General features: G+C 37.6%; 30 protein-coding genes and 2 long non-coding RNA genes across 54 annotated transcripts; 12 read left to right on the forward strand and 20 right to left on the reverse strand.

The window, feature by feature from the left end:
- Positions 1-103577: 103577 nt before the first annotated feature.
- On the reverse strand, positions 103578-106855 carry LOC122842925. Its single transcript, XR_006372651.1, has 3 exons — positions 106771-106855; positions 103811-103912; positions 103578-103702 (listed from the first exon to the last, which is right to left on the reverse strand). It is a non-coding gene; the product is annotated as an uncharacterized LOC122842925 (long non-coding RNA).
- A 13131-nt stretch (positions 106856-119986) lies between these two features.
- On the reverse strand, positions 119987-125518 carry ly6pge (lymphocyte antigen 6 family member pge). Its single transcript, XM_044137231.1, has 3 exons — positions 124398-125518; positions 121559-121675; positions 119987-120997 (listed from the first exon to the last, which is right to left on the reverse strand). The coding sequence occupies exons 1-3, from the start codon at positions 124456-124458 to the stop codon at positions 120816-120818; spliced, it is 360 nt and encodes a 119-aa protein (XP_043993166.1). The 5' UTR covers positions 124459-125518; the 3' UTR covers positions 119987-120815.
- Positions 125519-125657: 139 nt separating this feature from the next.
- On the reverse strand, positions 125658-183434 carry tacc2 (transforming, acidic coiled-coil containing protein 2). Of its 3 annotated transcripts, XM_044137228.1 has the most exons (23): positions 183031-183434; positions 173088-173305; positions 172153-172263; positions 164333-169810; positions 162406-163002; positions 154927-155202; positions 144027-144133; positions 141476-142886; positions 139628-139685; positions 139330-139537; positions 138858-138907; positions 137481-137590; positions 137225-137378; positions 136137-136286; positions 135728-135820; positions 132529-132678; positions 132357-132433; positions 130634-130677; positions 129835-129843; positions 129069-129229; positions 127598-127704; positions 127237-127357; positions 125658-126565 (listed from the first exon to the last, which is right to left on the reverse strand). In XM_044137228.1, exons 1-23 carry the CDS (start codon positions 183139-183141, stop codon positions 126500-126502), a joined length of 9867 nt encoding a protein of 3288 aa, XP_043993163.1. In that variant the 5' UTR covers positions 183142-183434; the 3' UTR covers positions 125658-126499. The 3 variants fall into 3 exon arrangements, with proteins under 3 accessions (XP_043993163.1, XP_043993164.1, XP_043993165.1); XM_044137229.1 differs by lacking the exons at positions 129835-129843; positions 135728-135820; positions 136137-136286 and having other exon boundaries at positions 132529-132675; XM_044137230.1 differs by lacking the exons at positions 129835-129843; positions 135728-135820; positions 136137-136286; positions 164333-169810; positions 172153-172263 and having other exon boundaries at positions 132529-132675; positions 183031-183423.
- A 159-nt stretch (positions 183435-183593) lies between these two features.
- On the reverse strand, positions 183594-191931 carry nsmce4a (NSE4 homolog A, SMC5-SMC6 complex component). 2 transcript variants are annotated; one of them, XM_044137234.1, is made up of 11 exons: positions 191838-191931; positions 190081-190309; positions 189923-190003; positions 188865-188995; positions 188056-188207; positions 186866-186965; positions 186327-186417; positions 185551-185642; positions 185414-185462; positions 185221-185306; positions 183594-184253 (listed from the first exon to the last, which is right to left on the reverse strand). In XM_044137234.1, the coding sequence occupies exons 2-11, from the start codon at positions 190283-190285 to the stop codon at positions 184188-184190; spliced, it is 1053 nt and encodes a 350-aa protein (XP_043993169.1). In that variant the 5' UTR covers positions 190286-190309; positions 191838-191931; the 3' UTR covers positions 183594-184187. The 2 variants fall into 2 exon arrangements, with proteins under 2 accessions (XP_043993169.1, XP_043993168.1); XM_044137233.1 differs by lacking the exon at positions 191838-191931 and adding an exon at positions 190503-190816.
- A 133-nt stretch (positions 191932-192064) lies between these two features.
- On the forward strand, positions 192065-195059 carry LOC122842928 (coiled-coil domain-containing protein 177). The gene has a single exon (XM_044137232.1). The coding sequence runs from the start codon at positions 192496-192498 to the stop codon at positions 194179-194181; it is 1686 nt and encodes a 561-aa protein (XP_043993167.1). The 5' UTR covers positions 192065-192495; the 3' UTR covers positions 194182-195059.
- A 2105-nt stretch (positions 195060-197164) lies between these two features.
- Positions 197165-201551, reverse strand: LOC122842931 (zinc transporter ZIP9). Its single transcript, XM_044137235.1, has 7 exons — positions 201101-201551; positions 200497-200602; positions 200103-200264; positions 199947-200015; positions 199059-199144; positions 198810-198944; positions 197165-198695 (listed from the first exon to the last, which is right to left on the reverse strand). The coding sequence occupies exons 1-7, from the start codon at positions 201194-201196 to the stop codon at positions 198435-198437; spliced, it is 915 nt and encodes a 304-aa protein (XP_043993170.1). The 5' UTR covers positions 201197-201551; the 3' UTR covers positions 197165-198434.
- A 999-nt stretch (positions 201552-202550) lies between these two features.
- Positions 202551-225728, reverse strand: LOC122842932 (CSC1-like protein 2). Of its 3 annotated transcripts, XM_044137236.1 has the most exons (25): positions 225598-225728; positions 221115-221321; positions 220795-220874; positions 217438-217485; positions 215722-215809; positions 214890-214927; positions 214624-214766; positions 213970-214021; positions 213747-213855; positions 213585-213655; positions 212848-212928; positions 212593-212716; positions 210599-210732; positions 210315-210452; positions 209924-210077; positions 208801-208907; positions 208609-208695; positions 208428-208493; positions 207401-207563; positions 207166-207271; positions 206800-206967; positions 206549-206664; positions 206403-206471; positions 205851-206018; positions 202551-205644 (listed from the first exon to the last, which is right to left on the reverse strand). In XM_044137236.1, the coding sequence occupies exons 2-25, from the start codon at positions 221283-221285 to the stop codon at positions 205636-205638; spliced, it is 2490 nt and encodes an 829-aa protein (XP_043993171.1). In that variant the 5' UTR covers positions 221286-221321; positions 225598-225728; the 3' UTR covers positions 202551-205635. The 3 variants fall into 3 exon arrangements, with proteins under 3 accessions (XP_043993171.1, XP_043993172.1, XP_043993175.1); XM_044137237.1 differs by having other exon boundaries at positions 202551-206018; XM_044137240.1 differs by lacking the exon at positions 217438-217485 and having other exon boundaries at positions 202551-206018.
- Positions 225729-225977: 249 nt separating this feature from the next.
- mrpl14 (mitochondrial ribosomal protein L14) lies at positions 225978-228025 on the forward strand. 3 transcript variants are annotated; one of them, XM_044137243.1, is made up of 3 exons: positions 225978-226210; positions 226426-226528; positions 227587-228025. In XM_044137243.1, exons 2-3 carry the CDS (start codon positions 226449-226451, stop codon positions 227951-227953), a joined length of 447 nt encoding a protein of 148 aa, XP_043993178.1. In that variant the 5' UTR covers positions 225978-226210; positions 226426-226448; the 3' UTR covers positions 227954-228025. The 3 variants fall into 3 exon arrangements, with proteins under 3 accessions (XP_043993178.1, XP_043993176.1, XP_043993177.1); XM_044137241.1 differs by having other exon boundaries at positions 225978-226120; XM_044137242.1 differs by having other exon boundaries at positions 226135-226250.
- Positions 228026-228190: 165 nt separating this feature from the next.
- LOC122842934 (calpain-1 catalytic subunit-like) lies at positions 228191-239445 on the reverse strand. The gene is made up of 23 exons (XM_044137244.1): positions 239294-239445; positions 237807-237833; positions 236484-236730; positions 235459-235528; positions 235272-235390; positions 235034-235167; positions 234763-234931; positions 234603-234686; positions 234437-234522; positions 233821-233895; positions 232899-233059; positions 231255-231424; positions 231128-231139; positions 230613-230824; positions 230488-230527; positions 230323-230388; positions 230110-230167; positions 229897-229961; positions 229690-229758; positions 229537-229615; positions 229333-229446; positions 229032-229090; positions 228191-228956 (listed from the first exon to the last, which is right to left on the reverse strand). Exons 3-23 carry the CDS (start codon positions 236727-236729, stop codon positions 228930-228932), a joined length of 2115 nt encoding a protein of 704 aa, XP_043993179.1. The 5' UTR covers position 236730; positions 237807-237833; positions 239294-239445; the 3' UTR covers positions 228191-228929.
- A 3716-nt stretch (positions 239446-243161) lies between these two features.
- LOC122842936 (calpain-2 catalytic subunit-like) lies at positions 243162-250986 on the forward strand. Its single transcript, XM_044137248.1, has 21 exons — positions 243162-243506; positions 243585-243654; positions 244932-245050; positions 245381-245514; positions 245604-245772; positions 245881-245964; positions 246030-246115; positions 246669-246743; positions 246961-247121; positions 247218-247387; positions 247478-247489; positions 247589-247800; positions 247878-247914; positions 248006-248071; positions 248181-248238; positions 248808-248872; positions 248975-249043; positions 249849-249927; positions 250441-250557; positions 250675-250733; positions 250817-250986. Exons 1-21 carry the CDS (start codon positions 243270-243272, stop codon positions 250838-250840), a joined length of 2103 nt encoding a protein of 700 aa, XP_043993183.1. The 5' UTR covers positions 243162-243269; the 3' UTR covers positions 250841-250986.
- Positions 250987-251094: 108 nt separating this feature from the next.
- On the forward strand, positions 251095-259048 carry LOC122842935 (calpain-2 catalytic subunit-like). 3 transcript variants are annotated; one of them, XM_044137246.1, is made up of 21 exons: positions 251095-251457; positions 252778-252847; positions 253632-253750; positions 253841-253974; positions 254051-254219; positions 254298-254381; positions 254461-254546; positions 255507-255581; positions 255658-255818; positions 256449-256618; positions 256710-256721; positions 257225-257436; positions 257524-257560; positions 257640-257705; positions 257794-257851; positions 257944-258008; positions 258263-258331; positions 258420-258498; positions 258585-258701; positions 258782-258840; positions 258921-259048. In XM_044137246.1, the coding sequence occupies exons 1-21, from the start codon at positions 251221-251223 to the stop codon at positions 258942-258944; spliced, it is 2103 nt and encodes a 700-aa protein (XP_043993181.1). In that variant the 5' UTR covers positions 251095-251220; the 3' UTR covers positions 258945-259048. The 3 variants fall into 3 exon arrangements, 2 of the variants coding, with proteins under 2 accessions (XP_043993181.1, XP_043993180.1); XM_044137245.1 differs by having other exon boundaries at positions 254051-254381; XR_006372653.1 differs by lacking the exons at positions 258585-258701; positions 258782-258840; positions 258921-259048 and having other exon boundaries at positions 254051-254381; positions 257775-257851; positions 258420-258486.
- Positions 259049-263357: 4309 nt separating this feature from the next.
- Positions 263358-265553, forward strand: cfl1l (cofilin 1 (non-muscle), like). Its single transcript, XM_044137255.1, has 4 exons — positions 263358-263694; positions 264480-264769; positions 264892-264968; positions 265095-265553. Exons 1-4 carry the CDS (start codon positions 263692-263694, stop codon positions 265205-265207), a joined length of 483 nt encoding a protein of 160 aa, XP_043993190.1. The 5' UTR covers positions 263358-263691; the 3' UTR covers positions 265208-265553.
- A 2532-nt stretch (positions 265554-268085) lies between these two features.
- rrbp1a (ribosome binding protein 1a) lies at positions 268086-283618 on the reverse strand. 5 transcript variants are annotated; one of them, XM_044137250.1, is made up of 27 exons: positions 283384-283618; positions 280518-281493; positions 279162-279325; positions 278944-279066; positions 277633-277785; positions 277369-277487; positions 277080-277233; positions 274410-274548; positions 274147-274328; positions 274032-274069; positions 273835-273910; positions 273708-273745; positions 273544-273625; positions 273422-273459; positions 273124-273196; positions 272948-273037; positions 272779-272865; positions 272593-272682; positions 272417-272509; positions 272287-272337; positions 272123-272203; positions 271375-271458; positions 271060-271137; positions 270459-270542; positions 270272-270370; positions 268685-268828; positions 268086-268591 (listed from the first exon to the last, which is right to left on the reverse strand). In XM_044137250.1, exons 2-27 carry the CDS (start codon positions 281473-281475, stop codon positions 268553-268555), a joined length of 3357 nt encoding a protein of 1118 aa, XP_043993185.1. In that variant the 5' UTR covers positions 281476-281493; positions 283384-283618; the 3' UTR covers positions 268086-268552. The 5 variants fall into 5 exon arrangements, with proteins under 5 accessions (XP_043993185.1, XP_043993186.1, XP_043993184.1 ...); XM_044137251.1 differs by having other exon boundaries at positions 274032-274066; positions 279162-279328; XM_044137249.1 differs by having other exon boundaries at positions 279162-279328.
- Positions 283619-287498: 3880 nt separating this feature from the next.
- Positions 287499-293982, reverse strand: snx5 (sorting nexin 5). Its single transcript, XM_044137254.1, has 13 exons — positions 293815-293982; positions 291913-292017; positions 291690-291800; positions 291391-291512; positions 291186-291309; positions 290763-290858; positions 290557-290662; positions 290394-290469; positions 290252-290291; positions 290073-290159; positions 289526-289685; positions 288954-289039; positions 287499-288716 (listed from the first exon to the last, which is right to left on the reverse strand). Exons 1-13 carry the CDS (start codon positions 293845-293847, stop codon positions 288666-288668), a joined length of 1197 nt encoding a protein of 398 aa, XP_043993189.1. The 5' UTR covers positions 293848-293982; the 3' UTR covers positions 287499-288665.
- Positions 293983-295203: 1221 nt separating this feature from the next.
- On the forward strand, positions 295204-298815 carry mgme1 (mitochondrial genome maintenance exonuclease 1). Its single transcript, XM_044137256.1, has 5 exons — positions 295204-295882; positions 296595-296832; positions 296901-297033; positions 297160-297290; positions 297813-298815. The coding sequence occupies exons 1-5, from the start codon at positions 295369-295371 to the stop codon at positions 297847-297849; spliced, it is 1053 nt and encodes a 350-aa protein (XP_043993191.1). The 5' UTR covers positions 295204-295368; the 3' UTR covers positions 297850-298815.
- Positions 298053-302936, reverse strand: si:dkey-76k16.6 (uncharacterized protein LOC566817 homolog). Of its 2 annotated transcripts, none has more exons than XM_044137259.1 (6): positions 302848-302936; positions 300623-300703; positions 300380-300490; positions 300190-300298; positions 298589-298715; positions 298053-298452 (listed from the first exon to the last, which is right to left on the reverse strand). In XM_044137259.1, exons 2-6 carry the CDS (start codon positions 300692-300694, stop codon positions 298053-298055), a joined length of 819 nt encoding a protein of 272 aa, XP_043993194.1. In that variant the 5' UTR covers positions 300695-300703; positions 302848-302936. The 2 variants fall into 2 exon arrangements, with proteins under 2 accessions (XP_043993194.1, XP_043993193.1); XM_044137258.1 differs by lacking the exon at positions 302848-302936 and adding an exon at positions 302481-302605.
- Positions 301495-304203, reverse strand: si:dkey-76k16.5 (uncharacterized protein LOC566887 homolog). The gene is made up of 5 exons (XM_044137257.1): positions 304023-304203; positions 303842-303949; positions 302848-302962; positions 302481-302613; positions 301495-302269 (listed from the first exon to the last, which is right to left on the reverse strand). The coding sequence occupies exons 1-5, from the start codon at positions 304095-304097 to the stop codon at positions 301870-301872; spliced, it is 831 nt and encodes a 276-aa protein (XP_043993192.1). The 5' UTR covers positions 304098-304203; the 3' UTR covers positions 301495-301869.
- A 1769-nt stretch (positions 304204-305972) lies between these two features.
- Positions 305973-307136, reverse strand: LOC122842944 (cystatin-C-like). The gene is made up of 3 exons (XM_044137261.1): positions 306854-307136; positions 306524-306634; positions 305973-306413 (listed from the first exon to the last, which is right to left on the reverse strand). The coding sequence occupies exons 1-3, from the start codon at positions 307049-307051 to the stop codon at positions 306339-306341; spliced, it is 384 nt and encodes a 127-aa protein (XP_043993196.1). The 5' UTR covers positions 307052-307136; the 3' UTR covers positions 305973-306338.
- A 5598-nt stretch (positions 307137-312734) lies between these two features.
- On the forward strand, positions 312735-313806 carry LOC122842945 (cystatin-like). The gene is made up of 3 exons (XM_044137262.1): positions 312735-313018; positions 313194-313304; positions 313506-313806. Exons 1-3 carry the CDS (start codon positions 312818-312820, stop codon positions 313602-313604), a joined length of 411 nt encoding a protein of 136 aa, XP_043993197.1. The 5' UTR covers positions 312735-312817; the 3' UTR covers positions 313605-313806.
- Positions 313807-316374: 2568 nt separating this feature from the next.
- On the reverse strand, positions 316375-317513 carry LOC122842948 (cystatin-like). The gene is made up of 3 exons (XM_044137265.1): positions 317223-317513; positions 316841-316951; positions 316375-316640 (listed from the first exon to the last, which is right to left on the reverse strand). Exons 1-3 carry the CDS (start codon positions 317427-317429, stop codon positions 316548-316550), a joined length of 411 nt encoding a protein of 136 aa, XP_043993200.1. The 5' UTR covers positions 317430-317513; the 3' UTR covers positions 316375-316547.
- Positions 317514-318553: 1040 nt separating this feature from the next.
- LOC122842949 (cystatin-like) lies at positions 318554-319883 on the reverse strand. Its single transcript, XM_044137266.1, has 3 exons — positions 319683-319883; positions 319068-319178; positions 318554-318828 (listed from the first exon to the last, which is right to left on the reverse strand). The coding sequence occupies exons 1-3, from the start codon at positions 319881-319883 to the stop codon at positions 318745-318747; spliced, it is 396 nt and encodes a 131-aa protein (XP_043993201.1). The 3' UTR covers positions 318554-318744.
- A 181-nt stretch (positions 319884-320064) lies between these two features.
- Positions 320065-325305, forward strand: ephx5 (epoxide hydrolase 5). The gene is made up of 10 exons (XM_044137263.1): positions 320065-320206; positions 320289-320353; positions 320442-320664; positions 320859-321039; positions 321123-321332; positions 323219-323348; positions 323506-323717; positions 323841-323949; positions 324662-324787; positions 324866-325305. Exons 2-10 carry the CDS (start codon positions 320331-320333, stop codon positions 325065-325067), a joined length of 1416 nt encoding a protein of 471 aa, XP_043993198.1. The 5' UTR covers positions 320065-320206; positions 320289-320330; the 3' UTR covers positions 325068-325305.
- LOC122842947 (MAD2L1 binding protein) lies at positions 325077-327533 on the reverse strand. The gene is made up of 3 exons (XM_044137264.1): positions 327068-327533; positions 326145-326401; positions 325077-326055 (listed from the first exon to the last, which is right to left on the reverse strand). Exons 1-3 carry the CDS (start codon positions 327423-327425, stop codon positions 325543-325545), a joined length of 1128 nt encoding a protein of 375 aa, XP_043993199.1. The 5' UTR covers positions 327426-327533; the 3' UTR covers positions 325077-325542.
- Positions 327534-328260: 727 nt separating this feature from the next.
- On the forward strand, positions 328261-359056 carry kif16bb (kinesin family member 16Bb). 3 transcript variants are annotated; one of them, XM_044137267.1, is made up of 19 exons: positions 328261-328416; positions 328494-328557; positions 328642-328752; positions 328829-328945; positions 330075-330172; positions 333340-333455; positions 333546-333688; positions 333912-334080; positions 334993-335118; positions 335270-335445; positions 335524-335589; positions 335665-335724; positions 342432-342551; positions 342985-343033; positions 343116-343253; positions 344569-344651; positions 346058-346146; positions 351602-351686; positions 353463-356014. In XM_044137267.1, exons 1-19 carry the CDS (start codon positions 328364-328366, stop codon positions 355623-355625), a joined length of 4026 nt encoding a protein of 1341 aa, XP_043993202.1. In that variant the 5' UTR covers positions 328261-328363; the 3' UTR covers positions 355626-356014. The 3 variants fall into 3 exon arrangements, with proteins under 3 accessions (XP_043993202.1, XP_043993205.1, XP_043993204.1); XM_044137270.1 differs by lacking the exon at positions 353463-356014 and adding an exon at positions 358134-359056 and having other exon boundaries at positions 328305-328416; XM_044137269.1 differs by lacking the exons at positions 328494-328557; positions 328642-328752; positions 328829-328945 and having other exon boundaries at positions 328331-328416; positions 353463-356012.
- Positions 359057-386789: 27733 nt separating this feature from the next.
- macrod2 (mono-ADP ribosylhydrolase 2) lies at positions 386790-852575 on the reverse strand. 4 transcript variants are annotated; one of them, XM_044137272.1, is made up of 19 exons: positions 852512-852575; positions 848916-849330; positions 843998-844096; positions 842634-842750; positions 720034-720063; positions 669962-670078; positions 553165-553286; positions 508588-508618; positions 494961-495034; positions 429887-429965; positions 422084-422122; positions 418990-419049; positions 411634-411672; positions 411176-411211; positions 409813-409965; positions 409614-409676; positions 390990-391025; positions 389531-389599; positions 386790-387949 (listed from the first exon to the last, which is right to left on the reverse strand). In XM_044137272.1, the coding sequence occupies exons 2-19, from the start codon at positions 848950-848952 to the stop codon at positions 387927-387929; spliced, it is 1224 nt and encodes a 407-aa protein (XP_043993207.1). In that variant the 5' UTR covers positions 848953-849330; positions 852512-852575; the 3' UTR covers positions 386790-387926. The 4 variants fall into 4 exon arrangements, with proteins under 4 accessions (XP_043993207.1, XP_043993208.1, XP_043993209.1 ...); XM_044137273.1 differs by lacking the exon at positions 390990-391025; XM_044137274.1 differs by lacking the exon at positions 389531-389599.
- On the forward strand, positions 768146-772080 carry flrt3 (fibronectin leucine rich transmembrane 3). Its single transcript, XM_044137271.1, has 2 exons — positions 768146-768281; positions 768934-772080. The coding sequence occupies exon 2, from the start codon at positions 768976-768978 to the stop codon at positions 770926-770928; it is 1953 nt and encodes a 650-aa protein (XP_043993206.1). The 5' UTR covers positions 768146-768281; positions 768934-768975; the 3' UTR covers positions 770929-772080.
- Positions 852576-864095: 11520 nt separating the features above from the next.
- Positions 864096-889358, forward strand: tasp1 (taspase, threonine aspartase, 1). Of its 2 annotated transcripts, XM_044136635.1 has the most exons (14): positions 864096-864293; positions 864810-865011; positions 865124-865191; positions 866372-866440; positions 866771-866891; positions 867298-867382; positions 867458-867537; positions 867685-867791; positions 871286-871405; positions 873385-873463; positions 877495-877605; positions 880957-881064; positions 881819-881892; positions 888117-889358. In XM_044136635.1, the coding sequence occupies exons 2-14, from the start codon at positions 864882-864884 to the stop codon at positions 888207-888209; spliced, it is 1245 nt and encodes a 414-aa protein (XP_043992570.1). In that variant the 5' UTR covers positions 864096-864293; positions 864810-864881; the 3' UTR covers positions 888210-889358. The 2 variants fall into 2 exon arrangements, with proteins under 2 accessions (XP_043992570.1, XP_043992571.1); XM_044136636.1 differs by lacking the exon at positions 871286-871405.
- A 5970-nt stretch (positions 889359-895328) lies between these two features.
- On the reverse strand, positions 895329-911263 carry ism1 (isthmin 1). 2 transcript variants are annotated; one of them, XM_044136619.1, is made up of 7 exons: positions 911072-911238; positions 910353-910624; positions 902473-902691; positions 899015-899252; positions 896810-896953; positions 896627-896716; positions 895329-896347 (listed from the first exon to the last, which is right to left on the reverse strand). In XM_044136619.1, exons 2-7 carry the CDS (start codon positions 910488-910490, stop codon positions 895830-895832), a joined length of 1347 nt encoding a protein of 448 aa, XP_043992554.1. In that variant the 5' UTR covers positions 910491-910624; positions 911072-911238; the 3' UTR covers positions 895329-895829. The 2 variants fall into 2 exon arrangements, with proteins under 2 accessions (XP_043992554.1, XP_043992553.1); XM_044136618.1 differs by having other exon boundaries at positions 910353-911263.
- Positions 911264-914608: 3345 nt separating this feature from the next.
- Positions 914609-946741, reverse strand: sptlc3 (serine palmitoyltransferase, long chain base subunit 3). Its single transcript, XM_044136632.1, has 12 exons — positions 946560-946741; positions 940990-941181; positions 940185-940339; positions 938141-938289; positions 930945-931069; positions 929512-929605; positions 926539-926644; positions 923340-923559; positions 920042-920168; positions 915819-915954; positions 915340-915469; positions 914609-915246 (listed from the first exon to the last, which is right to left on the reverse strand). The coding sequence occupies exons 1-12, from the start codon at positions 946656-946658 to the stop codon at positions 915133-915135; spliced, it is 1647 nt and encodes a 548-aa protein (XP_043992567.1). The 5' UTR covers positions 946659-946741; the 3' UTR covers positions 914609-915132.
- Positions 946742-991379: 44638 nt separating this feature from the next.
- On the forward strand, positions 991380-996087 carry LOC122842559. 2 transcript variants are annotated; one of them, XR_006372580.1, is made up of 4 exons: positions 991380-991500; positions 992874-992973; positions 995832-995910; positions 995993-996087. It is a non-coding gene; the product is annotated as an uncharacterized LOC122842559 (long non-coding RNA). The 2 variants fall into 2 exon arrangements; XR_006372581.1 differs by having other exon boundaries at positions 995832-995887.
- Positions 996088-1026511: 30424 nt separating this feature from the next.
- Positions 1026512-1035844, reverse strand: btbd3b (BTB (POZ) domain containing 3b). The gene is made up of 4 exons (XM_044136541.1): positions 1034880-1035844; positions 1033465-1033555; positions 1030137-1030255; positions 1026512-1028815 (listed from the first exon to the last, which is right to left on the reverse strand). Exons 1-4 carry the CDS (start codon positions 1035203-1035205, stop codon positions 1027783-1027785), a joined length of 1569 nt encoding a protein of 522 aa, XP_043992476.1. The 5' UTR covers positions 1035206-1035844; the 3' UTR covers positions 1026512-1027782.
- A 35542-nt stretch (positions 1035845-1071386) lies between these two features.
- LOC122842557 lies at positions 1071387-1088356 on the reverse strand. The gene is made up of 15 exons (XM_044136540.1): positions 1088298-1088356; positions 1085530-1085630; positions 1085224-1085350; positions 1085064-1085113; positions 1082704-1082809; positions 1082279-1082437; positions 1081379-1081496; positions 1081002-1081063; positions 1079261-1079386; positions 1079065-1079159; positions 1078828-1078983; positions 1078553-1078749; positions 1077266-1077395; positions 1073086-1073279; positions 1071387-1072520 (listed from the first exon to the last, which is right to left on the reverse strand). The coding sequence occupies exons 2-15, from the start codon at positions 1085593-1085595 to the stop codon at positions 1072286-1072288; spliced, it is 1821 nt and encodes a 606-aa protein (XP_043992475.1). The 5' UTR covers positions 1085596-1085630; positions 1088298-1088356; the 3' UTR covers positions 1071387-1072285.
- Positions 1088357-1153433: the final 65077 nt, after the last annotated feature.

The raw sequence follows: 1153433 nt of genomic DNA on the forward strand, positions 1-1153433 counted from the left end.
ATCTATCTATCTATCTATCTATCTATCTATCTATCTATCTATCTATCTATCTATCTATCTATCTATCCAGCAGCCCACGTTTTTGACTTTGAGAGTGGGATATTTCCTGTCAATCCAAGCGAGGGTCATATTTTACTCTCAGTGGCCACAAGAGAGCACCCTCTAATAAATGAGACCATCTGCAGTGGAGACCAGAGGTGTCTTGATCTCCAGCACTTCCGCGCTTCTCTGTGGAAGTCGTTTGTCTATAAGGCTGCGTCTAAAAGTGGCTCCACACAGAGGACAGAGGATGGAGAAGAAATGTGCATCGTCTGTCATAGTGATGGCTCTTTTTGTCCTTTGTCCTATTTTTTTATTCTTATTTTTTCGAATTTATTTAATTTAATCATGACAAAAATTTTGTTTCAACGGATTTTATGCAAAACACCAACCAGAAGTTGTTCAAATTCTTACATGGATTTCAGTTTTTATGTTTCTCAAATACAGATCCTAAATGTTGTCATATTTGTCTGATGCCCCTAAATAAAATCCAGTGCAGTCTACTGCTCTCAAAAGTAATCAGATTTAGTGAAAATAGTGAGAGGCAGGTAGAAACTAGTTACATTTACTTGAGTAACATTTTGAAAAACAAAACTTATAGTCATTTGGTAACACTTTTTTTTTAAGTGGTGTGCATAAGACTGACATTATACTGCTATAAACATGACATGACATCTGTCGTGAACATGAAAGAGTCTTTATGAATGTCATTCAGTAAATAATGACACTTTTAATGCAAAGCTGAATCTTAATCAATTTTTAATGTAAGTTTTAATGCAACTTTGCATAAAAAAGTCATGTTGTAATTATGTTACTTATTTGCGTTGATTTTAAAAAAATATATATTTTTGTTCTTAAAACACCAAAATTTACACATAACTATACTTTTGTCTGCCTTATGACATCATTTAATTTTAAAACAAAATTTTACGCTGTAATACAAAAGTATTTCAAAGAATTTTTTGTACTCTTACTTGGGTAATTTCTTGGATGGCTACTTTTTACTTCTACTTAAATTATATCTTTGGCTACTCTCCACCTCTAAATAGAGTCCTGCTATGTGTAATATATCTCAGTCTAAATTCAGCTGCTCTCTGACGGCCTCAGTGATTTCTTGGTGAACATTAACAGCATCTGTTCAAACCTACAAACTGTTTTTTCATTTATTATTCTAAAAGGTTTTTATTTTACCTAGAGAAGCGGTGAGTGACAGAGAGATGCTTACAGTGAATGTAGGAGCAACAACTTGTGTGAAATAGAGTTTGCAGGTTGTGTCTCAAACTGCAAATTTGGTTTTTGTTTGCGTGTCTGTGCAAGCCACAGTTTGTGATTATGTTTTCTTCCACCTTTCATCTCCGGTTAGTATTTTTCTTTTGCTTTTAGCTGTAAATATTAAGACTACATATCTGGTACGTGCAGTCTGGAAATGTTACAATAAAATCAAGATTTTGTAAAAATGTGTTTGTTTCATAGCTAATTTTTATCTGTTATGCTTCAGGGTTGTCCATATATATTTCTAATCGTTTCATCTGTTTCAAAGAAAGCTGATCTGGAGTATTTATTTATATATAAGTTCTTTGATTAAAATCAAATATATTTTAAAATACAGACTTCTGCTTTCAGCCACTTCTCCAGCTCTAACACAAATCCATCATCCTTGATTTTTTTCTACCCTGCACATTTGACACAACTAGATCACATGTGACACTTCCTAAGTATTATTTAGCACATTAATAAATAAACACCATTTTTCACTTAGTATGGTACTTGTGTCCAACGCAAACACATAAACTGCAGAGTGGAGAAGCTGATGCAAAGTTAAACTTGCTGCATTTTTAAGCTGCCATTTCTATTGATTTTCTTAAAATTTCTAGATTTAATTTACTGTAAATTCACTTTTTAAACTAAATATTGGAGCAGATTTTGAAATGGGTTTCATTTATTTATTATTAAATCAATTAGACTTTACAAATGAAGTTTGGAGTTCTGTTTTCTGAGTTATAAACATCAAAACTCTCTTGGGTGAAGCAGAATTTGGTTCTAACCTTGATTTTGCTCTGATTTGGTGTAATAGGATAAAGGTTTGGGGAAGTTTAATGGAAAAACACCTAACAAGTGTCCACAAAAACAGCATGTGAGGAACCTAAGAACCCATTTCTGAACTCTTGTTACAGTTAGACTTGAAATGCTCTCCAGTCTAAAGGGAAATTTATAACTTTCAGCTCATATTTATGTCATTTATTGACACAAAACAGTAGATTGAAGTTTTATGAGCAGCCAAAATAACAAACGTCTGTCTGTTGGCACTGACAATAATACATAGAGCAATGGTTGCTTGACAATACAGTGTTTTATTTTTAAGCCTCATCATCTGCCTGTGACTCATCACACTTTAGGGGAAAAGAAGTTCCTCTGTCAATTTTATGTTTCTGAATTTTGTGACACTTCGCCTACCTCAACCAGGTTGACCAGGATGTCAGCGGTTCTGGAGCTCTAATTAAACCACAAACATTTTGTAGCCCCTCTTATTACCACATAATGATGAAGCTGAACTTGCTATAAGTCATAATTTTCCTCTGCCCTTTGTAAAGGCTAACCGATGATATAAGTCAAGGACATTGAAAGGAGCAGTGGGGAGAAAGGCTGAGGAAGAGGAGAGGCGTAATCGAGTGGGATGGAGCTCATATGCGGTGCACCACACAGAGGAAGACACAATAAGAAAGCTCAAGCTATTATTAAGGCATAATAGGTTACCCACCAAGTCTGTTTGGCACCACTGACTCTCTGCTGCTTTGTGTTGCAGGCTTGACATAAAAAGGATCAAATTCCCTATCTCTGTAAAACGTAGGAGGGGGTCTCTAAAAATAGGAGACTTGCTCTAGAAGTTGCTGTGGAGATAATTGAATATTATTTTCAGGAATGATTAAGTTGACCTATCCGGGAGACTAATTATTTCTTGCAGGCCAGAGCAGAACTTGTTTAATAGATGTTGGTAGCAGTGAATAAGGGAAAATAAAGCAGCCAATCTCCGAGCTGTCTGCTGACCAAGAACAAGGTATCCGTGGAAAAATGAATAATGCCCATCATTAGAGTTTAACTTGAGGAATGAGCGTGAATTTATCTTATTTTTTTCCCCCTGGTGATGTCTTGAGTTTGTGTGGAAGCTGGTGTCCTACTTCCTTTCCCTCAGTGGTTCCCAGGTTTGTGCACATTTACGCAGGTCAGGCTTCTGCTCTGCAATTCCCTATGCTTTTCTTTCCTTAGAAAATATTAGGTTATAATAGCCTCACTTCAAAACTTTCACAGGAACATTTGCAGTTTGTTCACATGCATTACATTTATATTAAAATGATGTTCATTTGATCCCACGTGTTCATTTATCAATTTTGTGCACAGTTTCATTAGTCAAGCTTTGTTTCAGTTTTTCTATTACAGGAGTTGGTCAACTGATCCAAAGTGAATTATAGTCATTATGGCAGAAAAACCACAAAATTATATAGCTTTATTTAATTTAATCAATATTAAAAGTCATACCTATGTCTTGTATTGATTCAGTAGATACAGATATATTTATTTAAAGCATTTATTGTCATGATGGTAGTTTGAAACAAGCCCACATGCAGAACACCAAAACAGGAGAGGTAGTATCAGTGTTAAATGATTTAATAGTGATCACACAATATTGAGAGATAATCAGGATGGTCTGGTCCGGGGAAAAACGACAATAACAGCAACAATAGTTCACTGTGAGGAGAAAGCAGAATGATGAGTTCAGGGGTCGTGGGAAGACGGGAATCTCTCTGGGAAAAACAGGCTGATCTTACTTGTAGTAGATGAATGAAATCTTGGAGGGGAAACTGTGTATGTCCGGGGTCTTGTTTTCTTGGTGGGTCCAGGAACAATGGAGGAGTGCGGCGGGGAGCGGACAGGTAGGCTTGGGTGCAACGGAGACACGGAGGAATGGAACGGCCGCCAGCCGTGGAGTCCAGGGAAGATTTGCAAACAACGGAGAGATGAGTCTGGGAACTCGGGCAACCTGTGGGTATTTTCCACGGCGTCACGAGGGCGGTTCAGAAAACCAGGAAATCAGTCAGGATCTCGTCAAGGGATAACCTGAAGGCAATGGAGAAAAACAAAGCAGATCACTAGAAGGTTCGAGGCAACAAGTAACATAGAGACAAGCTCAAGGGGGCTCAGAGGTACCGTGACTGGCTAACACTCAGGCGACGCTGGACTGGCAGCCAACTCCTTAAATCTGCACCGCTGATGAGGATGATCCTGAACAGCTGCGGATGATGATGCCCCGCACTCCAACCAGAACCTGTCGCCATCTGGTGGTGAAAAGGTGATACGGCGCACAGGAAATCCCACCATGCAACCAGGACCCCGGAACACAACAGTACCCCCCCCTCAACGGTCCCCACCTGGCGGCCTAGATGAACTGGAAGGCAACGAGGAACGATAGTCGGAGATAAGGGAAGGGTCTAGGATGGAAGAACCAGGGATCCAGGATCGTTCCTCCGGACCGTAGCCCTCCCAATCGGCGAGGTACTGCCAGCCGCGACCTCGCCGACGGGAGTCCACGATCCGGCGGACGGAAGCAGGATGACCATCAATGTCACGGGGGTGGAGGGGTTCGCTGGTGGGCAGAGCGTGCTGGTCTGGACAGGTTTGATCTGGGACACATGGAAGGTGGGGTGGACGCGGAGGGAGGCGGGCAGACGGAGACGGACAGCAGACGGGCTGATTATGGTTTCGATGGGGAAGGGACCAATGTATCGGGGAGAGAGCTTTTTGGAAATGGATTTGAGTGGAATGTCACGTGAAGAAAGCCATACCTGTTGACCTGGGATGTATGTGGGTGCTGGTCTTCTCTTCCGGTCGGCCAGGCGCTTATTTCTATCTGCAGTGTGGTTGAGGTTACGGATAATGGTGTTCCAGACTTTATGACAACGGCGGATGTGATGACGGACTGAGGTGACAGAAATATCCTTTTCCTCTGAGGAAAGAAGAGGGGGTTGATAACCAATGGAGGCCTCGAACGGGGACATACCGGTAGCTGCTGAGATGTGGCTGTTGTGGCGTACTCCACCCAAGGGAGGAATTGGGACCAGTCAGAGGGGTTGGTGGAGGTGAAGCAGCGGAGGGTGGTTTCCAGGTCCTGGTTGCGTTCAGTTTGACCGTTGGTCTGGGGGTGAAAGCCGGAAGAGAGTGAGACAGATGCGTTGAGAGCCGAACAGAAACTTTTCCAAACCTGAGAGATGAACTGAGGACCTCGGTCAGAGAGGATGTCTTGTGGGATGCCATGGAGTCGGAAAACGTGTTTGATCAGAAGTTGAGCGGTTTGAAAAGCTGTGGGTAACTTACGGAGAGGAACGAAGTGGCAAGCCTTGGAGAAACGGTCGACGATGGAGAGGATGGTGGTCATGCCCTTGGAGGGAGGTAAGCCGGTAACAAAATCTATTGATATGTGAGACCATGGCCGTTTGGGGATGGGGAGAGGTTGCAGGAGACCAGATGGTGGTTGGTGAGAGGTTTTATTTCTGGAACAGATGGTGCAGGCTTGGACATACTCACTGACATCTTTATGGACAGAAGGCCACCAAAACTTGCGGTTGACGAGTGCAATGGTACGGCTTATTCCGGGATGTGCAGAGAATTTAGAGGCATGGATCCAGTGGAGAAAACGGGCTCGGACTGAGACAGGAACGTAGAGCTTGTTGGGTGGACAGGTGTCGGGTGCAGGTTCTGTTAACTGAGCTTGTTTAATGATGTCTTCGATCTCCCAGGTAACGGTGGCGACTGTACAACTGGGAGGAAGAATAGTGGCAGGTGCCTTCTCGGAATCGTCAGATGAATACAGGCGGGAAAGTGCGTCAGGTTTAATGTTACGGGAACCAGGGCGATATGAGATGGAGAGATTGAATCGAGAGAAAAATAGTGACCAGCGTGACTGACGTGGGTTGAGCCTCCGGGCAGACTGAAGGTAGGACAAGTTCTTGTGATCGGTCCAGACCAGCACCGGATGCTCTGCTCCCTCCAGCCAATGTCTCCATTCTTCCAGGGCTAATTTTATGGCTAATAGCTCCCGATCTCCCACATCATAGTTTCTCTCTGGAGGTGATAATCTGCGGGAAAAAAAGGCACATGGGTGAGTTTTATTGTCGTGAGGAGAGATCTGGGATAAAACCGCACCAACACCGGTGTCTGAGGCGTCGACTTCGACAATGAACTGTCGGGACGGGTCTGGCTGAATCAGAATAGGTGCGTTGGCGAAGAGGGCCTTGAGGCGTGAGAACGCCGCTTCTGCCTCCGGAGTCCAACTAAAAGGGATTTTGGAAGAGGTTAGTGCAGTTAGTGGTAAAGCTGTCTGACTGTAGTTTCTGATAAACCGGCGGTAAAAGTTTGCAAATCCGAGGAAACGTTGGAGCTGCTTGCGGGTTTCGGGTGTGGGCCACTGCAGTACTGCCTGGATCTTTTCCTCCGTTGGCCGTACCTGTCCGCCCCCTAATATGAAACCCAAAAAGGAAACGGACGGCTTGTGGAACTCACACTTCTCAGCTTTGACAAATAGTTTGTTTTCGAGTAGTCTTTGGAGAACCATGCGAACGTGGCGTTTGTGCGTCTCTAGGTTCTGCGAATAAATGAGAATGTCATCCAGGTAAACGAAAACAAAGATGTTCAGAAAGTCTCTTAAAACATCGTTTACTAGGGCTTGAAAAAATGCAGGTGCATTGGATAAGCCAAAAGGCATCACGCAGTACTCGAAATGGCCAGTAGGTGTCTTAAATGCCGTCTTCACCCTTGCGTATGCGCAGAAGATGGTAAGCGTTTCTCAGGTCGAGCTTAGAAAAAACTGTAGCACCATGCACTGGTTCGAAGGCTGATGATAATAATGGCAGGGGATACTTATTCTTAACTGTAATATTGTTTAGCCCTCTATAGTCAATGCAGGGTCTCAGGGATCCATCTTTCTTTTCTACAAAAAAAAATCCAGCTCCTAGGGGGGAAGATGAGGGACGGATTATACCGGCTGCCAAGGACTCTTTTAGGTATTTCTCCATAGTCTCTCTTTCAGGTCGGGAGATATTGTATAGGCGGCTGGTGGGTAACGGAGCACCCGGCAGGAGATCTATGGCGCAATCATATGGACGGTGAGGAGGGAGAGAAAGAGCCTTGGACTTACTAAACACAGGAGCGAGGTCGTGGTATTCAGCAGGGATTGAGGAGAGATCGACCGGGTCCGTCTCCTGGGACTCAGCCGATGAAGGACCTGGGGGAACAGCTGACCGGAGACAAGATGAGTGACATGAAATGGACCAGGATTCTAGGTGCTTTTCGGTCCAGTTTATTTGTGGGTTGTGAAGTTGTAACCAGTGGAAACCTAAAATTATGGGGGAATTGGGTGATGAAAATACAAAAAATGAAATAAACTCACTGTGGTTACCAGAAATGATGAGGTGAAGTGGTTTGGTTTTATGGGTGATGTGAGGCAGCGTTTTACCATCTAATGCAGTGACTCGCAGTGGAACAGGTAGTGGTTCGGTCTCTATTCTCAATTGTTTAACCAGGGAATCGTCGATCAGATCTTGTTCGCAACCGGAGTCGACTAGGGCGGATAGAGAAAATGACTGGGTCTGAATCAGAATGGTTGCAGGCAGCAGTAATCGAGGAGAGTCCTTTTCGTTGGGATGGTCCGCCAACCTCCTCGCCTCTACTGGCGGACCGGGAGGTTTAAACGAACGGGACAACTAGCTAGGAAATGACCCGGGGAACCACAATAAATACAGAGTCGGGCTGAAATGCGTCGCTGGCGCTCTTCAGGAGTCAGGCGAGCTCGACCTAACTGCATTGGCTCGGGTTCATGGGAGACTCGGGGCGGAGAAACTGTAGAAGGGGGAGCGGAGCCACCGAGGTGTTTAAATGGTTGGCTCTTGTGACCCCAATCTCTCCTACGGGACCGGATTCTATTATCCAGTCGGATGGTCTGGCTAATTAATTCCTCTAGGGTCCTTGGTTCTTCAAGAGTAGCCAGCTCATCCTTAATGTTTTCATTTAGCGCGTTATAATATGCGCTCTTAAGCGCGGCTGGGTTCCAGCCTGTCGCCGCAGCCTTGATGCGGAAATCAACAGAAAATTCCGCCACCGTTCTATTTCCCTGTTTAATATTCCATAACTCTCTGGAATTAAACGACTGGTCAGCATCTTGACAAAATACCTGTTTGAACTCTTTTATAAATTCATCAAATGAACAGCCATAGCGTGCTGGATCTGGGAAACGAGCTTCGGCCCATAACAAAGCTTGTCCCGACAACGAGGACAGGACGTATGCAATCTTGGAGCTGTCGTAAGGGAAGCTTCTCGGGGAGTGATTAAACATTATAGAGCATTGAAGAAGAAAACCATTACATTTTTTACGGTCACCTGTGAATTTTTCGGGTGTAGGTGGACGGACCTCAGAAAACGTGGATTGGATCTCCGGGGCTGGGTTTGAAGCTGGAGCTTGGTCTGAAACTGGAGCGGGATCTGGAGGAGAAGTTTGAAGGGCTGAACCTCGAAGGAAACGGGTTAATTCAGACAGTTGTTGGTTAGTTTCAGTTTGGATTTTACTTAGTTCTCTTAATGCGTTTTCATGAGTTTGTAATATTGATTGTTGTTCGGCTAAGGCTCTCCGGATTGCGTCTGCTGGGCTGATTTGTTGGCCTGAGTGTTCTGTCATGATGGTAGTTTGAAACAAGCCCACATGCAGAACACCAAAACAGGAGAGGTAGTATCAGTGTTAAATGATTTAATAGTGATCACACAATATTGAGAGATAATCAGGATGGTCTGGTCCGGGGAAAAACGACAATAACAGCAACAATAGTTCACTGTGAGGAGAAAGCAGAATGATGAGTTCAGGGGTCGTGGGAAGACGGGAATCTCTCTGGGAAAAACAGGCTGATCTTACTTGTAGTAGATGAATGAAATCTTGGAGGGGAAACTGTGTATGTCCGGGGTCTTGTTTTCTTGGTGGGTCCAGGAACAATGGAGGAGTGCGGCGGGGAGCGGACAGGTAGGCTTGGGTGCAACGGAGACACGGAGGAATGGAACGGCCGCCAGCCGTGGAGTCCAGGGAAGATTTGCAAACAACGGAGAGATGAGTCTGGGAACTCGGGCAACCTGTGGGTATTTTCCACGGCGTCACGAGGGCGGTTCAGAAAACCAGGAAATCAGTCAGGATCTCGTCAAGGGATAACCTGAAGGCAATGGAGAAAAACAAAGCAGATCACTAGAAGGTTCGAGGCAACAAGTAACATAGAGACAAGCTCAAGGGGGCTCAGAGGTACCGTGACTGGCTAACACTCAGGCGACGCTGGACTGGCAGCCAACTCCTTAAATCTGCACCGCTGATGAGGATGATCCTGAACAGCTGCGGATGATGATGCCCCGCACTCCAACCAGAACCTGTCGCCATCTGGTGGTGAAAAGGTGATACGGCGCACAGGAAATCCCACCATGCAACCAGGACCCCGGAACACAACATTTATTTTTGTTATTGCTTTTCAGTTTATGTAGCGTTAAGCTTCTTTGTGTGAAATGAACAAACTTTTTAATGAATATAGCTGTAAACCTTTTAAGCCTCATCCTGTGGCTGTAAATATTTTCAAGCATGTATTTCTTTTATGATGGTTTTCCACTTATAATTGAGAAAAACAATTAATTTTTTAGAAATGTTCTATCACTCCAATAAAAAAATATCAGCTGTTTGAAGGTCATTATTTTCAAAAGGTGCTTTTAATCTGGCAAACAATTCATACTGGAATGGATGTATGACTTATTTGAATAACAATTAATTAATTGTTATTTGTCAATGACAAAATTGTTACAAAAGTCTTGCAACATTAGATGCAGGATCACCAGATGTCAGAATATAAACTTAATTGTTTAAGATCCTAGAAACAGGCTTTCTTGTTTCTTTGTTCACCATAAAATCTGTGATGATAATAAATTGTAAAAAAGGCAGTATCTTTCTCTACCTTTGAACATGATGATACATTTCAGTTAGCAGAAACTGACCCAATATCACTTCTCATTACTTAGTGGCTGCTTTTAAGCACAATATTTCATTTTAAAAAGAAAATGAATAATGTCCAAGAAGAGTTAGAAATAAATATAGGAAATAAACCACTAACATTTGTCAACTTACTCATAGGAATCTCTTTATATTTACCCTCACTTTTGATGCAGTGCACTTTATAGGCATTTTACGTGATTGTCCAACATAAGATAATGCTAAAATAATCCATGGTTTTCAAAATTTTTATAAAAGTAAATGAGTTTTGTTGTTCGTATTTTGCCTCTTTTACTTGGAAACTCCAAAATAAAACCGAACCATCTCCTTGCAGAAGTCACCTAATTAATCAGCCTGTAGTTTAATCTCAGTTTGAATCTGTCTTTAGTGAAGGTCTCAGGTTTGTCAGAGAACATTAGAGAACAAAAATGAATCTGACGTTTACCATTTTAATCCACATGCATAATCTTATGCGTGGTTGAAAACAAACCACGCATCACCAAGTACATACTGTCTCTGTAGTGACACACAGAGGTCGCAATGTTAAGCTGTGGGGATGCCTTCCTTCAGCAGGAACAGGGAAGTTGATTGGTGGGTTGATGGAGCTAAATACATGAAAAGCTTGCAAGAATTTCTGCCAGAGGTTGTAAAAAGTACTTGGTCAGAGGTTAGCTTCTTAGCAGAAACATCGCTAAACATGCAGCCAGAGCTACAGTCAGAAGTTTTAGATCAAAGCAAAGGTTACTGTATTATGTTTTTATGATGTTGAGCACTTTGAACTGTCTTGCTGCTGAAATGGGCTATAAGAATAAACTTGACTTCAAAGAACTAAATCCGATCGAGAATCTGTGGCACCACTTTAAATGTGATGCTCACAACTATTCCTTACTGAAATCTGACTGAGTTTAAGCTATTTTGCAAAGAAATTAGAAAAAAAGATTTCTGTGCTCTAGATGAGCAAAGCCAGTGCAGACAAACCTCAAAGGACTTGCTGCTGTAAATGTAGCAAACAGAGATGGTTTCATCCCTTAGAAACTCATATGGTTCCTAAGGGATGAAACCATAATCAAATATATTTGTAGTTGTAAAATGACAAAACGTGAAAATGTTCAAGATGAGTGAATACTTTTGAAATGTTTTTAAACAGTTGAAGTTCATCATTTTCTCTGACCTTACTTAAACTCCATAGCTATTCACTTCAACAACTGACATGTAAAGCCAAAGTATTTAAAACATTTTTTTGATTAAAAGGTAAAAAAATTTTGTTTCCATTTTTTGTTCTTCTGTTGTTGTGTCTTATGGGTTTTTTGTAACCATGAATTTTCTGCTACAACACAGCAGAATCGCAGCAGTGCTATTTCTGACTCACAGCTGTATTGTGTAGCAAGAACTTAATTCTTTTCCTAGCTGTGTTTCTTCACTGCTCCTGTCCTGAAATCAGCAGGGGACTTGGTCCATTTGCAGCATGTGAAGAGAAGATAGTCTGTCTTCTTCTACAATGCATGTTCCTGTTGGCTGCAGACTGTTGAAAATAATTTTACTCAAGCATTAGCCTGACTCACATAAAGGAGCAATAGCACCAGGATTATTTCCATTATGCTGAAAGCTAATTCAGGACAGTGTGCATTAAAGCAAGCCACAACAAAATTAAACTTTTTTTTTTTTAACTGATGTACAGCCAATGGTCTGCACTGTTGCAAAGGGAAAATACTGATTTTATTTTTGAAACATAGAATCATAAATGCCAACTGATTAGACTGATCTTCACTGAAAATTACTCACAATTCTCTCTAAAAAACGAGTGACTCAAAATTGTATTTTGTGCCTCCTCAATAATATGTAGTGTTTATTTTAAATTATTAAATTGCTCAAAGCCAAAACATAAGCATGTGTTGTCTAAATATAGCTGTAAAGCTTGACAATGGTTGAACAGTTACATAAAACCAAACTCTTTTTATTTAATAATTCAGAAATTAAATTGTATGCATTTTCTATTTACTTAATGCAGAGTGATGTTTAAAATATTATACTCTCACTTTCAGGTTCCTTCAGTTGTTGCCAGTTTCAGATCAAACAAATTATATCAGACAAATTTAACTAGATTAAATCAACTGTACCCAATGTCAAATTATTATAATCCTCCTTGTTGAATCATGAATTAACCCTGATTTACAGGAATTTTTGGTTCAGCTTTATTAGTTATACTCATGATAGATAGCTGCCTGACATGTGCATTCAAGAAATCCTTTAAATAAAATCTGACTCAGAGCATGACGTAGACAAAAAGATCTTACAAAGCTGTTTCTAAGGCTTTGACACTATAGTGAACTAGAGAGAGAGCCACTGTCCCAAAATACAGTGGTGAACCTTTTATGGATCAACAAAACATTTTGGGACAGAGGAGTGGCTACCAATAGTATTCTGCTTCACTTCTTCATTAACCCTTGTAGGATGGAAAGTCTTTCAAAATTAATGTTAAGGTGGAGTTTTCTGACAATTTCACAAAGTTTAAATGTTTTATCCAGACTGTAACCATTTTCATACAATCAAAGATTATTGCTCTCTTGTTCTGAATTTACTGCTTTCTGCTCCATTCTGAATGCTATGGGCGCTAACATCTTCTCATTTCTGTAAATATACTAGAATAACTAACTTTTAATGTTATTTTTTACAAACATTTCTACTTTTTTCTTCAGTGGAACTACAAAATAACATACTAAAAGGGAGTAGTTGACCTGCTGTGGGTTGCTGAGCACCTGTTAGTTTTAATATTTTCTTGGCACATGCCAAGACACTCCTGCAAGCAATAAGGTATTGAGGAGAAGTTGTTTTCTTCTCCTCAATTTCAGATCTAGGAGTTTCAGGTCTAGGCGTTGAAGACCTCTGTTACAAAGTGACCTTATGAGAAGACGTTTGGGTGGGCGGCGGTGTGTAAGAGTGTTCACTGTCTGTACTGCTTTATATGACAATGTATAAGCTACTTCTCTCTCTGGTGGTGCTGGAATGACTACCTTGGTACCTTCTCTCTGATCAAAGGAGATAGAATTGATTGTGTGGTGGGTGAGTGAAGTCATCAGCAATTTTTGTGGCTTTGTAGGTAAGTCTGTTGTTGTGAGGGAAGGGAGTTGGTGACTAATGATCTTTTCTGCTGCCCTCACCATCCCCCAGAGATGTTTTTGGTTTCTAATGGCGCAGTTATCAAGCCACACTGTTATACAGTTGTCTAAACCCAATGTTACCACCATAAAAGGAGGTTAAGATTGGGACTGAAGCTTTTACTCTTTTGAGTTTTTGAAAAATAGAGATGTTGTTAGGTCATTTCTAATCAGTGATTATTTACATGGGCAGTCCTATAGTCCAAATATAGACACACGAACACTATTTAGACTATTTATAGTCCAAGCACTATAAATAGTCCAGTAGAGAATAAGAGTAAGGAGTGATTAAATTCCAGGGATAAAGGTTCAAGGTAACTTCATGATAGCACAAGCTACGGTAAATAAAAATAAACACAACCCAAAAACACTAGAATTTTATGATGGCTTCTTTTTGTTTAATGTCAAAAGACAAACAATAATTACATAAACATTATCAAGGGCAAAAGAAACTACATTCATAACCACTTATTAGTACTAAACCATTTCTGCACTTCAGTCATGTAAATATTCAAATTAGAAGCTTTTTACATACGAACCTTGTTTATATAATCTACTCGTGCCTCAATATAAGCTTTCAGAGCTATGAGGTGGCTCCACATCTGTGACACCTTATGAAACTTTGAAAAATTTGTTTACTAAAGCAAAACAAATGCAAAGCCCAGGGAGACTATGTTAAGGTTTGTTGGCTTGGGTATGGATGCGTCTGCTTGTGTGTCTGTGTGCTTGCCTTTGAGAAGACGACTGAACAAATGTGTGCATGTGTCACCATCATTGTGCATTGACTTCACCTGTCCTCCAGCTCTGTAATCCCTGGGTATACCTGGGCCTTTTGGGCTTCAGGGCTTTTAGCAGATTGCACGTGTCAGACTTAGGACAATTACATTGATTGTTGCCCTAGAAACTCTGCTGTGCCTCTGCTGCTGAGGGAAATAGTAAAAAAAAAGACAAAAAAAAAACTTAATAAAAAAACTTAATAACATTTAAGGTGACAGAACAATGCTGAAAATAAGTGAGCCTGTCTGCAAGTTGCTTTTAATATAAAACCTACCTCCGGTAGGCTGTTCAGCACATTGATTTACAAATGAAAATAGATTCATATAGTGAAAGGTCAGTTCTCTGTCTAACTTCTGAAATTATTTTTTTTAGTTTGAAACTTTAGAGAGCTGATTTTATCGTGAGCTTAGGTAGTAATGTTCACAGAACTCTATAACATTGGAAACAGATTTAGGTAAAAGCAGTATGAAAACTTGTCTCAACCTTGTCTTATATGAATGGTTCAGGCTTGAGGTGTAATAGTGTAGGGGACACAATGGACCCCTTAGAAACATCCAGTTTGTCTAATGGCTTCCCAGTCTTCCCAAATATTGTTGACAATAATTTTTTATCCCTTTAAAACAACGTTGTAGTCAGGAGTGGCGGTGGTGCAGAGAAAAAGCATGTAACCCATATAAGGAGCCTTTGGTCCTCAACGTGGCTGTCACAAGAACGCATACTGGCCCGCTGACCTTTGCCGCATGTCTTCCTCCTCTGTCACAACCTGCTTTCCTGTCACTTCTCTATGAAATAAAGGCCACTAGAGCTTGAAAAAATTCTTTAAAAAAATAGAAAATAAAATAAACCTGCCAAACTCATAGGGGGCAGTGTGGTGGAAAGCTAAAATATGTCAGTCAAAAAAATTCCTTCAAAAGAACTATTACATTCTTGTATGAATTAAACCTGGAGCCAAGAGATTTATTTGTGTGGACAGATATAGAGGTTGAGCTACTTAGAATATAAAGTTATAGGGAATAGGGAATCATGTTAAAGGTGGTATGGGGATACATCGGCGTGTTATTTGTCGCAGTCTGTGCAGAATACAAAATTTCAATTTAATCGAGTTTCAATGAAGTGTATTTGTATAGCACATATCAGCAACAAGTGTCTTTCCCTATGTAAGTATTCAATAACCTTTCGGATGTAAGGTCTAGGTCAGGTAGTGGCTTTATGGTCTGAACTTGATATATACAAGAGTAACTTCTTTATTGTCTCCAGTACTCAATAAAATCGCTCTTAACAGCAGCGTTTATATTCTGGAGTCATAACGTCTGAGCTAATCTCTGATGGATGTCTTGTTGTTTGTTTCTGAATATTGGGGCAGAAGTGTGAAAAGACCCTGAAGACACATCAACTGATTCATTTCTTCAGCAGGTTAAAATTAAACATGCAGCGTGGGTGCACTGGTTGCACGTTAACTGTCTGTGTACGACACACTGGTCTACAATGAACCCAAAATTACAGTTCCTGTTAATGCCACCAAATACTGATGCACTCTTGTGAGATTCTGGAAGTGTTTACACAGCGCGAGTTGTTAGAAACGGAAACATAAAGATGTGCGCCAGCGCTGTAAACGTGTTGTTTTGATGGGGCGAGACTCCCGGCTGCAGACAAGAGTAGGTGTGAATGCTAATTAAACTTAACATCTGTCAGATTCAGAGGCTCCACCAGACATCAAACCCACAGTCAAATAATCAGCTACCAGATTATTAATGTTACATCAAGCCAAATTCATTCTGTATATTGATAACGGGGGAAGGACGCTCTTCCTGAAACATACCCGTAGATCCGTCTCAGTGCGGAGGAGTTTCTTACTCACTGTGGACCTCTGTCAAGTAACGCCTCAGTTTATTAGGTCTGATATGAACTATAAACCCAAAATTTGTTTACGTTCAGGGGCATCAGGGCATTGTTGAGTGATAATTTCACGAGGGAAACATTATGTACACTTCATAATATCGTCTACTCAGCACACAGAGTGGTCCAGTCCAGGCTGGTTTTTATGTTAGAGAAGGGCTTTAGGACGCTGCACATCAGAGTGTCATCTCTGAGAGTATCATTACGGCTTCATTGCCAGTATGCACTTTAGTGTCTGAGTTGTGTTGCGTCCGTGTTTGCATTTATGTGGATTAATGACCACTGGCATAAGCAGTGCCACAGACTAGTGTTTTACACAAACAACAACTGGTTTTGTGGCGGCGTGGGGAACGCCTCGGGGCGGAAACGCGACTTTTGCTGTCCTCTGTTTCTCGCTCTATATCCCTGTCTCTTCATCATCCGCCTCTCTTGCTCACCTGTGCCACCTCACTAATGATTGCTCAGCGGCTGCGAGTCTACCATGCATCATTTACCAGGGCTCCAGAGGCAACAACGGGGAGATGTAAAGGAAGTAAAGGAAGAAAGAGAAATAGAAATATTCTCTCTTAATCCAGATATAAGAAGATGAAAACGACTGTTATCCAGAAAGAGATTCTGAGAAGAAAGAGAGAGGATGAGAGATGTGCAGCCAAAAAGTGGACAAGCGTTTGTCACAGAAGCAGAAGAGAAGGTGAGAGAAGGCTGGAGGGGACCAAGAGACCCATTTTATTAATCACAACCTTTATCTGGTGGGAAACATAGACAGCTCTGGATGAAAATAAAACTTTTGTCTGTGTAGCAGCAAAGAGTAAGTGCCTATATATAGAAAACATAACTACACAGTCTTGTAAAAGTATTCACATCCTTTGTTTCCACATTTTGTCATGTTAAAACGAAAACTTCTATTGTGTTTTACAGGGATTTATGAGATAAATCAATACATATTTTTATTCTGCCAAGAAAAATCTGAAAAAGTTTAAGATGTTTGTCTATTTCCGTAAATCTCAGTATAAATACACCTCTCCTGTCCAGATTTGCTGGAGAACGTTGGTGAGTAAACAGCATTGTGAAGACCAGGGAGCACAGACATGATAAAGAAGAAGTAGCTGAGAGGTTTAAAGCAGGATAAATTTTCTAACAGTATCCCACGCTCAAAGATCTCATTGTTCAACACTGTTCAGCTGAACACCATAGAAAGAGGATGGCACAGCTGAAAAACCCAGCTAACTGAAAGACCAGGCAGGTATCAAAGAAACAGTCAAGAGGACCACTGTAACTCTGGAGGAGCTGATAAAACCTTGAGCTCAACAGAAAAAAAATGTTAACAGGGCGGCTATTAGTGGTATGTTCGCTTTTGAAAATAAAAATAGTCTTTGTGTGAAGAAGGGATTCCCAGAAGTCACTCCAGTTTAGGGACCACAACTGACTGTGAATAGCTGAAATATGCAAATACTTGTAACTCCTATAAAAATACTTAATACTACCTAATTTAATAGATCACACACCAAATGTACTTTAATATGCATTAATTCAGACTCTTAGCATTGCCATATAATCTTTCTGTCACTGTGTGTCGCAATAAAGAGTTAAAACCTGAAGCAACAGCAGATATCTTGAGCATAACTTGCTCTCCTGGGGCTGTGCAGTTAACCTGGTAGTTAAGTTATTGAAAAAGCTGTGTGTACACCGTTTAATAGCTTCCTAATGATAACCAAACGCTTTGACTCTTTCCAGTCTGGTTTCTGGTCTCACCACAGCACAGAAACTGCCCTCGTAAAAGTGTTCAATGACATCCATATAAATACAGACTGTGGGAGAACCACAGTGCTGGTTCTGTTGGACCTCAGTGCAGCTTTTGACACTGTTGACCATGACATATTACTGAATCGACTGGAGAGTTGGGTCGGACTCTCCGGTCCAGTGCTTAACTGGTTTGAATCTTACATAAAGAACAGGGATTTCTATGTTTAATTGGAAACTTCTCATCAAAGAGGTCAAAGATCACATGTGGGGTGCCCCAAGGTTCAATCCTACAACCCCTCTTATTCAATATTTATTAGCTGCCACTAGCTTAGGTTATAACAGGAAATAATATCAGCTACCATAACTATGCAGTTGACACACAGCTCTATATCACAATGTCACCAGGGGACTCTGAACCCATCCAATCACTGAACAGATGCTTAGAACAGATAAATGTGTGGATGTGCCAAAACTTTCTCCAGCTGAACAAAAACAAAACTGAAGTTATTATTTTTGGACCTAAAGAGGAACGATCTAGAGTCAATGCACAGCTTCAGTAATTACAACTAAAAACCCATGATCAAGCCAGAAACCTGGGAGTAGTGATGGACTCTGACCTGAATCTTCAGAGCCACATAAAGACAGTTACAAAGTCGACCTTCTATCACCTGAAGAACATTCCAGGATTAAAGGACTAATGTCTCAGCCAGATCTAGAGAAACTCATCCATGCGTTTATCTTCAGTCGTATTGATTATTGCAACAGCGTCTTCACAGGTCTGTCCAACAAATCAATCAAACAGCTGCAGCTGATCCAAAATGCTGCTGCTCACGTTCTCACTAAAACCAGAAAGATAGAGCACATAACACCAGTTTTAAAGTCCCTACACTGGCTCCCTATAGCTCAAAGTACAGACTTTAAAATACTGTTGTTAGTTTATAAATCACTGAATGGTTTAGCACCACAATGTATTAAAGATCTGTTGTTGTTGTTGTATCAACCTTCCAGACTTCTCAGGTCTTCAGGTTCTGGTCTGCTCTGCATCCCCAGAACCAGAACCAAATGAGGAGAAGCAGCATTCAGCATCTATGCACCACAAATTTGGAACAAACTTCCAGAAAACTGCAAAACAGCTGAAACACTGACTTCCTTTAAATCTCGACTAAAAACCTACCTGTTTAGAATTGTATTTGAAACGTAATCAATTACAAATTTATTGATGGAATTTGACTTAATGTCGTGTTTTGATTGTTGATTCTATGTTGTATTGTGTTTCTGTGTTTGATTTGATGTAAAGCACTTTGAAATGCCTTGCTGCTGAAATGTGCTATACAAATAAAATTTGATTGATTGATTGATTAATTGGAGGCTGAACACAAACTGGTGGAATCATGTTATGGTATTCCTAATCAAAGAGTTCCACTGTGTGATGCATGAAACACAGTGGTAATGGATGTCTACATCTACATCCACCTTTCGGCAAATACAGCAGTTTGTTTCCATGGAGACTCAGGATGCAGGCTGACCAACGAGTCACACTGATTTCTTAGGCAAGTTTCCCTGCTGCTTGAGCATCAAGAGATGTCACAGATGCTGCTTCCCTCCCATATAGTCTTTGATCTCCAACATCTAAAGGAAAATATTGTCTCATATTTATCATACTGAAAAATGGTAACACTGTTTTTATTCTTTTTGTATTTTTGATGCAAATAAAATAGACAGAAAAAAATGTTCATAAAGTTATCATTGGAGGTTTTAATGCAACAACTGACTTTTGTCTGGTACATTTCTGAGTCTTTAAGCTGTTACACCAAGCAAACTAGAGTCAGCCTTCACAATACAATATGTGGTGAGAAAAACAAGAAATTCCAAGTCTGCTCACAACCATCACAAGTTGTTTTTCTTCTATCAGAGACATGATGCAATGTTTAATTCTCCACATATGCTTTACAGGCCCTGTCAAGATCCGGTGCCAACCCACGATATGACACAACACAGCGGGATGGCATCATGAGCTTACAGCACATTTCCTGCCTTTCACAAAGAATTATTATTACTATGTTGCTTTTCAGGCATTAAAAATGGAATTTAAAGTAAAAAACGCTCAGTGCCAGTTTTTTCACATTTCTTGTACAAGATGAACAGACTGTACCATTAGGAGTCTGAGCCGACAGAGAATCAGGATTGTAATGATGGGCTAGATTTGCCAAACAGTACAGATAACACTCACGCTGACCCTGCAGTACCGCCATCCAGCGGTCATCTTATCAGGCTATAAAAAGCTTAGGTGTAGGCGTGCTCTGTTTGCCTGCTGGTGCCCTCCCCAACACACCAATTTCCGTTCATTTCTGGAGGAGAGAGCGGTTGGTAGAGGTATACGGGGAGAATGAACAATATGAAAAACATGGATAGAAAGAAAATAATAGCAATCTCTCAGCACAAAACTTTTGTTTGCAACATATGCAGTGCATTAGGTTGTTTGGTTCTAACTGAAAACCTTTAATGTTCTCTAAGCATCATAACAAAGATGTGATTAGTTTATTATGAGATTATATTACATGATTCCACATTTACTTTAATGTTTATATCCAAACTGCCTAAATGTGTTTCTGTACCTGGATGCAAATCATTTATGGTAAAGTAAAATCCATGCAAAACAGCCAATTGAGGCAGGAGACAAAGAAACCTCAAACCAAAATGAGTTTGTGCTTTGTGGAGGTCACAATATTGTGCTGATTTGTGGGTGTAATAAACAGTGAAAAACCTGGGTGCACAATTTTTTGTGTGACACTAGCAACAAGTGATTTATGCCAATAGATTTATTTTGAATACTTCATTACTTCATTTCCATGAAATATGACTCTTGCAAAGAGAAAATACAAAGGGCAGCGCTATTAGCTCCCAAATAGAAGAGGCAAAGTGTAGAAATTGCTATCCAGTGCAATTCAGGGACTTTTATTCCAGGACTGAATTATGGTACAGCAAATAATCTTCACCTTTTTTCTGAACAGTTATTGAGTGCAAAAGTTTGAATTTAATGTGGAGTTCCTCAAACACAAACAGAAAAATTATACAAAAAAACTCAAATCCATACACTTCTTGGACGAAAGAAAAAAAAAAGGTCACACACTAAGATTTTGTTGGACCGCCTCTAAGTTTCTGCAATATCACAAGATTTATTTCCAAGCATTACTGCATTCATTTTTCACCAAGATTTTGTATTGACGATGGAAGAGTCTGACCACCAAGCAAAGCCTTCTGCAGAACATCCCAAAGCTTCTTAGTGGGGTTGAGGTCTGAAGTCTTTGGTGATCAATCAAAGTGTGAAAATGATGTGTCATGCTCCCTGAACAACTTGTTCACAGTCTTGGCCTGATAAAGCTTGGCATCATCATCTTGGAACAACACCATTGCATCAGGGAAGAAACTATCCTATGGTGGAATAATCTAGGCATGCAGTGTATACAGGCCTCTTCATGTTGCCTCTCTTCTTGCTCTGACGTGCCCATCAGTCTGGAAGAAGGTAGATAACATGAAATTTTTCCATTGCTCTAGAGTACATCTGTATCTTTATGTATCGTAGCAAATTGAAGCCTTTTTTCCAGTTAGTCTCTCTGATTACTGGTTTTCTTATGGCCACACAGCTGTTCGGTCCCAATCCTTAAGTTCCTTTTGCTTTGTGTGTGTAAGTAATAACTCTTACTTTCACTATTAAACAGTCCTCAGTTCCACTGTTCTTCTCCATTGATTTGAGGTCATTGATCACGGTCCTTCAGGGGTTTTTTCCAACCACATTTCTTCTTCCTTCTTTTTTCCTTCCAGTTTTTAATAATGTGTGGGACAGTTCTCAACTCAGATTTAGTAGTTTCGGTAATCTGTGCTTGATGCATACCAATGACTTGACCTTTCTCAAACAGACAAACATCTTTTCTGCAACCACAGGATGTGTCTTTCCACATGGTTGTCTAAGAAATTAGAAGCTACTCATTGGATCAGCTGAGGTTTTATAACTTGTTTCCTTGCAGTAACTCTTCAATAGGAGGCTTATACTTATTTGTTAAGAGAAATCCAGGAGGTGACTTCTTTTTTTTTGCCAGACAGAGTGCATGTAGCTATCATCAAGGTCTTCTCTTATTCCAACTGAATAACTAACCACTTTTTGATTCTGAAATATTAATGTTGTATAAACTGGTTGGTTCTCAATCAAAGACCTTTAGTTTAAAGTTGAGACAATCTTTGAAGTGTTTTAATCAGAAAAAATTGTTGATGGCTACAGAAAGCAAGTGAAATCATTTTGTCTCCATAAAACCTGCAATGGGATATTATTCCAAATTTTTGTGAATACATTTATCTTGTTTTTAGGTCATTGAAGTATCTAATATTATTATTTCATTTTGAAAAAACAACAGTTCAACTTAATAATTAAAACCGCAAAATGAAATGACCGTAATAGCTGTGATTAGTGTGTAAACATTTGACTAACACTCTCTATACAGACAAATATACCTATGTACAGTATTAATATAAAAAGTATAAAAATAACCCTCAGTGACCTCTCCCTCCAGACTAAAATAACTAAAATGATATTTCTGCTGCAATTAAAAATAAAAAATCATCCAGCAGGCTCTGGTTATAACCTGATATGAAATTAATGAGCATGTTTTGCAGCAGCTTGTCGGGAGCAGACAGGGGTTAAAAAGGTGGGCATGCGATGCTGGAGGCCCACCTGCACCTCTCATCCTCTACATGATTGTTAGTTTAAGAATTGCAAGGCGATGGTGTCACCTGGACAAAAACTTCATCTCTCTGATTTCTGACCTCCCGCACAGTGCAATCTCACAAGTTCAGGGACGTACAGGAAGTAATCCAACAATGTAAAGAGCGAGCAAGGATGTGAAATTGAAACATCAGACCTGTAGTCCCTCTCATCTCATGTTTCCTGGGCTTTAAAGCAGCTCCTTCTGCTGCTAAAAGGGACAAAGGAATGATCACACAACTAACTAACAGTGTGAGCGAGCGTGCTCCCGGGCTCTCACATTCCCGTCGGAGGGCACACCGCAGTCTTTCATCTTTTTTTTCTTCCCTCTGCATCTATCCTCTCATCTCTCCGCTTTATGTTCGGCTTTCTGAACAGAGTTCAAACACTGGGGACCAGTTTAAATACTGAAGGTTCCCACTGCACAGCTCCAGTGAAGTAGAGCATATAGTGAAACATAAGAAGCTCTGGTTTTCATTCGAATCAAGCTCCCTGGTATTCTTTTGTTCTTTTAAGTTTGAACCATATTAGACCCTTCTAACTTATTGGCAGTCCTGGTTAAGATGTACAAAAAATCCATAAAATAAATTGATCTTTTCATACTGTAGCAAAATGTTGCACTGAGAGATTTTGCAAAAGGCTTTCACACTTTTGCAACCTCCAGTTGCTAATAGGACAGCACAGACACAAGCAGTCATGGATCCTTTTCCTTTCTTGTCCTCAGTTTGCCCAAAGGTTTTAGGTTAGGTTTGCAAACAAACAGCCCAAATCCAGCAGGTGTGTTTGCTGCCAAAAAACTAAATTTTTCTCTCCTATGAACACAGAAACCCAGCTGTAGGTAAAGTCAAAATAGAGTTTAGATAACTACTCATGTTTGAGTTTCTGATGGTTTTCTGGCATCCTTAAACATCAAAGTAACCGTTCATGGCTTCTATTGGGTTCAATTACATCTATTTTAAAAGGATTACTCATAGTACCAATATCTATACAACAAGAAATTTTATTAAGCAGGACTTTTCCCTTGACAGAATAAATAACTAAGTTAAAGGCGGTTCTTATTTCTTTCTGTGAGTGTAAATAAAACTTTTTTTTATTTGAAGACAATATTTTCTGTTTGCTCACATCTTCTTCATTTCAGTAAAGTAGCTATATCAGTAACCTACCACTTATTTGTTCAAGCTGCAGTCTTAATATTCCAACTATGCTACATATCACATATCAAAGGAACACACTTCTTTCATTTTGAAGATTTAACTATCAAGCAAAGTTTTTTTAGCCATTGTTGTCTTCTTCTTCTTTAGGGTAGTTGGCAAAAAGCAGCTGGACTTTCTTGGTAATGGGTTGTTTGGCTTCAGGAAGAAAAATATGGCACAAATCTTCCAGCTTTGTGAGAAAGCAGTCTGTTCTTTAAAATGCAAGATTTTAGTCTTATCTGCCTAAAAACATTAGAATAATTGGCAGATCAGATCTAATGGTTGTTATGGAGACTTGCTGAGCCCAAGATGTCACTCCTTGCAGCAGTTCTCTGGCAGTGAGCTTTTAAGATGGATTTTTTTTTACCTCTTTGGAGTTGTTTTAAACATTTTAATTGTTGCTCCAACTGCCGATATAAGCAGATTTAGCAGATTAGTGTTGTTATTTAAAAATGCCCATGAGAAAATATTCCAGAGAAAACTCAGAAGAAAACCTGAAAATTTGAATTTTAAAAGGAATCTCCAAAGAAACAATGAACAAGGGCTCAATTTTGTACCCTTCCTTGCTCAACCCATAGAGTACTATAATTCTGCTACTAGACACTACAGTAGATATTTTTAATCCATTCCTCAACATATGAGGATCAAAAGGGATATAATCTATTTGAAATACGTGTTCTCCTTCATATTTTTAAAGAGAGGCTAATCCTTTCTTTTAAAAATGTGTCATGGAATATTTATCATACCCCAGAAAAAACAATAAAAAAACTAATTTATTAAGTTCTCGATAGCAGGAGGACTAAGGAGTTAAGTAAAGACGAAAACCACTAAATATTAATCATTATTATTTTAAGCAAAAGACAACATTAAACATATTAAACGGCACACAATTGTATTGTTAGATTAAATCCTGGAGTTAAAGTAAAATAACTGCACGGATAAAAAAAAACAACACAAGTCAAACTCAGAATATGATATTTTGCACACTGTGGAATACAACCTTAAAAACGCCAATGTCAAAAATCAATACAAGAAAAAAGTGAATCAAATGAAAGAGAAGACAGATACCCTTGGATCAATAGACTTCCATGTGACTAATGGGAAACTGGAGTCCTTGGACCTCCATAGTTTGTGAACTCTAGTAGTTACCTATATTTCACAGGTATGCTCCTTGTGTATATTGAGAATATGCCAATCTTTGTGGAGTTATTTCTCTTAGCTACTCATCTCCTGTCTGCTGTTGGGTCTGTTTGAATCTTTTGCAGGAAGCATTTTCTTTAAAGCAAACCTCTGGCTGAGAAAGGGCCTTGAAGTCTGTCAATAAAGAGGCTGATGGACAAACTGTGGTACAACAGAAAATCCCACAGGACTCCACAGACAGCAGCAAAAACAACAAGCCAGACAGTGTCACAGACAAAAGCAAACACCCACTTTTAGCAGCAAAATGAAACTTGTTTTATCCGTCGCTTTATCTTCAGGCTCACAGTAATATTCTTAGATCCTGTGCTTCTTCTACAAACGCAATTTTATGGATTAGGTGAAAAGAAATAATCTGCTGCTCAATCCCCATTACTATGAGGATTAATCCACTGTGATTACCTCATTGTGATTATTGTAATGGAATAAACATCAGCCGTTCTGCCAGCAGTAACTATGATGATTTGCTATGTGTTGCATCCTTGTTGTACAAGGCAGTACGTGTGTGTGGGTGTGCGTGTGTAGAAATACACAATGAGTTGGCTTCCACCTGGCTGACAGGGATGGTCAACCGCTTGAAATGAGATTACACAATCACAAACTGCCTAATCAGGACTCATGCAATATTCATACTTGGTTTTCATAATTACTTAATTAATTCCCAGCTCTGAGCAGATATTGCCAATACTAATCCTCCAAGTATCCCCCAGGGCTTCCTGAGTCTGTTATAGATGTTCTGTCCCAGGATGCAAAATATAAGGGAGACACCCCAAACAACTGCAAGCACAGAGCTAAATTTGCTCTCTTATGAGACTTTGCTTTGTTCTTTTCTTATTTTGCAAATATAGGTTGAAACTCAGGATTCAAGCTTTCCTGCAAAGCTCACAGCTGGAGTTGTCTGCAGGCAAAGTGTTTCCTCCCCGCTGGGAGAAACATCCAACCCACGCCTTGTATTTCCTTCGAGAGGAAAAAAACAAAAAAGACTTCTGACTGAAGTGATGCATGCAAGAATAGTGGAGAGGACGCACCTGCTCACATACTTCTACCAGCAACATGTGTTCAGTTGGTTTTAGCAGCTTCTTTATCTCTTTCTTCCTTGAGACATCATGTTGCACAACAACATGATGTCTCAAGCACTGAGTCTAAACTGAAGGCAAAGCTGAAAACAAAAGGGGAGTCATATTCACTCCCAGATACTTAGGTGGATGCAAATATCCTGTAAATCCACATTTTGATGCTCCTTGACTGCTTTTTGTTTCATCAAGGTTATACATTAAGCGGGCGGTAAACGCAATGCATATAACTGTATCAATTCAGCTGATGGAACAACTTAAATACTTTTTATTTGGATATATTTGATTCTCTACATAACAATTTTTACTTTAAACCCTAAAAGATACTTATCAACAGTGGAGCTCAATTAAAATTTTAATTGAGTTAATTGCAGTCTGCTGTTAACTCAGGCTGCAGTCATCATCAGACTGTGATGACTTAATTGTAATTAATTCATCACAATTAATCGCATTTTAATCAAAAACTATGTAATGATAAAATAAGCAGCATTTTCAATTCAAAAATCCCTTTGCTGCTAAATTATTGAATAAATAGATGAGTTCAACTATCATTTTTAGTTTTTAATCTGTTATTTGGGTTATTCAACCGTCAAATTAATGCATAGAGCTATTATACCTAGTTAGCTTTCAACTGTTTCAGAAAACTCAGAGCATTCAAGTAACTACTTGGAATAAAACATCTCTTTAGTACATAGACGTTGGGGATGTCTGTGCTTGCTGCAACATGTTTTGCAGTTAGTTTGCATTTTAGGCTCGAACAGCTTCAGCGACAGACTAAATGATTTTTCCACACACAAGTCTTTTCCAACTTTGTATCAAATTGTTGTTGTTTTTTTTTAAGGAAAAATTTATCTTAAAATTCTCCAGAGGACCAAGAGAAGCAACTTTATTTTCTACTGTGGCGATCGCATGTGCATTAAGGGCATGGCAGAAACGCACTAATTAAGAATGTGAATGGAAAATGTGATTGCTAGTTGCTTTAAAAATGTTTAACTTGTAAGTACTTAATCAAATTAGTTTTTGGATTTTTTTTTTTTAAGATTTTGATTTTATATGCAGGATTTTAATTAGAAATGTGTTTCCTTTGTCTACCATGTTGATTATGCAGAATTGAGGAACACCTGGTGACTTGGGTAATCAAGAAGGAGTCAGCAGGACGGCAACAATCAATGAGTGGTGACAAGGAAAGGCCTTTAAGGAAGACAAGGGGGGACAAGAGGGAGACCGGTAACAGTAGCTTAGGACAGCATCAGCAGGCACCCAAAGTGAAACCAGTCATGTCTTGGGGGGGAAAGACAATTCTGTGGAAAAGGCAGTTTAGTACTTTGTCCCTGGAGTAAGTACCAAAAGCTTTCCAAAAGCATTTGCCTCCTGCCAATCCTTGAGAACTGGGGCTCTCTTCTTCTTTTTAGAAGATGGCTGCTGATGGAGTGGAACCACAAAGGGGCTGCTCAGGAGACCTGGAGGTTTCTTCATAAAGGGGACGTATTATGCAAAATTAAAATTTGGCCCATTGTTTTTACTTCCATTTGGGTCTGAACTGCTTCTAAAAACAGCCTAAGGACAAAAAAGAAAAGAAAAATTAAAACCAGGCAATTTGGCAATAAGTTAATGGTTTTTGGTGTCTTGAAAATGAGCCTTGTAAAAACCACTGGAATGTAAACGTCACAAATCAGGACGCACATGTGGTGCAGAAATACATGAATGATTTGTTGTTGACTTATTATTCAGAAACCACTTACCAAATTCTTGTTGGTATTAAAGCAATGGACTTTTGGAGTTTTGAATAACTTTTGTTTGACTTATGTTATATAAATATTTATAGTAATAAATGTTGTACTTAATTTTTGATTGCGAGATCATTGCTTTGCCTTTTCTACCTGGTTAAACAACATCTGCCCCTGATGAATATTTATAAAATAATTGTCAATAAGTGTTTGTGTTCCACAAGATAAGTGGGAATTTTATAGAGACACTAACATTCACATTACCAGCCATGACTTATGGTAAGAGTGATAATCTGTGCCACATTGAGTCCCTCTAGACAGAAATGTAAAGCCTAATGAACCAGAACAAGATTCCTACCGGACCTGGAACCACTTAATCGCTGATGAATGATTGTAATGAATATAAACATAATAACATTCGTTTAATCACACCTCTATATAACTAGGATAGTAATGGCAAATAACATCTATTAAGGGGAATTATGTTGACCCAGTGTGAGAGAGACCACGGCCTTTTCTCCCTCGCATATACCTGAAAAATGTTCTGTCAAATAATTTCTTAACAAATTAATTATATGTCCACTGAGAGGCAAAATAACCACAGTCTACACAGTGTGTCAACACTGAGCTGAAGGACCAGTCACCTGCTGTGCGCTGCCTCAGTCCCCACAGCAGGACTCCACTGACCTAGGGTTTTCACAGAGAAACAGCTAGATAAGGCAGCGTGAGACCAGAGACACATTGAAGACACACGATCAATCAGCACCATGACTCAGGGCTAATTCTGTGTTGATAATTAGCCAGTCGGCGCAGGCTGGGTAACGGGAGCTCGCCAGACAGGTGCCCAGAGGTCCTCAGGGAGCCTGAACTGTCTCTTCCCTTCATTAACTCTTTTTGTCCTCTCCCCTTGTCCGTCTGATCCTGCGAGCAGCCGGGGCTGCTGGGTAATTCACTCTCCGGTCTCTGAGGTGACCCTGAGCCGCAGGGCTGAGGGAGATGAGGATACAAAACTTCATTTTAACCTTTCCTCCGAATCTCTTTTTCTCCATTTCTCCAGGACCTAAACGGCTTTCTGTACTTAGCTCTTTGTTGCTGAAATGGACCAGATACCATAACCTTTTTCTGTTTTTCTGACCTCCCAGTCTTTAGACATATAGGTCAGAGCAAAAAGACTGCCAACCTTCTCTTTTGTATTTTTATCTTGCTTATTCCCTCAATGTCTCTCTGCCTCTCCAAGTGTCTTCAAAGAAATTGAGAGAAGAGGAGAAATTTATTTTCCATCCATCTCTCTATTTGCGGCATTTTATAGGGTTTTTTATTGCACTTCTTAGCTGATTGCTCACATTTATTTACAACAAATGCAGTGATGAGGTACTGATGTGAATGCAGCTGGCATATAAATGCTGCACTCTGCTCCTATTTGCTCATAAGAATGTACTGCTTAGCTTTCAACTGAGCATCTATTTCAATTTGTCTCCATGACTGCAAACTTAAATCACCCAGAGTCCGCCCCTGTTTTTTTAAAATTGTAGCAATGCTTCTGTAAATTAAGAAAAAAATAAAACACAGAGGAGTTTTAAAAATTAGTTAAAGTCAGACAACTGAGCCATCATCCAGTTTTAATAAGAGAAGTGCAGAGTTCCTTGTCTCGCAGTAATCTGCACACACACACACGCACTTATACGTGCTTGCACTGTAATCAGTATGATTTCACATTATGGCTTTGCACATTAAACCAGAGTTACAATGTGATTATTGCCTGTGACAAATGAAGAGGTTATATTCAAACTGTTAAACAGCTCATAGCTTTTGATCAGAGACATATATGACCAGTTAAAATGCTTCATGCAAAGAAGTGCTGCCTGTTTTTCTATAGATTCTCATATTTTCCATCAATGTTTCTTACTGCAACAAAGATAAAGACACATCCTGTTTTCAAACCAAACAGAATAGAAATCCTAGCGACACAAAGAGGATGCAGTGAGTACTCTTTCTACCAACATGCATAAAAAGCTTGGTGGAAGTAAGCAGGTGAAGAGAAAAGGAGGATTTTTATGAACCAAGAGCAGTCTATTTGTTGTTTTTAAAAAAAAAAATTTTCACATTAATCAGAACCATCATGTGGTATTAGCCCAAACTCTATTGGGGAGGAAAATGAGAAAAATATTACAATGTAAGATTCCCTTTAAGATGCCAGAAGAAATGCCTCATTTTGACATCATCTTATTAATGTATGTACATGATTTTTCTCATGTGTAAACATCTATTTTGATGAAGACACAGGAACATAACCACCTCTACTGCCTCTCCAGAGAGGGTGCACCTATCAATACAAACTCAGGAGAAATAACACAGGGTGAGACATGCACACTCAAAGCACACGCGCAGGCTATGACACACTCACAGATGATAGGTGCATCGCGCCTCACTGAGTAGCTTTGGTTACTGACAGATTGTGGCAGGTGAGCAGGACTGAGCAAAGCGACGTCTGTCACCTTTAATCTCCTAAAACTGCATGCATAGATGCACACACACCTAAATACTCCCACCACCACTGTGCACTGCATTATTTTTTCTGCTCTGCACCCCACATGTCTGATTGCTATCCTGTCTGCTGGGAACTGGGATTACCCAAGGGGGGAACCAGCACAGAGTCAGTGATTTAACTGATCTACCTCTCCTCCGGGACTTCTTTTTCTCTTCCACCAGTGCCTGCACGCCTGAAGTGCCTCTGCTGTCCCATGTCATCCAGGCCAGGCCTGGGCAGGCTCCTGCAGGGAAGGCTTTAATGACTTCCTCTCTCCTTTCCTTCTTTGAGCATTTAGGTGTGGCTGCCATCTAAATGGAATTGGAGGGAGGCAACGTGAGAGATTAGCATATCAGGGGTCCAGATTAGCACCTCGGTGGTGTGTACACATACTGACAGAAGGTGGTAATGAGAAAGAAAGGACCTCCCTCCCCCATGTCGAATCTCCACCCTCGGCTTAATAGAGGGAGCTCAAATGGAACCGCAGATAAAGATGCGGGGTGTCTTTATCTCGCTTTTACAGGTAGAGGCAGTGACATGTTTTCCTCAGTTTAGATGAAAAGTTAGCAAATAATAAGATGAGAAACCAGCATGAAAATGGGAAATAGCATGAACAAATGTTACAGTCTATGTGTTATGTCTTTCATTATATTAGTATTTCGATTCCATCAAGGAATAAATGACTTGTTTCTAAAACTGAAAACTTGTTGGTTTGACTTGTCCAGTTGATCCATCGGCTCCTAACTGCCACCCCACAAGAGGACCAGGCTCAGTGTCACAAGATAAGATAGAAGAGTCCGACCACTGGTGCCCTGTTTCTGCCGCAGGGCCAAAAAGCTGCTCACCCTGATGGATTTTTCATTTGTGGATCTTGCAGAATCAATGTTCTGTGTTGCCCTTCTCAGATGGGCTTGGAGGATTATTTCTAAATTTTTTTACTACTATTACTCATTTTATATGTTTTAATTTCATTATGTTGTAAAACTTTACCTTTCATAAAGTGTCTTGTAGAAATACTGTTCGTTTTCACATTTTGCTGATGGACCAAAGTGGGAACTGCACGCAAAAAGATGAAATGTTTCTTAAACTCTTTTACAAATACAATCTGCCAATTTTATCCTTAAAAAAATTCCCAAATAAATTTCACTGTAACCAAATGTCTCCTAAATTAACCCTATGATTTGTGCATAAATGCAGCTGTTCTGTGAAGATCTGAGAAGTCTGTTAGAAAATCTTAATGAGAAAAAAAAATCACTGTGAAGACAAAGTAGTACAGCAGGCAACTCAGAGATTAAATTTTAGAGGACTTAAAAGCAGGGTGAGGTTATAAAACAATACCATAAGCATTGAACATACCATGATTTTCAATGCAACATGGGATGTTGGGAGTTCAGTAAAATTAGAAATCCACAAACACGACCGATCACCAAATTTTCTCATCGCAGGCAACACAGAAAACATGTGGAGCTAGGTGCTCTGATATGATGAGAATAGAACAGAGCACTTGGGTGAAAAATGCTGTGTGGTGTCTTAGGCTCTAAGACTGAACTCAAACTGTGCGGGTCATGTGCAGCTGTTCAGAGTTGATCAAAAGTGGTTGGAGCTAGAAGCAGGGCAATCCTGGAAGCAAAAATAGTTACCGTACTAATAACTAGTAGCATTTAGTTGAATAACAATTTGAAAAACATGTACTCGTGGGAGTAGTTTTACTGCACCGTACTTTTTGCTTTTACTTCAGTAAAACTTCATTGATACAAATATTTTAACTCATAACTTTACTTTTTTGCCTGTTGGACAATATTTTAAACAAATAAATCAGATTTTTTTTTTTTTTTTTTTTTTTTACTGAGTACTTCAGTAGCTTATTCAGTAGCTGAATTTGTTCCAATTCAGTTTCAACTCAAACACCATTGACATAGGAATTTCCTACACAGCACTTTGTTATAATGTCCCAAATGAAAAATAACTTGTCCAAATCGTACAATCCAAAAATTCCCGGGATGAAAGAATAGAAGTGAAGAGATCTCAGTGGTCTTACTTAAACCACTGTGTGATGATGTGAGTGGTACAGGCCTCAAACACCGCAGGGTGCAGCAAGACTCCAAACTCAGCAGAAGTTTATAATTCAAGAATTAAATAATTCAGATAAATTCTATTATTCAACAACAATATGCTAAACAAAATAAAAACCTAAGTGAAAGTCAAAGAATATGCTCACTGCTCTGAAGGCGACACGATGGTGACAACAGTATGATGGCTCTCAGTCCTAACCTTTTATGTCTTAAACTACACAAACTCACACACTGCACAGTTTAGCAATCTCCTTCTCATGTCAGCTCTACAGACACACACAACAATGCTGGAGACACAGACATTAAAGGCGGGACCTACAGCAACACTCTCCTTTCTGATTGGTTGAGACACTCTGGAGTCTGGATATACTAATTTGTTAGGCAGGCTATTCAGCTTTCCTAACCTCTGTTTTCTTAAAGAGGCAAACTCATTTATGTGCATTACGCAAACATTTCCATCAGTTAAAAATCCATACTGAGCTTAAGTAAAAAAGTTGTAACTACAGTAAAAAGTGGTTCTACAAAGAAATAACTAAACAGCGCTGAACTTAATATTTTTTCAGATTGTTTTTTTTTCTATAAATAATGTTGAGTGATCAGTTTCATAAATCACATTTATTGCTCTATCATGCAAAATCTCAGTAACAAAAATTTATATTTGTAGTTTTAATGTGACAAAATTTTAAATAGTTTAAAGAATATGAACATAGTAGCAAGAACCTACACTCCCAGTTTTGAAGATGTTTTATCTTCCTCCCATCCCTCTCTTCCCCTTTACGTCTTGTCATTGCGTATTCTGTTTATATAAAAATGAGGCTAACATCCAATTTGTGAGCTCATTTTTTAATATATTCCGTTTTTTATTTATTTATTTAGTTTTTTGCAACATCAAGGATTTTATTTATTTAGATGATTCTCTGCCCCAGGAGCTGTTTTTATCTCACCAAAGACCTGGCGGCAGCGCAGGGAATAACCAGAAACTCCCATAAAGCAAGAGAAAGTAGGTCCCCCCACTTGAAAAAAACTAAGTTGTGTGAAATGTTTTTTAAAGCACAGCATGGGGCAGTTACAGAGCTTTGCTTCTCCACCTGTTCTCTGTCAAACAGAGGAGTCTGGTAGCGGGTATTTTTTTCATCGCTACCCTGCAGAGCGTTGCTTCCTAAGAGACTTTCAGTTGGGTAGGATTCATAGTTACGAACGTTGCACCTCACCATGACAATGGCTGCATAACTGAAAGTCTAGCTGAGCTTTGCTACTTTAAGAGCTTCGCTGCACACAATGTAAATGACTTCTCTCCTGTACTCTCTTTCATTCCACTGCCCAGCAGACCATTGGAAGCAAATAATGAATCACATTTTACACCTCCTATGTAGCAGAATGGCAAAGTTAAAGGTAAAAACTTCACAAAACTGCCCTTGCAAAGCACACCCATACACAGGCACACACGCACACAAGCTACAAGATTCTGTATCTGGTTCTCACCACACAGCTGACATCCAAGCACAAGACGGAAAATAATTGCATTCTCTCAGCACTCTCAAATACTCCCTGCAGACATTTGGGTCAGTTAATTGGAATTTCACATAGTGCCAACACACCATCAAGTAAAGGCTGGGTTTGTGCTGGCTGCTGTTCATATTGTGAAGCATTAGGAACGGAAAACCTACCACTCCTCTCTAATTACCCGTCTCTTGATGGTTTGGGGAGAAAATGTTGGCTATGAAGACAAAATGGCTCTAAAAATGTGAATAAAACTTCAGATTTAGCAAACACTGTGATTACTGGATCAGTTGTCAATTACGATTATTTATTGTTAATTGTTTACCATATTTACAAAGAGTAAAAAATGAAAAAAATGAAAAGAATTGAAAAGCATTCTAAGAGATTTTGAATACTTCACTTCACTGAAATAAAAGGAAAACAAAGGACATTAAAATGTTTACCAACATTTTGCAAAAAGCAGACTGATTTGTTGGAAATAGTTGAGGAGGACATGCCTGTGTATAGCAGTAAATGCAAACTTTAATACATGTCATAGTTGCAACTATAAAGCCAAAAAAAGTCTGTGTTGGGATTGATTTGTACTATATAATAAATAATCCCTTCTAATACAATTTTTACAATTTTTGCATTTTTGCATAAAAGGTGCTCGAGTTAGCTTTTTAGATTTTTTTTTCATCGAGGGAATCACCCACAATGAGCTAATTTGTTTTCAAGCTGATACAGTTTGAAAGAAACATTTACAGGAGAATTTGTTTTGTGAAAATTTTCCAAGGACAAGCTACTATACTCACACAAACTGACCACAGAATTGAAGGTCACTCTTCTTTTCAGGGCTAAAGAGCTACATAATGCACTCTGCAGTTGTTTTCATAATAAAAACAAATATCTGCAACCTGTTGCCACTAACCTCTAGACATTGATTCCATCAGCATGTGGCAGTGAGGTGTTAAACCTGTTTGGAATATTAAACACAAATATTTTTATATATTATATGTTTATAACATTATAAACAAGCACATTTTCTAAAGTGTTATTTTGAGTGTCACATATAGATGTTTGCACAAACTTGCTTGTAGACTTGAACTGCAGACTGATCTATTTTTCTTAAAACAAGTGCGCCACCCTGCAGAGGCTTATTTAAATAGAGTTTTCACATTTACAAGAAACAAAACTGCACATTGTGTTCATTTTTAATATGTGCAAAAATGGCACCTGCAAGATTATGTGTTTCTGATGAGAAAATGATGTTACTTGAAAAACCAAAATTCACCATTTCCGTCATCAATACATACAAAATACAAAACAATGTTGAGAAAAGTATTCATCCCCATTTTAGTTTTTATTTCTCACACTTATTTGTTCATACCATCAGACAAATAAGAACAAAACTGAAATATTTTCAGGATGATTGGATTGAAGGCCAACTGGGAGAAGCAATCACACCCTTGGCAGTGACAACTGGAGAAGGTGTTTATGAAAATTGACAATGCGGCATTTTCCAGCATCAGCAACTCAGTTTAGGTTAAATCCAGACATTCTAGACTCCTCTAGAATGTCATTTTTTTTCTTTCACTCAGAGGGTGACTTGCTTGTGTTCTTTGGATATTTGGCCTTAAGCTTAAGATGGCTGAACATTTTTTTCTTCCAGGTTTCTTAGTTCCTTCATTTTTGATCAGCTACAGCAGGTCATCCAGGTCATAAAACAGCAAAGCAGCCCCAGACCATCACACTACCACCATCATATTTGACTATTAATAGGAGGTTGTGAAAGGTGCAGACAAAGACAAACTGAGAGTTTAATAATAATAATAATAATAATAATAATAATAATAATAATAATAATAATAATAATAATAATAATAATAATATTAATCAAAGAGTGACATTGTAGGAGGGTTTGAAATGCAAACCCTCCTTTGAAATGCAGTCAGGAATGAACATACAAGCAGGAGAAACATGATCTGGTACAGAAAGGTAGAAACTGAAAGTGTTAAATGCAGAGGAGTCCGACTGTAGACAACATGCAAGTGCTTGATTACTAGCAGGGTGCAGCTGGGAAGCGGAGGCAAACAGGTGCCCTGAGGGAAAATTAATAAACAGTACTATGAGTTGAAATTTAAAGAGACAAATAAATTTTGTGGGGAAAAAAAAGAAAAACAATTTAAGAAAACAAAATCCAAAAAGCTTAAAGAACAAAACACAAGAAAACAATACAGAAAATAAACACAAAGAAACTGAGATGCCAAGATCAATGTCTTTTTTTCTTCTTCTGAAATTATGTCTTAATTTCACAGAAGATGTTATAGGAAGAAACTTCCAGAAGTTGATTTGTATAACATATTTCAGTAACTAGGCAGTTAAAAGAGCTTTAAATTTGTCTTATTAATCCAAAGAATATTGTCCCCAAAGCCTGGGGATTATCAAGGTCAAAGAGTTTTCTGTTGCTTTTAGTCTTCAGGGTTTATTCTTTAATTTAAGTACTACAATAAATTAATATTTTGATTATGATCTAAATGAGTGAGATCCACCTGTATGTTTTTAATACTTGAGAATTAACACCTTCTTGTAATTTCTTGTTCTTAAGCCGCTGCACAATCATGTAATGTAGTTTTACGATGGCAGCCAAGACAAAGTGAGTGTAATGTCACTCTGACATATGTGATAATCAGCATAAGACTTTGAATTATAACAGGAAGAAAGTGTTTGTGATGCATTTGTTGTTAGCAGGATAGACCTGAATAAAGACATTTTGTCACATCTTTCTTCAATCAGCATCTAATAATAGCCACAACTGTGAAGTCCCTCCATCAAATACCAACACACATACACCACTTTCAGTGCCAGCCTGAAGGTAAGACAGCGCACGGAGAGAGATACAGTTCCACACTTTTACTTCAGAGAAGCCATCAAAGTTGTGCAAACAACATTAGTCTTTACTTTATCTATATCACTACATTTCTGTCAATAGATCTGGTCTGATAAGGAAGCACATAAATATTAATCCTGCCGTGGTTTTCCTCAGTGTAATCTGTCTTCTTTATGTACTTGTTCTTCACCTGGGTGCTATTTATAATTATAGTTTTCCTTACAGTGTGGCCTTTTCTCTCCTCATACCTGCACATCTCTGGTGAACTTTTCTTCATCCTGTATACCTTCATCACATAGCTTACACAGTACAGCCAGATAGCCCCGGTGTCCGACATCATTTCCAAGGCTCCTGACTCTATAGCCAGGGGAGGTGTTAAGGGCCAGGAAGAAAGCAGTGCAGGTCTAGTTTCAGCTTTGTATTCTGCCTCCTCCACCATATATTAAATCCCACCTACTCCCTTGGATAGGATAAGGGCCATAAAAAGCTCTGCAAGGGAGAGAGGAAAGGAGGAATCATTACATGCAATTTATAAACCATTAAGAGCCATATTAAAAAGCCTGCAATCTAATTCACCCAGCAGTGGGCTCTGGCTGAGGGGGAGAAGGGAGTTCATTTAGGGAGTGTGTTTTGGCCGCTCGGAGTGTGTATGATGTTAATAGGCTCCAGGGGGTCACCTCTAGTCGAGGGAGGCTGCTTACCTCCGCATTGAAGCCCAAGTCAGCATAAGGGAGCTGAGAAGAGAGGTTGAAGGCTGACACACACACACACACACACATGCATGTGTGCACACACAGAACGACAGAGATGGGAGGAGAGGGAATAAGAGAACTGAGGAGGTATGATATTGCTCACCCGTTCCACCTCGTCCGGTGGGTCATCTTTTTTTAAAGTAATCATTGTGTAGTTTCACAGCTATAACAGTTATGCCAGGGAAGTTAAAGCGGAAATTTGCCTCTTTAACTTCAAAGACCTTGTGGTGGGAGCAATATTATATTCTTGCATTGTGTGAAAAGCCATTCAAGAATTAAATATTTTTAGTGGAAGGAATAAATTAAACTTATATATACATCTCTGTGTTTCAAACATTTCTGGAAGAATTAGTAAGTGATACTGCACACAGGTCCAGTTTTTTTCTCTCCCCTCCAGGGTAGCCCATATAAGGGCTCTAGTGCCCCTTATATGAAAGTAGGCTGACAGGAAAGGGAAAAGGAGAGGGGGGAAGACATGCGGTAAATGTTACTGAGTCCGGGAATCGAACCCACAACAGCTGCATTGAGGACTCAAAGCTTCCAAGTGTGGGTCGCGCTATCCCCTACTCCACTACAGCATGCCCCACATTGGTCCAGTTTTGAACTATTTGTTACATAATGAAGTTATAAAAGTGACACCATAACATGATTGTTATTGAACAGAAACTTAAAAAAAAACAAAAAAAACATTCATACCCCTTGAGTTTTTTCCTTACATTTTGCCATACTGCAAATACAAACTTCAACATATTTAGCAGCAAACTTTGTGACAGTCTGCTACAAAGTACCACATTGTCTCAAAGTGAAAAAACTAGCTTTTCACTGTTTTGCGAATAAAATCTAAAAAGTGTTGCATGAATTTGAAGTCATCCCCCATTAATCAATACATTTAGAATCTCTTTTTGCTGCAGTGTGAGCTGCAGGTGTTTAGGAACCAGATAAAAACATTTTGACAATTTTCTTATTCATCAGTCTGGATGTAAGTCGTCAACTATCATTGATATTCCGGGCTTGCCACAAACTTTGACTGGACCATTCTAACACATTATTATTTTTGATCTGAGCCATTTCTTTGTAATTCTGGCTCCATGTTTGGGGTTAAAATCTTCCCATTCTCGTTACCAAATCTTGATGCTACTCTCTTGCCGGCACCAATTTCCAGTGATCACTGAGCACAAGGCATAATTTATTCTAGACAGTCCATCACAGAAAAACAGAAACACGTAGGACAAATAACTATACTCACCCACTCACCTAAAAACAATTTGGAGAGATCTACTACTAATAATAAATATTTTTAAATTATGAAAAAAATTACCTTTAAGCTTTGGCAAAGTAACCCTTATGTTCTGGGAAGTGCCTCTAATGTATAGAGAGGTAACCTTTGAATCTGAGGGTATTTTCTAAGTATTTTATTGCCATTTTTATCATCACCAAATCAAATGTTATTTCTTACATTATCCTATACCAATATGTGAGGATGCTGCAAATAAACTTTGAATTGAGTTCTGAAAAAGTAGTGATTAAGCTCTGGAAAAGTAATCTTTAAATTCCACAAGAATGATCTTTAAATTATGAAAAGGAATTTCTAAAGTCTTAAATATAGAAACCTGTAAGTTCTAGAGAAGTAACCTCCATGTTCTGAAAAAGTACATTTTCATTTCTGGAAAAGTAAGAAATACGTTCTCAAAATTTGATCTTTAAGCTCAAGAAAGATAATCTCTAAGTCATGAAAATTTATCTGTAATTCCAGGAGACTCCAGGCTGTAGTATTTAATGCTACCATTGCTTCTACTGTAAAGCCAGATGTTTTTTTTCAGATACTAATTGACTCCAATTTTTACTAAAATTGTTTCAGAGAACATCCCTTTTAATAAAGAGTGGTGATAACTCTGTCTGTATTGGTTTTCATTGTTACTCGTCGATTTAAATTAGGATTTATGCCTGAGCCACTAAAAGATACAATAGATAAGATTGATTAAGAATCAAGACATCTTCAAGAACATGAGCTCATTAAGATACATCTGTTTTCTTCTGATGAGAGAATATTCAAAGCTCATCAGATGTTTGCTGACAGAAGACACTTGGACCCACACGAACAAGTGGATCAGTATTCCACAACCGTTGAGGTTCAATAAACATTTATAATAGGAATTGTGCTGGAAAGAAACATTTTCAGCATTCTCGGTCCTGATAAGAGGAGAGTAAGTGGTTCTGTTTCTGTCTCTGCAGTGTTGATACAATATACAGGGAGCACACAGACATGCTTATATTGTCTTTGCAACGAGAAGGTCAAGAGGGTCAATAATTGTGGCGTTGAGAGCGTCTGACCGGAGCCTGAGGCCTTCTCCCATCATATCACAACAACACAGTGGTCAATATGCTCCAAAATGAGCCCTCGTGCAGAACACTGCACAAATCAATATTCTTAAAAAGGTTACATGTCAAACTATTAAATACACAATTGATTCAAATGCAATATGCAGTGCTTGGTTAGAGCTCTGTAGATGTATTACCTTTATTTTGACTTGTTTGTGTCGCAATACCAATGACTCTCATTAAGACATATGCATGCACGGGTCATTTATTTCTGTCGAAGTCTCAGTTTAAGTGGCAAGACTTGACAGATAAATGGTTATGGTTTGACGTAGTTTTCCCAGTAATAACACAGAAAACAACAAATAGCAAAAATGCATCTCAGAGAGAGAAAAAAAGTTGAATGTCTCCCCTCCCTAAAGCATTCACCATTTTTCACACAGCTGTCAACATTTGGAGAGGAAACTCTTCTAGCTGAAATAACATCTTGCACCAGATGCACCTATCTGAAAGCCTAACATTTCCCTCTTTATTAGACGCCGCCTGAATGTTGAACAACTGCGGCTAGATCACTGGGTTCAAAGCAGACCTGTCAAAGCTTGTTAAAGCAGGACACTCGAAATTAAGCACAAACAAACAAAGAATAAAACAAGAAAATTGGAGTGAAGGGAAACATTTAAAGTGGGCCAGGTGTAAGTTTGATAAAGGAGCGGCAGTACAAATGGTGTCAGAGATCAGCAGTGTGATATTGAGTATTCAGGTAACAGTACAGCCTGCACAGCAAAGAAAAAAAAAGATGAGACTAGTTAGGAGTAAATGTTGAGAGCTAACACCGAAACAGTGTCAGCCACATTTGTCGTAATCTTTCATGAGGATGTGCATAGTAAACCTCAATTTACTGCAGGAGCACAATAACCCACTGGAATATTCGAAAGTGATACCATTAATTTATTCAATCTGGAAGAACACCTTATTTTCAAAAACATTTAACAAAAACTGCTATTAGCTGTTATTAACAAATTCAAAAGTGCATCTTTTTGTTAATCTTTGTTGAACAACAAATTGTCTATCTAAATTTAATCCGGATACACAATGAGTCACTCTTAATAGTCAGAAAAATACTGATAATATTTATTTATCATGTTACGTTCCTAGAATCTCTAAAACTAGAATGGGAGTCAGATCTATTAGTTATCTGACTCATCTTCTGCTGAACCACCTCACAGCTTTTCAAGAGGCAAACACCCTGTCTACTTTTAGGACTAGGTTTTGTTCTTTTTTGCGGTTAAACCTCCTTTAAGCTGGGCTACCGCTGACAACAACTTGTTATGGCATATTTGTCATGGCAGATGGCTTACTACCGGTTTCCTCTCATTAAAGTTGAGTTTGCTTTTCCACTGTCACCATATGCATGAGAGGTTTCTGCAAAGTCAAAAACACAGTCTAAGCAATTTTCCACTGTTGCTACATGCTCATCCAGGAGGAGTGAATGCTGCAAGTCAATGACGCCTAGGTACTTTTAATCATTTTAATAAACTGAATTTGATTGGATTCTTTTCTAACTAAGATCAAACTGGAATGTATGCAATTAACTGTGAGGCTGTCTGTATGATTGGATTGAATTGATTCATATTTCTGCAGATGAACGAGATCTTTTTGTTTTCTGAGATGCCTTGAGATATTCGTTGTGAATATGTGCAATATAAATAAACTGAATTGAAACTGAAGAAGTACATAAAATTAGAAAATGAAAAAAAAACAACAAAAAAAACAATTACATTCATTCTAAACAGATGCTAAAGCTTGCCAGTAATTTTGGCACCATTGCACAAGATTTTTTTTTCTCCACTGCATAAACACGGTTTAATTAAAGCTTGGTTTTCTTTAGAGACTTTCTACAACTTCTTTTGTAGAGGTTCAAATTAATGTAGCCTACACTGCAAATACTGAAATTGGTTGGATCAATCAAATGTACAAAAGTGTTTTCAACTGAAAAATAACTTGTGAGTATTATCCTTGTAGGTGCTGTTCTGAAATGTGGTGTTAATAATTAGGTTGCATCACAGAAGACATCAGAAAGATAATAACAAAGGGCATAAAAGTGTTAAACAGTGTGAGAATGCAGGCAAACAAACGGATATCGAGTGGAAATAAGCGAGCAGAGGTGGTTATGAATTCACGCTCAATAGAGATGCGGAGAATGAGCAGGAAAAAGAAAGAGAAATGGGGAAAAAAGGTCAGAAGAAAGCAAGAGAAAGTAAGTGGGATTGAAATAAAAGGGCCTGACAGTGAAGAATGGAGGCAGTTAAAGATATCTGCCATGCGATCTGTTATTACAGAAAGAAGGAAGAAAAACAGCTTCTTTCTCTCCCTCTTTCACTCCAAAATAAAGACACTCATCAATTTAAATCAGTAGGGTTCCCGGACCTCACCTTTTCTCTTTCAGACGCCGGGTGGTGAAGGCGTCTTCTTCCTGCCGCCTGTCCATTCATCACATTGAGGAAGATGACACCCTCTCACGGGGCATCCTGGGTAATCTTGCGTGGCCGGAAACGCAGCAACAGTGAACGGGTGGCGGCGGGGCTCCTTTGTTATTTACTGCTCACTTAGCCCCTCTGCACCCCGACACACATGCAATTTATGAGGACAATTGTCGGACCTGCCGCGCTTCACTGGAGCACTCCCTGATGGATGAGCCAGGAAGACGGGGCGAAGGGAAGAAGCGAGGGTGGAAGGCAAAGCTGGAAGTTGTGATGCCATCTGGTTTTCATTAAACTCATCAATGAATGAAACCTGCTTTAATAGAGTGGTATGCATTGGGCTGAAATATTTTCTCTTTTTAGAGGATGTGGCTTTATATGATGCCCTGAACCGAGCTACTGCCTAATACGTCTTCCTAAATGCCAGCAACACACCAAATGTCACTGGAATGTCAGCAACTCCACCGTTTGGGTTTTGGGATTTTATTTTGGTGCCTTCATTTTAGCAGATCTGTCCGCTCCTCTTCCCACCATCTTCCATCTTGTCTTCACACCTGCAAACCTCCGCTTAATGTTCTTTTTTTTCCCCTGAGTTGGCTGTAGGCGTCTGATTCAGTAACTGCTCAGTCACAATAATCCTGTAGAATAATCACAAGTTACAATTGCATTTTTATGAAAGATGGAGATTAATTAGCTTAACCCTACTTATGTTCCATCCATTTTGTGCTGTAAATCAATAATCCCATCATAATTTTCTTCAGTGAGGGTAACAAAGCCCCCGGAGCAGCACTGCTTCTCCCCCTCTCTCTCTTCATGAGTTATTTGAGCTGCCCTACTATCTCCTTTGTTCTCCATGAAGTTGCCTTTTGGGATTGCCAGGACCAAACACATGTATTTTTAGTATTTTCTACACAGTCTGGTGTGAAACAACACAAGGGATTGGTGAGACTCCAAGAAGCAGAGAATGCTCAGGGTGTGAAAAAAAGGGGCTGGGGGAGGAAGGAGAGAAAGCAAATAGGTTGAGAGGAGGAGTGATGTTGCTGAGAGAGCAGGGGAGAACATGAAATGCATCAGAGGAAGACAAAAAATGGAGGAAACAGTAGTGGTGAGGTAGGCAGTTTTACAAGGCTGTGTTTAATCAGCCTTTCCTCCTCTGTATAACTACGCTCTGAGGTATAATTGTTCTCTCTCTTCCTCCATGCCCTTTGTTCGTTCATTTAGATTTTAAAGGAGATGAAATCAAAAAGTTTCAGCTGCCTTTTGAAGAAAATATTGGGCAAAAGTTTGTTCAGATTTGTAGAGTTAAGACAAAGTCATTTTTCTTTTTATACTCTCTGAACTTTTTAATATTTTGCCAAGCTTGAACCACAAACTTCAGTTGAATTGAGATGGATGAACATAAACCAGTGCAAATTTGAAGGAAAGTAAAAAAATAAAAATAAAAAAATAAGCAACATGAGGGAGAGTTATCAGAAACAAAAAGCTTCAGCTCAGTCAGATTTGATAAAGCGAGTATAATATAGATCTGGACTTTGACTAGGCTATTGGAGTACAGGAACAAACTTAGATCAAAACTATTTCATTATATCTTAAACCAACCTCTAATGTTGTTCTCCTACTGAAAGGTGAACCTCCTCCTCAGTATGATTTCTTCGGCAGCTGATGGTTTTGTTGAAGAATTACTCTTCCCTGTCTGTGGTGAAGAAAAGCATCTCCACATCATGATAAGGCCTACGTCCTGCTTCATGGTCGGGATGGTGTGCTCAAGATGATGTGCAGATTTTCCACATCATCAAATGTAAGCCAGAATATTCAAATATGATCCCATCTGACCAGAGCAACTTCTTCTACATGTTTGCTGTGTCCTTCTGCACCCTTTAAAAGTACTTCTTCAGGTGTTCTATCTGGAGTCACTTCCTTACTGCCAATCTTCAATGAAGGTATTATAACAGATTGTCCTGTTAAACACAATTTACAGCCTGAACTGTGTATCTATACAGCTATATAGGGATGAAGACATGTGCATATTTTTTTCAGATTTCTTTCCTTTCTCTTCAAAACTATGTGCTTCTTGGTGTTGGTCTGTTATATAAAATTAGAATAAAATACACTGAAGTTAGTGGTGGTGAAAATGTTCAAGGCATATTGTAAAGGCACTTTAATAATAATAATTCTGCAGTTGTTTATTAATAACTAAGGCTACACATCATAATGGATTGTGCCAAAAGTCCACTGTGAACGAGAAACTTGTGTGAACCAATTAACTGTTCAGAGAAGTTGTCTTGGCAACTTAAGGTATTTTTACCTCACCGCAAATGGTAAAAAACAAAAAAAAGAAAAAGAAAACACTTACAGCACATGTGGGTTGACAACAAAACACAATAATTATTTACCTACCACTAATATTCTTTGTGGCCTTCCTTAGATCATTGTTACTGTAGTGGAAATTTTTTTTTTCCACGACATTACCTTACAGCTTCTGTGGACCAGAGGAACAGTGGGAAACCACTTACTAAATGGTGACTAACATCTACCACCTCACAGTCACTCGATAAGAAAAAGCACAATGAAAAAGTGTCTCAATCTTATGTTATGTATTCCAGGATAGAGCTTTTATTGGCAGAACAATTTTTGAACAAATATTCAACTGTCATTTGTTATGATGCATAACACTGTCAACAAAGTGGCTTACAACTTGGCGTAGCTGATTAACATCGCAAAAGCTCAAATGATACCTCCACTGCACCGAGAAAACAAAAAGAACCAGAGTAGGACTAGAAATGAGGAGGAGAGAGAAGAACTTCAAACCATCTCTCCTACTGATCGTAATGTGAAAACACTGGCAAACAAGCTGGGTGCTCTGGACCCTCTGGAAATTATTGTGCGAACGATTCTTCATCAAATAAAGAACATCATGGACAAGCCCGGTCATCCTCTTAATCAGACTGTTATAAAACCACAATGTGTTCAGGCAGAGGCTTCTGCAGAGCTGCAGTAATAGACTGCTACAGGAGATCATTCCTGCTAACTGCCATCAGCATCTTCAACACATTTTTAAAGAAAAATGTAATTTCCCTTTGGGATAATAAAGTATTCTTTTGAATTAATTAAATTATACATGCAAATTAAAACAAATATTATAAGGTGATTTCAAGCAATGAAGCAAGGACTTAAGTTGTAGTTTTAGGAACCAGCAGTATATTGTAAAAACTTAGGTGATGGAACCAGGACAAAACATTTTGTTTATTTTGAGAGTTTGTTTGGCCAAAAATTCTGTTTAGAGTGATAAAAAAAATATACTAGCAGGAAAAGTCGTGCTCTGTCGACCGTGGAGAAGATGGAGGTGGAACTAGAGGTTAATTTGAAATGCAGGAAGCATCAGAGTACAAGCAGTGTCACACATCCTCAGCTGACAACTTCTCCTCTCCTCACTCTGACTCCCTCGCCCCCACGACACTCAGGGAGGGAAGCTGTTGGAGAGAAAAAAGTTGGCAAATTCTGTGCCTCACGTGCCAACACCAAGCCCCAACACTGCACTGGCTGCCTCAGCAACAATATCTGCAACAGCATTTGGGACAGGAGGTAATAGCCCACAACATACCCTGACGCTGCATTTATTCCGATAATGGATAATGTGGGCACATTTGAATGCAAGGGATCAACATCTCTTTCTGTCTTTCTCCAGATTTTTGAGTATTCTTTGACTACAAATTCAGCAGATCCTTGTTATCAGTGTATTGGTCCATCTGTGTTTCAGCCGACAGCAACTAAAAGATCCTCCGGTGCTTTTTTTAGTTCTGCAAACAAAGGAGAGAACAAGCCCTTTGGTTGGAGGAAGATGTGAGAAAATATGTGGCTTTCACTCCTAAATAGTGTAATCATTTTACATTGTATTGCTAAAATGTCCATACCCTGGGAACCTTTTCACATTTTTCCACATATAAGAAGAAACATTAGAGTTTTTATAGTTGTTTTATGTGAAGGAACAAAGTAGCAAAGTAAAATTGAATCTAATAGTGGAGTGGAAGAAAATTAGTTTCAATTTGTTTCATGAATAAAATTGTGAAAATTTTAGAATCTATTTTAATATTATATGTACTATTTAATATATAGGTAAAAATGAATATAGCTCTTCAGAGGTTCCCTGATTAGTAAAAGTTTTTGCTTGGATCCATATAGGATGTAATTGTTCAGCAAATTTTATTTATATGGTTAAAATCTCCAGACATGTTATCACTGCAGCAAATCTGTGAATGGGTAAATTTTTAGTGAATAATTAGAATTAACGTCGCACAGAAATAGGAAAATCTGCGAGCACTGAACCATGAATAGGCATGGGTTCACCACACTTCCATTTTATTTGTTACAAAATATTAAAAGCCATATATCATTTCTTTCCACCTCACAGTTCTGCTCTGTTTCCCATACAATCCCCCCAAAAATGCATTAACAGTTTGAGGATGGAACTTCACAAAATGTGAAAATTTAAGGAGTGAAAAATCTTTTGCAGGGCAGTGTAGGTTTAGCCCAGCTCAAAGATCACTAGTACGGTCTTATCCTAATTATTTTCTTGAACAGAAATAGTGCAGCGCCCTCATTATAAGTGTTGCCAGACTTTTAAGGCGCTACAGTGCAAATCAAGTGCAGCATCTTAAAAGTGCAACATCAGTTCACCATTTCAAGATAAGATGAGGATAAGAGACTGGCAGTGAGAATGAAGAAGCACCAGAGGCCATCTGTGTGCGTTATTAAACAACACGGACTGACTTTAAATCCCAAATGCAGGAGCAAATCCAGCAATCAAAGCACATATGGTGAATGACCGATGCTTAAATTATCCTTCAAATGTAGGTTAATGAATTCAGGAGCAGATCGAGCGTGTGGGTGTCATTTTTAACAACCTGACAGACACACCTGTCAATCCACAGTGAGGTTCTCTGCAGCAGGGGGTGGGTTATGAGTGGGGGGGTATCGATTAGCACATCAAAATCACATCCCACTGGATAACAGCCCCCACTTCATATATGGGGACACTCATATTATACCATCAGGCGCTAATGAAACACATTCAGAAGGTTATTAACAGTGTTGGGTAAGTTACTTTAAAAATGTAATCCGTTACAGTTACAAGTTACCTTGTTTAAAATGTAATTGTAGTGTAACTTTTTCGATTACTTTTAAAAAGTAATGTAACTAATTACTTTTGATTACTTTTTGATTACTTTGAGGTTTTAATGAGTATTGACCCATGTTCAACATTTTATTTTTCTTAGTGCACTGCAGGTTAGTGCACCGCCACAGGCAGTGCAATAATATGATTCTGCATTATCTGTTTCTCTCAGGTTAGGGAACTGTCTTGCACAGCAAGGCAGTTTATTAGCATTAGCCTTTTAGCTTAAATAAGCTATTACCTATTTTTCTGACTTAATAGCCATGTTTAGTATACTGAATGGAGTAAGTAAATTATAGAGAACATTCTAATGATACCCCACATGCTGCTGAAAGTATTTAGGCTTACATTAGCATTTTGGCTAATTTCAGCTTATACACTCATTTTAACAGACTGAATGGTGCACGTCCAGCTTACTTAACATACTTGTGACTTTCCAGAAGCTAATGACTACTATTCAGCTAAGCTTAGCATTGATGCTAATTTTTAGCATCAGAACCCTGGGTTCAAACCAACGGGCACACTTTGGCAGGCCCCAGTTAAATTTCTTCAGGAATTTTCTAGTTTACTTTATGTTCATGAAAACCATAACACTAACACATTGCATACAATGTCTCATGGGAAAGAATAGATTCCAACGTTTGTCATGCATCAACACCAAACAGTCAAATATTCGTAAAACAATACGCTTCGTCTATCAGTGAGCTGCATTTACCTCTAAATGTTTCCTCAGGTTTGACATAGATTGCTTTGAAGTGGACAAGTTCTTCATAGCTGGCAAACACTTCTTGCACTGTACGGTTAAATTTGAGCCATATTCACAGATGTAAATGTAAAGCAGTGCATAAATGTTACAGAAGAGGGTGCTGTTGTTTTCTGTAATTGCTGGTATTACCACAATTCCGAGATGTTTGTCCTGCCGGGGACACCGTAGTGCAGGGGATTTTTGCGCGCGAGCTGCTATATTCCTTACAGTGTGTTTACTGCCTGTAAGGTAAGCAGCAGCTCCGCTAGCCCGGTGTAAAATATACATTGCGTTGGTATGCCGATCTTTTTTTCTGTTTGTTCAGTGTGCCAGTTGGCTGCAGATTGCATCTTGTTTTGCACCGAACACACCCCACTTTCACGAAAAAAAACACAACGCAGAGCCCATAGGGTGTCTTCCACCAGCTGCAGGTCTGAAGAGGGAGAGCCTTGGTTACATAAATAAAATGCTCCTTAAATTTCCAGTGTTGGAAGGCTGTCATTTTTGATGCGCTGCTTGAGCTGAAATGGAACCGTCCGCTCGCTTGCTGTTCCTCCAGGAGGCTCCACCAGCACAGGATGGAACATCAGAGTGGCATTGCGGCTATGATAGAGACAAGGAGCCGTAGCGGGAAACGGCGATAAAGGGCGCAAAGCAATAAAAATATCATTACATATTTCGCAAAGGTTTTTGTTTATATTTTTAAAAAAATGTAACTAAATTTGTAATTCTTAATATTTTCGGAAGTAACTGTAACTGGATTACATATTTTCTCAATGTAACTGTAACGAATTACAGTTACTCTTTTTTTGTAATTAAATTACGTAACGTCGTTACATGTAATCCGTTACTACCCAACACTGGTTATTAAGACATGGACATCCTTTCACAGGGGAGGGGCCTGATACGTTAATCACAGCAACTGTTTGTGCTGAGCTGTGAAAACACATGTATTTGAGAAACAGCTGCCACATAGAGGAGGACGTATCAGAGGCCTCTGGTGTTCTACACAACCTTTGTGTCTCTGCCTATGCAAGGTTTCTGTCATGTTTTCAGACAGTCTCATGACCCACATGTGGAATCGAGACAATCTTAAAAATGAAATCAGAGTTTTGTTTTACAAAAACTAACGAAGGCGCGGACAGGACTGTGACGAAGTAGGAGTAGAGGTTAGGACGAGCTGATCTGGTGGTTGGAAGAATGTGAATGGACCTGAAGGCTTGGTGGTGGAGTCCCAATGTGGAGGCATAAGCTGGATCTGTGGAGGTAGGTAGTTTGTGAGCTGATGAGGATCATGTCTTTATCTCCATCTTGGAGAGTGGGCAGGCAGGATGCGATGGAGCTGACGACAATCAGGAGTTTTCAGAGCTTAAGGGGGAAGTACTTTATATAAAAGTATATATAAAAGTACTTTATGTATCAAATATGACTTAAAAGAAATTTTACTTTCTAATTTAGTGCCTTCAAATTGGGCCTCTGATTCTTTTAAACGTCCTGCTCTTTTTGAAACTCCACCTTAATGAAGTCATCACATCACTCCTCTATAAGCCTTTTAACATTTTTACCTGTGTTGCACTGAGAGCTCCTATAATGAGGTCAGCTGATGCCCAGTTCCACCAGGTGTTTGGTTGCTAATTGTTGAGGCTAGTCTGAAGGAGCTGAGTGGAGAGCGCGGGGGAGTAAACTGCAGCTCTGAGGAGAAGTTGTGTCTCAAAGGCGCCGCCAGGTCCACCCAGACGATTTGCACAGCTGAGTGGTTGCCAAGGAAGATTAGAGTATTTCTCAAGCATGTATGAAAGAACTAAAGAATGTTATAACATAATTTAAATACTGGCTCTTTAAGGCGATCTGAAAGGAGCTGGGGCTGGAGAACTAGAACTGGGATGTTATGGGAACCACCAGGCATTTGACCTGGGAAACACAGAGGAGGTGATGAGGGAATAAGGAAGACAAATCGGGATTCTCTTAATTTGAATTTTAAGAGTTTTTTTGGTTTGACTCGACCAGGTGTGGCAATCAACAGGCGCCAAATGGTTACGCAGAAGCTTCTTAAAAAACCACAACATCAAAAGACTTAATTGGTGTCAGGTGTGAATGCTGCCTCAGGTGGATCATCTGTTCAGGAAATACAAATTCTCACACAAATCTTAACAGTTTCATTTAACGCTCGCACTTTTGCAACAAGCTCTGCTGATTTGTCAGAATCTTATTCTCAGCATGAATGTCATATTTATTTGAGGTTTAGTGGTTTCTTTTAAGAATATTTTATCAGAGTAAAAAGATGCAACTTACATATTTAATTAATTTTTAAATAAATTAAGTTCAAAATCATTTAGCTTTTTCCATTCACACAGAGACAAAAAGTACATTAATATAAACAATAACTTGTAATTAACGCTAGTGTTAATCTTGATCAATGTTAGTTTCCTTTTCTGGCTGTAATATCAAAATGTGTCCAAGTTTCAAACATTTAGCCATTCTCTGTTGTTCCACCCTTTTTTCGTTTTTGCAATGCACCAATATCACTGTCAGTAAAACAGCCCCACGGCAGTATGCAGCCATCACCATGCCTGACAGCTGGCAAACTTTTAATAGTTTAACTGTGTCAGTCATGGTACTTTGAAAGCTGCATCTTGACTCCACCAAACATTCCTCGGGTCATTCAGGTGAAACAAGAAAAAACTTTCTCTTCATTTGAGTTGTTCTCCTGGACATCTTCAAATTTCAGTGAAAGTCTGGAGCACGAGCTTATTTTTTGGTCAGCAGCTGGGTCATTCCTGAAAAAAAACAAACTGACTTCCATTTTGTTTTATTTCCATGAGAATTACTGTTTGTGAGAATCACTGTCTGAAACACAGACAGTGAGAGAAAACATACTGAAACGGGTTTAACTATTGCTAAATTAGTCAACTTAAACTTCAGGAATGGCTGCACAATTTTTAGGAAAACTTTTCATAAGCAGTAATAATGAATAATGTTACAATAACAATGCGAGTGTTGTAATTTTGCAACTTAAGAGCTCCTCGTTTTGAAAATTCAAACACTAATTATATGATATGTTACATATGTTCAATGAAAAAATTAATGAATCTGCAAATTTTCCACAAACAATTTAGTCACAATCCAAAGAGAAATACGTTTCTACTGAAGTTCTAGGTTGTACTGTATTTGCAGGCCTCCCACTAAAAAGACAGCTCAAACAGAGAAAGTAAAAGCCACAAACTAATTTGTGGCTTTTGACACATCCATCAATTATGTTATTGATGGATGAGTGGAATCTGAATCCTTCCGAGTCCTAATGGCCCACCCTTGTTGTAATTCAAATCAAATGGAACAAGTGTCTGTTTTTATGATGGTAAGAAACTGTTTTGTTTGTTTGTACCCTCTGCAGTGCAATATTACATAAGTTTGTCAAAGCAAGTAGGCTGCTAGAGGCTCCAGTGTCTCTTAGGGTAAAAGACACCAAGACAGCAGCCCTGCAACAACTCAGATTCATGAGATGACTTCCAAGCACCATCTGTGGAGTCACCATAAGAGGGAGAGAGAGAGAAAGAAAGAGAGAGAGAGAGAGAGAGAGAGAGAGAGAAGCTGCACATTGTTTCTGATGAGGCTTTAAGATGAGACGAGGTTTTAATCGCCTGTTTTATTGCTCAACAAAAGAAGACGGTATGAAGGTGATTTTTTATTTCTATTAATGAAGTTAATTAACGGGATAGGATTTGCTTCCCTCTCTCTTGTTGTTAATTAGATCTGTGTCTACACTGCAGCCCTGATACAACAAAAACAGATGTCAATCCAGAACGGGTATACATATGTTGGCGAGCACCGGTACAATGTGCGCAAACAATATAAGCCTTAATTATCCGCTACACTATAATGAAGACAGCATTTAATGCAAACAATCTCACCTTTCTCGTTTTATACATTAGCAGCTAGCAGGCAGACTCTGTTATACAATAGAAGTGAAATATGTGTAATCCCTAAAAATGAAAAAGACATTATCTTTTGCTCTGCTCCGTGCGTCTTTGTCCAAAGCAGCCCTGTTCGACCTGCTGAGTGAGCAAACCTGTTCTCTCTATCTCCTTCCCTTCATCGCACACACTCCTGCTGCTGCAAATGGGACGGCGACCAAGGGGTCTGCACTACAAGCAGCAGATTAAAGGATTACCATTAATTAGATGTCAGGGACAGAGAGGGGCTTTGCCTGTCTTGGCCATGATACAATATCTGTTAATCTGCTGCGCTCCTGGATAAAAAGAAATCAGTCTGCTGGCAGGAACAAAAAAGAGAGGCAGAAGAAGAAAAGACAGATGAGGCCGAGAAAGACTTGGAAACAAGAACAAAGAAGCTGAAGGAGTGAGAGGTGGGTTTGGAGATCGGAGGATGAATGAACGAGGCGGAAAACAGCAAATTTGCTCTTGGTCCACTCAAGTATGCATTGAGCTTTTTCTTTTAAGGAGAAAACCAGTCGAGGATGATAAGACGCCATGGGGTGTAAGAGACCAAAAAGAAACAGAAATGAGTCAATAAAAGGTTGATTTGAGAAGAAACAAGGGGATAAAGGCAGAGGTGAAGAGGCTGAGGGCTGGATATGCAGTGCCTTACAGAAGTAGTCACACCTCGTGATCTTTTTCCAATTTGTCCTGTTTCTCCACAGCTTCATCCTTCATCTGTCTGCAGTGTTCTTTGGTTTTTGTAATGTTGCTTGTTCTCTAATGTTGTCTAACAAACCTCTTAGTGCTCCACAGAACTTTAACCACTAAAATAGGTGACTTCTGACAACAAACTTTTGCATTTATTTCATGTAGGGATATCAGATTTAAGGAGATTGAATAAATATGCTTCAAGCACCTTTTTTGATTTTTATTTGAAAAAATAAAAGTAAAAAACTTAAATTTCATAATTGTGTATTACTTTGTGTTGGTCAATCATAATATAAAAAAATAGGAAGTTTTGCAAAATCAGTGCTTCAAAAAACAACTTTGACAAGTTCTAACCTTCCACTGCATGATTGCATGTGTGTAATTTTGGTAAAAGTGTGAAAAGACTTCAAACTTGCACCTAACAGATACAAGGTGCCCTTGTGCACACATGCAACTACTGCTTGAAAGATTGGTCAGATGGATAGGGAGTGAGTCATGTGATTGACAGGTGACAGGCCCAAGTTTGATAAGACGCTAGCCCGTAATAGGCGTCTGACCCTTACCTTTGGCGCCATTAACCCAAAGCAGACTGCTCGAGTTGACTGTCTTTGAAAAAGGAGTTTGACGCCGTGCCTGAGGCCAGGTGAGGGTAGGCTATCTGAGGTCCTGTTAAACACCCGCCTTCTGCTCGGCTGATAACACCAGCCCTGTGGCCATCCTAGTCAGAAGCCATGTTTGGACAGATCACACACATTTAGACTACAAATGGTTCATCATTGTTGCACGGTGACAGCATTGCTTGTAGGAATCTGGAAACCGAGTTTGATTCTACAAGATAAGACCATGTTTTTTATTTCTTTTTGCCGAGTTGCTGAGAAGCCTTAAAGGCAAAGACAGGACAGTATATTTTTTGCTTCAGTGAGTAGCTGATAGTGTAAATTTGAATTGTGAGGGGGGTAATTGATGGAAAAGGTCTGGGACACCATTTACTTATAGCCAGGCGTAAGGGCATTCCCTCTATTTGAGCAGAGGGAGTGTGGGTGCCCCTTTGAGCCCCACTCGCCTGAGACTCTAATTACTTCAGGGACCTGGAGAATTCAAAGGGTTTTAGATATGGGGAAAAATAAATTTCTAATTTATTGCACCACTTGATGTTTGTCTTTGGTTTTGATGTGACTTGTGACTTTTGAAGGCAAACAGGGAATTCCAGTGGGCGAGCACATGGAAGAAGATGTGTGATTTTGTTCTTCAGCATTCTATAGCCATCAGTTAGAAACATACTGGTTAAGGTTCTATCTACGGTACTATGAATTTGTATAAAATGATGAATGAAAATCAAAAAATGAGTGAATGAAGAATATTAAATTGAGTATAAGAAGGTAACAAACCTCCTGGTGTTCACGGCAATGATTTTGCACAAAATCAAGAGTTTAGCCCTTCCTTTGTTAACTTGAGTAGAATTTTAACCAGATTTTACTGGCCAGTGGAACAACACAGCTAACATTTATCCCTCATTAAACTGGCTGCAGAAAATCCAAGTCAGCAAATCAAATTCAAGAAGCATGCCTTTACATCCAAGACACTAGCTTCAAGCTACATGATAGAGTCACTGAGCTCCACTCACTTCAGAGAGTGATTACTTCTGGGAGAAGAGATACATAGCTCAGATGGGAGAATCTGTCAGCACGTCTGCTATTACTTGCACACTCCATGTAATTAGTTATTTTTGTGTAAGCTGAGCACACCGTCCCCACCACAAATCAGGGAAAAGGCAGTATCATGCTGTGTAGATGCTTTTTTTTTCTGGAAAATAGTCAGTAAGGATTAAAAGCTAAATGCTGCTACATATTCAACACTCAGTTAAGAAACCTGGTAGGATCCTGCAAAAGATGTAAGACTGGGGTGAAGACTCATCCAGAACTTGTGGAATAGTATAAATCAAAATATATTCATATGATAGGATGGCCTAGTCAAAGTACAATCACTCTTCAGTCACTCAGAATAATTGTCACAAAACACTCCATGCAATCTGACTCAGCTTGAGGTATTCTGGAAGAATGGATGAACATTTCAGTGTGTATGGCAGCTACATTTACAACAAAAGATAGACCTACAAAGTATTACTGAATACTAACATATACTAGATTTGTATTTATAAAACATGTAGAATACTATATTTTTCTTCCTCTTCATAATTATGCAAAACATTTTGTTGATTTACCACATAAAATCCCAGTAAAATGTACAGACGTTTGTGGTTGTGGCTACTTCATGTGTACCTGCATTTTAACATAGATCAACAAAACACAATACAATTAGTCTTGCCCTAAATCCAATCTGAGGTTTTTGAAGTTTGTGATTGTTCCTTGTCAAATGAGAAAAAGCTCTGGAGGTATTAATTGTTTAAATGTTACTGTCATGGAACTTTTACTACTGGAAACTGAAGTCATCTATTGGACACCCAGCTCACCTCCACATCAACTAAGACAGAAGGTCAAGGGGAAGCAAACAGACACAAAGTGCACATTTGTGATTGTTGATAAAAGTGAAACACTATTAGAGCGCTGTCTCTGCTGTGTTTATCCCCGGGGACTCGGTGTGTGGATAAAAATCTGCGGGTCAAACAAACTGTAACCTCACTACCCCACGTAGACACTGTCTGCAGGCAATGTCTTCATTTCACACTCCTCAGCTTCTTCCTGTCTCACCACTGATGAGCAAAAGGTTTAAACATAAATTCCTATTATATCTTGATTGAGTCATATCTCACTCTCTTTTATGACTTTGTAGCTTGGACATTTACACAGACTTGTGAAAAATTCACATTCAGTCCAGAGTCAGGAAGATGTTTTGCATATTTGAGTCTTGAAGTCATCTGCCACAGTGGGGATAATGATTTCTTTCTCATTCCCAGGGCCTTGTATAATTAAAATTTGGTAATCAAAAACTGAAAAGTGTTAACAAATATGCATTTTTTTCACATTACATTTTCATCTGCCTGAGAACAGTTCCCTGTGGAGGAAAGAAGATGCCATCCAAACATCTTAAATGCAGCTTTATTGACGGCAGACCTTCTGGAGCATGATAATCAGAAACACATTTTGGTTGGGAGGTCAACCGACAATAATCGTCCTGCAGGTTGGTCAATTAACACTTCTCCCCCCACATGTATTTGGATTTGCAGGCACATGTTTATGTTTTACCTCCATATACTGGTTCAGAAAGGTGTTAATTTTCTTCCTTTCCATGCCGACGTTAGGCAAATTCAAATCACATACACAAAATTAGAGTACCAGAGAAAGAGATCAGTGTGCATTTCATAGTTATTCAGCCTGACATGCTTTGGAATTACTAAGCCACAAAAGCTTAATTTGTAAGGCAGCACTGTTACCGACTGAAAGCTATAAGAAAGCTTAATAGTAAAATGAGGATTTAATAAAAAAAATATATATATCTTCTCAGTGATTCGGTTGTCATCCGCAGAGTGCTTCTCTATGCATATGCACAGATCCATGACCAATGAAATGAGAGAGAGGGAAATGGATGGTAAACTCTCCATCATTTCCATTCTTTCCAGTTTAACAAGGTGAGGTATTTTGCTCCACCGCTGAGTGGCACAGACCAGTAAAGTCGTGGTGTTTTACAGCCTCTTGGGGCAGCGTTGACAAAGATAGGGCACCAGAGAGCTCTGGTGAGAACGTCCCAAAGTCACAGAGGGCAGAGAGTGGACATCCGTCCCCAGTGACATAGTCTTAGTGGTTTTCAAAGACAGTTCAGAATTTCACCTTCAGTACACAACTTTCTTGGAGTCTCCTTTATAACTTGTTGGTTCTCTGACTTTTTCAACCAAAACCCTTTTTCAGGGGAAGGTATGTTTGATACATGCAAAGTAGCAATATTATAAATAAATGTATAGATTTTTTTTCCAGACTTTTGACTTTTTTTTTTTTTTTTACTGTTTTCATTTTTTTTCGGCACCGAATATAAATGCTGCAGGCTACTCATGTTATGCAGTCAGAGCAAATAAGAGCTGAACAGATTTGTACTGAAAGAACCTGCCAGTAGTGGTCCACCTGATTGGATGCCTGTCAAGGTGAAATAAATAAACAATTAAATTGCCAATTTGCTTCTTTAAAATTTAACCAGTGAACCCAAAAAATTACACCAAACAAAAATCAATGACAGGGGTCCAGGGATGCACTAATATCAGTATTGGTCATTTTTTAACATATTGATGTTGGTCTGATGAATAAAACCATTTTTAGATTAAAAAACAATATTTATTTCCAACCTATCACTGTTTGTTTACAGAGGGAAAGTGGTGGAGGTTGGTCATGTAGTATTTGTTTAGTCATGTGACAGGTGACAGTGGTGCAGCACAGAATTGTGGGAAATTTAACTGAAGCAGGGAAACGGTGGTTGTCAAGGTGTTGAAAATGCAGTGAAATATACTTAATATATACAATATCAGTTAATATCGGATGCCTGTCATAACAGCAATATTAATACCAGAAATTGACATAGGAACAAATTTCCATATATGTGCATCCCTAATAATACCAAACCAAAACAAGTTTCTTTACATTTCCCTCAGAGTAAATCTTTGCTTATTTTGCTTTAAAAAAATCCCAAACTATCCCATTAAGGCATAAGCGCTGTGCTTTCCTAGTTTAATTGAGCACCTGGTGAGCTGGATGTCAAGCCACAGCTCCCTGAAGGCTGGCATTTGTCGTTTAAGTAAGGTGTGTGCAAGACTGTGTGCATCTATGTATAGAATCTATACATAGATGGATTTGGCTTGTATGTGCGTGCCTCACCTGTGTGGGAGTGTGACAGACAGAATGAGACCTCTCGACAGAAGGTGCTGGGGAGACAATCAATACGGCTCACCAAGGTGTGCGGCTCCAGCCCTCTTTCTCGTTATGGGTCACAGAGGAGTCTGGCTGACGAACAGCCAGGGGAATATGGACACACACTCACAAACACCACCCTCTGCTGTCGTCTTTATATGTGACAAGATAATGACCTTACAGCATCCCTGGAAATATCCCCCACAGATGTATCATCATTTTGTATGTTTTTATGCTCTTTCTTAACATTTAGGGTGAACAGTGAAATCAGACATCATTGCTGTTTTGGGAAAGTGAAAAAGAGAAAATTATTTCAACACCATACCATACCTCGCTGTACGCTGTGGGGCTCCTATTATCTACAAGTAAACTGAATCCCGAAGGTGCATTTGGATTAAATATAACTGTGAAAATAATAGGCATATTTTAAAAATCTGATAATGCAACATGATCCCTTTGGGGACCATTTTCTTGGACTAAGGCTGTTGGATAGTTCTGAAGAGCTGCTCACTATCCCCATCCATTCTCATGCACGCTGCCAGGAAGCTGTGCCAAAGTGCTGATATCCCTCATTAGAAGAGCCGGATCCAGGAAGGAGTCCAACTAATGCCTGCCCCACACTGCCATGGCGATGGTGCAGGGTCTCCACACAAGATTTGAAGGTCAACAAGAAACCTGTTCGTAACAAATTTTAACGGTAGGGAGAGCGAAAAAAAAGAAAAACTGGAGTGGAGCTGTTGCAGTGTTCAGATAGGGGAAGTGGGAATGTGCTCTCTCACGCTTGTTAACACTAATACGATTTGACTGCAGAAGGAAACAAGCTATGCTGATGGAGGTGATTGTGTTTGCATGTGGATCCAAGTGAAGAATGTGTGATTTCCATGCCAGCATTCAATTTATCCACACTACAGGAGGTGGAGTCACTGCAATGCAAATCCCTCACAGAGAAAATGCAAAATGTTTTGTATGGATTAGTGAAAAAAAAGAAAACTGAAAGAACTAAAAAGTGAACTGATTCTGACAAGTATTTATTATGTACTTATGCTCAAGACCATTCACATTGAGCACACCAACGGCATTGTTTATGTAGCCCTCAGGGCAAAGCCTGCAGGGGGCTTAACTCCAAGTCTGCTGGATTACAGAGAGAAGGGGGTGGTTCAGACTTTTAACTGTGGTTCTCTGAAACTGTCACCAATAATAGTTGAAACATGCTATTTCAAAGTAGGTATGTAGACGTCTTAGAAAAAATTCTTAAGATTGGGATTTTACATCACACCTCGTGTCAATTTTCAGAAACAACATCAGGTTGGTTATGATGTTTAAACTATAAATATCCGTAAATATTTCATCTTCTTCTGTTTTATAATGACAGAAAACCAGCTTAACTATGCAAATTATATTTGTCTCAGTATCGCAGCAAATGGATGTTTGCAAGTGTTTCATAATGCAGACATTTTGATCTCTAATCAGTACCAGAAGCTTGGGAAAACCAGAGCAAAGCACAACAGCTGAAGTAGGATTTATTAAAAATATCTGACATAAAAATGTCAAAAATACTAAAGAATATAGGCTAGTCATACATTAATATGTCTAAAGCTGGCCATACAGGAGTTGTGTAAGAGGGTTGCTCTGTGGGGCAGAAGCTCGACTGAGGACTGGAGCTCCACGGAGGGGCTATGTCAAAAAAAGCAGCAAGTTGTGACAGCAAGCATTTAGACACCACCAAATGGCTGCCAGGGAGATTCAAGGATCCTCAAAGATACATAAAAGAATCACAACAACACTCCAGGTATGTCCTTTGTTGAGGACATAAAATTATAACATGATGTAAAGCTCAAAAAAGTAAATTTTATATCTGTCCCCCCCTTCGTTTAAATGTTTAAACCTCTGTAATGTCCCGATGAATTACAGATATGTCGTTATCAGGCATACATGCAAATGTCCAATCATTTTGCAATGACTTCATTTGATGATTTTTAGCTCAACCAATAACTAATTCACTTCCTGAGGTATTTATTTGCAAGTATAATATAGCATAGCTGAAGTACTTGCAGTTCTTTTATGTCCAACCAACCCTATGTAAAACCCATATTCTCATTTTATGTAATTCTAAAAATTACCTCACCTTTTGTAGTTTTATGGCCTGATTTCTTTGATTTCTGTCTTGTTGATGTGCCACATTGCGGATTCTCTTTCAGGTCTTACTAAAAAGCCATTTTTCCCTCCTGTGGTTCCTTGTGAAATCTCAGGGATGCTATACATACAGCATAGGCCTTTTGGCACCAGACAGCACACAAGGATTACACCCACGACTAGATTAAACCACCACTATTGCCTGCTGGGAATCCCAACAATTATCAGCCTTGTACTCTGTGGCTATGGTACTGATGGGGGGGACGAGGGGTCTTGAGGAAGGGGAGGGAGTGGCGTGTGGGGGGGGCACGGATAATGTCTCCATCTCAAACAGTGGTCTGTCACATCGAGATAAACGCTGCCTGCTAGGCAAGAGTATCTCAACACATAAGGAGTCTCAGATGTGCTGTTAAAAAAGCACAGTTTGAGACACGGCATTGATTATTTTGTTTTTAAAACACCGCCGCTTATCTTCTTTTGTTGGTTTCTCTGAATCCTCGGCCACAATGTGGGTCACAGATGCGGCTGTTGAGCACATAGGTAAACATTTCCTTTCACCGCCCACATAAAGTCCGCCTGCTCTCTTATTTTGAACGGAATTAAACCATCTGAGGGCAGTGGGAAGAGAAAAGAGGGAGATCTATAATGACAGCATTAAAACAACATATGCTACTTCTTTCCACCTCTGCACTCACAACTGGCTTTTATTTCACCCTTTTTCCCACTTTGGCACCCCTGTGTTAGATTCCCATTTGCCTATTTTTGGAAAGTCATTGAGAGACTTTGACAAAGACAGAGTAAAGACAATGTAAAAGTGTGCTTCTGGCTCTGTTGCCTTAAAGCGGAGCAGGCCATCTGACCAGCAGCAGTGGGTTGGGCCATGAGGGGCCCTTAGACCCAACCTGGGAGTGACCTGCAGTCACCGCAGCAAAGTTGCTCTACTCTCCTTCAAGCTTCAGACTACTCCGTACTTCACCAGCCCTCCTCTGTTCTCATCCCTGCAGGTGCCAGCCCTTCTGCTCAGCCAGATCCCACCGGAGCACCTTTAAAGAAATAAAACTCTATCCAGCCAGCACCATTTGTGCATGTGGATGCAGGGGCAGACATGTGAAAGAGCACCGGTGGCGAAATGGGACTTGTGCACGGCAGTGTCGGAGAGGTTCACTCCCCGGAGAGCTAATTTTATATTGTTGTCCAGATGACCTTGAGCTCAGGTACCATGGAAACATTTCTACCTTGACTGCAAGGTGTCTTGGTGGCTCTGCATTCATGTTGTGACAAAGCCCTCTAACCTCAGAACAGAGAAATCGCCAAAGGCAAAGGAATGGAAATAATAGCAGAGCGCCTTGGCTACCCACAGAAGGAGCGAATTAGCAGGAAATCTTTTGAGGTGCCGTCGTTCATGGTCCACAGCTCCTCTTCAGACAGGTCACTGTATTTGAAAGCTATTGACGTTCCTGTTTGGTCAATGAAATAACAAAATCTGGAACCAAAGTGACTCCAATCAAAGTGAGGGTAAGTGGGTGTGCACGTGAGTGTGAAAGACATGGAGACGGAGAGTAGGGGGTAACTAGTGATGGCAAGTTTAATACTCACATTAGAGGTGTTCAGAGTGTAAAAGAAAGAGAAAGGACTACTCTGGTAATTTGATTATTCTGTATTTCACTGAAACAACACAGACAGACAGACAAACAAGACCGATCGTCATTAGCTAGCAAGTTAGCTCGCTATGGGTAATCACTCTCCATGGTAACCACTGTGATCCACAACTTTAGGATCCCTGGAACAATGGTGAATCTTTCCTGTAGGTGCTAGCCAACCTAAATGACCTGAAGAGTGCATCAACAGTCCATTAAGGTATCCAAGAGCAACTTTCCAAAGTATGACTGGACTCAGTTCCCTTAGTTAAGGTCAGCGTTCATAAATTCACAATTAGACAAAAAATATCCTTCATGTTGAGGGGGGGAAATCAACTTATGGACCAATTCATAATTATTAATATTATTAATTATCAACATATTGCATTTACATCTCTTCTATTAATGATTTAATTGTTTTCAAAAATATTTTTTTGTATATTAAGACTGTGCAAAAGACTGATATTAGAAGCAATAATCTTAAAATTATTGCTGTAACCATGTCAAAGGAGAACCTTTTACTCTTTGCTGTTAAGAAGGTGTGACTTGCCTTCTTGGACTTGAATCTCACACTAAATGTTAGAAGACAGGTATCGGATGGAATGCAGTAGATTTTTGAAGAAAGTCACAACTTTGTAATAGCGGTATTACTAAGCAGAGGAAAAGTAAATAACAATAATTTCTGATGCTGTCAGAAATGACATGTTTGCCATCGTAGAGTTGATATTTCAGAAGTGTCATAAGCTGAATAATTCATGCAAAAGGATCCCTGAACAAACTCAACATACACACACTGTTCAGTAAAAGGAACTACCTCAGGCAGACCAAGTATCAAAAGTGCTTTTGTCTTGTGATATTCACATTTTCTGAGAAAATAAATTTTGGGTTTTAATTAGTTACAAACCATTAAGCTAAGACTTAACAGAATAGACACTTGAAATATATATAATTAATATATTAATATAATTAATATATATAATCTATTCCAGAGTTTCACTTTTTGAAATCAAGACCTTGTGAATGAAGTTTACTGAGACACACCTGTGAGTGAAGCTGTGTCTGTGTCTGTGTCTGTGAACAACATGTGCGCCAGCCATCACCATACAGCTGTATTTGTCTGCTGTGTTTTGATGCCCAAATGAAGTGAGCTGGATTACACCAGATTCACAAACATTTACTTCAGGAATTAGGCGATATTAGTCTTTGATTAGCAGAAACTGTGCCGAGGCAGGACAAGACAATATTTGTATGCAAATTCAGTCAAAACAACAGTTGCAGAAAATGCTAAGCAGCAGCACGATAATGATCTTTCTCACTCGGCTCGAAGACAAATGCAAAAAACTCTAAACTAAACAGGCAAATATTTGTCATTAGAATTTGCAACACAGTTTGATTTGAATGCATTTTAAATGCCTGCACCTGCTGATAATACCTGCCTATGGGTGGCTTAATGATGTCACGGCTCATCGTCACAGAACCCATCTGTGGCATAACAAATGGCAGGTATATGCATCGTCCTTTGTGCTTCGTCTGACCTGCTGCCACAACTCCTCCAACGACACGCCAGCCCCAACCGGGTCACCTTTTCGCACCAGTTCAGATGTTGCTGGCATAATTTAAAACAGATTTGCTGTTGTACAATTTGCAGAAGTCATTCTGATTGAGAAGAAAGGCAAATGTTTATGTAAACAAGCCCTGATTAATCCTGTGCTCTGCCTCCGTCGCCCATTGAAACATTAATAGAGTTAGATGTTGTTGTTAGTCACTAATTACAGTGTGTACTATGAACACGGGATCCTGTGTCATTGTTTGGTGTTTACACTGAGCAAGCATTTGTTGCTGGCATTTCTTTTCTTGTGAAGCACCCTTGGAGCTATGTATTCCATATCTCAATTAAAGTGTTTTCCCTCGAGCTCCCTCGCTCCGAGCATGGCCATTATCACCATGGCTCCCAACAGCCTAATTATGCCAACTCCAAACATCAATCCCCTCCCCTCCCTCCCCATCCACAGCCCATCCCACGCCCACGCTGCTCTACGGTGAAGCTTTGTGAGCTCACCTCAGCCTCCTCTCCAGCCAATCAGAGAGTGATGCATGGAATCGTGGCTAAACACGGCCGGTTCTGCTGTGCTCAGTGTCTCCATGGGAGGCATTGATGGAATACCCCTGTGCAGACCGGGCACTGCGAGGTTGCCAATAAAACTGAACCACTTGTCAGTTGCGCTTTGTCTGGAAAGGAAATGTTCCTGTGAAGAGGCAGTGACGTCATGAAACCTGCAGACATTTCTCAGAGTGTCCTCCGGTGTCTTTATGGTAGAGGATCTGTAACAGTGGTAACTACTTTAGAAATAATTATCAGATCATTACTGCACGTGGTTAGCTCCTCTTCTTCACACCAAAAAGGTCTGAATCTGCTACACCTGCTTCCCCTTTCATCACAAGAAACAAATGTTAAATGGTTCATTTCTTACTCTGCCTTTTTACTTTTGACTCCTGTTTTAATACTGCATTGTCTTTGTGTTGCCTTTGTGAAGGAGCAGCTAAAATGTCCAAGATTCACTCTGCTTCTCAAACAATGACAGCTGAACAAACATGGGAAAAGAAGAGTGCATTAAGTTCTCTGAGGATAATACCTGGTACTCCACAGAGACCTTTCTCTTTAGATGTGTGTCTAATTTGTTGACCTAAGCTGGAAATGTCTAAGTTAAAACCTAGCATAATGGGAAAAAAGCCTATATGGTTATAGTTATATTTTGAAACATATAAATATTGATTCAGTTAGTATGTGTAATCAAATCATTGCCAAAGCAACAGGAGTGAGAACTGAGCTACCGTTGAAACTGTTTATAAAATAAATCTGCACAGTCCGCGAACGTATGACTGATAAATATATTAACTTCAAGTGCAGATCACTTTGCATGTATGTTCATTGTGCAGGGCATTTTTAACCTTTTGCCTAATGTTTAGAGTTCTATTTTTGGTAAAAACAAATAGGAACTGAAAAAAAAAATGGTCGCACACAAACTGAAGGTTGCCAAAGGCTGGTAATATTGCGCCAGGAATACAGGCCCAGAGGTAAACACAGCTGTCAGGTGGATTTTCTACAATCTATACAATGAGGAAGAAAAGTGCAGAAGCAGTTTTCCAAAATATCTGGAGGATTTAAACAAAGATTTTACAGTGATTTAAAAAAAACTTGAACAAAGTTGTTTTATTGCCTATCTCGATTGCCATCTTCAGCTGCAGAATTGATCTAGACATTTCTAAACCCTACTGGATCATGGAAAAGCCACTTTTTTATTGTTCAGACCCAGATTTTTTGTTTTTAATGAATACCAGGGTGGCCCATAGATGGCACACAGGTTTATTGTTATTAAAGAGGAGAGGCAAGACTGACTGCTATCAAGAAAGCATGCTGATTATGCACAGAAAGATAAAGATGAGCTTGGAAATGGAAGCTGCAAAACTACCTCTAAGCCAGTGGTGATGTTTGGTGTTTTGTTTTTTTTAAATGTCCCCTTGCAGATTTGTTCTACTTTTTCTTTTTGTTATGCTTGAATGTTTCAAATTATGAAAAAATATAATTCCAGACAAATAGAAAAGAAATTATATTTATAATGAAACTTATTGCACCCAGGGATGGTTACTACCAAACCTTTAAGTGTTTAAGCGATTCAAGAAATCACTTAAACAACCTGCCAGGCAGCAAAAACATTTTAAAAAGCAACACATCATTCCCAGAACAAAGATTTTTTTGCCAACAGACAAGAAAGCTATTTCTAAATTATGGCTCACAATGTGCAACTATTGTCTGTCTGAGACAACATTCTTAGGCATAAAAAAAAAAATCTTCAGTCATCTTTAAATTAATAATGGGTGTTAGTTCAGTCTTCCTTTTTCAGCTTCTGCAGTCCATTCATTAGTAGACTTAAATTTATGTCAGATCTGACTAACTTGAACATACTGACACAATAGGTCATGGAGTCTGGCTTCTTCCATTGCCAATCTGTGACCCAAATTTTCAACATGACAAGCTTGCACCTTGATTAAGACCTTAGTAATTTATTTAATTGAACAGAGTCTGATGCTTTTGAATTCTTGACACTTGGTCTACAAATGGAGAAAACATGGAACAGAGATTAACTTTCGCAGAATTGGAAACAAAGCTCCTCCAAGAGCGCTTCGATGACTCATTCAGGAGGTCACATAAAAAGCTGTAACAACATCTACTGTGCTGAAGCACTCACTCGTCTCAGTTAAGGTCAGTGTTCATAATTAACCAATAAGAAATTTAAACATGAAGACATGTTAGTTTTTATGTCTCTCTATAGTTTGACTGAACTATTGCACCCTTATGTTGTAAGGGTGCAATAGTTTGGCATTTAGTTGGAACCAAATGTTCACAGAATCAGAGGCAGTAAGGTAAAGTTAAGGTTTTATAATGATACAAATATAAAAAATTATAAAATGGAAAAATGAATCAGAACATTTAACTGGCATGACTGAATTTGAGAAGGTAATGTAAAGAAAATCCATTGAAAACCAAAAAGCTTAAATACTGAGACAGTTCAGAAGGATCTAAATGAGCCAATCAGAGGCAACGAGGAACAGCTGGCTGTGCACAAGGAAGGAAACTAAGAGAGAAACTAATCAACACAAGGTAAACTAACACTCAAAAAGCTACAAACCAAGGGGAAAAGAATAAGACTGCTTTAAGAGAACTAAATCCAAATGCACAAAACAGCATAAAAATGAGCTAAGAATCTAAACACAAAGGAATTAACCCTACATGGCAACACCTATCTAGCAATACATCTCAAAAAGAAGTAAATTGAAAAATGACAAGACCTAACAAACATATATAAATAATAAGGAAATGGTTGAAATACCAACACAAAAGACAACCAAAATCCAGGGATTGTGACACTGACAACTTTGATGGAATTCAACATTAAAAAGAAAGAGAAGATTTCTGTTTTCACCAATCCTCACAGGTTACAGACGTTAGCAGTTTTACTGCTGAAAGTCACAGTCACAGAGACAGAAACACACTTTGCTTCAGTGACTTGCAGCTTTCCATAGGCAGAATGGCAGTTCATTGAAAAGCAACAAATATGCCTGTTCTGCATTGAGAGCACAAATGAGACTTTACTATCATTAATCATAACAGCCCTGAAGACAGCCCTGAAACAAGGAGGAGGTACACACACTTCAGATAGAATGAGCACTGGAAGACTGTGTAACTATATATAGATCATTAAAATACAAGGAACAAATAAAAAAACACACTTAATGGCAGTAGAAAAACACCATTGCATACGGAAAGCTAGCTTTACGAGGGCTATAAGCTTAATTGAAAATATGAAAGTCGTGAAAATCTAAGTCACACTGCTGTTAAGTGTGAAATGTAGGCACTTTGCACAAACAGAGATGTTATACCTTCCTCAATTACAAGAAGCAATTTTTTAATTTGTTTGCAGTTTGCATCATGTTGAGATCATTTTGGTATATGGGAACATCACTGACGAGCATTAGCACCACAGGGCGTTATTGGTCATATAAAATAGCTCCATATTCCTTCGCTGTGATGTATTCGTGCAGAGCAGTCATCAGAACTAATGGTCCCCAGCTGATAGCTTTCCGTGCTATTACTGCTTGGCAGTCGTGGTTAGCAGCAGACACTACGGATTAAATCACGAATTAACTATCTTTAGAATAAAAAGAAGGTGAAAAATTACTCAAAAGACGATGTTGTTTGTAAGTTTTGTTCAGGATCCTTATTTTACAGGAAACTCGTAAGAATACCTGCCTTGGACAGTGGATTGTGTTCCACAAGGTACTTTATAAACAATAAACAGTTTAGTAAAATTTACTTTCTTCTTTTGTGAGAGTTCATTTTCTGCTCCCCTTCTAATCATTCACAAATAGTGAAAAGTCTACACCCATTTAACTTTTCCATATTTTATCACATACGAGTCATTAACCTCAACATAACGTGTTATCTGTGAAGGAAATAGGACTTTTCATTTTTACAAATAAATATTTGAGCAACAAAAACTGAGTCCAACAAACTGCCTTTGGATAAGTTTTGAGGAATAAAACTATTAGATTCTAAAGCAGGGGTGTCAAACTCCAGTCCTCGAGGGCCACTGTCCTGCAGTTTTTAGGTGTGCCACAGGTACAAAACACTGGATTAAAATAGCTTAATTACCTCCTTCTTGTGTAACTTATCTTGTGTAGATAGGTTATCCAGAGCCTTGCTAATGACCTAATTATTCTCTTCAGGTGTGGTGCAGCACCTACAAATCTAAAATTTGTAGGGCAGTGGCCCTCAGTCTCGGTTCTGTTGAAAAGAACCGAGACTGAGGTTTGCAGGTTTGTTGGTTTCTTCCAATGAGCTTAAAAGTCGACATGGATTAATCCTCACTCGGCTCATTTGGAACTTGACATCTGTGTTCTAAAGGATCAGAAGGTTTTGATCAAGCAAAACCATGGGATTGTCAGATTATCCAAGGCACAATCTATGCTCACATGATAGGTCTGACTACTGTTCAACCACTGATACGGTTTCAAAACCATCCAGCAAGGTAGCCCTGATTAACTGACAGGCCAAAGATCATTACTCACAGAAGAAGCCATGATGCCCATGGTAACTGGATGTAAAGATCCATGGCTCAGGTGGAAGAAACAGTAGACAAGACAAGTGTTAATCATACATTTGGACTACGTCATGAAGTAAAACTAACAACAAACATCTCCCTGAACACACCACTGATATGGTGTGTAATCAGTCTGCTGTTATGTCATACGCAATCAGTTGTATATGCAATTTGAAAAATTAAGCGAAAGGAAATTCTGCAGACTGTAATTTTACCTAGAAGAAAGCTGCTTGCTCCAGCTCTGCTAAAATGTTATGAGATTTGAGGGTGAAAATTACTCATTTTGAAATTTTACACCTCAACCTACCACATTAAACACAGGTCATGAACTCTTTGGAACCTGGTGCAAAGGCGGTCGTGATAAAATTTGATTTCCAACTCAATTCTGTAAGATTTCTTGATTCTGGAGAAGAGACTCTTTATTTCACAGAAATGCTAATTTTAAGCCAGAAGAAAAAGTTGGAGCTTATAAATACCAGAGCAAAACACAAGTACAGAAACTCAAGCAATTTCATTTATTAAAAATATACCAGATGTGGACTACAATCTTAGTCTTTAATTGCTGAAATGATCTTTTTTTGTTGGATGAGAAACAAATCTGCCGATGTCTTTGTACTAAATGTGATGAGGGAAAACGTGACACAGTGAGTACAACAATTTGTAGAAAAACTAAGTTCAACAAAACAGTGAAGTGAGTAATGCTGTATTTCTTCATTATTTCTGCTTGACGGTAAACCTCCGGTGACACCACAATGGTCTGACAGCTGTCACTGAACACTGACGTATATGGTGTCCCACGCCTTTCCACTTAGTCTCAGTAAGGTCATATGCACACAGTGTCAAGTTGTACATCAATCCTCAGGCTGCAGACAGACAGCACTGTTAAACCTTCGTCCATCTGCACCTACTGTCGATTGCTTTTACCAAAGGGCGGTGTGACTCACTGCAGGACAGGAATAGAAAGCACAGAGTAGAAAATGTAAAAAAAAATTAAAAATAAAATAATTACACTAAGTCAAACACAGAACATTCAAAAATGTAGCTTGGTGGAAGTATATTGTCAAATTAAAGTCCTCTTTGATGACTGAGGTGAGTGTTGGATAAAAGGTAACAACATGACCAAAAATGCAATGTTTACTGTAAACTTGCAGTCAGAAGAGGCACCGAAAGCTTCAAAAAATCAATTACAAGATAAAAAAAATATTTATGTGGTGATGCAAGGATTGGTTCTTTATAAATCCAGTAACTTTTGAGTAGAAAATGAATGATAGTACATATTTCCTTCCTAACCAGAGGAGCAAGGTGAGTTCACCTCAGAGTATAGGTTAACACAAATCCAATTAAGATTGGCTTCTATCCAACGAGAAGAGAAATGAAATAGCTATATCTCTCCTAAATAACTCTCCAAATAATGCAGTTAAATCAAAAATGGCCTTCATAGAGTAAGATATGTTTTGAAGACAGAGACCTTCTATAAACGAAGCACTGAAACATAATAATACAAGGACACACATCCACCCTGAAGCAGATTTAATTCAGTGCACGCACCAGAAACAATAATAATCTGTTATAACACTGAGGTGCTTGTGTTGTTTGTTTCATGTCTGGACAAGTCCAAGCTTCACAGATTGTGTGATAATCAAAACAGATAAAATATATATAACTTAGCTGGGCCCCAAAACAGTTAGCTGAAAATACAACTTTCAACAAACATTTAGTTACCAAAACAAAATGCTTTACTGCTGATGCTGGTGTATTACCCAAACTTATTAACACAATCAATTTAACACAGTGACACCACTAGGAATAAGGTAGATAGGCTTGAAAACTCACTGAGCTCTGTGTGGTAAAATAAGTCACTACATTTCATCCGTTTCATAGTCTACATTATCATTTTTCTGCATGTTGTGATTTTCTCCCACCTAACTCACTCACAGAAGGCTGCAGTATTTACTTTTCTGGACAGGATAGTGGTGGATGTTTTGCCCAAACTGTATTTTGTGCAGGTTTGTAACAAATTGCTGCTCCAACATGCTATTAAGAGAGCAATTATAAAAAATCTTGATAATTCCAACAACTTGTATTTCCTCAACTTGTTTTTATAGGACTCATTGATAATTAGGCTTGTAGCAACATGTAAAGTTATTCCAGTCAATGGTGTGTAATCAAAAGTTACACCAACATTGTCACCAGTTTGCCAAACCATTTGTGCCATGAATGTCAGAAAATGTAAAGGCTTCAGGGTTTGGCAGCTCTGAGAAGTTTTGTCAGGGATTCCAATACAGAAAATCTGGTACCAAACTGCCTGATTCTGTATTACCACCTAATAAAGTTTTATTTTGTGACAACACACAGACACACAGGACCAAGAACCATGCACAAACTTTTAGCTATGTCTATTGTTGGCTGTTTTGTGACTAAAACAGCTAAAGCAACGTCTGATCTATTGTGTTAATTTAAAGAAAAAAATTATTTAACACTGCATTTAGATTATTTTTTTTCCACATTTACACATAGAATCTTATGCTCAGGGTTTCTACATATACACAAGTGAAATGACTAAAGATGTAAGGATAAAACAGCAATAACTCTTTGGAGGGAACGGGGGCTGGGAGATAGATTTCACAACTCATGCAGTCTAGCATGTCTTGACAAGTTTTCCTGCAAATTTTCAGTTCAGCAAATGTTTTAGTCCCTATACTCTCACTTCTAAATGAAGCACTTACCATATTTAGGGAGTTGAGAAAATAAACACTGAAATTAGTTAGCTGAACAGACAGCAAATAAATTGTTTTGATGAATATTTTATGTGCGGTTGGCAAAAAAAATGAAGAAAAAGGGTGAGCATGAAGAGAGGAAGCAAAACCAGCAGACAGAAAAGAAAAGAAAGATTAGAGAACCATTTATTTAATCTGTTGTTTGTGACTAACAATAATGAGGAATCACACATGTTAATTACTCATTCACAAAAACAGGCAAAAAATAAATTGTATTAACAGAGCAGCAATATCTTGTAATCACCAATTAACAGCACAGCAAACCACAGTTTATCAAATAATTCACATTGCTACACAATCCACTGGTGACAAGCTGTTAATGAATGGAAATAACATTTTCTATGTCTGACTGAAAACACTCGATGTCCTCACTTTAATCACTAAGGGTTCTTAATTAATTTTATTAATTTCTTTTGGTATATGACTCAGAGATGTATTTCCTCTACAGAATGCTCCATCTTATGGGGCTTGTTTTTCGGGTAATATAGCAAACATCTGTAGAAGGCTGAGATGGATTATATTTCTGGGAACATTCATCATATGCATGTCTTTGCAAAATGTTCCTGTCCTACCAGGCTGCTGCGTCTGCTTTACTTTTACTTTTGAGACACACATAGCAGAGGAGCAACAAAATAGGAAAAGCACAGTTACTATAGTTATATTTAAAAGTCCATTTAAATTTTGAAGTCACCATTAAGATTGTGCAGTCTGTTATGTCTCCAGGAGTGTGCAGCTGTTAAAGAAATGGAGGGGGATTTGCAAAAGGATGGTAGTCTTTTTGTGCAATATCAAGTCCAGTCACATTTTTAAAGTTGGAGTATCACTTTTGATGTAAGCCAATCTGACTAGTGCATGTAAACTGGGATCAGTGCTCTTGTTTATGGTAAACTGCTGTGCAGTGAACAGGTCCTCTCCATACAGTCACCATCTGGTCTAATGTTTTTTGTTTGTTTGTTTTTTTTTTTGTTTTTTTATCAAACATCAATGCTCTAAAGTGAATTTCATCCTATCTGAGATCCCAATGGGTAAGATGAAATACATGAGATAAGTACATGAGAAAGTAGGTTATGTGTTATTAGTTCATTAATCTGCCAACTCCATGTAAAGAAAATATTTTATAATGAGTTTAAATATTATTACTTGGTAATTGCTGCATGTTGAGGCAGATTTTGTTGCAGCATCACACATTAACAGCAGTGCTCATACTGCAAAATTGTTTGACTTTTTCAAAAAACAAATTTCCAGTGTTAAAGCCCACAAAAGTTATATGAAAACATTATTTTATATTACCTTCACAATACTGTGAAGGTATTGTGAATATACTTAGTGGAATATACTACCTTCACACAGTAAATCCAGATGTAAACAATGGCGGAAAATTACAACTATGAAAATTCTGACCTTATTAACTGTTGAAACTCTTTGGTTTCATGCACTACTGAAAATATTTGGTAGTGAGAGCTGTGTTGAGCTACGTCTTATTCTCGATCAAATTATTTAGTAAGAGTTTGCTACATTAGCACAAAATCTAGTTTAATTGTCAGTTCTTATCTGAATATACCAGTGATAAGTTGGTTTTAAAAATTTAAATATTGTATCAACTTTGCAGAAGGAACACGGTTCAACTGTTATATATATATCATATGTCAAATATGTCAAATATTGACGTATGCTACCAATAATGTATATTTTCAATGCATCTCATATGGTAAATTAAAACTTCACCCTACTTATGACTAAATAAATTTAAGCATGAACTATTTTAGAAGTATTTCATGGAAGATGTAGCCACCACACACCATGACACCTGTCATGTCTTTAGCTGTGAAAGCATTCACTGGACTCCTCCAAAGACACAGTTCTGCTGAGATGCTCACAGTCACTCATTGTGGTCTGATCAATGGCCTTTAACTGAGTTATAAGAATTGTTGTTATGATGGATTAGTCAACCAGCAACCTCTCTGAATGGAATTGTGTGAACAAGTGTGAATTTATTGTGGATTTGGCCTAGTAAATGACAAACTATAGTGAAGTAAACTTTACAAGGCTTTTATTTTATTGTATAGTTACTTTTATGCACTCCTGTTTACTCAAGCTTACAGCAGACTTAAACTCGAAAAAGAGCTGAGCCAAGATCAAAAGTAAAATAAAACCTAGAGCCCAAAAACCACATTAATCTTAGCTCCTACAGAAGGTCAAATGCTGTTTATATTCTCTCAGATTGTGGTTGACTCCTTTTTCACAGAATATTTGGTGTTATTGATCAGAGTTAGGGCTGCAAATCATTAAAAGAGATGCCAATGTTCAGACACACATGTGTTGCCATTCTGTAGCTGCTTATAAAAATGCATTAGTCTTGCAGAGTAAGTCAGTGGTGTGTGATTTGTAAAAGCATCAGTATCTTCACACAACAAGAAGTAATCCTTCAGGCATGCCATTAGGCATAAATCAAACAGCAATATATTTCCAGAATAATACTTCAACATTGATAGCTTGTTCTAGTAGCTCTATTTATGTCTTATTTTCCCTGCATATTCTTAAGACTGGCTTTCAAATCTCTCTTTTTTTCTTTCCGAAAGAGGTTTTTTTCTTGACTCCACAGTGCTGCCCAGTTTCCTTTTTTGCTGCTGGTACTGAGCCTTTTTAACATCTGTTGTGATTAGAAACTATACCCATGTGAGAGTGCTTTATATGCAAGAAGAGCTGACTGAGGAATTTAAAGCACAGCTAATGCCTGAAGTGGGAATTCAAATCTCTGTTAGCTTGAAGAAACATCACAGACTTAAGGCAGAAATAAAACGGAGGATAGGAAAGTGTCTTCATTTGATGATGTTAAATCCTTGGCAAAAAAAGCCCCTCAACATCTTGGAACACTGATGAGAACAAAGCATGTATTTCAGGGATGTGAGATTTTTAATAAGACATTTTAACAGGATCACATGAAATTGACTCTCAAAGATATTTTTCTGACGGCACGAAGAAAAATGGACAGCAGGTGGAGAGGCAAGGGTAATATTAAATTTTAAAGACAAAAAAGTTGTTAAAATTAATTTGCCTGAACATGAAAACTGGTTTAAAGGTGAAAATATGTCATCATAAATAGTTGAAAACCAGAAGCTTACATACAAAGAATAAAAACACGCCTTCACTTTTTTTAACTGTCTCAAGTTAAATCAGTCCAAATGCCGTGCTTTAAGTCAGTTAAAATTGACAAAAATACTTCTATTTGCTAAATGCCTCAATAATGAATATGTGAGAGTTTATTTATTAAAGTCTTCAAGGTAAAGAATTAATTTAATTTTTCTGGTATTTGGTAGAAATGCCTTTGAACTCTTTGACCTGGGTCAAAAGTTTAATTTCAGTTTGCTGAAATTCAGACCCATTTATCCTCACAAAAGTTCTCTTCTTTTCATGCATGGCTCCCAAATAACTGACTAAGATATACAGTAGGTAGTTTCTAATGGTTGCTATGGAGACTTGGTAGTCCCATGATGCCACGCTTTGCTTTGCTAGAGTAAAAAAAAAATGATTTAAGTGCAAACAAATTTCTCCTCATCTTTATTTCTGCACATGGCAGAATTTAAGGAATCCTTAGGTTTATAATATGATGAATCAGATTTTATGCATCATAATTACATTAATTTTCTGTTCAAAGATGCAGCCTTGAAAAAGTTTAGTGAATGTGGTTGATGGTATAGGTTTACAGTAATTGTTGTTTTGTCTTTCATGAATAAAAGGGGGATTAATTTGTCAAACAGAAAACATAATACAGTAAAGAAGCATAAGAGCAAAGCGAAGCATTTTATTTCATCTCTAAAAGCTCTTAACTGGTTTCCTCCAGATCTAGAAGCATAAGTAGCTTTAACTATCCGTCTTTTGTTTTTCAATAAAGCACGGTTAGTCCATTCAGTGTAACACTCCAACTCTTTTACGTATCGGACTAAAGCAAGAGCAATAGAAACAGTAATGTCAAGAACTTGACATGAAGAGCTTTAAAACCACTGACCATTAAAAATGCTGCTGGTCATTAGTCCTCTGTCTGCTTCCAGGATGAGTTTATGCACAAAGAGGAGAGAAAAGAGTCAGAGGTGTCAGAGCGCTAGCACAAAGTGAGATGATTATAAGAGGAAAGAATTAACATTATGGCCTCACTGGAGTCCATACTGTTGAATCCAAACCTCGCTATCTCACATCCTCACCTTCTTTTCACATGCCTGCCTGTTATCATTAGATTCAATGTGTCTTTCTCTCACCTGTTTTCCCCAAAGAAGAAATGCAACAGAAATTTGCGTGTGAGTCAACCAAGGTTCAACTATAGGCTAAATTGGAGCAATTATTCCGTTGCTGGTATTTAACTTTTTTAAAAAGAAAAAAAACAAAACAAATATCCTCAATATTTAAAACTTTAAGTTGTTGTTTAAGGCATTTTTCTAGACAAACTATTACATTAACGAGGAATGTGTGATGTTACAGGTTTGAAGGTGAATAAATCACCTTTTTTTTGTTGAATGGTTAAAACCGATGATATTTCTTATGCATCAGAGGATAATTATTAGGCTCCCCAATTAAATAGCTGTCTTAAAGAACTTTGCAATAGCATTCACACTCTTGAACTGTGCCAAATATTTTCTGGTTACAGCTTTTAACTTCAACATATTTAATTGGAATTTTGTGTTATAGACCAACACAAAGAAGTCTAGAGTTGTGATGAGTTTTTTAATATTTCTTTTCACATATTTTAACAGTAGGAGTTACAAAGAATGTGTTTGTGCATTTTTATTCGGTCCTCAAAACTTTGCTGATCCCATTTTGCTGCAAGTATTTTGGAGTGTTTCTCAATGTTTGTTTTTACAGATTTTTCTTTGAAAAACAGTTCAGGTTTGGTTAGATTAAATGAAGAATATTTTATGAACCAACATTTTCAGCTCCTGCTACAGATTTTGATTAGGATTTCTGTCTGGGCTTTGACTGGACCAATCAAATGCATAAATATGGTTTGATTTGAACCACTGCAGCTCTGGCTGGATGCTCAGAATGGAGTCTATGTTGTCCTCCATATTTCCATCAACTCTGACCAGTTCTGTTTTCCCAAAGAAGATTTCCTACAAAGCATGATGCTGTTGCTGCCGCATTTCACGGTGGGGACGTTATTTTCACATTCGCTGTTTTTCTCATTTTACATGTATGTCAAAAATGCAATGTTATCTGACCACAACAGCTACTTCTACATGTTTATTGTTTTCTTCCTATGGTTTGAAACTGTGCTTATTATGATTTTCTTTTACCAATTCTTCCACCTGAGCAGTCGATCCCAGCGGCTTATCATGTGCCTCTTGGCTACTTTCAGCACTTCACAATAGCTCTATTTTTTGTTGGTCTGTCACATAAAATACCAATTAAATACAATGAAGATCATGGTCATTTTGCAGGGTGATAAAATTAGTTGAAACTAAAAATATCTGCCTATTTTGAGCTGCTGGATGCATATGAGAGCTGGTGGAAAGCGTAAACATTTCTGCAGAACAAGGCCCAGAGCTCTCAGGTTCCTTCGGGGCCCCACACTGCCTGCTGGTTCCCAAAGGGCCCGTGAAGGAATAATCAGTCATTAACCGGTGCACACCCAGCTTCAGCTCCAGCTCCAGAGTGGCCGTGTCCCTGCAGGATCAATAGGCCAGGGTAATTAAAGAGCTGGCCAGGCAGGGAGGGGAGCATGTTGCCAGTAAATCCACCGCAGCGACTGGATGCTTGTAGCCAGAATGACTACAACGCTGACACTGAGACTGTCTCTAAGGGAGCGGGGCTAAAAAATCCCAGCAACACAAGCAGAACGGCTCATCACAAGTCAAATTATTTAAACATAATGATGCATAAAGACTAGTGCTTGATTACTTGGCCATTTTCTCCCTTTTCCATTAAAACATTGACCAAATCTCATATATTATAGTAATTATTGTGATTTAGACTTCTTTGGTGCAATCCGAACACCAGTGGATTAATTGTGTCGTCCTGTGTATCCGTGTGGAGACACAAATCTATTGAGCTGTCAGGACACATAGTGATTTAATTTCTCTAAGCTGCTTTTATTGTGAGTAATGTTTTATTGTTGAAAAGATAGCAGCAAGGTAAGCTGCATGAGCCATGCTGCTTTTCATATCCCAAACATCACAGATAGATTCCCTTTCATTGGGGGGTTTTGAAGTTGCTCAGATGTAAAAGTCCAATAAAGGGATCAAAGAGTTTCCTCAGAAAATCCTTGAGGAAAAGCTGATGTGGATAATGTTGCTTTGCTGCTTTTTGTTTGCTGAGCGGGGTTCAGTGTGCTTCCTAAATCCTTCAACGTTTGCAGGCTTCACTGGTTCTCTTAATCTGATACATTAGTGATCCTTACTTCATTCTAATAAGGACATGGAGGTCTTGTGCTGTTTTCCTCACGCTGAGGCTGAGAGGGCAATTTAAGTCTGGCCTTTTGCATTACAGAGCGCTAAACAAGAAAGTGGATGAGCGGTGCAGATCCTTGCTGACAGGACGTTGTACGTTGCTTCTTTAAAATTATCTAATGGCAAATTATTCTTCCTGTCAAGACCAATAGCCAGAGATTCTGAGGGTAAAGACTAAATTACACTTCATTTACTGCATTTTAAAAGCTGCTGGGTTATTTCTTTTATCCAAATGCATAGCTGGGACAGAAATTGAGCTATTTTTAAATAGAAAACAAATTAAACCTGGAGGATCACCTGCTTCCCACCATCTGCTCTGTATCGAGGCGTACAAGTTTTTTCAAACAGCAAGCTGGTAAAACTGTGGAGTGAATCTTTGAAACTAAAGGTTCCCAAAATCTCAGCACCAAATGTAAGAGCAGTTATCTTGCTTCAGTCACACAGACATCTAGTTTTCTTGAGAAAACAAAACAACAATATGATGTTCTACTGCGACTGACAGCAGTGATGCATGGAACAAGATTCAAACTGGGGCTAATGAGAGGGTGTCTTCAGTTTTTTTGCAGAACTCTAGGAAGTAGTGAAAAGATTAAATTAATGTTTGCAGCATTTCTACCAGCTGTCACTATTTGATTATCAGCAACCTGCATGTAATTTAATTGGGTTTCATCATTCTGTGACTAGCAGCACATGAGGAAAGGAGAGGCAGAGTCTCATTACAACAACCAACCTTCACTTTTTTATGACATCTTAAATGGCTGAGATTTTTCCTCTAACATAATAATAGGAGGGGTGTTTCTTTACCAATGCAAAAACTATTTTCACAGGATCACAGCTTTGATAAAAAAAGCAACTAAAAAACAAAACTATTTGTTATCTGAAAAAAACCCCCAATCACTCATTGCAGCTTTGTTTGTTTTAGACTTTCCCTCCTAGCAGTACTACTGCAGCCTTAAAGGCAGGATAAAATAAAGCTTTCCTTTTCCCAGAGGAGCTGTCAGAGCAACCATGACTGCAGGGCTCTGGTGCTAATCTGAACCCTCTCTGGGTTAACAATCAAAGAAATATACAACACACCGAAACCCTCACCATCAACATTTACCCACATGTTTTCAGTATATGTGTTTAAATGTTATAGCACTAACAGGTTTTGGGAGAAAAGCAATAATTAATGTTGGTCTTGCTAAGCTCTGTATTACCAAAACTGAAGCTCTACTCATTTCTTATTTTTGTTCAATCATCACATGGTGACAATTTCCAGAAAATTTCCAGACTTTGAAACAGTGGTGTTATAATTAATTTTACATAACTCTAGGGTATAGTAAAGTGTGATTTGTGTTAAGAAAGTAGTTAAGTTAAAAATGTCTTTTGTAAGATATGTATTTAATAAACAAGGATTGTACATTTAGACAGGATTTGAATCTGCTATAGAACACATACAAAACTGAAAATATAAACTTATTTCCACATGAACTTAAAAATAATTAACTTTATTCACTAAATAAAATTAATTATTTTAAATAAGTCAAAAGAAATTGACTTCCAATAAGTAAAAACAAAATTTATACTTAATGTAGTTTAAATATTGTAAACAATTATTCTTAAATAAAAATAAAGTGGAAGAAATTAAAGCAAAAAAAAAAGCAATCTCCTCTGTTTAAAAAAGCTGTTAAAATGTTGCATTTCCTAAACAAAGTGAAAATATTTTTACGTTGACGTTCCCCTGAGTGCATACAAGGCCACATTTGAGAAAGAGTAGTCAAAGACCTACTGTACGTAAACCATACTAAAATGATTTAATGGATGACGTATGAAATAAGTGCAAATGTTTCGTACCCAAAATTGGGAACTTTAAAGTTTTTTTCACTCATTAATAATTAGGATTGTGATATGTAAATCACCACTCTTTTTGTTTCTTTTTGGTTTTTATACCTAACATTAACAGCACAAAATATATTGCCTCTTTTTAATAACACTAACTTTATAAATAATTTAGCTTTTCCAGTGGTGTAATAATGATGGTGGAAACATTTCAGTGGGGAAAAAAGCCAAAACATGGTGCTTTTATCTGCAATGACCTAGCAAACAGATGCATGTCCAGTATTGACTCCCGAGTTCCACCAAGTTGTAACTTGCTGCCCCTCAGAGACCAATGATTATCGGATTTATCGATCACTTCCTCGTGATACAGTAAAAGTTTGAAGAGTCTCGCACGGTGGTACCAGTGGAGGAAGAGTGGAGGCTGGATTAGTAGGAAGGAATCTATAGATTTTTTTTGGGACATGTGACTCTGACCACTTTGAACATGCCAGGATCGACAAACCGTCCCCAGACAGAGCAAAACCTCGATCTTACGGACAGGGAAGCAGCCGAAGGGCGTGTCCGTCAGGAATAAACATTCCACAACTCAACAAAAACAAGACAGGCTATTAGCTGTGATGTCCATCGACTGGTCAGTGCTGCACATAGTCAAAGAGACAAGCTGGTCCAATTCGATTTGCTTGGAGACAGTCCCAATGTAATTGTAAGTAACTGAAAACAGCAAAAAGGACAGCACAGGTCAGCTGGACACTGGAGCACAGTTGTTGCAGATAAATCAAAGTTTAGGCGAGAGCATGGGGAAAAGTAAGAAAGAAGGACAGGAACACAGAATGAATCAAGTGGAGAAAGAGTTGGATTCCTGGGGGTTTGATCTGAGCAGTGTCATTAACAGTCCAGGCAGAGATTTCCTCCTGGCTGGATCGCTCAGTATCCACTGGGGGTTATATACTTCCAGAAGGATGTGTGAGCAGGAGGGACATATATTAGCAGCTTACTGGCAGCTTTATTTTACCGTGTTTGGTAGAATCTCACAGGTGGCGGGTAAGCATCAGCAACACATAACATAAAGTCTGACTCAATGAGGCTGTCGTTTCCTCCCAATTTTTGACACCATATCACTGAATCCAGGGTGGACTCAGACTTAAAGATTTAATATTTTCTTCCAACCTTTGAGCCATAGAATAAAATACATCTTAATGACCAACTGGATGAACTATGTTTGCTTTATTTTATGATATTTTCTTAGTTTTAAATATTTTTTCAGAATTTTATAGAGTGGTCTTTATTTTTGAAATTAAAACACCCCTTTGATGAAACAAAGTCAATTACAGTGCCTTCCAAATGTATTTAGACTTTTTTAACTTTTCCACAGTTTTTGTCACAACCAGAAACCCCAAGTTTAAACTAAAACGAAGATTGTACATGATTTACAGGTCATATTTTACAAAGCAAATGTCAGAAGTCTTACTTATGTGTTTAGAAACCTTTTCATCTGATACCACAAAATAAAACTCATTGCATCACCTGCGACTTGAAGAGGTCACCCAGTCAGTAGCTGAAGGCTGCTAGTGTGGGATTTGATATTGTAAATTAGGTTCTCAAAGTAAAACACCAATATTTTCATACAATTTTAAGCAAAAATACAATTTTAAGATACTCTCTTGTGTCACAATACAAACAGAGATATTTGTATCTCCCTGAGTTGAGTTAAAACTTTGCACTTCTTCCTCCAACTTTTTGGCTTTAAACAGAAAGAAAAGAAAAAAAAACAGAGGATACTGTTAAGCCCTCAGCAATAGTGGTGGCTACAAAATCCTAAGAAAACCACAAGTCCAATGAAGGAGCTTAAAAACCAATGTTCTGCTGTTCAAGGTGAATTTCTAAAAGGTCAGTAACGTTCCTGTACCCATTGCTCCATTGCAGTGTTGTTAAGGAATTAGTGGCAAATGTGACTTGAGTAAAGATTAATAACCTGTGGACCTAGACTGATTTGAGCAGAAATAGTCAGAAATCTTAAGGACTGTAGTTGATCATCGAAAGAAAATATGATGCAAAATTACCAGAAACACAACTGAACAGGGCTGCTATTAAATATGTTTGCACAGATGAGAGCCATGTCTACACTGTAACAAAAAAAAATTCAAGGTGAATGCCCCCATTAATACGTCTGCTACGTGTTACTTGCCTGTATTTAGCTATAATTGAAAGCACTTATAAATTACAAGTGTTTATTTTTTCTAAATGGGCCGTGAATTTCCTACCGCTTGTTTGTTTTACTCTGATTAAGACAATAGAAATATAACCATGCTCTTAATAATGATCTTTATAAGGAAGAAACATTTGTGAGGTATCAGTGCTTTTTACCAGGCACAGTGTATATGGCCCCTTTCTAAATACAAGACAAAAAATAGAAAATATGAAATGTTTACTAAAATTATTGACTCAAGCAGAGTTTAAAGTAGCAGTAAAAAGTAATTAATCTGACATGCACAGAGTAAAAGTTAATTACAAATATAACTTCTGTGTGGCATACAAAGGACAAGAAAAGATTTAACATTAAAACTCATTTTCTAAAATTAATGGAAAATATTTTTTTGTGACAAAACATAAAAACCTTTTCCACACAAAACATTTGCAAAGAATAATTTCTCATTTCACTAAAGGTCATCCTGTGAGGTTCAATTTATCCACTAACATAGTAAGCTGAGAAAGCTTGCTACGATGAAAACTCATTTAAAGTGTCATACTTTTTTATAGTTTAATTACATTTCCTTCTTGAGGCTACAATTATACAACTTCTGCTCAATTAGGCAGAAGAACAGATTTAAAATATTGAAGAATATTGATAGATTGTTAATATCATACCTCAACTAATAAGATGGTTAATTTTTTTGATAAAAGGATTAGGATATAATGTTTGAAATAGATAATTATGCCTAATCACCCCATCATTAGTATTTCAGTCAACGGTATTCATTATTTTCTTGTTTGAATAAGCCAAGAGTCACAACTTCTATATATTAACCTGCTAAAGGAGGCCTCATTTGTTGCTCTTTTGATTACACTAATACGGTGTATAAATGTACCTAATGACCCAAATCATACATCATATATGCTCAGGTTTGTCTCTGTTTTTTTCTTTCTACCATCCATCCATCCTGATCCCAACTTATTTCAGCTGCTTGTACTCGTGGTCGTATACTTTTGGTCACTACCTAGAGTAGAGGTGTCAAACTCCAGTCCTCAAGGGCCACTGTCCTGAAGTTTTTAGATGTGTCTCTGCTGCACCACACCTGAATAAAAAAATTAGGTCATTAGCAAGGCTCTGGAGAACTGATCTACACAAAGAGGAGGTAACTAAGTCATTTCATTCCAGTGTTTTGTACTTGTGGCACATCTAAAAACTTCAGGACAGTGGCCCTTGAGGAAGCACTGCTACCACAGGAAGCACTGTTGTGTGAATTTTTTATTAGCTTTAACACAGACTCTTTCTTAATATCAAGTTTTCATGTTTGTAAACTGTCCCACCCCCCTTTATGTTTGAAATAACACAATTTCTCTTTGATTTCACTGACTTTCACATGCTGGCAGGTTTGAGACTGAATTTTTATAGCACATGAATTTTGTCTGTCAGGGTAAACAAAGCTTGCGCTGCACAAAAAAAGCAGTTGACCTACTTTAAGTTGGCACCGCAGCAGTTACCTTAAATAATGGAGAGAGTTCATTTCACTCTACAAGTCAGGCAACTGTTTCTGCCCTGTTGAGAGGCTGTGCTGGATTTTCTACAATGATTTTTCTCTTTTTTTTTTCTGTTCAGAATCTTTCCATTAGGAGCAAGCCCAAGTCATGGCTGCTTATTTATTTACTTTTGCATTTTCATTTTTCCAGAGAGGGAACAACAAAAATTGAGAACTGTAGAATCATTGCCACATTTCACTGGATTGCATGATCTCTGAGTTTATTGGCAGCTCCTTAAGCACCTCCTGAATCCAGCCCTGGGCTGGTTACTGTTGCTAAAGTTTAAATACTTATGTTTAAAAAAATGTTCAAGTTTATTTCAGATCATTTCAACAATTTAAAGTTATTTGAATTAAATATTGTATGGATCATGGGGTAATGCAGAACTGTTCTTCCCTCCCCTGTTGCTACAAGATAAATTCAACTGTTTGGAAACATTTTCTAGTGTAAAGCATTTCTCTAAAGCAGCTTACTGCAAGTTCTAACAGAGCAGACGGCTTCACTGATTAGGCAATCTGCTTAAAGTTAATTAACACTCTCCCAGTAACTTTATTACTGCAATAAGTAAACTTACTTGGAATTGCTACTAAATTGGTTAAAAATTTTTGTTTAGGTCTATGTGACAAAATCATAATAATAATTGTTATAGGTGTCAATATTGTGATTGGAAAGATAAATGTTATATTTTAGCAGCAGCAGGGAAAGAGCTGATACTTATTGATTTTACATGTTTAGATAAATAGTGTCATAGTGTGATTGTGACACACTATGACACTATTTACAGGAAATTTTACTTCAGATTTGCTGTCTTTTCCACACGTTCCCAGTGAGATTCAAATTAATGCAACTTTTTGTATTTCCAATGATTTCTTTTACAACTGAATTTAAACTTTGTTCTTCCAAAAAGACACAACGTTGATTCCTGAAACTTGGCTCTCTGACGTTCTGAGGGACCTTTTATAATATTCACAGAACTAAATTCTCCAAATATGTCTCAAATCATCAGTGTCAGCATTTTCACAACAGCACCTTTCTTTTTTCATTTTCATTTTAGAAAATGTACAAATTGTGTCAACAACTATAACCATTAAACAAAGCACAGTTATCTTTTTGAAGGATTATTCTACCTTCCTTTTAATTCTAGGTTGTAAAACTAAAATAATCAGATTTGATGAAGAACATAAGTGGAACTCTTTAAGAGTCAAAAAGTGTAAATTGCTGTAGTGTTTTAACAGTTTCCGTTCAAAATATTCATTCAAATGGACAGATGGCAGCTGTTCTCCACAAAAAAGATGAATTAATTAACCTTCATGAGTCACTTTGTGCAGGCGAAGAGGAGCTTTTTATTACTTATCAAATGTTGCCAGCTCATATTCATTTTTGGATTTTCTGTGTGCCAAAAGTTAAATAAATCATCATCAGAGCTGAGTAATAGTGTGAGCACTCCTGGTTATTTGGTACAATTAACTCATGATAAACTGGGAACTTGTGTAAAAACCATTTAGCCTGAGAGCAAAGCCTCCAAAGCAAGAAAGTAAAGTGTTTCTCTGTCTGGCACATGGCTGCTGGACGGTCCCACATTCTGACTAGGTTCAGGTTTTCCATGGAGTTAATTTACATCCTGTTGTGTAATGCTGTTGATTTCTGGGTTCTTATTTACTAAACATTGGGTTATGAACTCAAATGATTAGTAGCAGCATTGGATGATAAAGGATCAACACCTGACACAGAAGCGACTGATGACATTGTAGCAGATGGTGTCTTCTGGCTCCAATGAATGCATGAAACTCTATGAACATTAAATAAATAAATACAATTGTGGTTATGCTAAATGTATTCCTCCAGAAAACATTCTAAGCCCGAGATAATGGTGCTAGGACATGAAATAAAAAATATGACATGTTACATGTTACATGTTATTCAAATACATTATTGACAATACTTTATGATCTAAAACATTTCAGTGACAAAAACAAGAAGAATATTTTTCATAGCAGTGTATTGCTTCTAGTGTTTTTTCTTGTCATAAATAAAGACTTTGTTGCTTAGTTCTCTTCTGTATTTTCATCTATTTATCTAATAGTTATTATTGTGGAACTTTGTTTAGGATGTTATGGTGTCATTATTCTTTGCATGCTTTACCATTTGTTTTAATATTTGGATGAGCAGCTTTTGCTACACGAGGAGTGTTTAAAAAATAAATAAAACAAATAACTGATCATTAAATCTGTAAGATGGAATGATCAATCAAAAACCTTGACTGATATGATTTAAAGACTCTTTCAGAGAGTTCATAGTGTCTAAAACATCAATGAAACCTCCCAGTACCAAACAGCCATGAAAAGTCCTCATTTGTTTGGTCCATGGACTGAATGGATTGGTTCAGAAAGTGACGGAAGTAAAATTGACTTATAGATGATCCAGAAATTAATCAGGTTCAAAATGTATAACTTTATGACCTAATCCATAATTAGAAGTCACCAATGGTACAAGTTAATTACTATTTTTAATTTCAATATTATGTTGAAATGTTTGATGAATATTAAAACATTCACCAGTGAAGGCAGCTTTCCATTGTAACAAGCAACATTACAAACATCTAAAAGTCATTTTCAACTTTATACACGTAATATCAGGGCCCATAAAATTTACACACCTGCAAAAAGCCATTATTCCAGCTATAATTTAAATGGGGGATTTTGTAACATGGATTAATTATAGCTGAATTTCACATAATGATGAACCAGAATTGCTGGGTCACAATGAAAGCGAAGTAGTCCATGAACAGATTAAGAAAAAATGTTTTATCTTCAAGACACATGCAGAGAATAGATATGGTCAGGTTGCCTCTAAATCACCAAGTCAATTACCTCCACCATATGGAACAGCCGTGATTTGGATATTAAGGATGAGAGTGAGGGGAGTGTATCAAAGGAGTCGTCTCAGCCATCCTGCGTCCCTTAAGGCTACACTTATGAACACCTGAGTGACTCTGACTCAGGGTTGTGCTGGTTGTGATAGCTTTGGCAGCAAGTTCAGATGAGATGGAGGATGGAGCACCTGGTCCGAGAACAACGGCATCTCCAGGGATTCTAATAATTAGCTTCAGACCCATGTTGGAGAACCTCACAGTTGTGTCCTGTAGCTCAATAGGACTTTAGTTTCAGGTTTTGGAAACAGCTTCACTTGGAGTATAGTTGTTCTTATTGATATGATTCTACATGATTTTCTCATATAGATTTTCTGGCATTACCTCATATACTAAAAAAGTCTTCAATTTGTACTAATAAACAACTGGACAGAAGCCTCATTTTTATGTCTTCAGCAATATTTTAGTGGCTGCCTGATGCACAATTCATGTCATGAAGCCAGGACTATATTTCTGCCCACCTGTTTCTGTATTTATTGACAAAAACACCCAAAAATGTTATTTGAGTTTTAGGCAAGGGAAATGTGTTCTTTAAATATTTTCTTCAAGTGTTTCACTAAATGCAATATCAATATTTCGAGATTTGATTTCAGTTTTTCTTTAAGTTAGGGTGGAGGATCTGTGAAAATGTGGGCCAGTTGCTGTGCTAAAAGCCCTGTGAATCTATTGCCATGCATGGCATTGTCAAAGGATAATGATCCAAAACAAATCCTTAAATCATTGCAGAAATATTAACTAAACACAGTGCAAAGATCCAAATATAGAAAACCTGTAAAGCGAGCTGAAGAAAACACAGCATAAATGAGAGCAGAGGACAGTGAACGGCATGCACAGATTGAGCAGAAAAGGATGGTTAAAGACCCTTCCTTCATATTTTTTAAACAGTTCAAACACATATGTATATAAATGGAAACTGAAGAATGTTGGGGTTTTATTCTAAAATCTGGTGATCATTTAAAGTAGCTCCACCTTACTTATCTGGTATTGGCTTGTCATGTAAAATCCCAGTGTGTCACTAATTATTGTGATTTGATTCAATTCAAATGTAGAGAATTGTCAAGAAAATGTCAACAAAGCATAATTAAGCTGGTCACAGAAAATAGCTTTTTTAAGACATAAAACCCAACAACTATGCCTAGAAGAGCCCAAAATTTCTCCAGTAAGAATATGAGCAAAATTAAATTAAACGTGAATGCTGAACCAGCAGCAAATTTAAAGAGATTACGATTTTCCGGGATTTTTATGTTGTTGTTTTTTTTTTGTTTTGTTTGATTTGACAAATTTTTTCTTAATTTTGGATGCTATTTTCTTGCAAAAGGAGGTGTTTTGGACCAGACTGTGCAGAGTGCTCACTGCTGTTTCTTTTGATGTCTCAAAAATGTGGGTTTTATAAAAAGTGACAAATAATGTCAAGAGCTTTGTTTTGGTTTGTTTTTACTGTTCGACTATAAGAAGGATGACCAATTGTCCTTGTTAAATGTGAAAATATAGTATTTTTGTATATGTCCAAACACATACAAAAAAATGCTGCACTGGGCTAGCAGGAGGGAAGTGTTTTGGACCAGACTGTGCAGAGTGCTTACTGCTGTTTCTTTTGATATCCCATATAGGCAAAATAAAGGACAGTCGGCCCAGATCTGGCTCATGTTCTATTTGATACACCGATAGAAACATACAAAGGAGAGTTAAAGACTGGACTAGTCACACGCACATAAACATTCTGAATAGTTCTAGTACAAGACGATGTACGAAACTGAAGATGGCTTATCTGTGTATCCATGTATCCATCTATCAATCTATGTATGCATATAATATGTCAAGAATACATCCGCACTTGTTTCTGATAGACTTTCTTAAACCTTTTAATGAGCTATACTCAAATTTTATTAAATTCTTTCTGTTCACCATGACTTTTGTGCTTTATGGTTACAGTTTTTACTGTAATGTGTGTTTGAGTTTGATACTATTTGACTCTTTAAATAGTTTATTTTTCATAAAAAGCTGTTCGCGCGAGATCGCACTTCCAACTCGCATGTGTTTGTGTGTGTGTGTGTGTGCGTGCGTTATTTGTGTATTTTTTGCCTTTTTTTCATTAGCACCTCAATATTGGCTAGCAGCTCTAAGTGATCTAAGGAGGTCCCAGACAGCAGTGGATAATCCCAGTGATCAAAGGGCCTAATGCAATATGAGTTTTTTTAAAGGTCAGCAGCAGATCTGCCATTTCTTATAAGTCTTGTGCACTCCTCAGGTTTGCCAGCCATTAAAGGTCACGTCATACTATACTCTCCTGCAGACAAAAAGATGGCAAAGGGGTCTTTGTAAAGAGGACTGTTCTTTATCTAACAAGGATGACAAGAGAGTGCACTTCTAATATATTACATGCTGTCATATCTAATTTACATTAAGCTCTCTGTGAGTTGTGCAAAGAGAAAGGTTTGGCCTGAGGCAGTAAAAATGTTAAAAATCATTTCAAGTCTTCTGCAATTTACTATTAAATAATGACAGTCCACAGTGTGGTCTTTAAATCTTACTTTATTCAAAGATAATGTCAGGATATCACTGCTGCATTTGTTATTCATTTCTTAAAGCACACAATAGCAAATGATGCACCTGGAAGAATATCTACTATTAGGAACTTTGTTGCTGTTTCATTTCTGTAATGACAATCGCTTACATTTTCTATTGGTCTTACACTGTTTGTGACTCTGACTCTGATCCCAAACTGCATGAACCGAGAAACTCAGGACAAAAAAACTAAAATGAGGCAAAGCTGGAATGATTGTACCAACAGTAATTTTTTTAAGAGGAACAGAAATTTAAGAAATGAACATAAAACTAGAATCTGGGAACAGAAATGGGAATTTGTGTTAAAACGTGACCTAGTTGTTTTTTGGGGGGAGGTAATTTACCATGTTTTGGCATACACTACACTTACTAGTTGTAAAATAGGTATTTGAGAGAGGAAAAAAAGCCTTTTAAAAGCAACCCGGCTCTCTGTGGAAAAAGTAATTGCTCCCTAGATCTCAAAACTGGTTGTGGTATCCAGGTACTGAATCAGCAAAGCAGCCTCATAGACATACTTTTTGCCTAATCACTTCATTGTTATTGAGTCAAAAAGATTTAACACCATCTGAGAGGCAAATGAGAACTACAGTGCTTTAGATGTTGTGTTCTTTTCTGACTTTTTAAATGTATTGATGTGCTACGGAAGCAGTTTTGGTTGATCATCCTGGGAAGGTTCACCACTGTTCCATTTTCTCTATTTGTGGTTTGATAGTTTCAAAAGCTTAGATATAGCTTGGTGACCCTTTATAGACTAAAAAATGTCAGTGACTTTGTCTTTGATCCTCGATATTTATCCATATTTTTGGCTGGGTGTGTTACTTTTTAAGATCTGTCAGTCTAATTTATGTTCTCTGACAGTCAGTGATGATTTTTAAATGTGAGAGGAAGTCAGAATACGCGGCGACAACCAAAAAGACAAAAGACACCAGGACCTTACTGTTGCAAGGCAGCGGTGCTGCCAATTGTTCAACTGTGCAGCCCACTGTCTGAAATATTTTTCTTTTTCTGCAATATCCACCAAAAGATCAGATCCATTATTAGATTATAAAGTTTTAAGCTTCCACCTGGTGCGTAATAAAAGCAATGTCCAAAATGCTTTTTATATTTACTGCAGATCAGCTTCAGATTAATGTACGAAATGTACTGTACGAAAGCAAAGAGAAAAATGAATCCAATTAAGACATGAAATGGATTTCATTAATCTGTTGTGGCTTGTGGCAAAGCACTGTGAAAGCTCCACTAAATGGAGCTTACATATTTAGGAATAGATTTACATGGTACTTTTCATTGACCTCAGTAATTTTATTCTTTTTTGATTAAGAATAAAATAAAACTTTTTTAAAAGACAAAAACATTTGCTTGTTGAATTTTATATTAGTTTTGGAGAAGAAAACCATGTGACACATGTGTCATGTGACCATTACAATCAGATTTAAATCCATACTTTGACTAGGCCAATTTCTTCATTTTACCTTTTTTTTTTGTAATCTTTCTGCTCAAACACGCGGCCTCCTGATTGTGTACAGACACACAACATTCTGATTGACTATAAAACCCCAGGACACAATAGCATTATGACAAAATGCTAACACAGATGAGAGAAAATCAGTTTGTTCACTTGACTGTGCTTTAAATTAGTTTCCTGTGTGATTTCAATATTTTTATGGTCAAAATCATTTGATCTCCTCATTGCTTTTTGAGAAAAGGAAAAGGTGAGGCAGTAATGAGGTTACCTTTAATGATGATGTCACACACACTAACTAAAACCTTTTGAAGTGCCAAAATCATAATAGTTTTTTGCTTTCTTACATAAGAAAGGAAATATTACAAAATATCCACATAATCTGTAAAATCCTTTTGAAATAAAAAAAATAGATTGGTTTTTGCATGTTTGCTTCATCAAATGCACTACTGAAGGAAATCATGGAGAATACGAGCTCACTTGCCTGGTCAGTGCATTAAGCAGGCAGTGATTAGTATATCAGTGACAGATGCAGCAGAACATTCATCATCAGTAAAAAGGAGAGGTGGCATTAATGAATAATGCTGTTCTAATCACAAATGTATGTCGTATCACCTTAAGCATAATTACTGTATAAAAATGCTTGCTGAGAATTTTAATAGGATATCAGATAACAACTAATAAGCATCCTTTATGTTCCCCTCTGTGAACATGAGGGATGCAGATTATTCAGCATGTTTGTGAAGCCAAACGGTACCTGAAGTCAACATGTTTCCAACATAAATGTCCCAATGTCAAGTTTTTTTTTAATAAAACATAAAAAATACCAACATTTAAAATATTTGTAGTTTCCTGATAAAACATTTTTATGTAGCTGTAGGCTTTTAATTGGTTTTGAAAGTTTTACAGAAGAAAAAAGTAACAGTAGATGAGAGTTCTTAATTTAAAGCATAAGAAAAAGGGATTTTCAGTTTAAAATTTGCCAGTATTACACCCAACGCAGTGCTTGTAACACAAAAGACATTTTCTACTTGTAGTTCAGGTGAAAAGTAACATGCAGAGAGACAGAAAAGGGTCATTAAATTAGAGAAGTAGGTGGCAAAAAATCTCCTGCATGGTCATTTCTTCTCCATTCATCACGCATTTGTTATAGATGTCCTTATGCAGTGTGGTATGCTGCATCACTGCATTTGCATGTAGGTTTTTCACCCGTGTGCTCTGAGACAAAGTCCCCCGTTAGCTAGACAGCCACGCTGAATGTGCGCTGATTGCCTCCCAAAAACACTCGCCACCCATCCACAGATGACATTATTCAGACACAAATCAGGAATCGGAGAGGGGTAATGTTTCCCGAAAAAACACTCAAGTGTTGATAACTGACACATTGAGTTATGCATATTGATTAAGTTGTGAAGGCATTAGAAAACAAGATAAAGGAGAGGTGTAGTGACTGCTGCTGCCACAGTAACTGAAAGACTTTGGAAGACATTTCAATGCAAGGGGCTGGGCTGTGGTGATAGGATATGTAAATAAACCAGCAATCAAGATGCATTAGCGTCAGCCTGAGCTGCCTCGATACACTGCAGTGATGGACTGTTTGTTAAATTGGAAACAGTGCAACCAAATGCAGGTGTTGTTTAGAAGCCATGCCCTTGGCAGAAAGCATCAAGGTCCTCTGCACAATATCTTATTCCTCTAAAAGTCCGTATCTACTGCATTAGCCTTCTTCATTTCTGGACATTATCCTGAAGAAGAGTCTTCCTCCACTTAGATGGGTACAGCTGTCTGAAGATCTAGACTGTCTTCATTATGGACTTCTTCACTTTCTATCACTTTCCTCACTTTCTATGGCCACAATGTTTATTGTGTTTTATTGGAATTTGATATGGATTGTAAAGTTGTAGGAAATGGATGCATGACTTTCAATTTTGCATACAGTAGAAAAATCTAAGAAGCTGGTTGTTGACACTTACAGTACTTTCAATGAAGCAATTGATGCAGAGCTTTCAAGGTGAATTTTCTTGTCCTCTCTTTTTTGCAGAATTGCGTAAGATCAGTCAGATCCGATGGAGAGAATCGGTAAACAAAGATCATAACATTTGCAGTGTTTAATGCTAGATTTATGTGTGGTCTTGCTTTAATCTAAGCCAGTGGCATCCACAGTCAGTCATCGAGGTTGATTACTGACAACCTCGAGGTTGAAAACTGTAAAACAGCTGAAACACTGATTTCCTTTAAATCTCAACTAAAAACCCACCTGTTTAGAGTTGTATTTGAAACGTAATCAATTACAAATTTAATGACGAAACCTGACTTAGTGTTGCGTTTTGATTGTTGATCTTATGTTGCATTGTGTTTTTGTATCTGATATGATGTAAAGCACTTTGAAATGCCTTTCTGCTGAAATGTGCTATACAAATAAAATTTGATTTGATTTGATTTGATTTGATTTGATCGAGGCCCAGCATCCTGCATGATTTAGTTATTTTCCTGGTCATAGTAACAATCTAGGCCTTCTAAAGAGCCATTATTTGATCCAGGTGTTTAAAACCAGGAAGGGAACTAAAACAAACCTTGAGGATCGACTTTGGACACCACTGATCTAAGCCATTCCTTTGTAGCTCCAGCTGTACTCTTAGTTGTATCCCTAAGACCTCTACTCGTAGGGGTCATGGTGCTGTTGGTAGGTGAACAGAATTGAGTCTTTTGCAGCCTCTTCCAGAATTGCCCTGTTTTTAGTTTCCCCTTATTCACATTATTCACACATCCTCAGATTATGTTTCAGTGAGAGAATCTGTGCTCAGGGTTATGTACTGCTTGCTTTCTGCCACACAAAGTATTTAACATACTGGTCAAAAAGTTACATTTTGACTGGAACACCTTTTATGAAGTTGGCTTTATCTGCAAGCAGGATTTATATGGCTTTCTTCTTGCTGCACTTCAATAAAAGGCCAGATTTTTGGATTGCACAATCAATATCTGTCCTGCCAACTTATTGTCCCACCTGAGTAGTAAATCCTGAGGCCTCTTGGTTACTTCCCAAGATGAGGTGGACATTCATGTGTAGGTAGGTTTGCTGTAGAGATGCACAGTGCATTGAGTAGCAGTTGTTACTGTAATATCAGTGGCAACTACTGGAAAATTGAATTGATTCCAAATGTTCTTGATGCCACTAATGCCACAGTCATATTCAAAAAAGTTAAATATTATCGAATTTTGAGATACTAAAAGTTATTTTAGAAACTCAGTTTACAAAGTAGAACACATTATTTCTTACGTACACAATGACTGACCTTTTCAAGCCTTTATTTCTGTTAATTATGAGGATTTTCTGTTTATATCTAATAAAAACAGCATTTTAACATGTACTGAGCTTAAATTATACATTACACAGGTGACTTATGTCTAGCAATATCAAAGTAAAGCCTGGTACAAATACATAACACACTTCAGTTTTTCTTTTTTTTTTGGGGGGGGGGAAGACAATATAATTTCCTTCCACTTCTACATGTTGGTCTGTCAAATAAAATCCCACTAAAATTTAACAGCAGTTTGTGTTTGTATTATGAAACAAAATGGAAAATAAGTTCAAGGGGTTTAAATACATTTGCCAGGTGCTGTATTAAATGTAAGGTAATTATGTGGTCTATAATCTCTAATCAGGGCAACAATACTGTAGAGCACTTGTGTCGTTCACATAGAGCTACTGAAGTCCAGGTAGAACTAGATCAATATTGTGCAAAAGTCAAAGGGACAGAGTGTGTTTGCAGCAACACATTTTTTTCCTGGAAACCTGTCTCTGCCTTCCCAGCAACCACCTCAGCAGTGAGGAGAGAGGCACCTCTTCGGATTTCCTACTGAAATTCAATGTGCCATCTTCGGTTTCCAGAAAGACGCTTTCATGGCTTTTCACTTGTAATGATGAGGTAACCACCACCACAAACAGGAGGCCGAGACCACATGAAACTAAACGCTACAGTGACTGTACATAAAAGGGCAAGACAGCCTCGAGCAAATGGGCTTCTCAAGTGGACATGTGCTAAAAAGCCTCACAGACACATACCAATCACTTCTCCACTGAGCGCTGAAGCATTTATTATTAACAGAGGAAATCGTGGGGGGCTTTTAATTGGAGATGCTCTTGTGGGTGTCTCTAAGGTAAGCGGGGTGCTGTCACTGTCGATCTGCAAACTTCCTCAGCTCGGAGAAAATCGGCGGGACGTCACACTTTCATGTCTACCTCCTGTTGACTGTGAAGGATGTAATTTGAATCCGTCTTTCTCCTCTCACCACTGCCTCTGATTAGCAGCCATGACTCCCAAGCTGGAACATACTAATTCAGGAGCAGCAGTCTGGGAATCACTGCCATTAGTGGCAGGAATGGAGAATATACGCCGTAATATGCAAATGACAGGAAGCATCGTTTTGGCTGTCAATCACCATAATTAAATAATAAATTCTGTATAGCCGCTAATAATACCTTGCTGGGGGGGATGGAGATAAAATAGAGAGACAGAGTACAGACTTGATAAAGCAACGTAGAATCAAAGGCAGATCAACTGTGCACATTAGATCCTGCTTTCATTTAGGCAATCAGTATGAAATTAGTTGAAACACTGATGGCAGTTATTGACAGGAAGGGCGGAGCTGTGAGGTCCCTCTGTACCAGCTGTCTTGTCATGTTTGCCTCCCAGGACGGTGGTGCACCTCAGCAATGACAGGTTCTACCTGAACATCATTACATTGCACAACTCCTCCCTGTGGAAGATGCATCTATTTTCATCCTCTCCTAAAAAATTCCCTTTTGTCAAAGGAAGAAATCAGTAGAGAGGTTTAATATTACATTTTCTTCGCAAAGATTGAACATCTTGTTTTGATACAAGAGACTGTGAGTATTATGGGCACTCCACAGGATGATTGATTTCTATCTTATTTGTCAAACAGAAGCTTTTCTATTCATCTGGGAACACATGCTCATTCTGTGCCTCTTGGCTCTGTTTTAGGCCTTATCCTTTTTTCATTGTACACTGGGCATAAAAGGTGTTAAAAATGCCATTATTTTTCTCAGCCAAACTTATTCTAATGTTGCTGTTGGGAACAATCCTGGTAACTGATGTATTCAACAAAATGAAAATAAGTCAATTTCTTTAAGAATTTTGTGTGACGTATCTCAGTGGATTAAAGATGGATGTCTGACAGATGCATTCTAGCAACGTTTTACTTTCTTTCTCTGAAACTCTTTGGCTGGGTTTGTGCCTTCTACTTCAATTCATCTTCTGATTCTTACCAAGAATACTCCTCATACTTTTTTTTATTCATCCTTCCATTTTGTTAGATGAATTCTGCTAATAACTTATGCTGAAAAATATCCCCAGACCATGACATCCTCAAGTAAAAACTTGATTCCACGAATGGCATGGTGTTTTTAGAGATTTTGAGTGTATGTATCATTCAGTGATCTTTTGACCAAATTATATTCTTCCAGTGCTTTTTCAGATGTTCTGTGGCAAACTTTAAACAAGATTCAACAAACTTTTTTTCAACAGTGGATTAATGAGCTGTGAGTTTTCTTAATATGAGAGACTCTTAATGCCCTACTTAGTTTCAGCTCTTCCAGATCCCCTCTATAAATGGATTTTAGAGAAGGATTGTGATTATTATTTTTATTTTTCCAACAGAAAAACTTGCAAGGAGCATTTGGTCTTTGCTAGTTTCTGAAACCAATGTCATCAGGTTGCAGAGCTCTCTGGAAATATTTGCTTTTACTCTTCATAAGATGCGTCTTGTAAAATGATGTCCTTTAGAACTAAGTAAACTGTTATTAAACTGCAGGATATTGGGTTGCTTACTAAACAGATTTCAGTCTCTATTTTGGCTTTCTATTACTCTTTACATCACATTGTGTTTAATATGTTTCCCCATGTCATTCCAATTTATTACCTATATTCTATGGACTAAGTTATTTTCATTTATTTGTATTTGTGTATTACTTAAGTTGTTGAAATATAGTGTAGTGTTCTATTTCTAATATATTTCTACTTAGAAAAGCAATAAAACAGTTTTCATATGTTGTTCCTGTAATATTTCCTACAACCTCAATCAATAACCAGAACACAGGAACAGTGAATACTACAAGTCAGTAATAGAAAACTGAATTTGAGTGCATTGTTTGATATCACAGATCATTTAGAATGTATGTGATTAGATTTAATTGAATTGGCTCTTTTTCTCTTTTTTTTTTTTTTTTAGTAAAGTGCCTTGATATGACACGTGTTGTGAATTGTTGCTATATAAATAAACTGAATTAAAATAAATTACATATACTTTATGGAAAAACCTGTTAACAGGCAAATTTTCTCTGAATGATAAGCTGTGAATAAAAAGGGATCCATTGTATTGTGCTGAAATTCTCTATAATCTACCTGAACTTCAATTTTATGCAACTGCAGGGGGTTTTAAATTTCTTCTACAAAGCCTGGACATACCTTTTCTTCTGCAGCTCTTCAAGGCTTCGGCACCCAGCCCCCTTGAGTCACATGCCTGCTGGTCGATCACACTCCTCTGGCAGACATGAAGACTACAGAGTCCCTCATGTTTGCCACATATTGACCTACATTGCTTGTCAGCCCACAAATTACCACCATCAGTTCACGTGCTCTGAGAATGTATATGTGCTTTGTGTTTACACACCCTGCAGCAGCAGCAGCAGCAGCAGCAGCTTCCTTCTCAACGCTCCCCCAAGAGGATTCCAGGGCTTTACCTCATTCGCACTCATCACACCAACTTGGGAGTGGACTGACAGGTTCATTTTCCCCACTCTGCATGAAGTAGCACAGCAGCAATACCTATGAACAACCAGGCACCCACAGTAGTTTTATAATTAGCTGCTTGTACTCTGCCACCAATGCAAGGAGAGCAAAAAAGACTCCCGTCTGAGTGTGCGGTTGACAGAGACTCCATATGTGCGAGACCACCCCTTTTGAGTGTGGTGGTATATGTCGTCTCAGGCCACTGTAACACGCAGGAACGAGGCGAGAGAAGGAGGTGGGTGAAATTGCAGAGAGTTGTTTAGAGTGCAGTTACCTTCTCACCGCTCAGCAGGTTGGGATTGTGCCTCGGGTGGTGGCTGATTGCTTTGATGTGAAATTATTGTGTTTAAAGTGACTCTGAGGTACATGGACCACAGGCATGGCCCTGGTCTTACAGTCACATGGTCGCCCGGGTGTATGGCTGGGGGCAGGTTGTAGCTGCTGGTATATATGTGCATCACACAGTGAGTGTGAACACAGCTGCTTTCTGCTTCTCTAGATAATGTCTTCTGTTGAAAAGTCCGGGCCCTGGCAAAGAGGTGTAAATGGAAAAGGGAGGCATGCTCCGTCTAGCATAGATATACAAAGGACCTTCCATAATACCAAAGAAAGTGGAAGATTGTGGCTACAATATAGCAATGTACCACTTCTAGCTTAGTATCCACAGTTCTTTGTATTCATTTTGATACTCCTTGAACTTTTACCCTTTTCTGTGATGCTAGGCTCAAACGTCAGAGTAAATATGGATAGAAAAAAAATGATACAAACTTTCTTTATAAAGAGCTTTCAAAGTGTTGAACAGTTAAAAGAAGAAAAAAACCATAATAAAAAAAGTAAAAGGTTGCAAAAAAAACCTTCCAAAATCTATATAAATAAAAATCTGAAAAGTGTGGAGTGCATATGTATTCACCCCCTTACGAGTCAATCCCTTGCAGAACTACTTATTTAATGCTGTCATAGCTTTAAGTTTTGTAGCTATATTTCTATCAGCTTTTAGAAGTAAGGCTTTGCTTATTCATATCTGTGGAACAGCTAAAGCTTGGTCAGATTGGATGGAGAGCATCTGAATTATAAGTAAGGTTTGAGTTGACTGAGTGGAGGGACTTTAGAGTTGTTCTGCTGAGTCTCTTGCAGTTTCTAATAGTTTTGGGGGGGGGGGGGGTTTCAGCTTTGCCCCAATTTTAGCTCTGTCTCTGTCAACTCTGATCATCATCCTTGTGTCTGCAGAATAAAAAGTTTGTCACAGCATAATGCTACCTCTGCTATGTTTCACCATAAGAAATAATGTTGTTCAGTGTTAAATGGAGTGTTGGCTTTCCCCAATAAGGTTGGCTTTTGCATTGAGTTTCTCCTTTTTATTCTTCCATATAAGCCAGATTTGTGGAGTGCATCGAGGGTTCAGCTCTGTACATATTTCCAAACCTGAACCGTGAATCTCTGAAGCGCCTGGTGACCATGGGCCTCTTGGCTGCTTCTCTGATTGATGCTCTCCTTGCCTGACCATCAGTTTAGAAGTAATGGGGTATTGTTATATAACCTACCCATTTTTTAACAGACATAAAGCATTTTAAATATTCATTTTTCAAAAATGTTAAAGCCCATCTACCCCTTTCCTTTCTTTCAAAGTTACACATAATTTGTTTTGCTCTACCATGTAATCCTAATAAAATTCAATAAAATGATTTGTACAGCATGCTTGTGTATAACAAGTATGTTTGAGATGCTATGAAGGCACACAGGGCTGCAAGGGTCTCATTTCATTCTGCCTTCTTACTATTTCTCTCTCTTTTTTTCCATTTCATTGGGACATATGTCATCTGTTGTTCAGCCATGCTCACACAGCGGACAGAACAGCTATCAAGTGTAGAGCTGGAAATGGAGCGATCAATTAGATTTTAACAAATGACTTTCTGTGTATTACCCAGCAGCTGTTAAATCGGTCAACCTTAGAGTGCCCCTCTCTCTGAGGGGAGGAAGGAGAGGGCTTGTCTACTCCATGCAACCTCATTGCAAACTGCAGAGAAAGTCAGCAATGGCCCCAGGCTGGAGCCGGCTACGTGTGGCGTGGATGTGGACAGAGATGGAGGAGCGAAGGGTGGAGGATGGAGATGGGTCATTTGGATCCCAGGGGTCCTTGCTGGAGATTATGTTGGGCGAAGGGGCCAGAAGATGTGTTTCTACAGATGGAGGTCCATAATTACCTGAGGCAAAGGCTGGTCCCTACATTTGTTTAGCTCCCCTCCTAAATGAGAAGATAAAATAGACCTCCCCCAACCCAACACCCCTCACACACACCGTTGTAAGAAATTATCGTCTCATAAATGATTGACCTCTGAATGTAGCAGTTGAAAAGGGCTACTTAATTATATTTATAAAATCATTCATCTCAAATCAAACAATAATCAGTTCTGATTGGTTTTTATACTTTATTACTGATGTATATTTTCTGACTTTAGTCACTGGTAGCCTTTAATGAACAGACAAAAAAATGTATAAAGTGAGAGAAACCAGAACAACCACATCGATGTGTACAGTCTCTGCCAGAGTTAGATAGTAACTAGTTACATTTACTCAGTTACAGTAACTTTCTTTCTTCTTTGTAACCTTTGCTTTTACTTGAGTAATTTTGGTATACAGTATCACTACTGTTCTATGTAATTTGGATATCGTTGATGTACTTTTGAGGATAGTTTGGAAGAGAGAAAGAAGGAGAACTAAACAGATGGAAAACCCTCTGGGGCCGACACATTAGACGACAGAACCATCTTGGGTTTCTGCTTCAGGTTCTGTTTACTCTGTCTCTCTCTGTCAGCCTCGGATCCAGCAGCTGTTCTTTCTGCCAGGGGAGATCTGTCTGGGCCTGGAAGGTTGTTGGTTCTGGAGTCGGGACATCTCTGTGGTTTGTTAAAATTAAAACAAATTTTGATAATTAGATAGTGAAGAAATCCAAACATTATTTTTTAGAAAATTTCAACTTTATCCCAAAGTCATTAGAGTGGCAGGATTATATATATATATATATATTTTTTTAACTTTACATCATCATGCTATAATGTTATTCCCTCATCAAAAACATAACTGGTGTGCTCAAACATTCTTTCATGCATGTTTGAGAAATCCTTTAATCTCCCATAGCAACCATTTAGGTGTGCAAAATGCGCTTTGTGCTATAAAATATGCGGCTGAAAAATGCATAATACTGTCCCCTTAAGACCAAAATTGTACATTTTGCTACTTTTTTGATGGTTGTGTGCTTCTCTGTTGCTCATGTTGGAATCTCTTTTTCTAAGATCATGCCATGCATTCCCAAACCAAATAACAGGATATCACAGAATGCAGTCAATGTACGCCTTTAAGGTCTAAGACATAAATTAAAGAGAGGCAGACAAGAATTCATTCAGTTCAACGTGGCAAAGGTTATGACTGAAAATGAATTAAAAATTAAAAACTATATCATTTGAAAGGCTTACTGACTTCTAAACTTGCAGGATTACATCGCGGGGGTAGCAGCTTCAGAAGGGAGGCCCAGACTTCCCTCTCCCCAGCCACTTGTTCCAACTCCTCTGGGGGAATCCCAAGACGTTCCCAGGCCAGCAGAGAGACATAGTCCCTCCAGTGTGTTCTAGGTCTCCTCCCAGTGGGACGTGCCTGGAAAACCTCACCAGGGAGAAAACCCATTTCGGCCGCTTGTATCCGCTATCTCATTCTTTCGGTCATGACCCAAAGCTCATGACCATAGATGAGGGTGGGAACGTAGATTGATTGATGGCATACACTGCGCCAATCCGCCTGTCAAACTCCCCGTCCCTTCTTCCCTCATTCGTGAACAAGATCCCGAGACACTAATCGAGACACAAAGGCAGATTCCAGGTCAGTTACATACATTCTACATGTCAGTTACATACATTCTACATGTATGTACATATGTGGTTCTGTATGACAGCAGGTTCAGGTTAATAAAGCATTCTGTTTTTCAGACTTCAGGAGTGTTATAGCTCAATCCAATGCCATGATGACTTTCCACAGTCATAGGGTGGGAAATGTGTACAAGAAGTTCCATAACACTGTTTTTGCTCAGGAACAAAGGTCTTGTATATAAATACAGAAAAAATGTAGGCATACTTAGTAAGAAAATCACTTTGTTCTTTTTACTCTCACTCTGCAACTTCATTTAAAGTACACAGGCAAGAGTCAGCGAGTCAGCTTCCTAAATGATGCAGTTTTATGATGAAGTGCTGCTAATGGCTTTGTAGAACATCTTTAAAGGCCACTTAAAAGCTAGCAGGCCCATAAACTTTGTGACACTCCGGTATGGTCAAACCACACAATAGTCATCTGAGTGACTGAATGCAGGGTGTGGTACATGATTGCGCACATGCGTGTGTATAGATGTCATCTGTGTATATGAACATGTGTATAAGAGTTATGAACGGCAAGAGAATAAAACAGACGGGTGGTGTTTGAGGTGTGAGTTTGCAAGTGGCTGCACCATCTCATTTGTTACTTTTAGGTTCAGTCATATATTTTCAAGTACTGAGCAGTTTTCAAATGGCTGTGTGACAAAGCAATTCAGTCTCACCTTTCATGCATAGATGGATCCAAAACAGATCGTCCGTCTGATTCCACGTGTCCTTTCTTAACGTTAGACTTTGTGGCACAAAATAAATCAAAAAAATCTGATTTATCTAACAAAGGGTACTTTGGATACCCTTTGTTCTTGTTCCATTTAGAGCTGCAGTCAGTAGTTAAGTCAGTATGAAAGAAGTGTTTTTCTGAAACTACACATTACTGCACAGGCACTGTAATCACTGAGCACAATAGAGCAGAAAGCATCCACTTATGGAAAGTACTGTATAATGGCAGAGAGGTTGCTGAAGTCTCCATTAGGTTCTGAGTGGATGGTTGCCATGCTAACCCTTATGGATGTAAAAGGTAAACAAGTAAATAAGAAAATAAAATCTTTATTTAGTGATACAGTAACAAGTTAATTTAAGTTTTAGTTTTGATAAATAGTTCAAGTTTTGCTTCAAGGAGGCAGCAGCAATGAAATTGTTTAACCTTAATGTGGAAGGTTTAACACATTCATTGTTTTTGTAAGTTCACACTTTTAATTATCTACTTTACGTGAGTTTGGTGATATAATCAGACTGATTATTGAAAACAACACATTTACCTCATGTAATATAGCTAAATCACCACTATGTAAGAAACAGATTTCTTTTGTTTCTTTGCATGGAAGATATAAACTATAGTAACAGAATAACATTACAAACACCGTCCTAATTAGTCTCCCTTTTGTTGTTGAAATATCTCTGACTAATGGAGTCATGAGCCCCAAAAGTTGGGTCTGTAAGTACAGTGTAATTAATGTAAGGCATCCATAGATTGGACGTATTTGTCCAGGATATTCAGCAAGTACTCAAGTGTATTGAGAATTTTGAGAAAAAATAAACCCCTCAAATTAAAAAATATTTCTGAACCATTTGCTTTGTGACAGTGTGCCCAATTCTGGTATAAAAGGTATTCTCTGTTTTCCTTCATGAAAACAGTATACTATGTGGTACATATCAAAGAAATTAGTATTTATTTCTTTAGCAATTTGATTAGAGAACCTACTTGTGTATGCCACTTACAATGCTAAGGACAATCAAGGCCTAAAAGTGATACTTTCTGTAAGCTGAATATGTCGTCTACTGAAATGACTAATCAACAGAACAAGAGTTTTCCTTCAATATTATAATGTTAACCCTAAGAAGGTCCTCCATCAAACTATCAAGTGAGTATTCTGATCTTTTAAAGTGAACAAATGCATGCTGGAGACGATTCATTATGTACTGATAAACTGCAGTGGTGGAAAATTTCATATTATCACATTTGAACGTCGTTTATGACACCTGACAAACATAATTTGTATCAAAAATGACCAGAGACACAGTGGTGGACCAAAATTACAATAACAGTTTGGAAGAAAAGCTTTTGTTTTATGGAGAAACCAGCTTATTTAGAAAGACCAATTTTAACAGCTTAACTAAAGGTTTCTTTTGTCTAAATCATACACTCCAAAGGACTGGCTGAAACTGGCAGGAAAGCAGAGACTTTATAAAAGTAAGGTCAAACTCTGATGGTTGTTCTGTGTAACAACTGCTAGATTTTGTAAAATTGTACAATTCACAATCAGCTTTAGTCCAATTGAATAGTCCTCTTGAGTATTTTGTGAATTCATATCATTGTTATGCTAATGTGTGTTTCAGTAGAAAGCAGTGTTTGTTCCAACATGAATCAAGATAAAATTTGGTTTTAATTTTTTTATATTAGTGGTTTAATTTGGTTTTGGCTTTTACACTCTCTCAGCACACAAATATGTGCTCAATCTCTGTTTGTTTCTTTGTCTTTAGACATTTTCGGCAAATAATTAAGCGTACATGTAATGACTGACCTATTCAAATGAATTTTTCATCCTGGCATTTCCAAGCACTGAAATTAAATAGCAACCTCCTAACAGATTGGATGAAGTCTGTGAGTTGTTCTGGCCACATGGCAGAGGTGTCAGCGAGCGGACATCCGCAAAGTAAACGCTGCCGCCGTGACTCACCCTGATAAAGCCAGAGGTAATTCTGTTTTTGATGTGAATTACTCTCTAAATTAATTTCCATAGCAATCAATCTTAATGCCACACCTATGGGATGCTTTCTGCTCTTTGGAGGAGGTGATAAAATGCAAAATAATTGAAATGATTCATTTATATTTTTGTAATGACCAAGCTGAAATGGTTTTCTCTTTGTAATGGATTTTTTTTTCATTATGAATGGCCTTATGTTGCCAGCCATATTCAACAGCCTGCAGGCTCAGAGATATTTATTAAATGTCTCCTTATTGTGCTTTATTCTACTGGTGCAGCTTGAGTATTGCCTCTCGTATTCAAAATGTGCTTCTTATGCCCCTCCTCCACTCAACTGCCAACCCCGAAGCACAACAGAGCAGCATATCTTAATTAAACCTTTATTTATCTACTTGATGGGTTTATGGGAAGAACCAGGGTTAAGTCTACAATTCACTATCTCATATTGGGCCCCGAGTAGCCTCAATCCCAGGAGAATAGTTCTTTATAATCTGAACATCGGTCCCACTGGGGGTGTAGTTTGCACTGGGGCTTTGGAATAATGAGGGAGAGACAGAAAGTTGTCCTGTGGAAAGACGGGATCTGTAAAAGAGTGCATTAAATAAATGTAGTTCAGAGGAGTGGAGGGTTGAGTGGAAATAATAAACACGAAAGAGCAATTCACTCAGGACAAAGGTTTTCATATTTTACCTGGTTCAAGAAATAATGCAAAAAGATGCACCACAGCACAGTCAGACTGCAAAACCGGAGAGGACAAGCAATCCTTATTACCTGGGACATTTTATTTCTGTGCTGGAGGCAGAAAGCAATTACATTAACAGCAGTGAAGAACAAATCTTATGAAGGTGAACAACAGAGAATTTCTGTAGTGGAATTCATGCGCATAGCTGAGATGTGAGGAATTTTCTCCTGAAACTTTTTGCATACAAACATCATTTTTGGCTCAGTTTATATGTTTCTGAGTGGCACACTAAGCTCATCTCATGCCTACCGCATAATCACTCTGATCGCAAACAGCTAATTTTGAACATTAATTATCCCTTTCTTTGCAGAGGGACTATCCAAAGCAGAAGCTGGCCAAACTGAGTGCTTTAACAAGACAAACTGAAGTCACCACTTCCGGTTGTTTCTGGATACATTGAAAGAGTTATTTCAATACTCTTTGATTGTTTTGTCGATGTCAATGGCAGCAGTAGCTCTATTGTTGCCACCATCCAGAATGGAGACAAAATTAAACACAAAAGCACTGAGTGTTTTGATGATAATAAAAATCAAAAAGTAATGGTATTATCTCCATCTGCTAAAGAGATGTTTCTGATAATAAAGTCTGATTTACAAGAAATAAGGCTCAAAATATTTCACTTTGTGTGTAATGGATCTATATGATAAAAAAGGTTTCACTTTTTGAAGTGAGTAATAAGTAAATACTGAACTTTCTTATAATCTAATTTTTTAAAGATGTGCTTGTATTTCCTATTGCAAGAAAGAAGAGTAGGAATTATTGTAGTTGCTTGCTCTCTTTTTTACCTGTGAGCCCATATGACATGACAAAACACATAGAAGCCTTTGTAGAAGACCTACTAAGTTTAGAAACTATTGACATTTCTTAATTGATACTAACATCCAGAATTTAGTTTGGGGGTCAATATGTAAAATTTACTTCTATTTTATTTTTTATTTTTATTTTTATTTTATTTTTTTACTCTTTTGAGCTTTACATCATGTTATAATGTTTTCCCTAATCAAAAATATATCTGGAGTGTTGCTTGGATTCTTTTATGCATAATTGAAAGAATACTTGAATCTTCCCTGGCAGAAATTCAGGGGAGCACTCCTCCTCTGTGACTCCTCCACTTAGCTTCACCATGCTAGCAGCAGCAGCAATTAACGAACACCTGGTGGAACTCAGGTGTTTGCTGAGGTGATGCTGAGCTCATCATTTGAATTACTTCTCAGTCCAACGCTCTTAAAAACGGGTGCAAATGCCATGCAGACAGAACATGCTTGTGATGACATGCTGAAGACAGCATGTCAGAAAGAGATTCTCTTCTTAAAAAGACAGCCCAATTTTAAGACATCATATTGCAAAGTCAAATTTATTTTCAGGTAAGTTTGATATATGCATCATTGTTAAGTGCGGTTTGAATAAGGGATAAAAAGGTAACATAAGAAGTGATACTAAAAGATGTTGACAACCCACTAGAACGTTAGATTTGTTTTGTCCATTTCTGTCAAGTCAGTTATACCTTGTTATGTTCATGATGTTATGGCTTAATGTTGTGTATTTTCACTTTTTGTAGTTCTGTGACATATCTGTTCACTTTAAAGTAGAAGCATGATCTGATAATTTAGCTTCTGATCAGCTGTTCAGGTGTACAGATTGTGTTATGAAATAACTGAATCACAGCAAAGTACAGACTGTTCAGTCGGGTTTTACCTGTGATAATTAACTGCTGCACCTAATTGCGCCTTCACAGCATCTGAGCGAAGCAAAAATGCTTTTGATCTTACAGTCTGATTACAATTCAGCTCTAATATTATGAGTAAAGTGGGTAAAGCTGATTTTGTCACAACACACTGCCCTGCTGGGAAAAGCTTTTTCCTGCTTTTTCAGGAAGCAGGAAAAAGCTTTTCTCTCATTTGCACAATTAACACCCTTTACTATAAAGTTGACCTCCACTTACTTGGTTTTCTAAGAGTAACCCACAAAAACCCAAATAATCTTTTGCTATAATCCCGTTACCAAACACCCAAAGATGTTATTTGTCCATCTGTACTGTACTGATTAGTTTGGTGTGGGCTACCTAGCTGTTTGTGTGTGATGTATATATGCCTGCTGTTTCCCTGGTGATATCTTCGTCATCTGCGACTCATTATCTCAACAAACTGTGGAAGAGGTTCCTGCTCTGCACTTTATCATATCCAGACTGATGCTACTCACCTGTAGCTACAAATGTCATATCATTTACTGTAATTCTGTTAAGTTTTCTATTTGTTTAGACCTTATTGTCAAACTAATGTTAGATCTCTCTTTAGCTTTAAGTGTTTTGGGTTAAATTTCTACCATTTCATTTACAAATAGTAACTTTGTACATTTCTGTTTGACAAACCTGAGTTCAAGAATTGTTCTTAGCATGTACAAATTTTCTGTAGGCAGGATGTGTTGGTTAGTAGTTGTGGTACTGACAGATCCATTCTGAGTGGTTTGATCTTCATAGAATTTAAAGCTAAAAAGACCTTAGGACCTAAACTTGATCACTCCCACAGTGGGCTGACAGTCCTGTATGAAAATTATTGGATTGCAATCTGGCTTGGCTGTGCTTGTTAGGAGACTGAAATAAGCTGCAGTTTCAATGTTTAAATGCACTAATGTTGTTTACAGGTTTCAATCTAACTAGATCTACCAAGGCACAGTATCTTCAAAGATTTGTTGAACTGGATGGCATGCTCAGTGACTCCCAGCTGTCTGAACAGAGAACACCTTTGACATGATGGTTGTCTCTCCTCCAAAACAAGGCTAACATTGATGTTAGTAGTAGTAACTTCCAATGTATAACAAACATGACAGCAATGGTAGCCGACAGTGGAGGACATGACAAGGAAAAACCTTTTTTGCTTGTCACATCACTATGGCAACTAAACTACCTCACCGTATGTAAGAACATGGTGCTGCATCTCTGACAGGCTGGTTTGAGAACAGGGGCCTGTGCTGGCTCCAATCCTTCCCACCTTTTACTTTGCAAACTCCTCCATCAACTCCCCAAAAAGCCACCTACAAGTGTTTGTTGATGACTCTGTCACAGCTGGCCTCATCACAAATGAAGACGACTGATTACAGGCAGGGGTCTGGTGTGTTTGGAACCACCTTCTAATTAACAAGGTGAAAAACAAGAAGCTAGTGGATTACTGCAGGTGCACACCCAGGACATTGACATTTTTGCACATCCAGGAAGTGGAAGATAGTATATTCTTGTAAATATCTAGATGTTCATCTGAACCATGAACTGGACTGGACTCAACGCTGATGCTCTTTACAGGAAAGGTCAGAGCAGATCACCTACTGAGGAGGCTGAGATCTATTGGAGCTCCTGAAGTTGCGTTTTTTTAACTCTGTGGTGGCTTCAGCCACCTTCTATGATCTTGTCTATTGGAACAGCAGCAAAGCTGTTCCTGCTCTGCTGTCTAGATTGAATAATTGCTATGGTACCTGTAAAAGCCAAAAACAAACACCAGTCTCTTATTTATGGACGCACATGGTGAAAGTGTACTTGCAGCTGTAAATAATCCATCTTGTTATTCAGGGTGTCATGTATGGCTAGTGGCCTTCTTCAACGTGCTGGTGTGATGATGCTTCAGGAAGAAAGGCTCTGCAGACACGGCTTCTGTTTAGGGCTGAAACAATTAACTGAATTAGTCACGAAGAATTGATTATTGAAATAACTGTCACCTAATTTAGTTAGCGAATAATTGTTAATTTTACTATCCAGGCTCTAAAACATACTGTTAGTTGAAAGGACACCCTGGGAGCAGATATTAAGCCAACGCTGCACACATATTTTGAACATTAAGATAAAAAAATCTTTTTGTCTGTAAGTATGTTCTAACCAGAACTCCTCAAGTGGAAAAGCCTCAATTTATATGAAGAAAAAAATAATCATATTAAACACATTTTGCTATTTAGTTATTTATTGATTAGTCCAAAAATAGTCAACAGATTAGTCCTACACTGTACTGATGTTGCTTTTCCCATGTTTATGTTAGGATGTATAGTTAAAGTTCCAGTACTATCAGTCTCTACAAGGGAACCAACCTAAGCAAGAAAAAAAGCTGCATCAAGGCATTTGTGTCAATATTTCTATTTTTCCCAGTCTTTGTTTCCAAGCACACTGTACTCCATGAGTCTTCACTCTGTCAGCTTCAGGTTTCAGAGTTCAGACTTCCAAGGCAATTCGAACAAACTATGAGATTTTTTTTCAAGTTCAGAGGCCTCCAAAAAACAGTTCCGGCTCTTATGTTGGCACCTGACTGCAGAATCACTAAATATATGTATTGATTTTCCCAGTACTGACAAGCGGAAGATGTGACATGGTTTACTTTTCATAACTGAAAGACTCCATGTGTTTCTGCTACTGCGCTTGAGAAATAGTAAGATACACAGTGAAAAGCGAGCAGAATCAGCATGTGAGGCAACATGGAGGTGTCCACTAATACAAACTGATGCATTTTAAGCAATTTGCTCATTTTATGTATTTCTCTAGGAACAAGAATCTAACTTGACTTAAAATTTAGAAGACTTCAGCAGTGAGCAGCACAATCTGTTGAACAAAATTAAGAACATTCAGTGAAATAATAATATTTTTATTATTATTTATTAAAGCAAGACACAAGTTACTGGAGTAAGTTGACTTCCAGAACAAGCCAACCCTGAGGGTTATAACGTAAAACCTTTGTGCACTGAGAATTGTTTCTGAGCAGTCCAGCACTCGACATTCCTCCTTTGTCTCACACCCCGCCCAACTATTTACCCCAACTACCTCCTGCAGAGAACAGCTTAGGTCATTACAGTCTGCTGTCAAAACCTGTGACCGCTCGGCGTCGGAGCCGCCAGGATTAGGGGCTGTGAAAACATGAACAAGGGGGGAAAAGAGGTGAAGGCTGACAGGGGGAGCAAGGCCTTAAATATTTTCTCTCCCTCGTCTTTTTTCCATGACCACGTGCTGATTCTTGCAGCTACTTTGTGCACTAATACGAAGCAATGTTGAGTCATGTTGAAAACATGGAGAGGAAGAAAGCCCATCAATTTAACACTCAGTTAATCAGACTTGAAAAGGTGTTGCTCTTCCAAGGCACATAAGAATGAATAATGTTCTTCTTCTAAAGAACATTATTCTTTATATGAATAATAATGAAGAATAATAAAGAATAATGTTCTCCCAATCGAGCCGATGAAGTACAACATACTTTGTACTTCGTCGGCTCAATTGGGAGATTTTACAAAAAATCAAAGTGAATCAAACTTTTGAAAAAGTTGGTATGCGTTAATATTTGCCTACAGGGATTGTAAACAAGAACAAATTGCATTTTAAATTCTGCAGTCTTTCAGAGGCTAAAAGCCCAGAGAAAGCATTCTTGCATCAGACCAGCATGTCCTTTCTCTTGCCTTATTCTATATGTGGTGCCATCTCGAAGAGAGAACATTTGACTTTAACTCAACAATTTACTTCTGCATAAACAACATCAGGAGGTTGTTGTTTTTTTTTTTGCCTCTGTAAAATATCACCCTAAACCTCGCTTGCATTCTCTCTTGCTTTCGTTTTTAAGCCTACACCAGTAAACAGTGTTTCTGAAAGCCAGACTCCATCATCTCCCAATATAAATTTTAAATCAGTGAGAAATTAGTTGTTTGGACCTGATTTCCTGTGGAGTGGTCACTTTGTGATCAAACACATTTGGAGTTGTTGTGCATCAGGCTGTCTCTATGCTGACTGCTGTGAGTAGTCTGGTCTGGTGGCTGTCAGACGAAATGATCTGGGAGGCAGTTTGGAGCTGAGTGCTGCTCCTGATTTCAGAGCTATATGACAATAAATCATGGAATGGCATAATCTGCCTGTTGTGCTCCACAACGTTTGCCTTTCTAAATATCCACTTGTCTGTTACTGAGCACCGCTGTCTTTCATTCTGTCTATCTGCCTTCAAGCTATAAAGAACATCTCAAAAGGAGATATATCAAACTTTATTACAAGCTGGCTTTATTTTCAGAGGTCTGTGACATCCTTTGGGTAAATTACAACAGGATTTGATCATCACAGCTCTCTTTTTTTTTTTTTTTTTTTTTTTTTACCACTTCTTCATAGATGTTTTCTTCACAGCACTTCTCCCTAAATCAAGAGGTGACTCCATAACTCTTCATTTCAGTGAGTTGTGTCTTTCAGTATTGTTACTCTCAAACCACTCTAGCTGTATATATAATGACATTGTCCTGTGCAGCTTCAAGGTTTCTGCAGATACATTATGTGCATTATAAAGTCCATATCTGTGGCACATCTTCTAACAAGGATTTGAACAAAAGTGGTACGCCAGTGAACAACACCAAATGTCAAAAAAGCCACCCTCAGAAGTTTTTTGTTCTTAATATCAAGTCATTTAAAAAAAGTAATTTGCGAATACCAAATCTAACACTAAGGCTATGAAAAGCACTGCAATTACGGTGTTAAACGAGGTGAGTAAAATTTCATTAGCAGCTGTGATGTGAACTACATCAGTATTGTGATTGCATACCAAATAACAGGCTCATCAATGAAGTTCTGGACCCTGCAGTGTGTTCTATCCATCTTTCCTGACAGTAACAAATATTTATGTCACTGGAAAACTTTCCACACATCAGGCTCATAAGATTGTTCCACTAGAGTTTGAGAAGCCGCCATAATAATCAAACAGTATTATGTTTTGTTTGTGAAGACTCAACACTTAATACAGTCCACAATAAACATATTTGTAACATGATTCATTGTGCTTGCAGCTGTATGCTCACAAAACATACAGAATTGGTTGTTCCCCAGCTCATCAACTTCTACGTTTAAATCCTAATGTTGCTCTAATTTTATAAAAACTACCGATTAGTGTGGACCTGCATTTGCATGTCACATGACACACAGACAGCAAGATGCAACAGCACACAGTCTTTGTCCCCCTGGAAACATCACTGAAAAGTGTGAAAACCTCACACATTGTTAAAGAAAATTCACATTTGTGCAATCAAATTAGGCGTAACCTATAACGCACGTTTTCCAGCTGTGGGTGTGGGAAAAGGCAGTGACTGTGAAAAACTGTTGCTCAATATGACACTGCATGTCTCGCTTAGAGCTGAAATAATTCATACAAATAAGTTGACATGATCACAGGCACACAAAAAACCACACCAGCATGTTCTCTAGAATGTGTAGTTCTAGAGATGTTCTCTAAGACTGAAATTAATGTTCTTTCATCAGCTCATTTAATTGAGCCCTGAAAAGCATAATGAATGTTGCAAGTCTGATTTGAAACGCAAATTAAAGCAGGAATTTTACTTTATTATTAAAAAAACTCTGCCTCTTATGAGCTCTAACGATTTATTTTACAGAGCATTATGGGAGTCTATGGTGAAGAGGTCTTGTTAAAGATTTTCCAAAATGATTTGATCATAAATGTTCATTTGTATTTCCCCTGTCGCCCGCTATTGGTTGCCCTTGTGCCCTTGTTCCCCTAGAGGTCATCAGGAGGCCCCAGTGTTTCTGGACTTGGTCCTTCCCCTCACTCCTATCCTGAATACCACCCCTGATTATCTCATAGTTCTGCTGGATCGACCCTCATACCCTCTTTTAAAGGACTGCATTACTTCCACCTCCCTAAACTTGTCCAAACCAATTAGGTTTCCTATTATTCCCTGAACTAATTTCACCACAACCCCTCCTTGGAGCCCTCTCTCAAAATCCGCGACCTTCTGCTTCCCCTGGATCGAAACTCCCAACACGACCTGCTCAACCCCTAAACTCCCACCAGCCTCGTCCTGGTGGCTGCTGGGGGGTTTTTTTGTTAGACAAAATAAAACTGCTCCAAAATTTAGGTTTTTTTTGTTTTTTGTTTTTTTTTTTCATTTACAAGCATGTAAAAGAAGGCTATCTGTAGATGAATCAGTGGTGAATATGCTCATCATACACTCTTTAACATGAAATCTGACTGGGTCACACACTCCTAAATAAAACTCAGATAAAAGAGCAGCACAGTCGGCCTGATGAAGTTCCAGTTGTCGACTCGAGCAGCACTTTCATCATGATATCCTGCACAGCCCATCCCTCTTCCATCAATTAGCGCCTCAATAGTGACAACACAGAGGATCTTCATTAGTGAAGAATGCTCAATTATATCAGTTGATATTCCTTTCCAAAACTAATTATCCCAGTTGCATGGTACGGCTGACTGAGCCTGCCCTCACCCCGGGGCGCAGCAGTTACTGATGTGATTTGGATTTGGCTCCAAGGTCTGCTTCCTTCTCTTCTCTTTTGTTGCCCCTTCACCATATAATAAAGTTGCATTAAACAATGGACTGTCTTATAAAATTATTCATAATAATTCAACATTGCATTATCTTCTCTCTGCTGGAGCTTTTGCCTTGAGATGCAGATCTAGTTTCAGATGTATTAGAAGATGGGGTAATACTACAGAGAGGCTCGTCTCTGTATAATCCCGCTTCTTTGTTCGTCCTGTGGGGGATAACAAAAATAGACACCCTGCGCCACGGCTCTATCTGATATACAGACATGGTGCGCACATGTCTTCTAATGAGAAATCACTTAGAAGAAGGTAGAACGGCTGAGAAAAAATGGATAAACTGGGTGTTTCATTGGTTCAAAGCTTGTTTACCTTCAACTTTAATGGCCACTAGATAAAACGCAGTAACAACAATCCATTTTAAAAACACTAGATTAACATGTTATTGACAGTTCAAACAATTGTTGCATCCATCTTATTCATCGACCCAGTGTCTTCCATTTATCTGCATTCGGGTCATGAAGGTAACAGGCTAAAGAGGCAAACCCACACATCCGTCACCAGATTGGACTCCTAAAACACCTCTACTGACTTCTTTCAATGCAGAGGAGCAGCAGCTTTGTTTTGAGCACCCTTTGAATAACAGAGCACCTTATTCCATCTCTAAATCGGAGACCAACCACCCTGGAGCAGTGGTCTCAAATTGCATGCTTCGAGGGCCAGAGTCCTGCAACTTTTAGATGTGTCCCTTGTTCTACACACTTCAATTAAATGGCAAAACTGCTTCTAACATGCAGTCAAGCTCTGCAGAGCTCTGTTTAAAGTTGCAGGACATCAGCCCTTGAAGACATTCATATTAGCGGCTTTTATCTGTGACCTGGAAAGCCATCAGGAGGAGGTGTCCACTTAGGCAGAGGACTCACAATTTTCAGTGGTCAATGGTTGGATGCTTAAAATGGTACAGTGATGTAAAGAAATTATAAATTTGCAAAAAAGTGAATAAAGACCTATTGTGGAGCTTATAAGATGCACGCCACTGACATCTGGTCAGTCTTTAAAGAAGAGCCATTGATCCTCTGCAAATGGCTGGAATGAGATTTCTTCCTAGAGTAGTTGGGATCAGACGTAGAGATGGGTGAGGAGCTTGAAAAAAATCTGATTGTGGTTTGGGCATCTGACCTTCCTTTGGATGTTTTCAGGGCATTATACTAAAAGCTGGAATTAGTTTCACAGTATATGATGGCCAGGGTCAGCCATGCAAATACTATGAGGAGTAGAGCAGCTACTCCTCTGCATCGACAAGAGGGAAGCTATATATTTCTTTTGACAAAGGCACGCCTTGGGATCACTGAAAATGAGCTGCAGAGTGTCGCTGGAAAGATGGATGCTTCGGTTTTACTTCTTGACCTGTTGTCACTGATGCCTGATCTCACATAAAAGGCAGACCAAGTTGAAGGGATGGGATACATTTTTACTTTACTTCCATTTTCTTACATTATTTAAATATCACCATCAGATTAATGAGTATATACAGTACAGACCAAAGGTTTGGACACACTTTCTAACTGAATTCAATTAAAAGGTGTGTCCAAACCTTTGGTCTGTACTGTAAATGTCTATGCCTGCTGTACACTGCATCATGTCAGTTTCTATTTTTTTTCCTGAGTGAACTCCTTGTTGTCTTGTTATAAGGGCCCAGGCTCACAGAAGGTGGGCCATTTAGTCATTTCAAAATAGCTGTGACTGACGAACACGCTCATTGCACTTAATTCTTCTCTTTCTCCAGCCTCTGTCTGCAGCTGACCCCTCTTATTCCCTCTTACTCTGTGTCTTTCCTCTTTCCTGTTTCCAAACCAGAAAGAAAAAAAAAAAAAACTTGCTGCCTAGTGTCCAGAATCCGGAGGTAGATCATTTTAATTCTGCTTCACAGATCTTTTTCAAAAAAGAAAAAAACAGACCTGGAGACCCCAGAACTGGTGACCGCTTGGTGAACCTGGGCCGACCAGCCAGGACCCAGGCACTTGTAAACACAGCCATCGTCTAACACGCACCCTCCTGCTTCCAACCCTGAATGCTTTTGTTCCCTTCCCACATTAGCACAAGCGGTTTATGTTCACCAGTTCATGTTCTCTGATTTTGTGACGCAACCAGTCACAGTGTCCTAAGTCAGTGGTCTGTCCATTCGGGTTCATTTTGTGCTTGTTTTTTATTATTGTTTACTTTGTAATGCTTAGTAATTTCTGTGGCGGAGTGCATCCAAAATTCAACGCTCCAATGAAGGCCCAACTGAAAACCACTCTTTCTTCAGAGACAGGACTGTCCTAGATTAACAGGTCGGCTCTTGTGGGCAGGACCTGGATTCCACTGGTGGTTCATAAGTTCATTTCATTGTTTCGAAAGACACTCTCAAAAATTTTGAAAAACTCCAGCCTGTAATTCAGTGCAGAAAAAGTTTAACGTAAACAACTTATTATTTGTGACAAAATCACCAGTGGGAAAATTATTCATACTCCAAATAATTCCTTTAAAGTAATTTTAACAAAAAAACATTTTTGGGATTTTTATCTTTTTCTTTAGTAAGTGGATCAGAGGCTGTAGGCCCTTGCAATCCATGATTTTTGTTTTTTCTTTTGGCCACTCAGTCCTATTATACTGGATAGCAACTGAAAAACGATGTCAGTGTTCACAGAAAAAAAGTCTGGGCATCTTCAAAGCCTTTTTCACAAAGCAGTTCCAATACAGATTTCTTCAAGCTTCCTCTTGCCTTGTACAAACCAGCCCCTTAGGATTCACTTCGTATCTGGAAGGTACCCAATTACTAAAGTTCGCCAGTGACGTATGTCATGCGCCAGTTTGACGCTACAAAGCTTACCGGAAATTGCCTGCCCATCCTCCATTACGAAGAGAGAAGTGTCAGCCCGAATGAGATGGCTGTTAATGTTAGTTCAATATTTGGAAGAATGGACAACACAGACTGGATGCCTTCATTCATGTCCTCCATTGGCTTTGCTAAAACTACAGGCAACTAAAATTACAATTTTACAATTGTAAGACAGCTGCAATTCCAGTGCAGTGGAGAAAATTGATGTCGTTTACAACTTCTCCTTCTGTTTCCTGATTGACTCGGTTGAAATTCTACCAGAGAAATCCAGCTCACTGGGGAAAATCCCAGGTGGAGCACGGAAGAGAGATGAGAATCAAGCAGATTTGCTTAGGAAGGCAATGGCCCAGGTAAGCTGTCTCTGGTCCTTCATAAATTAAGGCAATAACGTCCCTTATTTCTAAGAGGATCAGGAAACCAACATCAGCTTGGCATGGAACTTACCAGGGTTGAGACGGGGCATTGCATTTAAAATAGGAAACCAAAAATTCCTAAAGCCTAAATCAACAGGCTTAAATCAAAGGCAACCAGACTCACTCAGTTTTTTTCTGAAGATGTTTCAAGACCTCTTTAGCCATGAGCTGCATTAAAATCACTGGCAAAATATGTTTAAGACAACCCAAAATATGATTTTGTCTTCATTTCACAAAAAATAAACTCCTATGATATTGTTACTTTTCTGAGTCTAGCATAACTTTTTGCCTTTGCTCATAAATATTTAATGATAGTAATGAATGATGGTAACATTAGAAATACTCCCTAAATTAAGTCATTCAGGTGTGATTTTGTTGCCGGCAGTGGCAGCTTTTCAGACTGTTTTGCATTTTAATTTTACACCCCCATGAAGCCACTTAGTTGATAGCAGTAGTTTTTATTATTATTATTAATTTATTTATTAAATTATTAGGTTCAGAAGGGCTCCTGTTATGTCATTCCTAAACACTGTTTTATTGTCTTGGGCGATAACCTCATGGTGTATTCATGCACACCTTGTAAACTACATTATCCTGTTGACTCTCAGGAGGTTTATGAAATACCAGTTTGTGAAGAAACGCATCTCAAATGAAACCTCCCACTTTTACTCAACGTACTCCATCCCTGTTGCTTATATGAAAGGAAAAAACTCTTTTAGCCGCTGAATAAGGGTCACTTTTGCATCTGTAGTAAGATGACAAAGCTACAATCTCATGAAATATTTTGAAACCTGCCCTTATGACAAATGGGTGCCTTACAAACCATTCACAGCAGGAGTGCCAGTAATTGTGCTGCCAGTCAGATTTACCTTTTCTGCAACAGTCACTCCAGGTAGGTTTAATTTAAAACAATGAATCTATGTGGAAAAGTACCTCATGTCCACTGTTAAGTATAGTTTAGAATCTGTAATGCTTCTTCTTTGCCAAAGATTAATCATCATTCGGTTTTTCAACAGAATGACAATATAGAGCAAAGTCGACCAAGAACTAAATAATCTAGAAAGAATTTGAGGAGTAAGGAGGAAAGCTGAATGAACTGGACCCACAACTCTGGACAATGGAAAAAACACAAATCTATAATGTGTCAGGTGTATCGACACAAGCTAAAGGTACTTTTCAATTTGATAGTATAATACAGTAACAAATGTCATATCTTTGTGTGGCATCTCATTTGGCACATCCTTGCAAGAGGTGTAGGTAATTTCTTTTCCATGCCCATACGCATATTTTAATTTGTCCTAAATAATCTAACCACTGCTACTTGAGTTTGTTATAATTACAAGTGCCATTCAGTCAGCAAATCCACCTTGAAGTTTTAAGAAACAATGTGTTGAAAACCATAAAAGATGTTCTTGAAACCAAAAGTAGGGAAGTGGGACTTCATATAATGGAAGATGGCTATTTCAGTGAAGCATCAATCTTTTCAGGTCAAATGAGAACATTTTCACAAGTGTAAATCTTTTTATTGGAAAAAAAAATGCACACCAACCCACACACTAAGACAACAATCTGTCAGATATGTCAGTGTGAGAGACATTCAGTGACATTCTAGCAGAAAAGCTGTTTGGTTTACTTCAGAAAGCACTGTACTGCAGGCAGGACTTTTCCACAGCTTTGCTACTTTGCGCATCGCCTCCCTTAAAGGGCAGCCAGCTCATCTTTTTTGATGACTGACAGTGGGATTTGCGGCGATAATGTCTTCAGGTGCCAGAGAATTGGGATTAAACATACTTCAATTTTAAAAATGGCAAAGTTGCCATGACAATGACCTTCAGTTTTTAGCTCAGATGGCGGACATGTGGCAAGCCGACGACTGGCTTGATATTGCCCAGAGACGGTTCCAATCCAGCGGGGGGCTTTTGCCATGATTGCGCTTTCAAATCCTGTGTTGAATCTGAAACTCTGTCCTCACAAATGTGCGTGTGTGCGTGTGCGTGTGTGTGTGTTGGTGAGGAGAGAAGATGATATTTCTGTAGTCTGCAGTACAGGAAAGTCTCACTTCAAAGTGAATCATGAGAAGAACTAAGGAAAATTTAAAGACACCTGCACATAATCTGTGACCCACTGACCTGCCATCAGAACTTAAATGTAATAGCAACTGCATCTCTTTTCAAGAGTCTTTCCAAATAAACTTGATGAAAGCTGATAAGGGGCCTCTTTGCGGACGTGAAGACCCTGGAGCCAGGACCGAACGGGCTTCATAAACTCACGGTTTGAGGTCAGTATCTATCCCTCTGCAGGGCAATGCCTTCACACTCTCACACCTGCCTGTCAAAGGAGAGAGCAGCAGGACATCACGAGAGGAAGCACAGCAAAAGGGAAAACAAAGAGTTGTGGCAATTCAGAAGAAGCAGAGAGAAAGCAGGTACAGTTTTTTAAATAACGTCCAAAGCCCAGCAGACAGCAATAAAACTGTACAATGATTATCACTATTGACTAAAGCTAATCTCTGCTGAGCCCACGAGGCGTGGTCGGTCGATATGAATTGCAAGAGTTTTGTAAATTTGTTGGCATGTGGTGTCTGGATGTTCAAGTGTGACTAGACTGCCCCACAGTGGAGGCTGGGAGAATTACAAAAGCAGACATGCAGGAAGTGACACGGCATAAAGAATTCCAACACAGTCTGGCAAAGTGCGAAATTTAACTCAAGTATTTCACAGATTTTAATAGATATGGGAAAATTCCTCCATGGGAAAATATTTTTATTTTCAGGCTTAATTATCTGTCCCATTCCATAAAGGTGATGTGTCCATCTACCTGTTCCTCTCTCTGTGCATCCATCCATCCATCCATCCATCCATCCATCCATCCATCCATCCATCCTTTTAACCTAAGAACACTGTACCAACTGTGTTAAGCATGCTGTTGGCTACAGGATAATAATGCAACTTCGTGTTGCATAATTTGTTGTGCAAGTTGTATTGTGTAAAGGCACAAAGTGGTTGAATTAATAAAGATGGAAGGTTGCTTCCAGATTGTTCTACCCAAAATCAACAGTTATACTGAAGCGGTGGATATTTGTTGTAGTGTTACTGTGAAAACTGTCGATGAACTGCAACAATAATAAATTCCAATTAAAGATAATTAAAACCTCCACAACTCTCTAAAATGTTCAGCATAGTTACTATTTTTTTCTATTTTTTTCCCCAAGTTAGAGAATATGTAATAATTTCCCTTCAGTTTCATTGTTGTCACAGGAAATAGCACAAGTCATTGTGATAAAATTTTTAATCCATATCGCATCTCAGTTCTATACAATTGAAATTCAAACTCACATCAAAATGGTATTGGGGCGAATTAGGCTGGTTTTGCAATAGGATTCTCTAAAATTTGAGTCCTCAAACATTCAACCAAAATTTTGCCAGAATCTTGTTCATGGCTAAAATTTTGTATGCTTTTCTTTTTTTCTCCAATTTTCTTAGGGACTTTCAACCAAACATTAAGTGTAGTGTATTTATGTATTGATACCTGTTTCTGGTATAAAACAAATCCACAATGGGTTTAAAATTCACATTCTAAATTTTTGTTTTAAAAAATGATTGAAATTGTTTGTTGTGTTATGCCCACTATGAATATGAATAAACTTAATCATTAAATGTCTAAAGTTAAATAGACATAATGATCTGATGAGTAAACCTTTAATACTTTGCAGAGAGGACACGAGGGTCTTTATATCTTCACACAATAATTCACTGGTGTATTTAAAAAATCCACAGTAACAAATGCACATATTGACAGGAATGAACACTCTAGTCATATTACATTCACCTTTTCGTTATTTCAGATTAACAGCTCTAAAAATACATAGACACAAAAAGTGACATACTTTAATGTAATGCACATCAAAATATGAATTCCTTCAGTCAGAAATGCTGCCACCTCTGTCTGTGAGGTGAGTCCAGATTCTGTTCATAATGTCAGTAACTCCCTAAATAACTTCAAAATACAGCAAATTTATCTCAGAGTAACACATCTGGCCACAGGCGCGTAAAAGGATTATGGTAGTGAACAGTGTGTGAGAGGCTTTTTCTCACTTCCTACCAGGAGCGTTGACACAACACAGGTTGGTTATTGGCAGGAAGGAGGCTAGTGACAAAAAGCAAAGAAAACATGCCAACTGAGAACACTCATTGGTGTTTTTTTAAACACAAGACTGTTTATTACAGCACAAATTGTGCTCAAAAACTGGAGTCTTTTAGATGTGGTAAAGCATCTAATATGGGGTTCATCATTTTTACAAAACAGAAAAAAGAATGGAACAGCAGAATTATAAAGTATGTCTATACCTTGCAGTGCGTTTAAAAACAGGCCAGAGAAAATGGCAAAATGACGAGTTTGTAGGAGAGCATCACCACTGCTCCACTTGTTGCTGCAGTGTTGGCTGAAAGAAAGCTTCTATTCTTTTTTTTCCCCACTTACAAGACTGAAAGATGTTGAAAATATTTCTTGGTAGCAAAAAACATACATAGGTTTTTGGTCCCCCAAAATGTTTTTTTTTTTTTTTTCTTTTTTTTTCCAAATATCTAAATATTTTAGCAAGTTCAAGCAAGCAAGAATGTGAGCTTTGTTATTTTGTTTTATTTTATTTTATTTTATTTTATTGGACCAAGTAGAAACCTTAAATCTGGGTTCTTTATAAGTTGGATGAAGACATCCCTGGAATGTGTCCCTTGTTTATGAAGGACCTTTTACAGTTATAAAATTATAGCTTTTTAACAACTGATGTTGACAGGAGTTACAATCTTTGAAGCTAATCTATTGTTTTAATTTTCATGCAAAATTTGTGAACTTGTATTGGGAGTTAGCCACACATCTGGCTGTATAGTTCAGGGTTAAGTCAATGCTTTGAAATCACAATAACAGTGAATAGATTTTTTTTTTTATATACAATACTAATATAACTAAAAATCCATATTTTGAAGCAGCACCAAATAGTTGTTGCTTTTCACTTTAACTAAGCACAATTAGATTGATTTTCTTTCAAATGTTGAAAGAAAATGTGCAAATACCATGACAACGTGGTACTTTTACTCCAGATTAGCAAACTGGTCCATGCCTATCTGCCATCAAAGATGCAGCTAGTTGACTGATTTATTTATACGGTTCATAAGCATTACTTCACTGCTCAGTATGCAGCATTTTCTTAATGTCTCACACTCCAATAAATACATTAACCAAAGTTAAGTGGAGTAGTGGTCAGTAGGATGACATCAAGTGTGAAAACAGGCAGTCTTTTTGGCATTTTGTTGGCATTTGAATGCTGAATGGATTCTTGTTGGCATGATCTGGTTGTCTGTGTGTCCTGTGAAAAAAGTCAGTGCAAAAGTAGCAGAAGAGACAACAGCCAAAAGTTGAATCCTGGCAGCGGAGAGGCGAAGCTTTTAATGTTGCAGTCATCACTGTAGCAGCAGTGAACTCTGACCCCTGGCGCTCTGTATCCCTGGCTGCTGGCCTGACTGCAGAAGGACTTGTAGGAACACGACTTCATCACGCCGCCTTATAAGACACACAGAAATATATGTGAAAGATGCATCCATTTAACACCTGTCTCACAGAAGCCAATCAGTACACCAGAAGTGAAAACAGTGTTGCGAAAAAGTACTGCGCTGCTACTGGCAACCAAATCCAAACAATTACTGCAGGCATCTGGGATGATGGATATTTTAAAAACACTGCAGGTTTGATAAGAAACTGTTGTGACCACAGGCAACAGGATTTGACATTTCACACACATTTAATTATCCCCCTTAAATATCTTAATGAAAAATGAATAAACTAAAATGTTTATTCTGAAGCACCACATGGTATCCTAATTAAGGGTATTTGTCAAGTAGAGGCAAAAAGCTCCATTCTCTGCAAAACCTCAGACCCCCTGCAGTTTGGGACTTTTCTCCAGACAACAGCCGGTCGGATTTCAGCAAACACTGTCACACACAGTCATGTGTACGCAGGCAGAATGGACACAAATACGTAGTGTAAATGCTGTCTGAATAACAGGAGGTAGAAACTAAATGATCAAAAGAAGATATAAACACCTTCAAGAAACAGCAGACTTACTGTCATGGCCCACCACCACCGCGCAGGCATCAGAGTAGCTGGGACAGGATTTGGAGCCTTGACGGTTGCAGTCATCGTTATTAGAGCCCATGCAGGTGTAGCACTTCAAAGCCTCGCCTCGATGAGACAGAGACAAGGTGAAAACAAGATGCCATGTATGTTTATATATATATATATATATGTTCAGGATGTCTGAAGTAAAGTTCTGTTTAAAAGATTATTGGCTACTAATATTTTATAACAATCTTGGTGTCAGCAAACTCTAGACGGACCCAGAGGCTGAAACTAATATCTAGTCAAAATGGTACAAATCCAAATAATTTTAAAATATTGTCAATCCATTTATGTGAAGGCATCTTGTTGGAAAAGTTTTATATTGGATGGTTTCATACACAGAAGCCAATGTTTGCTTTCACAGGAAATGGTAGTAGGAGCGAATGTAATATGTTCCAGTCTAAAAAACGTCTAGACAAGTGAGAGATGTGAAGTATTTTGTCACAGTAACTGATATAAAAGTAAAGTAGCGTAAAAGCTGAAATATTTTAACATTATTTTATTGATTTTATGTTACTTTTTCCTTATATTGCCTTAATTCCTTTCAGCCCAAAAGCAGTTCTAGTGGTGCTGCAAGTATGAGATACATTTATATTTAATTTCCCTTGCAAAAGTGGATTCGGGCTTATGAGGCGATGCTTCTACGGTTTATAAAACTGTTGGCAAAACCGTTAAGATAATTTTCAGACTGGAATTGTTTCAAGACGAGAGAGAGATATTTACTGTGAGTAAAATACTAACTGCTAATTACCTTTAAACAGAACCACACTTCAAAACTCCAACGAAGCCCAGCCCATTACATAGCAACTGAACTTTAGCTCTACAACATTTGGTTATACTTGTTTTACCACTGTATATGCTGTAGAGTGGCTGCTGGAAAAGACAAAAGATTTGTTGTTGACTCGATCATTTAGAAACCTGTTTGCTGCATCCTTATTGGTTGTGTCAGAGGCCCTACTTATGCTTTTCAAATATGTTTGGTTATGTAATTGCGCATCTGTTTGTTTCAGTAAAGGTGGAATTGGAGGCAGGGTGGCTAGCAGCAGCTTATTTGGATTTAAAGTGACAACAGGCCCTAAAGTAGCTCATTACAAAGGAGCTCAAAATAGGCCAAACTGAGCAGACTAAAATCTCATTATCTAAGAATGATTTTATGCAAAAAATGCAATGAACAAATTTTGTCCTAACCCGTTCAAGGAAGCATATTAGGTCACTTTTAAACTACTGTTGCTATTTTAGCAACAGCTAATTTATTAGCTATTTTATTGAACAGCTGAACAGATCTAATTTTTGTCCTGCATTTTGTCCTCAACAGTCTAACAAGATGATATTGGTACTGATGATTTTAAAGGGAACATTTGCAGGTACCCAACCCATTGCTCTTTTTTTCAACAGTTAATGCGGTATCCACAGCATGGCCTAGAAACCTTAAAGCTGCAGAAGAGGAGAGTTAGCGCCAGTGATGCAGGTGTAAAGCATGACCGAATCAGGTTCCCAGGCAGACCCCAACTCTTGATATTTCTATTCACACAGGATGTACTTGATGAGCGTGCACATGCAAGCTGTGTAAATTTCCAAGGTGTGACAGTCTTCCGCTGATGAAGTGAGACTAAAGTGAGGAGACAGCGTTAATTAATCTTTTCCCTCGTCTCACACAAATCTTCCCAAATCTACCGGAAAGTTACAGCAGTTCCGTCCACATGTTTAAAAATACTTATTTTTCTAAACCTCTAATGCCTCGGAAACCAGTTTCAGCACATAAAGCACTTAAATGCCTTTCCGTGCCCTGATTTCTTATCCTAAGGAAAGACCGGCTATTTGAAAATGAATTGACCTATGAAATGCTATAGATTTAAATGGTTCCTTTTAAAACCCTCCTTCCCCATCTCCTTTATCCCAGACATGCAGTCTCAAACGTTGCTTCCTAAGAGGATCAGAGCCAGAAGGCACTAAAAGCTTCAAACATTCTTCACAGCAGCACATCTCTTGTATTTTGCCATCAAAGTTGCTTCATTTCACCTCAGATGTGTCTCTCTGACACAGACGCAGCTTTGTTCCTGTACAGATATAGTTCAGAGAGAGTAGACGTACAAATCAAACCAGAGGGTCGACTCTGTCACTATAAAGGTAGGCTCTGTTAAAGAAGGAAATCACAACTTGAAAAGTATAACTAAAACACTAACAGGAAACAAATATTTCATCATTAAAATTGTCCTTGTTGCTGGTTTCCTTATCAGTGCTTATCTGTGTTTTGGCTCGGCATTAAATATCCCCCACTGAGTGTTGCTGACCCCAATCTATCCCCACTGCACAGCCGCTTTCCACACATGCTAAAAGTATTAGTCTCCAGGCCTGTAAAGAGATTAGCTGCTTTTGACTGCATGCTGGTTACAAGAGAAGAAGATGAACTGTAGCGAAGCAAACAATTATTAGAATCCCAATAGAAATCAACTTCCAATAACAGTAATGACAGGAAATACCATTTTATGTTTTAATGTTCAATATATTTTTTAAGCAGTTAAAAGATGCCTTTTGTTGCGTTGTCTTGTCCAGCCTTTACTTTGTAAATGTCAGAATGTAAAGAGAGTCGTCCACCAAAAAGAAAAGACTAATGTACAGAGAAACAGATAAGTAAAGAAGTGCCTGAATGGAAAATGTCAAATAACAGGTGGAGAAATGTTTCTAAGTTCCTTTTTTGGATAAATACTAAAACCAATTTGTAAAAAAAAAAAAAAAAAAAAAAAAAAAAAACAGGGTGGAATATTAAGAGTAAAATAGTTCTTACTGTAAGTTGGCAGCAGGAACACAAAAAGCAGCAATAATAGACAGTAGTGGACGATCGTCATGGTGCTGCCGCTTGTCGCTCCTCCTGATACCACAATGAAAAGCAGGTTGTTTGCTCTCTAAGCCCTCTGAGCTTTATCTTGGTATTTAAACGAGCTAATATCTGCTCCTGCCTGAGCAGCAGATGAGCATCTAGCATTGAGCGGTGCTAAATTTTGTTTAGCACCAAAATGATACTAACAATAAATGCATAGTTTGGATAACATTATTTATATTTCTGTTACATAGTAGTAGTAATAATACCATGCCATTATTACTTATATAACCTCTTAAAAACAAGGTTATGTTGCACAAGTAAATCAACAAGGTAATAATTGTTGCATTTAAAAACATCAAGATTACATTTACAGTATCAAACTGTGGAAATATTTACTCACAATTATCATACTGTGAGCATCTCTACTGGTCACAGTAGAGATGTGACCAGTATTAAAACTGTAAGTCCACAGACAGATTCATTTTGAATGTTTTTTTCTGCTAAACTATCACAGGTCATAATTCTCACTATTGGTATTATTTGTAATTCAAACATAGGGACTAATGAGTAAAAGCATATTGAGCCAGAGTTTTAAACTAGAGTGAAGCAGAAAGTCATGAAATGCTACTTAAAAATACCTAAATACTCTGATCAATTTTAAAACGTAAAAGAATAAGAAAATGTTTGATTTATTTTAAAGGGTTTGTTATGGGAAGCAACAGCTGAGCAAAATTTTTTTTTAACCCCTCCAGGGAGTTTTTTGTGGGCTCTAGTGTCCCTTATTTGAAAGTAGGCTGACAGGAAAGGGGGCAGACGTGCGGTAAATATTGTCAGGTCCGGGAGTCAAACCAGCGACGGCCGCGTCGAGGACTCAAGGCCTCCAAACATGGGTCGTGTATCCCCTACGCCACCACGGCACGCCTGAGCCAAACTTCTTAATGTCGTATTTTTCTCACCACAGAATATATGTCCTCAAATTAAAGGATGAATTTTTGTTACATTTTTAATGTATGCTGCTCAAAAAAGAAGATTTTTATTTAGTTATTTTTATACAGCTCAATCAGAGGCACAAAAAGTAGTCCATTGATGCATCAATGTGTGTTTGTGTTCCTCAAGAACACAAGGTGAAAATCAAATAAAATCTTATACGTTTTTGTAAAAGCCCAGCACAACATAGAGCAATCAAGTGATGAGCAAAGATGAAGACCAGAGTGGACCTTCAGCTGTATTGCCATTTTTTATTGCACTTTGTAAGCTGATGCTGTACAGTAGCTGTGAAGAGGAATTATTCCTCAGTGAAAAATGACCGATGTCGTCATTAAAAATGACCAAAAATTAAATTGCTTCTGCTCACAACTGAATACAGTGATGATTAGTTTGCTTTATATCAAAATAAATTCCCAAATAAAATAATAGTCCCACAATTTCATCCAAAAAAAGCTATGACAAGTATAACAAATATTTAAATGTTTACATGAGGGCAGCAGGATGAGGATGATATAGTAACTACATTAAAATGCAGACAACTCTTTTGTTTTATACTTCCACAATACAGTATATACAAACAATAACATTACAAGGTTTTCTTTCTCTCTCACATGCAACACTATCTTGACGGTTAGTGTCTAAGTGTTTCAAGACTGTACAAATAAATCTAAACATCTGCTGCGAAATTTTTTCAAAATCTACCTTAACCTTGCATCAAGAGGAGAAACTAACAGGAGCGGGTAAACAGTCTTCTCCCTCAGTGGCTGTCATGGCAACATCATAAACACATAACTCAACCCACAAGTAATCCTTGGACATTATCGTCACCTTACACACACAGTCACACACGCAACACTCATCACTGATATGATAGATTTTCTAAAACTTTAAACCAGACCCCTGATACAGTACGGTACACTGACACATCAAAAAATGTACAGAATAATAAGAGGAGGTCATTTTGGTGGAGACTCAGTAGGAAGCAAAACCCCAAGACCTCTTTGGCCTTAAAACGTCCATCGTTTCTTGCAACAGTGATCCACTTTGTGTTCATAAAGTATTAGCTTGTGGCGTGGCTGCTAACTCTTCCCCATTTTGGCGATCAGCTCGTCACAGATCTTTGTCAGCTCCTCAATCTCCTTGTTCTGTAAAAAATTGTAAAAGCATTAAGTTACCTGAACTGTGTATACACAGAATCTTTCTCTTCTTCATTCTAAACTTTTCTAAGAAATTCGAAGGAGTATGGCACAACTGTAGACCTATTATGATATGGTTGTTAACCTTAAAACCTTAAACCTTAAAAAATACCAAACATGGTAGAAGATGCTCCGGTCATTCAAAATGCCAATGAAAGGTGCAAAAGCATCCAGACATTTCACCCTGAACACACCATCCTCATTATGAAACTTTTTTTTTTTTTTGCAGCAGGAACAGAAAAGCCTTTGAGAGTAATACTGCTAACAATCTAATAATATGGATATATTGATGTGCTATAATGGCCTATTTAAAGTTTAAACCTAATTGGGAAACTAATATTCAAAGATGCGCTCCACCATTGTGACTGAGTCTGAGAATGGCCAAAAGTTTCTGTAATCTGTAAATGCAGCAAAAATTTGTTATTCAAAGTATTGAGCAGCAACTGTGGATCACACATTTCGGATGGCATTATTATTCAAAATCATGTCTTTATTTAATCCACAATATAAACATAAACCCCTCATAAAGTGCACTGAGGAGGTTGTAAAAAGTTCAGGTGATATGAATATTGATATATGAATATATTTTTTTAACGTTAAGTGTGTTTCTCATCGCTGACCTTTTGCTCCAAAGTGCGCTCCAGAGAGTCCACCTTCATCTGCTCTTTCCTCAGACTGGCTTGGTGGGCAGCCTGCTCTTGCTTGGCCTTGGATCGAACCTGTGCGATCTCTGCATTGGCTCTGGAGATGAACAGTGAAAATAAAACAACACAGTTACCCTTTAGTACTTGTACAGGGATAAATGCTATTCTGAAGAAGTCAGGAAAGATTGTAAAGCATCTCAAAAACAGAAGAAATGTAACTAACCTATTATAAAAAGCAAATTTTGGAGCTTGTATTGGTTGGATGCTTAGAGCTTTTTGTGGTTTAGTCTTTTGTGGGGTGAAAAACTCGTTATAGTTTGAATTTGTTTATACTCACTTGTCTAGTTTCTCCTCAGCGTGGATCTTCAGAGCTTGATACCGCTGCTCCTCCTTGCGGACTCTGGACAGATACTCCTGGGCGCATTTTTTCAGTACTTCTTCATTCTAAAGTAAGAGAGATTTATTAAATGTCTTGCCCTTAAACTACAGTACCCTTCACACCTACCTCTCCATATCTAAAAAGCCTTAAAACGAAATAATTTTTCATTGTAGCAGGATAACTTTACCCTGAAATTGCTTTTTAATTCAATATTTAATTTAGAAACATTAAAAAGTGGAGGAAGAATTTTTTTTTACATCATCACTCACACAAATCTGCTAAAATTAATGCAACTGAGGCATACTTTTTGCATCTAGTAATGGAAGAAAAATCTCACAGTGACATCTTGGGGTCAGTAAGTCTCTATAAAAAACACGAAGTTTGCCAAAATACTACTCAGAATTTGATTGAAACCAAACTGCAATACGCCCCTATTGTTACCTATCAAACAGCCCACAATGTCTGTCGTCTTCTAGGCACAGTGATCCTTTTTAAATGCGTTTTGTTCAGAAGTGCTGATGCTTCTAATAAAACTGTCCAAGGATGGAGTCCAATAATCTGGTCTGTCTCAGTGCACCTCAGCGTCGCATGCATGATTTGACCAGACGACCCGAGGCGCTGCTGTGTGTCCCCTTTTCCCGCACCACTCAGCCCAGGTGGGTTTTGTGTAAAAACACTGTTTGGATGTGCACAAAGTGAACTTGTGCCTCCTCTTAAGTGAAAGTGGAGGATTTGTGAAGCTGCAGGTCTGCTTCTCTTTGGGAGTTCAGGGAAACTTTTTAGTGTGAGGTCACATGAACACATTTTCAATTTATTTCAGGACATTTTCAATAAAAATCTGGTGACCTCTAACAGGAAATAGGTCATCACTGTGTTTTTCAGTGAGATATTGTTCCAAAACAGGTGACTGAAACATCACAGAAGTGGTCTTCTAATTTAACTTCCTGTTTCATGACATCTCATGAAAGCTGAACCTGCAAAATGAGTGCATCTGTGACACTACATGGTAACATTTGCCATTTTGAGATGTTCTGTTGAATTTGATTATAAAGTTCATGTCAACTTAAATGACCAGAATTCTTCTTTTGCCCTTTGAATTTATTTGTATTGATGCTACTATTTCAAGAATTGAAAATACTTATTTGCACCTTAAATATGAACTGTTAAAATCCTGTTTTTTGTTGAGAGGGTAATGAGCAATAATTTAAACTGTTTTGTAAGACCATGTTGCCCTTTTGTTTTTAAAGCACATTGTCCTTTTATAAAAGCAAAGGTGTTTTTTTTTTATATAAAAAAGGGCAATGTTTAGAAAAAGATGAAGCAAAATCAATAATTTTAGAAATTTCTTCATCAGGGGTGCTAATAACTGCAAAGGGTGCTGTTTAAAGTGGCTTAAAGGGCATTTTGGCTTAGAAGTTTTGAGTGTCACCTTGCGGAAGCCCTCCAACACATCTTTCATCTTCTCATAACGACGGAAGAGGTCAGCCAGGGACTTCTCCACAGAGTTGAGGTCGGCCAAGGCCTGGTCCTTCTCTATGATCAGTTGCTGGATGGTGTGGTGGGACAGAGACTTCTCCTTTTGATCATCCTCTAATGAACACACACACAGATTTCCTAAATCATCAATCTATCCACAAGAGACCTTAGAGACGTGGAAGGTACAAACATCATCCCACAACATACATAACAATATACACCATTTTTACAATGCAACAAAGTGGAATTGTGGGTTAGTGATTTTTCTACTTCAGAAAATCATTATTTTTTTATTGCATGCAAACAAAATGTCACAATGAGGAAATCAAATAGGATAGCTATGTTTTATAAAGCTTGGTAGCTTGGTTTGTTTAGAGCAACACTTGCTTCTCTTTTAAGTAACTTACAGTAGATGATCTACTTGTGGCTTTAGCACACACCTTTAGTCAAGTGTCGATGCATCCTTAAGATCTTTTTATTGTTGTTATGTCATTCAGATTGATATAGTATTATTTTTAAAACAAACAATTTGACAGATTCTTTTCTTTATATCTATAAAAACGTTAAGTCTTAGCCTTTATGTGAAATGCAACAGAATGGACAAACAAAAGCCACTAGATGAAATGAAGAAAAGGAGCACACCTGCTTCCCCCTCTGATGGACGGATGAAGAGACATGAGCTGACGCAAACAAGCAAAGTACGGCTCTGTGTTACTCACCTGGCATGCCTGTCAGGGTTATCAAATAGTAAGGGGCAATGATGGGAGCAGAACAGAAAAGAAGGGAGTGTGTTAAGTCAAACCGGGAGGGTCAAGACATGTGAGAGAGCCGAGCGTTAGACATGAACAGAAACAGGTTCTGGCCTTTTAGTGGACGTGATCTGGGAAGAGCAAGACATTAACTTAAGACTGCAGCACAAGCCAAATATTCAAGAACGTCTGAAAGGTGGCAAAAAAGGATGTAGGTGAGGGCAGGGAAAATGTAACGTGAGCAAAGTAGTGACAAGGGTGCCGTCAATGGATACTTGTGATGGTTTCCACCACCACCGGTGCCAGACTCTCTGCCGCAGCACAAAATTAACAAAGCTTAACTAAAGATGAACCAATAAGTCAGATTATGACTGGCTGATAGGAAGTTAAATAAATCAAGGAGCAACACCTGGATGTGGAAGTTGCTGCTAAAGAAAGAAGGCTGATACTATGAATAAAATATGGTCTTCTACAGCATGTTTTGAATGTTTTATATGTTTGTAAAATAGTTCTTAAAGAGAGATTGCAAATTATTAAAACTGGTATTAGCAGGTGAACCTTTTCTAAAAACTGGAAAACTCTGACTGATGTGTTTCTGAAGTAAACTATTTAAAATCAGAGGCAGCGGGGTAAAAAAAATATAAACTTCAATAAGATACCAAAGGAGCAAATTAAAGTGTCAGAATTTGTTGAAAAACATTTTCTGATGCATGTTAAATTGTGCACTTACAGTTAATGATTACATGAAATGAGGAAGTTAAAAACTCACCTATCATTTGTGCAATAGTCTTCTCATACTCTGCAACAATCCTCCTACAGAAAAAAATTATTGCAAATTTATTGTCCACACAATACCTGAGTGTGCAATATAATAATGAAAATAAAGGCTCCAATTGCAATAAAATTGAGAAAATTATTTAAATGCCATTTCACTCACTTTCTAGGTCTATGACTGCAGCTGCACACTTAATGTTGGTCAAAATGTCTTTTTTAACTTTGTGTTTATTGAATTAAAAGTAAATAATAATAATTTGATTTGATTTATTTATTTCAAACAGGTTTTTAAAAAACAAAAAAACAAGCAATCAGTAGGACAGAGAAAACATGGTCATACATAACCAAGAGCAAAATAATTTGTTTACCACTACCTTTCTGTTTGAAAAGAGTAGGAAGAAATTAACACTTATCTAATCCCACCCTTTATCTCAGTTTAATGTAGTACATTACTTACTTACACAATAATTATCAAAAAATTAAACCCATGTAATAAAGCAAAACATAACACAGCAATTTGTAGAAACTACAGACATGTTCAAATGTCCAAAATGTCATCAACATGAAGCTGAAGCATCGTATTGGAGTACAATATTAGAAAGCCTTGGTCCAGTTAAATCAAAGCATTTTAAAATTATCATCACTGCAGTCCCAATAAAACTAATTCCCGAGTGTCACTCAAAGCTATCCAGCAAGCCATGCAGCCACATTTTAATTTGTCAATTTAAAAGGACAAAACAGCCAATTTTCATGTGTACAAATGTACAGTAGTCATAAAAATATGATAATAACTTCTAAGAAGAACATAAAAATCTACCCAATGTATCCATTTTAATGTGTTTGTTTTTCTTTCACTCTCTTTTGCTTATTCTTGTGCTCTTTCTTATTCTTGTCATTTGTTATTTTTGCTTATTTAATTGCTCATTTCGAAGATCAATACCTCTGTTTGCTAGTCTGTAATGTTTGTTTTGTATGAACTAATTTATGAATAAAAATAGAAATAAAACCTTTATATTAGGCCATGAACATCATAGACTTCTCTGTCTGTTGTAGATCTGTACCTGTTTATGTCCTTTTCACTAAAAAATGCATAAAAACTCTTACTAAAAGTAACATAAGTAGGTTAACCTGTAATAATGATGTGTAATAAATTTATTCATGCTTGCATTGTTTCTTTAGAAATAACTGGACCATTTTTGACTGTTCCAGTAAAACAGGTTGTACGGGGTAAGAGGATTGATTAGCCTTGCCTCCCTCTTAGTCTCTTAGCTCCTCCTTATCCAGAGCACAATCACTTAAAGGAGGTAAGCTCTGTCTTATCCTTGCTAAATGACCCAGCTGCACTCACACTCACCACCTGCTAACCGACAAGAAGCTTCAATGCTGCTTATAACCAGTTTCCTGTCTGAACCTAAAGCTATTTGCTGATTGTTGTTTATGGGTGAGTTTAGAGCTGCTGGTAGCAGGTTTGGTGTAATAATATATATAGTAATTAATTATTTAGTCATCTTTTCTATCTAAAACATCTTAAAGCACATCAGTCTGATGTGCGCTGAGTGCAGACTGGCATACTCTTTAACTGGTTTTCCATTCTGGACCCAAAGGTGTCTCTGTTTCAGAAAAACCAAGTAAGAAGTGCAAAAGAAGACAATGCAATACAAAGACATTTGCTAGATATCTAAAAGTGACAGACTTAACAACTCAATGTTTCTTTTTACCTCATCTCCACCACTTCCTGTCGACTGTCCTCATACTTCCTCTGCCACTCCAGAACTTCTTTCTCCTTTGACACAATCTATAAAATAGGGGCAAACACTTTTAAGTAAAGTTCTAGATGCTGAAATAAAATGACTTCTACCACTCAAAGAATAAAAAGAAATAGAAGGGAACCTCCTCTCGTGCAATGTCCAACGACTGGTCGAGATCTCTCGGCAGATGTGGACTTTCGCCTTCGATGTAGCTGCTGCTGGTGGTGGTCTTGGCGTAGAGCGAGCTCTTGGGTATGGAGCTCTCCACAGAAGACAACATGTCCCGGTGCTTCTTCCATGAAGCAAAGGACAGCAGGGAAAGGAACGGAAACATGACGAGTCATAAACTGGAAACCAGATCAAATCCAGGGGCTCGTACATGAGCCCAACAGGTTTCCTGAACCACGACCTCAAGGCAGCATGGAACCACAGAAATCTGTTCCACGCAGCAAAACTCTGCTGGCAAATGCTGCAAAGCTGGTGATGTTTCTGAGGACTTGGTCGCCCACTACATGATTGGATGAAATAGCCTTCCTCACTACAGTAATTACTGCGTAATTGGCTGATGCTGGCCCCAGCTGAGCGATCGTGAGCGCCTGCTGCTTGCAGAAGCTTGAATGTGAGTTGGTCTGAGCAAGACAAGAAGGAAGGAGCACAGCAGCAGATAGTAAAATAGAGATGGACGATAAGGGAACTGAACTGGTCTGCAGGGGCATTCCTGTTAGTGTTTGGTTGTAAAAGATTAACTGTTCTGACTTCACAGTTTTTACTAAAAACTTGAAAAGTTTCCAAGATGTGCATGTGTCCATAAAGCTATGGTAACATTTATACCTCAACTTCTTGAATACAAGACTTTTTCTGGTATCACTATTTCACCTCTAAAATTTGGCCTAGAATAAAAGGATTTAGTCCTCACCGGAAGAGCTGGATTAAAGGAGGATTTAATGAAACGGTGGGGGCTCAAAGAGAACAACAAGAAGGAATGGAGCTAAGTGTTGTGTCTGGCTCACAAACTAATGCGATTACTCTCCTATAAAACTAACAACTAAATTAAGGTAAATAGTAGAAACTTGAGGACATGTAATGGCATGGCTTCTACGTATTTTGATTCAAAGCTCTAATTTGGTTGGGTTACAAAATTTTAGATCATTCATTATATTAACTGAAAATATTGTATTCACAAACAAACTTTACTAGAGGCAAGTGATTCATTTTAATGTGGACTTAAAAATGGGCTCAAAGCTGAGAATGCAGGTTATTATGTTTCTGAACGGAGCATAAACATGGAAATAACCCAAACGTACATGAGAAACCGGCAAGACTATAGATATAAAAGTAAGCAAAATATTCACTTAGAGATATGTCAACATTGGACTATCAGTACTCAGTGTGAAAGGAAAAGACCTGATCCAATGTGCTAACTAACAACAACTCTCTTTGGTGCTGAAATTACTACTGAGGGAGAACCACAAAGTTGGATATTTTCAGCGGCTAATTTTCCACTAGAATAGAAAAAATTATCAATTGCTCATCTTTTAGAAATCTGGAGTGAATTCTGCATCAGTAGCTGGTCTGAGCTGTACAAAATCTCTGATCAGTGCATCTCCATATAAAATTCTGTCTAGATGTAGCACATCTATGATCTACTGAGGCTCAAGTCTGCAGTGCAGTCTGGATGTATTTGGACTAGATTGTAGTTACAGCTTTTTAGTTCAAAACCAAGAGGGCAAAGTCCTCATTTTGAACTTTAGAGGAACCCAAACAGCTTAAATTCACTGTGCTAACTTATTTTCTAAATAAAGGGCAATATGTTTTACGAAGATAATTTAACTAAAAAGATATAACAATTGTTATATCTTTGAATCCAGTGTGCTGTTGTGTAACTGGGCCAGTGAAACAATAAAAAATATATTCTTGCCCAAATACTTGGACTGCACTCTAGCTGGGGAAGAACAGATCACAGGGTGTCTTGTTACTCTTACTTTGAGTAAAGGTGAACCATTGATATTCCACCGCCGTGTGCTGGGTTTCTTGAGCCGAGACTGAAAAGTGTGGGGCAACAACATGAGACTTGGAGGGATGAGATTGGGAACCAGAAGTCCTACTCCGACTCTTTCAAGGATTTTTCCCCTTACTGACTTCCTAACTCAGCTGTATTTTTAGTTTCAACTAAATATATTCCTGGCACATGTGTATGTTGAGAATTTCTTCGATAACATACATTTGTCACTTTACAACCGCAAACATCAATGTATTTCATTAGGATTTCATGTGATGAGTGCATAATTGTAAACTGGTAGGAAAAATTATACATGGCTTTCAAAGTTTTTGAAATGTGTATTCAGAGAAATACTTCTTATTTACAGCTTCACTGAAGGGAGTAACTATCAGAAGGCTGAAAACAGATCCTGCAACAAACAAGATATTGAACCAAAAAGTGTAGGACATTGAAGCAAATTAGAATCTGAGGATTCTGGATCCCTTTGCTTCATTATTGTTGCTGAGGCGTAAACAGTGGTTAACAAATCTGCAGAATTCGCCAATTTCTTTTATCCGATTAACTGATTCATCAACAAAATAATCGATACAATAATTGATTACTAAAATAATCGCTGCTTACAGCTTTAATTTCAATTAGCAAAAACTTTGAAAACAATGAAGAATTTTTCAATCCACTTCATAGTTATGCTCTTGTGTTGGTCACATAAAATCCCAATAGAATAGAAATTAAACTTTGCAGTTGTAAAACAACAAAATGTAATAAACTTCAAAGGTTTTGAAGATTTTTCCAATGCGCTGTAATATTCTGTGTTGCGTTTGTGTTGTTAGTTTGGGGGAAAATTAAAAAAAACTCAAATGTGACTGGAGATTTGAAATAGAGGATGATCAAATACACCAGGAAGAGTTTCAGCCGTGTAACTGTGCAGCTGCAGTTTTTAGGTTAACGTATTACATCCCCAGTCACATTCATGTTGATGTAAGCCTCTCATGAACAGGCAACAGGCAGAAAACAACACAGGGGGCTCGGAAAGCACTGGACTGTGCATTAACCTGGAGGAGCTCGTTGACAGTCTGTATGGGAGCCGGACGCGTTAAGCATCATTAGCGGTATCGTATGCAGAGGGGGCACCGGGATTGTGGATGCTGCAGCACAGCCGCCATGCCGAAGGGGCCGATCGGCAAGCCGAGACACACCCATGCAAACACCGCAGTTTACAATGACCCACTTCAGCTACACCTGCTTTTCCCTAATCAGTCATTCAAGAGGCCTATTTTCTGCAGCAAACACGCTCACCCACACACACTGAATACAGCAGGTGCAGGCTGACTCAGCGCAGTACCTGGGGGGTTACAGTGGAGAGGGAGGGGCACTGAGAGATGCTTTGGGCTACTTGCAGAGCCTCTAGCCTCAGGGCAGCAAGCACCAGCTCCTCCTTGGCCGCACACAGAGGCCCAAATATCAGACGGGGGGGAGCAGCGAGGTAAGGGAGGAGGATGAAGAGAGCAAAGGGAAACATACAAAGACTTGAATTGAGAGCACACATTTGCTGCCGTCTGCATTTTACCAATCATTAATCTACTTCACGCAGCAAGCCAAAAACTGCAGGTACGGGAGGGAGGAAACATAAAAAGATGAAAGGGATGAAGTACGTTGACACAATGGGAACGATGTGGAAACAAAAACACACACAGTCACATTTCCTCCCCAGAGCCAGGACCTTCAAGGTTCGTCGAGGTGGGGCAACACACCTGTAGTTTTTGGGCGAATGCGGTTGGGTTGGTCTCAGCCAGGTCAGGCTCCAGGTACTGCAGGGGGTCCTCACACTCTGACAGCCTGTCTAACAACAGGGGCATTGCCTGGGCTGGAGCAGGGGCCACCACGGGGCCCTGGCCAGAGGGCTACAGGGGCACCAGGAGGAGTGGGCAAAGGGGTGGGGTCGAGGGAGGGGGACGGGACAACACACCATAGCAAGCGCTGAGTGTTTGAGTGGCAGCTTATTTCCTGAACCAAAGCTGGGAAAAAGTGTGTGATAGGGCTGATTTTTGGAGAATCACTGTGATTCGAGTCCTGGGATAAAGTCTCTGGATTAAGGTACTCAATTCTGGTTAAACAACAACATGGAGTAAGATGTAACTAAATAAAAACATGACGTACAGGTGCATCTCAATACAATGGAATATAAAGTAGAAGATTCTTTTTTACGATTGCAGCTTACACCTAATGAAAATCTACAATTCAGGTTACATTAATATTACAAAATAAAAATATTAAAGTAAGCAACAAAAGCAAATTTCTAAATAACAAATCTGTTAATGGAGTGCTGTATCTAAGTATTTTAATAGAAAGTTTAGTGGAAGGGCAAAATGACAGAAACAGGTGCACAAGCCACAACAATAACCATTAGCCCTATGAGATCCAATCAAAAACAGAAATACTAGTTTACTAAAAAGTATGCCCATGTTTATACAGCACATACTTGACACTAAAAATATAATCCAATTCAGATTATATAAAACCTACTTTAATCAGAACAAAGGAGAATTGAGCAGCAGTCCAAGTAAATCACATTAGTTTCAGAAGTACAGTTGTAGCCTACATCCAGGACTTTTTCCTTCCACTCAACTTTTTAATGGAAATATTTGACAGCACTCTGAACATCAAAAAACAAAACTTTGTGGTTAGTTACTGAAATAAATTCCCCTTTTATTACAGAATCTACTGAGATGCATCTGTAATTCCCATACATGATGATGAGTACACAGATAAATGAAAGTCAGTTTATTTTTTATAACAAATGTGATCAATGCCAGCTGTTTATCAAGAGCCCAGGTCTCACCTGCTCATCCCTCTCTATGCTCTGTGTCCGGCTGAGGACCTCGCTCTCTCTCTTTCTGCCTTTCTCTCCAGCAGAACCTTCGGGACCGGGCCGCGGGCTCAACACCGGCGTCTTCATGCCTGCAGATATCTGGGCTTCCATTTCCTCAAAACTCCTGTGCAGAAGGTAAACAATCTGAGGTCTGAGTAAAAGTGCCAAGGAGGGTATGACACACTCATGTAAAATAGATAGAAGAGATAATTAAAACTTATTTTACCCAGTGCAGGGGGAGCTGGGCTCAGATCCATGTCCACAAGTAGCTTTGGTTAAGTTGTCAGACACTGAGTCCAAGTTCAAGTACAGAGATGGCTTTTTCATAGACAGTGGCTGCAAAAGACAATTAATAAAGACTGCTGAAAACTGAAATATTTCATCATCATTAGAGATGCTCATAGTTGCTGAGTGGAATCTGACAGTTTTCAGCTGGATCAGCCCGGACCGGTTTATCAAATTAATAAAAAAAAACAAAAAAAACATTTTTCTAATGAACATATTAGACCTAAGAGTTACCACACTATGGTAGCAACAACTCTCTGTGCTGAGAATGTTGTGACTTAATGAAGAATCAAGGTTATCTGTTTTCAATATCAGTGAGGTGTGAAAAAAATTACCTCAGAAGAAGCACAGACTGGAGTCCAGCAAAGATGCTGGTTTTTGTTTGTTTTTTTGATCAGGGATACACACCATTAGGAAAATATGTAATTGCAAAAATGTGGTGACACTACTGATTCTAAATAATGCACATTTCTACTTTCTATTCCTACAACATTTTCCTGACTGATATGAAGAGTGTGAATGCATGACACTGAAAATTTAGCAAGTTACTAAATATAGTGTCCAAGCAGTCCATTACCACTGGGATATTGCACAGACTGACAATGCGTTGACAAATGTGATTCCTTGTACAGTGCAGCTCTATTTTTTGCACTTCTGTCTGGAATGGAAGAGAAGTTTGGAAATGTTGGGAACCTCAGAAGAGACAAGGTCTGCTGGGAATACACATGAAGCTGCTGTTTGTGTTATACTAACTATGCTAACCACTGTTATGAGATATTGAAGACCAATAAAAAAATAAGTTTTTTTGTTTTAGATTATTAAAAGCAAATCAAATCTTGGCAGAGAGAATTCAGAAGAATATGCTTAATACTATTGTTATATCTTATATGTGCAGTCTTTAAAAGGAAAAAAAAACTACAGTCATATTAAATAAATTAGAAAATTATTGAAATAAATTACATTTTATAAGTTAATTACACACAGGCTGTTGGTTTTCCAGCTTTTATATCTGGTAAATTTGATGATTTTCTGCTTGCAATTAATGAAAACATATCTCAGGTAAGCATATTATATCAGACTTATACAAAAAAAATTATACAGAATTATGAGCTTAATGATTAAACCCCAGCTTAAAATCGTTAGTATCAAATGGCACCTTATCCAAACGCATATTCCAATTTATTGAATATGACCGTGTGTTCGCTACAATCTGTATCAAAACAATTTGGTTGGTGCATCTCCAATCAACATACACAAAAACATCAACATACATAAAAACCGAAAACAAATCACATCTGTCAATGTGTCAAATACTTACTGGGGAGGAAGAGCCGATCTTCTCCATGTACTCAATTTCATAGTCCTGGACTGAAGCAGACCAAGAAACAAAACCAAGAGTTAGAACCAGAATATGAGGTGGAAATCTACAGTGACTAGCGTTTAGGTCTGTCTGATCAGAGGCTGAACCAGCACTGTCTGTTTCATCTACAACCCAGATGGGTTGAGCCAGATTGCCTCTGGGAGGAGGTGGGTCTTTTGGTGGTCAGAGGGCAGTGGAGAACTGGGCCAGCCCTTTTATTTATTTATTTATTTATTTTTACTACTAGAAGAAAAGTCAATACACTACTGCTCTATGAATGGATAACAAAGTAACTAGCTGCTTTACATGAGCATCTATCCAGGCAAAGCTTTGAATTTCACTGAATAGCTGTACAAGTGTGGTACACTTTGATGTTGCATGAACACAGATCCCTGAAGGAGACAAAAAAAATCAGACAGTGATGCCAAACCTGGATTCTCCTGAGGGAGACTGTTCTCATTTACGAAAGTCGTAACGTCGCAGGGCTGCGGGAAGTCTTGGTGGTCAGTGTTTAAATCTTGGTCCACCTCGTGGCGGACCGCCCACCTATGGCCGGTGGAGGAGGCCAGCTTCTCCTCATCTGTGGCGTGATCATCCTGTTGATGAAGGGACGAAGATTCATCTGCAGATGTGGGATCCTGCAAGAAAATGACAAAGAGGGAATCTCTAAAATCAGCTGGAACTTTAAAAGTAAGAAAGAACCCCAAAAGAGAGCAAATTAAACACACCTGGGATGTGTCAGACAACGGGGATTTCTTTGGTGACCTCTTCACTCTGAAAGTATTACTGAGGGGAAAAGACAACAAAACATAAATTATCAAAATCTAGGGTAATCCAGAGCCTTTGGAAAACAACACAATGTTAGATCCGGCATCTATGGTCTTAAACTTAATATTGTTCACTGGTGAAATTCCAAGTACTCTGGATGGAAAGCGTCTTTCTTCACATGAAAGGATGACAACATTACTTCATGAGAAACAACTGGATTCACTGTGTCAGAATTACAGCTCAGACAAGATGAATAATTAATATGAATTCTAATTTTAAATAATACTAAAATTATTACATATTATTACATAATATTACATGTTTTGTTTCTCTGCAGAGAAACAAAATATACCTGTGCAGATGGCAACACAAAAGTTAATGTGTATTAGCTTTATATATATATAATTATTTCTGAATTTTTTTTATTTCTGATTAGATAAAGCTATTATCATAATTAATTGAATCATTAGTTTAACTCACCTTTGTATTTATATTAATATATTTTCACATTCTGTATTCTTGTGTATGTTATTCTACTGTCCATGTGTCATTTACGTGCTCTTTGTTCTTTTGTACACTGCTTTGACAATTGAATTTCCCTATAGTGACATAAATTAAGTCTTGCATAGCAATAACTGGAAATGAACACAAGGGAGAGCTCAAGCACTGTTAAACATTGTCTAGAAAAGATCCAGTTCTTTCACAGTAAAATGATGCTGGATTTTTTCCCATCTGTTTTATTGAAGGACTAAAATATTTATCATTTGAGAGAATTGTAACTCTCAAGGCTTTTGTTTGCGAAATAGTTATTGAAAGGCAGAGGGCTTTGTATGAAAAGAAAAAAACGTAATTTCTTCAAGGTTATGTAGCAAAGTTTGAAGAGGGATTTTTAGCATCACATCTTGAACATAAAAAAACATGTTTCATATTAAGTGCTGTCTTTTAGATAAAAAGATACCTGATCAGCATTTTTACAAGTAAAAGTAATCAAGAGTCCTTCTCTGTCTTGCTTAAACTCTTAATATGCTCATGTGTCACTGTTAGACTCATTCCTGGGGATATCTTCATCTCTGGTCTTCCTTCACTGCATTTGCTGTCCTGAAAGTGAATTCAATATCACTTCCAGGACACTTTGGAGAACTAAAGATAAAATCTGTCTACAGACCTTGAGGTTTCAGAGTTTGTGAAATTATTTGTTTCGCCATTTATTATCTCTAAAAATATAAGGATGTAATTGAGTGTCAAAATGGTATTATTGGAACCCAGTGTGAATATAAGCTTGTTATTACCTTTTAAAATGAAAAGGTAACAACACCTTTTTTACAATTGTCAGAATGAGATTATTCTACCAGAGTAAATTATTAAAGTATTAAACTTTTTTTTCACATGTCTTCACCAGGAGTGCTAAAAAAAAATCTGTTCCTGTCTTTATAAATAAAGCTTATTTCTGACACAGAATTATAAAGAGAATTAAAAAGGTAACTAAAAACATGTGTCCTCATATTTGACTTTAAAGTTCAAATGCATTAGTTAGATAGTAGGTCCAAAGGATGATGATGTCTCTGTTAATAGGATGGGGAACAACATGCTGCTTTTTAAGATGGAGTTTAGGGTCAGGAAGGGAGGATGGATGTGTTGTCCCTTACTTACAACAGACAACAAAGAGAGGACACACCCCTGGACTTCCTGTGATACATGAGAATACACAAACAGGTGACAGAGAGACAGACAGAGGACACTGGCATAACAGACACAAACTAGGAGTGTGGACTCTTCCATCAGCCTTTCAGAGGACCATGTGAACTTACGATTTTAAGGGAGTTTTCTTCTTCTTAGCCGGTTTGTTTTGGTTCTGGTCCTCCAGTTCCCCGATGTTGTCATTGTCGTTTTCGTTATCATAGTCATTGGACGACGTTTCGAAAGAGGCAGGCACCCTGGGAGGTGAGGCGGCCATTTTGTTGGAGGATTTAAAAGGGTTTGTAGACTCATCAATGTTGTTTGGATCAAAGCTGTATGATGGCCTGGATAAGGTGGGGGAGTTGGATATACTTTTCTTTGAAGAAAATGGATTGAGGTTTGGGTCATCCCACTTGTCGGGTTCAATGTTGTACGACACTTTAGGAATGGGGATTTCATCCGATCCATTGTAGGCTGCTGCGGGGTTGTTGTCTAGCTGCTCCACCTGTTGTGGAGCCACTTTTTTCAGCCCCAGCTTTGGTTTTCTGGACAGCATCTTGCCAAGAGGCTTCTTGCCCAATTTCTTAGGTGGAGGAGCTGCCTGCTGTGGTGCCTCGCAGCTTTCCTCAGAGTAGTCAAACTCCAGCCTTACTGGCTGACGCTTGGGTAGAATGGGTTGCTCCTCGGGATTGGTGGAAAGCTCTTCCAGAGGGGCAGTGGCAGTATGGTGATGTGGTTCTGCAGCAGGGACAGGTGGTCTCAGAGGAGGACTAGATGCAGGGCCATACACAGGACCCTTACGACCCAAAACAGGAGAATTGGCGATTTTGCTACCTCCAGTGCTGAAGGGGTTAATGTTCTCAAAGTTTTCTGGATCCCATTTGTATGAGGCACCAGGTGGGATTGGAGAGTTGTCTTTGTCTGCTGTGCTCTCTGCAAGAGGGGCTTCCTCCTGACACAAGGGTAAGGCAGGGACCACTTTGCTCTCCTCTTGGCAGGTTTGACTGGTTTCCTCTAGGAGAGGAGGCGGAGTCTCAACACGGCTCTTCCTGGTTTTTCTGAGAGTGCCTCCGGGACTGGGAGTTGCAGAGCCAACCTCCGAATCCTCCTGAGTCAGGAGAGGGCTAGCCGTCCGAGGCTTTGCTCGCTTTGTGATTTCAGGGGTGCTGCTAGAGGAGGCTGGTTTTGAGCTGTCAGGGTTGGAGTTTTGTCTGAGGAAGGGCTTCTTCTTCACCGATCCTGGGCTGACTTTCTTAGGTCTCCGGAGCTTCCCCGGGGTGTTCTCAGTGCCAACGCTGAAGGACTCGGAGTGCTGACGGAAAACTCCAGAGGCTGATCCTTCCAGCAGACTGGAGTTATCAAGCTCCCCCCCCTGGAGGCTGAGAGAGCGAGTCAGAGTGTGACTCGTCGGCTCTACAGCGAAAAAGTCGAAGTTATACGTCCCGCTTGCTGCAATGGGTTTGTTCTCATCAAAAGCAATGGATGGGGACCCGCAAGGTGCAGTGATGTCCAAACTAAGATTACCTTCAGAGCCGTTAACACCTGCAAAACATTAAAATAAGATTAATCTGCATCAGAAATATCACCCTGCTATACAGGAAAATGACTTCAAGTAATCCACTCAGAGAAACGGGGATCATTTCTTTAAATCTTCTTGATTATATGGAAAAGATGGTTGTACGAGTAAGACACCATGGTTGGTCAACCTCCCTTAAAAAAGTATTTACATTTTGCCACATTTCAACTACAGACTTCAGACTAATTATTAAATAGTGTTCACTTCAGTTTAACCTCAGTATAAACGCAGCTGTACTATGAAGGTCTCAGAAGTTTGTTAGAGAACAAACAGCATCATGAAGACCAAGGAACACATCAAACAGGTCAGAGATGATGTTGTGGAGTTGTCCTTAGGAGAGTTAGATTTTATCCCAAAGTTTGAGCATGTCACAGAGCACTATGTTCAATTAATCCAATATAGCTATATAAAAAAAATGGAAAGAGTGTGGTTCAACTCCAAACCTACAAAGACATTTCAGTCCAACTAAACCAACTGGCTGGACAGGAACAGTATTGACCAGTGAAGTATCCATAGCACACTTCTGAGATTTTTTATTTTTTAAGAAATGTGACGGTAATTTAAAATTGATTTTCACTATCAATTTTGTGATGGAAATTGAAATTACATAAACTTCATATGGTTGTACGAATAATAAAGGCATCATACACATTTTCATTATTTATAGTAACTGTGCCACATACAGGCTACTATAAAGCATTTTTTATTTGTTATTATTGTTGGTGATCATCTAAAGGTTTATATAAGGTTCATATTTTATACTCTGTTTTGGGAACCACTGTACAATCTAAGAATCTGGTCCAAGGGATAACATGTAAAAAGATCAAAAAAAGATAATCTCTTAGATTAAGAGGGAAAAACACAAACAAAACACACACAAAAAAATTTTTTTTTTAAATGTATATACTTATTTTTTCTTCAGTTATCTTTATTAAAAATGAATTTTCTAGTTTTATTGTCTGTAAACAGTCCAGAATGTTTCAAGGGATTTTAACCCATACTTACTGGAAGTGCAGTTCAGCTTCACACCACTAGAGGATGTAACAATCTTTTCAATAACAACAATTGAAGCAGTCGCGCTTCTATCTCAGCATCTCCTACTGTACCTTTGTCATCAGATTCCAGCAGCTCTCTTTGGGGTTCAGCAGGAGAAACAGCTTTCACTGGAGTTGTAGATTCAGGAGTTTCAAAAGCACCATCGGAGTCTGAGCTCCTAAAACAAAACATAAGTTAAACCTGACGTTAAGAAGGCTGCAAAATATTCAGAAACCATATCAGAAAGATTAAGTAAGAGTTTCACAAAAGGCCTGTTTATTTTCCAGGTAACCATTGATGCAAATGAATGAATGAATAAAGAATTTATTTAAAAACAAAAACAGAGAGAACCTAAATGTTACTCAAAAAAATTTACAGATGTTCTGGCATCAGGTCATTAGCTGCCTTTATGTGAGCACTAATATTTTAAAATTGATTCTGAACTGCACAAGAACACAATGTACAAGTATATTCTAATAAATGAGCATATCAATGAAAAATAATTAATTTCAGTAATGCAATTATTTAAAAAAATTAACTTAAGGCCCACTGATTGTAAATTTGTGGACTAGGGTTTGCAGCTAATTAAAAACTAGAATGTACTTTTTCAACACAGATTATTACATAAAGCTAATTAAAAAAAGTACTTTTACAAAGAAATTTATGCTACGCAATCACTGAGACGACTGCTGGAAATAAAGATCGGTCCTTCATTAGAATGGTGGACATTCTAAAAAAATGGCAAGACTTAAAAGACATGTACAATTGACTATTGTCAGCATGTGAGGTGTCATGCAAAGACTGAATGGTAACCACTGATGTTACCATAAAGTGAAAATAAATAAATAAAGTGAAAATAAAAATGGTACTGCAAAAATGGTAAGTACCAGACCTTGGGGGACTCCTCGGTGTAAAAAGCTTTAATAAAATGCAACTTTTATGTAAATACTTTCCTTCTACTAGAAGGAAAACTATTGCAGACACCAGCCAGATGTTCATATTAATGGAGTAAAACTCTACGTTATGCAGCACCAAATGCTGGACTGAGGCTGTAAAGAGAAGCATAGAACAATTTAAAATGCTGGAAAACAAAAAGGTTGTCATAACTTTAATCAGTCGAATGTTACAACAGACAATGTTATGCAGATGCTTAATCCGAATTTTAAAAAGCTAAATATTAGAGGGTTTTTGATATTTAAACAAAAAAAGAGCACCTGAGAAGTATTCTAATAAATGTGGTTTATAAATTACATCAATTATAGTAAGCATTTCTGTTATCATATCATGCTGGACTTTATTGGCAGAAATGAAAAAAGCTAAATCTGCAGAGGGGTATGAAATAACAACACACCAGAGACACATTTCACTACACAAACACATACACCTCCATCCATCTCAGAATACAAAGACTTTGTATTGGAGGATATAGCGAGAAACACTGAAAATCAATGGACGTGGAGCTCACAGATTAACAACACCACTACGCATCAGTTCAGAGCATCATTTCATGGCATGCAGCCCGAGCCCCATCTCACCTCTGTCTGGCTGCCTCCCCGGCAGCCTTTAATAAATTATCATGACGAGAACCCCACGAGAGACGTTGCAGGAGCCCCAGAGCCGGATCAGAACCCGGGCTGTTCTCGTCTCCTGCCCCTCCCAGAAGTGTATCCCAGCCCCATCGGGCCCACTGCAGAGGAGACAGAGCCTGCCACGTACTCACTGCCATGGCTACCAGCAGTCTGCACTGCGATGCTACCGGCAGCCAGGTGCAGCAACGCTTCTTCCTCCAAAGATGATGCTCCAAGATCTTCGTTCCCCCTTTGCTGCCTTATGTTCAGATTTACCTGCTTTAGGTCAGCTTACTCTGCTTCTCTCTTTGTCATCCGCCACTATCAGTCTGTCCCCTCACCACACAAGGAGTTGAATGCAGAATGAAAAAGATCTCCTCTCTCTCTGCCTCTCTCTCTCCTTCACCCTCTCTCTCTTTGCGTCCCTCTCTTTCTGATCAATGGAAAACATACAGTCTAGTGTTTATAAAATTTTCATTCAGATATTTAAGTATTAGACACCAAGAATCATGGGTTAAATTCTGAAACTGTTCTTACATATGATGATGATGATGTCATCAAATTAATGACAGTTTATTGATCAAAAAGAACAAAAGAGCCAATAAAGACAACAAGACAATATCAACATAACAAAACGCACCATAACAAGGTGCTTCTCTGACACCTTGTCATAGCATCATTGAAGATGTCATTGTTACAGAGCAGGGGAGGAAGAAAGATGTCGAAGAACAGCAAAGCATTAATCAGATGTTAGCTTTTGTTTCAGACCCAGCTGAGCAGTACATGAAGGCTGAAGAGAAGGACAATACATCAAAAACTAATTAAGGAAATGTAAGCCAGCTCACTCTGTGAATATATATCAAAAAACTGCAACAGAAAGAAATAATCATTCATGTCCAATTGCAAAAAACAAAATGATTTTGATATAGTCTGCTCTATTTTAGTACCTTTTCACATATAGCTAATACATTACATAAATTACTATTATAGTTATTGCTATAATCGTCATTATTATAATGATTTTTTTTTTGCTTATTACAATTATTTTAGTAGGTTTTTTTTACATAATTTAACTTAGCAGTTACTAAGTATTATAGCTAAATATGTTAAGTTGTGCACAAGCTTTTTGTCACTGCTTGCACTGTAGTTTTAGCTATAAATGGTTCAAAGGTTCAAATTAAGGTCATGGTAGGTTCTTAGTGAAGAAATCAGAGCTAAGTTTAGCAGATAACATTAATATGACTGCAAACAGTGTGTTTCTATGGTAACCAGAGAAATGGATGCTATTCTGTCCATATTCCTCAAGAAGGAAAAGAAACATTGAATGCACAAAATTCCACACTGTAAAGCCAGGTGGATTTTAGGGAAGGTAATTAAATTGGCAAACATAAATTTCTGCCTTCTGTGCAAACAGATTTTGCACAGAAGGCATATGGCTGAATAGTCTGGGTGAGGGGGTGAATATAAACAAAGAGAGCAGCATTTCACAGACCTCTCTGATAGGCTGAGGAGCCTGCCTGGAGACAGGATGCTTTGCGGAGCCAGGGAGAAACACACAGACTGTCAGACAGCCAGACATGTCTGCTGCCGGCATAAACGTCTGATGTCGTATGCCTAAACAGTTTCTAGTGCCTTAGAAAAGCCAGTGGGTAAAACAGGTAACCATAAAATCTAATAAAATACGGAATTAATCTTTAAATGTGATTAAAAGATAAAAGAAGATGGAAGCAGACTGACTAATAAATAGAGGGGGGTGCAGTACACTGCGGGGTATTTACGTGAGGAGCACGGTGGAAGAGGGAGGTAAAATACGGTAATTCCCAGAAAAAACGGGAGACCTGACAGGTATGAGCTTCCCTTCACTATCATCTTTTACTTTGTGGTTCAATATTTCTGTCTTAGCTTGCTAATTCAACACTGGACTTTTCAATGGTTGGGATTTGTTGTTAGAACTTTATTAAAAACAGAAGTGTGAAGAAAGAGCAAGGACAAAATTGTATAGTTGACATGCTGAAAACAAACCAGCAGAGGGAGCCCCTGTGTTTTTCTGACAAGATGTATGAATATTCATAAACATACCACACACTAGGCAAGACCTCTGAACAGTGTCTCTATGTAGGCTTTAGAACATGCTTTGCTAACCACAAAACATAAACTACTTTTTAAAGTAGTTTATGTTTTCAGTTGGCACAAAACAGTGCAAAATTGAATAAAAGTTTAATAAAAGACCTTAAAGGATTTTAAAATAAAAATATGAAATACGTGGCTTGCATTTGTATTCATCCCCTCTGAATCTATCTTCCTTGTACTGTACTGCAACTCCAAGTGCTTTGGGGTTTGCAGCTACCAGATTTGCAAAATGCCTGCAGATTGAAATAGTTGAAATGAAAATGCAAAATACCTTAAGCTCCGTCAGGATGTCTGGGCTGCTCTAAAACACAGATGTGCTTTAATTGTAACAATTTTATTGTAGCTCTAAGTTTATAGCTGAATCACATCTGGAGTCTCGCATATTTTTTAGCCTCTGACTGGTTTTGTTTCAGGATGATTTTAGTACCACCCATCTTACTATAAACTGTTTCTTCATAAACACTTAGATATGCACTGTTCTTTTTTTGTTAGTATTTTTATTTAGTCAAAACATTTGGTGTTGGTCTGATTTAATCAGAGCACCTTTTCTCAATATATTTACTACATCCTTGTCTCTCACGTGGTTTGTAGTTAACTGGACATCTTATGACCCTCCGCACCTCTTCCACAACTGCTTTCTCATTGCTAGAGTAGATTATTTTAGGGGTATCAGAGTAAAGAGGGGGGAATATGAATGCATACCTTAGTTTTTAACAATGTAACTTTGTGTTGATGTCATAAAGTCCAACTCAGCTGATATACATTCGATCACAAAGAGCAACTGAAGGTAGTTGAGTGTGCTTCGTTTCAGATTCCAAACAAAGTTTGTGTCAAATATGGATATTTGATTAAAACTATGATCAACAAAGATAATTTAATTCCAAAGCCTCTAGTTTGAATTTTTTTATAGCATCCCCCCACTAATTTTAAATAATTATAGTCTTAAAGAATGATTAAAATAAAATTAGCATAAATTGATATCTGTCTTACAGAAACTGCAAGACCATCAAATATTTTTTTTCTTCTTTCTAATGGAGAAAAAAAGGATTTATCTTCCTGTTCTCCTCATTTCACTTCACCATTGAGCACCAGAGTGTCTGAGATGTGGAGCACTGATCCACTCCTGTGTTATCCTCCAACCCCCCCACACAGCGTGTTCTATTTCAACACCGTCACCAACGTCAGCTCCCAGCGCAGCGGTAGCGTCCTCCTTCTTCCAGAACAAAAACATCACCCCACCAGTCTCCCTGTGCCACCTGACTCACTGTATTCTGCTTCCCAGGGACTCCTCTGTAAGCACTGTTATGGTTTTTCTGTAGCTACTATAAAGTGTTGGCAGCTGAAAAACATGCATGTGCATCCACACGTGTTTAGATGATCTTATTTAAATTGCAAAATCAAATCAGACTAGGATTTAAATACTTGTTTTTTAACAGCTAAGACCGTTTATTATTAGAAAAAACAATGAAAAAAACAAAAGCGATTAGTGTTTTTCCATCTTAATCTAGAAAATGGCATCACCTGGCAGCTAAACCCATGAATAAATAAAAAACTTCAAGTGACACAATTTTGTGTTTTTGTCCCTTCCAATCAGAACAATAAACACAAATGTCAATAATTCCAAACTTACATGTGCTCTTGAGATGGACAGCGCATCTGTCCTTGCTCCATGGACTCGTTGGCTCCCATCCTTAACTATCTCTGCCCACCCAGCCCCCCACCCCTGCCTGCTCCTGCTGCCCAGCCACCAACCACATCCACCCGCTACCTCCAAAGCTCCCTCTTCTTGTAGGCTTGCAGAGCGGGCAGCCTGTGTCAGAGGAGGCGAGTGCACCGTGCTGCAGTGCAGAGGATGAGAGCGGGCTCCTTGCATTAGGGAGCGAAAAAGGTGGCGGACGATTTAAGAGGCTCTTCGGTTCATGTACAGCATCCTCGGTCCTCTGCTCCTCAACTTACAGGGAGCATTCCTCCCTCTCATCTAGTGCCAAGGCAAAAAAAATGATGAAGCACCCAGAGGGAGGAAAAAATCTCAATCAAATCTAAATATAAAAAAGCATGAAAAATATTCCAGGTTTCTTGTCGTTCTGGATGTGACTGAAGAGCGTCTTCTCTGCTCCGCTCCAGAAATCGCTGAGCTGTGTTGCTGCACTCACAGCCTCCTCCCCCTTTTTTCCTTCATTCCCCCCAAACACCAGACTCCTGCGCCTTTAAAAAGACAAGCAGCTCTTCCCCCCCCCCATCTGCCAATGCGAGTATGCAGGGGAGCCAAACAATGGATGGACCCTGAAACTGCCGTGATTAAATGTCTCTTTCTCCTTCCCTCTCGGTTTCTCTTATCCACCATCCCAGAGGTCTGAGTTAACATACCTCACTAAATCCCTATCATGGTGCCAGATATTTACTCTATCAGCCTACGACCTGTATGAAAAAAATACCTATTTGTCTTTCCCTCTTTTTCACACAATGGAAGGATCCAACACAGTCTAGCCAACCACGGAGATGCCTGAGGTAAACAATAGAGTGCATGAAACCAGAGTCTCAGAGTCTTTGCTTTCTATATGTCTACAATGTTAACAGCAGTTCTTCACAAGAAAAAAACTTTAAAAATACAACTACATTTGTTTCCAACTACAGAATGCAATAATGTGTAGGGAGAGACGTACACTGTAAAATCTGAAGTTATAGAGTTTCCTACTTTTAGTTTGACGCACCTCTTATTAAAAATTAGAGACCTGGTAAAAATTTGCAAAAAGCCTTACAATAAATTAACCTTTTATTGTGGTCGGCTAATGTCACTTTTATAAATGAAGAAAAACCCAACTTTCTGTTTGAATACATTCATACAGTGAGTAATTTAAATCTATAATAGTAAAATATTGTCAATAAAATAACTAGTTAAATCTGCTACACCTCATTCTGCCAATAGTTTTCTACTTTTTTTACAAAGTACAATCATGCATATAGAAACAAGTTTTGTGTGAATTCCTCTTTACACAACCTAGAAATTTGTTTCAGATCATTATGAAAGCATAATGATCTGATCATTATGATCATTTAAATGCTGTGATCCTTTTTCCAGATGTCCTTCTTTTGTTTCATCTCCAACTCAACCGCAGTGTTTTTTTTTTGTTTTGTTTTTTTGTTTTTTTAATAAAGGATCAACTTTAGTCACATCTGAAAAGGCACATTTATCACAATTGAATAAAGCAAAATCCATATGTTTATATTTTCTGATGGTAGATTTCCAGGCTACCAATTTTTTGGGGGGGGGATAAAACTGGGCCTTCATTCAGCCTTGTGGCTACTGACTAAAATAAACGTTAGTTCCTGCTCTCCCTAAAGGGACTTTCAAAGATTGTTTTTTTTTTTTTTTTTTTTTCCAACAATGAGTAAACAAGTAAAACTCAAGTCATGGGTTGGATTTTCCATTTTTTTAGAGTGAAATAATACTGCTGCAAATAAAGTTAATTCAAATGCCCTTAACACATCATAACCAGGGATGTTAATAAATATTTTCATATCTGATTTCGTCTGTCTCTTTGTTGAAGCCCTGCTTTTCTCTCACTAACCAAAGCGATCAAGGAGTGGTTTCTTAAGTCATCTCTGTGACAGATGCGAAGAATGTGTCCTGTGGGCTTTGGATAGGGGGGAAGGATCCATTTCGTCAAATTCCCAAATGATTTCAGCTACAATGAGGAAAATGAGGCTAAGCAACTTGAGAAGAATAAATCTATTGTGCCCCCATGGGAAAGTGCGGGAATACTGGCTCTCTAGGATAACTTGAGCTGGCAGACGCTCCAACTTTCTGTACAGAGGTTTCAGGTGTAATACCTGTGACTGTCAGGACTAAAATAATTGTTCAAATTGCTCAACACAACCTGGAACACAAACCCAGTTGTGAGCATCAAAGTCATTCATTACTTGATGAATAAACTTGCAAAGCATACTGAGAAGGTATTATTCTTAAACTGGCTTGATGGTTGAACATTTACAATTCAAAGAAACCCATTCAAATGTAGCCGATTTCTAAAGTCAAAAGTACAGACCCAGCTAAAAGAAAAATCATTGATTATCGTTTCCCTTTAGACCGCCCACCCCCACAGAAGCTCAAAGATGTATCTAGGACACAGAAGTCTGTCCAATATCTGTTCCAGTAGGTTCAGTATTGAATGAAAAGGTTGTTCTTTTACAGTTGAGCTTTGCCCCTCAGTTTCAGCTGCAGAGCAGAAAGAAATAAAGAGTTCAGCCCATTCATGCACAGGAAAAACGACTGTGACAGGGTTTCCTGAAAGATTTATAACTGGGCTATGAAAGATTCAACTCAATATCCATTTTTATATCCTGTTTCAGACTCCAGTGCAATACAAAAAACTCCACAAAGAACATTTTGTCCTTTAGGGCAAATGGAAGTAAATGGTTGGTTGACGTGGCAACCTTCATTCTCCACTTATGGGATGTTCCTTCTGCCATGACCAGTCGTGCTAGCTAAACAATCATAGTTGTCAGCATTTACCTCACATCTATCATTCCTCACACTGTTTTCAAAGAACCAGGTGAATTCTTGTTTATGGGTTTGTTTGTTTTTTTACATAATTTTTATTTCAGAATTTTAAATAAATTTCAAGCTTAATTTTGAAGATTAAAGCAGTCATGTGTTCATTTTTGCAATGTCTTGACCACCAAAGTTCTTGGGGGAAAATTTAGCCAGCTCATATTAATCTGCACGGATGTTTTGATGGGGTGACGACAACTCAGGAGGTAGAAGTTCATCTTGTTACCCGTAGTTTGCCGGTACAAACCCGCAAACTCTAAGTATTTGTGGCGATTGTACGGCAGCCGTGCTTCTGTCAGCCTTCTCTCCATCAGCATGTGAATAACTGAACAGGGTGTGAAGTGCTTCGGAGTCCTCTGACTTGATAAAGCAGTGTACAAATACACTGTGTTTACCATGTAATGCCCAACAAAACTAGCAAAATCGGTCAATTGTTAAAGCTGAACTTAAGTGACATCACTTAAGACATATAGCAACTGATCCGACTTTTTACTGTGTGTACAAATAAGAAATATAAAAGTGGCTTGTGAAGAGGACCAGGGCAGAACTGAGTGAAAGGTGAATTAATGTCAGTTAACAGTCTAGGTGAAAAACCTCTTGTGATGTCATTGACACCTTTTTCTTAAGTAGTTTACATCTAAAAACTTTTTAATTTGGTGAAATGCTGCAGTGGAAATCCATACCTTAGTACTCTGCTTTTTTATTTTCAGTATTATTTTAAAAACACACCACTAAATAATTTTTTTAAATATCATCCATAGGAAAGAAACATACCGCTGTTTTGCTGTAACAAAAGATAACAATGAAAAATAACAGTCACAAGCAAAATAAGTAGAAGGTTTTCTGTGTCAAGTATGGAAATTTTAAAAACACATCTTAAATTACCTTCAGTTTGACCTTTCTCCTCAAAATTTAGAAGCCACTACTAGTAAATGTAATGGTCACAAATAATTTTTCAACCTCAAAAAAAAACAAACTAATGAAGAAAATTACCTAAAACTGAAGAGGTAGGTCTACACATGCTCTGGCATAATCGTACATAACTTTGGTCAAAAATGAAAATCTGTGGAGTCAAATATTAAATTTTTTCAAAGCTATGGATTCCTTTACACTGCACTCAAACAGGTCACTCAGAAACTATAAATAATATAACATTATGTCTCACTGGGGTTTTTTTTATCCTTCTGCTCCTCACTAAGCATGGCTTGTTTTCATAAAGCTAAATATTCACACAGCTGCTTCAAATAAATATGTACCTGGCTAGGCCTCCCTTGAGAAAGAGAGTGCTCTCTTTTGGTAAAATCAAGGTCAAATAAACTTCTGGATATTAGAAGTTTCTTGTCTTAATCATACAGATATGTGTATCATGAAATGCATCAGCACTGATTTGGCCCCCTGTGTTCAGTCATGCATACATGTGAGGACTTTAGCATTCCTCTGCACAGTTTGAAACAAAAAACACCCTCTGGTGTTTGCAAAAATCATTACACCATAGAAGCGGCTGAGTCATTCCTTCCAAATAAACTTTATGCAATAAAATGCAAAGCCAAGAGGGGCTGCAGAAGAAGGGTGTGGGTTAAACAATGAAAACTATTCACACTTTATATGTTGTGGCTATAATTTTGCAAGAGTTTCATAAGAAATACATGACTGTGTTCCAGATTTTTTTTTTAAATGCAAAGGCGTTTTGTCGAACTATGACTGCACATATAAAAACACAGAAGTTATAAAGAATACATGCAAGTATCAGTTGCTATGTTAAATTTTAAAACTCCAGTTTGACTTCATTTTGTGGGCAGCGTACATAGCAGTGTCAAGCTGTCCTTTTATAAGTGGGATAACAAGCCCAGTTGCTGACAGGGCATATAGGTTTATATGAAAACCTGATGCTGCTTTATGCTTGAACAGAACCAAAACATTGCTTTATAAAATTATGAGTACATGAGTACACCTTGCCCTTTTTGTAATTTTGCTACATAACAATAACAATTAGATTAGTTCTACTGGGATGTTATAAGACAAACCAACATAAAGTAATGCATAGATTTAAAATGCAAGGATAATTACATAGGAACAAAATCTTACTTAAAAAAAACCTAAAAATTGTAGTGTGCATTTGCAATCAGTACACCAGATAAAATACACTTAAGATTGCAATGTATCAAAATTAATACAAATACAATGAATTATAACTTTTGCACTAAAATAAACTCAAACATTTAAAAGTAGGGGTGATTTTCAACAAAAAAAGTTGCATTTTGAAATATCTACTGAGAAATATGTACTTACTTTGTAAACTACTGGATAGATATGTTTTTAGATATTTCCTCCTCCTCCTATTTTAAGAGCTTATTCTAAGATAAAATACCCGTTCAGCTGCATACTTATCATGTCAACATACACATGAGGTTCACATCTGAAATTTATTTCTTTGAGTTATGCAAAGAAGCCTTGCTGGATTTCAAAAAGCTCCTTGTTAAAGAATTGCAAGATCAGGATCTACAAGTTGCATAAGTGTGCCAGATGTCAATTTAATGGTATCATTTGACCAGAACTTTGATGCTAAAATTTAAGGGTTTTTGACTTTGGTGTTGACACAGGATAAATTCCAAGGTCCAAATTAAGTTGCATTGCATTTGTCAACGCTGAATTTTAAAGCTAAATGATAAAATTGCTTAAACATGGAGACATTTAGAGACAATGGTGTGTACCGTACCATACCTTAACAGAACCTGGCAGGGTGCAGACACAGGGTAAAGGTCCTCACAGGGTTCAGCAGGAAGTGTACAGGAGTCTATAGGGGGAGCAGGAGGAGGGCAGGGGGATGCAGGTGGGGTTGGTGGAAGTGTCTCCAAAGATGTGAGAGGGGCGAGTGCTGAGGTTTTGTGGAGGTGAGGAGGGATGGCAGGCAGGTGAGTAGTGCTGTGATCGTTGGGGGCAGAAGTGGGAGAAGTGGGGACAGGTTGGCTGTTCTCTGCCTGCTCAGCAAGGGAGAGCCTGCAGAGGGAGGGAAGGCAAAACATCAACAGGCGGACCAAAGAACAAACTACATTCTTTGTCATGTTTCTGTTCAAATGACGTATGAAGTAGACTTGACTAAAAGCAGAAGGTGACAGTAAGTCTTCCTGTTTGAAACTCAATCTTCAGCTTGTCTCATTATTTACCCAGACATGACAGTCTACTGTTTCAGAGACTTAGCCTGTTCAGCCTGATGGTGCAGGCTCTGTCATCAATGGCCTCCTGGTGGAGTGGATTGAGACCCTGATCTGTTTAGGCCTTATCACCAGTGGTAGGCTCTCTAATCTGACAGGCGTTGCCTTGGACACCCATGCAGCTGTTCTGCACTTGGGGAATGCCTCCTGTTTGACTTCAGAAATAGCCCTGCAGCCTCCTCTGACAACAAAATTCAGCCAAATGTAAGCAGACATGTTCGTTTTAGATGTTCCTACCAAGACATGTTATACTTTCAATAGGAAATCTTCCTTTATTTTCAGGTTTAACAAATTTAAACACATAAAAAAATGCAAGAAATAAAAATGTAGACATACAACCTGCAATGGGAAGCTAACAAAAAGGCCTCAATTTCTCATTGCTTTCCTGAAAGGAGCTACTGATTGAGCTGTTGCTGCTTTTAGCTTTATGTTATGCTGTTCTTTGCAGTAAAAAGTAAAGCAAGCCTTTCGATTTTAGGCTATTATCTTCTTAAAAGGAGCTGCTAAGGCATATAATTTAAAGTATCCTCCTAGATTTGTTTAATTTTTATTTATTGTTTGTTTCTGCAATAGGAAATAGTCCTGACCTAGTGCTTCTGTGTTTACATGTTTCTTACAAAATGGGCTTTACTTTAAGCTATTGCTGCCATTGATATTTTTCTTTAGCCCTGTCTTAGTGAGTCTGTATTTCGCTGTCACTTTTCTGAAAGGAGGTATTGATTAAGCAGTTGGGTTGAATAACTTTGACTACTCTTATTGTTTTTCTTTGCCATTGAAAATACTCCTGACTGAGTGTTTTCTTATGTTTTTCTGTGCACAAAACTTTTTTTCCACTGTCGTCACATTCTTCCTCGGGCTGAGAAACTGCTGGAAATTCAATCACCTAAAATCATGAATTGAGCTTCCTTACATGAACTCCCTTTTACCAACTAGCATTTTATGATCATCAGACTTAGTTTTTATGTAATTAAATTTTAATCTAACTATAGGACTGGGTTGTGTCTGAATGAACTGGATTCTCTAAATCTGGAACTTAATTGAATGCTCTGAATAAACTGAATTAGTACTTGTCTATTCACAAGTATGATGGTGAAAAGTTGTGGAATAAGCTCTGATTAGATAAAGTTTTATGTAAGTTCAGTATCAGCTGGCCCACTCAATGTAACAGCTGATGATTTCTAATTTAGCAGTGCCCACAGACATGATGAGCACATAGTCGCAGCAAGATAAATATAACAAATTAGAGCATATGAGCTGTTTCAAGTGGGACAAATTCAATCTCGTGGCATTATCCCTGCAAGCTGCCTGATACATTCTTACTGCCATAAATTCATCTGGGAGCTGGATAACACACTCTTAAACTTAAAGTTAAATTTAAAAAATTATTGTAAGAGCCTTTTTAATGAATAATTATACAATCTTATCATTCATTAATGAATGTTTGTAAACACATTTGACTGTGCTTTGAAAGGATTTCTGGCCTTTTTGGTTGCTAGTACCAAATAATCTACTGGAAACATCTGGGTTTGAGAGTCCAGGTGTTTTATGCCAGACTTTTAAATGAAACCAGCTGAAGTTTACCAGAAGAAAAAAAAAAAGAGTTTTTAAATTGCTGTAAAGATTGGACCATATCACACTTTCTGCAGCCAACAGCCAGCCCGTAATGCTTACATATAAACGCCTAAAGAAAACATCTATTGTTTGGCAAATTTGTACTTTGCCCTACTTTCTACTGCCATTATATTTTAAATGTCAGAATAAGTTGCAGATAATAATTTATCCAGTCAGGCAAAGCAGATAAATCTACAGTCACCAGGACAACTAGTCTATTTACATTCAAGAGTGGGTTTCAACACATCCAACTTCTCTTGGATGGATTCAACACTTTGCTGATTGTGTTCCAAACCTCCAGAAAAACAACGTATTCAGTCATTCTGCTCTCCAAAGAGTTATGCTCCTGTTTTACATTGCATGTATCAGAGAAAAGAAATACCAATTTCTATTTCTTCTTTTAGGTCTTCAGTAGTAACAGACCTAGAGTTTTTAAATTTATAAGGAGGTACTTGGTTAGTGTGAGTCATGTAATTAACTGCTCAGTTAAAGAGGGGCAATTTCTAACTTCCTAGAAAACGCCAATTATTACTCCCAGTTTCTAAATCTGCTGAAGGCACTTATTAGTGATTTTAAACCTATCAAAATTCTTCCAGCAGAACCCAAATACATTAAATAAAAAATAAAAATAAAATATATACAATACATATATATATATTTTCTAGAAAATATCAAAGCAAACAGTGGTGGTATAGTCTGGGCCATTTTTCTTTCACGCAGATTACAAATTATCTCAGCGGGTGGATATTAATGCTGGTTTACCTCAAAGCTCTGCAATGGATCCTCTGATTTTTACTCTATATATTAATGTAAAGTTTTCGCCTAATGCTCAGATGTATGCATATGAAACTTTTATTTATTCACAAGCAAAACCAAACACTAGTCGGCAGAAAAGTGGTCTGCTGTGGTAGTTAAGATCTCTAACTGGATATGTAACTCATGCCTGCTTTGTGATGTTGAGAAATCCTTTTAAAGTTTGTAAAGATCCAGATTCAGATGTTACAGAGCAAGGAAAACATTTCATTACTAATGGCAAACAGTTTTGCATCTCACTTTAAAGGACATGTTTAAAAGATTGCAGCCAATTTATTTTTAGTTTGATTAATTTCAGAAATACAAAAGAAGTAATTTACTCAGGCTTCAGAGAATTACACAAATACCATGAATTGGTCACAAATGAATTACCAATACTGAATAAAAAGTCCAACTCACTATCATTGTAGGGCTTCAACTAAATATAATTATATATTTTGGGAAAACAAGATAAATACTTGGATAATTTAGTAGTGTGTAAAATATGATATGATTACGTGATAGACTAAGGACTCAGAAATCCTCTTAGATATAACAGTGGATTGGATATACAGCTCTTTGCAAAAGTATATATACCCCTTGGATGTTTTTAAATGTTTTGTCCCATTACAACCACAAACTTCATCAGATTTTACTGGCAGTTTGTGTGACAGAACAGCACAACAAAAAAGCAGAGCCCAATTTTGAAGTGGAAGGTAAAGAACCCGTGTGTTTTAAAAGTATTTTGCAAGTAAAAGCAACACATGTATTTGTATTCAGGCGCCTTTACTCTGAAATCGCTAGTTAAAATCCAGAGCAACCAAAAGTAGGGACAGATTAGAAATCAATATCACCAGCTTTTAATCAGACATGCAGCCAAAAGGGTCCATTGTAACTCTGCAGGAGTTGCAGAGATTCACAAGACATCTGTTAATTGTGAACTCCATAAATCTGATCTTTAAAAAATAAGTCATGATTCATTGTCTTTCGTTTATGCAAGATAAAGTCTCAGAAGTGAAATGTCCAGGAGGGCCAAGAAACAACAAGCATTGTGTGGAGGAAAACCAAACCTGCAAACCACCATAAACACACTATCCGCTAGGAGTGGTCAACCTTTCACTATCTCGCAATTTGACTCAAAATCAATGCTTGATTCAAAATGATTATTCGTAATGAATTCTGATTTAGTCTATAGGTGCGCAAAGCATTCTTATGATATACTCCATTCTGGTTTGCAAGGCAGAATGAATAAGGGAGACATTAAAGTGTCTTTTTCACATTTATTAAATTTTAAATATTAATGAATGCGTGGATGTAATAACTCCCTTCCTGCAATCCTCTGTCTTGCTTTTAATAAATTGATCAAGAAGGAAGCATGCCACCATTCTGCAGACAGCCTCCTCCTAAGAGGATTTGCAATTTCAGAAGTTTTTAGCCATTTGACAGTGTTTGAGGTCCTTTGGTCAACAACTGTAAAAAACTTACATATTTCCTCACAACATCTGACATTTTAAATTGATTCTGAATAGGAGTAAATGGGAATCATAATTCTTATGTGAATCAATTTTTAGCACACTACTACTATCTCTGCTGTTAAATATGGTGGTGGCAACATCATGCTGTGGGGAGGCTTTTTTTCAGCAGAGACAAGAAAACCTGGAATAGACTTGAATAGGGTCAGTATCATCTTACACCAGAACAATGATTTGAAACGTCTGTTAGTCTGGTCTAGTCAAAGTCTATACCTAAATCCAGTCGAAACGCTGTGCCAACTGCTCTCAGTCAAATCTGACAGTGAAGAAGAGGAATAAAATTCAGTTCCTTGATGTGTAAAGCTGGAGAAGACCAATCCCAAAGGCCTGCAGCTATAATCGCAATGAATGGTGAAGCACACCACACTTTTCAGATTTTTGTTTGCACAAATTTTGTGATTGTGATATGCTGAAATGTTCAAAGGGTGTAATTCTAAACCTGAAGAGCCACAGCTAGTTTTATGTGGTAATGCAAATTTTCATAAATAACAATTTTCAAAAGTACTTTGGGTTCAAACTGAATGCAGCTCTTTAAATTTCCTTAGTAACCTCCAAAAATACACTACGAATACAGCAGTTGATCAATCCAGACATATTTCTAGAGAAAACATTCAGGATCAAGTTAAGCAGCTTTCCAGTTTCTGTAAATTACAGGTAAACTCTCATCCAGTTGTCAGAGGCGGAAGTATAACATGCTGATACTTGTTGACTTTCTTAAATGGGAGGCAGCAAAGTCTATGCTCAACTTCACTACACAAAATCCTTCCATACTGTCATTTCTCTGTCTGTCCCGCCCCTCTGCCCATCTGCTGGGGTCAACAGTGGCTAAGAGTAATTAGCACAAGTTACCTCCAGACCATCTGCTGCGTCCACCTGGAAGGATTTAAGCACCAACACACTTGTTCTACAAAAAACAACCAAAAACAAAACAGCAGCAGCTCTCTGTCAAACTCACCCAGATATCCCAGATTTCAGCTGTGGAAAGGATCCATCACAGAAAATATAACTTTAAGATTTAACTTTTACTCAGTTTCTTCTTTACTCCTCAAACAGGAGAACCTGTGACTACACCTCCTTCTCCTCCTCCTCTCTGTCTGTGACTCCGTCGCTCACTCTCACACACGCTCAAGTGTTTCTCTGAAGCCTGGCTTTTGTTCCTGCCTGTGCGCTCTGTGAAAATGACTTCAGTGGGACTGTGTCCTGCCCAAATTCCTCCCACTGCAGGCTTCAACTCACAAAGCCGCACAGACTGAGTAGAACTGACAGCTACGTTAGCCTTCGGGGGCGGAGGAAAATACAACATATGCCCAACCTCACACACACATCATTGGCTAGGCAGTCATATTTTTGTCTGCCGCATGTTTGCATGTGTAACCTTATCTATCACTGACATATGGGAGTGTATATCACTGTTATTCTTTCTCTGAGAGAAGTTGTGGGTCTATGTGGGGACAAATGCCGAGACTGACAGGCAGCAAGTGCTGCTCTGGCATGTAATCGCCTCTTCGGCATGCAACAGGCGGCGCATATGAAGCATGAATGAGAAGGTAGTTGGTAGAAAAAAGTGAATAACACAAAATCAAGATCCCTACATGTTTACACTAATTAGTTTTACTTGTATTCACACCCTATTAGGTGTCTAGTATTTGCTCTTATAACAAAATTTTTAAGTATGTTTTAATGTGAAAGACCAACTAAAAGCAGTGCGTAGTTGGTTAGAGTGAAAGACAAATGATATATGAACTTTAAAAATCTGAAAAGTGTGGCATACATCTGTATTCAGTAACCTCTCCCAACCCCTCCAATCCCGAACCTGTTTGTAGAAGCGACCTTTGGGGTTTATCAATTTTGTGGAGAAATTAAAGTTTTTGACCATTCTTCTCTGTAAAATAGCTCAAACTCAGATATTTTTAATGAAATGGGTAAATGAGTGTTATTTTTTGAGTCTTCCCACAAATTCTTCATTTGGATTTAGGTCCAGACTGTTGATTTTGACTGAGTAATATGAACACATGACTGCTTTAATCTAACATTTTATTGTAGCCCTGGCTTTTTATCTAAATGTGCTCTCCAGCTGGACAATTAATTTTTTGCACCAGTCTCAATCTTTTCCCAATCTCAAACAGGTTTTCTTCCAGTATTGACCCTTTTGTAGCTCCACCCATCTTCCCAATTACTCTGACCAGCTTCTCTTTATGAATTCCCAGCTTGTCTTGCATCAATGTGAACTTAATTTGCTAATAAGTTGACTTTTTATGTAACTGAATATGCTGAGTTTAATTATGGATGTCAGGGTAAAGGGATTGATTACATGGGTATTTCGCCCTTAAACTTATTTATAAACATTGTTAACTTCTACTTCACTGTTCTGCACTAATCCCAATAAAATACTTTGAAGTTTCAAAGTTAACAAAGTCCTTAATCTTTTTAATAAAAAAGCAGCAAACAATTAACTTAGTGAACTAAGATCTGATAAAAAATTTTCAAAAGTCAAACCAGACGAGTCAAATAGAAGCTGAACTAAAAACAACAATGGCCTCAAAGGCAGAACAGACTGGCAAGGCTCCTGCTAATTGGTTTGATCAGACATGGTGAAACCACTGCCGACATAAGAACCCAACCAGACATCCTCCGAGGCTCTGAGAGCCAACCAAATTTATTTTAAACACATAAAAGGCAGGAAAGGAAAGGGGCTGAAGTTGAAAACCCCTATGAGATGTACTAATTTGCAAGACAGAATATAAGTTATGGATTGTGCCTAAAAGATTGTAAACAAATACAATGTTAATCATTCTGGGAAAAAATAGATAGCCTATAAAATTCATCAGGTTTTATTCACCTAAATATATTAAAAGGTATGTTTCTATGCTCCAGATCTTGAGTAAGTCCTAGAGGAGCAGTCTGTTGGTTGGTGCCTATAGGAAAATATGATGGATCAGGTTACTGGACTACAAATCACATCCTGTTTATCTGATGAATTATATTTTTAAATATTAGACTTACAAAAACAATTAAGCTACTGACTGATAGCTTAATTTTTAATATCAGCTTACCCACTATTCTGTAGCTCTGTGGAGGGATGTTCGATTGTTTCTGGCACCTCAGTTTTCTCAACAGGAACTCTGAATGGCTCCACAGGTGGGACCTCGATGGGTTTTTCTTCTGGCTCTTCTAAAAGCTGCTGCTGCTGTTGTACGGTCTCTGTTCTTGGCTCGTTTGGTGGTAAATCTTCTAGATTTGGAGTTTCTCTGACTTCTACCTCATTTCTGGCTGCTACGAGAATCTCTTCTGTCTCTTGAGCAGGTTTTGGGATTTTAGTGTGCTCTGTTGCTTCTAAAACAGACTTCCTGTCCAACAACGTTTGAGATGATTCTTGTTCCAAAGGTTTGGTTGTTTTGGATGATTCTCCTGGGAGCTCAGCCTTCGAAGTCAGATCTGCCAAATATTTTATTGGTTCAGGAAGATCCACCTTCTCTAAAGGTTTAGGAAGATCACCTGGCCTCTTCACAGCACTCGGATATGAGCTTTGAGCGGCATTTTCCTCTGTTTCCTCTGGTGGTAGGATCACCTCATCTGATATCAGTGCAGAAGGAATCTCCTCAGTGGGAGTTACAAACTCAACCTGAGGAGACTCCAGAGATGGGAGTGGTCTGAGAAAAGAACAGAAGAAAAGGGTTAATGGAGTTATTGCTTGACAGAAAAAGTCCAAACAAATGGCAAGTTAGCGTGGATTTATGAAGGTTGTGTTTACAGAAATGTTGACGGTGTGTTTGTGTGAGAAGAGGCTCGTTGTCTCCCTAGAGATGTCACAGCTGATGTCATCCTTTTGAACATAATGGGCTGCTTTACTTTCATTAGAGTTCAACCAGCAGTCATATGACTCAATTCAAACACAAAGTGCAGCTCTGTGTTTACATCCTCATTCATATTCATTGTCACGATGCTCTCCTCAATAGCACTCCAAACAAGGCCTGGACAGCCTGTTACTGTGATGTCGATTTAAAAACAGAAATTATCACAAAAAAAAAAATGTCTGCCTGAATTCAAAGACAGTAAAGAAATACTTCAGATTTGTTTTGTTGTGATGCTCCGTGATGATATTATCAGTAATAGTCTAAAAATTATCTTATCTTATCTTATTTAACATAATTTTCAAAAGGAGTTAGACACAAAATGAATTAAATAAAAATAACATAATTAATAAAAAAGTGTTGATATGTGGTTTTAATCAAAACAAAACTATATTAAGAATATAGTAAGGATTATTATTCACAATTAACAGATTCTCTAACTATCTGATTACCATTCCATCAGTGAAGATTGGATTTAGGATGCATTTTTATTTGTCTTTCAGACTGTTTTGTCCACAGTCTAAACAAATATCAGAATAAATCTAATAACTCTGGTCTTGCTTGAGTTGGTTAAAATATAGTTTGTGGCCAGTGTTAATTATATTTGTGAGGTTTTTTCTGCTTCTTCACTTCCTTAGTAAAAACTTCTTTCATTTGTAAAAATTTCCTTCCTTTGAATTTTCATTCATTAGGCTTAAGTATATAAATATCTCTGACTTTTAATTTTAGTCATATCACAGTTAGAACAAATTAGTTTGAAGTTTTTGTGTTTTGTTTTGTTTTTTCTTTTTTTTCTTTTTTTTGCACATAACGTGAATATAATGCAAACTTCAGCATGGTGTCGTCTTTCAGACCTGTTCTATACAGATGAACTGAAGAACTACCCACAGCTTAAGACCGGTACCCTAATCTGTCTATTGATGCCTCCCAGTGATCACAATGTGACTTTAGCCTTCCACATCTCTACATACTTACTAAGAAATATTATCTGTCAGCTACATGTAGGGGAACCAGAACTATGAATACCTTTGACAGAATCTCACCACAATAAATCCAAATCCAAACTACCAACTAATATGATCCCCTTAGGACGATTTTAAAAACTGTGTGAACATGCTATTGTGTTTACCTCAAGGCATCTTGTGTATTCACTTGTTCGCTCTGAGAGAGGGATGCAGCGTCTTTTAGGGCTTGAATCCAGTTTGTTTCTGGTTCCTGGGATCCTTGCTCTGGATCAGGACTCTCTGAAATGTTTTCCTCAACAAGAGAGCAGCAGGCAGGAGTCTTTTCAAGAGGTTTTGCATCACGCCAGGAAGCAGTGGCAGGGGGCTTTACCTCAGCAATATCCTGGGGTTTTGAAAATGCCACCTGATCATGGTGTTTCTCTGACTCATCAGGAGACGGGATGGTGGTTGAAATAACAACAGATGGGATGATGGCACCAGTACTTGTTTTATCTATCACACTACAGTCTATTTCAGTTTCCATAGTGCAGCTAACTACCCCTTCTGAGGACCAAGCAGGGGTTTTTGTGCTGCTCTGTGGCAAGTCATTGTTAAAGAGACTGGACTCTGATTCTGTTCCACTTTCTTTATCATTTAAATTTGAAATCACTTGCTTTCTTGCATTTTTATCACTATCAGCTACTTGCAACCCCCTTTGTTCCCTTTCCTCTATCAAACCTGCCTTGTCTTCTTTTGGGATTTCCTCATCATTAGAGCTTTTTATGGCTGTTTGTACTACTTGGCTGCTGTCTGTGTCAGAGGTTTTATTGCAGCTTTGCAGCTCTGCATCCTTAATGTCACCCCATTGGCTTTCTTTAGCTGAGGCAGCACTAAAGTCCTCTCCCCTAGTTTCTGCTTCCCCAACATTTTGCCGTGTGCTAAACCCTTTCGGATAAACTTTATCAGCTTGGTTTGCACTTGAAATATGAGTGTCTTGACTGTCTGTGCTGACTTTTGATGAAACTGAGTGTTGGCTAGCTGAAGTCGAAGCAAACTCAACAGATGCAGCACTGTTTTTTAACATTTCACATGTTCTGTGCTGGTCCATGTTAGTTATTTGTTCTGGCTTTGTGTTTCTGTTTGACTCATCTAGCTCTAAACTAGGGTCTATATTCACATCTAATCTCTGCATAATCTCACCTACTTGAGAGCAAACAGTTACTAACCCTGAGTAAACTGATGCTTTTCCATCTGCACCATTTTCACTTCCATTTAAATCTACAGAAATGCCAGATGTCACCTCTTCTTTCACTGCAAATCTAAACAACTCATCCTTGTTGACTGACTCAAACAAACTCTGATCAGAGCAGACTCCCTCCTCTGGACTTGCAGGTTGAGTCCAATTGCAAATCTTTTCTTTGCTGTCAGCGGTTCCACCTGACATCTCCTCTGTGGAATGTGTGGATCCCAGACACTGCTCCCTTTGCTCTGGTTCTTGAGCAAAACTGTTTAGATCTTGCAAGTCCTGTGATTGGCCAAAAGTTGGGCTCAGATCTGGTGCAGTGTCAGTCTCAGAGCTACATTCCAGCACTGCTGTCACAATTTGCCTCAAACTCTGGTCATAAACAGTCTGAGTATCAGTGTTAGACTCCAACTCAGGAGGTAAAAATCTTTCAGATATTCTGCTGGAAGTTGAGGAAGCTTTACTTCCACATTTAGATGGAAAGCTCTTATTGCTTTCTTCTTCGTTTGCTATTTCTGTTGGCGATGATTCAGTCTCCATATTGTGTTTACGTTGTGGCTGCAGAACTGCTGTTCCCACAAAAACAGCCTCTTTATCTGGGTCTGTCTTTTCTATCTGCTGCATTTTGTTATCTGCTACTTCCTCTTGATTATCCATGGTTATGTCTTCTTTTAGTTTCTTTTTTTCCCCCATACTATCATTTTCAGTGTTAACATATGTCTCATTAGTAGGGTAGTTGATACATGCTAGGTCATCTCTGTTAGATGTCTCAATAATAGTAGAGTCTGGCTTATCGAGACATGTTGGCATTATATTACCAGATTTTTCCTTTGACAGTACATCATCTGCAGCTGAAGACTGGGCTGCAACAGTCAAATTTTCCACTTGTGAACAAGGATTATTCAAATTCTTTGTGCGAGATATCAGGAGTTCATCATCAGAGTGCTCAGCACAATCTCTATCCTTCAGCCCCTGATAGGTTTCATCTGTTCTCAAACTGGCACTACGGTGATTCAGATTCTCTACTAAAGACATCTGGCTCATTTCACCACCTTGATAGCATGCCACCTCTCTAGAGACACTGGTGCAGTCCTCATCAGTACTGCGGCTATCTATGTTCTCTGGAAAAGAGACATCACAGTCGGTAATAAACTCCAGGTGACTCATCATTGGTCCAGGAGGCTGTAATGCAATGGGTGAGTTGCTGACAGAGCCAGTCTCTTCCTTTGTCAAACCAGTAAAACCATCCATGAGTACCTCAGTAGACTTCATGACATCAGTAAAGACTGGTCCAGTTTGAGGGGTTTCATCTAAACAGGAAGGCTGAGAGGAGGGCTCTAGAGGTTTTGATCCAGAGCATGTTGTGGGGTCAGCTTCAGATACATTTTGCTGGTTCACTTCTTTTTCTTCAAGGGTCACAGCAGCATCGTGTTTTGAAGATAAATCTTCCTGCAGGCATGTGGTCTCACCTAAATTTCGAGTCTCACTGTCAATATCATGCTCTTCCTTATCCATCTGCTTCCCCCCAGTGGGAGAGAAAAGTTGTTTTGAGTATCCCTCTGCTTCGGCCATTCCCTTTAAGTGTATAGCATTTTTATCATGGTGGTCATGATCTAAGGCAATTTTGTTAGTGTTGCCTTCACCCGAAATGGCCGTTCGTTTTTCTTGAACCTCATTTGAACCACGCATTTCTTCTTCATCCTTCATCAAACCTTTACTTGTGGAGTTTTCTGGCATATCAAAGCTGAGGTGATTGAGGAAGGTATAACTGGCCTCTGTCACAGGATGGTGCAACGTCTCATGAACAGTCAACGGAGGCAAAGAAGCACAGTCCAAACCTAGAACGGGCATGTTTGTGAGAGTCTCAGAGGAGCTGAGCTTAAAATTAACATCATCAGCAAAGTGAACTCTGTTACCTCCACTGCTGGTGCACAGAAGGACACCTCTTCCAGTCATGTTGGGACTACCACTCTCACTCTGGGTATTGGCTGTACTTTCGGGTGTTTTCTCTTCAATGCTACAAGGTCCAACCTGTTGATCCAATGTTGCTTGTTGCTCACTTCGTTGTGATGTATTCAAAGGCTGAGGTGAGGTAAAAAGCTGGAAGATGTGGTTGCAGTTCCTTTCCGCGATGATTGATATCTGACAAGGTTGTTCCAAAGACAGTGCTTCCTCTGAAACCAGTTCTTGTATTGGTTCAGTCTTTATCTCACCGTCTATATTGCTGGAGTTCTGCTGCTGCTCAGAGTAAGAGGGAAGAGGTAAAACTGTCAAGTCATGCTGCTTGTGATAGAAACACTCCTCTTCAGAGCTCTCAGGAATGGTAGCGATCGCCTCACCCTGGCACGGTGACTTCAACTGTGACTCGGCAACATCACTGGGCAGACTCGCTCCCGTCTTGACTGATGACACCCCTCCAGCAGAGCCTTTCAGCTGGCTCGGTAAATTGTGCTCTCCAGCAAGCCCTCCTTTTTCTCCTACCTCCCCTCCTTTTCTTTCCCCTCCCTCTTCCGATCTTTCTAAATGTGCACCACTGTGATCCTGGAAATCAAGACCAAAGGTATTCGTACAGCCTTCGGAGAATAGCAGCTCCTTTTCAGCGTCCGTCTCTTCAGCTGGTGAGATCTCTGTGTCTGTGCTGTGAATGCACGCCTCTCTCAGTCCCTTAATTTCAGCCTCAGCCAAGTTGCGTGGCATTTTGCTGCTGCATCTTTCCTCACAATCAGTCTCCCCCTCTTTGGACGAGAATGGAAGCGTGCAATTTCCCTGAGAGCAGATTAATGAGACGAGGTGGGGGCTCTCCTGGAGTTTGTCTCTTTTTACATCCACAGAGGCAGGATAGTCTGCTCTTCCGTCCAGTTTGCCTTCTCCTGCTCCTTCCTCACTCTCTGCAACTGCTACAGTACCCACCGTCTCCTGTAGATCACGGCTCACACTTTCTCCCTCTCCCTCGCTTTCTATCACTTCTGACAGTGTGGGTGTTGTCCATGGCAACGTATTAACCACTATTACGGCATTTCCAAGGCCGCTCTCCACACAACCGTCTCCCACACAAGTTCTGCTGTTCGAGAGTACGCTCTGATCCTCTGCTGTGGGTATTTTAGTTTCTGTAGTAACTATAGCCTCCTGTCTCTGTGCATTCCATCCCTTTTCACTAGAATCACCTTGTCTGGTAGCTGCAGTTTGGAGATTTGTTGCTGATGTACTGTGTATGCCATTTCCTCCTTCAGTTACATGTTGCTCACACTCTGAGCTCTGATCATTAACATTCATATACATATTGTTGTGATTCTCTGACTGATGAGTCCCCTGTGAAAGGAACTGCATGGAGTCAGGTGAACAGGCTGAGGCAGTAAGATGATCCAGATTGCTTTGAGGGGAAGACTTTTGCATTCCCAAGGGATTCAGCAGTTGCTTGTAATCAGTCTCTTCCCCACAAGTCAGAAGCTCAGAGTCTAGCTCCGACACAGATGCAGCATTTTCTGCTAAATCTGTGTGAGTGCCAACATATGAGAGTGACAGAGTCCGTTTTTCAGTTTTGGACTGCCAAAGCTCTGTCTTTGCTTCCTGGTCACTCTCTGCACTCTTTTCTATCTTCTTCTTTTTCTTGTGTTTCTTTTTCTTTGCTTCTTTGTTCTGTCCAAATTGTTTCTCAGATTTTGATCTAGACTGATTATCCTCCCTTTGCTCATCTGTTTCTTTTTTTGATCGTGAAGCTAAACCATTTGACTCCTCTGTACAAACATTGATATTAAACTCATCATTTGTGTTTTCCTTCCATAAGGTCACAGCCTCTGGTATTCCTCTTGGGCTTTCTTCTATCATCTCTGTATCACAATTATTTGAGCTGTTTATCTCAGTAGTGAGACTCAGAGCAACATGCTCATTTAAAGTCTTTAAGTTTCTCTGTTCTTTTGGAGATTCCTTATTTGTATCTGATTTCTCCTCTTGTTCATTCACCTCCCTTTTTGACTTAAGCTCTGAACATTTCTCCATGCTCTGATTTGCTTCTACTTTATTTTCCATCTCTGTTTTCCTAGAGTTATTCTCCTTTCCTAGAATGTAATCCCTAAAACTAAACACAACTGTATCCATTTGACTTTGTGCTGCCTCACTGTTTCCATGTGTACTCTCGTTTCCACGGGCCCTGTTGCTATGTCCTGGCTGCACTGCAACTGGAAGTGGTGAGAACGATTTGCTGGACTCATTAACCATCCCCTCATTGGTTGCCGTCCCTCCTACATCCTGAGTCATTTCAGACTCCTTAGAAGAGAGCATGCCCAGCGACGCCATTTGTTCTTCGCATTCTTGGAAGGCCATTTGGAGTTCCTGGTCCAAGAAGTTGGTTGGGGAAGGTGTCAGGGGTCCTGGCTGAGGTGAAGAATGGACATCTGGGATTACTGGCTGGGTGCCATCTGGCCTGAGATGAGGGCAGGGTGACACGGTTAGGACGAGACAGACAGACAGCTGCTCATTCCACGATGCCGTTGAGCATTGCTATTGGCAGAGCAGAAGTCCATGCTCAGCAAACACAACACCCAGTTGCACTTCAAGATGCTTGGGATGGCCCTTCCTGAGCAAGAACTGAATGTCAGCCTTTTCTAATATTATAGTTAAAGAACATGCACATCTTTTTACAAACAGACCAGAGCACAAACTACTTCTAATTAACTTCATTAAATCAGTTCTCACTGATCTCCCTATTTAAAGATGTGAAACATTAATAGATTCATGAAGCTGTTAATTCAAACACATTCAGGAATTCACAATGATCTGTGACACTTTTGCTCATGTTCACCCTGGATTCATGCAGACATGCTTCTGGCAGGAAGTCGCAGTGAAATATGAATTGATGTTTCTTATTTTTGTTAACAGAGATCTATATGAACTAGATGGTCACTAACAAAAACAAAAAAAAATCTAATCTTTTTAGATCAGTGTATGCATCAGATTCCTAACACTTTTCGGTGTGAATGCCATATTATGGGTGAGGTGTTAAAGAGAAAGTCAGCAGAGACAAAACAAATATAATAGGCTTGAAAGTAAATCGTATTTTCTACAACAAGTTAAGATGCGTCTTCACTTCATTATGGCTGCTACTTAAACACACTGTGACACATTCGGCAAAGTTTCACCATTTATGAGAGTAGTTGCTTTACATAAAAAAAAACCTGTTAAATAAATTGGTATTTGTGATGGTAGGAGTACAAATTGTGGAAAGGTGTATCAATACTTTAGAAAGAAGCTTATATTACTAGTTAAAATGACTTTTAAAAAATTACAAAAACACTTGAATGAGCAAGGGTGGTTGCATTTATATGAATGTATTATTTATTAGCCTTATTTAAAATTATTGTTGCATTATATGCAGTGTCCTGAGTTTTGCTCATCTCACTTTTTAATAACCCATCTAAAAAGGAAGAGCACAACTACATAGCTACAAAGAGAATAACTGTACAACTAAACCAATGAGTCAGTCAGAGGAGCATTAAGCAGAGAAGTGGCTAAGAGGCCCATGACGGCTATAGGGGAGCAGCAGAGATCCATAGCTCAGGTGAGAAAGATCTTTATTAGTTGTGCACTCCACTAATGAGACTGTTATGAAAAATGTCTGCCACAAGCCAAGTAGGACACAGCAAACAAGTGGAAGAAAAAAGGTGTCAGATGAGAACAAAATTAAAATCTTTGGCCAGGGTAACACAGGAAGGAAACTGCTTAAGACTTAATACTTTATTTCAGGCTGAACTTTACATTAGAAGTAGTGTATTAAACTTGAAAGAAAACTGCTAGAAAACTGTAAATAAGTCGTTTCTTTTCAAAACTTCAAAACTATGTTTCTCGTTTTAGAAGACTTTTCAGCCAGACAGATGAAATACCTGAGTCCCTGCTTAGCTCTTAATTAGAAGTACAGGAAATAAGAGGTTGTGTCATAGTTATTTGCCCTCATTCTTCTTGCTTATTCTGTTTGGGTTTCATCGTGTGCACCATTTCCTTTTTTTCAACTCTATACCAAAACCAACTGACAATAAAACTGCTTTAAAAACAAACTTCTCTCATGCTAATCCACAGAAACCAAACCAGTTGTTTGTGTTTAGTCTGCAATAAAGTTTAGGTGGAGGAAAATCCTTATTATTCCCTTCATCCGTCAGCTGTGATTGCACTCCTTGTACTCTTGTAAACACAAAATCTCTTCCAGCATGCTGCTCACTCACCAACCTGCCATTCAAGCCTGTATCTAATTCTCTTGGCACTTTGCACTAAAGGGCAAAGCAGTAAATAAACTTCAGTGTTTCCAGCTGGCAGGCATCAAAATGATTCCTGCTGCTGCCTGAAAAATGGAAATTTAGCAAATGTCTCAAACAACAACGCATCTTCAGACTAATAAGTCTGCAGTGAGTAGGCAAAAACAAGCTGGATCACTGTTTGCCATACTTCCTTTTTGGAGTTTGAGCTGTAAAATTATCAAGTCAAACATTGTCTGTGTTGCCGCAGGGTGTGACATTTTCAGTAAACATTAAAGCCTTGACGTAGATCATGAAAAAAAATGTTCGCAGATAATCCACTTTATCATGAGGAAATTAATCACCACAAATCAAAATAAAACCTGCCTCAACCGGCAGCATCACAGCAGCGACACCATCGCAATCAAGCATGAGTTAGAAACATTAGATTAAGCCCAAACGCCCTGATTTATAACACTATGATCTCATTTACAGCTGACCACAGTCCCATGGCAGAGACGCATGCCAAATCATGTGCTACCTTCTGTCTAAAACCTGCAGTGGTCCACCGACATCCATGTGATGCTGCAGGCCCACCAGCAGGGGGTTCACCAGCTCACATTTTTTCCCATCAGAGCCAGAATGAGCTCTGCTGACAGGTCCATAAAGCAAACATGGGAGACACACACAGATCATTATGGAGTTAACTTTCTCCTCTGGATAACTTGCACATATTGTATTGTTTATAACCAGTGCATCATTAGACAAAGTTAATTTATTTTCCAACAATATAATTTTGGCAATTACTTGACCCAACTTGACCACAGTAGTGTAAATATTTTTAATAAAATGCTTCCTTGTTGTTTGTATGTTTCTCACCTTATGGAGGTCCCAATACCAAAAATAAATCCTTGATGTCACTTTTCTGGTCTTTGATGCTTGTTTGAAACCCCAGCTTTCTCACTGTAAGGTTATTACTGTATTCACACAGAAAGTTCTAGAGTGGCCTAGTCAAAGTCTGGACTTAGATCTGACTGAAATGCTGTGGCATGGCCTCCTTCTTGAGAACATTCCAGTGAAGTTAAATTAAGACATTTGTTCCTCCACAGTGAGGTAAAAGACTCACTGCTTGTTATCACAAATGTTTAATTGACAGTTGTACCCAGCAGGGGTATTATTACAAGTTATTGTGTTTTATTTAGGAACAGGGTGGCTTGAATAGCTTTTTTCCCTAATCAATATTCATTGAAAAGCTGCACACAATAATTTTCTTAGCTAGAAGCAAAGCTACATGCTTCCCACAAGCAAAACCAATCCAAGGGAGAGAGGGTGTTTATTTGTTTTTGAACAAAAAGAAAGTTTTTGTATGTAAATTAAAGTTCAGTGTGATTTATATATTAGCTTGAGAGGTAAAAGCATCTGTAATTTCCTCTGAGGTGAAAAAACAGCTGTGGGCAAGGACACTTTTCTACATACCCCAGAGAAGACTCCCAGATGTTGAACTCGCTGCTGAAATCCAAACTGGGTAGCAGATCATGAGGAAACTCAAGCTCCTCCTGGTCCTCCTGATCTGCAGATCCTCTGCCCTCCTCTACTCCAGTGATGACTGGGACCTCTGGAAGCACTGGTTGGTAGGTGGAGGCTTCGGTCAGCACCGCCTGGTTGTCCAGTCCACTCAGACTCTCTGCTTCAGTCTGTGAGACAGTGGAGACATCATGTTGGTGCGCTGCAACCTGCAGCACATGCGCAACATACTCCAGCATGTAGTTAAACAAGCATGAGCATGTTGGAAGCAAACGTAGGAAACACCCAGAGATTAATGTTCAGACACAACATGTGATCAAATAACTCCACCTATGTGTTAAACTACTAAGCAAACAGCTGCTACAGCAAAGTTATAGCAGATCATCTGGAATCTGTCCAATCACTAAATGCATATAAGATCTGCTTTTCTTATGTTGATGCAGGTATATACCAGCCTAACATCAGTTATCAACTGATTCTTACCTTGTGTGTTGCTGTCAGTTTGTCTGATAACAAGCTACCAGAACGTTAACTGATCTCAATGTCTGATTCTTATCTGCTATGTTCAGTCTGGCTTTGTTATCAAACTGACTATACTTATTTGCATTAAATTTCATCTTTGCCTATGCACACAAAAACAACGCAAATAAGATAGATAAACAATATTTATATATATATATATGTATATGTTCTACTCAGAAATCCATAAGTGGCATAGTTTTAGCCTCACCTGGTTCAAATTATGTATAAAAAGTAAAACAAAAGAAAAAAAACTCTTCTATTAAGTAGATCAGCACAACACTGATCTACTCAAGGAATGTGGTTGTAGCTTATTAGGCAATAGAAATGTTCATTTGTTATTTAAAAAGGAATTGAATTGATTGTTTATTTGCACCCTGCGAAGTATTTCTAATATTGTATAAAAAGGCTCAAGCGACTAAATAAAAAAATCTACACAATGTGCCAATTTTTTTATCCAATAATGCATTAATTGTCAGAATATTCAATTGAATAATCGATTATTGAAATAATCGTTAGCTGCAACCCAAGATGGATAGATGGATGGTATTCAGATCAATCATGACTACCAACACTATCTCCAGCTTCAAAGCCAAAACTCCAACTTCACTGTCTAGACTTCACATCTGCAGCTTCCTTCATGCTTTGCTGCTCTTGGGCTTTGAAATTATAACCATTAAATGCATAAAATAAAGTAGGTGATTATTACAGCCTGCAGCTGTCCATCTAAAACACACATCATAAGCAAGTACATTTCTTTTGTAAGGCTTCAAAAACAATTTACCAAGCAGACAAGTCTGTTCACAGATGACAGAACCAGTCTTTCCAGATGGTGTAAAATCATAACAGACACCAGCTATAACCATTACACAGAAAATAGATGGTCCTTTTGTTTCAGGAACTTAAAACGCCAGTCAAACTTTGAAAAGATATTGAATTTTGTCAGGATTTTTGTCAGTCTGACTGGGAAACAGTCCAATCACAGACACACATTAACACACACAAAACACTTGCCAGTGTCGTCGTGTTGCAGCAATGTCGCCCTCATAGCATCCAAACACTCAACCGTCACAATTCAGTGGAATTTCTCCCTCATGGAGCTGCTCAGTTAAGGGAGCCTGGAAATTTTTCTTTCATTTCATGGATCTCGCTTCGTTTTGTTTTTTCTAAGATTGTGGCATGCAGGTGCAGGAGCATAATAAAGTGTGCTTGTGTAGGCACATACAGAAATGCGCAGAATTGAAAGAACTTTATAACCGTGTTTTTACAACATCAGTGTATGAACTGTTTCTTAAGTTTTAGTTTTATTTCTTTAATCCATGCTGCCTGGCAAAAGCCTAGAACTTTTCCACATTTTGTGATGCTAAAACCTCGAACTTAAACGTGTTTAAGTGGAGTTTCATATAATTAACAAACACAAAGTACTGCATAACTGTGTAGTGGAAGAAAAAATGCATTTTTTTTAATGTTTCTTACATGTTCACCTTCTCATGTTTGAAAAATATTTTAATCTCAGCCAGACTGGAAGGACAAACATTAACATTAGTGTCTTTGCACACAGATTCTAAATAGGATTTAGGCCTTGACTTTGACTAGGCCATACTAACATACGTGTACATTAATCTAACAATTGCGGCTATATGCATAGAGTCGTCCAACTAGAAGACCCAATACTTCCACAGCCTTTAGCAAGTTTTATTTCTGGAATTGGCATGGATTTAGCTCTATCCATCCTCCATTCAACTTTGACCAGCTTCCCTGTCTCTACTAAAGAAACAAATCCCCACAGCATGATGCAACCTCTGCCAATTACATTGCAAACAAATGAACTCTGCTATCTTGTGACTTATAAAGGAAATTGGCTGCACTGGATTTCATTTTGAGGTGTTTTCTAAAAAAGGAAGTGAATATAAATTTAGATTGTAATTCATGTACAATTTTGCTTCCACCTCACAAGTATCCACCAGAAATATAAAATAATGGGGAAATGTCTGATTGAAACACGAGTTTGTGATTGTAATGAGAAATTTTTTTTTAAAAAAGTTCGACTGGTATGAACAGTTGGGTATAAACAGCTGTAGGAAGCATGCCTCCATGTGAAACATACAGAAAAGTTTGGCTCCATTACAAATGGCTGTCTGCACACTCGAGTAGTTTACAAACTGAACACAGATGCTCAAATCCGATTAACACAGGCAAAAGCCTGGAACTTTTCCACATTTTGTGATACAGTTGTGTGAGATTCAGAAGCCTCACCTTTGCCAATGTAACAGAGATCTTGCTCTGCTCAACACATTCAGAACAAGAGCAAATATTCAAGATTTCTCATGCACTCATGGAAATATTTGCAAAAAAAAAGTCAAGAAAACTGCCATATAAATATGTTTTTACATGTTTTAGTTTATGTGGTCTCTGCAGTGCTTCTTTTTTTCTTTTTTTTTTTTAAAAAGACAAAATACAAAAGAGAATAAAAGGAATTGAATGAAAAAGTGAACCGGCAGGAGTGTCACTTTGAATGGCTGTGATCTCACTGCTGGTTCTATTTTCTGTATCATTGTTGCATAATCAGATTAATAAAAGACATTCTTCTGCACCTGCACGTAATGCAATAATAAGCCTGTATGAAAAGAAGCCCCCCCACGCTTCAAAAAGCTTACAGCCAACAATGATTCACCTGCTTACTGGTCCTTTAAAGGTCACCAGAGGGGTCAGTGAGGTGGAAAACCACAGTCCTTCTTTCTGTTGGTTTCAACACCACACAGGGGAGTTGCTGATACTAATTAACCCACAAGAGCAAAACAGAAACCAGGCTGAAGTCACCTAGAAACCTTCGCCATGCGGTACGTCACGTTAATCCAACATGTCATGTGCCTAACAAACTTTAATGGCCACACATGACTCCTGTTAAGAGGAGAAAAAGAGGAGTTTCCTCCTGTTATGAAAGTGAGTGCTGCACTTACCCAGCAGTGTGCCTCGCTGTGCTGAAGGTGACTCCACAGTGCAGCTCCTCTGCTATCCCTATGTCATGCTCACAGTGTGGGCAGCCTCTGCAGGACTGTGTGTTTTGATGGGAGGTAGACAGCGGCACTGAAACATGCTGCAACACATGCTGTTGACGTCCCCTCTTCTCTCCTGCACTGACTCAGCTAAGTTCCTCCTCCTCCTGCTCAGCTGCTGCCTCTCCCCTGCTAAATTTCCATAAGCCGCCACTGTTTCTTGCAGAGTGTGTGAAGAGTAGAAACACTACACTAGCCCACACTGACAAACACAGAGCTCCTCGCTGCTGAGACAGTAACTGGGAAGTGCTATGTGTTCTCCTCCCCCATCTACTGTAAACTCTTCCCCTCTGCTTACTCTCTTCTCTTTTTGTTCCCTCCTCCTAACTACAATCCCGCTTCCTTTCTCCCGTCTTTCTATAACTAATCCTGCCCCCGGCTTCCTTCTTTCATTCTCATCATACCGTATCTCCCGTGCCTTTGCAGGTGAATGCTAAGAATCAGGCCAAAGGTTGGGCATGCAGTGAAACCTCTAAATGGGACCAGAATGTACGCCAGAGTCAATCCATGGTAGATGTAAATAACCAAAAAGACGAGTCATTCAAGCATGCTGCACGTTGATGTTTGATTTGTAAGAAACTTCTTAAAAGTGAAACAAAGAAAAGATCATTGAAAGAACGGACCAGGAACAACTGGTGATGACTAGTTATAGTGAGCTCAGCTCCCATTTCTAGTTTAGAAGCCAGTGGGACACTTAAATAAACAAGTGCTACCTGTTACATTTATCAAAGTAGCACCATATTAAAATGAGAGTCAACAAGATGGTTAGCTACATTTTTTACATTATAATGCAACTTTGACCTAAAAATTTGTCCTAGGTTCTATCAGAAAACTGTTATCTTTTATTAAAATTATCATACCACAAGTATCTTAAGAAGCAGAAAGAAACAAAGAAACAATAAAAGAAAGTAACTCTCAAAACTGTGGCACAAGTATCATTGATGGTACTGGGCTGCTCTTAGTGGTATGCAGAAAAGGTTTTGGCAATTATTTAAAGGGTAAATATGACAAAAACCTCTACTGTTAAAACTTGAACATGCAAAAACATCCAGCCCAACTGGGCTGCTGTTAAAGTTTCAAGTTTTAAACTAATAGAACTCTATATTTTATGAGAGAAAGAGAAGGCAAACTTTAAATGTTAAAGCTGCAGCATGTATTTTTTAGAATTTCTTTTCTTCTTTTTTTTTACATGTCTATTAAAACTAATCTCTTGTGACAGTATGGTATGGGGCAGAAAAAAACCATAATCATCCCAATTTACACAAGCTGGAAAGTTAAATCCCTGCTGTACTAAACACTTATACCAGTATAAAATGTATTATTTTACCTTTAATCTTTTTGTGAAACTGATAATCAGTATTATCACCATAAATATCTTTGCTGTGCACAGCTGAGTAAACTCAGAGCTTACATGTAGTCTTGTTGGTTTATTGACAATATAAGGTTTGGAGAACTGTTATTTGTTTGTATATCGTTCAGGTCTCTAGAGGTTACAGTAAGGGACATAATAAAATGTGATTATTTGAATTAGACGTCATATGCAAAAAAAAAAAAAAAAAAAAACATCTATGCAATTAATAACAGAACATCTGTTAAGCCAAACCACCTGCTTCCAAGGTTATCGAACAAATGCACAAATTCAGAGCTTACACAACACGGTAAGTTTTCTCTCTGTGGACCAAACCGGCAAAGCACTGTAGCATAATTAGCGGTGTTCACAGCAACAAACACTCTAAGCATCTTACCTCTATGAACTGATGCTAAATGCTTCCAAAATGACAAGCATTCAAACATATTTTGTACCTGCAGGGTTTCAGTTTGGTTCTCTCTGGGTGGAAACAGAACCACGTTTTCTGGAGCGCCCTCTTCTGGCTGTAACGGGGAACAAGACGATTCACCAAAAGGGGGAATGCGGCTCAAATGTGCAACCAAGAGAAGCTGGAGTTATGAAGTTTCTTTAATAGTTAAATAAGTGTTTTATATCCATGTTTTTAAACCGAGTCACGATTAGCATTGATAGTGCCTGAGCCTTCCTTAGTGGTACACAAAAACAATGAATTTCTGTATTTTGTGATTTTAAACATCAGCTTAATATTTAGTAAAGAATATTTTATAGCACTATGTGTTCAAAATTTACTACAAAACAGGATCTTTTTACAGCAGGGAACACAAGGTTTTATTTCTAAGGCAATTGGTTGTTGTTAAAAAGTTGGAGAACAGCTAGTTTACATTTTTCCAGGGTTTTTTCAAGTTTCGGTAAATTAAATTTCAGACTTTTTAAGACCCTTATTTAAGTTTAAGATAGACGAATTATGAAACAAATGCTGTTACTCAATAATCAGTTATCAACTGCACTTCATCAGGAAAACAGGAGTTAAAACCAAATCGTGTCTACTCTGTGTAGGTTCTGGATCTTAATTATAAGCTGTTCTTTTGACAAATGGTCATTTTAATCCTGTTATATTAATCCAAAATTCTCCACTTAAAGTCTTCCAGTCATGTGAAAATTACTGTTTTGCAACGGATCTTCTTTCTAAGTACAAAACTGCAGCATCAGAATGCAAGTAGGCACATTTTAGTGGCGTAATTAATCAAATTTTTTCAGCCTGTTCAGAAATAAAGCATGATTTCAATACTAATTTGTATTAGAAAAGCTTCTATTACAGGCATCCAAAAGTTAGAGATCACAGAATGTAAGTTAGCTTTGTTAGTCATCTGTGCTCAGAATATTTTGAGAAATGTAAAGCAGCACAGCAGGGGAGCAAGTAGTAATCTTGCCCTTACCAATGCCTCAGTAGTGCTGCTCTCGTTCCCCATGGCTCAGCAAGTTGCAGGGCCACAACTGCCCAGACCAATGGCCTCTCACATCAGCTGGCTGAAAGAGACTATGAACAGAGAGACCATCAGTGTGCGACCGTTCTGGTGCTCAGTACAGAGACAGAATAAACTGGGGATCTGTGGGCCACTCAACACTTAGAGATTTATGTTCTTGCAGGATTAGGGACCCTCTGGTATGAGCTTGAACAGGCACAGGGTGAGAAGGAATGGAGAATTTGAGTGCAGACTGATGCCAAGACCTGCCTGCAGGGCTAAAGTGCAAGTGGTGGGATTTAAAAAAGTAGGAAAATAGCATCATAATCAATAGATGAGATTTTTGCTCTTTCTTTTGGTTTGTTATTTTGTTTGTATTTCCTTTTCTTTCCTGTAAAGCACTTTGTATTGCCTTTTTGCTTAAAATGTGCTATATAGATAAAATTACCTTTACCTTTAGAAATATTGTTTCTGGTGTAGTAAAAATAAAAAAACATTCCTAAAGTCAGATCATCTGCAGCAACAATCAGAACTTAAAGATTTGAACAAAGTCCTGGCATAAATCTAGATGAATATAACGCAGCTAATCATAATTTGGAAGACATTAGATTACCAGATTTTCTGTCCACAGTGAAGCCAGTTTACATCACCATGGGCTGAGAGATTACCAACGAGGAAAGAGTTACCTACTCTACAATCTACACCTTCAAACTTGACAGAAATTAGCAGTTTCCCTCATTGACCAGCCAAATATCTTCGGGAGTTTTATAGTTGAAAAAGGAAAAGATCTAACTATTTGACCACAATGACAAAAAATATTTTTGGAGGAGTCAAGGTTAGGACTTTGAAACTTAAGAACTCTGTGCCAGCCTGTTGGCAGCATCATGCCGAGAGCCTGTTTTGCTAACAGTGGTTGTGAAGTGTTGTACAAAGTGGATGGGATAATCAGGAGGGATGTCTTTAAGTTGAAATCAATAAACAAAGTGGTTGAAACAGGATAAAGATCCCAGAAGCATCAAAACTAGTTTTGTAAAGAATCAATGAGACTAACGTTAAGCTTCTTAAATGGCTCCCAGATCAACGTTACTGAAAATTTGTGAACAATACCTTAATCCTGATTGTACGCTAAAATATTGAGAATTAATTTTACCATTTAGATAAAGTTAGATTAATGTCTTCCAAAGATAGTTGATGTTTACAAAGCATGTGGCTTTTCTGTTGCTATTTAAGCAACTTTCAACCAAAATATATGCATAGCTCCATGCATGTACTGTGCATGCCTGCAGCACACTCACACAGTGACTGCTGGATAAGGTAATCCCTACAGGGTAAATAACAGATTGACTCTCAGCAGTGTTGCTGGAGTTGTCTGGGTGGGGAGGCAACTCTAATCCAAGATGGGCAGTATAATGCACAATTTAGATCGTTGTAAGTCAGACTTTGTCACCAGACACCGACTGATATTACATAGCAGCATTTTTTGATGTGGTAAATTTACTCTTTGACATTTCCTTTTTATTAGCATTTCTTTTATGGCTGCAGGGACTGAATGCCAGCTCAGTGTTCAGTCAGAAAGCACTGACCTGAATGTGTAAGACTTTATAAATAGAGTTGTCTCATATTTACTGCTTTATTCCAGCCTAATGCACGGGTTGTCATGCATGCTCTCCAGCTGGGTCTGTGACCTCGCTCCACAAATCGTTTTTTTCCAGCAATTATTCTTTACTCTGCATCCTCACATCCTAATTCTCACCTGTTCAACGGTGTGGCAGCTCATCTGCTCTGCCTGCTATTTGTGTGAATGGGGTGTAATTTCAGCCCCCCTCTTCACACTAACGTGCGTGCACTTTAGCTGGCGGCAGCATTTCAAGGCGTTTTGGCAGCACACAGGGGAAATCATATGATTCAACCGCTGCCAGGTCACTTTTCACCTCATCACTGTCATATAACATGAGTCCTGAAAGGTTTTTGATGGAGGAACATGTGTGTGAGTTTATGATTTCCTGTCCTGTTTCTGACCTGATCTCACAATAACAGAGTGAGATTTCTATTTATTTTTCTACAAAAACATAATTTTATGCTGTAATATTTCTAAAAGTATATTTTAGTCAGTTGTGTAAACAAGTAGATTAAATTAATGTTGTGTCTTTTATAAATAGCTGTAGGAAAAGCAATAAAATCCATGCATATAATAAAAGTGAGGTAGCAACTAAAGTTTTCACCATATATCATCTTTTTGTTCCATTTTCCTTTAAAAATGCCATAACAAAATAGAAATTGCACAGAAGTAGCTTACAAACTACTCACCATTGCAAACAATAGGACAGTTTCCAAACCTCAGGTTTGACCCTCCGGTGTGTGTTATTGTCAAACTAATGTTTCTGTCCTGCCTCCTGAGGAACCCCGGTTTCTCTGCTCCTATTTTAGCCCTGGACGCAGGGCAGAAGCAGACGTGGGGAAAGCGTGTGGGGAGGGGAGGGAGTGGTGGGTGGAGACCAAACTGGAGCTGGAGTAGCCATGTCTGCTGAGGGAGGTTGTAGGTGGATGGATCGCAAACAAACAGGAACATTAACAGCAGGATGCAGGTGTAAGGCCTCTTCACTCTTATTCATACCCCTTCAACTTTTCAGTAATACAACCACTGTGAAGTGAAAGAAAAATCATCCAAACTTCTCTTTTATTTGTTCAAGTGATTTGTTTTGCTTTTTTCCACACTCCAAAAATATGCATGTTGGGTTAATTAGTCTCTCTTAAGCCTCTTATAGGCATGAGTGCATGATTGTTTTCCCCCGTAATAAAATGCCAACCTATCCTGCCTCTTGCCCAGTGACAGCTGGAGACAAACGGTAAAGATGAATCTTTTATTGTACCTTTTATTTCACAATTATCCACAACTTTATATTTTGGTCTGCAACATAAACTCCTAAATAAAACACACTGACGTTTACGTAAGGATTCAAGAGTTGAGAACATGACCGGAAGGCAGAAAACAAGCTGCAGGGGTTTCAGCGCTCATGTCACCTGTAGCCACGCTTCACATTTACACTGAGTTGTAAGGACACACTTGCACAAGTACAAACCTTCTGAGATAAACTCAGAGAGCAGCGCCATCAGACAAAAACCTCATCTCCACTCTGAGACAGCAGAGTTGGAAGCAGATCTGGTTCCTCTATTATCTGCCATCTTTAAAGGCCACTTAGAGCAGACTACACATCATCCCTATAAATAGCATGGATCTGACCAGCTGTTTCCCAAACAGCCTCCATACTTGTCATTTGTTTGTCTTCTAGGTGCCTTCTGCTACTGGGGGTTGCTTGCTCAACTGAGCTGACAAATAGTGTCACACTCTGCCTCCAATTTTCCTCTATAACTCACATCATCCTTTGACTTTTATCCACTGCAGCTCATTTTTCCTGCTGCTTTCATCCATTCTCAAGCACAAGAACACACTTTGCCACTCACTGAATGAAACGCCTCCAATCAGCACGGCGCCTCCCCCCTCCGTTTACCTGCTTGTGTGAGATTTCAATGCAGCTCCCCATCCTGTAGTTCATGTCCTCCTCTGGTGAAGTGACCCTGGCGCTACAAGGCTGGCAGAGCACCTTCCTGCAGAACTGCATCGTTATCAATCAGCCTCAGCATCACCAGAGCATCACCGCAAAAAGCTTGCTCGTGCACGCCTCCATGTCGGTCTGTATGAGAGTGTGCATCACTGCCTGTGATGCCTGTGGTCTTCCCATGACATATATTCTCCAGTCACTGTTACATAACGCTCCCTCCAATCAAGTAAATGTGCCAGAAGCAGGAGTAAAATAAACAAAAATCAAAACAGGAGACGTTCTCTGCAGCCTGAGATCCAGCTGTGCTTTAAATCACAGCACCGGAGAGCAGACGAAGGCTCTGCTTCAGAGGGAAAAAAAATCTCAGTGAGGGGAGAGAGAGGAAGGGATGGGAGGGAGCGTGAAACGTGCCTGTCTCTTTAAAAGATCGAAGACAATGAAAGGATGCTTCTGCTGCTGGAGTCAGAATGTATCCACTGTTTAAAACGGAATAAAATCTGACGGCTCAAGACGAGGGCTTTGGCAAACAATGATTTTTTTGTTTGACAAAAACAATTTTTTATTAACAAAAACGTGCAACACGGATGCTGCTTACATATTTTCTCAATGAAGCACAACAGTGTAAACAAAGTGCGAGTACTGCATAGAGACTTAAGATGGTTAGGATAATGTGGATAAGACGAAAATACAAGAAAAAAGCTTTAAAAAATTAAACAGAGGTCTGTCAGATGTATTCAAAACTTGTGTCACTGAATCTTTCATTAAATAACATTAAAGATTAAATTAATCTGTTACTTTCTTTTTAATTAAATTGCTTAATAGTTACAAGAAGGACTGTTTCAGACTGTCTCATTATATTGTCAAAGCAATTAAACACATATTGTGAATCATGTTTAATTTCTGACGTGGCACAAAAAACATCTGTGAAATCCTAGATATTTATTTTTTCGACATGAATAAAAAAACCAATGTACAGAAAACCTTACAGACAAAAACAGTAAAAAGATTATCTGGTCCCATGAAACTCAAACAAAGGTGTTTGGGATCAAACGGACGTAAAAAGAAGCTGTTATTTAAAACTAGTGAGACAGGAGGAAGCGCCATCGTCACTCGCTCTGCATCTCTGGAGGCTGAATTATTGTCTCTTTGATTTCAAAAACATCTATTAGCTCCTGAAACAAGGACAAAAACAACAAAAGATACATTAGGAATAATTAAACTACCATACAAAAGTATCCACACCCATAAGCTATTTCAACATTATATCACAGCGTGTGTGTATATATATATATATATATATATATATATATATATATATATATATATATATATAAGAAAAAAAATCTATAAGAGTGGCGTGCATTAGTATTAGGGTTACACCAGTCAAAACTTGCAGCTATAATTTTTTGTGTCTAAAATGTCGCTGTGAGGATGGTGTGTTGAGGGAGTTCATGTAGTGTTAGTTTTATGTAGGCTACCAAATGTAGCCAACATCTGACTTTCTCCTCATCTGACCAAAGCATCTTCTTCCACATGTTTGCCATTTCCCCAACAGGCGTCATCACAGACTGATATCAGGACGTTTTAACAGCTTTTTATCAATAATGGGTTTGCTATTCCTTACAAAAACGACGGATTTATTTGGGTGAAGAAGTGATAGATTCTTCCACCTGAGCTGTGGATACCAGCAGCTCCTCCAGATTAAGAGCTGGAGTCTTGGCTGCCATTCTGCTTAATATTTTTTTGATCGGCCACATCTAGGTAGATTTGCAGTTGCAACTTTCTTCCTGATCTGCCAGCTGTGTTTCTTGGTCTTCATGAGACTGTTTGCTCATTTACCTTCACATTCACAGAACAGCTGGATTTAAACTGAATTTTATTTGTTGATAATATACCTTCTAAAGGCAATTGGTGGCAGTGGATTTTATTTTTTGGGTCTGAAAGTAAATAAGGCTTAATATTATTTCTGAAAAATTATTTTAAATGACTCTTTCCCCTTCATAATTATTAGTACTTGCTGTTGATCTGCCACAACGTAATAAAATACATTACATCTCGTGGATATGACGAAACAAATTTAGTTTTTCCAGAAACTGTAGTTGAACATTTTGTAGTATAGAGAAGCTAAAAGCTGCTCACCCTCCATATTTTTGGGCTGATAGAAACAATGCACTGTTTGCGGCTGAATGAACCTGCAGCCTCCACCTCTCCTTCTTCTACTGGTTCTGAAAGATTAAAAACATAAAAGGGTCAAAAATTATTTGATACTGTGAGTTTTCCTTGTTATTCGACAATCAAACTGTTAAAAAAAAAACGACCTTCAGGCACTCACCTATACAAGGCAACTTGTCACTATCCAACTTAAGCCGAGCCAAACCATCCTGAAAAAAAAACAGGAACAATGTTATACTTACTCAGGGTCACTAGAGGGCGACAAAACTCAGTTAAAAGAAACGGTACATTTCTCACCCTTATGAGAAAAGACGTGTGGAAAATGTTCTCCACTGTCCGTGAAAACGAGTTGGGATCGATGACAAATTCATAATATGATATTGGTGATGCTGTATTGAAGAAAACACACAGTAATTATGAAAATAATTCAAGACACTGAAGTGTTTCAGACAGGGTACAAACATTCTTCAATGGCTGGTCAAACACAACCCAGAAATCATAAAAGTGGCAGCTGGAAACAATTATTTACAACCCAATCTCTTATTTATTAGAAGATGTTTTTTATTATTACGTTTTATGTTTTCTATAACAAAAAAACATGAAAAGTTACAGCAGAGGTTGACGACACCTGAAACTTGCCCTATAAATAAAGTTTGCAAATGTTACTGTAATATTTGAATAGAAAATGTCACATGCCAAGATGATCTCACTACTTTAAGTTTGTACAACAGATCTGGCAGAGCTATCTACTCTTCATGTAGCTTCTCAACTGTAACTCATGTTTGAACACAACAGCCACAATTTACTAATGCTCATGGAAATCCCTTGCTCAATACTTTGCTTCTTAAATTTGGTTTTAAATTGCGTCAAAAAAAAGAAAAGAAAAAGAAAAGCTTTGGAAGATATTAGGTTGACAACTTATCCCCCAAAAAATATGTTTCTTCATAGAAAAAAAAGAAAACATGGAGCTGGAAATTAGTGATGCGACTGCAGAGGGTCGGTCTCTTCCTCTCTGTACCCTAATATTTGTACATTCTCATAGCAAATATCAGTAAAGATGATTTCCAACTTACGGTCAACTTCATAATAACGCTTCAGATATCCCAGGATTCTTTCAACCTCTTTCTCTGTAGCTTCTTGATGAGATTCTTCCATTTTCTTTAGCTAAAATGCAACATGATTTTATTAGCCGTCACACGTCAATCATTTTGTAATTTGCGAGTAAGCTCTAAATTCTAAAATAAAAGTAAATATTTGAAGAAAATATGCCCCTTTGAAAATTCAGCTACGTTGGCTGGGCTTAAATTTGTAAAAGATGTAAGAATAACTCTCTGCCTTCTAAAGCCGCTACCCCGGCAACCCGCCCCCAGATAAAGCAGAAGAAAATGGATGGATACTTTATAAGAATAAAGTAGCCAGAGTAAAACATAAGATATTCTGAAATAGAAAAATCTGATTAAATTACTTTTAAAGCTCATTAGCAGACTGGTAAATGCATATACAAAAGGAAGTTTAATTGCAGAGAAAAAATCCTCATAATTCAAAGTGTTTGCCAATATCAGCTCAGATGTTTGTATCAAACTGCAGCCATGATGGTGCAGCTTGGAGCTACCTGAGTGGGCATTATCCTCTTGGCTTCTTTGCTTGGTGCTTTCCTTTGCCGCTCTATTCTCTGCTTTGGAGGCGGCGGCTCAGTGTAGAAAGATCCCATCCTGTTGAAAACATTAATATAAAGTCAGTGTTTTGAGGTTCTATTCTAAGTAATAATGTTTACAAATTAAAGAGAAAAATTACAAATAAAAAAAAACTATTCAGATCAGATATTTCAAGAACTCAAGTGTTTGATCCTTTTTTAAACCACTAACTCATTCTCGTGTTAGTAGATGTGACTGAAGACAGTCCTGAAATATTTTTCCTAAAAAAAGATTTTTCTGTTTTAATAAATTCATGCAGAAATGTCTGAATGTACTGAATGTATTAAACCCAGGTTTGTGGCACCTTTGGTCAAAAATTTAGCTTTTTATTAAAGTTGGAAATTGGTAATAATTAATGAGAATTAACTAAATTTTTCATTTTCTGGTTCTGTTTTGTGGAAGTGATCACTTGAAGCTGAGTTTTTTGCCAGCCATTTGCTTCGTAACTTTAAAAATCATTTGCCCATTTTTCTATTCATTCTGGGACTCAAATCATTTGACATGTGAAACTGAAATCACTTCACATGTGCACAATTCTTCCAGTTTGTTCAGATCTATTTAGTACGATCACCGAGAATCATTTACAGCTAAACTTTCCTGTCTTGCAGGAAGATTCACACATGTATCGTAAAATAAACGTCTGATACAATCTGATAGAAAATTTAATTTACAAGTTACCTGAATGCAATATTAATTCAAGACATTTTTATTGTTATCCTTTAAGACAAAGAAAATAGGGAATGAACCATTGAAAAACACATTAATGTTCTTCCAAACTTGATTTTCTGTTCTTCTAATCTATCCAGGAAATGAAAATATTAGGAGTACTATTACTACTTCAAGCATTACCTTCAGGAAATCATCGGAACGGAATCAGCCCAAATACCAGATACGGAAATTAATACATTTTAGTGGAAGCTCTGATCTACAATGACTAACATGAGCATTATTAAAATCAGAGGTAAATTCAGGACTTTGGTGACTTACTCTATGTTCACAGATTTTATGGAGTTTTTGTATTCACTCCTGATTTCCTAATGTGAGAACTGTAAGCCAAACCTGAGGGTTTTTAAATCTGTGTGGGTGTGTTACGCTCTCTGGGATTCACATGTAGTGGAAAGAAGGCGCCGTCCTGAAACAGCACTCAGCTCTCCTGGCCAGCCGGTGCCAGGCGTCTTTGGGGAGGTAGCCATCGCCGGCACAGCCGTTCGGTGGCTCATCGTCCTCGTCCTCCAGACGGTTGAGACCCATGAAGGACAACTGTTGGAGTTGTGTGACATCAGTTCAATTCAATGAACAATAAAAAATTTACTCCAAAGACAAAACACTGAAATGATTTCAGAAGCTGTTAATTCATATGTTCCTCACTCTTATTTCATTTGTCTCCCACAGTTACGTTGTGGTCCCACTTTCTTGGTCAACAAAGTTTTGAGTTCGTTCAGAAAGTGTGCGGCGCTTCAATTTTTCCACATTTTGTTTTATTATAGACTTATTCCAAATTGTATTAAATTAACATTTTTCCTCAGCATTCTACAAACACACCTTATAAGGACAATGTGGAAAAAAGTTTTGAAATTTTTGCAAATGTATTAAAAGTAGAAAAGTCTCTGCCAAGAAGCTCAAAGTTGATCTGTTTCCACTGATCATCCTTGACATGTTTCTGTAGCTTAAAAGGAGTTCCGGAGAAACATGTCAAGGATGATCAGTGAAAACAACTCGAGTTTGAGCTCCACAGCAAAAGGTTGTGAAGACTTAAGTATATATGATTTTTTTGGCATCAAGGTAGTGAGAAATCAATCGAATGGCAAAAAATAAATATTGCATTCAAGCAGCCCTTTGCACTTGATATTGATAGCTATTCAGTTTATTCTGCAGTTCTCCTAGATCCCAGTACACTGTTTATATAAACACACTCACCAAATGTTCAGCGAAAGCAGAGGGATCAAAAGCACTCCCCTCGGAAAACAGCTGGCTGGCTTTCTCTTTTCCCAAGTCTGTGGCCACAACAAGAAGCTGAGCATCGAGCGCAGCCTCTCTTGCCTGTCGAACTGTCAGAGAGCAAAGTCACATCAGAGCAATTAATCCAAAGGATAAAAGTATGCTGGACAAAAAAAAAACATCTGGTATAAATCTAAACATATAATTTTAAAATCAAACTATCAAAGCATCTATTAGGTATGGGTTATACACATAAATGTTTAATTTCTGATGCTGGTAATGTTAGTTTTCCAGACTAATTAAACAACTAACATGGTTGCATAACTATCAGCTGTTCCAGGTTGCAGCTTGAAAAATTTCTAATAATATTCAAAATGCATTTTTTTTTCTTTTCATGTGTCTGCTCATAATGAAGCTAGAGTTTGTTGGAGAAGCTTTGAGGAAACAAAGCCATGTTCATGTGAAGATGAGAGGATTTTAAAAAAAATTAACTAAATAGTCTCTTAGATAACAATTTCAAACATCAAAATACCACAAAAAAAACATACCTGTAATCCTCAAAATTTAACAATATTTTTAATCGCAGTGTTTACAGTAACATTTCTAAAAAAAATAAAAATTAAAAAAAGCCAGAGAAGATCTTTTAATGCTAAGCCTCTATTGTGAAAATATGATTTTTCAATAATGAACTTAACCTCTGTGATAAATACAGAATCATTACACGTCAATTACATGATATTTACTCTAACCACTAGAGAAGTCAGAGAAACTTTTAATTTGAGTGACCAGTTTCATGGTAATATACCACACATAAAATATTAAAAATATTGAAGAGACAAAAAACTATTTTTAAACTGATGTGCATAGATTACCCCAGAATTTCAGCATATGAAAACATTTTCAATCTTCAAATTATGCTGGTTATATTAAAAATTCTTTAAGTGCTTTTGCTTTTTAACATTCAACTCTGGTGGAGAAATTACATTGCCACTAAGTTGCAGCTCCTAATCAAAAATACCTCGTTATTTCTCACATACCATCTTTGAAAAGTTTATTTGCCTCTTCTAAGACTTCTGTGAGCTTGTTGTTGGAAGGACTCAGCATGTCTTCTCTGTTTTCTGTAACAGAAAGAAAGGTCTATGAGCGCCTTAAGGCTTTGTTAAATAGTTAAGGCTGCCTCTCAGTAACAACTCACGTTGAACTGAGTTGATGAGGTCCCTGTATTTGCTTCGGATTTCTCTCCTGAGGCCCAAATCGTTGTCATCATCATCGTCTTGCACACCACCGGAGCTCGAGTCATGGTCCTCTCCATCACCCGGGTGTTGATCGGTTCTCCTCCGGCTGGACGACCCGTTCTGCCGGACAGCTTCATCATCACCGCCCGCTCTGGCCTTTCTCATCTCTAGTCTGCTGCAGAACAGGCTCTACGAAAGGGCAACCACATGAAGGCGAAAGCAAAAGGAGAACGTTTGGAAATAGTTATCAAAAGTTACCTTCAGCAAGTTTGGAGACAGACTATGATTATAGTAACGATAGGGTCGTAGATGTTCAGAGTTTACCTATAAACATAGCATAACAAAAAATATTGCAGAAAGAAGTTAAGACAAAGTCATTTACCTTAGAGAATTAATAAACCCACAAGACCAGCTGCGAAAAAAATGCTCTCGATTCGTGCTAAATGAAAGCTAACCCTAGCTATCGGTTAACTGCTGATGCTTTCAGCTAACGTTAGCCGTTAACCTGATTTTAGCGGTTTTGTTTAACTATGGTAATGCAAACAGAATGAAGTACAAAAAACACAAACACGAGCAAAAATTCTAAAAATCTGTTAAAAGAATACCTTCAAAGTTATTTTAAAAACAGACAAAAACTATTCTATAGACAGAAAACTATAGACAGAGTTCTGGCGTACAAACACAGGAAGTTGACGTGAAGTGTCATGCACAACCTTTCAGAATAAAAGCAAAAGGAAAATGCCGATTTTGTTGGACTAAAAAAGATACACTAGTGCAGTGCAGGGGTACCCAAACTTTGTAAGATCTACGTTTTCTCTTATCAGCTGGCTGAAATCTACCACATGTATATAAAAATATATAAATATACATATATAAAAATTGTAAATTAAACTCTACTGACTTATTTTATGCAAACATCAACTATAGGAGACATATCATAAAACTTAATGCAGTTTCTTCCATGGTGAAATTCTGACACTGGGAAGAGGCTGCTGGTTACTCATAGACAGAAGCTGGTTGCAAACTTTGGGCCAGCAGGAATCAATCAGTTATGGTTGGTGCCATAACTGACAGTAGATTATCATAACTGATTAACAATTGATAGGATTACTAGAATTCTTTTTAATTTGCTGAATCACAAAAGGATATTAGCATGCCTTTAAGCAATTTGGTTTGAGTTAACTGGAGATGTACCTAGTATTTCAAGGCGATGTACTGCTTCCTTGTGATATAATATGAAATAATTAAAATAAATCAACAAAAATATCTAGAAGAGAATACTAGACCTCCAAGTCTGGTTCTGATGCCTGAAAGGGCCACATTAATCTATGCGAGAAACTGCATTTACTGGAGATCGCCATAGTAATGGCCTGTCATAATGAGCCGGCTCAGCAAATAAGAAGTCATTAGTCCATTCAAAGGAACAAGGACCTTCATTTTTTTATAGCCATATCCTGTGGTCCAGTATTACTAAAGCTAGCTAGACAAAAGGGAGAAGCCAGCCAGTTTTTGAGCATCATTGTAAAAGTTATGTATTGAAGCAGAAGCATATTATGTGGGTGTTTTGTTGCAGGAGGGACTGGTGCACTTAAAATTTCTCTAGTATTTGGCAGGATTACCATTTAAGTTTGATGACTTAGGTAAAATGTTTTGAGAATTCTACGGTAAAGTTCTCCAAATAGCTAAAATGCTGGGCCATTCATCCTGAGTTACTCACCTTTTCAAGCAGCTTCCATGTCCACCCGGCCACTCTAGGACAGAAGTCTGATTGTCTGCATTGTTTTTCTGGCTTTTTTTAAATTTTTTATTTTTATTTACAGAAACCATCGTTGCCTATCCAGCTCAATTGCAGTGCTTACAGTCACTAGATGGTGCTAAAGGAGAACCCGATGGGACAGACGGCTGGTGTTTATTTAGATTTTGCTGATCCGTTGTCATGGTAACCAAACATTTCCCTTGCCGGATTGCAATCAGTTTCTCTTCTGAATTTTTTTATTTATTTATTTTTTTTTAGATCATGGAAACTAAAGTAACCGGTAAAGTGTTTATATGCAGATTTGTCAAGTTACATAATTTAAAAACACATTTCCTGGGATATTGACCGAGATTAATTCCCACTTTGTTCTACCAAAAAGTTGATTACCTATGTTAGAACTATAAATGTCCTTGGATATTTAATCAACATTGTAGCACCTCCTGGGTGTTATCAAAATAATAAATCCATCCCACACAGTGAGAGATCAGGTGATCAGCTAATCCCCTGATCACCTGTGGATCACCAGCTCCATATGCTGGACAAACGCTCAGCTCAGCAGCCTTCCTGAGCAGAAGAGACTTTCAACCAGTGGAGGAACTGAGGTCTAGTCCCTTTTACAATGGAGGAACTGAAGGCTAGTTCACCTGCTCTCTGTCTGGATGTGAACCACTCTGAACCACCTGGAGCTGGTAAGAGCAGCTGCGTCATAACAAGTCCCCACTCACTGGAGTCCAGGACTCAGCCAGGTATTAAACCAGTTCAGCTGCTAATTAGATCTCTGAACAAGCTGATTGCAGGGCAGCAGGCTGCGCCTTATGAGGCCATGAAGACTCTGCATGAATCCTACGAGAAGGAACGATCAAAGCTTTTTCCTATGCCTGTGTGCAGCAAGGGGCAGGAGAGGATTATACAAGCCGATAGGAGCAGATGCCCAAGAAGTAATGCAACCTCGAGTTCTGAAGTTGTACCGAAGGTGAAGAATCACTCAGCAGAGCCAGTTGTCTATGCAGACCTTTGCTTCAAAGCAAAATCCAGTTCCTCTGTTTCTGCAAAGAGAGACCCAGATAGGAGCACAATCAGCAGCTTTAGTCTGGGAGGTCTGAGATACTCCCCGTCTGCTGAGAGGAAACTGCAGAAGATCACCTCAGAAATCAAGAGGAAGACATGCATCACCGTATCAGAGAGGGATCGCAAGATAGCAGCTCTGATGCTTGTCAAGCATCAGGAGGAGCAGGAGCGCCTGAAGCTCTGTCAGCAGGAGGAAGAGGAACGGCAGGAGGCCCACAGGAGGGAGGAGGCCAGACAGGTTCAAGCAGAAAAAGAAAGAAGAAGGAGGCTTAAGCAGAGGATGAAACACTGGCACAAGGAGCTGGAGGCCCGCAGGAGGTTGAGGTTGCGGCTGGAGCAGGAAAAAGCAGCACAGCTCCAGCAGGAGATGCTGCTCCAGGAGAACCAATGGAGAAAGCTGAAGGAAGTGGTTGACGTACAACGCAGAGAGAAGCTGGAGGCTGCTCTGAAGGAGACAAAGAAGCGTAAAAAATACCAGGAGAGACTGCTTAGGGAGAAGATGGAGCTAGAGAAAAGGGAGCTTGAGAAGGAGAAGCAAGCGACAGAAGAGAAGGAGGAGAAGGCCTGGAGGACCAGAGAGCTGCAGGAGAAGAGGGAGCGGAAACGGCTGCAAGAGGAGAATCACAGAGAGATGCTGCATCACATCTTGCTGAAGAGGCAAGCGGAGCAGAACATGGAGGAAGATGAAGCGCAGAAGAGGAACTTGCTGGAGAAGAAGCTGCAGCGTTCCTCCGAGAAACAAGCCCGAGCTGCGGAGGCACAGCACAGGCGGCTGCGGGAGCGAGCTGCCCGGCAGGACGTCCAGATCCAAAGAGCACAGCTGAGGGCCAAGCTGCAGAGTGTCCAGGAGCTCACGCACAAGCAGATCCTGGTCCAGCAGAGCCAGCGTCGCATGGAGAGAGCCGCCCAGAACGCCTCAGCGCTGCGCAGGAGCCGCACTCTTCAGAGACAAGAACAGAGCAGGCACAGACAGGTCTGCCACCAGCAGCTGAGTGAGAAGATCCAGAGAGAGGAGGAGGCCATCAGGAGGAGCAGAGAGAGCTATGTCTGCATGAAGGAGAGGAAGAGGGAGAGGCTTCAAAAACTGAGGGAACAGATTCAGGAGGAGGCGCAGAGGCTGGCGGAGGCCTCCTTTCACTTGAGGGACAGGGTCAGGCAGCAGACACACAGCCGGACCTTCCACCAGATGGCCCTGGAGGCTCAGCTGACTGCCTCCATGAGCAGAATCAAACTCTAAAACAACTCAGGTTTTTTTTCTTAGATATTTTATTATTTCCTTACAGCACATTTAAGTTTGTATGTAGATTTACTGTAGCAGGGCAATTTTAAGTGCTGCATCATTGTAGAGTGGAAGTAATTCTTTCCAAAACAATTTTAAAAAAACATCCAAATTTTGTTGCCAACCCCTTTACTCTGCTACACCTGAATAAAATCCACTCTAAGTGCCTTAAAAATAAAAACACTTCAACCCAGTTGCGATGAAAATTTTAAAACTTGGGTTTCTATGTGGAATACAGTAAATACTGAGTCACAGAAATACCAACATTTACGTTTTCAGTCTGCTTATAAAATGTAACAAAATATCCTTCAAGTTATATTTGATTAGTCCACATTGTGGCTCACTTTGTTTGACCTATTTATTTATTTATTTGCGTCATTTATGCCTGATAAAGTCATAAATATTCAATAGGAAAGAATTAAGCGGCCAGCATCTTCACTGCAGAGCTGAATACAGGTCAATCCCAAGCTGTATTTAGATGTTGCAAAGAAAACTTGAAACTAGAGAGAAGGTTCAACTTCCAGCAGAACTACAGTAAACATAAAGTCAGAGCTGCACTGGAAAGGTTCAGATCAAAGTACTGAATATGTTACAATGGCCCTGTCAAAGTCCAGATCTAAACCCAACTTTAACACTCAACTTACACTCTGAATGAGTTTGAACTCTTTTTAATGAACTTTTTTTTCCCTTCTAGTTTTCAGATGTGTAACAGCTGGCAAATTCAGATATACAAAAACAGATACTGCTTTTATTTGTAAAAAATGAAAAAAACTGAACTCTGTTTTTCACTTCACAATTACATGCTACTTTGTGCTAATAAATGGAATTAAAATACACTGAAGTTTGTGTTTGTAACTAGTGACAACAGAATAGGGTCAAGTAGCACAGTGGACTTTTTTACAAGTCCTGCAAGTTCATAGTTTACCAGCTTGAGGGTATTTCTACTAGTTTGGATCAAAACAATGTAATTCAGGGCAGCTAGAGGATAGAATACAGAGTTATAAGACATTCAGGAAAGCGTTCTTCTTTCACAACACCATAAACTCTATCTACTAACTCAATTTGGGCCACAAGGGCCCAGGAGCCCAGGGATACTTTCTGAGGAGTTACAGGAAATAACTCACATGGTGAAACCTCTATTTATTATGTAATCACAGTAGAAGTTCCTGCTTGTTTTCATATTTACCCTCAGGAACTATGTAAAGGTTGTTTTTTGACTCTGTTTTGAAAAGGTCAAGGCAAGCATGATTCCAGTCTTACGCAAACCCTTTCCACTCTCAGCCAACAGATGTGTCACAGTAGCCGTTAGGAGGCAGAGTTGAGTTCTTCCACCAGCAGAAAGTTAAAATGCTTTTTTCTTTTACAGACACCGAGTGTACGAGTGTATGAATGCTGACAGGAAGGCCATTAAGCAAAACTCAGTGCAACTATAAAGAAATAAAAGTTAATGTTTCACCACTCCTTGATATGCGTGTTTTACTGAATAATCTGACATGTCTTACTGTTACTGTCTTTCACTGCAGGCTTTCATTTGAGGTTAAAACAGGAGAAATCCAGCTAAACTACATGATAGTCATGTTCCTTCAAGTAAATGGAAACTATTTGCAGTCACATTAGCAAACCGAGCCATCATTGCTGTAAAGATTTATAACAATGTTTTATTACTTTGGGGGTAGTGTATGGATATGTTCAATACATTTAAAAGAATAACAGAATGTGAGTAAATTTCATGCCTTAATTTTATTAATGTATTTTTACTTAAAATTTTGCCAAACATATTTTAATTCTGATGCAGGCTTGTTAGCACCCTCAGTGAAAAGGCAACATCCATAAAAAAAAAAACTTGAGTTGAGGATATGTATCCACTGGAGAAAAAAACGAATGAGAGTTAATTATTGTTTTTTATGAAATTACAAGGAGGCAGTTATTGGTAACCCTAACAATTGAAACTAATTGTTGTTAATTTACAGTTTATTTTCAATTTAAATTTCTAAGATTTTTGGGTTACAGATTTAAATGATGTGTTTCCAGCACACATTATATAAGCTGACCAAATCCATAGAAAAAGAACCAGAATGGCTTAAGTACATTAGTAAAGCACTGCATCAAAATACATAAAAAACCTATTTAAAATGAACCCTTTCATCACTTCATAATTAAAAACATTGTTTTGTTCCATCTGTTGTTTTGATCAGCTATGAAGAGCTACTGTGGAGGGTTAAGGACCCACACTGGGCTCCTGAGTGGCAGGTTCCAGATCCCTGCTCTATAACAACAGCTTCTCTGGTCTGCATGCCAGAAAAACATATTTTCCACCCTACCATCACAATCATAAAAGAGTAAAGCCAGAGGCACTTGGACTTTAAATGGAAATCTGTGTTTTGGTCATATGAGACTAAGGCAAAGCTTTCAAGTAATAAACATTACATAAAAATATGTAGAAAAGTATGAAAGTTCACAGTGGAGGATATGTGATGCTGTGGGCATTTTTCCTTCCAAAGATCCTGGGAACCTTCTGAAGAATGGAAATTGGAAACTCGTTTGAATATCTGAACATTTTAGATAAAATCAACCTGTCTTTATGACCACAGTGCAACTATAAAGAAATAAAAGTTAATGTTTCACCACTCATTGTTATTGTCTGAAGAGAAGAGAGCAGAAACAAAGTTTGTTTAAAGCTACAAAAAAAAAAAAAAAAACACAACTCAAACAAAATAACTTATTTTTTTAAGATATCTACAACAGCGAAATTCAAATTAAGAGAAATTCTGCACGGAAGGAAAATCGCTCTCTGTAGCATCAGACCTTTTGAAATGTTATTGGAAACAAAGAACCATCTTATTGGTAAAATGAGGTTGAAAAATGGAGTAACAGCAGAACTTCATCAGCAATGATTTTGCAGAACAGGTGTACTCCAATAAGAGATCAGATTTTTATAAACTTTTCAGTGTGAAATTTATGGTGTTGCAGTTTATTTTAACGATTATTGCACATTTTAAGTAGAGACAGCTTTATAGAGCCAAACTTTTAAAATACATTCTTAAAAATAAATCAAACAGCCACTATTGAAAACATTAAGTTATAAAATAATATGGCTCCAAAAAAACGGTTTTACGTAGTTCAGGTGTCACATTTGGCATTTCGGCCAAGACAAGAAATAAAAGACAATGAGTCTGTTTCTGAGGAATCATGAGGAGGAATGTTTCTCTCTGATTCTCCAACTTGCACTTTTTCCTGTCAAACTCTTAGTAATAAACACAAAACTAGTACAAACTGTGCAAACTAGGTCGCATACTGTGCACATGACAGTATCAATTTATTATCTTGTTCTTCTTGTAAATCTACCCCCTGACCACGGTTTCATTTTTAAAAAATTATACAGCTTCGTAACAAATAACAAATGTCCCTCTTTTTGTTTACGTGTACTGGAAACTCAGCTGAGGGATAGTGGTGTATAAAGTATCCAAGTCCTTTCAAAACCTGAAGAGCTTTGTTGATCCAAGAACAATGGGAGTTGTCAAGGGTTAGGTTAGTATGAGCCAGAAGCACACTCATGAGGAACAACCTAACGCTGAGAAATGTGGACAAGTTTTTCTTCATTCTGTCTTCACTGCAAAAATACTACATCTTACCAAGTATTTTTGGTCTAGTTTCTACTGGAAATATCTTAGTACATTTGAAATAAGACAAAACTAACTTACAAGCAACTTTTAAGCACAATAAATGAACTTATTTTAAGTCAATAATTCTTTAATACTGATGGAAAGTACTAGATATATCTAGACATTTTAATGTTTTGTTCAACTGGCAGTACTTTTCCATCGATATTAAGAAATTACTGACTTATAACCACCTCCCCTATCTTGCTCTAAAGTTACTTGTATGTTAGTTTTGTCTTATTTCAAGTGTAAAAAGATATTTCCAGTAGAAGCTAGACCAAAAATACTTGGTAGGATGTAGTATTTTGCAGAATGAAGGAAAACCCATCCACATATCTCATCGTTAGATTGTTCCTCATGGGCGTGGTTCTGGTTCATACTGACCTAAGCCTTGAGCACTGCCATTGTTCTTGGATCAACAAAGCTTTTCAGGTTTTGAAAGGATTTGGATATTTTATACGCCGCTATCCCTCAGCTGAGTTTCCAGTACAAGTAAACAAAAAGCACTTGTTTTGGAAGTACTATTCTGCATCCTTCGAAGTAAACTCTCTGTCAGTCATCGTGCAAGCTGAGGGCCAATATGACTGGGAGCCCCACACCAAGGATGAGGGTGAGGCTCTCCAGGAGCCCCAGATATCTTGTCTTGTGTGTTTCTGCTCCTGTTTCCTCTTGCAGGTTAGAGAGTGATTCTGCTGTGCTGCTACTGCTGATCTCAGGAAGAACGTGCACCGTGGCAACATAAAGAAAAGTCCCTGCCGAGAACAGCATTCCCACTCCTGTTGCACTCATCTGGTTATGAGAGGAACTTCCAGTCTGTCGACAAACACACACACACACACACACACACACGCACAAGCATGTAACGGGTCAGAACCAGACAGCAGAGACTGACTGGGTTACTATTGTGAAGGATGTGTGCTCTCCCACCGCCTGCAGTATGAAGTAAGTGCTGATAGAGACTATGGGCGCAGCTGCTGAGAAGGCCAGTAAATGTCCCTGAATGTCTTTCTTCTCAAGGCCTGAATGCATCAGGAAAGAAACCAAACCAAAAGCAGCAGGAGCCTGTGAGTCAAGAAGAAAGAACAAACAAACATAAAAGAAAACACAGATGCCATCAGTTCTGTCACATCTTATTAAATATGTCAACATCTTCATCCAGCTGACAATTTCTCTCACCTTGTGTAAAATGACCGCAAAAAAAACAATCACTTGTACGGTGGCTTGACCTGTGGCGACGGCAGCGCCTAGAGCAAATCCATCAGCTGGATGCAAGAAGAGTTATTATTGTTATTATAAATCACAGCCAATATTTAAGAAAGTGGTTAATGTGACTTTATAATGTGCACTAATGTGGGTTTAAGTGATATCTCAACTCAGCAAATGTTTGTCTAAGCAATTTGAAATCAAAGCCTCTCAGCCATGCTAAATGAGACTTGGATCTCACAGAGTGCAGGAATCCCATGATAAGTCACATGAAGGAATGAGTAACTGGGTTTTGTTGGAAACATTTCATGCTTTTGTCCCAGATATCCCTTTGCAGTTTAAGCAAACACAAACCAGCAGATAAAGTCGTTTGCAAAACATTTTGTCAGAGTAAAACCACAAACTGCAATTTGTTTTATTCAGATTGTAAGTGATGGTCCAATACAGAGGGGTGTGGATGATTTTCAGTTATGTCTTGATAGGCCCTAAATGGTTTCATATTCCGTTTTCAAATGACGGATTGAATTGTGTTATTGCTGTCACGTGTTTCTTGGCCTCCAATATGCTGTCGGTCTATCAATATTCTCAGAAAAATACATTACACCTTCAGCTGGATTTATACAGTGACAAAATTACACAGGAATGGACTGAATGCATCTGGTTATACTGAATTTATTTAGGGGTGCAGATTTTTCTTTTTTCATCCACCTCACAAATATGCCCTACTTTGTTTTGCTCTATCTATCACACAACTTCCCAATAAAATGCATTGAAATTTTTATTTTGCTAAATTTAAAATAAACTTTAAGAAATATGAATACTTATGCAAGTGAATGTCCAGAAGATATTTGATTAATATACCTGCAGCATGGATAACCAGCCCCAGAGTGGCTGTGATGTGTTTCTTATTCAACAAATGTGCTGCTTGACCTGAAACCAAACGTGTTTAAATCATCAGCATACGAATGGAGAACTTGATATAAAATGAAGCTTAAAGTGAAAGTTATTTAAACTTGCCACGTGTGGAAATGTATCCTCCAATCTGATCAACAACAAACATGAAGGTAAACCCGAACGTCAAAGCCACGCTGATATAAAAGCGAGGTGGGGCGCTTCCTTTAGTGGAAGGTGCAGTTTTTTTACTAGCATTCAGGCCAGATGGAGCGTCAGAGGAGGACTCTGCAAAGAGAAGATGAAGACAAGAGGATGAAACAACAAAGCAGGCGAGAACACATTCAGACAGGTGAGCCTGCTTTCAGCTATGATTTCAATGGTTTACGATGAAACACTCATGCAAATTTGATGGGAGTAGAGGGACTGAATCACATCACATCTGTTGTCAAGACAACTAGGGACAGAGAAGGTAGAGCTGTCCAATTCAGCTTCTTTAAATTTCAAACAGTGAGCTCACCGCTCCACGAATCCTCCAGTAAGCCCACACCCTCTGGGATGGTGATGGCCAGTGCTGTGCCGCACAGCAGACCCGCCCCCAGGATGGACACAAACTGCAGGCTTTTCTGTCAGGAGTAAAGCTCAAAATTCAAATACACTCAGTTGTTTTCCAATCAAAAATCTAATGTAGTAAATTGAGACATCAGGTCATGTAAGGGGGTTTAAGTTAGCCATCGCTAATATCCACAAATATTTGAGACCCATCTAAAGACCCTAGGTTTTCTGCAAATAATTTGTGGAGTCACATTCCGCAAAAATAACTGCAAATGGTGAATCCGTAAATACAACATAAATTTGGTCACAGTAACCATCTAAACCCTCGACATCAGCGAAAGAACAAAATAGCCCTAAATACCCAAATTGGAAACAATTAAGCACTGTGTTGCCTTGGTGGCTGATGGGTTTTTTAGTCACTTTGTGCTTAGGGCTCCGCTCGATCTTTGACCGGCCCTGGAAGAGCATCATCGCTATGAACGGAACTATATTAAAGGACTTATTTAAACCAGCCGTGGTAAATCTGCCTGCTGACCTTGTTTAACGAGGAACTTAAAAGTCATACTTACCTCAGAGAGTCGGAACAACAGTGGGATGAATCCTAGTAGGAAGGTGCCCACAAACATCGCTACAGATATACAAGTAATAGTCAGTCCCTCGTCCATGGCGACGGAATTTTCCTTCAAGTTCTAACTCCGTTAGCCGAGTCTCATTTCATGTCAGCAGATCAGATTGCTCTGAAAACTGAAAGTCTCCTCTCATTGTTTCACCGCAACTTCATTTGTTTACTTCAGGAAATAGACACGGCTCTGCGGGTTTCCACGTCGCACCTCCGTCTCCCTGTCCCTCATACAGGAGAACCTCCTTCACCGCCACAGCCCGCCTCCACAAACCATCTCATAGAACCAAAGACCAACAGCCCGTGGTTGCTCATCTCCCACCTCTAAACAAGGGCTGAGGTCTAACCTCGCCTCACTCGGTTTCACTATGCGCGATGGTACACGGTATTATGGTATCTTCGCTTAGACCCTTTCAAAACAAAAGCTTACTTCCGGTAAGTCTTTGTCACACTGAAAGGTTAATAATGGAATTTGTTTCTGATAAAATAAAAAAGCAAACTCTTTAAAATATAATAAAATTATACAAAAAGGGTATCAATTTTGAAAAGAAAATAATTTTATTTACATTCAATGCAATTCAAAAATAGCTCATTGCGTCCAGTGACAAATTAAATATGTTATAATTCAGCCAAATTTCTTCAAAACTTTTATAGATGCCAATGGCTGCGAGTAGGTAAGATCACAGCCAGGGACAGCGTGTCCTTGCTTCAATAAAACCAGGACGATTAAAAGCTGACATCAGTAAACATTTAAGACAATATTATTTTGTTCTTTTCTAAGCTATTTGTTCACTGATAACAGAAACAGATACAACAGATTTAGCTGTAGGAAAACAAAAGTTCAAAGAAAAGTAACAGAAGAGTTTACTAAATTACAAAGTTAGAAAGCATTTTTTAATTGACAATTTTTTTTTAAAGTGCTAACTTGATTCATGCTAGCTTGGAGAGCCAGACTGCTTTCAGAGTTAAGCTTTATTCAGTTTGGTATGTATTTTCTCAGCTTTCAAAAACTGGGTGAAGGTTTTATGGAACATAAAATGAATCTTAAATATTTATTCTGCCTAGAAGAATCTGGTCCAGGTTTTTTTTGTGGGGTTTACCTATACTTGTCTAAACAAGTCCCAGATATCAAAAAGTGCTACTGAAATTTCAAATTTTTAAAAACCTTTTTATGGGGGGTTTAAAAACAAAACTTGAAATTACTTAATTACCTCCGCAGCATGTTTTGTAAATGAATAGGAAATTCATTTGGAAGAGACGTTTTAGAAGTGGCAGTATAGCAGTTCTCTAAACCTGGAGTTAGGGACTGCAAATTTAGTGAAATTCAGGCTTTGTTCACCATAAACCTTCATTCCTATACATAAACCAAGTGAGAGATGAACTGAAACTAACAGCCAAAGTAGATTAGATGCAGATTTATTGATGAGACATCTCCAGGGCAGAACAGATGCACACAAAAAATATCTGCATGGGGCAATGGAGACAATGACATAGTTAAAGGCTGAATTCTGCCGTTACTTTAACATGTAACAATCTACAAAACAGACATTTAAACATATTTAGTGTGCACACACATTTGACCAGTTTTTCTAAATATATAGTGTAGACATTATTGTGATGATCTGTTGGCTGTTGATGAAAACAAAACAATTTTTTTTTCCAGTTATTCCAGTGATTTAAATAGAACTAAATGAGTACAAATGAAACAAATGATCAGCTTTAAGAATCCAATGAAATGCAAAGACAAACAACTAGACATAGATGAGTAGCTACAGTATAAAATGTTCAATTCCTGATTAGCAGGGAAACAGTTCTTTCAGAGATTCATTAGTAACATTTTATTTATCGAACAAAGACTACATTCGGCGCTAAAAAACCCATCTCCCTCACAGTGTGACAGTGTTTGTTATCCTGACTGGACACATTCAGAGATTTGCAGTTATCTCACATGTATAACAGAGGTATAAAGTAAGTCACCTTATCATGACAAGAGAAGCAGCAGATAAATACAGTAGTGTCAGGTCAACAGTCTTACTCGAACCGCGATGCGTCAACGAATGGTGCCATCAAACCAAATGGAGGCCATTTTGGCCTATTGCAGTTACCACATACTACTCTTTGCCAGTCATATCAGTGAGAAAAAGATTAGTGCATTATATTCAACAGTGATTGATAAGTGGTTGGTTTTTTTGGTGCATTATTTACCAATGGTTTCCTTGAAGGTTAATGGGGCAAGTCATAGTGTTGTGTTTAAAAAAATAAAATGAAAGTAAAAATTCAAAAGATCCTGAGAAACTGCATGGGTACTAGATTTTAAATGATTTGTTATGACATGTTAGCATTTGGTTAGAGTCAATGAGAAGATACTTCAGAGTTAAATTAGTCTGGATGATAAGCATGGAGACATCCTTGTAGGACAGGTGATTTCTTCTTTTATAGTTACATTGTTTTTATAAAGTAGTACAAAAATGTAAAACTTCTTCATTGGAGCATTTGTAATGTGAGCGCTAAACTATTGCAGCCAAGACCCGACATGTTATTGGAAAAACTGCTGACCTCTGTACCTACTGCTTTAGGTACAGAGCAATGAGAACCTGTAAAAGAACTCAAATATTACAGGAAATTAACATTTCCAACATACAGTATGAGTCAGTTGTTCACAAACAATCATCATTGGCATGAATGCTGTTAATTTGAGTTTCATTATGCATGAGTCTATTTTATTCTAGAGGGAATTGATTAAATAGAAAATAACTCCAATGAAGTTTCAAAAATAAGAATTGGGAGAACAAGTTTGAATTACCAAGGATTTTTCCCCCCTATATATTCAGTAAAATTGAGGTCAGTGCCATTCCAGAAGCTTAATGATTTTAGCTTTATCCATTACAAGATCAGTTTTGACAAGTGTAAAGGATCTTTGATGAAGCTGATGAAGTCCAAGTTTCAACCACCTGAACTTGTTAACGATGTTCAGGAACCAAGAAGGCTCAGGAATATAAAACTGGAAGGTATCAAGATAAAAAGGTCTTGCTTCAAACTGAACTGAAATCTGATCACGATGACATTGTACCAACTGTCATGCATCATGCTAAGAGACCTGGTTTCCTGCCAATCTAAGAGGCTGATTGTGTGGAATATTAAGGAAGCTACCTCTAAATTCTTCAACTTCACCTCAAATTAACAGCTTGATGCATATTCAGGAGTCTCAACAGTGCAATGTTCCCAAACATTCATGGAATCGATACAGCAAGAAATTAAGCTTTTGTAATGGCGCAAAGACCTCATGAAAGATAGCCAGCCAGGTTATATGAACTCAGCTGTTTCTGATATGAAGAGTGGGCAAATACTGAGACAAAAAAATCTATCAGAAATTTGTTCAAACTGAGGTTTCTCTACATTTTGCTTAGGGACATGCATTGAAATTTGTCTAAACCCACAAACTTGTGCACCCCAGTTCGCTTTGTTTAAACACTTTTGCTGAATTTGCTTGTTGTATAGCCACATTGCCTGCTTCACTCTGATGATGTGTTGGATAAACATCTGACTCCTACTGTACGTCACAAAGTGTGTAAATAAAAAGTTAGTAAGGAGGGATGGGGTGAGAAATGAATTTAACCAAATCATACAGCTTTAAGCAGCCATCTAAATTTGATGCCTATTCTCTGACCTCTACATCAAGCTGTAAACATTAACAAGAAGATTTAATCAAAAACGATGCATAAAGAATTAGTCATAGTGTCATCTGAAAAGGCCTCCTCTGAGCAACAGATTCTCAGCCTCCAGTTTCTGCTGCGGCAGCTGTGCACGGAACCCCACCCTATTTTGGCATAGGGAGGGCAACATCAGGAGCAGCAGTCCCTACAAAGGCTCAGAGGCTGAGCATTGTAGTGTGCTACGATGAATTAAATACCGTATTCCACAGTTTAAAGTAGCATCAGGCTGGACAGAATTTTAAAATATCATGCTTACAATAAATACCAGGTCAAAAAAGGCTACTTCACAAATCCAGAGATATATAGATGTAGTGTCAAAGCCTCCAGGAGTGTTAGTAGCATTTTTTTTTATCTTTAAAGGCTCCTATGGAATAGGAAGAACCGTTTTAAATCCATCGCTAAAGCTCCAATTAGGCCGACATTAGTAAGCTGCTAATTCATGGGAAGCTTCTAAAGATGACAGTTGGACACACCGATGAAGCATTCCAAGAACCCCCCCCCCAAAAAAAAACAACAAAAAACAGTTGCTCCATCCTTTGAATTTGCATGCGATAATGCAGTACCTCAGAGAAACCTGAGCTCCCTGTTTCTAACATTCAAGTACAATAAAGTTAAGGAAATACAGAGAACTTCTCTCCCTTCACAAAAAAAAGGCAAAACCTCGTCATTTGTGCATCAGCATCTTCTTCCATTGGTCGATAAGCAGTGTTTGGGTAGAGCCTTGTCTTTTCCGCTCTTGCCTCGTCCAAGTAGTTTCCCACTCGATGTCCTGTTACGAGACCTGATGAAGAAGACGTCCTTGAGAAACAACTATTGAATCCTTAGTAGACGGTGTGCTTATGTTAGTCAGGGGAAGGTCCCTTGATGGAGGCTGAGATGCTTTGGTGAACTACTGGTTCACTTCCATGTTAACGTCACACATTTAGTGCACTCATCAAGTTTCGTTTGATGTTAGTATTCGTGTCCCAGGTTGCCTCAATGCCGCACCTCGTTCTCAATGAGACTGGCCTCCCCGGACTGGAAGTCACCGGTCAGGTTGTTTCCAGCCTGGATCATTTCCTCATCCTGCGAGGACCCCTGCCCATCGTCCTCTCCGTTGCCTGATCCGGCCTCCTCCGATGAGGGATCTTGAAGTACTTGACATATGTATGTTTGCTGTGGGAAAACACAACACAAAAGTGTTAATTACTTAGCATTTAAACACCTCTCAAAAGCAAACAAACAGAAGAATTGTATGTTTTATTTGCCACTTTTGAGACCAACTGCAAATTTGATCCCAGCATTCAACAGTGTATGAGAAGATTTGCTACATAACCCATCAGAAAAGATAAATCTGATGTATTTCATAAATTCCATCCGTTTCAATTTGTTGTGTAATTTCTCAATGACTTCTTTATTTTACCTTCTTAGGTTTTATTGCCAAAGTGTAAGAATTGCAATAATTTAGGTCACAATTTGTAGGCTGTAGTTTCAACCTACAACTTTAGCTTATTTGGAAACCTATTTGTTTGAGATTAAGGAACAAGAATGAGTTTCTACCGCTGCCTTGCTGGCAGATGAAGGGCTTGCTGAAGGTCCATCCTCCCCTCCATCCACTTTCATCTCAACCTGAGGCAGAAAAAAGACACTTACCAAAAGTAGTAGGTGCATAGATAATCATAAGAAGTATGAAAACATAAAATTACCTTGTAGTTGTGAGCACTTAAATATTTAAAATGCCCAAAGCAGACGTGAGAAAGGCAGATGATGATTGTGATGATCAGAACCACAAAAGTAAACATGGACGTTGAAGCAGTAAACCCTGAATAGAAGAGGGACAACCTACATTTAATGGGTTCTCACTCATTTATACAGTAGGCTTGAAAAAGTTTGAGACAAGGCACCATAAAATATCTGCCCTCAATTATGTGACCAGTAGAGGGAGCTGTCCTCTTACCAGAGCGAACTGTGGAAAAGAACAGAAGCCAAAAGAGGCAGAGGATAGGAGCCGCCACAACCTGGTTAACAGCTCCATAATGGATCTTCTTGTCCAGTTTTGTTGGCAGATAGGCATAGTACATGTTGTACCTATCTGCTAGGTGTTTCAGCAGCATGTACATCAGCCCTGCACAGAAAGAAAGACAAGGAAATCAGCAGAACTAATCCAATTAGTCCTGTAGATAAGCCTCTGGACACAGAACAGAACCCCTACATGTGACCTGGCCTCTGCACGCCTAACCTGCAGCCACTTGATCAGTGTGCTCTGTCGATGTAAAAACGAGACGGAGCGAGCAGTGCACAGAGTTTAAACATTTCGACTTACCAAACGGGACGATAATTGGGCAGGTGATGCTGTAGGTCATAACCACAGTGAAGACACACATCATCCAGGCGTAAGCTGCCCCAAACTGGAACTCATAAGCTTGGTGCTAAAAAAAAATAATAAAAATGTTCTTACTTTTTTTTTAATCATACCTCTAACTTTTTGTAAAAAAGACAGATCATGTAAAAACTTATTTTCAGCGTGTCTTGTTTGGATTTGTATGTTGAAGACTGACCTTCTTGACGTTCCTCCTCTCGGCTGCAGAGCGAGCCAAGGACAGGCGGATCATGTACATCAGTAAACCGGGGATCCTCAACAGGTCATTAGCATTACCAATGAATGCAGAAGCAATGACATAGTTCACAAAGAAGGCTCCATTGTCAGGGAGGAACACACACCTATAAAAATCCCAAGAGAAAGAGAACTTCCATTTTTGAAAGAAAATGATGAAAAGCCTACAAATATTGATGAAGGATTATTGAAGTTTGTCATCAAACACTTTAATGAATAGTGGTAGCTCCAGTTTCAAGTTAGAAATAAAACCAAAATAACTGGAATTCTGACGTTAAAAGTCTCAGAGAAGTCAAAATTTCAACACCCAAAATGGCCGATTGGCATTTAAACACAGGAGTGAAAACTTCAGGCAAAAACTCATCTATCAATATCTAGACTGACTGCATGTCATTTGACCAGTGAAGCTCTTAATACTGTACAAGCTTTATTTGTCTTATTGTCATGTATTTAATCATTGTAGACATTAAAAGTGTTAACTTTGCTTAGTTTTGGTAAATAATGACACTTTTAAAGTAAAGTTGAACTTGTACTTGCATTAAAAGCCCCTTAAAAGTTTCAACTTTGCATTAAAAGTGTCACTATTTACCAAATGACACACCATGAACATCATGTTAGTCTAATGCATATCCCTTCAAATAGTCTTACTATTTATGCCTTCAATCATACAGAATTTTATTTCTGTTTTCTCCAAACTTACTTACAGTTGGACATACTCAACTGAGAATATATAACCAAAAATTGTTTTTAGGAAATATGTGAAGTTAAAACATTTCAGTTTTTTTAGCAGAACTTTACTCCTCTGTGGCCAATTTATCTTAACCCTCTGTTGTAAAGTTGGCATCACAGCAATCCCACTGATTTACCACATCACACAAAGGTTGGGTACGATGAAGTCTTGTATATGTTTTTATGCCTCCAAGAAAAATCAAAACCAGCATAAAAAAAAAATCCAAGCCCACCATACTTACTCAAACCTCACTGTAGCTTCATCCAAGAAACTTTTGTCAAAAAGCCAGCGGAAGAAAACATCCAAACTGCAAAAATAAATAAAAGACATTAGCTCAAAAACATAAAAAATATCTACAAAATTATTTCCTTATATTACATATTAATAATTTGCTACAAAGCAAAAAATAAAGCATGTAACACCTGCTGAGTCCAAGGGAGGGCAGCAACAGGACCATAAAGATCAAGAAAGTGTAGCATTTGTGCATTGTGGTTCTGTTCTCTCCTGACCTGTAAAACAACATAAACCATTCACACACATTAAAACATGATGCTCCTAAAATTCAAATACTTAAGAAAACAGAAAGAACTGAAAGTAGTGAATAATAAACATACCGGGTCCAGTGGGCTTCAAAGAAAGCAGAGTAGTAGACAATTGTGGGAAGCAAAGCAGAGAAAGACCACAGCAGGAGGGTGGGGAAGAACTGGGTTACGATGGGGTTCTGGGATCAGAAAGACATGAGCGAGGCATTAGTATTTAAATCTATTTGTCTGACATTTACCTGTTGGGTTTAAGCCATACCAAGTATAAAAAACAAAACAAAACAAGCAAACAAACAAACAAAAAAACATGGATCCAGTTTAAAACTCTAATCTAAGATAACTTGAAGGCCAAACGTCATGTAAAAAGGATTTTTTTTTCTGTATTTTGATTAAATATATGGTCAATAACATCTGAAAATAAACTAAGGTAAAAAAAAAAAAAAAAACATCCCCTACTGCTAAAAAAAATGCTTAAGTTTTATTTTAGATAGTGGAAAAATCGGTAAATCGTAGAAACTTTTTTAAAGTGACTCAAAACATTCAGATCAAACATTGACATAGATTCAGTATATAATTTGAGCTATTTACTTTCTTTCTATAGTTATTGTTCATTGAAAAATATTGTTCATATTCTCAGAGGGGTTGTGTGACCCAATATGAGATAATTACTATATTTGGGATTTTTTTTTTATGTCACATTTTACAGTACAGAGTAAAACATGCAAATGTTAGAGGTCACTACAGTACCCTCAGCTAAATAGATACAAATCTGAGGCATGTGAGTAAATGTGTTTCAAAATTGTCGTGAGACACTCCCATGCCTGAAAGTGCTTACAAATTATAACAGTGTTTCTATAATATTTCCATTTACAAATTGTGTACTTTTTTAAAAACAAAAAAAGTTGGATGTTTGGATTTTCTAATTCTTTTTTTTTTATCTAAACCTCTGAAACAAGGGAAAGCCGTGACAAGATTTGGATTCAGCATTTCAGCCTTTCCGATCTGTGGACAAATTGAAATCAGCTACAGTGTGTAATGATAATATAATTGTCTAATGAAAAGGTAATATATCAAGGTACAAAGCCTAGAAACCCTTTTTTTTTTAAATTTGTTTTTCCAGTTGGTGAAGAAAGAAATCAAATTAAATTACTTTTTCAAAATAAGAGATCCACATAGATCAGCTTTGGATACTTACATTTAAGTACTCCACTGGTTTGGTGACGTTAAATTTGTCCATGGTGGTGATGATGATGGCTGGGGTGGTCAGAAAGAACAAGAGAAGGAAGAGGATGCAGTTGATGATGAAGCAGCGGACCCACCATTTGAATCCTCCCACTGACAGATGCTCCCTGTGGGAAAAGGGGTCACACAGCGGTGAGACAGACGCGGTGTGATAACCTACAGAGACGGACCCAGCTGGCCAGAAAACTAATACGCTAGTTTAAAAAACAACAACACATTAATCAAGAGTTTTTCCCAAAAAAAGTTCTAATGTGGCATTTAGATTAATACTTGGCATGTGAACTAATCGCAACAGCCAAAACGCAGCTATTGTTTTCCTTCTGTAATGAAGTGTTTGTTCTCACCAGTAGACGTTTTGTGGATCGGGGGCGTAAGTGACGGTCCAGTTGGAGGTGTGCAGCCTGGAGCTGAACTGAGAGCTTTTGGGTTCACGACGGCAGTAGCAGCCTTGGCACTTGCATGCATTAAAGTCCTTTAAAATTCTGACAAACAAAGATCCAGCGATTGAAAACATACCAAAATAAAAAAAACAAAACAAAAAAACACATTGCAGCAAAAACGACTAACAAATTTCAGCAGTTCAGAAGCGAACTGACAAACATGTCTTCACTTATCTAAATGAACTTACTTGGCAGTTGTGACCTCATTTTGAAAAGTGACGAAGGCCATTCCTAAAGGCTTCTTGTTAACTTTCTCTCTCTCTTTCCTGTATTCATCCCTTAATTCCGCCTCCAGCTTGGTATAATAACTCACAGCTTCTTCCTATAAAAAGAAAACACAAGTCCATCACAACATTATTAAAAGATAGTTTTAGCCATTCAATTCAGAAAATGAAATTTTATAATCAAAAACTTCTCCTTCTCTTTTACTGTCATGCTTCAAAATAACTCAGAACAAACACTCAGTATAGACATTGTTGGGCAGCTAACAGTGGGTTTTGGTGGATCAAAAGCACGTGGGCGTGGCCAAGTCTCAAAATCCGACTGTGCAACATAAAATCGAGAGTCAAATAACTTCCACATTTCATCGCAGACCAGCTCTCAGTACACTGAAAGGAAGTGAAATGTTCATTGGTTCCTTCCCTCAAACTCTGACTCATAAAGTGTCTGATCACACAGAACAAGATGATACTCAATGCTACTGTAAAGTGTGACTGCTGGCTGGACCGCATGTGACGAGCATTCAATTCCAATACTGTTTCCATACGGTTTGCTTTAAAACACACATGCATGATTAGATTTACCCCGAACTAGATTTGTCAGTCAAGCTGTTTGTTGACTGACTGACTATTAAACAGCTTGGCTAGATTACATTCTCTGTTGCATTTTTGGTTAAAACATGTTTTGTTCTTCATTAAGCAAAGTTACTCACAGCAAGTATCCAGAAATTTTACTCAAGTAAGAGTAGCAATACTTCTCAATACCATTACCAACGTAAAAGTGAAAAGCACATTGAAGTAAAACTATGGCTAAATGTAATTTTTTTCAAACAGGTTACTCAAGAAAATGTAACTTAGTAAATGTTACTAGTTACTATTACTTACCTCTGCATTCAATCAAGTTTAAAGTCCAAAGGTGCATACTGAACATCTAACTAAATTGTTACGTCATCCCTTAGCACTCACCTTTGTCAAAAATGGCATCAAATGAAACTGAATGCAACTTTGTTTCCAATAGACATCACTGCTAACTGGGTCAAACCTGCATCCTTCTGTACTAAATCAGATGGTCAAACAAGCTCAGCTTTAACCAAATTACAGACCTTGCTAATACATTTTTTTTAATTAAGTATTTTTAAATATATCACATGGGATTCATTGGCTGTTCCTGCACTTCTGCCTAATATCAGACCAACCTGTTCCTTTCCCTGTCTGTCCTGATTCTTTCTCTCTTCTTTCTCTCCGTCCTCACAGCTGAATGAAATGAACTTTGTGTTGAGTACGTTCTTCAAAAAATAGAACACATATAAAAACATTACATTTTAACTTAAAATTATATAATATGTGGTCCATTCAGGTGGATGCTGGATGAATCACAACAGCAATGCAGTGTTATATTGAGGGAAGACATTTAAACTCAAGTGTATCACTGCCACGTTCTAATGATTACTGTCTCTACAGCAAAATAATATTTTTCCTACTGTAATCTCTTATATTATAAATTCAGCACAGAGTTGCAGGACAACCATGACCTGTCGTTTAACCAGTAACTCAAACTAACCAGAACATTCACAAGCCTCGTCTTGATAGATTGACATGACTTACCTAATGTCTTTCAACCACTTTGAAAAGCTTTCTTCATCACAAAAACGTCTTTATCCTTCCGCCTATTCCCTACTATATCGGTCACATCATTTACACATGCACAAAGCTGCTAAATACAGAAAATCCAGACTAGAAATAATTCCTAAGCCATTGTTTTGGGCGCCCTCTGTAGCACAGCACACCTATGGATTGCATATTGTGTATACCCACTTTTGCTTAAAGCCAATACTTAGAGTAGGTAAAATATATATGTTAGAACAGTGCAAAGCAATAAAATCTAATAACTGACCTCTTTGCGTACATATGAGAAGTCGCACTGGAACAAACCAGTATATCACAAAAAAATGAAAGTTTCTCACCTGTTCACAGCCTTTAATGATGCAACAGCAAAGGTGTCCACAAGGCTTGGGGTTAATCATGGTTTTCTCATGCTCCTTATCTTGAAGGTCAAGAAAGAATTTTTTGCTACGCTCTGCCTTCTTTCTGAATACATAAATAGAAAAAATAGCCAGGTCAGACAGAGGAGGATCTATTTCTGTCAAGGAATGAATGAGACAATTCTCAAATTAAAAAAAAACATTTAAGGCCAAACAGTCACATCCTTCATCCAGTACCTTTCAGAGCTGAGATACATCAGCTTCGATACATCGTAACAGATACGAGCATCCAGGACAGCGCAGTTTTCATATGCAAGCCTAACAGAACAGGCAACGAGGGAGAAACAAACAAAAAAACAAACCTGTTAATACATTTACCAGCATATCTTTATTCATCTAAAGGCATTTGAATTTACATGATCAGTTTTGTAGGACAGGAACAACAATAACCTCCTCAGACCAACTTGACACATGACTTGCCTAATGCTACTCATCTGATTTCGATTAGGGACAATTACACATATAGGCCTGGCATTGACTGCTCCCAGACAGACGGACGAGGACAACACAGCTGTTTTAACAGGGGAAGGCATGGCTGTCATACATCTTAACCCGACAACCGCTGTGTTGCATTCACATCAATATAGTAACTTTACTTGAGCACGAGCAGGGCTTGATATGAATTATGGGTCTTAAGTCATAATTCATCCATTGTTTTTTTTCATGTTGCAAACAAAAACCTCAATGTATTTACTGGGATATGACGCAAGGGTTATGCAAATAAAATCCCCCCAAAAAATCTTCAAAAAAACAAACATTTTGATTAAATTTATTGACACATAAAGTCCCAACAAAATACAATAAAGTTTAAACTTCTGGTGAGACAAAATTAGAACGCATACATATACACACACACACACACGCACACACACACACACACACACACACACACACACAGAGAAATCCCAACTTACTCAAAGTGTTGCTTTATCTCCCTCTCTTCTGCATATTGTGAAATGCCATTAACAAATAAAGTGCGTTTCACCTTCAAGGAAGAGGAAAAAACAGAAGCAATTACAAACAACATGCAACTGCTTGATGTCACGCAATGACGCTCCAAAATTAAGAATCCATACCAAATCATCCTCTTTGTAGTGCATCTTTGATGTGTGCCGCCTCATGCTGTACACTGTTAGCAGCAGGTAGAGAAATGCAAAGCTAGTGTGTAGCCATAGTAGTTTGTTCCTGTAGAAACAAAGAACAAAATAAATCAAACATTAGCAAAATAAAGAGTTTAAATAAATAAACAATACAGTTTATATATACAAAGTTTATATATACAGTTTATGCAAGACTCACTCTGTATCTAGATTTCCTATAGTGGTTCGTGGAAAACTATAGGCAGTGTCATCTGTTGAAAGAAAGGAAGGAATAAAGAAAGAAAAAAGAAAGAAAGAAAGAAAGAAAGGGAAAGAAAGAAAAAAAGAAGAGCAAGTTAAACCTCATTTATTCCTCCTTACACTTTCAACATTTACTATTTGTATTTTCCCTCACAGTTACAGGTGTGGCTCACCAGCAGCTTAAATAGGAATAAAAGCCGATCCATCATCAGTTAAGTCTTTTTCTGCCCTTTTAAATTAACGAACAACAGCAGAAATTTATAATTGATAACAATGTGGAACTAAAACCATAAAGTAGGAGGAAAAGCAGCAGCACATAACTGCTGTCACAAGAAAAATCACAAGAAAAAAATAGAATGTCAAAGGCTTACAGTCTTAAAATTAATAGCTGCAAAATGTCATTCTGGTGTCACATATTTAATTATCTACAATGTGTATTTACAAGACTTTGGGTAATACATGTAGCCTCTTATACAAAAACAACAAAATGATAAAAATGAAAAGAAAACAAAAAAAATGTGTTAAAGGACTCTGAGACACTGAAAAAATAAAATATGCAAGACAAAAAAAAATTATTTTGAGTTTTTGTAAGAGTAAACTTCAATTAGCTCACCTAAAAGGTTCCCCGAGAAGTTAACAGGCAAGATTATGCCCACAGAGAGCACACCCACGACTACAAGCAGGCCAATGATGTGGCGCTGAAAAGACAAGTAGTGAACTGCATCTTCACCACACTTTTCCCTTATTTCATCTTCCCTTCAGAGAGAAAAGAGAAACAGCAGCAGCTACATAAGAGTCATTAAGATCAAAAGGGAATGTTTTTTTTTTGCCAGAGGTACAGCAGCTTTACTGCAACAAGCAGTGAAGAGGCGAACTCACTTGATGCGGAAGACTGCTGTTAGCCAGGAGCAAAAGCCCTAAAACAGGAGAGTTGAACCAGTTTTTACAAGAAAAGACATTATCTTCTGCTTGGAAGAACAGTTCGGGTGCAACTCAATAAAATAGAATATCAGTGAAAAGCAGGTTGTTTAATTTAATGTAAAATAAAAAAATTATAATAAAAATACAAATTAATTCATAACTCCCAGATGGATTAATGTTAAACATTTATTTATAACTTTGGTGATTATGGCTGCAGCTTTTTGAAAACTCAAAAAAAGATTTCTCTGAAAATTTAAATATCATAAAAGACCAATTAAAATGATTTTATTTTAGCTCAGAAATGCTGGTCCATGCAGTACGCAGCAGATGTACACAGAACTTGGTCAGAGCTCATTTTGAATGAATATCTGCATCAATGCAGCGTGGCATAGAACTGATCAGACTGGTTTCGCTGAGTTGTTAAGGAAGCCTAAGTCATTTTAATAGGAGCTTTTGACTTGTTTGCATGGTTGATTTTGAAGCCTCTCACCTTCCTTTTGACAATACTTAATAGATTCATTGTGGGATTTAGGCACAACACAATTATATTGTGATTATTGAAGGTATTGGTACTTTTATCAATGTTTGCACTGGATCTGATGGGAAATTAATTCACTGACTGTGGAAACGTTTTAATACTGCTGTTCTCGCAAAAAAATATCCAGAAATTATGATTTTAAATATAATCATTCTGTGTAATAAACTGACATGAGTTTTATTTTATGGAAATATTCTATATTTCATTAAGATGCACCCATATTTCATCCTGTAATAACTTCAGGTTTCTTACTAAATCTCTTGGGTCCATGTCCATTGAGCTGGATACGGATGTGAGGCGTGCATAGCGTTCATTTGGTTCTGGCAGAGGGGAATTCACGCTGCAAGCAGAAACACACAAGATTTGCATGCTGCTGCATAGAAACGGACAAAGATGACATTTGTGACACCAGCTATGTTTCAGTGCTTGGTGTCATAGTATGGAGAGGTAAAGTACAGCATTGAAAAGATGATAAAACTGATCAGACACATTTTCCCTGAAACAAAGAGAGGAGATTTTACCAGAGGGAGCCATGACAGGAACCTCTGAAATTACATTTCATGCCAACATGCGTTGTTATTTTTGTTAATAATAAAGACTTAAAAGCACTGCAGAGTGAAGGTTCAACGATAATAGTCGGAAAAGGACATAACGAGAGACAAACTTTAATGATGCACCAGGAATTCAACCAAGACTAGAATTAGGTCATTTTCATATTGAATCAGCTCCAACCTGACAATAGAATTTTAAAACTCCTATTGTTACTTAACAGTAAATGCACCTTATTAAGTGTTTGGGGAGCAACCTGTCAACACTCTTTGGTGTGAATGATTTAACAGAGTAAGGAAGACTCAAAGTAAGCCATTTACAGTGTAGTTAAAATACCTACATGTGAATATACTTATTTTGTGTTTGAACCATGTTGCTTTCAACTTGAATTGCTAATGTTGGTTGTCTTCCAAACAAATAGCAAATCTCATCATTTCAAGCTTGCATGGACAGACAAGTGTGATGATATTTTCTGAACACATTGTAACTCATTGTAAATTAACATTTAGTAAATGGAGACACTGGTCTCTCACACCTGCGCTATGACGACACATCTACTCCTCATAGAAATGGCCACTGAGTTCTTATAGTACTAAGGTCAGGAAAAAAATACAGCTTTTTTACAGCCTCTTTTTTTATAGTTTTTTTAAACACATTTAGAGAATGCAGAATTGAATCAAATTGCAAATGACTATGCAAACCTATTAGAAGCTTCTCTAATAGGTTTGTTGAGTTATTCCTCCACATTATTTAATATTTATAAATGTGATAGCACTCCCTCTGGGAGGTAAAAGAAACAGTACACTATAAATCTAGATGGAAAGGTTGAAGAACACCATGACTCTGTTGGAAGTAGATCAATCCTATGTTCAAGTATGAGATCATTGAAGGCTCTAACAATTATAAGGAAAAGGAATGAGGAGAGAGCCCAAGGCCTCCTCTCCCACATTCCTGTGAGGAGAAATAACTCATCTAAGCTCTGCTAGCCTAGACACTGAACAACCACCACCTACAGGTCCGGGCCCGTCTATGTACAGCTGCACATCAGGGAAGTATTACCTCTCCCCTTCAGTGTCGAGTCTGTGTGGCTCATGCAGCACGCTCACACAGGAGAACGTCAAGCTTCGTAAAAGGAGGTCAATACACAGATTAGCACAAACAGATCTGATTAGGACAGTGACAGAACAGGGACACCCGACACCCATAGTACAAGAGTGACATGAAGAAAGAACTGCCAGCAGATTGTTTACTGAGAAATGGATCAAAGAGGAAGAAAGATAATGAAATCATCAGGACAAAAAAAACCCACTGCAGCCTGAGCAGAAGGGATATGAGCGGCGAGTTAGGTCACAAAGAGACAAAAACAACAGAGAGGAAAAGGGCAGTAAATAGCTCTGCGATGCGGCGAGATGAACATACTATTCCCTCTCATCCAGACGACTATACCGTTGATCCATCTCTTTTTTTCTGGTAAATAAAACAAACATACAAAACAAAGCAAGAAGCATTAAGCTCACATAAAACCACTGGGAACAAAAAAGAAGGGGGGTGATCAATTAAGAGAAAAATCCAGTAGCCGTGTTGCACCATATGTATACCAGTGAAAGCTCTGTTCAACTTGGTACAAATTATTTTATCTTACAAAGTTAATCATGTTCTGTGATATTGCAAATGTCTACCACAGTTTTGGTTGTTTACTTTACAAAGTTCCACCATGTATTTGGAGGCTGTGTGAATCTACAACTCCATATCCTGTCGGTTATAAAAGCCTCCCGTGCTGCCACCTAATCCCATCCTCCCTTCATGCTACAGGCCCATTCTCTGCTCATACGCAGCTGGAAAAACAGTGTGGCTGTGACGCAACACAATCACAGCTGGGGGATGTGGGTAATGGAGCACTGTGTCAAGGACTCTGGCCGAGGTCCGTCTGACTCTGTCTTCTTCCCCTCATTGTGAGGAAGTGGAACACCTCAGAGCTTTGGGCGACTCATAACCTGGAGGTTACCCAACTGTTTTTATTTCTTAGTCTGAAATGAAATATGGGTTAAATTCCTAAATGTTAATAATAAAAACTGCTCTGCATTTATGAGCTTTGAAGATCTAAAAATGTGTGGCAGAACTCACTTGTTGCCACTAAAATATAAACTGCTGACACTCTTTTCTGACTCCTCCTTATTATGCCTGTTTCTGTTGGAAAAACAGAAGGGCGGCCAAACCGAACCAAGTACAGGTCCAGCTTGTTGTTGAAGAATACATTCACATAAAAAAAAATTTAAAATACTGACCCCCATATAAATTTATGCTACTTTGACACAAGAGTGACAAAAATTCAAATTAAACAAAAGTAAATATCAAAGATAACCTGAGTAAATGCAAAAAGTAATTTTTAAATAATGATTTAATTTTTTGAAGGAAGAAAAGCCAACTAAAAAAAAATAATCAACTTTTCCTTAGGATAAATTAGGATAAAGATAAATTAAATCTTTGATTAGCTTATTCACATTAGCCACACCTTGGCTTGTTTTCAGCTCGCATTTACTCATAAGCATTTGATTTGATACCTATTGCATCAGTCACAGCCACCATAATTATTGCTTGATATGTAGAATCCAGAAATTACTTAAATTCTCAATTCTATCTGGCTACAGGAAATTGGGTAAAAGACCTCAAAAAAACAACAAATTATTGCCGAATCTAAAAAAATACACGCAAGGATCAAATCAAAGTTGTCTCTGACATTTATCAGTTTCATTTCTAAGGGGATTTTCACAGCTATTGTTTGTTTACTGTGATACAAATCAGTTGATGAGTGGTTAGGCTACCAAATATTTAAAGTACTGCAGGAGTCACAGGCTTCATGAAGGACTAGCAATCATGATTCAGCAATGAGAAAGAGAGAGGGGGTGGAGGGAATTGCTGCCATGGGGCAAATCCAAAGGGAAAAACCATTGTGCCGTGTTCAGTTTGTTGGGCAATAAACAACACTGCAAACAGTGCTGAAACTTGAAGAAATTCCAACAATTATGTAGATTTAATCTAGAAAATCCCTTCTTTAGAGATTTAAATAAGAGGTCTCAAATGGGAGAACTACTGGTACATTCAACAATTTTTTTTCAAAAGAAACACTTTTAAGTTAATCAGTTTTCAGAAATCTTTTAGTATTTGGGGGTTTTCTGCAAAGCAGCCACTGTTTCTTTGGTTAGTAGTTGTTTGGGAGTATCATACCATCACAAATGTAAACAAGCAGCGTTTACTGAAGTCTTTAACTGGAACTATGAACTTTGGTCTGACATGACTAAAGTTGAGCTTTTCAGCAGAAAATGCTGAATATCTGTCAGATGTTAAATAAAGCATAAATATGAACAAAATCACTACCATCCCTTCTGCTAAGCACAGTGGAGGATGTGTGTATTACTTCTCTAAAAAGCCCAAAAAACCTGGTTAGAGTTCACAATATCTTCCGATTTTGGAAACACTGGGACATGAAGTAAAAATAAAACAAAAAATAAATAAATAACTGCTACCCTACTCCGTGAAACTGAAAATAAATCAACTTACAGGATAATAATCTTAGCATGTAGCCAAAGCAAAACAGAAGTGTCTTAATCTCAAAATAAACTTTCTATACTCATCTTAACCTTCAGTCCTAAAACTTATAGGACTGTGAGGTGTACTCCAGAGAAGAGTGCATAAGAAAGGAGCTCAACTCTGAACAATAGAGACATTGTTTAAAGAAGAATGGTAAAAAGCCAGTCACTCTGTATGCTACATTAGAAAACTAAGAGCTATCCTATCAAAAAAATGGGTGTTAAAGTACTGGCAGCAGGAAAACCAATAACTGACCAACTGTGGCTTAAAAATCCTCAGTTTCAGTCTAATTCTTTATGGAGAAATATTGAATAAATGTTCTCATATTAGAGGTTGTGTTTTTCTAAAATTCCCAGTGTGAGATGCTTTAACTTTAGTGCTTCTAACAAATCTTTACCAGGGGTGCCAAGGAATGTGGCTGTGACTCATATGAGTGTCAAATCCATAACAGATAAGTAAATGCTAGCTAATGCATAGCCCCATGACTGAAATGAAATGGTGCTTTTCTTTATTATTACAAAGTCATTTAAATATTTGTGAGCACTATACCTGGGGAATGAACTCAATAAAAGTCCCTTCAGGTGTATTTCCAAATGAATTTTATGTTTATATCAGCCAAGTGGTTTATTACAGTTCAGTTCAAGCAACAAAATGTAATGTTGCATTCATTCCTGTACGCAACATAATCAGGGTAGCATCAGCTTTTTTTTAATGTGAAAACTCCACAGTATAAATTCTATTAAAAACATAAAATGTCCAGGAAGTGTTAAAGAAGTTGGTATTCTGTATGTGATGTAATCCAGGTTTATTTAACAAACCTCTGTTGATGTAAAATGCTTATGTTATCATTAGAGTAACCCATAACAATAACATGCAGCGGGAGTCAAATTTTTGCATGGATTAGATCAACAAAACAAACTATTTATGGATATCACAACAGCTTCAAGCAAAAGAAACTACAATTCAGATATATTAATAAAAATTGAAAGAAAAAAAACTATTTAACTTCCTTTTAAAAAGGTTGAAACCCCCAGGAAAATGCATCTTCTTTTTATACATTGATAATTGATTATATAATTGTGTTTACAAACATGTGTTATGAATACTCCAACGGGTAGTGACCATAATTCCACATTTCCCATTGTTTGGAACAAGTTATTCCAGGAACCTTGGCACGCGTTTCATTACCTGTCGGCATCAGTCACCAGGGCGAGGCGCCCATAGTCCCATGCTCGCTTCCTCAACACAGAAAACACGAACAGCAGGAGCTACGGGGACACAACAAACAGTGCTTGTTAGCACCTTCACTGCCTTCATTTACACTACAGAAACCAACAGCATGAAAGTTACACAACAGCTTCACAAAGCTCATCATTTCAAAACACTTTCCTGGAAGTATCTTGTTTTAATAAGGAAAGGTTCAAACACCTGTAAGTCATCGCTAGGGCAAGCTTCTGAACGCTTCCCAAATGTTTTGGGCTCCTCAAATGAATTACATAAATACTCACCAAAAAGCACATAAAGTCAAGGGCAAGGACAGTAGGGACACCACCAAATGGTAATCCTTGGAGTACGGTGCTGCGAATTCGGCCCGAATAGCAGAATTCTTTGGAGCTGTTGGTCGAGCAGTTCCCATTGTTACACTGAGGCCCCAACAAGGATCCCATTTTGATCATCATCAATCCGTAATTCAATTACTGCAGCATGCTGACACCCTGTGAAGGAGAAACGTACTTTTACAACTTCACATACTGACTTAATGTTGCAATAAAGATGTATTCTTCCCATATTTGCATCAAGATTAGTTAGAAATGGAAAAGGCAAATTAGAATATATTAGATCATACATGAGAAATGGTTTCCTACTCAGATCTTTATGTCAGCAGTATCAAGGTGCATTAATTAAAAAAGTTACGGTTTCTCAACTGCAAAGAAATTTTAACAACAACACTGCTTCGGTTTGTGCTTTTGATGAGATCCGAGAGAAAGAACAGAAGGGACCAAATTTTTCTCCAGCTGCGTGCCGGTTTTTACCCAACACTGACATACTGTGACCATCGCATGCGAATCCATGCTTAGCTGTCATCAGTCACATGTTTAGCTGTCATTATACTTGTTGTTTGACCACAAGCATAACATAAGCAAAACTTGTAAAATTATTTTAGAGAAATAATTGTTTTGTTTCTGCATTGTGCCTGACATACAACAATGCGCACTTGGGAAGAAAAACGAGAGATTATATTCACAGCCTAGTTCTTAAATTACTAAAGAGATGTAGGTTCTCCCCACAAAAATAAACGGTATCTTTCCAGTCCCTGTAATTTATTCAGATTTGTAAGCAGGGAAGTTGACAAGTCAGCCTGAGCACATGAAGCCTGTTGGAACAAGCCTGCTATGGGTTGGCCTTATAACCCATTTCTTCCAGGTTCTTTCCTTTCAATGACACATCCCTTCTCAATAAAGCACTAGTTTCAGCAGAGTATTTGGACACCACCACAGTCCGAGTTGTTTCTTTTAAATTGGACAAAACATTTTTAAGAACATTAATATGTAAATAAAAAAGACCATAACTAGGTGACTAATTTCCAGCACTAGTCTTATAGGTTGACTTATGTCAAATATAAAATAATAAAAAAAAAACCCTGATAAAATGTATTTTAAAAAATGTATTAAAATGTAAATAGGTTCATAATGACATCGTGAATAGACTAGCAAGAGTATAAGGGGATTATGTCTGAAATGCACCCGACAACAAAGCTAGAATCTAAGTGATTAGCATTTCTGTTTTAGAAATCCTCAGTTTCAGTCTAGCAGTAAAACAGAAGTAACATGTCCCCTGAGTAGGCACACAGCATAAATAATGCACAGTGCACTTCAAAACACTGTAATGGATCTAGGTTTACGTGAGACTTTCTAACACTAACCTCCATGTCCAGGAAATCAACACAATTGGCAATTTAAAGTCAGGAGCAAATTTCCCTTTTAGCTATTAAAAAAGGTGTATTTTCATTTCAGAATCTTATGGAAAATACTTAACTGATTTAATGGTTTAAAGTTAAAGACTTTGAATTGAAAAACATTCAAAGATATTGTCCAAAGGCTTCAGGAAGTAATGGTTTTCTAACTGTTTCGCAGTTGCACAGTTTGACTTGTGCCTTTCTGCCCACTACTATCAACCAAATCCACAATGCTGCTCATCTGCCCCAACACTAACTCATTTATCTTCTCCCTGGAATGCTGTGATATCACTGGAGAGCCACAGCCAGAGTCGAACAATAAACTGATAGAGACTACAGGGTTCAAATGGACCGGTTTCAACTCAAGCAGCACACAACATGCCCCCGCTGTGTCTTCACCCACACTGATGCCCGTCATGGGCGCTTTGCAGATTAAAGACCTGCAACATGGTGAAGTACTTGAAAAAGATTTTTTCTTTTTAAAAAAAAAAAAAGAAGATGTTTTCAAAAACAAATGAAACTGTTTGTAATGTGTATCTGCAAAGATTTAATTTTGCTTCATTGTAAAAATAAACAGCCATTGCAAGCACACAAGCAAGTTTAATTTAGAGAAATGGGTCATTGAAGTTAATATATGCGTACAAATTACACATTAATTCAGCAGTTTCATGTTCTAGTTAAAAATCTCTGTTTAGATAAAGGTCTGACACAGATGTTTAACATCAAGTACAGCAGAAACAGGCGTTGGAGTTAAAAAGACATGCTGAGTAGCGCATGACAGGTCATGACACAAGCTCAGGAGGTTATGTCCTGTTATAGAAGCTGGACTTGCAGTTTCATTTCCTTCAAGGACTTCTTTATATTTGCATCTTTAGGTTACTAGTGTGTACCAAGCTCCTCTTACACAAAACCTTACCCAATGCTTAACATTATTATGTGGTCAAATGGTCCAATATAAATATCATCTGTCTATGTGAGTTTACCTTAACCAACTTCTTACATTAATTTCTGGTGTTTTACTGATAGTTCTAGGAAAGTCACCAAGAGATTTTTATCTATAGTGTTTTCCATTACTGAGTGAGTCTCTGTTTGATAATGTCATAAGCAAACTATTTGACCAAGCCTTGTTTCATGCTTTGAAACCGCCAACAATCCAAGCGCCATCCCACTAACTGTCTAGTGCAAACTTATTTATAGGACTATAAACCAAGAGGAATGAGGATGAATACCCGAAAAAACACTTGGGAGAGAAATTTAAATGAGCAGCTGTTCAGCTTTTTTCTTCAACCACTTTTTCCAGCATGTCAACTTATATTTTAGCACATAAAATACCAATTAAAATACTCTTCCAGTGATAAAATATGTGTAATTTCTTTAAACTACAGATATTTGCATCTCTGAAGGGAAATTAATGTTGTGATAATGCAAATACTTATGAACAAGGAAGATACTTGTGGTCCAACAAATGTCTACTATTTTTTAGCTTTATTCATCTGCTTTGGTACTAAACTTTAGGATGTGAAATCGAGAATAAAATAAATTCACACTCTATTAGAAAGTCATCTGGCTAGTGTAAACCAAACATGTCCACCATAAAAGTAACGGATTCTGTGTAATTGACATAGTTTAGTCATAATTGCAAACATTATTAGATAGAATGATAAACTTTAATTAAAATCTCCAAGACTATAATGCTAATATTGGCCTGGTTGGTAAATCACTGTCAGCTCCCTGAGATTCAATCAACCAACCTTCGGTATACATTAGATATTACATAACAATGTCAAAGCGTTATGCAAGATCATACCCAAGAGAGATCAACTGCAAACATGGAAAAAGTTGAATAAAGTTAAGGGAAACTTAACTTTTAGTGGTAGATTTAATTAATACTTCTTACAGTAGGTATTAATGAAATAATAGAAATAGCTGCTCAAACGTTAAAGAACAAGCACGCTGCCATCAGTAAATTTTGAAACTGATGCTCCTTGAACAAAAAATTTAATAATTAACAATTAATTAAGTACACAATCCAAATTACTTTTGTTAGTGCCAAGAGTGCCAAGTCTTCTGCATTTTAATGCACAACTGGTAAAAAAGGGAAAAGACCATCAAAACAATTTAGGATATATTTTTCTATTGTACACTTCTAATACTATTTATTTAATATTATCTTTGGTGCGTTCCCTGCTGGGGACAAATGTACGGTTCAATCCAGTTCATCAGGTAGTCCATTATGAAAGACTAATGCTTCTAGAAAGTTTTAAACAAATACCGATACTGTTTATATAGAGCACCATGGCTCATACATTTAGACAGCTCATATGCATCTCTTTATAGGTTCTCCATATCTAGGGGATAACTGGAGATTAATTATCTCAGTCAAGCTCCAACTAGTCATTCGTCCATGATGAAACCCAGGTCAGTAAGTCCATCATAGGCTAACAGACCACTTGCAAGATAACCGAAAAATAACAATAGTATACGAAGACATGTCAAAACGTCGCCCTTCCCCCCCCCCCCCCCCAACAGCTTTTTTCCTACTGCTGTTGAGATAGACCACAATTCTTGCTTAGGTTGTTGCGTTCATGAATGACAATCTCCGAACTCTCCTTAACTTTTTAAAAATCTTTTGATCGATACTGCGAGTTAGCCTTTAAATCACTATTAAAATTTAATAAGCAACAAATATCCGATTGCGTTACGCAGGCGAATCCATGGGTCATACAATCCGGAGGTATTAATGAGACATCCTTAATACTAACACAAGTATTTTATTTGTAGTCATATTACATGTATTTATGTAGCAATGTGTATATTTATACCTTAAAACACAATTTGAGCAGATAGAAAGGAACAACTTATTCAGATATGTTAGCCTGACGCTAATGGTAAAGAGATGGCTTTACGCCTTTATTGTTCTGACAGCACCCAATAAGTTGCTTAACAGACAGAACTGAAAAAAAATCGTCTCTACCAGAGAACACATCCTAAAAATGAAAGTAATCACTGATATATATATAATAAAAACAACTTACTTTCTAATAATGCGCAGCAGTGAGAAAACCTGCCCACTGTTTCCAAGTAGAAGCTAGCGACTTAGCTCTTCGAAAACAGGTTGAGACTATCAGGCAGCTCTTGGATAATCTAAGTCCAACGAGTGTCAGCGACAAAAACTGAAGCAAACGAAACGAACTTAGAGAGTGAAATTATATTTCTAGCTGTTAGTACACATAAACATTGCTCCGCCACCGCGGCTGAGTCAGTCTGTATGCCGGTGGGACAAAGTCGCTAACTAGAACCAGTCTAACAACAAGTTTAGATAGCCCCAAAGACATGTAAGATGTAGATTGCGCATGCGTCTTAAACCTCTTTATTCCTCCTTGAGGCTGGATGAATAACATCTAGTTTATTGTATTTCTACACACATTGTTGCGCATGTCTGTGACATACAAACAGCAACAGACGCTTCTGGCTATTTTTCTCATCTTCTTCTGGCCTTTTACCGCGCACAATCTGGCAACATTTATGATTAGGATACTACTCCAAGTACATATTAGGGTGAGCAAAGTTTGTTTGTACTTTATAGCATTTTGTTAATTCGATAGCTACATTTATTAGTCGCTTCCAGATGACGTACTCTTGACATTGGTATGGAGCGGAAAACAATGGTTACCTTATTTTGTTAAATGTACGCTCTTACACCCAATCTGATGTATATGTCAATTTAATTAAATTGTTTTTGTCACAATTATTAACAGACAGAGAAACATTTAACATATTTAAGTCTTATTACATTGTCACGTGAAGTTTGACACCGCTAACATTAGCGTATTAGCTGCTAACCGTTTGCATTTTTTCCACAGGCCACAGAAGATTAGTTGTAATCATGACTTTCCCCCGGCTTTTACAACAACTTCCTGTGCTGCTTGTTCAGACGTCCTCAACAATCCTTCAAAGAAAATTTAGGTAAGAATATCTTTTTTAGGAAAAATTTTTATGTACGTAGTTTTTGAATGGTGTAGTAAACATATTGTAAGCATATTTTACGATCTTTGGTCTTGGTATTTTTCGAAAAAATACGCTTTAGGTGAAATTTACAGTGCCTTGCAATGCAAATGGAACATCTTGAACTATTTTTACACGTTGCAACTAAATGTTTAGCTGCATTTTTGGCATCCCGTCAGCATTATGCAGCTACCACCGTGTTGCAAGGCATTGATTGGTGTCCTTTTTTATTTGTTTTAGTGACAGACACATTTTCGGGCTTTCTTAGAGCAACTTCTTTTTATCTTACACTTTCATAAAAGAAATGTTGTGAAGTGCAAGCTCATAGTTCATGTGGCCTTGGTGGCTACTGGCTGCTGATCTCATTACCAAGCTTTTAGTTACTCTTTCCATTTTTAGAAAATGAACTCAACAGTCTTCACTGAGATTTTCAAAGCTTGCTAAATGTTATTGAACATAACTCTGCTTTAAACTTCTCCTCACTCTATAAAAGCTGCATGTTTTGGTCTTTATGAAGCTATTTGTTCTCTAAAATAACTGCAAGACCTTATCAGAACACATGTATTTATACTGAGATTTAATGACACACAGGTGGATTCTGATTTCTTTTAATGAGTTGACATCTGGCTGCTCTGGATGTTCTTTTGGGAAATCAGAGTAAAGAGGTTGAATTCATACCCATGCCAATCTTTTCAGATTAATTTTATTTGTATTTGTAAATAATTGTGGAGAAGATGTATTTTTTTCAGGTTCATCATGATAGAATAGAAGTACTTTATTCATCCGAACACTGCTTGGTGTTAGTCTATTAAAATCGCAATTATGTTGATGTAGTTTTAGCTTGCAAAATTTAAGCTGCATAAGGAAGGTACTGTACAGGATAAATCTTTGCCACTTGCCTTTTTTCATTTACAAATCATAACTGAAAAGGAGTGGGACTCATTAGAATAATTAGTATGAAGTACTTATAAAAAGTTGTTTAGTTTAGAATTACTGACTTATTTTTTTTATCTCTCCAGTGTCTCAATTGCTATGGCTGCGATTCAGAAAATGACGAGAGTGCGCGTGGTGGACAACAGCTCTCTCGGAAATACGCCATATCACCGCCCACCGAGAGTGATCCATGTCTACACTAAGAACGGCGTTGGGAAAGTCGGCGACAAAGTGTTGCTGGCCATTAAAGGGCAGAAGAAGAAAGCGCTCATCGTTGGACACAAGATGCCCGGGGACCGCATGACTCCACGCTTTGATTCGAACAATGTTGTTCTGATTGAGGACAATGGCAACCCTACTGGAACAAGGATTAAGGTTCCTATACCAACAAGCCTGCGTCAAATGGAAGGCAATTACTCCAAAGTTCTGGCAATTGCAAACACATTTGTCTAATTTCATCATGTCGAATATATATGAACATTTAACTCTTGACTTTTCAATAAAATAAAAAATGGTCAATTTGCAGTTTTCTGTATAGTATTTTGTTGCCACGCATTAAATGCTAAAGTGTTATTTTACATATTTGACATTTTACTGAGGCCTCGTGTTTACAGCAAATATGACTTTTACCTACATCATAGGATCATCTGCTGCTCTGCAGTTTAGTGGGTCAAAGCACAGATTCTAATACCGTTTTTGGGTGAATATTTATTGAAGGCACAACATACATTCCCAAAACATGACATACAATGGCACATAAAATTGCTGTCAACAAGGCAACCCTTACATAAAAATGATGTCAGTTTAATGTCAGTAAATGTGATTAGTGTGACACAACATCACTGGTGGCTTCCTTCAGCTGAAATTTCAGACTAGTTTCTTCAACTTAAATACTAAACAAGCTCAACATAAAAGCGAAAAGTTGGCATTAACTAGGACTCTAGTGCCACCTGGAGGTGGGCGTTGGGAACTACAAATGAAATTCTGAGGTGATTATTTTTGATTAAAAAATAAATAGAAATGATTACATTGACAGGAAAAAATCACAAATACAATAACACTAACAGCTTTTAGTAAGCAGAAAATGACAAAATTAGAACATGACTTGACAGTAATAATATTAAAATAAACTTGGTAAATAAAAATGTCAAATTATGCAGATTCCTGCTGGTGTATCATGCAAAGGCACATGCTGCTATTTCCAATACTGGAGATGACTGATTTACATGACAATTTTTTTTTTTTCACTATGGTATTGCATATCTTCAAAAATATTTCTAGGATACGTGGTTTTTGCGCACTTGCACTTTCTTATAAAGCTCCTATGTTAGGTTGTGTTTGCACTGAGGTGGGGTGTTTTACAGCCTGAGGAGTCCTCAGAGCAGCAGGCACTATATTTTTGCAGCTTCTCCTGAAACTGCAGGGCTCCTCATCCACACATGGTCAGATAAAGCCACTGAAAAAAGAATCAGAAACAAAAGTTAGACACAACTAAAGTTTTAAATAATATATTTTTTACAACATCACTCACCTCTGTGAGGTTCATCTCAGCAACTCCTGATCCCTCCTTGTCTAGCTGCTGGAAAGATCCTGTTAAATTGAAAGGTTTTAGAAGGTTAACGTTAAGCTTTAACCAGATAAGTAAGTATTTTATGTGGTAGCTCAATGGAAAACCCTGGTCATAGCGCTCTTTGCTGATTCAGTCAGTGTAGGTAGACAGTCATGCTTTGGTAGGCCAGCAGTTGTGCCACAGTCCCAATATTGAGATTAATCAATTGAGCAAACCTCTGAGGTGTTTGAAGTTTGGATATATTTAGTGCAGAATTACTCACTGAACATGGCTTCAAGCTTGACCAAGCAGCAGATGAAGTTATCAAAATCAATCAGTTCATTCTCTGCATACCGTGCCACCAGAATCTGGTGCAACCGATTATTCAGTTTAAAGCCTGCGCAGAGAAATAGTACAGGTTTAAAATATGAAATCATTATGTTTCTTGAAGGTATTAATGTCAACAAGAAAGCTGTGGACATTAGACCTGCTGCTTCCACAGCGAGTCGCATCTCATATGAGCTCATGGCTCCTGATTTGTCAAGATCAAACTCTCTGAAAGTGACCTGGAAAATAAAAGGCAAAAATGTGAATAAAAACACAGGAATTAAGAGTACACCCCCATTTCTCCCATTTTTACCAGCCACTTTCGGATTTTGTTCCACAGGATCTGAAATTCTACCAGTCCCAGGCGAGCACTGCCATCTTTCTGGCAAAGTATATATTAAGGCAGCAAATGATACACTGAGGCAATTATTACGCTGACAAATGCAAGCATTTTCCAAAAATATAACCAGCAGAACTGGAGTTAACTAGTTTATTTTTGTGCAATAGGTCATAAGGATACATCCATCAGATTGACCATGGTTCTGCATGATTCTATGCTGAAGCCATCAGTCTTTAGATCTTTGTCTGAAACAGCAAAATTGTGATTTTTATTGATAAAAATAAACACACTACAGTTTGTAAACAGTCTGAAAACTGGTGCAGAAACTATATAGAAACTGATAAGACTCTACAGGAACATTAAAATTACTTAGAGGTTAAACAGAAAACTCACGTCGGGTGACCACTCTGTTGAGAATTGTCCTGAGCTCACGAATAGAGATTTCCATGTCCTGTATAACAACACAGAAAGAAAAAAATAGCAGTACCAGAGCCATGTTCTTTTTTAACTGCATTAAAGTGTTGCTTTATGCTTAATAAGGTTCTACACCTGAGAACAATGCAAATACTGCAATTATCTGCACTATTCTGTTAAATTTCAGGTTACCTCTCCTGCTAGTTGGGCAAACATGGACTTAAACGAATCATCAATATCATCTTCCGTTATTTCCTCCTGCAAGACAAAAAGTAAACATAAAAATTAGAGATCTATATACTTCAAACAATTAGTTCCAAAAAGAAAAGGCTTGAGCCATTCATCCTTGATACACACCTCATCTCCAAAATCAGCAGATATTTCATCATCCAGTTCCCTGCAACAAAAATAAATATGAGATTTCCCTTCCCACATTGTTCTAATGATAAAAATGAAAAAAGAAAGATAAAAAAAAGACACACTCTGTCTCTGATTGCTTTTCGGTGAAAACCCTGAGGACGAAGTCGGCCTCTTTGCCAGGCTCGAAGGTGGAGGGCACAATGAGGTACTCCCCGGGTGGCAGCCGCAGCCGAGTGCTCACCTCACGCAGGTTGATGAAGGTCTCAGATCGAGCGCACGATGAATTACTCAAGAAGAAATTTTTCTTCAAGTGGACATTCTGGCAGCCTCTGTACTGAGGACAGCAGGAGACAAATGACTTAACATGGATTTTCATGTCAATTAATTTAAAACAATGCACTGATTACTGCCAGGTGTGTTTAAAAGATTTGAGTTGCTTTAGGGAGTAGTTTGGTTGCAGTTAAAGGAGCTCTTGGAAATGCATGCAAAATGTTTTTCTGTTGTTGTGTTTCATGTACGTAATTCCAACACAGACCTTTAAAAGAAACTCTTCATCTTGCATATGTGTAGATATAGTTTGAAAATCGCTAAATGAGTCACAAGTAAAAAGGTTCTCAATAAGGGATCCTGTACCTACCTCCTCTGGAATCTGCAAAAGAAACAGAACAGGAAGATTGTTAATGGGTGGCATGAGGCAGCAGACATTTTTAATAAACTACAGGAGCAGAACAGAGGGGATTCATGAAGTTCGTCATGGTTCTCACCTCATAGACAGCAAAGCCAATGGTGTGCATGTCCTGACCATGGCGTCGGTATCTGCGCCGGTCCTTCTGCATGAGGGCTACAAGGAAACTACACGCCACCTCATCATCCTCTGGGTCATCATCCTCCTCCAGCAATGTGATCTTATACTGAGGATTTATCCAAAATGTGTCTGCAGAAATGGAGCATTCATGTCAAGCCAGTTTTGTGAAAAATTACACATATTATAGAGTTTCTACACATATCCACTTTTACATATTTATATAAAAAAATTTGTATGGAAGTCTGGACTTTGAACAGTAAGCATCTCTTATTATTTTTAGTTTTCAGAGTTACTGAAACAACACAATGCTGAGACTGGCCTGTGATTTTTAGAGTGTGGTATACAGCAACTACTTTTTTTGCATCTGGAACTGCTTGAATTGACCCTATTTTAAGCCCTATAACTCTTGAACTAAGCAGACTCTTTAAAGAAAAGCTTTGTTAATTTTGCTAGAATAAATTTCCCTCCAGCATTCCAAGCTATTTTTTTTTTAAGTAAAAAAGACATTTAGACACAGTCTATGAACTACAGGTTCTGTTCTACCTGAATAAAAGGAGAGGCAAGTTTATTTGTATTTTAGCACCAAGCACAAGACAATCAAAAGTGATTTAATTTCACATCAAAGGAAAACACTAAAAACAGAACAAAAAACCTTAAAGCTTTGCTTAAAAAGATATCAACATGTCAAACACTTAACAGCATTACTAGGAACAACTCCTAATCACACATTTTAATTAATCGCCTTAGAAAAGCTGAATACTGTCTTCACTGATTGGGCAAGCAGTTCATTATTGGAACTTTTTGATCAAAAGCTTCAGTGAACTAAATGTTTTGTTGGTCCTGATTTAAAAGAACCAACAGTTTCTATGGATATGTCAGGTTTTCAGAGTTTGCTCCAGAGTTTAGGAACAAAACTAAATGCTCCCACATCTTGTTTTATTCCAGTTCTGGGAAAGCAGGCAGTAATTATCTGAAGGTTTTATTGGCTCTAGTGGCCTTTATTTGATAGTTAATTGACAGGAAAGTGGGTAATGAGAGAAGGGGGAAGACATGCGGCAAAGGTCGCCAGGCCGGGAATCGAACCTGCGACAGCCGTGTCGAGGACTAAGGCCTTCTTATGTGGGTTGTGCTTAACCCCTGCACCACCACAGCACATCCCAGTAATTATCTGAAGACTTTAAAGGCTCATCCTTATACTTGACAAGAATTTTGGCTCATGGCCATTCAGTGATTTATAAACCCATATCAACACATTTTAAAAGTTGTTCAGAGACCATAAAGGTAGTAAAATGGGACTTTTTTGATTGTAATTTCTACACATTTAGTCAATAAATGAAAATTAAGTTGTGGGGCAAATCAAAGACAGGAAATGTATATTTCAAAAATATTAATGTAAAATCATTGCATTTATTAAGCACCAGTAGACATTTGTTCTTCAGAAAAATTAAACACTGAAGAAAAAGTCTGGGAAAATTTGGTAATACTAAATTTTCTTCTTCCTTCAGGATCAGGAAAATGACAACAGATACAGCATTCATGACAGTGAAGGAGCCCTGATGTTAATATTCTGCTACATGTTTTTGGATTTTTGGTGTTGACTCACTGGGATGGTTCCTGCAGCCCCCGGCGGTGCTGCCTCTCCTCCATGTACCGTAGAACTTCATGGTGTTCCAGTGACTGAGGCTATCCTCACTCAGGACGTCCGGAGTCAAGTTGCAGATTTCCAGTCGGGAAAACTGCCTCAAAAAATCACTGAAGGACATCCTTAAAAAAAAAACAAAAAAAAAAAAAAACAGAAACTTTGTTACTCTGTGCAAATAATTTCAATAAAAGTTAGATTAGATTAGCTTGAATCACATTAAGAAATAATCATGATAAAAAAATTTTTTAAAAATAAATCACCTCTTCTTCGCCTTATTATGTTGCAGCTATGCAAATCTCTTTTTTGACAATGGAGAAGCAAAATCTTTTCCTGTGAATTTCACAAGTTTGTATCATACAGAGAGAGGAATGTTTGGCTACTCAAGTGTGTTGAAGCAGGGATGCATCTAAAAATTGCAGGGCATTGCGTTTCCAGCACTGGATTTAGGTACTCTGGAGCTAAGCCATTGCTCAATTTGCAAATTTATTGTTGAGTCCAAGAGATTTTACTCAAATGCCCTGATATTTTAAAGAGTTCATAGTAACATGCAGTCCAGCAAGGTTATTTGTGGCTCACAGTATTATATAGGTTCTACATTGTACTCAACAGTGGGCATGAAGACCATCAGCAAACTATCTTCTCTCACTGTGTCAAGTGGCTACACTTCTGATCTCAATATATGTTAAATTAATAGGATTTTATTTTTATGACATTTTCAGTGCCAGACTATGTAATTGCAATGCAAATGAAATAATTTTTAAGGCTTTTTATAAACCTTTATGAGAGAAGACACTGGAGGGTGTCGTATGAAACCAAACAGTTTGCCAAATTGAAATGTATATTATTCCTTTTAACTTCTTGTAAGTGAAGATGTAAATCTTACCAAAACTCTCCGTCTTCCATGCTAAGATGCAGGTCTTCCCTTTCAGATGGGTCAATTTCATCCCATTCACTGGAACTGTGAATGACAGACATGACATAAGAAATAACTCTCCAAAGCTAAATGTTAAAAAAATTTAAAGGTACATCTCACCAAATCTGAATATCAACGACTTAACTGGTTTCAGAAGTTTAATTCTAAATTTGAAACTCATAATTAGATTTACTGCAAAGGGTGGTATATTTCAGGATTTACAACTGTTATTAGATGATTATGACTTACTGTGCTCATGAAAACCTGAAATGTAGTTTCTCAGATTAAATTACAATTAAGAACAATCTGTAGAGTGTGATTTTATGGCCTATTACGCTAAAATAACATACAGTATGTCCATGAGACAATCAGCAATATTCTCTACAAGACTGATAAGTCACAGATGATAATTGTTTATCAAGATGGGTATTCACAGGGTGCAGTCTCCAAATTCTATTCAAACACATTTTGAAATATGCCCTGTGTGTTTAATGAATCCACATAATATACAGCTTTCACTTTTTGAATTCAAGTACATCAATAAATTCACATCTGGAGATGCACCTGTAAGTTTGAACACACTCACTTATCACTCCAGGCTCCCGTCCACTCCACCTGGCCCCAGGGGTTACGTATTCGGATAAGGCGCACCATGTTGCCAGCGTAATCAACCTGTCACACAGCAAAGTGGTGAGGAAATGTCAAACCACAACTTTAATGCTTTCTGTTGACCGAGTTGCAAAGAGGCAGACCTCCTTCAATGCAGTGACAGAGTAGGCGTGGCCCTTCACAAGCTTCTTGAAGGTCACAGCCTCCATGTCGAAGGCACTTGTTATCTGTGAGCATGTGAGCAGAAATTTATAATGTAGAATTACATTACGTTCCAGATGAATAGGCGCAAACGACACTTACATCAATAGAGCAGCCCAGCAGGGAGCCCCTCTCCAAGGCTTTACTGATTATCCTGTAGAGATCTTTGGGAGCCTTGCGCAGCTCGTACATCTCAGACACCCCCCCTGTGAAATCCTCAAAGCCCTCGGTGGTGCTTCCTCCAGAGAGAGCCTCATAGGAGCCATTTAGCCTGATAGAAAATAGGAAAACCCTTCAGACTAATTGCTTTTAGCAGCAACACTTCAAAAATATCCCTCTAAACAAACTAACGCAAGCGATTTTTCAAACCTACTTGGCATAAGCTTTCTCTAGGAGTGCACTCCAAAATTCATTGCCCTCAGCTGAATGGAGAAACATGAGCTCTCCGTCTTTGACAGGCAATCGATCATCAATCACAACGTCCACCCACTCACCAAACTGCCAGAACTGCAATGCAAAGCAGTGCATTAAAAAAAGAGATCCATCCATCGAGTTCACGTGAATAGGAATAAAAAAAAAAAAGGAAGGGTGGAAAATTGTAAGTAAAGAACCTGAAAGTGGAAGATTCCAGCGTAGTCATCTTGGAAGGACTGGCCGTGTGGAACAACCCGATGAAGGAGCCTCTCATTCAGGGTCAGAGAGGCAATGGCTGCCAAGAGCCAGCAGTCGCCTGGAGGCCAGAACCTCCCATCAGAATATGTTCTTTTAACTTATTTTCACAACAAATTCAAAACTCACCAAGAGCACCCTGACAGATGTCCGTTCTGGTGGCTCCGCCCACAATAAACTGAGGATCATCTGTCAGTTCCTACAAAGATAACAGAAATGGGTCAAGACAATCAAACTCTTTCAAAGATATCCCTTTTTTTCTGGCTGCCACCCTCCCATGAGCTTTAACTCTGTAAATATCGAGGAGCTGTAAACAAATGTCAGAGAGGGGAGACGTCTGAGATGCCAACAGCTGCAGAGGTCTGCAAAGAGCCTGTCCCTACAAGTCTGATTCTGTCCAGGTTTGCAACATGTAAAGTGAGACATGATATGCCTGCTTACATGCAACAGTCATAATCAAATTCCTCAATTATTACATGACAAGCATTCAAAACAAGAATCTAAAGTGCAGGCTGGCAGCCAGAGTGGATAGTCTGACTTATTCACCAGCCTGTTAAGACTTGATTTATTATTAAAAGGAGTAAATAAGCAGTAAATATATTGAACAAAAAGATGTTTCGAACTACAACTCATTTTAGAATGGATTTATATAATAGATTATGTCTCATGTGTCAAACACACATGCGGACAAAGGACCGCGGGCCTGATCCGGCCCGTCATAACTATTTATGTGGCCTTCAAGACACAGAGCCTCATAAATAGAACTTCAAGATAATAGTTAAATATTATTTTATCAGTCAAATCAAATCAGTTTTTATTTGTACAGTGTCAAATTATATGTGTGTAAAGATGTTCAATATATTTAATTTTAAAAGGTACTCATTGAATACAGAGAAAGCTATAATATTTTAACAGTTTAATATATAGTTTTATTAATGCAATCAGCCACAAATGGCCCTTCGGAAATATGTATGATCTTCATACGGCCAAAAATGAAAAGGATTTTGACATCCCTGGATTATATTATAGATAAGATTATTGACTAATTTTCTTTTTGACAGTTGTAAATACTGTGATAGCAGTTTATTTTCACTCACTGTTATCATAAGCCAATATAGCAGGAAAGCATAAACTTTCCCTTGAAATTTTCTTACCGTGGGTCTCATCCACTCCACATCTCTAGTTTTAGATGAATAGGGTGCAAGCTCTTTGAAGCCCAGAGATGGGGGCTCAGCGGGGAAGCAGGGGTCCTCAAACAGGCAGCCCGCCTCCACGCACTCCTGCTTCAGAGCCTCGTAGTCCTGGCTGGCAAAGTGCACGGCCTGCTCATTGGAACCCATGCCCTCTGACCGGAGCCTGTTGGCGTATATGCTTGCAGATATCCCACCAACCGGATACATACTGGGTGCAGGACAGAAATATGGAGCGCGTAGGCGGGTGCAATTTATAAATAGAAGCAAGTTAAACAGTGACACTCTCTTGTCTGAATGTTACAACACTTTATCCAGTGGTATAAGTCTGTTTAGAAAAAGAAAATACAGAAATCTGCTTATAGCAAAAGTTTCTGAATGAAGGTGTAGCACTTTGAAAGGGAAAAAGCTGGAAATTTCTTTTTAAAAAAGTGTTATGTGTGTGTATGTAGCCCCATTTTGATACCCATAAACAAAATCCAGTGGAACTAAGCCTTCTGAAATCACAAAATCGGTGCAGTTTCACAGGAGTGTAATTTGATCACAGTAAACATACTGGAAAGGGACCTCTTGGAGCAGACAAATTATAAACCTACAGCCAGAACTACAGAGGATGTTTAGATCAAAGCATACTCGTGTGTTTGAACGGCCCGGTCAAATTCCGGACCTAAAACCACTTAAGAATTCATGGTTAAAAATTGACATTCACAGATGCTGCAAGTCGAGTTTGGCTGAGCTACAAAAATTTGGCAAAGATCAACGGGGAAACATTTTTGTCTCTAGAAGTGCAAAACTGCTAGAAACTATGGTAAACCTAAAAGACTTGCAGCTGTCATTGCAAAAAAAAAAGGTGAGTTTACAGAGTACCGATTCAGGAGGCTCAATATAAACACACACTGCACTTTTGTAAGTGGAAATTACTGAAAGATGTTCACTTTGTGAACGTGCACTACCTTTTGTGATTGTAACACAAAAAGCTACAAGAAAAGCACAAAAGTTTGTATCTGTGAGCATTTAGCTTTCAGAAAAACCTAATGATTCCAGTAATTAGATTCAGAACGTTCTGTAACAGTACCTTTCATTTTAAGTTAAAACATGGCTAAAATGTAGCTGTATATCAAGAGAAAGCAAAGTGACATGGAAACAGTTAGAAATCAATAAAAATAGAAGCCAGCAGAGGATAATTAGCAAGCAAAATGCATGCAATGATTAAAAAAATTGAATACAATTTAAATACACCAATGCCCAAAATAAAAATTAAAGTACTAAAAAATGTGTATATAATACCTTTTCTTTATGGACAGGCTGAAGGGACTATGGAGAGGAAGGAAACAGAGAGAAATGGCCATGCATTGATTTAGAGCTGGAAATTAATCAAATGACCAAAAATATTCATTATTTTAACTTGAAATATGTTCTTTCACACTAAAATTTCTCCACAAGTTACAAAAGCCTAACATAATCAATACAAAGATTCAGCTGTGTTGCTTTCTGGATCTGTGCTAAGGGAAAACTTGAACAATAGTCTAGCTCTGCTCTACCTGAAATAAATCCTAATGAGCAGAGTCTGTGCAAAAAAATACCTGTTGGGAGGATCTTTACACAAGTATTCTCATCAAATTACAAAGGGTGAATTTTATTGAGATTTTAAGTGATAAACCAACTATATATATATATATATATATATATATATATATATATATATATATATATATATATATATATATATATATATATATATATATATATATATATATATATATAATGCTTAAATGAAAGAGGATCAAGAAACACAGCAGTCATGTGATCTGTTCAGACAAGACAAGAACTAGACTTTTTGAGTCTTTGGCAGGAAGCTAATACTTCACATCAGCCTGAATACAGCATTCCTGTCATAAAACACGTTGGCAGCAACACAATGCTGTGGGGATGGTTTCTTTCAGAGTTGACAGGGAAAAGGAGCTAAGCATAGAAAATAAGTAGAGGCTCCAAAACATTTGAGATTGTATTAAAATACGTGTATCACTTTTGGACACTGTTTCATTTTACTTCCACTTCATAATGACTCACTGATAGATGTGTTAGGAGCCAAAAGAGGTTATGGTTGTGCCCCTTTAACAGGGGCATTGTTAAAAGAGGCCAATCCCCAAATGGAGGCCCCTCACTCCTGTGGAGATTCTATAGGAATGTCCCTCTGTCAAAATCACACCATAGATCTGAATGGATCTGTTTTTCTTCAATAATGGGAAAAGTACAAAAAACTGATCCCTGCGGTAACAATGTTGATGGTGTCATCCACAGGACTTTAACCCTAAACAATCCAAAAACAACATACCACCTCTGTCAGGTGACTGCAGAGGCCAAACAAATGCTGCCCATACAATATGTTAAACACTTTGTGAAATCCTCAGTGGATTCTTTCTTTCAGGTGCTGTAAAAAGTCACAGTAAGTGAGGCCTGCTGCTTGAACCAGAACTGTTCTGCAGCACCTGTTCAGCAGGAGCATACAGGCCTGTCTGTAAGCGGCCTGCATGTTACACAAAAGATTCTCACAACTATAGATGAAAGCTGCTCTTATTTTAGAGCTAAAATCGGCAGCTGAACTGATTCTTTTCGTCCTACTGCGCAGCTGTCACTTCCTTGTCTATTATTGCCAGAGGGACAAGGTGCAGCAGATTAAATCCAGCTCTCCGCACCACAATAAACCCATCGGGCACCGTTAATCACACACGGAGTAAATAAAGTGATTCTCTAAAGTGACGCGATGAACTCACCACCGGTTAGGAAAACTGCTTCAGATTCCCAGGATATGAAACAGAAAGCGGTTATTGTGCTAATCTGGTAATCAGTGACAGGGGGACAGTCTGAGTGGTCCTCCCTCCTCTCAGTCTGTGCTCACTGCAGATCAGACCAGCCCACGTCTAGAGGAGGGGCACACTGCAAGCTGCTAGTACCGCAGAGTAGCCGCTAGGGGCGCCAAAGACCAAAAACATGCTCTGACTTGAACGAAATAATAAATTAGGAGAATTTAAAAATATATATGAGAAGCTGTTAAACATAAATTACGCATCATGTAATTCCATGAACATGTAGATATTTTAAACTACTAACAAAGCTAATGCTTGGTGGAAAAAAATATTTTCTTATTCACAAACTGTTGGAAAACTATAAATGCACCAGGATTGTCATTCCACTGTACTGAAGATCAGAGAGTGGGTTTGGGTGTCACACTTATTGCTTAATCAATCCTATTTCTCTGTGTAATGGAGGTTTACATAAGAGTGCCTGGTCAGAATAACCTATTTATTCTTTCAACAAGTACGCACCGCCAAATGCAACTTTGATTGGTTATTTGAATTATATATCAATTAGAAAAGCATTTTGAAAGGAACTTTTCTGAAAATTTTTATTTTAAAATTCAGTCTTAATTTTATGTCTTTCTTTTTCTCCCCTCAAGGGGGTCTTTTTGAGGGCTCTAGTGTCCCTTATATGAAAGTAGGCTGACAGGAAAGGAGGGAAGACATGCAACAAATGTCACCAGGTCCAGGAATTGAACCCGTGACGGCTGCGTTGAGGATTCATGGCCTCCAAGCGTGGGTCACGCTTTCCCTAATTGCCACCACAGCATGCCCCTTAATTTTATATCTTAACAGCATTTCATGGAAGCACCTCTATAATGTTATGAACTGACAAATGGAGTTACGGTAAATAAAAAGAACAGAATCAAACTACCAACTCATTTTCCTGATCCTTACTAAGGATTAAACTATTTCTAATGGATACAGATAGAAACTCATTTTTATTGCTGCACATTTTGTTAGGGCTACAAACTTCCTTTTATTTCTGTGGTATAAATCACAAAATAGGACATACTTGTGAGGTAGAATGAAGATGATATTGGATTAGGATTATGAGGGTTTTAAAAAAAATACAAATAAAAATCTGATATTAACTCTTTCTCTTTTCCAAAATTACACAGGCTCAGCCAAATATTTATGGGGAACATATGTGGAAATTAATTTTCAGATCTTGACACAGATCCTCAATCACCTCGATGTCAGGTACTAAACTGCTAAATGACAATACCTTGTCTGTGGCCTCTATGTACACGCCAGCATTTTACAACAGCGCCTGTAGGGGGAGAGATTTTCTGTGACATCCTGCCCCATTCTGCCCTACATAAGCAGTGACTTGCAAAAGTAATCTCACCCCTTGAAATTTTCAATATTTTCACACATTACAACTATTTTTATTTTCCCCACCAGGGGGTCCTTTTTGTGGGCTCTGGTGTCCCTTTTTTCATGGTGGGCTGGCGGGAGGGGGGGAGGGGGGAGGATGCGGCGGGTGTCGTCGGGTCTGGGAATCGAGCCCGCGACGGCCGCGTCGAGGGCTGGGGGCCTCCGGGCGTGGGGCGCGCTGGCCTCTGCGCCACCGGAGCACGCCCCCACACATTACAACTATTTGATGTTGTTAAGATTTTATGTAGCAGCTCATCAAATTTTTAAAATGAATTGAAGGTGATACATGGTTTTCTAAATATTCTACAGATAAAATCTGAAAGGTGTGACATTGATTTTTATTGAGCTCCTCTAAACATTTTGCAAATGCAAGTTTTTAGAGGGCTGTTGCTACTAGCTTTACTAGCAGACAAATTTTCTGCAGTTGAATACAAACTGTTTTCAATTCAGAAAACGGTTAACCTTGAGTTAAGTGTATAACTATAAACAAAGCAACATTCAGCTCATTACTGCATACTGAGTCTGGTTTTTGTCACTTGAGATGAAATGTGTGATAAATGGCAGCAAACATTGAAAGTCATCAAGTTCATCAGGCTGTCTTGTTATGAGATAAATAAAACTTTTACATCTGACGTTTGTTTAAACTTTGAGACTTGTTGTGAGAGTAAACAGGAAACATGCCTGCAAGAATAGCAGGCATTTATTTTACGAATGTGCTATTCGTAAAATAACCAAGCCTGCCTTTTTTAAGGTTTGGTATTTTTGCCATTTTTCTGTCCTTTTTATAGGTGATTGGTTTCTTTTATTTTCCTGTCTGCTTTAGTCAGGCAGCTAACCTGCCATCAGATCAGACCTGCTGTTCATCTTTATTGCTGTTGCTTCAACAGGTTCTCTGTCAGGTTCCTTTGCTCATTTATTGTCTCTTTGCTTCAGCTTCTGTATTGTTTCCTCTTAGTTTGATCGTCTTTGTACTGCTGAGGGATTTTTGATTCATAAAACCTCAGCTTTTATTTTGAATTTGTGCACACCTGAAACAAGTTTTCATTTAGGTTTCCCCCTTCCAGTTCCTCTTGTGGTTCCAGCTCACCCAAACCTCTTTCATGACTTCAAAGACTGAATACATTTTCCCAGACTTGTTTGCTATAAGCAAAACAGGTCACACAGATGCTAAATGATGCCTTTGAGTTTTAAACCTATAGAATGACTTTGAAGGGAGACAAAAGATAAATTTTGATCTACCTGGAATGCGATCAGTTTCATAAGATGAATCCATTTTGAGATTTCTCCTTCCGCAAAGAATTATCTTCCTATTAACTGATTTATTGTCTGTCTTTGGGAACTATTAGTCATTTAACCATGTATTTGCTTGTTATGGACACCAGACAGATTGCCCTCTCTTCTAGTTTATTTGTCTGGAATCACGGTGGGGTTGGCAGCTGTCCCAACAGACAGCAGGAAGGGAGTGGTGTACACCCCCAGACAGGGTGCCAGCTTTTTTAAAAACACTGATAAATAATTTACATCTAAAACTGTTATCATCATTCCTAACCCAGATACTCTCAGGTTCATTTGGGTCTCAAGGTTTTCCCAGGCCGAAAGGACATTTATTTCCCCCAGTGACTCCATAGGTGAGACAAACTGTGTTTCTAAAATTTTTCTAGGAAATATGGTCATCTTTGTTGATGTCTATAGACATTTGTGAATAATTATTAAGAATTTTTAATCATAATACCTTATATGCACTGCTACTATCATCTGAAGGCCACAAACATTGTATTTATGGTATAGAACACAAATCTGACGTTGCACAAAAGGATCAATTTAATTCCTGATTAAACTGAGTTAAAAAAACATTTGTTTAGGGCTTTGGTTCCCTGTATTTCAGTTGGAGGATGTAAGCACAAAATGAGGATGTAACACTACAACTCCTGACTGGGTGTGCCTGTGCGTGACTCAGGTTATGAAACACAGCATCTTAAATTTGACCTGTTTAAACTGTTGCTTCAGTATGTTGAGGGATCTCTTCCTCAACTCCCACCCATATTTACAGCACACAATCTGTTTCTACAACCATTTTCCAGAAATGTACTTTTATATATCATTTATGTGAAGCTTTATAGTGTGTTAACTTTTTCTAATCACATAGATGTTTTTACAAACATTTCCAGTGTCTAATATCTACATTTAGTCCCGAAAACGAAAAGGACAAAAGGTGGTAGGGGTGTTGGTACTATAAGGTGTGTCCTTGTTTTGTTTCAGTTGTGGTCACAACGAGCTCATCGTGGATTTGCTTACGCCTGCTGCTGTCTGCGCCATTTGTCTCACCTGTCCACAAGCAGCTCCTCCCTGTTTGTTATCTGACTCCATTTCTCCATCCGTATAGGTAGCTATAAAAGACTCCAGCACAAAAACACTTCAGGGAAGTGTCCCTTCATAAGAGCATCTGACAAGGCAAACAAGCCCTGTTATTAAATAAGGAAATCCTGCAAGTGAGCGCTCAGAAAGGGTGACAATGACCTCCACAGCAGATCGACTGGCCCACCAGCAGAAGAGGAAGGAAGGCATCGGCACCAACCAGAAGGCAGTGAAGTTTTGCGATCAGGATTATGAGACCCTGCGTGAGCAGTGTCTGAGCAGGGGACGCCTGTTTGAGGATGACAGCTTTGGTGCCGAGAGCAAGTCACTAGGCTACAATGAGCTGGGGCCGTACTCATCCAATACGAGAGGCATTGTTTGGAAGAGGCCAACGGTAAAAAACAACTTAAAATAATAAGTTTATTGCACAAAAATAATTGATTTTTTCAAAATTTTTTCATCTGTCATATAGGAGCTGTGTTCAAACCCAATGTTCATTGATGATGGTGCCACAAGGATGGATATTTGTCAGGGAGCATTAGGTGAGTTTTTTGCTTTTATTTTTAATGCGTTAACAAGCCGTCTATAACCCCTCCCCCCCCCCAACTGCTGCCATTAAATTTGCTTTTCCAGCATATGGTAACACACAATGAGTTTTCTTTTCCTTTTAACCCTTTAACTCTGAAGGCTTCAGAAACCTTCATGTTATAAACTTAAAGGTCAAACCTACCAGTGACATTTCAGCACTTCTGATAATTGTTCATTTAGTCTCATATCCTGAAGCTCAGTGGTGTAAATCTTATTTACAGGCATGTGAGGTTAGATGTGCTTTAATTATTTGATAACAAATAAATGTTAAAATGCCTTTGTTATGTGCACACATCCTATACTGATGTCCTTAAACTTGCTAAGACTGATTCTAAGTTTTTATTTGGCAAAGATCAGGTTAGTTTAAAAATGGTAATTTTTCCCCTGACTGTATATATTTCATTTCTCTCAGCTGTGCACATATTTAAGCTTACAATAGCCTGGTTAGTTCAAAAATATATAAATTGCTTAAATGCTTCTTCTTTCCTTCAAGCCCCCCATCAAGGGATTTTGGGAATGCTCTTTTTGCAGATTTTTTTGTCAAAAAAGGCAACATATTTAAATTTTGCATCATTTCTTAACTCTGAAAACACCCTGACAAATCCAATGAGATTTTTATCAATGAACAAAAAATGTAGTTGGGTTTTACTTTTAAAAATTTGTTCTGGGTTACACTAATACCAGAAATAAACAATTTTAGCTTAATTAGTAGAGGTGATGACAGTAAACCTGGTCACCCATACAGATGTTCACAAAGCTGCTGCAGTTTTGTCATTTTTGAGAATTAAGGTTTATTAAAAGTATCATTTAAAGTCATAAAGAACATTTTTTATTATAACTTTTACCTTTTTTTTTAGCTGGATGTTGCTGATGAGCGATGACCTTACAGCACTTAACTCAATTTTTGGTGCAAATTTCATTGTTCATCCAAGACAAAATTAGCCATGGCAAAGTCATGACTCAAATTTTAGTTTATCTGTATAAATGGTGTATATTAGTTTTAAGGCAGTTACATATTTACTTTAATCTGAAAACAGTATTTTATTTTGCAACAAAAGTAGTGTATTGAAGTAGGAGTGTGTATTGAAGGAAATAACACAAAAAACATTAGATTGAAATATCATAATTTTTCGTGTTTTCAAAATGTAAACAAAATGCACAGCAGATCACAAGTGTCCATTTCAATCTCTATGTGTTTTTCAGTTCACAGTTATTTGCCCTTATGTTTCAGGGGATTGCTGGCTTCTGGCTGCCATTGCTTCTCTAACTCTGGACCAGCGAATCCTAGAACGGGTGGTGCCCACTGGACAGAGCTTCACTGAGGATTATGCAGGGATATTTCACTTTCAGGTCAGGAAAACTTAATACTGACATTTACCCAACAAGCTTCTTTCTTTGGGAACTTTTGATACATAATTTAAAATAATAATAATAATAATAATAATAATAATAATAATAATAATAATAATAATAATAATAATAATAATAATAATAATAATAATAATAATAATAATAATAATTCAGGAAATTCACCTGAACCTGGTCTGTTCTGTCCCCCTTTAAAGGTTGATATTGAAATATTTCAAGGATTCCACAATTTGTTTTTTTGTTATTTTTTTTTATTTATGAAACCAGATTTATATTTTTGTGTGTGTTTTTAACACTTATTGTTTCTTTCAGTTTTGGCAGTATGGTGAGTGGGTGGATGTCGTAATAGATGATCGTTTACCCACCAAAGACGGGAAGCTTCTGTTTGTTCACTCGGCAGAGGGCTCAGAGTTCTGGAGTGCTCTCCTGGAGAAAGCTTACGCAAAGTACTAATCACTCAGATGTGTACGTTTGTTTATTTTAATGTATTGTAAACTGAGGAGCTAAATTTGTTCCTCTCCCTTGTGTTTGGCAGAGTGAACGGTTGCTACGAAGCTCTGTCTGGAGGAAACACCATCGAGGGCTTTGAGGATTTTACAGGAGGGATTGCTGAGATTTACACCTTAAGCAAAGCTCCACCGAAGCTCTTCCAAATCATCCAGAAAGCCCTGGGTTTGGGTTCACTCCTGGGCTGCTCTATTGATGCAAGTCTCATTTTCATATTTAACTGCACTTCAATTTGAAAAATGGACAGTAACACAGTCATGAAGGCACCTGATTAAAGTGTTTATCTCTGATGGTTTTTTTTTTAGATTACCAGTGCCAGTGAGACAGAGGCAGTAACCGCTCTGAAGCTTGTGAAAGGACATGCATACTCTGTTACTGGTGCAGAAGAGGTAATTAATTTTAGCTTCTAGTTTTGCATCATGCCCAAATATACAGCACACTCCTATTCTTCCAGGTCAGCTACCGAGCCAGGGATGTTCAACTGGTCCGTATTAGAAACCCATGGGGACAAGTGGAATGGACAGGTCCTTGGAGTGACGGGTAAATTCTGACAGTTCAGCAAACTGATAACCAGCAGTCTGTTTTTCTTTAATGTGGACACATAAAAAAGAAGGAATACACAGACTGACTCTTTTTCCATGTTAGTCTGGTATGAAAAAGTGTTTGCACCCTTTCTGATTTTCTTTGTATGTTTGTCACATTTCAGGGTTTCAGAACATCAAACCAATTTTAGTATTAGTTAAAGACAGCACAAGCTAAAACAAAATGCAAGTTTAAAATAAAGTTTTTATTATTAAGGGAGAAAAAAAACAATCAACGCTTCTTTCACCCGGGACCATGAAGGTTTGGATTTTTTTCTTCATTAATGATAAAAATTTTATTTCGAAAACTTTGTTTTGTGTTTATTTGTGTTGCCTTTGACTAATATTTAAATTGGATGTTCTGAAACACTTAAGTGTGGTAAACAGGCAAAATATATAAAATTAGGAAGGGGGCAAATGCTTTTTCACACCATTTTGCTTTTTAAATTGTACTTTAAATAAAATAAGCAAAACATTCACTGTTTGTTAACAGTGTTATTTTTGTAAAATAGATCCCATGAGTGGAAGTACGTCAGTGATGCTACCAAATCAAAGTTGGACCACGTGGCAGAAGATGGAGAGTTCTGGTATGCTTATGAACTGCATTTTGTGAGATGTCATGTGATTGATGACGCCGCACGTACGTTTCTATATGGGCTTGCAGACTCTACAAATTAGACCTAGATAACAGTGGTGTGCTTAAATATTTTATCAGTCAAGTCACAGCAGTTTTGTCTGCATTCGGCTTAAGAGGAGTGAATATCTTTGCGACACGCTGTAGAACAACGGTGCTCTTGATTTCAGGATGTCCTACTCAGACTTCATCAAGCACTTCTCCAGGCTGGAGATCTGCAACTTGACCCCAGATACACTGGAAAGCGACGAGGTCGGCCATTGGAACAACTACCAGTTTGAAGGGATGTGGAGGGTGGGATCCACCGCTGGTGGCTGCAGAAACAATGCAGGTTGGACAGAAACCTGGAAAGATTCCTTCATTTCAGAGGTCGAAGCTCTGTGTCACTTCCCTCTGTAAGATATTTCTCCTCCTTGGTCTGTTCCAGCCACGTTCTCCTCCAACCCACAGTTCGTCATGCGTCTGGAGGATGTGGATGACGACCCTCTGGATGGGAAATCTGGATGCACCTTCCTGGTGGGGTTGATGCAAAAGGATGGACGGCAGAAGAGGAGGCTTAATAGCGAACTGGAGACCATTGGCTTCGCCATTTATCAGGTCTTATGAAGTAATTTGACACCCAATTTAAAGATATTAAACTTTATCAAAATAATTTTTCTAAAACATTTGTAATTCTTTTTTTTGCAGGTTCCAGATAAGGTTTGTGTTTGCTTAGTTTTTCAACTCTCTCTCCTTCATTTCAGGCTCAAACTTGTATATAAAAAACTATTAAAGAAAAACGAAACTTTCTCTTCTAAGTACAAAGGCTGCAGCAACGTTCGCCTCGGCCCAGATGTGTTGCTGAGTCAGAGACCAGTGGCAATGAGCAGCACCTTCATCAACACCCGCGAAGTGTGCGAACGCTTCAGACTTCCCCCTGGAGAATACGTCATCATTCCCTCAACCTTTCACCCTCATAAGAACGGCAAATTTGTTCTCAGGGTATTCTCAGAGAAAGAGGCCACTACCAGGTATCTGTGATACTTTTGTGTGTGTTGCTGTTTCTCAGTTCATCAGTAACAGGAATAATTCTAGATTTATATTTCAGTCGACTGGAGGAGAAGATTGATGCTAAAATCAAAGAGGTAAACTTGTAGCTTATTTTATCTTCAACAGAGCGTTTGCTGAGCTTTCAAAATGCTGGTGTTTTCATTTGTTTTCATCACTCTTTTATAGGAGGAGGTGTCTGAAAGTGACATTGATCCTCACTTCAAGAAAATCTTTAAGGAAATTGCTGGCAATGTAGGTCCAGAAGTACACATGTTCCCTTTAAATTAGGGGCTCAATCATTTTTTCAAACTCCTTTATGAAAAACTAATAGGTCATAATTTGCCCTTTTATTGTTGAACAGGACATGGAGATATCGGCCTTTGAGTTAGTTGAAATTTTGAACAACATTGTCTCTCACCGTAAGTATGCCGAGAAGTTAAACATAAAGTGTCTCGCATGTGTAACAGAATTCCTGCTAAAAGTGTGTAAAACCTTTAAAGTCGATTATTTTTTCATTGCAGTGAAATAACTTCACACTGAGTTTGTTGCAGAAAATCTTGCAACAAACTCTGTTTCATCTGAACAAACATCATTGTCCAAGCTAACGTCCTTTCAAGCTGCAGATGTTTCTGTTTCTAATAGGACACAAACAATGGCACAGAGAAAGCATCTAATGGTTGGCATGAAAATTTTGCAACCACAAGATACCACTCTTTGTTGCACTTCTCTGAAAGTGATCTTTGGAGATGTTTCCTGGAAATATAAATATTTGTTTTTATGCAGCTTTATGCCAGAGGCTAGAAATAGAATACATGTACTGATTAAGATTTGGTTTTTCAACATTTGTCAATGTGTGGTAATGCAGCTGTGATAAAAGATTAATTCATTTTAAAGTTTCACACACATCTATAACAGCGGTGACAATTATTGCTACTTTTGGGGATTTGGGAACTGTAGTGAGCAACTCATTGCGGTCTTTCTTTTCCAGGCTCTGACATCAAGACAGACGGATTCAGCCTCGAGACGGCGCGTCTCATAGTCAGTCTGCTGGATGTATCCTCAATTAAAGATGGCACTCAAAGCAGTAATTCTGTAACAATGTAAAACTCCTGATGTTAACATGAATTGATACCTTTAAAGTCTTAACATTGCCAGAAAGATGAAAGTGCCAAGTTGGGGCTGAAGGAATTCCATGTTCTCTGGAACAAACTTCAGAAATACCTGGTATGACGTGGTCTTCTCCTTTCATAAGGCATTTATAATTGTTTTTTTACAGCTTTACCCGGAGTTCAAGTTTGCTGTTAAAAACACTGATATCAATTTCCATGTTTGAAACTGAGAAATATGTAATATTGTGTACAAAGAAGGGTGAGTAAGAAGATATCAAAACATTGCCAAAGGTTGATAATTATATTTGAATTGCTGAACATGGGCATCAGCGCATAACACAACCATCACCCAAGTCAGTGGCAGTAATTACAAAGTTTCCATTTGAATTAATGAAGTGAAAACTTATATAATTATTTATTCAGTAAGAAAAATGGAGTCCTAATAGACAGGCACTCTACACAAGCATTTAAAAGCTCACTGTTGTGAGCTAAGTCTGTTAGCCACCACTGTGAACAGAAATGCTTGTGAATAGCTATAATCTATCTCTTACCTGTTTATGTATGGCATATTTCTTCAAGGTGGTGCCATTACATACATCATCATCCATATGGTAAAGCTTTTGTTTCAGAAAAAGGTTATTATAAATGACTTAGTGTTTTGTGGCTCAGTGATACCACGGTCAGTAGACCACAGGCAATTTCCTACCTGCTTCATGTCAAGTTAATAAGAAATGAAGCTCTTTAAATAAATAAATAAATAAATTGTTTATTTGGTCTAAAAACCAAAGAATGTAAATTGTAATTTATTGTGATTTTTGCATTTCCTGGCTTTCCGATGTGTTTTTAAATGCCCTACAAATAAATGTCAACCATACTGTAAAACCTGTTCATGTGATCAAGCTGTTAATGTGTCAATGTAGGAAATCTTCAAGAGCCACGACACAGACAACTCGGGTACAATGAGCTCCCTCGAAATGAGAGCCGCCGTTACTAAAGCAGGTAACAGACATATTAACAAATGTTCACCGCAAAAGCTAGAGATGGACAAAAAAAATTAGCTGAAATAAACTGCTGAATGATTATTTTTATGATTTTGTCTTCTCACTAAATTGCTTGCAATCCTGCTTCTCCAACACAGTTTTGCAAACGCATGGTGGTGCTTCTTTTTCTGAGTCTGTGATGTGACTGAGGAAGCACTGCAGGAACAAATAGCAAATTACTGACTCAGATGTTTGCGTGTGTTTACAAAAGTCATGTGAGGGCAGTTACATTAGAACTGGAAAAGCCAGTTAAGCAGCTCCCGCACAGCACTCAAATTTTGTTTCATGCACGTGAACTTTGGCACAACAATGAAAGGAGCATGTTTAAAATGGCACAACATAAAACGGTGCTGGTGCCTGATACCTTTCTATAACCCTACATGACCAGCAGGTTGAGGACTAACACCCTTTATTTTTAAGAGTGGCACATATCAGCTACACAATAACACACGGCTCATCTTTCTTTTTGCAGGTTTCCATGTGAACAGCGCTGTGCTGCAGTCCATCGTCAATCGCTATGCAGATGCTCAGTTTGCAATTGACTTTGACAGCTTTGTGGCCTGCCTCATTAAGCTGGAAATGCTCTTCAGTGAGTGACACCAGAGCAAATAGAGAAATGTCACAGCAATGTTTTTGCAATTGAGCCGACAGAGAGCAAAGTGGTGTTTAAATTAGTAATGTAACTGTTTGTCTGCCTCTCCCACAGAAATGTTTAAGGCCCTGGAGAAAGGAGACTCAGGGAAGATTGAGCTGAACATACAACAGGTGGGGGACATAATAAAATGTCTTTACATGTTTGCTATTTAAGAGATTTTTGAGTTTGTTGTTTTTTCTGTTTCCTCTTGCAGTGGATGTGCCTGGCAATCAATTAGCTCTGAGGATAAGCAAAAGAAATATTCAAGAACAAGGAAGAGAAGAAAGAGACGAATTTGAAAAGAAAGTGAATTTAACTGATCAATTTTTTGGGCTATAAATTCCACTAAATAAAGAAAAAATAAAAATGCTTCTTGATGTCTGATTTTGAACAATACTACCTGTTTTCTATCTACTCATGTCTGAAGTGAGAATTATGGAGACTGAACTAGCTACAAACATGCAAACCAGAAAGGGCTGTCTGGCATGAACAATAAGGGGTGTGGAAACATTTGATCTACACATATCACAGAGGGCCTGTTTAACCGAACACACAGTCACATACAAGGGAGAGGCAGCCAGCCACAGGTAAACAGAAACTGTTCAAAACACCTTCAAGATGTCAGGCATTGCAACCAAAATTCAGCATTTCAGAGAGAAATCGCAGGGAATTGGATGCAACTCTCACACACGGAAATACCTGAACCAAGACTTTGAGGAGCTGAGGAGAAGCTGTCTGGAGAGAGGACAGTTGTTTCAGGATGACTGCTTCGAAGCTCTGCCTTCATCCTTAGGCTTCAATGAGCTCGGACCAAACTCCTACAAAGTGCGGGGAGTCACCTGGACGAGGCCCACTGTGAGTGTTATTAAATGGAGATTTATGGGAAGCTACTGTAGTTATGATAGAGATTGTTTAGAGCATAAATCAAGGATGAAAGAAGGCTTCTATGCTTTTAATAGGGATTTTTGCAAGTAGGGTATGATTATTCATAAATATGTGCATCACTATCATAACACTTAAAGCGTTTACAGTTCCAAATAGTTCTGTATTTCTTCAGTGAGGTTCTGTTAAAGCTACAGTATGTACCTTTTATAAAAAATAGGTTTTTTGTTGAAATTATCATTATATTATGACAGTATTTCAGCAGGGAAAAGAGATCATTTGATTTTTTTAAAAATATCAAGCTCTTCTGCCTTCTCCCTGATACTAACTGCAGAAATACACCACTCAGTAGAGACAACCAATCAGAGCCAGGAGGAGGATGTTAGCGCTGTCAATCACTCTTGCACTCACACAGTCCCCCTTGCTCTATGCTAAGCTGCACTGATTCACAACAACATAGCCTACCACAAATGCTAAGGCTCGTTAGCATGGACACTGACAATGGTGGATAAGTGGTTTTCCTGGAATACTAAGTTGCTTCTTTACCATTATCATGATTAGCAGCACATGGTTCCTCCTCCTCACTCTGATTGGCTCTTTTTGACTGGGAGCGGCAATAGTAGTTCAGGAAGGAGGTGGGGGAGCTCGATCTTTTTTGACCTGAATGCTTTACATTTTCTGTTCTCAGTACACACTGAACACAAGAAGATCATAGCTGCCCAGTTCAAACTTGACCATGGTTCCAAGGTTAATAAGCTGGAGTTGCTTTAAGATTGTAAAGTTTTTTTTTGATAGCCATTTTCTTTAGCCTCGTGGGACCATCTAATCTGGAATAATCTGGTTGTAAGAAGAAAAAATGTTTTTAATTAAAACTTAATTTAATCATTTCAGGCCCCTTTTTTGTCAGACCAGAAAGGGTTTAATATTCCATGCTTAATGCCTGTTTCAAAGAGGAAGAAATTTTGTGATGCAATACCTCCTACCTCCAGTTTTCATGTAAATAACAAAGTTTCAGAAAACATTGTTTGCATTAACCTCAATAATTTTGGGGGGGATTTGAGCTGTTTGGAGACATTGGAAATTGGTCTTGGTCTCTGTTGGAGTAGTAGTCCTGAGAGCCTCAGGGATAAAATAATCTGGATTTAATTTAAATGTCAGAGCTTATACCCTATAACAGAGCTCCACTTCAAAAATTCTGTACTGTCACTTCAAAAACATCTTAAAAGGGTCGGATAAGAAGGTTAAACAAGGATGGACCGCAGTTTGACTTGTCTTATTGATCCTTTTTTGCAGGAGTTGTGCCAAAACCCAAAATTCATCTCTAAAGATGCCACAAGGACTGATATTTGTCAGGGAGCACTAGGTGAGAAGCCCAAACACACACACACACACACACAAAAACTGCTTTTAAAAGAACATGTCAATTCTCTTTGAAATTAATCACATTCAAAAGTTATTCACCAGAAAAATTGACAATCAAAATTTTACATGCAACATGTTTCTATCTTGAGCTCTTCAGATGTGTTTGCATGCTTATCTAGCTTTTCAACAGAAACACTTTCACCCTGACAGATTATCTGTGAACACTGATGCTGTTTAACCTGACATCACAGCTTAATAGTCTCCTGCTTCTTTTCTGTGTGCAGGAAAACACCTAAAGCAAAATCTCTTTTACATATTTGTGTATTGACATCAGCTTTGAGTGATCACAGCATCTCCATCTTGTTTCTGTGCCTTCGCCCAGTCTACTTTTTTTTGTGCAAACAATCACCGCAGAAACCATCTGAAAATATGTGGATGGTAGATTAGCTTTTAACAGTGCAGTTTTTCTGCTTAATTTAATTTGATTAACTTATTTTATAACTTATGTACTTGTCTTGAGACCTGTTAGTAATTTGAACAAATTAAATGCACACCCTCACCCTACTGTCTGTCTTCACTTCATCCTGTAATATGTTTTCTACCTGTATTTTCTGTTCTGTCTATTTTGCGTATGATTTATCTCTCGATTAAAAAAACATTTGGCCTAGCAGCACAGATCTGTTTGATGGAAATGACCAGCATGATCACTAAGTTTTTTGGAAATATGTTGCAGTGAATTAATCTGTGTGTTTCATTAGGCCTTGACTGGTGATTTTCTTTCCCAGGTGACTGCTGGCTCCTGGCAGCTATTGCCTCTCTAACTCTCAACAAGCAGGTTTTGTCCCGTGTTGTGCCCCATGACCAAAGCTTTACTGAAAACTATGCTGGAATTTTCCACTTCCAGGTACAACACTGCCTCAGTTAGAGTCTTACTTGGGTTCAAGAGACAAAAAAGTTAGATTTGACTGGTAGGATCATCTTTTTTTGCTCTCAGTTCTGGCAGTTTGGTGACTGGATAGATGTGGTTGTTGATGATCGCTTGCCCACCAGAGATGGAGAACTCCTGTTTGTTCACTCAGCGGAGGGCTCTGAGTTTTGGAGCGCCTTGCTGGAGAAAGCCTACGCTAAGTATGGATAAATCTGAATATTTAACTGTTGGAGGTTTTTATAGGTCTAGTCCTAATCTAAGCTATTTTGCTTTTAGAATAAATGGATGCTATGAGGCTCTCTCTGGAGGCAGCACCATTGAGGGCTTTGAAGACTTCACTGGGGGCATCGCAGAGCGACATGAACTGGCGAGACCAGATCCACGTCTCTTCAAAATAATCCAAAAGGCCTTGAATAGAGGCTCCCTTTTGGGATGCTCCATTGATGTTCGTCTGAGTTCGTCTATCAGAACTATGTTTGCTATCTTTGAGGTACTTGTTTCACATTATCTTTTTTTGTTGCAGATCACTAGTGCAGCTGATTCTGAGGCGATCACACATCACAAGCTGGTGAAGGGGCACGCTTACTCCATCACAGGAGCTGAACAGGTGAGACTCCAGGAGTTATTTAGTCAAAATTTATCCTCCGACTGCAAGCAGAGCTCTTTGATTTTCTCATTTGCATTAGGTGGAGTATCAAGGAGAAATGGTGCAGCTGATCAGGATCAGAAACCCATGGGGTCAAGTGGAGTGGACGGGCGCATGGAGTGACAAGTAAGAGCCAGCATATTCTCTGAGAAGTTTGCTAATCGGAGTATTCTGGTCTGCACAAATATCCAGGGTGCAAGGATGATGTAGCTTCACAACTTTACTGATCATCTGAATGTTCACATTTGATTTTCTCTCCTCAGTCCATAGAATAGCGCAAAAAACATTTTATCAAAGAATGGAATTTTTGAAAAATTGGAATGTTTGTATTAAGCAAATTTATTTTCAGAATTAAAATTTGTGCAATTTTATAGCCAATGCAAACCCAGCTAATGACATTGTTTCCCATCTGTTGTTGAGCCTACTTTATTTTGTCAGACAGGTTCCACTAAAACAATGTCTCTATTCTACAGGTTGAGGAGTTGTCAGGCCTGGATGTGCCTAATGAAATGACACCAAAGAAATCAAATTAATCACCGTTGATTCACGTTTTAACAAAAGAACCCATTATATAATCACATTTATTGCTTTCCACTTCAGGTTTTTCCTAGAAAGAGGACTGTACACCAACTTTGCCGCTTTTGAAGGATAACTAGAGTAAAAGACAAGCATGCAGTAAATTTAGAATTGACTACAACCTTAAAACAACAGTATTCCGCAAGATGATGATGCCATCCAATGGGAGAACATATAGGGTGAAGACAAATACTGCCTATGTGATGCCTCTATGTACAACCCCAACAGAAATCCAGTTCAAAACAAATTTGCAAAATTTTTTGGTAAATTTCTTAAACTACTTCTTCTAAATCCTAAATATCATCCTTTCTCCTTCTATTCCCAAACTCCCCAAATATGACACATGCTATGTGTGTCATGGTTATAACACACATAGACAACCACACCCATTGGAAAGGCTGGAAAATCTTGAACAACAGCCCTTTCAATGTGTTTTGTGGTTGCTATGTAGGTGTGGAGCCCTCCCCACCACTTAGCTCAAGTTTCACTCTTTTTGTTTCTTTGTTCCAGCTCTTATGAATGGAAATCTGTGAGCAGTGAGGATCAGGAGCGACTGACCAACCGATCTGAGGATGGAGAATTCTGGTAACTAAAAAAAATATATAAAATGGAGGAGACCATTTTCACTTTTTTTCTATGTTTTTCACCTTTGTTTCCACAGGATGTCCTTTTCCGACTTCCTTCGTGAGTATTCCCGGCTTGAGATCTGCAACCTTACCCCGGACACTCTGACAGATGACGAATACCAGAAATGGGCAGAGACAGAGTTTGAGGAGACATGGAAGAGAGGTGTGTCAGCTGGCGGCTGCAGGAACTATCCAGGTAGGCCCAGTTTGACGGCTCCATATTTATCGGTAGTGCTTGTAACAGTGCGTATGCTAATTACTCCGACTGCTGCAGTCTTGAACTCAGTTGATGAATGTAGAGATGAGTGGCTTACAATGAAAAAATACAGTAAAATACATGATTTTCAGCAACATAAAAAAAAGAACAGTTTTAGAATTGATAAAATTATGGCAAATTCTATTCTTATCAAATTGCCAACAGAGCAGCAGCAGCTTGTTTCTGATCTTAAACTATATATGTGTTCAGTCACCATAATTTTAGTGGAACTTTTAGGGCTGCAAACAGCTGTGGTATAAGTTATTTTATTAAAATAAATATGTCTTAATATGCTTTTAAACCACTGAATAAGTTTAATTAAATATGTAATTAAATGAAAATGTTGGATTTTTTTTTGTTTTAGAGCAATGTGATACTACTACAATATATTTTTTCTTTATTTACAAGTAAATAATAAAATATATATTTATTCTGAGATGTTTTTTCCTCATCTTTCCCAGTAGAACAAATGAGTATGGAAATGCTGTGTTTGTTTTATACCAAAATACCGGGTTGGCCATGTCAAACCTGCCCTTCAGTTGTTCCAGTAACACTTGCTCCTCTTTTTAGACACCTTCTGGACAAATCCTCAGTTTGTGATAAAGCTGGACGAGGTGGACGACGACCCTGATGACGGTGAGGAGGGATGCACGGTCATTGTGGGCCTGATGCAGAAAAACAAGCGCAGTAGGAGGAAAATGGGAGAAGACATGGAGACTATTGGATTTGCAATTTATGATGTGAGGGGCCAAAATAAAAATGAAATTAGTATTTGAGAACGTGTAGCATTTCATAAGAGTCTAACCTTGGATTTCCTTTCCATTTTTATAGCTTCCCGAGGAGGTACATCATCCAGGGAGTCTACTGTCTGCACGGGGATATTTCAAATTCTAAAATACTTTTATTTCTTAAAGGATGTAAATAATCGTTTTCAAAATTAAAGTGTGTTCAGGGATGTTTTTCTTTTAGATGTCTTAATTGAAAGACCAAAACAGACAAATATGTGAAAAAAGTAAAACAGCACAAAGTTGTCAAAAACATTCCATATGATGATTCGAAAAACAAGAGAAATATTGTGTAACCGTAAGATTTCTGGAGACCTAACAAACCAGGATCCATGTACAAATTACCTGTTGTGACAAAAAACATTAGTTTGAAAAATTAAAATTCATTGCATTCATATAGACATAAATTCTGGTCCAATTCTGACCAGCATTGTTACTCTGACAGCCACAGTAGTGTCAACATGTTCCTCCCAGTAAAGTGTGTCACCAGAAAATGCTGCTTTATATTAGTGGATCATGTGGGCTTTCTTGCAAAGGTACACTATCTGGTTCTTTTTGCAGTACTCTGGTAAGACCCAGGTGCACCTGAAGAAAGATTTCTTCCTGTACAACCGTTCAGCAGCACGCTCCGAGACCTTCATCAACCTGAGGGAGCTGTGCAACCGCTTCTGTCTTCCCCCTGGAGAGTATCTCATTGTTCCCTCCACCTTTGAGCCCAACAAAAACGGGGACTTCTATGTGCGGGTGTTCTCTGAGAAACAAGCAAATGTCCAGTATGCTACAAGTTCTACCAACATATATAGCCATACAGACAATAATTTAGTTGCTCCAATATTGATCTAATGTTTTGCTCCTTTCAGAGAGATTGATGATCCAGTAGAAAGCCATGTGGAGAAGGTATTGTTTTCAATTTGCATTTGTGGTGATGTTCATTTAATTTTGACAGCAAATGAAAACTTGCCTTTATTACATTTAGATTGATATTGATGAAGACGACATCAGTGACAGATTCAAGAGGCTTTTTGGACAGCTTGCAGGAGAGGTGAGCATGCTAAACAGTTTTTTACAGTCTCATACTCCCAAATATCTGCTATCAAAATTAAAATAATAGTGTTCGTCTCATCGCTTAGGATGTGGAAATTTCTGCATTCGAGCTGCAAAGAGTCCTCAACAGGGTGGTGGCAAAGAGTAAGAGATTCCTGCTTCCTTAATTGCCTAGATTTAACATAAATGATCTTTAGATTCAGGCACAATTCACATTTTTTTATGCATTTTTTCAGGAGACGACATCCAAACCAATGGGTTTAGTCTTGCAACTTGTCACAATATGATTAACCTGCTGGATGTATCCTTTCTAAACAAAATCTCTGAAATGATCATTTTCCACAAATTCACAGTTTATCAGAGGATGCTTGAGAAAAATGTGACTTCGTCTTTAAAATAATGAAATCATAAGCAGAACTGGTCTCTATAACAAGAAAATGACCCCAAAAAATACCAGTAAATCTACAAAATACTAAGGATTGAGGAATGGGAGATCATTGAGAAGTTTTTCTTCTTGTGATGTTGGTCTAACATTCCTTAACAATTATGTAAAAGAAAGATGGAACTGGCAAGCTGGGCCTGGTAGAGTTTAAGATCCTGTGGACAAAGATTGAGAAATTTCTGGTTTGTTATTCCTTTTTACCTCTATAACATATCTACAAAAGTAGTACTCTGCTGATAGCAGATGGTAACTTCTTGTTTTTCCACTCAGGATCTGTTCAGATCAAAAGATGTAGATCAAAGTGGGTACATGAGCTCCTCCGAGATGCGGGTAGCCGTCGAGGAGGCGGGTGCGAAACATGTTTATCAAGTTATATTTCCACTTGTGAGATTTAAGTAGGTAAAAAACAATTGTGTGATTGTTCTCTTTCTACAGGTTTCTCTCTGAACAACTCTCTCCATCAGATCATTGTGGCTCGCTACAGTGAAGCAAATCTCACCATTGACTTTGACAACTTTGTGGGCTGCCTGATTCGTTTGGAGACACTTTTCAGTGAGTCTTGTTCCCCGTATGGAGATTTTGTTTCACTTGCTGTAAAAAGTTATGATCTTTTTTACTTCACATCTCTACAGGCACTTTTGAAGGGCTGGACAAAGATGGTTCTGGTACCATCGAGCTGAACTTCATGGAGGTAAGAGCCAGGATGTGTGTTCAATAAAAATAAATGGCTGAAAAGCTGAAAGACTAACTTGCTAATGCTTTTATCCACAGTGGCTGACTGTGACGATGTTGTAACAGAGCTGCGAGCAAACAGAAGAACCAAGATGTTTTGTAGATCTGCATAAACAAAACTGCTTAAACTTCAACTCTGAAACTTTGTTTGTTTTTCGCTAACTGCAGAAAGAGGTTCACTTATAAGTTAGTCACTAGGGATTAGTTTTGAGGGAACAATTATTGCTAATGCTTGCCAACACAATCAGCAAACATCATGTACTTCTTTTGAAGTAGAGGTGTTTGCTTGGGCTGAAAAATACGGCACCTTTCATTTTTTTTCTCTTCTTCTCTGAGCTTTCAAGCAATAACATAAATATGGTTTGACATGTTATAACACATAATGTAGTTACTGGCTTTCATGTCAAGAGTTGGATTATAAAAATCTATATTTTCCTCTGGTGAGTGTGGTAAATATGAAGACCATGTCTGTAGTGCATTAGCTCAGCTCTCTTAGAGACCAAGGTTTGCTGTGTTTAGATTATTCAAAATCTGAATCATGATTGGCTGGTGTTTTTCTGTGTAATACATTTTACTTTTTTTTTTAATCAAACAATTTACAGTTGCATGTACCAAAGGGAACCACATAGGAAGTAAAGCTGCTTTTAATAACAGCGAGGACTAGCAGGAAGATCTTCCTTGAAGAGGTTTGATATCAGCAGGGTTTCATTTAACCATTTAACCATGTCTTTAAGAATTGTAAATGTAACAGGCTAAAACTGATTTAAGACAGTTGAGCAGAGAAAAACTTAAATAATAAACAGCAATCAATATTACAACTGTCAACTGTCTTAAGATTTATTAAAATAGCTATTGAATCTCAATGGTAGTTTTTGTACTTTGAATTATTTTCCCATGAGGTAGGATCATCTGACTCAGAGAGATGACCAAAAAGGTGCTGCCATAACTGATTTGCAGAGGATACCTCATAAGATAATGGAGTTAAAGGAAAACCCAAAGCCTCCTCTGCTAATGAAGCAGCAGAATCACAGGAGTCGGATAATTCTTCAGAACCGTTTCACCACAGACTGCTACAGGAGATCCCTCCTGCTCACAGCATTAATCACATTTAAATTACTCATTGAAGAAACTTATGTAATGAGAATTACTGTAATATCTTATTTCTCCACTAGGATGGAGATAGTGACATTGAACTGAACTAAATTGAATTTAATGTACATGTCATTACAGCAGCTCCACCAAGTCTTAAATATGTGAAAGTCCTATTTTATTTTGAGGTTTGGAGTGGGTGAGAAACATCCTTGCACCAGTGAACAAGACTCTTTTCTTCAAGAATAAAACACAAAAAATGGAGAAGTTGAATTTCTCCTGCACTTAAGTTTTACAATACCAGTGTTAGTCATTCACATTGCAATGCTATTTAGAAAATTGTCAACCAAAAATAAAACTGATTTTAGGACCATTTCTCTTAAATTGTTTCAAGTTTGAGAAATCTGAACTAGGTTGTTCCTCTTTAACCAAACAAAATTCAAATTTATAGATTCAAACTCTAAAGCTTATATTTGAATCCGATTTGTGTGTGTGCGTGTGTGTGAGTGTGTATTTATTGACCCTTATTAATGTTCCTTCCTTGATTCTCACAGATATCAACCGAAAACAGAGTTCAGTACTATGATACGCCAGCAGATGTCCCAGTTCTCACAGATTTGTGAAGTCGTTGCTCTTATGTCACTGCCGCTGCTGGGGCCAAGCTCCCAGAGTGCTTGCAGCAGCATGAAGGCTTCAGCTCACAGAGAGCTATGCAGCAGTCATTTCCTGCCCTGCTACGCTCTGGCTTGCATTTCCCCTTTTGGAGCTTCTAATGTTGCTGGCGTCTGCAATTTAAGTCCAGTCTGACCACATTTCCACAAAATCTTTTCTCTTATCATTTCTTTCCTACACAAATGATCCACTGGTTGACATGTATAAATTGTGTTTCGCTACTCTCATACTTGCCAACAATGATGACATTGTTGGCAGGTAAGCTAGGACCTAGTGCTTGCAGTAAAATCGTTGCTTTTTTTCCGGATGTGAGGCGGGACAGCAACTCTGAACACCATAAATCCACCCTTAGGGGAAGTAACGCTGCTGTGATGATGAGGCAGAGGATCTGTATTTAGTTTCTGCTCAGAAAGAGGCGGGAGCTCCACCAAAGCTGTTGGTCTGAATAAGAAGAAATGAACTCTGTCTACCCTGAGCAAAGATAAGGAGCATTTTTCTTCCAGTGCTCCTTCTAATTAAGGGTGTTGGTCTAGGAAATGACAACTAAAACATGCTAATTATAACCTGTACCTCTTTTTATTGTCATTTTCAGAAAGACCTTGGAATAAAACAAAGAAGTGTAAAACTAAAACTGAATTTCAGAGTGCACTGATGAGTATGTTGCTCCATTAGTAGATTGTTAAGACTGCTAACATTTTTCCTCACTTCTCAAATTCCTCAGGTGATCAAAAAACAACAGAAGAGGACTGTTTTGTTCTCAGTATTGATTTTAAACTTGAAAAAAACTGAGCTGTTTCCATGGTGGACACCATTTCTGTTGATGCAACTCTGCAGGATCACCTGATGCTTTGTTTCTCTGTTGTGTGGTTCTCTTTTACTGCTCATGAAGTGTCTGACATGGGGTTAACTATACGTTATGTTGATTTGAACAAGGACAGTTATAACTGGTATTTTTGATTCATTAAGACATTTTTTTAATGTTATGATGTTTAATCATCTCCCATCAAAGGACTGAGTCACCTCCTCATGCATCCAAGTCCTCCAGAGTCCAACTCATGACCTGATTATATGATTTAGGTGTGTTGACAGAGACAAATCTAAAAGTTGCAGGACAATATTTTATGGTACTATTCTGAAAACAATAAAAGTTATTATTCTGCTCATATTCTACGTTACTGAATATGCTGGTATTTTATTTAAAAAAAATAAATACATGTTTGAGGTGAGGTATTTCATAGAACATTATAGTAGCATTCATAACTGAGAGCTGCAGAAACTGATGGTGAAACCTACATGATATCAGAATGGGACTCCATATCAGTAAGTGTCTCATTGCAGGTCACTCATATTGGTACCACTTCGTGTCTCTGTGTTGTAAAAGTTTATAAAATGACCTTATTTGACCTTATAAAATGACCCAGTCCAGCTATTTAGATTAAATAGCTGTACTGCTTTACATCAGCTACTTTCAGTAGGATAAAGCAGCAGGACACAAAGGTCAGAAGTGGTTTCTTCTACTTGGAAAAATGTTCACTGTAACCTAAGAGCCAAGGAGCTGATCTCAATCCAATAAAGAACCGTATCCACCATATCCTACAGTTAGGATGTGGTGGAAGAGGAGATTCCAATCAATCAATCAAATCAATCAAATTTTATTTCTATAGCACATTTCAGCAACAAGGCATTTCAAAGTGCTTTACATCAAATCAAACACAGAAACACAATGCAACATAGAATCAACACAACACGAAGTCAGGTTCCGTCATTAAATTTGTAATTGATTAAGTTTCAAATACAACTCTAAACAAGTGGGTTTTTAGTTGAGATTTAAAGGAAGTCAGTGTTTCAGCTGTTTTACAGTTTTCTGGAAGTTTGTTCCAGATTTGTGGTGAATAGATGCTGAATGCAGCTTCTCCTCGTTTGGTTCTGGTTCTGGGGACGCAGAGCAGACCAGAACCAGAAGACCTAAGAGGTCTGGAAGGTTGATATAACAATAGCAGATCTTTAATGTATTATGGTGCCAAACCATTCAGTGATTTATAAACTAACTACAGTATTTTAAAGTCTACTCTTTGAGCTACAGGTAGCCAGTGTAGGGACTTTAAAACTGGTGTTATGTGCTCTATCTTCCTGGTTTCTAATGGCGTGGAGTTTTACACCATACCTTTAGGATGCGGTGGAAAGCGAGATTCACATCATAGATACAGCAACTGTGTGACGTGATCAGGTAAATATGTACCATAATATCTGAGGAATGTTTCTGACACTTGGACACAGACGCTGAAGACAGCTCTGAAGGCAAAATGGGTACCTAATAAAGTGGCCTGTAAGTGAAAATTGCAATCAATTAAACCTACAGTGATGGGCCAAATGTTCTTTAAATTGGGTTGGTGTCCAAGCTCCCCTTTCTGTCGCAAAGCAAATGTATATAAAGTTGTTTCTTTTAGCTGCCACAGTGGGAGGGATCTTTGTAATTTGCAGACATTTATGGTCTGTTGGAGCTGAACCGTTCATGTTCTTGTTTATCCCACTTATCACTGGCATGTGCTGCCCCAGTTTCAACAGGTAGCTTCTTAAATTCCCTAACCATCTGTCTCCACTTGTCCTACCTTTTACCTTAAAAGGAGACCTAGCTGCGTCCCAGCAGCAGATGGGTTAAAGCGTGGGCAGGTTTGAGTTCCATATAAGGCTATGAGTTGCTAAACTTCAACACCTGAAGTTTTTCTTGGAAAACCTAAGTCAGTTTATGTATTCGCACCACTAAATCAAATTATAATGGGGACTTAAGCATTTGGATTTTGTAATGCAATCCAAGAAATGGCAAAAACTGAGTCAGACTTGAGAAATAATTAAAAGCCGAGGTTGCAGCTGTAACTGCATCACACCTGCGTTGAAGTGGGTGGGTCAGTTGTTGGAGGTGTGCTCACTTAGTGCAGCTCCGCCTTTATGAGTCAACCTGCTGCTCTTCCTTCTTATAACCCGCTCGGCAGTCTGACTGCAGCTGCCATTTTTTCTCTGCTGCTTCTTTCCTTCACACTTCACAAGCACAATGGTGAGTGAGTGAGCAGACTTCCTGTGAGATGGTGGTGGATCTTAGATTTAATGTGATCTTGTATAAGAGTTCTGTTTTATTTGTTTGACTCATAGGAAATGCAAGCCTTATGTCTTTTTTTTTTGTTTTACTCACTTTCTTATTTTAGATTATGCGAAACATGTGTTTGTAGATATGTAGTTTTATAATAATTTAAAGTTAAAGGGGGTTTAGTCTGGAGTTTTGCAGGTGTGAAATATTTAATGGGGTGAAAATGAACCTGCTGGTGAAAAGGGTTTGTGCAAGGTGTGGTTTGCCTCCAAAATGGAGGGAGCGCTGAACGTGTTTGAAACTTGTTGAGGGTCGCTCAGGGCAGTGTTTCTTGTGCTAACTTGTTCCACAACGACTGGAATGCAATTGAACCAAGGCCTATGACTGGCTGGGAAACAACACTTTAACTCAAAAAAGAGAGAAGTTGGAGCGTTTATGAACTCTGCTGCCTTAACTGGACTGACATTTTTGAACTCAGTTTTGAAGTTGTGAAGAGCTTCCTGTTTCTTCATCTCTCTGTTCTGCTTTTGGTCTCAGAACCAGAGTACAAGTAAAGAGTAGCTGCTGAAGCTCCAATCCAGGCCCAAATTTGACAGAATGGTCTGGATTGTGGCAGTTTCTAATGTATTAGTAAATTTTTATAACTCAAAACTGATCCTCAATCTCAGCACGCTCCTTTGAAAAGCATCCCCCCCCATCCCCCTTTTTCAGGATTGCTTGTTTCAACCCTAAAATGTGAATTTCTGTTTTCTCAGGCATCCGGAGTGCAAGTCGACGACCAAGTGAAGGACATCATCAGTGACATGAAAGTGGTGAAGAGCGACGCGGATGCAAACGAGCGCATCAGACTTGTGGTCTTGGAAATCAAAGAGGGTTTTATCAAAGTGGAAAGCATCTTCAGAGAGAAAGATTTGAGTGGGGAGGATGACATCTTCAAGTTCTTCTTGAGTCAGCTGGACAAGGAGAAGTGTCGCTACATGCTGTACGACTGCCACTTTGAGACCAAGGAGTCAAGCAGGAAAGAGGAGCTGGTCTTTGTGATGTGGTACTTGCAGATATTTCTTTCAGGCAAAATCAGTCATTTTTCAGTAGTCGGAATTGTGGGGCTGCTGTGTTTAAGAAAATTGAACAGGATTGGCAAGCTAGCTGACTATTTCTTTGTTTTAGGGCTCCTGAAACTGCACCCATCAAGTCCAAAATGCAGTACGCTAGCTCAAAAGACTCGCTTAAGAAGGTCTTGACAGGTAGGTATTTGCGTTCTTAAGAATTTAGGGGTGTTGTAAAAGTCCCATGTTTCAACAGGAGTGACTTAATTTTTCACATTTATTTGAGGAAATTTATTTTGAATTTGTTTGTATATATCTTCTCAGGCATCAAACACGAGCTGCAAATGAACGACCTCTCAGATTACGGCACCAGGGACCAATTTGCAGCAAAGATCAGCAAAAACGTTATCAAAGTTGAAGGCCATGATGTCAAATAAATAAAATCAAATTCTGCTTTTGAAAAGCAAAATCTGATCACAACAGCTTCTTATCTTCTGATTCAGTTTGTTTAATCTGGTCTCTTAAAAATTAAAATGAAATTGGGGCGGGATAAAGTTGTCATATCCTTCTTGTTCGTCTAAAGTTTTGTACATATGGTTAAATTCTCGCATGTTCATGTACACTTGATCTGGGTACATAAGCTGTTATAGTTTGACCCACATCTGCATTTCTTTGACTATTACACTGTGGCCACTTAGAAATACTGTACATCTATGTATCTAAAAGAACTGAACATTACAATAAAATCGGTAAATGCATTGTCAAATAAAGTAAGTGAAACAACTTTTGTATAGTTTTTTTTTTTTTTTTTTTTTTTTTTTTTTTTTTTCCCCCCCCCCAAAGTTAAGTAATTTGCCTAGTGGGTAAATTTGCACATTAACTGAGCTTTGGCGTGCTAGATTTTATATCTCCAGAAATTAAATTTTAATGCAATTTAGGGGGGGAATAACTGCAGTGTTCTGTCTTAAGCATAAACAACTGAGTATAAATGTGAAAGCCTAATTTATCTGACTGTCTTAACGCATCTGATAAACTAAAGTTTTCTATTAAGGCAACTAAAAGCTTTGTGCTCAACAGCCAACTTGACTTCCCAAAAGTTATTGCATCTTTAAGGAAATTAGATTTCCTGCTTCAAACCATGAAGGGCTGAGCAAACTAAAACTGCAACTGATGTGTAGCAGTGTCTCAGTGACGTCACTTCTAGTTCTCAGATTCGAACCAAATAAGGAATAGTTTGGCAGGAACTCGTCTTCGATTCAAAATGAACCTGCTATTTGCTGTTAACTCTGGATCTGTATGAAACTATGCACCACAATGGCTTTCTGTCGTAAGTTGGAAAAGTTTAAACAATGTTGGGTTTTAGTTTCACTTCTACAAAGAGTCTTTTAAAAGCAGATATGGATCAAGCCTGAAACCAAAGCACACAATGTTCATTGTGCAAACTGTTTCCTGGTGTAACTCGAGCAAAAGGAGGCTGAAACTATTTTAAAGTGCTATTTATGACCAAATTTGACATGTAGCAAGAACGTTGCAGTGTTGAAATACTTCCTGACAACAGACCTGTGACAGTTATTTTTTTTTTTAACCCAGGCAGGATGTGTGACTGTTGATTGGGTGTTGGTTGCATGAATGCCACAGGGCAAATTCTTCTAGATCCCATCCAAAACCACACACAATTCCAGTAAAGCTCTTTAAGCATTAAAGCAACTTTTTTATTTTTATTTTACATCTATAAATGTATTTTAAAATTTCACCTTTATTCAAACATGGCACAAAAAGTAAGAACTTGTATTTAGTTGATTTATAATGTATTTGTATTTGTCTCAATACATTGGTGCAAATTTATATAATATATACTGTTATGACCAATACCTGATATTTATCAATATTGTATTATTTCACTACCCTTTCAACACCTTGGAAAAAGAAAACAGCCATCCTGTTCTTTTCTTCTTCAGCTAAACTCCCCACAATCCTTCGCTGCATCACTATTACTGTCACATGACCAAACAAATGGCTAACTAGTCTCACTTCCCCTCAAGAAACAAACGGTAATAGGTTGGAAATAAAGATCAGTTAATATCAGCCCAAGTTTATTTCTCAGACCGATACAAATATGGATAATATTAGCCATTGTCAATGTTAGTCCTGATATATTGCAAAATCTGTCTGGAATTGTGATTGCATACAATAACGCCATATCACAAATCGCACTACCATCATCAAAAGCTGCTTAATTTAGCAAGGTTTTTTGGGATGCAACGCAATCAATTCTGCTGGTTTTTCACCCCCCAAAAAATGCACGTTTCATATAAATGTAGCACTATCTAAGGGGAAATAAGATTTTTTAAGAAAGGTTTTGTCACCTCAAGAAGCAGTTGTCAGACAGTAAAGTTTGTTGTGAGAGAGGAGGATGCAGCAAAGGTCACCTAGCCAGGACTTGAACCTGCGTCGAGAACTAAGGCCTCCATACAAAGGAGTGTGCTTTACCCCTGCACCCAAATAACTTTATTTCAGAGGTATGAAATTTATAATTCCTTTAGCTTAGATTTCCTCCTTGTTTGAAGCAATAAGTATAAATGATTTATTCCTAGTGCTATTTTCCTCCTTAATATAGACAGGGGAATGTGTTTTTAACCACTGAGAAAAATGGTGTGTTGCTGTCTCATGAGGATTTTTTAAGTATTATGCATTTATTAGTTTGCTTATTGTTTGTGTTTTCAAGCATAAATTGTTTTTTCCATTAAAATGCTTAGTTGTGAAATGGAATATGTGGATTATCTGAGAAAATTTCATGTTTTCATTCTCTGCAGGTAAAAAAATAAAAATAAAAATTAGCATAAACAATATATAATTTAGAGCACATTGCTTTCAAAGTCTGAACTTAATTACTGAGATTTTGTCTTCTGATTTGACATCCGAATAGAAACTTAGAATTATCAGGAAATAAAAAAAAATATTGTGAGAAAAGTAGGAATTTTCTTGTCTTCAGTTATTTTTACAATTTGCAAACAGTTTTACAGAATCTGTAACATATTTTTTTATCATCTCAAGTTAAGGCTATGTTCATAACCAACTTTTGTTTTTTTTTGGATTATTTAGGGTTCCAGCTTTACATTTTTGTGAGTTTTGACATTTTTGTGTAATTCTTTCATTATTTTTGCCTAAAACCGTCTCACCGTTCTTAGGCTGTTGAATTTTTCTATTTGTTACAGATGTACTTCTTGGTACAACTTTTTCACTTCCGGTATGAAAACTCAGCGCTTCCTCTCTCTCTCTCCACTCTTTCATGCCTCTTCACAGACATGCAATCGGTAGTGCTCAACTGTAGTTTATTCATTCATACAAATCTGATGTGTTTGTCAGCCAGCTGCAGAGGAAAGCGGGCTCTACAATGAACCATAAAGTGTTCCCATCATTCAACCACATAGAAAAGACATACAAAGTAATTGCACAGATTGAAGCACGTCTGACGTGCATTCACGTTCCCTTTTTAACACTGAACTATGGGGGGAAATGTTTGGACTATAAAGCAAAGGGATAAATAACTTCTGACATAGTCAGAATCGTAGATGGAATGTGGGCTTCAGTAAAGACTGCAGCAGGATACTCTCCTCTAATCTTACTTTGAAATATTCATTACACAAAAATATTTGATCCCTAAAAGTTGCAATGAAATGCAAACAACTACAGTACAAGAAAGAATAAATTTGGAATGCATAACTAGGTAATTATAAGGCATATTTGGCGGTTTTATTGTAGCGTTCCTGGTGAGCTTCGACTCAGACGGATGTTCCTTCCTTCAGTTCCACAAATTCCCCCTAAAGAAAAAAAAAGAAAAAGAAATATAAAAAAGTGACAAAATAGAGAAAGATTAAAAGCCAATCTGTGTGTTATAGCAGTATGAGACGCACCTTGACCTCCAGGTGTTCCTGTAGTGTTCTCACAGTCTCTCTCTCTTTGGTCAGCTGCTCCTGAGTAGCTTTAAGAAGCTGCTGGAGCTTAGTGGCTGCTTGGCCAAGGTCTTTGGACAGCTTCTTCTCCTTCTCAAGGCGCTCCTGTTCAAATAATTATAGCCAACAACTATGAATGGTGCAAAAATCTATGAAGATTTTGAAAATCCGTTTCAAAGATTTGAGGAAAAGAAACTAAATGGCTGAAGCTTCGACAGATAAGGTTGTCAAAATTAGCCATGTCAAACTGTCACCAATTGTAGAGAGGGTCTTGTTTCACATGCTTAGATGTTGGTGTTTAACTCAGACAACCACATAATTGTACTGCTCTCACAGTCAAGTACGTAATTTTTTTTACACCAGTTAAAGTGTTTCCATATTTTTGCACAAGCTATAAGGAACTTCATAGGAAACAACATAAACTGGTTGTTTTTGAACATCTATAATCTGAAAAATGTGGGGTAGATTTGCACTTAGATTTCTACCTAACCTGACAGAACAGGAGGGCATTAATCTGTAAAGCAGCCAAGAGGAACATGGTTTGTCTGGAGGAGCTGCAGAGGTTCGCAGCTCAAATAGAGAAAGATTCCACTGACAAAACAACTTAGTCTTGCACAGCGCTACACAAATCTGGTCTTTACTGAAAAGCAAAAAGAAGATGGCTGCTGTTCAATGTGCCACAAAAAGTCCTGTCTGCAGTTTCTTAAGTCAAATATGGAGAACAGCAAACATGTAAGAAGAAGGTCATCAAACATGTTGAGAGGAGAACAAATTTGACTTTTAGGACTATAAGCAAAGCTATGTGGATAATCCACACTTGTAGGTGAAATTTAGTATGGGCAGGAACCTTGCTGTGGGGATTCTTTTCTTCAGCAGGTTGTGGTGGATTCTTGTCCAGGTTATGATAATCCTATGTGCTTCAAACAAACTGGTCTCACAGAACTTTTGAGAATTTCCCAGTGGAAAAACTAACTTACATCCAACAGGATGCAAGTTGGGTAACCATGTTACCATCGTTAATATTTGGTAACCATGGTGCAGTTTTGTTTGTTTTTTTGTTTTTTTGTCTGTAATTAGTTTTTTCTTTAAGGTTGTTGGTTACTGTGTGACCTGCTGTGTGTTTACCAATTCTGTTGAAATTGTTTATGTTCTGAGGGGGGCAGAGTTATATACTGTAACTGACAAATGTGTACAGTATGTATACCGTACGCTAAACATATCTTTAAAAAAAAACAAAACATAAAGAACTTTTCGTCTTCTCTTGTATGAGAGGTGGAACGTCTTTGAAAAATAGAAGAAACTCAGTTACCCTCTAAACACTCAAGATTTACTTTAACCGGGACAACGATGCTGGACAGAGCTAATGGAAACATTGATTGAGATCGTAAACACAGCACAACTTTAGATCAATATTCTCTCACTTGTATATTTGGGGCTGACAGATTTTTGTGGCTTCTTCTGAATAATAAATAAAGGAAAGTGTTTATCACAGCAGAATGAAAAGGTGCTGTACTGAGCAAAACATTACATCTGGGTATCCTAACACACCTTGAGCTGAGCTACGTCTTCTATGTCAGATTGTGGCGCGTCTGCAGAAACTTTTAAAAGATCCAGTTGGGCCTGGAGTTCCCCCACCGTCTTCTGGGCCTGAAAGTCAAAGAGGAATCGCAGTGTGACTCACTACAGCTTCACAAGAACACACGACCAGCGAGTGCACTGGTAACTTCTCTGCTACCTGCTCGAATTCCTCCAAGAGCTGCTGCCTCTGAGTCTCTTCTCCGCGCAGCTTCTCTGTCGTCTGACTCAACTCATTCTGAACCTGGCAGCACACACACCATCAACACGTTGTAAATACACACTTTTCCAGATACGCACGTATCAAATCAGCACACTGAAGCTGGTCCAAGTTAGTTTCTTGTCGATATGTTTTAGCTGAAATGTTCAAGTAGAGAACTTGTGTTCTACTCTATTAATGGAGAAGAAAATTTGTTAAAACAGGATGGAGGGGAGCATGCTAACATAGAGGAAGAGCAGCAGTGAGGGTTAAGTGTACTTAGCCGACGCAAACAATTGTTAGCATACAGAGCCGCTGTCAGAGGAGTACTGGACAGACTGGAAATAAAGCAAGCCCTGAATCTAAACTCATCTGTTTGCATTTACACACGCTGGTTTTATTGTTTAGGACGTAAGCCATAAAACCTGATGGCAAATAAAAAGGTTCTTTATTTCAGATTAGACCCAGCTCCTATGGAACGAGTTCTGGACTGCTGTTCCAGTCGCTGTCTGGTACTTTCTGACAGGAAGTGGAGGGTGCCCTGTGATCCTCGCACCCTGACCTGACTGGGTTTGGCCTCAGCCGGGCCGTTCTGCTCTCCCTGAGTCCGCTTCGTGATCTCGCCCAGCTGTACTCTGACCTGAAACAGGAAGCCGTCGCCAGTCACTTGTTATGTAATCGCTGTGGGTGAATCCCTTGATGTCACCGACACCTTACAGAGCAGGTTGTGAGCATAAAGGAGGGATTTCAACTAATTCCTCACGCCTCCTCTCTCAATGCAGTTGCTCAGGTATTTGGATTTGTACATGTTTGTCTTTGAAGGTCCAAAAAAATAAATAAAAAGAAAAAAGAAAGGAGCATTATAATAAAAACTCACCTGTTGGAGCTCCTCCTTGTGTGCCCGGACATCCTTCCGGGCCAAGTCCAACTGGTTTTGGCAATCTGACAGCTGCAGTTTCAGCTGAGAATAGAGTGGACAAATAAAAGATATGAAACAGATGGAATTGATTTAGGTTCAGCTTCTTCACTCATATTCCTAAATAAAATCCCGGGCAAAAATTTGCCTTGAACATTAGTGAACAACCAGCATCAGGGTATAAAACAATAATGTAAGTTTTGATCATCAGATAGAGGTCTGCTCACTTCATCTAAAAAAAAAAGAAAAAAGAAAAAAAAAAAGTATGGCAGAGGAAATGTGCTCTGGTCACGAGGAAAAAAGTGAACATTTCAATCCAAAAGATATTTTAAAAATTCAATTTCAAACTTCCATGGTTTGAAATTGGAAAAAAAATTGAGTACAAAACATTTAACATTCAAATGTTGTAAATCATGAGTCAACACAATGGTGAGTTTGGCTTCTTTCACAGCTTTTTAGGGCTGGATCTCATTTAAAGTAATCATATCGGGAATGTTGTCTTACACTAAGATTCTTTTAAAAAAGGTCAGTTTATGACAACTTTATGTAGCTTAAAAAAAGAAAAAGGAAAATCCAAGGATTTATAATCACAAATTCATTCCTGATTAAAAGAGGTTCAAAGTTGAAAGAGTAATACATGGAGATTTAATAAAAAGACAGGTTGTATTAATTGTGTATTTATATAAGAAATTGGTTTCTGCTTGTGTACCTGCTCCACTTCCTCTGAGGTCATTAGGTTATCTGATTGCTTTTCAAGCTGAGCTTCCAGGAGCATCACTTGTTCCTTCAACTGAACAAACACACAAAACAGAACATTTTATATTTTTACTCAAAAACTCCCTAAAAATGTGATTTATAAAAAGATAAATCAACCTGTTCTACACTTTGGTTCTCTGCTTCCAGCTTGCTGACTTTCTGCAAAGCCTGTCAGGGTCACAAAGGGAAGAGCGACGTCTCAGACAGAATCAGACTGAGCATGACCAAAGGTCAGGCTTCCACATACCTCCTTCAGCTGTTCTTCTGAGTTTGCCATCTTTGACTTCCAAACCAGCTCCTCCTCTTCCACGCTTTTCTGCAGATGTTTCAGCATTCCTTCCTGCATCATAATTACACAAGTAGTATTTATTTAATACAAAAAGCTAATGACTGTTCCATGTTATGCTGATTTCATCCACTTACAGTTTCAGCCAGGACCGTCCTGTACTGGTCACATTCAGCCTGAAGGGAACTGTAGTTCTCCTCTGATTCCTTCAGTTTCTCCAGCAACTCCTGTAACACGAAAAACATCCAAAGCTACTTCTGGAAACATATTCATTAACTTTATATTTGTTTGTGAAAAAAAAAGAAAGAAAAGGAAATGCTTACTGGCGATGCTGTGCTTGAATGAGACTCATTACTCTGCTGGCTAAGGGCCTCCTGAGCTTTCTGTGTAAATGCTTTTAACCAGTTGGGCTAAAAGAAAAGGAAAACAGAAAGATCATCACTGTGAATTGGATCGTTGTAACAGTATCGGTTAGTGATCTCTGTTACTTACCTGCTCTGCCTCCATTGGTATTTGTGGGAAGAGCGACTGAAGAGCTTCTTTGGCTTCGTTCTGAAGAGCTGCTAGTTCAGCAACACCATTCTGCAGCAGAGTACAATCTAATCAGTTGGTTCATAAAAATCAAGTCATAAAGTCATTCATGTAAAAAAAACTAAATGAAAGCTTACAGCATCTGTGGCAGCTTTTGCTTCCCTCAACTCCTCTTGCAGTGATGCAACAAGGGAATCCTTCTCAGACAGACTGACAAAAAACAACAGCATAGTTCCTCAGTTCTGTTGAACCCAAATTAAAGCACAGATACAACAGTTCTCTATCAATTTATGGCAGATGTTCCTACAGTGGTCAGGTAATAAATAAACCAACAAAAGCAACTTTTGACCATTACATAAAATGAATAAACTCTGGAGACAGATATTTTCCATATTCATGTACATTCAACTATTATACATAGTTGCAGTATGTTACCTGTTCTGCAGTTGTGCGAGCTTTGCTGTACTGTCCGACTAGAAAAACACAAAACAAAAATTTTTGTTCAGCAACACCGCGTCGGGCATAGAATAATTTACATTCAACACGGAGAAACTTACTTTTGCGTTTTCAACTTGCACCATCTCTTCTTTGAGGTTTTTGAGTTCTTCCTGAAGTGAGCTGATGAGGCCGGCATCCTCACTAAACAGATTAGCATCATTTAATTTGATCCTAGCCAGCAGGGATCTCTATCCCTTTGGACAAACAAAGGAAAATGCCTTACCTCTTATTTTTTTGCTCAAGTTCAGTAATAGTGTTCTCCTATTGGATCAGATTGTCATTGTTAGCACCAGGAATAACAGTGGCTCCACTGGACAGTGGATTTAGTACCAATTGATTGCAACACTCACTGCTGCTTCCTGCTTTAATTGCAGCTGCTTCAGTTCTTCATGAAGTGAACTCAGCTGGCTGTCCTTTTCTTGAAGGCTGGAAAAAAATAGACAAAACAAAAAAAAAGAAAATTAGTAAAAAAAAAAATAATAATAATAATAAAAATCTTCCCTTTTGCATGTCATGCTTGCAAAACACAAAAGACAACCTCACTTACCTGAGCTTTAGATGTTCCAGTTCTGCTGGCTTCACCTGCTGATATAGTGATAAAAATCACTCAGCGTTTTGTCCAAGCAAAAGTCAAATTGAAAGATCAAACAAAAATGTCCTACCTGCTTGCCGTCCTCCTCCTGTTTGCTCTGACTAGCCTCCAGCAGCGAGTTGATGGAGGCCACCTGCTGTGTGAGCTGGCTCTTCTCCGCCTGCGTCTCCCCGAGCTGGGCAGTGAGGGTCTCCACCTGAGCAGAACGCTCCTTGGCCTCTGCCTCCAACCTCTCTATGCGCACTTGGTACTCTGCACGGACAAAATGCGACTTACTCTACACCGTAGCATGAAAATGATCATGAATACGACCCAGCCACGCCTTTCTCTGACCTGACACTGCGCCGCTGTCCTGCTGGCTCTGCTCCAGAGTGGCCTGCAGGCTGCTGTTTCTGCTCTGCGTCGTCCTGAGCTCCTCGCTCACCTCCTCAAGTCGCTTCTGCAACGCCTGCTCACTTTCTGCACGGCTCGCCTGGGGGATTTTGGTTAAAATGCATCAGACAGCAGGGGGCAGCAAAGGCTTACTGAATCATTGATTAAGACATGAACTTTGAAAAGAGTTAATTACATTTTTGGAAAAAGTAAAATAATAAATAAACACAACAAAGCCATACCCTAAGTGTTACAATCAGTTTGGCAGGGAAGAGTTAATATTTTAACACTTTTGCACAACAGTCTTGCAGAGAGGAATGTTAAGGAATTTAGAGACGATTCAGAGAAACAGCTCCCGCGCTTTTAGAGCACCTACTGGCGACATAGTAAGATGCTCGTAAATATGAAACAGCTGTGATGGAGAGTAGGTTAATGATTAAACAACAGGGCATGTCAGCTGCCCTAACTAAGTCGCTACAAATAACCAGTAATGGAGGAAGAGCCCCAGCATGTGAGCCACTGACGGTACAGACAAGTTGCAAATGAACTGAGATGTACTTCCTTTCAGTAAGTCACGGGGTTTGACTTGAAACCAGGAAGTGAACAAATATAAAACCAGTTTCAAAGTCTACCTGGGGAATTTATTTACTTTTCATCTTTGGGACCTGAGAAATTTGTAAGCTGTAAATAATTGAGTTCTGAACATTTTTCTGATGTGCAGTTTTCTTGGGATCATGATTCTGTAACCATAAAATTCTAATGTTTAGAAAGAAGTGCTAAATAACATTTTTGGTTTTGTAAAAGCATGCAATAAAGACGGGTGACCAAAGTGCAATACAGGGGCCATTTGCATCCCTTTGAATAATTTTTGACTAAAGCGGTATAATTTTCATTGATTAGTGCAGACAGACATATTTTTAAATATGTTTAAGTGTAATTTTTAAAAAAAAGAAACCGTCAGAATAGACACTTCAAATAAAAAAGTTGGATACAATGCTAATTTTTTTTTTTTAGCAAGTAAGGAGGATTCCAAACTGGACACACCCAATTATTAAAGCTGGCTAAATAAAGCAAGCGGTTTCGTTGTGACTCGTATTCTCTTCTTCCTGCTGAGAATAACTTAAGATTTCTAGAACAAGAAAACAATGTGTCCAAAAAAATTAGGACATCAACTGCCTTTCTTTGATATGATACTTTGTTTCCTTAAGCTATTGTTATTCATTTATTGTTGAGCAGGTGAAAATTTTAAATTGCGCATGGAAACCACAAAGAGCCTAGTCATGTTTTCTGTCAGGCTTAAAGGCTTAAGCTCTTTTTAAATACCTACAAATCCCTTTATCACCAGTCATATTTATTTGAGATGGTTTTAATCTTAAGAGTCCTCCAGAATCCTCAGGTATGAGGATGGGTTTAAAAATAAAGAAGTTAGAATGAAACATACAGGAGGCTTTTGCAGGTCTTTCCTAGGACAGGTGACGATGTTGGTGAGTTTAAAAGTGAACAAAAGATGCCTTTTTGTTAAATCTAGTATTGTTCCTGATATTTTCTTTGCATGTCATTTTCTTTACTTTAAAATAAGCTTATATTTTCATCTCAATTTTAATTGTCCAACTTTATCTTTGATTAACTTTTTCAGCTTTTTGTATCCCATTTCCATTAAAACGTTGAAATTTAATTTATATGCTGATTTGTATTTAATCCTACTTTATTTCTTATTGCCATCCCATCTTAAATTATTTCCATCTATTTCTTAGTACTATCAGGGGTTTTGTTGTTTGCTTGTATTTATGCCCAATTTAAAAAATATATTCACTGAATCTGATTGATAAAAATCCTTTTAATATTTGGTCAAAAAAATATTGGGCCAGGGCTGCACAGTGGTGCAGTTGGTAGCACTATTGCCTTGCAGCAAGAAGGTCCTGGGTTCGATTCCCAGCCCAGGGTCTTTCTGCATGGAGTTTGCATGTTCTCCCTGTGCATGCGTAGGTTCTCTCCGGGTTCTCTTGCTTCCTCCCACAGTCCGAAAACATGACTGTCGGGTTATTTGGTCTCTCTAAATTCTCCCTAAATGTGTGTGCATGGTTGTTTATTGTGTCTGTCTCTGTGTTGCCCTGCAAAAGACAGGCAACCTGTCCAGGGTGAACCCAGCCTCTCGCCCAGAAGGTAAGCTGGAGATAGGCACCAGTACCCCTCCTGACCCCACTAGAAGACAAGTGTTGGAAAATGAAAATGGATATTGGGCAATTTAAGCCTAGTTTTTCCAACAGTTTTCTGTGTTTTGGATTTTACATTCTTGTAAAGCATAAAGTCATATGAATGGTCCTTACAGAAATATTTAATAAAGCTTACCAGATTTAGAATCTTTACAGTATTTTTTTTGAAGGGGAGTCATTACAGAGCTACACCAATACCTAAATCCCTGCAGTAACCCAATCCCTGAACACAAGAAGGTCAGGGAATAGGTGGGAAAAGGCTTACTTTTTTTTCTCCACTTCATAACCAAGTGGCTACTGAAACATGACACTGGGTTTAATAGAAAACAACAAGAATAAATCTGCTTCCACATGGAAACCCGAGTACATCTCCTGTATATGACAATAAAAAAGTGCTGTTCCCACAGGCCGGGCCAACCTGCAGCAGTGAGAGCTGCTTCTCTGAGGCAGAGAGCTTGGACTCCAGCCCTTTCCTGACGTGCTCATCAGCAAGGAGACTTTCCGTCTTCTCTCCGAGCTCTTTGGTTAGCTTTGCACATTCCTGACGCAGCTTGGCCAGCTCTGCATTTTGTCTGAACGGAAAATGACGAAGGAAAAAAAAATGAGTGCGATTAAGTGAAGAAAGGTTTAGAAACCAAGTAATTCAATCACAAAACACCAGTTATACTACATATAAGGTCTATACTTAAATGTAGCTAGAAACTCACTTGCTCTCAGCTTGACTAGTTGCCTGGTTTAGAGCATCACGAAGGATTGAATTTTCCTGCTGCAGACGAGCAAGTTGGGCATTAGGACCTTTTTCCAGCTGGTCCTGCAGGCTCACGATCTGCAGTACAAAGTTTTTTTTATCAGTGGCACTGCAGAAAGACTGGCAAATAAAAGCATCTTTACCTATACTACAATATATTTCAGCACATAAGGAGCCAAGATCAAGTTCTTACCAAATGAATAGTGATATTAAATGAACTAACCTTTGCATTGAGCCTCTGGGTCTGGGCTACATGGTCCTGGTAACTGGCCTGCATGCGTGCTTGCAGAGCTATCATTTCTTGCTCCCTCTTACTCAGCTGAGAGCTGAGCCGTGTCTCCACGCTGGCCACCTTGGATTTCTCGGCTGACAGCTCCTGATGAACGCAAACTACAGTCAGACCCGTTCACTTCACATTTCTGAAGCTGCAGAGTCACTTCAGGGTGAAGAAATGTGGAAATAGCAGTCATTAATTTCACTTTTTAATCTTTACGTGAGACTTTGGTTTGGTAATTTTATTAAACACATAGTTTACAAAACAAATATGATTCAGTGTGAAACAGTGAAGCAACATTTAGATTTTCAATTCAAATTATGGTATACATTAAAGCTGAGTACTAACAAACCCCCACCACCCTCTGGATAAATTCTGACTTTAATACAGGAGCTTTATAAAGATTTGTTCCAATAAGAAATCTGGTTTTAATCAGCAAGTTATCCTGTGTGCTTTACTCCAACGCCACCTTCAGGACAAAAAAACTAACTAAATTTATAGTATGCATGGGTCAGTATGAGACACTGATAACCGTCAGTAAAAACATCAGTGCAGCACCACATTAAAGCAGAAATGTTTACTATTGGCCAACTGTTTTATTTAACCCTTTTGGCTGCCTTGATTTTATTTGTTTAATTTTTGCACAACTCTGTGTTGATTCAACTAACATGTGGTCAGATTGTGTGTTTCAGGGTAATTTTAAATTTTTATTATATTTCTCTTTCCTTTCAGGATGTTTGAGCCATTGACTCATTCAAAATCCATTTACTGGATACATAAAAATTGCAATCTGACTTGTTTTCCGTATTTCTGAGTGGAAAAACCCTCCAACACGTCATGTTTCATAGTTATCCAAGAAGGTGAAGATAGCTTTTTTCATGTATTGTAATTCTGCAATTTCATCTGTGACTTCACAACTTCACACAAAGACTAAAAATGATCAGATTCAGTGCTGCAGACTCTGATGAATAAACCTCGGGCATACACAGACTTGGGTAATACAAGACTTATTTTTTAAGATGGGATTGTTTGATTTATTTTCTTAGATTCCCAGGGAAAAGTGAAGTGTCTTAATGTTTGCCTATAATATCTCATTAATAGGATTTTTAAATCAGAGCAGAGATTGACATACATTTTTTAAGTTTGGTTTGTACCTTGGTTCACCTCGACACTAGCCTATGAGCAAATCTGAACAGCAAAACTTGATTTGAAGAATCCCAGCACAGAAAATGTGTCGTGATGAGCATTTCAGTTTTGAACCTTGGTCAGTTCTCGAAGACGATTCTTGGCTGCAGAAGCATCCTCCTGCTCTGCTGCCAGCTGTTTCTCTCTCTCCTCCAGCTGCTTCTTCAGCATGGCGACCGGATCTCCCTTCTGAGTGGCCTGAGAATCACAATACACAGGAAAAAAAGTACATACCTCTCTTTATGTTGTGGTTCTTCCCCCCATCCCCAATCATCAACTGCTGAGTTTCATACCGTGTGCCAGGTATCCTGGATGATCCCGACTTTCTCAGAGAGGATCTCGATGAGCCTGTGCGCCTCCCCCTCACTGAACACCATGCTGCTAATGGTGGAAACTAGAGATTTATAGGGCAGGTAGAGCGGAGCATCAGCACAGTCGACCACCGCCGCCGCTACAGCTGCTGGAGAGAAATAAACATGATAGCAGCAAACAAACAGATTTATTATTTTTGGAAAGCTTTGGGCTTTCCTGTAGATGACTGCATGTGAGGAAAAAGGACAAGGTTGAAACTTTGAGTCTGTGGCACTGGGCAGTTTCAGATGGTAAAATGCTGGGTCGCTGTGGCACCAGGCGGAGACCAGCTGCAGCGAAAGGAGAAGGTCAGCCCCTCCTCTCTGCTCATTGTCAGAGGCACTGAAAAGCTTTGTAAGCTAACCAAACAGGGCCAACAGTGTTTGGACAAGCTGCTGTGCTCTACGTCTCACAGAGCAGCGTGCCAGTCGTTACCCACCACTGCCCCTTGGTACTGTGGGTACACAGCTGGAAGCTCATCAGTACTGACAGGTTGTTTCTGCCTTGCACTAGACTGAGCAATTATGTAACCCAACTATGCAGGCATGCCTTCCCTCTCGATTCAGCAGCACGAAACGCATAATCATCAGTGTTGTGGCTAATGTAGTTCCTGGCTCCACGACCGCTTCCTGCACTTCAGAGACGACGACCAATTTCTGCAATGGAAGCTCTAAAAGCAACAGCAGCTCTGAGCTTTTGGTAAAGGATCAATGACCAGTTTCCTTTTACTTTTTCATATATATTACCAAACTAAGTAAAAATATATAGTGGCACATTTAAAAATGGAAATACAGCCATACTGACACCACTAAATCAAGCTTCCTACATGTTTTTCTATTTCTGATTCCAAACTTTTTCAGACTCAAATTTCCAGAGTTCCCATTCCTTCCAGAAAATTAAAAAAATAAAGCAAAGGTTTTCTGTGATTTTATGGCAGATAATTATTTGAATGTAGAAACTGTAACTGCTGAAAGAAGAAAGGTGGATAATCTAACAGACATAGATAGGTAGAAGAATTAGACAGATGAATGCGATGGACAAAAGGACAAATGGACTGACAAAACAGAAAGAACGAATGACGATGGATAAATTTCTTTAGACAATGTGAAAAGAAATAAACATTTCCATAATTTCTATTTTCTTTCCATGATTATCCAGATTTGGAGAAATCTTTAATCAAATGATACATTTTTCACAGACTGTGAACTCTAAAATGTTTAAAATACAACCAAACATAAATATACAACATGTCTTCTAAAGCAGAATGAAGTAAATTTGTCCTGATTACAGTTGCTTACCAAGCTCAGACTTCTTCTTGGAAGCTTTCTTTTTGGGTTCTTGTGCTTTAGCTGGAGGAGGAGCCTGCTGAGAGCCCACTGGAGGCACAGCCATTACTGGGACATCTTTGGTGACCACCTCCAGCACTGGGGCGGCCTTGGATGGAGCTGCTGCCGACTTGACTGGGGCTGTAGCGGACTTGCTTGGTGCCGGGGCAGACTTGTTTGATGTGGGGGTCGAAGCTTTAGCCTGGGCATTGGTGGATTTAGCCAATGCAGGGACAGGAGCAGAGGCTGGTTTGGTTGACGGAGTAGCCGAAGTGGATGCAGGAGAGGATTTTGAAGATCCAGAAGCAGACTTGGTTGAAGGTGGTGCAGAGGACGAGGCGGCTGCTTTGCTCTGCACAGCTGGGGGAGGCTGGGTTGTAGGAGACACTGCTGAGGACTTTACTGGCACTGCAGCAGGCACCATCGGGGCTTGCTGAGTTGAGGCTGGCTCAACCTTTGCCACCTTCTTCTTCTTTTTGTCCTTAGGCGAGGGCACAGGCAACGGCTCAGCAGCAGTTCGGGGTTGTGTCTCCGCAGCCATTGGGGCAGAAGATGGTTTAACTTCGAGGACTGGAGCAGGCTCAGGGGCAGGAACAGCAGATACAGCTGGAGAAGCAGCAGCAGGCTCAATGGCTGCTTCAACTTCAGAGTCAGCAGCTTCTTCAACTTTCTCCTGTTCCGGGATTTTTCCATTTGGCTTTTCCTCCTTTTTCTTCCCACGGCTCTTCTTCTCTGCTACTTTATCCTTTTTCTTTTTCTCCGAGCGAACTGTCTGTATTTTACCCAACTCCTTGCGTTGTTTAGCGAGGGCCTCCTCATAAGAGGTTTCCTTCATGGAGAAGGTGGAAACAAGGGCAATCCCTACGGCAGAGATTACCATGAAACCACCAAATACCATAATCCCAAGAGTCTGGGGGTCGTAGATATCCATATTTTGCTTTCAGTAAACCTAAAAGGAGAAATAGAAACCTATGAACATAAGTAATAATCAAACATACTGTTTACAGCAATGACATAAGCCAGTAATTAGGGTAGTATGGTATTGTATGTCAAGCTAAAAATAAGAAAACAGCAGTAAACATAAAAAGAAATGCTCTAACAAGGTCTTTACATTTAACAACCTCAAGGTGTCGCTAATATCCCTAATACGTTTGAGGCTGCAGTGTGACCAGACTGTGCAGCTCAGATCAGACCTAAAAAATACACACTTCTACTAGGGTAAAGCATCTGCTTAAATAACTGAAGGATCCTCCTACTCTTAATGTTGTTTAACAAAAAGAACAGCATCAATAAGCATTGCAAGAGAAAACAGAAAAACAAACTAAGCAGGAGTCTGTATTACCCAACAGCTTTTTAGCCAATAAAAACATTTTCTTGGGTGGTGGTGGAGAGATATATTTTGCTTTGCTGTTTATTTGTAATATTTTTTAAACATTATTTACACTTTTTATATACATGTACATGCATGTTTATAATAATCTTTGCACTTTCTCTAAAAAAAAAAATTTAAATAAAAAAATTTTTTTCCTCCAAAATATATAACAAAGATTAATTAGAAGTGCATTTTTGTTGGCATGAATGTAAATGTTATCACACTTATTTTTTAAACTAATGTCAAAAATGTAGATTGTTTTATGAAATTTTGTTAAATGTTTAATAAAACCAACAAAACTATCTAATAAGATCGAGCATGATTCAATAATTAAAGTAATGTAAAAAGTATTTTTAGTAGCAAACACTCTATAATTTGATGCATTAATAATTATTAATGAGTATCCACACAAAGCAAGATGTTTTCCTCAAAAGCTGGTGGATTGCATTTATTTCCTGTCCTGTTAACAAAAAAAAAAAAGGCCTGGAAGGCTTTCAATCTACAACCCCAGTCACAAACCAGAATGCTGAGCCTGCAAGGCAGGAAAATCTGCCTTAGATACACTAAAGCACCTTCCTTACTTTATCCCAGCACCAGTCTTGGCTTTATTTGTGTCTATCTATATATTGAAATCCAGGAAATAATATATATATATATATATAGGTAGTTTTTTAGCAATTTTAGTACAGTCAGAGTCCAGAGTCCCTGTTCATTGTTGCAGGGAAAGAGAAGCTGAAAGGAGAATGTGCTGCTTCCTGATCTGCGGTGTCACACGTCAGTGCATCTCCACTCAGACTGAGCAGAAGAGGAGGACTTCAAGAAAACCCAACCAAGGATGATTTCAGCCTCAACAGGATACTCAACCTACTGATGTGTTACAGGCTACGTGTACTTTCCAACTCCAACCTCCCAGCCTTGTATTCGTGTGCACCGGATTCCCTATGTGGGAATACAAATAAGCATTTATCCGCTATTATTTCTCTTTCAGGCGTACTGTTAGCAATATCTGAGCATAACTCGTCAGTTTTTGTTACACAATAAAAGAAGTTTTCCACGAAGTTTTTGACTAGTTCATTAAACACATTTAAAGGGGTCTGAAGAAAAGGGGGGTAGAGGCAGTTAAGAAATATTATATGCACAAAATCCAACATAACAATGACATGGTGCAAATTATCACAAGACATAAAGCTTTAAAACGTTACTTAACAGCTAGCTGTAGCGCTATCAGTGTTAATCAATGGATTTCGCTAATGTCCAGCATACCAACTGTTGGTCTACGCAAGAAAACGTTACAAAGCCCGCAATAAAACCTGAAAATAAAGAACCAAAAGTCTAAATAATTCCTCTTAAGTTTTACCTGCAGACTCTCAGTCCAAGTAGTTATTTAACAGTTCAACTCGAAGATAGCTGTCCAAGCTAGCTAAGCCTGACTCAATGAATAAAATTTTCCAAGAATCCCATACTTACTGCGCTGCTGCTCCTGATAAAAATACAGCTGCTTGCCTCAAAAAGGTACTGGTTGAGGACAAAAAACAGGCTCTGGGTTGGAGATGATGTGACTTCTGTGGAAAGCTACCTCTCTAATCCAGCTAACTTGAATCTTATTCTTTTTTCCTCTAACGGCGCTCCCCCCCTCACTCCGCTGGATCCGTGGTCTGCTGTGAAGTCGTGGCACTTCGAGCTGACTAGACGCGCTGGCCCCGTGCCCCTTCCAGCTACCATAAATCCAGAAGGGCTCTGATTGGCTGAGAAGGAGCTCAGACAGGAAAAGGTTCCTGCTGGGAGTTGTAGTCCTTCACTGTCAAGTCAAACAAAAGCAGTTTGTTTTTGAATGGACACCTTCCACAATCACATCAACACAGCGATTAATACTGTTAGACTTTCAAATACTTTAAGTTAAGTGTAGCAGCCTTTTTAGAAATAGAAATAGAACTCCGTACAAAGTCTGTCTGGAGAAACAACTTCCTGACTAAACAAAATAAATTCAAAGAATAAACACATTTTGACAAGCTTCACATCTATATTATTGTTAAAACAACCTGTTACGACGCGCGCGCGCGCACACACAGTGTGTGTGTGTATTTTAGAAGAAACAAAATTAAATTGCAAAAGTAGTATGAAATAAAGCAGTTATGAGAGGCCTTTTGATGTTATCAGTATTTATCATCCTTGTGGTGGAACTGTGGCTCGCGTTTCATTAGGGTGAATATTTTTGGCAGATTTTCTCCTATGATAGTCTCCAGGCATTATGAATATTTCAGTTCATATTGAGTTTTTCAGACACATTCACACAACTATTCAGTGAAAGCATGATTTATAATAACTGCTTTTGTTAGAGGATTTAAAGTTTGAGTTGAGCATACTTCTACGTCATACACCGTTACTCTGTCTACATATAAAAAGGCCTCCACATCCAGTGCAACAGTTTTAAGATGGAAAAGGTAAGTTTCTGTGCGGAGTGAGAAGTGGTCCTTTAACTTAAGGAATTACACAATTAAAAATCAATGTGGAAATGATTCCAAATTGAAGAAAAATAGTATACAATTTGTTTTAGCCAATAAATTAGGGCATCTATGATGAAGATGCAGCCTTCAGAAAGAGATATGCTTCCACCCAGATAATGCCTTGTTCAGCAAAATCCTTGGCTATGTTGGAGAGAAAATGCCAAATCACATTCTGCACGTTCCATAGCAGCAAGGCTCCGCTGTAAAAGAGTTTGCATGCTGAACATATCTGTCAGTACATTTTACAATACTGTGAAAAACAGATTTCTTGTCTTTCTTTCTTTGTCACAGGTACATATTTCAGCTCAGTAAAACACAATATTTGTCTGGGTATATCAGACAAATATACCCAGAATAAACTCTTTTCAGTTTGTGCAAATTAGTTTATTAAAATATATACTTCACACACTGAAGCAGGTAAATGAATCATCTTTTGGAATCATTACTACTGATTAGTTACATAAACTTCAATAAAGCTCTGTGATCAGGTCACTTGAGACAAAACCAAAGCTTTTTTTTGTCATCTAAAATGCTACTTCTGGTATCAAACATCCCCACTGTAAAATGCAGTTATGGCAACATTATGGTTAGAGGAGGTTTTCTTTCAATGGTGACAAATAAGATTTTTAGAGTTTACTTTCCAACAGGACAATGCAAACCATATCCATGTGTTAGGATGGCATAGTCAAAGTAGACCAAAAGCCTGTTGAGAATTATTGGCAGGGCTTATGAATTTTTCTTTACCTATGCTTTCAACCTAATGTAACTGAGTTTGAGGTGCTTCCTTATTTGCAATAAGGAAGCTGTAATTGCAACAATTTGTAATTGCCTTAATTCCTGTACACTCCACACTTTTCTGGATTTCCATTTATGATGTGTGGAAGCCATGAATTTTACCCTACCACTTCAGAATTATATATGGCTTTGTGTGCTTAATAAAATACATTGAAGTTTGTGTTTGTAATGTAAGACAATGGAAAAAAAAGTAAATGGTGATAAACACTTTGTCACAGAGGAAGGCATATCCTTTACTCTGACTTGACAGAAACAAGAAACTAAAAAGTCAGTAAATCTGTATCTGGATGAAACATCTGGTTCTGTTTCAGTAAGGAAGCACACATGAATCAGTTAGATCAGCGAGCCCTGCAGGTGCACCATTTCTTTAATAAAGGCCCTTCAGGGGACACAATTTCTATTTGAGGAGGTTTTATGCATAGTTTCTGCAAGTCCTGCTTCAATACTTCAGCTTGTGCCTCATGTAGAACAGTGGAGAGCACTTTACTGCCCCTATCAAGAGCATGATGATGGTAGAGATCACTTAACCATGAAGCAGACCAGAGAAGTAACAAGCTTGAGCTGCTTTTCATTCAACAACATGAAATAACAGACTGAGACTGAGAAAGTCTTTGTCTTTTTAGATTTTGCTGCTTTTGTCATAATTCATCACAACAAAGTAGCAACATAAAATAAACATGAAAAGACCAAATATAGAAACTTCCAGGACTGAAGCTGCAGTGATGTGAAGCAATAGCTAAAAATAAATGCCTTTGTTTCATGGAGTAAAAACAGGCTGCTCATTTAATATTTGCAGCTCATTAATCCTGATGTTACAAAAGCAGACCTTGCTCTTTGGATCCGGCGTTGTAATATCTCTTTAATGTTGCACTTTTAAATACTGTTTGCTCTGACCACAGCTGGCAAACTAATCTGTTTGCACAGACAATTTGTCATCAGCTCATTGGCTAGAGTCTCCGGTGTTATCCAATCATTGAATAGACCAAACCTTGGAGGTCATTGTGACTGCAGGACTTGGGTCATCATTATTGACAAATCCATCAGGGACATATATTCTGCTTGTGAGGGAGTCACAACTTTGAAAGTCTCACACATAACCTTTTGCCGCCATAGTCCTGTAATGTAAATGTCAGCCCTGATTAGACAAGTCAGTATAACCTAAAACATTAGGTTTCAATTATGGTAAAAACAATAAAATATTACTATATGCTGCTATAATTTAAATTAGACTAGTTAATAATGTTTCATACAGTAGACAAAAACGTTTTAGCCTATCCTGGGTAGCAGTTGTTCATGAATGAGAACATGCAGTGTGTGCAGTTTGCACATCATTCCCATGAGATCCTTGGCATTTCCTTAAAGTTTACCTAACACACCACGGTGTCCCATTCTGAGATTCTCAGTGGTCAATGGATTTAACACAAGCATGCACACAGCTGTGTTTAAAGGACCAATATGGTTAAACTTAGTGGGAGCAGGATACACAGATACTGCCCCCTGGTGGAGTTTGTAACCATATTTTGTATAGTATAAATTAGAACGTCACCAATACGTAAAATTATTTCAAGGATTGAATCCAAAATGTTATAGCTTCACATAAAAATATACTTTAATTCCTAAAAACTAATAAAAAAATATATATTTAAGACAGAAATGTTATGCAATTGCCATGTTATGTTCCACATATCATAGGCAGACTGTTGACCTGACACCAAAACCACCCACAAAGAGGGTAAGCCCCAAAAGGTTGCTGCTAAGGAAGCTGGCTGTCAACCAAGCACACTAATGTAAAGTTAAGCAAAAGGAAAAGTGCGGTAGACAAAACTGTTCTCAAACTGTGCTGCACTGGGTGTTCAAGGGGTATTAGGCACCAGATCTATAACTATTGAACGACTTGGGCATCTATTACAGCTCAGCAGTCACAGGCTGATTGCCTCCATGCCATGCTGCACTGATGCAGTAATTAATGCAAAACAGACACAACTACGGATTCAGTGTATATACTGTACGACAACAGTTCTGAAATTGATACACTTTTTAGTAAGTCAGCATTTCCATATTACAAATCCAGTAATGATCTTATGTATTAAATTTTTCAGAAAACTGCATTTTGAGTTTCATAATAGTCATGAAAGAATAGAAAATAAAAGAAATACATTACTGAATGTAGCACATGTTTGAGCTTCACTTTTAAAATTATTTACTGAAACAAATCTGTTTTATTGAGATGAACCTGTGGAGTCCATATGGGACACGCAGAAAAATTGACTCAACTTCAAAAAGATTATACTTCTGATAAATTTATTCAATGTCTTTACAAATCCATAAATGCTATTGTTTGTAAGAAAATTTATTATGAAAAAGAATGTGAACAGTTGTAATCTTTTAGAAATACATTCCATTTCTTTATAAAACTATAATGCATTGTAACACTCCAATGAGTAGGGCACGATTGTAGAGGGCCTTTCTCCATCATAAGTGCATTTTCTTCAATTCACAATAAACAAACTGATAACAGGAGGTCCTACACATACCTGATTCATTTTGTAAGACTAATAATCATAATCAAATGAAAGAGGGGAAAGTAAAGACAGACAAGTTACATTGTCAGAACTAAAGAAGTAACTTGCAAAAAAATGGTTGGGTGAATAATATTTGGCAGTGAGGGTGGAGGGAACGTCCTCAAACATATTACAAACTGATTATCGTTAATTTTTATTCCCGTTTGTTTTATGCTGCTCTTCAAAATTTTGCATAAACATCCTTTATAAATGTAGAACATGAGGCAACTTCCCTAAGAAACAAGGACCAAGTGTGAATCTAGTTTTGAGCATTGAAAGATTAACATTTTTATTCATTTTTTTCCAAATTCAGTCATGATTTTCTTGGCTGTAAATCAGTGTATGATTTTGAATACAACCATATTCTAGGCACTCTTTTCACTTATGCAAGAGTTCCATTGGAAAACAAAACAAAAATCCTCATGAAGCACATGAATAATGAAAAACAAAAATGGTGTAAGTTCGTTTAAAAGTAATCTAGAAGCAAAAATGAAGAACGTTAGATGGTAAACTGAGTTTAAGGAGAGAAAAAAAGGCAAAAAAACAAAACCAAAACCAAACAGTATGTGCATAAAACTTAGAAATGGAAAGATTTCACATCCACTAAGGGTGCATATTTATGGAAGGCCTTCATGATGGCAACCAAACCTTGAGCTATAGCTCCACATTAAATAAGACAGATGGACCAAAGGGCAGAAGACAGGAACTCTGTAAACACGAGGACATTGTGCTTAGCGGATACAGGCGGGGCTTTAACGTTGCATCAGATCCAGGTTGGCGCAGACACTGTGTTTGGAGACATGTCAATCCAACATGCCTGGGATGCCGGGATTCCGTTTGTAAAGATTGGTCACTTAGTGATGCTGGAACATTAATGCTTGAAGACATGTCAGTTGTTCTTGAGGAGATCAACGCATCCTTGCAAAAGAGCCACATTGTTCTGCAGAAATAAAAGAAGAAAAATAAATTATATGGTTGATCTGAAATTTGTTTCTTACTTTCCAATCATGAAGATTTTTAAAGTTCAATCTGAGAGTGTATATGGTGTTTATAAATAGGACACAAATAATTATGAGAACAGTGACTACTCAATGACTTTTCATGGTCCAAGCAAGAGGTTTCAACTACAGACGGCTAGAGAAACACAGAAGAAAAAACAAAACAAAACACTGTTTACCTTGGCATGTTTTATCTCAAGCTCAGCCATTTCTATGAGGTTTTTCCTGAAGGCCACAACTCGTCTGCCCTTGAAGCTCGTGAGTTCTGAAATAGATTGTTGTAGAAAAACAGTTTGCTCAGTGTCAAATATTTTAGAGTTAAAGAAACAACCACAAAACAAGTCTGTGTACTTGATCAGAGTTGTAGCTAATCAAGAATACAGACTTGAAAATGTTGGGAACAGGATGGTTAAATCTTATTTGTCCAACTGATTCCAGTTTGCTTATGCACATAATAAATCTTCTTCAAACTCCACAGTTACTTGTGGAGTACCACAGGATACAGTGCTTGGGCCACCAATTGCTTTAAAATTTCTGCTGTTATGCTAATAATTTCAGCTTTTAGTTCTTACCCTTCAGACAGACTTTTGTTCTGTTAAGCTGCGACACCTGCTTAATGTTTTCCTCTAAATGATGCGATTGGCTTTATCTTTCTAACTGTCTGTACTCTCTTTCATTCTATTGCCTTTAAAACTGGAGCTATATAAATAAAGTGAACTGAATTGCCTCTGAAACACATTAATACACAAACCTTTCTTGGCAGACTCTGACAGCTTGTCAAATTTCTGCAGGCACTGTCGCTGGTGTTCCTCTGCCTGGGGAATGTCCTTGCTCTTCAGTCTGGCTTTATCCAAGGCCTTGTTCGAGTTCTCGTAGTCAACCAACGCTCGGGCTCGCCGGTACAGAAGGTCCTTAAAAATTTTAAACAATTTCACAAGATAAAAAAGGAAATACGAAGAGCATTTAATTAAACACAATTCCAATTTAGCTTTTCAGTGTAAAACAGCACTGTGTCTTTCAGCTTGAGTTATTTTCTTATAACCTAACCCGATTTTAAACTTCTACACATCTTTATCCCTGACTTGTGTGGTTGCACTTAATTCGATTTAGGGGAATCAGAATGAAGGCAGGCTGAATATATACCATATTGTTCAGATTTTTATTTGAGAAGATAAATGAATACCTGCATCTTTTTCCTTCTAGTCTGCCATAGTCCATGCATTGAACTATGTGAATAAAAGCTAAGTAAATGTAATAAAATGAAATGAAGCATTTTCATTGAGGTTGGAACCTCTTACCTTGGCCGCCTGGATGTCCCTCATGTAGTATCTCAGCAGCTCTGTGAGTTTCAGCTCTTGGTCTGATGCTACTCTTCCTTCCACTTTCTACAGATGCATAAAAATACCAAGTTCAGCTTCCATAAATCTGTAGGCAAATTATAGGCATTCAGATTGTTGTGTGACACAGTTATACTTACTCTTAGTCTCTCGAACAGGTCTGACAGCTTCTCCAGGTTTCTGAAGCGAACATAGAAAAAGTCTGAGCAGTAGCACTAAAAGCTTATTTTACTATGTGTAAAATAAACCTATGTGTAGCAGTCACATAAGTATTAACCTCACTTCTTATTTGGTGTATTGTCTTCAGCACAGAGGCTGTTCAAAGTGGCAGAAATGTGAATGTAATCATCTGCAATATCTGCAAAAGCAGAAATCAAAATTAAAATTATGAAAACATAACACCTCAAAGAAGATTTTTTTTGCCGATGTTAAAATGATCAAATACTTTTGTGTGAACGTGTCATTTTCTCCGCTTTGGCAGTGGAATCTTTTATTTTGCTGTAGTAGTCAAGCAAAAATGTTTTCTCCTGCTCAAAAAAGTCATCTACTTCCTGTTCAGGAAACAGAAACATAAAATGTTATTTGAGGAAGTCAGAACAACACAGCAACTGCCATATAAAAACTAAGCAGTCAATCAGCCATGAACTCCACCTTTATTCCTGAGATGAGGACTTCATCTGCAGACTTCACCATGTTTTTGAAGAACCCTCCAAACATTTCCTTGGCATTCTTTCTCCTCACACTGAGCTAAAATAAGAAAATTCATAAAGTGTTAGAAATGCGTATGTAATTGACAAACTTATGTGTATGACAAAGTCTTCAGAAAATTAAATTACATAAGGTTTTGGTGTCCATAACTTGGCATAATCATATTTATCAGTAGCCAATGTTTTATTATCTCACTGCACTCTTCATTACACCACATAAAGTGTCCGAGTTTGGCCAGCAAACACAGATAAGTCTAACTGCTGATCGCAGCAGGATGCACGCCATGTGTCACACGTTTCTGGTGAACTCTTCCTTTCTTTCCAACCGACAACTTGGAAAAGGAAGTCAGCAATATGAGAAACTCACATCCTGGTCATACTCTAAGAAAATCTGGAAGTTTCTGTCCTTGCTTAGAACAGGGTGAGAAGACAATCTCTGCAGGAAGACTTCGTGAACTTGAACTGTTTTCTTGAAGACAGCCAGGTATTCACTGGAAAGCGACAAGAAATTATAGAATTTAAAAATATATACATTTGTGTATTTTAACATAAAATAATAAAATTAAACTCACGCCTCCAACTCCTGCTTCATTTTGGTATATTCCTCTTTAGTCATAGTGGCTTCACCTTCACCCAGTTTGTGCATCTTATCTCTTGGACTCTCAAAATCCGGCTTGGGGGGGGCTGGGGGGATCTAGAAATGTTTACGTAAGGCATAAGATTGCTCAAGGATTCTAACCAAATCAAAATCACAGTAATAACATGAATGCTTCATAATTTACATGCTAAATATGTGCTTCATCTGTGGTACATGCAGCCACCAAAGACAAACTATTATGCAATAACTTCAGTCCCTGTTAGTCCAACTTACGATCAGACCAGCATAGTCCTCGGTTTCAACCAGAGCATCATGCAGCCAGATGAAATCTTCATGCTGCCTGGGAACAGAGAAGTCTGGCTTCTGGAAGGAACTCAGTGTAGTCTGAGAAAAGGGATAATGTTCTTTGTTAAAAATCTTCTTGATAAATTAATTAAATAGAATTAGATTAGAAAAAAAAGTGCAGCATTTTTATGTTGGGGTTGTTTTTTTTTACCTTCGTATGGACTGTGAACTTGACTTTATCCCTTTCACACAGAGCATCAGGAATGTCAATGAGAAGCGAGGTATCATTGTTCAAGTCTACTGACACAGAGCGCAGCTAAGAAAGAAAATAAAATAACTTAACAGATATATGCACTTATATTCATTACCCACAGTGATATTTTCTATGCGTTTGTCTGTTAATCTTAATGATCATGGATTACAATTAAAGGCAAAATTAAATTAACTTAAGATTTACTTGGGACTCCTTTTTGTATATCTGTCCTAAAAATCAAATTAGCCTCTCCATTAACATTGTCAAAGGACAGACACTTCAAAATGTCCTCCCACAAGGCTACAGTTAATTTGTATTTTGTAAAACACAGGAGGGAAGCACCACCAGGAGACACAGCTTTACCACTAACTGTATAAACTTTACTCTGCACATCAAACAGTTAGAATTTACCTTCTCAATATTTCCTTGAGATTCTGGACTGATAGGGTATCAAGCAACAGTCCAGTTAATTTTCTCCTTAGCTCAGGTACAATATTTCAGAGGTTTTGTATTGGCCATGTTCTACTTTTCTATTCAGAAAAGTGACCAAGAGATTTTATTAGTTGTCAGCCATAATAAGTAAAACTAGAAGTAATAAAAACTTCACCTATATTTCATTCCATATAATGGATTTCCACTTTCAGTAGACAATTGTAATTCTAATTTATTAAGATGCATCTGTAAATGTGTCAGCAAAATCTTTCCAAAGCATCTCTTCGAATCCTCAGCCTGCTGATTTTTGTAGCCCAACAATGCACAAGCTGTTCACAGAAATGCTCTGTTTGCAGACAGTAGTTTCGCACGCCAAAAGCTGTTTCCCACTATCACCATCCGGTATTGTTGGGTAAGACAAATACAAAAACACACTGCAAAGCGAAATGCAAACTAACCTACTGGCTCCAAAAATGAAAAATAGTGCAAGAGACTTGTGATCCCTATTCACAGAGTATATCAGAATGCTAAGAAAAGTAAACATGGTTACAAAAAGGGAAATACAACATGATTAACAAATATACTATAGCCAATATCTACATCTATTTCAAAGTACTGATATAATTTATACATAGATATGTTGCAACACTGTTATCTAGTTTATTTTCTGAAGAAGATATCTAGACCCCACACTTGCTGATTCACTACCGCAACTCTGAGAAACCACTGGTTAGCCAACCACCACTACAGGAGGTGCATAAACTGTAACACTTCCAAGTACTTCATCCCTAAAGTAAGCAGCATGGAGGAACTTGCTTGAGCTTAGAAGCAAGGCCCACACACATTTTATAAAAATCTAGCTGAATTAAGTCAGTTCTTATGCAAGTGAAAAAACATGCTACTTATTATCAACTTTCATTATTTGACAAAAATGTTTCAGTTGGATACAAAGTGTAACTTCTGCTGCAGCTCGCCATCATTCTTTGATTCTCGAGGAGGAAAGTGTAAAACCCTCATGCCATCTTTGACTTCACTTGTAACACAAGTTAGATGATAGGCAACAATTTTAAGATTATACAGAGTATTAAATATTTAATCATACAAAGAGTAAATTCTTTGAGTTGGGCGTTTAAAAGGGTAGCCTGGTATTTTTGCTACCTTACCGCTAATCGGTGTTCATAGCAGGGGAAAAACAATAAAAACAGGGGATAAAGTTTTCAGCACTGACATTTTCATTCAATGGAAATCAACTATTGGAACTTACAGGCATCCTAATGACATTTCACTCATTAATTAGGCTATCAATATACCGTTAGCGAGTTTTAGCTAGAGGCTAACACCACCACTCAATAACTTTGCTACAAAAAGAAGCAACCGTTAACATCAAATAATCGTCTCAAATTACATATCACTAAGCAGCTACCGTACCTTTTCTTTGTCACTTTCGTCTATGGATGTCATGATAGTGCTCAAATTGACGAAAAAAAGAAAAACAGAAGGTCAAACTAAATCAAACTCGATGCAGGAAGCCGTCTTCTAGGTGGCTGGGTTAGCTTCCTAACAAACTGTCAAACAATTTTCCGCCCCCTTCCTGGTGATGAAAGCTCAAAAAATCCCGCCTTTATTAAACGTGATTGGTTAGAAATCTGAAACGCTAACGCTGCTATTGGATGAATACTTAATCAATCACGTCACATGATCGTTTCACGAAACTTTTTTTATTCTAGATAACAACGTTTCAACATTTGAAAACAATAAAATTAAAAAGCAGTGATGTCTGAAAAATATAAGTAACAAAAACTCCAGGAGAGAATGTGATAGTGCTACATAAATACAGAGGTACGTAAACGTTGCCATCATAGTGTGAGTGGCCTTTTTACACTTGCAAACAGTTCAGAGGCGGGGGTTGACGTTTAAGCTTTGTAACTCAGTAATGTAAGGGATTAGTAGCATACTTCTATTTCATATAAAATTATAAATAAATAAATAAATACCCATGATGTGTACCTTTACTACTACTCCTGCTGCTGCTGATAATAATAATAATAATAATAATAATAATAATAATAATAATAATAATAATAATAATAATAATAATAATAATAATAATAATAATAATAATAATAATAATATATTTTTAGATCATCACAAAAGCTTCGGCTAAAAAAAAGGCCCCAAAAGGTCCAAAGTTACAAGGTACAGCCCACTTCAGTCGTGATATATATTTAATTTCTGAAATCATAAATAAACCACTGACAAGTTATTAATTATGATAGTTGTAGCAAACTATTACACAGAATTTTAATTTCTTTAAGTCAACAACAACTCCTTGAAGAATGTGAGTTGCAACAACATATAATTTCCCTGTGGGATCAGTAAAGTATTTTAATGGAATTTAATTTCTGCTCAAATGAGTGGTTTGGTGTATTTTCAGAAGTTAGACAACATGCTCATTTTAACGTAATCGTACTGTCAGGCTTGTATTTGCATTTTTTTCCAATTCTCATAATTAGTCATTTATAATAAAAATTTATTAACAATAAACGTCGGTGTTTATTTTTTCGGAAAATATAGTTTCCGAGCATTGTTTTCAAAATAAATTGACACTCACAAAATAGCGCTTTACGTATTGTTTCGATAAGGCGATTGGCTCCCGCTCTTTTAATCCCTAAACCATCGTCTTCGGGGATGCATTTCAATGCTACCCACACAGGTAAAGTAGTTTTTACTGCATCAAAATTCAACCAGAAAGCAGCATTATAAACTTCACTTCCCATCTACAAGTTGCTGTGCCACCATAAAGGAGCGCCGGCTAGAAACACCATTGTTTACTTGGGCGAATTTTAGCTGGAACATGTTGGGGCAAGAACCAAAGTTGTATAAGTGCTAAACTTTGATTTAAAACACGAAACTACCCGAGACTCATACTGTTTTGCTGCGAATAGCATTTTTGTCAGAGTGTGTTGTGTTGAAGTCGCAAGAATGTTCGTTTTGAATCGTGTTTTGTTTGCTGGCAGCATCATCGTCCCTGAGAGCACCTCCCTCACAGTGTGCCACTTTTCCGCTGTCCACCGCCTGACATGCCCCAGGAGGAACAGTCCCTACAGCTCTGTGGACAGTGAGCGCTACTCTTCTCTGGTGAAATCCGTCATGTCCTCTACTGTCAGCTCTCAGACCCCAGAGACCCTCCAAGCGGAAGATGACCACGTTTATGGACCGATTGTCAAAGCTCAGACGCCTCCACGGACCGAGCCAAGGCTCCCCAAAACTCTTCATCCTTTCATAAATTCTGAAAGAACTCTAGAAACGGAGGAGCCAGAAGCGGGACCCCCAGCCCGGATTTTGTTAAATCGGAATAAGAGTAGGCCGTTTATCCCGAGTGTGACTCGCATTCTTCAGCAGACACTTTCTCCAGAGCAGATCTTCTACCTGGAGAGATGGAAGAGGAGGATGATCGCTGAGCTGGGAGAGGAGGGCTTCAATGAATATAGTCAAAGTAAGATTTTTAAAGATACTATAAAATGTTTTTCCCATACCCAAATATACACTTAAAACAGCATGATGCAGCCACTACCATGTCTCACCTGTCTCAATCAGGAGATGTGTTCAGGATGGTATAAAATCATTGACGGTGGAACAATGTCAATAATGGTTCCATGGTCAATGGAACAATTCACAATGTTCCACTGTCATAAAATATTCTTTATACACAAGATAATTTTTTTGTGTCTCATTTTGAAATCTGCTGAATTTCACAGTGAAGTTTATTGTTTTCTATTTGTAACCAAACATAATGTGTTAAAAATGTCCCTCCACACCATACCGGGGCTTTGAAGTCCTTTAAATGAGATGTTACACATACATTTTATTTACATGTTCTGTGAGGCATAAATCAACATAGTGCTGCTTTTCCCCCCACCTATTATTGGCAACTGCCTGTTAACTACTCCCAGTACTTCTTTTTTGCCTAGGCAAGGCTAATTTGGCTGCATGTAAATATTTCTGTTCAAGAAAAGTGGATGATTAAAACAAAGGTGTTCCACTGGAGTCTTGCATTGAAGGTAACCCTATCGTAAAGTCACTGTTGACAAACTACAAGCAGTATAAATGAAAGCTGTTGAATGCACCCTGGCTACTCAAGCAGATAAATACTATGAAGTTGTTGTACATTATACCTTGCAATCAAAGCTGATATGTTTTTTGCCCAGATATGTTTAAACAAGGGAAGCTTTTCCATTCTGCTCTGGAGGACATTCTGACGTCTGCTGACACATGGAGGAACAAGAATCTCTCAGAGACACCACAGTGTCCTCCTGAAGCGCAAGGATACATCCAGAGCATCTCTCACGTACTGGAGGACGTCAGTGCAGTGAGGGCCATTGAAAGCTCTGTGCAGCATGGTTCCCTGAATTACTTGGGAATTATGGACTGCGTCGCGCGCTACAGGTAAAACTCCTCTGGACTTCAGTTTTTTCTTACCGCCTTCATGTCTCTCACACTCCTTCTCTCCACAGGGGTGTGCTGTGTGTCATAGACTGGAAAACCTCAGAAAAACCCAAACCATTCTTGAGCAACACTTATGATAACCCTGTTCAAGTTGCAGCGTATGCTGGGGCTCTGAACAATGATGGCAACTACAAATACCAGGTGATCTACCTTGATAAATGACATGTCTTATATTTACTCGTATTGTAGTAACAGGATGTAGTTAAATTCCTTTTATCTTCTCTGAATCTCTTGTGCTCACAACTGTCTCATGTCTACTCTCTGCAGGTTGAAAATGGTCTCATAGTCGTTGCCTACAAAGATGGCTCCCCTGCTCACGCTCACAAGATAAACTCAGAGCTGATGTCAGAGTACTGGAAAACTTGGTTGCTACGGCTAGAAGACTACAGAGAACACAAGTAAAGAAAAAATAAGAGTCTTTTTTATTATTAATTTGCTTTTTTAGGCCTCTTAATGCTTTCTTTACACATCAGGAGTGGCAATAAGAGTAACACCTTATTTCCAAGTATTTTTGTAAAACATTTTTGGTAAATATCATTTTGTGGCATAACTATTGTTAGCAGACTAGTACATAATTGATATGAAGCTGATCAAACAGCTTCAAGCATCATTAGTCATTATACTAATCCTTTAAAGCAGAGGAATGAAAAATATTGCTTAAATAGAGATTTTAGCTCTTCGGATGTTTTGGTTTGAATCTAGAATATTGTTGAAAAAGCATGACTTTCTTGTTGTTATTTATAGTTTACTTCTTAGCAATTATCTGGGTGTAACCAGGCAGATGATTGTTTTTTTAAATGGCACCACATCCAAACACACACAAAAAGACACATTTTTGTCTCCTCTCAAACAGCTATTTATTTGTCAATAATCAAGCGATGTTTCCCATAATCTCACATTTTGTAATGTTTAATTTTCAGGTCAAATGCTTCATCAAGTTTGTCTCCTGAAAAGTGATAGATCTGCACTGAAAAGCTCCAGCTTAACAACTGAAGCCTGAATTAGAAATGGCAACTAACATGTTAGGAATGTTGTTTTTAATATTTATGACTAGTTTTCCTGTTATTTTGAATGAAAATCAAACAACTTTCAAACACCTTATAATTATAAATTTATGAAATCTATTTTTTATATAAGTTTAGCTTTTGTCATTTAAGTATTTAAAAATCATTGAATTCATACCATAGTTCTCTGTATGAGGGATCCTCAGAGAATCCCATGCCTTTAAAGAGCTGATAAGAGGTTCTGTTCTCCTCCTCTATGAAACAGAACACTGGGTAGCCCTGACCACAGAATTTTTTAGCCATGCTGCTAATCAAGGCTTTAGCGTAGCCTTTCCCTCTGTGTTCTGGTAAAGTATACAACATTCCGAGGGCACAGCACATGTAGGTCAAAATCCAGGAAACAGGCTTTCCTTCAGGATCCAGAACGCAGCAGGATGGGAAGTTTGTAACCATGTCGTGGATCATCCTGGCAGCGCCTTCATTATTTCCAAACTTCCACGTCTGATTCACCAAGTCAATGTGGGATTCATCCAGGGAGCTGAGGCAGATCCCAGAGCTGATGCACAGAAGAACAAACTGACATTTTAGAGCAGATTTCTGTTCATGTAATGAGATCTTTGATTTTTTAATTAATACTATGCATATTTTTTTTCTTTTTTAAAAAGATAAGGATAGTGTATAGTTGGTCATACCAGTCTATGGTAGGAAGCTTGGATGCATCTTCCAATATCATCATGTGGCAAAGTGACAGTTGGTTGCTGGGAACATTCCTTTCTGCTGCAACTGCTTTGACTATCTCCATGTGGGGAAGACTGATTCCTTTAACACAAGCAATCATAGCTCACGAGTAAAACTTAGTTTGCATTTTTATTTCTTTGCATCACTGATACAATTCAAATAAAATCTTATTCTGTCTGCAGTGCATTGTAAAGGTTATTTCAGTTTGTCACCTTACAACCACAAATTGCAGCGTGTTTTATTGGGATTTGTCTGTGATAGACCTAAACGAAGTAGTGGCTAATTGTGAAGTGGAAAGAAAATGATGCAAAGTTCTCAACCATTTTACAAACAGAAATTTGAAAATGTATGCATTTGTATTCAGTTTATTTTAGTCTGATACTCCTAAATAAAATTACCTCCAGAAGTCACTTAATTAGTAAACAGAACCCACATATGTCTAATTTAATCTCAGTATAAACACAGCTTTTCTGTGAAAGTCTACAAGGTTTATTAAAAACATCATTAGGATCAGACAGATGAGGAACAAACCTGGGAAACACTTTGTAAACCATATCATAATACCTGTTAAGGTGATGTAAGATCATCAAAAAAAGCGCAAAGTATGGCACAACCGCCAAGAGATATCCTATTTGCAGCTTGCCACTAACAATGTAACAACACTGTAAACACTGAAGAATGCTGTGGTCAAATGACACCAACATTTACCTTTTAGACTATCTGCAAAACACTAGTGGAAAACAAACTGCATGCCACACTAAACATCACACAAGTTCTATGGGTAGATAATTCAGTCTCTAGATGTGCAAAGCTGACCGAAGCAGAACTAAATAAAACTTGCAGCTGTATTTAGTACGCATGGTGTGTATATATATATATATATATATATATATATATATATATATATATATATATATATATATATATCTCCACTCCACAATTATGAACCTCTTTCTGGTGGTTTTTCATATAAAATCCCAATAAAGCAACATTTAAGTTTCTGGTTATGATGTTACAGGAGGTGTGAATACATTTGCAAAACACTCTATGTATGTATGTATCAGTACAGGAGCAACCTTCCTACATGATGGTGGAAATTAGGTGCATAAAGAGTGTGGAAAAACTACTAATTTCACTCAGTGAACATATAAAGAAGAATCTGGTTCTGTTTCACAAAGGAAGCACTGATGTTCTGTAATAAAGGCTTTTGAGTACAAGTGGAGCATTCCAGAATAAATCTGAAAAGGCTTATTGAAACCTAACAAATAAGAAAACAATATGCTCTTATATATTGTAATCTTTCTAGTAGTTATATGATAGAGTGTGAGTTTACAACAGATATGCTGTCTGTTGAAAACAGATAATATATCTGATAACAAATATAGTTTAAAGGGTTATCTGTGAATTATGCACAGGGAACTTTGAACCCAATAACAATTCAAACCAAAGTAACATTTTAACTTGAACTCTGGGGTAATAAAAACAAATTCAGTCTACCATGAATGTGTTGATTCAGTGTAATTTAATAAAAAGAGCAAAAGAAACATGTTATTACCAAGACAAAGGTACCTGCTCCAGTCAATTACAGAAGAGTTCCTTATTGTTTCAGTGAGAATAGCTTCATCATTTGCAAAAACGATTGTGTCTTTGAACAGATCCGTTTTCTAGAAAGACAACGGGTATGCAGAATTTTAAAAACTAACATACACAAAGTCTGCATGTATTTCTTCCTTAATAGTAATTACCTGTGTATACTGGGGTTTGCAGATAATTACGCTGAACTGTGGCCATCTGTCCACTAAAACGATATAAGAATCAGATTTCACTCTGTTTCTGAGGACCAAGAAACCGTAAATCTGGAAAATAAGACAGAGTTTTAATCCAAAGTCTAGTGAAGTTAGTGAAGAGCGGCAGAAAAACAGTTAAGTTGTGAAATGCAGTCGCTAAATGAATCCACGTGCAGACCATAATTCATTAAGCAAACATACCTTTAGTGACTGAGGAAGCTGTCTTTGCATTTCAGTCTCTGCAACTTTCAGCTGGTCTTCAGTCAGCTCCATGATGTTAAACTAGGATAATTTGAAAGAAAAACGTAACGTCAGTGTCTCAAGGTCCAGAGCCGAGGGGCGGAGCTATGGATCTTCTTTCTCCTTTTGGACTTTCGAGAAAAATGACTTCTCGATCAAATAAATGCACCAGGTGAAAAATTGGTACATGTAAAAAATGCATTTTGTAAACAATGTTTTGCTTTATTTCACCAACTGGATGTAATTCTTGTTTTTGCCAGCATGTGGTGCTGTTGTTACAGAGAGGTCTAAAATTACCGGAAGTAGAAAAAACCTCTTGTTTACGGAAGGGAAGAACATTTTTAGAGCCGAGACCTGTTGGAAAATATGACTCTGTGGCCACCTAAGCAGAGAATCCAAGTGTTATGTTTTTCTTTGTCCTCCTTTAGAAGTGCCACTGCCGTTTATTACACCCTTTGTTAGAGTGAAGTTTTTTTGTGAAGCTACGTTACTGCACCGTGAGCCCGCCATTTTCTCTGAAGCCGAGGCTTTATGTTGATAGAATACGGGTCATTTCTTTCGGCCTATGTTGATCCTCATTCTTTCATTTGTTTCTTTGAAACTCAGAGAGAGAAAAGTGTTCTTTTTCATCTAAAAAAATAAAGGACCCATTTTATTTGAAGCTCCGTGTGCTGCATTACTCCAGGAACATGTTGTAACCATTATTATTATTATTATTATAACAACAACTGCATTATCTTTTATTTTTAGTATATGTCATGTTTTAATAGTATCCCAATCTAAAACAATTGATCATAGAATGTCCTAGACTGACAGATAGGGCATTGAAGACATTTTTAAATCATGCAAAATCTTTATTTTTGAAAATTTGTAAAAACAAAAAAACAAATCAAAACAAGTCCTGGAGTAGAATCAAGTTCTTGATGGCTTACTGAAGACTGCACAGGAATAAACAATATGCCTGATTGGAGACTATTGAAAAGCGTGTCATAGTTTGCCTTCATACATGTGGTGGTTTTAGAATAAAAATGCACTTTAGTTACAATGAAAGTGTCAATGATAGTTATGAATCATGTTTGAATCAAAATTATTTTTTAATTTGATGCAAATGGAAATCCATCTTTTAATGCATAATTGAATAAAACACTTTAGGTTTAATCACATTTTGACAAAAATTTAAAGTTGCTGCTTCATAGTCATTTCCAAGGTTAGAAGTTAAACTCAAACCATGCTGCTCTGTAGGAAGTATCCTCAATGAAGCCCATGTTTTGGAAGAGTTTGTAGGACACTGTGTTGTCTTCCTCTATGAAACAATAAACTGGGTAGCCATCTGCATGGAGCTTTTTGGCCATGGTGCTGATCAAAACTTTGGCATAACCTTTTCCTCTGTACTCGGGAAGCGTGTACAACATTCCCAAAGCGCAATACTCATACACCAGGATCCAGGCCACAGGCACACCATGAGTGTCCAATATGCAGCAAGTTGGAAAGTTGCTAATTATGTTTTTAAAGTGCCTGTAACCCTTCTCATCTCCACCAAACTTCCAGGTTTTATTCACCATGTCAATGTGGGAGAGGCTGAGAGATGAAATCCTTGATTTGAGTTGACTGTTTGGGAAAACAGAGAAAACAAAATTAAAGTTTTCTTATTTTATTATATTGAGCTGTGATAAACTGGCGACCTGTACAGGGTGTACCCTTCTCGCCTGAAACGTTCGCTAGAGATAGGCAACAGCACCCCACCCGACCCCACTAGGGACAAGGGTTTAAGAAAATAGATGGATGAATTATATTGAGTTAATTGTATTTAAAAGCATACCTGTTAACATCTGGTGCACGTAGATGACTGATGTCTGGGAGATACATAAGATGAACCAATGTGAAGCTCCTGTTGTTCACTTTTTTTTCTGAAGACACTTCTTTGAGTGTGGGAGCATGAGAAATATCAAATCCTAAGGGGGAAAAAAATCTTTAAATGTCTTCTTATCATGCTGCTTCAGTTCAAAATAGGAAAAAAGTACAGAGAAAATGGATACGTGCGATTTGATAAGTTCCTTCTTCAGCTAATAGAATTATGCTACTGTAATTATGTATAGTATTTTGAAAGCTCTTCAAGCTATGAGCTGCATCCTGCAGGATTTTATCTGAAATAATGAGAACAGCTGTTGGTTTTCAGCACAACTGACCTCCAATTAGGAAATAACTGCTCCAGTCAACTTCTTCGCTCAGCAGTTTCCTTAAAACTTCCTCATCTGTGCTGAAGAAGGACACCTTCTTCCTGAAGTCCTTGGATTGCTTATTCTATATTAATAACCAAAAGTGCAACATTCCAATAACAATAAATCATTTAAAATATTTAGATATGTTATAAATATGATACAGTAGGAAATGTGTACATTGAATGAATAAACAAATGTATCTATGATTATTTGATATTTTGTGTTTTAATAAATTATACTTAAATAATAAAATTGCAGAAATTAATAAGATGGGAATTATGAATTATGTTTGTATTTTTTTAAAAGAATATTTATAATCCAGGATTTATAATCCTGTTTTATAAATGTGGATTTATTCTATGTCAACCCAAACTATCAATGTCAGTGGGCGGTACTAATACTGATATAAATAAGGTGATTGGTCTGCAGTTACACTGCTTTGCAGATCAGCCAATCAAATATTAGGGTCTATTAGACTAGCAATGGAAGAGAAATAACTTCAACTACTTTCAATTATTGGGAATCTGATTACTCCAAATCATTTCCAGATATATTATTTTATGTATTTAATACACTGACACATTTATGCAAATACTAATAAAAATATTTTAAATAAAAATTAGGATTTAAAAAATAGAATTTAACAAATGATTATCGATTCAATTCATTTTTAGATAAATATATAATAATAATAATAATAATAATAATAATAATAGGGGAAACAATATATATATATATATATATATATATATATATATATATATATATATATATATATATATATATATATATATTAATAACGATTTCAGATTGTTATTATGATTTTATTTACATTATTACATATATCAATATTTCATTGTGTCTCTTTTGGTCCACGATAATAATGTTAATGTAAAATTATGCAAATCAGTGATAAAACATTTTTACAGTGTATCCACATTCGCGCTGGCCGTGAACTCACCTTAGGATCCGGACGCAAAAGGATCACTTTAAACTCTGGCCACGAATCAACAACAACCTCCACAGTTGTCGGCTTGTTCCTATTACAAGTGTAGAGGAAACCGTAAACCTGAAAACAATCAAAACAGCAGTGATATTTTTTTTTTATTTTTTAAACAGAAAGAGCAACAAATAAAGGCTACCTTATAACTCCTCGGGAAATGTTTTAGCAAAACTCCCTCAGCGGTCTGAAGCTCGTCTTTATTTAGAACCTTCATGTCTGGTTTATGTGTAGCTTGTTTTTCAGTTTTATGGCGTGTCTCAGGTTGAAAACTCTTGATGAACTCGATTCTTCAGCTTTTTATACACGTATGTAAATAAATGATTAACAACCGGTTCATGGTTTTTCAAATGGTGGCGTTTAAACAACTTCCTGCTTTAAGTTTTTAAAAATAAAAGCCTTGATTATTTTTTTTTTGTTTAGTGTTAATCTGGCATAAAAAGCCTTATTTCTTGCCACTTGCTCATACAAGCCAGATTTCTAGAGTGAATGAGTCATGCTACATTTAATCTGTAGCATGAATGTGGATCTACCAGCTGAATTCCAACTTCAAAGGAATTTTTGTGATTTTTCCAACTTGTGTAACACTGAAAATGCACCATAAGTAGGGCAGGAGGGCAGGTTTTTGAGTTGTGGATTTGTCCATATCTTTCATTTTTCCACAATTTTATTGCTGACATGTCCAGTGTTTCATGATACTGTTTGTTCAATCACTTTCCTTCCACTTCTCTATCACACTGTCCAATTTGCTGGTCTACCACACGACATCCAAATAAACACATTGGAGTTTATGGTTGTAATATTACCAAATCTAAAAAGAATCTCCAAAAAGCCTGACAAATACTTTTGTAAGACTGTGTACTGAATTGTTTACTCCCCAGGCAGTTTCACCATCATTTACACTGCAAAAAAACACCTCATGTATTTGTTTGTTAGGAGTAACTGCACAGCAACTCAAATGACTCACAGGATTAACAGCTGGGTCAGAGACTCATGTGACCTTAATCATGCTATTAGTGAGATTATTTCTAAGCAAAAAACTCAGTGCATAATAAGAACTGAAGAAACATTTTGGTTAAGAGGTAAAATATTCTGAAAAACCAAGAGTTCCAGGTGCTTTTATACTTAAAACTTGACATCTACAGAATGAATGGTTCTCTTTAAGAAAATTTAACCTTACAATGAAAGCCTTTTTTATTAAAATCATAGGTACGAATCTACTGCACTAAAACTTAAGATTGTGAAGAATTGTTATCTCAGCAGTTGGGAAACAAACAAAAATGGTTCTGCTGTCCTTTTACAACATATTCAGCTTAGCTCTGGCAGCTCAATTAATGGCATATTAATAAATGAAGAAGAGGCCAATTGTTATGCACTTAAAATCAATTACAGTACATGCCAGCACCTTAATGCATTGTGGCATGTAAACGTGATGTGGATAACCAGATGAAGTTGAAACCGATCATCAGAATGTAGCATGGTTGTTGGTGCCAGACAAGTTGTTCTGAATATTTCAGAAACTGCTGATCTACTCTAGTTTTTACTGGGAATCATCCCTCAATGGTCAGAAGAAAAAAAAGAGAGAGCGAGCAGCCACTGTGTGGATGAAAACACAGTTGATGTTAAGAGTACAATAGAAAGACTGGCTATAATATAGAAGTTCAAAGACTGTGGCATATAATATCTGTCAGCAACACATTATTATACCTTGAAGCATATGGGCTACAGCAACAGAAAACTACAATAGACAATATCAGATTGGACAAAGAATATGGTGTAAACATCACAGAAATAGGGCTTTATCCTTTCTTCTCCCAGTGGTGTAACCTTGTGAGAGGTTTATTTTTGGTGGTCTTTGGGTCCTGTAGTACCAACTGGACTTTGTTTAGCTCTCCTGATTATGATTGTTTCATTGCATTCTTATACCTACTTCGTGTGCCTACTTTAAGTTACCAAAGCACAAATCACCTCAACCTGGTTTATTGAACATGAAAAGTACCTCACAGAACTCCAATGGCATCCACAGTTACCTGATCTCCTTGCAGGCGTCATAACATGGATGTGGAGGTGACACATTTTGGAGACTTTCAAAAACAATCCAAGAGAAACTTTATTTCAAAACAATTTGATGATGTTTTCCATGCTGCTATACTGTCCAACATAATGTGTACAGTGCAAACACAAAATATATTTATAATAATTACATTTAGACATTTGTAAAAGTTCCAAAGCAACTTTATTTTAAAACTGTGTGGAGTTTACAAGTTAAATAAACAGTTTAATGCTGTATTTAGTTTTTTCCTGTTAGAGCTAGTAAGTTTCCTAAAAGCAGAATTTCAAAGAGGTGAGAAACAGAAAGTAATATTGAAAAGATTTCATGTGATAGCTATGTTAATTAATCTAAAAGAAAGATGTTATATTAAGTTTGCTCTCCAAACAGTGCAGAGAAGTTTCCCTTCTAGCATTTCTCTTCCGTCATCCTGATGTCATTGAGCCATGGGCGGCTCCACACTGCGAATGTGCACTGATAAGTCTGAAAAAACAAAGCCCAGAATGAGAATGAGTAATACAATCATTTTAACTTTGCATACTTCCCAATGCAGACAAAAGGAGTGGCCTTGCAGATTCATCGGCAAGATTTACCGGAGCATTAGCTGGCAGATTTTTGACGTCGCACACTTCATCAAAATTGTTCTTTCTGCAGTTGGTCTTTACCATCTTCACAGTTAGGATGTACTTCAAGCCCGAGACCACCTTTAAGAGAAGTAAATAATAAAGTCGGCAGACAAAAAAAGCAAAGCTATACCTCTCACGTGCTTTACTCTGAGCTTACTGTTTTATAGGCCCAATTTTCAGGTAGTTATGGGATTGTTTACGGGTGCTATGTTAGTGGTATCCTGTAATAATCGTCTTATCGAACTTAAATAAAATAAATAAATACAAACATTTTCAAAGTATTAAAGGATAACATACCTGAACCTGAGCCTTGATCACTTCAGCTGCTTGACGGAGGAACATGTCGTTGTTTCCTCTGTTGTGTTGACCAACAGCGAAGTTCAGCGCATTTTGGACATCGTCATTGTGGATGTCTATATCTGTGGCGCCACCAACCAAAGACCCCTCCACAGCTAAAAGAGCTGAAAGTAAAGCAAAAACAATCTTCCACATCATTGTTATGCCTGTCGTGATGCAGAAGGGAAGTAGCAAAGCACTGGCGGAAAGACTTTACTGTTATATAAACAAGACCCGCCCTGTACATGAATTATAGGCAGAGGACGCAGCCAATCAACAGTCTCTCTGCGACACAAATCCCGCCTCCCAATTACATTCTGGTTATTGCATTTTTTTTCCCTTTATTGATAACAAAGGAGTTTACAAAACAGCAAAATGGACCTTACCAAGCTCCGCCCACAACCGACCCACGTGACCGCAAGTCTCACAAGCAAAGCCTCGTAGCGCATTATTTCTATGTAAACATGACTCCATTAGTGCATCATTTCTACCGGATTTTCACAATATATCAGCTACTAGAATGGACAGAGGAAATAACAAGTTCATGTCATCATCTGGGAGGAGGTTACTGGTTTTTCAGTCACAAGCTGGTTGCAAACCTGAGGCCAGCAGGTGTCAGTCAGTTATGGTAGATCTGAAATTTGGTTTGATGACCTCAATATGAGAAGTTACAGACTGATAAGAGGAACCAAAGAGCTCTGTTAAGGTAAAGAAGCCATTTGTTTGTTAAAATTTTATGAAATCTATTTTTTCTATTTGATGTTTGTTATGAATGACGATGCGACCGTCACAAACGAACGACGTAATTAGTCCAACCTTTAGAAACTACAGCGGCTGTAATGCGCCACAGCAAAGGTAAACAAAGGTAAAATAACCCGAACAGGTGATCAACTCAAAACCACTCGTACCTTTTTAGTCTGTCTCTCTTTGTGGTTTAAGCATACCTGTTACCGTGGCAACCGCCTGCGCCCCCGCAAGACGAGCAAAGATTACGTTAAAAACAAAACATTCAGTCCGTTACGACATCAAGTTTCCAGGCTTGATATTTATTTCTGGATTATTAAACAGCGCTTCCCTGAACACAGCGATGGTTGATTTACTAGCTGTACTTGGTGCTACAGAGGCTAACACGAGTAACAATTTAGTCCAAAGCCTTTTCTGCTAAAATAAAATCTTTAGTGTGTGTCAGATACAGTACACATTGCATATTGATCTGTTTAGCTAACGTTAGACTGTGTAGCAGACAGGCTTCAAGGTGTAGAAGTTGTATCAGAACTGCTATTATGCTGTACTTAGCTAACGGGAAGCGTGTGTTTGTGAGACTGCCACCCACGTGACCACGTAGAAAGAGCATCAGCCAATGAAAAGCGGCCCCTCTGGTAAGGTCCATTGATGACACAAAGGAATAACAAAACAAACAAGACAATAATGGCAGGGTGTTATATAGCAAGCACAAACAATTCGAAAAGCAAATAAACAAATAAAAAGTTAACTCAGAAAGATATTAAAGTGAGAGCACATATCCATTGTCTTAACGGCTTTTCTATTTTTTTATACTGGAGAGATCTAACATATTGCTTGAATTCCTCTTTAAAGGCTCAAAAGCGAGGTTTCTGATTTGAGAATTTATATTTATGTATATGATATTTGGCAAGAAATAAAATTAGATTGATAATATAAAAATGTTTTGTTTTATTAGTGGAATAAGAGAAAAATCCAAACAACACATTTATATAAGTAAGGGAAAAGACATCAAGAATTGTTTGGGAAATAAACTTACAAATAACATCCAGAAAATACATGAGAAATTGTACGACCGAAATAAATGACAGAGATCTTCTAAATAGAGTTGGCAGATTGAACAGTTCGTGTCAATGTCTTTTTTGTATCGTTGAATGAAAAACTGGCAGGGATAAAAACGATGGATCATCTTAAAAGAAACTTCTTTGATCTTATTAATAATCAAATATTTAGATGGAAGACACCAGATTTTTTTCTCTGTTCAGGTTGGGGGCAAAGTTATTTCAATAAGAGATAACATTTGGAACAGAGACAATGTCCTTCTGGAATAAGGCACATACATCATGATTGTTCTTTCGCTTTGTAGTAGAAAAACAGATTTGACCAACATTAGTGTCAGCAGGGTCTAGACCTGGTTGAATCAGAACAGAAGCTACAGAAGATTTAAAAAGCATTATAACACTAGATGGGATGGCATCAAAAATAAGTGCATATTCCATTGGTGGTATGGGGAGACCAAACTTTTCTAGAAGTTCAGAATAAGACATTAAGACACCATCAGGACCAAAAAGCTGCTGAATCAAGATGATTCCATGTTCAAACCAATTTTCCAATAACAAAGATTTATGTTTGTACAGAATTGATATCATATTATTCCAAATATGATATCGTTGTGGGGAAATATTGTGCTTGTAAATTATATAGCTTCTCAATTACTTACAATTTAATAAAACATGTTGATCAAATTGATCAAATTTACTTTAAACATAAATATACCAGGGCTGCACAGTGGCGCAGTTGGTAGAGCTGTTGCCTTGCAGCAAGAAGGTCCTGGGTTCGATTCCCGGCCGGGGATCTTTCTGCATGGAGTTTGCATGTTCTCCCTGTGCATGCGTGGGTTCTCTCCGGGTTCTCCGGCTTCCTCCCACAGTCCAAAAACATGACTGTCAGGTTAATTGGTTTCTCTAAATTCTCCCTAGGTGTGAGTGTGTGTGTGTGTGCGTGGTTGTTTGTCTTGTATGTCTCTGTGTTGCCCTGCGACAGACTGGCGACCTGTCCAGGGTGAACCCCGCCTCTCGCCCGGAACGCAGCTGGAGATAGGCACCAGCAACCCTCCCGACCCCATTTAGGGAAGAAGGTTGTAAAGAAAATGGATGGATGGATGGATGGATAAATATACCACTGAAGTGAATTATTTTGAGTTTGAATTGTTTTCACACTGTAATTTCAGTGTGAAAACTCGGCCACAAGAGGTCGCAAAGTGATCAAGATCGTCGCGAAATTAACTAGATACACTTTAATTAAAGAAAGTTGTAAGCCCCTCCAACATATTCTAATGTTTCTGGTGAAACCTTTAAGATTTTCCTACTTATAAAAAACAAAAACTACTGGCTCAATTGTGGTTGAATATTTCACAGCTCTCTCTAATTGCTTGGTTAACTTTTAAGCTTATTCCACAAATTTCTAATAATTGAGCTTTATCTTTGTCCATCTACTTTGAGATCACTTCCTGTTGAAACACCCAGCTGTGCCTAAACTTCAGTTGTCTGGCTGTTTTATCTGTAGTGCACTGTGCAGGTTTGAACATCAAACCAGTTTTAGGAGAACATTTCAGGCAAGCTTGAATATGTTCTTTTTGGAGGGTTCACTCTCAGTCCATAGCAATCTAGCTTTTCTGTAGAAATCAAGATTCAAAGATTCCCTGAAAGTGTCTGTTTTTGTTACATTTTCCAGTTCATGTCTACAGAATAAAATTACGGGCCACTAAATAACAAAAATTGGAGACTTTTCACCCCTCAGAATTCTGACTTTCTTGGAGGTTTAATCATTTCAAATGTGTAAAAGACTGACAAGGTGACTGGGAATTTTCTGAGTGAATGCTCTTTTTTACAACAGCAAAATAAATGTGGACAGAGAATTGTGCCTTAAAACAGTGTATGTATGAGGTAGAAAAGAGCTTTAAAAGACATAGGAAACAGCAATGTCTCCACCCTTTGCAGTGGACTAACACATAGTAAGTTGTCCACATGGAGTTGTTTACTTTGAGGTGATGACCTCGTCAGGTAAACACTTACACTTACTAGGTTTAGTATTAAATAATGATGAGGAAGTTTTAAATATTTGTTTTATTCCTAAAGTGAAATGAATTAGAATCCACTACAGTACCTTCTCAGGAACCTTATTGGATATACAAGTATATTTCTTCCTCAAAAGTATTAAATAACCAATGGACCTCTCACTTCAAACATTGCTAGTTCATTAGTTTGCTGGTGACCTCCTGAGCGGTCAATGCTGATTTTTGGTTTGTGCAAATGAAACAAAGGTCTAAAGTGTTTCATTACCCTCAAATATTTGTATAACCCAATCCTTACCAGAACTTGATGACACACTTACAGGAAAATGAGCCGATGAATAATCCAAAATATATGAACAGTGAATTAAAAAAGTACACAGGAGTGCCTTTGGTTACGTGATTATGCAAGCACAATAACAGTAACATGGTCTATTTATGTTGTGTGTTAAAGAAGTGCAGTGTACTGAGACATTAACTTGGAGAAATGGTTTTTATTCAATCTGCTCCTATCTTACCCTATGGCCTATCTAACCTTTCCTTGCATTTCTTGTTCTACATGTACTCAACTTCTTTTCATAGTATTTTCTTGTCATATTTTATCTAAATCTCTGTCTCTTTCCAGGATGTTATTTTATTTACACACACATCAAAACAGTTAAACAGTAAAGGTATAAAAATATTGCATTATGCACATTCTGAGGGTTAAAACTGCAAGCACCCTCACTGTCATGTTCAGCTTACATATACATTGACATAATTCTAGAAACAAGAAATGGCCATGTGCTTAATGATCGAGAATCTTCATTAAAATATGTATATCTCACTAAAGTACAGCTTTGCAATAGACATAAATGTAAATGGTGATTCTATCACAAAGAGTTAATTATATACCTACAAATATGTTTATTATAGAGAATAATTATGACATATATTGGGTGTTGTGGAAAAAACACCCAAGCACTGTCATGTGAAATCACTCAATCAGGTTTATTCATATATTATGCACAATACAGAGAGCTTGTAGGACAATCAATGATGAAGCAGGTCTGGATGAAAAGCTCTGCCAGGCAGAGACAACACATGAGTCTTATACCAAGGATAAAGAATTAAAAACAAGGGGTGAGGCAGTCTGGTTCAGATGCAGCTGTAGAAAACAACTTGTACATGTAACCCAAATAGTTCTTTTGGTTAGAGTTCACAAGCATTCCATATATCATTCGTTGTTCTTGTGACAATGACAATAAAGATTTATCTTATTTTATCTAATGATCAGGAGATGTTAATTTTTAATAAGTTTCCACCACAGTGTAAACAGGATAATTATGGCATAGAAGATAAATATAGGTGTAAATATTTCAAATATTCATGATGGAAATACTAAGGATAGAATTTAGTAAACTTGGCTTCCTCTTACTCTTTTTTGAATTGTTTATGATCATTTTATTTAAATTTCTTGATTTGTTATTATTTGTACTTTAATTATTTTTCTTCTGTTAACATTTGTGGTTTCTATGTTTTGAGGATTTCATTAATTCATTGTTTTAGAATGTAGTATATTTTGCAAAAAATTCGTTGTTCAAAACTAGTGTTTGATATTTATTTTTATGAGGTCATATTAACCCTTAAAACTTATATTGTACAAAAACTTAGGAACTAAAAAAAACTAGTTACATCTATTGGTTGGATGAGGTACTTAAAAAACCCTCTTGCTTTTGGAGGTTCTCTCTGGGGACTCCAAACTTATAGAAACATGTACTATATATTTTGTCCACTGGTCACTCCAGATTACCTCTAGATTTGTGTGTGTGTGTGTGCATGTGTGTGTGTGCATAAGTATGCACAGATACTTATGTGTGCATGTTTGCACACATCACAGAGGTTGAAAGTCTCTGTGATGGACTTTCAACCTGTCCAAGGTGGATTTCCACTCTCACTTGTTGACCGTTGGAGATAAGTGAAAACCTGCTTGTTTGACAGCTCTTTGATTGTTCATTGGATGTCTGACAGACGTGTCATATCTGTTAATCAATAAACAATAACACGATTTATGACTTAAAAGAGAAGGCAGAGAGCTTCAGAGGTCCATTCCTAGTTTCACTTCTGAAGCAAAGATGTGGAAGGCTATTTTTCCTTTTCTGGCCGCTCTTTTTGTCGGGTTATCTTGTCTTCCTGGGGGCATAAATAAGATAGAAGATGCAGAAAACGATGAGATGTTTCAGACAGCGTTGAAGTTTGCTGTAGTCCAACACAACAATGGCACCAATGACACGGTCCTCTACCAGGTTGTTAAGGTGGTTTCAGCTGAGGTTCAGGTCAGTATGTTGTAGATATTTCTTAGTTCAGTGTTGAATCAAGACCTACTATTAGAAATAAATAAAAACATTTGACACAATAGGGGCCAGACGTCCCATATTAAAAGATTTCATTTGAACCCATTAACTACATCAAGTCTTTGTGAATAGCAATCTCGTCTGTCTCTCCTGAAAGGTGGTAGGTGGGCTCAAATACATCATGACTGTGATTTTGGGAAGAACCAACTGTGAGAAGGAGGCACCAGCAGATAATTGTGGCATTAACAATGAGCCAGGATTCGCTAAGGTAATTAGACTGGATCATAAAAACCTGACATTAAATTATGATATTTAAAGACAGAAGTCTCAAACACCAATTATTGATAAGTTAACATTGTAAAATATGTCATCATAGATACTCCTTAAAAGCAGTAGCAATTAATGTTTGTCTGGATGAATGTACATGTATTCTCTGTTTTATTTAAATTTTGCACTCTTTCTTTTTCAGCACCTCCGGTGCAAATTTGAAGTGTGGAGTCGCCCATGGCTTAATGATACCCAGCTAATATTAGCTAAATGTGACAGTATTGAACGTACTACAGAATGAAAAACTCTTTCCTCTGAAATATTTGCAAACAGTTACACCCTCTCAAGGTAATTTCGGTCAATGCTGCCAAACAACTTTCAGACTTTTGAACCTCAACAAAGATCTGTATTGTGCAGTACAAAACAAATGTATCACTATGAAAGGATTCATTAACAAAAGAAAATCTAAATTGTTTTCAATAAAGTAACATTTGAACTTTGAATGGCTTTGTGTGGTTTATATGTATGCATATATGCATATATGTCTTTGATTACATTTTAATGTGTAACCTCTGTTATTCTTCTGATGTTGTTCTTCTATGTCAGAAATTTAATGTTGTGAGATACAGATTGGCCTGTTTTTGATTTGACAACCCCTGCTCTTTTTTAAGGTGGCACACTGCTCAAACACAACTAAGGTCAGGGTACGATAGTGGCGGGCCAAAAGGAGTCAGACTAGCCTGACCAGACCCTGGTGCAAAAAGGCCCTAAAAGGAGGCAAAACTGGGAGGAGGATGTGTAGGATTAATTTTACTTCACAAGTCATGTTTTGACATTTTGGAAATAGAATTTTATTTAGGCAGATCAGAGTAAAGAGGGGAGAATTATCAATTTTGTTCGACAACATAAAATACTGATGATAAATTAAAGTTAGCCACAAAATATGAAACTGCTCTAGAAGCCATCATTATCTGCCTTTTCTATCTTCTTCTTGCCTCCAAGTATCACCTGACACAACCCAAAGGCTAAAAGAGTGCCAATAAATGGAAAGATTACCTTCCACATATTTGGTCTGTAGGTGAAACTGCCTAATATCTCAGAACAAGAAGTAAACCTTTGGTGCTTTCTGGCTGCTCTTTTAAAGAAGTTGTACAACCATTTATACATTAGCAGAGGAATCATCCGATCAATAATCAATTAGCTGTCTAGCTGGGGGGCTGGAGTTTATCTCTAGCAGTCAACGGTCCATTTCTGAGACAAGTAAACATGCACACACACTCACAGGACTAACAGGCAGTCTGGACTTTGCAGTCAATTAACATACACGTTGGTATTACTTAACTTAATGTCTGTTTTTGTTGCCTTTATGGATGTTCACCTCTCTCACCTTTCTGGTTGAGGATTGCAAAAAAACCACAGAAACATTGTTCTATGACTACTTTCAGTGTTAAGCTAAAAGTAAAAAGGTACTACCTTCTCTAGTGGAACCAGTTGTAAAATTTGTAGGATGAAAATAAATAAACTGAATTTGAAACACCAAGCCAGAAAAAAAGAAACAAAAAGGAAACACAAAGTTAATGATAGTAAAAGTTAATGACTCCACCACCTCCTTGCTGACTTCACAGTCGTGTTGGGATGTGGTGGCCATCCACCACCAATCCACTACTCTCTGAAATTAATCATAGTGATTCAAAGAGCCCGGACACACAATACCATCTGTAAATTTAATAGCACAACAAAAAATTGTATCTTTATGACTCTTAACCGTCGTGAGATCCTAACATTCTGTTTACTCCCCTTGTCCTACAGGTCAAAAATGACCCACCCTAACAAAAGCCCCAAAATAAAGAAAATTAATTGAATTTTAAATCCGACATCTATTTTGCATGTTAAAATAATCTGTTATTTATCAATTGAACTCAATTTAATTAATTTTTATCACATATTCTGTTATACAATACAAAAAAAGACAAGAAACAGTATTGTAGTATTGTAATTATATAAATGTGGAGTAATTACTTCTGAATTATTTATACTGGAAGGGAATAAAAGGTCAACAATTTGGAATTTTTTGTCAGCGGTTCATTCCTTTATATTTTTTTTTAAGGAATTGAATTATAAAAATACTTCTTGTTACAACAAAACAAAATGTGGCTTGATTTTGTGAACAATTTAACATCACCTCTTATGTTCTGTTCATCAATATGTGACGCATGGTCAGAAGGCGTCCCAACTTGTCAATATATGACGAGTCGGGAATGAGAATGTGTTGCATAGTTATGAGATTTTCAACATAAGGTATTGAACATAAGAAGCAGAACATTTTCACAAGATGATGTTCATCTCATGAAGATGTTCTTATGCTGAGTATTCTCAAAACATGATGAAAAATATCCTCTGTTCAACAGAAGATGTTGAACTTATAAGATGTTCTTATGTTGAACATCTTCAACATAAGCCGAAGAACATCCTATCCTTCCTACCCCATGTTGAACATAAGATGAAGAACTTCCCCATGAAATGGAGATGTTCTTAATCTTATAAAGATGCTTTCATGATGAACATCTTCAACATAAGACGAAGAACATCTGCTTTTTTGTGAAACATTTTGAGCAACGTGTGTTTTTACTTCAACTTTACAATGTTGTAAAATCCTACTTTTCATGTGTTCACATGATCAGGTAAACAAATGATCTTTTGGATACTTTTTCATGCACTCTTTATGTAATTGTGATTGTTTATCAACCCCTTTCCTGTAACTGTTTTTACCAAATTCTTAGGCGCTGGGGTACACAAATATCCAAATATTTGTAGAGAATCCAATCCTTTAGACCTTTGCTTCATTTGCATGGAACCAAAGTCAACATTGAACCCTCAAGAGGTCACCATAAATCAAATGAAACAGCAAATTTTAATGTTGCCTTTCATACTACAAATTACTGACCAAATAATTCACCATTTTATCTTGGGCATTCAAATAAATTCCCATTCTATAAGGCATGTTTCGGAACACATAACACACAGAACACATCTGCAGCAAATTTAAAATAAATATCAGAAACACAAACATATTCATGGAAGTTTAAATTTTTTATTTTTGTGTTCTAATGAATACTTTTATAGTAAAACCTTTGTTCGTATTGCAGAAAAATTCAATAGAGTTTGAAAGTAGCATTTAGTGAAGGAATTTTGAGAGCCTGTCAAGATAGTATCACTTTGTAGATCTTCAGAAGAAAAATGTTTTTCATTGTGAAGTGAGTTCACCGCATTCCTCTTTGGTCAGCTGGGTATCATTAAGCCATGGGCGACTCCACACTCTGAATTTGCACTGGTAAGGCTGAAAGAGAAAACCCACAAAATATGTCAATAAAACTGAGAATACATGGTCATTTATCCAGACAAACATTACTTATTAGTAGTTTAAAGGAGTGCCTACAATTCAACATTAGACAATGTTAGTTTAACAGAGTTGGTGTTTTATGCGAGATTCTTTGTCTTAAATACTAAAGTCAGTTTTTTATTATCTAGTGTATTTACCTGAGCGAATCCAGGCTCTTTGTGGACAGTACAGTTATTTGCTGGTGCCTCCTTCTCACAGTTGGTTCGCCCCAAAATCACAGTCATTGTGTAACTGGTCCCAGCTACCACCTTTAGAAGAGGCAGCAAAGACAAAGAAAATCTAGCTTATTGTTACACAATGAAAAAACTCTCATCAAAAGTGAAACATCAAAGACAGACAAAAAACAATGTTAACATATATTTATCATATTTGTTACTCACAAAAACATTATTAATGAGTTAAAATTAAATATTTTAATATATGACATCTGGCCCCTAACTGTGTCAAGTATCTACATTTGATGCTAACAGTAGGTCTTGAGTGAATAGTGAACATTTAAATCTGTATAACAATACCGACCTGACGCTCAGCTGAGACCACCTTAAGGACCTGGTAGAGGACCGTGTCATTGGTCCCATTGTTGTGTTGGACAACGGCAAACTGCAAAGCTCTCTGGAACCCCTCATCGTTCTCTGCATTTTCTATCTTTTGCAAGCCACCAGCGATCATCTGACAAAAGCCAAAGGCCAAAAGAGCGGCAAAAAAAGGAACAATAACCTTCCACATCCTTTTTCCGAAGGTGAAACTGAGAAAAGGCTCAGAACAAGAAGCTTTGATGCTTTCTGCCTGCTCTTTGAAAGTAGAAGTGATGGGGCTATTTATATTTTAACAGAGGAATCATCCAATCAATCAGCTGTCAAGCATTGAGGCCAGAGCTTATCTCCAGTGGTCAAAAGTCTCTAAGGGCTAACAGACAGTCTGTTCTTTGCAGTCAACATGTTTTTGAGATTTGGAAGTACCCAGAGAGAAGTCTCTACTATCCTAAGTATACCTACTATCATAGTTGCTATTATGTTTATGTTGCCTCCATTTTAGTTCCCTTTATTCAAGTTACATTGGGCCTGGCAATACTTTAGTTTCTTACCTATCTGGAGGTGACCACAAATAGGGATGAATGCATTTTCTTCATAGAACATTTAATTTTATTTTATTAATCACTTACTCTGTCCTCTGTCACAAATGGTTGACTGGGCATCTTGTTTTTTTTCTTAATGCTCTGGTCTTTTCTGAATGTAAAAACAGAAAATGTAATTTTATCCAGTTTTATTTCTTCAAGGGATGCCTGTAGTCTTGAAGACAGTATTCATCAGAACTACAGGTTTCACAAGACTTGCGGTCGGGTCCAGGTTTAAACTTATAGCAGGACAAATACCCTGATTCGATCAGCCAACTAAAGTTACATGGACTCATTTAAACAAAGGATATTCACTGATAGAGAGACCTTAGCACAAGGACATGAATTAATAGGAAATTTAGTAGACGCATGCCACCTAATGCCTTAGAGATGTAATTGCAGTGAAAAGTCGTTCTACAAAGAATGACTATAGGGCCTGAAATCACACCACAATTATTATCAAACTTATGATTAAGGCAGTATTGCCCAAGAGACATTTGTTCACTCAGAAAATACAAACTCTGTGCAGAAAGATCCCAGAACAGGATTTGAATGCAGAACCTTTTGCTGCAAGGCAACAGTGCTCCAACAAGCATCCACACTTCAAAAAATTAAACAAAAGACTTAGCTGGACCAATTACCACAACTTGCTTCACGCAGATGAATTATCAGCCAAAAATATGTTCTATATCTTGCTCACCTCACAGGTATTATTATTATTAATCACAAAGACAGATTTTGATAAGTCAAATTTACTTTATTTTTTTAATTTGCATTTTTTACCAAGTCATTAAACAATTTTATTCTGGCAACTTGTCAACTTTATGTTGCATTACAGCATTCATAGTTGTGAAAACAGCACACAGAGGAAGGAAAGATGTTTACACTGTTAAAAGCAGCATATACTGTATTTCACAGTGAGTTAAGTTAAGGTTTCAAGCACTTCTTTTCCGTGACCTGAATGTCATTGAGCCATGGGCAGCTCCACACTGTGAATGTGCACTGGTAAATCTGAAAAAGAAAGACCAGAATACAATTACAGTAGCATGCCATTATACAATAACTTATGCATACAAACATTAGATGCATTTGGTTCCAGAGTGTTATTTTTTAACACAAATGATATCATGTCACAGTTTTTATATACAACACTTCATTGTATTTGTTACGTCCGAGAGGGAAATAGGAATATAATTAACATTTTCATCTCTAAAGTTTACAACATCTCTTTAATAATGTAATATAATTACCTGAGCCTTAGCTGGGTCTATGTAGACAGTACATCCTGTGTCTGCTTCGCCTTTCTGGCAGTTTGTCCGTCCCAATTTCACAACAATCTTGTAGTTTGCTCCTGCGACCACCTGTTATGGAGAAGAAGAGGAATCATATAGATCCAGTTTATTAAAAACATATCATATATGTTTGCAGTCATACAGCACGCATACATAATTTACTTGAAAAGCTAAATACTAAAGCTACAGTTAGTTTACCCAGAAACTGCCAGTTGCAAATTCCAATTTCCAATTAATTCTAGCATAATGTAAACCATTGTGCACTTTTTATTGTCAGAAAAGTATTTACATGGAGTGCAAAGACAGGATGTCGCCAAAATGCTTAAATATAAAGTTACATTTATTCGAATACATAAAATACCGAATAACTTAAAATACGCACTTTAGTCAGATCAAAACTACACTTAATCTAACTATACAAAAAGATATTATCCATCCATCTATTTTCTGTTCATCCTTGTCGCTGGTGCGGTTGGAAGGCGTGCTGGTGCCTATCTCTTTCGGGCGAGAGGCGGGGTACACTCTGAACAGGTCGCCAGTCTGTCGCTGGGCAACACAGTTTGCGACACTCACCTGAACCTGTGCGGAGACGATTTGAACCACCTTGTGGACGAATATATCTGCTTGGTTGCCTTTGTTGTGTTGGGCGAGGGCGTAATTCAACGCATTTAGGAAATCCTCATTCTGGATGTCGACATTTTGCCATCCCCCAAGTAGGCCGCACTGCCCAGCGGCGAAAATAGTCGCAAAAATTGGAACAACAATCTTCCACATCTTCCTCCTTTAAGGTTAAACTGCTTACTCGGAGGGAGAAAAGTCCAACTTGGACGCTGTTTGATTGTGTATAGCAGTCTGCTCTTTATAAACGAAAAGTGACGATATCGCTCACAGATTAGTAGAGGAGTGACGCACCACGCTATCAATAAACATTCTTTGCAGGACCAACCCGCCTAGTGTTTTCTTCTTTCCTTCCAGGAGCTCACCGAGATCTAACCGCGTTTGGATAAACGGATAATCTCCCAAGGTTTGTTTTGGCTTTCTGACGTTAGAAGCGTGAACACCATCTCATCAGGAGGTGGAAAAACGCGATAAACAAGGTTTGTCAAAGCACACGTGGAGTTCGAAACTTTTAAAGCTGTTGCACTGGAAATTAAACTTTCTCGACCTTTATCCCATTAGCATAAAGCAACCCGTGCGAGTGTTCACGTTTTGAGCTGCACAATGCAGAGACTGCAACTTTTGAAGTATGTGCTCTAAAATCACAAATTGTACAAAGTATAAGTGTACTAATCTTTACCTGCATTTCAACCATTTTTCTTTCAAACTTTGCAGGGACACGTTCTTTGGGCTGGATGTTGCACAACAGCAGCTCCTTATTGGGTGTGCTGTGGCAGCAGCTGCAGCAGGTGGAATCCTGACCTATGCAATGCAGAGAAGCAGCAAAATGAGAACCATCCCTGTTGGTGAGGGATGGTGGGGAGCAGGAGAAAAACCACTCTTAGAGGATCAAAAAATATACCCCTTTACAGTGGAAACGTCAGATGAAGAGATTGAGGTAGTTTGGCTTACACCAACTTTTAGAAAACGTGTAATACTTTTCCTTCCTCACAATTTTACACTACTACCCATCACAAAATCCTAGTAAAATGTGGAGTTAAAATGAGAAAATGGGAGAAAGTTCATGGGTTGAGAACATTTTTACAAGGCATTGTTTTATGTACAGGGCTCAGTTATGATTTTGTTTACCAGGATCTCCATGAACGCATTGACAAAACCCGGTTCACTGACCCTTTAGAAGACAGTGGCTTTCAGTATGGCTTCAATTCCACTTACCTTAAGAAGGTGGTTTCTTATTGGAGAAATATGTTTGACTGGAAAAAGCAAGTGGCAATGCTGAACAAGTATCCGCACTTCAAAACCAAAATAGAAGGTATTCACCGCTACATAATGAACAGCAGCTGGCTTAACTTTCTATTTGTTAAAATCTGTTTTATATCTTTTGTTGTTGTGCAGGATTGGACGTGCACTTCATCCATGTGCGCCCACTACAGAGTGGGGACCAGAAGGCTCTGCCGCTCATGCTTGTTCACGGCTGGCCTGGCTCCTTCTATGAGTTCTACAAGATTCTTCCACTTCTCACACAGAACCATGGCGGATTTGCGTTTGAGGTTGTAATCCCTTCCATACCTGGCTACGGCTTCTCAGAAGCCCCTCATAAGAAAGGTAGATAATTTTAGGAAAAGCAAGTTTATTTATGTTCCACCATTTATGCACAGGCCAATTCAATTACTATAGAAAAAGCAAAAAGAAAGCTATCATAAATACAATCTATACAAATGAGCTGCAAATGGTAATTTGGAACAAATAAATAGCGATAACATGCTAAAGTGGAACTTAACAGAAAAGTCCTGCTTTAATATTACCAGTAGTTTCTGATTTCATTTCAGATTTTAAGGGAGTTTGTTCCAGTGCGGAGGAGCATGGAAACTAAATTTAGGATCTCTTTAGCTCTGGTCCCTTGAGTTTGCTGGTTTCTGGTGAGATAAGGGCTTTCGGCATTCCTGACGAGCAATTCTGATACCAATTCAGGACTTTATACCCATACTTCAGGAGTAAGGAGATATATTGTACTGGTGTTTGTCTGGTATCTGGTACCAGCATTTTTTGATGAGCTGCAAAGCCTATTAGAATAATCTAGTCTATTAAAAATAAAGCATGCCCCAGTTTTTCTGAGCCCTATTTTATCCAGACTGCCAAACTACATTTGGTTTGTACTCTTAGAGATAGGGTGAGGATCTTCATCATCCAGGGAGAGCTGTCAGTGGAGTCATGGCTCCTTCCAATTGAAATGAGTCAGTTTAGTTGGTTTGGACATTTGATGTTGTTCCCTTATAAGTTTTTCAAGCACAGCCCGCTGTTAGGACATTTTGGTAAAGACTGAGAACTCACTGGAGGGATGAATCCCTTCTGGCCTGGGTACAACTTCAGAGCCCAGAGAATGATAGATTGTCCCCAGAGGAGGAATTTCTGACATTCACCTCTGGGTCTCTGAACTGAAGATGGAAGGAAGTATTTACTGTCTGCAATATGTTAGGTGTAACACAACTAAAATTCTTTCTAAAAACCTGCGGGGCCAACATTAAGGTTGTGGATTCCAGGTCATGAGTAGTTTCTATCAGATATATAATTCATGCTATCTCGGCCTTCCCTAGTTTCAGTTAATTGTAGAAAATTAAGATTGTGTTTAAGAGTAAAACTACTGGGTAAGAAGTATTTTTTCTTTCCTTTATTTACTGGGTTGACTTTGTCTTTTACATGAAATGGCACTGAAGTGCAACAATAAATTGTGTTTATGTAATCTAGCTATTCTTTCTCTTCTGATAGTCATGACCTGAATCGAAGAGGATTCCTGTAAACTCGGCCTCAGCTGTTTCTCAGGTCAGATAAAACTGACATCCTTGACTCAGAACACGCCAGTTGAAGATATGAATGATTGTGGTGTCTGAGGTGACAGGCTGATGATAGTTGAAAGGCCTTGGTGGATGTTTGTATGTCATATGTAGTGGTTGGAAATGAGGTGCTAGGGTTTTCTGGATATTCGAAGTTGTTGGATTTCTGGGTATTCGAGAGGGTGGAAATGGTGGATACTTGCAGATGGTCAGTGATGTTTGGGGAAACTATCCTCTTTGTTTTGGTGTTGTGTCTAACTTTATCGTTAGTATGACCTATTTGCTGTTTTTGGATTCTGCCTTTGTTTTGGAGTTGTAGCTAACCTTGACTTCCTTTATATGGTTTATTTCCTGTCTTTGGATTCTTCTTGTCTTATGTCCTCGACAGAAGTTTTTTTCTTTAGTTTTTAATAAATTAAAGAAGAAAAGTTGTTTGAGCAACTGTAACAGGTTTTGTTCCAATATTCCTATACTGAGTTCGATCTATCTGCCCTTCAACTTCAATAAGTTTGCCTGTCTCCTCTCCTCACAGCATAATGCTTTTCTTCTCACAGCGTTTTTGCATGTTTTGAAAAAAAGAAACAAAGTTTGTAGGTCTAACATGACAGAATGTGAAAAAAAACATAAAAGTTAAATAATTTTGTGTTGTATTTGTTAAAGGATTTAACAGTCTGGCTGCTGCTCGGATTTTCCTCACACTCATGGAGCGCCTGGGTTTCTCCCAGTTTTACCTACAAGGAGGAGACTGGGGCTCGCTCATCACCACAAACATGGCTCAGATGAGGCCTGAGTAAGTGAAAAACAGTATCAGAAAAAGCACATCATCATTTTAGTGGAATTTTCACAGCAGACATTGTATCATTTGGCTGGACATCATTTGGACATTGGGACCATAGGCGTGACTGTCTTGGGGTGACACTAACTTATATTTGTTTTTTCTGTTCCAGCTGTGTTAAAGGGCTCCACCTAAACATGTGCATGTCAAATAGGGGTTTCAAAGTGTTACTCTCCATAATCATCGGGCCTTACCTTCCCTTCCTGGTCGGCTTTAGCCAGGAAGACGTTCGCAGGCTGTTCCCTTTCTTTCAGAAGAATGTGTGGGAGATGCTGAAGGAATCTGGCTACCTTCACATTCAGGCAACTAAACCTGACACAGCTGGTGAGAACGTACAAAAATATCTAGCTAAATACTATAAAGACAGGTTAAAGCTACTAGAGAGTGCAGCCTGCTGTTTAAATAGCTTTTCCCATTACCTCTTATTACAATTGTATTCTTGTGCAGGACGTGGACTGAATGACTCGCCTGTGGCCTTGGCAGCCTACATTCTGGAAAAGTTCTCCACCTGGACTCACATGAAGAACAGGGATCTGGAGGACGGTGGGCTGGAGAGGTAAAACAGTGAAATGCGTTTTGTTTTGAATAGCATTCACTCCTTGTCTCTATTTTCCTTCAAGTTTACAAAAAAATTCCTGACATCCCCAACTACTGTAATAAAATTATGGACCTCTGATAGCTAAACATATAATGAGTCTGGTTTTACTAAAGCTAATTTTTCTGCAAATGAGCTTTTATTGACAGTGTGGCAAAGGGTAATTGGTTCTATTTTGACATTTAAACCAACTTTAATCAGAACAGTTTCAAAATGTAAGACAGTCACACCTGGGATTTATTTGTATTATTTGCTTATTTTATTAAAATTTCTGTGCATTTGCATTGTCTGGCAACAATATTCAAACCCAACAAATGTTTGCCATATTAGGATCATAAATTCTAAGTTTTTATAATAGACCAACACAAATCTATAATAGGTATTATCAAACAGGCTGATTGTACATGTATTTTAAACCATTTCATGGATTAAAAATGCCTAGTCAAAGCCCAGAGCTAAAGGCATCTGAAAATCTGTGGTAAACTTTCTGTGCAGAGATGCTTTCAATCCAATCTGCCTGAGCTTGAGCTATTTTCAAACACAATATGAGAAAAGTGTCATGATAGAGGTGGTTTTAAAGCATATTTAATTGGATGGAACTAATTGCACTTCAGATTTTTAATCCCAGGCATCATCTCAGTGTCTAGCTAATCAGTTTGTGGCTTTTGAACAGAAAATTCAGCCTGGATGATCTTTTGACGAATGTCATGATCTACTGGACCACAGGCTCAATCATCTCCTCCATGCGGTTCTACAAAGAGAACTTCAGCAGCAACCCTAATAACAGGATTGACGCTAAGTAAGAGTTGTTTTTTTTTACCATTATCCAAATGTGACCAGAATTGTCTCTAATAAGTGTAATAATCACATGTTTTAGAACGGGGATATTTGTGCCCACTGGACTGGCTGCTTTCCCCCAGGAGCTCCTGCACTGCCCCAAATCCTGGGCACAGATCCGGTACCAGAACATAGTCTCCTACACCTTCATGCCCCGAGGCGGACACTTTCCCGCATTGGAGGAGCCCCGGCTCCTGGCCAACGATGTCATCCAATTTGCCAAAGCAGTAGAAAATCTCTGAACCGCTGAATGTGTTCTGAATAAAGCAGTTGTATGGTTTATTTAACAATCAACATATTAAGCTCCACAAATACAGAAAACAGATTTTATTTTTCTTCCATGCAACATTTTGCTTGTTATAATTAAAATTGCTAATGGTTCAGTACATGTAAACATGCTTGCACATTCAGATTTCCCTCAGAATGTAAAAAAAGCAATAAACCTTTCAAGCTATGTTCAGTAAAAGTATATTGCACTAAGGAGTCGAGTGTGTCACTGTGTTTAATATGTATGAAAGAAAAGGCTTTATAAATATAAACAATAATTCAGATGCTTTCAAAACTGCAATAATGTCTCTTCAAGAAATATTAACTGAATTATAGACTTTAAAAGGATCCCTTTACACATTTGAGCAAATCAATTCATTTAAATTTATATGTTCTAAAAACAGAAAACTTTAAAATATGTAAAATTCTAAATTTGGTGAATGAACTGGGTCAGTTGGTGAAGCCCTTAATAGCCGTGGGAGCCTGAAACCACACATAATCCTGCCAGTCTTCCCCCTTGGCTGCATGCCCCTCCGTAGACAGAGTAATGATTTTAATTTTCACTCTAGTTGGGACTTTAAACTGTAGTTTAGGTCGGAACCAACCAACGCCACATTCCCTGTGAGCCAGTGCCAGGACCGTGGTGGGCATCAGGCGAACAGGATTGTTGTCAGACAACAAGTCAGCAACAAAGAGAGTGCGGAAGAGCTGCCTCAAGCAGGAGGAGGCTCTGAGAGACTGATCCCCAGTAGCCAGGCCCAGGGCCTCCATGTTGACCTCATACATTTCTTTAGGAAGAATGAGTGAGCCACCCATCAACAGTAAAACTCTGGGTACTCTGCTCATAGAAAAAAGCACCTCCAGCTGCTGCAGAAGCTCCTCCAGCTCCTGAAGAGTTTGGTGACATTTGCGCAGATCCAGATCCGCAGAATGCAATGGCCTTCGAGTCACTGCGCCTCTTTCCTGAAAAGCAAAATAGTTCCAAGCAATAAGTTTCTTTAAAATCAACAATACTTTGAAAGAAAAACAGCTCCAAGACAGCTTCCAAAAACCTGCTTTGAAGTTTGCAGCTTTTTCTGGGAGTAAACCAGCTGGTCATACGTCATGGGCAGCTGCTGTCTCTGATAGAGGATGCACTTGAGGATCTCGCTGACGAAACGGTAGCAGCCGTCCTGGGTCACGGCGCCGGGGAAGACCACGTCCACGCAGCCTTCTTCCTGAGCTTTTCTCACCACCTCAGCATCTTGTTCCTCAAAGTTGGTGTCCTTTCTGACATCTGGACCAGAAGTCTCTTCTGTTTCCGTTTTGCCTGAACAGAACCAGGATATCATCCTTACAGAGAAATAGTATATTTTGTGACTTCACATTTTAAGTGGCTCTGCCTCAAAATATTGATGAGTTTCTTTGAGTTCTTGTAAGCCTGGGGTATAAATGTCACAGCACAAATGTCACCACTCTTCAAAATGGGAAAGATAATGGAGAATGACATTTCAATAGTCCTACTGTATGTGATAACAATTTAAGCTTATAAAATGGCTCCAGAGAAACCTCAGCCTGCCCATAATATTTTCAGCCTTAAAAAAATCTACAGCAAGGTTGGGTATCTTGGACAATAAAGGAAATTTAACAGGGTATTTATATTACTGGCCTGAAGAATTAAATATCAAAATGCCACCTTGTGACATTGCAAAGAATTTATACTACAATTAAACATATTGTGCAGCTTCACCATAAAAATACTGTATAATAAGCAGTGTAGAAACTCTAGAAGTAGGGGCTGTTTAAGAAAAACATATTTTAGAATTGTTTGATAAACAAATTGACATAAATTAATTTCTGTTTCCTTACAGAAACAAATAGGCCTGCAGTGCTTATTTATTTTCCTAAGTACTATATCACCCTATATATAGCTGGTAACTAAAGAAAATTCTAAAATTAACAGAATGCAGAATAGACATGGAGTTTAAAGGCGTACCTTGAATATCTGGAAGCTCAGAAGAGTTTTCCTTTTCTTCTGTATTGGGCACACTGTGCTCTTCCCGAGGCACACCTTTAACATCAGTGCCATTATTTGATTCTAAACTTATTTTGATTAAGTCTGTTCGGCGTTCATCTATTTCTGACGAGAGTCGGTATGAATTTGAACCGTCGGACACACTCTGTAAGCTAAGTAGTCTACATGTCATACTGGACTCCTCGGCGGTCCTGCTGTTCTTCTCTGAGGCAAAGGAGAGTCTCCGCTTTATTCTGCCGTCTTTGCTGTGGACAGTGGACGAACCTTCTGTCTCATCTGAGTTCAATATTGGTTGTAAAGTGTCACACTGGTCTGCCATTATTTTTTAACGTCCGCGCCTGGTTCGTTCTTACCGCTCGGAATCATGGGAAATCCACCGAATGTTGCGTTCACGTTAAGCGGAAACATTGGGAAAACAGCATTCCTCGCAATAATGCAATTTTTGAGATATTTTAAAAACCTTTTTCACGGGTCTTATGGAATTGACAGTCTTAGGTATGCTAATAGTGCTCATTAAATCTACATCATGCTTTGATTAATTTAACTTATTCATTAATTTAATTTAATTGAATAATTAATCTAATATATTCTGGAACATTTTGAAATTCTGTAATTTTACAAAAAATAAAAAAATACAGATGTGCAAATTCTAGTGTTTTACAGACTACAATAAAAATGTTATGAAAAAGAACATTGCACCAAAATAAATTCATGCTGGAGAAATCCTTTTCTAAGTCTAACATCAAACGTTTGAACATAAGACTTGCTAATAATGGGCTACCTTTGTTAGAACAGTGCAAAGTACTGCCAAGTGACAATATATCGTTAACTCTACAATTGTTCGAAATGGCACAACAACCTCAGCAGGTTGAAATAACATTAAAACAACAAAGCTTGTGTAAAAGCAAGAAGTCTCACTTAAACATAAACTTTCGGCGCGTCTCTGGTGCATTTTTGGGTAAACGCCTGTTTTTTCAATCAGTAAAGTTGCTGATTTTGTCGGACAACAAGTCGGAAAGAACTGAAGTAAGCGTAGCGATACTTCATAAAAGTAAGGTGTAGTAAAACTACTAAAAATATGTATACTTTTTCTCTAGGAAAGGCATTATACCGAGGACACAAAAATAGGACGTGCTTTGCCACCCTCTAGTGGCTAATTTGTAGATCACATGGGGGAATAAAGAAAGCCCAGGTGTGAATAATTAGGAAAGACAAACGTTTTACCACAGAACGGAGGAAGAGGCATTTGTTTGGTTGATGATGTCTTCGGTGATGAGAGTAGGGGTCCGAGTCCGTCCTTTGAATAAAAGGTGGGTCCAATGGAATTTATTTTTATCTTAACGTTTTAAAATTGAACGTCACATTACTCCCATTTTTTTTTCGACAGAGAAAAGTTATTATCTTCGAAGGTGATAATTCACATGAGGGGGAACACAACATTTATTCATAGGGTACGTTGTTTAAAAAATGAGCGAGATTTTGAATGGGTTTAATTAAGATATTACCTAAAGTGGACAATTCACTTTACATTCCAGCCTTTAGCTGGTCGAGGGGAGAAAATGAAGGACAGAGGGAAAATGTTTTCATACGACTACTCCTTTGACTCAATTAATGCAGATAGTCCTACATTTTCCTCACAGGAGAAGGTAAATTTTATTTATACATTTCTTATTTTGCATTGTACAGAAGTTAAATACCTTTTTTTTTTTAAATCACTCTCAGATTTTCAAGGACTTGGGCTCAGACGTTTTGAAAGCAGCATTTGACGGTTACAATGCTTGTGTGTTTGCATATGGCCAAACGGGCTCTGGAAAATCTTACACCATGATGGGAAATAAAGTAAGAATTATTTCTACTTTTTTTTTTTCAGCAAAAAATGTTTTGCTGCTGAATACAACATCTTCTAAAGATATTTAGATCCCTTTTAAACTCTCTCACATTCTGTCACATTAAAGTGGTTTAACCAACGTCGGAAGTGTTCGCAGAGCAGTGGTTCTTATACAAAGATCAAATTAAAAACAAGTGATCTTTATTAACTAATTGGATAACTTTTGAAAGCAATACGTTGCCCTGAATTTTATTTGGAGAATTTGCAATAAAGAAGTTTAAATGCTAATGCATTACAAATGTTTCAAACTTATTTGTAGAAAAAGAAAAGATGAAAACCGTGTACAAGTATCCATCCACCCCATAACTATGCACTACTTTGTATTGATCCATAACATAAAATCCCTCATTTGATTTCAGTCCAATTTATAGGGCCAATTCACAACATGTTTCAAGGCACTTCACAGTACTCTGAAGAGTTAAAAGCACTGTTTGCTGAAAGATAATTGTCAACTGTTCATTCAGATAACACAGTTGGTTGTGTTGGCACAAACTTCCCATATAAAATGCAAATTAATTTAGCACTAGTTTATAGCTACAACTCTTAGTCACACAGGAGGCTGAAAAATGCATTTTTAAATACACCAACCAACGCAGCTGGGTTTGCATGCATTGACCTCTTGCTTGCTAAACTGACAGTCTGCAGCCTCATTATACTGACTTCTCACTTTGCACTAATCAGAAAATGTGATGAGGGTATTAAAACCTCCATTCCTTTCACCACAATGAGATTCTTACATTATGATGGAGGATTTTACTCTCCTGCTGAAGGAATTCATGCAAGGTCATCAGCAGAGCTGCTGTCAACGTCAGATAATTATATATGGCTCTTAATGCCTACTGTCTGTTACTTTGTAATTAAAAACAAGAGAGCAAGCAGCTCGGACTGAAATTGCTTTTATGCATCAATGACTCCATATCAGATGCGGTGATTGTGTTGTTCAGCAGTCTTTGCATGTGCTGAGTTGTGGTTCCAGCAAAGTGTAAACATTTGGATTATGTCATAGGATCAAAATGTATCTAATTTTAGTGTGAGATTAAAATTGGTGTTTTGATTCTGTCAACATTTTCTCAATTAAAGGTGGATAAAGGTTTAATCCCACGGATCTGTGAGGAATTGTTCCTGGAGATATCAAACAGAAGTAGGAGCGACAGCATGTCATTTCAAATGGAGGTCAGGTAAGCAACTATAGAGTTGAAGTTCTTGTTAAATGCACCAAGTCGTCATACAGTTTCAGGCAGATGTCAACATCTACAACTTATGAACATAATTTATTTTGTCTTTAATTAAAGTTTTTTCTTGTATAAAGTAATCATGCAACTTCAGTGCTTTTTGTTCATTCAGATAACACAGTTGGTTTCAGGCAGATGTCAACATCTACGACTTATGAACATCATTTATTTTGTCTTTAATTAAAGTTTTTCCTTGTATGAAGTAATCATGCAACATGCAACTTCAGTGATTTTTTTTTTTTTTTTTAATTTTATTTTTTATTTTTTATTTTTTGAGTGCTGCTGCCCTTCAATTTTTAGATGCATCACTCTTTCAACAAACCTTAATCAAATGAATTGGTAACAACCAGGACTTTGCAACATTTGCTAACATGCCAAGGAGTTATTTTAGCCTTTTGATTCAGGTGTTGCCTTAAAATACATCAATACATACTGTGGAAACTGTCTTGGGACTACTACAAAAGCTAATATCCACAGTCTCATATCTGCTGTTGGGGGTACGGCCAATCAGCAGTTAGGAGAATAAGTGGAGCTCTTCAATTAACTTCTCTGCAAACGCAGGCTAATGGCAACAAAGGAAGCTAAAATACCTTGATTTTTTTTTTTTTAGCCTTATAAAATATTTTTTAAAGAACTTTAAAAATTTTTTTTACATGCTCACTGAAGAAATCTGAATGGGCAAATTTTTTGTGAGTAATTTGGAGTGAAGTTCCACAAAACAATCTGTGAATTGGTAAATCCTTGAAGACTGATTTGCAGGGACGTGGTCCATTGTAGTCTGATGGCATTGCCACTTTGCAGGAAAATAGTGATTATTTTGATTGAAATTTGCAATAGAATTTTGATCACTTCTGTCGGGGCAGCTGTAGCTACAATATAGCCACATTCAAATTCTTCAGCATTTGAATGTAGGGTAAAACGCTGTGGTGTCACCTGGACTTGATAAAGTGCTAAACAAATACAGGCTATTTTCAATTTGATTAGTTAGCCCACATTTTTATGCCTCTTTCCTTACCCTACAATTATACAGTGTTCTCACAAGACTCTTTGAGCTTCAGTATTTATGCTCCTAAAATTTTGATCAGGTATGGCCACAAAGAGCAGTTTGTTCTATACAGGTTTAATTGGGTGACCAGTTATTTGACTTCAAACCAATTCAGAACTATCTAGTTTACCTAAAAGCAATTTCTGTGGCAGAAAACAAATTAAATGAGCTTCTGGCAATGAAAGCAGTCAAATATCTAGCTAGAATTTTGATTGTTTAGTTTATTTCAGACAAACATATCAACTAAGATAATAATAATAATAATAAAGATTTTTATGTTTCTAAGTGTAAATACAATACCTTGTTCAAATTTACATACCGGTACTCAAATACATGTAAATACACCACTTATTTGGTGACTATATTTGGAGTCTGAAAAGGAGTATGATGGAGTTTAACTTATATATTCATGCCCCTTTTCCATTCATTAAATACTAGCATAAGTATTTTTACAGAACAGTTTACAAACTTGAATTGATTTGCAGCCTGATCTTGGAACAAAATTTATTAAAATCCTTCAATATTTTGTGTGTAGGAAAGAGACTCCTCAATTGTTCCTCATCTTGAAGGAAGCAGAAAATTAATAACTAGGCAATTTTACTGAGCAATGACAGAACTTGATAAGGGCCCAGAAAATATTATATAATCATGATTTATTGGTTAAGGCCTATTATCCAAAACATCCAGTTTTAATGAACTGATTAAAACTGGATGTAAAGAGGGGGTGTGGGGGGTGGGTAATGAATAACGGCTTCTTTGCAATTTGCATTCCAAGAATGTTTGGAACAAGGACTCTCCAGGGGTCTGCGTGTTGAGAATCCATTTAGACTGAAATGATTGCAGTGGACTCAAATACAAACGGTCTAATTTTATAATGTTTAATTCATCCTGTGCTGCATTGGATGGTGGTTAAATATGTAACCTGTGAAAAGATGCAAAATCAGCAAAGAGAGGGTGATAATTTTACACTTGAGTGTAGCTTGAGCTATTTTCTTTTCCTGTTTGTAAAATTATGTAAACTCATCTGGTGGGAGATTTTTGCATTGATCATTGCTTCATTCTGTTGTACACAAAGAATCACTATTTTCTTTGTCTTGGGAAGTAAAATGAAAGGAATTCATGACCTGACCTTAACTCAGCTGAAAAATCTGCTGGACCTTGTGAAAAGTTAATTCCATCAATGGTAAGGTAGGCCACTGTGTATCTAGGAGTAGGCATATTAGAAAACATGACTTGTACCTATTAATCTGAAATAAATACAGAGAACTAGTTTTGGTAGTTAACATGTTACATAAAAATAATCAATATTTTAGGGCTGCTAATGCAAGAAATTTGAATGCGTTAATATTACAAAATATTAGTCAAACTATGTATTCTGACCTAACAGCCTCTTCTCTGAGGAGGGTTATCTAGTGCAGTGGTTCCCAATTCCAGTCCTCGGGGCCCCCCTGCCTGCATGTTTTAGATGTGCCTCTATACCAGTACAGCTGATTCAAATGATTGCATGACATCTTCTGCAGCCACCAAGTACTGCAGGAGCCTGCTAATCACCCAAAGACTCAATCCAGGTGTGTGGCAGAAGGGAAACGCCTAAAACATGCAGGCAGGGGGGCCCCGAGGACTGGAATTGGTAAACACTGATCTAGTGCACAACTGTGCGTTATGGGCTCAACATGGGGAGTGAAGAACACAGTGAAATATGAAAGATTTCCACAACAAAAGACAGTTCCTCATTTACATCACAGGAGAACTGGAAAATAAAATGTCACTTGGCCCCTGAACAAGTTTAATTTCTCCTGGTTGCCTTGAGTACTTGGAGACTACATTACCTGTTTTCTGCTGCTGTGGAGAAAAAAAAAAAAAATCTGATAATTGCTTTGACTTGTCCATTTGGGCAGCTGGAGATCTTTCTTTGAGTCTTAAAGTTGTCTTTGCCACAAAAATGCACATTTATGCTTATGCATGCCTAAATTTGACTTCATGAAAACTGGTCATACATAATTAATAGTCCAGCAGTCACTAATTTCTTAAAAAAAATTTTGTGAAACTTTTTTTCCCCCCTTGCCAGTTATATGGAGATTTATAATGAGCGTGTACAGGACCTCCTAAAGAAGAAGCTGCCATGCTCAGAAGGTGGGGGCTTGAAAGTGAGAGAACACCCTACGGATGGACCTTATGTTGAGAGTAATGCCTAATTTTTTATTGTTAATCTGAATCTTGTATAAAGTGTTTCAAATGTCATCCAGAATTTCCATCTCTCTAATGCCTGTGTAGATTTATCAAAACATGTGGTGCTCAGTCAGAGTAATGTGGAGAGCCTCATCACGGTTGGGAATGCCGCCCGCACTATCGCCAGCACCGGCATGAATGACTTCAGCAGCCGTTCACACACAATCTTCACCATCATCTTTACCCAGGTGCGACATGTGAGCAAACACAGAAAGCAAGCTCAGTTGCTTGCTTTCTGTGGTTTCTAGAAACATTTATTTGAAAGCTGTTTAAAGTCCTACTTCAACCTACATCACTGCTTATTAAACACTTATTACATCTTTTTTTTCCCTAAAAACTAAAGCAGTATTTTTGTTCAGTTTAAAGTGTATGCATAGCTGTATGAAATGCCCGTTGATCCTCATTTTCCAGCGATGGTTTAATGGTGAGTTGCGCCATGAGAGGCACAGTAAGATCCAACTGGTGGACCTGGTTGGCAGTGAGAGAGCTGATGGCACGCAGGCCGTGGGCACCAGGTTGAAGGAAAGTGCAAATATCAACAAATCCCTGGTCACCTTGGGAAGTGTGATCTCAGCTCTTGGTAAATTCAATTTGACTAATAAATTAGCTTTATCTCATGCATGTTAGCAGTATGTTATTGTTAGTTCATTCTGAACAAAGTTAAGTATTTTAGCACTTTTATTACAACTACAAAACATGCAATAATGTATGAAATTCTTTGCTGTTCTATTGTTTTATAATGTAACCCTCTAAACTTCACCACGACTTTCTCTTGCCTTGCCTTGACGGAACTGAATTCTTAGTGACATAAGATTATTTACAGAGGATTTGATGATGACTGTACAATTAAGTTTAGGGTTGTTTAGAATGAAGAGGGCTGAATAAAAATGCCAGACTTATCTTATTTATGTGCTACATGGTTGTCACACAATCTTCTGCGAAAAACATTGTGGTTTTAGCATGATGAATTGTAGATGGTTTTAGGATTATGGATACTATTGAAAAGCAGTGATGCAAGCATTTTTGTCAAAAACACACCAGGGGCTTGGTGGAGCTCCATTGTTTGGTAAATGTCTGGTATGTTTACGGGAGGTTTTGTAAATGATTATTTGACCACTTTTTTAGAGCTTCAAACATTAAATTGAGATTATTTTTTTGTTTTGACTAAGTTGCAAGACATTTTTAGTAATTATTTTGTCTCTACTTTTACAATAAACAAATCAAGTTGGAAGTGCGTACAAATCCTAAAACCACCTGTAACCACCAACGACAATTTGTTGGAAACTTTGGTTCTTAGAACATAGAAGTCTGTGACAATAAAATTTTCATTGGAAATGACAAAAAGCAGAACAAAACTTTGACCACACTAGTCAATAGAAAATTGAATTGTCAAGACCTTTTGGTTCCTAAATTTGATCTTTAAAGCCAAAAGATGAAACTTTTCTTTCCTTTGTCATTGTATAACTTTTTTTTTCTTCAATTTGACTTGTAGCTAACCTTGCAGTGAGTGGACAGTCTGCAAAAAAGAAGCAGATCTTCATTCCTTACAGAGATTCTGTGCTGACATGGCTACTGAAAGACAGTCTTGGTGGAAATACCAGAACAACAATTATAGCAAGTATGTGTTATGAAGACATTTCCACTGTATTTATTTGGATTCTATTTTTATTTATTTTTTTCTTATTGGAAATGGAGTAAAGTAATCTTTGTTCGCCACCTTTAATTTGACTGACAATTCATCATTCTTGGATGATGACCTCTCTTGGCAGCCATTTCTCCTGCTGATGTGAACTACGAGGAGACCTTAACCACTCTGCGCTTTGCCAGCCGGGCTAAAAACATAATAAACACCCCAACAGTGAATGAAGACGGCAGCACCAAGGTGGTCAGAGAGCTGCAGGCTGAGGTCAACAGGCTTCGAACACTTCTAGCTGAAGCCGCTCAGGTTCTGCAATCTGTCAGGAATACAAAATGCCATCCAAAATGGCAACAGTGTGCTGATTCTTGTATTTGGTTTATGCAGGTTATTGATGTGGATAGGGCTTCTTCTGTAAAGCAAAGAGAGAAGTTGCAATACAATGAAGAAAAGGTGAGTCAAACATTAGAGACACACTCAAGATTTCTTTTTAGATATTATACAGGATATTTTTGCTTTTTCCATCAGGTCAAAACACTTGCCAAGCAGTGGAACACTAAGGGGAGGGGTGCTCAGAGCATTCTGGAGGTACAAAGATTACTGAATTCCTGTTTATATATATGTATAGTGCAATTTTGACCTTGCATTGATTACGTTTGAATGGATTTTTGAATAGAGAAAAGGGGTTTCTTTAGGTCAAATATGACAAGATGTCAAAGAAAAGGCATTCAAAAATAAGACTAGGATGAAATGTTCCAAAATAGAGAACAAAGAGGAAAAATTGCATTACTATTTTTTTAATTTATTTGTTTATTTTAATTGAAACAAACTGTACACAAAGTATTACTCGTGTAAGCATCTCTATGTTTGTATGTATGAATGTTATTAGACTTATTCATTCTTGAGCCATCATCAGACCTATGAGGGACTGCTGGTACAATGGTGCAGCTCATTTTAACACCAGAAAAAAAATATATTTATCCATAAATCAAGATAAAGCATAGAATTGTATCTTATGTCCAAACTAACTAGATTGATAAAATAACTAATTAGAAATTAACAAGGAGTTAAAACATTTTGTAAACAAGGATACATATAAAATTGGTGAATGTTTTTGAATTTTGTCTTGCCAAGTTAAAGATTTGTATTTTGGTTCTGGATAAGGCTCCACTCTGCTTCCCTCAGGTGTTCAGAAAGGATCTAAAATGCAAAAATGATTCCTCAGATCCCCTTTCTGCTTTAATGTTGATGCTTGTAGTAACCAGCTCCTGCCAGCTGGTGTCACTGTGAGCCTTATGAATAACTTCCTTAAAGAGGGGTCAGCTGAGCATTCGGTCTGATTTTCTAACCATCTGGATTAAACGGCATCCAAAAGCAAACTTTTTGAGTCAGTTGTTGGAGATGGTGTGTTTGGGAAGATTTTTAAACAAGCTACATGTCTTCTCTTGAGGCAGGGACAGAATGGTATCATCCTGAAACCACCCAATGTTTCAACAGAACCACTGCTGTGAGCCCCGCATTTACACTGAACATTCCCTTTCTTCAGCTAAATTTGTGCCCAACTCTTGAACTAACACCAAATGTCCAAAAAGTGACATTTGGTGTTAGTTTGGAGCTTGCGGTATTCAGCCATGTCGCATCTTGCATTATTTATCAAACAGAAGTGTACCAGTAACTCTGTGAAAAATGTAGAGGGACTTTTACATCATACATGCTTCATCCTGAAGCTAAAGTTGAAATTGTCTTTGAAAAGTGTTCAGCAACAGATTTTGGGGCCATGCTACTTTTTAGGATCACATTTTGAGGGGGGGAGGGATATTTTGTGTGCCAAGGTCTGCATGTGGATGTTGGATAATTAGCAGGTGACTTTTAGTAGCTTGACAGCCCTGGACTCATTAGCTGCTGTCACTGCACCTAATTAAGAGATCTTGAATATTGACACATGGCACTTTGGTTGCTGAATGTCTTGCATATAAATTAAAGCACTGTATGTGTGTCTGTGTAATCTTGCAGTTTCTTTTTGCTCAGAGGGAAGGCTGGTCCATTTCCACTCAGAGCTTGACAGAAATGTTATATTTGAATCTTTCCATTCATGTATCTGCATCTTTTATTAAACATGATTCAATTTTACATCCAGGCAAAAATGCCACTGTCCTGATGACTGGTGGGCCCACTGATGTTGCAGGAGCTCTAAGTGTTTAATGAATGACTTTATGGATTTGACATTTGTCTTCAGGTGGATTTGCATTCTGCCAAGGAGGAAAATATAAATGGTATTCCTGATGTAGAATGCTTCTACCGAGATGCATATAAGCTTAAAACATGCTATTAAAACGACTACTTTTAAGTGTTATGTGGACATTGGCTGGTATTTTTTTACGGTATGTTAGCCATGAGTAAAAGTACCATTGTTTCATAGCATTCCTTGGGAAGCAGGTCTGGAGTACGTTTCTTAATAGACATGTGATGTTTGCCAAACCTTACTGGGACTTTTTATCTGAAATTTGTTTGGTCTGAGAATTGGATCAAGTTTTCCAGTAAAAAGATCTCCAGATGCCTTTGGTGTGAAAGCATAAATATATGAAAAAGCATTTTGTTTACAATCTTAATTTTGGATATGAGATGTTGGCGGATTTGTGATGCTCTTTCTCCCAAAAGTCCAGGGGTCCTTAGGGTGCATGGTATGTTGGGCCACAACCTGTGACTTACGTTTTGCAGCATTAGATCCAAAGCTTAAGGCTAAGGCAACACAAACTTTTCGCCACTAAAAGAATCACCCTCCTTCCAAAGCTAACTCATGTCTGACTTCCACAGAGCAGCATGTGTCAGTTCAATTCTCTATTTTTGTGGTCTGATGTATTCAGAGGATTTCTACTGCCTGTTGGTCTCTCTGGGCAGAGAGGATTTCTAACATTTTTATAAGGTTAGTACACAAAGTAGCATACTCTTAGCTAAAATGGGCTGTACTGCGATTAAAAAAATGTTTGAGGCTTTTTATATATCTCTACCTGGAGCTCTTGTCTAAATTCAAAGATGGCCTTTGATATGTTTTAAAATATTCCACTCTAGCCTGCCCGTTTGTCTTATCTTATGCAAAGTTTATGTTCTCCAACAGACGTGTTTCTAGCCATTTCGTGTTTAACTCAGGTGATGCTGTTGGCAAAGGCAAAATGAAAATTTCTGATCACTTACACAAGAAAAGTTGACCGAGAGCGTTGTAAACTGGGTTTTGGATTCTATATTCAAAGCAGATTTAGAATGCAAAGTTATGCAGTGCCAGCTTCCGAAGATTGGTTACAGGGCATGTGGCAAAGAGAAAGTAATTAATATGAGAGATTTCAGAGCAGCCTCTTACAAGTCTGAGGCAGTAACAGATTGGGAGAATAAAAAAGGAACAGGATAAAGTGAAATCATGTTTTACTGCAGGCTTATATATTTGTAATATAGCGATACACATTCTTAAACTGAGGCAGTTTTATGTTGAGTAGAGTTGTATCCAGTTCTCCCAGCAATATTTTCAGGTCCCCTTGCGACGCAGTGTGGGAGGATTCTCCGTTTCTGTGAGATAAATGAACCAAAACCTTTCTTTGATCCTGATGTTCGTTGCATTTTCAAAACATGCTATAATCAGCACAACTTAAACTCTACATGCTCTGAGCCTTGCTCTGGTTTGTCAGTTTGAACCACATAGTCAGCAAATTTACGTCATGGTCTTTATAGCATTTTATAACCTTTGCATATTCTCACATTTTTTTAGAGCTAGTGTTTCCTCCTTATGGGAGGTTAGTCTAGCCAAACATTGAATCAACTCTTTTAATTGGATCAAAGAGAATTGGTTACCTATAAAACATAGCAAGCACTGCAAACAGTTGAAACGTAATTTTGCCGGACCTCAAAGTTCAACAAAACTTTGCATTTCAGTCATTCTTTAAATTATTGAACAGTTTTATTATGGAAACTATTGTTAAAATTTTATTTCATATATTCATGTATACTGACAACTATAACATTATACACAGAATTCTAATATTGAGGAAATGAAGGATTTGAAAAATGATGAGACATGGGAAATCTACATGTTGAGCTTTTCTGCACTCAATGTGTCCATCTTAAGTTGAAGATCATACTGTTGCGTCAGGCCATGAATTGGGAGATACAGAAATGTTTAACCTGCTTAAAATCTTTTGATTAGGCATTTTGGGGTTTTACAGCCTGTCAAAATTTCCAAATGCAACTCAAAGGGTACATGCAAAGGTTAGCTTTATATCTTAATTTAAAGATATAAATCTATACATTTAACTTATAGATTCAAAGATATAATTTATACAATCTGCAAGAGATTACACCTTGTATAAAACTGAGGTGTAATCTCTTCTCCAGCTGCTAAAATGTCTGTTTTAAAGTGGGAACTGCCTTTGCAAAAGGCAGTTTGTTAAACTGAATTTACAAGCACAAAATGATTTGAGCCCATAATGTTGGCCATGTAGCAGAAAGATTTGGGCCAACCAAAATAATCCCAGAAATATGCTCCTAGATTTCAGTCCAAATTTAATGGCATTCTGGTGGCTGGAATAAATTTTCAGGCTAAAGTTTATTTTACTATCAAATGGGTTTCTGGTTAAAATTCTGCTCTTGCATGTAACAAACTAATGAAAAGGAGCATGAAAAAGGAATGGCTGTTAACAAGGTGACAGTTCTTTAACAGAAGTATATAATCAATCACTCCAAGCAAAAGGCTGAGTCACTTTGAAAGCTGGACACGTAATTGCTCTCCCCTTTATGTAGAAGCTGTTTTAACTTCTTTAAAGACAAGCAATCTGGGATATTAATGCAATTTGTTTAGAAAAATTTACCTTTTAATGTGACATAGCAATTTAATCATGAAGGTGTTTCCATTGTTCTGAATTCTGTATTATTCTGTTCTCTTGGCAGATTGTTCTACTTGACAAGGTTGATAGTCAGGAGATTTAGCCAGCTTAGTGCAGTGCTGTTTTGAAATGTATGCTGCAGCTCCAAAAGGTTAAAAAAGAAATTAATTAAAATTCTAGCCAACTACAAAATGATGGCTTTTAATGGAAGCCTAAGCACTTCCTGAGCTTGGCTGCTAGTCTGGGCCACATTTAATTACAGTATGCTCACCAGCTGCTTCAGTCTGAAAGCAAACATTTTTTTTGCCTACGTTTTTGATAACACTGCGTTTGCTATATTGAATAAACTTTTATAGCATTTGGGAATGAATATAAGTAGATCTCATCTGTTGCTAGGGTCTAAAGGAAAGTGACATACTGCATTAAACTGCCAGGCTGCTCCTCACTTCTAATGAAGTCGGTGAAAAATCCCTTTTAATTAAGTACAGGGGGCTCTGGTCGATGCCTCTCCCTCTTCATTAGAAAAAAGGATTTCTCCTATCTCGCAGCTGCCAATGAATGAGGTGCTAGTGGTGGACATGTCTCTCTCTCTGTACAGTCCAATCTATACAACAGAGCTGGTGGAAGGGTTAAAAGCAGGGGCGATCAGTTCATGCAAAGCATATTTTCTGTATTCACCATGAGATTTTTCTGCTTTGCCTTGTTGAAGTGCCTTTTTAAAATCCATATTAATGCGAGGCATTACTCAATCAGCTTAACGGAGGGATACTTCTGGTAGCGGCACATTGCAAGACTTTCGATTATTGAACAGCTGCAGCACATGCTTTGTGTAAAGGTTATCAGTGCCTAAACACTTGGTTGGAGATTTCTCTTGTGGTTTGTATTGTTTGAACCTGCAGGTCACCTCTGGGTTATGCATTTTGTCTTGATTCCAAATTAGCAATCATAAAAATGTTTCAGTGTGGAGCATATTTGGTCTTTTGATTATTACAAATGTATTTAAACATGATTTGAAAATGAATACTGCCTTTTCTCAACCACATGCTTTATGACTCATGCCATCAGATTTTCACAGCAACCATTGCTAGGAGTGAAATGGTCTAAGAAGCAGATCAGACGTTTTTTAGTATGGCTTTCCAGTTTTTTACAAAAGGCTTTCGGGATTAAATCAGTCTATGCCATCACTGCTATCTGGTGAGGGAATGTAACACCATCAAACAAGTTTAGAAGGGATTTCAAGGAAATGTGGGTTTATTTTAAGTAATTTTCCAAGTTGCTTTGCTACAAAATTGATCTAAACTTTCAAATATTTCAATGCTTCCCCCAGAAAACTTGCTAAACCTGGTGGTTGGGGTGCTCAGTGGTCATTCATCCAGTGGCCTGCCATGTTTTTGAGTTAAATGTTTAAAGTTGACAGGAAATTTGAAAATATCACTTGATAATTATGTGTTATTGGAAGATTATCTGAACACCAACTATAAAGTCTTAAGAAATGCAGACATTAAAAAAATCTTTGATTCTAGTATTGCAGCATCTCTTACCATACCCAAATTCATTACTTAACATCCATGTGGCAATGTGACAGGATGCCTAGAATATCAGAGAGTCGGCCTTTCCTAAAGCCTAATGAGGAAATTAAGCTACATTGGCAATTCAGTAATCAAACCTTTCCTATAATTAGATTTGTTTTCATATTTCCATTGGTAGTTTGGTCGTTTGGTGAAGAGCTCAAAGTTTTTGGAATTGGAAGGCCTCTTTGCCATTACTCTAATTTTTACCTGCTTGTACTGATTTTTCAAATTTAAGTCAGGATTCTGGCTAGACCACTCCAAAACACCAACATTTGTTGAAATTGAAAGACAAAATCTGCCTGTGGGAATTGAGTACTTTCAGGCTGAATTGTAAATGTATTTATTTTTATACCAGTACAACCATTTGAAATACTTTGGGTGATGGATGCTACATAGGCATTGAAATTGAAAGTAGGATCATTTAAAATATATATGGTTTTCCGTCTCACTTACTAGAACATAAATTCTATTCACTTTGACCTTCAATATGATGCTCTTCACTACATAAATAATGAATCTAAAGTTTGCTATAGTTTGCATGTTATTAAGCAATGGTGCATGGTGTGTGAGAACAGTCAGTGGAAATGCGCCGGTCTCTCACTTAACACAAAATAAAGTTTGAGTTTCGCCACCATAATCTGAATGATTTATGTTGTCTCTTTTGCTGTTGGCCTCTCTGCTGTTTCATGGTGACGCATGGCTAAAACTATGATATTCTTTGTGGCCTTCAGGCGTCCAAGAGCAGTCATAAAGAATTCTGTTTTCTGCTAGCTGCCTTTAAATGTCTGTCAGTATTTTTATTGTGCATCATTCAGCTACTAAATGAATTTGTTTTTCTTTGGGTGTGTTCCCACAGGAAGAAAGTGTTGCTCTGAGAAAGGAGGGGAGTAGAGTCATCTTGAACTGCCAGTTACCTCATCTTATAGGCCTCAACGAAGACTGCCTCACAACAGGAATCCTCTTGTATTGTTTGAAAGTAAATGGATTAGTTTATGTTCTCAAATTGTTGCATAATTTTTCTTTTTTATATAAATTGAGTTCAGGCTTGTAGTTTATGATGGTCATATTTTTTTGTGTTAGTGGATAAATATGTAAATAACCATAAAACAAACTGTAAATTAGATAGACCAGCAAGAAGTCAAAACTTCCTGATAAGTGACTTTATGCACAACATAACACATTGGTCACCTATGAAAAAAAAAAAAAGCAGCAGTAGCATCTTTCTGTTTGAGGTATGACTCCATAGGCTTTTGTTAGAAAAGTTTCATAATTACTGTATTTAAAGAACCAAAATGGATTTGTTCTACTTTTTAAGGATATTAGGTTTTATGGCACTAAAACCAATATGCACCCTTTCTTCTATGTGGATTTGGAAACTTAGGTTTTCATTTTTGTTCCCTTCACCATAGGAGGGCAAAACCTGGATTCAAAATGAAGCCTTGTGTTGTCAGGAAACTGGTGAGGAAACGTCACTACACTTAAATCTTCATGTCACATCTTTTGCTGCTGGGGTATCAAAGCTTTCTAAACTGTCGTCTAGTGCTTTCTGGACCTGAACTCCCCCGTGAACATTGTCTGCTTGAGAACTGTGGTGGGATTGTTACACTCTTCCCTCAGGATGGCGCACTGTGTTCAGTTAACGGCTCTGCGGTTACACATCCCTGCCAGCTGACTCAGGGTAAGCATTTCAGCTAAATCTAATTTTCCTCCTGATATTCTTGCATAAATATGGGGAAGGGATGGTGCAAGACATGACTATAATAATGATTTCTCTCCTAGATTCACAATTATTTGGCTTGTTGGAGTCAATAACCCTTTTATCCATTTTGAGTGAGGTGAAATGACATCACTGGATCTCATCTGCAAATGAAATCCACTTTGTTGCTGCTTACCTCATGGAAACACACTTAAGGCATGAGTGGATTGTGAACGCTGCCCTTCACAGGGCAGATGCCATTTCTCTTACTAAACATTTTTAAGGGCGAGGGGCCCTGGACAAAGCTCTAGACAAAGCTTGAAGCCCTCAATTTAATTGGCAGATGGCGTTGATAGGGGCAACAGGTTTTGAAGTGGGCCAGAGCATTAACCTTTCAAAGGATAGAAGAGAGTCTAGTTGAAACTCTGGCCCCCTGAACGGCCCCCGTTTGTTGAGACTGGGAGCTTGAAGTACTTTCTGACTCCTCATCCATATTGCTTTGGTTTTCAAGAGATAAAAGCTGCACACAGAACCAGCCTGTCTATTGTAGTTGTTATTTTTGTAAGGTTTTCAATTTATCCAGTATTCCTGTCAAAAACAGCTGAATTGGAAGCTTTTTTCTTTTTTTCACAAATGATAGTAATTTTCAGTCCAACAGCAAGTAGAATCTATCACAGGTTGTTCTCTAGTGCTTTGTCATTCGTCAGAAGTCATTAGTAGCTGGAGGATTAGTATTTGCTGTGGAGGAGGAAGAGAAAAGACCTAGAGAAAATCTGTGGATACGGTTGTATGAATTCAGGTCCGATATATAAACCCCCATATCACCGAAATTCTTCAGCTTCACAAGACTTGGAAGCTTCCTTGGACCATTTCCTCTGACAACTGATCCTCCTGGTCAAGGCCACTGTCAATCACATTGGAGGGATTATGTTCCTCATGACAACTGATTCATTTTCTTCAGCAGTGAATTCACTCAAGGAAAAACTCAACAAATGTCAAGTGAGTTCTCGAAGTTTGGTGTGTAGACGATAAGTTACTGTATCAGTCATGGAAAGCTTTCCATGTTTCCCCTGGGCCAGATCCCTGCTGTTTCTATGCATTATAGATACTAGAAATGGAACTTCTTTTCTCTAATTTAGGAAAATCATATTAGCTATGCTTATTTCAGCATTTAGAGCTGCATTTATAATGAATTAGAAGGTTTAAGATCATAAGTCTGTGCTGTGAGGAATTCCTGTTGCTTTTCTGCTATCATTTCTTCTGACATTTTACGCTTTTCTTATTTGGTTCCCATTAGGTGCAATTATACAGTTAGGAGGAGGACCCACACTGCGGTTTAACCACCCAGCTAAAGCTTCACAACTGAAAGAGAAACAGCAGGTACAGTCGGTACCCAAAAGAAACATTGCTGTGTCATCTGCATTGTCTAATCTTAATTTCTACAAAGCAAGTCAGCATCCTGTGCTCTATTGCCATGACTAAAAGCTGAAAGCCTGCAACCTGCAGTGAATATTGATGACACTGTAAACTCTGTATATCCATCAGTATAGCTTTGTCATCTTATTTCCTTGTAGTGATTTGTTTTAATCATCACTGTTTAACATCGCAATTGCAAAATCCTACTATTGTGGAACATTATTTTGCATGTTATAAAAAAGCACAGATGTTTTCAGGTGCAGAAGACTCAAAAGCTGTTTTCGCTCCGCCAATCTTTCAGTTGTTTATGTACAGGTGTTGTAGGATTGAATTGGTGCAGCAGAATTAAACAGTTTAATATAAATTTCTCACCTGCAACTCCTTATCTAACACAGAACAGTACATTTTTAAGAAATGTTGAAAGTATTTATTTCTCAGCGTTCATTTCCACAAACAGAGGAGTTTGACTTTGTAAGAAAGGAAAAAGAAATTGCTTGAAATGAATCACTACAAAGCATGGGACAGTGAGTTTCGCAGAGTATAATGGCCTAGAGTAAAAAGGCAACAGTTTCACTGTATTGATGCAATAATTTAAAAGCAGAGACATATAGCATAATATGACTGCTTTCATAAAAAACAGTAATATTTATTCCTATTGCTCCTAAAATGACTCACGCAAAATATTGAATTTATGCAATTTTTTTATACATATACCTCTGTACGTTGCAGTAGTTTTCAGGTGCTGAAAGCTGTAGTATGTAACTTAAAAAACATATTAAAACTTGCTATGTCATGATGGTATGAGACATGATTTGTACAAATAAATTTAGCTCCTCAGCCTCTGCTACACTACCAGCTGTAGCGTAGCAGAGTGAAAGGAAGGAAATGAACAGTGAATACTCAGGCATGATTATGCTAGTAGGATCTTTATTTTGCTTCTCATGGTTCCAGTCAATTGTTGGTATTTAACATTTGTTCTAAATAGATTCGCAAGAGTTCAGTAATTACTCTTTAAGATAGTCTTAAACACCCAAGCTGTTATATTTTAGTAATGTTTTTTATAACTAAAGGTTTTTCTGAATTTTGACCATCTCTAATCGGGTTACTGTCTAAATGTGGGAAAAGCACATGACCAAAAAAAAAATTTTATATTAACAGGTGTAGAGGGGCTTAAACTATATTTTTGACATTTTTCTAAATGTTTATTTCAGCTACATTCTCTTGTGAAACTGTCAGGAATACTGATGTTATACAGTATATACCAAAAGCAAGGCATTGTATAATTTAAATCCACCATAGACAGTTGTCAGTCATTTCAAACTCTGAGACAGGTTTTTTATTCTGGTTGTTTCTCCCTCTTTTATCTGCAGAGCGGGCTGCTGTCTTCCTCTTCCCGGTCTTTGACTGACTTGTCCAAATCTGCAGAGAATCTATCCGAAGTGAAGCTGCAAAACTCTGGGTAAAACATGCAGTATGCTGGCATCTTGTAAAACTCTCCTCACTCTTTCCTCCTCAGTCTGCACAATACCTATTCACAGAGCACCATTCATCAGGTATGTGGATCAAATCAAAGCCATAAATCAAGGTGGTATTATTGTAAGAAGAGGGAACATGCAACAAGTATTTGTTCAGCGCTTCATGCTGAGTGGGAATCAACCAAGTTCCAATCTTTCCTGTTTTTTATTTATTTATTTTTAAGTGAACAGCCAAATGTGACTTTTCCAGAATCACCTCTTCATTCAGATCTCTGATAAGGTCCCAAGATACAGTATTTATACTTTTGACTATTATAAAATCTCGCTAGTAGTTGGCAGGACCTTCAGTAAAATAGTTGTTGATAAAGAACTGACCTACCAAAATGCCTTGGGTATATTCCTTTCTTCACCATTAATAAAGTATTTAACAATTTTACTCTGAACTTTGTGTAGAATAGTTTAATGGGTTGCTACTGGTGAGGCTCAGCATATAAACTGTTCTGTAAAGGAGCAGTACCTTTTAAAAAAAAAAAGCAAAACAAACAAAAAAACTACTTGGCAAGCGTTGAAACAAATCATCTGACTATCTGGAGAGGACTTCAGATAGTCATAACAGTCTGATTTGAGCCAGTTTTTGTTTTTTTTTTTAACATAAGCTGCTAACTCTCTAGGATTTCTTGGTAAGGTTGGGATTGATTCATTGGCAGTAACCCAAAATCGGATCATAGATTAGCATGGTCTTCATTGGTGGGCTAATTAGCTTGTGCATTCTTGGCAGGCTCCATTGCAGAGAGGAAGGAGAAGGGTGAGGGAATTTTCAAGTTGTATAAAAACGTTTATAAAAGGTGTCCCAAATGATCGAGTGATGTCTTCAGAAATAAATCTCAGGCCTCTGTTGTCCAATTCTTGTACTTTCTACAGAAAATAATTTTGTTTTCTATGCATTTCTAGGACAGAAGTGCTTTTCTGTCCTCTTTTACACCAGACATGCATTCTAAGACCTCGGTCCTATAATGACTTAAGAAATATCTTTTATACCTGCTACCATCTTAAAGCAAGTTCTGCAGTTGTGCAGCCCATTTGTTGCACAACTGCTTTGAAAGAAGTGGTCTTTCTTGGATTTCCTTTGTGGTAACAATAGTTGACTGAAGCTTTCAAGGTCTGGTTCCTTTTAAAAGCCATCATTCTGTTTGCAGATTTTCTTGAATTTTTTGTCATTACATTAAGTGTTAACTTTGCATTTTGTCTGACTCTTAATTGGCTCTTAGACCCAGAAGAAATTGACAAACTTAATTTATCTAGTTTTATAGTTGCAACAATGGCAATCAGGACTTTAAATCTTTTGATCACCTTGGATTGTGGTTAATGTTTAAGGTTTGTTTATTCTCACATATCCCGTTCATATTCTTAATAATAAAGTAATAAATCAAAAATAAAATGACTGAGACAGATAAAAGTGCTGTAAAAATGTGACCCAAACCTTTTTAATGTGTAATTAATTTCACACCACGATAGTTGTGAAATGGAGTGTCAAAGTTAAAATACCTGGAGATGCAAATTTGAATTTTGCATGTCTTTTTGCTGTAAAAGGTCATCTTTGTACATAATTAGTTCTAAAAATATCAGAATAATTGAGCATCCAGACTGTCCCTTGAGCTTTTGTAAAAACTATCAAAAATGCATTTTATCAGAGTTTGAGTTGACTGTTATTTCTACACACTGTACCAGACACAAGTCTGAGGCTTTCTGTGACATCTTTATGCCCTGCCATGGCATTGTGTGGCAGTTCATTGATCTGTCACTGTCTCAGTGTTCGCTGAATTACTGTCCACAATCCAATTCTCCCGTCAGTGATTCACCACTGCCTGAGGTAGCGAGCAATTTGGGACACCTCCCCTTGTCTCTCTTGATCTGCTAGCCCTGATGTTTTACAGCACATGGGGAAGTTTGACATGTAATTTCCTTCACACTGCAGCAATCCTCCAAAAAAGTTAACCTTCTGCTGGTGTGATTAATATAGCTTTCACTTTGACACCTGCAGCTCTCTGAGATCTACTGCTCTTTGATTTAGATGTGAAATGGTTAATTTACACATGGTTACTACAAGGCTGTTTCAGTGCCATCCAAAAGTATTCATACCTCTTGAACTGCTTTTATATCATGGCAATATATTTTACTTGGATTTTTTACATTGGACCAGCACAAAGTGCTGCATGTTATTGAAGTGAGGTGGGAGGGAGAAATCTCGATGCATTTCTGTTCATACCGAAGAGTCATTACTTTATAGAACCACCTTTCCATGCTGTTACAGCTGTAAATATCTACCAGCACTGCAATTGTAGTGACTGAAATCCCCTCAATTTATTTCAGGGTGTCAGAGGAAAGGTAGCTGAAAACAAATACATTTTTTCACATTAAATTGTAATGTGTTGAACCTCTTCTTCCTTCAATTTTCCAATTAGGCTGTACTTTGTGTTAATCTTGTATCAAATCCCAACATGTTAGTGGTAATGTCTGGGGAAAAATTTCAATGGGTGTGAATACTTAAGTCATTGTATTTATATTGATGAAGGAAGTCAACCCATTTGAACCAGATTGAGGATGTTTAACAGCTCAGCATCAGCACTTTTGGCTCAGCTTTTCAATTTGAAAAATATGGCATAATCTTAAAGACAGGAGTATTCCAGTGGTGGTGTCAATTTGTACTGAGCATGCAACATTCAATTTTAAACTATTGCACTTATTTACTTTTCCTTCTCTAGCCTCCAACATCTATTTAGGCTCTCGAGACGAGCAGTGAGCTCAGATATATATTCTATTCTTGTTCCACTTCTTGCCTCACTTGGCATAAACTCCCTTGCAGCAAGGGCAGAATTGATCTCAATAATCTTGGAAATGACCCTCAGCACTAAGAGCAAATTTGAATTCAAACGCCGGCTGTGGATGTGTTGCACTCTGGGAGCGACACAAGATATCAATGAACTGACCTGCAGATGCTCAAGGAAAGTGCTCCTTTGCAACAAAAGCAGCCTGATGAGTATTGACCACATCACTTGAATTTCTAATATCCCTGAGTTGAAATTTAAGATTAAGAAGGTAACTCTGTTAAAGTCCAACCTGCTGTGAAGCAATAGTGATGTTTCACTTTAAGTGAATATCCAGATATGGTTTACTTTGGTAAGCAGAAATTCAGCACAGATTTACACACCTTATTATGCTTTTATGGTTGACAGATGTAATCAAAACCTCAGGTATTTGGTCACAAAAATTATTTATTTTTAATTCATATAATTTAATTCCTTTTGTCAGTTTAAAGCAAAATTCTGTTTTGTAAAGTAGTGGTTTTCCTTTTGTAATGAATTGGTAAAATTGGCTGACATGTATTTACATCCTGTTAGCTAATACCCAATAATGAACAAAATGTTGCAAATGACCCAAATTTAAATTGTCTACATACTTGGGAGAAGTTAAATTTATTGCACAAAAATCAACTTAAATCAAAGTTATACCAGTGGGTTGGTTGGTAGGAGGCAGCAAAAACTTTCATCCGGTATAGGGTAAAATGTTGCAACAGATGAGGTTTTGGTTATGCAGAAATCTTACTATAGAATAGTGGAGTCTTGGAGGTTTCACAATGTTAGAATGTTTACAACAAGAGTTTTTAACTCTAGAATCTGCAAATATTTTCATCTGTCTTATGGACACTCCTGAATCAAAGGACAGATTGTGTATGAAGAGGTCATTCTGAGTCCTGCTAATGATGTGATTCAGGTTTGGCTTGTAGTGTTGACATTAAAGCTTTACGCTCACCTTGACAGAAGGCAAAGTACAAAAATGTCTCAATTTCCTGCAATATTTGAACTAATGTTCAAATCGTTAGAACTATTTTTTTATGCCAAAAAAGTTGAGAATGATTTCTTGTCGTGCGTCTAAAAGTGCACATAATTCAGGGCTTGGTTCAGCCTTCAATTTATAAGTTACCATAAGACTTGTTTGAGGGAAACCAACAACAATTTGTAGTGTCTGATACCGGACACTACAAATGCTTCTTTGCACAAGATGTATGTACAAAGATATCTTAAGACGGACCTGGTGCTGAGAATGACTTAAAAGGCTAGATAGGGATGTGTAACAGTGCCTATTTAGAAAGTGCATTCCAGTCTTGATTTCTTTCTGGATTGTGTGCACAGATCAGTATTTTATTTATTTTTCATTCAGATAAGACTCTCAAATGAGTCTTTGGGACACTCACATAGGCTGTTGCCCACTTTGGGTCTCTGTAGGTGAGGTACATAGGGATTTGGTCACTTTTAAAATGTTTGGTGCTGATTAGCCTTCTAAGTCAGACCAACTGCAAAAGCTTTAGATAACTCAAACTGTAGCTTGTCCTTTTAAACAAAGCTGGAATTACTTTCAGGGTGATTAGGAGAAATTTTGTAGCATAGCTGAAAGTTCATTCTACATGTTCTGTTGTTGTACTTCAGTGCTGTGACTTTTTGAGATTTGGGTTTTTAAATGGTTGTGCTTGGCCTTCACCTTTTTCGGGTTAGCTGTAAGCTCATCTTCCTGAATCAACTATTATGGAAATGAATTAAATGAGATGGCGAGGCATACTCTACAGACATATTAACTTTTCAACCCCACTGAATTTTGGAAGGGAGCGTAGCTGTAGCATCAACAGCATCTGTAGCATCCAGATAAAAGTGAAGCCAGCTGGGGAAAAGTTCTGTGATGCCGTCAGGGAATGAGCAGTTGTTGCACTGTTGGACCTGAAGAACAACTCTGCAAACCTTTGCATCCAAGCCTCAGAATTTCTACATTTAAAAACACTACCTTTTTTCTGTGAGATGACAAGCATCGACGCGTACAGGACATTCTCCGAGCTGATCCTTAGGATTTACAAAAATCCTTTAATCGTTACTAGAACGTGAACTGTGTTCCTCTTGTTGATGCTGCCAATGCTTTACTTCTGCTGCTTTCACACTTTGGCAATCTGCTGATACACACACAAAGCCCTGCTAAAGCTGTGGTTTACTGTCAAAATCATTCTGGGGTATATACTTGGTTCCTGCCCCCTCCCTCTGGAGATCTGCGCATTGTATGTAAATCCTCAAATCATCATGCACAGATTCTATTTAATTTCATAGCTAGTAGAGTGTCTCTAATCTCATCCAGCCTTTTGGGGTGTTTGCTTTTCAAATCTAATGAATATTTTTTGTTTGTGTGGTGGTGATGAGGGTTATTGGTGCTTTCTTTTGCCAACTCTTCTGGGTCTCTGGTGTCAACACTACATCAAATAATTAAATTTGCTCTTAAACAAAGAGCATAACATAAGAATGGGACTTCAGAAGTATAATGCTCTCATCTCATCAGAATGCAGTTTTTTAGTCCTGTGAAATAATGTAAAATGTATTTCTCTCATTTGTATCTTGACTGCAGTCAGATGAATGTGCTGGGTCTCGAAAGCAAGTCCAAAGACCTGAGAATTTGTCTTGGATGTACTCCGTCAGAGATCCAAATTACAGTATGTATTTTCTTTTCTTGCACTCTAGGTAAAGTTAATGTAAGGAATGGTCTTATCACAGTATAAGTTTTAAATTGTTGTGTTTTCAAAACTAGTACATTTTAAATTGACCTGAAAATCCACCCTTTATGCATATTTAAGTAAAGGTGTTTGTTTTATGGACTTATCATAAAATAAGTAGTGACTAGTTACCGGTTTCAAGTTATGAGATATGAAAAAGTCACTGTTTAAAACCACAAAAATTTGCCAAGATTCATAATTGCTAGTTCTGCAACTTTAGGCAAGTCCCCAAAGCAATAAACAAAAGCCCTATATGCAAAATGTCCTCCTGGACAGTGGCAGAGGAAGCAACAGATCAAACATGATGGCTCCTCTATAGGAGCACCATCCATCACTGTTTGCTAAATTTAAGATAAAGTTCTTGAAACTGACAAACTGCACCTTGCATCTGGCAATAGTGAAACAAATATTAATGTTACTGTGACATTGTGCTGATCACATCTTGTTTGCAGGAGAGTTTTTGAATTTTATGTATTTAAGTGAAATTCAAAATGTCAATTTTTACTTGAGCAGCTTTTTAGCTGAACTTGCATTTTCTATACACTTGTTCATATTTGATCGAGTGATCTGTTTGTGTGCATACCATTTTATCTCACAATAAGAACACCATGATAAATTGCATCCATAAACTGTCACGTAGTATAACTTAATTTGTTGTGTCCCCTTATGCTTAATGAGATGAATATTTGACCTTATAAATTTTAAAAAATAATGCAGCTGTTTGTAATTTCTTTTAAATAATGAACTAAATTTTTTAGAAGACTAATTTGGCCCAAGGATAATGATTTAAATTCACAACCTTCAGCAATGGTCCTTAGACTAGACTACTGATGAATTAATTTCAGTCACTAAGTATTTAGATGGTTAAATCAGCTTAGCCAGCCTAATATAAGTTTTGTGTACTTGTGTTGGTCTATGTAAATTGCCTACTGATCTGCGTATCTGTGTATAAATCCCTGCGTGTGTGAGAGTGGGTGAATATGACTAGTGTAAACCACTTTGAGTGGTCAAAATGACTGTAAAAGTGCTTTACAAGTTCAGTCCATTTACCATTTATAAAGAGCAGATTAGCAAAATTGTACTGATCATCCGAGACCATAGAAACTACAACAAAACTTTAATTATAATAGCTATAAAAAATAACCAGAAATTTTGATTTCAGTTAAATATTTGAGTAACAGTAAACAGCTTACCGGTACTCATTCATTGTACATTGAGAATCTCATACTGCCAATGCCTAGTTATTAAAGCTATAAGAATTGGCTCTAAAAGTGAATCTCCATTACAGGTGTTTTAGTTTAATTTGTCTTGGCAAAACTGAGTTTCAAAGGCTTGCCCATCTCCATCGAGGCCCAATGCAGATTTATGAGCCATGAAGCACTTTTTCCCATTGCTTGTTATGCACATATTCAGACCCTTTTACATGTTCCTGTAGGGCTTTAAGGCACAGTGCAGTGAGTGCACACAAGTGTTTCTGTTTTTATAAATGTACCGTGTAATTCCTCACTTCATTTCCCCTCATTTTGTCTTTGTGCATCCAAATGTAATTGAATGCATAAATAAAAGTAAGCTTCCAAAGTGAACTAAATTAAATTGGTTTCTCAGCAGGGCCAGAAATTTGTAATCATTTACATAAATCAAAGTTTTTGTTTTTGGTATCTTTGAGAATTTAATTTCCTTTTAATTTCTCCTCTCTACCCTCACTATATAAACTAGGCCAATCATGAAAGAGACCCCGTCCCTCGAACAGTTTTCCAGTCGGGCAGAGATGCACTTCAGGGTCAAGGAAGCATCTGGGATGGCCAGGAGCAGGAGAGGGACTTGTGTCATAAATCAGGGCCAGGGCTCGTGTCTGAGAGCCCGCAGAGGACGTCTCGGAGTGGAGCTGGTGTTGCAAGTTGTGAGACAGAGGAAGTTTCATCAGGGGATGGCAGCCTCCAACAGACATGTGTCCTGGGCCTCAGTGATGGATGTGGCATGAAGCCAGAAGGGAATGCTAATGAGATCCAAGGTGTCGACGCAGACTGCTATAAGGGGAGACCCAGCTCTGGTGGGAACTCATTAGGCAGCATGTCCCACCTGCAGAGTAGTGGAGGAAGTAGCTCCTTTTCGGTCCTCCCACAGACCAGCACTTATTCTCGGTTCAACAGAAAACCACTTAGTAGGCAGGTGGCCTGCTGTCCACTCAAAGACGCTGCTTTCCAGGACCAACACAGCTGGGGTGAAATGGAGGAAACTGGAAGTTTGAAGGAGCTCAAAGGAGTTGCAGAAAACCCAGTTAGAAAATTAGGACTGGGCTCTTTGTTTAGCAAAGTGTCCTGTATTGTCCGTGATACATGCAGACTACTTTGGAGGTCTCCTGCACTTTTGCACCAGCTGACAAACGCAAAATTACAACCTGTTGGTGCCTGCTTGTCTAGCCATGTTCAGTCTATAATGGACAGCCATATCTTCATGGTCGGAGGGAGCTTTGCTTTTTCGCTTATCAGTAAGAGTCCCTTTTTCTCTGTTGTGAAAGATCTGCCCCTCATACAGCACATCCAAATGAATAAATCTCATCCCCTTTGGCCCAAAGAGACAGCTCTTTTGATTCAGGACTTCAATAATTCCAACAACACACAACTCTCAACCCCAACACTAAGACAAAGCATGACAGAAAAATTGGTATGTGATGTGCTGGAAGTGTCTAGGGACTTCTGCAAGAGAGATTTGCAGACACCAGAAAAGCAAGATGGGAATAATTTTCAAATAAAACAAGATGAAGTTATTCCAGGACCTTTGGTGCCAAAAAAAAGAAGCCCTCTGTCTTACAGTAATGGTTGCAAGATGGATGTTATCCTAACAACTGAAGATGTAGATCAGGCAGAAACTGTTGATGTTTGCATTCAGACATTGATAAAATTTCCTAATCCACTTCTGAAGCTACAGACTCTGCCACTGGGAGATCTGATGGGTGTTGTACAGTCAGTCTCTTGTTCAATGCCTTCCTCCCAGGGAATCAGGGCACTTCACTGGTTGAACGTAGCCAAATGTAGCCAACCTGATCCCCAGCCTGGCCTCTTGATTGTGACAAAAACAGATCTCTACACACTGACTGCCAACTCTGGGGCCCTGGTCTTGTTCCATCTCCTCCCTTTGTTGCAGCTGAGGGATGTACTGATAGGCTTTGCTGGCCAAAGTTTACGTTTAATAGGCACTACAGAGGAAAGCATCCTGGGTGTTTATACCCACAGCCAGAAGCAAACCAAAGAGCTGTGCTGGGCCATACTAAGTGCTGTCTCTTCTGGGGACAGCAGGCTCCATCAGTACCAATTGCTGCATAACAACTTGATGGCATTGTCTCTAGACAGTAAGGCCTATGTACCTGACATGCAGCTGGACTCTGGTTTAAGGCTTTACTGTCGATTTCAGAAAAGTCTCATTGATCTGCATTATCTTATTCATTGCAATATTGATCAAGCGACAGTCACTCTTGGAGAGTTGCAGCTATTGATGTACACCAGTGTGGCTGTGCACCCGAGTTGCCATGTTCATATTGAACAAATGGCCCAGTTCTTTCTCACAGATACCCATTTTGGTCTGGCAAGGGAGGATGTTGTATTTCCAAAAGCAACATTTTCTCAGTTTGATGTTTTAGCTCTTTGTCGTTGCTCAGATGTACGCTGTGTACTGATGCACGATGAAGACAGCAGCGGATCTGTCATGGTGGATGTAATTGTTGCTAAAGCAAGGGCCAAAAGCCACCCTGAAAGCATGATGAAGCCAGATACCCTGTCTGAACATCCTTTCAATTCATCTCTGCACACAGAAGTGTGGAAATTAACTTTCAGTTGCTCCACAGAGGCCACCTGTCTGATTAATCACTTGTCAAATGTCTGATCAAGGACTAAAAAGTCTGTAATGAACAGCCCAGCTTGAAAACTCTCACTGGGAACAGTGGCAAAAGTGCATTTTAACCAGACACTATAAAGGGTGACTTCTCTATTAAATGATGGTGCTTTCATTTTTGTCATATTGTCACATGCCTTTTTCACGCTGAGTTTTATCTTTAAAACACCTGAATTTCTTTGTTATAATCTTCACTGCTCTATTTGGTTTAGTTGTGCTTTAGATAATTAAGGTTTCATATTTTGGTATTGAGAATTAAACATCTGACAGGTAATGTGTATGTTCTTATTTTTTCTAAAATGGAAATGATTAATGTTCTGCTACTGCATTGTTTAAATTAAAGTTTTGAATATTTGAAATAAAGGTTAAACCCATTTCTGCTGTATTCTGTTTACTTTTATTTCAGAAATACACTCTTAGTTCAACTTTTAACTTGGAAAAGGAAAATTGAGTCTTTTCTCTCAGATGTCTCCCCCTCTACTCGGTCAGGCTTTGCCTCTACATCTGGCACATTATGAGAAGCAGGTAGTCAGTTTTTAAAAAAAAGCTTACTCTTTCGTCCCTATCACAAATCTGTAATCTACTCCTGACACAGAACCCGTCTCTGTTGATCCAGTAGACAGTCTTTATATTTTGGCTGATTATATAGTTATGTCAGATGTGCACAAACACCCATTTAATATTTGGTTAACTTTACTTTAGCAAGTCATGCTTTGAACACACATTTTGTAGTACTCAAGCTACTGGTATAATTTTGACTGAACATTTCAGACTTTAATCAGAAATTAATTTCTGTTCTGACATGTGCCTAATTGACTTAATTTTGCAGCGGAAGTTCTATCTTGGCATCAGCTAAAAAGCACATCAATCTGAACTGTTTTTTTACTGAATGTCTACTTGTCAATGACAACACCCAGGTGCTTGTAACATGCAGTAGACCCAGTTTATTCTGCTCATTTCCTTGACTTTCTGACCCCCTTAAACATTGTAAATTGCAGTGCAGTGCAATCAGCCCTCTTGTCTGCTGCTCAAGCTTGAAGGATGCAGATCTGGCCTTGAATCAGAAAAAAATTTCACATTGCTGCATTACAATCTGAGAAGGGATGAAAAAAAAGATGTGAAATTGTTTCCCAATTTCCCTTGGATATTATGTAAGCATTCTTGCCATCTCTGTGTAAAATATGTGAAAACCAAGAAGATGAGCAACTTTTATAAATTGTATAATTAGGAGAAAAAAAAGTTAGTTTATGGATAACATTTGGAGTAGCATTAATGTCTGTGCCTGCATGGTGTCTGCTTAGTTCTGGTTAGTTCACCACATCACTTATTTTGAAATTTAATGATTCTTTTTTTTTTTGTATAACAGAAGTGCTTATACAACAGCTTGTAGTAATGGGTGTAAAAGCATGTTAACTGTATTTAATGTGTTTGCTGTTGATGTACAATATTGAGTTGTTAGTTTTAAGGTGGTTGAATTCAGAAACTTGATTTGTGCATTACAAAAATGGAAAGGAGCATTTGTTGCACACAGTAAGATGCTTCCTTATCTTACTCCGGATAGGGAAGCATCACTACTGTCCAGTCTTCAATCTTTAAATCATTACTGTGTGACCTCCCACTGAGCTTCTAGCTCTAATGCACTTCTTCATTGATGGCACAGAACTAGATAATTTGTTTACCTCCTGCTTCAGAAGCGTCTGAACGTGAGCTGGTCACGTGCTGCTTAACTGCTGATGGGGTAAATCTTTAAACTGTCTGGGATCATTCTTCCGCTTTGTGGTATAGCTTCAGTTAATGGTTCACTTGTGTTTTCTCGATGTTCTGAAATTAGGCTTAGAACTTACTTTGGATAAATTGGTCCAGAGGTTGGTTGTAATCTATTTGAAAATTGGTTTCTTATTGATAAACGAAACCCTATCATGTTTTCTGTAGTTTCATTTGCTTCAAGAAACATCTGAGTGGTTTCAAATCAAACGGGGAACATTACAAATATTTCAGAAATGCTGGAGAACTATAAAAATAAGCATACACATTGCATTCAAAAGGCAGTCGCATTTTAATAAATATAGTATGAACCTTTTCTTGTAAAATGGCACATTTAGTTGCTACTCTAAAAGAGTAGCAACTAAATGTTTCTGGCGTTTCCTGTTTAATGATCTCATCGGTCATGTTAAACTAGACATAGTTTGCAGTCTCTGTTTATGGCTTTGGGTGTTTTAGCATTTAGATTGGCAATGCTCAAACATACAAGCAGTCAAAACTAAAAGGAACACGATATGACAAAAATTTGAAGCACACTGGATAAATTAAAGATCAACTCCAATGTAAAATGATGCCTTTTAATGTTACATTTAATAAGTTCTTCAAATTGTTTTACAGTGCGCCTGTTATAAATGCATACAAATATAATTCTAATATAGCAAAAATCATTATAAACTTTTGTTTAAAATATGGTATTTGAATCGTTTGCTTTGTTTCCTTTCTCTGAACACTGAACAGCCGACACTGGAGAAGATTTGGACATCTCCTGCTTGGAAGATGGGGAACTGTTTCCTTTTATCCATCCTTTGGGCTCTTTGGGGAAACCTAATGACTGATGGGAATTTGGAGCACAATTTTGAGGAGCATCAGGCTGCATTCACACAGCAGGTCTTGATGCTCAGTCCTATATTTTTATTTTTTGTCTTGGCATGGTATCTCACTACTGCAACCTCAATCTGATTTTGGTGTGAATAGTTTATGACAGAAACCAGAATGAGGACAAACTCTTCAATGGCTCTGTTGAAAGGTCATGGTACACACTGAAACACTGCTGTGCTGATTAACTATTTGTATCTTGGAGGAAATGGATGATTATATTTTTCCACTCACTGCAAAAAACAAACTTCTAATTGTTTGAATATGACCTTATAACACTTTTCAGATTGATTATACACAATCAAAAGCGCTTTAAAGTTTTTGCTGACGTCTTTCCACCCTAACATTGATTATGTTGACATGCTTTAGGCTTGAAGATCAGAGGCAATCATCACCCAGCTATTTGGCATTAAGTGTGTGGTTTTCCCTTCATCTCTGTATAAAAGATGATGGAGCTGTATCTATTGTTCATGTGAAATTTGAGGCTTGTTTTCAATCATTTTAAAACTTCATAAATACGTCTTTATGTCCTGATATCTCAGAATGCGCTTGAATGTGAAAGCACATTCTGTCTTCCTAGGATTGCATACATTTTTAGTTTTTCTTTTAACCAACTTTCAGGATGAGCTCATAGCATTTATGAGTCAAGCATCAAAGACAGTCTTGCAAGGTCTAGGGTTAAGTGAACATTTTAGCTCCTACATGTTAAATGTCTGTAAATGTATAGCTTTCTGATTGTGGGTTTGACATATTTACTACCATACATTAAAGTCGTTTCAATTCCAGCTTACTGAATCTCTTTATTGCATTTATTTCTACCAAAACTGGCATTGTCAGTTTATCAGCTCATTTTACCTTTAAAGAAGATACTAGCAGCATTTTTTAATATTTTCTTTTTGTTTTTCAACATGTTGCTGATGTGCTTGCTGCACAATTTTGGCAAAAGGCTCTTGCTTTTTTGCATATCTTCTGCTGCTTCTCTTATCTGCATAACGCTAGAAGCCAGCAGTGCCATGCATTAATAATTGTTTATTATACCACAAAACTTTTCATAGAAAGAGATTATCTGTTCAAAACCATTAATTAGTAACTAATAGGCATGAATAAACATATGAAGTGCTTCGTCTTGAATTGGATGGACCTATGCAATTGGATAAACTTTCATTTTGTTGTATCTATTGTTTTGCTTTCAAAATGGCAAAATAGATTAAAAGTTGAGGATCAAGGCAGTTTTATTATAATGCATCATGTTATAAGCACAGGTGCAACTCAGAATCTTGGCTAACAGTTTCTCAACTCTGCTGTTTGCCTTCATACATGTTTGATGCAACATCTTTTTAGTTTAATCTGTTCTTCCACATCAGATTAAGCATCTGTACTTGTTTCTGCCACTTTAATAAGTAAACTTGCCTCTTGTCCCATTTCTAGGTTTTTAGTGAAAATTCAGCTTCATTGACTTCTAGCAGAAGTCATGATTATGCTCACCATCAACATTTCTACAAGTAATATGTTTTTATACTTCTATTTGTTCCTCCAACTGCTTTGCTGATGGAAGTAATTTACAAGTTTCCATTCTTCTGTTCCTCAGTTGAAAATGCAAGCTTAAGCAAATTTATTTGCACCCTGGCACAGATGTATAAAAAACACAAAAATGTTTGTCGGAGCAAAATTTTGCACTAAAAATTAAACCCAACCTTTAATTTGAGAACCTTTTTTTAGTAGGGTAGGAGTATTATTGGCACAATTTCCTGTAATCTGTGAAAAAGAAAAATCTTGCAACTTTCAGAAGAGAGCATAGAGAACCCAGGAATTTGTATCAACAATGTGCAAAGAATTTTTTTTTCCCCTCCAACTGAATACGTTTTTATTTTTCTGTTTCTCAGTGTGAGATTATGGTACTGCAATTAAAATAAAAAATATAAAAATGTGTTTTTCAACACATCTTTATCAGGGGTGCCCAGTCTGACCTTTTGGTGATAATATAGAAAGTTTTTTGAATTGTTTTTTTTTTCCCCACAAAGGTCATAACCCCTTGATTAGTAAGACAATCCCCAGGACTTGCCAGCCTGCTAAATCTTTCTGAAAATCTTTCTCAGTCAGCTGCTACTTTAATTGGTTTTTCCAGCAATTCTACAGGCAATTCTATCCAAAACTACTTCTTGGTGTTCTAAAGCTGAGCTTCCAATGGTATTATTAGTTGGTGTTTCTTAATCAGCTTGAATTACAAACTGAGAAAACGGATACCTAAAAACCCTATCTTCGTATAGCCTCATCCTTCTTTGAGGGCATCAGTAATTTTAGTTTCAGCTGGCTCCGATGGGCTTTAGGAGGAGCCTGTAGCTGCTGATTGTTTGAAGAGTCTGAGCATTATAGAACTGAAGCACCTTGCCTTCCCTAATGAAGTCTGTGAACGGGCCAAAGCTCTGTAAGCTAATTAAGGAGAAAGACCTTGCTAAATGTTACTTTTGAGTTTCTCAAGTTTTTGGTTCTGTTATTTAAATGCATTTCTTTTAAACAGCCGTGGAAATGTTTGATTTTCATCCTCTGCTTTTTCACTAAAACTAACATTGACGAAATCGGGTTGGGGAAAATGAGACATTATATAGAATGTTATGTGACAGACCAACACCACACCATTAGTTATTAAGTTGAAAGAGGATTATGGTTTAAATTTTTTTATATATGAAAATGGAAACAACACAAACCCTGAGCGCAACTTCCTTTCTAAGAAAATTAAAACAAAGGTTATCGTAAGTGGTATGTGATTTTCACAGTTATACACTATCTCTTATTTTTGACAAAAGACTACAAGCCATTTCTCTCCCTCTCCATTTTTGTTTTGGTTGTGTTTACCCAGAATGGAATCCACTTCCTGCTTTTGGAGCGGTCGCAGGTCCTCTTGGCATTCAAGTCTGCATTCAGACTGTACCAGAGTTCACTTCAACTGAACCAAGACCGAGGTTTTTAGGTGGACCAAAGTTTGCTTTTCTGCTTGATTCGGCTTTCACAACTCTCCAAATTCTCCAGTTTGATTAAAGCGGACTAAGCTGGGCTGATGTGAACGCATGCTCGAAAGATGTAGTTTATTCACCAGTGTTCTTTAACAAACCTCTGAGGCCTTCAAAAACCCCCAGCAGTGAATGATCTCCTGAATGGCAGTAGTGTCAGCATCTGTCAGTGCATTCAGGGTTAAACAAAGATTGAGTAGTTAATGCAATGTTTTTTTTGTTTTTGTTTTTTGACTTGTTAACTAAAATAAAGCCACATCATTACTCCCCTCTTACTGCTTTCAAAGCCACTTTTGAAGTTCAATTCCGACTGAGTGGATGTCATTAAGTTGTCCAATATGAGCACCCCTACGTGTTTAAATTCATTTTGCACAATAGCAGGACAACATAATTAACGTCATCCACATACTCTGGTATAATGAGAGCTAACGTTTGCCAGCAATGGCAGGTGTTACCCAGGCCTGTGATGGAATGTGTTTTGGGGGGCGACTCTCAGAAGGGACAGACACAATGGCAGTCTGAATGTCACTGGTTTCTTCTTTGCTTGTGTGCGAGTTTCTGTCTGCAGGCCAGAAAAAATGAGATCTCTTTGCCCCCCACAGGAGGAAGAGATTGTTGGTGTCCGTTTTTAAATTGGACTCCATTCATGTGAGGTCCAAAATTGGACCTCACATGAGCTCCATTAGCATTTGCAGGAACTGCGAGACATTTACCACCATGGATTGTGACAGATTTCACAAGCTCAGTTTTAGTGTTGCCTTGGGGGGCGGTGGGGTGGGCAGTACTCACCATCTGTTGATTGTGACTGTACTCAACACTTTCATAAGTAGCTGGCTTTCTGCAGTAACCAATAGTCCATGAACAGAGCTAGTGTGTGCAAAAGTTTAATTTGCAAGTTAAATACACTGGTCATTGAGAAACAGAGATGCCTGGGGGAAGGGGTTGGCAGTGTTGTGACTTTTCTTCCTGAAGTTAAGTTTTAAGTTTTTATTGGCAGAGTATTTTTAATTTTGGGCAATGTATTAAGTTTTTACTCAACGTATTGTTCCGGTTGGAATTTTGTGTCCACTCATGGTTACTGAACAAATAGCACTTTGGGTTTTTTGTGATGATGCTTTTAGCCAATAGGTACATTCAACATGTAGCTTTTATTAGGTGGGTGCAAAAGTTTTCCATTTTGACTTTTCTCTAATCAACACAGAATAGAAATTATACATTGACCTAAATATATGCATAGTCTTAACACTCTTTACCAGTTTCAATTTCACCACACTTTTTTTTTTAAGAGCCATCAACAAGTTTCTCATTCATTTTCTGAAATAGTTAATTTTAAAAGGCTGAACTGTTTGTCACAGATTTGACATTTTGGCTTAGTCCATATAGTTATTGCAATCATTTTTTCATTTTATCAATCTAGGCTTTAATTTGAGGTAAAGTTGAAGAACTTGAAGATGTTCATCTGTTTTTGTTGCTCCACACACAAACCCTCAACATTATTCTTCTGTCACTGCACTTAAGCGTTAGTACAGTGTTCTGATAGTTAAGCCTATCACAGTAAGCAATAAATCAATTAACTGCATGATGAATTAAAATGAGCTCCATTGAATGCTTGCTTGTTTTCTTCATGTTTCTTGTTTTATTGCACTGGATGACAAAACCCTTCACGCCTTGTATCAGTTTTGTCGGACCCCTCCACTTCTCGTTTCCATAACTGAAGGAGGAGTGAACTCTGCCGTCAGGTACTTGAACTCTTGTCAGGTACTTGGCAGGCACATAATCTCCTACAGTATAGCATGAGAGTCCTGCTAGGAGTAGCAAATCAGATACTGAGTGTTTCTCTGGCATTAACATTGCATATTTTCATGTTCATTTGCACTTTTTGTTTATGAAGTCCAAATTGGCAGTTTTGCCTGTTTTTCCTGTCTGAGACCAATAATCATTTTTGGAGGGCAGTTTTGTTTCACAGGCTTCATATTCAATTTTATTCATTGTTTTGGTCGTGCATAAGTTTTTATTTTAATTTCATGTGTTTTTGGTTGTTTTGTTTAATTGTTTTGGATATTTAAAGTCTTCCATTACCAGTGTCATAAATAAAATCACAGTTTTATTGATCTTTGAGAGGATGTACTTGCATTTTTATGCCATTGTCATTATGTTAGTTGAAAATGGTCTCAGAATGACATCTTAGCTAAAAAAAAATAAACATAATTCCTCTGCAACTTGCTAAGAGACCAAATAATCTTTAATGATGATAAATTTTTGATTTGTGCACATTACACTATCATATTTTTATGCACAATTTTATATATTAAGCCTATTTTTGTGTAATTATTGGCCTGAGTTTTAGTGTTTTGATTGATGTATGTGAGCAGGTTCTGTATCATTTCAGTCCTGTGGATTGGATAAAATCCACAATAACTTAAAATGTGCAATTCACACTTTTAAAAATGCCTGAAGTTCTATGTTGCACAGTCATTCCACACTAGGTGAAAAACACAAGTATTCATAAAAATACTTCAGTGTAACTAAGCTATTATTTTAAGATAATTTAAATACACATATTTAAGATGAAAATTAAGATTAGAGTAAAAGACACAAAACTGAGATTATTTTGACTTGTTGAATATTAACTTTTCTATTGCTCAAGACTTCTAGTTTGTTGTTATAAAAAGTGACAGCAACGGATTGTTTCAGTGACACTCTGCTAATTATGTTTCAGCTTAATTTTCCTTTGTGGCCTATTTTTATGTAGCTCCTTTAATCATGAAATTAAATTAGAGATGTGGCAACTACCACCTTGACGAAGCAGGTCTTTTCATTTAAGCTGGTGGCATTGAAGTCTCAGAGTTAAAATATTTCTGAGTATGTCTGGATGAAAAGGGAAGTGCTGTGGAGCCTGTCACACACAAGAGTGATCATGATCTGTTAAATTTGTGCTGGAATTTTTAATACTTTCCATTAGGGATAGACAGAAAAGCTTTTCTCTTATTCCACCAAAGTATGTAATGGAGTCGAGACTTCTTTTTCTGTGAGAAAAATGCTTTGATTCAGTTATCTAAATGAACATGTCCTTGGCAGCTTGGCATAAACCAACTGAGAGATTAGTGAGTGATAAGTATGCTTGACAGTCCGGAAGCATTGCTGTTTTTATATGCGCCTCATGTTGATATCTTCCATTTAGGAAGATGGCACATGACTCTTTGAGCAGCAGCTGGGTTTCAGTGTCTCGCTTCATTATGAATCAAATGATCATGCAGTTGCCGTGTTAATGCTGATTCAGTCAGGACTGAAGTCACTGGAGCGCTGTTGAGTTAGATCAGTAAATTGTCCAGAAGAATACTCTGAATAGTCCCTTCTTTCACTTTCATCTGAAGCCTCATATTTTCCAGTTCACGTCTGATGGCATAAAATGTGAAGAAACGGCTGCACTGTGTGTGCAGTCAGGTGAACATGCAGCAGATGCACAGACTTTAATGGCTTCTAATAGTTTATCACTTAGAGGATGGGTTATTTGAGCCCCATATTGGTTTTATAGTTTCCAAATAATCGCTGATGAATATGATAGTATCTAAAAACAAGCTAAGATGCAGCTATGTAGAACATGGCATGGGTGAACAATCACAACAGTGTTGGATATCATCAAAGGAGAAGCATGCTGTCTCACATTAGCTGGATTGCTGGTTTAAATTTCAGCTGGTCTTTTGGTTTGCTCTTTTTCTGTGTCGGACCAAAATCTGAATCAGAATCTGTGGAAAGAATTTTAAAAATAGCTGTTCAGACACTCTTCATGCAGCCTGAATGGCCACAACAATCTATTTTATAAAGGGCTAGGTACAAATACATGCCACACTTTTTCAAAACATTTTTATAGGTTCTATTTGTTGTTTTCATCTGTTTCACATAAAGTCCTAATGAAATACACTGAAGTTTGTGATTGTAATCTCATAAAACACAAATAAGTGTTAGAGATATGAAGATTACATTTTAAATTAGTAGCCTATATATTTGTTTTGACAATAGTTTAGAAATGATGCAATGCATATTAATGAACATCACCATGGAAATGAATGAGATTGTAGCCAAGTGGCTAATTTTCTGTCTGGTCCCTCATGATTAATTAATAATTGTACGATTATTAACTAAAGACTTACAAATGGCTTGAATGCACTGTGCCTCAGCTTTCTGCTTTGGTGGGATAAAAACAAAGCATTACTGATCTGTGGGGAAGAAAAGAGGGTCATCAAATAATCAGTCGAATGGCAACAGCATTGATAAATCACTGCTCATAAAGGCCTGTAATTGAAACAAATGATAACGGCACATGTTAACAATGGAGATGAGTAAGCTACTTACAGTGCCAACAGAAATTGGTTGGCGGATAATGAATTACAAAAGCGGATCCTGTGCTTTTCATGCAGCACCTTTCCTCCAGTGACAAACAGGTGAATTATTAGAAATTCTGCACCCAAACAATCTCTAGTTATAATTGACTATAATGGTATTGATCATTCACTCTATCAGAGCTATGCTGATTTGATTCAGCATTGTCATTCATTGAAGCTTCAGACCATCACCTTACACTGCAATGAATTATCGCTATCTGAAACAATCATTTGCACTCGGTGTAGCTGGCACCAGCAGACGAGGTGCTATGGCGATGATGAGCGCTATCACCACAGCTTTCTCCTCTGGGACTCGACAAACACGATATTTACGACAAGTCCCACTCCCTGACAAACCGGACAAGGCTGTTTTCCAAACCTGCCGCATTTTAGTTTTATGGGAAGTGGGGAGAGCGGGTGACAGAAGGAGTCGATCCAGAGTGCTGATGCTGGCAATGTGAGTCTCCTTCCCCACACCTACTATTTCTGGGCTCCCAGCTTCCAGCACTGTGCCATTAATCAAGCTCCAGAAGTTAAGTGTTACTGGAGGCATTGCTGTGTTATAAATTGCATGGGAAATGCATAATTAGTTAGCAACAAATCTATTTTACAGTCATGCTGTAGTCAGTTGGGGATGCATTTCGTTCCAAATGTTTTTCTGCAGGGATAATGATCACTCCTTTGGATCAGAAGTATTGCTGGCTCACCTGATGCAATTCAAATTTAAGGATCCTTGGGAGAACAACAATGGTTTTCTACCCAGGCAGACATCCTTTGCAGATCTATATTTTGTGTAAAACAGGAGGTATGTTTGCACCCAGCGAATCCCTCTTGGTAAGACGCAGTAGAGATGCATTTTCCTTGCTTTCTGCTGTGTCACAACGCCAGACTTAACTGACATACAGTTGGGGAAATTGCTTTTTGTTGCCTAAGATACACAGGCAATTTTTCCCAATAAGTTCCTGATTTCTTTGACAACTTGACAAGGTATGTCCACTTCTGCAAAGTTTTCATATTTCACGGGATCATTAAGATCTGTGTTCCACTTTTCATATGTGCTCTGAGATGTCTGTTTGGCTTAAAGTGAAAAGAAGAAAACGGAAAAGCATTCGCTCATTATTCCCTGCCGTCTCGAGCCCCTCACTGGAACCTTAACCCAGCCGCTGACGCTTTTCATGTAATTGGCGCGGGTGTTGCTCCTGCTGCCATTTTTGTGTTTTTGATGCAGCACGGCCATCTGAACAGAAGGAATAGGGTGCAAAGTGTCCCGCACTGCAGGCGGCAAATTACTTCTTAGAACTCCACTAACACCCCAGCGCAGCGCGGAGCTGCCGTAAAGGCAAAACAATTTGTCCAACATGAACAGGTTCCCTGGAGACTGTCTTAAGTGTTAAATGACCTGAGTGAACTCGATACTAATCCACAGCTGGGAAGATATTCAGGCACAGACGGCTAACACTTATACCCTCTGTGCAGCCGTTTGAAGACTGTTTATGCAAATTCAAGGTGATCTGATTTTTCTCGTGGTTTAGTTTACAGTCTCTTTCAGCCCTCCGGAGACTCCCTGCAGTCACTTCTATTCTTTTTCCTCCCCTTCTAACAAAACCTGTCAGGGGGAGTGGGCATGAATATAATATGATAAAGCTGCTTCATACTTAATTAAGCAGCTTGAGTCATAGTTTTGAAAATTTTGGAAGATTTATTTGACAGTATAAGTATATGGAAACCCATTTGTGCCACTATGATGGAAATAAAAGAATGAGTAACACCAAGATAATTAAATCAACATTTTGAGAAATATCTTCTACCTATGACTTGGGTATCTTAGAATTTTGAGGTAAATTTAGTTATAAGGTACAAATCTCTATTCTTTAAAGCATAGTAACGTAGAAATATGATCAAGAAGTATCAGATATCTGAGTCAAATGAGATGACTTTATACAAACCAGTATTTTTTTTTTCATATTTCATAATGTAGAAAGCTTCTCCTATTATGCCCTCTAGCCACCACTACTTCGTCCCTGCAATATTGTTGCAAAATTGGCATGAAATCCATTTAATTGTAACTTTTCATGTATCAATGAAGAACTAAGAAAAGATTGATCTGCTTAATTTACTGTTTGATAGGAATATTTTTCATAGTGTACGCTAATTTAAAGTACATAATTAGGTTGACAATTCATATTTTCCATCATGACAAGAATGCCTCATTCTGTTTTTTTTCAGTTTTTAGAAGGAAAGCACAGCTTGAATGTGAATAAACCAGAGGAATGCGTAGTAGATTGAATCAATAAAACTGAAAGATTTGCATTATCAATTCTATTTATTTCAAAAGCAAATGTCTCCAAGCATTTTACAGTAATGCTAATCAAAACAACATACTTCATCCTGTCTGGTGAAAACACAGCAATCTGGATACTCATTGCAAAAAAACTTAGCATGTAACAGCCCTGTAAGTATAGTAACAAAAACATTATGAAATCACACACAATAATTATGAAACTGTTTTTGTGCAGTTAAATTCCTACTAGAGTTTAGAATAAAGAAAAGAAAAACATTTATTTATTTATTTGAGCCACCCCATGACACTGAAGTAATGGACAGTCCAGAACCAAAATCAAATTGGCCTAAATTAAAAGGCTCCAGACTACAATACATTATGTTCTCTGTGATAACATATTTTTGGCAATTTTATGCACAAAGAAAGCAAACCTGAAGTCTTAACCTCTCTAAAAAGTATTTAAATTGTGTTCTTTTGTCGGTCTTTCAGCTTCTTGGATTTCTATAGGCTTTGTTATTACAGTAGGGGGCAGCAGTGAGCTATACTGTAGATCAGTATTGACTTGCTTCCTTTCCTATTCTTTTTCCTCTCCTCTTGTAAACAGGATTGTGCTCTGCCCTCCAGACATCTGGTAGGTTGTAAAGGGAACAAATAAATAAAAATAAAGGGTTATGAATGACGCTCCGAGAATTTATGTTTGCCGCAATTGCATAAATGTATTATGTTTCAATAATATAATCCTTATTGGTACATGGCCTGTTTGTGTCAGCGCTTATGTTTAAGTGTGTGTCCTGTTTTTGTGGTTGTGTCTTTGTAAAATGAACACAGGGATGTGAGTAGAGATGGAGTGAAGTCAGACAGGAACCATAGCTTGACAAGCAGTCGCTTTACAATACAGAGAACAGATCATTAATTAATGTTGCCGACAGTGTGAAGTGAATCGATTCACCCCCTGAGCACGACACGCACTAGCACCCCTGAATAACAGGGGTGTAGGGGTAGAGGAGTGGTATGGATAGAGTGGGGGTAGCATGGGGAATCCACACTCCCCTTGTCAGCTCACCTTCGTTTTAATCACTTCTGATTTTTTCCAATGGCACGCAGTAAATATCCAGCAGGAACACTGCAGCTCATTCAACCCCCTCGGTTCTCCTAGTCAAGCCCCCTTTCTGTCTTGTTCTGGCCCAATCATTCACTCCCTTACTGAGTGCTTTGATTAAAGCAGTTGTTTCCAAAGTGTTTTGTCATGCTTCTGCTTTGTGTTCTCACTGAGCCCGAGTTATCAGTGCACACGGTGGAGTGCCTTTGCTGCTGTCAAGGGGTGACAGCTGGCTCCCCGACCCCAGACACAAAGAGGCTGCGACGACTGGTGTGTGACCAGAATCTCGCCCGCCTACCCAACCTCCCATCCTCGCAGCCCAGCCTGCCCTGATACTTTGCTTGTGGCCCTTTCTCTTTAGAAGCTGCATCGCATGTGGGTCTGGCCAGCCATGGAAACCTGCTTGGGCCAATTAGAGGCAGCCGCCAGCTGGGCTTCTCCTCTGCACTGCCACCCCTCCACTATGGCCCTGCCTCGTCCCCTCTCTGGTACTCTCCAATGGCTTCATGCTCAGGCTTCCCAAAATCAGAGCTTCTGTCATGCTCTTAATCACTCTAAGCTGATGGGAACCCTGTCCTCAGCGTGTGGGTGGAAGCAATGATTTGTGACACATCTCTTCTCTGTGGACCCCAAAAGCACTCACCTCCGTGCCATTCCATGGACACAAAGTAAGTTGGGCAGATGCACACAGCAGCAAGAGGTCTGCCGTCTCCTCTGCCAGATGCTGTGTTTTTGTCTCTAGTCACACCAGCTGCTTTGAATCAAAGATTTGGAGAAAATAAAGCAGTCTGCTGTTTAGTTTGTATCTCAGTGGCTGGACTCTTGTGAGGACAGCTCTGCTGGACTCTGACACAAGCTTCCTGTCACTTATTGTATAAAGTAAATAATTACTCTGTAAAATCATTATAAAATATGGAGATTTACTCTGTAAATCAAGATATATATTTTTTTGCATTTATAATCACTTGCTTGAAATTATGTCTCATGGGATTATCTTTTTGGGAGAAAAACAATTTTAATACATGGTGACAGCCTAAAGTCATTTTGAGTCTTCCAGCAGAACATAATTAGTGATTTCAAGTTATTTTCTCATGCTAATAGCTTTCAGTAAACTCCTGTTGCCTCACCTGCAGCTCAGAGAGAGACATGACAGGTTTCATATCACGTAAAAAAAGAAGTCGCTTTCTGACAAATAAAATGACAGACCCTGCTAACATGTTTGACAATATGTGTCATTATCACTGACACAAGAAGCAATTGTCACAAAAACAAAATCTGTTCTTGGTTCAGAATGAAAATAGGTGGATTGTAGCAATGTTCTCATCAATCATCTCTCGTAGAATAATAGAAACATTGTTGGTGGATGGAAATAGATTTTTGTTTATTTTTTGCAAATATGCATTCAGCCCATCTGCTTTAATATTGTAATTTCTGCTGCACCTGGAGCTGCCAGCCTTGTGGGGCATATCTCTATCAGTTTTGCACATCTCAAGACTGAAAGTTTCCCCTTTCTTTTTTGCAAAAATAGCTTTAGCCCAGTCAAGTAAGCATCAATGTTTTTTGCCACAGGTTCTCTTTTTGATTTCTTTCTTTCTTCTTCTAGCATAAATATTTTCTAAACTATACCCATGCATTTTAGGTCTGGCTGCATGTTCAATGTTAATGTCCTGCTGGAATGTAAACTACTGCCTCATTCTCAAGTTTTTCAAGATTTCCCTGTATTTCTCTCTCTGATGTCCTGTCCTTAGACGAACAGCATAGTGAATCTGGTTGCCTTAAAGTGTCAGAGGTGGATTTGATAGGCCAGACACTCATAAAGAGTTACAAGGAAAGAACATAAGGAGTTGGGGGGGATGACAGCCATGACAAAACAAAAATAAAATAGGATTACTACATAATGCAATCAATATTAATGGTAGAAAAAAATAAAGATTAAAATAGCAGCAGGCAGATTAACCAAATCTAATTTCTTCCCCAAAATCATTATATGTTGGAAATATTGAAGATTTCTGCTTTATGCTTCTTGTGTGTGCGTCTAACTTGTGCTTTTGTGGTGTTTCCCTGTTTGCAAGAGTACACAGAAGCAGAAGATGTTTGGAGAGGCTGAACATACCACCATACACCTTTCCATGATGTCTGAAACTTGTCCCTGCTTAAGCTACTGCCACCACCAAGCTATTCTAGGGATGATATGTTGGAGGCAATGTAGATTCTTGGTTTACCACCACACTATGTTGTTAATGTTAGCCAAAAAGTTAACCTCTTATCTTTTCTGACCAGAAAGCCTTCTTTTATATGCTGGTCCTCTACACCAACATTTGCTGGTGGCAAATTGTAAACAGAGCATTTTCTCTGCAGTCACTGTTTTTCTAAGGCTGGATTTGTTAATTCCTGACAAATTACTGTCCTGTGGACAGATTCTCCCACCTGAGCCGTGGATCTTTGTAGCTCCTAATTGGTTTTTGTGGGTCTCTTGGTTGATTTTCTAATGATGTCCTAGACTGGCCTGTCAGTTAGATGGATTGCCATGACTTGGTAAGATTGAGCTCGTGGGATATCTCATTGTCAGATAATACATTTGTGTGAGTTGTTAAAATCTTAGAATGTAATTTTATAACTTAACTCTGGCGTTTGATCAATTAAGTTTAACTTTTACTCTGAGATGTCTACAGAACAGCTGTATTTACACTAAGATTAAATTGCAAACACATTATCTCTATAGATAACTTCTCAAAGAAAATAATTATAGTTGACTTCATTTAGAGGCATCTGAATAATCGCATTGGATTGAAAGGCAAGCTACATTGTATTTTTATTTGTAAGTGTGTGCATATAATTTATTATTTATTCTCTTTGTTTTGGTCTCTCACTTAAAAACTCAAGAAAATATGTTGAATTTTAAGGATGTGTCAAAATCTAAAACTTGTTCTATATACTATATAAGTTTTTCTTTAGCTTCTTGCTGTAAAATTGTGCTGTATTTGTTAACTCAGGCTGTTTTCACCAAACTGTCTCTGCTGTTTCTCTGCTGTCTTGCCTCATGTTTCACTTTTGGTCATCAATCACAGATCTTGGTCTGATTGCTCATGAAGTGGCCCATTCTGAGGTGTGACAGGAGCCTATTTTGCACTGCAGGCATTGATGGCTATGTGTCAGAGCTTGTGACAGGATGCTCTCTGCCCTGTCTCTGGAGGGTTTTGGTTTGAGGGGCCACCAGCCCCCTTTTTGTCCTCCTCTTTGTAGATGCTCCTCGACACGGCTTGTTTTAGGCAGAGGCGAAGGCGGTAATTGATTTCTCTCTCATCTCTGATGCTGCCCCGGGCTCTCAGGCGCCGGCTGCATCTCTCCTCCAAGAAACAGATGAATAAAAAGACGGAGCATGAAGTTTATAGCCAGCAGCCTCTGCGCTGACAGATGGTCAAACCTCACGTTATCAGGGCCTGATAGAAGTCCGGAATGTGGTGGTTAGCTTTTGAATTGGCTTCTGAAAGGATCGGTCATATATATTAGAGCGGGGTGTATTGAGCCGTGAAGAGCTGGAGAAATGGGAGATATAGAAGAGTGTAGATGCTGAAAGTTTGAGGGACCTGAGCTTATATCTGACAGGCTGCATTAATAGATTGGTGAGATGCTAGATGCACAATGGAGTAAATGACTTCTACCCCACAATCAGGTTCATCTCAGTAAATTAGAAAATCGTCAAAAAAGGGAAACTCAGACTTATTAGAGTGACACATAAAGGTATTTTCTTCCTGTTAACTTTGATTCTTTACTTAAGTACATAACCTAGCATTCAAACATGAACATATATGGAAGATATAAAACAAATCTGTGAAACTGGATGTGCTCTAAAATTTTCTGGTATGCAGGTGCACTGACTTTGAACTTGATAACACAGTATAGACACACATTACCAGAATTCATCTTCACTTTCTGCAGAAATTTTACAACTGATCTTCACCAGGTTGGATTCTGTGTCTCTACACTCTTCCTCTGAAATCTTGGACCTGATTCATAACTGAAATGTAAAGTTTACTTTTATCTACAAAGAGGACATTGGTCTTCTTTTTTCTATGCTTGGAGACAGCGCTCTGTGAGCAACCAGTTTCTTTAGCCAAGATCATTTTTTTTTCACTTGCCCTCCATGTGACGGTTGTCAGTGACTGTCTGCATGTCTTTTTGTGGTCTTACATTGCATATTTTTACCAGTCGTCAAAAATAATGTGTAAGTTGATAAAGTAACTAATCCACTCAGTTTGAGATGCAGCAGGGTATACCTTTGGAAGAGCCGAGGAGAAAAGAATTCTCAGCATGTTTTGAATTCATCAAAAGATTAATTTCTCCCAAGATGTATGTGAATATGCTACATTAATGCATGTTGACTGCCATTTAATAAGAGGACGTTCAAGAAACACTCTCCAGAGTCTCTATTATCAAAGGAATCAGTGGAGCATTCATCATAATTGTGACCTTGTGTCTTCTTGTCAGCTAGACTGACTTAATCAATTGCAAAAGTTGTCAGCAGTGACAAGAGGTGTTTAGCTCTGTGACAAGAGAGACGGGTGGCGTGGACTGTCTGCAGACACTCCGGCTTCCCTCCATTAATGTCAACGCCTGATTCATTCCAGGCAGCTCCTTCTTGCAGACGTGCTCCACAACTTTGTTGTCCAAGTTTGTGTAATCCATCGCTTTTTTTAAATTTATTTATTTTATTATTTCTCTCCACGCACAAGAATAAATCAGCCAATTAACAGTGAATGAGAAAATCTCCCTGCATGTTGCAGCGCGAGGTGTTTGTGGGTCGGATCTTGCAGAGAAACCGTGGCTTTGTGTGACAAGACAAGCCTAAAATGTGACTTTGGTTGTCATGTTAATCAGCTTGTTTGAACCGTTCGCACCTTTGTAGCAGGCTGGGCAATTTGAAAATGATGCTAAATGAATCATATTTATTAATGAAGTTCATAGCTCTGGATTGGGAGAATAAATCAACACCACAGTTTAGCACTCTGGATTGTTTTCCCCTACTGACAAAGAGAATAAGTAGTTTTTCAGTACAAGAGGAATATAAGGTGTTAAAGAGACAACACATAGGAGTGATATGAGCTAAAAAGCAAGTCGATGCAGACAAATCTCCTCACTTTGTTTTCCTTACCCACCATCTACCCTGCAGCACCTTTGAGAGATGACGAGAATGCCTGTCTGTAACCATCTGCACTTCAGTGCTGAATGATTGGTGGCAAAATGGCACATTTAAATTGCATGCTGTGCTCAAGTGATTTTTCTGCCTACCTTGATGCCTATTTTGTTATGGAAATTCAGGATACATTAACATAACCAGCAGGAGTTCGGAACAGAAAATAATGAATCCTGGTGGGAAGGAACAGTGGTATCCACCCTTAGCTGTGAATCAATAAATACACGTACAGTGCGCGCTAGAGCATGGGTCACACTATCTATGCATGTTGCAATTTCTTATTGTTACTTTTCTTGAGGAATGAATGTGAAGTCAATAGTATAATACAGAGGAGAGTTTCAGAAAGAAAAGGGAACCTAAACAGCTCAAGACCGAATATTTTTTTCTGTCACAAACAAGTTGTGAAACAATTCTCTTCAATAGATACATTACTGATAAAACCCCTTAATTCAAATTTCTTTATTGATTTGGACATATTACAAAGGAATAGATCTTATGGTTAGGCTAAAACCAATCTTACAGGGACAAGAAATAAAAATTTATCCCATTTGGGTAACAGAAACTATTCCAAATGTGTGGGAAAAAAGTATACCTTTCAATTTTTAAAGTTATAAAACAATTTTTATTTTGCAAATTTTGTTAATTCATAAAGCAATTTGCAACAAATAAGATAGTACTATAAAAGTTGAAAAGGACCAATTATTAATTACTTCGGACACAACTTTAGGAAATCACATTGGTATTTAAGTTTTTTAACTTGAAAATGGCTGAAATTTTGTCCCATACGAAGAATGTTTTTCAATGTATTTTCTTAAAATCAAAATTGTTAATATTTGCTGTGAAAACTTGATACTATCCAGTTATAAGTTCAGTCCAGAATCATTAAATATACTCCAAATATCACAGTAAACATAATTCATCTTATAATGCCAAGTGATAAAAAGGTTTCTATGTAAGATGTCCCAACTGATTGCATGCAGTCATGAATTGCAACCCATCATCCTGACCACGCATGTGGTGACAGTGGAAAAGAATGACTAACTTTTAACTGGAGAACCGTTTGTCACAACCAGGCTCAGAATGAGCAGCCATTTGCCACGGACAGAAAAAAACACAGCAGCTCTGGGCCATTAGTACTTTCAGTGGGAACAAATGTCAAAGTGTACACACTTAGCATCACAAACATCTCTGCTGAAACACAGCTAAATACTAATGGAGTGGTACAGGAGTTTCTATGGTACGAAAATATCTGAGCGTACACGGAGGGAACAGCAACAACATCTTAGTGGCTTTGTACAGAAAAGAGACACGGATGAATGGAGACACTGGGTGCAGCTACATTTTTACATTTGTGCTTAAATGATTTCTGATCTAAATGTAATCAGTGTGAATACTGCACCCACATCTTAACCTTGTTGAGAAGTTAAGATGTTCAGAAATGGAGACGAGCTAGATCCAAGTGCTTTTTATTGTTTGGCTGAACTCCATTCACCTGCCTTTGAGTACGCACTGGACTGACTTACTTTCTACAACCTGTTGCTACAACAACAATTCTCTGAAGCACTGAAGAACCCTAAAGACTCAGACAGGGCTGACAGGCAAGATACTGAAATTCAAAAGCAATCAAGCTCATCAGTTCCCTGAAAGTTACAAGAGAATAAACAGGTAAATAATTCATGACAGCATTGTCAGCTATGAACACCAGCTCAGTCTCCAAAAGATTTTATATGAAAGAATCTGTGTTGAATTTTTAAAAACTCATAGCAGGTTTGTTTTTTTGTGTTGGTTTCTCTTGTTTTTGGACATAGTGACTTGCACCAGAAGCCAAGGAGTTGCTTAGAGTGGTTAGGGTAATCACACAAGCAGAAGCTACTGCCAGGATTCATTTGAATGGCTTTCAAGACAGTGACTCATTTTAGCTAATTAGTGTTGTAAGTTGGCCTCTCTGCAGCAAAGAAGTCTTCTGTTGCACAAAATTACTGAATGGCAATGCTAATTTCTGTCTTTTAGGCAAACAGTTCCAGCCACACTGATGACAACTGTGCATGACGAATTATGCAGCGAATGCATTCAGACTGAAGATTAACTTTAAATGACACGGTCAATAAAGAATGTGATCATAACAAAGCAAGTAAACTGCCATGTAAAAAACCTTAACAATAGATGTAAGGTGTGTTCTTGGATAGCTTAGAGAAAATTGTTTATCAATTTTTTTTTTGTTTTGATGATTGACTAGAAACCAGAACAAGAAAGCAGAAATGTGTGCTTTTCACACATCAGGATGTGACTGCATAAAGACAGTAATCAGGCTTTTTTACAGCATGTTTCACTTACTTGTGCTCACTGAAAACCACTAAAGAGGGAGAGGTGTTAAACATTAAATAAAATTATATATTCACTGTCGGTGTGTGATCACAAGTAAAGCACTTATTTAATGTTCTGGTGGATGTCAATTGATTGGTGCTACTGTGATAGATGGGGCGTGTTGTTGAAACGTTAATAGCACCTCAACTCTTTTTAACATTTTCTCATATTACAACCACATATTCATTTGGGAGTTTTATGGCTAAAAACAAAGTACAGCATAATTATAAATTAAAAAATGAGACATGGCTTTCAACATGTTTTCCAAGATAAAATATGTTAAATGAATTCAGATTCAGCGTTCTGTCTAATTTATTTACCCATAAATTAAATGCAGTACAAGTATTTGTCTTTTACAGGGCATCAACTCATTAAATTGAATCAACCTGTTTCTTTTAACCTTGGAATAAAAACAGCTCATCAGTGGAGATGGAAAAGGCTTATGGTAACATTGGAGGAGTATGTAATATACTACATAAAAGCATATCTCTGTGTTGGTAAGTCCTGGTTAAAGTCCACATAATAAATTCAATTGTATGTCTGTGACAAGTCTTTAAGTTTGAGTTTTCAGCAAAAAGGAATTGTCAAACATTTCAGTCTTGAAATGTGCAAAGCAGGGAGAGAATTGTCCCAAAATACTTGCAGTTGTAATCGCAGCAAAATAGACTGAATATAAATGCACACCACATTTTACAAGTCTTTATTTTAAAAAAAATAAAAAATCTCATTATTGAACCCTTTTCCTTCCTCTTAGCTACGTGCTTTTTTTGTGCTGATTTAAATAAAAACAAATCCCCACAAAACTTTGTGGTTATGATTTGTCAAAATGTGGAAAATTTCAAAGGGTAAAAATACTTTTACAAGGCATTGTGCAGAGATGCATATATTACAGTATAAAGATCACAGATTAATAGTCTGGAGTTCTCTATATGGGACATGAAGGTTTGTTTAAATGGAGCGTATAGCAAGCAAATATCCTGCCATGTTCCAACACAGGCACTACGAAATTAAACACATTTTCACCATGCACAGAAGAGACATGCAAAGGGAGACATTAAAGATGCTTTTCTTCTTTTAATAATTAATGAACTTTTCTCAAGTAACAGCTTACCTAAATTGCTGACATCTCCTTCAGCATTATGTAAACGCTTTGAGAGGGGGAGCCAGAAATAACCATAGCAAATGGCAATCGGAAGATGTGCTTTCCAATGTTTGAGATGCAACACACAATCAAGCCTCATTCAGCAGATGATAGAGATTCAGTTAAAGCTACAAACAGCACAATACGAATGAAAAGATTCAGAGCTTGCACATTAAGTAAAGAGAAATGCTAAATACAGCCAGGTGGAAAAATGTTTTAGACAAGTTAGTTGGCATGCAAATCACTGTTTTAAGCTGGATCATTTCTGTGAATTCACTATTGGAGCACTATGTTCTGCTACCCCAGTTATTTTGTGCTAATCCAAATAAAAAGCCATCAGTCTAGAGATTCCCTGAACCTCAAAAGACTTTTTTTTAATGCCCCTTAATGGAACAGCTAAAGTAGCTTCCATTTGTGAATAATTTTGGAACTGTTTTCTACAATTTTAAGCTAAAGTAATAATAAGAAATAAAACTTAAGTTAACTTTAAAAACAAGATATTTGAATGCACAAGTTGAAAGGGACTGATTTCTTTTGAATCCACAAAGGGTCAGAATTGTATTCATGGGCTGATCATGTTCATTCAAACTGATTGGTTTCCAGTCTCAGCTCTGCTTTTAGGCAAAATCTGTCACGTTTGGTTGCAGAAACATTATGTTAACCAGCTTTATCCATTAAAAACACAACTAAGGTGTGTGTTTGGCTTCATTCTCTAATTGGAACAACTATTCATCTTGAGTTTTCCAAATTGTTAACAGACGAAGGAAAATTGGTTGGGATTTTCAACAACAATGGAGACACCAAGTCTCGAGTTCATCATAAACTGCCAGCTGCTACTTTCCACATAGAAACTAGAAACATGCTGTGGGGCTGTTTTGCTGCTATTGGGGCTTCGCACAATAGTTTGTTGGAGTTCCCGTCCTCCTGACAGGATTGGCGTAACTCAGTCAGGTTTGTAGGCTGCCTCACTCGCACACATTTTCACATCTACTCACAACTTCTTCATTGAACTGAAATCAGGGCTTCGTGATGGCCACACCAAAATATTAACTTTGTTGTCTTAAAGCCACCTTGGTTGTATCCATAGGGTTTTTGGAAGATCAATCTGTGCCTACGCTTTAATGTCTTAGCTAATGACATCAGATCCTGCTTCGGTATTTTCACATAATGTTCTTCCTTCATGATGCCATTTATTTTATGAAGTAGACTAGTTCCCCCTGCAGCAAAACAGCCCCACAACAAGATGCTGCCACCCAGACATGATGGGTGCATGCTGTTTTTTCCTGGTCTTATACTTGGAGTGTGTGGCCTTGGTTTTGGACTCAGAAGGACGGGCCTTGACACCATGCATGATATAACAAATCCTTATTACTCTTTTACTATTTTCTTTTTTTTTAATATATCTTACAATTATTGAATTTAGTTGAGAGATTTTGTATTAATTTGTAGTTGCATTTAATAATTGAAATATTTGTTTGAATGGCAGTTTAAATGGTTATAACTAGTAGAAGCAGTTTAGGTCGAGGAATTAACTGTCTTTCCATTAATTTTTGTTTGTGGTAATCAAAGTAAAGACAAGGTCGTGAAATATTAGTCGAAATCTAAACATTTGGTCTTAGCTTTTGAGGGTGCGTGCTTTGTTTTGGTCTCAGAAGAACCGGCCCAGAGTCCATGTCTGGTTCCACCTCTGTACTTAGGAGTCAGGATGGTGATCTGTGGCTTATGATCTTTGGTCATTATGATCAAACAGGTTTATCAGACCACAAGACATGTCCCCAGAAATGAAGGTTTCACTGTGGATAATGACTCTGTCTTACCAGCTTCAGCAGCATCTTTATGAGATCTTTGTCTTTTGTTCTGGGGTTTACCTGCACATTTTGGACCAAAGTATGTTGTGGGACACAGAACCTGCATCCTTCCTGGATGGTAAAGAGCTGGACATTCCTATCATGCCTATACTTGTCTACAATTGTTTGATGGATACGGCACCTTCAAGCATTGGCAAAATGTTCCCAAGAATGAACCAGACTTGTGCAGTTCAACAATTGCCTTCCATATAACTTGGATGGCTTTTTTTGACTTTCCCATTGTGTCAAACATACATCCATAGTTACCTGTGATCTAATAGAGGATTACACCATGACATCTTCTGGGTTTCCCCTCATTATTTAGAGATGGGAATCTTTCTGCATGGAAACAGCTGGTTTTGAAGATACTGTGAGATAATGGGTATTTAGCAAATTATTGTGATGTCCACACTGCCCCAGCTTTTAAGGCCTGGAAATCCACTCTACAAATCTACAAATTTTTCAGGGTACATCATTAAAGAGCGATTGACCCCCAGCTTCTCCACTAATTTTCCAAGCTTATCTCTGCTCAGTTTTTGGCGTTAAATACTTTCCGATTACATGGCTGGAGTGAAAGCAGCAGGGCTCCACCAGACACCCTGCTCCTCTCTGTGTGCAAGCCGTTCATCTTTAAATGCATTGCTGACTCATTTCCTGAATCCCAGGAAGCTCAAGATCCAGGTGACATTTAGCTTTAATGAGAAAGAACATTGACATTACCAAACAACTCACAAAGTTACAGCTAAATAAGTCTAATGCATTTATTAATGTCCAAATTAATTACGGAACGTTTTAAAGCCGTTGCTTTTCATTTTCTTTCATTAGGCTTCCTGGGTGTTTTTCTTCTGTTGAAAGCGACAGGCACAGAAACATTTTAATGACTTCTGAAGTAAATTTGTTAACAAGGGCAGAAGCATTCTTCATGCCTCCGCCAATTACACTCTGTCAGAGCTCCAAAAAGAAATGTTATCGCTTAAATCTTGTTTCGATTTACCTCTTCCTGAAAGGACATTTTGCTCACACAGAAATTGCATGCATTTGTTGTCTAAATAGAAGGTTGTTTCCCTGCATAAGAGCTTTAACCTATTGGATAATGAGAACAGTCTGAAACTAATGGTGCCAAATTAACGAAAGTTTATCACCAGATGGCATTAAATGCAAGACTGTAAACGGCTCAGGGTAGCTTTTTGGCAGCAGTTTAGACTGTAAAACAGCTAAAAAATGTTTATTGCTACATTTCTGTAGCACACAAATTAGTTTCATAACTTAGTGAAACTTAATATTTTACCCCGAAGCAAGCAATGTTTTGTTTTGAAAAGAGAAGCCAAATGAATTCAGGTGTGAATAGCACTCTAGTGAATTATCACCATGTCATTACACTGAGAGAGAAATTTTCATTTTCATCTGAATCTGATGCCTGTTGTGAACCAAAAATATGAGGCTTAGCAAAACTATTCACACCCTCTTGAACTTTCTCACATTATGATGTATTTCTATGTATTTTATTGCAGTTTTATGTTGTGTTTAAACAAAGCGCGGCATAATTGGGAAATGGAAGAATGTCTCGATTTTTTTGAGCTATTTTGTATTCACTGTAAAATACATTATGCTCAGTTAGACTGAATGGAGTAGCTCTGAGATCTACATTTTCATCACAGATTAGATTTAGGTCTGAGTCAATCTAAACGTCCATATGCTTTGTGCCTCTCTACTATGAGTCTCATTCATTTGTGGAGAGTGTAAGTATTATTTTTCCTGCTGGCAGATTCTACAAATTGGGATCTTTTGCAATGAACACTGAGAAATAGATATTTTAACTGGTGCTTTTTACACTCAACTTTACTAAACCTCGACTGTAACTACAGTAAGACATAATGTTTCCATCTCACTTAACTTAATTGGAGCAAAAACAGAGAACAACACTTATAATAAGTCAATTTAGGTATTTTTTTTGTATGGTATTGACACAAACACTCTTTTTCAGCCAGATTGTGAACATCATTTCCATACACGTCTGGTGCTGGCAAAGTTTTATCGACACATTCTTAGTTGTTCAAAGCAAACCTGAAAAGCTGCAAGTCAATTTCCTTTCAACATTCCAGTGGCCCTTAGTAGGCTTTGAAAAAAACAGGCATCCATAGTGAATGCTGTCAATTTTCATCCCAATTAGAGTGTTTATCTCAACTTAGTGCACCTACACTGATGCCTTCTCTTGAGGGGGCGATGAATTTTCATGAAGGACAAACACTGTACTTCTAAAAAAAAAAAAAAAAAAGGCTTATCTGGGGTTGGGATTTAAAGCTTTAGCTGGAATTACTTTTCTCCAATTTGTTCTTGCTGTGTTAACAGCCAGAGCAGCACAAGGTTGCTGTACTGAGGTGGGAGACAGTGGGTGGGGTTAGCAGTGAATAAGTAGAGGAAAAAGTTAAATGATGGGAAGAGAACGAGGTAATGTGTGTTTATGTAAAAAGAGCCGTCACTAAGCTTTCATTTGGAAGAAGGAAATAAATAGAGCACATCACATCAACTCGCTGCTGCTTGACAAGTCTTGTCAGATACTGACAAAAACATATCTCAGATGTCAATCACCGCTTCTTGCCACGTATAAATACCCCAACACGTATTTATGGTTCACTTTAATGTGAGGACAGACACAACGCCTGTGATGTGCGGCTTTTAAGGATGTGAGTCAACAATTTGAGCCTCGCAACTGTGATATAAACCAAAAAATCCAACAGCATCAGATGCAAACTGGGACATGGGGCTGTTTCTGTATAGAAGAAGAGGTTTGTTATTTTAGCATTGAAATCTTTTGCATGCCAAGGAGTTGGTTTTTAACACCAAGCTTGTTTTCCCCTGACACCACCTACTGCTCAGGTTAAGGGAAATTACTGCACTGACATGCAACATTTAAATGAACTCATTAAAATTTAAAGTGTCGCCAGTCCAGGGACAATCACTGCAGACCTCTGCTTGGCAGGTGACAAGATAATACAATGCAAACAGCTGGTACAATCAAGTAAAACTTGTTTTTCTTTGACTTTTCACATTGACAAAAACCCCTGTTGCTGATACTTGTTTTTCCAGTTGTAGCACAAAAAGAATGAAACAAAGGAAGGTTTTTAGCAAGACAAAATGAGCATGTTTGATTTAAATTCTGCATCCGGCTTCAGTGTCAGACAGGGGTGAGTAGTAAGTGAACGCTGCTCAGAGCAGTGAAATTGGTGTTTAAAAAAAGTGAGAAAAGCTTAAAATTTCTTTAAAAACTTTTATCGACATACATAGCGCAGCATTGATAGCACTGTAAATTCAAAGTCAAAACACGAAGATGTACAAAATGTAACTCTTTAGAAAGTGAAGATTTCTTTTTTCTGTAAAAACTCATGTACTGTGTAAAATAAAATATGCTTGAAGATTTAGCTTCCCTGTGAATCACTGTGACATGTCATTGCTTCTCTGTGTAGCATGGAGTCATCTAAATCTGACATCTGCTAACAGGTATTCACACTTAGTTTGATTGGAATATAATTCCTCTCCATTTCTTAGTTTTCTTAGAAAAAGACAGTTTGTCAACCTGCAGGTTTTCTCTTATATTACAGTCTGGGAATTGGGCCAGCAACTCCAGAACCAAGAAGTTGTTGCCTTACTGGTGTGTTTGGCATTTTGTCCTGTTCAAATGCCTTTTTAAAGAACAGTTCATTTTTGGCACAAGGGAGTATGACCTTTTTATGTATTATGATGTATTCAAATGGAGCCATAATACCTGCTATGCGATAATTAGTCCCAACACTGAAGCATGAGAAACATTCTCATCCACCATGGGTTGGAGTCGGTGCTTGGGGGTCATCTGCAGTTTCTTGATCCCTCCTCCAAAAACACCTCGACTTTCATCCATAAAATATTGCTTCATTTTCCTTCAGGCTAGTCGATATGTCCTTTGGCAAATTGCAACCTGGGAATTTACAGGGGCTGCTGGGCTTCACAGAGGCATTATCTTTCTGTTATAGAACTAAGATGAAACAGTAGACAGTTTTAGTTTCCATTTAAAAACCATTTGAGATCAATTCAGTTGAGCAGCCTGTCATTTTCTGCACTTCTTTATACAGTTGGAACCAGATATGCACACACTATAAGAAAGACACCTTTTTTCAACTTCATTCTCTCACATTAAATAATATTGAACCTTTTTCAGTTTGGTTGGTTAGAATTACCAAAAAATGTTTCCACTATAAATACCAGAAAGAATGATTTCTTTTTTTATTACTTTCTTCAAAATTCAGTAATGAATGTATGCTGAGGCTGCTATATATACACACAATTTTGTAAAACCCAGATGATGATGATTGCTTTGTAATCTGGAAGATATCTCATTATGTGAGTTATTTAGAGGCACACATATGGATGTATTTTAAAACACCTTGCAGTGTGGCGATGGTGAAAGGGTAAAGCGTATGATCCATATCAAAAGCTTGAGTTTTGGCCCGTTGACCTTTGCCACATCACATCCCTCAATCTGGTTTTCTGTCAGACTTCAGTTTTTAGTTAGTGGAATAAATACCACTAAAACCAAAAAGAAATTAAGAAAAAAAACCCCCAAAAACATTCCAATAATTTTTCTTCTGTTACATCATGGAGAAATCAAAAGACATCCAATTTAAATGACACTGTGATCTACAGTGAGTAGAGGAAAAGCTGGAAACATGGAGGGAGGTATGTACCGGTAAAGACAAGAATAAAGATTTGTTGCAGAAAGACAGAAAAGGTGTGTTAATGAAAGGGACATAGGTGAAATGGGGACGTAGAAGAAACTCAGGTAGAGACAAACTTAGAAATTTAGAGCTCAAGATGCCGATGTTCTCTTTGAAAGTGACAAGGATGGATAGAGTCAGGAATGAGTACATAAAATGGATAGCTCATGAGATGTTTTAGAGGTCACATAAGCCAGATTTAGATCGTTTGGACAAGTTCAGGGGAGAAGCAATGATTATATGTGTAGATATAAGGTTGGAACCACCGGGCAGAAGGCAGAGAGCAAAACCAAAAAGGAGATTTATGGTTGTGGTAAAAGAGGACATGATGGTTGGTGTGAGGGTAGAGGATGGAGACAGATAATTCACTATGGTAATCCTTGGAGGGAAAAGCAGACAGAGATGTACTTCCATATTTATGGTTAATCTGTGGGTAAGAGTTCCAGATGCCTGAAGGTGCTACACATTTATCTGTTCAAAAAAGGGGAAAGACTCAATATCCCTCAGATGGATGAGTTTTGGTGCAAAGTGTACCCATCAACTCCAGAATAAAAGCTAAAAAACCTTGTAAAAGTTATTACATTATTTACATTGAAATGAGTCCTGTACCAAAATAGGTTGAATGAGGAGGAATAAAGTATTACTCCAAAGGCTACATAGAAAGCCAGATTAGATTTTGCCAAACCACTCAAGGGCAAAGAACTTATTTTTTTTGAAGAGCTGTCCTGTGGTCTGATGAAACCAAAATTTAAGTGTGCCATTAGGACACTTGCTACTTTTAAAGGAAAGATAGAGAAGCTCATAAGCCTGCTACTAGTGTTGGAAGCATCATTTAGTGGGGGAGATTTGCTGCAGGGCAAACTGGTAGCAAATCTACAAAATAGATGGTGTGATGAGGAAAGAACATTAGGTAATACTGAAGCAACATCTGAAGACATCAGCCAAGAAGTTAACGCTTGGTCACAAATGAATCTTCTAAATGGGAAATGACCTTAAGCATGCATCCAAATTAGTTACAGAGTGGCCTGAGAATAAAACAGTGAGTGTCTTGGACTGGCCGCCACAAAGTAATAATTTCTAGCTAGAAATAAAAACGGTCTGTGGACCTGACACAGTTCCACCTGTTCTGAGAGGGAGGGATCTACCACAATTAGAGAAAACTATTGTGAGAATCTTGTTGAAGGAAATCCAGATGCAAATTGTTAGACTTAATGTGAGGGAAATAAGATTGTCATTTTATACACTGTATCTAAATGCCTGGAGGACAGATGTTAGCTATGATTTTCCATCTCTAAATGAGCTTGAACAGCCTTTACTTCTGTATTTTGTTTTATATTAGCTATACATGTAACAGTGTCATTTATTTTACCCAGTCTATTACCCTTCAAAGCAATTTTTGTTGCTTTCAAACTAAACTTGGTTGATTTGTTCCAAATGTCAGACTTTAGTGTATAAAAATTGTGGACCTGAACCACATCACGAGTCTGCGATTTATTTCCACTTACTATGGAGTGTCCTGCAAAAAGCATGTACCACCTTTCTGTTGCTTTTGGTTGTCATCTTGAGCTGAACTTGATCTTATCATGCACTTGTTGGTGTAACCTGTGAGAAAGTTGGTTAGCGCAATAAAGGACCTGTCCTCTTCACTGTCAGCTGCTTGTTTACTGACACCTAAAACAGCAGGAGGAGTTCTGCATGTTGTAGCGAACAAATGTTAAGGGGAAAAGTGTATTGCGAGACATTTTTGTGAATGGGTATAACAATTTTTTTTTTTTTTAGAAATGAACACAACTAGTTGAAAACTTTATGCTAATAACTAACAAAGGGATGTGGTTTTTTTGAAAGAGAAACTTTCATGCTGAAACAGAGCTTCAGTCGTCGCCTTGATTCACTCTGAAGTTTTCTGCCTTCTGGCTCAGTCTGTTGCCTTTGGCGCTCAAACCACCATCTCATCCACATTTTGTATCTGGGATCATTTTTATTAATTCACTAGCTTTCAAATATATTAACAAAGTAAATACCTCTACTAGGAACAAGTACTTCAACTCTGGTTGTCCCCATTTATGACTGCAAAGAGAAAAACAAAACATGATTTTTGAAAAATTTTGTTTTTTCAATAAGACACTGCAGTAAGCCATTTTTTCCCCATGAATTGCTCTAACCAGTGATCGACAGATTAAAACTAAATAAAAACCAAAGTTTTAGGAGATTGTCATCTGGTAATGCATTCTAATAAAGAACAAAGTGTTTTTATTAAGATTCTAATGAGAAAATTATAATTTTTCTGCTAGTGAACACTTGTGGAGAGATTAGTCATTAGGAAAATCTAAAATTCATGACTGGATATTGATTTCCTGCTGATAAACTAACGTCTGGTTTTATTTGTTAAAATACTTCCATCCTTACTAAGAATTTCCTAGTCATGACAAAACTAAAATGACACAATGGGCATTATAAGCTGACACCAGGCTTTGAATTTAAACTTTATTAGTTGTTTCTGTTATAGTTTAGCAAAGCAAACATCAAAGTATGAAGGCATCATCATTTCATTTCATAGAACTGTAATTATTCTCTTCTTAAGCATGGCACCACCAAAAATAATTAGCTAACAATTAAAAGAAAGTAAAACCATTTTAAATTCAACCCAATAAAACAAGAAATGTTTCACAACAGATAATAGCCATTGTGATGTAATTAAAAATACAAATCATCTGCAAGCAAAACACAAGCATAAAATCATACTTAGCCCACATCCTAAAGTCTGACACCATTATTTTTTATCTGATATGAAATAAGGCAGATTCCTTCCGTACAATTATAAACAATCTGGAAAGAAGACGAGCAAAAGTGAAGAGGGCTAGTTCTTTTTTATAACAGTGAAATTCAAAGCAATTTTCTGGCATGCACTGGAGAAGGTGAAGAAAACAGGGGGAGGAAAAAAAAAGAGCTAATCAATTTGTCAAGAGACGGCTGTATCCTGGTTTGTGTGATCTGGGATGTTAACACACGAGTTGCCAGGGAATGGCACATTGCCTCGCAGTTATTGGCTGATTTGAGTTGGCGTTGCACCAATGGTGCTATCTAAAAGCCCCATAAATGTAGAACATGAACCTGTATATTGCCAAGTTGGAATTGTAGGAACAAAAGGGTTGATGTTAAGCCTCATCCAGTCAGGAGTGTCAACATGTAGGAGCTGCGGCTGCTGTCCTCTGACAGCTTGACCGAGCTCTCACAGTGGCTTTTAGCAAATAAACACTTGAACCTGATTCATCTCTTTGCACCCTGCTGGCAAAATGATGGATGACTAACACACAGTGAGGTATGGCTCTTCTTTTCTGGTTGATATGTTCAAGTCCTATAGCAAGGTTTTGTACATACATACATTTACATACAGTACATACATACTTCAGGGAAGAATTAAAAGGTGGAAAGCTAATTAAAGTTGGGGTTGTGAGCATCATGTGAAGTTTCTGGTTGACCTGGGCCAGTGTCAGAGCCCATTCTGACATGGGCCCGTCTGACACCAGTGCAGTTGGCCTTTGCACAGTTTACTGGCTGTCAGATGAGGTTGATTGTTCTCCTCTCAGTAGGTCATTCTTTGTTCTCAGCAGAGTCTGGACAGAAAATTAAAATGGGATATGTAAATACAGTCAAATACCGTGCTCAAGTTTTAATTTCCCTTCCTAAGAAGTTAACAGTTTAAAAAGTATACTTGATAAAAAACATACACTTTTTTTGTAATTGATATAGGTGATATAGATGAAAACTTAAAATTATTTTGTGAATTAGGCCTTAGATTTCATGTTCCCAATCTGCCAAAAATGTGTTTGTTGTTTACTTTGATCTAACCTTAATCTTTTTTTTGAAATAACTGATGTCATGTTCATAGTTTTATATTGACTTCTGCAGTAATTCATAAACTATGCCAAATGATGCATTTTAGGATATATTTGGTGTCTGACCTATTAAATGTGAAGGTATAAGCATTTTTAGCTATTTGTTAGGAATGAGTAAACGATAGTCAAACATATGTAGAGATATCCCCCCATCCTCTTCCACTGTGGGCCTTTGTTTTGGACTGCACTGGAGTGCCGAATTAAAACATACTTATCAAATTACAGGTATAGCCGAGTCAACATGGTTCAGATCAACGGCACTAAAATATTCTGCATCAAAACCCCAAATTTAGGAAAAATTCAATCTGAAATTGAGAGGCTGTTCCATTTCTCTATCTTATTAACCTTTAGTGAGCCTGAAATAATCCATTACCTGGACTCAGAAAAGAGGACAACTCGTTGTGATTCTCCTAAATTGTACTCTAGCTGATTAAAAAGAACAGTATATGCTGACCAGATTCATAATAAAACATCCCACTGTGATCCTGACGCTTGTTAGACAACAACCTTTTCTTCCATGATGCTTTGTCTGGCATTGTTAAAGCTTTCCCTTTCTACACCGCCTCGTGTGTCTCTGCCAACTTATTTCATATGCTGCTACTCTGTCCTATTTATTCAACCCCAACAATCTGTTCATAGCAGATACTTGTGTTTCTTTTTTTCCTCTACCTGGAAACTCCTCTTTGCACTACCCAATTCCCTATTTCTGGCTTAATAACTCTCCTGAATGGAAAAGATAAAGACAAAAAAACATTTCAAAATACAACAATATACGAATGCTATGCAAGTGCACCAAACCTTTGATAGAAATCTGAGAATAACAGTGGCATAGTATCCTTAACAAACATGATTTATTGGCATGATTACTACCACTGCGGTCACTGCGTGTTAAAATAATATACATTTTACAGTTGATTTATTAAACGTCCGATGGTCGGGTTTTCAGGTAATTTATCACACTCAATCTCCAAAGACGTGCCGACACTTGTGTGTCGAGATATCAGGGTTAACACTGCAGACCTGAAATGGGTTGAGTGGAGTTACAAATGCATTTGGCCCTGGAGAAGCACGTACAATTGGCCTGCACTCCCCTACAGAGACGGGAAGATGGAGACAGACGGGGAGGAAAACTGATGCAAGGGAGATGAACCCAGGCAACAATTTCCTGCACATAGCTCAGGATTCTCTGAATAAACTGAATTTTAATTCAGTGGCTGTGGCCACTAATAGGAACTCTCTTAAAAATAGAGATGTGCATGAGCCCGTGAGAGGTTGTTAATGTTTCCTCTGTGCCCTTACCTTTGGGCTTTGGGTCTTCAGGTTTTATCGAAGAAGGTTCTTCTGAGCTCTCAACAAGTTTTATATCCTCTAAGAGAACAGACAATGGGGAGAACAGAAAAAGGTTATAGCAAAGAAAACCTGCAATATACCTCAACAGTATCACCAAAGCTTCAGAATCAACCTGAGCAAATTTATAGTTCTCATGCATCTGTCTAAGTTTCAAGATTAAAGGTCGTGTTCCCCCTTCGCAAAACTATATTCTTTATCACAAAAACGGTTTCAGCATCTTCTACATATACGGAATGCTAATATGTACTGTCATGTGGTATGAATTAGTAAATAGAAAGAGACGTTGGAAGAGGAAACCGAGTGGGTGTTGGCAGAAGACGTTAGATAAGACAAATCAATGATCCGTCTTAGCTTTTTCACTTTCACCAAAACCTTAAATATAAAAATAAGTATTTTATCTGGATTTTGTGTGACAGACCAACAGAAAGTAAGGCATAGTTGTGAAAGGGAAGAAAATTATACATAGTTATACATATTATTACAAATAAAACTTGGAAAATATGCCATCCATTTGAATTGAACGACTTTACTCTGATGCTAGTAAATGAAATCAGGTGCAACCAAGTCTGCTTTAGAAGTCACCTTATTAGACGCCATGCCCGTCATTTTCCTAGAAATAGCTATTGGGTGAGCTTTTCTTGACTAACCCTAAAGAAAATTAGTTTTTAGCTCATCTGCTTAGCTGTTTCTCTTCTAGATGAGGTCACAGAGGGAGTCACTATTCTGCCTTTAAATTTCCACTTTTCTTTAACATAGAAAGTATACTTTGATCTTTTCTTCTGTTTGTTTCTGTGTATTTGCTCTGTTTAAAGGTCGTGGCAGATGGCTGCTAGAAAGAGTTTTTCCTTTTCTACTGTCACCACAGACCTGTTCAGGGCGAATGAATGCTACAAGTCAATTACTCAATGCAATCTGCAGGGTTTCTTTCAATAGAAAACTAACAAAAAACTGAAATTGAGTTCGAATTAGTTAATGATTGGATTGAAATTTTTGTCCACTCTTCTTTGCGAAGTAGTTCAGGATTGAAGGAAAGTGTTTGTGAGTAGTATTTTTCAAGTCTTGCCTCAGACTTAATTGCCGTTGTCCTAGGGCTTTGAGATAAAGCTGTTTTTGCATACTTGCACTGTTTAATATCATTGTTATACTGGAAGGTGAACCACAATCACTTTCTCATTCCTCCTTAGAAAAAGCACCTCACAGCAAATTTAAAGTTATTAGGGATACTGTATTCAGGAAGAAGAGTTGAACATACTATTTAGGATAGCGTAAATCGGACTAAATACAGATGCAGGCCAAACTTTTCAGATTTGAATTTGTGAATGATTTTTAACACTGCATATTCTTTTTTTTCCCCTCCTCTCCTTTTGTGATGGGCTGATTACACAAAGTGTTTAGTATCACTACTCACCGCCATTGCTGGTGCCAGCATTGGGTTCAGAGGCTTCTGTAATGTAGAGCAGATTTTGATGTAGACATTGCCTTTACTCAGGTTTTACCGTTAATCATTGTCTGAAATCATTCTGCTTGCAAGCTGCTGTTCTAATTTATTTTTAGTCCAAGGACTTTACGGCAGCTTCACACTTCTGACCTGATGCTTTCTCTTGTCCCTGAAATTTCACTGCCTTCCTAAAGAGTTATACATCACAAAAAAGAACAAAACAAACACACATTGGGAGAAAGGCTCATGCAAAATTAATTACAGGCTGCCATCCCTGTAAGGCAGCTAGAGACCCTCCTTCCCTTCCCCTACAAACATCCTTTCCCCCTCTTCTCTATCCTACTTGTTACCTTTGTAGTCACAAAACTCCTTTATCGTCGCTCCCTGAGCAAACCTCCGCATTTCCTTCTTTGGAACAACAATCATCACAACAAAGCACGCCACAAAAATAACCTGCTCTCCCCAGGCAGGCTTGTGATAATGTAAACAAATACATCTGCTTAAACACAATAGAAGAATATCCAGGATTCAAAGCATGTGATCGTTCTGTATGTCTGCAGTCAAGGTCATTTACCAAGTTGGTAAAAAAGGAGTTTCCTGGTGATCATTACAGGTTTGGATTTAAGTACCATGCCACCTTTAAAAAAAAGCACATGTAGGCAACATTAGTCTTTGTTTCTGTGGCTGTTTTGAAAACTTCTATAAAAAGAAGAAAAAACACTCTTTTTTTGTATTTAATCTGTTGCAATATTTCAGCATAAACTTTTCCTTTTGTAAACACCAGAGGGACAGAAGTACTGCTGAGAAGCAGGAAGGATGAAGCAACAACCGTCTGAGCCTTTGTATAGCTTTTTGCCTTTTAATCTGAGACATTGAACTGCCCACGAGGCAAAATATCATCCTCAAACATAAAGTAAAAAGGAATCTATTCAAGGTTTACATGTTTGTTCTTTTAGTTTAGACTATGCATAATTGTTTATGCTTAGTTTTCTTTTTCACTGAGCCCTTTTTCTTCCAGTGGAAGAAAACCACTGACATAAAAACTCAACATATGGACGAAGGTGCTTTAAACGTTTAGCTCAATTTGTAAAACATATTATTTGACTGACTTATTTATGCCAGCTTTTATACAAAAGATTTTTCAAACACAAAGGACAGAATACATTTTCGACTATTAAATTGTAAATCTATTTTGAAAACCATGGATATCATTTTGTACTTCACAATTAGGATTTACAGATAATTAAAACTCAAAATGTGGTGTCAGAAATGTCAAAAATTGCAAAAAGGTTACATAGTGGACGCTTATGATGTCACATCAATCGACGGTATACACTAAGTTTACTCAGACTCTAATTGGTCTCTTAGTCTGGGTCAGTAGGACACAATCACGGGGCCAGCTGTTGGTTGGACAGATGCCCAAAAGACAGTTATTGACACGCTTTATAAGAAAGGTAAGACAAGGTCATTGCTAACGAAGCTGGTTGCTTGGAGTGCTGTTTCCAAACGTATTCGTAAGAAGCTGAAAGGAAGAAAATGAATGCTTTCAAAGAAAATGTCGGATGGTTATGCAAAAATACATTCAAGAATTTCCTACACATGGGCTATAGGTGTCTTACCTGGACAGATGAGAAAAAGAACTGGGCTGTTGCTCAATGGTCTAATTCTCTCTTTTCACATGAAAGTAAAGTTTACGTCTCATTTGGAAATCAAAGTCTAGGACTCTAGAGGACCAGTGTTACGTGCATAGAAATTAACAAAATGAATTTTTTTATTTACCTTATGTAATATTCTAATTCTCTAACACACCAAATGGGTTGTTAAACCATATTCATCAAAATTAAAGTAAGGAGGTTTGAAATATTTTTTTCTATCTGTGTAATAGATTTACTTAATGGGTTCCACAAAATATCTCTTTTTTTTGTTATATCACAATAAACAGCTTCATCTTTAAAGAAAACTAGAAGTGGGACGTGTGAAGTTGCTTGATGTAAGAACAAAGCCTCCAACACACAAGCAGCCAACTCAAGGAAGGAGCTCACTAAAGCATTCGCTTCGTTCCACTCACTTCTAACATCTTGCCTCCAAGGTAATAACAGTACAGTCTTAGTGTACTTAGTGTACGTGCTAAGGTAGCATCCTGCTCCTCTAATATCCGACAGTAATCAAAACAGAATAAAAAACAAAAAAAGCTTCACAGTTTCAGCTGATTGTGGCCCCAGCCTCCCACTGCCTGCCCGAAGCTTGGAACGTAGTTCTGTCTCACTCTCTAATTTGGCTCCTGTGTGCTGAGAGTGGAGAGGCTATCATTTAGAAAAAGATCTGGGAGTGCTGTGGCAAACACATAAACAAGATGGGGGGAGAAAGAAAAAACTGGTCTCTGTCAAGATTATGGTGAAGGAGAGGCACAGTGCTCAGAGGGCAAGGGAAGATGAGAAAAACAGCACACTGAAGTAAGTTCGTCTGTAGGAAGCCGAGGAGACATTACATCAATGTTTCTGAAAACTTGGTCATCCTGTTTCTGCTTCATAGCTGCTGAAACAAAATGTTTACAAGATTATTTGTAAACATACAGACACCTTCAGATATGATTCCACATATCTGAAGGTGTCACTGTGATGGGGAGTTCTGAAAACTTAGATCGAATAAACATTCTTACCTCTGGTAGTGTTAACATTTGGTCATGTTACATTCACAAATTAGTGTATTTCTACTCAACCACACTGATTCTGATTCCCAAAAATAAAGATCAGACCAACCAGTTAAGCATATGTGTAGCCATGAGGAATCACCTAAACAGTAAATAATAAATTCACAAAACCTAACTCAGGATTTACACACATATTTTTTCTGGACACATGGCCGGCAGACCGGAGCTGTTCTGGACTATCCTTATTTACACTAGAGGTGCTCAGAGAAGCACACATGGGAAATGAGAGATTTCCCCATAAAGCCGGTGATGAAAAGGATGACTTGTGTCATTATGAAATACTCTAGTTTTCGACTTCCAAAATTAATCTTTTCCTATAAACTCACTTATTCTGCTTTCATCGACATTCCTACTGTGACTTGACTGAGAAAACTTCAGCATTAAAGCCACATTTTATGCGCATGCATCGCCATAAATGATACATGCTGACAACATATCTGTATAAATATACCCATATGTTCATTAATATGGCTAGTAATTCAAGTAAATGTAGTTTGTCTTAGTGAATTATTTTGAAAATACAGATGCTCTACTGATATATTTTCTTGTTGGAATGGTATTATATTTGTCGACTGACTCCGTATTTGCTCCGGCGTCCTGCAACAAAATAGGACTTGTGGGTTATAATTTTGATGGATGGCATTGCAGAGGTGCTGTGCACGACGCCACCATGCACAGCCTTGCAGAGGCAATGTAAGCTCTCTGACCACAATGGGTGTGCATTTTTGCTAGAGTTACAATGACAAGTATTTGAGCCAAACTGATCCATGTGACAAGATGGAGGATACTTGATAATCTGACACTTCAAGGCTGTTAGGGACATTCAAAACACCTGGGAAGCAAAAAGTGGTCCAGATTTATTCACCCAGGGGGCTGAATAAAATGGCATACCACTTGTTTCAATTTAAAAAATATTAAAAACAATGTGTCCTATTCCTTCCACTTCACAATCATGCACTACTTTCTGTTGGTTTAACACTTAAGTGTCAAACTGCAGTCCTTGAAGTCTAGTGTCCTGCAACGTCTGGATGCATCTCTGCATTAAGAGACCTGAATCAGCTAAGTGGGTCATTAGCAGGACTTCATGCTGCAGAGGTAATTCAGCCATTTGATTAAGGTATGTTGGACACATCGATTCTTGAGGATGGGAGCTGGATACACCTGGTCAAACACATAAAATTCCGATAGAGCACATCGGAGTTTATACCAATAAACCGGAAAGATTCAGAGATATGGTATTAAGATTTATTAAATCCACTGTAGGTCCCAGAATTGAAAACAAAAACTCTAGAATGATTACGAAACCTTTACTATCTTTAGCACTTCATATCAGTTCCAGCCTTCAGGAGGAGAGGAAATGTGCATGTGCTCACATTTCCACACAAAAGACGGGAACAGGAAGGAAGAGAGTTGGGCATAAGTCACCCTCGTCTGCAGACAAGCAGAAAATTACATCCCCCTAACCTCCATTCATTTATTAGACAAGGGGTAGTTAGCATTTTGTTGGTCAGCCTTAATAGTCTGCACAACAACAATGAGTTACAGTAGAAAATCTCTTTAGATCTAGCATAAATAGACAGAGGTAAGTAAAAGTTTTGTATGAAAAACAGATATTTGAATAGTGGCCACCTTTGTTTGACAAGATCCCTGTTTATTTCTCATCATAATCAAATCTCATCTGTCACACCACCGTTAGCAGATTGGAAGCTGACTTTGCTTAATGTTCCAGATGGGACCCTTTGGGCAGAAGAGGATGTTCTCTTTGTCCTACAGCCACAGGGCACCTCAGTGACATTTATTCAACTATCCTTCTTTAACAGTAAAAGAATAGGGTTGGAAAAAAAAAATCAATGGAGGTGTGTGGGGACATCTGTACCCTGCAGAGTCAGTTCCCCAGGAGAATTTTTTTCCCTTCATTTGATCCCAGAGCCATGGTTTTGACATGCAGTGCGAACTGGTCTGGAAGATTTGATCTCCAGAAGATCACACAGGTGTCCAGCTGTTCGCAGTCAAACAATGAACATGACCTATCACAGTCTCAGCTCAGGAAGAAGTTAAAAACCATTCACTGCTTGCTTCTTACACTGAGCAATGGATATCATCTGATAGGTCCATTTACAGATTAAATCTCCTTCAGTGAATACAAAGTATTTCTATCTCACTAGAGTAAGCTCTGTTCTGTGGGTTTTATTAGGCACCTGGAGGGCGTTATGAGAAATAAAGAAAGAAACTATCAAGGCCGATAGCACTATCTGTCGAAGCTTTATTTCCACAAAATGAAGATAATTTTTTCAGAAGGAAGGATTGCTACAAATTCAATTGTTTGAGCTTCCATAAACTGAATAATGTTTTACCAACTGACAGTAAATACTAAACAAAATTTCACTGCTTCATATTATAATTTGGATTGGACTGGGTTTGAATATACTTTATTATGGAATAAATGAATATACTTTATTAGTAAATTTCCCTGCTGGGATGAATAAAGTACTTCTATTCTATTCTATTCTATTAGTATAGACCAGTGACCGGGAGATAAGCACCTGCACCCCTCGCAACCTCTTTGAGATAAGCATGTATCCATAATGGATGGATGGATGAATATACTTTTATAACCTCCACAGGGAAAATTCACAGTTCAGTGCATAACAAAAACCAAACAACAATCTGAATTTTACTTCGTTACATTCCAGGTGTATTGGATTATATTTGTACTAAATTATTGTACCAGACTATTCAGTTTGATAAACCAGTTTTTCATTATGCTAAATACTGAACTCCTTCATGTTTTCATAGTTTTCATAACAGTTTTCATAGTTTTAAAACTGTTATTAAAGTACAGGTGCATAGTATAATTGAACTGAAGGGCTTGAACTGGTTCTATACTACAATAGTAGTATAGAACCAGTAAACACCACTGAACATAAGTAAGATGGAGGATTGAAAGATGTGATACATTTTTATAATTACTTCACACATATTCTGACCTGGTGAATACTAAAATTCAATTCCACAGTTTTGCTCATTTATTTAAGACTCTACAAACCTAGTAAACAAACTGAATTAAATGAGAGTAAGAATAATTTCAGCACATAAACCGGGTGGTCTTTAGAGCCTCTGGTCTGCTCTGTATTGAACCATGTGTATTAAAGAAGTATCAAAACATCTCTCATTGAACTTTACATGGACTAACAGCTCTGGGCCTGGCAAGCCTACTACAAAAATAATCAGGCATCCCTACTGAAGCAAAACAGCAGACCTCAACAAGTGCCCAACCAAAAGAACTAATGAGCTGGTAAATGTGGAAAGCAGCCTATTTTCATATGTTAATGTTAAATTTGTAGTGCAGGCTTGTGGAAAGAGCTTAACTGCATGAGCTGATTCTCCCAAAACAGGATGGAAGGGGGGGAAAATTGGATATTTGTGAGAAAGGGAGGTGTGTCAGTATTGGATAGCTGGAGTTTTCTCTTCTTTGAGGTAGAACACTGTCTGACAATCTAAGCCAATTAAAGAGCACTGAGCTGTGACCTGTGGGCCGTGGAGATGAAAACAAGCCTGTTCAGTAAACACTGTGAATGCCCCCTTCCCACTGTTATCCTCCTGAAAAAGCCAAGAGTCTTCATTAATATTCCGTCTTTCTTCTCCTTAAGAAAAGGCCAAAGGGTTATAGACACTAAGTAGCATTGTGCACCCCTGTAGGTTTGGGTAACCTTGCAGTGGTGGTGGTTTTGGTGGGGTGGCTCCAAGTTAGGTCAGGGTCCTCTAAACACGCTGAAAAGACCCAAGCTTATTACACAACCCTGAGCCATGCTTGACAAGATGAGAAAACAAAAAGCACTTTGAATAAGGAAAAAGAGAACAGGACACCATCTGCTTTGGGGTTAAGCTCCCACTCAGAGGAAAGCAAAGATGATTAGAGGGCAGCAAGCGATGGAAGGAAGGAAAATATGCTGCAGCTGACAATAAATGCAAAAGAAAATTAGAAGAAAATTACCAATGGCATGACTTCAATAACACACTGACTGCCCTGCGTAAAAAAACAAACACAAAAAAGCTATAAAAATGCTCACTGTCTGTCAATTCCTGTTTTTTTTTTAAATCTTTATTATTCCCTACTTCATCCAAAGTAACATGCGACAGCCACCTTGGTGTGTAAGGAGACAACTGAAGAGATTAAAACAGGAGTTGGAGCACCGAGATACCAGGAGATGAAAGGAGTAAGTAAAGAGCTGATTAAGTGAAGAAGTGAATGAAGAAGACAACACAAAAATAGACATGGAAGGGAATAATGCAAAAGAGGCCTCCCTGTGAGTGACCTACATACCTGCTAAACCTGCTGTCAGTGGTGGCCTGCTCCGCTCTCATCACTCACACCGAAATACTTTACATAATCTTTAGACTCCCCCCACGCTGCTAGAGGGTCCGCTGCAGGCAGCTGCCCACTGCTGTTTTCAATACCTTTTGTGGTTTCTTACATGAAGGCAGAGACTGTCTTGCTGGGGAGAAGTGAATCTGGCACTACACGACGTGGCTAACCACAGTGATAGATTAAAATGGGACGCACCACTGCTGAGGGACCATGACAAGCAGCATGTTGGCCGGTTTTAGGTGTTGTGTCTATTTTGTTTTGTAAAGACACCTTAAGATGTCTACATTAGTTCATAGATTGGACTGGTCGATATAATCAAAAAACAAGTCTACAGGGTAGAGAAAACAAAAACCCAGGAAAAGCATCTGTCTGTCAGTGAAAGGTCAGCAAGAGAACAGGCTGACGGATCGACCCAACTATAGCACTGAGTGAATATGTCTCTAGTGGAGTTTGAAAGAGAGCTTTCTTTGGATAATTAAGACATCTCATGAAAATTATTTTAAAACAGTTTCTAAATCTGTTTTTAACAATATGAATTTGATGGCCAACCATAACTTTCCAGTATATATAATATACCACACAGAACTTAACACCATACGCTCTTGACATGATGGGGATTGTTTATTTTTGCAGGCTAGTTTTTATGTAAAAACAAACTGCTGCTCTCCTTTTACATTTTTTTCCCATCTGTAACATGAGATATGTCCTGCACAATTCACCTGAATCTACAAGGAAGTGGAAAATACATTAAAAAACGGCAAAAACCAGGGTAAATAAACTAATACTTTGTTGAAGCGCATATAAGTCAGCTCAATCTAAATCAAAAGTTTGCAGAGAGGTTACAAAGGATCTCTTTTTACAGAATGTCGTTGAACACAAGGATAAAACAAAATCAACATATGGCATAATGAATACAGGTATTAATAACTGGAGAGAAAAATATTTATATTTCTGAAAGACACTGTAGCTTATTACCAAAACTAATTAGTTTCATTGCTAAAACAGCTGCTGTTGCCAGATGCAACTTTTCTTAGTGAAATGTCAAAGTTGTTGAGACAGTTATTATAAATTTCATTACTTCCAGGAGCTAGATAGAGTCCTCACTATAGGTAGAAAGACATTATCACTGGTTGACTATTGCATGTTACATGTTTTTCTCATATTATGCAACTCTAATATTAATGCCTTGAGGTGGCATTTATTGTAAAGTATATAAATAAATGGAATTAAAATCAGTAGAAAGATGAAGATGGATTTTATTTCCTGCATCTCAATGAATCTAAGCAAATACGTAAATTACCAAGTGAATTTTTTCATTGTAGGAAAATAAACATTTTTGATTTCCTGAGGTAGAATTCAGAGCCAATACAATAGACAAAAAATGTAATTTTTTTTTTTCTCACTAACCGATTGAAACTTTGGCAACAGTGTTCATATGTTACCAGGTGAAGATTCTTAGTAAAAAGATAAAATAATCAAAATATGTTTCAGGATAATGCTCCCTATAGAATGCAAGGACTTAAAAAGCAAGGTATTTGCAAGCAAGCATGGGATGTACAGTTAGTTTAAGTGGCTAATATGACCAAATCATTCCAATGGCTAGAATTGATCATAGACCTGAGCATCACATCTTGCACACCAGAGGCTGTGGAAAAAGGCTTCAGAAACAGCATCTCACAGCAGGTATACATAGAACTCTGTAACGTTATGACAGTGATGCTTAAGAGCAACTTAAAGGCCATTAAGGCTCCTTTATCTGCCACAGTGAAGCAGTAAACCTTCCAGTCGACATAAGCTAACAACAGCTGTTTAAATAGTAGCTTCACAGCAATAGCCAGCCCAATTTTAGTATTGAGTTTGAAATGTTAGTATTGTGACAACCCTAGTTTACACACTAACTTGCCACACTACATTGTGGGCATTTAGAGGAAACTGTGTCATGTATCTGAAATATGGTAATTCAAGAGGTTAAGGATTAAAAAATCCAGCCTCCCATGTCTGGGTCTCATGGAAGTGCTGTATCTTAACTTTAGCTCTAGTGGCTCAAGCATTAAATCGTCCTCAGGCAAGCTAAACAGACATCACGCATCACTCGAATAAATGTTTTATTCATTTGGGCTTGGTTTGTTAGGATGTCCGCGTACCTTGTTAAAATCTATCTTTGCGTAGTAACTTCTCTGGTTAGAAATTTAAATCCTTCTTGGAGGATATTTCTGGTACCATGGTAATGTTTAGGCCCAAAGTTTACATTAGGTTCCATAAAATAACCAAAAATAAATGGCTCACTCTAATAAGGATATCTGTACAGGCGTGCATCTGTGTAAAATATTCCAGACCTTTCAAAAGCCCATTTGTTACTGACAAATTCTGCCTGTGCATAGAATTGATTCATTTGTAAATCAAACAGTGGGTAGAGACAGTGGAAGAGAGCTGATCAAAAGAGGAGCTTCAAAGCAGAACAGAAAACTGTGTCCGTTGCAGCCTGTTAGATGCAGCCCTGTCTCTTTGAAGCCAGATTCTGGGCCATAGGTGACCAACGTAATGGACGGCAAATGCATTGTTGGTCTAGTCTTAGTAGTAAAGCGGACCAGAGTCCAGTGTTTTTCATCAAAAGAGCCACATTACAAGATGGGGATGGAGGGTGCTGTCTGTAATAATACATGAATTGCATAGCAAACAAACAAATTAAGTAACAAACAAAACAGCCTAAATTTTAGTCTAAAATCACTGTCAGTCACTGCTGCCAGTTACTGAATAGTCACCATAGCAACAAAAAGCCTGCTGCATGCATATTTATGACTGGTTTTTTGAAATAAGTGGCTTTGCTGCTTGGAGTTTTCCTTTGCAATTTGTACTATAGTGTGCTGTACTCTCATTAATTCAATACAACAGCCTTGTCCTCTTCCAATGTAGATATATGGTGGTAACGTATTTATTCTAAAGCTGGAGATGCAGATGACACAATTTGAACTATGCAATTTTTCATTGAAAATAGATTTTTTAAATTATTAGTTAACATTTGCATCAGTGATTATATCATATATGCATATAAATTTTATTACACATTATACATATATTTTAAGCATTTCTTCATGTTGATGATGTTGTTTACCAAACAGAATCTGTGGTATTTAGGGCAGGTGAGTTTGCTGATGCTGCCATAGTCATTAAACCAGGTATTCTTAGTACAGCTAAAAAATTCAATCAGCATCCCCATAAAGCCTGCCAGCAGAGTGAAGCATGAATTGCTGTAAAATTTCCTGATAGATGGCTGTGCTGACTTTAGATTTGATAAAACATTGGGCCGACAGTAGAAATGACGTCTCTCCTGATCATCGTCGACTGTGGAAACGTCACCTTGAAAAACTTGGTTTTTGGGCCTCTGAAGAATACTTTGGACCACTGAGCAACAGTCAAGTCCTTTTCTTATCTTTAGCCAAGGTAAGGCAGTGACAGTTGTAGTCTGCAACACCCTCAATATGTCTGACTGTGGTGGCTCTTGAAGATCTGACTCTAGCTGCACTCCACACTGCAGCTTAATCTTCCCAAAACTCTTGAATGAGTCTTGCTTTACAAACCCATCAAGGCTTATATTTAGTTATATTATATAAATATATACTATATATCTACTACCATCTACTTTATGTACCTCTACAGAATCAACTGTGAACAATGTCCATCATTTTATTCATCATGGAGCCACCAGGAGATCAGTTTGATTTGCCTTGATCTGAAATTACCAACATAGCTTAAAAGAAGTCACTAAATGGAGTTTAAGAGAGAGGGGAAAGGCCAAATGCAATTCAGCGATAAAAGCTGCTTAATAGGGATAATGATAAGACTGTGGGTATCCACTCATGGCACTCAGGCACAGAGCTTCAGCTAAGCTGCGACTGCTACTGCTACCATTTCTTAAGTCTCAGCATCTGTTTAAAAAGCAAAGGCCAACGTCCTTTTAGCCAGTGGCAGCCGGCTCCCTCAAGAGTCCCATAGTGTTACAGTATGACGTTTTATGCCAAAAGTTAATTGTGTGCTGACAAGTCGCTACAGGAAAGTGTTAATTTTCCCTCAGAATCAGATTTACATCACCAACACCCTGTTGTTCAGAAAGTGCTCAGACAAAAGGCCACAAAACAACCAATTAAGTAAATGGTGAAATCCTTTTTGCTTCTCCAGATGAGGAAACATAAACGCTTAGTGCATTTCAGCATCAATTTCTGGGCCAAACATACAGCGAGTTCTAAAGGATTAATTATTCATGTTGGTAAAAAAGGAGGAGGAAAGAAACTTCAACTGGATTTACAATGGATTACTTAGAAATTTCACTTTGTTCCTGATGCTTTAGCAGCAAAGTGTCATTATGTCATCATAGTTTGTTCAAACTGCCTATGGCAATCCGGCTGAGGAAGAGCTCACTGTGCTCTCACACTTAAACTGGTCCTTTGGGGATGTCGAATACCTAAAATCAATAATACAATACAAGAAAAAAAGAATGGAATCAATTCCCAGGAACGTTATTAAAAGGAGATTCTCGCACCTCCACTAAAACGTACTTCTGTTTGTGGATCTTAGAGGGTAAAGAGATCTGTGTGCCCATGGGAGTGCCCCCTCTAGCACTAGTGGAGGCAGTTGGACTTTCTGCTTGAATCTTCTCTTACAATGCTGAATAAAACGGATGCTAGGGACCTGCTCAGAGCATTTCCAAATGTTTGGTACTGGATTCCCTGACTAAACTCAGTTCCCAACCAGTTGGGCATCTAGAGATTATGAAGAAGACTTGCTAAAGAATTAGGATTTAATGGACTTGGATGGGTGTTGGTGCCAGAAGGGTTGGTCTGAGTATTTCAGCACCTGACACAACCATCTGGTTTGCAGAGAATATTAAAAAAAAAGAAAAAATCCAATTGACAGCAACTGTATGAACAAAAGAGGTCTTGTTGATGCAGAAAAAAGTAGCTCAAATACCCGCTTGTTACAACCAAGGCATGCAGAATGTAATCTTTAAGCACACACCAGCCTTGAAGAAGATGGGCAACAGCAATAGAATATCAAACAGGGTGACAATCTCATCAGCTAAGAACTGAAAACTGGGGCTATGTTTCACACAACCTCAGCCAATCTGGACAAAAACGGTTTGGAAAAAAAACATTTCCTGCTCTGATGAGTCTTGATTTCAGCGGCAAGATTCAGATTGAGTTAAAAATTCAGTATAAACAATGTGAAAACGTGGGAGATGAGTGTTTATACTGCAGATTTTAGACAAGGGGGAACATGGGAATATATACTGTGTGGAGAGAGGAAAAACTTATAGGACATTAATACTGCATGTGCAACATTGATTGCCAGAACAAGGGCAAAGTTTATTTAATGTACAGCTCTTGAAAAAATGAAGAACACTGCACTGAACCTCTTTGAAAACCTCATAGTTATTCCACCAAATACTAATTTCTGAACTCTTCCTGAGTTAAAACATTAGTATTGTTGTTTCTAAATGAATATGAACTTATTTTCTTTGCATTATTTGAGATCTGAAAGCATCTTTTTTGTTATTTTTACCATTTTTTAATTTTCTGCAAATAAATACTACATTTCTGCTTGGAATTTTGGAGACATGTTGTCCGTAGTTAATAGAATAAAAGAACATTCATTCATTGTTCATTTTACTCAAACATTTATCTATAAAAAATAAAATCAGAGATACTAATCATTTTAAGAGGTCTCTTAATTTTTGTTCAGAGCTGTATGTGTAGTTCAATATGAAGATAAGTATAAATAATTAAGAACTCTAAACTTAGTGATAATAAAGTCACTCTTATAAAAAGTCTTGTCATGTTTGTCCAATGTCTGGTATTCCAGTAATTTTGCCATGATGTTTTGATGCCAGTGACAAGGACAGAAAAAAATCTATATTGTTCACAAGGTGACTTTGGATTGTTTGTTTTGATGGTGGATATTGAAAATCTGACAGCAATTCTATCATTAATACATATAGCAGCTTTATTATAGTGTAGTTTCTCTCTTTATGTGCTGTTCTAATGATTTCCAGTCTGGCTTGCACCTGACCACCTTTCTACAACAAATGTTCTCTCTGCAGCATTAAAGGATCTGCTTTTATCTCACAGAGAACCTGCTCCCGGGAGCAGCTTGATCAAAGGTAGGAGGAACAGGGAGTGCTCAGATCTCCAAGATAAGAGGACAAATTTTGAAAAAAATAAAATAAAATCTGTGCAACATCCCTGCTGTTTTTGTCAGATTTACTATAGGTTGTCTAGCTACATAATAATTGACCAGCAGTCTAATATGCCATCGGCAAGCAATCATGAAGAAGTAAATGTTTTGCATTTGAAACCTCCGCCAAAGGTTTTTTGTGGGAAAAGACCATGAGGTATACAGATATGATTATACAGAATCAAATTTGTGTGCAGCCATCGAGTCTTACCTTTGAAACTAAGACAAATGCTATCGATTCTCCCTAGAGAATCTCACTGCATGAAGGAAAAAACAATATCTGCTCACTACTCAGATTTATTTATTCCTAGCTTTAGGCGGTCTCATTTTAATTTATGGGTGTTGCACTGAGCTCAGTGAAGCGGCTGCCCACTCTTGCAAACCACCAGAATGAGGCAAACACAATAACAATGTTGCTTCCATTTTCATTTTAAAGTATGCCATGAATATTCATACATATAGGCTGTCTGGGATCTGATTCAATTTAGGGAGCCTTTTGTAATATCCCAACTATCAAGCATAGAATCTCACAGCATTTGCAGAGCGATATTTCATTCACATGGTGCAAATAGTTGAGAATGCAGCATGACTCAAAATATCAAATGTCCCCTCCTTGTCCTCTTCACATATCTTTATTTTTCAGTCATTCTAGATTTAAAAAAAATAAAAAAATTGGAATTTATTTAATATAAATAATTTGCAATCTTGTTTTTGCCGCATGCAGAATCAAAACACTGGGTCGACTAAATGCTTGAAATTAACTGCATATTTATTTGATGAAAAACCTGCTAAGTAAACAACAGATGGCATTGGTTTGGTAATAAGAGCTGATGAAACATCAGCAAAAGACCCAACGCAATCCTACACTTTTTGTTTTTCTTAATATGAGGGACTGTGTGCAGAATGAGCAGATTATTACATTAACACATTATACTGATGATAGCAGTGAAAATGAATAAAACATAAATGTGTCTTATTTAGCTTCGTGTTATTTAGCGTGACTGAGTTGGGGCTGAGATATTTAACTGTGATACACACTGAGCTGCGTGAAAAAAGCAGAGTGTCAGCAGACAATGCTGACGACGGTGGATAGAAATGTGCCAAATCAAAAAGTGAAGAAGGTAGTTTAGAACCCAGTAGAAGTTACAACCACCAACTATTAAATCGAAAGTGACCAAAACAGAATGTGACTTAATCTCTGTGTTAATGCAAATATTTTCTGAAGACTTCAGATCAAAATATTAAACAAATAGCATCATGAAAACTAAGGTACATGGCAGAAAACTCAGCAAAAAAGCTGTGGAAAAGCTTAAAGCAGAGTTAGATAAATGTAAAAAAATGTAAGATTTAAACAACATATTGAGCATTGTACAACCAAATATCCAAAAACAAAAATAGCATAGTGGGAAGAACATAAAACTTAGCCGCCCACCAAAACTCGCTCGACATGCAGGGAGACCACTAATTAGCTGTGGAGGAGCGGCAACATCTACAGCTCAGGTAGGGGATTCTTTTGGCAGGACTCCAAGTCATGCACTTCACAAATTGGGCCTTAATGGAAGAGTGGTAAAGAGAAGACCACTGTTTAAATAGATCCGAAGCGAAGTCAAAAACCTGTATGTTTTTGATGTTTCCCTGTTGCTGCACACGTGGCTTAAATGATGGCTGATTAACAGGCTTCTGCAGCACTTGCAGGCATGTTAAGGAAAAGAGAAGATGGATGGAGACATAAAAATGAAGTGGAGATTCACAACAATCCTAACTATGCAGCCAGAATAATAGCAATATACATAGAAGCATAGTAAAGTTTTAGCATTGTTCAATGAAGCCCAAACGTAAATCCATCCTTCTCAAAACAGACATTAAAGGTTGTTGCTATAACATTACAAAAAGGCAGGGAAAAATGTTCAAAAGGGTTTGAATACTTTTACAAGACACTCAAAATACTATCTCCGTCAGTGGGATCTAAGGGCTCCTTTCTATTTATTTAAATATTGTGCTATTTCAAGATTACATGAAATAGCACAATTTTAAAATTCATAACCATTACTGATCATAAAGAATGCAATGGCCTCTGGATGCATTTTTCGTAAAAGAAATCTGATCTATCAGCATGTTAATCTGGAGATGAAAAGAAAGTACATCCTTAATATGTGTGCTTGTCAACAAGGCCATTAAAATGATCTAATAATCAGTAGGTTTTAAATCTAGGGACACAGAAATTTAATCGACTAATCAACAAGAATTTCTGAAACAACTTCACTGGTTTCACAGAAATTAAGTTTGAAATTAGCTCCAAAGAACTTAATTAAATAGAAGATGAGCAAGAGTGCAGACCTTGTTAAAAGGTTTATGTTCAGGAAGTTAGCTGCTCTACAGCATTCAGGTTTGCTTCAGCACACAGCCAGAAAAGCTTGATATTAATGAGTTCAGAGAAACTTGTTGCTCTCTATCAGCCTAAGAAAGATTATTTTACAGAGAAGAAATCTGTTTGTTTTCTTTTCCCCTCAACATCTGTTGAATTTCCCAAAACTGAAGGTTTCTGAAGGTTTAACTTGAGGTCAAACTGAGCAATCCTCCAGAAAAATTACAAAACAACCCTTACATCCACATGTAACTCTTCAGGGTTCTATTCCCAAGTTATGTTTTAAAGGTTCATGACTACAATTAGGAGAAGGCTTGAATAGCTTGTTTGGAAAGACTGCCTGGAGGAAGCATCTTGCCTCTACTTACTTTTAAGAATCAAATATACAGGACAAAGACACAGGAAACTCAGTTTTCAAAATGAAGTAATAATGAAGTCTATAAAATGCCACAATGTGCCCACACAGCCTATCAAACGTAACAAAAAGACATTTAAGAAATGTAATCGCCTCATAGCTCCATGTGACATGAGTCAGATTTTCATGCACCAGTGATTACATATGCCTTCTACATGCTTTGTCAAACCACAACTTTATACAGTTTTGAGTTGTCTGAATATAGATGAATCCTCAATACAAGAATTAACATCTGCTGTTACTCGGCATATTTTCTTATCGGATCTGTCGTGTTTTCAACCAACTCTGCTTCTAAATTCAATTTAGTCTTGGCCCACCTAATCTGGATTTATGCTACCTGTACACATTCAAGAGAGTTATCTAAAGCAGATAAGATGTTAATCACTTACACATTTTTAACAGAACCTCACATAAAAAAAATGTTGAACTGCCCCTTTTAAAGAAGTTGTTTAGGATGGAGGTGGAATGTTGTGAGGGTTTTCTGAACATCTACACTTAGTACTTCAATCTCCACAGCCTGGAGCAAAATTATCCTTCATCCAGTATCATTTTGTTGGCACAAAAGTATAACTAATTAATATTAAGTCCCTAATGATTATCATTCATAACGTGAATGATCTCAGTAACATCACAATCTGTTTGATTTACTATTAATCCCTCCCGTCACTGTGAGGCATTTTATTGCTGATTTCAATGAGGCAGATTTAACTTGTGTAGGCAGCCTGATTACAGTTATTATTTTTAATAAAAGGTATTGGCTCTGGGATCAGTTGGTCTTGTCTTGCGAATAGCTGGTTGCGCACGGCTAAGCTGTTCTCCATCGGGCTGCATGAGATTTAATTTCTGAAACAGTTTAGGCAGAAGTCTGGCCGAGTCCCCCACTTTTCTATACAAAATGCAATCTGCCTCCAATCAGAACTGACACTACTGTTTACTGCCTGACAGTCCTGCCAAACAGTACACAGCCCATGGTATGCAAGACAGTGACAGATAGTGGCAGGCTCAGCCAAGACAGTCAACAGGCTGGAGTGAAGCTTTTCAGGGACGGAAAGTCTGTAGTGTGGGTAGGATATACTCTGCTGGCTTTTCACAGAGGATGGAGAAGGCTATCTCATCTCCATCAGGAGCACTCACTCTCTCCACAAATTAATTGAATGTCAGTCAAAGGGAAAGTGAAACCGAGGTGAGAAAGTGACTCAAACCTTTGTGTTGGAGCAAAAATGGAAGCTGGGCTGCCGAGGTTTAAAATTCAAACCTTTAATGCTCAGGAGAATACACTCAAGAAGTGAGAAGTCACCAAAAATTGGAAGCAAATAAAGACGGATGTGTGGTCGGAAACAGAAAACGTTCACTAAAAAGAGATGCTCATATACCAAAAGCAGACTTTCAAGAGTCTGGATAAATAAACACCAGCTGCACAGACACCTTGCCAGAGGAGCGATTGATTAAAAGCTCCTTTCTGATCCAAATTACATGCCGTTTTTTAAAATCTTTCTCAATAATTTCACCTTTTTCCTTGCTTGCATCCAGTCCTGAATAAAATCATTGGTATTATTCCAAAGTAATGGCATAAAATTACTACCTGAAACAACTTTAATGCTCACCGTTTGAGTTTGTGGCAAAGACAAGTAACCTCTATCAAATTTGGCTACACCCACAACACTTTCAGGGGACTTGTTGTCAGAAGACATTAAATATGATTCATCTTTAAAAAAACAACAAAAATATTAGCCCAGGTTACACTTTATGCTGCTGTGCTGCATTAATATTGTGCACTCAAAACCAATAATATACATGGACATAATATGCTAACTCAAGTACGCAGAGTTTGCCCCAGACAAGTAACTTCATCAATTAAAATATTATTTCTTTAATAGCAATAGTAATTAAAAAATAACATAAAAAGGACAATGCCACTTGGACAGAGTGAAAAATTATTTACCATTTTTTTTCTGTTTTATATTTTCTTACATTTATGATTTTCAATGACATTTCATAACCTGACTGAGTAAATGTAAAACAGTCTTCCATTGATCATCTCACTTATTATGGAAGAAAAGTTATCCAAACAGCCTGACCCTATGTGCCACATAGAAAAAAAATAATATGCGACATTATTCTACTTAACCAAAACATGAACTTATTTGAAGTTCTGTTACACATCTGTAGAGATCAGTGTGAAATGCACTATTTAATAATTTAGATTATTAGTGCAATTTGTTGATTTGCTGCTTCCAGCATCTCCACCATGGCTGTTTCCTGAATGTGTTTTGCCACCTCAGGCTCACAGAAGTGTTTTGGAGTGGTGAGGCAGATTTGAATGGAAAAATAGTGCAACTTAAAAACTTAAAAAACATCCACCAACCATTGTTATTTGATACTTTGGAGATCAGATAGATCAGCTTAAAAAAGAAAATCACCTAAATAAAGATTCATTTAAACTATCAAAAATATAAAATCAGATCAATTGCAAAAAATAAAAATAAAATAAAAAAAAAGGATCTTACCTTCCACCTCCATGTTGGTATCTGGTGGGTTGTTTTCTTTCTCTGGGACAGGTTGTTTTTGATCTGATGGAGACAAAGGAAGTATGTTGTTTAATTTGTGATAAGCTTCACAGGACAGTTTAACCATCTGTTTGAGTTAGTAGAGAAAATAAATTAAAGGACATGGTCAGCTGTACCAAAGCTTCTGTTAGAAATATACCTTTGTTATCCTCCTTTTCTTTGCTGGTGTCCTGTTCTTTATTGTCATCTTCCTTGTTGTTAGTGACCATTTTGCTTTCTTCGTCACACTTTTCATGATCATCGTCAGTTTGGTGTTGGTCTGACTCCATTTTATTTGAATTTTCATCCTCATCTTCAAATATTTAGAAAATAAATAATAGGAAGAGAGTGTTGAATGGTTAACTGGGGCATTTGAGTGTCACATGAAAGTTTTTAAAAATGTGGCAGAAACATAACCTCATACTCCATTACTGCTGATAGAAAGCTCTGAAACATTTATACAGTAACACTCTTTTTGCTGAAATGGAGTTTGATAGATGACAGGAAAAGACTGTCGGACAAAAAAAGACAAAATGTGGAGAAATATTGGCTGCTGAAAAAGTTAACATTCTTACATTTATTATAGGTGATACTAAAAAATCAAGATCAAAATGTTAAAATGTGGAGAAAAAGCAAAAGCGATTTTTATGTTTATACATAGAATACATGCACACATGTATTTCAGATTTTTATTATTTCTTAATAATATAACACTGACTTTTGATCTATCCCATAAAATTAAAAAAAATTAAATAAAAAAATAAAATTGGATTGCAATGAGACAAAAAAGTTGAACAAGTTGAAGGGGTGTCGTTACCTTTGTATAGCACTGTCCTGTATGTAGCAATTTCTGGTAAATTATCCTGCTGGTCTTTTTTGCTCTTAACTCCCTGTTTGTGTCTCATGAGAAGGTAATTACACATCCTAGATATTGGATAGCATCCCAGGGCAGCATTTGCTAGAACTTGCTCACAGAACGCTTCCAAAATTCATGCAGAGAGAGGCTCTATCTGTCAAATCACTGTCAATGGCATGGGATTTGAGTAAAAGAAAAACAGAAGAGAGATGAGCCGCTGCTCGCTGCCAGTATGCAAATGCCGAATCTTAATTATATACCAGCAGCACAGAGGATATTCGAAAAAGAGAAACGGTTCTGGCTCATAGTTAATGGCTGCCAATGCGCCAAAAGAAAATGCACAGATACACTTATATACCCTTTACCCGCACAGCTCAAGAAATAACATCTGAGCTTTGGGATGCTCCACACTGATGTATTTGGAGATTTGCATTATAATCGCACAGCTATAGCTCTATTTTAAACAAAATGTCCATGCAATACCTTTACACTATAAGCTTAAAAGAAAAAACAAAGCTGAATTTCAGCTTCAGAGAGAGATACGAAGCAGTTCAACATGCTACTTTGGGATGTGATGGTTAGTGAGGTGGAAATCTACACTTAGGATGATCACATCTAATCAAAGCCAGTGTTTGTCCTGGAGATTGGACTCCAAACTAAACTATACCTTGGGGTTGACTCGGCATGTCTTCATCTTCTGGTTCTGAAAAACAGAGAAGGAATTCAAATAAGGGGGAAACATTCAGGTTCAGCACTGAAGCAGAGAGTCGAAATGATTCGACTTTCCGTATCACCTCAAAAAGCCTGTTTTATTCCAACTCTTTGTACAGCTTTGTCTTTGTACTGCAGTATGAGAGCAATAGAACCACAAAGACATGCATAAATTAAGAGACAAAAAAAAAGAAAAGAGAAAGAATGTCACTTCTAAAGCCATACATAATTGAGGGATTTCTTTGTTCCAAGCAAGTGTGATAAGAGAAGTTTTTTCTTGTGTGTCGAAAAGGAAGGAAAGGCTGAGCAGAAATGAATAAAAAATAACATTTTTTGACGACAAATGGCATCAAGAAGCATTGGTGAAGCAGAGAGATTGAGGACATGTTTTAATGGTGCGTGGAGCTGCTTTACCATCGTGCTTCTCCTCTTTGTCATGAGCTTCCTCTTTACCTAGAAAAGAAGGGGAAAGAGCTGTCATACAAACAAGCATGAATGTGAAAAATGCCAGCTATTCATATCAGGAAAACAAAGCAACGAGTCACACTAATCATCAGTGTTCATCTTCTCTCTGCAAAGGACTCATTTCAGTAGAGCTGACATCACATTTTGTAAAGTGCTTCACGAAGAAAGTTTGTTTTATCAGTCCAGGGCATTTTCTCTGTGCTTTAGGGTGAACTACACCTGCAGGGTAGGGTAGAAAAATTCTGGAAATTGTTAAATCTGGAAGCTTTTTGTGGGAATTTATGGTCCCGAATCAGAATTTAAAGCATTGAGGGCTGGACCTTTCCAGGGATTTTAAATAAAGTTTGGGATGTATCTTTTAGCATAGCCTTGATTAAAACAACCAGATTTCAAGCAATGTCAAGTGCAAAGACGTTGCTTAAGAAAGAAGAAGCTCCAAGAGGCCAATGACATGTTCATAGGAGCTTAGGTGAGAAAATCTTTTGACAAGACAACTTGGCTTTTACATCTAGAAGTCTGGTCTTTATGGGAAATGGGCAACAGAAAAATCATTTTCAGGGGACAAATTAAATTTGTTCTGGTCAGATGACACTAAACCACACTATGAAATTTGATGATGGCAGCATCATCCTGTGGGGATGCTCTTGCTTGGCATAAACAAGAATTTGGCTACAGTTACATAAAGAGTAATTTTGAAAGAAAACCTGTCAGAGGCAGCAAGACTTAAAGTTAGCGGCGGAAGTTCATTTTCAAGCAGGTCAACAAGTCTAAACACACAATCAGAGCCTAGTTAAATTGCTCCAGTCAGATATGCTCCCTATCCAATTTGAATGAACTTGAGATATTGTGTAAAAAAAAAAAAATAAATAAGAAGAGAAAACCTTCAGTATCTAGATGTAGATAGAGACATAAACCAAGACTATGAACTTGAAATTACCCCAAATGTTGGTTTCCACAAAGTATCGACTCAGGAGAGCTGAATAGATATACACGACACACTTATTTCTTTATTTTTCAGAGTAAAACTGTTTTAACGCATCAACCATGTCTGGCCCATTTCTAAATCAATGCACTACTTTGTGTTGATCATATATAGTTTATATAAAATGCATTGAGGTCTTTGGTTGTAATGTGACAAAATGTGAAAAAGTTGAAGGGATATGAATACTTTTGCATGATACTGCATGCTATCAGTATAGAGCAGATATAGTAATGATGATGATGGTGATGACAATGATGATGATAGGTCTACACCCTTGGAAAAATAAAGCTGTATAGTTAATGGATCTTGTTACAAGTTTTATGACTCACAATATACCACTTGATATAGATTTAGTTGCGTAGTTTGTATGCATATCATCACCACTCTTAAAGTCAGCAGATACATCGCCATCTCCGTATGTTAAACAGTTTCTAATAATATGCCAGCATAAAAGGCAAAATATGCATATATATTTTTATAAGACATTAATCTGCCATCATATCTGTCGCTCTCATCCTCTGTGTCCCTCTTTGCGTTCTCTTGCACTTTCCCATTTATGTACACACATAAACCAATGACATTTGGGACAAATTGAGTAAATGAAAGCCATGACACCAATAAGAGAACATGCTTCACAATGGCCATTGTGCAGCTTCTATAATTGCTTTTTTAACAAGCTGCAGCAAGAGGCCATTTTTTCATATCTATGCAATTTTGCAATGCACTCAGAACAATAAAAAATGCCAACCTCTATTAAATGGGGGAAAAGGCCAGTCCTTCCACTGCCACATGTTTGTCCCAAGTACCTCTGTCCATCACGCAGAATGCCGGTGACACACAGATGGCAGCACTTTGTATTAATCATGACTGACATTTTGAGAAGAAACCACAGACAGGGGGGCTGAAAAGAGTACTTCACCAGGAAGAACTGTGGCAGAATAATACTTCCAAAGCCTCGAAAACATCCTAAACCTTTCCTCTGTGTTAAAAAAAAAGGTATTCATGGATTTCTAAAGTGATCTTTATTAACCATATATCAGATACGACAAAGTACCAAAAGTAATTTCCTCCATGTTATTTGATCATTTGTGTTTGGCTTATTGAATGGAACAGTATTCTCTTTGGGATAGAGGATGCAAAGGGACAGATTGTGGATACACACACCCACACACGCACTCGCATACAACTCCTAACAGAGGAGATTCTCTGCTGGGTTGATGTGATTTATAATGGCTCCAAGTTAGGATCAATTAGACTGCCGACTCTCCTCACAAAATGAAACCCCAGTCCTGCACACGAAGAAAGACGCCAACCCGAACACCCCAAACAGCAGGTGGCAGCATTGTCACAGCTTTCCTTACCAGTGCGCACCATATGATACCGTCACAGCTGCGAATCAGTTTCTGACATACTTCACAGAGAAGTCTTCAGCAAACACCACAACATTTCCAGTGTCAATACGTCCATGAAGCCCGCTTTGAGAAATGTAGGAACAAAAAAGCAATTTCAGCCACTCTGCTGCACTTTTGTATACAAAACAAGAAGAGTTGAGTGTATTTCTGAGAAAAAAGAAACAAATCCTACTCACTCTGAATGATTTATTTATGTTAACATAAAAGTCAGCAGGATAACAAGTATGTTAATAATTTAGGTCCTAACATGCAACATACCTTGTGTGTCCTACTTGTGTGACTACTGCGTAAACCAAAAGTGATGATGATACTTTCAAGGAAGTTAAAGTGGTGTTTATATCCAGCAAATAAATATTAAATCCCCATACAGTGCTGTAAAAAGTATTTCCCCTTACAGACTTCTTCTGCATTGCTTATCTATCTCATGTTTCAGAGAAAAAGAACCAAATAGCAAATAAAAACAATCAAATGATAATTTCTTTTATAAAGGTAAAAAAGGAATTGCCTCACAAACCTGCTAATTTGTTGCAGCAACGTTACTAGCAAGAAAGGTTTGCAATAATCGGCAAAGAACCTTTTACATCGCTGTGAATGAATTATTTCCCAGTTCTCTTTGAAGAATTGCTTTGTTTCAGTCAAACTGGACTGGTTTGGTGTGTGGTCGCTGATTTTCTAAAGCCCTCCAGCCCTCTGGAGGTGGAGTTGCTGGTGGGCTTTAGATAATTGCGCTACTGCATAACAAAAGTGTGCTTCAGTTTAAGGTGATGTGCTGATGGGTCCAAAGCACATTTTCCTAAAATTTGGGTGATCATCAACATGTTTTGCGGCAGATATGCGATGGGCTTTGTGTTGTTTTTGATGAGCAGTGGTTTTTGCTTAAGAACTCTCCCTGTTCTTTTACTTTTTCCAAAATATCTACTGAGGCAGATGGCTCTACAATGCTTTAGATGCTGTTCTACATTCTTGCATTACCTCCTGGATGATTTGTTAATGTGCTTTTGATCTAAATATAGTAGCCTGCCAAAGGTTCACCGCTGTTCCATGTTTTCTCTACTGGCAGACAATGGCTTTCACTGTGGTTCAATAAAAGTCTTAGAAATTACTTTTGAATCCTCCCCATGAAATCTGATATATGTATTAGGAACACAGAGTAACACATTCAATTTTTTCAATATTTCCACCCACTTCAGGCTAACAAAGAAGGTTCATTTAAGTGATTTTTAATTTTAGGCGGCCTTGCAGAGCTTTTAATTTATTTCAAGTTATATTTTGCATTTACTCAGGAACAAAAAATCTTATGGAAATTTTTATCCTACTTCACATTGTTAAGACAGATACTTTTTAGATCATTTTTTTAAAGTCATAGGTGTAACTGCATTGCCTTTTCTGGCCTCGAGAAATGCAATCATTTAATAACTGCCTTTTTAAAATGTTTTTTATGGTAATTTAATTATTTTATTTTATTTTATTTTATTTACTGTGGACCAAAATATCTTTTGGCGATAGTACCTGTCTATCAGCATGAAGCAGATCAAAAGATCTTTTGGAAATCTTTTAGTCTGCTTCATGTACTTAGACAGGTATTATTTAATTTTTTCTTAATTTTAGTTTAGCAGTAGCATTTCCTGAGTGTGTCTAGTGAAACATAATTTAGCTTTACAAAATTATAGTAAATGTGTACCTTAACAATAGCTATAAATATTTGTTTTATGTTTTTGATAGCTTTTATCCCTAATAAAATTAATTATTAGAAAAATGCAATTTATATATCCTTGTACATTATTAAAATATATTTTATATCTGACAGAATAATAAAAAACAGTAAGAAGGCTAATACTTTCTCACAGCACTTTGCATGTACTCATCAGATAGGCTCAAAGTTCCACCCCATAGCCTTGTCTGTTGTTTCTTTGATTAAATCCACTGAAGCAAAAGACAAAAAGGAGAAAGACCTTAAAAAATTCATGAAACATGTAAAGGGGGGAAAAAAAGCTCTGGGATGACCCACAGCGATCACTTTGAGACCTTGCAGCATGTGAAATCTGTGTGTGCAAGCAAAGTGCAAGTTCGTTTGTGAGCCACGTTTGACAGGCAGCCACAGTGTAAAAGATGGCATCCCATAGAGAGGCTGGCTGTCAGTCCACACAGTGTTATTAATCTACATATCTGTCCACACCCGCATGGAGATGCGCCATCTTTCACCATCAACCCCCTCGCTCCCCCTCAGGTTATTCTCAGTATGCATCCAATGCCAGGTATTGATTTCTGGCTCAATTTTCACATTTTACTGTGGCTTGCCCTGTGACATCAACTAATCTCACTAATTCCAACCTGATATCAGATAATAGACACTGTGAGGTGTTCTCAAAGAGCTTATATTTCACCTTAGACCTCTGTGCCAGCACTTGGCTCGGCGGGTGGCCCACCCTTTCCTTCCCCCCACTTTTATTTTTGTAAGTTGCAGAGTGTGCATGCTGTGCTTCTGTTTTATGTGGATTATCACAGCACAGCTCATCCCCACGCACGCTGTTGATCTGTGACACTATTTCTCAAATTCCTCCGATTGCCTGAGGTTTCATTTATTAGCTACTTACACTCATCACTCATCAGCCACTCATTAACATAAATCTCATGATTTATGCCCTTAAAATGAATTAAACTGTTTCCTTAATATGTTGACATGATTACGACCTGACCCCAGATCATCAGAAGATAATGGAAAGAAGGATAATATAATATAATATAATATAATATAATATAATATAATATAATATAATATAATATAATATAATATAATATAATATAATATAATATAATATAATATAATATAATATAATATAATATAATATAATATAATATAATATACAATTTAGCTCACACTTTGATTTACATAAATTGTTGCCAAAAATGTTTACAAATATAATTCTGAAATGTGGCTTGTCTTTCTGTCACCCCCTCTTTAATCCGATATCTCTAAATAAAATCCAATACAAATCCAGTAAAATCCTGGTTCAAAAAGTGTCAACAGAGTCTGTGTGGAATTAACACGCAGTATAAAGTTAAAGGCCAAATTAATCCCATAGCAGATTTACATTGAAAGTTATTAATATAAATGAAGCATCTCTCAAAACAGTCTAACATTTTTAAATTAGCATAATGTTTGAAAAAAAAAAAAAAGATTTTGTTTCATTAAAAAAATATGTCATGTTAAATTGTTTTTTATGCTCTTCTCAATAATAAATAGAAAAATATTTTTTGGAGTTAAAACAAATCAAACTGTTCTAATTCCTTGCCAGCTTTTTACATGCATCCACTTGTAATTTGGTGATTTATCTTTTGTGATGAGCTCCAAGTCTTTTAGGTTGGTAGGCGTCATTGCCATCACCTTAATCTTTATCTCCCTCCACAGATGTTCTATGAGATTCAAGGGACTGTGACTAGACAGCTTTAGCTGAATTTTAGAATATGCTGGGTTTTTATTATTGCTATTTTCTTCCTTTAGTCCACAGGGTCTCAGAAGGCTTTTGCTTGTAAGGTGGAAAAGTAATTACTTGTACGTGTTGTGTATGAAACAGAAGGAAAAGGGAAGACCTATAATAACCTGCACTCCTCCCACAGAGAATTATTCTTAGAGGAACAGTGAAGAAAGTCTCTGTACCTTAATGGGGGACCCAGTAAAACGTAAGAGTTTACCCCCTGAGGAGCATGATGGATGTGATGGATCCACTAAGATATACTGACAGGTACCAGTTTTGCTGCGGTGCAAAATTAATTTCAGAATAAAAAATAGTGAAAAATAATAAAAAAACAAAATAAAATCCCCCCCCAGATCGATGACACCTTGTCAGAACCCAAGTACAGACAGGAGACAGTAAAATACAGTTGTGTGTTTTCAAAGGAGGAAGCTCCTTCTCTGTTGTTCTAAAGCATCTTAGGGTGCCCATCTCACACAGCTGACAGTGTGCTTTTCCAGCTCACTGTTCCTCTGCTCTGTGGTATCTTGACATCTGAGCGTTTGCTATGATTAATCCCTCCTATGTGCTACATTGAACCACACCTAACCTTTACACTGCAGGCAGAACAAAATCATTTTATTCCCTTCCTCTGAGAGAGGTTGTCTCAAGGACTGACTGTTCCAAAGCTGGGAAGCTGCGTCAAGGCCTTTTGTGAATGGATTAGTTACTATTAAGCTGGGGGGCCTGATAAATTAGGATTTCTAAAGATTATTACAAAATACTTATGCCCTTCTAATGCTGGTGATTGAATTTTTAGAATCATCCTGAATTACGTTTGTGGATTAGAGAGGAGGTATCTTGCAGAGGAAAAGGACTTATTATGGTTTGTTTTACAGTGTAAATTGTATTGTCGCCCTTCAAGTGACTGCGATGTCCAGAGGATTGCGTGGAACAGATTCTCCAAAGAAAACAAGCATGTCTGTTATCTTCAAAAACTTCCTACAACCTTAAGGCTTCAAGACAAATGGATAGTGTACGATTTTAATTGCCTACCAACGCCCTCCAGTGTAAGAATCTCATTATCTTTGGTCCATCGTATTGGAGAAGCCTATAATTGTTTCAACATTACACATCCAAAGGGGCTGAAGCTGCAGAATAGCCAGATAATGGCTTCTTAAACAGGTTTGCCCAAAAGAAAACATTCTTTTAAAAAAGGACCAAGCTTCATCCTCTATTCATTTCCCCAAAGAGGAGAGCTAGGCATCAGAGAGCAAGAGATTACCCAGCAAAAACACATTCCATTAGTTTAGACATGGTGGAAAATTTTTCTGTAAACACATATCAGTGTAAGAGGCTCCCACTACCACTAACGCTGCTTGGCATGCTCAACATTAAAAGAATTGGAGTAGAAAACAAACAGATACAGGCAGACGTATAGACTTAATAATATGCTCACCCTTTTCGCCATCCTCATCCTCTTCCTTGCTTGTAGATTTTGTTGATGGAGGTGTGCTGTCTGTAAATAAACAATGAGAGTTGGTGTTTCACTGAAGCGATACTGATGCGTCTCTATCCACAAAAAGCAACAAGATGCAACTCTTTTGTCAGGTATTGTCGATATAAACTGTCATGTGGGTTGGCATGCGTAAATAAAACTTATCCTACAACCCCTATATCTGAAATGCTCAAATAAACATGTTTCGTAGCTCAACCCAAAGCATTTTACTATTTTGTTTTCTGTTCTCTGTAGACTCCACTATTCAAAATGTTGTCTCCATAAGCTTTCTGAGATGTATCTGCAAAGCAGAATAAAAGTATCAAAGGTAAAACTCGTCTTTGTTGTCGAGCTGGAAAAGTTGAGTATGGAAATCCTTAGAAGGCCATCCAAAATCAATCCTGTTTTAATTTCTATGGGAATGTCAGAATAAATACACTACAAAGGCAGTTTTGTTTGTAAGAAAACAAGCAAGTGCCTAGTTTTCAGTTTCAAACTGGCAGAAGGATGCAAAATAGACTTTTTGGAGTGTTATGTCATGTTGCAATGTTATTCTCTCATCAAAACCATACCAGGGGTGTTGCTCTGATTTATTCATGCATTTTGGAGAAAGCCTTGAATCTCCAATATACTCAGAGCTCCTCCTAGGAAATGGCTCTCCAGCCAAGACTGCATCTCACAGAGCAATGCAGCCCAGCACTTTGCCCTGCTCAGCTCCTCCAGACTAGAAGCAGCAGCAATTAGCAAACACCTGGTGGAACTGCACATCTGTGGAGTTTATCATGCAAGCCAATTCTCAGTGCAATGGTCTTAAGAATGATTGTTATCACCATAATGACAAGCATTGTTGTGATGACATGCTAAAGGAATGTCAGAAAGAATAGGAGCTTCTTAAAGAGACAGCGGCTCAATTTAAAGTCACATTATGTTTGATATATATATATATATATATATATATATATATATATATATATATATATACAGCATTTTTAAAACAAACGAAGATAACAGTTACTTGATTGGATTTTAAAATTACATTATGTACTCAGAAAATACGTAAAACTGGCCTTTTAACAAGTGTGACGACTATTTGAAGAATGGTTGTACATTTACTTAAGCAGGTTATGAAATATGAATAAAGTAAATATGAAACAAAAAATCTGCAATGTGGCAAATACGTCTTCACTGTATGTTAAAGGGGATATTTTATAACAACTGAAGGTAACATAGTTACATGATTGTGCAATAAAATGGCACTAGGGGCCTGGTAAACACATAATACCACTCATTTAATGACACACAGTCTAATCAAAGTCCAAATGTAATATAATGCAATCTAATTTATCCTGTAATGCCAACTGACCAAGTTATATGCATAAGGAAGTTCAACCAACTGCAATTGATTTTGGAGTAATCTCTCATAATGAGCACACATGTGAAGGTTTACTCCAAAGCCATTAATTTAATGCATTATAGTTAAATGCATCAATCATGTACTATTTTGAATAATTTGTAAATCAATGCATGAGGGTTCAATTTAGGTTGAAAAAAAAACAAACAAAAAAAAAAACTTGACATCCTAAAACAACACTCTGTCTTGGCTGCCTAAGTTCGGCATGCCCCTGAGGAGACCATACAGCTCTCTTCTGTGGCTTAGTTACCTGCCTGAAAAAAACAACATAAAAAGGAAATCTCCAGAGGGAGAGGAGGGAAGAATGTGAGGCTTTGAGACCATCTCCAGACCACTGTGTGAGCCAAAAGCACCATCCCACGTTAGCATAAAAATCATTTGACGCTTTGAGTTGGTTCCAAGCTGACTGATTCAAACTCTGGCTGATGGAGCGGAATAAAAGGCCAGTTTTTGGCACCAACAAAGAGGGAAATCAAACAAGGCCAAACTGGACAAGGACAGGAATGGTATGATAATACAAGAGAGCTAGGAATTATCAGGGATTGTTTCAGCTGGCGTTTTATGGTCTGATGGTATGTTATTATAGAGTATGTAGTGTAAAACAGCTGGTGAGGAGCTCTATAGAAATAATGTAGGCTGTCTGGGCTAAAAGTCTCAAATGCATTTGGTCTGAGCCAAATCTTTATGATGCAGCCATTACGTCCGCACAGTTTCACTTTGAAATATCACATTTTACAGTGCACATATAAAATAGCTCTTTTATGTTTTCCCCAAAATGGACTCCTTTTGAAAACACAGATGCGTGTAATTGGCAAATCATGGGAGTGACTTTGGGAGGAAAAACATTTTGATAGCACCCAGAGCTCTACATTTACTGTAATGTGGCCACTTTCTCCAACAGACAGTAAAACTAATGGTGCTCTCTGCTTAGTTGGGTTCACGTGTGCTATGAGATTTTTTTAAAAGCATCAGCAGCAGAAAAATTTGGATCTTCTCTTTTATAAGGGAAAACGTCATCAGGTGCAACGTTCCCTAGAGAGCAAACTGCTGCAGGCAGGAAACTGCTTTTCACAGAAATAAACCTCTTCAGCAGTGACAACAAAGCTAAACTATGCTGCATCTATTGTTTAACAACACACACAATTCCATGAGGTACTTTGTTTATGCTGCTGCTTATTCAGGACATCAGTGCATGGATGAATGTCAATAGTTTATCCCCATAAGCAACATCTGGAAGTTTTGGGCTGCATGCCACATGATGTGGCGGAGATAAAAGCATCAAGCGCTGACAGTCATGTTTGTGCTATCATCTGGCTTATGCTGTGGAGGGATGCCAATCTGTACTCTCTTTGTTACTGCTCTAGGTGGTCTAAAGGCATTGTGGCCGTAAGCCAGATGAACGGAATGCTGCTGGGGAATTAACTCTTGTAGTGTAACGCACCTGACATGAAGTATTTTTATACTAAGATGAGTTAGGCCAGGGATTCGGCTTGTCAGCAGATGCATAAACATTCAATTTCGTTTGCCGCATAAAACCCAGCAAATCACTGTCACAAGCCAAAGCTTCGGCGCTCACTCACCCTCTGTCTGCTTTAATGGACGTGTTAAGGTGAAAAGGCAACCATGAAATATTCTGTCACTCACCTCCCTTCAGCTGCTCCTCCGTAACCTCGATGTCATTGTCTGGAAGAGGAGGGAAATGAGTGTATTAAAGCAGGCAGTTTTATAAAGTACAATACAACCTGTCATCATAAATTGATTACACTGTTAGAACACAGCATTTCAACACTGTGTGTCTACTTCCTGTCTTCCGAACAATAAGCCTACAATGTTCTCCTTCAGTTCACTGTTGCAAATATTAGTTGACGTACAGTGCTGTGGAAAACAATTGAACTTTCTTCAATATTTTTGATTCAAATGCAAACTAAACATTCGTTTTTACACACGCTATATTAATTTCTACATTTATTTGATAATACTGAATGTAGACGTTTCTGGCTTTTGAAGAACCAATCTATAAGATGTTTTTTAAATGAGATGAGAACAGTAAAACCCCCTACTGATTATTCACCTAGTAATAACCCATCTCCATTTCCCATCAGTTTCTTATTATGACAAAGTACTGGGTATGTGGGCATGTTGTTTAAGAGGTTCATATTCTACAGAGATTTGTATTCAATTAAGTTCATTCTGCAAGACTTAGCATGAGTGCCATAAAACCTTATATATCCTGAAATTACAAGAACTGCAGACTGGTCTTGACAATTGTACCTTTTAAAAAATGATTTGTTCCATTGATTCCTTCCAGCTATGCTGTGAGAGAGACTTTAAGGTAAGTTAAAGGTGTCTCTGGATGGATAAGTTGAGTTGCACTGCATGAGATGAGAAACAGGCTTTGGGATCTGCTTCAGGAGGAACTGCTGAGTGAGAGTTGGAGCTCCTGGTTCTTTTCTCAAATGCATTCCTGCATAAGACTCAGATCTTATGCAGCACAGCATGCCTCAGGGTGTGTTGTGTCACGCCACAACAGTTGGCATGCTTGTTTTTCTTAAGTACAGTTCATATGAGTGAAGTAAGAACAATATGTGGTTTTATATGTATATACGGCTTGGTTGACTCTGGAAAATTATTGCACTGCGGTTTAACAAGCAAAAGAGTGTGTTCGCTTTGATGAAAGGCTGTTGTCATCTGTTCTGTGGAAGTGCAACCATCAGAGCTCCCTGCGGATTCTGCGACAGGCTTTTCTTTTGTATAACACTGAATAAAAGGGTACAGTGCATTAATCTAACCCTGCTCGGGGAAACAAAGAAAGGCCCACTGATACAGTAACAACAGTGCAAGAATGGAAACAGAAGCTGCTTCAACTACTGCCAAATATTATAGCGCGGTTTCACCAGCCAAACACTCGTCCAGGCAGGACATGTGTGCGCCTTGGTCATGAATAACTATATGTGACGCATTTTCTTTTGCCCCCGTTTTCTTCCCGTTTCTCCATCAATCATTCCAGCAAAGTTACTTTTAGAGCCATGCACAAGAATGTCGAGACTGACAGGAATAAAACTGCATTAGTGTTAGTAGATTTTTTTTATGGTAAATTAAAGCTGAATATTAAAAATCACTTTCAAGGCGTTTTGACTGAGAAATACCACCCAGAGTGATTATACATTGATTCAAGTGTCATAATATGTGAAGGTTTATCAGAAACATTCTCAACAAGAATAGTGTGGCATAAAGCTGAGAAATTTTTATCTTCAAAAACTAACTTCCCCATTCACCCTTCTGCAGAAAAAAAATGCTAACACATTCTAAGATACTGGAAAGGATTAATACTCTACCAAGACTTAAAACTTTAATGACAAGGCAAGATATATCATAGACTTACACAGATCATTATAATATATACATTATAACACTATTATATTAAACATCAAATAAATTTTGCCTAAAAAGGATTCACTATAAAAGAAGATTTTCTTTGGTAATGTTTCAACTCAGATTGAACAGCTTTAGAGGCAGGAATTCAAACTGTTTAATGTTAAAACTGGAACTGTACTAAAGCCAGACCTAGTGAGTAAGTAATCATGTCAACACAACAGTGAAATGTTGATAAGCACATATGCAGGGCTTGTTCACTACATGTCTGATTTATGCACAAACATGACCATTTTTCACTGATACCAAGCTGAAGCTGAATCCTCATGCTGCCAAAGCTGAGCCTGTGCTTTCTCACAATCACATCACTAATACACCATGGTTTCCTCATTTCCCAAACCTGAGGAACAGCTTTGTGGAACTGACACAGACTTCATTTTCACCCCTCACAGGGTTCCCTTAGACTTTCATACCCTCCCTTAACAAATTATATGTGCGTGATAAAAGCATGCGCATGCCACAGCTTTACTTCTTCCAAAGGAGTAGGAGAGCCATGGTATTTTTTTAGATGAGTGTGTAGAAATGTTAAAGATATAGAGTGTATTAAGAACCATGTAAATAAATGTCAATTGGGAAGTCGGTGAAACAGTTGGAGAGAATGCAGCAGTCTCTGCAGATCTGTGGGCTGTGTTAATATTGTCAGCACCGTGGCTGATTGAGGAGAAGAGGAGATGGAACCCAGCTTGTGGGCAGCCACCCGGATCATATTAGGAGAGGAGTGTACCCAGAATCAATTTCTGCATGCTTTTTACTCTCTACAACCACAGCTGCCTGGCTGCTTCCATTCTCGCAAATAACACGAACCGAGACAAGCATGTGGTCAGACATGACAATCAGAATCAGAGTATAATCACATGATTAAATAAATTAACTGAAGTGTGTGTGTACAGCAAAGTCCATGTGTTCACACACCTCTTGGGCTTTTTTTGTTTGCATTTTGTAAAATCACAACCAAAAACAAATTCAGTGATTCTATGTGACAGAAAAAAACCCAAAAACAAAGTAGTAAATATTACTCAAGTGTAACACAAACTATATGCAGAGGATACAGTGGCAAACATGACAGCTGAAACATCTTCTCAGTGCAGTTTGACTGAGATTTTTCCATTTTGTGTCAATGAACAGGCTGATTTTTAACATGAAAGACTGTAGAGACATATCTTAAAAGACAGTGGAAATTGCAGGGATGGATGGTTCTGCATTAGCAAGGAATTCAAGTCTAGGCCACACTTTCCAAAGGTTTATTTGCCAAAAAAACCCAAACTTTTAGAAGGGTATCTCAATTTTCTTTGATGTCACAATGTTGCCTTTTTAATGTTTGTCAAATGAAATGCTAAGAAAATACCGTCAGGTATCATGACAAACTGGAGGATTATTTTCAAGGTAAATCCAGTCAAGGTTGAATTTTTTTTTGTTTAAAAAAACTGCAGCAACTGTTGTGGTTCTGATTACATTTTTTCAAGCAGGACAAACACTGGTGGTTCTTTTAAGAAGGCAAAAATAGGTAGCGTAATTATCAGATCCTCATATCAATGCTTACAAACCCTGATGCTAAGCTAGGAAAAGAATAATGATTGATCCAATGGAAGTAAAAGATAGCGGTGGTGTGCAGAAGCCTTTTTGTCTATTTGCATATATCAGTCTTTGTGTGCTTGAGAGGTTTCATGACTCTGAATGCATGAGGTGCTCCTTGAGCTGGTGATACATAAAAGACCTTTGTCTGCTTGTATCAGTACTCATTAAATGAGCCTGCTTGAACACAAATAACATACCAGTGCAAAGCAGAATGTGCAGTCATTTGTAAGCATGTCAAAAGCAGGAAATTCAATACTCTACATGGTTTAACTACCTGTTTCCAGTGTGCGCCATGGCTGGTATGCACGATTATTATTGTCAGCAGAGGCTATTTTTCAGTTTCCTCCTTCTGCAGACAAGTAACCATATTTTGGCTCCCTCTCACTGACAGCTTGTGGAGATTCACATTGTAATAAAGCAATTTCCTGTATGCAAATGTCCTGTTTACATATTCTTGCTCCAGTCATTGTCACTTGACAGATTGCTTGAATACGAGGAGAGCGGCTATACAATGAAAAACGGGAATAGTGAGACTTCAAAATAAAAATCTATTCTGTCTGCTCTTAGCTCAAGCATTCCTGAAACTGATGAGACGGGGGCAGATTTGGACTTCTATCATGACCCCCCATCTCCACAAACATACACATACTAAAAAGAGCACAAAGGGGTACCAATCACCGCAACTCTGCAGCAGCTTGCTGATAGAAGAGGCAATGGAGAAGCCCCTTCTTGATGCAATAGGAAGGAATGATAACAGGAGGGGGGAGAAAAAGGTAATGGGCAAGTGAACGAGGAGAAGCGTAAGTGAGAGCAAGTAAGGAGAGGAAGAGAGGAAAAAAACGGGCTGGTCGATATAACGGAGGGTTATTGAAAGCGAGCGTCCTGCAGGAGACAGAATGATCTTAAGCCTCAGTGTGTGGCATCAGTGCTGCAGCAAGGATCCGCACCACTGTCTTCCCCTGGATGATGAGATGTTCTGAAAGTGTTCGAGCACACCTACAGGGCTAATTCGCAGTCTCTGATTTACTACTACCATTCTGCACAGGCTACATGCAAGTCTTTTCACACTACGGGGTAATGCATTAGTGACATGTTGCAATCAACCCAATCAGCATTTCTTTCTTTACAGCAAACCTTTCCACAACCTCTGAAATACATTTTGCTGGATCAGCCATATGAATTCACTCTCCTTCCATCAGGATATAGTCGACATTCAGGAGATTCTTAATTTCACGTCTCTGTTCTTCCTGACTGAATATGTTGAAAGAGCTTTAGTTTTCATTGGGGATGTGGTAAATGCTTTGATCTTGCTCGTGAGCTGAAAGATTAGAACAGGTGTAGGTGAGAGTGGAGTAAAAATGTCTGGCTCACTGCCGACATTGATCCAGAGTGGAAAAGTCACACTCATTTATTCTCTCCTGCCCACACATGTTAGCAGAGCAGACATGATCGTGGCCCTGAATCCAGGGGTGAAAGAGCAGATGACTGCTGAGGAATGTCATGGTATCTGCTGCAGATATTAATTAAATCTCTGACTCCTGCTTTCAAAAATGTACAAGCTATACAAACGTTTTCATAGTTTTTAAACCTTTTCACATTTTGCCATACAAAAGACTCAATCTTCATTGTTTTCTTGTAATCTGACACCCCAAAATAAAACCAAGTGCAACCAATTGTCCTCAGCAGTCAATTCTACTTACAAATTAGATGACTTCTGAAGGCAATAGATCACAATTGACAACTGACAGTCTAGTATGGCTCAATTGGAACCCCAAATTGGAACATTTGTTACCTCTGCAGCTGGTGCGGTTCACGTTTACACAACAAATAAAGCTCTTTGCAAAACCTGCTCCCCCTCCGTCGCGTGTGGTGGCACTGCACCAAGAACCACTGAATGAAATTACACAAAAACTTCTGAAGAAGATGCACAGTGTAACTTCTTTCTTCACAAGTTGTATACAAAATGGAGTGGTAGCAAATTTGAGAAATTATAACATTTCTTTTTCGTCTTAACTAAAAGACCACAATCCATTTCTTTATGCTAGCCAAGACATTCATATTTGTATTGGATGTATTTTCCCAGAATGCCCTGTGTTACTGTTAGCGTACTGCTTTCGGAGAGGTTTTTGGTCCTCTTTGCAACCACATTATGCATTCGAACAGCACCAGAGTTCAAACAAACCCAGAATAACACCTGCCCAAACAAATCGGACTTTCTAATCAGTGTTTCCCAACCCTGGTCCTCAAGGCACACAGTCCTACATGTTTTAGAGGTTTCCCTGCTTTAATGTGCCTGATTCAACTGATTGCAGTTCAACAAATGCCTGTTATTCACTCATTGAATTGAAATCAGCTGGCCTGAAGCAAGGGAGTACCTAAAACATGCAGGGCAGTGTGCCTTGAGGACCAGGGTTGGAAAACACTGGTCCAGATGAATGAACTAGAGTTTGATTTAAGGGGACAAAACAAGGCTGGTTTGAATGCAGCCTTAGGGTATCCAATTAAAGCAGGGATTGGATACCCCTGATGAAAACAACTGTCCTGTGAAGCCCTCAGGTGTTTATTAGAGAACAAACGGCATCATTAAGACCAAGGAACACACCAGGCAGCTCAGAGCTAGAGTTTCAGAACAGCTACAAAGCTACCAAGGCCTAGACATCAACATAAACACACGTTTAAATCAGGAAATCTAGTGTACTGATTCTGGAGGAGCTACAGAGATCCTCAGCTCATGTGGGGGAATCTGTAAACCATTTAAGTATTAGCTGTGCACTCCATGAATCTGGCCGTTAGTGTGTCAAAAAGAACAAAATTGCTAAAATATAGCTCTGAGAATATATTATGAAGGCAAAACATAAGAAATATTAAAAAAGTGCTGATCCAATGTGACTAAAATAACTTTTTAGTCTAACAGCAAAATATCAAAGCATGAATATGTGCCAGAATGGCCTAGTGAATGTCCAGACTTATTTCCAGTCAAGAATCTGTGTAAAAACTCGACCCATTCTGACTGACCTTGTGCTATTTTGCAGAGAACAAGTTCAAATATTATCTTCGAGATGAACAAAGCTTGCATTGAAATCTGGCCTTGCAAAGTTGTGGCACAGGGGGCTAAACAGAAATTCATCCCAATTATTCTTTACTCAAAGAAAAGTTTGAAAACCATCTAGGTCTTTACTTCGCCTCCATAGTTATGCACTGCACCCCAAAATACAGTGAAGTTTATGTTGTAATGTGACAAAGTGACAGAAAGTTTAAGCAGCACGAATACTTCCACAGGGCATGGTAATTGCTCTCTTCGAGGACTTTACCAGTCTATAAATAAATATCTTTGGATTTCTCTTTGTGCCACACACACTTGGCTCCTGTCATTTTATTTTAGCCTTGCTCCCCGTTACAGAGAGATATGGAGCATTTATCCCCTGACTACACTTTTAAATGGCGAGAGAGATAACTGGAGAACAACAGCTCCAGATTCTCATCTCAAAACACTAATATGATGAGACGGGTGCTGGGTGCAGGAGGGCAGGCAGGCATAATTAAGGTCTCTCCTCAGAATGTAATCTTTCAGGCAAGAGCCTGGGCGGAGGGGCGGGGGAGATGACGGGAGAGCAGGGAGAACAAAACACTCTCCATCTGGGAACAGCCAGATGAAGGCCTGAGAGCTGGTATTCCGCTGGGGAGGTGAGGAGGGAAAAGTGAGGTAAATGGGAGGTAATGCTAGGCTGGTGAAGCCAGCCAGCCTCTTTCAGCTCCCCAGTTATTCAGCTCAGTCCTCTGTGGAGCCCCCATCAGAGCTGGTGACTGCTCCCTGTCCCCGTAAAAAGATGATGGCATGAAAAGGGGAGAGTGAATCGAGAGAGGGGCAGAAAAGAGAGTGGGAGTAGGAGATAATGGATGTTTGTTTATTCCACACGTAGAACTGTGGAGCAGTAACCAGGGATGATATGTTGCAATGCATACGTATCCCTGAATGTTTTCAGCTCTTGCTGGAGAAATCCAAGTCATTATTACACTGAAATGAAACTGCCATTTACATCCCACTAAGATATTTAAAACTGTAGAACAGATCAGTTTGCAGATAAACTGAAAAAGACGTCAATTATTCTAATCGTATTAAAGCAATGCGTGGTGAACTTGGCATTTGATTTGACAACTTTCCGCACAGATTTTCTCGGCATTTCATGCTTTCACGTTTAAAGATGTCACTCAAGTCTGACAGGTCTTTAAACCATTTTCTCCAGGGAATAAACAACATAGATTGCAAATTCTCTTTATTGCTATAGTGACTAATAGTGAGAGATATCCCATACTTTCTAAATAGTATGCTGCCATGGTAACAAGTAATCATTTCCTTAATTTGTTTCGCTCAAAGACAAAAAACAGGTAAAAAGAGAAAAACAAAGCAAAATGCTGTCCTTGGGAAGTAAACATCCATACCTTGAAAGATGATGGCCATTTTCTTCTTGTAAATGGCAAAATCAGTCTCAAGGAAGACACAAAAAATGACTCGTGTGATCTGCAAAAAATAAGAACAGGAAGACGAATGTGTGATTACTGAAAACAGACTAAGACATTTTTTTCTTGTAAATTATACATACAGCAGAAGACTGTATAAACCCAGACAAGATAAAAACATGTAGTTTTAAGAGCATAATAAAAACATCTCTCATGAGAGTTTACTATGACATAATGAATCTGAATTGGAGACTAAATTAAGAAAGGTTATAAAGCCATAATTTAAATGCTGAAAATGAAAATAGATTTGACAGACTATTTTTTATCATTCCATCTTTTTTTATTTTTATTAAATGTGTAAAATGAAGACTGAGAAATGTATCAAAATAGTAGGTGCTTTGAACAAATAAGTCAAGCTAAATAACAATACTGGAACTTTCATAAAATGACCAGGCTTTCAAGTATAGTCTGCAAATTTCTTATCTGGGTCTGGGTTTTTAGAAGGTACTGTAAGAAGCTTCAAATTACTGTTTTATCCATTTCCAAGCCAGTTTTGAAGTGCTTTTGGGATCATTGTTCTGCTAAAACATCTAAATGCTTCTGAGTTTTGGACATTTAGATGTTGATTTAAAGAAAACGTTGGGCCCTCCATTTTTTTATTTCTTCACTTTGTGCAAAGCACCGGAAAAACCAACCTCCCCAGCATGATGTCACCACCACCATGCTTGAAACTTAGTACAGCATTCTTATCTTACCTACAAACCGGTTAAATTGAAAGTGGGTTTTCACAATTCACCTGTAGCATCTAGAAGCTAAAAAATTAACTTAAATGTTTCTTTAAATATAAATTATTTGCATTCCATAATATGTCACTGAATACAAAATTCACTGAAACGTGGCCTCATCACACACGAGTACTGTGGGTGCATTAGAAAAAAGGGTTTTGTTTGCTCACTAAAGAGGTAAAACAACAGTCCAATACTTCTAAACTACTTACTGAAGACATCTTGTGGATTTAATGTTAGGCAAAGACTTTATAATTACAAATTAAAATATAATAACATCGAGCAATTGTACTTGTTTAGTGATTTTATATTTTTATTACCATTTCCTTTTCTGCCCCTTGGGAAATAAAAATTCTGAAGCTAAATTGAAAAAGTTTAATTGTTTTAATCAGAGGCCTCATCTGCATGGACATATGGAAGCAAATCAAACACGTAAATCAAGTTTAAAAGAGTAACAAATTTAGCAAAAAAAACGTCTAATTTGCAGTTTGTAAAAATTAATTAATAAAATGCTAAAACTGTATAAAGATTTCCAGGAGCCAGGTACTCCCACCACACATACACACACACACAGTGACAATGGGGCTAAAAGCAGACACACAGGCAGCTCTTTAGACTGCAGAGAAAGAGGTCACCTCTTTCACTTTCACCCGTCTCCACTGCATGTGCAGGCATCAGTCCGACAGAAGCATTAAACACCAGGCAGCTCATCATTACTTGACTGAATAATGGTGATTTTACACAACAGCCACAGTATCTGCACGCCATCGTCCTCCACACAGCACAATGATATTTCAAGGGAAAAAAAAAAACGGAACTAAAAGCCTCATTCCCAACACTGCTTGACACTTGGGGCCACATCAAAGAGGCCCCCGACTGGTGCTTATACACATATACAGTATACCCATTAAAACTTTATGACGGGGATTTTGAGTAAATGTTAGAAATTGTATTCAGGACATTTTTCTTTTTGCTGGTTGTCTTGATGGGGGTTTGCTTGCAGTCTGTAGACTTACTCGCCCCATCTTTCAACCTTAATAGGAAATGAAAGAAAGCTTCAAGCCTTTTTTTAAAGGCATGGACTCGCTGACAAAAAGAAAAAAAAAACAAAACTATAATGCGCCGAGACAGGGCACACCACTGGGTGCTAGGATGCCAAACAACAGCAGCTCCCTGGGAATTTCTATCAGTTATATGGCACTCTGTTCGAAAAGCGGCCACCAACTGTGATACGGGATGAAGCATGGCTTGATGTTTTGCATCAGACAGAAAGATCAGTGTGTGAGGATATGCGTACACACAGTACGATGTCAGCTATCTTTACGCTATGGTGTTTTTAATGCCGTTAATGCTCTATGCTGAGTGAGATCTTGCTCATCCATGTCAGGTATATTTTTCCAGGTTCCTGTATTCCTCATGTCCCTGAAGCAGCATGTTAAATTGCATTGTATTCAGCACAAGACTCAGGCAAGTTCTTTTATTCCACCGATCAGGAAGACATTGAATGGACTTCGACATACATCAACCAGACCAAAACACACACACAAAAAGAGAGCAGAAATGTGGGCGTAGAACACTGACATTCTGTTTGTATCCAAACAAATAATGTTGGCTGAGAATTCGTAGGAGTCCAAAATGAATCAGGCGAACAGAGAGGTGATTCTCTCTCTTTTTCTCAAAGTATACACTGTGCCAGCATGAACTTACCTTTCCCCCTGGTGTGCAAAAAAGTGTTGTGTAGTCAAATAAAAAAGTCTAAAAGACATATAAGGGACATTTTTGATTTTACACACTTTGAAATGCTCAATTCACATTGCATTAATTCACAGTGGCACTCAATTCATCTTGTATTTCAGAGGTGTTTTAATAATGGTTTGCAAAAGTAAAAAAAAATAAATAGTGGAGAAATATAACACACGTTTAACTTAATCTTTTATCACATTATAATCGTAGACCTTGGTGCATTTTACATGGATTTTATGAAATGGACAAACATGAAGCAGCATGTAGTTGTCAAGTCAAGTGAAGTCAATGAAGACAGTTTTCAAAAGTGTAAGAAATGGCCATTGCAGCTTGCCAAAAGATATGTAGTGGAATCAGAAAACATGCAGAAGAAATTGTTTTGTTCTGAGAAGATCAAAATTGAACTTTTTGGTTGACATGAAAAACATGATTAATGCCCCCACTTTCACAGCGTCTCCCTTTCCGGACAGGATAGCAGGTCAAAGTTGATGGAGGTATTGTAAATCCAGCACAATCCCAGAAGCTCCAGAGACTTGAGATTGAGAGAGAAGTTTGTCTTCCAGGGGGAATGTTTAGGATCCACAGCATACATTCAGAACTACGACGGAATGACTTGAATACAAACATATTCCTGTGTTAGAGTAGCCCAGTCAAATTATGTCTATAGAGTAAGAAAGTGCATGCAACAACCTTTACCTCAGGTTTTTGACTTTAGAGTAGAGGTCCGATATTTGGTCTGGAGCTGCAAAGTGTGTGCATGTTAACTGCGCACCCTGCAGTTTCCAAGGTTGAACAAGTTAATGGAAGACTAATTAGAAAGCTGGGATCACTGCATGCCAAACGATCCAGTCATTAGTCATTCCTGATTGGAGGGGTTTTGTCAAAGGGGAAGCACAAATGATTGGATCCCTTGGTGTCACAAAAGGAGAGATGGTTGAATTGACAAAAAATGTGCTCTGTACTATTCAGTGTAAAAATTGTTCTGACCAGTCATTTTATGAGAAAGTACTGAAAATTCAGCCAAATCAAAAAAAATATATAATAATAATAAAGCAAGTAATAGATATTGCATGTTCTCTGTTTTGCAGAAGGTTGTATTTTTATTTTTTAAAAAGTTTAATTTCCTTGTCATTGTGCACTAGGTTATGGTAATAACATACACAAGAAGTTACGCATACCAACAAAACCAAAAAAGACTGAAAACATTTAAACTAATAATTTTCCACTGATGTCCCAGTTATTAAGGTCATGATGAACAATAAAGTTCAGCAATATTTTACTTGCACATTTTACCATTAGGTATGCTAATTTGTTGTGCAGACAGTGTTGCTGCTCTGTTGACAGATTTTTAATAACAGGGAGTTAAAGATCTGATCTGTACTGTTCCATCTACTATAATTAATTTAAAACATACGGCTCATGCATGAGCCGCAAATATATAACAAGATGAGGCTAATTAAGATGATAACATTGGTTCAACCTGTGCATCTCAACTAATTTGCAAGTAAAAGACATAAAATAAGTGATAAGTTTGTGTTAACAATCAGCAACAACTACACGCATGTGCCAATACTACTTTTCCTTTTTTTCATTTAAAAATATGCATATGTGTTTGTGGCTCATCATTCTTGCACATGGCTCACCAGGTGCTATACACTCCTGCTGGCTGGCTAACAGATGAGCTGTCATTGCTGGCCACCCATGCCCATAATTACAATGGGGGCACTCAAAGAAGAACCCAAAGCACAAGCTTAGCACATGCATTTGTTTTCTTTTTCTTTTTTCTACTTTCATGTCTTCCTTGACTCTGTCACAAACAATAAGAGGAACACGTTGGACTAGCAGGGCAGTTCCAGCTGGAGCTCAAACCCACGGGAGATCCCTATCTGTGCTGCACTGCCTTGTTACTGATGCACAGCTGATGCAGGAACCTATACACCATGGCTGCATCCAGATGGACAGCAGCACCAGGATACTGATATAAAATTGCATGCTGTCACTGGCTAAAAGCATTTGTGCTTTTGTTTTATTCACTTGCATTCTGTACTCTGGGGAATGAACACCAACAGAAAATATATGGAAGCCTAGAACACTGAATCTTTTTTAGTGGCTGAGCAATTATGTAAAAAAATACATTTGATCTAACTAATTATGCATCTATAACATATGTGATTGCTGTGTCAGACATTACGCATTGAAGAGCAAATTCCAAGTTACATGCATGTACTGAATGAGTGTGAACCTAAGTTGGTGCAACCTCACTGCCGTGGAAGTGAATACAAAGTCAGGTTTATAAAATAAATTGGCTTCATGGAGTAAATTTTTCTTCACTGACACACTTTAATAAGGAAAGGGCAAATATTTTACTGTTTATTTTTAAAAGGAAGAAATAAATAACGTTTGTAATAAGAAATAATAAACAAACCCAAAAGTTTTGCGTTGTGATTGTTACTTTTACTGTTTGCACTACTATATTATCGTCTGTGAACATCAATATATTTGAAATATTAATAAATAATAATAATTAAGGACTGGTGACCAGTACAGGTTGCACCTCTCTCCTATTCACTGCTGGAGATGGGCACCAGGCCCCTGCAAGAATAGACATGTTAGATAATGTATGGATGAATATTTTAAAATATAACCACACACAAATATTATGTGCTGCTTAAAAGTACAATTGAAGTTCTCATGGTATGATAGCACATCAAAAATCATGGTTCGGTACATATATTGGTTTTAAAGTCATGGTTTAGTATGTTTTTTTATGTGCCCTATTAACATTTTTTTTTTTTTTTTACCTGTGTCAGCAGTAAAAAAAAAAATGTAGATAGTATAAAAGTGACTCAAGACTTTGAATGAATAAGGCCGTACGAGAGGGCAAACCAATACCTTATACAACAATAATAGCTGAAAATGATCACTGTCAATATTTAAAGGTGTTGAAATAAGGTTATGTCCATGTTGGGCTCCTATTTAGAAAATCCCCCGTCATCAACAAAGACTGATGAGAACCTGCATCTTAAACAATTTAGGAGTTTAGGCTTATTGGATGCCACAAGTAGCCATTTGTTTGTGTCCATGTTTTTAGTGCATACGAAACCGGAAATTCAATGCAGCAATAAAGCAAGCAGTAGAGGTAAAACAGCTGCAAAACACTATTTATGCGTCTTCTTTATGAGTATAATATATTTCATTACTTAAGATGGATTAGACAATTCTGGGAAATTTGTCTTGAGCTGGAGATATTTTCTCATAAAACGCAGCCCCCTAGCTGCATCGTCAAGGCTATTACCAGTGAGGACTCATCTTCTTTGTTGTCAGAAGCACTAGATTGGATAGAGGGTTCATTGTGTGGCAGGTGGACCGAATCCAGGCTTTATTACTGATGTAATTACACACAGCTGCGCCCCTATAACCGGTCTACAGGCACAGAACTTGTAGCATGGAAAAGAAAAACTCAGCTTGGGTTTGGTACATAAAGTCAAAGCAGTGAAAACACTTCAGTACACTGATATCCTCAGATCATTTATGACCATAAGAGCACAGCTTCTTGGTTTGCGATCTGCTGCTTCAAATATACTTGTCAAAGTGACATCCCCCGTGTCCTCTCCTTTTACCAAAAGTAGAGATTAGACCAGCAGCAGAGCTGACAGCAACAGCAGCAGCAGGCAGGAAGTGGCACCTAGTTCTGAGGTGAACCTGTGAGCAGCCGCTTCATTTGACTTTGATTGACCTCTCTGCTGAGAGAGCTGCAGTTCCAGCTGCAGCAAGCTGGAGAATTATCATTTCAAAGAAGTGCCCAGAAAAGGTTATCCCTTTGAACAAAACGCCTCCATACATACATCAAAGGACAAGCTTGACACTGCTCTTTGCGAAGGCTTGGTTACGACCAAAAGCCCGAGGGAAAGAGCTGAGCTAAAGTTCTTACCTCTCAGAGCTCAAAAACCAGTCAGCTTTAGAGGCACTCCCTTTTATGATAGGAGCAAGAGTATAATCAATGAATACAGTTTAATTTTGCAAAACAAATTATGGTAAATGCTTATGAGCACAATTCTGCATGAGTGGTTGGCATTTTGTGACTAAATAAAAGTGATAAAACTCTGGTGAGCCGCCTGGTTATTTCATCATAGTGTGAAAAAAAAAAGACGTTTCGTCAGGAAAATGCTGTACTGCTCGATATGGAAAAGTCTATAAGATAATGTATCAGCAATTTGTATGTTAATTCAACAGATCCTGCATGAGCTTCAAATATACTACACATTAGAGCTGAACAAATAGATCCAACTGTATTATTTGGGTTTTGCTTGCTGCATGGGACTGGAAAATTGGAGTGCAGCATGCTTGAGGCATCCAGTGTTTTAGCTCACATTTTCAAAAATTGTTCTCTCAAACTGAAAGAGACAGCATTTGACTTTTACAGGCTTTGAGCAATTCCTGCCAACTCCCTCTGCAAGCAACAGAAGAGCTTTGTTATTGGCTATAAAAAGAAAAAGACAGGTTTTCAGAGGAAAAATCTCACAAATTCTACCATGCATTTATTCTTATCTATAATGACCTTTATATATTATTTTTCATTAAAACAAAAGTAGGTCAGTTTTGACATTTTGAAATAGGTTTTTCAGAATTGAAAAAAATACACCACATTTGCTTAGATAAATTAGTCAATAAAAGTTACATTTACACAAACAAAAAATTGACAATATATTCCTCCAATGTTTGGTAAGTGCTACAGATAGTCAGAGAAATTGCTGGTAATTAACCTAGCCAGTTTTACACTCATCTATTCGGATCCCGGATTTTTCAGCTGGAAACTAAAAGTCCAGCCTTTTTTCCACAGGTGAGTGCACCACATACATTCCCACAAGGCATTGTGAATAACGACATATTCTCTGTTTATTTATCACAATTATCTTTCATTTTAATGATATAGTAATTAGGACCAAATCCAGTCATTGCAAAATGTCGTGACTTTTGTAGCAAGCTATTTTAGTTGTAATTTTATACACATCTTTGTGCCATAAACTCAAAGGTGTTACTGTTCTGGTACATTTTCAGTGATATTAGTTGAATCATTACAAACAAAAAATTGTTTGTACTGCCCAAAGCAAACAGTCCAAATGAAAGAAAGAAAGTGTGGTTGTTGTTTTCTATTCATAAAGGTGGAACAACTGCAGAGAAGTTCAGAGGTGACATCGACAGTAACTCCTGTACATGCGATCCGCGCAAGCACCAGTAATGATCTAAATTCTGGATAGCCACTGATCGAAAAGATATTCTATGTTTGAAGTGTTGGGTTAAACTGTTCATATGTAAATAAAATTAAAGGGGTTCACCTTAATATTTGGTTTAGAAATAGAAATACTTAGTTCTTATTTTGCTTTCTGTCAGAGAAATGTATCAAATCTTTTCTGTGAGAGATGCTGTAGGCAGAAACTCAACAACTCCTCCTTAAATAATTTAGTTATTGGATACCTGTGGAGCAACAACAAAAAAATCTGTCTTCAAAAACAGAGAGAAATCAACTTTCTTTTCAGAGAAATGCGAAGCTTTGTTTACAGAAAGAGATCTTATTTTGTTTGTATGATACGAAATCTTATTTTGTTTGCGTGATCAGAAATTAGTTTTACGTAGAATAAACATGTTGAACATAGTAGTTAATTTGATCCGGAAATCTGAATTTAAATATCTGCAGATACGGATAGTCTACAACGCGACAAGTCTTCCCTTTAACTCTTTGTCCTTCTTCCTGTCCATTTACTGCTGAGTAAAGGCCATTAGTGCCACAAAAACCATAATCCAACAATTTCCAATCATAAGACAGAATGCACTGCCAAATCTTATGTACATTCCCTTCACAATATTTTTTGCTTGCTATTCTCTCCATCATTTTTCTCATAAATTTCCAGCACCTAAAAAGTTACTTCAGGGGAGTAGCTGGCTTTTGACGTATATACCTCGCTCCAAGTTCCCATGGTGACCCCAAAAAGTCGGTGTTACATGACAAAGTGAAGGGCTGGCACTTCATATTGATGTGTCTGACTTTGTGTCAACTCATCTGCTAGGAAGGTTATCTTCATCAGCTCTCAAGTCCATAAAAGTCTTCCTTTTTTTCCCCAGTTTCTATGAATGTTCAATCCACAAGAGCTGGTCAGTAGGAGTCATCCTTGACCTCCCTGTTGGAGTCTTTGCTTCTATAGACTTCCTGAAGACTGCCTGGCACATATTGATGAGGTCATAAAACAAACCAAGTTTCTTATAAGATGTAGTTTTCCCATATTAGGCTATTGATGGTCAGGAGGTCAATTAAGCACACGTGTGACCTGTTTTCTTCTTTTCCCATACATTACTATCTGTGTTTATTTCTGCTCAATGTCCACTGAACATCAAGGTGATAGCCAATCAAATGCTGAGAAGAGCGTATTGTCACCTAGAGTTGGTTCGGACTCTCTGGACAGACACAATTTTAAATCGATTAAAACAGTAAAAGGAGCAAAAACCACACTAGAACCCTCAGCAAGATAAAACAAAAAACTGATAGCTTTTTAAAAATGCAAACTCCTGTGAGATGACAATACCATATCAAGTGAGGTTGCAGGAAATGAAGAACAAAAATTTGCACAAAAAGTTACAAAAAAGCAAGTTTGTCATAAATAATTTGGAGTTTCATTCCACATGAAAATCCCCCCTCCTATTAACAGGAGGAGGTCCACTGTAATATGATCAAAAGTCTTAACATTTCTTGCCACTGTCACATTTCTACAATATTCCTTCACCATGGATGAATAAAATATCAATAAAGTGAGAACCCTAGGGGTGACTACAGTAAAAATTAGTGTTCCGACATTGTTTTTCTTAATTATTTTAGTCATTTTCAAAAATGTTTCATAACACTGATAAACTATATTACTGCCATAATTGTTATGAATAAAGCATTTAGACTAAGACATTCTGTAAATATCACAAAATTCACATTTACCCCAAGTTTAATATAGTGTATATTGTAATTGTGTAGCTGTTCACTTCATTGTTGTTGCTAAGTGCACCCGTATAAAAGGTTAGTTTGGACCTCTGATGGTGCAGCAACACCAGGAGACGCATAATTAACAAAGCATTAAATACACAGTTTTAAAAAAATAAGAAAATAAACATCTTTTGGTTTGCAGATCAATCATTTCAGCACATGTCTCAGAGTAGCTTTTTGGCATGGTCAGCTTCTCCTTTTTAGCAGCATGTTTGCTCCCTGATAGATCTGGCTGGTTCAGAGGCGGTGTCCTTGGAGAAAATATGTGCAGTGGTCCAGCCAGGTTCTCTCCACTTTGTGTATTATACAAAAGCTGGCAGATGAATGGAAATTCAATCACATCTCCTGGTGGGAAAAATTCCCCAAGCTGCATCCAAGCTCTGTTGTGACTGCCATGGACAGCACAAAGACCACACTGACCAGGGAGAAATACAAAAGCGGCACTGCTGATCTTCAGTTTGTCTAACAAACATATCCATATTTTTACATGAGTGTAGATGGGCTATTCCAGCTCACATTCTGTTTTGCTGCATTCTTATTAACAGTTCTTCTAGGCCTTATAGCTCAGTCGGATGCTAATGTAGATTGGTGAGACAGTGTGTGGGCTGCATTCTCCAACGCTGCAAAGAAATGCTAATAATTTTGCCTCTCTGTGGCTTTTTCCACAAGTGGTGTTTCTTCAACCCCTAATGTAGATTTTAATGTCACAAGGTCAGGAAGAACACTCATTTGAAAGTACTTCACTTCCTATGCACTTTCTTCTAGCCAAAGCTATTACTTGAATTATAACTTTCATAACAAGGCACATTTATGATGCCAACACAACGTTCAGTAGAATCTGATTTTCAGTGAGAAGTTTTTGCTGCACAGATAAAATATAAAACATCTCAATGTGTTACCAAACTCCTGTATGTATGTCAGAAGGACTTCAGTTACATTTCGGCAACTTAAAGGGTAACATATAAATGGAAACTGTGATAAAACATCATCAAACCGAAAAATGTATATGAACATTTGTTATTGTGAAAAGGTTATTCCTTTACTTTAAAATGCCAGGACAGCCATTAAGAGGCTCTGGCAGATTTACACAGTGCCGAGTGGAACATGGGACGATTGTAACTGATCCTGAAAGTAATACCATATGGCGGTGTGGGCGACATCAAAAAGAAAAGCAGGTCTGTTGGCCAGGGTGGCGTTTCATACAACTTACAAAGTGGAATTAAGATCCAATCTGGGTTTTGTCAACTGAAAGAGGAAAATTTACAATCTCTGCTTCAGGAGGGGTTTGGAGGTAGTGAACACATTAATAAAGACTGCCTGGAAGAAAATAACTTTCATATGAGGAGGAATCAAATTAAGATCCCCACACATTTTATAAGAAACAAATGATCAGATCATGTAAAACTCAGGAGAATATTCACATATATTAAAATCCAGTAATCACCACTGTCTTGAAAAGCCAGAAGTATCAAAATATATTGAAAACTTATACTTGTAAAAAAAAATAAATAAATAAAATAAATTATTCTCATACTTAAACATCACAGATCTTTTTTTTCTTTTTAATTAAGTGTCTTAATACATATTGGTGTACATAATTAAGGATGTACCACTTAGAAGTTTGTGGCTCTGTTAGCTGTACAGTTCTGAATTGTGGATTTTACCAACATTTTGACAATGTTGATATTTTAAAACTTTCTTTTTCTACCATTAAGCATTAGTGTTTTTTGCAATGCAAGTTAGTAAACAGAAAAAGTTGACACCACTTCATTGCTATTGTGAATCTCAACCAAGACAATTTTTATTCAAAACATCCATAACATATATTGCCGTAGTTCCTTCAGAGTGGGCTTTGTTTGGTCATGTTTTTTCAGAATTCATGAAGTGAGGTTGCAAGGAAATGTAGAACGGTCCAGGAAAATAAGAAGCTCTTTGGTGTGTTTTTCTACCAGACTTTGGTAAATGGAGCTGAAGCACTCTTCCTCATTTACTGTAAGTGCTCTCACTGTGTGTCTAGTACCAAGGAGGAGGACAGAGTGCACTGATTATGACAAAGGACTGAATCTAATCAATAAAATGCTAGTTGCAGGGGACCAAAATGCCACACTTGAAGTGACTTTATTTGCTTTATCTACGCTTTACCTTTGATCTTATTGGGAATTCAGAGGTTCCCACTCACACTTGTTTCCCACTTATGAGAAAAAAGAAAAGTATGGTTTTGGTGATTCAGGTCAAAATCCTGTCTTACATGCAACCACAAATGTTAATTTGGTTGATATCCATTAAATGGTTCCAAACAAGGCTAAGTCACTAAAATTTGATGAAGGACCATAATGTATTTTAAAAAATGTTTCTGGCAACTGATTTCTGTTGTCATATAAATTAAATATACGCTGCTCTTTTATCAGAGTTGGGAAGCAATTTAACTTGGTTTGATTTTAGAGAGAGTCTGTAATTTTGCATTTGAACTACTGGTAACAATTGAAAATTTAAAAGCTTTGTCAAATTCTAAACACAATAAAAAAAATACTTAATGTACCATTTCTAATTTTAAAAGTAATAATGCATGACGGCAAGTACAACAAGCATTATACTCATAAAAGGCAAATTTTGTTGTGCCCTAACTAGCCTGTAGCCACATTAAGCACAAACATCGAGCAATTATTTTGATAGCTAACATTTCACATGAGCAATGCATTCAAGCTCCACTTGCAAAACAGCATCATAGATATTCACTGTGGTTCATTGCTCAGCTCATTCGTGCTAATTCTGATCCCTTTTCATGTTATTAGCTCAGTGTAGCATCTACTTTCATGATTTCCTGGAGTAACCCACCAATTCAGAAGTTCAGCTGAACCTAAAGGGCACAGACGGCAGGAACCCAGACCCTTTTAAAAATTTAAAACACAGCCTCACTGTTCATGATTACTTTTGATTGGTGAAGGCCATCACCGAACATTTGATAAGTAGTGTTTCTAATCAGATGAGATCTGCAGCTCATGTGCTCTGTCCAGTGATATTTTGGTTAATTTCTTTGGTGCTGATATTATGTACCCAAAAAATAGGAAATTTTATTGTGGAAAGATCTTCCACATTTGAATCCGAGAGCAAAATTTATATATTGGATGCAATATTTTAGTTTTGACCAAATTAGCAATACCTTAAAAAGTGAACATATGACTATTTGTTTTGCAACAGTAAAGCCAAAGTTGTTGTAATGCCAATAAATGTGTTTCCATTGATCTATTGAGAAGAGTATAAATAATTTAATGTAATTTTATACAAAAATTAAATAAGTAAAAAAGTATTATTTTTTCAACAATAATAATGATCTTATATTGTTTTATTACACTTCAAGAAATGCCTGTCTTATTTTCTATGAGAAAAAGACTTCTTGGTAGAATAAAATCAATTTTAAATGTAAATCTACCAGTAGTGTAACATTCAAGCATGTTTTTGTTGACTACAGTGCATGACAAAAATGTATAATTGTGTTTACTTTGAACAAAATTCAGAACTACGAAAGCCTCCCAAAACTAATCTTTGAATGAATATGGAAAGATTGCAGTAAGAGCACTGCAGTGGGAAAAGAGTAGATTTCGGGTTTTCTCCGGTCTGCTCGATCTGTATGGTTTCTCTCAGAGTAATACATCTGCATTAGTGTCAGTTTCTTTATGCATGTTTGCATGCTGAGCTGCACCTCAGGGCAGAGCGACAGATTGCTTATCCACACGTTGGTATAAGTATTTGGTCCCAGTGATAAAAAAACTCAGTTCACATAGTAATTTACATTTCTTTATGTGTTTTTCTTGTTTGTGCAGAAAATATAATTAACAATATGCAAAGAGAATACAAACACATACTACAGGAAATATAGTAAGATACATAACATGTTCAAATTTTGCCTCACTAAATTTATTTAGAATGGGGCTGTTGACATAAAATTCACCCGAGATGATAGTAACAACTCAAGTTGACTGCATATGGAAAGAAATTACTAAACTAATTACGGTAGTACAAAACTAAGTGAAAATTTAATATAGTGGAATAACAGTCTTCATTAATTTATTTCGGATTTAGAAATGCCTTTGCAATGACAACTTCTCCTGTATCGAGTAACCGCTCAACGGTTCTGGGGCCTCTTCAATAAACTCTGTTCTTTAATTCTTTCTATAGATTTCCAATTGGAATCCAATTATTTTCTCTGGAAAGCCAACTGAGAGTTTTCTCAGCTGCGTTTTGGGATCATTTCACTGCAAAACCCATGATGTTCCCATCTGGATTTTGAGATGACATGCAGTGTCATTTCTGCTCTAAACATGGTGCGTACAATGACATCCTAGAGCTAAATTTTAGTCTAAATTATTGACTTGAGAAAATTTTGAACAAGTTTTAATATGTTACTTTCTTAAGCAGTGGAGTCTTGTGCAAAGAGCACTTATATAGGCCACTGTTAGTGAGTAAATTATTTTTACTAACATCTAATTTATTTCCACATCTTTTGTCCTTTTAGAAACATCATTTGTTAAGAAATATGTTGACTTGATTGATGCTTATTTTCTGCTGCATGTAAATCAATTATCCATGATACCAAGATATGAATTTATGACACAGTTCCTTCTGTTTCATCTGAGAGTTTGTTAAAGTCAGGGGTTATGAAAATAGGCAAGCTCCACTTTTTGAAACATCAATCCAAAGCAACAACAGCTTTCAGGAGACTCTTGGGCAATACAGAAACTGCTAATTCGTGAAGTTAGAAAAAGATTGACAAAGCTTTGAATTTGAATAAAACTGTTGCAGTTGGTGGCTGATGAAATAAAAAAAATATCACAATTTAAATTCAGCTAATTGCAGGACCATGTGGGAGGGATAAATAAACAATAAGATGTTACCTATTATTTATAGATTAAAAATTATTTTTGTTGCATTGGAGATTCTGCAGCATTATGGCCTTGAAATATAGTTTTCAACATAAAGTGTTCTATTGGAAAGCTGGATTAACGATGATACTGATAAGCAGCCATATTATCTAAAAAGATCTAAAGGACAGCAGTCTCTGTCACTGATGATGAAAGATCATACAGCACCACTAAACAGATGAGTGATTTCCAGTTTCTCAGCTCACCTCCAGCTTATAAAAAGTATCCTGAGGAAGTCCACAATCAATGAAATGTCTGTTTTGGTCTAGTTGTCATTTGGAAAATCAATGACCTCCCCAATTCCAGCTAACTGTTTTCCAATCTGTCTCTTCTAATCATCCTTGAATGGGTGCAAAGAAAAATCTCGTTCCCTCTTAGCCCAACTCTGCTGTGGCTACCCAAACAAGAAAGTTGATGTTTGTTTTGTACAGTAATTGAGCAACGGTGGGCTGTTATTAATTATGCTAATCACTTTCCATATGCACTTAGGAATAAACAAACAGGGATAAGCAGGAGAAGAAAGGCTATAATCTATGAGCAAACTTACCAAGTGACTAATGCAGGGGATAATCAAGAGCATTTCCTCCAACTGTTAATACTTTAATAAACCAGGACATTTAGAGCTTTCAAAGTAATCCGCAGTCTAGGTCCTAATTAATGTTCCTGATAAATACAGTCCGCTACAGAAGTGTCAAGGGACTAATTAGATCACTGAAAGAAGAGTCACTAAACATGCAATGATATCACATGGGACCATGAAGCTAAAAGAAGGGGCACCCTCTCTCTCATGTGGCAGAGACCAAACTGGTTCAGCACTGAGGAAATCTCTTCATCAAGAGGAATCCACAGGGTGATGTAATTACTCAAGACCCAGAGAAATGAAGGCAAACAGCAACAAGGGTTTTGAGGGTGTGAAAAAGTCAATTTGGTGTGTTTACACAGCTCTCAGTCAAATTTTTTCTAAGCCTTCCCTTTGAATTTATATGACTGATGTACAAACAGATGAATGGATGGATAGGTGGATGTAGATATTGAAGAACTGGTAGACTGATATATATCTGGAAGTTAGGAAAAAAAAAAAATCATACTTCTCCGGATCTGGAAAACATCCCAATTCCATGTATTACATAGAGACACATTGCATTTCTCACCAGGTCCACTTGACCTCACATGACTAACATCAGCACCAGGAAAGGACAAAAAATCTTGAGATACATAATTTAATGGAATTGCCATTGATGTTATGATGAAAAGTGTTTGCAACCAGTGCAAAAAGAAAAAAATAATAATCCTTTAAGGCCTTTACATATACCCTACAGCAATCTCTTGGAGAGCAATATGAAGGAATAAAGCCCGTATTGACCCTGCGACCTCTGGAAGTGCACTCTATATTACCATTCTGCATGCCTGTGCTTTGACCTTTTCAAATCCCTCTTTAAAGGTTGTGTGTTCCTGTGTCTGTGGGCTGCGCAAGCTCTGTAGGGGGAAGCTGACTGAGCGAGTGCTCCTCGCCCCTCCAGAGACTGACCTACAAAGCTATTGTATTAAAAGAGTCATATTTATCACTGCTCTCCACACCACAACTGTTCTACCTGCAGCATGACGAACAAAAAACCTTCCCTAAACTCAAGAGCCCCTCCGCACAGCGCCCCGAAAAGAACGTTAGGCATGACTGGTTTAAAGGATCTGAGAAGAGGCCTATTGCTTGGCTGCACTGAAAAGTGAAAATGGTATTTAGAGGTTTCTGAAAGTTTAATCAGGCTGTGTTAGATCTGTGCTTTAATGGATAAAATACATATGCGCTAATGTACTGTTGTAGGCAAAAGCATCCAGAGTCCTTACACTTTGTCCCATTTTATGATGTCAAAACCACAAAATGAAATGAATTTAACCGAGGTTATTTTTGTCAAACTGATAAAATGTAGAACATAATTATAAAAGTAGATGGAAATTGATACATGGTATTATAAACACAAATCTAAATGGGATGATTTTTTGATATGTATTCAGTTCCCTTTTTTCTGATGGCTTTAAATAAAATACATTGGAATTAACTGTTTGCAGAAGTCAAACAGAGCTAAACTAAACAGAGCTGTACTGTGAAGGCCTCAGAGACTTTGAAGAGAACATCAAATAGCAATTGCTATCATGAAAAGCAAGGAATGCAGCAGACAGATTACGGATGAAGTTGTGCAGAAGCTTAAAGTAGGGTGGAGATGCAAAACAATATCACAAGCTTTAAATAACTCACAGAGCTCTGGCTACCCAGCATCTGAACACAGACAAAATATGGCACAACTGCATACCAAGATCTGCCCTAAGCTAACAATAACTAAGATTGGTAAACAGAAATGTAACCATACAGGCTCAGGGTCACTGTTGAGATCAGACATGATTCTGCATAAGCAAGCCTGTTAGAGGCTGCAGAAGACTTTACATTGGACAACAAAAATTTCTTTCTCAATGACTATGAGCAGCTGTGCCAGTCAAAAGATTCTAAGATTTTGCCCCAATTTTCCCTTTACAACGTCCTTCAGTGTGTGGTGTGTTACGTGGTGGTGTATTATCATATTCAACATTGTCTTGGACCGATTATCGCAGCCTTTGGGGTTTTCCCTGACTGGGAGCGAGAACTCAGCCTGTTGAATGTAACAGGTAGCCAATGAGAAAGCGCGGTGACATAAGAACGGATGGTGCAACTGAGAGTCCGGACGACATCGGATATGATATGTGGAAATGTTTATTACTATATGTAAAGGTCATTTTTATACGTGTTTCTTATAGGTGGTTATGTTTATTCAGTTAAAAATGTTAACTACGAAAAAACATAACTCACATCCAAATCATAGTGCAGCAAATAGAGCGGCTGCTCCCGCCGTCTTTTATCCAACGGCGTTTCTTTTTGTTATGTCTTTTATCGCTTAAAATGAGGCCACAAACTATTACTACTGCTTCTACATTGTCATCTGAGTTTGATTATTCTAAATTCATGTATGGTATGTTGGGGGTTTTACAGAATTTTCTTCTGGAATCGGGATGTTCATGAGTGGTATCACTTCATGTGAGGTGCGTTGCTCCTCCCACACGAACCGACCGAACCTGTTGTACTTTTATCGGCTTGTGTCATGTGTGGTCACAGAAGTTTGGAAAATCGGCCGACAATCCTTAAATTGTGCTGTGTGAACCAGACCTAAAACTCACAAGCTCTACTCCTCTAATCTCGTCTAGATCACTGCCCTCTCTGACTCTGGTCGCTATGGCAACGTTTCCAGATCCCTTCAAAGTAAGATACAGATGGACGAAAGAAACGAACATTTTACTTTTGTGGAAATTTTAACTCAGGATAACAACTAATGGGAGCCTGGAACTTGTTTCTCTGCAACGAGACGGTACTAAAAGCAAAGTTTTTCAGTTCCAAATAAGAACTGTTAAAACTACACCAAGACAATGACCTTTCAGGTTCCGGATTTCATCTTGTGTGTCATTTAAAGCTGAGAAGAAGATAGATGATGAGGGACTTTGGGAAAGAATGAAAAACCAGTTGCCATCAGCCCCCATTAACTCCCTTGCTACTATCCTGCTGTGGCTCAGTGAGCGTCGTCTGTATTCCTCCATCAATTGCCCCAAAATAGAAACTGCTTCATTCATATGAGCACATCAAACAAAAAAGAAAATTATCCTCTTTTTCAAGTGACCACAGAGGAGGCCATATCATAGTAGGCAGCCGCTCTGATTTTGCAACCAAACAAAACAATTAGCAGGAAACAGTCTGTAATCAAAAGTCAAGAGGCACAAGGCAAACAGAGCCACCGGTTCCCTGTACGTCCCCCAATAATCTAATTAAGATACTTACTGGAACTGTGGCAAGCTAATGAGAGGGCTATGACTCATATGCAGTATGAGCACTCCCTCGCTTTATCTTTGTGTGCCGAGACAATAGAATTATTTCCACAAATGTATGTTTAGTCTCAAATCCCCTTTTTTGTTGCTCCTGAAATCATTTTGTCTTACATACAAAATCTCCTGGGCTTATCTCTCTGTTGATCTGAATGCTAATTCCTGCAACACAGAGACACAACCTGAAAACATTTTGATAATTAAAAACCAAGGTTTATTGAAACATAAACTTAACAAGGACATTATCAGGATAATGGCATTAATTCTATTCTGTACAATCAGACTAAAAACTTCTAGGAGACGTGCAGAGGGGAATTGTAAAGGTACATAAACCTGGTTTCACAAACCTACACACAGTAATGTTTTGGTGATGTATCTTCTGATTTATTTTCAGTATTTATTATGAAGTTAACACCTTCCAGCAATTCAATATTGAATATGGCAAACATGTGATGAATTTCAGTTGTCCTACTTTGATTCACTTTCCCACAGTTACATGATTTTGAGAGGTTAAAAATTATTTAAAAAATATTGGTATACAGAGATATCAGTTGGGGTTCAAATTGCTACTGGACAGTATATGGACCCTATCAACACAAATAGTCATCAGTAATAGGGAAAATATACAATAGTGAACTGATACAGAAAAACTGTTTATCTAAGTAGTCAGTTCTTTGGGAAAGGGAAGCAGCACAGCAGAGAGCAAGGGGTAGGATGTGAGCAGTGTGTACAAGAGGGTGATCGGCAGCACTAAGACCCTCTTCCTGGCTCTGATTGATTGTTTCTGACAGTGTATTTCAGTGTATTTCTGCTGATGGCAGCAGGGGAAGAAGGGAGGCAGAAGAGCTTCATATTTTTCACAGATTATCTCTCATGTTATATTATCAAAGTATAATAATTTTAATACTTAAAAAATATATTTTTGTAAAAGTTACATATTAACATATTAGTTGCAATTAAAATGAACAAATACAAAACAACGAGATGAAATTGAATAAAAACTAAAGTTTTCTTGGAAACCAAACTAAACAAAAGGTATCAAAAGGACTTTAGTTCGGGCCATGTTTATTTCTAATCCTCAGATTTATAAATTGAGTAAGACTGGTGAGCTGTGATATTTCTCTCTCTACAGGGTTGTGTAACTGTTCCTCTGTTCTGACAAGCAGAGTATCAGCCACCTACGCTCTTTGGTACCTAAACATTCAGGGACTCATGCTGACAATAGTGTAGTCACTGCTGTGTCCCGTGTGCATCCTGTCTGCGCATGAATAAAATCTTTTATTCATGCATTGTATGCTCAGTTTGTCTTGGCCAATGTCCAAAGGTGTAATGTGGGTAGAGAGGTTTGTGTTTGTTGGACGAGGCACAATTTAAAAAAATTGAGGCAGACAGGAGGTTGTAAGAGGTTCTAATACGTCATGCTTTGTGGTGCCTGTAGGTCACCAGGGTCAACAGACAGCTTTGCTGTTGTAGTCTGTGCTGTGCGAACATAAAGAGAGCAGGTTGTTCTTATCATCAAGACATTGAAAAAGTAGTTGAGAAAAGATCAGAGCAGCATGAGGGTAGAGCAGACCCAAGAGAAATACCTTTCCGGCTTTCACTTTTCCAGATAAGACACAGAACCTGACAGGCCTTTCATTCCTGACACTTGCTTGTTTAATCTGACACAACTTTGAGGTGTTTTTGCATTTTTGATATCACAGGTTTTTTTTCTTCTATTTTTCTAATTATGACATTGAAGACCTGTTGTTTTGTGCTGCAAGTCACTGGAATTCAAAATGTAAAGATGCTGAAATAAGAAAGATTTGAGAGGCAATTTTTACATTCACATTGACTCATTTATTCCTTCTGTTCCCAAGCAGTCTCAGAAGTCGTGATGCTTAAAGACTGAAGCCTTTTCTTTAGACAGGTAATGTTGAAAAGTAAAGAAGCAGTAAATTCAATGGTTTCAGAAGTTCTTGGCTGCACAAAATGAGGAAAAACAAGGGGTGACACAAGAAAAGAAAGCTAGTTAGACATTTTTATATAGAGCAATGGATTTTCCCTTACTATGCAGACTTATCCTTGTGCACTACTTGGAGTGTCCCCTTTCCTGACATCAAATGATGTGGAATACAAAAGGTCGGCTTCCAGTTGAGAGCAGAGACAGCACCACTTACAGCAGACCATTAGGCGTTTTTGCTGTGTCTGAGCTGTACATACGTCTGTTTGTTGTGAATAGCAAGGTGAAATTTTAAAAGTCAGAGAATAAATTATAGTGACTTCCATTGAATTACAAATAACATATTCTAGCGCTAGGAAACCTATAAATCTTGAATGCATGAAAGTATGTTAAAGCATACAAGGAAACAATGAAATACACTTTCCTGACACAAAGAGAGACATTCAAGTCACTCTGTTAAAACTGAAATGCATTACATATAAATGATGTGTCATCTGGAACTAAAAAAGAACACCTGTAAACAGAAAAAATGGATTGTCGTCTTGATAAAAAAGATCACTCTACCAGGAAATGTCAAATGGATGAGTGATGCAGACAAAGGATTTGTTGCAGAGAAATGACTTTCCTTTAAAGAACAAATGGAATAGATTTGTGAAAGTAAAGATGGTGGACCTCTCTTCATCCACCAAAAACACAGTGTCCATCCAAATCCTTGGTCAGGGCGCCAGTTTATTGAGTCTCCACGTTACTACAGACAAATAATATTTTTTCCGACTTCTTCTATAAATCTTTGCCTCTGTTAATAATATTACTGTTGTCTATACAGTGGCCATTGGGTTCTGCTTGGTGTTCTATTCTTAATATTGTCACTCTTCTGTAACTTTCACCTTTGACCGTATGCTTGCTTTTTTCAAAATTTTTAAGCATATGTTTGGATTTTAGAGTTGAAAATTAATGAAGCCACACAAACCTAAGAAGCCTAAAAATAACTGCATATGCAGTTTATGATATATGCCACAAAAATACTACTGAGGCTGCATTTATTATCAACACTGAGGTTCAATAACAATATATTAGCCCTTAAGGCCATGATCATTCATTACTATTACATAAAATTTTGCCTGCTAGCCTTAAGAAAAATATTTATACAAAAGTAACTGTGACAAATGCCAGAATCCCTCTGGACAAAACTTTAAATCAGTAGGAAAACCTCTCTGTCAGCAGACTCCAATTAATTCTGACATTCTGTATAAAGCAGCTTGAAGCAGTCAATGAAAGTGTGTGTTTATGAATATGTATTCTTTTTTGGTGCCAATTATGCACTGGATAAACATCCATGATATGCTTTTCACAAGCTTAAGTGTAGTCACGCTATTACTAATTAGCTGGTTTATATGAGAGACTCAGATTAGAAGCAAAAAGCTGTGGACGTCCCATTGGTCCAAGGCTAGGGTCCATATGCGAGACTGAATGTGTACTAGGAATAATAAATCTTCTCACATGTTTTACACTTCAGAGTCGTTCAGGTTTACTGTTTAGTGGATTGGGCTGCTGAGAATCCCAGGAGTGGGGAGGGAGGAGAAAAAAAACAAAAAAGCAAACATCTGTTACACATTTGGTGAGCCGATGGTTGATGTGCTTTAGACAGTATGATTAAAACGCTGAAGGTTATGGCTTGTTATAAGAAGGTCCAGCTATCCAGGTGTCAGGAAACATTTACTGAATTTCTGAAAGCTTTGTGAAAGGAAAGATTTTGAAGTTTCACTGAAAAAAAAAGTAAGACAGGCATGAAAACCCTCACTACCAAAAACTATAGGAACGCTTCCAGAATGAGGATTAAGGTTCAACTTCAATCTGTGTGACTGACAGATGATTACTTAGCACACAATTATAATCCGTTAAAAGCTAATAAAAGCGCCATCGTGCTGTTTCAGCATAAGGCGAAGCAGGCTGTGGCGGATGGTGGTTAGTTTCCACTGATTGGCTGTTTTGGCTGATGAGAGACAGACATCATATCTACAGCACAAGTTCCCCAAAAGTGTCTCAAGCTTAAAGGGCCACAGGTCAGAGCCAGGATCACATCAATCACACGTCCACGGCGAAGCCTTCGTAAGCTAATCTGGTAGCTAATTGGGTGGTGTGGAATGTGCTGCAGTCTTAAATCAGTTTATAAGCCTCATAGACGTTACATTGGTTTTAACTGCTCTGTTGAGGCGGGAGCAAGTCCCATATGTCTGCTTCAATGATTTACTGCATTAAGGAATGAGATCAAGAGGGTACTTCTGTTTGAAGTTTCTCAACAATCTGAGAAAAAAAAAATACTGAAAGTATAAAATTCCAGCCACATCCACATAGTGCTGCTAAAACTGTCAGTGGCAATGTGAATTTGGGTATGTGCTACTTCAGGACAAGGTAACGTCGCTTTCATCTGTTTGGACACCAGCGCATCGGGGAACTCATTAGGAAGCTTGCCTCACAAACTAAAAACTCAGCAACTTTCCACTTCTGCCAGGAAAGGCTATGGGTTATTTCACCTCTCTGCCAATTTGCGCCTTTATATCACACCAGCATGTTGCCAATTCAAACATATTGTACAAGACAGGAAAAGAATCTTGCACCAGTGTATGTAACTGCATAAGTTAATTTCTCTTAAGAGCTGTTTGATGAATTATAAACATCAGTAATGTTAAAAAGACCTTTTCATTTTATGAAGACTTTCTATTTAAGCAGAATGTCATTAATTGGAGGCCTGATTCTAATGTGGGCCAATTGACTCCCCTGATCAGTCCAAAATAACTAAGTTACATCCTGTTGGTAGACTACAAATGTTTCACAGGTAAAAGCAGGTCTGAAACATCACAAAGATGGATACACACTTACCCATGGACTTGTAGCAGACAGCTCATTTTTCCATATATTTAATGTTTTAACATCTAATTTTAAAAAAACTCATGAGATATGAATAATTTTGAAAATTCATGAAGCTTAATATTTACCGTATTAAAATCTTAATCTGTCAGCACCTGGAAGAGGTGTGACATAGAGCTTACATATTGGCTTTTTTAATTCCTGAAGAGACCACAACCCCAGATTATATGTCTAAGTCAAGTTGTTATGTTTCATATAAGTAAAATTTGAAGTTTTGCTTTTTGAACTTAGATTCAACTCAAGTCTGAGTCTGAAAGGGAAGTCATCTCTAAACTAAAATCATCTAACATCTGTATGAGACCTGAACCTAAATTAGCATCCATGCCCAATAAATGTGCGTTCACTGCTATTCATGATCCTCCCCCTTATATTTTATTCAGAAAGAATACCTAATTTACAATGTCTATTTTTCTGACTAAGATGTGTGAATCTAAATCCTTTAGCATACAAATATGGAGGCTGCATTGGGAACAAAACCACGTAACACCTCCACAACCATGAATAATGCTGAAAAGTGAACGGAAATGAGACATCTTATCACTATTCTCCAGTGAGAGAGGAACGGAGGAAGAGCTACAAAGAGCTAGAGATTCAAGATGCATTAGGAATGTGCCAAATACAAATTTGTTTTATTATCAGTTTTTCTTTTTTTTGTCTGAAGCTATATAAACCTATCACAAATGTTGTGGTGTTATCTTTACTTTTTGGATGTACATGCAAGCCTAGAGGGAGAAAATATTTATTCACTTTCTAGCAGTCGATAATGGACTGTATGCTTGAACCAATGAGCGTTCAGGAAGAGTACAAAAGCTCACACTGGAGATGAATCAGTGCTGATAATAACATGACCTGGATCTTGTGAACCAACTTCAGTCTCGGCTTTGCAGCCTGTGACTTTTCAACATAAACCAGTAACTCTGAAGATTAAGGGGAATATTCTGAATCTGCTCTGGGTCTGCAGCAGAAAGGTTGTCCTTCAGATCGCTCCTGTATGACACAAATCACAAACCAGTTCTATGAGACTTGGCCCCAAGCGCCGTCTTTAGAAGTGGATTGTGGGAAAACCTGATGTAAATGTGTGCAGCTGGAAGCTCATGTGGTTTTATTCATTCGGTCTAACTCACAAAACCTGAGCTAGGAGGTAATGTATGAATTTCTTTCAAAATGCTTATATTCTCTTAAAACTCAGCCCATACACTAAATATTCAAACAAGAGCTCTGCAAATGAATTCTCAAGAACTAAAGAGGCTGAGAAAGTGCAAAAATGATTTCTAGCAGTTCCAACTCTCTCGTTGTGGAGATGAATTCCATATTACTATCTTGCTTTGAATGATTTATTTGAACCATTCTTCTTAGTAGAATGACTGCACAACATAAATGCTAAATGGATTGAACTTATATAGTGCTTTTCCAGTCACACTGACTGCTCAAAGTGTGTTCCACCATAGTCACATTCATCCATTCGGACTCACAAACACATTTATATACCAATACGCAGATTGGTGGGCAACTTGAGCGTTAAGTGCCTTGCCCAGGGGCACATTGACATGGAATCAGGGATCAAACCTGCAACCTTTAGATTGCCACAGTCCACCACACATATCGACGTGTATAAAGTCGTGACAGTCATTAAAGGCCCAAAGTAAAAGAACATACTGATAAATATATAAAAACCTTTGACCAAAAAGGTTTAATTTCCTAAATTCTTTGACCTCTACCAAATATGTATGAATATTTATTATCCAATCAAAATTTTAGAAAAGATCAAACATTTATTTTCCATTTGGTAACTAAAACCTTAAAATAATTAATTTAAAACCACTATGCCATTTATTTATTTATTTATTTATCTTTTTTAAATTACAGATTCTCTTGAGATTCAGAAATTTTGCTGTAAACTGGCAGAGACATCCATATCCTAAGCATCTTATGCACTCATATAAGACAATTGTTTTGTGCTTAAATGCATTACTTAATAAATTCTCTTATCTTTTTTGTTACATGGTTGAAGTGTAACTATAAAAGACTCAATCAAAATGCGAAGGTGTCAGGCCACAGATTAACTCAAACAGTTAGATACAATCCACAGGTTAAATCTGTAATTTTTAAATTCTCAAATCAATGTGTGTCTGAACATTAATTATGCATGGGGCAGCCATGAACTCTTCTACAGTAGTCTGACTCATCAAAATGTCCAATTTCCATCAGATTCTAGTCTGGGATAGCATTTATGGAGAAGTACTCTAATGAGTGAGACACACTTACGACCAGACTATTCCTTCCACTTTATGCTTTTGAAATTACATTAACCTTTTTGGACACAATTTTCAGAGGATTCTGAAGGCGGCTAAGTATTGCAACACTAATTGACTGCTTAGTGGAGGAAATGTGGTGGAAAATGACAAGATTATTAGATACAGAGCGAGAATGTAATGGAGTGCCAACGTAAGGGTTCACAGATAACACCTTCAAAAATGCCAACAAAAAGCAGTAAAGCTGCAGTGAAAAGCCAGCTGCACGATGGAAGGAAATAAACTTTGCCAGCATATGTTCACAGCCACTCAGACGAGGGCAAACTTTCACCCACACAAGAAATCTACGTTTTAGAAGAAAATGTGAACAGAGATGATTATCTCAGAGCCCGAGCTCAAGCGGTCTTCTTTGCTTCTACCTTAAACATGTTTAATTCAATAAAAGCGTGATGTTATTTTAGCAAGAGAAAAAACTGGCAGCTTAAAAACAGTATAGTTTTTCTTTCATCTCCCCCCATCACGTTTTTCTGTTTAAGTTCCCCCTCCAGACCCTACACATGCATGTTCAATTCAGTGTTCAGTAGGCGGCTTGGGTTCACCCTCCGAACTCTTACCACATGTAAACTCACTGGATCTATCCAGAACACCAGATAAAGCCTCTGGAAACGCTCTGCCAGTCCTTATCTCCCTTGTTAAATTTCTCAAATTAATATTAAATAGAGGACCAACCCACAAAGAATAACTGACATGCCATATGACAGACTTGACACACCACACGCTTATAACTTTAAAGCAAAATCTAAATCAATTTAGATTGGGTATTGATAAAGATTGAGCTTGTGGTGGGGGGTTGCCTTATATTCAGAGGGCATATTAAAGCAACGCAGAAGATAATTTTCATCTTCTAACACAAAGGAGGCCATCAAAGTCTAAAGCTCCATGCGACTCTCTTCAGAAAGAAGAGATTAAAACATTGAATGTGAACTGTTTATCATTAGTTTAATTGTTTGTGCGAAGGGGTCTGCCTGGAGTATATCACCACACATTCATGTACACATTTAGAACTGGACATGTTTTATACATACCATTATTTAGCTAGCTGGATATGTCAATTAATGTTCTTCTTCATTAGGCAAGCCATCAGTTCCTTCTCAGCTTGCTGCCAATCTTTTTCTTCTCAAGAAAAGGTTTCTTTTTCTTCTCAAAACTAAGTGGTGATTGAAGTTGCACACGACTTCAATCACCAGTTAGCTGATGTTAGCTTTTTCTCTTGCTAAAATAACATCACATTTTTATTGAATTAAACATGTTTAAGGTAGAAACAATGAAGACCACTTGAGCTCAGTGCACAACTTCAAACCCTGTCAAAAAATTGTTTCAAAAGGAAAAAGAGCGACTCCATTGCATGGTGCTGCCACTATTATGACTCAATGTGAAGATTTTTTTTATGCATGGAGTTGTTCTTTGCACCAAATACTCAATTTGCCAAAGCCTGAGACATTCCTCAACAAAAATGGTTTGACTGGTCTAAACCAGTCAGACCATGATCATTTGGCAATTTTTACAACTCTTTCAATGTTGTTGCTCATTATTTATATCTATCTTAGCTATCTTTTGAAACTCTGGCTTTAAAACCTTTTGAGGTCTACGCCCGCCCTGTGGCGGGCATGACGTCATGCATTTAAAAGACTTCCATTTAGACCCAAGACTCCGAAGGGTTAAAATAAGCAATGCAAATTTCAGAAAATTTCAACTTGATCAGGTTCTCTGTCATTAGTATAATTGTATACAAAGACATTGGGATGGTGGTTATGAAGTTTTCTATTTTTAAGATCCCCTCTAACAGATTTGTTTGTTTAGGAATTAGACATGATATATTGTCTATTAAAGCTGAAAACAATTTTAAATCACTTGCCATATTCCCTTCCGAACAGCACAGCGTCCCAAATAGGACTTAACTGGTGTAAGGACACTTTCGACATTCACTGTATTTTGGCAATCAAGTTGAAAATATGCACTAGCTCAAACAAAAGCGGTGAAGTCATCCCAATTTGTATCCAATAAGACGGCCATGAATGACTGCAATTACAACTGTTTACATCTCTGGCCTTGTTGCCTTACTTGGCACTTTGCAGAAAAACAGGGAGCAGCCATTGCTGAATAGTACGATCCCTGCTGCAAGGGAAGATTGCTTTGAGCATAGAAAGACGAGCTAATTCTGAAATGGGCCATGAAATACTGTAGATTATCGCTGGTCACAGAGAGGAGTTAATCAGCTCGCCAAATGAATGATGAGGGGAGGTGAGGAGAGGACTCCCCCTCGCTTTACCCATTATCTGATGACGTGCAGAGAGGCTACCTAGTGTGAGCACACAGACTTCAAGCCTGGGCAGTGGGCTGCAGCTCGTGCTGGGCGCCCCGCGCATATCAGATAATTGGTAGAGCACCCCCACATGACGCTCTGTGCCAAGGGGACGACATGCAGAGAAAAACACACAACTTCAGCAGATGGTTTGCCTGATGAACAAACAGCATGGGAATAGAGACTGAGCAGCAGAAAGGATTGAGAGCTTACCCACAATATAGGAAAAGCAGTAGTCGGGGAGGAAATGTGTTGGAGTCTGTCTGTAAACATCCTGAGTGGCATACAATACAAGAAAAGTGAAAAGATCTAAGTCTGACTGACAGCTGATCCGTTCATTATCACACGACATTGGTTTCTATCAGTCTTTCCTAACAATCCCAGGTGCCAGGAAATCAAACGACAGTTGAGCAGCCATGCAGAGAAAAGAAAAACAAATGTCGCAGTAATGACAAGACGCCATATATTGGGCTTTTGATGACACAATAAACAAGCAAACTGAGCAAAAGAATCTGTTATGATGGCAACAATGGCAAAAAAGATATCATTACAGCCCGTCAGTTGCTTTATTTCACAGTACGGGTCAGGAAAAACAAAGTAACAGAGCTGAATCAATGTGACAGGGTTAATGACTGTTTCTCTCTTCTAAACTCTGGCTGTGGAGCAGCTGGGCCTCGGGGACCTCAGGTGACAGTTACACTTTCTGTCATACCCAGCCAGTCACACACCATTTCTTCACCTCACTTCAGCACTGCAACGGCACAACGCCTCCTCCCCTGATACCAGCACTCAGCTGCTGCAGCTCAGTTCCCCACCTGAAGACCTCACAGGAACTTGGGGAGACTTAATTTAAGATAGGTGACTGTTAACACGTTCACCTCATTCATGGAGAAATAACCAGGCCAACGTAAACTAGCACTCAGTTTTGGGTTTATTTACCATTAATTATATGTGAGAGGAGTAAGTCCAGATGCCCAGTAGGATCTCTCACAAACACAGGAGCAATTCTAACTTTTAATTTTTTTGTGTGTTGTTAAGTTGAGTTTCTGCAGTTCTACACTCAGTACAAATGTAACAACAAAGATCCAAATGCTTTTGAAGCATAGTGGTTATTTCTTCAGGTTAAATGTTAGCCACAATCAATGCTAAAATAAGCATTTAGAAAAGATCCAACATTTATTTTCTGCTTGGTAACTAAAATCTTAAAATCTCTAGTGTTTGCTATCTTAAAATAGTCCTTTACAGGACTATTCTGCTGTTTCTTAACAAGTGACTGATGTTATCAAAAGCAAAATCTAAAATCTTTAAACAACTCAAAGTTTAAAGGGATTATTCTGAACTGACCAGATATTCTGTCAAGCACAGGTTGAGATTCCTGAAATCTCTTCATTATTTGTGGGAAATTCTTGTGAAAAGCATTTCTAAAATACTATTAAAAAAATGAAGCTCGGAGAGCTGAAATACTTAGGCACAATGTTGCTCAACACACTATTAACATGCATTTTCCTTTTTGAATGGCTTGAAATAAATACATTAATCAATCAATACTGCTAATGAGACATCCATCCATCCATCCATTTTCTTTACACCCTTCTTCCCTAAATGGGGTCGGGAGGGTTGCTGGTGCCTATCTCCAGCTGCGTCCCGGGCGAGAGGTGGGGTACACCCTGGACAGGTCGCCAGTCTGTCGCAGGGCAACACAAAGACATACCAGACAAACAACCACGCACACACACACTCACACCTAGGGAGAATTTTAGAGAAACCAATTAACCTGACAGTCATGTTTTTGGACTGTGGGAGGAAGCCGGAGAACCCGGAGAGAACCCACCATGCACAGGGAGAACATGCAAACTCCATGCAGAAAGATCCCCGGCCGGGAATCGAACCCAGGACCTTCTTGCTGCAAGGCAACAGCTCTACCAACTGTGCCACTGTGCAGCCCTAATGAGACAGTATCTCAAAATATTTAAATACCAACTCAAATTTCATTATTTTCCATTATGAAAATAATGGAAAATAATTCCATGACCTCAAATTACTAATTCAAAGAGAGTCAGTTCTAACAAAGAATTAATTATATTTCTCCCATTATTCTCTCTGCAGTAATAAAGTTAGTAAGTTTGCTTCTGGCCCATGTTCACCTGTTTTTATTCAATATTCACTTAGAACACTATTTTCTAATCTTTGCCCAAAGGTTTAATAGAGACATGTCAAAAATAAAACAAGCGACTGCCTCTTCATCAACCAGTAATCCATTTTTATGGGTATAATCACAGAAAATAAATTGGAATAGCCCCTGAATAAAATTTAAGCTTCAAAGATTGCACACAATTTAATGTCTATATTAGATTCAATTTTGCCTCTAGCATGACATTGTGACGTACCAAAATACAATTATTAAACTCTAAATGAGATGTCCTTTGCATTACAATTAAAATGGATTTGCTGATCTCCTTCTGAAATTGAATTAGATGCATAACTGCAAACACTAGAGATTAAAGTGTGCAGTAAGTGGGTTAATGTGTGAGTAAACCCCATGAGTGAGTGTTTGACCACACTTTGGAAAAGTTGCTGATTTACTGCAAAAGGCCATCTGTGCCATTTTTTCTGACCTTCATGGGGATGTGACTGTGACAGCGAGAAATTCCCTCTGGCTATGCTGTCTTACACATCTGTTTGTGTTTCTCTGTTCTGTATTATGCTCATGTCTTTTTCCATATGTGAGACACACAAAGGATTACGGTATTATGAACCAATGTAAACAACAAAAAAAACCCATTTCAAATGTTATTCATTTTCTTTAGCTCCATGTGGGTTACTGTTAAACTGTAATAGTTGGGTACACAGACACATCCTCCATTCAGCCTCGGTCCTCCCAGCTCAGGGGCCGGTACCTGATTATTGGCTGTTGATTATATGGCCCAACATGCACTGCTGTCAGGATTAATTCAGGTCACTCCTCTTTCTTTCATGTGTATATCAGACTTGCAGGGCAGTTTCGCACACAGTCATTTCAGTTAGTGACCCAGCAATTTCCAACACTGATGACAAGGAGTCGATTTTTAATGTGAAATGAAAGCGTTTTCTTCTTCTTCTTTTACTATCTGGAAATATTCAGCCTAACCTTCTCTGAAGCATATTGTGGCCCCTTTTCTGCTAGCACCTAGTTAGCGCACCTCAACTCAGCTTGATTGGGTTATAAGGATTTTGCACCTATAAGATTTGTGCAGTACCGTGTCCTTTTTTAGTATCGACTTTGCTGGGGTTCAAGTTATGCTGGGCTTAAAATACAACGTCGTAAGTGTGTCAGTCACTTATTAGATGGGAATGGAGTCACTGGTTGTGTCACAAGAGCAAATCCCTTACAAAAACCACACCTGGAATTTGTACAAACTCACAACAGTGTCTGAACTTTAAGGAAAATGACAACACTGAAAATAATACTGTGGTCGAAGGATGTGGCGCACACGTTGTGATGGTTCTTGCATTGTGTTGAGTTTGTGTTGCATATACCCGTTGCAATACTTTTCAGACTTTGAGGCTGTTCTGGTATAATTACTTCACCCACATAAAGTCAAGGTGAAGGTATTAAAAGAGTTAGTGGTACTAACTGGTTAATTCAGAGCCAGATCAGGCCCACTTCTTAAAATTTCTGGAGTCGTTATTTTAACCTACAGCAGGCAAAAAATTGAAAGGATTTTCTCAGTGGTCATATGATGCCTTGGAGGTTGCTGGAAAACATGTAGAACATCCCATGAATACACCCTGTCTTTGAATATGGTAAACAATACTGCATTCACTCATTTAACATTTCTTTTGTTTTTAACTAAATCTTCCTTTCCTTTTTTATAATGGGAGAACAACAACTACCACCACAAATTGACTGACCTAAAAATGCAACTGAATGGAACACGTTTCTTTCTTTCTCTTTGGCAACTCTCTGATGCCTCCTCAGGGTGAGAGTGACCTCCTGATTTACTTCTCTGTGCCCCGGTTGGAGCACTTTGTCAATACAGCCTCCACCACTCAGGAATACATTGACAACCAAGGACTGTCCACAGGCCAGGCTGGTCACCCTGAACGATATCCAAACAAATAACCTTTCCTGCTGCCACCAATTTACAACTATCTGACGAGACTTCCTGCCAGAGGATGACAACAACACAGTGCAACGGGAAAAATAACCCCAATTCTGTTCCCTCTTACATTTCAGTTCTGTGACTGTTTTACTTGATTGAGAAGAAGTCATCTGGGTTTCTTTTTAAAACTATAATTTTTTAAAGTGATATGTAATACCTTTGATATTGCAGGGGATTTAAAGATAAGACACTCTTGCAGATGTGTCCAAGTTGACCCATTTTCTACCACATGCTCCACAGATTTTATTCTGCCGGAGGAGCCCGTTTCTCCTCTTTCATTCCCTGCAGAAGGTGAGGGCAGGACCCAGCTACTAGAATGAGTCGTCCGGGAGTGGCTTCCAGCTGGACTGCTGCTGCTGAAGAGACAGTCATCATCACCATGTTGCTGTAGGCACAGCAGCAGCACCAGTTCTGTTTCTTGACCGCTGTAGTAAAAACCTTGTCTGTACTTGTTCTAAGGCTAGAAATGATATAAATGGCTAATTGCAATCATGGAAACAAGCCAGTGTGGAATTGGTTTATTTCTGAATTTTGCCAGCATAAAGACAACATTGAAACCTTAGAGCCTTAGACCCTACAGCATTTAGTTACTTTATATAGTGACCTGCTGCATACATTTACTAGTATAGAGTGTTCTATTCAGCAACTAGTTAAAGCTATTTTTTGCACTATTTAAACAACCCTGAAAAATGTATCTTGGTCAAGTTTTATGCTATTAAAGAATAGCATAAAACCACTAAATATCAAGTGTAACTGAGTCCAAACTGAAAGGTTGATAGATTACATTTTTCCATAGATAACATTTCATAGTAAAGGAGGGTCAAAGGATTACAGGAGCAAGCAAGTGACAGTGTCACTTGCTTTTTCAACTACAATTACGTATTTCAGTTTCATTTTAAGCTGTCGTTATTTAAGCCCCACACATTAGTCTATTTCTTTGAGAACAACTGACAAAAAAAGGAGAAACTTGTCTAAGTTAAAGATTTTCTCCCTTCTCTGTTTCAGTACCATGCGTAATTGGTGACAATGTTTTCCCCACATTGGGGTTGTTTCCAGAAATTGAGGTTTCCTGTTCATCTAGGTGGAAAGGTAGAAAACAAGTGTATCCTGCCAGTAACAGCATGATTCATGTCTTTTTTCCATCAGAATGTTGTTGGGGGCAGTGAACGTAGTCTGTCACTTGTCATTCTGCTGCACTGTATTGCTGTGATTAAGAAGTTCATGTGGCTCAGATACTGTTTTCAGGCTGACTGAACAGACTCTCCAGCTCACGGAGCAATGCACCGGCTGACGGAGTGGTCCAGCTCCCCAGGTACTAGAGCGGACGTTTCATTAACACCCTCCTCCAGAGTGCATGAGTGGTAAACAGGAAAACAACAGTAGTGCGGAATTAAACACTTTGGTCAAGTCACGCTAAGCAGAAGGCAAACCCTGGGAATATAATGCTATCCACAGTAAAACGTATTTGGTGTGACCAAGGCAGGAAACTATATTTCAAATCACATTTGTCACTCTTGACATTCAACTTTGTCACTGACTTCTATATGCATACAGCTTTTGCTGTATTTTCTGTTCTTCATGATTTGTTCTTTGAAGTTCAGCGGGAAATGACTGCAGTGTGAAAGAAAATAATTCGCAGCATGTCTATAGGCATACCGTGTGCACATTTAAAGAGAAGTCAGTGAAACGCTGCATAATTTGACAAAATTGTACACAAGAAATGTTGCGTGATGCATGCTCCATTTTAAACTGTGTTTCACACTTTATGTAAACATGGTTTAGAATACAGTTCACTGTAAGGTATTTTTCATTCCTCTGGGGCAGCAGATGCTGTTTCCATGAAAATTTGAAGAAACAAACTAATTTTTGTGCACCGCTGCACACAGGGTAGTCTGTTTTACAGCCACTTTCTACACATATATAAAATTAAAAATTGGAATATGCACATACAACTCAAAACAAAATCCATCTAGCAGTTCCTTAGCAGGTTGCAGATAAACCACACATCTCACTTCTGAACTCTGGCCAGATTTGACCACTCTTCTTATCAGAAATAGCAGAGCTCGTTTAATTTCCTGGCACAGAGCAACCTTTAGCTGTTAAATTATCATAAGGGTTGAACCAGTGTTGTCCATTCCAAAACCACTTTTAACATATGTTTGGAATAAATGCCCTGCTGAAATGCCAAATGGTTTCCAAGTTTCATCTACATGACTCAAGTGATTACTCACAAATAAAAGGAAGTGGGTTAGGACATTCAAGACAACCTGGCAACTGCTGATAAACATAATGCTACTATAACGCCACTTCAACTACACACAATAAAGCAAGTTTTATATCAGCATGGCCTGAGAAGATTGTAGCCAGAATAGAAAAACCTGCTTCAGAACAGACACCTTCAAATACAAAAAAAACTTGCAGCTTACTCATATGAATAAGTGAGATGCCATTGAAAAAATAAAAAAGGTTAAGCAAGAAAGACTACGTAGTAGATCACAATGACAAGAATAACTCTCGGAAGAGTGAAGTTGAGACTTTTAAGCACAAGACCAGGATAACAACTGCTAGGAATGGTGCCTCAAATGACCAGTTGGGAAATTGAATCCTGGGTACAATAGGGCGTTCAGAAAAATTATTCCAAACACACATGGAAACAGGTTTTGGAACAGATAAAACCAGCTAAAATTAAGCTTCTCGGTAAGATTGTACCTTTCTCAACCTTACAAAAATTGTATGAGCTGTGTTTAGGGTGGTCTGTGACATGAAAGACACCACTTTAATGAAGGCTACAATCTTATATATGACCACTGCTCAAAAATCTTTGCCGAAATTTGTCTAAAACTTTTTTGATGGACGCATTAGTGGGTAAGTTCTAAATTTGAATCAATGTCAGTTATTTTAAAAAATTGAAGTTGTATATCAAAAAGGAATGACTCAAATTAATTATTAACATAGCCCAAATTTTGATGCCAATTAGGCATGTAAAGGGTATGTGTACCTGAGAACTTAGCTTCAATTTAAGCAACTAAAAATGTCTCCTTTTTTGTCCTATTTAACTTGCTATACTTTAACTAAAAGATTGACTTCTTACTGCATAAGGACCATCTGTACATCCATTCCAAACACTGAGTTTTTAGTGTGTTGCACTGAAGATTTTATTGTTCTTGGCTTATGCAGTTTAATTTTACTTGCAGTGAGGGTATAGAAAGGCTGTACTTTTTTCATCTTAAGTCAATAACAGTTCGGATGTAAGGCTGGTTTGAAAGAAGCACTGAGGTTAGCAGAGGTGAGAAGGTTCTGCACCAATGGGAGTAATAAGACATTTCTGCCAAGTGGTTTGATTGGTGAGAAAATTGAGGAGTCTTTATAGCTCCAGGTTGATTTCTGAAGGTGTATTCACAATACATAATAAAATATCTTCCAGGTGGATTTTTCCCTCTTACTAATGCTTTTACTGTTAGTAAGAACTAACAGTAAAGGAAAAGACAAGAGCAGGCCTGTAGGCTTCGCCGTCAGGTTAGCCATCCTCTCTTTATCATGGTCTCACCTGTGCCTTGGACAGTTCAATCCAACCAGCTGCTCCTGGCTTTCCACACTGACATTCGATTAGTGGCCCAATTACAAAAGGCATTGCTTTAAGGCCACTTTTCTTTCTAACTGTGTCAGGGGGAGAGACTGAGACATGCACCATGGAAATTCAAGACCAGTAAGGAGGTAGTAAATAAAGACGCCAGTTCAAGGTTGATAAAGTATTCGTCACACAGTAGATTTATAGAGATCCACCTAGATAGATGTTCAGATTGAAAACAAATTTGAGGACTTTGAAAATGTTTTTTTTTTATCTTCTGATTTCAGAAAATTAAGCACTTAAGTACAAGCAAATATTATGCAATAAAATTGTTCTATACATTCAAATGGTTATAAACAAAGCACAGTTAGGATACATTTTGACCCAAAGTGTAAAATCTCATATTCTTTTCAGAGCAATGTGCTTTTATAGACATCTTAATTTAACTCAAATGAGGTCCCAGCAACATCTAACGAATGTAACCTAACAAGCTTCAAAATGGCATCATACAAGTCGCTCCAACATGAAACAAATCTGAACTGATGGAGTTTTTAATAGCACCATTAGTAGCTGTGGGTTAGTTCAGCTAATGTTGAGAATAAGTAATTCTGTGTTTTCCTCTATCTCTTTTAGCTATTTGCATATATATACAGGCACACACAGAGCACATGTGCGCAAAGCAAAGGTTAAAGAAAATGACAGGTTAGGGAACGCCCTTTTTGGCATAGCTTAGCTAGAGGCCAACAAAGAGATCTAGGAACTATTGTTAGGGGCCATTTCTGTTAGCCCATAAAGATAGCATGAACAAATGGACCAATGCTGTATTTTAGTCTTATTAAATGGAATTCATGAATTCAACTCACTGACTCTACTTCAACCTCATACATCAAGAACCAAAATGGAGAAAGAATAATTCTCCGACAATAAAAAATCAGTTAATCAGAATAACTCAACAAATTAAGCCATTGAGTAAACAGACATGAGCTGTGCATGCAAATGCACAAGCATGCTGATAAAAACTGTGGCAATTGTACAGAATTAAGTGCAGAAAAAGTTGACTCTTCACAGCTAACCTTGTGTGAAGGGCGATACTTGTGTGAGCTTTTTACACTTCTCTGTCTCAGGCATTTCCTTAGTATGAGAAAAAACAAACTGTTCTTAATAATTAAATATGAGACCTTGAAGTGAGTGTGACCGAACTGCAAAAACAATGCAATTCAAAATAAATACAATGATATTATAGAGGTAATATTCCATTTTTGTCGATAGAGATAAACAGATGTCAGCAAAATTATCTTGTACGTGTCTTTGTTGCATATTATTTATCTGTAATTAAATGTAATTTTTAACTATATCACAGGTGTTCTCATCCAACAGAAGAACTGTTTCTTACTCATCTCATTTGTTTTGCTTCAGTTACTATGGGAATTACTTAATGTAAAATGAAAGTAGCTTATTTTTTGCAAAGTCTTGCAAAAAAAAACCAAAACCTTCACAATCAACAATTACAGAGTAAAATATGCTGTGCATAATGACTTTATAGATGCCTCAAAATGGCAAAAAATGTCAATAAAAAGAAAAAACCCATTTAACTATAATAATTTTTGTCAATGTTTGTTCAGTTTTGATATCTAATATACTTAGTAGGGTTATTGCTCCTTTTCTCTACAATATTCATGACTTCAAGTGAATGAAGGTGTTTCTATAACGGTGCTGTGTCCTCCCAATGCTGCAGAGGGAACTCAAAAACAAAATAATGTTATAATTTGAGTATAGGTATAGCAAAATACTTTTGGTAATATAGGAGGGAGGTGTTTTGGAAATTTGAATGTAGCTGGGCAAGGTGTTAAATGGGAATAAATGATTGATAATTAGTCTACATTGCTCCATGTTTCATTTGCAGTGTTATATAAATGTCTTTTCACCTGTACAGTGCCTCTGACTTCAAGGTAAAGAACCTTATAAGTCAAAGGTATGGTGTTGTCTAGAAAATAAATTATATGCATAACTCATCTGGAATATATATGTTTAAGTTGCAAAAGGGTATTTGTTTTTTAAAAAAGTCAGAAAAAAAACAAGATGTATTGCAAATCAAAAAGATTTTTAGGAAATGAAAATGTACATAGGAAGTTCTCAAAAATCAAAAAACTGTGTTTTAAAGAATCTTTGTTTAATGTACAACCAAGTCTCAAAAACATTAAGACAGGCATTTAATTAGCATTTTAATGAAAATCTGAAACCTTAATTTGTAAGTTGAAATGGGCAGCCATATTTTTGGAGGACACCATGGGCAGGTGGTCATATCGCCCTGATCAAAAATACACTTGTGAACCTGTAATGATGGGAAAAAGGAACCATCTAAAAAGATATTCCAAAATGTACATTTTCAGCAGCTACTTGATTTCTTCTTAATAGGATGAAAACTGCATTTGTTGAAGTTTAGGCTTGGAGAAGAAGGAACATAACAGATGTTGATACCATATCTTGAAAGACAATATACATACTGCCACATAAAGAAAATGAGATGAGAGCATCTTTATGAGGACATTTCTATTTCAGTAAACATATTTTCTCTGATAGCTGTTGGTTTTTGTAAAGTGGGCTTAATGTTCAAGTTGGCTTAATTTTTGTGTTTTAACAGTTCAGTTAGTGAGGGCACAGTGGCAATAAACAACTCTTAAAGGCACTAATTGGTTTCCGGTTGTAATTATGACTATCAATAGTGAGGTACTTTGGCTCTGGTTTTAATTTAGCCATGCTGAGTGGGAACGCACCATGGCAGAAAAAGGAGGAATGAAAGATCACTCTTACATGTTTGCACAGATACCCACACACTTCAGCTTCTCAACAAATTTACAGGGATGCAATTTGGCATATGCTCCTGCTATGACCAGGCATGTGAACAGGTGGAGAAGAAGATGGTGTGAATGGCTCAACATGAAGCATGGAAGCGGGAGCACCTTCTGTCACAGTCTTGGGAGTAACTTGAGTCTGATCATCCTTGTGGCCACTGCTGATTTCAAGGGCCATGCTAATAGCTAGCTGGGATTGGTTAATCACACAGCTTTCACTAACAGATTGAGCTCCATCAATGCTTTGTCCTTGAACACCGCTGAGCCCTGAGAGCTGGTAATGTCACACTAATGGAGTAATTTAAGGAGAAAAGAATGATACATTTTCTCTTAAGTTTCATTTTTCTTTCCTTTTATGGAAGTAATTGTAAAGTTCATTTAAACTATTCACTGCAATTAGCGTACATTTTCAAGCTGTGACCTTCACTATATTCTGAAGCCAGAGTGGGTGTCAGCTCCTCTTACTCTGAGGCAATGTTCTCAACCAATAAAAGGTGGCCTGCTCCTCCAGGTCAAGGGTCAGTCTTGCCGCAAGAGAAGTTTGACTATCTTGGTGTCTTGTTCACGGTTGATGATAGGACAGGGCAGGGAATGAATAGAAAACTGCCTTAGTTTTTTCATGGTGTAAAAAACAAAAACAAAACAAAACAAACAAAAAACCACACAGAAAAGCTTATTATTTTCAAGAGTAATGATCCCATAGAAAAATTAGATATGGATTATGACTAAATAATATGATCCTGCATATAAATTGTTGAAATCAGCTTATTATTTAGGTGGGTTAAAATGTGAGGAGATGGAGACCAGACTATCATAAACTTCACAGTCATTGAAAAAAAACCCCAGGTGTGACCAGGTCATGCTGACAATTACACTATGGAGTTGACTGAGCAAATATGACTCAAAGTTAGCTATTTTTAATATCTGCAGTCCATCCAGCAAGCTAAAGAGAGAAAAATATTAATCTAATAAGAGCATTTCTGATAGAGTACAAGACATATGATCTATTTTGTTCTTTTAAACTTTATTCCCCAGTCAGGGAATACGCTGGATTTGGAAATGTTGGCACACTTTTGGAAATCTCAGAGTTAAGGTACATTGTCTTATGAAGACATACCACTATACATGCAGCTAGCAATGGTAACCATGCTAACCGCTGATGTAGAATGCTGATGATACCCCCTTCTAATTGTCTACCAGAGCAAATTAAGCCTTTCTGGAGGATCTATCAGGGGAGCCCCTTATGCCTTCTGGGATAGCATGGTAGGTTCTAATGGAGTGACAAGAGCTAACACACAGTTTTGCATCATGCTCTGAATAATGCAAATTGTGTCACCCCTCACACGGCTCCACATAACAAGACTCGGGTGGCTTCATACAGCATCATCTGTAACAGTGGCAAATCCCAGTGTGATGCAAATTAAAACAGTATATGAGATTATTTTCACTATAGGGCACTACCTCCACTGAATTATGTATCAATAGATTAAAATGAATAGAAAAAGCTCCAAGCTACTTAATAAAAAGCTCTTACAAATTTTCCATGTCAAAATGACATTTGCAGACTATCAAACTTTTGAGGTGATCAGTCTTTAAAAGAACTAAAATTCCTACGGATTTATAGCAAGTGTTAAATATTCAGTTAAATTATGATGGAAAATGCTGTTGCTGTGTGATAGTTTCATGACTGTGATATATGACTGTCTTGACCTGCTAATAGGGTAATATCCAGTACACAGAGCAACAATATTCCAGTAGCATGTGCTGGATGAATACATTTAACGGTGGAGGATGCACCTTTCAGATGATGGGAGATGTTTTTCTTTCCAAATCTTTTTCACCGACCTGCAAAGAAGCTAAATTCCATAATTTCCCAGACTGAGTAGAAATATTTTGAGTAGGAAACCATAAAACACACACCTGACTGTAGACCCCAGTTAAAAAAAACAACAACACATACATATCATTTTTATGCTTATCCCAGAATCCCAGCCGCAGATCCAGCACAATTTTTCTGGTCTTGGTCACTTGTGAGGTCTGACCCCTCAGCCCTCATTCATCACAGCTGCTTCTGTCCGGAGAGATATCCTTTTTATTTTTCCTGCAGACTCTGAATACTAAGCTGCTCATGGGAAGCTGAGGCATAGACGGACCCACCAGTCAGGGCACCGGTGGCAAACAGGCAGCAAGCGATCCAGTCACAGTGACTCTTCTTGACAGCACAACTCTGCCGACCACATACTGCACAAGTGGCTGCAGTCAGAGGAAGAAAGAGCACTGCCGGTGGGGTCAGTCACACACTATAACCACATAAACATAATTCCACATAGATACCTTTAAAACAGCTTTCTGTAACTTTTTGTGCACTGTCAGATGTGTTCAGAAATATTAAATTTTATAGAGTGTAAGCCCTGCTTGTTCCCAGCCCCATACAGATCAGCTCTGGGCGATGGGTAAACATAACAAGATGATGTATTGTGTTGGACAGCATTTCTAGCTTCTCTCCATCTTCCTATGGGACAAATGCCTCAGCCTCACCCTCACCGCTGTGACTCACCCAAGGCCATTTTTACACCTCGACACCTTGGCTTGATGAGACAAACCGTGCATGATAATTACGTGTGACTCAACAAGCTTCGGGCACGCCGCTAAGTAAGCGCGCTCCTTCCGCTTGAATGTTGGTGCATCAGTGTTAATGTGTCTGTCATTACTCAATTCCCATTTAGCAGGTCACTCAGATCTTTGACCCCAGAAATAGGCATAGCAATGACAAACTGGGCGACTGTGGTATTAACAAAGTATGAAAATAGGCAGTGTTTGAATGTAATTATTAGTCTAATGCATTAGATGTGATCACACTGGCTCCTCGGTGATGAGGAAATCATCTCCCGTAAGACTCCGCACTGATAATTACAATGACATTAACCTCTGCCTTTTTAATTCAAGCCCTCATAACAATTCATCTGAGGTCATAGATCTCTTGAAACATTTCTTCACCCCGGGATTCTGCGGTTGTGAATGCATGGACAGAAATCAACTTGCAGCAGACTTTATAATCCAGAAATGAAGCATGCTGTTTTTGTTGCCTGCATGAAGACGATTTTCTTGTTACGCTGTCAACTACGGATGAATGCTTATGATTGTGCACAAGAAAAGATTTTAGAGTGAGAGCAGGTTTCAAACTAGCACAGTAATTAGTCTACCTCAACGGCAGGGAAAATAATTAAGCCATTCAAGTCTCACATTTAATGACCGTCTTTTCGCCGCTCATGTTGTGTTATTTAGATGCTTCTAATGATGTGTGTATCGAAGTTTGCAACGTGCATAACACAGTCACGCACATACACAAACACACTCGAACACACCGCCTCCTGCACCTTCATTTTCCTTCGTGTCGCACAATCTGAAATGAGCTGCAATAACAGCTACCAAAAATGAAGATGGGTACTGCAGACAGCAAACATGTGATAAGGCAGACTGACAAGTAAAGCAAACAAACAAGCACACATACCAGGAGGCTGATTGGGATCATGCAGGGGACACCATGTGTACCGGGAGGGTTAAAAGACTTAACGTTACAAATTTGAAATCTTTTCTTGTAATAATTCAAAATACAAGACTTTTCTTTTAAAAAGTCAGTTTAATTCAAAAGTCTAAAGTAAGAAATATATTACTTCTTTGCTCATTAGAAATTCAGAATTTCTTTCAAATCCTGTTAAGCAATGCCTGAAAGGTCTCTCTGAGTAGCATTGCTGCACTCTATCATCAGTATGTTTGAAGGCATACACAGAATTTGGCACATGGGGGCTGAAAATGAGGCTGTCGCTTCAAATGGTGTCAATGACTGCAACTGAAAAGACATATGATTTCATGTGAGAAAATACACTGTAATGAGCTGCCATTTGAAAGCTGAAAGATACCTTGTAAAAGGTTGTTATATTCTGGTGTAACAGAGGAATATTTGCTGGAAAGATGTGAATCCTGGAATTTATGTCATTTTGCAATTTACCGGTGAGCTAAGAGCTGAGGAATGATCTCCAAAGAAAAATAATCTAAGGTTTTTATCAGACTTTCAAATTGTGAAGATATACATGTAAATGACTCCATCTGCATGTGAGACTCCAATCGTCTTACACTCTCTATTGCTTATATGCTTTTGCAGATGGAGCATGAAAGAGGTATGCAGAAGCACAAGGAGGATTTTTTATGTTCCAAGGGCATGAGGTTATTTAATATGGTTGTTGTTGAACATTGCAACTACTTACAGAAGATTTTCTGAATATGGTCTCCTTTCTGAACTGCGTGCAGAGCATTTTCCATTTTATACCTTTCATGGACGATAAAGTGTCTTGTCTTGTCTTATATTTCAGCATGGGGTTATGTAGGTTCAGGTAAACAGTGTTAATACTGCATATCTACCTCACATCTGAGGCTAGATTCTGCCAGCTAATAGATTATACAAATCTTTATAATCACACATATATTGGTACAAAATTAAATTTAGCTGTTTAAGTTAGTGCTTGATTTTTGATAAAAAACTAAACCAATAATCTTCTTTCAGATTGTCTGTACTGAAGTTGGACAGGGTTCTATTTATTTTCACTGCCATGCACAAGAGACTAATCCAGATAAAAGCTGATAAACATGAAATCCCCTGAAAATACTCACAAATTCAAAATCAAACATTCAAGTAAATTTGTGCCAGTATAAAAACTGGCAGCAAAACATGACATTAACCACTATTATTCAAATTAAGTCTCAGTCAGAGATAATTGCTTTATCTCTAGACAATAGGTTTAATAGTTATTCAGCATGTGTGTGGGCATATGTATATTTTTTTATTTTTGAGGTAAAAATAAAGACGCCTTCTTCCATAGAGATACTTAACATGACATAACCAAATATGCCCTTTAACTCTCTGATTTGCATCTAGATAGCTTTAATTATGAATAAAAGTCAAGTTTCTCAATTGGATGGGATGGTGGAGAATCGATTGGGAACCATGCATAATGACTAAGGGCATAGCACCACTTTCCATCAGCTTGAAAACCATATCAGGGGCCCATCAAATAACCATTACACTGCCCTACAGGTCATACACACAACAGTTTTAAATAATTTCATTCGGCATTCTTTTTTCAAGTATGCAGTTAAGATCTCTCAAAATCCTACTTCATTGTATTTGTTTTGTTGTCCTTCTCCTGATAAAAAAACTTGGATGTGCATCTCTTTCTCTACATGTCTGTATCCTCCTCCCCCATTTAAGAACATAGAAAAAAAACCCTCGGAAATATATGATTCTACAAAACTTTAAAAATGCAGACAGCGTGTCGTGATATCAACGAGAGCATACTCTATGTTGGGACAAAATGACAGATGAAATAAAACTGGCTCAATGTAGCTGTAGATAAAACAGATTGTTGATAAAACCTGAGTTTCTTGCTGATCCTGAACCTCAAGTGGAGTTATGAAAACTTAGAGAAAAAGAGTAGCGATAGTAATCAAAGTCCATATTTTAGCAATGCCTCTTTTTCTAAATATTTTGTGTTTAATTATATAAGGCTATAATTAATTAATAGTTCCTTTTTGGTTTAGACTTACTGCCAGTAAATCTTATTAAAAAGTTGAGAGCAACATTATCTGTTGAAAAACTGACTTTTATATAGGCTACCTATTGTACATGCAGGTATGCAAACATCCAATTATTAAAATAGCTTTTGAGGGTTCACGAGGTGAGAACAGTTGCTTTGAGTCGCCACCTGGACTCTCTTATTTTTCCCTGCCTGACCTGAATAAACCAGACATTATTTCTGAATATTACTTCTTTAATTACTGACCTTAAAGCAGAAGTTAGAAGCCGTGCGTCCTTGCTTTTTGCTGGCAAATTATATGCTTCCAGCTAAACCTTTTGATGTTTGCTTTTTAATAATAATCAAAGCACAGTGTACATTGTGCAGAATGCCTATAAAAAGCATAATGTACAATAAAGAATGTTTCCCACGCCGGCCATCTGCCGGGCTTAATGAATGAAACAAAGGCATTACTCGACGTTGTGCAAGCAGCAGGTTGTAATGTGCAGGTATGCAAAGTGGCACCTGGCCTAAATGCACAGATACAATCAAACTTCAGTGGCTTTCATTATGATCGTAAGTGTTACACCAACATAAAGTGGCACATAAGTGCAAAGTGGAAAATAAAAACCATACATGGGTTCTCATTTTTAACCATTAAAATCTAAAATGTGTGGCAAACATTTGCATTCAGCTTTCTTGAGTCAATATGTGGTAGAACCAGAGATTCTCCTCAAATACGCCTAGAAGTTCTTTAAGGGGATTTAACTTCATAGCATCTAGTCAGTAAAATTTCGTCCAAAATAGCTCAAACTTAGTCAGATCATATGGCGAACACCCCCACTGAATATGCAATTTATGTGCCACAGACTTGTCAGTATTTAGGTCTGAACCATCCTACACCATTCTAACACACAAATAAGATTTGATCTTAACTAATGCATAGTATGTCTGGTGGTGTGCCACTGGTTTTCTGACAGGTATGTCTCCCCCTCGGTCTTAAATCTTTTGTAACCCCTAATGACTGCAAGTTTTTATTCCCTGCATGCCCACATGATGTGAACACTACTTCAGTTATATTGAGGGTAATATAACTTAAGTTAAAGCTTTGCATGTACAGTTTTATTTTGGACTCACATCACCAGAGCACCTGAGAATCATTTTTTGTCTATCATATCAACAACAACAACAACTAATAATAATAATAATAATAATAATAATAATAATAATAATAATAATAATAATAATAATAATAATAATAATAATAATAATAATAATAATAATAATAAAACATTAAAGCTTGCAGCTACCAATTAAAAAGAATTCAAGTGGTATCAACAGTTTTGTAATGGACTATGAGATTTTCTGTTTTATCTGTTGTTTTGGCACCATCATTAGCAAATGCTGCATCCTTTTTTTTCACACAAAATAAACTGACATCCTCAGGAAACACACCACTGCACAAACATCTTGACACTGACAAAGTCTCTGAGGCCATTTTTCTTACAGACAGAGAATGCATAGTTTCCAGAGCACAGTATATATTTTTCTGTCAGGGCTGCAGACTTTTTGACCTCCCAAAAGGAACACCAGGCCTTACAATATTTTTCAGTCTCGAACGGGGGCTGGTGACTCTGTAGAGCGGCTTGATTGTGGTTAGATTGTTTCCAGCCCCCTTCAGGAGTGTATGGTGTGCTTGCCATTCCTGATGGAGTGAATCAGGACGAAGTGGTTTATTAAAAATCGGCAAGACTGTCGGCACTGGGAGGAATGATTAGTGAGATAAGCGGGGCATATGAGCTTAATGGAACAAGAGGTGTCTCACCAAGATTAAAAGCCTTTTTCCACATCACTGGCATTTTCCTTCCAATTCACAAAATCACTTAATTGAAATTCTTTTAATTTTCTTTTTAATTTTCTCCACAAAACCCCACCTGGAATTGCAACTCAAGATGAATAATAGACTGAGGTATGGGTCAGAGACAGAATTTATTACTCCTAAAGTCAGTCAATGTGTCCTCCTGGAGTTCTTACGTGAAATGATTATGAGTGGATTATGAAACTGTTTTTACTTTGCTTAAAATATTAAACTTAAATATATATTCCACTCAATACTTAGTGCTTTTATGATGCTAATCTTTCATTGTGTTCAAAGACGAGTAAACAAAGAAATAAATCATTAAAGATAAAAACTTGTGGGGATTTTTTCACTAATAGACAGAATAAAAGTAAATACAGATGACCAATGAAAAATGGATTTCCACTGCAGGTATTTTTCACAACATAAAGATTTCAGAAAAAAGCATAGAACGAAAACAGATACTTCTGCTTTGTTTTTTTCCCCCCTCAGTTACTGAAATTGCGAAAAGGACAAGAATCGGCTGACTTTAGTAAATAAGTACTATAACAGAAAAACTATTTTTGACAGTTTGACACATTTTCTGAAGAGTTAGAATTGCATTCAAGTTGCAAGAAGTTCAACCTTACAGAGTTTGACTTCAGTCTTCAGGCTATGATTAATATTGCTGAAGTTAGCAAAGCTGAAGGAGACAATGATTATCTTTATAATTTTAAGAAGAAATTTATTTTTTAAATTTTCCCATGCAATTTGTTTCCCTACTCTGGTAAAATGAGCCAATGCTGTAGTCTGCTACAATGTGTGAAATTATACAAGGTCTAATTTCAAATGCAGCATAAAATCATCCATGATTTGGTCTCTGCAGTACGCTTAATTCTTTTCAGAAGCCGGCGTTTTTTAGTTGGTTTTAACTGCATCACATCATGAGGTAAATGTTAAAGGAACAAACTACTGAGCATTCAGTTACATTTGCTTTGATTCTTCATCTGTAGGTTGCAACTTTTAAAAAAGCCAGTTTACACTTTTGAGAATGCAGGGTGAACAAAAACATGTGGTTAAGGTGGTAAAGCAATGTGCATCATGCAAAAATACCTTATGGGATCATGTCAACTAATGCATTTGAACACAATCTTATTCTTGGTAGAATACCATTTTATCTACATTAGATAATGGTTCAAAAGGAAAAAGGAAACTACCCACCCAATCTTGCACAGGTAAAAAACTGAAGTAAATTGATTTTAAATACTTTGGCTAACTGCTTTAAGTCTGACTGCAAAAGAGAACGACAAGTTCACAGAGCAAAACATTACTTCAGAGAAGTTACAAATTCATAATACAAGCAAAAATCCCAACATGAAAACTGTCAATAATGTGCAAAGAGACAAGTTTCATAGCAATAGAGACAGGGAAATGAGAGCCAGACTGCTGCCATTCAAAACTGTGTATAGGGGCCTTGCAGTATGATACCCTGTCAAAAGCTGTGCCGTCTCTGTGGTTTGTAGCCCAGGCCTTCAGAGAGGCTGCACACAGGATGAGAGGCATAAATAAGTCTCTTCTGTCAATGGAAACCACAAAGCTGTCAACTGAAGCCAGATCAGACCTACAATACAGTGCTCAGCATGCAAAAACAGTACAAAAACAGTGTTTGGACCGATTTAGAGTTGCCTGCTCCTGCAAGAACAAATCAATAAAGGCTATGTAAAATAATACAGCAATATCCTGTTGAGATGCGTTTAAATAGGATCTTGTGCACAAACACATTTATGTGACATGAGCAGACAAAGATGATGGGTAAATCAGGTACAGGTACAGATAGATTTACTCATTTACAGATTTTGTTTGGTTTTGTACACAAAAAGAAAATAAATGAATCAACTAAGAGGCAGGTTGAATAGGTTGGATAATAATATAAATATAATATATATATATATATTTTAAAAATGATAGTAACTACAGTTTTTTACTCTGTATGTCAGGAGATGAGATGTATTTACACAAATTCCAAAGAAAACAACCAACTTATTTTTTTAGATTTTGTTTAACCTTCCTTTGCTGGCAATGCCTGGAAGTCTAGAACCTATGGACATCACAACTTGCTGTTATTTCCTTGATGCTTTGCCAGCGATTTAATGCAGCAGCCTTGAGTTTCTGGTATTTGTGGGTGTTTCTGTCTAAAGGTCAATGCTGACCAAGAGAAAATGTGCCTATTTCGGTCAAAATTATGAGACTGGCTAGACTATTCTATGACATTTCTTTAATAAACTCCTGGATTACTTTCACTTTACCCTTTGGTTCATTCTCCATCTGAATGAACCAATGAATCATTGAGCAATGTTGATGTTCAATTGATGAAACATTGCTCAATCAACTTAGCTGAAGTTGAGCACATTTCCAAACGTATCCACCTGCTTCTCTCCTAGTGAGAGAAGCACTGCTTCTGCCATGTTTAGAAGTTAATGTTTTGTCTCACGCTCTCCAACTTTTTGTCTTGCGCTAAATGGCTAATTCAGCTTTAATGCAGCTTTGAATGCACTCTGTGATGGTAACAGTTTGGGAGTAAAGGTGAATTTAAAAAGGAATAAAATATAAAAAAGTAGATGTGAGCTTTTATTCTACAAAAACTATTTGCTATTTTTACAGGGAACAATTTACTCTAAAAAAAAAAAAAAAAGAGTAGCAGACAGTGGAGAATAACTAAACTTTGGTAAATAACTGATATCGTCATAATCATATTGATCCATCTTGTATCCCAAGGTGAGTGCAGGACATGATGTCTGCTATGTATCGGTGCAACATTTATGCTAACGTGAAATGGCACAGAACGGACTACTGGACTTCAGCTGGATGGTTTTATCAAAAGTATTGACTCTCCTCAACCAAATAAGTCTATAAAGAATTGATGCAGCATTAGCCCTTACCCAGATGCCTCCGGTGTGTTTTTTTAATTAAATAGGAGGGACACCCTCCAATCATACTTTACTGTTGTAATCTGTGTTCATCCATTTGGTTATGTGTAGCCATCTTTATCAGCGCACTGTTTTACTACTCCATATGTGTCAAACTGTATATTTACCTATCCCCATGTTCTCGGTTCAACTCCAGACTTTTTACATCAGTAATTGAAATGGAAAGCATTGGGTTAATTTCTATAAATGTCCTTTTCCAATTACTTTTGTGTCCTTTAAAAAGGAGCTGGTACATTTTAAAAAGTTCTAATCCCTAAACGCTCCTTTTGTTTTAAATAGGGATAAATATACACCTAATTTACATATTTATGTTTAGGCAAACGTGTAAAAGTAATATCTTCTTTGTGCCCAAGAATATATGAAACTGCGAATCCAAACATATTTCTCTTCTTCTGTCCACCAAACACACTCGCCCTTTGCAGCATTTTCTGAGAAAGGCACATCTGAAACCTTGGTGATGATGATGTGACAGAATGAATGTGGTTATGGTCCAACTTCTGGCTGCTTGATGAAGAGTGAGGAGATGAATGGGGTCCCCTCGGGTCATGTTGACAGAACTCATGGCAAAAGAAAAAAAGCTCAAAGCCTTTCACAGTTCTCTCTCAATCAGTATTTCAGAGGGGAATGGAAGGTGCCCACACTGAATAAACCACATATTTTGATTGTAATGTCATTCAGATTGACCAGACATCACCAGAGATAATGTGGGGAATTATTATTATTTTTTTTTTTCAGTTTTAAACATGGCTTGTGTAAATTGTTTGCAGCCAGCGCTACATAAACTGAGCACTATGAAAACATCTGAGAGCATTAGATGCAAAGAGGATGTGTCAGAGTCGGAGTGAGGAGTTCCTCTAAACACGGTGTTTGGAGAGTAAAGCAAGTTCAAGTACTTTGTTTGTTCTGAAGGTCATGGCACGGTCTGTCTGTCTTCATTACATTCTGTCCTGTTTTATGATAAACAGAACAGTATTTTAGACTAGGACGGTGCGACTGTGAATGTGAGAGACTCGCTGACAGCGTATTTAATATGTTTTGCTTTGAACTGCAGCAAGGAGCGTATTCAGAAGGACTGCCCGGAGCAAAACCAAGCCAAGCCTCATAAGTGATTTCATCAGTAAACATCAAGGTGCCATTATACTAGGATGCAAACAAAGAGCAGCAGGTATCGACAAGAATCCAGTGACACTAATGGACACATTCAAATAGCAGCTTTTGCAAGCGTGAATTGAATTAACAGGATTTTTCAGTTAAGTGCTAATGGCTTCAATTTAAGTAAATAGTATAAGGAAACAGCTAATCTGAATCAGTCAATTCGTACTTGTTCCTGTAACCTTTGGCCACATCAGAGATATATGTCTGAAAAGAAAGAATTCCCATATTCTGTTTGTCTCCCTTTTGATATATACTACCATCTCAAACACATTTTTTGACATTTATGAAATGCAGGGCTGACTTACTTTGTACTAAAAAATACCTGTGATGAGGAATGTGGCATATTGGATTCTTGGGAATGAAAAATATTTATGAGCACCATTAAAACTTTCCTTCTTTTTGGTTTTACCTATAATAATTTCTGTAGTCAGTGGTGTTTTATTCTGATAAAAAGAAAAGCAGAGCCGTCTCTAGAAAGTTTATTTTACAATGTACCCAGAAAAAACAAACAGGAAAAAACCCCAGAACCATTATCTTCTTAAGGATGTTTCTGAATAAACAAATTATCTTTAAATCGATGTGTTCAGCCTATTTTATGTGTTAAAACTTAACTTTTGTAGCAAGTAAGGTTAAGAAAAACAACAGAGACCTGATTGATTGTTCTATCCGACAGCATAAAGCCACACAAACTTAATGCAACATTTCAAAACATAAAAGCAGTTTGGGCTTTTGAAACGGGAACGGTGACTGCAAGAAAAAAATACAGTTAATACAGTTTTTTTAGATGAGCAACAACTTTGATTCTATGTTTTTAAATTTCCAAATAACACAATCTGAAGGACATTAGTAGAAGAACCTTACATAAAAAAAATAATAATAATAAAAAAAGAGACTTTTAATCTCAATTAGACATACCTCAGAATAAAGGCTACATACATAATTTTGAACATCATCCTAATTCTATTTATTATGTTAGAATGTTCATCCTCTTCTTTTTATAGCCGCGATGAAGTTAGAAGAACTGGCAAACTGATTGGAGGCTCAGCTTTTAAAGTTTAAGAACCACTGGTGTAAAGCTCAATATTTTGTGGGGGAATTTGCAAAATTCAAAAAATAAACACAAATATTTCAGTCTGTTAGGAATTTTGGAATAATTGCTACTTAGAAATAACTAAGAAATAGCATCAAAATCCTATTTAGATTAAATAACTACGAGAAACTATGTCACTAGACTGTCAGGTGAAAGACTACAGATAATACTATGCAAAAAAAAAAATGTTTTACTAGTGTTGCAGTTTCCTGTAAGAACTTAAAGTCACTTTGATGCAGTTCAAGAAGAAATGTAGATGTTTGGTAAAAGCAGTCAAGACTCAAAACACAAATTCTGGGTTTTGTTCTTGAAGTAATACATCTCCTGCCTCAAAGTGCTAAAAACTCTCAGACAGGTGATAACATCATCAGGCTCCCATTGGATGATGGTTATCTGCAGCATAACTTCATTCTTGAGAAAGTCATGTCTACTAAGTTTGAGGTTTGCCCTCTTCAGATGAAAAAGCAGAATTACTCCATATCAAAGACAGTAAATCTAGTCGGATTTGCCAGAATACTTTGGTTTCGTATTCTTCAGATTAGATTTGATATCCATCTAAGCTTTTATGAAAAACTGTGTCTGTAGTCTTCACATTACAGAGGGAGAAGCTTTTTATCCCATAACTGTGGGCAAATCTAATTCAATGGCTTGATAAAAGGGTACATTTTCATTTTGGAAGTCAGAAGAGACTGTTAGTGATAAAAATAGGTGCAAATTCAATTGTTTTTACAGTTTAGATATAGACAGATATTAGGAAAAAGATTGAAATACTTTCTAAAATAAAGTAAGATGGAAAGAAAATGAGGCCATATTGAAAACTTGCAAATTTTTGTCTTGAATGAGCATCATATGCAAGCCAAAGACTTTCCCAAGCAACCCAAATTCATGTTTTAATGCACTGGACTGTGCTCGAACACAAACTGTCTCCTGCTCAGTCAAAAGAAAGTCATAAAACCAGAAGACAAGCATAAACTCATAGCAGTATTGCTGTAGCTATGCTGGCTGAGCAGGGACAGACTCTGGTGTACTGTCGGCATTCAGCACATAAATAGTAATTCTGTGCTTCAGGCAAGGAGAACATAGAAATGTACAGGGGACCACTCTGGTCTGCGACAGCTTCTTAACAGCTTCAGCTGAATAAAATATAGCAAAAACAGAGAATACGGAGTGAAAGTAAATCCATGGGAACACTGGCTACTCGTCTTGATAAGTCAGGGATAAGCTGGGAAAGCGCTGCTGCCAAATATCAAATAAGAAATAATAAAACCTAAAATTTTAGTCAAGTATTAATGAGACAAGTAACAGGAACAAGGGTAGGCATTTAAACTAGGCTTAAAGGAGAAATTACTTAGTGACTGACAGTCAGAATGATTTGAAAAATCTAATCAATCTCTGTAGTAATTAATTTTGGACAGGATTTTTATTCATTATTATTTAATATTTGATGTGAAACAAAGGAGCCATATGCTGCTAATGTATGAAAGTTTGATCTAAAACTTATAGAGCAGTGCTGTTTTGTCCTTTTTTAGCTAGAGTTCAGTACAATAATTACACTCACTATAAGTCAGCGACAACCAGGACATGTCATGTCAGAAAATAAAACAATCAGAATAATTTACTCAGATCATGATCTATATTTGAGCTACATTTTTACATTTAGGTCAAACCCAGCACTACAGATTCAAGCAGCTAAGTTAAACAGCATTACAGAGGAGAATGGAGGCAATATCAAAGATTGCCCTAAGAGAGAATAATAGAAAAAGACTTGTTCCGTCAAACCCTCTCATGGTGATAGAATGCCACATGCTCCTTTCTGACAGTGTGATATTGGCTTGGCACAAGCTTGATGAATGTATCAGCCATAAGTCAGACAAACCACTCTGTTTCCTACAGCAGCACCTTCTCTGGTGTTTATGTCAGGGTAGAGACAGGTGCTGTGGAACAGCAGTGGGACCACTGCCTGAAACAGGTCTGTGAAAAGCTGGGATGTCCAAATCCAATTTTAACCATTACTTCAAATGAAATGTTATTACTCTTTCAGGTAAGACTGAAGGTTGTTTGGAAAATAGCATTTTGCAACAGCTCTTCAAGGTATTTACCAAGACCTTTTAGTGCAAGCTTATCCTAGAGAAGAAAGGGGAGAGGTCCACAGGGGCGACGAAAGATGCTTGGGCAACTGGTATGCCAACAGGTGATGAGTGAATCCGGACCACCTGGCTCCCTGCCAAGGTCAAGCAATTAATGCAGCCGTCCTTTGATAATTTCAGACAGTCTCAGGAATACAGCAGATAGGGCCCAGTTCAGGAATGCTGCACATGGCAAAGATGAGACAGCTTCGATGAAGGTTCACAGTCGGGTCGCATTGTTAACACACACAGCTGTTTAGACATCAGAAGAAAATAAACCGCTTTTCTTAATTGTTTCCACATTTGCATACTAATGTGGCATAAACACAATAGGTTGACTTTAGGCCTCGTCACCCCTGCCCAAGGGTTCACAAAATTCACCTCCTCTTCATAACAAATTTGAAGATACTTTCAAAACTTTTGTATGTAATGGACCAAAATGAATTGGATTGTGAAAATGAGGCTGGTATGGGTTTTGCTATCTTAATTTGATGTAAAAGTGCAACAACAATCAAAGTGGATAAATAAATTTATGGGTGCTAGGATAAGTGGACAAATGGATGGACAAATAAATGAATGGATTAACAGACTAAAGATGGACAAAGAGACTAATAGGATAAATGGACTTATGAACAAATAGATACAAAGAGATAGATGGACAGATAAACAGATGGATGAATGAATATCCAGGAAGTACAAACATTTTTCCATACTCATCTAAACCTAGTGAACACTTGTATCTGTAGTTTCTTTGACTTTTCCAAACAGCATATGAACCCTGAAATGCCAACTCTGCTTCCAGCTTTTGAACGGCTAACACCTCCTCCTCAATCACCCTCCTTCCTCAGTCTCTACCCAGCAGATGAACTCAGCGACCAGATTCATCTGTGGATCCCCGCTGAGTTACAGCATGCATTGTTCCACTGTCCAAGCTGGCTGAGTCCCACAGAGACAGGTGCTCTTGTCAATCACAGCTGTGAATACCAGAGAAGTAAAAACCAATTCAATAATGTAATGAGGAATGGTCAAGGAGGCTTGAAAATTTTGGCACTCCATAACCAAACCTGATAAGGATGCACCTGGATTAAATTTTCAGCAAATCTCACTCCTGTATAGAATATTAAAGCAAAACCAGCAGGACTCACATGTAAATAGTCTTTATAGGATTACCCCTAAATGTGTTTAAATGTTTTTCCAGATTTAAATAAATTTAGTGGACTTGACGGAGACTTTTGTAGCATGACATATTATGCAAACATTACGCCCTCTTTATACCTCTTAATTGAAAGAACCCTCACTTTCAAATACAACCTTGGGGCGAAAATGTGCTGTGATCAAGTAATTTATGCTAGAAATAAAACATTGACTTTCAAATGCACCACCGCCTGAAGCCAGGCTTTGAGGCTGATTTGATCTCCCTTTGAGATTGTGAGAGATATGGCCCATTCCCCCTAATCACATGCCAGAGAACATGCAATCATACAGCAACAGCTAAAGTAATCACAGTGGTGGTCTCCACCCTCTTCCCGGTATTGAGCAACAGTCCTACAAAATCAGTAGTGCTGGTAAGACATGGATATGTGCTCCTCATGGAAAATCAGCAGCTCACTATGTACACAGAGAATATGTTTGTTTATGCAGTAGTGAGTAATAATCAACATTCATCGGTCAAAGAATGGAGACCACATGCTGCTATGGATATTTTAACAAGAAATCTGAAGATATTTAAAACTCATTCTGTTCTGAGCAAACAAACACCTGCTTGTTGGAGTAAGACTTCAACCAGATTGTTGGAAATCTTAATTTACTAAAGTAATCATCATCCAGTAAAAAAATGAAAAAACATGTTACTTTTTTCAATATCCTATACAGTGGGATAAAGGTTATTCATCATCCTTAAAAATTTCCACATTTTGTCATGTTACAACAAATTTCTACTTATTTTAGATCTTACAACATGGGAAAGTGAAGTGATACATAAATTTTAAATGTTGCATAAACCGCTTGACACATTGGAGTTTTAATCCATATTATTACTCTTCTTGGTAAAACAATTTAGTCCAGTTGACAGAGAATCTGTGAACATCAGTTTTAAAGTCCTACCACAAATTATATCTTCATCTGGACTTTGATTAGGCTACTCTAACACACAAATTTGGCTTGATCTAAACCACTTTGTTGTAGCTGTGGCTGCAAGTTTAGGGGGTCATCTGTGTGCGGAAAAGTGAGCCTCTGCCCTCAACCCACGTTTTTTGCAGCGTCCAACAGGTTGACTTCCAGGACTGTCCTTTATTTAGAACCATTGCAATCACTATTAAGTCTGACCAGCTTTCCTGTCTCATCCTATTTAATCTATTAATGAGAAGATAAAAACCAAAATAATTCACTATAAAATTATTTTGCATTTTTTAGTATAAAAAAGTATAGTTTCCATTTGACTACTTTGGCCTGCAGTTCAAAATGCTTGTACATCAATGTACTAAATAGTGGTAAATTGTCTTTCAAGGTATTTGATTGATATGCTTGAGAAAAAAAATAAGAAAATATAAAGAATGGAAACTTTTCCAGACTTTGAAAAGACTAAAAATACATTGTAATACATGTAAAATTTCAGTTTTAAATGTAAAAAAAGAAAAACAAAAAAACAAAACAAGGCCATTCAAAGTTAATTTCAGACTATTTTACTATTGACAAGTTCGTTGTGCATTATCTCCAGTATTGTCAATAACAAGGTAAAATTACAGTAGCAATGCTAAGCAAGGTTACTTCTGCACGACAGAGTTTCTGATTTAATATCAGGGGAAGGTGAGAGATAATAAAACTGACATGAGCTGTGATAAAACACCAGTCACCCTTTTTGTTTATCCCATCTGAACTCTAGACATATATAGCACTTACAAGAACTTATGCTAATTTCTTTTTTACCACAAACACCCAGTGAAGGTCTCCATGGTTCAATCTGGAGCACAGTAGTGTAAAATTGTGTTCAAATGGAGTGAATGAGCTCGCTGGAGTTTGATGAGTCTCCTGTCCTCTTCTGAACCAATAGCCCAGCCCACGTCTGCTTTATCACGGTGTGCCAGCTTACCGCTATCTGTGCCACACTAAATCAATTAGCATGTCATTAAGATAGCTTGTTCCAGCACAATAAGCATGGAGGGGGAATGTGGTATCTGCAGGAACAGAGAGAGCTGAACTCTGAGAATATCTCAGCTTCCATGTGTCAGTGTGCGGTGGGCTTTGTTTGTTTTTGAGCAAAGTGGACGTGTACACAAGCACCTGGATATCAGGAAAACAATTCAAACAATTAATAACAGGTCTTTGTTACAAACATTTCAGCCAACTGTGTGTTATTTCATAAGATGTTTGGTACTCGATTAAAGTTAACATGTCTTATAAGAGCAGATTTCCAATTACCTTTAGAATGATGCAATCAATTCTGAAATTTAAGTTTCATTTATCCTTTTTTTCTCTTCTGGCTGATAATAAAAATAACATTCAATATTAATCTCCCTGCAAAAGAAACCCTCAAAGTCACCTTACATGAGAGAAACAGGTGATTATTCTGCAATTACCAGGAGTAAAGCAACACTTTGCTCTTTGGGTATAGATTGAGAAGATAGGCTTAATCCCCATTGGTGCAGAGAGGATTTCTCTCTGAAGGCGAGAGCTCAATCAGACCAGTCAGATAAACACCAAATATACTGAAGCGTTTGCTGCTCATGATAAACTTTTCATTATCTTTGACAGCAAGAGCACTTAATCAAAGCTGTGTCTCCCTCCGCAGATAAACTACAGAGCGAAAAGTTATAAACTTAAGACCAACTTTCTCCTGTGTCAGTTAAGAAATTTGATGTGATCTTAAATCTGAGCACTCCAGCTGGCAGTACTTAAATAAACTAACCTGAGGTCAGGGAAATCAAAGAACACAACATAATATCCAGACAGAGCCCGATAAAACCCTCCGATCATAAAAGGCCCATTCCACTGCTTTTGGCTGAATGGCTACCACTAATGCATCAGAGTGCAGGTTATACATTAGCACTGACGCCACAGCAATAATTCTCTGAGAGGAGAAAAAAAAAAACAAAAAAAAAACTAATCAGGTATTCATATTTTCCCTTTAAGGCATTTTAACACCCACATAAGGATGCAGGTCTTCTAAGGCCAAACTCTTCATGCACACAAGCCAATAGAGGTTCTGGGTGAGGACTACAGTGTTGAGTCATGCTCCTAGATCTTGAACTGGTTACATTTCCTTGATTCCTTCAATCAAAGCAACCAATTCAAATGGACTTCAAAAGACTAATGCTAGCTTTTAGCACAGGGCAGATCAACATCAGTCCCCCTCTTGACTAAAGATCAAACACTCATTCACACGCTCACCCCTCACTTCATTTGTCTCTTGTGCTATCTTCGAGGATATGAAGAGAACTGTATTGAAGTTTTACAGCAATAAGAATAACTAAAAATGTCCATGCCAAATGTCAAGGTAGCACAAATTTGATAAATTTTAAACTTATGAAATAAGTGGAATATGTCTTAGAGTTGGAAACTAGGGCCGGGGTATTGTACAAAAACATTACATTACAACAATAACTAATGACAATGATTGATGCCAGTACCTTACATAATAATGTTTAGTCAGCCTGCTTTACGTGCAAGATAATGTTTAATTGACATACTCTGAAGGTAAACTGGTGTATACAGCACCTCTAGAAAAAACATGCATCTTATTTTGATGAATGACATCACTGTAATGCTATACAGCCACCTGTTAAACTGATATACAGTACAGACCAAAAGTTTGGACACACTTTCTAATTGAATTCAATGAGAAGGTGTGTCCAAACTTTTGGTCTGTACTGTACATCCACACACATCTATGCAAACCATTATATAATGCCAACAACTGTGTTCATTCCTAATACCCACTTGACATTTGTCACAGAGTCCCCAGACTGGGTTTGTGAGTGAATTTATTATTAGATTTCTTAAGTGACAGATGCTGCTAAGGTAAACAGATTATTGACAGAACAGAAATTGGGATGTAAACACCTGTTTTGGGAACATCACTGGCAAAGGAGAGTGCTTAATAATAAAACCCAAGCCAGTGCCATGTTGAAAGGTGAAATCTCTACACATCAATTCTGTCCCGAGAAGCTCAGCGCAGCAGAGCTTATTACAGACTCTCAATCTGTCTCAAGTGTTCAGACTGTCTCAGTAATACGGGCCTGCCGGCTCCTTGAGATGCTTCATTAAAAAGCTTGGCTGTCCAGAGCACATCCATGGCAGCCAAATAAAGTGTCAGACCACATTTTTCATCTGTAGATTAAACCTATGTAAGTTCAAATTAAACCAAATTAGATCTGAAAATGAGAAATAAACCAAAGCCAAATGACTGGAGAGGCATGCAGGCTGTGAGCAGGAGGAACCACTTGTATGCCATCTGTAGAGCTGGTTGTGCTGGTTTGAGGGTTCCTCACTATTTTTTTCCCAGGAGTCTTATACAATGTCTCATGCTCAAACCCTCCAAGATAAGTATGCAGTTTGTAGATAATGCAGTTTGTAGATCATTTTTGCTCCATTTCTCAGTATTAATTCAACAATTCATAATAGATTTATGATAGATGTTTCGGTTACAATAACAAGCTATGATGGTTGGATGGATAAATGAATTTAATGGGCTATTTAGACAATTAAAAGATGAATACAATTATGAATTAAAAATAATTTGTCCATACCGTATTTTCTTTATCTACAAACAATAGGTCCTGGATCACATGAATTTCACAGTTTTCCACAATTTTCAAGACTGAAGGGAAACCCCTCTGGGGCTAACATCTTGTATATGGCAAAATATTATTCCTTTTTTCTTGGGAATGTTAATACAGAAGTTGAGGCCAACTTCCCTTAATCTTTCATCTTTTATGAAATCTCTCTGGACCAAAGGATCTGCTATTCCTGACCATGATGAGGATGCTTGTTCTATTACTGTGGATGTTTTTGTCAAGCTAACCGTGAATTTCAAATGATCAGTGTGGTCCATTGTGTGCTTGTGAATACATCATGACTGCAGAAAGCTGGCCTGAAAGATAAACTTTGCAACTCAATCATAGCCCACTGCTCCCTCCCATTCTATCGTTCTGTCTGGTCTCACACATAATATATTCCTGAACCGCAGACCACTTTTGTGAACATTTCAATTACATGCCGGTTGCATGACTACAGCGTGCCAAAATAAAATGTATCAATTCTGGATAACACAGTCGCAGCCGCTGACATACACAAGCCAGTCCATGATGGTGGAGAGAATGAGTCTGTGGAGAGGTTTGCAGAGGGAGCTTGTGGTCAGTGCTCTGTTACCCCTGGCGTGTTAGATTCTCAGCCAGCCCATTGTGCTGAAATTCAGTCACAATAGCACAGTATCTTCCCAGAGCAGGTTCCTTATCATGGCGCTGAAATGACTCGTCTCTCTGGACGCCCACATCACAGACGCTTTGGGTCTGCGCGCACAAAGCTCGAGGTGAGCAAGCGCAGCAATCTATTGCTTTTGTTCAGTGCGTGACAAAGATGCTCAAACTTTTCTTTTTGACATAATCTTAAATAACGTCATGCAATTTATTCCCTGAGTCACTGTAACAATGCTTAGCATAATAAAAAAGAAAAAAAAAACAACATCTCACTTCCTGGTGATTGACTTTGAAGAAAGAAAGTAACTGAGAATGAATAAAATAGCAAAATAACTTTAACGGAACAATATATTCAAGGATCTTATTCTGAATGCTAGTATTGATTGATTGCTCTACGCAGTAAACAGATGTCATCTCATTGTTTTTCATGACATGCTGCCTGAAATAGAATTGCGTCAGTTATCAATCACACTGACTCTAGTTGTGTCAATCGACAAAATGCTGCTGTGATAAATTGTATTTCTAAACATATCTGTGGTTGTCATCTTGATATTGTGGATGCAGCTCACTTGCACAACTACCAATGATGGCATTTTGCAATTTGATTGTTTATCAATCTGAATTCAGCTTTAAGCCAGCCTTTTCCTTCCAAGGTAAAAGAAACATAACTACTGTAAATACTTAAAACACCAAACTGTTTTCTCCAGATCACCTCTAAATCCATTCCAAGCATCCCAGAGTCTTAAGAACATGAGAAAGATGTAACCTTGATAGTAATGCTAAAAAAGCTGTCAGAAAGCTTGTCAAATTATAATAGAGTTCTTCTTTCAAGCTGCAAATGGAAACATTAAATAACTCCTGAATTAATTAATTAATGACTAAATAAACATTTAATTGACAACGATTGTGTTGAACCTTGATTTTGAGTTTTCAGTTAATTTGAATTTTTATTCTATAAATAGGAAACTATCAAGATAATCACTTATTCATTTACTGCCTCAAGCCTGTATCTTTTCCTGTCATGTAACTGTATTACCCCCAAAAAGGAGGAATGAATTGTAGTCCACCATTTACTGATCTGGCCAGTCTGAAAAAAATTACTCACCTTGACTACCAACTGTGCTGTCCTAACATCAGCGAAAGTTAGACTTTTTTGTAAACTTTCTGTGTCAACACCATGCCTTCATCCATTTTTGAGTGAAGGTCCTGAAAGGCTTTGTTCATTTTTCCTGTTCCCACTGTGAAGAGTCTTTCAACTATGCCAAGTCAGTTTTTTTTATGTGCACTATTTGATCTAAGTGGGAATCCAAAAATCCAAGATGCACCTGTGCCAGACAGACCACCATTTCTGGATCCCACCACTGCAAGAGTAAAGCTTTAACTGTCCCAAACAGATTCCCAATCAGCCAATCAAAGAGACTGAGTGAGGTCTGCCTTTCTGTCAAGATACTTATTGATCCAGATCAAGTAAAGTGCTTAATTCTGCCTAATATTGCTGTTGTCCTGAGCAATAAAGGATGATTGATCATACATACACTAAATTGTTTTTCCTAAGATTTCCTTTTACTTAAAAGTTAAGTTTTAAAACTGAAATTCCAACATTTACTTAAGTGCAACTCAAAAATCACAGCAATGTTTCGACATTAAACTTTGTCATATAACTTTTTGTTTGCACTAATGAAGATCAAATCACATCAGGAGGCCTGAAACTAAAAGTAAACTTGTTAGGTTTATTCTTCAAATAAACTCTGAAAGAATCACAAGGACACAAAGGCTTGTCTGCTGTCAGGGGAGAAGCCTGTCAGACTTAGCTACGTCAGACAAGCTAACTCCAACAGGCCAACTCCAACGGGATCTTGCAACCCTTCAATATTTATTCACTTCTAACCATAGCCGTGTCGTCATAGTGATAATTCAACACCAAAAACAAGTACAGGAAAATGCATTCCATATATGGTAGCCCTTTAGGAAAGCTGTGTTTGACATTTACACAGAATGTCACCTATCTTAGACAGCTGCGAAAGCGTCTGCACATTGTCTGGAAACTTCTTTTATAGGAAATCACATTTTGCAGAATTATAAAAACAGTAAATGAGTGGTAAAAAGTATCAATTCCATATCAGAACTGATGGCTTGACCTGTTATCTGATGAGTTCAGGTAATAGTTATCTGACTGCTTTGGGGCACTCATGGATCATTAGAAAGATTGACAGTTGATCCTTAAAAACAGAAAAAAAACATACTCAGAAGTAACATAGTCAATCCTGAGTGGTAGAACACTGAACTCCACACCCCTGAGCTCAACATACATGCACTATTTAAGCTAGGAGGATATGAAAAGTGGCACACATTTTTCAAAAACATAAAATACTGTATGTTCCAACTTCACATTGAGTCCTACATGGCAGGTTTTTAAAATGCCAATTTACGCAGCAAGATAAGAAACAGTTTGATAAAAGAGTTGACTTTTACTCAGATAAAAGTATTTTGAGCAATCAAACACTGTTGTTTAATTAGCTGAATAATATTTGATGATACTAAACTTGATTATTAATTTTATCCTTTTGTACATATTTCCATTTTAATAGAATAAAGTATTGATTATATTTGCTTTAACTCTATGCAAAATCTAGATTCTAAGAAGCTTCCTTTTATTTGAAATAAGTCTTCCTCAATGAAAAAGTATGTTATTTATTCTTCAGACAAATTTTTACACATTGTGGAACTAATTTTACTTTGAGAAGACTAATATAAATACATTTAATTCAAGGAATACTTTTTTTTACATTCCTTAAGGAATAAAGGCCTGGGATGCACCAGGAATTGTAAAGCATTGTGCAATAATGCATGAAGGGGAAATGGAAGCAATGACTCCTGATGTAACTCATTGCTCTGTGATTTGATCCAGTGTAGGAAAAATATTGCTGCACTTCTGGGTAAAGTACATCACTTTATTCTCTCTGATCTTGTTAAAAGCTTACTTGGTCTACTTAGAGTTACGTATTCACCATGTGTAACCAGACAGTTTTAACAAACCGTGTTTGGGCAGGCCTCTGCAGACCCCACTCACCACTTGAATTGTAAAATATTTTTGCTTGGCTTGCCCAAAGCAGAGATACCTATAAGTCAAAGCGATATAATATTGTGTCCTTTGATCAAGTGGCAATCTTAGATGTGGAACAACACAGCCACAAACGTCAGCTTCCCACATTACCTTTTTATTTACAGCCAACAATAAGCTGTATGAAACACACTTGATGCCAGAGAGCTGATGGATTCCACAACTGCATGTTACAGGAATCATCTGGCAGAGAACAAGTGCGGCAAACAGCTCATCAACTGCAAAGTAATCTACCAACTCTGTATCATTTGGCTGCCTGTTCACAGCATTCATAACCCCAGCTGAGGGATGCTGGAGCACATCAAATTGTAAGCTTTATAAAACATCTCAATCCGCTGTGACAGATAGATATAAACAGTTCTTCGGTAAATAGAGATGACCCCTGAAGGTTACCATCACTCACTCACACAGACTGATAAATGTTCCATAAAGACTCAAAGTGCCTCATGACAACTTGAAAAAGCGCTGGCATCATAAAACAAAAATGTATGATTGCTGTTCAACCTGTTAAACTCCATTTGACAGTCGCAATATATACTGATGAAAACATCTCAAACTTCCAGCAGTTTGTATAGCATTTATTGCCAGCTTTAGATTGGTTTCTCTTGAAGTGTAACCCTGTAAATTAGTGCTAAACATGTTGGAAAATAATAAAATATGAAAGTGTTGGCACTGTGGTAAATGCAACGTTAACAGCACAGCATTTTCTCTTGATAATCAGATCTAATCTGACATCACGGCCAAGACGCTATGATAACTGCACAATTTTTTTTCTGGTAAACACAACTATATTATGGCTGAACTGTTTAAGAAGCAAGGCTTTAAATGCATAGATAGAGATAATGCCACATACTGTATTTAAAGCTGTTGTATTTTCACATTTTGTTAAGTCACAACCACAAACCTCAATGTATTAAATTGGAATCCTGCATAGAACATTAGCAGGAAATGAAAGAAAATTATACATTATTTATTTTAGCAATAAAAATCTTATAACTGGAGCACACACATTTGTATTCAATGCCCCCAGAGATATTAGTAAATAAGTACATTTCATGTATATAGCACAGGATAAAAGGCAAAAAACCTTCACAAGTTAAAATATAAATGGCACACACAGACAAAAAAATGTGAAGAAATAAAAATATGAAACAAAAAATCTGTACTTGCTAAAAAAAATCTTTGCTAAATAAAAGTTTCTTTAGCTGCTTTTTCAAAGAATGGAGCAAATCAATGCAGTGTAAAGAAGGTGGCAACGTGTTCCCCAACTTGGGAGCCACAGCTTTAAAAAAAACCTGTCACCTGTGACTAGCTGATCTAAGGTTTTGGAATGTGTTATGGAGTACTTATAAGGCCAGAAATGTAAGCTGGGGCTACACTGTGCAAGTCTCTTTCTTGTTTTGTTTAAAAGCCTTGGAGCAGAGTTCTGTGCTTACTAATCACTGTTCACTACTTTTTTTAAAGCAGGTAAAAAGATTGTTATGGTGCTTCACTTGAGAAGAGATAAATGCATGAATAATCACCTCCATCTCAGTTTTTGACATGAAGTATCATGGTTTGGAGATATTCCTTAACTGAAAGGAGCTGTTTTTGATTTAAAAAAAAAAGAAAAAAAAAAGAATCTCAGAGTTAGAGTTGAAAATCACACCAAGGTTTCCGAGGCTTGGCAAGAAAGTCAAAGCCCACATACACCCAGGTGCTGCTTGATATCAGAACTGTGACTGTCAGGAGCAATGATCATAGTTTCTGTTTTATCCCAGTTTAATCTCAGGAACATACCAGAAAAGTCAGGGATAAAGTTCTAAAAAATTTTAAAGAAGAGCAAGGTAAAAAAAAATATATTCCAACATTCCACAGAGAAATGTTTAATCTGTGATCTGAAAATGTCCTATTAGTCCAGTAATTTACAGATTTAGCTTTATTGTGTCCAACAGATAAAATTTCAATAAAATACATTGGAGTTCATGGTTTTGCTGTGACAACACGTGAAAACGTACATGAGATTTAAATTCTGTTGCATAGCCCTGTAAATACGATTATTACTGCTGATGAGTTATGTAGTTCTGAGTTTAATAGCACTCTCCAGCAAAGACCAATTCAACAGTCAACAGACCATTTAAGCCTGATTAGTCCCAGACTGGCTTTTAATTTGATATGCATGCAGACCCCAAATTGCCAGGTGGGTAAGAGGTCTGTCATATACACAGATGCATAGCAAATGAGGTTGTGTGATTCAGCTGTGGACCAATCATTTATATTCAAAAATTAAGGAAAGTGAAAAAGGAAAAGGGCAATGGCTTCTTCTAAGCTGGAATTTACTTTTAACCCTGCAATGTGTTGTACCTTATCAGAGTTTTCTTCGATCCACTTCTTTACTGTGCCCAGAGCGATGTCCGCTGCAGGCTCGTTGGGATAGCCTGAGGAGACACAAACAGTGTAAACAGCGATTGTATTCAGCATGCAGATGTCAAATGGGAGATAAAAAAATCAGTCAGGCAAGCAAACAAAGAAAACTGATATCTCCACAGGTAGCAGCAGAATTCCTCTTGAACCAATGAAAAGCAACCTGCTTGTATCGGAGAGATGAGACCAACTGTCTGATCAACTGCTGTTGACGAGTGCTGCCAGATGCAGGGTGATGTGAAAACACAGACAGACAATATTACAGGGTCTTCAAACTGTGGATACAAGATACACACACACTCACGCCCACACTCATTACCACCTCAAGCAGAACTGATTAATGTTTTATCTTTATGGGGAAATTACACTTTGATGTGTGATCATGCACACCATTCCTTTGTTTTATCAGCTTGCCAACATGAACCTGGAGTCTAGGCACAATGTAGCAAACCATCATATTAACAGTTGTGTCAGCAGAGGAACCGTAACAGTTTGTTAACACTCTAAAGAAAAACTGTTCCTTGATTATTTTCTAATTAGACCAGGAAAAGGAAGGCTGCTGGATACTAATCTGTAGATCACTTACTGCCAGTGTAGATAACTTCACAGGACCTAACTCCACAGCGAGATATTGACTTAAAAATCCTCTGGGGCTGCTTTACTACCATGGTAGAGTAAATATGCCAGAACCAAAAGAGCTGACAAATTGCTACCGAGAAGTTCCTTAGTTGTCGTGATTTTAAACTAACTACACACTACCTGGCTGAATAAAAAAATATGTATATCACCTTTACAAAAACCTTAATGCTTCCCTCTGGAAAATTACTACAGAGAATAATAACTTTCTAATTACTATTCTTCTCCTGTCTGTGGAAAGTTCTTCTGGTTATATATGTTGTCTCTCTTTCATGGAATGAGCCATCCAGCTTTGTGCTCTTAGTTGTTTCCATAGTGAGTTCTGCTGGTCTAGTGACCCTGTATATAACTGTGTGTGTTTCCTCGACACAGCCATTGAGCCATTACTCTGTTTTTCTTTACATAGAAGGTACTCCTCATAGAAAGCTTTAGTTACCAATAAATATGCGTACCATGTTTGTTTTACTTTTATTCTCCCAGTGGATTTTGCATTTAGGTGGGTGTCTTACAGACGTAGCCATTGACATTGGTACAATAAACAATGAGTACTCATTTTTACTTCCTTAGAAAGTACCCTAATGACAGATCCGTTGGTGCCAATAGATAAATACTCTTACCTGAAAAAAGTGCCCTTGGACCATTTATTTAGACTCTGCTTCATTTTCTCTTAGCTCCAAGTCATTCATGACAACTGGCCACTCTGGAGGTTTCTCCCAGTTAAAGGATAATATTTCTTCCTCACTGTCACCCCATGCTTGCTCAGGATAATAAATTCCGACATAGTTAAATTGATAGAATCTGCTGAATTTTCTTAATTTGTTTTTTCCTATTTGTGATTAAATAACATAATTTGACTGAACTGCATGTGAACTTGACTGAATTTTTGACTAAGCTGTTAAACTTATCCAGATATGAACTGGAGCTGAATACCAGTTCTCAAAGTGTTTTGAGAAGCTATATAACTAAACTGAGTTTAATATTATATTTCTGCATTCAGTGATTTTAACTTCATCAGCCTCTCTTTATGATCCCAGATGTGTCAGAATATTGATGGACATCAAAGATGGGGATAAATAGAACACTTAAGCTACTAATGTATAGTAAAGAATTGTACAATACCTGAATAAATATGTGAAAAGACAGTGATTAACAATCATCTTGCCAGGGGAAAGATGGAGAGAAAATAGTGATCAAACAACACCCAAATTTTTATTCTATTTTGTAACGACGCAACTCTGTGTATTGCATGGTCTGAAGAAAATTGCTGTACATCAAGCCTATAGTCAAAAAGTAAAATTTAAGGTTTCCACAAGGGACAATAACTGAACTCCTAAATTATGAAAAAAGGTATTACATTTGGATGACTTCACATTAACCCTGCTCCAGCAGCATTGGGTGTATTGGAGTAAGAACTTAGGTGGAGGAAGTGATGCATGATGCCCTGAGCCCATCATTCAAGCTTGTGGGGGCAGTTTTATAATTTAAGGTTGCTTCAGTAGGTCAGGTCATGTTCAGCACTATTAGAAGTCCAAAAAAATTAGGTCAGCTGTCTACACAAAAAGACAGAATGATCACATTTTTCCATGAATACATGTATTTTATTTCCAGGCATATTATGAGAAGACAATGCCAGAAATCATTAAGTTCAAAGTAGAAAAAAGTGGATCTCAAGGAGATGAAGACATTTCTACATGAGTCCAGACCTTAACCCGATTAGGAATCATTAAGACAACAATATTGAAAGCTCTGACTATTTTGTCATCAATAGAGGATTGCAAATTTATGACTTAATGTTGCTGCTCGTGCTTTGATAATAAATATTTTAAGTTTTGACCGTATTCCATAAGGTAGTTAGTGGCTGTCCTGGAAGTGCAAGTATCCTGTTAGCAACATATGTCCAGTGCGAAATGTGATGCCAACAAACAAGCATGGCATGTTTTTTCAGTCGCTGTCACCCAGTACAGGATTTAAGACTCTGTTTAAAACCCTAAACCCCATAAAGAACTACAGGTTGTAGCAGACAGTCTAACAACAAAGGTTAACACCTCAATTTCAACCAGCATCAACTGATCCAATGGCTTGGTCACAGTTGTACCTTGTTCGTTAGCACATGGGTCATATTTTCAAATGTTTTTTTTTGTTCAGTCATTGACATCAGTGTGTGACCCATGAAACAGCTTTACAAGAACAACATCAACCTGTCCTTTCATACAGATGTAAAGGAAACTGAAAGGACGTAAAGACTTGACCTGAACATTTATTGATATTTTTTGTTTATCTGTGACTCCACCTGTCAAAGCTGCTCAGTAATTTATACCAAAATTCTCATAATTACCTACTTAAATAGTCAATAAACAACATATGCAGATTCATGCTCTAGATCTTCACCTATGTGACTGGTGTTGATGCCTCTCCCCTTTTCTCTGTTTTTCTCCTCCTCTTTCTCAGCTTGACAGGAGAGGCCGAGTTACACTGATGAGAGTAGAGGTGGCTGAGATACTGCCAAGCCCTCGCCAACTTCCCGTTCAAACTCACGGTGAGGCAGGATGTGAGCTGCATACCAGCCAGCAGTGACTGCCAGCCTGCTCCTACAGCTCTGTTCTGCAGCATCTGGAGACAGTGGAAAGTCTGTTCACAGCTCCTGTCCTTTAACAGGAACCCCCAAGAGCCATGAGCTCAGAAGCTAATCCAGAATGCCAAAATCTTCTAGTCACCTGACTTCTCTTACATCTCAAGCACACTTAACCTTTTTAGATGTATCGTTTTTTTTTTTTCCTGCTGATGCTTCCTTTTAAGAAGCTGTTCCCACACCTGTGCAGGTGTACCGACGCCCAACTTGCACATCAAGTAACATAGGCAAACAGATGTGCAGCAGACAGGAAAGCTGAGGAAAGTAGTTTTGGGGAGATGGGACCAGCTGTTCATTTAGCACAGACACAAAAAGTGTCAGAAGCACATAAACAAATGCAGAAAAAAATGTAAATAAAGAATTAAGTATCTACCTCGGTCCCTTGAGTCTGAACACAGGCTGGTAAACTTCTTGCAAAACGGAGACTAAAACATAATAATAGTTCCTCCATGTCACCATAAATGAGCTAAAGGTACAGAGAGCATTCAATCCGTTCAGAGCAGTTTCTATAAATTCTCTATTGATTTGACAACTACACCTATTAATCATAGCAGAGCTGGATGGAAAATGGATTGAAAGAAGAGAACCAGAGGGCTAATTTAAAAAAAAAGAAAACTATTAAACCAATACATTCACACTACCATAGATCAGAAAAGACATGATAAAATGAGATCTGGCAGGAAAAGAAGTATCAGTTGAGCTGCAGGTGGCCTGGCAGAGTAACTCAAAGTTACAAAGTTAACAGCACCAATTTAAGTGGATCAGCAGCTTTCTCTCATCATGCTACTTTAAACTTTCCTCTCCTCTCCTCTCCTCTCTTTTTGCCTCTCTGTCTCTTTCAGCTTGGCCAAGTATATTTAAACTGAGAGGAACGGATACAATAAAGTACTTTAAAACTCAACCTCTAGCACCACTCCTGGGCTTCCGAGTCCAGGCACCACCAGCAGCACTGCTGACACAATCCACTTTCTGAAAGATGTGCAGCACAGGTTTGAGTGAGCAGAGTCCTTTATATGGTGAAGTGCACACAAAATGCACAAATTCTGTGCTGCTCTTACATCTCTTGCCCTCAACCGCCTCCTTTCTAGGGCTTCCTGTGTGCAGCGTTTAGGAGAAGCCAATCTGTCAGGTGGTGAGGCGCTAGCATTAGCCACAGTGATGGTGGGCCCTCCAGGGTCTCTGCTCGATTTGGCTCGCCTCTCTACTATGCTGGGAATATGGCTGGCTCAGAGAGATTTGTCTTAGTGAGGTGCACTGATGGGAAATGTGCAGTGCAGCGCCCCTGATGAGGGCTCAGGTGGTGCAGTGTTATTTCAGCTGAAGGCTTCTATTCTTTATCACCCAGCAGAGAGCAGCATCCGGAGAAAAAGGATCCAATGGCACGTGCCATGTTTTATGAAGGCACTTTGTAAGAATGTTTGCACAAGAGACTGATAAAAACTAAAACAGATGTAAATGTCAAATTAAATTCATGGTATTTGATATCTTACAGGTAGAAGGCAGCCTCTGTCAATGCACCATTAGTACTCTTTAGCTAGTTCTGGAATACATTTAAATGCTAATTAAAAATATTTAAAGTGGTGTGGTTCAATTTTGCTTTATAAGGCAGATAATATTGTCTTACTCCTGTTAAAGAGATATAAAATTTTAATTTAAAACAAGTTTTTTCAAAACAAAAAAAGAAACATCTCTGTCCAATATTCTATGTTTAAACATGCTCATTAAATCTTCCTTCCTGCCATTAGTCACTCAGAAAATATAGTCTTAAATTATACAAATATAAAACAAGAAACAGTGTTTAAAGAGCGAAAAGTTTGTCTTCAGACTGAGTGAATTGATGGCGTCACAACACAGAAAGCAAGCACAACCATCATGGAAATATCTCAGTTATTTTTCATTAAATATTTTAATATATCTTCAGTAAGATGCATAATACGACGTCAAGACAACTTTAGGACGAGTCTCTCTTTTGGAAATCCAAGTCCTCAGAATGAACCATTTAAGGTATGGTTCAATACAACACAGATTAACTGACAGTAGTTTGAATGAGAAGAAGAAATCAGTAAGTGAAGGCAGCACTTTTGCGGGCTGCTCTAGGTGAGGGAAGCAGAGCTGCGTGTTCATGTGGAAAGCACGCTGGGAAGTAGGGTTGTCACCCCGTCAGGGCCCAGAGGAGAGGTGAGGTGACCCGGGGTGGAGGACAGAGTAGCGCCCCAGGACTCCATACGCCGAAGCGTGGGTGTCAAACTGCCCGGAGCAGCTCTTATACCAGCAGTGCAACACGACAGCGGGGCCGTGACCGACTTTGAAGCCCACAGAAGGTTACAGAGACAAAGAGAGATGGGAGGCTGCTGAATGAGGAAGAGAGACAGAAAAAGAGGTGGAAAGATGGAAAAGTAGCCTCCGTGGCAAAACAGTTTATGACCTTCCTTGGAAATATTCCATAAAGGTGAAGGCTGGAATGTCCTAAATGCTAAAACTGAACTTCCCTAATTAACTTTTTCAAAACATTCTCAACTCTGTGTGATCTGTAGGAGTTAAGCACAAACCACTCTTTGCAGAAGCCTGCATTTATTGACCTGAGATTACTCAGTACTTTTGCATTTGGCTTATCATCCATGACAATGTTGGAGCAAAGCAAGTGTTTAGTACAATGCGAGCTGTGTGACTCTATTAAATGGGCTTCAAAGTTCCTGTTACCACTCTGCTGCCCACAGATACCACATATTGCTCCGACGCACCTTGAAATTCCCAAACCCAGCTGGACTAAGCTCCGTGTAGTAAATCCTAGGCTTTAAGAGAGGGGTACATTTTCCCAAGCCATCTCTGGCTAGCATGCAGCAAGCCATCAACGTTAAGAGATAAGGTGCCATGAATATCTGCCACCCTCCTAATCCTAGACAAGGATGAAGAAAGCCAGAGCATGATGCTGGCGAAAGGAAAAAAAAAAAAATTGCTGTGAAACACCTTTGATCTGGACAGAGGAGCACTGTGGACATACGAGTAGAGCTTGGGTGGATTACAACCACATATCTCCCACAGGCACCAGCCAGTGCTGAAACTCCTTTGTCAACAATCTTCAGATCCGTCACGAAGACAGATGCACCAAAGGTGGAAGGTTGGCCATAAACAGGGAAATATTTGTCCAAAGAAGAGTGGCAGCTCTGCTGTGCTGAGCACCTCTGATTATTTTGATAGGGTTATAAATGCATGCTTCAGAGGGTATCTGTCAGCCAAACAGTACACGTAATCTTCATGTCCTTGCATTCACATTATACCCGTCAATCCTCAGCTCCATGAAAACATTAATCTGAACAGACGTCTCCTGGAGTGTACGAGTCATTACAAGGCTGCTGGAAAATGCTCTTTCAATGTCCAATGTGATCCTTGCAAAGCTAAGGTTGCTACAATAGGTTTATCTAACTTTCTATAATAAGCACAACCTCAGAAAATATACTGACTCAAATTAAAGCAGTAAAAGAGCTGGAATGTTAGTTTTTGTTAGCTTTGTTCATATTTTTCTTTAAAAGAGAAAATACTGCTATAGATTGGCCCTGAATGTTTAGCTGAATGCTCGGGCATCTGGTCAGGATGCCTCCTGGACGCCTCCCTGGTGAGGTGTTCCGGGCACGTCCCACCAGGAGGGGGCCTCAGGGAAGACCCAGGACACGCTGGAGGGACTGTCTCTCGGCTGGCCTGGGAACGCCTTGGGATTCCTCCTGAGGACCTGGTGGAAGTGGCTGGGGAGAGGGAAGTCTGGGCCTCCCTTCTGAAGCTGCTACCCCCGCGACCCGACCCCGGATAAGTGGAAGAAGATGGATGGATGGATGGATGGATGGATGTTTAGCTGAAAGATATGCTTTGATTTCCAATACCTTGTTCTAAGTTGAAATGTTGAAAATTTCAGTTTTAAGTGGAAAAGTCAGAGGTTTCTCTTCTGTCTCAACTTCAAAATCTGACATGCTTAGGAACATAAGTGTCATAGTAAACCATTAGTTATCATTAGCACTTCTCACTGCTTTTTGTTTATGAAAACAGGTACAAGTTAAACTGTGCAAACTTTACACACAAACATCTTGCTTTATATTTTCAGAATCAAAGAAAATGCAAGGAAAAAAAATGTTTCCCAATTAGTGTTATGGCAACAGAGTCAACTTAAATTTGAAATGAAGCATTTTTTTATATTTACTACAATAGCCTAATTGATATGTTTAAGTGTAGTAAGTTAGCTTTGGATTCACCTTGCAAGAAAAAGTTCTCCAAGTTTCTACTGAGCATTACAAAACAACTTGGGAAAAAAACATTTTTCTATGCCAGTGATTCCTTTCAATGCTCAGTGTGGAGCGCATTGAGCCAACAAACCATGATAAAGTCACATGAGCAGCTCACTAATGAAATTTGTACCAAAACTGGATTTAATTTTAATCAGAGCTACACTGAACTTTTAAAGTGTAGTTGAAATGTGGTCCCATGTTCTCAATATAATTGCAAAGTGCAGAAATGGACAATTTGTTGCATCCATTATGGAGCAATTACCTTTATTTCTATTGTCTGAGGGGAGTGCTGTTATTACTTGAGTGGTTCATAAAAACAAAAGAAAATAGTCCATGATGTTTTGTTCTTTTTTACTTTTTTGACAAAACTAAAAATGATGTAGGAGGAAATTAAATCAACATTACGGTTAACTAAAAATGACCTTGGCAATTTTTTTCCTGTCTTGCTGAGGTCATGGTGATAGTGTCAAGATTTTTTTCTTTTTCCTCTGCCGTTTTGGAAACCACTGGTCTATGCTGGATCCTAAAAAAGAACTTTATACAAGTGGATTTGACTGTGCTTCTAGTTTTTGTGAAAAAACAAAGAGGTAAAAGACAAAAATTGTCATGAGAATGTGTTAGAGGAAGGATAGAAAAGAACGAGACACTAAAAGAGAAAGTGACCTCTCTAAGTCGAGGTAGTTGGACCCTTGGCTCTTTTGCAGGGAGACATTGAGAGGTGTCTTCTCCTTGGAAGGAATAATCCATTTAAACCCGACTTGCACACCTGTGATTGATGTCCAAACAGAAGCAGCACTTAATAACCTCTATCATGCTGGGTGACCTCGTGGCCTACGGTGGGCACCAGTTTGTTTATGGGTGGTACCTCCGACACACTATCTGTGCAGAAATTTTGTTGTGGCTAATGGGCCGGACTGAGGGATTGGACTGTCAGTGCGCTGTGAGCCCTCATTTTTCTTTCCGAGCATCTGAGGTACAACCCGCGCTCCCTTACTACAACCCAACCTCCTTGTACTGCCGTCAGCTGTCAGTGGAGATGGAGTCCTTTGGAAGATGGAGGCGTGTTGGAGAGTGTCAATTAGCATTAGCTTGCCTGACAAATCTGTTCTTCCTCATCACACAAAGGCCTTGGATAACTTGCTCCTAATTTCTCTCTGTCACAACAAGGGGGGAAATGAATTTGCCTTCCAGCTGCAATTCAAGTCTAGAACTAGGACAGCAGGGTTGCTAACTTTGGAAGTTGAAATAAGGAATGAAGACACATCCAATCCATAATGTTTAATATTAACAACAACTAAGCAGTGATTTCAGCAATGTTTATGAAGCAAGCCATTATTATAGCAAGCAGACTTAAACTGAACAGACGGGAACTTAGTTGGACTGTGTTTTTAAAAATGAGAGAAATTTGTGGGTATCAGATTTTGATTACTGTCATTTTAAGGGGATTAATACAGTATTTATAAATTTTAATTTAGAAAAAATACACAGGTTTTCTTGTAATGTGGCTCAACAATAAGAATCCTCCTCTTGCAATTGGATGACTGTGGCTCCATCCAGCTACATGTCAATGTGTCCCCGGGCTAAGGCAATTAAACCCAAATTACCAACTGATCTACATATTAGTGTATGAATGCATGTACACTTATGAGTGCAATTGGGTCAATGTGACTCTATTGCAAAGCGATTTGATGGTGAATATAACCACAAACATGGTGTGTGTAAATAACTTAAGTCCAATTATCATGTATGGCTAATATACAGATTTTTACCAATGGGTTTTCAAACTGCTGTGTGAAAAAGAGGATAGGGTGAAATTGCCTGGAGACAAACGTGACATTGAGAGCAACAATGAAAGAGAAACTGAGAAAGTGTGCAGCGAATTCTGAAGTTGTTCAATTCCAACACTAAAGAAAACAGCATTAGTGGTTTTAGAGCCTAGAAAGAGGATGAACTTGGTGATCAATTACTTTTCCTGGTAGCAGGGCTCACGTTCACAGAATATTTTATATCTCGGATTGTTTTTGTTAACAGTTCTTCACCTCTGTCTCTCAGCTTAAGAAATGGTCAGGTTTCTGGGCAACAGTTGTGTGGTCGGCCAAAGGACAACCAAATCTGGAAAGAGTAGTTGATCCTTAATTGATTCTTAAAATAATTCTCAAAAGGTACTTATCTAATAATCAGAAGTGAGGTTGTCATATGAGAGCTTAGCTAAACAAACAACAATGATCAGATTATTATTTTTTTTTAAACAGACCGATTTTCAGTTCCACAAAGGTCATCAATCTATTTCACTGAAAAGCAGGTACATATTGAAATTGTGACACATTGTCAATTAATATTGAACTTTACAGTTCAAATTATAGTATATAATATCATTATGTACTATTGTATATCTTAATTCTCCTTAATAAAGTCTTTAATTTGTCTCTTCTTCTGAGAATAATAATAATATCATAATAATATTATAATGATAAATTAATGTGACCTGGCAAAAAAGAACAGTTGTAAGTGAAAGGTTCAATCAGAGGTGCACATTTCCAAATACTGGCTGTTGGTGACAATATGTAACTTACAATTACAGACAGTCAGCCATTTTGGATAAGCTATTTTTCTTCAAACAGCTTTGAACTTACTCTTAAAAACACAACACAAAGCCTCGTTAATTTAATATAGAGGGTTTCTATATTACCCTCTAAGTTTCAAACAATGGATGATTGCAGATTTCAATGGATTGTTGGCAAACCTAATCACTTGTTACTTGATTTACAGCTAAAGATGTACATTCCACAGAGGCAGATAAAAAACGAACACAGGAGGAAAGACATGAGGAAAATGTGACTTTTGTTTATGTTGCTGAAATGGTAGCTGACCTTAAAGGTTATCTAAAATGTACAGAAAATGTCAAACCTCCTGACAAGAGAGCAAGGCCTCTCTCAGAGCACAGCAGCACTCTGGGGGCACAGCGAGGAGCAAGAGAACAACATCACAGAGGCTGCAAAGCCGTATGCTCAAGTTACTTTCAAAGTCCCTCCTCTATTTGCCCTCTGCTGTGTGAGGATCTTTAGTCTTAATCAGCTGTATTGTTCTGTGAAGATGCAGTTATGGGAAGCGCTAAGCTGTTTATTTATTGAACAGGCTGTTTAATTCCTCCCCACTACTGCATGCTTGGCTCTGCAGACTCTATTCTTTGATGTTAGGGCGCTCCTGGTGGAGTGCTACGACAGGCTCCCACTGGTGAAGCAGCACATAGTACAACAATAAACAGCAATAAGTTGTGGCCTAGTCAGCAGCAGCAGTATACACAGCAAACTACAGCTCTCTTTGTCGTGCACGCTCTAGGACAGCCTTTGTGTTCCCACAGCAGAATGTGTGTAAGCAACTCTTTGGTATTTCATAACATCCATCATTGGATAAAATTAATGAGGATCTGTTGTACAATGTATGGAATCTGTCACTAACACCAAAGTTTTATAACAAAAACAGGACAAAAAAATGAGAAGCAACTAGAAAGATAAAGTGATTATATCCTTAGGTGTTCAGTAACAACATTTTCAGATGTGCTCATAAATAAAAAGTAAAAAAAAAGGTATGTTGTGCAGTGCGACAAAAAGAAATTACACATAAAAAAAAGCAAACACTGAAGAAAGTATTAACTGTGAAGATAATATAGGTATAAACATCTGGTAATTCAGAAGTATGTTTTACAACACACACTGGTTTATACTAATAAAAAAATTTAGCACTGCATGAGGCTGCGTGAACATTTTGTAGCCATTAACATTCAGGGAAGTTTCAGCCAGTTTAATGAGCACTGCCAAAGTCTGTCAGGCTGTGTAATCAGTGCTCCTCTGCGTTTAGTAATTCAGTGTTCCCCCGTGACAGCTGCTGGTTAGTTATAGTGCCGATTTAATAAAGGAGGAAAGGTGATGGCTTTGGTTGGAAATCGCATCTTTTTTTAATGACTATTAGGAAAAAATAAACAGATGTAGTCTGTCTGTGGACCCAGGCCCTTTTACTGGACCTTTGTGAGTGAGTCCAGTTTTGCACATTTAGCTGCATTATAATGGATGTGTATATCTGTAAATGTAAGCATTGCTTTTTTATTTTACAACATAGATAATCCCATGGTTAAATTTTCCCGTTAATTAATTAACATTATTAATTACAATTTGTCCTTCAAATTTAAGAGAGTGCATTGATTGGAAGTACAAATAGCACCAGTCACATTTATTTCATCCCCACTCCCTGTAAAGATATTTAAAGTACCATTATCTCACACAAAATTTACAGGAAAAATATGCTCTAAATTAATATTTTATAAGCTTACAGAAAGAGGAGAACTATGACCATTGCTGTTTGCACAGTCTCTCTTCTGGACATATAATTTGGATCACCATCTTGTTAAATGACCCAGAGATGGACCACTTCCTGATTTGGTTCAACAGTCATCCTTTCTTCAGTGTTTATTTAAAATCTCCTAATATTTCAATAATAATGATACCTCACACTTTACTATGGTTTTCTGTGTTTTTTTTGTTTTGTTTTGTTTTTTTAAATAAACAGGCCCATAGCATCATAAATCCATCACCATGTTGAGTAAGTTATTTGTTTTCCACATGTTTATTCTTTTCTTCACTCCTCACCCACATTAAGTGTTTATGGCTAAAAAGTTCAATTTAAGTTTTGTCTGGCCAAAGGACGCAGTTTCAACTGAAAATCTACCTAGTTTTGAGCAAAATCGGTATGCTTATTTTTTCTGATGATAGGCCAGGAAAAAAAAAAAATGGCATGCCTCCCAAACAACCAATTGGCATGTAAATATTATACAATAACTGTCATGGAGACGTGCAGCAATTCGCAAAGCGAGTTGGTTCTTTTGTTTGGTTGTTGTTTTTTTCCCCTTCTTGCTATTTTCCGCACTCTGAGCATGGGGAAGACAAACTTGTGTTAATGTTCAGCCTTATTGCCAGTGGCTCGAAGAAATTGGACTGTGTCACGTCCCTTTAATACCCCAGAGAAACGCAAAGAAATTCATTAATTGCTAATTGGAAATTCCAACAAACTGATCAGCTTAATAAATAAAATATGATGAATGTTTCAGTAGCATCTATTTTAAAAAGATAGAGGAATCAATAATTTTGCCAACAGTAATTTCAATAATTATTTGTATTTTAATTTGTCATTATGCTACAGTAGCAAAAGATGCCTTGCTAAATTAAACCAAGCTTTGGTGAAATATGAACGTATTCCAGCTAGTGGCACTGCAGTGTTTTTAACAAAGAGTTCATATATTTTTTAAAGAATTAGATTTAGTTTTATTTATTTATTTATTCATTTATTTATTTATTTATTATTCCTTACTCATTGTTGTGTTCAGAAATGTTGTTCTGGACTGACTAACATCTTGTTTTGCTTTTGTTTATTTCAAAATTGTGCTCAATTTTACAGAAGTTGTCACTGTCTACTTGAACTACAATAGAGCTGACTTACTGTCAATTACAGACAAGGAAGATTAGCCTGTTAATTAATCCATAAACATTTGGCTCCTGCTGATATTATTGAAGCTGTATGCTAATCCAATGCAAATAATAAACTGGATGATGACAAGGAAAGAAAAATCGTCTCCACAGGGGAAATTTAAATTTCACTAAACAGCAACAACTAATTTTCTTGTATCCAACTTTAATACAAAGAACTCCTAATTCAGTTTATCCCAACAGCTGTAAAGTTTTCTTCTGTGACTTTTTGCAAGTGACTTTGTTTAAGTACAATGAGCACACCTACTCTTTTCCAGGGATGCCTTCCAGCAAATTTGCTTTGGCCCCACGAGAGGACAAAAGCCATGTGTCTTTACTTTGTTAACCTTCTTCTACACTGCTTTTCCTCGTATATAATAAAAAAAAGTTTTTGGTTTAAAATGATAGCTATAATTTGTACTGAAACAAGAGTGTTTGCAAAGCTATATGAGAAAAATATATGTAGAACATGCAAAGGGAATAAATCATTTTGAGGAACATTTAAAGCTTACCATAGATGCCTGTGGAAATGCATGGGAAGGCCTGTGCAAAAAAGAACAAAGTAGTAATTAATATGCAACCAAAAAATAACCACATTTCAGTTTATGACAGGAGTGTGAAGAAGATGCCATGATTATGTTTATCTTTAATTCCAAACACAACAGTATGATTTCTGTTTGAAATCTGCAGCAGAGGAATTTAGACATAATGAACTATGTACCTGCCCATTATACATGTGCATTAAACTGCAGGCATTGTGGGACACACAACGTTTACCTTTGGGTAGAGACTGCTTACTGTTTGCCTTCACCTGTTAGTTCCCAGGAGAAGCAATTTACAGAACTCATTGCATAAATCCCTGCAATGCTAATGTACAACTATAATGCGAATACTGATGCAGCTCCCATTTACAATGCATACACAGTTATACAAGTTAAATTTGCTGTTTTTAAACAACAGGCTTCTAAATTCTATAATATACGTAGTTCAAAAATATATGTTAAGAAAAGTCAGGATCACAGTGTGTTAAATATGATGTCTGGTAAAATTTCATTTGGGACAGAGGCTATTAATAGTCAGTATCTATAACACTAGTAGTTAGCTTATTTTGCCAAAGGGGAACAGTGAAACCCACTCATGTAAATTTATAGGTACATTTACAGTAGAGCATGTTACCTAATAACACACGAATATCTAACTAAGGCCTGATTCTGTCTGTTGCCTACAGCTTAAACTTATACATAAATTTATGACATTTCTTTATTTAGACCGAGTAGACAAGATAGCAAACCTGAGAGTTTTCACTGCCAACTGTGATCCAAGTAGGTTTTTCCGTGCCTAACATAAACCCGAGTTACATCTAGAGCAACAACAGAACATTTAACTACTGCTTAACAGCAGAGACACATATTCACAAAAATGGATTGGGTTCCAATAACAATGTCTTAAAGTTATCTCTAACAGAGTCTGATTAAATTTAACTCACGTTTCCTGTTAATGATGTACTGTCTGTGATTTTATGCCAGCAAGACCCACAATGTTACCCAGCAAGCTATGCAGCTGTGCTTTGAAAAAAAAAAAAGTTTTTAAAAATGGCCTATTTGTGAGCGTGGCTTGCATATCTGTATTATAGGTCATGCATATTAATATAAGCAGTTCGTCCAAATAAACTAACCGTTGTTACCAATTAAAATGACAATCACAGGGCATCGGGTGCCTTAGTTAGTAAAGTCTGCAGAGGCTACAGTCCTCGAAGTCTTAGGCCATTTACGGCATGTCTTCCCTTTTTCTCTCAACCCCATTTTCTGTCAATTTACTTTTCAGTAAAGACCAGTAAAGCCTAAGAATGTGTAAAAATGTAAATAAAAATAATGTTCGCTGTAAAGAAAGACAATTTTGGCTGCTCCATTCTCTGGTCTCTCTTCAAACATCAAAGAACATCTGGAAAGTGACTTGAGTAAATTAATTGTTCTCTCACTCCTTAACAAGTAGGAGATGCTATGGAGAGCCACTAAGATGTTCAAAAGGATGCTGCTTGTTCTCCTTTTTCAGCAACAGTTAAGTAGCTGGACTAATGCTCTATGCCACACTACCATAGTTGGTATATTTGACTATGACATTTCAGCTGTTCACAGTTCACTGTTGACAGTGTGTGCCTATCCTTCAGAGACACAAAATTCAAAAAAAAAAAAAAAAAAGTTATATTTGACATGTCTAAAAATGTTTGTTTTACTCTGACTTGTGAGCTCCTATTTGGATCATAAGGTTTAACAACAGTAAAGAATATTGCTTTGTTACTAGCAGATTTACACAGAAAGCTGATGAAACACGAGACATTATATTTTAAAGAAGTCAACCAACTTTTTAAGTTTTGTCAGAACATAGTTAGATAGAAATGCTTTTGACATCAAAACATAAAGTACATATGCTAGTTTTGGCTTTCTGATGGAAATATTAACCCTTGCCAGTAGGGGCAAGGTATTAAATTGAGTCCAGTCAGACATACAAACATATATGTTAAAAGCAATTAAATCTCACATATTAGGTGACTTTTTATCAGAACTTCGCAGTAGCTTTCTTAACCTAGATAAACCCATGTGGATCAGCATATTTTTATCAGATAAAAGTTGGAAAAAGAAAACCCAAAAGTTTCGAGAAAAGCAGATAATGTGGCTTCTGCAACATTACTGGTGAGTGAATTAAGTGGGACACAATCATAATAATAATGTAGAATATGTAATATTAATGAAATCTAGTGTTATTTTACTGCCCTTTATAGCTAATGAGTTTCCAAGCATATATATAGCCTTGATAGTTTTCACTTACTAGACCGGGACTCCGATTTAGCAAATGTCTAATCTTAAGTGACTATTTACAAAACAAAAGAGACATTCACAAAAAAAAAACAGGAAAAATGCTAAACTATGACTATTTTTATAAACTAAAGAGCAAAAACACAACAAATATTTATGGATGTCTTTTCCAAAAAGATTATAATAAGTAACCACCTAGTAATAGTTCATGCTTTGTCGCATTTTGCAGCAAACATATTATTCAAGCGTGGCTTTATAGCTTAAAATAGTTTCATTATTCTTTACTTCTGTAAGCTAATATATTATGATGCATAGGTCTTGCTGTGTGCTTTTCTTTTTCACATTCATCTTTTTTAAGTACATTAATAAACACAAAAGATTTTTTTCAAAGATCCTATTTTGTCCTCAAAACAAGCTGAATGCATGCTTCAGTTCTTGCATTCATCAGAAGCTGTGGCAAGAGTATTAATATAATAATATAAAAAATAAAAGGTAAGTGGTCCACTAGAAGCTCAAGCAACTGAATGAATACAAAACAGCTCAGAGCTGTATCAAAGAACAACCCCATATGTCAATTTCTTCCACTGCCAAAAGTGAGCCAGCAGTTTGTTTTTCCACACTCGCCCTGTCAAGTTTTATTTAGAAATATGTAGCTGCTGGCAGCTATGTCAAGATCACCTCATTTCAGAGAGAAAAACACAATTAATAGATCTGAAGGGAGGGAGAATAGAAACAGGGTTTCTTGTGTGCTTTCTGAAATAATCATACAATCATATTAAGAAGGCACACAGCCCTCACTTTGAAATACAATACCCTGTTTGTCCTTGATATAAGTGATGAGGAATGAGTCTCTGTTTGCTTTCTTATTTACCAGTTTTCAGCCTCAGTCTGTCAGGGTAATTTTTTCTTCTTTGGGCTGATTTAAATCTTTTACCAAAGCTTTGACCTTTCCTGATGACTGTCTGGGTCTGACACAAACCACAGATGATGAAGCATGGAAGAGCGAGACTATTTCTACTCCAGTGCTAAATTCTGCCAGTGGCAAAGAGAGGGGCAGGATAAAAGAGCAAAAAGAAAAAAATAAACAAAAAAAAAATAATAATAAGTTAAGTAATTGAAAAAATTTAACTTTTAAGTTGCTGATAAGTTGAACAAAACAAATAATGCTTGATTATGATTTCTGTTCACCTGGAATAATCATATTAAAACAAGCGGGAACATAAATACTTCAGTCAGTTAAAATGAGTGACACTCTAATTCCTTCAGCAAGCCTTTGCTGCCAAAACTGTCACCCTATTTCAATTGAAAAACCACAATGTCAGTCACTTTAACTTGAATGCTTACTCTGACATCAGCTAATTCCTGGGATTGAGGCAATGACAACCCACCAGCATAATCAATTAAAATCTATTTTATTACTCTGCTGGCTAATCCATTAAAATCTATTGATTTTACTGGCGTGAAGAAATATCAGGTAATCACTTAAAGGGATGCTGTCACGATCTGATACATGTACTTGTTTTGTTTAAGGCCTGGTTTTTGATAGAATTAAAGAGAACTAGACAAATGTACAAAAAGTTTTGAGTACCAAAGATTTATATATATATATATATATATATATATATATATATATATATATATATATATATATATATATATATATATATATATATATATATATATATATATATATATATACAGTATATATAAACTAATCTTCAGCTTGAACTTACTAAGGAGCATGCAGTAAGAGTCAAAGGTATATGAGAAAGTAAATATCTCTCATTCCCATAAACCCAGCCTATGCACCATAACCTTAAAAATAAAATATTTATCTCTGTGAAATCAAACCATGTACCTTGTACATGTACCTTGTGCAACCAGAGCCCAGAGAAATGTTTAACAATCTACAAATATTATGTATAATAAATACTGTTGGCTGTTTTAAGCCCCTTACACAAAGAAACATGTACTACTCTGCAGACAGAGGAATAAGATTGTGAAATGTAGAGAAGCGCACACCTCCAAATTGCACATAGATTAGATGTTATTGACAAGCTCTAAAGATAAACTAAGGTAGATACTCAATAAGGGGCATACAATTCAATCTTGCAATAGCCACAGTGGGCCTCGTAAAAAGAACTTCAGGCTTCAAATCCTAATCATAGTCAGCAAAAATAAACAAAAAAACACTTTTGGATTTAGTTCATGCTATCTTCTGTCTTTGCTACAATTGAGCCTACTAATTAAAATTAGTATTACATTTATACCTGTTACGAATAGGTATTTTTTTACAAAATACCAATTTCACCTACATCTTCTCATGCAAATAGTGAATTGATTAAACTTACGCTGTTTATTTTTCAACAAAAAGACTAGGACAGAACGTTTATGTGAAGCAAACTGCTATTTAGATAGGGTAAACCAGACACTGACATAACATTATTTACACAGGAATAGGATGACTGACATAGAACTGTGGCAATAATAAAAACCTATGTACCAATTACTAAGAACAGAAGAGACAAGACTGACTTTACAACAGGAATGGAGTTGTGCAGATTTGCTGCAAAACAGCAATGTTTGAACAATTATGAAAGCTCTGTAAGCAATATATTGTGAAGGGGAACAACTCAATGATGTCAACTGCTAAATGTTAACAATATTTAAAACTTTCACTAACTTTTGCCAAATTTGGCCAAAAGGTGAACAGATACCTTTATTGCTAGGGTACCAGCTTCAATTCTGTATACATGAACAAGTATTTAAAATTTAAGAGTAAGCTTAAAAAATGGTGATGATGGAAAATGTCTAAGAAGAGATGGATTTTCTGCCACTAGAGACAAATAAATAAGTCAGATTGATTTTTATAAGAGAACCAAAGTCAGAAACTCCCTTCAAAATCTATATTAAAACTCATAAAACTAAACTTTTTATTTTATTTTATTTTGGATCAATCCTGTTGTAGTAAAAAAATTACAACAAGGTCACACCTGCTAGTTGTATTGTTATATGTTTATTCTAAGTTTCTGTATATTCCCACCAAGTTAAAGCTATTTTGGTTACATGTACAAGGTTGGATGTTGTTTTTAACAGCTGCATGGGAACCAGTCTGGTTCCCATGCTTAGGATCCCTTATCCCTTTGTATAAAACTGTCTCTGCCTGGCAGAGCTTTTCATCCAGAACTGCTTCATTACTGATTGTCCTACAAGCTCTCTGTATTTTGTACAATATGAGTGATTTTACCTGAACAGAGCTTGGAAATAGATTTTTTCCACGACACCTGTACAACCACTTCATGCAACTTTGCTTATACTATATGAGGGTTGGAGTTAATTAGGACAGTCAGTGGCATATATGGAATCATGACCTACGATTCCTGGTGTAAATTATTATTTCTATCTGCTGCTGCTCATTAGAAGTGACTCAGCATGTCCTCCTGCACTCATACCATAAGGCTTTGCCTGACACATCGGCTTGTTGCTGATTTTCTTTGCTTACCGTGTATCCGGAAATTGGTCACTAGGGAAATTATTTTGCTGCCCAGACTCCTCCCTAATCTATCACGTCACTTTTAAGTGGAGCATCTTTCCTCTAAGCATCTCAACACAAAGTCAGAATGCATCACAACACAAGATAGTTTCGGTATATCATTAGGGAAGCCACACTTCTGCGAAAAAGTATTTGCTTCCTTTGAGATATTTTGCTTGTCATACTTAAATGTTTCAGATCAAAACAAAAATTCATGATACAATAGGAAAGATACAATAGTAAAATTATGATTAACACATCATTCACTGATCTAAAGAAATTTATGCTCTATTTGGGAAGTGTCCGATAGTCATTTCTAAGGCTCAGAGACCAGTGAGCCATAGCAGGAGGCATCTTCTACAAACAGAGAAAACTTTGCTAACAAAATTACTTTAGAAGCACAGACATCGCTTAGAGAGGTTACAAAGGGTCAAGGTTACAAAATTAAAATCAATATTAATGATTCAAAAAAACAGTCCTAAACCTACTGCTTACCAAAAAAAATAAATAAAGGATTATCTCATATTGGCCACAAAATACACAAATAACCCACTTTTGGGAATGTCTATCTGGTAGACTGACAAGGCAAAAGATTATTATTTTAAAAAGTGTACCTGCAAGTACATCTGTCAAAATGAACAGCACTTCAGGAAAGGATCAGAAAATGTTATGGTGCTGGAAGTGTGATGGTCTGTTGGCTGCTTTGTTCTGTCTGGACCTGGACAAGTTAACATTATTTAAAAGCCTAACAGACAATCTGAAATATTTAACTGTGAAAAAAAGCAAAAAAAAAAATTGAGAAATGTATGATGTGCTTTTATTCATTTCTATTATTTAAAATTTTGAAGAAAGCACCCTTTTTAAGTAATGATTTATTAATTGGTGAGACTAACTCACTGAAGACAGTGTTCAATAAAGTCACCATTATTTCACTGCGAGATCTGATTCCCTGCAGTTTCCAGTCATTTGTTAAGCAGCAGGAAGTGACACAGTAAGGCTCAACCTGCAGTAAAATGCAAAAGAGTTCCACTGTAGGTTCTTCACTTTCCCATGCTGCTTGCACAGAAGAGTAGCCGTAAGCACATAGGTTAAAGGGAGAGAAAGACACGCCAAGTGACTACAGGATTCTGCCAGGGGAGTGCTCGGTCTCGGCTGGCTGAGTAAATAGCACTGGACCCGGGGTACTGCCCCTGTAGGCTGAGGCCTTGTAGCCTGTTTGCAGATGGAATCTATGCTTATAAATCACAGCAGCATGGGGAGACCCAGCGCAAATATGACCACAAGGCTGTTATTATTCACAAGTGTTTCCACAGCGTGGAATTACATCAGGGTAGAAAATGAATCCAAGACAATCTTCTTTGTTGACTGCTGTAAGTCTTAAGCCTGCTTCCTCTGCTGTAATCAGATACATGCTGCTGCTGCAAAATGCACATCACAGTTACAGATCAGGGTGTTTAAGTAGCACACATTAACACTCTTTTATTCAGCATAATACCTTGGCCTATATTCCAACACGAGCGCTGATTGTTTGAGTGTCATTATGCTAAATGGAGGATGGAGAAACACTTGGGATAGGAAACCTGGCACCTAATGGCCCGAGACACACCAACCGTTTTTATACCTGCTTTGATTAAATGAAACTATTATCCCAATGATATCTGTCCATAAGGACTCAGCACAGTTGGCTGTGCAGAAAGCAACACGCTGTCCATGATATCAGCATACAACAATTTATTCAATTTAAGATGCAAGTAGAAGAATGCTTGTTGTTTTGAGCCACAACTGGTTTTCCCCTTCTTCTTAGCAATACATGCGAAAAAAAAGCACCAACAAGTGTTTTCGATGTCATCTAATGAAAACGTAACATAAAAAAATCCAGCTAGAAAGAAACTGCTACCAGAGCTGATGAGAGTGTTTTTGTTGGCATAGGCATGTATCTGATTTCATCACATTGGTGTGAACTTTTATCAGCACAGAAAAAAAAAAACAAAAAAAAAAACTGTGAAACATCAAAGGAAAATACACAACATTGAAATATGAACACTCTCAGTTTGGTCCATAAGTGCAGTATTCACTTGCCTGATTTATTTCAACTAAACATAATGTTACACTATGGTTTTAACTATACAAAATGTGTAAAAGAAAGACGAAAAAAGTATTGAACCCTTCCAGATTTATACAGATTTTTTTCCCCTCTTGCTCTATCCATTGAATAATGAATTGAATTAAATTTTTAACAATTTTTTTTTCAGTTTCACAAGAAAGATGCTGTCTGACAACATAAAGTAAGCTAAAAGAGTCATCATAAGGAATTCAGAAACATATCAGAAAAAAGTTATGATATCCATCAGAAAAAACAAAGTTAGTCTAGTGAACCCCAGTAAGTGCCATTATCCACTCTTTCTGAGGGGTGGTCAGCTCAGAGAAATTACAAGAAAATTGTACCAACAAATGGAATTGTCATCTTCTGACATCCCGCCTTTGCCATTAGCAACTGTTCTTAGGAGAGTTGAATTGAGAAGTAGTTGGTATAAGAAGCTCAGCAGACTTGCAGTTCCACCAGGGCTTTGTTAATTGCTGCTGCCGCTAGTCTCGAGAATCTATGTGGTAGGATGCTCTAGAAACTCGGCTGAAGACTGTAGTCCCAAGAAGGTGCTTTGGGTACATAAGCAGATAGCAAGCGTTTAGGCACCCCAAGGGACTGCCACAGGAGATTCAATAATTTCTTCAAAGTGCATGAAAGAATCAAAGCAACACGAGCATAATTTAAGTGTGACATAAAAGCAGATGGGTGCAAATTCTTCTATGTAGCAATGTGTAACTTGTCTGTACAATCAGCAATGGCTGAGAGAAGTAGATTTCACAAATCAGAATTTTTCATTCCCACCTTTTATGGTGCTGTAAAAAGTAATTTGTGAAAGTTGTTTGAGAAAAGCTTGATGTGCTCCAACAAAAAGGAGGTCAGGCATACGAGGCTCAGAAAGCTAACAAGCAGCTTTACTGAAAACATATCTCTAATAACCACAGGAACATATCAAATCCTTGAGGATATTTTAAGAACTCAGACTGTGCTAAATACAAAAAGCTCGAAACATGTACATTTGAATCCAACAGATACAAGCAGTTTGCGCCTATTTTTGCATCCGGCCATTATAGAAGTGATCAAAGAAGTAAAAAATATTCCTCAATATGCAAGAAAACACAGAATGGTTTTAAGAATTGTGGACCAATAAGTGAATCATAAATTCAGGTTAAGCATATAGTACATATATATATATTTAGTGTGCAAAAATATAAACCATACTAATTTCTGACCTAGTTAGTAGGATAGAATTGTGAGTATGTCCTGTTATTTTCACTTAATAAAAAAATGCTCTAAGGTTTAATGGTTTTTTATTATTAATTAACACACCATCTGTTTGACAGCTCCATAATCTCTATGTCTGATTAATGCATTTTAAACATTAGTAAAGCAAGAAAAACAAAAGGATTATAAAGACAGTTTAAAAAATGTATTTAATTGAAGTGATTCAAAACAGCTCAAGATTGAATTAATTACAACTTTTAGAGAAGTTGTAATTTTGTAAACACTCTTCCGTTTTCTTCGACATGCAAAATAACAGCAGATTCCACTAGTCCATATTTTTCCCCATTCTATCTGCAACACACTACCAGCTCTAGTCTTTGAGAATGCCACAATATTCAGTCTGGCTTTACATACAGTATATGTAAAGGCAACGTTTGCTCAGTAGAGCTATTTCAGAAGCAGACCTTCCTTTGGGTGTAATTTGAAAATTGGAAAGACTCAAACTCCAGTTTTGAGATGTTAAGGGCCACAAATAGCTTAATCACTGAGAGTCTAAAAACAACTGGTAATAGCTGGACAGAATTACTCTCCTTGGTGATAAGGAAAATCAGGGTTTTCTATGATTGCTGTCATCACACTCAGTTCCACAACACTGACACTGCACATGCAATGGATGCTGTGTTGCAGGGGAAGAAAGACAGGTCACTACATGTTGGTGAGCCAAACAATGACAGCAGTGAGATGAATGGGCTGAAAGAAGGTGTAAAGGCTGCAAGTCTGCGGATGGTGCAGGGCAGTGGAGCCGATACAAGCAGATAGCAAAGTGATGGCTGCTGGAGTCGCTGGTCCATGACCACCTATATGCTTGATCAACCACAGTTCACCCAGAAGGCCAAGACTGTAGAGAGAAGCCAGAAGACTTTTTTAAAATACAATTTGTTCAAGCTTTGACAACAAAATGAAAGTTTAGAAATTTAACATGGATAATAGAATATAAACTAGGACAGGGAGTGTGGATTCACTCTTATCTCTGTAAAGTACATATGATTCTTTTCACTTTTAGCAATCTATGTTATTTCTAAGTTCACCTGATGACACTGACATTATCATCTTAAAGACATGAAATCATAGGAAACAAAATATAACTTAGCTCTGTGTGTGAGGTCTACTGTTTAGGTCAAATTAATATTTTACAACTGACCACCAGGCAAAAACCAAACAAGATTGACAAATGCTGAAGAGCATGGCAGCTTAGCTCCACTCTACACCTAATCAATACACCTGGAGTCATACAGGCTAAAAAAACACACTCCATTCATCAAATGTCTTTCAGTTATTTGAATGCACCAAATAGATTCATTCGGATGGCTGTGCCTGCTAATCTAAAATAGTCACCGGTGTAACTTCAGATTGACAGAGAGGCTGACAGACTGGTGGGTTTTTTTGTCTCATCAAACGTCAGTGTTATGAAATACCCTGAATTCAAAAATAGAGACTGCAACCTTTATTTGCTGAAGGGAACCCAACACAGAGGCTTTTGTTCGAGACAAAGAAGATCTCACCTGTTTTACCCTCAGTGCTCCAGTCAAAAGCTTTCCTTTGGTACATCCGTTTTATATCATTTGTAGAATATAATCTTAAACAGGATTTTATTCAGACACTAAAAAATATCTAAATACACACATCATTATTCCAACAAGATTATATTTTTATGATAAAACACAGCATTGTAATCAACCAGTCTGATCAGTGAACACAATCACTTAAAATCTATTGGAAATATTTTGAAAATCTTATTTTACATGGAACACATAGCTAGATTAACTGACCAAATCAATGTAAAAATACTGATAAAAAAAATCTCCTGGATGATTGACAATCAACACGAGCATATTTGATATATTATATTACGTACATTATGTTCTATTGTATTATATTGTATTATATTCTAGTACCAATACTGTACAATAGGTCACAGAATCTATAATTTTTAATGCTGACTTTTGACATCTTTTTCATCTCTCCAGCTTTGAAATGTGGTGCTTGATTAAAATCCTTAACCTCAACATGATTGTGATGATCCTATAAAGTCCTTACAATTGTATTCGTCACAAGAGCTGTGACATTATAAACTGTATTCTTATTGGAGCATAAGAATGAAGCAAAGAGTACATGCAGGAGAACGTAATAGGGGTAATCCTGAGGATAATGTTTGATTTGAATATCTGAACATTAACATGAAGCAACAGACGACATCATTCAATACGCCTCAGGGCCTGTAAGCCTGTGATTATTCCAGCAAGTGCTTAAAAAGTGTAACAGCATGTCTGCATGTTGTGTTGCAGAAGAAATCATATGCATGTTGGAAGCCTAAATTACAGGTGGTCATAAAAGACACAAAGAAGAAAATTGGTAGATTCTGTCATAATCCAACAAGGCATATGTTTATGTGCATTTGAAAAGCTGGAGGTAAAGACACCATCTATGCTGTATGCATCTTTGTGGAAGGCTAGACATGAACACAGATAAATTTTAAAATACCTATATTCCATTTATTCAATGGAGAATGGAGAAAACATAGAGCTGGAGAGTTAAAATGACCAATAGCTCCATAATTCAGCCCCTGATGTTCACAAATAAAAAAGATTATTCCCGAGTGGTTGATCCAAAGTGAAGTAAAGGAACCATTAAGGAGCAATTTTCAAGAGACATTAATTTCCATTTATAAATCAACTTCAATACCACATTTAATCAGAGAACCAAAAAAAAAAAAAAAAGGAACATTTCTGGTCTTTCAATGTGAAAGCTATCCTATGGTACCCTTCCAACATACGGCCACTAATTAAACTTTTCTTTTCCTTTTCAAAGCGTCCTTCAACATTTCAAAAGCACCATATCAAAGGGGCTTCAAAGTCAAAACCCCACTGAATTTTGAGTTGACAGAGCAGCATACATATGAAGACAAGTGACTTGCTACATGCCCCCCTTGTCTTTGAGCAGAACCAGTGTAAGACTAAAATCCTCACTGCTCCATTATGCATACTAATGTCTGCAGAAGAAAAACAACTTGGCTTTTCTGGGGTTGTCTCAGTAAAAAAAAAAGAGTGCTACCAGCATTTCCAAACTGACAAAAAGAGATTTAAACTCAGTAACTGTCAGCGTCTTCAACTAAAAACATTATGAACTTCTCATTTTCTGTTTGCACGTATTTATTTGACTGAAAGTTTATGAATAATCTAAAAAGTGGTGTATTTTGGGCTTAGCGTTTTTTTTTTGTGTCTTTTCTTACTTTTATTGTACAAAGTCAGTTTGGGACGTTGAAGGGCTAAAAGGCATCTGTTCATTAAAGATAGTTCTGCGAAGGCTCACATATTGCCTCACTGTAGTATCCCATCACCAGTAACAGGTAGGTGTGTCATGGGCACAGATTATCTAATGTTTAATATACTTGTTGGCCTTATTTTGAAGCTGAGTACAATAATGGGGTGCAAAAGAAACAGATTGTGGTAAAAGTTTTCTAGAAATTGTCTGCAAAGCCACTACACCCTACATTTTATTAAATGTACTTATTTCAAACAGATTTTTTAAAGGAAAGAAAACAACAAAACAGTAGGACAAGAGAAGGCATGTGCATACACAGCCAAGATCAAAATAACAAGTTTACCTCTACTTTTCTATTTGAAAAGGAGTATGAAGAACTAGTGAACTCTTATTTAATCCTACCATTTATGTCAATATTATTACATTTTGGTATTCATATGCCTGTTCAATTTTGCCCATATGCCATATCCCTGTTCTGTGCTAAACTACCAACAAATAAATTATATTACACAAAAACAAAATGATTACAAAATTTCTCTCCAAACAGAAAAAGCAACAATATTAGCAATAATCTTCAGTTGCTAAGATTCTTGTAACTGAAGTAACACTGTGAAAAAGTTACAGAATGGGCTTAATTAGAGAAATGTTGATTATTGAGAAGGAGGTAAGGTGGGAAGGTAATGTAGGAACCACTATTCTTGTAAGAACTACCACTGTGAAGAAATAGCGGACTACGGCTTCTGGATTAATCTATTAATAAAGAGTCTGGCACATCAAATAGATTAGATTGGTTCTATCTCTACCGTATCTCGTATACAATGATGTTCCCTTAATGCAATAGTAAACTATGATTAATTGTGTTTTGTTCAGCAGTTCTTTTTCTGCAGCTAATAAAACAAGTTTGTACTAAAAACATGTTTGGGAATTTTATCTTGTTATAAAGTAAAAATTACAATATAGTAGCTGGTTTTTACAACAAACAAAACGCAGATAAATAATCTGCTGAGAACCATAACAGATGTTTTAGAAAAACACAAATGAACTCTTCAAAGCACAAATACAGCATAAAAACTCAATATTTGTTTTGGAATTTGGCTCTATGTAGTGAACCATTAAAAGCAGAGTAAATACAAAATGATCTGTAAATCATGGGGGCATGATTTCCAATTTAGAAGAGTAAAAGCCTATTTCTTTAATAGCATAGAAAAAGAAATATAGCATACCACTGGGTGAGTCTGTTTCTTCTGATATCTTTATTGGCCCTGTGCTTCAGGAATAATTATTCCAGGACTTGAAGGTAGGGATGTTGTTGTCAGCAGGGAATTTAACGGACTTAATGAACTCTTTTCGTTAACAGAAGCTCAGGATGCTCAATGATTGCCTTCATCGCCCTCTGTAGTTTTACCCTGTTTGCACAATTCAAAGCTTTTTTTATGTGATGCAATGTTTTTAGAAGGAATAAAAGAGAGGAGGGAGAATGTTTATGAGCCAAGGTAGACTAGAGTGAGACAAATAAGCAGGGAAGAGGGAAATGCAGCAAGACAGACTGATAACTAGAACCCTAGATACCTGAAAGGCGTGTTTTTTAACTTTTGTTTGGAGGGACGAGATTTCCCTCTGCTGCCATGGTTTATGCTTGGCTAAGCTAAACACGTGACTGATCTATCTCTGTGCTGAATGTGCAGAGATGAAATTGATATTGATCCCCCTATGCAGTGCTCAATAAATCAACAACTAACCCAGAAAGAAATTCAAAGTTTCAAATTCAGTAGGATTCTTCTCAATTGTCAGCGAAATGTTTATTTTTGTGTTCCACCATCAACTATTTCAGGTTCGCATGAGCAGTCATACAAACCACAATGAGTGTTATAAAAACCTATTTGTTCGTGTAGTCTATGAGCTTGAGCAGTCCACCTTAAATCTTCCCGCAACCTAAACCCATAAATCTAAGTGTGCCCTGAGGTAAGAGCAAGCTTCGCTAATTAACAGTAGCAGGATGAGAGGTTAAGGCCTGTGTCGTATTAGCGTGAGAAAACACTATTTTTCAATTTAAAGTCCATACTCTTAAGTAATGAAGTTTGCTGTGCTGTGTGTACAAATACAAAAGCATTCAGTCCATTGAGCATTAAAAAAAAATAAGATTCCAGAAACGGTTTACCTCGGCAGTAGGACCATAACAGTGTTCAAAACGCTATGAGTGAACAGACTGTACAGAACTGACACCGAAGATATGATGTCTGCCTCGGGGAATGTCTATAAAACAAGATCACAGATCCAAACCAAAGCTCATTTCTAGCACACGGCACAGAATTGGTTTTCGTTGAATATCTTTCAGTCCTTAAAAGGACTTTTGACGAAGGACACAGTAAGCTCTGAGGAGGTCAGCCTTCCCTCTGTGCAGACCTATGAGCCATTTCTCCCTTACTTTGAACTGAGCTCTGAATATGGTGCAGCAGGGAAAGACTCGGGAGTGGACGGATTAGGGACAGGAGGGACCAGGAGAGAGGCGGGTCGGCTTGTATTCATTTTATCTTCATCTTGGCCAGGAAGGCAAACGGCATTCAAACCACTGACCTTTCTGAGGTGCTGAGTTTTTTTTATTATTTTTTTTCAAGCTAAGAAATCCTACAAAGCAGAAATTTAGCTTTATTAAAAGTTCTTCATGAGGGGAAAAAATAAAGCACAATCTGTTTAATTTTAATGTATGTTACTATCCTGTAAGATATGAACATTTACACTTCAAGTTGTTTTCCAATTTTTTTATATCTGTTAGTCTTCCACTGCTCTGAGGATTTAGTCACTTTCCCACAAAATCTCTGTGATAGGACATCTTTTCAAGAGGAGACATTTTGTAAAGTTGACTTTCTTTCAGCTTCAATTGTATTATGTTATTCACTAAAAGACATACATGGAATGTTGCTTTCACTCATTCATGCATGTTTGAAAAAATCCTTGAATGTCCCATGGCAGTCATTCGGGAGTGCTTTAACACCTGCTCTTTCAATGCTCTGCCTATTTACTCAAAGATCTGCCTTAGAGTTTCAGTTCCCAGCCCTGCTCTCCCAAATACATAATGTCATCTCTTTGACTACAGATGCGAGAAAAATGCTGTCAAACTGTTCATCTTGCCATATACGTTTATGTATTTGACAAAAATACATTTTCCATGTGTCTAAAAAGGAGCAAACAAAAAAATTAACTGGGTGAGGACTCCAGCAACATTTATAGAACTAAGAACCAAAATAATGTGTTTCAGCTTGTGGCATAACTATATCAAACCCTAAATTGGTCATTCAATGACCAGTTGAATGAGGGGTGTGATAATGTAGACTTTAATGTTTATTTGACACTATTTTGGGGAAATACAAATGTTACACATTTTATGATGGCCCTGATTAAACCTACAACTATATTTGTTGGTCCCTGAAATATAACAATGTAAGATTGTGTATTAGTTTAATCGTGTCATAAGCAGTAGTTAGTAGTTCACTCACACTTAATGCACTAACTGGAGCTCTAATGATATTTATACCTGCACTAAAAATAAAGGTGGTCTTGTGTTTTAGTTTCCATTTGACAAAGTTTGTGAAAGGTGGCAAGAGAGCATCTTTGTTTAATGTTTTTCTTCTAATGAGCCTTCAGCACCCTGCTTTGCTCAAGACGTGTGAAGCAAGACACAGATTCAGACCAATGTGCAGAAGGAAATATTATTTTTCTCCTTACAAATTGAAAATAAGACTTCAAATCAATTTTAGGATCTTAGGAGAATTACACAACAAATTATGGCACTTCTAAAATAACTATTAAAAAACACCTCTTGGAATATCCAATGAATAATTCAATTTTGACAGAAGGTCAGCAACGTATCAAGATTTGGAAAGAGCCTCCTGGAGGCTGCTTCTATGAGAATCAAGCAAATTAGGGTTGAGGAAAAACTGAAGAATAATTTAAGAATTGCACAATTTTTTACTAAAAGCCACGCTTAAAGACTTCTTTTAAGCAATTTTGTAACAGCCATCAGTACCGAGTGGTGCTGTGTGAAAGGGTCAGTGCTGCCATTAAATTAAAAGGCTTGTTATTTGATCAGTAAAACCCAAATCACAATTTACAAAAGTACTACTATAAATTAAACAGACCTTTACATTTAAGGACATATTAAAACAACTTAAAGGAGGAATATTTTCATTGTTAATATAATAAGGCCACTATTTTAGGGACTACAGGGCCGTAGCAGTTGGGGCTCTTACAGTTCTCTAAATCTCTTTGGGTCATCCAGTGATGGTAAACTGAGGAGGCATTTAACATAACTTATCTTTTGTGTCCACATTTTCATTCATTTGTAAGTGTACATGCAGCAAATCCTTTCACAGTCATCTAAGCATTGTTGAGCATTCTCTATAGCCTGAAGGCATCCCATAATAAATGTGCAGTGTCACATGGAGAGCTACTTTTATTTATGGCAGTTATTCGGATAATAGAGATAAGCAGATGGGAGACTCCTGGAGGCTTGCTGTCATGAAGTAGCAGACTCACCTGTAAACTTGTACAGATTTAACACCAAAGTGGTTCTAGTGTTTAACCAGAGCATGTGATAGGTCAGTTCTTTATCATTTTCAATAAAGGAACAAGTATATTTCTCATCAGCCAGACGAGGCGGAGTCACTTTCTTACATCTTTGAAAAACTCTTTCCCAATAAACATTTGACCTTTCCACAATTGTATTCTGTATTCTGTTTTTTTGGTATTGAATTGGATCAATACAAACAGCTCTGGAAATGGGCTTATATTCAGCCATGCTAAAAAGGAATAACATTATATCATGATAAAAATAAAAAGATTTTGAAAAGCTGTTTTTGCTTAATACCACCTCTTTAAGAGAGCAGTTCATAGTTGTGGACTACAAGTAAAATGTCAGTAATTATTTTGGGTGCTCATTAGGAAGTCGAGAGCATTTATACAAGTCCTTTTTAGTGCAACACTTGAAAAAATGATAAATAATTTAATATTATATTTCATATTGCACATTCATAAAACCTTACAAAAGTTAAAAGAAAAATATCTGAAGACATTTTCATCACCAAAATGAAAAAAAAAAATAAATAAAAAAAATAAGTTGAACATTTCTTTGATGTTTTTAAGATCCTTTTTAAAGGTTTTTACCTCTCCTTTAAGAGACCAGTCCATAGTTGTGGACTACAAGTAAATTCAATCTGGATAGACTCACACAGAGAAAGAGAAACAGTTAGAGGATTTAATGATCCGAAATTTTTGGCACTCGAACCCGGCGGAAGACTTGTGAGCTGAGGATCACCAGGCAGGTGATCGGTCCAGGTTTAGCTCAGGGTAGTCTTCCCCCCGGTCCGAATACTGGTGGTGGAACGGAGCCTTGAACGAAGGAGCAGAGAGGGAGCTAGGAAGATGTCCCTGGGATGATGGTGGAGATGGGGAGGAGGTGGGTTGAAGCACGGCTGACGGCGAGAAGATCCGGGAAAGCTTGTCCTTTGAAGGGATCCGTGAACGACGATTGGCTGAAGCGGTGCGGCGCACCTGTCCCGATTGGCTGCAGCGGGGGCGTGGTGAGTGTCTGATGTGGGACAGCTGTGTTTTGTCTCCCAGCTTGAATTTTCGCCTAGGCTTCATTTCAATCTGGATAGACTCACACAGAGAAAGAGAAACAGTTAGAGGATTTAATGATCCGAAATTTTTGGCGCTCGAACCCGGCGGAAGACTTGTGAGCTGAGGATCACCAGGCAGGTGATCGGTCCAGGTTTAGCTCAGGGTAGTCTTCCCCCCAAAAGAGGGTGCCGGGTTGAGGCCTAGCTGGCCTGCAGTCTGCAAGACTTGTTAGCACAGCTACGTTGGGGGCCTGCAGTCTGATAGACTTGTTAGGCGTGCGTGCGGCGGGGGCCTGCAGTCTGATAGACTTGTTAGGCGCGTGCGGCGTGGCGGGGCCTGCAGTCTGATAGACTTGTTAGGCGCGTGCCGCGTTGGCGGGGGCTGCAGTCTGATAGACTTGTTAGGCGCGTGCCGCGTTGGCGGGGGCCTGCAGTCTGATAGACTTGTTAGGCGCGTGCCGCTTGGTGACCTGTGGAGGATGGAATGGCTGCTGTCGAGCCGAGGGCTGAGGACCGATGGTCCGGCCGGATCTCCTAGCAGAATGAGATGTTAGAAATGGGAGAACGCTCCACCACCAGATATGACGAGATGCTCACCTGCAGTTATGGAACGTTGAGCTTTGAGTAGGATTGAGAGATCGGGTCTGATGTAAGATGAGAAGGCTGAGGACGCCAAGCGTCCGAGCTGAAGGAGAGAAGCTAAAGGGACGCCTTGAACGGCAGTAGATGTAGCGGCGCCTATTCTAAAGAATGGCCTGAAAAGTGACTAGGTGGAAGACCGCAAGCTGCTAACGTCAGTCTGAGGTGGTGAGTGAACCAGTTAGCAGTCACGGCGAAGCATTCAGGTGTGAGAAACAGAGATTTGGATTCGTGGCAGAGTTGATGTCTTTACATGTGAATTTGAGCAAAAAGGACAGAACGGACCGATCATGCGTGCGATAGCAATAGTACACAACCTTTCGTTTTGGTGTGTTTGATGTGAAGGATTGTAGTGGTCCACGAAGAATTTTAGATCAGATATAGATAAATCTCATGACAAACTGAATACTTCCGATGCAGACGTAAACTCACTCAGCCCAAGAAATCCATGGAAGGCTAGCAGGAAAGCGCATGGAGGAGCGCTTAGGTGTAGGAGGAGAAAGCTCTGGACGGAGCAGGTGATGAGACTCCTAGGTAGTAGGAGTGTGATCAGTCTCTGCTATCGGGAATAGAGGGGCTGTGCTTAGCAATCCCTTTGAGAAGGAGCTTCGCAGCAGAGTTCGAGAAGAGGCTAGGTGATTAACTAGGTTTCTGTAGCTTCACGTGAAAACTGATGCCCGTGAACGGACTGCGGATGTAGGACAGTACGAATCGACGGTGGTCGAAACAGTAGGTGATGAAAGCGAGAACTGTGGATATACTACCAGGGTAAAGGGGAGAATTGATAGCAGAGCAGAACTTGGTGAAGGTTTGCCAGGCGAGAGTATGTGAAGAGGGTAGATGGGGCGGAGCCCGACTTTATGTAGTGGCGTGATGAACGCGAGAGGGAGTGGAAAGAGCCATTTATAAAGCGTCAGATCTTCGAAGGTTTGCGTTAGCTCGGGTTGAGCGTCGGCAGCAAGACATGGACAGCGAAACCTGAAACTTAGAACGGGACGGAGAGTCGGCGATAGCATTGTAATAACCGGAAACGTGCTGAGCTGAGATGATGAAATGTTGTTGACAGCTTGCCATGTGCAGCGGCGAATGAAAGGCATAATGGAGCTAACGGATGGGCGGCCTTTATTAATGCTTGGACCATGGTAATATTATCGCAGCGCGCTATAAACGCATTCTGCTCCGAGGATGGCCCCAGAGGCGGCAAGCTACGGCAAAGGGAAATATTTCATAAAATGTAGAGGATTCGGACTGAGGAAAATAGGAAGGCAACTTTCCAGCAACCATTTACCTTTTAAAGCCCCCAAAACCAGAGGATGGGGCGGCGTCCGTGAAGACCTGAAGCGAGTCGGTCGAGAGAATAACGTTGGCTGAATGCGAGCCGCGTGGTGGGGTGTGCAGTCTGCGAGACTTGTTGGGCGCGAGCCGCTTTGCGGGGGCCTGCAGTCTGATAGACTTGTTAGGCGCGAGCCGCTTTGCGGGGGCCTGCAGTCTGATAGACTTGTTAGGCGCGAGCCGCGTGGACAGGGACCTTCAGTCTGTGAGACTTGATGGCCGTAAGCTGCGTTGTCTCCCCACGACGAACAGCCCTGCGCCTGATTACTCTTCTGTAAGGAACACATCCTACCTTCACACATACAACATGACACAACGCAGAGCCCGTAGGGTGTCTCCACCAGCTGCAGGTTTGAAGAGGGAAAGCCTGGGTTACGTTTGCAACCGACAGGGAGGGACAAACGATAACGGTTTTAGGTAAACGGCCACATGCCAGGGAAGTTAGATCTTTGTAAGCTTTATCGCAGGCGACGTGTGTTGCCACAAGGTTAATTTCGCTGATTTCACTCGTGTGTTTGAGGAGGAAAAACAAAACTTCCACAGCGCTCCGATGTAAAGATGTAAAACAAAAAGATTTATTCCACAGTTTCTTGTGTTATCCTTTACATGAGCAGTCAAATCTTAAATAACCTCCATAATACAAACTACGGTTGAAACTGTGTGGCTCTGACAATTCTCACTGCAGCGACCTCGCCTTTTTCCCTCTCTTCCCTTCCGTTAACACCAGGCTCCTCGCCTCTTTTGCATAAATTGCAAAGTGGCCAATGAAGTTATAAGGCATACAAACTTAAAATAAAACACTTAAAACACTATGAATTTAGCTACATGCAATATAATAATACTTCCTAAACCTCAACAAATTCTCTTATTAAATTACTAATTAAACGAATAAGTTTTTTACAGTAACTGAATATTTTCTACATTAACTTGGCCTCCACACGATGGTTAGACTTGGTGATAAGCCGTCAGGCTATCAAGGACGACGCTTGTTTATGCGAGTGCGCTTTGTGGTTCACTGCGAATAGCTCCAGCAGAGATTACGTAGCAATTGTGACAAACATGAGAGATCGTGCATTTATCAAAACGCTGGCTAGTCGTATCCTGACGCGTTTGTTGGACTGGCGACTGTGCAGATGGCACGGACCTCTTAGAGCGCATGCCTGCTTATTCGCTGCATGAGTGCCTCCTTGAAAGGAGTCGGAACCATTGAATGAGGAGGAAAGGAAGCGGGTGGTATTGCCACGTGTGAATGACTTGAAAGAGGACGCTCGTGAAGTTCGGATTGCTGTGCAGGTGAAAACTGACTGTTAGAGGGTTGAGGTTGACGCAGGTGTGACCGGTGCACTTCTGCGTTTTGTGTGGTAATCAGACAAACCACAAAACTCCGAATCAGGGTTTGGAGGCGGTCTCCGTTTATTTATCCTGTCAATCGGGAGACATTAGCATTAGCACATAGCATGTGCTCTAGTTCGCCAGCCCAATCTCTCCCCAGTGGAACAAGTAACAAAAGGGCGCGCTAACATACCTGTCAATCGGGAGACATTAGCATTAGCACATAGCATGTGCTCTAGTTCGCCAGCCCGATCTGTACAAAATAACAGTATTAACATGCATCAAATGTTATAAAGGCGTAATAGCAACTAAACTGAAAATAGCCATCATTAATACAGGCGGAAAAATAAACATTCGAACAATGTAAATGAAAGGAATACAACGGATTATAAAACTTGCCTCTCCCCAGTGGAACAAGTAGCAAAAGGGAAGAGGAAATTAATAACTGAGTATATATAATGGTCCTGGAGGACCCTGAACAAAAGAAGAAGAAAGAAGGGCGGAGCTGGAGGGCCAAACCCCTAATAGCAGACACAGAGGAACACAAGAATAGACAAATATAAGAGGACAAATAAATTAAAGAAAACATTTTGTGGAAATATATAACTAACAATATAAACCCAGTTACACAGGCGACTGGAACTACGTGGATGAAAGACGGGCAAGCACGTCTCCTTTGACCCTGATAAAAGGAGTGTGAAACTAGACGAGAGCGGCAGGTCCAACGTGTGTTTTTTTTTTTGTTTTTTTTTCTCTCCCTCCAATAAAAGAGGAATTTGTAAATAAAAGATTGCACCAAACTCGTTTGTTTTCAGGTGCGTTTCATGTGTAGCTTTAAGAGAATCCTCTCTATTAGTGAAAAAGCTTAAAGAAATATGGTGCTGTGATTAGGAGACCCGCAGCTGGGCTGGAGGGCAGAATGTGCTGAGATACAAACTGGGACTTCTGACAGAATTTGGAGCGAGCTAAGCAACAGAGGAAAGAGAGGGCTACGGCGGCCTGAGCGGGGAAATAACGGAATGAGGTTGACAAAGAGCGTCCGCCATTAAATGGCGGGGCCGTGAGAACCCCGGCTCTTCTAACAAATTGAGCTACTCGAGACCCTGAAGATGCCGACTGACCAGCAATAGGAGGCGAGATAAACTGAATTAAAGGTACTGGTGCGCTGACGGTGACATGATGCATATCAAATGAACGAATCAGGAGTAGTACGTCTTACCTGAGCGGCGCCCGATGGGCGTAAACGAAGTTCCCGGTTGATGGGGCTGAAGAGTCAGCTGCGAGCTGAGATACGCGGAGGTGAGCGTAGCGGTCTGATTTCGGTTTTCTCCTGGAGGTGGACTGGTAGAGAAGATGGGGCAACGGATCGAGTCCATGATGGGACGAGGAGGAAGAGCCGACGTGCGTCAATGGAGCCACGGCGAATCGTGGAGACAACCAGCGCTTGGCTGCAGGTTGACAGCACCAGTGAGGCGTAGCAGCTGACGATGGTGAGCGGAGCGGGAACCAGGCGGATGCCAGAGGACGCCTGCGTCATCAATGAGGGAAAGACATCAATGGAGGCCGAATGCAGGCTTGATGGGGTGGTTAGATCGGTGAGGAATGACTGGGAGTCGACAGGAGCGCAGCCGGCAGGTGAGGGACACTCCCTGTACCTGGTTCTGAAAGAGGGCGAAGATGATCGGAAGGTGCTTCTGCGAGCTGAATTAGGGACTGAAGGACCGGTATTGCTGGCGGACGGGAGGCAGCTGACTAGCTGACTGAATGTGGGAGAGGTTGGAAAGCGCATACGTGGAATTGAAGCACGGCTGACGAGCGAGAAGATCCGGGAAAGCTTGTCCTTTGAAGGGATCCGTGAACGACGATTGGCTGAAGCGGTGCGGCGCACCTGTCCCGATTGGCTGCAGCGGGGGCGTGGTGAGTGTCTGATGTGGGACAGCTGTGTTTTGTCTCCCAGCTTGAATTTTCGCCTAGGCTTCATATGTCTTAGTAATTATTTTGGGTGCTCATTTTTCTAATTAAATACTTTTAAATCCCCAAAGAACTTTTATTTCATTCAGTACAAGCAATTATGCTTGTTTTACTTACTTGAGTGTCAACTGTGTGTCACCAATGTAGAGTCCAATACCAAGGTGTTTATGTAAATTACATTGGAACTGTTACATCCTGGGTAACAGAAAATCCCCAGCACCTACCCTGGACTCTTAAGGGTTAAATGCAGAGAAAATGTTAGATTACTTCATTAATTAATGCTGAACCAGAGAAAATGTACAAACATGCACAAATATTTAACTTGGTGAGGATCTGTTATGTCGATGCATTTGACACTGGTCATCATTAAAGTGCCTAATAGACCATGTAGGACGTGACAGACAGGCTGGCCAGAGGGGAGGATCCTGGGAAAGCGTGACCTTCATGTGGAGACAGCTCTGTCACACCAGGTTCAGGAAGGTAGCCAGCATCGCCTGAGCCAGACAATGCATTGCTACAGCCAACCAAGCAGAACAACAAACCCCCGACTGCGGACTAAATGTAAAAAAAAAATAAAAATAAATACACATATATATATATATATATATATATGTGTATTTATTTTTATTTTTTATATATATATATATATATATATATATATATATATATATATATATATATATATATATATATATATATATATATATAGGCTCCTGCATGAGATAAATATTATCTGGGTGGTTACCAGAGATTATTTCCAAACTAATATCAAGAATCACAGATATTGAACAATAATCAGCAGAAAGATACAGGGGCAGCCATCAATCTACTCAATGAGTCTACAGAATATTTGTTAAATGTTGCAAAATATAAGAGCAATTTTTAAAAAAAAGGGGGTAAAAACTCAGAAAGGCCACAGGTGCATTTTGAAATGAGAAAGAATGAGGGTGAACTAAAACTCCCCAGACATCAACGAGGAAAGAGAAGAGAGCTGCCACTCAAGGTCATGGTGAATTGCTGCGCTGCTCTGCAGATTGATTGGAATTATGGGGAGCAGCTGGCTGAAAGGAAACCGGAAGGTGACTGAGGAAATCACCAGGTGGCTCCCATGAATTTATGACACCATCAACCCGGCCTCTATTTTCAGTGCAAAAGCAGTTTTTGAAGTGGTGCTGAGACATCTGGACTGATTCCCATGTCAGGTAATGTACAACTGTGTACAATGTGGTCAGTGAACAGATTAATGGCGTTGGTTTGAAATAACTTTCCGGATAACTTTTTCATAAATGGCCAGAGGATAATGCAGCTAATTACAGTTTTCTAAATGTGGAGTTCGTCATGAATATTGATAAAGAATTAATTAGTTGCTAAAACTAGAAAACCATTTTCTCTGCACCAAATACATCACATGTTTTCATAGCAAAATTGCTTTGTACAACTACATGAGAAAATGTAGGAAATAGGAAATGTGTAGATTAATATACAACCTCCCATCCCTCTACTTCATAGTTAACAATTCTTGATTTTGGGCCAGGAAATTGGCAAGCTAGATTTAGCTGTAAAATCAATTAAGGACAAATCAGATAGATTTCCAGTTTTCCTTTTTTAAATTTTGCTGTAAATAAGTGAATATAATTGGAAAAAATCCACAAAAAAAAGTAATTTTGGGATTCTATGTAGTTACACTGACACCACACCTGCTTTTAGTATCAAGGTACAGCAACATTTTAAAAAGTTAGGATTTTAAAATTGCTAACATTTTTCATCATATTACTACATTGGATCATGTGACTCTTCAGGGCGATAGGACAAGCTCAATGTGCCATTTGCGAGTGCCACATGGAATTAAGTGGAAAGCTTCAAGTGGTAAAATAAATGGATTTATACAAGTTTGTGTTCTGAAGCCTAACGTGTGCCTCCAGCTGCAACATCCAACATGGTTTTGGGATCTTAAAAAGCAAAATCTGACCCAAGCAAGCTCAACACCCCAATGCATTTCTCTTTATCTGATTTCTATTCTATAGGGGAAAAAGCTGACAGACTAGACTAACAACTCTGCATCTGATCACCCTAAAACTGGTCTTGGAACAAATTATGATAGTTGTCCTCTGTGGTGTTTTTTTTCCAGTATATTTTATTCATCTTTGAGTTTTTTAGTGGCATGTCATGCTTTAGCTGTTTTTTATTATAAGTTCTTATATCTTTGGAATAAAACACATCTGGCTTGTAATTTTAAATGTCAGAGAGAAAACGCAGGAACCAGAGTTATTGAACCTTTAGAAGTTCTGCTGCTCAATAATTTAAGCACCAAACATCTATACGCCACCTAAATGGTATTTAGAGTGGATCACAATATTGCTTAGGTAAGATGGCATGATCTAAGCTATCATCATTATGCTTGGCAAGGCTCTATGTCAAACTTAAAGACTTCCTTATCAGTCAGGCCACACTGTGACTCTTGCAGCACTGTGCTCAGGTGGGAAAGCCAATAACTTGTCATGGTGCAATTCTGAAGACATGGCAGTTTTGATTAAGCCAAGTCACTTGCTGTATCACTTGCTACGTTTTCCTCGCAATAATGTCTTTTCATTGACTTGCTGAAGGGAGGAGGGACACAGATGTGGACTCATTCTTATGATTTCTTAATGACTTTGCTTTGCTGAGTCCAGATAAAAGCAAAGCTTCCTGTCAGGGATATTATCAATAGAATTGCTTTCTCAATATCTTGGTTGATTGCTGTGCTCTGCATTCAATGCTATCCATATTAAAAAAGTGAACTCTTTTCCCAAACTTGTGCTGCAAACATACAACATTTTATGAGCCCAATTTCTAAAACAAACCAATTTGGTAGATCTAGTAAATTAATCTTTTTAACTTATTCTGAAATAAAATAGCTAAATAATTAAATTTTTTTCTTCTCCACATTCACCGGATCAGGTTTCTGAACGTAAAAGCAGGGCCCATGCCCAACGACAGAGAACCTAAACTAATATTCCATGCATTTTGTCACGCAGGGGTTTATGGATGTGACATTAGATATAAAGATGAGGGAGATTTGGAGGTTATCTGGAATTACAAGCTGCACACAAGAAGTCAAAGCATGAAACAGGATTCACTGCTCTGTGTTCTCTCCGGCAGGCATCTCATTCAGGATAGAGCATGACGACTAAACTTTCGAGCTCTCCAGATGAATCTATACGTGAAATGAAAAAGATTAATATCGGCACACAAACTGCACATTTGAATTAAAATCTTTTTTTTTCTGGTTCTGACAGTTGCAGTATCATAAATTAAAAGGCGAGTCTAACATTTATAGAATTAAGGTTACTACTAGACAATGAAAGAAATGCTTAATCTTCCAAATTACCCTACGGAATGATTGCTTCATTCGGCCTACTTCATAATGATTTAGTGCCAACATGTCGTATAATTTTTAATTAACTTGGAGGGGTATGAATGTAGAACGTGTGGGTGTTACTTAGGGACTGGCTGCAATTTTAAAATCATGAGTCTCACACAGAGTTGTTCCACGCTTTATCTACAAGAAATTAAATCAAAAGTAAATGGATATCAAGTACTGAGGTGAATACAGCCGAATCATCTGCTTCATGAGAATTGTAGCACTGAAACAAATCTTCGTCCTGAACCAAACAAAAGGCCGTGCCTCTTTTTTTTCCACCCCAACTCAACTCAAAGCTGAAGTAATCTTAAAAAGTTTATCTAAAGGGCATATTTAAGGATTTTTACAACTTTTTCTTGCAGCTCTCATCAGCCTTGAAGGTCAAATTCTATTTATTTCTGTGACCAAATTGAGAAATTATTTAAAGGAGCATAAGGACAAAACAAAGCACAAGGCAGCTATGAATATTATGTATTGAATGCCAAAGAATTAATTAACGATCAGCTATATCCTTACGACTGGGGTTAGTCAAACTGAATGCAACATTGTCTTTACTCTGTTAAAAATATTTTTAAATGTTTAAAATACATACAATAATTTTAAATCTTGCTATAATAAACATGTAACCAACTCCTTCACACCTGATGTCATTGTGGTGGGGTTGGTTCTGGGTGCAGGTTAACGGTAAGTCAATGCCAAAGTGCAGCAAGAGGCAGAGAAAATGATAAACAAACATAGAGAAACTATTAAGAGTCAGCCAAATCAAATTATTGAACTTTGGCTTTGCTTCACTGTGCCTTTGTCCTTAAATAAGCTTATTCAGAAGGATAATTACTTTCTTCTCCAAATTGGTCTCAATTTGGTTCTTAAACCCAAACAGAAGAAACTTTTTCAGGGTTGTCAATAATTGGCCACACATCCATAAAACGTGCTCCTTTTAAAAAAGGACCTTTTTATAAACAGGTAAAGGGTGTAGCTAGGTAAAAGGTGCTGCAACAGAAGAAAGTCATTGCTCATATATGGTAAAGCCTTCCTTCAGAAAATTGTGTTTTAAAATTCTCTATCTGCTTTGAAATCCAACAGAAATGCTGAATATGGTGTATTTATGGATGACACTTTCAAGATTTGGAGGGGTTTTGCCTCTGAAATATGATAATATATGCCCTTCAAGCTGTCCGTCCACACAAACACAAGCAAAACAAACAAAATAAATATCTGCTAACATCTCTTTGGCAATCGCCAGCGTCATTTGAATACAACGCAGCAGTAGCACAACCCAACATCTCTCTGTTATAATCCTGTGCAAGGTGCTGCTTTGCCTCTTGAATTGCTGAGTAGGATGAAATTGAGCCAGTTTAACATCGCAAGTCAATCAGCTGAGGCCAGACACAGTGCATCAGCCCTTGTTAGCAGTGACCTTGGAAGATAATAATGGCACTAAAGCAGATATATGTGCTGGGTAATGACACAGTGATTAGCAAAATATGCAGAAGATCATAAACACTGACATGTCTGTCTGCAGTATCTGTACAATTCTTCATTTCTGCTTCCAAGAAACCCTGCTCTGTTTTCTGATAACAAAATGACAAAAGGGGCAAGAAAGTAATGAGAGATTTGTTCTTGGTTGGCATGAGATCTTCATTGTAAGATAACTTTGAGAGAATATAGAACAGTTTCACATTGCCTAAGTTTTTACAGCAAGATTTAAAAAATGCCTGATATGATTTTGCTTTTCTTCTAACAAAGATGAGAGAGAATAAAATGCCTGTGAATTTAGTATAAGGTTTTATGTGCCTAATCCAAACAATCTTCCGCTTTAGGTAGTTAGCCTCCTTTCAGTTACTTATACTGTTTATATAGTCAAAGTCATTACAAATCCTTTGTGATTTAAACATAAATGTTTAAAACCGTGGTGTATCAAGGTAACCTGTATTACCTAGTTCTTAGGTTACATAAGTGTTTCCATATCAGTTAGCCACATAGTGTACAATAAAGCTTAATTTCCAAATTTGTAAGAAAAAAAATTCAACAACATTAAAGATAAACATTTGGGATATTTTGGTTATGTGTACTTCAATAGTTACTCAACACAGTGGTATTGTTGGCAAATAAGTTTTACAGACAACATGAAAACATGCTAATACAATACTTTCTGTAGGGAGATGGTAGATTTGCAGAAAAACAGCTCTGCATTTTTCTGAACAAGTGTAGGATTTTATGATCTCTCTTTGGGATGTTCTTTAAAGTTAAAGGTTCAAAATCATCAGTGACAACAAAATAATATAGTTACATCCTTTATAAAAATAAATACAGGCAAATGGTCTCATATGACAACCAAAGAGCACCAATAATTCTGGGGACAGGCAGCAGATGAATGGGCTAGTGGCCATTTCCAGTGGACATCTCTCACTTTTATGTGGATTGGTCTGGAAAACAATTTCTGTTGCTGCATGGTGCTGCTCTATGCTGTCTGAGACATATGAAAGAGTAAATACGGCCTTTATAAAGGAAATGTATTATTATTGACTTTGTTTTTGATTCACATTCCTTAAGAGGAAGTGAAAACTTGTAAATCACTTGAGTCACACATTTTACATATTTAAAAGTATTTGAACATTTTCTCCCACTACAGTCATAGGAGTAAAGTGATCTTCCAGGTTTTCCAGCTAGTGTGTTTCAGTATCCCTCAGAAAGATTGATTCTAAACTCCCTAATTACTCTATTATAAGTGGCTTTGTGCCAAATTTTGCTAAAATGATTGCAAGGAAAAACCTAATGTAGTTTCAATTGCACCGGTTCTCTCTTGAGTCAGTACATTTTATCTCACTGTATTATGTTTATATATTAAGTCCAATTATGTGATGTAAAAACTTCAAATGACTATCTTAAGATCCATCTTGATTTGTGATGTTATCTTATTTCTTCCCTTGAAACCATCTCATGTTTAGTGAGAAAAGATACCCCCCATTGTGACAAACCTCAATAGGTAGGCCTTGTACTCAAACCAATCCCATCTGTAAGGCCTTGGGTGATTATTGAAGGATAATTGGGTGCAAGCTTGTTGAAATGGAATCCTGTGATAGAGCAGGAAATTCCAGATTCATGGACATAAGCCTGGCACACATCCATGAAAGGTTCAACACCTGGTTTCATAAAAGCCACAAAGGAAAAAATGAGCACATGAGAGAGCTTTGAGGCTAATAAAAACATGAAGTGACCCTGGGTTTCATATTTCTACGTGATTCTGCCAGTAAACTTCACACATAAAGACATTTCTCAACATGTTTCTTAGAATTTTAGAATTTACTCTATAAAGAGTACTTTAGGAAAAGCCACACTTTGTTAAGGATCCTGTTTTATTCAAATAAAACTCTGGAATGTGTTTTGTTCATCCACAATAACTTTTCACAACAATGTATGACAATGAAATGAGCTGAGTCGTTCAAGGGTATTTATTTTTGATTTCAGTATTGATCATCACTGGTGTAACACTCAGTGTGGCCATGAAAATGATAAAATAATCTGAAGCAACATGGGCGTTACCATAGGGATACAGCTGCATACCTAATGTGGCAACCAAGACTGAGAAGACTTTCTAGCTGACACAACTACACACATGTTCACACACAAACAAACAGCACTGTCGCTGCCGGCTGGCTGGATCATGTATGGTAATTAACTGTAATGATGTAAACAAGAATTCATTCCACTACCGATGAACAGCTACCTGGTACGTTAGCAGTAGGACAGCAGAGATTTGGAGATTTAAAGTACCAGAGGAAAGAGCACCTGTCAGGTAATGAGAGCTGCATCATTTGCATATACAAGAATGTATTTTCTATCCTCCTGCTACACTCAGTTTCTTTGATCAAAGCAGAGGCATTTATCAGGTAGGGGAGGAAATATCAGAAGACACTGAGTGTTTCCGACTCAGGGACAACTCCTAATAGATGGAGCCATGCCAGAGAAAAAGAAGCAGGCTTTCTGACAAGATTGCATCATTTAATGTATTAGTTTAACTTCTGAGACTTCAAAGCTAACCAGAAATCACCATCTACACACAGTTTGCTCTTTAGTTTCTTCTCTGTCAGACACAATAAGAATCATCCTCAACTTGTTAAGGTCACAACCAGATAACTTAGGACTCCACTTTGAAAATCTCCACTAGATTATTTTCTGCCAAACAGTTCTAAGGTCTAATTAAAGGGTTTCAAGAACCGAACTGTTAGTTCCCATAAGGAGCAGTTAAGCATACTACAGTTGTTCCTTTTGATTTTCTTGGCCAAGTCAAAGGCTGTGGTTCTCCACCAGCTGATTGCTGTTACTTATGAGGGGAACATTCACCAAAATAATCAAGGGCTTCAACCAGTTTGAGCACTAGACCAATGTTCAAGTTTACCCAAGTTTGCTGCAGGAAAGTATTGAGCAAAGAACGAGTACCATACCAGCAGTATTTGACAGTTAAAAACTGGTCAAAAACTGGTCAACTATTCTTTGCAACCTTGCTGCTACTGATCACCACTGATCCAATGGTTCTGAAAAATAATAATCACTACAACCCTAAACCATCTCCAGAAGATAAGCAGATTTTCTTCTGTGTGACAGTAGTTTAGGCTAAAACAGACCTATACATAAATTTTACTTTAGTAGATAATTTTATTTTTCAGTACTATAGAAAGAAAACCAAGATCAAATACAATGTGAGTGTCTCTCTCTGGATCTTCCACACAAATAAATATAACAGAGTTGTGAAACAACTGTAATGTCTACAAACTGCTCTTTACCAGTTTTATAACAAAAATAAATTAATTGTTCTGAGAGACATTTTTGCTTAGTGAATTAAAAAAAATAAATAATCTGAGTATAAAAATAAGCATTTTTAAACCCTCTCAAAAATAATGGATGTCAACAATTGTTATAAATATTTTTGTCACCAAAACTGAATTTATTTATTTGTGCCTATAATCAATTGATGCTTTTTTAAATTAAAGCCATTCCTAAATCCTCAATCTCTTTCTTGCAACTCAATACTAATTGTTCTTTTTATTTTGGTCTTTTCAGTATCTACATTGTTCCAAAGTCCAGAGATTAAATTAATCCTGGGGTTTTAGTTGTCTTTGTAAGTGTGAACTTCTTCTGCACAAGAAGCTGTTTGCTGTACAAGTGAAGTGGGTGATGATCAATTAACTTATGCATACCATTGGATCAACCACATCTCCTAATGCAAAAGCGACACAAAATTATGAGTTCTGTACCATTTAAGAGCAGTTATAGAAACTGTGCACAGCCAAAATTTCTGCAATCCAAAACCACAAATTGAACTGGTCACAAATGCTACAGGAAGAGTGAAAATGGTTTCTGTGGTCAGCAAAAATCTATTGTTTCAGCATCAATTGTCACCAACTATTATCCCTGTACGTCCTGTTTCTTTGAACATATCTATAAGTGGAACCAGAGGTGAAAATGTGACACCTTTACATTCTTGCTGTGGAGAAACAGTAAAAATAGACCGAAATGCCTTTTGTTTTTCTACATTTCCTACATTCTTCAGGTCGGTTCAATTAATGTATGCTTACTCTGATGTTTTTTTGTCTCATGGCGCTTGGCAGGAACAACATCTGTTTAATCAACAACTTCCTATGACAGTCCCTCAGTTGGGTGCAAGCTGTCGTATCTATTCTCAGATGGTACCGCAGAGGGATACGAGCCTCATAGATATGCAAAAGAATCTTCACAGCCAGGTAGAGCAGCTGAGAAAAAGATGATGTGAAACTACCTTGAGAGCTGAGGGACTTTTCTACTGCTTGACTGTGCTTTAGTACTTAACTTTTTGAAGAGCATTTATTATCATCAGTAAATTTTAACATAAAATGGAAGTGCTGATATTCTTCTGTAGAATAACTGGAAGGCCTTTCAGATGATTGTGAGGGGCTTGCTTTGCTTATAATCAAGACAGTAGCATGTTCACATCAACCCACATAGAAGATAATTTCTCTCAGGTCCCATCAACATTGATTACTCCTCTCAAGTTGTATGAAAATGTCATATTTTACATATCCTACAGTTTCATCTCACATAACGTTCTGCATCTCTCCTGGAATTAAGACAATGTTGAGGGAAACTGGTGTGGGAGGGATGTTACCTTTACCCACACCTGAAGCGTCTTATCCTGCTGTGGCTGCTTCTTTCTGAATTAGGTCACTGAGGTAATTGGGGTTCCAGTGGTCATTAATTCAAAGCTAGATGGCAGACCACCACTACCACTACGGGTATAATTGGGTCTAATTTGCCCAGTGTTGCCAATGATTTGGATCAGACAAACAGAAATGACTAATTTAAATGGCTGTGTGACCTTTTCAAAAGCTTCCGTCTAATTAACCTTTGTCGATGCATGCAGGAATGTTAAAGTAGGCTACAAAACAAATGACAACTCACTGAAAAAGGGCTTGTATAAACTTGCTTATAGTGCACAATGCCCTACATGTTTTCCTTTCACTCTGTTTGACCTATGCCATGTTTAATTATATGATTGACTAATAATTTCCTAACAGAACAGCACAATTTGCATTAATAATGGAGCAATGGCAATCTTCACCAACAAACATTTAGACCTGAAAATTTGGCTTTTGGAAAATATGACTTTTTGACACATCTGGTGTCTACAAAACAAGTCCAAATAATTAGCCCTGAAGCCCATGGCTTGAAAACTGGTGTGAGGTGTTTACATTGACATGCTCTGTTTCGGTTTTGTCAAACATGATATCACTGCTGAAGTCTTTCTGTTTTGACATTGTGCTAAGCGACTCCTGTATGCTCCAGACCCACAAACTACCAAAAACTAACTTGTTTTCACGGAGGTGGTCACACCAATCCTCGTGATTTTCATTAGTTAAAGATTAACTTTAATATGCATCTGGATGCATTTTTATATTAAGTCAAAAGAAAGACTTTCCACTAACGGCTCCAATTTATGTTCAGTATTGATAAATAGAGAAACTCCTAAATGTTTTTGTACATACTACTTTATTTTGATGTAATATTCATAAAAATCAGTTGAAGGTATAAAAAATTAAATTAGCAAAGACAATCTGGTGCTAATGCACAACAGTAAGCATTTGCACATGTGAAAGAAATAGTACTTATACCGCAATCAGTGCAGGGGATCAGGCACCGCTTGTCAAACACACAAGACAATCTTGTGTACATAGAGTGGTGCAGGATTTTCGACTGTTAATGGCTGATTTTGTACACTCAGCAGCAGGCATACACCTGGCTTAGGCTACTTCACAACCAATGGCCTTTACTGCAAAAATGTTCTTAATGGCAAAACATATTAGTTTGACACCTCTTATCAACAGCTCTTAACAGTTATACCCCCATTGAAGAAAATTAAGACTTTTGAACTGTCGGCAAACAACTTCCATTAGTGTACTCCCAACAGGCTTTTTTTACTTAATTTTAAAATTTTAAACTGATTGGTTGAGTTTTATTTCAAAAACGTTCCATCTGTTTTAAAAGCAAACCCTCAGTGTTGCTTGCATACTTGGCAGAGAATCTAAGACATCTGAAGGGTTAATAAAACGTATTTACAAATTAGAAGCACTGCATTAAAACTTTTAATATTTACTGTGGACAGAGTGAAGATGGATGCATTTCAGCTCTAAGCCGTCAGCAGTATGCAAAGGTTGGAAACACATCCATCTTCTTCTTGTCCATAATAAATCAGACCAATGCTGATGCACTAAGTACTGGTTCTTATTATTTTTGATTCCCATCCATTATTGTGCACTTCACCTAATATTCTAAAATGGTTTACAAACCTTTTCACATCTTTTCAACTTTTTCTTTTTGTCACATGGAAAAGGCTATTTTCAATGTATTTTACAGAGATTTTATATGACAACCTAATGCAAAGTATAGTAAAAAAAAAACTTTTGAAAAGTCTGACTTGTAATCAGCCTTAATTACTCTGAATACAATCTAATGCAACTAAAAGTCATCCAATTAATAAACTGTCCACCTGTGCCCTCTATAGAACTCCAGAGGGTTTTTTTATTAGAGAACATTAATAGACCAAGGAAAGCTTCTGACAGGTCAGTAAAAAAGGTTGTATACAAGTTTAAAGCAGTATTAGATTAGAAAACAATATTCACATTTTTATGTCATCATTTGAATAATGAAAGAGTATAGGGCAACTGCCCTACCAAGGCATGATTGTCAACCTAAACATAGAGACTAAACAATGAGAACACTAATTAAAGAGCCAAGAAGCCAATGGTACCTCAACACCTCAGCTGGAAGAAAGTCTTGACAGGATATTTGGTGTGAAAACTTCCCTTTAGGGGCAAGAAGCCCATAACATGTCCTGTTTGCAGTTTGAATCTAATGTAGTCCTTTAACAGATACACAAATTGTTATTTCATAAATAAATATGGTAAACAAATATACTGGCAAGTTGAGGACGGAAAGACAGACTGACAGACAGGGGAAACTGTGGTCAAATATTCTAAGAAGATGAAAATAAAGCTGAACAGAAGTAAGAAAAGCCCCAAAATAATCAAAACTAAACACAAAACTAAGCTGTATAGGCATGTAAAAAGTGGCTACATTGTGCAAGCAGAGCAGCAGTAATCCTCTCATTATCCTATCCCAGTTAATGGCACGGTTTACTTTGCAATGACAACAACCCAAGTTTGTGCATTATCAAATTTCCCTTCTGCCAGTCATTACAAAATAGGACCAGAAGCTGCTTGCATTCTCAAATAATAATGTACCACAAAACAGGGAGAAAAGCAGGTAGAGGGGAGATGTGTGCACGATCTGTTCAGGGGATACATAAATGATGACTAATTAATCATCTGGGGAGCTTGCAAGGATGAGGGACTAAATCACTGGAGTTTGACATGACAGCATTTGGAAACATGATAAAATGAAAGAGTCTCTAATGGACCCACTGTACAATAGTAAAAACAAATATTTTCTAAGCAAGAATCGATTCACAGAAATAAGAAGGAAACAAGAAAACTCAGGGCATAGAGTTTCTGAGAATCCTTTTAAAAAGCTGAAAAAAAGGTAAATGACAAGGTTACCTCCAGTAACACCTTGGAATCACCTTGCTTTACTCCTTTCATACTGCATTTTATTATTTTTTTTTTGTTCCTTTCATGTCAAACATGTTTCAGTCTGGGCTATCAGCTATCATCTTCAAGCAGAATGTGCATCCTGATTTGTGTCACTGAGCGATATTGTTTTTTGGGGAATGCATTCTGGGAACACCGTTGAGCAGGATGAATGAAAGCTAATGCTTCTAGCAGCCTTGGAATGAGCCCACAGAGAAGGGTGGATAATCCTATCATTCTACACCATTCATGTGCAATCCACTTGGCTTTCAGCTTTTTTTTCCCTCAACAGGCAATTTGTGGCTTCCCTGCTGGATCGCTCCAAAGCCACTGTGTTATGACTACAAAACACTTCCAAGGCCGCCTGGGAGTCAGACAGGAGGCCACTAAATACAGTCTGCGACCCTGTCACGGCCCGTGCTGGCAGCTGCCCACCCTGCTGCCTGCTGCCAAGAAGAGCTTAATGACAAATACTTTCAGAAAACATCCCATTGTCAAAGTCATGATTGGATTAAGTTAAATGCTTGTGTCTTATTTTAACAATCTCAGTAAAGCTGGAATTATGATCAAACATAATGATTTGGAAAAACTTTGAGAATACTGCTTTTCTTAGCAGCAATGCAAAAGGAACATTTGATATGATCTGTAAAGTAAAACATCCAACAGTCTAACGCTGAATAACTTCCAGATGGTGGCATCCCTGTTTTCATACCTTGTCTTTTTTCTGTGACAGAAGCCAAAGTTGCTTCCCAGGAAGAATCTGAGCAGCCTTCCATAACTAACCAAGGCAGAAGACCCATGTTTATGGTTCCATCTGTCTTAGTATTACTGGATTTCGGTGCTGTGTTAGGCACAGCTGATCACATACTGACTGGTAGACTGGATATGTGGGTGAGATCATCTGGTACTGTGCTAAATTGGTTTAGATTTTTCTTGGCAGATCAGAACTACGTAGAGTCAGTTGCCACGCATAAACCTAAGGGAACAAAGGTGGGGTTCAACCAGGCTGAGTTCTCAGGCCACTTTTATTGAAGACTAACGTGCTCTACCAACATAAGGATTTTTTTTTTTTACTTTATCCAAAGCTGAACAGTCAGTGCACAGTGACATGGTTGAGGACTGTTTCTTTCAGTTGCATACGGTCCTAGATAATTTTCCTTTTACTTAAGGCTTACATTTAACTGTCGCTTTAAAAAAAACAACAACAAAAAACAACAACATTCTTTGTTTTGGTAATTTCTTAAGCCATGTTCCTTCATTTTCCTGGTAAGCACTTCTAGCTACATATCAATAATGCTTTACAAATAAACTTGCCTTGCTTTCACCTATTACAAGTTTGCATCACTTCTAGGCTATTTGGAGGAGGAAGACATTCCCTTTTGCACAGGTAAAGATTTGTTACCCAAAGGATCAGTTCAGGCCTGTGCAGAGCTGAACAGTAAGCATATCTAAGAGGTAGGATTGTACCATTACACCCAAAGCAAATACAGAAAATCACTGTTTTCTGCTTCCTGTCATGTATAAATTCATACATGATTTTCCTATTACAAAGAACTCTTAGCAAACAGACCATAATATCCAGTATGCTGTATCCATCTCAGCAATCATTATTAGCCTTGTTAAATATGTCTAGGCTCAAGCAAATATTGACAACCTGCTACAGCCTCTTCATGCTTATTGACTGCCAAAGTAGCATGATTATCTCTATTCGCACATTCATATCTGCTGCAAAAAAAAAAAATAAAAAAATAAAAAAATCCATATTTCTCACTAGATGTTGTATTTGGATCTGTTGAGGAGACCAAAAATAAAGTGTAGCATGATATGAACTGAACAGTGGAGGAGGCTGTTTAACAATGTGCTGCTCACAGTCCCAGAGCTGCAACTGTACTCCCAATGCTGCACAGCTCCACACGAGTCCTCTCTTATGATGCTGCAGAACCCACCCATCAAATATGACTGTGGAGGTTGTGGTCAGTCAAGAGCTCAGGGAGTGGTACCATCCTGAGGCGCTTTCAACCATAAACAAAAACACTAAAGCATAAGAGTGTTCCAGGGAAAAAGGAAATGACTAAAGAACTCTGAAATTACACAAGCTACAATAATACTTATTCCTGTAAGACACACAGAGAAAACATGAACGCACACATGCACTAATGCACGTCACAGGTCAAAAAATGAGCTTTAGGCAAATGATCTGGAAAACCAACCACAATAGACCACAGACCTTTACATGCAAATTACTTTTGGACAGTTTTTTTTTTTTATATAACATCTCATAAGTGAAGTTATGCACATAAAGAAAATGCAGAGTGAATTCAAAAGTGAAATCAGATGCAGCTTCACACAGGAATGTGGATGTAAATGATTGATAAAATTTTATATGTAAAAAATATGAGATGCGCAATGACCTTGATTATTAGTAGATGTATTCAAGAAGCTCAGTTGTCCTGTTTTATACTTAGAACGCAATGCTAGCAATGCTACCATTAAAAAGAGATAACCACACCACAATCCTGCTGATACCAACCAGTGACATGCATTGTGTCATGAAAAAGATTGTGCTGCTTCTCAAATTCAAAAATAACTTGACTAAATTCAAAAAGCAGTTTGAAAATTATATTATCATTTATAAGGAAGAAAAAAACTATTCGAACCAAACTGGCTCCATATTAAAAAGCAATTTTGGAGGAGCTCATTTTATCTTTAATGTTTTATGATCTGAAACATTCCAGAATCAGAAGCAAAACCAAAATATATCAGTAAGAAGGAAAACACTTTTTCAAATCTCTGTAGACCCTGACTGTAATCTTTTTTTTTACTTAGAAAATTACTGTGATACAGAAGACGCTGGGTGGCAGAAATGAGAAGCGTTTTGAAATCAAACAACCACAGTTTAAATGTAAAAATGGTAAGACAGAGCAAATTTACAGTCTGGATCATCTTGTACAGCACAGAGCATCACTGCCAGCGTTAAACAGCAGGCCTCTTGGCTCAGCCTAATTGTAATTTTTCACATGGAGGCAATCCTCAGGAAGTCCTAGACCCACATAGCATGCACTTGCCTTTGAGCCAAGGAACTGAGTCTAAATAAAATCTTTACATCTTTCTTTACATTCTAGCAAAAATGGGCTTGGTGAATCACTTGTATAAAAACCTGCACATGTTTAAGATATTGGACATATACTTAAATAATTTAAGACTATCAAAGTTTTACTCAAGTGACTAAAACTGAAGGAATCTAGAGTAGAAAAAAAAATACAAAAGAGCTACATTGGATTGAGATCAAGAATCTCCTCAAATGTGAGATGCTGCTTCACATGCTGCTATTCTCACAGCTGTAAACTACTTTTCAACAAAAACGAGGAAATAAGTGACAGAATTTTTAGCAACCATTCAAATTATAAGAAAATAGCAGAAGCTCCAAACTCTCACACTGCATCTTCAATCTTTTCAAATAAACATCTTCACAGCAGATTCAACACAGTTATTGGCAAATATATTTTTACATTTAGTCAAACTAGAAACACAAACATGTGATAGACATGTGGAATCTCTTAGACAGAATGCATGATGTCTGTTAACATCCTTTTCCAAGACTTACTACGCATTTTCAATTGTATCCAATTTTATCCATTCTAACACATGAAGGTGATTTAGACCACTGTATCTGTGGCTGAAGGTTTAGGATTGTTATCTCTACCAAAGATATTGCTTTACATGTAGGCCAAAAAATTCCTTTTTGGTGTCATCAGGTTGATTCTCTGGTTACTGCTCTTTCTGTCAGTTTGCCTCATGTGCACAACACTCCCTGCAAAGCTACACTAAAGGTTTACTGCAGTTTATAAACTACAAGGAGCATTAATATTACAGCCTTGGTCAATCTAATACAGGTTTGCAGCTTTGTCATTCTTTTCTATTTTAGGATAATGGATTGAACAGCGAATGGTGAGATGGTTAAATCTTGGTTTATTTTTTTTATAAACTAAGTGTGCTTTAAACTTCCTCACAATTTTGTCCCTGATGAGCCTGCTGTGATTAATAAAACAAGACTCCTTATCAATCTTAAAGACCTTCACAGAACATCTGCACTTATAGTGAGATAAAATTACATATAGGTAAGCTCAATTTCTACTTTGGAAGCATATGAAGAGAGTAGAGTTATCAAATTTTGTCTTATTTTCAGCACAAGTTTTCCTTTTTCATCCACAGGTGTTTGTCATAACAAATTTTAAAATATATTGAAGTTTGTGGCTGTAACCTGGAAAAATTCAAGAAAGTTTAAGCAATGTGAATACTTTTCCAATGTGTTAAAAAGCACGTTCAGCATCTGAACCTGTGCATTCTGCCCGTGTGCACAAGAAGAAAAGTGAAATTTGCTGCCCTGGTTAATTCAAATGCATTTGTCCCATTTCATGCCAAACCGTCTGTGTTACTGGGAGTCTTTGATCCCACTGTGACTAACGCAGCACGACATAAAAGGGTAGAAATTAGCTTTTTTTTTTCTTTGTATGCTAATTTATTAATTCTAAGAATAATGTTAAAAGTTCATTCAAAGATGAATGAACTTTTCATTCATCTTTGAATGAAACATGAATGTTTTCTTCTTTAAGGTAAAGAAGAAAACATTTTCAGTCAAGAGATTTGGTGTTATTCTTATTAACAAGATCTTCACAAATCTGACAACAGTAAAGTTTTGCTACCTGAAGCGAAACTGTACTCTAACAGATTAACTAACAATCACTAAATCTTAATACATAAATTTATTTGTGAAATTTATTTGTCTCGACTCCTATTACTATTTAAAGCCCTGAAATCCTCATTAAGAAGGCAGATATTTAAGATTTTCAAATGAACTCTCTCTCGCTATTTTATTCACCCCATAGTCCTACTTAGTAGGGTGCCCATTTTGCAAACTGCAGCTTATTTCTATCAAACTGAGATATTTTTGGATTAGTTGATAAGAGGTTAGGGCTGATAAACTAACAGAATATTGACCAAAGTGTGCTTCGCAACTGGAAGCTGCACAATTGTTAGCTAAGAATAAGTAGAAGGCCTTAGGATGCCTACCCCACAAAGATCATGGATACTAACGTAGAAGCTAAATGTAGGCCACACACATTTGAAGTAAGAACCAGCTACTTTTTTCTTTTCTGACCAAGAGACTCCACTGTTGTTGAAGACACAGTAGTATAAGTTAGTATAACAAAATGAACAGTGCCCCAGATGATTTAAGGATCAGTTATATTCTACAAGGACAGTCGATCACAGAACATCACTGTTTTCACTGAAGCCTGGTTCAGTACATTTCAACTTTATAAATACAAGACAGAACCCCGGCTGCTCCCAGTGAAACAGGATCACTGTTTCTTGTATATGGATTATTGAATAAATAAATCAAGAGATGGGCCCGCAGTAACTAATGCTTTGGAATGTGCAAGAAACAAGAAGAGCACTGGGTCGATTATGGACTGAAGCACACAAGTTGTTATGATATTGTTGTGAGGAAGCATGGTGGACTGGACCCAGTGCTTCACTGTAGGAGCTCTCATTTGCTTTTAAATCTCAGAATGTATCCAAATAAAATAGCATTTTTACCTGGTGTTTGTTGTGGATCTTGCCCAAATATTTTTTTCCAAAAACAATACATTTTTGAGACATTAAAAACTAGAAAATATGATGCTGAATCTTCAATCTTCTCAAATATGCCTGTTGCACAATGACTTGCAAGCACATTTTTCTATGTCACAGACACAAACTTCAACATATTTTGTTGGGATTCAGAATGATTGATCAACACAAAACGGCACATAACTGTGAAGTGAAAGGATGTGTTTGAAATCTTTTACATATAGAAATCTGACTTGTGGGGCTTTCAATTATTTATCTCTCTTTTCTCTGATTATTTGCTGTCAATTACCTTCAGAATTTAACTACGGTGTAAGCAGAGTACACCTGTGTGTAAATTAATCTCAGGATAAATACCAGTGTTCTGTGAAGGCCTCGGAGGTTCCTTAGTGGAAATTGTGCAACTTCTTTGAGCTTTATATCATGTTATGTGATATTACCTCAGTAAAAACATACGAGGGGTGTAAATTGATTCATTCGTGCATTTAAAGAAAAATATCCTAGAATCTCCCACGGTAGCCATTTGAGGGTGCCTAAGCACTTGCTCATTCAATGCACCGCCTGTTTAGCCAAAGCACCGCATTAGCACTTCAGTATTCAACTGAGCTCTTGACCCACAGAGCACCCCTCGCCGCACCTTCCCCACACAGCTCTACCAGACTAGAGGCAGCAACAATAATCAAACAGCTGATAGGACTGCACATTTGCTGAGCTCTTCACAGAAAAAAAACATGTTTCCTAAGAACAACTGTAAACAGCATCATGGAGTGTTGTGATGATTTGCTGAGGGGGCAGTGTCAGAAACTGCATTAACCTCTTAAAAACACAGAGGCCAATTTCAAGGCATCAGTTACAGCTATGATGCAAATTCAAATTTATTTTATGTTAAGTTTGATATATAAAGCATTTTCATAAAAACTGAACATAGAATAGTTACAGAATGGCACTATGTGTCTGGAAAATGCAACCCACTGACCTCCACAGTTGTTCATCTAAACCAGTGGTGCCCAAAGTCAGTTCTTGAGGGCCGGCATTTGCATGTTTTAGTTCTCTCCCTGGTTTAACGCACCTGGATCAAATGATGGCTCATTAGAAGGCCTAAGAAGAACATTGACATGCTGAAAAGGTTGTTACTACCACCAGGGAGAGAACTAAAACATGCAAGATGCCGGCCCTCGAGGACCGACTTTGGGCACCCCTGATCTAAACCAATATACCAGGCAAGTATAACATTAATCAGAGAACGATCCAAGAGCCCCATGGTATCTCTGAATGTGCTGCAGAGATCTACAATTCAGGTGAGAGGATATGCTAGCTAGTCAATACAAATGCTGTTTGTATTGACACCATTTGTATTGTCAATACAATACAGTCTGATGAATACCTCTTTGGCACAAGACATGTAGGGGACAGAGAAATTCTGGGAAAAGCTGTCCGGGTCAAATGAGAGCAAAAAAACCTAATAAACTAAAAATTCCCTATGCAAATATTATGTGTGATGAAGCAAAATTGGACAGCCTGGCTAGTCCAGTGAGACTAGCTTATGCATGGAATGCCATAAGCTTTGAAATAGAGGCTGGGCAGCAGCACTGTTAGTGGAACAAGATTTACAGCTCAGCTGACCATCAGAATCCAGCTGAAGGTACTACAGAGCTTACAACTATGCACTACCCAAACAACAAAGCTGGGGATCTGTTGTGATACACCTTGATACTATGACGGATTTCTAATTGATGTAATACACTAACGGGCATTATCACCAACAATAAGTAAGTACCACAGTTTGTTATATTGTCCTATTGTAAATGGCTACTTGTATAGCACTTTGTCAAATTCAAATTCATTCATGTACCATTAATACACACTTTTACCTGCTAATCGTGATAAACTAATGGATTATAGCCACAGCAACCTCAACATTGTAGATTCAATGCAGAATGGTGGACTGACATCACTGTTTACCATTGAATCACCAATGACATCTTCGGGATGTGGAGTACATATATATTTATAGAAATTACAATACTTACTTCTACTTCAAAATCAGAAGACAAACTCGCTTCTAAACATCATATGTCAGACATTTAGTTTCACAGCCCGTTTAATTGCCACCAAGGAGTTTGTAAAGGATTCCGTATCACTAACAATAAGTCATTTGTTGAGCAGTGGTTTGTCACATTCATTTTTAATGAGACTGGCAGTCATCTATGTCTCTCTGTAGGGGAGTGCCTCCTCTGATTGGCCTCTGATGAGGCAGCAGGGCAGTAGGTTGGCTCCGAAAATGTGATTTCTGGCTCTTCAGTGTGATACTGATTGGTCTAATGTCTAAAACACTGCATCGCCAAGTTCAGACTGAAACAGAGATTAAGGTTTAAGGAGGTATAGAAGGAATATGGAAATGGAAAATGGAAATTTTACTTGCATAATCTATCAGATGCCTCCCATAAAAAACACCACATATTGCACAACATCATAAACTTGTTAGGTGGTCTCCACCAATGTTGTCCTCATTTCCCCATAATTTCCTATAATTCAATGATGATTTTAAGTGTGTGTGTTTAGAAGAAAAGAAAAGAAAAGAAAAGAAAAGAAGTTTGAAGGGTTGAAAGATTGCAAGAATTATGCACTCTTAATCACATTCTTTTTGTTGCACATTGTTAACCATTTAAAAAAAAATAATAATCTAACACCGTTTGAAAATTTGACAAGCGGTAACGTTTTAAAAGTCGCTTCTCAAACAAAGAGAAAAACAAACAGCTATTTACAGTTGAAAGACAGATAGGCTTAAACAAAAGCTTATGATTTATTTGAACATCTTCCAAGTGCCATGCCAAAGTTTTCCACATGAAAAGCTTTCATTTGACAACACATTACCATTCTGCTTTGTTTTCTGTTTCTTTTGTTTAAGCAAATAAGATTAAGCCAATTTTCAGAACTGTATCTAAAATTAAAAGTGCTAAATCCTTCTGCTGCCGTACTTTTTTCAAATTTAAATGCTACTTTTTGTGCTATTTAAACTATGAAGAATTTAAACATATTGTTTCTCTTCCTAGGGTGAAAATCCAAAATATTGTACTCACCACAGTCCTCAAGTCATACTCCTTCACCAAATCCAGGGAGTTTTTATAGCAGGAGGTAAGATCTTTTATCTCTTTATCGCCAACATGACCTCTAGCCACTGGACCTACAGTGTGGATCACATCTGTTGAAGGAAAAGCAAATATTTTCTGTAACAATAGCCAACACCAATCATAAAAGAAAAATTGGAAGTATTTTGTGTGACAGTAGAATTTACAACTAAAGCCATTCTTTCAACAAACCATAGTGGGCATACTGGATGTGATCTGACTGAGTTGAAGCCATTTTGGGTAGAAGACTTTGCAAAAAGATTTCATCCTTTAAATGTGCAAATTAGTAGATACATCCCCAAAAGACTTGCAGTTGTAATCAACTTTGTGTTGTCTGTTATTTAAAAGTCCAATAAAATACACTGTGATTTGTGGTTATAACAATGGGTATTAAGTGTTTTTGTAAACCCCTACAAGGCAGCTGAACAGTTGAGCTTGAATCTATAAGATCATCAAAATAAATGATAAGACAATAAAGTTTGTCCTCGCAATGAGACAATCACTCATGTAGACAATTTAAGCAATTCTGCCTCAAAAGAATGCATTAATTGAGATGCTTTGATAGGAAATCAATTACATATTCTTTCATCCCATCTTCTCAATTATTGATGTCTCCACATACTCTTTTCCCCTCACAAAGTAATATCTTCACCTGTCAGTCACTAGCTGTGCTACTGGCTTGGCCGGTTTGAGGAATGCAGCTTCTTAATTGAATCATAGGAGTGATTACAGGAAAATCAGAGTCGAAGCAGTGACTTGACAGAAATGTAACCTTCTGCATTCTGCCTTGCAACATTGCCATTGTCAGTGTCATATAGGTCGGGTCAATGTCAATAAAAAAAAAAAAAAAAACGTATTCTGCAGCAACTGTAAATCACAACAGAACATTCCTCCACCAACATTACAACACAACTCGTACTCGTGCAGAATTCATCTAAACCCACTTTCCTTTTACACCTGTAAACAAACCTACATATCTACTAAACCGCTTACTATTTTCTCTATGTAGTTTCTCTAAGTGCGTTGATTATTTGAGTACATTTTTTTAACAACGCATAAACAAGTTTATATCTAAAGCATTATTTGTCTTGTTCATTAGTTTCTGCCTCTTTCCCAGTGAACGATAGGCACTAGCAGTAGGCTCTGTAAGTTAAGCAAGAACAGACAACAGATTTATGGATAGATATTTGTTTTTAAAGACTTTTTAATCAGCAGAGATTCACAAATTATTGTTCTGATCTCATTTTGGATGCACTCATTTTCATAAGCATATAATGCTTATGAAATTTAATCAAAATGACTCTCAATGACTTGTACTATTAGATACAATTTATTGTAGTCAAATTTCCTTTCATTTCCTTTCCATAGATAGTCAGTAGATTACAGTAAATTATATAGGACAGGTACAAATTGACACATGGTCTCTACAAACTGTTCAGTGAGTGATGGCTGTTTCTTATGCAAAACGTTTTTGGATTTGAAAAGACAAAACCTGCAAAAGGCTCTCACACTCAATAATTTGTAGTCAGTATTTGATTGTAAACCATAATTCATGTCTCTGCATTTTTGTGTGTATTATCAATTTTAGTCAAAAGGGGATTTTGTTTCCAAATGTAAAGCAGCATCTAACTTAACTACCTGGTAAAACTCACCGCATGTTGAATTAAATATAGATCAACTCTAGCCTATATTTGCATTTTACTATATCAAGCTCTTCTGTTTTTGCTACTGCAATATTGAATGTATCAGAATTTAGATCTGGTTTAGGTGAGGTTACTCATGGTAACACCATCGAATAACACCAAAGACTACACATTACATTCAGCTCTTTTTATGTTTTCTAGGGGCCATTAGGACAAAATGCGGGGACTGTTGTGTTGCTTTCAGGCTAAGATTTTGTTTCGGCGAGAGGTAAAACAACAAGAGGGCTTGAGGCATTCCAAGATGAGTCATTACAGGAAGGGAGCCGTCTGTTTCATTTTCTTTTTTTTCCCCCACAATAGCAGGTGGAAAACTGGCACAACATTGTTATAATGGGACAAGTGGTAAGTTGTTTTTTCTGCATATTTCATGTACTTCTACACTACAGAAAAGGCAATATGCCAATTAGAGAGTGGACAAGTGCCAAAAACCAGAGTAGTAGTGAATTCATGAAAATTTAAACACCTCAAAAGGTTGGAAAACTCCTCTTGGTTGTTTTTTTTTAAGGAATTTAACGTTAAATAAATATTTATACGGCCTTGTATCAAGGGAGGGCTACCAAAGAAGGGGCAGTCAGTCAACTAGTACTGTGAAAGGTTCTTCAGGATCTATGTAAAAATCCAGAAGGAATTACATTCCAACCTGTAGGAAAAAATAAATAAAAATAAATATTTGTCATTCACAGAAAAAAAACAAAAAACAAGACTTTTTTATATCTTTAATGGTCAATGCTCTACTGAAAAATATGAAATACAATATTGATGAGCACCTAAATTTGATGACATTTTTCTTGGTAGATCTCCTTAATCAAAACCACATTTTGTCAAAAAAGTCAAGGGATATTGGATGTATTTGTTATTAAACACTATAGAACTGTTCTGATTTGCATGATAGTCTCATGTCACAGTGCTGGTACTGTGTATTAGCGGTTATCACTATTACAAAACATGCATATTAGGTCAATTTATGATTTTAAACTGGCTGTAGGAGTGGGTGTGTCTCTTTTGTGTGTCCATGTTATAAACTGGTGGTCTGTTCGGGCTGTAGTCCAAAGTTCACTGTACAGCAAGCCTGGACAATCATTCTTGAGGAGAATTCATCATACAAGAACAAAGTATGTATTTATGTAGTTTTATTACAACAGGCCTTTCACTTTTCATTAAAAGCTATGAAGTTCTCATCTATTGTCAATTATGTTGGTTTATTGAAACGTTTGTTATCCTTTTGTGAACATCTTTGGAGTGTATGCGTGGCTTTGATGTGCTTCAGTACTGAAAGTTCACGTGTTTAGGGATCAAAGATCACAGTTGTGCCAGAACTGTTTGTTACTTTTACATTGAATTCATTAAGCTTTGTTTTGGGGTTCGTATCTAAGAATCATAGGACTGAGTCTATCATCATCATCATGACATTGCCTAAAAATGTCAAATGTTAGCATTTAAATAGTATTATTGGTTCATTGCAGCAAAATATGAGTTGTAGTCATGTTAGTTCTGTAGCAGTGGCAGTCATAGAGTTGTCTGGTGATGAAAATGAAAGGTAGATGTTTATTCACATCACATTAGTATTGTTTGTGCTTCAGTTTGGTTTTAGTTATCTGAAGAACATTGCTGACAAAGAAAAACTACTGAGCAGAAGGCATTATAAAAAATAAAAAAATGTTACAAAACATATGGTGTTATGATAGAGACCGGAAAAAAAGTGTTTCAGTAGATGATTGATTGTGCCTTAACTAATGTTTCTGATATTTCTATATTTCTGATGGTCATGTAAAACATAATTCAGTCTTTTAAGTAGCATATTAGGAATTAAAAAGGTAAAGATCTGTAACATTTGTATTTTACCAGCTAATTAGTTCAGTTTGCCTGTACAATACACCTGAAAACATACATTTTCTTTATTATGATGTCAAAACAGAACCCCAAGAACTGCTCAAGCAAATTCTAGCATGACAAAATATGACATACGGTTAAACTAATTCAGCATCCAGCTTCCAAATGTCAAATACTCCAGTTCATGTTAAGTGTTTCCTGGCATTTAGCTGCTGAACTGTAAAGGGGATTATGAATATCAAATGTGGTATACTAGTGCATTCTTATTTTTTATTTTATTTTATTTTTTCTCCTCCCCTCCAGGGGGTCTTTTTGGGGGCTTTAGTCTCCCTTATATGAAAGTAGGCTGACAGGAAAGAGGGATGGAGAGGGGGGAAGACATGTGGTAAATGTCGCCGGGTCCGGGAATCGAACCCACGACGGCCGCGTTGAGGACTCAAGGCCTCCATACATAGTTTACACTATCTCCTACGCCACCACAGCACGCCAGGAAGACTAGTACATTCTTAACCGTAAAAGGCTACGACAAGAAGGAGGATTTTTTTTTCTTTCAAAATGATAGAGACATCCCCAGTAGAAAGTGATTTTTTACTTGGACAGGACACACTGGACACTGAATGACCCCTTAATATACCAACTGCAGAGCATGTGTGAGAACATCTTAGACAAGCCTACTAAAATATTCCTCCACTCCTCCCAGAGCTGAGGAATAACTACCAAGGGGACATGCTCACTTCAAAGATGCCACTTTCTTCGCAGCTAAAAAATCTTTTGAAATAGCTAGACTTCATTTAGAAGTGAAGCACTGTGCTATTTCAGGGACTGAACGAACACTTCAGAGTCTAATCAATCTTTCATTTTTACTTGCCGTTTCTGACTTTGAGGCTGTTACCATTTCTCATCATAACAATCCTAAAGAGCTCCAAAAGCTGCACTTTTCTCTCACCACCAAGATTATCCTACAATGCTATTTTTGAAACAACTGGTAACATACTGGACATTGGTATTTTAAATCAGAACATGTAACTGCCTCTGAACACCTAAATCTAAATCAATTATGAACTAAAGTAGCATTTTGCTTATTCGTTAGAGTCCTGTAAGGTAAAAGGGATTTCTAGTTTATACTATATTGTTATTGATCAAAATGAGTAAAATATCCATGACAAAGTGATATTGAAAAAATAATGGGAATGTTTCATGAAAGCTGAATCTGCAGAAAACAAAAAGCATTTTGTGGTGTGAAACTTTGTGGTGTGAAACAATGGGACTTTTTTAAATTTAAAAGATAGATCATGTTCCTCAGCAACTGTTTGTCTTCTTTATGACTGAAATAAATTACAATACCGTAATGCTTCAGAGCAAATTGGACCAAAAAGATCAATAAATAGGACAACACATGCTGCAGTTTGCCATTCATATTGATGTTTCTTAAGTTCCTTTCTCTAAAAACATCAAACCAAAACAAATGACTGAAGAGGAAACATAATTTAGAGAGAAGTTTAAAAATGAGGTACACAATAGCAGAAATTTGTTTCCATCCGCTGCAGTTTAACTTCTGAACAATACTTAATCGGAAGGCCTACTCTAATCTGTCAAATCACGTACTTTTACTTCAGAGTTAGATAATAATAACTGTCTCATTCACTTAAAATAAAGGCAGTCTAAGTATTCTGAAAATAATAACTTCTATGTAGGCTGCATTTATTACAAATCATAAAAACATAAAACTCACTGAGGCAAGATATTCCTATAAGTAGTAGTATAAGATGAAACCCTTCTCTCTCACTCTCCTATTTCCTGTCAAGCTACTACTGAATGGCAAAAAAAAGCTTAAAACTGAAAATGAAAGAAAACAAATGCATGTATCCATAGACATAATACTCTGTGGCAATGACTCTCCACATTGGTAACACTTCAAAGCTATGTTACCAGCTTATTGACCTCGTCATGGAGATCAATGTTTCAGTGAAATTTCTAAGAGTTTGATACATCTGAACAGCATTGTGTAACGTGAATGGAGCACCATGATTCCAAACAACTGTCAACGATTGCAAATCCTTCTCAGTAAAAGTGAACTTTCTGGGGGAAAAAAAAGTACAATACCAAGTAAGGGTATACATAACATGTATTTTTATATGATTGCTTATCAAGACCCTGTCAGCATGAGCACAGCTGTCTCCCATGTTGGTCGCAGAGGATTACCAAATGAAGTGTGTACACCCACTCGGACATGGACCCAGTGTTGTCATGGTGATGGGAGTGCAAAGTGATCCCCCAGACGGCCACTGAAACACTCGTATAAAACAAGGTTTTTTGATTTTTTTTTTCTATTTTTAGAGATCTGGAATTATCTGCTGCATACTGAGCAGGTACAGATGTTAGTGCATTAATATTCCCTTTTAAAAATGGATTAAGGATTTCTTAGTGATTATTCATACTTTTCAAATTTCAAAGTGCTTTTCCGTTGCGAGTGTCACTGATGTGCTTTCACACTAAAATGGGCTGAAGTGTAAAGAGCAAAAGGGGGTGCAGGTACAAAAGGATGATGACAGACCATCACACTCTTATGCAATATGACAGTAATGCTTTTTCCTCAGTGACCAATGATTACTTTATATACTGAAAAAAGAACAAAAATTGTTTTCACTGACCTGTTTCAGATCTTGCTGTTTGTTGCAGAACTATTATTTTAACATGAAATATTACACTGACAATATAAAAGTGCCATTCTTTTTGCTATGAGAGTGGACGACCCTTCTCCACGAAAAAAATGTAAAAAAATTATGTTTCTATTGATTGTGAGACATGGCAATGAAATGAAATAAAATAAAATTTTCCAATCATAGAGATTTAAAACTAGACAGGAATATATATATATATAGCATGTGAACACATTCAAAGGGAAGTGAGGTAGAGTACAATACAGACTGCACAGCATTCAAATGTCAAGAAGCTCTTTGAGCGAAAGAAAAGACCACTTAATGTGAAAGCCATCTCTCAGCCTGCAGGCTTTTATTTCTACAGCTTTTACTAAACTGAAAAAAGTGAGAAGTGTAAATGCGTGCATGCGTGTGTGTATGGGTGTACACGTTGACCACATGCTGAAGGACACCAGGGTTGCACTGATTGTTTTGCTGTACACATGCTGTAAGAACGGCCTGTGTAGCGTCTGCAGGGACGAGGGAGAGCAGAGCGAAGACAAAGGCAGAAAGTCACCAAGTAGCACTGCCAGCTGTTTCCACTGCTCTGAGCTTACCGTAACATTTCCCAGAGCATGAATGAGCTGCCAGGTGACATCGCTCCTAACAGCTTGCTGCATGATCGTTTTCCACCCTTTCAAAGCATTTACTAAATGTTTGCAATGACACAATATCTTATAGTATTTTTTTTTTTAGAAAAAAGCAACAAAACAAAAAAGGAAGTAATCGAATGAGAAATTTCTGAGAATGTCTGAATTCTCATCTACTTGAATTTAAATTTCTTGAATAGTATCAATAGTTTTACCAGTTTTTTTTTTTTTAGAAATTTGTGCTAATCATGTCAGGACAAGATGTACAATGTCAGGACGGGATGTTCACCATCCTGACCATGTTTTGAACAACAACTCAGTTGACTTGATTTATCAGTGGTTGGATAAAAATCTGAGGCAGTCAGAGCTGGAGGAGGATAAATATGTTACAGTATATACACTCAAAAGTAAGCAGTTATAGAAGTAAGAGGATGAGAGACAGGATTCGCCATCAGTGGCCACAAATCAACAGCGATGTATGCTGGCTGATGGTCTCTGTGATGCATCCTGGGTTGAGAGATGTGAAGCACTTTCCTATTTATTAGCTGGAATAGCTTTTTTGCTTTAGTTCTAAAATGAAGATGATATTGGAAAGATTATTGAAGCTTTAGGGCATATTGACATGACATTGTCATGTAGTTCCTGCAGATTTGTCCACTTGACATCTGTGATATAAATCTCCCATTCCAACATGTCTCAAAGGTGCTCAGTGGGACAAATATCTGGTGCAGTCATTTGATTACATTACACGTGTCATGTTTAAGAAACCAGTTGGTATAGTTTCTTTATGACATGGTGCATTATCCCACTGGACGTTACTGAGGATAAATAAAGGGACAAATATGGTCAGCAGAAATATTCAGGCAATGTGTGGCATTCAAATAGTGCTACTACTAGCAGACTTGCGTTTGGTCGAGAAAATATCCCCCAGATAATACCCCGTCATCACTAGCTTGACACATTGATACAAGGTAAGACAGAGCCATGTTATAATGCTGTTTTCACACCAAGTTCTGACACTAAACAAATTTCATAGTCCCTTTGATTGTTTATTAGAGCAAAAATAATGCAGTCATGAAGCTCAAATCATCTGAAACTGATTTCTTGAACATGACAGTAGTGTTCTCCAATGGCCTGGAGAGTCACCAGACATCAATCCAACAGAGTAGTTTCATGATGAGGAGGAACAGGAGATTCACATTGTGGATGTGAAGCTGATGAATGTGCCTGAACTGAGATGCTTTTGTGTAAATATAGAACAAAATCTCTAAGGAATGGGTTTTGAAGATTTCTTGGCACTAGTGACCTTTATTTGCAGTATCTTGGACTTGGACTGAGAGACAAGGAGAAAAGATCTGTAGCGAAGGCAGTCATCTGAACTACAGATGACTGCATTGATGACTAATAGAGTCCGTATAGTGAGCGGCTGCGCTATCTCTAAATCATATACCGCCCCAATCTTTGAGGAAAGTTTGATTTACTGCTATTCCAAAAGCAGAAGTTCAATCTGATATGTGTATTGTGTATCTACTAAAATATGACTGAGTGTATACCAAAATAATCCTAAAAACATTTTTCAAACCACAATTTGAGCTGTTATTTTCCACCACTGGTGCGCTCAGAAAGTGGTGGTTGTGACCTTACAGGGTCTCAAAGAAATGCTGTGCCTGGCCTCTTATTTTTTCAGCAGGGAAACTGTAACATTGGAGGTCAAATACCACAATAGCTTTGCCATTAAATCAGAAAAAGGAAATCTCTGAAACTGTTTGTAATACATCTGCTGGAATTACATGGCTACCCACAGTATAAAGTCCTGTGATGTAAAATCAGAGCAGCCTTCCATCTTTGCTAGTGAAACATTAGACAGTGGTGTTACTACCTGACTTCGGCTGCATCAAATATTATTTTCTGATTAAGGGACTAAACAACCGCAGCCATACATCATAATTCTGTGAGGTTATGTGCAAGCTCCTTGAGCTGGTGAGCTGGGCTTCATGAATCTTTAAATGTCAAAAAGATTTACAAGTACGCAAAAAATATATACACAGTTGTGGTGGCACAGCTGCAGGGAAGACCAAAAGTGATGTGGCCTTCACAGATGTTATAGCCCATCATTTCAATTAGGACATGTGTGCCCAATGTGAATCTGATGAAGAGAAAGACACAGCATGGAAACACATTAAGCATGCTTTCATTGCAGCAACATGTGCCACACACTCTCCAAATTATCCTAATGATAGTAATTACAAAGGCACATTCAAATCTGTGTTTGGTTAAGTAATGGTTACGGAATGTGTACAAATATTCTTCTGTGGAACTGCCTCTTTTTACAATCACCAGTTGGTAATTTTCCATTACAACACCAAAGAGTTTGATTAACTTAGTAATCTAAATACTTTCCCACATATCTAGATACATAATCAGTATTTGGTCTCTGCATGAATTTAAACCAGCATAAATTAGTATGATGTACAATTATGGGTACATCTCAATAAATTAAAATGTCAATAAAAGGTTAATTACTTTCTGTAATTCCATTTTAAAAGCTAATGTCACTATATACATTCATTATACACAAAAATATATTCATATTTCATTTCAGGACATTTTATGGTTATGGCTTAAACCTTTTTAGATAATTACAATAACACCAATGACAGATGAAATAAAAATATTTTTTTTAATATAAAAATGGCCTAGACAAGCATGGGAAAGACTGCTAACTTGACAGATGACCATCAGCCTGTCATTACACCACCCACAGGGAGAACAAGGAACAAAATGTCACTGCTAAAAAACCTGGATACCAACCAACAGTTATATATACGCTCATGGAAAGTTGAGTGGAAGGAGAAAGAATGGTGGTAAAAGAGGCACAAGCAACAGGCATAGTCTCAGCCTAGAGAGGATTGTGAAACAAAGCACACATACATGTTTAGGGGAATTGACATGGAATGGATATAATCTGAGTTAATATTCGACACCCAGTATTTGTTAGAAGTAAGCCTTGCTTATAAAAATTCACAGTTTCAAAGCATGAATGATTTAATATTCTGTAAAAACCTAAACTGAATTACTGAAGTTAACTTTTTGAAATTTTGTTAAGATGTAACTAAAATCTTAATTATTTTATTAGTTAGGACAAAGTATTCTGACATTGTGCTGATGATCTTTGTAATAATCACTATGAAAAGTTATTTTAAACAATAAAGCTGTATTTCTTCAAAAAGTGAAACAAAAAAAAAAAGGAGAACAGATGTGAAAATAATTAAATGTTGGAAACTTGTGCCATGAAAGGGGATTCTATTTTGTTTTTACAGCAGTTTAACACATTGACAGGTTTACTCCCACAGTAAACACAATATTCAAACAGGCTGAAAGTTATAAAAACACATCAATTTTCATTATTCGATATTTATGCGTCTTTCAACTTTTGCAGGATTCCTGCTTTAGTTTGCAATTTTTAAAACATGGGGAATTTTTATAAGCAGCCTGAAGCGAATAACTGGTTTTGTTAATCAGAGCTTCTGACCTAAAGCTTTTTTCAAATGGATGACGAACTTGACAATCTTGGGAAATGTAGACCCAAAGTATGGCCCTAAACCACTGAGGAGGACCTTTTCTTTCTTCAGTTCACTCTCATTTTGGAAGTTCAAAGTGGTATGATGCCACAAGGCCTTTGAAAATCCTGTTACCACATATTAGAAAAAAGGCAAGTGGTTACTAACGTTCTGACATTCACAAGGCTTCAATAAGAAAAACTGCAGGGGGCTGCAACTGCTCATGCTTAAAGAGCTCTGCTCTCCCTGGGGCTGGACGGAGGCTTGTCGCTACGAGAATGGGACACAGTTATTTAAATGAAAAAGGTTCTGAAAGGTTCTTGTGTTTTATTAGTGTGAAGAAAAATATATTTCATATGAGTCCACACAGAAAAGGGAAGAGGAAGACAAATAGCATTTGCTACTATCATAAATAACATTTTGCCTACTGGTTTTCAGAGTTCAATAAAGAAACAAACAATTAGACAGCAAGGTTAGGGAAGAAATGTTCGGTCATTCAAGCCAACTCTTTTTTTCCTGGTCTCAGTTTCAAACAAATGAAAGCTTCGTCAAACCGATAACCTGTTTATAAGCTATTTTCACATCTAGGTTGTACTTCATTTCTCACTTATTTCTAGTGTCTCCAGTTTACTTACAAAACTAATCTCAACAAACTATCTCCCTCAACACCAAACCAGTTTGCTGAATAACGTGGACTAAGTTTTTCTTCCACATCACCAGAGAACACCATTTGTTGGTTAGAAACTATCTCCTTTTGACCACACACACAGAGAAAGAAGCTACTGTTAACTTACCTTTTTTTTAAATTTCACTGCATGCTATTTTCCAGGAAACATCAAAACCTTTTGAATCAATAAAACTCTAAAGCTCAAACTGCAGTGCTAAAAAGATGGAGTCCTGCAACTTTTAGATCTATCTCTTGTCTTACATACAGGAGCTAATATTGGAGCCATGTGTGCTGAAGTATAGATACATCTAAACGTTTCTATGTGTGCATCACCTGTGAGAGATTTGTGTTTACTTCTGATATGATCCAGTTCTCAAAAACACAACATTTTAATTAGGGGCATCAGAGAAAAGGGGACTCCCTGCTGCTTGCTCGAATCATGGATTCCCACAACATGATGCTCCGACCACCATGTTTCCTCATGGGCATGGTGTTTGTTCGCTGACATGTTTTTTGCATGTGGACCAAAATATGAATATATACTGATATTAAATTCTGCACCTAAATACGTTCATTCTAAGGGCAGTTGGTTTCATTGGCATATATATAAGAGTATCTGAGTAAAGAGGGGCTGATATGCATCCATGCCACATTTTTTCAGGGTTTAGTTGGTCAAAACAATTAAAGGCCATGCGTTATTTTCCTTCCACTTTATGATTATTAGCTACCTTTAGTTTGTCTTGCACACAAATTCCCCAAGATATATGTTGAGACTTACAGTTGAAATGCAAAAAAAAAGTTAGACATGAATCTGTTTGCTAGGCACTGTGTGAAAACAGTTTCTGCCATAACTCCATCTGAAGAAAAAGTGGCAATTTTCAAGCTCCTCCTCCTCTCTCGCAACCCTCCTTATCCTTCCTTCCTATCACCCACAGAGACAGTTTCAGGGCCCCATGTGGAAGACGCAGAACTGAGACCAAACTCCTCTGGGGAGTAGCTACCTAGCAGTGGTACACCTGCCACATAATATTTCAAAGGGTACAGAACACATACACACTGTAGTGAATGTTTTCTAGTGCAACACCACTGAAACCTACAAGAAACATGATCTTATGGGAATACATTACTCATATAAAACATGGCCATATGGTACGGTACAGATCAAACATGGTGGAAGACTTTTGAGGTTACCACACAGTAAGTAAGCGCACATGCACTGTGAGGTTGAAAAGATTGTGTGGCAGATTTTTATCAAAGACTGAATCTCTTGCAATTATATATAAGAAAAAAAAACATCTTAAATCAGGCGAAAGTACTAACTTCAAATTCTTCATATAAGGTGTTTTAAATAATAAGTGGCTCACTTCACTGTATATTTTAAGTTGTTGGATACCTGCTGAGAAAAGGAATTTTCTCTTCAAAACTTAGAAAATGAAGCCAAATATCTCATACTGACTTCAGAGTAAAATTAGATAATACTTTCAAAATTTTCTGTTAAATAATTAAAAAAAACATTCTTTTTCACACTAAGAAGAACGTTGACATGTTTCATCAAAGTTTCATTTTTGTGTCACAGCAGTGATGCTGCTCTCAAAAGATGTCATATTAAAACTTGCATTAGTATTGGCATAATTGAATCTACTTACAGTGTTATTAAATATCTGAATATTTGTTTTTTGGATAATTAAGAGGTTGGTGACTTTTATTTTGGCCAGGCAGTGTGACAAACACTGTATCCAGCTTACCATTTTAAGAACTTTGAACTCAACGATGCTATTTGATGATTGGTGACAAATTTCTTCCATGATTTAAACTCAGCAATTTAAACTGAAAGATCATGTCCTAAATATCTAAGTAGATTAAATTGTTTCATTTTTGCGTTTCAATTTTTTTGCTACTAAGCATGAATCTCCATGTTAGTTTGCGGCTAAAGGGAAGAGCACACGGGCTGATTGCTACAACTTAATGGATTATTCCACTTCCAACTTTTCTTTCAGGTCAATTTACAAGTAAGCAGCTGAACAGGTCAGCAGCTAAAATAACAACCGAAATGCTTAAACTTAATGAATATTTTGCTAAAGAAATGCACTGACTTTGTAATGCTTTTAAAATTACAATAATTATATATTCTTAATAGGCTGTTTTCAAGCAAAAAGTTCTAGATTCGCCTTACTTCTTTTCACCTATTTTGGGATTTTTGAGTATAAAAAGATACAGTTTAAGAAAATCAAATGGACAGGTTACAAGCACCTCAAAATAAGATGAACAAAACACATGTAAATAATCTCACACTATTATATATTTTTCAATCCTTTTGCAAACAAAATAAAATAAATAAAGAAGAAAAGAGCTGTGGAGTCATTTCAGAATATTTAGACATTTTAAAATGGGTGCACTGGACTAGCTAGTTCTTATGAGTCAACAGGTACAGCAGTTCTTACACTGTTTTTCAATTTGAAACAAGAACAAAAAGTTATTTAAAAAATTTAATCATGTTTAGAGGATTTAAACCTTGTGAGAAAGGAGGTTTGCTCATTCATCTTTGATTTGTAATATCTGAATATTGGAGAAGATTAGTGATGACCTTCCAAGTAAAACCATGAGGTATTCATAAAATATTTAAAATACATTGTAACAACACAAAAACAAAACAAAAAAATACTCTTTTTCCACTGGCTTCTTATTAAGGGCCAATTAATCCTAAATCAAGGTCTACTCATAATTAGTCGTTCATGTTTTTCTATGTTAGGAGCCTAAAATTGGGGTTTATTTAATTCATGCCTGAGTCCATGTGACTTTTAACCATTATACTGTTCTCTAGCTCATTTCATCTCAAGCCATGTTTAATAAACTTCATCACCGAAGAACCGTTTATCCCATACTTTTAATTATTTTTATTGAATTAACTGTGTAATTTAGTTTTCTTAGTTCATTAATTGTCATTTTATTTCTTGTTTCAGGAAAAAACAGTTCAACCCTTTTACTATTGTTATTTACATGTCTCCACGGGCTTGGTGTGAATAATAACCTTTGCATGTGAATAGACCACTTTTGGAAACCGACCAATTGCTGTTTGTTTTTCAAAATCTTTTTCCTTTATTGTTTTACATCCCCGTCTTTTGTTCACATTTTTTCTGAATCACTCTTTTGGCTGGGTCATAAAATGAAATACACTCAGATGCTGAATTTAGCGAACATTTATGTCTAGAAAATGCAAGGTCATGCATAGCATTGGTTGACTTCCCAACTGCTTTACTGCAGCCTGGTTGCCGTGTGTATTTATCAAAGATGCAGCCATTTCCGCACCGAAGGCTGGGCCATGCTGTGCATATGCTCACTTTGTTACCCCCTGACATAAATGCCTCACCAGGGAGAAGCTTTTATTAAAGCACATACTGTATAAACTCTTTCTTTTTAGTAGCAGTGGAAAAAGTTGAAATGCATCTATTTATGGAGTCTTTCTAAGCATTACACTAAACTTAGAGTTTGACCTTGTAACTGAATGAAACGTGCATTAACGATAATTATAAGACGACTTGTAAAAAGAGTATTTAATTGCTATTTGCATAATTGTATGCAGGTTAAAATGTAAAATCAATAACTCATGTCATAAAAATAAAAATGACTGAGTGGGAAGCTTTAATGCAAAAAAGGAAGCAAGTAGCTGGGTTCTTTGTTTTCAGCTGTTTCACAAACACACTGAATCCCTGAACTTTTCAAGACATTCTCTGGAGGACAAAGAAAGCAAACAGCACATAACAGACTGGGGCTCCGACTACTAACATGTCTGGATTAATGCTCCTAATGCAGGGTGCACTTTAGGGTGAGCTTTGATGGGACAGGCAGTCCAGTGATGTTTCCATGTGATTAACAAACACAGGGGAGCCTAGCAGCACACACATATATACACTACAAGGACTATGAGATTAAGGTTTGGACAAAGATGGACCTGAGTCTGTTGCTCTTTTCAGCCTCAGCTCCTATAATTTATTGCAGTCCTGTCTTCTGCACAACAGCCTCTTGTTCTTTGGAGCATTTTGGCAATGAGAGACACATGGTGCATGAACATTTGTCTTACTTTGAAACGACGCCTGGGATTAATGAGATAATTTGGACTACTATACAAGATTGGCACGGACATTTTCTGTATGTGTGGTCTTTGTAGAGCTGTAGGACCGGTTATTACAGGGTATTAACAAAACTAAATAGTACATATTCAATGGTAGGAATTCCTTCAGTGGAAAATGCTGAATGTTAACACTATTATACTTTGAAATGTGTGAAAAAATATTACAAGCTGAATGTAGTAAATTAAAAGTGGAATTTTAGTTTTCCAGCAACAAAAAGTTGTTATAAGTATTATCATTATTAATTGTACAGGAATATTTTCCCTACTCTCAGTCACACGTGTCTCAACAACAGAGAGAGGTCCTCTTTTAAATACTTGAGGCAATTAGTCAAAATACTTTATTTGACTACAGAAAAACTTGAGTTTTGTTCCTGATTTTTTTTTTGTCTAACAAATTTCTGACTTTACAATGTCAGAGAATATCATACATTAATGCATTTAATCATAGATTGTTTTATTTTTTCTTTTGACAGAGTACTTTTCTCATAATCATGCAACATTGATCTAGAAATGTCTAAGCCTATTAATTGAAATTTACTCCTCTGTGGTCAGATTATTGTTTTTTTTAATTTTTATCTGCATATTCCTAATACACACATACATATGCCTTCTGAATAGATTGGGGGTGGGGGAAGGTTTTTTTTCATCTGAACACGTCGTTGTAGTTGTTAAAATTGGTAATCTTTTCAGTCGTACTTAATAAACATAAACTGGCTCCTAAATTACATGTGCACATTAGATCAGGATGGTAGACAGAAGATGGAGAGTTTATTTATTTTTCGTTTTACTTCCAAGTTTCACAAGGTGAGCTGAGTAATCAGTCATCAGTTTGAACTCTCCTATAAAAATCATTTAGCCTAAAGCCTCCAAGCACACAAGAAGATTTCATTCTGCCAGATCTAGCAGATGCCTATACTAAAGTAGTGACCTTTAAAATATGCCTTCCCATCTGATTTCCGTTTTAAACAAACACATTAAGAAAACGGAAAAAAAAAAAAAAAAAAAAACAGTGGATACACATAAAATCACTAATTACTTTGGGGTTATATGCTTGTCTTAGCATAAGAGGATATTTATTTTGATTTATGTCACCCATAACCTTTCCTTCCAACAAGTAATTAATAGTGCTCAAAAAGGACACGTCTTAGATATTTTATCTTTTAAGACTAGACTATTTTCTATCAAGGTAAGATTTGGCTGTCAGACCATGCTTTGGGGGAAAAAAAAATTCTTTAATCCAGGCTGAAGCACCCAAACACAGAGACAGATCGGCCAGATACTGCATTTTCAAAGCAAATCAGTCCTGGATATAAAATGAAACGCTGAGGAGCAAGTTAAAACCATTTTATATAGCAGTGCGGCTGCTCAGGCAGAACCGAAAATGGTTCTTCACAGCTGACTGAAGAGAAAGGGAATCTAACGACGGATAGAAACTCAAGGTTGCTGTCAGTGTGCCTCTACACTGCAGGATAAATGATAGAAATAGATGAGTTTACACTCTGCAGCCCCTTGGCTGACAAATATATAACTCAGTGAGGTTAGGTAAAGAAGATGCAAAACGTGAGATGTAAGATTACATTTATAACTTCACTCTATACTAAAGCAGACAGTTAAAATCGTTTTGGGGGATTTCAGATGCATGTCCCACAGTACCTGTTACTGAAATATCTGCCTGTCTTTGACACACACTTACGTCTTTCAAGGCCAGCCGCATTTTTCACCCACTGTTTTCACAACAGCGTGTCACATTTCTCTTTGCAGGCAGAAAAGATGCATTCTTTATGTCATCAGTGTTAAAAATTTACTATCAGTGCCACTGACAGGTAACATTGGCTCATTTTGAAAAGGTATCTAGAATACTGTAAAGTTTCCCCCGAAGCACTTCCACTTGTGATGCAATTTATATAAGACCACTAATTAGGCTTGGGGTGGTATACGTTCTCTGATAACCTTCAGTAAAAATATCATAGTTTTAAAATTAAAAGAAAAAAATTAATCATGAACTAATTATTTTTACTTAAACAAGAAGACAAACAATTAGTCCTGGTCCAACTTAACTTAACTTTGTCCAATTTAAAATCCAACTGATTTTTTTTTTTTTTTATATTTCAATTAATCAATCAATCAAACTTTATTTGTATAGCACATTTCAGCAGCAAGGCATTTCAAAGTGCTTTACATCAAATCAAACACAAAAACACAATGCAACATAGAATCAACAACAAAAACACAACATCAAGTCAGATTCCGTCAATAAACTTGCAATTGATTACGTTTCAAATACAACTCTAAACAAGTGGGTTTTTAGTTGAGTTTAGATTAATGTCTAAAGCAGTCTTTGCCCCTGGCACATTTTTCCAAATTTGCCATAGCAGGCCACTCCCATCTATGGTCCCCAGCAGGCTAATGGCAGAAGTGGGTAGAGTACTACAAAAATTGTAGTCAAGTAAAAATAACACTACTTAAACAAATTTAACATTGCAGAAAACAGCCTTCCAACAACAAGGTTTGCTTATAAATCAGAAGTGTCACTTCAACATAAGTTGTAGGTGTGGTTACTTGTTACTCGTGGTAGATTATCCAGAAAACTAACTTGAGAGTAGCAATATTTAATAACACTACTCAAGTAAAACTAAAATGGTATGATGCAGTAAATCTACTCCTACAAGTACTTATACCCAAAATGTTACTCAAGTAAATGTAGCTTGTTACTACTCACATCTAAAAAAAGGCATGGAACAAGCGAACTGGTACTACAGAAAGCAGCTATGGCGGAAGTATTTATTATACATTTTATTGCTAATGGTTATTTGCACAACTTCATTGTTAATATTAAAATTACAGAAAAATTATGCATGTAGTTGTATATAGATTGCAACTATAGGGTTAAAATTATGCCACTACAAGTGTTGTCAAATGAATAGTAGCTAAGTAAATCATAATCTAGACACACAATGTTGAATTAGATTCGTATTCAAAGTAGATTTGTAAGCAACACTCGACAATCATTAATTCAGAGCTGTACATTGCTCCATTAGTGTGCATGCATATTCATGCACACTATCTAAGCATAATTTACATTTTTGTACATCATCTGATAAAATGCAGGAATGAGGAGCTACGCCTCGATGAGGGTCTAATCTCACAACCTGTTGACAAAAAACTGTTCCTTTGAGAAAACTGATCAAAGATTTCTCTTTACTGCCTGTGACATAATGTATAATCAACTAGCTCTGTGGAGGGTGTCTGTGGGAGTTGGTGTTTGTGCATCTTTTAAAAGGCAAGACTGGAGGCAGGGGCCTTCTCCCATGTTGAGACTTGGATGAAAATTTTTTGTGTTTATACAGCAAAAAGTCAGTGACAGCATGCTTAATTATTTTTGGCTGCAGCAGGTCCTTCCAAAGCGTAGTGGTGCACAGCGGTGTCTGCCTCACAGGGGGCAGACGCCTGCCGCCATCTGGGGGTGTCTTTACCTTGGTCTTGTTAGCATAAACTTAACTACAGATTTGCAAATTTACCTCGGAGATATCTTTAAAATAAACACTGATCTGCTGTTCTGTCGAATTCACTCCTCTAATTGCAAATCTCACAAATAAACAGGTTGCATACAATTTTCACCTTGCAGTGAAGAAGAAGATGGAAAAAGGAACCTCAGTGGACATGAAAATGAAATATGAGAGTGTGAAATGGGGGTAAAAGCAACTGCTGTTTTTTTTTTTTTTTCTTAAAGCAACTTCTCAGGTTGGGTATGACATTGCTGAGCAAGACTACAGGAAGGGCACAATGTCTCCCTGATGACTTGCTCTCCACACAACAGGAAAACAAAAAAATATATCTCCCAACATTTCCAACAATTCTAAAAATATTTTCATGAAAACTGGTTTCTTACATTCCCTCCAAAAGTATTTTATCACACTACAAACACCAACATTTATGTATTTAACTGAGAAGTGGCAGAAAAGTGATGCAAGTCTTTACAATTTTTTAAACTGAAAAATCTTAAGTGTGGTTTCCCTGTTTTGCAAGTCTTTTGGGGAATATCTCTACAAAAGTCTTATGTGTGTCAGGTGACTGAAATTTCTGCCAGCCCTTCTTCACAAAATATTTCAAATTCAGTAATCTATGGATATATATGTACAAGTTTTGCCAACTGCTTCTGAGTCGTTGACTCAACAACTCAATGACTCTGAATCAGTTGGGTTAAAGTCTGAACTTTAACTAGACTATTGTAACACATCTTTATACTTAGATCTTGGCCATCCTATGTTACTCTGGCTCATTTGTTAGGGGTGTGTCATACTGGACAGATGTTTCAGGTTTGCATCATAATTGGCTCATCCAACCTGCAATCCCTCCACTTATGATCTGCATTTTTTCTGTCTTTACCTGGACTCCTTCATGTACATGATACTGTTTGTTCATTATGGTTTTCAAAAGAGTACAAACAAAAAAAAAAAACCTCTGAGGCCTTCAAAAAACAGATTGATTCATACAGAGACTGCATTGTACACACATGGACTCTATTTACTAATAATTTGAGGGCAACTGATTGAATTGGACTTTACTTAATTATTTATTTTTTTCATATTTTGTAAAACTACAAAAAAAGTTCCAGAACAAAAATGTTTGCAAGATACCATAAATTTGATCTTGTTAGCAGTTGTGGTCCCAAAAGAAAATAAGGGGAAATGGAAGGTTGCTTCAAGTTTCTTCATATAGAAAGTAACCTCTTTCCTCTTCTGCTACCCTCCCACTGAGCTAAAAGGAGAAGCAGGTTGTCAGGCACCCACCACTGACCTGGGAAATAAATCCTTTAACAGGTGGCCAGCATAGAGGGGAAGGGCTAAATCAGCAGCACACCTTCCTGCTGCTGCTGGCGAGGCTGGCTGCTTTATGTGCTTTAATTACGCAGCCCTCCAAAACCATCACCCCATCCTCTCATTCCACGCAACCACCTCTGCCCTTCATTCACCCTCCATTTTGGCAAAGCAAACGTAAACAAGCACGATGAAGTACAAGCGATGTGCTTGACTTACATACTCTAACTCAGGGATGTTTTAGTCAAAAAAACTAAATGTGGGGCCTGTAAAGTTCTCACTTAAGTTGTACAAGTAGGAGAATGTTGCTCTGACATACATTCCTGTACGCCACCATTCATTGATCCATTTCATGTGATGTTAGTGAATTTTGGCCCTCTACTCCATTAGTCTCTGTAGCTAAGCAACTGAGTGTTACAGTGAAAAAGCAGCGCTTCTGGCGGTTGCTAGGGAACTGCTGGCGAGTGTTACCACTTGTTAACGGCACTTCGATAGATCAGCCTCTAATGGTTCAGGTCTGATGGAGCTTTGCCTAAAAGGAGATGAGAGATCGGCGAGTAGGCAGCATCCACCATCTAGCCGGCTGCAGCATATGTCACAGCTGACATGTCCCCAGAGTGCCTCACATCAGCACGCATAACAACCAGTTGAAAATAACGTTAGGGTTTTTCCCTCAATAGAAAACCTTTTGCATAAAAGTGGAGACTGAATAATTGAGAGGTGTAAGAGGGGGAGGGGTGGAGGACAAGGGGGGCGTAGGGTGCCTAAGTTGGGGAGGAGGGAAGTATGCCTGCCAGCCAAATCCATTAGCCAGGCCCTGCTTGGGCAAGGCAGGCGGCTGATGGGAAGGCTCTGTTATCGGACACTAAAGGACACTAGGGCTGGCCATCACCACGCCTGCCCTCTCTACTCTTTGCCGCAGGGAGAGGGAGACAGAGAGGGGAGAGGAAATGAGGGAAAATGACAGAGACAAAAAGAAACTGAGAGAGACCAGTGAGGTTCAATAACAGAAAGAATGAGGAGGTGTTGCCCTACTACAGCTTTATAATTGGCCTGCAAGGACGGTCAAATGAGAGGCTACTTATCGCACATAGCAGTTGTACAGGAATACCAGCCCATCGCTATAGCCAGAACTCATTTAAAAGCGCATTAGGACAAATGCATGGGAAAAAGCAGACACCCCCTCTATTTAAGCTATGATTGAAAAAAAAGGGCTAGGGGGTTTATTGCCATAAAAAAAATCTGATGCCTTAGGTCCTTTTGGGAGCATAATTGGCACTCAGAATATCTCCAGTGGATCCTCAACCCACAGTAAGTCCCACAAAGATCGTTTTAAGATTGTAGAATCTCTAATACCGTAATACAAAGGTTTAGGCCCATTAATTTATGATGTGTGTAAATTGTTCTAAAAAGCAGTTCAAAAATGATTAAATGCCATATGTGGTGTGCTGACAAGAAAAGGATGGGAAGCACAGCTGGGTTTTTGTTTTAATCTGCTAATACTACAGGTATCCTGTCTTCTTCAAGTTGTGGGAGAGGCTTTTGCTTCAATTATAAAATTTTATACTGTGCAAAACTGGGAGCAGCAAAACCAATACAGAGTACAGATGATTTGGTTTATAGTGTCATACCATACTGTAGTTTTGGTTTCAAAGCTAAGATTTTCCAAAAAACTGATAAGTTTGTTTAATAAGAATCCAGGAAACAACTCTAGAGGATCACAGTAGTTTTTATGGTTATATGCATCAAAGACTATTCCCCTTTCCCCAGTTGTGGTTCTAAAATGTGAATCAGGTAGTAGAAATAAAGCAACAACACTTTCCACTCAACCTACAAAACAAGAGAAGTTTCACTTTTTGGAATTTTTTTTCAATTTGCAAATTACAGGAAGTGATCTATCACAAGATATGTGTATGCTGCTTTAAACTACAAGTTCCATGCTCAACTAATTAATCAGATAATAAACCAAACTTTATTTGTAGAGCACTTTTTATTCAGTCAAATGTAACAGAAAGTGCCTTACAGAACAACAACATGACTCATTTTGGTATGTCTATTTTCCAACCCTCACCTATTGTCATGAGACACGGATAATGACTGGACGAATGACATCACAAATACAAGAGCCTGAAATGAGCTTCCTCCAGAGAAAGACCACACATTGATGATGTGCTGAACAGCTAAAGGATAAGAAATGCTGCTCTGTGAGGAGGGAAAAAATTACATTTAAAAGAAAGCTAAAATAAAGTGAAACTGAAAATTGTGAATAAAATACAGTACATTTTTCTGGTAAAATTTTTGACTTTTTTTCAGAGAATACAGGAAATGTCCCGTCCGGTGCTACTTGCTAGGGAGAGAGAGGCCAAAACGTCTGCCATAAGACAACATTTTGTCTTTCTGACCTTTTTAATGCAATGAATTTGTTTGGATATCTGTGCTGCTGTTTTGTGCTTCAACAGAAAATGTTTTAGGAAAGTCAAAAGAAATAAAGAACAGAAGCTAGTTGTATACTGATCATAGTATTGGAATACAGGGGATGAATCCTCCAGCCGTAGGACACCAAGGAAGGAGAGACAAAAAATGAAAGATGGAGGAAAACAAAACTATAAAACATAAGTAAGGACTTGAGTTTAGTTTCCCTACCCTCCAAGGGCAGCTGACATGTCAAGGCATCAAAATCAATATTTCCCAACATTTCTATTAATTTCTCCAAGATAACCGAGCACAGAAGGGGACTGTAAACACTGACTGAAACCCTAAAGTTTCAGCTTTTCAACACATTTGTTCTAAGATTGTACATCATTTGGGGCCAGTGAAGACTGCCTGAAATTGGGCTGCACAGTGGTGCAGTTGGTAGCACTGTTGCCCTGCAGCAAGAAGGTCCTGTTACCAGGTATGCCAGGAGGAATGGGGTAAAATTCCTGCCAACCATTATGTGATGCTTATAGAGGGATATCAAAATATTTGATCTTGGCTATTTTTTACAATTAAAAGCCAATATTACCTAATTAGTGTTACTAACACTAATACTAATGTTGAATTTAAAGAAGTTAAAGAAAAACACCGACCAAAAACAGGATATATACTGATTTAACATAAAAACAAAAGCTAAAGGACAGTTATAACAGTAGATGAATAAATATATTTTATTCTGAAACTTTCCACTCCTTGTATGGTCTCTTAATACAACAACAGATTAAATGATATTCTACACCTAATGTTCAAAAATAGTGTTTAAGTGTTAATAGATGTTATTCAGTGGCAGCAAATTGCTAACTGTGGGTACTCCCATAGTCTTATAATGCCCTGTGTGATTCAATGACAGGAGAACATTTAACAGCCCAGCATGAGTATATCCAACAGAAAACACAAGACATATTATTAATGCTGTTTTACCAATTACTTTACATAAGACCACATGCTGAAACTCTAACCACACTAAAAATGCAATTAAAATTCCCCTGTGTCAACAAACCGACAATAATTCCCTATGATTGCAGCGTTTTAAACCTTTTCACGATTTATCATCATTCCGCAGTCCCAGAATATTGTCTAGAAAATCTCAGTCCATATTAAAACAGACATTCTGCAAGTACAAATAGCATCTATCACACACTAGTGACACTGCATCACAATGAGCTTGTTATAGTGCTAAAGGAAGTGCATCCCTCGCAGGCTCCGAACCTCATTTGCATGTTTTCATATTTAATTCTGGACAGCAGAGACAGGTTTTGATGTGCCCTAATGTGGCGCCTGACATTCTCTGAGACCTGTAATTATTTCCCTGACCTGCCCAACAATCATCTTTCCTCTGCTTAATTGGTAACATAAACAAATCCTGAAGTAGTCCCAGATCTCTGGGAGTATTTTTCATGCATAGCTGCAACGGCAAAGACTAGAGAACTGTTAAATTCCCCCGTGACTTATCACAACTCGTTCCAGTGCTGCTTCATGATGTGCTAAATTACCGTTCCTCTCAAACAGCATGTTTAAAAAACTGACTGATAATTGTTGCACAATGGAAAGCTTTTTCTAGAGAGAAGATTAAAGTTTTTAGTAAGAAAAAACTGTTCGGCTGAAAATGAATAATTAATATAACTCAAACCTGTATTATCAAGCCTATTCACCTATGGAAGTCATTGTTGCTGACTGCATGTTCAATATTTTAAAGGACTTGAGGATGAGGTGAATGTCCTATTCCCTGGATATAGCTGCATGCTCCGTTCAGATATCTGCACTGTGTCACTTTTATTGCAGCTTTCTTGTTGGTGTGTGCTTCATGTTTGGTGTGTTGTCACTGTGACTGAATATTTAATGAAGCAATGGCAAGCTCTCCACTGCTGTTCATCCGGGCACAGAGTCAGCGGAAAAGCTTTCTCTCTCTGGTTTGGCCATCTGTTGGAATCAATAAGGGGGCTAGAAACCCCCAGCCACCATTCAGGGCTCAGGCAAGCTGATGATTAAAGGTAACCCCTTCTATGTTCCTGCAAGTCCTGCTCACCACCAAGCAAGGTTAAATGGCAGGTGTTGAAAGAAGAATATTATACCCTGCACAGTAATGCTAATCCCTCAATTAAATTACAGCTCCCGAGCAGACAGGCTGTTCTTCATGCTGCAACTCCAAAAGTAAAGCTCTGCGACATGTTTGAGCACTACAGTCCGCAATTCATGCTGAGGCTTTGGATGGATTTATGGAGGGAATGATACTGTGCAGAAAGACAACAGTACACAATCTGTCTGTGCAGTGTAACTAGACATTAAAAGCTTTGTGATGTGTTTGTTTAGGATGGCAGACACATTATGAAGCTCTCAAACAACTGGAACACACTAAAATCCTCTTTGTCCTGTTTGCCTTCCACTGATGTTTACAGTACGTGGCAGACATGAGTGCACAGTAATGTCTGACTGAGGCAGATGGGGAAATGAGCGGATCGGTGTCTTTCTTCTCCGAGCCGGAGGGGTGCTCGTCTAATGGGGAAAAATAGTGTTGTTTAATTGTAGTTTATTTCAGACCCTGATTGCTTTTATTGAGTTCCATTATTCTTGTTAATGAGCCCGTAATGTGAACACTGATGATTTGGGGGCAAGCCTCTCCCCTCACAATGTGAGATCTGAGCATTTTCTTTGGTCACTAAATCCTTGGCTGCATTTTGTTCCAGTGCAAACATCTGTTTGCTGCTCTCTGCATCTCTCTCATTGACCCAGCAATCAGTCAGGAGTGAAACTTTATCTCCAGCGGCTAATGTTTCTTACCTGCAAACAGCTCCAGATGTGCAGTGTCTTGCAAAAATATTTTTACCCCTCAAAGTTTTTCACATTTTTCAGTGTTATAGCCATAAGCGTGGATGTAATTTATTGGGATTTTACTTAATGAATGAATACAAAGTAGGAAATAATAGTTAAGAAGAAAATTATACATGGAACCACCATGCTGCAAGTGCAGATATTGTGGGTTTTGTCTCTGTAAGCCTAAAACATCAAAAAACAGATTTGTTTTTTCATCTTTCTTTGCAAAACAGTTCTGTGCCTGAAAATGTCAATATTCCAGTCTTGTCACTGATTCATAACTGGCTTATGTCTGTGCTATTATTAGCCCATTCTAAAACAGGGGTATGTTTTAGTCCTTGTCATTGAATTGTAGTTCTGGTTGCATGTTTAGGATTGTTCCTGAGAGGAAAAGTGAAACTCTGCAAAGTTTTAGCAGAAAGCATTTTTCCTCTGGTTTTATCCTGTGTTTAGTTCTATCTGTCTTCCAGATGAGTTTCCTCCAAATGTTTTCCATGTCTACAGCACTGCAAACAGGAATTCTTATAAATTTCCTTCAACAGTGGCTTATTTTCACCGTTATGTCATAAAGGTTACATTTCTAAAGTGAAGAAGTTGTAGTCAAAGTCAACAGTTTCTCGCACCTGAGCTGTGAATCTCTGCAACTCCACCAGAGTTGTCAGAAGTTTCTAGGTTGCTTCTCTGAATAATGTTTTCTTTGCCCGGCATGTCAGTTTGGGTGAACTGACAGGTCTAGTAACAGTCATGTGTTGGTAGGTTTGCAATCATCCCATCGCCTTTCCATCTTTAGCTGCCAGCCCGACAGGAGCTCTGTGCAGTGTTCAAAGCTTAGAATATTGTTTCCTAACCCACACCGTAAACTTCTCTACAATGTTAATCCAGAGCTTTTCTAATAAACTTTGAGACCTAGTCTGAATATCTGGATTAAATTACACACAGGTGAACTCCATTTCCTAATTAGAGAACTGCTGAAGATGTTTTGTTGTCCTATATTATGTTTTAGTCTATCGGAGGCAGTTCTCAGATTTGCATTTGTAAAATATTTTTGAAAAATATACATCATTGTCCCCCCACTTTCCATTTATTTGCCACTTTGTGCCGGTGTATCAAATAAAATCCCAATGAAATACATGGACGTACGTGGGTGTAAAGCAATAAAATGTGAAAAAATATTTTGCAAGGCACTGTTATAGACACAAAGCAGTAAAAAATCTGCCTCCAACCAAGGTAAGCCAAAAACAATGATGGCCAAAACCCCATCTGGAAACTGAAAAAAAAAAAAATTATTTTGTGAGAGAAGAACATTTTGTCTGCCAATGTGATATTAGCCTAGCAGAATGTCATTAAATAGGGTTATAAAGTGACAAGTGTGCTAAAATGTCATTGGCATTTGGAACAGGGAAAAAGCATTAGCATTGCACAAAGAGTGCATTATGAGTGAATAATGCACTGTGCTACCAGTTTGGACATGCAGCAAAGTGAATGTCAAAACTCATTCAAACACACATTCTTCAGGACATAGTGCTGCATATCATGCTTAAACAAGGATACAAGGAATCCTATCTCCTGCTCATTCCTTCATTATGAGAAGCACAGCAACAGCACCGGAGGAGGGAATCACAGATATAGATGATAGCAGACAGTCAACATGACGGAGGGCCGCTTATCATTGGTCAAAGGAACTTCAGCGCTTAGAACACAGTCCATCATGTGAGATTTTCACATTCATGGAGCAACAATGGAGGACTACATACTTTACAGCTGCAAATAAAATTAGCAACACATTGCGCTATGATGATGTAACTCCAAGTATTCCTGAGGCGTTCACTCATCTGATTAATGCAAAGAGAATAACAAAGAGGATAACAACTGTCATCAAGTCTTAGAAAGGATAACAACGCCTCACATTATTTCTCCCCATGTATGTAGCTCTGCTCTGATAAGAGTGACACTTTCTGTTCTGGGAGAATAATCTATTGTTTTCTGCTCTGTATCAGCATGGCGCCTGATCAAACAGAGCAACGCAGGGGATCATATGATTTGGGAGATATTAGAAAAATTGGAAACTGATAATGACTCCCAAATATAATGACAGCCTTTTTGGGGAAGTTATTTCATACTTATGAGAGCGGCGCTTGCTCCACAAGATCAAGTCCTATTCTTTGAATAAGCCATTAAACAGTCTCCAGGCTGTCAGAACTATCAAGCTTAAATCTCTAAAATTATTATGATTAACTTGTCCTACAAAAACTCAGAGTCCATGTTTTCCAGCTGAAGGAGAAAAACTTGAAGACAGAAATCAACTGCTAACCAACTAAAAAGAACTGCTAAATTATTTTAGATTTTGTCACTTTTGCACAAAGCAAATCTTTTTCCAGCTTTTCCATCAGCTATAACTCCTGTCATGACTGAACAATAACATCCCAACATTTGCACAAAGCCTGCAAAAAAGGAGGCCTCTCTCTTTGTTGCTGAGTGCTCTGTAACTTCTGAGAAAATGTAATAGCTGATATAATCTCACACCGCCTGAGTCACAAGAAATAATAGGGTCCTCTCCATTAAAGTCCACATGCACAGTATTTCTTGTTAATGCGTGTTTAAGAAACACATTAGGTAATGCACAAAATCTTGCGGCTCTGAATTTGCTGCCACATAATATCCGCATTTTTTTTTCCCTGTGAACTAGACCCTATTCTCTTTTGCAGAGGGTTTATCAGTGATGACATGCTGTGTTCTTGTGTTGACAGAACAGGAGGTTGCTGCACTGCATGAGGCCAACAGAGTACGACCATGCCCTGGCTGTTTCTAAGCCCAGAGGTGGAAAAAACTTTCCTTTCTTCCCTCTTTGCTGCTTTCTTCCCTCTGTGTCTCTCAACAGTGCATCTTTAATGAGTTGGCATCTTTGCTTTGAGTTTTATAGCAACCCCTCTGCACTCATCACCTATTGTGCCATACCCTCGCACTCACCATTTCTTTTTAATCTTTTTCTTCTCCATCCAATGCTCTTCCTGCTGGCATTCACAAACCTCCAGAAGGGATAGAGAAACAGCTCCTTCATTTCCTACCATGAAACATTTTCTGCACATTTCTTGAGCTGACATTCACTGTGCCTTATTCAAACTCAACATTTGGAGTATGGAAGCAGACAAAAATCTGGGGAGGATATAATGAAGGGAATAAAAGCTCAAGAAATCTGTCGATAATCAGAAAAAGAGCTATATCTTGCAATTCCATTTAAGTACAATAGTTTTACAATAGTCGTAATAAGAACCAACATCATTTTTGGCACCATTAAAATAATGTAATTATTTCTTTGTCCGTTAGAACTGCAAAGCAGATGGAGAGAAAGGCGCAATTAAAAAGCCCATCTTTCCTGGACGATTGAGTTTTTCCATTCGGCTCCTTTCTGTCAAAGGCAGTACTCCATAAAATGGGACAAATGAGATTTCATGAATAGATGAATGGCTTCTTTACGCATGTTCAATATAAATCTATTATTAATGAGTTAATTTATCAGTAGGATGGGATAAAGCCTCATAACACAGATCACAATGATTATTATTTTTTTTTACATGGAGAGACTTCAGGGACGGCTGGCTAACTGTCACCTACCAAGTGTTGGAGTGTTCAGCAACTTCAGCGTCAAAAAAAAAAAAAAAAAAACTGCATGTGAAGCAATTTAGGAGACATGCTGACATGTTGGCTGTGAACCTCGTGCTGTAATTAGCAACCTCCTGCTTCTATTCCCCCCATGAAGCAGAGACACCCAAAACCTGCTGCATTTCTGTCCAACCTCTGTCAGCTGAGAGACGCAGAGTAACTTCTGTCATATCAGGGCTACAGGGCATCAAAAAATACAAGTACATCTTAATGACTTCGAATATAATTTCAATAATTACATTTAAAATAAATATGTATTTATTACATACTTTAAATGTTTAAGTTCATTTATACAGAAATGCTATTTTACATCAGACATGACAGTTGTGCAGCAGTAAGTCACTGAAGTCCTCCACAAGTAAGGTAAGGCACAAAATGTCAATAGCATTTGACATTATATTATTTGACAATGGTTAAGTGGAAGGCAAAATTGTGTTAAAGAAGGTGCAGGAGCCAATTAGGGAGAGCCGATTTTGGTGAGAATTGTAAATAAAAGTCACCTGGAAAGTTTCAGGGTGTTTTCACAAATATGTATCCAGGACATGGAATGCAAACCTTACATTCTTTGTCTTAAGCCACGTTACACTAAAGCTGAAGCATCTTACCTGGGCTAAGGAGAAAAGGATTTGGAATGTTGCCCGGTGGTCATTTTTCCAGATGAAAGTACATTTTGCATTTCTTTCTGAAATGAAGGTAGTGTTCAGAAAAACAGTGGATTACCAGTACCTGGTTTAATTGCCAAGAAAATACAGAATTTGATTAGTTGGTAAATTTGCCTGACCTAAACCCCAAGCTGAATCTGTAGGCTGCTGTTGGTGGAACGACGAGACACTCCAGACCCCAAAATGCCGTGGAGCTCAAGGGCTCAATTAAAACAATCTGGGCTTCCTAGACACCTTGGGAGACCCTGAGGTTATTTTTATTGGTCTTACGCAATATTCCAATTTTCTGTGAAAATGCATTTTTCATTTTGATTAGATATAAACTGTAATAAAAAAATTATTTTCCTACTCTGTTGCGATAACTAGCTGAAATAAATTAACTTTCCAATGATCTCATTTTTAAGCTGTACTTGTATGTCTGGCCCAAGAGAAATGTCCAGCTATGTGTTATATCAGACCTAAAGGTAGCCAAATCTACTTCAAACATGGGTCATGAATTATCCAAGACTGAGCATCTGACCAAGAGCATTTTAAAGGACACACTTCCTCAGCAGCCTTGAGGACATACTTTCATTATTTCACAAGATATCCAATTTTTCTTTTATTTACCCATCAAAACTGAGTGAAATATATTACATTTGCAAAATTTGTAAAAAGAAGTATGTGCCAGGGGCTAATAAAGACCTGTCAGCTGAAATGAGGAGAGAAGATAAACAGCTAGAATGGTGGAAGGATGAATTGTGGTGAGATTTATCAGCAGCTGTTCATATGCGAATGGTGCAGTAGGCCGGAGCGCTCCAACATGCTGCGGCTGTCTGAGACACCTTGGACAGTGATTTATGGGTCGGTGGTCAATGTGTTAATGGACTGGGCCTATGGAACATATCCATCCCAGCTATGGAACACCTTACATGGGGTGGAAAGGCTCTCTGGGAGCTGTATAGTACTGCATAACACATTAGTGCTTTTGGAGGTGTACAGTATAAACACATGGCCTAATGTCAGCCTCTGGTAATGAATTCATTGATGGGGATTGGAATGTGATTCACAAACACCATGATGAATTACACCTGTACACTGAGAGCTGATTTATTTCTATTGTTTGTCACCAAAAATCAGCAGCACACATAGTAGAAAAGTTCAGAGGATTAACAAATGTAACAAATATCTAGCAAATATAACAATAGAACAACAATACAACACTCAAGAGTGGGTAAGTGTTATTATCCATCCATCCATCCATCCATTTTCTATTGACCCTTCATCCCTAATGGGGTCGGGAGGGTTGCTGGTGCCTATCCCCAGCTAACGTTCCGGGTGAGAGGCGGGGTTCACCCTGGACAGATCGCCAGTCTGTCGCAGGTAAGTGTTATTAATATACTACAAAATAAATCTAATGAAAGAGGAAAATATGTAAAAAATCACATGTTTTTTAAATTTAATTTAAAGAGCTAGAAGGAAAGCCTGACTTGAAAATTGACACTTCATATCCTGCCTGCCCAACAAATATTTAGCAAAAATAATAATAAAAAAAACTCTGTAAAACAGATCAGTATGCATAAGACCTATGTGGTATGATAAACCGGGCAGAGTATGATCTGTGGTTAATAAAACACCTGCCTGTGGATGTGAATATAGAGGACAGAAAGGTCTATTAGGTCTGCTTGTGGACAAGTAAAAATATGTTTCCATATTAATGTTAATTCTGTTATTTGATCTGCAGAGAGTTCAACTTCTCTTAAAGTTTGTCTTAAATTTGTTATTATAAATCCATATTATATATCACCAACAAGGTGAATAATTTGCATAATTCAAAGAGAAATGCAGTTTATGAAACTCACTGGTTATAATTTGGAATGTCATAGCAATCATCACCTTTGCAAAATCAACAATTTTGTCTATTCTCACACGACATATAACAAAGTTAAAATTTGTTTTTAATCCCAACTCAAAAATGAGGGCCTTAGGGTAAACAAGAGTAAACTTAATTGCTGATAATTTCTCCCTAATAACTACAACACGATGTGTTACTCCAAGGGGAGACTAAAACCTTTATGCCGTCTGCTGAACAAGCAAATATCAAATTACTCTGGAAAATAAACGAGAAGATTTTCGAAAGCATTAAATTCCCCTGAGTAGTTTACTTGCAACCTTCTTGATTCAACTGCCAGCCTCCCTCAAATATGAATAATTATTATGTTTTATTAAGGCATAAAGTAGGTATGAGCCAGACTGAAAAATGTTTCAGTGTCAGTAGAAGCCTCATATCTGTGACAGAATATTTGTCTTAATTAAACACAAATAAAACACCAGCCTAATAAATCATTTTACAAAGTTATAAGTTAGTTGTATTATTTTGGTGCTATGGTTTTTGAACTTTCTGCTTTGCATCAGTTGGCAGACTGGTAACGACTAGTGGGAAAGAAGCAGGGAAGAGCAATCAGTCACTGAATGGCAGACTAAAGTAGAAGTCGGTAAATATGGGAAAAAGCTGGGAAAAACAAGCCAAAGCATCTTCTCACTAAGTCAGGAGAGGAATACATTCTGATGCCTTTAAGTCAGAGCTGCCAATATAGAGTGTCTGTATAGTTACTTTTTTGTAAAATAAAACTAGAGGAGTATGGTAGGTGATGAAGAGGGTCACAGCTTACACTTTGAAGGTGTTTTTAGAGGCACTCTCATAGACCAACATTCATTTCAAATCCATTTGGCAATTTGATGAGTGTCCTTCACGACAGCTTTTTACCACCTTCTTTCACAAACACTGCCATTCTGATCAGACTGGCCAAAATAGAAATAAAAAAATGGCCCCAATTTCATGAAATATATAAATAAATAAAGAGAAGAAAATCACTTGTACTATATTTTGGAGCTAACATTCATCACTGTCAGCAGGTATACACAGCTTATATGCCCCTAACACGTCCCATTTCCTCACCAGTAGCCATCTCGCCTATTGATAGGACAGCATATCTGGTAATTTATAGAGGAGCCTGACAGTTTTTCTTTTTTTTGCTATTTACTAATGTAAATGGCCTAAGGATGAACTCAGTATTCAGCACAGCCTGACTGTGACATATATTCTGTCCATACCTCGTAGACTTATATGTCCGCTCAGATAATTAGCTGAAGGTTGTATTGATCTTCAGGCAATACACAATGGATTAGTTTCATTTTACAGTAGTTTGTAAAAGCATTCCTATCAAATAAGCTTTTGCGGATTTTGTCTTGTTAAAACCCCAATGTTAGATGTGACCTATTGAGTTTTTTATGCAACAGACCAGGACAAAGTCGGGCATGATAGTGAAGTGAATGGGAAACCTAAACGATTTGAACTGTGCCGCTCATGGTGGCAGCATATTAGAGTACCTCTGCTATGTTAGTTCTGATTTTTTCTTTTTGTACATTTTTATTTATACTTTTGAGGACTTGCAGGTTTGAACCAATGTTCCCTTTGGTTTTAGATGTTGGGCAGCCAGGAGGATTTTGAACAGTTGTTATGATGTGTAATTGTGACAACAAGGTATTGTTTTTAGAATGGAAAGCAGGTGATTAGCATCTTAGAAGCTCAAAAAATATCTCAACAACGGCCATTGTGGTATCAAATGGAAGATCAAATAGATCTCTATTTGATCTTCCATTGACCATAAAGGGTAAGGTTCACATTCCCAACCTCATCAACTTTCCGTCTGGTTTTCTATGTGTAGGTCAGACATAGATTTAAAGAGGAGCACCAAAAGCAAATGAGGCAGATTAGCAGTGATCTTTAGTTGTACAAAGCTGGTTGAGACATAACACTTAAGATCACCAAGTATAATTGCAACAACAGCTGGTTTTTCAAAGTAATGGCATAGGACACTGAATATAAATGCTCACAAGAGGTTTAGGACTTTTATTTGGAAAATAATATCCAAAAAAATTATTATATGTTTTATGTATTATATATCTCTAATGTTTTTGGTTGTAACAAATGAAAAAGTGCTGTACCTGGACCATAGGTGAAAAGTCGGCACAAGTTAAGGTTCACAAGCGCCCCCCCTCCTTTCTTGCCCTTTTAAAAGTCACTTTAAAATATAATGCTCTCCCAGACAGGTTTGAGATTCCATAAAGTGGAAACTATGTTGTATATATGGGACAAATACTTCAACTACCACCTGAGAAGATTAATTCCTTAAGAAACACCAAGGCAAAAGAAAACAAAGTCATCCCATCAGCCCTGGCTATAACAGAAACCCTCACAGAGAGAGGTCTTTTAATTTGTTTACAGTACAGTTCCCTGAAAGCTATCATATCTGCTGTTCTCCTGCCAAGCTACAATACAAATGAATTACTTAGTATTAAGTGTAGCAAACAGCGGTGCCTCTTTGGCCTGAATTGGAAAGAAATGCCACTGCTGAGATTCATTTTCAGCTACATAGGAGGGGAACTAAAGAGTCCCGCTCCCTCTTTAATACTCTCTCAATTTATTCCCCGAATAAAGGCCATGTTCACTGTGGCTTGTCCACTTGTTTCTGAAGCTGATAATCAGCTCAGGCAAATTAGCTTATCTACATTTGGCATTCAAGAAAATGGAGTCAAGTAAACAAAATTCTTCCCTGTAATCCTTTATTTGTTTGTGTTAATGTGACAAAGAAGGAAAGATATAGTTCTTCTGTGCTTGTAATGCAGCAAACAGGCAGAGGGCTCCACAGGCATTTTTATAACACTGGGGCTTTTTAAATTGCATGACTGACATTCGTTCATCTGTATGTGGAAGGAGCTGTGTCCTCGGGCAGGAAAGCCCTGTATGGTTTCAAGTGATCAGTGAACACTGCCTGTTTATTCTGGCTGTACTTCCACATCAGTACATCTCCACGTCAGTCAAAGGTCTGAAGCCATAAGGGGGAAAACTCAGCACTCTGCTGGGCCTCAGCAGGCAAATTACATGGCAGATACCTGGCTGCACCTCAGCCAGTAAAAACCTTTTTTTATTGACCCGTACAGTTGGAGCACCAACCACTATTTAAATTTTCTTCAGTTTAACTGGCATGCTGTGAATAGATGCCACAGGCGTATACACCATAATGAATCATTGAAACCTTCAGCATCTGCTTTCAGACTGAGACAGAAAACAGTTCGAGCCACCAGCTTGATAATGTGCGAGAGGCAAACGTCATGCTGTATTTAGATTTTTAAAGATCATCTGTTACTTTTTGTCATCCTTCCCACAGGGAGTTATACGCCTTCGGACAAAGCTTTCTTACAAGAAACACTAAATGTGTCACATCAGATTCAAGATGAACAAACGTACAACAAAGAATCCAGCAGTGTTGGGTAGTCGGCAGACGCTGATGCCGCCTCCGCAGGGCAAATAACAATCCTACACTAAAATGGACAAAAGCTGTCACAACTCATAGAATGCTTTCATGACAAGAAACAGCAGCAGCCTGACCCAGTCAGAAAAAAAAAAACTGAAACAAAAAAAAAAAGTCAACAGAAGTAGAAGTAGGGAATGTAAATGTTTACTATTTCTTTCACTTAGTCTTTGCGCTACAGTTTGGAAACGCCAAAAATTATGTTTACAATAATTTGTAAACATAATTTTACAAATTAATTTTACTGCACAGAAAATGGGCAGCCATCTGCCTCACATATCTGCCACATGAAACTGTTGTCTTACCAAATCCATTTATGTAAGTTTTAAACTAAGTCGATGAATACCATTCATTTAATTTGACCAATAACAGGTAACCAACTCAAATGGCACTTTGAAATTGCTAATTGAAAAGTGTATCATTATTCAGTTTTTACCCATCTAACCTTTAATAAAAAATTACTATATATATATAATTTCACCACAACTGAAGGTAACAGTTACTTGATTATCCTATAAAACTGCACTATGTGCTTGAAAAAGACAAACTATCGACACTATGCTAAGTTTGCAAACATAAAATAAATGTCTAAAGACAATGGAGTACATTAAATGTTTTATTATCTATGTACTAATTATTACACCCCTCCTAATTTTTATCTATGTTATACATTTTATAAGGCAAGGTTAAAATCTGTCTTTATCTCTTGTGCTACTAAGCATAGTTTGAGGGATCACTGCAGTAAAATGGGCAGCCATATTAACATCATATGGTTAAGTTACTAGAAAGATACTCATCTTGTTACGAAGTTTAAGAACAAAGCCTTAACGGGCTTTGAGCTGTAATAAATTGATAAACCAATTCCTCCACCAGTAGAAAAGGTTACACCAGTGTTTTGACCTATACACTGAGTCAGAATGGATTAAGACCTGTGCAGTAAATCAAAAACATTATTCTGGATAATAGTTTGCCCAAAAGGGAATCAAAAAAGGTCACATTTTTACAAATATCCATGATATTTCTTTCATAAAAAAAGAATTGTGGACAGAATTACTGCTTTCACAATGGCTATAAAGGAGTACTGCAAAGGAATTCAGAAAAATATGACCAAAATTTTGTTGTATAATGTTTCAAAGATTACAGACAGATTTTAATCAAAGCTGAAGCTGTCTCAACTGTCTGCTTTTTTCTATGCATTTTAAAGCAACTGCATTAAGGGAAGGAAGAGTTTCCATTAATGTCAATATTAAAATATGAGGTTCTTCTTCCTGATACTAGTGCACAAGATCAAACATACTTAGTTGAAAAACAGCAAGACACATTGAAACAGTCCAGACATGAGCAGAAAGCTCCTCACTTGACAGCCTTCACCTTATCCATCACTATAGATAGCTTTGGAATAAAGTGAAGATAAACTCCAACTCTGGTCAATATTTCAGTTATTACCATTTTTTTAAGTACCCCAGTCTGTCAGGAAACAGCACACAGGCCTTCTAATGTGGTTTAAGAGGACATAAGAGAAGAATGGTGAAGATAATTATGACACTAACCGCACTTTTCACAAATGTCAGACTAATTTATTTTTACTGTCTTATTATAACCTCTTCACATACGGAATTTTGAAATTAGTGTCATCAGTAAGAGGTGGGTAACTTGATACAGGTATTGTGTAACATATGCAGCCATCTGGTCACATCTGGCTTACATTTTGATCACTAAAGCATATAGTTTTCAAAACAAGGTGTGGGTACAGGGAGACAATCTCAATTAAGACATGATAATGCACCCAGACAGCAGCTAAGACGTAATAGTATTTGATTATTTTGTGATCAAAATTGAGGACAAAATGAAAATCAAAACAGAAATGTTGCATTTGTATTTGATTTAGTTAATCTTTTGTCTCTTGTGGTATGTACCTGTTTCAATTTTGAATGAAGGTTTATTCAATCAGTCTCATTCACAAAAGAACACAGTGAATTTAAAGATGCTAGATTCCAAAGATATTTGCAGGATAACTGAGAATACGGCAGGATAGCCTTTAAAACACATTTTAAGATGCTGTCAGATTGAAAATAATTTATGCTTTTTACTTTTTTCACTTTCACTTTTCCACAGCCAGTTGTCATAAAGCACAACCAAACCCCAGAAGGCCCCCAGTGCAGCCAGATGAAGTACAAAGCAATCACATCTTCTCATTAAAGCTCTAATGCATTCTGCTGCATGGGGCTCAGGCCTACATCATTAATGAAGAGTAGATATTATATACTGTTTACAGAAAGAGGAGAGGCAGCTCATATTAAGCATTTGTGGCCCTCTTGCACTTCTCCTCCCACACACTGATAGGGCAGTGTGTCCCTTGCTCAGCACTGACCTGCAGACTTTTGCTAACAGCAGGCTGTGGAAGGGGGACTGAAAGAAATTCAAAGAAATAAGGTTGCATCCCAGCGGCTAAAACATGACATTTGTAGTTAAATATTTAAACATATACTTCACATATATGTGCATAGCTCTATACAGTGCCTTACATTATGTACTCATACTCGTTCTATGCAGAAACCCACAACCTGGGTGGAAAATATTAGTTGAGCACTCCGCAAATCTGATCTTCATGGAAGGGTGGCAAAAGGAAAGCAGCTTTTAAAAATTTTGAGGTTTCTCAGGAACAAAAGTCCCCAACCACTGGGCCCTGAAGTGGTACTACGGAGCAGATCTATTAGAATCAAGCCAGAAAGCAAACAATAAATCCAGATACACAATAACATCCAGGAGGGCAAGAGTGTTCAATGGGGGAGCAAAAGGTCGAGAACCTCTGACGTAGGAAACACAGCAAACATGTGGAAGATGGAAATCAAGTGACATTTTGGTGAAGACTGCCCATCTTCCTGAGCAAAATATCCCCATAGTGACAGGGTGGTGGCAGTATCATTGCATGGGTGTACTTTTTTTAATAGAAGCTCAGAACCTGGTCAGAGTAAAATACAAAGCTTAAAATACAAAGCTTAAAATACAAAGTTTAATACAAAGCAGTTTAGGAAGCTTTAGACTGAGGTAACAACACAACAAAACGAGATGAAGTTTAAAGGGTATGCTTGCTTTTCATTGAGTATTGTGTACTGTGATCCATCTGTGATGAGTTGAATATTTTGGCAGTTGATCCTTGGAGTAGATGAGGGAGAAGTACTACCTAATCAGTTAATTTTAAAAAAAATTGTATTTTTTCCTCTCGGGCATCTGGTACCTATTTTAAGATTATATTGTGGTTGGAATGTGAAGCATCATTCACTGAACTTATCTGGCCAGACATACACTTAAAATCACCTCCGCAATAAATACTGAAATGTTTCAATCATCAGTTTCCCTCTTTAATACATTACTTCTGGTGCCTCCTTGTGGCTTTTTTTAATCATGAAAAATGTCTGCATGATTCTGTGCTTTGCTGTTGAGAATTACCTGTACAGACAAATTAAAGGCAATGCATGTTAAAGTAATGCAGCTGCAGAAAAAAAAAAATGCTGTTCAGATTTTTTTTTTTTTCCTCCCGCTCTCTTTCTCTCTCCTTTGTGCTCCAGTGACGTTTTATAATTAAATTGTCATAGCATAGACTGCTCTTGGGCTTGCTGCTGTTTTATATGCAGATGACTCAAATGATTTGTCAGTATTTACTTGACTTTGTATAGATGTGACAGTGTTGTGGCTCAGGAGCTAAGAGAGGCTTAGGGGAAGTGCAAATCTGAGAAAAATAAACAGTGTTTGCTTGAGAGCGCTCCTGATGAATAATTAGTCTTTCTGTGTTCTTGGAGGATAATCCAATTAGAGTCTTCAATAATCATTAACTTGCTGTATATTAATTAGTTACCAAGACAATGGCGCTCAGTTGGTAAAATTTCACCAGTAGGACTAACAGCATCTTTCTATAACAGAAAGTCTTGAAGAAGTTGTGTCAGTTTATCAATCAACCTTTTTCTTCTTTTATCTACATTCACCAATTTTCCTTCCCAAAATTGTTCCTGCTCATGGTCACATGTGGGTGCCAACTCCATTAGACACAAGGGAAAGGAGACTACACCCCGGGCTGGCTCCATCAAAGGGCATTGATGGAATTAGACATCCGTGCACGCAACTTAAAATCACCAGTTACCCTAAAATTACTTTAGAGTGAATGTTTTTGGTCTCATGAAAATAGCAGGAGGGCCCGCATGCATGTGGTGAACATTAAAAGGCCTGCATGGCTCAGATCCCACTGTGCAGTTCTCTTTATTTACTGTAAATTCTAAATAAATATCCTTCACATCTCTCTCCATATTTCCAGTCATGTCAATGGATAAATATTTTGTTTCCCCGGGGAAATATCAAAGATGTAAATACTGTGGGAAAGACCTCTCCTCTGCACTTTGGCATCTCCCTCTCCAAAGCTCTGAATTTGGTTTCCATTCCCACATTTAACTGCGGCTGATCATACTCACTGTAAAAGTCCTGTAAAGTGGTCTGGCTGTCGTACAAACATTTTTTGCTAAAGCCCAGCCAGATTTGTTCTGTGGCTCCGTGGAGTGGGCCAAAACCAACAGATGGGCAGAGCTGAGGAAACGTTACTGCAGTGTTTGTCCCAAACACCACACTGAGCGGGTGCCCCTCCTCAGAGACTCAACACTTGGCCCCACAGTCACTGGGCTGATGCCAGGAGAGACCGGGATCATACAACAGTCAGGGACTAAAGAACAAACAGTTGGTGAGAATAGATGAAAGCATGCCGTTGCTACACTAGAAGTCCTGCTCTGTAATTCTTCTAACTACAACACATTGTAAAAATATACATATGACATAAATTACCATAGAACCACAAACTTCATGATCTTTAATTGGAATTTGACGTAATAAAACTACATAAAATTACACACAAAATAGTGCATTTTTTTAAGTATAAAATATATTTTATTTAATCTACAAATAAAACTCTGAAGAGTGTGGTGTGCATTTGAATCCAGCAAATATTTTTGAAAAACCACCCGTCACTGCAATACTACAGCTGCAAATTTTTTTCCCCAATTCTTCTTTGCAAAATAGCTAAGATACCTGCCAGAGAGGTAGTTCAGATATGCAAATAAGCTGTGTTAAAGCAGGGACATCTAAAAGATGTAAGACACTGGTCTTGGAAGGCTGGATCTGGACACTCTGGATGTTGACCATTCCTTTGTAGGCAGAGCTACAAAGGAATGGTTTGTGGACATTTTCCCAGTGGAAAGTTAATCTTTTCGCCAGTTATAATTTTAGTTTATTTCCAACAGGTTTTCTTCTTTCTCCTCATTAACACTGACTAGCATCTATTTTCCTGTTGAAAAGCAACCCCACACCATGATGCTGCTACCACCAGGTGTTCATAAATGTTCTCATCTTAACTGAGCTCTTTTTTATTCAATCACACCATCAGATATGAAATTAATTTTACTGTAATCAAGAATTAATTAAAAACTTTGTAGTTTGTTGCTGTTAATTTCTGTATTGAATTCTGCAAAAATGCAGTGATCCTGCATTTTATATCTATTCTGTTTTGACTCAGCAACAAACCAGTCCAGAGCAAGGGCTCCCTTTAAGCTCTGGCCAAGGGCATGTTTCATTTTCCCTGGATGTTGCTGCTCCTCTTTGAAATGAATTAGCACAACATGATCAGAGTCCACAGTGGACCACTGAGGCATCTTTTCTCCAGAGTGTGGTCCTACAGCCAGAGGAAAGGTAAATACTGTAGCCGATGACAAAATATGCTTGGTGTACACATTGTAAATGGATTTAGCCCCTTATGCTATAAACTATTCTCGCGGGTCAGCATGGAGAAAATTCATCCCTGCAGACATACGAGTCAAAGCTGTTTCACACTTTCAAAGAAAAAAAGTCCTGCAACAATTATTTTAAAACATATACTCCTGTTATTTGCATAACAGATGAAGATGAGGAAACAGATGGCAATGTCTTAACCACCAATTAACACAGACTTCCTTTTTTAGGGTCTTTGTCAAGCAATATGGTAGCTATTAACAGATAGTGGTGGTGTATATCAAACTGAAAAAAATCCTAACTTCATATATACGGTATATATATATATACATACCAGTTAATATGACAAAATATTGATTTTTTTTTTGTTCTTTTCCATGGTAATCACTTCATTAGTGTCTTGATTTCAATAGTGCTGTTTTTCCCTGAAAGCATCACATTTTTACTTTCCACAATACTTTTGATTTCTGGGAAACATGTGGCCCACTTTTTATTTCAAACATTCTCAGAAAATGCGTAAAATAGAAGTATGTTAGCTACATAAATTGGAAGGACAATGCAGTACTATCAAATTTGGACTTTTGTGTTTTTGGAATTAATGTGTGATGATGACTGATGAAGGGTGTCCAAAAATCAACAATTAAACTTTAAAAGGTGAGTTTTAGATTTTTGCTACAAGACAGAGCGTGTACCATTGGAACCTTGCTACTGACCAAATGCAGTGGAAAGCTACACTTATCTAAACTACAGCTGTGTGGCTTTGCTGAGCTCCACTATGCTGTCACATTGAAGTGTCAATAGTGAAGCCTTAATGTTCAGTAGTGAACATTAAACACTGAAGTGTGGGAGCTAAGGCCAGACAAGGCATTTGGCTGCTGCAGCCCACTCACCCAAACTGTTGATGTGTAGAGATTTAAGAGTTGCCTTTTCTTTATTGAGAATATTGTCCGAGATGGTTGTTTGAGGCCTTGTATTTTCTCTCTCTCTCTCTCTCCATCTGCTTTGGCTTTTTCATTCATCTATAAATCATTTTCACCACCAGAACTTCTCACTGAATGTTTTTGTTGTTCTTTTTGCCACAGTTAAGAGTAAAACACTGGAAATATTGTACATGAAATGTTTTCTAAAGGTCAGCTGTTTCAGATGTGCTTATTGCTAGTACTGTCATCATTCTACAATTCATGAGAGATGGGGATATAGGTATGGATGCATTATCAATTTCAGTCTTTGATTAAAATGGTTCCTTTCTAAGTTAAGGAATTATTATAACTAAAACTTCAATTTTAGGGTACAAAATAAGGGTCACAAATAAATACATATTTAAAATTGTATCTAATCTACAGTGGGTCAAAATTAACTATACAGGCTCAAATACATAGATACTAATAATTCGCTAGATGCTCCCAAGAAAGTCACATCTCAACCTCATCCTATCAAGGAGCTTGTAGAATAATCCTGGATGGATATTTAATGTCTCTTCTTGGAAACATATCAATATTTGGAGGAGCCTTCTAATGAGCCTTCATTGTGACAACTAAAATATGAAGGATACTGGCCCATGAGGACCGACTTTGGACAGCACTGCTTTAGAGGCTAGAAAGACTTGAGACTATGTGGAGGTTGACCATTCAGCCGGAAAATTACCCTTCCCATACAGCCAGAGGTACCGTAGCATGATTTGGATCAAAACATGACTTTGTGTTAAAATAGATTTTGAGAAGTTGAATTCAACTGCATTTTATACTTTTCAGATTTTAAATGTGTAAGAAATGTTCCACTTCATAAATGTGCACGTAAACGTGTTGGTATATCACAAAAGAGCTCTGAACTAACCCTAATGTTTTGGGCTGACCTGGTTATTTGAAAAGACAGCTGCTAGTCAGTGTTCAAGTTGCTAAAGATGTATATGACAACCAGAATCAAAATATATTTTTAATATTGGTTTTCTTTTAGCTACTAACACAAAATAAAAATTGGAAGTCAAATGCAACAGTACTGAGAAGCAAATCAGACTGAAATGAAGAACTGTATCACAACTCTGAGCACTGCAGCTTTTTGTTGTGCAAAGGATATTATGAACTCTGCAGTAAGTATTAGGTAAGAAAGTGTTTGTGCTTGTCAGAAAAAAAGTCTCAATTTTAGGAAAGTAATACAAGTATGTGGCCTTTCTCTGGCCTCACCAGCAGCTTAGGAACCTTCAAATATATGCAAGTACCATGACCTTTTACTCTCTGAATGGTTAAATTATTGAGAGCTACTTGCCACAGAAAAACTTATTTCTTTCCTCACTTCCAGACTCAAATGTGTGCTTCCACTTGGCAGAATATAAACCAATATTGCATGTACTCGTATGTTTGGAGGAAAGGTGCATTCAACTAGGTGCAATTTTATCAGGTACCAAATTCAAAAATCAAAGCACAAAGTAAAGCCTGACAAAACCCCCCTTTTTTTTCTCCACAGGCAGATGAGAGACTTTGTGATGGAAAGTGAATTTACGCCAAACATAAGGAGAGTGGGTTTGCATTCACTCGACAAAGATAATGGATGGTTAAAAAAAAGAAAAAACAGGGGAAATCGCTCCCTTATCTTTTCCCAACCTTTGTTTTTATGGTTTGAGTCTGACTTCAAAGCGGCATAGAGCTGAAAGTCACCCTGTTGTGTGGGTGGGAAGCTTTTACCTTCTTTGTTGGTAAGTCTGCAGTACACTGAGCACCTGTTAGAACAGGACAGAAATACAAATCTGTGGCAGCAGTTTGGGTTGCAGCATGTAATTTAACAAACTGACAGCTGCACAGATTACTGTAAGTAATCTGTGCATCACATGGCTGACTTGAGATGATATGGATAGAGGCATGCAGGACAAGTATAATGTTCTGTATATGTCAGAATATGACTGTTACCGTCACAGATCTTGTTTTTGCTCCAGCCAGACGTACACTGGTTTCCATAAGACTGAAGTCAGTGACAGGACAAAAGTGCTTTACAAAGCAATCTACAATTGGAGAAATCTGACTTGATAGTCTCTGACATATAAGCATTGTTTATTTAAACAGGGGGAAAATGTGAGCTACATGCGATCAGTAGGAGAGCTTGGGTTTTAAATCAGCTTTGAAGATCATCTGTAGAGAATATTTCCTTATCTTGTGTGTATTGTTTTTTTCTTGCTTGTTGAGTGTCAAAAAGAGTGTTGACAACTCTCACGGAACAACTATTCATAATAAATGCCTGCATCCTTTTCACATGGAGTGCAGTTTCTTTCATCCATCAACATTCAATGCTGAATTTGTATTCACCTCAAACAGGGCCTTCATTCCCAATGTGGACAGAGAAATTTGACTTAAGGATCTTTGTTCTTATGGTAATGCTCACTTGGTGCACTGCCAAAGAGATAATGGTATTGACTGCTACGTTTTACTTTTGCGTCAATGTAGAAATCTCGTACTGACTTTGTGATTAGTTAGCAAATTTTAAGCTGTAGTATCAGCCCATTAACCAGTGTATGGTACATTTTATTTGATTCAGGGATTTACTTAATACTCAATTTTATAGGGTTCTTTCTGACCATTTTGAAAGCTGTAAAGTAGCATTAATGTTGAGTAAAAAAAATAACCTTTCTGTTTCTATTATTTCTAAACTGAGTTGAATTCATCTCTAAAAATACTGAAAATTATAAATCAGCTGACCTGCTCACATATTTAGTCTGCTTGCAAAGTAAAATCATTATGTTAATATGTTTCAATTTCAAAAGAGCAAACATTCTGCACACTGTAATATAAAATACCCATCATGAATGTCCAAAGTAATCTTATCTGAAGGTTCAACAAGTCACCAAACACAAGTATGCACAGGAAGTATTCAATGAATTCAGAAAAAAGGGCGGCTAACTTCTCTGCAGATCCCACACATCCTGGACACAAACTGTTTAGAATTTTACCTTTACGTTGGTGCTACAGAGTGTTTACAACAATATCATGCATATTTCTCTTGTAACAACATGGCATATTTACAGATATATAAGAAAGAAAACAAATCCGTTCTATTTTACCTTTTTTCACACATGTATATTTAAAAGTCTTAATAGTCAGTATAGTAGAACCCAAGTCAAATTACATGTTTGTGTGTACTTGGAAAAAAAAGCAGATTCTGATGACCAACATAAAAAACTATCTATAATGTTACATAAACGTTATTGACGACATGTGACTGTTCAAGCAAGTCCAACTAATCAAATATGACTTATTTGCCATCTTTCTTCTGTAATCAAGCCCATTTATAGACAAGTGTGGCTGTTTTACATCACTGTCAAACCGCAGTTCTTTGCTTATTGATTGTCCTGTCTAATTTCATCACAGACAAATGGAAAAGAAAACCGGGGGAACCCACAAAAAGAAAACATCACCAAAAGTAATGTAATATTGGCTTATCCAAAGCAATTCTAGTGTGTAGCAAAGGCTGACCACTTTATCTGTATCAAGTCTGTCAGTATGTTAATGAAAGTTGTGGGCTAGACAGGGAGACTGTTGGCTGACACCTGGCAGGAGAGCAGAATTCCTTAGGGTCTCTCATATCTCCACCAGGACATGTGGTGGTGGACATGTGGTGGTGGACTCAGAGGAGGTGGTGGGGAGGGTTGTTTGGGCTCCAACTGATGCCAAAAAGATCACAGCCACCTGCTCCAGGAGTGAGTATCCTACTGACAGAACTCCTGCAGCCAAAATAGACTCTTAAGTCGGCATCTGAAGCAAACTGTGGGCGATGTCATCACCATCAGCCATCTTATATTTTTCTTAAAAGAAAAGAAACCACATCAAAAGTGCATCTTGTATGTGCCTGGCAGGGAGCACAGAGCCCTTTGATGAAGCACACCTCCATTAGGCAGACTCTAACTGGAGACAAGCACTGAAACTGACCTTTGGAAAACAGTCTACACGGTTCCTCATGATTAAAGAAACAGAAAGGGAAATGCAAAACAAAGCCATCTGTAGAGCTGGAATGAGCGACTTAGTGAGCAAAATGGAAATGGACATTTAGACTCAAAGAGTGAATGCCTTCTTAAACTAGATTTCATTGCTTTCCTTCATACTAATAAGAGTAAATATATATGCACAAAACTTTGCAGCAGTATGAATGCAAACTGTTTCCAGGGAGATGTATTCTTTGAGTGCTATAGGTAAATACATTTTTTTTAAAACTTTGAACGAGTAATTCATTTCTTTTCTCAAACTCTTCTAAGTCCGCCTCTAACATTGAACCGACAATATAGGAAGCCTCAGGACCATTCAGTAATATGAAAACAAAACTGCAAGTTTATACTGCAAGAGCCCCATTAGTTCACAGAGATTTTTCAGAGCACTTACATTAAATGAAAGCTTTTGATCTTTTAGTGTAAACTAAAAACTATAGAGCGGTACCATGTCTCCACTGCTTTGAGCAATATTTGTATTTGCATCATGTGAAGTAATGTTGTGCAACATAGAAAGAAAAGAAAATAGAGCAATATTTCTCACCTATTCCATGTCATATATCAAGTTCATATCCTTATTGAACGTGGGATTTATGAAGAATGATTTTATTTCAGTAACTTATTGCCTGACATGTCATCAGCAGTTACTATCACAAGACGGTCTCGTACAAATGCAATAATTGATCTGTGGTTAGAAGTAGTTTTAAAAAATTCAAGCTTTAAATAAAGAAAAAGTCTAATCCCCTTTGCAAATGTGGGCACACTTGCATGACGTGAGAGCATTTGATGCAGTTTCTGGGTGAAATGTAGAAGCATCCATTTTTAAATCTGATCCCACAATAAAAGATTTAGTTGTGTTCTTTTGCAGCCTTTTCAATTATGGAGCTGTATTATTTTTCTAGCGGCTATTTGATAGAGCTAACCTTTGATAACATTTGTTTAAATATGCCTGTTTCTTGAGTATGTCACTATAAGTGAAATTGCAGATACATATTTGTATATATCAAGATTAATTTAAAAAAAAAACAATTTTGCTCCATTGTTTCACAGCTTCTTTAAATAGGAGCAAAGATTTAAATCACTTAATTTAAATACTGTTTTTTCCAACCAAACTGTGCAAGAACGCTTAAGGAAGGCAGAATAAAAGCGTTAGCTGTCTGATTAGACAATTTAGTGATTATATCTCTGTATTTTGTAAGGCAACTATACTTCAGAGTCACATTACTAATAGAGACATCTAGTATCCTTAAACATTAATCACTACGTCAGTAATTAATGGGTTTCCACTTTCTTTACAAGACTGTTTTCCTCCTCTTTGCTGTTAAGCCTATAAATATATTTTTTTTGTTTTGTTTTAATGTTGCTCATCAACTAGCGAGTAAAGCGTAAGTCCTGTCAGATAATGTACTCTGTTTACAGGTATTACTACTGGATAATCAGACGTCTTGACAAGCAGCTCATTTCTGCACATCTCATTACCAGCAGGTGATTTGTCTCTCAGTTGTCTGAGATTGACAGCTTGGCAGCGATGGCAGCAGTGACACACTTCAGAGTGAGTCAGACATCATTGAAATGTCTTCAGTGACAATCAAACAGAGCTAGCTCCCTCAGAATCTATTTTCCTGTGTTTCTCAATCAATAAAGTAGAAAAACTGGAAATTACAACACAATTTTAGGTACAAAATTATTTAGTAACAACTGATAAGGATGTGTGTGTGACACTGACTTAAACTGGAAAACATCCGTTATACGTGGGAATAGTGAGAATAGTTAAAACTGTTCATCTGCAAATCAAAAGGGACATTTTGTACTTTTCAATAGGATCTGATCCCTTGAAATAAAGAGCAACCCTCTGGTCATACATGATCCAATAAACATAGACTGCTTACTTTCCTACAAATGTGAAGCTGTATCAACAATCTTCTTTTTTTAAAGAGAGATACAAATCTAATACATAATCTCGGTTATCCCTCCGGCAGCTCCTGGTGCCTGAGGCTGTTTAAAGAATGCTCTGGGTTAAGAGAACGCAAACAACACAAACACACACATAGTCCTTCAGCACTTGTCAACATAAAAAAGAATTTATGCATAGTTGGCAGAAAGAATTTGCCTTGGTTTAGGCATGTTGAGCTAACACACAGTGTGCTGATAAACATTCATTCTTTAGACTTGCTCTAAATAGGGGCCATGTGTTTGCTTGTGCAATTTGTCAAACTACCTTTTAAACAGAACAGGAACTTCAATTAAGTGTCCAACGCCACTTAATGAAGTGCTGATTGTGAAACGAGAACAGTGTCCAGAAACATAATGAAGTCATTAATGCTAATTTATACGAAGTCTAACATTTGAGCCTTTTGTTTATTTGTGAGAAGCCAGAAAACATCCTATGGGTTCATTATGATCTGCAGCTCTTCCGCTTGCTGTGTGTTGGACATGGGGGGGGTCAAGACAGGCATGCAATCAGCCAAGTGCCTCATCCAGCGTATGCAGAGTCCTTCCTGTTTTATGCTAATGTCATCTCGGCAGGCAGAAATGAGAAAGTAGTGATGCAGGATAATTACCAGGGCACACCAGAGACAGGTGGTGGCCTAACTGTGGTGATTTAGCATTTTGAATTTCTCTTTCTCATTAAACCTGTTCTTCTCTCTACTCTGAAAGCAAACTTTGTGGAGTGAGGCACTCAATGTCTGGAGAGGACTTGTAAAAGTACCTAAGTCTGGTTAATGCAGATACTGTACATACAATTCAGTTGTGCTCTGCTTTAACAAGAATTACAAGAAAGCAGGACATTACTTGTGTTTGTCAAATTAAAATAAATTTAGCACCACTGAAACTGTTATACTTCATCAAAACAAAGAAAGAAAATTAACCACTATTATCAAGGATTACGTTTAGTAAAAATATGACTTTCAAAATTTTCAAAAGCAAATCTACTACTACTGAGATAACTAGAATGCAATGTATTATAGAATGCAATGTATTTTATATATATGTAGGCAGTCATCTATATATGTTCCAAGTGAGTCAATTAGCAAAATGTAAAATTTTTTCTAAAATTTTTACTCTTGGTGAGAGAACATATTTTTGTAAAGAAAACTATTTGAAGACATTTTAATTCAGGATAACATACACATATTCATTTATTGAATTAAAAACCCACACATCTATGCCCACTTATTTTTTCACATGGTAACAGAGGGGCTGGTGAAGGTAAACAGGTTTTCAAAGCAGTTATTGTGTTTTTTTGTCAGAGCTATCCTTGCGCAGGGCATTAAAATTTCACACAACAGTCCTTACATGTTTCTCACTTTACCATTCATTCAAGACCTATTTGGGAAAGTACTACTCTTAAAGTGCTCTCCTAAGAGGTTAATTTTGCACAGCTCAAGTAGCAGCAGGTTGATGTTACACGACTTCATGATTCATGACCTCTTCTGTGGCTTAGTCGAACTACTAATTGTCTGCTTATCATTGGAACAACAAGGGAACAATGAATGACCATCACAACAAAGCAGAACCCCTCCAAGTGGTTTGAAGCTAAAGGTTCACTAATGATTCACTATTATCTTCTTGACATACACCATTGAGTTATACCTGTTCAGTTCAATAGGAAGCGTTTGGAGTGGGTCATAATGGGCTGTCACGGGTAGAGTCCGCTTAGGTTCCTGCCTTGAAACAAATGGATTTCACACTGCACACCTGCAGGGAGTTGGTAAAAGGTGTGAATGGGCTCTGAATAACAGCCACAGGATACGACTCAACATACTACACAGCAAGCCAATTAGACATGAAGCTGCAGGTGAGCTCACGCTCTCTCCCTTGCACCAAAAAAGCAGATATGACACCACGAAGCAGTCCAGTTTTTAGGCCATATTCAAAATAGTATCCCTGTACCATAGTTAATTGGATGAATACCCCAGGAAAGAAAGCATGGCATTCAGGTTCAAATGACCGAGAGAAATGTGTGAGTGGACGAACTGAGCCGAAGTGAAAAGTGGCACCGGAGGATTATTTTCTTGCCGAGTACTAGAAGTGTCCATTTGTTTCTGCTGTCAAACAACTTGTTTTGTGTGAACATAGTCCCCAGAGACAAAGAAAAGCTTTCAGAGAGAGTTACTAATGCTTCTATGTCTGTCATTGTCCAAAACTTGTCTGTGACTGAGAGACAAAATAGTACCCCGGATAGTATGGAAAGTTAATCAAACAAAGTGACTAACACTTTATTGATAAAAAAAATAAAATAAAAAATAAAAAATCCATCCAAACATCAAATGCAATTTAAGGTAGATGTTTGTGTAATATGAGAAAAGAAAAGTAGTGGAAAAGTAGTAGAAAGTAGAAAATTACAGGATCAACACAACATAGATGAATTGAAGTTTTCAAAAAAATTGAGATACTGCTTAGATACTCTCAAGTAGTCTATCTGTATGTAAGGCTTGATGACAAAAAAGTTAAATTGGCATTGTATCAATGGTATGAAAGTGGAAAATAATAGTAAAGGAAACATACTTTTTTTAAAGAAAATGTGACATAGTAAAACACTGAACATTCAACCAAGATGTACCATGCAGCTACTAATCTAGCATGTACTGGGACTCCAAAGGGAAACCAAAATAATTTATGAAACTTTGTACTGCCAAATCTTCACAGCATGAAAACTCTGTTATTGAAGTTCTTGATGTACAGGCGTAAAGCTGTACCAGAGATGCTCCAAACCCTTCTTTAGGTTTAATACAAGTCTCTAACTTCATGAAAAAAAAAAAAAAAAAAAAACACATCAAAACCACATCTGTCCACTCTGCCTGAGAGATGCTGCAACTTGTGAATTCAAATTGTACTCGTAATGCAAATGTAAAATATTACAAATCAAAATCTATCATCTATTTCTATATTTTAGAGCATTTAATTTAACATGTAAAATTTGTCTAGTTCAAAATATTAATAGGATATAATGTTGACCCTATTAAAACAATAATGTCTAAAAGAGGGGGCTGCACAGTGGCGCAGTTGGTAGAACTGTTGCCTTGCAGCAAGAAGGTCCTGGGTTCGATTCCAAGCCCAGGGTCTTTCTGCATGGAGTTTGCATGTTCTCCCTGTGCATGCGTGGGTTCTCTCCGGGTTCTCCAGCTTCCTCCCACAGTCCAAAAACATGACTGTCAGGTTAATTGGTCTCTCTAAATTCTCCCTAGGTGTGAGTGTGTGTGTGAACGGTTGGGTGTCCTGTATGTTTCTGTGTTGCCCTGCGACAGGTTGGCGGCCTGTCCGGGGTGTGCCCCGCTTCTCGCCCGGAGCGTAGCTGGAGATAGGCACCAGCACCCCTCCCGACCCTATTAGGGACAAGGGTGAAAAGAAAATGGATGGATGGATGTCTAAAAGAATATTACTATAAATAAGCCAAAACTAGGTAAAGTCAAATTTATCACTCACTTTGTTCATTCAGACAAGCGGCAGCAGCAATTAGCAAACACCTGGTGGAACTGTGCATCTGCTGAGGTCATCTTATGAGCTACTTATCAGTGAAACGCTGGTAAAAATGTTGTTAAAAGCTTGATTGAGTAATGTTATGATGACATACTAAAGGAAGAATCAGAAAGAGCAGGAGCTTCTTAAAGATATTGAGGTCCAATTTCAAGGCATTCAGTTTCAAAGTTGTGTTTGATTTATACAGCATTTTTAAAACAACTGAAGGTAACACAGTTACTTGATTGTCCTTTAGCATGGCACCATGTGCCTGTAATATACATAACACTGGTCCTTTAAGCCCCATATCATTTCTCCTTAGTATGACTATTTAAATGACTTGTGTCAAAGTTTTGCTCAAAAGAACATTTAAAAATCAAAAATTATGAACTTGCTCAGAATATCAATTTTGTCCCTGAACGTAACAGGAAGTGCTTTTATTTTGAAGAGTATAATGGAATCACCTTTGTTGAAACCAATAAAAGGACAAGATGTTGGAGGTAAGTTAAACTTCAGTCTGACAGAGTGTTGTCATTAAGATGATTCAAAAACACACTAACAGTTTGTGAGCAACTAACAGCTCATGGTCTACAGACTGTGAATAATGTTACCATAACAACCACTTCTTTCTATACATTTCAGTAGTTCAGATGATATCAATCATTTACCCAATAAGCTACACTTACTAGCTTAATTTCACCCTTGATTACATGAAGATCAAGATGGCTTACCAAACCCTAATTTCAAAGCCTGAATTGAGGCCAAGTGTTCTGAGCGAAAGTCTTCAGGATGCAAGTTCAAGCCTAAAGCCTAAGGATTTGTGATGAAAAAGTAAGACTTAAGTGCCCAACTCCAGTTTCTAATGTAGTAATTTACAAAAGAAGTGGTTAAAAACCTTTACATCTGATAAAAGCTCATCTGGCAGACAAGGCTTTACTTTTTCATAAAGTAAAAGAGGCTTTCTTTTTCCATAGGAAAACACTGTCCTCAAATTTCCAAGACTTAAAGTGTTTAACACTGATGGAGTATGGAATTTACAGAGAAAATAGTTAATTAGGAGATTTATCGCAGCAAGTTATATTAAATAGAAATTTGGCCTATTTAAATATGATTTGCAGTCTATCATTAAAATTGGAGAAAGATAAACATGAGAGAGTTAAACGATGTGGCAAGTTAACAGGCTAAAATAGCCAGAAAAGACCTCTGATAAGATCAGATTTATATTTATAAGTTCAGCTGCTCGGTGCCAGTTACAAGTTTGTTTGTGAACCCTCTTCTGAAACTGTTTTAACATTTGTAGAAAAAACTGTAGAACATTTCTATGTAGAAACAAAAAAAATAAAGTAAAAATAAATATTTCAGAGACAATCTCCAGAAAAGAACCTACAGAGTAAGACACAATACAAATGGTTTCTCGGCAAACTCTCTTGTTGACATAACACTGATTCATCTATTGAGCTTCTTGCATATTTGAGGGATTTGAGCACCGCTGTAGCCTGGCTTAACAATAGAATCTTATTTATTAGGATCAGACTGCCAGAAAAAAACTCTGGTGTACTAAAGATAGACCTTCCAAGCTTAGTTTTGCACTATACTTTAATGTGTTATGCTTCAAAAATGAGAAAATAATGTAGCTTCAATGGAGATAATAATTAAGGCTGTGGGTTTAGCTCCTCAATCATGTAATCACCATTCTCTATTCTAATTTGTGAAAGAGAATGTGTCATTAGTGAGACTATGGTCGCCATGTTGACCTGCATACTTTTCCTGAGGCTCCGTAGACAGACTTCAGAGACAACTGGGTTGACACTCGAGGGCCTTTCCACTGTCACTGCGCAGCAATTGGTACATAGCAATCTGTATGAGTGTCTAAAAAGTAATGCTGGTATCTATAGGCCTCGCTGCCTGTTTCCCCTTTGGGCCGCAGGTTCGTGACTGGACTGCTTTGTGGCAAACTCAAATCCGAGGGACAGCTTGGGTTTAGCCTCAGGAAACAGAAAACAGGTCAGAGTTAGATAAAAAAAAATACAGTTTTATACCTGAGCCAGGGCTGAAGAGTCACAGCACTGCAAACTTTCAAACAGACCCAAGAATGAACCTCTACTCAGTCACCCTGATGCATACAGCACATGCGGGAGTGGAAGCAGAACAGAATAACAAGCACATAAAGCAGGGATTGTGGCAGCAGATGAGTCTTATTGTGGAGTATGTGCCTGACAAAAACATTCACACTAGTTTAACCTTTCACAACACAAAATTGGAAATGTTTATGATAACCTAACACAAAGCAGCACCTACATATAAAGAGGGAAATATCTTGTACAAGGCTTTAGAAATAATTCTAGATAACAATATCAACACATTTGAAATAAAAAATGTATTCAGATGTCCTAATTTGTTTGCTTGACTGTTGCATATCCAAGTATTTTGGGGCATCTGTCAACCAGCTTTTTACATCCAGTGACAGAAAATTTTGTTAATTCTCTTTTTCTCAAAATACTTCAAGCTTAGTAAAGATTTATTATGAACATCTGTGTACATCAATTTTCAACAACAAAAATTCTTAATTAAATCTAGGTCTGGACTTTGACTGGGCCAATTTAACAGGTACATTTGCTACAAATAGTAGATTTTTATTTGGGGGGAAAAAAAACACTAGGGAAAATGATGGAATAACTTCCTTCCTCTTAAAAAAGAATAACAGCTAGTTTGTGTATGTCTAAAAATACTTTGAGGCTTGAGGTGTTAATGTGACAAAATGTGAAAAAAGTATGAATACATTTACAACGTTCTTTACATAACACCACTAAAGAAATAGTGGATTTTGGCAATGTATTTTATGTTACGAATTAAGTGTGCAGCTCTTTGCAGATATGAAGACTGTTTTCTTAACATCTTCCTTCTGGCACAGGATTTTGTTTTACAATTTAATATTTCAAACTGAAAAATATTTAACAAACCATTTTACAATGTATGCATAGGTCATCTTATCTCTACAACACTAAAATGAATGCTGATAAAAGTGAGAGCTTCAAATAACCCAACCCTTGTTTTGATGAAGTCTTTGGCTCAGAAGACTAAAGTATATTTACCTTCAATCATGTCTACATCTAGATAACAGCTGATAATGAACTTCACTGTACAAAAAAAAAAAAAAAACATCAAGGAAGATGTTTCAGCAGCATTGATATATGCTCTTCAAAACCAACACTGTTACCATAATCTCCTTTCACCAGTTAATAACTACTTATGGTTGATTTCCTTACAAAAGATAACAGAGAAACTGAAGCGTAACTCAATTGTACTCAATTTCCTCACAATTACCATTTAAGCTCACTGACTTATACATAAAATAAAGGAGTAGGGGATTCAAGTCTCAGCAGGACATTCAGTCAAAGTGAAATGGTTACAGAAGAGCAGGAATCAAAGAAAAAACCCACAGGGGGGACATATTCAGATTGTTCTTGTGAAAACTAACTGTCTAAAGACAGCAGATGACATTGCGCTTGATTTGATTTAACTCGGCCAAGTCCAAATATGCTCTGTGGTGTTGAGTTTGGAAGGACCTCTGGCAATATACTCAAGGTCTGCTGTGTTTTCATTAACATGTGACCGAGGCCTCAGAATGTGATTTTCCTTATGGAATCCAATGGTCAATAAAACAAAATGAATGACTTCAGGTCAGCATCCCAATACTCATTACAGAGGCCACCAAGATGGATTTGACATTTTCAATACGCTGAGTGATTCCAGAAAATGACCTTATTGGCTGAAGTCAGGACACTTTGCAGAAACAAAATATTACATTTTTTAATAGCAAAGTGTTTTTATGTGAGCAAATGCAGGGGGTAACACACACACTCACACTTGGTGAGGCTGAGTTTATTACAGAGTAATATTGTAACCATCACTGATTTAGAATAGTGATTTTTATCATTTATTCAAATCGTGGCATTTTTAATAGAAGCTAGAATATTACAGACGAATGGAAAGTATGTATTTTATACAGAAGTGTTATGGCCTTGCACAAGGATGGTGAAGATCATTGGCTCTGTTGTAGTTCAAAAGGCAGGCACTGACACAATCCAAAATGATAAGTAATAAAAAAAAAGCCTTTATTAAAAGATCTGGATGTTCACAGCACACTATTGCCAAGCTTATCTAAAGAAAGTTGAGTGGAAGAAAAAAGTGTGGTAGAAGAAAGAGCATGAGCAATAGGGAATGTGGTACTATTGAGAAAAGTAGAAGCAAAGCCCACTTAAGAGTTTTCTTTGAGAATCACAAGATGTGCACTGTGATTGGAATCACTGAACCAGAGACAATGTCAACAGTTTTTTTTTTTCCTGGCCAGAGGAGAAAAAGTCATAGGCTGCTGCTCACATTTTTTAGACAAGATCAAATTTAGCATTTTTCTAGAAACTAAGGTCCTAAAGTACAGAGGAAGAGTGCAAAATCATGTCAAGCACTGTTGTTGATTTACCTTGTTTTATTAAGTCAAAACTCAGCAAAGATGCCTACATGGAAATCTTAGAGGCCTACTCAACTACCTCTGCTTACAAGCTTCATGGACATATTGATTTTACTTCTAAGCAAAAATAGGCATCTACTCCCTCAAGCAAAAGTACCAACACCTGGTTTATTGACTATGACATCATTGAGTATGCACTGTCCTGACCTAAACTCCAAAGAGAATTAAAAGGCATCACCAAGAGTTATATAAAAACACCAGACTGAAGAAGGGAGAAGGCAGCTGTCAAAACACCATAACAGAACCACAGGTTGATCCTCTCCATACCAGACTGAATTGGTGAAGTAGTCCATGTAAAAGAAGCATCAACCAGAATTGATTACATATACTGTGGAATACACTTTATTACTAAAAGTCCTTGTATTGTTATTATGAAATGAAATGTCTATAAATAGAACAGTATCTCAGGTTTCCTGAGCCATAATTAACAAACACTTGAATTGCATCCCTCTGTACAAGTCAATATTGAGTCAAGGAGATCAGGAGAAATGTTTCCCTCAAAATAAAATTGTGTCTATTTAAATGGTAGAAATAAAATGTGACACTTTTCAAAAGCAGGGAATTTATGGCTATTCTCTGTATGAATAAATGTCAAACTTTTCCATTAACCCAGATCCATAAACTAACAGAGCATTGAATTACACTATCAGTGGACCCTTCTTTGTTTGACAACACTCAATCAGTCCTTCCTCATCCCTTCCTTTCACTTAAGAGCATTTTCAGCTCGTCTCGAAGGACCTCTGCAACTGTTACAAGACTTTAGTTGTGGTTCAAAGATGCTCTTTGTTGTCCATAATGATGTTTCTTTGATGCACAGGGAGTTGGTCTCCATCAGTCACACATATGCTGTTTGTAATGACGTCTTTGCAATGCTTGGTTAGTGCTGAGTGCTGTGGTCAGCAGGATCCCACAGGGTTAGCAACAGGAGGTCGATCACTTCCTGTTCCTGCTGAACTGAACCAGAGGTAAGTGGGATGTACCAATTAGCGACTGAATAGGAAGCAAGACTAAGGAAGAGCAAAGCAGACAAAAGGTTATTCTTCATCTCTATTGTTTGACAGGATACAGGAAAAAGACTGAAACCAGCATTAACTGTGAATTTTTAACTTCCAAATCAATTTTTTTACTCTCCGTCTTGCCGTTCTGACATATGTTCTATTCAGCGTGAAACCTGAATGGGGCATTGATAAAAAAGCTACCATGTGGAGGAGGAACATATGTGGACCAAAAGCAGAAGAGAGAAGTGCAGTGGGAGGTATGGCAGAGACTGTGTGTGACCAAATGAAGTGACTCACAGGTGATTGATACAAGGAAGAAGAGAATGATAAACTCAGAAGGAACTGCTGGGAAAGACTCCCTCTGTCATCAGTTACACTAGATCAGTTTGGTCCATGCCAATGCAGCAACAAAGAGCAATCTCTGGAACTGCATCACCATCGGTCCACTACATTGTACTGAAGCGCTATCTGTTCCAGCAGGTTCAATAGTGCCATACATCACCACTTTCCAGGCCCATCACAAACTGGGATCTGTACCAGGGTTAAATGGGGAGCAAGGAAAGATTGCCTCTGGCAAACACAACAAAATGACTGGTTCAGCTGCATTCACTAGAGCATTTCTGCAGTAAATTTGTGGTACAAAAATGACACATCTGCTTTAAAATCTTGTATTGTTGTGATATTTATTTATTTATTATTAAGAATTATTGTAACAACAATCTGACTTTTAACCAATGTGAGTAAACTAGACTTTACTTCATGGGGTAAACTACTCTATGCTAAAAATGACTCTTCTAACTGATTGCAGTTTCTAGGATGTAATAATCCACAGGCAGTTGCACGACCTATAAACATCAGGATAACCAAAAGTTGCGGTATGATAATTTCGTCACATGTGATTTTTTTCCCCTTCAAATAAATGTATAAATTAAAGGTTGGATTATACCATTTGGTTAGTGCAAACCCGTATTACTTTTAAGACTATTTACACATCTTCACCAGGGCTGCCAATTTGACCCTGACTGTATTTTTTGCAAAGCACAAATAAAATAATTGAAATGTATGAATTAGAAAAAAACGTGCAAGAAAAAAGATATTTCCCATAGGATCTATATTTTATTTTTTAACAGTTTCGTCACAACTTCCACATTCACAGAGTCAAAGTAGCACAACACTGCCTCGAGCACAAGTCAAAAGCAAATCCTCGGAGGAGATGAGGCGGTTAATATTCATTACACTTTAGATTATTTTTTATATCATTATACTTTTGTCAGCTGACAACACAAGAAATTGTACATTTGGAGAAAAAAAAAAAACACAGGAGCCCATTTGCTCTCGGTTCATGGCCTGGTTTGAACTCTTCACCTCATGTTTACATGGTACGCATCTCAAACTGTACATTCCAGGTCCATAATATTTGACAGATGGAATTAATCATCATCTCTAAAAACAAACATATTGCAGCCAAGCCCCACAGAGAAAATGCAACCAAACTGCATGCAAACTACTGCCAAGTGTGGAATCATATCAGCTGTCAACACAGGGAAATACAGAGCTCTGCTGAAGAACCCAGACTCCTGGAACTTCTACATTTTTGTTACGTTGTAATATATTATCATTTTATGATGCGATTCATTAACAAAAAGTTGCTCATAATTTTTTCAGATAAAATACAAAATGTGTTCCATGCATTTGTATCATTCCCTCACCTCTTTATCTTTCTTCCCCTAAAATGAAATGTAGTGCAATCATTTTCTTTCATAAGTCCCCTAACTAGTAAGTACATGTATATGACACAAGTTCACCTTTGTGTCATTTACTATGACAACAGATCTGCAGAAGTCTATCTCAAGCTTTCAAAGTCCATTGGATTGGTGTTGTGTTCATTCTACACAGTAAGTGTGACAAATGATAAGTCTAAGACAATGAATTACCTGTTAACTGTACAGCTTTTTTTTTCATTACAAATTTCATACATTTAATAGCCGGTTATGTGAATAGTATATTTGAATATATCAAAACCATTTCTATGCAGCTAACTGTACAGATATCCTTTGATTCACTACATCTCTGCTCCTCATCAATTAAATTCTCAGCTAAAGGCCTAAAAGGTATGAAGGAAGCTTCCCTATACCTTGAATGTAATTGAGTCATACAGCACATTTTCAAGTGTTGCAGCTATATTTAAACATATGTTTACTTTAAAAAACAGCACCAGTTCACAGGAAGGTCCCTCTAACAGCTGGACACAGAAATAAAAGAGCATTTATTTCTCTGCCTTTATAGTTTTTGTTTGGAGAAATAAACAAACCCTACTGAAGGTTAAAATAAGTGCATCTTTCAGCTGATGCAACAGAGATGTAAGCATGTTTGCTTTGATGGCCAAGCAAAATTCATACTAAAAGGGTATTTATTTAATTTGTGAGTGAACAGAAAACGTACAAAAGGCAATGTTTCTTTATTTGATGAAAGAAAAGCACACATTTAGTCACTTTTGGATTCTCTGGATAAATGTTTCAACCAACAAAGCAAAACTTATTTTTATAGATAGGGTTTGCACAACATTCATTGCTTCACCAAGGGCATGTATCTTTAAAAAATGGGAGATGTGTATATCCAGGTTTCAAAGCTCCATTGGCCTTGTGTTGAGTGTTATCTCATAAGACAGACAAATGCTGTTAGCCCTGCCAAGTCTATGAATTAACTGTGCACTATATTTCTCTTTAGACATTTAATAGCAGCAATAATACAGTATTATTTCAAAGTTTAAAGCACACCAGAAGACAAAAAAGGTTTCTGGCACTGAAAGCAGAAGACTGTACGTTCAATCAAGTAAGTGTTGAAATTTTTAGAGCCATTTTTGTCTTTTATTCCATGTGCAAAGAGAATCCTTCATATCATCTTCTGACATGTTGATCTCACGAGGACAGCTCAGATGAATGAATCACATGATTTACTATTGATCCATGCCTCTCACTGGAAAACAACTTAATGAGCATTCATCAAGGAGTCACACAATCCATCAGCGTGATGTAGTAAGATAAGTGTCCTCTTGGATTGACAAGAGGCAAAACAGAAGACTGGTGGACATCTGAGTTTAGTCGGGGAAAGATCCATGGATTTATTGATCCCACTGCCTGATAAGGAATGAGGGAATAATGATGCTGTTAAGGCTTGAGCTGGGACAGCCTGGATCTCAGGAGACAGGCAGAGTAAAAGAAGAGTGCAAGTTCAGGGAGGGGCAAGAAAAAGACAACTCATGGCCCGTTTTTGTATTTATTAGGCAGCCATTAGATGTTTGGAGAGTCATTTCCATGCAGGAGTACCTGACTGAGCCTTCTTGAATTAAATTAGAGCTAAAATTGAACCCGAATCAATGCAAATTATGTTAGACAGGAGGAAAATAGAAAGCATAATGGATGTAAAAGTTTCCTTCTTTGATTGTCATTCACAATTAAACGTCATGTAAATACAATCCTAATTTTTGGAGCACTAACAATGACAAAGTGGTATTGTAGAGGATATATGATATGGGTTTCAGTTATGTACAGTAGATTCAACATCTCACCAACACAACAACTAAGACTGATACAGAAAAAAAACCCACTAACTTCTTTTTTCCTCCTAAAACTAATTCTAATTGGACTGTTCAAAGTGTGGTAACCCTCCTATAATATACATGTCAATGTATATAAGGTAATATCTAGTGAATTAGTCAGGCTTCCTGCTCTTCATTAAGACATGCCACTCTCAACTTGTCAAGTGTAGTTTCAAACCAGCATTTAGTCTCCACCCCATAGATGTCCTTGTTTTTTGTAACCTTACATTTTTTCAAACAATTATGGATATAAAACGTAGCATTATTTTAGCTAACTGACAAGTAGTCCACAGAACAAGCGGGAGAGGGGCAGTGAAGACACTTTGGCACTTTTTATGGGTAACTAATGGTTCATCTTTGCATGCAAAACTGTTAAGCTTAGAATCTTACCAGCTAGGACATATTTTAATACCTAGTTTGAAGAAGACCAATAAGAAGAAAACCCCAATGCATTTGCTGAAATTGTATTTATAGATTTGACCACAAAAGGTTTTCTGTCATGGATTTATAACTACTAAGTTAATTCAGTTTAGTAAGCTTTGAACACACATACCATCATCTTTTCTTGAACAGTATGTAGAACTAAATTAAGTTTTTATAATTCATTAAAAAAATCAAGGATAACCTAAATTGATAGAGAACCTTTGAAACGACACAGATGCAAATTTCCTAAGAAAAATAGAAAAATAAGGAATTAAGTAAGCATCTTTAACTCACTATTTCAGAGTATTTGGCTCTGCTGAGCTCCAACCCCTAAAGGCCAGGAGAGTTATCCTCTGTTCCCTCTAAAGCACACTTTGTCCCAGTTTCCCCACCAGATGGGCACACTTTTTAACTACTGAGCCGTCTTTGCTATGATTACCACGGGTGGAGCAATAGCATGCACAAAAGAAGGCTTGCTGCATCTTCTTAATTTTTGTTGTAAAAAAAGCTGAAAATATATATTTTTAAGGAAGAAATAAATTTGCATACTAATATCAAAGCCGCAACCTTTAGGTATTTTTTAAAAAGAAATATATCTTTACTGGAATGCATTGAGATAATCCTAAAAAATCTCTAACAAAGAGAATGTGTAGTGGACTTGATCTGCTCATTTTGGGATGCTTCTGAAGGTTTAATTCAGGTTTATTCAGTGACTGTCAAATGAAAAGAGACATAAAACTTTGCCGACATTATCAGTGTGTGCCTCTCTATGCTATGCCAGGCACATTTCCAGAGAATCTATATCTCATCTGCTGTGATCTGCCCTTTGTACGGCTGTGCCTGAGTTTGCTCAAAGGTCATTCTGGAAAGCAGAGGCTACATGAGGAAATCATCAATGGAGATCAATACAGTGTGACGCTCATGGGTGAAATGGTTGTCATATTCAAAAAGCACTTGACAGCAATCAGTTCAGACATAAATATGCTACAAAAACTCCACAATAGATAAAAATGCTCCTTTTGTTCATTTAATTGTGTTTGTGCCTGCTAAAATGGAATCTTCTTGCAAACAAAATTATTTTCACTCAACAAAGCAGAAATATTTTAAATGATTTAGAAATTACACTTAATCCAGAATGAAGACAAACATTATTTTATTTACCTATATATCCAAAAATGGACCTAACACATTCTAATTAATATTTTTTTTTATAAAATTAGGACTTCAAGACGGCAAGTATTGTTGGAGACAACATGAAAGTTCTCATCACTTCTCAATTATCAAGGGATTTCACTTTACACCAAATCCTTTCTGTTTTTTGATGTTTCTGCTCACTTCCTTAAAGTGAACAAGCTAACCGACAAAATTGTTAGAAACACTTGAAAGGAGGAAATCACAGTAAAGCTGCACACACAGCAACTCCATGTGGAGTGAACGCAGGGGGGCCCAGATATCTAAGCTCACCAGTAAACACCGGCATCTACCCGCTAAACCGTCAACATCTACTCTGGTATAGCAGATCAAAGATGCGTGCACTCACAAATTCTTATCAACACACAAAAGCACTGCGCAGCACTGTGAAGAACTAGGCTGTAAAGGGGATTGCTGCTTTTCAAAAGCAAGTGTTTTGGAGTGAGTAGGGGGAGAAAGAAAGTCCAAATAATTTTCAATACAAACGTGGCTGTTTGAGATAAATGGACTTGAGAAAGTGTTGGCTTTATGCTTTCTTTTCCCCCTCCTCACAATGGTAAAAGGATACTGTTCTCTTTTCTCCAAATGACAACTCTGAGCACTTTCAACAAATGACTGTTGTAATACCCTGTTTTACCTTTTAATAACTTTCCATAAACCAACATACATCATCTTAACTAAAGTAATTAATGCATAAACAACAACGTGTCATTAAAAACCACAACATTAAAAAAAATGCAGTGAAATTTTTAAAGTGAATAAGAATGTGGAAATGTGTTTTTCCACAATATGTTAAATCAAACTTATTCTAAAATAGATTGAGTTTTTTTCCTCAAAGCTCTAAACTCAAAGTAAATCACAAGGGAAAAATAACATTTTCAAAATATTGTCAATATTTTAAATGCTTAAATGCTGTAAATAAAATGTTATATGAAGCGTGTTTTCATATTGTGAACCAACGCAGTTTCGGCACAAATCTAAGCCAGAAGGCTTCTTGAGTATGTTATCGCTACCTTAATCCAATCTTTGAAAGATGAAAGTCCTGCCATAATTGTGTTGTCCTGCCTAAACTTACAGTTAAAGTTCATGTACCAAAGAGAATGAGAAACATTGTTCAGAGCAGTGTGAAGACAATCTTAATTGAAAATATGTAATGTATCAAGAAAGTATCTATTTAGAAAGGGAACCATGTTATGTAACCTTATAGACTAACCAACCTTTGTGATGTTGCCAACATGTCATTTTTACTGTATAAAACCATTTCCAACACCTTTTATCTGCTAAACTGAGCACTTACACATCCATAATCAAAATGAACAATCATCTGGCTCACATCTTTCTTACCTACATGAATAATTTTTTATAACTTGACAACATCAAGATTTACATAAGCTGTTTTTAAATGTTATATGCACCTGACAAGTTCTTGAAATTAAGATATCTGATACAGGTAAAATTACATTTTCATATTATTTAACAATGTTTTTTTTGTATTTTTTGTATTTACAACAAATTAATTTTGTTATGTTGCCACCTCCACCTTATAACATGGGTTTCTGCGAACAACCAGCATACAGTCACACTGACAAATGTCACTGACTGAATGTATTGTGTTACAATCTGTCACCCATAATATGATTAATAAAAATCATCTAAATGATCAAGTAAATTACTTGAGGCTTTTTTCTGCTAAGAGGAGTCTGCTACTACTGTTAACTACGGCTGTTTCCTCCTTGTGAAAAGCTGCTGTGTGTCGCAGCACAAGAAACATGTCCACAGGCACCCTATGTCAGCCGGCTGACCTACTTTATTCTCTGTAAGGTCCCGCAGCTCCCTCCAGAACTCCTTTACAACAAAGACACCATTTTGTCTTCATTAGTAGCTTAAAATGTCACTGCATTCAACTAGCTGACAAATGACACTAGCTTTGTTTACAATGTGTTTACTGCCTTAATTCCAAATCAGTTAAAGAAATAAACAAATGAGGAGTGATAGAGCCAGGTTCGTTTAATTGGGATTGCTGCCGCTGAAACGGAGACGACACAGCAAGTGGAGCCACCTCCAGATGTAGCGAAATAGTTACAGATAGTGAGAGAGTAAGCCCAGTGAGAAGTTCCCACTGGCACTCTGTGGCCCTCAGTTGGTCGACATCCCTATTAACATTCACACCATGCAGCTGCAGCTTTAAATCATTTATTCAGCTCAAATTAAATACAGTTACAAACCATGATCAATGATGTTTAATTAGTGCTAATAACTGACCATCTGTCTGGTGGCAAAACGCAAGAAGCCAGCAGCAAGACATCCCTGAGAAGAACTTGAAGTTCTAAACGGTGATATAAATCATTCGCTTATTCAAAACTCCAAACAAACAGCCATAGTTGTGCCTCAGGAGATTTGGGACAATAAGTGTAATACATATACATAATAGTCTTTTGAGTAAGCCTCTTAGTGCAGAGCTTAGGAAAATTATTTATATCTGTAGACCTTCTGCACATTTTATCACATTTTAACCATGAACTTACAGTCTAGACATCTACAATTCTTTTGGTGCACGTCTCCACCAAAATTGCATATATAGAGACAGGAAGTCGTTTGTGCAAAACTACTTCAAGACTTGGCACAGATTCACAAATGGATTTATCATTTTCCACTCAGGAAGCTGGTTTGATCTAAATCACCACCATATTTTAAAGTAAATATGGGATGTTTTGGCTGCTTGTCTGATTAATGCTGCCCTTGTCTACTTTCTCAGAATAGATGAGATAATTATTACTTGGAAGAATTTGCATTTCCAGTCTACCTAAATTTTCAGATAATGGAATGATTAGACGCTTCCCAAACCATACTTAGTGTCTGATCGAGGTTTTCTAGGTTTTTATGATGCTGTTTGGTCACTATCTTCAGAGGCCTTCACAGAAAAACTGCATTTATGTTGACATTAAATGATCAACAGGTGAACTTAATTTATGATATAAATGCAGAAAGTTTTAGAAGGATGAATATTAGCCAAAAACAATAATTGTTCTCATTGCATCCTGTTAAAAGCAGAAATGCTCTTCTCTTGTTGATGGCATTCCTCTGAACTCTGACCTCTTACAGGGCAGTTATAATTTAATGACATCCCTTTCTGCTTTTGCACTTTTGTCAAAATGCTAGTTGTGTATAAAATATTAATAAACTTCACTTAGCTACTTGTTTGCAGACATTATTTGCACTGCTTGTATAATTGTTGGTACTGATTACAGTAATATAATGTTAAAATAAGCAGACAAACTGTTCGGTTTTGAAATGAATACAACAAAAACGAACTCAGTTCAATATTTTAATTAATTTTCAAGCAACTTTCAAGAGTATTAAAATTTACCTTTATAATTGAACCAGTTCTTGCTTCAAGGGAATTCAATTCTGCATTTTTATCTTAGCCAGTACTGTTTCAGACAAACACATACACAATGTTCTTTTAAGGAACTGGCAGCAGCTACATTTGAGACCAAGAGGTTTAAAATCCACTTCAGGAGTTAGAAAAGGGGGGCATGGAAATTCAGGTTCAACTCTTATGGGAGATTTATTTTATCACTTCTTTCCATTTAACTAACCCCAGTGCAAGTCTCTTGTGAGCCAGTTGTAAGACCAATGCATCTGTGAGGATGTTTTCCTCCCTGTTTTACATTCACTTGCTGTTTGGCTGCAGTCAGTCAATAAAATATTCTTAGAAATACTAGTTCTTTTTAAAATAAAAAAAGTAATTTACCCAATCATTTTTACCTCAACATGCACCAACACCAGAGTGCAGAATGTATGCTGACTGGTACCCACTATAATATTCCTGCTGGTAAATCTACATTCATTATAAAACAATGCATGAGGCAGACATGCTGCATGCCTCATGCATCCAAGATAACTTGCTCCACCTATTCAGTTGCTTCTTATACTATTCAGCATGATAGCTACTGATTAATACAATCTAAACATATTAATTTGCACTCTATGGATAGAAACAAGATTATAAACCAGACCGTAAATGAACACCAACATCTCTTTCTGCTGCTGCCTTCATCAAGGCTGCGCACCAGGTGGCAGACTGATCAGCTAAGTTTGCCGCTCTGTGCTGTAATTACCTTGTCTAAACAGTACAGCGACAACCATCACACCCTTCTGCACAAAACGCTTTGGACCAGTTCACGAGGCCAGAATTTGCGGGAGCCATTATGATGTTGTTTACTTCCAACTTTTGACTCAGAGTGGCTCATAGTCATTCTCTTTACATTTTCTGGTTTCATTTTGAAACATTCAAGTGGAAGACAGCGGCTCTGGCAGCGCAGCAACAGCAGGAGGTTGAAGCAGCAGGGGACATGCCAGAGGGTACATTGCTGAGACACGTCTTAACGACTAAGGCCAGATTGGGCTCGGTGGGGAGAAAGGAGATGGCTGCTCTTTGAAAGCCTGCACAGTGTCTGGAGATGTGGTCCTCACGGCCGTGGAGCTTGTTATCCTCAGAAAATACACAGCTCTGATGAGGCTCTGTGTCTTTTTCTAAACCCAAGCACACTTCTGCCTGAATGCCCCCCCCTCCACGTTCATTGAATCTAGGAAATATGCATTAATCAATTCTACATTTCCAGCTCATTCACAGTTTAACAGCTTTTTATCATGTATTTCTATTAGCCACACTATATTCATTTTCCACAAAAGTTTAATTGATAAAAGCTTTAAGTCAAAAGAAATAGTGTCTTTCAAAAGGCTTTTAGCTTTTCCACCTTTTGTTATGTTAAAACCAAATTAATAACAATCATTTTATGTGATGGACAAACACAAAGTTGTGTGTAAGCATCCTGGCAGTGCTATAATGGAATGAGTTACATCATTGCATATTCAATAGAAAGAGTAGTCAAGTGAAAGTCCAGAACTAAACTGTAAATATATGACAAGAATTACTGTTCACATTAACTATTCATCCCATCTGACTAAGCTTAAGATATTTTGTAGAGAAGAGCAGGCAATGATTGGCATGTGCATGTTTCCCTGGAGACTGAAGTAGGCAGAGTCGACAAAAAAATGGAACAAACACTTTCTAGATTTTTATTTGCAAAATCAACAATTACTGTGTATTACTTTCATTCCACTTCACAATCATGCACAATTTTATGTTGGTCTGTCACATAAAATCCCAAAGAAATCCACTGAAGGCATAATGTGAAGATGGGTATGAATACTTTATGTGGTCTTGTATGTACCAGCAACTCTTAGTACAGAGTCATTTCTTTTAACTTCAAAATGAATGTTACTCTAAAAATAAAGCCAACAAATGTTTCACTAAAAAGCTACTGTTCATTAAACTTTTGCAGTTTAAGCTTCTTTCCGGAGGGATTTGGAAAAAAAAATTCAATTTTAATGAATCATAGATGACATTTGTAGGAACTGTGAATTCAAAGTCATTTATTTTGCTAAGGTATTCATGCTTGAAACACGAGTGCATTCAAATAAGCCAGAATAATGGTTTTCTGATGATGATGATGATGATGATGATGATGAGGATAATAAATTCTCAAATGAATATGCAGACCGTGACATTTAGCAGCGGTACACACTTTTCCAAAATTATCTTGTGCTTACATATTTAGGACACCGTTTTTTGTGTGTTTCATTCTTCTTATACAAAACCTTGATAATGAGTGATAGCGACGGTCATATGATAATTCTGACCCGCCACAAGCAATTGTGTCTATCAGCGTCAGCAATTTTGACAATTCTTCCATAGACAATTGTCTTCCTGTCCATCAAACAAATGACTGCAGTAAAAGTGGGGAATCTAGGACACCTCGAGGAAGCCCACAGCACAAATCACTGCATGCCTTTGCCATGTTCATGTTGAAATATAGCTTAAGAGACAAATGTACATACCTGGGGGTCCCATTGATATGACAAAGAAAATCACACATCACTGAGGTGATATTTTTAGACCCCTGCTCCTCTGCTGGGCCAAACACAGAGGGAATTCTGAGTGATTGCCCCTCTAAATAATGCAAAGTGTGTTTCTCTCTGCACCCAAGAGGCCAGCAATGCAAAATGACTTTGATGACAGGGAAGAACTGATGTGATGCTTTGCCACAAAAGTCTTTCCATGTTTCCGTTGCCACCATGCATGTTAGTGGTCTCAGTGTATGAGGCCTGTACTTTACTTTTACCTGTTTATCTAGAACAGATAAAAGCAACATATTAAATGTACAACTGGAAGTCAAAGTAACTAATAGTGAGCTCTTCCACATTATATTACACGCTTTATAAAAAAAACAAATGTTACAAGCAACAAGAAAATAAATACAAAGACAAAGATCACACAAGGGTTTTGTCAAGTTTACAGCAGAAACTTCATTATTTATAGACAGGATTTCAGTAACTTTCAATATTTTTATATTGTGAGACCTTTATAAAGATCTGCTTGATTTATTTCAAAGACCTACATAAATCATGAAAAGTGACTTAAGTTCCTAACTTAATCAAGAGGAAGCTCAGAGTAACAGACATAAGGTGGTAAGCTGCCTTAGTCAGATAAAGTCAAGATTAAGACATAAAAGAAGCGGTGAACACTTCATGTGTAACATACTAGAAAGATACTTAAAGTCATTCAGTTAATAACAATATTAACTGAAAAGCTGCCACAGTTTGTTAAGGTAACCAAAATTAACAGTATTTGTGGATGATGTGACAAAAGGAAGTTAATAAGCAATTTATAAACAAAACACCTCTCAAAACAGAGTCCTGATGTTCACAGATACCTGGAAATAATATGGACTAGAAGGGATCTGATCAGGGCCAACTATATGGAGAATTGTGATGTATAATAGGTTAAAATGTGTGCTTTTAATATAATCATGGAGGTTATGTGAAATCAGAAGCTGCAGTCAGATGAGGAAGAATGAGAATGAGCACCAGACCATATTCAGCAGCAATAAGAAAAACCTTAATTTGTTTTTGGAGGATGTGAGTCATGGCAGCAGATTTGAAGGCTGCAGAGAAGATACCTGAGATAAATGGTTAAGAATTGTAACAAATGTAGGCATCCTTCCAAAGACGTAGGCAGAAGATTACTTACCTTACACAATAACGTAATTACATTAAATATGATTTTATTTACTTATTTGTTTTTTTTTTAGCCTTTTTGGTTCTTGCATGTAAATCCTTAGCTAACTTGAAAGCTCTCTGCACTACACAGGTATTAAAAAGTGGTTTGCCTTGCGTTGAAATTCCACACTTAGAATTACCACAAATGGGAAAAATAAATTGTAGCCATGTTTCTCAAGATAGTAAAATGAAATGTTATTGGAAGAGGCACCAGATGTACAGATGTAAATAGTACTTAAAAAAAAAAAAAAAAAAAAAAAAAAAAACGGAAAAATGAACTTAAGACTTTCAAATATTTTGCAGAAATCCAGGTCTAACAGCAAAAATAAATAATCTAATTTAGAGGACAATTGAAAACATCATTATCATTATTCTTGGTATTAAAGTGAAGGCCAAATGCATAAATAAGGCCAAGGTAAGGCACTGAAAAAGCAGATAAAGCTTTACACATACTATTAGAAGACTGAATCAGAATTTTCAACATTGCTGGAAAAAAAAAGAAAACAAAACAAAACATCTATTTACTAAGGATAGTTCTAATTTTTAAATGCATCCTGAAGGACTCACAATTTAAGGGACGTAGCAAAGCGTGTTGGGCAGGGGAGGGGCTTGCACACAGTTTATTAAAAAAGAAGAAAAAAAACATCAGCTTGCTTGTGTTTTATGATCATGCATTTGAATTTTTTTAGTCTTCATTAGAAAATTTAATAGCTTTTATTATGTACATGAGATTTGAATTTAAAATAGAATATAGAGGGCATTATAATTTAAATTATTATTATTATTAGTAGTAGTAGTTGTAGTAGTAGTAGTAGTAGTAGTATTACATACATGTTCCATTGGACAGCATGCAATTTTTTTACACCTTGCAGATGGACAAGAAGACCACACTGCATTTTGCTGATTGGTGTTTTATTGTAATGCAGAGCAAAGTTGAAGTGCTTCTCACTATGAGTTTATATTTCAATCAATGATACTAACATAAAAAGAAGAATTTGTTACAAGGTAAAGTTGTTTTGAGAGATTACTGTAATTCTGAAATATGCAGCAGCTTCATGCCACTCTATGATTCTGAAAGCAAAATAAACTGCTTCTGCATAAACTTTCTTTGCAGTCCTCATTATTGAACAAAGTTACCAGAACAGAATTGCTTGAATACTTGAAGACTTTGCACACACACAGTTTGAATACCTTCTGGCTAACCTGCATTCAAGAATTGATTTGAACAAATAATCTACAAAAGAATGAAATATGATCACAGCACAAACTCTTTTAGCATTTACATAATTTCACAGGTCACATCCAAAACAAACAAGAGTTAGTAGTCAGAACTGTAACCCAATCTGCTGTAAAGATTGACAGCTGTCAACAAAAACAAAGCTCAAAGGACAAGCGGGACATTCTTCCCATATTTTTCCCAAAGCAGGCTGTCAAAGCTTGCAGGAGGAACATTTCACAGCGGACTGATGCAGGGATCAAGTTCGGTCAAGAGGAGGAGCGGAGAGAGGCTATCCCTGAGGTGTCACAAACAATGTTGTCTGACATGACCTGATGTTGTGCACACCTAACCAACATCCCCCATGTTCAGACATGGGGGATATGGAAAAACTTAGTCTGTAAAAACAAACCATGTCATTATGACTGGCAGGTTGGCAACTCATATTTCTGACTCCACATTTAATTCGATAAATACCATGCTTAAATCTCACTTACATAAAGTAGTGTCATCAAAAGTGCTGTTCCTTTTCCCTAAATGAAAGACTCTTTGAAATATAAGTGATGAATGCTGCTTGTACTTTCCAAACAATTACTTAACAGCTACTCTTTAAATAAAAAAGGACTTTTGGAAAGTTTCAGGTAGAAGAAAAAAAAACCTAACAATTAACAGTTTTCAAATTGTGCTTTGGAGAAATTTTGGCCTACTCCTCTTTGCACATTTGTTTTATTTCACCACATCTAAAGGACAGAGAGCATCAGCAGCCTGTTAAGCCACACCATCTCAATTGGATTTATGTCTGGATTTTCACTATGCCTCTCCAAATACTTGTTTTACGCGTCTTCATGTGGACTTGTTGGTGTGCTTCAGACTTTGTCCTGCTGGATAACCTCAGAGTGCTTGAAGTTAACGTAATTAACCAATATGACCCGACATTCTCCTTAACTAATTTCTAGTCCAAAGATTTATGGTTCCATAAATCTTTCACAGCACTATACACATTTACTTATTCAACAAAACAAAAAAAACAAAAACAAAAAAAAAAAAACTAATTAATTATTTTGCAAATTTAAATTACCTAACAATAAAGTACATATTCTTTGAAATGAAAGGTATTCAGAGCACGATATTCTGCAAAATCATTATGTTTTCACATGCCAAGTAGATTGTGGATTATATATTTTTCATAGAGCAAAATATATAATTGGGCAAGAAATAATAGCTAAATGAAAGGTTTGTGGATTGTTTGTCCACAAACCTTGCAGAGAAGATACCTGAGATAAATAATTAGGAATTACTCATACACATCTGACAGCTTCAACCGTTTTTTTCTAAGAGACTTCGGTGTGTCTTTGAGTGCTGTACACAATGTGAGCTATGATGCTAAGAGGTTTAAATGTGTATGGTGGATTTAGAAAGATATATTTTATGCTTATATATATATATATATATATATATATATATATATATATATATATATATATATATATATATATATATATATATATATATTTTATGTAAGTTATGTTTAACTTAGATAAACCTGTTAGTTAAGTGAAAGCAACATGCTATTTGTGAAGGAATAACAGAAAGGGGCAATGTGCTGCGGAAAGAAAAAAAAATAATTCAATATTCGAGAGCCACATTGTAAAGGCAACAAAACCGCACGTGGTTATGAGCATGCCAACAATAGGGCGACATGAAGGATGAAGCACAGAGTAATTAAAATTCAGCGGAAATATAAATATCAAAAGCAGAGCTGTCAGAACAGACTCTGGCTGCCTACTGAGAAAAAAAAAAAAAAAAAGGTGAGGCCATGCTGGCAAGAGTTGACAACCCTTGTAAAGCTTCACATTTGGACGTGTGGAAAAGGAGGCGGTGTGTATGTGTAAATGTTTTTTGTGTGGACTTGGAGAGCTTTGTGCTGTCAAAGCCGTAGAAGCCCGGGATGAGAAAAGGGAAAAAAAAAAAAAAACGCATAAAACCACTGCCAGCAGATAATGTCACTCAGTCTTTGTGTTTAGGACCGAGTTTTTCAGAGCTGACTAATATATGAATATTATGCATAAAAGCTCTGGGGAGTAAAGTGAAGGAATACTGGCCAGGACTGTTCATTATGTGTCATTCCCATCAGAGGCACTGGAAGTAAAACAAGTCATTGTTGTGGCATTGATGCACTGTCCATTAGATTCACAAAGGTCTGCATGGCTAAAATATTCACTTGTATGTACATGCAGTAGCTTTCATCCTTTAAATTTAAATATGTTAGAGGCTTATTATATACAGAGATCAACAATAATGTTTTTTTTTCTGCTATTCAAAGACTGCTATGCATAATTATGGGTTGAGATTATTAGGATTTAAAATAAGGAACAATCTTAGCTCTTTGGTGATATGCGAGATATGTTTTGTACATAAGAGATCTATGTAAACAAAACCAAATGATTGTCTGAGAAAATGTAGTTGTTCAGATTAGCTCATTCTACAAATAACACTATTCTGGTATCTTTGTTTAGATTCATACTTAGTGAATTGCAAAACAATTAAAACCTCGTGAATTTCTCACATTGTGTGATATTATAGCAACAAACATCAATGTATTTTAAATAAAACAAAATATGGTAGTGCATTATTGTAAAGTCAAATAATAATTCTACAGGCCTTCAATCTTGCTTTAATTTAGATTATGCATTTTTTGGTTTTCACCCAATTATATATTTTGCCTTATGAAAAATATATAATCCACATTCTACTTGGCTATAATGTGATGATGTACTCTAATAGTTTCACAGAATACTGTACTCAAAGAATATATATATATAATTAGTCAGGTAATTACATTTATGTTATTTTTAGTTTTCAAGGTGTTTTGTTGAAGGAGGACATGTAAAACTCTAAGGAAATACTTTGTGCAATTTAATGAAGACCTTCTAAATCAATATTTTGTAGAACAATCTTTATTTTGAGGCTACAGCTAAAATCTGTTGTGCTGGTGCTGCCACAAATGCCCTTTTCCACATCTTTAACCCACAGAGTTGGTGAAAGGATTCCCATCACCCATATAAAATAGAAAATGAGTGCTGAGAATGTAATTGAGCTGCCATATATGCTTACCATCACTGTCAAAGCACAACCAGGTGCCCATAGCACTCAAGAGATGGCTATTTCTTCCGTTCTTTATTATAATTAATCGTTCTGCAGTAGATGACATGCCACATTTGTTTATGAGCTCCGAGTGATTTGATAGAGAAGAAAACAGGAAAGGGGAGGAAGGAGTGAAGATACTGACCCCTACAAGTTAAACGATGCATTTACATTCATTAGCTCTATCAGGCAGCCTTCCTCACTCTCTCCATCATAAATGATAAATGAGTGAGGTGGCTGAATAGGCACTGAGATCACCAAGAGCCACAAGATAGATATATTTTACTGATAGAAATTATTTAAGTAAGCTTTATGCTGCACAATAACATCTGATTGGTTCTTGGAGAGTAGCTGGGATAAAGATTATGCAAATAATGATCTATAATTGACCATAATTGCATTGCATATGTTTATGAAGCTCTTAACAGTCATTGCTGCCCCATCACAAGCTTATCAAGAATACAAGAGAAGTGAGGCAAAACTATCACCTGTACAAGGGTTAGGACATGTTAGGCACCAAGACGTAATGAGTAGGATCTATGTCCAGGTTTCTCCAGGAGGCAACAAATGTGCCGAAAGAAATAAAAACTGAAAGGTGGAGAGAAAACAATAGGGATCATAAATATTTCAGAAGGCATTTGGTGCTCCATCATGGACTTGCTCTGGTTATTCTGTCCTTTCTGTCAACTGTCAACCCTTGCCCACAACCGTGTGTCAGAAGCAGGCTGTCAAATTCAAAACAGGCCCAAGAGTGTGACAGCAACTCAATTACTAAAACACCAACTATAATCAGCGGAGCAACAGGGAATATCAGCACAGGCAAACAAGGTAGGACTGTCATTTCAGAATATCCCGGCAATTACATCAAATGTTTGAGGATTTTGGCCCATTAAGGCAACAGCTTATGAGGAATAGACCTGTGGAGAGAACTGGTTGACTTTATTCAGTATAGCTGTAAAATAACACTTTGGAAATGAAACTCTTGTTAGAAGTAAAGGTTATTACTAGCTAACCTACTAGAGAATGACACCAAAAATAAGCAAAACAATAACCCTATCTGCTTTTTACTTTATTCAGCCTAATCTCTTCAGTTACAGTCCAATCAATAGCCTCATTTTAAAAAGTAAACAATGACATCAAGGTTTAAAATAGATCCAAACATCGACACAAAGCCCAGGCTATTCATTGCTGGAGCAGAAAAGAAGAGAGACATGGCCTGAGGTGCCATAACAGTGGATACACACATAGCTCCAATCAATTGCTATGGATCCAATTCAGACACACTCATGATCCCTCCTACTTTCATGCCTGGACGTTAACTAAAGAGGGAGATAAGCACCTACAAAGTCATATATTTAACATTTAGGAAAGTCACCTAAACATTCAAGTCAAATGAAAATGCAAGGCTAATTGTAGCAAACAAAATGAACAAAAAGATTGCTCATTCATTACAGTTTTTCACATATTAAAACATTTCTCATATTGAAAATGCAAATGAGGCTGTTCTTTGAAGTGCCTTATTTGCATTACAAACAGTGCACCCAAACTTTGAGAAACAACAGAAGTCACAGTCACAATTTCCATCTCCATTTTTCTAAAATATTCAGCAGCCCAAACTGCACTACAAGCTACCCACACCAAAAACACTCCATCTATTTTTAATGTATTTGAGATTCATATGCTTATTCAAAAAAATGAAATGGCCTATACCATGAAGAATAGAAGTTTGTGGTTTATAAAAAGGTGAGAGCAGTCCAAAGAGAACAACTGTACATTCAAAACATCCGTGTTTACTTGTTTTAGTTTTGTTGAGCGGATTACAGGTTTTATAACTTGATGGTTGTGAAAACAATCAGTATTTTGAAAGACATTTAACTCACTGTGAATAAGAATGTTTTCACTATCATAAAGACAAGGTAACAGTGTTGAAAGAGGATGTGTCCCAAGACAAAATGAATTCAAACTGCTGCTTTTCTAGGTTATCTCCAACCCCGAGGAGATTTATGATTTTATCATTAGGGTATGCTGAATACATTTGATATACAAAGTCTGCCTGCTGTGATGCAGCAGAGCTTTTGCAGTGAAAAATGTGCAAGATAAAACAAAAATATGCAGGTTTTATGCCACTGTGGATCTTTGATAAAAGGATCTTTCAACCCAAATACATTTTTATTCTTACTTTCCCCCTTCATGTGGACGAGATACCTGATAATCAAAGGAAGTAGAACACCAATAGAACTGACAACATGTGCAGAAGCACAATTTATTTGCTTGTTTTTGATCAAAAGACACAGGAAACATAAAACACAAGCACACAACTCAACAAACTTACTTGCTTTCGAATAAAAAAATAGGACAGTGTTTCATGTCATTTTCAGCCCACTGGTTGCAAGAAGTCAGGCATAGCAGGAATGTATTTGGGAAGGACTTTTGCTTGGCTACAAGAAAGTTCTGGGAAACAATTTGACAACTCAGAAAGGGAAACCAAGTCCAGCTAAGGTTTGCAAAGAGAAACGCTGACTGGGAGAGAGGAAATTGTTAGGCTGTAGTGGTGCCCATCATGGTACCACTACCATGGTACTATGATGGTCCATGATGACCAACAAGGACCACCTCCTCAGGAAGAATTGGAAAACAATAAAGGGCATAAGTGGCTGGTGTAAGTAAAAAACTTACTGGATGGTGTGGACAATATTCACCCCAATTTGCTAACGGTCCAGATATGGTGACCCCCCCCCCACCCCCCCTAACTCAATTGTTCTGTGCACTTATATTGGACCTATGGTACAAATGCATTGTCTCTTCAGTATCAAAGGATAACAGTTTTAAGTCTGCTGAGTAGAGTTACTCTAGGGTACTGGAAATCAGATTTTTGTCTCAGATTTAGGAGGAATAGCTCAGATTCTGTCCCGGTCATTGATCAATGGCCTGATGCTTATCCTTGCAGTTTTAGAGGGCTCATGGGAGTTTGGTTATCTAGGGCACAATTATTTGTAGATACATAGATTAGTTAACAACCTGGAATCTTTAGATATATTCTGGAGGATGTTACATGAGGTTAAAGCATGAGCCACAGCTTCAAAGTATGACGGTGATTTTAAGTTATTCTAAGTTATTCTTATAGATTCAACATTCAGGAACTGAATGCAAGCCTGCATTTATTTATCCATTTCCCCCCTCAAAAAATCTATTCTTTTGCACTGGGCAAACATTACATCGACATATCTGCTGTAAAAAAACAAAAAAACAAAAACAAAAAACAGTTATGCTCTTTTAAAAGATTCAATTTCTTTCTAGAGTGTTGAGTCAAAAAGCTGAAAAACAATCCATCTGCAGAGACTCACTTTCAGAGATGAAGACATAACATTTCTGTGCAGTGCAGCAAGGTCAACTCAGACCACCTGTCACAGCCAAGCAAGCATCTAATGAATGTTCTAGGCAGCCCATCTCATCTTTCCGCAAAACTATTTCAAACACAAGCAAAGCCAATAAGGTATTCAAATACAATAAGGCATTACTTGCATGTATGCAGTAGTTAAATAATAAGAGAGCTGTGAAGTGTGTGGCAGACTTCATACTAACAAGAGCTGTCACTATCACTGTGGCGAAGTTCCTCAACTCTCATATTCACTGGAGTCGTTTGGATGTTGAATGGCTTTCTTTTAAAGGCTTTCTCTAAAATGCTGCTGCTGAGGACTTTCTCATGCATTGATAATCTAGTGGCCTTTCAATGATTCAAAAAGCACTGAGGGGCGAGGCAGCCAAGAGCTCAAGTTCTTTGGAGCTTTTAAAAATTTCAGTAAACTAAAGCCAGATTTAGAGTAGCACACAACTCACTATCTTCACCTCCTTTGCTTGATCTTTAGAAAGCTGCACAAAAAGTCAGCACAGTTTCTAATAGGCGAGCAAATCACACATCCTAGAGAACTGATATGATTGCAACATATTTTATTTTGCTGAAAACGTATGTGTAAGGCAGGGAAGCAGAAAGTAAGCAACAACAAATATGTTTTCGGGAATGTAATCATTACATGTTTTCACTATTATATGTGGTTAGCTTGAAAATACCCTACCTCTTGCCCAATGACCCCCAGAGAGAGGCACTAGTAAAAAGAAACATATTGATCAACCTAAAAAAATACTTTAAACTTTATCTGCTAGGTGTATGAATAAACTTGGGCTTTACAGTAGTTTAAAAAGTGATGAGCAAGCTACAAAACCCACAATGTTAAACCTTTCATGATTACTTACTGCTATGCACAACGGAAAATAATGAATCTGTCTACATTACCAGGAAAATAAAGTAGAAAGAGTGACAACTGGTCAGAAATATTCCATTATAGGGCGTTTTGTATTGCACCGCTAAAATAATGGAAGCAGAGGACCAATTAATCAGGCACTTGTTTAGCAATCTTCAAGCTTTTTGTGTTCATTAGTCTGTCGAAGCGTCACTCTATGGCGCTGGGGACATGCACAAGAGAGGAGATCTATCTACACACCGTGGGTGACATCCAGAGATTTACAAGTCAGATCGTGCTATGCTCCACATTTCCCTGCTCCCATAAGACAATAAATGACTCATTATGAATTCAAATCGCTCTCCTGTTTCTTGTAGACAAAAACAACAGCAGTAATACTTAAAACTAAACTGTGGTTCCAAAACAGCCTAAGAACTGGATAGAACATAAAGGAGGAGAAGATTCAGCAATGCAAAAGAATGCAAAAGAATGCAAAAGAATATACACATTTATGTGTTCAAATAACAGATTACATAGACTTTTATGGGACTATTGCTGATCAAGTAACTATGTTGAAAGACTACATGTCTTTAAATAAGACATGACAATGACAATTTAAACATGAACAGGAAATAAAAAGGGATAGATGCAAGAGCTTCTGAAATATAAAAAAACTGCACAGAAAGGCATGTGATGGATATAATGCAGTGAACACAGCATAACTTGATGTTCCTTTTCTTTACAGAATAAGCGGGAATGCTGTTCTTTTGTCAGTAGGCCAGCTGCATTGATGATCATTCTCCACAGTCCATTACCCCAGTTATTCATTTGAAGAACACAAAAGAGCAGCAGAAGGTGTGAATTACCAAAGAGAAGTAGTATATAGAAGCGTGTGACAGAAATTTGGACACCTGAAAAAGAAAAAAACCTGAAACATCACATTTAAGTAAGCCTTCCTGTTTGCCTTGCAGAACAAGACATTATTCCTCAACTGGATGGAGTTCAGTGTGGGCTAAATGCTGTGTGAATGATGAATAATTCAGACCGGGGGTGAGTGGGATCAGTTCCTTGTATGCACGGGGCAGATTAGCCACTGGTGGCCCCTGACAGATGGAGGCCTCACAGCCCACTGCAATGGAGACCCAAGAGAATATCAGGTGTCACCTCATTACACACTTCATAGACCTCAACTTCCAATGTTACCTCGTCTGATTGGGATAACTACATCCAAATTTGTTTAAAGCATGTATTTGGACATTTATGAATTCAATCAATTTCTATATGGAGGTGTGGAAATGCTGGAATGAGGGTTTTTGACCGTTAATTTTATTTTATTTTACTTTTCTGTAATCTTGACTAATGCTCAAAAACTTGCAAAACATTTACATTTCACATAGTAGGTAAGGATAACAAATCAGTTTCCAGAAGTTTCCATTTTATCTGTCATAAACTGGGTGGTATGTTCCTTCAGTAATAGATGGCGGCTTTGTCTAGTTAGGTTCTTACATTTTAGAACATAAAACACAGGGTGTTTGTTTATTTGACAACAGATTGGTTAAAAACAACACTTTACATCTTTTAATTACCTCATACTAGGAAACTGTGATAAATTGCTTAACCACCAAGTTTAATTTTGAAGTCCCCTTTTTTACGTTTCTGTGGGAGAAAAAAAATGCTGATTACTTAGCAGCAAATGAATCAGCTTAGATGTAATTAATCAATAGACTGGATGTGAATTATCTCACGTTGGCAGTATAACATTCCCTGATGTGACAACCTGGGGCTCTGGACAAACTAAAAAAAGGCCATCATGGTTTTTTTTATTGCTCCCTCATGCGTGGAAGCAGGACACATCTCAAGTGCATCCAAGATTCATTACAAAACACAAAGTTGCATCCAGCCTATGTTCAAGCGGTAAAAGTGGCTCATAATTCACATTAATGTGATAATTATGCTTTGGTTTTTCAAATCTTAATAATCAACATAAGAGAGGAAAGCAAACATTCCTTTTCAATGTCAAACAGACACAGAATGAAATACAAAGTACTGTTTACACGTAGAAATGGGTAACTCCATACAAAGAACTATTACTAATTACTAATCACGCAATGTTATAAAATTTCTTCCCACAGATGAAACTCAAAAAAAATCAAAGATGTAATATCTGCAGAATAATTTCTGATTTGAACATTAGGTTTCATCAAATGACAGTTTGCTGCAAAGACAGAATGATTGGAAACCATATTCCGACACATTTGGAGAAGACTGACAATGTGATTATAAAAGTGTTTTATACCTGCAAAACTGCCTTTCTGCTTTTTTCATAATCACATTGAGAAAGAAAAGACATTGAGCTTGACAAAAGCCGGCATAACACTGAGCATATGATTAATCACAGGTTCTCTCCAGGAGAACAATGAACAATGCTTATAGTTTATGAATATTAATCAGACTTCCGCTGATGGAAAAACTAATACACTACTTATTGCATAAAAATGCATTTTAACAACACAAGAGGAAATAGCAGTCATGCTGATCAAAACTGCCCCTATTGTTGTATCTGCCATTTGAAACAGCATGTTTTAAGTTATCTGACTTTCATTAGTAGTCACATATATTAGGGATAGAAAAAGATTTTGTTGTTAAATAGCTTCATGTTCAAAGATGAACATAAAAACACAAAGAAAACAAATCAAATCCCATACAAAAAGAAATCATCACAAGAACGCGGCTAAAAGATGTGCTTAAAGAAGAGAAGGATAAAGTGCATCTATCATCAGTTTTCTGCTCAAGTCTTATACCTACTGCTGAACTGTAAACGACCTCAAAGCGATGACAGCGGGTGGCTGCAAAACAATATGGCTGCAGTGTTTACCTGCTTGTCTTTTTCTGCTGTGTCAGATTGCAGGCCGCCACCAGAGGCCTGACTGACAAAGGCCCCGCGGGGTGGAAGGGAGAAGCAGGCTCGACGGAAGGATGGATGCCCTATCCATCAAGGCAGCCTTTTCTGGTGGGCTAAGGAGCCGACATGTAGTGGTGAGGGAAGGATGGTCAGTAAGGAGTCAGCACTCTTTGACTCCAGCAGATCCATCATCTAGACAAGAGCAGCCTAGAATCTGTCTGTGCAGTGACAGCAGGCAGAATGGCTTCTTCCACTCAGGGCAAAGAGAAATGTGCTGACAGGGTGAAAATGATTGTAAAGAGGCCTGTTCAAGATGCTCACATTTAGAGGATGTGGAGGAAACAAAACAATAAAGCAAAAAAGACGGAACAAGACTCTGTAGCGTTGAACGGAGAGCCTAATCAACCAAATATAGTTTGATATTTACTATCAAAATACATTTGTAAAGTTGATATAGTCAACTTTGGTTTGATAACCCTCTGTCTATTGTGTATTTGATACTAGGTATAACAGAAAAACAATTAATCACACATTATGTTGATTACATTTTCCATGCTTTATGAGTATAAAGAACTGTTTCAGTTTTCCTGAGTGAATCTACAGAAATCTTTAGGTGTTTTTCATCCTCAATAAACCTAGAAATCTACAAATTTTAAAGTCAAGCAAACACGAAATAATACAAAATTTGAAGCCTTTTTAAAAAAAAAACACATTGGCCTTGACATTTAAGATGAAAGTCAAAGACTTGTAAAGTATCTGCAGAAAATGAAGACTAATCCAAAAGGCCAAACCTTTGCAAAGCCACAGAAATTGAAAATTAAGCACTTCTTTTAACACTTAACCGTTGACATTAAGGTTCCTACAGCCTTATTTCTCAAAAGAAGCAACTCTTTGTTGGCTTATAACCTGCAAATCTTTTGCAGTCACTGACACTAAAGCACTTTAAAGACAAGAGATATTTTAAGTGCCTTTTTGGCCGTGAATGCAGATATGCTTCCTAACATGTGGGTATTGCTAAAAACATGGAGGCTGAAAGGTCATGTTGGAGACGATCTGCAAGGACATGAGCTAGTTAAACTCAAACCCTCAAGTCCTGACCTCCTCTGGAAGGATGTTCTTCATAAGACTAGTCTGGCAGTTTACAGCATCAGAAACAGAGAATGGACGAGTAGAAAAGACTATGAATCTTGGGTTTTATTAATAGGCAATACTAAATTAGTTCTTCTAATACACTTCCTAGGAATGTTTTGTAGAAAGAAATAATGGTTTCTCTACCAAAGTGTAACTTATTGTAAATTAAAATGTTATAAAAAAATAATTTCTAGACATTTATGTTTGAAAATCTTCAGAAAAAAATCCCACAGAGATAAAAAAAACAAATCTTATTGCTTCACTTGAACATGACAAGAGTCCAAAGGGGAAGCATGGAGTCATAAAACTCATTAAACAAGAAGCAGAAAGGAAAAACCAAAGAACATCGTCATCTTAGAAGATATGATGCAAGAGGATCAAGCATTTTCAACAAGGATTACTTTATGCTCTGTCATTGTGGAGTGATACCAGGAAGAAGGGTACTTTTATTTTCTCACTGCAGGCAAGAAAGAGTAGGACACACAGTGTGAAGCTGCTTATGTTGTGCAGACACTGATACAGGTCGTACACTCTGACAATAATAAAAAAAAAATAAATCACCCAAACCTCCACCAAATATGCCTTTATTTCTGTATACAGAAAAACATGGTTGGATGCCAGGTTCTCAAATTCAGTGTAAATAATGCATGCAGCTTTTCTCCCTCTCTTACACACACCACCTAAGAAGTGCCCTGAGCACAAAAGCGGGAGGGGAAAAAAGCCACAGAGAAGAGGAAGCCTCTGGAAAAGATTCTTGATGAAAGTGGGTAGAGAAGGCTGAGGGAATATTGAGATGAAAATGTCAGTCACATCTTCTGTTCAATTTTCACATGAATCACACCAGAATACAGAGTGTGCAGTTGGTCTACCTCATTCAATGTGTTTCTAAGAAAGCATATGCAATCTGAACCACAGCATTAGCAATTATACACAGGCAGATGAGGCAGATCATTATGCAAGCATCATTTAGCACCAAGAATTTTCCATCTTTCTAATGTTCAATAATCAGGGCACAGAAAATGATCAAATGCTAGAGCATTGTTTTTGTGTTACTTCTGAACGGGAATTGCATTGATTCATTTCTCTCGACAGAAATATGAGCCAATGTACATGCATTTGCACATAACAGTGTAATGCAAACTTGCTGTACATGTAGTATTTGCATCCTGATTTACTGTAGTCAGTTGATTTCTCTCATGTGATGAACTTTAAAGAGACAGTAATATGTGTTTTCCAGGCATATAGCATAATTTCATAGCACAATCAAGTAACTATGTTAACTTAAGTTATTATCAAAATGCTATATGTATTTCAAAGATAACAAAAGAAATTTTACTTTGTAATTTTACACCTTGAAATTGGGCCTATGTTTCTTTAAAAACAGAGAAGTAGCCTATGTAATGAGCTGAGCTGACAGGCTGCTCCACCAAGTGTTTGCTAATTGCTTCTGGCTAGTCTGAAGGAGCTGAGTGGGGAAATTGTGAGGGAGGGCTGCATGATACTTATGGCCTATTTTCATATGTATATTGGGTTTTCAATGATAAAAGACTGTATTGGCTGCTGCAGATCTCTGTCTGTCCAGCTCATGTGTGTTGTTTTGTTCTGAGTTCAGAAAAATGTTTGTTTTGAGAACTGAACAGAAGGTAGTTGAGGCAATTGTCATTAAATTAGATGATGTTTAATACAAAGTCATGCATTTATAAAATGTACAGAAAGAGTCTGTATTATTCCCCATGAAATATAGGCCCTCGCATTAACTCAAAGATTCCAAAAAGCAGCCAGTCTTTCTTTTTCCATGATGCTCCTGGAGGTGGAAGGTAGAAATAATGAAATGACCAACTTTGTCATAGTATGTTCAACTTTTTTTTTATCTTTACAGGATCCATCTCTCCCTTCATCAACTTGCTCAAACATCTCTACAGTGGGTACAAATTGATCAGCCTGAAAATCATTAAATTCTAAACCAATATTTTATTGCATTTCTAGACATATAATGAGAAAGACTAAAACAATCAGAAATATTTTTAGTGAGCGAGTACTCGTCAAAGTTAAAGTGACTTTACTGAACTGTAGAGCATTTTTAAGTATACATACCATTATATACTCAGTATCATCAGTTGCCTGTTCTTCAAAAATGGATTCACTTTGGTGACAACTTTTGATCAGGAGATTCTTTGTTTTTTTATTTTTATAAAATGAACTTGACATGTTTATTATCTTCTAATGTTTAAATTGAAAATATTTTTGTTCACTTTTCCTAAGAAAGAACGTGCATAAGATGAAGAACCCCCGGGGTGAACCTGAAAATAAATGATTTGGCTCCGACTAATTGAGCAGTAATCATGATGTGCCGTTTGTTTCTGTTGAGGAAACATCATTTGCTGATAAACATTTTTCTAATCACAGCTGCTGCAGGCACTGCTTCCCTGTTTAGTGCCAAGGTGACCTGAACAAAACAAGAAATAATGCGACATGAAATAGGGACACTGCCAGGAGCAAAACAGCCTGTCACGCTTCCTCGGTATGAGGAAATGATGAGTGCTACTTTGCAAATAAATCTGGCACCGCAACTAATAAAAAGGTGGAAAAACAAATCAATAGCTTTCCTATGCTGAATTCGTCCCACTGCTAACAAGAAACTGGTCTGAGAATAGATGAGGGAGGAGATGCAAAACGCTGCCTGTTGTGGTGATTATGAGGCTAGCACATCTCATAAAACTTGTCGTGACAAAGTAAGTGATCACAGCAGGAAGCATAATAAATACTCTACACAAACTGAAGAAGTTTATCAAGGGACCTTTGCAGAGTGGCTAAATTGAATTACAACACGTGTAATCTAAATTAGAGCTGAAAACAAAGCCTATCCCAATAAAACCAAAATTGCAAGCGTTCAAATTACATTAAACTTATTGTGGATGAGTGAAACTAAACCTGATTCTTCAAATGATTAATTAAGTTCTTAACGAGCTGCCAACAGGGCAAAGTTAGAGAGAGCTGCTACTTTATGTTACCCCTCATCCAATGTCCTAAAGGCTCCTGACACTTCATTCATATAAACTTTCCAGTCCTTTATGGTCTGTTTAAAATAATTAGAGAACAGACAACACAAGAAAGAAAGGAAGGGGACCTAGGGAAGAAAAAGAGAAAGAAAGAAGGAAAAACAAAGAACAAAAGAAGGAAAGAAAGAGAGAAAAGAGTACAACGTGTAGATATTGGCATAAAGTATAAAGTGTGATCTTCCTTCCTTTACATACCTGAAAATTGCTAGATTTCCAGACTGCAAATGTTGCAAATGTTACTCATGTTTGCAACACATTTACCGCAAAAATACAGGATCATTTACTTTCACAAATAGCATTTCATTTACCATAACTAAATGGAATATTATTGGTCAAATATCTCTGAGCTAGAAAGACAGCCAATCAGGTGTCATGTCAACAGCTTGCTCTTTTTTCAACAATCTGGCCTTTCATTCCCAACTCTCAGCAGTCATGGTTGGGGTAAATCCAAAATGAAAATTGTTATTAAACCAGTCTCATCATTAACTGCCGCCAATCTCTCCTTTACACACACCCAACGTTTGCACACAAGCAGGCATAGACTTTACTACTATCAGGATTCACTTCAACAATCAGTAATGAAAGTGTCTCATTCGCAATTCCAATCAAAATCTCATCAATCAAACCTTGCATCTAAAAGGAGCTCACACACTCACTGGTTCTTGCTTAGAAAGGTGGACGGAGGGAGCAAATCGGAGCTAAATTTAATCAAGGCTTCCAGGAATACAGACAGAATTGAGCACAGTTTACTAAACTTCATCATTGGAAGGAAACTGCTGATGTGATAACAGATCAAGCAGACTAGTAACTGCAGACAACATGAAGGAAATGAGAGTATGAATCACATTTCCACTTTCATAACGAGCTCACTGTTCTAGTTCAATTTAAAAGAGAAATGGCTGCTGAACGATGATAAAAGGCATCCACACTGATGATGTGCATGCAATAAGAAAATATTTTAAAAGGTAGAAAAAAAACCTCCTGCAAATAACTAAAACATTTACGCCGTAATAAATAACTGAAAATAGAAGTTTAATCAATGACAGGAGACATATCTATAATGCAGAATCATAAATGTTAAGTTTACAAGTTTGGTGAACTTGCTTTATAGTGAATTATGATGAATGAAGTATTAAAATCAACAAAGAGCTAATAAGTTTATCCACTGGCAGAATTACTAAAACTCACAACTTTTCAGAGAATATGAATAATATTGAAAAAAAAATAAATAAATAAAAATCCTTTTATGTCAATGATTAGAGATTATGTAAAGCCAGTTATAATCAAACAATGATTTGGTCTGTTTTAATTCATATAGCCATAACATAAACTAAGCAAATAATCATGATCAAAAGTTTATGTAACCTGTTTCTCTTTTAACATGCACATGAGTTAAAATGCATCCGAAGAGTACCTGCACAGAGAGACTAGTCAAAGCAAAAAGTCTGGGAGATCTGTTTCAATATGGAAGGATACCACACTTCTTAGTCTATCGTCCATATTTTTTTAATGTTAAAGAATGTACTAGTAATTTTATCTCTGTGTTGATCCATAGTCATCATTTTACTGTATTAGCTAGGCAAATAAATAAGCCAACAGAAGTATGAAAAAAAAAGTCCTCTCACCTTGTCAGACTGGGTGAATCTCTGAGGATAACAAACCAAGCTTTGAAAACTTGGAAACCAAAACAACAACCTATCTTTTTGTTTGTCTTTTAACCATGGAAGCCTCAGAACTAGGCCGACTTTTACCTTAGTTTAAGAGAATAAAGAAGAACTGTGATGGTGAAGGATCATGCAATCCACATAACTGCAAACCTCCAACATCTTACCTTTGTTTAGGGGCCTATTTAAACTGAAAAGCTGAAGTCATTAAAGTTTTACCATCAAACCTTCAACCTTTCTTTTCCCCACTGCAAAGGGACTACAATATGCACATGCAACCAACAGAGGGAAGTGGGAGGAGGGAGCAGCAGCTGGTGTTACCCCCGGTGAGGGATAAGGTCGGTGGCAGAAATACCAACACTGAGTCTCCAGGGACGACCAGAAAAACATTCAAATCCTTAAATCTCAAATAAACACGTCTCTAGTGGAAGTTGGTTATTTTTTTTCTCTGCTTCACATCTCATTGCATTCAGTGGGCCTCCACCCGTGGTTATTATTCACTGCTCATTATCACTGCTCTGATTAATAAGAGCAATTTAGGGTCCCCTGGTATTAGATAGGAAGAAAGGAGAAGTGTGTTTCTCTTATAAACACACGCTTAGTGTACTACTTAGAATAAAAAAAATAGGAGAGAAAGCAGCAGGTGCCTGAGCTCTTTATGCAAGTCTCTGCAGCTTTAAGGGGCTAGGATTTTTTTTCCTGCTGCTGATAAATTCACCATAATAAAAATATATATCTCAGCTGCCACCTTCAAAGCTATCCTGTGCAAATCTATCATATAATTTGTAATTTACTTTGCATGATCTTCCATTTGGGGCTTCACTGTAAAGCGAACCATTCTTTAAAATGACTCCTCAAGATAACCAGTAATATTTTTTTACTTATGCCACCCCTCTCTTACACGATATGAATCTATTTGCATTAATTTCATTTGTTTGTTCACTTCTTCTTTCCTCGAACAATCCTCTCAGGCATTCAAAATAAATGGAATAATATAGAGGTAAAATACAGAGAGACTCTATTTGCTAAACAGGTTACTTTTAAAGGGAATTGATGGGAATTAAGGGCATCAGACTAAAAAGAGGCTTTTTTTTAAGATTTTTTTTTTTTTTTTGCATTACTGCCCTTTATGGACTCTACCAGACAGCTACCAGTCTTCAACATGGCTGTGTTGAAGACTAAAGACACTATATATGGGGCATCAGCTCTATCAGTACAGTGATGTTTTTTAACGGCATAGATTAAAGACATTAACAGACAAGTTTCTGAGACAAAGATCAAGTGTGATCCCTGGGAAACATCCTAGTCAAGAAGAACACCACCACATGCCCCCAGCAGACCTTCCTGTCTTGAAGGTATCGAAGCAATTTGGCTTTTCAACATCCTCGTTATCGTACCTTGATGTAGCGACAAAGCTGCAATCTTCACGCTGCCCTTTGTTTAAGGAAGCATTTGATTTCTCTTATACGTGTTTGTGAGGTGTAAAAAGAAAACTTGCTGTGAAGTCACCTTCAAAGAAACGCCCCCTGTGCCAAGGAATTACAAAGCTAAAATAGTTTCTCAGGGAGGAGGCAGCAATTCTATTATTCTTTAAAACGCAGCGCAATGGCTTTTATGAGAGTGTGGAAAAGCCATTTGAGAAGCGGGTCAGGAGAGTGAGCAGCTTGGCCCTGAGCACATTGTGTCTTATCCCTCTCCATTTCCACCACCTTGTCCCTGAATAATGGGCAGACCTCGTCACTGCCCCCAGAGGCTAATGGCTTCTCATGGAGGAGAAATCAACACAGAAATACCTCTGTGGGTAATCCGCCTCTTTAACCAGCAACACGCCACGCATCCAAGCCCACTGTGCACAAAATAGGATCAGAGAAAGAAGCGATTCCACCCCTGTGGGATAGAGCCTTAATATCCACTATAAAGGCTGTAGAGAAAAATATATAATCTGGATGGAAATCTGACAGAAATAATGGTGGCTGAATGCATCCTCTTGAGGTAAAAATGTTGATTGACAGCAAACTGGAAAGTGAAGTGACATCTGCAGAGATTGTCTAGTAAAATAGTTTTCAGCTAATGAAAAACAGACAGAAATTCAAAAGGCATCATAAAGATCCTTATTATCACACTTTAGAAACTTGAGAAATCCAGAAGCACATTTTAAGCATAAGACAACTTTGTCCTCAAGGAAATCCAGTTAAACCTCTAATGCCATGCGCACATTAATACTGCTTACAAATATGTAAGAAATCACAAAAATAGCTTTCAATTACCGAGCTTCAAGCAGAATCTAGAATGCAATTTAAAAAAAAAAAAAAAAAAAAAAAAAATCAAATAAATCCAAAAACTGGTTCTGGTATGACAAAATAGAAGAACATGTTTCATGTCCTTATCAAACTGCATCACCTTTTTCAGTTTACCTCTACAAATGTCAATATATTTCATTGGGATTTTATGTGACGGAGCAACAGAAAGTAGTGCATGAATATGAAAAGGCAGGTTTCAAGCATTTTTTTTTACAAATAAAAAAAAGTGCAGTATATATTTAACAGCTGTATGCAGCACTTCACATAACCACTTTTCTCTATAATGGCAGCCGCCAGTTTTTTATGGTATGTCTTAGTTTTGCTCATCAGGTTTTTGCTCAGAGAAAATATAGAGAATCAGTGAACTGCAGTGTGGGTCTGGACTTTGACTTGACCATTCATACAGATGATGACGATCCAAGCCCTCATCATTCATATTTTAAATATGTCCCAGCTCCAACACAACTGGTCTGATGTCTGAATTACCTTCTCACTAGATCATGCAAAGCAAAGGTTTGGCAATGAACTTTTCATTTAAAGTGAGCAATGACAGACAAAATATGCAGAAGCCTCACACTTAAGGGCTTGAGTCGGACACCACTGATGTAAACCAAAGTCACTGCAGCTCTGGCTGTACGCTTAGGATCACTGTGTTCCAGTAAGGTGACATATCACAGATGTTACAGTCTTTTATGTTTTCTCTTTCTCCATCACGGCTTAGGTAGAAATGGGTCTCCTTTTAATGTAGAATACTTGGATTAATCCTCTCCTTGAACGACAGTTTAGGGGATGGCAATGTCTTAATAGGTTTGCACTTTTAGAAAGACTGTACAGAATAGAAGACTTCTGAAGACAATTGATTGCATTGGATTTCATTATAGGGTGTCAGAATAAAGGGGCCTAAATCAATATGCATACTACACTTCAAACTCCTGTCTTTTTCTTTTTATTTAGCACTTGTGCTCTATTATGTGGTTGGTCTGCCACATAAAATTCCCCTAAAGGTAAATGGAAATTGTTGGCTTAAATGAGGGAAAATGCGTAAAGGTGGTGTAAATACTTCTGGAAGGCATCGTATAACAAGACAGCATACAAAGACTAACTGAAACGTCACTTCAGGTTTTTAAATTAACATTTAAACTCCTATAATTCAGTCATGGCAAGCCCAACCACCAGAGGTAACATGTTTAATTTCAGGGATTAATGAAAGGTCGAGACCACCTCATTAAGCGTTGATAAATATCAAATGCAATCAATGAGGGAGAAAAACACAAACCTCAAGTGTTCTCTGACTAAACACACTGTCTCTGCTGCAAAACTTCCACATTAATCCACTCAAGCTAACAAAGCTTTCACAGAGAGGCAGTCCTTCTTCCATCTAGCAAACCGCTGGGATCCCTTAAAAGAAAGAGTGCATGCACAACATCAATGCAAATCAACATTATTAACTAGTAAAAACGGAAACAAGTGACTGCAGGATAGCAATCACCTAACTGGCGGGAGAGAAGAAGTCTTAGTTTTGTGCAAAGTAAAATAAAAAAAACACTTTAGATGGACAATATATTATTCCTTACTAAAGCAGTCTGTTAATAAATAAAAAAAATCTGATATCACTTTGACGCAGAAAAAAGTTGCTTTATTCGTAGCTGTTGGCATAAATTGTAAGAAAATAATTTAAAAAAATGAAAGGTCAATAGAAATCTTTCTTTTTCATGTCAAGTAAAACATGAGCAAGTACTTCATGCAAGGATATTTTTCTGTACAGAGATAGATTTTCTATACGTCTATGTGTGTCTGCTTTAATGAATAAACCTTCAAAGACTGGGTAAATAGGTTTTTTATTTGTTCTTTAATCTGTTTTTCTGCCCTTTCTGATGCATTTTCTTTTGAACTTCTAATTTCTTGCCTGCAGGAGGTAATTCTATAACAATACACAGAAAGTCAGAGAAAGAGGGCTTATACAAAGACAAACACACAACAGAGTCCAAGCAAATACCTGTATTAATCAGTGTACATTTTACTGTGAAAAACTAAAGGTAAAGTTAAGCTATAAAGTGGCTCTGCACAGTTAATTTTGTCATCAACTAACACATATGCTGATGTGTGGGTGGCCATCTCTCTGGGGGAAAATAATCTTGTGGCTAAGGTCAATTTCACACTCATGCCTGCCCTAATGTCTGCTAACACATAGGAACATATACACAGGCCTGTGTGTGCACAGGAGAGAGAAAAATCTCACACCCCCCCCACTGAACACTCTGACTTGAGGCGAAACAGGTGGGTTTAATGCCAGAATCTCATCTTTCACAAAGACCGCACAAGTAGTCAGGCAGGGATATTGGTTTTGTATCATTCTATTGATAACACACTAAAACTGAAGGTAAATTAAATGCAGCTTCCAGAGAAGTGCTTTGACCAGCAGTAAAGGGTATTTCTATCAGTGGGCGAGCTAAGTGGGGTAATGTCACAGCTGAATATGTTTTAAATAGAGGGCCACCAGTGGTATTTCACCTTGGAAAGATTGCTCTGATTTAGCTTCTGGGCAAGTCAATCAAATAGTTGGATGATGTCTCGAATTAAATCTATTGAAAGACATGTAATGACAACAAAAAACTGAATTTTTCCCTCTAACTTTTCCACTATTTATTCCACACCAAATTCACCTAAAGTTTTTGTTGTCAAATAGATCATTTTGAGTCTCATCTGACTGTAAAAATGCCAATAGAATTTAGCAAATACCACATGTTTGTTGGGGGGTGTTGAGGGATGTGGGGGGAGTCTCACTTTAAAACAATCAGTTAGAATGAAGATAGTGCCTTTTGGTTGTTTTTTGGAGACTCTGTGACTGCAAGAGGTGACACACTGCTGCAATTGTCAAACAGTGGCTAAGAAAGGTTAGTCTTTACATCATATTTGCAATCTATGAAAACTGGAAGTTACAAATGCAAGTTTTGTTAAAGTTTTTATTAAATTCAAAAAAGCTGAAGTATTTTTAAAAATTTCTTCTGCTTCATTTACACTATAATTTATTTATTTTTTGTGATAACAATCATGCCATAAATACATACCAAAATATATTTTATTCTCCCTTTAAAAAAAATATCCCTCCCTCTTAAAATGTTTTAATAAAAATAATAATTTGCATGAATTTATGCAACCAATATAAAAAGTGAATTTTTGCTTTTTGTCATTTACTCATGCTAGAGACACATTTTAGTTACTAAGTCTGAAAACCTCTCATAGTTTCAACAAATAGCGTCCAGTCCATCTATCCATTCTACAAATTACATTACATTCTGTTGCTACTCATACTATCAATCCAAAACAAGGAAAAATGCTGCACTTTTGGAGACGCTCAAGGACTGTGGGTTTTTTTTTACATCAGTTGATTAACTGCAATGGCATTGGCAGTCAGACACCAGACACCATCTAACATCAAAGTGTCTAGTTGCTGAAAGACCATCTGTTTCATAACGAACCCAACCGAACTGAAATTCTGCTATATATGAAATGGAACAGAACTATAAAGATGCCTGAATCTGGGTGCTGTGCGCTTATTTTATATTTTTAATGTTGATCAGAAATAACACACTGGCATTTAGTGGTGCGATCTAACAGCAAACAAGCAATTAGCATATTCATTTTCAAATATTCCTCCTGGAGCTGATAGTGCAGATGGAAAAGTTTATAGTGAAAAGCTATTGGGTTACACCCATGAAAAGTATTAGAAGAAACTCATTTATTATATTTGCCTGTATGCACTTAGTTAATTTATAATTCAAGTTAGAATTGTTTTTGTTTTATTTGTTAATTGGGGTTTCACAGTATAATTATGAATAATGAGTGTCTTATTTGTTTGGGTCTATGCTTGCAGAAAAATGGAGGAAGTCTTGTTAAGTGAAGCAAACAGCAGATAACATAAAGCTAAATGCTATGCAATAGAAAATTACATTTTCAGAACAGTATAGACCAAACTGCATTTTTTTTTTTCTTTTACGTGCTAGCTGTGGTGTGGTAGATCTTCGTTTGCTATGTTTTCTCAACGGGACAATGTCTGTATTCCTTGTGTGCACACAGTAACTCTGACTATCAATCCTGACGTTTAGTCATGATTCATTATGCAGGTGATCTTCCAAAACAGCAACAATAACAGACTCTGCAATGAGTGATAAAGAAAATGAATAGTTTAACCATGTGAGCAGTGATAGAAAGCAACACAGACGCTGTTTGAATGAGAAGAGCATTACAAAGTAAACAATTGTCTCATGAAAAAAATGATGAAGCACTGTGTGGATTGTTCTCCAGTTTCAGTCAGATTAGATGGAGAAAATTTGCTGTTCTATATGTCTGTCTCTTACTAGCGATTAGCTTGAGAACTCTATGGTAGCAAAGGGAAAAAAATTTGTCTTAAAAAAATTTATGATTTGATCTACACCAGGTTTCAGAATTACTTAAATCTGTAGCATGTTGCACGTAGGACAAAAAGATTTTGAATTTAGGATTTTTTTTGTTTTTTCTCTGACCAGCCCACCGCTATCCCTACTGTAAAAGTAGATCAGATTTTTACTTTTAAAAAAAGAAATACAAAAACATTCATTACTTTCTTTCCACTTCACATTTATTCACTACTTGTGTTGATCTGTTATACAAAATCCCAATAAAATAATGCAAAGTTTGCAATTTTAACATAAAAAAGGTTTGAGAGGTACTTCTCAATGAATATGTAAACCCTAGAAATTAAAAGGGATGTAATTACTTTTTACTGTGATTGTATAAAAATTCATACTACTAATAAAACACAACTTATTCCTTTAACATTAATTATCACATTTCAGCTGTATGTGCATATTAAAGAGGTTCCATAAATGAAGAAAAAAAAGTCTTCTAATTTCCATAAGAATTGTGTACAGAACAAAAGACTCATGATCAAATATGCACAGAGCTCCTTTGTATTTAGGTTTTCCTTTACATAAGAAATTGCACAAACACAAACAATTACTCTGAATCCAAGCATCCACACATAATTTGAGCGCTGTTTATTCTTAAAGTAATCAATATAAATACCTCCAGGACGTTCTTCAATCATACATGTTTGACAAAACCCTCAGATCTTCTCATTTGATCTCCTCCTCATCCCACACACTACAATCACAACCGCAGGCATTCCTCTCACCAGCTGCTGTTTCAGCCTCCACTGTGTATTAAGCGATTTAGCCGTAGCCATTGTAGACCTTTCTTATTTAAGAGTATTGACATGCCCTGACTGTATCCTTTGTTCTATTTCCTTCCATGATTAAGCACATTCAGGTTTCTTGTGATGGGCATCTGGAGGTTGCAATACAAATACAATCCGGGTCATTTAATGTAAAAGTGACACAAAGCTATAATGGTTGGTAACAGTGAAGTACTACTGTTTGTGAATTCTCTGTGCAACCTAAGCAGTATACTATATTTTGTAGTCTTACTGGCTTTTTGAGTATTCTAGCTTTGCTATGCAACTCTTTCTGGCTTATTTTTATTGATTTATTTGTGCTAAACATGCTAACTGAGTCATTGGCAGTAGTAGGAGACAAATAATATTTAGTCTTTATGACAAATTAAACAAAGTTCTTTGTCTTCTCTCTGTTGGTGTACTTTATATGACCTCTCAAAGCACAGAAAGAAAGAAAGAAAGAAAATGTATAATTTAAATTCACAGAGGTGACAGAGACAAAAAAAAAGTCAATAAGATTAAGTTGGTAAAGTTCTTTGTGGTGGGTTTGAACCTCATTCAGAAATATGAAAGCTGTGTTTCAAGGCTGCAAGTTAGGTTTTTGTGTTCTTTTTCCATCTGACCTTTAAGTGCAATTGATCTTAAATATATACCTTTGCATCACATTTAGAAATTCTAAATTTATCTAATATTACATGTAACTTACAGATAAGAAGGTTTAACTTATATCTACCTATGACAATCTTAAAAAGCTTGTTATGGTAAATAACTTGTCATCTCAATTTAGAATTAAGGAATCTCACTTTATTAAAAGGCACAAAATACTAAATAAAATATGTTTAATTATTTTATTATTAAGATTTAATTTACATTAATGTGTGTTTTTCAATATGTTATAAACTTATGTTATCCTATTTGCTCTTTTTTTAAGATTCTGAAATACACAGATATCTCCAGGCCAGAAATAAATATACAAAGGATAAAAAAGGCACTGCGGCTATCTAGAAAAGACTCTTTGAAGAATTTGAATTCATATGAGTTACAACAAAGTTTAATATCCCCGTGGGATCAATGAAGTATTTTTAAATTTGAATTTGAATGTGAACCCTCCAGATTATGCTCTGTGCATTAGCTTGGATTTCATTTTAAAATGGCAAACATGTACAAACTAAACCCATACAAATTAAAATGCTGTTCCATTTAACACATTACCCATCAAGATATCCAGTTTTGTAGATTGTGAAATAGGAAATTGTTAGCTGTAGTAGTATCCTTGAAGAAATCAGAAAATTTCCAGCAATCTCAGTAATTGAATTTTATGATTATCACTTTCACCATCAGTTTCAACCTTAATGTGGAGGAGGAAATACCATTAGTATTCTGATTATTCCTACAACATAAGAACTGCAAATTAGTTTCCTTTCTGTACAGAATGCCGTTCAACATGGAGGATCTGCTTTTGCACAAAATCTTTGTACAGTGATCTAAACACATTTCTTGAAAAGTGTATTTAGAAATAGCCCTGCCCAGAAAATCCATAAGTGTTCATACCGGTCACTGTGAACTGATCACACCAAGGTTGTGTCACATGGAAGTCACTGTTATTTCAAAGAGTCACAAGGCAACTACTGTGTAATATAAAACATGTAATCCACACGATTTTTCTTTTTACCCCTCCTCCATGACTTAATATGATTTTTGGGCTGTGATATTCTGATGAAGCCATTTTGAAAGATTTGAAGAGATTTAGATCATATATATATGTTCACATTTCTTTTAAGTACAATAACTTTGAACTGCGTTTTCAGTTTTGTTCCCATTTGCATTTTTTATATGCTAATCAAAAATGACCAGCGAAATAAATGTTATGCTTTAGGTCTTACATTGAAACACCATTAACTCTTCCATTTCCATCCTTAAGAGCTCACATGGCTGACCAGACCAACCAAGGTGACAGAACCAGGAGGAAATGAGAAAAATAATTGGAAGGTCACATATAATAATGGCCGCTCCAGTGAAATGAAAAAACTTAATTGGTGTAAGAGCCATTTGGTAAGTATTCAAGCTAAAATGTAAAAGCACTCATTATCTTTACTCGCAGAAGCAGTTGCACAACAGGGCACAGCTGGGATGGGCTACACCTTTTACAGCTATCAGGCAAGATGCAAGCATTTGCCACTTTCAGTTGGACCAGGGTTCAATATAACGAGGCACTGAAAATATCATTAGCCAGAATGTAAGAGAATTTGTGTTTAATAATTGAGAAAACTATGTATCTGTTTTTTTGTTTTGTTTTTTTTCCCCATTTCCAAACAAATAGTTAAAACACCAAAATCTTTGCTTGACTTTATTTATACGGCCTCCTCTAAAACTCAGGCTGCAGGGAGAGTACACTGCTTTTTAAGTGGGATTGGAAACATGAAGCTACTTTCACCCTGACTTTGAATCTCACTGAAGCCCTTGAAACCCCCAGTGAGATCTGGGAACTTTGAGAATCAGAGTGAATGTTGTGCAGCAGAATAAGTGTCACCCTGCAGGATGAGTCCTTTCATCAAGCTTGCCTCTTACCCTGACCCTTCCATCTGGGGAAACAGATGATACTAATGAGGGAAGGCTTCTTGTCTCCTGGCACCAATCACACACACTGCTTCCATTGTGCTACACTGTCTCTGTTCCCCCACCCCTATCCCCACCCCTTAAATCACAGACACAGCTCATTATATAAACAGAGAATGGTCAGATTTCGGTGACAGATTTCTGATCTCAAGTTTATGTAAAGCTTTGACTTGTCGATACTGATTTAAACTAATTGTAATGTCCCTTTAAGAACTGTAAGTAAAACAGTCGTGAACACGGAACCGAAATATTTTTTTTAATTTAATTTCTGTCATGAGCAGTTATTAATTACATAACTTAGCACGGATAATTAAAGCTACAATAAATAAGTAAAGATTTTAATCTCTTATTAGCATTTTAATAATAGTTACTGTAATTATTAAAATAGTAATTACCATAGTATTGTTAACATTACTAATATAAAACAATTCTGAGATTTCAAAGAGGCTGCCAACATTTCCAAATATAGTAGGTTCCACCAATACTTTCTGAAAATCTTGCTCTCACTTACACTTTCACAGCCTGAATGAATCACAGAAAAGTTGTATAAAGAATGTCTCCTTTTAAATATGACTAAAACTGGTATTTCTCTAGCTAATTAAGCTTTGAGTCAGTGTGCACATTTAGGAGTGTTGTTGTTGTGTAAATTTTGCAGCCAGTCCTGAATATTTAGTGTGGCCTGTGGTGGTCATGACAAATTTAAAATTAAGGAAGTGCAAAGTGCTAGTTATGAACTAACATATTATGATGTTCCAATTTTGAAAAAAACAAAACAAAAACAAAAACAAAAAAAACCCCACTGTATTTTGAAGGAAATTGTTGTTTTCCTTTGTCTGAATAAGGGCATTAGCACACTTGTGTGCACCAATGCCAGCAAGATTTGATGGCAATAATAATGGTCCAAAATGCCAGGTCAACATATAGACCAGGTCCTTAGTCAAAGACCAGAAGTAAGCGGCTAAAACATAAGACAATCTAGCCATTAAATTTATTCCTGCCCTTATCTTGGCATATATCATCTCACTTAGCAACCACAGAGGTGCTAAACACAAGCTGGAAAAAATTAAGCTAAAAATTTTGCTTTCTTTATTACTTATTTAATCATTTTTAAATAATTCAATTAATTAATTTTATTTAATTAAATTATATTGAAAAACATATCCATGCATATCCATGCAAATAAACACTAAAGAAAAAAAACACTTTCAACTTTTAGTTTTAGAGATGCCAAATTTTAATAGATTTAAATCTGTACACTTCTTCTCTGCCATCTCTCATTTCATCAACTATTGTTAAAAGAACAAAACATCTCTTGTTCACCCTGCAATAAATCTTAAGATAGGGTGGGCTGTAAACTATTATTTATAGCAACACAGTTTCAGTTGTCAATATGTCATGACCCATTTTATTGCTCAGTTCCTATGACAGCTAACAAACATTATAAAATCTATTTTCCCAATAATTGAGTTTCACCAACGTTCTGGCCCCCAACACAGATCATGTGTTTCTCATGTGGCCCTTTGGAAAAAATCAATTGCTTACTCCTGTAGGAGAGCTTTGATATAGTGTATTTAATAAATTGGATCGTTAATATACATACAGCAAAGGACAGAGAGAGGTTTGGCTATGGCGTAGAATTGAACATGAAGACAGTATTATCGAACGCACTTCAGGAAAAGTGGGTTCAAAAACCTAACTTTCAACTTTATGGGGACACCTTTTCTGCTTCACCACTCATCGATATTGATGCTGTTTTTGTGTTAGGTAGCCAGTGGGGGGTGACATGGCTTTGGATTGCTTCTGCAGGAACTAAAAAGGAGCAGCCTCTCTAAGATGCAAGGGGTCAGACAAGGCTAATTAGTCTGCAGCGGCCCCTCAAATTTCTGCTCTAGGATATTAATGAAGTGATCCATAGGAAAGCAGCTGCTCGCTACACAACCCTGCACCTCACTCCACTTCCCCACTTTAACAACTCACTGCAACCTCCATTCGTCTAGCTCCCCTGCTGCTTTCAGAATCTACCTAGGAAGGGCAGTGCTGTGCTGGGGAAAGAAGCCCAAGCTACTCCCCCCCAAGATCTTGACAGGTCCCGATCGATGGCCTCGGAACAGGAGGTGGATGAGCTGAGGGGTTGGGGTGTACAGCTGTGTGTGTCACTATGCCAGGAGAGGGTGACAACAACCTGGCTTTGTGTCCTACATCAATAGAAAAATGATGTTTCCACTAGAGTGAGTACAATAGTTTGAGGAATGGTTTGTTGTGTCTCCATATTTATCTATTTCTGCCTCCCTGTGGTGTGTCAGAGCCTTGCTGTTATGAGCAATGAGCAATTTAAAGCTTATTAAACCCTTTACTGATAGATCAATGGAAAAGCTTTGGTCACAGGCACCATGTTTTTTTTGTCATCTGTCATTTATACCAAGACCAAGTGTAGGAGGCTTTCCATGAGAAACCTGGCTGAAGACCAAATAGCACAGATAAAATAAAAATATGTGCCACTGGCTACGATTTCCAACAACACACTGCTTCAAATCATTACAAACCTTTTGAGACAGAGTATCAGCAGAATGACAGTGAGCTTGATCACACCTATCAGTTCTTCCTCAAATGAAAGCCGCCATATATCAGTAAGTACAAAATCAAGGGCAATGCTTTGATCAAAACATTTTCAGAGCACTGGGAAAAAGAAATTCCTCTTCTCTTACTCTTTTTTGAATATGTGAAAGTAAAGTCACAGATTAATTCCGAATTTTTTTTCTTTTCCGTAAATATTATCACATTTTGCATCTTAAAACCCTTTAACTATCACTCCCAAAATGCTTGCATGTCAGTCAATGGACTGGTTTCCTCATGACAATTCAGAGGTTAAATATGACCCGTCTTGTTTTTCCAGCAATCAATCTATGCCCAATTTGGAGGTGTGCACATATCCAAGTTGGGAAATGTACTGCACAGGACAAACTCATCTTGAAGGGGATCTAAGCACTTCACTATTTTATTAGAGGTCTTCATAGGTAGTCATAGTGCTGAAAGCATAAATATAACTATAACTTAGGATTCTGGGAGAGTGGTTGCAGAAATTAATATATTCTGACTTTGCTGTGAGACTAGTGATGTTGATTGCTCAGCCTGAATAATGACCCATCTTTCTTGATATGGTTTGAGCAACATATTGCCTTAGGTCAAGATAAACCTTTTGAAGCAGAGTATAAACCAAATGCCAGCTGGTAAAAAAATGACTTCTTCCATTCACATAAAGACAGTTACACAGTCAGCCTTCTATCACCTGCAGAACATTTCCAGGAATAATGGACTAATGTCTCAGTAAGATCTAGAGGCTCTACAAAAAAATATTTGGAAATTTACTCCACAGATATTAAAAGCCCCGGCTTGCTTTCAAGGGGGGCTTCCAAAGGGAAATTTTTGCTCAAAAAATCAGGAAATCTTTTTAATTCTGGTAGGTGCAGCAGTTAGAAGGGGCTGTAAACATTGCCCCAGAAAGCTACCCTGGTTCTTAGAAAGGATTCCTGCAGTGTAACTATACCTGTACTTATGTAGCACTCAAAGTCTACACCACACCAGGCTTAATTTGGTTTAAGAACGCCAGCTTAATTTTTTTCAAAGCAGAAAAAGTAATTGAACAATTGAGAAATGTACACACAAGCAAAAAAAGTAAACATGCATGTAGAATGTCACAAAAGGAGTCCAATATTCAGACATAGCAGCTATATAAGCGCAAAACCGATTAAATAAAACTACCACATTAACTATTCTATATTAAAACGGTCATCAATCCCTTCACAATAACAATATGGTAACAGCACCATATAAAAACTGCCTGTGTTTTTTTTCTTAAGATTTACAACTAATGTTGGATATTTCAAAACACCAGCTGCCATATAAACCTCTAATACAGGGAAAGAGGTGTTAATTTGTCACCTGAATTTTCGCAGCACACATGCTGATGTCAGCACACACAAAAATTTAATTCCTTGCATAAATAAACATACTTGAGTAGGTGTGTGAAGAAAGTGAAAGAGGATATAATATTTCCAGAGCAGATTGTTCCCTACAGACAGTGGCATCATTTAGGTATGGCAGACTGAGATTTCAGAGATAAATTTTCCGAGTGAAATCTCTGTCTTGTTACGGTTCTGACAGCTCATTCAGGGCACATCCAGCGTGAACTCAAGGGGAGCGGAAACAGAGCTGAAGGCCATTAGGCCAATGTGCAAGAGAACACCTCTGCAATTGAAGGTGAGGTGCTGTGAGAGGTCACTGTATGCATACCGAATGTGCCACGCAGGTCCACAAGTACGAAATCAATGAGACTATCATGAGCATAATGATGGAAAGTGAAAAACTGATATGCAAAAAGACCCTGCGAATCAGCTGAGAAAAAATAGCATCCTTCAAAATTCTAAGCCGCTAAATAATGCTTTAAAAGCAGCGCAGATGGCGACGGCACTCCTGAGCAATCACTCGGGCTGCATAAATGTACATTTTTCTGGCATCTCGTGTCTCGACAACGTGTCTCGTCAAAAGACAGCGGTGGACGCGCCTGCCACAGCGAACAATACAAGAGCTTTCTGATTGTCTGCTGAACTCCAATCTGTTGTTAAGCAATTGCCGTTGGCATCTAGTAACGACACATTTTACAGATGTCGTGCACTGCCCTCCCAGTGGCACCTCCATTACGACAAGGTGCCAAAAAATATGACCCTTTCTCTTTGTCATCTTCACACCTCTTAATGAACAGTGGCACTCCCTGAACCTTTTTCCTCTTGATTAACTTTTAGCCTCTCCCTGCCTCCGTGTTAAAAGCCCTGATGAGAGAGTTAACCCTTGGCTGGCTCTGATTTCCTCGTAAACAATGCTGCGCCACTGGTTCATGAGTAATTGAGCACTATTGATTGTAAGGTCTGGGGGTGACAATAATTAGGTCACATATTAGGTGACAGCAAACAGAAGCTGCGAAGACAGCTTACTACACAACACACACACACACACACGGCCGCACGCACACAGACATCTTGTCACCTACATGCTCCATGATAGCATCACTATCCACTGTCTTTGCCAGCACTTGGTTTTGCTCTTCTTATCTGGCCTGCTGTCAATACAGACAACTCTTTGCTCCACTGAGGGCATGAAGGCAGTATTGACATTCAGCTCAAACCCACAGCTCTGAGTGGAGTCCAGGGTGTTGCACATGAATTATGCATGCCTTGACGCCAGGGTGCTGAGCAACACCAGTGCCATCATAATTGAAACAATTGAAAAGACAATACCAGATGGGTCAATAATTAGACAGCAGGAGGGGGAAACTTGATCCGGACGCTCCCCTGCTTGCCCTGCCAAACTAAACACCACGCACATGGAGGGGACCTTTACCAACATGTCCCGGCTCCCTTTGGTGCACGGTCGCATGATTTGTTACATGCTGAATGGTGTGTGTCTGTGTGTACAACTGTGTTCATGATTATCAGGAACGGATAAGTCAACCTTCCGCAGGGAGACTGCCTCTCACCCAAGGCTGCAGTGGCAGCAGCTTGCCTCTAATTAAAAATTCAACATGTTCAGACCCGGAGCTTTTTAAATTTCTAAATAAGTAAACTTTGTGAATCAGCAGCAAATAAGAGACACAGTCATTGTGTTGTGTTTATCAAATCCTGTCACCTTGAGGCAAACGGTTCTCTAAGGTTATTCATTTGTGTCTCTTCGTTTGTGGAAAACAGAGGTAGGTGACTGATATTTTTCTCCAGCCCTGCACTTTCATAAATCCATACTGAGGGCTCCCAGCAGATCCATTACACTCACTGGTCTCCTGGCCAGAGCAACGACTCAAGGTGATCACCATAAAACTACACGCCACAAAGTCATTTGTCACCTTGCAGTGCCTTTAAAACAACTTGGGAAACGGGAGCAGAATAAAACAGAAACACTACACATGCTTCATAAGCATGTCTGTAGTCAGGTTTAGGCATGGGCTGTAATTATCATGTCATGATAACCTTGAGCTAAGATAACGCAGTTTTTCTGCAGCATGGTATTTAAAAATAATAAAGATGCACCAATCAACCAGACAGAGATTGGAACCATCCAATTTGCCTTTGATGTGTGAAAAAAGTTAGTTTTCGTTGTTCGAAAATAAGAAAGAAAACTTTAACAACTTCATGTTTATAAACTCATCAGCCAACAAACCTGCACTTTTTTCACGTTAAATGCAAATCAGGCAAGTGTTACAGTTTTATGCTTTGATGCAAAAAATAGAGTACAGCTTAAAATTCCTTTAGCTTCTGTGATTGAAAATTGCTCTCAAAGAACTTGCAACACATCTCTCTTCTCTGTGTTAAGGTCCTTACAGGAAAAAAAAAATGTGCAAAGGTGTTTCACCTGTGCAATAACAAATAACATTAGTAACAGGAAATACTTATTTTTGAAGCTGAAAAGCAGCAGGAGAGCAATATTAATAAAATGGTTTATTAATATTCATAATATAAACAGCATTTAATTATTTAAAAGGTATACTACTACAAAACAGGCAACAATAGGTCAGATATTTCATTGCAGAAAATGTCTGCCCTATTTCCAATTTTTGTCTGATAACCATATTTTTAATGTTATAGATTTCAACATTATTAAACCAGAAAACATTTAGTGAATAAAAACCTTGTTTTTTATTAAAAAGATCTATTTTCCGAGTTGGTCTTAGTGAAGATGACAGCACAGAAATAGTTTTAGACACAATTTGAAACATTAAAGATTTGAAAAATATTTCCAACTAGATGTATTTGTTTTCAAGGTCTTTAACCGCCCTCCCATCCCCAAAATTTGTAAAAAAAAAAACAAAACAAAAAAAAACAAAAAACGCTGGAGTCCTGAAACATCCTGCAAATGATTTTAGGCAGAAAAGACCTTCCTCCTAGTCCAATCTTACCATCTAAAATGTGAGAAGTCAAGAAAGTTTACTTATTCACACCACGTATGTCGGTAAAAATTCTCATGCATACTTTAGAAATTTGAATGTACCAGTGGTTTAGTAGACAAGAGAGACCAACCTCAGATAAATGTACACAAGCTAATTAACTATTTAGGCTTGTTTTGCTCAGATAGTTTGCTATTGATCATTGTATAAAGATGGAATCTCTAATACCTACTGTAATTTTCAACAAATATTTTAAAAGGATTTTAGTGACCACGCTATGACAAGCCATGTTTTTTACACCTTTGAATCTTCAAAAACAGTCTGATTCATGTTTTCAGGCAGCTGTCTAGCAGTGTGCAGCAATTAACTGGGATTCTTCTCTGCTTCATAGAGTTAGAGAGAACTCTTGTCATTACTGCACTTTTTTACTCCTCATTAAAAATGAGCTTTTGTGGTAATTCTGATGAGAAGGAAAATTTGACCAGGTATTTAGAGTTTTTAAAAAACATAACCATATACTGGTAACATGCCCATGCCTAATAGCGTTTTTCCAAGTGTTAAATCACATTTTGAGCTGTGGTTAAAAAAATATTTTCCTATTTTTAATCTATAATACTTTTGGTAAGAGTTTATCGTCAGCCATACCGATTTGCTCGATTTAGTCACGCTTTGCCTCCATCAAAAGAGAGCACACTTTAAATGCTGCTTTGTTGCTGAGGTTTACAGAGCTGAATTCCCATATTGCGCGTAAAATCCACACACAGGTATCCAATTGCCTGGGAACATATTGATTGAGACAGCACTTAAACCACAATAGACACAGGAGCAGACCCCACCACAAAGTTAAAATAAAAAAAAAAAGTTTTATTTTCCATTTTATGGAGTCTCATTTCCGTATTTTTCAAAAGTGGTGCTCCTGAAGGAACACACAGCCTCCACTGTATTGGTTCCACTCCCCATTAGGGTTTACAGAGAGCCATATGTACTTTTACGGGAAGGTTAATGGTTTTTAAGGACCGCAGCACAGCTTTAAATCCACAGCATTTAAATCAATGAATGGCAACTCCACCAAGTATATACGCAACACACACAAACGCAGAGCTTGTGGCAAAATCTCCAACCCCCATATGCTTAAAGAGGGACGACAAAACCTGTCAACGTTTACAATCTTAAAAGCCTAATGAGCGGAAGTAACCATAGCAATTTAGTGAAAAGAACATCAAAGACTAGGGAGCAACTATTTAGGCAGCCTGTATTCATGCATAATTAGCTTTGAAAATGCCACTACAGGAGCCTGCTACTCCCTGTTCTTAATTAGTTTTTATCCTTAGTCTGAAATGAGCGGTAAACAAAGCCATCAGATTAAAAATATGCCTTTCTTCTTGAGACAACAGCATTGTCACTAGTTGAGACATGCATTTCCTTCCCATAATCTGTGCACAATTCTCCCCAGAGGAATGAGTGGCAGTGTTGTGTTTTTAACGAAGCCTAAACCTGTACTTGTGTCAAGACAATCATCCTTCATAAAAAAAAACGCAAAAAACAAAAAACCTATTGGAAGACATAGACTGAAGTATGCTAAAGATCTATGCAAGGAAATAGTTTGCCAAATGAAGAGAAACGTTATTTGATTCCCAAATATTCTAAATACATTTCTCTATTTTGATACCTGTCAGCTTCTGATGAATCATCACAACATTCTTCTTTTCTGGGGTTGGGGTGGGCAGAGTGATTGATTTAGGGTCATTTCTTCAACTGCTGCGATCAGAAGAAATGGGAGCATCAGATGAAACATTTTTGCATCTCTACAAGCAAATTGTATTGTATTTTTGCTTGTTTGAAATGTTTTGATTGTAGCATGAATTACTCATGGCCTGATTTTGATAAGCCAAGCTAGAGTAACAGGCTTTATTTCCATCTGGCATGTGGTATTGATTGCAACAGCAACCTTCGGAAGAAGGAATTACCTGTCTCATCATTCTCTAACAAAAACATACAATTCCAGGCTTGTGAAAGAAAAAAAAAAACTTTTTTTTTTTCTCCTCCACATATTAAATTGCTTAGACTTGGTTTCAAGTAACAAAACAAAACCAAAAAAAACCTCATGCATGTTCTTCCTGCGTGTTCACAGCTGCCTCTCTTGCTCCAGGAAAAGAAAGATTTTTTTTTTGGCCCTGTCAGGGTTTTCTTTGTTTAGTTTTGATGGAGAAAATTATGGACTTTAATAATGTACGGTAAAGCCTATTATGGACAAGAAACTGTGTGACCAAGAGCTGGGGAAGGAGGCAGTTGACCAAGTGAGGATGAATGGAATCATGTGTGATGGGAGATGGAGCAGAGACTTGGTAATAAACCTTGATTCTGGTGCTTTGAACCAGGGACTGAAACATACAGGACACCAGTGGTTGAGGACTGGAGTTGGACACCTTTAGTCCATATGGTTCTAAAAGCTGCAGTTAATTTTAGTCTCAGTGAGAGAATAAAGATTACTAATTAGCTTTATGATAGGATTCAGAAAGACATACTCTGACTGACAAATTCCCAGATTAGTATTTTGACGTAGACTGCCAAATCATCATCTAGCAGCCAGTTGGTTACCAAGGATAAGGAACACAGTTCTGGTGGGCAGGCATTGCTGACCAAGGAGTCACACCAATTTCTGCACTACTTCCAGCTAATTTACCTATAGAGAGCTACCTGGCAGGCAAAAAAATTAATAATATTTTGTCTCAATATATATTTCAGATGTACATGAAATGACATGACCTACCCGAGAGGAATAGGATTTTGATGAGTCCAAAACACTGTTTTCTTAAAAATAGTGTTTTATAGTGTTAAATAATGAATAGTGTTCATTATTTAAGGTAATCAAAGGTATATCTATTTTCAAATAAAATCTGCAGTCTAAGTAGGCGTAGTGCTCATATTTTATTTTCAAAAGAATATTCAGCACTAGACTGAAATTAAAAAAGACAAACTTTGGCAGGCGTAGCACTTCAGTAGTGAGGATTCTCTCCGTGTGTTAATGTGCCACCACTGGGTGATGAGCCCTTTATAACGACAGCTTTCATTAAGCCAGGCTTATTCGTGGACAGATGGGAGCTGTGTGTGATGGGATGCAAAGACTGCATTAGAGCTGCTGCCACATTCTACTTCAAACCTGACCTTCCAGCGGACCCACTTCACAAGCTCCCCCTTCCCGATGCATCACTGTCAATTCTGCAGCTCATGCACGCCTTGATGCCTCTCTATCTTGGTGAAACGACCGGCCTACCACACAGACCGTAAATACTCCGCCACCCCATTACGCCAAAGGCCTCTCACCTCCTATTTTCAGCCATTTTTGGGGAGAGACCACCACGCTTTCTTTCTGCAAGTGTTTACCCTATCAGTCGGGAAACTCGCTTCCCCCCTCTAGTTTCCTGGTGATGAATGACCATTGGCCGTCTCACTGACAGCTAGGCAGCTGATGCCACATAATTACAGTATCACCATTTAGGCAAAATTACCAAATTACTGCAGTCCTCAAGAGGCCTGGAAGACTGACAGGCTGGCCAACAAAGGAAGCACAAATATCTGAGAAGGAATGAAGGATATTTGGGCATTTAGAGATGAGCAGTTAAAATTAGGTTTGTTCTGTTTCTTGTTACTGCAGCCAAGGGAAAAGCAGAGCAAAATGATCAATGTGGAGAGAAATAGAGAGAGGTTTTCTCTGATAAACAATGCTAGGAAACAGATAAGTTCCCATTGATTTCCAATAGTGATTTCATGTTAAAAGAGCTAAAATAATAATAATAATAAATAATAATGAAAAGCGAGACTTGAGCTCCTATTTAAAACATTTGTGCTTTCATCAGTTTAATTCTATTAGTTTTAAATCAAAAAAGCAAGCCTTTCAGTCACTTAAGCCATGATTACATGGGGAAACATTCTTAGCAAATATAAAGTTCAGTCAAAATTACGATAAAATATTTTATAATCAGGTTTTTAAAACATTAAAAAACTGTTTATTTTGCATTGTGTTTATGGACTTTTACAAATTATGGACAAGGGCACACATGAAAACCTTTTAAAATATCACATTCTAATTTGATTATGTATCATTTCTTGAAAACATTCCTCCAAATGCACTTTTTAAAATTTGGGTCTGGATGCTATAATTGTCTAGTTGAGTCTCTTGAAATATTAACATCAGGATACCTGATCAAAACAAAAACAATTGGTTTCCATAAATTACATTCAAGACATTTTAAAAACTTCTTTAATTATTGCAATTTAAAGATTATGTTTTCAATAAAATTAAATCACTTTAATAAGTCACTCTGTTCATCTTGCAAAACAAATATATCAACTAAAGCGGACATTGTTCAACGTTTGACACACTGAGTTCAGGCTTCCTACTCCTTGGTAACCCAATTTTAACACTTTCTTACACCACACAGTTAGTTCAATAATGAATATTTATGACATATTTTTAGCAAAATCCAGTTTTCTAGTAAAACCTTGTTAAATATAAATATACAGGATAACATAAGGATGTTTTTATTGTACTTTCCCAGACATACAAAAAACAACCTATTGTCTTTATGGCTTAATCTAAGATGTTTCAGGTGATCCGAAATGAAAAAATTATTTTTCACAAGAAAATCCTTCCTCTCCAGCAATTTCCTTATGTAGGCACTTTAACAGCAGAGATTACACGTCACTTTAGCCAAACCTGCATAAAAACAAATCTCTGAAAATTAAGGCTTCAAACAACTTCTCACCACAATAAATGACAGAGCGAGTGAAGAAATCACAGAATCCAGACAGAGTCTAAGAAAGTCTGCAGTGGCCCCTGTCTGGTGAATAGAGTGGGCATGAAGATATGTGGTGACATTTATGATGTGGGTGCTAACGGTGAGCAGTGGAGAACACGTTGACTTTGTACAATGTATGTGGTTGTGACTGCAGTAGCAGCCCAGGCTCATTTATTTTAACTACAACGAGGGATTTATTTCGCTTAGGCAATGAATTCAAAATGACAGGAAAAAAACATCTTGTAACAGTAGCACAGTGTCTGGATAAGATCCCATGGTTTTCAATCCGACAGTTTTAGTCTTTTCATTTGTAACAATGAAGCTAAAAACAACGACTTTATGTGAATCCCAAATCAAAACATACTTCAGAAATTTATTTATTTTAGTAAATCGGGCAAACGAATCACATAGATTCACAAAGAGTTCTCTAAGAATTAACCAAGATCAATGGCAAAATGATTTTAAAAAAAGTCTACTGAGAACTATCTCCTTAAAGGGCATATAAACTTTCTGATTGCTGTACTGTTTCCATCAACCTGGTGTGACATGGGAGCGACCAGCCTGAAGATCTGCTGATGTGTTAAGGAAGCCCAGGTTGCTCTAACAGCAGCTTTTAACTCCAGCTGCCCCCCCAAATACCCAAACCTCAATGACCTTTGCTTCAAAGCCCCCTGATTAGCCTCATTTCACAACTGAAGAGGGCCCAGAAATGCTGTGGTGCACGTCAGTTGTACGATATTTTACAATGGAAAAAGACAAAATAGCACCATACTGCACCGATCCATGAAGTACAAAGCAAATATTGCCAAAATCACTGTTGCTATGGATCCATGCAATGTATGTGCTAAGGTTTTGTATTGAATTACTATAGCAAACTTTTCTAATTTACTTGGGTCCACCTGTAGGTGCTGATCTTGAACAACTTTTGATCTTTTTTATGGTTATTTGGTTAGCTAAGAAAAGATTTTTTAAGATGTTCAAAAGACCCTATGAAACTGAGTTGAAATGTCAGCAACTTTGCTGCTGAACAAAACTAAATTTTTTCCCTAGTAAAGTTCAACCCAAATAAACAAATTACGAGCTCTTTGATAGACCTATAAAAATGTCAGCCATGCTGTGTTTAAAGGGTGCAGGGTACCTTAAATAAGCGCAACAGACTGATATTGTTCTTGTGTGTAATTTAATCAGAACGTGCTGTATGTCACCCTCTAATAGTGGGTACTTTGCTGTGATTTATCTGTGTTTGCTGAGTGGAGAGAGAACAGACGGCTTGGTCTCTTAGATTAACTAGGGCATGGGAAAGATTCCTCACACACTATCAGGGAGGAAAATTTATCACGAGCAGATGATTAGTATTATTAGCACAGGTGCAGGTACAGTAAACACCAGAGATTCCCATTTTGTCCTGAATGCGAGCAGCTGATAAAAAAGCATGTGAACTGAATTGGGGAGTGAGTCCCAAAGGTGTTTTATCTAACTGTGACCCTATAAATTCTACTTGCAACAACACCACCTTTTTGTGAAAAAAAAAATTAATAAAATTAACTGAAAGGTACTTGCCTATTTCGTTCAAGAATTAAATGGAGTGTTACACAGTCCCCTGCTCCAAAAAAATACCTAAACCAGAAATATCTGATGAAATAAAGCTTGATTACAAATCATGGTCTCCACATAGTTGATTTGCATATGCACACCACCCATAATCTCTCTATTTTTGGGCCATACACAAATAACATTTACCCCTAGAGCCTCATTGACGCAATTTAAAGCTAGCCAGAGGGGTTCAGTAAGTGTCTGTGAATTAAATTTTAGACTTTAAAACCTTGTGAGGTTTATGGCTTTAATGTAAAATGTAAATCATGAAATAAATACTTATATGTAAATTACAAAGAAACTTAACACTCCTGTTATGTTTGTTTATGTTTGCAGTAATGTTCCTGGGTCAATTTGACCCAGGGAGTGTTTAATTAGCCTTGACTGTATTCAGTTTACCTTTTTGCACAGATTCTTGCCATTTTGCCTTTTCGTACTTCCAGTTTGCACCCAAAAAACCAAGCCAACTAATTTGTAGTTGTGCCATTGCATGGCAGTTGATTTTCATTTTTAAAGAGTATTTTACAGAATTGTAGGATGTTGAATTGCTCATTTTGTTTTTTTCTCTAAACATTTCTTTATGCAAATAATCTCAATGCTAATTTATAATGCTAAAATTTTAAATGCTAAAAATAAATATTATGATACATATTTACTAGAAATAATTAAAAACTATAATAATATTTCCTCAAAACTACTTCAATAGTGTAACTCAAATACTTTATTATGCCACCATATTCTATTAATTTTTATTTTAATTCCTATATGGGTACAGTTGACTATTCTTTGCTGGTAGATATTAATTGGAGTCTCAAAGCACCATTTTCTTATAGCAGACTATAAGCAGATAATGACGATTTTCTTCAAACTGTTGGTTGTTAAAGGCATAAATAAGGTTTCCAAGGTGCGTATGAATTGACACAGTCCCTCTAATGATCCATCTTTCATTTACCTTGATGTGGTTTACCCATTACATTTAGTTTCCCAGTGTCCTAAAACCATAGACCATAGGAACTGCCCTGCTGCGAATTATCACAGGAAAAATCTAATTTATCATACAACAACTTTCCAAGAACACGAGGGTTCAACTTGAGTAGTAAGAAAAAAATGGAGGAGCCGTGTATTGTTCTAGCAAGCTTGAGTACAAAGAAGAGCAAATAAGTTATTGTAGAGACAAAGTGCCAGTTGAGTGTGCTAAAAACAGTGAGCATTTGTTTTAGATAAGGCAATCAAACATCTCCCAGCTTTGGAGGAGGTTGAGGGGGAGTTGGGCGTGGGGTTCAGGGGTACAATACACCAAGCATGCACAAGTGAGAGAAAAGAATAGCTCCACATGAATCCCAATGAACTTTTTTTTCCCCTAGATGAGTTTAAAGGAAACTAGAATAAACCGGTAGATCCATTCTTGTTTCATCCACAAACCTATTATTAGTTTAATGTTCACAAATAATTAACAAAGACTGAAATGGAAAGAGGCCAAAGTTAATGACAGCAACTTGATAAAACTAAATCCTGGCCTCTCTGTTTTATATAAAAAATATGATTCATTATTTAAAGCATACACTTTGAGCTCAGAGAATAATGAGTAGTGGGTGGGGGTGGGGGAAAGCAAAACAATAAACACCACAAACGTTTTGAACTGCCAATCTCAAGTTGCCCAAGGGAGAAAAACAAAACTGGGTGAAATGCTTTGGATCAAAAATGGGGAGTTAAATGACCCAGATCCAACTTGGAGCATTAAGTTTCTCACTCAGGCCTTCATCTTGAACCCTAAATACAACATAGGTCTACTGTGACAGCTTGGGCTTAAATGTGAGAGCGCAGATTAACCTACAAGGTCTTTGCTAAATGCTATTAGTTTGGACCTGTGGACTGGCATATTAATGATATAATTCAGGCTTTTTTCTATATTGAGTTTAGTCCCCATATCTCCTGCTCAGATGTGTCACACATTTAAAGAATAAAACTGAATGAAAAAGAAGAAAAAATTCCAGAAATGCTGACGTTTCCTTTTTAGAGTCTTACTGAATTTTCATTAAAAAACGGGAGATGGCGTCAGCATTTAACCTTTTGTTTCATTTCCCTTCATATCACACAATATTATGAGTAATTTCAAGGAGTCAGTTAAATGGTCATTAGAGCTGCGTTCAGAAGTTTGCATGAAAGGCTTGTAGTCATTAGCTTAATTAATTTAGAGCTTTTAGTAATTTAAACGTTGAAATGATTAGGCATCATAAAACCTTAATTTACTCTTAAGAGGAACTGATACCACAACTTTGGAACAATTGTAGTTTTTCTTTAAGCCATAAGTGTTCAAAGTTAAACACATAAGCTCAAACCACTGCCGATAGTTAGTTAGTAGCTAGACAGACCCTTCTTTAGCCAATGTCAAACTTTTGGAAGAATATTTATATCATCTTCTTGACAGAATTGGAAGAGGAATATTCACTTAACATTAGGAAGAAATATGCAAGTACATGTAAGAGAGACTGTGCTCATAGTTTTGACACTGAAAAAAAGATAAAACAGTTATGGAATACATTAAATTATCTTTAATGTATTCAATTAAAGATAATTGAATACATTTAGATAATTATGTCATGACAGCAATTATTAAACGCGGGAAAAATAAAAGATAAAGTTATCTTTCCCCAAAATAGTTTCTCTCCCAAGTTGCCTTAGATTGACGCATCAATGCATCAGGATAATGCCATACGATTGGTTATATATCCAAAGACTTTTAGTCTAATACAAAGATAATGTAAATAGATGCAAAATACATAATGCTGCACATAAAATGTAGAATAAATCACTTCTTACCAAAAACAGCACGTACATATTCCAGTAATGTCAATGTATAATTAGGAGTCAGCCTCACAGTTTACAAAACCTATCAATGAAGATATAAGCCCATATGAAAATTTAATTTAGTGGAGGTTTTTTTCGGAGTGAACCACAGCGTCAATAATGAAGGAATAATGAAGCAATAATGTGCACATCCACATAAGTGACTCCAATTGCTACACTTGACCACTAACAGATGACTAACTATCTAACAACAGGACAAATAGTCAAACTCTTTTCCAGATTGATATAGCAGACATTGTTTTTTGAAGTCTTTTTGCTATGGTAGGAGAGTAATTACCGTCATTGATTAATAGTCCAGGACCGGCTCTAAAATAATAAGCTGCACATGTCTGTAGCCCGCTTAAAGGAAAGGCTCGTTTTGTCACTGGGATTTGCAGCCTAAACTGCTTCAGTGAGATGTAATGGAGAGTAATTTTCTTGTCTTTAGAGATGGGGGGTGGAGGCAGAAAAGATGGGCTGGGTTACCAGGTCATTTTCCACTGCTCAGCATGTCAAACCTCAAAACAAGGACAAGTCTGAATTGAGACCAGGATATAAACTTGCTTTTGGGGATGCAGGAAAGCAGATTTTTTATTCATCAGTTGTTTAATCTGCAGGCGTGAAATTGGAATTTCTAATTTTTAACAAAAATAAACTGGACCAGTACAACCATAGTTCAATTAAATACATGTGACGTTTTTAAATTACAGCACAGAAAAAGGCTACAAGAAGATGATAAATTTCAATATTCATGGCAAAATGCATTTTGTAGCCTCCTAAAGGAGGCTTTGATGCACTTTTAGAGTTATTTTGCTATCTCTGAAAAGATTCACCCCTGTTCATTGAGTTCCTGTTTGTGAATAATGGTTCTCACTTTCAGTTTAAGCCTTTTCCATACTTACAAGTTTTTTTTAGTTTCTGCAAGCTTTTAGTTTGCTTCATGTTGACAAACATGTTCCATTTAAGGGACTTCTTGATTCTGCAGGCATTGGTTCAAGTAGTGAAATTCAAATCTGCCTTTCTAAACATGTTTTTAATGGCAGATAGTTCCTGACTAAACAAAGACGTCAGTTAATTTTTTTTTCACATGGGGTCATGTTGATTTGGAGAGTTTTCTTTATTAAATTTTTATTTTTTTTTTACAATATAAACCAAATGTATGTCCTTTGTATAAAATACCTAAAAGGCACTAATGGGTACAGTATGATATCAGCTCTTTTTTCATTTGCTGGAGACCAAAATCCATTTTCTTAAAAAAGTTTTTTTTTTTTTTTTTTTTTTTATAAATAAATAATTATTTTTATTTCACAACAGTTAGCAAATAATATATTAATATTAAAGTGGATAGGTTCATTGTATCTTTTTCTATTCTTATTAAGCCTGAAATTGACTTCCAATAATTAAAAATGTGGTGTTTTCTTGTGTATTTACTCAGTCCAGTGGTGAGGGGGTGGACAGTCTATTATTTCAACTTTCATGCACTCAACAGATAGTTGTTTCCAGTCAAGACAATATTACAATGTGCACGTAGGTGGAACAAAAATGTCAAAAGAGAATTTAATTAATCGAGAAAAAAGAAATTAGTGGGTAGATCATAAGAACTGGAGTGTTTACAAAGCAACACAAAGTGTTTGACAGTTTCCAAGAACAGAAGAGTGACAACGGTGATGTTGGCGGTGATCTGAGTAGGAAGATGATCTCTCCTTCAGAGTAAAGACACTAAATAAGATCAATTTAAATACAACTTGCAACAAAGTCACCTGCATAGAGGAGCTGTTCTGTTTGGAAATAATTACAACAACAACAGCCAATGATTGCTACCATGTGACACAGGAGGTTATTAAATTGTCACGGTGCAAGCAGCTTCAGAGCTGAACACACTTGAACTGGCTGCCCAAAGCACCCTCTCACAGTTTATCTGCTCCATTTGTTTGACATCTTTACGACATAGCATATTAACACAACCTAATTTCATCTGAGCCTCAATATCTTCTCTTGGCTGTCTCTCAGAAATCCTTCAGGGTTAGGTTAGGACTGTTGGGACGTTTGTCTCGACCGAATTACACCCAGTGACACTTCTCGTAAGAGAAATAAGCCTATGACAAAGTTTAAAATATGAGTAACTAATAGCTCATGCCTTACCTTTGCACATTAACAAAACTCCAGTCTATCATAAGATAGATTAGAGGATAAGCTGGCATCCTCCAGTAATATCCTTATTACCAGGATAAACTGGTAATTATCCTCAAATTACTCGCTTAATTTGGATTAAATGAGTTTCTGCAAATAAATAATTATATATATATATATATATATATATTTTATCCACATACATTAAAACAGTTTTTCTTCCCTGAACTTGGCAAAAACAGCTTCAAACTCCACAGAAGCAATAAAAATAGTTAGCAAGGCCAATATATTTCCAGAATTTCTTCAAAAGTACAGATACGTTGTGCTCAGGAATAAACACAAAATAATATTTATGAATGGCTGGGGTCAACTTCATCTGAATGTGGTATTAAGCATCAGAAAGTTGAAGTGTCTACTGTGCAGAGGATTTAGCATTCAAGACCTTTTAAAGATTGAGTTGTTGTGTTTCACAAGAAAGACAACAAAGTTCCAAAGCTTGACTCCAGGATAGTATGATTTCAATAAGTAGGACTGAAAAAAAATTATTAAAAATAAAGGTTATTTGTCAGATTTTAGGCTCAGATAACTAAAAAATTTTTAAACCAACAAGCACATAAAAATCAGCCGTTTTATTGTTTATTCAAAGCAGATTAGTAACATTCAAACAGAATTTTATAACATGAAAATACTCACTAAAACGGAAATGCTCAGCCATTTACGTCATTCGGAACAGCACAGAATGACTCCCAGTTGTAAACAGAAAACTGATTTCCTGACAAAGAAAGACTTTTCTACCGAGAATTGGTTAAATCAATGTGTGGGCACTCATTGGCAACATAGAAAAACACTGTGCTGAGTGCACAATGATCCTGCTAAGGAAAGTAAACATTATGAAAAACTGCAATTTTGCCTTCAAAAAAAGGACCAACCAAAGGCTAAGTAGCTAGAACAAAAGCAATTCAACCGCCATAGTTGAGACCGCCTTGGGCACCCAGAACACTGAAGAGCCTGCATGAGATCAAAAGGTAAGAAAATACAGCGATTTCAACTGTTTTTGCACCCACTAATAATACAAATTGTATCAGCTACATTGAATCATTATAACACTCTTCAAACTGTTCACCAGCCTGTGTAGCCAAAGGATTTACCTAAAGGGAGTTAATTTTTTCTTGGTGTCTGAGCCAAAAGAATGACAACTTAAATTATTTTAAATTCTCCTTCATGGAGAACGGAGTGGCATGAGTTAGAAAATTACTAGTCTCAAACATCATGTTATGAGTCGGGATGCATGATTTATCAACATTAATATTAATATTCGTATGGACATGTGCCAGTGATAGTCATGCAGTGCAAGATTGTAGGTGTGTGGCTTTTAAAGCATAGAGGACATTTCAGTGGTGTCTCGAAAGCATAGGGAAAAAATATAACATACATACATTTTCATAGATGTTCTCCTTCTCATTCCAAGTCTTCAACTTATGAATTCAAACAGCTGTAAACTGTCTGAAATAACTACTTTCTAGCTATGTGTTCAATGTGTTGCATGTCCATGTCTAAGTTTAGTTCTGTACATAACATCATACCATTCTGGCATTTTCTGGTTGTGTTCAGTTGCCTTTATTGTCTTTCTTTACCATTATTGTGAGCAATGAACCGGAATATAAAAGTTATCAGGCTTGCAGTTAATTTTAGTGAAAAGATAAAAAGGTGTACAAATGATCACATGTGCAATTTAAAAGCAGGTTCTTCATTTCAAACATTTTCATATTGAAGCTTTTAGACAACTTGTACGAAACAGTCTAATATTCCACTGTTTACCAATAAAAGCTATTGTTCTCCAATCATTAGGTGATGAAGCCCTCAGAGGTAAGAAGATTTGATTAGAGAACATTTCGGCAAGGCATCACCACACACATTACAGAGCAATCACAAAAAAGAGGGAAATAATTACTGATACTCACATCTTGCAGGGAGATCATAACCGCAGGTGATCTTGGCTTTGCCAGTTTCACACCCATTTAGTGAGTGACACTCATCATACAGACAGCACCCTGCTGCTTTGTGTATGCAGCCGTCAACTGAAACACACACAAAAAAATAAGGTAAGGCCTACCTGAGGAGAAAAATGCAAGAGCATGAAGACCCACATATCTCAGCCACACTGGGATAAATAGCTTTGAGTGCTTTATCATTTGAAAACAAAAATCTAACTGCCTCTTCAACATTTCAAGGCTAAATCTAGTATCTGTATCCGTATATGTTAAAATGATCTCAGGTTTTCTTTCCTGCAGGGAAACTAGCTCTGCTATGGTGAGCTGTGCCTGTTGCTGGTAAATATTGACAACTTTTGAAATGAAATTAGATGGGCCAAGATCTAATAACCCCCTAGCGTAGGGTGAAAATGAGACCGTTCTTCCTGTAATCTCTCTCCTCTGTCAACAGCAATATAGAAGCGAATCATTAATTTTATTTTCTCCCTTGATCCTTGCTGTGAGCCTTGCATGATTTGGATCTATGTTGTGGATCTGTCGTGCTCTGTGTTGATGTGTGTCCTAATTCTTTGGAGACCCCAGGCCTCCCTCCCCCCCTTAAAGGTTTTAATTTTATCAGGTTAAGGACACGATACACTTGATTGATGGCACATGTTATGCAAGAAGGCAGAAAGATAGAAATCCACATTATCTGTCTCTGAAAGCCTGACATCTCTCCAACAGCATGTTATAAATCACACTGAAATATCATAAAATCCTCCTCAAGTTGTCCTGCAGAAATCTTCAAGAGCTATTAGAAGATAACAGAGGAAGGAAGAGGAAGTTAAAAACGTGGACAGATCTTTTCTATTTTTTTTGCCTGGTTTTCCTTTGGATTTGACCGCTGATGGAATCATATATCCCAGATTTCCTCTAACCAACGCTAGTAAGGGGCTGAAAACATATGCAGCATTGCTCAGGGGGAAAAAAAAAAGAACTAAAACATTTGATTCTAATCAGTATCTTCATCTGTAACACAATAATCCTTCATGGTATTACCCAGAAAAGAAAACTGAAAAATTCCCCAGACATGTATTTTGCTTCACATTATGAACACAGACAAAGACTCTTGTTGATGAGGGATGGTCCACTTTAGAGTTCCTTTCAACTTCCTTGGGATGAGTCAACGACAACAGCTGGGCGGAACATTTTCCACTTCTATCAATCAACTTTAATGAACTGAGGGACAGGCATCTGACAAAGACAAATCCTGATGGCTTTTCAAAGAAGTAACATGACTCTGACAGCGATGTGGATACACGACGAGATCGCTGCAGTGACAATAAACGCTGCTTAACACAACACAGAGATGGATGCAGAGCGGGCTTAAGGATTGGCATTTATATGAAGCATACAACATTGTCCATGATCGTCAGGCACTTTCTTGCATCACAATTAGTACCTAAAGTCTCAGAAAAAGGAAATGCTAAAAGCAAAAAGAGAAAGCTGTACTAAAAACTCTACAGACTTTTGAATGTAAGTTTTTATGCTTCAAGATAAATCATGTACATGCAGTTTCACTTGGAACCATACAAAACACCAACAAGAAGTTATTGTAAAACCTATTTTTAATATATACTCTCTAATATGGCATAACATAAAACTAATTTTCTATGCAAAATTACACTGTTTTGGAAATGCTAAAACTAATCCAAACTATAGTAGTATTATGGCTTATTACTATAAGTAATTTTCCACACACAGAGGCTAATCCCATAAGTGGTATATAAATATAAAAACATCCTCCTCTCCATTTCAGAATATAATTGAAATGTTTTTATCATAATCCAATTAAAAAAAGGAAACTCATCTAGATTCAAGGTACTCAGACATCAGCCAACAGTCCAAAAACATGATTGTTAATTGGTCTCTCCAAATTACCCTTAGTCATGAGTGGGCATGCATGTGTGTGTGTACATTTTTGTCCTGTGTGTCACCTTATTGCCCTGAGATGGACGGGTGACATGTTCTCCTTCCACTCAGCTTTCCATCAATATGTCTGGATACAGCACTCTGAAGAGCCAGTTTCTGTAGCAATGACCTTTTCCAGCCTATCCTCCTTATGCAAGGTGCCAATGACTGATTGTCTGTTGGAGAACTGTAAAGTCACCAGTCTTTCCCATAACTATCATGGAGAAACAAATTTTTGTTTGATTTATTTTTATTTGGTTTAATTGGGGTGTTTCTGAAGACAAATGTTTAAAATGTATTATATCACTCTTTCTTGTATGTACATATTGCAAAAAGTCATGAGTTCACTGCAGTTAATGTCCACAAGATGACAGAGCCTGAAATGCTAATGGTCACGGATAGCGGTGAAAGCACATAGAAACAGGAAAATGACACTGAAAAAAACTTAAATTTCTAATAATCAACAAAGGGTTTAACACAGTTTTACTCTTTTTATTTTTTTGTTCACTCTTTTTGACAACCCTCCACATTCTTCCATTCATTATTTGCAAGCATGGTTGAAATCTTACCAATAACTACCTCTGACACCTTGCCAAAAAAATAAAAAATAAATAAATAAACTATGTAGGGTTCAGTGTTTCATCTCTGTTCCTGAAGAAAGAGATTGCAGATAATAGCAGGGAGCTTTCATTTCACTGCTCCTCCGGTCCACCATGGTTGCATAAGCTACTCTCTCTGATGCCACTGCGTGTGTCACTGCTGTCTAGTTGCATCGAGCCCCTAAAAGCCTGCAAATTTGTTCACAGTGCCTGGAAACAGAGAAAGATGCTGAACTGATCTGGCTGCTGGCCAGAATCTCAGAAGGTAGAGCTACAGATTTAATTTACCTGCTTTACTGGTGGAATAAAACAGATGCATTGTGGGTAATAGGTGTGTTTAGCATCTTTGTGTCTGAGGAAGACAAAGTGAGGAGCAAGGAAACAGAGGCAGAGATAGGTTTCAAAATGCACTTTGTAATTTTGAATTCAATTTCTAGAGAACACTCTGCATGAAGCAATCCATGCATTTGTGAATGCATTTTTTGTGTGTCCATTACGTAGGCAACTAAAAGCAGATCTGAGTTCCCATAAGTGGAGATATGACCCACATGCAATTTGACCATCAATTTATTTTCTCATTTAAGTTGGATCTCAGAGATATTCCCTGCAGATTTCTACATCAGATGCCTGCAACATTACAAAGGCAGCCTCAGATTCTCATTAGGTAAAGATTACATTTACATCTGCTGCAAAAGAGGGACAGGTCCTTCACTTTCTGTGTAGTGGTAAACACTGTGGTTCTGAAAAATATTGGACTAACTAATAATATTCAAAAATGTAGAAATACCCTTCTATGTGACAGATGTATGAGCATATTGGAATAACAAATTAATAAAAGATCTTGCTATACTAAAATGCCAGAATACATTTCAAAGTGAGATCTGTGATATGATGCTCTATCCAGTCGCTGTCAGAATTTGTGTCCAAGTTGGTCTATGCTATTATTATGATCCGTAATAAGAAGACAAGTGCATTAACTTTCACACCCTGATGACATTCTTCTTTATATTTCTTTTTATTATTTGGAAGGGAAGAAGTTCTGGAGTTGTTCTTTTGTGTTGATGGCTAATAAATACTAATAGAGCTTTCACTACTTTTATCTTTTTTTGCAAGGAAACATTAATGGTACTCAGAATGCAAAAAGGTATGTATCCACTGGGGGAATATAACGACTGGATAACATAGATTTTAATGATGTTAAACATGGGTCTTGTTAGACTAAAGGGCTATTTAATGGATCATTCTAGACTGATTACAAATTTTACAAGACAAAGTTTATGAATTGTGCAACCTTTGCTTTACTTGTTAAAGCATTTAAGAGTAGCAGTGTGGCTTTTATCTTGGCCATAAAATATCGGATCAGATTTTTACCCTTGCAGAGTTGTGAAGGAGGGTGTGTGAGTTTGGTTGTACAGTCCACATGTGCTTTGTGGTTCTAAAAAACCACAGGTGTATTCAGAGCAGTGTTACAGGAATATGATGTCCTGGACATCATATTCCTGCAGGGCTATCCAGCTTATATTTATCCCCATTAGTGGCAAAGCGAACCCTCCTGATCCTTGGGCAAAGGTAGGATCTTAAGGCACAGTGTTAGAGCAGTGGGATGGATTGAATTTGAAGACCTCAGGGTCTAAACATTGCTTTAAAAACCAGCGGTGGTGGTGTTGTTCTTGGTGTGTGAAGAGCCAAATGTGAAGCAGTTAGGGATACAGCGAAGACTCCTCCCAGTCTGAGGCCATGATTGTCAACCAGAAAAATTTGGATACTACCTTCCAAATAGAGAGCAGCCTGTCTACTGGAGTTCAAATATCTTGTTCACAAAATCAATAGACAGAACGGGGTTTGTCCGTGACATTGTAGGTAGTGCACAGGTCTGTCAAAGTAAAAAGGTTCTGGGCTAAAATAGATAATTCTTTTCAAATAAATAGTGCTTAAACCTTGTCTTGTTGTTGTTAACCCAGAATCATTTATCAACTCGAGAGTCGGATGCAGTAAACCCCTCCTCCTTACAAGTTTGCATTATGTGTTTAATGAAGTTCAACTCATTAGTAGCCCCATGTGTTTGAGCAGTTTCAGAAGCACTCCTTAAAGCAATTATGCCTGTGTCCTTACCTCATTGTATTTTGAAACCAAAATCACATTCAAATGTAAAATCACCATCCCACAGATGCACCTGGATCACAGCCCTGAAAGACTATCAAAGCTGCGTTCTTCTCTCTTATCCCTGCTTTCAGACTGATACACATGTCAAGTCCCAAGATGAACATGTGCTCATCTCTGTAATGCACAAACACAGGTGAAAGGTGCCATATTTCAACTTCCATTAAGGCTTCTTCACAGAGGACATTTCATTTAACAGGCTTAATATTCAGGCAGCAGCATCTGCCTCTGCCGAGCACACTGCTGGGCCTTCTCAGCCCCCGCTGAAAAATATCACAGCTAATACCTCATCTATCTCTGCTTGCAGCCTGCCTCTGCTTTAGGCCGGGCCTATATGGGACAAAACATTTATTCATCTTCTCTGAGTGCCTTGCTCACAGAAACTTCCCAGAGCAGCCACTCCAGCAAGTCCACGCAGCTAATGAAGATAACTCTGAGCAGAGGCCGGACAGCATCCCTCTGAACACATAATGGGAACAAGGAGAGAGCAAGAGACAGAGGGGGAGACATATTGAGGAAGACAAAGGAGATGAGTGTGTATATATGAGTGTGTGTATCAGTATAAAGCAGTCTGAATTAGTTACTCAGCTGTAACCTTGGCTCCCGCCATTGTTGAAGACACCTCTGCCTTGTCCTCTCAGGGCTCAGTTCCCACATGCATTGAGGGACTCAGCAAAAGCTCTGCTTACTCTCCCTGGGCTTGTCTGAGGCAGCCTGAAAAACCAAAAGCTTTCTATCACTCCCTCAGACACAATGAATACCTGCTCTGCTCTCATTACAATACCCTGCTTTTCAGAAATAGTGTCAGCAGCAATTTTCTCTCCTAATTATTTTTCCTCTCCTCTGAGGGTTGGGTTCAGGATTGGAGCCAGAAGAGGCGGCACGGTACGGGCAAAACAGAAGGGGGAGAGTGAGCTGGATTTATACCCAACAGAGATATGAGGGAGTCAGAAAAGCAGTCGCTAATCCAACAGAAGGGAATAACAAGGTATATCTAAACTTTAACCTGCATGACTCAGAGCGTGGGCAAGGTCAAGTCATCATACAGAGCTTTGGCAATATACCGAAACTTTTATCAATACTTTTCCTCACAAAGTTGTTTTTACACAAAGGAAACACAATCCTGAAACTATCGAGCCTTTTTATTGCCTCGTACCTATTTCTCTGTAGTATCCATGGCAACAACATATTTCTCTCTTCCTTCACAGCACTTTCAGAGCTGAACGCAGATCAAAGCCTCTCTCCTAAATTCCACCTCTGTGATTTACAACACTATTTTCTATACAACTAATTTCACTCAAGGAGATGACAACATGGATTAGCAGCTAATCAAGTGCCAATCAGGGATCTGGTTGAGCTAAATGTCAGGCGGAGTCTGGATTATGTGTCTTAATCACAGCAATTTTGGAATCAACAAGAAGCCCAAGCTTTATCTTCACTGTAACCAAGTTCCCAAGAAAGGAACATTAATCTCAATTTTACCTGTAAATCACAGGTAAACAAGAAATGTGAGCTAATGGTGTGCCAGCGGGATAGTCATAGATGTTAGTCACCAAAGCGATATAAAAAACCCCCGGCTTACTTGGCTCGAAATTCTCCTGTCACTGTAACGTAAGAAGGAGCCAGAGTGAATGACACTACAATAACAGGTTCCCAGAGGAAACTTTTCTGTTAGTGTTGTCGCTGTTCAGCCCACGCTGAGGGACATTTCAGAAAAGATTGGGAGAATTTTCAGTGTAACAATAAAAATAGCATGGTTGCAAGTCTAACTCAAGTATACACAGCATATGCTTAGATATATATGCATGAAATGTGAACAGCCTTGCAATGGAGATGCTTTAATGATCTTACTACGAAGAAGTGTGGAACAAATATCTAATTTCTTATCTAGAAACAAATCTACATATTTGAACATGAGAGAAATATGTGGTCAGAAATTGGAGAAACACGCACTCCAGCAGGAAATTATTTATTTAGTAAGAGCACACTATTTCCTCTCAAAAGGATGTTTGTCTCATGAACTTTGAACTTATTGTGATTTCATCTGCTTATGTTTGTTTTACAGGTCCTCTTCCCTTATTCAATGTTTAAATATACACTGCAGCGCCATATAGCAGCAACAGAACATGGTAGGGTGTAACTCGGCTCGCTTTAATAAACTGCTGACCTGAACAGTGTGTTCTCCCTCTGTCAGTCAATACAGCAAGGTTAGAGTCCAGACCACTGAGACCCCAAACAGACTGAAGTAATAATGGAAAAGGACTGAGTGAATGTACTTATTTAAAAAAAAAAAAAAAACGCCTAAAAAAATTCAGTGATGAGATAAAATATAATTGTAGAAAAAACGTTGACAATAGAATGTTGCTTATACGATTTTCCAGCAGTTAAGTAATGTTATTTGATAGTGGGTTGTGTTCTCATAAACAATCACTTGACTTCCACTTATTTGCTTGAGAGTATTCATAAAACTGAAAGATAAAAAAAAAAAAAAACATTGCTCAAAAATCTGAGGTTTGATTTATTAGCGCAGCACATTTTCCATGCTGTTATTCCAGGGCCATAAAGAAATCCCAGGTTAGGTTACCACCGCTCATCTGCAGGCGGACAGCTGTGGACGACTCGGTGCCAAGCCCCAGCCGTGTTGGACACCCAGGGACAACAGTTACGGCTGTGGTCTTTATTTAAAGCTGTTTTTTTTGTTTGGGTTAACAGAGTCACTCTGTCCAAATATAAGACACAGCTATTTGTATTTAGTTTCATGCTATGACATAGTTGCTTTGCAAACCTAGAAAGGCTGGCAACAATTTATTTCGACAGTTCAAACCCATTATTACATAGTTATCAAACAAAATTTTCTTTTTTCTAATTTAGCCATTCTGCATTAAAATAAACCTAAATACTTACAAGTCGGAGACTCGACTCTTGAAAACGTGCTCCGAATGGCCTTCAAGCCAGCTTGCATTCCTCACTCAAAAATATCTGTAATATATCACAGCACAGATATACTATCTACAGCAAATATTCTACAATAAATGCATCTGCCCTCTGACTTCAACTGAGCTTTTATAATAAAATGACTGGTATGATGTCTGCGGATAGAAAATGTGACCAGTAAAAGCACACCAAAATGTATTCAGAGAGAAATCCAAGACTCCATTTGTGTCATTTGAAGTCACTGTCAGAGTCCTGTTTCATAAAATGTGAACAAAGCTTACAGAGTGCCTCTCTTGCTGATAGAAATCCACCATTTGTGTCCTCTGTTGCTCTGCCTGGGCCTCAATGCCTTTCATTTCTGAGTGTGAGGTTCACTAATAATCTGAGATAAACACAAACCTTCTTTTACAGCTTCCTCTCGCTCCTTCAATATCACACTCATTTTTCACCTTTGACTCCTCATCCACTTCCTTATTACAAACAAGCACTCCGCCACTGAGGCTATTATCGCCTCGTCTCCCAGGTTGGATTACCTTTGGCACTATGCTGTACTCGTACTGTTATGGCAGAGGATGGTTGAGGACAGTATAGACTGAATGGTGTGGCTGTGATGTTGGCTTTGAAGATTCCAAAAATGCAGCATCCTACCACTATTGACCCTAAACGTCTGGATAACAGAGACAAAATGAATATCTATAAGTCATAAACAAAATAATTACACAAGTAACAAGGAGTTACCTTTAAACATTTTTGTCATGTTGCAACCACAGACTACAATGTAATTCATTACAATTTCATGTTACAGGCAAACACAAAGCATTATGATGATCATATAGTGAAGAAATTAATGCATAGTTTTTAAAATTTTAAATATAAAAACCTGAAAGGTTTTGTGTTTATCTGTATTCAACCCAGTAAGTTCTTTGAAGAACCATCTTTATCTCCAGTTAATCTAGTAAGTTGTTTGTGATCTCTAGGAGCTTTACAGATGTAGAGGATGAAATTTTGGCCAAATCATTTATGCGAAATTGCTCAGGATGACTCAAACTAGATGAAAAGTATTTGTTAAGATCTATTTTCAAAACAGAAGGTGCAGTTATGGTCTCATGTGACCAGAGCACTTTATTCCATATGCTATATCTTCTACATGCTCGCCGCAAACATCAAACAGATCTTATGGCTTCTGATAACAACTGCTTTCTGTTTCATACTCTTCCATGAAGGCCGGATTTTTAAACTGCAAGACTAATAGCTGTCCTGTTGACAGATTTTCTCACTTGAGCTGTGAACTTCTACAGCTCTTCCAGCGTTAACGTGGGCCTCTGATTTTCTGATTTATGCCCTACTTGCAGTTGTGCTCTACTCTTTCCATATTGAGATGAAGGGTTGGACAGTGCTCTGTTAGACGCTGATGGCTTGGAAGATAGCCAATCCTGCATTATTCTTTTCCACATTATTATCCCTGAGATGTCTGTTAGGATTTTGGTCGTAATGATGCTGATTGTTCACTAATGATCGTCCACAAACCTTTAGAAATTTCAGAAAACATCTGGATTGATACTGAAATTAAATTGCACATTAGGTAATGTCTGAAGGAAATTGGTCTCACTGAATTTTAATTAGCTGTTTCAGTTTGATGATGGCCAAATACAAATGTGTGCAACATTTATAGATTGTTACTTAAAAAGAAAACAAACAAAAATAGATATTGTTTTCCATCCACTTCAGGTGTGCACAACATTCTGCTAATTTGTCACATAATATATCACAAAAAGTACACTGAAATCCATGACTGCAACATAAAAAAAGAGAGGTTTGTAGAGTAGAAATATTTTGTAATCCATTGTTTTACAACTTCAATCTACAACAGCAAACATTTTCAGGATCAATGCTATTTTATCCCACAATGGCTGAGCAAGAGTGTGACCTACAGTGATAAAGGTCCAATAAGGTGTACACAATTCCAGGTGGTCTCAAACAAACCAAAAGGTGTATGCACTATTCAGTCACTGTCAGAACTGTTCATCAGTGCACAATCAGGTGTTATGCACTGATGAAATAAGATCAAGTCTCAACCAGACTAAATTAATTAACTAGACCACAAACTGAGAAAAAGCACAACCTGATGTCAGCAAAGTGAAGGAGCAGTTCTGTGTTTGGGCAACCATAGTTAATGAAGTGGAGCTAGTTAGAATCTTTCTGGTTGAAGATGAATTTTAAAAAAAACTCAAACCTTCTGCCATTTCAATATTCGTCCTTCATGGAGTAGATACAGAAAAAAGTAAATGACATTAAAATAAAACAATAATGCAGTCTTAATGCAGGAGTACACACTATCACATGCATCTAACGCTTTACTGACCAGTAAAGGCCTCATAAATGGAAGAGTAATGCTAAAATTGTGGGCCCTTCTGAAGAATAGGACTAACGAAAGAGGGAGTCAGTCCATGTCTTTGAGACTGCTGTATTTGTTCCCTCAATTAAATTAATCCTCTCAAACACAACGTGTCCGTTCACTGAGCACATAGTGTTGACCAGCAGTCTTTATTTGGTCAAACACATTCAAGTCCTCCTTGGATTCCTGTGAGGAATCACAGCAGTTTTGAACACACTGAAATATGATTAACACAAACAATGTGACATGACAACTAATCCCCTATTGCATAGGATGCTGAAACCATAAAATGCCCTCATACAGGAAGAAGTGTTTTATACTACAGAGAGATTAAACATGTGGCCCATCAATAAAAATGATTCACATCTCAGGGGGTTGGTCTGAATTTCAAATTAAATCCCACTTTAAATGTGGTCAACACTATGTGTGATTTACTTCCATGGAGATTAAACCTTTAGACTATTTACTCTTAAAATTGTTGCAGAAACTATAATAGTACCTTAGCAAGCAAACAGCATTCCTGAGAGAAAGGCCTATCTGGAATCAATAATACAAATGTGCATTTTCCTGCAGACATAATTAAATGTCGCCTTCTGAAGAAATTGCCCTCTTTTAGATGTTAGGCTAATAAGGGACACATTAATGTTGAGAAAACATGGCTAGAAAACACAGCCCCCGAGCAGATCCTGGCCAATTTCATCATAAATTACTTCCCTGCACAAAGTTCATCTTTTGAGATACCCAAGAGAGCCAGCTGCTTGATGGTAAAGGATGATTTTTCTAAGAACAACCTGGCTAGAGGTGAGAGTTGGAACAGAAGCACTTTGTTGAAAGGAGGCAGTGCTCTGAGAAGCACAACACTAGACAGGACTAGACAAATGCATGTAATTATGAAGCAATCTGAATGGCCAGCTTTAAGGCTGTTGAGGAGAGAAAGCAAGCATGGTGCTGCTTTGGCCCCTTGGATCTCCAAGCCAAACTCTCTGGCACATTTGTAATTGAGGAAATGAAGAAAGATGGAGATTTTCAATAAAAGGCCACTGCTTTGAATTAGAATGCATAAACAGCTGTTGCCATTATGCATGGCTTTTTGGGTTTGCTGGTGCAAGGCACTTCTTCAGAAAAGCCTACAGCCATGTACAATACATTAACATTTGTAAAGCAGCATAAGATGCATGCCAGATTTCTAGAAAGCAGAGGAGTCAAAAGGCCATCATAGTTTTGTTTCCTTCGAGTGTTAATCTTGATGTACTTTACATGTGAAAGTACGGGATGTGGATTTTTGAATTCCTACTCAGTTTTTCTACTGAAAGACTTGCAAACGGCTGCAAAAATAGCTCAACGTATACAATTAATCTCAGAACAAGGCAGCCTTGCATGGGATTAAAAATCTACAAAAGATTTTTAATCCCATGCACAAATGCTCTATGTACAGGTACTGAAGTCCAAAGTTCACTTCTACTTTGAATGTGCTGTTCTGAAGTAACATTAACCCACTCAATGCCTGCTGGCAGCAATATTCTTAATACCTCTGTAATTCAAAGAAAGCAAACAAAAAAGAAATGGTTCTCTGGGGCCAGAGTTTGCGATAGCCAGAGTGGATCTTTCCTCAGTAAATTTCCTAATGGGCTTGGACAACTTTCCAACAGAATACCACTGTGTGCTATCTATTAATTGAGTCTGTGTCAGCACAGGGGAGATTAAGCTTCTGCAGCTGCCCACTGAAACATCAAGCCCGATGCAGCTGTGAGACGCAAATCAAACGTTTCTCAAACAAAGGCAAACCAACGAAACATACAGCACTCAACTTTAAAGAAACATCAAGCTCAGTATGAAATGCCCTGCTGCGACCAATATGTTGGTAAATATTGAGTACAACAGCTGACAACGGTAGTTAAATAAAATAAGATTTGACTTATTTTTCTGATCATACCTGCAGAGCTTCATGTGGCAGATGAAAATGCTACAGATGTTTTTCAGTGGTGGGTTTTTTCACTGACAAATGTACAGACAGAAAAAAAAAAATCCTTTCCCTTGCTCTTTCTCAGTATGTTTCATCTCTGATTAATGAGAATAAAACCCAACTGTCACAAATATCTAGGAAAAAGACAAAGACTAAATACCAAAAATCAGCAAAAAAAATATAAAAGGATATACGAGAAAAATCTCTCATCTCTTGCTTTATTCCTTACCAACCAGGCAGACACACATGGAAGCTTGCATTTGTAATGGTTGATTTGATCCAAATGTAAATCAATTTTTTATAATAAAGCACATTTAAAATACTAATTGGTTTCACCAAAGTGCTGTGTAGTATTAAAATAGATCAAACCAAGACATAAATAACGATAACAGACAAAATAAAGAAAAAAAAAGAAGTTGTAAAACATTACACAAAGACTGAAATGACAACACAAACAGAATCAAAACTAACTTATAGTATTTTCAAAGCCACTGATAAGTGTATTTTTTTTAAGAGAGCCACAGAAAGAAGCATGTCTAATATTTAATGGCAAGTTGCTCTATCAATTTGGATCCATGACTGAAAAGATGCTATACCTGCTGAGCTTCCTCCTAGTTTTTGGTACAACCAACAAAAGCTGGTCTTACTGATCTAGGGGCCTGTGGTGAGAGGAATGGAGGAGCAAAACCATTAGGCTATTTCAAAGTCAAGAGAAGGATTTCAATTATTTAACACACAGGCAGCCAGTGAGGAGAAGACAACACCGGTGAGATGGGTTTGTGTTCAGGTGTACTGACTAAATAGACAACAGTATTCTGAACAAGACTAAGTTGTGAAAGGCATGAAATTAACATTTTATGGAAGAAAAAGACATGCAGAGAAAATCTAACTCTACAGTGAGTTTTACTGATTTTACAAAAAAGTCTGACTGGCAACTTTAACTTCAAATTGAATAGCTAAAAAACACCCAGCTTTTCTATTAATGCATCAGAAATCGGGTTGATCTTTTTGTGGCTGAAATATGATCCATCTCTCAACTCCCTGTTGTTCATGAAGTGTCTAGCTGTACCTCTCAATGCAGTAAGAAAGCCCTGAGCAGACCTCTAGGCTTCCCCTCAGCTCTCCAGATCATCAGTTAAAGCTCATCACTGCCTCCACTTGTAAAGGCGCTGTGTGGTCACAGCTTAACCAGTGGCCCCGTCCTGGCTTCCTGATGCGAGACTCCTCGCTACAGAGCCAAGGATTAACAGAAATGGGGCTTTTATAATTATACCGTCATGATTCCAGGCCATTTCCTGCTGGTCCTTTTAATTAAGTAGATAATTTTTCTCTAGGGAAGATCAGCTTTGAAATACTTACCGGCTATTTGAATAGTGGCCTTTTCTCCTAAAGAAAAAAACAAAAACTAATGAATCATCATTATCATTTTGCTCTGAATAGACAAATAAAATCATATTTTTGGGCTCCCCAGAAAGCAATGGGATGGAAACAAATGGCTATCAATAGGGATATGTTAATGAGACAGTAGAAACATTTTCTTTACTTCCTCCCTCTCAGTCACACCGATGATGACTGTAAAAGCAGCCCTATCTGTGAAGGGTGGCGATGAATCTTTGAGTGTAATAGGGTCTTCTGTCACTCATGCCTTTGTGAGTGACACTGACAAGTCTAATAATGAGAGAGACGGCTGGTCGCCCCTCCATTCAAGCGTTTCACTGGGGAGGCCTATCCCTGCTGTCCAGCGGGCAGTAGTCACGCGCCCATGCAGCACCCACCTTGCTTTAAAGTGGTTTTATCATTCAAATGGAACACTATAATGGCCTCCTCGGTGACAGCATGCGGAGAGCTACTTGTTCACAGCTTGGCTGGTTGCCCATTAATTTTAAACCCCAAATGACTTTGATGATGTACTCCAGCAGGAAGAGAAACTGCTTTGAATATGGTAGCAATAGATTTTTTTCCTCGCAAAAACATTTTGTAAACACATAAAAGTGATGAGTCAACATCATTTTCCCCCCACTCAGCCTGGGACAAATATCAAATTATATATGTGCAGAAAAGCTGTAAAAATCATAAAACATAACCATGAGGGCCAAGATTTTACAGTTATGGTATAACTGAGCACTTACTGTTGTGATTAAATTACATTTTCCTGTTAAGAAAAATAATGATACAACAGTTTCCATATGACAAAGCAGTAGAAAGTATTAGAATGTAATGGAGGGTGTTGACCTTCCAGAAATGATATGTGGGCCTACAACGCAGTGCGCCCCATCACCTCTGAGAATATTTCTTATCAATTCTGACTTTAAATCTCTTTGGTCAGCATCTGTGTCACTGAAGCAGTGAAGCAGCAATGATGGAGAAGACAGAATAACAGGCTACATCCTTTGTTTTGCAGCTAATCCCATGATTTCCTTACAGCCCTTAAGCAGGTTAGGATCCATTTTTCATTTCTCATATTAAGACGGGGTTTAGCAAATCCAGTTATGGTGTAATTGCTGATGCTATTAAAAGAGGGAGATTAGGATATTAATAAAATCTGATTATTTTTCATATAAAAAGATGTCTGCACCAGAGAAAAGGGCATACACAGAGAGAGGAACAAAAGAGAAACAGAGGGCACAGATGAGGAGCAATCCCTAACCGTGGCTTTTATTTATATGTTGTGAAGTTTTATATGCTGTGTTATAAAGGGCAGAGTGAGTGGTTTTTCTGTTTCTGTAATATCTGAAGAAGTAAAAATGACAGATTAGTTTTAGTTATAACAAGCTTTCAACTGAGCATTTGAGCAATGTATTTTGAATTCAATGAAAGATTATGGACACTATAGTTAGCTGTGACACCTTGGCTGCTGGGACAATACAGTTTCTATATATCAGTCTAAAATGTAAAAAACACACTGTTGCATAGCTTCCAAAGTTTAAGGAGACGGGTTTTGAAGTGAGATTCTGTGGACAGAAATAATAACTCCTCATCACACTTGGGAGAATTCTTCTGGAAAACAAAAAAACAAAAAAAACTTTTACTAACAAATCAAGATGTTAAAAAGGCAGTTTTTGATTGTGTAGTATTTCTTTGTTACAATAAAATACAATGAATGTTTGTATTTGCACCCTGGAAAGGGTGTGTCCAATTCTCGCTCAATGGCTGATGTAAGACATCAAGATGCAAACATAAACCTGCTAAGCAGTCATAGGAATGGTATAAAAAAATATTGTTCCTCTATAATCAAGAAGGGTATGAATAATTTTCAACAGGCTATTCTTTATTAAATGATATATACACAAAACAGTGCCTTTTGCACTGCTTAGCACTTGAAAGAGGCACCTCTCATTTTCTGTCATATGCTAACTTTTTGGTTAAAAGGAAATTCAATTTAAACCTAAATCTTTAAAGGCTATCAATATCATTTTAACTGTACAAAAGTTCATATAACACAATACTTTTGGGGGGAAGTGGTACTATTTTACATTTTATGGACATATTGTTATGCCCAAAAAATGTCTGTAGCAACGGGGTTAATTTATCAATTTATTTGATATAACTGAGAGATTACTCTCATTTATTGGCATCCATTTAGTAATTTGGGATAATTGAAAAATCCGCTTATTAGGTAGTGTTATATCAGCATCCGGTGGAACAATCAGCTCTCTCCTATGTAGCTGCAGCACAGCTGAGGGTCACATCTACTAGCTCTGGTATCCAATACCATAATAGTGCGTATTAAACATCTAGAACTTTACAAGGAGCCATTGTAAGAAGTTGTTTTATTATTTTAGCTAATCAGTCAATATTATAAGGTGAAATCACATTCATGGAGGGCAGTACTGATTCACCTACCGTAATAAAATAAAACTGAACAGTCCACGCCAGCAGCATTGTGTTTGCCAACATGCCGTAATTCATTCAAAGACACATTTAAGATGGTATGTTCCAAGAAATCATTAAGTGAAACACCTTAACCTGAACTAAACAAAACAAGATATATTGATTTTCTTTTTTTTAAGTAGATGGAGTCTTTATCCATCATCTGTATTTGTCTATCCTTGCAGTGATGCAGGGAAGGAAAGTGCCAGTCTCCAGCGTTCATTGAGGAAGTGGTGGGGTATGCCCTGGACAGGTCGCCACTCCTTCATGGGGCAACATATAGACTCTCAGGACAAACAGCAATGCACACACACATTCACACCTAGGAGCAATTAGCAGTTAACTTAACATTTACGTTTTTGCACTGGTAGAACATGCAAAGTCCTTGAAGAAAGACGCCGGACCAGTATGAGAGTTTCAAAACCGCTTTAGAGTCAGGTAACGTCAGCTGTATGAACTATAATAAAAATGAAAGGAAAACTTATTAACAACACAGGTTTTCCATGGGATAATCTTTTACAGTCCTCATTTTATATTACAGTAAATCAATTGGAGGAAATTACTTACAGTTGTGTGAATGTATTGCCTCAAGTTACTGCAATGGTAGCAGTTGCTGCAGATTTTTAAACATGTTGATTTGGTTTTATCAATGTGTAAAATGATAAGTGCAGGTAGAATTGTTCCTGTGAGGATTAAAGATTGAACACAGAAGAACAAATCTCCCTTAACGGTCAGCAGGCTGCTTAACAAAGAGATGGCATGACTGATGTTCCTCATTTAAAGCCCACCTGAAATGCTTGCCTTGTGGCCAGGTGTACAAGTTCTCCCAAATTGATGAAAGGTTGGGACGCACACTGGGCCTGTAGCCAAGGATTATGCTGGGTTTAAGACAGCGACAGCCTGGAAAGCTCACCAGGTCCCGTTCGAGTCTGTGCAATCTGCAATTCAAATCAATCAGCCGCGTGTGGCCAGAGTGACAGTACTGCAGAGCATCTTGACTTTTAGTCGGTGTTAAAATCATCTCTTTTTTTGTTCCTCAGTGGCAATCCATCTCCATCAGGTGCCACAGCCGTTTCACTGCTGCTACTCTAATTAGATGAGCGTCCAGTGAGCAGGAAGGGAACTGGACAAACACTAACACTTCAGCAAAATATGTCCTGCACACAGAAAAGATTAAACGTCATGGATCAGAGAGCAGAACATCAGTGAGGCAGACCCACAAAAAACTGAACTATCAGTGATCTGCACTCAATCAGGAAAAAGTTGCTTTTCATTAAAAAAAAGAAAACAAACAGCAAAGCAAAACCATCATTACCAAGAGTATTTAACTGTTTATTTTTGTATGAGCCAGAAGACATGTTCACACACCTTTCCAGCATATTATTTCAACTTCAGCTTATTTCTAGTACATATTCAGGGGGTGATATAGTACTTCAGAGTTGCTACTTAGGAGACCATAATTTATAAAACTCCAATCTAGAAGCATTATGTTCACACTTGTTTTTAGTTTCAGATTTCACTTTTATTTATTGATTGATATTTATTCCTTATACAGAAGAATGAACCTATTCCCCGCCCCTCCTATTGCTGCTCTCCTTTTCCCCTCACTTCCACGAAAGACAAATGTAGCTATTTGGAAATATTTAACTAAAACATTTATAGACTGCCAAAGTCAGTCTATAAAAAGCAGAGTGGCAAACCAGCTATAAAATGCATCTGGAGCTTTTTATTTCTTTGTACTTTGTAATATGAAGGATAATAAAAATAGAAAATGCCATAAAAATACATTTACAACTGTAATAGTCAATACTTTTGATTATCTTTGCAGCAGTTTTATTAACTTTTACCTGCAGGCATATATGAAGACAAAATCTAAAGTCAGGTAACTTTCTTACACCTGTCCACTTTCAGCTGGAAAACCATAGACAGTTCAGATGTATTTGAAATGTACGATAATCAATTATGAATTTAATGATGGCATTTGACTTAATGTAATGTCTTGAATGTTGATTCTAAGTTCCATGACTTTGTGTTTTTGTCTTTGTTATGATGTAAAGCACTTTGAAATGCCTTGCTGCTGAAATGTGCTATACAAATAAAATTGGATGGATGGATGGATGGATGGATGGATGGATGGATGGATGGACGGATGGATGGATGGACTCCATACCTCTACATCTCACAGAAATACTGAACTTCAGCTTTTTTGACTCAATCCCGAAAGAGCAACAGCAAATTTAGCCAAATGTTCAACCCTGAGCTTATCATCTCCTTTAGACCATTGCTGCATTATGTATATCATGCAAATATACAAAGGATTTCAATAAAATTTTAACCCTGTAGTGGTACTTTTAGCCTGAGAAATTGTGTGTATATCCTTCCCCAACTCAGCACAGCAAAAGATGAGCCACAAATCCAAATGGTAATCATCCCCATTTCCACTCGCATTGCATTCACTCAAACCAGGTATGAGGAAAGGGATTCATTTCTCTCCGATCATCTCTACTGAAGATTGGCAGAGGGGAAATTGGGGAATGGAGCAAAGCAGATGATCAAATCTAGGGGTGATTTCTTGTGTCATTTCACTAAACACTAGATTTATCCAGGCCTTGTTGCTATGGCGGCAGTGCATTCAGGAAGATATGGGACTCAAAGTGCAAACCTGCTCATAAATCACTTGGTTATACTTTCATTATATTAGTTGGTTGAGGTGAAATGTAACATTGAACTGGTCGCTTGACAACAAGCTAGAAACAAAGGTTTAATAAAACCAGTAGCATCCAGCAAAAATCTACTTGTCACAATTGCTTCTAATGTCTAAATTATCTCGTTCACGGCTGGAGAAAACATTTATATAAGAGACAACAAGTATGAGGGGAAAAACATTTAGTAACCTATTTATCAAAAAAAATCTAATATCGGAGTTTTTTTGTGACAGTACTGGAGGGCAGGCATAATGAATGGGCCCTCTGAAGTCATTTAGAACAGATAAAAACTAGTTTTGTTTAATTAGATTTTCAAAAGGGTGGGAGAGTTGGCCCAGTTCTGAGGCAGAACAGCCTCTGAAGATGCACTCAAAAGCTTTAATGCACAAGTCTACTCTAAAATTTATGATAACTGCATTTTCATAAACTTGACAGGCGTAATGTAAAGGCTGAACCTTTTTACATGGATATTAAAAATACAGTGAGTACAACTCATTTTATTCCACTGAGATAATGTACAATTAAGGTAGGAATTAATATTATTATTATTGTACAATACAATAGTTTATTTTTTGTGAAAAACACAGAACAATTTCAATCCATCCATCCATTTTGTAATCACCCTTTGTCCCTAATGTGGTCGGGAGGGTTGCTTGTGCCTATCTCCAGCTAACGTTCTGGGTGAGAGGTGGGGTCACCCTGGACAGGTCACCGCAGGGCAACACAGAGACAAACAGGACAAACAACCATTCACACACACACTCACACCTAGGGAGAATTTAGAGAGACCAATTAACCTGACAGTCATGTTTTTGGACTGTGGGAGGAAGCCGGAGAACCCGGAGAGAACCCACGCATGCACAGGGAGAACATGTAAACTCCATGCAGAACGACCCCGGGCCGGGAATCGAACCCAGGACCTTCTTGCTGCAAGGCAACAGTGCAACAGAACAATTTCTCAATTTTTATTTTATATCATTGATTGGTAAAATCTGGACTCCTAAACTGCAGGGAAAGTTAACTCACACTTTTTCACTTTAGGGCAAGGTCGGATATTGCTCTACATGAACGCTAGTCGCTATAATATTAATCAATATTAACAATAACATTCACAGTAAAATAGGTGGTGAACCAGGAAAACAAGTGTTTTTTGTAAATACCTAATTGTGACTGGAAGGAAAACATGTTATGAGAACAATTATCAACATGTCAAACATCAAACAGGGAGGAAGCAGGCTATGACTAGTTATAACAACAAACATCTCTTGGAAAGTGAAGAGGGAAACTTTGGTTTATGGAGGACTTTTGTAGCCAATAAATAAGAAAACCATTTTTTAGGATAAGTAACGTTAAAAGAATATAGCAGTTTTGTAAAATCCAGTTAACCCTTGTACTAGAGCTCCAGTGGAACAAATAATTGAAAGTTTCCTGAATATGACTGGTGGTGAATTCGTAAAACCCAATCATAATGGCATTGTCATTGCAGACCATGTAATGCTGATAAAAATGTCTGCTCCAAAATATTCCAGCCAAAAGAAATGGTTCAAACTAAAAGATTCCTCATCATCTAAATCAGTGGTCCCCAACCTTTTTAGTACAGCAGACCGGGGGGTGTGTGTTGTGAGGATCGATGCTGTTGTTTCTTACTCATTCTGCTGCATGTTGGTGTGCAAAACGTAACAGACAGCATCCGGTTTAGGATTTTCAAAATAAAAGCTCCTCCAGACTCAATACATAGAACGGACATATTTAATTATTTCTTGTGCGGCCCGGTGGTTGGGGACCACTGATCTAAATCAGCCAGGGCTCTGAATAATTCTGGGCTTAGCCACATATAGAAATGGGGGACAAAATAAGCCTCAAGAGAATCTCCAGCATAAATAATAACGACACTCTTTTTCTCTTTTATAGTGATTACTTGTTTGAAATCATTCAACAATAATACGCTTCAAAACCTAAGGAATGATAAAAAAAAAATCAAACAAGACTATGGGATATAAAAGTCAACCTGAAACAATCAAAAGGACTGAATACATCCTTGTATTTATTTTGATGTCCAACTGCATCATCAAAGTAGACCTCTTCTTTCAAGTTGCTGTGTTACAAGTCTTTAGATGTGTACTTACAACAGAGAGCGACTGTTGGCTGAGATGGAAGAATACAACCACATTATTGTGTTGGAAGTAAAGAGGACTGCACGCCAATCAACGTCCACTATTTATGTTCCAGTGAACATCAGGCACTGATTCAGGTTCTGATGCTTTAATTGCATAAAACTAAAGATGGAGGAAGGATGACCCTTTCGATGACCCTTATCAATAGAGTTGTGCCTGGAGCACAACCTTATGAATGACCCTGGTGTCAGAGGTTGATGAGGAGAACCTGGCTTAACCCCTTGGACACATCAGCCCATGAGGCCATTTAGCATCATTTGAAATCATGTGTCAAAAGACGCTGCAAGCATCTGGGAGGCATTTTTTTTCCCGATACAACCATGATTGGGAGGAACATGAACCATGACAAGTGGATCTCTCACACAAAAGGAGATACGGACAAAACTAAATCTCATTAGCCGAAGAGGAAAGTGGCTTGGTTCAGGCACAAAGACTATTTTAAAATTGCTTGTAGGTAAGAAGTGAAGGACAAAAGCAAAATACACATTATAATAAAAATGCTAAAGTAGAAGTAATCTTACAATATTTTAATGTGACAAATGTTGAGCACTGCAAAAAGGCATCTTGCATCACTTTGAACTGTCATAGGAAGCATTTACCTAAGTTTAGATATATATTGTAAAATAAAGTCACAAAATTAAAGTTTTGATGGGACTAAGATATGATTTGACAAAGAAAACAAAAATAGAGATTTCAGGGACCTAACAAATTATATTTCAAAATTTCACCTTTTTCCAGACTCTGTTTCCTGGATTTTTTTTTTCTTTTTTTCATTGAAAACAAAACAGCATAACTGTCTTATTTGTTTGGTAGTATGTTAAATGTCTTTTTCAGTGTATTCTTTGCACCTGAACAAATTTAGATAAGCAAAAATAATTTTTTAACTCTCAATTCAGTTTATTTACGTAGCACCATTTTATATCATGTCATCTCAAGGCTCTTTAGAATAAAAAATCATTTGAATTCAGTCAAACTTATACATTCCATTCCAATTGATCTTACTTATCAAACTGTGCATATTGCAATATTTTAAAATTATGCACAGGATAACTTGAGACTAAATACACTGGTTTGTCAATGAGAAACTTTAATGCTTCACTACAGTTTGCTGAATTTAGAACAGATGTTTCGGTAATGATTGGGTTTATGGGACTAAATACCACAGATTATAAAGACGGAAGGCCATCAAAATAACTATGGGTGGATAGTGTTGGATCAGTACAATTTTTAAGGAATAAGATAAGAAAAAAAGGCCAGAAATTCAGTTTATCTTCTATACTTAGAGACACATTGCCAATGAAATGGCTGTCTCTGTGATATTGTACTTTATATTTTGATTTCAGAGACACTTACCGATTCAGGGTTTCAGCAGTAAAAACAAAGAGGGGACCACCAGAAAAGAAAGTAGATCTCAAAATGTTTTAGAATGACTTAGCAGATGCTAAAAGGTTGCTTGACAGCTTAGGCCTTGTAGAGCAGAAGTAGCCATCAGAGACAGAGTGCTGAATGGAGCATGAAAAGACACCCAACATCCCACTGATGCTGCCAGTGACACTACCTGACATTGAACAACTGGCTTACACTTTAATTCCCTGAACAAAACAGAAAACACTGAACTGGTCAAAGGGACAGCAAAATGCAAGAAAATTACGACGTCTGAAGATTTTCCCCTACTTCCGACAGTTGCACCAAAGAGCTGACTTTCTTTTGTGCCAGTTATTTTTTCAGAGTTGGTAATTATTATCTCAAGAACTGAAATTGATCCTGACACTCAGTTACCATCCACAGTCTCACAATATCTCAGTGCGACACCAACTTTCAGACAGATTCACGTTACAGTTTTGACAGAATAAGATGAAAATATGCATGATAGATGACAATGTGGACTGCACACAGAGACAGAAAATGGGAATCGTTTTTGACAAGAAGAACTTTTTGAAGCGTGAATGTTTGATTTGTGCAGCTATGGCCATATTTGTAGTGTTGTGATTATCCAACAAGCCATGACTGACTCTTAACATCTCATTGAGTATTTTTTCTCTGATTTTAGTTATTCCAAATCAACACATCTGAGGGAGTCCACATAGAGGAAAACCGTAATTTCAAGAAAGCAGAATAATGAGGGCTGCAATGTATGCTTGTCATATGCCATTTGTAAGAGTATAAGGAAAAGGAAAAAGTGATTCAGTGACTACCCTAACAAGTTTTTGCTGTGCCTGTTATGTAGAGAGTTGGCCATGTGTTCCTTCAAAAAATTAAACCTGAGTGCTCAGACGAGGGAACAAATTGCCTGGATCAACATACGTCGAGTACAGAGATAGGAAGAATGGCTGTGTTAATTATTTAGTGAGGAAAAAGTTCCTCTGGTATTTTCGCTAACAGGTCAGACTTGAAATGCTGACACACTTAACATATGCTGCTGGAGAAAAAAACAAAACAAAACATTAACGCCTCATTTGTGTTCCTGAATTAAAATCTCCTGCAACAGAAAACAGCAAATTCTACTTATGGACAAGACATTTCAGAGTCGTTTTTGTTTTAATGAAGTCTACTAACTAAAAAGGCGTTGTGCTCAGGATTTACAGCAGCTATAAGAAGCAAACCATACAAAGTTTAAGAAAAAGCACCACAAAAGAACATCATAAAGTTACTTTAAAATGAGGCTCTTGGTGTTCCAAATTACAAGTGCTATAACTTTCTTCCTTACTTCTGTCACATTATTATGTATCTGCCTTTGGTTTTGATTCTGTATGAAGACAATCTCATAGAAAATTGCTTTTTCACATGCTTGACTCTCGTAAAAACAATTGGTCTAGGTCAACCAGTTTACCATAGGGAATACATTCACTTATATACCACAACCCATCTGTAACATAGACCGCACATGTGCACAATTTCTACATAATTAAAGGGACTGTAGACAATTATTGTAGCAACAACGCACCATTATTTTTATGCAATGATGAAGAGTCACTGTCCTCAGCATTGTGGATGCTTGATACAGAAAGTGAAACAGACAGCATGACCTATTTCTTTGAGTAATAATGCAAATTCCTCCCCCCTGATCCCAATACACAAGCCGTGTACATGATAGGAGTGTATCAAAAATAACAACTTTCCAAGACATGATTGAACATATCTCACAAAAAATATGTATATATAAATTAGTTTCCTCATATTTAAATCTGCCTAACATGCCAGCATACAAACTGTGTAAAAGCAGCATTACGTTTGTTTATTATAACACTTGGATGTTAGCTGGTGTAATATTCTGACTCTACAATAATAAAAATAACTGCTTAAATGATTCAAATGTTTGCAGATCATGAATGGGTAATTTTGCAACCAGAGACACTTTTAAACAGCCAAACTTGTCTTCGATGTAAGCAAGGAAAAGGTTTATTTGACCTGTTTCAGCCAGCTGACTGGTATTGTGCAGCAAAACTAAAAGGTAGATAGAAAAGAACACAATGCTATACTAATCTGTTTTAGTATAGCAGATTAGTATAGCATACACTAATGACATACTAAAGTTCCAGTCACTTCAACTTTAAATTGTAAGAACACTATGCAGGTCCATTTTAGATTTCAAAGCTTGGTTTACCACTTACCAGTCAATGCATAATGAATGGCAATGTAGATAAAAAGTTTTGGGTGTTGAAAATAAACAGTTTGATTGAGATAAAACATTTCCTAAATTATATGGAGGTTTCCTTAAAACTAGCATGAAAGTCTTGTAAAGTATTTTTTACACTTGCTTTATTACATTCTGTTATTTAACAAAAATATTGTTTGCTGACATGTCTCAAAAACAAACTGAGACAGAGTGACAACTAAGCCACAGCTCCCTGAAGTGAGAAGTGACAGAAGGCTTATTTTGAATATCTGTTGGCTCGTTCAATTCACTGTTTGTTTTCATTTGCTGTGCTAACACAGTGGCATGAAAGAAAGATGGAACATTGTTATTGCAGCAGCCCTAAACCATCAATATGCTACAACAAGACTCCAGAGGTGTTCTCCCTTAAATTGCTTTAAGTGATTATTGAACTGGCAGTGGGATCACTTTAGACTTCTGTCACGACAAGTTCAAAGAAAAGATAAGAAAAAAAACAACAACACTTAGTTGTAAGAAAGGATTACATGTTTAATCTCAGGTCATTTCTTACACTCACCCTTTGTTAGAACTTTTCTGTTTTGCCAGTGCTTACTAATGCATGCAAGAATTCAATAATTCAGATTTTATGTTTATCAAATATTTGTGAAGCACTTATTGCAAATGAGCTTTTAGTGCTTTCAAAAAAGTATCTTATAACCTGATTTAATTGCACACATTCAAAGCAGTAGTTAACAAGGGATATTATATTCACTGCTTTGTTGATGTTGATTTAGAGTTAAGCATTCTGTGAGATGCTCTATTGAAGGTGCTGTTAAACTCAGGGCAATTTGCAAGCAACTTCACATTGCATAATCATCATTCCAAGATGTGTAAGGCTGTTTGCAGACTGTTGTGGTGATAAACACATTGAACTGTCTCCCATCTTTCTTTATATACTGCTGAAACTATTTTGCATAAATTCAACTTTGTATGCACAAAGTGACATTTTTTGACAAAAGTAAACTGCAGTATGCTTTTCAACCTTTGATATGCAATAAAAATATTTGAGTCTAATCACAGTTTGACATTTCATGTGCTTAAAATGCCTCACATAGAATTGATACAATTTTTGGTTTGAGTTGAAAAGAAATCCTTTATTTTATAGATTTCCCACTTGGCTATTAAGGATTACTATTTTGACTTTAACCTCATGCCTTCTTATTGGATTAGCTATTGACTGCCCTTCTATCTACCATTTAGCCTTCAAGGAGACCCAAACTAAAAACTCTATAAAAATGTCATATATTAGATAGCAAAATTATAAAAAAGTATTACAAAAGCTTTAAGAAAAAAAAGAAATGAGCATGATTATCAAGGAACAGCAGCAAGATTTGTCAAATAACTATTTTTAAAACAAAAGGTAAAAAAAGCTTTTCATTTTGTACATTTAAACAGCCAATTTTATAGCAAGATAACTGCAGGTTGCAGAGCTGGTAAAAATGTTATTTTTGTCGGTCTCGCTCTCTTTGCCTCCAAGAGGGTCACACCGACGAGTGTCATGAAGAGGGAACATCTGTCTCTAAAGTGTTGTCTATTATCCGCCCATTGTGGAGGATCGGCACCTGAGCAAACAAAGAGCCTCCATTATTCCATATTCACCAGAATCTCAACAGCACCTTTCCAAGCTGAGAGTGATCGACTGAGCAAAAGAGGAGAGTGGAAGAAGAAAGGGAAATATTGTATGGAAGCTCTAGATGTCTCAGTCTGGTGCGCTTTTTTAACAAAAGTAACAATGACCATTGGAGACAAGAAACCTGTGCTTGCTATCATTCAAGCTAAAATGTCTACTTACTAAAATGGCTCTTAAAGTTGATAATAATGAAGGAATGGCAGTTTGGGTTACTTTTTTTTTTTTTTTTTACAACTCCACAGATAACCTCTTTTAGAAAATGAGCACTTGACCTGCCTCCACACACTGGAGTGTCCTTTTCAGCAGAATGGCATTTTGCATAATACCAGCAATTGAAAGCATTACATTCTTATGCCTTAGTCCAGTCTGAACCAAAAAAGAGTCTATTTATATGTGCATGTATGTAAGAACACAAGGAGGGATGGGTGCAGGGTGGGAAAGTAATTAAGTCTAATAAAAAACATTCTCCAATTACATGTCCTCTAAATTTAAAGCTTAAGAGAAGAGGATGGTCACTGTGTTGAAGTGTAAGGACTTTGCAGCACCAAATGTGTTCCAATTTAATTTTTGCTAAGCAGGTGTGATCCAATCTGAGTATCTTAAAAGTTTCAATTTATAGTCTCTTGCAAAAGAAATTACATGCACCTTGAACTTTTCCCACATAACATTACAACCACCCACTACAACTTATTTTATTCAGATTCTAACAGACCAAGAGAAAGTAGTACAGAATTGAGAGAGAAGATGAAAATTATACATTTTATAATATTTTTAACTATTGCATGTTTAACCTCTTTTAAATGTTTGCCGATTTTTCTTTGTTTCTTCTATTTCACAAAGTTTCACAATCAGATTCAAACCTTACGTTGTCAATTGGATCTAGGTCTGACATTTGAGAGGAACATTCTAACACAAATAAGTTTTGATCTCTAGACCATTCCATTTTAACTCTGGTTGTATGTTTGCACTTGTTTGCCTGCAGGATTGTGAACCCCCTAGACTTTTGCCACCTCTAACAACTTTCTTCAAGCGTTGCCCTTTATAATGCAACATCCATCTCCACATCAATGAACCAGTTTCACTCTACCTCCACTGAATTAAAAAGAAAACATCCTCACAGCATTTTTTCCTGCTACCAGATTATTCCACCTGAGCTATGAATCTTTGCAGCTCCTGCAGAGTTACAGACTGTCTCTTGGTGTTTTCTTTGATTGGTACCTTCCTTGTCCAGCATTTTAATCTATTAGAAGGCCAATTGCTTTATGGCTTTGGACTAGCTTTAAAACCAACTCTGTTTTTTTTTTTTTTTTTTTTTTTTTTTTTTTACTATTCACAGAACAGCTGCATTTATAATAAAATTTAACTATACATATATGCATTATATTTAGTAATAAGCTAAGGGCCAATAGCTGCATTTCAGAGTATAACTACATATTTATCTACTGCTAGATAGAGGTGTATGCCATAAAATTTCAAAACTGAAATGTGTGGTTTTACCTTTATGAAGTGTGAATAGGTTTAAAATACTTTTAAAAAGCAATCTACTTGCTTTTTTGGATGTCAGAAATGTGTTTATACCCCCATGAATAAAGACCAAAGTCCAGCTGGAGAAGAAAAGTTATTCCAGGGTGTCCTATCTTACCCTAAACACACGACAGGGAGCCACAGAGAAAACCCTGACCTCATCCACCTCAAGTCCCCTGTGGGGTCTGTCAGACCAGCTGCAACATTGATCTCCCAGGCTAAAATTTCAAGGGCTGAAAAACAATCTCCCTGTTGGCAAATGGATGGCATAGCATCCCGACGCTGGGGTCGACAGTTCAGCAGAAAGCCCACAGGATGTGTCGCTGGGTGTTGAAGGGCGGGAATGCTGGGACAAGCAAAGGAGATGGAGATGTGTCTACCAGGCCTTTCCGTGAAGAGGTCTGATGACCGTGTCGCTGACCAGGTGAGGAGGTCGTCGTTACTCTCATGCCCCCCAAACACTCCATCACACTCTGTACACTATTTATAGGAGCTTAGGACAAAAAGGGTTGAACATTTGACAGCAACAGCCCAGCATAGCAAACATGTTCTGACAAATACATTACTTTAAAGCTGGATAACCTTTCTCCTGGAGTTTTACAGTTGCATTATGAGATAACCGCTGTCAAAGAGCTGAAGGATTGGGGAAAAAATTGGAAATAAAGGACAAGACATCACATCCTATCAGAAGTTGTATCAATCTCTGCAGTGAAAATAACTATTAAGTTTTAGATTGCATCCTAACAAAGATTAAATGGTGACTTTTTTTTTTAAGAAAGCTCAATAAATTCACCAAGATAAAAATGTAGATTGCATCTTTGTCAACATGCAATCTTCTTTTTACCAATTATCGCTTGGATTTTGCTTCGCCTCTCTCTTTCTCTTGTTCTGGTTAAAAAGCCCTGTCAAAATGATGTCTTTGTCATCTATAAAGCTGCTGATTATATAACATCCCAGAAACTCTAGTTGGCAACCTTTTTATAAGACATCACAAACCTGAGTTTCTATTCTTGGCCAGTTTTTGTTTTTTGAATTGGATTCACCTGAAAAATATTTGTTGACATTGCATTATTTAACTATCATCAAAGTGTGATGCTGATTTATTGAATATTGCCCATTTGAAAAGTCATGTTGCAAATAAACATTGAACCATGTTGACTCTGGAGAATACTGAGTTGTAGATTCAATAAAGTTCATTTATCGTTTGTTTGCAATAAATTTCCACAGAGTTTCACTGAGGCTTGTAAAGGAGAGGACCGCACCAGGTGGTAATAAAATGGTATGCTCAAAATTATTAGCTCTGTTTAGGCAGCTTCAGATTAATGTCTACAGCTAAAAATGCAGTGGTCTGTACATTCTGCACCAGTGGATAGCATCAGGGACTGCAGGACATAATTGAAAACAATGGAGAAACTAAAGATAGACTGAAACTAGAGCCGCACCTTATGTTGAACATATATGTTCATGGCAACAACTCTGTGTGCAATATTAATCAAAAGTTTGGAATTAGAGAAAGAAATCAGATCCAACGTCTGTCCTTTGAATCACAATCCATGCTTCTGTGTCCACTGATTTGACTATTGAACTTTAAGTTAGCAGCCAAAAGGTTAATAAGACAGAGATAATAAATTGTCACTAAAACGTTTAATCCCTTGGAGGATGCAGTTTAGGGATAACATATGCATAGGAATCTCATTTTGTGTAAACAGTTTAAGTGGGTAAAGTTGTGTCACACTGTTAAGAGTGCAAAACATTAAGGAGGACACACTGCAGAGGAGCAATGGGGACCTGCAGCAAACAGGAACGTAAACAGAGTTACAGAAAACTGCTTCATTTGAGCTGTTTAGAATTTGGAAACATTGGAATACTGTCAAAAACAGTTAGCATCTAGAAAACACACACACACACACGCACACATCTGCTGTCTGGTAAAGATGATAACTGTATAATAAAAGCTAATAAAACAGAAAACTTCACCATCAAATATTTTTTCCTGGTTTCAGAGACATTGGGAATAGTACTTTTGTATTGAGCTGTTTTACTTTACTTTCGGTCTCACATATACATGTCACCACTATTAATAAATAATTAATGACAATTCACAGAAGAAAATCTGGTTGAATTACATTGTTACCAAATATTTTTGTGGTCAGAAGTAGAACGTTTTTAGACCATTTTAGTAATGGCTTTAAGTACAAAAAGGCAAAGAATTAACAACAGCTTATTTGAATTTAATTTTCTTAACACTGCTGTTGCGAATACAACTTAACTTCCTAACCACCTTCCAATACATTATATTCCAAGTCATATTACCTACAACATTACCCATTTTATATCTTAATTTTTTTCAATTTCAATGTAAAGAATTATGCAAAAAAATGAACATTTTGAATACCATATTAAAGATATAAAGATCCCAATACATCTTCAGTTATACATTATGCCAAAATGTACATAAAATAGCTTTTTATACGTATTTATATTTTTGCTATGTTTCAATCCATAACTTAACATATTTGCCTCTGACATGGAGCTCTAATCCATGTCACTAAGCATTTTTAGGTTATGGCCTGGACATTTATTTGTGAAGCAAACACTGAATGATTTGCCTAAAATTAACATATTTTCAGACGTTTTTTTCAGTGCACTGATATCTAAATTTAGAATATTCCAAATATAATTGAGCAATTTTGAAGTTTTTTTGTTTGTTTTTTTTTTTCAGTTGTTTAAAGTATTAGCAGCATTAGCTTTATGAACAACAAAAAATCCTGTTGCTTTATTATATCAGATTAAATATAGTCGGTAGTTATTATAGGATTGATAATTACTGTATTTTACAAAACAATGACAGAGCACATGATGTCTGTAGGCACTAAGATTATTATTGTAAAATTTGTGTTTCAATTTATCTCATTAATGATTTGATATAATTTAAGGTCTGTTTTTGATGTACAAATGAGTCTCTGTTTAAAGTTGTTTCTGTGTTAGGGTGATGTCAGACGTAAACAATCCACCATGGACACTGACCACAGACAAGCTCAGAACACAAGTAATCCATCAGGTCAAGCCTTTTCACTCACTATGTGGAGTAAACCATGTATAAAATAAGCCAAAGAGATTGAATATTTTGGGGCTGCTGAGAGTGTTTCAAGAGTCCCCTTTCATTTCTTTTTACATTTCCCATAGCTAACCTTTTCTCAGTCCTCCCCCTTCTCTCTCTAATACCATTGCTTTTCTGTCTATTTCTCTTTCGCTTCCTGAAAGACAGATCTGCAGAGCGGGAAAGTTCTTGTCTGAAGCTTATCGCCTGTCTCAACCCAGCAGAGAGAAATTTCTTGCCATTTGTTGCATACAAGTGTGATGGCTGTGCGTTCGGGGCTCATCTGTGGCTGCACTAACTCACCTGGCACTCATGTGATTAGATTTCATATCCCAGCCTGCAGCAGATAAACTATCTCCATCAGCCAGGCCCCTCAACATCAATCTGCCTCGCTGATGGCCTGTGTTGTGGCGGCAGTCTCATGACACTTTCCCACCGCCGTATTTATGCATAATATTAAAAACACCGATGTCCCACAAAGCCTTCCATTTAGATTAAAAGAAATAGCAGGCTATTGTGAAATGATGTGTGGCTGTTGGGCTGTGGAATTGATAAAACCCTCTTAAAGGGAGAGCGCCCCATCGGGCTATCAGAGTACCATCGCTCAGTTTCAGTGCTTGCCTTTCGCTGTAAGCCAATCATGTCAAGATGCACAAATCTCTGCATGAGGTGCATCTACCATACGGTGGGATGAAGGTGTTGTAGAAAAAGAACTGGGGGTTTTTGGGGAAGGGGTGAAGAGGAAAGGGCGTCTCCGTTTATTTATTGTTCTCCTCTGGTTAACGGTTCATGAGCACCTAGCTTTATTAAACTGGGCTTTGAACGCACACATAGCAGCACTAAAACTTCCTGATGGCTGAGTGGGGAATCAATTCAAGCTGCTGCCTTCAGGAATTACTGCAAAATAATGGTACTATCACACAGGTTGGTCTCGCCTGTGTTAGGGGTTAAATGGACCATTTAAATTTTTTAATCAACTCTAGTATTAACTGCAGAAGAAGAGTGCTGCTCCTAACAGATATATGCAGGGGCAGGTATTTTAATGAATATCAAATGAGATGTCAGCGCAGAGGCACCACCAAAATGGATACAAGGAGAGAGAGTGGTAGTCAATATTAAAATAATGATAGGGAGATAAACATTTACTTTCTCTACAATAGATACTACCCAGAGTTGTATAAACTATAGAATGAACCAATATTTTATTCTGCTCCCTGAAAATAGTAGGACAGGAGTAGGAAATGATTACACTTATAGACTAATCAAATATATCTGATTTTATACAGTTTCTTTTACTCTGGATAACTTTTAGGCATTTAAAGTTAAGCCAAAACTATTTATCCCTCTAGTAAATTAGAATTTAAAATATTTTTTCTTCCATCCAATAACTTATTTTAGTTAATAAAACAAGCTACAAAATGACTGTTTTAGCCTGTTTGAGATCAAATGTATCCTAGAATAAGCTAGTTTCAGGATAAACACAAAAAACAACCTTGTCCTTGTTCATCTTAGCTTGTTTTAGTTATAACAAGCTTGTCTTAGCTTGTTTTATAATAAATTTGAAGTTTTATCTTTTGAACCACACTGCCCACTCCTTTGATGGCTGCTGTGAATCATTCATCTGATTCAGGTGTGATGAACCAGGGAAACATCTAAAACACGCAGGACACCAGTCCTTAAGGACTGATATTGAACACCACAACTTTAAAGTTTGACAGGCTGAGTTATGCATCCACTTTGCAATATTGTTTGTTTGCTAGGCAAATGCTCTCTGCCTAGCATTTCAATGATGGAGGAAGATGTGCTTTATTAATTAAGAATCCCTCAAGCATCCACTCCAGATATACAGATGACCGTTTATCTTGGGGAAGATGTTAATAAAAGTGGTGACATAATAGCAACAAAAATATCTGACTCTAAATTAAATGTAATATTTTTCATATTTTCAGGCTATTTACAGTCAGCAGTGTGTATGTCTAGCATTTCAAACTTTGTCTATGCATAATTGCATGGATGGATTACAATCAGAAATACCAGTACAATAACAATGAAGCCCAAACAAACTGCTATGTAGAACATCCAGAGATTTCTTTTTAACTTTTGTCATATACAGCTGGAAAAACCAAATTAAATGAGTTTTTTACTTTGTTTTACAACAGGTACATAAAAAAAAACAAACTAGAAGTAAATAGATATTTAACTTTACCAAGAAAAAGAAAGAACCTTAATGTTACAGGCACTCTGAAGCCACTCTCTTATTGGCTTGTTAACATCACGGTCCCTTGACCCCCTACCGCTGCTGTGAATTGTGTTTCACGGTTTGAAGGTTAGAGAGAAAGGCCCATGTTTGCTGAGAAGGCCAGATTAGTGCTCATCAGTCAGGGACGTTTGAGATCCCTGAACTGACCTTCGGGGCAAAAAGCCAAGCTGCTTTCACACTGCACTACACAGGCACCTGATTGAGCATACAGTGGCCTATTGTCACCACTCACCCAAAAGAAAAGACAGCAAATTGTCATGTCAGGAACTTTGGCCCCCATGACAATATAATACACAGTCTTTGTTTCTCATAGTGCCTGTTAAGGTGAAAGGCTTAACAAAGGGTAAATAGTGCCACTAAACTTTTATTTTAAATAAAACAGAAGCCATTTCATCTAAGGTCTAAAAAAGATAATCTATATCTGTGGTTTGTACTATAAAGTATTCATTTTTCATTGAGCTTAACCAATTTTGATCATTTTTGCTTCAAAATTGCTGAATTTGTGCAATTTCCCATTCACATGCTCAGAAGCGCAGCTGTTGAGGCAGCAGTGAGCTGAGTCTCACCTTGGATTGCACAACGCTAACTGCGTTGACTGTCATTCGATGGGAGCATTTTCTCCTGTCCGTACATCGCCAATTAAATGGTTAAAAAGCATTTAATATATGAACTGATTTTCCATAATTTAACTCATGTACATAATGTACAGTGTTTTTTGTCGCTAACTGTATGTGTACCGTGTTTTGTGTTCTAAGGAGCGATCATAAACAGCAGAGAAGAGATTCAAGATCAGATTCAGATCAAGACTTTCCCACAAATTGTATTATATCACAAACAATGTTCAAATTGAGGTTTAATCATGTCTTTTTGATGTTTTCCTACTGTAAAACATCAAAAAGACATGATGACCAATATTTATCAACAATAAACTTCAATTTTGAAAAAGGAAAAACTATTTTTCATTCAACAACTAAGAGAAAAAAAAATCTTTCACATTGTGGAATATTCTGTTTACTAAGCAACAGTATCCTTTAGAACCCATGTTATATACAATATGAAGTAGAATGCTATGCAACTTCCAAATAGTTACTTAGACAGTTGACAGTTATAGTTTTATAGCTGTCACACTTGGATGCAGTTCAATGATTTGTACACAGATGGAAACAACAAAGGTTGAAAAGATTAGATCACCAGTTTATAGCTTCCTCACTGTTTGAGGTCGTCCATTTAAGGGCTTTCAAGAAGTCATGCATCATTAAGGTGGATTTCCAATTGTGCTCAGCGGCTAATCATGCAAAGATAATGTGACATTGTTATCTGAATGACACCGGTGACACGAAGATTAACCAGGGTTTCATGCACTGGCAACTTAGAGAAAGACTGCTCATTTCGTAAAAATGGACCAGTTATTGAAGAGACATTAAAACTGCTTCATTATTTCTGAATATAAATTTAAGAATTGGCTCATTTTTAATTAGAGCATGTGAACCAACAACATTTTACAAGCAGCATTCTAAGCATCTTAAGTGCTGTGATTAAATTTCTGTTAGTATGCACATTTTGCCCCCTATTAGTTCTATTGGCAATTCACTGAGATACTTTGGTTGTTTCTCATCAGCATGGCAGCCATCTTCAATGGCAGCAATAAAAACCACAGAGATCTTGCAGGAATGTAAAAGGCTTCAGTAAAATAAAATGCATGATTTAATGACCATCTGTTGGGTGCCAGTGCAGACCTTGATGCAACATGCTTTGTGAATGATCAAAGGCAGCATCCGCACCAAGAGCGCTTCACCTCAGGAAGCGCACCAGGAAATTAACAAGCTGCCCAGTACAGATCCATTTTCTATGTAGCTGGCCTCTTATTATGCCTAAACTCGTCTCCTCAATATGGCGTGCTCCATAGGAAGATTAGGAGTGAAAAATGTAAAAAGAAACAACATTCCACCCCTAAAACATAAGAGGCTCTGACTTCAAAAGCAACTCTAAAATCTATTACATAGAACATAAAAATAATTTTTAAAAGCTGTGTACAATATATTTTTGTCATAATAGCTTTGTCATTGGATATATATGTTCATAGCTTTCTTGAATTGCTCTAAGAGTCCACTTTGGTGTAGAGAGATGGGTGCCAAATGACTAATCAGCACTAAAAGGAAGAATACACGATGAAAGGCATGCTGATGTCCTCAGTCAGACATCCTAATACACTTGGCTCTTATCTCCTCAAGGTTCAGTAAATGAAACATTTAACAGCTGAGCCACACTCAGGTTTGTAGAGAAACCGTGGGTTTCCTGCCTGAGCCATGAATAACACGGAATCCATAGAAACAGTCACATACACAGGCATGTCAGGCACTAACTTATTTTAGTTCTCATGAGTTGCTATTTAGTCTCAAGGGGATGCAAAAACAACTACTCCACTGGTTTATAGCTTATGCGCTGGAAATTTACCATATGGCATGACAAATGTCAGGTGGGCTCTAAAAAAATTGCTACGCAACACACTCAAACACTGCAGTGCTATGAATATAAATACTTATTTTTTGCTATGTTGTTTGGTTTCTGCTACTCTTCATCTCTGTCTTTTCTTTTACTGTTTGCTAATTATTCTGCCTGTCTGTCGGTCTCTAAGACTGTGCAGTGTTTAACTTGCTGCGGAGACACATGTCCACACAACAAATTCACTATTTTGTTAGCAGTCACAGCTCATTTGGCCCATTCCATGTTTTGGCATTCTGTTATTGTCACGCTCAGTGAAGTTTTCTCGGCTGCCCACCAAGGGGGAAAAACGCGTCCCTTAGGCTGTCAGCTGAGGCTCGTATTCACACCCTGTCCTGCCGGTTTTCCTTCAGGCTTTTTTTTCGGTTTTCCTTCAATGCTAAGAGGAATAAAATGTCTGAAAACAGCCTCTGTCATTTACATCCAATATCTGCTGGCTTGCTTAAGTAAAAATTTAGGGATGACAAGGCAAAACAGCTAGAGAGATGATATTAATGTCAACGGTTTCTTGTTTACCTGCATCCCACCATCATTTTTACTTGTCACTGGGGTCAAATAACCCACTTTAGACACAATCAGCCCTACAGCTGTATGTGCTTTGTTGTGCTTCCACTTCAAAGACGGCACCTAAGACAGTGTATGCAAGCGCTGCAGCCACAACACCTCACCCTAAAATAGTACGGTGATTGAAGACCCTTGAGAAAGTGTCAGTGTGGTGTCGATCTCTTGCGTGGCCAGGGAGACTGAAGGAAGGGGGACGAGGGCTTGTTTGCAGCTTTGAAGGTGGAGTTTGCTGCTGGTGGGAATGTCCCAGCTTGCCTCAAACGTCTAACATTCCCAGGCAAGCAGCATCCTTCCACCCACTGACTGCACACACAGTGGCTCCCTATGGTACAGAGCTGATTGCCGTTTCATCAGAGGCAGGGCAAGAGTCACTGGAGATAAGCCCTGCCTCTTACTGTTTGATGAACTATTTATGTTTGCTCTGCATGGGAAACCCTGAACAAACAAACAGGCGTGTGGTGTATTTATCAGAGAATTAGAAAGCGTTTCTTATGAACCTGGACACTTGGTGCTACACTAGCGTCACAGGAAAAAGCTTTATTAGAGCTTTCTGAAAACAATGCCTTGATACCACCCCCCTGTATTGCCCATGCCCATTATTACCGCTAAGTAGGCTCCTCCATCAATTATGGCATGTGCTAATGTGAGTCTCACAGCAGAGAACCGACATGTTTCAGTGGGCTTATAATGACTTTGTAGCACTCTCCCACTTAGAAATTTGTCTTTTTCCGAGCAGACAACTCTGCATAAGCCTAAAAGTGTGAGAAAGAGATTCAATAATAATCACAGTTTTGTGTGTACTGGAAAACTTGACAACTTGATTACTAAAGATCATTATATACTCAAGATTTCCAGGTACAAAATTGTATTTCTTGTACACTCACCAGCAAGAAACACAATTTATACTAGTTTTTTAGGCATAAATTAGTAGTAATGGGTTGGGCCCTCTTTTATCCCAATTCTTCATGCTATAGATTTAACATAGGGTCAAACATTTCTCTTAGATTTCGGTTCATGTTGACATGATGATAGCAGATCTTTTAGCTGCACATCCATGATTTTTGAAGCATAAACTATAAAACTTTATGTATCTGCTCCATGTTCTCAACCCTTCAGTCAGTTGTGGAAGATGGCTGCTCATGCTGAGCCAGGTTCTGCTGCAGTTTTCTTCCTGTTTGTCTTTCTACTGTCACTAAGTACATGCTCAGTTTGAAGGGTTTTTGTAAAGTCAACGACACAATACTAGTGATTTTCTGCTGTCACTATGTGGTCGTCCAGAAGGAGTGAATGCTGCAAGTCAATGACTCGATGCAATCTGCTGGGTTTCTTTCAAAACTCTTTAAACTACTCCAAATAATTAAGCTTATTGCACTGTTTAATCGTTTGAAATTCAGCATCTGTGGTTAATTGCTTCCATTGTTCTGAATCAAATCATTAATAGTTAGTGGTTAAGTTGCATGACTTTCAGTTTTTAGCAGATTACAGTGCAGTTATGGGGTGCTGTGCTAAGTCATTGTGTACCTCTTTGTTTATAACAGTTATACAAATACACAAACAAGTCTTTCTTATCTTGATCATATCAGAACACATCTGGTTTCCATTACAATAATGTCCGTGATCCATGTTATTGGTGTGAAACATAAAAGGATGAATGGCTTCACATAACATTTCACAAAGTTTCTCTTCTTTCTGTGTGTAGAGATGGTTTTTCTCACAGTGAGGAAATTCACAAATGCAAGGTTTTCTATTATCTACTGGCATATTTCAAAGGAGGCCTGTACAGGGAGTTTTCCCTTACATGTGGTTAAATGTACCATGATTAGGATGTAAAAAATAAATTGTCCACACTGTGTCGTGCTTCTCAATTTGTATGTGCATAGGCCTTTTACTAGATTTAGAGTACACCATGTTTCAGTTGGAAACCCAACTGAACTTTGAACACGAGGCTCCTGTTCTTTGCCAGAACCACAGTTTTACTCTGTGCACGCTACATTCTCCTTTCTCCTTTCTCATTGATCTTTGCTGTCCTTTCTCACTTTCAACAGTCATTCTTCACTTTCCACCTTTTCAAGCGATTCTGTAGTTCTCCTCTGAGATATGTCAGCACACACAAAACTGCAACTGCAGAGTGTGGGTGATAATGAAGTGTCTAGGAAAAGAGGATTAGGTGGAGCAGTGGGCATCATCCCTGTGGTATAAATGCTCATCTCTCCCTCAGGAAGGACACATGGAGCGTCTTTCACCTCAGTCCAACTGCTTGTCTCGGTGTTACTCTGAGCTAGCATACTTGGATTGCTGCTGTGGTCCTCAGGAGGTAACAGTGGGAAAGTTAACACAACGACAGGCTCTGCTCCTTGGGCGTTTCATCCTGTGACAACCATCTGTTTATTTTGCACTCTGGTTGAGAGTGGTATAACAGGCACTGGGAAAGTGAAGATCATCACCAAGGGAACAGGTTGATAGTGAAGGAAATATAGAGGTTTGAGGAAAAAGAAAGACAGAGGAAGATAATCTTTTCCTCCTGCCTATGGTCTGAAAAGAAAAAAAAAAGATGACAGCTTTCCACAGAATTTCCCTATGCCGTCCCTGGGCTCAAATGTTCCATGTCTGCGTGTGGCCTGTCAGATGCTGCTAACTAGGCTGGCCCAGGAGAGATGCAAATAGGTTGACAGTTTGTTACTAGTTGGCAAAAGGCCACCGTAGCAGGTCAGTCACGGCACAGAAAGTGTCAAAAAAGTCTTACTAATCATCCAACCAACAGGTACATTCAAAATGCTCAAATTTTACTTCCCTTTCTCTCACAGCAACTTAAAAGCCCATTCTCACCATAATATCGCAAGAGTTTAAGATCCAATTACCACCACAAGCACGAACTAGTGCAAATTCAAATGTTCACCAGCAGCAAAGACTCAGAGAAGTTATTGTCTTATAAATAAATAATGTCCATTATAATATGGAAAAGTGCAAAGGGTAAAAATGTAGATCTGGCCAGGGATGTGCACCGCCTTTGGTCCAATGACCGCTGGAAATGGGCACCAAACGCCCCAGCAGCGCTACAAGAATAAGTGGGTATAAACAATGGAGGGAAGGATTTTTCTGACATTTTCAGTGAGAGATTATGATACTTCAGCAACAAAATCAACTCATTTCATAGCTTTTTACACATCTTTAACTGGGGTGTCAACAAATTAGTCAGCATCCATATGTGCAAACAAGTCTGCTGTAAATTAGGTCATAACAGCGAGGGTTAACAAGAAAGGGAACACTTTTCTTATCCTGTACTCTTTACATGGTGATTATTATGCAAACATGTTAAATACATGTTTTCAAATAACAAACCTTCCTATAATTGACAAATTGTCAAGCTCCAACTCATTTGTGAGCAAGATGCTAAAAACTTTTCAAACTTCATCTGATGCTTTTGCTATAATAGTTGAGATTACAGTATGGAATGAGGCAGTGGCCTGCAAAGAACTGTCCCCGTTTGTCAGATCTCATCACTCTGTCACGCATCGCTAGGGGCAGCAGGCCCAAAACTGACCACTGAATCAGTCGACAGGACAGCTCAGCAGTCACTTATCTCTGAATGAGATACACACACAAATTCAGACAGACACAGGCCTGTCATATATGGAAATATGGGCATAATCACGCCTGCACTCATGCACTCTGTCATGAAAACGCACAGTAATGGGCACCTACATACAGAGGATAACGAACACAAAACAGTGTAGTGAAGTGATGTGCGAGCAGGATCAACCCCCAAAAGCAGGCACGATAAAGACCAAACGGGATACAAATGTGCTCTGACACCAGGGTTGGTAATGCACTGAATTGTCTAAACTCCCTAACAACTGACCCAGAAATACTGGTGCACAAAAAAGATTTTGGAGGAGGTCTTATGAGAGGCAAGTGAAAACAAATACACAAAAATGGAAATAAGTCGATAGATTCTTCCAAATTTTTCAAGCTAATTGGTTTTTGTAATTAAAGTCGGTAGGAAGGTGGTGTATACCTGCAGAAAACAAACAAACAAACAAAAAAAACAACTCAGTATCTTTAGGTAAACCAAAGCAAAATGTTAATGGCTGGAGAATATTTGTTGCAAGGCTTCAGAACATGACTCTCCCTTTAGGACATGGCAGAACAGCGACACTATAAAATAGAGAAAGAGGGGTTACACAGGGTCAAACACAAACTAAAACAAGCAGCTGCAATATGTTTACAGAAGGAACCCTGAGGGAAGTGGAGGACTTGACTGCACCATCAGATTTATTTTCAGCTAAATTATTCGGAGAATTTATGATGGTTCACTGCATGTTTGTGCTCCTTTATAGGCACAAAAATAAGTTCTAATGTAAAAATAGTTGGATTTCTAACCTGTGGTAATTGCTCAGGTTAGTTTCACGATAACCCTTGAACTATTCCTCTAAACTTGTAATCAGAAGATGTAATCACACTGAATGACTTGCTCAGCTAGCTAATCTAACTAATGAGGTATGAGGCACTCTGTAAAGGACAAGTTTGGGAGAATAAGAAACCTTAACTCAAGTGGAATTTGCCATTTTGTTAGTATAAAAAAGTATGGATATGTCTGGAATAGAGAGCAGTTCCATAACTGTACATCATAGGGAAATGATATCCTGCACTTTGTCATGTCAAGCGCATACATGTCAATGTATTTTATTGGATTGCTATATGACAGACAATTTTTTCAGAAACATGGCTTTAAAAATTTTCAAAAATACAACAATGTACAATATATCCATGCAATCCATCTGAGATTGAACTTTAAGCAAATTAATAATAATAATAAAAAACAGAAAACAGTCAGTAAATTGATGGGCAAAGCAGGTAGAAACCTACAACAAAAACCCTGTTTGTATTTAAAGGGGAGACACAGTACTGACTCAGGGGGGCTGTCTATAAATGCATGGCGCACTTTAGCTTTTGATTTGTAAAACCGTTTTAAAATCCCATAATAAATTTCCTTCCATTTCGCAATAATCTTCTACATTGTGTTGTGCCAACACATAAAATCCCTATAAAATACAACAACCATTTTGGATATAAAATGGGAAAAAATGTACAAGCTTAAGAAGCGTGAATGCTTTTAATTTAGCTTCCAGTTGGAGCATACTAAAACTCACTAGAAACAAAGATCAGCTAATCCTCTTGGGAGTCGCCAATTAAGATGCTTCAATGTTCTTCCAAAACAATTTTATTGTTCTTGGAGACACATACCTTTATATAATTGTGCCTCTTTTAGCTTCAAAATTTGCTATTAGGAAAGCAAAACCTTCATATGGCTTGATATTTCGATGTGTACACTTTTAAAATATAGACCCTTTAACACACTTGACTGGCAGTGCCAAAGATCAAGCGATGCCATCAACTAGCTAATGACACAACAGCCGCAGGCAAAGACCGGCAGCTTGATTTATACATGGGGACAGATATAAATGATTCATGGGCAAAGAGAAGGATAGCAAGAAGCATACAAGTCATATGCATCTTTCACTCACATTTATTCATAGACACACACCTCTCTATAACATTACTTAGGCACTCCCTAATGTCTCATAAGCTAAACACGACCGAAGTGACCAGTCTTGTTGCTCCAGATAGCTTCATAGCCCTTTTTGCCTTTTCTGCTCTCTGAATCTGTTTGTCTTTGTCACTAGCATCCTTGGACTTCTGGCGTCTTTTCACTTCCATCCCTTTGTACTCCCAACACTAGTCCTAAATATGGAACCAACTGTTGTAGAATAAAATAAATGGCCCAATCACTCTGCATCAATTAGTCCATCTATCAATGCTGAATGAAGAGCTAGATTAAAATGTTTCACACAATACCCAGTCACAAAATTGAGTCCAGCAGATGACCTTGTTCTGCTAATTTCCGTGGAATGGTCTCTTGGATAATTGGATCAGAAAACACTGTAATGCTTCAAAGTTCCTATTTATTACTTTTTTATTTAAGGATTAGATGTGCAACAAAGCATGAGATCTTGCAATGTCAAGTCTGTGTCACAAAGAGCAATCATGTTGATGTGTGTATGTGACTTGTGTCAACTACTCTTAACTCTTATTTATAAAACCGAGTGATTTAGGCATAATACTTTATTTTAGACTCTTATTTTTAAGTTTGGTATTGGAAGACTTGATTTGAACTAATTATTGGACTGACTGACAACACTTGGGTTACCTAAGCACTGAAGAAGCTCCCGCCACTATAAATCATTTGTGGGAGGATTTTGGGCACTCACTTGAAACAATCTAATTGTGGGAGTAAGAGACAACAAGTGTTAGTGACTTGTCACTGCACAATCTTTTCTGAAAGCATGATCTGACCCATCAGTTGAATTATTATAATTGTCAATTATTCATTATGAGAATTATAATATTGTCTAGGAGAACATATAACATATTCAAAGGCGATCTGGAAGCATTTCTTTTAGTGGAAATGAGCTAACAGTATAGATTGTCCTCCCAGGAAAGGCCTAAATTTGACAGTTGTCAGACAGGAAAGTGGTTGTTAAAAAAGGGGAATAAATGCAGCACAGGTCATCGGACAGGGACTCGAATCTTGACAGCTGCATCAAGGAAAGGACTACGGCCTAGTCCGTAGTCCTTTATGGCCTCCATACAGGGGTCGTGCTTTACCCCTATGCCACCGCTGCACTCATTTGAATAGTTTTTTAGCAATTTGGCAATTATGCAACTAATTAAAAATTAGCTGCTAGCAATGTTAAGGTTGGTATCTATTTCATAGCTTCTTTCCGGACAGAAAGAACCTACTCCAATCTACTCAATAAACAATGAAGCAGCAGTAAGAAGCTTCTTCACAGCTTAAGAAATTGACTGCATTTGGTCATTTCTAGTTCAAATATTAAGTAAAAAGATAAATTAAATAATTTTGAACTAAAACAATTCCCTAAAACATTATTTGATATTTAGGAAACTCTTTTTTATTCATGAAAATGCAAAACGGTGCATAAAGACCACTATTTGCTGTTCTAACCTGGAATGGGTTATTGTACACTTGATTTTTTAAAACCACTAAGTTGTTATTTCAGTTGTTGAAACATGTTAGCAAAATCTCATTTGTCTCAGTCTTGCAAGCTTGAAATCATTTGTCGTCTTGTGATCTGAAAATCTGTCTACACTCTTCAAAAAGCTTAGCTTTCCAATTTTTTGGGAACCTAGACGTCACTGAAGACTGTGCTTATAATCATGTTCTTTTTTCAGAATATTATTTAAAGAAATTAATAAACCTTTGATTCAAAGACTGAGAAATCTACCCCCAGTGAGGCAATTTATCACTGGGGGTAGATTGCCTACCCCCTTCTGTGTTATCTTATCAGCATATTATAATATCCTTTTTTTAAAAGGAAGGGAACCACGACTTCATTTGACAATTCAGCGGTTCTTTTATTATTTAGCTAAGTTAGTTTATTTTGTATTCATACCACTTACAAATTAATGCAAAAAAACCTCCCAAAAAACGTTTTTTCATATTTATTTAGCACCATAACAAAAGAATATCTTCATAAGGAGTAAGGACACATTCACTTTCCTTGAACCAAACAGCCTAAAAAGAATAAATATGTGTTTATGTTGTCTATTTACCTCACAAACAGCTTTTTATCTGGAGAGCTAATCCCAAAGAGAAGGACTGACACATATTTAAATTGGTCCTGCCTCAAACACACTTTAAAGGAAATGTGGAACAATACAGCCTAAATAAAAGCTGGGCAAAGAGCAGAGTGTAACTAACTCCACACTAAATGCGAGAAAATACGTAAATCCCAAGGGTGTCCCGCTGACTGAGGAATCTTTGCATTCAATTTATCATTTTACATTATTTAGGCTACTCTGTGGGGAAATACGCTCTCACTGTCATAAGTTATGCTAATGACTGTTACTACCATCTGTGAACTGAGGACTATCAGTCTAACATAGTGTGCAATCTATAACTTATGAGAATAAAATGTCCTTTCTGAATGATTAGTGTGGGGGCATCGTGGGAGCTGTGTAAGGGCCATGAGTTCACCTAGCTCAAATTGTCACCCAACACCCATTGCCGTATCTGAACCCACACCCCTCCCCTGTGCAAAGCACCGTGCCCCAGTCCCCTCCAATCTACTCAATAAACAAGCCTCAGGCAGGACCCAGACAGAGGATAATGGTTCACCTGGAGGTGACAGGAAAAGAAAACAGATCTCTTTGCATAACGAATGGACATACAGATAAGCACTGAGAAGCACTTAGGAATCTTGATAAAGGATTATCCAAACATGTCTGAAACTGAAACATTCCTTTTAGGCACACTGGAGCACACTGTTTTACCGAGAGCCAGTCCTACAATAGATCTGCTGAACATGCATTGCTGGTGTTGTTGTTTTTTTTCTTTTTAGATAAATATACTAGGTTCTCACTTTGTACTGAAAAGTCTGATCTAGGACTCTACAACTAAAATGTCGGATGCATTCCTTCTGCAGAGTAGTAAGTAGTTTTCTAAGAAGTGCTATCAACTACGATTTTGTCAATGTGAGTCTACAGCACATGAAATATTTATCTACTAAAGAAGGTAAAGCACAGAAGGATACGAGTATTATCATAAAAAACATAAAATGGTATGAAGCATAGTTAACCTCAAATGTTACAAATATTAATTTGACTCAAGCAACTGATTTGGAAAACTTAAAGCAGTTTTCTTTTCACTACTCCCCAGACTGTTACGCAAGTGACAAACACTGGTGAATTCATGGACAGCGAAAACAACCCCATATTGAGCTCAGCTGCTCAACTGGAGAAGAAAAAAAGGCCCAACCTTAGAAGAACGATTTGTTTGGGTGGTCTAGTTAAAGCCTAGTGCTAAATGGCCAATGGTTCTGGTTAGAATGGTAATGAGGCAATTCCCCTTCAAGATAGAGACATCAAAGGCAAGGGGAGCTCCCTCTCTTCACACAGCTTTCACAGGGCTTCATGGTATCATTACATGGTTCAATATGAGCTTGAATCCTTGATTTTGTGTGTTAGAAAGGCACAAATGGAAAGAAAAGGGAAGGGTAGGCAACACAATGTTTACATTAGCTCTTTCCTTTTGGGACTATGCCAGCGCCCAGTCATGCTGTGACACACATCACATAGACAACCTGGTACTATTCATAATTACCCTCTATTCACAGAGGCCTCATTTAGTGTGCTATTATCAGAGATCATTGTTATTTCCCTCAATGTATGCTTGGAATCCCGGTGAGACCAACACATCTATTGCAGATAACAGTACTATTTTGGGTGACCCCATTGCGTACACAATACTAAGAGTGAACAGCTGAAATCCCATGAATTCCCATCAGTGATTTCTAAGGATGCAATTGAGCCTTGGGGTGTATGAATCTAGCTTTTTTTTGTCTCAACAACAAACACCAGGAACATGAAAAATTAATTAAAGTAAAAAAGTCCCAAGGCATTCTTATCACTGACCCTTATTATTTTTATAGTGCTCTAGTAGATAAGCAAAATCATACATTCTTCTCTATGTTTTACTATTATGATGTGATTGAAAAAGTATGACTGTTGTTACACTGTTTCCTACCTTGCCAGGTATCCTAATGGGTTAAAAAAACCCTATTAGGTAGGTTTTTTCCTCGCATTTAGGTTTAAATGCGAGAAAATTAAGCCTATTTAAAATAAAATCAACTCCTATCATGTCTCTTTTACTAGACAGGCCATTACCAGGCCCAGTTTGATAATGGAGGTAAAGGAGAACTGACTGCGCTTTTCAGGCAGTCAGTTTCAATAACACATGTGTATTGGGGTCATGGGCGTGGAATTCAATGTTCTACTGAATCATGAAGAGGTATTTTATTTTGCTGCAGCTTTAGTTAAATATTCATAAGTGCTGACAGAGCATCTGCAAAGAATAGCATGAGATCAAGTAAAATTATTGAATCATTGCGGCTAAATTTGGGATTTGCAAATTTGGGATTTAAGATTTGCAAAGATTCTGTCACACAAATAACAGATATACATTGCATCTGTGAGCTGCAACTCATCCAGCGTAACATTTTTCCAAGCAAGATTCAGAGTGAGTTTTACTCAAAAAATGTCTGTCATATTGTGATCATTTTGATGTTATATGTATGTCTCTAATCTAAGCACACAGCAGAACTATTGTCAGTTTGTGTGTTCATATGTGTGTAAATCCCGCACATGCTTGCGCAAAACTTGTTCAGTGTTCCACACTGAATCTCTTACTTGTCATGACCGCTTGGCCCAGCGTCTGCTTTCACAATTTAGATTGTATGCAAATGAACCCCTCATAACTCCCCACTATAAAGACAGTAGTTGGACCAGTTTCTAGATGGTGAAGCCAATAATATAGTGCACTGCATTTACTGTAAAGAGAGAGGAAAGCCAAGGTCCTGGCAATAGTGCACTTGTGACAGGCTTTAACACGTTTTAAATTGAAATTCTGAAAAAGCCCAATGCATCTACAAAACACATTACATAGTGTGATAAATGTTCTGCCCAGGTGTCACCTCTCTGGCTACCTTTTAATGGCAGGCAGCAGCAGACAAATCATCAAACGAGGCCGAGGTAATGATCAAGTTTAATGTCGCCTACATTATACCAAAATAATAAATTCCCTTTCTCTAAGCTCATGTCTGAGCATAGAGAGATGAGCTTAAATGAGCTATGTAGTAAAATGTTCAATTTAAAATGTTTATAAGATGTTTGATCCTTAAAATAATTTCCCTTACAATTTAGATTTTCATTTAAGGAATTAAGTAAGTTGATAAATCATGCCCAAACCAACATGTCTATATTTAAAACGTATGAAAAAAGGGTCTAGGCACAAAGGTAACCAGAGTAAAAGCTTTGTCCAGTTTTCACTTCCTGGCAGGAGGCCCACCTCCACAGCTATGAGAAAATAAGCACAGCTCAGGTGTGTGAGGCCAGCATGATGGATCATCCTGCTGTGAAACTGGCCCTCTTTAGAGCCCAGAGAAGACAGCTGGGAGATAAGGAGGACCCTATATGAGAGCACATCTCCTCTTCCCATCGATCCTCACTGCCACCAAGGCAGGAGGTCTTCACTTGCCAAACCACAGATAGAGGTAGAGAGGCTGGGCAGGGCAACAGAGACAACAATTTTGTCTAGTTTGTAGGCACCTTTAAGTGGAAAAGACACTGAAAAGCTAAACCTCTTTTGGCCTTGTGCTGGTAAAATAAAGCAGGTACAGTTTTTTTTTGAAGAAACATAATATTTTAACTCTTAATATAACAGTCAGATGACTGTTTCTGTTTCTAATTAGTATAATTTGACATTATTATAAATGATTTTAAAAAGCAGTAAAGTAAAACATATGTAATTCTGCGACCTGCTTTGTTGATTATTATTGAAAGAAGTACGAGCGTCAGCATTTATGTGTTAACCTTGTGTTTTGTGTTAGATAAATAACATGAAAGGCATTACCTGAAGTCAGTTAAAACTGAAAAAACCCTTTCTCTGGAAAAAAAAAAAACGTCTGTAGCTACAATTAGAATTCCTCATGCATTAATAAGCACAGCTGCAGGTCTCAATCAGGTGAAAATGTTTCCTTGCAAAGTATGACATTAATTGAAACAAAGGATCTCACATTCCAGTGTTGACAACCATAAATTCAGCTAGATATTTGCCAATACTGTTTTGAAACAGAGCAATCAGCAAAACACCAACACCTATTATTAGTTGAAGAAGACATTGGATCATTCGACAACACAGATTTGAAAAACTGTAAAAAGGTGATATTCCACAATGCAACGGTAATGAGAATATAATAAAAAAGAAAATTGCCTTGTTTTGTTTCTGTGTACATGGCAAATCAATACTGAGATCTGACCGCAGCAGAGACAGACACCAATCAGGAAAACAGTGTACCCTGTTTTGGAGGGCCTGGCTTGGTAATGGAGATGTATGTTTGTGACCTTCGCTCTCAATCAGAGAAATTCTTAAAGTAGTCGTATGCTGAGGGTCTCTTCTTGTGAGTGACAGATTTTGAAACCACACTGCAAGCAAGCACCCTTAACCATCTATCAGACAAGATAAGGCCCACTCCAAGGAGTATGATGAGATGTGAGAAGCTTCGTGTCTCTGACAGCATGTGCACTGAGCATTAAACTATGCTGAGGCTTTGAAGTTCTTCTATGCTCAGCCTTTGTTTGTAATAATTCATATTTGCCAGGTGGTAAGCCTTAATAAACACAAACAAATAAATTATTAATTGTCATGAAAGTAACAGTATTTATTTTCAGCTTATTTTCTATTGCACTGAACATGTTTCTTAAAGTTATTTTCATAAAGCCTGTCAAATGTGGAAAGAGATGGGATGTAGCAGTGGCTTAGGAGTAAAACGCAAGCCATTTTTGGAGACCTTAATCCCTGATGCGGCTGTCACTGGTTTGAATTCCGGTCCGATGATTTTTGCCACCTTTGCCACAGTGAACAATGGTACTAGATTGTAAGCTAAATAGCAAGCTAGACAATGAAACAGCTTGATATCAAAAGCAGCAATAGTAAACATGACCGCAACAAGCTAAATAGCTACATAGCAATGCAGTCTGCAAGGCATAAAGATAGACTGCAAGTTAGATAGCTGAATGCCTAGACAACATTCTAGAGAGCAAGCTCAATAATTGAAAGCAAGGTAGGTAAGTAGGAAACCTAGTTAGATACGTAGTTAAACTGTCTATTTCTACTCACTAACAAAATAGGTAGACGGCTAGCCATACTGAAAGGTGGAGTGTAAGAAAAGCTTCAAAGCAAAAACAGTTACTGGACATAGTGATTAAGATAACTAAATAGCAACCTACACTGCAAGCTAGATAACCAGTTCACTACCACAGTAAATGACATAGTTAGGTGTAACATAGCTAATATAACTATATAATCTAAAGAGCTAAATAGTATAGCATTGAAGAAGAAAGCTCTAAAATTTAGCTATTAGCAGTCAAATGCTAACTACACAGTCTGCTGATGTTAGAATGATATTGGCTTCATTCTAACAAAGAACATGTCTTATTAACTCCTGTGCTCTGCATTGTCGACAGGCTTCTTAGCTAGGCAGCCAGCTAAAAGCTAGCTACAGTGAACACCAGGTTGTTCTGGGGAAGAGGAACCACAGCAATCCATAAATAGCTGAAATACATGAATACGTGAATTCCCAATAGAAAAAACTGAATATTTAAGTAGTACATACCCAAGATATACTTTACTATACATAGTTGAAACCATTTTAGCACTACTAAGTTAATATAGTCTCCCTTATTTCCATTAGAGGGTACAGCTAATTAGCATCAAAGAAAAATAATGGCACTGCACCTCAGTATTTTAGCTTGCCAAGATGCATTGTCTTTCAAACAATATGCTGAACGGGAAAAAATAAATAAAAAAATAAAATCAGTGGGAGTTTTCCGTAAATAATCAGGATTACATTGCACAGGGAAAAAGAAAAAAAAAACGCTTAATAGATGGTTTGCCAATACTGAATCTCAAATAGGCGAGGGTTCATTGTAGCTTGATAGTTTGATACATACAACTTTAACAATTTACTAATAAACTCTAACATGCCATTTTTAACATAGAGCATTTTATCCAGATCTGTTGTCACAGTGGTGAAGAATTATTATCTCAATGATGTCACAGAAAATGTCTAACACCATAGAAAGAAAAAGAAAAAAAAATAGAAGAAAGAAGAGTGGGCAGGAACTCCCTCCCTTCTCACACCACAGTTGGCTGCCTTGGGTTTGCTTCCTTGCTTTGATGATAATGCTCTTTGGCAGGCTGCTAAAGTAATGACCACCTCTCAGTGGCACAGAGCAAGGTTACTCTGTAATATTTTGATCTAATAAAACATTTAGTTAGATTTAAAATAGTCAAAAATAAATAAATAAATAAAATTGTGAAGTTCTCTAAATGAACCATACAACATTTTAGGCTGGTCTATTCACAAACAGAAGGAAGCATATACAAACATTAAATATATTTAAATGTTAATATTACTCACCTCCGCCTCCTCCCAGAAGACTGGTGTTTGCTGGAATGAGAGGAGAAAAAAAAAAGTCAACACACATATGCCCAAAAGACTTTTTCAGTATGGTTTACATAACAAAATCAGAGCAATGTTTCAAATGCATAAACTGTCAATTTATTTTTTTTCCACAGTATAATTTATTTAACCTAAAAGCAAAGATTGTCAGATTATACTTTCCCAGTTGTAAAAGGAAAACTAAAAGTATATATACTAAAAATAAATAAATCAATGATTACTCTTAGATGGAAATGGTGAAAATCATTTAAAAACTGACAAAAATAGTTTGTTTCTCAGTTGACTCAATAATCAATCAAACATTTCATGAGCTCTGCCAAACAAACCAAGTGTTTGTATTTTGATGCTTGCTACCTTCCAACAATTGTTACATGAAAATGAGCCAATAGTTTGTCACATCTCAAATGTACAAAATGTGCTATTGTGTGTGAAAGTGGTTTAGTTGAACAACTACTTCAGCCATTTGGCAGCTAATGTGTCATTCTTTGACAGTGAATTATGATTGAGGTTTTTTTTTTTTTTTTCAAGCACATTAGTTGTGCTCAGCACAAAAAGGTCTATATTACTTAAAATAGTAGTTGCATGTATTTTGCTGAAAGCTGTATGTGCTGATATAAACCTTATGTATAAGCAGTATAAAACATACTTCAGTGAAAAAGCATCCATTACTAAAATGATTGTGGCATTTATTAATAAGGCTCAGTTCTTTGATCTGATACATCTGCAAAGAAAATACAAGAAAGTTCAGCTCACAAACACTTATCCCTTGGCAGACATTAATGAATGACACATAACATAGCATTTCTGCAAGAGGAACCCCAAGTAGAGCATCATTAAAAATTAACTCTTTTTTTCCCTTTTCGTTTGAGTAATCTATTTTCACATACGACAAGAAAGATTAAAAAACTTTTAAGGTACATCTGTTATTTTTATGAAATTCAAAGTAGGTAGCAGTGACACTTGAAGTGTAGTTCATACATCAAAGATAAAAAGAATGATTTTTCACAACATCCGATTAATTATCTTCAGATAGAGCTTCAGCATCAGCCCTGTTCAAAAGCTTATTTAGTCAAAAATGTTTTTTTGTTTTTTTTTCCCCAGAAACAGATAATAACCCTGAGCCATTACCAAAGAAGTCCTTATTTATTAGTGTTTTTAGAGCCTAATTTACATAAAGGAAGTGACATCTGGAGTTCAATCTGCTCATGTTGGATTCTGTGGAAGTATTATTCTCATTTCAGACCCACAAATATGAGTGGGCCTGACAAAGAAAACCTTCCTACAGCAGGTTTTTTATTCATCAAAGGGCTTTTGTTGTGCATCTGTGTGGTCTTTGCGTGCACATACAGTATGACAACTCTCACACACATAAAGTAACAACTCAAACAGGGATGTACTGACAATCCACTGTCATGTTTACAATAGCACCTCTCCAGGTTTTTCTGTGATAAAAAAGACAGTCATGCTCTCGCATCCTTTGTTTAGCTCTGGAATCTGTCAGCCATCAACAAAGAGCACATAACTCAAATGTGCATGCGTTCCTGAACAACTCTGTGTAAATGAAAGTGGTAAATTTCCTGGAAAAATCTGACTCTTTTTCTTGTTAGTCAAGAGACATATCTAGCTTTTACAAGAATTGTTAGGGGAAAAGAAAATCCTTTAATATTATTATAATTGAGCCACTCTTTTGTGTTCTAGAAAGATTGCATGATGACCTGATAACTGCCACCTCCTTTTTCATGGGAAGAGAGAAAAAAAAAACACTGTAGCTGTAAAAGGTGGAGGAGGATAGCACATCATCTCTATTGCAAATTCTTTGTTGTAAATTTACAGAAAAAAAGATGGAATTATTTGTGTTACATTGTTCTGCACTGATATGAAACTGAAATAAATGTAATTTCTGCTTAGGCATTGCCCTAAACATCAAACTTTATGGCACATTTGTATTTTCAGTAAAACCCAACACTTTCAAAGTCAGCTCAAACCCAAGCCAGCGGCCTACTGTTTTTCAACATCATCTATCATCATTGTCTGGTCTCTTGGGGAGCCTTCCTTATTCCTGAGCTATTAAAACACTGGGGTTTAATTACCTGACATTATGGAAATGCATGCCAGAGGGGGGCACTTCATTTACTCCACACCTAATCAGAGATCTGAGATGTGGTTGCTAATCAGACACAACTCTTCTGCATGTATATGTATGCAAGGCAGCATGGCGATAGCAGGGTGAGCTTGGGGTTGAGATATAAGAGGATTTCTGTCTACTTATGATTGGGTATGTTTTTGTCAGTAGGAGAGACAGGCTTACTTAATTGTTGTGGCTTTTTAATAAGAATGAAAACAGAAAAAAAAAACTAAAAATGTGCACTTCTTGCTGTAATCTCACTTTTAATGATCAAAACAAAACAAGTAGTGGTGGCTAGTCTTATAGAACAAAACGATGCTACCAACCCACAAAATTTGTGCACTCAACCCACATACAGTGGACATGTCTCTATTCTTCTATTAAGACACCAAGTTTGTGTAACACATAAAAACATGGCCAAAATAACACATTTTAGAACTTAATTTGACCTATAACATGTACAACTCAATAATAAAATATATTGAATTTTTAAGGAAAAAAAATAAAAACTTCTAGTCTCAAACTTGAAGACTTGATTTTTTTTTTTTTTTTCATTTAAAAAAATAAATTAAAAAGTCTAACAATTAAGGTCAGAATGTTGAAGTTCAGTTAGTTGATGAAACTTTGCTGAGGCATTTCTTTAATGAAATGGAATTATAGTCTCAAAATGCTTTAAGGAAATTTCAAAAAGTGTTTAAGGCAAATTATCTTGCCAATATATTATCTAATAGCCAATATAATGAATGTATGGGAGATAGGCTGTATGTTTAATTAGTACACATTTATACAGCAATATCATTATGACAAATATTATTAATCTTCTTTTAAAATATTTTCTTTTTAATTGAGGCTTAGATCACATTAAAGAGTGATGTGTTGACTTTTTACTACACACCATCACAGAAGACATAAAAATCTGAAATCGAATGCAGATTTGCTTCTCCTCAAGAATGAAACAATACCTGGTTATTATCCTTGGTGCAAATCCAAACAAAAAAGAATCCATATTTAGCCACATCTTTCTCACAATCAATATTTTATACTGTGTGTATTAATTATAAAACAGCTTTCCGTGCTGTTTTGCTCGCCTTGGGCTCACACTGAGCATCTTGTGTGGGATCAACACATTTATGCCTTTAGAAAAGCAATGGGAGAGTGAACAATTAGTATTACCAGAAGACCATTATCTATTTCTGCTAGTGGCTGAATGTCCACATGTGGAGCCCTCTCTTGGAATAAATGGTTAATGGACTTCTGAGTTTACCACCCTCTTTTGGGTCTGTCCCCAAGATAGATTTAAACTTTTTTTTTTTTTTTTTTTTTTTAAACACAGGCCAAACCACATCTTCTGCTCAACAAAAACTAAATAAAACCCATCGCATTAAACAAAATAAGCAGTATACGAGATTACTGAACTTAAATATTTCTTTAGCAACAAAGCTAAGCTTTGAAGCATTGCAATGACCCAATTAATGAGAGGAAAGTCTGAATCCAGCAGAGTAGGCTTTAACTTGTAACTGTGTGTTGTGGCATCATCCCTGTGGTAACCACAGCACGGGCCATAAATCCCAGTGGAAATGCTCCCCAGATTGCCTGGGGACAGTAAGGACTTGTTGGTCCATCAAACTCATGCCAGCACAGTCACTGTCAGGACAAGAAGTTCTTGTAGGGAGAGAAACTAGATACCACTGTTGTAACTCTTCAAATCAAGCAAAATAACAGAATGATAGTCCATGACTGTGACAGGGGTGTTTCTTTTTATTGTGGCCATATGGTGAATATGCTGTAGTCTGATATAAATCTCCAAATCATCTTACTATGTCATGATATCTTCAAATCATTCAGACAAAGGGCTTACATGCCTCGATTGTGTTAGCACAGAGAGTACTTAGGATTTGATCACTGCTGCGTGTTTGGTGTTGTCCCCTCATCCTTAGATCATGCTTGTTAACTGGAAAGCTCTAGTGCATAACCACAAAACCTCAAGGCAGTAAACAAATCCACTGTCTACCTTCTGGTCTGTGCCACTTAACTGAACCTTCTCAGTATGCTTTGTCAAATGCACATGCCTTATCCTCAGTGTGCTTCTCAGTCAGCTCAGAGTATACTCTGCTGTGACTCTGGGATAAAAAGGAAAGGAAGAGAAACTGATACAAAATTCTGGTACGGATTTCCTGCTCTGCTTCTAAACTATAATCTTAGTGCAAATATTTTCTAAAGGAACCATAAGTGCCACGATGGTGTAATGCTAGCAGCCTTCCTACATCTGACCAAATTTACTGCATTTCAGCCCAACTTGAACTATAGATAACATTTCATTTAAAAAAATAAATTAAAAAGTCTAACAATTAAGGTCAGAATGTTGAAGTTCAGTTAGTTGATGAAAGCTTTGTTATTTTATTGGGGTTTTATTTTCAGGGGAACATTGTCATCTACTTCCAGCTCTTTCCTTTCCTTCAAACCAAAAAACAGTCACACACGTTTTTCCACTCCAACAGTTGTCTTAACAAGCCCTGAGATTGTGTGACTTTTCACCAGACATACAAATGTACACACAACATCCTGCACACATTGCACTTACACACCAAATGGAGCGATTGGAGCTAGAATTTGCTACCTAGAGCGAGCCATCTAATGTTTTAGGAGCTTTGTTTTATTGAAGTAATTCTAACCTTTAATGACGAGGGACCGCTTCGCCATTTCTCTCGGCTGAAATTCAAACAAATAGAAATAAAACTTAAATGAGCCATCAACTGAGAAACGAGAGAGGAGCAGCATCAATAGTATTTCTTATTTGTTGCGCATTAAAAATGCATGTCACACCACACATGCAGCCCTGCCTGATAATACTCGTTGGCATTTTTTGTTCTTTATTGCTTTTAGCGGCCTCTGAGGAGACTGACTGAGCTAGACAAACTAGTGGAAGAGCTGGCATCATCACAGAAGCAGATTTACTCACAATGATGCAACTGTGACTCAAACAAATGAGGAAAATATCACACTCAAATATACCAGGTGGATAAGCTAACATCTCAATAACAAATACATTCACAACCACCTGAGCAAAATCTTGATCCAAGCAGTCAAAATAAAAAATGTACTACTGATAAAATATTTAATACATGCTCTTTTTTTAGGCTTTAGTGACAAGTGACAGCAACATTGCTGTGTGAAATATTGAGTGTGAATCTTGTGCAAAAATTAAGTAATATTGCAAGAGTATAAATCTGAAAATGTTTTGAAGTCCCCATGGGTGAGCACTGTAGTGATATGGTGAAAAAACCTTACCATTAGACTAGAAGGAGTTTTTCCCAGTACTATAATTCTTATTACATCACACAGACAAAAACAAGATCTTTTACCACCATTACATCAACATTTCCAATAAATTTAATCAGCCTGTGAAAGATTTTTCACAAGATGATTTTGGAAGGAAAATCAATAAAGAAAATAAAAAATAACCCTGACTAATATGCATCTAAAAAAATATGCTTTCTACTGGACAATGTTTACTGCCTGTGGTTAGAAATATATAGTATTCACACCTTTCTTCAAGAACTGAGGCGCTTTATGTTATGATGTCAGAATGTATCGAAGTGACAGCAAGGTGGTGTCACCGTGATTAATCCCTCTCCTCCGCACGCTTGTCACCGCCATAGCAAAGCAACAAAACCAGATGCCAAAGCCAGCCCACACATCTATTGTTATAATTACCTGACCTTCACATCCACATTAATGAGCCCAGGATGATCCCCCTCTCTTTCATCATTTGGCTTTCGAGCCCTCCTTTTATCTAACAAGGTCACCTTTCACAACACACTGCTTCGCCCTGAAATACACATCCCCCTCATAAATATACATCCACCTGCATCTGCTCAACCCCCCCACCCATTCTTGCATTGGGAGCTTGCAGAAATTACAAGAAAATAATAAAAACGAAGGTGGGGTAAGTGAAGCAGACTTTTATACTTCTTCTGAAGTTGTGCATCAAGGCGACATGAACGCCACCACAGTAAGAATCCAACAATGACATCTACAACTGCAACGTTATTTAGTAATTGCCTTAATGCAAAACCTGTAGTGTGAATGAGGAACACTTCCTGCATCATCTCCTGAGAGATGCTGCAGTGGGGAGAGGAAGAGCAGAGTTCATATGATAATCTGGTTCCACTTTCCAAATCATAAACCCACTGTGGCTGACACAACAGTTAAATGAATGTGGTTTGTGAGAAAACCACAAACAATTTGTTTGAAAATAACATTATTCCTTTTTTCTTTTTTTTGCATGTCTCCCTTTGTATTCCTTGTTTAACACTGCCTTGAAAGTTTTATTCAATGGAACACAAAATATTTCATAATTGAGAAGAGCGGAAAAAAGGATACATATTTTTATAATTACTCTGTTTACAAATAAAAACTAAAAGGGGTCTTGTGTTTGGGTTGAGCTCCCCTGAATTGATATGCAGAATCTGCAGGACCACATCTTTCTGCAGTTGCAAGTGCAAGGCTTTTAGACAGTCTGTGTGTCTGCACACTTTGCATGTCTAGAAACTAGAACTTATATCTGCTGTTCTTTGTAAGCTAATTCAAACTGGAATAAAATTGGTAATTGTTAAACATGATTACATTTACCAACTTTGCCTTCTCTTCACCGCCTTCATTATTTCAAGATCCAGTTGGAAAGCTCTTATTTGTCTTTTCTCTTGCTCCATTTCATCTGTATGAACATTCCCTCAGATCGTTGGACCAGTAACTTTTAGTGGCATTAGGGACATGATATGAACTGCAGAGACTATGGAACTCTTTACAATTGCAAAATCATGTATCTGTGCGTACATTTTTAGTCATTTTTGTTATACAGCTTTCATTTGTTTTATATAACTTAATACTCTAGAACCACAAAACAAACTGAATAGCTTTATTATTATGCTTCATTCTTGTTAAAACAAACTGAAAAGTTTATAGCAAGGCTTTTTATACAAGATTGTAAAAACAAATTTCAAAACATTTATATGAAAGGACAATAAATAGGTCACTAGCATGTTAAAATCATTATATATTTTATCTGGTGAGTGATGAAAACTGAAAGTGCACAGTCAAAACAAGGATCAAAACTGCAACACATACCAAGATAATTTAGCTAATGAGTACACGCATGCCAAGTTTGAGGAATTTGGTTAAGATTATATTGGTTTTTATTAACCTTGACAAGAACTAGTGTCAGCACAAAGATCCAGCAGGATTTGGCCCAGCAGCTGCACAATCATTGTGGCAAATTTCCGGATTAGTCTCCAGTCGACCAGTCTTCCCTCCTGGTGATCAGCTTTGCTGATATAGAAAAGACTTCCAGGCACCTTGAGGGTCCTCTAATATCATTAAGCCCAGTCAGGTACCACCCTAGCAGCCAGACAGTGTTCTTTACTACATTAAACACAACATGGCTGGACAGTTTTAAACTGGAAATACTATACAATTTATGTACATCTTCTAAAAAGGCTTTCTCCTTGACATACCACTACATTCTTTTTGTGAAAAAAAAATCTGGAAATGACGACCTGAAGGCTGGACCAACGTATATATGCTCACACTTAAAAGTCCATATAGCCTGAGTGCAGACCATTGCATTAAGGAAGAGTGCATTGTCTTTTTTAACACTAACTGTATTTTAACTTCTCTTACTTCCTTAGCAAAATCCACTTAACAGGTACTTAAGAGAATCCATTCCCACTAGCGTTTATTTGATCATAGCGCCCTAAGTGTTGAGGTCATGTGTGAAGAGCACCCTGGAGGTAAAGGTTTAAGTCACAGGAACTCATCTCTCTGTAGTGCCAGGAACACTCCAGAATGATCTTGTTTTCTCCTTATTGAGTGCAGAGTATTAGACAGATTAATTAAAGGCAGTTTATCAAAAAGAGCGTCCATCTTTTAGCTTCACATTTGAATCTGGATGGAGGCATTAGTACAAGAAAACTGGGAAGGATTTAGCAAAGTACAACAAACTATTCAAAATAACAATCTATAGTATTTAATAAGAGAATTAATATTTTATTAATGCTCAATTCTTAGCTGCTTTTCTTAAACATACAATATTTTGGCTTAACATGTTTCATATACTTTTCTTCCGGAATAATAAAATAATTAGTGTGGTCTAGATCAAAAATAATATATTTGTTAGTTTATCAATATAATTAATATAAGTAATTTCAGTGCTTAAATCTAATTTTCTGAAAACCTTGTATTATACCACATTTCCTTCTTATTAGGGACGCACCGATGCCTATACCAGCATCGGGTATCAATCCAATATCATGTGCATGTACTCGAACGAAATAATTAGTGAGCTTTAGATCACTGTACAGAAAAGTACTCCAATATTACAGGATCCAATAACAGTGTGGTGGGAGCTTCATTTCCCTCTAACAGATAACATCAGTTCTAAAAAGACTCTGCCAAATGTATAGCCAAACATCAATCCAAAACTTACTAACTTTGCAGATTTTTTAAGAAGACAACCAATTCACTATATGCAGCATACAGGAAATGACTTCCATTGAATGTCAGTGAAACTGCTACTCTGTTGGATATGAATCAAAACACTGTGTAGAATGCCCTCAGCAAATGGCTCCGCAAAAATAAGAAAACTGGGTAATGACTAAAACTAGACCAGGATGAAATGATAAAGGAGTGTCTCGTATTCAGTTGTGAATGTTGTCTGTGTTTGCAGTGGCTTTTATGTTTCCAAGACTGATAACAGTATTAAAAGCATCAGAATGATCTTTAAATCAAATTCTTGTCAGCTGCTCCAAAAGTAAAGTGTGTGTACAATATAGATGAATCAATTAAATCAGAAAAAGTAAAGAACAGACTGTGACATGCATACATTTTAACTTCTACTAGGAGTTCACATTGTTAGCCAAGTTATCATAGCTAACTCCAACAGCAATGGGTTGTTTTTTTTTCCTAGATTCTTAACATTACCAATCTTTGTCCAAGTGTTCCTATGGCTGGTGAAATAACCAAGGAAGGAGAGTGGAAACTGAAATGAAACTCGAATGACTGCAGTTAAACCTCCTGCTGCTGCTGGACTTCCTCAAGGCACCAAGACTCATGTTATATTTACAGTAACAATATTTATTTTAAATGTTTTTAAAAGAGATATTGTATATGATTGTAATTTGTACATTGTATATTGTATATTATTGATATAATAAAAACACAAACTGATGTCTTCAGACTAAAGCATTTCTGGAATGGGCCATATTGAGCAGAATGTAATGAGCTCCACTTTTCCGTTTAAACCTTAAGCAATCATAAAAATACACACATTGCTGTACACTAATGGCATTATGACTATTTAGTTCTATCCAATATTACAATCTTATGATTCACCCATCCTAAGCTGTATATTTTTCAGTGATGCATCTTAGTGAGGATGGAAGGTGGGAGGGCAGCGAGTGTCAGTGGAGCATCCGAGTGAATGCCAAGATGTGGGTTTTCTATGCAAACCTTTCCATTGTAATGAGATGAGCAATATTACAGTAATCAACTTGTCATTAAGTGTTCTCAATGTTCTGGCTGATCAGTGTTTATAAAACACTGATCCAGTGAAGGGAAACTCTTATTAATAATTAAGGCCACCTTATTAATAATAAGTACTAATAATTAACTGAGTCGACATTACCGCTAGAGGTTTGAACAGTTTAATAATAAGCAAAGGTATTTCCCAATTATGATTTAATGACGTCCTCATGCATGCCAAGAAATAAATATCATTTTCATCTACAGCAACTACATCAATTCAGTTCTGAGTCTTCCACTGATTTCGTCAGCTACAGAACAGAAACAGTAGCAGTGAACATAAAGTCCATGAAAACAAAAAGAAAACTGTCAATCATTTTCCTGTTTCACAGAAACTGAAATGCATGTGTTGTCTGTTGGTCAGAAAATCAAGATGTAGACCGGTAGAGCTATGGATAGATAGTTTTGATAAATATCACAATACAGTTGAACATTTCTAAGACCACATCTGTTTTAATACAAACATAGCAAACATATTAAATGACTTACAAAACATTATTATTAACGAATTTAATAAGAAAAATTGTGAAATAGAAAAGATGTTATGAATAATGACACTCTAAAAGTGAAAATATGTTTGAAAACCAGAAAAAAAATGCTAATGAAGTTCACACTTTAATTAGCATTTTGTAAAAATGTTTAAATACTGAAGTACTGCCTCTAAGAAAAACATATATTGTCTGTCTCTAGCCTGCCTTTAACGCTTGTACTGACCTTTTCTGTTGTTCAATAAATGTTTGAAATTTTGCCCAGCGCTAGAAGCAGGTATACATATAGATTCAGTAATATAATGCTTCCTTTTAGACCACAAAACGACACTGAGGCAATTTAACTTGACAGTTGCCTCCATAAATAAATAAATAGCAGGTAAAACCAGCTGTGTAAGACATGACAGAACTGTGGAAGACTGAATAAAGAGTTAAAAGGACTAGCAGTGGGGGTTCAACTACCCTCCTTGTATATTTTTCCAGCTTTTTAAACAGAATAACCCAATCTTTATCCACACTCAAAGTAAGTCTATTCTGGCTTCATAAGGAGGCTTTTCTGTTGCTCTCTTTGCTAAATGGATGTGAGCCATTTCATTCATCTTTTAGAATGTAAAGAAGGGCTACACTTCACATAAAGGGAATAAAGGCTTGATTGAATGGATTTAATGTTCTGATTTACAAGAGTGAAATGATTAATGTCACTGACTTAAAAAAAAGCAAGGATTTGTGTCATTAATATATTTTAAGTGACGCTTTCAAAAATTAGCCTTGAAAGGAAGACACAAAGCAAAGCAACGGCTGTTAGGTGGTACAACCAGTTAAGATGAAGAAAGCACTCAGGTTCACAGGAATGGGATTTCAATAGTTTTTTTTTTTTCTTAACTAAGAATCTCTTCTGCTTTTGGAGAGAATGTTTCACTCCTGTCAAATTTAGGAGTAAAGAGAAAATATATCTGGAGAGGAGTTAAACTGAAGTTACTAAAAGAAAATTCAGGGAATATTGAACCAGTCAGAATTGTTTAGCACTCCTCCATCACCCCCACCTGCAGTTCAGGTTACCCACTGAAAATACCACCCACTGTTTTCTGTGGTAGATTTCTACCCAGTATTACAGGTTCATCCCAATCTCCTGTAGCGAAGACAAGGGGAGCAGAAAAACCACCATGATTCCTGCCAAAGAAACTAACATTTTGCCACTGCTGCCACTTGTGAAATGACAAAGTATTTTCAGAACTCATTTATCGTGCATCTTGATTGACTGACAGATTCCGACAAGGAAGGGGGGTTGAAGGAATCATACTGGCAGAACAGACATGATGCACAACAAAGCAAGGAGAGGAATGGCAGCGGATGAGATTGCAAGTGCTCACTAGATTGCTGGGATCTGTTCTGGAATTGCACTGCTCGTGGTGGCAGCATATTGCAGTAGCTGTTGCCCTAGTTCTAATGTTTGTTTTTTGTAGACTTCTTTTCATTTTTTGTTTGCTTTTGAGGTATCACTTAATTTCTTGTGCTTTTGAATGCTGTGCAACTGTAGGGGTTTTTATTATTACTTTTTTTACTTCTAGACAGCTATGTGTATTGTTTTTACAACTGGGAGAAGCTAATTAGCACCAAAAACCTGAACTGTGACATCAAATCCCAGAGGAGTTGAACAGGACTTTTCATGAATGCAGATCAAGACCAAAGAGCAAAGAGGAAAGGAGGAAGCCCAAACCATCTCTTCCATTAATCATAATGATCCAGGATCACATCCCCGACTTCACTGTCTCTCTGTCCAGCATTCTTACCAACCGGCAAGACAAATATTTAAATACGAGTAGCAAAAGCAAATGCGGTTGATTAACAGTGATAGTGTTGTTCAGAATATGTTATTGTGGAATATTCCTGTCCACAACATCGTCAACCATGATCAGACATATCAAAACTACAATACCTGCTAGATGCTGTCAGTTGCCTTTAACCACAACCCAACAACAAAGAAAATGTATTTGAAGTGATTATTCAAAGCATCAAACAATTTTTCTCAGCTTGAAAAAAATATAGCAGTGTCAATAATGTAGAAATTTAATGATTCCTATAAACTCCAATCCAAAAGGCTGGGTTTGCTAGTGCTGTTGGTTGATTAAATTCATTTGCTTTGGTAAAGTGACTTTGTATTCTCCATTAGTGAGCTCAAATCAGACTCACAGTGCTTCTCACAATAACCTGCCAGGCCAGAAGCTCATCCTGTATTACAACCTCTTTGCTTCATCATGCATTCTGTCGTTATCCCTTGAAAACCTAATGCTAATATTTAAACAGAGGGTCCACTCTGACTAAACAGGGTCCCTCAAACTCATAAGAGCATACAGTAATATCCACAGTAACATGACCTGTCCTCTTGCCTCCATTTGCCTCCAAGCAGCTAGACTCTTAAATCGCTTAAGAGTGCAAGAGAAAGTACAGAATTACACAGAATTTCCAGTATTTCTGACTGAACGACTCATAAAATGTAATATGAACATTATCTGAGTCCCATTACAGGCAAACACAATACGGTTAAATTAATAAAACACATGCAGTTATACCTTTCACGCTGTTAGACTCTAGGATGGCTGACATCAAATAATCTTAGGAAGAGCTACAATCAAAACATCCCCCCACTTACCCACTCAGAAGAGAATGAAACAACAGTCATCTACATTACACTAAATAATTGACAGACACGCTGCAGGCTGAGGAGTTCTAATAGCTATCTTGGGGATACCAGCAAGAAGGATAGATTGACAATGATTATATCTCCCTGAATGATATCCCTGTTTTCCTGCTGAACTTTGCAGAACTGCTTTAATTGAAGCAGTTAAATGACTTCCTTCAAAGCTCTTTGCTTTCTGGCTGAACATGGACATTATTCCACTACAGCTGTCATGTTGTATGTCAAAGCAAAGATTTAAATGAGATACCCACTTTCCATTGGAAAATACCCAAGAGTCTTCATTCAAAGAGCACAAAACGAATAGTTCATATACCATTTTAGAAGTGCAACAATATGTGCCTCCTCCGGTAGTTTATCCAAGCTGTGACAGTTTTACACCAGACTGCCAGGTTTAGTGTTCCTGTGTGAGGAACCTTACAAAGAAAAGGAGGTGGGGCAGTGCACAGAGTTTCTGCAGGTTGGTACACTCAACACTAAATCACATTTGAGCGCAAGTTACATTGTTGGAGGGCTGTCACTTCTGGAGAGGCAATTTATGTTTCTTTTAGACATGCCAAAGAAAATTAAGGCTTTCTGTAGCTCACATACTGATAGTAACTGTGAGGCTGATTATAGAACAGAATCTTAAAGGCGAAGACGACACAGCTGGAAGAACCCCTCTAAGATTTATTCTCTTTCCTTATAATTCCTTTCCCTTGCACTCGACTGGGCACAGAAGACACAGATCCCAGAGTAAAACAATTTAAATCCCTATCTCATCCTCACCAGTGAGCTACCTCTCTGCTAGGTGGGATCCCATAGCTGGAGAAAAAGAATATAGTTTTAAAAAAAAAAAATCCCAACAGAAAACGATCCAAAAAAGAGATAAAGTGAAAGCAAACACCCTGAAAGATAATTCTGCAACTAGGAAGAAAGAAAAGTGACTTTGTACACACAAATAAGAGTGGGAAAAAGCGTACAGAATTTTCTTGCAATTAAGAATGTGAAGCCAAAAACTGAAGAAGAGAGACCAAGAGAGGCAGACAATTTATTCTCCTGTTTTGATGAAAAGAACTCATTAGAATAAAATCGTCAGTGCCAAGTCCCCCCCCGATGCCCCCCTTCTGGCTTGCAAGGTCAAAGAAAATTTGTAATGCATAATTTTGATGTCCAATGCAACACTTCATACTCATTTTAATACTGTAGAATAAAAAGAGTGTGTACATTTACATCTATTAGAGTAGTGCTCTAATAGATCCAAAAGGAAATAAAAAAGGAAATAGTCGCTCCAAATGATTATGATAAAGCAGAAGAAGATTAGAGAGTAAATTTCAGCCTGTAAAAGACATGCTAGTGCAAAAAAATAAATAAATCAGAGCTTAAAATAAGCTCTATTTGCACCAAACTTAGACTGCTGCACAAAATGAAAAACAATTAAAAATTAGTAGGCTGTCTCTGCAGAGTGTTGGAGAGGCTTCCCGAGGTGCTCTGTGCTCCTCATTATTCAGGAACAGGAGATTTCTCTACTGACCAAAATGTCTGTGATTAGATCGTAGTGGAAGCACATCAGAGTTCTGGTTTGCTGCATGGAAGGTTCACTTAGTACCTGTGATTACTTATCACAACGTATTACAGAGGTTCAGTCATAGACAGTTTTAGAAGAGACACTGATGCTTCTGAAAGGAAAACATTCTAAAAATACTCGCTGGGTGTTGTGCCTTCAATCATCAACCACCATCCAGATGTGGTGGGTGTGTGTTGTTTGGCTGCAACCAACTGAAACTAACCATGCTTCAGCTCCACAGCTATTAATATAATGCCTAGTGCACATGGAGATAGAAGTGTTCCACTCCGAAAAAAAACAGGGATCCCAACTGTGGAGAAGCGCACACCTCAAAACTGCACACACGGTGCTGGATGTTCAAAAACTGAAAGATGTGAGACTCTTACAGGTTTGGTTTTGAGTGCATCATGCCTTCTGACTCAACATATATGGAAGAAGGGCTATACCCTCAAATTCAATAGTACAAGATGTTGCACCCTGCATAGAGCAGCATTTTGAACAGAAAACGTGTTCACTTGGATCCCGTGTATGACCCACAGAGAAACAAACACAAAAGTGGTTGAAAATTGTGGTTGAGTGGCTGGGAAAGCAGCACTGAAACTCCAATTTGGCAAATATTACACGGCATAATAATGTCAAGACTGTCTTCACTTTGAAATAGTGTTTGCAAGATTCATCATAACACAGATATTTTCAAATCATGTTGCATTTCCTCTAGACTGTTTATATGGTGTAAAATGGGGCCTCGTGCAACAATCAGTCAGCCAACCTTATAAGTTGCAGAGGACGTAGCAAACCATTATCTAGTTAAGTCAAAGACCAACAATTTTACAAGCTGTACTGGAGTCCCATTTCATTTAATCATTTTACAAAAATAAGACGTGCCTTCTGTGTAACGGCATGTAAGACAAAGTCAATAGGACCTTTTCATTCTTCTCTTCTATAGAAGCATTTCACTAATACCCATAGTTTACTCAGCCTGTTTCTGGTGAGAGGACTCAGCAGTAACCTTGCATTCCAAGGACACACCATTTGAAATGCATTGGGTGCCACATCACTTGATACATCCTTTTTTTTCCCCAAATTACCCTTACCTAGTCTTTTCTGTCACCAACCATTTACCAGAGTATGAGCGGGACAGGTCCTAAGACACAAATAGAAAGCAGCCCTCACACTGCCTTTTGTATAGTTGCCAAACCCCTGGGTAAGAGGTAAATATGACAAATTGCTTGAAAGGTCAGTCAGTTGTAAGTTCGACAAAGAGAATCTGATTTTAAAGCATTTGTACAAAAAAAAAAAAAATTCTGTTAACATGAAGGATAGAAATGTCTTTGTGACCTCTACTAGAGGCAGTGATCAATCTGTATTCCAGTGTTAGCCCAATCACGAGGCAGTCCAGAATGGTAGCAAAAGGGCTGCTGTCTGTTTGTCTCCAAATATATAATGTGAATGCACTAAAGGAAAGGGAAAAACTGCAGCCACAAAATGGTTTCAAGTATGCATGATTAAAATGCAATTCAGTTTGGAACGTTAGATGGATGAATGACCTAAAAAGAAATGGCAGGTGCAGAGGTAGACAAACTGAGAAAACCTGCTTAGATCAGTGGATTTTAATTTGGCTCACGTTTCAGCCAGTTAAATGTGAGCTGAAAATACGATAGGAGGATCAAATGTTGGATTATACACAGAGGAATTCAGTTAAAGATGAAAATAGCAAAATTACTAACAATGTCAGATTTACTGAAAGCAATTTAAAAAAGCAAAACTGAGACATCAGCACCTGTATGATGACAAAATAACTTTCCCATTGTAGATTTTTAAAAATATTTTACAGAGGAACTAATATAATTATGTTGCAACCTGGCCTTTTTTTGATGCAGTCAACCGATCTGTGTTTCTATGGCGACATGACGATGAACGACAAAGCAACAGCACCAGGCTGCAGGTGCTGTAACAAGCGGAGCTCCACTGGTAGTCAGACATCTCTCAGAAGTAGAGAAGGTAGAGAAGGCATCTGGTGGAGCTCTGCTGGTGCGAGCAGGCTCTACCTACGTCTGCTCAACCACAACCAAAACGTGGAGCAGTATGGGAGAAGCAGAGGTTTTGTGGTGAAAAAGTGCTTCCTCATGAAAACAGAAATAGAGACCTGATGGTCCTGCCTCTCTGTTGTTGTGGCCCAGTTAACTTAAATTAATTTACGTCAGCTTTTAACAATAGTTTTTCTCCACTTTTTTTTTTCCAGCAGTTTAAATTTTTCAAACAAAAGGCAATTTCACTAGAGCCTTATTTTCTAGACAGCCTTGTTTGAGAACGCATTCATTGAGTGTTTTATGATAATAAATGGAAAATTAAATTAAAAGAAATATGTCTTCAAGAATGTTAGCAATAATATCAATACCGATTTCTTAAAAAATGTATTACAAGACATCAATTCAAGATTGATTTATTTTTTTGGTTTACAAAAATCGGCTAGGCAAATATTCTATTGAAATGTTTCTTTAGAAGTAATGGCCAAATGGGCGATTCATTTATGTTTTGTTTTATGAAAGTAGAGTTGCTAATAAGCTGCTCCTCTTTAACGGAAATACAAAATCAGAAGATCAAAACGATGAAAAGTAGCTTACTTTTTTCTTGATTTAAGAGAATATCAAAGAAATAGAGGAAATTAAAATGAATATCATATGCATCAACATTAATATTGTCCTTACTTTTTCTTGGACTACAGTTAAACATTTTATTTTGTCTTGAAGAGGTCGTCGGGTGGGAAGCAGGAAAGTTGTGTTGTATAACAGCACAATAAGAACCACGCTGAACTCAGATTTGGCATCAGATGAGCATCTTTGAGCTTTCCCCCTCACTTCACTGAAAGAATGTGACAATGTCTGGATTAAGGAAGTACTTCAAAGACGAGGTAATTTGGGATCATTAATGGAGCTTCTAATTACTGAGGAGCCAGCAGTAAAGAGCCATGGCTAGCACTCGCTGCGTTCATCATTTATGAAGCTGGGATGCAGTTTCAAACCTTAAAAGGATTTAATTGGCTTAACTCTTGTTCTCCAGCACAAAAGTACAAAAGGAAACGTAGCTTCAGTCTCATTCTGAAGAACAGTTTCCGACAGCTGCACATAAGTCAGTTTCACACAGCCGATTCACACATAACACCACACAGTTCATACATGTTTCCAATCAAAAAAAAAAAAAAAAAAAGCCTAATGCAAGACACATACTATTCCCAAAAGGCTTTAAATGTCTTCTTTGAGTACTTCCCAACTCTATTATCTTTAAATGATAAATCTTTTCATCTACAAAATCTACAATTCTGTGTTTATTACAGCACTAAAGTATTTTTTGTCATTCCTGAAGAAAAACCCCTCCACTGGTGTACCAAACAAGCCTTATTTTTGCCGCTGCAGGAACTGCCTGTTCAATCTTATTCATAAGTAATAGAAGGGAAGTGGATGTCTCCTGCCCAGTGCCACAGTGTGCTAAAGAGGATGTGGTTTAATCTTCACTTCCATCTTTAATGAGATCTGATGCAGGATGAAGCAGGATCCTGTGATCGCTGCTAAAACACAAAGCAGACCAAGCAGAGCTGCACATGGTAGAGCAATAGATGCTGTGTGATAAAGTGATACACAGAGAAGATTAATGGTTTATCTTATTTTTTTTTTTTTTTTAGTTAGCCATGTCAGAGCTCAAACAAAGCTCTTTGAGCTAGCTCGGAAAAAAGTAACTAGACACTGTGCAAAAGGAGATTCTTACACAAGAGTTTTAACACACAAATTCAAAACAAAAATGTATAAACAGATTAAACTGATTTTATTAAAAAGAAAAAGGCAACAGTAATTCTAACTGCTCTAAGTAATAGAACGATGTTATTAATAAAGCTAAACTAATGTTTAGTTCTACTACTAAAATCTACTACAGATTTTAGCAGTCTTTTTTGCCAGTCTTGGTACTGGATAGTTAGACTGGAAGGGGAGGCAATGTCACACTGTGTGAGAGAGACATCAATTTAATATAAGGCATCACCAATAATTTTAAGCCAAGATAAATAACTGCAAAGCTTACATTTTAAATGGTCTTAACCTTTTTATATTAGCAATTAGTGCTACTAGCAGCAATAAAATATAGCGATGGGTTGTCGGTCTTCAAGATATTTTAAGTAGGACCAAAGTTAAGGTTTTCCATTCCTTGAGGGCTAGTGTCCTCAGACTTTTACATGTGGACCTTCCAGCACATCTAAATCAAATGGCTGAATTGCCTTCTCAGCATGCAGTCAAGTCAGAGTCCTGCTGATGACCTGATTATTTGATTTAAGCAGAGGCATCTAAAATTTGCAGGCACTGGCTCTCAAGGATATAAATAAATAAATGATGTTCAGGCACACTGAAAAATCATCAAGGGGAATAACAGCATTGTTGTAGATTTTTATTTTTGCCCTTTTTTAATCAGACAACTGTATAATAATAAAGATGGCATGTTAAAACAGTTTGCACAGTACCTTGAACTCTTTCAGTCATGGATTTGTTTCTGTTTTCAGGCAAGCCAACAGAAAAGATTTTGAAACGCTTTCAAACAACATGCTCAGCTAAATGTTGAGTGGGATTAAACAAAGTAATGTTGCTGTAAAATGTTTAACCTTCCTGTTATTTGTTTTAAGTCTCTCCTGAATGGACCCCACATAATATATGAATATACTTTGGATATATATATCCAGTACTGAAGGACAACTATCTCTAAAGAAATTGTTTGAATAACATTGATCAGCTTAAAGTTGTTCCGCTCTGGTGAGCATATCCTGTTGTATTAGAATGTTTGTTAAGTGGCATATATATACACACTTCTCTCTAGAGACAAACATCCAGAGAGATAAATTCTACCTGAAACACTCTTTCTACATCTAACAGGTAATGTAAATATTCACTTTGGTGCTCCCCTGGATACACTTTATATTCTAGTTGCAAAGCCTGACCCCTTTCACTGAATCCTTTGAGGTATGAAAACATACTCTTAAAGGTCTGTGGCCTGCTCCGGGGGCACCAATAGCCTGTCAATAACTCTCTTAGGCTGTCCTCCCCCACCTTGCTCAAAGAGAGGCAGCATTCATTCTCCAATTAGACGTTTGTACAGCCACCCAGTCTAGACTGGCAGCACACGGGCTTTGGGGAAAGCAATATTTATTTATGTAATTTCTATTTAAGAATGCCATTTTACTTCAAAAATAAGGGGAAAAAAAAGTAATTTAGCTTAAGAAGTTTTAAAACAAAATTTGATAAAAACACAAAGTCCAAAAATTAGCTGTTGCATTAAAAGCCCCAAATAATAGTTGTATGCAGAACCATCTTCTGAACAATGAAGGTTTGCCAGAAAGGACTAACGATCCATATGGGAGGCTGATTAAGTATACGGTGACACCGGACCTAACAACCCAAAGGATATAAAAACGAAGGGGTCCCACTGTGGAAACCCATCGGCCTTCAGAGTCTCCTCGCCAACTAATGTAATCTATGATCTCTCCCGTTCCAATTAAAAGACGAAATGGCCTCAGAACAGCTGTAAAGGGAGGCCTCACAGGAGCGCAGTAACCGCTGTTAATGTCAGAAGTTTCATTTAAAGAGCAGCAGCTGTTTGGGCTCCATGCAGGCCTCATGCCTCGGAGCCCGCTAACAGCACATACAACCCTTCCCATCTGGTGTGTTGAAGCAACACACCCTTCCCGGCTCACACAACCAACTATCATTTCCATTCTTCTGGTCAAGACCTCATATATGGTTTACTTAATGCTTATTACACTTTGTATAAAAAGGTCACAAGAGCTATTGAACAGGCAATATTTATTGATTTCAATGTTTAAAGCAGGAGTCTTAAACTTAATTCCACTGGGGATGATAGGTGGTGCCTCTTCACTTTCCACAAAACTAATAACTTTGGAGAAAATAAATACTTCTCAACTTTTAAATCATTTCTGTAAGCAGCTTTAGCATCCTGATCTGGCAGGGGCCACACTCCATTACTCAACACACATTGTACGACTCTGTATCTGCTTATTTCACACATTAAATCAAACCTGGCTGGAAGCATTTCATTGGCCAAGTCTGAGTGAAAAGTTTGAATTAGAAATATTTTAGACAGTTTTGTTAGTAATGCACATAAAACATTATTTCCAAATACAAATAGTGCTAGGGTTGTAAAAGTGCACACTTTAATGCAAATGGATAAGTACAAGTGACCAAAACTGAAAGCTCCCACTAATTGTGTTTCGACAAGTGGATGTGCTTGTGCGTGTGTGTGTGTGTGTGTGTGCGTGTGTGTGTGTGTGTGTGGTCTCCTGAGCTGTAAAAATGCACTCAGCTGTGATTTGATTTTTACTTGTTAAAAATTCTCAGATCATTCTGCAGTCTGTCCAACAAAAACACTCCCTGCAGTTTGTTCTGATTCAAGGAGCAGGAAGCAGAAACACATACAGCCAGGAAATGGGCTGCCAAGTGAGAGAACAGGAGGTCCAGTAAAAGAAGAAATGACAGTTATTTGTTTAGGGAGACGGCAGAAGGATGTTCACTTCAGCAAATGTGATCAGATAATTCCATAGTTCAGTATCTTTCGACGGGAAGTAAGTTCATGCATGTCTATCACTGCTGTCCAAACGAGCAGGAATCTTGTCGTGTCTCGATTATGTCATTTCCTAACCAAGTAGCTAACAAAGTTGCCTCCGATGTTATCGGATACATCCCATTTCAGACAGAGCTGGGCCAGTACATAAAGCAGAAAAGAAAGTGCTCTGAGCATCCCATGTGTGTTTTCAGATTTGATCAAACTTCAATATCTTTTCTTAGGATTTTATGTGACGAACCAAAGCAAAGTAATAAAAAATTCTCAGGTGGAAGGAAACAAGTTTTTTTTTTTTTTTTTTTTTTTTTTTTTTTAAAAACAAAAATTGCAACATACATGTATTTGCTGTACACAAATTAGGACTGGCTTCATAATACAAAATTCATCTGGCAGACTCTCCAAATCTACAACCAGAAGACTTGCATGCAAGAAGTTGGTCTATGTAAAACTAAAATCTTTCAAGTCCATAAGCAAAACAGTTTATCCTCAAAGTTAAGTTCACTTTATAAAGCCCATTTAAAATAAGGTTAACCCCAATCCTGTACAAAACATTTAACAAAATGAAAACAAATCCGAAAGACAAAATAAGTTTCTGATGCACAAAGCTACTTTAAAAATCGAATAAAGCAAAGTAAAACAAAAGTAGGTGAGAAAAACAAGCCTGGCACATAACCCTAAACATATCATCTCTGCATCAAAATACGGTGATGGTAGCATTGTGCAGCAGATTTGCTTTTCTTCAGCAAAGACATTGATGGAGTTAATAAAAAAATACATGGAGCTATAATACAATCCTGAAAGAAAAGCTGAGGCAGGGGTGGAAGATCCCCTCACAGCAGGATATCCAAAATCTTCATGTAAAGAGGAGAATAAGGAGACTGAGCCTCTTTAATGTATCGTTTTGAGTTTGGTGGAAAAAGAAAAAGGGTCTTTAGTTGAATCTCCAACGGCATATGTATATAGCCATGTGTGTGGGTGTTTTTATAGCCATGTGTGTGGGTGTTTTTATGTGCGTCAGAGAATGAGGAAAGGTTGACTGTGCATAGCTTGTAGGACTAGGACAAGTTTTGATAAAAGGGTTCTGAAAACAAATTCCTTTTTAAACTTGACGTTTCACTAACATTTTTAATTAAAATCAAGGATATCTTAAACTTAGTGGGTTGGATTTTTCTACTGCTTTGAATCATAGGAAATAGCAGGAAGCATCGAGTCAGTGTCGTCACTTCTAGCAGCTTTCCCTCAGTTCTTTGAATTAGTTTTCTTGGCCTAGATATGAAATGTAACCTGCATGAAAACATCAGAGCTACAATATGTTTTTGGCTATCATGGCTATGGTATGTAAAACTTTCAAGATTGCAGGGAATGCATTTAGCTTATAAATATCATCACAAACGAGGAAAATACAACAATTAGACGACTCAAAAATTTCTGGCTCTCTCTTTTATATGTGAACAAGAAACACTGTTTAGAAACTACAATTTAATTATCGAATGAAGGGATAAAGATTTTCTTACTTTCTAATTCTAGATTCTTTTTAATTTGTACAAAGCAATATATTTTTTTTTGGTTAGCAACGACGGACTCAAATCCAAGCATGTGCCACAGTGTACAACCACATCTCAGCAGAGCGTTTCTACGGCTCCTAACAACCTACTTCTCGCCCTCAGCAGGGCACAGATTAATAGTATGCATTAGTTTTCCAAACCCTGAAAAGGAAACAGCCCTGAACCAACCATGTAATACTGTAGTATTACATTAATGCAAGAAATGTTTTCATTGATGTCACAAATAACCCTCTTTGTGTATTTCCTGCACAAGCAATCCACACAAGAAGGTTACAAAGGTGTACACTCCCATATGCATGAGAGAAATCAAAATGGAAATAATTTTGATATCTTTATTTATTACACCAGACATTTGTGTAAAATAGATGCAACTCATTTTAAATAGTTTATCTGTAAAACAGTAGGTCAGGGTCTGTTTGTCCATTTGCTTTTGCCATTTTGTTGTATTTTATTTAAAATGAGATCAAATCTCCCAATACATACTTTAGAAAACACATGCTTCTGGTCACATCACATAAGGCAACAGTTCATTTGACTGCACCCATTTAAAGTTCTCTAGTCTTTTTATCTGCATTTCTTAGGAAGTTCTTCTTTCATTGTTGTTTACTTGCATAATCTGTTATATATAGAACTGATCCAGAGGCAGACTTGAAGAGTGTTGACTTGTGTTCTCTCTATCCTTCTCTTTCCTTTCCTTCTAAACGTTTTCCTCACCTTTCTCCCTTTTTCCGTCACCTTGTACATTACATTTCAAATAAAGTCAAAACAATTTCTAGTAAAGTTTCATATATACATACATACATACATACATACATATCATGGAGGATGATGTCCGTTTGTGAAAGTTGCGCCTTCCTTGGACACTGGAACAATTCTGAGTGCCTCACTGACAGACAGCACACAATAAAATAATAGAAAGAAATAAACTAATGCTAGAATGCTTCAACTTGTCTCATAACCACTCCAGAATTGCTTGCCTGCCATAATATTTGTTAATGAGCTTGATTTCTCTATTGTTATAGTTGTATTGTTATTGAGTCAAATACACACAAAACATTTTTTTTTTCTTCAATCTGCTTTAATAAACTTTTTTTTATTTTATTTTTTATGAAATCCTGCAGTGGAAATCAACAACTGATTACCATACCGGCTTTTTATTGACATTGTTGCAACAAATTTCAGAACTGGGTAGTTTCTTTAAACTTATCAAAGAGTTGCCCTGTACTGAAAAGTAGCAACGTCCTGCCTAATTAATGACTCTACAAGCCAGAAGCCCCAATGTTTACCCTACTCTGTCATTTTGCAGCTTGTACTTGGGTATTTTTGTCAGGACAAGTTTAATTATCTCCTCAGCGATTAATTGCTTTCTAATGCAATGACAGATTTTTTTTTTTTTTTTAAACAAAGTGGGGCATCATCGGAGGTATTTTCACTCTTCTTGTTCCCCTTGAAACCAGCCTGGTGTTGAATTTGGGTTTTAAAAACTTTCAAAAGAAGCTTGTCTGGAACTGGACCAAAGTTTTTGCTTAATAACCCAGGCAATTACAGCATGCGTGGTTAACAGAGATACTCTACAAATGAACAGCTTTTTTTATTGTTATTGGCCTTTTTGCTTTTCTATAGAAGCAATTCACTTAAGATAAATTGGACTTGTGAATCCAAGCGTCCTTGGATTGCTTTCAAACCAAACAGCCGACAGGGTAGCTGTCTTGGAACAATAATTACAGAATAATATTCTATTCCCTCCAAGAACTTATGTAAATTATTCAGAGATCTGCCTTACCTGGACCTTGAAACAAAGCATGAAAAGAATTAGGGTCACATGTGGTTGTTTATGTTTTGAAAGGAAAAAACATAAACCATTTTTCTATGCACGAGCAAATATGCATTATCTCTACAGCAAGCTCTAGTGAAGTGAAATCTGTCCTTTTTATTACAACACCAACAGCCTTGGTTGTTAGCAGTAATTCTGAATGGACGACTCTTTTTAAATGGAATTGAAATTATAGGGACATTTGTCCACAGTTGATTGCATACTGACATCTTTTTCCTCCAGACGAAAGGAGTTTTTTATGTGATGGGACTACATATAATATGGCAATTCAAGCAAACATTGCAATCTCATGAAAAAGCGGTGCAGTATAGCCTGCAGAGCCGATGTTAAAACATAAATGGAATAATGTGTAAAGACTATCTCTGATAATAAACTAAGAATTTTTCTTATTTACAAAGAGGAGTTTTGCTTAGAGTAATTATTTTGTAAAATCTCACATTTTAATTATCGGAACCATTTTCTCAAAGCAACAAATTATTTGCATGGTTAGCAAAAGGGCATTCTCCTATATGAATACTCCATGTTCTCCTTTTGCAAACGATTACATTACATAAATGATGCTTTAGGCTAAACGCTGAATTAGTACAACAGAACATTTGTTCAGTTTCCAATGTGAGATTGCCATTTCCAGCTCAGTTCACTGTAAATCCATCATGTTTAGACTCTAAACAAGAAGACTTTCATCTGAACTTTTGAAATGATCACTTCCTGTTCTCCCAAGGGTAAGGAGAAAGTAATTTCAAGAACTGATCATTATAGAAAGGGAACGTGAATGTGTCGGTTCCAAGTGGCTTAATCCAACGCTTAACTGGCAGGAGCATAAGGACGCCATGCTTGGCTGCAGCTCTAATCGTCCTGAAAGAACATCTATGTGTTAAATCCAATTTCTATTTAGCATTAATGCCCTCTGAGGAAACATTGCCTTTTTGTTGTGAAGAACATCAGGTTGAAAAATACAAAAAAGAAGAGCACCGAGATATTGGGTATCCCTCCAAAAAATTCCAAGTTCTTCATTGAAAGTGAATGGTGATCGTTAATATCAACCAATCTGTTATTCCATGAAGTTTTGTGATTAAGTTTTCTTTAACCAAGACCTCAAACAAATCAAGTCTTATTAACTAGTGTGACAATAGACAGGTTACCTAACAATTTTTTACCTAAAATATCCACAATTTTCCAGACTCAAATCCTTTGTTAGATGATATTAAAGTATTACTACAAACTTAGAAAGGTCATAAACAGGTGGATGAATGGATGGCTGAATGAACGAATAAAAGCATGGATGGAAAATGAGCAGATGGTTTCATAATAGATGATTTAGAGATGTTAAATACAGTGGAAAAACAAGTTGGTTAGAAGAGAGGAAGTCTTTTCTTTTTTTTATTGAATAAGTTGCCGCTTCTACAGCAGATGTAGGCAGCGGTGTTGAAACATGTGCCCATGTTCCATGGTTCTTTGGTCAAGAGGATTAAAAACTGCTGGTATTAAAGTGTTACAGGCCAACAGCAGAAGAGTTAAAGCTTTGGGAATAGCAACTATTGTTAAAAAAGAGCAACTGAGAATCCAAAGGGGACTAAAGAGGGAGCAGGACTGACCCCCGGCTAATGATGCTATGCAAACACAAGAGACAAACTTGGTGGCTGAGTGACCAACAGTCAGACTGAGAGAAGGAGGATTAGACCTTTGTACCAAGGAAACTGCAGCTTTGTATACTGATGTAAAAAGTGTTAGAATAGCTACCCATGCCTTCTCTAAGCCTGCTTTGTCCTTTGAGACAAAAGGGGGGTAGCTGCTCTCATTTAAATCCTCTCTGGTTATGATCACAACCCCTTGCAATTGCACAACTCGTGTTCTTAAGACAGCAATTTACTGATTGCCAGGAACTTCAGATGTTGAGGGAGTGCCTTGAGTCATCCATTTTAAAAGAAATTTGTTATGATGGGATTTATGTGAGGGTCTCAGGTGGAGAAGCACAGACTGCCCCTGATCCACGCGGATGAAAAATGCATACAGCAGGATGAAGTGAAGAGGAAAATAAATGAAGGTGGCTGAGGCTGCTTTGTGTGAGTAATGAAGAGAAATTGCGTGGGATTCCAACTGATCCAGCTGCTGCTTTAAATAAAGAGCTCGTTTAAACGCTTTTTTTTTTTGTTATACAACGTCATGCAAATCTCTGAACTACCTTCTGACCTGTACGCTACAGTGGGACAGTACTTAGAAACGGCTCCAAGGTAATCTCCCACACTTGAGACTTCACATTACCATGAATCGTAGATTACTAAAGTTTTCAAATCATTTAAACTATTTCACATTTTGAAAATCATAACTCCAAACTCCAGTGCTTAAGGGGAAGAAAACTATTTACGAATTTACAGTAAAAAAACATCTAGAAAGTTAGTGGTGTTTGTTTTTGGCTTCTCTTAGGTGAATACTTTGTAAACCGGTCTTTCACTTCAGTTACAGCTGCTAGCCTCTATCAGCTTTGCACATCTAAAGACCAAAATCTTTGCCCAGTTCTTCTTGTTGCAAAATCACTCAAACTCGGTCAGATTCCAGTCCAGCTTCTACAATACAATACCCTTTAGAAGTTATAACGACGTGTCAGTACGTGCATCTAGGTGGGAAGCTAACAAAACTGCAGTTTAACAAAAAAAGTTTTAAATATAAGTATTTTATCCTACCCATTAAAGTATAAGCAAATTATCCTTTAATGAAGCTGGTTATTTATTAATTCTGTTACTCTTTGGCGGATGTCATGGTTGTTTTGGATCATTGTCTAGTTGCAAGGTTTAGCTTTGCTTTATATTTAGCCAGATCAACTCACATTTTCTCAAGCATTATATAATACCTAATAGACTTAATAGTCAATTAGATGGTAGTGGGCTATTCAGGTCCTACTGCAACACAGAATCCCAACATCATGACCCTGTCAGCTCTGTACTTCATAAGTGGCATTAGGTTGGTTTCCTAGGAGGATGCTATGTTGGTACATGTCAAATCACTCATCTCTTCTGGTGTCCGTATAATACATTTTTATGCTAATCTTTTCAAATAATGTGATTACAAATATCCTTCGCTTTATTCTCTATGACAGACAGATCTACAGAGTCAGAAAATCAAAACGCCTTACACAAGCTTTATCAGTTTTTCACATTTTGCCACAGGCTGTTTTTCTTTCTCATGTTTTTCTTAGACAGACAATGTCTGCTCCTTGCATGCCTACTTTCATACTACTTTCACGGTAGTAAGAGCCTGCAGTAGGTTCAATGATGACATTTTGTATATGTTGCGTCTTTGAGAATCTTCTTGTGAATTCGCTTGAATAGCTAGACCTGACAACTTTGGAAGTCGTTTTAAATGTTCGCCACTTGTAGGCTCTTTTCTGCACTGTGGAATTGTTGATTTCAAGTTATTCTGAGACCTCAGTAGATCTCTTCTCACACTCATAAGCTGCTATTTTCTTTCTGGAGATGTGAGACAGCTCGGTTTAAACATATCATGGTGTTCCTTCTCACTTCAACAGTTAAATACCTTCGGCTTAAAAATGTTCAAATGTAGAGTAATCCACTGCAGACCTTTTGTCTGAAGTGGGTTATTTTAAATGCTGAGCACAATCTAATCACCCTCTGATCATATGTACATGATATGATATACCTATGCGTGAATTAAGCCACTCAAAGTGGGAGCAAATGTGGATGTGTCCCAAATAATTTACTACTAAAAAAATGCACTGTTTAAATAAAATTTTACAGGAAAACGTTCTTTCTTCAGTTTTACTTGTTTAATTAAATCACTTAAAAAAAAATAAGTTTTTAAAATTTATATTAAAAATCAATATGTCAAAGTATGTTAGAAAATAATTAAATCACTTAAAAAAAAATAAGTTTTTAAAATTTATATTAAAAATCAATATGTCAAAGTATGTTAGAAAAACACACGGCCTTGCACTCACATTAAAAGAAAAATTACCCAATTTTTCTCCTATCTAGTGGTAAATATAATCCATTTTTGTTCTATTTAAGTATATTGTTTGAGAGAATTATTGTGATATACTTGGGGATCCATCTAAACAGTGAGCTTCCTGATTTTTAAAGTATTACATCTCCATTAACAAGGTAGATAACTCTACTCTTCGGCACAACTTAACTTTTGATCTGAGTGCAATTTCCTCTCATTTCATCAAACAACAAGAGTACCTATCAAGCTTTGTGACTCAACTAAGTACAAATTAAGACCTACTCCAACAGGAAATTACCATAAGAGGCTAGAAGGGTCAAAAATAACGAAGCACCAAAAGTTGATATTTTTTAGATCTTTGCTGCACGTTGTGAAGTAGACAGGGTGAAACATCTGAAAGGTCAAAGACTTTTTATCAGTGAGAAAGAGGAGCCAACTCTGGAGCTAAGAAAGACTGAAAACATTGCAAACGAGAGAAACGGAATGAGGGATGGGCTTTGACAGCAACATTACATACAGCGAGACATGCATAAAGATTTCACTTACAGCTTGCCAGAGCACTTATCACCTGTCACTTTGGCCGAGCATCTGTTTGCCAATCCATTTGAGTGCTAAGGGGAGGCTTGTTTTTTTGGCCTCCATCTCATCAGAGATTCATTGAAATTCAATCGCTCGCATGGACTCAGTGGGTTTGAGGAGAATTACCTGAGTAGATTAGGCAGCTGGAAAGAGATGTAGTCTGGTCATTTCAGCTTCTTCCTTCTGTTTGCTTTTCTCCACACTTTAGCTAAATTAGCAATTACATCTACTCTCACCATGGCCACCATCAAGCAGAAGAGGCACCTTTAGAAGCCACAGAAATGCTGACAAACTAATGAGAAAAACTGTTTGCTTCTGCAATCACTTTGTGAAACAAAGTGGAATTAAAGTGGGCAACCAACACAATCAGAAGTTTAAAATTTTAACACTAAATGATCAGTAAGTTTAAGCAGCCTGTTTACCTCAGAGATCAATATGAATCAAGAGCATTTAAAGAGTGATGCAGCTCTGACTTTGTTATGAATAAAAGTTTTTTTTCTTATCTTTAAACTGAATTGGCCGAATATCTCTCCTGCAATGGTCAGCACTTAAGGGGGAAAAGCTTTCAAATTGGGATTTATTTACTCAGGTAGCAATTAGCAATATGAACATTTTCTAACATGTCTAAGTGCAATTTAATCAGACTACTTTGAATAAAAAAATACATACTGAAATTAGTGTACAACAGTTGGAATCAATTCCAAAACTTAGCTTTTTCTGCAGTTTAGTTATAAAGTTATTGCAGTAACTTCTTAACTGAATCTTCATTAACCTAAAATAAATATATTTAGTATTACATTTTATCTATTTCTTACTATAGTTGTTTAAAACAAGTCTGCTTTCCATCAACAGGTCACATGTATAAAAAATTTTTAAATACTAACAGAAGAAGTGCAAACTTTTTTATATCCAGTAAGTACTAAGATGACCAAAGAAATACTGAACCAGAAAGATCAACCACATTCTTAACCAAACAGTTCACAGATGGCTTCCTGGATCACCTATAAACAAAACTCCACTTTTCTCAGCTTATCCGAAGAGGTGACAAGATTTCTGGTCTCCAGACAGCAATCAAAGACCTCAAATAAATCTGGAAGTGCTGCAAGAGTTTGATGTGTTTTATCCTCACATTAATATTAACACCTCCCTGGGGTCTTGTGCAGCTATGTGTGTTTGCTAGGCCTCAAAGCCAGGTGGTCCACAATGATTGAGGCAATTCAGGTGGGTCGTCAGAGAAAGATCAGTCAGAAAGATAATGCAAGAAACCCCAAGAGATTTCAGAGGTGAAGGAACAAACTTTGTTAAAACTAACAAAAACTGACTGGGACTTTGTCAATTGCATCTCCACAAGAGTTTCTCAGACAGCGGCTCACGTATTCTGACAGCTAGACAAGTGCAAAGTCTCTTCTAACCATCAGACTTTAAGAAAAATCAAACACAGTCTCTAAAGAGAATTCCAAGTGAGTGCATTCAAAGGAACAGAGGCCTGAGTCCCAATTACAACCCAGCAGATGACTGCACATCAAACAGATCGCAGCTCCTCTACATGCTCACACTTCTGACACATTAAGCCTCAGATCTGATGAGTTATATGACTGATCCACGCCAACCCACTGCAAGATCTGGTGACAGAGAGGGACTCTGTTGCTCCCCACTGCACCACTATAAGAATCTGCTGGCACAGCAAAGAATTAAGAAAATAAAAAGTTTGCAACTGGGGCTTACTTATTGCTGAAAAAAGTGCTTATGTAGTTTACTTAGTGGGAAATAAAACTAAAGGTGTGAAGTAGATTCAGTGACTGTCCAGTAGATCAGTATGGGTTTGTTGAGCTTCTCCACTGCATTTTGATAAACAGAGAGGAAGAAAAAAGGTGTTCTCCAGGGAACGCTAGATAATTCCCAATTGAGCCTATTGGCTCCCACACACACAAGCACAAATACAGAGGAGACAAGAATGAGGATATTCATTAGGAGGATGCTGAACTCTAATTAAGCAAGGTGGATGGGACACATGCAGGTGTGGGTTGCACCTGCTTTCTAAAACTCTCTCTTCCATACATCGCAGCTGAGTTGAGATGGTAAGCAATCTCCCTTTCCAGTGGCTGTGATGTCACTTTCGCCAGACAACGCGTCTCATCTGTTCCTCCACTAGAGCGGCCACCACTGCAAAAGTGAAATCTGGAGTCCTGGGAAGCCTTCCAGACGCCGATCCACATCTGTAGAAGACACTCGTCCTGCTTGACTGGCTGAAAAATGCCTGCTGGCTGCTTCCCATGCTGACTGAACAATACATACCAGCCACAGTAGAAAATGCAAAACCAATGCATCCATTTGTTGTTTTGTGCTAGTCCAAGGGTGGGTTGTGAGGGCTAACTGGTTCAGAAGGAAAGCCCAGACCTCCTTTTTCCTGGCAACAGGCCCAGTTCTCAGTTCTCAAGGGATATATATACGTAGTCCCTACAGTAAGTTCTGGGTTTTTAATTTTACTTTTGATAAAGTCGACAAGAAACAACAACTCTAAATATTTTTTATTAGGAAGAAATTAGTAGTGGCTGCCAAGACCAGCATATTGTGTTATATCAAACTGTTTCTCTACTGGCATATTCTCTTTGGCAAAGAAATTTGCATAAAAAAAAAATAAACAGCAATAAAAAAAATGACATTTCTTCTGCTTTTATTTTTTATGTTCAGAATTATTATTTTTTTAAAGTAGATAAATTAGCCTTATTGTTGCATATATTCATAATTCTCTAATTAAAGTAGGTTCAGAATACAAAATCTGATCCCAAGGATTTGGGATCCCATTCGTTAAGACAAGATCCATATCTTATAGTGACAGGATTAGGCCAAAACATGGACAGACCTGTAAATCAAGTGCTTTTCTTTGTGGTTCAGGTCAGTAATTCATCTTACCATCATCCATTGTGAAGAAGACACCAATATGCTTTAGCTGCTCTGCTTAAGGAGGGAGAAAATGGTCCAGCTTTTTCCTACTGAGAACCGCAGTGTAAGACTTGGTGGGAAAGAAACAGAAAATGTGGTGAGATATAAACCTGCTACTTTTTATTTCTATTAGATAATAAAATGAAAGTCTTTACCTTTCCCCTCCCCACATGATTTATTAATCAGCTATATCCTGACAGCAGGATATACTCATTTTATATCTTTAACAGTTGTTATTTCGCCAAGAACTCCACTGGAAACCCACAACACAGCTGCTATGGATTTGACTCTGATCTAGGTCATCACCTGTTGTTACGAAGTCCAATCAAAGTCTGTCTATGCATGTGTGTGCACACGTGTGCATCTTCCTGTGAGTTAGCGAGAAAATGTCTTTCCAGTGGCTGCCATTTGTTTGAACAGAGCTGTGATGAAAGCCTAGACAAACACAAGGGAATGTCAGCGAGGGCTAAAGTCAATAGACTGAGCCTGAACAGAGCTGGGGACCCCAGTGAGAGATGCCACGCCCTCTGACACTGCACCGGACTCTCTCTACATCATTGCTTTCCACTCAGAACACTGCTGACAAATACCTTCTCTGGTACGGCATAAACAGAGCAAGGATAGTAATTCAAAGACAAAGAAGAGACTTTTTTAGGCATACAAGACGAAAGAACAACAAGAAACTGCTGTCTGAAAACAAAATAGCAAAAGCTGAAGTAAACCCAATTTTAATACTAGCAGGGTATGCAAATAGCAAAATCTCCCTATTTCTAGCAACCTTCCTTCAAGTCTAAGTGGACTAACTGATGCAGATAAAATATTCAAGGAAAAGCTCTACACACCAGCTTGGAATATATTATTGAGATTACTGCCTTGTATTTTTGGTCCAGTAATGTACTGTGAAGGCTGCGGAAGGGCAAACGGTAAAGCAAATATCCAATTCTATTCAAGTCAAAGCCGAATCTTCTCTCTCGTTTTCTTCTCTTTTTTTTATTGTCCATTTTAGTGTGGGAAGCAAGCAGAGCAAGCCTGAGTCCCTGTTGACTCAATGTGCTGAGACGTTTTCCCTTTTACTGGTGCTAAAGTAGGCATGAGCACTAATCCTAAGGGGTTAAATGGAGCCTCCTCTGGGGTTTCCCAATCCTGAGAGAGCTGGGGGCGGCTGCTGCAAGAGTTGAACGCTGTGCTTCAATGGATTTGGGAGAATTTGGGCTTCACTTTTCAAACCATGGAAAAAAAAAATGCTCTTCAAAAATAATTTTCCATAGCATTAAAACAATGCTTAAAATGACTAATTCTACATTATAAGGCATTCATGCTGCACCTCCTGAACTTCTTCATTTTTAGTCATCTTACAAGTACATTAAAGTTAACGTACTTTATAGTGATCTCTTCTGAAAGTAGAACAATGCAATATTTATCCCAAAATAAAACTTAGTGCCAGGAATTTCATTCAGAAGTCAACTAGGTAATAAATAAATAACAACTAAACACAAACAATTTAATTAATGTTTTCTTGTAAAATATTCATGTTATGTATTTCACAATAAATGGCACTTGTAATAACACCCTTTTTAGCTATCTCAGCGGGACAAATTAGTTAACACAAGACTACAACAAAGATATAAAAAATAATATACAAAATACTTTATTTTATTTTGTAGTTGGAGCAGTGCAACTACAGTTTTTGTAGCTCTGACATTTCTTCTTTACATTGTTTCAAACAGGGAAACAATGTAGAGAGCAGAGAAAGAAAGGGAACACACACAGCCAAGTTCCTGAGGTTGGGAATTTAACCCTGGATGGTTCCATCGTGGATTAATGCTGTAGCCTCCACATCTGGGCCACCAGCTGCACCGCTACGCCAACTCTGAATGCAGGGATCTTAAATATACAAGGTAGTGCCTGGCAAAGCATTACACATGGCTAAAAATTGACCACAGAAACAAATAAAATCAAAGTGATGAATGTTTCTAAGCCAGAAATGCTGGTCAATTTCCTCATTAACAATGACCTTTGTTTATATAAAAATGCATATTGGTTAGCCAGTTAAAGCAGTTTTACATTCTCACAAAAGCATCTGAAGAGAGAGCCCATTGCCCTTTCAAATCCAGTTTTACACAAACACCAGAATAGGCTACTAAGATCTCACTGCTTGGCTCTTTCATTCAAAATGTATGCATTTGCATCCTGATATAGCCCAAGTAACAAATGGTGGCTGTAAGGGAAGAACTTCTGTTTACGCAACACACCACCTCCTCAATCCACATCTTGCTTCTAAATTTCCTGAAACACCCTGGATGTCTTTGAAGTGTCGGTTTAAAAGCAGGAAGAAGAAAAACATGTTCCTGCTATTCTTTTTCACTCCTTTAAGTCACGCATTGCAGTTCAGCCTTTACCTTGTCTCACCCAACTATTGCATCACTTTAGGGCCAGAAAAATTTTTTAAAACTGTGTCTAGAAGCAGTGGATATTCTCCTTTAGAAGTTCACATAAACCTAACAAAAACCTCAGTGCAGCAGCAGCGGAATAAGCTAAATAAAAAAAAGGAAATGAAAAAAACCCCACAAGTGACATTTCAAAATCATCAAATCACAGCTGATCTGAGATTCTTTTCCTACAATGATGAATTTGGTTTACACCACGTTTGTCCTTGTTGATGTATTTCTGAGACCACAGTAGTTTCCTCCTTGCAAGCCTGCTTTGAATGCTAAACTTGTGCAACCTTTTTCTGATTATCATGCACTTTTCTATATGAATAGTAGCAAGAACCAGCTGTAGTCCTTTAAAGGTTTTGGAGACTTTTAACATCTTGCATTCTGCACTGAGGGTGAACTTGCTTGCATGACAAGACCTGGGGATATTGGCAGTTGCTTTGAATGTCCTTCATTTGTGGATTCTTTTTGGTAAAGTGTTATCGTTCATATTCTGTTCAGACCATTTAAATACCTGACTCAGAAGTTATGACAATCTTCATTCTTAGGGCCTCAGACAGCTCTTTGGATATCACTATGGCACAGTAAATTCAATGTTTGAGGTATAAACAGGGAAAACCTCCTACAAAAATTATGTGCAATTATTTTCTAATCATTTGTGGCTGATATTTGTCGAAAGGTTCAAATGTATTTTCAGTGGATATTTTCAGGCCATTTACCAAAATTAGAAAAACACGCTTTAACAGGTCTTCACTAAAGCTACAAAACTATCAACAACCTGAAGATGCACCAAAACTAGAAGCCACCTACAAAGGTTTGCTGTGCTTAAAGATGGAAACTTTGTGCTATATTTAACCTCCTTCAATTTGGTGTGGGAAAATAAAAACCTGAGCAAGTATTCTAATTTATTATGTCTTTCTCCTGCGGGTGCCTGTTTTAATGGTGAAAGATGCACTGCGAATGCATACTAACACACTCCACAAAGCTGCATTCATAATCTCCGTCTTTCATTTAATTTATGCATGTGGTTCGCAACTTCATCTATAAACACTTTGGAAATACCAGCTGCGATATTGTACAGAGAGTCCACAGGCCGATGGTTGTTTAAAACAGAGTAATGACATCAGGACACCTGTTTGCACAGATAAAAAGACAAACATCTTGATCTGGAAAGATAAACTCTCTCCCTGCACCTCAATCTGCTGCTGTAAGTCAGTGAAGGTAAGATGAAACCTATCAATGGAGATGCTTTAGGTAACAGGTGCCAAAGTCCAGTCCACTCCTGCTTTAGGTGATCTAATTATTTTACCCCACGGTGGCTCTTTAGTTGAACAGAATCAATTCTTGAGAGTTTGTTTTGAATATATGATTGCTTTAGTAGTAGATATTTTTGTAGTTATATGTATTTCTTTAGAATAGACAGAGGGAAAAAAAAAAACTCAGAGGATTAACTAATTTTATGTATATGTAGATTAAACCGGAACCCTCTAAATTCTGATGTGCCAACAGTGTAACACATACCTAAGACACTCTTGGTCTTAGGTATATATTACCTAAGACCAAGGTAAAAAACTTTGTAACCTTAAATCCCCCCAGCAACAGCAGGATAAAAAGGCTCTACTCCAGTTATGCTCAAAATGTGTCATTCACAACTCAAGCACAGACACCTTGCACGCTACTGTTAATTGGTGGGTGGGTGCTTTACAAATATTTCTTTCAAGCGAGTCATAGATGTCTCCTCACTTCAAACGGTCTTTTTTATTTCCCAATCGCCTCTTTCTGTAGGGGCTCCTTTGAATGTGGCTCCTGGCTGCAGACTAGACATCTGATATCCAAGTCACTTGGGATTTACGAAGAAGCACTGCTGTCAGACAGTGAGGCACGAATGCCAACGTTTTTGTAGGGGCAGCGGAAAATGTTACCTGAAAACATCCTTAGGTGAAATTTAAAGCTCCAGATTCCCAGTTTTTAAGACGGATTCACAAAAAGGCCCTACAAACATCGACATAGCTACTCTGTTGCTTCATTAATTTGTGCTCAAATGCTAGGCTAATGCTACATGCTTCTGAACTGTTTTAAATGATTTATTTGTAATTCAGCTAATGACATATTTTCATGCTGTTCCTATGAATCATGTAAAGAGAAAACTCACCAATGAAGTTATTTTCCAGCTTATTTTTAAGACTATAAAATCTAATGAGTAATGTTTCAGCTGCTCTTAAGGAACTTTTCCCCTCCACCAAAGGCTCTCAGCTCAGCTCAGTACAGCATTAAAAATGCCTTGAAAAGGACCTGAAACAGCAGTGAGCTTTCCTGGAAAGGTTCACCACTGCTCCAATTAGGATCAAATTCATGTTATCAGACAGGTTGCATTTCGGTGTTCTTTTTAATACTAATACTCTAGCCTTCACCCAGTGAAATATAACTTTAACCAAGATATTTTCTAGTCCAAGGGGTGTCATTAGTTAATTTGTGTGATTCATATTAAATTGCTATATATTAAATTGGATTGCATTTCAAAGTGTTTTACGTCATCTCAAACACAGAAACACAATGCAACATAGAATGGAAATAAAGGAAATCTTAAAACTGACAAGCTGCAGAAAATAGAACGCTTTTGATCTTTAATTTCTGGATGCAATTTCTTGTCCGATCAACCATGTGTAACAATCACCGTATCATTGATTTCTAGTAGACATTTGCACCTTTAAGAGCAACAAGTGCCTAAAAACATTTTGAAAAGTCTCTTGTTCAAAATTAAAAACATCTACTGATGCAAAACTCATGTCTTTCTAAGATAAGTGAGTACTTTGATAACTGTGGTGTCAGTTGTGTCTGTTAGGGCAATACGTTTACCTAATACCCTCACTTCCTGTAGTGATCCAGCAAACAAGACACTGCAATCCATGAGGAACTGTATAATCTATTTTATCTTATCAAGAGCGCCTTTGTTCCCCTTGATAACATTAGCACTAACTTCCTCTCCTTACAACTCTAAACTTCAATTGACCTTTTTAGTAGAACACATACATGTGTTCTCCGTAGACTAAGACACCATACTGTAGGAATACTGCATGTTGTCTTAAAGATTGTGTCAGCATTTACACATACATGTTCAGTCCAGTGAAAAGATAAATGCTAGAGTTTAACTACAGCTGATAAAAGATGCTAAGTTGGCTAAATACATTTTAGTGCAGAAGTAGTAAACCAGTTACAAAGCAGGACAAAGGCGGGCTTCAATTAGCTATATTGGCAATGTACGCTCAACTGAGAAAACATTATATGGTAATTCTATCTTTTATCTCCTTTATTGTGCTGATTTGTGTCGTGGGGGAAGCGTGCTCTATCTAATCTGATCAGAGAGCATTGTATTTTGGGTCATTAACCGACAGGAGGTCCCAGAGGTTGACAAGTCGAATAGCCACCACCCCCTTTTGGAGCTACTCTGAGGCTCTATCAGCCTCATGTTTCCCCATCTAAGCAGACAACACACCAGCAGCCACAAAAGCAGCCGACAAAAGACAAGAAGAGAAACAGCTGATTTAGGTTTTTTGCTTGTCTACGAATCCATGTCCTGAATGAGTGCTGACCAAGGCCTCTGAGCAGCAGGACGCCCCGTGTTGTCTCTGTTGTCATTGGTTCTTTAAAGATGAAGAAGGGTCATCCTATATCCTTCACATCTGGAATTTCCATTAGAAAAGACTAGTGTCTTACTGCAAGGCATGTTAGCAACCCATAGCAAAACAATGACTTATGTAACCAACATTGCATTTATATGCATGATGACTCAAATTCTATCAATCAAAACTCACTTTACCAACTATTTTGGTTAATAGCATCAAAAATTACATTTGAAACAGCCTCACATCCATAAAATCCGACATCCGTATTCTTTTTGCACTTTCACCGACTTGTGCTTTTGCTCTCTCCATTCATGTCACATTGAATGCGTCCTTTCCAAATCAAAAATGTGAATGTGGCAACAAAACTAACAGCACAAATCTAAGTTAAACCACTTTGATTCTGAAAAGCTGCCTTTCTGGATAGGGGTGGGGAGGAGAAGCAGAAATGAAAGGCCCAGAGCAAAGATCACCGATGACTGCCTGCTGAGGGTGAATATGCAAATAAAGCAGAAGGTAAATGAAAAACAAAGCAGGGGTTTTGGCAGCTAGCTTTTACATGTTCCTGTTAATTTGGCATTGGTTAAAAACATGTTAATGTCAATAATGAATTCAAGCCAGAGGATTGGCGCACAGGAGGCACAATCAGTGCACTTTCCCTCATGAGCCTCAAAGCAGTTTGGGAATTTATTGTCTTTTTATAACAGGAACAGTCATAACACTGAGCTTACATAGGACAAATCCAACTGTGTCCATGTGTCCTGCAGAAAAGTCCAGGAAAGTAGGACACAGCCAGTCAACTGCAAACCCCCACATATTGACTGTAACACAGGCAAAACAAAAGTTAATCAATTATCTGTTTCAATGCATTTGATGAAGCAAAACAAAAAGGTCCTGAGTATTACAATAAAGACAAAGCAGAAATTAGGCTATAAAAGGTAAAAATTAAGCTTTACAGCAAAGTAGGAAGCAATCTTAATGTTGTCTAAACACTAAAAGCAGCCAGACAGACTGGAGCATGTCCTTGGGAAAGGAGAGCACCTTTCCCCCTTCAACAAAAGACCAACAGGGGCAACAGATTTCCCCCAGTCTTGAGATAACAGAAACCCAACACCTTCGTCCTCCAGTGGGGCTCTTTGTACGTCTAAGAGGGGGGTCAATCACCAGTCGCTGACAGATGTGTCTGCAGTCGATTTAGGAGAGGAAGACATGTTGAGGTTAGACACAGATTTCTCTGCTCTGTCCCCATGGAAAGAAGACACAGATCAGGCCAGGATGTCCAAGTTGACCTTTTATCGCCCTTAAGTCTCTGACAGACAACACCTGGGCTATTATAGTTAGGTTAAGAAATTGCATTTTTTTTTAAACCATGTGCTTTAGTTAACAAATTAATAGTATACAGACAGGAAGGAATCTGGAATCCCATTGTGTCGCAAACAAAAGTGAGAGTCACTCCAGCTGGAAAGCAAACAAATCAGAGAACCTCCAGTGGAGGTCTAAGTAGTTTCGGCAGATGCTCCAGGCTTAAGTGTCTGTTCAATTAGGTACTCCAGTTAAGATGGCAATCATGGTCTAAACCCTGTGCTGCTGAGGCTGAAGTTGGATCACATTCTGTCCCTGGCAAAATGCGAACATGGGATGATGAAGACAGCCATTGAGCTTTTCTCTTGTTTGTTTAACACCCCATGAACAGAGCTGAGCATATATTATCGCTAAGATACCCTGCGAGCGGTCTTCATTTCAAAAAGCCAGCTTTTTCCATTCATTACTGAGCCTCCAATTTTGCTTCAGAAGAGATTTTTCTTTGTGATTTTTTTCCCCGTTTTAAAGAAGTCATTAATTATTACAGAGCAGCCTCCCTGTCGTGACAAACAGAAAGATATTTCTGCATCCCCACAGCAAGAGAATACAAAAGCTCTCTAATAAATCTGGGCGTTCACTGAAAATTAATGCAGACCCTCAAAGCACTTAAAGCCGGATTGTAAAGGTTTGAGATAATTATCGAAGGTAACGGTGAATGACAGGAGTCTTAAATTTCTCACTTTAAATTTTATAGCTCTCAGTGAACTGATCTCTACAGGCAACAACAAGATGATGCCATTCAACAAGAAATAAACAGATGGCATGGCAACGCAACGTGTGGGACTGTGGGGTCCGACTTGTCAAGTAGCCAGAGGGGGAAAACCCAGGAAATGACACAGACTAAGAGGGTGTTGGCCAGGTCAGACACTCTTCTGTAAAACCCCTGACCGCCTCATCTCTGCTCTGCTTTTTTTTTTTCTTCATCTAAGTAGAAAAAGAAAATCAAAAAAGGTCAAGAGGCACTTATGCCCATGCTGTATTAATATACTTATTCGTAATCATCTAAATGCAGGCTCATAAATAAAGGCCTACATAAGCAGCCCATTTAAGCTGTATAAACAAACTTTCAACATTTTGTCAAGCTACAATTTAAACTTTAAAGCACTTCTTGGGGACTTTTGTCAAACTCAACAAAATAATTGAAGCAAAGTGAGGGAAAAATGTGTTTTAACATGTTTTACAAATAAAAATCTGAAAAGTGTGGTGTGCTTTTGTGTTCAGACCCTCTAAGTCAAGTCTTTGTTCAACCACCATTCTCTAAAATTACAGCTGCAAGTATTTTTAAGCATCTCTGCTATTCTTGTGTTGATACTTTTTTTCAAGTACGGCTCCAACTCAAGAAGATTAGATGTACAACATCAATTGGATTTATGTCTCACCTTTGACCAGGTCATTTTAACACACAATATTTTATCTAAACCATTGCATTATAGTTCTTATTATATGTTTATGGTTGTCCTGCTGAAACATCTATCCCACTCTCAAGAGTCCTGCACACCAACGGGGTTTCTCTGGGATTGTATTTATCTCCATTTTTTTTAGCCCTTCACATATTTTTATTTTAAAACACTAACTCATTTAATTGTCTATTGTACAAATACTGAAAAAAGTACATCTGAGATAAAACACCCCTTGCAGAGTTCATGACAACTGATGACATCCTTTATGGAAAACTGAAATTGATTTTGTTCTTTAGATCAAGTGACACAGGTAATAACAGTTTTTCTAAAATTTATCAACATTCTCACACATATTATATGCTACTATTTTGGGGTCCTCTTCTGACTTTTGTGGCACATGGTGAGTGAATCTCTGCTCTTTCCTCTTTCCTCCACTCCCCCTAGTGCACCTAATGGGAACTGCATCTTCAAGCACCAAAACAGAGACCATGACGGAGAGAGACAGACAGAGAGAGAGAGAGAAAGAGAGTGAGAGAGAGAGAGAGAGAAAGAGAGAGAGAGAGAGAGAGAGAAAGAGAGAGAGAGAGAAGGACCTCCCCCAGATGACATCAGAGCTCTATTGAAGCAGAGCTAGAGGCGCACACAACTCCACATTTGTACTGAGGTCCACACTTGCGCCCATGTCCTATCACAGCCAGTTGATTGTGTATTTGTGTGAGGGGGGCTGCCACTGAAAACAGAGCAGTGCTGCTACAGATAAACTCCAAGTAGCTCTTAATCTGTGTGGGTTAGGAGAGTTTATTCTTCGTTTTCTTCACTTGGATCTGCGTTTCAATTTTTATTAGCCTGGATTGGATTATTTTTTATTATTTTCCGTCTTCTGAGCCACATTTAAAGAGGATACCTGTTACTTTTTCATTTTGCTGATTGTTTTGAGAGGTAAGTAATCTTTCTGCTGGTGCAGCAGTCCTGTTGGAAGTGTTTCCCTTTTCTCTCTTTTTGCCTTTTGGATTTTCTCTTCGACTAACTGAAAGTAATGCGGAATCCTGAGGAGTTGCGTGAATCTGAACTGCTCCTATTTTCCAGGCGAATAATACCGAGTCCTGTCTATACTGACGGGCGCGAATCTTTTTATATCCATAATAATAAAAATGTGAGTCCACCTTTCTCCAAACACAAAAAGCGTTTCTTCAGCTGCACAGATTTTGCAGCACACAGAATATGTTTTTATGTCACCAATTCAAGCCTTTTCCCCGGTGCCTGCCACTTGCTGCTGCGATCTGTACAAAACCCCTTTAATTTTACATTTAAAGACAAAAAACACCAACTCAGTGTTGTTTTTCCACAATCACATTTTAGTCTCGGCGCCACTAGTGCGCAACGCAAATCTTTGCGCTCCTTTAAAATATTCCAGATTTTAAGCACTGCATAGAGAGGCGCATGTATCTATGGGAATGGTCTGGGATGAATATGCAAACTTGGAGAGGATTAGCGGGGTTCACTGTCTGGAGCAGTCTCGGTGTCGCAGCCTGAGGAGACACCCCGGTGCGCTCCTGAAATTGCAGCGCGGATCCCGCGGTGTTGGACATGAAGGGGCAGCTGGGGAGACTGTATGCCGCCTAAACGCGCGTTATCTGTCGCTGTCTGGAATACTTCCATCGGTTGCTAGCGATAAACAAAAAACAAAGTGTCATCATAACGTAGTTACATGTCTTAGAAAGGCGTGCAATGCAACGCGCAATTTTATGCAAGTTTTACGCGCATCAGGACGCTATAGGTAAGCACAGTAATTCGCAAAATTGCACGCTTGCAATGCAACAACCCCATTAATAAACAGAAACTTATCCCTAAAACTAAAACCAACTTGGCGCTATTCTCCCTTCATCCAAACTGATATTTATCCTATTAGTCCAATACAATATAGCGGCATGCCTATTGGCACCACGAGACAGGGACAGTTGTTAATCCAATTTAACAGAGCCTTTTATCTTCATGAGACGATAAGGTCATCCAGGCTCTAAATAATGGCCCCAAGGCTGTGCACCAATTCTGCACACAGCAAACTTCTTGCTTCTCCTCTCATGGAAAGCAATGGTGGTTTTCCTTGTTTTTATTATGGAAAAAGATAGCTGGTTAAACATGGCAGTCATGAGGACAGGCCCAGTTCCTCTCTGATAGCTTGCCTGAGGCTAAAGTCCCCAGTCAGTTGTTTTTCAGAGGGAACTCATATAGAAGATTAACAGCTAACCAGGTCACAAAGGATGGAATTATCTAATTGTAGAAAAGAACGCATAAAATTTATATTTATGCCCAGTTCATGCGGAGAAATGTTTATTTTGGTTGCAGAACTGCAGGCCCAAATCTAAAATAACCTAACGCAGTTCTTTCATATTTTACAGAGCCACTAAGGTGTATTTTTACCAGGTTTTCCAAGATTTAAGAAACACATTTCAAATATTTTGTCAAGAAGAAATCCAAAGTTGGGAGAAAACCATGAATACTGTGAGAGTGCCTCAGATAAAACAGTGGGGAGGTTAACAAATCCCTTTATTTTGGGAAAGGTGTCCGGCCTGAGCCAAGATAGGTTTGTGCAGCTTAACAGAAGCATTCATGTCTTGGGTTTTGCTTGTCAAAGACACACACACACACACCCCTACATACATTTCATCTCGCAGTGCCTACCACCCCCATGTGGGGAAAAACAATTGCAGCTGCTGCAGATCTCTCCTTTCAGCCAGCTACAAAAGAGAAAACCCCGTCAGTCTCGGGCCTATATGTTATTAATGGGCCAGCAAAAGTATCATTTGTTCAGCCTATTTAGAGATAACACCAGGAGGCCACATACCAAATCTGAGAAACATTCAGAGATTTTTCTTTTCACCCTGTTTTTGCTTGTTTTGTGTGTGTAATTTCCGTCATTTAGATTTCGAATAGGAATATGAACATTTCATTGAAATTTGGCAGCACAGTAGACCCCTGCCAGGTACCCTGACATCTTCATCCAAGAAATAAAAAATTCTCTGCATATAAACACACAAAGAAGTTTCAAATAATAATTGACAAACTGGCTTTCAAGACTTTTACTTGTCCATTACTGGAAGATATACATATAATTTAATAATATAATGTTCGTAAATCATTCATGTTTTCCGCTTCCATTGAAAAAAATCCTACCTGCTTAATGTGCTTTTTTGCAAATCCACACATTTCTGAACCGATCACAGATCCAACAAAAACTATACCTGTGCAATGCAATCAGTCATAATTCAAAATAATATTGTGAATTAGAGTGAATATCAGAACAACATAATAACAGAAATGATTTCCCAATGGAGAGCTCTACTGTGGTTCAAAATTAATTTCAGAGTTCATGAATAATTTAACAACCAGCCATTACAATTTCTACACAGCTCTTTGCTCTATAAATGCAAGCCTACAAAACTTTCAGTATTTTGCTAAAGTAAAAGTCATCATGTTCTGCAATAATTACACAGGCATGAAATTGTTTGTGCTTGAGGTATTTTGCAGCATTTCTTGTGGAGTACATGACTCCAGGGCATTGAGCTCTTGTCTCTGTTATTTCAGACTAATGTACATTTGTGTGTATTCTGCTCACAATGGCTATCAGTGTCCAACTTTATGTCTCTCCTGCTCTTCTCCCCTGTAAACACACTTGCACCCATTTTTTCCCCCACAATGGTCAATTTAACTTTGCCAGTTCAGATTAAACGAAGCAGACTCCACTCTATAACAGCTAGTGAAATCCCACTCTCCTGTTGGCGGAGCTTATCAAAACGATGCAGAAAAGCATCCATCACAAAAGAATAAACAACAACAACAAAAAATAATTGGCACAACTTTAGTTGCTTTAAAAAACGCTCAAATGTAAATAAATTTGCAAAATATAGGGCCATTTATGACAGGTTAATGCAATAACAATGCTTAATTGATTCACTGCTTAGATGAAATGAGTTTTAATAAAAAGTTTACATTTTTATAACCCCCACCCCACCAGCCCTGATCCTCTCTGTGAGGCTACAAGGTCTGCATGCTTGCCCTGGAGCAAACAATGAAGAGGGGCCACTCTCCTGAAATTTGATGAGTAGAGGGGGGAAAAAAAGGTAGGGGAGAAAAGTATCCAGGCCCAAATATGCTCTGTTAAATTAAACAAAAACTTATCCAACATACCAATAATCACCATCTCATTAAGTAACTGCCCCCACCCCCCCCCCGCTGTTTTTTTTTTTTCTACACCTTGACCCTAAGCTAGACTGTTACCTGAAGTTCTAACAATCCTGATGGCAAAAAATAAGCAAAAAACAAAGGTAGGCATGGGTAGTAAAAATTTCTTATGGCAGGATAAAAACAAAAATAACAGCAACAATCCCTCCTGCCATTCAAACAGAAGATATAATACCATTATAAATTGTAAGGGTTATTTTGAAACAAAGGCAGACACCTGCAAAATTTAGTAACTCTTCAGAGAGTCTTAGTAAGAATGATGTTTCTTTACACAATTATTTTTTTACAGCAAGCTGAATTATTTCCAAATAGGCTAAATTGATTTATTTATTTATTTGCAATTAAGAGAAAATCGTAAGAGCATTCTTTCTGTTAGCTCTTTGGCAGGGTGCAGCAACAAGTGGAGGAAAAGGAGCAGACAAATTAGCAGCTTTGACACAGAAACTTTTTAAAATCTTGGTATAAGTTCTTGATGTTATCCTGTTCATGTCTAAACTCAATGGTGTACAACCTTAGAAGTCAAAATTTGCTTGATGGAACCGAAAAGAATAACCTTTTAGTAAAATGGTAAATTTCCAAGCAATTTAAATGATATTACATATTTAACAATATTCATAAAATGAAAAACTTCTTAGAAAAAGCAAATTTTCTATTGAAATAGCTCAACAAAGTGCTTCATCAAGAGTTCATTCCAACAGACCGATATGCCATATCCCTCTATCATCCTGCCATTTTGTAAAACTCCATTACTGTATTTAATCTTTTTTTTCTCTCATCAGACTCCCTTTATTCCACTAGTTACTGGAGGTCGCATCTGGTGTTTTTTTTTTCCCTAGACTCTAATCTACTACTAATGTAATACTGGACAGAGAGAGCCCATGTTTAGATGGAACAGAAGGAAGGGGGGGCTGTTATTATGAGACAGCATCTCAGGAGTTGTAATCGAGTTACAAGCCTCTCAATTCCCTAATCTTCTCCTTGTCAGGGGTTACAACTGTTAAACGGCTGGGCTTCTTGTTCCTAATTTACCTTTGAATGTTTTACAGCACACGGTAGCAGCCATAAGGGCACACGGATAGTTACAGAGCTATTGTGTTCTGAGAGGAAACGAAACATTTTCTTTGGTGAAGGAAATCTATTTTCGTGAGCAGAAAACGGCAGTCGGTGTGTGTAAGCAGAGGATGAGGTGGGCGTGAAGGGTCACACGAAGTAGCTGGGAGCAGCCTGGTGGGATGCAACACCCATCCTCTACTTAATATGAAATTCAAATGGACTTCATATGTCACTGGTGCTTTTCACAGTGTGAGTAATTACACTAAGCTCTGACTGGATCCGTTTTTGTTTCACGGAAAAGAATTTGGACAGACTTCTTTATTTTTAATCACAGGACCGGTTCGCTTGTAAAATACTTAGAGCTCAGCTATGCATTGAAGCGGAGAGAGAAGGGCACATGAGCTCCACCCTCCCCTATTGTTGAGTTTGGGGTCCAGATCACAGATGTGTTTTGCATACACAAGCATTCTTTCCTCCATCTCCATAGAAAAGATTTGGTTATTTAGAGTAACTGGGAGTAAAAGGTCAATGGACTAAAAGGCAGGAAAAGAGGGGGTTTTTGAATGTGACATTGTAAAGTAGTTTTAAGACTGGCATATACCTATAAATCAAATTTGGTCAGATACCCAAAAATAATTTTGTTTTTATACCCAATAAACATGTTTAAACTCCGAAGTCCAACCGTTTTTATTCCTCAGCTTTTATTAACAAAAAGGAAATAATTACTTTTTTGTTGTTTTTTTTGTTTTTTTGGTGGATCTAAAGCTAAAATTGGAAGGTCAGACATAAAAGAAAAACGGAAATCAGTATCAACCAGGAAAAGGCTGATTGGTCAATTTCAGTAAAACATTTATCAAAATTAAACTTAATTGACTTGAGTGTTATAATAATACTATTATTCAATTAATTACTAAGTTTTGGTACACATGGTATTACTAACAATATTTATAAAAGCAAAATTTGTGACAAATGTTTGTGTCTACTACCAATAATGCTGTATATCGTATATAAATATTTACTGTCTGGTTTATATCTCACATTTGTGCTGAAATGAAAAGAAATTTGGATTCTACCACTGCAATTATTAAACCATGAAAAATCAAGACTTTTATAAAAATTACTGACATGCTAGCATTAGAATGTTGCTATCAGTTGGCATATTATTATGATTGAATTGGCTAGTAGGTGAGGAGCTGCAAATTGCATGTTTATTATCATATTTTATTAGCTGATAAATGATATCCCAATATCAGCTAAAATAGTAACAGTAGCTATAATTATAAAAGATTACCATGTTAGGTTTAAATATTGAACACTTTGGAACATACTAAAATTAGATAGCAAGTATTTGCTAATGTTCTTATGCTAGCCAGAAAGCTAATATAAATTCCAATGTTTTATTATTTGAGCTTTTCTCCACTAAATTATATAATTGTGATTTTTTTGCAGAGCACTGTCCCAGGTTTCAGGAGGCCATGATGACTCGAGGTGCAGATGCATGAGGGAGACTGGGTCCTTCAGGAACAGCAACTCATCCCGTATTGCTTTCTAAAGAAGAAAAGGACACTGGTTATCTGCTTCAGGAAAAAGATCTTGAGCCCTGGATTAATGTGTGTACTGGCTCAACAAGGAAGCAGAGGATTCTGGGTTACCTGAAAGCACGGTCGGCACAAGCAAACAGGCCAGGATTGAGCCTGTGGCCAAGGGGATTGGCATGGCTCTGACCGGCTTTGTGTCAACCCATCATGTCTGACGAGCCTGATGGCAGGAAGGATTCTTTGCCATCCGACTCACGGATCTCTATAAAAACACAAAAAAACCTTAGGGGCTGTTATGGCTGTTGAACCTGACTACAGCAACAGCCGCTGGGATTTTTAATATCAGCTAAGGGTGCATGTTCTTTTTTTTAGCAAGAAGGGATGCTTTTTTTCTGCAAGCTTATCTGCCATGGCAAAGGCATTGAAAGAATGAGCCTTTGACAACATAGAAGAGGTCATCGTCCAAACAAGGATCAGCTTGGCAAATACTGACCAGGTCAGGACATCACCAGAACCCATCATCCCTCCCCTTGGACAAACGTTTTCTTTCAGTGAGGATAAGAACAAATTTAAGAAGAAATCTTGATTGGATTTTTCTTTTGTTGGAAAGGATTTACAGCCTCATCTAAATCAGGTATTGTAAATAAAGATTGCTTTGAGTCTTTTTGATGTATTCACAAGATTCCTATTTAAAAAAAATAAAGATAGGTAAATGTGGGTGTGAATGTACAGTTAAAGCCCAATGTATTCTTGAGCTGATTAAAATGGAAATTCTGCTTCATTTTTATGTCTTAATCGACTGCCCCAACATTGCCAACATGGAGGGGAATAAAAAAAAACTCCATTTGCAAAGCTTTTACAACCCAGTGTTATAAGAAACTAGTAATAGCCAAGAGATCAAACTGCAAAAAAACAACACTGCATCAAAATTCAATGCATTATGAAAGATGTAAAATTTATAAAGTTGGGACCAAAAATTTAAGACATGCCTTCAACCACAAATCTTTAAAATTCAATTTAACTTGAAAACTTGCATGACAAAACAAATTCCAGTGAGCACTAAAGAAGTATGAAGTAAAACCTTAAGATAGGCCTTCCCACCCTAATCCTCATAATCAGTTCATATCAGTCAAACGGAAAAATGCAAAATGATTCTTTCAGCAGTTACTTAATCAAGAAAGTGCTGTAGGCAGCTTTTCAAACCTGCAGCAATTACAAAAACTGGAATTTGGCTCCCTCTCTCAGGGCCTTGTCCATTAATCTGCTTTTTCTGCTCTTTTCCCAAGGGCCCTTTGAGTGATTAGACTGCCAGGATACGCACCTTAAAGATGGTACGTCACTGCAAGTCCTTTGTCCTTTTCCTAATAAGGATTGGGCTGCTGCTGGGTCTAGCGAACCCCTTGGTCACCTCTGCCTCGTGCCCCTCAGCTTGTCGTTGTGATGGGACCTTCATATACTGTAATGACCGAGGCTTGACTTCCATACCTACAGGGATGCCTCTGGATGCTACAGTGCTCTTTCTGCAAAATAACCGCATCAAGAGTTCAGGCATCCCCACAGAGCTCCGCGGACTGGTAAATGTGGAGAAGATCTATCTTTACTGCAACAATCTGGATGAATTCCCAACTAATCTTCCACTCGGACTAAAAGAGCTCCACCTGCAGGAGAATAATGTCCGAATGATAACCCATTCCTCATTAGCTCAGATTCCTTACATTGAGGAACTTCATCTGGATGACAACTCTGTGTCAGCAGTCAGCATAGAAGAGGGGGCTTTCAGGGACAGTAATCACTTGAGACTGCTTTTTCTCTCCAGAAACCATCTGAGTACCATCCCAATAGGCCTACCCATGAGCATTGAGGAGCTTCGCTTTGACGATAACCGCATCTCGTCCATCTCAGAGCAATCGTTACAAGATCTCATCAATCTGAAACGACTAATCTTAGATGGCAACCTTCTGAACAACCGTGGGATTGGAGAAATGGCTTTCATCAACTTGATCAACTTGACTGAGCTGTCACTGGTGAGAAACTCCTTGACTTCACCGCCGGCAAACCTCCCAGGCACCAGTTTGGAAAAACTGCACCTACAAGATAATCACATAAACCGGGTGCCATCTGGGGCTTTTGCCTACCTTAGGCAGCTGTATCGCCTGGACCTATCTGGTAACAACCTAAGTAGCCTCCCACAGGGTGTATTTGAAGATTTGGACAATCTTACACATCTTCTGCTGAGAAACAACCCGTGGCAGTGCACTTGCAGGATGAAATGGGTGCGGGACTGGTTGAGGTCACTACCAACAAAAGTGAATGTACGTGGTTTCATGTGCCAGGGACCAGATAAAGTCAAAGGCATGGCTATTAAAGATCTGACCACAGATATGTTTGACTGTGCTGATTCAGAACTGTTCTCCACATATGAGACAAGCACAGTCTCCAACAATTTACGCCCATCACAGCCCCAGTGGCCATCGTTTGTCACCAGAAGGCCTGTGGTGAAAGGGCATGACATCAGTAAGAATTACCACAGTACTACCAGCTCTTCAGGCAGAAAGATCATCACCATCAGTGTGAAATCAAGTAGTGCAGATGCAATTCATATATCATGGAGAGTGTCACAACCCATGACTGCCCTGCGGCTCAGCTGGCTAAAGCTGGGACACAGCCCTGCCTTCGGCTCCATAACTGAAACCATTGTGCAGGGAGAGAGGACAGAGTATCTCCTCACTGCACTGGAGCCAGACTCTGCCTATAGGATATGCATGGTTCCCATGGAGACCAGCAATATTTACCTGTCAGATGAGACCCCCGTTTGCATCGAGACAGAGACCGGGCCTCACAAATCCTACCAACCAACTACAACTTTAAATAGAGAGCAGGAAAAAGAGCCTTATAAAAATTCCAGTCTGCCTTTGGCTGCCATTATCGGAGGGGCTGTGGCTCTTTTGGCAATAATCATGCTGGCACTGGTGTGCTGGTATGTCCACAGGAATGGGTCACTTTTTTCCAGGAACTGCACCTACAACAAAGGTCGACGGAGAAAGGATGACTACGCTGAGGCTGGCACCAAGAAGGACAATTCCATTCTGGAGATAAGAGAAACTTCTTTTCAAATGATACCTATAAATCATCTGCCCGTGTCCAAGGAGGAGTTTGTGATACACACAATTTTCCCACCAAATGGCTTAAGTTTATACAAAAGTCCACACAATGAGAACAGCATTAACAACAGGAGCTACAGAGACAGTGGAATACCAGATTCAGATCATTCCCATTCATGATGATGCACACAGACATCCAAGAGCAGTGTGTGACAAAAACAGAGCGGCAAGACTTTTACAAAACACTGGATATATGAGACTAAGGGAGCAATGTTCTGTACATTTGCCATATAATTTATATTTAAGGACATTTTATGAAGACTGAGAAGATTCCAATTGCAGGCTGTCACTGAACTATCAAATGCAATTCTATATTTTAGGGATTTGTAGTAATTTGTACTGTATTTCCTTTGCTTAAGGTTACCAACCGACTAAAGAAACTCTGTGTTCTATTAAGATATGATGACTTGTCAACTGTGAAAGTGGGTTTTCATTGCTGTGTTGAACAATCAGACTTTAGGAAACCTTGTAATATAAGCACAGGTCATTATTTTAACTTTGTGGCTGTTAGAAAAACAAAAAGGCAAAAAAATGACAAGGCAAGTATTGTAAGGCACAGATCGACCAATTCACCAAGCAGGCACGTTAAAGCATCTTAAAGAATGAGCAGAGACTAGCTGTCTCAACTTCCTATGGACCAAGAATTTTACTCAAGTATTCACCTAATGTGTGGTTATGAATAACTAAAAATGAGGTGCCATGATGTTATTATTTCTGCTTTGCTGGGTGTGTTATTTTTGCTTTGTTTTACAGGTAGACAAAACACAGCAAAGCAGGGTTCCAATGTATCTAATAGGATTGTAGGCCACAGCACAGGGCATAAAGCACACCAACCTTAACTAAGTAGACATGTCTGGCTGACACATAGGACCCCCCACTACCACCTACTCTATTTGTAGAATGGCCAAATGACAATGGCGGCATTCTTTAGTACCATGTACCATACGTCATTCTAGTCTACAGGCCAAAAAAGCCCCATCTTGTTGGCTTTCATACAAATTACCACCGTGTCAGCAACTCCTTAATCCCCCATGAGTATTATGTTCATATTATTTTCCAAATGGACACTTGTTTTGTTGCCACAATTTGAAGTTAACGGTTCTTTACAATTGAAAAACCAAAGTGCATTTTATGCCCTTTGGCCAGTCTTGTATGTGCCTTGATCTAATGCTTATTGTATTTAGCTTTTTAAGAAATCAGTGACTTTTTTTCATACACACTTGAATATGAGAAATATTGGTCATATTAAAAAATAAAAGTGGACAAAAACAACTTTTCCCTGTCTTACATTGAATACAACAAAACTACACTCAGAATAAATTATAATATTTCCATTCGAGTACAATATGTCACTATGGATATGATTTCTGAGTTTATTATGATTGTATTAACTTTTCAAATTCTATCTAAGCACTATAGAGCCTGAGAGGCTCCAGGGGTCCAATTTAATTCATTGATAGCTCAAATTACCCACTAAAAGCCTAATTTGAAAATGATAGGAAACGAAAAACATCCTCTTTTTATCCTTTATGCACATTTCCCCTTCTACAATATGAAATGGGATGTAAAATTAACTCATCCTGGTACCACACCATGAGGAGAGCAACATCTGTTTGAGGCCGCTGTTGTTCTATTCTGCTGGTAAGTCATGTGTAACCTAACAATGGGTCAGGAAGAAAAATACCACAATGGAGCAGAAATTGAGACACTGGACTCTCGGGTTTGATAAACCTCCCAGGCATCAGGCACACAACAGACCACCATATGGAGGGGTGGTACAGGCAGACCCTGCAGGGGATGCCCCTCTCTGCAGTGCACAGAGTCTACACTGCTTCAGGCAGCACGATTGCTGTTCACACTGGCAGAGGCCCAATTAAGGTGCACATGAAATCACTGAAGAAAATTATTTATTTTTTTTGCATATTCAAACCCATAAGGACCTCATATTAAATGTTTTTCTGTTAATTTTGTAAATTATAGAGGTAAAAGCATATTTCCATTAAGCCATTATGTTCACACATCCTCAGGCTTATGCTATCATATAAAACCTTCAGTTAAACTGAAGAAAGCTGCAGAAACAGCAAAGTCATCCCCATGTGTCCCTCAGTAACATCATAACCCTGACCTACGCAAGCATATGATGCCTTATATTCATCTCCTTTTTTATTTTTTTTTACATTTTGAACCCTTACAACCTAAAACTTCAGTGTTTTCCATTTTAATGTTATATGACACACCAAGACAAAGTTATTCATAACTGTAGCAAGATGACACATGGTTTTCATGTTTTTTTGTACATACATTTCATTTAGTCATATTGCGTCAGTTTAATTACACTTTACTAAACAATAGCCAGCCCCCCAAACTTATAACTCTGAATGGCAAGTGGATGCACTGAATTTTTATTTATTTATTCAGTCCACAAGTCTATTGATTTAGTTATTTAACTTATATATAGTTGGATGCTTTTCTCTAAATAGCTGATTTGCTTAAGGCCATCCGAGTAAAGGAGGTTGAATACAGAAGTACCTTCTCTTTTAACATACTTATTTGCAACATAACTTTTAAAAATAATTATTTTGCATTCAATGCATCGAAGATTGTGGTCGTAATGTGAGAAAATGTAAAAATGTTCAGGAAGAATAAATACTTATGAAAGGCATTGCATATCACATTAACTGAGAATCAAAATTAGTTGTTTTACCAAACAAACTTTATCTCAATACCAGTAGTAAATATTTGACTGTGAATGATGTCAGCAATTAGTTTTTTTTGTAAGCCTCTGTGTTCTTTTTCTAAATTAAATATTTAGACAAAGTCACAAAAAGCCTAACCTTGTACAACATACAACAAAATATCTGTTGTAATTTCACATAGCTTACAATAAGAAAGAAAAAAAATATTTATACTCCAAGCTTAACTAAAATATATCAGCAGCTTTCATACTCTCAGTGTCACTAATGAATAAGGGACTCAACAGATACCATGAATTGAAAATGATTGGAGTGATCCAATATTCAGATATTATGAGAAACTCTTGAAATGTTTGCTGAACTATTATTGAGCCAAAAACATGATTAAAATTTGAAAAAAGTTTAGTTCCTTCAGTCAGAAACCTTTTTTTTTTTTTTTTTTGCATGTTTGTAATGACACAATCTGGTTGAACAAAAAAATATTGTGAAAAGACCATTTTGTTCAGATTTTAACAAAGTAAATAACACAATACAAATAACTTTGGGCATTTTGAGTGAACCACGTATGAGACAAAATTAATGAACCACACTCCTTACAACTCTCTGTGCAGACTTATCACCCACGACCCCTGACCCATGTGTCCCTTTAAACTATTCTTTAATCACTGTCAAGTTCTCACTAAGGTCAAACAATCCTCTAAACAACAGAAGCTGCCTGAAGCATTTGTCTCTTGCTTGACACATGCAGCTTGATGATGTTTTTCCTTTTATGTAACCCAACGATTAAAGCTAATGGGGGCAGCTGCACTGTCTGCCCCAAGCTCCTGTTATTCCCATTGTACCGCTGTGGTCAGTGAGTCGGTCACATTTGCATACCTATAGATGCCTGCCCTTATGCTCCTTTGGATGACCTCGCAGTTTCTGGTAGCTGTGCATGGTTTCTCTCCATCAGCACCATTAGTTGGATCAAAAAGTACAATCCCTGTGACCCTTTGACTGATTAGAGGTCATGGAGGTCAGGTCAGTCTTGGTTCAAAGATCTCAAGAGATGAAAAATTGATGTACATCAGAGACCTTGATAAGCAACAAGCCCATCATTAGAATGAATTGCTCAAGAAAAGGTCTTCTGCCTTTTATTATCCAGAGTTCCCAAAAGAGATGCCTGAAAATATGGAGACCGGTATTTTAAAGAAAAGTCTAATATTCTGTAATTTTAGGACTCAACAAAGACACAATAACAAGAAGAGACTATAGCTCAATGCTAGGGCTAGTTTGATTCTAACAAAATTTTAGCTGGTTTTTAAGTGTTACAAGACAACTTTTCCCATAATGGTTAAGAGATCTTTGCAAAACAAAATGCCAGTTTGTATCAAAAGTAAGTAATTTTTATTGGAGTTTAACAAAGATTTTGAAAATAAATATGCCTCATCTAAGAGGCATGGATAAGGAAAAAAGCCCAAAAAACAAGATTTTGTTTAACTCTTCCTTCTCACATTACAGCTGCACATTATAACGAATTGCAATTGTAATGACAAAATCAATATTAGCAAAATCACAGTCAAAAATGTCTGCTTGAATGCAGTATCGCATGTTATATTTGAAGAAGCATATATTCATACTCAGGTAATAATATGTCTGGCCAGCTGGATGGAGTTTTCCTACCATTGACGCACCAAGCTGCTATTGAGCAGTGCGAACATTGTGATAATGAGGGTTAATCACAGCAATATCATCTTCACAATGTTTGACAATGATAGCCCTACATCATATTTAAGAGAGATTTCATACTGAACAGACCATTTTAGTGCTTGAATTACTATTGTCAACAGCCTAACACCCTAAGACCTCTGCTAATTCTGTTCTTGTTCCACTGAGTAATTTTGCATACAATGCACGTTTATTTAAAGACTATAAAACAAGGGACATAATGTAAAAGCTTTGATGTGATTTATTTCTGATCTACCCTCACCGTGTCTTTAGTGGCAGACTGTTTTTCTTTATTGTTCAAAGCTGTTTTCATTTTTTCTTACCACAAAAATTAAGAAAAAAAAACGCAGTGCTATTCCTATGTAGTAGCGATTTAAAAAACACAACTATACAGCTGAGTTACATTAAGCTTTGCATAGGAAAAAAATTATACCATTTGTACTTTTATTGGCAACAAGGTTTACTTTATTACAGCAATCCAGCGGTTTAGATATGCGGGGGTTTTAGATATGTGCCACACTACAATAAGCCCTAAGTTGAATAAAACTTTTCAGAAAAATTAAAATCAGTCTCACTGGCAAATGAAATTATGTTCTGCAACTGTATTGACATTTTCAATAATTTTGAAGCTCAGCATGTCATAATTTTGAATCAACTTACATCTACTACACAGGGAAAATTATGTTAAAATAAAATTAATCACGCTATCATTTGGCATTTATTGATGCAATGATAAAAGTATCAGTAAAAAAACAACAAAACAGAATTCAGACTTTTTGCAGCAGGTATTTTGATGTATACAGCCAGGGCTTTCTGGGTGCTTTCTGTACACAATAATTGTGCTCAATCAGGTTATTGCAGAACAAACAAATCTTTGTATTAAGGTCTAATTGAACCAACTGTTTTAAACAAATAATACAAACACCATAAATAATCCGAATCAAGCCGCTAGGAAGAGTTTACCATTATTCTTGCAGAATGAGTAATTATTTTTTTTAACTGGCATATGGTAAAAAGAATATTGATGCTTGAATTTATCAGTGGGAACAGAATTAAATTCAACTTTTAAAGCTCATTTATAAACATCCAATATATTTATTAAATTGCACAAAAACCAAATTATGAGCATTAATCTTTAAAATAAATTAATTAGATCTTTAAAATTCACATTTTACCAAAGATACTGCAAATCATTTCAAAGATTACTATTTCAATTTACTGCATAATAGTCATAAAATGTTAGCAAATAGGTTATTATATTTATATTAACAACAAGTCTAATAAAGTAAGAACAAATGTTTTGAGGTAATGTACACAAAAGATAAACCTAAATAGCTTCAGATTTTATTACAAATAAAGTGACATCTATACGTAGGGCGAGTACTTTTTAGAAAAATATAGTTTTTAGAATATATTTTAAAATATATCTATAGAAACAAAAATCAAATAATGTTACAGAAAGCATTGTGACTGTATTTTTCTAAACACTTAGATACCATGAAGCAGTGATATTTTTACTTTGTGCTGTAATGTGAGGATCTCATACCAGCCCATGCCTAATTGCATCTGACACTGAAGGACTAACTCATGTGAATGTCTCCATCTGCGAGTATTTTCTGTTTGTTTGTAATAATTAATGCTGGTTATGATTACTTGTGCTTTCATGTGAACCAGTGCACATTGTCCCTACATTGAATTAGCATAAACCATTATACATGCATATTAATATAGAGTAGAAAACGAAGCTCAAGTCATCAAGTCTTCTCTACCCAGTTGTCCTTTGACTGTCATGTGGCTCCCGGTCACTGGTGCAATGTGTTCTGGCAGCAAAAGAGCGGAGGAGAGACAACACTGTATGGTGAGAGACATGTCATTGTGAGTGATGTCGCCCAATGTGGGGGTGTTGTCCTTCGTCCTCCATCTCTGACTGGCTCCCCCCAACCTCCAGGCCAGGGCCCTCTCCATCTCTTCACATTACTCAGTGACCTGAAACCACAAGGCCAAAAAAACTTAACCAGCTCCTCCGTCTTCTTAATGAATCCAATTTTTTGCCTGAAAGCACAAGGCATGCACATATATCCATCGCAACTCGGAATTGGCTGACATTAATATAAATTAACAAGAGGCTTTGCCATCAAGACCGCGCCAGTCGACAACACCAGACAATGACGACACTTCTATTTCACAACTTATTGTGCACCCTAGAATGCAGAGTCAATAGTCTCATTTAAAACAGGCAATAACCAAAACAAAAGCAGAGGAGCTGATTAGTGCTGATGGCATTACACTATGAATTATACACAATATGTTATGAAAATATCCATATAATTGACTCTCCTCTGTGGCAGCCATTAATTTCTCTCTTACTTTAAGTGGTTTAAATGATCTTGCAAGAGGCCATACATCTCCTGATGCCCTTTATGAGATCAACACCACATCCCCCCCTTAGAACTTAATCGACCCTCACTTTCATTTGTCTACAAAGTCTGATGCAGAAGAGAAATAATTTTATTTCTGAAGGTTCTGATAGGACCCAAATTGTGTCTAACCCCCAGCAGGTTTGAAGCTCAGCAGTGAGGCAAAAGCTTCACTTCGATCCATTTTCTTCCCTCATTTATGTTAAGCCAGCTTTGAATGTCAGTACAGTATTTGCATGCCAATGTGGCTCTGTCTGCAGCTCATTATTTTCAGACGCTGACAGTCTAATCGCATGCAAGTTTAGCCCACTTTGTGAACCTAATGCCTGCTACAGCCAAGTAATGCTGAAAGCAAGCCAAGGTTTGTAACTGCAGTGTTCTGCTGCACGCGTCCTTCTCACTTTGGCTTTCAGGTGTGAAACAGAAAAAGATGCAGCTCTTCACATAAAGAATTATTTCAGGTTGAACATACGACAGCACACTTTTTAAGTAGAGACACAGAAATGTGAGGTTTTCTGGCCGATGTCTGGTCAGAAATTTTGGAAAACTTCAAGGGGCCAATAAAAATTTATGCTTAAAAATAATAACTAAAAAACAAGACATGTTTCTCTACTTTTAGCATCATTTAATCAAATGTTCCCAGTGAAACATAAACAACAACTTCATCTAAAACAACTAAAAGACACTGCAAATCTCCAAAAACAGTAAAGTCCTGAAGCTTATGGAGCTGAGATGTCAGCACAACTAAACCAACTACGCAAAATCACTGCTAACTGAGCTCAATCTGTTTTCAATCCATGTAAAGTGAATTAGCTTTTACCTTCCTGGTTTGCCAAAATTTTAGGACCAGACATTGTGTAAAACAAAGCAATTACACAGCTCTTATATTAAACAGAATTTAACTTATATTTCAAAACAAAAATAATTACAAAGCTAACACTATATAACTGCTTAGACACATTTGTTTATTTTGTGTTTAAAATTATTACAATTGCGAGTAGGATCATTTTATTCCTTTTATTTTAAATTGCCTTCTTTAATTCTTAGATTTAAATATTATTTCTTATTTTGTTTGCTGCTGTAACAACTGCAGAAATGTTAAAGACAATTATTTTGAGCCATCTTTACCAATTTGTATCAGAATTTGACCTGTCTAGCAGATTAGCACAATTATCATTACTACAGGTTCAGAAAGATGAAAAATTTCAAACCTCTTGGTGATTTGGTTTATTTTCTCCCACACTTTTCAAAACAGACCAATCTACCAAAACATTTTTTGGTTACAACAGCTGGTCATGTGGGGCATCATCACTCAAACCTGGCCATTATGAGCAGCAGGCAAAGCTACAACGTACAATCATGCTGCTCTGGATATATGAGGCAAATGCATCAGTACAGAAGATAACTGCAGAGAGAGAGACTCTAGAGTTATGGTGCGTCTACAGAAACGAAGATGAAGACAACATATGGGTCTGTTATTCATATGCCAATTTCCTTTTTATTTGCTATATAGTCTGTTTGTTTTCACAGTAAGTGAATTGTTCGTTTTGTAAGTAAACCATGAACCCAATTTTCAGTCTGTCTTCTATCAATTCATTCAAACTTCAGTTTGAATGCATTTTTCCAACCTATCCAGCAGATAGTTTGAAAAAATAAAACAATAAGAACAACTCTTGTCTACCTTAAGTGACCCAAACAACTTTGGTGTGAAAACTTGCAAAATGTAAACTTCAGTCAAGAAAGGTGTCTTTACTGAAAAAGATTAGATTTTTAGTTTCCAACCAGCAGATCAGAAACCAGAGCTGGTAGAGCATCCAGTGTGTCAATTTAACTCGGTAGATAATTTCACTGTGCGTCTTTATTTTTACTAATATTAATATAATGAGAAAACCATTATATATTACCAACGTATATACAATTAAATGTCTTACAGAAATTTTCTAAGGTCATAATCCTGATTTGGTTCTGTGATGCTGCGGTTGCACAGGAGTCAGTCTCAGCAGATCTGATAATACCCGACTGACAGTCTGACCTTCAGGCGTGAGCTTAGTTTATCTCTCCTGTGAAGTCTATCTAGCCTTCCCTTCACTAAGACAACTCAGCCACATTTTAGCTGAAGCTTCACATTTGGTCAAGGATTGCAATATTTTCCTGTGTTTCAAAGGGGAGAGAGAATTTCAGCAGATTCAGCACCTTTTAAAATTGCAAATATTCGGTGTCATAGTTGAAAGTGTCATTATTTAAATGTCCCATCGAGCCAGTGTGATGCTACCAGTAGGATACATTACTCAGTGTGGGCCATCTACTCGTAATGACTACATTTCACAAACACCGAATCTGGTTTGGAGGAGCAAATAAAAGCCAGTGTGAATAAGTCAACAGCAGAGGCATCCTGTAACTTTGAAAGTTTTGCACATAACACTGCAGTGGGTTGGAAGGCTGCAGAGAAAAGCCCCCCAACTGCTGCAACCAAACAAAAGTTCAGAGGAAAAAGTTTAGGGGAGAAACCACCAATGGGCAAGACGGGGTGGTGGGATGTGGGATTAATTAAAGGCTGCTGTCACTGCGGTGTGCTGGTGACACACAGCTACCCGATTACTGAGATCTCTGTGTGAGAGGAATCTGCTCCCACAACTCATTTCCTCCCCATTGAGGAGCTGGGAGCATAGAGCCGTCTGTTGTACAAAATACCAAGGAATCATTTTTCATTTGGTGGAATTTAAAAATCTAAACAGAAGAAAAGAGGCAAGAAGAATGAAACTGACGGATGATGGGAAATTCTTTGGTTTTCGAATAAGTCAGAGGAATCCATTTCAATCAAGTGACACCCTGGGCTTGTGGGAGGGGTAGGGTCAAAGGATGTAAGCCACTGTAATCCTCCGATCACCACTGCTTAAAACCTGCTTAAGTTAGTAGTGTAATGTGTGTTGACATTCACACAGACATTCACACAGCTTAAAACAACATCTGTCAATGGCACCATATGTGCTGGTTTCTTGGTATGCTTTGTTATCCACCTCTTGCAATCAATATGGAAACACAAACTTAAATGATCACATAAAATAAAAAGTCTATAACAGATAGTCTATTGCCGAGTTCAATTGAGAAAAAAAAAAAAAAAAAAGGTTTTTAAAGCTGATTTTTATGTTATACAGTGAACCTTCGTTTTTTGCGGGGTTAGGTTCCAAAAAGAACCCGTGATAGGTGAAATCCGTGAAGTAGTTGCCTTTATTTTTTCACAATTATTATACAGCATAGTTAAATACTATTTGCCAAAATTTGCAAAGCTGTATTACGTATATTTAAATACCGTAACGTTATTGGCACACAGGTAGAGAAGAAGCGCGGAGACTGTTTAGCCAATCAGGACGCAGAACACAAAGCACTGTGAAAAAACAAACTGCACAAAAAACTCCGCGAAGCAGTGAGGCCGTGAAAGCTGAACCATGTTAAAGCGAGGTTTCACTGTATATCCAAAATGTTGTCTGATGTTGACGGATCTTATCCAACATCATTTATATCATTTATTCTCTTTAAATTAAGAGAAAACAGCTCAAATAAGTCATGACCAACCAGCAAAATACTAAAACATAACTGATCAAAATCTAATTTGGCTCAATTACGTCAACAATTTAATATTGTTTAAAAAATTGAAGGTTATCTATATCTATTCCAGGAATGGAGGGCTATTAGTGGGAATAAACTTAATAAGCCTAGATAAAAACCAACTTTCAGCATTAAAGTTTTATTAGATTCTCATCGACAAACTTTTTCTGATGAAGAGTTCCTGTTGTTCTGTTTAATTTGGCTCTGCAGCACACATACAACAAAAATAACTGAGGAGGCCTTGATGTAGATATAATCAGCGAGTCGGGCTTCCAGTAAAGGTTCAGTGGAGAAACGATGTGGAAGCTGATGCCTGATGTTGTTGGCTTCGTGTTAGGATTTGCAACTACCAGGTCGCTACAGTACAATAAACACAATTTTCAGCTACCTGGAAGGAAGCTGATTTCTCACTAAAAGCTGGTTCTTTGAGCGCATGTAAGCAAATCTCTTTTCCCAGCAGCTGCTGTTAGCTGTCATAATCTAGATCTTTGAGTGTGGCAATGCAAGAGAAACTACAATCTACAATCTACTTCGACACAGAAACAATAGGCTTACCATTTGTTTTCGTCATATCCAAACAACTGTCTGTACTGTTTGAGTTAATTTATAGCAAGGTTTAAAAGTAAAAATAAAAATATCTTGGGACATTTTGAAGACAAGCCACTTGTTTTTAAAGCTGCGAGAACGACACGTATCACAGTGGTGTTGAAGCGCTAAAGGTTACACCAAATCTACAAATGTCTTTAACAAAAGCTCTTATTAAAGGTGATAGCTGCAGTGAAAGCAGGATCATGTAGACAAGATAGAGTGCACCAGGGTTTATTAATTCACACCTCAATGTTCCTGTAGAAGAAAAATAGATTTCAACACAGAACGAAAGTTTGTAGAACAGAAAGGTTTCTCATGTGATCTCAGTTTGGCAGTTATTCAACAGTGCCTTTCAAAAGTATTCCCTATCCCTTTTTGATAGTACAAGCTCAGTCAGATTTGACAGAATGTGTCTAAACATAAAATTGGAATAAAACAAATTTCTTTCATGAGATTTTTAAGTGAATTTAGGCCTGGGCTTTGACTGGGCCATTTAAGCACATAAATATGCTGTGATACGGATACTTTACCAGACATGTATAAGACAAAATTCACTTAATAAAGACACATTTTAAAAAATCAGATGAAGTTTTTATGAATCATAAGCTTTTTGGGAGCAATAATGATTTAGCTCATTTTTGCAAAAAAAAAAAGTTGTTTTTTTTTTTTTTTTTTTTTTCCTTTTACAGAAAAAGAAAAGGACTCTGGCAGGGCCATTTCTCATTTTGCAATTATGCTGGTTTATTGTTAGCTGAAGACACAACTGATACAGAAAACTAACTGATTAAAACTGTGCTAATGAAATCAGAGGACGGCAGGAAATCTGTGCTGCATAACTCGTCTTATTATAAATGGATTCTAAAGTACATGAAGGAAAGCGCAAACAAAAGCTTAGGATTTCAGAGAAAATGAGAGAAAGTTCAATAAATTTCTTCTTTATTTATTTTGAGGCAGAAAGGCTTTGTATTATGAATCGGTGTAAAACATCTTGTCTGTATTGCAAGCCAGCAGCATGAGGCTAAATGTTCCCAGACTGGTGCTAATGTGACAAGGGTGGTGGCTTTTGTGAGGAGTCACCACAACTTCTCAATGGCACCACGAGCTTGGTCATTAATCACCCGTTCATACAGTTTTGTGCATACATGACATGAGGGCAGCGCTGCTTTGGAAAGGGGCCGGGCCCTTTACCATAGACTTTGGCCCCAGGAGCCCCAGAGGACTTAAACAAAAAAGGTCCTACACATCTATAATTACCAGGTCACTAATCAAATGATTGTGATAGGTAGCAAAAGCACACAGCACAACAGAATTCATTTAGTATCTCAACTCCTTTGTCTCTATGCCGTGGCATCACTGGGCTCTGGGATAAATAAGTAACCTCCTTTTGTACTCAATTTACTTGAATCCCTTCAAATGAATTGTGCGCCTTGTGAGAGCCATGAATTAATCAACAATGAGAGAAGATAATTTTGAACCTTTGACAACATAGTTGTCAGAGCAAGAAAAACTATGCAAATGCAAATCATCAGCAGGAGCCAGATGGCTATAGTTTGGGGCAAGTTCAGCCAGACACATGGGCATAAGTAATGTGCTGCAATATAATTATATTCAATAAGGGGAAACATATCTATGAATGGAAGCCGGGCCGACATCTGTCCATCAGATACAAAAGGTGACCATTTTGTTACAAGTCCCCCAAGGTCATTTAATCTGAAAACATGTCCCTGTGTCAGACAGGACACAGTCTGAGTGGGAGCACACATGTGCATGTCATTCATGCATACACCGCGGCCCAAAAGGGATTCGGTCCTTTGCTGTGTGGCATTTTAATTAATGCTGTGATGACAGAGTGGATCTGGCAAGTTCTGTATCTCACACGGGGCTGGGTTGAACGGGTGGAGAGGAAAGGGAACGTCACACAGTGAGGTTAATGCCAAACCGTCCCAAAAGACATTCCACAGATAGCAGCGTGTCCACTATGAGACAGGTGCCATCTTCCCTGTCCACACATTACAACTGTCCGTAAATGCAAATTTAACCCTTGTAGCTTGTGAACATGTTAGTTATTTTTATTGAGTGTTAATATTTATCAATTAAAGTTTTTTTTAAACAGACGGTTAAAATGCAGCATGTGGTATATTGCTTAGATTTCCTCCTCCTTTACCTCAGTCAAGGTTTTATTTAGAACTGTGATTCTTTTTTTTTTTTTTTTTTTTTTTTTTGAGCAGTTTTAATGTAAGCTTGACAGAGCGTAGAAGATGTATTATCACTGCTGGTACCTTTGCTTTGTGAAATTTGTCTTTGCAATGACCATTACACCTTATATTTCACACTAAATGTGAGCTGAATATAAAGATGTTCCTACTTTATGCCATCCAAAGCGATTGCTGAGAGAAACAAACCTTTATAGAGGATGATTAATTGGAACTTTGAATTTAGTGGCCACTGTTTTCATACCTTGGGAGGGGAACAAAGCAGCTCAATGCACATGTTGGGGGTAAATGTCAATCTAGGTCAGGTATTCCATGTTTAATTTTTCCAGCTTGAATAATAAACACTAAATACTAAACCCTAAACAACAGGATTATGACTAATGATAAAATTGTAATGTAAATTAACATTGAAATCCCTTGCTGGAGTAGCAGAATTCCACGCAGATTTCTTTTTTCTTCAATACAACCTTTAACTGGAGTACATTCATTTGGTGTGGGAAAGAAGCTGACGTTAAGCATACTGTAATTCAAGAAGATGACCAGTTACACATTAGCAACCCAACACTTTCTATAAACCCACATTTCCCAAAATGTCAGCATTTCATAAGGATGACGAACACAAAAGGACATATTTTTAAGCACTCCTCTTTACACCTATATTAAGTTTACTGGCAAAGTCCACCAATTTCTTATTTAAAGTATTCTGGTTTGTCAACTTAAAAGTACCATGCAGTTTGAAAAAAAGAGTAAGACATCAGATATCATCTACTGCACAGATGGGGACGAGTAGCCTTTGATTCATGAAAAACCTGGAGTGTTTGTTGTTGAAAATTACAATCTGGTTCCATAAACACACAGCACAGAGATCCAGTTAGACCGAGAAGAATTTTGAAATCTCTATATGTCTACTTTTCTAAAGAAAATGCTTCCTTTTGACAGAAACCGCATAGAGGTGACATTAATTTGTTGTGTGAAGAATTGTTTACCCCAAGACAAAACAAAACAAAACAACAAAAAAAAAACAACAGGAATTTTCCATAGGTCACTTTGTCCTTTCACATGCCACACGTTGATCTGTAGAGATAAAGAGTGTGTTATGTGACTTCAACCCAACATTTTGTGTTGACACATTTCAGTCAATTGTGATGTGTAAAGAATGCATATGTTATGGCATGAAGGATGATTTGAGAAAGGGGTTGGATTGGAGTTTCCTAACAGAAAACTAAGGATTTTCCAACCTCAGTATTCATGGAGGTGAGAAAAGTTGTCCACTCCACTCTGACAAGTAATTTTATACCTTGTGGAAACAGGAAGTCATTAATTAATTCATTTTTTTTATATCTTCACTTGAAAAGATTTAGTGTCAAAGTTAGATTCATTTTAAATAATTGTTAGGGGCATCGATAACTGTGCGCTGTTGATTTTGTTAAACCAATTATTTAATATAATTTTCCCCACTCAGTAAGCTTGATTAAATTAAATGTTGGATTGTTGTCTAGAACTACAAATTGAGCCTGAATGTCTTAGAATAAGATTAGGCTGTTGCAATAAAAAGATATTTTGAGCCTTCTTACATCTGCATTTGCAAAAAAATGCGGCCAGCACTACGCAAACACAGAGAAAAAAAAAATCCCATATATGTGTGCAGTTTACACTTGTATTTATTGCCGGCTTACCTAGTCAGGAGCAGTAGATTGAAAGTTACACACTCTTGATATTAAATATGGAGCATCTACCCACTAGATGCAAAGGTGGCAGTTTAGTTTTAAAATCAAAAAGGCATTAAGGGCTGGTGGTGTCATCAGGCTTTATAACTAAAAGAATCCATAATAATGAGTGTCTTTTGGCAACACTACAGGAAAGTACCAATCAGGAGAAATGAATGAAATATTGATGTGATACTTGACAAAGACAATGGTCCTTATTGGTTGACTGTCACTTTAATTAGAGCAATTAGGTTTTACTGCAGATCACAGAAGCTGCTGGAAACTGAGAAGGATCGTGTAGCAGTTGCAAAATGAGACGGGCACAGAGGAATGTCTGGTGTGAACGCATCCATTGTGAAGAAGCTTCAGTGCTTGAGTGTACAGTACAATCAAAATACTTAACTGACATCATCATGCTGTTATTAGAAATGATTAACAAGGAGCAAAAACAATGAAAAGGAAAATGAGCATTAGATGGACAGGAAATTATTGTGAAGGAGAAAAACTAAGCTCACGGTGGCAAATCATTATCTGGTTCAATCTGTAAAAGTCTTCTTGACGTGAGACAGACTTTGCACAATAAAGTGGAATGTTGGTGAGGAAGTGAGAACATTTCCAGTTAAGGGAGACTGCCAAAGGTCAGGAAGTGACATTCATGTCTTCGCCCAGATTTTAAAAACATACCTTATGGATCCTCTACAAACAAAAACATAACACGTTTTTATGTTCACTGAATGTACGGGAAAGAGTAGGGCATCAAGAATTACTATACTGATAACAATGGTGTCTGTCTAGCCTTTGAAATATTAAATTTGCAACACAAATTAAGGAACTTACCTTAATTTTAAGCAGTACAACAAAAACTTAAACTATATTCTTTGTGCACAAGTAGTTTCTATACTCTCTGTTTCAAATAGTATTTTTTTTTCCTCCACTGTGAGAAGAAATCCAATATGGTGGATGTGGTTTGTGTTCTAATGTGATAAATTATTATTGTTGGTGAACTGGGTTGGGTTAATTCACAGTAAATATCTTCTTTGTCCTTCTGAGGCCCTGCAAACACTTTGAATTGCCTTGTGCATAAATGGTGCAATATGAACAAACTTGCTTTGCCTTTGTGATTGTGACATTGGTGTGACAATTGTTGTTTGATACTTCACAAAGCTGTTATTGGAGAGAACAAACTGTTATCAAGCTGCATGATGGAGCCCCTTTTAAGTATTGTTGCTTCACAGACAGAATGCAGACTTTCAAGTTCAAATTTATTTGTATAGCACATTTCAGCAACAAGGCAGTTCATCATAAAAACATACCAAATCACAGAAGGCACAGTCAACAGTTGAAGCATTACATTTTGTCAAGTGCCATCGTTATACATCATTTGCTGATTAATGTTTCATTGATTATGCTTCAAAAGCAAAGAATATTTACCTTATTTAAAAAAAAACAAATAGTTTTTTTTTTAAAAGTGTTAACCACTTTTAATCATTGGTTAACACATCACCGTTAGGTCGCTTAACACAAAACAGTGACAAGCGGCAAAATAAACCACCCCTGCATTTATCTTTTAGCAGTTTATGTAGGTCCCAATCAATAATTACTTGTTTCATAATTATAAATTGTCTGTCCTGTAATTCTAATTACAGAATTATTTCTTTCATTACAATTTTTTAATTGTAATGAAAGAAAGACTGTGGCCAAATTACAGTGCTAATGCTCTCCTTGTATTAAAATAATGTGCCTGATGAAGCCATTTTACGGACTGGCTTCATTTAAGATGATGGGCTTCGTTAGGCTCAGCCTCCAAACCGGCATTTAAACTTCATGGTCAAACAGTTATCAAGTGCTAAGAGCCAAACTGAGACCTGCACCACACACAATAAACCCTTGATATTAATTAAAGTTGATTGTTCACAGGTTTTACTGGGTGATGCCTTTTTAATTGACACTTGCTACGAACAGCGCATTCAAGACGTACACTATCCGTTGGAGGACACAAAAGACAAATTAAAGTCAATTAATTTGAAGCAGTCTGAAAGAGGAGATGGCTGCGCAGATGAAGGAAAACAATCAGCCCTCTAGGTGCTCGGGCTCAGACAGAAGTCCAGACTATGGGGAGACCCAATGTCTGCCAATGTGAGATAAGGGCAGCAAACAGACTATGGCACGCTGCCTTATAACTGCTGCTTTAGAAAATGGAGTGAAGAGAAAAGGCCAGGGTCAGGCCTGCAGCAGGATCAGTTTTAAGGGAGTTCCACTGCTGAAGAGGCCCTCTGATATGTGGAGAACAAGCTACTTTTGTTCTTTATTTACGTTTTTGTTGGCTAGCCTGGGATGAATTATGGAGCCAGTTTTGGTTTGCAAACGGGTTGACGTGAAGGTGGGCCAAAATGTAAGTGAAACCCCAGAAGCCGACTACCCCAAACACCATACAGTATTCTGTCAAAGTGGTCTTGTGCATGAGGCATAAACCCTGCTTTCAAAAAAAACAGAGGTCATGTCATGAACAGGAGCCAGGTGGAGAAAGAAGAGAGCAAGACTTCAGCAACAGAAAAAACAAAACAAAAAATAAAACACCCCTAACAGTTACACTAAAATATTCAGGCTTGCAAGTGCGCAATAAATAGTGGTAAATAAAGTAAATAATCATCAGTATGTGCAGCACGGTCAAGTCATTTTCATTGCCTGGTGATTTCTCATCTTGCTAGAAGTGAAAAAATATGTAGAAAAATGCCAGATGAAAATTTCTTTATACTTGTAGCATCTGTCCTCAATCAGTTACCACTTTCAATAAACTCACAAGACTGTGGGTGTCTATTGTTTAAAAAGTAGGATGAAAATCCAGTACTAGGGTTCTAATCCATCCAAAAATTAAAAGCCACACACTAATAAAATAAAATAAAATATTAGTGTGTTGGACCATCTTTAGCAACATCTTCAACCTTTTGCAGTGTCTAAATGTTTATTCCATCCAGAGTTTTCTTTGTTTTTCCACCAGAATCTTCTAGAAATTATGTGCGATTTGGTCCAGCAGATCTTAAAGATGATCTCTGTGGTGGGACATGATGGGTGCATCACTTCATCCCACACTTATTCCTCTGGAAGAGAGTAAATCTGGACTTGAACCAGATTTACTCTCTTCCAGAGGAATGACGAAAGTCATTGCAGCAATGACTTTCGTTTATTGCTCCAATGTCCTATCTTTGTGTTCTCTTCTAAATTGAAACCTTTTTTATCCCTTATTAGTAGTTTTTCTTATGGCTCCACAGCTGTTCAGTCCTAATCCCTCAAGTTCTGTTTGCATTATGCATGTGGAAAAACATAGATGAAAGGTCCACGATTTGTGTTGTTACTTATTAAATAAGCTACTCATTGCATCAGTTGGGGTTGAATAACTTGTTGCCAGCTGAAACAATCATCCATGTAGTAATTACGCAAAAGGAAGCTTATGCATATTTGCTTTGTTAAATCCAGGTGGCAGCATTCTCTTTGGAAAGGCAGTATGCAAAGCTTTTTTTATTGGAGCTGTTCATATTTATAACATATTGTTATTTAATTCTCAGCACATTTCTAGTAAAATGTGAGGTAAAAGTAACTCAGTCATACTATGAGGTGAATATTTTTATTTTAGGCAAGACTGATGAAGTCTAGAGTACAGATGCATGTCAAAAGCAGACTGCAGTAAAACAAATCCCTGCTTCTAAACTTACATTTATTCTAACATATAGCTCTACAGCAGTGTTTGGAGATATGTTAATGTCAGCAAAACCTGGTTGCAAAAGTGCTTACTTTCACACCTTTGCACAGCTTTAATAAATCCAAGGAAGCTCTGACATTTTTATTTAAATTACAAATACAAGAAAGGCACAGAAGACCTCAAATGTTCAAATTAGTCAAACTGGACAACATGCAGACTCAACCTGTACATCCCTCAACAAAAACATGCAGCTAGAGCCAATTAAGTGTCCTGTCCAAAATATGTCCACCAAACCACAGTTTTACTGTCTTTCCATAAATATCACACATCTACAAATGCATGTAATAATGACAAAAATGCAAAAAAGCATTACAGTGTCCTACAGCAGCCCTGATGTCAAGCATAACTTCACAACATTTGCAACTAACAATTATGGCCCACATCAGTTTTCAATGCAGCAACTTCCCCTTTACTGACCTAGAAACCAGCATCTGTAAATGTTATGAATATTTTCAGGAGTTAAAGTAGTGTTTACTTTCTCCTTCTGGAGTAATTTAGACATGGAGACAGCTGCATCCGTTTACCGAAGCTAATTTTATGTCTGCAATAAACCTGAAAATCCACACAAGTGAAAGCAGAGACAACTACACAGCATGCCCAGACCCAGATGTTCCCTTTTGTTTATAGGGCAGCACTTTCAATATACCTGGTTACTTTACAGCATCCACATTTACAAGCTGGTTAGTGTTCAATGATGTCCTTAACTATAATATTTTAGGACATCTGCAACTGAAATCTGAAATAAAACCCAGGCACACTCCCTTGACAGTTAGAAAGCCTGCCTTCTTTTCTGAGGACCAACAAAAAGCAAAGCTTTGAGGATCAGGACCAACAGCAAAGCAGGAGGAAGACACTTCTGGTCAGTTCTACACACTCATTAACCTTTTTCCATCAAGGAAGGCCAAGTGCTTTCTTCTTCCACTCTATTCGCTCACTTCATTACAGAGCTTCCTTTCAGAGCCTAATTCCCATTTCAAATTCGCTTTTTGTTAATTAGCAGCAGGTTTAACCTCACAAAGAGCCTCTATTGTGTTTACTTTTCAATATTGCCCCGTATAAATGAATTAGCAGAAAAACACACTGTCCGTCGTAGGCACTTCAAAAATGCAATGCCAAGTAATTGAGGACAGTTGCAAATATACTTGAGTCTTCAGTCAAAAACCATGCGTCTTGTTTTGGACTTTTCCTCAGCTAGAGATCCTAATTAACAGATGTGTTCAGAGGGATTGAAAATGCCCAAATGAAGAGACTTGCTCAGGGCGAGTTGCAATAGTCTTCTCATCCAGTAAATTAACATTGGATAGCTTTAGTATATAAAATGCAACAGATTTACAAGTGATGTAGTTATTGAAAGCAGTTGTTTCAGAAGTAAGGAGGGAATAAATGAGAAACAAGAAAGATGTTGCTGACCTATTTATCCCAAACCTTTAATGATGTTAATTGTGTTTACTTATCTGACATTGTGGAAACAAAAATAGGTGTTATTTCAAATATTGGGAATTATGTAGTCTGGCTAGGATTTTAGATGCCAGTATAATAGATATATAGGTAATCTTAGTTTGGTCTTGAAACAGTAGCTACCTTTTAACAAGTAAAAGGTCTGTACTTAATTATCAATTTAGAAAATAGATTATTACACTTAGTAATGCTTATCCTGCCATTAATTGTTGCTTAAAGACATTAGAAAAGGTTTTAAAAAAATTTACCATCTTATTTACTTGATGGTTGCGTTAGTGAAATGGTAAACTATCTTGCTGAGCCATTTGATTAACTTTTATGCAATCTGTCACAAATGTAACATCACCTCAACTCACAAGTATTAAATTAACATACTGGCAGTAAAGTATATCAAGGCCCCGTACACATGGGAAAGTTTATATCTATAATGAGTTGTTGGTTTCAAAAACACCCACATCCACACGGGACCAGTTCCAGAAATGTTTTCATCCACATGGTAAGACTGAGGACAGCCCAAAGCACTACTTTTACTCAACCAGAACTGTAAGTAGTCCAATACTTGACATGAACGATTGGACATAAGCATGAAGCCTTCACACAGGTTAGAGGTTGGACTAATAAGTCATCAATTTCATTTAAAAAAAGCCCTTTTTGCTGTCATTGAATATTCAAGGGCCAAATGTTCTCTTTGGAGCCCATAAAAACAACAACAGCAGCAACAAAAACATTTAAAGTTCTTTATGATGCCACTTCCATGTGGTCGTGGAACACAAAATGTTTAAAAAATTGTCCCTATTTTAGAAAACTCCATCCCGTGTGGATGTGGACCAGGACTAAACTACATTGTGGATTTTTGTAATAGGTTAAATTACTTCTCTAGATCATTTAGTCAAATTTCTTTCTTATAAAAGCAGCAGCTTTTTACAGCTACTTTTTTAAATTTTTTAAAATGACCGTCATGCTCTGGAACCGTTTGTGCGTTCCCGCCTCCCACTCTGTATTCAAATGTAGCAGCAAAAATAAAACTGAAGAGCAGTACTCCTGAAAACAGGTATTGTTTATCACAACAAGAGGAGAAACAAAACACAAATGGGATCAGAAAATACGGGTATAAGCAAATATCTAAAATTGTTGCTTTGGCATAATGTAAACAGTGAAAGCTGGGACTCAACTACTCACATTTGTATACTCTGCAGAGTTATTGACTCCAGCTGCACACGTAAAAAGTGCAGACTTAGGAGGATCATTTCACTGAAAATGTACCCTTGACTTTGGTTGCATAGACTGTTCCACATCAAGGATTTCACTTCCTCCCACCTCTATTCACCAGAGTGTAATTAAACAAGGCAATTAATGTTCAGTGTCATTATTCTTTAAAGTTTTGGCATAAATCACAGAAATGAAATACAGTTGATTAATTTAATTTCTAATTTGAAGGTGAGAGTTTATACCTGCCTCCCTCACAGCACACTGTGACACGATGTCACCAAAATCTACTACTCACTGACATCTCATCTTACTCTAGGGATATATACATTACCCCATCAAACACTATGGCAGACGTGTCCATATTAAACACTGTCATTTGATTTAAAAGCCAAAATGAGCCTGCATCATTTTGATGAGGGGATTGGACTATGAGCTTTTTGCTAATCAGCACTGACAGAACCCTGGAAGAGTCAGTGCTGCAACACATGGGGAGGACTACTAAGGAAGCGATACAGAAAAAACACAGAGATGCACAGTATTTACTGTTGCATTTACTTTCTTTATGCAACATAATGTAATTAGAGGAAACAAGGAGGAATTTGTTTACACGTGTGTGCTTAAAAGCAAGCGAGATAGATTTAAAGACTGCGTGAAGTAAGCTGAGAACTATGTGCAGTCAGACAAACATTTCCCCAATTACCTCCAATTCTGGATTTTCATTAAGTACTTCCACATAAGAGTCTGACTGGCTGCTCTTTGTCTCTGCAGCCGTCTAGAGCTAATCAAATTCACAAGCCGTCTCACAAGCCATCTCAGCCTCCCATTATCATTAATCTGGACGGCCATCTCATCGGCACCGTGGTTAACGAACAATGTTAGGGCTAGAAATTAAATTTTCTTCAGTTAACAACTGAATTGGTGATCAATTGTAGCCTTTCACAGATGAAGGATTGTCAAAGAGAGCTTCTCCAGTGTTCCATTATGGAAACGCTCAGATGAGCTCTTGAATCCCATTAATAAAGCGTCAGCTGGGAAACTCATACTGTCTACCACTGAATCTGCCTGCTTCATGTTTCTTGGGATTTTGTGTGTGTGTGTGTGTGTGTCAAACCAGGGATGGAAATGCAAACCAAAACCACTTTAAAATACTATAATAAGATGAAATATAGTTTGTATACTGCCTACAAAGACCAGTCACCACAAAACAGCAATCTACGTCAAAAAACATTAAACAGGAACATTATATGGGGAATAAGTGATACTAGAAAATAAAATCTCAAGCTGAAAGGGGAATAAGGTTTCTGTTTGATGTGTTGAAGGTGTTTTTAGAGTGTGCACGTGTGTGAGTGTTGGTGGGGTGGGGGTGGAAAGGCACAAAGAAAACCATGTCACTACTCCAACTTCACTAGCCCCATCTACATTCAACTTAAAATCCAACTGAGAAAGTCAAATTAGTCATCATAAGTTAAAGGATTTTAATCTTTTATGAGTTTTATTATGCCTTATAGCATTAAAAATTATGTGTTTATTTAATCTTGTCATTAATACATGAACAAAAAATAGAGATAGAGTCAAGGTTTCACATGAGAGAGGAGATGCAAAGGTTATTAAAAATACATTAAAAGCAACAATCTGAAATGAACTGGTACACAGAAAGACTATGTGTTTATTTCAAAGTGCCTTTTAAAATATTCAAAAGCATTCAACTTTATTATATTTTGTCAAGTTAAAGCCACAACCCATCTTATTTTGCATCATAAGCAAACACAAAGCAGTGCTTAACTGTGTGGTGAAGTGTAGAGATGGTCCTTGGGGTCCACTGTCCCACATGCTTTAGACATTTCCTGCTCCACTCCTGACTTAAATAAATGGGTGATTAACAGGATTCTGCTGCTCTTTATGGGAAATAATGCAAGGTTGGGGACTACTGTGTAGTGGAAGGAAAACAGTACATGGCTTTCAACATTTCCACACAAAGATTTTAACATTGAGACGGACTGCCATGTGTTCACATCCTTTAGTCCAGGGGTCTCAACCTCCAGTCCTCAAGGGAGTTTTGCAATGTGTGATGCAACCATCATAATTATATAGCCCTATTTAGTAACACCAAAAATGGTAAAAGATCTGACTTATTCCTTAATGTAGCCTTTTTTCTTTTTACTTTAAAGCAGGGGTCTCAAACTCCAGGCCTCGAGGGCCGCAGTCCTGCAACTTTTAGATGTGCCTCTGCTGCACCACACCTGAATAGAATAATTAAGGCTCTGGAGAACTGGTCTACACAAGGTGGAGGTAATTAAGCCATTTCATTCCAGTGTTTTGTACTTGTGGCACATCTAAAAACTGCAGGACTGCGGCCCTCGAGGACTGGAGTTTGAGACCCCTGCAGTCTGATACCCCTAGAAATCAGGTGCAATCTATTGCCATCAAAAGTCACATAATTCTGGGTGTTTGGCGGGTAGTGGTAAGGCTGGAGCCCCATCTACAGAAGCAGTAGTCCTCAAATGGCTGTCCTTGGTTTGATTTCAGACTTGAAACCTTTGGTGCACATCTTTTCCCCTACTCTCTCTGCCCATGTCAAACAACAAACTGTCAGCTACTGGTGCAAAAAATGTTCTGCGGGAGCTGCAGACATTCACAGGAGAGCTATTAGTTATGCCTGCCACAAGCCTGACCTGTGTGGATATAAGTGGCAAAAAGAAAACCAAAAGTAGTTTCTACAGTTTACTAAAAGCCATCTTTAAGACACACCATCATTCATGTTTTAGATGACCGACAGGCTTTTGCTGAACTGCAGTCATCTAAATCAGGTGGTTTGAGGCAAACATCTATAACATCTATAACAAACATCTCTCTGGGATGGGACACTGCACATTACCTCGACTACACCATACTAAGTGCTAAATGGTGGCAACATCATGCTATGGACTGATTGTCTTCAGCAGGACAGGGTAGCAAACTGGAGTTACTGGGACAATAGACAGAGAAACCTGTTAGAAGTTGCATAAGACTTAAAAGACTCATAAAAGACTTTTCTTAGAAAGAAAACTTTCTCCTACCAAGGCAAATTTTTAACATGATGAAGTATTATCATTCCATTTTTTTTCATTTATGCACACATTGTGTTTTTTTTTTTCTTCAAATAAAATCCCAATAAAACATATTGAAGTCTATTGTAACAAACTGTAAGCTGAAGGAACATGAGTAGTTAAATAAATTCCTTACAACAGATTTTTGCTATGACAAAATCTGTCGATTCCTAGCAAAGCTAAATCTATTAAATATACTGGGTTTTTTTTTTATTAAATATGTTGCAAGTTGTAAAAAGTACAGCAGCTAGTTTTTTTGTGTTGTTCTTTTCTGAGCGTGAGAAAGGAACCTGTGTCCAAGAAAAGGAAGTGAAAGACTTTGAGCATATGGTAGAACACCTTTGTGTTGCAACAGTCCCATTATTTTCCTAACCACTGAACAAGCATAGCCTAGGGGACTAGTGAGAAAGATTACCTACCAGAAAGATCTGAGACTAATATCGTTCTGCCATTTTGTGGGTGTGTGCAAATGTGGGATGCAATTTTACTTCATTTTTATGTAGTTTACAGCTTGTTTCTGACAAGTTCCCCTAACACCTACCAAAAAACAGAATAAGAGTAACTTTGAACCCAGACAAGGTCAAACTAAAGAGCATTATGCTCTTTGAATGAACCATTGATCAAAGCCTTTGATGTTGCTCTGTGGGTAGTTAAAAGACCCAGCAAAAACACATCTTTGCAAAACGTGTTCGCAGACAGAGTTATACGACAAACTCTTTAAAATATTGGATACTAACTATAAATGCTAAAAATATTTAAAGAAACAGCATTTCACCACAACTTTATTTTTTTCTTTATATGTAAATGACTTTTCAGAGAAGCCAAAACCCTGAAATTCCCCAAGTCCCAAAGACTGGTGTCCCTGTAGTGGCCTGTGACCTCCTCCCCAATGGCCCTTAGCCCTTCCTTCCATACAACCCCTCATCTGTCCAAAAGAGAAGGGGAATATGAAAGCCTCTGTTTGTTGGCCTTTGAGCAGTGAACTACTCCATATGTGTGCTAAAGTTGTCCGTCATTCCCCAGCATACTCAAGACTGTTAGTGCTCGTATCTTGGTAACAGCACAAGGCAAGTAAGGTTTGTGTAAGTCTTCACTGTAGATATGATTGTGAAGAGCAGAGATCAAGAAGCAAAGCCTGAGACCAAAGTTAGAAGAAGTGAAGTAACGAAAACGAAAAACCACATTTTGAAAAAAAATAAATAAATAAAAAAAACAGGAAGTTTACGTGACAAGGTTTCCATTTATTTTTGTCCAGGACAAAATAAAAGACAATGGCTGGAATAACTTTGCAACATAAACAGTGAATGGTCCATTTGGATAAATGTACACCTCATTGTACAAGCCGGGTGACCAACTTTTTTAGTTGCACCCATTTCCCAACCTTTTGTTTCAGTCAAATTGTTCACAACTACAAAAGGTTTGGCAGAAATATGAAAAACAGATGTGCCTGCATACAACATGGCAGAGCGTTGCCTCAATTTTTTCTGTTTTCCCAATGGTCAAGACACCTTTTTAGAAAACAAAGACTTTAGAAGAACCACCACATATGGATTAACAATCAGAAATGAGGACTGAATGTCCAATTCCTATCCACAAAAACAAAATTTTGTTATGTGATCATTTTATTAAAAAAAAGAAAAAAAGATGTTGAAGCACTTAATTTATATGTAAAATTAGGGTCTTTGTGAGTGATTACACAATCACATTTCCATCCATCAGCAATGCTTGAGAAAATTTGCACATGAAAGATGAATGTGTTTGAGAGCCATAAGGAAGGACAAATGAACCTTGATAAACTTTACAAAACATGCAATGTATTCAGAGTAAATGCATTTTACTTTAATGGTGTAAACTGTCATTTATTTCTTAGAATTTGTGGCTGACATAGTATAATTTACCAGCTATGATTCTTTAAGAACTTGGCTTACAGAGCATTTCAACATTTACATAATGATTACCAAATACAAATATTGCATAACTAAAATGTATCTTGTCTATTAATATGAAACAAACTCTTCAACTTGCTCTTCTAACATTTTTTTCATTAGTTTATTGAAACCTTTTCTACAGCAAAATGCCTATCAGTACAAAGATTGTTTCCAAACCTGTCATCATTAAGACAAAAAGAAAAATGTCTGCTCCAGCACTAAACTTTGAGCCTTCCTAAGTAAAATCATCAAAAATACATGAGTTTCACATTTGGATTGTTTATTTTAACATTTAAATTTTTTTACCTAATTTTTCACTAAGACAGTGATTGCCATCTCCTTTAACGGAGCATGTTGTTGGCCGTAACAAGTTACGACCAACGATATCGAATGCTTCTAATCCAAGAATACGCCTACGGCTATTCATAGTTGTTCTTCCTGTTCTAAATCTGTACAATTGCTTACAAAGTATGTTTTATGTAATGAAATTTTGCCTTTCACATTTTTTCAGGGATTTTTTTATGTAAGATGTATATCTTCACATGATGCCTTTGTGTTGCGATAAATTAATGAACATTCAAGATTTCTTTTTAATGCTTCTTCTGCATTTAGGTATTTTTAGCTTATTGTATAAATTCCAGTTGTTCCCTAAAGCATCACAATTACATTACCTATTAAGCCTAACTTGATACGACCAAATGCAAAACCTCCATAGAAGTCATAGATGAGAATTTAGACACAGTGAAGCGGAGAAGAGGGAAGCTAATGGCATCAGGGTGGAAGGGGGATGCAAGGAGAACCAGCAACTACACAGGACAGTGGCGTCCTCTTCTACTCTGATGGACATAAACCGAGACCCCCTTCGAGGACACTGAACTGATCCTGATTATCCCAGTGGGCTTAATCCTTGGAGACCAACGTTGCCTGGTCGTTTCCCCCCAAAAAGACTCACTTCAGTGGGCAGAGAATCCCAGACACTGTGCCCCTAAACTGTGAAAACTCTCTTCACAATGGGGACTGAGTAGAAAAAAACTCCCCAAATCCACCCTCTTTCCTCATACCCCCCCACCACATACCCCATCGTCACACTTGGGAAAGCAAAGGAGCAAAGCCTCATCCAAGGAATCCTGCTCAATATCCTGGGATTAGCTGCAGACCCTCTCAGTGCCCCTTCTCTCCCTCCTGCTATGGCTAATTCAGGCTGTACTCATCTAACCAGAGCTGAAGTAAAAGTCCCACCATGGAGGGAAATAAACATATATATACAAACTTTAATCTCTTTTAAACTCGTATATCAATGTTCCCCAACTATGATCAAATCCCATTAAGGAACAGACCTTGGGAGTCTGGTAAATGCAAAATGCCTCACCTACCTAAACATGCACACATCTGATAACACACAGCCTGACTTGTGTTATCTAGCAGCTTAAATTATTAGTCAATCTTTTCACAATTCATCTCCCATTAAGGCTCACACATTCTAAACAGATGATATATAAAATAAAATCTTGTTTTTTCAGGATTTCTAGTCGGCCTGAACCAGTGAAAATGCAGGTGCAGTTTGTAGGGTGGTTTAAGCTTAAAGGAATTCCTTGAGGGAAAACATGCAATTGGGAGATCAACAGAGGCTTTGAGGAGTTCTCTAAAGCATCTGTGGAAGCCATGGGATGTCGGTCCAGCTGTAAATATACCAGTGCGCCTGGAAACTGCCACCCATGCAGCAGACAATTGTGTGTTTGTGGTCTGTGAGACTCCTGTTGCTACCATTTTTATATCCTGTCTCTTCCCCCTTTTTTCACCCCTGCATACAAAGATACATTCATGCTGTGAGGTCTAACTTTAAAGACTGCTGTCATCATTCAAGCTCATCTAAAAAGTTTGTTTTAAACACTAGAATTCAGAAGTAGGTAATAGATTATGCTTGCTACTAAATGCACTTTTGCAACTTCTGTGAGCATGCTGGCCATGGCTGGCCCGTTTAATGTGTAGTTTTAAGACTTTAGATTCAAAATTTTGGCTTGGTAAAATGTTTTTAAAATCACGCATAAAATCTGCTTAATATCCTTAATATTGCCATGTTTTATAAATAAACATTAGTGAAGCCAGAGCTGCATTAACTTACATCTGCTTTTCAAATAAAAGTTACACACGCCGTAAACAGGTAAGCAATGGCAGGGTATGTAATAATGACAAAAACTCAGCAGTTCCTCATGTCAAACATTTCTTTAAAGTGTTCCTATTAAGTGTGTTTTTAAAAGTGAGTTCTCAAATTTAACCTGCATGAGAGCTAGTGTTAAAAAGAAATATAACAAGGACCTAGTTTTAAATGTTTCAAAAGACCAGACCTTTATAATCATATACTAGTGATACTTCAATTGGGAGGTTTGTCTGTGCAGAACAGCAGTAGTTAGCCAAAGCGCAACCCTTATAACAACTGTGACTCACATTGGAGATGCCTCAGGGACAACATTGTTTGGGCCATCAATCAAACTGAAGTCTCCACAGTATGAAAAGTTTTTTTTTTTGGTTTTTTTTTTAATAAACTGAATCCAAGTATTTAGTAGTTTAAGATAAAATGACAACATTAAACTTTAAAAATAAAAGTCCATTGAGACAAAATGCAATCCATCCCATTTACTTCTAATTTAACATCTCCATAAGCTACAAAAATCAAGATATTTAACACCCAAAACATCTGAACCTTTAAGTAAAAAGAAAAAAGGCTACATTAAGGAATAAGTCAGATCTTTTACCATTTTTGGTGTTACTAAATAGGGCTATATAATTATGGTGGTTGCATCACACATTGCAAAATTCATGATTTTCTTTTTCGACCACACTTACTTTTGCACATGACTGCACCAACAGATCAGAGATCAGCACAGTGAGTTCTGGCTATGACGGGTACTTTGAGGTCAGTGCATCAGAGAGCCCAAGTGGAACCAAACTGACAGCTTGAAGCATTTGTGTTAGTGTTAATATAGGAAGTTCCAAACTGTAACATATGCACACATAATATTATGCTTCAATGCAACTACTGCTCCAATACAAATGTCAGAGCAAATGCAGTGAATCCAATAGCTTATGAGAGAGGTACTTTTCCCTCTTTAACTTGTGCAAAAAGAAGTCATGTCTTCACCAAAAATTGTCTTCGTTAGAAGTCAACATTCAATCATGTATCTGAAGACAGCTTATGATGGAATGAAAGCTCATTAGCTTTTAATTGGGTCATTTCTTCACAAATGCTGTTGTTACTGTTGGCCATATATTCTCATTTAACTTAGAAATGACAATGACAAATCCCTCATATTACACTGGAATTTTCCGGCTGCAAATATGCACTGAAAAACTATGCATCAGAATGCACATTAATCACCTTGAGTAAAACACAAAAACTGCTATTCAGACTAAGCTCTTTAAATCTTGTTCATGTTTGAGGACACTGAATTAGTGTGTCATCTACGAGATAATAAAAGCAGCCATGTGCATCTGGTTAGCCAATATATATCCAAGTGATGATATACTGATGGAGACAGCAAAAGTTCAAATCCAAATCTAATTTATTTATAAATCACATTTAAAAACAGCAAGTTTGCCAATGTGCTGTACATTCTAATAAATAAATAAAAATAGAAGTAAAACAAAAAAAAAACAACAACCCAGCAGACTTTTAAAAACACTCAAAAACTAGAGCAGACACAATATAAATGGCATATTAGCTCACAACTGATCAAAAGCAACTGAGAAAGGATGCTTGTAAAACAGACTTGTCTAACATTTAGAAGAGAGTTCATTCCAAAGTTCTGTGATCTGACTTATTCCTTTTCCAACCGGCCTCGTTCCCCTTTAAACTTCAATCTAGTTTTTGAAACAATTAAAAGCAGCTGGCTGGCTGATCAAAGGGTCCAGAAAGGATGATAAACCTGGAGAAGATCCAAAAGGAAAAAAGGAGAGAGACTATTCTTGCTTGTATAAGCCATAAATGAAATTTTAAATAAATTCTATACAGTACAGAATCAACGAAGAGAGGCCAGGACATGTCTTTGTATGCCAGTAGGAAGACAGGTTGCAGCATTTTGAACAAGCTGAAGACGAGATGGGGATGCTTGACTGACACCAGCATAAAGTGCATTGCAGTAGAGGAGACAAGTTGAGTCCCACTTCCTTTTAACGTAAAGATTTAAACCTAGTTTGAAATTACATTACACACAAACTCATTGAATTGTAAAAAAATTATTTTAATACTTTTTAAATGAAAGGGAGTTTTCAGTTTGCTCAAAACTTGAGCAAACTGAGGGGTCCAAAAAAGGTTTACTTTTATTAATTGTTTATAAACATTTAGGATAACATTAATGCTGCTATTTATAATGGCAAGAATGAATTAATAATGTAGCTGTAGTTAAAATGAGCTCATCACTTTTACAACAAATTCAATTATTGAAATATCCACATGGACATTTCTTTAGATTAAATGTGAGAGGATCAAACAATGATTCCAGATTTGATGAACAATTCTGGTCCAAAGTTTATGTATAGACATATAAGGCATAAATGTCATCAACGTGGGGCTTTTAATTATATAACTTAACAGTTATTTTCCAGGGTGACAAATATGCAACATTTGACTGTAGGGACTTTAGGGATTTGGGGATTATTCAGGATGTTTTCTAATCCACACTGGATCAAATCTACATGTAAAGACCCAAATATAAACATGTAACCCCACTGAGACAAATTTCTCTTGCAAAGTTTTGCTTAAGCAACATTCTTTTTGTATCCTTTAACAACTTTCTATCGTAACTTTAATTATTTGACCACTCTTCTTTCCACTGTTGATAATGGTAAATTTGAATTTTCAAAAAGAATTAAAATGTTTCCCTTGCACAGACTCTACTTTTAAACACTCTCCACAAACTTTCAATATGGTTAAGGGATTCTGCACATCCTTAATGCCAACCTGCTTTACTTATTCATAAATTATTTTGAATTGTATTTGGGATCATAGTCCTGTTGAGACAGGTGGGCAACATTATATTGAAAAATTTGACAAGCATTACCTCAAAATGATTTTACTCAAAAAGAAATAATAAAAAAAGTTGAATGACCTGTGCCACTTTTGAAAACAAGGGTTTCTGAAAAAAACATTTAAAAACATGGTTCAAGTGTCTTGATCATTTTTCTGCAACAAAAACAATAGTCCATAAAAAATAATAAAAGTCAAGAATAAATGATTAATGGCATTGGTATATTTTTTCCTATCTCTGATTAATCTTGTGTGTCAAGACAGAGGTCAAATGCATATTTAAAAAATAAAATCGTGCCAGTATCCTTTCTCCAACAATATGCATCTTCACCTGTCATCTCTAGTACAACTTTTGGATGGGTAATATTATCCATCAATATGTTTGGGAAATCTAATGGATCCTGAGCTGTGTCATGACACTCAAGTTCACCCATCAAAAGAGTGAAACCAGGAACCCAAACAGATGTACAAGCCTGATGGCTCCCCATCAGAAAACATTACTGTTTATTTTCTTTCAACTCTTATTTTGCCTCTAAGGAAGCCAAATTGCGTCTTCAGAAAAGTATCTTTTAAAATTATACCACACACATAAATGAGAGGGGAGAGCAAATGATCATCAATCCGGTGCAGATGTCTCTGCCAAACATTGGCGAGAACAAAACATAGAAAAACAGAAGGATAGCTGGGACGTTATCTGCTGCCTGTTGAAGTCTTGGATAAGCAACCTTATTAATGTGTGCATTAAGTTCAGTTGCTGTGGTTTAACTACCATGAATAATGAGTTGACTTTGCTTTTTAATTAAGGTAATAATTATTAAGGCGAATCTCTGTAAAGTTTTTTATGCTGCTTATCTTGCATTTTGTCAACTCCAGGCACGTTCAAGGATAAAAACATAGAAGTTAACAGGGGATTTTCCCAGGAAAGTGGCCAAAAGGCAGTCTCATGCAGCACCTGCAAAAAAATACCTACACATATTGGCTTACATCCTGTTTAGCCGTTTGCGTGCCAACCTCCTTCCTGTTATAATGGGGATATGAATGCAATGTAGTCACAGATTGTCCTCAGATACAAACACCTAGAAATTTAAAACACAAGCTAAGTCTCAAATAATAAAAACTGGAGACATTGAAGCTAAAAGAGGAAAGGAAAAAAAAGTAAATTATAAATTAAAATTATAAATGAAAGAAGTAGAAGTTCAGTGCTATAAAATGACTATCACAGAGTGGATTTTTGTATAGTGGCCGTGTATGCAAATCCGGCCACTGGGAATGGTCTCTGGCTCTACCGCGCCCTATTCTGATGATGCAGTCCGAAGCAGTGAAGGAAGAAATTAAGTTTAGCCAGATAGAGAGGCTGAGTTAACATGGGGCCTAGAGGAAAGGCAGGAGTCACCTTGGTCCCATATGTGTGTGTGGAGAGGGAAGTCCTCAAGAACCACTCTCAGGAAACAAGGATGTGAAGCTCAGTGGATTGCATGTTAATGACTTTTAAATCTATATTCCACATGAGGGTGGAGATGATATGGGGAAATATGGGATCTAAAGCCGGAAAACTGAAACTCAGGGGTGTGGAGGCTTTTAAACTTGATTCTATTTTAAGAGATGGTCACCTTTCTGATGAGAGCCAAAAACACACTCTTACTTTTACCTTCCCTGATGGATGGCTATCCTCAGAGGCCTTTTTCTGCTGAACCTTACTTTAATAGCCACCAAAGGCCGACCGTCAGCCACCTTCGACCTGAATCTGAGGACTTTGCTAGAGCAAGTAACAAAAGCAATGCAAAGGTGAAGTAGATGAAAAACACAGAGGAAAGAGGACCAAGTTGATTTGAGGAGCTGACATCTTTACTTCACTCTGAGTGCCTAAAACCTTCCCCAGGGCCTGGAGTTTTAACAGACTTGGTACGGAATGTGCAGCTTTAATCTGTCCCTCTCCTTGATTCATTACCGCCTCACCTTGACATTCAGAGTCAGTAAAAACCTCTCTGCTACTGAAAATGCACCAATCTGAAAGATTCGACAGTTTTATAGAAAAAGTGCATGAAAAAAAGTCTCAGTCCATCCTCTGAACAAGTTAATACAGACAGTAAACTCTTCAGCATTACTTCCCTCACTTCAATTACTTTCTATCAGGTATTTCAACCAGAATCATATTAAGCCTTGTTTGAATAACAGCTCTTAGTAAGAAATATTTTTCAAACACATCAGGTCTGTTAAAAGAAAATGAACACCGACTAAACCATTTGGCTTTGACATGAACATCATGCTTTCAAAAACTGCATGGAGATGGCAGCCAAATGGAGCACAGTCAGTCAATCCGAGCCGGGATGGTCCTGCCTTGTCTATTACTGTTCTTTCTTTGCTGTTATTTTGCTTCTGCTAAATAAGCGGATACCAACTGTAACTGGATGAATTTATATTAATTGTTTCAAAGAATTGCCCCAGATAAAATCCTCATTTTCCATTGTTTGCTTCAAAAATATGCATGGATTATTTTGAAATTGAAACGCATCTAATCATGAGTTAAGTATATTTATACTTTTGACTAAATATACAAAATAGACTTGTTTTTGTTATGGAACATAAGTTGTCAACAAAAGGAGCTTTTATGGCACTTTGGAGAAATACCAAACAGATAAAAATCTGTATTTTCCTTTTGTTTTTCTAATTTCTGAAAACAGTTTCACGTCAGGCATTTTTTCCTACTTTAGATGAAAGACTACACATCCAAAAGGTTCAAAGAATTGATATTAGCCTTTAACAAATGGTAAAACATCCCAAAATGTGTTTTATACATGCATCAATTTGATTGTGCCTCCATTTCTTATGATTAACTGGTCAGTAAAAAACGTTTTAAAAAAATTTGTGGTTACATAATTGGCCAGAACATTTCACTCCAAACAAGAAATAAGTGACCTACAACACAAAACAATGTAATTTATAAGCAATGGTTTAATATTGTGAAGAGATTAAGTCTAAAATGTTTTTAAAATAAAGCCTTGCTTGTCATAATTAATGAATAATTGATGTATTTTCAGAAATCAGTTCTAAAACTAATCCTTAAATTAAACGCAATTACTTAGTGAGCTCTAGTAGAGAAGAGTGTCTAGAAGTCTATAGGCAGAAAGGTGAAATCGGTTCGCACCATGCGCTAAAAATATTGTACTTCACAGACTAGATTATTCTGCTCCCTTCATTTTGAACGACAAAATGAAAGTCGGAAAGGGCCCGACAAAACTGGACCTTGTTAATGGAATAAAGTATATATATCAAAACAAAAATCATACATTCTTCTGTGCCTGTCAGATCGCACCATATCATATGGTGTTTGAGGTCTTCCCAAAGCACAGCCGCAGCTGCCTCAAAGATTAAGAGATGATCTGCTAGTCTTTTGTGTCATGTTACTAAAAGGCTACACTGCTGTTGGCTGCATGCCTAAGATCAACTTAGACACTCTTCAGACAGATAGCGTAAAGCTGTGGTTCCACTTTAAGGGTTTTGCAACAGTAAAGGATTAAAGGGGGGAAAAATCTTCTAGAAGAAAACCCACCATTAAGTGTAAAAAGCAAATACTTTTCTTAGAAAGCTTGTGGTTTATGTATAGTTGGACCATTTAAAAGCGTCGACATTATTTGTACAGGTAAATTTACGGGTCAAAATACTAGATCAAAGTCAGTTTGAATGAAAAGGCGTTAACCATGCGGTCTCCAAATCTCCACTTCCCTACACTCATGTTAATTCTATGTGTGAAGAGCTTTTGATAATTAAACATAGTAAGTTTGCTTACAAGCACGAAAATAGATTAAGTGGAAACACAGTGGCAACTAAATAAAATATGATTAGCACAAGGGGAAAAGAATGAATGTTTTAGTGCCCAGTCTGGCCTGTATTCCTCCTGAAGCTTCTCCCCATTTTTCCAAATCTCTCACTGCATGGATAAGATGATATTTTGAGCTTGTATGAGGTCCATTTATGCATGTTTACGTATGAGTAACACTGGGGAGTAGGTGTTTTTGTGAGCAAAGTGTGGGTGGGGAAGCATCAAAAAGGCCAAATGAAGCACTTCCAGTACCACTGAGAGATTAGATGGCAGACTCTAGCTTCAAGATATCACTATTGATTTCCCTCTCTTTCTCCCATTTCTCACTCTGAGGAAAAATAACTTCATTACTGTTCTAACTGACTCATCGCCACACAGAGAGAAAGAGGCCATATATTTTCAAGACAACCCATCTGAGAAATGCATTTTCTCATGGCATGCAGCACACTGTCTGGCTAATAACTTTAAAAAAGCCATTTGTTTTTTTAGGCTGACAACCATGTGTACATGTGGTCAACAAAAAGTTGTGTTAGCCCCAGCAGGTTTGAATTTAATGAGTTATTTGCAATATATATATTTTTTTACAAAATTGATAGTAATAAAGAAATTCATTCAAATAATTCATTCATATTCCATTCAAATGTATTCATGATGAAATGAAACTCTGTGTCCAAAAACAAATGGATTTTACATTTTCATTAAACAAAGAAAACATAATACAGAAGTCATATTTGAGATGCTATTAAAACAACCTTGACTTTAAAAAAACCTTCAGCAGCCCTAATTGGAAAAGGAAAATAAGGACTTTAATTTGACAATTGATCACCTCAATTCTTTTATTTTGCAAGGATTCTGTTTTAAATTTGATGCTCTGTTTTAAATTAAGGCCAATATCATGACCCAACGTTTATCCAAGAACATTTGTCTACTAAGTGTCTGCCAGATTTCCCAGCCCTTGTGGCAGCAAAACAAGCACAAATCATTACCCACTCCATCACCATACCTGTTAGCTGGTTTGAGAGATTTATGCTAAAGATACTGTGTTTGGTTTTCTTCAGATGTTACTGTGCATCATGGCCTAATATCATATCAGTCCAAGAACATTGTACCAGAATTATTGTGTAGCTTAAGTTGAGACCTTGCAAACCCCAGCTCAGCTTGTGTTGCCATTGTAGTTAAAAAATGTACAGCCTTCAATTACTCCCACCAAGGCCCCCAGATTCAGTAAGCAGGAAAAACCAGGTGGAACATCACCTCCATTAAACATGGAAAATATCTTATATCTGTGATAATTTTTTCTCCAAACAATAAACTTCAAATTGTTGGAAATTTGAAGTTTACTTTATGTAAAACAATATGTCTTTTCTGAGGTCAATGTCAAAATCTTCCAAACTTATAATTATGCTACCTCAAACCATATGCTTGAGAACCAGAAAGTGATCAAAACTCCTGCTTGAAAAGAGATAGATGATCTTGCTGATCAATAATGAATCAAGGGTTGCCACTTTTCCGGTTAAATACCCTGCAAGCGGCAAGGGTGTATTTAGTTTTGACACATAGCTTTTCCATTTGTGAAATTTATTTTTACTCATTACTAATGCAAACTTGAAACTCAAAAATCTTATAAAAGCCAAGTCAGATTTAATTAAGTTCACCCTTTCAAACACAAAATCCATGGCTGATTACTTTGCATCTTCCTCACTCCATTATTATTTGACCAGCTTGCATGTCTAGTAAGCTCCAGAAAATAAAGCAGGCGAAAAGATGGGTGGTTCTACTTTAACACTCAAATACTACATCCACATTTAATTTTTAATAGAACAAAGTTCATGATTAATGGAAGAATTTGGAGCAGTGATAAAAAGGGAAAATTAAATTGTATCCCACAGTGATGTCTCCCTCTCAGACAAGCTTTTTCTATTCCTCCATTATTTAAGCTTTACATAACATTTGCCCGAAGTCCTGTAATGGCACAGACTTTCTTTCCCAAGGAAAAAGATGCATATTTTAAAAAATGATATTTACAGGGACACTTTAATAACATCAGAAGAGCTTTAAGGGCTAAAAAAAATACATGTTCACATTCACCTTCAGAAAATATTTATACATGTAGTTTCACAAACACTTTCATTATAAATCTATGACATTTTTGTATAAATAACAGGGAACTAGAATGTGTGAAATCTAAAACTGTCAATCATATCACTTTGGAGAACCGCCAATGAATCGGCAGGTGACTGGAATTGTCCAAAACGGCGTGCCAAAAATTTGGCAAATATTCCAAGTGTCACAAGGAAACACTTTGGACGACAATCTAATATTTAACTTGTTGATTTGACTATGACTGCAGCATACATGCACAACTGACATACATTACAGTAGCCAAAATGCTAAAAGACAAAGAGACTATTGGAAGATGTGTAGCAGGAATCTGCAGCTCCAGTCCTCAAAGACCAATGTCCTGCAACATTTAATCCATCTCTGCTTCAAAACACCCGAGTCAAATAATGAGGTACTTAGCAGGACTCTCAAGAAATTTGCTGCAACCTGAAGAGATAATTTGGCCCTTTGATTCAGGTGTGCTGGACCGGGGACAGATCTAAAACTTGAAGGACACATTTGGACCAGTTGAATGGACTCACTGTCCTTGATGTCCACAGTCGATCTGGATGAAAGCAGTCGAGACGCTCAGTTGTGGAGAAATGTTGGGGGTGTTACAGAAACAGGAATCAATCCAGAAACTGTGTGATTTTTGGCAACTATAATCACTGCAATATTAAACACTACTATAACTGTCTGCTTTTTTCAATGTAATACAATTTACTTTGATGGTTTCTGGTGTCAAACAATATTTAACATCAGAAATCAAGGGTTATTTCTTTGATCTTAATATTATCTAATTTTGTTGTTCAAGTATAAGCAGACTTTATGAAAAAGTATGCAAATGAACTAAACTATCCCAAACTGACTGCAATACATGTGCAACTGAAATAGTATTGAATTCCTCAGAGTAGGATAAACAAACCCCTAATAATGCAACAAGAAGACAAATTACACCGCTTTATAAGCAATCAATTTTCCCCTTTTGCCCTGAGCTCTTTGCAAATGTTCTACTCTAAGCTTTGGTCCATTTTCTATTCCTTTCTACATTTATTTGGTCTGTAACCTAATCACAAAAAAGTCAAATAAATACTTAGCATGTCGCATCAAGTTACTGTTGCGCATTAACATGTATAAATTTTCAAAGGCATCACAAGACTGCGGTACCATTAGCATGAGGAAGTAGCTTGTGATTTTACTTTGAGCGGTTTTCACACCACAAAGGCCAGAGTTGACAGGAACACATGTGCTATTACACTTTACTGTCCCCTCTTCCCTCACAAACTCTTCTGAAGATGTCTTTTTGTCTGAGGAAAAAGGCCTCTGTTTCATCGAAGAAAAGACCGCTCTAGTTCCATGCCTATCACTGCATACAGAACATTACTGTTGTCCCACAGGCAGATATAACCTACAAAGAGGAGCTGGGTTCAAAACATACATATGACATTTTTTTGGACCAAGGCCTTAATTATTGTGTGGGGATATCAATGTTCAATATCTTTAAGCAAATAAAGGATTTTTTTTATTTTATTTATTTTTTTTTTACCTGCAGTTCATGCTCTTGGAATATAAATGCATTAAAGGAAAATTTCACACGCTGCTGTCAGTTTTAGTGTGATGCTCGGATGATAAAAGTGGAGATAAAACAGTGTAATCACATTACTGGAAGCATTAGAGCAGATGTTACTGAAGAGTGCAATTAGCTGAGTTCACTTTTCAGTCACTTTTGTATTTGGTGGTGTCTTTCTCTTTCACTCTCCCTCACATATGTGCTTGCATTCAATACAGCTTCTACTAATATCCACTCACAACTTTTCTACACAAAAGCCCCTGACGTTTGTAATTTCACTCTCATTTCTGGCTTGTCTCTCAAATCAAGAAACTCAGTCTAATGCAGCAATCTACATATTTTATATCAAATAAACAGTGATGGCATACACAATTTGGCTTCTGTAAAAACATTAAAAATAGAGAAAAATCTTGATTTAAATACACTACTTGCCACAAAACTTTTGAACTGCAATAATCTTGAGCGTGACTGCAGAGGTTATATTATGTAACACAGGTCTAATTTGTTGTCTCTTTCAGTTTTCCTAGTAGTCATTTTAGCTGCTCTCTCTTGTTACTCTTCTTGTATTTCTTCCACTAAATAACAGAGGGCTTAAAAGAAAAACAGATTTCAAAGCATGGAAATGTATAAATGTATTTAGAGAGAGAGGGTACTACTTCTGAGATTAACTATAGATCTTGTCTCATTCTTACTTTAGTTGAAGACATTAATTACTGTTCTTTTAAGTCTCCTTCCCATTTATCATCACAGCTGCATCTGTGGCACTCCTTTGATTCCATGATCTACTCCTTTTTTCTGATCCCATCCTTCTCAGCTGCATCTCTCTCCACAGTAACAATCTTGTTGGAAAAAAAAATCTCAAATGGTTAAATTGCTCTCATGGCCACTGTGCTCTGCTGATATGGCATCAAAGATAACATAAACTGTCATTTCTTGCCTCTTTCCCCAACTCTTTGGGTTGCATCTTTAATCCTGCTGGTGTCTCACTTCTCTGTTGCCTCCATCTTTTCTTTCTCCCTCCTCTTATTCATCTCTTTCCAGAATAATTGTTTCTGCAATAAATTTGGTCATTTTTAGAGGGTCTTTTGGTGCTGTGGAGGACTTATCCTGCAAAGACTGACAATAAAATATTTAATAAACAGCTTGATAAAGGCATTAATGTGGCACACATTGCATTAAAATAAATAAGAAATAACACCTTTCCTAACTTAAAGCTTGGATCTTGATGTTGACAGATAGGAGAGAAGGTGCCTCTGAATGTCTGCCTTCAAGACTCCCTTGTCCTACCACTCCTCTTTTGTCACTTTATCTCCTTCAAAGAGTAAGAAGGAAAAGGCAAAAAAATATGAGGAAAAGAAAAATTTGTAAATAAATAGACAAAGGAAAAAACAGGAGGGGATGAATGCAAAAAGGAAAGAGTAGAGAAATTAAATCTAAAAGGGACAGTGAATTAAAAATAAATACAGAATATGAAAATATTAAATGATAAATTAACGTACTACACAGAACATTTAAAAATAAGGGGTAAAAATACAAAAAACAAGAAACCAAAATGAGGCAACTGTTTTAAAATGAGCGAAAGGCAAAATTTCACACACACCCAACTCATATTACCTTGTTATGCACAATAGAAGAAATAGAACTTGTGTTTAACCAATTTTCTCTTTTTTGTTGTTTTTATTAAAACAATAGTAGAAGACCACTAAAACTGGTTAGCCATTTCACATGTAACCTTAGCTCTTTTTTTTTTTGTAAAGGTTTTATTGGCTCTAATGGCCTTTATTTGATAGTTAATTGACAGGAATGTGGGTAATGAGAGAAGGGGGAAGACATGCGGCAAAGGTCGCCAGGCCGGGAATCGAACCTGCGACGGCCGCGTCGAGGACTAAGGCCTCCTTATGTGGGTTGTGCTTAACCCCTGCGCCACCACAGCACATCCACCTTAGCCCTTTAAAGATTCTTTAACAAGGTATTAGGATATTTGAGTGCTAGAGTTACTCCACTCTTAACACTTAATGATTCAATAATTGATTAGTTTCCAATCTACCCGCATTATGAGAGGGTATATGAAAAGATAAAAAAATGAGAATGAAATACTGCATCATAAGGTTTTCTATTAAACACCCTGGTGTTGCATCAGTCAGAAGAATAACAAAGAAGCGTCTCATTTCATTAGCAAAAGGAAGCAAAATGTGTCAGAGTTCAACATGGCCGAGTCTGGCTTTGTTCTTTTCCTTGGGAATAGCAGAAGACTGTCAAATATACATGTCAAGGTTTCCCCCAAAAAACTAGCTAAGCCCAGTGGTAGGGGCGCTAGGCAGTCATTCATCCACCGGCCCGCTATGTTTTTTATGCTTAAAGTTGACTGAGAATTTGAAAATATCCCTTTATAATTATGTGTTATTGAAAAATTGAAGGATTAATACCTGAACGTCAAGAAGTCTTAAAAAATGCAAACATTAAAAAAAAAAAAAAAAAAAAAAACTTAAATATGCAATGCTAAGTGTGGTGGGGGCACTAGCAAAGCTTGGTAACCCGCCAGTCTTATAATGCACTGGGAGAAACCCTGTATATATATATATGTGTGCATTTTTTTTTTTTTTATCAAAGACCATGAATGTAAAGAAATATTACATATATATAAGGAACTATGTGCCTCCAGAGAGAAGATGAAAGAACGCCTCATTATAAATGTTTAAAAGCAGGATGACTTGTCCTACTTTACATCAAAACCACCAGCGACATGTCAACATTTCTTAAAATGCCTGTGAACCTTCCTAACCGAGTCTAAGTGCTCTATGGCATAACAACGGAAGTTTGATTGTGCATAAATTGGACAAAGGAAGCAAAGTCTGTCAAAAAGGAGAAAACAATTACAGTAACTACTGAGTAACTGTTTTAGGAACACAAACATAAACACAGCTGTCTCATTTCCCCATCCTAAATCCAGTGTTTCCTGCGTTGTTTTGGTCTTATACATTTGCTCCCCACTGGAGAAAAAGATACACCCACAGAAGTTCACAAAATAAACCAATTTGAATGTATTTACAATGTAGACTTTAAAAATATCGTTTCTGGGTAAATTCCCAGCAGCAAACAGAAAAACTAATTTCCTATTAAAAAATTTTCAGTCTCAGTTTCTTTTACAAAGAAAATTAAAACATCCCGTAAGCTCCTTCAGTTATAAAGGCAAATGTTAAGCTAAAAGATATGCTGCAAAATTCAAGAAGGAAATATAATTTTCACATGTACATTAGGTAATTAAACTAAATTCAGTACAAATGCTAAAATTCTTCATTTAACAGTTAAAAGGAAGTAGCTAGTGAAATGCATTGAAAAGATGTTGAGAAAGTAGGAAGGAGAAGACTGGAAATGTGAACTCAAAGCTTAAACTTCATTAGTTTCTAATTATATTTGTCAGCTAAGTATAGGACCCACTAAAATTCATCTATTACTCTAAAGTCAAACATGTTAAAGATGAAATAAAATTAGTATTTCTGATTAAATAAACCAATATTCTTCATTCATCTGAATTAGATGATAAAAGTTCACAAAACCGAAGCAATTATCAAACCTGATGAAAATCACATTACTGTAGTGAGCTGTAGTTGTACACACCTAAGCAATGCCCCGATTAAAAAAGGAAAAAAAAACATCTAAAGCAGTCAGATTAAATAGTAAAAAAGAACTCCAAACTAAACACATAAAAGGATCCAAGACAATGTGACAAAAGACAATTTTGTTCCAAAATAAAATCAGCATAAAAAGGGGAATGCAAGACAGACGCTGTAAATGTAGCTCTGGGAGAAGCAGGCAAATTAACATGAAGGAAAATGAATGCAAATGTATGCAGATTCCTTCCATCAGCATTTACTGTTACTTTTTTTCTAAAACCTTTGGTCTTTTAAAACTGCTGGCAGACAAACAGCAAGCTGTTTAAAATTCATGAAACATTTTTTTTTTTTAATTTATTTATTAGGAAGAAAAGTCTTCAGACAACCTTTTGCGTCTCCCACTCAAACCCAGTCAATCCGACAGTCAGGACAGTGTTGGCCCATGATGTATGGAACTTTCCATGAAGGATTGGTCCCTCACTGTTTCCACATCAGTCTCTTCCGTCTGCTTTGATCATCGGATAAGCTTTACCATGACTAGCATGACACACTTCATCTTAAGTAATACACAAATGCTAGACACATTGCAACATGACAGAAGCAGGGACAAAAAAGAAGAGGAAAGCAAACATACACTTACAGATATAACTTAAAAGCTTAGCGGTGCACAGCAGATTTGAACTTTCACACAAGAAACACATTCCTCCCAGTTCCTTAAAAATATGCTTGCTATACTGTAATATTTAACCTCACTAACCCTTTGTCCAACTCCAACTTTGTGTCACAAAATGTCATTACACTGTTACATAGAATAGAAATTTGGCTAAGATTAATTTTATTGGATAAATGTCCAATGAATCTTATTCTCCCAATCTAGAAATTCAGAGAGCCATAAAATAATTGCACCAGAAAGCATTCATGACACATGCTGTAATTCAGGACAACTGACAATCCATAAATCAGAATTCCTCTGGATTTTTATTAAATTGAATTTCACATGTTTGAATCTTTGAATATGAAAAAACCTCTATCCAATTTTTCTAAATTGCTTCTAATTTGTTAACATTTTGAAACTTTAAAGTTTTTTAAAGCCTGATTCACTGATCAGCACCTTCTGATGTCTCCTACCCTGGAAACTTCAGCTGCCAATAAGCTCCAGAGTTTTTGTGCTCAACATCACACCTTCTTAAGTTTTAAAACCGTTTTTCCTTTGCATGCGACTTGGAGTCAAATCCAAAACAGTGAACCACGGACAAGCTGAAGCAGGCCAGTCAATTGCCAAACAAAACCACAGAAGGAAGAGCAAAGCCAGTCAAAACATTTAAGTCAAGGACACCCCTGAGCAGCAATGCAAAGTTTGTGGAACAGTTGCATCTGACCCAAACTAAGCTACTCTTCACAGCTATATCCTGAGTGATCATGGAGTTGGGAGCCAATGGATCAAAGCCGATTCAGAAACTTTGCTTCATTCTGCTTTACTTTTCCCCCCAAACCTTCCTCTCTCAGATGGCCATAGGCCATTAAAAATCAGAATTAGTCTACAGTCAGTGCCCCCTTTTCCTAGCTTCTGGGAAAACAATAAAATTAGATAAAAAATAGATTTTTTAATTAGTTGACATTCTTTATTTTAAGCTGTATCACTAGAAAATGTTCCTAATAGTTCATAACGAGTAGTTTGTGTAACAAGCCTGTAGGAAATCATGCAGTTAATATTGTTTAATACTTTAGCGATTAAATTTGTTGTTAATCCATTTCTGAAATACGTCATCTTTTGTAATTTCAAGGTCCCGACTTTGATTAGATATTGTAACATAGTTAGAATCTCTTTTTTTGGCTTAATTAAATTAGGAAGTGAACCTTATATAATTAATACTATAAATAATTCTTGATTACATTTCAGGAGGTTTTCCCCAAATAATTTGTTGATTATTTGTCCTAATATAACCTTGTTTGGAGAAATGTACAAAAGTATTCTTGCTTGAATTAGATTTTGTTCATACTTAATTTTGAGATGTTTATGCACAATAGCACATTTTAAGAGTTATCAATCCTGTTTTTATCATTAGTGTTCCTCTAACGTGCAAAGTCCTACCAGAAAATGGCTGGCGAACTAAATTACATAGTAAGTAGGTAATAATACACAGTGGCTTGTTACAGAATTTTTAAACGTACTTCATTGTCAAACTGCAGATATCCGTGTAAAATAGAGGAAAATTTGAGCTTGATGATTGTAAAACTAATCTCTCCATTTCCCCTCTGCAGCAGCATGACTCATCCCGTCTCATTCACAGCGACTGGCCGAGCCAAAGCCCAGCTGTCCACTGGCTTTTTTCTGCTTTGTGAATGACAATGATTTGCAATGAAGGGGTACTGAACCACAGAATGTGGAGGAGTTTCTTCAAAATCCTCCAGGTTCTTTTCTTCAAGACTGCTCTGTGTTAAGTCCATCCACGCCCTCCATGACTGCCCCCCTCCCCTGTGCATTAACCCCCTTAACCAACTCTCCATTCTTGCTCGCTGAGGTGTTCACTCTTCCATGGTGCCCTGTTCTGTAAAGAGGAGATGCCTACCCACAATTCTCCATGCTTGGTGCTTTTAAATTCCACAACAGGTGGCATTTGATGAGAGAACAAGGCTTTCTGTTGTATTTTTTTCTGGATTTTGTTCAAATGCAGCTTTATAACCATATGGCTCCAGAAATACTAGGAACGTAGTGGTAAATGCCAGGATAAACTTGGAGCAGAAAAATATTTATAAACGCTCAACTCATCAACTGTTTGACCTCAATCTTACTAGTTTTCAGGGAAGCACAAATACCACACAAGTTACCTGCAGAAATAAACCAAGGAATGTAAGTCAGAGTTGAGCAGATTTTGGCCATCTGGTTTGAAAGCTTAACCTCAGACAGTTGTGCACAAAGAGAACGTGTTTGGTGACATGGGGAAAACCAAAGAAGAGCACTCATGCGTGGAACAATGACGCATGTCCAGTGGTTGCTCCACTCTCCGTTTTGTGCTTTCACAACAGATAAGCCATATGTCTTAGAGTTCCTGTTTGGTCTTCTACAGATCAGGGCTGGACTGACCATCTGGGTAGTGGGAGTTTCAAGGGTGAGCCTAATCAACCAGTATGACCAGCAGAGACAAACAAAGACATACAGCAGTACTTTTCAACTTTTGAAAAGGATTTTTGAACCCCCTTTTACCACAACAAAGGTCTCGGTAAATAGGAGTGTGTATTGGGAAATTAACTCTTGCATTTTACAGGAGCAGCTTGTTGAATTACAACATCGTTGAATAAATCATTTCAGTAAAAGACTGAAAATCCAAAATACTGGAGGTCTATTCCGGCGTTGCAGATCCTGTCTTTTTTACTTTTATCTTCCACTCACGTTTTCAAGAATAAGCTTGAAAAGCCAGCTTCTTCAGCAGTAATTTTTTTATGACTTACTATCTACAAGAGTGAGTCAATGGCTTTCTGCTGGATAATTGTAGGGTCAGCAATCTTTCCTATGATAGTATAAGTTACATTCTATTTTATTCATTTGGTTCAAATTTACTAAGAAGGCTTTTTTTTTTATTTATATTAAGACTGCATGTAAAACCTAGACCTTCATTTCATAACCTATTAAATCAGCTGTTAAAATTATTGTATTTCTTTCTGCTATTTGTGTCATCTTAGACTAAGATCAGCATGATTAAAAATCTACATCTATCTTGAATTGTGTACAATGCTCCAATGTTTTGGAAACTGTTGACAGGTGTCAGAGGGATTGTGAGCCAAGAATGGCAAATGTCAGGGTGAAGCGAGGGATTACACTGTATTGCTTTCTGAATACTACTTCTTTCTAGTAGAGAAGTGGTAATCTCTTGTAAACATACCCCATCTGGACTGAAAGTGGTTTAGTTTTATATAGATCAAACCTTCTGCTGCCCAGCACTAAAATTTGGCCAGCCAGATCACATGAAAATGTTGGTATTTGCCTGTGCTGATGCAATCTCAGCCATATCACTTGACTTGGAGCGAAAAAATGCAGCCACATTCATGCTAAAATAAGGCGCTTTCTAGAACATGATACAAGCCATTAAAAACTTTCTTGCAATCACAAAAGACTGTTTGGCTACAATTTGTGATGGGAAATAATATTTCAGATGTAATGCAGTGAAACTGTGTATTTTTGGCCAATTTGATGGACTTCCAATGTTGTTTATACTCAAAACTTATATAGTTATTTATGTAAAAGCTCATCACAATCTGCCCCTCTGTAGTTCATCAAAAGTGTGTCACAATGCTATGTCACTTGGCTTACAAGTGGCATAGCATTGTAAGTCAAGTGGCATAGCACTTCTTCCCAATACAGATGTGATATGTGGTAAAGGGTGTATAATATACTTAATTAACTGGAGTTTATGTTTCTTAATGTTTGGATGCATAAAATCTATTTTTAAATAAAATGGTGGTAAAATAAACTGAAAAATAGCTACACAGTATGATTTTATCTGCTCATACTTTTAAAATATATGTTTACTTAAAATCTAAATAAAAAGACAAAATAAAAGACAATGAAAAGAGATTTCCATGATCTTTTTTTGTCAAACAAATTTCTTTTTTTTTCTTCTCAGTTTTAAAATGGTTTAAATCTTCAGGGACACAGTAATAATAATTATCTTTCTCAGAACATGCAACATTAGACAAAAATAACAATTTTCACTGAGCCTTTCTAAATCACCAATAGTTTCATAACATGCAACTACGTTAGTTGCAGGCTGTGACTTTAACAAATCTGTTTTCAATGCAGTGTTCATAATGCTGGCAAATAAAACATTTCAGCTTAGTTGTCTTCTCATTTTACACAGTATCCAATTTCTAAACCCTCCTAGTATGAGAAAAGAAATGGTGTCATAATGACAATTTTCCACTTAACAGAAATAGATACGCCGAGTCTGAAATGATTATGTAATTAGGCTGAACAGCATGAAAGGTTTGTTGGCCAAAGAGTCATATTAGACTGACAAACAGAAGCTTAAATAAATACAGACTCCTGTCAAATAGATAATTGATTATTTGATTATAACTCTGTTGTATTTAGCTGAGCTTAGCTAATCAACTGGAAGAAAATGGATTCATCTGCTTAAATTAGTGGTTGTAAACAGGAATAAAAATAAAACATGTTTTAACTCCAGAGTAAACCACAAGTTGACAATCTCAGGATTTATCATCAAATATTATGAAGATTTTGATTAGTACATAATTTAGACTGTAGCAGCATAAAAGGATGACTACATTAAAAGCTATATATTTCGAAAGGAGTTGTGTAACAAGGTCTGGGTCTTGGACATCTCTGCCCACACTTTCAATGCATGTTGACAGCAACAATACAAGATGTAATAGCTCAGCATTCAGGGATCAAATTAATTCACCCCTCATAAAAACTTTATGAATACACTCCGAAGGACCGAATATAAACGGGCAAAGCAGAAGCCGCACAGAACAAGCAGTCAGAGTCATCAGCTTTAAATATTAATATGATGGTTGGAATAAATGGAGTAAATTCGGACCTAAAGAATATGAGAAGAAATAGGACAATAAGATGTTTATCTTTTGGAAATCAAATGAAAGTAATCTTGTATAACAGGCACCACAAGGGAAAAATCTAACTATGAAATGTAATTGAAGCTTTGATGGACGCAATACTATTCAAGGCAAATTTAGCTAAATTTTCAGGATGCTCATTTATTCCAACCATCATGTCCTGGGTGTAATAATCCAGTTAGGGTGATATACCAGTTTTTGGACTCAAAACTAAGAGTTTATTTATTCAACACTCATTTAAACACTCCTGTCCAAGTACAGCCATGCTTTATGATCAGCACAGTAACGTGACCATGTTAATATTGTGGAAACTTTGTTGACTCATGAATATGTAATATATTGCATGATGCAAAGTGAGCCGTCTGCTGCACAGCATGAGCTGCTTTGGCAATATTTTACTAACATTATAAAGAAAATACAAGGGATTCATTTGTTGTGTTTTGTTCAAACATTTCGATCAGTCCAAGTTGTGTTGGATTGTTATCCTAATAGGGAAAACATCTCCATACTGCAATGCTGAGCTTTACAGAAGGGCAATAAAGAGTATGAAGTTGATTTATTTGATTATTTGGTGTTGGAGACCGCCACTTTAATTTATAGGCTAGATGTGATTTGTTAATGAATTTTGTACATTTTTCATCTATTAAACCAGACCTCTTTGCCAAAAATTAAGTTTTAATAACTAGAAGTAAGATAAGAATAAAACTGAACATAACAGTATACATATTTGAAATAATTTCAATAATTTCAGTCTTTGCTACATGGTAAAGTTTCAAAATTACTTCACAATAATATAAAAAAACAGATATTGCAAACCCTTGTCAGCTATTGTTGCCGTCAGATGTGGTGCAACCAGTTATCAGGTTTGAGGTGTATTACTTTTCCACATAGGGAGAGGAAGATCATGACATGTTTTTCCCCCAATAACAATACTATTCAAGTTAAACAGTTTTTTTTTATTGGAATATATCATTGCTATTAGATATTCAGATTCAAATAGTGGATTGGTTTGATTTGTTTTAAGAGAATTCTTATTTATTCAATACCAAATAAGTATTTATTTGGTATTGAAAAAATATTAGGCATAAAAGATTAATTTGATAAATATGCAGAATTCTAAAGGTTCTAAATAAAGAGTACATAAAAAGTATACATAAATACATAATTTTTTGTTTAGGATAAGTACTAAAAGTGACAGTAAAATGGCTTCAAGGACAAAAGCAAGAGAACAGCTTCCAATTTCCCTCAGCTACTTAATTTCTGGGTGGAGAAAAGAGGAAAATGGGTTATGGAGCATTAACCTCTGCATCCACAGTTATCCCCGCACCTCTTCCTCTCTCTGGTTTTCTGTTAGTCTCTCTGTCTTGTATTACACACCACTTAATGGCACCAAACTAACCGACAATCCCTGGAGGAGTCCTCTGTCAGCCGAGTGCCTGATGGTATTTTTTCACAACACTTCTCTGAATCCTAAGAGAGGGGCAAAGAAGCACCTTGATGATATCACTGATATTAAGTTTCAGAGAAGTCATCGCTCACCGTGAGGAGGGCAGTGGATGGGGGTGAGTGAGGAGAGGCTGGCTCGGCTGATAAAAATCTCTTTGTCTCAAAGAGATGACCTGCACTGCTGGGTCAACATCCTCAGGAGCTAACTGGTCTGAGGTATTTTTTAACCCAGGAAAGGTGTTAAGACTTTGAAGGGTGTTGTGGACAGAGCTATTGAGTTACTCTGATAGGAAGGGCTGAGGTCCATGTTTACCCAGGTCCCTAAGGCATTTATAAAGGCAATAATCTGGCCAGCAGCTCTCGTCTTTCTCCCAGCGGAGCCTGTTTTGAATCACTAGCGTATGACACCTGCCCTCTCACACCTGACTGTAGAACAACAGTTAAGGACTGATGCTGTTGCAACCATCAGTCTTCACATGATCCATTACCACTCACTAAAAAATGGTCCGGGCTTAAATATGAGGTTGAAAAGTGTTAAATCCCAACATTAATGTGTAAAAAGAAGGAGTAGATTGATGTGTTTAACTCATTACTGATCGTACTTTTATTGCACCAAAAAATCCAATAATATAATAAAGATATTACTATCCATTTCCATTTAAAGCTATAAATTAATCATTGCCAGAGTCTTGTCAGTGTGCCATCTTCAAGTGGCAACTTATTCAAAAAACTGATGAGCTCCAACTTCCAAGTTGGAGCTTTTTTTGTACTGCCTGATTAGCAATTTCTTTCAAGTCTCCATTTATGTCCACTAAAAGTTATTTCAGAAGTTGTCAAGCATACAAAGTGCTGATGGTCATCTCCAAGAGCAAAGTAATTCCTATATTTTGCTCTTGCGATGCCAGAAGAAACTTGTATCATGTATTGTCACAGGAAACATGACACATGAGTCCTCAGTAAGGCTTAGCAAATTAATTATAGTAGACCCATTTCAATAAAGAAGGAAAATCTTGCATCGTCCACAAAAAAAAATTGTAGATCCAAATTTACACTGTTAATGCATGAACCCTCTCCCAAAAAATTCCACTTCAAGTCATATTTAAAATTCACTGTCAAGCTTTTATGATATGATAATACAGAGGTATCAACGTGACTTTCAAACTGGTTTAAAGGTTTAAGAGTAGTCAAACATGTACATCAACTGATAACAGAAAGTACAGAGATCCTGGTGGACTAATCAAATATCTGCAATTACCTGGCTTTCCAAAATAGTCATTTCATGCAGCCTTGCCCTTCTTGACTTTGATGGACAGATATAATATATAATTTATATCCCAAATGAGAAAAAAATAGCATACAAAATTAGCATTGCAAACATGAAAACAGAAAATTAAAAGGATTTGAAACAACAGGCCTAATTTTGGGCCACATTAGGTACAATAAAACTACATAAAAAGAAATGCTTAAAACCAATATTCTTGCTTCTCACTGTTAGATGCAAATACAAGCTGCGATCTGAAAGAGTTGATAAACAGTTTTAGAAGACGGGCATCGAGACTCACCATCAAACACATGTAAACAACACATAGTACAAGCATAACATTCAAATGCTTCAGAGAGTGGAATAGTTAAATGATTTTAGTTATTTACTTGATCTTTTTACCCCCTCTTCCTTAAAAGAAGTGCTTTCACTTTAATTGCTGCCTGAATCAAAGCAATGACACATTCCTCGCCTTTTCTGATCAATTTGACAAATTGCCTAATGAAATAAAAGCTTCCACATTCTCGCAGGCTTTGCTGCCTTCTCCCCCCTGGCCTGTAAAAATAAAAGTTGGTGAAATGTGCAATGCTAAACATTCGTTATGATGCGTCTCATTTTACTGAGAGGCTATTACAGTAACATCCTCAGAGCTGCTTTCAATCTCTGACAGTTATTGAGATTCTTCTCATCTATAAAACATGCAGGTTACTTTGAGATGTATCTGTAAAGTGCCAGTTTGCTCATTTAGTGATGTTTGGGGTGTCTATCCTTCTAGTATGCACCTCCCGCCTGTTGGCCTCTTGCTGTGAACTTGACAGAGAATGCTGTCTTACTGTCATAAATGTACCAATAAAACATGGAAATTCTGTCGTCAACTAACGGTGTTTCCAGCTTTGCACAACGCTTTGTACAGATAAGAGAATATCAAACCTCTCACTGGTTCCTTCCCACTGAAAGATTATATAACAGAAAACTGACAGATCTGCCATAAAATGTTCATGTCAGATGGAGAGCATTTGTGTAAATTTATTTTTTTTAGGAAATCAGTGATAACCTTCAGAAAAGATACCCCTAATAACACAATACTGAGTTCATGAGACTGATGTGACAATGGATTTTAGCAATGTTTAGGGAACAAATTAAAAATGAAGCATTTTTCCTTTTTTTCCCTCCTCTCCTCATGAATAAATGTGTTTTAAAGAATCACATTTGACTAGTTTACAAGGCATGGGAACTACCACAAGGAGATGCTCACTATGTATGAAGTTTTGTTGACTAGTAAATGCTCTGGTGTTTTTATGCACACATACAAATTAAAATTGCAATTTTTAAGTTATTTTAGTTGTGCATTTCTTTGAATTCGAGTACACAATCTTTAATAACTAAATATTTTTGTATGCAAAACATTTTCCCTTGCTATACAGTTTGTTTTTGTATAAAAGGACAAGCTTCAACTTGCCTGCTGTCACTTTGCTACTAGTACACCTGAATTTCACCACTTAAGGACAATAAAAGTTTGCTTTTTTTGCGTTTCATTGTATTCATATTATCCACTCACCATTACCAGACTAAGTCACATCTTAACAGTAACCAAATACTGCTCAACAGAAGTCAGTAAAAGTTGGCTAAATTTAGTAGACGTCTTTGAGAAAACAGGCTTATCGGATGGACTATTGTCCCTTTTGGCCCTCATGCTCTTTAGAGAAACAAATTCGGACATGCTAATTTTTGCTGGTTAATTGGTCAGAATCAGAGAGAGCTAGCAGTTTCACTGAAGTGCAACTCTTGACTTGCAAACTGCAATTATAAAGCTTAGCATCATTAATAGAAGGAGTGATGGTATTGCTCCTAAAGTTTCCATGTCATGATTTGTCCAAAACCCAGCTTTGCTCCTCTTGCAAGCAGAAAAAATAAATATGAGTGATCCATAGTACTACTCCACAGAATGTGACATAAAAAGTAGAGAAACTCTGACTGAAAGAGGTCTCTTGCTTGTGTAAGCTTGTAAGGTGGATTTTAATGTGTAGCTGCTAAAGCTGTCGGTCAGTGATGGTGGTATTATAATTATGGAAACCAAATGATTGCAATGATTGAAATTAATATCATTGCACTATTTCTGATGTTTTGGGAAGCATTTTTTTTTTTTTTTTCTTTTTAAGCTTTCTTGTTAAAGAGCTACTACTTCAACCTTTATGGGAAAGTTTAGTTGTTTTTGATTTGTGTGTCTAAAACTTTGATTTACCTTCATCCTGGAAACTGTGCCATGTGTAACAGAATGCAACAAAAATTATCATTTTTATTATATGGGAGGTTTTCATTTGTGTTAACGCAAACTGTGCTTCAACCTTTGCCTTTTGAAGTTACCTGTTTTTAGGAATCTGTGCCCATAATAAAATTTTAATCATGTCAAACATGCTACTTTCTTTCAACAATAGGAACCTAAATAAACACTAAGAGATCACAGGAATATTCAATGTGCAAAAACTGCCTACATAATGTTGATGGCATTCTATTTCTCTGCTAATGAATACATGGCATTTGAATAGAATTTTGACTTTATGTTAAAGCCAAAAAGCTGCCTCAAATGTTTTACTAAGAAAGGGGAATGACATGAATGAAACATGCCGTCAACAACTTGACGCAGGAACTGTGGACTCTCTGATGCACTATTTGGCAGAATAAAGCACAGCCCCATTTTCATTTATGAAGATTAATCTGCACAATTTTGAGACTTTTCCATCAACTCTGTGGGTACAAAAACACAAGAACAAGGCTGAAAGACAACCTGTGAGCATGTATCCTCCTAATTCTCAACATAATAACATGAAAGAACATGCTTCTCTAGGGAGAAGCTTTTAAGAGCACACTTTGGAGCAGCGAGATGGAAAAGAAAGCCTACCTAAGCAGCCCGTATATGAAAACTCTTAGGCAGCTAAAGTCAGTGCAAGATATGCAAGTCAATAGCTTTGATGAAAAGTAAGATTTCTTCTTAATAATTGTGATTAATAAAAAGATTAGAAATCAATTCTGTAGAATTTCTACAAACAAGTAACATGAACATTTAAAGGAAAAAGCTTGGTCTTATGTTAATGTGGAATTTAAAGTCTAATGAAAGCTGAACCACCAATAACAAATTACTTCTTTCTCATTTCAGGGTGACCATTTGAATAGCATAAAAGAAGAGCAAAGACTTGTTGCAGGAAGGAATACATTTTGATTATACTGCAGTTTTTTGTTGCTGCTGTTTGTGTGTAAAAATGTCTGAGTAGTAGGGAAATGATTAATCAGATCAGGGTGTGTAAAACATTGGTGATACTTATTTAATAATTTAAAACTGAGATGTATCATTTCTGTATCATAAATACATAAATCAATAGCATGTACTTTGCTGCACCTTGAGTTCAACAAAAATCTTAGAAATGCTTGATTTGATGCATAAATTGTGATAATCTGCAGATTTCTTTATTTTCATTTGAATTCAAAATTACAACATCTGAGATGCATTATGTTCCTTACTACTGGTAAAAATCTGAATTGGTAGGTCAGTCCTTAAAACCCCCCAGCTTTCTAGAAGAAAAAAAAATCTCCTCAGTGAAAACCTCCAACAATCAGAGAAAACATTTTTCTCCACCAACAATCACATGCAATATCCTCCTAGGAAAAAAAAGAATGTTGTGCGACAAGAAGACAATACAAATCCAAAATATTTGCAACTTTGTCTGAATTTAATTTCCCACAGAGGCATTTTTTTTAATTATTATTATTTTATCCACATACCAGGCAAAGAACAGCCATAAAAAAAAATAAAAAAAAGTGTTAGCATCTACATATGTTGACACAACACAACAGACGGTTGTGATTGAAGCACCAGCTGGTGTTTGGAGTGAAACCCTAAACCTAGTTTACCATAATGAAATTCACAGAGGGAGGCGCTCCTCAAGGCATGTTGCTTTACTTGGCTTCTTAACACATCCAAACCTGAAACACACATTAATTTTGGGGACAAATATAACATCTCCCAAGTTGCTTCACCAAAGTAGCACTTTATGTGTTTGCACAGCTTGCAGGAGGCTCTGCTGAAAAAACTGAAAATCTGAAGCCAACCTGGACGTGTACAGCTAAATCAATAACTTTTATCTTAAAAGCCAAATTATGCTAGGATTGGTAAACATTCTTTTCACCATCTCTGTGTTACACATTGTTTTTTTATCTGCTTTACCAGGAGGATGCGAAGGGTAGAATAAAACCATCTGAACTAAATATTTTTGTAGCCATCATGGAGAGTTACATTTCCTCCAAACTGAAAGATTTATTCTCCCTGCCATCAACCAAATTCCCCATTCTGACACAAATTTTAAATCTAGGTTGGACTACAGATTTTTTAGCTCAACATTATATGGTAGACAGATTTTGAGGTACCCAAGGTACAAATTCAAATGACTCATAATTTTCTGTAAACTGGCAACACTGCATACCTTGCATTCCTTTTGAATATTCTGTAAGTGCTCTATGAAAAAAAAGTGAGTAGATTGGCAAATTTCTGCAAATAATTTGGAATTACATTCCACAGAAAAATATGTAAATACTAAGTCTGAATAGTCTGTATACAAAATACTTTCTCACAACGTTAATATTTACCGTTCTATCAGTTTGCACTTTTCAAAAGCTTTGCACATTGCGGTTCGCATTTTATTGCATGCATGTCTTTTTGAATAAAATATGTCTGAGCAGAACTATTGTGTGAAGGTAATACTGTATATGGGGTTAAATTTATTCATTATTATATTTTTCAGCTTATTTCTGAGATACATCAGTAGAATGGAGTCCAAATAGCACCTAAACGTTTTCCCATCCTGACCTGCACTAAGATGCCTCCTCATTAATTATGTGTGCTAGTAAGTATTAATTGGCCAATGTTTAACTGAGTTGTCTTTTACATTGTAATGAACATGAGGCTCTTTCACAAAATTTTACTCCTTCACCCACCAGAGCTTCTCCAAGCAGGGGTCCAACACTGTCACGAGCACTACTGGATGTGATGGAAAAATAGTCTTATTTTCAGACCTTAATCCATCTATGTATTCCATTAATTTCCATTTTATATTTTTTTCCTCAAACCATCCATCAATATTTCCATCATGGCTTGACAGCCACTATCCATCTATTTTTTCTTACAGCCGTACATTGTCTATGCCTGCTTGTCCTTACGGGGTCGGAGGTCGCAGAGGGTCTGGTACGTATTGGGCAGGAGATATATGTATAAATATGTATGTGGTGCAAATTTATACTTTATTTTCATATTTCTACTAATAATGGGCAAGAGGATTAATAAATCTTGAAATTTTGAAACTGGAGAAAGGGAGAAAATGTATGGGGACAACAACGAGTTTCCAAATTAAAATAAATACTTGCTGCCCTTATGTTTTCCTTAAAAGAGAAAGTCAATGTCAATTGAATGTCATTGTACAAGAAAAGCCAAATTATTCAGATTTTATACAGGGCCAAACAATACAGGGCAGAAACCTTAAACTATCAAACAATTGTGTGGAGGTGAAAAAAAGGCCAGCAATAAGAATGATAAGAGAGTTAAAAAATTTTGTACTGCATTGTTTGATTTTGAACTATCAATACACTTTGTTTCAGAAGATGTAGAAAATAATTTTTCAAAATGTGAAAAGATAGAATGTTTCACCCTTCCTGAATATCATTTAACCATAATACATTAATTTGCAATTTATGAATTATTCAACAAGGACTGCATGATGACAATTAGTCAGATTAACCAAGACAACACAAGAATATTCAAATGCAAGGTGAAAGAATATAATTTTGATCTTATCACGCAGCATTGTTTTTAAAGGATTATGATGTACTTTCATAGGCAGAACTGTAAAGATGGCTTATTTATTAGGTTATCAGAGAATTACATGTTGGGATAGAACAGACTGTAACTGTAGTAATGTTTATTGGTCTAATTATGCACATATTCCATCTGCTTTTGCAATAAAAAAGGAAAATTAAGTAGCAGCGTTCCCTTTATGCTGCTGTATTGTTCCTATGCACTCAGACTCAATTCAAGTATTTAATTTTCTAGAATTTAAAAGTGATGAGGCAACCTTTTTAAAATAATCTTAATTACTAAGCAAAGGTTTAATTTTTAATTTTTTAAATGGAGTTTAAAGGAGAAATTTAAATAAAAGTAGACTATATAGTAATAAGATTGTTTTATATTTTCTTTGTTATTGCATTTGACAACTTTTTTGGTCATTTGGTAATATTGGTTTTCATGTGTTATTTTTTCCACCTGTGTGGTTGAATAAAAAAACTGCTCTATATTCAACATCTGTTGTCAAAACATCTTCTAAAACATAATAAAATTACTGTTATCTGCTGCAATGTAATGCATTTCATTAACAATATGGCAAAGCCCCCCGAGAGACTATTGCCTGGAAGATGGCCATGTGGTGCGTGATTATCTGGGGAACATGAAAAATTAAATCTGTTTCGAGTACACGGTATCCCTCCTGTGAGTCTCCCATCTTCCCTAACATCCTTCTAATTCCTGTTTACAATTTTATTCCCAGACCTGACAGCCTTAAGTGCTTCTGACATACAGGATGCACACTACATTGCTAGATAACTAGAGATTCATCTTCATCTCCATCTACACATGTATTGCTACACATCTGCCGGAATTACCAGATTTCTTGGCCTGAGGGAAAATAAATGATGTTTCTATTCTATTCTATTTGTCTCTACATGACTATCACTACTGGACAGGGCTGCTCTGAAGCATTAATATGACTTCCAGGCAGTAACAAGGTTTCCTTCAGTTATTGTAAAAATGTTGCATCGACGATGACTTTAAAGAAATTTTACTTTGTAAATTATCGCCTTGCAATTGGGCCAGTGTCTCTTTAAGAAACTCTTACTTTTTCTGACACTCTGCCTTCAGGAAGTTATCACAACATCACTCCTCTATTAAACCTGCAACAATAATTTTAATCAGTATCGCGGTGAGAAGTAGCTCATGTAATGAGCTCAGCAGATGAGCAGTTTCACAAAGGTGTTTGCCAATTGCTGCTGGCTAGTTTGAAGGAGCCGAGTGGGGGAGTCGCAGAGGAAGGGTGCTCTGTGAGGGAGAAGCTTGGAAGCTTTGTCCTTGATCCTGTCAAGCATTTTACAAAGCTGAATGGTTGCCAGGGGAGATTCAAGGAATTCTCAAGTATGCATGAAGTAATCAAAGAAATACTCCAGGTATGTCTTTGATGATGGAATAACATAACATGATAAGAATCAAAAAAGTCTAGTATACATATCATCTATTTAGTGTCAATGTTATGGCTGATGACCAATATAAATTCCCTACCCTTATACCATATTAATAAGTTTTAGTCTGTTACTACATTACTATTGAAACTGTGTATTGAATATTTCTGTATATAAACTGGATCAGTTTGTAAAGTGCTTAGAATTGACAACTGATATGAAATGTACTGATATAACTTTATTTATCCATGTGCCAGAAATTTATAAGTACCATTAACATCTATTTTATATTCACAAAACTAAACTGTTTTAGAATTAAGTGTGCATAAAATTACTCTTGGTGTCCAATTGTGCTTAAATAAATAATATGTACAGCGAAAAAGAACTGAAATATTAGCAATGTATTCAGAGAAGTCTTTAAGAGCGGTTATCCACAATAGCTAAAAACAACACAATCCCACCCACAGAACTGGGATTTCAGCTGCATCAACACTGTCTCTTGGAAGCTCTAATCTGCTTTGTTTGTGCATGGAACAGGGACAGAGATTCTATTAAAGAGATAAAATAGTTGCCATAGCCAACTGATGCATCGAGGGCCAGTGAAATTACAACCCTTACTTGAGTGGGTTTCACTAAAGTCACTTATTTGCCCATTTCATCATGCTAATGGCAGAAGCCATCATCCCATTATAGCGCCACAGCTGAGCGGGGTTAAACAAATGCAGTTTGTTTGAGGTTGCCTTGCTTCCAAGTCAGGTTTCACTGTTCTCTCCCCAGTACATCACAACAAATCATCACCTTGTCTATAACTACTCTATATATGCATCCTCTTTGCCTCTTTGAACCTTGCTGCATTAACCACCTCTGCACTGTAAGACTACTTAAGGCACAAGGATGCTTTTATCAATGCTTTTAACAGAGATTCTTTGGCATGCAGCTCTATTGTGAAAGTGAAATCCCACCTTATCTTCAAGCAAAATTTAAATGTCTCTGCTCTTTTAGAGTTGGCATAACATTTTAACCATATGACTAAAAATTATGTATGCATAGGAAGTTATCGCCATAACAACCCTCTTAAATGAGCAGCAGAATATGAAAAAATCCTTCAAGAAGCTGTAAAATCTTATGTTGTGCAATAAATAACATTTTGGCACGTCTGGGCCAAATGGGTCCCAGTTTTAAAAAAACAAATAGAGTTCATTACTTCTGCTTGTTTCCAGAGTTGTTACATTAAACACCAACTTGTGTTGTAAGCCCTTAAAACGAATAACTCAATAATACCAAATAAAAATCACATCACTCGGACATTTTGTACATTGCTCATCATTTATCATCTGTCAACAGATCCTAGTCTGGTTTCTATTACCATTTCACTAAACAAAGATCTTTGTATATAATGAGTCCACATTCTCTAAGCCCCGCAGTAACCACACAATCACTTATGTCAACACAAGGGAAATCCATTTCATCAGGATGTCCAGTCAGTGCTTCATTACCATACACAGGGGCAACAACTGTGCAGCCATGTGGTCCCTGAGAGCAGCTGCTGATCACTAGAGTGCACAGTATTAGTAGAACTTCACTGTAACGTACAGTTTCTAGACATATTCAATTTAAAACAAAATGTTCATGTGTGAAATAAAATAAAACTTAGTCTTCCAACATTGTATTCCTGCCTCACCCCTGACACCATGTGTGGTTGTGTTTGGGTTACAAAACAGGAAATATCAAGAAAAGGTACTGTTTACTTGAAAAGCTCATCATGACTTTGTTAAAAAAAAAAGGTCAGAGTTTTTTATCTGCCCTCATGATTTAGAAAAGGCTGTTTTGTTCCTATAAGTGAAAAATTATAAAAGGATTATGGCTTCTGTTTAGAGACTTTCAAAAGGTGATGTGTGGTTTTAAACTAAAGAATTTGTTTAATCTAAAGAATTGGAGAAACAAAACAGTTTAGAAATATATAGAAGGTACAGAAATGCTTCTTTAAAATAGTGTCATGTCTGCAATTTCTGCATTTTACAGGAGCAGCCAACAAAATTAACTGCAGCTTAGTTGTTGTATTTTAATCTCTTCTGCTGATGGTCAGCAGATAGATGTCACAAAAAAAGGAAATGAAAATTTCAGCTCAAATAAAAGGAACAAGGTACTTTAAAATCTAGCAGGAAGGAAAACATATTACCAAATATTTCAAACTATAAACATAAAATTTCTAATATTTCTATACAACCAACAGTAAGAAACCAAAGAATTACAGATTATGAAGAATACAGAGACTGATACCTTATAATAAAATTGTTGGCTGAATTTTCTGGTTTAATCTATGTTTGGCAGAGATTATAATTATGGCTCACTGCTTGACTTGTGTTGTATGAATTGACTTGAAATTTTTTTTTAGATGTTGAATAGAGAAAACTATTACATTATATTAGACTCTGGCAGTAGTTTTGATTGATTTGTGCATTTTGTTTTCTCTTTTGACTCTATATATAAAATCTAAGGTTTAAAGTAATCTAAGGTTTTCCAAGCTGTAAGGTTCATATAATAATGCAGCAGCTGCACACCAACTGTCAGTTGCTGGCTCAAAAAAATATTACTGCCTTGCTGAAAACATTACATTTAACAAAAAAGCAGAAATAGTCGTTGCATGTAAACTGTATACTTCCTCGTCTCTCTTATCAATTCTGCTTGTAAACTACCGTGAGGAAAGTATTAGCAGCATGTCAGTTGACTGCAGCTGATTGCAGGCAGGCTACAAAGCAAATGGTAATACTCATTAACCAGCTAATGTTGGCTTCTTTTACCAATGTTGCTATATCAGAACATCAAAAGGTTGCATTAATCTGTGCAATTAGCATAAGTTACTGCAAAATTTACTTATATATTTTATTGTTGAACTACAATAACAATTACATCTGGGAGTTGTGGAGTACTTAGATTATGTTACACATTTTGTTTCTATTTGTAACAATGTAAAAATATTTTACATACTTGTAGAGATACAGTAACCGTTTGCCTAAGCAAAACTAACTTTAAAATTCCTCTCTGTACTGCCAAAAATAAAACTTTAAAGCTTTTTAAAATATTTTAGCTGAACATGTTAAATGATGCACCGCTTGGTACTTCAGTTCTATTGTAAAAAGTTTGGCATAAAGGAAAAAAAAAAAAAGAACTTTAAAAAGCAAGTTAAACATCTTACATTTCTTTTTTTCCATTTCTGGCAATGTAGAAGTGAAATATTTACTCTTGAGTCTGTTTTTAAATTTATACAGGATGTGATATAGTCTAAGTTTTGTTTTTTGTTTTTTCAAGATAAAAAGTGTCAGGTGCACTTTTAGTTTGCCCTACATATCTTATAAGAATCAGCCGCTGGAAATCTAACAGCCACATCCTTCAGAGATTTAGTGGTAACTGTGATTCTTAAAAGCATTAAAATGGCCATCTGAGAGCTCCCTTTATGAACATGGCCCCTGGTTCCCTTAGAGAAACTTGTGCAATACTGAACGAACTGCCCAGGGTTAAAGGAATTGCATTCTCATTTAAAGCTACTGACAAAAAACATCACAGTCCCTCATTCCAGTTGCTCAGAGGCGCTTTTGTAAAGAGCCATTTTTCTGTATAGCAAAGAGAAAGGAGGGGAAGAAAGCGAAGAGGACATTTTGTATCTCTGTAAGAACGCTGATGTTCTCTGCTGAATTTTGACAGAGACTTAGACACAGTAACGATGAACCATATTATTTTATTCATGAAACAATAGAGCCACATTTTCCATGTTTAAAAGCATTTATAAAAACAGTAATGCGACACTAAAGCAAGAAAGGAGCAGATAGAGTCTCTGGAGAAAGAAAAGAACATTTCTTGCCAAAATCAGTGTTTTATATTTCTCTACTTATAGTATTATGTTGCTCATTAACTGGACCATTACCATTACCTTTCCACTATAGAAAACCTTGCCACTGTAAGCACGTAACCAAGGAGCTCATTAATATTTCTGCTAAGGCGTACACTTTTAGAGGATGGCTGTGTTCAGAGTTTACAACATTTTTCCGAATTGAGGAGGACTAAAGCTCAAATTAGAGGAACTGAGTAAAACAAGAATAGAAAGTGGGAAAAATGACCTGAAAGTCAAAAAGGGGCTGTGCATCAACCAGTGAATCACTGATTCACAACAATTCAGAGTAGACTGCCTGAGGATAGTGTGGAAACAGTCAGAGATCCAGAGTTGATTTCAATCCAAACAGAACCAGAAAAAAAGTCTCCTCTTTTAGAAGCAGAGCAATCACTTCCTCTTTCATGCACAAAACTATTCACCTGACAGATCCTAACCACAGCCAGAAAAGGTATGAAGTGAAGCCAATCTCCTAGTTTTTCAATTATGATTTAAAAACTGAAATCTTGCTCTGAACTTGTTGCTAAAATAGTTTACCAAGAAAAAGCACTTAAACCAAAAAATAAAAAAATAAAAAAATAGGCTGCAGAAAAAAAAGTATTTGAAAATCTAGGGGAAGTTTTGGAATTTCCACTTGTCACCAATAAGTTTTCTAAAGGAACATCTGTGAAGAAAAAGCTATAAAAAAGGGGCATTTATCCATTTGAAAAGCTGTACCAGCAAAGGCTTCCCGGCTCTGCCACTTAGCAAACAAATCATTGATACTTAGCTGGAGTCACATTGCCCCCTACAGGACAATGAATAAATGTCTTCATAGACATGCATTTATTGTTAAATGAACTGATTTAACTAGAGATGTAATTGCTTTCCACTACTTATATCACTGCATCCGTCTGTGTGAGTTCAAATCTAACATGAACTATAAGGAATATGAGGAAGAGCAGGTAAGGTGGTATTCATTTTCAGAAATATTTTAATAAACTGCTACAAGTGAAATATTTTAAACAAATATTTAAAATATTTAAAATCACAGAAAAAGTTAAACTAAAAGAAATCTAGAGAAGAAACCTAGATGAAATCAGAGGAGAGGATAACCCATCAATTGGTTTAGCACCTGAGTTCAGATTCCCACAGAGATTGCAGAGAAGAATCTTGTCCTCATTCTGAACCTCTCTCAAATGTGATCCGATTAACGGGAGCGCTAAGTGCAGGACCCAACGTAACCCACTAACAGGAGTCATTTCACTGTTCATCAGAGCAGCAAGTTCTCTCAGGTAGAGGCATTGATCGTCCTCCTCAGTGTGACAGCGTAACAATCACAAGTTTGTTGAAGAAGTTACCAGGCCCCTGTTATGGTTTCTGTGGTTCCATCAGTGGAGCCTGAATGTTGCAACCAAAATACCGAAACAGCTTCAGGAAACTCAGTGTAAAGATCTATGAAAGTATTTCACTGAAGTTGGCTTATTTTAGTCCAGAATCACATAAAAGTTTTACTTATTTTTACTTGCAAATCAATTGTTTCAATTAGTGCCCAAAAGTTCCTCAGTGATCTGGGACAAGTAAGTTTTTAACCACCTCTAATTTATTTGCATTCATATGTATAGTGAACCACTGCCTAGTTGCAATTTTTTTCTGTCAAATGTAGCTCCAAAATATTTGTGGAAAATCCACCTGTTTTCAGGCTTCTTATAGAGCATACCCAACATTTTTTTTTTTTTTTAAATTCAGCTCTAGCTGAAATACCAAATACAGTGCTACTCAACACGCTGATGTTTGATATTTGCAAAATGGCCAAACATCTTCCTTGGTGCTGACTGGTTGAGCCCACAAGAGACTGCCAATAAGGAAGACAGAGGTCATCAGCTTCTGCAGTTTACTTTGTGAGTATTAATGAATATTAAAGAATATTTGGTAACAATTAAAATAAGCATTCGTAAGCAAGTTTAGGCGGGATCTCAATTATTCAAGAAATTTAACCATCTACGGGGGTCGTGGTTTTTATCCTCTACGAATATTGGAGGTCTGCTTTCTTTATACAATCCTGGCCTGAATAACCAACCGGGATTATCACTGGCCACACCACACACCCAAAGCAAAACACAAGCCCATCCCAACTGAGGAAATCTAATCCAAAGATGGGTTCCCAGTAAGGTTAGGGTAGGGTTAGTGGTGATTGTGGTTAGAGTAAAAGGTCTGTTCTCAGAAAATGAATTTAAGTCTCCCGAAGTGATGAAAAGAGAGCTGTGTGTGTTCCTGTGTGCACAACAGTAATTCCATCTTTACACCACTAGACAACAGAATGAAAGAAATAAAGAGAAGAGGGATAGAGTAAATTGCACATAGCTGGGAGCAAGGAGGTTATGGCACAAGGTGTGAATCTCCAGAAAGAATGATGGGCATATTGAGCCAGACTCCCCAGGGGCTGAGCATGTGGAGCAGCATGTTCATGGCTGGACAGAAAACCTAATGTAGAGTCTGTTGTGACACGATCCTTTCAGAGAAGCTTTCAAAGTGGTGTTTTATCACCTAAGAAAATAAATGGAGAACTGAAGTTTTTTATTGAAAATGTGATGCCAGATTTAATGTGCGAGTCGGTTTGGTTTTAGTGCTGTGTCTTTTCCTCCTTCACCTATGGTGGAAAGAAGCTATTCCCCAATAAATAATGCAGCACTCTCCCATAAGGCTTATGACACAAGAGTTCAACAGTCACTGGATATTATTCAGCATACACTTGTACTCATGTTGCATTTACAAAACTAGAGTATAACAAAAACATACAAGTAGGACTGAGCCAGGCAAACAATTTACCCAACATTTAAAGCACTAACAAAGAAAACCTCTATCCTCACAGAAAACTGAGGTTTTATACACAAACTGGTGAACTCTACATAGGTTTTATTATTATATAGACCATTTTTACAGCTATAGCAGCTTAATTTCCTGTGGGAAGAAAAGGTTTAGGACACATCGTCTTGAAAATGAATTGTGAGAATATTTGACCAGTCTTCCAGGAGAGCATGTGTGAGGTCAAGTATTAAGGTTGGACAAGAAGGCCTAATCATTTTCTCTTTGGATGCAAAGGGTTTATGTGGACACTCTGATTCTTTTACACCAAACTCACGCATTCATGTCTTTAACATTGCTCTGTACACTGGTGGACAGTCATATTGGTTCAAGAAGGGGCCATTCCTCAGAAGAATAACAATTTCCCAGATGCCTTGATATGCTATAACATTAAGGCTTGAACTTGTGCCAAGCCTCAACCCTCACTAAAAAACTTCGAGGCTTGATCCTTCACTTCAGAAAACATAAAAAAATCTTTAGAGTACTTTGCTTGTATGCATTAATCACTCCATCTTACACTTTGCATTGCATTTAGAGATGTAAAGTTTGGTTGCAGCTGCTAGGCAACAAAAACCCTCACCACACAATCCATGACCTTATGTCCACACAAAGTTTACAGGTCTGTAGCCATTTACTGTCCAAACAGTTGCAGACTTCTGGGCTCTGTGTGCATTAGCTTTTGCAGTTCCTGAAAGACATTTTTTTCATGGCCTTCAAGTTGCTTTTAATCCCAAAGTGCCTCCACTTTGTTATGATACCAAATAGTTGCTGAGTAAATTTCACAAAAGGACTTAGTGAACAGGTGGCATCTCAGCACCATGATTAAATTCCCCGAGCTCCTGAGACCAACCCAATCTTTTATGAATGCTTATAAAAGCAATCTGCACGCATAGGTGCTTTATTTTAAACACATGTGGCCACTTAAAGTGATTGAAACACCTGGATTCAGTGATTTGGAGAGTTTCTTGGTATAATGTATTTTTCTGCAAACTATTTGTGATTCACATGCAAGAGAAAAGAGTAGATGTTTGGCTATCAGACAAATGTGATGGAAATTCCATCAAATGGTGGAAAACATCATGACAGTTCTGTTAAAATTCCCCCAGAAAATATATGAAAATAACTGCCAATATGATGACACTGTAATAAAATGTGTTGCATTATTAATCAATGGTGTTATGGCCTGGCCTCTTGAGGCTGTGCAGGCTCCTTTTGTTACGCAGGTTCAGCCGTGAGAGCACACATTCCTGATTGGCTACCTGGAGGCTGCAGGAGACCTGCTGCTCCATTGGATCAGCAAAGCCAATCAGACGCTGATGAGGCCCACCTGCACAATATAAAAACCTCCTAAAAATCATTCCTCCAGTGGGGCAGCTAGCAGAAAGAGGTTTTGTAAAGCTGACCCCCACCTTTGGTGTTTGAGAACTGCTTTGGGCAGTTTGAACAGTTTTGTTCTTGAATCTTTTGCTAAGACATTTGAACCCGTTTTAGATAAATCTATATACAAGCTAGAGGCTCATGTTGGGAGTTTTGGTGCTCCCTTTTGTCCTTTCTTTTGGGTTGTTTTGAGTTACTTTAGACTGACTTGTTTGAACATTTTGTAATTTAATTTGCCCTAAACTTTCTTGAATTTGTTGGTCATTTTCTTTTGTTTTAATTGGGTTAAGTTGTATTGTGTTTTGGTTTGGTGAAACCATCTTTTTTGTAATAAAACATTTTACATTCCACTTTTTTCTCTGGACACATTTTTTATGTTACCGCCCCTGTACCCCTGGACCTTGGGGGCGTAACAATGGTCAATTCACCACTTTCTGTGTAATAGTCACATTTCCAAATCTAGGGCAATGTGGGGCTGAATTTTATATGGGGATAGTCTTTCTGTCAGTTTAAAAATTTCTATGTTTCTATGCAGCAATATTTTCTTTTATACATTACATTACTGAAAATGAAAGAAAAAGCATGGAATATGTGTTCATTAAAGCAAAATTACAATCCCAGAGAAAAAGACTGATTGTTATATCTATAATCCATAGCAGCATTAATACTTTCTGAGGGTCAATAATCACTACAACACAAGGGGCTCTACTCAACTCAGAACCAATTTAATTTCTTGTACTTATCTGTAACCCTAAAGGTTCTTTATAGCACTCATGACCACTTCTGTGCAATTAAAATTGGTTCCTGAATAGATGATCTAATAAAGAAAGATAGGAAGCGTTTACAGTAGATAAAAAGTTAGGATTCGAACCCTGCATAATTATCACAGTCATAAAAATAGCACATCTTCTCCACCTCCCTTTCTAATGAGAATGCTCCGTCAAATTATAAGCACTACATTTTAGAGACCTGGGTTAAAGACATGTAGAATAACTAAAATTAAATACAATGCACACCATCTGACAGCCAAACCTACTTTATTAGGAGATATTTTTGTATAAATGAGTATTTTTTTTCCCACACTTGATTAACTTTGATCTCCTCCTTCTATTTATCACTAATCCAAAATGTACACTGAGGAGCATTTTTACTCAAAAGGAAAATAGTTGTTCTAGCTATCCACACTGTACTGTACCTACACACTGCTATATTTTTAACAAAAAGTTTCATCTAATATTTGACAGCTGCAGAAACAATGATTTAATCTGTAAACTCGGGATGGTTAAGCTCCTTTTTAATTTCTTTAGCAAATTCATCCGACTTCTCTTTGCAAAACTGATCAATTTCAACCAAAAAGAAAAGGAGAAAATTTTTATTTCACTATAAGTATTCTGTAAATGTTGTAGATCCATGATTAGCTTCAACATAATGCAGGACAATATTCTAATCTGTATTTTGCATATATATGGCAGTCTTATGCTCAGATATCAGTCTTTATTCCTCCTTGGTCCATCAATGTTCTTTATCCTTGTAAAAGTCACAAAAATATCACATTAAAGACTTTCTTAAAAACAAAATAGAAAAATCTGCATCATATCAGCAACATAATTTGCATTTTTACTTTTCCTCCGCAATTTCTGGGGTAAAATTCATTCAGCATGTAATTTTTCTGGTTCTTCACTCTTATTTACAGATATCAATAAAAACAAATGACAATATGAAAATTTAATTTGGACAACTTCATGATTCAATATGCATGTGAAATACTGAAATTATGACATCCATTTATATAGAAAAAGGGGACAAAGAACACATCTATTGCCATGTTTAAAAGAGCCTTTTGTGTTCAAAGGAATAGGTACAGAACCTAAAATTAAAGGACACTCAATGATCAAAGCTCTTTCTTTATCACACATAAACACAGTTCGGTTTGATAGCTTTGTTGAATATCACACATAGTGCAGAGAATTTCACAACCCAAACTTTGTAAGCAGTAATTAAATTATTTTGAACACATGGACAAATATTGCATTGGATTCCTTTTTTTTTTGTCTTGGTTTACTAAAAATAATCTATGAAAACAAAACTCAAATTAAAAGGTTTATTAAACAATTTTTAGGAAGAGAAATACTGATGCTGATTATTTTTCTTTTCTCCTCTTCATTAGGCAGAAAAGGCATAAAAATTGTCTTATCATGTAAGCATTCTTCACACACACACACACACCCAAAAAAACACTAATAGTAATTTAAGCTCTGATCTTACTCATTGTTGGAGCCTTGCTGTGCCTGTACTGTCCTTTCCAAAAGGGAAAGGACAGTACAGGCACAGTAAGCGTACTGCACTGCAGTTTATCAGCTGTTCTGCTGTCTTTAGGCTCTCACACAGGTGACAGTGCAAGCTCCTCTTGTGTCACTGCCAGCTAAACAAAATTAAGGAAGAGTTAAAAACTCAATGAGCCTGGTAATTAAATTTTAATGGTGGACATAAAGCAGCCTGACACCCACTTAAAGCTATAGACAGAAACCACATCTGCGACATAATGAGGGAGGAAACTCCTTTCCTCCTTAGCAACCCACACATTCATTGTGTCATCATGGGAAAATTTATCAAGAGAAAAATTCCAATTCCACCTGCTTTTGTAACCAAAATGCTTCACAATATATAAATGTTATAACTTCCTGTCCGTGTCCTTTTGAACATGCAACGTCTAAAGCCTTAAACTACATCAGCAATGCTTTCAGAAATGTGTGCATATTAGGGCCACATTTATAAAACATATAGAAGTGTTAAAAGCCCTAGTTTTTTATTGCAGTGGCAAAATGTTACACTCAATTATACATGAAGAAAATCCTATTTCAGTTTATTATTCAGTTGTAAAAAAAACTCATAAGTCGAGAAATGTTTAATTTTAAAGTAACAAGTGGCAAAATTATTGTTTCTACTAATAAACCCAACAAAAAAAAACTATAAACATAACCATTTTTATATTCACAGTTTACAACTTATAAATATGATGTCTTTTTTTCTGCTGCTTTTTGCTGGCTTGTTCAACTTAAAGCTCTCTGTTCAATAACTATAGCAAACATGTGGCCAGTTGGGGACACCAGGTGTCCAAAAAAACAGCTGGATTGTTGTGGACAACATGCCATCTATACGTCTGCTAGTTGCTTAAAAGTGATTCAAAGACCAGAGAAAGGACTTTCTGTCCAGACAAACATTTAGAACTTGCTAGATAGATACTATTGGGACTGGTTATGTTTGTCAAATGAGACTAAGGTTTTTTAGAAAAAAATACCAAAAGTGGGTTTACCATAAAACAATGAAAAGCATTTAATTCCCACATTCTAGTACAGTGGATGATCCGTACTGCAATAGTACCCTGCAATATTTGTGAAACCACAAAGCCATCATGAACTTGTGGAAAAACCTGGATATTTTAAACTTTTTTTAAAAAATGTGGGTTTTGCCAGAAAACTATAAATTGGTCATCAGTGGATCTTTCAACAGACACTTTGGTCAAATTTAACACTCAACACTTCACAGAACAATTTCAACTGTAATTTATGCTGACAATATGTTAGGCTTTTTTACTCCCATTTTCCTATAATTCATAGATTGCTGATGTGAAGTCTAAATGAGAAACAGCAAGACAAGATGAAAATACAGCAGGCAAAATATTAGTAGCAATGTACAGATGAAAGTAAAAAAGTCAGACAAGTTGTCCAATGGGTTTTTTCCACCCCCAAATCTATTACTAAATATTTGGAAAAGGGCTACAACAACATGTCAGCACGTGCATCGTTTATATAACTCAGTGACATTAGTTAGAATAAATAACTTTTGTCAATGAAAAAAAATTGCACAGAACATTGCATTCACATGCAAATTATTTTTCGACCAAAACTGCAGTGCAAGGCTCAAGGAGACAGTAAGTAACTCTGGACAGCAAAGTTTAGCACTTTATATTCCTATCAGTCCTGCCACCTGTGCAAAAAGCAACCAGACCACCAGAGAGAATAGAGTATCAGGGAGACAAATTCTCAAAAATCATAAAGGCCCACAGAAAGCCCTTTGAACCTTTCAGACCTCGTGATGGTCCGCTAAACAACGGATTGCCTCTAGGCCACAATGGAGCTTAATCACAGCCTGAATGTTTGGCAGCATTAACTGATGAGCTAACCTGCCTGCACAGAATGAAGAATTCAACTGTTACAGAAAAACCTGATATTTACTCTGAGACCAGAACCCTGACATTGTAATGCTCTTTACCTCCCAATTACCAAATGCAACATGTATTTTATAACAAAGACAGGGAGAAATAGGAACTTATTCTAAAGTTTTTCTATATCTGTACTAAAACAATCAAAAAACAAAATTTAAGGTTCATAAAGGACCTAATATGGCATTCTCTATATTTACTGGAACCCACAGTACACATCCTTAAAGAACTTTAAAAAAAAATTATGTTTTATTGGACTAGAATTATCTAACACTGGCTTTTTTTTTAAAAATCCACTTTTTTAATTCTTTAAAAGATTTTACTCAAAGTTAATCAGATCATCTTTAAGATTTCCATATTAGTAATCTTGTTTCTATGTACCGTAATATAATTTTGTTCAGCAATATGCTATTCAACTCGGCCAAATGTGTGTTTCTCATATTGAGTCATGAGGAGTTTATAGATGAATAGCTGTTTTTCTTTTTGCCATTTCCTGTCTACAATTAGAGAAAGGGTAAAAAGTTTACCACAACTATTAGGATGAATAAGATTCAGTGAAAAATCTCATCTATCTTGTCACCATGCATGGCAAGGAGGATGTTAAGAGAGGTTTAAAAATCATAAAAGTTCACTCGTCAAAGCAAAGAGTAGGATCATGGAGCCACCAAGTCTCTGCAACATAAATCAAGTAGAATAAAGAGACAAATGGTTCACCAAGGTGAATATTTTAGGCTTGTTACCCATATTTACAGTAATTACACAGCAGATATTCGGTTTTCACGTTATCACAATACTCTAACAAAACACCACACTGCTTGACTTATGATAAGAGCTCTTCACCTCTTTGTGTTAAAAGGTCAAAATGCTGATCATACAAAACAGCTTCCATGACATTTAAATGTCTCCGGTATTTTTAAATGTTCCAAGTTTGTCTGTAATATTATGTTGATGAATAAGCAGTGTTCTTCAGTCCTGATTAAATGCGTTCCGAAAGATTTGATTAACCTCTTTAAAGTCAATGTTTTGTTTTTTAAGTTTAAGTGGTTTATATTTGCATTGCACAAGAAAGGGGGAGAAAAAGGAATATGGAGAGTGGGGAGGGGAACATCTGTAGCAAAGGTCAGGTTCGAATATCAGATGACTGTGCCGAGGACAGTCAGTTTTCTTTACCAGAAAAACCTTTCAGGATCAAACAGATCAAACATGTGACCTAACAAAAGACAAGAAAAGAAGAAAACTGCCATACAACTTAAATTATGGTAAGCAAGACCAAGTACACTTACTTGACTTGCCTTATCACACACCACTCCTGTAACACCTCCAGAACCAGTTATTCTTTATGTTCACCAGCAGAGGGCAGTAAAACACAACTTAAAGCTAAACTTCAGACAAAAAACCAGCAGCTTAAAAGGGTTAGAGGGCAGAGCTCCTACCAGCATTGACTATGGCATCCACCTCCAGGACAGTAATATCACCCTTGTAGAGAGATACTTTATCACCGAGGCCTCCTCCACCTGTGAGCTCCTTCTCATCAACGTCTTTGTTCCCGGCTGAAGTAACAAACAGAAACATGCCACCAAGCATGTAATGGAGTTAGATATCAGCTGGATATTTGAAAAGAGCTTGCAGATGTGCTCAAAAAGGCATTAAAGTTCACTTTAATGTGTAGATGATAAACAATTGGTTTCATATCAAACAGCAACATTTCCTAGAGTAGCAAAACTCAAAAAAATAAAAAAATAAAAAGTAAAGTCCAAAAATATTTCATCATGAAATGAGCTGACTGGACAGAAAAAGAAATGTCAAAGAATTAATAACTTTACCTCCATTCACAAATAAGATATAAAGCATGTTGATGAGTGTTAGTAAAATAAATTTTGTTTCCTTTTAACACTGAATGCAATCTTAAATACTTGATGTGACATAAGCACATCGACATAGGTTTTTTAGAATAATGCAGAGAAAGTTTTTGGTAAAGACATGTAAAAAGTCAAATAAATTAATCTTTTATAGCACTAGCGTAAACCACAGAGTAAAAACCAAACCTTTAATTTAAGGATGGTTAAGTTGGTAAAACAAAATTCTGTTTGAAGAAAGAATTATTTGTAACTAAAATCACTGGTTGCACAATTACAGATACTCTGTCAATATTTTGTACCAAGCCCTATTGCCAAAAGGACAGCATGAAAGTCTAATGACATTCATTGAGGTTGGAGCAGTCAGATTTTTGGCTTTTCCTTTCTAAATCATCCTTGGCTCTCTCTCATGCCTTCATGCCTTCTTTCCCACTCTGCTCCCACAGGTTTTCCAACTGACAAACCAATTCAGTGTTAATTTGCCCATACATTTTGGATCAATATCATGTTTAAATCACCCAATGACCTACTTCTAATTTTTCTGTAGACCACCAGATTTTTATTGAAGTTGTCCTGTTATCTGAAGAGCTCATGATCGCATTAACTCTCACAAGTAGCTGTATGCAATATTTCAAACTGCAATCATTTCAATATCAGTGTTTTTAGCATCATAGTTGCAAAGGTCTGCATTGATGTAATATTTGATGGGTTGCTACCGTTAAAAGGACTATTCATTAACAAACTGCATGCAAATATATCTGTACTTTTACTATTCTTGATGCACAAATCTTAAGCTTACAAAAAGTGGTGGGAAAAATCTCATGATGCAAAATCAGAAGGAAGGCTTGTGTAAAAAAAAAAAAAAAAAAGAAAAAGAAAAGCTACCATCCTCCACCAACTTGGCATTCAGCACCTTAAATAACAAACAGAAAGTCTCTTACATCTATTTTCCTCTCTCCAAGTTGGAATGTCATCCAGTTGTGTAAAACCTTTACGATACTCCTTGCGCCTCTCCTCTCGATCTAGCTGAAGGAGTCGTTCTGTGAACAAAACGCAAACAAAAAGTTCTGTGACAAACTCTTTTTCTTCCAAAATAAACATTTGATATTCCATCTCTACCATAGAGGTCAGTATAACCTTGACTGTTACTATTCACTAGTGCTTTTATGCCAGTATAGACAATTTACTATTAAAAAAAATAAATAAAAATTCACCCAGAAAGAGGTGAACCCTAAGCTCTCCCATTGCCTTTCTTTCATGATGTTGTAACTAATCAGTAAACCTTTATAACTACTTACCCTGGAGATCCATCCACTCAGTGTGAAGCATTTTTTTTCTACATAATCTTTTAGATTTGAAAATTACCTCCATTATAAATAACTGACATTACAAAACTTTGGATTGCCCTGTTTATATGCCCCTTTTCTGATGTGATAATCATTTTGTTCACCTCTCTTCTTGAATACTTAGCCACTTTACAATCACATACTGTGATACAATTTGTTAGGGAAACAAAAGAAGTGAGTCATTTTGACATATGCCTCTTAAACTTTGTGAGATTATATTGAAAGTCTTAACTAGATTTAAGTCTGACATTAACTGGGCTATAACTAACACATTAGTATTCTTGGGTCTACACCAGCATTTCTCAACTGGTGAGTCCTGACCCAAAGATGGGTCATACACCCATTTTCAATTAGTTGTGAGCAATTGCATGGACAGAAAATGATGAGGAAAAAACCATAGTGGATTGTTGATTAAACCTACAGCAGGTAGTCATGATTCCTTGTAATGAGAGTTGGTATTTGTTTGTTTCACACCACAGAAGAGGACATGAAGTTTGTTAAATGCCAATCAATCATAGCAAAAGGCTTAAACTTTGTAAGACCAGTTTTCTGAGAAACAAAGGGATGGTTATATGTGCAACACCTGTGAAATAAGCATGGAAATCATAACTAAAAGTCAGCTGGGCAGGCTATCATACAAAATTTGCTAAAGTAAGCTTTCCTCAGTTCTTCCCTTGCTACTCGAGCCCCAGCCATTCAGCACCTGTGTCTATGAGAGCAGCTTTTCAGCTCTGGTTCAGCTGAAGAAAAACAACAGAAAGAGACTGGATATTGAGCTTAACCTCAGAGTTGGATTGTGTGGTATATCTCCAGACTCTGAGGCTCTAATCAGGAGCAAAAAATGTGTGCAATAAACAGTGACTAAAGAAAGTGACTTTTTTTTACCTTTTGTCTATTGCTGCTTATAGTTTAAGTGAAAATACTTCTAAGGGTTGGGAGATGTTTATTTTATTAAATATGCAAGTAAAACAGCAACAAACTGTTAAAATGACTGTTAGTGATTGCTCTGATTTTCATTTTAGTCTTATGAATCATGCAGGAATAATTGACCAAGATTTAAAAAACTGACAGAAACATTTTCTTTACTTTGGTCATGGAAATCCCAGAGCTAAGTCCTGTTGAGAACCACTGATCTAAACTATTCACTCAAGATCCTCTTTGTATATTTAAGGCTATAGTTTAGCTGGAAGATGGCTAACATGCTCTGAAACCTAACAAGATAACAAGATTTTATTATTGTTTTATTTTTTTTTTAAAGATTACCCTGTGTTTAGGTCCATCCATCTTTCTAGGAACTCTGACTACCTTCCCTGCCCCTGTTGAAGAAAAGCATCCCCATCACATTATTCTGTCACTACCGTGTTTTACTATAGCGAAGCATCCATATGATGTGTAATGTTTCTTTGTATGTTGTAGAAAAGATAGACATTTTGGTCTTATCTAACCAAAGCATCTTTTGCCCCACCTTTGCTATATCTCCTACATATTTGTGCCAGACAGTAATTTCTGGCTTTCTTAATCTCAGTCTTCCATATGACACTAGATTTATGGAGCACACAACTTATATATGTCCTGTCAAGACATTCTACCATCTGTAACTTCTGAAGAGTTGCCATTAGCCTCTTGCCTGGTTGGTTGCCGATTAATGCTCTGTTTGCCAAGCCTTTCAGTTTAGGTGGGCGGTCTTGTCTTTGTAGGTTTTCAATTGTCCCATGGCTTTTTGTTCTCTAATAATGAACTGAATAGTGTTCTGCGAAATTTGTAAAGCTCTGATAGTGCAACCCAGCTTTAAATCTCTCCACAACTTCCTAATATGCCCTGGTCTACATGTTTGTTCACCTATGTTATGTCACACAGGTGAACTCCAGTTACTTTTTTGTTTCTTTGTTTTTGGTTGTTAGAAAGGCGGCTGAAAATAAATTCTTGCCACAATTCCAAATTCGTAATTGTATAAAAAAAAAAATCCTTACAACTTAAGCACAAATTTGAATTACACTAGTACATAAAATTCTAGTAAGGTAACTTGAAAGAGTATAAGAGGTTCTAAATACTTTACCAAAGGACTGTAAAAGAACTTAGGATCAACAATTTGCATCTACTTATAGGTCATAGTAATTTGGGAATAAAGTTACTGTGATATGAAACCTTTAGAGGAAGAAATACTGAGGAAGACCCTAAATATGGAGAAAAATATAACCTTCTTCAGTATATCCCTTTGGCAAGATCTCACAGTCAGCCAGTCATACATTTAAAGTATTACTGCAGTGCAGGGAATCTGTTTTATTCCTAATGTACTATCTTTCCCTATTGCCTACTTTTCTTATTTCCACAGCTGCTGTTATTCTACATGGCTGAATAAAAAGGCAGCTGAACACAGCAAAGCTTTTTGGACTACAATAAAACACTTAGGGTTGAACAATTCATCACTGACAAATTCCAAAGCTTACATACCCTGACAGGTAACTGTCTCTAAATCTATTTTATACAGCATATACACCTGTTAAGATTTGCTGTGCCATAGTTGCAAATGCAGGAGTCAGTCCCCATCATTTGCTAGACATCTTTGAACAGCACAGTATAGTGAAATAAATTAATGGAACTGAGACTGATGGTGGCATTAAATCTGATTTACCATATTTCTTGGAGTCCAAAAGATGCTCTGGTCCCAAGTCAGAAAACCAGTGGGTTTTGTGACCTGTGACCTAGTTGATAACCATTAACGACAAAAGCATAAATAAAAACATAAGTTTCTCTATCCTATGCCTTAAAAACTGAAAGAAACATGCAAGCAAACAGGAATGGCAAAGTTCTATGTGTGACACAAGAGCAACTAAATTATTTATTCCTGCAACTTTTACAAGCTTTATAAATGCACAGCAGCCATATTGAATCTGAGTCAGGAATCACATCAGTGAGACTCAAGTTTTTGTGTGTTCTGTCTGAATTTTGCCTTAGAGTACAAACAGAATAGACAACAAGATAATTTAAAGTTTAACATTCAGTTCTTTAAGTTAATCCAACATTTTGGTATGAATTAATGCACTTACAAAATAGATGTTTCTTCTCCTCCACCTAAATTTAGCCAGTTGTTGAACATTCTTCAGATTATACAATCAATTGATTGGAATGTAAGCACTTGTATTTCTGTCCCAAAACAAATACAGCATCCATAATATTATTAAAATCACTAAAATATTTACTTAGCAGCATTTTTAGTTCAAATGTGAAAATATGTTTTTGCCTAAGAATAATTGATAATTATTCCATCTGAAAATGTTCAATATTTTAAGTACTCATTAATATTTGCTGAAAGTTTCATGGTAATATTTACAAAAATATAGACATCCAGTAAAATAAATAAATCAAATATTGCAATAGATATTCTGTTGTGGGTTGTATGGAAAAGCTTAAAGCAAGTTTGTTTTGGACCTCTCACAGAACTCTGCTCAATCTGTCATTTGGAAATATAAAGGATGACATAAATCCAAACCTACAAAGACATGATGGTGAACCACTGAAATGTGCATAAAAGTGCCTTCACCTGCCCAGTATTTCTCAACTCTGTGGTAAAACTTGAAAAATACTGTCCCAAGAAATATGTCTGAACTTAGGCTGTTTTCCAAAGAAAAATGGTAAAAGTTTCTGCACGTGCAAAGGTGGTAGCGACATACCAAAAAACACTTGTAGCTTTAATAGCAGGGGAAGGTGAGAAACAGAGGCCATCATGAAGTTTTTGTCTTACTTTAATTATGGCTTCATTCTATAATGTGTTTAATAATTCCAAAGCAATGCTCACACAGTGACAAGGATAGAAGTGGCATAATGCTAATTAATGAATTGCAGCTATGTTGTACCTCAGGAAGAGACATGCAATAAAAAAGCTCCAGTGTGAATAAGTCACTAAATAAATATCAGCCAAGTTTGGTTTTCTTTTTGATACTCAACAGGTCCAAGAGGTCTTTCACTCAAACAAGCAGCCCATAAAAAATTTTTCTCTGCATTTAAATACAGGGAACATATTTTTTTTCTAATGCTACTGCAGATTAAAACAACTGAAGTGTTTTATTACAACACTGGTGTTGTTAGTAATTCAGAGGTAGAAAGCCGTTTGTGGTTACCAGGGCATTTATACACCCGGAATTGGCTGCTTGCACCTCACTGAGCTAATGCTGGAGCACGACACAGGTGGAAAACAGGGACCACTAGTTTGTGGCTTTCATTAAAGTCCAGAAACGCGTCGAAAATGTATCTGAGCGCCCATAATGTAAGCTAATAAAGAGATAAGAAGCAGTGAAAGGTGCTGCTGCGAATGTCAAGCATGCATTATAAAGCAGACAAGCAGAGGCGCAACAGTAACATCTGTGCAGCTTCCGTATGGCATTGACAGAATACTCCAGAAAATAAGTTATTAAAGCAGGGAACAGGCAGAGCATCTATCAGTGTTCCGGTTATGATTCATGCTGTCTGTCGCGGAAATGATAGCCACATTACCCATCTCCAAAACAACCCTTACCTTTTTCAGTCTTCCAGTCCTTTTTCTTTTTGCTCATGCTGCCGGAGTGATAAGACTTCGAAAGGCTGCTTTTTGATTGTGACAACCCCAGGCTCACAGTGAGTGGAGTTCCGGGGGGTAAAAGAAAATAGAAACGTAAAGTGAAACAGCCTCTGTAAGGTTGTCTCACCTGTGAAGCTGTCAAATTTCTATGGACCCCTTAGTAACGTCAACCTATCTTGATGGCGCCGTAAATTATATGTGGGAATTCTGGCCACACGATTGGCTCAGAGGAATAAGAAAGTCGGCCTGTGATTGGTCTGTTGGACCAGTCCATCACACTGTGCCAACGTTCAGAGTGGAGTGAGGGTAGGTTGTTTCCGGTGGTTCGTCCCTCCAGCGTGTGAGCTGGCTGGAGACTTGCGCCGGTGTTGTGCTGAAAAATGTACCAAGGTAGTTTAGCTCGCTTTGAAAAGAACCCAGCTTACATAGGCAACATACATTACCGAAAGTATCACATTAATTATGGCTCCTATGAGCAAGGATTAATTTATAACTTTTTTAATGCTCCCAATTCATGAAGTGCTGTCAGATTTTCTTCCTGAAACGAAGGGTTCTTTTTATGGACCACCACGTCTAAAAGTGCAATATACGTTAAATTATTCCAGATAAAGATTACTGTCACGCTAAATCTGAGATTATTAATTGATAGTCAAAATTTGAGAACTTGTTTTCACTTTACTGTGCTATTGGCTTCCGCTTTCAAGGTTATCTTTTAAAATGCATTAAAGTTGCTATGAACCTTCAGGGAGCTTGTAGAGAACAGTTTCTACATTGTATATTCTCATAAATTTGCTTTTAACATAGACAATACAATTTATGTGAGCTATGAGGTCTATATACCTAAAGGTTCACTTAAACCTGATATTTAAAGTGGTAGTTCTTCAGGGACCTTTTAGAAAATGTTTTTTTGAATATTCTCTAATATAGTCCTGTGAAAGTTGAGGGTAGCTTTTAGGCATCCTCCAAAGATGACATTGTAAAGGTTTTTGATAACCTTTAGAGATCCCTGGATATTTCAAAGGGTTACATATAGGAGCATTACAGGCAATCCTGGGTATCATTTTCATGATACTTATTTTTATTTTCAGATTGTTATACAACAACATCACAATGTACAACAACTCTTTGAAGAAAATTGAAAATATGAGTTACAACATGATTTAATTTCCATTTGGGATTAATGAAATATGTTTTAATTGGACTGAATTTTAATTTAATCCTAAGTAAATTTAGTTCAAATTCCATGTGACTATGGCTAACAAGCCAAGCAAATTACAGCATTTGAATTTGAACAACCCAAGCACAGCTCAGGCAATACAGTTTTACTTGAGAATATTTATGTCGTTCAATAAGTGTCCCACATTGTGATTATTGTTTATGGTTATTATTTAAACTGAATGTGCTGATGGCATTTCTGTCCCTCCTATAAAGTACAGGGCTGTTTCTCACAGGAGAGACTAGATCAGACCAGTAATTTGGACTGTTACATGTGAGAGGCTGGTTCCAGAGACCACCGTCTGTCATCTGTTGTGCTAGCACTGCTCTGGTCCAGACCCATCTGCTCCTGACACCACTGACATTATATCTGAGGATGGAAAATTTATTTCCTCTAGATTGTAGCTTGCCTGAATTCTGTCCAGATCTCACACTGAAATATATTGAGGTTTTAAGCAGGCTATTGAAGGACAGAACAGTAGCAGTACATAAAAAAAACAGACTTTACAGATGGAACAAAAGCTCTTTACTTGTTGGGAATCACTGTATCTTAAATCAATCAATCAATCACTTTATTTTGGTAAATTGTCCACATTAAACACAAGAAACAAAAAAAGAAAAAAACAATAGACAAACCCACAGTTTACCAAAAAAGGAATAGGCCGAAGCAAAGCTTATTCTTGCCTACCCTATTTTTTTTTACCTTACAACCTACCAGGATTTCTTCAAATTCAGATTCAAGTACATAGTACATATATAGATCTACATAACAACGTAAGATTTTATCATTTTACATTTTAAAGCTCTTTTAAAGTTCACCAAGAAAGGACATAACTTAAATTCATCATTCAATTCATTCCACAGTTTCACACCAATAACTGAAACACATCTAGACTTTATCTGACTTTTCTCTTTTGCACATTCAAATATAAACAAACCTCGCAAATTATATTTATTTTCTCTTAACTAAAATAATTTCTGAATACCAGAAGGAAGACTTTTATTCAATGCTTTATACATTATTTCCAGTATTTTTGTATAAACAATATCTTTAAATTTTAATATTTTACTTTGAATAAAGAGTTTATCAGTTGGTTCACGGTATCCCACCTTATTTATAACCCTTATAGCTTTTTTTGCAACTTAACTAATATATCAATAGTTGTTTTACTTGCATTTCCCCAGATTTCTGAGCAATAAGACAAATAAGGCATAACCAAAGAGGAATATATAACATGCAAGCCTTTAACATTTATTAAGTCTTTTATTTTAAACAGTATTCCAATAGTTTTTGCATGACCTAATTTTCCCCAGCAATCTATCTGTCACACTGATCAGCTATAAACAGAAAGTAACTAATTCTCATTTCCATGAACAGAAATTTCGTCGAGTTCTCATTTCATTTGATCCCACTTTGAGCTTCATAGAAGTATAAAATTACGTAATACTGTATTAATTCCCTTTTGTCAGCTTCTCTGAATAGAACCCATTGTCAAATAATCAATTTAAACATAAAAAAGAAGTCAGAATTGCATGTGAAGTGTCCCACAGGTGTGTGCTTTTTACTACAAACCACTAGATGTCAATCTTGCATCAGCTTAAACTGTGAGAAAGGTCATGAATAATCTTTCTCACAATCGTCAGAGAGTCTGCTGCTGTTATTCAAAACATCCAAATTGTGAGAGTGTAATACTTCTTTCAATCTCAAGATGTTGGAACTTTATTGAAAACTGCTAATTTCAGTAATTTGGTTCACAAATATTTATGAATTGAATTTTAATTATTAAAATTCTGAGAAAATTACATTACATAAGACCAATAGAAAAATCCTTTTTGCAAAGTACATTTGTGACTACTTTAATAGTAAATATTAAAGTAGTAAATACATCTCAACACACTTAAATGTGTTGAGATGTATTGTACATTTTTATAGTGTTAACCAATGTAATTTATTGAAATGAGGGTTAAAGTCTGCATGTTTTATTAATTTGAGCATTACACTAATTAATTTCTTTTGATCTGTCTGTCTGTAATTTATTTTTTCAAACCTGTGAAAGGTCTGTATACCAAGAAATTACTGCATAATGACTCTTCACCAGTGTTCCAGCCTGAATACGCAATGTCGATTCCCAGCTGGGAAAGCATCTTTCCTAACTTGAAATTTAGTTCTTTGATTTATTTTTTGTACATTAAGAGCCATTTTTTTATGAATCAGGCATTTGTGTCATATGATAAGATTTTGTGGTAGGACTGACATGCAGACTGAGTTGTGAATGATTAACACTGGAGTTGTGGATTACTATGATGAAAGTTTATTATAAATAAAAGAGCAGACTTACAAAACAGGAGCAGCAAGGCGTTGCAGGGAACAGCAGAGGGCCAAGGAGACGACAGGTACAGAAGAAACTAGTGGCATATATAAACAGAGGGAAGAGTGGAAATGTCAAAAGAACCAGGAGAACTAATTACAGGTAATCAGATGCAGGTGGGAAGAATAGTGGAGAAGAATAAGGTAATGATTAGTAGCTGGACTCTGGTGAAGAATGGAGGAGTGAGGGGAGAAAATAAACCAGTACAGGAAAATGTGAGAGGAAAAGAACTCTGGAATCAATAAAACTGTAATAGAAAGGAACATAAATCTAAATGAGCAAAACAAAACACAAACAAATCAACAAGCTGAACTGAGACAAGAAATAAATTAAATTGACAAACAAAAGAAAAGATCAAAAGTAAAAAAAAAAGCTTAAACCTAAAAGGGATCCTAATTTTTTTTCCAAAATGGGTGTCATGGTGACAGGCTGGGGTTACAGCATGCAACGCATGTATGGAGGACTCTGTCATCAATGTTGACCTTTACCACATGTCTTCTCTCCTCTCTCATAACCTTCATGTCAACCTACTATAAAATAAATGCCACGACAGTTTGTTCAAAATGGTTGACTGGTGATAGAGGGTCTTCTGTTTTAACTGTAAAATCTGATGATTTATCTAAACTAATTTTGCTACCAAAACTGAAAGCTTTTGTCTTACCACATGAAGATAATGTCTATTTATAACCAACCAATCATGTGCTTTCTATAATTCAGTGCCCAACATGACTTCCACAAATTAGTCAACTTTATCTAACAGAGTTTTTTCTTCCACTCAACATTTCAGCATAATTCTGACATACAGCACTCTGTAAAAAGACAGAAATTTTAAAAATGATACTTTCACATTTACGTTGTGGAAGGTGTCAATGACTGTCAGGAGTCTTTCCCATTACTGTGGACAACATAACATAACATTTCTGCATTTTAAAAAAGGTTTTAGTGGTCTTAGGATTTTTTGTGAGTGTAGAACTGAAACTAGCTGTGTAGCCTTTTAATCAAAATGAACTCATCTTGATACTTGTCTATGTATTGATGAAAGTTTAATGTCAACTGAAGTACTTTCAGATTCATTGGATGGCAATATTGCAGAGTAAAGCCTCTTATGTTTAACCAAAAGAACAAACAATGAAACTTAACTGCTTCCCTCCAGTCAGTGCTTCTGTCTGAAGGGCAGTTGCAAATACTCCAGACAGAGGAGGATCTATTTGTGTAAGTTTGTGTAGGCTGTTGTTATTGTCATGGATACAAGAAGATTAAAGGCACTGACTGCACCTACAAGTCACTTGGAAGAACATTGCCTCCTATGAGCTGTTGTTGTTTTGATATGCATGTCTGTCATTTCTGCACTTTGGGAAATTGCAACATAAAGCAATTATGTCAAGGAAAATACTCACAATTATCGCCCACCTAAATGGTGCCCCGAGGCTACAGGAATCCTAGGTATGAAACTGAGCAAATCTCTGAGTCCTTATGTCAGTAATCACAGGGGAATTTAGGTCTTTTTGTACTGTTTGGCTTGTTTTCTGCAAAGAGATTACATCATAATCATGTCTCTTACAAAGTCAAGGCTTTACGCGAAACTATTTTCAACAGTAATTTGTGCTTTCGTTAACGCAGCTCACCCTGCCAGTGCCAACAACGGGCTTCAGTGAGTTTCGAAGGTTTAATGCAGCGGCCTTCATTTGTATCATGTTTATATAATCTTGCTAAGGACAAATAAATGGAGACAGGAAATCCCTCTCCCTCTAGACTTGATGAGGTTTAACAATAGGTTTTATGTACACCGGTTTTTATTGTCTAATGCTCAGTTCCGTGAAAGTGTACAGATGTTAAAGATTTCCTGTTTTTTGCTTTTTTCAACAGTTACATTTTTCACAATAAATAAATTTTAACATCAGACCAAGACAACCTAGCTAAATAAAAAAAAGACTACCATCTTTCTTTGGAAAACAGCCTAGGTCCAATTTTCTAATTATTTGAATTATAAAATGTAAAAAGCTATCCAAACTAATCACTTCTTTTGTTAAAAAGTGAGCCATCAAAACCTAACAACTGGCTGTGTCCCCCCTGCAGGCAACAACTGAAATCAAGATTTTGTAATGTCTCGATTTACATTATTGAGGAAAATGTTCGGCCTACTTTCCAAAACATCCATTTTATCTTTTTAGCCAGTCAGAATAAAAGATTGTGGATAAAAGGTGAATAAAATATTGTTTTCTTTTGCTTATGCAGCCCAAGTTGAGGCAAATATCACAAATCGTACTTTAGATGTTGCTCTGGGTCCTTTTGTGACCTTCTGGTTGAGTCATTGGTGTGCTTTCAGAGTCAGTTTTTGTAGGCTGACCACTGTTGGGATGGTTCACCACATTTTCTCCATATGTGGATATTTGCTCTGACTGTGGTTCACTGATTCATGCCATTTCTGGTGCTTCATGTAGAAACTTGCTTCATGTAGTCATGTCTTTAAGAAATCACCTTATTTTACAGGCCCAAAAGTGACAGAAACAGGGTTTCAGTTTCACTAACGTTGCAGTATTATTAGGAAATCTTAATTTAAATGTGAGAAAAAAATAAAAAACATAAAATCTTCACAGTCTAATACTTTTTCACAAAACATATTGTGAAAAATATTCTAGTTGTACGTCTCTATTGTTATTCATTTATTTTTACATCTATCTATCTTTTTCAAAGAAACATTTTCAATATTTTTTCATGTCAGAAGAACACTGGACATGTTCAGATTTCTTTTTTTGACAAAACATTTTAATGTTGTAGATAAGAGCAACAAAAAAATATATCAAAACAAATATAAATACTTCATCAGTAGTTTTCACCCAACAATGCCACACAAAACATTGTTGCCATGACACATATCAATAAGAAAACTATTAGCAAATATGCCCTGCAAGAAAAGGTAAAGATTTATGAGCCAAGTATAGAACAATCATAGGTTAAGTTAGTTACCTCTGCAGCATGAGTGCTGCATGTATGGTTATGAGACAAGGTACCCCATACGGAAAGACTCCAGTCTGGGTTTTCAACCAAGAACCTTCTTGACTGAAGGCAACAGTGCTACTAACTGCACTGCTATGCAGCTGTCATGTTGGACATAAAATCAATAAGTGCAATAAATTTTAAAATGCAAAAAGTTATATTTCTTAGTAGCCAACCCTTTCAGCATTTACTGTTTTAATTTCATTTGTCACAAAGCATTTCTTAGAGTATAACTATTTTTTTGCTTCCTGTGGTAGCAGTAAGTTTAGAGGAAATATTCACAATCATCTGCAGTTTTTTTCTTTTTCTTTTTTGGTGATGTTCAGATTCCTATTACACATAATCACATTTAAAATTAAAAATACTTCCCACAAACATTTGTGTGGAAAACATTGTTTCATTACCAAGTGTAATGGAGTATTCAATTTCTGTTTCTACTTCATCTGTTTTTTCTTTCAGTTTATACTTTTATATTTCAGGTTATTTTTTTATTCTCTCCTTTCTCTCTAGCTTTAAAGTCTAATGGGAACACACTGCACTGCTCACTTCAGTAGAAGCAAGAGACATTATGCATGATCTGGGGAACTCTGGATACCTGGAGTTTCAAAAGAGCACAAACTGTTAGATTACAACAGGCAGTGATTCCAAATCCCTTGCTCTACAGTTAGAAGAGTTTTGTGATAGAGCCACTCTGTCCAACCATAAAAACTCAACATAGAGTGCTGATTTTTTTCTCCATCCCTCTAAATCAAACATTTCACTGTGCATCACTCTTCAGTGAGACATGTCATGCATTATGCTCATCTGTCTCACAGATGTGAACAGCCAAAGTCGAACAGAAATAGTCTGAATTGGTCATGAAGTAGTCATTTTTCTGTGTGCGTGTGTCATGTTGTGTATGTGAAGACTTAATCTGACACACATCTGCAATCAGTATGCTTGTTTAAGTGTTCACACTCTCCTTTACTAAACTTCTTGAAAGTGTTTGATCTTGGAAGACGTTTTATTTCCCACTTATACAGCTGTTTTGACTGAATTTTCTTCATTTATGTCAGCGTTTCTTGTTGGGGTTCTTTGATTTTAATTCACTTATGTAGTTGTTGGATGAATTTGTCATGAGGCTGCATACATGCGAGTATGTTGGGTTATTGAGTGGTACTTTGTTTAGTCTATGTGCTCAGAATGGGTTTGAGGTTGGATTAAAAAAGCACCATGCTGTGAGGATTCTTTTCTTTTAAAATTCTTGTGGGTTCCAGCGTTGGCAAAAATATGTAGCAACTTCTCCCTCTGTTTATTTTACTTCATTTAATAAAACCCCCATCCAGCCTGTCTCTTCACAGCAGAGCGTGCCTGCTCTCTGCCGGCTAAGAGCAGCGGGAATTTTCTTCTTGATCGCAGGGTGAAGTAGAGTTGAATGGACTGAGTGCGGATTGATTGTTCAAAGCATGCACGCTGTGAAATAGGTCCCAACTGTTTAAGGTTTTATGTTTGCGTGAAGTTGGCCTGTAGTTTGACATTGCCTTTTCTCCCGAAGCAACAGCACTTTTGCCCTGCTGCGTTTTGAACTTTGAAATTTATGTATCTCCATTTGTTTCTGTCATAAAAGAAATGAAGACATTTTAATAATGAAACTGGAAGTCTCACCATGCTGTTGATGTTAAGTGCATTACTGCTTTAGTAGCTGGCTTTCATTTGTAGCAGAGACAGCATGTATTGGGTTTTATCCCACAAGGTAATTGATTTATTTTCATGATCAGTAGAAAACTGACTTCTATAATTTACGCTTCTAGTTTTGAAATTTGTATTCCAGTGGGTTGTTTTGATGTGCACTCCTGCTTTACATACATTCTGTGATGTAATCATTTTATTCATATATGTGTTTCCCTGTAGTATTTTTCCCTTCAGTGTCCTGGCTCATGTCCTCTCCCAGCTTCCATGCACCAGTTAATCAGACTCACCTGAAACTTCTCCCAGTAATCATCCTGTTATTATACTCCTTTATTCAGTACTTCACTATCAGACTGTCTTGTTACTTTGTGCAGGTCCTGTTGTTCTTGTTTTGTTCAGGTTGCTTTGCCTGTCCCTGTGCATTTTTGTAAATTTGCTTTAACTCATTTCCAGAACGATTCCACCCATCTGCTTTTATACTCAAAAAAACATACATGCTTTTATTTGGTTTGATTCTAATACTTCATTTAATTGCTTATTCATTCATCTTTTAGCCTCAAACTCACTGTGTCATGGTGACTATAGATCAGCTTGTCCCTTGGATATTCTAAGTTGTATTCCCATTTCTGGTTCATATATTCAAATGTCCTCCCAATATTACAGCACTAAACAAATTGTTTTCTACCCTTTTACATAAATGACTCAAATTAGGTATACATTTTGTTGTACTGAGCAAATTAATACATGGAGATAAACATTTTAACAATTCAACTGTTTTCCTTTTATATAATATTGAACTGAGCTTTTTCTCTAAAGCTTGTTACACCCTGTTTTAAACTTGTGTGTTTAGACCAAATGATTCCTACAAAGTATGACATGCAATAAAGAGAATTTCTGTTGCTAGGCATTATTTGCTGAATGAGGAAATAAACTGTCAGCAAATGGCAATTATGAAACTTATCCCCGGGGAATGAGTTCATAGTCAGATTAAATGTGGTGCAAAGTATCCAAAACCACATAGGTGAAATGACATGGGACAAATGATCAAATATTGTGGCCAGTGATTGTTTTTTTCCCCCTTCCACTCCCATGAGTAGTTACTGATCTCAATGAAGGCTGCCAACTTATTTCAGCCACCTCTTCAACTTTTTGTTTGAAAGAAACAGCAGGATGCTCATTCAGTACCTGATTGTCCATAGAACTGCTCATAGGTAATCCAGCTCTCACTTTGTGACATTTTCTTTGCACCTCCTCAAACCATGTCTCTTTATGGTCATGAACAACGGTACTTTCCTGAAGAACTCCTTTGAAGACATTTCAAAATTCCTCAAACTACCATAATACCAGAAAAAAAAATATCTACAATGCTTTGTGTAAATATAGATATCCCTTACACTTTTTCACATTGACAATTTACAAACAAGAAAATGTCAATGTATTTTGTCAGAACAACAAAAGTTTTTGCTCATGATCTTTGTAGATGAAAAGCAACACTGCACTTCAGTCTAAACACACATAACTAATCCTCTTCAACAGCAGTAAGTGAGTCAAAAGGAAAATGAGTTACATACCGTCACAAAAGAGGAGTCAAACGCAAGCAAACGATAGCCAGATAGGAGAAAATAAACAAATAAATTAGTGGAATAATGAAAACTTGCAAAAAAAATGGACCAAGGTCCAAAAACCTCAAAACTTAAACTGAAGATAGTGAAACTAAGCTAAATAAAATTAAAAACAAACCAGGAACACAGGGATGATTGAAGGCATAGTTACAGGACAAACAAAGTATGATTGAATAGATGAATCAGCAAACAATGAAAACAAAAATCAAAAACCAGTGATCTTGTATATTGTATGGAAAACGCCACTGAATGCAGGTGAGGTAATCATGGGATTAGCAACAGCTGTAGAGCAGATCAAACCGGCAGGCTGAGTAAAGATGATTGATAGCACAAAAAAAGCTTAATGAAACAAAGAAAAGACAAATCATGTGGAAAAGGCTAGCAATGATCTAAGAGAAATAAATCCAAATACACAAAAGAACACGAGAATATAATAAGAAACTATGCAAAGAATTAACTAATTACTAAATAGCAAATGTTGTGGCCTTCTGTTCCAAAAAGCCAAAATTTCCAACAAAGGCTGTGGGTGGTAACAGGTGGGTTTTGGATTTGTATGCACTTCCGAATTGATTTATTTACTGTAAAAGTAGAAACAAAATAATTACTAAAAATGTCTTGTAACTTAGTCGAAACGAAAAATTATCTCAATTTAATGCTTGAAAGTATAAAAAGTGGTTTGAAGGTATAAAAAAGTGATCAAAAAATCATTTTACAAAAATGATTGTACACCAGACATTTACCAAACAATCCTCCACCAAGCACCAGGTGTGTTCTTAATCACTCAAATTAATGGGAGGGTCTAACAATAAACAATATAATCTAAAGAATTCCAAATATAAAAATGTATTACAAATTTTGGTCCTAAATTAACTTAAATATATTCTAACTACCCAAAGAACTAAATTGGTAGAAATTGCAAACTACAAAAATGTAGCATAAATGGTCACAACAGCAATAATGAACATAGGTACATTAACTATGTGGAAAGACCTTTGAGCAATAATAAAGAACTCATAGTGATAAAAACACCTGTGTTTATGAAAACTAAAACTGAAACATCCAAGAACCAAAACAAACACAGGGTAGTAAAACGGTTGAGAGTGGGGCGAAGGTTCACTTCCCAGCAGGAAAACTTTAAATCAAGCATTACCTCATTCTACCCTTCTGTGCCCTTTAACAAACTTTGGGCACTCAGGACCTCCAGCTTCTTGCTCCAGCACTGGTAACTTTCACTAAATAAATAAAGGTTCAACATTTCCAGTCTATCGTCTTACATTGGAAATCATTAAACCTTGCTCTTTTTCTCTTCAGATGAATTCCTTTATCCCTTGGCATCTACAGGTCTACTGAAGATTATTCTTTATACAGTAAATTATTCTTTATACAATACATATAAGATCTTTAATCTTACATGTAGTTTTTCGGTCCAACTAAGCTTACAAAACTGGAAACCTTGGTCATGTATTATGTTTCTGATTATTCTACAAAGGCATAAATACAAAGAACTCTTGCTATTTGACAACTGCCAGAGTCACTGAGCCAAGCTAGAATTTTTGTCTGTCAGAAGTCAGCTGAATATTACAGATGAGGGTAAATTACAAGATATCCCCATCACCAAATTTATCATCCAAGCATTTATTTCAGAATTCAAATTGCTGTCAGAAGTATTATGGGATTTATAAGTAGTATGGTCCCACTGTAATTATATTTGTTGTTTTTACAACAATGTAGAAACTTTTCTTCAAAGAGTGTCTCCAGTAAATATGGACTTATGTTTTTTTGTTGTTGTTTTTTTTTTTTTTTTCATTTAAAACATTCTTTGCTGATATGTGTCTGCAGCTTGTGAGGTCATGACAGAGATCACATCAAATAAAACTGGATAGTGATCCTCTGCACACCATTAACAACAGCTTGAAGAAGTTTCCACAGAGACATTCTGGTATGTAATGTTGCTGCTGTTCCCTTAAGGCTCATTGGCCCTCCTCAGGATACTGCACCCTCAGCCTCAGCCCTCTTTGCGTTAACTAGTGAACATTGTCCTTTCATCGCTGTTGACTTGATCCAAAGCAAACACTGCACATTATGACATAAGCAATAGATTTTTAATGTTGTCTAGCCTTTCCCTTCTGAGGCTTAACATGTCTCTGAGAAAGAACAAGAACCTGAAGACCCTTTTTGGGCCAAGATTATCCCCCTTCTAAAATTGGAGAAAAAATTAATTTAAAAACCCACAAATAGAAATGAAATGGAGATTCTTTAAAACTGACAAGTTTTAAAGAATAGATAAGAATTTATAATAATAGATATTTATAAAAAATGGAAACCTATCTTTTTGAAATGTTATATAATGTGACTCTAAATTAGTTTTATGTAGTTAAACTGAGAGCAAAACGGCCCATTGGGTTGCAAATGTTGCATACACAATTGCAGAGTGAGCCTATACGTAATGCAAAAATAAATGAAGAATATAAAACAGAAGATAACATATCTTCTACCAGATAAAAACAAAGTTACCCAAGTTTAGGAGATGGTGTACATATAGAAAAGTGACAAATAAAAGCCTGCATTTACCAAGAAAATGTTCTTATATAAGAGAAGGAGAAGCAATGACAAAACCCGAGTCCCTCTATCTTTTCAACAAAACAAATTATTGACAGCAATGACATCCTTGCTGTCAGAAGGATGCATATTTTAGGACTATCACACCTACTTGCTCCATCGTTTATGAAATATACAAATATAGAGCTCCAATATGTGCAGAAAAATTGTGGCAATTAAACATATCTACAAGAAATATAAATGTTTCTGTGAAGCTGTGAAACTTCATACGAAAAATGTTGAATCACTACTTTTGCAGGATATTCTGTCAGTTGTTTCACTTTGTTGCATAAAAAGAAAAACTCCAAAAGACACCAAACATTTCAGAAAAAAGCTACCAATTTTAGTGCAAACCAATTTTTTGGTTCCCACTAAGATATGTTTTAACCTAAAAGAAATGGACTGTCAAATGGACTGGGTTAATCTGACCTAGAAGTTAGGAAGGAATTCAGATTTGGAGAGATGTGAAACAACAATCACTTAAAAGAGGAAAGATGTTAGTTTTAAGCTGTTGTGCAAGAAAGTTCTGGCACCCAACTTTCCTCTGCTCGTCTGCAAAGGAACCGGTCCGGAGCCCAAGACTGGGGAAAGAACCTCTGTTTGGACAGATAAGGAACAAACAATTTGACTAACAATTCGTCTGAACTGGAGCAGATGTTGAGGTCAAGATCTCTCTAATTATTCCAGGAGGTCAACTCCTGGTAAGGCAAGAGGCCGTGAGTTTAGTACTACGGCAAGAGGCCGTGAGTTTAGTACTACGGCAAGAGGCCGTGAGTTTAGTACTACGGCAAGAGGTTGTGAGTTTAATAGTACGGCAATAGGCCATTAGTTTAGTAGTACGGCAAGAGGCCATTAGTTTAGCAGTACGGCAAGAGTAGGGTGACCAGACGTCCCGGTTTTAAATGGCCTGTCCCAGAGTCCACTCATCTCAAACACACACAGTGTTCTTACATATCAGTTCCATAACTTTAAAAACACACCTCATGTATTTATCGACAGTTATGTGTCCATTCATGCACAACATTCACAGGTGGACAAAGTTGTTGGTATTTTTTAACCCGAAGTGGTCACTGAAACAACTTGAAATCAACAAAAGTAATAAATGAAAATTGACTGAAAATTAACCAATAAAAATCAGAGATTGTTTTTAATTGAGGTTCAACAGAATAAGAAAATGTCAGACCAAAATGACTACAATTGTACAAATTATTCTGAAATAGGACTGGAACCGGATCTCTCTGGCTGTGGCTGCAGGAATAAAATTGACAAATTCAAGAGAATTATCATATGAAGGGTTACTAAAAGTCCAGAACAACCATGTCCAGAAAGTAAAGGTGAACTCCAAGGTCAAGGTGGACTCGACGTGAAATGACCAAGGAGTAAATTACAGCAAATTATAAAAAAGTGAGGCTGGAATTTACCAGACAGGTTCTGAGAGAAATGAGACAACAGGTGCATCAGCTCTTTGGTCACAGACACAAAAATGGTAATAAGTTTTAGCTACCATAATTTTAATAGAGCCACAATTTAAAAGCAGTGTCTGATTTTCATAAGTTTGTCAGTAAACAATTTTTTACTACTTTTGTTAGTGTCAAGTTACTTCTGTTACCATTGTGGGCTTTTTGTTCATTAACGGTGGTACCAACTATGTTACTCATGTCTATGCGTGGTCACTTACAAACTATGTACACCCATATTTCCGGTTTTAATTTTCTATTGCTGCTATTACTTTTATTATTAATAATAGTAATATTACCACTGTGTGGAGAGACACGTTCCTGGTTTTATATTTGATTTTTAATGTTTAAATGTTAATAAATATGTAAACTTATCTGTCCCAGTTTTTTTGATTTTAGTTTAATAAATTTGCTTCTTCTTTATCGCTGAGTGAGAAATGTCCCCAGATTTAGTCTTAGAAATCTGGTCACCTTACCCCAAACCCACTGCTGACATAACTGCTTCAATCTGATCCATTCTAGACTGGAAAAAAAAAAATTGTATTATGAAGTATATTTTGCAGTGCAAAAATGTGAGTAGGTGACAATTTTCTATACTAGAAGGCAAGGCAATTTTATCTGTGTAGCAATTTTTTTGTAAGACGGCAATTCAAAGCGATTTACATAATTAAGAAGAAAATAAAACAACAAATAAACGTAGACACTTAACTCCATCAACTCTCAAAAAAACGAGGTATTTTAAACGAAAGTAGGCATTTGTTATTATTCGTGAAAGTTCTAGCAGTTTAATCTATTAACATCCAATATTTCAAAGTTTAAATATTCATGCAAACTGTTGCATGAATATTGCCTTTGGCGTAAGGCTTCTTTTTTAATGTCATGATGCTTAATATGTCAGACGTCTACCAACATTGGGAATATTGTGCTTTATGATAGTTTTGAAGATTGACGTTTACATGCTTGCCAGTGTGTTTTCTTTTTTTAATAGATTGATTTTGTCTGAAACAAGTGTGAATATGTATGTATCATTATGTTGATATCGCTTTGTAATATGCCGAACGTGTGATTTTCTTTGTTTTTTTTTTTTTGTATCGCAGCAGTTTCGTACGTACATGTCTATGGTCTAACATTCATCCGTTTCGATGAATTATGGGTGTTTTGCGCCCTTTCGTCCACGTGAGCCAATGTTTGGAGACCGCACTTCCTTAGTAACGAGTGTCTGAACCCGGAAGTACTTCCTTATGCTTCAGCTAACTAGCCATTGGGTTGTTCTGGGGTATGAAAGAGTAAAAATAAAGTTTGTTATGATTAAAAGTATGAGGACAGGTACTGTTCAGGTGTTTTATATCCTTGTTCGGTAATTGAAAGTTAGGAGCCAGTTCTGTCGCTGATATGAGAGGAGGGAGAACTGTAAGTCGGAAGCATCTTCTTGTTGTGTTAGCAAGCTTTTTGTTAACACGCTAAAGTAAACAACTTGTTAAAGTTTTAATAACGTATTTGTTCATTGTGTATTTTTATCCGTAAAACAGACATATAACACTCAAAAACGAATGGCAGTATGATGAGGAAAATTGTGTATGTCTTGAAAATATTGTTCGCTGCTCATAAACTTACTAATAACGTATATTTATACGTAAAAAATGTATGTTTTTCAGATTTTGTCCATACAAATCATGACAATAAATTGCATTCGACCCATCAAATGCAGATTTTAAACAGTTTTGGTTGTTAAAAGACCACTGATTGTTTATTACAATATTTTATTATAAGTAGAATTATAAATACTTGGCTGTTGCTTTGTGGCTTTACTGAAACAGTGCTACATACACATTGCTTTGCAAGAAGTTCTTATATTTTATTTAACCAGTCAAGTAATTCCACTTTTAAATTTCGACGTTAATGTGTACATTTCTGGTCCTCTCACAGGTATGCTATGAAAATGATTTTGTTAAGGCTGCGTGACAGGCAACGATAAGCTTGTGAAGTTATGCTGAGGGTATGGAAAGTTTAATTAATTGTACTGAAGAAGAGCAGCCTTCTTCTGTGATGACCAACTCCTGGTCCAATCAGGAAGCATGCAGGAGTGAAAAGGCGAAATGTGCTGGGGGATTTGTCCTTGTGCATGCAGGTGAGTCTGGAAAAAAAATATTTTTGGCAACCACACATCCACTTTACTTTATTTTACTTTATTAATTTGCTTAGATTTAATAATTTTTTTTTAAATTATTGCTTGCTTTCAGGAGCAGGTTACCACTCCGAATCTAAGGCAAAGGAATATAAGCATGTGTGTAAAAGAGCCTGCCAGCGGGTAAGTTTACTTTGTAAGTCTTGTGTTCCTGCCCTGCATAAAGAGTCACTTGCAACAAAATGAATCTGTCAGGAGATCCGATAACTTTTGCAAAGACTAGGAGTCTTTGCAAAATCTTCTGTTGTGTGCTAGGACTAGTTTATTATTGCGCGGTACAGCTGGCATTGTATTGGATTCTTGATGCTATATAGAGGTGGTGGCATCTATGAAGCGAAGCCTGTGTACTACTGAGACCTGGTCTTCAGGAATTTGAAGCAGGACTTCAAATTGACTTGGCTGTAGCATAATGCTGTTGTGGTGTGATCTGCAGGATTTTTACTCCGTCCTAAGAAGTGTAGTAAAATGGCAAAGCATATGGTAGAATTCTTTTTGAAAGGTAGCGTTAATAAATACAATATGTAGAAGAGTATATCTGTTGCATATTACAGACATATTCAGTTGATATTAAAACTGCAGCAGCACGGTTATTGTTTTCAAACAGAAGAATGTTTTTCAAATTTGCAGTTATCGTGCTACGTTCCAGGTTGTGAAGAGCTTTACACGTCAAAAGGCAGCCTTTGTGAATTAAGAAATCAATTGTCAGTGTACAATTAAGCAATAAATCCATCTTTATTTATTTGATGTCACAAAATATATGTCTTCAAAGTCAACCACAAATGCAACATATTTTCAGCACAATTCCAACATTTGTGTTGACTGTTCTGGTGAGATGCTTTCATGCTTTTGTTGGAGAAGGGTTGTGGTGTTCTCCCAAGAGTGTCATCATTCTCTGTCATTTCAAGATAGTTTTCAAGAATCCACTTTAGACTTGTTTAGACTGATTTACACACCATCTATTCACAATACAGACAAGGAGCCAAGTTTCACAGTTTTATTTTGTAACTTAGACAATGTATTTTTGCAACTGTAAATAAGTAGTTTATAATATTCCTAAGAAGTTTTCTTTGTGTTAAGCGTCGTTTTCTTTAGCACTGTGTAACATTTGTGTGCTGCTTCAGAGGGAAGTGCTTTAGGCACACAGGGTACGTTTATGTTTTTCTGCACTAGATGCATTGTGTTTAACCTACATTTATTGGATAAGATAATGCATTGCACCCATTCAGCGTTTGTAATTTTAGAAATGCTGAATGTGTGCAACGTGATTTGTTCATTGTTTTAATTCAGTCATTATTTTTTCCAGGCTGTAGACCAATTGAGAGCAGGTGCACTTGCAGTGGAAGCTGTGACTGCTGCCCTGGTTGAACTAGAGGTTGGTTGAATAAAAATAATTTCATAATGTAAATGAGCTGGTTTGTATGACTTTGACATGCAGTAAGTGATATATAGTTATTTAAAACAACTGCAAGGAAATTGTACATACGTTTTTTTATCATCGCTTTTATCACAATAAACACTAGAAAATACCTTAACAAAAAATATTATCTTGCATACTAGCTGACAAAAAGGATATTTTGACAATTTCATTTTTAGAAGCAGATTATAAATGAGTAAACTGTAAGTGACGTTTCTTTCTTTAAATGATTTTCCTGATCTAGATATTGTTTTTTGTCCATTTTCCCCTCGGTTTAATTGCTCTCAGGACTCTCCTTTTACAAATGCTGGCATGGGCTCCAACCTTAATCTGTCGGGGGAAATTGAATGTGATGCAAGCATCATGGACGGGAAGTCGCTTCATTTTGGTGCAGTCGGAGCCATCAGTGGTTAGTTTCTACTCTTAACCTAACTATTTGTGTTTTGATATCGTCTCCAGTCTCTCACAACAACTGCAGCCATTCATAGCACAGGATTTATACACTAATTTTTACATCTTAAAAACAACTATCTAATTCCTGTTCAATAAAAGCATCTCTATAACATAACGCTGCCATCATCACCATGTATCACTGAGGGGTTTGTTCAGGGAGATGTGCAACCATCATCGTCTGTCACTGTCTTGTGTTAGTTTGTCATAAAAAGTAGTTTAAAGTTTATGGTTATATTTGAATAAACTCTGGGAAGACTGAAGGGATTTAAATGTTTTTGTAAGGCATGTAGCTCAATGAATTCATTACACTGTAATGCTCTGCGTAAATGAATGACTTCATTTGGGGGTTTTTTTCTCCTCAGGTATAAAAAACCCTGTCTTAGTTGCAAGCTGCCTCTTGACTGAAGCACAGAAAGGGAAGCTCTCAGCAGGCAGAATACCACCCTGGTGACTATCAAGCCTCATGATCATAGATTGGAATGTTAGCGCTTCCCTCTTGTTAATTCTGCTTTCTTTCTGCAGCTTTTTGGTGGGGCGAGGAGCACATGATTGGGCAGTGGGACATGGAATACCTCCATGCCCTTCAGAGAAAATGGCAACAAGTGAGTATTGTTGAATTATTTCTAAACATAAGAAAAAATCTTAGAATTTGTATTTGACAGCGAATAAACCAACACACCTTTAAAGAAATAAGATTTGCTTTGCTTTATATGGATGCAATTGGGGCCACATTATTTTGTCACATACAGAGTTCAGTTTATCTGCATACAAGAGGAACAAGCGAAAGATGGAGCTAGCAGAGAAAATGGACACAGGACAAAACCAGTCAAAGAAAAGACGACAATCAAGTGAAAACGTGAGTTTTTTTCTTAACAAAGACAAAAGGGAACATTTGACTAGAAGTGAAATTCCACACAACTCAGCCAGGGGCGCAACTACATACTTTCTGAGGTGTATGCAAACATGTCATCGGTGCTCCCTCCCCCACTATGACATAAACTTGTACTTGCATAACTAATTAAAGTATCATTAATAATAAATGTACATAGATGTGAATAAATTGCTGCCTACAGGGCAATAAAAAATAATGAAACAAAAAACAGTACAATATTTTATCTTTTAATATTTGAGCCAAAGAGGCTCAAATATTGCCTGTGTCTAGAACCGCCTATGGGCTGCAGGTCTGAGGCATTTTGTTAGCATGTTTTTTATAATTCTTATAGCTTGATAGGAAGCCTGATCCAAACTGGCCACCCACATTAATAAAATGGTGAAATAATATTGACCACAAACACTGCATTTATAAAAGATATCACCGTTTTTCCTACACAATCCTAACAAACGTTTTTAATGTTGAAAAAATAAACGGTTTCTCTTCACAATATGTATTAATTTATTTATTAATCTATTTGTATGATTTGTTCTTTAAAATGCCATTATATTATTTTTCGGCCTCAGAAAGTGACTGAGAGATGAAGAGGCTGATGTCTGGTTCTTTAGGTTCTGACGGGTCTGCGGTGTTCCTCTCCTGACCCATTTTGTCTGACATCAAACAATCCACTGTGCGCCACTGAATATCGCCACACATTTTTTTAATGCACCTATTAAATGTAATTGTTTAGCCTGGAATGTTTGTCTTCCTCTTCATGTTTATATTTTTGCCAGAGGTTTTGCTTCTACGGACGGTGGAGTATTGGGTGGACATTTTGAAAAAAACGCAGGTTGATAGTAGCTTATTGCGGCTGCATATTGTCCGTCTCTAAGCAACCATGACAACAGCGTCAGTTCGTGGAGGTGGAGGGGAGGGGGGGTCCTACTTAGGTCCCGCAACGACAATTTAGCTGACCTTACTATTTACCGTGTTTTGTTTTGGTCATTATTATTACACTCATTGTTGAGATGTGTGTGATAGGTGTATCTATCAGACATTTATAGCAATATGGAATAAATCGTGTCCCGTTTTGAACAACAACAACAACTACCTGTCAGTTTAAGCTAGCTAATCCGAATATTTACAACTCTCTTAGTGATACACTGACATTATTTACCTACTGCCTTTCAAACTCTTTGAAAAGCTTCCACCATCTTTATCCATCCTCCTCTTCTGCTTTATGTTTTGTGCTCCGGAGTTTTTTTTCCTGCTGCCCCATCCTTAGTTTCCTTTTATCGAGTGCATTACCACAATTCAAATAAAAAAAAAAAAGGGACTGTATGGGAGGGGAGAGCGGTTGGCTGGAGGGAAGGGGCGCCTTTGTTATTGATCTTTTCATACACAAACAGCTGTTAAGTACTTAAAATGCTGACTAAACAAAAAATTCCCCTCATCATTTTTGCGCCCCCTCTGGGGGGCAAAAAGTGGCGCACTTTTTGCGCCACTGGACTCAATCATTTATCCAGTCATCATGAAACTCAAGGAGAAATGTTTATTTTCTGTGAAGAAGCTTGAGGATGCCTATGAAAATCTAGCAAGTTCTAAAACTGTCTCCTAAAATCTCATTTCCTCTCCAGAAATGAACTTATTTGTCTAGTGAAAATAATTTAAATCTCAATCTGCGATTGTAGGAGTATGACTACATTTGACTTTAAGCTGCATTTAACATCACAACGGTAAGTTGTGTAAATCTAGCAATTTACTTGTATATTGCCAGGTCTTTCAGGAAGGAGTACCGAAAGAAACAACTTTCATGTTTAAAGGCCCCAGATGTTAAATGGCTTAGCTAAACAGAATTATATGTGTATAATTTGACTTTAGTGACCAGTAATTTGAAGAAAAATTAGGAAAAAATGGAGCGAGAGAACAATAGGCAGAGTGGTGAGTGAAGCGAGCGCTGTACTGGTCTGTTGCAGTGAAGGCATAGCCGAGCATAAAGGCAATAATGTACCCCGATGTTCTCTTTATTGAACAATTTAACAAGTGTAAAGTAAAATGGTTTCATTTCAATAAATTCTTGCACACCACAAATTTTACTGTTTTAGAATTAACAGGATTTAAATAACAACAAATAATATCTGCCTCTATTCTTTCATTTTATTCTAGTTCTTGTTGTTTTGTTTTATGTTACTTATTTCTGTTTTATGGATGTTACATTACTTGGTGTAAAGTTTGGTAGCCTGTCAGTAATTACTGAATCAGTTAAAATGTTCGTTCTCACATGAACTCCCTGCCGCTGGAAGCGTTGATAGAAAAGGGTTGGAACGTTTATCTTGGCTCACATGCAAATCTTGTGCAACGTAAATAAACATGTAGCATACGCACTCCATCGGAATTACTTTTGAATTGTATTTTGGTTTAGTAAACCTACATCATAGTTCACTCAAAATGTTCAGTGCAAAAGAAAACAAATAGCTTTTATGGGCTGCTTGTTTATTCAAGTGACCAATGATTCGATGATGAATCTTTATGTCAAATGGCTCTTGTTCCAAAGGACGTGTTTGTTTTTCCTTTCCAAATGCGTAACCTATTAATACGTGACTATTTGATGCAGTTAAGAAATCATTCTGGGTTTTAATTTGCAGTTGACATTTTAAAGGAAATTACCAGATTGAAAGTTACAACTTATTAGAAACATGGCCTGGGCTGCCTGTTTTTAATTTTGTGCACAATGTTCTTTTTATGCCTTCCTGACTCGTTGCCAAGCAATAAAATCGTTCCTCTTTTCCTCATTTTAATTCATGGCACAAAAAACACCTGTGTACTGATGGTGTATAGTTAAAATTCCCCAGGAGTCTAAAACATATTGACATAATTTTTATTTTCCCATGTTTTGGAGCCATCATTTACAGTGGAACTGAAAGGCATGGATGCTGTATTGCACAATGGCTTTTAATTTTGCTGGCTCTGGCCTCATTTTGGTCTTACAACCCCAGAGAGATGACTGATTCAAGAGAGCAGATAATGGAAGAGAAAAAGCCTCACATTGTTTTCTTTTCTTGTTTCTTTCCTTTTTATTCCAAGGCTCAATCAGGGTATTTAGATTCTGGTGAACGTGGAATTGTGATCTCGTGTTGCGATGCCGATTTGCACGTTTCACATCCAGAATTTTATTCATCATCCACTGTGGACTGATCACAAACAAATCAAATCTGACACAAACCGTAATCAGGAAAAGAAAGAGCCAATTTAAATTACAGCAGGGCATTTTTATGAAAGACAAAAGGGGAGGAAGGGAATTCAGGAATTCATGCTGTCCTTGCCTATTTTGTAAATATTCAAAGTACGGTATTGTCTTTTGTGGACTCTGAATGATTTGTTTTTTATTTTTTGTTGCCCAAATTTTTAGGTAATTATTTTCATTTGTATTCATTTTATTCCATCCACGCAAATAGTTTTTCTTTCCTGGTGTGATGTAGGAAAACGGATCAGGGTGCCTCGACACAGTTGGAGCTGTTGTGGTCGACTCAGAGGGGAACGTGGCTGCAGCTGTGTCCAGTGGAGGCCTAGCTATGAAACATCCTGGAAGGGTTGGCCAAGTAGGATCATCCTCCTCTTCTATTGTGATACACTTATTCTCATAGTGGCATGGTTTATATATATATATATATATATATATATATATATATATATATATATATATATATATATATATATATACCTGCTTTTGTTACCAAAAGTAAGCATGCCACTTGGAAAAATGCTGTGCTTTTCCAAAAACATTAATTCGCCTATAGTTTTTCTTATTCTGCTTCGCCACAATCACAAATATCAGCTTTGGTAGAGCTTGAAAAAAGGATATTTTAAAACTATTATTTTTCAAAATATCATTTTTCAAGCTATAAGCAGGGATTCTGAATTTTGTAGGAATTTAATTTCAGCTCTGGTTGTAGGTTGAGAGTTGCATGTCTTGCTGAAAGGAGAATCCTTATGCCAGTCTCAAGTCTTTGCATACCTTGACAGGTTCAATAACCACATTTCTGTGAAAATGCATGGCATGTTTCTTGGCTATTTGTTTGAAAAATATTTTGAAATCCATTTATTGTTGTCATTCTTCTAAATTAATAAACAGTAATTTGTGTTGGTCTGCCACAAAAAATTTTACATGAAGGTTTGTGATTGTAATGCAAGAAAAATTGAGATGTGGTAGGGGTACAAAGAGAGTTCAAAGTTATTGTATAAATAAAAATACACTCCATTTCAAAATATTTATAAGTAAACAGATATATTTTGTTCCCTAGTTTGATGTTGACTTTTCTTACAGATCTAGACTTTCATGACTCTCCGTACATAGGTCTTTGTAATCCTTTGGTGATGATCATAACCAGTATTTTCCATTTCAACTGAAACATTCAGATTCATTGCTGCTTTTGATATAATGAATAATTCATAGTTGAATCTGACAGCCATGGCCTCTGGGGCAGCAAAGCAGAACATCTCCTCCAGTATGACTATTCAACTTGATATTATGTCCTTCTCTAAAATGCTGCCTTTGATGTTGACTGTCACCAGATAACTACCTTTCATTTATAGTTTCAGAAGAGAACATCCCAACAGGTCTGCTCTTTGTTTATGCTGGGTTCACTGGGAAACTATTATGGTGCCTTTAGTGTTTTTTGTTTGGCTACCAGAGACGCAATGATCAGACCTTTGTGACCCATTTTCTTTCTACAATTTCATCAAACTTTGATCTAAATATAGAGAGTTTAACTTATTCTCATTTTCTTTCAAGATCTATGGGTAACAGCAATAAATCTAGATTTATATAGTCTCATAAGAGTTTATGTTTAGCTTCTGACTGGGAGGTCACAGCATAAAATAATGCATGGAGCCACCATTTGCTTGTTGTTGTATCTCTAATTCTCAAACAAGATCTCCTGGCAGATATTTAGTATATTTTTATGTTCCGCAGTCACCAAAATTTTACTGATCAATGCGCCTTTGGAAAGCTGAAACACAACAGCTTGGATATTTCAGCAAACAGCTGTTACCACTGAAGTCTTACAGCTTTCTGTTCACCTTTTTTTTCTCCCTTTGCTATGTTAGTCTGGCGCTGCCTCAGCCTTATGTAATAACCCAAATAAACGTCTGGTTCCTAATGGATATTGCCTAAATTAATGAGAGTTCCTACTGCAAATTAACTTACTAGCATACTAAATGTCTTTGTTCAACATCATTGCAAACGTGTGTACAGTAAATGTTTTACTTTGAGCCAGTTGCAAGTAGTTCTGGGTTTTTCTTTTCTTTAATGTAGGACAACTGAAAAATGGCTACAACACAAAACTTGGATGGATAAAGTTAGTAGAGTTGTTTGCGTCAAACTAATTAGCAAACTTTATGCTCATATTCAGCCCTGAGTCTTGGGCCTGCTAATTAGGTTGAAATAATTACTGCAGCCTTCCTTTCTTGTTTTCATGCCGGTGGTAACATTTAGGAGTTTGTGATAGTTTTCCATTAAAGCTAATTCAGCAAATCCTTTCTTAATATCCAGTCTTATTTCTCCCTGTTTTTATTTTAGGCTGCTCATTATGGATGTGGCTGCTGGGCTGAAAACGTCTGTAACATGAACTCTTACTCTACAGCAGTGAGTACCTCAGGTATAACCTTTTGTTCTACACAACTTTGCATTTCCTTAAGCGTTTGTGCTAAAATATCCAAAAGTATAGTGGCTCTGTTGTTTACCACTGGCCCATCTTTTTGTTCTGGCCATGATATGAATTAATAGACTGACTCAAGGCTAAAAAAAAGTTTGACAATGCTTTCCGATGACCTCTAAATTTTCCTGTTGAGAGATTCAGATCAGTCACCTCCTGAGCTGATTGAGTCAACATACTCCACTCACGGTTAGCCAGCTGCATGCCAGGTGCATTGCATAGCTGTGTGGATTTTTAGTGACATTTGACATCGGACACCTGCTGTAGATATACTAGGAGAACTTGTGTGAATTGAATACAGTAACGGGAAACTCTCTAAGAATAGTTGTCTACATTTAAATGACCATATTTGACTTAATCTTGTTGCAGGATCCTTTGGGACTTAAATTTATATTTATTTGTGGAAAAAAAACATGTCATTTTATTTTTCCAAGTATTTAATATGACCCACATATTGGTCTTTATCAATTTCTCACATGTGGCTATTTGCATATGTGTGCTAAATATATTAAGTAGGTATCGTTAATGATCCTAATCTGAAAATTGTAGTCAGCATGGTGAAGGTGTAGGAGTTTCCCCCCTTGTAGCGGTTGATTTGCATAGATGTAAACACAGCAGACCAGATATGCACGCATTGGATACAGTAGAGTAAACAAACTGACAAATCTGAATAAACAAACCTGAATGTCTTTTTTGCAAAGCATCAAACCATATACAACCTTCAGGACATCCCATCAAAATCATTCATTGAGGTACAATGAAATGGGTAACATCCAAATGGAGATGTATTTGAAAGACTTGGTTCATTTCCAGACATAAATCTTATTAATTATTGATGGAAAAAACTAAAATCTGATGTATCCGTTCTGATTATGCTCGAACTATTTCATGATAATGAACAACTCTGTCCTTAGATGTGCAAAGGTGGTAGAGAGAGACCTTGGTAGGTTTTAGGGAAGTGCAGAGAAAAGTGGTTTTACAAGGTATTGACTCAAGGGGACTATTACTTGCACATAGTTTACCTTCCACTTTAGAAATATGTGCTACTTTGTATTGTTTATCAGATGACATTTAAATAAATTCAGGGGTTATTTGTGGTGGTAAAATGACAAAATAGGACAAACATTGCACTGAATCTCTGTAAAGTAAGCCCTGCCTTTCTTTGACTTAAGGTTACAGCTTTTTAGCTACATAGGTCCTCTCCAGTCAAGAAAAATTCTCCATCCAGAAATCAGTCTTCCTTCTTTTGAGTAGATTATTGCATTTTGAGCAGCTGCAAGTCTGCTTTCCTTTTAGTTTTAAAAACCAAGTCAATGCATTCTGGTTTTAAATTAAGGCTGTACTCTTTTAAGATGTGTAGATGTCTCCAGCATTGCTTCTGGGGAACATTAGAAGCCTTTTGATGTGGATTTGTAGCCTAATGCGTCTCAGTGCAGATGAGCTGAGTTGATCAGACAGGCTTCAGCTTGAGTTTTATATACTTGAACCTCTAATACGTCCTGAATTATGCACAGATCTAACTTGATGGTGTGATCCACTGCAATTATTTGGTTGTTTCAAAGTAATAAACTTGCTGGCAGATCATTGTAGTCTTCTTAAATATGGTTGGTATATTACTCTCTAGATGATCAAACAGGAGGAGTAATGCTCTCTCTCTGCAGGTTAGAGGTGGTAGTTTTTTATGCATTTCAGCTGGTTGTTCTGTACCTGTTGCATTTCCCAAGCTGCATTTGAGCAGGGTGTTAGTAAAGGTCTGTTATCTCAGTAGATCAAGTGCATATGCCCCATCCCTGTGTGTATTTTCGCTTCACCCTGTCTTACTATATTGTGGCTTCTTTGCTTTGATGTAACCAACACAAAGCCAGTCTTATGGGTTTGAAAAGCACAATGTGGGTTCCAGCTCAACACCTGTTTTTCATTTCCTAACTTGAAAGCCTTTTCCATCAAAAGAAACAGAAAAACAATATTTTTTAATTTGACACAAGGAGCGTGAACCTTACCCTTCATGTCACCCCTTTTTTTCACTTCACAAACACACAATTCTTCCTCCACCACCTCTTCCTACTCCTCCTCTTCCCATTTTCCGATTTAGTCAGATTTGTAATATGTGGCTCATGTGGGTCATAGTTTTATTACTTCATCTGGTCTTGGCTTTGCTGTGGTCACTGAGGCATCAGCTTAGAAGCAGATTTCATCTACAATTACTAGCTCATTTATTTATTTATTGATTGTTGTGTTGCAAGTCTCAATTTTATATCCAGCTCTTCATACCACATTGATAATCTCTGATTCCTTTCTTCTGCAAGGCTCTTTGGTAAGCTGCAGAGTAGATGGCGAGAGAAGGTCTCTCCTTTGCTTTAGCAAGAGCTGGAAATCCCTCCAGGCACTTGGCCTGCATAGTTACTGACCTGCATTTTCTTCTGTTGTAGTTACCTGGAGGTTTATGGGAGCTTTAATTTGTATTTACAGAAACAATGAGGCTGTATTATTCCTCAACCTTTATATGTGTTTTCACAAGCGCTGTGTCGTCAAATGGCTTTTATTTTCACTTTCAGATTCCTATTCATTTTTCTATGTAATCATAAGCTTTGCTTTTCAGAGATTTTCAGTGTGTCTTAAGCGATGGAGTCAAAAATGTCATAATTTTCTCTTAATACTTTCACTTGTTATTGGTAAATAACATTAAATTGAAAACAAAATATTTAGTAGTGATTGTCTAACTCCAACTACATGCTTTATATATTTCCCACTTAGTCCTCCAACGGTTCTTTCATCCTAAGTCTTTAATTAAAAGTATTTTCAGCTAGATATTAACGTAAGTGCGAGAGTGACCAGATTTTTTTCTGGTTCTATGGAAGAAAGTAATGCCCATCCCTCACACATTGCTTCAAACAGCAAACCAGCTGGCTGAATGAAAAAGTATTTTTTTGCATACAAGAAAAGCAAGACTATTGCTTCTTCAACAATATACATTAAAAATATTTAAAAGTTTCAGTAATTAGTTAGCTTGTGGTCTGTTTGGTCTGTTTTGTTTTTATCTTACTCAAGTGATGTAACAATGTAAAAATGACAAATAGTTCACTCATCATATCTACTTTGGATAGCTTTAGGGGACAATAGCATAATCTGGGATGACTATGGTAGAAAATATTTGTCTTCAACAACTTTATGTGTCTTAAAACTGTGTTGAGTTGACTGCCAGGATCTGTTGAATAGCCTGTTTCTTTCATCAGTGTGATGATGGCAGAGACATATTCCAGGACGACGATGCCAAGATTCGTTTTGCTTTTCTTTCTTTTTTTTAAGTGGTTAAGGGAAGACGAGACAGTATTTAAATGCATGACTAGTGTACCACAGACTCCAGACAATGATCCCATTGAAAAATCTTTTGGATGCTCTGGAGATTGACTTTAGGTTGCAATCCGACTCTCCCATCCCTAATTAGACCAACTGGAAAACAAATAGAAAAATGCTGTGACTTTGCATAATACTCAGATTTTTACCCAGGGATGATTTTAATGACTAAATAACATACAGACACCACATGGCAATTTATCACAATGGTTTCCCCTACAATAGGTCTTCAACTTGAAAATGTCTAAGAGTTAATTTGACCTAAAAGCCATATATCTATTCAATATGTCAGAATATTGGTGAAATATTTATTTTAGTAAAAGAAAATGACGGATGTTTTAGCAACTTTATTTCTCTTCATCATGACAATCTTTTGCTAACCGCTAATAAGATTAGACCAGTATAAAAACTATTTTTAAAAACAAAAATGTGGACTTAATGAAAAGTACTAGTTTCAAAATTAATTTGAAATTTTTGCTTAATTTCAAAAGCTATTTCTAATCTGACGAACGAGACTCATCAGGGTATATATTCTATTTTTTTAAAGACGACTGTAATCTAAATCTGTGACAACGCAAAATGTTAACTACATTTGGTTTTCGCTGTGTGTGTTTTGTCAGGGTGTGGAGAGCATCTGATTCGCACCATGCTGGCTCGGGAATGCTCCGCTGCCATGCAGTCTGAAGATGCCCACCAAGCGCTGCTGGAGGCTATGCAAAACAAGTTCATCAGTGAGTCACCCGCATGTGCCTTGATGACCACTATTTTCCAAACACACACACATTTTCTGCAAGACAATGGTACGTTTTTGACAAACGCATTGAGGGAATTAAACAAGCAGATGTTCCTCCCCATGAAGAATGAGTGAACCACCAGAAACATTTAAAAAAAGAATCAAAAGAGACAACTTTTAACGTTTTATTTTTAAATAGTAAACTGATGTTCCACACATCACAGACGACAGCCGCAGAAGATTTAAGAAGACATGCACATTTTGTTGCGTGCTTATTTGAAGGTGTAATTTTGCTGGATTCCCTGAGGTGGCCAGTTTTAGAGATCCTCGTTAAGTGTGTTTGCTGTGCAGTCAATGACCAGTCTGTGTTAGAACAGAGGAAACAAAGAAAACACAAGTGGATACATGTGGTGGTTTCAGCCTTGTTCTGGCCTCTGAAAGTCCATCCATGTCTGGCTCTGTGATGTATTTGTTTTCCAACACTGAGGTCAGTTTGAAGTTATTTCATGTTTTTGTCTGAATTCACATCAGGTTTAAACACAGCTCCATAAATCTTTATGACAGCGCAAAGCTTAATCAAAGCTACATGATGGGCTAAAATTGACTTAACATTTTTGAAGCCATATATATCAGATTTTATATGTCAAGACAGTAAAAATGTCAAACTTGTTTCACTAATTATTAGGGCCATAATTAGCCTTTTATTTCTTTACAGTTTGGAAGGTAGGAAAGAATTCAGTCCAGAAAGATGGTTCACCCTGGCTCTGCCTCTATCAACTTTTTACTTTTCACCAACATGGAAAGTACTTCAGTTGTTCTGTTTCTTCTTTGTGACTGTCAAAGAACCATACAGACAGATCCCACAATAATTGTATTCATTCCAACTGATACTAGTTATGAAACAATGCAGTCAATTTAAGTTTGTTAAAATTAGTTTTAAAAAGTTTGCCACCTAAGGAAACACAGGAAATTGTAGTCTTTGAGTTATGGCATTCATTCCTCTTGAACAAATATGTATTTACTGTAAACAATCACTTGCATTGTCTTGTTGACTTTGCAGCAATCGATCATATTTAGCAAGCATGTAGCAACAGTGGAGAGAAAAAACTGGTCTTAAGCCGCTAAAAACCTCTATGAGGACCAGAACCTGACTCAGCGTGAATATGCATCTGCCAACTGGGTGTTTGAGAGTAGAGAACACACAAAAGAAACAGAAACACTGACCCAGGAGTACTTTCTATTTCAGAGAAAAGTAAGGAGTTAACAGCAGCAGGAGCTCCTTTTAGGAGAGAATTACATCTAAAATTATTTAAAAGGCCTTAGCATGAACAAGAGCACATTTAGTTGGTCACCAAAAAGCTCAGCCTATAGCTCTGTCTAGGAGAAAGGCAAGGCTAAACACTGAAAGGCAAGAGTGTCACCTGTAGAAGGAGAATGTGAAGTTGTCTCCAGATCTTGTCTTAGATCAGAGTCGACAGTTCTCCCAGTGCCTTTATATGTTGAAATAACCCTTTTTGAGCTTTGCTCATTTGTTTCAACACACTGCTGTTATTTTGAAGACAACTCTCACAAGGTAAATTCTGGGTGTTTGCGTGTCCTGCAACCAAAACCGAAAATTACTGAGACATTGTGGCCTGTTTAGCAAGTAGAAGTGACAAACACATACCAGCATTCTGTTTCCCAGCCCAAACTGAGACTTTTGAGCCAAGGGAACATCATAAGAAGGAGACAAACGTTTTTCAAGAACACAAAAAGAGCGCTGAAGAGCAGACAGAATATTTTCATGAAATAAAACATTTGGCCCTGTCTTTTTTTTCTTTTTTTTTTACATTTCTTGCTGTTGTTTTAAGACATGTCAAGTTATGCAGCAGTTGTTTGTAGACTGTTTCTTTTACAGACCAAGCTTTTTTGAATTTATTTGCATCACACCAAGAAGAACACAATTCATTCAGATTTGCAGTTTCATCATACAACAAGTTAGGTGCTTCTTTTTTCCAATTTGTTTTTAATGCGAGGTGGGACAACTATTTACCCTGTTAATTTTGTTTTTATTATTCCGCATACAACAGTTATATTACCTGTCATTATCCCTTTTATTTTGCCCACATGAAGGCAGTGAAATATTTTTATTTAGCAGACTGCTGAAGAGGATAATTGCATCAGAAGAGAATAATCATTTCCAGTTGCTTAACTTGGCTAAAAAAAAAGCAAATAACTCAAGTGGGGAAGAAAGGTTTTCAATAAATCCCTTTCATTTGATTAAAGGGATTGGATTATGTGTAGTCCACACCAAGGTTTCAATAATTGTTTCAAAAAGTCAGGCAGAAAAAATATGCCTCTGAAGTTCAATGCTCCTGGATTTAACCCAATGCTAGGGGCACATTTAGGACTGATTGTTCAAGAAAATCTTTTCAAGTTTAAAGCTTATTTACATTTTGTGGTAGTTATGATTTAATAAAAGTGAGTCCTTTCTGAACATGAGAGCCGCTTACGTATCAATGTCAGCCTATGATTTGTCTGGTTAATAGCTTATTTGCTACTTTTACTACTAACAGCTACATAAAGTCTTTTATGCACAGAAACGTACTGTTATCTTAAAACCTTTTCAGGATAAAGGGTTTTCTGCGAAAATAGAACACAAAAAGCTGGTAAGGTTATTGTCTAGTTATTTTCAGTTGGTTAGATCAGTGGTCCCCAACCACTGGGCCGCGGACCGGTACCGGTCCGTGGACCAATTGGTGTCTTTAAAGGTTGGGGACCACTGGGTTAGATCAGTGTTTCCCAATTCCAGTCCTCGGGCCCCCCTGCTCTGCATGTTTTAGATGTGCCTCTATACCAGAACAGCTGATTCAAATGATTGCATGACGTCTTCTGCAGCCACCAAGTACTGCAGGAGCCTGTTAATCACCCAAAGATTCAATACAGGTGTGTGGCAGAAGGGAAACACCTAAAACATGCAGGCAGGGGGGCCCCGAGGACTGGAATTGGGAAACACTGGGTTAGATCACTGATACCCAACACTGCGGTCAGGACCCTACTTGGGGTCAACAAGTATTAGGGTCTTGAAATCCTATACAGAAATTAAACTAAGCAACAAAAAGTGGTGAAGCATATTTACGTTTTAATATTTGAGGAAGTAAAACCGGCTGCTGGTTGTTGAGACTGTTTGGGTTATTATTCATCAATTATAAACCCACTGCACAGTTTAGGCATTAGATCAATCTGCTATTGTCCTGTGTCCTTTTTTGTTTCTTGGTTTGTGTATTTATTTCTAAATTTCTTTCTAAATTTTGATTGAAAGAGATGCCTTGTGGACACAGATAAATATTTTGGCCCTTTATGTTTTTAGGCTCACCGTTTCTATCCAGTGAAGACCGTGTTCTGGGTGGAGTTATTGTCTTGAGATGCTGCAGATGTGTGGAAGCACAGCCATCTCCAAATATTCAAGCTGCAATGGGTAAAGCATTCTCTAACACCAGTTCTGACTGTGAATATATGAAAAATGAATGATTGGTTGAATAAGTAAAAGTGGGAGGAGATGCTGTGGCTTTCCTCGCTGGTGGTCTGGGGTTTAACTTGTGCAGTCAGGCTCTGGTTTCACACCCTTCATCTCAGATTCAAACTCAGACCTCCCACTTTGGAATCAACTGCTAATCTTTGCACAAGTGGCTCCTTCTGAGAACTGCTCAGTTTGACTGTTTGTATTCATGGATCTGGTTTCTCTACCTGCAGCTTTGAGACAGAATCCTCTCTTTCTACTAGGCTGAGATCTTAAGATCAAAATCAGGTTAAAATTTTTCCAAAGTTGTGACCATTTCTCACTACTTTGGCACTTGTAGACAAAATGTAATGTTTACTTGTTTTTGCCATTGTTGAGTGTGTGGTGTCTTCTATGGCTGTTTATTTTAGTGTTTTTATCATGTAAAGCACTTTGAACTGTCTTCTAGCTGAAATGTCATACATAAATAAACGTGATTTATTGACTTCATAACTGTTGATGTAGGAATTAGCAGCACATCACGTACTTCACATTAGAATGGTAAAATGGTCCATTATCAAGATTTGCTTCTAATCTTCTGTGTCTTTGTGCAATATGTTGTAGGCCTTTCAAATTATGTACATTTTGTGAATTTGAATGCTAAAAGACTGCCTCGTGTTATTTATTCTGGATAAGCTTAGCCCTGTTTTATGTTTTTATTGTTCACTCACAGTGGAGTTCCTGTGGAGTCACACCACAGAGAGCATGTGTGTTGGCTACATGTCTGCCCAGGACAGCAAAGCAAAGGTGAGCTTTTGAATTGCTAGATAATGTAAAATATATTAGTATATAATATATTTAATAACAGTTGTCCTCCATCAAAATTTTACAGATTCAAAAATATTTTTTAAAAATTGCTTAGTGTTAGTAATATAACTTTTTGGTTTATAAAAGTCAAATAACTCCAGTGTTACAATTTTTTCATGTAAAGAAAAAACAAACAAAATCCTCAATTATGCTGTTGTGTAAGCATTGTTTGCTAATGTTCCTGACATGCTCTTATTCCTACCTTCATTATATGTGAACTTTATGCTGCAACTTAGTAATATCCTCGGAAATCCTTCATCCTCACCCAAGTGTTTTGTTACTAGTAGAGATCCACCAATAAGAGTTTTGTGGCCAATTTCTGATACTGATTTTAATTTATTCAGATTTTGCTTTCAAAACTACCGTCACCATGCGTGTCTCTTTAGCCTGCTTGCTTTGAATGGTTGCTAGTTATTTATAGTAGGAGGCATCGTTACTCTCAGTATGTGATAGCAGATTCTTAGCTCCACAATCTGTTTAACAGAAAACAGCACATTACAAGTGATGCATGCTTCCACGACATAATACCATTAAACTTAAAGTTGTATTGCTTACAGACATTTTAGCTAAATTCTATGGCTTCTAAGAGCATTAGGGCTTTTTGATACAGTCTTCTGCATGACCTCTGTATCACAGTCTGGATCATGTTTCTAAGTGTTTTCTTTCTGTGTGCTGTCCCGCCTTCTTCAGCTGTACTTTTCTCTTCCTCATGGTTTGACTTTCTCTGATCACAACCTTTAGGGTTTGAAGGTATCCTAAAGGTTACTGAAACTCATCCATCAGTATCATTTCCTGCAAATCTCTATAAATGTGCATGGTGCCTACTATATTTGTCTGAGGGGTTTAGTGTGAACAAGCAGACTTGTCCAGAACCACAATACATCAAACAAGGTACTTTAAAAAATAAAGCATGCTTATTTAATAAAAAAATCACAATATGTGCTTGGATAGCCTCCAAAATATTCACATTCAACAGTAAAAAGCTACTTGCGTAAAGTAAGTGCAGCTTTAGGAGTCGGCCATCTCTGAATCTCCTGGGGCCGGGTGTCCACTTCCTCTTCAGAGACCAGTGGTGATTTTGATATTGAAGAGCGCAGCCAGGATCCCAGCTGCTCCACCAAGCCTCACACTGCCTCTGCAGGAGGGCGACTGTGGGATTCGAGCTGCGCCTCTTGTGTTATGCCATCTGCACACCAGAGCAGCTGGCTTTTCTGTCCGTCATGCTCCCTCGTCGGGCGCAAACAAGATTTCCCTCGCTGATCCCCAGCTGGGACCAGAGATGTTTTCTGCTCAGTGCCTACATACGTTCAGGATACCAGGGGGATACCATGGTGAACAGCATCTGTTTTCCCTCTGCCGTCAGATGAAGTTCAAATAGCAAGAGATAGGAACTTTAAAGCATTCAGACTGCAGTCCCAGCTGCTGTGGTCTGCTGTAGAGGCCCACAAAGTGCCACCTGCATGGCCATGACGTTGATGGTAAATCTGTGGGAATGTTCAAATTCGAAGTTAGAGAAGAGTAGAAGCAGAAGTATTTTGGAAAAAAGTGTGCCAGTATTGTCCTAAGACCTTGTTTAAAACAAAATGAAGCTTAAAGTAACTAAAAATCTTGCAAAACAAGTATTTCTCACACCATGTTTTCATGCACAGTTTTCTGAGCTCAAACTTTCACTGCCTTGGCTGTGAATCTTCAAACATTCCTTCCATTCCTATTAGCTGACCATTTCTGCCCAGCCAGAGTTCATCTTTCTCTGATTAAATGTGATAAAACATGAAAGGTGCTTTCACACAGCAACATGAGTATTTAGTAAAGAGGTCACTGGGTTTCTGGTGTCTTTTGATTTGTTTTTGCTTCAGATAGCTTAGTGTTTGTAGAAAACCTGTTCGCAGATATGAAAATTTTGCAGATTTTCATATCTGCAAAATACCATTTTAGCCAGTTGTGATTGAACAGATTTTTTACTATGACTAACAAAATTTTAAAAACGCAAAATTTGAGTCTTCTTTTAGTAGCAGACTTCACACTAAAGAGTGTTGTCAATGTAGTCTTTAAGCAGTTAATATGGTGGGATTACTGGTAGGACAAAAGAGTGAACATTTTGGTTTTTGACCAAACATTTTCTGGTCAAGACCAATCTGGTGCATGTTTCTCTACATCTCAGCTAAGAATGTTGATTTACTATGGATTGTCAGGCACTTGTATGGTTGTGTTATATTTCTCTCATTTCTATCAGATATCTGTTAAACATTTAGTCGTTCTCTTGTCTCTCCACTTTTTACTGTGACACAACCAGTTTTTCATGAGGAAGAGCATCTGGTTTTATTCAATTATTCACCTGAATTTACCCTGGATTCACTTCAGGGCATCAGATTATGTTTTGCAAAGCTACAAACCATTGGTTTAGACTGAATTTTGTTTTATAATCACCTCGGTTGAATAAAGACAAAGAATGACAACACTGCCACCATAGCTTTGTTTTCTCCTCTTTTACATCTTAACCACTATAAAGATTTTCTTCTTCAATTGTGTAAAGCCAGAGAAAATAAGAAAAGCATGCATGCTTTTCTAGATATTATTTGTTTTTTTTGTTTTTTTTTAAATACTTATTTTATTATTCATCTTTCAATGAGTTAAAAGTTAAAATAGCATATGATTGTCTTTGTTGTTTTTCTAAGAGGGAAAAAAATCTGAAAACCACAACAAAAAAGCAAGAGCTTGGTCACAGAGCTACATTTATCCTTTCGTGAACACTGTGGTGTTAATGTGTGGCTTCTGTAACTCTTAAACACATTTATGTCAACAAAGAATGTTGTTTTTCTTAAACATTTGAACAATGAGCTGTCCTGTTCATGCTATATTTTGACACAGCTGTTGTCCTGTCATGTGGTTACTTTGGTCATCGAGTAACAAGTTGTAAACAGGTTTGCATGCCTTCTTTCTTTTCTACTTTATTTTGCTCTTTTTTGAAGTTATTTTTTCATACAGATTTTTTGCAAGTTTCTTAAATAGAAATTCTCTGTTGGTCATAAGTGTTCAGTGTTAGCTTGTGAAGGAAATGTTAAAATTGACTCCACTGACAGTCCTAAAAGCCATATTTTAGCATATTTACACATATGACACATGATAGGATGCCTTGAAGCATGCTATACAAACTCTTTAAGTTTGTCAACAGTTACAGTTACAGACATGTCATTTAGCCCTAAAGTCATTTTGGGCTCTTGATTTCCATAAAATCAACATATTTCTTTTTTTTTTTTTTTTCTTTTGTTTTGCAAAATCATGTTAAAGTAACTAATTTTCCTAGTGAAAATGAAGTGAAAAACTTCACGACCAGTGGTTGCTTATCCATCGATAGGCTTTATGGTTGCTGGAGAGGAGTTAAACTGAAGTTACTAAAAGAAAATTCAGGGAATATTGAACCAGTCAGAAATATTTAGCACTCCTCCATCACCCCCACCTGCAGTTCAGGTTACCCACCAAAAATACCACCCACTGTTTTCTGTGGTAGATTTCTACCCAGTGTTACAGATTTGCAGAGTTGCTTGCTCTTGTACTGCAACAGATGTGTAGGAATCAAACAAGAACTTTTGCAAAACTCTCTCACATTTCCTCCGTACTAGGATTTCTCAGGAAAGTAAGAGTGCTCACTCAATCCTTTTCTGTGTTCCCAATAAGTGGCTGCTGATCCATTTGTTGTATTCCCAATTTCTTTTTGAAACGAATCAAAACAATCTATTTTCAGAAATTGGACCTTGCACTGAAGGGTATATAAAATGACCCCTCATTTGGTCAATAGCAGTATATAAAATATATTGCTATAAAATGAGGGTATATAAAATGACCCCTCATTTTATATACGGTGGTGCCATTGTCAGGACTGGCTTCCAAAGGCCAGCAGTGTATCGGGCATAGCTTTTAAAGCAGGTTTTGTACCATTAATATATGTTGAAATACCCTCCTTAATGCTGCTGCCTGTTTAAATGCATAATATGCAACATTTACTCAACATTTCCTGCATTTTTTTCCCAGCTAAGAACAAAGCCTTAAAAATCAATATTAGGGTATTGATAGCCAAAAAAAAACCATTAGTAAAGTATTTTTATATGTGCTTGACAAACATGTTATTCTGCTTTTATGTAGTGTAAAGCCTCCCTTTTGTCCTAAATGGATGTTTGTGTAAAACAGTTTTCCTCACTTGTTTGGTTATTAGTAATGCTGCCCTTTCTATCTTATAAAATTCACATCCCATTTCAGATATTTTCTTCTTTTCTTGTATTTTCAGATTCTGTATCTTGAGGTGTTTATGTCAGACTAGCGTTATTACTTGACCTTGTTGCTTTTAACAGGACAAAAGTCTTACACATATTGGTGTAAATATATTATAGGTTTAAACTGTCTTGTCTGTCAGCCTTATGAACTCAAGCAGCCAGTTAAATGTGCCCTGTGGGGATTTTCAGTGGAGTATTTGGTGTGAAAACTGTTTCCCACTGGTTGCAAACATCAAAAGGAAAACATTTAGTTTAAGGTGATCATGACTCATTCGAGGACCTCCTATTGAACAGTTCAAATGAGACCTTCCTTTAACCTTATTTTCTCAAGATGAAGGGAAGAAGATGAACTCAGTCGTGTAAAAGGCATAATGGCCCCCAGAGAGAATTGCCATGTGTGGTTGACCTTGTCTGGCTGCTGTCCCATTGTAGTGACAGTTGCCCTCGAGGTGCTCAGGGGAATAGTCTGAGCCTACACCAAACAGCACCAGTTAACTCTTGCATCTGGATGAATTATGTGGGACCAGTTCAGTGGCCTGACTCATCAGTTGATTTTCTCCTCTCCCAAGAGGAAAGGAATCAGTGTTGGCCTTTCTGCCAAGAGAAAGGAAGGAGGATGACAGCCATTAATGGCACACGGGGGGTTGGTGACCTGTGATCCTCAGATGGAAGTGTCACTCATGTGACTTTCTTTCAACTTTTCATTCAGTTCAAATGAAAAAAAAAACAAACAAACATGATTCTAAATACAAATTCTGACTGAATGTCTTCAGGTGATCTAATCACACATGGCAAGTTTCTAGAACGCTTCCAAAGAATAAAATAAATGCAAACTTGTATTCTCTTGACATTGATAAACAGTTAAAAATTATTTAAATTAAGCAGTTAAATGAAACAGTTATAGCTTAGAATATATATGTAGCATCCCGAACCACACTCTATTCTAGTAGATGGCAGTAATGCACATCAGTAAGTTGCTTGCCAACCACCATAAAGAAGAAGAAGAAGAAGAGTTCTAGCTTTTTAAGTCTATCAGCGTATATGTTTCTGTAATGTGGACGTTTTGCGTTCTTGTAATTCTCTTTCTCTTTCCTGTGTGTGTGTGTTTTTTTTTTTTTATATTATCCAAATGACATAATTATTTGCTATAATTGTCTTTGTTAGTCATATATTTTCTCAGTTTCTTTCTGGCCCAGCTTGGTAAAATAAGGTTGTTAAATACATCTCTTCACTGTCTGTAGGAAAATTAAAATATAATTTTATTTAATTTTTAATCTTTGCAATTTCTAGAAATGACATGCTAAATTACTCATAACACTGCTAAAGATAGCCTAATTTGGACACACACTGCCTACTTGTAGCTCATGAATTAACATGGTTGGAGTAAACTGGTAATATACTTCTCTGTGTCAAACAGTGAGAAGTAGAACCAGTGGAATTGAGGTTTATATCTCCTAGTTTTTGAGTTGAAATTTCCACTTTTGAGCCTCAATGCTTTTTGTGTGTTGTGATTTACTAATTATTCACTCATTTGAAGAGTTTTGAGAGAGAGCTGGCTCAAAAACAACCTGGAATGTAGGTTTTACCAGTGGTATAGTTTAGAAACTTCACCCTTCCACCTCACCTGAACCAAATGACTGAATTCCCTCATCAGCAGGTGATTCAGCTCTGCAGGGGGTTGCTAATGAGCCATTCATTTGGTTCAGGTATGTTGGAAAAAGGAGACCTCTAAAGTCACTCGCATGGGCTGGAGTTTGGCACCTTTACGCTCAACCAAATTAGAATTGAAGCCTGGTGTGAGTCACTCTGTTTTTTAATGGTTTTTTTTTTTTTCTTTCTTGTACTTAAAATATATAGAGACTTTTAAAAGTGTTTTTTATTTGTTTTTGTCTGCAGACTCACATATCCAGATTGCCTCCTGGAACGGTTCCTGGCCAGTCTTTGGCCATCGAGGGAGGGGTATGTCGGCTGATGGGCATAGTGGATTGAACCGTTTTCCCTCTTCCCTCTTTCTTCTTCGGGGCTTCCTTAGCAATACTCCTATACATACTCAGACAATGCACATACATGCACTCACATATGAACAGCACCCCTAACTTCCCACAACCTTTGCGATGCCAGAGATAATAAGCTTTCTTTGTTTGAACAGGTGTTCAGGAAGAAGTGATGAGCGATAGCTACTACTTAGTGCACTTATAGGACTTCCCTTTGCCGTTGCCGGCCTCCAGTATGCATTCTATGCCAGTTTACCCTCCAAGCTCTCCAGTGTCACCTGGAATAAACTTGATGCATCATTATATTGATGTACCATTACTTTTCTTTGATGCTTTTTCCCCCAGCTAATTAATACTTCCCTGCATTTTGTACACAAGCTATAATCTAGGGAAACAGGGTTGATGTTATATTGTGTTGCAGAAGAGATGTGACTATTTTCACATTTTTATAAATTTCAAATCCAGGATATTTTTTGTTTGTTTTCAAACAACAATAAATGAAAGATGTGAAGTGCACCTTTTGAACTGTCTGCAACTCAAGATTTTTGCTTGCAATAATTTAGAGCCTTGGGGTTTTAACAATAATATTAAAAAAAATTGCATTAGTTTGTTATGTAACCACCTGTAATGTTAAGACTCCAGCATTATTTAAAATATAGCATAATGCTTATTTTCTATCATTTCAGGCATGAATGTTTTGCTTCTTTTATAAAATGTGCATATATAGATACTGCATGTCTAGAATGAGCTACCCTGTAGTTAGAGTTGATCTATAAGGAGGAAGCTGAGCACTTCCAGAGTGACGACTGTTACTTGTCATTTATAAATCACATTTTATTTTTCCACAGTCCCACTGGCAAAGAGGTTGTATTTTTCTGCTGGAAGAACCCAGCTAAAACAAATGTCTGTGTCATGCCCATGAAATGGGGCTATTGAATTGTACTTGAAAAGGGTGACTGTCTGAACTAACTATATTGGGAAAATGGGGTTAGCTGATGTGCTGATTTTACTTTATTACTTAGTAACATGCAAAAACTCCTGTTGATTTCTATATAGAAACTATATTGAATTGTATAAGCTTTGCAAACCATATATGTGAAACACTCTGCAGAGCTGAGAAACTGAATAAAATTACCTTGCTACACTTTTGCTTGTGTTTTAATACCCCAATATGAAATGAGTTTTTCCAACTGTATCCATCCATCCATCAAACAAACAATCAATCAATCATTTCCCGCTAAATGCAGGGTCGGGTCATAGGGGTAGCAGAGAAGTAGATGTAGTTTAGCCTTGGGGTAACAAGCATCTCCATATATCAGACTGTTCTCATTGGGTGAATACAAATCTGGTTTCAACACCTATTTACTTTTAGAAAGCTTGCCCATGTAACCTTCTAAAAGGATGTTTATTTAAGTGTCAACTCTATCTTTTTTCTATTTTTCCAAAAGAAAGGCCACACACATCAGTTTGACATTTTGCTCCTAAAAATTTATTATTGTTAAGTAAACAGTGTGTTTTCTGTTTTGATGGTGAGTCAATAATACCTGGCTACTTTTATCAATTAGATATACAAAAGTATATTGCTTTTGATGTGACTCAAAAAGCTGTTTTTCTGTATTTAAAGTGTGTTTTAAAGTTACTTGCTTGACTTAAAACCCAATAGAAATATTTATTGGGATTTATTTATGTTTCATTCAAGATTTTTGGGCTTTCTGGCTTTAAAACATGATGAAATGTGGCCTTTTAAAAGAAAAGACCTGAACATCAAAGTAGGTGAGGTGTTTGTGATGTAATAACAGTGAAGAAGCAGCTCTCTTTCTGTTTAAAATCAATGCAATATTCGAGAGCTTTTTCCTCTCCTCTTTTGTTCTGAACCTTTTTGCAGGCTGGGAAGTCTTTCTAGCAACACTTTGTCCAGATGCTGCTGACTCTGGATTGTGGCCATTGTGGTGTCTGAGTGGAATTTGCAGCACAACTGTGAAAAGATCCATATTCACCGTTTGAAAGTGGAAATGTGTCAGTGTCAGTGCCTTATGCCAGATTGTGAGATCAGCCCACATAGTGATGATATGCAGTCAGTCTGCCCCTGAGGTGTAACATGTCACAGTTGTTTGGTGTCACTAAGGTGCAAAGTGAATTTGGGAGGTCATAAGTGTTGCATGTTAGCTAAAAGTATGCAGCCACCTGTCCTCAGTTTGATTTTAAAGGTCCATCTAAAGGCAGACTGACGTAACCGCTGACAATAACCCTCCCATACACTCACAACTTTCCACTGACATGATTAGCTGTGTGTTATTAGAGAGCAAGCGATTTTCATCAGGGCTAATCTGTGCCACTGGGGAACCTTCCTCTCTACTCGCCGTGGAGTTTTCGTCTTCGCTCTGGATCCCCTCAGCTATGAAAAAAGATCCCGGCTCTTTAAAATGCGGACCGATCCTCCTGATCCATTTTTCGTGTGTCCAATGTCTTGCGTTCAGCAAAGCTCTTAAATGCAAAACAGACATGAAGCAAATAAAGATCAAAGGCAGCAGCCTTGTCTGTCTGCCCTGCTGTCCTCAACATACCAAGCGGTGCTGTCACCGCAGAGTCACGGCCACGCAGCTTTTTGTTCCTCATATTCGCTACCCCTCACCACCTCCAAGACACCATTCCACCTCAGCATTGTCATACCAGCCACCCTTTGTGATAGCCTGGTTAGTCAGTCAAAATCAAGATTTAAAATCAAACCATGTTTTGTTTTATGTTTCTACAGATGTCTGCAGCCAACGTGGCATAGTGTTGAAGACATATGGGTTATTACTGATGATATTAGCTCACACGAAAAACGTCTGGAAACGATGCATTTTCCTTTGAGCCCGAAAAAGTTCACCTATACCCTGCAACATGGTATACAATGTCTTGCAAAAGTATTCCTGTGCCTAGTTTTTTTTTAAATATATTTGTCATGTTACAATCATAAACTTTTTGAGTTTTTATCCGACAGACCAAAAATGACCCTCTAAATTTTTCATATGTAAATGTGTAAACCAGAAAAGTGTGTTTTGTATTTGTACTTAACTCCTATTTTCTCTGAAACCTCTAAATAAAATGTAACCATTTGCCTTCAGAAGCTGCTTAGCATATTTAAGAGTCACCTCTGTGTGTATAAATGCAGCATTTCTGAGAAAGATAGTTGAACATTTGCATCAAAAGGTGGTACAAAATATTTGCTGGTGGGACGCATATAATACTTCTCAGATTTTTCTGTTAGTAAAGTCTCCTCCCACTTCACAATTAGGAACTACTTAGTGTTGGTATATAAGATGGAAATCTTTGATTAAGAGAGAATTTTCTCAAGAACCTGCAAGTGAAAGCAGGTGCATGCTTTTATACAGGACCTGCCAGCAGCAGGTGCCTGCAAAACCAACCCAAACATCTAACATGTCAAAGTAATTTGATTTGCCATTGTCTACTATTCATTGTGTAGCTCTGTTTTGCTTTCCGTGCCCTCTCAGGTCCTATACTTTTACTTGTCCAGTTTGCTCAGCTGCATGCCCATATTTGCTCCCCCGACCCCCGCAGCTTACTCCTCCCCTGTGTTGCCGTGCCAAAGATGCGAGCCGATGGCACGGTGCCTGCTTTTTTTTTTTTATTATTTTGTCAGTAAAGTGCCGGGGGTGACGACTGGGGGTGGGCGGATGAACGATAAGCAAGGTCCGGGTCCAGGACAGCCCTTTCAGATTAGAAGCCGAAAGAAAAACCTTTTAATTAGGTTTGCCATGAAGTTAGGGCCCTGCGGTATTGCGGCCCAGACACTTCCTGCATTGTGCCACACCACCCATAAAGCGGCAGTGTAAGGGAGCGAGTGAAAGAAAGTGAGGGAAGAGAGACTAAAAATGGCTCAGCCACATCTGCAGCACACCCAAAACAAAGAGATGTCCCTGCCTCTTTACCTACAGAAGCCTTCAGACTGAGATCCTAAAACAAACATTTGCTTTTCTGCTTGTAAGATCATGAGGCAGAGCTTTAAGAATACTCCATGTGAATTTATTACACCAAATTAGACTTATGCATAAGTTTGAAGAGAATCTAAGTTGAAGAGTATTAAATCTACAGGGGCATTTTGACACATGGATATGCTTTGATCTTAACTAATCCAGTGTTCCTCTGGCTGTATGTGTACAGTTGCTGTGATGATGTTAGGTGAACCTCCACCCCAGTCTCACGTCTTTTGCAGCATATAACTTTCTGACAGTTTTGTTTTGGATTCAGCTCCCCACACATGAATAAAAGCACATCAAAAGTGTGATGCTGCCACTTCCATATTGAGGATAAGGATGTGGTGGGTTCTGCCACGCAATGTTTTGCATGTAGGTTCAAAAAGTTCAGCTTTGGTCTGTGAATTTCTGCAGCTCCTCCAGAGAAATAGTTTTAGAACTTTACTCTGTGTTGAAGCTATTTATTCTTTATTTCATTTGAATTTTGTTAGTTAATTCTTAAATGTATACTTTTTGTATTATTTACAGCATTTATTTGTAGGTTAGTAATTGTTGATTCTATTTATCTTTTGTTTTATTATTTTTCTTATTTATTCTTTGAGTCAGACAGGAAGCCATGTGGGTCAGTCCACTTTTCTATAAGTATAGGGGCCTGGTAAAGGACCAGCAGGCATTTGGGTTTGGGGCCTATGGTTTTTACCAGAGCAAGAGAACAGAGCAAGAGAGGCAGCATGAGAACAAAGGAAAGTTTGAACTCTGTAATTGTGGCTGAAAAGAAAAATAAATCACCCTGAATAATCAACTAGTTTGGATGTTAAACGTCTTTTGCCTGCGTTAAGAAACTTGACTCCAGTGACTCTTAGTGGCTTAAGGAACTTTTATTGGATGTTTGGTTTGACAAACAATCGCCACTACAACTCTGCTTTACACTTTTCTACAACTGATCCCAGACCTGTCTGCTGTGTTCCTTGGTCTTCATGATCCTGCTTGTCCACTAACGTTCTCTAAGAACGCTTGTAAGGCGACGAAGACAAAATTACGCACAAATTACGTGATGTGTTACACTGAATTTTATTTAATTGTTTCAAAGGGATTCCAGTACAAATTCATGGCACCTTTTACATTTTTATGTAAGCTAATGTCAAAATCCATTGATTTAAACTGGATGTTGAAGTTAGTTTACTGTCCCACTGTGGCTCTGGTGTGTAGATCTGTTGAGAAATCCCAGGGGAAGCTCTGACCAGCTCCATCTAAAGCCGTGTCTGCACATTGGACATAATTCCTTTCTCATAACAAAAATAGAGGCAAAATACCAAAACACATATCGTAGTGATGCTTAATGAGCCCTTTCGGGTCCTTGACAATACACCACTAATGTGCAGCCTTTGAAACATACCAGAACGCCGTGCTGGAAATAGCAACACAGCAGCGAGGCCTCACAAACAGTCCAAGCAGCGAGGTTTCTTTCCTCTGGCGGGCGTAGACTTTCTCTGCCCTCCTCTACAATTTCACACCAGTTACCCTCTCCAACCTTCTATCTGTATTCCTATCGGTACCTTTGCGCAATAATCACAGCAGCAGTGTGCAGCGTGCATGCGAGTAACTGCCTGCTCTGGAGCCACAAGGAGAGAGCCTGCCTGGAGGGGAGAATCTGAGTGGGGGTGGGAGAGACGTGGCGCAGTGGAAGGTATGCCGTCAATTTGAACTTGGCGCTAATGTTACAAAATAAAAGGTGAACATCTCGCTTTGATCTCTAAACCTGCTCAGCAGACGCCTCGCCAAGATAACGATCCATGCTGCTCTCTTTAATCTCTGCAATAAACCACGCTTTAACTCGGGGGGCCTGACAGAAGATTAAGCAAACTTCTTGTTCAATTTTTCAGTGAACAGGTTGAGAAAAAGCAGAGACGCGGATAAATGGGTCGGACGATGCCCGTGGAGTTTTCCATGAACAGAGACACAACTAGGTGGTTGCAAAGAGAGCGCCTCGGGGGTGTGAAACGTGCTGGGGCCTGCTGGTTTAGAAAGACAAGCCCTTGCACCCGGCCAGCTGTGCAGCACACGAGACTGCAGGAATGAGGGCACCATGAATGGCTTTCTCTGTGTGACAATGACTGCAGCACTCAGCGGAGAGGGAACGGTCAGAGGTCCCCCCCCTCGCCGCCCCTTCTGCTACGGACAAGCAGCAGTGAATGTGCGTGTGTGGGAGTGTGTGTACACTGAGAAATTACTCAGGAATGTGAGGATACATGCCAAAGAAAGAATCTGAGTCGCATTCAAAGGAACCTTACTCTCCTTGCCCTCTGAAGAAATATCACAGACCCATCAAAAGGCCTGGCCTGACAGCCACTCTGGATGGAACTAATGGAAGTCTTGTGCACTGGCTTAACTCTGTGGAGGAGTGTAATTGATTAGATGAGATGTTTTTTTTTTCTGTTCCTGGAGATGATTTGTGTTGTTTGACAGCAGGAGAGAAATCTAGGAGCAGCTGATGAACCTTGAAGATGTTGAAAAATGACAGTACACTTTGCACATTGACACTTCACTTTTTTTTTTTTACACATTTCTTATTCAATTGTTTCACGGAACGTTTATTTCTCGCGTTCTCCATGCTCTGTTAGTTGCATCCTATGCTTTGAGTGATGGTGAGGTATGAACTAGAGACGAAGCTCTGGTTTTGTTTTTGTCAGTGTCAATGTATTCAAACCACTTGGAACTTTTTCACATTTTGTCACATTGGAACCACAAACCTCAGCGTGTTTTATTGGGATTTTATGTGGCAGAACAACACAATTAGTGAATAATTAGGGGAAAATGTCAGGAAAAGGATCCACAGTTTCTTTTTTTTTAACACATAAACACCTAGAAAGTGTCCACATTCTAAATCTAATACCACTTAATAAAATCCCCTGGGGATTCCAAATAAAAATCTGTGATTGCAGACAACCTATATTTAATCTGGGATGTAATATTAAGGGCAGTTTTTTTGCCCTTAATATTAACATCCCAATAAAATAGTTTGAAATTTGGGCTTGTAAGAGTAGAAGAAGTGTAAAAATGTTCATGGAGCGTGAATTCTTTAGCGAGAGAGAAAAAAACCTTTATGTGAAAGAGAGTCTACAATAACAGACACCCACCACAATCACAGCTACACTTTAATAAATACTTTACAAAACTAATGCAGGCTTTTTACAATGAACTGCCTCACAGACAGAATATTACAGAGGTAAATGAACGAAACAGAAATGTGCATGCTAAATATTCATACCCACAAGCTTACATGGATAAAACCTGCACAGAAAATTATTAAAACTGAGCCGCTCTGTTCTTTGGCCCCCTTCTGACCAACACATTCCTGGGAGAGGGCGTCTCATTACTCTATCACTGCAACATCTACAGAGACAAACTTGGACACGGTCTAACCTGACGTTTCTATAATAGTAACTTTCCCTTTTTAAAAAATGAAGAAATATCTCCCTTTTTGTGACCAACTCTGAGTTACATTTTGCAGCAACATTATAAAGGAGTATCTTTTAAAAACGGTACTTGTCACCAAAGCAGAAAAATGGACAAGTTTATGACAAATGTGCTTCTTGTGAGGATGCATGAGTCTCTGAGTCTAGTTTGAGTTGCACAGGCTAGAACTCCCTTGCTTCTTCAAACTGTTTGTAATAATCCTCATCCTGAGGATTTTCTGGACACTTCTGGCCATTGTTTGGCGGCCTGGCCTGGTTGTAGCGGCTCCAGTCTCCTTTGCAGATGATCCAGGGCAGGATATCCACCTTGTAGTGCAGGTCTGCGGAAAACTCTGTGCTGATGAGGTTGGGCGTGCCGGCCCCTTTGCCGCGGGTGATGAGCTTCATGCCGTCGTCGTAGCAACAGTGCTGCGCGGCCAGCGTGGTCGACTCCAGGGTCAGCATGGAGCGGATGCAGTAGCGGGCCGTAGGCTTGTAGATCTCCAGCTTCTCCTTTGGCCCGCTGGCGTCTTTCCAGCGGAAATCACGCCGTGTGAGGGGGTCGTGCACGTCAGCCGTGCTGTACGCCACCTCAGTAGGGTAAGAGCAGGGGCAGCTGGGAAGGTCGTTAGTCACTTTCGTCATGTACTTCTTCAAGAACTCACTCTTGCAGTTCATCCATCGCTCACAGCTGTCTGTGTCTGGAAGAAATAATGTTTAGTGGCCAACATTAAAGTTGAAATTCAGAAGTGTGAGAAGGAGTAGCTTTTTCCATAAGTGTGTGGTTTTACTGAAGACAAGGAGCACTGCCATAAAAGGTGGGAAGATGAAAGCTGTGACCTTCATGTCCTGCAGAACTTCACAATAATGGCGCTCAATGGAAGCATACTAAATGTGTAGAGGAACATTCTCTGCAATAAAGCAGTCACATCTATAAGTAGGATGGGGTGGAGAAGAAAAGTAAACAGACAGAATCTTACCAACACCAAAGAGCTCTGTGGCATTGAATTCATTTTTCCCAGCCAGCAGGCTCACTTCAGTTGCTGCTGTCTTGAAGGCGTCTTCAAAGCCTTAAGGGACAAGGATGGAATAAAGAATGAGTGACTATGAATAAATGGGTTTTGTTTTGCTCCTTACAAGGATAAAAACAAACAGGAGATTACCTGGACAGTTGGGCATGTCGCAAGTCCGGGACTCTGTGGCCGTACAGGCATAACCACAGGACCTGGTTCTCTTCTGGTTGCCATTTCCACAGGTGACACTGCATGCTGACCAGCTGCTCCAGTCTCCTTCACCATCCATGTAGTCTTGGATCAGAGAAAGGAATGACGGTAAGATTTTTAGCTCAAATGGAGACAAGATCCTAGAGTTACAGTGCACTTCAAAAATGTTCATGTATGTATTTTTCACAATTTGTAATGTTATAAAAGCAAACTCCAATGTATTTTACACAAAGTAGCAGAAGAACAGTGCTACATGTGGCATGTATTTTTCTGCTTCCTTCTTGACCTCAATATTAAATAAAATCTGGTGTAAAACCTGCCTTTATCACTACATTGCTAAACAAACAACATCGTGAAGACCAAGGAGCATAGCGCAGAGGTCAGAGATAATGTGGAGAAACCTAAAACTGGGTTTGGTCATGCAAACAATATTTCAAACTTTAGGCATCTCAAAAAGCTCTTGTCAATTGGAAAAAAATGCAAACTTATCAAGACATGGCTGCCTGAACTTAGGCTGATGTAAGTAGAAGCAGGAGGTCAATGGTAACTTGTACAAAGAAAATCAGACCACTAGTCATGTACTCCACAAAACTGACTCTTATACAAGAGTAGCAAAAAGAAATCATTGTTGAGGGAAAGTCAGAAGTACTATCATTTACAGTTTGCCACATAAAATCAGCAAATGCGTAGAAGAAGGTTCTCTTGGCAAATGAGACCAAACGAAACGTTTTTAATCTGCATGCCAAATGCTATGTGCGGTCGAAAACCAACACTTGGGAATGATAAAACTCGGGAATGCTTTTTCTCACCAGGGAGAGTTAAATTGGTCAGAGTTCATGGGAAGATAAATGGCAATAAAAATCAGAGCAGTCCTCAAAGAAAACCTGTTAGGAGCTTTAAAAATATGGGGAAGTTTTACTGTTTCTGCAGGCAAAGGATAGTAGCGATACAGTCAGCTAAATATGTTTAAACCAGATCCTATTCAATTATTCAACTGGATTGTTACATTTTTGACAATTTCCATCCAAACATATGCAAAATCTTTTAGATTTCCTGTATGTTTTTCATATAAAATCTCAACAAAATACATTTGTATGTGTGGGTGTAGTATGAGAAAATGCACAAAAGCTTTCTAACGGTGTGTTGGCAAATTTAATGCACATCTTATAGCTGCTGTATGTTTAACTCCTTAATTTCAAAATTCAAAGTGAAATAACAGCAAATGCAAACAGAGAAGCAGTTACATGAGGGTCCCCTCGTCCCACCACCACCATCACTCTGCCACACACATTGATCCACGTTTGAAAAGCCAAATTCAATCAGAGAGAAGCATTAAATTAATGTGGCCACTTTGGGATGCAAGTATTTCTGGCTGGTGTTCAAACCACCCTATATGTCATATTTATGCGCATTTTTCAGCAATATAAGCCACATTAGCCATATTCAGTTAAGACAAAAATCTGAATTCAGGAAGAAAAAGAAAATTCTCAGGCCACACATCAGTTGAATAACTGTCCCATCGGTGGATCATTAACTTTAAGACTATGACAGTAATGCAGATAAAATATTTCATGTTAATTACTGTGGTGTGAAATACAGGAAGAATGATGGAGATGACCGCAGCGATAAGCCAGAGGCATTTAACAGAGGTTATGGTTTACTAAATATCAAACATCTTTCCTCAAACACCCCAGTGCAAGTGAATAAAACGACACAGAAATTCCTCTTTGACTGCGTTGGTTTGGGCATGCTTCAACACGGACGCACTGTATGACAGTGAGCATAAATTCTTTCACGGCAGATTTATCTGTGGGGTTTGCTTTGGGAGAGCGTGGTTCAAGTCCCTAAGAGCCCCTAATGGTGCTTCCAGCTCCTTGACTGTGGCTGAACTTTGATGCAACGACGCAGCTAGCATTGCACCACAGCGGCATATGTCTCATAGAAACGCGTTAGGGCTCCCATCAGGACTTGCCTAACATGACTGCCCTTATTATTCTGACAATTTAAATCAGTAAATCTGCAAATGACAGTTTCCACATCAGACTGCAGCCATCTGGGAAGCAGTGCTCAAATAAGAGCCCCATTGGAGCCAGTGACATATCATGCAAACACAAACAAATGCCCTCCCTCTGCTGTCAGTCTCACCATATTCAGTTTGAGCTTTGCTTCCTCTCCTGTCCCAGTCTGACGGTGGCCTGAGAAAATTGCTGTCCTCCGTTTTTCTCCCATAGGAGCGATCGTGCTCTTCCGTTTGATGAGAAGACGAAGAGGTGTGAGGCCACCAGTTTCTCCAGTTGGGGGAGGCCCAGTTGGGCTTGCTTTCCTTGCGAAGTCCTCTCTCAGGTTCATGGCCTTCTAGTCCATCCACCACTTCAATTGTCACCTGTAGAGATAAATGATAGCACATGATAGTTATATTCATTACCATGCCATGAACTTGGACGATTAGATTAAAATCAAGTAAGCACAGGGAAGTCAAAAGTTGATAAGTGATGACGATGTATATAGCTGTCAAAACATTTCTAAGGACACTATTTGTCACACAACCTACTCTTGATTTTCTTAAAACAAGTTGCTTGTCCCTAAAAAGTCAATTGAAGTTATTGCTACACCTACAGTGGTTGCAAGTGAAGTCAAAACAAAAAGCGTTTCCAGCAGACATTTATATGTTCTCCCTCCCTGTGATTACTTCTACAGATTCAGCCAACTTTTCTTTCACTGATGATTTTGGCTACAGCACTTGTCAAATCCTTTTGCTGTTACCATTAAGCATTCATCTTACATATTCCACTCAAAGAACTGATAAGCTGTTCTTATCATGCAAACAATTTGTTTTATGTCTCCAGCCATACAATGACATACTTCAAGAAGGTGTTATTATTATGCTCACATATGAGGGTGTTTTCTTGTTTCAGTGGCCATAAATTAAGTGGTTCTTTTCAGAATGATGCTAAAAACTACCAGCAAGGCCAACTAATTTATGCTTAATATTTAAGATTTTTATGGGGTCTTTTGTCTAAAATTGATATATATTCCTCTTAAAGATACGAATGATAACATCAGATCCAATAAGGGGGCCAGCACACAACATCACTCCCTCCCCCTTTCTGTCCTGACACATGTGCCTCCCATATGAAGAGGGGGGGGGACGCCACCCCTGCCCTCCCACCTCTCTGGTTCTCTCCACCTAAACACAGAGTTCAAAGGGCTACTCGGCCTCCTCCAGACCATGAAAGCCAGATGAATCCCAGGATCAAAGACACCCCCTCCTCCTCCTGCCTTGCTCCCACAGCCTCACGCCCTTGCTCAATTGGTTGCTTTCTCTCTTCCCACATCTTGAGATGTTAATACACTTTGTTCATGCTCATATTTAGCAATGATGCCCTCAGAAATGCAAAGAGCCCCCTTTGGTGGATTAGACAGGAGAATGATTTAAACATGGCAGCCGTTATTCAACCATCTGCTTCACTGAGGGATTTATGACCAAGGGCCTGCCACACATTTACATAAGGCTACCGTCCATCTTCCTGCGCATGGGTTAGTGCAGCAGCGACGCTCTGTTGGTTAGTCTCTGCCTTTCAGCTGTCAGCATGATTGACGTGGAGTCTCTCCTATGCTTAACTGGGATCCAGGAAGTGTGAAAAGGGGCAAGGGTAGAGAAGATGAGTGGAGAAAGAGGAAGAAAAAGGGTGCAGCGATGTGCACCGGACTGTTCTCCTTCCTGTTACCTCTTTTCCTTCATTGTTGCATCACCATAGTTTAAAAGGGTCATTTTAAATTCAAAGGTTATAAGGACTTAACATCTCACCTGCAGTAAATAATCTTCTTGTTACCTTAATTCATATCATAAATCCAAATTAGCTGGACTTAGTGGCTAAAGCTAATATGTAATCCAAGGGGGCTCAAGACTAAAGAGGACTAATGCTGTCTTAAGGCACCACCTGCAACACAAAGCTCATGAGATGATCTGATACACAATGCAGTGTGTATTTGCTAAACTGCAAATGTATCCTCTACATTTGCAGTTTAGCATTCACTGATTTTTTTCCGGTGGAACGCAGCTTCAAATTACTTATGGAAAATCGACAAATTCATTAATTCTTTTCATATAGCAAATTTTAAAATACATTTAAAAGCTCATATTCCTACATTACTTTAAATGCTGGACTGGCTGCCATTTGCAAAGCAGCTAACCCATGAGCGCGATTCATTTCCCCTGATACTGATTTGCTGTACACCCTGCTTAAAAACACCAACATGGTATGTGGGATAGACTGCTGCAATAGTTTTTGTTTAGATACTTTCTCTGATTGGAAAATTTGCACATGATTGTTAGTGTTTGTTTCACACAGAAACATCATTATTTACCACATCCTAGCTCACTTCCCTGTATAAACAATCAATCCTCTGTGTAAATACCTGCCCAATGCAAACATGATGACAGTTTAGAAGTCTTCACCAGGATAAAGTCAATTCTAAAAACATAAAAGTGGTTTGAGTAAACACTGTTATATTGACCTTTACACAACCTCACTTTAAATTGGAATGGTCATTGGTGGTGCACCACATCCACCACAGAGAAAATCATTTACAGGTTACATGTTAATAACAAACTGGTGTCAACGTAGCCACGGTTTTAAGGTTCCTAAAACAGGATTCCCAAGTTATTTAGCATTTCACGATTTGGTGATGCTTTGTCTCGTACTTAAGAGTTCCTTGTAATCATCAGCTTTAGTGGAAAAACCCATCCAATGCAATCATGATAGCTGAAAGGGTTAAAAAAATCTGTACTCCCATACATCACCATGGGGTTTTTGACTGTAATAGTTTTAATGGCTCTGAAATCCATTTTGATTTCAGACCATATAAGCGGGGTGTAAGTCTCCAGGACCACCTCACAAAAATATTAGTGGTTAGTGAAAATTTTTGTCTCATTGACCCAAAATGATTTATACGCTACATATAAAGCATATAATGTTTCAAACAGTATGACCGTTGTGGGGGACAACCTCCTGCTATTGTAAATGTAAATTGTAGTAAAGTGTTAATAATCACCTAACGCCTATGTGAAAATACCTTGAAGTTGCATAAACTGCTATGAAGGTATTTTGGTCTAGCCATTACCTTTAGTTTTCCACAAAAAACTAATCTGAGCAGTCTGGATATAAAAAGACACAAATGTCAAGTAAGATCTGATTGAGGAATGTTCCACTCTTGTTATGTTTGACATAGGAAGATTATTGGTGCTGCACCACCTCCTCACAATTTCCTGTGTACATACTGAACAGTTTCTATGTAAATAAGCGATAGATGCAAATTGTTTTAAAAATTTATTTTGTTTTATAACATTTTTCAGATTAGAGTTGTAGAAGCCCAGTCTTTTCTTGGTCCCTCTTAAACTAGCTGCTGATTTAAAACTCTGGGGACAACACTTCTGCATTTATTGCTAAATGAAGACACCAAGAGAGTTATCTACTGCAGGCAGGACATTAACTGCTTATCACCATTTCACAGAGCCTCACTTCAAAAATCCTAGAATGTCCCTTGAGGTAAAGAAAAGCATCAAAGTGCATCAAACACTTTGCACAGACACACATGTTCACCTGGATGTTGGGGTTTTGTCCATTAATATCAGCTTTGGAGAGGTCCGGAAAGTTATGCAGATCCAGGAGGAAAGCCCCAGGACCATCCTTGTGTACGTTGCTGCCCTGCACCCAGGGGAGCGTTGGAGGCTGATGGGCTGGCTGGTGCTCGGCACCAGACCTCCGGTCTTCAGGAGCCAGCTGGGCAAATGACCTACTTCTTGCATTCAAGGTGTTTTGCTAAAGATAAGAAAGAAACAAAAATACTGTGTTTTGCTAAAGATAAGAAAGAAACAAAAATACTGTATCTATAAAATTGAAATGTATTTGAATACAAGTAGAATACATTTAATTCCTGATTTTGATCATTTTAGAAAAAAGACCGCCACATTTTTCTTTTGCACAGCAACATTGGATGAATTTTTGAGTTCATATGAGTTCAACTCTGAACCCAGACAGAAGAACTGTCTGCTACAATCAAAATAAAATCTATTCTGAGCATGCATTTAGGTACCATGTATGTCCTTACTATGTACTTTTCCTTTTTCTATCCTGACTAAATATGCTGCAACTTTACCATAGTAATATGTTGTGTACATAGATAGCATGTTCTGCTGTATTGCTGCCTAAAAAAAGAGCTATGTAAGAGTGATGGTTTTCCTGCTCTGCTATACAGAAAAACCTAAGTAAACATTGCAAAAAATAATTACATCTGCCTTCTTGAAGACAGAAAAACATTTGGTCTTCTGACAGGGTGTTGTAAATCCATTCCATAATGACAGCGGAGGCATATGTCCTCGATCAGGTATGCACAGAAGGATCAATTATTCCTAAATTGGACAGACAGCCATAAGTAGTCTGCAATCATCCATTCTAGGGTGGCAGAAAATAAGATCAAAGCAAGGCATCAATCATGTTTCTTGTTTTTCTTTTTTCCTTTTCTTCCCTTCCCAGTGTTTTTGTGGCCAGACCGAGGCCTGAGAATATGGAAGCGGTGCTGCACGGTTGTGGTGGCCTGTCACAGACAAAGTGTCAGCCCAGCCACATTGTGGCGGGCATAAAAGCCCCCACTGGAGCTGTTTGTGTGCAGCCAAGGTGCACTCTGGGGCAAAACGGACACTGTAAATGGAGCTGCACAGCAAGGGAGCCGGGATTGTAAATGTACATTTAACTTCTGTTGAGGAGAAAGCAGCTGCATTGCTTTTTTTAGATTAACTTAAATGTGACAAAACGTTAAAGAATTCCTGCTGCGTGTCCTTGAAATGATTCATTTAGAGAAAGAAACATGGATTTTTCTGTAACCTCTTAGTAAAGAATTTAGCTTTTTTATGGATAATGGAATGATTTGCATATGAGGATTAATGTACAAAATTATAATATTTGTGGGAAAAGAAATCATAAAACTGAATCCAGTTAAAACCCTAGCAGTGTTGTTTCCAAAACCAGACACTTATGGCTATGAGCTCTCTAAAAGAAAATAAAAAAATAAAACGATTTTGGGAGCCCAATTTATGGTTTAGCAATCTGCTCTGTACGTGAGCTCTCGCTGCTTCAAACAAAAGTACTTGGACGTTGAGATGCCCATGTGATAACCCTGCCTTTCATGTTCCCAGTCTTCAGATTTCACTCGTTGGCTGTAACTGAGCTCCACTGAGGGAGCAACTGAGTCGGAGCATTCACAGGTTTAATCACAACGTAAATGCAAACATACAGCGGCGTAATACAAAAGCAGGTGTCGCATCTGTGTAGTTTGTTTCAGGAGGGTCCACTATCAATATTTAACAGCATAATGAATGGATATTTATTTTAACAGAGCATATTATTAATATCTGGTGCTATGACAAATATCAGGGCTGTTTTAGCAAACATGAATCTAAGAAATTAAAGTGTTTTTTTATTCCCCTGTCCTCCTATAGTTTTCAGAGGAATTTGAAACACATGTTAACGAAAAACAAATCCTTTCATCGTTTTGCTCTCAAACACAACCTTATCTGTAAAAAAAAAAAAAAAAAAAAAAAAAAAAAGCACAGGAGAAACCCATTTAAATGTTAAATATCAAACTGCTTTGACAGCAGGCTGCTTTATAGTTCCTATCGCTCATATGTTGAGGAGCGTCCTTTCATTTGGAGATCAAAAGTGACACACCAGCCGTTCGCTCATCTGGGGCCTCCCAGGATGTCTCAGTCCCCCCAAACCCCAACTCCCAAAAGGCATGAATGAACACTTGTTGTACACCCAAACCACCTCCTTTCTTCCCTCACAGTATCTCTTCTTCTTCATCGCCTTCTTTTCCCACTTCCTCCCTTTTTTTGGCTTTACATTGTGAGGAGCGCCTTAAAGGGCCATGACTTTTCTCAATTGGGAGCCACTCAGTTCTTCCCCCCCAGGGAACTAGCAGGAAATTAAGGCAGTCTATGGTACGACCACATGGTTTTCAGCAGTGGTGGAGAAAATAAAAAAAAGAAATCTTCCTTTCCATCTCACACATCTAAAAAGTGGATGCAAATGAAACTGAAAAGGTACATAATTTAAAGTAACCTTTGACAAGCGAGGACATAAATAAACTAAATTCTTTTTAGCTGCACTTTTATTAATTTGACACCTGAGCTGGGACAAGCATGGCTGCAGAATGACATCACTTCTTTTCATAAGGAATCAGTGAAACTTATCTATACTTTATGTGCAAAAAAACCACATTCAAGGTTTGTTTCATTTTTCATTGCTAAAGGAATCTCTAGGATAATTGAAATGTGGGGGTGATGAACTTGGGATGAAGAGTTCAGAATCCCTCCTTTGATTTCTCAGAATAAACTCCCCGCTGTTCCTCTTCCTGCTCATCCAATTCAACATTTGGCTGGACGACAAATATTCAATAAATTCCAGGAATACCTCCTCAGATTTGTATGGCCTAACATCCAGGAAAACACAGGCTTGAAAATGTGCACCTTAGTTATTAGCTGTAAAACTGAAAATAAGAATAATAAAAAAAAGAAAACCATACCTGACACATGTTTTTATTTTTATTTGAACAGAAACTCTTCCGAGGAGGATACATATTTATCTGCTACATGGGATGAACATTTTAAATACTTTGGCAATTGAAGGATGTTTAAGACTTACAAACAGTACTGTTTGTAAGTGTCAATGCTTCGGTCAAAATCCAAAAGCTTTAACAAGAGGGATGGGGAAGACATGCAAACCAACAACTGATTCCAGGGCAACTGCATTGAGGACTCAGTGTCTGCACATGGAGGCCATGCAGCGCCTCGAGCACTGTGACTGTACGTCTGCATGACGCTCATGTTAAAATGGGCAGTTAAGCCATTAGACATGTCTCAAGTGGTGTCATGCTGACGTGTGTTTTCCTGTTGAGGCACGCCTTCACCTGAATCATAGAGGAAGCATTGAAAACAGCAGTTTGAACAGATCAGTTTACCATGAAGCAGAACGGATGTTATCACACTGAAAACATACATCACATGGTGCAGAAAGTGCAAAAGTTTAAATTAAGATAAAATAATTTTACTTAATCAACAATCTGCAATTTTTACAACCCAAAGAGTCATTTTTACCCACCGTCCTGCTAAATAAAACACATTTAGAGACGAAAATGTTACATGATATTTTTTATATGTGAAAATAAAACACATATGCCCTTTGAAAAGAGGATGATTCTTTTTCTTTTTAAAAAGCACAAGAAAAATATGCTATTGTACTTTTAGAATTACTTTATTACTGTGAATTCATGCATGAAAAACTAAGAAAGCTGCTAAAACCTGCATTTGTGCATTAAAACAAACTGCTTGGTTCTTTAAAAGTTTATGTCCAAAGTTATAAAGAGCGATTGTGGAAGGTCCAAAGAGCCACTCGTGGCTTCGGAGCCACAGATCAAGTAAGATCTTAAGACCTGCTCATGAATCATGGACATGAAAAATCTAAGAAATCAATTAGATTTCTTTATTTGCTTAAGCGAACAAAGTTTATGTATAAGGTTCTCCTGGGCTATTTTGTGGGACATTTATATGCCAAACCAGAGCTCACCGCTGCTGTCTTAAAAATATTCCAAACTCAAGAGGATCAGTGGTTCTAAAGCAACGCCATTTTATAAACTCTTGTCACATTTGCACTGGATTTTATGACTACATGGGAATTGTAGTTAGGAGATGGGGTGCCACCAAAAATCATCCTGTGTGAAACATGCATGCAGAAAAGAATATGTAAAACATTTCAGATCCAAGTAGCCAGTGGCACCTCTAAGAGGTGGCCAGAAGGGGGCATGGCCTCCTGCTGGAAAATGTCTGGCCAGAGAAAATACTGATATTTTGATTTTAGCTACTCTTTACTTTTCTAACAGTTAATCTTACTGGAAGTACTTTCACAATAATAATTGTTGAAACACAAAGAGCATTATCTGTTACTAGTAGAATGGGAGCTGCTTAAGAGCCGTTAACACACCCTCACTTTAAAATTCCTCAACTATACTTTTGACACTTTCTAAAGAAGCCTGTTGATCCCAAATACCTCATAAGTCTTAGGTGTGGATTTATGGCTTTGTCGAAGTATGTCTGCTTGATGTTGCTGTTAAAATGGGCTGCTCAGCCATTAAACATGTTTCAAGTGGTGTCATGCTGACAAATGTCTCCCTTCTGAATTTTGTTATGGCACGTTTTTACCTGGATCACAGGGGAGTCAAAAACGTCCGTTTTATCAGATGTGTGATAACAAGGAAAGGATAACCAAGGAAAAATGAACTTGATTGATTTATTGTGCACAATTTTATGCTAAACTTTTGATTCAGTAATCCTGGATTTCAGTGCTGATTTTATTATTGTCTCCTAGGTACACCAGGAAAGACCAGGATTGTTTTGTGTCATTTGACAATAATGAACCGGAGTTAACAAAGATCACATGTGGGATTCCTCAAGGTTCTATTCTCAGGCCACTTTCATTTAATATCTAGGCTCCTACTTGCTCAGAATATGGAGCCTCCTAATATCACTAATATGTGGCATAACCTAAGTGAGTGAATGTTCCAGAAGTGCCTCTAGCTCAGGGGCATCCAAAGTGTAGCCAGAGGGCATTTGTGGCCCTTGAAATGATTTTGTTCAGCCTCTACACCACAATTAGAGAATGGCACAGTACTGGTTGAACAGCACAAGTGGTTGACACAAGTGGCTTTGTTAAAATATTTTCTATTTAGTTAATTGTTGACTCATTGCTAAGTTTTTTGTCTTCTTAAAACTAATAAGAAAGTAATTTTGTGGCCCACCGCTGTTTTGAAATTGACAGTTTTGGCTCCTGCAGCAGAAGGTTCGGACACCTCTGCTGTAGTTTAATACAGAAAGGTTAGACCGTTGTTTTGGTCCCAAGAATGCTACAGATCAGCACTCAGAATCAATGAGGCAAAAAAGCAAAAATAAACACAACACCTCTTGCTAGGAACATAGCCGTTTGACTCAAATGGAAACTTTAACATCCACATATAAACCATGACTAAATGATCCCACTACCATCTCATAAACATTGCCAAAACAGGGGGTTTCCTGTCAAAACAGGACACAGAAAATATTTTGCATGCTTTTATATCCAGGTACAGTGTTGTAATGTTGTTTTAACATTATTTTCCTGCAATACTGAATGATCTACGTTCTAAATATATTTCAGGAGTACATATCAGAGAAGCAACCTAATTTTCTATTTATTTCAATTTTAATAAATTCATCTCACTAAATGTTCTTGTTAATCATGTAGCCATTCCTGCTTGTAATGGCATTTCCTTTACCTATGTTCCGACATTTTGCAGCATGGCACCTTAATTGGTTTTTGTATAAATAGCAAACACAACAACAAACAGAATTTTTCATGCCTGAAATCCAAACAAGGTGGAGGTTTGGTTTATGACAAAGTGCTGTCCAAACACACATCAGCGAATCTTAACAGGAAATGGGGCACCATCAGGGGCTCAGGACTGATCCTCTGCCTTATCAAGTAAGGGTTTGGATGACAGTGATGAGCCCTTGATGACAGAAGTGCCTGCAGCTAGCATTTAACTCCCTGACAATAGGAGGTGTGTCTGTTGTGGGGCAAGGGTGCTGATCTCTGACCCCGGATCATTTTCTACCCCTCTCCTGGCACACCATCATTCCTGGGGGTTCCCTTTAGGAAGAATGCACCAATCCCCAGAGACTCCAAGAGCCTTCCTCAGTAAGTGGAGGCTTTAATTAACCTAAAAGAGCCAGCCAGAAGCATAAGCAAACTAAGCAGCTGGTCAAAGTCACCAGGCCCAGACTCTCTTGTTTGGCAAGGATTCTCTCGAAACAAAGGTTTTTGATCTTATTGGGATTTTCCTGGTGGAATCAGGGTTTGTAAATAAAAAAATAATAAAAGCCACCAGAGGGCCCCAAAGAGCACTTAGATTCTGACTCAAAAGAGAACTCAAAACTTCTGATGACTTAAGAAATAACAACTGTTATTAAACTTCCTCAGACAGTTTTGGAGTGGTGAACAGCAGTTTTTCTTATTTATTGAAACTATTTGACAAATGTATCAATTGTAAACATTATAATAAGTCTTTGAAGTTTAATTTAAATTTATCATATACTCTGATTATCTTTGATATGCGTTTTCTGAACTACATCTTCAGATGTTATCTTTTTTAGTCACAGAAAAGTTTCCAGAGTTAAAGATGTGGTTTTTTGAGTAATTATTTAAGTTAAGGGAAAAAGCTATGCAAACTAACTTGGTCCTAAAATGTAACAGTCAAATAATAAAATCATTATTTCACAATGAATTTATTGTGACTAACTATATTTTTTGGAACACAGTTTAATTTAATAAGCCGGTCCATAGCAGTTTTACGTCCAGACCTGTACAATCAAGAAATCACCTAAATAGAACCTGTCCAACAACAGGAAGTAAACTAGCAGATCTAAAAAAAGAAAGAAAAACAGTTGTCACAGCCTGATCAAAAGAATTCAAGTATTGGTAAGAATGAGAAGCATTGATTTGACCAGTCTGGAAAAGCATTCAAAAACATTTTTGAAGGATTTGGGATTCCAGTGAACAATCAGATGGGAGTCAATATCCCCCAATAGAGAAATCATGGAAGTGTGGTGAACCTTCCCTGATGTAACGGCACAATACCAAAATCCCTCCAGAAATAAGTCAAGATCTTATTACTTGACCTGATGATCCTGACAATATTGATATTGTTGCAATTGTTGCAAGCGACAATATTAATAGATATTAAATCCCAAGGAATTTGTTGCATTCGTTCTGATCACCAGTTTGTGACCTGAAAACTCTAGCAAAAGTGGGTTAGGCAGCTGGACAATTGTCCACACCACACCAGCAAGTCCAGAAAAAACAACAACAACAAAAAACAGAAGAAACTGATTTTGGAGTGGGCTTCTTAAAGTCAGTTAATTAAGAGGTTGTAGCATGACACTGAAACCATCCAAAGTGGCTGAATCAGATCTGCTCCTCCAGTGATGTCAAACACTCACTGCTAGGTGTCACAAAGGCTTCATAACAGATGTTGCAGTCAAGGGTGGCATAACTATTGGTTTCATCATTTGAAAACTGAACCCTTGTCTGATACTAACGGCTGACAATCTAAAACTTTTATGATCAGAATGCAGATACGCAAAAGCAAAAACTTTTCATGGTCCTGCATTTAGAGGATGTGCTCCACCGAAAACTGGCATGGTGAGCCTACAGAATAAAAAAAAATCAAGCATGGGCAGTTCAAGAGTTGCAAGTGGCTTTGTGGTGAGAAACCACTGGACCCCCAAGACAAGTCCTGGTCAAAACCCCCTGTAGACTTGTGTCGGCTCTGTTACCTGGACAACACCTACATTACATTAAGTTTCTCTTTCGTGGCAGCAGATTTCCTTACTCACCTCCGTAAGTGTTGTATCCTGATCCAGGCTCACAGTAGCATTTCCTTGAGGCAGCGGGTTGCTCCGCAGCACCGTGATGTGTAACGTAAGGAGGAGAAGTCCCAGCAGCAGCAGGAGCTCTGCCGCCAGCCGCACCATCCTCTTGACGCGGCCGCTCTTTGGAGCCCGCGGTGTGGCCGGAGCTGCAGCTCCGCCTCCGACTCCCACCGGTGCAGAGACTCCAATCTCCGGATCCGCCGGGGACGAGGAGCCGCAACACCACTTCGAAGCCACTTCGGGAATCAGAGGTGCAAAAGAAATAAAAAAGAAAAAGAAAAGGAAAAAAAATAAAAATAAAACCGGGGAGGAAACTGATCGAAAAGGTGGACAAGCAGTCAGAGAATGCGAGGAACTAGAGATGAAATTGGTTCCAGATTTTTTTCTAAACCAATTCTCCTTGGCTTTCTAATCATATAATCTTATTTAGACTGAATGAGTAAACACTTGGCTGAGTTCAGAGACTACTCCAGCCTGTAGTGAGTAGCTGTGGTGCTGATCCAGCATGGAGCATTAGTACTTTCCGCTCTTGTCAGATCTCCAAACTCAGAAAACTCGCAGCTGCGTTTCCTCGCCGCATTTTCAACCTCATGCCACAGGTTTTCCTCACTTCCCCACTTCATCCGCTTTGCGCAACTTTCTGCACAGTCCGCATTCTGCGCGGCATAGTCCAGCGAGAATACCTTTGGGCTAACGGCACAGGTAGAAACGAGGAAAACGAGAGATCTTCCGAGTCAGGGTCAGCATTAACCTCACAGAGTTGAAGAAACCTGGAAATAGAGCAGACGCACGCTGGTGTTGTTGTGCGATCTGGAGCTGGTTTTATACCAAGGCACCCCCCACACACACACTCACACGCCTCCCTCCATGTGCCCGCGCCCTCCCCTCTGATTAACTCTTTCATCCCTTTGAACCCTCCTCATCAAACTGAGGTGCAGCTGGCTTTAATTTCCACTTATTCTGGTGAAAGATCAAGAGGAGCGCCTGCCCACTCCGATTTGCTTTTCAGACCTAGAATTAAAATGACCAAAATGCGCTTTTAAACGCCACTTTCTGCAGATTTGCACGGTGAAATATTATTCCCTATTCACCTTAGCTGAAATTTATTGGGTCCAATCAAAGGACCTGTAGGCGCATCTATGATCGCACCAGGAGGTCTACACCTCAGTTTAACGCGCGCGCAGCTGCAGCGGAAAACAGTGGTGACACTTCGCTTAAGCAAGACAAATGGTGCGTAATGTGATTTTAGCCAGTGCGAGAGCGTTATTGTCCCCTTGAAAGGACAGGCCACCGTGTTAAAGCTTGCAGGGATGCTGCTGCCTCAATGCACTGATACTGCAGAGAGAGGAAGACGCACTTTAAACCGTTTCCCTGAACTTATTGTTTATCCCTGAACAAAACACCTGGTAGCAAACATGCAGGGGCGATCCTACACAAAAACTGCCCCGGATGGATGGATGAATAGAATGACAGATGAATAAACACGAATAGACAAATATGAGGATGGGTCAACTGAAACATGGATGCATGGATTGATAAAATAAGTACAAGAATAAGATGACGAATGGATAGACAGACAAACATAAATAAGTAATAGAAGGAAGTCTAAACAGTGGATGGAGGACAACATTATTAGACAGATGGATAGATGTAATAAAAAATTTGTAAGTTGTTGAATAGATAGACAAGATGGTTGGATGGACAAGTACGTATATGGATGGAATATCAGATACAGTGAGGATGATTGAATGGATGTACTGATGCAATTGTTATACAGTGGGATAGGTAATGAAATTCAGTAACAGAATTATTTTTCTATTCTCCATTTTCTTTTTCCATATTTATTTGAAACACTTTTCCAGAATGAATGGGGACCCTGTAAACATATTAATATGTAAATAAATACACATACATTTTCAAGATTAAAATAACTTACCCTTTATTATCATATTTTGAACTATTAGAGAACAAGAACAACAAACCATAATAATACTCAGAAATAGCTCCTTATTTTGAAAAAAACAAAACAATAATATAACATAAAAGCATGAATCTTTTATCACATCACTTTATTGTGTTTGATCTATTAAACATCTATTAAATCCATATCTTAGTTTAGAATTTCCAGATTTAGATCTTTAATACAACATTCTGTCTTTCTTTCTCAAAACAGAGAACAGATTTTCAAAACATGCAAATGTGTCCTTTCGTCTGCTTCACTTCAAAACTCCTCTCCCAAAGTAGAAAAATGTCAGACTAAATGGAAAACAGAGAGCATGTTTGCCTGCCTTGGACACAGTGGTGGACATCAAAGGCGTAGCAGAGGATCCCCCTTCAGAACAGCAGCTACATGCCATTGCAATAAGTGCAGTGAATTTGGATGTGAAGTTCAAAAGAGGCTGGTGCAGGCAGGCCTTGACACCCGTAGTGTGGCTTCGCTGATGTTTTAATGTCAGGACAAACCATGTGCCACTCTTCTGCTGATGCTGGAACTTGTTGCCTTGGCATTACCTTTCACTTTGGTTGAGTACCTGCTTGGAGCTCATTCCTCAGAGATAAAAAGTCAAACATTATTATGTTGTTTATGGAGATAAGAGCTCAGTGTCTCCTTGTGAAGAAAAACAAGCGCAAACTAGACCCAGCCTGACACATTGTGAAAACACACATATATCATCCATTTATAATCCTTCCTGTCTTAATCAAATGATTACCCCATGCCATGAGAATTCAGGGTTCAACACTAATTGGTAGGTGAGGTTTCTGTTGGCCCAGGTGCTGCATACTCTACATGCTTACCTTCGCAACTGTTGAGCAGCCTGCGTGTGCATGAGCACAGTGGTCTTTAAAACACCGACAATTAAACTGTTTGGATTCGGTGAATATATGCAGTCTTCACCACAAAACATTTCAGTATGGTTGTGAGTACTGAAAATAATCATGGATTAGGATGTTTTAAAAGCTACTGCATAGAGGCTCAGGGTTTCAACACACATGTCAGGTAGATAATTAATCAACTTTATGATTCACCAAGTTTTCAACGGCCACTTTTTCTTTTCAAAAATAAAGAAATCGGCAGGGAAAATAACTTAATGTTGAAAGTATAAAACACCTATGAATTGCAATTAGCACCTGGTTCTGACATAAACAAAGTATTTGAAATCATGTATTAATTTCAGTTAATAAACACTTTCTTCAAATGTTCTGTTTTCATGTGTACCAGTGAAAATTAACAGCAGCAGCAACATGTTTTATCTTCGTTTCTAAATGGACGTGAGACCAAGGAATGAGGGGCATTTGACTGCAGCTGCTGAAGTTTCTTAACATCCCCGAATCCACTACATGTGTAGCCCTGAAGTTACTTTTTAGACTAACGGTTGAGAGAAAACTAACTGTAGACAAACTTTAAATGATGAGAAGCTCATAAATAAAAACACGGACAGCTCTGTGGAAAGCAGACCTTCAGCTGCTTCTATTCACCACTATTATGTTATACACAGTCTTTGCATAGATTGCTTATACAAAGTATTCCGGTGTTAGAAGGGAGTCCTCAAAACAACAGGTATGTCAGAGAAATAATGCTGGTCAGAACTGGTGCAGAAACTGCAACACCTGTTAAGATTTTAAAAATTACAATTTTGTAACAAAAGTGACAAAAATGCCACAAAGTACTTTTAGGGTATATAAAGTATACTTTATATACTTTATAAAGTATATACTTTATTCTTTATATAAACTAATATAAAGAATATAACTTTATATTCTTCATTAGAATATAAAGTTATAGAGTTCTTTTTATAAATTTCCACTTTGGTTGGAGTTTTTATGAATAACTGCTTTTAGTGATATTAAACTGAGTTTTCGAATAAAAGTCCAAAGCACATAAAAGTGCATTTGTTTTTCCAGATATCTAGCTAGTACTACCTACCTTAGAAAATGGGTAGGGTTCCCATTAGTCAGGTTTTTAATCTACAAACAAACATTTCAACCAATGTTCTCTTTCTCTCAAGATAAATGTATATAAATCTTCATCTTCTGAACTTAAATTAGAGCTGCACACTTTGTGTTCACTACTTTCTTCCTGGTTAGCTGTTGTGTTATGTGCTAATACCCACGTTTGATGTTTCTCACTGTTGAAGACATGAATCATAGTGAATATACTAGCATCAGCTATGATCCCTTTTAAAACGAGTATTGTGTTGCTTAAAATAATACAAAATAGATAGTAGGTAAAATAATTTATTCATGAATTAATTATCAGTGACAGCATTTTTAAAAGTGACAATAATGTATAAGGAAAAAAATATATTTAATAAAAAATATATTAAGAGAAAAGGTTTCAAACATTAATTTAAAGATATATTGACACAGTTGTTTACTAAATATGTTTTAAACCTTTCCTAATTCTCTATATAAACTGATCTGAGAGCCTTTTATGTGGACAAATGCTAACAGAATATTTTCTACATTCCTTTAAGCTAAAACTGGTCCCTGCCGTGCTTCTGCAGTGATTTTCTGCAAGTGCTCAAAAACAAACGTGTTAACAAATAAATTTAATTCAAAGGAGCAAAAACTGCTCTTCTTTTGAATCAGTGGCTTGCAACAACATCTAAGAAACAGCTGCCAAACATTTGTCCCCTCTTCTGTGCATAGATTATGGGTGTTACCCTAAAATATGTGTTAATGAGTCAACACCGGGTAAGACACTTAGTTTTGACACTGTGAAGTCAAGGTGCGATACGTCACATCAGCTGTCTGCCTCGGTGTTTTCCCCTTTGCAGGCGTCAGGAAGAGCAGAGCGTTTCCTCCGTGAAAACTTCAGACAGAGGAGGTCTCCTACTTCGTTCATCTGTTGCAGCACCTGAAGAAAACAAGGTTTCAGAACCTTTTCTAAACCTTTATTCACAGTTTAAAACGAAACAGTCACTGTTGGTGGATTTCTCAGTGTGTTTACCTCGTCCAATATCTCTCTGGTGTGCGAAGCAGACAAACAGAAACGAGCTCGAGCCTCTGTGATCGGGGTAGCGGGAAAGCCAACCACCACAACTCCTATTTTCCTCTTCAGCATTTCACGAGCAAAGGCCCTAGGTAGCAAAAAAAAAAAAACAACAACTGGTAAACCCTTAGGTACCAGTCTCATAATATACTGGTATGCAGAGATGCATCACATAGAAGAAATGTGTGTGCCATTTCAGTTTTGCAAAGAGCAGTTTCACATTCACGGCATGCTAGATCTGCACAATGAATCATAAATTGTTGCTGAAATGTACTTAATATGAAGAACAAAAGAGCTGTCTGTACATCAAAAGGTGTTAGATAATTATTGAAGTAGCAGACAGTTTACAAGTTTAATCTTTGCTTTAGATTAAATGTTGAACTCTGTGAATAAACAAATCATGTTACGTGTGTAGGTGAGAGTTTAGGCGTACTTACACCACTTTGCCAGGCATGTAGAGCAGCACTGGAACTACAGGGGAGTCATCATCGCCATAGATGATGAAGCCCATATCCTTCAGCTTGGCCCTGAAGTATTTGGTGTTTTCTGCCAACTGGCGGATCCGTCTGATGCCTCCAATTAAAACAGGGACATCACCAGATGTACATGAGTAATGCAACAACTCATTGATTTTTTTCCCCTGAATACTTTCAATTTCCCCAGTGGGGAACAGTGTTAAGTGCGTCTTCCTTGCAGTGGCATCTGCCCCAAAGTTCTGCGGCTCCAAGGAAAAACACAAGGAAGAAAGAAACAAACACAAAAATCAGATTGGACACAAAAAAGCAACAAACATAGAGAAAGTGGGGCACAAAGACAGAAGGAAATAAGGCAGGAAAAAACAATACAAAACTGAAGAAGAAGGAAAGAAACAAGAGATGCATGAAGGAAGCTTGCAACAAAGGACAGTAAGGAAGGATAGGACTGAGGATTGATGGTAAAAAAAAGATATAAATGAAGTACAAAAAAAGAAATGAAAGAAAGGAATGACTTGACATAAAAGAAAGCAGCACAAGGAATAAAATAAGGAAAAGGGAGGAAGGAGGATCTTGGGGGCTGGAGGGGGTGAAGACATGATGAAGTATCAGAGAAAAGGAAAAGAAAGGTATAAGGAACAACACAGTTAGTAGTATTGGGAAGAAAGTCTGAAAATATTATTTTTTTCCAGCACTTATTATTTTTTATTTCCATATTTATCCAGACCTGGAAAACACTGAAATTGAGTCCCACACTGTTTTGACTGTTTGTGAACCCTCTACCCTTCCCCATAAATTTGCCATGATCACAACTGGGCTGCTGCAGCAGCAGATGGTTCAGTTTTGTCTGCCTGACAGCAGGGTTTACACACACGCTTGTTGCCAGAATGAGGGCTCACAAATTAGTTATGATGGATTTCGCACAAAATTATTGAGCTTAGCCATGACTGAGACTGAATATAAACAATGCGTAAGTATCACATGCACAGGATTTCAAGATGACTATATTAGAAATCACATCAAAGGAAGCAGAGGCGGTCTGCTCTGCTGACCCCCTCCCTGTGTTCCTGAACAATGTGAATCGCTGGGGAGCCTGCTGCTCTGTGGTTGTAGCAGGGCTTGGCATGAGCCGGCCTTGGATCCCAGCTCTGTTTCCCTCTGATTACCTGGGAACAGATTGGCAGTTCTTTCAAAGAGATGTAAGAGAGCACTTTAAATCCCCTTATCTCAGCAAAACAAGAGAGAAAGAGAGAGGGGTGGAGAGGAGAGAGAGAAAACATAGCGTTCGGACATCTGCCAAAAAGCACAGGCCTCATTTTGTAAATTGCTCCTCTCTGGTAAGATAGGCCAGGGAGGTCAAAAGCCTGCTGCAAGACACAGAAATCATATAAGAATATGTGACTAAAGCAAAACCTAACAGGAAAAGGAAAGATGAAGAAGAAGGAGTAGGAAGAACTATTGGAGGATTTCATTTTATATTGGACCAGGCCCGCCGGCATGGGCAGGCATTTCCCACCCACAGAATCAGATTTGCCTCCCTGGACTGGAAGCTGTTTTTTGTTTTTATCACAGAGAGGCCAACTTTCTGTTACTCCTGCCGATTTGATACAGTAGAGGCTTCCACACTTCCCACATATGTGCTCTCTGTCACTTTGTTTCAGTCGTTATCCATTGTTAACAAGTCGTGACGTGTTTTTCCGAGGCCTCCTTTAAACTCAACATGAGTGCTAAGAGGCTCGCGCTGGGTTTACACCTGTGCTGCAGTGACGGAAACATGTTGTGTAGATCTTCGCAGGTTTGTGTTAGAATCATGGAAGCAAACCAGGAAAACACAAAGAACTTTGCACAGTTTCCCCCCAAACTTACCAATTGAGTTGAATAATGCTGTTGGATGCAGGTAATGTTAGCTAAAAATGACTAGCTAATACCAATATAGCATGTTAAGCTTGTTAACAAGTATCCTATAGGCTACTGATGTTATCTATGTTCAGAAGTGTGTAGTACTGGTTACTGCACTGTACCTTTTTCTTTTACTTAAGTGATTCTATTATTGATACATAGATTCATTTAGCCTCTTCCCCAAATTAGTCACTGCCTCCATGCTAAACTGGTTTGGAGTCGGGGCTGTGTTGGACGCTGGAGCTGCGCTCCCTCCCCTCAATAAGACAGGTCAAGACTGATTTCTTCACAACAGCTACGTCAGAGGCAAGGCATGCCTGATTCAAAGCCAGATAAAAGTTGCTCATCTTTGTATGAACCCACAGTATACCTCAACCACAGTTTACTTGGCTTTTGTTGCTAAAGTGATTAACCCATTACACCACTCTATCTTCTTTGTTGTTATGTCCCATACAGTTTACGTCACGACTGCCTGTTTTCCGTACGAGACATATGCTTAAGGTCCTTCAAATGTCACTCATTTACCATTACTGTCAGTGTTCCTTCCTTTGAATGCCTCTTCAGGAGAACATCTACACAGAAGGTACTTACTTTAACAAGTCTCTTCCCTGTTCTTGTGTCTATTTCAATTCAAGCAGCAACTTTTCAGAATTCATCACACTTAAATGAAAATGCTCCTAGACTGCATGATCCCTCATTCCCTGCCACGGCAGACCCGTGTAATTGCTTCCACATTTTCTGACAAAACAGCTGTTAGTGTTTTCCTGCAGGTCCAACTCCTAATGCAAACGCTGATAGTGACCTCCAGATCTGGCTTACTTTTTTTTTGCACAGAAAAACGCATAATTGCAAATGAGAAGAAGAAGAAGTGAGATCTATGTGGACAGCTATGAGGGCCCCCAAAAAGCTAAACTTTTACTAATATACTTCTCTTTTGGTAATATGCAAATTCACAACCAAATTACACAATCGTATGTATCTAGACTCCCTCTAAGATTTGCTGAATAAATATCAAGCAATATTGATGAAAGGTTTACATTTACAGTTCCTTACAAAAAAACAGAATGTCTGTAACATTCTCCATGTGACAGACAAAAAACTTCAATGTTTTTTATTAGGATTGTCAACCACAGACCGACACAAAATAACGAAGAATTGACAAATGGAAGGAAAAGTGTTGTTTTACAATGTTTTTAGACGAAAACCTATAAAATGTGTCATTCATTTGTGGTCACTATTCTTAAATACAGCTGCTGTGAAGGTCTTAGAGGTTTGTTTGAGAACATTAGATAATAAACAGTATCATTAAGAAGAGGGAACACAGCACACAGAAAGCTGAGGAGACGTTTAAAGCATGGCTAGATTACAAAACAATATCCCCAAGGTTTGAGCATCTCATGGAGTACGGTTAAAAGCCATTTGAAAAAGAAACAGCAAAGCCCAACTGAAAACTTGTATAAGTGTGATTACCTGCAGACAGGGCAACTATTAATTGTGCACACCATATTATTCGCCCTCATGGCATTGCGACAATTATAAAGGGAAGCCAAACAAGTATTGTAGTTTTAATATGAGAGGGAAAGCGCTAGGATGTAGAAGTCAAACACCACAAAACCCTAAACACACCTAATTGACATGGTAAAACACAGTGATAGCAGCATCATCTAGTGTGGATGCTGTTTTTCAGAAGAGACAGGAAGGGAATATGGATGGAGCTAAATCCAGAGTGATCCTGGAAGAAAACCTGCTAGAGGTTGTAAAACAGTTGAGACTGAGTGTAGATTCACCTCCAGGCAGGACAATATCCCCAAATGTACCACCAGACGTACAATAGAATGGTGTAGAGCAACACATTTTAATATCTTAGAAAGGCCTATAGGCCTAAAATCCTATTTCTTATAGTACCTAAATCTGAACCTAAATCTTTAGGAAGACTTGACAATTGATGTTCGGAGATGTTCTCCATCCAACCTGTCTGAGCTTGAGCTGTTTTAAAAAGAAAAATGACGTAAAAAAAAACAAACAAAAAAAACCCCAGAAATCCTAAAAAAAATTTTTTTAAATTACATTTTAAAACCACTTCGTTCCAATTTAGTATCTGCTGTTCTGTGTTCGTCTTGGACACAAAGCCCCAGCAAAATACATTAAAGTTCATAGTCTCAACATAACAAATGTGAAAAATTCCATGAAATCTGAATGCTTTTTTTGTAAGGTACCGATTCTTCCTTCTGGGGGTCTTTGGGTATGATTCACTAGTAAAGAAACCTCTAATACTCTCATATTCTTACCTTCTGTGGTTCCATCTTTTCCCATGATGCACTTCATGGCACGTATGACCTGCTCTGTTATTGCAGGGGACATGGCTGAGGCATATACTGCACTGTGAGAATGGCTGCGCAGGTATTCCACCAGTTCCTGCAATGGCACACAAGCAATTACATTTTAGCGCTAGGAAAAGTGTATATTTTAGTCATAAATACATACATAAACTTTCACTTTTGGAGTCAGACTACTTGTAGTTCTACCTTTTAGCCACTAGAGAGAGCTCAAATCTACTCAACATCTGAAAAGTAATTAAAGTACCTTAGATCCTTCCTTTGTCACTAGGAGGAACTTGGCACCTACTCTAACACTGCTCTGGAACCTTTCCCCCTCTCCAGCTCCTAAACTGAGAAGGAACCGATGACAAAATGAGTCTCAATGAGGATTGTCAGGCTCATTATTCTGAAATGTCAGCAGGAGATTAATTCTGCCAGTGGCTGACAGGAGAAGAAGCAGAATTTCAGGGAACTGATTCGATTGAGGCTCCTGGAGCGAGAAGAGGTTGGGTGCGGGCCTGCAGCCGTGACGGGCCCCTGCTCAGCGGCTGCGAGGTGATGACACACAGCCGGAGATGATGTCTGGCCACCATTTCCACTCACCACCATCTGTCCCCACTGGGCGGCAGCGGCGGTGGTGGCTGAGGTTTCCTCACACACATGGAGGGAAGGGGGATTTCAGTGGAAATGTTCAAACGAAAGATAGGAGCTCTGGAACAACCTGACATCTGTTTTTGTTTAAGGCAGGAGATTTTTCACAGCTTTGTGGTCCCACAGGATTTCAGCGCAACCAAGATAAGCCAGTTAGGAGAACATGTCTGAAATCCATCTCATGCCTGGGGGCACGCAGTGACAACTCAGGGTGTTTCCGAAGCCATACAGCGGTCACAGTAATGGTGTGGCATACTTATTCATAAAACCACAGAGTGGGAACATTGCCAGAGCTCCTTGTGCACGTGCAGCGACTTTTCAGCCACTTTAACCCACTTTAATGTCCATAACTGAACAAGACTCACTGGTTATTAAAATCATGCTAACTCTACCACTTAATGAAATAAATATAATCTGAAGAAGGATGTTTTAAACTCCATCTTAATAAAAAAAAGACAATTTATTTTAATATTTGTGGTTAATATTTATAGAAAATTTAATATTTCAGTATTTATCAGCTCAGTTTACTAAAGGAAGGTCATGGAAGAAAATCACATCTAAAAGGAGTCAATGATTGCTCAATATTAATATTAGTTATTATGGACCTTCATAAATTACATCCATTAATTTTCTATACTTGCTTGTGCTTGAAAGGTCCTGGGTGCCTATTTGTTTGTTTTGTTTATTTATTAGTGTTCTCATTAGCTTCTACCAAAGTGGTTGCTAATTTTTCTGGGGTACAATTGATAAAATACAAAAACATCCATACAAAATAAACATTAACATATGATATGCACAAGATTAGACACACATCACATTTTACAAATTACACACAGGAACCTGGATTAAATAAACACAATTCTAGTTTGCTAGAATTCTAGATTTAAATTCTAGAATTAAATTCAATTCTAGTGTGCACACAAGAATGTGTGCTTTTTTAAATCTGATGATTTTAGGAAATTTATTAATTTCTGAGATGCTCTGTAGATAACAGATTTTTTTAAACAAGTTTTTCTTAGCAGACTTTACAATTAATTTAGACTCACAAGAGTATCTGGTAAAATACTCTAGCTGACCTGAATAAATACACTTTTCACAAAATGATTCATCTCTAGCAGTGATTGAATGAGGGTCGGGGTAAACTCTGAAACGGTCACCAGTTTATCACAGGCCAACATGGAGATAAAAAGGACAAATATGCACACAGTCACTCCGACTTAAGGACAATTTAGAGAATCAATTGCTCTCACATTTATTTTTTTGGACTGTAGAAGGACGCACAAGGAGAATAACGAAGAATTGACCCAGGCAGCAGTGCTACCAACTGCATCATCATGCAGCCCTTCCTAAATAACTCTCAGCCCTGCAGTGATTGCTAAATGAGAATTTGAATGAAAAGGGAGTTCTTTCCTAAAACAACTGAGTTGCAAGATTGGTTTGGATCGCTTTCCCCATGAAAACTACATGGTGTGTTATATTTGTCTGATATTAAAATAAATTTTATGTGGTAAAACATTTCAATGTGACAAAAAAGCCCTGTGTATTTAGTGACTTATCCTTTTTGAGTATGGATCAGGTTTTGCCAAAAGGGTAATTGAACAATGCTTTCTAAACACACTGTTGAAGTGACTTATAAGGAGCTTGGGGTGTATTTATTTTTGGTTCTCTCATAAAACAGCTAAAAGATGACTGTTTTCCAGAACACATGTGCAGAGCCTTTTCTTGGTCAACCCGTATCCACTTAACACAGGATTTGGGGCACTTCACCACAACAACAAATATGCTTTCTCTCTCTTTTCCTGCCTTTTTTCCCTTTCAAGAGTTTACAACAGCCAGCTGTCAAACCAGGCAGTACGTTCATACTTCAAACATCATCATGCTTGTTAAAAATCATCCTGGTAAATCTGGAGCGCAGTTCCGATGCGTGCCACAAGAAGGGGCTGGCCCTCTGCCAGCTTTACCTTCTTATTAAGGCAGAGCAGGACTGAGCTAACATAAGGCAGGGAAAGGAAGTGTCCATTTTTAAGAGCTTAATTTCAACAACAAGCCTGTTTCCTTGCTTTCTAATCAACAGCCTCGAAACCACTGTGGTTATGTACTAAAGTGTACTTTTTAATAGAGTAAAAGCAGATTAAAAAGGCCCTGAGTTGCAGCTTATTGAACATTTGTTGAACACATGAGGCCTACAAAAGTTGTTGTTACGGAGTTTGTATTATTCACTCCCATCTGTTTTGAATACCTGCTGCAAATAATTCTTAAAAATTCTAAATAATTTACATGACTTACTTTATCACTATATCAGGCTTTGAAGCCAGATTAGTGGTGTTAAATAAATTCAAGAAAGTGTCGGCTAAGCTATCTGATTCTCCGTAATGAGAACCAATGGCTATTGGAATTGTTTCAGTGTGATTAATCTCATCTGCATCGTAAAATCTATCCTGACCCTATTTGCGTCCAAATGGATTAGCAACCAGACTAATTTCTGCGTGAGTGAATAATAGCATGTTTACTGCACTGTTTCCAAGCTCTCCCTTTCTCATAGTTGGCCCATAAACATCTGAAATGGTGAGGATGAATGAAGTGAGCAGAGGAAGGTGGAACAGAGCTCAACAGTAACCTTTCTTCCTGCGATGTAGCCTCCAGCTGCCCCGAAGCTCTTCGTGAAAGTCCCCATCATCACGTCCACATCAGCCGGGTTCACATTAAACAGCTCGGTGACTCCCCTCCCCGAAGGCCCCACTGCGCCAATACTGTGGGCTTCATCCAGGTACAAATAAGCTTTATACTTCTTCTTCAGGGCGATGATTTCAGGCAGTCGCACAACTGAGCCCTCCATGCTGATAGGAGAGATTCACAGAAAGAGGAAACAAGAATTCAAGCAGGTGTAAGCTTTAGAAACCAAATAATTAGTGTTGGGGGGAAAAAAATCCAACTGGACTCTGAAATCTTATATTAGAGTTCAGATGAAATGTTTGCATACACTGAAGTAACCAGGGTATGTTTTAAATTACTCTTTAGATTTTTTTTAAATATTATGTATTGCATTTAGTGCCATGCCCTCTAGCTGAATAATAATTGTTGGTGCGTTGTTTTAGTTGCTCTTGATGTGACTTGCTGTACAATCAATTGCTGATTGGGACATGAATAAAGTCCTATATGTCTATCTATCACACAACAAATAACTCCAATGAATTTCAAATGCAAAGACTTGCGCAAGTTTGAATTTATTGTGGATTTTCTGTAATCCACACATAAATACATCAGAATCAGAATATGAACCCCAGGGGCAATTCGTGTTTTACAACTGCTCCCATTACATGAGCATGAAAAGAATATAATATAAAAATAAGAGCAAAACCAATATAACATACATTATAATAATATACATAAGTCAGCATTATAATTCACATATTTTAATTATGCAGAGATTATTTAAAAACACACGTACTTGTTACAATTTGCACAGATTCCCCATAGAAAGTGTCAAATAGTTACGGAGGAGCTGTAGAGTTCTCCGTACCACAGGTAGGAATGACTTCCTCTGGTGATCTGTAGCAAATTTTGGTGCAATCAGTCTTCCACTAAATGTGCCCCTGTGTTTCACCAGTGTGTTGTGGAATGGGTGGAGGACATTGTCAAAAATGGCATGCAGCTTTGACAGCATTCTTCTCTGTGGCAATGCCATGAGAGAGTCCAACTCCACTCCCACCACATCACTGGTCTTATGGACCAGTGAGTTGAGCCTGTTGGCATCTACTGCCCTCAGCCTGTTGCCTCAGCAAGCCACAGCAAAAAGGCCACAACAGCGCCATAAAAAAAGAAAAATCTGAGCCTCAGATATTTCACACATAAACCTTCAAAAGTATTTGGTGAAATCTCCCATCATCAAGGTTCTGCTTATGTTTTTGGATGATTATTTGGCTGCTCTTTTTATCCAAAGTGGTAAAATTGTTGATATCCATGGAACAAGCTCTGACTTTCCATGAAATGCCATATGAGAAAGCTGATTAGTTCCAACATAGTATGGATGTGTGTTAGTTATCTTCGTCTTGGTGGAACATCTATGTGTCTCTGAGTATCCGTCTGACCCAAAATGTCATCCTCAGATGACAAGAAAATGGTTCAGATGTTCAAGAACAACCCAGAAATGACCAGAACTCAAGCTAAGTATAACTTGGAAGCAACTGGAACACCAGTGTTACTATCCATAGTAAAACCAGTTTTGGGATTTATCAGCACATCACCGTCCACCGAGACGGTGCTGGGCGAGAAAAAGTTTCCTGCTCCAACATGGATAAATACTTTTATTACTGTTATCTCAATAAATTCTACCAAATATGGGATTGGCCATCCTCGACATGGACAAAAGTCAGTCTTTCAAGAGGTCAATGATCTTCAACAACCATCATAACTGGTTTTGTCTTGGATGTTCCTGGAATAGCCTCAATTTCAAGCCCACCGACAGTTTATGGTGGACCATGCTTAAATTCCAGATTCGAACCATGCACCAAACCAAACAATTAAAATGAACTACACCATTTATAAAGAGAAGAATCGTAAAATATTCAGCCAGAACTAAGCCAGAATCTTATTGTTGGCAGCTGTCCTTTCTTTCTAAGGGACCTTTATTTAAGTATCAGAAGGGGATGCATATATAATTAAGAATGTTAGTATAATCTGACCAGTTGAGGATTCGAATAAATGTTGTAAATTGTATAATCATGCCATCTGAGAAAAAGAACGGCTCGAATAATTCCTTAAAATATCCAGCTTAATAAGATGCTCAGGCCCATGATGAGTGGATGGAAACATTTGAGCAGACGTGTATATAGCTTGACTTTCTACAGTTTCTCAAGAATCTTTCTCCTGGCATTTTTACTCTTTCCTATCATCTTTTTCCCCACTTCTTCCTCCCCTCTGATGGAAACCTTTTAAAGCTACAAATAGACAGAATAAGTAATTATATAGCTGGGGAATTGTAAAAATCCTTGACCTGCCATACTTTCTTTGGCTGAGCCTGCAGCCCAAATGATAGAAGACAGAGCTGAACCAGGAGCGTTGTGGACATCAAAGGCGAGACAGGGATAGAGCTAAAGTCTCCTTATCCAGGCCTTTTGATGTTCCAGGGAGGTGAAAGATGGAGCTCTAGTTCTTTCAGAGCTGTACGAAGGACAGCATTTTCCTCTCGTGTGACTCACACTGTACACACTGATCAAGGCAGTATAAAATAAAGTGAAAATAATTTTTTTGGGGATGGACTGCTTCCTTGTTTTAGGTTTTTCACTTTGTTTGCAAAAATGTGAAGGATACTGACAGATAAGGGCAACATGAGGTAAAAATGAGAAAATATTGTCAGTAATAAACAGCTGGAGCTGGGGGCTCAGCCAAGTCAATCTCAGTGGCTCCATTTGGCCTTGAATTAGAGGTAATGAGCAGATAGAGAGGGTCACTAAGACTTGGGAAAGCTCACCGCCAGGAGAGACACACAATACCTTTTCCCTTTTTCCCGGTAATCACACCCTACCCAGCCGCACACACTCCCATCCACCTGCCAGCACACAGCACAATCAATTATTCAAACAGCAGGAAGGGAGGCAACAGAGAAAGAGAGCATTCAGGGGCATCTAAGCACAGGATCACCTCAGGTTACAAATAAAGATCTCTACCAAATCCTGGGAGAGCAAAAGTTTCGCTTAAAAAGATTAAAATTAGAAACCATCGGACTCAAGAAATGTCTTTCAGTTATAATATATTGAAATAATACACCACAACAATATCCTATGGAAGAACCTGAAGGCAGTTTAGTCGGAGCTGACCTGTAGATGCCCTCCACCATAATGAGGATCTTCTTCCAGGGTCTGTGGGTCCGAGGCTGCCCTGAGCAAACAGCCTCTCTTAGAAGCTTCTCCAGACTGTGCATGTCTAAAAGCACAAGAACACACACACACGCAGGCAAAGAACAATTAAGATAAGCTAAATAACAAGAAAAATATATATAATAATATTACGAAATCTGCCCAATAAAGTATACAGTATTAGGACGGTTCATACAGTGCATAGCAAAAGTATTCACACCCTTCCTAAGGCGGTGTGAATGCTCATCAGCTTTGATGAGATCAAAACTGGACTTTTCACTTTGAAACTCTAAAACCTCACATTGGAACAGAACCACTCTTCCAGATGTGAGATATCTGTCATAATTACACACATAAAAGTGTACTAGGAAAAATATTTCTTTGAGTTAATATAAATCGTGACAGAAATTTTTTGCTCATCATGGGAGTGATTTCCCAAAATTTCCTCTTTCCATATGGGGATGTTTTAACAATCTCCTGTGATAATCCACCAGATGGCAGTATCGACCAGCTGTAATTTTCCAGAATTTTTATATTTAAAATCTAACTTCAGTCCAGCCATGAGCTGCAGGAAAAAAAACCTTCCCACAGCCAACAGTCTGTCTAGATGATCGATATTACTGCCTCTACGCAGACAGGTTCATTTAGGAGACAGCAGATGCTCTGCTGCTGCTAATATCCCCTCCTGAAGCTCAACAGGACAGAATGCATCCGGCGCAACTCAAAATCTACGTAGAGAAGACCAGACAAAAGATTATTTTACAGCATCTCTTTGATTCAGGATTAGATCTGACCTGATATGTGACATTGTGTGACTGGATACTTATCTTCTTCTTTACAGAACATGTAAACAAACAAGCAAATATCTGTAAATTGCTACAATAATATTTTACAGTAATCACTTTTGGTTTAAGCTACATTAAGCCAAATAGATCTAAAGCTTATTTTTAACAAGCAAGGATAAATACATGCAACAAATCATTAAGAAAAATAACAAAAAATAAAATGGAGAAACGTCACCATGCCTTCTGATACGCATACTTGGACTGTGCAAACCAGTTTTTCTCTATTGTTGGAAATCCGGCTCTGCTAAGATACAAATCATAAACATTTCAGCTGCTGTGAACATGCAATTGCACATTGCCAGGACTTGCTCCAATAACTAACATTGTAAAACTTTGGCTATATTTTTGTGACTTTATAGCCATTTTCGAAGTAATTCAGCTAAATGAGGGCTTGAGTGTCCGCTGCTGAAGTTTTTTTGGCAAGCAGCGGTCTACTGTTCAGGTGCCTGAGGCTTCTTTGCCTTTAGACAGGCCTCAGGGGGTCTGATTGGTGGAACTATAACTGACTGAGCTTGCACCTGTCAGGATGTATTTGCTGCTAAACCACTAGCCCATTTGAGGTGTTCTGTTGGTGGTGTTCCTTAGATAGATGGGATTCCAGTATACAGTTTATTTTTTCCAAGAAAATAAACGTTACGTAAAACAACATAACTAAACAGACAATGTCTTGCCAAATATTCAAACCCCATGAATCTTTATGTATTTTGTCATGGTTAACCAAAAATAATCGATGTATTTCATCTGACAGACAAACACAAAGTAGCAGCTCAGTGCAAAGTAAAAGAAAAATGATGCCTGGTGAAAACATCAAAAGTGTGTGGTGTATTTGGTATTCCACTCATTTTACTCCTAACGAGCTTGTCCTCAGAGGTCACCTAATTAGAAATTAAGAGTCCACCTGTGTGCAAGTTAATCTTGGTATGAATGCAGCTGGTCTGTGAAAAACCTCAGAGGTTTGTTAGACAACCCAAGTGAACAAACAACATCATGAAGACAAACGAACACTGCTGACATATCAGGGGGAATTTGGGCAGAACTTAAAAGCAGAATTTCCAAAGCTTTGGACATCTAATGGAGCATTGTTGAATCTGTAATGTGAAAATGGAAAAAGCATAGAACAGCTGGAACCCTACCAAGATATGGCCATGCACATACAGTAACAAGCGGTCAGTTAGATCCAGGTTTGATCTTAGAAAGAGGGAAAGTGGGATCGCTATGGAGACTGAGGGAAGTTGAGACGCGCAGAGATGGGACTGATGATGGGCAGAAAGCTTCCAGGTGCTACGTGCAATTTAGGGGAAACAGCAAACGTCTGAAAAAAGGTTCCCTGGTTGAGACCAAAACATTAAAATTTCATCTGCATCCAACATGGGGATGTTTTTCTTTAGTAGGGACATAGATGCTGCTCAAACTTAATAGGAGGAAGGATGGAGCTTCTATCCATTCTAAAAAAAAAACAAAGTATATTTATATATTAGAATGGCTTAGAGACTGAAAGGGCAAAACTTTCAGTGTCTACTCTGGGGACTGCAGAGTATTGTCTCAGTTGGGGGTAAATGTTAATGTAAATCACACTCTTTAGACTTTAATTTGCTAGAAAGTTTGAAAACCATGCATATTTTTTCCTCCACTTCAAAATAATGCACCACTTTGTGTTGTTGCTTAAAATACAAACAACAATAATATATAGTGACCTTTGTGGTTTTAAGATCACTGTATATAGAAAGATTTAAGTGTTCAACAGTTCAGTTTTGGAGCTCAATGCATATAAATGGGGATATTTTTGCTGGTTGGTAAAAACTCTTCATAGCTCCAAACGTACTAATATGAAATGCAAATATAATACTATTCTCTAAATCTGCAAATCCTGTGAAAAATAAATTAGAGAACAGCAGAAAATAACCAAGAAGATGCAGTTTGCAGCGCTGCAAGGAGAAGCTCAAGCTTTATTCTGACGTAAAAATGGTTCAAGTCAATGTAAGTTTGCTCTCAGTGATAAACACGCAAAGGTATGAGTCTTAAATTGCAATTTGGATCTCACCTCTTATGAATTGTGCAATATGTAAAAAGAGACAGCCGATGAACTTACTGTTGTGTTTGAACACCCGGATTGAAGCTCCTGACAGTCTGGCTCCCAAGATTAGAGATGTGTGGTTGAGCTCATCGCTTACTATCAAACAGCCCTGGAAACCAGCAAAAAGCTACAACTTACACACAAAAAAAAAGACTTTTCAATTCCAGTTAAATTTTCCCAATATGAAGCCTGGAAGAAAATACGTTATAAAATTTCATAGTAAACCTGATTTTAATGACTGATTACTGATAAGAGCAGGATGAGTTGCTCATTTAGTTACATAAAACAAACGACACTTAACCGCCAACTGTTTATGGGTGAAAATTGCAACCACGTGAATGACGTAATGCATCTGTTCCTTAAGAGATTTCTTGGTTTTTATGTGTTTTAGCATAAAAAAAGCAATCCCATTATGCAAATGTGCTTTTTCGAATAAAAAAGATTCACATGGCCAATTACCCATCAACTCATTCCTCTTCTCCTTCCCCCATTTATGTCTTAATCACAATCTTTTTATGTCTTGACACAGAAGGGATAGAAATCATCTACAAATGTCCCGTCCTTTTGATGTCTGATAAAACTTTTACCAGCTCATCTGTTATAATTTTTACTTGGACAGTGTGATGTTTCATATGCTATAAAAATCAGCATGCAAATGAATTCAGTTGTCCCATGACGTTCTCTCCAGAGCATTAGCATATATAGCACTGAAGCTCTGAGCAATTGACTGCATTAATCGGAATAATCTTGTAAAGGGGGGGGGAGGCTTGTGTTGACACCAGCTCGGTGACAGATATGCTCAGCATGGCCCGGGGTCAAGCTGGTCCACCAACAGCTGTCACTCTGATGTGGCTCGGCCTGCACGGAGAGGCCTGTTTGAGCTCACCCTGTCCCTGTAGGACGGAGATGGCAGTGAGGGCTGACTCCCAGACATTACCGGGTTAGCATCAGTGCTGCAGCCTAAAGGGGCTGCTGCACCTCTTCTGCTGCATAAAACGAGTCTGCTCTCATCACTTGAACCGTCAACCCTACTTTTCTTCCTGTCCAGTTGAATCGCAGCTACTCCTGCTTCATGTTGCCGCTGGTTTCTGTCAGCTCCACTTGAAGCAGGCGGGTGTGCCAAGAGGCCAGATTATGGGTAGTTAGACCCTTAAGTAGTGCTCATAAAAACTGCCTTTGCTTGTCTGCTTGCCTGGAAGCAGTCATCTATGCCAAAATCTTCTTATTTTGGCTACTGCAAGGTTTAATTAAAACTTTAATTAAGTGAGGTGGTCAGCAATATTTAGCGGTTGATTTTGGTTTTATTTTAATAATTTAGAGCATATGCAAGAAGGAAACAAAAGTTCAACTAATTATATTAATATCTACTGTGCTTTGCAAATTGTACCTTTATTGCTATTGGATTTCCTTCTTTCAGCGAGTGGGGAAAAGTGTGGAGAATCGCGTACCTTCCCCACAAGTGCTGGGATGTTCATTGAGTTTGTTGCAAAGCCCATCCCGAAAATCATGGAGGACTCGACCCCAATGAAATCGGCCACAAGTTGTTCCAGCTCCTCATGAATCTTCAGGTTACCTGCACGATGGAAATCACAAAAAAAACTGTCTTTCACCTTGGATGAGGTCTGCATCTCAGAAAATTATGCAATGTTCAGATTATCATTAAATATTGCAATTGTGGTCTCAGTTGGGGTCAGTCAACCTTTCCCACATTTTTTTGTTTGTCACCTGTTGCTACATTCATGATTGATAAGCAGATTGGCATGGTGTTTGCGTTGCTACAATTAATTATGGTCATGACCTCTGGGTAGTGCCCAAAAGGATAAGATCACGGCTACAAGAAGCCCTGTTTGTGCATGTTGCTATCATCGGAGAGTGATTTATTCCTTTAGGTTCTTGTTGATCTTTTTTCTAGTCATCCAATCTAACATTCTGACAGACAGTAATAGTCTCCTCATAAAAAGCATAAGACACAAACCTCTGGGTCAGCACTCACACTCTATAGATGAAATTCAATACTTATAGATCTATGATGTGACAAACTTGGAATTTAGTTTCCCTCATCTTTTTTTTCATCCGAGGTAATATCAGAGATGGTCCTGCAAGGTCTAAAATGATTCTGTTGCACAATCTGAAGCTGAAACAGTTGGTGATAAACCAATATGGCAGGTGGGGACCAGAATTAATTTTTGTGCTAATGTGCCATCTGACATTGTGTTTCTTTCATTTTGTGAACAAAATAAGATTCTTTTTTTGTTTTGGTATCTGCCTTTGTGGCCATCTGTTAAACAGAACAATTAAAGTTTCAGTGTCAAGATTCAGTGCTCTCTATAAACTGGACTTTAATTGTGTTACAGTGCCTAACAAAAGTATTAATACCCCTTAAACTTTTTTTTATTTTGCCACTTTACAAACACAAACCTGAATGGATTTTAATCAGATTTCATGTGACAGACCAATACAAAGTAGAGAATAATTAAGCACTTGAAGGAAAATTAAAAATCTAAAAATTGCAGTATGTGTATGGATTCAGGCCCCTTTACTGATAACCACAAATAAAACCCATTGCCACTGCCTGCAAATGTTACTTAATTCATAAATAGAATATTATTTCCTCTCCGTTTAAATCCAGCTTGTATGTGAAGGCCTTATAGGTTTATTAGACAACATCAGTGAAGAAACAGCATCATGAAGACCAAGGAACACAGCAGCCGGTTATAAAACAATATCCTAAGCTTTTGAACATGTAAAAAATAACTTTTTATCGATGTTGTGGAAATTGCAAAACTGCAAAGCTACCATGACATGGTCAATCACCAAAACGAGGGGTCTGCAGCTCCAGTCCTTGAGAACTACTATCCTGCAACTATTTCTCTTCTCCACTCCTGAAATAAAATGACTGAACTCCCTCGTCAGCACCTCCTTCAGCTCTGCAGAAAGCTGATTACGAGCCATTTATTTCATTCAGGTGTGTTGGAGCGGAGATGCTCTTAAAAGTTCCAGAATAGTAGCTCTTGAGGACTTGAGTTGGAGACGGATGACCTGATAGAGAAGCAGTCAAGAAGCCTAAGGTAACTCTGGAGGAGCTGCGGGTGTTCAGAGATCAGGTGGGAGAATCTGCTGACAAAACCAATTTTAGATGCGGACTCCACAAACCTGGCCTTTATGAAAGAGAGGAGAGAAGAAGAAAGTCAGACGCATCTGCAGTTTGCCCCTAGCCATGTAGATATAACAGTAGACATGTGAAAGTGTAATCTCTGACCAGATGAGACCAGAATATAACTTTTCGGAAGATGGATGGTGGAGGAAAACCTGCTAGAGGCTGCAGACGACCCAAAACTGTGTTGGAGGTTTGAATTCCAGCAGAACAAGTATAAAAATCTAAATCTACAGCAAGAGCTGCATCCTTTTCTTTCCACTCCATAATTATGAAGCCCTTTGTATTGGTCTGCATGGAAACTCCCATAAAATACATTCAAGCTTGTACTAGTAATGTGCTAAAACATGAATAAATGTAAATGCTTCCGCAGAGCACTGCATATTCTGCATGCATGATATAAATCTCCAAAGCATGAAATCCATTCTATTACACTCAGCGCGTGTTGTTACATTTGCATTAACAAGTAATAACACAGCTGACTTTCTGCAGAGGGAATATAAAATCTAATGAATAATAATATCACAAAATTTTCCGACGTGACCTTTCATATGAAAACAGAGCCTTCATTGCATATACATTGCATACTAATCATTACAGTCAAAGTCAATATAGGTCATTACAAGAGAGGGCGGGCATTAAATACTTAAGCAGACAGATGTTTTAGGCAGGCCAGGAAAATGGAAATCTGAGTGATGGGCATAAAACTGTAATGAAGTGAACCAGCTCTGTCTTTATAGTGACTCCCGCTCAGTGCTTTCTATCAGGACAATGAGTTAGCTAGATCGATTCTTACATTTCCTCGACTGCATGAGCACACAGGCCCTGCTGGCACGTGTAGCGTTTTTAATCAGACTGCACTGGCATTTGCGCTCTTTAAGGAACATTTCCCCTGGCAGTGTCTTCATAGGTGCGCCCAGCCTTCTTATTGACCTTCAGAAGCTGCCTTTAGATCTAGATACTCTTCAGGTAAAAGAGAGAGATTAGATGTAGCTCATCCTCCTTTGGTTAGATGAAATGAGATAACGCCTGCATCGTTTTTAAGTCTTACTTTGCCTGTGTCAGCAAGATCATCATCGTATTTAGTGAAGACACTAAATATTGGAACTATAGATATAAATCCTTCCTGTCTGTTTTCTTCATTACTTACATAGAACACAAGCTTTCTCTAAGCCTAATTTATAAGCCTAAAATGAACTAATTATTTAAATATAAATTATTTCAATAGTGTATTCAATGATACGGTGCTCTATTGCATAGGTACACTTTGTATATATTTCACAAATACAATCCTTGCCTCATCTATTGGCACATTAACAGTAAAATATCTAAACATCTAAAGATTATCTCTAACTAAAAAAAGGAGAAAAATACAACTTTTAATTTAACTAAAATTATTTAATGGGGCTTAAAAATCCCATGTTAAGAAATAATATGTTTACAAAATCACAGATGGCTCAAATGTTGATAATCTAAATTACTCAAGTGCCAGTAAGAGAGCACTTAGTCTTCTCCTATAATCTTTCAGATGGCTGAGCAGAATATCCAGCATTTTAAAATATTCCTAATTTGTTTTAAAAATTGACACAATTTCAAAATAGATAAATACAAAATGCTTAAGTTGAATATACTTCAAAAGGCACATAACTACTAAGTGATTAGCCAGAATTTCTCTACATTGAATGAATGTACTTTGGGCTACACATTGATATTGCAATTTTATTTGATTGTGAAGCTATAAATGTGCAAAATTATGCCACTGTACTGAAAGATTCATTGATTTTAATAGTTTTTTTAAACATTTGTACCAATTGTGCCGAAAATATCTGTGTTTGAAACCTAATAATTCCCTTAGTAATAAGTGATTAATTTAAATGATTGCTAGGTGAGAATATTTGACAAACAGTAAGTTAATGATTGCAAGAAAAAGAGGACCAGCCCAGTAATGTCAGCCTATGAATGTTTGGTTTGCCTTTGTAGCACTTTGTGTCCAACTTTACTCTTTAGAGATACTCCCTGTGCACCACTCAAGCACACATTAGAATGTTCTGTTATTTAATTAAAATTTACTTGAGTGAACATCACTATTTGTGCCAATAATTACAGGTTGACCAAGACTTCAAGTTAAACAGCAATTAATCTGAAGACAGGAGGTAATTTAAAAAACAAAAAACAAAAACATGTTGAATCTGAATGTTAAATGGAAATTAGATAATCAGAGTGAATGGTGCTTATTTTAAAATATATATCATTTTAAGTTGTTTTATTTTTTAAATTGTGTACTACTAGCCTGTAAAAGATCTAGGTTTTTCAGTCTGTTACAAATTACTACAAATACAATATGGCCGTGATGGCACCATGACAGCTCTTAAAGAGACGCCAGGGTTTTTAAATATTTACTTCATATATGGTCTCATGAGTCAAATGCTTGTTTTTGCATAACCTGCTCACTCAAGGGAGCTGAAGTGCCCATTAGAAACCCAGACTAAAACAGTCCAATTTGGAAAGAGAAATAAACATATAAATAAATCAAGGAAATGAATAATGGATTGTTTGGGGGTTGGAGGGATAAGGGAGTGGTGAACTGACAAACATTGCTTGTTGTTTTTCACTGTCAAACTGCTGATATCACGAAACACACTCCCACATACACAGACTCTTGTGGGCCCGCCCCACTTTGTAAGCCTGCTCTCAGCAGATGCACGACTACCTGGCAGCAGAGGTTTCGTACTCTAAAAACATCAATAACGAGAGAGGAAAAGGTGCTTTTCTGAAGAAAACTTCACCAATGAGATCCATGATGTTCACTCATCGAATGTTTTGACAGAAACACACAGTTGATTGCTAGTCATTAGAGCTCCAAACTGCAAGATAGCTATGTCTGAAATGAGCTTCAGGCTGCCACTTGCATCTGATCAGAAGATGGGCTCAAGATCAAAAGATAAGACACCATTTAAAATTCATTAGATCCCACTTTCTGATCCTTGTTATTATAACATGTCCGTGTATGTATATCGCATTTGCATCCTGTTTAAAGTCCTGAGGGTTTTTAATTATGACAGCTCATCCACAATAACATGTCTTCCATGGCTCCTCTGTGGACCAAAATGTATCTCTGCTGATTATCACTCCACATAATTGAACCCAAGCTGAATAATTCATACAATACATTTACTGACAGATAATTAAACATACTGACAGTATAACTCAGGGGAAATATACAGGTGCTTATAAGTAAATTAAAATATTAACAAAAAGATCATTTTAGTATTCCATTTTAAAAAGTGAAACTCATATGGGGTATATCAATGGCACACATCGTGATACAGTCAAGCGTTTATTTCTGTTAATTTCGACTATTTAACATAAAAATATCAGCCCACTGAAAAGTATCTATGTAGTGTAAATTCTATGTTCTCCATACTTGGTTGGGCCTCCTTTTGATTTTTAAACATTTGTACCAGTAAATTTGCAGCAATTACTGCATCAGTGCGGTGTGGCATGGAGGTTGTGCCTCTGATGAGGAATTAAAGAGACTCAGGTTGCTTTGATACTGGCCTTATCATCTGAATAGTTGAGTCTGGTGTCTGAAGATCTTCTTGGCTTAGATTAAGTAGGTTTATAGGCTAATTAAGGATGTGGATAGTAAGCTCAGCCTTGTGACAGTTCCTCTTCTTCTTACTTAGCTGTTTAGCTGTTCATGGTGGTCTCTGATAAATCATTTGTAAATCAAGCTCATTAAGCCCAAGAGAACAAATGCTTATTCTGTCAGCATTGATTGGCAATTCTACTCCCCTCTTGCATCACTTTTATGCTGGGCTTCCCGTTTTTCAGCAATACAATCCCTCATGTCTCTACTGGGACAGAGTTACCACAAGCCCAGCATGCTCCACAGAACAAACAATAACTTCCTTTAATATTCCTTGGAAATTTCATTACACGCCTTCAGCCAAACCTGACGGACCTGTCAAATATGGCCACTGCTCTTCCTGGAACACCTTTTGAATGACCATTACTTTATGCTGTAAAATAAATTTTATGACTCAAACTATGCTGCTTCTAAGAGCAATTTCTGCCATTGGGTCTAAACAAGTGCACACGCACACACTGACAGGTGTTTGGATTCAGGTGTTTACAGATACACTTCACATTGAGCTGCAGTTATGCTAAATACAAACTGTATAAATTAGTACAGCATACTTTTCAGTGACGTTGTTGTTATATATGCATTTGTTGTTTGTTGTTATTGGCCATCTTTTTTTTTTAATAAGCCAAAAGCAATGTCTAATTGAGGTATTTCATATAAATATAACTAGTGGTACATTAGAGTGAAAACTATAATGTTCCACTTATGAAAGTAAATCTTACACTTCTGTGAGTACAATTCTGAGTGCTACACGGCCAGATGGGACAGAAAAAAACTGACTAAGCTAAGACAGGAAGTGGTACATCAATTATGGGAAGGTGTCGGGTCATGCTGGAGAATGAAATAAACCTCTTCACTCAGCTGGTCACCAGAAGGAAGCATGAAGTGCTCTAATAAACTCTGGAACTGCTGATAAACACAGTCAGCATTGTCAGGAAAACAGCTCATAGTGACATAATTGTTGAAGTTAGAAACGGTAATATTGATGATTAACCCACATTTTCCTGACACTTTTCTTTCATTTCCTTCATCACAATGTCCCCACCACTCTTCATGAGCTTTAGTATCTCAGCCAAAGAAACTCTATCTACAAGGCCAGATATGTTATTAGCATGTAAGGTTCGCATGCATGACACATGAAATTTATTGTTCTATCAATGCATCTAGCAGTCCTTTGTGATTGCCGTATTGCATGCATGGATATTGCAATAACTATGATTTGATATGTTGTGCATCAAGTAACTCAAGCAACTTGGATTTTTTTGCCTCTCTATTCTTCCTCAATACTCTGTGGTCTTGATTCCCAAATGAATAGTAAAATTTACTTTCATCTGAAAAGGGGACAGAGCAGCAACATGAAGTGTTCTAGAAATTTCCTGGGAGAGTGCTGTGCTGACTTGAGAGTTAATGAAAGTCCCCTTAGGAGCAGTCATGTCATTTTTCACTTTAGTCCAGGTGAAAAGATACTGTCATTGTCTCTGGTCCAGGAGTGCACATTCTACCACACCTTTTCCAAATATAACATTTCTGTATTACTAATCATTTTATGCCACATCCAAACTTTCAGAAAAAAGCAAAATTTGGGTAATTAGCCGTAAGCCATAATCATCAGTAATAGTAGAAAACAACATGAATATCATTGTGCATTATGAGAGGCAGTTACAACAGAAAATGCACAAAAGTCAATTCCCTCGTCACATACAAATAAACATAAAAATAAATCCTACTATGATTTATACAGTGGACATTACTTCAAATCGAATGAAAAGCTTTGTGAAACTGAGCTCAAAGCGACAAGTGGAAAACAATTTCTTTTATCTGTTAAACAATGACCGCAAACCTACCGATTTCCTGTCTTGTGCTGCAGACACCAGCCCCATACTGCCGCAACCTGTCTGCCACTGTTTTCAGGAAATCTTCGTTGTTCTCTGCGAAGCCGAGGTAGTTGTATGAGCCCATGTTGATGACGTTATGTATTGTCTTCCCAGTAAACCTGTGAAGATTTATGTTTGTCTCAGTTAGTGTGCATGCCAGTTAGTTTTTCTTGCACGCACACGCCCACGCACGCACGCACGCACACACACACGTACGTACGCACACACGCAAACATAAATAACCTCCCAATAAACCGCACAATAACTAAACATTTGCTATTCAGTAGCAAGAAATGGAATCCAAGCAATTATACTTTAAACTAAAAGGCAGTGAATTTATATATTATTATGATGCATTTTGGAGAACGAATGTGCAGATAAAATTGGATCTCTTATGTATGTGAATACAATGAGAAAGTGGTAGGAAACAAAGCCCAAGTTCACCTGTCCAGTTTAAAAGTAGCTAAAGTTCTTCCTTCAAAGAACAGAAGGAGTTTATCAGCCGACCTACTTTTTCCACTCTCCTTCATACCATTTTACCAATTCACCACACTTCTCCACAAAAATTGAGCAGGCTTCCCCATATCTTCTTTTTAAAGTAACATTAAACCTCTTTAAACATGTAATCCACGCTTACCTCTTCACAGATTCATAATATCACTTTCCTTCCCTGTGGCTCTGCTCATTTTCTTTTTCAAAACACATTCCCTGACCCTGCTGGGAAGTGCCAAGGAATATCAATTGTGGTCCAGAAACTCAAAACCATATCTGCATATGGTGTATTTGCTGATATCCTTGGTGTGACACATTTGGAGCAAAAATCTACATGTAAGTCAATTTAGGAGAACTTACTAAATAATAAAGACATGGATGAACACTTAACTTAAAGGCTATACATTGACAAGCAAAGAGAGAACACCTGACATGATGGTGGCTATATGTAGTCAAAAAAATACAAAACACATGTTGTGCAAGTGTCCTAGAAGTACTTTGTGGCAGGTGGTTTCAGAAAACAGAATATCCCTTAGGTTAGGCTTAGGAAATTATCTGTAGATTCTCCCCACAAGTCTTGTTGGTTTGGAGATGCTCCCACACTCTGAAGTCACGTGGGTATGAATCACAATGTTTCTATTCACAACATAATCCTGCATACAGAGCGTTGTATGCAGGAACATATTGTTCACCTACTTCCCTAAGTCATTCAGTGTTGATGTATACATCTGTGCAGAGATTGACTCATATTTAATAATTTATTCTTTCATCACACCAGATAAAGTTTCCAGAATATTTGAGAATTTTGTAACTTCACTGGATTTTGGCATAATTTATAGAGCAATTGAAAAAGGCAATATTGAGTTATCAGTGAAAATCTAACCAGAAACTGGTAAAAAACAATTCTAATCAGTGAAAGCAATGGTCAATTGGACATTAATACTTCTGAAAATCCATAGCACTCATACTCGTTTTTAAGAAAGGCGTCACACTACAAGTAGCATTGCTTTAAAATTTTTGTTCTGTTTCGTAATCCAAGTTTAATATACATCCTACTGATGTTTTCTTCACCTGCTGCTTGCATGACCATAATATCACAGTGACTCCAGGAAAGGTGTTACATTTGTCTCATTATGTTTCCTCACACTATACAGACTTTCCCTATAAATGTGAGAGATTTTTGCACTATCAGCTTCAGCCTTGTTTAGAGGGGGAAGAGGGATCCATGTTTTTACCAGCAGTAAGACAAGGTTCCTTGTAAAGGGATTTCTGTACAGATGCAGTGCATTGCGAAGCATTCATTTTACTGCAGCACTTTAAAAATTATATATAGAAATTATATTACAAGCTTTGACAGTATGATGAATAAATTTCAAAGCCTGAAGAACCCAAATTTCCTCAGTTTCCTAGAAACCTCATTATGTGCATTTTAGAGTTGTGTGCTCTTTTCTGCAGCTGTCGTACTTCACATGCAACACAGCTCAGGTGCTAAAAGCCATTAGAAATGGTTGGATTACAATACCTGAATGTCCAGTTGTAGTCATCAGACACCCTTTCCATCAAGTCGAAGATAGGGCCTGGGAGACTGCATATGGGACGGTTCCAGTTGTCCCGTACTCGCATGTATAGGTTTCGAGTGTAAAAATTTTCAAAATCCTGGTAAAGGGGAGTGAAATCCTGGCAATAAAAACAAATTAATTAACTTCACAATGAGTCAGCACCAGGTTATTATTTTTGTTTGTCAAGGCAAATTGTAAATTTTACCAATTTGCTTTTTACAAGTTATTGTACTTGTATGATAATCAGAGCCTTTATAATGTAATGCTATTAAATTTGAATAATTACTCATCTTAATCAACAAACAAAAGTAAGCTTTTTCATCAAGATTATTCGAGAATATCCTCAACATCCTTAATAAAGTAAAATCATGACTTTTTTGGCTGACTACTCTATCAAGATAATACTCTATTGAGCCTGCCAACCCATAAAACACAAAACATGTTGAAGACAAAGTATTTTCTAATTTAACCTGAAGAGATATAGCATGAAATCTGAAATAAAGTAACAAAGAGCTTGAATCCTGTGAGATTTAATTAGATCTTCAACACATATTCTCTTTGGTGTTCCATTTCACCCATGGCAACGTTATACAGAAGTGCGGAGAAACACAAGGGAAGAAAGGAGAGGCACTGCTTAAGGAAAAACGGAAATAATTGGGGAAAACAAAACGTACTGATGGTGTCTGCAAGCTTGGGTGTTTGGTATGTGTCTAATCATACGAAATGCCTAGCGGTGTGCCGACTCCATGTTTTTTATGTTGTACCTACCTTCTGTTCCTCTCTTTCCTGTGCAACATGGCACTTCTCCAGGCCCACAGCTCTGAGGAAGTCCCTGAGGTAACCAAACAGGGTGACAATCCCATAACCCAGGTACGTCATCACCGCCACATACATGGGTGGTTGTTCAAAGGTGTCATGGCTGACCTGCCTGGAGCTGGCACCGGTCTGTGGGCCATTTTTCTATTGAACGAGAGAGCAACATGAGCGTGTTTGCATTCCAGACGGGAACATAATAAAATGTAATAACATTTGTGGAAACAAATGCAGTTCAGCTTAATATGAAAATAATGGTGGTTAGCATTTCAATTAACCTGGATGAAATAGACACTAAAACCTGTAATTATGAGACTAATTTTGCAAGACCCAGCATTGGGGATCTCTGTGTGCTAACAGTTAGAAATGTATTCTAATGTTTTATGTGGCAGAGAACTAAGATGATTTAGTTCAACATGAGTAGTTTTAGAAAACTCTCCCCTACCAGTGACTTTTCAGGAAAAACCTGAAACTATTGACTAGTGTCATACTGTAAGAAACTATTCACGTGACCAACCTCTTTTAGATCCCACGCATTATACCAATGTCATCTTGGGTACTCTTTCCCATTTTGAAGTGTGACCAAAAGAAAAATATCCCTGCAGTGTAGTTATTTTTGCAAAATCTTTACCTTAGCCATGATTATTTTTTGCTTTGTGCATTTTAGTAAAAATTATGTAGGGCATGTAAGTCAAGAGACTGCAAAGATGATGATGAGCACAGCAGCAACCTGAGGTTGTATAAATTATTCGGCTTTCATTGCCATTCTGTCCTGTATTTGCATTCCTGCAAATGGACAAAGGGTGTAGCTCCCTTTGCTGTACAAATAATCTAATTGTATGTCGATGAGTAGATAATAAAGGTAAGAAAAAGAAAAGAAAAACACATACACAAACATACATAATTTTTTTTTAAAGGCCAGAGAGTAAACTTAGAATCATGACTTTATGGCATTAAATGCCTCTCTGTCAGTAAATAAATGCTTTCATCTCCATTGCATTGCAAGTATATGTAAAGAAACACAGAGAAGGGATAGTTTAACAACATCAAATACAGTGTTTTCCCAGTATCCTTGTAAGCTGATATCTTTATAACACTAACTAATGCCTGCTCAGCATTCACAGGCAGTTTTGTAAAGACAAAAGTATATATTTTTTTAAGTGGTATTTATTAATGTTGCATGTTGGTATACGACCTGCAGTGATTCAGAACTGAATTAAAAATAAATTTTATAGATTCAGTGGAAAACAATGGCTCTGAAAGGCAATTCTATGTGTTGCAATGACCTACTTCAATTTCCTGGCGGGTGATCTCAAACTAAGCAATAAGAAGATAAGTCATAGCCAGCTAATATAAATCTCAACCCTTATTCATGCTGACATTTGTGTTTCATGCCACTGTACGTTTCACTAGGAAGGTTGAATGCAGAAATAACTCAGGAATAGTAGAATAAAATAAAATGTAGCCACATTTTTATTTGAATCCCTGATGAGGGCAATTCTTCGCCCTGGCCAAGCTAACAGTAGGTCCTGAGCAGTACCATTGCTCCTTCGACATGCACAACACATTGTGCATATGGCACGAAGTGGCCAGGAGGGAACCCAAGAAATTTGTCTTTTTATAATTAATGGTGACATATTTAACTAAAAATGTGTGAAGAAATACAGAAGAAACAAATTTGCTCTAGAAAAAGATTAATTTCCTAAAGTCTCCCCCTTGATGCCTCATTCCTTCCCGTCGTCCCAGTGGTTTGCTCAATTTCGCTTCAATCTCAAATTTGGCAGACACCTGTGTTTCAAGAGTCATGGTGGAAAAAATAAAAAGAATATAAGAAAGGGAAAGGAAGTCAAAATATTCTCTGATGGCATGCCAGAACCGGTATTGGTTTACGACTGGAACAGGTTTGGTGGAAAAACTCCCCTAAGGAGCTCCATCTTAGAGATAATGCGTTACGAAAAGTCTCCATAACAGCACTTTTATTCAAGCTGTTGCCTAAATCTATATTAGAGGTGCTATAAAGAGCATTTCTTCCGCCTGGAGATAAGCTGCTAGTTATGTGTTTCTGAAATACTCTCTGGTTTTGTTGTAACTGATCTCTAACGTACCAAAAGAATTACATTCCAAAGTCCAGGCTCCCTAATGACAAGCACCGATGGAAGGACATGCACAGCTCCTTTTTGTCACATTCACTTGATCAAATCTTAAAACATATTGCCCTGACTTCATGGATGGCAAAGTTTGGTTGTAGCTCTAGCCATTTGCTGACTTACAAAGATGAAGTCAGCAAATCTCCTTTAACTTTGAGCCAGTGCCATGGGGTCTATGTGTGACATCATGTTGATTAACAAAGGTGTTTTATTTCTAGGGATATCTGTTTCCAACAACAATACCACCTGGGACTTTGTTGAAAACAATTATATCTCAATGTGTGTTGTTTTCCACCACTTTGGAAGGGGCTGTTTATAGTCACAATATCAGTGCAGTTACAAAAACACTAATAGTTGCTGTAAATGTCTGTCAAAATGTTACAAAACAGCTTGAAATAACAATAACAACAAGGGATACTGTAAGAAAGGTAAAAGGCCTTTATTAGGTGTGCATGATCAAGTCTGCGAGCCAATCTCTTGATTGGTTATTGTGAAACTAGATGCAATGTTTTCTCAAATACAGCTTTATATCTGCTTTTGAGGGCTGTAGTATCAATTATTTATAACGATAACTTTACAATAAACAACCCCCAGACGTAGTTTGATGTATTTTTCTTTCATTCTTTTTAATGGGCTGGTTTTTGAACCAGAAATTCAGTGCTTCATCTGCTCAAACAACTACTGCTTTTATTTTGGAAACAGAAGATAGGTGAATATTTGCTTCAAGGTAGAAAACATTGTTTGTTTTTATGGTCAAAATATTAATCTATAGTAACAAAAGGGAACTGATGGCTGCATAAAACACACATTTTGAAGGAATTTGGTCTTTGAAATATTTAAGGCAAAATGATCTCTTCTAGTATTTTCATATGTTCAAACTGATCCACAACCTCTATGTTTGTGTTCGATAGGCCCAATGACATAAAGTAATATTTTAATTTACTGAGTATGAAAAAATTGCCATATCATAAAGAGCTTGCACTGGTTTCTTTTGGATAGTTTATACCAACACATTCTCACACCCGACTCGTCATTTATTGACGAGTTGGGACGCCGTCTGACCATGCGTCACATATTGACGACTTGGGCAGGTTCCTTCACCGTAAAATGTTGACGATTTTGACGATTTCGGAAGGTCGCATGTTTTACATGGATTATTCACGCGAAGGGTCCTCGCAAACACTGCCGACACTTCAAAACCCCACAAATTGGTTAGGTTTAGGGCAAAAATTACAGTAAGGCATAAGGTAAAACCCCTTGCATCACAAAGGGGTACCCCGCGCGTCAATATGTGACGAGGAAGGACGTCCCATGCGTCAATATTTGACGAGTAGGGAGTGAGAACGGGTTGTTTATACTCATGTATGTCTTTGAATTGTTGCAAAATCTATTCTATGCTTCTATTAAAAGAAGTAATGTTGAACTGATGGTTTGAACCAAGTTGTACGTAATCTTATTTGTTTTGATATACAACTCTTGACAATGACATCACTGTGAAGTTATGCATTCACTTACTATAAAAACAAATTAGTTGCCAATCAACTGTTGTAGTCTAATGTCTCTCCTGGGTCTCAATTCAAGCACTGAAAATGTTCATATATTGAGGAAGCTACAAATGGGATACTACAGAAAGTAAAGAAGACTTTTTGAAAAAGTATAAGAACTGTACCCTCTGTAGTAATACAGAGGGTACATGTAAGGGAAAAAAGGAATCATTTCAGGGTGAAGTCTTTTGTTTTTACTTCTTTTGTACATTAAAAAAAAACAACTTTGGTTTCAATGGCCTGAGACTGCCATGCTATATCAAAATATATAGCTATAGAAATGTGGAACAGATATGAAAATTTAGCTATATGGCGAATTACAAGGGAAAACAAGGTTTGTTGTCATTGTACTGCAAACAAAAATGCTATGAAAAGTCAGCCCCAACTCAGTGGGTAGTGGAAGCCTAAAGTCTCAGAGGCTACAGAAAAGTATATTTTTATACAGTGTTTCAGTTCACAAGGTTTAGTTTCAATTCTTAATTAAAACAACGTCTTATAGAGATAATATCAACCTTAATGTCATGTTGGTTACTTTGTTAAACCAACAGAATCAAGCATCCATCTGGTGGTTCTGCTCATCACTAAAAACTAAACTATTTCTAAAATATCCTCTGATGGACTCATTTAATAGCAATATTTGCCAGTGAAAACATTGATCATAATATGCAAGGATCATATTGGACTACAATGTCTCTCTGCCTGGCTTTCTAACCGTATGGACTGACAGAAATTTAAAGATGACAGGCAAAATCAAATGCGGTGGATTAGCAGTGCCAACCGGGACAGCTACTGTGGAACATGCTGTTGCCTCTATATTGGTCTGTTAGCATGTCATGCTAGTATTGAGATTCTCATACAGCAATAGTCAGATGCTTCCTCAGACTTTTTGCAAGACTGACTACAACTGGAGATCCTTCAGGCCCACAGCATCACCATTCAATATGATTCAAAAAGTATTTTAATCAATCAATCAAATTTTATTTGTAAAGCACATTTCAGCATTTCAAAGTGCTTTACATCATATCAAACACAGAAACACAATGCAACATAGAATCAACAATAAAATTAAGCCAAGTTCCGTCAATAAATTTGTAATTGATTACGTTTCAAATACAATCCTAAACAGGTGGGTTTTTAGTCGAGTTTGCATCCATAAAAGGTTTACCATTTACACTCCTACTGTGTTATATGGAACGAAATACGTATTGGTATTTTTATTCCCACTCACGCTCACAATCATGCAGTTTAAAACGATGTAAACAGCCTTTCAACTGGCTTCTGGCACGAGGCTCCGTTCACCTCAATCCGGAATTTCGAGTTTAGAATTGAATTGACTTAGGCTATTGCTAGACAGAAACAGAAAAAAATGTCCGGTGTTATTTTAAACAGCGTATGTAAATATCTTGATAATAAACTAAAGTGATACGGATATAAAATTTTGAAAATTCCCATATCAAATTTATAACTGTTTCACAAGACAGAGACCTAACAGCATTGTTAATATAGGCTGCATTAAAATATGTAGCTTACTTATAAATAGTTATGTTGAACAGATATAATGGTACAAATTACGAATTAATTATACGTTTTTCTTCATGTAAAGTTGAATTGTTTTTTAAAAAATAGAACTGACATAAAGTAAGGCACACTGTGGGCTACGTTAAAAAGTTTATCTCAGGTTAGAAGCCCAGCCATAACCGCCGGTAGCTAACTAACCAGCATACGATCAGGTACTGAACACCGTGCCGCACCTAAGCAGGCGGACCCGCAAGGTAAGGAGAAAAAGTCACCCCATAACAAGCAACTTTCATCAGTGAAGCATAAACAAACAAACCTCTCTCTTGCTGTGACCACTGTTTTTCCTCAGGTCGTCACATTTCAGTCCGTTCTGGCTAAAATGAGGCTTTAGGTTTGAGTCAGACGTCCTTGCCATGTTTAGCAGCAGACTGGGTCTGTTACGTTCAATGACAAACCAACGTGCTGGTAACTAAACTGCCAAAGGTGACTTCCTCCTTCAGTTGTTTCGGTTCAGCCTCTTTTTTTTTTTTTTTTTTTTTTTTTTTTTTTGCTGTTGTCTGAAAGCTTCTGCAGAAAATGTCAGCCTTGGATTACTTCAATGTTTTCTCTTTCGATATAGCGAAAAAGGGAACTTCTGGTTATTAAAAACTAAACAGAGCTGGCACTTACATCACCCTCATTTATTTTTAAATTATGGAATACAGATTTTTTTTTTATGTATTTCACTCAATAATAAAACGTTGACAAAATGGAAATAAAATGTTTTTACTATAATTAGACCTACTCTTTTGGGTATCATGAATGTAATACTTTATAAGAAAAGTCTTCTATGTTATAGTATTTTTATTATATTTACTAATATATATATATATATATATATATATATATATATATATATATATATATATATATATATATATATATATATATATATATATATACTTAAATTATGCATTCCTTTGCACTTGTCTTGCATTTTATCTGGTAATGCCACAAACATTACTAATAGCAGAAGTAATAAGTGTATATAATTAAAAACTGAAGAAAAATTAAGGAAAGAGAGGAAAAAAGTGCATGGAGAATGTCAGCAGCTCCTCCAGAGTTACCATGGCTGCTTCTTTTAATTCTCATTACATTGATCCTATTTCCATTTCTAAATGAATTGAACAGAGCTCTGTGAGATGATCAAAGCTTGTTTTAACCTAATCCTGCTTTAAGCTTCTTCACAACGTCATCCTTGACCTGTCTGTTGTGCTTCTTGATCCTCATGATTATTCACTACTGACCATTTCGCAGAACAGATAAATTATACACAGTCGGACTCTGTTTACTAAGTAGGTGTCTCTTAAAGGCAACTCCTTGCAGTGGATTTTAGATAGAAATAAGTGCCCTGAATTTAAGTCACTTAAGAAAAAATATATAAAGAAAAACAATAAAACCATACTTCCTTTTTTTTCCTCTTCACAATTATGTATTTAGTTTGTGTTAATCTATTACATAAGGTTGAGGTTTGCTGTTCTAGTGTGACAAAATGTGAAGTGTGAATACTTTTGCTTTTAATGTACCTACAATAAGAAATGTTTCAAATGAAACAGAACAACTTGCAAAATACATCCCAAAACCTTTCTGAGTGAATCTATGTCTGGAATGTGAAACAGTAAGATGCCTTCAGACCTGATTCGCGAGTGTAACTGACTTGGTGCTAAATATTTTCGCTTGTTATAGGTTTACTTCACGCATTCAAAGTAGTCCTGCTTGTGAAATTGTACTCTACACGTGAAATGCTGCTGTTGCTGTAGTAAAAGTGTTATTACACAATAACATTATAGCTATGTTATTGTGTTAACATAGCTATAATGTCATGCTTAAAATTAAATTTTTTTTGTTGTTGTTTTTAAGTTAGGTTTGTTTTAAGTTAGGTTTGTTTGTAAATTTATCTCAGCAAACAATTGCAAACTATATACAAGATTCTCTTTTAAGCTCAGCTGATTAAATGTTGCCCCCTCTCCAACAAATGTGTGTTGAAAGCTGTTGTTGGTGATGATGTTTGGCTGGAAGAGCGGCCCTAAAACCAGGTTCTGTTTTTTTTTTTTTTATTATATTTTTTTTTTTTTTTCACTATGTATCATTTATTTGCACATCAGGAGATCATACATATATAGATGGTACATACATTGTACAAAGCTTACATGACTTCTCCTATTTTTTGTTTTCTTTGTTACACAGTTTTTTTCCCCTTCCCTCTTTCTTCTCCCCTTTCCCCCTTCTTTCCCTCTTCCCTTCCCTTTCCCCGTAGCGAACATAAATCCCTGTATTAACATAACAAAAACAGGACCAAATACGTATAATTACATAAAATAAAAATAAAAAAATAAAAAATACATTAACAACCAAAAAATAAATTAATTAAAAATAAATAAATCAAATAAAAAATAGGGGTGGGTTGGAGGGGGGGTTAGACGGCATTGAGAAGCTAAAAGGCAACAACTCTTCACTCAATTATTCTGTAAATTTAAGTCACATGACATGATGGGTCAATCACACCTATCTATACATTATAAAGGCAGAGCTTTTATGTATGTCATAAGAGGTGCCCACTTGTGAGTAAATTTAGCTGAATTACCTCTTACTGTCAATAGAATCTTCTCCATCTTTAAGCATGATCTAACAGTATTAAGCCACTGAGAAGTAGATGGAGGTATAGGAGATTTCCAGCAGAGTAAAATACATCGCCTGGCAAGGAGAGAACAGAAAGCCAAGACCTCCCCCTGCTGGGGCGACAGATTAATTGAGGTCCCTGGAACTCCAAAAATGGCAATTAGTGGATCTCTTTGGATCTGGATTCCAAAACCCTGAGAGTGTGGAAAGACACAGTCCCAAAATTTTTGTAAACTTGGACAAAAGAAAAACATATGACTTAAGTTGCAGGGAGAGGTCCGGCACCGGTCACACTGGTCCAAAATTGAAGGAAAAATTTTAGAAAGACGGGATTTTGAGAAGTGGACTCTGTTTATCACTTTAAACTGTACAAGCTGTAACCTGGCACATGGAGTGCTTTGGCGATACTGAGAATAACTTTATCCCACCATGAGTCAGACAGTTCAACACCCAATTCACGTTCCCAAAGAGTTCTGGATTTACCCGATGAGTCGGGCTCAATTCCCATAAGCTTTCCATATATATTAGAAAGGGTGATTTCAGATTGGGTTTCAAAACTAGTAGGTCGACCCATAGTGGGTCAACAGGAAGAGTTGGAAAATTTGGGAACAACGAAGAAACACAATGTCTAATTTGGAAATAGAGAAACAGATGAGAAGTAGGTAGGTTAAATTTTGAGGACAACTCCGAAAAACTAAGAAATAGACCTTCTTTGTAGAGATCTCTCATTGTACAGATGCCTCTCTCATGCCAAACTCTGTAGCCAACATTAGTGGTTGCAGGAGAAAATATAGGATTTTTCAATAACGGCATTTTATTAGAGGGAGACGTAAATTTAAAATGGGACCTAAATTGTGACCAGATCTTCAGCGTAGAGAGCACTATAGGATTTGTAGTAACAGAGGAAAGTTTAATTGGTAATGATGAATAGATAATTGAGGCAGGTGAAAAAGATGTAGATATCGATTGAATTTCAAGTTTACACCAGAACAGATTGGGTGAATTTAGCCAATAAATCAATTTATGAATATGTGAAGACCAGTAATACATTGCAAAATTGGGTAAAGAAAGACCACCACTTGTTGTGAACTGTTGCAATAGAGAAAGCCTCAATCTGGGGGCCTTATTGTTCCATAAAAATGAAGAAACCATCTGATCCAGGGACTTGAAGAACTGTTTAGGCAAGAATAAAGGGATACATTGAAATAAAAAAAGAAATCTAGGTAGAACATTCATTTTAATAACATTAATTCTGCCAATTAGTGAAAGAGGGAGAGAGTTCCATCTCCGAAAATCTGATGCAATTTGAGAGACTAGGGGGGAAAAATTCTGAGAAAACATTGAGGGCAGAGTACGAGTAATATTAATTCCCAAGTACCTAAACCCCGAAGGGCTGAGTCTAAAAGGAATGTCAGATTGCCCAAGTTCCAAAGCCAATGAATTTACTGGGTAGCATTCACTTTTAAGCAAATTAATTTTGTAGCCAGAGAAAGATCCAAACTTTTCAAGAAAATCCAAAATTGGAGGAAGACTGTGTAAGGGATCCGAAACATATAAGAGAAGGTCGTCTGCATATAAGGAGAGTTTAAGTTCAACACCAGAGCGGATAATTCCATGAAAAGAAGAGAGGGATCTTAGCGCAGCAGAAAGAGGTTCAATGGCTAACGCAAACAAGAGAGGAGAAAGAGGACAACCCTGTCTAGTACCACGTCCCAACGGAAAATAATCAGATTGGACGGAGTTAGTGACAATGCAAGCTTGAGGAGATGAATAAAGTAGTTTGATCCAGGCCAAAAACCTCCCACCAAAACCAAACCTATCGAGAACGGCAAACAGGTACTCCCATTCCACTCGATCAAAGGCTTTCTCGGCGTCAAGAGAAATGATCACCTCCGGAGACGTGGGGGAATGAACTGAAAAAATTGCATTCAATACTGTACGAATATTAAAGAACAAATGACGACCTTTGATGAATCCATTCTGTTCATGCGAAATAATGTGAGGAAGCACCTTCTCAAGCCGAGTAGCGAGTATTTTAGCTAAAATCTTAAAATCCACATTTAAGAGCGACAGGGGCCTATAAGATTCGCAAGCAGTGGGATCTTTACCCCTCTTCAACAGGAGAGAAATTGAAGCCTGAGCCAAGGTGGGGGGCAACAGGCCACGCCCTAGGGACTCATTATAGACCTCGAGAAGAAGAGGGGCCATCTTGTCTTTGAATTTCTTAAAAAATTCGGCAGGAAATCCGTCCGAGCCGGGGGCCTTACCACTCTGCATATTATTGATTGATGTAAAAATTTCTTCCAATGTAATGGGCGCATCAAGTTGATCAGAAACCAATTTATTTATCCTAGGGATGTCAATATTCTGAAGAAAGGCAAATAACTCATCCGAGCCAGATTGTAGTTCAGATTTATACAGATTACAATAAAATTTCTTAAAAATGTCACTGATAGAAACAGGATCGGAAACGAGATTGCCTAACTGATCTTTGATTTGTGATATTGTGCGAGAGCTAGCTTTTCGTTTCAGTTGATGCGCCAGGAGCCTACTTGGTTTTTCTCCATGCTCATAAAAAGAGGCTCGAGATCGAATCAAAAGACGCTCCGCATCGGAAGTTGTTAGGAGATCAAGTTCAGTTTGAAGATCCAGTCGTTGCTTCAGTAAAGCGAGTGACGGATTAGTGGCATTTTGCCTGTCGATTCTCTGAATTTTTGATGATATTTCTGATATCTTAGCATGTCTATTTTTAGTAACATTAGCTGAAAAAGAGATAATCTGACCCCGAAGATAGGCTTTTAATGTTTCCCATAATAATGAGAAAGAAACTGTGTCGCTCTTGTTAAACGTAAGGAAATCATCAATTGTTGATAGGATAAATTTATTGAATGTTTCATCTGATAACAGGAGACTATTAAATCTCCAACAAGGGCAAGAACGGGGTTTATTCATGAAGTTTATATCAAGGCTTAAAGGGGAATGATCAGAAATAATAATCGGATGGTATTCAGAAGATGTGACTCTGTGCATTAAAGAGCCATCAATAAAAAAATAATCTATACGGGAATAGGACTGGTGTACCTGAGAGAAAAAAGAATACGTCTTTGTTAATGGGTTACGTGCCCTCCATGGATCTACATATCCATTTTGAGTCATAAAATCCGAAATAGATTTAGACATATTTGACTGCGTAAAGGCCCGAGATGAAGAGCGATCTAATGCTGGGTTCATTACACAGTTTAAGTCCCCAGCTAGAATCAACAAATGAGAGTCAAGAAAAGGAAATGTGCTAAATAGATTATTTATAAAATCAGGATTATCAAAGTTTGGTGCATAAATGTTCACTAATAAGACAGGGGTATGGAACAGAGTACCTGCAATTATAAGAAATCTGCCGTTCGTGTCTTGCATTATTTTTGATGCAGTGAAATGAACCTTTTTATTAAATAATATGGCTACTCCTCTAGCTTTGAGTTGAAGCCAGTGGTAAATCTCCCCAACCCATGAATATTTGAGCTTGGACCAATTTCCATTCTGCAGATGTGTTTCCTGTAAAAATACTATATCAGGGTTTAGGCGCTTCAGATGAGAGTTTATTTTAGATCTCTTCACTGGACTATTAAGACCTTTAACATTCCAACTTAGGAATCTAACAGGAGCTGAAGAAGCTTTCAAATCAACGGACATGTGACCAGTTGTTTATAACAGAAGTTGAAGGATATTGCCACCCCCTCCATCCCCAAGAAGGAAAAAACAAACAAAAACAAAAACAAAAAAAACACACAAAAAACAACAACATATACAAACATTTTCCCCCACCCCTTGCTTGCACTCTGCCCTTCCCCAAATGAAGGGACCGTGCAGACTCCAACAGGAGCCACTAGAAAACTTATCCTTACAGCTAAACAGCGCAACAACAACAAAAAACCTCCCTGTGATACTAGGCGAGTCCTGCAGAATCAGCAGAATAGAGAAAATGTTAAAATATACAATATGCACTATTCTAGGAAATCAACAACACCTACAGAAAACATCCAATATTTGAAATACACAAGTAAACTGCAACCATTTCGAAACAGTCCGTTTTTTCTTTTCTTTTTTTTCTCCTTTTCTTTTCCTACTTCCCATTTCTCCTTAATGTGAAAATATTACTTAACCAGACCAAACAAAGTCCCCAGAATGTGAAACAAATCTTTGTAATTATAGCTCTCATTTGGTAATAGACCCGATGTAGATATTGGCCTCCTCCGGAGAGGTGAAGACTCGCGTAGTTCCACCATGGGTAATCCGCAACCGGGCCGGATGAAGCAAGCCGAACCGGACCCCCTCAATGCCACGGAGCCGGCGACGGCAGTCTGTAAAGGCTGCTCGTGCTCGGGCCGTCCTGACAGTATAATCGGGGAAAACGAAGATAGTCATACCGTTCATCTTGATCCGCTGCAGCTCCCTTGCCTTCGACAGGATTTTCACACAGTCAGTGTAGTAATGTAGCTTAGCTACGATGGGGCGAGGGCGTTCACCTGCCTTGGGTTTAGGGATCGGGATACGGTGAGCGCGGTCTACCAACGGTTCCTCCGCGAAACCGAAGGCTTCCTTCAGCAACCGCGAGACGGCAGCCGTCGAGGCCGATAAAGGGTCATCCTCCGGGACTCCAATGATGCGGATGTTCTGACGCCGGGACCGGGACTCCAAGTCATCACATTTATCCTCCAACTGTGCCACAGTTTTAGTAAGGCTGTCTACTGTCTTCCGGAGGCTAACGATGTCATCAGTGCAGGTGGATAGGGATTTCTCCATCTCAGCAACCGTTACGTTTAGCCCAGTAAAACTCTCCTGCACCGCAGTGAGGCCAGAGGACAATTCCTTCTTGAAGGATAGCAGCTCGGATTTAATCGAAGAAAGACTTTCACCAAGAACAGCATGAAACTCTGCTTTAAGTATAGCGGTAAAGTCATCCCGGAGAGCCGCAAGCAGCTCGTGTTTAAGACTGCTGGTATCACTAATTGCAGCGGCACGGGCCGCTGCCCCCGACCCAGGAGATGACTCAGCACAGGTCGAGGACTCACCACGAGGACCAGGCCGCAGGTGGGACTGAATCGAATTTCCTCCTTTAACAGGCTTCGGTGGCATTTTAGTATCCAAAAAAGAAAGATGGTGTTCACTGTATAGGTTACGTATCGCTTGAAGTCGAAGACGAGAAAAAGTGCCAGGTAATAATCGAACAAAAAACAGCTAACCCCGCAGGAGCACGCCAAGACACAACTTACTCCACCGCCATTCAGCCGGAAGTCCAACCAGGTTCTGTTTGAGTCATTTGTAAGACCGTATATGTGTTGTTTCCTGTTTTATGCTTGGGTTTGGTCATTGAGTATAACGATCTCATTACCATGTGCTTTGTTTACTTATAACAAAGCAATGACTGATGTTGACACTTCAGGCAAAAGAAAAAGAAACGAGACTGTTCACATGTGATCTGATATAAAGCAGCACAACGACGTTATCAGAATATAATGGGAAGTTTAGAGGTCAGAGGGGCAGATGCTGCTATAGTGCTGGTAGTCATGTATACTGTGCCGAACAGCACTCCGAACACCAACTGTTTCTGTGTCAAAGTCCAGTTCTGCCTAATGACAACACTTTTACACCCTTAAAGTGGCTGTTAATGTTTTTGCTGAGCAAAACGTTCGAGTTTTACAACTGTAACAAGTGTTGCTATGGGTTTCCACGGCAGGAAGGCTTTGTGGTGAATCATATACTTATGTGTCATAAATCAAACCTACTGTTTACTCTTATAAAGTACATAAAAATCTGTTTGCTTGGTGATAGCCCATCCGCACTATGAGTATTTTTCCTTTATGATAAAGAGAACGATGTTCATTAGTAAAATGGTGCTAACCGCTCCTGTGGTGTACCTTGTGGCTTTCCAAAGTAAACTGAAACATGTGCATGACTAAACAGGCTGGTGTGACAAAAAATTTTTTCAAGCCTTTCAGCTGATTTATTGCTTCTGAAGAGCACGTCAAATTCTCTGAAGCAGACAGACGTGGAAATAGCACTCAGATGAACTTATTTGGAATGCATCTGCATGTCTGAACCTCATGCTGCATGAATAGGAATGCTCTGATGGCAGTATCTGCCACACAGGCTCTGCTAACTTTGCTTTGGGCTTCTCTGTTTGGGTCTCTGTCTAATATCTCCATGTAATGTCAACACAAATTGTTTATCACTGTTGTGTTGGTAAAAAAAAAAATAATAATAATAATAATTTATTCACAACTATTTACTATTTGATAAACTTAACTTATTTCACCTCTGCTGTCCCTAACCATTTGAAAGCTAATAGAATCAGAATATAATTTTTCAGTCACTGTATTATGTTCTGTTTGTAAATATTACTGCTTTGGAATTGTATGCATTGCCTTGGAAAAGTATGTTTGCACATTTTGTTATGTTAAATGACTAAAGAAAAATGATTCATTCAAGTATGCTCTTACCTGTGTGGCATATTTGCCCCTAAATAAAATAAAATGCTCTTTAGAAGTCAAATAATATTAAAAACAATATGTCTGTACATCAGCGGACCACATGTTTGAGTCTCCTGCACCTGTCCACCTGAACTGATAAGGACAGCATCAGTCAGAGAAGCATCCAAGAGGCCCATGGTTGCTTTAGAGGTGGGAGACACTTGATATATAACTAATATTTTGCATTTTAGAAACCCGGTCTTTATAGAACAATGGGAAGAATAAAGTCATTGTTGACAGAAAGCCTTAAAAAATTACAGTAAAAGTTTGGTGTAAGTTCCACTGACATGTGGAAGAAGCTGCTGTGGTCATTTAAGATTCATTTCTAATTTAGCAAATACTAGTGAAGCTAACAGACATGTTAGGTAGTGCAACTTTACCGAGGCAGCTCATCTATATTAAAAGATCAGTTGGTGTGGATTAAGTGTTACAAACTGTGTCAGCAAGATATTAGTCATATCTGCAGCTTTTAGCCATTGTTAGCTTAGTTTGGAGTCTTGAGCAGACCCCACAGCAGCAGCAGGAGCAGCTGGTTCTTGCTTTCCTTCGTTACACAATTGCTTTCCTCTCATGGGACCAGATGTAGCCTACATCTGTCAGCCTTCATTAACTGCAACAATCTGGACAGCATTCTTCATTATGGATGTTTTCTTTAATCCTAAGGTTCATTTAAAGCAACAGAAGTAACTTTAATTTACAATTTCAATGTTGCATGACTGAAACATAAGTCTAAGTATTTTGTCTGACAGCTACGAGTGCTGTCATTTTCAGTTGATTGATCTTGGCAGAGAAAATGCATATTAAACAGACTAAATCAGTTTGCTGTTGCTTTTTATGTTCTCTATACTTAAGATTATTATATGATTTATAGTGTGATAATCCATCTTGAAAGCTCAGTAAGAGAGCTGGTGAAGTACAACAGGTACAGATTATTTCAGTGTGGCGTTTCCATTTCTCAGAGTATCATGTAAAACAGTTAATATTCCATGTTTGATTACTTTAAATGTTATAATAGACCCAAACTCCCTGTGCTGCAGCCTTTACATATTATTTATAAAGAAAATATATCTGGAGGTTGTATAGAAAAAGTAAACATTCTTTGCTGACAACAGAAGGCCTCACCCATTTAAGTAGCTTTTGACAGACAGGAGGTTGTCCTGCCACCTTGTGGCAGTGCAGAGGACATCAAAGTCAGACACACACAATCCACTTAACTCTTCTCACGCCAACACACATAAGCTCTACTGCCCATTAAAAAAGTAAAAGAGCAAATATTACATATTTATGTTATGTGAATGACCATTTTTTACAGCATCTAAGTTGCTAGTTCATCAGAGATCTGGGCAGTTGTGCATGAATGAACTCTTGCTATGCCATGAAATCAAGTTGTCCTGCTGAGCTATATTTAAACTTCCCCTGGGGTGCCATTAAATCATGTAATTTCTTCGTCAGGCCCAACTGACCTCATTTTAATATCCTGGTTGCTACTGTTCTATATAGGATTTAAAGAATACTTTTTATACATGACTTTAGAATGGAACAACCTTAAATATGCAGATGGATCTTAGTAAAAACCAATAAAGAAAACAAATCTAGTTTGGTGGAAATTTGACAGATTCCTCTTGACAGAACTACTGTAACTGAGTGAAGTTTGTAGGCCATCTAGTTGGCTGAATTTGCCACAGAGATCCCCACTGTATGATGGCCACAAAGTCAAATCACTGACTTTGTTATTTGTAAGCCACTTTGTTACAAATTTGATGATTTGCTATGGGTCTTGTCTCTTTTGTGTCCAAACTTTAACTTAACTAGTGATTTCTTTGGTCTTAAGAATTTGCTTCAACATTTTCACATAATCTTTTTTTGTAAATTGCACCAATCCCCCCTGCAGGAAAACACCTTCCCAACATAATTTAGCCACCACCATACATTAGAGTTGGTGTTATATTTTTTGCTCCAAATGTGACAATGGTCATTATGACCAAACAGTTCCATTTTAGTTTCACTATCTTCAGACCTAGAGTCAGAATATTTGTAATAAAACAATATCTAAAGAAATACTTTTATTATTTTTTCATGCCTTTCACCCAATTAGCTAGAAGTCACCAGTCATAGTGCAAAGACAAGTAGATATAGATCATTTGTCAAAATCAATCATTTGAATTTTTCTCTTAGACCACAACCCACTTCCTTCATTATTATTATTATTATTATTATTATTATTATTATTATTATTATTATTATTATTATTATTATTATTATTATTATTATTATTATTATTATTATTATTATAGTCACAGTTCTGATTACAGAAAAGTTTGGTTGTATTTATTGTCATAGAGAAGAAAGAGGTTTTGAATTTTTTTTCACTGAAGTATTTTGATAAAAAATAAAAACGTGACATAAGAATGAAGTCTTGAGGAACCTCAGCTTGTCATGTTTTCTGATAATTTCCTAACCCACATGTAGAGTCAGCTAGTGGATGCAAAATGAAAAAAGGTAATAAAGTTTATTTACAATGACTAAGTTTCAGGCTTGCGGTTCTGAGATGGACAGCTGATGTTGAGGAAGAGCGATCCTGGTGACAAAGTGTTTTGGTAAAAATTCCAGGAAGCTTTTCTGTGAGTAACTGATGGCCTGAGAAATTCAGATGGTTACTTGAACAGAGTATGTAGGATGAAAGATGAAAGCTGAGGCTTACAGAGCTGTAGTAGGCAAGCATCGAAAGAATTGAAATCCGAGGATATCCGTGGTGAAGGACCGGTTTGTTGGTTTGATCCGGGATGATGTGGAAGCTAACTGCAGGTTTAACCTGAGAAGCACAGAGAGCATAAGGAGTAAATATGGCAGCGAGATAAGTATAAACACAAATTCAATAAACTGAGATAAAGTAACTCAAAGAGATAGAGTTGGCTCGACTACCAGTAAAGGGTGATCACTTGCAGGCTGGTATGGGATCTGCAGCAGGTCTGCCACAACCTACAGCTGAGATCCTTTGTTCAGGGAACCCTCTTACATGCACAACAAAGCACAGGCATACACCAAGATCCCAACACAGATGTAATCTTTCTTTACTAAAGTTTATAAGTGTCTAATATAACATTCTGTTCTGGTAAATAAGATCTGAAACAATCTGTCAGAATGCTAGACAATCCCACCCACTATTATATTCTTGAACACACTGGAATATTTCACAATGTTTTCTTTTTCTTGTAAGGTTTTATTTACCCAGTTAGCGGTGTAGACTGTAAACAAAACTGAAAGATGTGTTTTGTATACCAATTAAAATGATATTTTGGTCCAACACCTCCAGCACTCAGCCTTTGGAATATGTTCAGATGCATTTTGGAATTGAGGATCGAAACCGAATTGGGCAAAGATATTTATACTGAGTGCAATAGAGAGGTGATAGTGTTGCAGACATGACTGGAGGCTTTATGGACTAAGCTGTAATTTTCAGTGTTTTTATCGGTCAACTTAGCTCTTTTATGTCTGCTGATCCCAATTTATCCAGCAGGCATTGTGACTCACTAAACGGCTACAAGAAGTTTTCGTTCAGGATGTGTTAGATACATTTTGAAAAATTGCTCTCTATCTTTCCTATACAGTCAACATTGTATAAACATTATTTTATTGTAAATAATCCAGCCTCAGATGATAAAAACCACTGCAAATTTTAAACTATTTATATACTTGAGTAATCGTCTGAGGCCCAGACTTTATTCTCATAGTCAGATGAAATGAAATTGGATTTCATCTTGAATAACTCTGGATGTATTTATAAAGGTCAGAATGTGAGTTTAGTCTTAAGAGATATGTCACTAAACAGACAATTGAACTAATAAATTGCCTCCTCTAAGTCAAATCTGCCCAGTTCTATTGCATTTTTCTGCTCTGACAAGTGAGGCAACTATTTGTTACAGGCACCCAGGAATCTATTGGCCTTATGACACTGAATCTCTGCAAGGCTCCAGACTCCCTGGGAGCCTCCCCCCTAAGCAGTAATTACTGTTTCCCATCTACCGAGAATGTGCCAACCCGCCCCACAGACACTGCACTAAATCCCCTTGATGTTGTCAGTTATTCTGGTAGCTGGACAGGCAAAAAGAATAATAATAAGAAAAAACAGAGGGCCTCCAGGAAGTGAGCGAGTTTCCCTCCTGGGTAATTGATGTGTGGATGATCGGTGGATTTTGAAGGATGGCTTCTCTTCCCATACCGGGTCATTCTGAAATCATTGTCAGACTGAGCAAATGTGTCTAGGAGGATAGATGAGAGCTTGCCATGCTCAGGATAGACTGGAAATAATGTTGTCCTCTCAGATCAGACAGACAGTAGCACAAAGCAGATAGACATTGTCATGCTGTGAAAGGCTTATAAGAGCTGGGTTGTCTGGAGAATGACAGATCTAACAATATGTAAAGTCCTGTGTATAGTTTACAGGTCAGTGATTGTACTTTTTAGGCAGGAGAGGATTGCTAGATTTTATTGAGAAGGAGTAAATGTTTCAGATATTACAACCAAGCCCTAACAGACAAATTCATAATTGGTTTGTTTGAAGTGCAAAAATATTTGAACCCTTGAGTTTTTTTTAATCTCCTTATTTTCTAAACCATAAACTTTTATGCGTTTAATTTGAATTTTGCATCAAAATACTAAAGACTTTGTGCTCCATTTTCTTTTAGAAAAAGGTTTTGCTCATTTTTGCACGTGCCAGCACAGGAAATGAGGTGTAGAAAGGCACAGACCATTTTTTTATTATTATTATTATTATTATTTTATTACTTTTCTGGGAAAAAAAGGTACACTTTTAAAGTTTGGGCGCAACTTTTGACAATACATAAGTATCAATTTTCAGTGGATAATATTTTATTCTCATTGTTCAGTAAGGCTCAATTAGATCAAAAAAGCTCTGATTGAGGACACAACACAAATGTGATGCAGTGCAAACTAAACAATAATGCAGCAAGGGACAATGGCAATGTATTCATTACATGAATTCAAAACAGGACAAAAAACTTGGTTGGAAGATAACGATAAAGTAAGAACCTTTGAGTTCATTATGCAGAGTTATACACCACTGTGTATATCACTATCAGACTGCAAGATAAGTGGGATCAGTTGTGCTTGGAGCTGGTCTGCTGTGCAATCAAAGCAAGAGAGGAATAAAATGAGCACAAGAGACAGATAGCTGAAGGGTTTTTTTAAAGCCTGCTTAGTCGAGAACAGTCATTATGAGGGTATCAATCTACATTACGACAGTGCTTTTCCACTCATTTACAACAATTGGCCTGTCCTCGATGTGAATATTACAGTTCTTGTATTTTAGAGTCACAATCAGTATTCATTACTCCACCAGCTTCAGCTCCAGATGAATGTTAGACAAAGCAAAGCTTTGACTTCATTTTTCTGCACTGCAGGGTTTTTTGTTAGCTTTTCCAGAACAATCCTAGTGGCAGCTTGTGACTGCTGTTTCTTATTGTTTTAAATCTGCATGCAGATGCCACAAGTTATGTATTGGACAGAACGGTGTGCAACAAGGTCTGCCTTGATGTGTTTGTAATTTCTGTAGACAGAAGGAGCTGACCACTCAATCAGGCAACATCTTTGGGCAAATCCAAAGTCCTTCAAGTCCAGGAACTCTTCACACAGATGTAGGTACATTTCCAAGAACACTAAAATTTAACCACGTACTTCAAAGAGTTTCTGATGCTAATAAATAGTATAATGAATTGTGTGGGTTAAACCCCCCCAAACAACCAAACATGTTGACTTATCCACTTGTAACTTCATTATTCTTGAACTTCGACTACAAAATTGTTGCGAAAAATAAAAATTACAAAATTGGTTAGCTGGAGCATGAGCCTATTTATATAAGAGGTTTAAAAATTTGCCTTTCTCTTCTCCAAATACATATTTCATGAGAAGGATGATATAACCAGCTAGAAATCCTAATATAATTTTGTAAATTTGCAACAAATGACCAAATTAATGCAACTATCCTGTATAATAATTTGGAATAAAATGGATTATATCCAAATGGATGGGATTTTGATTAAGTAATTGGAGTTTATTGGGTTGAATTTGATAAAATTGAAGTAAATCCGGATGAAATTGGATTCCATATACTAATGGGAAATAAATTGGGCCTGTGCCAGTAGTTAGAAAGTGGTACTATGAAAGTAAATAAAGTAAAATGAATTCATTGCATGTAGGAACTGCTAAATGTTGATGAATGTCCAGTTCCCACTGTGCAGTCTCATTTTAGACTGAAAAGATCAACACAGGAATCAGAAAGTAAGAAGTTAATAGTTCACTTTTAGTTAGTGAAAAAGAGATCAATGAAACAATGGACACATTTAACAACAGATTTTCAGGAACTGTTTTTTTCATTTAAGTAAACACAGTAAGACCAACACAGAAAGTATCTTAACCAGTTTCAGTAGTTAGAAATAGCTCTGGAACATCTTTGTTGCACCTGTCACTTGCTGTTTTCTACTACGAAAGTTATCCTTTGCCTCAGTTTGTTGCTAAAAGCTGAAGTGTTGAAATTTCAGTTTTATTGAGCTATTTTTCACACATAAGCTTAATGGTGAGAAATCATTACATGAAGGATTTCTCTCTCTCTCTCTCTCTCTCTCTCTCTATATATATATATATATATATATATATATATATATATATATATGTACATATATATATATACATATATATACATATATTTGTGTGTATGTATGTGTTATTGTCTTTCAGTTTGAACATAGTGAAGAAAGTGAAGTTAGCTGGCAGTGACAGTGTGCCGACAGACCTTGATGTATGAAAACAAGACAGGCCAGTTGTGTGCAGAATTAAACAGGGTAAAAGGAGAGGTGACTGTCTGACAGGCATGTGTCAGTTCTGCTTCCATGATAAATGCTAGTGGGGACAAGGGTGACTTGTTAATTGGGACAGAATGTAAAATTTCCTGTCACTCATCATCATCTTTGCTAATTTGTTTGGAGGCAAAAGTCAACTGAACCGTAGAAGTGGAAGATTAGTCATGAAAGTTTGGAAAATCTGGGTGGATTTTTATCTCAGTTCATAACATATTAGATCATATTGGCATATAGTCCAATTTTGCTTGGGTTTGGTTGCATATTTTGCTTGTCAAAATTTGCATTTAAAAAGCACATCAGTATTATTTTGATATTCTTTCTATTACTTTTCAAAGATGCATTTGACTGTGAATTACTTGCTCAAAAGTAACAATGCATGTTCATGGAGTGCAGGTCTTGGCCTTCCAGTATGTGTAATTTATTTTTTTCTGACCTTCATTTGTTCCCATCTTTCAGAGCCCCTCATGCAGAGCCCTCGGGGGAAATAATAGCAGTGAGAAGGCGAGTAGAGTGCAGCCTCTGGAATTGACTGTAAAATTAACAGGGGACATGTTGCTTAACCAGTGTGAAAAACAGATAGTGACAGCGATAACAAAGCTGGTGATGGCACGATAAGTCCTCCTGCTGCTGTGGTGCATCCCACATTATTTATCTTCTAGAACAGCAGATTATTATTTTTTCTTTAAAAATAAACCTTTAACTATTGATTAGAAAAAAAAAATCGGATTTAAATGGACACACATTTTCTAAATTTTTCTTGTAACCGTATTAGAAATGCACGAAAACATATTTTTTATTATTATTTTAATTATCAGTGTTTCCACCAGCTGGCAATCTCTCAAGTTAATATTCTGCTGCAGGACATTAGAGTCCAAATAAAATGTTATTTTACCCTGTGTTACGGCCCTGGGCCTTATGGGCTGAGTTGCAGGTGCCTTGCTGTCTGTCTTTGTGCTCCTCCCCTTTACAGGTGCTGCTGATTTGTTCATTTGGAGCACAGATCATTTAAACCTGGCCGTCTCCACCTTCTGGGTCGCCTTCGGCGTCCACTCTGCCACTTGACGCTTGTTGTGTTTTGGTGCCAGGCCTCAGCTCCCCTCCTTCTGCACTAGTGATGGTGAGATGAAGCCTCATGAGGCATTGAACCACTTGAGCCAACTGGTTCGAGAAAGGGTTCATTTCTTGAGGCTTCATGTGCACACGAAACCACCTACTGGCCAGGTGTATAATCACAACCAGCTGTATCTTAACACGTGTGATGCATTGAATTTTTGTCTATTATGGCTCTTGGGAATGACTTCACAAAAGGTGAAGAAAAAAAGAGACAAAGAGAGAGAGAAAGCGATATATAGAAATAGAGATAGAGAGAAATATATATACAAAAAAATCCTATCCTGTCCCACAGCTATCTTGAAAATCCTAATATAAAAATTAAGAACTTCAAAACTAACTAACCAATCCTATTTATAATAGTGAGATTATTAGTAAAAAGCTCAAATTAAATAAATAACCCAATTATAAGTCCTGAAATAATAAAGTCTAAAAACATTAAATATTAATCCCAGAAAAATAAATAAATAAATAAATAAATAAAGGGGGAAAAATTAATTTAGATCAATACCTTGCTTATTCCAGAGCAAATCTGCTTATGATGTGTTTGATGATGGTATTGGAGTTCAAGGTAACTCAAGTTAAATCATGGTGAAAACTCACGTATCCTTAATATTAGAATTAAAATTAAAAATAGGATAGCTGTGGGACAGGATAGGATTTTCTCTTTTTTCCTTTCTCTGTCTCCCTCTCTCTCTATATATATATATATATTTTTCTCTCTATCTCTATATCTCTCTGTCTGTTTTTTCTCTCTTTCTCTCTATTTTTCTGTCTGTATATATCTATCTCTTTCTCTCTGTAAATATCTATTTTTTATTTTTCTGTTTCTCTCTATCTCTAGATCTATATGTCTTTCTCTCTCTCTTTGCCTGTCTTTTTTCTCTCCCTCTTTCTGTATCTGTGTCTCTCTGTCTCTGTATTCTCTCTCTCTCTCTCTCTCTCTCTCTCAGAGGACGAGGAGTTGTGGACGACGTGCGGCGGCCCGTGCTTTCCTATGACTTCCTAGTGAAACTGCCCTATTGGGTGGGGGAAGTTGTAGTGTTTATATATATATTCTCCCTACCTGTCTCAAACTAAATAACCACTATCCAAACTCTGCTATCCAAACTATCAAAACTCTATCCACTCTCTCAACTGACCGCAACTCGCCTACAACAACCCACATTTTGAATGGAGCCTGTGGGGTTTATAAAGCTGTCAAACCGCGCGACAAAATCTGAGCCATTTCCCGAAGCAGTCACGTGGTACAGCCGGGCAGCGAGGCTTCGGACGTCATCGTTTTCGGCTCCTCCCCTAAATGAAGCAAGCCTCGATACGCGCTTTACGGAAACGCCCCCTCCATTACTCGACACACGCCTCGAAGCCTCGGCTCATCACGTAACATCACTATTCTGCACATTTGAGTTTGTCTTTGTTTTTGCACTTCAACACTTCCATATGCACTCATACACCACATCCAAGCATTTGCATTACACCACTGATACCGACATTCACAATCCATTGTTGTTTTTGTTAATAAATATTCTTTGTTAAGCACTTTAACCACTGCATGGTCTCCCGTTTTTGTTATGACCTTGAGCCAGTCGTAACAATTGGGGGCTCGTTCAAACTGTTGTGAGTTGTGTTTGGTTCGGTAAGTTTGACTTTTGTCTTGTCCTTTGACTTAATTATGATGTTTGAGCGCTTGTTTTGCGTTGGCTTTTTAGCTCGTTAGCGTTACGCTGAGACGCCATTTCTGTGCTTTTACTTGGTGATGGTGGAAGCCCGTGACGTAATTGTCCTTATTTGGACTTGTGCGCTCTTGGGGGATATGCAGGTGGTTCGTTTAGCATGCAGTGCTTTGTTTGTGATTTTTGGAGCGGGATGCTTGTTCCGTGGCTTTGATTTTTAGCAATATAGGTAAGTGTCAAGTTTTTAATGTGCACTAGTAAAACGTTTTTGAGCAGGTGTCCCCTTGCAGGTTTTGGCGGCGTGTCCCAACAGGGGTTTCACCGCATTGTTTCCTAGTGTGGAGGTACGGCGGGTAGAGCTTCCCTATCCCCTTTCCCTTCATCGGCTCGGGAGCATTCCGTGGTTTCGAGGGGGTGACAGCCTGCTGGTTGCCCTTATCGTTCCACTGGTTTTTAAATGCATAAAAACCCATCGCTACGCCTCCCGAAGACTAGGGAAGAGTTTGGAAGTTTCTTCGCTAGGCAGTTAGCGGGGACACACTGCGGGTCGTCGTTTTGAGTTTTTTTGTGCATTAAATTGTCACTTGTCCGTCGTTATAAACTTGAGGCTTTTAATGGTTAAATAATGTCTTGGAGATGTGTTAAGAACTGTTATAATGATGGCAGAGCATTATGATGTTCACTTGCGTGTCACATAGGAATGTGATCAGCACTTTTCGAAATTTTAAATCTGTTTGAGGTTGGTGTGTGTAAGCTTTGTCAAAACTCGTCTCCGTCTCTAATGGCGAATGTCACTGGTTTGTCTGGGGGGCAGCAAACTGACTAGTTCAGTGTAAGGAAAAAAGTGTGCTTCGAGTCTGGTTGTGAAATGACTTCTGGTGGAGAAGTTGGCCCACGTTTTGTTAGAATCCTTAAGAGTGTGGTAGTGGACCATGCTGGGATTGTTGTGGGTGTGGCTCTCGTTTTGTTTGGTCATTTGTGATGAGGAGAATCCTGAACACTTGGTTAAGCAGTGACGTGACCTTTTGGTGTTGTGGAGATGTCTGTAAAAATGTATTCACCCCACTTCAACTTTTTACCTTTTCTCACATGACAGCCATGAATTTTACAAATATTACAATAAGCAATTAATCAATTAATTGGATCAAAAATTTTAATGATCTCAAAAATTTCCATTTTGATGATTAATATTTTTGAAGGTCACTTTTGGTCACTGTGACATCATAGTCCATTTAATGTATGGTTTCAGTTATATGTCATTTTTTATTTCTGTTTGGTTGTCGTGATTTATTTTGGATATATAAAATGCCTTCTAGTTCCAGTGTTAAGTTTTCTTTACAACTTAAAAGTTTATTGGTCTTTGACGGGGTGAACTTGCATATTACTTGAAAATGGTGTGAAAACACCATTTTAAATTGGGTCACAATAATTGGTGGCACAATTTATTGTCTAGTTTTATTTACTAAACAGTTGAATTCTGAAGGTAATTATTTGCAGTGAATTTTCTTTTGTGGCATTAGAGCAAGGGAGGGAGGAATACAAATGCTCACCAAACTCTAAATCCATGCATAACTTTTAGATTCCTTCGCAATTATGTGCTTTTTTATCATCAGTTCATCAGATAACCCTAGTAAAATGCATAAGTAAATTTAGGGGGTATGAATAATTTTGCAAGACAATGTAGATTGTTAATTTGAGTAGTTTTAAGATGTCATGTCTTAAACCCTCTAACTGGGAAAACAAAAGCAATTATGGGGCTGGTTTGAGCATGGAATGACATCCCTGAACCGCAGTCATGCAGCAGGTGGGTAATTGGCCTGAGCTGTACAGTGGTCACTGTCCTTGTCTCTTGATGGGGGCAGCGACCGCTTCACAGGGCAGTCTTATCAGCTAGCTGCCCTCTGAGGCAGATGCACCATTTTATAATTAACCAAATGAGACCGGCAAGGGTTAGAGAGAGATAACATACTTCTATAATTCAACATGCTCTGCTGAGCCTGCAATTAGGCATTTAGAGTAAATGTGTCGGTTTCCTCCTGCATTCATTTCAGTATGTGTACAGTGTGTATACTGTCAGCCTGCATAAAGACTGTTGGTGAGAGTTTTGTTGCTGAGAATGGCAGTGGATCACTGTGTGGCGTTAATTGGACTGTAGTGTGGCTTGTTTTGTCTTCCCAGACCATCAGATCCAATTTACTGGGATGACTTCAGCATTGTCCTTGAGCTTTAACAACTAAAAACCACTAAAGATAAAAGGTTGGTGTTAATGTGTAACTTTTTAGAGAATCTTTTAACTGCACATTGAAATTTTTATATGTGCACTTTTAACCCGAAGACAACTGGAAACATAAAGAGACACAGAGATGCAAAAGGATTCTTTTCATAGAGAGAATATTGTTTGTGCAGGTTACAGCCTTTTGTTCTTTGTCTTATATTCAATTCAACTAGACATGCATTGTTGAGAATGAGAATCCCTGCTGTGTGATTTAAAAGAGACTATTCAGATTCTTTTTTCTTCTGAAAATATTTTATTTAATTTTTAAGTTTAAATAATACTCTTCACAAAGCAGATATAATCTTCTTCTTTGACAAATTCCTAACACTACATTTATAAATGCATTTCCTTTTATTTTCTTTTGTATGAACTTTGACTCTAATTGTATAATGACTGTCTTGAACTGAGATGTTTGTGTTGGTTCTGTGTGAGAAGGGATTTCTCTGCTACGAAAGGATCAGGCCACCGGATCTTTGGGGAGCATTTTATTTTATGGCCACGCACATATATATTTTTGCTCAGAGCTTTAGCCAGCCAAACCGATCATTGTTGAGTGACCTTTCTGCATTGATGCCACTGCAATGCAGTTCATGAATGTTTAATAGAAAGCCTGGCTGTGTTGGGCCTGCCAACCAGGGTTTACTGCTTGACAGAAACATATTAACTTGAAGGCAGAGTGGAGGTTAACAGCAGCGGCAGCTCCAGACATGGGAAGCCAGGCATGACACCTGACAGGTTAACACCCATTAGAACCAAAGAAACCAGTTTAGTGTCGTGTGAAAAATAAACACACAAAACACAACGCAAAACTCTTTATTTAATAATTTTATTTCATAACTTTATTTCAACTTTCATGGACTGCTGCTTGAGTAAACTACTCTGGAACTTTTTCATATTTTGACATGTTATAACCATAAACAAAGTATCTTTAAGTGATACATCAACACACCAGTGTTCAATTGTGAACTTGAAGGAAAATTTTCAAAATTTCTTTAAACAATTTAAATCAGACAGTGTGATACCACTTTACTATTCAGCCCCTAAGTTAATGGGGATGTGTCTCTGCTGACTCCGACTCAATTAAACTGGATGGAGTCTCTATGAACATCAATTTTCAAGTCTTGACACAGACTCACTGTTTAACTTTGGTCTCAACTTGGACTTTATCCAAACACATGCTTGATCTAAACCATTCTATTCAATCTCTTAGTGTGTGTTTAACCCTGTTGTCCTGCGGGAATCTCTGCATGGTCTTAAATCTTCTGCAGCCTCTGACAGGTTCCCCTCATGGATTGCTCCTGATTTAGCTCATGCTGTTGGTTTTCGTCCACATATAGGATTTTGGGTTTTATATATGCCTAGCCTATAGTTTCAGATGGATATCCATGTCTTAGTAACCAATTAACATGCACCAGACAGTTCTTGACCTCTGAAGAATTAATTTTGCTGTGTCAGAGAGTATGAGTCTAAACAGACATGCATCACATTTATGAACTGCTTTGAGTTGACGTATCACTTGAACCTCCACTAAAATACATTGATGTGGTTTCTAAGCTGAGGTTGTAATGTGACAAAATGTGGAAAAGTTCAAGGTTTTTACAAGCCACAGCACACAGTGTCCACATCCACTGTTTCCACCTCAAAGCATTTCACACAAATAACCACTTATTCTCAGACAAAAAAAAATCTCTAAAGTCTGTGCCACTGCCAACAAAGGAGAACATAGAAGCAGGACAAACAGCTTCTGGTAAATGCCAAAATGAAAGAAGAAGTTTGAAACTTAATTGGATTTTAGAGCAAAACTGTAGTGGAAAAGTGGTGTTTGTCAGGGACAATGTCACACATACAGCAACTGCAGAATATATTGGTAAAAATATTCCTAAAACAAAACCTTCTTCCCTTTTCATGCTACGCCCGAGTGCTGTGCAACAAACAAAATAAAATCAAAGTTCTTCACTTTCTTTGTTTACGAGATAAAAAGATGGAGTTCTTGTTTCTGACAGCACCCGATACTTTTTTCTTTTTTAGAGGAGATTACAAAGAAAGGAAGAGCAGGTGTTTTTACAAAGACAATGACAGAAACTCAGAAAGAAACATCCTCCAAATGAGAAGAAAAAATGTTCTACATTTTATCAGCTGGGTGGAATGAGAGAATGAAAGACAGTTGAATTCATAAACTAGAAATTGCCAAGACATTGGGGGATTATCACATAACCGTCAAAAATAATGTTTCAAATAGTCAATGAGGCCCAAATGACAAAGATTTGAGAAGAACCAGATGTGAGGGTACCAGGAACCCAGTCTCTTCCCAAGCTGTTAACTTTCAGAAATGCAACCTTCCCAAAAGTTTCCAGAATTACAAGATATTCATGCTCAGAGATACCTTCAGAGTAAGGAGGGATTGTACACAACCACCACTGAACTAGACACATAAGCTTAAATATTTAGACTGGGCCAAAAATAGGGGAAGATAGATTTTAATGGGTTGATGAGAGAGATTATTGTCAGAATTTTGTATCGATTTATAGTTTTTGGGAATTATTCAGTTTTTCACCAACTTCTTATCTATTGTTTTAAATAAATAACCTAGATGAATCTGGGGTGTACTTTAGAACACCCCAAAGTACACCCCAGTGTTATTGACAGTCAGCACGACTGTCAATAATAATCACAGAAAATAAAAACACAGCTTAATAGTACCATAGATCAGGAAATCATATCCTCATCACCCTGGTGAAAATTAAGGAAACATTTACTTACCCAATGGAGTGTTTTATCTATATCTCCTTTTCCTTACAGAAGTATTTTTTAATATGTATATTTTTTATTTTATTCAATTTTTATGGAAAGGAAAAACTAATCCTAAATGAGACAAACTCAAGCTGGGGTATTTTACCTTTAAATTGGCTGTCTGGAAAAACTGATCTGGGGTCAGGGTAAGTAACTCCTGATAAACTCTGCTCGTCATCGGTAAAAACCCAGTTAGAAAAGAAACAGCAAGAAAGTTAGAAAAGCTTTTATTTGATTCAGAGAGATTAAATATTGTGAGGACTTTACTTTATTCCTTCCTTTTTTTCCTGCCCTTTGAAAAAAGGGCGGGAGGCGATGCTTGAGGTGATGGATGCTGATGATCCACTGACCTCTAAAGGTTGCAGTTGATACAAAAAGAACACAACGTAGATTTTGTTTTAGACTTCAGAATGTTCTTTTCAATATACCGAGTTTTAAAATATATCGGTGACTCCCTGTTTAAAGATTAAAGTGTCTTTAATTTTCTATTGGTTAGAAAAGCATTGACTAGGAAGAAGAGAAAAAAAATGTTAAATTCTTTCTATCAAGGCTAGATTTTAATGCAGGGAGCAGTCCTCATAGATAATGCATCAGGAGAGGAAATCCATCAGGAGCACAGCCATTTAAAGTGCGATGGAGATATTCATGCATGAACGTGGGTATGGCCTCCCTCTTCCTGAACCTGCAGCCAGGTTGATGTTATACTATTCTATGTGGCAGCTCTGGTTCCCATGGACACTTTTCTCTGCATCATTGCTGCAGAGTTGAAAAAGTTATTAAGCATTCACAAGCTTTCTTTTCAATAATATTACATTTAACATGCTTGGTTCTGGTCATCTTCACTTGTACTTGCTCTGCACTCATTATGATTCAGCTGATTCAAGGTAAAAAACAAAGCCTGGTGTGGATACATGAACAAATGTGCTTCTCCTGCAAAAGAAAAAAAATGGCATTTATCTCTCTTTGTTGTGTTTCTGACCTTTGAAAATATCACATATTAAATCTTTAATTATTTATGAAAGCGAGTAGCAGTGATGAGAGATGGGAGGAGGATCCTGCCATGTGTGATGGGGCATTCTGACTTTAAGAGAACAACACATTCTGCCTGTAGCAATGAAATCAAACGAGGATTTCTGTTTGGTGCCAAAAGAGCCTCCTTCAGATCTTTGTAGCTTTTTACTCCTCCTGCAGTAAACAATTCTGACACATTCATTTTAAAATAATCAAACCATTATTACCCAAAAGTATAATAAACAACAGAGAAAACAACCATGCAGAGAAAAAAATAAGATTTTCTCTGGAGAACTGTTAAACTCGTGTTTGATATGCAAATTTTCTTTTTCATCCATGCGCCAGTAAATGTCAGGAAGGGACACGAGGGAAGAGCTGGACATCTCAATTAAAGAGTGCTAACATGCAGCAATGCAAACAACCATGGAAATGAAAGCATTTAGATTAATCTACAGCATCTGGGAGAATAAATGAGAGTCGCAACCTGATATTGCTGTACTCCCGAGAGTGCCTGAAAATTGCAGACAGGAACTGAAAGTCATATCTGCTTATTGAAATTTCAATTCATGAAGGTGAGTTGCAGTATTTGGAAACTGGTCATAGTCTGCAGTAATTCTGATGCAAAGATTTTTCTCCAAAACAGTAATGAATGTGCAGTTTCACCCTTTAAAGTTTTGTTTGAAAGCAGTTCAATAATTTGTTTGCAATTTTATTGAAACATCTTCAGTGGTATTTAATGCATTCTTTGGCAAAGATTGTCTAAATTCTGCAGATGCACTTAATGTTGGCTCATATTAGCTCCTTGTATTCCGTTTTCCAAACATTTCGAGCAGCTTTTTATTCCTATATAGACTCATAATATCCAGATCTAATTTCCTAATGGCTTTCAATGTCTGAGTCTTTTAACAAAGGCCTTTTATACATCACTGTGCTGACAAAGTAGAGATCTGACAGCTTTCAGATTCAGCAGATTTTTACTTAAGGCTTGCTCAGGAGATAAGATAAAAAATAGTTTATATAATGTGTCCCACAAAAAACACATAAAAGCAACATAAAAAGGCAGTTATTTATCATAATACTTTAAAAAGAAAGCTGGAATCGTGCTAGATCGCTTTCATCAAACTTAACATATTCTTATATAAGACTGGGCTTTATATATATTTTTTTTTTCGGACGCTTCTGCCATCTTTCAAACCCATTCCTTTATGTAGACAAATAGAAAATAACATGGAAGACTGTTGCCATATGCAGAACTCAACTTACCAAAAGTAATCCTATAGTTCATTCAGTGCTAGTCTCAGTCTCTTTACAATTCCTGAGACCAGTTTCTGTCTTGTCTTTTATCTGTAACGTCACATATTTCCATATTTTATTTACTGATGGCTGTCTTTTCTGTGCCAGATTACAATGTATAAAATGCTGATTTTTTTGGTCCATTGTAATCTCCCTGTAAATTCTGGCTTTAACTTAAGGATGCAAATTAGCAGTTAATAAGAAAATCATATAAAAAGAGCTAAACCTACAGTTGAACACATTCTCTATTTTTGATGGCTGTGTGTGCTAAAAGGACAAAATGCTAGAATTGAATTAAAAAGATTACCTTAAACGTGTGCAGACATATGCAACCAGGTTATTGCTGCTTTGTTTATTTTTTACATTTTTTCCCTCACAGATTATGTTTGTCTTCCAAATAACTGCATTTCATTGACTGTTAAAGTGAAAGAAAGATGCCCCCTAGGCAGTTGCTAATGGATTTGAAGTTGGAGTGCAGAGTCTCATGGTAGACAGATCCTTTTCTTTCAAAATAAGTAAGAAAAACAAAAAGAAATGAGGCGCACAAAATGATGAAGAGGCCGAATGACCTGCAGTTGCTTACAATATGGTATCCTTAAAGAAAAAAAAAAAAGAATCAAACAGAATTCTAAAAGATAGATGCCAACTTGCCAACTAAGAAAGATCTGCCAAAGAACACAGCTCATGGTTTTTGTGTTATCAATTAACCCACAGACAGGAAAAGAAGGAACAATATCACAAAAGTTAAAACCTCAAAAAATGTAAACAGCAGAGAATAAATCATCTTAGAAATCTAAGAAAGTAAATGTGAAGCAAGAACTTGATCAAAACCGAATGGGAAAATAAAAGGAGTTACAATAAACTGAAACAGAAACCAAAGCCATAATGTAGTTCACAGTACTACATACCGGTATGTGTTTCTGATTTGTCTTTTCACTCACCACTTTCTATCATATGACAGCACTTCAGACCTTTTCACAGCTGTTGTAACAACTTTATTTCTGCATTTTGTGCACATTGCACATAATTAAACATTTATTTGGTTTTATATAATGTTGCAGCTAAAATGTACAAGTACATCTCAATAAATTGGAATATCATCAGAAAGATCATTTATTTCAGTAATTTTAGTGGAAATTACACACAGACTACTACAGTCTAAACATTTATTTTATATATTTTGATGAATGTGTGTGTGCGTTTTAAGATTTTTAGGTTATAGTGATCTTTATTGAACTGGGAAAACATGCAGCAAATGGACCAGGAATCAAACAAGTACGCTGAGCCTATGCGCATGGTGTGCTTTTTTTTAAGTGAGCCACCCTAGGATTATGATTCGAAACTAAGAAAACCGCAAATTCATTATTTTATTATATTAGAATATTAACAAATATTTTTTTTATTAGATTTTTAATACAGAAATATCATGTCATAGTCCTGTCATATGACTTGAGACCTGAAAAAAACTGTCAAAAGTACAGATACCTGGTTTAATGGCTATGGTATTACAATACTTGACTAGCTAACAAACTTGTTTTAGCTAAACTCCAGTATAGAAGCTAAGGATTATTTTCAAGTGGATGTAACTTACTTGTGTTTTAAGGCTGATCACAGACCTAACAAAGAAGAATAAATGTCTCTGAGAGTTCTGGGGGCTACATTAACAGCCCGGCTTAGGATGACCTAATTAACTGACAAGGGAGGGGGGTGAAATGTTTGGGGTATGCACCACAGCATGAGAGGTCTCACCACTGCTGTCACCTCAAGTTTACCTTTCTTGAGGAGACAGTCCACATGTCGACAAAACTGTTGGAGGTCTACTAAAAAGCCTTAGCAAAGATTTTTGGGGGGCTTTTGCATATTTGATTATCATTACAGAACGTTAATGCATCTACAATGAATATATATTAAATTTTAATTAATCAAGCTGCTCTTTATACTGTGAAAAGATACCAAACTGGTGAAGTTTACCACACTTTTGTATGTCATGGCCACCATATCTGTTCAGACAGCACTCAAGCGAAGGCTTATTATAATCCTCAGCATATTCTTTGGTGTCACATTCAAATGCAAGATGTAGAAGATTAAAAGAATTACTCTGAATTAAAAAAAAAAAGAAGACTGCATTTAAGGCTTTGGTTGACCCAGTTTCCAGGCGTGCATCCTGCAGCTTAGACACTCTGGAGGCTTCTAAATGTAGAATTGTTGATTCACCAACCAGAGAGGGCCTTTGTGAGTAACTGTGTTTATTGTGTGCATAGTATATGTGCACACAAATTCTACCATTGTGTAGAATTCTTTTTACATGAACTTTTACATGAAGCTCATTTCACTTGTATTTGTGTTTTATTCAGCATCAGATCTCATAGAAACATTGACCTAGATATAATCAACCCCATTAAATCTGTAGAAAAATAAGACATGTATTTAAAGGAACCTGGCACTCATCAATCTGCTCTGCGTGTTGTCACACAGCTGCTTCTCATGTTAAATTTAAGCCCCTAATAGAGGCAAATGTCATTGCCCCTGCATGACAGTATAAACTGCAAAAATGCAGAGACATGTAGAAGACAGGTGATGGAACAAAAAGACTTGTGTAATGCCGTTCTTTTGGATGACAGGCTTCTCACATGAAGTACACAAGTTCCAGAGAATCAAGGTGAGCGTTTCATTTTGAAAAGCAGCAATACAAAAAGAAAAGACCCTGAACTCCATTTCATGACAGAAAGACATAAAAAATGTTTGTAACTTTTAAAATTCTTCCCTACCTTGCAAGATCATGATAGTCTGTGCATTTGCATCATGCGAAAACTGAATATATATGTTTTTTTTTCCCCTTCAGAACACAAGTTAGTTTCTGGTTAATGTTGATTTAAAATGCCTTTAAACCAGATTAATTTTCAGCTTTCAGTTTCTTATCAGATCTCAAAACCCTTTTGGTTTTCAGAGTCTTCCTCTCAAGAAAATTGAGAAATTAACTCTAAGGCATGGTAAAGAACACATATCAGAGAAGGCAGGAGGTCTCATATTTTGTGGAGGAGGGAATCACTCAGTTCAAACAACTAATTAAACTTACTCTACATCACACTGTTGCCTAATTCCTTGCACTTCAAATGACGTTCCAGCAATGTCATTCATTACCGGAAATAACATATACATCAGTTAAACCAGACTGTAACAGAGTTTTTGGACTTATCAAAAAAAATAATCTATTTGATTACCTTAGGTAAATAATCAAACAGTGGAGCTAACGTTACTTAATTTCAAGCAGTATCAAGCTGAAGCTAAGTCAGCACTGATGAAGCTGTTGGCATCAAAATAGTTGGAGTGATGTTGATGTCAAGGGACCTGTTCTTGTTTTCCTGTTAACTCAGCTATTAATTTCTTCATGACTCATTGTCACTAATGCACTGTTTGCAGAACATTTGAACATACCATCATCATTGTATCGTCTAGTCTTGTCTTTCTTATGCTAAGGATTCCTAAGACATAATCACTGAATTAAAAAAATATATATTTAGCTGTCATTAGAGATGGCTCTGGGTGATTTAGCTCAGCTACAGGCCTATGGCTTTAAGCAGCATAAACAAATGCTGAGGGCTCCAGGAAGTTACGGGTTGCCATAAAAAAGTTTTTAAAAAGTTCCCTATTTTTTTTTTTAAACTAATAGGTAATTACATAATTTCCTAATACATAAAATTTTGCACTAATTCAGCTGTGATAGTAAAAATGTTAAATACTACATCTAAAAATAATACTTTTGCTTAGCTCCCTCCTGTTCTTTTCTAGTTGGTTTGTTCCTGCACCCTCCCCTCAATGCTCTGTTACTGCTGTGCTCATTGTTAATCGCAATGTTGGGGGATAAGTGGGGTGAGTTTCGTAAAGCAAGTAACTTCAGAAACACCAGGTCAAAACGTAATGTCGGATGCCCAAGAAAGAAAATAAGACAAAAGAAGAAGAGGGTAAAACGTAAAAGAAATAGAGGTAAAGAAAATCTAATGGGTTGAAATTACCTCACTCATTGCAACACCAACCCAGAGTAAAACATCTCCATGGTTATGCTCGACACATGCCAAGGGGATGTTCCATCAAACATAGTTTCTTCTTTGTTCTGTAACAGCAAGATTAAGATTTAGATTGAACCTAAAAAAGTTCAATTTGAAGCAGCGTTGTAGACCATATTTTTGATGGTCTCAGTTTCGTCTCGGATTGGACCACATTTGGTCTTGGTCTTGGGCGCTTAGGACTCAGGATTTTATTTCAAGACCAGTCAAGGCCGCAACTGTGAAAATATCACTAAATTTACGTAATACTGTCCAGTTAATTTGTTAACATGTTTGTTTTCACTGGATGCAAAACGCACCGATTACATGTTTCTGTTATTCCCCTCACCTTCCCACTGTTCACTCGCACGCGGCGCTCCAAGACATGCAAAATGGTTTTCTTTGAGTTGCAGAAGATGTCTGTCTAATCGTCAGTACTGTAATAGAATTGCGCTGCACAAATCATAAGAAATCCGATGTCGACAGCTAATTCAGCAGCGCTTCTCTTTCACAGACGGTGGGGACTACGTCTAACTTTTTTGTCACTTGGAAAAGAAGCTCAAAGAAAGGTAAGCTCCGTTGACGTGATATTAGCGTAACATAGTTAATGTATAGAATTCCACTTGTCATTACTTCCAAGTTTGGGTTAATGTGTAATGGGTGAAACAGCACCTCTTCTGGTGGTTGGTAGTGTTAAATATAGTGGAGACAGACATCTTGTTGCCAGTTCATGAGAAATGGGCGCGAGGTAGGTTCACTGAGTTAACGGTCTAGTAAAATGTTATGTTAGCTTTATGCTAACATAAAATGCTATTCTTTGTATGGTGCTGTACCCGCGGTGATTAACCTGATCCCTGATCAGTCCTTATCCTGTTCCACACAGGTACATATTGTTTTATTTCTTTGTATTTCTGTCTAATATTAGTGTATTAAATACGGCTGTGGGCGCGAGGTGCTGTACCCGCGGTGATTAACCTGATTCCTTATCAGTCCTTATCGTGTTCCACACAGATAAACAGCATTTCATCTCATCCTGTCTCCTGGCCCTTTATTAACACAACACAGAACTGATTTGAAGTACCCGATCACGATTAACGAGGTTACATAAGCAAAGCTAGCTGTACAGAGACACAAAAGCATTTGCGATAAAAAAAACCCCCTCACTCACTGCGCTGAATTATTGTGCGGAAGTGTTGACTAACGTGTCACTGTGTCCTAAAGTCTGCAAATATAGTGATGTGACATTCACGAACGATCGGAGTCTTCTTAATTTCTCTTTACTAAGAAGATAGGACTGGAGCCTCACTGAGAGCAGTTCTTTGTTCTTGTAATGCTCTGCGTACACTGCAGTATCTATCATTATTTTATTTAATTATATACATTGATATTTATTTAATTAGCAAATAAAGAAAACACAAGAACAAAGAGCACGCAGAGCATGCGCATTACTCTTTGATTGTTTTTGTTCAAAGTGGCAGCTGTAATGTCTGCCATGATTGTGCTGCCTGGCTTCATGGAGTGGGAGAGAGGGTGAGAACAGTCATGATGAGCGCCTTGTGCTTGATTACTTCTTGCTTGTTGCTCTTTGGACAGTGACAGTTGCTCTTTGAGCGTTCTTTACTATTGGGGCATTGCCTCAATTGGTATGTTTAATGGTGCAGACAGTGGTGATTTCTGACATGAATGATAGAAGAGCATTATTTCTTTAGATAAGTAGAACAAAGAGTTTGTTCTGCTTTTAATATTGGTTCAATTTAGGCTTGTTGTGCTTTTCATCGCTTTGATTTTGTGGTTCTGTTTTTCTGTTATTTTAACTTTCAGTTCTTCTTTCTTACTCTGCAGCCAATTTGTCAGAGATCTGCCTCCATGATGTTTGTCCTATACAGTATATATGGGCTATTTCATTTATTCTCTGTCAGATCCTCATTGCATTTGTTTTCTTTCTGTACTGCCTGCCTGTTAGCCCAGTTTTGTGCCCAGTTCTTGTTGAGAAAGAACTGGGCATCTTCCTTTCTGCTGTTCCTTTGACTTTGTCTGTTGTTGAAAGAAACATGTTTGGGCTTTTGGCATCTGCTTTTTATTTCCAAGTCATCCTCTTCAGTATTATTTATGACAGAGAGATTTAAGTTTTGGTAAAGACTCAAATAGTGACACTTTAACCATTTTAAATTACTGCATCCTTTCCTTTGTCAATTTTATTCCTCAAGCGCTCTTAGTCCTAGTTTAACCTAAAAAAAAACAGTGTGAGGACAGCTATTACTACATAAAACGTTGTTGACAGTACAATCAAATTTAAAAATATGGAAACAAACTCTTGTATTTATAGCCACAACATTCACTGTGTTCAGGTGAGAAAATTTGTGAACTGGACAAGTGTTAAGCTTCATCCAGAGTGTCAGGATCGTTTCTGATTCACGTAGTTGCGTGACAAAAATCTTGTTCGCAGGGACTCTAATCCCCTTCTCAACACCAGGCCTGGGTCAAACTATTTCCCACATAGTTCTGTGCAAAGTATGGTGTGACTGACTTCAACTACAACTAATGCGCTTACACTATCCAGTTTTGTTTCTGGAGGGCAACATGAATACTTTTAAGAAATTACTTACTTTTCTACAATTTTCTACAATGATTGTCAAATGGCTAAAAATGTAGGGGCATAACTTGTACTGTAGCTGAATACAAATGCTTGTAAACATTTGAAACATTTTTGTTTCCTTTCACAAGTATATAATATAAATAAATGTCACTTGCAGACTTGGTGGAACAATTTTATTCTGGAGAGTTTTTTATTTCATATTGACATGAATGGACCTTACCAAGCTCCGCCCACAACCGACCCACGTGACCGCAAGTCTCACAAGCAAAGCCTCGTAGCGCATTATTTCTATGTAAACATGACTCCATTAGTGCATCATTTCTACTGTATTTTCACAATATATCATCTACTACAATAGACAGAGGAAATAACAAGTTCATGTCATCATCTGGGAGGGGGTTACTGGTTTTTCAGTCACAAGCTGGTTGCAAACCTGAGGTCAGCAGGTGTCAGTCAGTCAGTTATGGTAGATCTGAAATTTGGTTTGATGACCTCAATATGAGAAGCTACAGACTGATAAGAGGAACCAAAGAGCTCTGTTAAGGTAAAGAAGCCATTTGTTTGTTAAAATTTTATGAAATCTATTTGTTCTATTTTATGAATGACGTATAGTCACAAACGAACGAGGTAATTAGTCCAACGTTTAGAAACTACAGCGGCTGTAATGAGCCACAGCAAAGGTAAACAAAGGTAAAATAACCCGAACAGGTGATCAACTCAAAACCACTCGTACCTTTTTACTCTCTCTCTCTCTTTGTAGTTTAAGCACAATTGTTACCGTATCAATCGCCTGCGCCCCGCAAGACGAGCAAAGATTACGTTAAAAACAAAACATTCAGTCCGTTACGACATCACGTTTCCAGGCTTGATATTTATTTCTGGATTATTAATCAGCGCTTCCCTGAACACAGCGATGGTTGATTGACCAGCTGTACTTGGTGCTAGAGTGGCTAACACGAGTAACAGTTTAGTCCAAAGCCTTTTCTGCTAGGGTGACCAAACTTCCGTATTTCCCGGGACATGTCCGTATTTCACGTCCTGTCCCGGGCGTCCCGGGATATTTTTAGAAAGTGAGGAAATGTCCTGTTTTTTGCAGGACCCGGTCCAACGTGTCGCGGTTTCTAGTCACAGTACACGTTGCATATTGATCTGTTTAGCTAACGTAAGACTGTGTAGCAGACAAGCTTCAAGGTGTAGACGTTGTATCAGTGCTGCCATTATGCTGTACCTAGCTAATGGGAAGCTCATGTTTGTGAGACGGCCACCCACGTGACCACGTAGAATGGGCATCAGCCAATGAAAAGCGGCCCCTCTGGTAAGGTCCATGATATGGGCAGGTGTTTGTAAATTTATGGTACAAAAAGCTGAAGAAAGGTCAGAAGAAGAACCATTTTCATTATTGCAGTAAAGAATGAGGGAAGCATAAATTTAAACATTAGTAATATATTTTTGCTGTTCAAAAGACTACTTCGTAAATATATATTACAGGGTACAATAGTAAATATCTTTTAAGGCTTGTTTATTTATTTTCAGTCATTCTGATGGGCAGCTTTCACGAGTTAGTGGGTTAGGCGTATTCAAATAAGCATTTGCTCCTGCCTAAGGCTCTACAGTCATGGCAAGATGCATAAATGGATGTATAATAATAATGTAAATGATTTGTGTTTATTGTTAAATGAGTTAATAAAACAATTTAGTAAAATCCCCCAAAAATTAAAGTTGGTGTCTGTTGTGTGACTAAATGGTGAAAGATATGATGGTGTAAAAAGATAAGAAATCAAGATGATTCATGAGAAATTTAGTATTTCGGTAACATAATAGCATAAACCATAACATATACTAATGAATTAACAGAATATTCTTGCTCAAAATTTGACTCTTTCACAGTGCTTCTTACAAAACAGAAGTATTCATGTTTCTTTTCTGAGCTGTGCTGCAGTGCTGATGTATTGTTCCTTTATCCTCCCTCTGGGACTGTGGTTTCCAGGGGAAGAGACGAGTAAAGATGAGAGAATAGGAAGCAGGGAACACAGAGGAGTAAACTTTAATATGCACAATTCTAGTTTCTTCTTGTTTCTAGAGTTTTATATAGGGGATTCACTACACCCCAGTTCCCAGAACTGTATATCTAAGAAGATATTTTGATGTCAGGTTTATTATGCTGAACTGCGCTCTCGTCTTATATCAGGATCTTCACACATACTCATTAAACCTGCTGATTTACTGTAGTTTGATTAATCAAAGCCCAAGCGCTCAGGTTTGACATGTAAGCAGATATAGTGTACCTCTGGGGTCTTTACAACTTTTTGATAAATTATAAACATGAGAGTGTGATCTGCTGAAAATCACTGGATGTTGTATTTTGTGGAAGAACCTTATACACTTATATGTGTGTTGCAATGACAGGATATCTTCTTTCAGTTTAGGAATGATGGGAATCCTATCGGCACTCAGTCGAGCCCTTGGGGTTGGGTATTACATGAACTGTGTACTTGTTAAACCCTCCAAACCCTTGCCTCTGCAAAGCTCCCCTGAATGCACAATCATTGCCCTCTCTCTGAGCTTCAACGCCGGCCATGAGTCCTCGATTCTCCCAGGACGCTGAGTATTTACTTCCATTTCTACAGGACTCTGCAACAACCGCAAAGGTCGGGCCGAGAGTAAATTTGTAAGGCTGCCTCTGTAAACTAGATCACCAGGGAGCTGACACTGCAGCTCAGTTCATGGAGCCCTGCTATTTTTACGTATACCTTTTATTTTTGGACAAAAGGAGTCTAAAAACATAAAAATAGTTATTGTTTCTCTTCATTGCTCTTGAACTCTGTAAACAAAAAGGCATCTGCACCAAAACCTACAAATCTCTCCTTTGACACCCACGCCAAACCCTGTATATACAAACGTGCCATGAATCTGTCAATTTCAAGCAGGATATTAGGGGACCCAGAGCCATGGTCTACCATGCAGGAAAGAGCATATTCATTTAGCCCATGGCAGTTCTTCACCTCTACCTATCATCGTTGCATCACATTTCAATGTTTCACAGAGGTGTGCCGCCAACGCTCTGCTGACACATCAAAGGACTGCAGCAAATCCACTCTCCCCTTCGGTACCTCACAATTCTGGAGTTGGCCAGAGAGGCGCCGCAGCCAGGCAGGCTATGACTAAAGACCTTAGCAGACAAATTAAAAAATGGACTCTCTATTTCCCACTTGGATGACTTAAAGTTATCAGGGCAGCCTGTGGGTAGAACTTTCCAAGTCTAGTGCAGCTTGGTTTACTCTGGGGGTTAGGTGCAAAGCAGATTTCAGTTGCAAGACGTGCACAACAAGCTGGATTCCCCCCGCCCCCTCGTTTGTCGAGTTGAAGGCATTTTCCTGGAAAAACTACATTTTCCATGGTGCCATGCAAAAATATCTTCACACTTATTTTTTGTGATTTGATCTCAAACTTCATTGTATTTTGAAGGTTTATGAGATTTAGCAATCTCATGTAGTGCATCATTGTGAAGGGGAAGTAAATGATAAACAATTTCAACTGGGATTTGGTTATAATAAAAAATCAGACAAGAAAACAACTGGAAGACTTTTTTTTTGGACAACTGGAATTACTGCATATTGGTGGCAGCAACATGTTACTGGATCTTTTTCTTTAGCAGGGAAGCTATTCTGAGTTCTTCAATCAATCTATCCCTACTCAGGAAGTGCAACTTGCCACAGGACCTATTTGTCATCTTTTAGACATTAGCATTATTCAGTTACTCAGTTTGTCCTGTGTTTGTACATCACTGTGTGGTTTGACTCATCCACAAAACAGGACAGGTCCAAATACCAACAATTAGATTTGCAGAAAGAATCAATGTGGATGGACCTTCCCTTCATCCATGACTTGTACAGGTCAGAAGAAGAGCAGTTAACATGTCTATAGACCCCACACATTCTGGTCGCAAATGTCTACCTTCAGGTTGAGCGCCATTTGCTAAGAAGTTGTCTGGTAAATGAAAGATTGCACCACCATGGAGACAATTTCTCCCCCATACAGTCTCTGATGAACACAACAAATACTTTATTATAGCCAGGGTGGTACTCTCCTGTGAAACAAATTAAACATATTTACAGTATCATAACCTGTTTTTTTTTTTCTTTATGGAAAATTGCTGTATATCTAAATGCATGTAAATTCTGTTTTGTCTATTATTTTGTTTCCTCTAAAATGTATATATTTGTGCCTAGTATCTATACAATATGAGTACAAATCAAATTGTAAGGTCAAATTCCTTGTTTGTGCAGGCAATCCTGTCAAATAAAGTGATTTCTGATTCAAACATAGAACAATCTTGGAGGAGAACCTGTTTCATGTTACAAGTGATTTTAGAATATGATGGACCTTCAACTTTCAGCTGGACAATGGTTCTAAAGCTACAGTGTGGTCATAGTGAACAGAAACATTTTTAAACATAGGTAGAGGTCATTGGTAGGTGATTTGGGGAGTGGGGAAGTTGATTGCTAGGATCCAAAACACAAGCTTTCATTTACGAGATAACACGTTTTCCCGCTGAGCCACATTGAAGACCACACTACCTTGCAGTTCACAATTATGTACAATATTTTCTATCACATGAGAAAATCAAATTGAAGTTGAGTGGTTATAAATACTTTTGCTTGGCAATATATTTTTACTTTCCTATAAGCTTGTATATCAAAATACTCGAAAGAAATTCCTTCTCTAATCTTAAAAGTAATTTTGAGAAATTTCATCTCTTAAAATAAATGGCTATATTGAAAGAAAACCCGGCAGAAATTAATTTAAGGTTTTTCATTTCTTCTTCCTCCACAGCTGATGGCGATTTACAGATAACTTTGTATGGATGCAGCAGATGCCTCTATTTCTAGTCCTTCAAAAAAGTAACATCTGCAATAAATTTGCTCATTTATTGCTCCTGGCTTTGCCTCCATACGTTTAAACTCCACCACCCCCACATCCTCCTCTCTTTCACTATTGGGCTGGGGAGTTAAATTGAATTCTTTCTTGATGTATTTCCTTCCATGGGACTCGCTAATTAAGAATTTAATTATAGCTGAGAAAAAAGAGAAAGCCAACAAACCGCCTCATGTTTTAAACATCTTTTGACTCGCCTTCTCCCTTGTAATCTGTCTCTGACTTTTTATTTTTCTGTCCTTCCCTTCCTAAGTGTGTTTTTTAAACTTTTGACATCCACTGAAGGTAAGACGTATGCTAAAATGCCAGAGAAGGACTATGTAAAATGTTCTCAAGAGGCAAAATGCAGCGCATGCATAATCAATTAGATTCAGAAGACTGGAAGCTTGTTGATGTTATTCAAATTCTAAGCCTGCTTGCTAAGAATAGAACGTTTTATTGCCTAAATCCTTAAAATACAATTAATAATTTATGCTTTTAGCAACTGATGAAAAGCACAACAGTTTGAGCATGCAGTGTTTTACAGTAAAAGTCAAGAGAAGCATTTTTCAGTGTGTTATTCTACATTTTTCTTTAGTCTTTTACTGCATTTTGCTCTTGGGCTCCCTGAAAAAAATCTTGTCCTGTCTTTGTTTTTTCTCTTTGTTCTGATTTGGCTTGATAGCATAGCCTATTCTTTTTCATGCATAGCCTGTCAACCTGTTTTTGGTGTTTCAAACTTTCATCAGTTGATGTTCCTACAAGCTCTGACCCTAAAGCATAGTTGTGGGGTGGTGAGGACTGGGTGCCAGGGAGGGCACAATCAAGGTGAATATTACCTCCCCCTGCATGGTACAGAGGTCAGTCACTCCTGTGGCAATCAGGAAAGCAATAAAAAGGGGGACAAGTCTTTGCTTAAGGCTGTGACAGCCCAGGTATACTGAAGTAGTGATAGAACCAGAATAAAACTGGCTTTCAGAAATTCCTGCTTTAGATCCACAATATTGCATCATATGTAGCTCCCAATAACTGTGTCACGTTGCGTATCTCCCTTTCATCTCAATGCTGTAGCAACACATAATGCCATCTGAAAACAACACTCTCACATTGCCCTAATATGCATTTGAAAAAAAAATGACATTTGTTTACCAAATTGGTTGAGGATGTTTTTGGTAGTGCCAAGTGCACTTTTAACACTTCAGATATCATCATTATCATCAAATATACATCATTTATATTCCACTGTTGTGCAACAGCCACACTTTCAAAGCAACAGTGACTAAAATATCAGAGCAGTGATCAATAATGACTTTACCTATTCTACTCCTACGCTATGTGTCTGCACTGATGAGGATGCTCTAACATCGGCATACTGGTTAAAACTGATAGCCCTACTTCCTAAATCCTTCTGCTAATTGTTTGACAATTTGAGCCATTCCCAGATGTACATTTGATCCTTATATGTGAGCAAGACAACATAATTAGTGTACCCTGTCCTTACACAATAGAACAATTCCACTTTTTTGATCCCAAAATAGCTGCAGATTTAAGAACATCCTTGGATCATTTTACAGTGTTTGGAACTAGTTATGGTATTCTACTTTTATATAACATTTATAAAGTTCTTTCGTCTTGTCAGTCTACTGTACATTTTCCCAAAATCTTGGGAATTATGAAGATGTTTTCTGACAAACTCAAGTCGAGACCTTTGTGTCCTTTAAGATTAACACACAATTTTGCCTTGGTAGGATTGAAGGATATTTATATTTGATTCATTTGATAAAAAAATATCTTCCTAGACACTTCAAAAATGTTGGATATGTAAATATCTGCATATATACCTAGATATGTATTTCGCAAGTTTTTCTTTGTGGAAACTAAATGGAAAATCTACTGTAATATCCTGCACTTTGATGGATAGTTTTGTATATTTTTAAACACACATATATATATATATATATATATATAGGATCCAACAAAGGGCCCGGTCCCATCTAACTACCGACCAATAACCTGTCTCTCCACAACCTGGAAGCTCATGTCAGGCATCATAGCGGCTAAGATAAGCAAACACATGGATCAATACATGAGCACGACACAGAAGGGCATCGGGGTAAATAGCAGAGGAGCCAAACACCAACTCCTTGTAGACCACACAGTTGCCAGAGACTGCAAAACCCGACACACCAACCTGTGCACGGCTTGGATTGATTACACGAAAGCCTATGACTCAATGCCACACACTTGGATCATCGAATGCTTAGAGATGTACAACATCAACAGGACCTTGAGAGCCTTCATTGCAAACTCAATGCGGATGTGGAAGACCACCCTTGAAGCCAACTGCAAGCCACTTGCACAAGTATCCATCAAATGTGGCATATACCAAGGAGATGCGCTGTCCCCGCTACTGTTCTGCATAGGCCTGAACCCCCTCAGCCAAATCATCAACAAGACTGGCTACGGATACCGACTCAAGAATGGAGCCAACATCAGCCACCTCCTCTACATGGATGACATCAAGCTGTCGCCAAGAGCGAGCGAGACATCGACTCACTGATCCACACCACCAGGATATACAGCACGGACATTGGGATGTCATTCGGACTAGATAAGTGTGGTCGGATGGTTACAAAGAGAGGGAAGGTCATCCGCACAGAAGGGATCTCACTCCCAGAAGGAACAATAGCAGACATAGAGGAAGGTTACAAATACCTGGGAATATCACAAGCAAATGGCAACCTTGATGAGATCACAAGAAAAAGAGCCACAACCAAATACCTTCAACGAATAAGACAAGTCCTGAGAAGCCAGCTCAATGGCAAGAACAAGATCCGTGCAATAAACAGCTATGCCCTACCAGTAATCAGATACCCTGCAGGAATAATTAGCTGGCCAAAGGAGGAGATACAGGCCACAGATGTTAAGACCCGGAAACTACTAACAATGCATGGAGGGTTCCACCCCAAATCCAGCACCCTGAGACTCTACGAACACAAAGAAGGAGGCAGAGGACTAGTGAGTGTGAGAACCACTATCCAAGACGAGACATCCAAGATCCATAGATACATCAGGGACAAAGCCTCAACAGACAATGTGCTCAGTGAATGTCTCAAACAATTGGGAACAGAAGCTGAGGTGCGGAGGAACCATCATGGGAGGACAAGCCCTGCATGGGATGTACCACCGCAACAACCAAGTGGCTGACATCAGAAAATCCTACCAATGGCTGGAAAAAGCTGGACTGAAGGACAGCACAGAGGCCCTCATCATGGCCGCCCAGGAACAGGCCCTAAACACCAGAGCAATTGAGGCCCAGATCTACCACACCAGACAAGACCCAAGGTGTAGGTTGTGCAAGGAGGCCCCTGAGACAGTCCAACACATAACAGCAGGGTGCAAGGTACTGGCAGGGAAAGAATACATGGAACGACACAACCAAGTGGCAGGCATAGTGTACAGAAACATCTGTGCAGAATATGGACTGGAACCCCAAGATCAAAGTGGGAAACACCCCGAAGGTAGTGGAGAATGACCGAGCTAAGATCCTGTGGGACTTCCAGATCCAGACAGACAAAATGGTGAGGCGAACCAACCAGACATAGTCGTGGTGGATAAACAACAGAGGAAAGCCGTTGTGGTGGATGTGGCAATACCAAGTGACTGCAACATCAGGAAAAAGGAGCATGAGAAACTAGAGAAATACCAGGGCCTAAGGGAGGAACTGGAGAGGGCCTGGAAGGTGAAGACCACAGTGGTGCCTGTGGTCATCGGGACCCTCGGGGCAGTCACCCCCAAACTGGAACAGTGGCTACAACAGATCCCAGGAACAACATCAGACATCTCAGTCCAGAAATGTGCAGTCCTAGGCACAGCCAAGATACTGCGGAGAACCCTCAAGCTCCCAGGCCTCTGGTAGAGGACCCGAGCTAAGAGGAAGAAGAATCACCACCCGCGGTGGGTGAGAAGGGAATTTTTTTTTTTTTTTTATAGATTAATTAATCAATATGATTAATTGAATTAATTTACCTGTTTAAATTAATTCCATAATTACTATCTTTTATCAATGAGGACAAAATAGGTTCTTTTGCTTTTTGGTTTGACTCTAAATGTTAGATAAATACATAGTTGGCATGAACATGGGAGGACAAAGGCAAATTATTCAAACAGCCTCTGCTGATTTCACTCTAGATAAAACTCCAGTGTTCGTTGGGTAATTTATCCTTTCTATTCGTGGATAGGGTCCCATTTTTAGTGAAAAGTGATATGAAGAAAACCACCTGGGGGTAAGTTGTACGCAGATGGGAAGTTTTGGATATTACCAGGAACATTATGTAAGAATTTTAGCTGCAGGACTGAGCTAACTTGGGTCATGTTGAAATATCTTTCGCTGAACATTTTCCATTTCCTTGCTGTGACATTAGGAAGTAAAGACCAACATTTTTAAGATGCTTGATTAAATTATCATTTGGGTCTTTAATTCATTACACAAATGTTATCTTGTTTCTCCTAATTCATTATCCATAATTCACCCTTTCTCTTTTCCTAGAAACAGGAACAGCCAAAATCTGAGCCATAAATGTCTCATAAAAGGGTTATAAAGCTGAGAATACATGTTACAGAACTTTGCAAAAATATTAATTGCATTTAAGCTTACTTAAATTTTGTCATAACTACAAACATCAGATGAACCTCTGCTCCACTCTAAAGCTTCTTGCATCTTACAAGTTTGCCTTGTGTTTATCTCAAACAATTTTAATATCAATTCTGTCTGGCTTGTCCACCTTTGCTGAGTAAGAGCATCCCCACAGCATAATGATACACCACCAGATTTCACAGTGTGGATTCTGTATTCCAGGCTTGGTGCAGTGTTGGTCACAGTCCTTACAGAGTTTTGAATTTAAGTCTGTCAGTGAATCCTACCACCCGAGCAAAGGACCTCTGCAGCTCCTACAGAGTTACCATGGACTTCTTGTTTGCTTCTTAAATAATGCTTTCTTTGCCTTGCCTCTCAGCTTATCTGGACAGACATATTTTGGAAGGTTGGCAATAGTGCCATACTCATACTTTGTGAGATGATCGATGCTTGGAAAATTTTTTATAAACTTACTGAGCTTCAAATATCTCCACAACTTTCCTCTGACTTGTTTGATGTGTTACTTAGTCTTTGTGATACTATTTGTTTGCTTATGTTCTCTAATACACTTCCAAGAACAGCTGGATTTGTACTGAGACTAAGTGTGAAGAAAATTGGTTACACGGAATTTTATTTAAGGATATTTGAGTAAAGGGGGATGCATATAGAGTGCATAGAATATAGAGTGCATAGAAAGGCATCCTAGATTTGACAAAACAAAACGTGGGGGGGGGGAGGAACCATTTTCACTCCACAATTATTCACTCCTTTCTGTTGGCAATTGATAATTATGCATTAAATGCATTGAAGCAGTTGTTTGTAACATCAAAAATAGACAAAACATTTTGTAAGTCACCGTAGCTGCTACAGTAAAGATGCAAACATTTCATCCACCAAGGATGTAATCAATAATTGAATTGAAAAAAAGTCTAGGTGTAGTTTTCATCACATTTTGTCTTATTAAGCGATCCTGGTTGATCACTAATCCGTGTTCAGACAACCTTACAAACCAAAAAATGAAAGAATGTGTGCTTGAAGCACAGTGTGCCTGATGGTACAGTAAATCAGAGGTTGTTTGTGGTGTGTGGTTGTGCATCTCCTGGCAGATGCGCTGGCCTCTTCACGTGTATGTGCTTAGCAGGAATCGTCATCCAGGCAGGTAATTGGATGCTGTTTACATTGCCCTTGGCATCCTCCTCCCCTCCATCCTGACACATCTGTGCTGCTCAGTAGAGCTGAGCAACTCTGCGCTGCATCGTCTTTGCAAATTTAGCCTTGCAGGCGGTTGACTTTCTGCAAAGTCAATCCAATGCTCAGTTCTCAGATTCTAACATTTTTATTCAAACTGTGCAGTGCTGTATTATGATGTATGATTTATTGATCAATTTCAGAAGTAGGAATTGATGGCTATTAGATAGCTAATGTACGTGTGTGTGTGTTTGTGGAAAACCATGGAAGAATGGAGGACATAAGTTTGGAAAGGCTGACTGCAGGCGCTCCTATTCCAGATGGAAAAGAAAGCAAATAAAATTATCATCTTTCCAGTCTTCTGATTTTCATTAAAAGGTTTGGGAAAATAAAAACTCTGAGAACATCTTGTAAAAAAAGCAAAAAAAAAAAGCATTAAAATTCACAGTGGTTTCAAGGTGGTGTACCTAATAAAAATCCAAGACATAATAATAGATTAAATTGCAGAACTTTGCATGGCAACCTTCCTATTAATTACCCTATTCAGAACTTATTAATTATGCAATCACAATCCTGACACAGACATGTTCTTTGAAGAAAAGGAGATTTAGTGTCTTCATCATTTTCATTGCAGATGCAAGAATTATATTTGAAATCCATCCTTTTAAAAAAATATAAATTGGTAGTTAATGTCCTGAGCTTGTAAATGTAGCAGAAATTTGCTTGTTAAAGGATAAAAATATACATTTAAGTCCTTTTCTAGTCATGGACTAGAAAAATTAATTACCGAGATTCATATATATACTGATAGTACAGTGTCTTATTAAGGGCTTTATGCTCTTAGCAAGACAGGGTATAAAGCCCTTGCAGGGTATTAAAATTTGAGCTTTTACAAATTTTCTGATGTAACAGCTTTTCAGACAAAAATGTTGATTGTCCAGCTTTTTTTCAACTTATATCAGCTTTCCTGTCCCTAAGGGATTACTAACACCACGATGCAGTCATCACCATGTTTCATAATGTGGTCGCTGCCATGTATAGCTAGCATTAGGTTTTCATCACGCATATGCTACATTCATACAACGGGTCTTGATGCTCAATTCCAATTTTTTCTTTTTTGCTGAAAAATTATATTTTTGCATAGTCATTCACTTTACTTCAGTTTAATGTGACTACAGTCACACTTCTGTATGAACAGTTTAGATCCCACAGTGACCTGCATGTACAAAAGAATAGTTATTTCACCACAGTGTGCTGTTTACAGAAGTAATAATGGATGCCGTCGTCTATGGATTAATTTTATAGTTGTTGAGCGATGGGAGTCGACACTTAATCTTAATTTCCTTCTTCTGTTTTACAGACATTATCCACTTTGTATTATTGACTCGATGGCAATCCAGTTGTAATTAATAATACCATGCACTGCATCTGGAAATGTTTATTAGAAAATATGCTGTGTTTTTGCTTTCTTTCAAATTAAACTCAAACCATAACAGCCTGGCAGTTACCTCAAGAAGTGCCAAATCATAAAAACAATGGCACCACTAAATTTTAATAAATGAACCAATTTGAAGCTTTGGTGGTTGATTTTGGGCTCAGTCTTACCTGACTGGCAATTATAGTAACCTTGAGGGAGAAAAAAGGACAGTCCAGTGATGATGAAGCTTGGAGGTGAGTCGGATGAGAAGCAGGTGTGTTATAAAGCTTGCCAGGGGTCTAGATGCCAAGTCTGTAGGAACACAGAAGGAGTAGAAGAGAAAGGGCAGACTTACATAAACACACGCACACACACGCACAGACACACACAGGAGAAAGCTAATCTCATTGCCAGTAGGAACTATGACACCTGTTTTAATTAATTTTTAAGGTTTTATTGGCAGTGATCAAATGTTATGCATTTACAAAAGTGATCATCATAATTTTTAACAGTGCATCATATTTTCGTTATGCCTACAAATTTGCCTGCCAATAGGTAGCAAAATAACAGCTTCTCTTGTTGCTGGCAGTGATTGAGGACCCAACAGGACAATGAATCTACCTGACTATAAAGAAAACAATGATTACCTAGTCCACTACACTTCCTTATTTCTTTCCTGTCACTTTGTAACACTATGTATAATTGTATACAACAGATGCTTGGAAATGTTTTCACTTTTTGCTTGGTTTTTCTTTAAGGCTTCAAAAGAAATAGCTACATATTTCATAAAGGAATGCATATCAACGAGCGATGCCTCTTTTTGCTCTTTACACTATTCTGAGACATTCTCCGTTTAGCTGATATTAGTTATGCAATTAATCCAGCCACAGCTCGCAACTTGTAGATTTCCCCTTAACTATTTAATGAATGTGTCTTCATAATCCTCTTAATGCTGCAGTTATCCCTGTTGCTTTTGGATCTTTTTCTACCATATATTTTCCTTCCACTTAACTTTTCCTTGACATGCTTGAGTACAGCATTGTGTAAACTGACAGCTTTTTTAGCAATATCTTTGTGTGTCCTCTCTGGAGAGTGTGTCAGCAACTACTTTCATATCAGTTTTGTATACTTATTTAATTTTCTTACAAAATCAGTGCCTGTTCAACAAGTACCTTGTATTCGGCCAAAGCATTTGCAGGGGTGCAGACTGCTGGGATCTGGGCTTAAGTAACAGTGGTGATTAATCCTCCAGAATGGAGCAAATTAAAGATTTATAATCAAAGAAGACGTGTTTACAGAAATTCATGTTTGAATTCAGTGGTACAAAAAGTCCTTAATCCTTCTTCCAGAAGTGAACATATAATATATTAAGATTAACAGCCTGATGGCAACAAATTCTCTGACAGAAGGAGCATCCCTCACTGGAGTGTAAAATTCTTTCTTTCATAGTCAAATGTGGCAATTCTGATATAATATGTCTATTTTGTTCTTCTTGGCAGTACATGGTCACCACTGTCTCAAGGGTTTCTCTAGGCAGTTAAATTTTATGCGCAGAAAGCCTAAATCTCATTACTCTTAAGTGCTTTACAGCAGACATAAACTGACTGTGTGTTTTCTGTGTGTGAAGTCTCTTGGAAGAACGACAGCGCCCATCCAAGCTGCCCACGGGTTGAAATTAGCTATCCCTGATCTCTCTGCGGCCTCTGAAGCCCTTTCAGCTCCACTATGTTAGGGTTACACTGCGTCTCTAGTGGCAGGACCAACCCACAAACTCTAACAAGAACCATCTTTGAAAATAACCTTGAGAAAGTAGGCCTAAAAAGGAGGGTTTTTGCTACACTTGATGTGTTTCTGCTATAAAAAGACTGCATGATTTGGCCTCTCTAGAGAGACCATCAGAGCACAGCAGTCAAAGCTCCGCAGTCCCACCCTTAAAACTATTTGAAGACCAACAATGCATTTAATGTCTTGGCCTAATGCCAGACAATTATGTAACTAAATGACAGTGTGTGGTTGAGAAAGAAATTGTACATAACCAAGCATCTTATTACCAGATAAATATGCCTAGTTTTATGTAACATTCAGTTTAAGCAGTATGCTTTATATTTTCAAGAAAAGCTCTATAAAAGGAGAGAATTCCTCAAACAGCTACATTATATGTAAAGGTATAAAATAATCTCCTGAAAGGTGAAATATTCATTAGTGCTTTTTTGTATATTTATGTTTTTGTATAAATCATAATAATTCAGTCTGTAAAATATAGTGTAATGCAAAAACATATGTTAATTTGGATATTTTTGTTAGAGGATCATGAAGTAGCATTAAATTAATGCACAATTTTTAACGATTTAGGGCAAATTAAAACCTGAAAGTGTGGTATTCATTTCTTTAATCTGATCCAATTCAGCCAGTTGACTTCAAAAGTCATCTAATTAGGGAACAGAGTGAACCTCTGTCTAATGTAATCTTTAGCTGTTCTTTGAAGGCCTTAGAAGTTTGTTAGAGAACATTAGTTAACAACCTTCATCGTGAAGTCCAAGAAACGTTACAAGCCAGATCAGAGATAAAGACATAGAGAAATTTAAGGCACAGTTAGGATATAAAACAATATCTTGTGGTTTGGATAACCAATCATTTGAAATTGGATAGATTGTTCTGCAAATTTACTGATACATGGCTGGCCACCGAAAGTGACAACTGACAAGAGCATCAACAGAAACCAAGATATTTTGTGAATAATTGCCAAGATTCCCAGACCAGGTGGGATTATCTGTTAATGAGGAAGGGTGAATTAATCCATAAGAGTAGCAAGACCAAAGCCATTGTAGAACAAAAATAATAAGAACTCCTGCATAAAGTTTGTCACACACTATAGCTTAATACAGAATCAGTGGAAAGTCCTGAAAATTGACATTCACGAATATTGAGTTACATGGAACCTTCCCATTGTTGCAGGAATTAGAGGCCACAGCTGCCTGCGAATAGCTAAAATCTGCAAATATCTGAGACCCCTTCTAAGAAAGCTTATAATTGCCTATCTTAATAGTTCAAACACTAAATATATGCGTAATTTAATATGCATTATTTTGCACAGTATAAGCTAACATCTACAGTCTTCATTATTTCCACTCTTTGGGGTACAATCAATGCCAGCAAAATAAACGCAAATTACAAACACAATCCAATGGTGCCAAGTAGCATTGTCATACACTTTACATGCGCTATAGACAAAGATCTGAATTTTCTGGGACTAATTTGGTGTCCACAAAAATCTGTGAATAGGTGAAATAATAAGCAAAAGTTTGATTCTCTACATGTCCAGAGCTGGTATTTAGATGGTAATTATGCTTAAATTGAATGTAAAAAAAGTGTAACACTATCTACTATTATGTACTAACGTATTGTTCTATCACTTAAAATCCCAATAAAATGCTTGATGCTGGTGATGGTAATGTGCCAAAATGAAGCAGCAGAAGGGATATTAGTGCTTTTAGAAAGCACTGTGCAGGCTCTCTAGACATCTGTTAGAGCTGTACTCTGGTCAACACTGCTGTCAGCTCTGTGACACTTGGCATGAAATATTCACTACACCAAGAGACATGTTTGGAGTTCAGGGAACTATGACTGAATTTACCCGTATCGAACCGTTTACCTAAAAACATTTATTCTTACGGTGAAACCTCCCTGGACTCATCTGCCCTAATGCAGGATGAGCAGGGATGCAAACACAGTATGTTGCATAGATTTTAGATATAGCGACAGAAAATATTTTATTTAGATGGAGGGAGGTAAAACACAGCTTAAAACCTTTACTGTCATGAATAACATGGTGTAGTCTAACGTTGCTGTACTGTTTGTTTTTACCTTAGCTGCTCAAGATAGGTGATAAGTGGATAAAGATTGCATACAGCATGTTAGACTCAAATATGTAGGTTCAGAGTTTTTGTGATAAACAACCCATAAATTAGCATAAACAAAGATTGTCATTGCACGCGACAGCAGTGATTAATCTCACTTTAGGCTTTTATCTCACAAGCTGGGTCAGGCCATGTTTTTAAGTCAGATGATGTTCCCTTGGTCATTTATTCATTAGAGAGAACCTGAGAACATCCACAGACACCTTAGTTGCAGCTGATAATTGTTCTGGTGTTTTCCTACAAGAGCGGGGCAGTGATGAGCTGTTTGGCACTTACATGTCATTCTGATTTGCATTTCTCAGCTGTGAAAATCTTTTTTTTAATTTATATTTTACACAGTTCTCCAAATTGATCCTATAGGCTTAAAAACGGCATCTTGAGCTGATTGATGATAGAGGGTTGTTTAGAATCCCTTATAGATATAGTTTGCAGAGAGCAAACCTATGTTATGTCTTCTACTACTACCAAAGATGCAACGCTTAGAAAACCCCCCCTATATGTTAACTCTGTTTCTGTCTTCGCTTGACCTGTAAAATTTAACATGCTGAGATCTGTTGATTCTGAGGTGGAGCTGTTTTGTTCTTGAAGGGAAGTTGATGGAAACTGCCCTCCTGCTAAGATTGGCAGCTGTCTTAGACATTTTCCACTTGTAACTTTTCTCACTGCAGAACAGTGGATGTCAAATTGAGTGGAAACGGTCTTGCCAACCCTCCCAGATTGATGGGTAGCTACAGTCACTTCTCCAAGGTCATCAATAATCTCTTTCCAAACTAGCAAAGTGCTAAACATACCTGAAAACCTGTAATTGCTCTAACTGTTGCTTTTGCAGAGGTGATGACATCTGCTAAGTGGCCCTATGATTTCTGTGAAGTGGAAAACGCGGGGGGATCACGGAATTTAGGACACAAAATGGAGTCTACAATAACTTCACAGAATTTGTCTATCAGCCAGCAGAAAAAGCTAAAAAAAATTTCTGTAATATCCTCGCTGATGCTACTCCTGTACCTAGTGTTACTGGTTAGGCGGGGGTCAGATCTCGTCTTCACACAGGCATAGTAAACAGACCAGCCATGGTGAAAAAACTCAACAGAACACCTATATTCTCTAAAAAGTACTAAAAACTCAAAGCTTAGCAAAAGGCTCAGGGCTAGCAAGTTTTATGGGAGAAAACTTTTAAGCACTGGAGGTACGAGGATACATGTAACAACCAGTTATAGTAAAGATTAAAATCAGAAACATGTAAAAGAAGAATACTAAAAGGAGAAAAAAAACATACAGTAGCTCAATTTTAGTAAAGCAATGTAAGTGCAGGGCTTCAGAAACATGAGAGCTAAAGAACTCTCATGTTTAGCTCTCATATTTAGAGCTTCAACAGAAGCTCTAAACATCAGAGCTTCTATTGAGATGTCTAGGGAACAAAAGACCTTATCATTATGGAATATGAGTTCTTAGTTTTTAGGGGAGTCCTGCTTTAAACCTGGTAAAAACATTCAACGTTCTGTTGAACCACAGCACTGTTATATTTGTAAAAATCTGAATAACAATAAATGTGGACCTCTGGCTATCGGTTAATGTTTTCTATTTACTCCACAATTACACTCCTATTGGGTTAACAAATATGGTTTGAATGGAAAATGCGGAAAAAGAGAAAAAGAAAAATGGGGAGAAAAACAAAACAGAATTTGGAAATGATTTAATGGATTTTAAGTCCTCGGAGATAAGAATCAGCAGCAGCACCTGTCTGATATTTTAACTCTTAAATCCTATAGAAGAAGCAAGCTGTACTCTTTTATTTTTTATTTCCCTTTGTTCAAAATGATGAGTGGGCAGAATCCGTTGTTTACTTGAGGTAAGCTTTAAATAATTTTGGAACTTGGCAAAGATCAAATATTTTTATTTTGTTTGCAGAAGACTTTTTACTGCAGAATATTTATTACATATGTGCCAACAGGCAACACTCTCCACCTACAGGAAAAATAAACAGTTTTCCAGTCAGTGCAGCTGCATTTCTATGGCAGATAAGTCTGCTTGTAAATTATCATTCTGCACCTGTGTAACCTGCAACAACTAGAGTGATTTAATATTAGACCATCTTGGCTCTTAAGTTTGTGTGGTTTATCTCAGGTTTTTAGTCCCTTAAAAATATCTCTACATATGAATGGTATTTGTTGGACTCAGATTGCATTGATGATGTGAGCAGCTGCCTGTCTTGGTCAGGACACTTTCATGAAAGAACTTTTAAATCTGAAGTCTCAAAGGTTTTCCTATTACTGCTCAGTAAATACATGAAATGATCTGAGTAGATTGACCTTCTACAAATTGTAGAAGGATACAATCAATATTCCTTTTAAGAATATATTTACAATTTATAGATCTGTGTCCAAATTCTTGGGTCTTTTTTTTTTTAAAACCTGAACATTCCTAACTTTGCTTTAACAAGTCCCATCCAGTGATGGATAAAGGTATGACCTGCATTTTGTCTTCAGAAAATGCAGGGGAAATAGGAAATAGTTAAGGGATGGATGGATGCGAGTTCCATCATTGGAGATTACAGCCTAAACCTGACAAAATCTACAGTGCTGTTGCCAGTGATCCAGCAAGCATGATGTGATATTCCTTATCAAATCTGGTGTAGAGTTCAGGATGCATGTCCAGTTCCATGAAAGAGATAAAGTCAAGATCACATTTACTGACTTCCCGGTCTAAAGGTGTGTAAAAAGCTTTTTTTTCTTCTTTTTTTTATTTTTCATTTCTGTTGTGCACTGTGATATAGTTTAAAAAATCCAACCTTTAAATGAGGAAATGTATACAACCACACGCTGTCTGTACCTGCTTGTTCTTGTAGTGTCACAGGCTATCGAGGGTTTAACACCCATGCAATGGTCATTAGACAAGGGGGGGCACCATGACACTCTGGACAGGTTACCAGTCCATTGGAAGACACAAACAACCATTCACACAAAAAGAAATTTAGAAAAACCATTTAAACCAGCAGTCATGTATTTGGAATCTTAAGCTGGAGTGCCTGGAGAGAACCCACGCATATGGAGAACATGCAACTCCATCTAAGGCCCCTGGGAGGGATTCAAACTCAGAACCTTCTTGCTGAAAGGCAACATTTTTACTTATTACTGTACAGCAAACTTGTCCAGTGGAGAAAAGATATGTTTAGAAATGATTGGTTTTAACTATGCTTTACTTTAAGTTTGTAGAAACTTCTAATTAGTAAGCTAAGTGACCAATTTCTGTTAGCTGTTGGCCCCTAGTGTGGACTTGCCAGAAAGGAATAGGAAGAAAAGTAAAACAAATCTCTAAAGCTTACCATAACAATCATTTGGCAATAATTTGTTAGCAAATGAAGCCATAAAGCCCCTTTTCTCTCTTTCCTTCAAAAACACCCTCTGTGGGTTTAGAGTAAAATGAAGGATGAATATAGAAAAGCACCTAACGCCCACTGCTAAGTGTGGGGGAATGTGTGGGATAGTGTGGGCCTGAATGCCCAGGGAGCCTTGTTTGTAGTCGATAGAATAATCAACTGTTTAAAATACCAGGACATTTTCACTTTGAATAAAACCTGGTTGCTTCTTCCAGAAAACTGAAAATAGGTCATGAAAAGGCTTCTCAGTAGGATCACGATGCAAATAGTCAGATCAAAACAGAAATGGACCAGGAGACACAAAATCAGCTTTGCATGACGATACTGAACCAAACCTAGATCCTATAGAAAACCTTGAGGTCAAAGGGCAAGAGGAGGATCTGGAAGAGGATTTAGGAACCATCAATAAAGCGCAACCCTTTGTTTGTAGCCACACCTTTGTCAAATGTAATAGAAAAAATAATTTTCTCTTTTCTAACAGTGGTTGTACCTTTTCATAACCATATGAATAGATGAGGTGTCAATAATTATAATTAGTTTTCCTTAACATTGGGTTTTTCTTGTTCAAATTAAAGTTAGTTTTTTTTTAATTTTCTGTGCTAGATTGTATTACTCCAGATATGAATTTCTAACTTTCTACACACCTTTGCTATGTCTTTTGTAAAATATTTAGGTTTTTTTTTCACTTTGAACCCTTATGAAGGAGAAAAGCTCTTAGGAATAACAACTGCCCAGGCTTTCATTGTCCACAAACATGTTCTCTACTTGTTAGTGGATGAACAACGGCCTTATATTGATGTTGGGAGTAAGATGTCAATAGAAACTAAAAGACAAGGCTTTGTATGGTTTAGACAAGGAAGAAGACACTAGCTGTGAAAGGAGATGGGGGCTATTGAGCATGTCGCTTGCTTCACCAGTAAATCAAGATGTTAAGGCAAGCTCCAAACAGAGCGTCTAATCAATGACGGACAGACACAGGGAGTGCTGAGTAGAAACTTAACTCTTAAAAAATGCTTAAATTGCTAAAGAACTCCTTTGACATCCTAGAGAAGTGATAAAGGCTCAGCATGAGGGTGATAGTGCAAGCTTGCTGTGGCAATAAGTTTGCACTTGTTTTTAACCCATTTCAAACTTTTTTTTTGGTCTTAAATGGCATATAATTGAGTAAGACTTCTTTAGTCGAACTGCCTTAATGAATGTAATTTTAAGTGGCCTCCAGTTGTTCTTTCAGTAACTGATGACAGAAAGTGCTGGGATACCTTTTACAAAAACAAAAAGAACAAATTATACATAGTCTGGCAATTTCTGACTAAATACCAATGAAAAATAAATTAAATTGCAATGACGACTAATCAAAGAAAAAAGCAATCTGTAGTTCCAAGGGCACTCAACTTTCTTTTTCCTTTTGTTTTTACAGAGGGTCTCGAGTATATGCAGATTTTTATTATACCCCTGAATACAGAGGTTTTGGGGGCCACTGTATTAGAAGCACTTTGCACCCATCCAGCTCTCACAGTCATGCCCAAATACACATCCGTTTACTAAGTTTCCAACTAAATATCTAAAACTGTATCCATTATAAGTGCTTTTCATAATTCATAATTTTTATATGAATGACCTCTCTAAGCAGCTAAACCTGTGTAGAACTGGCTGCATGGTTGGAGATACAATTATAAATCATTTAATGTATGCTGATGACCTAGTGGTTTTTTGTCCAAGTTCAGCTCGTCTTCAGAAGCTGCTTAATGTCTGTTCAGCATATGGTGAGCTACATGATGTTAAATTCAATCCATCAAAAAGTATCATTTTGATCTGTCGCACTAAGAAGGACAAAAATAGAGTATTTCCAAATTTCAAGTTGTCTGGGATTTTAATGAATGTCTGAAATGAAGTAAAATATCTTGGTCATGTGTTGACAGACCATCTGTCTGATGATGGGGACTTTTATTGTCAGGTTCGAATGATATATGCTCAGGCAAATATCCTTGTCCGTAAGTTTGGATTCTGTTTTGAGGAAGTGAAACTGGACTTCTTTAGATCATATTTTACATCACTGTATACTGCACATTTGTGGTGTAATTTTTAAAAAGCCAGTCTTCAAAGATTGAACGTGGCTTATTATGATGCATTAAGACTTTTGTTAAATAAGCCCAGATGGACCAGTGCCAGTGAACTCTTTTTATCTGCTCTCGTCAGCACTTTGATGGCTATTTAAAGAAAGCTTATGTATAAATTTATTTGTTGTTTAAATGAGTCTAATAATAGAATTATCCTACTGTTGATTTACGTTAAATGTAGTGCAGTAAAATACTAACCTGTACTTTGGAGACATTGGTAGGATTGCCTTGTTAGGCCTTTTTGCCTTTCTTATTGTACATTTTATTCTTTTCTTTTTTTTGTTTTCTTTTTTGTGTGATCTACCGTATCTATCTATCTTCAAATAAACAATACTTCCTTAATTTAGCATCACCTGCAGAGCAAAAAACTTGCAAATACAATTTTTGGAAAACAAATTCAGCCATGAAGGTGATTAGGAACATACATGGGTTTATAAGAAAGAAAAAGCTGAATATATTTAGCATGGTAATGATGGGAGATGTCATTGAATTATCCCTTAATGAGGTACAAGGGATATAAATAAAATGCAAAAAATAAATAGAAACAACAGCGCCCTGTGCAACTCCATGCAAGAGTAACCAAAGAGGATTTGAAATTTGAGCTGGCAGGATCAGTCCTTGTTAATGATTGATAAGAAAACTAGTTCAAATGCTTTCCAGGTATAACCGCTCAACATTTAAGAACATGGGGAAAATATGCAACCTCTTAATGATCCATTGTGCCTCATAGCAAGAACTAATTTACCATTTAATGTAATCTGGAAATTGCATCAATCATTCATTGCTTCAAACGATTGAAGCAATGAGTTTAACAGAAACATACAAGAAAACTTTTGTTTTAAATCCTCTGAATGGAATGAGGACAAATATCTATTCAGATAATGTCGAAGTGATTTATACTCATTTTAAGTTGAGGCATAATTAAAGGAAAAGCAAATCCAAGCGGATTTAGGAATAAAGATGCATGCTTTACTTTTAAATAAGAGCATACTTGCTGCATTTACAGTGTGCTATTGTTTTGACTAGCAAGCATTCTCCCAGTCACCGCAGCTGCTGTGATCAAGGTCAGCTATCATCCTGCAGACCTTATTTTCCTTGTCGGTATTCCAAGCATCTCAGTAAATGCTGGCAACAGTTTTCACTTGGTAGATACTGCTTCCCTCCCACCAGGGCAGAGAGAAGAGACGCACTGTGAATAGTCGATTCTTCCAACCTGTGGTCAACATTCCACGTGCGTCTCTTGAAGCTAAATGCTCTTCCTCTGCTCTCCCTTTTTAAGCTCCCTGACAGGAAGGATGCGATATTGCACCTGGCCCCTTTCATGCCTCCTTCCCCCTCCGCCTCTGTCTTGTCATGGAGCCGTTCCACCACTCTGCACTAATTGTTCATTCTCTCCATGCTCTTATTCCGCTCTGACACCTCCTCCCCGTACAGCTCCAGTGAACATGCTTTGAGAAAAGAGGACAACTCGTTATTCAAACTGTTAAATGGATGAGTTCACCAGCACGATCGGCTCCACACCCCAGGATACAGAAAATTAAATATGCTATAAATCTATTCTGATCTGACTGGAGTTTTGGGTTATCAGAGGTTTCTGATATCAAACTAGAGAACATGGCCTCTTTTTTGCTCAGCCTCAATAAGTCTGGGTTATTTTAATGAAGACCATTCAGCTGAAACAACCTGGCAAAATACCTCAATAAACTTTATCTCCATATTTAATGACTCCCAAAGGGACTTCCAGGTTCTGGCGGCTCCGTCTGTCGGTCCACTTCTAAGTCCAGCTATTCTAATAAGCATGCAGAAACCAAATGTTAATTGGCAGCATACAAAGTTATTAATTAAACAGGACAAGATCAGATGAAAACTCACATTAATTTCCACAAAATAAACGAAATTTGGGTTTTATGATCAACACTTAAGAGCAATATGTTTAAATGATGTGAAATGTACGGTGGAAATACAAACTGTTGTAACGACAACTGATCATCTTTCAAATTTTACTCTGCTTATTTTATAACCATACTAAACTAGTTTTTATTAGAAAATGCTAATGTTTTAATTATTTGTTTACCCTTTTGACTCTCATTACAAGTCTGGCCAATAAAATCTAACCTAGATCAGTTATGTAGTGTCCAGCTGCGGAGGATTACAAAAGTATTCATGATTTTTTTTTGTGGTAAACCATTGATAAGGAGCACATAACATGAAGTGGAACACAAAATTATAAGATGGTTTTCAATATTTTTTGCAAATAAATATCTGATAACTGTGGCAAGCAGCTTTATTTAGCTGCATATATTTGAACAGCCTTAACAGACAGCATCAGGAAGACCAAGGAACACAGCAGACAAGTCAAGCGTATAGTTCTGGAAAACATTTAAATAGAACTAGGTTAGAAAACAACCAAAGCTTTGAATATCTTTTAGGACACTGGTCTGCAACCTTTACAATCCAAAGAGCCATTTTTGATCTTAGTCCAGCAAAGTTAAACTTGCTGAGAGCTGTAAATATTACACTTAAAAAAAAAGACAACTTATGTATCTTTTAAAATACGAACTCTAATTGTTTTAAAGAAACATCTTATTTTTTTGTTTTAAAATAAAAGCAATTCATAAAGCTTTTGCAAAAACGGGATACATTAATTCTCTTCTATCAGATGCTGATAATTGTGAAAAATGAAAATAGGCACAGAGAAAAATTTTAATACATGTACTTTTAATGCCAATCTATTATGGGATTTCAATGTAAGAAAACAGCTCAAAGCTGCATTTGTTGTTATGTTTATCTCTAAAAACACAAATTGGTTCTTTATCATTTTTAGATAAAGTTATTACTGGCCATTGTGAAAAGTTCAAAGAGGCACAGGGAAATACTATGAATTTGGAGGAAATTTGAAATATATGTAGTAATTTATAGTCTTGTTTTGTACATTGTGGCATTTTATGAACTTCAATACCAACCTTTTTGGAGATTGTATGTCAACCTGTCAGAATAATTTCAGCATTTTGCTGGAGTTTTGTCTCATTTCTCCAGTGTCCTTCGTTTTGCAGAAGGGTTTGGTTTGATGTCTGTGAGATGAGCGCCATCATAAGATGAATGTGATGATGTAAGCAGGAACTGGTTTGGTTTCTATAACTCTGCAAGGTTTGTTCTTGTTGCCCAAGACCTCTGTGGATTTTATTACAGAGAAGAAAAGGCTTAAATATTTAAGCACTACATGCCACTTATTTTCATTTGTAAAGAATTTTAAAACTCCTACAGGATTCTTTTCTAATTTACAACCAGGCAGAAATTTCTAGTAGTAATTTCAGAAAATGTGAAAATGTTTAAGTACTTTTGCAAGGCACTGCTGTTTTTTGTATTAGAAATATAGTCTATGGGCAGAGTTTTTGTGGTATCATATATCCTGCTTGAATACACAAGATTATTATGTACTTATTATATTACACATAAAACTGCAATGAAGTCAGTTTAAATCTCATTTATTTGTTAGAAATAGTCTATCGTTGCCAATGTATAATAATTTATGTGATCTTTTTTGGAGTAAAACATTTTACTGGAAGATTTTTCAAAAGAATTTAAGATAATTTGATTATTTATTCAAAAGTACTGCTACAGGTTTAATGAGTGCTGTGTCAAAGCCCAGAGTGAATCCTAACAGAACACACTGCAGGAGGTTGTTTAATAAATCAGCCGCATCAAGGAATTTTTGGCCCTCTGATGGTGAGAGGAAGAAGGCTGAACAGTCTGGGGGTCTGAGAAAACGAGCAAGAAAGGAACATAGAGAAAAGAAAAGTTAAGCAAAAATGTGAGGGGGCATTAAATTTATAAAATTGGAATCTCTTTAAATTATTTGCCCTCTCAGTTTAAATGCAGATAAGGAACTATTTGTGTATGTGTTAATGTTATCCGACAAATCTGGGACTGTGCTTATTGCTGCAGCCTTCTGCCTGTCCCTGTCATGTGACTTCGTCAGCTGAAACTCTTGGAGAGCACATCTGAAATATATTCCTTCACAGTTTAGACATTTAGTGCAAAATACTTAACTTACAGAGTTTTAATTTTGTAAGTTTTGTTGCCATTTGTCTTAAGAACATTCAGACAAATGCCAACAAAAAAAAGGTCACCAACAGAATTATCAAAAAGTCATATCAAAAGAGAGAGGAAGTAAGTTAACCAGAAACTACAACAAACATTTTTTTTTTTTATGGACAAATCATTAGTACAAGTCACATTCAAGATTGCAAAAGGGTTTGTTATCATATGTGCATAGTTAAATAACGGGTGCTTTAGAAATTCATAATAAAGCTGCCAGTGTTTTAGGTGAATACTTCCTGATTATTATAGGAACTTTATGAAACCCTGATAACTCGGTATTAGAATGCAAAATTCCAGTCATTGTCATAATAGACAGGCAGGAGAGAATGTCTGAGATGCATTGGAACATCATTGTGAGAATAAAATTACACTAATGTAGATGTAGTACTGGTAAATATTGCAAATTTGTTTTCATATCCTCATTGGCTTTATTTTACAATAGGAAAAAACATTTTTCATTCTGATGTAAAACAGACTAGGAACTGTGTTACAAAGAGAAGTTCATTTTAAATGACTGATTTTTAAATTTAGCTTCACAAGCACTAAATATTCCTTTGTATTGCAACACATTTTACAGCTATTTTCATTCTTTCATTATTTCATTCATTCATTCATTATTTCTTATATTAATGTTAAATGGCAGCCAAAATGTTTTTGTGTTTAATGTCTGTGATCCTCCTATTTCACACGAGAGTGATTAAGGATTCATTATAATGTTCCCTGTCAGTGCTCGATCTGTGCACATACGTGCAGTGGATCAGCGGTGATCCTCCAGCAGGAAGCCTGGCCTTGTCGTGTGGCGAGGGGCGGTGCAGGAAAGGAGCGGGCAGATTAAAGCAGCTTTGTCCGTGCATAAGTGGATTATCAGCAGGTAGAGTGCTCCCTGTGTTTTTGCAGCAATTGTATTAGTGTGCTTCCTGCCTGGCCACAGAGAGGACCATCTGCCATTTAGCTCTGATGGATGATCCCAAGCAAACGTCAGCCCTCTCTACACAGAGCACCTGCTGAATCCTGATCAGACAGTTGGCTCATATTAGCACAGCCCATCACGTTTTCATGATACCATTCCTGGCTTACAGCAGGGGTTCAAAAATACGCAGGGTTGTTGAACAAAGTAACATATTTGGGTGCTTCATACAGCATGATAAGTCTTTAAGCACTTTTAAGATCATTTTATGACCAGCAATCTTGTTTTATTTTGCTTTGAATGTCAAAAAAAAAAAAAAAACACGCATTAGGAGAAAAATAATTTCTTTAAATTTATCCAAAAAATATTTTCTGAATCAAACAAAGAAATTGCACAGTTGCTCAATACATCTGCATTTACCAGACTCTTGCTTACACTGTAATATATATATATCTATATATATATATTTGCTCCTCAAAGCTAAATTTTAATTGTATCGACAGCAAATTGACATGCAAATAAAAACACCCAGTGGCATACTAAACATATGTAATTCTAATAAAATAAGATGATTGCACAACTGAATCAAAAGTTAATTCTTCCATAAACACAGAGTTCCTTTAAATCTAGACTAAAAACTCAGTAGTTCAGAGTTGTTTTTGAAACATAATCATGAAACATTAATCAATAATTTGATGAGTAATGGGGGCAAAACCCAATGTTTTGACTGTGTGTTCTATGATGATTTATTTTTGTGTTTTTATGATGTATAATACTTTGAAATGCCTTGTTGCTGAAAGGCGCTATGCAAATAAAATTTGATTGATTGACAAAGGATATGATCAATTATGATGAGTGTTGTCTACTGTTTGACCAAAAAGGAAAGTGACAATTTAAAATTTTCTGTGTTCATAAATGAAGTCTGAATTATCCCTTACATATTATTTATGTCCTAATTAAAAAGGGTAAAATATTCTTATATTGTAATAAATAATTTTTTACGCTTAGCTTGAAAGATTACTGTGCCTTTGAAAATTGTATTGAGTATTTATCTCAGTATTGGTATAGAGATTGAAACTTTTATATAATAAGAACCTTAGTGAGGAACTAACTAACTTTTAAAAAGTGACACCCAGTTTCCTATTATTCTTACCCTCTGTTGTTGGCCCTTAATGAACAACATTGATGTTCTCTGTTCAACAATGTTTTAAAAACAGCATTTTGTGAAATTCTGCAATAATAAATCTTCATTTTATTATGTTGTTTTTATTATTTGTCCAGTTTAAAACAAACTATTGGGTATTCATTTTAATAAATGAAAATTATTAATGAAAAAAGTAATAAAGCAGTCTCACTGCTTTATCACTTATTACAAACAAAATGACAGTAAAATTATCTTTTTACCTTGTTCGGTTTGCCTTTTTCTCATTTTTATAAATGAGCAGTCAAGAAACAGCACTTTTTAAAGATAAAATAAAATATGAAATAAAATAAGCAACAGTATTTTTAAATGCTGTCAGTTGTAAGCAGCTGTGGGGATTGTGTGTTTTGAAGCATAAGAAGCTCACCCACGGATGGGGTAGATTTTGTCTTAAAATGGAAACATTAAAAAATGGAAAAGCATAGGGAGGTGTAGGCAAATTAATATGCTGCCTTGAATGGAGAGACACAACCCTGTAAAGCTGAAATGTTGAATTGTACAAAAGATTTCAAAGACGTACCTTTATCCCTTAGATCAGACCAGGAGATCATTCAGACAGCAGAAAACTGTGTTTAATGTGACAATCAGGGAGGGTTAAATCAGCAGGGATAGACATATATGTATAAGAGGCAAGAAAGCATACAGATTTGAGGATCAAAAACAAACCTTTGGCTGTCAAGTGACCAACAGTTGTAAAGCATGCATGACAGGATCTGAAAAATTTGCATATAAATATAAATTTCATCAGCAGCAAAGCAGACTTTTTTATGTGTGAAAGCTGGGCATCTATCTCTGTATCTGTCATGTTATTCCGCTTTGTTTATTTATAAACACAACACTTTCAAAATGAAAAATACCTTATCCTTTATTTTATCCTGACATGTATACACTTGACAGAAGCCGTATGGTGAGCGGGTGTCAGTCACAGAACAAAGCCAGTTTTGTAGCAGCGTGAGGGTTATTGACCCTCTGAGCAGCAGGCACGCTTTCAGCCAGATCTCCGGCCCTGATAGCCATCAAAAGGCAGCAAGAAGAAAGACCCTGTCTTCTCCTGACAACCATCTCTTGGCATTCGTCACTTTATCTCATCAAGCCTGACAAGAAATAAATTAGAAACACAGCCAACTCGGGGGGAGAAAAGCTGAAGATGCGTGCGTCCTTAGCAGGACACATGACATTAAGCTGACAGTCTTATTTACCACAAATAAGCCTCTAATTTTATTCACATGCATTTTAAGATAAATTACAGTTTGATGCACATCTTGGGTTTAATAATAAAATGATGGAGGCTTCAAACTTGTCATAAATAAAATTTAGTTATGTTGATGTGACACACATATATAATTCCCAATGAAAGTTTAATGTGGCAAGACTATTTGTTTTAATAAAAAATTGATTTTGGAAGACATCTTTTAATTTTTAATGATATTTACCTAAAATAATCACCTAGATTTATCAGTTTCTTGGTACCCCTCTTACACTTGACAATGTCGTGAATAAATGTGAGCAAACTAAGAGGCTGAACGGCAGATTTTAACTGTTTTTCTCAACCTTTACATTGGAGGGGCACTGGAGTGTAAACCGGCTCTAGTGGTTTATTCTATTAAGTCTTTCTCTGCTACTTTTTTGGCTCACAAGTCTGCTCACACTGATGTTTCTGTCTTTGGTTTTTGCTTTCTCTGAATGCCTAAATCTACTTTACTGAGTTAGTGTGTGTGAAAGATTTCAACAAGGAAAAACAACCCTTTAACTGTAAGGACAGGAGCATCCAGTTATTAATTTCCAAAGTTGTTTCCATAGCCGCTTATTTTGTGCATATAAAAGAAACAAAACTGCTCACAATGGATCAGTTTCTACTTCACAACTATGTACTGCTTTGTGTTAGTTCATCAAATTAAATACCAATAAGTACATTACATTTGGTATCTTGGATGTGAAAAAGTTGATCAGGTATAAATACCTTTTCAAGCAACTCTATATCTCCAGGCAGCTGAAGTGTATCCCAATGCCCGCTTTTCAATAACAACCTTAAGTCTCCAATAACACCACATTCAATACTTGCTGCCTCAGGGCACCTTATGTTCTCTAACGCAACACAAAAGAATCAGAGTGCCTGTATCCATCTCAACCCACCTGCAGTGGCTTATAATGCCCTTTCCCTGAGCTCTAGTGTGCTGATGTAGCTCAAACACACACCCACTCATTTAATTCTTGATAAATTTCCCCCTTCGGCGACATTTAACTTTGGTCTCCCAAAATCTTGATGGCACGTTGTGTTGTTAGCCTCCAGAGCTGGGTTGTAGCCGTCTTCCATTTCAGTCATGTGGAGTGTACAGTAGTCTGCCAGTCAAATAAACCCCACCCCTTCCTCATCTTTCCATCCCTGCTTGACCCAGAGCTGCTTTTATCTCCTCCTGCTGGGACCCAGCTAGCAGAGGAAGGCGTCTAGCACTCAGGCATCGACTTTGAGCCTTTCTCTGTTAGTTTCTGTCTCTCCCTGTGTCCCCAAACTCGTTAATGCCCAGGCTTCAGTTTTATAGAAAATACATTTTTGCTGTTACTGCTGTGCTGTTCATTTTCTGGGATGTGGGATTACAGGTTATCCCTGCCTTCAGATATACACTAACAGACCAGCATCCCACTGACCTTCCAAAGCCTTCAATTTAGCACAGTTATTTATGGAGCAACAAGAACACATTCTCCCCTCCTGCTTTTCTCTGCTCATGGTGCTGGCCAGCCACTTCAGATTTTTTATTTATTTTTTTGCCTGAGCTCTTCCCTGCTTGGCGAGCATGGCTCTTTCTCTGTGATGCACAATCCTATTACCCCTTCATGGCCCTATAGTTTGGTGATAAGAGCGGTCTGGTAGAATATATGCAATAGCGGTAGTCCTGAGCCTCCTTTAGCTGTGGTAGGTAGCTTAACCATGGGAGGAAGTCTCTCCAGAGCTTTCACTTGCATCACTTTAGTGGGTCTTAATCTTTCTAAAAATGTTTGTTCAGGATGTTTGTTGAAGACGAAATTGCACAGACGACAAACAAACCGTAATATGTGTGTCAAACATACAGAGCTTTATTGAAATCAATCAAGTTAAACAATAAGGTTCACCTTTTTTGGTGCAAAATTACATCAGTACATTCAGTTTGTGGAAAATGTGAACTTATTTTGAAGTCTAATGCTTCTTGAGCTCAGAAGGTTTATTTAAGCCATTTGCTTTGCTTTTCTGAAAATTTAATATAAGGAGATTGAGTCTGATGGAGAGGAGTTTGGGACAGTCAGTACTTTTATGACCATCACAAGATTCTTGCAAAACATGTTACTTATGTGCAGTATACTTTTACCACTTGTTTAAGTGGGTGTTAGTGTATTCATTTTTCTGCATTACTTTACCTTCTGTATAGCCCGTCTTTAAAATTAACAAATGTGTGGCCATTTTTTAAAATCATGGTTTCTTTTTCAATGCTCACATTGCAACATTTTTCAAGAAGATGATGTAGACGCTGTGACCAACCAATAAATATGTATTTGTAGGAAACCCCAGATCAAAAACCCAATACTTTGTGAAGATGCTGGCTGAAACTATTAACTGTCAATATTTGTGGTGAAGCCAGTCCTGTGCCAACAGGGGCTGAAAAGCTGCTCAGTAAGAAAGAAGCCATTATTCCAAAACAACAAAAGAATAAAGCTTATGTACATTAGGAAAACATATTTTACTTTTTAGAGATTTTATGCTGTAATCTGATGAAACTGTGATTATTTAACCTAAATGGTTGTTTTCACATTTGGAGAAGCAAAAAGAAAGCGTGCAAGCTTGAGAACACGATCACATTTTTCTGAACTAGTGAGCTTGACATAAAGTACAACATCATAGAACTTTCTGTAAATATTGAAGAAACATCTAAAGAAGCCAGCCAGTGGGTTAAAGCTTGGTACTAATGGGCCTTCAAATAGGAAATGATCCTAACTTTACCACCCAATTAGCTAAAAAATGACTGAAGAACCACATTGTCAAATAAAAAAGTGATAGCCAATGCCGAAAACGTTTGTGTTAGCAGGGTAGTTAACAAAGCTGACTGTTAAAACAATTCTGTCAGGAGATTAATTAAAGCAAACTATGGCGAAAAAGCTTGCTGAGGAAAATCCCAAAGTCAGTTCCTATCACCAAATAGTAAAGGAAATGCATATAAAACTCTCAATTTGAAGCAAGATCCAGAAATGTTTCTCCCCATCATTTAAAAAAAATGTTAACCTTAACTGTCCTGAAACAATACAATGTAATGTTATACAACCAGAGGGGATATTGTGTGTCTTTTACTGTGATGTATGTAAATATCTTTATTCAGCTGTAAATAATAGATGTATTCAATGCTTCAGAGTATATTAAATTTGTGGATGTACGTCACATGTGGCAGCTTTACCTTTGACCTTGCATCCAAGATTCTTGTAAGACAGCTTGGGTGTCAGCTGACAGGGTGATTCTCTGTGAGAGTGCTGACAGTGCTCTTAACCCTCTCATCAAAGCTTCAGCTTTCCTCTGAACCCCCTCCACCGAGACCCTAGCGTGAGATTCAGTCCCTCTTCAACCATGTACACGGTGCCTAATTATGCTCTGGCCAACATGAGCAGTAGAAGGAGCCCCCTGCTGTATGACTGCAGCTCGAACAAAGCTTGAGAAAAGGGAATGGGAGAAATGGATAATTAGGAATATGGTCCGATTTTCTTTTCACTTTCACTCCTCTCTTTCTCACACTGCTTCATCTGCATGTTTTAGAAGGTCTGTCCAATTACCGAGCCAGTATCTGCAGCCACTTCTCCATCCACCACCGGGGGGTAAAGTGTTACGGTGTGTGAGAAGAGGAGTAAATGAAGGGGATTCTCAGAACAGTGTGAGTTTAAATTAATTGCTTAAATTAACAGTTCCACAGAATGGAGTGAAACTGAAGAAGTACCCTTTTTTTAAATTTGCTTTGTTCTTACTGCTGGTCTTGTACACGTAAACATGCAATGTTGCTCTCAAAAGTGCATCTGATGTGGAACTATGTTAAAAGCAGGATGTAGTTTGAATCCAGCCTCCTTTGGGATGCATCCAGCTGTTTTCTATCAGTGCTTTGTGTCCAACTCCGTCTATCTCTGGATGACTCAGGGACTACTGCAGAGATATAGTTATCACAACTGCAGCAATAATTGGATGGTAAAGCAGAAGTTTAGTGAGTTTGGAGTGTATTCTCTGTGAAAATATCTGAGTCTTGTTACATCTGCTGAAATATTCATATTTTACATGACTGCCTCAAAAACACATAATTATCCTGAGACCATTTTTATTTCTTCATGTCGCATAAGGAAATGTATTGGTGGGGGGCGAACTAAAGAGACTACTGTTCTTCTAAGGTATGTACCATGGTATCTTTTAAAGGTTTGTTCTTCACATCACAGTATCTCTATTTTACAAGAGCTGTTTTAACTGTTAAAATAAATTTTATATAGGCTGTATATTTTTAATACTTTTCAGGGCAGCATATAAAGACGAGCCCAGCCTCGTCTTTAAGAATGATTGAGTCTTTCATTATTTTCATCCACTTAAAAAACAGCGTGATAAGACTGACCCAATCTAATAATACTGTCCTATACTGGTGAGAGTTATCAGTTCAGATGAAATAGTTTAGTTTAAATTCTCAAAAATATAAGTGTGAAATATTTTGTGGGTTATTATATTTCAAGTGTAACAGATTCATGTTCGGTTTGCCAATACTTAACCAGTTGTATGGACTCTAACACCTGATGTATGTTTAATAGCCAAGATACCAAAGCTAACAGAGAGTGATGGAGACATTGTATAATCTTAAAGAAAGAATAAGAGTCGGGAAAATGTAGTATTACTGTTTCCATATTTAAATTTTAATTTAAGATTTTAATTAATAAAGCACATTTAAAGTATTCAAAAGAAATATAGCTTTAGAAGCTGAAATAACGAGGTGCTATTTTACATTTCGTTCATTTTCCTTGGCGCTGAGTGGTCAAGAGCCGAGATAAGGAAAACTGTAGATGTTAGCTTATGTGGTAATACTGGGAATGCTTGAGTTGTGCGCATTAATCCATATTAAGATGCATTTTCAGTTTTAACTATTAAAATGGGTAGTCATGAGCACTTTTAGAGGGACCAGAAGACCCTTTCAATAGTGGAGGGATGTGGTCCCTAACCTCACAAATACCAGGGGTCCTCTGTAGTTGTTGTCATTGTTCTTTTCAAAGTATTACAATTGCACATTTTAAAAAATGCAATATATTATCATATTTCAGTAAATCTATTGTGAATTTGGTAAACTATTTAAATTGCGTATATGTGGGTGGCATACTTTTACATTCTTTGGATGCATTCTGTCAGTGGACAAAGTCTACTGCTCAGCATAGTCTATAATGCTTTTTGACATGAGCCATAGGGACAGTTTCCCAGGGTGTAAGATTCACCTTCACCTAACGTTCTTCTGCTTTTACAATTTGCAGTCGATAGGTGGTTGCCCCTTGTATTGTGTAGGGACTGCTTGCTTCCTGCTGAGATTAGGGAGATCCAATGTTTTGTGCAAAAATGCACTACATTTTATCCCATCCCCGAATCTCCAATGATTTCCTGCTTTTTGATTGGTTGGACTTGACAGAAAAAGGGGCTTGCCCAGGGCACTTCTCATGGAAGAACCATCATTGATACTGAGAAAGAAAAAAAAATGCAAAAAAGCTCATAGGCTTTGCTTTTTATTTAAATATTTACAGTGGTCAGATTGTTGCAGTAGTAATAAAAAAGAAGAACAACAAAGACCTTCCACAGGAAGGATAATGAGTGTGCAGTAAGTTAAATTTTAGCATTTAGTTCTTTCTGCCCCAAAATATGTAATATTAGTAAATGTTGGGAGTCTGTTGGAAGAGTCTGATGCAAGTTAGGAATATTTCTCATCTAGATATTGCACTAAGAGATGCAATATCATACCCATACTGACACCATACCCATGGTGGTAACTGCTAATGAAAAAAAGTTTACCAATATCATATTTTCTTGACTTCGTTTTACTATTATTGTAAACTCCTTTTTTTCACTTGAGTTATTTAAAAAAGTGATCATCCCTGCAAAATAACATTAGAATTTGACCTAATGGTAGTTACTGTATGTGTCTGCTGATTTGACTGTAGATACTAGTACTACATTTGTGACTGTATTGTATGACCTTACTTTTTCATACAGAAATATCTTTGCCTTTACTGCGTCTCTAGATCAGGAATTTCTTCCTTTTTTTTCCAGTTACTCTTACTTTGGGCCTAACGTTGCAAACAGCAGTTAAAGCCTCTGTAGCTAATCCCCCCCCCTTGCTGGCCAGTATCACCCCCACCCACTCCGCCTCGCTCTGCTGTTTACTTTCACTGAAGATTTGGATGTATGAATTCATTCTATAGCTGCAATAGTTTGAAATCGGATACGTTCGAGCCCGCTGTCAAGCTGTGTTTGCTATACCTCAGCAGATGCACTATCACTTTATTTTTCTGTTGACCACATAATTCTTGCTTGTCCATCATTTATCACCGAAAATTGCTTTCAAATCCCCAAACCCACCGGGTATCCATGCACAGAAACCACAGAGACTCGTATTATTGGTTTTTATAAATAAGAATTGATAACATTATGACGGTTTCATTTCAAGCATGCAGTGCTGCTGTCTTTTCTACGTCTCCAGCCTCGATGCACATACACTGCAGACAAATCTCCTAAATCCCATGTGAGAAATTTCATTCTCACCAGCCATAAGTCTTCAGACATCTTCAGAATATAAAATCAGCCAGTGGATATGGAAACAAAATTGCCTATGTGTGAGTATACAAGGCCATTAAAAGCATATTGTGGTCATGGGAGGAGTTAGTGGTTACAGGGTCATGGTAGGGGCCAAACTAATTCACTCTGGCTTGAACGTTGCCTTGACATCATCTACACTGTTAGAATAATAATATATACCTAATGTAGCAGTAGTTTGGGGGAAATAATACTCTCCAATGTATTTAATAACATTTCATAGCTTATTAATTACTAATATTTGTTAACAGAGTGGATGTATGGGTTTAGTGCCTTTAATCCAAACATACTTGAAGAGAAAGTTATTATTAGGGCAAGTGAGCAGATTAACGAAGCACCATATTAACCTTCAGGTTCATCTAATTGTTGAGAAATTTAATGCAGCTCTCAGTGAGGGGAGATCAATATATTGAGCTGGCCTGGCTTACAACATCTAATCCTGCAAATCTGCTTGAGAACCTGTACTGCTGCATTGCATTTCTGAGCAACCAAATAACTTACTAAGTGTTGCTTAGGCGTAATTCATGTAATGCATCTCCACATGTCCACATTCATTTCCACTCCTGCCTTTTAATTTTTCAGGATCAATCAAACTTTTCTCAGTCTGGGTTGCCAGGGTGTGGTGCATGAATGTTACACCCACACATACGTTTATATGCTGACTGGGAGTCTTGTCATGCTACTTTTGATAAATAGAGACTTTTCCAATGATTATCTGGCTGTGAACAGTAATTACACACAGCTATAGATCAACTTCTAAAGATATTGATAACAGCTGAATCAGCCACAATAAAATCCAATACGACCCACAGAAGGTGAACTTGCTGTGCAAAAGTGCTCACAACCATTTTCAAATTTTGTAAACAGCCACAAACTGCTTTTTATCTTATTGGAGATTTCATTGAACAACACAAAGGAATGTCAAGTTATCAAGTGGGAGGGAAATGATGCTTGGTTTTAGACCTTTTCTACTAATTAAAATCTGGGAAGTGGGGCATACATTTGCTTTGAGCCTCCATAGATCAACACTGCAGTTCTTTTGAGGTAAGTTCAGCTTTTCTCTTATCTGACCAGAGTCCTGTTTTCCAAAAGTTCTATCTTTTAACAGCTTGTGGCAACTTAAAATTCAACTTATATCTTAAGTGTATATTCTTCTTTGCATGATCATTGGTTTTGATACTGTCAGATTCTCCTACCCGAGCTGTGACTCTCTGCAGGTCCTCTGCAGTTACCATGGACCACTTGGCTGCTTCTCTGATGCTCTCTGACTTTCCTGTCAGTCAAGCAGTTTTATTCTATTCATGAATGTTCCCTAACTGAGGGTGGAAGCTTTTTACTTATCAGGAGACTTCTGTTGGTTTAGCGGTAGCAGAGTAAAGGGGCACATCTGAATACAAATCTGCAGCATTATAGCACTTTTCAGACTTTGATTTTCAAAAATTGTAAAGCATGCATCATTTCCTTTCCCTGTTCATATGTGTTACTTTATGTTTCCCCATCCCAAAAATCTTGAGAAAATAAAACTAAGGTTTGTGACTGTATCCTGAAAAAATCTGGATATGTTTTATGGACACATTTTCTTTTGTAAGGCACAGTATCCACTTAAAAAAAAATCTTATTTAAGCCTTTACATACGCTCTCCATTTTATGTTACTAACTTTTCATCTCAAAACAAAGAAACTGTTTCTTTTCTTTTTTTTCTCCTGTAACCTGCCAGTTTAGTAAAAATCTGTAAATCCATTTCTCTAAATTACATCATTTTCTCTCTGCGCATCCAATTATCCCTTCAAAAACACCATTTGAATCTCTGAGCTTCTAACTTCACTCATTATTAGTAGACAGTGAAGCTGCCCTGAAGCCTCCTGTCTGTCCTTTCAATCACAGGCTACTGTGCCACTTGTCATCTGCAGTCAGGCCTGTTATTGAAAGCCATCCCTCGGGCCAACTCTTTGTCTTTAGTGGCTCCATTAAATTAGAGTGACACCTGGCATGGACTTTCAACTGTAATGGGCCTTCTTCTTTTTTATCCAATCCCTTTTATCAGCCTAATAGAACACTGATGAAATATTACTAAACCAAAGCTCTTTCTCTGTGCACCGGTGAACTCCATGTGGCGCTGAAAGTAACAAGTCATCGGTGCGTGAGACTTTATTGATATAGAAAATTAAAAGGATGTATTCATGCAGTAATGAATAACATCAGGAAGAAGACCGAAGTCCTCACATATTACATAAGCTCTTTAATGACATTTAATATGGCTAGTGACTCTCGCACACAGCAGAGTGATAAGTGGTGATATTTCTAACGTTTATAACACAAAAGACCTAATATTTGCTTCTATTCCTGCAAACAGAAAGCTGCTTTTAGACTAATCTTTTGTTAGGGGCTTTATAGTTAAACTTTGACTTGCATAATACATTTTGTGCAGCTTTGTTATGCAAAAGAAGCATGATGAAAAGTGTTTCTTCTCTGAGTAATGGGATTCCAGCTGCTCCCCTTCCTGTTTGTTGCTCGAGGTGAAGATCAGCACACTGTAGGAAAATCCCCTCCTCTCCGACCTCTTGAGCTCTGACATATTTCGCTTTGTAATATTCTCTGTCTATGAAAGTGAGACAGAAGCAAAAGTGTTGAGAGAAGATGGCTTAAAGTAGTTAGGTTTATGGGAAAATAGATATAGAAACTACAAAATATGTCCTCGTCAATGAAATGTGTTGTTAAATATATGCAAAAATCTATTAGTTATTCATATTCTCTACTTTCCTCAACCAGCACTTTTCCCTTGCATTAAACCTCTCCATTGTTCTGTCTTTATTCACAAATGCTAATTCTGCAAAATTGCAAGCCACTCTTTGAGCAGAAGAAGCCTGGAAAATGCTGTGTTCTTGCTCTGCTTGCTTTAGTACTGCCTTAGGTGACAACATAATAATTGATAGTCCAAGATGTTATGTTAGAATGAGATGCATTACTCATTGTGTTAAAATGATGTCTCTCTTGTGACTTTTTGTTGCCTCAAGGGAGGATGAGATCTTTTGTTACATAAAAGAGAAAATCCACATCATTCTTCGTCTGTCTTTGCGCTCAAGTAAACTAATTCTAACTAACTTACCAAACATAAATTCACTTATTACATAAAAAGAGTAAATGTGAAAATACTAGCTTACTTTTCACTAATATGGGTTTATGTTGTTGCAGAAATTTTTCATGGTATTTGGATACAATCTTTAATTTGGTTACATTTATTCAGTGAAGAGGAAATATCAGATGAGAAATAGTTAATTTTCACAGAATAACTTTCAGTACTTTTATGAGTACCCTTAAAAATCCTGTTTTGAAATAAAGTCAGCCATAGCATTATGTATACCTTTTTTGATTTTGAAAACTTACAACTTATAATCTCATTAAATAAATATAACATTATTAATAAAATGGACTCCATTGGACCTGGACCTGATTTGTTAATTTTTCTATGAAACAAAACCCAAATTTTTTGCATAAAACTGACCGAGCCATGGACTTTTTCTTTATCGTATAGCACATTTGAAATACTCTAAGGAAAATGCAGCTTGCAAAAGAAGTATTCACAGCTTTCAGCTGTTGGCGGGCAGCTGTGGTCTTTATCCCCAATGAATACCAGGAGTCCACTCTAATACATAAGCTCTAAAAAAAAAGGATAGGTTGAAGGACATGGGACTCTATAATTTAAAAATATTGTGCATGGAAAAGACAAAGAACTGTTCTGCTAGCAAAAGACAGTTACATGAAATACTTACTTCAGGGACATCAAAAATGATGCCATCAGGGATTTTGTGGACTTTACAGTCAATTAACAAATTGACTTGCATTAAAGTTTAGATTTTTCTTCATGTTTTAGCATGAGATTTTACTACAATGATAATATCAAGGTTTGTTCCACGTCTTAACCAAATTTCTATTCATCTTAAATGTCGACGTAGTGGAGTGACCTTTTTTCCAAGATAAAGTTGACGCCATTAGATATACAGATACATTTTCCTGACTTATATCAGTACAGACTGGCAAATTTACAAAGAATATTCTCTCTTTTATAAAGCTTGGTATAAACACATAAACCATATGCTCCACTTTCCTTGATTAAATACATAAAGCTAGTCCCACACCTGTGCAGTACCATTACCGCTTGCCAGAATAAACACATAAACTCAGCTATATGAACAATAGATCTGTTTGGACTGACTGCTTTATGTGAAAGTCTGATGCTCTCTTTATCTCCTTTTGAACCATAGTTACACATTTTATAGGTCTGACATTGTTAGGGGTTGCATTTGTCAAAGCTGTCTAGTCACTCTCTCCTGCTCTGCTACATACGGTGTACTCTGTGCTGAAGAATAAAAACACTCATAATCAACAGGGAAACTTTTCTCATTTATTCATCTCATGTCCTGGGATTATTTCCAGCAGCTCAGAATGAAGAAAAAAGATTTGGTATCTCAAAGGCAAGAGAAAATAAGGAGAAGGTAATGCATGGAAAAGCTTAAATTGAGGCCATTATTGAGGGCAGGCGGGGAATAGTTTGGGGATTGACTAAAGAAAGCATAAGGAGAGAAGATTGTTGGTTGGGTCAGATGAACACTGTTGGCAACTTAAATAATACAAAGGTGTTGAATCATTTGATCTTTCAGGTAAAAATATAAAACAATACTTTATCAATGGCATTTCATCATTTAATATTTTTGCCTTAGATTTCATGCTTATTTAAGAATTTAATATTCTCCAGCATCAAGTACAATACATTACTACTTAAAGGGCTTCATAAGACAAAGAAGTCCTATTCACTTTTAGTCGAACAGAATCCAACTTGTATTTATGTCCATCCAGATAAAATCCATTCATTCTAGTATCACTTGGAGTCGAGAGGAAAAGATGGAGAAGCAGAAAACTGAGCAACCGTACCTTCTATAGATAGGAAAAGAAGATACAATGTTCATGGCTTCAATGATTCTCTGTAAGGAGAAAACACAACTGACGTCAACACCACTCAACCAGGTGAACCATATATGAAAGAGAGCCAAAGAGTGTATACATAGTTAATAGCAGCAGTAGGACTTTCAGTAACTTTGTCCAGAAACATAAAACACAAAGATACAGGCTATGGGCCAGCAGTACCTTTAGTGAGAAAGAAAAACAAAAGAAGTATATAAAGTTAATGGCATCATAAATTCTCTCAGTAGTCTTTTCCAATACAGAGTCATAACTTTAAATAGACCCATTGGGTCAGTAGAACTTTACATGAAAATTGAACAGGTACTTGACAGCATTAGCTCTGTCAATACCTGGTTTCATCTAAACACATATGCACTGGGTCAAAAGTAATTTCAATGGGACATAGCAGGACTGACCCACCAGTACATTATTCTCACTGACTAATAAAACAAGCTAAGAAAACAAATGTTACACAAAGTTCATGGTAGCAATATCTCTATTGTTTGCTCTGTCCAGAAAAGAGATGAACATCCGAACAAAAATGCTGAGTAAGGAGTCGTGATATAATCCCTGTAACGGTAACAATTAGCTCTGACATTGGCTTTATGCACCAAAGAGACAGATGTCAACACAGGTGCACTAAACTAGGTGTACTTCCTGTGGGAAAGAAAAAGAAAGATTGAACAAAGTTGATGGCAACAATAGCTCTGTTAGTAGTTTGTTAAGGAAGGAAATACAGCTATACACAGACATTGGGTGTCATTTTCTGGGATAGATAAAAGCAACAACAAATAGACACATAATCAATGGCAGCAATAGTTCTGACAATGCCTACATGCAGGAAAGACACAGAGCCAAATACAAGAGCACTGAGCCAGTAGTACCTTCCATTGAAGGGTAATGGGGAAGAAAATAGAGTCCACAAGTTGATGACAGCAATACTCATCAGCTCTGAAAGTTTTTCTTCACAGTTGAGGCATCTGCAACTAGCTATTTGACTTAAACAGTACAAAGAAAAGTCTTTGCTGACATCAGATGTATTAGTACGCTGACAATTAAACTTGCAATTAACTGCTGAGGCTGTTTATATAGGCCAATTGCATGAATGTGGTGATGGTGTAAATGGAAGTACTTTACACCCAGACCCTCTTTGTTTGAGTGCTGAATTTTTGCTTCAAAGTCACAATAAATTGCATGGCAGTAGCTCCAGTGGTTAGCTTTAGGCCACAGTTGCCTAGGTAATGCTGTTGTGAACAGTGTTAATTGCACAGAGAGACACAGAAAGTGGTTTTTCCCTGTGGTAAGCAGGACATTAAAAAGGGCAGAAGAACAGGAGATAACGCTCCACTTCTTAAAATGGGCCACAAAAGCAGGCTGTTTGAGCTCAGTCGCATTTTAAAGAACTCCGGGTATTATCATTTAACTACATCTGCTTTTGTTCTCCCTGCTATAATTTATACCGAAATTGGCAGCGTTGGAAAGTGTTAAGTCACATGAAGGTTAAACTGAGCGAAAATGGGGGGGAAAAATCTCTATTACTTGTGTATTTATGAGGAGGAAATGCTGGGTTGGCTCCCAGAAAAGCTGATAAATTTTTATTTGGTTGACAAAAGAAATACCTTTTTGGCAGAATAAAGCATCTATTGATTACCAGCCTTGCAGCTGCAAAGTGATAAGATATGGCAGATAATGACCAAATTTGAAACCTATTATTTTTCACAATAACTACTCAACGCATTTGTATTCATATGTATACAAATGCAAACTGAATCTAATCATTAAAAATCTGTCAATCTGCATTTTCTTTGTGCCAGCAGGAAATAATTAAACCGTAACGGCAGATATTCTGAATAGATGCACATAAAGTGGGAATCCTGAGGGTTTGCGCCTTCTCCATCCCCATATTACACCCAACTGCATGTTAAAACACATTACCCCCCTACCCCAAAGCTGCACACAGAGAGATGGAGTGAGAGCGTGTGTACAAATGAATCAGTGCTGTTTGTTGTAGTGTTTCAGTCTCGAGCCGTTTCAAGCAGCTTATTTGAGAGAGCCGTGGATCATGTTTAGAAAGCTTGCTCTCATTATATCAGACCCTGGGGAAAGAAGGGGCCCTTTTTCTCCATACTATCAAAGCCACAGAGCAGCTTTAGAGGACATGCTTCAGTCTGAATGGAGGCTCTGGAGTACATAGAAAAAGTAGCATGCTCAGCCCTCATCAGCCCATGCTGTGGGAAGCTGCCAACGTTCAAGGTTTTGATCAGGCCTTACAGTAATGGCTGTCGGTGACAGGTATACCATTCTATAGTTGTAGGACTAAATAGCTTGATTAGCATAATGCTTCGGCAACATATTTAGCTTCCACTGCTTATGAAACTACTTTATTTTTTGTTACTTTTCTGCCTGGCTGCAGCATTTTGGATCCTGTTTCATTTGACAAAAGCATGATTATGTAAACAGGGTATTTATCGCGGCACAACTGGGATGTAATATGGTTTACCTCCACTGTGTTGTGTGCATTTTCCCCTGGTTTAAATAATTTACAGCTCTATTTATTATCCAAACACGTTGTTTTTTATTTTGAGTAATTAAAATGTACCTGGTATGCACAGCACTTGCTTTCCTCAAATCTAAACCAAGTGGATCCACGAGAAGGACAGCAACTTTATTTTTTTGCTTTCTGAAATGATTTTCTAATAAACAGCTGCAACTATATATTTACATTTATTTGCTAAATACCAAAATTAAGAGATAAAGTAAGTTTATATACATCCACTTAGTATTTGGTAAAATGCCATTTGAAACTGTATGACTTAAGTCAAAGGTTTTACGTTTGCTGAAGTTCTAGCTAATTAGCCTTGACACAAAACTGTCACCTTTCTGAATGGTATGATGGCTGAAGATTGTCACACTGTTTATACTTGTTCATAACTATTTGCACAGATGAATGTGACGCTTTCCTAACATGTGTCAATTATATCTAAAGATGAACAATAATTCTGGAGATCCACAATTCACATCTTGCTTTAGATTTTCTCCCATAAAGAAAGCCAGGTGTTTGAGGTGCTGTCTTAATATTAGTCAAATGTATGCTTTCTGAAGACGCCAGAGTTTTCTGCAGTCAAGTCAGTTATTCTAAGAGTTTACCAGAAAATTACTTGAAAAATCTTGAAACACCACTTTAAATGTTCCGCATTCAACACGGCATTCCAGCAAACCTTCAGGACTTTCATAACCCTTGCTAAGCATATTTTGCACAAAAGCAGATTCTGTACTTTGAATATTATCTTATAGATACAAGCTGTACATTTGGCCTAAAGCGAGACTGGAGAATTTCCTTGAGGTGCGAACGAGGTTCAATTAAAAATCCTATACAGAAATAATTTTCTTTGATGAATTCCTTACACCCACAGCTGGGTTTTCCCTCCCTCTCTAGCTATTACTAATTCATTTACATTTTGCTGCAAAGGAAACTATTAGAATGTTGCGCAGTGAATTGCCTGCAGCAAACAAGATGAAGAGTGGAACCCTTGCAGAATAAAATCTGGTGACTTTTATGTTCTGTCTTTATGTGCAGCCTTTTAACATCATCGTTGCACTGAGCCTTGATTCAGTTCTTGTTGATCATCAGTAGCTGAGTTCCTTCTGCCACACCTCCTCTAGCCACCCTGTCTACTGATCTGACTGTGACAAATACCAAAGAATTATGAAATTATAGTGTTGAATAAAAAAAGTATTCAGTGTGAACAAAAGGAGGAAATCTCTCACCAGAGGCCTGGTGCTTTGTTTATGCATGAAAAGTGACACAAAGGTTTGGTCCCTGCATGGGGTTGTTTTTCTCGGCATTAAAACAAAACATAACTTTACTTGGATTGGGACATATATCTATATATATATAATTGTTTTTCTTTTTTTTTTCTCCTTCCTGTTGAACAATGAAAATTTGCTTGTGTGTTTAGACAGACTGATCTGCTTTACTGGGTACAGATTCCAGGTTAGACCTTCTGTTCTTTCAGAAGTGCCTAAAGTCTCTGTGGCAAACATCTAGTATGGGTGTCAGGAACATTCCTCTTAATTAAATTCACATCAAGATAAAAGCCTCACGAATTTCCTGCAGCCCTGCGGATCTGTGATACACATTTCCCACACCACCAACTGCAACCTGAACCATTGATGCAAGACAGCAAAGATCCAAGTTTTCATGTTGTCTAAATCAAATTCTGACCTGACCGTCTGAATGATATAACAGGAGATGTGTATTATGGATAAAGAGTTATTAACTCTTGTAACATTTTTCATGTTACTGGCCAGTTCTGGAAAGGTTGTGCAAATTCTGACCTCTGCTTTCGTATTAATATAAATGTTTACAAGAGTTGATGTGATAGATGAACTCACACACATCAAAGAGAAACATTGGTCTCAAGAGTGAGAGATGTATTTAATACATATTTATAACCTGATACACAATCTAATTAAATCCCAAAGCGTATTTTTGATTCATTGTTTTTAGAAAAAGTTATCTCTCCTTTGCAATTCTAAACTCTCTTATGATAGTGGTGCTTTTAAATATTCTTTTTAAATAAGTAGGCCTAGATATGAGATGAAAAATTTCAGTTCAGTTCAGAAACACTTTATTTTTCCCAAAGGAAAATCAAATCTCATTGTCACTCCTATCATCTAAGCATCCTCAAACATTCGTCATCAGTACCACTGGGAATTAAACGCAGACCTCTTAGATCAGAAATTCAGTGTGCTGCAGGTTCTTTGGTAGGTAGCAGTTTTTAAATGTATGTATCCCAATTTATGAATCCCTAATCTATCCTCTGATTTTTATTGAACACAAACTTCCTGTTTGTAGATATTTTTGTACTTCAAAAATGGTTGTGATTCCTAATTATGATGCCTTTAGTGAATTGGAAATCCCTTTTTTTCAATACTACTGATCATCGATTAAGGTTAACATTGACCACCTCTAATCTGTGTTTAATTTTGTAATAGCAGTTTTTTCTTTTATCTGTTCAACTTTAAGGTGTCCTTCTTAAGACCCTCTTCTGGATTGAGGTTAAAAAAATCTTCACTCACATTTACAGAACTGCATATTTGTTAGAATAATTTCAACGTGAAAACAGGTTTGTCAATTTGCATTTGACAGAAAACGGTGGGGTGTCAGAGTGACACAGAGACAATCAACTGACTGCTCAACCTGACATTCAAAATCCCTGCAGCACTGAACAGAGATGTCACCCCATGTCCTAATTTTTGAACACGCAGTCACATACAACCTTCAGGAGACAAAATACGCAATGCGTATGTACAACTTTTGTTTATTTGCATCATACACAACCATACACATTCGCTGGTCTTGCAGTACTGTAGCACATACAACACAGGACATGTACACCAGTTTACCCATCCATTACCACCAGCGCACAAGCCTGAAGACTTTTATCCTTCACCAGAAAGAATATTCAGTAGCATAGTTAATCCCCCCAAAATTACCTGCATTAAAAATGAGCAAAAAAAACAAAACAAACGTATTCACAAGCCGGCTTCAGTGCAACTGTGCAGTAATATGCTCCATGAATACAAAAACTGTTTGTTCACATTAGGAGGGAGTGCTCCATCATTTCCAGTGCACATAAGTTTTTTAACAAAGTTCAGCAGATAAACAGCAATTCAACTGATTATTTTACTGTAAACAAAAGCAAGGTTCCACAGTAATTAGTAGTACATACATATAAGATGGTAACAGATCCAGTCTGTCCATGTTGTGAGTGCTGCAGTGGGGATCACTAAGGATAAATGACTGGACAAAACTTCAACATGAAGTGGTGAATGGTGAGGATTTAAGTTCTACATTTGCCTCTAGACATATCCACATTAGTCAGCTTTTTATTTTACAAGCAAAACTAATATCAAGGAAAAAATAAATAAAAAAATATTTAGACACCTTGCTTTCCTGGATTAAGGCGAATACATGAGGCTACATAGTGACAATGAAGGATAGCAACATAAGTTATAACGTTCAAAGATTTTCCAAGGAAGAAAAATAAACTTTAAAAACATGTCTTTAACCAGGCATGTTGTTGCATCCCCTCTTATAGTAAGTCTTGATGAAAATTACTTGAATGAGGTCTGTAACCTTGCTCATGCATTAATAAGAGGTTAGTTGGGATTTTATCATTTCCATTTCCCTTTCCTGTTCATATTCTGTAAACATGAGGCAAAGCAGCATTAGAAATGAGGGTATTGTTTTGCATAGGGCTGCACAATATATTCCAAATTTATCGCAATTCCACTCTACGCAATATCGCAAAGAATTGCCAGAACTGCAACAAATGTTGACTACTTTTTCAAGTAGCATGCACTCAAGCTCTTTATGCTTGTAATATTTAGAGACTCTTGCTTAATGCAGCACAAAAATCAAGAAGATGGCATTATGGTCAAATCATTAAGCATTACTTCATTTCCAAAGTAAAAGAAACTAAATTTGAGCTGAATATCAACATTCACCAGTATTGGCGTATGATGTTTTTTTTTCTAATATTGTGCAGTCCTAGTACAGATACAGATAAATGTTATTTAAAGAAGGTGTTATTTAATGCTTCCAGAACAATATTGAAAAAGCAGCAGTCCATTTTAAACAACCTAAAAGCAAATAACTAATACTCATTACTGATATTCATTAGACAAACCATGTTTTTGTTCTTAAACATGGGTTGGTTTTGAAAGCTGTACAGTATTTTTCATCTCCATGGTAAGGGTTCAGTGACTCCTGGAATAAAATTATCACCTTTCAATCAAGTATTGCTCATATATATATGTGCACTCTGTGCAAGTACAGAAATAATAAACATACTGTAGCATTTTTTATTATATAAGATATCTATACAGCCAACAAAGGCCACAGCTGTGGCATCGTATACATTTTTCAAAATTTACATATGTTCATATGTACATGCACCTGTAGTGCAAGGAATTTTTTGTTTTTTTATTCTAGAACAAGACATCGGGGCAGTTTATTTAATTGGACAACTCAGCAACTTATTTTAAATGGTCCAGTTTAGGTTATTTTGCTCCTTCACCTTTTCGTACCAAATTTTTTCCCGTATGAAATAGAAACATCCACTGCAGGGTCTTTCATACTACCTGTGCATCAATTCCTACCCACCAGGGGAATATTTTGCACCAGCTTTGGCAACCAAAGATTTAAAGTAATTCTTTAAAGAAAAAGTATACACTACATAAAAAACACAACCATTTTTCTCTGGTTTTATTGTGGGTAATGACAGCCAACATCATCACAATGTCTTTTGCTTTAAATCTAAGGTCAGTTATTTTACACCAAATCACATTCATCTCTGGGACACAGAACCTGTCTCCCTCCTTCCTTGATCTTCAGACGATGTCATAAAAGGAAGCTGTGTGTTTGGGATGTTCCCTTAAAACACATCAACTTTCACCTCCAATTAAGTCCGATCTTGTGAATTGTACTAGAAGTGTTCAAAGCAATGACATTATCATTTGGGTTTTCACAAATTGCTTAAAGTTTCTTTGTGACTTAACTAAAAATAACTTAGTTAAGTTATTTTAGTGTATGAAAGTGTATGAAGGCCAATACACTTAAACAAATGGATTGTTTAAGTCAATCCGCTTGATTGGCTTAAAAAAGAGGTTTAGTGTAATTCAGTGTTGGTAAGTAAAAAAAAAGCATAAAGTGTTTAAATAGCTGTTTTTTTTTTTATCTGTAGAATATAAAATAAATACTTTAGAAATTGGTTGTCAAGGAGCAAAATATACCCTCCCAATAGTTCAGAAAATATTTTTCAAAATATTAGAAGTTTATCTTCAGAATTTATATTAAAAAAACCCCTGCAAATATAATAATAATTAAAAAAAACCCACATATGTAATTTAGCCAGTAAAATGCAAGTAGTCCATTAGGAAATGGTGATGGGGCAAATTGACCAGGAGCTTGACCATTCACTCATATCAAAATAAGTAGAGAAAACATATCACAGGTATAACATCAAGCTGCAACAAAATAACACCTTCTGTTTTGCACAAAGTGATACATTTCTGCTTCAGTAAGTGCACTAAAAATTAGAGAAATAGTTACACGTATTGTCAAGCATAAAAGATAAGTTCAGGAATCTGCCCTCCCTGCACCCCGGTGCCGTTGGTGCTGTCTGAGGAGCACTGGAACTGGAATGTCACTTTACCACACTGTACCTCTGTCATCCCTTCCTGTCCGAAGTAGCTCAACTCATTTCCGTCCAGAACAACACTGGCAGTGTAGAAGGTATCTGGCTCAATTTGGACTGGATACTCGAACCATACTGGAAAGGTATTGCTGGACCCGTCAGAGAAGTATTTATTGAGGTTTTGTCCCAGCAGCACACCTTGACGCTTCAGCTCTATCTTGGCACTGTACTCTGCTGAGCCACAGCTAGATCCGTACAAGCCAAACCCTGCGATAAAAACTCTTTTATCCACAGCGAACTGTATGCTGTCACAGCGGCCTCGGTAGCGCCACTGATTGCTTCGATAGGCACAGGACTGGAATCTGTGGCAACGCTGCGGCGTCAGGCCCTTTCTCGGTTGACTTGCAAACTTAAGTTCAGGCTTCTTGGCTGCCGTGTACCACAAGAAGATGTCATTGGTCTCATTAAGCGTCAACACGCCAGACTGGGCTGCTCCATTGGCAAAGTCATCCAGAGCCATTGTAGGGATACGTATGAGGTACATGGCCTTCCCCAGGACCCTACGCTTGTTGTCAGTAGAAGATATGAGCTCCTGTCTTTGACACTCGGCCTCAGCCCAGCTAAGTGCAGCCTCGAATACCACTATCTCTTTAGCATTGAGTGTCTCTCGCTGTAAGATGCTCTCCAGGGTCTGGGAGTCAATGTCACAGAAACCCTCTGAACGTAATGCCAGCTCAGCCTGGGCATCAATCACCTCCCAGCAGCGCTGTGTCAACTCCGGCTCCTCGAACAGGCAGCTCTGGGAGAGCAGCACGCAGGCGTTCTTGGCGCTCAGACTTGTCTCTAGGAAGTTGACGCAAGCCCGTGCCAGGTGAGGGACAATGTACTTTTTGGCAGCATAGAGAGTGGCCAGCACGGTGTCAGCAGTCAAGTCAATTTCATCACAGTATATATACCTGTTGGAGTAGAAATTGGACATTAGGCACATCAACAAACTATAATGTTTAGCATGTTATTGTAAAATCAGGGGAGGTCAAATAGGAACATTGAAATTAGGAAATTTAATGAAAAGAAATTATTGATATTTACCTCATTGTGAAGTCATTTATTTAGTCCATATTTAATTCAAATTGGATTAATACTAAAGAATAATAATAAATGATGAATGTTGATGAAAAGGCTTTTGAAAATTTTATTTAAAATTTGATCAAAATCCAGTTTCTGTTGAGAAATAAACCAGAAAGCCCTCAGATTTTCTGAGTCTTTTGGCAGATTGAGTCCCATTTAAATTGGCTAAAACTACACATCAAGTGCCCAACATGACAACATCATGACTCAGCATGTTAACTCAGGTTTCTGTTGTTGACACCTCAGACATTTAGCTTTTTATGTTCCTGTCTGGTAAAGTGAGAGTGAACCCCTTGGTGTTAATAGAGTTGAATGAGATTTTCAGAAATAAGATTGTAGCAGCTTTTTGCTATAGTAAGGAGTTAAAAAAGTTCTCTAAATAACCTGAAATCAGCCAATACCCTGTACAGAAAATAGTCTCCTAATGGAGAACACTGACAAACTACAAGCCAAGACTGGCCGTCCAAGTAAGGTCAACCTGAGAGCAGACTCCAAAATGCTAAAAATATTCTCCAAAAATTTTATTTTGTGCTGTTGATATGAAAGTGCATCCCTGTATAGCCAGAAATAGACTCGCAAGTTTAACTTTCATGAGAGATATGAGGAGGGAACAATTTCTCTCTAAGACGAACATAAAAGTCATACTGAGCAAAAACATAGACTTGAATATTGTTTATTTGGGAGATTAGTTTAAAACTAGATAATTGAGACACCAGAACAGAGGACATGTTCAGTATTTTTAGAAAACAACCTGATACCAACTATAAAGCATATAGGTGGATGTTTCATGGTTTGGGGAAGCTTGTGCTGCAGCAGGACCTGAACAGCTCATCACAGAATCCACTATTTATTCTACCGTGCATCAGCGTGTAGTTTCTTTCCTTCTTTCTTTATTTCTCATTTAATGAGCAAACAAGGCAATTTTGGGTCTTTAATTGTAATTAAATCACCTTTTTGGCATACATGAGTCAAGGATAGTACTTATGTACTCTCACTACAGATAATACGCTTGACTATTGGACAGGTATGATATGAGTGTTGAGCAGTTTTATACAAAATATAACAGAAAAATGTTGCTCTAGACAAAGAACATCAGTAAAATAGCAGTAATGTGAGGGAAAAATAGACAAACAGTCTGAACCTCCTTACTTTAGCATTGCCAGAAATGCTGCTGGTTCCACATCCGGTATGTGAATTTCATCTTTGTTCTCTGCAAGTTCACCATAAAACATGGCATGAAACACTGAACTGCCTACAGCCAGTACGTACTGTGGAAAGAAGAAGAGAAAACACTGTGACAATGGAGCATATACATTTTACTAGCACATGAAATGTAGCATCTCTGTATCTTTGCATGTATTCAGTAATGGGGGTTTGGAAAATGATTCATGCCCCAGACTTTTTGTCAGTGGCAGTATCTCTTGTTGGCCATCTAGACTTTGTATGAGGGTGCAGCTTAGTATCTGACCACAATATAAAAAAAAAAACCCAAAGTAAAAAATAAAGTGAAACCTTAACAGTATAGAGTCAAAGTTTGCATACCATCAGGATGATAGATAGATAGATAGATAGATAGATAGATAGATAGATAGATAGATAGATAGATAGATAGATGGATAGATAGATAGATTTAATCAGACGAATTGGCGCTTAGAGCTTGTTTGCAATTAGAACCGCCTGATGGCTGTGATGGCAGATAAAAGCTTTCGCAATAATTACAGAGGTCGGGTTGTAATTATTTTGTTCAGGTCATTTTGTAAAACCACTAAAAAAAGCAAATGCTTGTTTTATTTCTGTGAGAACCCTGACCAACAATGACTTGTCAATAGATTATGCCTGGAAAACCTAGCCTTTTGTTTAAAGTAAACACATTTGTTATAGTTTGGCATAGTCGGATGGATATACGAAAGAAAAGGTTCAATATTTTTTGGTTTGGATAGAAATGCAAGTATCTTAGAAAAGCTTAAGTCATGAAAATCTTTAATTCTTTGATTTTTCTCTGCAGTTCTTAGCCAGCTTTCCTTTTCCCTGTGGACAGGAAGGCAGATTTCTAGATACTTAACAGAGTGCACTTAAGGTTCAGTTTGCTGGAATTAATGAATTATCTGAATCATGATGAAATTAGATGCAACACAATCACCGTTTTCATTAAAAGGCCCGCTTCGATTAGAGACTGTAAGGCCTCAAGTTCTGTTTATAAACTCAGGTTTCAGATCTTTGTGTGGAAGTGTTTGTGCAAGCATGTGTAGGTGAAGATGTGGGTGGCATAAATTTCCTGAAATAAATTTCTCTAAATTGCAGCCAGTCAGGGGGAAATGCTCGAAAAGATGTCACTATTGTTGTAGATGCTGGTACATGCTGTAATGCAATTTTCTAAAACATATTTGTTTCCTTCATTATGGAAACGCATGCTTTTGCATGTGGATTAAGGAACAATATAGTAGAAATGAATTCAATTAGTCTCAGGTCATGCTCTTCATAGATATAAACAAATTTAATGCTTTTAGCTATTTTCTTGGCTTGCTAAGGAACTAACTGCAAAGATAATGGTTGTGTAATTTCCTGCCAACTGGACACAATAAAGATTGCTGAGCTGAATATCTTTAAATCCTATTGGTATAATGTCTCAACATAAAGGGCCATCAAATCATTCTTCCATAACTGTTCTCTCTAAATGCACCAAGAGCACTGCAGCTCCAAATCATATATAATTCATTTGGTCCCATATAATGGACCAAAAGAGAGAAAATAGAGCTATTGAAAGCTAATGTGGTTGGACGGGTGAATTTAAGGCATTAAAGGGACTTACCATATTAATCTTGTGTAATTGTGTTTAAGGTAAGTAAATTTGAGAGTGCATTCACAGAGGGCATATGCTCTAAGAAAAAGTTGATCTTAATTATTTATCTGAACATCTTGAAAGAGCAGTCACTTCAGTGGACAGAGGAAACTAAGACGTTGTGCTAAGCAGCATTATGTTACAAGTTGGATATAATACTAACTATCTGAGCATCTAATGATTACGTGAACTACAAAAATTATATTTCCTTAAATAAATAAAGTAGTTCTGATCCTTGCATTTATGGTCTACTGAGAGCTGAGTGGGATTTCCATGCTAATATCCTTTGAAATTTCACTCTTATTTAAGAATTAAGAAGCGGTTAAATATTTTTTCTAGTTTTTCATCAGTAAATTGTTTATTAGTAAAGGTTTGGTATCTTGTTTGCAGAAGACAGTTAATAATGTCCTGTGACCTGGTTAAACTTTAGTTGTTTTTTTCTAACTGAAGTTCAAAGACAGTAGTTAGCATAGCTACACATCAATTCGAAAGCTTGCTCCCTTATCATTTGTGAGAAAATTCTGATGTTTATAAAACAAAAAAGTCAAACATTTTTAAATGTCTGAAGTCATAGCAGATATCTGCAGAGTAAGCTATAAAGGTTCAGTGACTGAAGTAATTTAAGGAATGCTTAAATGAGTTAGTTGTGATTGTATAGCATTATAGCATAACAGTTTATGAAATCTTTTCTAAAATCCTTCCTTAGTGCATTTTCACACCTATAGTTCGTTTACTTTTATCCAAATCAGATTTTTAGTTTAATTTATAACGTTTCCTGATGGTTTTGTGGCTGAAAGCATGTGAAAAGAATTTGATCAAATTGTTAGTTTTTCTGGTTACTATTTCAGACAAAATAATTGAATAAGTATAATGATTTTGAGAACCTGGCTTGAAGCTTGCATGTTGGTTTATGCTTAGCAAAAAAAGAGAAATAAAAGAAATGCAATTTCATTTACTCTACTGCATCCCACAATGCACCGCATATCTGACTATGGGAAGTCATTTGGCTGAGGTTTGCAGCCAGCGACTGGTTGAGGTGTAGGATCGAGGTGGGATCACATTCAGGCCATAAACACAACACTCTAGAGTTTGTTTGAAACCGAGGTGGTTTTAGTACCCAGTCTGCGGTTTAGTTCACACACTAGTATGAGTCCTTGGGTTAATATCTACCTAAATAAATCACACTAATGGAGCAACCAAACCAAGGATCACTTTAAATGGACTCAGACACGGCAGATATAAAAATACCCCAATGTTTGTAAATTCCCATTCTTTTCTCATCTTCCTTCGTTGGATTTAAAGTTAGTTAACTCTAAAGCAGTTCTGAAAAGCAAAGTTGGGGACTCAAGGATGAATCTATTTTGTGTGAGATGACTGCTGAGGAGGAGACGACCCCTTCCTCTTGCTCGCTCTCTTTCAGCCTCATTTATATAAATATTTGAAGACTGTCTTGAAAAAGACACATGGTGCGGAAGTGAGAACAGAGCACAAAAGATTTCACTTCCACAGAAGCACAGAATGGAAGAAGATTATTTTCATGCTTCTATAAAATGACCTTCTATGAAACTCAGCCTGCCCGATCCCTTGTTTGTTGATTTTCTTTTCTCGTTGCAGTTATTTTTACTGATAGATTCTTACTCTGTGGCCCGGCAGCCGCTGGGTCCTTCCAGGCTGACCCATGACAAAATGAACATCTGCCATCAGCTCATTGTTGAACATCACTGAATTTCTAAAGGAAAGGAAAGAAAAGTAGAAGGACAAAATCAGTATGTCTGTATAGCATTTCAGCTGTATGGTAACATTACTGCTCAGTAGCATCTCGCATCCAGCTTCATTTAAACTAAAACAGTCTCATCTGTATGAGTTCTCCTCATACCACTTCTTTTTATGTCTTCTCTCTTCATAAAGACAGACGAACGAGACAACAAAGTTAATGGAAAGTCCCCGCTGTGAAAGAACCGGACCAACAATAAAGCTGTGCTCATATATTATTGAGTACATGTCACTGGGGTGGGTAAACAGCCCCGCGACGTTCTGGAGAGACAATGAAAGCCAGGTCAGAAAAAAAGCCCACGTTTTGCTCCGAACAGCTGGGGCCTTTTACAGATAGGCCAAAGTAAATATTTTCCTTTTAGCACAGATCAGCCTCTGCATGTTGTGCATATCAAACACACTTGCTGCCTGTCTGTTCTCCACTGCATCAGAGCAGTGAAGGCTGAAGGAGTGGGAGAGGCTGTAAACAGAGGTCTCCCCCAACAGAATGAGGACAGCGCTGACAGACCACCGGCAAGGGGCTGGTTACAGCTGTCGAGGTACACCAAGGTTTTAAACACTTACGGTTAACGTGCAGTTTAAAGCTGTTTCAATAAGATTCCAATGGATTGGCTGGAATTGTCTCTCCAAGTGATTGCTGAGCACTGCTGGTCCAGATGGCTGAAAAAGGCTCCTGCATTTTACCCTTGCTGACAAAAACAATACTTTTTGTCGTTTGGAAACATTTCCATTTGTGAAACATATGAATAATATGTAATCTAAAAGACTATCTTATTAAAATAATATTGTTTTAAATTTGATAAGCTGCAAACAGACTGCCAGCTAGCTACCTAAGCAGATAGATAGACCGCCTAACCTGCTAATATCAGATTGTTAGATTACTATGAAGATTTTAAGTTCAAATGTATTCAAATTTTTGTTTTGCTTGACAAATATGTTATGAATAACAATTTTCCAACTGCAATAAGTAAGAATTTTAACATCATTACAAATTATTTATGCTCTATTTCAATAAAAGCTACTAATTTTTTATGTTTTTTGTTTTCATTTTCATTCAGTGATCCTGAAACAGTTTTTTTTTTAGGACTCTCTCACATTCCCTATAGCTAACCACAAATATGAAGGTCACTAGCTTGTATCAGTCCTGTCTGAGATACAGATAAATGAGAATCTTTACACAAGTTTCTCATTTATCAGTACACATGTAAATCTCCAAATAGTTGCAGTCACGAGAATCGTTTGTGTTGCAGTGTGCAGCTTCCTTGTTTGGTGTACTGTACCTTTCTCTTATAGTTGAGTAGAGTCCCTGCCAGTTGCAGTTCTGTATCGTGTTGTTGTTGTTGAGGTTCTGCTGCTGGTACTCCTGCACCGTGGTGGTGGTGGTGGTGGTGGGGGATGCCGGCTTCTTGGTGGGAAAAATTTCCGCGGACATCTTCTTCTTCTTCTTGCTCCTCAGGGTGATTATCTCATAACAGACTGGGGGCAGCTTGGAGCTGCCACTGGCATTCCCTTTTTTGGAGCTTTTGCTTGACTTGCTTTTCACAGAGTCAGGAAGCATTAAGAAGAAAGTCAGACATTTCATGTTCCTTCCCTTGGCATCGACCATGAGTGTGTTCAACTGCTGAGCAGTGGGAGAGCATGCAGAGAAGACATCCAGCAGAAGAAGCCAGGTGTGATGGAGGGCTGAGGGGGATGAGGACAGGAGAGATTTGAGCCACTCTGAGCAGTTCGGCAGCAAGAGTCCTGTGTGAGGTCTGTTCCACCAGCTTTTGGAACTGCCAGGATATGTCTCTTCTCTGTTTTGTCACTTCCCTGAAGAATGAGCTTCAAACCGATGATCTGAAGGCTTTTCTCTGATGTGAAGTTTGATCTGGTGATGGAGAGCCTTTCAGGGTTCCCATCTTTGCTTGTCCGGAGTGATAAGATCAGCTCCTCAAATCCACTTCTTCTCTCCTCCTCTCCTTGCTGTTCTCACTCGCTGGCTCACTGAGGGTTGTCCTGACAGCTCCAGATTTAGTATCGCTGCAGTTGTCCTCAGGCATCACCTTTTACTCAGGTCCTGTCATTTTGCCCTCTTTCTCCCTCTGTGCTTTTCATCCCCTTTCTGCCTCTCTTCATCTGTGACTCTTTTTCTCTGGGAGCCAGGATCGTTTTCCCCCTCTCTTCCTCGGAGCAGACTCATCTGCAGGATGCAGGAGCTGTGAATGCTGCGCTGCTCCGCTCAGCCTCTCGTTCTGCTGACTATAGGGGTTGAATGGGAGAGCGCAGAAGAGATCGAGAGCCCCCGCATGCCCGCCCCCCTCTCAGCACAGTTTAGAGCACTCTCAGGAGCTCAGCCAATGGCAGCAGACAGCATTCATGATTGGCTAATTCAGCCTATAGGGTTGCACATGCTTGAATATGTAATTGGGTACGTCTCAATTAAAGTGGCAGTCATGTCTCATAAGAAAGATAGATTAATCCACAGCTTTTCCTTTATGTGTTTCATTTACTTAAAGCCAAAGGGCTCAATTTGAACTCCAATAAATAAACTTAATAATTGTTCAGGTAGAATTTGATTAGACATCATATAACATTTGTATTAAATGCAGCTGATAAAGAGCTGAAAGTATTGAATCCCCACCCATAGTGGGATTACATTACTTCACCATAGATTTCTACCTCCAAGATGTGTCAGACAACTTTTCTTTGAAAGAACAAAAAAGGTCTTCAAAGATGTCTTAGTAAATTTTTTATCATCCTACCCAGAGAGTACATGGAGCTATGAATACAATGTACTCTCAGCACAATGTTCTCTAAATGCATATGGATTATTTGTCCTTCTTGTTTAACTTGCACAGTAGGTTTACTTTTTTCCTTTGAGGCTATAATTGTTTATTTACACCCTTGCCACACTATTGAGTATCTGTCCTGTATTTCAGCTGCACAAAGATACAAGACTGTTATGTAAATAACACTCCTTCTCTGAACTCTAGAGAGGCAGCTTTTTAAAAAATATATCAATTTTAATTTGGCCGGTAATTGTTTTCTTTCTTATTAAATATCCATCCATTTTCTGAACACGCTTCGTCCCTAATGGGGTCGGGAGGGTTGCTGGTGCCCATCTCCAGCTGCGTCCCGGGCGAGAGGCGGGGTACACCCTGGACAGGTCGCCAGCCTGTCGCAGTCTTATTAAATATGTGTGGACATATTTAATAATCAATTAATTCAAAGTTTTGAGTGAGTTAATTATTGACTGTAAGTAATTATCTGCAATTAATCTCATTTTAATTGAAAATTAAGTCAACAAGATAAGCAACATTTTCCATTTAAAAACTAAATTGTTGAATAAATGGACATGTAAGCCCACAAAGATTTTTATTATTTTTAATCTCTTGTTTTGGTTATTCAACCTTCAGATTGGTACAAAGTGCTATTATACCCATTCAACTTTCAAGTGTTTTAGTAACAACTGATCATTCATTTAACTTATATAAATTACTTCTTCAGAAATGTGGGAAGTGGATTGAGACATTCGCTTAGGGCACGCCTGTGCTGCTGCAACATGTTTTGAATCTTCCTGCCCAGATTAAGCCTAATCTAGGATGTTGAAATTCAGGTGTGTTAGCCTACTTGGTCAAATTCTTAATTATTTTCAGCTTTATGTTCAATAATGATGTTTTTTCTTAGTCTTCTACCCAAAACCTTGTTTAAGTGTGCAGGCTAACTTTTCTTCACATTTGAGTAGATACTGTCACATATGCAGTTTTATCTTCATCTAAACCAATCTGTGATTTTTTTATTTATTTTATTTTATTTATTTTTTTTGATACAAAACTATCAAAACATTCTGTGCCATCAGCATCAGAGTTGTTACCAGATTTTTGCATACACCGTATAAAAACAGAACTATTTTGTATGACATTAAATAATTCTACACTTTGAATGTTAGGTCAGTTAGGATTACATATATAGTCTTTTCTTTAAGTGCCAGAATAATGAAACATTCTTTATAAATAGGTAAAAATAATTTTAAGGTTAAATTATTCTGTTTTTAGGTGGAGGAAGCTTCTTTTCAATTACTTCCCCCTTAGTATTTTTCAACATTGGTGTTATTAATTGTTTATTGTCACAATGGGTCTTCAACCCATTTTCTATGGGTTTTGTGTATATAATTTTGACCAAGCAATTAGATTTTGACAGACAGATAAACAGTTAGTGGTTCTGGTTTTAAAGGAAAAGAACAAATTCATTAAAGGGAAATGGAAGGAGCTGAAATCTCACATATGTTCACCCCTAGGGGGCAGTGTAACAGGAGAGCGAGAACTTGGCAGATTATATATGAAAGCCTAATGGCTTTCTGCTAAAAAGGAAACAATGAGACGAACTATAGCCAGGAAACTACAAAGGGTAGTGATTAGGAGGATAATGTTGACTGGACACATTTTTAAGAGCAACAAAACCAGGAAGCTGGAACTGACTGAGCAGCTGACAGATCGGCTATCTCTTGGAAACACAGATTGTTATAGTGTCATTTCTAGTGTATTTGGCTATTATTTAAGTTGGCATAATTATTTTGTAGATGCTTTGCAGAATAATCAACTTTCTGTGGTGTCATTATGTTTAGAGAGTTCATCATTATTAATAGTCTATGTTGTGATGGCAAAAAGTAACACCTTGTGAAACACTCTTCACATTATATGCACAAACCTTTTCAAAACAGGACTTGATATTTTACAAAATGCTTAAATCCACATCTCCCAACTATCGTTTTAGATAACCAGCATGAAAAAAAGTATTTGTTTAATTTGCTATTTTATTTCCATGGTGTTGTGTTAGTGTTATTTCTATTAAAATGCGTGTACATATTGCATTGCACATTCATAACAGTGAAAATAAAAGTGACAAACAGACTGGGATAAGTTAAATGAATTTACCGGTGAGACTCTTCCTTGAATCAGTCTCAATATTGATTTTTCCATAAAGTCTAATTAACTGTCTTAGTGTTTTGCTGCACTGAAGAGCATTAGCCCGCTAATCCCCCCTGATACAGTGTACACTGTCGAACAGAGAAATTTGCTATGGCAACATGGAAGCAACATTACGGGGCACCATTCTCTGAAATTGCAGGCCACTAGAGATGTTACCCTGGTAACCAAATCCACAAGTAAAACCAGAAAGGAAAAAAAAAAAAAGAAAACATATGCAGATAAAAACAATGATGATGGGAAAAGGTTTTCTTGTGCTCTGTTTTTTTATCATCCCAGATGGATCCATTGTCATAACTGTCTATTATCTGCAGAAGTTAAAATGATGATTCTTTATCTGAAACTGTTAATATGCGTAATAAATCTGAGATTTTTACAATTCATCTAACAATACAGCCCAGGAGCTGCTCAGAGTATTTGATTTATGTCGCCAAATATCAGTTTTAAATGGTTTAATTGCATTTTCCCTCCATTCATCATCAAAAAATTAAATCCTGTTGTTCACACATACAAACTCAGGAGTGAAGGGAGGAAGTAATGATGGTGTTGTTACAATGTCAACATTGATTTGATCTCGCATGTTGTCATCACCTCGGCACACATATTCACAGAGAAGTGAAAAATTAGCATAACTGTAGTAACACTGCAATTAACACTGAGTTTAACAACGACCAACAGCTGCTATAATCATCAAATTTAACACATTTCTGCACATGCAAGGGGAAAAATGTGTGTTCATATATAACTATATCATGAACAGTGCTGGTTTATGGTTTAGTCTCAGAAAATATTAAATGATTTTATATATTGATGGAACTACAGGTCTCTTAAATTCCTTTCCTCTGTACAGTTTTTCTCCTGCTGTGGGGTAGAAACATCAAAAGACGAAGTTAAAAAGCAGCAGAAGTCCAGCTGTGCCTTTGTTGATTGCTTCTTGAGGATAGAGCTCAATGAAACACCTTTATCTTCAAAGTTGTTTTACCAGGACACCTCCATCCTATAAGAACTAACTACAGATGGTGTGCTGTACAAACAAACCAGAAAAGCAGACTGCTGAAATATGCTCAGTGTGAAAAAAAAAGTGTGTATATATATATATATATATATATATATATATATATATATATATATATATATATATATATATATATATATATATATATATATATATATATATATATATATAAAATAAAAAATCTGTATTGGTGTGAATTATTTTGGGTTCAGTGGAATTTAAATAGAATTTCTGCAAACCTCCGAATGCTAAGTCATTAGTTATGTTGTGGAGGTGGCTGCTTGCCACTTTGGGTTTGAGCACAGAGATGCCACCCTGTGTGGCGACAGAACTCTTCTGCAGAGGGAAACCTGCTGAGAGGCTTGGCCGAGCGCAGCGGAGGAGAGGGGAGGCTGCGAAATGAACTGTGTTGTAGGGTTGGCACACAGAGGCAGGGATGGGATCCAGCAGCTCGTCGTCCACTGCTTGCTCTCCGTACCCCTCCTTTCGGCCTCCCCCCACTCTGCTGCCACCATTAAAGCAGGCAAGGGCACCTGACAGGTGGAAGGGGCGGAAGTGATGGCGTCCGCCCAGATATGGGGCTTAGAACTCCTGAAAGAGCTGTTTTTTTCAGTGGGGTCTTGGAGAGAGCTGGCAGTCTGGTGCAAGAACAGTGTGAGGGTTTGTGTGCACATGCACTGCCCCAGTTAAGTGTGTTTGTGAGGCTAAAATTTGTAGTTTATCCATCACTTTCCTTTTTTTTTTGTTACCATTTGCTTTCGTTGGGGTTCAGTAATCAACATAATATGCTGGGGGAAAAAAAACCCAAATTTGTATCTAATTTCAGGATGCATCAATTCATATGTGAGCATATATCACTTCATGTTTATTTATTGTTCACTACCAAAACAATCGCAATTGAGTCAACAATCCAAGCTTCTGCACAGTAGCATCAGAAAACTATTATGCTGTGTCATGTTTAGAAGGTTTAGAAGGCCTTTATAGTTTTCAGTTTATGTCTTTTGTTCGCTTCCAATTAGCATTCAAAGTCACCAGTGACAGCTGTGCACATTACAGCTTTATCATGTGAAAAGAAGCTGTAAGTTGCAAGTACTTCAGAAATTTAACTGCTCTTGAATGCGTTCATGCACAACACTGCCAGTGAGTATTAAGTTTATTAATTCTTCCCACGCATGTCATTATGAAGTTATTCCCAAATCCATAATTGGATTTAAAAGAGGGACACCTAACACTCCAAAGCTAATGCAGTCCATGCTTGGGGCTTTTGGATGAAACTTCTCAAAATGAGTTTGAAGAAGCTTTCATTCAGTCAAATTTCATTGTGGGCAGTTTATTTAGGGGTACTTAGGGGTACTGGGTGGGGTTGCCTCAGAGGAGAATCTGCTGTGAAAGCATAAGAAAGTTTATGAAGGCCATTGTTTTAACCTGTGCATTTTTGCACAATAGTGTGTGTGTGAAGAACTAATTTGGGTTTAGTTGCTGCCAGACTGAAGCAGGACCTTATCTAGCACTTCTAATGTGTGACTGCTCAACACTTGTTTAGGCAAATCTACTTTGAAAATAACAAGATGTGACACAATATTTGGACACTTTCTTTGTGATAGAGACTATGATTCATCTTTTCTGTCTGCCTTGCATTTTCTCCTCTCTCGCCTTTCTCTTCATCTATGATAGAAATTTTAACAGTGGGGTGGGCAAAACTATGAATAAATAGAAGTGTCAAAATAACAATTGCTGTAAGCCAGCAGATTTATAAGATGGGGGACTAATGTTTTTTTCCAAATCTATGTAGGTTTTTGACAAATCAGGCCCACTGACCTTTGTAGCACTCATCCTAGATTTAGCCACTGTATTGCATAAACAATAACCAATGTCAAATGGCAGTTATAGCAAATGGTGGGATAAACATTTCATTACAAAATGCAATGATTGTCTATTAGCACTTGAACCCTTAACAATGTCTTGTCCAACAAATATCCCAACACACTTTAACTGGCCAGAAAGGCAGCAACACAGCAGATGAGACGATAGCCTCCCCTTTGGCTAACAATCAATATGTCACACTCAGAAGATCTATGGGGGTAATTTTACTTGCTGGGAACGCAAAGAAATACCAAATATTGTAGGAGGTTTGCAAGAGCCAGAAGCTCCTCTGAATCGCATTCACAGCAACCATTTTAAATAGGTTTGTTGTTTTGGCCTGTGCAAATCAATTTATTTGCACCTATCCTGTGGCTGTGCATGTGTTTTCCGGCATGCGTGTGTGCTGGAGCTAAATGTGTGGATACAGTAATGACAGTGTAGACATGACCCTTTAACCCTGGCCCACAACACGCTCACATGCTGACTCCCACACATCCTATTCCATTGCTCACTCTTCATCCTCTCTGTGCTGTCATATGAAACTGATTTGGCATAGTTTTTTTGCATGTCTGCCCATTAATTCAGTGTTTTCTACACACATATCCATTTAAGGTTTTTCAGATTGACACTGCAAGACCGTGCATGTATGTTTGCATACATGAAAAAAAAAAAAATAAAATTGTTGTATTGTGTACTCATGACATGTCCAAATGTCAGTGTTTAATACTTTCAAATTCTAGTCTTTACTTGTTTAATAATTAACTTATTTTGCAATGGGTTTTTTAAACCACAGCTTTGCAAATAAAATGTGGCATACTCGACACATTTCTGGGTTAAGCCGTGTGAATTTTGCTCAAAAATGAGTTCCTAGTGTGTAATTAAAGGAGAAGTATTGTGCCTTTTTTACAAGTCATGCCAATACCCTTAGGTTTTAATTAAATATACATGCTTTGGTTAAAGTAACAACAGAATGCAATATAACAGATCCCCTTTCACTCCTTTCTTTGCATACATTACCAGAGCTACATTATTATTAAATAACACTCAGAACACAAAAGCAACTGCATCTTTTGAATTAGGATGCGTTTTGTCTTCATGTACTATTTTTGGGGGGATCTATCTCGGTTAGAATATGATTATATGGAGAGCAAGAGAGCAAAAAGTGTGAAATATAGATCATTCTCAATCAACCTTTCTTTTGTTTTTCAAACAACACATAAGCATATATTGACTTCAAACTTCATATAGTTAGACAAAAATGAATGGAGAAGTTTAAGGATTTTCTAAATCAGAATATAATGATGAAACACGGGTGTATTTTTCAGTAAAACATTTATCCAAAACACAGTCAAGAAAATGTTACTAGTTAAGAAAAACAAAATAAACCTGCCAAGATGATCCTGTCAATTACAGAACTTGAATATAATGAAAAGTAGCTAGACAGAATGGGGTTCATCATGATGATCAGAGGGCCCCAGAAAATTCAAGATTTTAAATTGAATCACAGCAGATGAATAAATGAACGTAGTTCTCCTAGTTCAAACTGGAGCAGAAGTAAACGATCATCTGAATGTTGCCAGAATTTTAGTTTTTGAAATTGCAATTGTTCCTACAAGACATGTCACTGTGGGTAGATTCACTTTCCATAGTGAGCTTTTAAATTTTTGAGTATGACTGTTTATGTCTCCAAGCAATTGCGTACATTGCTGTTGTACTGTATTCCAGCTGGAGATGTTGCTTTCAATACTTTTTTTCATTGGTGGCCCTCATGTTATGCATTGATGCCTATGTTTCCCGCAAGCCTAAACACAAGGAGAACTCTTAACAAAAATAATAATGAATTTTCTTTAAAGGTCTTAGAGTTAATTTACTTTATTTTGTTAATGTATCTCATCACATGGATTTAATAATGTCTTATAGCTTTTATATGACTTGATTTTTTTGTCATAAGACAACTCTTTTAACCTTGTTTTTTGATGTTACTTTTCCTAGCTTGTCACATTGTTTCAGCTTTTGTTTTTTTATTATCTTTTATTCATATCTAGTTCCTTGCTTTGCAACCCCTTGTGTTCTCCTTTGAAAAAATAATTTGTGTCATCCATCTCCCTGTCTGCAACCTGCTCTCTGCATTTGCATTCTCACCTTTTACAACTCCTGACACTAATATCCTAGAAGTGACAGCTCACACGAAATGGTTTAAAAATTAGGTTTAGTTTTCAGGATCCTAATGGATTTCTGCTGAATCTAAGTCAGTTGGAATTAATAAATCCTCAAAGTTTTCTAAGTTGTTTTTTTTTAAATTGCACTTAGAAGAAATTCTGCTTCACAGACTTTAATCATATCTACTGGAGAAAACTCTTCTTGGACTTTCACAAGTAACGATCAAAATATTTCAATATATGAACAATAAGTACAGTTAGGTTTTTTCTTATGGAAAACATTGTAATCAACATTGATTGTCTTGCACACTAATCCAGTCTGGGAACAGCTTGCATATTCTGTGTTGGGGCTAGTCTGAAAATGCATAGGGGCGATACATCACTTCTTTTGACACAAGAGAATAAGAGAGAGAGAAAGAGAGAGAGAGAGAGAGAGAGAATGCTGAGGAAGCAACTCTACAGTGAGCAAAGTCTTCCTGTAAACCCAAGGCTAAGACTTTTATTAAAATATCCACCTTGCCACAGAACCAGTTGTAGGCTGTTGTTATTTCAAATTCAGACTAGTAATTTATTTTGGAGGCTGAAATCAAGGTCTTACCAAGGTTGGAAGAAGAGTCCACTTCAGGATCATTTTAACACAACTGCAAGAATTTCAGGGAGAGTCCTGGCCCTCATGCTGAGGAGGCTCAGCTGCTTCATGTAAAGGTTTTCTGAGACAAGGATTCCCATGTCTTACAAACACTCTTATCCTAGTCACTTGAAAAACACCTCAAGAACACTGAAAAACAATGTTTAATAATCTAATAACACAATGGGGTAAATAAATACTAAACAGATTTCTTATTTTGTTGTATCTCCATCTCATGTATTTAATCAAGTCATCAATATAGATAATATAGATAAAGGCTGCAAGATTTCTCATAGCAGAGTCAAAAAACATTATTTGAAGATCTATCTGAGATCCAGTTAACACTTTGGGAAGATCTGGTGTTAGTATGTACAGTTTTACCAAGAAAGCAATAAGTAGTTAACTCAACTGCAATGATCTGTGTGACTGGTAACGCAATAAAACGTCACTGCTAAAGAAAAAGCATGAGGAGAGTTGCTTTAAAGCTTGATAAAAAACATTTGGAGAAGCCAGAAAAATTACAGAGAAGAATGACTCAGTAAAACCAAATTGAACTCTGAGTTCCTGAAGTGACAATATCATGCAGTGGGGACACTCGATTTATTATTATAATTCTTTATTTTCTTTGGGGCAGATAGAGTTCTCACAAGATTCATAAATAAAAGCACATTGCTTCGACTCCCTGTGGTTTTTAGAATTGACTTAAAAATGTTATTGTTTGTTTTTAAATCCCTGAATGGTCTTGCTCCGTCATATCTATCTGAGCTTCTTACCTTTTATATCCCTTCTCGCAATCTTGGGTCCTTAAATCAGCTGCTACTTTCCACTCCCAGAGCTCAGCTGATGACAGGAGGAGGAAGAGCTTCTCTGGTCCTCCTAGTCTTTCCCACAGACTAGGAGGACTTGGTCAGGCCTCCTAGTCTGTGTAATATTCTTCCTCTAAATATTACACTGGTTTCTTTATTGTCTTCCTTTAAGACATTAGTTAAAACTTACTTGTATAATAAGACTTTTAATATTTTCATTTCTTTTACATTTTCGTCATTTAATTTTGTTTTATATTATTATGTGGTTTACTTGATTAGGTATACCTTCTGTGTCATTTATGATGTCTTAAATGATTTTCTTTACTATGAAGTACTATGTAACATTTGTTTAAAAAGTGCTTCACATGAACAAAATATTATTGTTGATGATTATTATTTTTCTTCATTCTGCTACCAACAGAATGGAGAAAGTTAGAGAAGTATTGGAGATTAGAATCTTAAAATGAGCCAAGAGAACGCTACTAATTAAGAAAAATAGAATAAATCTATCGAGATGGCCCTGTCAATCACCAGACATGAATATGATTAAAAATCGATGGACAGAATTCCTGATCAGACTGCACTGCGATGATTAGAAGACCCCAGAGCATTTAACATTTAAAGAGATGGTTAGAAGAATGAGTCCAAATCACATCTTCTCTAGTCTAGTTTAGTTTCTCCATTAACATTTAAATCTAACATTCCTATATTTTTATTACCAAATAAGGCTTTTCTGGTATAGTAAATAATACATATCAGTAAGTGTGGCTTAAACGTAAGACTTCTGTCATTCTATTTTATTACACATATTTTATGGAGTAATCTGTTTTGATTCCTTTGTCATCTTGTCAAAGGCCTCATTAGAAATAGATTTATTCAGAAAAACAACATGTGCAGTCTTTATTTTCCCCATTATAGGTAAAACTTTGAAGCATTTTATATTACAGTAATCTAGTTTATATTCAGGACTAAATACATCCCCTTTTTGAACAAAGAGCAGTACCATTGTCAAGATTTAGTCTTTGTTGCTCACATGTGTTATTGAAACATCTAAGACTCTTAGTTTCAGCTCCAAGTTTGGAAGACATCTTGTTCCCAATGTCATTTTCATAAATTCACCCACACCAGCATTTAGATGTTAAATTCAGAGTACTTGAATCAGTAACGGTTTGAATCATGCTGGCTTCTGTTCCAACCAACATAGCTTCAGCAGATGATTTCACTGATTTGCATAATGGCAGTCAGGCAGGAGGTGCTTGTCATGTAAAATCAGCTATTTAGAGATCAGGTGCTGAAACCTGCATGTTTTGTCAGACTTATGGGGGATGCACAGATGCTTACGTCTGCAATAGCACAGCAGATCCTGGTACGTCTGAAATATGGAACACTGGGTGTTGACAAAGTGTCGGTGGGAGTCCCGCTGCTGCTGAAAAGGCTGACCATATGGTTCATCCTGTGATGTGATTTGACGTGTCTGCAATCCATGCAGACCCAGAAATTGATTTATTTACACAAGACAAGCAGCAATCATAATGTACGTCTTAGTGCGAGTGCTAATGCATTTGTGAACAACATAATTCCGTGAGACTTGTGCCGTGGATTGTGATAAATATGTAGATAAATATCTAAACAGACTCCATATGCGTTCAAGCTGCACCCGAGGAGCCCCAGAGGAGCAGAGTGCTGAGCAGGCACATGCAGGCGTGGAGAAAATAAAGAGACAGATGGAATAAGGAGCATGGAGATAGTTTGTAATAACGTCCCTATTGTTTAGAAAAGATGGAACGTCTTCCTACTGTCTTAGTAAACCAGGCAGTGAGACAGCACTTCTCATATGCTCAGTGTAACAATGCATAACCTTCCCATTTCCCATGGATGCATAGTTGAAACTAAATATTTACAAACACTATTAAGAGACACGTTTTTGTCAATGTCTGACGTCAAATAAAATTAAACTTTTCTGATTTACATCAGTTATAATTACTACATATATTTATATTTGCTAAATGTCAAAGCAATAAGAATATATTTTTAAGTCTCTCTCTTCAAATTTAGAAATTTATAATCATTTTCTTTGCAGCTGGAAGAACACTTGGTGTTAAATATTTTGACTAGAAACTTTTATTAAAAACATAATGCTTTTAGTGCATGCAGATGTCTGACTGAAAAGAGCGGCTTTCTCCCATTATTCTGCCGTTCAGAGAATATACAGTTTTGGTAAGCCTAAAACATTACATTGTATTCAAATAAATGATAACTTGCTGCTAATAGTATATTGTAACTATGTGTGTATATGATCCCAGTCTCTGGATGGACTATGACATTGTGACTTTGGGTGCACGCTTCAGTGCGCGTTAATAGGCAGAAACCGCCGAGCAGCAGAAGGTCAGAGAGGAGATTGGGGTCTCTGAACGGAGAGAGAGCAGCCCCTGTAGAAACTTGTGAAAAAGCAAAAAAAGATATGCCTCTGCACAGCACATGGGAAAAGCCCCTCAAAGCTGATTCTTAATCCTTTTTTTGCTCCAGCCTGCTTCCATACTCCTTCTCTCAGTTTAATCTCCAACTCTGCTCTAACATTAATGTTTTTCATGGCAGTTTAAGTCTGGTGAGCACTGTGACCACCTATATTTGTTCATTCAGACTAATTAGCAACCCCCTGAGAGGAAAGTTTAACCTTCACAGAGCTAATTTCTCATCGCTTATCTGCAGCTTCAACATGGCTGATGCAAGAATTAAATATATGACCTTTTCTAGTTTTATCACCAACATACATCCATCCATCTATTCATAACGGGTTCAAGAGGGAAACCCACACTTCTCTGTCACCAGCATCATTCTCCTTCTCATTATTGGAGTTCCCAGCCCAGGAGGGATATTAACCGTATTTTGTTAGCGGTTCTGTAGAATTGATTGCTGATGCAACTTTAAGTAAGACAGAGGTGATGCATAAAAACATTTTGTTTAGATGACATGTAGTGAAGTATGTTTGAAGTAGCTGGTTTGTTGTTTAACTAATTGATTTTTTTGTCTGTTTCAACGACTACACTCAGACATAGATGGACAAAGCTTAACCTCTGCCTTCACTAAGTTTTGTCGACTGTGTACCCAATGTGAAACAGGATTTTTAATTCCAACGGCAGTTCAGTTTCCATTGGTTACTAACATGTGATGTATCAAGTGCAGTACGGCTTCAGCATCTGCTCCAAACCCACAGATGGAAACACGCCTACCGTATTTTCTGGACTATATGTTACTCCAGAATATAACCCCTAATTTACTCTGCATCTGACTCCACACCACCTTGGTGTGGCCTTTGCAGTAAATGTGCTCCTGTTATAGTAAATGGGAACATTTACACATTCAAAAGGCAGCATGGCGCACCGCACTTCCGCCGAAGACATCGCTAAAATTAGAACCGATCCTATTTTTGCCAGATGCCAGCACAAGTCTATCTTCAAAGATATATATATATATATATATATATATATATATATATATATATATATATATATATATATATATATATATATATACATATACACACATTAGTATTTGCTCAACTCACTACACCAGTCAAAGCAGGCAAAGTGGGAGAACAATAGAGGGAAAAAAATCTACATTTTGGAAGTTGAGAACTGCAGTATTTTGCTATTACACTACTCATCCTTTTTATTACAGTTTTTATCATCTGATCCATTGATTCCTGCACATGCATCTTGTAGCTCCTCTGTGGTTCTCAGTGGAGCAAAGAAGGAAAGCAAACAGTGGTAAAATGGGGACCTCCAGAACAGCAGCGATACGCCTGTGAAGTGTGCAGCGGAACCAGATGCAGTGTAAATTAGTGGTTAGTGACATCAGTCAAAAAATGCTTCGTGAAGAAGAAAGAAACATGTTTAAGTCACTCCAGAATATAAGTTGCATTCATATAGAAATTGTGAAACGATAAGGGGACCTCGTCCATGTTGAAAGTTTCCAATGACACCTTAAATTCAGTTGAATGCTTTCTAACAAACAGAATTTTGCTTGTAAGTTTGCTAACAGACGTCTGTATAGGTATTCTATCTTTATTAAGATTGCTAAATGGGTTCAATCTATTTTGCTAAATTAAAGACATAAAAGAGGACGGAAACATGTAGTTTGCTAAACAAAGCAAACTACCTGGATTTAGTTTAGTATTCTCAGAATGTGACTCCAGATTATTTGCATATAATTCACAGATTATTTTTTCAAGGATATCTAAAATATTGAAAATAAAATGTAGCTTGGGAAGCTAAAATACACAGATTAAGTTCTATTTAAAGCACTATTAGATGGTATTAGCAGCTGATTCAACAATGTCTTTTATTTCCATTGGTATTGACTGGGTTAAGTAGCTACACAAAGACACACAGTCCTCCTCTCAGATGAGGCTTCTGCAGTAGTAACAAGAGATTCCATTGTACATATTTATTGCATATTAAAGTATCTTTAGTGTTAGAACATTTAAAGTTGGCACTTATAAGCATTCTTAGAGGAAATTGTGGATTTCAGCTTTTTGCATGTGGCTGTTGTCCCTAACCTCCTGAAGAATGAACAGCCATAATAACTCCCTTAGCTATTTGTTTGAGAGCCTTGGTTTTATTTATTAACTTAAATGTTGAAAGCATTGTCATGCAAGCAGATTCTCATTTCTTGTTTAAGTTAGATAAAACCTAACACCCACTTGAGGGAAATAAAATACCATGATTCAAAATAATTTCCACAGATAGGGGGACAAAAAGTCCGGCTAAACAGATAAAGCATTCCTGGATGCTCAGGATCTGTTCCTATTTGGCAAAAATAAATTTGTGTAGGACTTTGCAGACAATAAAGATGCAGCTCTTAGAAATCACAGCAGATAAGGGAAAACCCACAGAGCCCAATATGCCTTTGTCAGACAATATTTATTTCCTTAAACTATGTAATAAATAGCTACAAACAGCAGAGATCTGCTGGAACAGAAGGACTGCGAATAAAGGAAAGAGTTGTTTTTTTTTTTTTTAGAAGAAATTAGATTCTGCCTCCTCATTGATAAAACACAGTTTTAAAGAATTGCTTCTCTTTTTAGTGTCACACAGTTCATTGGTCTTTAAGTGTAATGGTAACACTAGCAAGAATATAAAGCACAAAAGTTCAGCCAGAGGCTGATTCGTTCAAGTGTCTAAGAAAGACATGGATGAGTGAAGACAGCAAAGACAGGCAGACGGTCATGGTTTGGCTGCTGTCAACCCTCCTAACAAAGACAACCATAGTTTTCCTCTTGACTGCCATAGAAATTAATATCATGATGGCTTGGCTTGAATAAAGTCTTCAAAGGAGATTGTTGGTTTCTTCTGAGCTAATGGAAAAATTGTTTGAGAAGAAATCTCTAAAAGCGTGCAAATCTGATTCCTAAACGGTCAGTGGAACTATAATTTTCTTTTTTCTGCGTGTGTTTACCCTGAGGGTAGCTTGTAATTCCTTATTACAATTAACTTCACAATTTCACTAAAACTTTATGAAAAGGTCAGGAGGGAATGATGGATTATAGCTTTTTAATTAAAACGATTTCTCTGTGACACGGTTAAAAATGAGATTATGTGTGAAAATGAATGTAATACTTTTGTTTTTGTATTTTTAACAGTAGATTTTTCTGGCATAAAATGTTAAACACTTAGTCTTTTTACTCACTCTGCATGCATCAATTCACCAGAGTTTAAGTCTGAACCTGTTTACTCATGGAAAACGCAGTACCTCAAAGACTTCACAAATTGGCACAATGATTTAAAAGCTCTTTATGGTGAGTCAGGTCAACCTGTTATTCACAATAGTGTCTGTTGGCCAAATCACGGGCTGATCCAAAAAAATGACTTTAAAAAATCTAATTGTCAGACAGTGCTCAGATGGAGATTGCAAACCCTGCTGTGGTTCTGATCAGGAATATTATTTGAAAGCCCTCAGATATCACTTCTCTGATTTCTCCCAAAATGGGTGAGCAGTAATTTGGCAAGTTTTGTTGTTATGCACTATATGGTTTATGAATGAAGGTAAAAGTATATTAAAGTTTCTCATCTGTTACAATTCTTATATATAATCAAAAGGCAGATGTAGTTGAGTAGTGAAAACAAGTCACTGCTGAAGCAACAAGCATTACCAGTAGCAATAAAATATATCGAACAGAAATGTTTGGCTATATTAAGACTTTGAGTAGATGTTAAATCAAACTTTCACTTTTGATCAAGTACACTTGATAGGTTGTGTACTTGTGTGCTAGCTTTACCCTAAGTTTGTCTGCACTATTCAGACATTGTTTAGACATATTTTTGACAACAACAAAAGCGCTGTCAAACAGGAAAAAAATGCTGTAAAGATCAGATTGCAGTTGATTGTTACTGTTAGGCTAAAAGGCTAAAAGCTCTGCTTTCTCCAAGCACACCATGTTCTGTGCATCCTCACTCAGCTCAGTCAGCAATTGGCAATGCAGCTTTTTTTCCATAACAAGCCACCTCCACTGAAAAACCCCCCCTCCATAATAGGAATTAATACATAACAAAATAATTATTGGTGCAAGAGAGGCTACACTGGTCATTTAAAAAAAAATGTTTTTATGTGCTTGTGCGGTGTTCTATAAAGTTGACTGACGATTCTCAGTTAAGCTGATAATCTACCCTTCACTCAGCTATGAAAACAAATGAATGAAATGTAAAAGCTAAATTCAATTTAGTATATTTTTTTTTTACTCTGAGATAATAAAACCAACAGAACTTCCATCTGTCTGCCAGGAAGGCAACACAGCCTTTTGAAATTGCTGCTTACTGCAGGGTTTCCAGTGTGGCACAGCAGGTATGGCACTGCTTTCCGCTGCTGTAATCCATCCCTGAGTGCTGAGAAGCTGATTTATAAGTGGGAGGGGCCCATGAGCTGAGATCAGCCCATTCTCATCAAAGTGATGGCTGGCTGACAACATTCAGCTGTCCCTGATGTGCCACAGAGGGCCAATGTGGCTTGTATCAACGCTGCTGGTTTACTGCAGTGTTCACTGAGATGTAAACATATATATACACACAAACATGTCTCTCCAAGACAGTCACTCATAGTGGCATTTTTCAGAAGCATATTACCACTAACTTTTGATGTGAAAACACTTTTCTACTATTTTTCTATAAGTAAGAAAATTTTTTATATCTGACAATCAATCAATCAAATTTTATTTGTATAGCACATTTCAGCAGCAAGGCATTTCAAAGTGCTTTACATCATATCAAACACAGAAACACAATGCAACATAGAATCAACAATCAAAACACGACATTAGTTTTTTGTCATTTGTAATTGATAACGCTTTTGACAACAAACAACAACAAGAGTAAAAACAGTATGAAGTTACTAAGTTTAATATTAATGAGTAAATGTAATTACCAGCCTTTGTCTAGGAATATATTTATGACCCAGCACTGCAGGATGCACTTCCCTCAGTAAAGGTTAGTGTTCATGGTTCCACAATAAGAAAAACACTGGCAAAAATGGCATCCAAAGGAGAGCTCCAAGCCAAAAGCACTTTTGACCGGACTGTGGCAGCTGAAGTTGTTTTTCTACGATAGAACATTGATGAGTTACAGGAGTTGATAATTTCATAAATTTAGCCCTTTAAAATCCTGAGAGACATTGTTCAGACAGCAGTTTGTGACCTTAAGTTTGAGTGAATACTTGGGTAACGCAGCAGGACAATGACTGAAGTAAACCCTGAATGAAGATTATGGAGTCGCATAATCAGTGTGTGAACTGCATTGCGAGTGAATTAAATTAAATATAAAAACAAGAGAAGGCCATTATTATTCCACAAAGATGTAAAAGCCAATTTTTGGGACCAGGCTCATCTAAAAGGCCCTTTTTTTCTTCACTTCCTAAACAAATAAATTGTCATTTGGAAAGAGATTTTCTCTCTTTTTTTTTGTTTCTCTTTATGCCTTTATCACTTCACTTTGTAGCTCCTCACTTCAGTTAACGTGAGAAACTTGCTGTTAGTGTTACACAAACAGACAGCAGCAGTAAAATTAAGCTTCATCTTTGCAGCATGAAAACAGTATGAAAGCAGAAAATTAATTTAGAGTTTTGCAATCTGACTTGCAGGTAAGAGATTGTGAGATAGAAAACTAAGCCACACAAAGAAAGCGAGCATTTCTAATGTAGAACATATGCATGGTTATATTCTGGTGCCTGCAATTTCATTCTTAGACAGAGCGTGAAATAAAAGTGGTTTTCTGCTCTGCCAGACCGACAGGGCAGACATTTATTGATTTTTTTACCCATTTAATGCATTCGATATATAATATTTCTACTCCACTCAGCTGAGCAACCTGTCTGTCTAACATAAGCTCCTATTTCATTTGTAATGTAGATGCCACAGTTTGGTGTTAGTTGCCTGCGTTTCCAGTGAACGAGAGCATCAGGCAGCCTTTTTAAATTGCTTCTCCATGCTGCCACTGTTACATGCATGTTTCAGACTGTAAAGGCTGCATGTGCTGATGATGATGATGATGATGCATGCAAACTTCCCTGTTTGCAGCAGAAGAATATCGGCTCTCTGAAATAAACAAGTGTAAATAGATGTGGCGTCAATAAAATCAAAAGCTGGTTGGTGCAATCTGAGAGGTGCTGAAAGCAATCAGGAAATCTGCAGCCACGGTGGGGAAATGGATGTAATAGAAATACGCTTTCATTCGGAAACGACTAATGTGAGACAAGTAATAAGCAAAGAGCAGCTCTTAAACATCTCCATCATTTATCTGCTGTTATCATCAAGAGAGGTTTAATGCTTTGTGATCACCTCGGAAGAATTCTTGTATCAAAGCAATCACTGCGCTGCCTTCTCTTCAAATAGAGGTGTCACATTTCACATATCAGATTTTAATGTGCATAAAGAGAATAAATGAGACCACAACATGAATCTTGCTCTAAGTGCTTCTCTCATAATCCCGCTAGGATGCTAATAAAACACCCAAAGCCATTACAGAGATTATGAGCAAAATAATTGCATCTGGCAAGTCATTTTTAATTTAAGATTTTGAAAATTGCTTGTTCTTTATTGTGTCATGGACTTTTAGGAGGGGGGAGCGTTGTCAGATTCCTCATTCTTATAAGGGAGGGCATACATGTTTGACTTGGTTAACCACAGCAGTGATGATTTGTACTAAAGATCTACAGAGAGCGCCTTTTTTCATTTCTATTTAGTAAGAGAGGAGTAAAAATATTGTGGGAGTGAAAAGGTCATTTATTGCCTCCGGGCTTCTTTGTGATTCCTAGAACTGGAGCTAGACTGATCTACACAAACACAGATAAGAGTCTGCTGTCTTCACTATATAATGTTCTCATCAATTGGCTTATCCTGTTGTGGAAGTAATCATATAAAGTCCCTTGCACAAGGATTCAAATCCCTTGATCCTTTACACATTTTGTCCAATTGTACCCTCAAATTCTAAGGTGTTTTGAGACGTGGCCTATGATTCATGGTTTACAAATGATTTTTGTAAGTGATATTTTAAAAATGTGAAATGCATGTATATTCATCCATAGCCGAAAATAAAATCCAGTGCATATTTTACTTTCATTATCAAGAAAAACTGAAGTCACCTAATTAGTTAAGAGCCCACCTGTGTCTTGGCATTGTCACAGAATCAAACATCCACAGTTTGTTTTGTTTTCACTATACAACTGCATGGATTTATTCGTATCTGGAGTACTACTGCTTAAACAAGAGATGTCAGCTCAGCTTTCTGGCCTACATGCAAAACTCTGCATATAGTGGTTACTGACGATCCATATTCACAATGCCTACACTATGGTAAACCATGGTGGTGACAGCAATATCAATAAAAACTATAGTACTTAATATATATGATATATATAATACTTAATATTATGGTAGAGGAGCACTTTTTCAGGAAACAACACCTCTAAATAAACCATAAGTAGCTCATACAAAGTAACCACAAAATGTATTCATCAGTTAGGAAGTCCAGGATTATATCCAGACAAGTTTCTGTGATAATACTTTAAAATCTATGCTCAGGTATTTAGCCAAAGTTTTAAGCTTTGTATTATGTTTTTACGCTATGAGCATCACACCATACACTCTAAAGATATACAATACCTTTTCATCACACAGCGGCTGCATTAGCATTGGTATTAACGACACCTGCACTGCTCTGCACCGGGCGCGCTGTTTCTGCTCCATTCAGACCCCGAGTCGGCGGCAGAGTGGCTCACCGGGGCTCTTTGCAGACATTTGAGCTAAAGCTGCGATTCTATTAAAAATGTATGGTCTGTATGAATGCATGACCTATATTTTGCATGCAAATAAATAAATAAACAGGGGTTTAAAGGAGATGATGCAAATCTTCAGAGGAGGGCCAAAGGATGAGCTAATGACATTATAACAACAAAGAGTTTGGGCTTCACACTGAGCACAATGGGGAGATCAATCCCGTCTTGCTCATTCTCTAACCTCCTCTCATCTGCTTCTCTCATAATAAGCCTACCCCACAATGCTGCCTCCAGCACAAGCTGCTTGTCTATTGGCCTCTCCCAGCTCAAGTGTGTGCTGTGACTCACCTTTTTCTTTGCTCTTCAGGGCAGCACAGAGAATACCCTAACCTTCTGATTGAGAGGGTTGCAGCCTTCCTCCTTTCAGTCTTTTCTCACAGCAAATATCCATCTATCTTTCTTTTATGCCTCTCATCTTTTGCTCCTCCACCCCATCTCATCTGCCTCTGCCCTGTTGCATCAGTAGTTTTCTTTTTCGGCCTGCCACTCACACGATGTCAGGGACCATGGCAGTGAGAATAAAGACCATTGGTTTCTCCGGCTCCGTGATGAACTGTTGCTGTCTGACTGATGCAGGTTCCCAAAAAAAAATCACTGCAAGAGAAAAATGGAGGAACCCTTCAGCTATCAGCCGCATCTGATTTGTGTGACTTTTTTTTCTTTTCTTGCTGAGCTGCAGTAGACTGACAAGAAGAAACCCACAAAGCAGCGGCGCAGAAGACTAAAGAGGTTTCGAGTCAAGGCATTAACATCAATTTGTCATTTAGATCCTGTACATGAAAAGGTCACCTTGTTATCTCTCAAATGGACTGTGGGTGACATTAGTTTTCAGCCTAAAATCTGTCCACACACCACTGACCTAAACTCTGTGACAACAGAATAACCTTTTACCTCGTGCTCTCTGTAAAGGCCGTCTCAGAAATAACTCATAGCACGCAGGATTTCTTGCCCTCACTTTGGTTTTGCTCATGAGTGTGTGTGGCTTGATGTTCAGGCAAGGCTGTTGGCTGTTTATGTGAAGCAGAAGAGTGTATCCATGCTGAAATGGCTAATTGGGAAATACAGTGTACAACCTGATTTGATGCACCAAGCAGCTTATTTTCTTCACATGAATAACTGCAGGTTTGTGCCCTAAAAACAGTTTGCATCTGACTATGCTGCATTCAAATATAATTTCTAATTATGAGAATCTCTACACTGTTTATATTTCTTTCCTTCTTGGTTGCACTTGCTTTTGTCTGCCCAGTTTATATCACACCAACCATCACCCCCCCCCCCCCCCCACACACACACACACGCATACACACATCCCTGCTTCTGGGGCCACAGCCGCACTATTGGCATCAAAAGGCCATTAAGAAGATTTCTTCTAAATGAACTTGACAGCAAAGCCAAGGCGTGGTTATATGGGTGGACATGCAAATCAATATTTCAAATCGTCAGATGCTGGTTGGTGGAGCATGGGGACAGGGTGAAGAGACGCAGCCAATACTGTGCATGAATTAGACCAAAAGTGAAGGCAGAGATGTCCTGCTGGTGGCTGGAGCTTCATTACATTTACATTTACTCTGCAAAAGTTTGAATGCCCTTGAATTTTTGCACTTTGTTGAGTTACAGCCACAAACTTTAAAATGTTATTGTAATGAACATGTGGTGTGTATTTGTGTGTATTCAGCTCCTTGAATTAGAACCTTTTGCTTCAAGTCTTTTGGGCTTTTAGGCTCCACCAGCTTTGGCCCTCTGTAGTCTTGGGGTTTTGATCAAACCCAGTCTAACTGGATAGAAAACATCTGTGGTATTTTAAAAAAATTTGATTAATTTTTTTTAGTTTAGTCATAGATTCTAAACTATGACTTTTCTGTATTGGAATTTAGGTCTGGACTTTGACTGGGCCATTCTAACATAAAACCACTTTTCTCTAAACCCTCCCATTGTAGCTATGGCTTTGCCTTTAGAGTTATTCACCTGTTGGAAGGCTTCCATCTTTTTTTAGCCTCTTACAAGTTTTCCTTCAGGTTGGATCTCTGTTCAGCTTTGTCCTTGTCTCTTCTAAAGGGAAACCTCACTACAGCATGATTCCATACCACATGGTATTTTTTTTTATTTCTGCCAAAAACCACAATTGCAACAACTCTTGTCCCTGATTCTCCCACCTGAGCTGTGGATCTCTGCAGGTCCTCCAGAGTTACTAAAGGCCTCATAAATGCTTTTCTAATTAATGCTGTCATTCCTGGCCTCTCTCCCATCTCTTGGTAAGTTTGCAGCTGTTCCATTGTCAAATTGTAATTTTTTTTTGGAATACAATTGATCTGCTCTCTGTGGGATATTGACATATTCAAAATTTTTCATATAAGACAGCCCTCCTTTAAACCAGTCCTCTTTCCTCTTCTGCCTATAATTTAGCTTCATCCATCTTCCTATCAATTTGATTAGCTTTTTTTTACCAGCTGAAGAAAAGTATCCCCCAGCATGATTCTGCAACGACCAAATTTATACCATGGAAATGTGTTTTCGGGTTGCTGTGTCACACATACAGTATTGTATGTTTCACCTTCTTCTGTGTTCTTTGGTCTGATGCTGTTTGTTCCTTGAAGTTCTGAAACAACCTCTGAGGCCTTCACAGAATATCTGAAATATTTCTGCAGGCAATGGTTGCACATGGTATTTAGGGCATCATGTATTTATTTATAAAATTCTTTTGAATATATTCCCTTCCATTTTACAATTCTGCATTACTTTGTGTTGGTTTATCTTGTATATCATAATACATAACACGTAACACACATTACTGTTTTTTGTAGGGTGATGTGCAGTAAAACTTTAAAGGAGAATAAAGATGCTGTAAAGTTGTAGTGAAACTGTGCATCACAAAGCAGCTCATCTTTGATTTTAAACACAAAATCCACATTAAATGTTTATGTTTTGCTCTAGTTAGGTTTAAATTTTACTCGCAGATATGTTTGACGTGGTTAAAATCACGGAAATGTCATTTGTTGAGCGCTCATGTTCCTATAGGTGCCGTAACTGTGTCTAGCGTCAACCAGCCATCAGTGCAAACAAGCAGACAGAAGGCACATAGACGCACATGAACAATCCCTGAACTGTAGGGTTTGGTTTTACAGGAGCAGCTTAGCAATGTCTCACAGCACTTACAGTGTTGATGCAGGCTGGCATATGTTTCAACGGCAAACATGTCACTCAGCGGTAAATTATGTTCCACGCAAGGTCACCTTGTGTAAAGGTTGGGAAGGAAGAGGAAATGAGCTGAGGGTGTAATTCATCTCTTCATGTCAGAGATATACATCACGCTGAGGAAATTGAAACACACACAGTTTAGGAAGGGAATAACAGAGGCAGACTTAACCCAGATGTCTATATTTATTACTCTGTTAAACTATACATCTAAAAGGTGTCGATCTTGGGTTTATAGCCATATATTTCTGCTTTAAAGTTTTTACTGCATTGCAGCGTGTAGTTTTCACTACCTTGTGCAGAGTTCTTACCAGAGGAAGCAGTATAAGCCAGTGTAAATATTTCTTTTTAAACCAATTTATGCAGACGCAGTGCTTTATGTCATCCAGGGCGTGGAGCTGGTATCCTCTCATTGGCGCTGCTAATTCTCTGTCCTTGTGTGACTTTCAATTTCAATCCATGCTCCCTCAAGGATACATGTCTTAGCATAATATAGTCGGCTTAGAAGTCATTGAGATGTGGTCCCTCTGCTCAAACAGACAGACTCTGCCAGGCAAGGAATCCCCCGCCTCCCTAAGTTCAGCTTGTTGCCAGCTTAGTGCCAACTCCATGTGTCTCCAGCTTTGGCACCCGTGACCGCTCATCCTTTGATTTTCATCTCCCATGTCCTCTAAACGTTCAGGATACACTTATATAGCAAACACTGAGACCACCCTGTTTGATATAAATGTCATTTTCCCACTATAGGGTTTTTTCCATGTTTTTATTTTTTATTTTTTTTATCTGTTGTGCCAAATTTGGGGAGGAAAACAAGGTCAAAATTCCCCCTTCCTCTGTCCAGTCCCATCTGGCTCCAACTCTAGTGACAAAAGTCGCTAGGAGAGTGGGAGGGTTTCATGCTTGATGCACAATTTGTCCTGTTTACTCTCCAGTCCTTTTGCATCGAGTGATGCCACCGCTGAACCACGGTCAGTCACATTATGTTACGGTTTTGTTTTTCTTACAGCTCAGAGATTATCTCCCAAGTCCCGAAGTCCTGAAAATCATGCACTAATGATCACAGGAAACATGGGCACTGTAACCATGTCAGCTAGTGCATATGTTATTTAGGTAACGCGAGAGGACCTTTCACAGAAGATATTTGCTTTTCTGACTTCAGTCCTCCTGATTCCACAGTGTTGGAACTGATGTAAAAAAGCATCCCACTGCTGTTTTTACCTACAAAGACATCCAGTCTTTATTTTGAATGCATTTATTTAGTGTCTGAGGAGGAAAACATAAAAAAAAAAATCAGTTTTAGACCAAATCACAAATGGGACAATTATTGTCACTCTTGCTATTAATGATATTTAAAATCGTCTTCTTTCTAATATTCAGCATTTAGTCTTTTCTTATAAAATTTCTGAAGGTTAAAGCTCTCAGAAAGAGGGATTCCTGATTTTTCCTCTTTGGATCTGCCTCTACATCACACAGAGTCCAGAGTTCTCTCTTATGCTCTTTACTCTGTGGTCTCCTCACATGCTTTGTATGAGTCTTGGTACTGAAACTGACTTTGAAGAAGAAGAAGACTTTGTGTCTGACCAGTTCATATCTTGAGCCATTATGCTTCTGAAAGACCCAATGGCAACAAAAGAATTTATTATGCCAATAAACCTAAAGAGACTCCCAGGGCTGTAGGAGGAGAAATGGGACCAAAACATCACAGATCCACCACTATTTTTAACAGCTGCTTTTCCACATATTTGTCATTCAGTCTACATCAAATCGATCTGCAGGGTTTACTAAGTGCAGTAAACCTTCACCTCTTTGTGCTTCAGCATTTACCAATTCAACTATTAGAGTTGGTAATAGTTGAGTTAAGTTTTCTTAGAACTTAACTCTGACTTTTGGGAAAAAAATTAACATATTTATTTTCTTCATGGAGCATACTTGAAGTATTTGAATCCAGGAGGGTCATTCAGTTTTCTTGATACTGATTGGCTGTATCCCTAAGAGCAGACACAAGTAAGGTTGTGGGTGTCCGCTTGTGCCTTTTAGCAAAATGGGAAGGTCTTGGTCTTTGTCATTGTAAAAAATGTAGCTTGTTCCTCCTGGACCAGCTTACTTGGATTTATACTAAATTAAGAAAAAGGTATCGCCTATAAAGGTTTATCTAAGTTTCCCTTTGGAAATGCTGAACAATTTATTTAAGTAACTGTAAGCAAAGCTTGAACTAAAAATGGGGGCATTTGAGGCAACAGAAGCCCAGTGTATGTGCTGCAAGAAACCAGGATAACGACAATATAACCTCCTTATTACTGGAGAGAGAGAACTGCATCATGTTGTAGTGAGGCATCTTCAGTAAGCCTGGAATAAACATACTCATGTCTGTGAAATTTTTTAAGACATGCTGCATATTTTATCTGTCTGAGCAGATTATTAAGATACATCTCTGTGAAATTAGTTCATGTTCAAGAAAATCTACTGATCTCAGGCTGACTGAGCTCAGATAACCTGGTAGCTTTGAGCCTGTAGTTGAGTATATGTACAGATATAATATATGGTTGTGTGTTTTTATAGTGTTACATAAGCACAACATGGATCCGCAACCCTGCAAGCAAGTATCTAGTCACACCTGATGAATAACAGAATGACCTGATTTCTTGTATCTCTGGAGACATCTGTGCAGATGAAGGAGCACGGTGCATCAGGCCCCAACTTCCCTTCTCCAGCCTGTCATAGCATCAATCCTGCCTTCAGAAGTGCTTTCCGCAGGGAGCGAATCAGAAAAGGAACTGCGGTTTAACCTTCTCTGTCGTTCTATTTCTGTGCTATCTGTGAACGTATCTATCCATCCGCCCGGATATTTTGTTGTCTTTTCTCTCCTTCCTCCTTGAACACAAACCCCTTCTCCTTCTCTTCCTGTCAAGCCTCCTCTTCTCTTTTTATCCGTCCCTGCTCCCTGCCTTGTTTTAGCAGCAGCAGCCGCTCTCGGAGCTCTGGGACTGTGATTAGGACTGAGAAGAACTGGCTGTAAGACAGAGACAAACTCAGAACTGGGTCATCATTGTTTCTGTGTGTGAGGACCTGCTCTGCAGATAAAAAGCTTGACGACGAGAAGAAAATGATGCTTGGTACAAAACTGGGAGACGTTTCTGGGCTGCAGAAGGAAAAAAAAAAGGAAGAGTTGGAAATGCAACACAGAGTTTATGTAATAGGAGTTGAATAAAACATGCTGCTGGCCTGCTTCTCCAACTAACCTTTCAGCTTAAAAACCACCCGTTAATTGGCTTTAGCTGTGGGGTAAAGATGATTATGCTATGGTCAAGAAGTGCATGGCAGTAAGAAAAACTTTGTCACTGAGTGATTCTCTGCACTCTCAGACTCTGTCTCTCCTTCTTCTTCTCTCTGCAGTTGTCTCAATGTGTCTTCCAGCCCTTTAGCAGACAGTCTGACAAGGTCTGTCCCACTGGCCAACCATTCAGCACTCATCATGCGCATCATTTCCTCTCATCATTGCCCCTGGTGTGCTTCTTCCATCTCCTCTGGCCCACTCACTTGCCATCAAACACTCTAGATATATATGCTTTTATTTGTGCGGAAAATGTGTGTGTGCGTGGGTGCTTGTGTGTGTGTGTTTGTGCCTCGGTGGTGATGTAGTGAGAAGGAACAATATTGTTCTGAGTGTGGGTTTTTGTTTGATGGATTGTGGTGTCAATTTGAAGCAAGAAATCTACAGTGTCATTTTTATATCACAAGTGTTTTTCTTTGTTCTCGCACAAATCATATTGAAAGCAACAAGTACAGCGGGGAAAACAGGTATTGAACAAGTATTGACATTGTCAGCGTTTTCCTGAGGAAATACACCCTACATGGACACTTTATTAGGTACACAATTGCTCTCTAGACACGAAGACAACAAAGTAAGGATTTGTGTGCCCTTGAACATGAAATAGTTAGTGTTATCAAGGCATCACCAAACAGCTGTTGGTGTGAAATATATATATTCAGTGAGTTGTTGTCAATGAAGTTGGAGGGTAATGGTAAATCTCCTGCTCCATTTTCCCCTAATTCTTGAACAAACCAACAGATGCTTAAAATCTTCCACTTGGGGCAGGACCTTGTTAATGTCATGGAAAAGGCTCTCTACTCATTTCTGGCTCAAGATTGCTGGGGTGTCTGTAGTGATGTGAATTCTGTACTGGTCTGTCGCTGTGAGAAGAGAGCTGAGTTGAAAGGTGAATCTCTCAACTTAATAGTCATTCTGTGTCTCTACCTGCATCTGTGGTCATGAATTCTGGGTAGGGACAGAAAAAACGAGATCACGGATTCCAGAGGAGAAATTTTGTTTCCTTCACAAAGTGTTTGGACTCAACATGAGAGATGAGGAGAATAGTTCGATTATCTGGAAGAAGGGTCTCAGATAACCCTTGTTTTCATGGTCTTGTCCATGAAAACAAAGGTTTTATTAATCCACAACAACAGGAGCCAGTTGAAGTGGCTAGGGCATCTGGTTAAGTTGCCTCTTTGACACCTCCCTAGTGAGGTGTACCTGGTACCTCCCACTGGGAGGAGACCCAGAGGAAGCCCCTGACACGTTGGAGGGACTGTTTCACAGCTGGCCTGGGAAGGACTTGGGAGTCCCTCTGAGGTCACACTTAAAAATAAAGGAAACAAGGAACGAAAGAATAAAGGATGGATTGATGGTCTGAGAGTAAACAAGGGCAAAATGTCTTTCCATTCCCACCTGGTCATTATTGTACATAAAAATCTGTTCTTAATAACTCACCTGATTAAACAAAAATGAAATACAGATACCTCCAAACAACCGCTTCTCTGTGCCATCAGCATCTGTCATGTTTTTGCTTCTTTTTACTGCTGTGTACTTACTTACTTTATTCCACTTTATGTTCTGGCTGATTCGTTTTGGTTAATTTATGTGTGCAGAATTTTGGATTTGTTGCAAATCAATTCAGGTCAGGTCAGGTTAATAGTCTGAGTATTCGCTGGGAAAGCCATCAATTCATCCAGTGCCTGTTCTCTCTGTTTTTTTCTCATCATTGCGGTGTTCTTTATGATCTGCTGTCAAACAATGTCAAAAAGTGAGAGCATCAGGCAAACATGATTTAGTGCCGTCTCAGTTGCTCAGTTGAGTGCCGTTATTTGTTAGTCCAAATACTTTGGGTAAAGGTGGACAACTTTCATCATGCCCTTAAAACTTCCACTCAATTTCTTAACGGATAGTATGGAATGGACGTTTCTGCATCCATATATTATTCTCGTATTTTACAAAAATTGATCTTTTTTTTCTGTTGCTTTCGTCAAACATTTATTGCGAATGAGATTCAGCAGTGCCTTGGCCTACTTTCCAAAACCATCAAGGAGCAAATAATCAGCCCCGGCTAAGGATTTGCTTGGCAGTCTTTCAAACATGGATTCTTGTGAAGCATCTTTCTGTACAAGTAATGGTTTTCACTGAGAGACTTTCTGAGAGAGTGTCTGCTGTTTTTTGTTCAGCTAACGAGTATATTTTGAGCCCTCTACTGCCATCTAGAGCACAAAAGCTGCTGTTCATAAGTTGCATTGGAGCAAAGCTGCTATTACTTTATTTTTTTGGGAAAATTGTCATAATTTAAGTCTTAGTAGTTTGGTTATTTATTCCATATTTGTTACACCTCAGAGGTCATTTCTGTAGTGTTTTGTGCTTTCTTTCCTCTTTAGATAATCTCCCCCATACATTGCTGAGGAAGTACCAGAAATTGCCTGTTTGTTGCTCAGTGAGTGGGAGGATATTTCTTTTTATTGTACAAGTAACCTCAACTCCACCCACGACTGGCCTTTTGTCAAGGCCATACCTCATTAGAGAATTTAAACTTTTTTGCTGTTGTTCCTTTTTAATCTGCTTTAGTGGTTCCAAAACCTTTTTCATGGGAAAAACCTCCTCAGTAAATATTTTTTAAATAATTTTAAAAACTGGTGCAAAAGGACTTTTTTTCAGTTTGCTGTGTCATGCAATAAAAGCAACATAAACACAAACATACATATTCATCGGCACTGCAAGATTGGCTGAAGGACGGCTGCTTTTAAGAGGAAGTTGGTCCCTGGTTGAGAGCCAATTTTAGTGCTTCTTACACAAGTTTTTTTTGGTGCATGCCAACATTTAACAGTAGATTGATAGTTACCTTCAAGGTTTTCAGGCCCTTGAATAATGAGGTTTGATTAATCTATATTTGCTATGTTTTTTATTTTCAATAGTTTCTTATAAACATAACTATATGTCTAAGGAATCTTTTTATCCATACGTAAAACTCTCCATTAAGTGAGGAATTAAACTAGCAGAAGCTTTTGCTAAAGTCATGCTCACGTTTGAATGATATACTGTAGATATCATTATATATTTCATTTTTACACAGAAGTTACAGTCTTCAAGTCTGAAATCAGAAAACAAGACTAAAACTACAGCCTGATTTTGCACCAGCTCTGATCTCAAAATCCTATATGGCTCCCTTTTATTTCAAACTTTTTTAAAAATGCAGACAATGTTGGTATCTTCTACTCTAAATACAACATTTAACAGGTTTCCTGGCTTGGCTCCCTTCCCAACCATACAAACCAGATTCCTACAGTAGAATACCCCTTCAACAGCCCAGTGGCAGGACGTGCAAATGAACAATTGAAGACTCATGGATTGGTTAAGATGCTTCCTTGGTTCCTAAACCAACCCTGTTCCCACATCCCACACATTTTCATCTCAGAGGTAAATGAAACACAACTGTTCCTGGACAATGAAGTGTCCTCTAAATTTTCTTACTAACACTTTTGAAAAGTTCATGATTGTACAAAAATTATTGTTCTTGAACATTATTTTTGCTTTTTGTGCTTAGTGGTTCTATAGCAAAAGTAACTTGTTAGTATATACCTTTGAAATGATAATTCCAGTAAAGGTACACCAAGTTCCACCAGCAGCACTTATTTAACAGTTTTAATCTGCCTCTTTCTTTTCTTTTGATTTCTTCCTTTTTTCTTTTTTTTTTTGCTATAAATCTTCCTTCCTTTGTAGCCTGCACTACACTTCTGCGACTTGATTCAAGATTTCCCAGCCACTCATTGCTGATTATGTGCCCTGATGATTTTTTTCCATAGCCATTTTCATCTAGTGTTAATTAAACCTTTCATCGGACAAAGACACGAGCCATTATGGTCTCTGTATTTCAGAGAATAGATTGAAAAATGACGAATACCTTATGCTGACCTTTCCCGGTCTCTGCCTGCTGGCAAGGCAATGGAAAGCGTATTTAGCAGCATATTTATCTCATCCAAACCACACCTCTGACTTAATCCTAATGGCCTTTTCATTATCCCTCTAATTAAGCTGTGCAATGAGAGTTAAACTGTCTCTCTGCTGCCTTTGAAGAGTGGCCCTAATGTCAAACCCTGTCCATACATGTTAATCTGGGATAGTTAAACCCACATTAAAACACAAAGTGCGGTCATCAATCCTTTGTGTTTCTCCTGAGTGTACACTTCTGTAATTGTGTTAAAAAGTAAATAACAGTAGAAAGAGCATGGCTCATATTTATTGCTCTGGCATGTTTGGGTCATTAGTAAAGACAGAAGTTCCCAACAGTCACTAAATAAATACAGTGTTGTTTGATGCATGAACACACTCAGAATGCTTATGTGTTGAACTTGGTGTGTAATGCACTTTACTTCTTATGTAGCTTATAAATTGACAAAAATCCTTATATATCCTGTGCAAAGAAAAAAAGGCCAAAAAAACTTGTCTGAATGCTGCAACCATATGAAATGGCACCTATATTTTTGTCACTATTGGTTGTATAAATTATTTATCAGCATGTGTCTTTTCTGCCCTGCTGCTTAAATATTTTCAAATTAGTTGCAGAAGGTGCTGTATTTGTCAATAAAGTGAAATCGATTTCACATTAAAATACCCATTAAAATACTCACATTAAAGCATGTTAACAGCTTAGTTTGAGCTGTTAACATGCTTAATATGAATCCAAAATGCACAACTTAACAGTGTTGAGAGTGTTGAGGCAGGGTCCTTAACCCTTTAACTGCCATGAGGACGCCGGTGTCCCCATTGACCTGCATGTGACAGTATTTGAGGTGACAGTTAAAGGGTTAATATGTTTTTTACAAACCATCTAGGATCAAAGATGTGCAGACTTTTCAACATTAATTAGATAAATCTACACATTTGTTGCTTCAATCAAACTTCTTGGGTATTCATTCAGCCATGAAACATAATCACTGTAAATTATCTGCATTTCATGAATAATGGGATGCAATCAAAATCACTTCATAATCAACCCCAAGAGAAATGATTTTCTTTGCTGCCACTCAAGTAATTTGTGGGGATGTGATACAGGAGTTTGTGAGAGGGCCAGTAGATGGCAGTCTCTACTCATGCTGTCATGCCTTAATGGTAGCTGCAGCCTTACTATGCTTGGTGATAATAGGATAATAGGCCCTTGCTGGCCTGGAGACGTTTAACTGATAAATATCTTTGGGGAGTCTCTGAAGTGCTTGGTGCAGCTAGATTAGCCACAGGAAAAAGGCTGAAGTTCCATTTCCACCTGAGTAAAATGAAATGAAAAGCCCCAGGGATTTGACTGTGACCCTCTCAGCCCTCACTCCTACTGAGTGATTACTGAAATGTAGGGGGCTAGAGGTTATAGACCTCTATTAACTATATTAGACTGTGCAGCACCACAGAAAAGAAAATCTGAAGAGGAAATGTGAATTATTTTCTAATTAACATATAAGCAAATTCTTAATTACCTTCAAAGAAATTGCATGAGTTCTTGCAAGAGAGAGTAAGAAACGCAATCCACCTTTGTTTTGTACAGTATCATGAAAGGCTAAATGCCAGTGTTGTTATTTTAGCATTTAGTGAACAGGAATTCCTTTGGTTCACTTTAGACCTGTATGCATTTTATTGGCTTGTGTGGGATTTGGGCAGGAAACCAGAGCTAATGCCCCCTCTCCCACTTCAAACGGATGCCAGGCACCCTTAAATGTCATGGGGTGGTTAGAGAGTTGAAGAAGGTGGGAGGGTAAAGGGGTGGAGGAATAGGGGGCTGAAGAGTGAGAAGCTGTGGCTCACAGGACAACAGGGAGAAATCCAGCCACATCGGACTCCTTTTTGAGCTTATCAGTGTGCACTAGATGTAACTTTACTGAACCCACTAAGCCAAACCAGATGCAGGTTGCTTCGTGCCATTGTGTGTCAGGTACAAAGCTAGGTCAACCTGAGGCGCTTTTCTGGTATGGGAAGATGCCGCTGCATGCTGCTCAAACCTACTGCAGATGTTCCTGATGAGTACGGTACTGGTGCTCTGCGGTTCATCCTCTTTCACTTAAAGTAGTGGCTCCCAAATCATTCAGCTTCTGACCCACAAAATAACTGTGGAAGAGATTCATAGCGCTAGCTGTCTCTTGAAGATATAAGTATTTTGTACTAGACCAGGGTGCAGTAACAATATAAGTGCAGCCAATATAAGTTTGTAAGTTGTTACTCTTCCAGTAAAAATAAATAATTGCCATTATTCCATGAATCTTTTTTTTTTAATGTAGTTCAATTTATGTAGCAGATTTTAAAACCTCACACATGGTTGCTTGCAACCCTGGCTAAAATATTGAAATTGATTCTGGGAATTATTAACTTATCGTTAGTTTTCTGAGGTGATTTTCTGTTTACATGTTAAAAGTAGTTTATCTTACCTGCAGTTGGTGCATCTTCTGTCAGTATAAATTCAGATTAGTAGCAGACTAACCAGCAGCTAGTCTGAGAGTGGCCTAGACCAAGGCGGAAATCCGCCGTCTCATCTGTCCAAATGTTTTAAATGTCATAGCGGTTTAATGCACTATGTGTTTTCATGCAGCTTAACATTTTTTATTGACCTCTTAGCTAGAGTCACATTGGTTTTGGATGGTTATTTGCAAAGAAGCCAATGATTATTTAACACAGTACAAAGAAGTTAAATATAGGTACAGCCTCTATAAAATCTGTTGTATTATTTTCCATATTCAGTTTTCTCCCCAAATTACTCTTTTTCTTTATTGTTGTTCCGAGTTCCACTTTTTCCTAGCCTTTTAAAAACCAGCTCCTTGTTCTACGCTTTGCGTCGTACAGGGGATCTGGACCCACAGCTATAAAGAAATGATTGCCTGCTTGAGGCACGGACTCTGTTGAAGTTTTAAACAATTGAATTTGATTTTATCCCCTTGCTAATTTTTGGCTGCGATGTCTGTAATGCACCAACTCAGTCATAGAGGAAGCCATGCTATGAAACTTACAGTGTGTGCTGTAAACAATCCATCACCTACACTGCAATAAAAAAGCAATAAAAGGTCTTCAAGTTTTCTCTTGCTCCGACTTTAATTGCTCAACATTTGGAAGTATGGCCAACATTGTTCACTTGCCATTGCCAAACTACAACCATAGGTAGACTACACTTCTACAACAACACAGAAATCAACGTGCTTGTTCACAATTCCTCTTTGATATGCATCTGTAGAAATCAATCTAATTCAATCAATCATTGAAGGGAGATGAAAATCGAGTTGAACTGCATAGGAAGTTCAAATAACCCATTTTTGGGTTAATGGGTTATTCATTAACCCAAAAAGTGTACACTTATGGAGTGAATGAAAACTATTGAACAAATCAAAAGCCAAAGAGGTTTAGATTTACTGTTGTTTAGGTTTAACAAATGTAAGTGCTATGGTTCATCAGAACATTGAATGCTTTTCTGAGGTACTTAAAAATATCATGTCATCATTTTTGTAACTAACAAAGAATCACAGTTTTTACATTTTACAAAGAAAATCTCCTTTTTAAAATTGCTTCAAACTTGAACTCAACACCATAATGTTTGTCTCAAGAAAAACCCTGCAAACAGTAGATCTCTTTTCACTCCATGGTCTGTAATGATCTGGAACTTCACTCATTGTTATGTTTTTCATCTGTCCTCAGCATTCACATTTTAGTAAAACTTCAGAAAGTTTTTTTGTGTTTAGATCTTTTTTGTTTGTCATTTTCTGAAGGATGTTGGTGTTTCAGTGACTTTCTTTTGTCATGGCAGAGAATTTTTTCTGTGTGGAGAGGTGAGCTTAGCTCCACCTTCCCAAGTACCTGTTGTTACCTGGGAAGGTAGTTTCTGGTCTGCAGAAACTACTAAAGAGTGCTTGCTTGCAGATACCTGTGAATTCTATGGGACTTTAAGTTTTGTTGTGAATTTCATTTTCTTTATTAAATTCTGCTAGTCTGTCTGTTTTTGGCTTTATGGTTTTACCAAGGCCTATTGGTGACTCACATGGAGAGATCAGTGTCAGTAATATATTGCTTAATGTAGACTTGGTTTTATTATGTATGAAACTATTTTATATGAAACTCTTGACATGTTCCGTTTTTAGTACAAGTTTCAATCAGGACGATTATTGGTGGTGTACTGCCTCCAACTTCCATTTCTAATGTAAATAATCAACAGCTAGCTTCCTGCGTGAGTACTAAGAGATGCAATAAATGAAGATCCCAGGAGACCTATTTACTACGGGTCAAATATTAACTAGTTAAAGCATTTTAACAGAACCTCATTTCAAAAATTGTTAACTAACCTTTAATGTCTTGAATGAGATGTTTTGGTTTCAGTGTGTCCAGTTAAATCCTCACCAGATGGATTTCTTGTGCTTATTAGATTGACAACATGCAATAGTTTTATAGCAGGAATATCAAAGTCTGTGAGTATGTGTTCAGAGGATTGTGTCGGTCACTGGGAGTCCCTCCGTCTCTTTCTAGTCTTGCCAGAATGAGTGTTTATAGGATTTTAGTCTCATTTTCTCCAGCGTTAATTTGTTTCCATGAAGGCAGCCATGACACATTCTCTCCTTCTCCTCAGCCTTTGTGTGGCTTTATTTTATAGAGTTGGGAATTTCTCTCCATGTCTCTTTGCGCTGAATGGAAGACCAGACTACCTCAGCACTACCTCTGCTTTCACACTGCTATTTTGACTCTGAGCATGATCATCAATAATTTCTTTCCCTTCTCTTCCTTCCCACAGCATCTCACATCCAAACTCTACCACTGAACTTTTGCTGTTTTTAAATACACTTTTCATTGTATTGTTAAACACCCTGAGGTTTGTTATTATGGTTTGTCTGTGTGAGTGGATAGACAAACATGTTGCAACGTGGAGGAATTCAATTTTCAATTTCCCATGCCTGTAAAGAAGTCTCACATTTCCAGTTTTGCCAGCCTGGTACTCCTCCCTCCCTGTGGCTCAGTTTGGCAAGCAGCAAATGCCACTTCTGTCATCATCGGGATTATACGGAGCTCATTTGGCTTTGATTAGAAAACCATTAAAACACAAACGTGTTGGTGACTGACCTGTGACCTTTCTCATCATGAGACAAGCAAACCCAGTTCCTCACTTTTCCTCTCAGGCTCTCTGGACCCCTCGGGGTCTGGGTCAGGGTTTGGTAGTGTTTGTGCTGTCTTTCTGTCAGACATGCATGATCCACTGCCACTTAGTAAGAGCAGGAAGAAAGGGGGCTGATAAATGGGTTACTTCCGGGCCCAAGGGTTTGTTCATGCAATGCAGTGGATTACGTTACGGCTTGCCAACAAAGACCCAACCTCCTTTCATTTAAGAAACAGTCTGCTGTGAACAGTATTCGGGAGGATCTAAAGTGTCAAGCTGGCAAAGCGAAAGCTTGCAGAAAGCCTTTTAAGTGTGCTAATTAAGTCAGGTCCTCCTTGCAGTCTGTTTGGAAATCATTGTCCAGAATGCAAGATAGTTTTGTGTCAATATTTACTTTTTATTTCCTGCCATTAATGATAAGCCAAGCAAAAACAGAGATTTCTTCTTTGGAAAATAGTAGAACCTCAACCAGACTGGATGAAAACATCAATTTGCAATTCTAGTCACAGATTCTTAGTTGGGTTTAAATCTTGGCTTTGACTAGACCATTCTAACTCACAAATATACTTTGACCTATTCATTCAGAGCCGTTCAAAGGCAAATGCAAATTAAGCAGCTCTTTAGGGCCGCAACACCACTAGGCCCTCAAGCACATCATTTGATTTTGTTTTGTAGTGACAGATTGCACTTTTGGCACATTTTACACACCTGACAAAATTTTCAAATCAAAACATATTAAACTTGCTAATTTGTTTTACTGTGAATTTGGTGTTTATCTGCAGATGTTACTTTCAAATAGTTAAATTAATATGCCACACTTGCATACCCCTCTGTATTTCAATTAGAGTAACTTTACTTGTTTGCTACTCTTGCAAAGTTAGAATCAATAGCCATAATAACGCTGGTATGATGTAAGCTATTTACAAATTACGCTAATAGTAGTAAGTATGTTACACAAATACTGTAGCCTAGGAATGATAAAGTATCTGATTTTAACATGTTGCAATGGTGGGCCCTGAATTAAAATCTGCTTAAGGCCCCAAAAGGCTTTGGCTGGCCCAGTCTACATGCTACATGCTCCCCTCTTTTAAAGAGGGGAGAACAAAAATATCAAACACCCTATGCAGATTTTTGCTCGTGAAATATTTTGGAAATCCTTCATCCTTTTTCTTCTACTTCATAATATACTTCTTTTTGGCCAATCATATAAAAACCCAATAAAATACATCAAGGATTTGTGGTTCTAGCATGACAGGATGTAGAGATGTTCAAGTGGAATGACTACTTTTCCAATGCTCTGTAAGCCTACTGTTAGATGGTCATCATCTTTCTCTGTGGTGCGGTTTCTGTAATTACTTCATCCCTTTGAGGCCAGGGTGTTTGGACATGATCTGGACTTATGACCGGTTGCTTGAGACAAGTAGAGACCAGAGTAGGTGGAGGCTGACGAAGAACAACAATCTGGACACACGGTCCGAGACGCAGCAGATCGTTCAGCTCTTCCAGGGTGGCGCTGACCACCGACATCCCATTCACTTCCACAAGTCTGTGAGGATAAAGTGGTAGGTCATAAATGATGACCAGATATTGAAGAATATATATTTTACAGTAAGCTTGATAATTTATTGCATTCATAGACAAACAGGAATTACATTAGGAAAGATGGCCTGTAGCATTTTATTAGCTTGTAAAAAAACAACAACAAAAGAGTGTTTTCGACTCCCTTGGTTCTTTATTTGTTCTGTAGTCTAGAATCCTTCCATGGCAAAATTGTTTCTAGGAGCAAAAACAACACCACTGAGAGTATGTGAAATTGTGTCTCTAACAGCTTTGTTTCTCTAACAATATACTGACTATAATTCCTTAATTGCTTAAATGCATGACATCTTTTTATCTGCTCATTTTCACTCTCTTCTGCATCCAAGTATTACATTACTCTGTTGCTTGTTTTGGGGCTATTATTCAATGAGTCTCCATAGCTACTGAGCATAAAAAAATGCACCGATGAAAGAAATGAGTTCGTCACTTGCTAGGGGGGATTTGTGAACACACTTTAGTAAACAATCCTAAGTTATCTGCCCAGGATAGTTTTGCTAGTGCTCCTTTCTTACCTGTCCCCCACAACCAGCTGGGAGTTGTCCACCTTCACCACCACCAGTCCTCGGTCGTCTCTGTGGCAGCACATGAAGCCATAATGCCCATCAGGAAGCTGCTTCTCTTGCACGACCATCAGCATGGCTGGAGACTGAGGCGTCACAAGCTGGCTCAAGCTGCCTAAAGCTGAAGTCTGTTTTTGAGCTTTCTCCTGTAATAACATAAAACAAAAACTCAAAGGAAGCAATATTTTTTTTTAAGAACATAAAAGTCTCACTAATGTAGCATTTAGATTTGTCTCACTTGATTCAATGCTTTGTAGAGTCACTTGTATATACAGCTGTTGGTCTGTATCCATGAAGACTACATAGTAAACCCCTGGTATTCACGGAAATTAGGGACCACAAAGCTGAAATAGGTGAGTATTTCAGAAACTCTTAATAGGTTATAGCTGCCTATATTTGCTGTTGAAAAACCAAATGTACCTTGGTGTATATTTGGTGGAAACACAGTGGAAACCGTCTTGGAAGCTAATTTCCACAGTCTTCCTTATCGCCCCTCTTGGGGGTACAACCAATAAGCGTCAAGGAAAATGACAGTTCTAGATTAGCTGCTTTGCAAACACCAGCCAGTAGCATTTCAAGTAGTGTCACAGCCAAGTTTCAGCTTTCTAAGCTGGCTTTTTTTTCAAATATTTTAGATAAGCTCTACAAAATATCCATTAATAGACACGCTTTCGGCAAATAGCTTTGCATTATGTTCCACAGAAAATTTTGTAATTTCTGAACCGGGAATAGTCAACTGTATTTTCTAGCATGAGTTTCGGTCACTCTTAGGTGTGTATTTAATATTTGGAAAATGTGTGGATTCTATACTTTCTGACTGGATATTCATTGGTCAGCAATGATCATGCTAAATATTGTCCAATTCTCCTCATAAGCAGATTTCTTGATGCATTCATTGGCTGCAAAAGTGCAGCATGATTTATCATCATGCTTTTTGTATGTTTTTAAGTTCCTACAGGAAACCTTTCCACACATTCAAAACAAACACTTTCCCAGAGCTTAGATAATGCAGTCATATAACTAATTAATTTTTAATGTCAGTTGAGGTCTCAATGCAAAGCCTCATTCACCATTGGTGATTAATGCACTCTGACTTCTTTTGTTCTCTAAACTGCCTGTCAAACTTGTTATGTGCCACTGAGTTATAAAAATAACCCGGATATCGCCTCCTTTAAAGTTACACACACCACTACAGTACAAGAAAGTTCCCAAGAGATAAATACTGAGTCTGCGTCAAAGTCAGTCGACCACCAAGATATAATGATTAGCTCCAAAAGAGATCACGCCGCAAGAAGCTTGCAGGAATCAGAAATAACTTGTGAGTCTGACCACTGAATTCCAACGGGCCCTTTATCCAGCCTCTTGGCATACTTCTTTCTCCCCCCACATGGCGTGTGAATGCCTTGCAGCAATAGCTGCCGCCTTGCAAGGGTCAGGGGTCAAAGCTAAAGCTTCTCTCTCTCTAGACAAGTGGGCCAGACAGGATATATCAACGGAAACGCAGGCAAAGCCCCTCGACGAAACTCTAATATGTATTTTTTCCCTTCTAGTTTGTTCAGTTCTGGTCATATTTTAAGAACCTGAGGATTTTTTACTTCATATTTTTCTTGTTTATCCGGAACTTTGGATGAAATCCCTGTCTGCCTGAGGCAGACATACGGTACTATTCCACAAAACTAATCCAAAGTAAGTGAGAACATCAGGAATTATTCAGTGAAAATAATGAAATGGTGAGAAATAATCTAACAGGAGTGCAGTTAGATTAAAATTGAAGATGCTCTTTCTGTTGGTTTTTTTTGGGGGGAATTTTCTTTTTGCACGTAGAGGACTTAGGTGCTAGGGAGGGATGAACTAATAATTTTCCAGCTTTCTTCTCTTCCACTGTCCTTCTGAAGTTTTAAAACCATCAAAGCTAAACGGATTATTTAAAGTCACTTCCCTCATTTGATGTTCTCTCCATTCACCCCTTAATCTGTGTCTCTGTTTTCCTCTGCTTTCCCCTTTTCCTCCTTCCCTCTCAGCTGCTTTATTGATGCTCTCCAGTTGCTGGCGATCCTGGTGATTAGACGGCCGATGATGAAATATTTCCTTATTGTTGGAAATTTGGGGCAGCCTACGAGGAGCAAACACTGGGCGGTCTGTTCCTTATTTGAACAGCAGCTCTATCAGTTCCCAGACTGCTCCTTGGCTCTGACCTGCGTGTTAACTCTGATTAGGTCATATGATAAACATTAGTGCTGCTGCTTTTCCCACAAACTCAGCACCTAAAAAAGTGTGGCCTGGGGGCGGCAATGTGACACGGGGCACCTTTCAAAGCTGAAACCGCGTGTGTCCTTTCATGGCATCTCGTTAGGGCTTCACCGACGAGATAAAAGAGCCACGTTAAAAAAGAAGGGGAGCTCCACTGGGGGATAGATGCAGATAGTTTTACACATACTGGCCCATTTCTCCATTTCACTCTCCCAGTATCTTTTGTCACATGCATTCCTTTGTTGGTATGGTCACAGGCTCTCAAATGTCAGTGCTAAACATCCTTTTCTCAGTAAACACTGCAAGTTTGTCTAAATTACTTGCTCTGTCTGCTCGTTCATCGTCTTTTAAACAACTTTTCCTTTTTAAAGTGTGTTCATTCTTGTTGCTCACAAGGGCTGAATTAATTTCCGTGACCAAAAGCTGAAAATGAAACCTGTAAAAATGAGCAAAAGAAAAAGAAATGGTACCTTAGACTTCAAGCAAAAGTTGCTAATTAATAATAATGCATACAGAACTCCAAACTTGGACATCAGTGCATTACATAAAAAAAGTGATGGAAAAGTGTCTAGGAGGAGAGATACTGTCTGGCTGTCACTCACCAGGGGGATGAGTGATCATGTGGACAAAAATTATAAGTCAAAACAATAAATTCCTTGAAACATTCTGGATCAATGCTGCAGTTTCTAAAGTGATTGTGCACGATAAATGTTTATTAGCATAGTCCTAATTTTACTTATGATGTTTTTAGTTGCACTACAATAATGTGCTCACAAACAAAACCTTTGGTTAACTCAACTGTCTGGCTGTTGACTTCCTGGTTTTAGCCATCTCTTGTAGTTATTCCTGTTCTTAGATCCAAAATAAATGTCTAACAATCCAGTTCAGAATATACTTTCAGTAGACACTGCTTTGTTAGGTGAGGAGAAACCATACTCTTTTCTTTATTTTATTTTTTTACTTCTAAAGAGGTTATTGAAGTTTTCTGTATCAATGTCCATTGTGCTCACCGTATTCTGCCTCTGTCAAACTAATAAGCTTCAATTTAACATATCCTCATTATAAAGGTCATTAGTATTAATACCTCTCTGCAGCCATTTAAAGTAAAAGGCTTGAAGGCAGCCATTACATATGCCATCTATAGCAGAGCCTTTCATATTCACTAGGTATGACTCAAAAATTTCATAAATGTGAATTTCAAAATGATCCACTTTGCAAACGAAAGGTTGCTTGTAATTTATTAATATCACAAGCAATTAATATTGCTTGTGATATTAAGCAATATAATATAATATATTCTGATATTATATCACAAGGATTTTCAAGTTTTTTGACACTGAAACACAGTGATTTGTGCTCTTTAATGCAATACTGTGTTATGTCAAATCAGCAAGAGTCTTGATTGGAAGAGTATCTTCTCAAATAACTGTGACCACCTTGTTTTACTGGGCTAATCTGTTTTAAATATCGTCATATACTAATAAATCTTAACATATCACTGCAAGCTGATTTATGCATCATATCTGCAATGTCTGAAAGAAAAAAAAGGCCAGCTAAGAATAGCTCAAAAGCACCATATTCTGCAAAAAAGCACCAAATTTGACTCTATTTCTCTGCTGAAATCATTTTATTATTCCATACCAAACATGCCTCTCCCAGTATCTGCACTTTGTTTTGGTGCACATATCAGTTCTCAGTGTTTATTTTTGGAAATGAAAACATTTTCCGTCTCAGACGATAAAGCTTTCCCACATATCGGTGCAACTGTCATTCACATGCTGTTAAACTCAACTGACTCAACTCCAGCGCTTTTTAAATCTGCAAATTAAACTCTGCAATGATGCAAGCATTCAATGAAAGACACTAATTTTATTTGCTGTACCTTCATGGAGCTTCCTTGCCAGGCATTTAGGAGATGAGTAGCTTGTCGATTGAGATGTACAATGGTAATTTCTTCCTTAAACACTTGGCAGTTCAGCTTAATCTTTTCCAGCAGATGAACCTCCAACTGTCTAAATGAAAAGAGACCACATTTCAGAGACTGTGACAGATATATATACATGTAGTCACATAAAATTAGAAAAATTAGTAGTTACAAGTAACATTTTATACTATGATTAGAGTTTTATGGGAATTTTTGCCAGAGTTGAAAAAGTATAGCAGACAGTTCAGTCTCCATGAAAAATCAGTAAATCTCTGGGCCCACCCATGAAAAACTCTTAATGCAAATTTAATCCAAGTAATGCAGATATCTTGATAAGACCAAACAACTGGTGCACAGAATTGTTAGAGGTAATAAGGTAAGCACAAACAGAAGAAAAATTAAAACTAGAAATGCCTTAACAGATATCCTCACAGGATTTCTCAAAGAGAAAGCTGATTTAAACTCTTTATTTAAGAGTACCAACTGAAATCCAAATTTCCCCTTGTTTGTTTTTCAAAATATAACAACATTGCAGTGACTTTGAGGTGTCTTATAGTAGGGAATTTGCAACAGTCCTCCGGTGCCCCTGTTTTGCAACTTTTTAATGTACTGTTGCTACAACACACCTGAATCATCTCCTTGGCATGTCAGCAAGTTTTGCAAACACCTGGTCATTAGCCATTCATTTTATTCCTAGTCTGTTGGAACAAGAATACATTCGAAGGTTGCAGATTCGAGGACTGGAGTAGCAGACCCCTGCTTTAGAGCACAGGTTTTCTACTCTAGTCCTTTAGAGCTGGTGTCCTCCCAGCGTTAGATACATTTCTGCTTGCAGCGCTGGTTTTAAAGCTCCAACTATTTCCTCAGCATGCCATAAAGTTCTGCAGCAACCTCCTAATGAGCCACTTTTTAATACAGGTGTTGGACCATGGGAAAAAATTTACTCACCCTTGAGCACTGATTTTAGACACTGCTATAGAGGAATGATGATATAAAGCAAAGTCTCTCTGGTACTCTCAACCATTGTAAGAAGCTAGCTGGGTTTTTTTAATGACTTGACTATCTCTTGTGATGTAAATGATAAAAGGTGAAGAGTGTAAATGTTCCACCTCGTTTGTTAAAATTAAAGGTGTTATTCCCTGACTGTAACATTTTAAAGTGTGAAGTGTCATCACTTGAGGACGGAAGAGTCCAATCTCTCTCCATTGTGAGGTTAGACCACCTCCACAAAGACGCTTCACCTACTTGCTTTTATGAGCAGCTGAGTTGTTAATGCAGTCTCTGAGGATCTGCAGCCTCTGCCTCTTCTCCTCCAGTTGGCTGTTTACCATCTCCAGTCTCTGTTTCAGCTCATCAGAACTCAGCCTGTCCACATTCACTTCTGGGTCCATGTTCTTTATCTCTGAGCAAAACGCTACCAGGCCATGGTGAAGCTCCTGGACCTTGGGGAGTCAAAGGGGTAAAATTAATTATAATTCTTACTATGAATTGAAGAGGGGTGTTTGACTTTTATAACAGACCTGAAGGATGACATTCTGCAGGGATTCCACCTGCTGGTTTAGCTCCCGGATCCTCTCCTCTTTACCTGGTTGGTTCACCTGGGCATTTTTGTTGATGTTGTCTTTTTCACCGTTCACATTCTGATTAGGTTCTGATGCAAAATTAATTTGTTTTTCCTATTATGTAAAATCAAGCAGAATGTTTGTTGCTAGCTTGCACACTGTAAAATCTGTGAACATTGTGTCAAAGTTCAGTACCGCTTTACACAGATGCAGCTCCAGCTGCCCCTTCTCTAATGGTGTCTTCAATAAAGTTCCTATCTGCTGATCCAGGGACAGCTCCTCAAGGGCATCTGAGGAAATTAAACACAAAATTATATTAATTCCCGCTTCATATAATACCTCTGAATTGCTATTGCAAACTATATGGAGATATTGCTGATTATCTGAGCACCTTGCTTCTCTTTCAGTGTGAATAGAGTCTTATTGTCCATCAATCCAAGCATTTTCATGCATGAATCCATGATTTTTCCCACTGTTGTTTCCTTTGGAGTCCTGAGATGGACTATCCGTTCTGATGCTGCAACATTTGCATTGAAATTAAGTCATTTAAGACACATTAAAAATACTTTTTAAAATGTACCTAAAAAGCTCAAATCTACACAGAAGACATTAACATACAGGGTCTTCCAAAGTATTCACACCCCTATAACTTTTTAACATTTGGTGACATTACAAGCAAACTGTGATTTTGTGGAATTTTATGAACTATAACAGCACAAAGTAGTGTGAGTAATTATGACGTAAAAGAAATTGACAATCAAATTGAACACATGGTTTACTATATTTTTCTCAGTCAGACATCTGGAAAGTGTGGTGCTCATCTTTTTCCAGTTTCTCAGGCAAGTCTTATGTGTAGATTTGCACATGTGGAGACCTCTTGACAAAATAGCTCAAGTTAAGTCACTTTATGTGGTGCAAGTCTTCCTACATATTCTCATTAGGATTTGAACCTGGACTTTGACTGGTCCATTCTATTACAACTCTGACAATAGAGTTGCAATAGAACTGTATTGATAAGAAAAGTTTTTTTTGTCCTTCTTCATTTCTATTCACCTTCCCATCAAACTCAACCAGTTACCTTTCTTTATATATGAGAAATCATCCCCATATTATGTTGCCATTATTCTGATGCTCTGCTATTTCCAAAGTACTGGGTATTTAAGGTTATCCACAACTTTATTCCTGATCTTTCTGGTGTCACTTGGTTTTCATGATGCTGTTTGTTCTTTAATGTTTATTAACGAGGTTTTTACAAAACATAACTGCATTAATACTGAGATTTAATTAATTTCAGGCGGAGTAGCAATTCTGTAATTGGATGATGTCTGATGGCAGTTGGCTGCATCATCCATCCATCCATCCATCTATCCATCCATCTTCTTCCGCTTATCCGGGGTCGGGTCGTGGGGTAGCAGCTTCAGAAGGGAGGCCCAGACTTCCCTCTCCCCAGCTACTTCTTCCAGCTCCTCCGGGGGAATCCCAAGGCGTTCCCAGGCCAGCCGAGAGACATAGTCCCTCCAGCGTGTCCTGGGTCTTCCCCGGGGCCTCCTCCCGTTGGGACGTGCCTGGAACACCTCACCAGGGAGGAGTCCAGGGGGCATCCTGACCAGATGCCCGAGCCACCTCAACTGGCCCCTCTTGACGTGAAGGAGCATCGGCTCTACTCTGAGTCCCTCCCTGATGACTGAGCTTCTCACCCTATCTCTAAGGGAGAGCCCAGACACCCCACGGAGAAAACCCATTTCAGCTCCTTGTATCCGCTATCTCGTTATTTCGGTCATGACCCAAAGCTCATGACCATAGATGAGGGTGGGAACGTAGATCAACCAGTAAATCGACAGCTTCGCTTTTTGGCTCAACTCTCTTTTCACCACGACGGACGGACCTGCTTGACGGCAGATGCTGTGCCAATCCGCCTGTCGATCTGCATCATATTATTTAAAAATAATGCACTTCTTTTATTAAATCAAAAATAAATTAATTAAAAAGTGAATTAAATACTTTGAAGACTGTCATCTGTCAAGATGGGGAAGAGGCAAGGGGTAGTAATACTTTGTAAGCTATTAATTGTCTCTGCTTCAGGGAATAAGTGATAATTTACTAGTTAAGTTTGTGTGACTGTGTTGACTCACCGTTAATTGTGATCTCTATCATCTGAGAACTCCTTGATGCCATGAAGTTTTGGCTCCTGTTCCTGTTGTCGAGCAAAATCATGAGAATACAAACAACACTTGCTTTTTCCTGTGCATGTTATTGGCAGTACTTCAGGGAACAGCACCGGCAGAAACTAATTAAAATATCTGCAACAGGTCCAAAGTAGGTTTCTCTCTTTTGTACTCTGTAGCTTGTAGTGATAGAATGTAGCAGAGGTATCAGGCTGAAGGCGTCGGATACCGATGTTATCACACATAATGTTTTACCTTTAATAACCCAGTAGCTACAGACCCGCTGCAGGTGTTTTTATTATTATTATTTTATGTGCAAGGTTTAAAGAGTATATGCCCTTTACCTGAACTTAAAAGAACGCCGATTCATACTCAGGCAGCTTATATGGGGAGAGGATGTGGACCTGCTCATGGATGCCAAATCTGTAGTGAACGTTTCTATCTTACTTGGCTCTAAAGTCTCTGGGTAGAAACAAACATCAAGAAGACATTTATTTATTTTATTTTGTCAAGTCTAAATACTTATTTACATTTTAAAGCCCGGATGTCCCAGTCAAGGCATTTTTTAATGGTTAGCATCATACTCCCTCACTAAACTTAACTCCCAGTTGTGGGAGTAATGCCTGTATTTTTATGTCAGCCAACCACAGTGTTATCAAAGGAATTGTAATGACTGTGTGTTGCACAACCCAATTACATGGTTTGCAAAACTTAATAATGGGTCATGCAGATTGCTGCAAGTTTTCTCTAATAATTTTAAAGGATGTTCACAGTGATAGAGAGACTGCATTGGATGCTGTGCTTGGTGGCCTGCTCTTTGGAGTATGCAAAGCAGTTGAACCATCTGCCATTAACGGTTCATCAACAATTAAGGTGCATTAAGTAAAATCAACTTTTGAGTTTGATTGTGCTGTACAATGGTACTGTGTGCCTGGAAAATACATCATGCCACGGCTAAGAGAAGGAAAATCCTTTTTTTCTAAGTTCATTCAGAATTAACTGGAATGTTTCACGGTGGATCATCAACAAGTCATATCAGAGCAAACTGTAAAGCAGGGAGGCTAACCTACTCCATATGAAAACTGCCAGGAGGAACAAAATGTTTTAGGGTAATTATGTGTTACTTCAAGAAAATGTATGGAAGTGACTGTAATAGATTTAAGGTGGTATCCATAAACAGCTAATCTGATTAGTATATAGAAAGAAACGCTTGACTGGGACATTCCTATTGAGGTTAAATATACCAGGCAAAGAGTCAAGAGTCTGAGTGATGGTGCTGGGAGGGTGGAGAGCATTATAGATAGCCGATAGTAATTGCTCTTTGTCCTCCAGTGAGCTGATGTGGAGGATGTCCAGTGTGTTGGCATCTACTGAGGCTATGTCTGATCCACATAGTTTAGCTTCTAAGAGTGAAAAGAGAAGACACCATAAACAAACATGTATGCAGAAGCTTTATTTTTAATATAAGAAAAACAAAATAGATTTCTCTAAAAGGCAATTATTCATCTCTGCATCTATTAATATTAAGAAAACATCAAGTTCTATCTAAAATTTTAATGATGTTCAATAAATTGGTTTTATAATTACTTAATGTGACATAAAGATTAGAAATATAATTTGCTGCATACCAAAGAAAAGCTATGAGATGAGTCAAAATATGATGTTTTACCTCTGATTAAAGGGAGACATTTTTGCAGTCCAATACTGGTAAACCACTGGCAGACTTCTTCTATGCTCAGCTCACTGAGAGATTTGGCCTCTTGCTTGCATAAATCCTGAGAGGGAGACGATGCATACATACATTCTGCAGCACATAGCAACAGTGTCATGCAATGGAAACCCTATTTTATAAACATAATGTTGCAAAACACTGAGTATATATATGCCATAATTGCTTACCTACGCATATAATAAAACTGACTCTGGCAGTTTCTAAGATCTCTAAAACGAAACATTAATAATTTATGTATTACTTCACGTTTGCGTGTCATTTGCTGATGTGTAGGGCAATGATCTTTTGTAAACATTTCTAAGGCAAACGTTCATGCAGAATGAAAAAGAAAGTTTTCTAAAACATCATCATTGCTTCATGTTAATTATGTTGTCTTTAACCTTAGATTAATTAATGGCTGTTTTGTTTTTGTTTTTTGTTTATTTGACAAAGGAATAGATGGTGCTCACTTTCACTGTTGCTATTTAAATTCTGGCAACACTTCCAAACAAAACTTGGTAAAATTCCAGAACTATCAATGTTTGCGTCACCGTCTTTTTGGAAATGGGTATGACTGAGTTGGATATGGCCGTTAAGACATGTTGCTGCTCGTAAACATATTTGAGTCATTGTAAAGAGCTTCAACAGCCTGAAGAACTAAAACAACGGTTTTGAGAGTTGTTTATGTATTTATTTATTTTGCTGATTGGCTTAAAAGAAGCCTTGCTTTTACCTGGAAATGTTTTCAACTATCATGGTGACTGATTTTAAATGAACTGATAGTTTGTTCTAGTGATGCTTTCATAAATCATGGTAAATAATACTATATCCACATTTTTGCCAACATTTGTCATGTAGTAAAAATTTGTGGTAGTGTAGTTACAGTTCTAGTCAGACATTAATTTACATTATTTAAGGATTTTAATCATTTATTTGAGCTGTCCATTTTCCCGGGTAGGAAGATTATTTTTTAAACACATTATTTTTTTCCACACTGTGTCAAATTATACATCCTGGCTCAAATATATTCCATACACTTCCTCTAATATTTAGATAAATATCCTTTGGTAAGTTACATAAAACCACAAACCGTTCGTAGCTATCAACAGCATATTGGGATATATCTGACTGGATGTTTGATCACTCTTCCTATATTTGTTGGGTTTTTGGCTTTCAACCCCCTTTTAAGCATATCCCATCAATTCTCCATTGGATTGAGGTTGTAGCAATTCCAGAAGCTCAGTCTTAACTTGTTTTATTTATCCCAACACTGGATTTGGTGTATTTGGTGTGTTAGAGTTTCCAGTTCTGTCAAAGCTTCAGCAACCTGACACAAACTCTCAATCTCAGGAGAAAGGAAATTAATTAGGCTTTCCCAGAACAACACAAGAGCCACCCTTTTCACCCAGTCGATTCTGTACTGAAAAGTACAGAAACACCAGGATTACAAGAGAACATGCTGACCCTAACCCTGCAGTGCGACACTTTGAAGATTGCCTGAAATGTTCAGTTTTCCACATCAACGAAACCACATCTTTCCCAAAGAGGTTTTATTGACACAAAATGTCTTAAGATTACACTATTAACTTACTTCTCTGTAAATCCACAGAAAATAAAGTGGACAATAATAACACCCAACTAACGTCATAACTGATTTTTACATGGATGAACTCATCTTAACTAACTTCCTCTAGATGGAAAAATGTATGGATTGGGTTTAAAGACTAGATCCATGTTGACTAAGATGAATCAAACCTTCTACCAAATCTGAAAAGAATGGTGGCCAAATACCCAGACAAAATTATGTCTAAAGCTTGTTGAGAACCAAAAGAAACATGTTTTTATTTTCTGGTGAAGCCAGTTCTAGTTTTCAAAACCTATGGAAAATGTGTCTTGCATTATAAGTCAACTGTAAAAAATAAAAGAAAATGTTAAAATTTATTCAAAAACCCAAAATTATTATGATGGGAATGTTGATAATGATTGGTTTAAACTGTGTATTTGTGTAAATAACTCACACAAAACCGGTGTTGTAACCACACAAAACGTAGCCTTGATAACAGCAATTTAGCTGGATGTGAGTTTCTTTTTTGAACTAATTGTCTCAGTTTACCCCAAAATTGTGAAAGACACAAGGATCCTTGTTTGGAAAATTTAAATACCAAGAATAAATTCCTGAGACTTTTTGCACATTCGTTGTTTTGCCATAAGACCAGGAGAGATAGGGAAATCTAAACAGAGAATATTCAGCAAGCAACATCAGTAAACTGTGTGATGATGCTATACTATTTAGGCCCCACTTTGCTTCTTTCGCGTACCTTGTTAGCGAAGTTTCCATTCTTATCCGCTGAATGAGGCTCATATGAAGCTGGACAGACACAACAAAAATTATGCTAGAAGGATAGTATTTAAGTTACCCGTTTGCTGGAGAAACAGCATTATGTGCCATAGCTATCCATAATGTGCACCCAAACTCACCAACGGTTATGCGCCTTTGCTGAAGCAATCCTTTTCTTTCCTTGCACAGATCTGTGGTCTGTGTTGATGTATGGAAAGCAGAAGTCTGAACTGTTTCTCCGAGACTGCAGGAACGTGTTAATGGTCGCTGTAATTAGATAACAGTCCTATATCTAATCAACTCAAAGTCATCAAATATTATTTCAACACATTATCATATGCCAGTAATAATTATTTACCAAACTTTCACCGTACTACAACTCAGCTACAGATAGTTTCTAAAATGCAATATACACACAAGAGGAGAGGAGCTAGGAGTAGTCATACCCTATGGAAGGTAAAGGCCTCCATTCGGGCTGTGTGAGGAAGCTGGTCAAGATCTTTCTTCAGCATGTCAGGACGGATAAGATCTCTGTTGCTCAAGTCATCTTAATAGAAGAAAACAATTCAAATTGTTAAACAAAGAGAGAAAGCTTTAGATTTAGCAGACTCTAATGCTGAACAGTGCCTTGCAAATGGATTACGGTAATATCTTTTGAAATTTTTCACATTTCATCATGTCAAAACTACAAACTTGAATGGATATTATTGATATTTTGTTTAATAGACATGGAAAAAGTGGTGAATTATTATGAAGGGCAAGGGATAGAAATTTTTACAAAAAAAAAAAAACTGAAAAGCACTTATCTAATACCCCTTTTTGATCAGTCACTTTTAAAAGTTAACACCCAAAAAGCAAAGTACATCATTTTAACTTTAGGAAGCTATATACCTGCCTGCAATAAATGGTGCAATAAATGGTGCAGTTTTTGAGGGTTGTTTCTTTTGGTAAAATAACTGAAATTGGTTACATTATTTAGTAGTTGGGTTAAAATTGGAATGTATGTAATATTTCTTTGAAAAAAAGTATGTGGTCTGTAACCTAAATAGAAAGAAATATTTCAACAAAAATTATTCTTTGCACTATTGGTGAAAATTCCCAAAACAAACAACTTTTTCTCAGGTGATCATTTCCAAACATTGCTCAATTCTTTAGTATGTTTTGGCCAAAACCCACAGGGGAGAGTCTAAAAAGTCATTTGTGGCTATCACTCAAAAACTGCTGTTCACTTCCAATCTGAAAGAGTCTGAGCTAATCTGCAAAGAAGACCAGGCAAATAAAATATTCAAAATTGGTAGGGGAAACCAAACATGCAAAAGCTGCAATTCATAAAAACCCATGAATCACAGTGCTTTGAGTTTGTAACTACTTGGGGCTTTGTGCTGATCTAAAGTCTCAATAAAATAACTTGAAGTTTGTGGAGATAATGCAATAAAATGTGAATAAGTTCAAGGGTATGAATACTTTTCCAATGTGCTGTAGATTGAGTTTCTGAGCAACCAGCCAAACACAAGCCTGTCTGTCTGGTGGATGACATGCTTCTCTGACAGCCCAAATTCTTTCCCACAGGCAGCCCTTTTTCTTACATTTCCCAAATATCACTTGGTCATTTATTTTGTCCAATCATAACAAGCAAGACGAATGAGGCTGGAAACATGACATCAAGCTAAGCCCTGACTTTTTCATGCCACACATGGTAGAAATAGCGATGTGACTGTGACACCCTAAACTTCAATAAATTTCAAGGTTAAAGGATTAAGATGAAAAAGCAGTTGTCTTTTTGAATAGGCTAGCCAAGAAAAACATGAGCATCATCATATGAGCACTTTTTTTTCCCATTTCAGCTTGCTGTTTCTGAAAAGCTGGTTTGACATGGATAGGGGTTGAAACGAAGGCAGAGGCAGATAAGACAGTGTAATTGGTTTATGTGTGTCAGCACTGGAATCTTGTCTGGGTCCTAGAGGAGCAGAAAAGCACAAAAAGGAGGGCCGTTTAGCTAGCAGTCTCGTCATCACCTGGCTCTGAGAGTATATGGCCTGCAGCTAAGCAGAAGCAGAAAATTGTGTATGGCAAGCCCCTATCTTATCGAGGCCAGGCTGAAAGAACTGATGAGTGTTGGCTACATCTGAAGACACATGGGAGTACCTTCATATCGCTGACCTCACGACTTTTACTGTGTGCCTTTGATATTCTGAAAAAATCACTTTGTCTCCCTCAATGACTTTTGTTGACTTGCACCAGCTTCTTAATTGGTCTGGACTTTGACTAGACCATGAGTATATAACACCTCCTTTAGAATTACCACCTCTTCTCTCATACATACATGACTTTTGATGCCTTTGTTTACTGTCTTAATACAAGACAAGTCTTTTCAGACTCTTGTCTCCCTATCAGCTACAACCAGCTTCCCTGCTGAAGTATATCAGCACCACAAAATGATGCTCCCCCCACCTTGTTTTGCTATTGGGGTAGTGTTTTCAGGGTGATGTCCAACATCAGTTTTGCAAAATATGCTGTGCTGTGGATGTCAGCCAGTAGTTTATGACAAAAAAAGTATGGAAATGAACACTTTTCTGTACTCAGGCATGTTAAAATTCAGGCTAGACATAATCCATTAGTCTGAGATGCATGACTATCAGGGACAGCAAAACCATGAGTAAGCCTGCCTGCTAAGACAGGTTAGCATAGACAGATCCTAAGCATCCTACACTTTGCCTATGACACATTGTGACACACAGACAGACACAAGATTAACAACAAAGCAAAGCTTTAGAGTCATGACATTTCAGCACATTTGTGTAATGGATAGGGAAAAGTGATGCTTATCATTTGTACCATTGGTTTGAAAGGAAAGTCTGCTTTTTGAGAGAAGACGGAGGGAGGAGCGCATGCTGAGTCACAGCAACCCAAAACCTGGGAACAGGCTGAACAACCACACTTGGGGAATATGTGCACAATGGCTAAAAAGAGACTCCAACAAAGGGGAACTTCTGCAACTCCCATGTGAGGCGTTCTAGGTACTGTAGCCATGTCACATAATGAGAGCTATTTCAGTTGAATGGGGAACCAAGATCAAACTGGAAAGGTAGCACTTGAGTCTGAACAGCTGGAAGAAGAAACACTTGGTCTGGATCTGGATGACATTTACCTCTCACCTCAACTATTCCTTAATGAAAACAAAAAGACAGAATACAAGGACCAGGGAAAGACTTACCCAAGTTATGTTGAGTAAATGATAGAAATTTTTTTTCTCTGTTGCTTCCCCCTGTGACAAAATGAGAAGAAAACAGAAAACAATGTTTTTGCTGTCATAGCTTTTCAAATAGACGCAAAATTAAACAGGCATGAAAAAGAATTTGGTTGATAAGGTACTAAGCAGTTGTAGGAAATTTTAGGATATATATAAAGAACCAGCACCATTATGCTGGTGTCCAAGCTCATAGTTGCATGCTTATTTTGACCCAGTCATTTTGTAAACTCTATACAGAAAGGCACTCCAGTCTACCCCTGATATTTGCAGAAACTTATATTATGAAGGACATCAACTGTTTAGATCAAGAATAAATAAAATGGACATAATGAGTGTCTGTATATACAATTATTTATAAACGTATCTCTAAATACTCTGGCAGAACCAGTTTCCAAAAATGATCATTTGTCATTGTGACCTAATGTCTGAATTGGTATCAGTAGGCCTTTCTTCAGAACTTCTCAATTCTTTAACAGAAGTTCGGAGTCTCAGAGTTTTTGCTTATAGGATTTCTGTGAAAGCCATTAACAGAAACAAACCATAAACTGTGACTGTAGGTAATATTGTCTAAGATTTTAAATACACTGCTTTGTTTCTCTGGTGTATCATTATTTATTCCTCTTATAATGAATTAATCAGAATTGGTTTTAAGTGAGAAGATAATGACGGTTGTGGTTTTTCTATTGTGTAGCAGCCAGTGTTTGTATCCATCACAAATTTTTTCAGGATAGTAAAGTTTATCTTATCTTATCTTATCTTTCTTAGAAAGCAGCTGGACTTCATCTTCTGTTTCATGAAGACATTTTACCTCTCATTTATAGTTTTCAGTTTGTATTGCCTTGCACTTTTAACCCGACAAGAAAGGTAGAGAGGCTATAGATTAAAGATTAAGATTAAACCATATCTCTTTCGCCTTCTGATGAAGATAACAGAACACAGAGAACTAGCTCATCAGGTTAAGACACTGCAGTTTATTACATCTCAAGGACAAAGGAGACTCCTTTGAGGACAGGAAAGTGCACATTTCTTTGTATCCAGAAGAGGAGACAAAGAGTTTCTATTTGAAACATAAAACATAGCATAATCTGCTCAGCTCAAAAAAAAAACAATAAAAAAAAAAACAACTTTAGCTCTGCTCCCAGTCTGTTTCACAGCCGTTCGTGCATCCTAAACACCCTTCATAGTGGAGTTCCAAGAAAGCATTCTTCAAATGGTAACACTGCAAACAACAAGGGTTGTTGGGTCAGTGACTCATTTGTGTCTTCATCCCCTCATAGCTGTGGAGTACCTCAGGGCTCTATTTTAGGCTCGATTCTGTTTTCATTGTGTTGCTACCACTATAATTTACTATGAGAAAATGCAATCCCATTTCACTGCTGCTGATAATTTACAGGTTTGTTTGTCCACTCAAGCATATAAAAAAAAAAGACTGAAATTTTTGCACGAAAAATGTTCAGGAGTCCTGTATTGTTCTCATTTCCTCTGTAATTTGCCCATAGTCATGCAACTGAGTTTGGTTTTTAACTGAAGGAATGAATACCAGGGGTGTGTTGTCCTGGTTAACAGAGTATCAGTAGTATGTTTAAACAGTGATTATGTAAAATTTTCTTTCTTTTATTTCTACATGAACCCATTTACAAACTTCTTTAACCCCTTAACTGACGGTGAAAAAGGCAGAGTAGTCAAACTATATTTGTCCCATGGACGGGATACTGCCAGTTAAGGGGTTAAGTAATCAGTCACCCAATTAAAACCTAGCTGCTCCAGAGTTTCACCTTTACATAAAAATTAATAGACTCACGTTTATTTGAGATCTCAGGCATAGGAGCATCCTTAAAGGTACTTGATAGGAATGTGGCTCTTAATTTCTCTTCATCCAGCTTTTTATGAGCTACAGATTCTTCTTGGTCTCCAGACTTATCACTTAGACCACCTCTGTTGGGTTTGTTTTCAGCAATTTCATTATTTCCTTCAGCCAGTGTGAATCCTTTTTTTGATTCCTCCGTTTCCACTCTACCGTTCTTGTCCAGGTCTGCAGCAGATCTTCCATCACTCTCAGATGAACAAGCCTCACATTCATCTAAATTGCCGTCAAAGAATCGACCTTCATCAACAACATTAGAGGGAGTGGGTGGGATCAGGTTGATTATGGGTGTTGTCAGGAGACCTCCAGCACCAGATGTGCCATCAGCACCATTTTCAAACACCAACTGGAATTCCTCCTCTTCTTCATCAGCCAGCTTGTAGCTAATGGCGACTGTTGGTTCAACCTGGGGCGGTATAACAAGTGAAGGCAGAGCATTTAGTCCTTTCTTTTTCAGAGCCCTTGAGCAGGATGACACAGAGCTGAACAAGGGGTCTGTGCTGTTCCTGGGGGCCAGAGGGCTCTCGTCCCCCAGGCTAAAGCCTGTGTTATCTATCCCCAGATCCTCCACTGTAATATGGACCACATTCTTCTCACCTGATCCCCGTTTATCCAGGTGTGAATGCAGACGACCCTCATTAATCTTCATTTGCTGCTTCCTCCTGACACACAGACATGAGCAGAAGAACAGTCTGCATGAAAAACCTTCTCCTTTTCCCCAGGTTTTCCGTTGCTTCTCAGCTTTTCCACTCGCCATCGAGTTGACTTTGAGTATTTTTCAAAATCCACTTCTTCTCAGCAAAATGAAATGAATTCATTCATATCGAAAGAAGGACAAAACATTCGTTCACTCCTCTGTGATATTAATTCTGCACCAAACAGACAGTCAGCTGCATCATGCGTTGCTTAGGAAAACCATGGAGGAGAAAAAAAGCTCCAATTCATGCTCTTGAGGTCAGGTGAACACTTGAAATGAATGCAAGCCTCACTGAGTATCCTTTGATATGATAAACAGCATCATTGCAGCCACGTTGGTTTAAAACGACTGACATGGCAGCTGTACCATGGTAAACATATGCATGGTAAATTTAAAACAGCCATGCAGGTGCCTGCAATGGTACTTATATGAATTTGAGAAATCCATATTAAATTTTGTGAGGGTGGTTTGCATGGGGCCTTGTGTGAATAGGGGCAGCGGATGTGTGGCTCACACAACCCGCATGGCATCAGATGACATTTCCCTCATTCCACAGGAGCCGTCTTGTTCTCTGATACTTGATGAATCATCCGGCATCAGCTTAAAACTGGCTTACTACACCACCCACACCAAAGGCTTTTCATGAAAAGATAATATCCCTGTTTTTTTTTTTGTTTTTTTCTTTTTTCTTTTTGCTTCTCACGCCCGTAACATGACAGCAGAATAATAAGAATAGGTACTTCTCCACCAGTAGGCTTTCTTATGTATTTATTACCTCAGTTTCTAAATTTCTATGCATATAATGATGAAATTGCAAAGCAAACACCATGTCAAGGGTAAAGATGTTTATCTGCCTACTAGGGTTTAAAAATTATGCTCAACAAATTTTGACTGTTACAGATAAAGCCATAGTTAAAGTACAGTTAATACTTTAAAGAACCACCATTTGCTGCGAGTCTTATGGGTCTATCTCAGATTTGCACATCACATTCTGTCTCATTCTTTACAAAGAAAAACGGAAAAAAGCAAAGAATAGAAGAAAGCAAAGACATTAAAGCCTTGGCACAAATTGACAACCGGATTTAGATCTGTACTTTGACTGGTCCTTTCTAACAGAGTATTATGCTTTGATCTAAACCCCAGAGTGTGGAGACCTAGCCCCTTCTCTGAGAGTAAATAGACAACTGCAGCCTCCCCAACTACATCTTTATTATTATTTCTATCATCATTTTGCTGATGTTATATTTGATGTTACAGCCATATATGTTTCACTAATGCAATAAAGTTTTCCTGCTTTAGTTATGCATATCACAACATGATATGATGCTTCAGCTGCCATGAAGCTGCAGTTTGATGAAAAGATGGTGTGTGCAATCTGTGCTGAGTTACAAAAATTCAGAAGTGCAGGCCCTGGGGCCAATGTTCAGGACCACAGATGGTGGAAGATGTGTTTCATGGGACAGTGTTAATTTTTTGTGACACATAACATTTAGCATGCAACAAAAAAGTTACATTTCAGTCTCATCTTAGCACCTTTGACCATATGTTTTTTTCTTCTCCTATATGACATTATGATATATATTTTTCCAACAACAGCTGTCTTCTTTTTGTCAGGTTAGGGTTTAGTTTTGTGACGGATGTGCTGAATCACATTCAGGATATCAGTTAAAAGGAAACAATTTGTATTTACAGTAATATGCATAGAGAATGGGAAATGCTATGATGAGGATCTGTTTCTTCTCAGGAGCTAGGAATTATCTTGTATAAAGGGGGAGAGGTACACATTTCAGTGATCAAGAAAGTTGATTGACGTAAATATCAGAAGGGAGTGGTTTCCTGTAACTTGAGGCTGAGAAGTGCGTGGGAGGAGTGAATCAGGTTCTGTTGTGGAGGAAAGATGGCTTGTTTGGAGTCCAGAGATGAGAATGGAGTTTAATGGTGAGCTTGATTGTGAAGATCTAGAGACATAACTTGAACTTGGAGCACAGAAGGCTTTAGACGACTTGACCATACGAAGAAAAAAACATAAATTTCAACTAGAGAAACTCGAAAATCAACAAGAAACACAGAGCTGGCTAGAGACTACCAGCCAGGTTAATCATCTGGCAGAAAGGGACGTTTTGAAGATGCTTAAATCCTAAGCACACTGATGAGACTGATGGAAAGCACTGATCTCTAGCAAAGATCCTATCATACACATACAGAAAACAAGATTACACCTGAATCCTGACACTTTTTAATAGTTTATAAAGGCCAAATTTGGGGGTGAATAAAAATCATCCTACCAACAGATTCTCACTCCTGAGTTGTGGCCCTCTGCAGCTCCTCCATAGCTACCATGGGCTGCATGGCTGCTTCTCTGATTAATGTTGCCTTTGCATGGCCTATGAGTTTAGATCAGGGGTGTCCAAGTTCAGTCCTCAAGCTGTAACTCTTCAACTTATAGATGCATCTTTGATTCTATACACCTGAGTCAAATGACTGACTATCATCAGGCCTAAAAGAGATAAAAGATTAAGATGAGCCATTTGTTTCAGTTGTCTTGGTTAAGACAGGTGTCTAAAGTTACAGGATAGTAGGTCTTGATGCTTGCACTTCGACAGTCCTTGTTTAGGTTAATGACTAACTCTTGGTAGTTTGCAGTTCTCCAATTAAATTACGCATAATTGGACTTTATTTGCTTATTAATTAAATTTTGAATGCAATTGGTTGCACTGGATTTCATTTAGGGGGATAAGAATAAATAATGTAACTCAGATTTTGTTTTTAGTTTTATTATTAAAAAAGAAAAGCACGTTATTTTTCTTCCACTTCACAACCATGAACTACTTTGTGTTGTTTTTTTTCCCTTCAGTCCAAGCAAAATACAATGACATTTGTGGTCTTTACACTGCAAAATGTGCAAGTTCTAGTGGTGTGAATGCACTTGCACAGAACTGTATTCCTAAATAATAGATTAAAACAGCGCTTTGGTATGTTTTGGCTGCAGACTTAAGGAAAAAAAAACATCATCCTAACACACAAGTTATTTTGTTTAGGAAGTCCCAGAGCCTTTGTTGCTAGGCATAAGTTACAGCACCTTGTGGTGATTTCAGTTGGCAGCCAGGCAACTGTTGACAGACTGAGCGAAAGACTAGAAAGACTCCTAAAGTCAGGTGAAAAGCGCTTTTATACCCATGTTATGCAGACCCACATGGTGGTATCCACTTCTACTGCTTATCTCAGGAGAACATCCTGACCACAAGTTTATTAGGAGGGGTTGAAGGTATGTGGGTTTAGGGTGTCTCAGCTTTGAGCATGAAGGCAAAGTTAGAAAGCATTTATGCAGGTACAAAAATAGAGTCAATAAAAGAAAGGCAAACAACACCACTTTCAAATCAAATTTTTGCGTGTGTATGTAATAAATATGCACAATGGGGGTCTATAACTTGATCCAAATCAATGTTGCCTGGCCAACAAAGGGAGGCAGCAGAGAGCAGATACTCCCAAACTGTCAGGACATAAAACAGACCCCACCACTTCTTAGAGGGACCTCCACTGGTATTTGCACGTCTGGATAAAGTTAAACCACACAAGAGCTTTTTATTTGTAGCCTGCAGGAACCTGGCTTTCATGATATCTTCATCTGGTGTTTGCAAGCATATCAGTTTCTGTCATAATCTTCTGTCCATGTCTGAATATACATAAGCAGTAGGGGAATAAAAACTCATATGCAGGAATAATGTTCCATCTTCTTTATTGAGGTTGTATTTAAAATGAGAAAAATTGCGACCTTCCATGCAGATATATGAAAGATCAATTCCTTATGATGCATGTTCAGAGACACTGTAAGTGACAAAACAGACAGAGATGAATGCTTCACAGCTGCTTTAGCCTGAGGCCGGATAAGTAGGCTGAGGTCAACATGGAAACCTCACCATTCTTCACTCCAACAGTCCTTCATCTCATGATGTACATGTGAAACTATTCAAGTTATTTCTCTTCAACATACTTGCAAAAGTATTCACCCCCTCTTTTATTGAGATTTAATGTGATTAATTCACATTAAATCCAATGTGACACATAGTGGTGAAGTAAGAAAACATGATTTAAGGTTTTCTAACGTTTTTGCAGAAAAAAATTTGGCAAACATTTTTTTCCATACCCCTCATTTTTTTTCCTGTAAACAGAATAGTGTGACCAACTTTTTTTGATATTCACCGATATAGTAAAAAGAGTCTTAGGTTTCTTAGGGAACATCAGTGGAGAACAATCATCATGAGGACCAAAGAATGTGGCAGAATGCTCAAAGATATGGCTGCAGGGTTAAGTTGTTGATATTGTTTTGACCACATGATGGAAAGCTGATAGTGGAGGCAGCATTATGCTTCTTAAGCTGACACATGAAAGCAAATCAGCATTGATATGAAGCTGAGTCGAGCTAAGTGAATTTAAAACATAAACTGTTAACATTCAGCACGAGCTATACTGCAAGGGTTTAGATCAAAATCTAATGATGTGTTAAAATGGCCTAGACAAAGTTCAGATTCCAAATACAAATCTGTGGCAAGATGTAAAAGGTTGTTTTAGTTTCTAAATGTGCAAAGCGGGTTGATGCATGCCCCAAAACACCTGCGGCTGTAATTACATAACACAGTGATTCTACAGTGTCGACTAAGTGAGGGATGAAAACAAAGAAATGCTCTTCAGATTATTTGTTTAAAAAAACAATATAACCACATATAATTTTCTTTTATAACATGAAGTTCCAATAAAATACTTTATTTTTGTAGTTATAAGTTTGTGAAAGATCAAATAGTATGAAAAGTTTTGGAATGTGCTGTGGTCCTTTGGGTTTGTTTTTTTTCCCCATCTTGCTCAGTTGTACTCCAGCAGTTACATCACCAGGTCTCTCTGCGCTCCATGAGTTAGCCTACATGTCCAGACATAGGTCTGTGAGTATCTGAGCATGCTCCAGTTGTGCTAATAACGGTCTCACAAGGAGAGAGCAGTAAAGTCCGGACAGCCCAGAGACGGTGGAACGGCCAACATCAACAATAAGCCTCTCTGCACTGGGAGGGCTCCATTTTTGCAACACCCTCACCACCTTCTCTCTCTTTCTCTCTCTCTCCGCTTCTCTCTCTCTTGTTCTGTCTCTCAGCTGCAGAACGGCAAAGCATGTTGAACATTTCCTGTGACAGTCATGTTTCCACAGGCATCAAGACTTTACGTCCGTACTCAGCAGCAGCGTGGGTTCTGTGGTGAACATGACCCTGTTTGGTCATACAGAGAACTCACACAGGCAAACACACACCCCGTCAGACTGAAAAGACGGGTTTTTTTCTGAATTCATAGAGGAGGAGAATGTTTTAACCAGCCTATAATTGCATTTACTAAACAAGACAGGAGTATGAGTCACTTTCCAGGGGAAAGGAATGCCACCTCTTCCTGTGAAATTAAAGGGAGGGGGCTGGAGGGAGTGACTGAGAAAAACACTTACTGAATGCTTTATATCATCAAGGATGTCGAGCACTCACTAGGGATCAAACAACATGGTGGCACTCCATCAGCGAGGGTGGGGGGACAGCAAAAATAAGCATCTTTAACCAACGCTGTTGACTTCTTAAATCAACACATCATGAATCAAACCTCTTTACCCTTGTTTCTACCGTTTTCCTCAAGCAGATGCATCCATTTTTGTGCTTACATGGACCTTCCTGTTTGTGTTTGCCACTGCCAAAACCCTTAGAAAGTGTGCCAAATACTTGGTTGATACCTAATAGCCTGAGAAAAGGAGTTCAGAGGGGAGAAGAAAAGGCCAGTGACCTCTAGAACTTCTGGGCTGAACTTTCCCCTCCATACCTTCCCTCCACCCCCTCAACAGCTAGTCCGACCCCCCCACCTTTCTCTCTAATCAATTACTGTTGGCAGTCAGGAGACCACCAATGATTAGCAGCAGCAAGGCAGTCGTGGTTAGGGTGGGGGATAAAGTAGGCTGGGAGGATGGCATGGTTGGGGGGGACAGAGGAAAGGAAATAGGCTTTGATCAAAATGCTGCCTCAAAAAAAGCGTAATGCATACTTCCCTCCCGCCACCCCAGTTTAAATGACCCTTGAAGAGGTTTATTTATCTGTGAGAATGAAAGATGGCATCCTTTTGTGTTCCTCCTCTCTGGCCAGACAGCAGTTTCTGCCAAATATTGTTTACACATACACAAGCTCAGTAGAAACCATTTGAGACCTAGAGGGCTCAAAGACAATAACGAACATAAACACAAACTTTTTTTTTTCCTTCTTCTTCTTGTTCAAGTCTTTGAAGCAGGAGGGAAATAATTTACTGGCTCTCTGTTTTTTTTCTTCTCTTTTCTTTTTTATGAGAATCTGTGTCGTTCCCACGCCCAGTGTGGCAGGAAAGCGCAACAAAATCATTTGTCTTAGATTGGCTGATTGGCTTGCTGGAATCTGAGTGTATCTCTGATAGAGATGGAAGTTTAATATGATGGAAGGAAATTTCCCACTATGCCCACCAGCAGCTGCCCTGGACAAACTTTGTTTTATTTGTCTCTCTATTGTGCTTTAATTAGCAACCATATTTCTTGAAGTTTCAAGATTGTCTATTGAGACAGAATAACGTTTCAAAAGTAGTTATTCTGGTAACTTTTTTCTTTTGTGTCTCTCTTGGGGAAATTGTGTGAAATAAATGTTAAATTCATCTCTTTGTAAAGGTATTCATACACTTTGAACATTGTTTGGTGATGTGGTCAGATGAGACCATCGTTGAACTTTTTGTCCTAAATCCAAAATGGGCTGAAAACTAACACTTCACATGCAGTATTCATGCTTCAACATGGTGGTGGCTGCGTCGTGCTATTGGGATGCTTTTCATCAACAGGAGAAACAATTGGAGAGAAGATGAATGGAGATTATTGCAGGTTGATGCAAACAAATTATTTTCAACAAGCTTAAAAAACAGCCAGAGCTAAAGTAGTGGAATGGTTTAAAGTGTATTCTAGTGTTTGAACTGCCCGCAATATATAATGTCAAGTATTATCAATACTTTTGCAAGTAATATAAAATCTTGCAGTTTTAGGCGCAGCAGATCTATGCAAGCACCTACAAATCTTCCTTACCAACTGTGGTTTGAGCTTGCTCTGTGGCTAACTCTCTCTTCACACAATTAATGGCATTATGAGCACCACTGGAGAGCTCAACAAAAACTGTTGTGTCTGTGATTTTCCCATGGGAACACCATGTTGTGTTGATGCCAAACTCTCTGAAGTGATACAGTTATCGCTTCTCACTCATGTTCTCCTTGAAACTTCAGTGTCGAGACAGCGAAGCTAAATCAAGTTAAGATTTATCTGTAATTTTAGAGGCATCAAGGATAACCACAATGTGTCACTGAGGGAAAAGGGCTACGCTCTATGAAACTGTTGCACACTCTCATATGTAGTATTTTTTAATGTGCTGATGTTGTCCTCGTGTTTAGATGTTTTTCACATTCTCAGGCCTAAAAGTGGAGTCACTGTGACATCTAAAGCCAGGGCATCTGAGCCTCATCAGACAGGCATTTCAAATCTGCTGTCATGGCTGTTTAAAAAGAGGCAGACAGAGGACAAAAGCAGCTTGTCCAGTTGTAGCCCCATCGAGATTCCCTAACGATGCCTGGGCCCTCTTAGACATCACTGCAAATTAAAGCTAACACTCAGTGAAAGGACAGATTAGTGCCGAGAAGATGGCACAAAGGGTGTTAAATATGGCGAGAAGCATGCTGGACCACAGGCCGGGCCTGGGACACATTACCTACAGCTGTCCACACTGACCTATTTCCACTAAACTAACTTAAAGATTTTAGCGACCTCCATTGTGCAAAGAGCTTTTGAAGGGGCACTGCTGAAGTCTGATCTGCATGGCCCACTTTGGGCATGCTGTCCTTTGATGCCTCTGATAAAAGCGATGATGAGGGGTTTAATTAAGTGTGGCAGGTGATTATATGGTCTATATTTATCTGAAGGGTTGTGACAGATGTGGCAAGAGATGATCACAGGGGAAATGGGTTTGCAAAGAATACAAAAGGCATTATGATTGTGGTACATGCAATAAAATGTCAAGTGGAGTCCTCAGTGACAGATATAATTCTCACTCTTTCATAAAAAAATAAAAATGATTTATTCAAATATCTTCTTTAAGGAAAATATTGAGCAAATGTGAAAGCCATCTCAATGAACGTCTTTTCTATGAGGATAATTTACTATGGACTCGTAAGATTTGTGTTGTATTTTACTGGATGTTGAACATGTGCGGTTCATCCATCATAAGATGGATGAACTTAAAAAAACAGATCATTTAATGAATGTACAAATAAATAATGAATTAATGGTATTTAATTGAAATGGTATTTCAATTAATACCATTTCAATGGTATTAATTGAAATATTTATACCATGTGCATAATGCTCACAATTATATGTGAATGCATTTAAGTTTTTCAATGGTTCTTGCTGTGGGCAAAATGTTTTCAACTTTACCCATCAAAGTCAGTGGGCGGAGCTAATACTGCTTAAGTTAATACGGTTGATCCAATCAGGTTGTGGATCAATCAAAGTGCATGTTGGGGTTTGCGTCATTATGCAGTGTGGGTGAGGAATCATTAAGTATGTAATCATGATAATAAAAAACACTAAATTCAATGCATGTAATTTTTAAATGTATTCACTCATCACATTTATGTAAATTGGATACATTTGAATATTTAGTTTTCTATGTATTTTATTTTTAATTTTGGCTTTTAATAAAACTTTACCAATTTCTACATGACATAACAGACATCATGAACAGCTGAATTCCTTATATAACGTAACTCCTTCTTGATACAATACAACTTCCAATTCCTTGGTTTTTGTTTGTTTTTTTCAAGTTGATCTTTTGTGGACAAAGTGGTTTAGTGTAGGAAATGTGGTTAACATACTTGAGGTTACTGTACTGCGTAATTTGAAATGGGTTAGCATGTAAATACAGTCAAGGAAGTATCTGATACACTGCCAATTTTTCAGTTTTCCCTCTTACAAAGAATGGAGAGGTCTGAAATTTCCAACCAGCCTCCAGACCTGAACCCAAAAGAAAATCATTGAAGGGAGCTGAATATTGTTGCTCAGCAACAGCCCAGAAACCTGAAAAACATGGAGTAGATCTGTATGTTTAATTTTACAAGGAGTCTGATGTGATTCATATAGTGGCATGATCAACACATGTAGGTTGTTGTTTTTCTATGAACTCTGGCACTTTTGGTAAAAATGCTAATGACTGACAACACTTTGAGAGTAGATGAGAATTATCCTTGGCTTTAAACGTTGTATGTATTGACTGATATGGAGACCAGAATCTGAAGTTTTATCTGTGAAATAAGAAAGAAGACACCACAAAAGCTACTAATTTTCTGCTTTTAACAACCGTTTTAATAAGACCCCAAACTGGTGTACTCAATTGCCATGACCTGAGTTTATGTTACACAACATGCTGTCCCTGTTAGGAATTTGGTCTGTCCTATTTGTAGAAATGTCATTGTGTCATCTTGTTTTTGAAATCACATACTCGGACAGATTTTATGAGATGGTTGATTCAGTCAAAAACAATCTTGGCACATCCAGGTCCCTCATAATTCAGATACCCTGTTCTTCAATTATTTTCTAGAGAATTTATTAAGGAGCCAGTGATGCACATTGTGTGTTAAAATCTGAACAATGAATTGACTGTGGACCTTAAATCTTGGCTTAATCCCTAAAGCACATGCTTGTGTTTTGCTCCCACTAATCTCTCCCCACTCCCACTCCCACCCCACACTCCTTTTCATGCTGCTGGATTGTTAGAGGTTGAGTATTTGCATTTCTTTCCTCCTGTGCCATCGGTCCTTTCAGGAGGCCATTAATGCAGAATATCTAGTCACGCTAGACGGCAGCAGGCTGCTTTAATACTCCGGTTGCTCAGGGTCACTCTCTAACTTTGACCTCAATGAAACAGGAGAACCTTCGGTCCTCCCCCACTTCTTCAGATAGCTGCATCAGTGTTGCAAAATCCATGCAAATGCTACGCTCTTCCTCTTATGTTTTTCATTCATTGTCCCAAATTTTTGGGAGATATTATGAACAGAAACCTACCAGTGTTAGATTTTTATGTAGGCAATGTGGCTCACCACGCAGGCCACTTAGCCTTGTGAAGTGAGAGAAGCACTAAAAAAGAACCTTATTGTTAGCTTCACCCAAAATTAAGTTTAATAGTCAAGTCAAGTCAATGAAAGGGTATTTTCACACTTGATAGTCCGGTAGACTTTGTTTGATTGGGTACTTAAATTACAACATTTGTAACATTTTCAGCTGGTGTTCACTTTCACATTGCACTGTGTTAAATGAACCAAACCCTTTAAAAATCCCTGTTCCTCCCTCGCCTGTGGGGCGCTACACCATGAATCACTGAAGGAAACAACACAAAAATCTCTGAAGAAGACTTGCAGAAGTTTGTGCTTTACACAGTATATACAAAAATGGGATGGCGCCACAGTTTAGTGGTTGTAGGATTTCATGTTTGTTCTTGGTCAAAGACCACAAGTCATTTCTTCCACCAAAGCTTGATTGGTTTGGTTGTATTTACCCAGAATGCCCTGCACTATAGTCTGCTTCTTGCTTTTGGAGCAATCTCAGATCCGCTTGGTATTCACGAGTGCATTCCAATGCACCAGAGTTCATTTCAACTATGCCGAACAGACACCTAAGTAGACCAGAACTCACCTTTTTGTCCACAACAGAGTTTCATTGCACATTCATACTTCCCCAAACAAATCAAACTTTCAAGACAAATGAACTAGAATTCAATTAAAGCTGACTAAGCAGCGTTGGTCTGAATGCACCTTAAACTCTTTTAGTCTTCACCTCAAATTTAAGTTTATGATTTGAAGATCTATATGGTGACTCTTCAGTGAGGATCAGAACATCAGGAGAACTTCCAGACATTAGCTTGATAAGCCAAAACAGGAGGGTATTGAAAGTGCTCTGCTGTGAGCTCAGTGTGTCTACAGTTCACCAAAGGGAAAAATGACCACTCGTGGCAAAAACCGGAACCTAAAAGAATCCAATTAAGATTTAGTTTAGATGTTGTGATTGTTGTTCTGGTTCTCACCAGCATTTTTACTCTGATGTGCTTATGCAGTATTCAACGGATTCCTCCCAACAACTATGCAATTAGAATAGTCTTCTTTACCTTGCAGTAGCTACAGTATGCACATCTGACTGTTCAATGTAATTCAGTCCATAATTTACTCATGAGGTACTAGCTATGAACAATAGTTTATTTATTGTTTTTCCCATTGCAACATTTGTTTGGCCCCAAAATGACACTTCATGCACACAGAAGGATTGTTTGCTTGGGTAAGTTATGGATCAAACATAATCTGCAGAAATCAACAGACACTTTGTATTGCCAGAGGAAACAAAATAAAACATACTCCAAAGGAAAGTAATTTCTTAACTAATAAACATTTTGCTCACAAACAAAAGTTTTTGTTGCCCTAGTACTGTTTACTCTTTGCGTGGGCTATAAGCAGGGGTGGTGCAAGAAGGGGGACACACTTCCATGAAACACACCCATTTTTCCAGCATTGGTTATCTTTGGCTCAAAGTTGCTTTCACCACCGTTTTTCTTTTACATGTCCAATAAGGGACGTAATCCATCCACTATGTTCACATTAATCAGATACTTTTTTTTCATCAAATGTTCTTTTTATGTTCTATGGAAAAAAAAATTATGTATCGGACATTGCAAATCTATTATCAATATGAATTTATTGTCAATATAAATACTCCCTGTTTTTAAAGACAGGGTAACTACAAAAGCCTTCTTTTCATCTAAAAAGTACTTTGAAAATGACTTGTTTGATTTGAAAACAATGGAAAAGCAATAATCACCCTTTCCATGGGTTAGTAATGTTTCATTTTTTCTAGATTTCTAAGTTTTATTTGTATAAGTCAACCACATCGAGTTGTGTTGTTTTGGGCAGTATTTGCTTTACAAGGCAAAAGTATGTTTAATTTGTTTGATGTGGGGTGCCAAGAAAATGTAGGGATTGAAGTTGTGCAGACAGAGGCTCTTAACCAGATCTGTATTTAGGTAAGAGATGCCTCTGATTCCTACAACGCTTTTTAGGAGACTTTTATTAACAAAACAAAAAAAACTGCCTCTTTGCTTAAAAAAACAAGAGACTAGAGACTTGCATAAATGCAACATCAGCGTTTTAACAATTAGGCTCGTTAAGCCTGTGGAAGGAACAGGAAGGCAGCCTGTATGCAATTATACCAGACATACGATCAGACAGAGTATGAGCTTGGAGGTTAAAGGAAAGGGATCGCATCTACGTTATCAGTCTGTTTAGGACTCACGGTCTCCCAGCAAACCATGTCCCCACAAGCCCCCTCGCCTTATCCGAGGCAGGGGTGGAAAGCTGCAAATTCTGACTGCAGACAGGAAGCTCTTATTGTACTGGGGCAGAGATCCCAGAGCCAGACAGCATACAGGAGCGATGTCATCCCTGGCAGGGCCAGGCATATCTTTGTGCTTGCTCACCATGTAACAAAGACGTAAATAAACACTGTTACCCCCGCTGGTCTTCAACTGTCATTTCAATTAGGAAGAGTAGTGAATGAAAGCCATGGTCTGTGTTTTTCCCAGCCATGCTGTTACCTCTGACCCTCACGGCTCGTGCCTGAGGTGATTTTCTTTATTGGTCCATAGGGTCAGTGTTTGGCCCCATGGCCATCAGTAGCAGGCTTAAATCTGCAGAGTCAACATTCTGCTTTCCTGGCTGTTAGCTGCATTAGCACACTGAAGTTACACAGCCCTTCCACTCCCACTCCGTAAACATCCTCCCTCAGGCCAGATAACATCTCTGTCCCGTCCATTCATTAGCCGGCCGATAGCTCATGTGCCTCTGGGTTGAACCCACACTGATGCTCGTAGAGATATGAAGTATTAAAAAACACTTTCCTTTCCAAAAATAAAATTAGTCAAACATTACACTACAAAGAAAAATTAGCAGTCCTAATGAGAAAATCTGTTCATGTGTTGTGATATTGCAGGTTCTAGCAAATGAAATACTTTTTGTATTTTGTCAAATAACAATCACAAACTGTATTACTTCTTGGTTGTATGTGATAGGTCAACACAGCCATTTATAATTATGAAATGAAGGAAAAATTACACTAAGAAAATGTTTTTACCACAAAAAATTGGAAAAATCTGGCATAATTTGTATTTACCCCCCTTTGTTTAAGTACTTTGTAGAACCAGAAAGTAAAAGTCCTTTGTGGCACATTTCTACCATTCCTAATATAAACAGGAGGAAACTTTTACTGATTCCTCTTTACAAAACAACTCAAGCTTAGTTAGATTTGATGGTGAGAATCTGTCAATTATTTTTTTCTTTATTCTTCTTCTATATTAGAAATAGGGTTGGGATTTATTATTTTAATCTATGAATATTCTTTGTTCTAAACCAATGAAATGTGGCTCTGGCTACTCTAAGATGATCTTCCTGCTGGAAGGTGACCGTCTTGCTCCAGAAACCAAATGCATACTACAATGTATTTGGTTTCATTCAAACAACTTGTTCACTGACGTACAATCTTCTGAGGTCTCCACAGAAGAGCTGTCCTCTGTGGGTTATTTACCACACCAGCATTTATGTAGGGGTATCATATTAAAGGACTGTGAGTAAAAATTTCTTTGTTAAAACAGAAAAACCTGCTTTTCCTTTGAATTGGTCAATCACATAATCTCTCAATAAGGCTGCATAATACAGAAATTACTATAGCGACACAGTGTTGCAGCTTTTTACTACTTTGCAAAGTCTCTGTATAGAGCTGAGACCAAATGCAACATGTTCCAGGAAGCAGAGCATTTGGAAAAATGACAGTGAACATTTTGTTACTGACAATAAATCATCACATTGTTTCATTAGCATCCTCCAAATTTTCATTCATTGTGGTGTCCCTCTGAGATGTTTCTCCCTTTGGCTTTCATTTGCATACCTCTCGAGACATCACACCCTTTATTTTGCCCTATGAGTGAGTGAGACAGAAAAACGTCAGTTCTGCAGGAGAATTTTCTGGTGAGAAACAAGCCACTGTGACGATCCTCCTCAAGGGATTTACAATCATCACCAGACAAAGAAATGCGTGCTTATCTATCTTAATTTTTTCTTTTCAGATTTCTTTTTATCGTCTTGTTTACTCCTCTTAATGTGGATAATTACAACTTCCAATGAAGATAAAGCCCAGTATTTATCATTTAAACAAGTACATTCTTATCTAAGTGTTCCCTGTTCTCACAGAAACAGCCCAAAACAATGGTGAGATTCCAGATCCTCCCACCCGCTTTTAACCCTGGGTTTCACCTGAACCTAATCTTTTGAAGCATCTTAGTCATACAAAACCCTGCAAACCTGAGTATGTTGATGGCATGTTGGTGGTGGTCTCCAAAGACCAACGAGGACAATGGATCAAATGCAACCTAAAATACAAAGAGACTTTGAACTATTGTTATTGGCCTCATGCCCACCACAACCCCTTCAGGTCCTCCTCAGCTCCTCATATCTCGCTTGTTATCTGACCCAGTGAAAGTGCCACATTTTAGAGGAGGTTGAGGAAGCGGCTGGGTTACCTATCTCCTTCACATTTGACCTAGATTTCTTGTACTGTAGATTCATCCACATTCCCACTAGCTGTTTTGAAAACTTTCATCACCGTCTGCTCAGAATTCCCCCTCATCCATTTGACTGTGGCGTCATAAAGTAAATGTGGTTTGGAAGCCATGGGTGTGTTGGTAAATGACTGTGATCTTGGAAGTAGAAGGATTTAATCAAATAGTACATATATTCGCATTACATGCTTCTCAAACAATCTGTTTCTGTTGCAGACAAAAAACATTCCAGCATATTTTGGAGCCTACTGAAAACTGTGTCCCTTGAAATTGCAGGTTTCCCAATGATTACAAAGGCAAGTGAGTCACTTTAAGATGTGGCCATCAAACAAAAATTCATGACTATATATGGATGATGATGTAGCATTTATAGCCCATGTAGTGTCTTCTATTTGTTTTAAAATGAAATCAGATTTTTTCTTGACTTAAAATTTAAGGTCTCAATTTGTGGACACCTTTTAGAAATATTAGTTATTTTCATGCAAATAATAAAGTGAAGAGAGTAGTTTTTTCCTCACCCACCAAAAACAACTTCTTAGTTGGAACCACTTTTTGTCCCAATTCTATAAAACAATCTGTCACTCACTAAAGCACAATGTGAAAAGTAACTTCCTTGCAATTGTAAAGTTGTCAGGTCAGTTTCAGTTGGCATTTAATACCAAATTATTCGTTCATCTTGTGTGAATATGTACACATCTATGAGTGCTGCTAGATGAAGATTAGTGGCCTTGTTAGGGACTGCAATGTTATTGTGAGATAACTAACTTCACAGAGTCTGCAAGGAGCCAATTGCCATTTTTTTTACCCGATTTAGTGACTGCATGAGCCACTAAATTTATAGCACTCTTTTATTGGGGCCAGCAGCCACCACTTCGGACACCCATCAGTAAAACCCTCGAGACTAAAACATGGGCTGAAAATGTGCAGAAAAGTTGAACTGTAAAGTCACACAGTTGTTGGAAGAAGTGGGAGTGGTGATGCAGCCTGGTGTGCTTTAAAGTAACGATTTTGGACAGAACCGGAGCAGAATTATAACATCTATTTGAATGGTCTCCTTTTTAAAAAAAACAGTTTAGTCAGAGGTGATTGCAAGTTAAAACTAAAACGGAAAGGTTGTAAAAATATCAATATATCAAACATGAATTATAAAACATACCCACAAATGGTTATTTTTCAAGGAACAGCTAATGCACAGATTATTTGTGTTTGTAAACTGTAGATTGTTGGCAGTTTTCCTAACTAAAACAGAAACAGTCATACTGGATAATAGAACCTGAAATGTTTTTGTTGTTTGTTTTTTTTGCTTTTTAAATATGGGACTTTCTTTTGCAATATAAATCCTAAGGAATTTTATCTTTGAACATTAATCTCTGTCTGGATGATAAAGAAACTGATGACAGATGAGTTGATCGCCGTCCTAGGGTGGGGTCCTTGCATATTTGTCTGCAGTTCTACTGTAAATGCAAACGTCTCCACCCAAATTCAAACCACTCCACAGACTTGTCTCCCTTCCCGAGCTGTCTGTAGACATCAAGTCAAACATATTATATGCACACTGTTTACCTTCATTCCAACACACATTTCCACAAGACGGGACCATGAGGAGTCTTGCCTAATGAGAAAACAGCATGTATCTAATCAGCTTGAGAGATTAGGGAGAAACTGTGCAAACCACAGTAAAGCTATCATTGGCACAGGCTGCTTATGATACAGGCTTGTCAGTTTCAGCCAGCTGGCACACATGGCCAGGGGTAAACCGCGCCTGCCAGTTAATGGATCATAAAGGTTTGCTTGTAGCCCATTCACAACTCCACATTATTTAGCAATGTAACACAAATCCATTAGTTTTCTGTGTAAGCAAGCATGATATTTAGACTCCACACACCGTGCAGGCTCCATGCAGCAAAACAAAGACGAAAAGCACTCATAAATCATCATGGCTGGGCAACTCTCACTGTAAGACAGTTATACTTTTCTTCAAAAGCTTATCACATAATCACAGCAAAAAAAAGTTTGGCAAGCTCAAAGCAATTATTCTCAACTGCATCGCATTATTGCACCAGCATTTTCCTAACCATTCTGCCCACAAAAAACAATCCATTCAAGTCAAAATTATACCAGTGTTAGTAACCCATCATAAGATGTGAACTGCACCCACTCCCTTTAGAAAAGTGGCTGCCTTTTTTCTGCCTCTTGTTTTTATGACACTTATATGTCCTCTGGTTACAAATATGTGGATGCCAAAATAAAGCAGTTGATGTCTATTTTCCACTGATGTGCAAGACGATGAATTTTTCTTTTACCACACACTGCGTTTTACTGAATAAGGGTTGATCAAATTAATTTAATTAGTAAATAAGACCTTAAAGTTTGCAAGAAAACTTACTTTGATGGTACAGTTTGAACCTTTATGTCCTTATAAGATTTAAGAAGGGATAATAAAGTTGGAAAATGTGAGAAGATAATTTTTAATTCCAACCACCAGAGAATCTTTCCATAACAAGGACAAAAGTGACTTTTTGGGCCTGACATGTATGCTGTTGATTGTATTGCTTGTGGAACTGACTGGATCTCCACAGTGTCTCTACAGAGACTGTGGAGATGCTGAGATGTCTCTGAGTTAAAGAGACATCTCAGGATGCAGAGCAAAGCGCTGATTCTGTCTACGCATGGAGGGCACTTTCAATCAGGAACATGTCAGTGATCTTTTCTGCTGCAGGTTAGGATGTCTGCAAGGTTAGATTTCAGAAATCACATATAGATTTCAGAATCAGATCTTTCAATGCAAAGAAGCACTCCTTCCACTGCTTCTCCACAACAGCCGAGAACTCATTAAATTGATAGTTTTCCTGTTATGCTACAAATATGGTAAAAATGCTTTTTTACAAAAACTGCGCAGCTTCTCAGCAGTTTGAAGATTGGTGATAAGTCATCACAAGAGACTGATGAGTCAATCAGAAATAAATTTTGGTGTCACTGTGCCAGGGATGAAGCAATAGGTTACAAAATGTGGAGTTCTTTTATGGCATGTAAGAGAGAGCGCCAGAACAGAGTATCAACAATGACCCTATTGTAAGGAAGCAAACCATAAACAATTGCTTAGGAGATCTTAAATGTACATTGTTTTCTAGAACAGAATTACTATTTTGTGAAAAAAATCCATTGTTTGGGCTGATTTAGTGGTTCTTATTTACTGAATAACATCCAGCTGGTAAAGTGAAGTGGAAAGGAGTGTAACAAATATCTGGAAGCTAAAACTTAAAAAGGGTTGTTCAATATCTCCCAGTAATGGCAATCATTTACAAAATTAGTGCAATCGCTATTACCAATGCTAAAAATATATATGGTTTATAGCTTATAGAGTTGTGTTTAAAAAGAAAGATGACTAGTGGCCTTTATTACTAATAATTATATGGTTTTAAACAGCTTATTCAGTTTTTTATAAATTTAAAAAACAAAACAAAAGCTTAGTGCCTGATATATGCTTCTGCAATGTTCCTGTAGCGCAACAGAAAAACTCAGATTTGCACATATTTAGCAACTCCAAATACCGTACTGAATTTGCCCATAAATGACGCAATAAAAAGCGGGGGAAAAAAAGAATTCATAGTTTTGTTCTTACCTTAATGAAACAAGGCCATTCTTCAATGAGTGGAGGAAGAAAATTTTAAAAACATAAGAACTTTGTCAGATGCTCACATTCTGTTTGAACACAAGTAAACATGGCTGATAGTGGTGGCATAGCAAGCTCTGCAGCCTTGCTATGTCACAGAAAGGGATTAAAAAGCTTTAGGAGTGTCCAGATGCAGAGCCACACACACATTCATTCAAATTAATACTCTGACACACTGCACCACAGAATAAAATATAAAGTAAAAAATCATGCTATTGTGTCATTACTCAGAATTAATGGCAACGGAAATCAGAGTGTCCTATAACATTAATATTTGCACAGTAGTTTGGTCGAAAGTTATAGCCTAATATATAATGTTGTTAAATGGTGTAGTGAACAGTTGAACCTCTGTTTATACACATACTGTTGTATCTTCATCTGTGTTGTTAAAGCTGATTATTGTAGATCAGATGGGCCCCACAGGCCACGCCCTGTCTGTCTGCCCCTCCAGTTATCATCCAATGAATGACACACATCTGCATGAGTAGATGACCAATGCAAACAAACTGGGTCACGGTTTTATTTGAAGATAATACACTTTGAGTGGAGACTTGTGTTTTTTCCAAGATATTTCCTGCCTTGAAAGTGTAAATACAGTAAAACAGAACATCCCACCAAAGTCGCCCACAACATTATATGATTTTCCCATATGAACAATTTAGGGATAATTTATCTATAAAATACAAATATCCTTTGGGGTTATTACAGGAACACAGGGAGTTTGTGTGCCAGCAGTGTGCTTCCAAAGGCCAGAAATTCCCCAGCTGCAGCTCTGAGGCTAGCCTTGCTCCCTGGACAGCCTCCTCTGAAAATCTCCTGTGACCTTTCTGACTTTCCATAAATCTGCTGAGTGATTGCGGTGCTCAATTAACACTCCACGAATTGCTCCCAGCAGAGAGAATGGTCACATCCGAAACAGCAAGAAACCGAAGCCGCAGGTTCACTCTGAGTTCTGCTGTAATAACACAGTGGACCCGGTACAATGAAAGAGGGCTTGAAGGTCCAAAGCTATAATAGCAGCCATTGTGCTGGTGGTCACACAGTCACTCAAGTGCAATATTCAGGAAAGCCATTTCATTACATCCAATAGAGCCTCAATCATGTGTAAAATTTGCAGTTTGAATAGGCTTGCTATCATATCAATCATCAGCCACTGTACTGAACGCTAATGGAGGCCCTTTCTTCCTGCTTATGCTTTGTGTGTTTTGTTTCCAGAGGCAGTATCAGAGTAATGTTCATTTTAGACTATTTTTTAATCTTGACAAGACTTTCAGTCACTATTGTGTAACCGATTTAGGTTACTCACACCAATATGTTTCCTCCAGATTAGGACAAAATAGAACATAGGAAAGACATCAGTCAAAGCCCATCACACATTCAATGTTAAAGACAGCACAGTAGATGACCTGCAAACAATTTTACACAAAGTTTTTCAATTGGCATTACATTCAAAATTTGAACAAGGCACAGCATGGTGCGTTAAAAAGTATTTATATCCCTTGAACTTCTTCATGTTACACTACAATCACAAACTTTCTGTTTTATTGGGACTGTAATAGAAAGTTTGTGGCTGACTGACAAAGTAGCACATAATTTTGCAAGGTAAATAAAACGATTCATGTCAAAATGTTTAACAGATGAAAGATCAAAACAGCGTAGTGTGCTTTTTACTGTGACAACAAAAAAATGCATAGCACTCAGTTGCCTCAAGAGTTAGCCTAATCACTTTCAACCAGCGTGGACATACAGTAAACAGTCCAGGAATAAATTGTTGGAGAAATTTAAAACAGGTTTATGTTTTATTGCTTTAAAACATAAATATATTGCTAACATAGTTCTGTTCAATATACCATTTGAAAATGGAAAGTCTACAGCACAACTGCAAAGCTACTAAGACCAGAAAACAAGAGCATTAATCAGCAAAAATCCAATGCACCCACAGAATCAGTGGAAAAAACATCCAGAATTCAGGTGGGGAAATTCATAAAAGCATGGCAGTCGCAGCATCATGATGGAGGAATGCTTTTCTTTAGACAGAACAATGGAGCTGGTCAGAGTTGATCAACAGAGCTAAACGGAGAGAAATCCAAAAACAAATCTGTTACTGGAAACACAGAGAATCACCCAAAAACATAATAAGATTCACTGAAGGTACATTATTTAATCATCATAATAGTTATATCTATCAATATCATTAAAAGTATGCATAGTTTTTCCACTGGCTTTGTGCAGCAACTTAATCCTGTTAAGTATCACAATAGGGAGGAGACATTACCTGATGTTTGGATTTCAGATTTGAGAACATTGGCAGAGTTACATTTGTAGTTAATCCTTCACAATTGCACAATAGAAATTCTCATAAATGATTGAATTACATTCTGATTCAATAAAGCGAAAAAAATGTATTGATTCATTAATTCATTAATTGAGCAACTTTGGGAATGTAAACACAAGAAATTGCAGAGCCAAAGTTACCAACATTAAAAAAAATCACAGATGAAACTGAAGAGCTTGAATCACTAGCAGTAGTGATGATTCACTAGTGTTAAAAACATCCTCATGATTGACTGTAAATCTGGATGGTGTTACTGAAAAATGATGTAAAGAAACATGGCAAGCATAACACACAACATCTTGTAACTTAACATGTCATCAAATTTGGTCTTAAAGAATAACTGGCTGTTTCTTTGCCGATCCCACCATGTTTTCATCATTGTGCCAGAAATGCATTTTGGAGAAATAAAACTTTTAACAGAAAGCAATTATAAGCAACCCCAATTTTAATTGAATGAAGTGAGTGATTCTCAGCCTTAAATGTTCATTACTGTGCACTGACATCATTTGTGGTCAAAACTTTTGGGCGTGTAGATGGTAGAATACAGTGACTTTGTTTACAGATGTTGTGACTTAGAGTGTGGAAAATAGGTGGTCAGCACCCCTACAAACCCTGTAATTTGCACTTTGTTGGTCTTGTTTTTTTATTATGCAGCAAACAGTTATGTATACAAGGAACATCTCATAAAAGATGCTAATATAAACACTTTATGACTGCAGACAATCTTTTCCCCAGTGACAAAACATCACGGGAAGTAAACACATGACTTCATCTGTTATATTTTATCTCTGAAGATCAGATCAACACCCTGCAAGGTGCTTGGCAGAAGATCAACTCCAAACACTTGCTTGGACCCGACGTGTCGTTCAGGGTTTTCTGAAAGGTCCATGTCTGGTCCGTCTTTAGAGAACCGAGCTGCGGCTTTGGTTTATAGTAAAATGTTTTTATGTCTAGACATTTCACCAAAATAGAATCACTGAATGGAATTAGCTGACTGTTAACCAGCATGATGGGAGCACTTTCTCATGAGTGAAAAAAAAATGCCTAAGCAAAGCTCACCAGTCTTGTCAGCTGGAATAGAAATGCTTAAAATATATATATATATATATATGTATATATATATATATATATATATATATATATATATATGGACGTTAGTGTGATGCCACCTTTGCAGATCAAATTCACTACATCTCATTTGCTTCCTCAACATCTGTGAGAAAGATGTATCCAGATCTGAGAGACCAAGGAGCTTGCTCAACTCATTTGCTTTATGAAGGAGACTTTCTCAGAATCCTGACAGCTGGAAATCCTGACAGCTTTGGATGTCACAAGTAAAAGACAAGAGACTCAATAGGTATGCACAAATAGAAAGAAATCAACCCTGACAGACTGCAAACACATGAATAAAACATCAAAGGAAGAGTTTAATGCTATGAATTTTCTGGTGGTAAGGAATACTTGAGAGTTATTGATATCTTACCTGTAGCCAAAGCAATCCCAGTTTGCAGAATCACAGATGAACCATCACTGGTGTCAAATTAAACTCAAATGCAAACTGGGCCCATTTGTTTGTCCGTCCATTGGTCAAGTTTTGGAAGTACCAAGACAAGCTGGTACTTAATCGGTGAAATATTAGAAATAGTCACACAAAAGATATTTTTCTAACAGTGAGCAGGTACAGTTAAGTCCAAAATTATTCATATCCCTGACAGATTTAAGTTTAAAGCTGTCTGTTGATGGTAATTATATCATCTTGTTGCTTCTGACTGGAAGTGTGAACATTTTCAAGTAGCTCAGCTGAAGTCAGGACTTGAACCTGATAGTGAAATGAGTGAATTAGGGTGACGCAAGGAACATCTTTCAGTTTAATACACTTAGAGTTTATCTTTAAAGATTGAGAGTGATTTTACTAGAGGAAACATACCATGAAAATTGCTATAATTGCTTGCTGTACTGCCAATATTAATCTTCCCATTGGTTTCTAAGAAGTGCATGAATTAATTTTAATATGCTGTACTTTCAAACAGCAGATCACTTATTTAAAATATAGTAAAATAGCTTTATTATCTTTTGAGCAATGCCTTTTGGGTTTGCTCAAAAGAATGTAAAAAATAAATCTTCATTACTTTAATTATACATTTTTATAAATTTTCAAAAATGTTTTAAGTGTTCATGTAATCAAAAGCTATTTGCTGTCTTGTGGAATGAAACATAACTAGGAAGGAGGAGTGGGTTAACAAATCTTCTTTTGTTTCTCTCTGTGATAAAAACCAGAAAGTCCACTTATTTGATAAATTACCAAAACGTATTGGTCCTCCAACAGTCTATTACTTTTAACCGCAGACACATTGTTAACCCAAAATTGCTTCTGGGTGTTTTTATTTTTTAATTTAATCTTTTTTTTTTTTTTTTTTTTCTACGTCAGAGAGAACATTAAATTTTCTAAATAGGCTCGCAATTTACATCTCCAGTTTGAGTGTTTCTTGTTCAATTTTATTTGAAAAATTTGCCAGAACAGCATGGGAAGTCAGGATTCAGGAATGTCTTTGTCACTGCTAATGCACAGTGACACACAACTAGGGTGGATCAGGATTTCCAAACATTCTCTTCAAGTTTTGTTGAACAATCCCTTTATTAGGCCATCTGGGCCTGAGACAAGAGTGCCAAAGCTTTTAAGCGCGGTGCAAGTCACTGTCAGAATGTGCAGCTCACTGTGGGAGTGGACGAGGATTGATGGGCTGATGATGCTCTATTATAACTAACCCCACTCAGCGGTTTTAAAGCGGTGCCGCCAGGCTGCTTACAGCTTCTAAGGCGGTGCTGGCTGAGCAGCGTGGCACCGCCGTGAAGAATGACAGGGATGACTTGAGAGAGGCAAACTTACATACTGAGGATGCTTTGTGGAGGCAGAACACTCTGATCTGCGTTTTGTCTATCTGCAGGCAACAGACAGTGGTGCGACTCTGGCAGCAATTCACTTTAACAAGTACCAGCTTCAACTACGGAGAGTCTTATTCTGACTAATGTCTGCCCCTCATTCACTGGAGCACAACATGAAAAGTGTTCAGACACTGGGACGTTGCCAGAAGTGACATCACACCATATTTTCTCCTTCTAGGAGGCAGACTGTACAAGGATGTTAAAGGGATTGAAATAACACAACCACCTCTGCTTACAAAAGCACTGCTGTCGACACCCAGTTTACATGCAAGGCAGTATAGACATGTTCTTGCTTGTGTCAGATTGTACATGCTTATGATCATGTGTGCTCTGTTGATGGCATCTATGCACATTGTCAGATTGCCCTGTAGCAAAATGAAAAGAGTAAGTAGCTCTTTAGCAAGCTGAAAAAAAATTTACTTATACTGGGTCATAATTCTGTTACAGAACTATAATCCTACAATTCTGACATCCCTGTTTAAAGAAAGTAAATTCTGTATACACTTTACACACTAGAACTGCAATAATACCTAAAGCAAAACGATCTCACCTAAATATCACTCTCAACTTAAGTTTATGCTGACAATGTAGTCATTTTGCCTGACAACAACTATAATGAGAATCTGTGGAGTGTATTTCCACAGGGTGGGAACAATTGCATGCATCATCAGGTAGACCTAATTGACTGAATGTGGAGCAACTGATCAGGATTATTGACTGAGGTACTGAGAGAGAATGACGAAAAATGGAAAACTAAGCACAAGGGATTAGGAAAAAGGTTTAATACAAAGTTCAAATGTATTAACTCAGTGTAAAGCTAAAATATTAAACCAAAACAAAGGAACACCTTAATAACATCAAATTTAACCAAAAGCAACTTCTAAAAACGCACTGGATGCAAGAGGGCGATAAAATTGCTGAATAAAGAAAAACAAGAATCGACAAAAGTAAGCACCCTGTAGTATTGAGGATGTGGGTTACCATGCCCCACATACCTTGGTTTTTTTATATTAACCTATGTCATGTAATGTGTATTTTTGACCTCCTAAACTTAATTATGTTGTTTTGCAATGTAAGTTATTGTCTTGAGCTGTGCAGGCTGGTGCCTGTCTCCAGTGGTTAACTGGTGAGAGGTAAAACGACACTCTAGACAGATCACTAGCCCATCACAGAGGAACACGCAAACACATTTATGCACACCCACTCATGTCAAAGAGGAGTTTAGGGTAGTAGCCACTAACCTCAGGAGTCAGGTAAACAGAGTATTGAGAGAGAATCCAGACATGCACAGGGAGAACTTGCCAATTTCACAAAGAAACAAGAATCCAACAATATTTTCGCCAGCGTTAGGAGCCCAAGGCCTCCTTGTTGTGCAGTAACAGTGATAACAACTGTGTAATATTGTTTGAATTAAGTGTTTAAAAGGAATACCAAAGCACATATTGTCCCCTTCTGTTAAGACCCTCCTTTTAAAGATTGCCTCATCTTGTTCTGATTAGCCAGCTGCTCGGTCAAAAATAACTGATGGCGAGGCAAGTGCTCTTTCTTTGTTTGAAACATGCAAAACTTTTTTTTCTGGATTTGAAGAAAACATGCACACCAGCGGACATGAGCAAAACTTCTGGTTTCTAAGTTTGTTTTTGTTGGGTTTGTCCCAGCTTTTGTGTACTTGTTCTATTTTCAGTCTGGCCTGATATCAGTTTTTTTTTTTTTTTGTGAGATTATTTCTGTTCTTCATTTTGTTACTTGTTCTGACTGTTTGCATACACAAGGCCCTGTTTTGTATCCTCTTACAACTGCATCCATTTAACCATTATCTCACTCTGTACTTCTTTTTCTTTTGTCAGACCCTTTATGTCATCTTGTCAGTCCTGTTTGTTTGCATGTCTTACAAACAAAACATGCAAAGTTAAAGTATAGCTACCTCATGAGTGGTATTGTAATTGAGTTCACAAACCAATAACTCAGAATAACAAAGTACCACACAAGTTGTTGGGACTCTACAGAACATGCAGTGGAAAGGAAGTTAGGTTTGGAAGTGATAAAGCCGCTCAGTCTGTTCCTTCCTGTTGCTACTTAATCAACTAATCTCCCTTGAGCCCTATTTTTTTATTTACCTTTTTTCCTGTTTGATTAAGGTTGTTATGGAGTTTTCCCTTAAAGGAATGACAATTTTTTCATTCTTCACTTAGGAGTCATGTTGCATTAGTTTGTCTTGCTTTGTTCTTATGAATCTGTTTTTATGTGGATCATCTCATTGAAACCTCTCACTCATCCCTTGGTTTCCATTTGTTCTTTAGTAGCTTCCACTTCTGCTTTTGTACACCTTTTGGCCTGTTTTTTTTTTTTTTTTTTTTTTTTCATTGCCACGTGCATAGCCACCTATTTCCTTTTTTTGATTTTATATCCTTTTCAACTTTTGGGAGATTTTCATTTAGGTTTCACTTGAGTTCCCAATCATCTGCCTGATTTGAGCAGGCATTTAGGTCATAATCATTTATGACGTGTTCTGTGGCACTTCTGTGGTACTTTTGACCAATTTGTTACCTTGTACTCACTTATGAATAGAGGACAGTCAAAATTATTGCTGTGATATTCACTAAGCTTGGATTTTGTGTAGCCTGACATCAACTTGTTCTAAAACAAATAGCAGTCATCACACCTGCAACAAGGTGATGAAAACTTGTTTCTGTCATTTGTACAGTGGCAGAATTCAAAATCTTTTGTGCATGTCACCCTCTCTTACTTTAAACCACTCAAATATTTCCACTCTGTTTAGCATCTCTTTATTGCCCCTCTGCTGCATTCCCTTGTCTTCACTCTGCAATCTCTAACAGAAGAGGGCTTCAAGATGAGGCGAGACAAAATCAGACAGGGATGGGCCTGAAAGAAGCATATTGTGAGGTCACATTCTTCCCAAATGTAGACAGGAGCCAAGTCAGTAGCTGTCGGAATTACCCCCATGAATCATGCCCATTGTGATGCCTACCCTGGATGAGAACATGGAAAGAAATTAGGTATGGGAGAACCTTATCAGCTCCTCGTTTGGAGCTGGTCAGCGACTTGGTACAAGCAAGCTTTTCCCAGTCCTCGCTCATCTAGAGTATTCATGGATGCTGAATTCCTCCACTACCATGTGTTGTTACTTAAGTGTGTGCAGCAGCCAAGTTACTGCGCACTTTTCCATCCACGCCCGTCCTCCTGTCTGTGCACTTCCTTCCCTCCCATTTACCCAGAGATCTTTGTGGTAGGTCCTGGAGTTCAGGCAATATTAGGTTGCACCTCTTAAAACATGTCAGGCTTTGTGGTGAAAATTAAAGAATGGAAAAATTGTGAAATGCAACATTTTCTTTGAGGGGTTTTTCACATTCAAGCTGTAAGAGCGGAGAGAAAACGTATGATCAAAAATAAACAGGATTTCTGGTACACTGTTTAGGGATTTCAAGTAATATTATTTTACAACTTTCAATTTGGAGTCTGTCATAAGATATTTTTCCAAAGAACCCCCGTCTGCTTTCTTTTTTTTCTTTTTTTATGTTGAGCTAAGAATATTTCATGATATGACAAATGAAGTGAGCTTTTTTTATGGCAAACAAAGAATGTTTGTCTGGACGAATGAAAGAGACAGCCAGAGTGAAACACTGTAATAGAAAACTCCCGACACCAGAGGAGGACATAAAAAATAAACCCCTCTGGTAAATTGAATGAAAGGAGCCAGCACAGGATGAATGCGTCTGCTACATGATAAACTATTCTATAGTGCTATTGAGCGTTACATGCCGTTAGCTAAAGATTTCAGGCGTCTGAGGTTTGTGATAAATGGTAAACAGTCCTAAACTCTCTACTGCTCCTGTGAATGAGGTAATAGCAGGGATATGGAAAATAGTCTTACTGAGGAAGTCTCATCTCAGCCTTTTAACAGCAAAAATGCATGAAGCCTGTCAGATAAAAGTTTCATTAAATATATCTTATTTTAGAACCTAAAAAACTGGCAAATTAATAAATTCATAACAGTTAATTCTTTCCCTTACTTATTTCACAGAATTATATATCAATTGAAAACATGTTTCTCAGAAACAAAAACAGGCAGTCCTACTAAAACAAGAATGAACCCCAAATTTGGATGGTGACTTTCTGACTGTAAAGGCACTGTCCTGTGGGTGTACATGTGGTGAAAAGAGAAAGATTTTGCAAAAACATCAAGTCTTGTTATTTTTTTTTTTAAATAGTGCATATTTCAAGATCAATTGTGTGGCATTCACAGTGTTTTAATATATCATAAGTAGGTACACCAGTGTTTTCATACTAAAATATCAACAACATGTACCCCCAAATGGTCAGATAATTATTAGTCAAATTAATTAAACATAGAAGGGTGATGCTGTCAGTTTCACTTTTAGTTTGAATATTCCAAAATGATGAGGTGAGTGAAACTTCTTCATAGTGCAATAAAAAAAAGATGTGCTGATATTATTACTGAGGTATACATGCAGTGTGATAACTGCATGTTGTCGTTGGCAACCTGACAGCAACAAATGTGTTGTAAAGCTATACAGGCGGGTTTATTTCATTTAGGATGGCGTCATATTGTGGTATTGAAGTGAATGACAGGTATTATGTTGAAGCACCTTTTACGTTTTATGTGCCCTCTGCCTTTACAAAATGTTTGCTAACACCCACTGATCATGATAAAACAAAAATATTTAGCTACAGCTTTTTTAGCTGTAGCTACAAAAGCTACAGCTTTTATTGTTTGTGTCTGAGACAACTGAATGAGAGAAATTTCATAGCACTAGAATGAAGTGACTTTGTTCTCAAAATAATGTCTTGACAGGTTAGTGCAACATGTCCCTCAAAGTCAAAAAATATGGATTATGAGGAAAAAAGTGAGACTTACACAACTGCTGCATGGCTCAGTAATGTAAAAAGAATTCAGCTGATCCAGTTGGAGAAATGGGAGTGCTGTTGTGTGGGGGAGTATTAGATCAAGAGCTAGAACATAAGCAAAATTTGCCACTTCTTTCTATGTGGTATTCATAAAAGTTTGATGTTCCAAATATAACATTATCACTGTTTGGTAACTATTGGCCACATTCTTGGCTATCTTGTGCTCAATTTCTGCACTCTTGCTTTCATACCTGTTTCTCAATTTCTGACTTGAAAGACATGAGTAATGAGTGAGCTACAAGCTAAAACACAGATGACAAGGAAATGTTGTAAAAATTATGAAATATGACATTTAGTTTTGCATCAACACTAGGCTGGATAAGAGAAGCAGAAGCAGGAGTCACCCCCTTTTTTTTTTTTTTTTTTACTGGCTCTCCCAACCCCTCCTCCAAAGCTTGGGAAGAGCATTCCGGGTGGGGCTGGCAGAGCCCTCATACCTCATAAGGGCATGACACAAGCTCTGACTGCACGCATCCAGGGAGTGAAGGCTTTGTCATAACATAGCTCTCTGCAAAATAAAATAAACACAAGGAAAAGGTGGGGAGAGATATGGACAGGAAGGGAGGAAAACCAGGTAGGAGGGTAAAAAAAAGTTAAGTTTTGCAAGACAAAGAAAGGAAGTTTTGGAAAATGGTTCTACAGGAATCCAAGCGACAAGCCCTCCCCTGAGTTGATTACTATTGAGTGAGGCTCAACTCTATTAGCCCAAATAACATCCAGGTGCTGCTGTAGCTATGGTGGCTTTTTTTCTTTTTCTTCTTTTTTAAGCGGGGTGTAAACGACCTGCTCCTTTTCATGCTCCGACACGGGAGGCCGGGAAACAGGCCAGACGAGCGTCATGTCTCCTTGGGCTATTCCACTCTTTCTCTCACCTGAGTCCCATCAGGTCTCCCGCTGCTCCTCGAGACATGTTCTGTTTATCTGCCACCCCGAACATCACCTTAAAACACTGCTGCTCTCTGATCTATGTGTGTGTTGAATGTGGGTGTCTTCTCTCCCCGTGTGAGACCTCCCTCAATTAACCATTACAGCTCCCTTCCCACAACTGAGTCAGTGGATAGGGGGGTCTTCAGCTCACACTAAACGTGTTTTTCTTTTTCGTGAGGTTAATGAGAAATAGCAGAGAGCGAGAGAAAGAGAGAGGGGAAAAAAATAAAGGGATTCCAAACCAGCATAACAGGATTTATTTTTTGGAAGTGGAGACAGATATACTTGCGTGGAACCGCATTACAGCCATGTTACCTCTCATTACCTCCAGATAAACAGCAGCATGCCACAGCTGGCTGCTGTGTCTCAGTAATGACCACTCTCATACAAATTAGTGTTTTTGGCCAAGCCTTTTCTCTATGGCCTTTAGGTTTGGACTCTGCATTTTTGGGTCGATTTAACGATTACTTTACATCTGACTTTATTCAGGCAGTAGCATCTTCTTTTTTATTTGTTTACTCATCTGTGATGTAGTGAAGCTCTAAATTGTACACATAGTGAGCTAAGAATATCAGAAATAGAATAAAGTTTGTTTCTTTTTAAAGAACTCTTTTTATTTTTGGTGTATAGTGTTTAATTATTTTCTATTTTACACTTCTTTTTGATTGTTTTTGCTGCTGTGATGGGATTGGTGAGATTGATAAAGTGTAGAGGAAGAGGAACCTCCTCCCCAATTTTAAGTCTTCTGCAACCTTTGACTGATTTTCTTCTATTATCGTCCTTTATTTAGTAAAGGATGATCTTTACATGATCATCTCCCCATGAATTCTTCCCTGCTTTTCTGTTCCTGCTGGAGAGACGTATCCTCATGGTATGAACAAGGTGATTTCATCTGATCAATGGCTCTTCTTCGATATGATTTCTCATAATTTTTTTCTCCAGTTGCTCTCTGTGCCATTATTCTAGAAGAAAAGCACCTCGGTGCATGATATGGGCAACATCATGTTTTACAGAGGGGATGATGTCCTCAGGGAGATGAGCAGTGTTAGTTTTTTTTGCCATTCAGAATCTGCAGATACTAGAAAACGTTTTGTTCTAATTTGACCAGAAAAACTTCTTCCATGATTCTTGTCTCCCCCTACATGATTTGTAACACACTGCTTATGGGATTTATGATCATAAAAGCAAGTTTTATGCAGTGTGCAACAGATTCTTACATCTGATATCTGCAGCTTTTCTAGAGTTACCTTAATCTTCTTTGCTATGTCTTTGATTAATACTGTTCCTGACCAGGTTTGTCTTGTGGGTTTCACATGTGCCATACCCATCATCAGTTTCAGATGATAGGTAGAAAAGTGCTCTGTGAGGTGTTAAAAGTTTGAGATCTTGCTTTAAAATTCTTTATTTTTCTCCCTTTATCTGCAGTGTTCTTTGGTCTTTACGATGACGTTTTCACACAAAGGTTCATCTTCAAAACCTCAGATGCCTTTACAGAACAGCTGGATGTGTACCTAGATTGAAATACACATAGAAATCTGTTTATAATATATATTTTCCTTATATTTTTCTTTGTAAAGAAATAAAACAAACCATTCATCATTTTCCTTCCACTTCTCAGTTATGCACCTTGTCATGTAAAGTTACAATAAATGATGTAATGATTGATGCTATGACTTTTCAAAATTCAAAAGAGTTAATGGTGCATGAGTATTTTTGCAAGGTACTGCAGGACGCTAAGACTTCTGTCCAGTACTGATTTCACACACACGTTCAAAATGCACCAGGCTGTAGTCTGATGCAAAAAATTTACCTCTATAAGTCTGGCCTGTGACACTTTCTAGTACAAAATGAATTGACTTTAGTCAACACATGACCTTGCTGCCAGAGGCACCATTACCCAAACCCACTGGAAATACCAGTGTGGCTGCTACATATTTTCTGCCTCCCTCATCGCCGACCACACTCACCACCCCAACTCACCATCAAATAGTAAGCTTAGAAGCATGCCCGTATGCTTCAGTGAGTTAAATGCTATGTTGTTTTTATTTATTTTTGTGTATGATTTTTAGCAGCTCTAATGGTGGTCTTTGTGACCTAATAAATCGCTGTATGATTTTTGGAAAAAGTGCTGCTTTTTGAGTGAAGTCTGCTTTAGCCATCAACATTTCAAGTTCGTGAAACTGAATTTGTTTGACTGTCAGTGGGAACTATTAACATAATATAGCAATAGATGAACAGCTGCATAATTTATCTCATAATTATCAGCTTCCACGGTGTTTCTTATTGTGCTACCAACCACTAATACGTAACTGTGGGTTAAGTATTAGTGTGGGTAGTAACTGCATACTCTTCAAAGAGCTTTGCGTGTGTAATTCGTGCACAGGCTGAGGGAGGTAAATCACCTTTTCCATCAGGATAACCCTCATATTTCCAGTATTTACAACTATACAAGTTAATACAGGAAGCTTAATTCTTACAGATAGTATTTACTCTGCTGGTTGATGCTTCGTGTCCTTGTACACAGCTATCGCTCTCGGCTGTACTTCACCTCTGCTTAGCCTGTTATCTAAAGTACTTTGTGTTGTGGTAGAAGCTCTATTTCTTCTTCTGTCAACTCCCTCTGATGATATCTGTGAAACATTCACTCAGCGCGGATACAGCGGTTACATTGATGGCAAGTCATGCAGAAAATCCACTCGTCTCTGGGGTGACCATTAGAGTTGGTACATTGACAAGATATATGATTCGATGCTGTTGGAGATGAGGAGTCCTTGTCAAAAGATACTGAGGATTTCAACCTTTGTTTGTCACGACAAGTAAGCAAAGCCATTGCTCTGATTCCTGATCTTTGTGATGATTCAGTTCACATCATCCATATAACAGATGTCATTACTGAGGCGTATGATTCTTGTGATCTTGACTGCGCTTGATGTTGAATGAGTGTTATGTTGAATATTTAATCATTTTTATACTTTCGTTAGCTTGTAGTTAATTATCGTTATATTTATATCCAAAGTCAACATAAATAATAAAAATATTTTCTTAAAAAACATGATAAAGAAACCAAGCTGCCATCATGCTCTGGTGTTTTTAACACGACAAGTCATCCCTCCATTTGCAGGTTCTTTTTGACAAAGGCCTGCTTCATGGGTCAGAAAAGTGCAATTTAAAAATCACTTCCATGTTTTGAAACATTTTAAAAAAGAATTATATATGTTAATTCTTTACAGATTTCTATGTTTCTTAAAAGTCCTTTAAGATTTGTTAAAGAAGAATCTGAAGTTGGACAGCTTTGTTATCACTGCTGGAAAAAGAGTTCATCTAGATTAGTCAGCAAAATGTGCCTGAACACTACAGGGTGTGTGCAAGGGTGTGCATACCATGTGTGTTTGTTAATGGTTTTGTTTGTACATGTACTGATTTAAAAGGTCCAAGTTTGTGTAAGGCTTTAATCTTCTCATGGATGCCTAAAGGAAAAAGAAGCTTCATCTCAAAATATTATTAATTTATAGCTGCTGTGACAGATGCTCATTCAAAAATTCTGCTTATAGAGGCCAAATCGAATTAGTCGGAAAAAGCATAGACCAAGAACATAAATACTTGCTTGAAAAGCCAGATAGTATTCACTTTGTTCAGAATATTAATAAGGAAAAATAAAATATGACACAATAATGATGGTATGAAACTTAAAAGAATGTTTTATTATATTTTATTGCAGAGGAATGTTGACAGTCATGAGCATCCATGGGTTAAAAGGTTATACAAAGTTGCACAATGCTGCACAGTGCATATACTAACCAAGTGTTTAATAAAAACCTATCTGTGTATTCCAAAAGTATTGTTTCATTAATATCTCAGTTTAGACTTCTCCTTGATGCAGACGAAAAAATGCACTTTCATAACACATTGACTCAGCAGCCCTGAAGAAACTGAATGTGCATAAGTTTTGTAAAACTTTTCATTAAGAACCATTTGAATAGATGAGGGTATATTGTGCATAAACCTTCTCACGCATCAACTGTAATTACGTTGATTTAAATGATTCTCAATGGCAGCAAGTTTGCTCCAATCTGCCTTCAACACACAAATCATTGACCCATTCTCAGGCCTGTACGTGTCTGCTCCATAGCAGTAAACTGGTCTTCTATGTTAACCCCACTATTAAGTTACATTATGTTTGTTTCGCTCAGTGAAACACGCAGTTGCCTGGGTGATGGACAGGCTCTACTGTTAAAGTCAAATTTGTTTGCTCAATGGTTTCTTCGCCCTCGTTGGGTCAGTGCATTGGGCTGGATTCAAATGTTTTTGTGGGTTTCATGAGCAAGCAGCAAATATTCACTGTGTATTGAAAATGGTCATTTTCTGGCCCAGCTGCAGGGACTACACCATGAGCAGAATTGTAATGTTAAAACAACTGTCATATGTGAAGTTTAGTTGTTGGAACCACTTAAAAAAAAACATTTTGTTGTTGTTTTATTTTTTTTTACTTTTCAAAGAGAAAAATTGTCTACCTTCAAGCATCTGACAGTGATAGGTATTGCACTATCTATTGACCCTTTTACTAGGGAATCAAACTTTATACAGCTTCGACATATGGTTAGAAATTTTAATCTATTCAGTTTTCAAATGATTTATTTAATGCCTAGCTAGAATTTGTTTAGTTCAGTTTTTTTCATTTTTCTGTTTTGAAATTTAAAGAGCAGCTGACCGTTCCATCAGGCACAAAAAACAGGCAATGGTAAATAATCATAAAAGAATTGTCCACAAAAGAGTGCTCCAGGCTTTAATAAATTGTATTTTTGAGTTTCCAACAGAGCCGGAAACTCATTTAAGAAAGTTCAAGCTGAAACTCATTTGATTCAGATAGTACTGACATCTTAGCCATTTATTTTTCTTTTTGTTGTATTTTATGATTGTGTCGACCCCTATAGCGACTGCTTTTACAAACTGCAACATGGTGACAGCTTAACAAAACTAAAACTTGGTGTTTCTGTCAGCTCTCCTTTAGACTAAAAAAAGAGTTAAAGATGTGACAAAAAAGCTAATACTGATATGAGAAATCTTCATATTTGTTCCAAACGTTCTACTGTTCTTGTCTTTGTCTTGATGAACTTTTTTTATTATCGTAACATATGTTTTTATTTACTTTTCTGTTTACTTTCCAACATTATTTCTATCTCATAAGCATCTATTCCAACTATATACAAATAATGAATTATGCAGTAGATTGCCACTTAATGAATTCCAGTGACTTCTTGACCAGCCAATAGTTATGTTCTTACAGAAAAGTTGGCTTCACTTGATTCCAACAAGTTCTTAGTGCATCTCTTGAACTTTCCTGCTGTAATTTGTTGGTACCATGTTAATTGGGAAAATATGTACCGTAATACTTTATATTTTTGGCTGCTATCTACTCTTTCACAGTAGAAACAGGATATCATAGAAGAAACAAAAAATACCAGATGTATTTTGCCGATACTTTGAAAGAAAATACATTACTCTAGCTTCTGGGAGAGAATACATCATTAGCTACACGCTGTCCAGGAATCAACAGGGCATCCTTACCGTGGGATGACTAAATAAATCAGCTCTCTTGGAGTTTCTCAACTAAGTAGGTTTTACTTGTCCGCTTTGATCTCTGCAGAGCACCTGCATTGGATGTCTCAGGGAAAATCCCTTAAAAGTCCAGGGCATGTTTATGTGGCTGCCACACAGGCCAGCTTTCTCATCACTTTATTATCAAGTCTTTTAACTTTGTCTGTAAAATCCCAGATTGGCTTTCCCAAGTAGTACCAAAGCATGAGCATAAGGAAATACCTAAAGACATAATAATCATTAAACGATTAAAGCAGGAAAGCAGGCATTGAGTCATCTCATGTGTATTCAGCAACTCTCCGGAGGCACCTGTGTTCCATCAGGGTGCCATTAGTGTCTAAAAAGATTTGGGAAGCCTGCAAGCATCCTGTTTTTTCCTGATTTTGTGTGTGTGTGTGTGCTGTGTAACTGTGCTGGAGGTGGAGGGTGAAGGTTGCTGTCTGTTTGTACTGTATATGCATAAAAGATGAGGAAGATTGGGCTGCACAGCTAGGTTGTTTTGTTTTAATCTGTTTCGCCTGTAATCACACTAGTCAGAGTTGGCAGGCAACACGATTAGAGATGGGCCTGATGCGGGTAAATTGACTTCCTGTTTTGATTTTTTTTTTTCTTCCTCTTGTTCTAGAGCTGACTCATAGCCGGGGAGCGGCTGTGCATGTGAGTGTGAAGACGGAGGGGAAGTGAGCTCACTGGTGAGCCGAACTTGTCCACTTGGTGCCAAATCACTGCCCACTAATTAACCGCAGAGTCGCCCCTTCCCAACAGCACCCAGCAGGGAGGTTGCTCTATACAACTGAACTAAAGGACTCACTCAGCATGGCTGCATGTTTTTGCATCCACTGGGAAAACGTGCGTAAGATCCACTCTAGCACTTTGACAATACTTATTTTCTTTGAGCATCAACATCAATTGTGCTTCAGAGGTCCGGGGACGCTTGTTGGCGGCGTTGCTATGACGACACATACATTGTGTTGTGTAATGTGTTCCAGATGGATAGGTAAAGCCAAACATACTATGTTTCACCAGCATCTGGAGGAATAATCTTCTACCACCTCCAAAATGCTTTCCTTGGATGCAGGAAGAAAGTGATGATCACGATTTACAACAAGCCGCTTTGATTTCTGGAAATCTAGACCACCACCTTGCCTTGGCTGGCTGTGACTTCTACACTGGAGAGAATGCAGGCTTTGGCTTGACACAAATGCGAATAAGCTGGGAATAAGCCAAGCCCACCCACACCTGACAATCCAGGGTAATATCCAGTTTGAAAAAAAGTAAGTTGCAGACAAATGGGGATTTCTGCACTACTCAGATCAAATTTTTAGAAATATTTGTATCCCAACAATAGTAAACACTAAATGGTGGTCTGACTGAAGAGGGCAAGCAAAAACACTGCTGCACACACAGTTTCCATAAGAAAAGATCTAATAAAGTCCCAGGAATTATTTATGTGGTCAAGTAAATAGAATTATTTCCTTTTTGCATGGTTCTGTTTGGGTGGGACAAAGCTTGAATAAACTCTTCCAGATAGGTTCTGTTTACCAGCTTTTAAACAGTGTGAATCGGTTGAGAAAGAAAAATGAAGCAAATAAATTTTTCATATACACTTTTATTTTATTTAAAATTGTTGCATGGACATTCACAAGTTATATGTTTATAAATATTAGTGCTTTTGGCTTTTACATAAGGTATTTCTTTCAAATTTTAGCTAAAAACTTCATTAAATTATTGGGATTATATGGGTTAGACAAAGTGGCACATAATTGGAAGTGGAAGGAAAAGGATATGAATCTTGAAAAAATGCAGTATGCATGCATGTCCAGCCCCCCTTACTCTGACCTCCTAAGCAAAATTCAGCACAATTAAATACTTTCAGAGGTTAGTATAGAAAGTGTACTTTAATCTCTGTATAAAGGTAGATGTTCTGTGAATTCTAAAAGGTTTCTTAAAGAATATTAGTGAACAAGTAGCTTCATGATGACTAGGGAATAGAGCAGACAGGTCAGGGAGGACTTCAGACATCTGACAAAACACTGTTCAATTCATTATCCGAAAATGGAAAGACTACAATTGCTAATCTGGCCATGTACCTAAAAAGACAGGCTAAATAACTAGTGCATTAGGAGGGCAAAAGGTACTCAACAGGAGCTGCACAGATCCAGAACTCTGATAGGACAATTGGTTGACAGGAATTCTCCTTAAATATATCTCCTTATATATAAAGGTTAGTGTAAATTCCACAAATCTTGTAGAGACAGATCTCTGGGGATGCTTTTATTCAGCATCCACAGGGAAGGTAATTGATATTCATGGGAAAGTAGATTAAGTTAAACATGAAACAATCTTGCAAGAGGCTCCAAAAGATTGGGGTGGAAGACATAGCAATCGGTTTAGATGAAAGCAATAGAAATTGTGGTCCAGTCCAAGTCCAGACCTATAGCCAGCTTTAAAAAGTAACGTTCAGACTGAGCCATTTTGCAAAGAATACATGCACACAAACTTATGAATAAGAAAATGAAGATTTTTTCCTCCACTTCATATTTATGCACTGCCCGGTGTTGGGCTAGCACATAAAATCCCATTAAAATGCATTAAGGTTTGTGGTTTTAACATGACAAAATGTATAAGCGTTCGTAGGGTTTGGATTATTTTGCAAGGCACTGCAATGAAATGAAACTCTTGCAGCCATTTAAATAGGGATTGTGTCACTCTAATAGTACTAATGGTCTCTTTATTATTTAGGACCACACACTGAGCCACTGAAGTCACAAATTTATAAAACACACATATTCGCTGAAATATTTTTTAGTGAAGCCAAATTATATAGCTCTGAAGTATATATGAATATCTCTGATCCCTTCTGAGATCCCTCAGCGCACTTTAAAATTTAATTACTTTGTAACCTTCTGACGCAACAACCGCTGGAGAAAGAACTAGCATCTAGAGCCGTATGACAACTCCTGATGGTGAGTGCCTTTTAGCTTTGCATCATGGGATGTGTCATCAGTTGAGCAGTTGGCATAGTACAATGTTGATGTAATGTGGCAGCCTTTATCTTCCACACCCCCTGCCAGAGGAGGAATACTCTCTCACAAATGCTGTCAGATCATCATTGCGGAAGACTGCACCAATTTGTCACTTTAAGCAGCCTGTCACCATATCAGCCTTCAAGCCAACTGATGCACTGTAGGGCTTTAACAAACAGAAGTTGGTTGGTCTGTTACATAAAAATGTTTTAAAGTTCATGATTGCAACCAACTGTGTAAAAGATCGAGGGGTATAAACAAGACACTGAAAATCCCTCTACTTAAACCATTGCTACTGCTTTTTTTTTTTTTTTTTTTTTTTTTTTAAAGATCTTGACCATTGTTTCTCGATTTTATATTGCAAGAGAGGTATCCGGAAGACACCTTAAGGTTGGGTTTGGACTCAAGTTACACTGCTGAGGCTACAAACAAGCATCAGCCTCTTTATAGATGAATGCAAACTATAACCACATGAAGCTGAGGGCAGAAAAAAAAAAAGAAAGGAAGTGAAAATAGACAGTGACTTAAAGGTCTATTGTAATCATAAGCAGTGGGTTTGGGGGAAATACCCCACAGAAGTGATGGGATTGATTTTGTCTCTGTCTGCAAACATACACACACAAGCACGCACGCCTTTATATGTGCATTCTTGTACATTAGCGGCGCTCATGTAAAGGCGTGTAAGTGCACGCACAGAGCTCTGCAGGATTTACTTTTCCTGGCATGACTACCACACTAATACTTTTATAAATTGACGAGGGAAAAAAGAGCTTGCAGCCTGTTGCCAGTAGCTGTTGCAATGCTTCTCTCATGCAGAGTGAAAATTTTAAGTTTGGGAATATGAATCTGCAGAGTAGTGAATGTCCACCACATAGACAAATCACAGGGTTTTCTGCAGAATGAAAGTGTGTTAGAGTGTAAGTAAAGCACAAAAGAAGCTGGGACAGAGTTGGTTATTGAAAACTGCAAGAGTATTTATACCCCCCCCCCCCCCCCTTTCAAGCTACTGCGGCAGAAATTAATAGTGAAGTGGAGGAAAAATAATGCATTTGTTTATGCAAGCCAAATACAATCAGTTGGCTGCAGAAGTCACTTAATTAGGTAACAAGTAATTAAAAAAGAGAAGTATGAAAAGTCTTGCAGTTCTATTAAGCCACTTCAATTCAATAAATAAAATCCAATGTGGGGCTGCACAGTGGCGCAGTTGGTAGAGCTGTTGCCTTGCAGCAAGAAGAAGGTCCTGGGTTCGATTCCCGGCCCGGGGTCTTTCTGCATGGAGTTTGCATGTTCTCCCTGTGCATGCGTGGGTTCTCTCCGGGTTCTCCGGCTTCCTCCCACAGTCCAAAAACATGACTGTCAGGTTAATTGGTCTCTCTAAATTCTCCCTAGGTGTGAGTGTGTGTGTGCATGGTTGTTTGTCTTGTATGTCTTTGTGTTGCCCTGCGACAGACTGGCGATCTGTCCAGGGTGTACCCCGCCTCTCGCCCGGAACGCAGCTGGAGATAGACACCAGCAACCCTCCCGACCCCATTAGGGAAGAAGGGTGTAAGAAAATGGATGGATGGATGGATGGAAATCCAATGTGACCAGTTTTCTTCTAATGTCACCTAATGAATAAATTAAGCCATTCTGTTTTTAATTTAGGTATCAATATATGTTCTGTGCAGGTCTCAGAGGTTCCTTAGAGAATATCAGTGTACAAACAACAACATGAAGAACAAGGAAGTCAACAAACAGGTCTGGGGAAAAGCTGTGGGGAATATATCAGAATTGTAAACCCATCAAGATGAGGTCATCCACCTACACTGACTAATAATTATTTTTTGTCCTACGTGTAAAAGGTTAAAAGTGGTGGAAAACTAACAATATACCTCTGGTTGAACACAGCATCAACACTGTGAAACCTAGTGGAGGGAGTATCATGCTGTGTGGATGCTCTTCTTCATTAGGCTTCTTCGTCTTGGATAAAAATCTGTTAGAGCCTGCAAAACCCCAGAGGCGAGGCCAAGGATTATCTTTCCAACAAGATATATACCTTATACATATATCCAGAGTTACAATTTGTCAGTTTAGATTGAAGCAGTTTTTGTATTTAAAGTATGTAGTCAAAGTTCAGTCCTAAATGGAATCAAGAAGTTGAGGTGAAATTTGAATAGAATAGAATAGAATAGACCCCTGTCAACCTCACAGAGGGGAAATGTATTTCTTACTGCCTCACAGTAACAAAATATACCACAGTGAATCTAAAAATATCTAAAGATTACATTAACAACAGTATATTAATAAAGTAAGCTATTTTAGCAGAAACACATATAGGCTTTACATTGATTAGGAAAGGCTGTATAAAAAGGGAAGCATCCTGCTGAGGATACAGTTCTGTTTTCAGAAAATAACAAACCAAGTTATTTTTATAAAGGACCCACTCTTTTTACTTAAGGCTTGTATATACAATGAAGCTTTCACTCTGCTTTCAATATTGTTCCAGAGCAGCTGGCAGCCTACAACACACACCTGGGTAAACACACTATGCTCTAGCTCTTGTAGAGTTTGCTCTCCGTCTCTGTGTGCAACAAATGAAGATCGCCGACTGTTGCAAGGGGGCCTTCGTTTTCCATTTTTCATCCTGCTCGTTGTCAGGCACACAAGGCTTGGCCTCAGCCGCAAATCAATCTAACTTCAGCGAGCACTATCCGCCTAAGCATGAGAGGGACACTACGACAAAAAAAAGGGCCCACCCAAAATCCCTCAAAATCCTCCCTGTGCAGAGCAAGCAGGACTCACAGCAGCATGAATTAGCTCAGGAGGCTGATATGGCCCAGTCCCGCCGCTCCAGACTGGAGGGCTCATTTACAGCTAGTGCTTTGATTGTATCGGATACAGTGATGTCAGCCCACGCTGCTGCTAACAGCTTTCTGCCACTTTCTCCCTATTGCCCTGTCACTCTTTTGTCACTACTTTGAATAGGTTAATCCATGGCTCTCCACTTTATACTGCTAAATTTTTTATTAACATGCAAAAACTTAGACCAGGATATAACTTAATAATGTAACACCTGACAAAAATTTCCTGCAACATACTGGCGACCTGTCCAGAGTGACCCTGCCTCTTGCCCAGAACGTTAGCTGGAGATAGGCACCAGCAGCCCTCCCAGCCCCACTAGGAACAAGGGTGTTAGGAAATGGATGGATGGATGGATGACAAAAATTCCCACTGTGTTAGCTATTTGCACTGCTTTGCAAAGACAGTAGATGCCTCGAACCTTTTCTCATTTTGTCACATTACGTGCACAAAATCAATGTATTTTAATGAGATTTTTAATTGTTTTTGGAGACGGTTGTTTATCAAAGAGCAGATCATAAGGTTCAGGAATTACTTAGTTGATTCCAGCATCTCTCTGCCCGGCTTGCTAATCATACGGCCAGACGTAGATTTGAAGAGGAGCAGCAAAAGCAAATGATGTGGATTACAAGTTTTTTGTGTCAACAAGGACATTTTACAGCAGAACGTAATCTTTCTTCCTGGAAATTGAGCTGGTACTATGGTATGACGGTCATGAGACAGTCTTGAGTCACAAAGATCTTTAGATTCATAGCAAAACTTACTGCTACCGGAGATTCTTCCTCCTCACAGCATCACCATCCACAGCGACTCTTTAAAGACCCTTGGATTATATGAGTTACAACTAATAACTTCCCTTTGGAATAAATACAGTATTTTTAATGTAAGTAAAAAATGTTATTGAGTTAAATGTTAGTGATTGTAACATAGCATAATGTGAAGAACTTGAAGGGGTAATATTACTTTTGTAAAACATTGTACTTTCTCTGTTTTGTCTAATAATCCATTTAATTGCTCAAAAAAAGGCTGAGTCCGGATTAACCTCCTCTCAGTAGGGCTTCCAGATGCTGATGACTTAACCCTTCGCCTGTAAAATAATAAAGAAAAAAACACTAAAGAATATACCGCTGCAAGAAAAACTGTACGGGTGTCCTTGTTCCTCTAGGGAATGAGGGCCTGGCAGGGTTTCTGTCACCGTGCTTTAGTGGTTGCAATAAAGTTTTTTTGGGTGTAATTTAATTTTGCATCCAATCAGGATGTCTCCGCTGACCCTTCTCCGTCTGTCGATCCCCTTGGCGTCCCCCTCAGAGAGGGGAACTCCGTGTTAGGGGTTTGTGGAACTCACCATTATTTATTTATGAGTGTTTAAATGCCACAGCACCCTGGCAAGAACTTTAATGGAGGTGAGACACTCCCATGTCGCTCTACTCCCCTCAGTAAAGTTTTATAGCGTCCAACCACACTCTCCTTAGAGGCTAGGGGAAAGTGACGCTATAGTTAAAGAATATGCAGCCTAGACTGACATTTCAGTGCAACTGACTTGAAGGTTTTCGAAGGATCTTAAAACTGTGAAAAGTGTGATTTTTAATTTTGCTTTTCTGTTAAATTACTTCCACTATCACTGTGGTTAGATGTCACACCTTTAAGGCAAAAGGTAACGAAGCTGAGATGCGGTCAAAAGAAAAAGTTTGCGCCACATGTAATGTCACCTTGTCTGCTTGTGCCAGTCAGCCCACAAGGCACTTGTATCTGTCAGGCTTCACCACCACTGCGACTAATGGATTTGGTACTTTTTTTCCATGCTGATTCCTCCCTGTAAAGCAAGCCCCCTCTGTCAACCCACCCTCCTTCGCCTCATCTGGCCTTGATGAGATCCAGACCCTGTGTGGAAGCATATTAAAGTGGCTCAACAGTGTCAGCAGGAGAGCTAAATGGAAGGTAGTGAAATCTTTTGAACCTCTGTTACATTATAACAGTTCTAAACACATCCAGCTGGGTCCAAAGTTCAGGGAAGACATAAAAGCACTGCTGCATGTTAGCTTGGAGGATGATAATAACTGAGCGCCACTAAAACTACTAAGACAGTCCACAATCAAAGGGCCCAGAGGAACGGCTCCCCGCTCTTCTTACTGGCTGCTAATGGCCTGTGTGCTTCAGACACAACCTGTCTGAGAGTTGTTATATCTCCTATAAGAGTCGCTCCATGCGCCGTAAAGAGAAGGAGCCTTTTCTCTCTTGATGATTAAACTCCATTAACTCTGGCTCAATTAAAATACAAAAGACTTAGAGGAGTAGTAATTAGGACATGCAAGCCTGGTGGGTCACCCTTAAAACAAGCTGGAATCGGTTGATCTTGACGGGAGGCTGCTCATGTCGTGACTCTGCAGCTGCCAGATGTCTTTGTGAACCTGTTTTACAGGAGCCAAAATGCTGACACAGACAATATCACTGATACAGGAGAGAGGCTTGACAGACATGGCAGAGAGTGGTCATTTAACGTGTGTCTGTGTGTGTGTGTTCCTTTAACTCTGTGATTGCTGTGGGTTCCTCAGTGGCGATCGAACCACACAGGATAAATATGAGCTTGTGGCGAGGCTGCGGCGCCCCAGGAATGCTTACATGTGGTGGAGCTGCTCTCACCACCATTGACAAGAGAGTTAGGTGGCTTTTGACCATTCAGATTCCTAACTGGGAGAGCTAGGAGGCTATTTGACTTAAAGACTCAGTTGGCAGATGCCAGATTTTTATTTTTTATTTTTTCCTGGTTCAAGTCTCCTACTGGAGCGTGTTATTTGTTTATTCCGTACACAGCCATTGTTTACTGGTCTGATGGATCCCAATCTGGTCCAAAAATGCACTTAATCACCAGTTAGCAGCATCTGAAACAAACATGAAATGACACGGCCAACAGCAACATTTTCCAGATCAAATGGAATTCTATGGATGTCTTTCCCTATTTATTTATACAACTGAGAAATGCTCTCACAGCCTCAACAAGCTTTTCTGTCTCGGCCTGGATCGCTGTTGGAGGTGGCCAAAGAACACAGTTCTTTCAGGAATCGCTGGAAGAAGCCAACTTAAATAGTATAAATGATCAAAATCCTTCTTAGCTGTGAGAGCAATCATTAATAAGGCAGTCAAACCTGGCAAGACTTATTGCATATTAACCAACATTTTCCATGTACTACTGTTGTTTTCTGCTAATTTACATTTTGAAAATAGTTTGACATTCTCTAGACAAAAGTAGTTTTCTTTGTCATAATAATGCAAATCCACACTTTCTGTTGAAATAAGAAAGGTAAACTGCTGCACTCTGCCTGACCAGTTTAGGTTTGGGGCACTTGGGAGGGTTCCTCTACCTCGGTGCTGGATGGTTATGCTGCTTGGGGCTTGTGCGGACTTGGCTGTCCGGGTGTACTGCTCTGGGACGGAGTTGTTCACCAGTCTGCGTCTCTCCTTTTCTGGCTTCTTGATTCTATGCTTCAATGCCAATCTGCTTCTGTGTCAGGCATAAGACTGCTCTGTGGGAGTGCAATAATCCCTGCCCTTTGGGCTGTTGGGTGTTGAGGTAAGGTTTCTTTTCTTCCTAGCACTGTAATAACTCTCCAACTTCAGGTAACAAAATACAAGAAACACCTGCTCTACATCCACACATGTATCCATGGAAATAATCCAGCAAATAATATTTTTATGCTGGGTAGACCTGTCAAAATGTTGACGTATAACATGATAGTGGAAGAGAGTCAGATAGGCAGACATTTAAAGAGCATTAGTAATTTTGTGGTCGTTTAAGTATATTTGACCTTAAAATAGTCATAGGTAGTAAATGCAAATCAGAAGACTATAAACTGTTGTCTCCCGCCCTGCATCCATCATTGGAGGCTAGTGTGTTGTCATCCATAACTTCATGGTTGAAAAGGGTCATTCGCCTGAGGCTCTATTGGAGATGATATCCCTCCTCTGCACAGATGCAATGGCATAAGGGGGCCCCGGATGCCCCCCTCTCCTCCCTGACCTCTCTCGCCATTCCAGTGTCTGAGAAAGGGTCCTGGGGTTGAGAAGGTCCTGGGGACTGGACACATTGCAGCATTAATTACACACTCGTTTACCATTGAGCCTAATGTTTGGCCTCCCCCTCCGTGGGGTTAACTCCTTCCTGACAAGCAGGGAAAGTAATGGGGCCTCTGTGGCTCGTTTGCCAACGCAGCTCCTCAGTTGTCTTCCTTAGACCCAGTTCTCACTGACTGACAGCAGCTAAATGCTTCAGCCCTGCATGACGATCACATGTGGAGGAATAGACGGACATAGTGGGAGGTGCGAGGTGGTGTATGACAGGCGGGAAGTTTCATCTCATCAGAGGCTTTTTACTAGTTGTCCTGTGCAAACAAAGAAGCTTTTTTGGGGCGTTCCGAGATGTTTCCCCTGCTGACATCCTTACTACAGCTGAGAGTGTGAGTGACTGAGGAGACGGAGAGAAGAAAGAGAGTGTGCACTGACAGGATATCCCCCCCAGTTAACAGCAAAGTCAACAGAGTAGAAAGGAAGAGAGAGGAAGTTTGGTTCTGTCACACAGACCTGAGGTGAGATGCTTACAGATGTCAGAGTTGTGGCAGAACTGGGGTAACTCTCTAAAGTGCTGCTGGCTACATCTATAATCACAAGTGTCTCTAGCTATCGCCTAAGTAATCCAATTTCTGGTGACAGTCAGTAATCTGATAGGAGACTACTTACAATATCAAGGCTTGTGTTTCGTTTGATTAATTCGTAGCCTACAGGGCCTGTGAGATAGAGAGAGAGAGCGCACAGCGTGAGATCATGACCCTGGAATTCTAAACAATAACCATCTGTGGTGAACCACATTGAGCTTGATCCAAATCTTGCTTTTCTTCTCACTTCCTTTCTCTCTCTCTTTCTCCCTCTCTTCTTCTCCCAAACACGTTAAACAAACCCACACATGGAGCAGCTATACACACACCTGCAACAGGCAATATGTTTGTGCCCTCAATGATCCAACTACAGCAAACAACAGCTGAAAGGGGGTTTGACTCTAAAAGAGCCCTACCACTGTTTCAAGACATAAAATCAGTCTGACGGACAGAAGATAACTATTGTTCAAAATCTTACAGCAGTCTTTCTGATTTATTCACTCCCTTTGAAGTTTTTCATTGGTTACAACCACAAATTTCTACTTTTTATGACATCCCTCTTTATTTAGCTCCATCCATCTTCCAATCAACTGTAGCCAACTTCCCTTTTTCTGGTGAAACATTAGCCTTTTGAATGGTGCTGCCACTACTTCACTGGTGTTTTCCATTTTGGCTAAAAAATTAAAGTCTTACCCGAGTGACTTCTTTTGACTTTAAATGGAACTTTCTTTCATATTTATTCGGTGTTGTCAACAGATTTTCTCATCTGCAATCATAGTTTTCACAGAAGTCATTGTGGAAACTATGGCTGCATCTCAAATTAATACTGGTCAGTTTAGGTGGACAACTGTTTCACAGTAAGTTTGCATACTCTGTCCTTTTCTGGGCAATGGATTGAAGAGAGCTCAGTGGAATCTTCAAAGCTACAGATAATCTTTTATGCAACCATCACCACACCACTTTATCTCTGTGTTATCTGCAGTTTATTGGTCTTGATGATGTTTGTTCACAAATTTTCTCTAGCAAACCTTTGAAGCCTTCAAAGTGCAGTTATGTTTATACTGAGATTAATTCATGCACATGTATTTTATTTTGAGGTATCTTCTGCATTTTCAGATTTTTATTTATAATAGAATTTTGTTAACCATGTAGCCTTTCCTTTCTACTCCACAATTATACTCTAATTTGTTTGTCTATGACAAAATTTCCAATTAAGTTCGGTGAAGTTTGTTGTAGTAACTTGACAAAACTTGGAAAAGTTCAACAGGTTTAATTAATTTTGCAAGGTGCTGTATTTGTTGGAGTAGATGTGTCTTTGCTTTGCCTTGTGTCTGACATTTTAAAAGGATGGTCCAAGTAAACTGCTTTGTGGAGTTTATTCTCCTTCCTCCACAAAATAGAAAAACGTCTCTGTAAATGTCAGAGCTCTTCCAGCATCTCCTCAGTGTTGAGAAAAAGTGACGCAGTATGTTCTCTTTTAACCGTGTACCACAGGGTGGCGAATGATAGATGAAGTGTTACTCTGCGGACTATTTTTACCATTTCTAAACCACAGTTCAGACATCCCATCTGGACCGGGTTAGGGGCATGGCAGTATTGAGTTCTTCCCCATTAGTTACTGTATCCCCACATTGCAGAATCTTGTAAGAGCTCAGAAAGCAAATGTTATGCCTATTTAAATGCTGTGGCACAGTGAGTAATGAATGCCTAATAGTTTTCAAGAGGTGATATGTGACTGATTAATAAGCTAGAAACAAAGCTGTTTAAATAAAAGAGATAGTTAAAAGGCCAAGAGTTCTTCTGAGCTCATTGAGAGATTTAAAAAGGTTGGAGTATTGGAGCAATGGGCTCGCCCCAGAAGTTGAAACTTGGACCTGTGAATAATGTCTTGCTCAAGTTCAGCCTTTCATTTGTCAAGGAAGGCTGAGAAGCAGGGAGGATCAATCACCTCTTGTACAAGTTTTATTTGCATATTATATACATTGTACCCTTGTTTCTTATTTGCAGTTCAGCAGTTGTGGATTTTTCTGTGGAATGTCACTCCAAATTGTTCAGGGAAAACCTCCCTATTGATGGATATTTTTTTTTTATGGAGCCCATCTAAAATGTTTGAGAGAAAATGCAATGTGGGACGCTGAATTACGTAGATGCAATGGTACTTGACACACTATTGGCTGGCATTTGCAAAGCATTTGGTACAGCCAATCCTCATGTTGATTGGCTGTACCAAAGCCAAAAAAATGTGGTTTCAGGACTTTTGCACTCCAAGTGAAAGTGGAAAGTACTGCTATTTCCAAGTCCAAAAACAATGTGATTCATTCATTTTTGTTGTGCTCACTAATAACTGTCTGAATCCAAACACTATAGAAACATGTTCACTGTGTGTTGCTGGATTATTGAGAGAAACAATTAGAAGAGGAAATAGCCGACTTATTTACTGTTGCCGCTTACGGAACATTTTATATGAATGACAGCCATTTTGAATTTAAACTCTGGATAGATCTGACTTTCCAAGTCAGATGTCTGACTTTAGAAAGTGTTGTAGGTCATTTTCAGACTCCGAAACTCTAAGATGATGACCTCCAAGTTCAAATAAAAGCACTACTAGTTGCTATTTAGAATAAATAATATTTGTATACAGTTACTATTACATTATCAATTAGTGACACATTCTGCCCTGATTTCATGCCAGCAACCATTTCTACACATCTCAGGTTTTAAGGGGGGTATCACATCTTATGATAGGCAGTACTTATGATTGAAGTGACTGAAGAGTCAGAAGTACAAAGAATCTGCTTAGTCGTCAGCTTATTCATGTCTTATATGCATAACATTCAGGGGACGTAACAACTGAAAATCTGATGCAAATTGAATGCACCATATACTTTATGCTGAGCAGTGTAATATAATGAACACAGCAGAAATTAGAAATCTGAGCCATTTAGGCCAGTCTTTCACTAGGAAGATTGTGTAAGTTAACATTTTTACATCCCCAATATATGTAAATTTTAATAAATCATATGTGCATATAATATCAGAACAAAGCCATTCAAGGATATCTTTATACTGACTAGAATGTTAGTAAAGTATATCAAGAAAGATTATGAATGAATGCACAACCTATTTTTAAATTACAGATATATTTGTTCAGGTTTTCTTTTATTGTATTATACATTTATTTTTAATATATTTTTTGTTGGTAATTATCTAGCAATGATACTGAAAAAAATACTGAGAGAACAATGAATAAAAAAAACACGTTCCCTTCTTTGTTTTTCTCTGGCACTTTATGTGCAGATTTGTCAGTTTCCGTGACCCATAAGTGGCCTCCAAAGTCTTTGCTCTGATCTGTGACTGAAGGGGATAAATGAGTGTCTAACTATCAGCCGGAGATCTCCTGATGTTTATGTTTAACGGGTGTGTCAGGATGAGAGTGTCAACTGAGATTCCTTGAAAGAAAGGGAGGTGCACCCTGCATTCACACAGGCAGAGTTGAATGTCAAGTGGCGATATAGTGCAGAACAATGAAGAAACAACAGTTTCCGATGAAAAATGTCATCCTGCCTGCCACTGCTGCTGCTGCTGCTGGACGAATTAGCCCCACAAAGCACCACTAATACACAAGATTTCCATTATTTTATTTTGTTCCGGACTTACCATATGGTTAATAAAAAACTGAATTTTTATCAGTGGAGCACTTTCATTTAATGCCACTATTTTTGACTTTATGGGAAGAAAGGGTGTTCCCTTAATTATGGTTACACAGTTAACAATATCTGGAGTTTCCCTTTGTGCTCAGTGCGTCTCAGATAGCATGAGAGGGACTCTTAGGTTTTCAGTTACACTATCAAAGTAGTCCACGATTGCTCCCGCTGCTCAGGTGGTGGGAGAGCCTGGCAAACCTTTTGAGAAACAAAGAAGAAAAACTGTCATTTCTGGGTGTTTTATGGATATAAACGCTACTCTGAACAAGTAATGGCTCTTATTCTTTAACTATTGCAGCCAAATTCCAGTTGTAGGTCAGATAAATCACCTTGTGGCAAAACCAAAAAGAACAAATACTTTATAGGCTTTACAAAAGTGTGTCAGTGTGAGGCCTAATGTAGTGCTTTGAAAAAGTATTCTTTTTCCCTTGTACTTTTCCACATTTCATCACATTGGAACCACAAACATCAATGTATTTTTATTGGGATTTTTTTTTATGTGATAGACCAAAACAAAGTAGTGCATAATTTTTTTAAAATAACTCCCTTCAGCCTGATATTCCTAATTAAAATCTAGCCCAACTAATTCCCTTAAGAAATCACCAAATTTTTCAAAAGTGTCCAGTTAATTAAAGGACACAGTTGCTCATTTAATTAACTGGACAAGGAGAACATTAATCAGAGTAAATGTTATAAGCCACATGATAACTCTGAAGGAGGAGCAGAGAATCCCAGCTTGGGTGGGAGGATCTGTTGAACAACAAATATTAGTCAGGCTCTTAAGAAACCCTTGAAAAGTCCCATTTGCAGCTTGTCACAAGCCAAATAGGTGACACATTAAACATGTCAAGGAAGGTGTTGGTTTAGGTTTTATAAATCGTATTATCCTGCTAATTCATGACTGTGCCTGACTTTGTACTGGTCTATTCGATAAAATTTCAATAAAACACATAGAGGTTTAGGTTTTTGCAAAGCAGCGAATGATATTAGACCCACCTTTCTCTTCATTCACACTCATTTGTAATCCACGTGTTCTTTCAGGGTGGGAGGTGGGAGGTGGGCCACAAGCCACTGGTGCAGAACACACGTTTCCCTGTCGAGGAGCTTTGTTCTGGAGAATGAGAGCCAGACACTCGATGAGACAGCACTGCGTCTGTTCTGCTGATGCAAAGGACTCTGAAGGGGAAGCCCACACAGCAGGAACAACAATACAGTATCGTGTGATGGGAAAACATCTTTCATTTCATTTTCATCAGTGCTAACAGAAACACAGGGAGAAAAAAGAAAGCATTTCTCTGGCTTTTCTTTAGGATATATTTCATGTAAACCTACAGTTGTCTGCGTGGTTGTCAGCCAGTGTGTCTGGGAACCCCCAGTCCCTCATCAGGGCCATACGTTAAGGTTTACCTTGAACATCAAAGGTCAACAGACGAGTATAAATCGCCCCTCTGGCTGAGATTTAGTTTCCACTGCACAACTCAAAGCCTTGATCTACTTTTAGTTGTCTGAGGAAATGCATGAAGACTCTGGAGAGTGACATGAAAGATTGGTTTGTTCTGCAACAGTGCATGGACGTGAGGTAGAGGTCTATTTTTAACATCAAATTAAATAGCAACAACACAAATAGGACATACAAGTATCTAAAAAGAATAAATGCATTTCAAATAAATAAATCCAGGTTTAGAGAATCATACAGAGAGCCTAATTTTTTTTAAAATACCAGTTTTTAGAAGGATCAGAGTGTTGTGATATGAAGTTGGTGAGAGAACCAGAGCTGATGGGTGGAAATATCTGCTGAACGTAGCTTGATTGCTCTCTTTCAGACATTGCACCCCTTTGTCCACACTTGCACATGCGTTTCTGCTGTTTTTCAGTTTTTTGTTTATATTCAAACTGGGTTTTTGGGAACAAAAAGTTCAAACCTTGATAGAAATGAAGATATAGAGCCCTACTATGCTGTCTATTCCTTTTTCCTGCTGGAATCTGCAACAGCATTCAAACCGTTTTTGTGTTTGTGTTTCTATCTGGATGTATATTTTTCACAAAAAGAGGAGAGATTGCCAGAACCTTAGACAACAAAACTGATCACAGTTTGCTGAAAATTAAGCCTGAATACAAAACTATTTAGTGTTAAATTTAATGAATATTTTCTGTGACAAAAAAGTCAATCAAACATTTGTGCAAATGAGCAACAGAATGACTGGAATCAGAGAAAAATTGCCCTTGAAGTCCTTCAGAATGCAGACCTGACCTCTGACCCCTTTTATCTCTTCTTAGAGGACACACACAGAAACCCCACACAACCTTAACTTCATTAGCAATTAGGATGCACAAGAAATTGGAAATGTAAGACTAGTTTCAGTTCGTCATTTCCTCGGTTTCAAAGCAAACCCCACAGGCAGCGTGCTCTCCAACGCCTGCTGGTGAAAAAAGAACGGCATAGTTTGAAATGGAAATGCTGTTGTGGTTGGCCTCCACACCCCACTATCATTTGTCTCAACCAAACCCACCCAGAAAAAAAAAAAAGAAAAATCACTTAAATCCAGGGGTATTTTCAATAACTCCCCCCCCCCCACCTCCACCACCTTCCTCGTTCACTTTTACGCTCCTCTTTTTTTTTTTTGCGAGTGGAAAAGCAGCACGCTCTGTGGAATTTAGTCGCCCACGCACTGGGTCAGGACACTTGATTCCAATTAGATATTTTTCTTTGCTTTCTTGTTCTAGCCTGTCTGGGCCTCCTGCTTTCATCCCTCCCTCCTTCTGCCCGTCCCTCGCTGCTGAACTCTCCCTTCCCCTCTCCCCCACTTCCTCGCTCGTGTCCTCATTCTCTCAATCTCTATCACAATGTGCAGTTTTGTGAACCACAGTGCCCTTCTTTGCTTTTATGTGTTCTCTCATAGGCAGATTTCTCACAGCTTCACATCCTGTGTCCGTTTTTAAACTTTGACACTGTCACAAACTACCCATGCGGGCCATAAAACACTCCGGCGAGGCGATTATAGCAGATGCAGTCGAGCAGTTTTCATAATGACAGAGCCCAGATTTAGAGCGGCTTTAGAAGTCTGCAAATGGCCTTTGTTTCCCTGCTTGGCAGAGGATATTTATTAACCTATGGATCCATTTGATTATAGTGTGAGGTCAGTTTCTTGCTGTGAACCTCTTTCTTCACATTTACTAATGATAGCTTTACCATGGAGAGAACACAATATGTTTTACCAGAGCGCAAGAGCCACATACAATACAACATCCAGATTATTATAATTAAAACATTCCACTTATCCTTTGTGTTCTATTTATTCATTCATTTGCTGTTACTTTTCTGAGACCAACAAAATTAATACATCCCACAGAACAAGAGGTTTATTTTTTCCCTTTGTCATATTTCTGAATATTTTAGAGTTTTCCGAAAGTATTTGTTCTTAGAAATCTTAGTGTATTTTGTCAGGATTTTGTGAAAAAGACCACCACACAGTAGGGTAGTAATTGTGAATTGGACTAGGCCATTATTACACATGAATATGCTTTGATCTACATCACTCAATTGTAGTTATGGCTGTGTGTTTATGGTTGTTAAACTACTGGAAGGTGACCCTAGCCTCTCCATCTCCATTCATTGCTCCTTAAAGTGTGGCTTGCCTTACCCTGCTGAACAACATCTTCCCCTCAGCATGATGCTGCCGTTATCAATTTACTGTTGGGATGGTGCGTTGAATGTGATGTGGTTGTGTAAAAGCACCTTCTTCCAAATATTTGTTGTTTCCTAGATGGTTTGAAGCAAACCACAAAACCAGACTTTTTTCTTGCATCTCTTCTATAAATACCAGATTTATGGATTGCAAAACTAACAATCATTCAGCCAGTAGATTACCTAATCTCAGCTGCAAGTCTCTCCTCCAGAGTTACCATGAGACTCTTGGCTGTGCCTCTGAATAACGCTCTCTTTGCCCTGCCTGAAAGTTTTCTGCTGTGGTGTAAGTTTTCCATTTTCGGATCATGGATTTAATGCTGTTTTGTGGGATGTTCAAATGCCATAATTTCGTTTTAATACCTAACTCTGATTTAAATTTCTCTCCAGCTTTATCTCTCACCTGCCTGTTGCTTTCCTAGGTCCATTTTACTTGGTTTTTTGATAAAGTTTTAAAACAAAACCTCTGAGGACATCACAGAATTGCTATATTATTATTCTCTGTGAACTAATTTCATGACTTCTAAAGGCAATTGGTTGCACTACATTTTAGTTAATGTGTCACAGCCACTAGAGTGAAACGCATAGCCAAGTTGGCTATAGCAAATCTCAATAAAATACATTTAGATTTGTGGTTATACCATAAAAAATTGTTGAAAAGTTCAAGGGGTAGAGATGTTTTTTCAAAGCACCATTTGTGACAGATTAATCAGCAATTTAAGGGGGAAAAAATCTTTTTTGGGGCACACAATAGGATGGTTAGTGAATTGAAAGTCAAACACTTTTACAGCATAAAGCGCTTTTAAGAGTGGGGTTTGTGAGGGGAGTTCTGATGTGGCATCAAGTTCAACTCTTCATGACTGAGGCCTCAGGACTTTCTCCATGTTGCAACAATGGTTCTAAAAGCCAAACCAATATACTATATATGTGTCAGCTGTATTTGTCATGTTGCTGTACTAGACTGGGGAAATTCTCTTTTGTAGTTTGCCATTTTTGTGGTTGACCACAACAATAGAGCATTAAGAATATCCCATGGTTTCATAGTTGCTTCATTGGGTTTTGCAGAAGGAAGGTTTGCAATTGAATTTGTTGTTGAGCTGAGAAGGTTGAGTTTCTTGTTGTGCAATTGCTAGATGGAAAGGTAAATTGATTTTCCCTGAAAACGCTGAGCTTCACAGGAATCACCTCTGATCATCCACCTTTGATTAGTCTTAATACAGAACAGGATTAAGTTACTGCTGAGGCAGAGAACTAATTCAGACTGAAACTCAAGTGGGAAGCTACTGTTGAAGACACATAAATTTGGAGTAAATGGATGATTATTTGTATTTCACTCATAAAACATGCAAATTGAAATACCAAATCTGTTAAGTCATGATGCTTATTCGGGTTGTAAGTAGGGATACCATGATCACAACATCTCTTTTTCACAATTCCAGTCCAACCCATTTAAGATTAAAGCTGGTGTCACTGTTTCATGTCTTGCCATGTACGACACCGCAGTGAGAAATGCAATTTATGTGGGTTTAAAAATTAGGAAATGAAGTCAACTCTCAATACTCTCATTTTGGATGTTCCTGGTTTCAATAGTGCATATGTTTTGGAAGCAATGTGGGGATTTCACTGTGTGTAACTATCAGGAAGGCTATCCTATATTTGCAGTGGCATCGCCTTCTTGTTGTATGACATTAGCAATAGTAATATTAGTAATATATAAAATATATTTTATAGTGGGAGTTAATGGCACAAAAATACAGAAAGAAGGCAGACCAATTTGTTTAGAAATACGGATGACTTGAATAAAAAAAAATACAATCTTGACTAAATCTTTTCCACTTGGATTGACACAGCCAAAGAAATGCAAAAAAAAAAGAAAGAAAAGAAACCAAAAACAATCAAGAAGATGCTGGGGAAAGGTGTAGGGTTAATCAAATGAAAATTGGAGTCCTCGTTATGCTTTGCTGTCAAAAGTTAGAGCAACTTAGGATAAAAACAAACAGCAAAAATACCCCTTACTTGTGATGCCAAATTTAACAATTGTTCATAGGGCAGAACAGAGATCAGAACATAGTAACATTACTATTAGTAAGTACTGTGCGTCACCTTCAGAAATGAAGATTTGCCAGTTCTCACTTGGAACTGAATTATTCATTGTACGGGAAAGTCGGAAGCTCAGTTCTTAGTCAAGGATAGCATCCATTCGGTAAGTCAAAATCTCATCAGATTGCCTCAGAAGGAATAAACACATCCAACTCATCCGGAAGATAATGTCTAAAGTCATGCCTTGACTTGATGTTGAAAGCAGATGGACCTCTATTATGCATTTTCCAGATGACGGTATTTACACACATATCCAAAATAGTAACTTCACTGTAAAACAGCCCATCTTAGATGAAATTACCTTTGGAGGATAACTATTGACATTGTTTTCAATCAGTTTGTGTAGTTTTTTTGTAGACATATTTTTTATGCTAAAAAACTGACACAAAAAACTAAAGTTTAGAGCATGATAAAAATGAAAAGAAGGAATTTCTTTAAAGTCTTTCAGGACTTCACAGACAGGCAGAATTTTGTTCATCAGTGTCATCTAATCTAAATGGAAAACACATGGCTTTCGTCAACTTCTAGTTCAAATTTGTTTAAAAATTTTCTTGCAAAAATCTTGTTTCAGTGCACTTAAATTAATTTAGAGGAAATGTTGCACCAACAGCTGTGTCATCCCAGAGAACCAGGACCACACAGAATTATCCTTCATGGAACCTCAAGGCCAGAACCATGCAGGCATGAAAGATCTACAGCTGGAGGAGAAGCCCAGCCTTGCTCTCTGCTTTTTTAAAAAGTACTCACTCTCCTTGAGCGTCTCCAGAGCGGGACAAAAACGCAACAAGGCAAGGCGACCCCCTCCGAAGGGTCAAGGAGAAACACAGGGACGCTTGGGGTGGGAGGCGGGTGTTGACTTCACAGGAGTTATCTGTCATTCACTGAAGATGTTGGCACCTTTAGCAGACACGCACATGTACGCCACAGCACGCAGGAAGGAGAAACCTCTCGGCACACATTAGCAGAAAGGAAGCAAGGCCCTCGCTTCTGACACGAACTCTGCATGCCACAGAGGACCTCTCACATGTCTGTGTTTCTCAAGATAACCAGATTGAAAAGCTGCCCCCAGACAAGTGCACTCTGTCAAGGGCTCAAGGTTGTTTTTATGTCTCCCTTTTGCCAACTGACAGAGACCTAGAAGGTCAAATCTGGAGGAGAGCTTGTTCACAACTGTTACAGTCACTCGTGCAGCTACCAATTGGTGTGACAATGGCCGCATTATCAGTCTGCCTGTGTTTGGCTCTACAGATGTGCAACAGCCGATCTGTCTTAATATCCAATGCACACTGTCAGTGTGTTATCACCCCTCTGCAATGACAGGGTAAATTGAAATTATTAAAGCATAGCTGTGGTCTGTCTGGTAATCAGACACACTTATGCTGTTTTCCAAAGTAGGCAGCCAAGCCCTCATTGAACTCTTTAAAACAGATCAACACACAATGTGTCAATGTAAGGAGGACACTTTTTTGAAATTGACACATTTTATGTGCTAATAATTCAATGTAGTTATTGTGTCAAATAATTTGAAAACATCAGTTTTGTTAAATTATCAGCACAGTAACCCGGGACAGGTTGAGATTAATCCTTTAAATTTGTCGAAATTTAAAGGAAGTCGGTGTTTCAGGTGTTCTACAGTTTTCTGGAAGTTTGTTCCAGATTTGTGGTGCATAAATGCTGAATGCTGTTTCTCCTCGTTTGGTTCTGGTTCTGGGGATGCAGAGCAGAACCAGAACCAGAAACCTGAGGGGTCCGGAAGGTTGATATAACAACAGCAGATCTTTAATATATTGTGGTGCTAAACCATTCAGTGATTTGTAAACTAACAACAGTATTTTAAAGTCTGTTCTTTGAGCTACAGGGAGCCAGTGGAGGGACTTTAAAACTCGTGTTATGTGCTCTATCTTCCTGGTTTTAGTGAGAATGCAAGCAGCAGCATTCTGTATCAGCTGCAGCTGTTTGATTGATTTGTTGGACAAACAGGTGAAGACGTTGTTGCAGTAATCAATGCGACTAAAGATAAACGCTTGGATGAGTTTCTCTAGATCTCGTTGATTGAAGGCCGACTTTGTGACTGTCTTAATGTGGCTCTGAAGGTTCGAGTCAGAGTCCATCACTACTCCCAGGTTTCGGGCCTGATCGCCAGGTTTTAATTGTATTAGATGAAACTGTGCATTGACTATAGATCGCAAAAAATAATAACATCAGTTTCGTTTCTGTAGAAAGTTCCAGAATAGGAGACGTCCAAGAAGTGATGTGATTGAGCAATGGTTTAACACATATTCTGCATCCAGTTATTGAAATAAAACACATAAAGTGTAGACAACAACACAAGTTTTGTGCACTTGATCGTAACACAGAAAACATGTTGAAAAACAGCACATTTGTTTTAACAGTGCAGTCTGTTCCTGCTCTAATCTTATTCTTTGACAGTGTTAACTTGGTTATTATGTCTCATGGGAAACATAACCCTATAAAACTTTGTATGTTTTTCTAACAGGTTCAGACACTGCATGGACAGCATAAATTTTACTGATACTGAGAAATTACGTTTATATACTAGGAAAAGCAATAATATTTTTATAAAACATAAATAATATTTATTCCTAAATTCTAGAATGTCCTAAAATGAAGTACAGATGCATAACCTCGGGTATATTACTCAGCGTTTTGAAAAACGTTTGTCCTATTTAAACCTCAGGCTTTTGCTCTTGCAGCTTGTGCGTCAGCTAAATGGTTTCAACGTATCTCAACATAATTTGAAATCAGTAATTTCACTGAAGAAAGCGTAACCTAAAAGTAGAAAACAGCTGCAAGCATCCCCTAGTATGTCTGATCAAGCAAGTTCACCATGAAGCAGACTACAAAATGCCAGCGTAACACTAAATCTACCAAGACGTAGGAGAGAATTAAGAAATGGAAAGTCCTGGGGTCTTTTGTCTGGATCTTATTGCCCCAGGACAATTTGATGCCCCAGGATGTTTGACATAAGTAGATAGCTTCAAAAACTGTTTTGCAGAATTTGCCTTGGCCTAAGGAGGTGAAGTTGGAGCTTTTAGGAGTTGAAATGTATTTTTTTCCTAACTTTGAAAATATATTTTTGTTTGTCTCCCCTAGCATGAGTAAATCCAGGTTAATTTTTGATGTTAAAGCACAATTAAATAAGTTTTTTTGGGTTAAAAAAATTAGATTAGGCATGGATATGTGAATACTTTTTTGAAAGGAATAAATATTTATTAGAGTGCCTGAATTTTTTTCACACGACTATAGATCAGATTTATATGACTGTGTTTTTTAGTCCAAAGGAGATAAAGCTGTCATATAAAATTTGTGTTCCAAAAGTTATTTAATACTTTCTTATTCAACACAACTACAATTTGGGAAAATTCAACATACACTCATTTTGGACATGTGTCCTATTAATTTAGAGTTTAAAAAATTTATTTTACAAAGTTCAACTGATTTTAGAAACATTCATCACAAACTAGAACAGTGTACACAGGTTTAAATGTATTTTCTTTTTTCTTTTGTGCACACTGGGTCAAAATTATACTTACAATTCAACTAATTACCTTCATCCTCAGTACTATCTGATCAAATCAATCTTCACCAAACTGCATCCCAAATACTTGCGTTTTGTATCCATCGACTAGCTTCTGGTACCAATCTGGCTGGATGTTTGACCAATGTTCTTGGTATAATGAGCAGATACAATTTAAAGTGGCTGGTTTCTTGGCATAGACCATGCTTCTGAGCACAGTCCAAATAATGTTGATAGGTTTATGAGTAAATAAACACATTATGTCCGAGTTCAGTCTGACCCTACTAATTAACTCTAATTAGAGGCCCAAGCCCGAAGTAAACCTGGCTTTTTATTTTTAACTATTACCAGTTTAAAATACTTCCAGACCCCATTCTTAGCTTTTGCTTAACATTTTCCAGCTACATTTTGTTGATTATTCTGACCACAGGGTGAGTCAAGTCCAAATCTTCTGGGATGTGTGATTGACAGGAGCAGAGCAGCATAAACCTTTGCAATTTTCTTTAATCAACAAGATAAACTAACTGCTCCTCTATTTAGACTACAATAGATAGATTAACACATCTTTACATTGTTTGTTCTTGTTTAGTTTGTAATCTCTCGTAAAATTTTTTAATTTATAACTCCACCTCATTTGCACAACTTGATGACTGAACAGGACTACGTTCCCATACACTGTTCATATGAATCATAAAAGCCGCAGTCAATATGACATGCATCCATCATTATGTACATGATGAGTGTACATAAACGTCTGCCTGGAACTGCAAATTTCCTAAAAGGTAAAACCTTCTTCTTGACTTGCTGGCTACAGAACACCATCTGGAGAGTCGAATGCACATACTAGCTGTTGCAAAGCCACGGTGGAAATATTTTCAAAAGCCAAGTGGGTATTCTGAGACATGCTGCAGGTTAGTCTCTGGGTGTGTGGAAGATACATGTTTATTTTGGACCTGAGTGACAAGTGAGCCCAGAGAGAGTTCAGACTTCAGAGAGAGGCGACATCACGTCAGAGCTCGCTCAACCGCAGCGCAAGCTGCTAACGAAGGCTTACTGCCACTAACGTGCCTAAAGTGTGCACAAACTCTCACACCATCATCTTCAGAGGGGACCCACCACCCTGCAGTGGTGCTTGGCATCTCACCAGCAGAGAGGGAAGAGAGGGGTTTAAGTGTGGAGCCTGAGTGTACCTCATTCCAGTCCCAGAGACCACTTAAAAGACATTCCTCCTTTAACACAGCAGTTCAACAGCTGAGGTCTTACAAGTGAGGAGAGCAGTTGAACTAGTCGGGGTGGGTGCACAAAGCTGATATTTCTAGCCCTAAGTTTATTACAGTATTAGTCATTACTTGCCTCTTATAATAAAGGAGCCACATGTGGAAAAGTTGGCAGAGCATATTGCAGCTAAAGGTGATATATAGACTACAGAGAGTGATCACAAACTAATCACTTGTTCCTCTGAGACAAGATATCGTCATTGTTGAAACTGTGGATGCAAAAAGAAAATTACAGTGATTTTTACAGCTGATTTTTTTTCCGTTGTTTTAGACACTCACCAGCCACTTTATTAGATATTTCTGTTTAATTGTTCACCACTCAAAGCACGTACTCATCTAGACTTGGTAAAAATAACTTGCTGAACTCCAAACTGAGCATCAAAATGTGGTAGATTGGGGATTTTACTTTAAACAGGGCAAGACATTTGGTTCTAGACTTTCTGCAATGAGTATCTTAGGAACCACTGATCTACTCAGATTTTAGCACATAAACAAATCTCTCTTTTACAGTCAGTAGTTAAAAAAAGATGGTAAGCTGCGGTCAGTATTAGGTGTAAACAGCATGAAAGTACAGAAAAAGATTTTTATCCAGAGTTCATTAAACATTGCATCCATTCATCCTTGCATTTTCTTTTTTTGAGAGAGAGACTCCATATTGAAAGTTTGCAATAAATTTATATTGCTTTTTTTATTCATAGCTGAAACATTTGGCAAAAAATTGTTGAAAGGTTTCAGACATTTGGTCCTGGATATTAATGGTCAATTGGTCTCTCTAAATTCTGCCTAGGTGTGACTGTGTGTATGCATGGTTGTTTGTCCTGTCTGTCTCTGTGTTGCCCTGCGACAGACCGGTGACCTGTCCAGGGTACCCCGCCTCTTGCCCGCAATGTTAGCTGGAGATAGGCACCAGCATCCCTCCTGACCCCTCTAGGGACAAGGGTGTTAGAAAATGAATGGATATTTGTAGTAGACATAGAGGATTTTGCTGTGATCATGTTAAACATGTGTCTGCCAAATGACTTTTTTAGTATGATCTTCTGCATAAATGCTTTCCTTACAGAAAAAGGTTAACATTTGATTTTTATCCAGAAAAATGTCACATACCAAAGGCTTAATTTATGCTTCCAAGTAGGATTATTATTTTTTTTTTTTTTGCTTTACTCTTCAGATATACACTTCAGAGTATTCCAACATTCACAAAGTTACAGAACGCTTAGACTGCAGATGACTGTGATGGTAGATGACAGAACCACATGCAATGTTTTGCACTCCTACAAAGGCCTCCAAAATCTCCAGTGAAACATCTCTATTGGCACTCTTACATATGTGTCTATAAAACATGTGGTTTTACTTTGGAGCTGATGATAGAGAGTTCCTCAGAGTGTTATGTCTAACAATTATACCACAGGGACACATTCTGAGGATGGTGCATAATGTCCATCTTGTCTGTAATGTAATTTAAAGATCTTAGGTGACCACTACGTCTATAAATAGGCCTTTCCATTTTTCGCAAGCACTCAGAGTGTAAATGCACGCCTTGGAGAAAACTCATAATAAACAGTAGACCTTGATGTGAGTAGCTGAGGTCACTACCTGAAGAAAGTCCCTCTGGTTAATCTGACAGAGATGGTAGTTATTATGAGGACAGATAACACATGGAGGCATGTGGAAAGAATCACAATCACGAAGTCAAATGCACGCAAGCTCAGGAACGCGACTTCCACCCTTCCACACATGCATTATGAGGCATCACCACCTCCAAACATAGCTGCTTACAACAGCAATGTAGTTTCAACTTGCATATCTGCATAATGACTCATAAAATGCAATTTCCACACACATGCATGCACATATATATCTGTATATGCATTGAGCAGTATTTCCCTACCACAGTGAAGCAAGGACAGGCCAAAGCTCACTTTTCAGTCGGCGATGCTTTGAGTTCCAGAGGGGTGCACATGAAAGAGCAGCAGAATATAAAGGAGTGCCCAAGGATACACTGCAGCGCTCAATGTGAGGACAATTTAGCCCTGATGGAAAACCTGGATCAAAGGCCTGGCCTCCATAATTGCACATTCCCCAACAAACACAGTGGCATTTGAAGAGCGGGCCAGACCTCCGGACTCCTGAGTCCCAGGTCGCAGACACAGACAGCATCATTCCTTTCACCTTGCTATATTCTCTGTCTCAATGTCTTGCTAAAAGATTAGAGAAATGCTTTTGTTCCAGGACTGCTCACAATTTCTCTTCAAATGTCATGATGCAGACAGATAGCAGCAGCCTTTTGAGTTTTCTTCTAGCTTTTGTTACTGTTGACCAAGTTTTGGCTACTGCTGCAAAATAAAAGGACTGAATGCATGAACTCAGCACATACATATAACAAAACATTTCAACAGTAAAATTTTGTTTTTTATGCTCTTTAGCAGTACCCTAAATAGAATCTAATAGGTTTGCTGGCCTGACAAGCATATGCCATGGTTATTCAGCCAGCTTTTGAGACAGATGTTATGTACTTCTAAAAAATAAAATCAACATCTTTAGAAAAAAAAATTGCCAACACAAAATCTAGCTCCAGTCTACCAAAT

This window comes from Gambusia affinis, linkage group LG13, assembly GCF_019740435.1.
Source record: "Gambusia affinis linkage group LG13, SWU_Gaff_1.0, whole genome shotgun sequence".
Classification (NCBI taxonomy): Eukaryota; Metazoa; Chordata; class Actinopteri; order Cyprinodontiformes; family Poeciliidae; genus Gambusia; species Gambusia affinis.

What these genes read in the sequence shown, in the direction of transcription:
- ly6pge (XM_044137231.1), bottom strand. Translation starts at nt 124,458, where the DNA reads ATGACGATCGTCCACTACTGTCTATTATTGCTGCTTTTTGTGTTCCTG. An exon ending in GTTCCTGCTGCCAACTTACA is followed by an intron (nt 121,676 to 124,397) that starts GTAAGAACTATT and finishes TGTCTCATCGAG; the next exon opens with GCGAGGCTTTGAAGTGCTAC. An exon ending in GGTGGTGGTGGGCCATGACA is followed by an intron (nt 120,998 to 121,558) that starts GTAAGTCTGCTG and finishes GTGTCTTATAAG; the next exon opens with GCGGCGTGATGAAGTCGTGT.
- tacc2 (XM_044137228.1), bottom strand. Translation starts at nt 183,141, where the DNA reads ATGCAGTTCTGCAGGAAGGTGCTCTGCCAGCCTTGTAGCGCCAGGGTC. An exon ending in ACAGAGCTACAGAATAGTGG is followed by an intron (nt 155,203 to 162,405) that starts GTAAGCTGATAT and finishes CTCCCTCTGCAG; the next exon opens with GCTCTCCCTTGCTGAGCAGG. An exon ending in CCCAGCTCCCCCTGCACTGG is followed by an intron (nt 137,379 to 137,480) that starts GTAAAATAAGTT and finishes CCTTCTGCACAG; the next exon opens with GAGTTTTGAGGAAATGGAAG.
- nsmce4a (XM_044137234.1), bottom strand. Translation starts at nt 190,285, where the DNA reads ATGAGAAAGGCCAGAGCGGGCGGTGATGATGAAGCTGTCCGGCAGAAC. An exon ending in GCGTTATTATGAAGTTGACC is followed by an intron (nt 185,643 to 186,326) that starts GTAAGTTGGAAA and finishes TCTTCAATACAG; the next exon opens with CATCACCAATATCATATTAT. An exon ending in TCAGCCCAAAAATATGGAGG is followed by an intron (nt 184,254 to 185,220) that starts GTGAGCAGCTTT and finishes TCCTTGTTTCAG; the next exon opens with GAGCTAATAGATGTTTTTGA.
- LOC122842928 (XM_044137232.1), top strand. Translation starts at nt 192,496, where the DNA reads ATGGAGGAACTGAAGGCTAGTTCACCTGCTCTCTGTCTGGATGTGAAC.
- LOC122842931 (XM_044137235.1), bottom strand. Translation starts at nt 201,196, where the DNA reads ATGGACGAGGGACTGACTATTACTTGTATATCTGTAGCGATGTTTGTG. An exon ending in TGTTGTTCCGACTCTCTGAG is followed by an intron (nt 200,603 to 201,100) that starts GTAAGTATGACT and finishes TACTCCTGACAG; the next exon opens with AAAAGCCTGCAGTTTGTGTC. An exon ending in CTTACTTCATACTGCAGGCG is followed by an intron (nt 198,696 to 198,809) that starts GTGGGAGAGCAC and finishes GTTTGTCGACAG; the next exon opens with ACTGGAAGTTCCTCTCATAA.
- LOC122842932 (XM_044137237.1), bottom strand. Translation starts at nt 221,285, where the DNA reads ATGATGATCAAAATGGGATCCTTGTTGGGGCCTCAGTGTAACAATGGG. An exon ending in ACAGCAGTCTTCCGCATCAA is followed by an intron (nt 214,767 to 214,889) that starts GTGAGTTCGCCT and finishes TTCTCTCTGAAG; the next exon opens with GGAAGATGAAATAAGGGAAA. An exon ending in CTTTTCCACAGTTCGCTCTG is followed by an intron (nt 206,665 to 206,799) that starts GTAAGAGGACAG and finishes TCTTCTATTCAG; the next exon opens with GGTTTACTGCTTCAACGTCC.
- mrpl14 (XM_044137243.1), top strand. Translation starts at nt 226,449, where the DNA reads ATGACTTTCCCCCGGCTTTTACAACAACTTCCTGTGCTGCTTGTTCAG. An exon ending in ATCCTTCAAAGAAAATTTAG is followed by an intron (nt 226,529 to 227,586) that starts GTAAGAATATCT and finishes TTATCTCTCCAG; the next exon opens with TGTCTCAATTGCTATGGCTG.
- LOC122842934 (XM_044137244.1), bottom strand. Translation starts at nt 236,729, where the DNA reads ATGTATCCGGTTGGTGGGATATCTGCAAGCATATACGCCAACAGGCTC. An exon ending in CATCTGTCAGGGTGCTCTTG is followed by an intron (nt 235,391 to 235,458) that starts GTGAGTTTTGAA and finishes TCTGGCCTCCAG; the next exon opens with GCGACTGCTGGCTCTTGGCA. An exon ending in ACAAAATCCGAAAGTGGCTG is followed by an intron (nt 229,616 to 229,689) that starts GTAAAAATGGGA and finishes TTTATTTTCCAG; the next exon opens with GTCACTTTCAGAGAGTTTGA.
- LOC122842936 (XM_044137248.1), top strand. Translation starts at nt 243,270, where the DNA reads ATGACCTCCACAGCAGATCGACTGGCCCACCAGCAGAAGAGGAAGGAA. An exon ending in GAGAAAGAGGCCACTACCAG is followed by an intron (nt 247,801 to 247,877) that starts GTATCTGTGATA and finishes TTTATATTTCAG; the next exon opens with TCGACTGGAGGAGAAGATTG. An exon ending in TTAAGGAAATTGCTGGCAAT is followed by an intron (nt 248,072 to 248,180) that starts GTAGGTCCAGAA and finishes ATTGTTGAACAG; the next exon opens with GACATGGAGATATCGGCCTT.
- LOC122842935 (XM_044137245.1), top strand. Translation starts at nt 251,221, where the DNA reads ATGTCAGGCATTGCAACCAAAATTCAGCATTTCAGAGAGAAATCGCAG. An exon ending in TCTGAGGATGGAGAATTCTG is followed by an intron (nt 255,582 to 255,657) that starts GTAACTAAAAAA and finishes TTGTTTCCACAG; the next exon opens with GATGTCCTTTTCCGACTTCC. An exon ending in TCGAGCTGAACTTCATGGAG is followed by an intron (nt 258,841 to 258,920) that starts GTAAGAGCCAGG and finishes TTTTATCCACAG; the next exon opens with TGGCTGACTGTGACGATGTT.
- cfl1l (XM_044137255.1), top strand. An exon ending in GAGCTGGTCTTTGTGATGTG is followed by an intron (nt 264,770 to 264,891) that starts GTACTTGCAGAT and finishes TCTTTGTTTTAG; the next exon opens with GGCTCCTGAAACTGCACCCA. An exon ending in GCTTAAGAAGGTCTTGACAG is followed by an intron (nt 264,969 to 265,094) that starts GTAGGTATTTGC and finishes ATATCTTCTCAG; the next exon opens with GCATCAAACACGAGCTGCAA.
- rrbp1a (XM_044137249.1), bottom strand. Translation starts at nt 281,475, where the DNA reads ATGGATATCTACGACCCCCAGACTCTTGGGATTATGGTATTTGGTGGT. An exon ending in CAAGAAGAAGTCTGAGCTTG is followed by an intron (nt 279,329 to 280,517) that starts GTAAGCAACTGT and finishes ATTTCTCTCCAG; the next exon opens with CAGCTGTAGCGGCGGCGGTG. An exon ending in TCTTGGAGGAATTCGAGCAG is followed by an intron (nt 270,371 to 270,458) that starts GTAGCAGAGAAG and finishes TTTGACTTTCAG; the next exon opens with GCCCAGAAGACGGTGGGGGA.
- snx5 (XM_044137254.1), bottom strand. Translation starts at nt 293,847, where the DNA reads ATGACATCCATAGACGAAAGTGACAAAGAAAAG. An exon ending in AGTTCACAGTCCATACGAAG is followed by an intron (nt 291,801 to 291,912) that starts GTAAAAAAAAAC and finishes CCCTTTTCTCAG; the next exon opens with ACTACACTGAGTTCCTTCCA. An exon ending in GTCAGAGTCTGCCAAGAAAG is followed by an intron (nt 289,040 to 289,525) that starts GTTTGTGTATTA and finishes AATCTATTTCAG; the next exon opens with AACTCACGAGCTTCAAGGGC.
- mgme1 (XM_044137256.1), top strand. Translation starts at nt 295,369, where the DNA reads ATGTTCGTTTTGAATCGTGTTTTGTTTGCTGGCAGCATCATCGTCCCT. An exon ending in ATGGCAACTACAAATACCAG is followed by an intron (nt 297,034 to 297,159) that starts GTGATCTACCTT and finishes TACTCTCTGCAG; the next exon opens with GTTGAAAATGGTCTCATAGT. An exon ending in GAAGACTACAGAGAACACAA is followed by an intron (nt 297,291 to 297,812) that starts GTAAAGAAAAAA and finishes TTTAATTTTCAG; the next exon opens with GTCAAATGCTTCATCAAGTT.
- si:dkey-76k16.6 (XM_044137259.1), bottom strand. Translation starts at nt 300,694, where the DNA reads ATGGAGCTGACTGAAGACCAGCTGAAAGTTGCAGAGACTGAAATGCAA. An exon ending in AGCTTCCTCAGTCACTAAAG is followed by an intron (nt 300,491 to 300,622) that starts GTATGTTTGCTT and finishes CTTATTTTCCAG; the next exon opens with ATTTACGGTTTCTTGGTCCT. An exon ending in GCAAACCCCAGTATACACAG is followed by an intron (nt 300,299 to 300,379) that starts GTAATTACTATT and finishes TTGTCTTTCTAG; the next exon opens with AAAACGGATCTGTTCAAAGA.
- si:dkey-76k16.5 (XM_044137257.1), bottom strand. Translation starts at nt 304,097, where the DNA reads ATGAAGGTTCTAAATAAAGACGAGCTTCAGACCGCTGAGGGAGTTTTG. An exon ending in TTTTGCGTCCGGATCCTAAG is followed by an intron (nt 302,963 to 303,841) that starts GTGAGTTCACGG and finishes TTATTAATATAG; the next exon opens with AATAAGCAATCCAAGGACTT. An exon ending in CAGTTATTTCCTAATTGGAG is followed by an intron (nt 302,614 to 302,847) that starts GTCAGTTGTGCT and finishes TTTCCCCCTTAG; the next exon opens with GATTTGATATTTCTCATGCT.
- LOC122842944 (XM_044137261.1), bottom strand. Translation starts at nt 307,051, where the DNA reads ATGATGTGGAAGATTGTTTTTGCTTTACTTTCAGCTCTTTTAGCTGTG. An exon ending in TGATCAAGGCTCAGGTTCAG is followed by an intron (nt 306,635 to 306,853) that starts GTATGTTATCCT and finishes CTTCTCTTAAAG; the next exon opens with GTGGTCTCGGGCTTGAAGTA. An exon ending in ATCTGCCAGCTAATGCTCCG is followed by an intron (nt 306,414 to 306,523) that starts GTAAATCTTGCC and finishes TTGTTTTTTCAG; the next exon opens with ACTTATCAGTGCACATTCGC.
- LOC122842945 (XM_044137262.1), top strand. Translation starts at nt 312,818, where the DNA reads ATGTGGAAGGCTATTTTTCCTTTTCTGGCCGCTCTTTTTGTCGGGTTA. An exon ending in TGGTTTCAGCTGAGGTTCAG is followed by an intron (nt 313,019 to 313,193) that starts GTCAGTATGTTG and finishes CTCTCCTGAAAG; the next exon opens with GTGGTAGGTGGGCTCAAATA. An exon ending in ATGAGCCAGGATTCGCTAAG is followed by an intron (nt 313,305 to 313,505) that starts GTAATTAGACTG and finishes TTTCTTTTTCAG; the next exon opens with CACCTCCGGTGCAAATTTGA.
- LOC122842948 (XM_044137265.1), bottom strand. Translation starts at nt 317,429, where the DNA reads ATGTGGAAGGTTATTGTTCCTTTTTTTGCCGCTCTTTTGGCCTTTGGC. An exon ending in TGGTCTCAGCTGAGCGTCAG is followed by an intron (nt 316,952 to 317,222) that starts GTCGGTATTGTT and finishes CCTCTTCTAAAG; the next exon opens with GTGGTAGCTGGGACCAGTTA. An exon ending in AAGAGCCTGGATTCGCTCAG is followed by an intron (nt 316,641 to 316,840) that starts GTAAATACACTA and finishes TTTCTCTTTCAG; the next exon opens with CCTTACCAGTGCAAATTCAG.
- LOC122842949 (XM_044137266.1), bottom strand. Translation starts at nt 319,883, where the DNA reads ATGTGGAAGATTGTTGTTCCAATTTTTGCGACTATTTTCGCCGCTGGG. An exon ending in TCGTCTCCGCACAGGTTCAG is followed by an intron (nt 319,179 to 319,682) that starts GTGAGTGTCGCA and finishes TCTCCATAACAG; the next exon opens with GTGGTCGCAGGAGCAAACTA. An exon ending in TAGACCCAGCTAAGGCTCAG is followed by an intron (nt 318,829 to 319,067) that starts GTAATTATATTA and finishes TTTCTTTTTCAG; the next exon opens with ATTTACCAGTGCACATTCAC.
- ephx5 (XM_044137263.1), top strand. Translation starts at nt 320,331, where the DNA reads ATGCAGAGACTGCAACTTTTGAA. An exon ending in CGTCAGATGAAGAGATTGAG is followed by an intron (nt 320,665 to 320,858) that starts GTAGTTTGGCTT and finishes TTTGTTTACCAG; the next exon opens with GATCTCCATGAACGCATTGA. An exon ending in AATAACAGGATTGACGCTAA is followed by an intron (nt 324,788 to 324,865) that starts GTAAGAGTTGTT and finishes CACATGTTTTAG; the next exon opens with AACGGGGATATTTGTGCCCA.
- LOC122842947 (XM_044137264.1), bottom strand. Translation starts at nt 327,425, where the DNA reads ATGGCAGACCAGTGTGACACTTTACAACCAATATTGAACTCAGATGAG. An exon ending in TGAGCTTCCAGATATTCAAG is followed by an intron (nt 326,402 to 327,067) that starts GTACGCCTTTAA and finishes GGTTCTGTTCAG; the next exon opens with GCAAAACGGAAACAGAAGAG. An exon ending in AGCTGCAAACTTCAAAGCAG is followed by an intron (nt 326,056 to 326,144) that starts GTTTTTGGAAGC and finishes TTTGCTTTTCAG; the next exon opens with GAAAGAGGCGCAGTGACTCG.
- kif16bb (XM_044137267.1), top strand. Translation starts at nt 328,364, where the DNA reads ATGATGTCTTCGGTGATGAGAGTAGGGGTCCGAGTCCGTCCTTTGAAT. An exon ending in ACACAACATTTATTCATAGG is followed by an intron (nt 328,558 to 328,641) that starts GTACGTTGTTTA and finishes TTTACATTCCAG; the next exon opens with CCTTTAGCTGGTCGAGGGGA. An exon ending in CAGAACAACAATTATAGCAA is followed by an intron (nt 335,119 to 335,269) that starts GTATGTGTTATG and finishes CTCTCTTGGCAG; the next exon opens with CCATTTCTCCTGCTGATGTG.
- flrt3 (XM_044137271.1), top strand. Translation starts at nt 768,976, where the DNA reads ATGGTACGTCACTGCAAGTCCTTTGTCCTTTTCCTAATAAGGATTGGG.
- macrod2 (XM_044137272.1), bottom strand. Translation starts at nt 848,952, where the DNA reads ATGAGCAAAAAGAAAAAGGACTGGAAGACTGAAAAAG. An exon ending in TCTTCTGGGAGGAGGCGGAG is followed by an intron (nt 670,079 to 720,033) that starts GTGAGTAATATT and finishes TGTGTGTTTCAG; the next exon opens with TTGACGGCTGCATACACAAA. An exon ending in TACCAACATGGAGGTGGAAG is followed by an intron (nt 391,026 to 409,613) that starts GTAAGATCCTTT and finishes TCTACATTACAG; the next exon opens with AAGCCTCTGAACCCAATGCT.
- tasp1 (XM_044136635.1), top strand. Translation starts at nt 864,882, where the DNA reads ATGGAAAGTTTAATTAATTGTACTGAAGAAGAGCAGCCTTCTTCTGTG. An exon ending in GCAGGCAGAATACCACCCTG is followed by an intron (nt 867,383 to 867,457) that starts GTGACTATCAAG and finishes TTCTTTCTGCAG; the next exon opens with CTTTTTGGTGGGGCGAGGAG. An exon ending in ATCCTGGAAGGGTTGGCCAA is followed by an intron (nt 871,406 to 873,384) that starts GTAGGATCATCC and finishes TTTTTATTTTAG; the next exon opens with GCTGCTCATTATGGATGTGG.
- ism1 (XM_044136618.1), bottom strand. Translation starts at nt 910,490, where the DNA reads ATGGTGCGGCTGGCGGCAGAGCTCCTGCTGCTGCTGGGACTTCTCCTC. An exon ending in GACAAAACCCCAACATCCAG is followed by an intron (nt 899,253 to 902,472) that starts GTGAACATGTGT and finishes TTATCTCTACAG; the next exon opens with GTGACAATTGAAGTGGTGGA. An exon ending in CACAGAGCTCTTTGGTGTTG is followed by an intron (nt 896,348 to 896,626) that starts GTAAGATTCTGT and finishes TATTTCTTCCAG; the next exon opens with ACACAGACAGCTGTGAGCGA.
- sptlc3 (XM_044136632.1), bottom strand. Translation starts at nt 946,658, where the DNA reads ATGGCAAGGACGTCTGACTCAAACCTAAAGCCTCATTTTAGCCAGAAC. An exon ending in ATGGTGGAGGGCATCTACAG is followed by an intron (nt 923,560 to 926,538) that starts GTCAGCTCCGAC and finishes CTCTCCTATCAG; the next exon opens with CATGGAGGGCTCAGTTGTGC. An exon ending in TACATGCCTGGCAAAGTGGT is followed by an intron (nt 915,470 to 915,818) that starts GTAAGTACGCCT and finishes TTTGCTACCTAG; the next exon opens with GGCCTTTGCTCGTGAAATGC.
- btbd3b (XM_044136541.1), bottom strand. Translation starts at nt 1,035,205, where the DNA reads ATGGTCGATGCCAAGGGAAGGAACATGAAATGTCTGACTTTCTTCTTA. An exon ending in TACTCAACTATAAGAGAAAG is followed by an intron (nt 1,033,556 to 1,034,879) that starts GTACAGTACACC and finishes CCTTTCCTTTAG; the next exon opens with AAATTCAGTGATGTTCAACA. An exon ending in GCATTTCTGGCAATGCTAAA is followed by an intron (nt 1,028,816 to 1,030,136) that starts GTAAGGAGGTTC and finishes CTACTCCAACAG; the next exon opens with GTATATATACTGTGATGAAA.
- LOC122842557 (XM_044136540.1), bottom strand. Translation starts at nt 1,085,595, where the DNA reads ATGCTGAAGAAAGATCTTGACCAGCTTCCTCACACAGCCCGAATGGAG. An exon ending in AGGCCTTTACCTTCCATAGG is followed by an intron (nt 1,085,351 to 1,085,529) that starts GTATGACTACTC and finishes ATCTAATTACAG; the next exon opens with CGACCATTAACACGTTCCTG. An exon ending in TCAGCTGCTCATAAAAGCAA is followed by an intron (nt 1,077,396 to 1,078,552) that starts GTAGGTGAAGCG and finishes CTTTTCATTTAG; the next exon opens with ACAGTTGGAGGTTCATCTGC.